Source organism: Schistocerca piceifrons, chromosome X (assembly GCF_021461385.2).
Source record: "Schistocerca piceifrons isolate TAMUIC-IGC-003096 chromosome X, iqSchPice1.1, whole genome shotgun sequence".
Taxonomy (NCBI): Eukaryota; Metazoa; Arthropoda; class Insecta; order Orthoptera; family Acrididae; genus Schistocerca; species Schistocerca piceifrons.
The window spans coordinates 783,933,208-785,018,734 of record NC_060149.1 but is presented as its reverse complement, the minus strand read 5'-3'; the positions used below and the strand labels follow the sequence as shown (position 1 = coordinate 785,018,734).

General features: G+C 43.2%; 1 protein-coding gene, 1 non-coding gene and 2 pseudogenes across 3 annotated transcripts; 2 read left to right on the top strand and 2 right to left on the bottom strand.

Moving 5' to 3' along the window:
• Positions 1-195,632: 195,632 nt before the first annotated feature.
• On the top strand, positions 195,633-195,750 carry LOC124723461 (annotated as a pseudogene).
• Positions 195,751-395,686: 199,936 nt separating this feature from the next.
• Positions 395,687-879,593, bottom strand: LOC124721887 (organic cation transporter protein-like). Of its 2 annotated transcripts, none has more exons than XM_047247039.1 (12): positions 879,524-879,593; positions 537,225-537,469; positions 474,092-474,244; positions 453,012-453,115; positions 446,413-446,567; positions 445,677-445,845; positions 435,785-435,914; positions 428,127-428,316; positions 427,875-428,003; positions 419,827-420,014; positions 412,619-412,755; positions 395,687-396,717 (listed from the first exon to the last, which is right to left on the bottom strand). In XM_047247039.1, the coding sequence occupies exons 2-12, from the start codon at positions 537,462-537,464 to the stop codon at positions 396,654-396,656; spliced, it is 1,659 nt and encodes a 552-aa protein (XP_047102995.1). In that variant the 5' UTR covers positions 537,465-537,469; positions 879,524-879,593; the 3' UTR covers positions 395,687-396,653. The 2 variants fall into 2 exon arrangements, with proteins under 2 accessions (XP_047102995.1, XP_047102996.1); XM_047247040.1 differs by lacking the exon at positions 879,524-879,593 and adding an exon at positions 616,974-617,017.
• On the bottom strand, positions 724,963-725,080 carry LOC124724002 (annotated as a pseudogene).
• Positions 879,594-994,896: 115,303 nt separating the features above from the next.
• LOC124723940 lies at positions 994,897-995,000 on the top strand. The gene has a single exon (XR_007006588.1). It is a non-coding gene; the product is annotated as a U6 spliceosomal RNA (small nuclear RNA).
• Positions 995,001-1,085,527: the final 90,527 nt, after the last annotated feature.

Sequence of the window (1,085,527 nt, the reverse complement as noted above, 5' to 3'; positions counted from 1 at the left end):
GTGTCGTAGGACCGTTGCTATTCACAATATATATATATATATAAATAACCTTGTAGATAAGATCGGAAGTTCACTGAGGCTTTTTGTGGATGATGCTGCAGTATATCGAGAGGTTGTAACAGTGAAAAATTGTACTGAAATGCAGGAGGATCTACAACGAATTGACGCATGGTGCAGGGAATGGCAATTGAATCTCAATGTAGACAATTGTAATGTGCTGCGAATACATAGAACAATCCTTTATCATTTAGCTATAATATAGAAGATCAGCAACTGGATGCAGTTAATTCCATAAATTATCTGGGAGTAAGCATTAGGAGTGATTTAAAATGGACTGACCATATAAAATTAATCGTCTGTAAAGCAGATGCCAGACTGAGATTCATTGGAAGAATCCTAAGGAAATGCAGTCCGAAAACAAAGGAAGTAGGTTATAGTACACTTGTTCGCCCACTGCTTGAATACTGCTCACCGGTGTAGCATCCGTACCAGATAGGGTTGATAGAAGAGATAGAGAAAATCCAACGCAGAGCAGCGCGCTTCGTTACAGGATCATTTAGTAATCGCGAAAGCGTCATGGAGATGACAGCTAAACTCCAGTGGAAGACTCTGCAAGAGAGACGCTCAGTAGCTCGGTACGGGCTTTTGTTGAAGTTTCGAGAACATACCTTCACCGAGGAGTCAAGCAATATATTGCTCCCTCCTACGTATATCTCGCAAAGAGGTCACGAGGATAAAATCAGAGAGATTAGAGCCCACACAGAGGTATACCGACAATCTTTCTTTCCGCGAACAATACGAGACTGGAATAGAAGGGAGAAATGATAGAGGTACTCAAAGTACCCTCCGCCACACACCGCCATGTGGCATGCGGAGTATGGATGTAGATATAGACGGAGTGGCCGAGCGGTTCTAGGCGCTACAATCTGGAACCGCGTGGTCGCTACGGTCTCAGGTTCGAATCCTGTCTCGGGCATGGATGTTTGTGATGTCCTTAGGTTAGTTAGGTTTAAGTAGTTCTAAGTTCTAGGGGACTGATGTCCGCAGAAGTTAAGTCCCATAGTGCTCAGAGCCAATTGAACCATTTTTTGTAGATGCAGATGTAGACACCAAGTCTTGTCAACCCTTTTTTCTTCCAGAACAGAATTGTCCGCCTCTTTCGTTTCAGTCAAGTCGATGCTGACGTCCACGTGTCGTTGTTTCTGTTCTGGAGTCAAATGGTGCTTGACAAACTTTGCACACACTTCTCTGTTCTTCAGAACTCCTGAAGAATTGCTCAGATTGAGGCTCCTTTGCTATGTGTGAAACAACAGTGTTGACACACTACGGCCTCACGTCCACTACTCAACACCGACTGCTCACGACTGAATGGTCGAATGTACATCTGTTGTATACATTTGTTGGTTCACCCCAGTTGCCCTAGTTGCTGCACTGATGTCGCTTTTAAGCAAGAAATAAAATTAGTCTCGCAACTTTTTGGAAGGAGGGCGTATTTCGGCACCCCAAATAACGGTGTCTGTCCAGAACAAAATAAAAAAAACGACGGAGCAAATGTTGTTTAGCGACCAGGGGGACATTTTAAATTTGCTCGTTACGTAGATATGAACAGCTGTACGTCTTTCTAAATAGCACTTTTCCGTCTCAGGATCTGTTAAAAACTGTCTTACAGTGTACCGTTAGCGTAAAAATGACCTTCTTCTTACTCTTTTCGTTTTGCTTTCTAGAGACGACAATAATTCGAATTATCTTCGTTTCTTCTTTTTCCTTGTGTAGTATTCTGTCGTTGTTATACTTTGCAACCTTCTTCGCTCTTCTGTCTACGATATTTCCCTGGGTCTAAGTTCGTCCTGGAAACCTTTAACAGCCTGAATTGTTGATTTTAGAATCATACTGTCTCAAAAATCTGTTTACTGTTTTCCTATTCTTCCAGATCCCTGCCGGCCGTGGTGGCCGAGCGGTTCTAGGCGCTACAGTCTCGAACCGCTCGACCGCTACGGTCGCAGGTTCGAATCCTGCCTCGGGCGTGGATGTGTGTGATGTACTTAGGTTTTTTAGGTGTAAGTAGTTCTAAGTTCTAGGGGACTGATGACCTCAGAAGTTAAGTCCCATAGTGCTCAGAGCCATTTGAACCTTCCAGATCCCTTTGTACTTCTTGCATCCAGTGCATTTTGGTTGTCGTGTTTGCGAGAAGCTGTATTATCTGATGTGTCAACCTCGCCTGATCCAATCTAAGGATGCTCCTTCTTTTCCCCCGTGGTGTCCGTCATCACTCTATATGGGTATGCGCTTCTTGGTTGGCTAATCTTCCATATTCATCGTTGCTCGTTCTTTGAGGTCCCAATAGCCTTCTGAAAATCCTTCAACCCACAAGCTGTGGCCTCCCTCCGGAAGATACGGCACACAGCCATACGCAAAAGAGTGTCTAGCTGCCTAGTATACAGGTGAACCAGAGCCACCAAGAGAGCGTGCACAAATAACGTCTATTTTATACATCCGCCACACTACACTCTGACAGTTTCCAACTGGACAACCCTCCACCAAACGAGGATATAAGCTGATATACGGCTCCTCTCAATATCCGGAGAGTAGCAGCAACATCATCTGGAATGTGTCTGCAATCTCCTGCAAGAAGGGCAACTGGACATTCCAAAAGTGGTCGTAGTTGTATTACACTGGGTTCAGTACTAGACCAGAGTTAAAGACAGTTCAGTAAAAGTGAACTTTAAATTGCTGCCACTGACAAGAAAAAGATCATAAAAAATAATGCAGTAAGTAATTTATTCTAAAGATACATGATTGTTGCCTAGTGGAAGAAATTTCAATTGCGGATACAGTAACTGACAGTAATAGAGTAACAGTACAGTAATATAGTAATACAAGGTATACAGTAGTACAGTACAGTACAGACAGTACAGTACAATAAGCACAGTAACCGAAAATCAGTCGTTTTTTAACGAAATTCACTTGAAAAACCAAATTCTCAAATGTGGGGTAACTAACGTGAGGAATAAAATTGTTTGTGTTTCTCCATAGCTCAAATGAAATCTCGAATAAGTTTTGTCACTATCAGTCTTAGGCCAGATTTTGTGGTAAGTTCCTATGGGACCAAACTGCTGAGGTCATCGGTCCCTAGGCTTACACACTACTTAATCTAACTTAAACTAACTTACGCTAAGGACAACACACAAACCCATGCCCGTGGGACGACTCGAACCTCCGACTGGAGGAGCCGCACGAACCGTGGCAAAGCGGCCTAGACCTCGCAGCTATCCCGCGAGGCTAGGCCAGATTTCAGAAAAGACGGGTTCGCTTTGTTGTTGTTGTTGTGGTCTTCAGTCCTGAGGCTGGTTTGATGCAGCTCTCCATGCTACTCTATCCTGTGCATGCTTCTTCACCTCCCAGTACCTGCTGCAACCTACATCCTTCTGAATCTGCTTAGTGTATTCATCTCTTGGTCTCCCTCTATGATTTTTACCCTCCATGCTGTCTCCAATACTAAATTGGTGATCCCTTGATGCCTCAGAACATCTCCTACCAACCGATCCCTTCTTCTAGTCAAGTTGTGCTTCTCTTCTCCCCAATTCTATTCAATACCTCCTCGTTAGTTATGTGATCTACCCATCTCATTTTCAGTATTCTTCTGTAGCACCACATTTCGAAAGCTTCTGTTCTCTTCTTGTCGAAACTATTTATCGTACATGTTTCACTTCCATACATGGCTACACCCCATACAAATACTTTCAGAAACGACTTCCTGACACTTAAATCTATACTCGATGTTAACAAATTTCTCTTCTTCAGAAACGCTTTCCTTGCCATTGCCAGTCTACATATTATATATTCTCTGCTTCGACCATCATCAGTTATTTTGCTCCCCAAATAGCAAAACTCCTTTACTACTTTAAGTGTCATTTCCTAATCTAATTCTCTCAGCATCACTCGCCTTAATTCGACTACATCCCATCGCTTTAAGGTTTTAATAATGCAAACAGTGCACACATAAAAAAAAGTTTTGCATCACCCCAATTCCCAGAACTTCTGAAGTCAGACGTTGAATTTGGGTATTCTATCACAGACACAGTCCCTTTGACTGTCCAGATATGTCACTAAAGGTGCCCAAAGATGTAAACAACCATGCATGAGCAGCGCCTATTAGACAGAGGGGGTCCGACAGCCGATCTGTTCCAGTCATTCCACCAGAAAGGAGGTACATGGCTCGTGTCAATACCGTGATTCGATCGCGTACGCATTGTTACTTTGTGCCAGGAAGGGCTCTTAACATGGGAAGTATCCAGGTGTCTCGGAGTGAACCAAAGTGATGTTGTTCAGATATGGTTCCAATGGCTCTGAGCGCTATGGGACTTAACATCGATGGTCATCAGTCCCTTAGATCTTAGAACTTCTTAAAGCTAACTAACCTAAGGACATCACACAACACCCAGTCATCACGAGGTAGAGAAAAGTTCGGATATGGAAGCGATACAGAGAGACAGGAACTGTCGATGACATGCCTCGCTCAGGCCGCCCAAGGGCTACTACTGCAGTGGATGACAGCTACCTACGGATTATGGCTCGGAGGAACCCTGACAGCAACGCCACCATGTTGAATAACGCTTTTCGTGCAGGCACAGGACGTCGTGTTACGACTCAAACTGTGCGCAATAAGCTGCATGATGCGCAACTTCACTCCTGACATCCATGGCGAAGTCCATCTGCAACCACGACACCATGCAGCGCGGTACAGATGTGCCCAACAACATACCGAATAGACCGCTCAGGATTGGCATCACGTTCTCTTCACCGAGGAGTGTCGTATATGCCTTCAACCAGACAATCGTCGGAGACGTGTTTAGAGGCAACCCGGTCAGGCTGAACGCCTTAGACACACTGTCCACCGAGTGCAGCAAGGTGGAGGTTCCCTGTTACATCGGGATGGGTAAAGAAATATTGACCGGGGCGAGAGGGGAGGGCCGATTTGCACCGGGTCGCACAGTGAAACAGTGGTAGTATTAACAAGTTTATTTCCAAGAGCAACGTACAGTGCGACGGCGTGCTCGGGTCAGCCCAGGGCGCCACCGACTGTGGAATGTGCCGATGCCCTCAGCGGCGCACGTGACGTGCATTACTCAGGGTCGTAGACGGCTATCTCTGAGGCTCCGTGTGGCCTGGCAGCCGGTGAAGAAACGGGCGGAGCCCGCTTGCGGTCTCCGATGTTTGACTACTCGTGATATCACTGACATGTGCTCGGCTGCGATAGCCGCGGCCCTGCTCACTCACCAGGACGGCGGATGATCTCGTATAGGCGGATTTGTTCGACATTACTCATCTCGTTAGCTATTCCTGGGTCGCTGCACGGCTCCACACAGAGTTCAGGTTGCTAGGCTCGGTCATATTTGCAACATGTGAGTTTTCAGCAGCATGGAAGTGCTCTGAGTTACAAGACGTTACTTCTCCCTCGGTCACACTGCTTTGTATTATTAGTTGCTCTACTTGCATCACTTGTGCCTAGTGTCAGGAAGCCGTCTGGCTGGAGTGTTTGTCAACAGGACTACCAGATGGCCGCCGGCCGCGGTGGTCTCGCGGTTGTAGGCGCGCAGTCCGGAACCGCGCGACTGCTACGGTCGCAGGTTCGAATCCTGCCTCGGGCATGGGTGTGTGTGATGTCCTTAGGTTAGTTAGATTTAAGTAGTTCTAAGTTCTAGGGGACTTATGACCTAAGATGTTGAGTCCCATAGTGCTCAGAGCCATTTGAACCATTTGAACCAGATAGCCTATTTGTGCCTCGCCCGAGCTGGCATGTATTGCCTGGCATCGGTCGGAATAAAACTTTAGTAACATTTTACAATTTGTGGATCGATGTTTTTCGGAGCGCGGCATTAATTTTGTCAAGCTTGCCACTGTATATAAGTACCGGGTGATCAAAAAGTCAGTATAAATTTGAAAACTTAATAAACTACAGAATAATGTAGATAGAGAGGTAGAAATTGACACACATGCTTGGAATGACATGGGGTTTTATTAGAACCAAAAAAAAAAAAACCACCCCATATTGCTAGACGCGTGAAAGACCTCTTGCGCGCGTCGTTTGGTGATGATCGTGTGCTCAGCCGCCACTTCCGTCATGCTTGGCCTCCAAGGTCCCCAGACCTCAGTCCGTACGATTATTGGCTTTGGGGTTACCTGAAGCCGCAAGTGTATCGTGATCGACCGACATCTCTAGGGATGCTGAAAGACAACATCCGACGCCAGTGCCTCACCATAAATAAGGACATGCTTTATAGTGCTGTTCACAACATTATTCCTCGACTACAGCTATTGTTGAGGAATGATGGTGGACATATTGGGCATTTCCTGAAAAGAACGTCATCTTTGCTTTGTCTTACTTTGTTATGCTAATTATTGATATTCTGATCAGATAAAGCGCCAACAGTCGGACATTTTTTGAGCGTTTGTATTTTTTTGGTTCTAAGAAAACTCCATGTCATTCCAAGCATGTGTGTCAATTTGTACCTCTCTATCTATATTATTCCGTCATTTATTCAGTTTTCAAATTTATACTGACTTTTTGATCACCCGGTATATACAGGATGGTCAGAAACAGTCTGAAGAGGTTGCGCAGGATAGGTTGTGCTGAACCTACGACTTATCTTAGAAAACAGATTAAGGAAAGTCAAACCTACATTTCTAGCATTTGTAGACTTAGAGAAAGCTTTTGACAATGTTGACTGGAATACTCTCTCTCAAATTCTGAAGGTGGCAGGGGTAAAATACAGGGAGCGAAATGCAATTTACAATTTGTACAGAAGCCAGATGGCGGTTATAAGAGTCGAAGGGCACGAAAGGGAAGCAGTGGTTGGGGAGGGAGTGAGACAGGGTTGCAGGGTCTCCCCGAAGTTATTCAATCTGTATATTGAGCAAGCAGTAAAGGGAACAAAAGAAAAATTCGAAGTTGGAATTAAAATCCATGGAGAACAAATAAAAACTTTGAGGTTCGCCGATGACATTGTAATTCTATCAGAGACAGCAAAGGACCTGGAAGAGCAGCTGAACGGAATGGTCAGTGTCTTGACAGGAGGGTATAAGAAGAACATCAACAAAAGCAAAACGAGGATAATGGAATGTAGTCGAATTAAATCGGGTGATGCTGAGGGTATTAGATTAGGAAATGAGACACTTAAAGTAGTAAAGGAGTTTGCTATTTGGTGAGCAAAATAACTGATGATGGTCGAAGGAGAGAGGATATAAACTGTAGACTGGCAATGGCAAGGAAAGTGTTTCTGAAGAAGAGAAATTTGTTAACATCGAGTATAGTTTTAAGTGTCAGGAAGTCGTTTCTGAAAGTATTTGTGTGGCGTGTAGCCATGTATGGAAGTGAAACGTGGACGATAAATAGTTTAGACAAAAAGAGAATAGAAGCTTTCGACATGTGGTGCTACAGAAGAATGCTGGAGATTAGATGGGTAGATCACATAACTAATTAGGAGGTATTGAATAGAATTGGGGAGAAGAGAAATTTATGGCACAACTTGACTAGAAGAAGGGATCGGTTGGTAGGACCTATTCTGAGGCATCAAGGGATCACCAATTTGGTGTTGGAGGGCAGCGTGGAGGGTAAAAATCGTAGAGGGAGACCAAGAAATGAATACACTAAACAGATTCAGAAGGATGTAGGTTGCAGTAGGCACTGGGAGATGAAGAAGCTTGCACAGGATAGAGTAGCATGGAGAGCTGCATGAAACCAGTCTCTGGACTGAAGACCACAGCAACAACAACAGGTTGTGCTGAGAAATAACTCTTAAGAAAAAAAAAATTCGATACGTTGCACTGTTGCCGTATTAATTAGGATTGAACTTAGCTAATCAGGCCATTGCGTGAGCAAATTCGAGCACCCCGCCAGAGACAGTATCACCAAACCTGTTGTTTCCTAAAACCGAAAAAGACAATGACACAAAAATTGAAAATCGGACGATAGTAAAGATCGAAACCAAGCCAAAGGCTGAGCAGTCTCGTGCGCTATCATGTATCCTATGAGAACAACAGACGCTAATAGCATCCAACGGTCCACTCGAACTAGTGCATGCAATTGCTGATTGGCTAAGATCAATGTTAATTAGCTTGGAAACAACGCAACATATCGAATTGTTTCTTAACAATTATTTCTCAGCACAACCTATCCGTCATCACTCTTACAAGTTTTTCAGGCTTTTTCTGACCACCCTGTATATACTAAAATAATAGTTTCTACAAAACTGTTTTTATTTTTCCTTCAAAACATCCAGTCATTCAAATGCTTTAAAAAAATATGTAGCCACCTCACCATAGTTCGCTACACTTCAGAAACAAAGGCATTATGTGCAACCACCCTGCATTGCTATTTACAGTTTTGCTACATTTGTAACCAACATTCTCCCACTTTTCAAGAAGATGCATGTAACTACTAGACTGAACAATTAGCACACTACAACAAATCAACACTTGCTTCGTACAGAGTCTACGACAAAGAGGGGTTTGTACACTACTTGTCCCAATAGACGTCCCAACCAGAGGGAGAGATATAGCTGCTGCAATTTAGCCTATGTCTAAAGTTCACTCAGGGTCTTCCTCACGTATGTAGTACAACTCCCAGCCTGAGGTAGAGATATAACTGCTGCAATTTAACCTATGTCTGAAGCTCCAGTCTCCATAAGCCAGCAGGTGTCTTACGCCATCACCGCTCATATCTGTGATGCCAACAATAAGGAGCTTACCACACACCTGAGTGATGCAAACTACCTGCTCTGTATCATTCCTACTAAGGAATATCGGTCCTGGCTGCTCTGCATGCGAAAGACACACCTACTGTTGCAGCGTTCAGTCTGCCTCCACACACACATGATTCCTAGATAACTCTACTGGAGATGGCCTTGGCTGCTCTCTGTCACACATGATACGTAGCATCTGGTAGTGGCCACAGGCTTCAGACATTTCCCAGTGGCCACACGAACACGTACCTGACACGGATGCTAGATCCACAGCCTCATTTGATAGTGGCAGCAGTCAAGATTCAAATGAATTAAAAATTAATAAATATCCATGGTCGTCATTGCTCAAAGAAAGAGAATAGTATATCACACTTAAACACTTGAGGTAGCTTGGGAAATCTTTGTGAAATATCTCATAATAATGGTATAAGTTGTGTAGGAAACAAATACACACATCAACAAATGTGTTGGCCGGCCGAAGTGGCCGTGCGGTTAAAGGCGCTGCAGTCTGGAACCGCAAGACTGCTACGGTCGCAGGTTCGAATCCTGCCTCGGGCATGGATGTTTGTGAACTCCTTAGGTTAGTTAGGTTTAACTAGTTCTAAGTTCTAGGGGACTAATGACCTCAGAAGTTGAGTCCCATAGTGCTCAGAGCCATTTGAACCATTTTTGAACAAATGTGTTGCATCACCCTGTTTCCTAGAACTCCTTAAGGCAGACATTGACTGTAGGTATTGTATCGCAGACACAGTTCCTTTGGCTGTTCACTGATGTCACTTAACCCGCTCAAAGATGTAAACAACCATGCATGAGCAGCGCCTATTAGATAGAGGGGGTCCAACAGCCGATCAGTTCCAGTCATTCCACCAGGAGGGAGGTACACGGTTCGTGTCGTCTGTAGTTCAACCATCTCTAGACGGTCAATACCGCGGTTTGATCGCGTCCGCATTGTTACTTTCTGCCAGGGAGGGCTCTCAACAAGGGAAGTGTCCAGGCGTCTCAGAGTGAACCAAAGTGATGTTCGGACATGGAGGAGATACATACAGACAGGAACAGTCGATGACATGCCTCGCTTAGGTCACCCAAGGGCTACTAATGCAGTGGATGACCACTACCTACAGATTATGATTCGGAGGAACCCTGACAGCAACGCCACCACGTTGAATAATGATTTTCGTGCAGCCAGAGGACTTCGTGATATGACTCAAACTGTGCGCTATAGGCTGTATGGTGCGCAACTTCTCTCTCGACGTGCATGGCGAGTTCCATCTTTGCAACCACGACACCATGCAGTGCGGTACAGATGGGCCCAACAACATGCCGAATGGACCACTCAGGATTGGCGTCACGTTCTCTTCACTGATGAGTGTCGCATATGCCTTCAACCAGACAATCGTCGGAGACGTGTTTGGAGGCAATCTGGTCAGGCTGAACGCCTTAGATACACTGTCCAGCGAGTGCAGCAAGGTGGAGGTTCCCTGCTGTTTTGGGGTGGCCATATGTGGGGCCGACGTACACCGCTGGTGGTCATGGAAGGCGCCGTAACGGCTGTACGATACGTGAATGCCATCCTCCGACCGATAGTGCAACCATATCGGCAGCATAGTGGCGAGGCATTCGTCTTCATGGACGACAATTCGCACCCCCATCGTGCACATTGTGGTGTCACCGCCGGACACCACACTTGCTAGATGGTAGCCTTTAAATCGGCCGCGGTTCGTTAGTATACGTCGGACCCGCGTGTCGCCACTACCAGTGATTGCAGACCGAGCGCCGCCACACGGCAGGTCTAGTCTAGAGAGACTCCCTCCCTAGCACTCGCCCAGTTGTACAGCCGGCTTTGCTAGCGATGGTTCACTGTCTACATACGCTCTCATTTGCAGAGACGTCAGTTTTGCATAACCTTCAGCTACGTCATTTGCTACGACCTAGCAAGGCGCCATATTCAGTTACTATAATGACTTCAAGAATGTACTCTGAACAGATAATATTGTGAATCATGTACCGTCAAGAGCGACGTTCATCATTAATGGATTAAAGTTAAGTATCAAACTAATTACGTCCGCTTTCTGAATTCTCATTCCTTGTCATGTTCCAGACCTCACGTCAGTATAGTTCTTCCCTCCTCACGCTAGCCTGCTTGAGCTAAAAGGCGTGCATTTCGGCCTCCACTCGTAAGACGGTGTTGGCTCTTCTGCTAACACAAAACACATCTTGTGAATGAATTCCTTCAGGATAACGACATCGTTCGATCAGAGTGGCCAGAATGTTCTCCAGACATGAATCCTATTGAACATGCCTGGGATGGGTTGAAAAGCGCTGTTTATGGACGACGTGGCCCACCAACCACTCTGAGGGATCTACGCCGAATCGCCGTTGAGGAGTGGGACAATCTGGACCAACAGTGCCTTGATGAACTTGTGGACAGTATGCCACGACGAATATAGGCATATATCAATGCAAGAGGACGTGCTACTGTGTGTTAGTGGTACCGGTGTGTGCAGCTGGACCACCATCTCTGAAGGTCTCGCTGTATGGTGGCACAACATGCAATGTGTGGTTTTCTTGAGCGATAAAAAGGGGGAAAACGATCTTTATGTTGACCTCTATTCCAATTTTCTGTAGAGGTTCCAGAACTCTCGGAACCGAAGTAATGCAAAACTTTTTTGATGTGTGTAATAATCAACGGCATTTAAAATATGATGCCTTTGTCTAAGTTTCTTATAAATATCTAGAGGCAGTTTAGACACATTTTTAGATTGAAAGCACTCGAAAAGGTAATTAGCACTAACATATTGTTCTTCGTTCTTGTCAAATCCATAGTGCCCTAGCTGAAGTAGTGTGACATATTCAGTGATAATTATTTACAGAATACTGTAGGCGTCTGGTCTAAGCAGATTTGTTGAATACATTAATGTCGTACAGGCATCATTCTCCTTCAAGAGTGAAATCGTTGATGTATTCAATGTATGGGCAGATGCTTCAGTGTTTAGAAATAGCACTATGCATTCACTGAACTCGAATACTACACCCTGCATTTATCGTAAAATGAACCTTGATCATTTTGCATGAGGGACTGTGATGAACTGACTCTAGAGCGTAGCATATTTGTTCTTATATTATACCATCAACTGTACACAACCCATGTAACTTTGCATAGTTTCCACTAAGTTCTATTGAGCGACGCACGAGGCCAATTTTGAAAGTTCTTGCTAATGGCTGCTTTGGTAAGACAAGCGAACTTCACTGGCAGGAAAATCGTGATTGTGTTGTTCGTAAATAATCTTGCTGGATGATAAATACAGTTAACTGGACATGAGTATCTTTACACATTTTACATTACCTAGAAATTACTATGTCATAGTTATGTTCTGGTTGCTATTCTTGTTTGTATGAAATGTACTTCAATAAGGCCTCATGAGGTGGAAACTATAGACGAAAATCTTTTCTGGTTGAGGCATATTACCAGCAAGCAGAAAAACAACCGGAGTTGTACTACTAACGCTTGGGTGGTGTTAACTGTACACAGGCTGTTACATGCAAATAAAAGCAGAAAAGAAGGAAACCAACAACTATTTTGGACAAATAGAGAAAGTGATATCTTGTGATGAGAGACAGTTTAAGTTCGTGAAGATGACAGATGATTCAGCATACACATTTGTGTGGCCTTATGTTGAAGACACCTGTGAAATCAATTACTAGGACGTTGATTAACGTAGAGTATTACAAAGAGGGTTTATGAAGTTCAAAGAACACTTGCAATCACTTATGTAAATATTCAAACCTTATTAGTGTTAGTGGCAACTCACGCTGCTACAGTGGTCCGATAAATTTGAAGAATGAGAAAATCGTGCTCTGGACACAGCAGTTTCAGTTTACTTCAGAAAAACTTAAAACTAAAATGACTCGCCACATTCCATTTATTCTTGTAATGGTTCCAAGTGAATAAAGCTATAAAAGTGTCTAGTCACTTTAGATTTCTACTTTCTTTCCATTTAAAATTTCCATACGTGTTTAAAGTTACAAGGCAATAGGATCAAGTATATAACTAATCACACTTCATAAAATCAAGAAATCACAAAAAATGTGCGTAAAGTAACCCCGGTTAACGATACCTGAAAAAAGCAAAGATTATACAAAACATTTTTCTTATGTTGCATACACTACTGTTAGTGGAGAAGACTTTGCATTCAGGGCAACCACAGACTGGATATATCTTTTCGACGATATGACCCCTTCAGCTCTCCGTACTTTATTTATAAGTACAACAGGTTTCACAGCATTTTAGCTGCATCATTAGGTGCAATCTGTACAAAGTAATAGAAAAAAATTCATTTCTGACAAGCAAGCGTAACTAAAACGAAAAGATATACAATACAATAATATACTGACGGAAAAAAAACCACACAAAGAAGCAGTTGTGTGACATAAAAGAAATTTTGTAGGCGTGTTTCCACATCTGAAAGATGATGTGTATTAACGTTTTCAGCCAATCGCACAAGGGTGGCGTCACTTTGAGGATGCAAATCAGGTTTGCTTTAAAGACACTCTGTAACAGTCGTGAGTGTTAGTTACCGTTCAGATTGTACGTGGTGAGTTGATGTTAGTCAAGAATGCCTTTAAGGCGACAAAGACGCCAATATCTACGCCTCACTGAGTTTGAACAAGGTCGTGTAATAGGGCTACGAGAAGCTAGATGTTCCTTCTGCGATATTGCAGAAAGATTTAGCAGCCACTGTACATGGTTGTTGGCAGCGGTGGTCACGAGAATGTACGGCCGCAAGTACACCAGGTTCCGAACGGCCACGTGGCACTACTGAGAGGGAAGACCATTGTGTTCGCCGTGTGGCTCTGGCGCATCGTACTGCAACTGCAGCGGCAATTTGAGCAGCACTTGGCACCAAAGTGACACAACGAACTGTTACAAGTCCGTTACTTCAAGGACAGCTCCGAGCCAACATGTGTAACACTGACCCAAAACCACCACCATTTGAGACTTCAGTGGTGTTAAGCGAGAGCTCATTGAGGTGCGGAGTGGAGACTTGTAGTGTTTTCTGGTGAAAGCTGGTTCTGCCTCAGTGCCAGTGAAGGTCATGTGATGGTTAAAAAGCTTGCACCCAGCCTGTCTGCAGGCTAGACACACCAGACCTACACCTGAGTTATCGTCCGGGGTGCGATTTCGTGTGTCAGCTGGAGCACTCTCGTGGTTATCCCACATCCAATCCAGTGATCCGAACTACTGTGCTACCATTCATGAGCAGCATTGCAAGGAGTGTTTCCCAACAGGATAGCCGCCCGGAGTGGCCGTGCGGTTATAGGCGCTACAGTCTGGAACCGCGTGACCGCTACGGCCGCAGGTTCGAATCCTGCCTCGGGCATGGATGTGTGTGATGTCCTTAGGTTAGTTAGGTTTAAGTAGTTCTAAGTTCTAGGGGACTGATGACCACAGTAGTTAAGTCCCATAGTGCTCAGAGCCATTTTTTTCCAACAGGATAACGCTCGCCCACATTCTTCTGTTGTAACCTAACGTGGTCTACAGAGTGTCGACATGTTTCCTTGGCCTGCTCAATCGTCAGATATGTCTCCAATTGAGCACATACGGGACATCACCGGACGACAAGTCCAGTGTCATCCAAATGGTTCAAATGCTCTGAGCACTATGGGACTTAACATCTGAGGTCATCAGTGCCCTAGAACTTAGAACTACCTAAACCTAACTAACCTAAGGACATCACACACATCCATGCCCGAGGCAGGATTCAAACCTGCGACCGTAGCGGTCGCGCGGTTCCAGACTGAAGCGCCTAGAACCGCTCGACCACACCGGCCGGCACTGTCATCCGCTACCAACATTAACTGTCCCTGTATTGACTGACGAAGTGCAACAGGCATGGAACTCCATTCCACGTCCAGCACCTGTACAACACAATACATGCACGTTTGCATGCTTGCATTCACCATTCTGGCGGTTACACCTGACATTAATGTACCAGCATTTCACGTTCGCAATGGCTTAGCTCGCACTTACATTAACCTGTGATCTCGCCATGTTAATCACCCAAGAATGTTACCTTGAAAAACCTGTTCTCGTAACATCATTATTCTACATTAATTATTTTTTGGTGATGTGATTTTTTCCGTTGGTATATGCAGCTGATAAATCGATAAATCGTTCACCTATCCGAGTAAGAACTCTTAAAGGGCAAACATGTCTAGATTCATAGCAACACTTCCTACAAGGCAGCCAAAATGTAAAATTGATGATGATGAATAAGAATGTAGTTGCAAAAACATTAAAATATAACTCATAATGTTTTTCATTTTCAGTGGAGGTGAAGCAAAGTCATCACACCACCTACCTGATGGAAAAATAATCCTGCATAATGTGACTTATACGTGAGGCATTTATAATACAAGTGGCGAACGTCCAGAGAAAGTGTTTCTGAGATATAGGAGGTTAAATGTGCAAGGGAATAAAAAAATCAGCATAAATTTAACAAACTAAACTTACTTTATTTTAAAACAGACAATTCTATTTGACTTGTTCTAGACAAAATGGAGTGAATACACACATCAAAAAAAGTTTTGCAACACCCCAGTTCCAGGAACTCCTGAAGATTGACGTTGGCTGTAGATATTTATCACACACACAGCACCTGTGACTCTTCAGAGATTTCACTAAACCAGGTCAAAGATGTAAACAACCATGAATGAGCAGCGCCTATTAGACAGAAGGGGGTCCGACTGCCTATCATTTCCAGGCATTCCACCTGGAAGGCGGTACACGGCTCGTGTTGTCTGTAGTTCAACTATGCCTAGACGGTCAATACTGCGGTTACAGAGAGACAGGAACAGTCGATGACATGCCTCGCTCAGGCCGCCCAAGGACTACTACTGCAGTAGATGACCACTACCTACAGATTATGGCTCGGAGGATCCCTGACAGCAACACTACCATGTTGAATAATACTTTTCGTGCAGCCACAGGACGTCGTGTTACGACTCAAACTGTGCGCAGTAGGCTGCATGATGCGCAACGTCACTCCCAACGTCCGTGGCGAAGTCCATCTTTGCAACCACGACACCATGCAGTGCCGTACAGATGGGCCCAACAACATGCCGAATGGACCGCTCAGAAATGGCATCACGTTCTCTTCACTGACGAGTGTCGCATATGCTTTCAACCAGACAATCGTCGGAGACGTGTTTGGAGGCAACCCGGTCAGACTGAACGCCTTAGACACACAGTCCAGCGAGTGCAACAAGGTGGAGGTTCCCTGCTGTTTTGGGGTGGCCATATGTGGGGCCGACGTACACCGCTGGTGGTCATGGAAGGCGCCGTAACGGCTGTACGATACGTGAATGCCATCCTCCGACCGGTAGTGCAACCATATCGGCAGCATATTGGCAAGGCATTCGTCTTCATGGACGACAATTCGCGTCCCCATTGTGCACATCGTGTGAATGACTTCCTTCAGAATAACGACATCGCTCGACTAGAGTGGCCAGCACGACAGCCGATCAGTTCCAGTCATTCCACAAGGAAGGAGGTACACGGCTCGTGTTGTCTGTAGTTCAACCGTGCCTAGACGGTCAATACCACGGTTCGATCGCGTCCGCATTGTTACTCTGTGCCAGGAAGGGTTCTCAACGAGGGAAGTGTCCAGGCGTCTCGGAGTGAACCAAAGTGATGTTGTTCGGACATAGAGAAGACAAGGAGACAGGAACTGTCGATTACATGCCTCGCTCAGGTCGCCCAAGAGCTACTACTGCAGTGGATGACCACTACCTACAGATTATGGTTCGGACAGCAACACCACCATGTTGAATAATGCTTTCCGTGCAATCACAGGACGTCGTGTTGCGACTCAAATTGTGCGCAATAGGCTGCATGATGCACAACGTCACTCCCAACGTCCATGGCGAGGCCTATCTTTGCAACCACGACACCATGCAGTGCGGTACAGATGGGCCCAACAACATGCCGAATGGACCACTCAGGATTGGCATCACGTTCTTTTCACCGCTGAGTGTCGCATATGCCTTCAACCAGACAATCGTTGGAGACGTGTTTGGAGGCAATCTGGTCAGGCTGAACGCCTTAGACACACAGTCCAGCGATTGCAACAAGGTGGAGGTTCCCTGCTGTTATAGGGTGGCATTATGTGGGGCCGACGTACGCCGTTGGTGGTCATGGAAGGCGCCGTAATGGCTGTACGATACGGGAATGCTATCCTCTAATCGATAGTGCAACCATATCGGCAGCATACAGGCAAGGCATTCGTCTTCATGGACGACAATTCGCGTCCCCATTGTGGACATCGTGTGAATGACTTCCTTCAGAATAACGACATCGCTCGACTAGAGTGGCCAGCACGTTCTCCAGACATACCCGGGATAGATTAAAAAGTGCTGTTTATGGACTCACTCTGAGGGATTTACTCTGAATCGCCGTCAAGGAATGGGACAATCTGGACCAACAGTGGCTTGATGAACTTGCGGATAGTGTGCCACGACGAATACAGGCGTGCATCAATGCAAGAAGACCTGCTACTGGTTATTTGAGGTACCGGTGTGTACAGAAATCTGGACCACCACCTCTGAAGATCTCGCTGTATGGTGGTACAACACACAGTGTGTGGTTTTCATGAGCAATAAAAAGGCCGGAAATGATGTTTATGTTGATCTCTATTCCAATTTTCTATACAGATGCTATAAGAACTATTCGGAAGCTATACAGAAATATCGAAATAGTGTAAAAAGCTGCTAACAGATGGCGCAGTAATCGCAATACGTACTGCCTATAAATATTGTGCCGCAGAGCAGTGTGATCAGTTCCACAGTTGAAACTTAAGAGGAGGTAAGCGTATCGACGGAAGAGAATTAAGTCACGATTACCACTGATCAACCTGTTTTTATGGTACTGGAATATCTGACCAAAGGACATCAGAAGGGACTTAAATTAGTAAAGGCGTTCGTCAAGGCTGTGTACTATCACCTCACTTGGTTAATATTTAATTCGAAGTAATTTTCAGGGGAGCGATGGCGGAAGAAACCAACAGGATCATTATAAACTGAAAGATAACTAACAATATTAGTACACGAATCACAGTGTCGTCGTAACGAATGATCTACCTGCTCCTCAGCACACGATAGACAGTTCAGTCCAACACAGTGAACAGTTTGGCTGGTTTGTCAACACTTCCAAGGCCGAAGTGGTAGTCTTCGCTAAGAGAAGTATCCAACAAACCTTGTCATTGAAAGGAAATAAGATTGAACAGATATCCTCCTTGTAGTACTTGGGCAGTGTGACTGCAAGAAAGAGATCAGCTCTTGAACAGCACAAGCCTGGAGACTATTTATTAGCATAAAAGAACTTTTTATGAGATCGGATTGTAGTCTGCAGCTGAGAATGCGAATGACTAGTTGATACTTGTTCCTCGTTTTTCTCGATGGATGCGAAAGCTGGACCCTTGACCAATACCTAAGGAAAACAATAGATGCTTTTGAAATCTATAAGTATCGCCATCTCTTATGCATGCCCTGGGTGCTGAAAAAAATAAAGAAATCCTTCATGGGATGGAGAAAAAAAGAAAGGAAAAAAGTTTTGATCACTATAAAACAAAGGAAAACTCAGTTTCTAGGACACATCAAAGAAGGCGAAGGATGCCAGTTATTACAACTCATCACTGATGGGAAAATACAAGCGCTGCAACGCCAAGTTCGGACGCCAACCTCCGTTATCATAAAGTGCCTTAGGAAGAGGACAGCACCACAAGTTACAACACAGCCCTATGGCAACAAAGCGTAGTTTTCAAGCACGATTTAGTGTTCCAAAAACAACAGATGCGAAAAAAATTCGCAAACTGTTCGCCAAATTCCAAAGGCCCCCAGGCAGCGTGGCTGACGATCTAGCGAGGAATTTTTGTTCCAGGCAAACTGTAATTGCCCCTGAAAACGCCATGTTTTGTGGAATTATTCAGCAAAATCATGGAAATTCGTCCAGAGAATTGAAGCGTTCCAGCACACTGAAAATACTGAGACAGAGCCTACACGTGCTTCCATTCAAAATCCAAAGCCACCAGGCCGTACGTTTACGAGTTGTAAGACAGAGAACTGACTTTTTGAAAGAGATTCTCACAACGATTGGTAAATGAAAGATTTGAAGTTGTCTGCATTCGGCACACAGATGAAGCACACTTCTAACTGAATGGAGTCGTGAATAAATAATGCTGGCGATTTTGGGGCTCCGAAGAATGCCCATTTGTGTGAAGCGAAACCGCTGTTTTCTCCAAAAGTTACTATTTGGGCTTTGGTATGCAGCAGAGGCATTATTGGCCCTTTTTTCATGAGAGAAACGGTAACTAGTGAACGTTACGCTGCAATTTTGGAAGAATTTGTCGCCACACATATGGCGTAGGAGGACAGACCAGCCAACGAGTGGTTCATTGAAGATGGGGTCAGATCACATCTTACCGAACCGATGCTTCGCTTTCTTGACGAAAACTTCAGGAATAGAGTCATGGTGTTGGATTATTGCAAATTTGCTGGTGCCGGTATGGACTGACCTCCATATTCGCCTGATCTGATTCCTAATGAGTACTTTTCGTGGGGTATATTGATAGACGCTGTCTACCAGAAACATCCAGCGCCACTGGACAAGCTTGAATCTGCGATCTGCGTGACATCTTAATTCATTTCCGTTGAGGCACTGCAGGATGTGATGGCAAATTTCATTTTTCATGTTCGCGATCTCCGTACTACGAGTGGTGGATATTTCGAAAAAAGATTGATTGTAACTGCAAAGACTGCTTGCAGAGGACGAGTTTAATGATGCGCGCTGATACAGTACGAGCAACAAGCGTACATCGCAATCTGTCAGCAGCTTTTCGAACTATTTCGAAACTTCTGCATAACTTACGTATACAATTCTTAGAGCTTTCAACATTTTTTCTTCTCGTTTGTCGATCTCAGTTTTCGAGATATTTAATTTTGAAATCACTGAAACAGAAGAGGCAGTAAACGTGTCAGTGTGGGAATGGTCCCAGATCGTGATTTACACCCGGCGTTGGCTTTCGAAAATCCTCGATGTAGTCGTCACAAGCTTAAAGTCATAAGATCACAGGACAAAAAATTACCCAGTTGCGCACGCACAGATGAATCGTTAAGCACTTACAGATGGCCCAGCGATCTAGTCACGTGCTCAACAGCGCGCGCTGTCTCTGCATGAGCATAAGGAAGTAGCAATCAGCGAGACACTTATATTTCAAGCCTAAATTGCGCATTATCATGGGTAAGTGTAAGGACGTGACAGAGTGGCAAAAACTGGCAGCCATGTTAGGCCTTGCCCATGGCCATATGGTGTGTGAAGTTGTTCGATTTGTTGGTCTTTCACAGTGGACTGTCCCACGTGTCTACAAGCGGTGGTGTAACACACGTGGTCACGAAACAAGTCAGAATTGTGGTCAGAAAAAGATCATGGCTGAGAGGGATCAGAGACGTGAACCAAAATACCGTCGAAACACGACAAAAATTGCTATAGGCAGCGAATGAATGTCCACCCCAGCTGTCCGCGAGAAAACATTGCAACGGGAACTGCATGCAATGAACATTTGAAGTCGGTCACCGTGCCAAAGGCCGTTGCTCGAAATGGGCTAGAAATCATGAAACGTGAACCGTAGCTGACTGTGGAACGTATTATTGTCTGAAGAATAGAGTTTTTGCCCATATTCAAATGAAACACATCCTCAGGCGCACCGAAGGCCAAATAAAGCATTTCATCTGGAGTGAGTGCAAGGCCAAAGGTGGGTCTGTGATGCCTCAGATGTGTTTTTCTTATCATAAGAGTGGGCCCACTCACTGAGGTGACTAGTAGCATGAACCAGCATGTTTATTTAAACGTTCTGAATGATCAAGTGTTGCCTTTTGCATGATAGGTATGCTATTGACACCACTGTTACTCAAGACAACAACAGAGTTCATCAGACAGGAAGGACATGTGACTCGTTTTATAAACACTACCCCACCCTGCTTCATCTCGATTGCCCTGCAAATTCACATGACTTGAACCCTATAGAAAATCCGTATGACATGTTTGAACAGTGTGTAAAACGCCGACATCAGCACTCTCACAATTTGGTGGGACAGCCGGCAGCTGTGGCCGAACAGTTCTAGGCGCTTCAGTCCAGAACCGTCCTGCTGCTACGGTCGCAGGTTCGAATCCTGCCTCAGCCATAAATGTGTGTGATGTCCTTAGGTTAAGTTACGTTTAACTAGTTCTAAGTCTAGGGGGACTGATGACCTCAGATGTTAAGTCCCATAGTGCTTAGAGCCATTTGAACATTTTTTTGGTGGGATAGAGCTATCATATCCACAGAGAGAAGCTATACCTGGATGCAACGTACTTGCACAACCTTGTGGACTTACTTCCTAACCGAATCCTGGTGGTAATCAAGTCCTGGAGGGGAACTGCATGAGTTCTCTAGAGGAGACTTATTTTTTGTGCAGTGAGCTCTCTTTCACCTAACTGATCAGTTATCATTCGTACACAGATTAGGGCACTTGTGTCAGGTTAAGAAGACACAGTGACCAATGCAACAAGCAGTATGGCGGATTGACAGTGATTAGGCTCGAAGTTGGTTGTAATGTAATTTTGCATGCTGTATTTCGAAGTGAAGTAATTGCGCTCATGTAGGAAACGAATTTTAATCCTGGCCAGCTGACGCTGCTGTTGGTGGTGGCGGGCACCATCGGTGTAGATGGCAGAACAGTGACCTCATGGGAGGCAATTTAGAAAATGTGGGGCCCTGTGCTCAGGTATGGTGAGTGATAGACGAGGAGTCTCGGTCATCGTTTCTCCCTGCACGTGGAACAGTGCAAACGGGCCCTAGCAGCGGGGGTTAGACCGGGGACATGCACTTAGTGGGACACAAGCCAGTTTGATGCAGACCCCCTTGTCAGACATTACAGCACCTTCACAGTATCACGATGGCACAGGGCGCTAGTAATGGTTCCTTGCAGGGGAGTGAGTGCGCCTCAGCTTTCACAGATAGGGCCTGACAATGCTTTTATTCATGAGCCCTTTGGAGAACTCTGTTTCGGGCACTGAAAGAAAACCTGTCACTTCAGTCTCTATATCCTGTAGACGGGGCTTGATGTTCCAAAAAAATCCTGCACTTTTTTAGGGCTGCCCTGGCTCCCACGCTGGTGTTACCATGGGAACTGTGAAGCGATGTATTGATTAGCGAGCTAACTGCGACATCGTGGTGTGTACCGGAGGGCGCTTGTTCGAAGGCGCGATGGAGATAGGATTGGTCGAAAAGACTCTGTGCGTCTATTGAAGGGAGCCAGTACCGGGTATTAAAAAATACGCTGTTGCTAAAAAAGACCGTTCACAGCCTGCCACTGGTGGACTGTGCTTTTAGAAGCAGCTCCAGGTGGAGCATATGGTTCTGAAAAGGACTTAGAAGTGCAGTGAGAGGGAATTCACGGTCTGAATGTTGTGTCAACAGAACGAGATTTGTTTTCTGAATGTCGTGAGGAGAAGACGAGGGTTAGGATTAGACTACTTGGACGGAGAGGCAGAAGTTTTGAAATTAGATGCAAAGAACATATTGATGCGCTCAGACTTGGTAACTTGAACAAATCAGCATTTGCAGCCCATATTGCTGACGAAAACCTTTCAGTGGGAAACATTGAGGACAACTTAAAAATTTTGCATCTAGCAGAAAAAGGTGCCACTATGAATATATTAGAAGACTTAGAAATACACACACACAAAAACAGCACCCCAGACCATATCTTTAACGAACAAACAGAGTTAGCTAACACCCCTTTCCTGAAAAATTTCCAAAAATTACTTTACAGCCTCCAAAGCAAATAATATTAGTACACCTATCTGCAGATCAAGTAGCAAATTTATATGTTACTATAATTCTCATGATGCTAAATGTAATTAAATAATATACTATTTTACCTATATATAAACTTTCTAATTAATTTAGCAATATCAACTCAAAAATTCAATGTCTCTGTACTAGTGTAAAAGGCATTACATTTGTGTAAACGAATATATGATCCTTTCAAAACATAAGACATCATCGTCAAATGTTACGATATATCATAGCATCTGTGATACACATATGTTTGTAAGCTCTTTATATGTATCAAAACATGTGGTGCGTGGTAGAAGTCGGCTAAGTGACAACTCTTAAGTGTTCAGTGAGCACAATTTACGTGCGCAACAATGATAATACAGTGGGAATGCATTTACATCTGTTGAACGAATTTTAGGAAAACAAACACTCGAAACCAACATTTCGCGTAAGTCACATGCAACGAAATTCTGTAACGCAACCATCTGTGTGTGGCGTGTTTATAATTATGTATTATTTATATTTTAGGACAATTAATCTGTAAAAGACACACCACATGTCATAAAGAAAGCATGTAAACCGTCTGAGGATGAATCACAACGATTCGAAACCGGTAACGGTACCCTTTGAATAAAGGAACTGAAAGTAAATTTGTGGCTGGTTGCTGTCCTAACACCAGCAGCATTTGTCTTCAAACAACAGCCACGGTCTCCATCATGTCATCATATGACAAAATTGCATTTCCTCCATGTTCCACAGAAATGCTCACTCTCACTCAGCAATACTGGCTGATCATACGATCTCCACAGGGGACAACTCATGAATAGCTGAACTGTTTAATTTGGGAGAAAGTAGACATATCTACAAGAGAATACATTTAAAAGTCTAATGTATGTCATTTACACGATCCAGCATGCACCAAACTGTCCGTTAAGCCTGCAACCGCAAGTGTAGAAGTTCTACAAAATAATATGGAGCAGTCAGTTGGAGTTAATGTGTCAAACTCTTTACTCATTGGAAGAAACCATCACTCGACTTTAGGATTCATGTTATGCATTAATACACGTAAATATGTATGAACCAAGTGGGCCAGATTTAGGCACAGAACTACATTCTTATTTAAGCATGTTGATAAATCCTACTATACTAAGAGTTTATAAATAAACACAAGTGGAAGAGATACATATGTGTGCTTTTATTTCTCCATAAAAGCTCTCGGTGCTAATATATATATACAATCATCACCTAGCTCAGACACCATCTATTAAAGAAGATTTTGCATGACATAAATTGTGTAAACTATCAGACTTACTGTGAAAACACTGATATCCCACCACAAAACAAAGTAAAACCTAACAGTATATTCATATTTCACGATGTTGCAATGGAAAGCCAGAATCAAGTACGGAAAAACTTTTTTTCGGCTGCCATATGGGGGTTGACATCATTCATTTGAACCAAACATATTCCAGGATTCTGAAGCAGTTGATAAAGAATAATGTAAACCTTATTGTCGCTCTCAAACTATGCAAAATGAATTTAAAACACATGTATGAAGCACATATAGGCACAGACATGACATTAAATTAAATTAAATAAACAGATATGCCAGGATTCCTGGAATCACACACGGCACGGGATTCACTTTATTGATTAAAGGAGTAAATTGGATGAATGGCAACTTCAGGAGTTTCTGTTTAAAACATAGTGTACCAACATGTAACTGCGTCAGTATATTGTAGACAATGGACAAATCTGCATGCATGTCATGCACTCATTCTGAGGAGTGATGCACAGACTAAATATCTGTTTATACATTGACAGAAAATTGAGGCAATAAACTTAAGTCTTAAAAGTCGTGAGATGGGAACTGAAAAATAAGATCGAAACTCTTAAATCGCATACTACAGAAATGCAGATGTTGGGAGATGGTAAAAAAACGGTAACTGTAAAGTTCTATAAGACTGAAAAGAAAAGAAAAGATAAGAAAATATAAAAACTCCTTCTGTAGATGTTGAGGAAAGAAATCCTCAAGAAGAAAGCACTAAAACCCTTCAGAGGTTAATCAGTTTAGTAAATGCAAAGGCTGATGTGACTGTGAAAACTTCAGAGATCTTAAGAGAAAACCCTATATAAAATTTACATGAGACTATGTAAGATGTATGCTACCTCTATGTCAGTTTAGTTAGAAATAGACACTCTGAGTTTGTGTTTGCTTTTCTATATTTATCTGAGATCCAAACTTCGTCTTAAAAGCAGACGAAAAGCATAAAATCTGGCTTCACAAATGTGGGATGTTGGAAATGGTAATAGTGTACGAAATGCTCTTTTTTTCAGTGCAGAAAACTCTTCATCCACCTCTATCCAAAATTAAAAGAGCGATTTATTGCTAAATTGTCTTTTGATTTCGCCACAGGCTGTGACATCTACGAAGAATTCTTCTTTTCCAGTTGAGAGATCTTCTGGAGAATTTGTATATGCTACCTGTAATACAGAACAATAGAGGACCATCGATTCTGGTTTTGTCAATGTACCAGATGATGTCCCGAAGTAGTACCAAAGTTACTTATTCATGGTAATTTTTAAGGTCTGTGAGCTTGTAGCTTTTGCGTCAAAATACTAAAAACACATTATTATATATAAATTGTTATTTTCTGAGGAAAACAGGGGGCGGGTATGATGAAAATTCTAATTAAGAATTAGGTCTTGAATACTGAAAGATGAAGGTACTGCTGGCAGTTTTTAAACAGAATAATTATAGAAAAGCCCTTAACTTCACGCGTTTTTCATAGAGGTTGATATAAGATGTCGATGGAGCAAGGCTTTAATTAAACAGCTTGCTTTTCCATCATCGTACAACAGTTGGGAGAATGCTAGTAATTTGGTATGTAAAAGGGTGACCAGGCCACAACAGTGTAATACCATAAAATGAGTGCGAGGAAGCACATCAGAGGTGGTGGCGGTATTCTTGATAAGTTACGAGTTGAATTGTACATCTCTGGATATAACTAGTGCAGACCTGGAACGAAGCTGAAAAAGCATCTAGCGTGTGGTAATGAGGGGATAAACCTACTGGATGAGGACTACAAGGAACATAATTTACTGTATGCTAAGGACTTGCAGAATGTCACGCTGCAAATCGAATTTTAGCTGACGAAGCCAGTCAGGTATGTAGAAGTAGGGACATTGCCGGAAGACAACATATTGCAGCGCCCACAGTTTATAAAGCAATGCGTGCCGAACTAAATTCGGTGCTGGGTTACATTTCCGGCTACTTAACAATGCGGTTCGTCATACACTAAAGAAGAGGTAGCAAAAACCAGTGGAATGTTTAAAAAGTTGCATCCAGTCATCAGTGTCAGCAACTAAAAGTGCCTTGAAGCAAAAAGAGAGTAACATGAACACAAATAAAAACGCCAAGGGTTTATCAGTACCCAAGATATCTGTTGGAATTACCCCATTCTTAATGAGGATCCGTAAACCAATGGGTTGTTTATTTTAAAAACTGGAATAGCGTATACTATACATCGACTCATACTGTGATTTACAGCAACCTAAAGAATTCCCCCCCCCCCCCTCCTACTTCAACAACCACTACGTGTTCTATAATTTTCGATGCTATCAAAACTTTAATTCAGATCTTTCTGAACATTCCTTTCTAATGTTCCTCCTCAAGAACTCGTAAAACCAAAAAGCATGGACATCACTGCTTCAGTTGATGTTTAAATGTAATGTCATTCGCTCAGGTTTACTTTCTGCCAATAGATCTGCGCAAGGAGAATGGGCTGTCGCATTGATCAGTCTGGAAAGATACAAGAACATACCTTATATTCTCAAGGCGAACAATAAACTACATCTAAGCAGAGCTAAAGCTGTGGAAATACCCCTGGCTCAAATGATAATGACGATTTAAGAGCATCCATAAAACCAACTTTCAGTATCTGCACAGGTGTCACAACGCCACTAAACAATGCATTTGGTACAGAGTAACGCACGTGCTCACAGTGGATTAAGAGCAAGCAGAGGAGCAAAACCACACAGGAGGAAATGACAACTCACCATGCGAGTCAGTCTACTGAAAAGCAGAAAGTCCGACATTGCGTAGTGATGTGCATGGGAATAAAAACAACACATGGCAGACAGAGGTGGCTGACAAGTGAGCACACAGAAGTGGCAGATGGCATGAGACGCAGGAGAGGTCTACAGATGCTGCACTCAGCGCTGTAACTGTCCGCCTGCCTATCTCTCTTTCCCAGGTAAACATTTCCATCAGCGGGTCTACCCCTACAATGCTTCACATGCGCCCTGACCGCAGTTGCCTGCACTATCATTTGCGTCCATTGAGATGTCCGCCCCTGAAAAGGCCACATAGAGGCGAAAATGGCAAGGCTTGCGTCTCGATCTCCAGTACAGAAGCAGAGAGAGCACCAAAGACCTGGGCAGTGGATCAACCTCCGAAGGAGGCAGTGCTGAAGTCACTGTCTCAGTCAGAAGGGTGGAAAGGCTCAGGGGATTAGATAGTATTTTGTCGATCCGTAACGGTGGTGGTGAGGTCATATCCACCATCCACCAGCAATGCGGGAGAGGATGCGGAGTAGGAGGGGTGGGTCAGAATCCGTGGGCTGCACATCAGTAGGCACAGGAGCAAGCCTCACTAGGGCCCAAGGCTGAGCGGGGGGGGGGGGGGGGCAGGGGGGATGGCATGAGAGGTATTGCAACTGGGAAGCTGCAAGCTCGAGCCCACTCTTGGAATGATGTCGTGACCAGCCCTGCCACCTTGGTAACTGGAAGGCTGTGGCAGTAATGAAATGATACGATATGGGTGGAACTGATTTGCATAATGTGTTAGCTGCTCCCAGCCGACATCCACTGCAAACAACTGTCGACCTTTCTTGCCCCCAGACCACTGTCGTCCAGGGCCTATGACGTGAGATACAACAAATCAGTGCTGGTAGATGGAGGACAGTTTGGCTAGTTACAAGAAATATGACGTGGCATCTACCCCCAACAACCACATAGTGTCAAAAACCATAAACGCGATACTGGCGTACACCTTGTCCCAATGGTGTGGTAGGACCTGTCAAGGGGAGAAATGGAGCTGTGGTGCATCCTGGTTATGCACAAGGGTCCCCCAAGCCCACATCATACATTTGATGTCGCGGTCAGTCGCTGGTCAGTGGATGTGATACAGTGCCAACACCAATGCGATGTGTGCAGCAGCTGGAGTATACAAGGACGCATGCCTGGGGGAATTACCACCCAACAGCTTTTCTCCTCTGTAGCAAGCATCAGGACGCCTTGGCGAGAATGAGTCGATCACAGTCGAGAAAAAACCTATGCCATGCTGGATCCACACTCAGAGAGACACCTTCTGACCAACCCACTTGGACAGATGAAAACGCTTATCAGGAAAAGGAGATCGCTGGCAGTTACAATTGTGACCACTCACGCTGTCCGTGGTAAACCCAAAAATCTGCGGCTGCAAAAAGGTATAATCGAATGTGAACACAAAAATCTCCTGCCGATACAACTCTGGACCAGGTACCACCAGCAGCTGTGATGACGTACCAACATTTGCATGCTGGATGGTGGAGCTTTTCCAAATAGCATAGCAAGAATTACTGAGAAATAGGTCCCATCACTGCAAAAGGTTGGCACCTCTAAATGGTAGCCTGAACAAGAGCCGAACAAGGAATCACATGGTGTATAATCAGTGATGAGAAGGAAACTTTCCCCTACAGGAAAACGTGAAACTGTTTATCCCAAAAATAATAGCCAGACCTGTGAATAATTACGCTGCGCCATGGAAAGTGTCGTTGGTGCATAAACGATGGGCTGTTTGGTGCCACTCATGTTCTAATGGGATATGATTGCACCAGTACTTTACCAGATGCACCGCAGTACAGAGTTAACAGTGTATCCAGTGTAAAAGAAGCTAAACAGGGAGCACAGCACCAACACTGCTTTAGGGACTGTAAAGACTGTTGATAATCCGCAGAGCAAACAGATGGTTAAGAGGATGGCAGATATGTGCGACCTAGAAAATGAACTTACCATAGTTCGAAATCTTGCCCAAAAAAGAGAAGAGTTCCCTTGGTTTCTTGGCCGCCAGCAGGTTTACAATGGCTTTGTCATGGTCGTCTGTAGGGACGACGCCATCTTTGCTAAGCACACGTTCCAAAACATGCACCTATGGGGCGAAAAAATTATTCTTTTCCAACTTGCAGCGAAAGCCATTCTTCAGAAGGCATTTTAAAATGGTCATTAGGTTTCGTAAATGCTTCTCCAGTGTAGAGTCTGTAGCCTAGATGTCAGCATCTAACCCAAAAATATTTTGCACCAGTATTTTATAATGTGTAGAGGTGGAAAACTGTCCCTTCAAAGGAACACAGTTTTTACTATAAGATACATCTATGCAAAGGGCCTGTTAGCCCAAGAGCCTAAATTAATGACGCTGTCATCGCTTCTGCACCCACTTGAAATTCAACAGGTCGCCCAACCACTAGCAACATCAGCAAACGACACTGGGCCGACATGTGCAGTGTGTTAGAGACAGCCCCGGAACTCAGTGAAATCACATGAGATTCCGACAACCAACCAATCTGGGCAACACTGGTTAAAGAAGGGGCGGGTAAGGTCAACATCATACTATGGACCTCAGGATAACGTCCTAACTGGACAACAGTGTCTCGAATTAGTGTCTGCCTATAAGTTAGCACATTTGGCCACTCAGAACGACGTTTGTGTGAGACACTATACAAATTTATGGTCCTTGCCACATACTACTGCCCAGGGCACTTGTGGTGCTGGTTAAACAGCAACCATGCTGCCACCACATTGATTTGATGTCCGAATACGGAATAAGCAACCGACAAAATTCCTCAAAAGAGTCTGTCATTGGAGGTATTCAAATTTTGTTCGCCATATAACCCCGCACTGCTGGACAACAAAAAGCCAGCTTTATCAACTGGATTGACGATATACCTTACCTAACAGCGCAGCAAGAACTGGGACAGGTCATTTTCCCACAGTCCCATACTCATCAAAACTAGTAAATGGAGTTGCGGACGACAGGGTTGAGGAAGGAAACTGGACTGCAGTCGCCTGACCTGCCACCTGATGGAATGGGCCCAAAGCAGTTCCAAATTCTGATCTAGCAGTGCCTGGATCTGATCATGCTGCTACTGCTGCCAGTATTGCTGATCGATCTGCAGCATGACAACGCCTCTAAATAACACTGTTGGCACGTGGTACTGTCTGGGTCGATGGTGGCCTGAAAACAAGCAAGGAAACAGAAACTCACAGGACCAAATGAAAACAGAATCTCGCAGGACCAAATGTGCCAGAATACGGGGAAGCACAAAGTCTCAAACAGGGACAGAGATGTGCAATGCATGGAAGATGGTGTCAGCTGATGACTAAGTACACCGAAATGGCAAATGGCATGAGGTGCACTGGGGTCTGTGCTGATTGTACTCGGCATTATAACTGTCTGACCCACTATTACAACAGGTCAACACTTCAGTCAGTGGGTCTGCCCATATGTGGTCGCTTGTGCCTCCTATGAGATTTTTCTGCACTTGTCTGCTGTGCTACCCAATTCAGTTCATCTGCCTCACCATGTCTGCTGGCAGGGATACTGAAGATCTGTAAAGGTGTTGCAATTATGTGCAAATGTTAATACATTTATAACAGAAATAAAAACGACTATACTGACAACTGCCTTTAGCGAGGAAGGTTTCATAGAATCTTTACTGGGTTTTTCAAGGAGTGAAGTTTTGGGGCAGAATCCTGATTAAAAACAACCAGTGGATAAGTTAATATCATTCATGACAAATGTAATATTGCTACAAATCTGAATCTCGAAAGTAGATTAATTCATGCAATCTCTGTATTTTTCCCAATAGTGCGACCAGGTCATGAACTCATTGAAGTGAAAATAAACCTTATATACCTTCCAGTGGTTTTTCAGACATTAGAAAATCTTGAGTTGAATATTGTTGTCCAGCAGGAGAATCTAGCCGATATTCGAGAAGGGGAAATCCTAATATGTCTACATGTGAAGCAGCAGCGTGTGTATATGATTTAAAACTGATGCAAACAGTTGTCAGTACACCACATCACAGTGGAAGCAGAAACGTGATAAAATGGGAGCCTTAGAAGTTCCTTAAATCGATAGAATTGAAACCATGCAATGACGTAATAAGATGAGTGAATCATTCATCAAGAATACTTCTCTCACAAGCCTTTTGCTTTGGTGATGTTTAATAATAATGGTGAGATATAGATTCTCATTCAACACCAAGATGAGTTAACAATCCTGAGCAACAATTTCCTGTACCTGGAAGGAAAATTTATGAAGAAAGATAGAAACCCTACATGACATCACAGCTTATATGTAATGCTTTAATGTATGTATTCCATTCAAAATGTTCATCAGGTACTTTGATGGTACGAAACATGTCATCACAAATGCTAAACAAGGATTAATTATGATAATAAGTGCAATGGATAATAACCCATATGTTCAGGGAGATCCCAATCCTAAAGAGAATAAAACTGGGTGGAGAACCTGGTTTGGAAAGTGCTTCATATTACTGTAATAGACGAGAAATGTCTGAAATTTTTATGTGCACTGAATTCAGGGATTCAGTTGCCATTAAATTTTTGTTCATAGGAACTGTTTGAATATCCAACTCTTCTGACAACGTCCTGATAGACGTGAGCCATTAACGCAGCAGTTAAAGTATAACAGCCTTATTGCATTGTTCTGGAACTGTAAACTGACAGGAAGGGGAACCTGAGAAAGGATTCCACTGTATTCAGCACTTGTAAACTAACCAATGCCGGAGTTACCTTGAAATCTGAATTTTATCCATACGATAATTTTCAGTTTGACTTGGATAATAACATCATCCTACTGTATGACATGTACACGAGGTTTCGCTCTTCTTACTATGAACGTGATGAATTTGGGTGGGTGCTCAGCCCACAGTAATTTAAGGAGTTAGTTCAAATTTTTATGATAGATTGTTCATAGCTAGATGACTCTGTGAATTAGGAGCCAATAGATATCTGTATTGAAGTTGAGTCATCAGACAATTTCCCTCCAAGCACCACAGAGTACGAATTACTGCTGCATGACCATGGCATCAATTGTTCCCCATTATGTGAAATCGTGCAGCAAGTTGTATCAATTAACAAGTGTTATGTCACATCCGAGGCATCTCATGATGACATCTCAGAGTGCAAACATCAACAGCACATAGGATTTCTCACGATGAATGTGAACAATTTGCGTTTAAGAATATTGCATTCTTCACATTCTCTAACACTGAAATGCAATAACGACATTCTCCACAGTCGTTGCTTATCCCAAACAATGTAAATGGTAAAGTGGTAAAGTGTGCCAAGACTTCAAAAACTGCAGCACTGTTCTTGCCTTTCGATCACAATAAATGCTGGGTCAAGGTTGGAATGACTTATGTACATATGACGACATTCCTCAGATTCTTCGATCATGCAGACGGTATTGATTACAAAAATGGCTGTGAGAATGTGTTGTGAATGTACATATAGTCATAACCTCGAATCATTCAACTGTCCATCTATTCGATAACAAAGGCAGATATATTGTGAAGATAATGGTTTTATACGCACTTCAGATAATGCATACTTACTTTTAAGTTGAGTTACTGGTAAATGAAGTTTTATTTTAAAATTTTATTGTCTATTCAGGTCGTCCTCCTGCTCTACCACTGACAGGTTTCAAGATGTGTGCAGGTAGTATTTTTTTCCTCCACATATGTAACCCTGTGGACTTAATCGACAACAGTAGATGTTTAAGGAACAGACAAATGGAAAAGAGAAAGGTAGGAAAAAGTAAATAAACTGTTTATTATTTCGAAATAATTCGCCATAACTGTCAATACATAGGTCTTACAGTGAGACAAGATGGTTAATGCTGTCACGGAAAAATGTTTATGTTTGTGTACAGAACCATTTTAATAGCCAGATGTGCACCTGTTCGTCCAAAGCAAATCAGTGGCCACAAATGTCTTTCTTCAAGGCTCCAAAAAAATGTAAATGACATCGAAAGAGATCTTACGTATAGTCTAGCACAGGCGTAGGCAAACAGTGGCCCAGGGGCAATATGCAGTCCGCTGAAGTTTTTAATGTGGTCCACTAGGTCAGACAAAAAATCCGCATAGAAGCGAGATTTTCGTCCTGTGCGCCACTGAAGATTTCCACTAGACGACCAAGTCGTTATGCATGCGCGGTGTACACACTATGCACACAAACCAAGCTGAGATTTGGCACAATGGCTGAAGGGAGCGACCGGAAAGGCATTTACCGTTTACGGTCACCCCCGATCTGCCACTGCGCAGAATGTCAACTTGGTTTACGAGTATAATACAAAGCGCAATATTTGATCTGGTTTATTTCCATTTTGTCTGCGCAGCAGTAAATATATAGCAGTCCAACTTAATTGAAACCATGACCTCCGAAAAAACGTAACTCAGTGATAAATGTGTGCTTCTTAAGTATGGACAAAGACGTATTTCTTTGTTAATACAGGGAATAAAGCAGCATGATTATTACTTCATGAAACGATAACTGTATTTTAGGATTGTAATGTGAAACGACATTAAGGAACAAAACATGGCGAATTTGACTGCAAACTTGCCAGAGAAGGATGCAAAATCGAAACTGCGGATCATGTGAAAAGCAACAGTCGTTAATTCCGAAGCAAGCAACACATAAAATAGTGCCACCGAGGCAAGTTTCATGGTAACATGTAACCTAGGTAAATGCAAAAAGCCTCTTTCGGATGGCGAGTTTATTAAGCAGTGTATTGTAAAGCGTGCAAGCATATTGCGTCCTGATCTTAGAAGCAAAATTGAAAATATATCTGAAATGATCTGTTCTTACAGGACAACGATCCAAGGAGTTCCACCCAATAATATCCAAACAGCAGACTCTGTACACAATTTATTAAATTGCCAATACTAAACTCTTTTAAATAACAACAAATTCACATAACTTACAGAACATAACAAATGGTTAAAGGAGTGAGCTTTAGAAACAATAACAGCAGCTTGCCGCCATAAAATCAAAGAACCTTTTACAATAGTGCTTTTAGAGTTTGCCAAAAAGACATAATCCAATAATAAGTTAACTTGGCATTACAATTTAAAATGATTTATATAAAAAAAACTTTGAGAAAGATAATGGCTCTTGGCACCATAAAATGAAAGAAGCGCAACACAAAACCAATAAATATAATAACAAAATAATAATTTGATACAACCAAAGGGCAAGGGCAACTCCCAACGCAATCACGGACGAGCGAGCTCTCAACACTTCGGAACCTTCCCACTAGAAAAGGTCCCCGAAATAAACCGCTGAGAGCTCCCCGACATGCCTCCCACAACTGCCCATCACTTACGCACCTTGGATATGTCCTGTAACACACGACAGATAATATCAACACAAGATAAAATTCGAAAATACAGTATAACATCCCGACAGCACATGATAACCACGGCGCCGTTAACTCCGGCGCTCTTAACAAGTGCCGGAAGCCAACACACACAAATCTCAATAACCAATTCTCGCTTCTTAAAACGAAACAATAAAAGCCAAGCGCACATTAATAGTCAAACCACAGTCTTAGAAGTACCTTAACGACACCAAACGCTACTATTCCACCAAGTTAATAATAACACAGTGAGAAAAATACAGAACATACCACTAAATGCTGTTACGCAACCAAATTGACGAGATCGTGTTGTTCAGGTCCCAGAAGACCACATATACCAAGCAGCAGTAATTCACTGTGCATATACTGTACAAAACCGCCCTTCTTAGGCAGACTTTACCTAACACATCGGATGCCAAAAATACCATACACGAACGCAACTCAGGGCAGGACTCCAGATGAGCAAATAAATTAGTACCAACAAATGTCGTAACGAGCCACACACACACAGCAAAAAGTTCCAACAACGCCGTCCCACATCAGAATGAAGTTCAGAAATCGCTACTGGAGCTTCCAGGGGACAATCTGACGAGCCAACCGAGCCCACACCCTAACCTGGCCGACGACTCCAAAATTCAGCAACTAGTTGTCTCCGGGCCAGAGCATCACAGGACCCCACCGGACCTCCACATCAGACAGGTAGGAAGAACAAGCACGCCGACTCCAATTAATCACCACCGCATGGCCAGCACAGCGGCGAGTCGCCTCCGCCCCAGACCACTCTGCTCATATTGCGAGGCACAACAACCTTAGCGCTAGTCACCAGCAGGTCAGCCAGAGCGAACTTCACGTTCCGTGCAATACCCGGAAACCCACTACCCTCTCGCTTTCCGCCGGCCACCGCAAACACACGCCAGCGACGTCATAGCAAATCGCCACCGGAGCGCCACCCGCACCAGGACAGCGAAATGTAATCAATTACAGTGCGCGCTCTGAAGAAGATCACTGGATAGTGGCGCGCGCGCCATGTCAGTATCATTTTCAAGAAGTGCGACTCATTGTCTCAGTTCGGTTACACAGCTTGAAGCTGCAGTCGATGGGCATCTCTGTTGTGGGCTGGTCGTGGGGATCCAACAGACGTCCATAACTTCTGAGCCGACCGATTGGTCTGCACCAGTGGCAAGCCCAATTGCTGCTCACACTGAGAATGACTCCTCATCCGTGGCCGTGTAGGAGGTCGCCTCATGGCGTTGCAGTTGCCGGAAGACTTCCCTGAGGCCGAACGTAGGCTTCCCCAGTTAGTCTGACAAACAGATTCCAGGCGCTGTCACTGGCTGACTCTGTCTCTCAGCCATACGCAGTCGCTTGCCCTGTTTCAGAGGAAACCTCTCAGCCTGCAAGATCCAGGCAATCACAGAGGGTGGGATTATTGGTAGTTGGGAGCTCCAATATCAGGCGCGTTATGGGGCCTCTTAGGGACGTGGCTACTAAGAAGGGGAAGAATGCCAATGTGCACATTGTGAGCATACCGGGTGGAGTCATTCCAGATGTGGAAAGAGTCCTTCTGTATGCCATGAATAGAACAGTGTGCAGCAGACTGCACTGGCCCACGTCAGTACCATTGATGTGTGTCACTTTGGATTGGAAGAGATTCTCTCTGGTTTCGAACGGGTATCAGATGTGGTAAAGGCTGCCAGTCTTGCTTGCGAGTTGAAAGCAGAGCTCACCATTTGTAGTTGCCGACCTCTGGTACAGAGCTGAATGGAGGGTCTGAATCAGAGGCTCACAAGTTTCTGAAACCGTGTAGGCCGCAGATTCGTCGACTTGTACCATAGGGTGGTTGGTTTTCGGGTTCCGCTAAATATTTCAGGAGTCCACTACACGCAGGAGGCTTCTACACGGGTAGCAGGGGCTGTGTGGCGTGGACTGGGAGCTTTTTTTAGGTTAGAGTGTCTCGGGGAAACACAAAAAGGTCTCCAGTCTCAAGGGGTGCAGGCCGAACGCAGGAATAACGTAAATCCAAGAACCATCGCTATATTGGTTTTAAATTTTTCTAACTGCGTTGGGAAAGTACCAGGGCTTCTAGCGCTAATAGAAAGCACTGATGCTCAAATCGTTATAGGCACTGAAAGCTGGCTAAAGCCTAAATTCTTGCAAAGGACCTAATGGCGTTCAGCAATACAGTTGGCTGTGGCGTGTTTGTTGCTGTTAGTAGTAATTTATTTTAAAGTGAAATTGAATTAGATAGTTTCCGTGAGTTAGTATGGGTAGAGGGTCAATCTTGGAAACCTGAATAGAATAATAATTGGGTCCTTTTACCAACCTCCCAACTAAGATGATACAATGGCTAAAAGGTTCAAAGAACACTTGAGTCTAATTTCAAACACGTACCCGACTCATAATTTATAGTTGGTGGTGACTTAAATTTGCCCTCGATATGTTGGCGAAAGTACACGTTTAAATGCGGAGGTACGCATAAAACGTCGTCCGAGATTGTGCTAAACGCATTCTCTGAAAATTATTTCGAGCAGTTACACTACTGACATTAAAATTGCTACACCACGAAGATGACGTGCTACAGACGCGAAATTTAACCGACAGGAAGAAGATGCTGTGATATGCGAATGATAAGCTTTTCAGAGCATACGCACAAGGTTGGCGCCGGTGGTGACACCAACAACGTGCTGACATGAGGAAAGTTTCCAACCGATTTGTCATACACAAACAGCAGTTGACCGGCGTTGCTTGGTGAAACGTTGTTGTGATGCCTCGTGTAAGGAGGAGAAATGCGTACCATCACGTTTCCGACTTTGATAGAGGTCGGATTGTAGCCTATCGCGATTGCGGTTTATCGTATCGCGACATTGCTACTCGCGTTGGTCGAGATCCACAGACTGTTAGCAGAATATGGAATCGGTGGGTTCAGGAGAGTAATACGGAACGCCGTGCTGGATCCCAACGGTCTCGTATCAATAGCAATCGAGATGACAGGCATCTTATCCGCATGGCTGTAACGGATCGTGCAGCCACGTCTCGATCCGTGAATCAACAGATGGGGACGTTTGCAAGACAACAACCATCTGCACGAACAGTTCGACGACGTTTGCAGCAACATGGACTATCAGCTCGGAGACCATGGCTGCGGTTAGCCTTGACACTGCATCACAGACAGGAGCGCCTGCGATGGTGTACACAACGACGAACCTGGGTGCACGAATGGCAAAACGTCATTTTTTCGAATGAATCCAGATTCTGTTTACAGCATCATGATGGTCGCATCCGTGGTTGGCGACATCGCGGTGAACGCACATTGGAAGCGTGTATGCGTCGTCGCCATACTGGCGTATCACCCGGCGTGATGGTATGGGGTGCCATTGGTTACACGTCTCGGTCACCTCTTGTTCGCACTGACGGCACTTTGAACAGTGGACGTTACATTTCAGATGTGTTACGACCCGTGGCTCTACCCTTCATTCGATCCCTGCGAAACCCCCCGCAATTTGGGGGCATAGATCCTGAGAAATAAGGACCCAGAACAACCACCTCAGGCCGTAATAACGGCCTTGATAAACCTGGGCTTGAGTCAAACAGAGCTTGGATGGCGTGTACAGGTACAGCTGCCCATGCAGCTTCAACATGATACCACAGTTCAAGAGTAGTGACTGGCGTATTGTGACGACCCAGCTGCTCGGCCACCATTGACCAGACGTTTTCAATTGGTGAGAGATCTGGAGAATGCGCTGGCCAGGGCAGCAGTCGAACATTTTCTGTATCCAGAAAGGCCCGTACAGGACCAGCGACATGCGGTTGTGCATTATCCTGCCGAAATGTAGGGTTTCGCAGGGATCGAATGAAGGGTAGAGGCACGGGTCGTAACACATCTGAAACGTAACGTCCACTGTTCAAAGTGCCGCCAATGCGAACAAGAGGTGACCGAGACGTGTAGCCAATGGCACCCCATACCATCACGCCGGGTGATACGCCAGTAGGGCGATAACGAATACACGCTTCCAATGTGCGTTCACCGCGATGTCGCCAAACACGGATGCGACCATCATGCTGCTGTAAACAGAACCTGGATTCATCCGAATAAATGACGCTTTGTCATTCGTGGACTCAGGTTCGTCGTTGAGTATGTGGTGTCACCGCCAGACACCACACTTGCTAGGTGGTAGCCTTTAAATCGGCCGCGGTCCGTTAGTATACGTCGGACCCGCGTGTCGCCACTATCAGTGATTGCAGACCGAGCGCCGCCACACGGCAGGTCTAGAGAGACTTCCTAGCACTCGCCCCAGTTGTACAACCGACTTTGCTAGCGATGGTTCACTGACAAAATACGCTGTCATTTGCCGAGACGATAGTTAGCATAGCCTTCAGCTACGTCATTTGCTACGACCTAGCAAGGCGCCAGTACCAGCTACTATTGATACTGTAAAATATGTACCGTCAAGAGCGACGCTCATCATTAATGGATTAAAGTTAAGTATTCCACCAGCTACGTCCGTTTTTCTAAAGTCTAATTTCCTTGTCCTGTTCCAGACCTCACGCCTGCCTGCGTGAGCTAAAACGCATGCCTTTCGGCTTCCTCTAGTATACCGGTGTTAGCTCTCCTGCCAACCCACAACAGAGTACACCATCGTAGGCACTCCTGCCTGTAATGCAGCGTCAAGGGTAACCGCAGCCATGGTCTCCCAGCTGATAGTCCATGCTGCTGCAAACGTCGTCGAACTGTTCGTGCAGATGGTTGTTGTCTTTCAGACATCCCCATCTGTGGACTCAGGGATCACGACGTGGCAGCATGATCCGTTAGAGCCATGCCGATAAGATGCCTGTCATCTCGACTGCTAGTGATACGAGGCCGTTGGGATCCTGCACGGCGTTTCGTATTACTCTCCTGAATCCACCGATTCCATATTGAGCTAACAGTCTGTGGATCTCGACCAACGCGAGCAGCAATGTCGCGATACGATAAACCGCAATCGCCATAGGCTACAATCCGGCTTTTATCAAAGTCGGAAACGTGATGGTACGCATTTCTCCTCCTTACACGAGGCATCACAACGTTTCACAAGGCAACGCCGGTCAACTGCTGTTTGTGGATGAGAAATCGGTTGGAAACTTTCCTCATGTCAGCACGTTGTATGTATCGCCACCGGCGCCAACCTTGTGCGTATGATCTGAACAGCTAATAATTTGCATATCACAGCATCTTCTTCCTGTCGCCAAAATTTCGCGTCAGTAGTACGTCATCTTCGTGGTGTAGCAATTTTAATGGCCAGTAGTGTAGTTTCATCGTGATTATTATGTGGATGGCCTTATTCTTCATCCGAGCTTCATTTATGACCCCCGTAATTCCCAACACATTTTTTTCCGCATTCATGTTTTGAATAGTTCTGAGATGGGGTGTTCCAAGTTGCTGATCTCGTCTGAATTTCGCAGATAAAAGATTCGAAGTCAGAACGATCCGTAGCAAGCACGTGGGGAGTAAAACTAGGTGTTGGTGATCGGCAGGTAGCGCTCGGCAGTTCTGCTGGTGTCCTGGCGCGGGAGCGGCCGTAGGCCGCTGTGTGTTTCACTGGCAGCGCCGCCAGCTGGCAGGCCAGCCAGCCGAACCTCGCGGCGGCCGCTTCGAATGAATTCGAATTCGAATGAAGAACAGCTGCCAACATGAGTAACTTGGAAGCAGGTATCCTCGGAGTAATGAAGCAACTTAAATCACTTGATAAATGCAAGTCTTCCGGTCAGACTGTATACTAGCCATGTTCCTTTCAGAGTATGCTGATGCAATAGGTCCGTACTTAACATTCATACACAACCGCTCGCTCGATGAAAGGTCCGTATCCAAAGACTGGAAAGTTGCAGAGGTCACACCACTATTCAAGAAAGGTAATAGGAGTAATGCACTGAATTACAGACCCATAACATTAACGTCGATATGCAGCAGCATTTTCGAACATATTGAGAGGGAACAGTTTGTTCCATCTCATTACAATTAGTTTTTTGTTGCATTATATTGAATATACTTTCAACATTTTTCAGTTTAAATAATGTGATATCTCGAGTGAAGGGGTGGACTACCTGTTTATTTAATTCAATTCATAATTATATAAATGTACTTCCTTTCCATAATCCCATTACGTTGCCTTGGGTTGATTAAGTTTGGGGTTTGTATTAAGAGTTCGTCTGCTGGTAGTGCCAAGGCAGAAATGTGGTCACCCTGTAGGTCGGTTAGTGACAACCTAAGCCTGGAGTGAAGACAGAGATGATGCACCTGTTTGCCAGGGGGTAGTCCGGGGTTGGTAACAGGTCTCTCTCCCCTCCATGTAAGTAAGGGAACGGCCGTTGAGGGCCGCCATGACAGTCACTCTTGGGGTAGCGGCTGAACTGAGTGGACAGAATCGAGGGCAATCTCTGTCTTTGCCGCCAATTTCATCGTGGGATGAGGTATTATGTTTTACACTGTTACTAATCCGCTCTTTTTCAGGATTGAAATAGTTAGCGTGTCGTTACGGCTATTCATTCAATTTTTTTTAGAAAGTTAACATGTGGTCGTAACGGTTATGAGTAATTTGGATGACGATTCCGTGTGATACCTGGTAGGAGATGCGTGTGTGACATACTTAAGGTTCTAAGTGTGTGATGTAAAATTTTTCTAGGCCATCTCATAAATTTTGTGCACGGTTCCTTTTTAAGCCCCATTTGCAAGCAGCACGTCCTAATTACTTTGATAAAGAATAGGTTGAGCGTGTGAATGATTGTATAGTATGGAAAGCAAGAACGAACAGAGGGGTGAGTACAAAGAAATTAGCTGTTGGTATCGGTCACCCACGTGGTGCCGAATTGCACTACCAGCGAGCTACCAGTTAGTTCTTGAAAATTAGTTAAGGTGAGGATGCTTACGTGTGCTATTAATTGATTATTTGCGTGCGCCGTATTCCACTGAATGTTTTATTTTTAAGAATTTGCTTCCTTTTGTGAATATGGGACATGTTTGTGTCTGCTTTGTTCCCCCGTTTTTCCGCCAAAGATAATTTTTGTTATTCAGTCCTAGTAGTAATCTTGGGTGCGAATTTCGATCACTGTCCCAGCAGACGGACCAAAAGGGCAGCAACGTAGTCCCATCCTCTTTCCCAGTGCTTAAGTAGAAACGAGATGCCTGTTAGTTTAAGCACCTTCAGTGCGAGACAAAACTAGAAGATATTTGACTTGACTTTGTTTGGTGCAATTATTAAATTTGTAAGGTTTTGGGGAATATAGATAATAAATGTCATATTAAGTTTGTAAAGTTTCTGGGATCTCTGCTACGGTCGCAGGTTCGAATCCTGCCTCGGGCATGGATGTGTGTGATGTCCTTACGTTAGTTAGGTTTAAGTAGTTCTAAGTTCTACGGGACTGATGACCTCAGACGTTAAGTCCTATAGTGCTCAGGGCCATTTGAACCATTTTTCTGGGATCTAGACAATAAAAATGGTTCAAATGGCTCTGAGCACTATGGGACTCAACCTCTGAGGTCATTAGTCCCCTAGAACTTAGTACTACTTAAACCTAGCTAACCTAAGGACATCACACACATCCATGCCCGAGGCAGGATTCGAACCTGCGACCGTAGCGGTCCCGCGGTTCCAGACTGCAGCGCCTAGAACCACACGGCCACTTCGGCCGGCTCTAGACAATAAATGACCTATAAACTGGACGTCGTAGATTTAGTGGTCATTACAAACCCCTGTCCTGTGTCGAGAGCAATGTCATGAATTTAATTGGTCATTACAAACCCCAGTCCTGTGTAGAGAGCAATGTTACCAACAAAGTGGTGTCCTTATAGATCGTGATAGAGCGTGGCCTTTACTGACTTGCCCACTTGGTTGTTTGAGCCCTCCCCAGCGTTATCCGTTGCGCAATATTAACATAATAATCATCAGATCATTTAACTAAACGTCGGGCCGGCCCCTTAAATTCAATCCTTCCGAGCAATGTATCAAGCGGGCAAGCACGTGTCTATGAGGCGACTTGGCCACGCACACGTCTGGCACCCTCTAGCATAGACAGAAGGATACAGAGGAAGAGAGATACAAAAAGGTAACGATGCATAACTAAAAAGAGAGGAACGTTTCAATATATTGTGCTCGAACATTATGAATTGCCTCGAAGAATCCGGTCTATCGAAACGCAGCCAACATGGATTTAGAAGCCATCTTGTGAAACATAACTTGTGAAACATAACTAGCTCTTTACTCGCACGAAGTGCTGGGTGCTACTGACGAGGCATTTCAAATTGATTCCACATGCCTAGATTTCCAAAAGGCTTTTGACACTGTACCTCACAAGCTGCTTGTAGTCAAATTGCTTGCTTATGGAATATCGTCTTAGTTATGTGACTGGATTCGCGATTTCCTGTCAGAGAGGTCACAGTTAGTAGTAACTGACGGAAAGTCATCGAGTAAAGCAGAGGTGATTTCTGGCGTTCTACAAGGTAGAGTTATACGCTCTCTGATGTTTCTTATCTATGTAAACGATTTAGGAGACAATCGGAGCAGCCGTCTTAGGTTGTTTGCAGATGATACTGTAGCTTATCGTCTAGTAAAGCCATCAGAAGATCAAAACAAATTTCAAAACGATTTAGAAAAGATACCGGTATGGTGCAAATACTGGCAATTGACCCTAAGTAATGAAAAGGGCGGGATCATCCACATGAGTGCTAAAGGGTAACCGCTAAACTTCGGTTACACGTTAAATGAGTCAAATACAAAGGCCGTAAATTCAGCTAAATTCCAAGGAATTACGACTACGAACTACTTAAATCAGAAAGAACACATTGAAAATATTGTGGAGAAGGCGAACCAAATTGTGCGTTTTATTGGCAGAACACTTAGAAAATGCAACAGGTCTACTACAGAGGCTGATTACACTACATTTTCCCGTTGTCTTTTGGAGTACTGCTGCGCGATGTGAGATCCTTACCAGACAGGATTAAGGGAATACATCGAGAAAGTTCAAAGAAGAGCAGCATGTTTTGTATTATCGTGAAATAGGGGAGAGAGCGTCACTGAAATGATACCGGATTTGGCGTGGACATAATAAAAACAGAGGCGTTTATCGTTGCAGCGGAAGCTTCTTACAAAATTTCAATCACCATCTTTTTCCTTATTTTGTTGACGCCGACCTAGATAGTGAGAAACGATCATCATAATAAAACAAGGGATTTCAGAGTTCGATCGATGAACCCTCCGCCCGACACTTATGTGTGATATGCAGAGTATCCATGTAGATTTAGATGCAGTTACATTAGCGACGAACTCGCAAAACAGTTGAAGACTACGAGCAGAGATCCTGTTTGGCTTTTTGGCAATGGGTGAGAGCGATTAGCCACCTTTTTCCATGGACTTAATGATAAGTCCGTCATCACAGACGAATTACTTGGCCGAGAAACAATGAACGAAACCGAGGTTGGACAACAACATGTAAACACCCTGAGAAATGCGTGTTTCAACAAAAGTGCACATGAGAGAGTGAGTTTACATTCTAGTGTAGTTTTTCGCAGCAGAAGTGGTTAGTGTCGGTGTATTTATTTAATTCCACGGCCTTAGGAAGCGGTAAATATTCAGTAGACCTCCAGCCTCAGATTCTCAGATTGTAATCTCGCTGTTTTTAAGTGTATATTTAATTTGTTAGTGGAGCAGTAATTACTCAACTGTTTGTTTTGAGACTAGTAACCGTTCTAATCAGCGTTGTTAGCCGCTCAGTTCGGTGCCAGCTATTGCCTGTGACACAGCTCCATGGCAAGTTACTTATTTAGCTTCTTCTGTGTTTTCTTAATAGTATATATTTGTTTAATTGTTTCCGTGTCTTGGTATTTAAGAAGTTTAGTCTCGCGGTTCTTTTCTTTTTCAGGCAGTCTATAGCTCAGTTGTCATTTCTTCATTTCTTCTGAACAGCCAGCTACATAGTTCATTACCGAGCGAGGTGGCGAAGTGGTTAGCACACTGGACTCGCACTTGGGAGGACGACAGTTCAAACTCGTCTCCAGCCATCCTGATTTAGGTTTTCGGTGATTTCCCTAAATCGCTTCAGGCAAATGCCGGGATGGTTGCTCTGAAAAGGCACAGACGACTTGCTTCCCCAGCCGCCTCTAATCCGACGGCGCCGATGACCTCGCTGCTTGGTCCCCTCCCTCAAATCAACCATCCAACAAACCAACGTAGTTCATTGATGCATCAGCGTTCCTTGGTTACACGTCAGGAGGACATGTTTCTTATCCAGGTTTCTGCATTACAACTTTGTCCTAAAAATAATAGATAAAGAAAATAGAAAGCATTACTTATACTTAATGAATCCCGGTGTATTTAAAATATATTTTTCAGATTTCTTACTTTCTGATCCTTATTTTGATATCTTTTGTGATTCTCAATATTATGAATTAAAAAGAAAAATAGAGATCGAAGTAGATTTAAAAAATAGAGAACACAATAAAAACAATTATTGACTTTATGTAATTGTTATAAAGAAATCCTTGATACAAATTTATCCTTTACATTAGAAGTTATAGAAAACTCATTTTAATTTTAATACACATATAGCATAGTATCATAATTTTCTAGAACTGCTATTTTGTCATTCTGAAATGAAAATTCCATCTTAACTTCCTTCATGATCAAATTTTTTGTGTAAACATACCTGGTTACCTAGTTGCACTATAATTGTATCTTTTTTCACTTAATTCTCAGTTAATTTAATCATAGGTTCGCCATTTGAATTCTGAATATTCTTATAGTTTAAAGTAAACCCCTTTATCTCCATCACGATATTTTTATCAATAGTAACTTTTAGGTCCAGTCGTTGCCCAGTTTTCAATCCAATTGTTTGCTAACTCATCAGTCCATTCACCCAGCATACAACCCGCTTACACAGTATTTTTACCATCATCAGTATGTTCTATACTGTCTGTATCAAAATATGTAACTGATTCTCCTAGCTTATCTAACATATCATACAACCTAAGCCTTGCATTTGATGTAGTGAATGCTGCTATCAGAAGGTTTGTAGATATGTCATTTTCTACAGAATGACATTTGAAATTGTACTTCATCCGAACTGTATTCTCATTAATACATTTGATATCTATATTATCTCATTGATTACCCAACAGTACCTCATAAGACTGTTGTAAATCTGTAACACGCTCTGTTGCACTCATATTTTGTCGTTGTCCAAATTTCCCCGAAGTTTTCTTTTAATTAATAATATTTTCATTAGTAGTAAAAGAGTTGCCTATTTCAATTTTGTCGTAAGTCATTTGGTCTCAAAAAAATATTGACTGTGCCTATACGAGATAGCTATAGTAATCTTGCACTAGTTGGTCTTTATACAACATTTTTAACGCCATATATTACATTGAAAAATAATAAACTGTATTTTGATGGAGAGACGATAGGAATTCCTGTTGATCAATACCCTTTAAAAAGCTTAGAAAAAGTTATTCATATATATTCACATTAAGGCAGATGAGAAATTAAATAGTGTTATTATTGAAAGTGATGTTAAATTGGTTATGGATGTAAATTATAGTACTGGAAGACTGCTTGGATTTACTGACCAAACTGTTCTTGCTAATTGAAAGACTGCTGTTAATGATGTTCCTAAAGTTATTCAATTTGAATTAATCAATATGTGTTTTAATTTGACTGATGGATTGTTTGTGAAGCATACTGATCACTTTCATCGAGAAACTGATATTATTGCTTCTTCCAAGCCTGATGCACTGTTTGGTGGACCATTAATTCATTAGCCACAGTATCCTGTATTTATTACAGTACATGATAAAACACAGGACCTGGAAATAACGGTAACTGATGAAAATGATAATTTGGTTGATTTCAATGGTGCTAGTGTAACAAATGGTTCAAATGGTTCAAATGGCTCTGAGCACTATGGGACTTAACATCTGTGGTCATCAGCCCCCTAGAACTTAGAACTACTTAAACCTAACTAACCTAAGAACATCACACACATCCATGCCCGGGGCAGGATTCGAACCTGTGACCGTAGCAGTCGCGCGGTTCCGGACTGAGCGCCTAGAACCGCTAGACTACCGCGGCCGGCGCTAATGTAACACTTATTTTAGAAATTAATCAATAAATTGTTATCCTTTATAAATGAATAAGATTGTGAGCTATTAGTTTTACTCATTTCCTATGAGTGAGAAGACGAAAAACAACATAAATCTTTCCGACAAGGGCACAGAGATTAATATAAATGTTGCAGATGGTTGCGTTCATCCTAATCATGCTCAGCTGTATATGAGCTTCAGTATTATTGGAGCTGATGGTATAGGTTATCCAACATATGATGGAAAATCCAATAAAAGATTCGCTGATAACTACGTGGCAAAGCCATTCAAGGTTATCGCCATAAAGAAAGGTAACAATTTTGTCTAGAGTAGAACATCTGTTCATTTCTTCATCTGTCCTTATGTGACTGACTTCGTCTCTAGCCAGTTAGTTAACCATGGAAGGTTATATCCACAATAAAACGAAGATAAAAAGGAAGAAAATGAAGTACTTTTTGCAGTGGATGTGTTTGGTGGATTTTTTCAGAGCTATAAAGAAGTGATTTGGGAATGGGAATTACCGTAATTTTTTCTTGGAGTTTCTAGTGCAAACCGTGATATTCTCGATGGGCTGATCACATTAAGCTGGTCTTGAAGATGTGAACGCCCTTCCTAGGGAAGGCAAAATTGTTGTGGAATCAATGGAAATCCATGTACTGTGATTAGATACGAACCAGCTTCAAAGCTTGAGCCAGAGCAAGAAAAGGTTTCCCCTATCCTTCTTAGAACCACAAACCATAGAGATTGCTGGATGGAACTGAAAGAGAAATTTTGAGCTAGATATCAGAGAGTACTATAATTCTTCAGAAATTGATAAATCTTATTTTATTTTTATTGTATTTCAGTCTAACCGAAAAAATAATCAGGTGATTGACTCTTCACTGTTCGATCACATCGAACTGCAGAATATTAGATAAAAATGGAAGAAATGACGTTTTCCCTCAAGAAATGTGGAATCTAAATCCATCAAATAGTTCTCTGAAGGCATATGGTGCTTTCCGAGATTCTAAGAGAGTTACACAACTGAACAATGATGTTAATATAAACCCATACCATTACATAACTAACTAAATAACCATTACACAACTAACTAACTATCCCTTCTAGGTCATAAATATGTGAAGATGAATGAATGTATTGACCATACAGAAAACGACAATGAAGCTGTATGCCACATCCATTGGCAAAATTCTGAATCAAACTATTGCTTACATTACTGTGTATGGCAAATTTCACATATGATGCTCATCATAGAATTTTGAGTGAAAATTTTTAAGCGTATACATGAGTAAACAATCAGAAACATGAAGGAATTGTTAACTTCATGTTAATATTTCCTTTGCAAGCATTTTAAAAGAAAAATTTAAATTATCAATTAGAAGAAGATATCTGATTTTATTTGTTATTCTTTCTCTTGATAGTCCTTTTTATTTAGATTATATTAGTTTTTTAAACTTTTAGGATCGGTTAATACTTGAATGAGAAATAAACAAAAATCGATCTATTCAGCTGTCACTGGATGATAGCAGGCAGTAGTTGTTGCATAACTCCTGTCTCTAGCAGGCCTCATGGCTGTCTGAGATTGCTGGCTGCACTATCCAGTAGTTATCTGCTCCGCATCTCACCAATGACAGCGCTATGTCCATTTCATGGATCAATGACGGTGCCCACTGCAGCACATTGCAGGCAGGGACATGCGAGTACATGCAGAAATGACAAGGGGGTGGGTTGGTGCCCTGCCCCCCACTCATGAGGGGAGGACTGCAATGGCGCCTCCATAGCGACGCCTGTATCGAGCTCTGCAGTCACTGCCGGAGGCGTCAGTGGGGGCATCAGAGATGACGAAGCAGTGGAGGTGGCGTCAGCTGCAGCATCAGGCACAATGAGAGCTACACCGGCCACAGCAGTCGAGGGATGAGGGCAGAGGCAGGAACCCCAGAAAATGGTCTGTAAGGCAGTGACCCTCGCTGCGGCGCAAACTGGACCGTCTATGACACTGGAACAGGCAGTGGAGGTGGTGGGGGTGGAGGAAGTGGTGGGTCCTCTGGAACAGGCCCTGCTGTGTGTGGCCACAGCTGGTCAAAGCTTGTGGGTGACGCACAAGGGCCAGCGCTGGTGATGTTCAATGAGGGCAGGAACCCAGTTTTTCCAGCAACCAAAATCGTGAGCCCAGAGAGGCACACCCGGCCAGAACCGTCACGGAGTTGGCAACATCGGCTCACGTGTCGTCAGATGTAGCAGGTGAAGGAGTGTCCACAGTTGGCGTCCACGGAGCAGCTCTGCCGGGCTCTTGTCTCCCACCAGAGCCCAGATAGGCACACCTGGCCAGAACCGTCATGGAGCTGGCAACGTCAGCTGACGTGGCGTCAGATATAGCAGCTGAAGGAGTGTCCATGGGTGGTGTCCACGTAGCAGCTATGCCAGGCTCTTGTCTCCCACCGGAGTGAAAAAGTAGGAACTCAAAAACACAGGCTAACGTAGCTTCAGGGGACCTGCCAGATACATACTTCCGCATCTGAGTTTTAAACATTTGAATCATGTACTTGCCCTTACCATTAGATTGAGGATAACAGGGGACCTGTGAGGTGACACCACTAGCCTAACAAGAAGATGCAAATTATCAAGACACAAACTGTGGTACATTATCGATAACGACAGTATTTGGAAGTTTTCCAATTGAAAAAATCTTAAACAAGGCCAAAATAGTGGCCACCGTGGTCATGGACGGACAATGCGCCAATGAGGGAAACTTGGAATACTGCAGACAACCTTGTAGGTGGCGCAACCAGAGCTATGAGTATTTATCTTGGGTATTAATAACCGCTTCAGCTGTATATTGGTCCTTGATTACTGTACCACTACCGGTTTCGTGGCGTTAAAGCCACGTCTTCAGGTGAGATATGATTAAAACGTTACAGCGGAAAAGCTCGGAATCTTTTTTCCCAACATTCGTTGTGTGGACCAGGCCAATACAAATGCGGTGGGCCAAAGCTTTGGTGCGAAAAGTCCCCCAATGACTGACATGCAGAAGTAGTAGTGCATGATGGTGTCAGGAAGTGGAAATCACAACCCTGGAAGCAGTGTCACTCGTAGCTAACAAAGGAACCCCATCGAACACAGAAAGGAGGTGCTTGTGGTAGAAGTAATTACGCAAGGGATCTGAGGCATTGCCCAGGCGTTCTTACAGCCAACCGTGCTGTACATAAGAGAGGTCCTGCCTAAGTACAGGTTTTGTGGCGACGGCAGATTCTATTGCGGCAATAGTGACGGAAAAACCATCGACCGTGTTCTAGTTCTCAGTATCTAAATAGAAACAAAGCAACTCGTCGTGATTGAACGCCGGATCTGGCCCAATTGGAAGGCGAGGTAAGGCATCGGCTTTGGAGTGTTGTGCTGTCTGCCTGTATCGGATTTGATAATGATAACAGGAAAGGAAGAGAGCTCGCCGCTGCAAACGATGTGCTGGCTTGTCTGGCAAGGAAGCCCTAGGGTTAAAAAGAGCAACCAACGTCCCATGATTAAATGGAACTTAGAACCACGCAAGAAGACGTGAAATTTCTTGAGGTCAAATGCAATCGCTTAAGTGTTCTTTTCAATCACAGAATAGCAATGCTGAGCAGGAGTTAATGTTCAAATGTTCAAATGTTCAAATGTGTGTGAATTCCTAAGGGACCAAACTGCTGAGGTCGTGGATCCATAGACTTACACACTACTTAAACTAACTTATGCCAAAAACAACACATACACCCATTCCCGAAGGAGGACTCGAAACTCCGGTGGTAGGGGCCGCGCAGTCCGTGACATGGCGTCCTAAACCGCGCGGCCACCCTGCGTGGCGAGGAGTTAATGTCTTAGAAGGATAGCAGTGGTTCGTTTACACCCGTCTGCAAAATTATTTGTGCGTCAACACCGGACAAGTGCATGCCCAGGGGCATGTGTAACCAACACGAGATGCTGACCCAGCTGAAAAGTGGCCAGATATGTGGGAGATTGAAGTTTATATCTAAGCAAAGTGAATGCTCAGTCCCGAGTTGGGGACCAGAGAAAAGGCACACATTTAAGAAAAAGTATGTGCAGGGGATGAGCAACAGTGGATGCGTCCGGTAAAAATTTATAATAGTATACCACTTTACCTGGAAACGCCTGCAGTTCCTTAACAGAGGTCGGCGACGACATGGTGACGCAACGGCTTGACCTCTGTCCGAGAAACCTAAAACCTACGTACGCAACTCATGACTGACAAAATTGAGATTTGGCAAGATTACACTTGAGACCCGCAGACTGCAAAACAGAAAACAACGATCGTAGATTGATAAGGTGGTCTTCGGTGGAAGAACCCAAAACAGCGATATCGTTGAGGTAATGTAGACTGGCAATGGCAAGGAAACCGTTTCTGGAGAAGAAAAATTTGTTAAAATCGAGTATAGATTTAAATGTCAGGAAGTCGTTTCTGAAAGTATTTGTATGGAGTGTAGCCATGTATGGAAGTGAAACATGGACGATAAATAGTTTGCCCAAGAAGAGAATAGAAGCTTTCGAATTGCGGTGCTACAGAAGAATGATGAAGATTAGATGCGTAGATCACATAACTAATGAGGAGAAGAGGAGCTTGTGGCACAACTTGACTAGAAGAAGGGATCGGTTGGTAGGACATGTTCTGAGACATCAAGGGATCACCAATTTAGTATTGGAGGGCAGCGTGGAGGGTAAAAATCGTAGAGGGAGACCAAGAGATGAATACACTAAGCAGATTCAGAAGGATGTAGGCTGCAGTAGGCACTGGGAGATGAAAAAGCTTGCACAGGATAGAGTAGCATGGAGAGCTGCATCAAACCAGTCTCAGGACTGAAGACCACAACAACAACAATTGATGCAGAGAGGCACAGATGCTGTCAGCTGTTCTAAGAAACGCTGAAAAATTGCGGGCGCGCTACCGACGTCTTGATATTGGTACAGGCTGAAAGATATATTGATAAAGAGTGGTCTCATCCATGGGGAGCTGGAGGGACACTTCCGAAAAACAAATCTTGGAAAACTAGTGGCCGCCTGTTGCGAGCAACTCATCATGGTAGGGCAAAGGGTAAGTACGAGGCTCACTCCAAAAGAAATGCACACTATTTTTGTAAAAATACAATTTTCATTCTGCATGTGTGAAAGTTTTACAGTGTGTAGATACATCCTTCCCACTTGTTTTCAAAATTAGTTCAACCTGTTCCCGTGAGTGGCGCCGTCACAGCATGTCTTCAAGTTGGCTGCTACACTTGACGTTCGTCAGAAGCAACGTGCTGTCATAGAATTCCTGTGCTGTGAAAACGAGAAAATGGGAAACATCCACAAGAGGTTGAAAAAGGTGCATGGAGATGCTGCTGTCGATCGCAGTACAGTTAGTCGGTGGGCAAGCAGGTTACGTGATGAAAGCGGGCATGGCAATATTGAGGATTGTCCTCGCAGCGGCAGGCCTCGTACTGCACACTCCACACAATGTGCAGAGATTTAACAAACTGGTGACTGCTGACAGATGCATCGAGTTGTCACGGTACGTTGGGATAGGGGAAGGAAGTGTTTGCTGAATACTGAAAGTATTGGCGTTAAAAAACGTTTGTGCCAGGTGGGCTCCCAGGATGTTGACAGTGGCTCGCAAAGAAACAAGAAAAACGGTATGCAGCGAACGTTTGGAACAGTACGGGAATGTTGGAGATGAATTTCTTGGAAGAATTGTGACAGGTGATGAAACATGGCTCCATGATTTTTCACCAGAGACGAAGAGGCAATCGGTGGAGTGGCATCATGAAATTCACTCAAGAAAAAAAAATTCAAAACCACATCTTCTGCTGGAAAAGTTATGGCTACGGTGTTTTTCGATTCCGAAGGACTCTCGCTTGTGGACATCATGCCAAGAGGAACCACCATAAATTCTGATGCATATGTGATGACACTGAAGAAACTTCAAGCTCGACTGAGTCGTGTTCGACCACAGCGGCAAAAGCAGGATGTTTTGATGTTGCACGACAACGCACGGCAACATGTCAGTCAAAAAACCATGGAAGCGATCACAAAACTCAGATGGACGACACTGAAACACCCGCCTTATATTCCTGACCTGGCTACTTACGACTGTCATCTCTTTGGGAAACTGAAAGACTCTCTTGGTGGAACAAGGTTTGAAGATGATGACACCCTTGTGCACACTGCCAAACAGTGGCTCCAACAGGTTGGTCCAGAATTTTACCGTGCGGGTATACAGGCAGTGCTTCCAAGATGATGTAAGGCAGTTGAGAGGGATGGAAATTATGTGCAGAAATGAAAATATTGTTCCTAAAGGATGTATCTATACACTGCAAAACTTTCAAACATGCACAATAAAAGATGGATTAAAAAAATAGTGTGCATTCTTTTGGAGTGACCCTCGTACGTATCAAGGACTGTGCGTAATTGTGACACCGAAGTCGCCGCAGAGACGAAGCTTACCCATCGGCTTTTTAACGACCAGCGATATAGCCCATTGACTGAAAAAGAATTGAAAAGTATATTATGTTAATGAAAGAAGGTCGAATATGGCGAGAAATGAAACAGTACTCAGTGACAATAAAATTACTATACAGTAAGGCTTCTTAACGACGACACTCTACTCCTTTTCACATTTGTCAGACATGAGCAAAAACACCGTGTGAGTGCATTAGCGTCACTAGAATAAATGGGGTTAGTAGTGGACCCTTATTCTATGACAGAGCATACCGGTGTTTGGCTGTACACAATTTGATTAATTTTAGAATTACTGTCAAAGAAGTACACGAATTTACGTGGATTCTGACATGACAATGTCAGGACAGTTGACAAGATAACGCATTACGTCCTGTTTAACAGAAATAACATTGAACACAACAATATCAAATTTAAGCAGAAGGTTCTCTACAAGATTTTTCTTACTTATACACCGAGAAGTTGGCCAATATTAAGACAAATTATCCGATTCCGGTTCTATGTTCAGTACTATTTAGGGTGACAATCAAGTCTAGGGAGGACGGTTAGTTTTTGTGACAAGATGAGCAAGAGATTACTCAAGGTTGCTCCAGTTCACAGTGGACGCAAGTTTACGCCTCTGCTAGCGGCATTTACCTTTAGCTGCGATGTGCTGTCAGCTGCATGGCGGCTCCCGCTCTCTGAAAGTGCTATAAAAAGCTAATCAAAATCTTCACTGATTTTGTCAGTTGAAACTGCCCTATGTTTCTTGTTCGGCCAGAAAACATGCACTTATCCCTAGTGTGGAAATATGGCTATATACACGTGCATATACAGGGTGTTTCAAAAATGACCGGTATATTTGAAACGGCAATAAAAACTAAACGAGCAGCGATAGAAATACACCGATTGTTGCAATATGCTTGGGACAACAGTACATTTTCAGGCGGACAAACTTTCGAAATTACAGTAGTTACAATTTTCAACAACAGATGGCGCTGCGGTCTGGGAAACTCTATAGTACGATATTTTCCACATATCCACCATGCGTAGCATTAATATGGCGTAGTCTCTGAATGAAATTACCCGAAACCTTTGACAACGTGTCTGGCGGAATGGCTTCAGATGCAGATGAGATGTACTGCTTCAGCTGTTCAATTGTTTCTGGATTCTGGCGGTACACCTGGTCTTTCAAGTGTCCCCACAGAAAGAAGTCACAGGGGTTCATGTCTGGCGAATAGGGAGGCCAATCTACGCCGCCCCCTGTATGTTTCGGATAGCCCAAAGCAATCACACGATCATCGAAATATTCATTCAGGAAATTAAAGACGTCGGCCGTGCGATGTGGCCGGGCACCATCTTGCATAAACCACGAGGTGTTCGCAGTGTCGTCTAAGGCAGTTTGTACCGCCACAAATTCACGAAGAATGTCCAGATAGCTTGATGCAGTAATCGTTTCGGATCTGAAAAATGGGCCAATGATTCCTTTGGAAGAAATGGCGGCCCAGACCAGTACTTTTTGAGGATGCTGGGACGATGGGACTGCAACATGGGGCTTTTCGGTTCCCCATATGCGCCAGTTCTGTTTATTGACGAAGCCGTCCAGGTAAAAATAAGCTTCGTCAGTAAACCAAATGCTGCCCACATGCATATCGCCATCATCAATCCTGTGCACTATATCGTTAGCGAATGTCTCTCGTGCAGCAATTGTAGCGGCTCTGAGGGGTTGCCGCGTTTGAATTTTGTATGGATAGAGGTGTAAACTCTGGCGCATGAGACGATACGTGGACGTTGGCGTCATTTGGATCGCAGCTGCAACACGGCGAACGGAAACCCGAGGCCGCTGTTGGATCACCTGCTGCACTAGCTGCGCATTGCCCTCTGTGGTTGCCGTACGCGGTCGCCTCCCTTTCCAGCACGTTCATCCGTCACGTTCCCAGTCCCTTGAAATTTTTCAAACAGATCCTTTATTGTATCGCTTTTCGGTCCTTTGGTTACATTAAACCTCCGTTGAAAACTTCGTCTTGTTGCAACAACACTGTGTTCTAGGCGGTGGAATTCCAACACCAGAAAAATCCTCTGTTCTAAGGAATAAACCATGTTGTCTACAGCACACTTGCACGTTGTGAACAGCACACGCTTACAGCAGAAAGACGACGTACAGAATGGCGCACCCACAGACTGCGTTGTCTTCTATATCCTTCACATCACTTGCAGCGCCATCTGTTGTTGAAAATTGTAACTACTGTAATTTCGAAAGTTTGTCCGCTGAAAATGTACTGTTGTTCCAAGCATATTGCAACAAACGGTGTATTTCTATCGCTGCTCGTTTAGTTTTTATTGCCGTTTCAAATATACCGGTCATTTTTGAAACACCCTGTATGAAGCAGCGTGTATGCTTCAACACCCTCATACTTCTCGCAAGAACAATTAACTACGTGGCTGTTTCGTTTCTCCGTTATCGGAGCTTATCGACTCTTCAGCTAGTTTGTAGCTGAATGTCAGCCAAAGTGAAGGCAGTGTTCACACAAAACTCCTCTTTTGACGTCGTACAGATCGTGATGCGCCCTGTTCTACACTTAATACTGGTTCAGAGGAGAGTCCTCGAAGTTTTCAGTCTTGTGTCTTTCGTAACAAACTGTCCCCCACCTGTGCCCTTTCGTGCTTCAGGTCACGGCTGTTTCAAACCAATGGGAGGGTTCCTTTCAGCTTGTAGAAACTACCTCTACCAATCGCAAAGGGCCTCCTACCTTTAAACGGCGTCGAAACATCGCCCCTTTCTACTCCTTCTGAGTTTATTTCAGCCAATCGGACATTTTGTGCCCGCTCCTGACGCCTAAAAGTTACACGCGTACATCACGAGCGTGTCACGTGATCTACTGCGTTGCTGGTATGTTCGTATCCATCTGGAAATTCCCCAACACGCTTTTCTAAAGAATTTCTCCGTAGCAAGCAGTGCTGCGTCGCTAACTGTTCCCCTCGATGTATCGCCCGGCGCGTCCATTTCCCCTCTCGCTGCGGGTCACCTATCCGTTTTAGAAGCGTTCTGTTGTACTCAGGCCGTGACGGTGCAACTTGCGTCTGCCCCCAAACTAAAACGTTTCTTCCAGTAGCTTTTTTCACCTTTTGCTCATTGACATGCAGCATTTGGGTTCGGTGTGTTAATACCGTCGAATCGAGTGTCATTCCTTTGCATTACGTACTGTACATTTTGATAGGCAAATCTGCTCATTATCGCCGAAGTATGTCATGTGACATATTCATCTACTTGTTACGACATATAAAATCTCATGTAAGGTGCGAAATTGATATTCATTCAAGCTGCCACCTTACAAGTGATGGAGCCCATTCACTGAAAAAACTGGAAAGTATAGTGTGTTACTGAAAAAAGGTCAAATGTGGCGAAAAACGAAACAGGCCGAATGCCATCGAGCTCCGTCAAATGGTCTAATTCGGCCACGCCCGAGAAAACGAGGACGGGCAAACTCTTTCACGCTTACGTAGGCCTAAAAAACGCTAGTACAACCAAGCCCAGGGGAAAACAAAGACGAAAACCCGGAACAGAAGGACTCCAGTTTGCTGATATGGAACTTGATCTGACACTATATTTACGTCATCAGTAATGGAGAAAGCGAAAGCGTTAAACACTAGGCGCAAATGAGACGCGTATAGCGCGTGTGGCGCGATGCAGCACCGCGCGCGTTTTTGTAACTTAAATACACTACTGGCCATTAATATTGCTACACCAAGAAGAAATGCAGATGATAAACAGGTATTCATTGAACAAATTTATTATACTAGAACTGACATGTGATTACATTTTAAAGCGATTTGGGTGCATAGATCCTGAGAAATCAGTACCTAGAACAACCACCTCTGGCCGTAATAATGGCCTGGACACGCCTGGCAATTGAGTCAAACAGAGCTTGGATGCCGTGTACAAGTACAGCTGCCCATACAGCTTCAACGCGATACCACACTTCATCAAGAGTAGCGACTGGCGTACTGTGATGAGCCAGTTGCTCGGCCACCATTAACCAGACGTTTTCAACTGGTGAGAGATCTGGAGAATTTGCTGGCCAGGGCAGCAGTCGAACATTTTCTGTATCCAGAAAGGCCCGTACAGGACCTGCAACATGCGGTCGTGCGTTATCCTGCTGAAATGTAGGGTTTCGCAGGGATCGAATGAAGGATAGACCCACTGGTCGTAACACATCTAAAATTTAACGTCCACTGTTCAAAGTGCCGTCAATGCGAACAAGAGGTGACCGAGACGTGTAACCAATGGCACCCCCTACCATCACGTCGGGTGATACGCCAGTATGGCGATGACGAATACACGCTTCCAATGTGCATTCACCGCGATATCGCCAAACACGGGTGCCACCATCATGACACTGTAAAGCTAACCTCAATTCATCCGAAAAATTGACGTTTTGCCATTCGTGCATCCAGGTTCGTCGTTGAGTACACCATTGTAGACGCTCCTGTCTGTGATGCAGCGTCAAGGGTAACCGCAGCATGCTCTCCGAGCTGATAGTCGATGCTGCTGCAAACGTCGTCGAACTGTTCGTGCAGACGGTTGTTGTCTTGAAAACGTCCCCATCTGTTGACTCAGGGATCGAGACGTGGCTGCACGATCCGTTACAACCGTGCGGATAAGATGCCTGTCATCTCGACTGCTAGTGATACGAGAGCGTCGGGATCCAGCACGGCGTTCCGTATTACCCTCCTGAACCGACCGATTCCATATTCTGCTAACAGTCATTGGATCTCGACCAACGCGAGCAGCAAATCCGTGATATGACAAACCGCAATCGCGATAGGCCACAATCCGACCTTTATCAAAGTCGGAAACGTGATGGTACGCATTTCTCCCCCTTACACGAGGCATCACAACAACGTTTTACCAGGCAACGCCGGTCAACTGCTGTTTGTGTATGAGAAATCTGTTTTAAGCTTTCCTCATGTCAGCACGTTGTAGGTGTCGCCAACCTTGTGTGAATGCTCTGAAAAGCTAATCATTTGCATATCACAGCATCTTCTGCCTGTAAGTTAAATTTCGCGTCTGTAGCACGTCATTTTCGTGGTGTAGCAATTGAAAGACAACAACCATCTGCACGAACAGTTCGACGACGTTTGCAGCAGCATGGACTATCAGCTCGGAGACCATGGCTGCGGTTACCCTTGACGGGAGCGCCTGCGATGGTGTACTCAACAACGAACCTGGGTGCACGAATGGCAAAACGTCATTTTTTCGGATGAATCCAGGTTCTGTTTACAGCATCTGATGGTCGCATCCGTGGTTCGCGATATCGCGGTGAACGCACACTGGAAGCGTGCATTCGTCATCGCCATACTGGCGTACCACCCGGCGTAATGGTATGGGGTGCCATTGGTTACAAGTCTCGGTCACCTCTTGTTCGCATTGACGGCACTTTCAACAGTGGACGTTACATTTGAGATGTGTTACGACCCGTGGCTCTACCCTTCATTCGATCCTTGCGGAACCCTACATCTCAGCACGATAATGCACGACCGCATGTTGCAGGTCCTGTAGAGGCCTTTCTAGATACAGAAAATGTTCGACTGCTGCCCTGGCCAGCACATTCTGCAGATCTCTCAGCAATTGAAAACGTCTGGTCAATGGTGGCCGAGCAACTGTCTCGTCGCAATACGCCAGTCACTACTCTTGATGAACTGTGGTATCGTGTTGAAGCTTCATGGGCAGCTGTACCTGTACACTCCATCCAAGCTCTGTTTGCCTCAATGCCGAGGCGTATCAAGGCCGTTATTACGGCCAGAAGTGGTTGATCTGGGTCGGATTTTCAGTTACCTATGCACCCAAAGTGCGTGAAAATGTAATCACATGTAAGTTCTAGGATAATATATTAGTCCAATGAATACCTGTTTGTCATCTGGATTTCTTCTTGGTGTAGCAATTTTAATGGCCAGTAGTGTAGGAATTTCCGTAGACATTGTACAACACGCACTATTCAGTGCAAGCTAGAAATAGTCAAGAAACCCTACGAATGAAAGTGCTTTAATTGGCGCGCAGTGACGAGAAAAACTGACAACACAACTGGCTACACGAATAAAGAATTTGTCCTATATTATTCCGAAAGTACGCCCGTGTTGAGTTGATAGTCTCTCATCGGGCGCCTCCCCAGGTGGCGGATAGGGGAATGCTCTCCAAATATGGAGGGTACCGGGGAAATAAAATACCCGGGGTGGACCAAAGCTATCAACCGAAATCCACTAACGTCTGCCTGGTATCCAGCGGTTAGGGGTCAGCGACTGTTCGCCTAGATGGTGTGGCTGCAGCAACCCTCTTGATCTCAACAATCAAGTCGTATTCCTCGTGATCTTTCCTCGGAAGGACCACCACCAAGTTAGTTTTCAACTTGAAAACCAAACATGATGATAACACAAGGAATGAATCCACTACCCCGGGCACCAGTCGCAAGGCTGGCTTTACCTGGTCATCGGATTCCGGGGCACCAGGAGCATCATGTTACGCCTAAGGTTGAGAACCAGACGACGTCCAAATTATTACACACAAAACTAAGACACTTCATCGGTACACTTAATACTAATAATCTTTGCAAACTGGGCAAGATCAAACGACTTACAGACGTGCTGCAAAAATTCCAGAGCAAAATCCTTGCAATCCAGGAAACACGATTTATGGACGAAAACCATTTTGATACAGACAACTACAGGATCTACAAAGGAAAACCAGCAGTTAAAACTAATGAGAAAGGACTCAAGCAGTTTGGCACAGCATTTGCAGTCCACAAATCTATCAGCGACTCTGTCATTGACTTCCAGTCTGCCTCAGAACGTATATCAACGCTCTCCGTCAAATCGGCCAACAAACCATATACCTTGATCAACGCACACGCACCTACAAATAACCATAACAAGAAGAACCGCCAGAAAGTGGGTGACTTCTGGAATGGCCTTGAAGAGACGGCAAACAAAATTGCCAAACACCATGTAATAATCTTGTTAGGCGACTTTAACGCACAATTAGGTAAAGAGAAAAAATTCAGAAAAATCACCGGAATCCATACAGCTCACAAGAGAACTAACAAGAATGGGGAAAGATTGATAAGCTTTTGCGAAAATTTCGGCCTCGTAATTATGTCAACACAATTCAAAAAACCCAACAAGAAACTGTATACTTGGAAGTCGCCCAACACAATGTTGGGTGATTTGCACATAGACCATGTGGCCATCTCCAAGAGTAAGACAGCAGAAATTCTGAATGTGAAAACGAGAAGAGGATTTTTTGACTCAGACCGCCATCTTCTACAGATAAAGACCAGATTACAACCCAATAGGAAAAAGCCAAAACTAAACAAATTGCTGAGACCAGAACCCGAATACATAAAACTCAACAAGGAAGACATCGTACAGGAAATTAGGCAGACAAACACCACAAACTGGACAGAACTTGTGGACGTCCTCAAATCCACGATGAAATTGGGTCACCCCCCGAGAAGGAGAAAACACAGGTGGTGGAATATAATATGTGTCCAAGCAATAGAAGAAAGGACCAATGCCTGGAAGAACTTCAATAGTCTCAAAACATCAGAAAAATGGCAACAATTTCTAGTAATCCGAAAACAAACATCGAAAACTATTCGGAGGGAAAAAAGAAATTATGACAAACGGTGACTAGATGAGACAGAACAAGATTTTAAGAAGAAAAACACCAGGAATTTTTATAAGACGTTTAAAGAACATATTGCAGGATACCAGCCACCCAATCTTTGTTTCAAGAAACCGGATGGTTCACTAGAAACTAACACGAAGAATAACTGCCAAATCCTCGCAGACTATTTCAACAAACTTCTCAACTGCGAAAGACCTACAGAGGATATTCACTACGAGACGTCTACACCAAATCCTGACGCTAAACCGCCAACCGTCAACGAAATAGTAGAAATTATCAAGACACTGAAAAACAATAGAGCCCCAGGAGAAGATGGAATTATTGCAGAACTATGGAAACTAAATGATGAAAGATTAAAAGGAAAAATTCACAAAATCATATTAAACATTTGGGAAACAGAACAGATCCCTTCTGAATGGAAATGCGCACTCATCCATCCACTCCACAAAAAAGAGGACAAAACTGAACCAAATAATTACAGGGGTATCTCACTCGTACCGGTCACATATAAAATCCTATCAAAAGTTCTCATGAATAGATTAGAAGAACAAGCTGACCCACAAATAGGAGAATACCAGGCTGGTTTTCGCAAGGGACGATCATGCATAGAGCAGATCTGGAATCTGAAAATGATTCTCCAGATGAGAAACACCCGAAACACAGTGGTTACTTTTGTAGATTTTGAAAAGGCGTACGACTCAATAGACAGAGTAGCGCTCTGCAAGACGCTGGAAGAATTCAGCATTGACAGAAAGACAAGAGCAATCATTCGGGAAACATTAACTGACTCAGTCTCCAAGGTTAAATTTATGGCGGATATCTCGGAACCATTTGAAATCCAAACTGGAGTGCGACAGGGTGACGGACTTTCACCATTACTCTTTAATATCATTCTTGAAAAAATTATCAGGACATGGGAAAAAGAAGTCAAAGGAATCCAAATTGGCATTAGAAAAGATAATAGATTCAATGTGAAGTGTTTAGCTTTTGCGGATGACCTTATCCTCACAAATAATAGAAAAGAAGCCACTAACGCCATAGAGAAGTTACACGAAATTGCACAAAGAACTGGCCTGCAAATCTCATATGAGAAAACCCAGTACATAGAAAGAGTGCCACAAGACAAATTGCCTATTGTGACAACCCATGGGAAAATCGTACAAGTACCACATTTTAAGTACCTGGGAGAAATCATCCAGCCATCAGGGATCAACATAAAGGCCAATGAGGAAAGAATAAAAAAACTACAGAAATCATATAAACTCACGTGGAACTATTATAACAAAAAGTCCATATCCATTAACGCAAAATTGAGGCACTACAACACTGTCGCACTTCCAGAGGCACTGTATGCATCTGAAACAACACAAATAGGTGGGCAAACTAAAATCAAAGAAATAGAGAAACAAGAAAGGATAATTCTCAGGAAACTTTTGGCCCGATACAAGAGCAAGGAATCTGGAAGAAGAGACCAACATCAGAATTATATAAATACACAGACAAGATTACGGATACAATAAGGAAAAGAAGAATGCAGTTCTACAGACATAACCACAGGATGAATGAAAACAGAATTTCAAAGCGAATTCTTAAAGTCATCAACTCAGGCAGGGGTAAAACAAAATGGATAAAAGAAGTTGAAGAGGACCTCAGACAAGCACACATAACAGTAAACGATGCAGAAAATAGAACTGAATTCAGGAACATCATCAAAAAACATAAATTTGACACCACAACACAGAAGAGACCAGGATGCAAATGGACAGCGGAGCGAAAGAAACAACACGGTGAACACATGATGAAAATTTGGGCTCAGAAAAAATTTTAACAATCATCATAAAGGAATTCAAGTTCAAACGCTCTCTTAAATGGGAATAATCGAAAATAATAATAATTCCTAAAGTATGAGTACGCTGAAAGAGTCTGGTAATATGACATTTAATTAGCTGAAATGCATTGTTGACAAAGGCAGGTCTTCATTCATGACAATGCTTTTTCCAACGATGTGAACTCATCCCATCACGAGGTACACCTGGATAGCTTCCGCATCCCTGTCCCACGCATTGTTCCTAACTGGTGACATTACACTAACGATTGTGTTGTGCGCTAGATCAATTGTTTACTTTTCTCAGTACATTCGTGAATGACACATTGTCAGTGTAGCAAGACGTAGGTAAGTAACCAGGGTCTGGCATGTGCGCGAGACTTGCCTAAAGGGCACACTAGTCACCATTTTCATTTGCTCAGATGAAGAACAGGAAGGAAATCCTTTGGTATCTTTCCATCCCAGTCGTTCAGTATTAAAAATACGATGGGTCACAGGGATTCAGCGAAAATTGCAATAGAACTGGCGATTTGTTTTGTGTGACTTGTCAAGCATCATCATTTGTGAGTAACTGTTACATTTTTCTTATGACGCGTTTAATTGCGCTTCCTTTGCCAAAACACAGTATAATTTGCGCAAACTCGCCTTGCAGCAGCTGTTGCGACAGAGTTATAAAACAGAGCCTCTCATTTAAACAAGCAATTGGCGGCCAGAGAGGCCAATAGTCTGTGGAAAAATACCATTGTGTCAGTCTGCAGTGACATAAAAAATTTCATGTTTATTTTCATAGTGGGAAATTCTCTTGTCACTAGGCGATTCATCGTATGCCGGAAAGGGTGACGATTGCACTGACGGGAAAGTAACCGGCTGCGAACACGCATTTCGCACAATTTCTTCAGTCGAGACGTGCGTCGGGTGACTTAGCGTTGACACTGAAACGTGGAGAAAACATAACCCTCACTCGTTGCCAAGTTTGCTGTAGCAAGAGCAAATACGATTGATGGAACATACTACTGCTAGCAGATGTCTCATTTTTTATTCTTGAATCAACTGTGTCACTCGAAATACCAACTATATACTCGATTTCTAAACAGTTCTTGCTAGTCCGCACGGGCAAAGCCGGTGCTTTAGCTAATGGTTTGGCCGGCCATTAAATCACTTGCTGCCCTGAATTCTTTAAAAACATGAGAACTCTGGCATCTAATATGGCAGCTCATCAGTCTACAAGCAGGAGAAAATGGGGTAGCAGCAGTGTCATAGAAAAAAGTGGCATATCAGCAGCACCAGAAAAACTAGGAGGGTGAAAATAAGAATCAAGAGAGAAGAATGAAAAAAAAAAAAAAACGCTCCGGGTTTCTCCGATATGGCCTAGAGTTTTCTATTTTAAACTACATTTAAATAACTATAAAACTTACAATATAAAAGGAGGCTCTATTGAAGCAACTCAAAAATTATAGAAGCTCTAATTTGATTAAAAAAATTAGAGAGCTACAAGCAAATGATTTGTGTAACATTACTGGAAGTGAGTATTTAATACTAGATAATGGGAGTAAATTTGTATGGAGCTCGGTAATAGTTTTAAAATTATTTTGCCAAACAGATATTATGCACTAATTATACTACTGGCTATTACAATTGGTACACCAGGAAGATGACGTGCTACAAACGCGAAATTTAACCGACAGGAAGAAGATGCTGTGATACGTAAATGATTGGCTTTTGAGAGCATTCACACAAGGTTGGCACTGGTGGCGACACCTACAACGTGCTGACATGAGGAAAGTTTCCAACCAATTTCTCGTACATAAAAAGCAGTTGACCGGCGTTGCCTGGTGAAACGTTGTTGTGATGCCTCGTGTAAGGAGGAGAAATGCGTACCATCACGTTTCCGACTTTGATAAACGTCGGATTGTAGCCTATCGCGATTGCGGTTTATCGTATCGCGACATGGCTGCTCGCGTTGGTCGAGATCCAATGACTGTTAGCAGAATATGGAATCGGTCGGTTCAGGAGGGTAATACGGAACGCCGTGCTGGATCCCAACGGCCTCGTATCACTAGCAGTCGAGATGACAGGCATCTTATCCGCATGACTGTAACGCATCGTACAGCCACGTCTCCATCCCTGAGTCAACAGATGGGGACGTTTGCAAGACATCAACCATCTGCACGAACAGTTCGACGACGTTTGCACAGAAGCATGGACTATCAGCTCGGAGACCATGGCTGCGGTTACACTTGACGCTGCATCACAGACAGGAGCACCTTCGATGGTGTGCTCAACGACGAACCTGGGTGCACGAATGGCAAAACATCATTTCTTCAGATGAATCCAGGTTCTGTTTACAGCATCATGATGGTCGCATCCGTGTTTGGCTACATCGCGGTGAACGCGCATTGGAAGCGTGTATTCGTCATCGCCGTACTGGCGTATCACCCGGCGTGATGGTATGGGGTGCCATTGGTTACACGTCTCGGTCACCTCTTGCCCGCACTGACGGCACTATGAACAGTGGACGTTACATTTCAGATGTGTTACGACCCGTGACTCTACCCTTCATTCGGTCGCTGCGAAACCCTACATTTCAGCAGGATAATGCACGACCGCATGTTGCAGGTCCTGTACGGGCCTTTCTGGGTACAGAAAATGTTCGACTGCTACCCTGGTCAGCACATTCTCCAGATCTCTCACCAATTGAAAACGTCTGGTCAATGGTGGCCTAGCAACTGGCTCGTCATAATACGCCAGTCACTACTCTTGATGAACTGTGGTATTGTGTTGAAGCTGCATGGGTAGCTGGACCTGTACACGCCATCCAAGCTCTGTTTGACTCAATTCCCAGGCGTATCAAGGCCGTTATTACGACCAGAGGTGGTTGTTCTGGGTACTGATTTCTCAGGATCTATGCACCCAAATTACGTGAAAATGTAATCACATGTCAGTTCTAGTATAATATATTTGTCCAATGAATACCCGCTTATCATCTGCATTTCTTCTTGGTGTAGCAATTTTAATGGGCAGTAGAGTAATAGTTGGGGTTTTTAATTTTTTGTAAATGGAAATATTAAGGAGAGATACAAGAAATGAGGAAACTTATAAATAACAATAATAAATTTCACGGCCTAGCATTTTTAGTGTAAATGCAGCTAGTGTTAATTCTGTTAAAATTTTCACCTTCGTTTACTTGAAGGGAAAAAATATTGATTGCTAATGATAGCTTTTTTATGTGGACATCTACTGGGAGAATATCGTCTCACTGGAGTTACTTAAAATATAAAAAATTAATACAATAAATAATAAATATGTAATGCAATAAAAATGAAATATGTACAACACCTAAAATTAGTCATTTCTCTGCTCACTAAAAGCAGTTTCACGAGAAAGCCCCTGGGTGCACTCAATGTGCCCTCTTACTACTGATGGAAATTGTATTTCATATGTTCAAGAGCTATTATATGGCTATAATACATTATATGTTTATTTCGATGTAAATAGACTGGTTCAGGTAGTGATCTTAATACAGAAAGAGTTGTCCCATATACAGTTTCTATTCATGGAGTGCATGCCGGGTATTAAAATTAACAAACACCTTATTACATGGATGCAGTTACCTCTCAACATGCACATTCCTACTGTTTTGTTGCCATTTAACTGATATTGTCAGAATGTGTCCGTTCGAATTGTGGCACTTGGAGTATTGACTACCGTGCCCCATTCAACGACGCCGGTGTGCAGGCACAGGTGTACGGGCATGCACCGTAAGAGCTGTGCCGCCTGCTAGTAGGTCTTCTCGAGATCCCTGAAACACCATGTTCTCATTGCTACAGTAGTCTCAAGCTAAAAGTATTTACAGTGAAATGTTTGAGGTGTTTGCAAGCAGGGAACCGTGAAGTAGTGAATTATATAGTGCATAATCGTAGTACACTGATGTAAAAAAGTGATTTACCATTGTTGAAGGTATGTTTGAACCATATTCGAACCTTAATGTAAACTTAATGACATCAATATCCATGTTTTTGATTTGCAGCTCCTTGTATTGGCCGTGTTTGCAGTTAAAAATTTTTGGATGTGAGGTCCGCCAGTTATGCAAAACACCGTTTTTCCCAGTACCCAAACATGTTTCGGCACCACTGCGCTATCATCAGTGGGTTTTCGTTTTTATTTATTCTGCAATGTGAACATTTTTGTTATATGATTCCAAAATTATGTACATTTTAGTTCAAACAACAAATCATTTCTTTTTGTAAATATCTTTACATTTGGTGTGCATGAATTTTCTGGGTCACTTTTGTGTTAATTACTACAGGTAGCTTGTCATCTGCAACCAAACGATGTTCATGAGAAAGTCTTTCGCTAAGAGTTGTCCTATCTTCTAGAATGTAATTTAGTTTCTCGCGATGTTTTCGCGCCTGTTTTCGTATTTACTTACATTTTCATCTCAGAGCTTTAAAAATCAACAGCTCCCATAGCACATTTGCTGACCACCTTACAGCCAACAATCACCACCCAACCACAATAGAAACTGAATTAAGAATACTAAAACCCAGCCACAGCATGTACAGCAAACTGACAACTGAGGAAAACTTCCATATACAGAAGGCAAAAAGCAGAAGGAAAACAGGTCTTTAACGAATACACTACATTCTGCAAGGGCAAACTATTTAACACATTAAAGGAACTTTAGAAATAAAAAGAGCACAAACAGATAAAGTCTACACACGCACGCGCACACACACACACACACACACACACACACACACACACACAAACACGCGCACGCACGCACAATGATAAAATGCAAGCAAAATTCAAATTTGGCGCCGAACTCTGTGGTGAACAAATCAACATTGACTGGGCTGGGACACACAACAAACCACAATCACACTGTGTTCTGGTGTAGTGAAAAAGTGTTTTACTACGTTATTTGTGAAAATACTTGTTATAGTTACGCACGCATCACAACATCTCAGCATGATGTGGAGAATGGGAGTGCTTGCCACATGAAAACGTAAGTAAATACGAAAATAGGCGCGAAAACATCGCGAAAAACTAAATTACATTCTAGAAGATAGGTTAACTCCCAGCAATGAACTTTCTCATCAACATCGTTTGGTTACAGTTGACAAGGTACCTGTAGTAATTAACCCAGAAGTGATCCAGAAAATTCATGCACACCAAATGTAAAGATATTTACAAAAAGAAATGATCTGTTGTTTGAACTAAAAATGCACATAATTTTGTAATCATTTAACAAAAATGTTCATATTGCAGAATAAATAAAAACGAAGACCCACTGATGATGGCACAGTGATGCCGAAACATGTTTGTGTGTACTGAGAAAAACGGTGTTTTGCATAACTGGCGGACCTCACATCCAAAAATTTTTAATGACATCAATTTTAGTGTTTTTATCTGATGAGTGTATTTTATCTAAATACTGTACAATGTAAAGATTTAATAATATAGTTCTATAGTTCCCTTGCTTCTCCATTTATCTTGTTCCACTATGATTTGTTTATTACTGCATGGTACATTCCATGTCTTTCTGTCTATCTATTCCACATAATTAATTTTTATGAGAGAACATTTATCTTTGCAAATATTTGTAACTCAAGTGTTATGATAAACGACTGCACCGACTGGAAAGATTCATAAGCCTGTCACCCTAATAGAATAATAGAAGTATAAAAGTCTTCAGAGATCCGACATTGCTTTCACCCTACTTAATTGCTTACATTCAAGTTATTGAGAGTGTCTACATGAAAGAGACCTTTGTTTACTAATTACTATCTATACTCATGTTATTGAGTATTTATTTGTGGTCACAGCTTCAAAGCTGGATTTGATTCCTTCTTTTTTTCCTCTTTGTCTGTGTTCCACTGACAAGATCTCTATGCATATGTGTGTTATCTGCTTAGATGTTGCCCTGTAATTCTATGTTGTTATTGACGTTATATGTTCAAATGTGTGTGAAATCTTATGGGACTTAACTGCTAAGGTCGTCAGTCACTAAGATTACACACTACTTAACCTAAATTATCCTAAAGACAAACACACACACCCATGCGCGAGGAGGACTCGAACCTCCGCCGGGACCAGCCGCACAGTCCATGACTGCAGCACCCAAGACCGCTCGGCTAATCCCGCGCGGCTGATGTTATATGTCTTTCATTGGTTAAAGTTTTGATATGTACACAATATATACACTGAAGGGCCAACGAAACTGGTACACCTGCCTAATATCGTGTAGGGCCCCCGCGAGCACGCCGAAATGCCGCAACACGACGTGGCTTGGACTCGACTAATGTCTGAAGTAGTGCTGAAGGAAACTGACACCATGAATCCCGCAGGGCTGTCCATAAATCCGTAAGAGTACGAGCGGGTTGAGATCTCTTCTGAACACCACGTTGCTAGGCATCCCAGATATGTTCAATAATGTTCATGTCTGGGGAGTTTGGTGCCCAGTGCAAGTGTTTTAACTCAGAACAGTGTTCCTGAAGCCACTATGTATCAACAAAAACATGCAACGTGTGATTTTCATGGGCAATAAAATGGGCGGAAATAATTTTTATGTTGATCTCTATTCCAGTTTTCTGTAGAGGTTCCGGAACTCTCGGAACCGAGGTGATGCAAAACTTCTTTTGATGTGTGTATATTTCCTGCATTGGAGTATTAATGGTGTTATACTCCAAGTGACAAATATATCGGAAATCACACTGCTTTAACATTATAACATGCTTAAGTGCGGAACTGTGTAGCCTTAGGAATATGTATTTATATTCCAAGATCATTTCTCTCTTCCCAGTACCTTGTTTGTAGGCAATCCAAATAATACAACAATACTACAGAAATGATAGCACAAGTGATTTACATAAAATGTTTCAAAGTCCTCCCGTCTTTAGCTCCATCATGCATAAATCATATGTTCTTTTTCTTCTTCTTCTTCTTAACTGTTATATCACCACAGCACTCTCAAATGTATCAGGATCATATCTACTATACACCAATAGGGAGTGCTAACCTCTTCATCATGCATGCATCCAGAGAGTTCGTGTATGATGTAGCACTAAGGGTAAAATTTGGAGACGGAAGGGGCAGCTCGTTTCGAAATAGAGAACGGAGTGCTGCTATGGATATGTTTCGTTTGTTGGGGTGGTAATCTCCGACTTTATGAAATGGTTCAAATGGCTCTAAGCACTATGGGACTTAACATCTGAGGTCATTAATCCCCTAGACATAGAACGATTTTAGCCTAACCAACCTAAGGACATCACACACATCAATGCCCGAGTAAGGATTCGAACCTGCGACCGTAGCAGCAGCGTGGTTCCGGAATGAAGCGTCTAGAACCGCTCGGCCACAGCGGCCGGCCCGACTTTATCCCATGAATGCGGGAATACCCTGTGGCACCCATTAACATGGGAGGAAATACCAAATCGTAACAAAATCTTGCCGAATTCATGAAGCATTTCTGCCAAAGAATGTAGTGTTTGCAACTCCTCTCTGCTTTTGGCTGTTTCCTACACGAAGAAACAATATTTCTGTCATGTGATGTATGCAGTGTAACAAGTTTCGCGATGTGTCCACGTGTATATTCTGGCATCGGGCTGCGCGGGAGTTAAATGCCCACCAGAGCTAGTGGACTTCGATGGACGATAGAAGACAGTGTCGCCGCAGCGATGCACTCGCCTACTGACAAGGGAACCTCCCCATCGCACCCCCCTCAGATTTAGTTATAAGTTGGTATAGCAAGTACAGCAACGTATAACAAATGCTAATCGCATGTTCTTTAGCCTGAACAATCTTTTCAGATCTCGGCTGATATCGCAGAAGAACAAGATCCACCTATACACGACACTGGTGAGACCAGTACTTTTATACGGCTGTGAAACTTGGGCAACATCAGCAACAGCAGAAGAAGCAATATGTGCATTTGAAAGGAAGGTACTTCGGAAGATATATGGACCCATCTACAATGCCATGGAAGGTAAATGGGAACGAAGAAAAAAAGAAGATTTATACCAGCGGTATGGAAAGCCACACATTGGACGAATATTGGCGCAGAAGAGACTCCAATGGTTTGGCCACATCCTACGGGCAGACGGATCCCTTCCAAACAGAGTCCTCCACTCTCAACCCACAGGAAAACGCCCTAGAGGACGCCCAAGAACTCGATGGAAGGATAGGATAACAACGATCCTGAAAGAAGTGGAACCAGCAGCCGTGGAGGAGGACGCCAACGACCGGATGAGATGGACTGCCATCTGCAACAGCTCCCTCCTCTCGTGTAATTGACAGACACTGCGTGTGTGTTTTTTTTTGTTTTTTTTTTGTTTCTGTAATGTATCCCTCTTGCCTTTTAAACCTTTGATTGAATGCCCTGTTTATTTTTTCGTTTTTCTTTAAGCTGTAATGTACATATGTAACTTTTACTACTGTATAGAGTACTTTTGTAAGTCTTTTTGTCTTTACTTTTCCTTTTGTTCTTCTTGCTGTAGGCCTTAAAGGCCCGATAAGGCAATAAATGATGATGATGATGATGATGATGATGTTGGTATAGTGGATAGGCCTTGAAAAACTGAACACAGGTCAATGGAGAAAACAGGAAGAAGTTGCGTGGAACTAGGAAAAAAATAAGCATAATATACAAATTAAGTAGTCCATGCGCAAGATAGGCAGCATAGAGGAGAGTATGAGCTTAGGGGCGCCTTGGTCCCGTGGATAGCGTGAGCAGCTGCGGAAGGAGAAGTCCTTGGTTCAAGTCTTCCCTAGATTGAAAATTTTAATTTTTCATTTTCAGACAATTATCAAAGTGCAGGCACTCACACATAATCAACTTCACTCTCCAAAATTCCAGGACATGTTCAGATTTGCTTGGACATACGCAGGATTTGACGGTCTACACACGGAAAAATTTGAAAACGTTAAAAACGTATGTTTTGACAGAGCACAGGGAAAACTGAGCGACTGTGAAACTGTTGCATTCATTTGTTGCAGTTTATGTGACAAACTCTTATGTTTTCATCACTTTTTTGGGAGTGATTATCACATCCACAAGAAAACCTAAATCGGGCAAGGTAGAAGAATCTTTTTACCCATTCGCCAAGTGTACAAGTTAGGTGGGTCGACAACATATTCCTGTCATATTACGTACATGCCGTCACCAGTGTCGTATAGAATATATCAGACGTGTTTTCCTGTGGAGGAATCGGTTGACCTATGACCCTGCGATCAAATGTTTTCGGTTCCCATTGGAGGGGCACGTCCTTTCGTCTACCAATCGCACGGTTTTGCGGTGCGGTCGCAAAACACAGACACTAAACTTATTATAGTGAACAGAGACGTCAATGAACGAACGGACAGATCATAACTTTGCGAAAATAAGTAAAATTTTCCCTCGAGGGAAGACTTGAACCAAGAACATTTTGTTCTGCAGCTGCTCACACTAACCACGGGACCACGGCGATCCTGAGCTCACCTATCCTTGATGTTGCCTATGTTGCGGATGGACTAGTCAGTTTGTATATTTTGCTTATTTTTTTCACAGTTCCATACAACTTCTTCCTGTTTTATCGAGTGATCTGTGTTCAGTGTTTCAAGGACTATCCACTGTGCTAACATATAACTAAATCTGAGTGGGGTGCGATGGGGAGGTTCCCTCGTGATTGGGCCACCATCTCGCCACCTGAATACACTGGCCGATAGAGTCCCGCGCTCCCGGCATAAATACCGCCGCATCTCAACCGCCCAGTCGGACGTGTACTTCGTCTTATAGCATTGGTTACTACCTCCACCGTACTACTGACTGCTCTCCAACGACTTTGCTTTGGTATTGAGTTTCATCTTTGATCTCGATATTGGTTACTACCTCCACCGTACTACTGACTGCTCTCCAACGACTTTGCTTTGGTATTGAGTTTCATCTTTGATCTCGATTCGGATTGTGGCTTGTACTTGCTCTGTTGAGTGTTGTGTTGAAAGTTCGTTGCAATTCGTTGTAGCCTAGATTACTATTTCGTTGCTTTTTTAGTGTTGGGTCCGTCGTCTTGTCTGCCCTGTTGCTCGACTCTGGCGTGGGTTTGACTGCCATTCACAAGCAGTCTTCCCGCCCTACGTCATGTTTCTGACGTGTGCACCAGTATCCGGAGACTCTAGGATACAGCATATATGACCCTCATGAAGTAATGGAGGACGTGGTTTCGCAGTGATACAGAAACTAAAACCATACTGCAATGTCACTTCCTGATAACATCACAAGATTGACACGATGAGACGTTTTATTGATGTGAGTCGAGACTGGTGATTTGGACCTTGAGTAAGCTGGTAAATGCATTGAACTGCGGAAATCGTGGTAAAATTGCGAAATTGATCGTGAATAAGTAAAAGTGATGAAAATACGACCAAAATGTGGAGAGATGAGGGTACTTACATGTTCGCCTGTGTGCATGAAAAGCATGCCATTCCTACAGAGGTGAGATTGATAACTGATGGTGCATATTATCTGTGCTCTATGGGTTTAAGTCCTGCAGAATACCCTCATGTTCCAAATGTGGTTACGCATTGTAAATCATAAAAAATGAAAGACGCAGTGTCCAAAGGTTTGGGAATCAGGATGACTACCACCGAGGACACTGAAACAGCGATCGTATAACAGGGTGCAATATACACCACAAATATGAGTCAATGCTCTGGGTCTCTTCGGAAATGGAACACTGAGACATCTGCTACCCTGTCACTATGGAAGATGATATTAAATTTAGAAGTCATTCATTACCTTTGGAGAGCTGTTTGGAAAAGCTCAACAATACCACAAGCTCATATGGTTTCCATACGCCGTGATGTCTTCCACATTTTTGTCAATAAAAAGCTCCTTTCTTTTACTTCAACCATCCTGTGTGTTGTGGGAGTTTGCCGGCCGCAGTGGCCGTGCGGTTCTAGGCGCTACAGTCTGGAGCCGAGAGACCGCTACGGTCGCAGGTTCGAATCCTGCCTCGGCCATGGATGTGTGTGATGTCCTTAGGTTAGTTAGGTTTAAGTAGTTCTAAGTTCTAGACGACTGATGACCTCAGAAGTTAAGTCGCATAGTGCTCAGAGCCATTTGAACCATTTGTTGTGGGAGTTTGCAACGTATAATGTCCAGCTTTCAGTGAGAGCCAATGGATCCAAACGCGTCACTGTCGGTTTAGCACCTAACAAACATCTCAAAGTCATGGTAGAAAAAAAGTATGGCTGTGTACACAGCTGCAATCATACACTGCTTATACGTGTTACAGCCAAAGAACAGTGTATCAAACTTCTTCTGAAAAAACAATAACAGGACACACTCCTTGTGATTGATAGCCTGTGGGAAATGATCTTCCTTCAGTACAGGCGACAAAACCTTAACACATGTCCGTGGAAGCGACTTAAATTGCTGGCCATCTACTCCAGTGCACCAATACATGTATATTTAATGGGATCGCCACATATTGTCGATGTCAACACAGAGACATATTCTGATACATCGGAAGAGCAAGAAGAAGTAGAATTTTATTGAGTTTTCTGTCAGGTGCTATTAGTGAAGTTTTTATAGTCAGTAGTTTTACTTTGTTGGATGTTACAAAATTAACGAGAGTCAGTATTTTTACTTTGTTGGATGTTACAAAATTAACAAGGGGAGATGGACACTATGCTGTCAACGACGCCTGTGACACCATTGCACTGACGTATTTCTAGTGTCGTAATCATAGAAAGAGGATAAATGAGACTGGGATAGGTAAAGGGGGATATTTGTAGACTGTCATTCGATATCGATGAACGGTAGGTGTTATGCTTCTGAGTTTCATTGTGCAGTCCACGCATACTCTGCATGGTTGTGAATTTCCTCCTGTAATTTAGTGAGCTCTTTTTCTCGTTGTGATAACTCTCTACCTAGGCAGTGATGGACAGAGTACTAGACTGCCTTCTAAGTAATGGAACAGTGCTGTTGGAACGTGACGGGATTCCGAGAGAATTAGCAGCGGTCGGTGACTTGATTGGTGGCATCAGTTCTTCCTGCCTCTGGCAAACGCCTACTATCATGCAAGAAAATACGTAACGTAAATAAAAGACTCGAAGGACTTTTAATTGTAATTATGCCCTTTATTCCTCGACGAATACGTAATACCGACGATGTGGCAGGAGGGTTTTGCTAGGTAGCTGTGGTAGGCTGTAAAAAACGACACCCAGCTCTTTTGAGTGTGGAAATACCATAGTTCTTCATTCGCTATACACATATAATCCTACTTGTTTGGAATGCTACGCTGTTGGAATGTAACGTTACTGTGGTTTGTGTTCAGACGTTTGTGCAGTGTGATCAGACTACTGTACCTGTAACAAAATTACGAATGTCTAGCCATAAAACCACGATAGATTTCATCTGGGGAATTAAGATTTCAGCGTCCTAGGTGGTAGTCATTCTGATCTCCAAATCTTTGAACACTGCGTCTTTCATTTTTATGATTTACAATGCACAGCCAGATGTTGAACAAGAGGATATTCTGCAGGATTAAATGCAAAGGCCCAGATAATATGCACCATCAGTTGTCAGTCTCACCTTTGGAGGAGTGGAATGCTTTTCAGACACCCAGGCAAGCATTAAGTACCCTCAACCCACAACATGTTTGTCGTATTTTTAGCAGTTTTACGTATTCACCATCAATTTCGCAATTTTACCAGGTTTCCTGCTCTGGCAAACGCTGACTGTCGTGCAAGAACGTACGTAATATGAATAAAAGACGCGACGGATGTTTAATTGTTATAACTCCATTTAGTCCTCGACGAATATGTTCTATTGAGGATGTGGTGGGAGAGTTTTGTTGCTGGGTAGCTATGGTAAGCTGTAAAAATGACACCCAGCTCGTACGAGTGTGGAAAAACCATAATTTTTCATGCGGTATATACCTATTACCCATCTTGTTTGGAATGTTATGCTGTTGGAACGTAATGTTTCTTTGGTTCGTGTTGAAGCATGTCATCAGACATGTGTGGGGATTGATCAGACTACTAGCCTCGTATAAAATTACGAATGTCTAGCAATAAGGCGAGGATAAATTTGATGTGGGAATTGTGATTTCAACGCGTTGACAAGTATATCCGACCGTAAGGAGTAATAGATTCATTTTTAAACACCTGCACAGTATACCAATACAAGGATTCAACTGGATCTGCTATAGTGAACAATCAGGGCAGGCAATTTGGCTGTAACATCATAGATACACATAACGTCTTCTCATCGGCTCCTCTATGCAGATCCTCACATTTTCTTCGTCGCACTATCGACTGTAGTGTCTAATACAGTACGCCAGCCCATATCAGTGACGTCTTACCAACCCTTTCGTCCGAGGGGAGCTGTTGATTACCGCATAGTGCCGAACGCCTGTGCTTTACTGCACTGGTTTGAGAGACTCTTGGCTGGATGCAGCACTTTCCAGAAGCGCTGACTGAAAATACCTGCAGATCGGTCACGAATCTTATTGGCTCCAAGACCTAAATGTTAAATAATTTCCTAGAACTAAGGAGAATCGAGACACCTAGATGGTGTGTGCGAGTGTGGGCATACCACTCTTTTTTGGACTCTACGCAGAAATATAAACGATAATCGGAAATGAGTATGTGTTGGAGTGTAAAATTACCTTGAGCAGTGTTCCGACATGTACAAAGAAAAACACTAGGTTCAATTGTAAGGAAAGCATAGATTCGATATGTACAAGTGCAATTTCAGCGCATCGATGCCTATAAGGCGAATGAAAGATTTTAGGTGGAAAATTATGTCCAGTCATAAGAAAGATATACACACATCAAAAAAGGTTTTGCATCACCTCGGTTCCGAGAGTTCCGGAATCAGTACAGAAAACTGGAATAGAGACCAACATAAACATAATTTCCGCCTTTTTTATTGCTCATGAAAACCACACATTGCATGTTGTACCACTATACAGCGAGTCCTTCAGAGGTGGTGGTCCAGACTGCTGTACGCACTGGTACCTGTAATACCTAGTAGCACGTTATCTTGCATTGATCCATACCTGTATTCGTCGTGGCATAGTATCCACAAGTTCATCAAGGCACTGTTGGTCCAGATTGTCCCACTCCTCATCGACGATTCGGCGTAGATCCCTCAAGTGGTTGGTGGGTCACGTCGTCCATAAATAGCTCTTTTCAATCAATCCCAGGCATGTTCGATAGGGTTCGTGTCTGTAGAACATGTTGGTCACTCTAGTCGATCGATATAGTTATCTTGAAGGAAGTAATTCACAAGATGTGCACGATGGGGGCGCGAACTGTCGTCCATGAAGACGAATGCCTCGCCAATATGCTCCCGATATGGTTGCACAATCGGTCGGAGGATGGCATTCACGTATCATACAGCCTTCCATGACCACCAGCGGCGAACGTCGGCCCCACATAATGCCACCCAAAAACAGCAGGGAACTTCAACCCTGATGTTGAGAGGTCCATTCGACATGTTGTTGGGCCCATCTGTACCGCGCTGCTGGGTGTCGTGGTTGCAAAGACGGACCTCGTCATGGACGTCGGGAGTAAAGTTGTGCATCATGCAGCCTATTGCACACAGTTTGAGTCGTAACACGACGTCCAGTGGCTGCATGAAAGTATTATTCAACATGGTGGCATTGCTGTCAGGGATCCTCCGAGCCATAATCTGTAGGTAGTGGTCATCTATTGCAGTAGTAGCCCTTGGGTGGCCTGAGCGAGGCATGTCATCAACAGTTCCCGACTCTATGTATCTCCTCCATGTCCGAACAACATCGCTTTGGTTCACTGCGAGACGCCTGGACACTTCCGTTGTTGTGAGCCCTTCCTGGCACAAAGTAACAATGCGGACGCAATCGAACCGTGGTACTGACCGTCTAGCATGGTTGAACTTCAGAGAACACGAACCGTGTACCTCCTCCTTGGTGGAATGACTGGAACTGATCGGCCGCCGACCCCCTCCGGCTAATAGGCGCTGCTCATGCATGGTTGTTTACATCTTTGGTTGGGTTTAGTTCTCACATTCTGCGTGGTGTCTGTTTGTTCTAAGTCGTGTCACCCTACCACTTTCGCGCAACGACGCTCTGAGCCTGTTTTTTTTAGGGAATTGACTAGTTTGAACCTGGGACCTGTTGCTGGTAAGGAGACGCCAGACCACACATGACATGTAGAGTTCAGAAGAGTTCAGTGAGACTAGCGATGATATAACCAAATACTTAATAATTTCAGCGTCAGCTCCACTGCACTCCCTTTAAAAGAATCTTAATACTAACTAAATTTAGTGGAAGGGGTTTAAGGCTTTCCTATTTTTAGTTAGCTGGTAAAATAACGTCGAAAAAGCAGTTAAGTTTACCATTGGAAATTTTATTCTACTCACAAAACATTGTTTATAAATTGCACTATTGATAAAAGGAAATGTTTTAATACAGGATGATAAAAACCAACTGCGTTCAACAAAAATGTGAACGAATATTCCCTGAATGGGTTTCCAAGTTCTACAATGGATCGAAGGATGACCTATGCCATATCACATCTATAATCTAGGTTTAAATTAAGTTTCACAAAAGAGAAAACTATCAAAATGGTCTACAGTGACCCTGAATTATCTTTAATTACTTATCTATGTTGTTGTATATTACAGTGGCTGATGTGGCTTCTTAATAATTATATAACACAAAAATCATCGCGTTTCAGATTTTTACTTCAAGTGGCAAATGTGAACACCATGAGATTTAATTGACGATCGACACTAGTATTACGTAAAAAGGGGATGTAACAGATGAGACTTCTGCAGTTCTGAGTGAAGCCTTATGAGCTCAAAAATGCGGCATCGCGTGCTTTCATTACTTTGTCGGTGTTCGTCAGGGGGCGGCAGCCGGCGCAGCTCCATCCAGCGCGTCGTTTCCGAAGCAACACTTTCCTAACTTCTCCTTACTACAATTTACCGAAGTTGGTTTAAAGAAAAAAACTGTCTGGCTGTGTTTTCATCTGACCAATCAGGGTCTCAATGTTAATCTTAAGCTCCGCCTACAAAAATTCTCTCTATCCAATGAGAAACGTTATACTTTTCGTGGTGGGGCAATGTTTTTAACGTTTGCAACGTAACAGAGACGCGAAAAAGTCTCACGCTAAAACTTGCGGCTGGTGTGGCCCTTTTAGTGTTATCGTAAGATCTATACTGTTCTTCTGGAGGGCTCTATCTTTTAACATGGGCTGGGGGGTGGTCCTGTCGGTTAGCTGGCGACGTGGGTGTCCGTCCCTTATCGTAGGGCCTTCTAGCTTAACACGGTTCTGCTCTCGGCTTCTGTTCTCGTTTCTCCCCTCGGAACTGCGTCTGTCTCATGGTGGGAAGGTATGACATGCATTTAGGCATTCTTGTGTTAGTCTGTGGTATTCCATTTGCTCACTCGTTACTCGTATTACTTTGCTTAATTTAATGTCACGATTTATTCGGAGCTATGTGACATACTACTGGATTTGCTTATCATGTCAGGGTTTTCATGGAAGGCGTTGGATTTGCCTGACACCTTACATAGTAACATCTCTGAACAGTCAAAGGAACTGTGCCTGTAATACAACATCCACAGTCAACGTCTATCTTCAGGAGTTCTGGGAGCTGAGGTGATGCAAAACTTTTTTGATGTGTGTGGATTTATGTGGGAAACTGATGTTTCCAGAGCCACAGTCGTCAGGAGGAGGTATTTCCGATACTTCGATAATTGACAAATGTCACCAGATTGGTGCTACGATCGCAATGATTAATTTTAATTACAGTGATAAATATATGACTGGTTTCATAGGACGAATTTGCCTTTGGGACAGGGCACATGGCAGAGGTAGCCGGTGGCCAGAACGAACGGATATTTCTGGCTTAAGGCGCGAGCCACCACTGAGCCCCCTGAACCGGTCAGGTGGGAGTACCAAGGGCAGTTGACCTCACTGTGTCGCCCTTTCGGCAAGTGAATAACATACTAATACTCAGCATGTGTTGGGCAGCGTTTGTGTTGGTATGCGTTGCGAGTGATCTCCAACTTTTACATGAATGTCTGAGAACACTCGGCATCGATGATCGTCAAGCCAAGTTGATAACCTCCGATTTCCTACCGCTCCAGTCATCCTGGACACCATGCATGGTCAAGCAGTCGTATCCGGCGGGCCAAGTCGGGCTGTAGACCTGGTGTGCTCTCTCAGACCCACGTCCACACCGACAACTATTGCTGCGTGACCTCTGACCTGGGGAGCGGGACATGAGCATGCAGCTACTGGAGCCTGCAGAAGTTTCCTCAATCTCTGATGTCTAACCGTGACAATTACTACTATGGAGTGGAACGTGGTTTACGTGTATGGCGTTTACTGCTTCTCGATGCAGCCCAGTGGACTTTGTCTTGCAGCAGAATGGTGGGTGTGGTATTCGTTGTTGTTATTCTCCTATCATGTCGTAGACCTTCCTCCTCCTCGTCTTCCTCCTCTTTCTTCGTCCTGTTGTATGGGAGAACCAGCTTAGGGATTACATAGTGCTTAACAAACCAATAGCAACGTGAAATTTCTGACTGAACAATTTATTGTGTCCTAAAGTGGTATTGTGAGAACACACACCTGACCAGTCACATGCCCTGTCGCCTGCATCTGTTTAAGGATATTGCATGCAACTGAGCTAAAAATTGTAATTCTCAGCTGCCTCCATCGTAATGGACTTCTTGCCAAACGACCTATCTGTGCTGGTATCTGCCAACATGACGCAAGGAAAATGTCCTGAAGGGGAAAAGAATTTGGAAACTGGGCAGTTGCAGGATCGAATCGTACAATTTCCCACAAAATACAAAATATTCCAATGCTAGTATTCACCAATAGGAAACAAGAGAACACTATCAAACAAAAAAGGTATCCATTTAATTAATTGGTCAGTCGATCTGATTGAGTGGGTAGTGCAAACGGACTATTTCCAAGACATCCGCAACCTAGTATTTTGTGGAGGACTGGGGATTTATGAGGTATCTACTACTTTGTTCAGGACAAAAGAGGGGTTAGTGTGGTTTCCGGTGCCACACGATGGGTACTCGCTGGGCAGGAAGAAGCCACTTGAGAGAGTGAGAGGGAGATAGAGAGAGAGAGAGAGAGAGAGAGAGAGAGAGGGGGGGGGAGAGAGAGAGACAGGGGTAGAGACAGAGGCAGAGACTGAACATGTGTTTCGACAGGGCTTTCCCAGGTGTCAGTATCCAAGAGTTGCTACCACCTGATGCTTTACCCAACAGGAAGAAACTGGAGAGGTGAGAGGGAGGGGAGAACGGGAATGGAGGGAGGAGAGTTGTGGAGGTTGCTTCTCCCAGCGTCCTCTGCCAGTGTTGTTGTGAACTAACTCAATCAAAATCTGCACAGCAGGGCGAGCATATAGAGCAGCTGCTTTCTTTGACCTGGTATGGAAAATTTGTGTTTAGGAGAAAGACAGGCTGTGAGTCTGGTATCAAAGTGTTGCCTTACCTGATGCTTTATTCAGGGATTTAGTAGTAGGCAACTGGGAGCTGCTACTGACAGCAGACTGGCACTCCCGCAGCTGCTGTGCAGTGTTCAGCATGCGTCTGTCAACTACCCCGTCATCACCGGCAGTCAGCAGGTGGCGAGTGTGGAGGAGTAAGTGTGAACAATCAGATACATATTTTGCCGCCAGATATGTTTAGCACGATCTGTAACTGTGTAATTACGTGCGGACAGTGTTTTTTGCCATATTCATAACGGTATTCCTTCCACAATCTGAAAAAACGATATATTTGCGTATTTGTTTATCTTTTTCTATGTATTTTAGAAGACCTACATCTTCCAAAATTAAATAAATAGCACAGAATCATGAGCTTTCCCCACGAGATAAAAGAGAGATCCAACTCCTGCAAATTAGTATGCCAACTGAATTTCATAAATAAACAATATACGAGGTGCATTCAAGTTCTAAGGCCTCCGATTTTTTTTCTCTGGACTGGAAAGAGATAGAAACATGCGCATTGTTTTAAAATGAGGCCGCGTTCATTGTCAATACGTCCCAGAGATGGCAGCACCGTACAGCAGATGGAATTTTACCGCCAGCGGCGAGAATGAGAACTGTTTTAAATACTTAAAATGGCGACGTTTTCCTTACTTGAACAGCGTGCAAGCATTCGTTTTCTGAATTTGCGTGGTGTGAAACCAATTGAAGTTCATCGACAGTTGAAGGAGACATGTGGTGATGGAGTTATGGATGGGTCGAAAGTGCGTTCGTGGGTGCGACAGTTTGATGAAGGCAGAACATCATGTGACAACAAACCGAAACAACCTCGGGCTCGCACAAGCCGGTCTGACGATATGATCGAGAAAGTGGAGAGAATTGTTTTGGGGGATCGCTGAATGACTGTTGAACAGATCGCCTCCAGAGTTGGTATTTCTGTGGGTTCTGTGCACACAATCCTGCATGACGACCTGAAAATGCGAAAAGTGTCATCCAGGTGGGTGCCATGAATGCTGACGGATGACCACATGGCTGCCCGTGTGGCATGTTGCCAAGCAATGTTGACGCGCAACGACAGCATGAATGGGACTTTCTTTTCGTCGGTTGTGACAATGGATGAGACGTGGATGCCATTTTTCAATCCAGAAACAAAGCGCCAGTCAGCTCAATGGAAGCACACAGATTCACCGCCACCAAAAAAATTTCGGGTAACCGCCAGTGGTGAAAAAATGATGGTGTCCATGTTCTGGGACAGCGAGGGCGTAATCCTTACCCATTGCGTTCCAAAGGGCACTACGGTAACAGGTGCATCCTACGAAAATGTTTTGAGGAACAAATTCCTTCCTGCACTGCAACAAAAACGTCCAGGAAGGGCTGCGTGTGTGCTGTTTCACCAAGACAACGTTACGCAACTGTTTCTTCGTGATAACAACTTTGAAGTGATTCCTCATGCTCCCTACTCACCTGACCTGGCTCCTAGTGTCTTTTGACTTTTTCCAACAATGGAAGACATCTCCGTGGCCGCACATTCACCAGCCGTGCTGCTATTGCCTCAGCGATTTTCCAGTGGTCAAAACAGACTCCTAAAGAAGCCTTCGCCGCTGCCATGGAATCATGGCGTCAGCGTTGTGAAAAATGTATACGTCTGCAGGGCGATTACGTCGAGAAGTAACGCCAGTTTCATCGATTTTGGGTGAGTAGTTATTTAGAAAAAAAATCAGAGGCCTTAGAACTTGAATGCACCTCGTATTATTATTATTAGCATGTCCTCTTAGATGTAATTATATTTCCTGTTGTGGGATCTTTTCACTCCAGCAGCTCTGAGACTTTTCCCGCTATTTTTTCCTGGGGGGAGTGAGGAGGGAGAGGATGACAGTTGGGAGTGAGTTGGCCTCCTCTGGTGGTGGCATTGTGCACTAGTTCAGTCAGTCCTTGCACGTCGAGAAAAGCACACACAGAACTTTTTCCCAATTTCGCGAAAGTTTTCCAACACACATAATTTACAAAAAAAAAATAAATAAATAAATATTACCAACCTATTCGAATAACTCAGGTCTGACTATAAAAAGCTCATGTTGAATGACAGACTACCAAGAGGGGAAGGGAGGTAGGGTGTGTAATTCTCTGAGGGGAGCAGTAGGATAATAGTATATAGTGTGCCAGAACTCAACAGTAGGTTAATGGGAACAACAGTTTAAGAGGAGGTGGGGGCGGTAACATGGAACTGAGCAATACATCAAGCTTGATTATCCCCCATTAGCATAACAATATGTTTACCACAGAATGTATTCAACCCACATTATCAAAATGCCTCAGAATTTTGCCCATATATGTATGCAACCTGCGCGAGCAAAACGTCCCAGAATTTTGTCCCAGAATGTATGCAACCCGCACTAACGAAACGCTCCAAATTATGGTGAATATGTGTGTGTATGCAACTTACACTAATGAAATGCCCCAGAACACACATTACTCTACTACTGTCGTCTACTCCAAATGTCTTGTTTCGACTTATGTGATTCAGTGATCCTTCAGTTCAACTCTGTATCTCATCTGTTATCCAAAGACCTTCTTTATCTGTCACTAAAGCTGCTGTCAGTAAGAAGCCTTGCACAACAGTTCTTAACCAAGCGATTTAGTTCCAACAGCAATTTACATTCAGATAAACAAATAATAGACAGTGTAAATAATTTATAAACAATGTAAAATAATAGTGTAAGTAGTGAAAATAATTTATTTATTGTCTGTGTAGTGTGGACGGTCATGGGGTATCGACGGAGTTTAGCAGGTTTTACCATGTCAAGGAGTAATTATGAGATATAATGACTCGCAAACAGCTGCTGTGTCCAGCAAACGAGCATTTCTGTTTGTAGTACACGTAAGACAATAAAAAAATGCAACAGATACTGAAGAATTAGGCCACCCTAATAATTCTCCTAAATTTTAATTAATGATGTGTCAGCATCTGTCGGTGAATCTGAAAACTATTCATAATAACGATTTAGCTTCAATCCCTAGTTCCAGAAATAATAATAACATTCCTAGGCTTATCCATCTGGTTAACTATACCGCTGAATGTTTACTGCCTTTCAAAATCAAGTAGGAGACGCACAGGATACAGTTTAGCTGCCACTAGCTAGAGACATGGCATTCCAGAATATATTTGGCAACACTGTGACCTTCGAATTACTTCCTGAGGGGAAGAGAATTATCCTTTCACATTTACTTCATATTTTCTTGTCAGTCTGATTAAATATTCTGCGTGGTTCACTTAAGGGATAACATAAAATTAGAAAATTGCATGTTTTTGGTTCCAGGAAGGTCGTTTCATCTTGAAACTACAACAATTCTCGTCTTTTACGTTGCAAACTATCCGCCTTGTCCGTAACTAGGGCAAAGAACTCTTTGTGATAGTTGTCGGCTAAGTGTTAACCATTCAAAGGGATGCCTGTGGTAGCTGTCGGCAGCAATTTCGCGGGAGACAAGATTTTTACTTCTTCTGTCACGAAGTTACTCATGCAGATCGACAATCAGTAAAGAAATCTTCAGAAAACTTGTCCCCAATGCTTTTTTTTGCTATCTGATTCGGTACCCAGTAGATCTAAAAATTAGAAACTTTCAGATTTACACTTTTGTTGTTGCTGCTTTTTCTACGTCTGCTGAACTATTTTTCTAGTTTCTTATGAAGAAACAACTGTAATTATTTAATTGGGGCACTGAATAGTTTATTAACTGGATTTTGTTATGTGTCTGCGTGCACTGCTACATTTCCGCACTTCCATACTTCCTGTAATGGTACTTCGGTATGATCATGGACTACACATAGTCACAGACGCTTTTTATGCCAAAAGTGCGTAATATCTTGATAATTCGTGTCGATTTGGGGACGACTGTGTCATGGGTACTTTGTTTTATTATAGAAGTCTTCTGTTGTATGGTTGGTAAGTTGCAATTCATTAGTATTAGTACAGTGTAGACTTCATAGCGCTTTTGCGTTAGTTTATTGAACACAGCGGATAAACATATAGCGTAAGTTAATGATCCGCAAAGTAATCTCCCACATTATCTGACATTATCAAACTTACACTGTACTCATTCACGTATTTCATTGTCTTCATTGATTTTTGAGTACTATTTTTAGGTCATTAAGAAAGATTTCCTTGCACTGTTTGCTTTACCGATTTGAAACTGCGTGTTATTTTCAGCTTATTAAATACTTTGCGAATATTAGTGTTTTGTAATCAGTGTTACGTCGTATTTTCATTTGTGTTACTGTAGATTAGAGGTAAATGAGCTTCAAGTTTGCCGTTCACAAAAGACATAAAAAAACAACGACAGCTACTGAGGCGTAGGGCCTTCCAAATAATTTCCGCTGCTCTTTATTTATGATGTTTGAGTTACAGTCGGTGAGTCTGGACATTATTTGTAACTATGCTTTAGACCGAAATCATAATTACAGAAATGAAAATAAAACTCATTGTGCTATGCTTCAGATATTTCGGCTGCCAGTCAATACAGTATCGGCAGGCTTCGCAGCATCTACGAAAGGAGATAGCTGTTGGTAAACCTTTCGGGATGTGAGCTCGTGGTCCAAGAAACTCTTCTGTTCCTGACGTTTCGTCCAGCACTGCGCTGGACATCTTCAGAGGCGCTCCTCCGCTGAGTCTTGCCGACTGACCGGTCGGACGTCCGAGAACGACATAAATACTGTACGAAAGGGCACGTAGTCAAAGTAACACGTGATGAGCAGAGATAATCCTTGTCAGAGATAAAACTTAACTATCAATTGTCGTCTTGTCAAAGATAAAACTGTTAATAACTGGCAACCAATGTTGTACAGTCGCAATAAAGTGATGAGATGTTTAATTGACTCTTTTATTAGAACATGTTACGCGTTTCGGGATTACACCCATCTTCAGACATCACAAACTTCAACTCCTTCCTAACCAACCAGGCGTACAGCCTTGAAAACTCAAAGAAAGTGTCGAATAACATATGACTATAACTGCGACAAGCAGTCTTGAAGCAGAGCGTATACTGACTTCAAGACTGCTTGTCGCAGTTATAGCCATATGTTATTCGACACTTCCTTTGAGTTGTCAAGGCTGTACGCCTAGTTGGTTAGGAAGGAGTTGAAGTTTGTGATGTCTGAAGATGGGTGTAATCCCGAAACGCGTAACATGTTCTAATAAAAGAGTCAATTGAACATCTCATGACTTTATTGCAATTGTACAGCATTGGTTGCCAATTATTAACATAAAAATGATCACGGACTTCAGAGGGGATTTTATGTCCTGTATATCAAAGACAAAACTGTCTAACGAGTCTGCAAAACTACTGTCCATATGTCGCTAAGTTTCATTGCTTCCTCACATTCCGAAAGGTTTACCAGCAGGTATGTCATCCGGTGTTGAAAGCCTTCAGTCTATGTTCTAAAGGAGAGCTCAGCACATTGACTTCCGCTAGTGTAATGGAGAATTGGCAACATTGTAGGATACGTTTATCAATTACCTGACCATCGATTTACTTCCTCGTGTGGCTCAGAACTGCCCTACTAAGTTCAATTGATATTTCCTTTTCATTTTCGATAAGTGTTATCAGTTAAGGTGTAATTTTCAGGTGTTATTTATTATTTACTTCCAGGAAGGGAATTCCACGCAGAAACTGTAACTAATCCCATCTTTAACGTTACCAATTATCTCTTTCAATCAACAATACCACAATGAGAGCGGTGTCTTCGTAGCAATGGCTGGCTAGCTCAATGGTAACGTGGCCACTTTGTGAAGAGTATCGCTGTATTAGTCCTATTTCGTCTGTGTTTGATGTCTTCTTTTACCGAGCTGTTAGCTGCAGACCGAAAACCATTAATACAATCTTGATTTCACAATCTTAAGCCTTTATCATAATTTCGATTTAGTACCTCTTAGATATAAAAGAGAAGAATTACAGAAATTGTGACCTCCATCCTTGTTAAAACTTATGTTTCTTTGCTTACACCGACACACGTCTTAGTTTTTTTGTGAATTCTGTAGATTATGTGTGGCATTGAGTAATTTGTTAACTGTGTTTTTTTTTTTTGGGTCTACTCTCACTGCAAGGTTTATACATTTTCGTGGTAATCCCGAATTGTTTTTTTGGGTAAGACACAGGACTTCACTAGACACAAACTGCATCAGGCTTAAAAGTGCGTAATATCTTGATAATGCATGATGGTTAGAACTGTCTCGTGTTACAGTTTTGTTTTATTAAATTAGACTTTTGTCACACTGGTGTTCTGGTAAATTGTAATTCATTTGTATTGTAACAGAGCATGTTTCATAGCGTTTATAGGTGATTTACTGAATATAGCAGAAAAGCATAACAGAGAAAGTAATCATCAATAACAGAGGGTGTACCAAAAATATACGGCGCAAATTGCAGGAGACATCCCTCACACGTAGACGATGTCGTGTCCCGAGAAGGAGTGAGACCGACACGTTGCTACAACACAGGGGGCTTGCCTCAGTCGATCTTCTTGATGAGTGAAAGTAGGCATGGGCCGCTTGCAGACTCCAACAGCTGCAGGAGACAAGCTACAAAGGTGGTGCAGGGCACGGAATTCGGTGAGGACATCTCAAGGAAGCGGGGTAATAATTCTAAGTCTCTTGACTAGCGAACTTGAAGGTTCCTGTGGCACTGCTACTGAACCCAACTCCCCATCAGTTGCCCATCTATTGTTCTGGCTGTATCTCAGTAGCGACGGCGGCACCAAGGCCACCGTATCGGCTTAAGTCCGACGTCTGGTGACAAGCGCCACAGAGGCGGTGTCAGCTGTACACTGCCGGGTCCCTCACTCACTTGCATGCTGATGGACGTTTATTTATATTGTCGCAGAAGAATCTGAGTAGCACCGCCACTGTGGTGTCGCGATTATGATACTAGACTGTTGCAGGGAGGGTCGTGAATGCAAAACACACCTGAACCGTAGAATTTAATTTCTATATTCGGTTCGAGGACGTTCTAGAAGTATCCACAAATATCAAGAATCATTGTACTGAAATGTTCTGTAACTGTATATATACCGTATGTGTTCTGGCCGGAGGCAGTTTGCTCCGCGCTCTTGTGTGTGTAAATGATGAATAAACCTTCGTTAGGTGAAGTTAGTGTTCGTCATGCATCTAATTACACCTTCTTCTACGTGCCATTATTCTGGTGGAGACGCCGGGTATTGGAACTTGTGATAGCGCACATTATCGACGTCACAGTGGCTTCCATCAGGCCACGAGAGAGCCGCCGTTTACGTGGCGAGAAACCCGAGTTGGAGCCATATTCAACAGATCGCAATCTGTTGGTGACAGAAGAAGAAGAGAACGTTACGATGCAGCAACTGTGTGCCACCACATGGGACATCCTTCCGGGCTCTCTGGTGACGATGGCCGAGATCCAAACAAGTGGCTGAAGGTATATGAGCGCATAGCCAAATTTAATAAATGGGATGACACTGTGTGTTTGGCTAACGTATTTTTCTACTTGGAGGGCACTGCTAAGCAATGGTATGAGAACAACGAGGAGAAGTTCACAAGCTGGGAAGTATTCCAGGCAGTATTTCGGCGACACACAACGACAGAAGTGCAAGGCTGAAGTTAAATTAAAGTACAGGACAGAGCGTCCAGGAGAAACTACAGCATCCTACATTCTAGACGTCTTGGAGCTGTATAAAATAGTGGATCCTAGAATTAAGGAGGACGATAAGGTTGCACATCTCATGAAGGGTGTTGCTGAGGACATGTATCAACCCCTACTCCTGACAGCAGACGACTTCATAAAATTGTGCCAGTATATCGAGACAATGCATCGGAAAGGAATTACACCCAAGAAGTTTGAACGGCTTCCAAACGTCGTATCGATGTCTATGATGGAGGAAGAAACTGATTTCACAAGTGTTCTTCATCAGATAGTGAGAGAGGAAGTTCAGAGGCCACTTGGATTGCACGGCGAGCAAAAAAACCGAGACGCTTCAAGAGTTCATAAGGGTGGAAGTGGAACAGACATTGAACCCAATCTCTCGTCCTTCATTTCCCTTTAAAACGGTGAGAAAGTCAAGACCCAGGCGAAGTTACGTTCCTACAATGCCACATGGGGAACCTGTCTTGGCACCAAGGAAGACTGGCGTCTGGAGGACCCAGGATAACCTACCAGTATGTTTCCACTGCGGACGACCGGGACATATGATGCGCTATTGTCGAGAAAGGCGACGGATATTTGATGGTCCCCGCGCCAGAAGACAGCAGACCGATCTTAGCCGAAGGCAACTCCGGGACGACGAAGATCAACAAGAAGATGTGGGTGCAGGACGACGTAGATCACCATCGCCGCAAGCTAGCCGCTGGAGAGGACGCTCCCCAACACGTCGATCAAGGCCTCCATCGCCGTTTAGAAGCTCCAGCCGATCACCTAGCCGCCGCAACCTGGAAAACTAAAGGGTGCGACCTTCCTTGGAGGTGAGGCCGCGGAAGAGAAAAATCCTCCGTCGTCGAACACTACAAAAATGATAGAAAACTACGTCGATATGCTCAAGGATGGCCGACCAGCCCAAGCTCTTGTGGACTCTGGAGCATCATATTCATTCATTTCGGAGAAGTACCGTCGCCAGTTGTAGAAAACCGTATTTGTCGACAGCAAAACATCTCTGCTGAAGGTGGCTAATGGGAAATATGTCAAATTGACATGAAGATGTGTCATTCGTATAAGTGGCCATACACAGCCCTTAGAATTCATCATCTTACAAGAGTGTAGTCATGACGTCATTCTCGGATGGGACTTTTTGAAAGCTTCTCAGGCAATTATAGATTGTGGTCGCTCGAAGATTATGCTAGGCGAGATGAGATACTGTGGACAGGAAGATGCGCATCCGAGTGGTTGGAGACTATGTGTGCTGGATGAAGCGACTATTCCTGCAGTCAGCGCTAGAAAGGTAACTGTCATGTGTTATGCCATACATAAACCCATGGATCTTGTAGTGGAATGTAAGAGAAGCATACCACTGAAGAATAACTTGTTCATCCCAGCCTCTGTCGTCTCGTTTAAGAGCGGATTCGGTGCATTATGGATAGCTAACTGCCGCTGTGAACCGCAGATCCTTCCAAGACGCATGTGCGTAGCAAATACTGAGCCGTTAATTACAGAACAGCTGAGCGTCATAGAAACCTGCCATACCGTGTCTGTGGGCGAAATTAGCGCTACCACTACGAGACAAGATCTTTTAGCTCGACTGTCACCAGATCTCAAATGGTTCAAATGGCTCTGAGCGCTATGGGACTCAACATCTTAGGTCATAAGTCCCCTAGAACTTAGAACTACTTAAACCTAACTAACCTAAGGACATCACACACACTCATGCCCGAGGCAGGATTCGAACCTGCAACCGTAGCAGTCCCGCGGTTCCAGACTGCAGCGCCAGAACCGCACGGCCACCGCGGCCGGCTCACCAGATCTCACTAAGGAACAACCGATGAAGCTACTTGCCATTCTTCAAGAGTTCTATGAATGCTTCAATCCACAGGTGAAGGGCAAATTAGACAAATCGACGGTGAAGCACCGGATTAGCACTGGAGACCATCAACCAATAGGCCAGAGAGCATTCGGTGTGTTAGCAACGGAACGTCGAATAATTTGCGACGAGGTAGAGAAAATGATGAAGAATGACAACATTCAGCCTTCGCAGAGCCCATGGTCGTCGCCAGTGGCTCTCGTCAGGAAGAAAGATGGTTGTTGGCGCTTTTGTGTTGATTACAGGAAGCTTAATAAGATAACTAAAAACCAACTCTTCCACGAATTGACGATACGCTAGGTTGTCTGAAGGGGGCTAAGATTTTCTCAACCATGGACATGTATTCGGGATACTGGCAAATCGAAGTAGAGGAGGCTGATGGTGAGAAAACTGCATTCATCACCCCTGAGGGCCTGTATGAGTTTAAGGTAATGCAGTTTGGTTTATGTAATGCACCAGCAACTTTTGAACGAATGGTGGATAGTCTTCTAAGTCACCTGAAGTGGACGATGTGTCTTTGTTATTTAGATGACATTACAGTGTTCTCAGAGACATGTGATGAACACATAAAAAGACTGAGGGTCGTTTTTAAGTGTCTCCAACAAGGCGGACTGAAACTTAATCTAAGAAGGTGTCTCTTTGGAGCAAAAGAAATCAAAATACTTGGACACCTAGTGTCAAAGGAAGGTGTGCGGCCAGACCCAGAAAAGGTGACAGCTATAACGGAATTTCCTATTCCTAAAAGTATTAAAGATGTCAGAAGCTTCCTCGGATTATATTTTTATTACTGTCGTTTTATCAAAGACTTTTGTATCGAAGCCAGGCCACTCCAAGAATTGTTAAAAGCCGATGCTAAATTTATCTGCGGTGGTGCTCAATAAGAGTCTTTCGATGTGCTGCGAAAATCTCTGACGACTTACCCTGTACCTGGTCTATATGATGAGAGAGCACCTACAGAACTACACACAGATGTCAGTGGGTGTGGGATCGTTGCTGTTCTGGTGCAGATTTCGGATGGAAAAGAGAATGATATAGCCTTTGCTTCTAGTACACTTAGAAAAGCCGAGAGAAACTACTCAACTACAGAAATACACTCCTGGAAATTGAAATAAGAACACCGTGAATTCATTGTCCCAGGAAGGGGAAACTTTATTGACACATTCCTGGGGTCAGATGCATCACATGATCACACTGACAGAACCACAGGCACATAGACACAGGCAACAGAGCATGCACAATGTCGGCACTAGTACAGTGTATATCCACCTTTCGCAGCAATGCAGGCTGCTATTCTCCCATGGAGACGATCGTAGAGATGCTGGATGTAGTCCTGTGGAACGGCTTGCCATGCCATTTCCACCTGGCGCCTCAGTTGGACCAGCGTTCGTGCTGGACGTGCAGACCGCGTGAGACGACGCTTCATCCAGTCCCAAACATGCTCAATGGGGGACAGATCCGGAGATCTTGCTGGCCAGGGTAGTTGACTTACACCTTCTAGAGCACGTTGGGTGGCACGGGATACATGCGGACGTGCATTGTCCTGTTGGAACAGCAAGTTCCCTTGCCGGTCTAGGAATGGTAGAACGATGGGTTCGATGACGGTTTGGATGTACCGTGCACTATTCAGTGTCCCCTCGACGATCACCAGTGGTGTACGGCCAGTGTAGGAGATCGCTCCCCACACCATGATGCCGGGTGTTGGCCCTGTGTGCCTCGGTCGTATGCAGTCCTGATTGTGACGCTCACCTTCACGGCGCCAAACACACATACGACCATCATTGGCACCAAGGCAGAAGCGACTCTCATCACTGAAGACGACACGTCTCCATTCGTCCCTCCATTCACGCCTGTCGCGACACCACTGGAGGCGGGCTGCACGATGTTGGGGCGTGAGCGGAAGACGGCCTAACGGTGTGCGGGACCGTAGCCCAGCTTCATGGAAACGGTTGCGAATGGTCCTCGCCGATACCCCAGGAGCAACAGTGTCCCTAATTTGCTGGGAAGTGGCGGTGCGGTCCCCTATGGCACTGCGTAGGATCCTACGGTCTTGGCGTGCATCCGTGCGTTGCTGCGGTCCGGTCCCAGGTCGACGGGCACGTGCACCTTCCGCCGACCACTGGCGACAACATCGATGTACTGTGGAGACCTCACGCCCCACGTGTTGAGCAATTCGGCGGTACGTCCACCCGGCCTCCCACATGCCCACTATACGCCCTCGCTCAAAGTCCGTCAACTGCACATACGGTTCACGTCCACGCTGTCACGGCATGCTACCAGTGTTAAAGACTGCGATGGAGCTCCGTATGCCACGGCAAACTGGCTGACACTGACGGCGGCGGTGCACAAATGCTGCGCGGCTAGCGCCATTCGACGGCCAACACCGCAGTTCCTAGTGTGTCCGCTCTGCCGTGCGTGTGATCATTGCTTGTACAGCCCTCTCGCAGTGTCCGGAGCAAGTATGGTGGGTCTGACACACCGGTGTCAATGTGTTCTTTTTTCCATTTCCAGGAGTGTATAATGTCTTGCTGTGATTTGGGCCATGTGCAAATTTCGACAGTATCTCTATGGAAGGTCATTCACAGTTGTTACAGACCATCATTCACTTTGTTGGTTGACATGTCTTAAGGATCCAACAGGACGACTCGCCAGGTGGGCACTACGTCTTCAAGAGTATGACATTACCACAGTGTACAAAAGTGGAAGAAAAACACCGAGATGCCTACTGTCTCTCAAGAAACCCTGTGCAAGACCATCAAGACTTTGATGACGATAATGACTGTCTCGCTACACTCCAGGATCTCTCTGCTGAGTGGAAGAAGGACGCCAAGATATCCTAAATTATGCTTGCCTTAAATCGGTCAGAGGATGTGAAAGGACAATTTAAGGTAGTTAATGGATTACTTTGCAAGAAAAACTTTGATCCGTTCGGAAAGAGGTGGCTACCAGTGACTCCTAAACGCATGCGCTTAGATGTTCTACAGAAATTCCATGACACTCCTGAGGCCGGACATTTAGGATTTATTAAGACATACGATAGAATCCGCAAGAGAGTTTTCTGGCCAGGTTTATTTAGGGGTGTCCGTCACTATGTGTCGCACTGTCGAGAGAGCCAGAGGAGAAAGCAGTTCCTGAGAAACCACCTGGCCGATTCATAACAATTCCACCAGCCGAAACGCCTTTCCAGCGTGCTGGGATTGACCTCCTCGGACGATTTCCAATGTCTGCTAGTGGCAATAGATGGATTATTGTTTGCAATTATCTGACACGCTAAGCCATTACAAAAGTCGTGAAGACAGCTGAAACATTCGACGTGGCCAAATTCGTCGTGGAAGACATTGTATTAAAACGCGGTGTCACAGGGTCGTTAATTACGGATCGAGGGAAAGTTTTTCAATCGAATCTTGTGACAGAGATAAACCGTCGGTGCAACATTACTCATCACATGACGACTGCCCACCATCCGAAAACTAACGTGCTTACTGAATACCTTAATAAGACCTTGGCCGACGTGCTATCAATATTCGCCAATGCTGAGCAGAGCAACTGGGATGAGGTGCTACCTTTCGTGACGTTTGCCTACAACACCTCTAACATTCTGCGTGGTGTCTGTTTGTTCTATGTCGTGTCTCCCTACCACTTTCGCGCAACGACGCCCTGAGCATGTTTTTAGGGAATTGACCAGTTTGAACCTGGGACCTGTTGCTGGTAAGGAGACGCCAGACCACACGTGACATGTAGAGTTCAGAAGAGTTCAGTGAGACTAGCGATGATATAACCAAATACTTAATGATTTCAGCGTCAGCTCCACTGCACTCCCTGTAAAAGAATCTTAATACTAACTAAATTTAGTGGAAGGGGTTCAAGGCTTTCCTATTTTTAGTTAGCTGGTAAAATAACGTCGAAAAAGCAGTTAAGTTTACCATTGGAAATTTTATTCTACTCACAAAACATCGTTTATAAATTGCACTATTGATGAAAGGAAATGTTTTAATACAGGATGGTAAAAACCAACTGCGTTCAACAAAAATGTGAACGAATATTCCCTGAGTGGGTTTCCAAGTTCTACAATGGATCGAAGGATGACCTATGCCATATCACATCTATAATCTAGGTTTAAATTAAGTTTCAAAAGAGAGAAAACTATCAAAATGGTCTACAGTGACCCTCAATTATCTTTAATTACTTATCTAACTTGTCGTAAATTACAGTGGCTGATGTGGCTTCTCAATAACTATATAACAGAAAAATCATCGCGTTTCAGATTTTTACTTCAAGTGGCAAATGTGAACACCATGAGCTTTAATTGACGATCGACACTAGTATTACGCAAAAAGGGGGTGTAACAGATGAGACTTCTGCAGTTCTGAGTGAAGCTTTATGCGCTGTTATGCGGCATCGCGTGTGTTCATTACCTTGTCGGTGTTCGTCAGGGGGCGGCGGACAGCGCAGCTCCGCTCACTTCGCCGTCTCGGAAGCAACTCTCTCCTAACTTCTCTTTACTACAATTTACCGAAGTTGGTTAAAAAAAAACTATCTGGCTGTGTTTTCATCTGACCAATCAGGGTCTCAATGTTAACTTTAAGCTCCGCCTACAAAAATTCTGTCTATGCAATGAGAAACGTTATACTTTTCGTGGTGGGGAAATGTTTTTAAAGTTTGCAACGTAACAAAGACGCGAAAAAGTCTCACGCTAAAACTTGCAGCCGATGTGGTCCTTTTTGTGTTATCGTAAGATCTATACTGTTCTTCTGGAGGGTTCTATCTTTTAACATGGGCTGGGGGGTGGTCCTGACGTAACAGAGACGCGAAAAAGTCTCACGCTAAAATATGTGGCTGGGGTGGCCCTTTTTGTGTTATCGTAGGTTCTATACTGTTCTTCTGGAGGGCTCTAGCTTTTAACATGGGCTGGGGGGTTGTCCTAACGGTTAGCTGGCTACGTGGGTGTCCGTCCCTTATCGTAGGGCCTTCTAACTTAACACGGTTCTGCTCTCGGCTTCTGTTCTCGTTTCTCCCCTCGGAACTGCGTCTGTCTCACGGTGGGAAGGTATGACATGCACTTAGGCATTCTTGTGTTAGTCTGTGGTATTCCATTTGCTCACTCGTTACTCGTATTACTTTGGTTAATTTAATGTCACGATTTATTCGGAGCTATGTCCATACTACTGGATTAGCTTATCATGTCAGGGTTTTCATGGAAGGTGTTGGATTTGCCTGACACCTTACACACCGCCAAACAAGACAACACAGGATTTATGCCATTTTTCCTGGTGCATGGGCGTAAGGCGACGACGACGATGGACACTGTGTTTCTGTTACATCCTGATGACGTGGACGACGACTGCATAGGCCAGGTGTTAACCAGAACTGAGGTAGCTCGGCAGTTAGCTGGCCTCCGCACGCTGCAGGCTGAAGAAAACGATCGCCGAAGGTAAGACGCGAGCCACCGCCCTGTTGTCTACCAGCCTGGTGACCTCGTATGGATCTTCACTCCTGTTCGGAAGGTTGGTCTCTCTGAGAAGCTCCTCAGGCGCTACTTTGGACCTTATGAGGTTGTAAGACAGTTATCTGATGTTACTTATGAAGTTGAAGATTTCGACCCCGACACAAGACGACGAAAGATCAGAGATACGATCCACGTCCTTCGAATGAAGCCCAATAAGGATCCTGCAACCCAGCGTAAATTCGAAGCTCCAGCAACAGGCAACAAGCGAGAAGGTGACGAAGAGCGTAGCGGCAAAGGAAGTTCTAAGAAGATTACCGCCAGGGCGAACATCCGTCATCGGGAGTCGGAGTATGCAGGAGTGATGACTCGTCCCCGGACTAGGAGGACGTAACACCGAGACACTGTTCTCTTAAGGAGGGAGCAATGTCGCAGAAGAAGCTGAGTAGCATAGTCACTGTGATGTAGTGGCTATGCTACTAGATTGTTGCATGGAGGGTAGTGAATGTAACACTCACCTGAAATGTAAAATTTTAATTTCTGTATTCGGTTCGAGGACATTCTAGAAGTATCCTCAAATATCAAGAATCATTGTATTGGAATGTTCTGTAACTGTATATGTACCGTTTGTGTTCTGGTCGGAGGTAGTTCGCTCCGCGCTCTTGTATGTGAAAATGCTGAATAAACCTTCGTTAAGTGAAGTTAGAGTTCGTCATTCATCTAATTACACCTTCTTCTACGTGACAATATTGTTCATAGCTCATCACAAGGATGTTTCAAGGACATTCTGTGGCGCGCGAGGCGGACCAGACACATACCCAGTATACTTTCCATTTCCATACAAGGTCCTGTCTGTGAGCTTCCTCCGGCTCTGGCTACATAATTGCTTATTGCCTGTTATGTAGGCCGTCCCTGAAACTGTTTGTCTTCCCGGCGCCGTAAGTTCGGCGGCGGCTGTAATCGCTTCCCACATACATCCTGCCCAGTGGCCGGCCCCTGCTCGGCTACAGAAAAATAATTCTCAAAAGCTCTCATTAAAGTATCTGGCGGGATGTAGATTTGCGACGACGAAGAAGTTATGTTATATGAACATTGATCTGGAAACGCTTTTCTCCCTGTTACAACTCATTTTCTCCAACGATATCAGATTGTAAATTTTCACAATCGACATGTGTGGGCAGACGTCAGTCCTCATGCAACTGTCGAATCAAGTCATCAACAAAGATATTCTGTCAGTTTTTGGACCGGCATTGTTGGCGACTGTTTAGCAGGGTCTCACTTTCTTCCATCCAGTCTCAGCGGACAGAGTTGTAGCAATTCCGTATGAAATGTTCCACCTGATGTGTTAGCAGATGTGCCTTTAGAAGTGCGACAAAACATGTACTTGATGCACAATAAAACACCGCCTCATGTCCGTCGGCTCCTAGCTAACAGATTCGCTGACAGATGGATAGATAGAGACGGTCGAGTTACCTGGTCTCCACGCTCTCCCGACCTCACTGGACTTTTATTTGTGGGGGCATTTGAAAGCTCTTGTGAGTGGAAACCCAGTACAAGATGTTCAGAGTCTCTGTCCCCTTATTATGGAAGGCTGCTAAACCATACGCAGTACTCCAGGGATATATCAGTGCATGCGAGATTTACTACGACAGCAGGTTGATGCATATGAAGGGCTAATTGAACATCTCCTGTGAGAAAGAGTTTCACGTGGTACGGTGGTGCGTTCTGTTCGTGTGTGTTTCGAATTTTTAATGGATTGGAGAAAATGAGTTGTAACATGGAAGGAAAGTGTTTCCAGATACATGTTCATCTAACATAGTTTCTTTGTCTACGTTTGAGGAATGAGTCTACATCTACATCCATACTCCGCAGGCCACCTGACGGTGTGTGGCGGAGGGTACCTTAAGTACCTCTATCGGTTCTCCCTTCTATTCCAGTCTCGTATTGTTCGTGGAAAGAAGGACTGTCGGTATGCCTCTGTGTGGGCTCTATTATCTCTGATTTTATCCTCATGGTCTCTTCGCGAGATATACGTACGAGGGAGCAATATACTGCTTGACTCTTCGGTGAAGGTATGTTCTCGAAACTTCAACAAAAGCCCGTACCGAGCTACTGAGCGTCTCTCCTGCAGAGTCTTCCACTGGAGTTTATCTATCAACTCCGTAACGCTTTCGCGATTACTAAATGATCCTGTAACGAAGCGCGCTGCTCTCCGTTGGATCTTCTCTATCTCTTCTATGAACCCTATCTGGTACGGATCCCACACTGCTGAGCAGTATTCAAGCAGCGGGCGAACAAGCGTACTGTAACCTACTTCCTTTGTTTTCGGATTGCATTTCCTTAGGACTCTTCCAATGAATCTCAGTCTGGCATCTGCTTTACCGACGATTAACTTTATATGATCATTCCATTTTAAATCACTCCTGATGCGTACTCCCAGATAATTTATGGCATTAACTGCTTCCAGTTGCTGACCTGCTATATTGTAGCTAAATGATAAAGGATCTTTCTTTCTATATATTCGCAGCACATTACACTTGTCTACATTGGGATTCAATTGCCATACCCTGCACCATGCGTCAATTCGCTGCAGATCCTCCTGCATTTCAGTACAATTTTCCATTGTTACAACCTCTCGATATACCACAGCATCATCCGCAAAAGCCTCAGTGAACTTCCGATGTCATCCACAAGGTCAGTTATGTATATTGTGAATAGCAACGGTCCTACGACACTCCCCTGCAGCACACCTGAAATCACTCTTACTTCGGAAGACTTCTCTCCATTAAGAATGACATGCTCTTACTTTGTTCATTAAACGAGTGTGGGGAACTGTATCGAACGCCTTGCGAAAGTCAAGAAACACGGCATCTACCTGTGAACCCGTGTCTATGGCCCTCTGAGTCTCGTGGACGAATAGCGCGAGATGGGTTTCACACGATCGTCTTTTTCGAAACCCATGCTGATTCCTACAGATTAGATTTCTAGTCTCCATAAAAGTCATTACACTCGAACATAATACGTGTTCCAAAATTCTACAATTGATCGACGTTACAGATATAGGTCTATAGATTTGCACATCTGTTCGACGTCCCTTCTTGAAAACGGGGATGACCTGTGCCCTTTTCCAATCCTTTGGAACGCTTCGCTCTTCTAGAGACCTACGGTACACCGCTGCAAGAAGGGGGGCAAGTTCCTTCGCGTACTCTGTGTAAAATCGAACTGGTATCCCATCAGGTCCAGCGGCCTTTCCTCTTTTGAGCGATTTTAATTGTTTCTCTATCCCTCTGTCGTCTATTTCGATATCTACCATTTTGTCATCTGTGCTACAGTCTAGAGAAGGAACTACAGTGCAGTCTTCCTCTGTGAAACAGCTTTGGAAAAAGACATTTAGTATTTCGGCCTTTAGTCTGTCATCCTCTGTTTCAGTACCATTTTGTTCACAGAGTGTCTGGACTTTTTTTTTTTTTGATCCACCAACCGCTTTGACATAAGACCAAAATTTCTTAGGATTTTCTGCCAAGTCAGTACATAGAACTTTTCTTTCGAGTCCTGCAATTTGTACCGTACATTTTTGTTACAGTCTGTGTACCTCCATGCCTCTATTAACCAAAACAGTCTGACGATTATCAGGCAGTTTTTGGATTGCACACATGTTGAAAGCTACTGATATGGAGATAAAGATGTCATTAATCCAAGTTTAAAGTGTATTTTCGTCCACAAAGATGTTTTCTTGATACTTATTCGTTAAGGAGCGAAAAGGATAAACGTCTCAGAGCTCTAGATCAGAAGTAGAAGTGCAATACGGATTGCTTTCTAGCTAAGTTCCTGGATGGGTTCTTTTGTGAAATCAGCAGAGTGTAGACGGGCATTCTTGTACAGTAGCAACACTACTTGCAGTTTCCTATGTAGCTTTCAGTGTGTTGTTACTCCAAGGCTCCTCGGTTGAAACAGATGCCAGCTGCAGTGTAAACTCCTCTGGAGTGCAGTTAATTAACACAACACAACTTGTTTGCGCCACTAGATGGATAGAGTTATGTTGTGAGGACTCACACTGGCATATGTTTCCGTTCCCATATGTATAACGGTTTTAATTTATTGCATTCAAACGATTCGGCTGTCTGCAAATAACCCTTTTTCTAAAGAGCGGGTGAATGTTTAAAGCAGAAATTTACGTCAAATACTAAGGTCTACGGTCCCTTTGGTCTGTACATAATTTAAGCTTCTAAGTCAATGCAATCAAAAGATTGACCAAATACGTCACATATTTCGAAATTCCAAAACCCAAGCATCAAATACTATAGATGGAAATGTACGCCCATGTAGTTCCTGATAGTCTAGAGTTTTCGATCAGAGGGGTGGCTGCCTATTGTAATAAAAAAAAACTGAGCGAAATATTCAACGATGAACTTTGACAGGTGTGATGCGACATCTGTCCAGTTTAAATACCGAGGACAATAACGATGCCGGCCATGGTGGCCGAGCGGTTCTAGGGGACTGATGACCACAGATGTTAAGTCCCATAGTGCTCAGAGCCGTTTGAACCATTTTTGGAGTCATAGCCCCACTACCGTACTACTTATCCGACCGTATTTTTTCGCAAATGAACAGGGAAACACAGTAACTGTCAATGTCGATCGTTACCTGGAGATGTTACGAACTTTCGTTACACCTGCTTTCAACAACTTTCCAAACGTTCAAAAAGTCTCGTTTCAACAGGTTGGAGCTACATGACACACTGCACGGCAATCAATGGCATATGTGAGAGAATTGTTTGACAACCGTGTGATCTCAAGATCTGGTAACATTCCCTGACCCCCTAGATCGCCACATTTATCCGCTTGTGATTTTCTCTTGTCGATCTACCGACTCGATCAAGAACCCTTGATGAGTTAAAACGGAGAATTTGGGATGCAGTTCACAATATCCCAGCTGAAAAGTTGCAGCGCTCAATGAGGAGTCTGAACAGCAGATTTGAGGAATGTATTCCTACAGGAGGACGCCATCTAAAGGACGTAATTTTTAAGAATGATAAAAGCCATCAATCTTTCGTAAATGGTAAAGTTGTAAGGTTTCAATTAGTATGAATGCAATTTCTTTCCTTCGTCACTTCTAGTTTTATTGCATTGTGGAAATGTTCCCGTTTTCCTGTGTCAGCGTGTAAAATGACCAGAGAACCAGGCCAGTGGGCGTGGTCCGCCCGCAGGGCTGAAGCGGCGGTAGCAGCGCTCGCATATTATAGGAGCGCTGCCTAATGGCTGTCATCTACGTCCATGGCTTCTGGCGAGCCGTCGAAACTGTCCGACTGGGATACCAGATAACCCAATACCATATCCTGCCGTAAGTTTGCAATATCACCTGTATTTCCTGATACTGCTGCTACTGCTGCTTGAGTGAGTTCCATATTAAGAATACCAGTCCCAGGATACTGGGTGCACTAAGGACAGGGGTGGTGGTGGTGGTGTGGGAACTACCAATAGCAGCACAGTGGGGGTGGAGGAGACGGAGACGGGTCATCAGTTACCATAATTAAAATAACAGTTATCACTTTACATTAAAAGAATTCGAACACATGAGTAAACAAGAACTTAAGACCACCACTCAGCCCACAACTTGCTCATAAATCATGACAATTATTTTCACCGTTATTGATCATTAGCCAGCCATGGTGACCGAGCGGCTCTAGGCGCTGCAGTCTGGAACCGCGCGACTGCTACTGTCGCAGGTTCGAAACCTGCCTCGGGCACCGATGTGTGTGATGTCGTTAGGTTAGTTAGGTTTAAGTAGTTCTAAGTTCTAGGGGACTGATGACCTCAGAAGTTAAGTCCCATAGTGCTCAGAGCCATTTGAACCATTGATCATTAACTGGACAATTACTGCGCATTAAATATGTCCTGGGTAAACAAGACATGCACCTAAGTGAGCAGTTTTTCCACGTGAGGAGAGCTAGCGCAGACGGGCAGTTTGCACAATGGTGTCTTTGTCACAGAACTCGCCCTCACCCACAATCGAAGAACATGGGAAGTTGCACAAAATCAGTACGAGATCTTATCATACTTAAAACAGAGATAAATTCTGCCGAAATTTTTACAGACGCGCGAACTGTGTTCAGAAAGGATAGATTAAATAAAGTACGTGGTGGTGTGTTTGTGTCTGTTGGTTGTAGTTTATCTTGTAGTGAAGTTGAAATAGATAGTTCCTACGAATTACTATGCTTAGAGGTTATACTCAACAGCCGCACCAAAATAATAATTGCCTCCTTCTACCGACCTCCCCCCCCCCCTCACCCCCCACCCCCATCCCGACTCAGATGATATAATAGCTGAATGGTTCAAAGAAAACTTGAATCTCATCACAAATCAGTACCCCATTCATACAGTTATCATTGGTGGAGACTTCAATCTACCCTCGATTTGTTGGCGAAAATACATGTTCAAAGCCAGTGGACAGAAAACATCTTCCGAAATTGAACTAAATGCTTTCTCTGAGAATTACTTTGAACAATTAGTTCATGAGCCCACACGAATTGTAAATGGTTGCGAGAACACACTTGACCTCTTAGCCACAAACAATCCTGATCTAATTGAGAGCGTCATGACGGATACGGAGATTAGTGAACACAAGGTCATTGTAGCGAGGCCAGACCTGGTAGCCGACCAGTTCTAGGCGCTTCATGTCTGGAACCGCGCGTCTGCTACGGTCGCAGGTTCGAATCCTGCCTCGGGCATGGATGTGTATGATGTCCATAGGTTAGTTAGGTTTAAGTAGTTCTAAGTTCTAGGGGACTGATGACCTCAGAAGTTAAGTCCCATAGTGCTCAGAACCATTTGAACCATTGTAGCGAGTCTTGAAACCATATCAGCCAAAACAACTAAAAATAAACGCAAAATATATCTATTTAAAATACCAGATAACAATTCGCTGATGCCTTCCTGAGAGAGAGTCTCCATTCCCTCCAAGCTAATTATGTAAGTGTAGACCAGATAAGGCTCAAATTCAAAGATACAGTATCGACAGCAAGAGATAGATTCATACTGCATAAGTTAATAAGGGATGGGACTGATCCACCGTGGTACGCAAAACACGCCAGAACACTGTTGCAGAAGCAACGACAAAACCATGCTAAATTCAGAAAAACGCAAAATCCCCAAGACTGGCTAAGTTTCATGGATGCTCGAAATTTAGAGCGGACGTCAATGCGAGATGCTTTTAATAGTTTCCAGAATGATACATTGTTCAAAATATGGTAGAAAACCCAAATGGATTCTGGTCGTATGTAAAGTAAACCAGTGGCAAAAAACAGTCAATACTGTCACTGCGCGACAGCGATGGAAATGTTACCGATGATGGTGTCACTAAAGCGGCGTTATTAAATACAGATTTTCGTTATTCCCTCACACAAGAAGACGAAGTAAATATTCCAGAATTCGAAACCAGAACAACTGTTAGCATGAGTGACATAAAAGTAGATACCTTAGGTGTTGCGAAACAACTCAAACCACTTAAGAAAGGGAGGTCTTCCGGTCCAGATGGTATACCAATCAAGTTTCTTTCAGAGTATGCAGACACAATAGTGCCTTTCTTAGCAATCATATACAACCGCTCACTTGACGAAGGTCTGTTCCTAAAGACTGGAAAGTAGCACAGGTCACACCAATATTCAAGAAAGGAAATAGGAGTAACCCATTGAACTACAAATTCATATCACTGACCTCAATTTGCAGTAGGATTTTGGAACATATACTCTACTCGAATATTATGAATCACATTGAAGAAATGACTTGAAACTTCCTGGCAGATTAAAACTGTGTGCCGGACCGAGACTCGAACTCGGGACCTTCGCCCGCGAAAGGCAAAGATCCCGAATTCGAGTCTCGGTCCGGCACACAGTTTTAATCTGCCAGGAAGTTTCATATCAGCGCTCACTCCGCTGCAGAGTGAAAATCTCATTCTGCAAACATCCCCCAGGCTGTGGCTGAGCCATGTCTCTGCAGTATCCTTTCTTTCAGGAGTGCTAGTTCTGCAAGGTTCGCAGAAGAGCTTCTGTAAAGTTTGGAAGGTAGGAGACGAGATACTGGCAGAAGTACAGCTGTGAGCCCGGGCCTGAGTCGTGCTTCGGTAGCTCGGTTGGTAGAGCACTTGCTCTCGAAAAGCAAAGGTCCCGAGTTCGAGTCTCGGTCCGGCACACAGTTTTAATCTGCCAGGAAGTTTCATATCAGCGCTCACTCCGCTGCAGAGTGAAAATCTCATTCTGCAAACATCCCCCAGGCTGTGGCTGAGCCATGTCTCTGCAGTATCCTTTCTTTCAGGAGTGCTAGTTCTGCAAGGTTCGCAGGAGAGCTTCTGTAAAGTTTGGAAAGTAGGAGACGAGATACTGGCAGAAGTACAGCTGTGAGCCCGGGCCTGAGTCGTGCTTCGGTAGCTCGGTTGGTAGAGCACTTGCTCTCGAAAAGCAAAGGTCCCGAGTTCGAGTCTCGGTCCGGCACCCAGTTTTAATCTGCCAGGAAGTTTCATATCAGCGCACACTCCACTGCAGAGTGAAAATCTCATTCAAGAAATGATTTATTGACGCATTACCAACACGGCTTCATAAAATATCTTTCTTGTGCAACACAGCTAGCTCTTTATTCCCATGAAGTAATGAGTGCTGTCGACAAGGAATCTCAGTTCGATTCCATATTCCTAGATTTCCAGAAGGCTTTTCATACCGTTCCTCACAAGCGGCTATTAATCAAATTCCGTGCATATGGAGTATCGTCTCAGTTGTGTGACTGGATTCCTGATTTCCTCTCAGAGAGGTCACAGTTCGTAGTGACAGACGGTAAATCATCGAGTAGAACAGAAGCGATATCTGGCGTTCCGCAAGGTAGTGTCATAGGTTCTCTGCTGTTCCTGATTTACATAAATGATCTAGGTGATAATCTGAGCAGCCCCCTTAGATTGTTTGCAGATGACGCTGTAATTTACCGTCTAGTAAATCATCACACGATGAATTCCAATTACAAAATGATCTAGAGAGAATTTCTGTATGGTAAGATAAGTGGCAATTGGCACCAAACAAAGAAAAGTGCGAGGTCATCCACATGGGTACTAAAAGAAATCCGATAAATTTTGAGTATACGATAAATCGCACAAATCTAAGGGCTGTCAATTCGACTAAATACCTAGGAACTACAATTACGAACAACTTAAATTGGAATAACCACATAGATAATATTGTGGGCAGAACACTTAGAAGATGCGACAAACCCACTAAAGAGACAGCCTACATTACACTTGTCCGTCCTCTGCTGGAATATTGCTGCGCTGTATGGGATCCTTACCAGGTAGAATTGACAGAGGATATCGAAAAAGTGCAAAGAAGCGTAGCTCGTTTCGTGTTATCGCATAATAGGGGTGAGTGTGTCACTGATATGATACGCGAGTATGGGTGGCAGTCACTGAAACAAAGGCGGTTTTCATTGCGGCGAGATCTCTATACGAAATTTCAATCACCAACTTTCTATTCGGAATGCAAAATGATTTAAACGGCTCTAACCACTATGGGATTTAACATCTGAGGTCATCAGTCTCCTACACTTAGAACTACTTAAACCTAACTGACCTAAGGACATCACACACATCCACGCCCGAGGCAGCTGCGACCGCAGCAGCAGCGCGGTTCCGGACTGAGGCGCCTAGAAGCGCTCGTCCACAGCGGCCGGCCTTCCGAATGTGAAAATATTTCTTTGACACCCACCTACGTAGGGAGAAATGATCATCATAATAAAATAAGAGAAATCAGAGCTCTAACGAATGATTTAGGTGTTCCTTTTTCCCACGCGCCATTCGAGAATGGAATGGTAGAGCAGTAGTATGAAAATGGTTCGATGAACCCTCTGCCAGGAACTTAAGTGTGAATTGCAGAGTAACCATGTAGATGTAGACAAAATGCATTGATGATAAGCTTCGAAAAGTCAGTTGAAGGCGTGAAAGACACTTAGCGACACCCTCCTGCTAAAAGTCGTTCGTGGATGATCTGCAAACTGAAACTTTCTGCCAGATTAAAACTGTGTGCGCCGACCGAGACTCGAACTCGGGACCTTTGCCTTTCGCGGGCAAGTGCTCTACCATCTGAGCTACCGAAGCACGACTCACGCCCGGCCCTCACAGCCTTACTTCTGCCAGTATCTCGTCTCCTACCTTCGCAGGAGAGCTTCAGTAAAGTTTGGAAGGTAGGAGACGAGATACTGGCAGAAGTAAGGCTGTGAGTGCCGGGCGTGAGTCGTGCTTCGGTAGCTCAGATGGTAGAGCACTTGCACGCGAAAGGCAAAGGTCCCGAGTTCGAGCCTCGGTCGGGGCACACAGTTTTAATCTGCCAGGAAGTTTCATATCAGCGCACACTCCGCTGCAGAGTGAAAATCTCATTCTGGATCTGAAAACTGTTATCCCCGACCGTACAGTTGTCGCACGTTTGTATAGCTCCCTGGCAATCTCTTGAGCATCTGCCGCAATATTTCTCAGCCCGTGGTGGGAGGGTGGGAGACCATGACCTGTCCTACACGACAACCGTCATCCTGTACTGAGCAGATTACACAGTGGGCCATCTACAAGAGTACTGAGGTGTAGAGCCACGCTGTGCTGTCAAAATATCCAATTACGGGCAACGCCTACTCATCTTCCTTGCTGCACCTCACAGACCTTCACGTCCGCCGCTTTCACTGACCTTCGGCACCTGCATCACGACTTTCTGACGGTGTGTGTCGGCGGTTCTCCCGCCGCGCGCTGAGACCCAAATGTTGCTCGATGTTAGGGGGCTGTTCCATTAATTCATAGTTCCACCCTGATAATAAAATGTTATTCCAGGTATTACCGTGTTACATGTTGTTGCTGTTGTGGTCTTCAGTCCAAAGACTGGTTTGATACAACTCCCCGCGGGACTGCTACGGCCGCAGGTTCGAATCCTGCCTCGGGCATGGATGTGTGTGATGTCCTTAGGTTAGTTAGGTTTAAGTAGTTCTAAGTTCTAGGGGACTGATGGCCACAGATGTTAAGTCCCATAGTACTCAGAGCCATTTGAACCATTTTTTTGATACAACTCCCCATGCTTCTCTACCCTGTTCAAGCTTCTAGATCTCCGAGTAACTACCGCAACCTACATCCTTCTGAGTCTGCTGTCTGTATTCATCTCTTTGTCACCCTCTACGATTTTTATACCCCAAGCTTCCCTCCAGTACTAATTTGGTGATACCTTGATGCATCAGTATGTTTTCCATCGACCGATCCCGTCTTCTAGTCATGTTGAGCCATAACTTTCTCTTCTCTCGAACTCTCTTCAGTACCTTCTCATTAGTTATGTGATCACCCATCTAACCTTCAGCATTCTTCTGTAGAGCCACATTTCAAAAGCTTCTTACTTTACTTTTTCGTGTCCAGAGATTTGTTTCAAAGCCTTTCAGCCCAATGTCGGGCCGAGTCCAATGTTTCTCTCTTCTCAAGCCATAGTTCGTCAAGGATACACCTTGTGGGGCAGATGGAACACTGTAGGAGGTGTTCCACATCCTGAACTTCACCACAGTCGTATTTGTTGTCTCCTTCGTCCTTGAAGCCCCATTTGACTAGGTTTGCTTTAACTGGTGCTACGCCTGTTCAAAAGCTTCTATTTTCTCCTTGTCTAAACTGTTTATCGTCCATGTTTCACTTCCACATATGGTTACACTCCGTACAAATACTTTCTGAAACGACTTCCTGACACTTAAATCTATACTCTATGAAAACAAATTTCTCTTCTTCAGAAAAGCCTATCTTGCCACTGCTAGTCTACATTTTATATCCTCCCTACTTTGACAATCATCAGTTATTTTGCTTCCCAAATAGCAAAACTCATCTACTATTTTAAGTATCTCATTTCCTAATCAAATGCCCTCAGCATCATCTGATTTAATTCGACTACATTCCATTATCCTCGTTTTGCTTTTGTTGACGTTCACCTTATATCCTCCTTTCAATACACTGTCCATTCCGTTCAGCTGCTCCTGTAGGTCCTTTGCTGTCCCTGACAGATTTACAATGTCATCGACAAACCTCAAAACTTTTATTTCTTCTCCATGGATTTTAATTCCTACTTCAAATTTTTCTTTTGTTTCCTTTACTGTCTGCTCAATATACAGATTGAATAACATCTCACTCCCTTCTCAACCACTGTTTCCCTTTCGTGCCTCTCGACTCTATTACTGCCATCTGATTTCTGTAGAAATTGTAAATAGCATTCCGCTCTCTGTATTTTACCCCTGCCACCTTTAGAATTTGAAAGAGATCATTCCAGTCAGCATTGTCAAAAGCTTTCTCTAAGTCTACAAATACTATAATCCTAGGTTTGCCTTTACTTAACCTATGGGGGACTATTTTACCTCTAGAACATTTTACCCAAGAGGATGCCATCATCATTTAACCATACACTAGAGCTGCTTGCCCTCGGGAAAAATTACAGCTGTACTTTCTCTTTCCTTTCAGAAGTTCGCAATACCAGCACAGAAAGGCCGTTTTGGTTGATGTTACAAGGCCAGATCAATCATCCAGACTGTCGCCCCTGTAACTACTGAAAAGGCTGCTGCCCTTCTTCAGGAACCGCACGTTCGTCCGGCCTCTCAACAGATACCCCTCCGCTCTAGTTGCACCTACGGTATGGCTATCTGTATCGCTGAGACACGCCAGCCTCCCCACCAACGGCAAGGTTACATAGCACCCAGTAACTCCCACACCACTGTCCAGCTTCTTTGCCTGCAGCAGACCTGGACAACCTGGGTCAATACAGCTCTGCCCCATCTGACAAAAGATGTGCCGCATCGTACAACACATAGGCTGAAACGTTGGTCACTACTTCTTTTAGACTGCCAGTACGAAATTCGCTTTGGCCCTGCGATACATCATTCAAATGCAGGCACGTGCCTCACTTACCTGTTGCAAATGATCCAGAATTTGATGCGTCAGAAGCTTCTTATCTTCAAACTGATCAATCTGGTCCCACTGATCATCAATTGATCGCACAAAGTACAGCACATGGTCAATCACTACGATGTCTAAAGTAGTACATTCAGATAGGATAGCCTCATAATCCAAAATCAATTCTATATGCTATAACATGAAAGTACTACGTCCAACGCAACAGCCTTTCTCTTCAGAATGGTGTAATTTTATTGCATCCTCCCAACGAATAAACGTTGATTCATGATCCCCACATCGTTGCTGTAACATATTTTGAAACTATCACACATAGGACGCTGGGAAATCGTTACAACTCACCAGCCAGCCCTCTATTATCGCACGTGGCTTGGGACTGACGAGGAGACAAAATAGATGAATGCCCACTGTCACATGTGCGCAGAGAACAAGGCAAGGCCGCGCCAGGAATTTTTCAGTTGGCCTAGACCTGATGATCCTTGGCAACGCACAAACATTGATTTTGCTGGTCCTTTCTGGAACTCACGGTGGCTAATTACTCCCGATGCATACAGAAATATCATTTGTTATTCCAATGAAATACACAATTGGTCGTAGTACTATAAGATCACTCGCTTCTGTGTTTCGTTTAGATAGTTTGCCACGAAGAATTGTTTTGGACAACGGTCGGCAATTTTCTTCATTGAGTAAGGTGTCAGGAAATCCAACACCTTCCATGAAAACCCTGACATGATAAGCAAATCCAGTAGTATGTCACATAGCTCCGAATAAATCGTGACATTAAATTAACCAAAGTAATACGAGTAACGAGTGAGCAAATGGAATACCACAGACTAACACAAGAATGCCTAAATACATGTCATACCTTCCCACCGTGAGACAGACGCAGTTCCGAGGGGAGAAACGAGAACAGAAGCCGAGAGCAGAACCGTGTTAAGCTGGAAGGCCCTACGATAAGGGACAGACGGACACCCACGTCGCCAGCTAACCGACAGGACCACCCCCCAGCCCATGTTAAAAGCTATAGACCTCCAGAAGAACAGTATAGATCTTACGATAACACTAAAAGGGCCACACCAGCCGCAAGTTTTAGCGTGAGACTTTTTCACGTCTCTGTTACGTTGCAAACGTTAAAAACATTGCCCCACCACGAAAAGTAACCGACAGGACCACCCCCCAGCCCATGTTAAAAGATAGAGCCCTTCAGAAGAACAGTATAGATCTTACGATAACACTAAAAGGGCCACACCAGCTGCAAGTTTTAGCGTGAGACTTTTTTGCGTCTCTGTTACGTTGCAAACGTTAAAAACATTGCCCCACCACGAAAAGTATAACGTTTCTCATTGGATAGACAGAATTTTTGTAGGCGGAGCTTAAGGTTAACATTGAGACCCTGATTGGTCAGATGAAAATACAGCCAGATAGTTTTTTTAAAACCAACTTCGGTAAATTGTAGTAAGGAGAAGTTAGAAAAGAGTTGCTTCCGAGACGGCGGGCTGGATGGAGCTGCGTTGCCCGACGCCCTCTGACACTGCCTAACCAACTACAAGGTAATGAACACACGCGAAGCCGCATAACAGCGCATAAAGCTTCACTCAGAACTGCAAAAATCTCATCTGTTGCACCCCCGTTTTGCGTAATACTAGTGTCGATCGTCAATTAAAGCTCATGGTATTCACATGTGCTACGTAAGTTAAAATCTGAAACGCGATGATTTTTCTGTTATATAATTCTTGAGAAGCCACATCAGCCACTGTAAATTACGACAAGTTAGGTAAGTAATTAAAGATAATTGAGGGTCACTGTAGACCATTTTGATAGTTTTCTCTATTGTGAAACTTAATTTAAACCTAGATTATAGATGTGCTATGGCATAGGTCATCCTTCGATCCATTGTAGAACTTGGAAACCCATTCAGGGAATATTCGTTCACATTTTTGTTGAACACAGTTGGTTTTTACTATCCTGTATTAAAACATTTCCTTTTATCAATAGTGCAATTTATAAACGATGTTTTGTGAGTAGAATAAAATTTCCAATGGTAAACTTAACTGCTTTTTCGACGTTATTTTAGCAGCTAACTAAAAATAGGAAAGCCTTGAACCCCTTCCACTAAATTTAGTTAGTATTAAGATTCTTTTACAGGGAGTGCAGTGGAGCTGACGCTGAAATCATTAAGTATTTGGTTATATCATCGCTAGTCTCACTGAACTCTGCTGAACTCTACATGTCACGTGTGGTCTGGCGTCTCCTTACCAGCAACAGGTCCCAGGTTCAAACTAGTTAGTTCCCTAAAAAACAGTTCCCTAGTCAGTACCCTAGTCAGTTCCCTAGAACAACAGACACCACGCAGAATGTTAGAATTGGAATTTCAACAATTCTGCCAAAAAATGTGATTCGTCGCACCAAAACGTGAATCAAACGGTGAAGCTGAACATTTTGTCACACTTTCAAAGCTCACATATCCAGACCTCATGCTTCCCATTAGAGGAAACGTGCTGTGTTGTTTTTCTCAGCACCTACTGCACTGCGTTTTCGCGATGCTTCACCAAAGCTATGTTGTTTTTCTCAGCACCTACTGCACTGCGTTTTCGCGATGCTTCACCAACAGACTGCGCTCTGCTGCAGCGGGTTCACACTCGACAGCCTGCTTCAAACTCAAAATTCGCAACGAAATTCCGCACAAAGGACAAAGTTTTCTATCGAGTCCTTAACAAGCCTTACAGCTGGGAATCTCGCGTCATCAGACTTCAGATTATTCTCATATCAAGTTGACCTAATGGAAGAGTTGCAGTGAGATATTACGAAACTAGAGAGACGCAATCGCTAACCCGGCGACTGGTGAATATTGGAATCCATTACTTGTGGAACAGAGAGAATGACTGCAAAGAGATTCAGTGTATGCTTCATACTGAATATATTGTAAATAAATACATTTATGTTTTAATCATTTTCAAAATGGTTCAAATGGCTCTGAGTACTATGGGACTTAACATCTGAGGTCATCAGTCCCCTAGAACTTAGAACTACTTAAACCTAACTAAACTAGGGACTTCACACACATCCATGCCCCAAACAGGATTCGAACCTGAGACCGTAGCGGTCGCGCGGTTCTGGACTGTAGCGCCTAGAACCGCTCGGCCACACCGGCCGGTTTTTAATCATTTTATAGTGCTTCATTTACAGTATTCATACAACTCGTTAGACCGACAGACTCAACAATATGAAGTTCAGAGCCTAATATTTCCTTTCCTTGAGTTGTTATAAACGTTTGTAAGGATTATAGAAATTTAAGGAAAATTTTCTTTTGCTTTAAGGGGGAGAGCATGAACGATGATCCTATTCTCAGAGACCTCAGATGTTACCTCACTTATTTATTAATGCAGAGATGATTAAAATTATTAATATATAAACGAATATCTAAATTCGCCCCTAAACTCATAGGTCTTTAGATGTAAACGTTTGATTATAAACGTACTGTAAAGAATAGAAATTGTGAAGAAGGGTATTACTGCGGTCTGACGATCATATGGAACGTGCCCCCTTTGTTGCTGTCAACCTCTGCCTGCCGTTCACGCGATCGCAGCGTACGGTGCAAGTAAACAAAGCCGGCGGGAGGGACGCTGAAGTCGGTATGAGTCGAACGATAGCAGTGAAGGGAGCAACAATGGGTATTGTGAGAATGCGAGCAATATACTGCGAAAATTAACACTTGGGGTAGAATGTCGCTGGTGCATAAAGACGTGAGTATTTCAAGTGATGTATTGAAACAATTACGGCAGTGATGTCAATGTTCAGCTAAAGACGGACGTGATTAATCAAGGTTGGTGCAATCAGTGCTAGTTTTGAATATTAACAGTTTGTGCCGATAAGGCAAAGTCAACAATCGTAATTTACAACTCAAAACGATGAACTATGGGTTTCTGCATTTAATATTTTTTTTTGTGGGATCTAAAATTTAAAAAACCTCTCTCACACCGGCCTGATTTAGCTTCACTGATCAGGATAGTAAAAACATGCGTATGTTAAGGGAATTTTCATTCACAAAGCAGGCTTATCACATTCACACAGTTCAGTACTGTTCTATCCTGATGAAATTGAGCTTAATTTAAATTCCATAAGGCAGTGAAGCAATTTCGAAGTCTCGGTGCGACGAAAATTGTCAGTCGATCTCCTGAAAACATTTGTAATAATTATTAACTTTCGGTGATCACATGGTGAAGACCGGAGATCTGCTGGTAAGACCGTGTTAGCCTATTTATTTGAAGTAACTGGATATCTTGAGCATACAAAACGGCAGGTTCGTCCAGTGTAAATCAGACGTTCCCCACTGATCCCGTGCAACACAGCGTAGTAAGCAGACACTGTCAATAATAATTAGTTAAATAATACGCGAACACACTTTAGTTTAGTTCATGTATTAAATTCCTTCTCATACAGAATCTCATCAAGATGGCGACTAGCTCAACAATACATATATATACATCCTCCTTCTTTCACGACTAATCGGCAAGAATTCCTTCATTCATTTCATAAGAGAAAACATAGATAGCAGAGAAGCTATTCCATGGAGTAAATGGATGCTCCTGGGAATAATTGGGCTTGAAATTACTTTGCATTGATAATCGGTAAGATAAGAAGAGATATTTCGAGATATGTACTGAGTTATATAATTTATAAAATTTCTGAAAATATCGCGGAGAGACCGCTGCAAGAGACATTACATCGCCCCTCGCAGCGAGCAAAGTTGATATGTATCCACTTTGCGAGCTAACTATTGGCTTAGCTAACTCGTTAGAATTTGTGGGACATATGTTCCTATAAATTTTAAGAAGTTAGTAAGATTTTTTTGATTACAAGAATTGAAAGAGATTTGGTATCTTCGTTACCTAGATACTTAGCTGTTGCTTTCACGTGTACTGGGGCATACCCGCATCCCACGTACACAACCAGGGAAGATGGACTTATGTAGTTGTTAATCAGGTCTACCTATTCAGGAACTGGCCTTCACAGGGAAACCCCCGAAAACCTAGAGGCTTAGACCCCAACTAGGTATCACAGATGATAGGAAAGACAGAATAATTTAGAAATTTGAGAGATATTCTAGAATTCATAGGAAAGATAAAATCTGCCTCATAGCCAAAAAAAAATCTTTACACATGAAAATTTTTTTACAATCTTCTGAAAAATTTTCTTCATCGATGTCTTGCTGAACTGCGGTGAAACTGATCGAACAGGAACATGGGACACGGCACGGAGGACAGGCGTCACATTGGCGTACCGGATAGGAGACGTAACGGATTTGAGAGACCAGAAGGAACCTCAGGAACAAGTACTCAGGATTGTGGCATGAAACAATCGAAATTCGTCTAAGGAATGGTCAACTATTAAAGATTCCTGGAAGAGAAGGGTTAGTCGAATTTCTCCTGATTCATTTTGAACTCAAATAGGGACCTGATCCATCCAATCTTCCATCTGAGGAATGGGAAAATCCATTTGTCTTATACTTTCCACATCTAGGTGTCTTAATCGATACTGTAGTTGCACAATATCACAACTCCAGATAGGAAAACAATTTTGAAAACATGGATAATTTCATCGATCTTCTTGAGTAAGCCGAAAGGTTCTAATCCTGGTTTTAATTATTTTTTTTTTTTTTCGTTGGCTTTTCCAGGTGGAAGTAGATCTGAATCTTTCCTAATTTGGTTTCAAGTACGAATGTGGATAGCATGTCAGAATGTTAAAAACTTTATAATTTGAGACAATTTCCAAAAAAAATTATATCTTACTCATACATGATTAAAATGAAATTTTGCTGAAAGAGAACGTTTAATTAAGTCTTGCTGCATGACCTCTCCAGCTGAAATTAATCTCTGTTAGTACTGATTGACGATCAAATTTTTCCCTTTTATAATCCGATTGCCGCATTTTCTCATGAACATATATGAATGCAATATAACAATAAACAAATCCAACTGGAAAATGACACATTATTATAAATTCAATGAAGAACTTTCTTATTAACTCTAATTTTATAAACACACACTAAGCTAGTTAATTAAATTCTCTTGAATAGAATTTAGCTCGCGCCAAAAAAAAAGAAAAAAAAAAGCACTTATTCTCACTGGAGATTAACACTCCCTGAATTTATATTATTTCACACGCACAAGCTTGTTTTGGTGATCATCGTGTAGACAGATAGTCCGTAAGTCTTCACAGCAGCAATAGCTACAGTTCCACTTACTTTTCTAAATATTCCTATACTATCACAGAAGCAATCGCTTACTGTTCATTAAACTATCACAGATGCTTGGCATGCTGTCATTTAACCTATCACAGTTGCTGAGGCATACTGTCCTTCGCACTTCAATTTTTTTTTCAACACCCAAATACTTAATACAGACTTTTCATTTAATTTGAAACACTTTCCTTAAAAGTACCTCTTTAGGTCTACATGGGGAAATAATCCTTTTATTCTTCCAGAATCCGGATATGCTAATAAATACGCACCAGGATATATATGGACCTGTATAAATTAGATTCCATTTTCTGATCGTCTTCTTCAACCTTGATGACTTGATGTGTCTTCTTAAACGAATTTTCTGTCCGATATTGAAAGTCTGAATTCGTTTGATGTTTTTGTCATGGATTTCCTTTCGCTGTCTTGCTTTCTCCGTGATATTAACGAGAGCATTGCGAATTTTTTCTTCCCATGACATTTTGTCCTCGAGTTTAGGCAAGTTATCTACCCAAAAGTTTCTTTCGTTATCTCTGAACATCAGTTCATTCGGGGTAAAGTTTGTAGAACTATCAGGTAAATTATTATAAATCTGCTCAAACTCGGTCAAATAGTTTATCCAGGTAGTTTCTTTATCATGACAGTACGTTCTCATGAATCTGTTTAGTTCTCGAAAAACCCGTTCAATTAAATTCCCTTGTGGATGATGGCAAGATGTAAATATCTGTTTTATTCCTAGTTGTGATACTAATTTTCTCCATAAATATCCAGTAAATATCTTCTCATTGTCAGAGATTATAGATTTTGGAATCCCTGCATGAGGAATGTAGTCATTTACAAACTTTACTGCGGCAGCTCTTGCAGTTGCTGATTTTATAGGATATACTTTAACATATTTTGTAAACACATCACAGAATCCAATAATGTACTTAACACCACCTCTGGCTCTAGGAAGTGGTCCACAAATATCACATGATATAAGTGATCTTGGTGCTTCAGGTATTATTGAGTGAAGCGTAATTTTATTTCCCTTGTTGTCCGGCTTAGCCTTCTGACAGAGAACACATTTCTGTATGACTTTGTGCACTTTTCGCCTTATATTTGGGAAGTAACAATAATATCTAATCTTATTAGCACACTTTACAACACCAACATGACCCCAGGTCAAATGTGTAAACCAAATTAATCGTTCTTCATGTTCTTCGGGTATGCAGACACACCACTTTGGGTTGTACGCCTTCCCAGATTTAAAAAATAAAATATTATTCACAAGCCGGTAGTATTCCAAATTGACCATAGGATTTTGTTGATTGAATTGTCGTATTATAGCATTCCATCGTCGATCCTTCTTCTGAAGCTGAGCCATTGCCTTAAATGAATATAATATAACTTGTAATTATTTTCTTGAAGAAGAAGCACTGGAAATTCTGCCTTATTATTTACATCCAGTTTAGGTGGTATTCCTTCTGGAGATCTTGACAACGCGTCAGCTATAATATTTTCTTTTCCGGCTACATGAATAATTTGAAACTGATATTCTTGCAGCGCCAGCGTCCACCTTGACAAGCGAGGATGCAGCAACTTACAAGTTTGTAAAAAGGCTAGTGATTGGTGGTCACAATAAACGGCTATCCTTGAGCCATATACAAAATAATTAAACCTTTTCAAAGACCAAATAACTGCTGAAGCTTCCAATTCCGTAGTGGTATATGCTCTTTCACAGGTGGATAAAACTCTGCTAGCAAATGCAATTGGACAAAAGGTTTTTACACCATCGATGTACCTAATTTGAAATAAACAAGATCCTAATCCCACATCTGATGAATCAGTGGCTAAACAGAATCCGACATTCATATCAGGGTGGTATAATAACGGAGCATTTATCAGTTGATCCTTAATTTCACAAAAAGCCTTTTCACAATCATTAGACCATTGCCATGGTACATCTTTCCTCAGGAGCCGGTTTAGTGCTTCAGAGTTCATTGCTTGAGTTTTAATAAATCGACGAAAAAATGAAGCCAAGCCTATAAAGCCTTTCAGTTGTCTTCTGTTTCTTGGAGTTGGAAAATTTTTTATCGCACTAATCTTCACTTCTGTTGGAAGAATGCCTTTTGCATTAATCATATGTCCTAAGAATTTAATTCTCTGTAGAGAAAATTGGGATTTTTTTAGATTTGCAGTTATACCAGTTTGTTTGAACACAGCAAAAATCGTCATAAGAAGTTGTACATGTTCCCCCCAAGTTTTAGAGGCAATTAATAGATCGTCCACAAAAATTGTAATTCGACTACGTAGTTCTGGTCCTATGGCATAGTCCAACGCAGAAATAAAAACTCCAGAGCTGATATTGAGACCAAACGGAACGATCTTGAACTGATAGCTTCTCCCTCCATATATAAAAGCAGTATATTTTCTTGACTCCTTGTCTAACTGGACCTGCCAGAACGAACTTCTCAAATCAATACTGGTTAAATAGGATACATCTTGAAATTTCTGTATTAACTCATCGATGTTCTCCAGATGTGTGCGCACAGATACTACAATTTTGTTAATTTCCCTTGCATCTAATACCAATCGAACTTTTCCTCCTGGCTTTGGTACAACAAGCAATGGAGAACAATATGGGCTGTTCGACGGTTCAATAAGATTCCAGTTTAACATTTTTTGTATCTCTTCCTGAACTGGTTGTTTTAATCGCCAGGGAATGGGATAGCGAGTGCGGCAAAATGTCTTATGGGGCTTAATCTGTAATGTACAAATATATCCTCTAATAATTCCGGGCTTTTCATCGAAAACTGACTCATATTCTGTTAATATATTGAATAATTGTTCCCTCTGACTATCCGTTAGGCAATCTGACTCAGCAATCTTCTGTTCGACTGTTTGTCTGAAATCCTCTACTTGAATTGACTTGATCGGTAGTCGGTACATATTGTTATTTTCAGCACAAATCAACTGCACAGCAGCACCACGGAAATATCGCTCATACACTGCCTCCTTTCTCAGTAAGATCAGTGTAACAAATTGATCTTCGATTTTAAAATGCACCTTTCCTTCTACCACAGGGCTTAACAATTGGCCGGTTTTGAGCGCGAGTACTCGCGTCTGCTCAGGCCCGTGCTCGCGAGCAGGTGCAAGGTCGTGGAGTAGGGAGGGAGGGGAGGGAGGGGAAATGCGCGCGCACGTTTGAATAGGGCCGCAGAGTGCCTATTGAATTCGCGCCGACTGTGTAACGTTTAAAGTACTGCGATCAGCTCTAACAATCACTTCGCTGGTTAAGAATCATATCAAGTCGCCGTTGTGTAACCCCAATCATGCTTTCGCAGTTGAATCCCCACTGGGAGGAATTGTATCTGTTTACAGAAAAAGATGGTGTTGCAAAATGTTTACTATGTCACAAAACGCTGAATTCTTTTAGGAAATTTAATTTGCAGCGACATTATATATCGTACCACGCGAAAGACTACGGAAGTGGAAAATGTGATGGACCAGATCGTGCACAGGAAGTTATTAAACTTAGAAGGAAGCTATCCGAAGAAGATCCGGACGACGAAGAAAAATCAACTGAGGCAGCTCTCAGAGTGAGCTACAAAATTGCTTTGCTTTTAGCAAAATCCCTGCGCCCCTTCACTGATGGCGATTTAATAAAAGAATGTTTGGTAGTTGCAGCGGAACATTTGTGTCCATCTCAAGTTGAACACTTTCGGATTGTGCCATTATCTAACATGACCATTATGCGTCGCATACAGGACATGGCAGACAACGTCCAGACCCAGCTTGCAAATACCTGTAAAGATTTTATGGCGTATTCTCTAGCTCTGGACGAAAGTGTTGATATCACTGGAACAGCGCAGCTTGCCATATTTATTAGAGGTGTTAATAGAGATCTTCAGGTGAGGGAGGAGCTCCTTGATGTAGTAGCCATGAAGAACACTACAACCGGAGGTGATATTTTAAGTAGTGTTGAAGAAAGTGTTGAAAATATGGGATTGTCGTGAAATTCTTTAGTTTCAGTGTCTGCAGACGGTGCACCAGCGATGACAGGGAACGAATCAGGTTTCGTTGCGCTGTTGAAGGAGAAAATGTAAAAACTGACCGTGCCGAATGAAATAAGGGGCGTTCAGTGTGTGATCCACCAGGAAAACTTATGTACAAAGAGTATCACTCTAAACAATGTGATTAGTGTTGTTGTTCGTGCAACCAATTATATAAGGAATTATGGGCTACAAGACAGGCAATTTAAAAGCTTTCTTGAGGATGTAGAAAGCCAGTATTGTAGCCTGCCTTATTACAGCGAGGTCCGCTGACTTAGTTGTGGCGAATTATTAAATCGATTTTTTTCCCTAATAGATGAGATAAATGTGTTCATGGAAATAAATAACATGTGTGTTCCTGAATTGAAAGAGCCTTCATGGAACTGTGATCTCGCGTCCTTAGCAGATTTAACTAGCCATCTGAATGCTTTGAACATTTCACTACAAGGTAAAGATCTGCTAATTACTCATTTCATAGCTCGAATACGAGCTTTTAAAATGAAATTGACACTTTGGGTGAGTCAGCTGGAAACAGGAAATCTAGCTCATTTTCCTAAATTATCATCCATGCAAGACGTTCACAAAGACTGTGAACGTTATTCACATAGTTTAGTTGCCTATAAGGAAGAATTTGATCAACGCTTTCAAGATCTGACACCACTAGACAGTGATTTTGATCTGTTCTCCTCTCCATGTTCAGCGAATATTGAAGAGATTCGTCCTGAGCTGCAACTAGAAATTATTGACCTGCAGTGTGACAGAGAATACAGAGACAAATTTCAGAACAAGAAAAACATTTTGGAATTCTACAGACACTTCCCTCAGGATAGATTTCCTCGTTTGCACAAACTGGCGGCTACAATAATATCAATGTTCGGTTCCACGTATGTTTGTGAACAACTCTTCTCTGCAACGAAATGTAACAAGACGCGCCTGAGAAACGCATTGTCTGATCGAAATTTAAACTGCACGCTGCGCCTATTATGCACAAGAACAATTACTCCGAACATAGACGCAATTGTAAAGGGCAAAAAGTACAAGATAACCGAGAATCCCACACTTCAGTGACACCTTTTATTGTGTAACAGTTCACAAATTAATGCGAATGTAGAGGCATACACTAAGCTAATAAAATTATGTCGCACGTGTACATTCTCCTTTATTTGTTTCATTTGTCGCAGTAATAATTCGTGAGTGATATCCCTACAGCTGGGCGCGGATTTACATTGACTGGCGGCAGCTGTTGTGTGCCCCACGTGACTTTCCCCACTCTCCACTCTGGTCCGGTAGTGGGGGTAGCGTGCTCGCGCTGCTCCGTGCTCGCGCCTTCCTGCTCACAGCTTGCTCCGCGAGCACTATGTTGTGAAGCCCTGTTCTACCAAGTCCAACTTGCAATTGCAGGCTTGCAAAGTTCCAATGCCAAGAATACAATCTACTAACAACTTTCCCACTACAAGGAATGTGCATTGTTTAGCTACATTTCCCAATTTTATCGCTATAAGCGTTTGTATCTTGACGTTCCGGGATTTTGCTCCCACTGCACCTATAACTCGGCAATTTTGTACTGGTAGGACAGGGATTTTGTTAATTTTACTAATTCTGTGAAACAAAGTTCCGGATACTACGTCTGTAGATGAAGCTGTGTCCAATACAACATTGGTTAAAATTCCTCCCACTTCTGTGATGATCTCAGACACAGGAACCCTTTTATCTTCGACTACACAGGCCTCTAAGTCTCTCGTCAATTCATCTGTCATTATATCGCAACATTGCCACGGAATTAATTTCGTTTAAAACAGGTTTGCCCCTTTTGTATTCCCAGGCCGACTTTACGGAGCATAAAGCGGCCCTCTTCAGTTTAAATGTCGATTATTATTTCCTCTTGAATCATCTACTACTTCTGTTATGACTGGTTGTTGTTGATGACTGGTTGTGTTATTTGCTTCAAATCGAGGGTCAGTATTTCTGTACGCATTATTATTATTATTTGAAAACTGCTGGTTCTGATAATCTCTTGCATTTCCAAACATTGGGTTGTATCTGCGACCTGTTCGATTGTCTCTGAATCTGCCCCTCGCAGCACTGTTATTGAAATTTCCATTTCCGTTGCAATTGCTTCCGCTGAATCTCTGACTATTCCTAGTATAATAATTATTAAATCCGTTTCCGTTCCGGTTTGCGTTTGGCGCCTCAATCGCTCTCATCTGCATAACCGGTTGTCTTGGCCGATGTTCATCTTCCTCGATCATATCTATAGTGTCAAGCGTAGTCATGAAAGAGTCAAGGTCATGCTCATTAATATACAGCATTCTATTTCTGACGCTGGCCGGAAGTCGAGATTTTAATATGCCAATCACGTCTTGTAGAGGCATAGGCTTATCCCAATACCGCGATTTGTTTATATATTTCTCAAAGTATTTCTTTAAAGACCCACGTGAAAAGGAAAAAGGTTCCGGGTATAATACCTCCTGCCTTAAACGTTCTTGTACTCCTTCGGACCAGTATTTGGATAAAAATGCTCGTTCAAAATCTTCATATGTGTCCCAAGTTGATATCGTATCAGATGCCCATATACACTCCTGGAAATTGAAATAAGAACACCGTGAATTCATTGTCCCGGGAAGGGGAAACTTTATTGACACATTCCTGGGGTCAGATACATCACATGATCACACTGACAGAACCACAGGCACATAGACACAGGCAACAGAGCATGCACAATGTCGGCACTAGTACAGTGTATATCCACCTTTCGCAGCAATGCAGGCTGCTATTCTCCCATGGAGACGATCGTAGAGATGCTGGATGTAGTCCTGTGGAATGGCTTGCCATGCCATTTCCACCTGGCGCCTCAGTTGGACCAGCGTTCGTGCTGGACGTGCAGACCGCGTGAGACGACGCTTCATCCAGTCCCAAACATGCTCAATGGGGGACAGATCCGGAGATCTTGCTGGCCAGGGTAGTTGACTTACACCTTCTAGAGCACGTTGGGTGGCACGGGATACATGCGGACGTGCATTGTCCTGTTGGAACAGCAAGTTCCCTTGCCGGTCTAGGAATGGTAGAACGATGGGTTCGATGATGGTTTGGATGTACCATGCACTATTCAGTGTCCCCTCGACGATCACCAGTGGTGTACGGCCAGTGTAGGAGATCGCTCCCCACACCATGATGCCGGGTGTTGGCCCTGTGTGCCCCGGTCGTATGCAGTCCTGATTGTGGCGCTCACCTGCACGGCGCCAAACACGCATACGACCATCATTGGCACCAAGGCAGAAGCGACTCTCATCGCTGAAGACGACACGTCTCCATTCGTCCCTCCATTCACGCCTGTCGCGACACCACTGGAGGCGGGCTGCACGATGTTGGGGCGTGAGCGGAAGACGGCCTAACGGTGTGCGGGACCGTAGCCCAGCTTCATGGAGACGGTTGCGAATGGTCCTCGCCGATACCCCAGGAGCAACAGTGTCCCTAATTTGCTGGGAAGTGGCGGTGCGGTCCCCTACGGCACTGCGTAGGATCCTACGGTCTTGGCGTGCATCCGTGCGTCGCTGCGGTCCGGTCTCAGGTCGACGGGCACGTGCACCTTCCGCCGACCACTGGCGACAACATCGATGTACTGTGGAGACCTCACGCCCCACGTGTTGAGCAATTCGGCGGTACGTCCACCCGGCCTCCCGCATGCCCACTATACGCCCTCGCTCAAAGTCCGTCAACTGCACATACGGTTCACGTCCACGCTGTCGCGGCATGCTACCAGTGTTAAAGACTGCGATGGAGCTCCGTATGCCACGGCAAACTGGCTGACGCTGACGGTGGCGGTGCACAAATGCTGTGCAGCTAGCACCATTCGACGGCCAACACCGCGGTTCCTGGTGTGTCCGCTGTGCCGTGCGTGTGATCATTGCTTGTACAGCCCTCTCGCAGTGTCCGGAGCATGTATGGTGGGTCTGACACACCGGTGTCAATGTGTTCTTTTTTCCATTTCCAGGAGTGTAGCTCCTGACCCCTGAATATAACCGGTCACGAAAGTAACCTTTTGCCACTCACTCCAATTTTTTTGGCAATACTCCCTTAAAACTTCTTATAAACACTACGGGATGAACATTTTTCTTGTCTGGGTTGTAGATCTGGAATTGACGTTGTTTCAGCATTTTCGCCTCAGTATTACTTTTACAATTACAGTCATTATGACTACCCTCATAGTGTTGTGATTGATGTTGATTGCAAAAACGAACGTGTGCATTAATGTCCCTGTCTGTACTTGATCGGTTAAATAATGTAGCTTCATTGATAGATCCTGTTATGGGTTCATTTCCTTGCGTGGAACATAAATCTTCTCGAGATAGATTTAAAGATCTCTCAATGTTTTCTTTCCATTGTTTAAGTTCTTCGCCTAGCCGTTCTCTGGCTTCTCGAAAACCTTTATTAAATAAATTTTCTTCAGAACTCTCGGTCATAGATTGTATAGCTGCTCTGAACGTATGTTCAATATTGTCTGAAGAAATGCTTTGCCTTTCCAAACTTATCTGCGAGAATTTTCCCGCGAGAATGTTTACCTTATGATCAACCTCGTCTTGTCTCTCCTTTATGTTATTTATGGATTTATCCAAATTTTGGATGTCCTTCGGTATCTTGTCTTGTGGTTGTCTCAAATCCTGCATATCTGCTGACATCTCATTTACTTGTTGCTTTAATTCATCTTGAACTTCAGCTAATACCGGAATTACCGCCATAGAACATTGCATCTGTTCTTGTGCTTGAACTATCTGTGGGATTGACTCGACCTGCTCTTTAATAGTATCAAGCTTAGTAGCAACATACTCGGTTAGCTCTAGGCGTAACTTCTTCGCATTTTCATTACACTGCTGAGTGACTTGCTCAATTTGAGCAGCTAATTTTAATTCTGTCTTTTCATTCTGAATTTTCAATTCTTCCGCAATTTTATTTATCATCAAGTTTCTGGAAACTCTCTACTAATTTATTATTTAATTCCGCTTGATTAGCTTCTAATTGCTCCTGGACTTTCACTTGATTGGCTGCTAATTGTTCAGTCATTTCCCTTTTAGTTAATTTCCTTTTAGTCTCTACTTGCACTTTAGTTAAGTCTGTTACATTTTTGGCTGACAGTATTAACTGCTGCATGATTACAGTCAGTGGGTTCATTTTGTCCTGCTCAGATGACATCGAAACACTTAAGCTTTGTTGTGGGGCCTGACTAATGCTGCCGCTAGGCACTACTTCAGTTAAGCTAGCGTCTAATGTTTCACTAACCTCAGAAACAGCTGAGGGCTGTTGTGATTCGCTCTGCTGTTTCATTGCCATTTTATAAGCCGCCCTAGTAAGAACCATTAACACACAGAACAACAAATATATAAAGTCACTCGCATCTGAGTTAAAAATGTCACTGATCTAAACTTTGCATAATACTCACTTATAATAAACACTTCCTATCTAAAGTTCAACCCAACAGTCACTCAATCAATCTGATTCAAACCGATAGACATTTAAATAGTTATTCTAAATTTGTATCTACAAAGTTTAATTGTATATTGTCTGGCCTGAACGCCGTTCTCGTAGGTTGTGGCGAAATTGTGACTTCTGGAACAGGCCTCGTCTTCTTTTCTCTCGTGCACATGCAACATAAAATTCACACAATGTTTAAGTAACGCTCAAAAATGTGTCCTGTCACAGTGAAGCCAAATTTAATATTTTTTTTTTGTGGGATCTAAAATTTAAAAAACCTCTCTCACACCGGCCTGATTTAGCTCCACTGATCAGGATAGTAAAAACATGCGTATGTTAAGGGAATTTTCATTCACAAAGCAGGCTTATCACATTCACACAGTTCAATACTGTTCTATCCTGATGAAATTGAGCTTAATTTAAATTCCATAAGGCAGTGAAGCAATTTCGAAGTCTCGGTGCGACGAAAATTGTCAGTCGATCTCCTGAAAACATTTGTAATAATTATTAACTTTCGGTGATCACATGGTGAAGACCGGAGATCTGCTGATAAGACCGTGTTAGCCCATTTATTTGAAGTAACTGGATAACTTGAGCATACAAAACGGCAGGTTCGTCCAGTGTAAATCAGACGTTCCCCACTGATCCCGTGCAACACAGCGCAGTAAGCAGACACTGTCAATAATAATTAGTTAAATAATACGCGAACACACTTTAGTTTAGTTCATGTATTAAATTCCTTCTCATACAGAATCTCATCAAGATGGCGACTAGCTCAACAATACATACATATACATCCTCCTTCTTTTACGACTAATCGGCAAGAATTCCTTTATTCTTTTCATAAGAGAAAACATAGATAGCAGAGAGGCTATTCCATGGAGTAAATGGACGCTCCTGGGAATAATTGGGCTTGAAATTACTTTGCATTGATAATCGGTAAGATAAGAAGAGATATTTCGAGATATGTACTGAGTTATATAATTTATAAAATTTCTGATAATATCGCGGAGAGACCGCTGCAAGAGACATTACATGTAGTAGTTTAACAGTCTTCCCACACAATGATGCACTCAATCACGGCTCGCCACTATGCTGCGGATGAAACAGAGCACATCATTGGCATGCTCTAGAAACCCTTTGCTCCAGTGTAGAAGACGGATCACGACACCATTTTTTAACTCTCAACAATAAATATTGCATTCCGCAGATTCTCTCAGTAACATTTCCTTTTGCAGTGAGAATAGATTGTACTAAAATAAAAGCTTTGTGCAAATTAAAAGTAAATCTAACTGAAATTCATTGGGCATAAACACTAACAGACAGTTCTTACAAGGGAACCTTCCCATCGCACCCCCCTCAGATTTAGTTATAAGTTGGCACAGTGGATAGGCCTTGAAATACTGAACACAGATCAATCGAGAAAACAGGAAGAAGTTGTGTGGAACTATGAAAAAAATTAGTAAAATATTCAAACTGAGTAGTCCATGCGAACATAGGCAACTTCAAGGACAGTGGGAGTCAAGCAGCGCTGTGGTCCCGTGGTTAGAGACCGCAGTTTAAAGACTTCCCTCGAGCGAAAACTTTAATTTTTTATTTTCAGTCTATGTGACAAACTCTTATGTTTTCATCACTTTTTTGGGAGTGATTATCACATCCACAAGAAAACCTAAATCGGGCAAGGTAGAAGAATCTTTTTACCCATTCCCCAAGTGTACAAGTTAGGTGAGTCGACAACATATTCCTGTCATGTGACGCACATGCCGTCACCAGTGTTGTATAGAATATATCAGACGTGTTATCCTGTGGAGGAATCGGTTGACCTATGACCTTGCGATCAAATGTTCCTATTGGAGAGGCACGTCCTTTCGTCTACTAATCGCACGGTTTTGCGGTGCGGTCGCAAAACACAGACACTAAACTTATTACAGTGAACAGAGACGTCAATGAACGAACGGACAGATCATAACTTTGCGAAAATAAAGAAAGTACAATTTTCAGCCGAGGGAAGACTTGAACCTAGGACCTCTCGTTCCGCAGCTGCTCACGCTAAGCACGGGACCACGGCGCTGCTGGGCTCACATTGTCCTTGATGTTAGAATACAGAATGAACATTCAGTAGTGATGCTGGAAGTAACTCTGGTGGGACTATTTAATGACTGAGAATGTTGCCAAAATTTAGTGCACTAACAACATTTATTTTTCTTAAACAAGACGTAAATGATACTAAACAAGTTATAGATTGAATACCCTAAACCACTAACAGGTTGTTTACTACTCCACTGGGTGGATCCTGGTTGGCAAAGACATTTTAGGTAAGTGATCAGTAGGTCAAGTACTCTGGCCTTAAAAACGTGGATAACGCAAGCTGAATTGCTCTGACACTCAACAGACTTTGATTGATGAAATCTACTGAAGTTACGTGACGCTGAGAGCAAGTGGCGATTGAGATCTGTACGCCCTGACAATGCCGGTGCGCAGTTCGTTACCCTGTTTGCTTCGTGCGGCGACGTGACTTGCAGCTGACGAGATGCGTGCGGCGGAGGAGGTGAGACGTGGAGGCGGCACCTGTGAATCGATTGCGGCCACCAAAGAAATGCAAAAATCTCACGGTCTAGCGATCAGGCAGACGGATCGCAATTTACTCTCTACCAGAGCCCTGAATCACTGTAGATTTCAGTGTGAGACACACCCTTTCGTTGGTCGTTCCAAGGACCAATTTGGTTCACTTATACGACAGAGCGCACAAGGATACCAAACGTCGAGACTGGTAAACCAAAAACGAATAAGTGTGCCCTCAGCAAAGGAGTAGTCCGAGACGTTTGAGGTGACACTGTCGGTACAGTAAGAACTTCACCACTGGCTCCCCAATCTAAACTACTCAGAAGTGAAGTCAGTCTCAGGACAGTACCAACCACACATGCCAGAGCTTAGACCACAAGTGCTTACCAGACCAAAGTCCCGCACCTGAGTGCTTTGCACCTTTCCAGAACAAAAAAAAAAAAAAAATTGCCGTTCTTCCGCAAAGTGCACGAACGACACCGCCTTCACACAGTCTTGAGCCAATCATCGGGCTCTAGAGACGCTAAATCTCTACTCCAACACGACAGCACAAACTCATGTCGAACCAGGCCAAGAGTTAAGAAACCTGCGACTCTGAAAAAAAAAAGAGACCGCCAATTACTGGCTTTTTTAAGTTTTCGCAGAGGATAAAGAGATGATTCTCTCCAAAGTCGTGTCTCTTCTCATGGCAACATGCCAACAGATGCAATTTCAAAGATCTTTATCTAAATCTCCTGTGCCTTGGAGCTTGTTAGTATCAGGTGTAATAAAGATTCTATCTTTAAATGTTTCTGAGACGCCGGAGTTTTCTTATACAACCGAGGAGGCCAAGGGAAGTGGTTCACTGGCCTATTTGCACTATCGGTGAACACGAAAAGAAGTGAATTTTGGTTACGCGTGGCTCTGCACACAACGCCCAGTTTACGACTCCACTGTGTAGACGCGTTCCTTTAGGCCGTCGCCTCAGCCCAGATTTCTGCTGGCGCCACGGCAGGTATCGAGGCATTGTTCTGCTGGTGTCCTGTCTCAACGAGGGGCTATACTATCTGCCCTGTATGGCTGTGGGCTCACCGCCAGTTGATTTCAACTCCCAACAAGCCGTTTCTACTAGCTAAGAATGAGAAAAATACCTCATGCTTTTAGCACCCTACCAGGCTCAATCAACGTCTGCTCAGGTGCGTCAGGTTGTAATGAAATTTTTAATAAGTTTCCATATGCGAAAAACAGGTGAGAGAGTAGCTTGTCCTCTCTCAATGTAATTAAATAACTAGAGACAAACTTGAGTAACAGTTCCACATCGCAGAAATACAGTAGTAACACAATTTTGCCAGCCGGTGTGGCCGAACTGTTCTAGGCGCTTCAGTCTGGAACCGCGCGACCGCTACGGTCACAGTTTCGAATCCTGCCTCGGGCATGGATGTGTGTGATGTTCTTAGGTTAGTTAGGTTTAAGTAGTTCTAACAAGGGAACCTCCCCATCGCACCCCCCTCAGATTTAGTTATAAGTTGGCACAGTGGATAGGCCTTGAAAAACTGAACACAGATCAATTGAGAAAACAGGAAGAAGTTGTGTGGAACTATGAAAAAATAAGCAAAATATACAAGCTGAGTAGTTCATGGGAAGATAGGCAACATCTAGGACACTGGGGACGCAGGAGCGCCGTGGTCAGGTTGTTAAGTGAGGAGCTGCGGAACGAAAGGTCCTTGGTTCAAATCTTCCATCCAGTGAAAAGTTTAATTTTTTATTTTCAGTTTATGTGACAAACTCTTATGTTTTCATCACTTTTTTGGGAGTGATTATCACATCTACAAGAAAACCTAAATCGGGCAAGGTAGAAGAATCTTTTTACCCATTCGCCAAGTGTACAAGTTAGGTGGGTCGACAACATATTCCTGTCATGTGACGCACAGGCCGTCACCAGTGTCGTATAGAATATATCAGATGTGTTTTCCTGTGGAGGAATCGGTTGATCTATGACCTTGCGATCAAATGTTCTCGGTTCCCATTGGAGAGGCACGTCCTTTCGTCTACTAATCGCACGGTTTTGCGATGCGGTCGCAAAACACAGACACTAAACTTATTACAGTGAACAGAGACGTCAATGAACGAACGGACAGATAATAACTATGTAAAAATAAAGAAAGTAAGATTTTCACCCGGGGAAAGACTTGAACCAAGGACCTCTACTTCTGTAGCTGCTCACGCTACCACGGGACCACAGCACTCCGGAGCTCAGGTTCTCCTTGATGTTGCCTATGTCGCCCATGGACTACTCAGTTTGTATATTTTGCTTATTTTTTCGCAGTTCCACACAACTTTTTCCTGTTTTCTCAATTGATCTGTGTTCAGTTTATCAAGGCCTATCCACTGTGGCAAGTTATAACTAAATCTGAGGGGGGTGCGATGGGGAGGTTCCCTTGTAAGTTCTAGTGGACTGATGACCTCAGATGTTAAGTCCCATAGTGCTCACAACCATTTGAACCATTTGCACACAATTTTAGTACACTGCTGGTCATTGAAATTGCAGCACTATTAAAAATGATATGCAACGAATGTCAAATTGGCACCAAGTGTACTACATGTTATTCGTACCTTGACAGGGACCCACTTAACCGGACTATCACGAATATTAACTTTTATGTCTATTTCATCACTCCCGGTGACTGTGCTTTGTCTTTTCTTCATCTTCGTGATGAGTATGCCGTGGGTATTCTCCTCCTCCGAGGTGACAACAGCCATTACTGGTTCAACGAACCCTCAGGAATCCTATCGCACTTCATCTGACCCTCAAAATCACACTATACCAGTCCCATAAAAAATTTCGGAGAGTAGCAATCAACATCTCCACAATTTGCTAACTTTTGTATCCCCTTCTGCATTACCCAGACTGGAGGTGGTGTGAGCCTCTTTTAGTGTCATATATCGCGCTGCAGAGCGGCAGCAGTGGGGCACCTACATCCGTGCCATCTCAGGCCGAGACCGGCGTTTTGGTCTCGCTGGCATGCCATCGCCACTGCCTGCCCTAGAGCCTCCATCTTCGACGACACCACCTACTTTTCATTTGGACTGCAGTTTGGACCCTTTTTTCTGCTAGTCCTTGGCAACATAACCTTTTCCCCTGTGTTTGCACAGACGTTAACTCGTCAAGCGGGTCTTGCCAAGACGTTTGTCTGTAGCTCAGTAACTTTGACCGGTGCTGATACAAGACTGTACATCGGTTATTTTACCTCTTTTGTACACAAGAATGACGTGCAGTGTGTTTAAAGACCCCCTACAACTGCTATGTCCGCGGACCTAACGGAATCACGCTCGCCTTGCCGTCACCCAGCCCGGCCGCAGACGCGCGGTGGTCGGTCTTAGCTTCACGTCGCGGCCGCCGGAGGTTCATGGCGTTATCTCCGGCTGAGGACGTCGCGCCGTTCAATAGTTGTTGCCTGCAGCCCCCTCTGTGGCCACAAGATATAACGGGAGCACAGGCCTGACGCCATGGAGGTAAGAATAAGGGGAGATGGCGCTACGTATCCCAGCCGTACTACGGTTTGAAGCCATGGGGGCGTGGCTCGCTGCCATGACACTCTGACTAAAACATTGCCAGTGTGCTATAGCGCTGCGTGTATTACAGTCGCTAATTGCACCATACACGCATGTAACGTCATCAGATTGGTTGTTTCAAAGTTTTTGTTTAAAATAAAATCCCGTAAAGGCGAAATTCCGCGTTTCTTCTGATTAAAAATAGTTTTTAATGTAATATTACGAATAGCTAGCCTTCAATGTAAACGATACAGTTTTGTTAATTCAGTAATAAACGTGTATCACAAACTAAATAATAGAAACTGAAAACTAAGTTAGCTATACCCTCCCTCCAAAGCCCCATAAATACATCTTGTTTGTAATACGTACTGGGACATTTCAGTTACGTTACACTACTGGGAAACACTGTTCATTACCACCAATATTTACTGAAATACGGTACATAGAATGGCAAATCTACACAGTGTCCTGTTTAGGCCTATACTTTACGCCAGTTAATGTAGTGTTAGCTTTTAATTTGGTACATGATGAAGACAAAGTGAGTTACTCAACACTTCGATTATCAACGATACGTACGTATTATACTGAAACGTGAACTTGAAAACTAAGAATTTAATTCTTTGAATTAACATACCTTTTGCAAATGTTTTGGGTGTGTAGGGAAAACTGAAGGTACAGCATTTTCTCGGAGCCTTACTGTTGAAAGGGAAGTTCGGTCTATGTCCTCTTCTCGGAAATGCTGAGAACATATAGTGCTCCATTTAGACGCACGCCAATTCTTCCTCCTCACGGCATTCTCCCACAGAGCTTTCCGACTTTCATTTTTAGGAAATCTAAAATCATACAGGAGAAAAACACGCTATAGTACAAGTACCGATGTAGCACACGTTCATTCACAATGAAGTTGTAAAATCACACCTAACGAGACAACTTACACATGAAATGTTATTCCCTTCGATTTCGCATCACAATCAGAACGATTCGTACATCCGAACACCACACAAGTCACCATAATAGCGCAAAATCCTTCCAAAAGCGAGCGACAAGCCTATGCACACAAGCTTACAGCAGCAATGTTTTGGTCGGACTGAGATGGCTACCCTCGGCTTCACATAGCTTCACAGCTGTGACGTCACGGCGTCTCCCTCTATTCTTACCTCCATGCCTGACGCCACGGCCACTCGCTCTTGCTCGCTAGCTGTGTTAATATCGAAGTGTTATTGTATCGATCTTATATGACAACCTTGGGCTTAGAACTTAGTTACGATTTGGATTGCACTGTGGATTTGTGAATTGTATTGTGAACTTAATTACGTAGCTACTTGCTATGAGAGCAGTAGACGGTGCCTTCTTCAGCGTGGAGAATACAGATAACTAATCTTCCTGATCGCTGGTGCCTTTCTTTGAGACTAATCTTTTCTCGGCCATCACATCTTGCGTCACATCCCGGTCACGTCCTGCTACCAGTTCCAACTTATGTTTGCCACTCCAGGCAGACATAAAAATAACTATCAAACTTCTGTGTCAAATTCGCTGTTTCCTATTAACTGTTTTGACAAACAAGCGCATGGACGTACCAACGGAGTCTGCCAAATGTAACCTCACTTTTGAAGCAGCTACCAGGGTGTGTTGTAAGGTGTCAGGCAAATCCAACACCTTCCATGAAAACCCTGACATGATAAGCAAATCCAGTAGTATGTCACATAGTTCCGAATAAATCGTGACATTAAATTAAGCAAAGTAATACGAGTAACGAGTGAGCAAATGGAATACCACAGACTAACACAAGAATGCCTAAATGCATGTCATACCTTCCCACCGTGAGACAGACGCAGTTCCGAGGGGAGAAACGAGAATAGAAGCCGAGAGCAGAACCGTGTTAAGCTGGAAGGCCCTACGATAAGGGACGGACGGACACCCACGTCGCCAGCTAACCGCTAGGACCGCACCACCCGCAAGTTTTAGCGTGAGACTTTTTCGCGTCTCTGTTACGTTAGGACCACCTGGGGGGTTAAAAGCTAGAGCCCTCCAGAAGAACAGTATAGATCTTACGATAACACAAAAAGGGCTACACCACCCGCAAGTTTTAGTGTGAGACCTTTTTCGCGTCTCTGTTACGTTAGCACCACCCCCAGCCCATGTTAAAAGATAGAGCCCTCCAGAAGAACAGTATAGATCTTACGATAACGCTAAAAGGACCACACCAGCTGCAAGTTTTAGCGTGAGACTTTTTCGCTTCTCTGTTACGTTGCAAACTTTAAAAACATTGCCCCACCACGAAAAGTATAACGTTTCTGATTGGATAGAGAGAATTTTTGTAGGCGGAGCTTAAGGTTAACATTGAGACCCTGATTGGTCAGATGAAAACACAGCCAGATAGTTTTTTTTTTAAACCAACTTCGGTAAATTATAGTAAGGAGAAGTTAGGAGAGAGTTCCTAGGGAGTTGCTTCCGAGAGGACGAGCTGGACGGAGCTGCGCCGGCCGCCGCCCCCTGACGAACTCCGACAAGGTAATGAACGCACGCGATGCTGCATTTTTGAGCGCTTAAGGCTTCACTCAGAACTGCAGAAGTCTCATCTGTTACATCCCCTTTACGTAATACTAGTGTCAATCGTCAATTAAGGCTCATGGTGTTCACATTTGTCTCTTGAAGTAAAAATCTGAAACGCGATGATTTTTCTGTTATATAGTTATTGAGAAACCACATCAGCCACTATAATTTACGACAAGTTAGATAAGTAATTAAAGATAATTGAGGGTCACTGTAGACCATTTTGATAGTTTTCTCTTTTGTGAAACTTAATTTAAACCTAGATTATAGATGTAAAATGGCATAGGTCATCCTTCGATCCATTGTAGAACTTGGAAACCCATTCAGGGAATATTCGCTCACATTTTTGTTGAATGCAGTTGCTTTTTACCATCCTGTATTAAAACATTTCCTTTCATCAATAGTGCAATTTATAAACGATGTTTTGTGTGTAGAATAAAATTTCCAATGGTAAACTTAACTGCTTTTTCGACGTTATTTTACCAGCTAACTAAAAATGAGAAAGCCTTGAACCCCTTCCACTAAATTTAGTTAGTGTTAAGATTCTTTTACAGGGAGTGCAGTGGAGCTGACGCTGAAATCATTAAGTATTTGGTTATATCATCGCTAGTCTCACTGAACTCTTCTGAATTCTACATGTCATGTGTGGTCTGACGTCTCCTTACCAGCAACAGGTCCCAGGTTCAAACTAGTCAATTCCCTAAAAAACACGCTCAGAGCGTCGTTGCGCGAAAGTGGTAGGGAGACACGATATAGAACAAACAGACACCACGCAGAATGTTTAGAGTGTGTAGCATGTTGCTAAATGTTATAGCGCTAGTGGAAATGGCTAACAATGCAGGGAAAAGCAATTCTTACATTGACTTTAGCACTGTGTATAAGACGAAAAAGAAAACAGGATATTGGTCCAGGCACTGGTTGAGACTGAGTAATAAATGTGCCCACAAAGATATGCTAAGCGAAGTATTACACACAGTACCTGATGATAACATCACATTACTTCAAATAGACTGTCAAACCTTTAATAATCTTCAAATGGTTCAAATGGCTCTGAGCACTATGGGACTTAACTTCTATGGTCATCAGTCCCCTAGAACTTAGAACTACTTAAACCTAACTAACCTAAGGACATCACACACATCCATGCCCGAGGCAGGATTCGAACCTGCGACCTTAGCGGTCACGCGGTTCCAAACTGAAGCGCTTAGAACCGCAAGGCCACACCGACCGGCCTTTAATAATCTGTTAGAATTACTTTGCACTCACATTCAAGAAGAAGACATAAATAGGCGAAAATTTATTCTCTTCCATCTGGTCTAATGATTGTTCGCTGAAATACCACATAGTGAGAACGTTTACATCTCCCATGGAAGAACAGGAGAGCTTCGATTTTTCTTAGTTTATTGCACTCTAGTTTGTGTGCTGTGCGTACCAGCAGGCAAGAATATTATTGGACCTGAGAGTGGGGGCGCTTACCGTAAGTCTGCGTGTAATCAGAGCTGGTGGTATACCCTCAACTGACCTGAAAGCATTGACACTGCGATGAGCCTTCCTTAGTCACCATTGCACATATTTACTGTAACGCCACTGCGTCTCTCCCATAACTGCATGTCAACAGGAGACTGTTTAAGCTGCTGGAGGCTCTGTAATGGTGTGCGGCGTGTGCAGTTGGAGTGATATGGGATCCCTAATACGTCTAGATACGACTCTGACAGGTGGCACGTACATAAGTATCCTGCCTGATCACCTGCATCCATTCATGTCCATTGTGTATTTCGACAGTCTTGGGCAGTTCCAGCAGGACGATGGGACACCCCACAAGTCCAGAATTGATACAAGTGGCTCCAGGAACGCTCTTCTGAGTTCAAACACTTCCGCTGGCCACCAAACTCCCCAGACATGAACATTATTGAACAAACCTGAGATGTCTTGCAACGTGCTGTTCAGAAGAGATCTCCATCCCCTCGTACTCTTACGGCTTTATGGACAGCCGTGCAGAATCCATGGAATCAGTTCCTTCCAGCACTACTTCAGACATTAGTCGAGTGCGTGCCACGTCGTGTTGCGGCAATTCTGCCTGCTCGCTGGAGTACTACACGATTTGAGGCAGGTGTACAAGTCTTTTTGTCTCTTCAGTGTGTGACTGAGGAAGACGCAATACCTCCACTATTTTGGTATTTGTCAGTGTTTTTTAGTTGTCATGTTTGATCTCACGATACAGTGAGTTAAATTGTAATAACACTGTTTTTTGCTAAGCGTGCGCGGCGAAACATCAACACAAAGAACACCTGCTGTGGTATTGATAGCTACGGTCAGTGTTTGACCGTTCACGGCTCGCCTGTTGACGGGGGGACCGAGCAGCTCGTGTCCGGTCCCATACGACTCGGCTCGGTCACGTACTCGCCCCATGTCTGTTGTCCGGATTCCGGACACGCGGATAACCGAGCATGACCGGTCACCGCTGACGTCTCACCTCGCTTCGCCCCGGCTCGCTGCACTGTACTTTACTGTACAAATCCAACGCCTCTCTTTCTCTCTCTCTCTCTCTCTCTCTTTTAATACAAAAGTAACATTTCCAAGAACGGGTACGTGACACAGCTAAATTCATAAAGCACCTGGAAAGTAAAATGATATTTCGATACAATCGCGGATAGAAGACGAGTCTCATTTCCAAACAAAAAAGATATTTTTCCTTTCATTTATAGGAAACATTAAATAAGTGCTTTCCCTGTAATCTAGAAGACAACCATCTTCATAAAGAAAGCATACAAAGAACATTAAACATTTACAGACGTAACTTGTCATACGTTCAATTGTTTGCAACATAAACAAAATCATAGTTATTGTTGATCAGCAGGAAATCACTAACGCGTTCCGGATTTAATTGGCTGCGGCAATTTGTTAGTAACATGCCGGCTTTACTAAAGCACCTTTCACTAGGTGCGCTTGTTGCTGGGATACGTAAAATACGTCTTGCAACTGCAGCCAAACCTGACAGATCTGTTTCATGTCTGCTCCACCACTTTAAGATGTCATCATCATCTCCGGGGCGCATTAAAATGTACAGATCTACTTCATCTGCTGCGGATGATCTGTTGTTCCTCCATTCCTTGAAACGAGCTCTCTTTCTGGGTGGTGATGACACAGTACTTGAAGGATCTATGATAATAAACAAAAGAGACAAGTAATACAGAACTGATATGGAAATCATCGAAACATTCCCGTAAGAGACCGATGACCTCGCTGTTTGGTCTCTCCCCCCAAACAACCCGACCCCCGTTCCCATAAAAACGAGATGTTTTACGTTAATTAAATATTATACGAGTCACAATATTCCCGTTTCTCTATAATACACATTCCACTAACTATGGAAAAATAATTATGTTAATGATTGAATGTTGTACCTGCGTACGTAGCACACATTTGTCGCACATTGTTAAGAATTTCCTGCTTTTCCCTTATTTCAAGCATATTAAGATAACTGAAGGACGGCCAAAGAAACGATCTTTGTGAGGTTTCTTGCAACTGTGTTTCTTTAAATAAGTGGTTCCCGACTGGAAAAACAATAAAGTGGAGCAGTTTATGCACGATACGTACCCAGCAGACGCAATGTTTTCATCTACAACAAACAGAAACGTACTCCATACTTGGCTTCTTAGACCTTCCCGTTTCTTTAATGTGTAAACATTGGTTTCAATCTTACGACTTCGCACCTCATTGCAAAGCTATGTATTCTTCTTCCTAGAATAAAGGTGATTTATATTTATACTGCAGTACCGACGTGTACTACCGTTTCCTACTCCTATTCACTTGCTTCATTCGGCCAACCTTTCAGTTTTCAGGAGCAGACCCACGCGCCGCCTTCCAGGCGGGATACAAAACTTACCACCTTGTCAGATCTTCCTTCAGTCAAAATTTGTCTCCAACACGACAGACACAGTATATGTTTGACAAACACGCAAAACGAAGTCGCATACTGCGAAATATTTGACAGAACTGGTGAAACTTTACAAATTGTTTGTTCGTTTACAGAGGGGTTTTGTGTTGTAAACTGTAAGAGGCTGTAAATACTGATTCACACAGTGACAGTTTCAGTAAATTTAATACAGGATACTTAACTTTCTAAGAAATCCACGTCCATATGAAGGATGATACACATTTGATACAATCGCAGAACACATTGACAACAGTTTAGCTCTTGCACTGAATGACAGTCAAATATGGCTTTACATTTAGCTATGAACTTTAGTACACAGCCCTGACTTACAACCGTAGCTCGCTGTTGGATGTGAACTAGGATGAGGCTGCTATCATAGTGGGGTGAGTAGTGCTGCACACTGAGTTTCAGCAGCGCGTCGTACACATTATCTTGAGGGTATTTCGTCGTCGACGTCTCTCATTTGCGTCTGCGTCTGGAAGCGACAGTTTTTAGCTTCTGATTCCTTCGTGAGGTGCCAACTATGTCTTGGGGTCTTCACTCTTCAGACGACATCACTTTCCTCCCCCTCCCCCCCCCCCCCCAGACCGCCACATCATCGTCGTATAATGTTGGGTCACGTGACGATCTACATCAACATCCATACTCCGCAAGCCACCTGACGGTGTGTGGAGGAAGGTACTTTGAGTACCTTTATCGGTCCTCCCTTCTATTCCAGTCTCGTATTGTTCGTGGAAAGAAAGATTTTCGCGCCGGCCGGAGTGGCCGAGCGGTTCTAGGCGCTACAGTGTAGAACCGAGCGACCACTGCGGTCGCAGGTTCGGATCCTGCCTCGGGCATGGATGTGTGTGATGTCCTTAGGTTAGTTAGGTTTAATTGGTTCTAAGTTATAGGCGATTGATGACCTTAGAAGTTAAGTCGCATAGTGCTCAGAGCCATTTGAGCCAGCCAAAGATTTTCGGTACGCCTCTGTGTGGGCTCTAATCTCTCTGATTTTATCAAAAATGGTTCAAATTGCTCTGAGCACTATGCGACTTAACTTCTGAAGTCATCAGTCGCCTAGAACTTAGAACTAATTAAGCCTAACTAACCTAAGGACATCACACACATCCATGCCCGAGGCAGGATTCGAACCTGCGACCGTAGCGATCGCTCGGTTCCAGACTGTAGCGCCTAGAACCGCACGGCCACTCTGGCCGGCTCTGATTTTATTCTCATGGTCTCTTCGCGAGATATACGTAGGAGGGAGCAATATACTCCCCAGTGAAAGTATATTCTCGGAACTTCAACAAAAGCTCGTACCGAGCTACTGAGCGTCTCTCTTGCAGAGTCTTCCACTGGAGTTTATCTGTCATCTCCGTAATGGTTTCGCAATTACTAAATGATCCTGTAACGAAGTGCGCTGCTGTCTGTTGGATCTTCTCTATCTCTTCTATCAACCCTATCTGGTACAGATCCCACACCGGTGAGCAGTATTCAAGCAGTGGGCGAACAAGTGTACTGTAACCTGCTTCCTTTGTTTTCGGATTGCATTTCCTTAGGATTCTTCCAATGAATCTTATTCTGGCATCTGCTTTACCGACAATTTATTTTATACGGTCATTCCGTTTTAAATCACTTCTAATGCGTACTTCCAGATAATTTATGGATTTAACTGCTTCCAGTTGCTGACCTGCTATATTGTAGTTAATTGATAAAGGATCTTTCTTTCTGTGTATTCGCAGCACATTACACTTTTCTGTATTGAGATTCAATTGGTATCCCCTGCACCATGCGTCAATTCGTTGCAGATGCTCCTGCATTTCAGTACAATTTTCCATTGTTACAACCTCTCGATATACTACAGCATCATACGCAAAAAGCCTCATTGAACTTCCGATGTTATCCACAAGGTCAGTTACGTATATTGTGAATAGCAACGGTCCCACGATATTCTCCTGCGACACACCTGAAATCACTCTTACTTCGGAAGACTTCTCTCCATTGAGAATGACATGCTGCGTTCTGTTATCTAAGAACTCTTCAATCCAATCACACAATTGGTCTGATAGTCCATATGCTCTTACTTTGTTCATTACGTTATGTGATCTACCCATCTAATCTTCAGCATTCTTCTGTAGCACCACATTTCGCAAGCTTCTATTCTCTTCTTTTCCAAACTGTTTATCGTCCATGTTTCACTTCCATACATGGCTACACTCCATACAAACACTTTCAGAAATGACGTCCTGACACTTAAAGCTATACTCGATGTTAACAAATTTCTCTTCTTCAGGAACGCTTTCCTTGTCATTGCCAGTCTACATTTTATATCCTCTCTACTTCGACCATCATTAGTTATTTTGGTCCCCAAATATCAAAACTCCTTTACTACTTTAAGTGTCCCATTTCCTAATCCAATTCCCTCAGCATCATCCAAGTTAACTCGACTACACTCCATTATCCTCGTTTTGCTTTTTTGATGTTCAGCTTATATCCTCCTTTCAAGACACTGTCCATTCCATTCCACTGCTCTTCCAGGTCCTTTGCTATCACTAACAGAATTACAATGTCATCGGCGAACCTCAAAGTTTTTATTTCTTCTCCATGGAGTTTAATTCCTACTCCAAATTTGGGACTACAAATTGAAATTTACTGCGTGCGTCTACCGCCAACAGCTGTCCCTTGTTCCAGAATGGACCCGCGAAATCAGTGTGCAAGCGTTGATTTTTCCCGGCTGGACGTTGCTACCAGAAAAAGTGGACTGATGCAGTGCAACGAGAGGTCATTTGCTGGATTTGGGCAACCGTGCCCTGCCGAGTATAATGATGCTCGGCGAGTTGCTTTGTGTGAACTGCGCTCCAGAGACATCGACGTAAGAAAGAGAAGACTTTCCCCTAGAGGGAGTCAGAAATTACGATTCGTGCATCGTCATTCTTTGTATGTAGCAGCACAACACCAATCAACATGGATAACGTGTACAGATTTGAAAAGCAGTGACATGTAAGTGGATGGTGAACTTCTTTCAAACTATGTGGACACTCATGGTGCACATATTGCAAAACTACGCAAAGATCTGGGTCAGAAGTAGTTGCTCCAGCAATGCGCCAGAGTCAAGAGAAAAATTTTGAAGATTTCAAAGTCTTTAGTGTCAACTTGGTAACATGATTCCCCAGACCATTATGACGCTGTGACAGTACTGCCTGGTAACAAAGCCAAGAAGTCAGCGTTAGAATGGTTATGTACATCAACTTTTATTGATAATTAAACTATAATAGAGCCCAATGTTGCGACTTTTGCGCTGTAAATGGTGGGACAGGCTTGTAAGGATTGTACAAAGCCACTGAAGGCCAATGATTCTTAAGAAAATCGAATATTCGACAATACAAGTATGGGCGGAACTTGGTGAAACCGTAGAAAGCGGCCAGCGCCTCTTTTTCAGGTTGACTATAACCGCACTGCCCTCTGCTGAGAGCTTCTGAGGCAAAAGGAGTGGGCCTTTCGTATGAAAAAAGTCTATAGGAGGACACTACTGAAATCCCAAAAGAAGGTGCATCCACAGCTAACACCACAGTGTTAGTGGATCAAAATGAACCAGACAACGGCGACTTCACGAAGCGTCCTGAAACTGTTGAAATGCGACCAGACATTCTTGGGATTCCAAAAAGGGAAAATCTTTCTGGCGCCCCGGTTTAGCGGGCCAGCAGTCTGTGCAACGCTAGTAGTAAATTTAATGTAAGATGTTAATTTTCTCGTGATGTTCCGTAAGCCTTTGATGACACGTGGCGCTAGCCATTCTTTAATCGCAGACAAGTGCGAAAAAGCAGGATGAATACGCTGTGCGTTTATGACATGTCCTAAATATACAAGTTCGTAGTTGAAGCATTTTTCCTTGTTATACTTTATGCAAGACATAATAAACACTCTAAACTTGCTAAATATTCAGCAGGTACATGATCTACAACAATGATATCATGCAGGTAGGCTATACATGTAGTGACTTTGGTTGTTAATTGTTCCAGGAAACACTGAACGATAGCTGAACCTGAGACACTGTTGAATGGTACTCTTAGAAACTGGAACAATCGAAGGTCAACATTGATCACAAAATAATGCTGGAGCTGTTCGACAAATGGCAATTGTAAATATGCCTCAGATAAATCAGTCTTTGGACAGACTATGCCTTCTACGAACCTGTCTTTTAATTCTTCCAGTCATGTGACAGGAAATGAATCCACAGCAGAACACTTTGTGCGTTTATTGTTGCTTTGAAATCAGTACCCAAACGAAAACCTCCTGATGGGTTTTTGAGAATGACGAAGGGGAATGCACACTGACTTGCAGAAATGGCTTGTATCACTGCATTGTTTTTCCACAATTCCAGTTCCTCTGCAACCCGCTCACATATTGCACTGGGGGACAGACCTTGCTCAATAATACCATGATTGCGCATTATGTTAAATAGTAATGTGCACCTCAAATTCTTTTGCCCTTCCTAATCCTGATTCAAAAAGTTCACTGTACGTATTGCACAAGTCAGTATCATGAGCATGAGTCACTGAAACACTAATTTGTAACACATTGTCTTGTATGCAAAGGATGAACGAGCCAAAGAATACTGAAGCAAAAACGTTCACACTGTTTCTAGAACTTGGTACATAGAATGAAACACACTTCATAGCATACCAAAACGTTGTTGCGAAACTGCACACGCAGAGTACCGGTATTTCACGTCCATCATATGCGGGCAAAATGGAAGCAGGTCTTGTAGCTGTAGGCTACCGATTTCGTCATGGTCGTATTTATCGACTAGGGAAACAGGTACACCTGCGTCTAATTGAAATTTGAGCCACTCTTAATGGGACAAAAAGTTTGTTCTTCTGTCTATGGACTATAGCAGAAGGTTCCCACGAAATGGAAAAGTCAGACTTTATTTGTGCTTGCTGCACTGTCCGGGCTGTGACATCATTCACTTGCTGATAGCTGCTCTGTGGCTTCACGATAGACTGGTACCGTGCCTGGAGGCATTCTAAACAGATGGTCTGGATACGAACTTGCTTACCGCACTTGAAACAGTGTGCTTCACTACAAGGACAGGCTTTCCTATTACGATTAGAAAAAACACTGTGAAAAGGACTTGCTCATCTACACCTCCTGTATAACGTCATTTTTACCTTTCATCTGAAGCCATTTTAACAGTGACATTAGACTGAGTGCAAACAAGAGAAACAACCGGAGCCTTGATCTTCTGGTGTGTCCACAATACTTTGAGACACTATAATCGACAGAACAGTTTTCGGATCCGAGTCTGGCAATTTTAGGACAGCAACACATATGTGTGCATGTATCACGTTCTTCGTGATTGCATCACGTAACATAACATCGCTATATTTTGTTCGCTAAAAAACTTGAACTTGTAATGCCTTGATAGCCCCTCAGTTTCAGCAATACACTGTTTCAACGATTGTTCAGTGTGTTTCTTAGGACGAAAAAATTTAAGTCTAACGAGTTCTTCATAATTAACATCTTCCAGACGATAGTTGGGAAACAATTTCAGACACAGACGATAGACGTTCGCTCCAACAGTGGACAGAAAGCATGGAATGTGCAACGTAACTTTAATGCTGTATGAGGAGAAATGGGCTTCCAGTTGAGGCCGATATTCCGAGTAATCTTCTTCCTTGCAGACAAACGGGCAAAACTTGTGTTCAGTACCGGCTGTGGGGCTCCTTGTTGCGACAGCAAGTTCGTCAACTGTTGAGCAGTCATCCACTCTGCTGCGCCTGAAACTGAACAACTTCGTTTAAGGATAGTTGATGTGGGATTTCAGACATGGTTAAATACTTTCAACTAGGTACAAGAACACAAAAATATTGCCACTGTCACTAGCCGTACTCCTAGCGCGTCCACTCATGCAGGCAATGGCGGAAGTCCAATGAAAAGTATCCGTCGCCTTTGTTGTATATAACTGACGAAAAAAACACTCTTCAACTCAGGAGAAAACATAATTGACTACGTTTTTATTTGTCGTACCAAGCCTGGACGACGGTTATGAAGTTTTTTATTTCTGGAAGATATAGAGCAATTGCTACAACATATAAGGAACATTATATCAGTTCCTGTAAAACACTTAAATACAGGATACCTAACATTGGGATAAGGCCATGTCAATATGAGGTTACCTGTCCACTTGATACAACTGCAGAACACATTGATAACAGTTTATTTCTTGCACTGAGTGCTAGTCAAATATCACTTTACAATTAACTATGAACTTCAGTACACAGCTGTGACTAAAGACACATGCTCGCTCCTGGATCTGAACTAGGTGCGTGGGTTGAGCGGCCCTGCGATCTGACGCAAGGAACACCGGACCTCTCCAGGGTGTGTCTTCGTCGACGTGCGTCATTTGTGGCAACGCCTGGTGGTGACTATTTGTGGTTCCATCGTGAGGCACAAACTTTAACATGGGTCGTCACTCTTTGGACGACACCACAAATTTTAAAACGTATACGAGGGTCACTCCAAAAGAAATGCACACTATATTTGTAAAAATACAGTTTTCATTACGCATGTGTGAAAGTCTTACAGTGTGTAGATACATCCTGATTGTTTTCAAACTTAATTCAACCTGTTCCCGTGAGTGGCGCCATCACAGCATGTCTTCAAGATGGCTGCTACTTGACGTTCGTCAGAAGCTACGTGCTGTCATAAAATTCCTGTGCTGTGAAAACGAGACAATGGGAAACATCCACAAGAGGTTGAAAAAGGTGTATGGAGACGCTGCTGTCGATTGCAGTACAGTTAGTCGGTGGAAAGCAGGTTACGTGATGAAAGCGGGCACGGCAATATAAAGGATTGTCCTCGCCGCGGCAGGCCTCGTACTGCACACACTCCAGACCATTTGCTGAGAGTTCACGAATTGGTGACTGTTGACAGACGCATCACAGTGAACTAATTGTCACACTCCGTTGGGAGAGGATGTTTTGCTGTTGCACGATAATGCACAGCCACATGTCAGTCAAAAACCATGGAAGCGATAACAAAACTCGGATGGACAACACGGAAACACCCGTCTTACAGTCCTGACCTGGCTCCATGTGACTATCATCTCTTTGGGAAACTGAAAGACTCTCTTCGTGGAACAAGGTTTGAAGATGATGACTGCACACTGCCAAACAATGGCCCCAACAGGTTGGTCCAGAATTTTACCGCGCCGGTATACAGGCGCTGGTTCCAAGATGGCGTAAGGCAGTTGAGAGGGATGGAAATTATGTGGAGAAATGAAAATATTGTTCCTAAAGGATGTATCTACACACAGTAAAACTTTCAAACATGTGGAATAAAAGATGGATTTAAAAAAAAATAGTGTGCATTTCTTTTGGAGTGACCCTCGTATGTTTAGTAGCTGTAAAATAATACTGAGATAATATAATTGCTTTGAAAGTGCCTGAGTCGCAATATTGTTAATCTCATCCTGAGTGCCGTGTTGCATCACAAATTCCCACGTTTGCTCAATAAAAGTTAGAGAGACATGTTTTAGGTAAATTCGTAGCATTGAAAGTGCTCATTGTTATTCATATAAGCTTTTGTGTGAATATTCAAGTTGCTACACTTTATATTGCTGTCTTCTACGTACATAATGACATCAAACACGATACTGGAATGGCTGTTACAAGACCTGTTTAACAGAAATCTGTAATAAAGCATTCATGTAAGTGAATGTAAGTCTTTACCCAAGAGAAACAAATAATACAGTCTAATCAAGATATGGCAAAATAAAAGTAACTGGTTCTGCTAATGATATTGTGACGCAATAATCTCAGTCACGTAAAAATCCGAAAGGAAGATCATCAATGAAGTATAACTATTAGCACTGAAAATTATTATGGGCACCAACGTGCAGGAAAAACAAAACTGGGCCCTGGATGATGGTACTACTATTTATATAAACTTAAGAGTATTTCGGAATATGCAAATATTACAAGCATAAGTAATTTCCAGAACTCTGTAGAAATGGTAAAGAAAACGTAATCTACACTACTGGCCATTAAAATTGCTACACCACGAAGATGACGTGCTACAGACGCGAAATTTAACCGACAGGAAGAAGATGCTGTGATATGCAAATGATTAGCTTTTCAGAGCATTCCCACAAGGTTGGCACCGGTGGCTACACCTACAACTTGGTGACATGAAGAAAGTTTCCAACCGATTTCTCATACACAAACAGCAGTTGACCGGCGTTGCCTGGTGAAACGTTCTTGTGATGCCTCGTGTAAGGAGGACAAATGCGTACCATCACGTTTCGGACTTTGATAAAGGTCGGATTGCAGCCTATCGCGATTGCGATTTATCGTATCGCGACATTGCTGCTCGCGTTGGTCGAGATCCAGTGACTGTTAGCTGAATATGGAATCGGTCGGTAATACGGAACGCCGTGCTGGATCCCAGCGGCCTCGTATCACTAGCAGTCGAGATGACACGCATCTTATCCGCATGGCTGTAACGGATCGTGCAGTCACGTCTCCATCCCTGAGTCAACAGATGGGGACGTTTGCAAGACAACAACCATCTGCACGAACAGTTCGACGACGTTTGCAGCAGCATGGACTATCAGCTCGGAGACCACGGCTGTGGTTACCCTTGACGCTGCATCACAGACAGAAGCGCTTGCGATGGTGTGCTCAACGACGAACCTGGGTGCACGAATGGCAAAACGTCGTTTTTTCGGATGAATCCAGATTCTGTTTACAGCATCATGATGGTCGCATCCGTGTTTGGCGATATCGCGGTGAACGCACATTGGAAGCGTGTATTCGTCATCGACATACTGGCGTACCACCCGGCGTAATGGTATGGTGTGCCATTGGTTACACGTCTCGGTCACCTCTTGTTCGCATTGACAGCACTTTGAACAGTGGACGTTACATTTCAGATGTGTTACGACCCGTGGCTCTACCCTTCATTCGATCCCTGCGAAACCCTACATCTCAGCAGGATAATGCACGACCGCATGTTGCACGTCCTGTACGGGCCTTTTTGGATACAGAAAATGTTCGACTGCTGCCCTGACCAGCACATTCTCCAGATCTGTCACCAACTGTAAACGTTTGGTCAATGGTGGCCGAGCAACTAGCTCGTCACAATACGCCAGTCACTACTCTTGATGAACTGTGGTATTGTGTTGAAGCTGCATGGGCAGCTGTACCTGTACACGCCATCCAAGCTCTGTTTGACTCAATTCCCAGGCGTATCAAGGCCGTTACTACGACCAGAGGTGGTTGTTCTAGGTACTGATTTATCAGGATCTATGCACCCAAATTGCGTGAAAATGTAATCACAAGTCAGTTCTAGTATAATATGTTTGTCCAATGAATACCCGTTTATCATCTGCATTTCTTCTTGGTGTAACAATTTTAATGACCAGTAGTGTATATTCGGTGGTAATTCGACTTTATCTGTCCCCCCAAGGTGAGCCAAACTGCAATGCCAAGCGTTACATCACACTGCATGCACAACTCTCGGCATTGCTTCCTCTCTTGGAGCAACAGCTACTCCCATGGCGTCGACTATAGGCTTCCACATACAGATCTCCTCACTGGTCATCTGTATAGCTGCGTTGGAGGATCGCGTCGTCACTGACATGACACGACACAAAGTAACAATTTAAGATGTTTTCCGATAGTCTCGCTTTTATCACAGGCATAAGAATCCATATCAAGCCTCCCAGACTGTATCTCACTGCTCGATGCATAAAGTTAATGCGCCCTCCGCTTCCCCAGGGCGTCCAAAACCGAATGTGAACCATCTCTCTTGCTTCTTAGGTCCTGGCGATGAGGTACTCACATAGTCGTCCTGAGGATCGTCCTTTTGAAACCCGTACAGTGTATCCATTGTTTGTCGTTCAGGATTCGTGGCTGTGAAGCTGATAGAACGGTGTGAAGTCCGTAGTGTCTTGCTTCGCTCTGCTATAAGCGAATGTCACTATGGGCAGTATCGCATCTCAGTTTCTCTGTTCGACATTGTTGTGTACGTAGTTCCGCGTAGTCAGCGCGTACACAACTTTCCCACTAGAGCGCAGACGCAGCGCTCGTCCGTCTCTGCACTACGAGATGGGGCTGTCTTAGAGACGGACAAAATTCTGCTTCCGCCGATCCGCGTATTAATATGTAATGGAGCCGATGAGATTGTTACTAACGTAGAACCTCTTCTCCTCGTGGATCACACTCGCGCAGTGATACCTGAACGCTCGAGGTATTATAACGAGTGTACAGACCTCCGATTAGTCAGTCAGCATCAGTCTGCATTAGTCTGCATTTGTCTGTACCAGTCTATAGTCAAGTTTCAGTCTGCGCCTAATAAGATTATCATATTCCTGTACATAGCCATGAAGAGAAATGTATAGACACTTTGTCAAGTATCAGAGATATGTGAGAATAATATTAACGTACCAAGACCAATGGAACTTCAGATTGTGAATTGTAAACAGCATCCAGAATCAAGTTAAGTAAGATTTATGATTTTTATTATTTTAATAAATGTGTGTGAAAATTAATCAAGTTCTGTTTAAAGTTGGTCACCGTCAACCTGCTACTCTAAGCGTGCAAGTGGCATTTCTATCGTCTCACCTAACGGCAGAAGATAAACACGCCACGATAAGACCACGAGACATATTGCTGACACTCGCCTACTTCGTTAGAGCGACAAGTCAAATAATCTGATGGTGTGTGTTCCGAAGGTCTTACAGTACGCACACCACAGACATCAACACATGTTGAGAGGATATCTGCTGACACTTTATTAACGTTTTCTGTGAGGCCAATCGTCTGTGATGTCTTCCTTTAGATGATGCCGAAACGAGAAATTACCTCTGATACTTGTGTCGACTGGGAAACTTTTCCTCTATCAGAGATCAGAAGACAGTTTCAAAGCGATGTCTTCTACAAGGAACCTTGCCATTTCTGGAGCTTCAGCACTGGGATAGTCTTCGTGTGAACAGTGTGGGTGCAGTTGTCAGTGCAGACTATCTGAATCATCCGTTCTCGCTTGTTGACTTCGAGAGCCTTCACAAGAGGTCCAGTTCAGTGGAATCGCGCTGCTGCAGGCGAAATTGGAATCAGCAGGTAATGCGGCACTTGCTTACATCACTGTCGTTCCTTAAAGTGGTTCACACACTGTCTAACGGCTCGGTAGAGACCTGACCAACGAAATCAGTGTCTAATTCTGTCTAGAGTCTTCATCAATCCCGACTGATCAGACGTTTCAGTATCGTGCAAATACTTCAGGATAGCCAGCCATAGATGAACTGCGAAGATGAACAACAATTTCCACCCCAGTGGATCACAGTGTTCGTTTTATACTCTTCTGTTTATTAAGTGGAGCTCAACAGTTTTCAGCAGTGCTCGATCTTCCCTCTATTCAGCAGCAATGTCATTTAATGCAACGATAACTGAGATTTCATTGACGTTGCTGTGTTCAACCCAAAGGATTTCTCGAAAGGTAGTTTGTGTCCTAGTGTTTGTTTCTGCTTTCCTATACCACCGTGAAGTTCTACTCCTGCAGCTTCAGTACCAATCCCACCAGTCAACACCTCGAATACTTCAGGCACGTAAGTAAATAAATGACGTGTCACACCACGGCCTGGTGCAAACTTTTCAGTTTCACGCCACTTCGGCGACTTACGTGTCCGAAATACCAGCAGCACCCGGTTTTCCCCGGACGGTCACCTATCCAAGTACTAGCTGGGACCAACGTTGCTTAACTTCAGTGATCGGGCGGGAACCGATGTTACCAACGTGGCAAGGCCGTTACCCTTCATGCAAGTCACGCAGCACTGAAAATGGTGATCCATCACTACAATGTACAATTTCTCAAATAAAAACGGCTGAAAGTGTTTGTGAAACCCCATCGTTCATTGTCTAACTTAATTGAGAATAACACCTCTCTTTTTTAACGTTGGTTTGTTGGCTAATTAATAACATTTAATTACTAGTGGATAAAGTTGAGGAAGTACAGTAGACTAAAATGAAGCTATTGATTTATTAATGCCTTTGTAGACGCTATTAGGAAATCAGAATGTCGGAATCATGCAACGAAATTCTATAGCCACTTTGCGTTCTTCAGTGATTGATTCTGGAACACCATTCACTAACGTCGTGCTAACGTAAAACATTATTTACGCACATGGCCGAACACATATTACGGTGCCCTTTTCTCAACTAACGGCCGACGCTGAATGACAACCACAACTGCCGCCGGGTGTGCGCCCGAAACTAGCAACATGTGATTGTTTAACCAGTGAGATTTAGGAAAACGTTGTCGCAGCACATTTGTTCTGACGAAAGAGGCAAAGCAGGTAACTTCGCATTCCCAGAACTGTTGAATTTTCTACCCTGGATTCCTTAAGCTAATGCGAAATTCGAGGGAAGAAACACAAAACAAACTGCTAACGAGACATTCAAGTCGTCCAAGAAATATTACAAATATCAAACGAGAACAATCAGACATAAACATGGTGGAATACTTGCCATTAATACGCACGCTGAAGCGCCAAAAAACTGGTATAGACGTGCATATTCAAATACAGAGATATTTAAACACGTAGAATTCGGCGCTGCGGTCGGCAGCGCCTATACGGGGAGTTACAAAAAGGTACGGCCAAACTTTCAGGAAACATTCCTCACACACAAATAAAGAAAAGATGTTATGTGAACATGTGTCCGGAAACGCTTAATTTCCATGTTAGAGCTCATTTTAGTTTCGTCAGTATGTAATGTACTTCCTCGATTCACCGCCAATTGGCCCAATTGAAGGAAAGTAATGTTGACTTCGGTGCTTGTGTTGACATGCGACTCATTGCTCTATAGTACTAGCATCAAGCACATCAGTACGTAGCATCAACAAGTTAGTGTTCATCACGAACGTGGTTTTGCAGTCAGTGCAATGTTTACAAATGCGGGGTTGGCAGATGCCCATTTGATGTATGGATTAGCACGGGGCAATAGCCGTGGCGGGGTACGTTTGTATCGAGACAGATTTCCAGAACGAAGGTGTCCCGACAGGAAGACGTTCGAAGCAATTGATCGGCGTCTTAGGGAGCACGGAACATTCCAGCCTATGACTCACGACTGGGTTAGACCTAGAACGACGAGGACACCTGCAATGGACGAGGCAATTCTTCGTGCAGTTGACGATAACCCTAATGTCAGCGTCAGAGAAGTTGCTGCTGTACAAGGTAACGCTGAGCACGTCACTGTATGGAGAGTGCTACGGGAGAACCAGTTGTTTCCGTAGCATGTACAGCGTGTGCAGGCACTATCAGCAGCTGATTGGCCTCCACGGGTACATTTCTGCGAATGGTTCATCCAACTATGTGTCAATCCTCATTTCACTTCAAATGTTCTCTTTACGGATGAGGCTCCATTCCAACGTGATCAAATTGTAAATTTTCACAATCAACATGTGTGGGCTGACGAGAATCCGCACGCAATTGTGCAATCACGTCATCAACACAGATTTTCTGTGAACGTTTGGGCAGGCATTGTTGGTGATGTCTTGATTGGGCCCATGTTCTTCCATCTACGCTCAACGGATCACGTTATCATGATTTCATACGGGATACTCTACCTGTGCTGCTAGAACATGTGCCTTTACAAGTACGACACAACATGTGGTTCATGCACGATGGAGCTCCTGCACATTTCAGTCGAAGTGTTCGTACGCTTCTCAACAACAGATTCGGTGACCGATGGATTGGTAGAGGCGGACCAATTCCATGGCCTCCACGCTCTCCTGACCTCAACCCTCTTGACTTTCATTTATGGGAGCATTTGAAAGCTCTTGTCTACGCAAACCCGGTACCAAATGTAGAGACTCTTTGTGCTCGTATTGTGGACGGCTGTGATACAATACGCCATTCTCCAGGGCTGCATCAGCGCATCAGGGATTCCATGCGACGGAGGGTGCATGCATGTATCCTCGCTAACGGAGGACATTTTGAACATTTCCTGTAACAAAGTGTTTGAAGTCACGCTGGTACGTTCTGTTGCTGTGTGTTTCCATTCCATGATTAATGTGATTTGAAGAGAAGTAATAAAATGAGCTCTAACATGGAAAGTAAGCGTTTCCGGACACATGTCCACATAACATATTTTCTTTCTTTGTGTGTGAGGAATGTTTCCTGAAAGTTTGGCCGTACCTTTTTGTAACACCCTGTATAATACAAGTGTCTGGTGCAGTTGTTAGATCGGTTACTGCTGCTACAGTGGCAGGTTATCAAGATTTAAGTGAGTTTGAACGTGGTGTTACAGTCGGCGCACGAGCGATAGCACACAGCATCTCCGAGGTAGCGATGAAGTGGGGAATTTGCCGTAAGACCATTTCACGAGTGTACCGTGAATATCAGGAACCCCGTAAAACATCAAATCTCCGACATCGCTGCGGCCGGGAAAAGATCCTACAAGAACGGGACCAACGACGACTGAAGATAATTGTTGAATGTAACAGAAGTGCAACTCTTCGGCAAATTGCCGCAGATTTCAATGCTGGGCCATCAACAAGTGTCAACGTGCGAACCATTCAGCGATACATCATCGTTATGGGCGTTCGGAGCCGAAGGCCCACTCGTGTACCCTCGATGACTGCACGACACAAAGCTTTACGTCTCGTCTGGGCCCGTCAACACCGACGTTGGCCTGTTGATGACTGGAAACATGTTTCCTGGTCGAACGAATCTCCTTTCAAATTGCATCGAGCGGATGGACGTGTACGGGTACGGAGACAACCTCATGAATCCATGGACCATGGATGTCAGCAGGGGACTCTTAAAGCTGGTGGAGGCTCTGTAATAGTGCGGGGGGTGTGCTGTTTGAGTGATAAGGGACCCCTGATACGTCTAGACACGACTCTGGAATGTGACACGCAAGTAAGCATCCTGCTCGATCACCTGCATCCATTCATGCCCTTTGTACATTCCGCAGGACAATGTGACACTCCACCACCATACAGCGAGAAGTTCAGAGGTGGTGGTCCAGATTGTTTTACACACCGGTACCTATAACACTCAGCAACACGTCCTCTTGCATTGATGCATGCCTGTATTCGTCGTGGCATACTATCCACAAGTTCATCAAGGCACTATTGGTCCAGATTGCCCCACTCCTCAACGGCATTTCGTCGTAGAGACAGAGTGGTTGGTGGCTCACGTCGTCCATAGACAGCCCTTTTCATTCTATCCCAGGCATGTTAGATAGGGTTCATGTCTGTAGAACATGCTGGTCACTCTAGTCGAGCGATATCGTTATCCTGAAGGAAGTCATTCACAAGATGTGCACAATGGCCGCGCGAATTGTCCTCCATGAAGAGGAATGCCTCGCCAATATGCTGCCGATATGGTTGCACTATCGGTCGGAGGATGGCATTCACGTATCGTACAGCCATTACGATGCCTTCCATGACCACCAGCGGCTTACGTCGGTCCCACACAGTGCCACCCCAAAACAGCAGAGAACCTCCACCTTGCTGCATTCGCTGGACAGTGTGTCTAATGCGTTTAGCCTGACCGGGTTGCCTCCAAACACGTCTCCGACGATTGTCTGGTTGAAGGCATATGCGACACTCATCGGTAAAGAGAATGTGATGCCAGTCCTGAACGGTCCATTCAATATGTTGTTGGGTCCATCTGTACCGCGCTGCATGGTGTCGTGTTTGCAAAGACGGACCTCGCCATGGACGACGGAGGTGAAGTTGTGCATCATGGAGCCTACTGTGCATAGTTTGAGTCGTAACACGACGTCCTGTGGTTGCACGAAAAGCATTATTCAACATGGTGTCGTTGTTATGGGGGTTCCTCCAAGCCGTAATCCGTAGGTAGCGGTCATCCACTGCAGTAGTAGCCCTTGGGCGGCATGAGCGAGGCACGTCATCGACAGTTCCTGTCTCTATGTATGTCCCCCATGTCCGAACAACGTCGCTTTGATTCAGTCCGAGACTCCTGGACACTTCCCTTGATGACGGCCCTTCCTGGCACAAAGTGACAATGCGCTCGCGATTGAACTGCGATATTGACCGTCTGGGCATGGTTGAACTACAGTCAACACGAGCTGTGTACCTCCTTCCTGGTGGAATGACTGGAACTGATCGGCTGTCGGACCTCCTCCATCTAATAGGCGCTGCTAGTGCATGTTTGTTTACATCTTTGCGTGGGTTTAGTGACATATCTGAACAATCAAAGGGACTGTGTGTCTGTGATTCAATATCCACAGTAAATGTCTATTTTCAGGAGTTCTGGGAACCGGCGTGATAAAAAAATTTTGTTGTTGTGTGTATTTCCAACACCTAACATACATTCAGCCTGCAAGTTTTCTATCCCTCTGTCGCTCTAAGTCACACATAGAACACGCAGTTGTATACGAGTCGAATGCAGGTTAAATCACACAACTAATACACTCCCAAGAGAACCAAGGAAAAAATGGTTAAAAGTGTGATAAAAGACCTGCCGCAACATCCATAAGTGATGTTATGATCACATGAGCAGAAGTGACAAAAGTCGGTAAAATTATGAAAAGTTACCAAAAATTGGCATAAAGTGAGGGAAAATACGCCAAATCAGGGAGAATGACGAAATGCTTACACGTCTGCTTGGTGCAGAGAAGTTCTTGTGCATGGGAACGAGTATCTGATAGCAGAGGAATACAAGAGAAAGTTGACATGGCAGTACTGGGAAACAGGGAAACAGCGATTTTTCGTTGGCAGCGATAGGACGGCTGGAGTAGATTGTTTAACGTGGATGACCAACAAATGTAGGGTAAGAAATTTATAGGTGTCGGATCTCAAGCCCAAGAGGACCCAACAGTTTCGGCAATCACCTTATAGATTTTTATACAGTGTCCTTGGCTAAAGAGCCTTGTATTACCAGTTTGGGGACTGCAATAAACAACCACTGGATGAATCGCATGTTTGATCCTGTGCAAAACTGTTTACGTCTTTTAAGCGCTAACAAATAGTATTTACAATGTGCTTCTCTGTACTCTCTATCACTCACAACCATGCAGTATCAGCTAACAAATATCTCGCAGAACAGTTGCTGCATCGTTTTTAACATTATTCTGCTGTATGTCTATGGAGGTAATAGGGATGCATAGAAGTTGCCGGCTGTCCTTGATGCTTTCCTTGGAAAGAGAATGATCTGCCGCTAAACTGACGTGGATATGTGTTAAAGAATGATAAAAAGTAGATGGAGTAATTGGTTGAGAAGGGTTTAACGAGGTATGATTTAATGGTAGACTGATGACGATGCATTCTAGGGAGAGGGAGATATTGCGGCAGGTCTTTTATCGCACATTTAAACATTTTCTTCCGTTGTTCTTTCGGGGCTGTAACAGTTGTATAACATAACCTCCATTCGACTCGTATCACATTGCTTCAACATTATAACATGGTTAAGTGCGGAAATGTGTAGCCTTAGGAATATGTGCTTATATTCTACGATCATTTCTATCTTCCCAGTACCTTGTTTCTATGGAATCTAAATACTACAACAATACTCAGAATTGATAGCACAAGTGATTTGCATAAAATGTTTCAAACTCTTCCCGTATTTCGCTCCATCATACATAAACCATACGTTTCTTCTTCTTAATCGTATGTTATATCACCACAACCTTCTCAAATGTATAAGGCTCATATTCACTATACACAAATAAGGAGTGCTAACCTCAGCATGCTTGCATATAGAGAGATCGAGTTTGACGCAGGACTAAGGGTGAAATTTGGAGACGGAATATGCACTTCGTTTCGAAATATGGAACGGAGTGCTGCTGTGGATATGATTCGTTTGTTGGCGTGGTAATCATCAGAGGTGGAGGTGAGAACTTTCAACCTCTGACTTTATCCTACGAATGCGAGAATAGTTTATGGCCCCCATTAACATAGGGAGAAATATCAAATCGTAATAAAATCTTACCAAAGTTATAAAGTATTTTCGCTAAGGAACTTAGTTTTTGCACCTTTTCTCTGCTGATGGCTATTTTCTACACTAAGAATCTATATTTGTGTTATGTGATGTAGGCTGTGTAAAAAGGTTCGAGATACACTCCTGGAAACGGAAAAAAGAACACATTGACACCGGTGTGTCAGACCCACCATACTTGCTCCGGACACTGCGAGAGGGCTGTACAAGCAATGATCACACGCACGGCACAGCGGACACACCAGGAACCGCGGTGTTGGCCGTCGAATGGCGCTAGCTGCGCAGCATTTGTGCACCGCCGCCGTCAGTGTCAGCCAGTTTGCCGTGGCATACGGAGCTCCATCGCAGTCTTTAACACTGGTAGCATGCCGCGACAGCGTGGACGTGAACCGTATGTGCAGTTGACGGACTTTGAGCGAGGGCGTATAGTGGGCATGCGGGAGGCCGGGTGGACGTACCGCCGAATTGCTCAACACGTGGGGCGTGAGGTCTCCACAGTACATCGATGTTTTCGCCAGTGGTCGGCGGAAGGTGCACGTGCCCGTCGACCTGGGACCGGACCGCAGCGACGCACGGATGCACACCAAGACCGTAGGATCCTACGCAGTGCCGTAGGGGACCGCACCGCCACTTCCCAGCAAATTAGGGACACTGTTGCTCCTGGGGTATCGGCGAGGACCATTCGCAACCGTCTCCATGAAGCTGGGCTACGGTCCCGCACACCGTTAGGCCGTCTTCCGCTCACGCCCCAACATCGTGCAGCCCACCTCCGGTGGTGTCGCGACAGGCGTGAATGGAGGGACGAATGGAGACGTGTCGTCTTCAGCGATGAGAGTCGCTTCTGCCTTGGTGCCAATGATGGTCGTATGCGTGTTTGGCGCCGTGCAGGTGAGCGCCACAATCAGGACTGCATACGACCGAGGCACACAGGGCCAACACCCGGCATCATGGTGTGGGGAGCGATCTCCTACACTGGCCGTACACCACTGGTGATCGTCGAGGGGACACTGAATAGTGCACGGTACATCCAAACCGTCATCGAACCCATCGTTCTACCATTCCTAGACCGGCAAGGGAACTTGCTGTTCCAACAGGACAATGCACGTCCGCATGTATCCCGTGCCACCCAACGTGCTCTAGAAGGTGTAAGTCAACTACCCTGGCCAGCAAGATCTCCGGATCTGTCCCCCATTGAGCATGTTTGGGACTGGATGAAGCGTCGTCTCACGCGGTCTGCACGTCCAGCACGAACGCTGGTCCAACTGAGGCGCCAGGTGGAAATGGCATGGCAAGCCGTTCCACAGGACTACATCCAGCATCTCTACGATCGTCTCCATGGGAGAATAGCAGCCTGCATTGCTGCGAAAGGTGGATATACACTGTACTAGTGCCGACATTGTGCATGATCTGTTGCCTGTGTCTATGTGCCTGTGGTTCTGTCACTGTGATCATGTGATGTATCTGACCCCAGGAATGTGTCAATAAAGTTTCCCCTTCCTGGGACAATGAATTCACGGTGTTCTTATTTCAATTTCCAGGAGTGTATATCCATATATATATGACGCTCTCAAAGTAATGGATGGGGTGGTCCGGCAATAGAAATTGTGAATCATGCTGCAGTGTCATAGGCTGAGAGTATCACAAGAATGACTTGATGAGAGGTTTTGTTAATGTGGCAACTTCTTTAGAGTGGCGGTTTGGACATTGAGTAATTGGGTGAATGCGTTGAAATTACGAGAAACCTGGTATAATTGCGAAATCGATGGAGAATACGTAAAATTTATGAAATTACGATAAAAATGTGGAGGGATGAGGGTATTTAGATGCTCACCTGGGTACCCACAAACATTCCATTCCCCGAAAGGTTGGATTGACTGATTGTGCTATCCATGCTGTACCATCCATGCTGTATTCGTTTAGGTCCTGCAGAGTACCCCTTGTTCCACTTATGGTTATGCATTGTAAAACATAAAAATGAAAGACCCAATTTCCAAAGATTTGGAGATTTGGATGACAACCCCCTAAGAGACTGATCATATACATGGGTGCAATATGCACCACGAATATGAGTACTCAGTGCTCTGGGTCTTCGAAAATGGAACACTGAGTTATCTGCTACACCATTACCGTGGAAGTTGAGATTAAATTCGCCGGCCAGGGTGGCCAAGCGGTTCTAGGCGCTACAGTCTGGAACCGCGCGGCCGCTACGCTCGCAGATTCGAATTCTGCCTCGGGCATGGATGTGTGTGATGTCCTTAGGTTTAAGTAGTTCTAATTTCTAGGGGACTGATGACCTCAGAATTTAAGTCCCATAGCGCTCAGAGCCATTTGTTTGAGATTAAATTTAGATGTCATCACTTTTGGACAGCTGTTTGAAAACGCTCCACAATGCTGCAAACTCAAATGCTTTCCATATCTTGCGATGTCTTCCACATTTTTGTCAATAATAAATACCGTCTCTGTCTTATGTCGACCATCCTGTGTGTTGTGGGAGTTTACAACATATTATGTCCAGCTTTCATTGAGAGCCAATGGATCGAAATGTGTTAAAGTCAGTTTAAGCACCTAACACAGAACTCGAAGTCATGGTAGAAAAAAAAAGTATGGCTGTGCACGCAGTTGAAGTCCTACACTGCTGCGATGTGCTACAGCAAAAACAGTGTACACGCTCCTTGTGACTGTGGGAAATGGTCTTCCTTCAGTACAGGAGACAAAATGTAAGTAGGCTGTTTGGGTTTTTATATTGGTAACGGCACCTAGCGCTCTGTATGAAAATCACTGGCTGTGCTGTGTGCAGTCTGTGGCTGGGTGGCATTGTTGGAATAGTCGCTATTGTAGTGTTGGGCAGTTGGATGTTAACAACGCGTAGCGTTGCGCAGTTGGAGGTGAGCCGCCAGCAGTGGTGGATGTGGGGAGAGAATGGCAGAATTTTAAGAGCGGACGATTTGGACGTGTGTCCGCCAGAAAGAGTAAACTTGTAATACTGGATATCTTGAACTTATATATATATATATATATATATATATATATATATATATATATATATATATATATATATATATAATGACTTTTGAACGCTATTAAGGTAAATACATTGTTTTTTCTCTATCAAAATCTTTCATTTGTTAACTATTCCTATCAGTAGTTAGTGCCTTCAGTAGTTAGAATCTTTTATTTAGCTGGCAGTAGTGGCGCTCGCTGTATTGCGGTAGTTCGAGTAACGAAGATTTTTGTGAGGTAAGTGATTCGTGAAAGGTATAGGTTAATGTTAGTCAGGGTCATTCTTTTGTAGGGATTATTGAAAGTCAGATTGCGTTGCGCTAAAATTATTGTATGTCAGTTTAGTGTTGATCAGAATAAGTAAAGGGAGAAATGCGTGAGTACGTTCAGTTCTGCTCAGCTATTTGAAAATCAAATAATGTAAGAGGTTTATCAGCACAGTAATTCATAAACTTTTCTAAGGCGACGTTTCAAAAACGTTAACACACGTCCGTGGAAGCGACTTCGATCGGTGGCCGCCTGCTCCAGTAAAGCAATGCATGTATATTTTATGGGATTGCCGCATATGGTCGATTTCAACACGCATACGGTATTTGTATCAATATGTCGGAAGACATAGAAGCGGTATAATTTTATTCAGTTCTCTAGCAGTTGCCTTCAGCGAAGTTTTCATAGTTTTCAGTTTTACTCCGTTGGATGTTACAAAACTGACAAGCAGAGAGAGAAACTGTAGAGCCAACAAGGGCTGTCACACTATTACACTGTCGTATTTTTAGTGTAGTTGTCATAGGAATATGATAAATGAGATTAGGACATGTACAGGAAGATATTTATAGACTGTCATTCGGTATCGATGAACTGTAAATGTTACGCTTCTGAATTTCGTTGTGCAATCCATGTATACTCAGCATGGTTTTGAATTTCCTCCTGTAAGTTAGTGTGCTATTTTTGTCTTTGTTACAGATCTCTACCTAGTCAGTGACAGATAGAGGACTAGACAGCCTGGCTGATGACCTCAGAAGTTAAGTCCCATAGTGCTCAGAGCCATTTGAACTAGACAGCCTACCAAGTAAGGGAACAGTGCTGTCGGAACGTGACGGGGTTCCAAGAGAATTTGCAGCAACCTGTGACTTGCCTGAAGTTTCAGGCAAACGCCGACTATCGTGCAAGAACATACGTAACATAAATAAAAGACGCGAGGAATATTTAATTGCAATTACGACCTTTATTCCTCGACGAATATGTGATAACGACGATGTGGCGTCTTACTTTTGCTATGGTAGGATGTAAAACAATCCAGCTCGTACAGGTGTGGAAATACCATAATTTCTTGGAGTCTGTACACCAATAAATGATAATCAAGATACTTGTTGGCTATGTTATGAAGTTGGAACGTAGCTTTACTAAGGTTAGTGTTCCTACATATCACCAGACGTGTGTGGGAAATGATCAAACTACACTACTGGCCATTAAAATTGCTACACCAAGAAGAAATGCAGATGATAAACTGCTATTCATTGGACACATATATATTATACTAGAACTGACATGTGATTACATTTTCACGCAATTTGGATGCATAAAATGGTTCAAATTTTTCTGAGCACTATGGGACTCAGCTTCTGAGGTCATTAGTCCCATAGAACTTAGAACTAGTTAAACCTAACTAACCTAAGGACATCACACACATCCATGCCCGTGGCAGGATTCGAGCCTGCGACCGTAGCGGTCGCGCGGTTCCAGACTGCAGCGCCTAGAACCGCACGGCCACTTCGGCCGGCTTGGATGCATAGATTCTGAGAAATCAGTACCCAGAACAACCACCTCTGGCCGTAATATGGCCGGCCGGTGTGGATGTGCGGTTCTAGGCGCTTCAGTCTGGAACCGCGTGACCGCTACGGTCGCAGGTTCGAATCCTGCATCGGGCATGGATGTGTGTGATGTCCTTAGGTTAGTTAGGTTTAAGTAGTTCTAAGTTCTAGGGGACTGATGACCTCAGAAGTTAAGTTCCATAGTGCTCAGAGCCATTTGAACCATTTGAAGCGTATAGCCACGGGTTGTGACATATCTGAAATGTAACGTCCACTGTTCAAAGTGCCGTCAATGTGAACAAGAGGTGACCGAGACGTGTAACCATGGCACTCCATACCATCACGCCGGGTGATACGTCGGTATGGCGATGACGAATTGTCGCTTCCAATGTGCGTTCATCGCGATGTCGCCAAACACGGATGCAACCATCATGATGCTGCAAACAGAACCTGGATTCATCCGAAGAAATGACGTTTTGTCATTCGTGCACCCAGGTTCGTCGCTGAGTACACCATCGCAGGCGCTCCTATCTGTGATGCAGCGTCAAGGGTAACCGCAGCCATGGTCTCCTAGTTGATACTCCATGCTGCTGCAAACGTCGTCGAACTGTTCGTGCAAATGGTTGTTGTCTTGCAAACGTCCCCATCTGTTGACTCAGGGATCGAGACGTGGCTGCTCGATCCGTTACAGCCATGCGGATAAGATGCCTGTCATCTCGACTGCTACTGATACGAGGCCGTTGGGATCCAGCTCGGTGTTCCGTAGTACCCTCCTGAACCCACCGATTCTATATTCTGCTAACAGTCATTGGATCTCGACCAACGCGAGCAGCAATGTCGCGATACGATAAACCGCAATCGCGGTAGGCTACAATCCGACCTTTATCAAAGCCGGAAACGTGATGGTACGCATTTCTCCTCCTTACACAGGGCATCACAACAACCTTTCGCCAGGCAACGCTGGTCAACTGCTGTTTGTGTATGAGCAATCTGTTGGAAACCTTCCTCATGAAGCACGTTGTAGTAGGTATCACTACCGGCGCCAACCTTGTGTGAATGCTCTGAAAAGGAAATCATTTGCGTGTCACAGCATCTTCTTCCCCTCGGTTAAATTTCGCGTCTGTAGCACGTCATCTTCGTGGTCTAGCAATTTTAATTGCCAGTAGTGTAGTTCAAACGTGGAATTGTTATAGTGAGGAAACTCAGCTATTTTGTCTGTAATACTCAAAGTTAAGTACTGTCGTTTACGTTTCGTAATGAAACTCATTAATACGATTTGTTTGCCGGCCAGTGTGGTCGAGCGGTTCTAGGCGCGTCAGTCTGGAACAGCGCGACCGCTACGGTCGCAGGTTCGAATCCTGCCTCGGGCATGGATGTGTATGATGTCCTTAGGTTAGTTAGGTTTAAGTAGTTCTAAGTTCTAGGGGACTGATGACCTCAGATGTTAAGTCCCATAGTGCTCAGAGCCATTTGAACCAATACGATTTGTTTCAATTGTTTGTGTAGCGATCCGAGAAAGCGGGTCTCCTAGAGACCCCACATTCTATGACTAGGTGGGACTCAACAGCTTACACACACCAGACCGCAGGTGACAAATGGTTATGATTTTTAACACTTTTCCCCGCGTTTTCAACAATAAGGGTTGCTTCCAATTTCGACTCCTAGTCAGACACAGAACTTTTCGTCGTATCATTTCAGGTTCAAGCATGTCACTGTTAGTTATTGGTTGAAAGGAATTCGATAGTCAATGCCTCTTCGTGTGTCGTCAACGACGATGGTAAGTCCAGGTTTCGACTGCCAGTTAGCAGAGAACTTTAAGCCAGGTTATTCCCCGTTCAGACATGTGCACGTTTCGCTACTGGTGAAATAACCCGATTTTTAACGTAGAACCATGATCAGAAGTCAACAGCGATAGGTGCCGGGTTAAAATCCAGGTAGATGAAAACTTTTTCATCTCGTCATTTCAGTTTCAATCAGTTCGCTATTGGTAGAAAATTACGCTTTCTCACATTTGGTTATGCTTAGTTAACGGTCAGATTAGGTGCTGAGTTCGAATCCCCATCCAACACAAAATTTTATATCTTATCATTTCAAATTTAAACCTGCAACTACCAGACACAGTCCCATTTCCTATACTTAGCAAACAGAGGTCATAAACTTAATCTGTTGGAAGCCCTGGAATCAATAAACATCTGGTCAAAAATACTTTTCAATATTCAATGGTCAAACACAGCTCAGTATTTCCTCTCTTCTAAACTTTAGTTAATCCTCACAGTTTTCCAATGCTTCTAACACTGTCTGTTTCTTTCAATTCCTCCAAGTTTTTCTGTATTCATTCATTTTATTGTGACTATCTACGTAGTCAATGTATTTCGTTGTTGCAATTGTCAATTCTGTCTTTTATCTTTCCATATGTAATATCTCTTCAATCTATTCTTCAGTATGCTTGCACTGACTTTATTCAGAAGGTTAATTTACTTTAAAGTGCTATATAGGCACCGTTATTTCGAATTTAGTGTTAAAGTTCTTCTGGTTTTTTCCTTTACGTTTATTTATCGTTCAACCTTGTCATTTTTAACTGCATTACAATTGCACAGTCAAAGATGACATTTACTTTGTGTTCGTACCTCAATCTCGATGTGTAACATCACTTTCAATGTTGTTTGCGAATATTGTACCTTCTTTGACATTGATAGTCAGTTAAAGTCAGATGATGTCCATGTAAGCTGGAAAGTGGTTCACAGAAGTAAGGTAGTACTGTAGAATATACGTAATAATGTGCTTTTCATTTATAATTATGGTCCTTTTCTACCAAGAAGCGACGTCAGAACCAATTAATTTCGACTTTCTTGGTGGCGAAGTGCTGCTCTTTCTTGTACGATGACTTGGTTACTATGCTGTGACATTCCTATCGCCCAAAATGACAACAGTCGTTTCAGAGGACAACATGCAAACGTTCCTGGTTTGGCAAACACTCAGGGAACATGTCGCGCTTAGACTGTCCGACTAAATCACTCGATCTTAATACAACAGAAAATATTTGAAACTAGTGGGAAACAGAAGGTGAAAACTTAGCAGTCAGTAGCAGCGCGTGGTAGCCGCGCTGTCTAAGGGCGCCTTGTCATGGTTCGCGGGCATGGGTGTGCGCATTGACCTCAGCGTAAGTTATTTTAAGTTAGATTATGTAGTGTGTAAGCTTAGGGAACGATGACCTCAGCAGTTTGGTCCCATTCGAACTTACCACGAATTTCCTAGCAGTCAATATCTCGGCAGTTTGGTATTTTTGAGGGATCTGATTAACAGTCAGCTGATTCACCTGGATATGGCGTACCTGAAGGGAAGTATTTTTCTCTCTTTCTATCCGAATGGAGATCACTCTAAACAGCAGAGACGACATTAGTGTGTTGTATCCTCAAAGTGACTAATTCTTTGTCTGGTTTTAAATACAACAATTAAAATCGATTTCTTAACAGGGCTCATATATAGTTCCGCGCTAGCCCCAAGTGAACAGAATAGAACTTTTAGAATACTGGATCAACTTTATGATGAACTGAAGACATCCTAGCTTCAGGGGCTCTAAACGTCGTTCTCAATGGCGAGAAACCAAAGAAAGAAGGACAATCAGGTTTTAATGTCCATACCACGACTATTTATCATTTTTTAACTAAATTTTTATTTAACTAACCCACAAAAATTACAAGGTTTTTGCAGATGTTGACGTATATCTTACCACTGATTCGTATCCTTCAAATGTATCCGAAGGACCTGAACTACTGATCGCCCGATTTCTGTGCAACTGATACACTACTGGCCATTAAAATTGCTACACCGCGAAGATGACGTGCTACAGACTCGAAATTTAACAGAGAGGAAGAAGATGCTGTGATACGCAAATGATTAGCTTTTCAGAGCATTCACACAAGGTTGGCGCCGGTGGCGATACCTACAACGTGCTTCATGAGGAAGGTTCCCAACAGATTTCTCATACACAAACAGCAGTTGACCGGCGTTGCCTGGCGAAACGTTGTTGTGATGCCCCGTGTAAGGAGGAGAAATGCGTACCATCACGTTTCCGACTTTGATAAAGGTCGAATTGTAGCCTATCGCGATTGTGGTTTATCGTATCGCGACATTGCTGCTCGCGTTGGTCGAGATCCAATGACTGTTAGCAGAATATGGAATCGGTGGGTTCAGGAGGTTACTACGGAACGCCGTGCTGGATCCCAACGGCCTCGTATCAGTAGCAGTCGAGATGACAGGCATCTTATCCGCATGGCTGTAACGGATCGTGCAGCCACGTCTCGATCCCTGAGTCAACAGATGGGGACGTTTGCAAGACAACAACCGTCTGCACGAACAGTTCGACGACATTTGCAGCAGCATGGACTATCAGCATCACAGACAGGAGCGCCTGCGATGGTGTACTCAACAACGAACGTGGGTGCACGAATGGCAAAACGTCATCTTTTCGGATCAATCCAGGTGCTGTTCACAGCATCATGATGGTCGCATCCGTGTTTGGCGACATCGCGGTGAATGCACATTGGAAGTGTGTGTTCGTCATCGCCATACTGGCTTATAACCTGGGGTGATGGTATGGGGTGCCATTGGTTACACGTCTCGGTCACCTCTTGTTCACACTGACGACACTTTGAACAGTGGACGTTTCAGATATGTTAATACCCATGGCTCTACCCTTCATTCGATCCCTGCGATACCCTACATTTCAGCAGGATAATGCACGGCAGCATGCTGCAGGTCCTGTACGGGCCTTTCTGGATACAGAAAATGTTCGACTGCTGCCCTGTCCAGCACATTCTCTAGATCTCTCACCAATTGAAAATGTCTAGTCAATGGTGGCCGAGCAACCAGCTCGTCACAATACGCCATTCACTACTCTTGATGAACTGTGGTATCGTGTTGAAGCTGCATGGGCAGCTGTACGTGTACACGCCATCCAAGTGGTGTTTGACTCAATGCCCAGGTGTATCAAGGCCATTATTACGGCCAGAGGTGGTTGTCCTGGGTACTGATTTCTCAGGATTTATGCACCCAAATTGCGTGTAAACGCTATCACATGTCAGTTCTAGTATAATATATTTGTCCAATGAATACCAGTTTTAATGGCCAGTAGTGTAAAACGTATCTGTCTTGCAGGTCCTCTCTTTGCCGTACAGTCGTTTGAGTATACAAAATGGTTACTTCAAGAAGCCACGAGATATAACTGCTCTCTATGTCTATAGATCCACGTGCAAATTATGAGGATAATGGAATGTAGTCGAATTAAATCGGATGTTGCTGAGGGAATTATATTAGGAAATGAGACACGTAAAGTAGTAGAAGAGTGTTGCTATTTGGGGAGCAAAATAACTGATGATGGTCGAAGTAGATAGGATATAAAATGTAGACTGGCAATGGCAAGTAAAGTGTTTCTGAAGAAGAGATATTTATTAACATCGAGTGTAGATCTATGTATTAGGAACTCATTTCTGAAAGTATTTCTGTCGAGTGTACCGATCTATGGAAGTGAAACACGGTCGATAAATAGTTTAGACGAAAAGAGAATAGAAGCTTTCGAAATGTGGTGCTACAGAAGAATGCTGAAGATAGATGGGTAGATCACGTAACTAAGAGGAGGTACTGAATAGAATAGGGGAGAAGAGCAATTTGTGGCACAACTTGACTAGAAGAAGCGTGGAGGGTAAAAATGGTAGAGGGAGACCAAGAAATGAACACACTAAGCAAATTCAGACGGATGTATTTTGCAGTAGGTGCTTGCAGATGAAGAAGCTTGCACAGAATGAAGTAGCGTGGAGAACTGCATCAAACCAGTCTCTAGGCTGAAGATCACAACAACAACACCATCACTACACTGCCAAAAATGACATTTACTCTGCTTTCGTACCTCACTATTGATGTGTAACATCATTTGCAGAGCTCTTTACGAATATTGCACCATCTTTGACGACGCTGGTCTATTAAAGCCAGATGATGGCCTTGTAATTTTGAAAACTGGTTGACAAAACTGAATTTGTACTGTAGAAGGTACACAATATTGTGTTTTTCATTTCTAATCCGGTTCATGTTCACGGTAAACTGTGCGAGTGGACTGAAGTCATGGTAAGTAAAACACACCCAAAATATCACAGAGCCACCAGAGGCCTCAACTAAACCCTCCATACACCGCGGTTTCAGCGCCTCAATGAGCGTCAGTGTAGTGTATAATCTGATGATAGGTGAAATCGCTGCTTGTGGAACTACACTACACACCTCCAGTGAGGTGCTGTCAACTTCCTGTGTTTGTTTGGCGCATGGAAAAAGTACAGACTTAAGGTGCCACTGTGATTAACGGTTGTTTGCACAGTACACAACTCCCAACTTCCATTGCATGCAGTTCTCTTTACAATATTCGCTCGGAAACTGGTTGAGATAAACATACATTCACTGACAGCGATAATTACTCTCGGGTTTGAAACCGATTGTCACCGCCATGACGTGACGCTGGTCTCTAGTTACAGTCGGTTATTATCTTCTTACGACAACAGCTCTGACGCTGTCACATGGCTGCGAGAGGTACACCACACCAGACACGATAATACAACACGCGGAGCAACTTCATTTGCGATGTGATCATGGGAAATGTCCAATCACGCTATCTCCAACACGTCTGTATGTCCACCCATGTTACTGCGCTGATTGCGTGCAACCGACTGGCATGTAGGTACCACCACAAAGAATGGCTTATGTTAGGTAAATTTTGGAAATTTGTGGTAAGATCTTATGGGACCAAACTGCTGAGGTCATTGGTCCCTAGGCTTACACACTACTTAATTTAACTTAAAGTAACTTACGCTAAGGACAACACACACACCCAAGCCCGAGGTAGGACTCGAACCTCCGACAGAAGGAGGGGGGGGGGGGAGGGGGGAGGAGCAGCGCAAACCGTGACAGGCCGCCTTGGACCACGCGGCTACCCCGCGTGGCTTACATTAGGTCACATGGCCGCCTGGTAGTAGCTCGAAATCATCTACAGAGCTTCAAAGCATCCACTGTCCTCCTTAAAGAGGATGACTAATATTTTCTCCGGTGAACGTATTTCAACACTGTTGCCTGCATGGAAACTAAGTTTGTTTTAGCGTTTCGCTCCCTGTGATTCTAGTAAAAGGAGGAGGAGGAAATTAGTGTTTAACGACCCGTCGACAACGAGGTCATTAGAGACGGAGCACAAACTCGGATTATGGAAGGATGGTGTAGGAAATCGGCCGTGCCCTTGCAAAGGAACCATCCTGGCATTTGCCTGAAGTGATTTAGGGAAATCACGGAAAACCTAAATCAGGAAGGCCGGACGCGGGATTGAACCGTCGTCCTCCCGAATGCGAGTACAGTGTGCTAACAACTGCGCCACCTCGCTCGATTCTAGTAAAACCTAACAGTACCCTTAAGAAGTAATAAGGAAACCCATTACTGGTTCCTTATAACACATGATTTCTTCAGGCTCTATCAACCCGAATATTCAGTCTTTTTCCCTCCAGAGTTTTGCATTAGAAGATTAGACCACATAATTTACACTTATGGGCTTCTTCTTCGATATCCATCGTGTGTAGGTGGCCTTTCTTGAGTTTAATCTGTTTCTTGCTGAAGTTCACGACTACGAAACTTCTCTTGAATCATGCATTGGGCACCATTAGCTTGCCATGTTTTTGTTTTTGGATTCTAGTCCAATATTCTATGTGCTGCATCCTAATCCAGCTTCGTTGTTTTGATTTTAACATGGCCTTTGTGATGGTTATGACAGGTTTCGGTCTAATAAATGAAATCGTCTCCCCTGCCCTGTTCAGTCTATCAGCTCGTTTATTGCCACAAATTCGTGAGCGACCAGGGATCGGCAGCAGGTTTACCCTGTTCCTTTTCCCTAGTCTCCCAAGGGTTTCATGGCATTCTACAACGATCGTTGAACGCGTTGCAGGTGCTAATAGAGGCTTCAGAGCTACTTGGCTGTCTGAATAAATGTAGATGGTATGATCCTTGCAGGAGCTGCGCAAATTCTTCTCTGTTCACACTCTAATAGCAGATATTTCTGCTTGGAATATTGTGGCCATCTTCCCAAGAGAGACTGCTCGCTCTAGTCTAAGCTGTACCCCGTATATACTCCTGACCCAGCACCGTCACTTGTTTTCAACTCATCAGTTAATCAGACTATTTCTCATGAGCAGTGTCGTGGTTCATTCTTCCACTGCTCCCTTCTTCCAGTTGTACCACTGAAAGGTTTATTGAAGCTGATCAAAGTTATATGACCAGCCGACATTTCCCCGACCATTCCTATATTTATCACACTCATCAGATTGGTATCCAGTTATTTCCAGTTTTTAACCTGTATGCCGCTGCTGCTGCCTCCATTGTATCGTAAAGGTGTAATCGGGTCACGCCCAGTATGGTCTCCAGCCTAGCAATGGGTGTCCTGCTAATACCGCCTGTAACAGCTAAGCAGACAAGTCTCTGCACCTTACTAAGCTCCTTAGCAGCCAATTTCTATTCTACTTTACTCCAACACACTGTAGCGCAATAAATTACCATAGGTCTTACTGCAGTGGTGTATATCCAGGAAATACTCCTGTGATTTAAACACCAGTTTTTATCAAAGGCCGTTCTAGTGCTCATAAGTGTACTTTTTGCCTCGGAACATACGTTATTGATATGAGGGTTCCATGATAGTTTCGTATCCATGGTTATTCCTAGATAGTTCACTACCCCTGTACCGGTAGAATTTCAGTGAGGAGCTTAAGATTTCAACATTTACATTAGATTTGCTTGTTCGTAAATTGTATTGCAACAGTTTTCTTGGAATTAACCCCTAGGTCCTCTTTTCTGCAACAGTTTTCGACAATGTCTAGTGCACATTGTGCCATTTTTCTAACAATACTAGTTCATTCACCAGCAAGTACCACAGTAATGGGAATGAGATCCCTCCTTGTTGATACCAACTGGTGCTGTTGATCGTCATTTTCTGATACATTTTGGTGGCATCTACTTTTCTTCTAATTATCATGAGTAGGATGATTTTGCATGTTCTGGCTCACTAGCTCAATTTTATAAAAAATAAAAAATTCTTGTTAACACTCGCATTTTTTATTTTTTATAAAATCGATCTAATTATCCAGAACATACAAAATCATCCCACTATCCCTTTTACCTAACAATAATATAATATAATAATAGCCATAATTCAAAATTTATTTTATATACTTTTCCTGTCGGTGAATGTAATAAAATAAATAAAATGAATTAGTTAACAAACTACATCATTTTAAAAATTGCATAGTGAATGTAAGTAGATAATTAAAATGTATTAGTTAACAAAAGTAAGTTATTAAAATAAATTAGTTAACAAAAGTAAGTTATTTTTAAAAATCACTTTTTATTTGTTATCTTTCTTAAAATGTTTCAGAAATGTATATAAGCATGAACTTAACACTTTTATAATTTTTGAAGTGTTTCATTGATTTATATAGAAGCAAATATTAATAATCAAAAATTTTCAGCCAGTAAACTATGTTGTACATCATATGTAAGATTCTTTTTTCCATACATAATTACAAAAGCAAGTGTATCATTTGGAATTTTATCATGAAAAGTTGAGCAAAGTCTCATATTTGTTTTCTGTGTCGTTACAACATTCTTTTTACATGTCATATTAATTGTATAAATTGGATAATTATTTATAAAACTAAATGGACTAATATCAACATCTGATTTTAGTAAAGTAATTCGTTTAAAATCTAAAACTGCATCATATGCATTTAGAAAATTATTTGGCGGATTAATATTCCACATTGCTTGGGGATAAACTTCATTTCTACCACTTTTTAAATAAATATTCTGTAATTTAACATGATCAAATAATGATGAATCAACAAATTGATTATTTTTACGATTTGTCTGAATTACAATAAATACAAAATAGGGCATATCAAATTGTGTTGAGTTATAGTAATTTGCAATAGCTATTTCGAAACTGTTTTTATTAGATAAACTAGCAACTTCTTCTGTTTGAAGTTCATAAAAAGAAATTGGTATTTTCGGAGTTTTAAGAATATTTTCACGTAGTACAAGTTCGTAATTTGGTTCATATTTAACAACAGGTACGAGAATTTCCATAGATTCTATAACAATTTTACCTTCTTTAAGAAGAGTATTTTTATTTCAATTCCAGCGTCATTTTTATCAGCCCAATGAAGATTTACATCTCCAGAAGATGAACTACTTGTAAAAACTACCGTTAAGTCTCTTTCAAACATATTTTCTTAATAATTTTCAAAAAATCCACCAAGTAATGATAATGGATAAAGTATTTCATTTCCTTTATTATTTATTTTTCCTGTATTAATTATATGTCCGTCTACACTTATTTTGTTAGTAACAGATGAAGTTAGATGTAATAAAACTGATGAAGAAATAAAAGGATGTTCAAGTCTAGATAAAATATTATTTCATTTTCTTATTGTTACAAAGTCAAACAATTTAGCTATATAATTATAAATTAATTTTTTATTTGATTTTCCATCATAAATTGGATAATCTGTTCCATCATTTCCAATAATACTAAAATTCATGTACAATTGTGCATGACTTGGATGAAGTCAACCATCACCTATATTTATTTCAATTTCTGTATCTTTGTCAGGAACATTTAAATTATTTTTTGTTTCCTCATTCACTGGGAATGAGTAAAACTGAAACTTTCAATTTTATTCATGATTGTCTTAGCAATTAGATAATTTTTAAGGAAAATTTTTTTTCATATATTTCTAAAACAACTGTTACAGTAACACCATTAAAGTCTATTAAATTATTATTTTCAACGGTTATAGTAACTTTTAAATCTTGAATTGTATCAAAAATAGGAACATTTACAGGATATTTTGGTTCATAAATTGTTGGTCCACCAAACTCTGCATTATGTTTGAATGAAGCAATAATATTAGTTTCTTTATGAAAATGATCATAATGTTTTACATACATTCCAACAGCGAGATTAAAAATAATATTTATTTATTCAAAAGGAATTATTTTAGGAATATCTTTAGCTACAGCTTTTTCATTAGTTTCAACAACTTGATTACTAAAACCAAGTAAATTTCCAATACTATCTTTTGTATCCATATATAATATTACATCACTTTCAATAACAATTCTGTTTAAGATTTCATCTACTTTAATATGTATATTAGGCTTTTTCGAATGAACAATTTCTTGTAAATTTTTAAAACTGTATTGACCTACAGGAATTTCTACTGTTTCTCCGTCATAATAAAGTTTATTATTTTTTGTTTTAATATTTGGAGTTAAAAACGTTAACTAGTGAAACATAAAGAATAACTAGCTCATATTGGAACAGCTAATCTTTTTCTAAGTATTGAAGATTTATCACAAAGTCGAAATAATCTACTCATTTACTACTGAAAAAAATTATTAAATAAATAACCAAAACAGTTTGAGAACCAAAAGTAAGAATTCCAGAAAATAAGTTATAAAACAAACATGGTTAATTTTTACGAAATTCTATTAGATGTGCAATAATTGGACCAAGTGGTAGTGGTAAGACAACATTGATATATTTTAGCTCCAGCATGGTTGAATTGGAATGAAATTAAACATTTGTATATTTATTCAAAAAGTTTAGATCAAACAAGTGTCAAGAATTTATAAATCAATGTAAACCATTGAAGATAAAATTAATAAACAAGTTGTTAGGTTTACTGAAAATTAATTTGAAATTATTCCTTTAGATGAATGTAAAGAAGAAAATCAAGAAATTGTAAGAGAATATTTTACTAGAGGTGGGCACAAAGGTATAGATTGTCTTTACTTATCTCAAACTTATTCAAAAATACCAAAACAGTTACTTAGAGATAATTTAAATTTTCTAAATGTTTTTAGACAAGATGATGCAAATTTACATATGTTTATCATTAATTATTTGGTGGAGATTTAAAGTTTGATAATTTTAAAGAAATATGTAGCAAATGTGGGAATGATAAGTTTTGATTTTTAACAATAGATGTGTCTAGAGAACCAAATGAACATAAGTTTAGAAATAGAATATAATATTTTTTAACAAAATATACATTAAACAATAAAACATTAACTTTAACATTAAACATAAACATGAACATAAATGTAAATGTAAATGTAAACATAAATGTAGACAAAAAACAAACACATAAACACAATAGTAATCTAAACATTCAACATAAACATAAACATAACTAATGTTTTTCTTCCTTAGTAAATATATACAAAGTATGACGAAGAAGTTGTTAAAAAGCTAAACAAAATAGAAAAAAGCTGAAGATTTTAAAGAAGAATTTAAGCTATGGAAAATGCAATCAAGAACAGAATATGAAAAATATAAAAAAGAAGATCAACCTGTTATTGATGCTATTGAAAATGTGAAACACGGTATTGAAGGTTTAGGTGATAATGTCTTAAAAGCAATTGAAGAGAATAGAGAAATTGAAAAACTACTGATTCCATATCGTCATATAGAAAATTTTGTAGATTTATCATCAGTTAAAAAATTAGCAAATTGGTGTGATGATATTACTGGAAAATATGATTATACATTAAGTGAATGAAAAATTAAAGGTTCATTTAATAATAATCAAGAGGAAAATGAAAGTAAAAAGATAAATGAAACTATAAAAACAAATGTTAGTGAAAAAATGTTAAAATATATTTATCATAGTGAAGATAAAGTGCTCGCTTTAAAACCTGTTGGTATATTTAAATATGTTGGTAATTTACCTGTAGAATTTAATGGTGATAAATTAAAAATTGATGAAGAAACATAAGAAGGTACACATGGATTAATGAGATTTTTAAGCAAAAAACAAATTACTATAGATGATTTAAACGAAAAGTTTAATGGTGAAGATTTATCAAATTATGCAGATATATTATGAAATTCAGGAGCATTATATTCTGAAAATAATCCAAAAAAAAATAAGATCAAGTAAAGGTGACAAATATTTATATTTAATAAAACCAGTTGTTGAAGATTATTTTCCAAACTTAAGAAGAAATTCAACTATTGACTCTTCAGATTTTAGTTCTCCTGAGAAGCAAAAAAAATAGGTGAAAGATTAGTAAAAAAATATATAGAAAATCCATTCAATATGTTTGGATGAATGATGTTAGACAATTAATTGATAGATGGGTTGTATTTCGTGGTGAAGAATTAGCTGGAAATAAAAATTATCAATGTTAAAAAGGTAGTATTGCACAAATGTTAACAAATAAATTTTGTGTGTTTGTAATTCATAATACAACAGGAATACCATATTTAATTAGATTTTTAAATAATTTAGATATACATTTTGGAAAAGTGATGAATATGGAAAACGATTAGTAAATTGGGTTTTAAATAATGTTTTAATGCCTGAGATGCATCTACCAGGATTTAATTACTGTGGAACTTTCACTTAACTTGAAGAAAGACTAATAAATGGGGATCCAGCAATTAATCCATTAGATGAAGCTTGCAAACAACATGACATTGCATACAGAGATCATATAGATTTCCAATCTAGAAATGAAGCAGATATACAATTTCAGTTAGCCACAAAAGAAAGAATGCAAGTGACTCCAATTTGAAAGAGAAAATTGCAGCAACAGCAATTAGATGTATTATGTATGGTAATAGGAAACTAGGTATCGGAATTGATGTCGGGGATTACAAAAATCTGTAAACTACATAAAAATTCTTTATTAAATTTACTAGACAAATGAATAACTTTACAATTGATTATACTTTGCTATCTAGTGGCAAAACAAAAGCAAAATCAATTAAATTAAATTTTAATTATGAATAATAAAATGCAATTGAACCATTTTTAACACATGTTCAAAAAAGGAAAAAAGAAAACAAAGTTGGTGGAAATTTACTTATTATATAAGCTATTCCTGTCGTTGAAAAATTATTGAATATTCAACAAAAAAGAAAGATGGTAGAGGACAAACACAATATGAAAGCGGATTTTTACCATTATTTTTAGTTGGATTGCCTTATTTAGCATCAATTGGTTCTTTAGCTGGTGGGTCTGCAGCAACTGCAAATGCAGTTGTAAATAAGAAGAGAGGTGATAAAGAATTAGAAGAACAAAAAAGACATAACTTAGAAATGGAAAAGAATGTAGGTAATGGAATAAAGAAACAAAAATAATTTCAAAAAGTAATTGATAAATAACGTAATGCATTAACTGATTTATATATACAAGAATTTACTAAACAATTAAAAATTAAACACATTCATGGTGTATACATGATTAGTGAATTGCCAAATAAACCAATAGAACTGAATGTGGTGTATTAAATTTAGATACATCTAATAATCCTGGTACACATTGGATTTTTTATTATAGAATGAAATTAAAAAAAAAAGTTGTTTTTGATTCATTTGGTGGTAATATACCAAATCAGTTAGTTAATTACTTAGGAAAAGATGAATTATATTACAATACAGAAAAATAACAAATTTTTGATGAGCTAATATGTGGCCATTTATGTCTATTTGTTTTAAAATTCCTTTGTAAGAGTTATAATATTAATGATATTTTATATTTAATAGATGGATATTTTTGGAACTAAGATACATCTAATTAAACAAAGTGAACAAGTAGTTAATACATCTACATTCAATTTAGAACATATTGAAAATAGTATTTAACAACTTCAATCATTAATAGATCCAAAGATAACTAATGCAATTAAACAGTTGCAAAAGAATTTAATGTTGAAAAATTACTAAAGGTAATATTGGTTTTAAAATTAGAAGACTTGCAAACGTAAATGACCAAATGATGCAAAATATGTAGTTAACAAACAATACTTAGAAAAAGAATATGTTACAAAACCAGAATACACAAGCATTCAAACACATATTAATAACTATGTCAACAATACACAAAATAAAGAAAAAATTAATCACATTCATCAAGATACCTACAAAATTTTCAAGACCATCTTTACAAAAATGGAAATAGAAAAAGCCTTTTCAGATTATTTCACAAAAACAAAGTTAACTCCATACTTAAATGAGTTAAGTAATCTTAAAAATAAAGTGTATGATAAAAAAATTATTGAATTTTCCGTTATAACAGTTAGTGAACAAAAAATGTGCAATTTTGAGTATGGTTTCATACTTAAAAGGATTATTGTTGTTGCTAAAAATATAAATTGAAATTTAAACTTTGATATTTTAATGTAACAGTTAGTGTGGCTGTTAAGCGATATCAAATAAATAGTAATAATCAATCAATCGTGGTAAATAATTCAAATTTTATTACTGTAAAATTGAAAGATTCTGTTACAACTGTTCCTGTAGATGTAAATATAATTGTATTTGGTAATATAATTTAAATTTTAAACTTTTATGAATTTTTTATCTATAAAAATGGAAAATCATACTTTATGTGACTTCCATTGTTTGAAGTGTAAAAAGTTTACTGATACACATAATCCGCATAGAGTAAGAACTAAAACTGGAAGACAAAGTATTGATGGTCTTTTTAGAATATGTAAATCTAAAAAGACCAAGTTCATTAAAAAAATTGTAAGTGCTGGTGAACGTCTAAATAATATTCATTTAAATAATGTTCATGAAAATATAATTAATGAACTATATAAACCAATTAATAAGAATTTTAAAAGAAGATGTTGTTTCTTTTAATAAAGATGATTTATGACAAGCTGATTTATTTGAAATGGATTCTGGTAATTTAAAAGGTAATTCCAAAATAAACAAAGGTTATAATATGTATTAACTGTTATTGATGTTTTCTCAAAATTTGCTTGGGCTGTTCCTATTAAAGATAAAACAAGTAAGAATATAGTTGACGCTTTTCAAAAAAAAATTATTGATAGAATCCAAATAATTTACAAACAGATAATGGTAAAGAATTTTATAGCATAGAATTTAAAGAATTAATTAAGAAATATAACATTAATCATTATTCAACTTTTTTAGAATTTAAACCATCTGTTGTAGAACAAAGTAACAGAACAGTTATAGAAAAGATGTGGAAGAAATTTGCTTTAGAAAGAAATTGTAAATGGTTAAATTTAGTTAAATATCTGGTCAATGAATACAATAACACAAAACATTCTACATTAAAAATGAAGCCAACAGAAGTTAGTGAGAAAAATCTAAAAACAAGTAACATTATATCTCATGAAAAAGCTGAATTTAAAAAAGGTGATAGCGTTAGAATTAGTCAATTTAGAGGTCTATTTGAAAAAGGTTATACAGCTAATTGGTCAACAGAAATATTTGAAATTGAAGATGTTGTTTATTCTAATCCAATTTTTATGAACAAGAACTGCAAAAGACATTATATCCACAGGTATAGTTAGTTGAAAAAGGTTTAAAAAAGAATGATAATAAAGCTTATGTTAAATGGTTATGTTTTGATAATTGACATAATACTTGGCTAAATAAAGATTAAGTACCTTTTTAGTATTTTATTTCGATGAATACAAATAATATCATTAATCAATTGTTCTTGTGTATAGTTATTCAAGAAATTGAAATAGTTCTGATGAGAGACAATCGTTAAATTTTCTTTTATTCATCAATAGAGTTTTATTGAGTTACGATTATAATTCGATCTTAACATTTCTTCACAATTTGGATGTCTATCTTCGATTGTATATTGTTGCACCTATAAATTTTTTCAGTGTGTTCTAATGACATAATATTTAAATTCACATTCATCATCAAATAATTTTAAAAGAATGAATGTTGGTCTTAATTTTTCATTAATTGTTTGAGGAACTACATGTGGTAATAAATTATTTAGTTCTTCATTTCTATTACCTAGTATTTCTGAAGCAGTAATAACTGCTTCTCTCAAATTTTGAATATGTTATATTTCATTTTAATTCTATCATTTTTAATTGAATTATTTCTGTTTTTGATTGGTTCAATTCTTGTAGTTGTTGTATACAATAATCTTTGTGTTTGTCTTCTAATTCATGAATAACCCATCTTTTAAATTGTTTAGCTTCTTCTTTTATTAATTTTAAAATTCTAGAACATAATCCAGATCCATTGTTGAAAATAGTTCATTTATCAATTCTTGATGTGGGCTCGCAAAATGCGATGCTCAAAATATTAGAAAAATTTGCTTCATCTTCTGAATCAACATGTTTAATATTGCATCATTTGTGTTTTTTTATTCTAAAATCTCAGCAACGTCTTCAGCTTTAAACCATGGATTATTTTCTTCATCAATAATGATTAAAACTTGTTTATTGTTGTAAGCTTATTATCTTTTATTAGTTCTGCATAAAAACAATAGCTGAAAGTTCTTGATGATAATGATTAAATTATATTGTAAATGAAAATAACTTTATGGATTATATTATATTATTTTAATTCTATTTAAATGAAGATACTTTTTTATTACAGTTTGTGAAAATAATTGTAGCCACACCAAGCTCAGAACTGCAAAATAACAAGGTAGTTAAATATGTATTTGAGTTTGGTTACTTAGATATTTCACCAAAAACTGAAATAATCCTAGTTATTGATTAATTACTAAGAGAATCATTAATGGTATTTCAAGTAGCAGACAAACTGGTGAATTAAATGAAGAAAGTTTGATATATGAACAAAACCAGATGCAGTGTATGAGAATCATTTGATAGTTATAGAACTAGTATGTACAAACGGAATAAAAAGAATATAAAATGGGATACTAAAAGAAGCAAATACAAGAGTATTGGAATTAACAAATGCGGGTTTCATTTTATATCAGAAATATAGTGGTATTCAATTTTTTTTATAATATTAATGATCCTGATATTTTAATTACAGGTTAAAGATGAAAACATTTATGAATTTAATCATCAATATTGTCCAAAGGAATTAGATGGAAAAAGAAATATGTTAGGTCATACCTTTTCCAAATAGGAATAATGATCCATTAGAAATACTCATGGCTAATGATGAAAACTGGTGCTTGGAAATTGATAAAAATACACCAAAAATCTAACAAATTTATTTGAAGTTTTAGTACATGAAATGGGTCATTCTTTAGGTCTAGAACATTCAGATGATTTTGAATCAATAATATATTCTTATTATAATGGTGCACATTTAGAATTATCTCAAGATGATATTGTGCTATTCAACCCTTCTTTGGAACACAAACAAATAAACCAACAACAACAACAACTAATACTACTTCTACTACTACACTATCACCAAAACCAATTCAACCAATTGAATCATTATATGAACTTAAGAAATTTGATTACCTACTATTTGCAAATGAAATTTTGTATATTATTCATAATAAGTGAATTTCGATAAATGAAAATAAACCTAAATTAATAAGTAATTGGTTAACATTTTTACCACAAGATATACAAAAAATAGATGGAATATATCTCAGACAATGTGGTGAAAATGTAATATTTCTTGACAATATATGTTAGATTGACACACATAACAATTAATTTCTGGATTTCCAAAGACAATAACTTCTATAGGATTACATAATATTTTTTTTATTTAGTAGTGTAGTAAACACATAATCAAGTAGAACATTTTTATTCTTCACGAATATGCCTAAGTAGAATTAGATGAATGTACTTTTACATATAAAACACGGGGAGATAAAACTAAAGAATTTCCAGCATTACAACCAAAAATGAATTCAGCATTTAGATACACAAATTGTTTGTTGTATTTTTTCAAAGATGATACATTCTACAAATACAGTGAATTTACAAAGAAAGTTGTTAGAGCTGGTACAACTGATTCATCTTTATTTGGTATTGATTGTCATAAAACTTCTCATTTAGTTGCTCAAGTAATACATATTTTGAAAGGTACAGTACAAAAATTAGAGACTTCAACTTTTTTATAAATCTCATAAAATTTATTTTCTTATAAATGGCTAACCAAAACGAAATGCTAACTAAACTAAACGGAACTTATGTACCACTTGAGGTATGTGAAAAAGGTATTGTTTGTCCTATTTGTTTAAGTAATGGAAATAATAATCAATTCGTTGGAACAAGATGCAATCATATTTTTCATAAAGAAAGTATTGATATATAGTTAAAGGAAAAAGAAAATTGTCTACTTTGTAGAACTATTATAAAAATAAAGTACCAGAAAAATTTGAAATAATTGATATTAATGCTATGTTCGATGCTTTAGTTGAAGCAGAATATTATAGTGATTATGTAGATTATTAACTTACTTTTTTAGAATTCTAACAATTCTTTTCTATATAAATGGACCACATTCAACAAGATTGTCCTGTGAAAACTAAATTTAGTAAATATTGTAATTCAAAGAAATCAATTGATAATTTCACTTTATAAAAGTAAACAAAAGATGGGTATAGAATTATATGTAGACCATGTTTAAATAAATATCATGTAGAAAATTACAATAAAAATTAAATACCTTGTGTATGTGGATAAAATATTATTTAAAGGAACATGTATGACGAAATACAAGTGAAGAACATACGAAAATGAAAAATGAATCTATGATGAATAATGAAGAACTAATAACTGAAGAAAAACAAGTTAAATTTGTCAAGAAATTAAACGTTTAAGTTGTTTTTATATAAATCCACCACATAAAGATAATATACTAATAAATGTAAGAAATGTACTTTAGAATACATTAAGAATAAGAAAGCTTTAACTTTAAATAATAAACTTTTATGATTAATTATCTATCCATTTATCAAATAATTATCCTTTTATTAATAAAAACATCTTTACCTATGTAATGAATTTCTTTGTAATAACTAGTAGAGCAAACTAATGGATTGTTAAACAAAATAGTAAACAAAATAGTAAACTTACTCATTTGAAAACTGATTGTTTAAAAACTAATTGGTGAAAACTAAAAAATAAAATAATTTATTGTTTAACTAAATAGTAAATTATTTGATTATTAAACTACATTATACACTATTTCTCTTTTTGATTATTTACTTATTAAATAATAACCCTTATCCATGTATTAAGTAATTATCATTTTATTCAAATTTTTTTTTTGCAACTGTACTAAATTTGTTTTGTAATAAATAGAAGAGCAAAAAGGAAAGTAACGTTCCTGCTCAACTACAATAATTAGCTATTGCTAGACTTCGTGAATTTTGTTGAATAAATATTTTATGAGGAATTCAGATTAATGTAAAGCTGATTTAATTAAATTTATTATTAGTATTCATTCAATTATTATTAGTAATCATCTAAATAATGTTAGAAATAATACACCTGTCTTAAGTGAAAATAATACATCTGAATATAATAAAAATATTTTTAAAAATAAGTGAAAATCATAAAAATTATATAACTGCAGTAAAAACTATAAAATGATTGTTAATGTTCATATACTTGACCATGATAATACAAATATTGTGAAAAATTATGAACCTGATCGTAGTGAAAATCTTTGGAAATATTTACCATTTTATGATATGAATGATGTTTTTTCTAACTAAATGAGATACACCATTAAAAAGAATATTTCCATTTTCTACAAATATATTTGTAAAACTAAAAGATAGAAAAACCAATTAAGGATTAATTAGTTGAAAAAGCATTTGAAAACAGATTACAAACTGTAAATTTAGAAGATAGTATAGATATACTTGATCCTAAACATTTCTTAAATGCAGTAAATACAATAATTTTTAAAGTTTTTCAAGACTATTTGGAAGTACATCATGGTGTAAATATAAATTTTAATTTATATTGTGAATATATACTAAAAAAGGTGAAATAGATGTAAAAGTTCAAGAATTTGGACAGCAAACACCAAACTATACTTTTTTTAACAGAAGAAGATTTTCATAAAAAATTCAAATATGGTAAAAGACATATTTTATAAAAAGTATCTAATTTTCAAGTACAATGATCAGGATGGTGATTAAATAGAATTATTGGTTTACAACTAGCAATTAACAAATATGTTCCACTAAGAGGATCATCCTACATTGTTTTGCCAGATAACATTAAAAATAAAAAACCATGTGTTAATGTCAAAAATGAAGTTAAAAAATGTTTTTGTGGGCTCTAAAATCAGCTTATTTTCCTGTAGATAAAAATGCGGAAATTATAACAAAATATAAAATTATTGGTCTTGTTGTTGACAAAAAAGTTGAAAATTTTAATTTCCTGTACTAGTTGATCATATTCCAAAAATAGAAAATATAACTACTATATCTATTACTGTTTATTCATTTGATGACGAAGATGAAAATTATCAAGTGAATCCATTAAAAATTACAAAATTTAAAAAAGAAAAACATGTAAATCTACTTTATTTTAAGAAAGATGGTATTTAACATTATTGTTATATAAAAAACTTATCTATACTTGTATCAACTTTGTTATCATATTTCATTTTAATAGCAAAGAAAAAGTACATAATTATAGTAGAAACTGTTTAACTAATAAACCATTAAAAGTTGAAATGCCAGGTGAAGGATCAAGTGTATATTTTAAAAATTGTCAATTTACACAAAAGGTTGCATTTGTAATTTAGGCAGATTTTGAAAGCATGGACCTTGCCATTGGTGGGGAGGCTTGCGTGCCTCAGTGATACGGATGGTCATACTGTAGGTGCAACCACAACCGAGGTGTATCTGTTAAGAGGCCAGACAAACGTGTGGTTCCTGAAGAGGGGCAGCAGCCTTTTCAGTAGTTGTAGGGGCAACAGTCTGGATGATCGACTGATTCGGCCTTGTAACACTAACCAAAACGGCCTTGCTGTGCTGGTACTGTAAATGGCTGAAAGCAGCTTTAATTTTTCCCGAGGGCATGAAGCTTTACTGTATGGTTAAATGAAGATGGCGTCCTCTTGGGTAAAATATTCCAGGGGTAAAATACTCCCCCATTCAGATCTCCGGGTGGGGACTACTTAAGAGGACGTCGTTGTCACGAGAAAGAGAACTGGCGTTCTACAGAGCTTGGAATGTCAGATCCCTTAATCTGGCAGATAGGATAGAAAATTGAAAAAGGGAAATGGATAGGTTAAACTTAGATATAGTTGGAATTAGTGATGTTCGGTGGCAGGAGGAACAAGACTTTTGGTCAGGTGAATACAGGTTTATAAATACAAAATCAAATAGGGGTAATGCAGGGGTAGGTTTAATAATGAGTAAAAAAGATAGGAATGTGGGTAAGCTACCACAAACAGCATAGTGAACGCATTATTATGGCCAAGATAGACATGAAGCCCATGTCAGCTACAGTAGTACAAGTTTATATGCCAACAAGTTCTCCAGATGATGATGAAATTAATGAAATGAATGCTGAGACAAAAGAAATTATTCAGGTAGTGAAGGGAGACGAAAATTTAATAGTCATGGGTGACTGGAATTCAAGAGAAGGAAAAGGGAGAGAAGGAAACATAGTAGGTGAATATGGGGGTAAGAAATGAAAGAGGAAGCCGTCTGGTAGAATTTTGCACAGAACATATCTTAATCATAACTAACACTTGGTTCAAGAATCGTAAAAGAGGGTTGTATACATGGAAGAATCCTGGAGATACTAGAAGGCATCAGATAGATTATATAATGGTAAGACAGAGATTTAGGAACCAGGTTTTAAATTGTAAGACATTTCCAGGGGCAGATGTGCACTCTGGCCACAATAAATTGGTTATGAGCTGTAGATTAAAACTGAAGAAACTGCAAAAAGGTGGGAATTTAAGGAGATGGGACCTAAATAAACTGACTAAACCAGAGGTTGTACAGAGTTTCAGGGAGAGCATAAGGGAACAGTTGACAGGGATGGGGGAACGAAATACAGTAGAAGAAGAATGGGTAACTCTAAGGGATGAAGTAGTGAAGGCCACAGAGGATAAAATAGGTAAAAAGTAGAGGGCTAGCAGAAATCCTTGGGCAACACAAGAAATATTGAATTTAACTGACGAACGGAGAAAATATAAAAATGCAGTAAATGAAGCAGGCAAAAAGGAATACAAACTTCTCAAATATGAGATCGACAGGAAGTGCAAAATGGCTAAGTAGGCATGACTAGAGGACAAATGTAAGGATGTGGAGGCTTATCTCACTCAGGGTAAGATAGATACTGCCTACAGGAAAATTAAAGAGACCTTTGGAGAAAAGAGAGCCACCTCTATTAATATCAAGAGCTCAGATGGAAACCCAGTTCTAAGCAAAGAAGGGAAAGCAGAAAGGTGGAAGGAGTATATAGAGGGTTTATACAAGGGTGATGTACTTGAGGACAATATTATGCAAATGGAAGAGGATGTAGATAAAGATGAAATGGGAGATATGATACTGCATGAAGAGTTTGACAGAGCACTGAAAGACCTGAGTTTAAACAAGGACCTGGGAGTAGACAACATTCCATTAGAACTACTGATGGCCTTGGGAGTGCCAGTCCTGACAAAGCTCTACCATCTGGTGAGCAAGATGTATGAGAGAGGCGAAATACCCTCAGACTTCAAGAAAAATAGAATAATTCCAATCCCAAAGAAAGCAGGTGTTGACAGCTGTGAATCTTACCGAACCATTAGTTTAATAAGTCACGGCTGCAAAATACTAACACGAATTCTTTACAGACCAATGGAAAAAACTGGTAGAAGCCAACCTCGGGGAAGATCAGTTTGGATTCCATAGAAATATTGGAATACGTGAGGCAATACTGACCCTACGACATATCTTAGAAGATAGATCAAGGAAAGGCAAACCTACGTTTACAGCACTTGTAGACTTAGAGAAAGCTTTTGACAATGTTGACTGGAATACTCTCTTTCAAATTCTAAAGGTGGCAGGGGTAAAATACATGGAGCGAAACGCTATTTACAATTTGTACAGAAACCACATGGTAGTTATAGGATTAGAGGGGCATGAAAGGGAAGCAGTGGTTGAGAAGGGAGTGATACAGGGTTGTAGCCTCTCCCTGATGTTATTCAGTCTGTATACTGAGCAAACAGTAAAGAAAACGAAAGAAAAATTCGGGGTAGGTATTACAATCCCTGGAGAAGAAATAAAAACTTTGAGGTTCGCCGATGACACTGTAATTCTGTCAGAGACAGCTTTGACTTGGAAGAGCAGTTGAACGGAATGGACAGTGTCTTCAAAGGAGGATATAAGATGAACATCAACAAAAGCAAAATGAGAATAATGGACTGCAGTCGAATTAAATCAGGTGATGTTGCGGAATTAGATTAGGAAATGAGACACTTAAAGTACTAAATGACTTTTGCTATTTGGGGAGCAAAATAACTGATGATGGTCGAAGTAGAGAGTATATAAAATGCAGACAGGCAATGGCAAGGAAAGCGTTTCTGAAGAAGAGAATTTTGTTAAAATCGAGTATGGATTTAAGTGTGAGGAAGTCGTTTCTGAAAGTATTTGTATGGAGTGTAGCCATGTATGTCAGTGAAACATGGATGATAAATAGTTTGGAAAAGAAGAGAATAGAAGCTTTCAAAATGTGGTGCTACAAGAGAATGCTGAAGATTAGATGGGTAGATCACGTAACTAATGAGGAGATACTGAACAGAATTGGGGAGAAGAGGAGTTTGTGGCACAACGTGACAAGAAGAAGGGATCAGTTGGTAGGACATGTTCTGAGGCATCAAGCGATCACAAATTTAGCAATGAAGGGCAGTGTGGAGGGTAAAAAATGTAGACGGAGGCCAGGAGACAAATACACTAAGCAGATTCAGAAAGATGTAGGTTGCAGTAAGTACAGGGAGATGAATAAGCTTGCACAGGGTAGAGTGGAGTGGAGAGCTGCATCAAACCAGTCTCAGGACTGAAGACCACAAGAACAACAACTTTTAAAGGTGGAAAGATATATGGAAATTATATAGATCCTGTTTTCATAGAGGACCAAATTGTCATAAAAATTTATAGAATGTATAAAACAAGAAGTTGAAAAAACTGGAAGAATGTATTCTGAAATTGAAGAAATGAATTCACTTACACTTGATAAATATAAAATGTATCGTAAATCTACAGTTTACACGTTATGTAAATGCTATATTACAAAAAATAATAAAAAAGTTCGTCATCATGATCATTTATGTGGAAAACATATTGCTCCATTACGCAATACTTGTAATTTGAAGCAACAACAACCTGATTTTGTACCTTTTTATTTACATAATTTATCTGGTTATGATTCACATCTTTTTGTAAAAGAACTTGGATATGATAATAAAGAAATAGAATTAAAATCAAATAATGAAAATTAATACCTTAGTTTTAGTAAATGTACAAAGAAATTAAAAAGGAGATTTGTTGATACATTTAGATTTATGATTTCTTCACTTGATAAACTTTCATCAAATTTAAAGAAAAATCAATTTAAAAAATTAAAAAGTATTTTGCTCCAGCATTATTTAATCTAGTAATTAGAAAAGGTGTTTATCCATATGATTACATTGATTCTTGGAAAAAATTTGAAGAAACACCATTACCAACATAAGATAAATTTTTTAGTGAATTAAATGAATGTGACATAAGTGATGACGTTTATGATCATGCAAAATTAGTTTGGGAAAAATTCAATATTAAAAATCATGGTGAATATCATGAAACTGATGTATTAATATTTAGTGATGTTTTTGAAAATTTAGAAAAACATGTATACAAACATATAATCTAGATCCTTCTTGGTATTCTACAGCATCTCGTTTATCTTGAGATGCAATGTTAAAAATTACTGATCAAGAACTTGAATTATTATATGATTATGATATGCTTCTAATGGTTGAAAAAGAAATAAGGGGTGGAATTTCACAATGTTGTAAAATATCCGTAAAAGCAAATAATAAATATTTAAAAGATTTTAATAATCAAGAAATTTCAAATTATATGATGTACCTAAATGGAAATAATTTGTATGGTTATGCTAAGATCCAATATTTAGCATATGGTGGATTTAAATTGGAAGAAGCAAATAACTTTAAATGTACAAAAATAAGAGAAATGTCAAATAATAGTCAATATGAATATATATTTGAAGTAGATCTAGAATATCCAAAAGAATTACATGATTTACATAAAGATTTACCACTAGATCCTGAATCAAAACTTGTTCCAGGTACAAATGGAAGTAAATTAATGACTACTTTAGATAAAAAGTGTAATTATGTAGTACATTATAGAAATCTTAAACAATATCTATCTCTAGAAATGCAACTTACAAAAACACATAAAGTTTTAAAATTTAAAGAATCTGATTAAGGAAGTATATAGATTTAAGAACGCAACTAAGAAGTAAAGCTACAAATGATTTTGAAATGCTTTCTGTAAATTAATGAATAATTCAGTATTTGGTAAAATAATGGAGAATATAAGAAATAGACAAGATATAAAATTAGTTTCAAATGGTAAAATTTGTGATAAACTTGTAGCTAAACCAAACTTTAAACATAGAACTATATTTAGTGAAAATCTTGGTGCTATTCGTATGAATAAAACTAAAATAATATTTAATAAACCTCTTTATGTTGGATTAAGTATACTTGAGTTATCTAAAGAATTTAATGTATGATTTTCATTATAGAGTTATGAAACCTAAATATGGAGAAAATATTGAACTACATTATCAAGATACAGATATTTATATTTACAATATTAAAACTGAAGATTTCTATGAAGATATGAAATCAATGTTTGAGCACTTTGATATAAGTGATTATCCAATAGGTAATATATATGGTATTCCACAAGTAAACAAGTTGTTGTTGTTTAAAGGAAAGATGAATGTAATGGAAAAATAATGGAAGAATTTTGTGGTTTAAGAGAGAAGGTGTATGCTTATAAGGTTGGTGAAAAAATGGAAAAGAAATCTAAAGGAATTAAAAAATGTGTTGTTAAAAAGAATAAGATTAGAAGATTATGAAGATTGTTTGTTTAACTATATAGAACAATATAGAAAATACATATATAGAACACTATAGAAAATTTAATGTAATTAAACATGAAATATATACAATTCAAGTAAACAAAAAAGCACTAAGTGCTCATGGTAATAAAAGTTATGTATTGGAAAATAAAATAGATACATTACTATGTGGTCATTACTCATTATTGAAACACTAATAAAAATTATTACATATATGAAACTAAAAAAAATTTTTCTGTATAAATGGAGACTCTAATCAAAAAGCTCAATGATGTTAGGGCTCGAAAGAGATTAAATAAATAACTGAACTAGAGAGATATATTTTATATAATTGTTACTGTCTGTGAATATTTAAATACTAGATATGAAGAACAAAATTGTATGGACCTTAATAATGATTTTAAAGCTATTTTACCAAATAGATATTACAAATTAATTGATCCTTGGGAACTTGAAATAATAAGAAAAGGGCAAATGAAACTGAAATATAAAGGAATGAAGAAACTTAAATATAGAAATTATTAATTTCATGATATAGAGTTCACAATGTAAAAAATTTACTTCTGTTAACTAATACATTTTGATTATTTACTTATGTTCACAATATGATTTCTTAAAATAATGTACTTTGTTAAATAATTCATTTTAATTATTTTATTACTTTCACCTATGGGAAATGTGTATAAAATAAATGATTTTTTATTATACCTATTATTATATTATATTATTATTGGGTAATAGGGGAAGTAGGATGATTTTGTATGTTCTGGGTAATTACATCTATTTTGTGAAAAAAATGCGAGTGTTAATGAGCGATTTTTTATTTTTTATAAAATTGAGCTAGTGAGCCAGAACATACAAGATCATCCTACTATCATGGTCGTAATCCACCAGCATATAGTAGTCGCAATATCATGCTCTTCTGCAGCTCTAACCATGGATTCAAAGGACATATTGCTAAAAGGACCCTCGGTTTGGCTGCTGAGAAAGGGCATCACTGTTTGTGGCCCAATGTGGAGATCTGAGGACGTTCAGCACATCCCATGTGTTCCCCAATCAGTCCACTACTGTCGCTGTCCCAGGTAATTCATGCACTGAGACTGACTCCTCACCCACACTCGAATGGGAGTTCGTTTCAAGTCGTGGCAAGCAGCGAAAGACTTTCTGGCAGTCTGATTGTAAAGCCTCCCTGGTTAGTCTGACAAACAGGTTTCGGGCGCTGTTTTTGGTGGACAAAGTCTTAAACCAGATGCGGTCCCTCGCCTTGTTCCAGAGAAAGCCTCTCGGCCTGCAAGGTCTGGGCATTCACAGATGGTGGGATTACTGGTAGTTCGGAGCTCCAACATTAGGTGCATAATGGAACCCCTTAGGGGTATGGTTGCCAAGCAGGGAAAGAAATCCAGTTCGTTCTCTGTGTGGCTACGGGAAGAGTCATTGCAGATGTGGAAAGAGTGGTTCCAGATGCTATAAAGAGCACAGGGTGCAGCCATCTGCGTGTGGCGGTTCATGTCGGTACCAATGATGTGTGTCGTTTTGGATTGGAAGAGGTTCTCTCTATTCTCTCTAGTTTCGGGCGCCTAGGTGAAGTGGTAAAGACTGCCAGTCTTTCTCCCGAGATGAAGGCAGAGTTCACCATCTGGAACACCATCGAGAGAACCGTCTGTGGTCCTTTGGTACAGCGCCGACTGAAGGGTCTGAATTAGAGGCTAGACGGTTCTACCACAGCTAGCCTGCAGATTCCTCGTCCTCCGCCCTCTGGTGCTCAGGGATCCACTACATACAGAAGATGGCTACACGGTGGTTGTGTGGAGTAGTCTATGCGGGTTTTTAGGTTAGAAGGTCTGGTGAAACTGCAGAAAGGGCGTTAGTCTAAAAGCGCGCAAGTCAAAAAGGGCAAGTTAGACCTAGCAGCAATTGGTATTGCAGTTGCAAATTGCTGTATCTGTCTTTTGAAAGAACCAGAGCTGCAATCACTTATAGAAAGCACTGCAGCTCAAATCGTCATGAGTACTGGAATATCACTCATACACTTATAGACTGTGCTGACTAAATTTACTCTCGAAATGTTGGCGAAAATACATGTCTAAAGCCGGCAGTATGCATAAAACGTCGTCCAAATCGTACTGAATGCTTTCTCCGAAAATTATTTTGAGTAATTAGTTCAGAAGCCCACTCGAAGTGTAAACGGTTGATCTCTTAGCAACAAATAATCCTGAGCAAATTGTGGGCATCATGACTACAAGGATTAGGGAACGCAAGGTTGTTATGGCGATACTGAATACCGGAAAATCCAAAACGACAAAAATAAACGCAAAGTACCTATATTTAAAAAAGCGAATGAAAACTCTCTTGACACCTTTCTAAGAGACTGTCTTCTCTCCTTCCGTTCTAATTAGGTAGAGTAGGCCTGTGTCCTTTGAATTCAGAGAAATAATATTGACGGCAGTTGAGAGATGTATGCCAAATACATTAATAAGTGATAGTACTGATCCTATGGCACACAAAACAGATCAGAACACTGTTGCAAAGGCAACGAAAAAGGCATGCCAAATTTAAAAGAAAGCAAAGTCTTCAAGGTTGATGATGTCTTAAAGAAGCTCGAAATTTAGCACGAACTTCAATGCGAGATGCTTTTAATGGTTTGCACAACGAAACCCTGTCTCGAAATCTGGCAAAATACCTAAAGAGATTCTGGTCATACGTAAAGTACACTAGCGGAAAAGCGCTATCAATACCTTCACTGTGCGATGACAATGATGATCTTATTGATGACAGAACCACTAAAGCAGTGCACCAAAACACGGTTTTCTGAAATTTCTTCATCAAAGAAGAGGAAGTAAATATTCCAGAATACCAATCAACTTTGAAGTAGAAATCCTCACTGTGGCGAAGTAGCTTAAATCACTTAGTAAAGGCAAGCCTCTGGTCCAGACTATACATCAGTCAGGTTCCTTTCAAGGCATGCTGACACAATAGCTCAATACTTAGCAATCATACATAATCGCTCTCTCGTCGAGAGATCTAAAAACTGGGAAGTTGTACAAGTCACACGAATACCCAACAAAGGAAACATGAGTAATCCGCTGAATTAAAGACCCATATAGCTAATGTTGGTTTGCTACAGGATTTTGGAACGTATACCGTGTTCGAACATTATGAATCACCTCGGAGAGAACGATCAATTGACAAGTTGTCAGCACGTATTAAGAAATAGCAATCACGAATTAATGAGTGCTACCGACAGGGAATGTCAAATTGATTTGATATTGTTAGGTTTTCAGAAGGCTTTGAGAAATTTCCTCACAAGCGACTTCAAATCATATTCCGTGCCTATAGAATATCATCTTAACTGTGCGACTGGTGTCGTCAGTTACTGCCAGAAAGTTCACAGTTCATAGTAATTGACAGAAAGTCATCGAGTAAAACAGAATTAATACCTGGTGTTCCCCAAGGAAGTGTTATAGGCGGTCTGCTGTTACTGACCTACATAAACGACATAGGAGACAATCTGAGTAGCCCTCTCGAATTATTTGCAGACGATCCTGTCAACTACGGTTTTGTAAAGTCACGAAATGATGGCTCTGAGCACTATGGGACTTAACATCTGAGGCCATCAGTCCCCTAGAACTTAGAACTAGTTAAACCTAACTAACCTAAGGACATCACACACATCCATGCCCAAGGCAGGATTCGAACCTGGGACCGCAGCGGTCGCGCGATCCCAGACTGAAACGCCTAGAACCGCTCGGCCACAGCGGCCGGCCACGAAATGATGAAAACCTGTTGTAACGTGAATTTAGACACGATATCTTTTGCAGTCGGCTCTAAATAATGAAAAGTGCAAAGTCGTCCAGATGAGTAGTAAAAGAAATCCGCTAAGTTTTGGTTACACTACATATCACACAAATCTAAACGCTATAAATTCGACTAAATACTTAGGAAATACAATTAGGAATAATTTAAATTGAAACGATCGCATAGATAATGCTAAGACTGCGATTTATTGGCAGTCTTCAGCAGAGACTGCTCACACCGCGCAAGTCTGCCTTCTGCTGGACGACTGCTGTGCGGTGTGGGATCTGCATCAGATGGGGCTAACAGAAGACATCAAAAATGTTCAAAGAAGGGTTGCTACTTTTGTATTATTGTGGAATAGGAGAGAGAGTGCCACGTACATGATACGTAAATTGGAGCGCCAAGCATAAATACAGAGGCGTTATTCGTTGCGGCAGGACCTTCTCCTGAAATTTCAATCACCCACTTTCTCCTCCAATTGCGAAAATAATTTGCTGGCGCTGGCCTACATAGGGAGAAATGATAATTGGGATGAAATAAGAGAAACCAGAGCTACCACGGAGAGATTTAAGTGCTCCTTTTTATGGCGCGTCGTTCGAGAGTGGAACGGTAGAGAAACAGCTTGAAGATGGTTCGAGGAACGCTATGCCAGGCACTTAATTGTGAATTTTAGAGTAATCATGTAGATGCAAATGAAATGCCATATACGTTCTGAAATCGAGAGACAATTGTGACGAATTGACTCGGAAAGTCCCGGTTTGCAGGCTCACCCCAGCTGCAACCAGCCCTTGCGGGCGGGGGGATTCCGCGAACGCCGCAAATAGCCGCTAGCATCCCCGGGCAGCGTATTGCCCCGGCCGCTGGAAGGTGAAGCGCGTGTCGCTTGCACATCCGTACTCTGAAAATCAATACGACCTCAGTGTGCCTCATCTACCTTCGCACAGAAATTATAGGCAGCCCAAACTACGCCAATATTATAATACCAGGAAGAACGTTATTTATTTATTTATTTGCTGCCATTTACAAAGGACCTGCAGCCTTGTTACTAAGACAGGTCGTACATTCGCAATACCAAATTGTACATGTACAGAACGTGATACTTATTTGTTATTTCTTATTTCAAGTAAGAATTAATAATATTGCAGCTTCAAATACACTACTGGCCATTAAAATTGTTACCCCACGAAGATGACGTGCCACAGACGCGAAAATTAACCGACAGGAAGAAGATGGTGTGATACGAAAATGATTAGCTTTTCAGAGCATTCACACAAGGTTGGCTCCGGTGACGACACCTACAACTTGCTGACAGGAGGAAACTTTCCAACCGATTTCTCATACACAAACAGCAGTTGACCGGCATTGCCTGGTGAAACGTTGTTGTGATGCGTCGTGTAAGGAGGAGAAATGCGTACCATCACGTTTCCGACTTTGATAAAGGTCGGATTGAAGCCTACCGCGATTGCGGTTTATCGTATCGCGACACTGCTGCTCGCGTTGGTCGAGATCCAATGACTGTTAGCAGAATATGGAATCGGTGGGTTCAGGAGGGTAATACGGAACGCCGTGCTGGATCCCAACGGCCTCGTATCACTAGCAGTCGAGATGACAGGCACCTTATCCGCATGGCTGTAACGGATCGTGCAGCCACGTCTCGATCCCTGAGTCAACAGATGGGGACGTTTGCAAGACAACAACCAGCTGCACGAACAGTTCGACCACATTTGCAGCAGCATGGACTATCAGCTCGGAGATCATGGCTGCGGTTACCCTTGACGCTGCATCACAGACAGGAGTGCCTGCCATGGTGTACTCAACGACGAACCTGGGTGCACGAATGGCAAAACGTCATTTTTTCGGATGAATCCAGGTTCTGTTTACAGCATCATGATGGTCGCATCCGTGTTTGGCGACATCGCGGTGAACGCACATTGGAAGCGTGATGGTATGGGGTGCCATTGGTTGCACGTCTCGGTCACCTCTTGTTCGCATTGACGGCTCTTTGAACAGTGGACGTTACATTTCAGATGTGTTACGACCCGTGGCTCTACCCTTCATTCGATCCCTGCGAAAACCTACATTTCAGTAGGATTGTTGCAGATTCTGTACGGGCCCTTCTGGATACAGAAAATGTTCGACTGCTGCCCTGGCCAGCGCATTCTCCAGATCTCTCACCAACTGAAAACTTCTGGTCAATGGTGGCCGACCAACTGGCTCGCCACAATAAAAGAAATGTTCAAATGTGTGTGAAATCTTATGGAACTTAAGGTCGTCAGTCCCTAAGCCTACACACTACTTAACCTAAATTATCCTAAGGACAAGCACACACACCCATGCCCGAGGGAGGTCTCGAACCTCCGCTGGGACCAGCTGCACAGTCCATGACTGCAGCGCCCGAGACCGCTCGGCTAATACCGCGTGGCTCGTCACAATACGCCAGTCACTACTCTTGATGAACTGTGGTATCGTGTTGAAGCTGCATGGGCAGCTGTACCTGTACACGCCATCCAAGCTCTGTTTGACTCAATGCCCAGGCGTATCAAGGCCGTTATTACGGCCAAAGGTGGTTGTTCTGGGTACTAATTTCTCAGGATCTATGCACTCAAATTGCGTGAAAATGTAATCGCATGTCAGTTCTAGTATAATATATTTGTCCAATGAATACCCGTTTATCATCTGCATTTCTTCTTGGTGTAGCAATTTTAATGGCCAGTAGTGTACTTGTAAACTTAAAAGTAATTAAGAAATGAAAATGTTAAAATTAGCGATTTCTGAACTGAAGATAGTAGTTTATGAAGACTTAGAAGAGGTTATGATATATTATAACTTTAAGACATATTAAAATTCGGAAACATTTTTCTAAAATAGACAAGATTCTTGCATGTAAGATGGACAGATAAAACATAATAAATATTTATGAAATTAACAAAAGTTTGGTAAATCGAATTACAAACCATAACCATACTTTAGGAGGAATAACAACAGGAATGATGATAATGGAAGAATGTCCCTTCACCAAGTGTGTATGACGGTGAGCATCTTGGAATTGTCCATCGAGCCACCAACCGCCAACTACAGCTTTTCATCTACATCTAACATTAACTCTAGATTTCCGAATAACTAAACCTTAACCCCAAATTTTTAGGCTTTTGTCTCGCTTGTTTAGGCTATTTCTTCATTTTCATTTACAGTCGTGTTGGGAGGAATCAGTGCTGTTTTCCACCCTGTGGATTCATTCCTGTCTTTGCATATAGGATCGTTGTCTGGCTCGGACATACCCTCTATAGATCGCTTTGGATATATCGTCAGGGAGTGTGTTTAACATGGTACATTGGTCTTCCTCTCCGAGCATTTCGTGTATGGCGTCTTGAATACTGTTGAGGTTTAAGTGTACTGTGTGTCTGATGTTGGTACATCGTCCGTAGAGAAATACGACTTGTCCTGGAGAGCCTTCTTCCCCACATATGCATGCTGGTGTCTGCTTCAGACTCAAGCGGCTTAAGTGCATGGGATAAGGGTTGTGTCCTGATGTCCTGTTAAGAAGTGGACCATACAGCTGTTCGGATCGATATCTTTAAGTTTTATTCCCTCCCTTACTTCGGGAAAGAACTGGCGTAGGCTGCGGTCCTTATCACTTGTTTCCCACTCACCTTGTCAGGTATCCATCCTCTAAGTGTTTAATTGGCGTTTAGTGTCAATTGGTACTCTAGTGACCTTTGGAACCTGGTCTTGCCTTCCCACCTTAAGCTAGTACATAGCCGTTCTGTATCTTACCGTATTTGTGAATTGGGTAGATTCAGATTGATTTCACTCAGCACTGAGATGGTGCCGAAAGCTCCCGGTAGTCTAAGTAAGCCTCTCCTTTGTCCTTGTCTAACGAGGGTCCCGTTTATTGATAGGCTCAGCCTGCGAGCCCATGTGCTGGCGGCGAAGCAAGTAGCATTTCGAAGAGAGCCCAATTTGTGTAGTATGATTTGTTTATGACAATGCGCATGTGTTCATGGAAATTTTGCCTTTCATCTGTGTGTACCCCCAAGATAGCGTGTGGTGACTGCTCGTTTAATGTTTGTGTCCCCTATTTTAACACTAGGGTTTCTCTGGAGACACCCTGTCAGTTGTTGTGCTATCGGCTATCTTGAGTTTGTTGTTGTGACACCATTGTGTTATCGATTCGAGAGTTCCATTTGCTCTTTCTTCTAGATGGGACCTATTGTTAGCAGACGCTACGACCAATGTCCACCACCGGTAGCTGGGTGGTCAGCACGACTGAATCGCAATCCTAAAGGTCCGAGTTCGATTCCTGGCTGGGTCGCAGATTTTCTCCTCTCAGGGACTGGGTATTGTGTTGTCCTAATCATCATAATATTATCCCTATCGACGCCCGAGCCTCCGACGTGGCGTAAAATCGAACGACTTACACCCGGCGAACGGTCTACCCGACGGAAGGCCCAGTCACACGACATTATTATTTACGAGCGTGGTGTCTATATTACTTTTCGATCCGTCTTGTCCACTGTGTGTCGGTATGCTCCCTTCTACGTTACCTACGTGTAGTCGCGTTTCCTGTGTGACGTCGCTTATTATGCGTCCTCTGTCGTCTGTTGTGCTGGAATTCCGTAGGGTGGGAGCGAGGTGACGCAGTGGTTAGAACCCTGGTCTCCCATTCGGGAGGACGACCGTTCAAACCCGCGTCCAGCCATCCTGATTTAGGTTTTCGTGATTTTCCTAAATCGTTTCAGGCAAATGCCGGGATGATTTCTTTGAAAGGGCACGGCCGATTTCCTTCCCCATCCTCCCCTCATCCGATGGGACCAACGACCTCGCTGTTTCGTCCCCTCGCCCAAATAAACCAACCAACCAACCATATGGTGAACCTGGCGTTTATGTCCGAGCATATGAGAACCTTCTTACCTTGTGCGTATTCGGCTATTTGTTTTATATAATTTGCATAGGGCGCTATGGTTCAGAATGGTTCAAATGGCTCTGAGCACTATAGGACTTATCATCTGAGGTCATCAGTCCACCAGAACGTAGAACTACTTAAACCTAACTAACCTAAGGACATCACACACATCCATGCCCGAGGCAGGATTCGAAGGCGCGGTTCCAGACTGAAGCGCCTAGAACCGCTCGGCCATACCGGCCGGCGGGGCGGTATGGAATGACTGTATTGGGCATACAGTGAAGCCATTATTCATATATCTCCTTGTTATAAAAGTTCAATTGTTACTAAGTGTTCATTACATTATTCGGTTATTTTGACAATATTTGGCAACGGCCCTGCCGCAGTGGATACACCGGTTCCCGTGAGATCACCGAAGTTAAGCGCTGTCGGGCGTGGTCGGGACTTGGATGGGTGACCATCCAGGCAGCCATGCGCTGTTGCCATTTTTCGTGGTGCACTCAGCCTCGTGATGCCAATTGAGGAGCTATTCGACCGAATGGTAGCGGCTCCGGTCAAAGAAACCCATCATAACGACCGGGAGAGAGGTGTGATGACCACACTCCCCTCCTATCCGCATCCTCCTCTGAGGATGACACGGCGGTCTGATGGTCCCGATGGGCCACTTGTGGCCTGAAGACGGAGAGCTTGACAATATTTATATGTTTATTTAATATGGAAACTGCTGCTTTGCCGTCGTGGCTACCGGTTATGGTTACCATACTTGTCGGAAAGCATGTCAGTTTGCTTTAGTTGTTGTATGGCTCTGGTATACACAGTATGTCTATGTTTAGGTCTTTAACTGTTTTGAGGAGTTCAGCACTAACTTGCTTGCTCCTCATGGCATTCAGCTGAAAAATGTTCATTAGTGATGCTGTGGGCGTTTAACATATGCTTTGCATTTGCTACCAGTTTAAGCATAGTCGAAGTACACCCATGCGTGTGCCCTGACATGGTCGGCATAAATTTTATCCATGTCAAATGTTTCTTCTCTTCGTATACATACTTGCTTCATTAAGTCTAACAACTGATAAGGGCCAGTTGGTATGCTTTCCGGCTTAAGCGTGATTCTGTCTGCTCCGTATTTGGGGAACAGACAGAGTCACCCTTTCACCTTTTGGATTCAGCTGCCTAAGCGGCATTCTTTGAGCTGTCTGTAAAATTTCCTTTCTTTCTAATCTACGTAGCTCAATGTTAAGTTCTAAGTCACCATGATTAAAGATAATGTTGGCTGCGGTGGGCGCTGCTTTTTTGGTACTAGATGCCATCGGGCTGGTGCTGGGTGAGGGCATGTCTGGGACAGAAGTGGTTGTTTTTGCAATGGCGCCGTTGGTGGTGGGTGCACTGGGCCTCGAGTCGACACTATGGGACGTGGGTGTGGCGTCGAATGGTGGGCTGAGGTCGACGTCTTGTAGCAAATTCTGTGTATCTTGGTGCTGCACTACCTTTACTACGTCACAAGCATTAATCACCTCTTTTGTCACATCCAAAGATCGTAAAATACTTTGTGCCGTCTGTAGAAGAAGCTTTTTGTGTAGTTTTGCTAGTGTTACGATACCAGCTGCTACACTAGGAGTTGGTTTCCTGTGATTCGGTTTGTTGTTGTAACATTGGGAATTGAATGTTGTTGGTGGTTTGGTGGTTTATTGCTTTGCTCTTTGGCGGCATTGTTGGATTGTGCAGTTGTAGGCTGTCCTACCGGGGGAGTACCGGTTGCTGTTGTGGTGGTTCCATCTGTTGGTGTGTTTTGATGATGTATGTTACAGGTATCAATTGGACACTTGTATTCATCATCATTTCTGCTTTCATCATCAGTACCTTCGTTTTCATAACGTATTGTCTTTTGTGTATTCGCAGTCTCCGGTTTTGATTTTGGGCTCAGTAGGGTTTCATGCGTGGATGTTTTTATGCCTAGCCGGCCGAAGTGGCCGTGCGGTTAAAGGCGCTGCAGTCTGGAACCGCAAGACCGCTACGGTCGCAGGTTCGAATCCTGCCTCGGGCATGGATGTTTGTGATGTCCTTATGTTAGTTAGGTTTAACTAGTTCTAAGTTCTAGGGGACTAATGACCTCAGCAGTTGAGTCCCATAGTGCTCAGAGCCATTTGAACCATTTTTTTATGTCTATGTCTACTTTTCCTACCGTCTCTTTCTGGCCAGTCTTGTTGTTATTGCAGCCTATAACATGTGGTTTGCTCACAATGCTTGGTGGAATTGTACCCGGGTTCAGTAGTCCGTCTGATACAAAAGCCACAGGCTTTATGTAGCGCTCACACTTGGCTATATCGTATTTACTTCCCTTCTTACTTGATGTTTCTGGTTGTGTGTGGCTTTCAATACTTGCGTGTTTTATACGCAGTCTTGCGTTGGGTCTAGTGTTTGGATTGTCTATTCTCAAGGCTGTTGTTGATACGGTGGTGTGGTTTTCTCCTTATCTGAGTGTTTTGGATTATTTATTAACTCGTCCCCTAATTCATCTATTCTTTGGATTAACGATGTTTGAAAGTTGATCCAGTAGAACATCTGTTTCTTTATTACTTTTGCTACCTCGTTATGTATCGATCCATTTGTCATTTCGTCGGCCGCGGTGGTCGAGCGGTTCTAGGCGCTTCAGTCCGGAACCGCGCGATTGCTACGGTTGCAGGTTTGAATCCTGCATCGGGCATTGATGTGTGTGATGTCCTTAGGTTAGTTGGGTTTAAGTAGTTCTAAGTTCTAGGGGACTGATGACCTCAGATGTTAAGTCCCATAGTGCTCAGAGCCATTTGAACCATTTTATTTGTCATTTCGTCAATATACTACATTGTATTTCTGTAACTCTCTGCTAGTGTTTTTGTATGTAATAGTGCTAGTATGTGATGTACCGTGGCAAGTCCAGCTGTCGACGCCATGAGGTGGCAGGCCGGACGTTTCTGCTTCTAATGGAGGGAGATTTGTGCTTTCTTGTAGTAGTGTCGTGTATGTTAGCATTCTCAGTGTTGTTCACTGTGTATTGATTAATTGCCATAATCAGTACTGTCTATGAGCCTGTCTAGTAACTGTCTGTATGTCTGACACTCTCCTCCTTTTGACGTATTACGTTGTCTTCACCTGTTTCTACATGGAATACGTGCTATGTACTCCCTGGCCCTGCGTTTGGACTTTTGGGGCCGGCTTGGCGACACTTGGTGCATAGTGCCTCATATTTTCTACATGTTTTGGTGGAGTAACCATAGTCGAAGCACTTATGACACTGAATCACAACAGCGAAGTCTTAGACCCCTTACGGGGTAGGTCCGACCGCCTTCGTGCAGCTCTTATTACATTCGACGCCACATTGGGCGACCGGATGAGGATGAAATGATGATGAAGAAAACACAGCACCCAGTCCCTGAGCGGAGAAAATCCCCGACCCAGCCGGGAATCGAACCCGGGCCCATTAGGACGGCAGTCCGTCACGCTGACCATTTTTTTTTTTTTTTATAAATTGAAAAGGAAACCGCAAAAAGGTGGGAATTTAAAGAGATGGGACCTGGATAAACTGAAAGAGCCAGAGGTTGTACAGAGTTTCAGGGAGAGCATAAGGGAACAATTGACAGGAATGGGGGAAAGAAATACAGTAGAAGAAGAATGGGTAGCTCTGAGGGATGAAGTAGTGAAGGCAGCAGAGGATCAAGTAGGTAAAAAGACGAGGACTAGTGGAAATCCTTGGGTAACAGAAGAAATATTGAATTTAATTGATGAAAGGAGAAAATATAAAAATGCAGTAAATGAAGCAGTCAAAAAGGAATACAAACGTCTCAAAAATGATATCGACAGGAAGTGCAAAATGGCTAAGCAGGGATGGCTAGCGGACAAATGTAAGGATGTAGAGACTTATCTCACTAGGGGTAAGATAGATACTGCCTACAGGAAAATTAAAGAGACCTTTGGAGATAAGAGAACGACTTGTATGAATATCAAGAGCTCAGATGGAAACCCAGTTCTAAGCAAAGAAGGGAAAGCAGAAAGGTGGAAGGTGTATATGGAGGGTCTATACAAGGGCGATGTACTTGAGGACAATATTATGGAAATGGAAGAGGATGTAGATGAAGATGAAATGGGAGATACGATACTGCGTGAAGAGTTTGACAGAGCTCTGAAAGACATGAGTCGAAACAAGGCTCCGGGAGTAGACAACATTCCATTGGAACTACTGACGGCCGTGGGAGAGCCAGTCCTGACAAAACTCTACCATCTGGTGAGCAAGATGGATGAAACAGGCGAAATACCCTCAGACTTCAAGAAGAATATAATAATTCCAATCCCAAAGAAAGCAGGTGTTGACAGATGTGAAAATTACCGAACAATCAGTTTAATAAGCCACAGCTGCAAAATACTAACACGAATTCTTTACAGGCGAATGGAAAAACTAGTAGAAGCCGACGTCGGGGAAGATCAGTTTGGATCCCGTAGAAACACTGGAACACGTGAGGCAATACTGACCTTACGACTTATCTTAGAAGAAAAAATTAAGGAAAGGCAAACCTACGTTTATAGCATTTGTAGACTTAGAGAAAGCTTTTGACAATGTTGACTGGAATACTCTCTTTCAAACTCTAAAGGTGGCAGGGGTAAAATACAGGGAGCAGTAGGCTATTTACAATTTGTACAGAAACCAGATGGCAGTTATAAGAGTCGAGGGACATGAAAGGGAAGCTGTGGTTGGGAAGGGAGTAAGACAGGGTTGTAGTCTCTCTCCGATGTTATTCAATCTGTATATTGAGCAAGCAGTAAAGGAAACAAAAGAAAAATTCGGAGTAAGTATTAAAATCCATGGAGAAGAAATAAAAACTTTGAGGTTCGCCGATGACATTGTGATTCTGTCAGAGACAGCAAAGGACTTGGAAGAGCAGTTGAATGGAATGGACAGTGTCTTGAAAGGAGGATATAAGATGAACATCAACAAAAGCAAAACGAGGATAATGGAATGTAGTCGAATTAAGTCGGGTGATGCTGAGGGAATTAGATTAGGAAATGAGACACTTAAAGTAGTAAAGGAGTTTTGCTATTTGGGGAGCAAAATAACTGATGATGGTCGAAGTAGAGAGGATATAAAATGTAGACTGGCAATGGCAAGGAAAGCGTTTCTGAAGAAGAGAAATTTGTTAACATCGGGTATAGATTTAAGTGTCAGGAAGACATTTCTGAAAGTATTTGTATGGAGTGTAGCCATGTATGGAAGTGAAACATGGACGATAAATAGTTTGGACAAGAAGAGAATAGAAGCTTTCGAAATGTGGTGCTACAGAAGAATGCTGAAGATTAGATGGGTAGACCACATAACTAATGAGGAAATATTGAATAGGATTGGGGAGAAGAGAAGTTTGTGGCACAACTTGACCAGAAGAAGGGATCGGTTGGTAGGACATGTTCTGAGGCATCAAGGGATCACCAATTTACTATTGGAGGGCAGCGTGGAGGGTAAAAATCGTAGTGGGAGACCAAGAGATGAATACACTAAGCAGATTCAGAAGGATGTAGGTTGCAGTAGGTACTGGGAGATGAAGAGGCTTGCTCAGGATAGAGTAGCATGGAGAGCTGCATCAAACCAGTCTCAGGACTGAAGACCACAACAACAGCAACAAATTGAAAAGAATAAATTCCGACAGGAAGATGCATTTACAAATATTTCCAAGTACACAAATGTTGTTAATCATTGTTTACTCTCGTTACTAAGATAATAATAATAAGATCAGAGATAATGTCTAAGCTCTGGCTGATTGGTAGTGTAAGCAGCGTCATAGTCGAACATATACAGTCGCGACACTGCACCTCTTTTCTGTTGCCCACCGCGCTTGCAGCGCGCCAAGCGGCCAGGAGGTTATACTGTAGAGTTCACCGAGATTTTGTAAAAGCGAAAGTTTATCTTAACTGTTTACATTGGTCTGGAGAATGGTTTTTACAAACAGAAGCGACAAGAAGAAGAAAGCAGTATATTTGCCATTTTTTAGGTTTCTTATCAACCCTAGTAAGTGTGAATCTTTATGTCACAGAACTGTTTATTTACGACTTTCTTCTAACCTAAAGATATTTACTCGAGAATGTGGTGTTCCTTAAGAACCGAAAAAGTGCTAGCAAACAGAAGCAGACCTGACCTTTTGCAGAAAAGCGTCGTATATTTGCTCAAAAACATAAGTTTTCTTCGCTACACTTCCAGTCAAGTCAGTGAATATGGAACGAAGGAAACCAGTATGGAATGCAATACCTACATTATTTTATGTAGCGGATAAGCTAAAACAACTGTAGCTGGAGAAAAAACCCACACGGATGTGATAATAAAAGAAAAATTAGCAATAAAACTATTTCACAATACGGAAGAAACCAATTCCACAATTGTTGCTGCATCTGAGCCACAAATGGCAAGAAACATCAACAGATCCGCTTGTGTAACTAAAGTAATTGCATTTACAAAAAGTCGATGAAGTGTAAGACTGTGCAAAACTTTAGGTGCCATAAAAAGTTGTTACGTGTCAAGGAAAGTGTCTGGCATATTACGAACAGACAAAAAAAATATTATTCTCATCCATGAAATTTGTGTTCGTATGCTCTTGTTTTCAGTGGAGTAAGCTACAATTATAGATATATTCGAAAGTATTTCTTTATAATTGTGTTCTAGCTTATGTCACTGAATCAAGGAGATTCGGTCGTTTTTACATGTATCTCATGACCATAATAATTTAATAATTATTTAGCTAATTAACTAGAAAATGATTACAAACGAACTATAATTTTACCGCTCCTTTTTTTTCTCGTGGGGCACTAGAGTTGCACAAAATTTTAGATGGTAACAATTTCCTCAGCAGTGAGTGTCGTGACTGTCCATTTAGCTATCGGGGCGGACTTTGACATAAAATGATTCGAAGTCAATGTAGAGTTCTTGTTTTCTGGTGAGGTGTCACCTCAAGAACCTGGTGGTTGTAGCCAGGTCCTTTGGGACCTGTTTTGAAGCGAATTTTTACGTCTTGCTCGAACTCTACTCTAGACGTTTCGTTAATTGGGTTCTGCTCGAAGAAACTCTCGAGAACTTCGTTTTCAGTGATTGTGTCAGGGACTCTCTGGGGATTATAATTAAAGACTTTCGCTTTATGTAACCTTCACTTACGATGGTGCCCGGTTCCTTCGTTTTTACCATAATTTTTCTGCAGTCATCTTGAGTAGCAGTCTCTACGACAATTGCAGTTTTTGTTATTCGAATTGATTTGATATGCAGGCTCTCTTTTCTGGGGTTTATCTTTGGCGTCAGTGTTTGCTTGACTGATTTTGCATCTTGATTGGCTGTTGATTTGACGAACAATGTTGCTTCTTGTTTAGATTTAGCCACTTCGTTACGCTTTGGCTCATTTGTTTTGAGCAAAGGTGTCAGGGCTAGTGCATGTGCAAGTGTCTGGGCTTGATTTTGTGCTTGCTCTGTCACCTTTGTGGTCACTTCCCTAACTTGTTCTTGCTGCTTCCTACTGTTAATGCTCAATTCATCTCTAATTTCCCTAATACTTCTTTCAGGTGTTCTATTTGCACCTCTTTGGCAGGGTCTGATGCTCTTTGGAGGTCAGACAAAAGTCGCCTTTTCTTTCTTTTGCTTTTGCGTGTTTTTCCGCGTAGACGCAAGGTCGGCAGGGTTAATCGGATGTGGCAATGTTAATTGAAGGGGCGGCAGGATGCCCTTCCTGCCGCCGCCCCGTACCCCTCGGGAAGGAATTAGTGTACCCCAACTCTCTCTGACTAGTGTAATCCATGGAATAGTGCGAAAGTGTTCAGATGTCAGCGAGCCGTGTAACTGAGGCGGAATGTGGGGACCAGCTCGGTATTCACATAGGGGGATGTGGAAAACCGCCTAAAAACCACACCCTCGTCGTTAATCCGCCGGGCGGATTCGATCCGGGGCCAGCGCGCCTACCCGACTCCAGGAACCAGCGCGTTAATGTGCTCGGCTAACCTGGCGGGTCAAAAGTCGCCTTTTCTCCTCCTGTAATAATTCAACCTTTGCTTCAGCTGCTGTCAGCTGGAAGGCAAGGGGGAAACGTTTATGTCTTAAAGTCATGAGTAGACTCGTCGACAAATGCTTGGCCTTGAGTTCTGCTCATAATTCAGAGATTATATTTTCTATGGCAGCCAGTTTTTGACTGGGAGACATCGGGATGTAATCTTGAGTTGTGGACGCAATTTCCGCTGAGTTGCGCAGAGCAGCTATTTGGAAGCTCACCCTTACCGTCGGCCGGCCGTTGTGGCCGAGAGGTTCTAGACGCTTTAGTCTGGAATCGCGCGACCGCTACGGCCGCAGGCTCGAATCCTGCCTCGGGCATGGATGTGTGTGATGTCCTTAGGCTAGTTAGTTTTAAGTACACTACTGGCCATTAAAATTGCTACACCAAGAAGAAATGCAGATAATAAAGATGATAAACGGGTATTCATTGGACAAATATATTATACTAGAACTCACATGCGTTTACATTTTCACGCAATTTGAGTGCATAGATCCTAAGAAATTAGTACCCAGAACAACCACCTCTGGCCGTAATAACGGCCTTCATACGCCTGGGCATTGAGTCAAACAGAGCTTGGATGGCGTGTACAGGTACAGCTGCCCATGCAGCTTCAACACGATACCACAGTTCATCAAGAGTAGTGACTAGCGTATTGTGACGAGCCAGTTGCTCGGTCACCATCGACCAGACGTTTTCAGTTGGTGAGAGATCTGGAAAATGTGCTGGCCAGGGCAGCAGTCGAACATACAGGACTTGCAACATGTGGTCGTGCATTATCCTGCTGAAATGTAGGGTTTCAAAGGGATCGAATGAAGGGTAGAGCCATGGGTCGCAACACATCTGAAATGTAACGTCCACTGTTCAAAGTTCCGTCAAAGCGAAGAAGAGGTGACCGAGATGTGTAACCAATGGCACCCCATACCATCACGTCGAGTGATACGCCAGTATGGCGATGACGAATAGACGCTTCAAATGTGCGTTCACCGCGATGTCGCCAAACACGGAAGCGACCATCATGATGCTGTAAACAGAACCTGTATTCATCCGAAAAAATGACGTTTTGCCATTCTTGCACACAGGTTCGTCGTTAAGTTTACCATGGCAGGCGCTCCTGTCTGTGATGCAGCGTCAAGGGTAGCCGCAGCCATGGCCTCCGAGCTGACAGTCGATGTTGCTGCAAACGTCGTGGAACTGTTCGTGCAGGTGGTTGTAGTCTTGCAAACGTCCCCATCTGTTGACTCACGGATCGAGACGTGGCTGCACGATCCATTACAGCCATGCGGATAAGATGCGTGTCATCTCGGCTGCTAGTGGTACGAGGCCGTTGGCATCCAGCACGGCGTTCCGTATTACCCTCCTGAACCGACCGATTCCATATCCTGCTAACAGTCATTGGATCTCGACCAACGCGAGCAGCAATGTCGCGATACGTTAAACCGCAATCGGCATCCGACCTTTATCAAAGTCGGAAACGTGATGGTACGCATTTTTCCTCCTTCCACGAGGCATCACAACAACGTTTCACCAGGCAACGCCGGTCAACTGTTGTTTGTGTATGAGAAATCGGTTGGAAAGTTTCCTCATGTCAGCAAGTTGTAGGTGTCGCCACCGGCGCCAACCTTGTGTGAATGCTCTGAAAAGTTAATCATTTGCATATCTCAGCATCTTCTTCCTGTCGGTTATGTTTCGTGTCTGTAGCACGCCATCTTCGTGGTGTAGCAATTTTAATGGCCAGTAGTGTAGTTATAAGTACTAGGGGACTGATGAGCTCAGATGTTAAGCCCCATAGTGCTGAGTGCCATATGAACCTTACCATCAGACCTCACCTATTGCCTGCCACCGGAGTTTTGTTTTCTGCACTTACATTCTATACCCGATCCAAGCTTACTTGGCTGCTCGCTACATTGTCTCTGTGTCACTACTTCAAGCGACAAGGGACAGCAATCGCAAAACTATTCGGCACATATTGTCCGTAACCAAACAGCTACGCCGCGCTGCAAGGCTGGGCGGGCTGCATACCTCTCGGGCGCGCGAGTCAGCTACTGCACGGTAACTGCTGGAGGCAGCTGAGCTGGGCAGCAGCGGGAACCTTACGTCACACTGTCCCGCGAGAGGCCTACGACAAAGACTCTCGTGGGTCTCGGTCCCGCGCGACTCGGGCTTGTCGTCAACGGCCCGCCACTGAACGAACCTAGAGATAGTGTCGGAAGTTCCATGCGGCTTTTCGCAGGTGATGCTGTAGAATACAGAGGAGTTGCAGCATTTGAAAATTGCAGCGAAATGCAGGAAGATCTGCAGCGCATACGCACTTGGTGCAGCAACTGGCAACTGACCCTTAACATAGATAAATGTAATGTATTGCGAATACATAGAAAGAAGGATCCTTTATTGTATGATTATATGATAGCGGAACAAACGCTGGTAACAGTTACTTCTGTATAATATCTGGGAGTATGCGTACGGAACGATTTGAAGTGGAATGATCATATAAAATTAATTGTTGGTAAGGCGGGTGCCAGGTTGACATTCATTGGGAGAGTCCTTAGAAAATGTAGTGCATCAACAAAGGAGGTGGCTTACAAAACACTCGTTCGACCTATACTCGAGTATTGCTCATCAGTGTGGGATCCGTACCTGGTCGGGTTGACAGAGGAGATAGAGAAGATCCAAAGAAGAGCGGCGCGTTTTGTCACAGGGTTATTTGGTAAGCGTGATAGCGTTACGGAGATGTTTAGCAAACTCAAGTGGCAGACTCTGCAAGCGAGGCGCTCTGCATCGCAGTGGAGCTTGCTGTCCAGGTATCGAGAGGGTGCGTTTCTGATGAGGTATCGAGTATATTGCTTCCACTACTTATACCTCCCGAGGAGATCACGAATGTAAAATTAGAGAGATTCGAGCGCGCACGGAGGCTTTCCGGCAGTCGTTCCTCCCGCGGACCATACGCGACTGGAACAGGAAAGGGGGGTAATGACAGTGGCACGTAAAGTGCCCTCCGCTACACGCCGTTGGGTGGCTTGCGGAGTATAAATGTAGAAAAAAAACTGCACCCCCCCCCCCCTCTTAGCAACTGCGCGCTCGCACGCGGTGCAACCCACTTTCGGCACTTTGTCTGTGACCAGGAAGAATGGTAAATAACGAAATGCGCGAGGTGTTGCAATAACTTAGTGCACTGTACTCACATTCGGAAGGACGACGCCTCAAATCCCCCTCTGGCCATACAGATTTAGGTTTTCTGTGATTTCCCTAAATCGTTGAAAGCAAATGCCGGGATGGTTACTTCAAAGTGCATGGCCGATATCCTTCCCCATCATTCCCTAAGCCGAGTTGTGCTTCGTCTCTAATGACCTCAAAGTCGGTGGGACGTTAAACACCAATCTTCCTTGCTTCGAAACTTTAGTTTCTGTGGATATTCAGTGTAGTAGATGGAAACATATGATAAACTTCGCCCGAGCAACAAACACATTCAGTATCTTGATTGCTAATGACTGTAAGGGCGCCATGCAGTTTTAAGTTATCTCATGAAATCGTTGAATCAGTACCTGGCACTGCCCAAATATGTATTTACGAGGGTCACTCCAAAAGAAATGCACACTATTTTTGTAAAAATACATTTTTCATTCTGCATGTGTGAAAGTTTTACAGTGTATAGATACATCCTACCCGCTTGTTTTCAAACTTAGTTCAACCTGTTCCTGTGAGTGGCGCCGTCATAGCATGTCTTCAAGATGGCTGCTATACTTGATGTTCGTCAGAAGCAACGTGGTGTCATAGAATTCCTGTGCTGTGAAAACGAGACAGTGGGAAACATCCACAATAGGTTGAAAAAGGTGTATGGAGATGCTGCTGTCGATCGCAGTACAGTTAGACTGTGGGCAAGCAGGTTACGTGATGAATGCGGGAATGGCAATATTGAGGATTGTCCTCGCAGCGGCAGGCCTCGTACTGCACACACTCCAGACAATGTGCAGAGAGTTAACGAAATGGTGACTGCTGACAGACGCATCACAGCGAACGAATTGTCACGCTACGTTGGGATAGGGGAAGTAAGAGTTTGCAGAATACTAAAAGTGTTACCGTTAAAAAAGGTTTGTGCCAGGTAGGTTCCCAGGATGTTGACAGTGTCTCACAAAGAAACAAGATAAACGGTATGCAGCGAACTTTTGGAACAGTACGAGAATGGTGGAGATGAACTTCTTGGAAGAATTGTGACAGGTGATGAAACATGGCTCCATCATTTTTCACCAGAGACGAAAAGGCAATCAATGGATGGGCATCATGCAAATTCACCCAAGAAAAAAAAAATTCAAAACCGCGCCTTCTGCTTGAAAAGTTATGGCTACGGTGTTTTCCGATTCCAAAGGACTCTTGTTGGTGAACATCATGCCAAGTGGAACCACCATAAATTCTGATGTATATGTGACGACACTGAAGAAACTTCAAGCTCGACTGTTCGACCACATCGGCAATAGCAGGATATTTTGCTGTTGCATGACAATGCAATGCCACATGTCAGTCAAAAAACCATGGAAGCGATCACAGAGCTCGGATGGAGAACACTGAAACACCCGCCTTACAGGCCTGACCTGGCTCCATGTGACTATCATCTCTTTGGGAAACTGAAAGACTCCCTTCGTGGAACAAGGTTTGAAGATGATGACTCCCTTGTGCACGCTACCAAACAATGGCTCCAACAGGTTGGTCCAGAATTTTACCGTGCGGGTATACAGGCGCTGGTTCCAAGATGGCGTAAGGCAGTTGAGAGGGATGGAAATTATGTGGAGAAATGAAAATATTGTTCCTAAAGGATGTATCTAAACACTGTAAAACTTTAAAACATGTAGAATAATAGATGGATTTAAAAAAAAATTGTGTGCATTCTTTTGGAGTGACCCTCGTATTCTAAATCATTTAGTCCACATCCTCCTCATGTCTCTCTGATTGCCTGCTCTACCCACTTCTTTGTCCATCTCCTTTTCCCTCCTTTCTGCCTGTCTCCTCCCTCCTCTCTCTATCCATCTCTGCCTCCACTCTCGCTCAGTTGATCCCCTAGTCACCCCTCTCTCAGTCCTTCCCCTCCTTCTTCCTTTTTTCTGCCCATCTTCCTCTCCCCCTCTCCCTGTCCTCTCCACTTCATCTGCTAATACCCTCCGCCCTATCTCTCTGTCCATATCCTCCTCTTTCGTCTCTCTGCCCCTTTTTTTCTGGCCATTTTTCTATTTTCTCCTCTCCACATTCCCTGCCCTTTTCATCCTCCTCATCTCTCTGTCCATCACCTCCTCCCCTCTCGCTCAGTCGATCTCCTACTCTCCCTTCTCTCTGTGCAACTCCTCCTCTTTACTTTCTATGCCCAATTCTTGCTCCCCCTCTCTTCTTCCTCTCCTGTCCACTTTCTCTGCCCATTCCTTCCTCCCCATCTCTCTGTCCATCTCCTCCTCCCCTTTTGTTCAGTACATCTTCTACTTACTCTTCTTTCTGCCCTACTCCTCCTCTTCCCTTTCTCTGTCCACTTTCCCCTTCCCCTCTCTATGTCCATCTCCTCCTGCCCTTTATGTGTCTCTCCATCTCCTTCTGCCCCCCATCTCTCACTATGTCATCACCTACACCCCAATAGTCGGCTGCTTCTTACCACCATAGTATTTTTTTCCAGATGGTAATATGGTAATATGTGCACGAGATTTGGATGAAGTTTATTCCAGAGGTTTACGAGGAGCTTTTTACCCACCTCTTTGCTCGCATACGCACATCACATGTTACATATATTTCGCATATATATATATATATATATATATATATATATATATATATATCACACATACCTGCACACATATTCCACGTGTATCTCTAGCGAATTTCGCACTAAAGTTTCGTTTTCGTGCAGTGCACCCGCGTCCGGCCATCCTGATTTAGGTTCTCCGTGATTTCCCTAAATCGCTCCGGGCAAATGCCGGGATGGTTCCTTTGAAAGGGCACGGCCGACTTCCTTCCCCATCCTTCCCTAATCCGATGAGACCGATGACCTCGCTGTCTGGTGTCCTCCCTCAAAAACCAACCCAACCATGCAGTGCAATTGCAATGTTTATGTCGTCACATCTCCTCTACTATATGTCGTACAGTGGTATATATTTGCAGGTACATTCAAGATATATGTGAATAGCGTCTGAAAAATGTGCTGAGAATAGAGTTAGTGGTAAACAAGCAATAAATTAAAATGCCATGCCTGCTGCGGCAGTTTTACTCACTGAACTGCGAAAATGTGGTAAGCGATGTACTCTTTTTCCCCTGTCGTCATTTTGTGAAGGGTGTCAGTGAGAGAATGCCTCTAAAGGTTTGAAATTATGTGAAAAGTTTGTAGCAAGTCACTGAGTACTTTGTTTCTCAAATACTGGATGAATAAATTCTGGCTCTGTGCTTGTCATGAGCTACACTTATTTTTCACCCCCATGCCTACCCCTTTGGAAAATTGGTGGCTCTTACCCCCACAGTCGTATGTGTGCCAAATTTGGTTGAAATCGATGCAATGGTTTAGGAGAAAATGGAGTACCCTGTTTTGAAAGAAGACAGACCTACGTAAGGGCCCCACAAAATTCTTAATAGTACACAGAATTAGGGGACTGAGTAATAAGGCAGAAGAGCTTCTTGTCTATCTGGAAAATATACATATATCTGATCACTCATGCGGACCTAATATGAGTAAAGGAGGATTTGTTACACTACTGGCCATTAAAATTGCTACACCAAGAAGAAATGGATATGATAAACGGGTATTCATTGGACAAATATATTATGCTAGAACTGACATATGATTACATTTTCACGAAATTTTGGTGCATAGATCCTGAGAAATCAGTAACCAGAACAACCACCTCTGGCCGTAATAACGGCCTTAATACGCCTGGGTATTGAGTCAAACAGAGCTTGCATGGCGTGTACAGGTACAGCTGCCCATGCAGCTTCAAGACGATACCACAGTTCATCAAGGGTAGTGACTAGCGTATTGTGACAAGTCAGTTGCTCGGCCACCATTGACCAGACGTTTACAATTGGTGAGAGATCTGGAGAATGTTCTGGCCAGGGCAGCAGTCGAACATTTTCTGTATCCAAAAAGGGCCGTACAGGACCTGCAACATGCGGTCGTGCATTATCCTGCTGAAATGTAGGGTTTCGCTGGGATCGAATGAAGAGTAGGGCCACGGGTCGTAGCACATCTGAAATGTAACGTCCACTGTTCAAAGCGAACAAAAGTGACCGACACGTGTTACCAATTGCACCTCATAACATCACGTTGGGTGATACTCCAGTATGGCGATGACGAATACACACTTCCAATGTGCGTTCACCGCGATGTCGCCAAACACGGATGCGACCATCATGATGCTGTAAACAGAACCTGGATTCATCTGAAAAAATGACGTTTTGCCATTCGTACACCCAGGTTCGTCGTTGAGTAAACCATGGCAGGCACTCCTGTCTGTGATGCAGCGTCAACGGTAACCGCAGCCACGGTCTCCGAGCTGATAGTCCATGTTGCTGCAAACGTCGTCGAACTATTCGTGCAGATGGTTGTTGTCTTGCAAACGTTCCCATCTGTTGACTCAGGGATCGAGACGTGGCTGCACGATCCGATACAGCCATGTGGATAAGGTGCCTGTCATCTCGATTGCTAGTGATACGAGGCCGTTGGGATCCAGCACGGCGTTCCGTATTACCCTCCTGAACCCACCGATTCCATATTCTGCTAACAGTAATTGGAACTCGACCAACTTGAGCAGCAATGTCGCGATACGATAAACCGCAACGCCGGTCAACTGCTGTTTGTGTATGAGAAATCGGTTGGAAACTTTCCTCATGTCAGCACGTTGTAGGTGTCGCCACCGGCGCCAACCTTGTGTGAATGCTCTGAAAAGCTAATCATTTGCATATCACAGCATCGTCTTCCTGTCGGTAAAATTTCGCATCTGTAGTACGTCATCTCCATGATGTAGCAATTTTAATGGCCAGTAGTGAACATATATTAAGACAGAGCACGAGTTCAGAAACAGTGACACAACTTTGTAATCACCAGCACATATATGCTTGTGAATTAATAGCTCATTTGCCATTACGACTGTATACAGATCCCCATGGGAAAAATTCGAACTGTTTTTGAGTAATCTGGATTCCTTACTAAGCTGTCTGTGAGACAGCAGCAATCTCTTAATAATATCGGGTAACTTCAATGTAGATTGTGTAAAGGATTCTAACTCGGAAAAATTATCTAGAAACTTTACTTTGATCCTGCAGTTTTATTTCAGTAACTGACTCTCCGCTATGGATGGAAAAAGACAGTAGGACCCTAGTTGACAATGGTTTTTTTGGTGAAGCTCAAAGCAAGAAAATAACTGTTTACCCAGGAACAAAGGCTCTCTCTCTCATGATGCACAGTTAGTTCGAGTAAATAAAATAGTGCTTTGTAGTATGGATACTCCTCAGTGGAAATCATTTAGAATAATTATTTACTCCAGGACAAAAATTTATAAGAATAGTTTACAGGAGCTGACTTGGCATGAAATGTTTAATGAACGAAATGCTAACATGAAACTGAATCTATTCCATGATAAATTTTATCGTTATTTGAAAATAGCTTTCTGCATAAGCTAATCAGAAAGGACATTAAATAACCATTTAAAAAACCATAGATCACTACAGCGATTAAGGTATCATGTGATAGGAACTGTTCGTGCAGATGGTTGTTGTCTTGCAAACGTCCCCATCTGTTGACTCCGGGATCGAGACGCGGCTGCACGATCCGTTACAGCCATGCGGATAAGATGCCTGTCATCTCGACTGCTAGTGATACGAGGCCGTTGGGATCCAGCACAGCGTTCCGTATTACCCTCCTGAACCCACCGATTCCATATTCTGTTAACAGTCATTGAATCTCGACCAACGCGAGCAGCAATGTCGCGATACGATAAACTGCAATCGCGTTAGGCTACAATAAGACCCTTATCAAAGTCGGAAACGTGATGGTACGCATTTCTTCCCCTTACACGAGGCATCACAACAACGTTTCACCAGGCAACGCCGGTCAACTGCTGTTTGTGTATGAGAAATCGGTTGGAAGCTTTCCTCATGTCAGCACGTTGTAGGTGTCGCTACCGGCGCCAACCTTGTGTGAATGCTCTGAAAAGCTAATCATATGCATATCACAGCATCTTCTTCCTGCCGGTTAAATTTCGCGTCTGTAGCACGTCATCTTCGTGGTGTAGCAGTTTTAATGGCCAGTAGTGTAACAATTTACACAGTCCCTGGCCGTGTCCGCGAATTATTAACTTAACTGTATTTCATGGTCCGCACCCACCTGTGCCATGGTTATCGCTTTAGAGATATAATCCCTCGTTCATTTGTCAATGGTTCTTTATAAATATCAGTGAGTAATTTTCGTGTCTAAAGACAATAACGAATTTGGTAGTGATCATTTGTTTCCATTCACCGCTAGAAGGTCCCTCTCCCCATTAATATATCTATGTGAGTGGTTTGGTACCCATCTGTTTCATACCCAGTTGGGCCACCCCTATTAATATTCATTTAAATAAGCCGTTTCCATTTTGCGACAGTATCGTTGTTTTAAAATGCACGATGATAATTGATTTGCATGATCGTCGGCGTTGGCTGATCACTGTGTTGTTCACCAGAATTTGGTATTATGCATCCTACGATTATGCTCCAACCGGAACTGACACCACACAGTGGGTAGTAATTACTAACTCACATCTGTATGTTTAATTTAAAAAAACTTTTAAATGTTCAGAATGTAGCCAACTTTACAATTTAATTTGCAATGTTGAAGAAAACTGACTCGTTCCATAATATTACAATTTAGCTTAGCTGTGTGGTAACGTGCTTGTCTTCCGTTCAGCGGGCCCGGCTTCGATTCCCGGCCGGATTGGAAATTTTGTCCGCTCGTGGAGTGGGTGTTGTGTTGTCCTCGTCATCATTTCATCCTCATCACCAGCTCGCAAGTCGTCCAGTGTGGCGTCGACTGCATTAAGATTTGCTCACGGCGGCCGAACTTCCCCAGATGGGGCATCCCGGCGAACAATGCTATACGATCATTTCTTTTCATTACAATTTATTGTGCAAGTGATCCACGAAACGTAAAGTAACTAACAAACCTATATGTACATATATACTTTTACTATATCTATGGATTATGTCAGAGACACCTCGAAGATCGGACACGGTCATCAGCCATAGCACGTAAAGCTACTGTTGAAATTACCAGATAAGCGAACGAGAGGTGATTGTGTTGGGTGGGAATACTGAACCCATAGAACGTTGGTGAATGTGACATTGTAATATTGGTTCTGGTCAGAGCCTCCACTCATTGATACATCCAGTTGCCTTAAAAGTCGACATGATGTCACTCGTGTGTCCAGTGGTGCCGTCCAATGATGTCGCGGCAAGGGAAGCATCAGCAGTTGTTGCCCGAACATAGTCTGTACTGCTTATACCGGCTGGCTGGATACTCGCGCATTTGCTGACGTGCCGCACGCTCCTGCACGGTGGACCTTGCAATATGCCTGTTCTCTCGTGAGCTTGTCTTGATCCCATCGATACCATATTTGGATGACAGTCGTGTAATCCACATCAACACTGTCTTTAATGTCGTGCAACGACAAAAAGATCTCCAAAGGCCCCGATCCTGTCACTGCTGAATTCCGGTACTTATTGGTGGACATTTCTTCTTTCACGAAGCAGAAAAAGATTTACTCATAAACAACCAAGATTAAAAAAATCGATGTCTGAATTAGAAATGTGGTACCTAATTTTTATTTATTTATGGAATGTAAAAGACGTTATTGCTAGCTGCTTTGTGCGGAGCCATGTCCTAACCTGTAGAGCACCTTCTACAAGCCGTCTTCTTTGTGTTGTCATTTTAATGGCCTGCAGTGCAGTTGTGAATGAAGAAATGAAGTATGGAACCGAAAACAGAGCTTAACATCATCACTGACATATCCACTAAACCATCTGTGGTAATTTTGTGTATATTTCGGTCATTTAATTTACAAATGTAAGTTATCTCTTAGTCGAATTAAGTCGGGTGATGCTGAGGGAATTAGATAAGGAAATGAGACACTTAAAGTAGTGACGGAGTTTTGCTGTTTGGGGAGCAAAATAACTGATGATGGTCGAAGAAGAGAGGATATAAAATGTAGAATGGCAATGGCAAGGAAAGCGTTTTTGAAGAGGACAAATTTGTTAACGTCGAGTGTAGATTTAAGTATGAGGAAGTCGTTTTGAACAAGAAGAGAACAGAAGCTTTCTAAATGTGGTGCTACAGAAGAATGCTGAAGATTAGATGGGTAGATCACATAACTAATGAGGAGGTATTGAATAGAATTGGGGAGAAGAGGAGTTTGCGGTACAGCTTGACTAGAAGAAGGGATCGGTTGGTAGGATATGTTCTGAGGCATCAAAGGATCACCAATTTAGTATTGGAGTGCAGCGTGCAGGGTAAAAATCGTAGAGGGAGACCAAGAGATGAATACACAAAGCAGATTCAGAAGGATGTAGGTTGCAGTAGGTACTGGGAAATGAAGAAGCTTGCACAGGATAGAGTAGCATGGAGAGCTGCATCAAACCAGTCTCTGGACTGACGACCACAACAACAACAAGTTATCTCTGAAGCTTTCGCTGAAAGATATTTTTACATTCCTATGTTAAGGCATTAGCTTCGGCCAACAGTATTAAATAAGGACCCTTTTAGAAAAGCGTAAGTTTCACTGAAAACTTATTAGGAAAAGATCTTTCGTATTCAACTTTCAGGTATAAGGTATATAAAATCAGTTTCAGAAGCATCGTTAAGAAAACCATGAGCTGTACAAACACACGTACGACTATACCAATCGGGAAAAGAATTTGGTTATGAACTGATATTCGTAAATTCAGAATTGAAATACAGCACAGATTGGTCTCGAATTTACGATTTTGTTCGAGATGTTTGGAGAGAACAGCAACCTAGCGCAGAAGCTGTTCACTTTGAAGTTTATTTTTAACTACGATCTCTCTTGTCGAAGCAGCATCTCATTCAGTACCTTTTTATGTTAAAATATTATGCGTTGTATTCACCTACTGTGCCATGTCGGCACGTATCGATAGTCGCATCAAGGGGCAATGACCTCTCTTCGGTCTGCAAAGCACCGGAGATTCTCTGACAAGGTGGTCGGCCGGGGGGGGGGGGGGGGGGGGTGTGAACGTTGCCGATTGGCAAGCGTGGCGGGTGAAGCGTGGCTTGTCGGCCGACAGAACTGGCCGGGGACATGTAGTGTGTTCGGTGTCCTCCACAAGCAGTCTTCTTGGTTCAAATGGCTCTGAGCACTATGGGACTTAACATCTGAGGTCATCAGTCCCCTAGAACTTACAAGGGAACCTCCCTGTCGCACCCCCCTCAGATTTAGTTATAAGTTGGCACAGTGGATAGGCCTTGAAAAACTGAACACAGATCAATCGAGGAAACAGAAAGAAGTTGTGTGGAACTATGAAAAAAAAAAAAATAAGAAAAATACAAACTGAGTAGTCCATGTGAAAGATAGGCAACATCAATGATAATGTGAGCTCAGGAGCGCCGTGGTCTCGTGGTTTGCGTGAGCAAGTGTGGAACTGGAGGTCCTTGGTTCAAGTCTTCCCTCGAGCGCAAATTCAAATTTTTATTTTCAGACGATTATTATCTGACAAACTCTTATGTTTTCATCGCTTTTTGGGAGTGATTATCACATCCACAAGAAAACCTAAATCGGGCAAGGTAGAAGAATCTTTTTACCCATTCGCCAAGTGTACAAGTTAGGTGGGTCGACAACATATTCCTGTCATGTGACGCACATGCCGTCACCAGTGTTGTATAGAATATATCAGACGCGTTTTCCTGTGGAGGAATCAGTTGACCTATGACCTTGCGATGAAATGTTTTCGGTTCCCATTGGAAAGGCACGTCCTTTCGTCTACTAATCGCACGGTTTTGCGGTGCGGTCGCAAAACAGACACACTAAACTTATTACAGTCAACAGAGACGTCAATGAACGAACGGACAGGTCATAACTTCGCGAAAATAAAAAAAGTAAACTTATCACACGAGGGAAGACTTGAACCAAGGACCTCTCATTCCGCAGCTACTCACGCTGACCACGGGACCACGGCGCTCCTGAGCCCAGGCTTTCCTTGATGTTGGCTATCTTGCGCATGGACTACTCAGTTTGTATATTTTGCTTATTTTTTTCATAGTTCCACACAACTGCTTCCTGTTTTCTCGATTGATCTGTGTTCAGTTTTTCAAGGCCTATCCACTGCGCCAACTTACAACTAAATCTGAGGGGGGTGCGATGGGGAGGTTCCCTTGTTAGAACTACTTAAACCTAACTAACCTAAGGACATCACACACATCCATGCCCGAGACAGGATTCGAACCTGCGACCGTAGCGGTAGAGCGGTTCCAGACTGAAGCGCTTAGAACCGCTCGGCCACCGAGTCTTAATGCACAAGTATTAAGGCTTGACCGGAAAACATGGTAACTGCGTTTTGTGGCGATGTAAGCGCGTACGAAGCCGACGTTTGTATAAAGGTATGATTGTACCATGCCTCTGCTGAGAGCTCACTGAAGAAGACTCTTCGAACTGCATACTGACATTTGTCACGGTCTGTCTCTTTTGAAATGCCGAGTACTATCTGTGTTTCGGAGACAAGGCGCTGAATTTAATAGCGGTCAGTTGCTTTGCAATGATTCAAGACATTTTAAAACGAACAATAAACGCATTCTTACAAGGCGCCAGAGTAATGGACTAGCGTTTCTCTAATAGTTTTTCTCGCAGTCTGACGCTCGTAACCGCGTTAGGGGTGCTTGCATATTATTTGGCAAGCTGATGATGTGGTGTCACCGCCAGACACCACACTTGCTAGGTGGTAGCCTTTAAATCGGCCGCGGTCCGGTAGTATACGTCGGACCCGCGTGTCGCCACTATCAGTGATTGCAGACCGGGCGCCGCCACACGGCAGGTCTAGAGAGACGTCCTAGCACTCGCCCCAGTTGTACAGCCGACTTTGCTAGCGATGGTTCACTGACAAATTACGCTCTCATTTGCCGAGACGATAGTTGGCATAGCCTTCAGCTACGTCATTTGCTACGACCTAGCAAAGCGCCATTATCATTTGCTATTTATCTTGTGATGCATGTACCGTCAGACCGATGTTTACCAATTATGGATTAAAGTTAAGTATTCCAGAAGCTACGTACTTTTTTTACTAGACTCAACTCCTTTAACTGTTCCAGACCTCACGCCAGCCTGCGTGAGCTTAAACGCGTGCCTTTCGGCTATCTCATAGTGGCTTGGCTGTCTTGCCAAGTCACGACAGATGAAACGTTATTTCCAGCGTTTAACATACACTGAGGTGACCAAAGTTAAAGGATAGCGATATGCTCATACACAAATGGCTGTAGTAACGCCTACACGAGGTATAAAAGGGCAGTGGATTGCCGGAGCTGGTATTCGTACAAAGGGTGGGGTTGTTTTGGGGGAAGAGACCAAACAGCGAGGTCATCGGTCGCATTCGTACTAAGGTGATACACGTGAAAAGGTGTCCGACGCTATTATGGCAGCACCACTGGAACTGACAGACTTTGAACGCCGAACAGTAGTGTTGGACCTAGGCACAAGGGACATTCCATTTCGGAAAATAGCTAGTGATTTAAATAATCCGAGATCCACAGTGTGGTGTCACCGCCAGACACCACACTTGCTAGGTGGTAGCTTTAAATCGGCCGCGGTCCATTAGTACATGTCGGACCCGCGTGTCGCCACTGTCAGTGATCGCAGACCGAGCGCCACCACACGGCAGGTCTAGAGAGACTGACTAGCACTCGCCCCAGTTGTACGGACGACTTCGCTAGCGATGCACACTGACGAAGCCTCGCTCATTTGCAGAGCAGATAGTTAGAATAGCCTTCAGCTAAGTCAATGGCTACGACCTAGCAAGGCGCCATTAGTAACATTGCATGTATCTACAGAGTCTCACTTGTATCGTCAAGAGCGATGTACAACAATGATGGATTAAAGTTAAGTATTCCAGGAGCCACGTACTTTTCTTTATAGCATTCATTACGTATCCTGTTTCAGACCTATCTCTAGCCTGCGTGGGTTAACGCGTGCATATCGGCTTCCTCACTCAGGTAGTGTTCGTAGTGTTGGCCAACTGCTAACACTACACACAGTGTCAAGTGTGTGCCGAAAATATTAAATTTCAGCCGTTATCTCTCAGAACGGACAACTCACAAGGGGACCCTCCATACTGTGAAACACGGATTTTGATGCGCTTCAAATGATGTTGTAGACTCGCTTACCCTGAGTACCTGGCTATCCGGTTTTTTAGCGACGGGCCTTGATTTTCGAGAAAATCTATTTTGAAGTTCATTGCGCGCTTTGTATACCCGTAACATTACATATATATTAGCGCAGCGTAGCGGTAAAGGTTCTCAACTACCGCACTGGAGGTACCGTGTTCAAATCCTGCTCCCATATGTATTTTTTTTCATGTATGCAAGAACCGACCTGAAAATTTGGTCCTAGCGTTCAAAAACGAATAGACAAATTAACTGGGAAATACAGAAATGTAGTCGTGTCCTGCAAGAAAACCGGGAAGTCCACGAAACTGGTGTACGAAGAATTTTTACGTTCTGTAATTCTTCCAAACGTGGGACAGAATTTTTTTTTTGTACATTATCGATTCGTAGGGAGGACAAACCGATTAAACTTTGCCGGCCGCGGTGGTCTAGCGGTTCTAGGCGCTCAGTCCGGAACCGCGCGACTGCTACGGTCGCAGGTTCGAATCCTGCCTCGGGCATGGATGTGTGTGATGTCCTTAGGTTAGTTAGGTTTAAGTAGTTCTAAGTTCTAGGGGACTGATGACCACAGATGTTAAGTCCCATAGTGCTCAGAGCCATTTTTGATTAAACTTTATACGATCATCTATTCGCTGATGAAAGGAAAGCGAGCACCTGCACCCTGAAAGCGGTCCCACCAAAGTGCACTCCTTATTGCCAGCCCTGCGATGTTTGTTTTTACCGACAGGTGAAAATCTTCACGAAAAGCATTCAGAGTGCTCCCGACTTGATTAAAGACAAGAGAGAGATCGCTTCTGGGGAAGATTCGATAAAATTACATTCCCTAATCCTACATCAATTCGGCGCACCTAATTTTGAAAGCATGATTATATACGCATGGTTCGCAACGAAATTAGCGGATGAAAGAGAAATGGTTCAAATGGCTCTGAGCACTATGGGACTTAACATCTGAGGTCATCAGTCCCCTAGAACTTAGAACTACTTAAACCTAACTAACCTAAGGACATCACACACATCCATGCCCGAGGCAGGATTTGAACCGGCGAACGTAGCGGTCGCACGGTTCCAGACTGTAGCGCCTAGAACCGCTCGGCCACTCTGTCCGGCGAAAGAGAAATATTTTTGAATGCAAAAGAATTGTGTTTCCCGTTTTTTCTCATGAAGAAACAGTGAGCCTGCAAGACGGTTGCTTTCATGAAATGCGCGTGATGCTGCGAATATTTATGCTTCTGTTGTTCGTATGATAAGTATCACCCACAATATTGTTCTGGCACAGCTAGCAATGTGGACGATGAAAAATAAGGTTTTGTAATATTGTATGACATAAAAAATTAATAACTGAGTATATCTTTATAATTTCGCACACCTTACACTGTTTGTTAATGTTCTTTGAAATAAAATTGTAAAATTCGGTCGATTTTGAAAAAAAAAAACATAAGTACACGAGCAGGAATTGAACACGGTACTTCCAGCGCGGTAGCCGTGATGCTTCACCGCTGCGCTACCCTGACTTGCTCGGATTATACGTAGTGTTACTAGTATACAAAGTACGCAATGAACTTCAAAATTGATTTTCTCAAAAACCAAGGACCACAAAGTCGGCTGTACAACTGGGGCTAGTGCTAGGGAGTCTTTCTAGACTAGACCTGCCGTGTGGCGGCGCTCGGTCTGCAATCACTGATAGTGGCGACACGTGAGTCCGACGTATACTAACGGACTGCGGTCGATTTAAAGGCTACCACCTAGCAAGTGTGATGTCTGGCGGTGACATCACAGAGGGTCCCCCTTGTCAGTTGCCGACGGCCTTCACGAGAGGAGAAAGCGTAGAGTTGTCGGTACTAACAGACATGCAACACTGCGTGAACTAACCGCAGACATCAATGTGGGACGTACGACGAACGCATCCGTTAATAATGTGCGGCGAAATTTCGGGTTAATGGACTGTGGCAGCAGACGACCGACGCGAATGCCTTTTCTAACAGCGCGACTTCGCCTGCCGCCCCTGTCCTGGGCTCGTCACCAAATGTACGAGGTGCATTCAAGTTCTAAGGCGTCCGATTTTTTTTCTAATTAACTACTCACCCGAAATCGATGAAACTGGCGTTACTTCTCGACGTAATCGCCCTGCAGACGTACACATTTTTCACAACGCTGACGCCTTAGGAGTCTGTTTTGACCACTGGAAAATCGCTGAGGCAATAGCAGCACGGCTGATGAATGTGCGGCCACGGAGAGTGTCTTTCATTGTTGGAAAAAGCCAAAAGTCACTAGGAGCCAGGTCAGGTGAGTAGGGAGCATGAGGAATCACTTCAAAGTTGTTATCACGAAGAAACTGTTGCGTAACGTTAGCTCGATGTGCGGGTGCGTTGTCTTGGTGAAACAGCACACGCGCAGCCCTTCCCGGACGTTTTTGTTGCAGTGCAGGAAGGAATTTGTTCTTCAAAACATTTTCGTAGGATGCACCTGTTACCGTAGTGCCCTTTGGAACGCAATGGGTAAGGATTACGCCCTCGCTGTCCCAGAACATGGACACCATCATTTTTTCAGCACTGGCGGTTACCCGAAATTTTTTTGGTGGCGGTGGATCTGTGTGCTTCCATTGAGTTGACTGGCGCTTTGTTTCTGGATTGAAAAATGACATCCACATCTCATCCATTGTCACAACCGACGAAAAGAAAGTCCCATTCGTGCTGTCATTGCGTGTCAACATTGCTCGGCAACGTGCCACACGGGCAGCCGTGTGGTCGTCCGTCAGCATTTGTGGCACCCACCTGGATGACACTTTTCGCATTTTGAGGTCGTCATGCAGGATGGTGTGCACAGAACCCACAGAAATGCCAACTCTGGAGGCGATCTGTTCAACAGTCATTCGGCGATCCCCCCAAAACAATTCTCACCACTTTCTCGATCGTGTCGTCAGACCGGCTTGTGCGAGCCCGCGGTTGTTTCGGTTTGTTGCCACACGATGTTCTGCCTTCATTAAAGTGTCGCACCCACGAACACACTTTCGACACATCCATAACTCTGTCACCACATGTCTCATTCAACTGTTGATGAATTTCAATCGGTTTCACACCACGCAAATTCAGAAAACGAATGATTGCACGCTGTTCAAGTAAGGAAAACGTCACCATTTTAAGTATTTAAATCAGTTCTCATTCTCGCTGCTGGCGGTAAAATTCCATCTGCCATACGGTGCTGCCATCTCTGGGACTTATTGACAATGAACGGGGCCTCATTTTAAAACAATGAGCATGTTTCTATTTCTTTCCAGTCCGAAGAAAAAAATCGGAGGCCTTAGAACTTGAATGCACCTCATATTGTACCCTAGACGACTGGAAAGCAGTGGCCTGATCAGATGACTCCCGATATCGGTCGGTAAGAGCTGATGGTAGGATTCGAATGTGGCACAGATCCAACGAAGCCGTGGACTCAAGCTGACAAGCTACTGTCCAAGCTGGTGGTGGCTCCGTAATGGTGTGGACTGTGTTTACAGGGAATGGACTTGGTCCTCTGGTCCAGTTGAATTGATCATTGACTGGGAATGGTTATGTGCGGCTACTTGGAAACCATTTTCATTCATGAACATCGTGTTCCCAAAGAATGATGGAATTTTTATGGATGACATTGCGGCATGTCACTGGGCCACAATTGTTCGCGATTGATTTGAAAAAAAAAAATTTCTGGACAATTCGAGCGAAGGGTTTTGCCACCAAGATCACCCGATATGAACCCCATCGAACATTTATGAGACATAATCTAGTGGTCATTTCTTGCATAAAATTTTGCATGGCAACGCTTTCGCAGTTGTGAACGGCTGTAGAGGCAGTATGGTTCAATTTTCTGTTGGAAATTACCAACGGCTCGTTGAGTCCACGCCACGTCGAGTTGCTGCACTACACCGGGAAAAGGGGGGTCCGACACGAAATTCGAAGATATCCCATGACTTTTCTCATCTTAATGTATGCCTAGCTGCACGTTAATGAGACCAGTGTAAAGCGATATGTATATGAGGGCAGGGTCTGTGCCTACGAACTCCACGAAATGTTGCTTCTGTAAAAGGAAAACAGCCCATAGAACAAGCTGGATTCCGCAGTGGTTTCAGTACAATTGAACATATAAATACACTGCGTGAGGTAATCAGTCGAGCCAATGAGTATGAAATGCCACTATGCATAGCCTTCATTGACTTCGAAAAAGCCTTTGATTCTGTCAGTCACATTGCAGTCATATAAGCACTGGCCGAGCAAGGAGTGGAAACAAAATATATAAACATATTGTGCAACATTTATGACACGTCTGAAGCATCTATCAACATAGGAAAAAAAACAAGTGCGAGTTTCCCATTGGAAAAGGAGTAAATCAGGGCGATCCTATATCCCCGAAGTTATTTATAGCAGTTCTCGAGATGGCTATGTCCAAAATTATTTGGAATAACAGAGGAATAATGATAAATGGTAAAAGGCTCACTAACCTGACATTTTCTGACGATATAGTGCTCCTAGCTAACAGTAAGATGGAAATGTAGTCCTGTATAAAATACTTAACAGATCGTTGCCAGGAAGTTGGACTTAAAATAAATTACTCTAAAACTAAGGTTACGCATAATAAGTGGGTAGCTGCAAGACAAGTAACACTGAATGGCAACATCCTAAACAATGCTACAGAATACGTTTATCTGGGGCAATTAATTGACACAAAAGGGGATTTGAAACCTGAAATTCTTCTTCGAATTAAACTGGGTTGGAGGGCTTACGGAAAGAATGCAAAAGTTTTCAAATCTAATATGCCAGTCTACTTAAAGAAGACAGTGTGTCCTACCGGTTTTAACGTACGAGTGTAAAACTTGGACTTAAATGAATTTTTCAAAAGGAAACTTAGAACTGCTCAGAGAGATATGGAAAAGTCAATGTCAGGTCTCACTAACAAATATCGACAGAAAATAGAAGACATTAGAGCAATAACAGGAGTAATAGATGTTACAGAACCAGTTAAGACTCTAAAATGGCAGTGGGCAGGACATATTGCACGAACGAAGGATGGAAAATGGACAAAATCAGTTTTAGAGTAGATTCCCAGAGAAAAACGAAGACCACGAGGGAGACCACCTGATCGCTGGGATAAGGAACTCAGGAAAGTTGCGGGCTTGAACTGGCAGAAGACAGCAGCGGACAGAGATGCATGGAAAAACCTTTTAAAAATGTATTTAATAGCTTAAAGAGGCTATATCTTGTATATATTGAATTAGCTGAGCAATAAATAAATAAATAAATAAACATTGCTAAATATATTTCTATTGCTTAGAGGAAAGAAGTTGAAAAAAAGATTTTGTCGCTCATAACTGAGTTAAGATGCAAATATATTTTGTAATTTACATTTTTTCTTAAATGGCCCATAATACATGCCGTTCCCCAAATGACTAGGAATTAAATAACAGGGTGAACCAAATATTGTGTTCAGCACAATAATAATTATTAAAAAAAGTTAATTTTCATTTAATGATTCACGCTTCTGCAGTTATAATTATACAGTTCGCAACCTATTGTCTGCAGTCATTGGGTGTGGCGGAGAGTAATGGTGGCTACACTACTCATGGTATGGCGTATAAATTTCTTGAACTGTGGACTAATCAGTTCTTCTTGCTGCCGTTTTAACATCCATAACATAGCCCAACATCTTGTACCAAAGCCGTAATAATTCAGCAGTCTCGTCGTCGAAGCTACTGTTCAACAATTCCCGACAAGGCATCACCTGCTGCGTTCGAGTGTTGCATATTTCATTGCTGGCTACAAACCGTGTGCTCTCATTGCTGCTCACTCTAAAGGTAGCGCTCAAAAACCCAAGCCATCTTTTATGCTTCCCGCAGTAACTTCCATACAGTAGAAAAGCACTCTATCTTTTACACAACACATAGGCTATACATTGTCCGTAAGGGAGTACCATTTTATATAAATGACAACCTGCACAAATACATGAAATTGCTTACACAAATATTTTCATTTCATTAATCCATGACAAAATGTTATTTAGTAAATTATACATTTACATATTCCTTTACATAATTTACAAACATATTAGCAAAGCACATATTCCATATGTCTTTATAGATCACAGTTATATTATGACAATAATTAAAGCAAAAAATTTTTATTAATTAGATAACTGATTGAATAATAGTATTACATATGCCGCTGTTTCAGTTACGTGTCCTAACAGGTAAGCATAATTAAAATATACAAGAAAAGCTGTGTTCATTATTTCATCAAATGTCAAACATTTTCTTAATGAAAGCGTTGTGTAAACCTTATACACTTTATGCAGAGATTGTATACTGAAATGACATTATAAAATTTATCATAAAATCGTACTTTATTTAGAAAACACTTTCACATAAATTATACAAAATATTACGTACCACTGGAAAAGCTTACTACTTGCCGTCTAGGTACTACGGCAGTCCTTTTGGTTCCTCTGAACCATATTGCACAAACTTCACTTTTTGGTTGTCTCTTAATAAGATTATAAGCAGTCTATTTTCCACTTTATGTAATTACACTCTATGTAAGTTTGTTTGTTGGCTGCCTCTTTGCATTGACATTGGGCAGTCTTTTGGTATCAAAATTATATGTTTGCTATGCCCCTCAGGCTGCATTATTTTAGTTAATAGTGCTCTAATTGACACATTTGCTTTATTCATTCCATCGTTAATATATACAGCAACAAGTACTTCACAACCTGAAACTTGAGATGGCTTACTATAGGTACATCACTATTAGAAACAACATACAGATTTGCCACCATTAATAACTGTTGGAATCTTACTCTTTTCTGACTACATATTTCTTTCGGTAACTATTTTTATGACTCCTACTAGTTTTCTGGATTTCGGATATTCCAGGAAATATGCATTTGGGTGTGGTATTCCTTGAATTTCAAAAGTGCCCTAATAAACTGTTTAAATTTGGATATCTCATGATTTACCTCACTGGATTTTTCGCTAGCTTTCACAATAACTAGTTCACCAATATTAAAACTTGTGAATTTTAATTTTTCACTCTGCGTTTTGGCTCTTACTTCTGCTTTTCTTCTACTTAACTGCCTTACCAATTCCTTTTATTCTGAACAAATCTACCTCTTTGCTGAGAGGATATTCTAATATTTCCTCCATTAAACTCTTACTTTTGTAGTCTAATTTAATTTATACAAGAGTGAAGCCAGTGGATTCGTGTTGTAATGAATTGATGATTACTTTTAATTTTGGAATAAATATGCTCCAAGTTCTATGATTTCGGTGACAATAAGTTCCACATCTACATCTACATCTACATCCATACTCCGCAAGCCACCTGACGGTGTGTGGCGGAGGATAGTTTTCCTAACTCTCGCATGTAGTGTTCTTCAGGATACTGGATGGGTGGAAAGCTGAAATGTGTGTTACTTGTCCTCCCCTTTGTTCTATACCTTCTAACCATGATTTAGCAATAAACTATGAACCATTGCAGCCAGTATACTCTTTGGTGCTCCTATTGCATTTAAGTAATCTAGTATTTTATTGAATATTGCTTTGGCTGTAGCTTTTCTGAGGGGATAAAGGTTAATAAATTTCGAAAAAGCGTCTAAAATTACTAGTATGTATGTGAAATTTCCAATAGTTATTGGAGGGGCCCATACAGGTCTACAGACAGTAATTCTAAGTTATATTCGATTTTGAGGTTCTGCATAGCTCCTCTGTTAATACTGTTTGTCACCTTAGCCCTTTGATAAACATCACAAGATTTTAAACGTTCTGTAACCTTCTTCAATGCATTGCTTACAATTTTGACTACACTTACGATTTTCTTATAGCGCTTTTTCAGTGTACAATGGCCATACGAAAAAGTATAAGTAATCAATTAGTTCCACTTCAAATTGTGATGACCAACAAACTTGCCATTCTCCACTGCTATTTCCTTTTCTAATATTAGTACACCTTGAAAGATTTTGTAAAATTTTGGTATCTGTGGATAATCATCTCTGTCAAATTTGACCTACACTGATTTCTACACTTCGTCGTCGTTCTGAAACCTTCTTTTACATCCAGTTATTTCTTGCAAATATAACAATTTCAATGTTCTTTCGTCATTGTTTTCCAGATTAGTTTTCCCTTTGCTTTCAGATAGCATTGGAAGTGCATCTGCAACCTGATTTTCGGATCCTTTTACATAAGGTATCTCATAGTCGTATTGCTGTAGGTATAATGCCCAACGAGATAACATCTGGTTCAGTAGTTTACAATGCTTAAAAAATGTAAGGGCTTTATGGTTTTTATGTATTTCAATTTTGTGTCCCCACAAATAATAACGAAAGTTTTTCAGTCCCTAAATTATTGCTAATGCCTCCTTTTTCAAAATAGTGTAGTTTCATTCATATTTTATTAATGTTCTGCTTGCGAAAGCAATGGCTTCGTGAACAATTTCCCCTTGATATTCTATTTCCTAAAAGATTTTTACTCCTGTCTCATAGTTACTACCATCCATAATGGTAATTATAAACCAGGGTGGTGTAAAACGGTGTTTGTACGCAATTCCCTTCTCATTTCTTCAAAATCTCTTCGGTATTCAGAGGTCCAAACGAATGCACTGTTCTGTTGCTTAAAGCTTGACTATTAAGAGGTTGCCCCTTTACGAATTTTCTATAGAATCTGCATAAACCTAAAAAGTTTTTAACTGTTTCCTAGTCTTTGGAGGAAAACACCTTTTAATAGCTTTTAGTTTCTCAGGGTCCTGCTCTGTTTCCCCTGTTGTAATAATATGGCCTAAAAATTTAATTTCTTTTCTCTCCAGTTCATATTTCTTAAATCACAGAGTCATTCTTCCTTTCTGCTATGCAATGAATACCAGTTGCAGTAGTTAACGATGTTCTTTCCGTTGTTGTGTGGCTGCTACTAATCGTCTACAAAAATTGTGAGCCTACTGCTTAATTTTCTTCCTAACACCCAATACAAAGCACGTACGAACACAGAAACTGAAATATTTAAGCCATCCATAATGGATGTAGTGATAACATTTTCTAGTGAAAAGGAAAGCTGTATACTTTCTCGATTCAACATCCAAACCGATTTGTCAGCAACTGGCCGTCATGTCCAGGCTCGATAAATATTTAATATCGTAAAATCTTTGCAACATTTCGTGTAATGGTTCAGGACGATCTCTTTCTTTCTTAAGCACATTATTTAAAGTTCTGGCACTAACTGTCGCTGTTACTCCATCTTCGTCTTACCTACAATAATCAATGGATCATTACTTGCACTGTTGCTACGCTCTATGACCCGCCACTCAAGCATCTTGTCAATTTCGGCTTGAACAGCCTGTTTTTCGCTGCCGGTATCGGATATGGGTAAACGAAAAACTGTTTATGTGACATATTTCCAAATAATATTCGAAACTTTTCGCTCTGCCAGGAGTATCTGAGAAAACGCTATAATTTTGTTATAGAATTTGTAGCAACTCATTTTTCTGTGTTGGATCTAAATATGGTATGTCAATGACAATTTTCCGAAATTATTATAACATTTGATCTAAAATTTTGATGCTTAGTACGTGATAACTTTCAAATAGTTCTGATAATCCTTTATTATCTGTATCAATATCCATCATCATAGACTCAAATTTCGATTCCATGTTTTCGTGTGTTTCTTCAAGTCTATGTTTACGATTCTTTCTTCATTCGTAATGCTAACTATTTCATCTGCACAGTTAATTACTACTTGTTACTTCTGTAACCAATCTATGCCCATTATTACTTCGGTCTATGTTCAGAGATCACCAGGATATCGCGTGTAAAAACACAACCTTGTATTAAAAATTATATTAAAACTTGCGGTTTACTTTTTCTTCAAGTCGCGGCTACAATTTGGATTCCTTGGACAGACATTACGACTATTCCTTATTTGTCTTCTATGTATTCGTAAATAGATTGAGATAAAGCACTAATTATAGAGTCAGTGTTCATAAAGATCTAATTTCGTAGCCAGAAACGTCTATCTAAATTATAGTTTGTTTAGTTACTTTCACCTCCGTATTCTCATGTTCTTTTCAGAGTAAGTATTGATCTAGCATTGCATCTTCCCATGAAACGGCGTTCATTTCTTTAAATTCCGAGTCAGGGTGCTCTTTCTTCTTTCTGATTGCAAATTCTTTCACGCTCTTGAGTCTTCAGTTCTTGTTTGTTACTAATCATTTCGTCCGGTGGTTTCTTTTTCTTTGACTCCGTAATGTCTTCTGGATCCTGTATTGAAATTATTCCTTCTTCACGTGGCTCGTCTTCTAGCGTTTTTCTTTCTTCTTGGACAAGTTCTTCTTCATATTTGATATCTCGTTTCGGCAACTTTTCGCACGGAATTTTCTCATTTTCTGGCATTATTGTTTCTATAAGACAGAGGTTTTCAGTAAGCTTCTTTTCTTCTGATTCTGAATCACTTGATCGAACTATATATTCGTTTTCACTTAATTCGACATCTTCAGTATTACCTTGGGTTTCCAAGATAAAAGCCCTTCTTAAATTATTCTAGGTCACTGCTGGTCTCATAGTTCTGAATTCGTTCGGTAGTAACGAGTTTCTCTTGCTGATCTTCATTACCAGTTAGATTATTTTTAGTAAGTTTTAGTTCATCTTCATCCGAACTGTCTTCCTCATCTTCCCTGACGTCATCAGTTTGCACTTCATATACGTTGTAATGCTTGTGGATTTCTATCGATCGCACAGATTCATTTTCTTTTAGGCCAGGCTTTTGGATCACTGTGTGCCTCCAACATAGAAGCTCTTCTTAAATTCCTTGAGAATTCTAGATCACTGCTAGTCTCATAGTTCATGCACTTCTGAATTCGTTCGATAGTAATGAGTTCCTGTTTCTTATCTTCATTACCAGTTAGATTATTTTTCGTAAGTTTTAGTTCATCTTCGTCCGAACTGTTTTCCTCATCTTCCCTGACGTCATCAGCTTGCAATTCATATACACTCCTGGAAATGGAAAAAAGAACACATTGACACCGGTGTGTCAGACCCACCATACTTGCTCCGGACACTGCGAGAGGGCTGTACAAGCAATGATCACACGCACGGCACAGCGGACACACCAGGAACCGCGGTGTTGGCCGTCGAATGGCGCTAGCTGCGCAGCATTTGTGCACCGCCGCCGTCAGTGTCAGCCAGTTTGCCGTGGCATACGGAGCTCCATCGCAGTCTTTAACACTGGTAGCATGCCGCGACAGCGTGGACGTGAACCGTATGTGCAGTTGACGGACTTTGAGCGAGGGCGTATAGTGGGCATGTGGGAGGCCGGGTGGACGTACCGCCGAATTGCTCAACACGTGGGGCGTGAGGTCTCCACAGTACATCGATGTTGTCGCCAGTGGTCGGCGGAAGGTGCACGTGCCCGTCGACCTGGGACCGGACCGCAGCGACGCACGGATGCACGCCAAGACCGTAGCATCCTACGCAGTGCCGTAGGGGACCGCACCGCCACTTCCCAGCAAATTAGGGACACTGTTGCTCCTGGGGTATCGGCGAGGACCATTCGCAACCGTCTCCATGAAGCTGGGCTACGGTCCCGCACACCGTTAGGCCGTCTTCCGCTCACGCCCCAACATCGTGCAGCCCGCCTCCAGTGGTGTCGCGACAGGCGTGAATGGAGGGACGAATGGAGACGTGTCGTCTTCAGCGATGAGAGTCGCTTCTGCCTTGGTGCCAATGATGGTCGTATGCGTGTTTGGCGCCGTGCAGGTGAGCGCCACAATCAGGACTGCATACGACCGAGGCACACAGGGCCAACACCCGGCATCATGGTGTGGGGAGCGATCTCCTACACTGGCCGTACACCACTGGTGATCGTCGAGGGGACACTGAATAGTGCACGGTACATCCAAACCGTCATCGAACCCATCGTTCTACCATTCCTAGACCGGCAAGGGAACTTGCTGTTCCAACAGGACAATGCACGTCCACATGTATCCCGTGCCACCCAACGTGCTCTAGAAGGTGTAAGTCAACTACCCTGGCCAGCAAGATCTCCGGATCTGTCCCCCATTGAGCATGTTTGGGACTGGATGAAGCGTCGTCTCACACGGTCTGCACGTCCAGCACGAACGCTGGTCCAACTGAGGCGACAGGTGGAAATGGCATGGCAAGCCGTTCCACAGGACTACATCCAGCTTCTCTACGATCGTCTCCATGGGAGAATAGCAGCCTGCATTGCTGCGAAAGGTGGATATACACTGTACTAGTGCCGACATTGTGCATGCTCTGTTGCCTGTGTCTATGTGCCTGTGGTTCTGTCAGTGTGATCATGTGATGTATCTGACCCCAGGAATGTGTCAATAAAGTTTCCCCTTCCTGGGACAATGAATTCACGGTGTTCTTATTTCAATTTCCAGGAGTGTACTTTGTAATCCTTGTGGATTTCTATCAGTCGCACCAATTCGTTTTCCTTTAAGTCGGGCTTTTGAATGACAGAAACATTTTTCGCAAATTCGTTGTCATGCAGTGACTCTTTAGCAACTTGTAAATTTTTATTTTCCATTGCGTGTCCACTTACGACCTCTTCATTTACCGTAACGTTAGCTACACGCATGCTCTGTGCGGTGCTTTTGGATTCATTCGCATTTTCCGCTCGCGAACTCTGCGCTGCTACGTTAAATAGATCTTTATCCAACCATATTTTCGGGCGTAGTAACGGTATCTTCATATTCTGTCCATTGACGGAACTTGTTAAAGCGAGCGAATCACCGTCTACTCGCTTACTTGCTGCATCGGAATTTGATTCTTTTGATTCTTACAGCCTGATATCTTCGCTCGATAAAGGACCGAATTTATTTTCGTTATTATCGTGGTTACTTGCACCATTTTTAAGTAAACCACTACACGGAATTTTATTGAGTGTGCAGAGGTAAAGACGCATTGCGTAGACTTTGCGTATACTTCATTTTTGGTAATACACTACTAAGTATGAAATTTAACCAACATGTCGAAATTGTTTTTAAAATTGTGAGCAGAACGATAGCTATGACCGTTATCGAGATATTGGATGACATCTCGGCGGACAGGCGCCGCGGTGGCCGCGTGCAGGTCGCTCGCGATGCGACCTATACAGGGTTATTACAAATGATTGAAGCGATTTCACAGCTCTACAATAACTTTATTATTTGAGACATTTTCACAATGCTTTGCACACACATACAAAAACTCAAAAAGTTTTTTTAGGCATTCACAAATGTTCGATATGTGCCCCTTTAGTGATTCAGCAGACATCAAGCCGATAATCAAGTTCCTCCCACACTCGGCGCAGCATGTCCCCATCAATGAGTTCGAAAGCATCGTTGATGCGAGCTCGCAGTTCTGGCACGTTTCTTGGTAGAGGAGGTTTAAACACTGAATCTTTCACATAACCCCACAGAACGATATCGCATGGGGTTAAGTCGGGAGAGTGTGGAGGCCATGACATGAATTGCTGATCATGATCTCCACCACGACCGATCCATCGGTTTTCCAATCTCCTGTTTAAGAAATGCCGAACATCATGATGGAAGTGCGGTGGAGCGCCATCCTGTTGAAAGATGAAGTCGGCGCTGTCGGTCTCCTGTTTTGGCATGAGCCAATTTCTCAGCATGTCCAGATACACGTGTCCTGTAACGTTTTTTTCGCAGAAGAAAAAGGGGTCGTAAACTTTAAACCGTGAGTTTGCACAAAACACGTTAACTTTTCGTGTATTGCGAATTTGCTGTACGAATGCGTGAGGATTCTCTACCGCCCAGATTCGTACATTGTGTCTGTTCACTTCACCATTAAGAAAAAATGTTGCTTCATCACTGAAATCAAGTTTCGCACTGAACGCATCCTCTTCCATGGGCTGTTGCAACCGCGCCGAAAATTCAAAGCGTTTGACTTTGTCATCGGGTTTCAGGGCTTGTAGCAATTGTAAACGGTAAGGCTTCTGCTTTAGCCTTTTCCGTAAGATTTTCCAAACAGTCGGCTGTGGTACGTTTAGCTCCCTGCTTGCTTTATTCGTCGACTTCCGCGGGCTACGCGTGAAACTTGCCCGCACGCGTTCAACCGTTTCTTCGCTCACTGCGGGCCGACCCGTTGATTTCCCCTTACAGAGGCATCCAGAAGCTTTAAACTGCGCATACCATCGCCGAATGGAGATAGCAGTTGGTGGATCTTTGTTGAACTTCGTCCTGAAGTGTCGTTGCACTGTTATGACTGACTGATGTGAGTGCATTTCATGCACGACATACGCTTTCTCGGCTCCTGTCGCCATTTTGTCTCACTGCGCTCTCGAGCGCTCTGGCGGCAGAAACCTGAAGTGCAGCTTCAGCCGAACAAAACTTTATGAGTTTTTCTACGTATCTGTAGTGTGTCGTGACCATATGTCAATGAATGGGGCTACAGTGAATTTATGAAATCGCTTCAATCATTTGTAATAGCCCTGTACTTCGTCACGCTCGTCGTAAATCATGTAGTAATATCAGCCCCAAATTTAGTAAACGGTTCAAGAAATCGGAACATGATAGCTCGTAAAGACTCACTTATTTTGTCGAATGATAAGTGTGCAAAATCTATTTATTTATCGACATGTGAAAGTAACTATAGTTTGCCCGCCCGTTTGGCCGTGCGGTCTAACGCACGTCTTTCCGGCCGGGAAGGAGCGCCTGGTCCCTGGCACGAATCCGTCCGGCGGATTTGTGTCGAGGTCCGGTGAACCGGCCAGTCTGTGGATGGTTTTTACGCGGTTTTCCATCTGCCTCGGCAAATGCGGGCTGGATCCCCTTATTCCGCCTCAGCTACACTATGTCGGCGATTGCTGAGCAAACAAGTTCTCCACGTACGCGTACACCACCATCACTCTTACCACGCAAACATAGGGATTACAGTCGTCTGGTGTGAGACGTTCCCTGGGGGGTCCACCGGGGGACGAACCGCACAATTACCCTGGGTTCGGTGTGGGGCGGCGGAGGGGTGAAGTGGACTGCGGTAGTCATCGTGGGGTTGCGGACCACTGCGGCTGCGGCGGGGACGGAGTCTCTCCGCCGTTTCTGGGTCCCCAGTTAACATAACATAACAAAACATGGTTCAAATGGCTCTGAGCACTATGGGACTTAAATTCTGAGGTCATCAGTCCCCTAGAACTTAGAACTACTTAAATCTAACTAACCTAACGACATCACACACATCCATGCCCGAGGCAGGATTCGAACCTGCCACCGTAGCGGTCGCGCGGTATAACATAACATAACTATAGTTTTGCACAATTGATCGATGAACTTTTTTAAACGACGTTTAATAGCATGTGAAATGAGAATTACAGTGACATGAAACACATTAATATTTACAATATTCTATAGAGACCTACAGAAGCTAAACCGAAACTAATTTGCTGGTATGCCATAAGATGTAAGTTGCTAAGTATCTTCAACTATTGATTATATCGTTATGAGAGTAACAAACGCCTTTCTCTTGCTGCGATGTAAGTTACTTGTTTCGCCAGTTGCTGTACGGAATCTTCAGTGGAGTCTAGTATATTTCAATTTTGTTTTGATATGCGATATTTGTAGTTTATAAAACAGTTCAAGTCTTATTTTTTACGTACATAAGTGATTACTTACAGTTAATCGAGTTTTTAGCTGACATCTGCGTTTCCTCTCATCTGGTCACATGCTGGAGGCCACACTAATACTTACGGAACATAAGCACATTTTCACGTTCGCACATTTTTTCTTCACAATTTTCATGCTCTTTGCGCTGATTGGTGTGGAGCCCTATTATTCCTCTGTTCCTATCTGTAGTCATTTTGCCGGATACTATGATTTAACGTAATAACTACAGTGCGTTCACTTTTGGCTCTTACTGTTTGAATTGTTTATGTACATGTTGCCAACGTAACGAATTATATGCTGAAAATTCACGTCTGTTCATTTCTGTTCTCCTTATATGTGTGTGTGGCTAGTCGAAAAGAGTTATAAAAAGTTGAATGTGAACGCAATAGCTTTAAAAGAGTAGTTGAAGGTTTTGGTGTTCAGCTGATTTGAGGTCTGGTTTAAATGTTTTGTGGAGGGGTTCATATAAGAGTAAACTCACTGCTTACATTAATAAATGAAATAGTAGAATAACAGTTCAGCACATGATTATTATCAGAGTATTATCGTCAAACCCATTTGTCCTCACCTTTAAATGAACCACTCCACTAAACATTTAATTTAAAAGTGGAATTAGCTGAACACGAAAACTTTCAACCACTCTCTGACAGCTGTTACATTCACACTGAACTTTCTACAGCTCACCCTGACTAACTGCACACACACACACACACACACACACACACACACACACACACACACAGAGAGAGAGAGAGAGAGGGAGAGAGAGAGAGAGATAAAAGAGAACAGGAATGAACAGACTTTAGCTTTCAGCATCTGCTTCGTTAGGTTGGCAACAAACCAAGTAAGAAGAGATATAAATTGAACATACGGTTCTTAAAATCAGTTTTTGGTAAAATATCCGCAGCTAGTGACGGAAGACTAATAGTGCTCCATACCAATTAGCCGAAAGAGCATGAAAACTGTGAAGAAAAAAGTATGTAACGTGAAACTGTGCTTCTGTATCGGTAAATGAAGTTGTAAGTGTGACGTACAGCCTGCGATCAGATGAAAGGAAACGCAGATTCCAGGTAAAAGCTCTGTTAACTGTAAGTAACCACTGATTTACGTAAGAAATAAGGCTTGAGCTATTTTATAGTCTACAAACATCGCAAAGATTCCATTGGAAATGCCTTACAGCAGAAGATGAAACGCGTCTGGGACAAATAAAATACATCTCAGGAAGAAAAAGGTGTTTGTTATTTACAATACGAATATTTCATATTCTGTGCTTGCTGCTGGCCATGGCCACTTAAAAGCACTTGTTATTAATTATTTATTTTTATCTTTAGACATTTCGTTTATTTGCAACGTTTAGAATAGTTTAAAATTACACGTAATAATACCAGATTGCCAATTACTCTTTCCAGCATCGCTAAAATAGTCTTTACTGGCAGGATATATAGCCTCTGATAAGTCAATTTCTTTTACCGAAAGATTTTAATCTCTCACTGATCCCTGTCTTGCAAGTAGCTGCGAAGGCCTAGTCATTATAATTGGTTTCACAGTTACCACTTTAGGTGATACGATCCAGTTGACGATACGATATTTAGTTGCCAAAATGATCTATTTATTCTTTGATTAACCTGTTTTCCCAACACAAACGGTAATTGAAAATAGTTTCATGCTATGTTAATGCCTCCTTTAATAGTCTGAGAATGGTCACGTGATATTTTAAGTCAGCGGAAAAGCCTCAACTGCACAAGAAACATGTGACAGCATATGAAGAACTGCATTACGATACATTTGCCACCGATGACTTCTACACAGTCTGCGAACTGCCAGTGCATTCGAAAGTAACTAGTCACTGGTTGTTGGTTCATGAAGGAATACATGTCTACGAAAAATGCCACATATGGCAGAATGGCCAAAACAGTAATTCAGCTTTATCATTTGCTGACAGTCACCATAAGAAAACTGCATTCAACATGTAACTGTTTGCAGTCAGTAATAGGGATGCATACACAAATACATTACAAGTTATATGCACTACAGGCTATATTAAGTAAATATTATTGCTATAAATACGCAACTGACGTTCCTTGCTGGGGTCTTCAGACTGCAGACTGTGTTGATACAGTGCTCCACAGTAGTCTATTCTGTGTAGGCCTCTTCATCTCTACGTACCGAGCGAGGTGGCGCAGTGGTTAGCACACTGGACTCGCATTCGGGAGGACGAAGGTTCAGTCCCGTCTCCGGCCATCCTGATTTAGGTTTTTCGTGATTTCCCTAAATCGCTTCAGGCAAATGCCGGGTTGGTTCCTTTGAAAGGGCACGGCCGATTTCCTTCCCCATCCTTCCCTAACCCGAGCTTGCGCTCCGTCTCTAATGACCTCGTTGTCGGCGGGACGTTAAACACTAATCTCCTCCTTCTCCATCTCTACGCAACTATTGTATCCTACATCCATTCGAATCTGGTTATCGTTGGCAAGCCTTGGTGTCTTTCTCCCTCTCTTTCTCTTTCTACAGTTTAGCGGTGGTTGTGGTGGTGGTGGTTAGTGTTTAACGTCCCATCGACAACGAGGTCATTAGAGATGGAGCGCAAGCTCGGGTTAGGGAAGGATTGGGAAGGAAATCAGCCGTGCCCTTTCAAAGGAACCATCCCGGCATTTGCCTGAAACGATTTAGGGAAATCACGAAAAACCTAAATCAGGATGGCCGGAGACGGGATTGAACCGTCGTCCTCCCGAATGCGAGTCCAGTGTGCTAACCACTGCGCCACCTCGCTCGGTACAGTTTAGCCTCCATTACCAAACTGACGATTTCTTGATGCCCCAGAATGTGTCCAGCCAATTAATCCCCTCTTTTAGATAAGTTGAGCCATAATTTCCTTTTCCTCCTCAGTTTAATTCAGTACATTCGGGAGGACGACGGTACAATCCCGCGTCCGGCCATCCTGATTTAGGTTTTCCGTGATTTCCCTAAATCTCTCCAGGCAAATGCGGGGATGGTTCCTCTGAAAGGGCACGGCCGACTTCCTTCCCCGTCCTTCCCTAATCCGATGAGACCGATGACCTCGCTGTTTGGTCTCTTCCCCCAAACAACCCAATCCCACTCTATATATCTAACCTTCAGCATCCTTCTTTAGCACCACATTTTGAAAGCGTCCATTGTCTTCTTGACAGAACTGTTCATCGTCCACGTTTCACTTACATACAAGGCTACACCCCACACAAATACCTTTATAAAATGCTACCCAACCATTTAAATTTACATTCGATATCAATAATTTTCCCTTTCCAGAAACGGTTTTCTTGTTGTTGGCAGTCTGCATTTTATATCCTCTCTACTTCTGCCTTCTCAGTTGCTGCTTCCCTTTCACTGAAGTCGTATAACTGCAGTTTGGATTCTGTACAAATGGTAGATCAAACGGTGTCCCTGTGTTTTTTCTCTGATAACTACAGAGGTTCGAAGATTGTCTTTCAGTTAAGATGGTCAAAACTTTTCTGTAAATATACAAATGATAAAAAGACAGGTTTGTCTTTCTTCAGTTTGTCTACTAAGTTAAATGGTAGGATCAGTATTGCCTTCCATGTTCAGACACTTCACAGGAGTCTAACATTGTCCTCATGTTACTTTGTATAGCCTCTCCCCCTCTCCATTTTACATATTCCTTCCGCCATCTGGAGTTCTTTTCTTTACTTAGTTTTAGCTTTCCAAATGAGCTCTTGACAGTTGCTTCTCTTCTGAGCCAAGTTTTCTTTCCTATTTTTCTTATTTGGTTTCGACGTCTATGTTTTCCAAGTGCAAAGCCGCAGTTGCTGTTTTGGACTCCGTCAATGTCGTTTTTTAAACATCTCTTTTCCCTATGCCCTACTTTATTTGCTGCTTTTTTATATTTTCCCTGTCGACAATTAATTCAATATATCGTGTTTTATCCAAGGATTTCTACTGTATCTTTTTCCCTCTTACGTCCTTTGCTGCCTTCAACACTTCTTCTCTCAAAGAGAGTGGATTCCTTTCTCTGTTTCAGTCAGTCGTTGCCTGATGGTTCCTTTAAAGTTATCGAAAAACTCTGAATGTTTTCTTGTTCAAGTTCTATCTTCTTAATTTGCTACCGTTTAGTATCTCTTTAGTTGTAAGCTGCAGTTCATAACCAATAAATTATCGTCTGTCTACGTCTGCACCAGGAAGTGTCTTACAATTTAAAATCTGTTTCGAAAACTCTGTACCAAATATGCATCCTTCTTCCATGATTCTTAAACAAAGTGTTGGCGATGATTAAATTACGCTCTGTGCGACAGTTCTTTCAGCTGGCTTCCCATTTCATCCCTTGCCCCGACGCTATGTTTTCCTCCTGTTTTCGTTTCCTATACCTGTCCTCGAATTCCGGTCTCTCATCACATTTTACATTTTTTTCTCTTAACTTTCCGAATAATCTCTTTCCTCGTACATTGTTTCAGTCTATTAATCATCTGTGGTGTAGGCAGGAATGTAAACTTGAATCACTGTGGTGTGGGTGTTAGCTTTATGTCTATGTTGGTAATGATAATGTTAATGGAAGTTTAGAGAGGGAGCTGAGTTTGGTGATACTACTTCATTGGTAGTTTCAGTAACCAACATTTTATCTTAACACAGCAAATACTGAGGATAATTGTCAGACATTTCCAATTACAAATAAATGACTACCACATAACAGGTAATGTACACTACTGGCCATTAAAACTGCTACACCAAGACGAAATGCAGATGATGAACGGGTATTCATTGGACAAATATATTATTCTAGAACTGACATGTGATTACAATTTCACGCAATTTGGGTGCATAGATCCTGAGAAATCAGTACCCAGAACAACCACCTCTGGCCGTAATAACGGCCTTCATACGCCTGGGCATTGAGTCAAACAGAGTTTGGATGGCGTGTACAGGTACAGCTGCCCATGTACCTTCAACACGATACCACAATTCATCAAGAGTAGTGACTGGCGTATTGTGACGAGCCAGTTGCTCGGCCACCATTGACCAGACGTTTTCAATTGGTGAGAGATCTGGAGAATGTGCTGGCCAGAGCAGCAGTCGAACATTTTCTGTATACAAAAAGGCCCGTACAGGACCTGCAACATGCGGTCGGGCATTATCCTCCTGAAACGTAGGGTTTCGCAGGGATCGAATGATGGGTAGAGCCACGGGTCGTAACACATCTGAAATGTAACGTCCACTGTTCAAAGCGCCGTCAATGCGAACGAGAGGTGACCGAGACGTGTAACCAATGGCACCCCATACCATCACGCCGGGTGATACGCCAGTATGACGATGACGAATACACGCTTCCAATGTGCGTTCACCGCGATGTCTCCAAACACGGATGCGACCATCATGATGCTGTAAACAGAACCTGGATTCATCCGAAAAACTGACGTTTTGCCATTCGTGCACCCAGGTTCGTCGTTGAGTACACCATCGTAGGCGCTCCTGTCTGTGATGCAGCGTCAAGGTCTCCGAGCTGACAGTCCATGCTGCTGCAAACGTCGTCGAATTGTTCGTGCAGATGGTTGTTGTCATGCAAACGTCCCCATCTGTTGACTCAGGGATCGAGACGTGGCTGCACCATCCGTTACAGCCATGCGGATAAAATACCTGTCATCTCGACTACTAGTGATACGAGGCCGTTGGGATCCAGCACGGCGTTCCGTAGTACCCTCCTGAACCCACCGATTCCATATTCTGCTAACAGTCATTGGAACTCGACCAACGCGAGCAGCAAGTCGCGATACGATAAACCGCAATCGCGGTAGGCTACAATCCGAAATTTATCAAAGTCAGAAACGTGATGGTACGCATTTCTCCTCCTTACACGAGGCATCACAACAACGTTTCACCAGGCAACGCCGGTCAACTGATGTTTGTGTACGAGAAATCGGTTGGAAACTTTCCTCATGTCAGCACGTTGTAGGTGTCGCCACCGGCTCCAACCTTGTGTGAATGCTCTGAAAAGCTAATCACTTGCATGTCACAGCATCTTCTTCCTGTCGGTTAAATTTCGCGTCTGTAGCACGTCAACTTCGTGGTGTAGCAATTTTAATGGCCAGTAGTGTTGTGTCATTACGGTAAACTGTATTTAGGTACTTCATTTTGCAATACAGTGCTGTTATGAAAGTAACAATAAGTTTCTGTTCCAGGGCGATCGGTTTCCTAAGTGAGATAGTAAACAGTCATCATCAAATCTATTCATAGTGAAATGATAAAACATGAATAATGAAATATGTGAAAGAGTATATCATGAAGCAAATAATAAACTGGTATGTCTCCACCCAACCTCGTCTTTCTTTCATGTAGGTTCATGGTATAGTTAATGAAAAGGACCGGGCATTTCAGTGGGTCTCACCCCTAACCGCAGTGACGATCCGTCATTGGCTACTGCTAGCATCTGTCGCTTCCAAATGGGAACGTTAATTATTGCGCGGCCAATTATATCATCCGCGATCGTTACAGGAAAATCTTCCTCTACCTCTTCCTCTCTGGACAGTATTAACTGATAGTGGTTATCATTCTACTTGCCGTTGTTATTTCGACTGTTCCTACTGTTGTCATTTTGACGGAAATCGTGATTTTCTTGCCAGTGGTCTTCGTAAATTACTTTTTTCCTAAAAATGAAGAAAAAGTTTTGTTTTTACTACCCACATACGGCTTAGAATCTTCTGGTAATGCCTTCAGAGGCCGGCCGGAGTGGCCGAGCGGTTCTAGGCGCTACAGTCTGGAACCGCGCGACCGCTACGGTCGCAGGTTCGAATCTTGCCGCGGACATGGATGTGTGTGATGTCCTTAGGTTAGTTAGGTTTAAGTAGTTCTAAGTTCTCAGTTCACCAGTTAAGTCCCATAGTGCTCAGAGCCATTTGAACCATTTTTTTGTCTTCAGAGTTCCCATATAATTTGGGAATCACTCCTACAGTTCCTTAAGTGAGCCAGCTTCCTATACCATGATTCGCAAAATTCTTTCATAATCAGTCGGCCTTTGCCTTCGAACATTCTAACCATTATAAATTCACGCCAAAGACTGTTTTGTACTTGCTCGGACCTATATTCGTTCATGAACTTTTGTCTAAATTCACCGACGGTCATTGCTTCAGTGCTTAGGTTAATTCCCCATCGTTTAGCATCGCCTGATAAACCACTAACCATGATGTTTACTTTTTCCTGATCTGTAAGGTTTTCAGGAAATAATATTTCACAGTTCTTTAGAGAGTCCACAGGGGATAATCCACTGTGTTTTTAATATGATGACGACGAATGAATAGTCGCCAATATGAATGACTGCTGGCCAATGCTAAATAGAAACCTACAGTTCTCTTCTTTGCAAAATAATTAGAAGTCGTTAGTAAAAAATAATGTATTGTACTTAACGGATGGTACCTGAGTCTCCATAGTCAAGAGGAATATAATTACAAACAGAGAGCTATAGAGGCATCACATAGGCCATACTTTAACTAAGCGCCTTGTTAGAGATTGCTTGTTATCAGCTGGAGGCTATACTAATTTCCTAGTTGAGGTCCCGAGCAAGAGTGGCCGAGCGCACGCTAGAGACTTGTTGCAAGCGGCGCTAGTCTCCACGCGGGGATCCAGCGATACTAGTACGGACCGCGGTCGATAACTGCAACCCCTAACAAGTGTGGTATCGAACGTTGATACCACAGTTTTCGATAAGAGTAGAATTTCGCTTCCCCTTCAAGTGCCTTGTTATATGCTGTTCTGTCTACAACACAAGTATTATTACACTTGATCTTTCTTTCTATTTCACTAACTTTCTCCTTTATACTGGAATTATTACTACAACACTTATCTCTACAATGTTCTTCTTCCTTCCCTAGAATTTTCTCAGCCACTTGAACAGTTGTCCTGATCTGAGACATCTGTTCTTCGTTTACTTTAAACATTACTTTCTGTACCTGGGAAACATTTTTAGCAACCTTTGATTCCACCATAGGCTTGGACTATTCTTGTATTTTCTCTATTTCAGTTTCAAACCTATCATTAATGTCAACAACTTCTGCCTGAATTGTACTAACATTCCGATTTAAATTAGTTACAGCATTCTGTATATTAATGAGTTCCTCAGATAGAAAACATACTCAATTGTTAACTTTTTCTGATTTGTGGTTATTATTTTCCAATTCTTCACTCAGTTTTTTAGTTACTTTGCTTTTTTCCTGACTAATTTTAGTTTGCTTTTCGAGATTTTCGTTTATACTTTCAGAGATTCTAGACTATATTTGCATTTGTTTACTCAGAATTTTAGTATTTTCATTTTGTGCTTGCATTTGTTCACTCAAAAATGTAGCGTTTTATTTTGTGCTGTTAGCTGTGTATTGAAACTGTGTACCTATGTATACAAATAAAAATTTTTCTACACCTTTGATTCCTCCTATGAATCTACTTCCTCCTTTTCAATTTGAGATGGGCTTAACAGCATAAAAGTTACATCCCCAAGATCCACATTCTCTAAGTGTTTTTCCAGTAGCAAAACTGGTTCATTTGTGTCCTGCTCCTTATCATTGTTTACAGGAGTATCGTCACGTTTATCCTCCTGTATTATTTCCCTATACCGCTTACACTTTTCTTTGTCAATTTTCAGTAATTGTTTAAACCACTTACACTACTGGCCATTAAAATTGCTGCACCACGATGATGGCGTGCTACAGACGCGAAATTTAACCGACAGGAAGAAGATGCTGTGACATGCAAATGATTAGCTTTTCAGAGCATTCACACAATGTTGGCGCTGTTGGCGGCACCTACAACATGCTGATATGGGGAAAGTTTCCAACCGATTTCTCGTACACAAACAGCAGTTGACCGGCGTTGCCTGGTGAAACGTTGTTGTGATGCCTCGTGTAAGGAGGAGAAATGCGTACCATCACGTTTCCGACTTTGATAAAGGTCGGATTGTAGCCTATCGCGATTGCGGTTTATCGTATCGCGACATTGCTGCTCGCGTTGGTCGAGATCCAATGACTGTTAGCAGAATATGGAATCGCTGGGTTCAGGAGGGTACTACGGAACGCCGTGCTGGATCTCAACGGCCTCCTATCACTGGCAGTCGAGATGACAGGTATCTTATCCGCATGGCTGTAACGGATCGTGCAGCCACGTCTCGATCCCTGAGTCAACAGATGGGGACGTTTGCAAGACAACAACCATCTGCACGAACAGTTCGACAACGTTTGCAGCAGCATGGACTATCAGCTCGGAGACCATGGCTGCGGTTCCCCGTGACGCTGCATCACAGACAGGAGCGGCTGCGATGGTGAACTCAACGACAAACCTGGGTGCACGAATGGCAAAACTTCAGTTTTTCGGATGAATCCAGGCTCTGTTTACAGCATCATGACGGTCGCATCCGTGTTTGGCGACATCGCGGTGAACGCACATTGGAAGCGTGTATTCGTCATCGCCATACTGGCGTATCACCCGGCGTGATGGTATGGGGTGCCATTGGATACACGTCTCGGTCACGTCTTGTTCGCATTGACGGAACTTTGAACAGTGGACGTTACATTTCAGATGTGTTACGACCCGTGGCTCTACCCTTCATTCGATCCCTGCGAAACCCTACATTTCAGCAGGATAATGCACGACTGCATTTTGCAGGTCCTGTACGGGCCTTTTTGTATACAGAAAATGTTCGACTGCTGCCCTGGTCAGCACATTCTCCAGATCTGTCACCAATTGGAAACGTCTGGTCAATGGTGGCCGCGCAACTGGCTCGTCACAATACGCCAGTCACTACTCTTGATGAACTGTGGTATCGTGTTGAAGCTGCATGGGGCAGCTGTACCTGTACACGCCATCCAAGCTCTGTTTGACTCAATACCCAGGCGTATCAAGGCCGTTATTACGGCTAGAGGTGGTTGTTCTGGGTACTGATTTCTCAGGATCTATGCACCCAAACTGCGTGCAAATGTAATCACATGTCATTTCTAGTATAATATATTTGTCCAATGGATACCCGTTTAGCATCTGCATTTCTTCTTGATGTAGCAATTTTAATGGCCAGTAGTGTATTTGTGTTATCTCTGTTGGAGTGAGACCGATAGTTAGGACTGTATGTAGACGGAATACGACTTATAAGTTTTCTCTGTCTTGATGTCAGGAAGGGTTATTTGTGCACCAGTCAGTTTCCGTGTTTTCTTATTACCCCAGCAGACAAACTGCAGAAAGCTATTAAACACCACACAGCAGCTGTTCTGTAAGTTAGACGCTAATTGAATCTACGTGGACGTGATTGGCACAGAGTGCAGTGGATCACTTGGTAAATACTGTTTGTTAGAGATGAAAACGCGTAAACACATGACCAATTCTGTAGCTGTATATTGTATTCTCCAGCCTCGTAATGGCACATTAATGACCAAAGCTGGAAGTAGTCGCTAACCTGAACACCTCATAAAATCCGTAAGGTGATCACCAATAATTTACTTCCTGCTAAAAAGTGTGCCCCTTTGGTGTAATTTAGGCTGTGGATATCCGTAACAACATTGTCCAGATCTTCCATTATTAAACACAAAACAAAACATTCATCATTTGGTCTGGTCTTCCTCCCTGATATTTGAGGGATGCTTAGCGCATTGGAGGAAGACATGTTGATACTTTCCACCAACGCAGAAGATTGCTCAGTTGCGACTATCAAGCCTCTTTTTGCACTATAAAACCAAAGATGGCGATACGGCTGATCACGTTCGAGATGTTTTAAGTTAAAACGTACTCGAAGCTTCTCCGGAACCATCAGAATGTTTCTGCTGAATCCCACGTCAAGTGCAGGGTTGTGAGGGCCTTTTAAGAAGCGCACCTCACCAACACGGCCCGTAGCGGCGCCAGACTCATCTTTTGAGTTAATATGGTTCCTTGGCCGCAAAGAACTGTCCCATATAAAGCCAGCCGTTCGCCGGGTCGGCGTGTCCGCTGGATTTTTCTCGGCCCATCGTGGAGACAGCTATAAACCGCTGCCTTGTAGATCGCTCAAAGATACCAAAAGTAACTGAATTATTTCCATCTGCTACGCTATTTGCTTGAAGTGCGAGAGTTAATCACTACTTTCCCAGCTTGTTTGGCCGCCCGCGGTGGCCGTGCGGTTCTAGAAGCTTCAGTCCGGAACCACGCGGCTAATACGGTTGCAGGTTCGAGTCCTGCCTCGGGCATGGATGTGTGTGATGTCTTTAGGTTAGTTAGGTTTAAGTAGTTCTAAGTCTAGGGGACTGATGACCTCAGATGTGAAGTCCCATAGTGCTTAGAGCCATTTGAACCATTTGATCCAGTTCGTGTACTCTTGGGTGAAGATGAATAGAAACGTTCAGAATGATTCCACAAAACCATATGCAAATTGCATAATTGTGTATTAAAAATGTAAGGTGGGAGGGTGAGGTGGGCCTTCCATCCATTGTGGACTGGTCGCATCAGTAGCCACCTTGCATTACACCCAACCTTACGCCAGATTTTTGTACAGTGTGTGACACAGTGAAAATTATGTAAGTGCTATGTTACTAAACAAATAAAAATCTAAACTATGACTAGATGTAACCACTGATAAACATACCGAAATTATGTAAAACATCCATGCAAATCTACAACCATCATGAAATTGAAATGAGACCTAATAAACAGACTGGTGTGTCTCTGAACGTTGGACAGTCGGCCAAGTGTGTCACGCACAACTGAACCTAAGTCCTGACAAATATTCTGGACAAGAAAATAATAGTTACAATAAATACAAGAGATGACAAATGCCAGCAGACAAAAATTTCCCTAACCTTACGTTAAGGAAGACGTAGATCTTCCTTGTTGTTCTCAGTGTACATCCAAGTGCAGACTAGTATGATATGTAAGTGAAGTAAGAACCAATAATGTCAATTAGGTAATTGATGTTTCGTGTATCAAAGTGATTCTAATAACTAGCTGAACTTCGGTGTATAGTGAAAACAACAAATTCGTAAATGAGCGTAACAAATGTTCACAGATATAATGCCAGCCGGTGTGGCCGTGCGGTTCTAGGCGCTTCAGTCTGGAACTGAGTGACCGCTACGGTTGCAGGTTCGAATCCTGCCTCGGGCATGGATGTGTGTGATGTCCTTAGGTTAGTTAGGTTTAAGTAGTTCTAAGTCTAGGGGACTGATGACCACAAATGTTAAGTCCCATAGTGCTCAGAGCCATTTGAACCATTTGAACAGATATAATTTTAGACTGATCAAATATAAGTCAATGAAGTACTATATGTAGTGCCCCATACACGAAAGAAACAAGAATGTATTATAATGTAAATGCAGTGTGGATATTTAAATAAATTCGTAACATAAAGATCATAAAAACATTCAGGAAAGTTTGAGATTGTTTAAATAAACTTGTAAAATTAAATTCATAAAACTTTCCTATTAGTGTGGAATTATTAATGTAGTTATTCAAAGTATTGTAGAAAGTATGAAATTACATAACCACTAATAATGAAGGAAAAGATGTGAAATGTGTGACACAGAACATTGTCAAATATTAATACTGAGCAAAAACATATATGTTCACACACAGAACAGAACCTGCTCATTATGCAAAAATAAAGGAAAAATGAAAGAGAACATAGACAGCAATGTACAAATGTAAATATTGAAAAACTTGACACAGATGTGTTGTATTCAGGTTGTGGCGAACAATGAAGTATTTTCCCTAACGTTGGTGTCACTCACACATGGCCACACGCAAGCCTCAACACGAACGTGGTTGGTCACACGAACAGAACGTTTCGATGTGTAACATGTCCACACATGGGGCGGGTTCAGGGTATGGTGAGAGAGAGAGGATGGCGAGGAGATGTGGTTGGATGATCTCCTTGATCGAACTCGTTAAGGGAGCACGAGAAGTCAGTTGGACAACAAAAAAATGGCTCCGAGCACTATGGGACTCAACATCTTAGGTCATAAGTCCCCTAGAACTTAGATCTACTTAAACCTAACTAACCTAAGGACATCACACACACCCATGCCCGAGGCAGGATTCGAACCTGCGACCGTAGCAGTCCCGCGGTTCCGGACTGCAGCGCCAGAACCGCTAGACCACCGCGGCCGGCAGTTGGACAACACATTGAAGATTATCTCTCCAGGGACGTCCGACGGTGTGACGCTGCTTATTCCGCACATTGATGCGGATGCCGCAGCTGGACTGGCGGCGGTTTGGTGTTACAGGTGGCAAGACATCTGGCGTGGCGTGCGCACGGTTTAAAGGGCAAGGTCTCCCCCCATGTTGTGCGTCCGCCTTTCATGGTCAAATCGGACGCCCGAGGTTCTAGAGCAGCAACCGCGACCGGGTTGTGCGCCCTGTTGCGTGAGATGTGCCAGGCTCTCTTTAGAGGGCTGCGACAGCGAGAAGTGGTCAGTTATGCAACGCGGCCGGCTCCCCAGGGCGAAGCCAGGAGCTGGGTCAGTATGTCAGTATGGCTCGTGCCGTCCTTACTGAGGGAATCCCGACGCCGGTGAGTCTGATCGGCATCAAGTGGGCCACGGGGTGAGCCTCAGTTATATCGCTCGCCCCCTTCCATTGAAAAGGAAAGTAGCCACTGGCGTCAGCTGGACATGGCCACTATCGGCCTCCCCTCCAAGGTGGCAGCAGTCAGCTGCTGGCCACTCCCCCCCCCCTCCCTCCCCCCACCATGTCTGCTCTCTGTCGGCCGCAACAGAAACTGGTCTTTTTGCCCCTCTGCGTGGCCTGGGCGTGGACCGCTGTCAGCGCTAGCGGCCTTTGATAGTAAATGAAGCATGACACCCTTTACAGTTCAAAGTAAACGATGAAATATATGAAATGTAATTCCCTTCTACAGACTTAATTAATCGGAATTTGACAGCACGAGTTCATTTACTGGGAAAAAAGTAGTATATTCGAAGTGCATATACAAATAAAATTGAGGTATTAACATTGTTTACGGGGTACAGTTTTCGCCATGATAAAGAAACTGATGATTCCACCATAGAATATACCAGATATTACTTAAGTCTCTAAAATGGTGTACATCTTGATTTAAAAATAAATAGATAAGTTCTTGCCACTGAGCTCTCAGGTGGATAGACGTCATGTTCTAGAAAATGATAGTAACGGTACAGATAAAGAACATGCGAAAAAAACATCTTAAACTGTACTTACGTAGCGCTACTAATACTAGGACATATTTTACAATAATATGTTGTGGATTGCTGTAATTTAGAGTACCCTTTAATAATAAGAAGCGTACTGTAAATACTAATTACTGTATATGGAAACTATGTCAACCCTCTATCAAATGGTGTACAATGGAATGTTGTAGCATCTTGCCTTAATGTAAACATGCACTTAACCTAAAATGCTGCTAATTACTGTAGGCTACTGAAATTAATAATACGCCTCCTTAAGTCTAATGCTATGCTAAGAGTATGGTCAACAGAGCAACTGAATACTAATTTTAGTATTCAGTTGTTCTATTATTCATACTCTTTGATTTCACTATCGTTGCGACTGAAGGACATGTGTTCATCTTTTATGTACCAAAGAAAACCTGTTTTAATTAAATATGACTTGCTCCCACTATTATTTACTGATCTTCTTACAAGATGATGATTTTACACCTGGCATTTCCTGGGGAGCGAATATTTTTCTTAATTTATGGCCAATTTTGAGCTTGATGTCCTGCAATATTTGTTAATAACATAAACTCAGCCACTTGAAAATGGCATAAAAGTCGTAGATTTGTGTATCTGGAAAAACTGTAAACATTCTTAGCCTGTGCTGCTGGGAACAAAATAGTAAAAAATCTCAGCCAGTGTTACTGTTGTAGTGTGTAATTTAAAAGCATCTCTCTATTGAAACATCAAAGTCAAATTGCATCTCAAGAACTTAACTGTACCTCAAGAACTGAATTGTATCTCAAGAACTGAACGGTATCTCAAAAATCAAATTCTATCTATGTGAATAAATGAAAAAATTCGTTACTATACGTCTTTATTGTTGTCATTTACAAACATAACCTATTAGCTATTATATTGTGTATATATAAAGGATCTGCATGACACAAGTTATTAAGGAGCTGAAGTTTAAGATGATGATAACAAAATAAATAGTGTGATTGCATGGAATCATACCTATCGTGTGACAATCGTGTGGCACAAACTGCTTATGGGAGCAGCAGGCAAGTGACTGCATCCGCTTCCAAAGATATACAGCAAACATGACTGAAATTATTTCTCCTGTGCTTGAAGTAAACCATTGACATAGTACCTGGGCAACACTGTATATTATCAAAGTGGGAACAGAGTGAAGAGAAATCATGCACACATTATGAGGTAAAAAATCTTTTATTTCTCATTCAACTTAAAAGTAATTTTACATTTACATAAGCAGACCCAGCAACACTATTTTCTCACATCTTCTGCTTGAGTCGATGGAGAGCAGGCCACCCATAGAATAAGAGGTCTTAAATAGCAGCAAACATGAAGATTCGGCACAACCATGAGATCTTCTCCTTCCCATTCACGTAGATGATGGTATCAGTGTGGTCGAATAATGGAAGCGACATCGCCATATCTTTATAGAGCGTACCGGGATTATCCCAGTGAATTCCACTGTAGAAATATGTTAACCCCTTTGCACTCTTCCGTTTTTTAGCACACTTCACATACTGGAAAGACATCAGTGATCCACTGTTTGCTGAGAATGTGTCTATTATTCTGGCATCTGCTGTGTACACTACAAATGCAACATCTTTAAATGTGAACTGTCTACGCTCATCATCATTCAAACCCTGAGCATCTGCAACGATGTTCACAACTTGAGATACCACTGCGGAATGTACTGGTTATAGCGCAGCATCTGTTCATTTATACAGCCCTTTGCACAACACCACTGAGCGGGCAGTAGTTAATCACACGGTCATGTAGAACTAGAGCATACGCTTCAGCGTGTTCCAGAAAAATTTGCCGAAGATTCAGATTCAGTTCGTTCATCTATAGGCCAATATTTAATTCTTTCATTCCGTTTGGCGTAGTCTATTACGATGATCGGTGATAACTCCTTGAATTTCTGAGGACTAAGTAGACACCCTTCTCCTTCTTCTTGAGCACTTTCTTAGTAAGAAGCATGAAACCTCGCATACATGTCATATGGTAGACTGCAAACATTTTCATCCCACTGCAGGTGTAAATTGTCATATGGGTAGAATTCAGGTAAACTCTGGCGTTAGTTGCAATTGTCAAATATAGTGGAATCATTTACTATATTCCCTCTTCTTTAGTCTGAAACGTAAGTATGATGAATCTCAGCGTCTCTAGTTGAGAAGAGGTTTTAACAGCTCATGTTTGTCCGCTTGCAGTCGATGGCACTGGACACTCGAAAACCTCCCAAGAGCCAAATGTTAGTCATAGATATGTACCGGAATTCAGAACTTATAAAAGCTTCAAACGCTCCTCGTCTTATACACTGATGTGGGGCATTTTTCATATTATCTTGCTGATTGTGATCCTATTCTCCTCTTTAACTCCTTGAATGTATGAGTTATTATCCGACCCACTCCGTATCAGAATGTTTTCGTGTTTAGCATTCATAATAATCTGCTTTATGTCCTCAAGGTAGCCCATAAGTATTTTTACAGATGTGCATGCAATAAATCGTTTGTACTCTGCAACTGTTCTGTTCACCGGATCGCCTATGAACCATCCCGCATTTTCTAAACCACTCATATCTGTGGGTGATGCAGAGACGTATGTTTAATGGTTGATGTTATGCCGTACGTGTGTACGATCAGTCTCAGAGCCATTCAGTTCATAGCGTATCTCTTGAAACAGGAATGCTAAAACGTTAGGTGTAAGCTTGGACCCCACTGTAGCGTTGCCATCAGTTTTCTTGAATGATCCCTCTAAATATAAGAAACTCTTGCATGGAGGCGTCAGCGAGTTTTGATGCTGGATGACAATCCTTCTTTTTAAGTGTGGCAGAAGCGTAAGGTTTATGCGAGAAGTATTCCTGATGTATAATTCGCTCATCATACTCTACTGCGCTGGTTATATTGAATGAGAACGTCATTGCGAGACTTCAAGCCAACTGATTTAAGAAACTCGTAGTGCGCACGTGTTATCAATTCTCGGTTCGGCAGCGAAGTGGCGTGCTGTGAATTGCGAACCCATCCTGCCTTAGATGTAATCCTACAATGATTTCCTCAACGCGAAAGTCAACAAGTTCATTATTCTGGTCCACAATACGCAACTCCAAACAGTCCAATGTCTGAACAGTCACTGGAAATTATATTGCATCGGTGGGAGTCCCAACAATCTTATATCCTGTTGCAATTGAGAGGAAGAATCCGTAAATAGTATGAATCAGACTGTCCTTGGGATAGGAGTTCCTTACAATGTTACACTCGACTCGGACTATGCTGACAGGCCGTACGTCCGCAATCTGATCTGACTTGTGAAATTTGCTAGGATCCTTCTTCAGAATTTGTCCTTTTGTGAAACCTAGTACGTGCCCCATTGAACCTTTCTGGTTAAAGTCAATCGTTTATTCATAGTCCTTATTTCATATTTAAGAGTACTGATGTTTGCACGTAGCTCAATACCTCCTTCAGACTGTTTTGAGAATTCGTTTAAATGGTTCAAATGGCTCTGAGCACTATGGGACTTAACATCTGTGGTCATCAGTCCCCTAGAACTTAGAACTACTTAAACCTAACTAACCTAAGGACATCACACACATCCATGCCTGAGGCAGGATTCGAACCTGCGACCGCAGCAGTCGCGCGGTTCCGGACTGAGCGCCTAGAACCGCTAGACCACAGCGGCCGGCTTCGTTTAAATCATTGATATCGTATGCACCAGGCTCTGTATGCACAATGTCTTTTTCAACTTTAATACTCGGACGCAGTTTTTGTTACACTCGGTGATTTTTGTGGTGCTGTTGTACGTCTCCAGTCCATTCCAATCAATTGGCGGGTAGTAATTTGCACGTAATACAGATGATCGTCCTTTTAAAGTCAAAGTGTACAACATCGCACCTGAACCTTAACTGATAAAGGAATGTTAAAAGTTCCCCCTTATATATTCTTCTTCTTCTTTGCAAACGCGTAAATGTCCGCAGAGGTGTGTATTAAAGTCCTGACAGCGCAGGAAACTTTAGAGCACACGTTTTCTGCGAATGAAGAATCATTGTAATTCTTCTGGCGCGATTGCAAGTCACCAAATGAGTCGAAATAGTAGACGGTATTTGCATTTTTCACATGACACCCAATGGTTGCCGGGACCTCCAGCCAACGTCTAAATTCACAGTACCACATTCACCAGTTTTCCAGATATTGTTTGGTAATGTATCCCGTATAAATACACCACGGAATCTTGGAACGACGAATTTTTTTCTGACAAACTTAAGTAGATCAGTATTTGTGAGTGCCCGATCTTGTAGACTGCTAATGGTTTTTTTTTATTTATGAATAGACCAAGCCCTTTCCTATACGGTTTCAAGCAGAGACCTTTCCCGATGGCTGTAGCTTCCATCATGAGACTACACTATGTGATCAGAAGTATCCGGACACCGCCAGAAACATACGTTTTTCATATTAGGTGCATTGCTCTACCATCTACTGCCAAGTACTCCAGATCAACGACCTCATTAGTAATTAGACATTGTGAGAGAGCAGAATGGGCGAGTGGTTCTAGGCGCTATAGTCTGGAACCGCGCGACCGCTACGGTCGCAGGTTCGAATCCTGCCTTGGGCATGGATGTGTGTGATGTCCTTCAGTTAGTTAGGTTTAAGTAGTTCTAAGTTCTAGGGGACTGATGACCTCAGACGTTACGTCCCACAGTGCTCAGGGCCATTTGATTTAGAGCAGAATGGGACGCTCCGCGGAACTCACGGACTTCGAACGTCGTCAGGTGATTGGGTGTCACTTGTGTTATACGTCTGTACGCGAGATTTCCACACTCCTAAACATCCCTAGGTCAACTGCTTCCGATGTGATAGTGAAGTGGAAACGTGAACACACATACAGCACAAAAGCGTAAGGGCGACCTCGTCTGTTAATTGACAGAGACCGCCGACGGTTGAAGAGGGTCGTAATGTGTAACAGGCAGACATCTATCCAGAACATCACACAGGAATTCCAGACTGCACCAGGATCCACTGCAAGTACTATGGCAGTTAAGCGAGAGGTGAGAAAACTTGGATTTCATGGTCGAGCGGCTGCTCATAAGCCACACATCACGCTGGTAAATGCCAAAGGACACCTGGCTTGGTGTAAGGAGGGTAAACATTGGACAATTGAACAGTGGGAAAACGTTGTGTGGAGTGACGAATCACGGTACACAATGTGGCTACCCGATGGCAGGGTGTGGGCATGGCGAATGCCCGGTGAACGATATCTGCCAGCGTGTGTAGTGCCAAAAGTAAAATTCGTAGGCGGTGGTTTTATGGTATGGTCGTGTTTTTCATGGACGTGGCTTGCACCCCTCGTTGATTTGCGTGGCACTGTCATAGCACAGGCCTACATTGATGTTTTAAGCACCTTCGTGCTTCCCACTGTTGAAGAGCAATTCGGGGACGGCGATTGCATCTTTCAACATGATAAAGCACCTGTTCATAATGCACGGCCTGTGGCGGAGTGGCTACATGACAATAAAGTCCCCGTAGTGAACTAGCCTGCACAGAGTCCTGACCTGAATCCTATAGAACACCTCTGGGATGTTTTGGAACGCCGACTTCGTGCCAGGCCTCGCCGACCGTCATCGATTCCTGTCCTGAGTGCAGCACTCGATGAATAATGGGCTGCCATTCCCCAAGAAACCTTCCAGCACCTCACCTGAGAGAGTGGAAGCTGTCATCAAGGCTAAGGGGCGGCCAACACCATAATGAATTCCAGCATTGTAAGTCGTTTTCAGCCAGGTGTCTGGATACTTTTCATTACATAGTGGATGTCTTCTTTCTTCTCTAACTGCGCTTGGGAGTTTTGCGCTTTCTTGACTGTTCGAGCAATAGTTGCAACACCACCAGCGAGCCCGCTCCCTTCTGCTTCAGAATTTTTTTAGCTGCATATGTCGCTGTCAGGATACAGGCTTCAAATACCTTTTCCGACTCTTGTTCTTGTTCTTCTTCCGCACAACACGGAGCATTCATAACTCGCTTGAAATTCATCACTCCTAAACCAAACTAAATTTTTCCACTCATGGTCTTATCAACTGTAAATGCTGTACTGTGTTGACCTATACCAATATCCTTTCTTCTGAGTATCACCTTACCCTTGTCAGCTAAAATCCTGTCTGCAACGTGACAATTTGGGTGATCTTTATTTGCAACTATGTAATGTTGTGTTCCATATGCGCTTCGTCGAGCAGATTAATCCCCAAGTGTTTTTGAAGCTTTGTTCCAGGTCCAAAGTAGTTATATATCCGGGAGTGAGTAATTCCACAGGCAGTTTGTTTAGAATACCACCACCTCCACTAATCCGTCTCCTAGCATGCATGTTGTGCTACTGCGGTGACTGTAGACTGTGCATCCCATTATGTAGCAAATAGTTAGCATCACTCCAGCTGTTTTGTGCTGCAGGAAAACCAAGCCATTTGACCAGCGCTCTATTTCCTCGGCGTCTTATGACTCTCTCCACGAGAAACACATACGGTTCTGAGATTTTCTGCAATTCTTCGGTGTAGAAGCAAACTGCAATTTCTTCGCCTCTGCTGTACTTCAAGATCTAAGTTCTAGGATTCCTTCCTTGCACCTTTGAAACTGTAAATATCTATGTGAACCAATTTCTCAAATGCTGCCTTGTGTTTTGAGGTACACACCGAATCACCTATATTAAATTTCTGTTTATGTGAATCCAGAATTTTAATGCGATAATACACCGCACCCATGGGTCCATTATCACGAATATCGATTGGTCTCATTTTTATTGTGCTGTGTTTGGTTCAATTATAGTGAGAAATTATTTCTGGGAGGATATGTGCCGAATTGAACGACCTGCAAAGATTAAAACGTATCACCATTTGACGATTTATTGTTCTGTTCAGACGTACCACGATACTCGCCTTCAGGTGGATGAATGTTGGGTAGTGATGTATTGCATACCGTTGAATCACGGTCTTTTAATACCTATTGTACAACTTTCGACCCTGATCGGTTTGGAGGTTGCCCGCTCATCGATTCGTCCTTGTGTGCAACAAACGCTCAAACACATCCGCGACATTCTCCACGTTTTTGTTTTAACAGGTAATGCCAAGGCAAATTTGGAGTATGTATCAATAGCCATTAAAATATATTTGAATCCATTATTTTCATGTGAATATACTCTCATATCTACAAGATCAGCCTGCCATAAGTCATCTAAACATTTAATGATAAAATGCCTACGAGGTTACGTTTTGCGTGCTGGCCTGTGTAGTTCTCAAACTACTGTCTCCATACATATTCAATGATACCTCTCTCTCTAAGTTCGGAGATTACTGAAACAACCTCATTCGAATGAACTATATTACCTGCAGCACCTGATTCCATGAGCAAATGTAGTTGATCTATTAGAACTATGGGGTCGTCATAATGTATATACTGCGAAATTCGACTGTTCATTGCTTTATGCTGAATGTCAGTACCACCAACACTGCTGCTGTTGTTGCTTTCACTATCGAATATTGGTTTTATAGTGGTTTGATGTTTCTTTTTGCTCTGGTTTTTTGCGATCTTATGTTCATGTTTCAAATGTAGTGTTTCACTGTATATTTCCCTATCATTAACTGAATAATTAATGGGTTTTTTCGTGGGGTGTAGGAAAATAAGATTCATTAAGCTAGTTGTCCTTTCAAACTGCCTCTCACCAATCTACGAGGTGCTACAATAAAGCAATGAGACTGATTTTCTTTGCAAGATTTGGCAACCCTGTAGGCTTCTGTAGGCACAATATCTTTGACCTTTGTCTACGAGCTGCTTCTAGTCCAAGTGGCACGTCGATGCAACTGCTCAGTCGTGCGTTATGCTGTAGTAAGTTAACACGTGTTTGTGTCTCTCGTCAAGGAAGTGGAACCGCATAATATTGCGCAATATTGCGCCATTTATTTTTGCGTTAAATTGGGTGAAAACGCGACGACAACTTACGGTAAGCTTCAGAAGGCTTTTGGAGGAGGAGGAGGAGGATATTAGTGTTTAACGTCCCGTCGACAACGAGGTCATTAGAGACGGAGCGCAAGCTCGGGTGAGGAAAGGATGAGGAAGGAAATCGGCCGTGCCCTTTCAAAGGAACCATCCCAGCATTTGCCTGAAGCGATTTAGGGAAATCACGGAAAACCTAAATCAGGATGGCCGGAGACGGGATTGAACCGTCGTCCTCCCGAATGCGAGTCCAGTGTGCTAACCACTGCGCCACCTCGCTCGGTAAGGCTTTTGGAGAGGAGGTCATGTCAAGAGCTAAAGTTTTTCGTTGGCATAAAATGTTTAGAGAAGGCAGAACGAATGTTGAAGATGAAGACCGCAGTGGACGACCATCAATCTCACAGATGGATATCAACTTGGCCAGGGTGTGTGAATTCGTACGATCTGATCGAAGATAATCCGTGAAAATGATTGCAGAAGAACTGAACATCAATCGTGAAACGGTTTGTCTGATAATAACTGACGATCTTGGTATGAGAAAGATTTGTGCAAAAATTGTCCTCAAAAACCTCACGCCACAACAGCGAGAAACACGGAAAAATGTGGCAGCCGATTTGTTAGAGCAAACGGAAATCAGTCCAGAATTGTTGAGCCATGTTATCACTGGTGATGAAAGTTGGTTTTTCAGTACGATCCAGAAAGAAAACGCCAAAGTTCGCAGTGGTGCTCAAAGGGATCACCCAGACCAATAAAAGCTCGCATGTCAACGTGAAAAGTGAAATGCATACTTGTGTGCTTCTTTGATTCCAAGGGAATTGTTCATAAAGAGTGGGTGCCTCCTGGACAAACAGTTAACCAGTATTACTACAAAGACATTTTAGAAAGACTTCGTAAAAGTGTTCTTCATGTCTGTGCTAACATTGTTGATAATTGGATTCTGCATCAGGATAATGCGCCATCCCATACTGCTCTGTCAGTACAGCAATTTTTAACCTCTAAACAAATTTCAGTACTACCACAGCCACCTTATTCACCAGATATCGCTCCGTGTGACTTTTTTCTGTTTCCAAGAGTCAAAACGGCGGTCAAGGGACACCATTTTCTAACAACACAAGATGTCCAAAAAGCTGTGACAAGGGTCTTGGAGGAAGATGAGTTCCGGAAATGTTACCATCAATGGCAGAAGCGCTGGAAAAAGTGTGTGCTATCAGAAGGGAACTACTTTGAAGGAGACGGCACTAAACTTGACTAAAACGGTAAGCAACCTTTTTTTTCACATCAGTCTCATTACTTTATTGTCGCACGTCGTATGTTTTGTCATCAGCTACATTTGCAGGCTGCGTTCGTAGCATGTACGGTCATTTCCTACTGACGCTGAATTCTCTATCTAGCTGGTCAGGGGCGTGACGCATAATGAATCCATGAATGGTCACACCATCGTTATCGCGCGTTTTTTTTTTTTTCTGAGAGCTGCCTGAGAGATTCTGTAACCTGCTTAAAGGTCTCGCTTAGTACTTGCTGTCGATCCATATGTCCTAACGTTAGTCACCGCAATTTCTCTCGTAGGGCTTTCCGCGCCTGAAGACTTCCTGCTTCCTTGAAATCTCGATGTATACTAATCAGACTTCTCTGCAACGTGGTGTTTAATATATCCACTCTTCTTCCTCTTATAATGTGGCTGCTCCCCCTTCTCAATAACAAGGGCCTCTGCATCTATTTTCCCCTCAATATCCTCAACTTTTTCAGTTCAGTCGGTTACTTTATAACCGATTTCATTAACTAACTCATTCCATGCATTGATCATTCTCAGACGAGTCCGCTAAGACGTGCTCGCTGCACATACCTTCAACTTTATGCATGATAGTCTGAACTTTCGCATCCATGTACAAGCGAATGTTCTGTCTATGTACACCCATTCTCTCGGGTTAAGAGCCAGATATGCGCGCGAATTTATCCATGATGCAGCGTATACTGGTGTACTCGCTACTTTTACCAGGCAGTATATACAGAAACTCTTGGAAGTCTCGTCTATTAGTTCTATCATTCAGTTTTCTCGTTATATCAATAACGAAAAACCTATACTCTGAATGATTCCAGCAATCAGCAGATATCTTTACGAAATCATTGAAAGACATGCCAGATCCTACAAGTGCTTGGTAAATGTGTTTTAAATTCAGATTTTCTTGTTTGGAGGCTACAGTGAGGTTTGCATTATCCCTAATCAACTGTTTTGGCATTCTGGAATATATTTGGCTTAGATAAACTACATCAGCACCCATATGACGACCGAAACAGAGATATTTTCGAATTTGGTCTTGGTTTCCCACAGAAAAGTGGTCAAATATGAACACAGTGCTTGGCTTTCCTTTTTTCAGGTGTAGGGATATCACTGCTTTCACTGACCGTCGTTTATGTAACGCCTTTTACGCCGTGCAATATCTCCTGTAATAGCTGATATTTGGGCTGAAACAGTGTTTCTGAAAATACACAAACATGCCCAAATTTGAGTGCACCTGCGTGTGTAACAGCGTCGTGAGAACATTCGTCTTGCCACAGTTGGATGGTCCTACAATAATTCCTCGTATATTATCAGGAAGGAGTATTACAAGGAAGAGGGCCAACAGTGGCCGCTGGTGGTGGTGTTGTGAACTAGGTCAGTTGGTCTCCGGACCTCAAGGTGAACACACTGGATGGAGCTTCTGTCTAGTGCTTGACCAGTGGCAACTCAAATTCTTTAAATAAACGATATGGCACACTGCTTACAAAATAAATACTTACGTCTGTCCTGTCTGGCAGCTCAGCACAGATGGAGTCCTTTTCGCTCCAGTTTCCAAATGGGGGAGGGGAGAGGAGCGTGAGGGTGGAAGTGTGAGTGGAATTAGGTTAGTGGAGGTAGCCCATTTTACCTATTTTTTTGAATATCCCACCATGGCGTGAGTGCGACATTGCCACATCTATAGCAACCATCTTGGATCCGCCATCTTCAACACATTTTGGAAAAAATCAGAGTGGGGTGATGCCTTGTTGCTCTAATGCTACTATATTAATGTAGGTGTCCAGATTCTTTTTATTATAGTGTGTATTCACAGTGTAGTTCCCACAATGCACTAGGGGCAGCTAAAACCAGAGCAACTTCCTCACTGCAGGAGTACTGGATACTCTAGGTATTGGAGGATTCTACTCTCTGAAGCAAAATATAAATCTACATCTACATCTACATACATACTCCGCAATCCACCATACGGTGCGTGGCGGAGGGTACCTCGTACCACAACTAGCATCTTCTCTCCCTGTTCCACTCCCAAACAGAACGAGGGAAAAATGACTGCCTATATGCCTCTGTACGAACCCTAATCTCTCTTATCTTACCTTTGTGGTCTTTTCGCGAAATGTAAGTTGGCGGCAGTAAAATTGAACTGCAGTCAGCCTCAAATGCTGGTTCTCTAAATTTCCTCAGTAGCGATTCACGAAAAGAACGCCTCCTTTCCTCTAGAGACTCCCACCCGAGTTCCTGAAGCATTTCCGTAACTCTCGCGTGATGATCAAACCTACCAGTAACAAATCTAGCAGCCCGCCTCTGAATTGCTTCTATGTCCTCCCTCAATCCGACCTGATAGGGATCCCAAACGCTCGAGCAGTACTCAAGAATAGGTTGTATTAATGTTTTATAAGCGGTCTCCTTTACAGATGAACCAAATTTTCCCAAAATTCTACCAATGAACAGAAGACGACTATCCGCCTTCCCCACAACTGCCATTACATGCTTGCCCCACTTCACACCGCTCTGCAATGTTACGCCCAAATATTTAATCGACGTGACTGTGTCAAGCGCTACACTATTAATGGAGTATTCAAACATTACGGGATTCCTTTTCCTATTCATCTACATTAATTTACATTTATCTATATTTAGAGTTAGCTGCCATTCTTTACACCAATCACAAATCCTGTCCAAATCATCTTGTACCCTCCTACAGTCACTCAACGACGACACCTTCCCGTACACCACAGCATCATCAGCAAACAGCCACCCATTGCTATCCACTCTATCCAAAAGATCATTTATGTAGATAGAAAACAACAGCGGACCTACCACACTTCCCTGGGGCACTCCAGATAATACCCTCACCTCCGATGAACACTCACCATCGAGGACAACGTACTGGGTTCTAATACTTAAGAAGTCTTCGAGCCACTCACATATTTGGGAACCAATCCCATATGCTCATACCTTAGTTAGGAGTTTTCAGTGGGGCACCGCGTCAAACGCTTTCCGGAAGTCAAGGAATATGGCATCTGTTGTGACTTGGCAAGACAGCCAAGCCACTACGAGGTGAAGCCGAAAGGCACGCGTTTAAGCTCACGCAGGCTGGCGTGAGGTCTGGAACAGGACACGGAAATGAACTAGCAAAAACAGAACGTAGCTGTGGAATACTTAACTTTAATCCATAATTGGTGAACATCGGTCTGACGGTACATGCATCACAAGATAAATAGCAAATGATAATGGCGCCTTGCTAGGTCGTAGCAAATGACGTAGCTGAAGGCTATGCTAACTACCGTCTCGGCAAATGAGAGCGTAATTTGTCAGTGAACCATCGCTAGCAAAGTCGGCTGTACAACTGGAGCAAGTGCTAGGAAGTCTCTCTAGACCTGCCGTGTGGCGGCGTTCGGTCTGCAATCACTGACAGTGGCGACACGCGGGTCCGACGTATACTACCGGACCGCGGCCGATTTAAAGGCTGCCACCTAGCAAGTGTGGTGTCTGGCGGTGACACCACATTCCTCCACCGCAAATCGGCGTACGGTTGTGGTATAAGGCTTCCGCCCGCCGTGGGGAGGACCCCATGTTGACGTATGCGACGAGGTGGGGAGCCTAACAACCGGCGAGGCTGTGCCACCCGCACCCTGCCATTCGGTCCGAGGGGAGCTAGGAAACGCCTGAAAACCTAGTCCAGGGTGCACGCCAACATGCGGTGTATGCGCCCGTAGAGAGACAGGAGGGGCCGAAGGGTCGACCTCCATCGGGTCGGAGCACCCGACGGGCGAAGACGCCATGTGGTCCGGAGCGGGCAAGAGTTCCATGTCGGAGGACAGCTGGTCACGGGAAGCGATCGGCGGCGCGTGACCCAGGGAGGCTCACGGCGGTTGCAGCGAAGCGTCCGCTGCGGGCGTCGCCGGCGGGAGAACAGGCGGCGGCGCGTCGCCATGGGGCAAAGTGGAAGGCAGCGTCGGTAACACCTGGGGATGAGGCGAGCCAGTAGATGGGTCCCCAGGGCGCTGACCGGACGGCACCGTCGCTGAAAGCAGACGGGGAGCGGCAGAACCCGTGCGACGACAGAGGCGCAGCTGATTGACATGCCGACGCACCTCACCAGAGGCCCCCAAAACCAGATACATAGCGCGGCCGAGGCAGCGAAGAATGCGCCCTGCGAGCCAACGCCGTGAACCTCGATAGTTGCGATAGTATACAACGTCGCCTAGGGCAAAAGCAGGTGTCTGCCGCTGCACAGGAACCTGATGCGGCGGATGTAGCAAAGACATCAAGGTGCGATGAGGGCGACCGTGAAGCAACTCAGCCGGCGAGCGACCATCTCGGGGCTGAGAGCGATACGAGGACAAAAAGAGCAATAACGCGTCCTCCCGAGAATGCGACTCTTTTAACTTCAACATCTGTGACTTGAAAGTCCGGACCAATCGTTCAGCGGCATCGTTTGATGGAGGCGAAAACGGCGCGGATGTCAGATGTTGAATACCATTGGCCTTGCAGAATGACTGAAATTCTGAGGACATGAATTGTGGGCCATTGTCGGAAACAATAGTCTGTGGAAGACCTTCAATGCAAAAGATAGCGGATAACGCTTGGATGGTAGCAGATGACGTCGTGGAAGACATCCGGACAACAAAAGGGAAGTTACTGAATGAATCGACAACAACTAACTATCGAGCATTCCAAAATGGACCAGCAAAATCGATGTGTAAGCGTTGCCAAGGGGTAGTGGCTTTCGGCCATGCAAAGAATTTCCGCGGTGTGCTGCTAGACATTCGCGTGAGAATTGCCCGTCACGCCAGGCTATTTTCTTTTTCTGTAATAAAAAAGGACATGTTCAAAGTGTTTGCCAGAAAAAGCTCAGATCGGACACTCACGACCATTCCAGGCCCTTTGCTTCGCGCCGGAATCGGAATCGAACCAAGGATACTCAGGCTCGTGAACCTTTGCCCATGGACATTCATGTCGTTCATTCCACTCCGCCCAGTGCCACTCTCTCTAACAGTGACTGTGTTCGTCCCACAAACAGTGTGCGTCGACATCGCCGGAAATCCAAACCTCGTCGCCAGCATCCGTCTGCTACCCTTCATCCACGGTTCGCAAGATATCATGTGAAAAAAGGGCGAGTTGCGTTTCGCAGGAGCGATGCTTCCTAAAGCGATCTGATGCATGGACAGCAACTTCTCTGTCTCAAGGAAATTCATTATATTCGGACTGAGAACATGTTCGAGAATCCTGCAACAAACCGATGTTAAGGATATTGGTCTGTAATTTTGAGGATCCGTCCTTCTACCCTTCTTACATACAGGCGTCACCTGCGCTTTCTTCCAGTCGCTCGGGACTTTACGTTGGGCAAGAGATTCGTGATAAATGCAAGCTAAGTAAGGAGCCAATGCAGTAGAGTACTCTCTGTAAAACCGAATTGGAATCCCATCAGGACCTGGTGATTTATTTATTTTCAAACCATTCAGCTGCTTCACAACCCCTGAGATGTCTATCACTATGTCCTCCATACGGGAATCTGTACGAGACTCAAACGGCGGTGTGTTTGTACGAACCTCCTGTGTGAAAGATTTCTCAAATGCTAAATTTAAAATTTCAGCTTTTGTTTTGCTGTCTTCCGTTACCAGGCCAGACTGATCAGTGAGTGACTGGATGGAAGCCTTCGACCCGCTTACCGATTTTACGTAAGACCAGAATTTCCTTGGGTTTTCAGCAGGATCTTTTGCTAAGGTATGACGGTGGTAGTGGTTGAATGCTTCGCGCATCGTTCTTTTCACAGCAGCACGAATCTCTACTAACTTTTGCCTGTCCTCATTCTTCCGGTCTTTGTTGTACCGCGAGTGCAACTGCCTTTGCTTCCTGAGCATTCTCCGAATTGCGCTGTTAAATCACGGTGGGTCTTTTCCGTCCGTAACCCACTTTTTCGGCACATACTTGTCCAATACCTGATTTACAATGTGTTTAAAATTTGCCCATAGTTCTTCCACGTCCATCGAACCGGAAGTAAATGAAGTCGATTCATTTACTAAGTGGGATGCTAACAACTGCTTATCTGCTCTTTTTAGTAAGAATACTCTCCTAGCCTTCTTGACCGACTTTTTACCTTTCGTAACCATAGTCGTAATGGCAACATTATGATCACTAATCCCTGTCTCAACACTGACACCGTCGATGAGGTCTGGTCTGTTCGTGGCTACCAGATCTAAAATATTTCCATTACGCGTTGGCTTCTATTTAGCTGCTCAAGATAGTTTTCGGATAATGTGTTCAAAAGTAATTCACACGACGGCTTGTCTGTACCACCTGTAATGAATCCATAGACATCCCAGTCTATACTAGGTGGGTTGAAGTCGGCTCCGACTAATATAGTATGATCCGGGTACTTCTGCGATACAGAATGTAGACTCCCTTTGAATGATTCTAGAACTGTCACGGTGGAACCTGGTGGCCGGTAATAACACCCAACAATTAACTTTATTTCTCCTAGCCCTGTTAAACGTGTCCAGATAACTTCACAATCACACTCTACTTCAACCTCAGTAGACACAATATTCTTGTCAACTGCAATGAAGACACCGCCTCCTACGGTATCTAATCTGTCTTTCCGATACACATTCCAACCCTCACTAAAAATTTCAGAACTTCCTAGCTCAGGGTTCAGCCAGGTCTCAGTCCCAAGAATAATTTGCGCGCCGCACGCTTCCTGGAGGGCAGTAAATTCAGGAACTTTATTCCGAACACTCTGAAAATTTACTGCTAATATCTTGATAGCTGAAGTGTCTTTATACTGAGCGCGTCCTGATTTCCCTGCCTGCACGTCGACTGGTGAGTGTTCATCAGGACACCTAGTACTACTGCCTAGCCTAAAAAAAACCCATGAGCACGCCACAAGTACTCTGCTACCCGAGTAGCCGCTTCCTTTTTGTAGTGCACCCCTGACCTATCTAGGGGCGTCCTATAATTCCCCACCCAATAGCGCAAGTCTAGAAATCTGCAGCCAAGACCGTCACAGAGTCGACGAAGCCTCTGGTTGAGACCCTCCACTCGGCTCCAAACCAAAGGACCCCGATCCACTCTGGGAACGATGCTGCAAATAGAGAGCTCTACTTGCACCCTGCGTGCCAGGCCAGCGGTCTTCACCAAATCCGCGAGCCGCCTGTACGAACTGAGGATCGCCTCAGAACCCAAGCGACAGGCATCATTGGTGCCGACGTGAGCAACTACTTGCAGACGACTGCACCCCGTACGCTCGATAGCCGCAGGCAAGGCCGCCTCCACATCTTGGATCAGGCCCCCCGACAGACAAACCGAGTGCACGTTGGATTTCTTTCCAGCCCTGTACGCTATTTCCCTAAGGGGTTCCATCACTCGCATAGCGTTGGAGCTCCCAATAACCAGCAAGCCTTTGCCGCCGTGTGCCTGCTCGGGCCCTGCAGAAGGAGCGGCCACTGACAGGATGAACGGGCGAGGCCAGCCGGCCAGCCTCCACATTGACCCTCCGCCTCGAGCGACGCGAACGCGTTGCAGTCCGCCACTCACCCTGAGGTGAGGGCGGCCCCAACGCGCCGGGTACACTAGAAGGTGCCTCGGCGGCTGAGTCAGCAGGCGCAGCAAGCAACACCTGGGGTGTCTCAAGCGACACGCCAGATCCTCCGCCGTCGCTGCACCTCGAGGCAGCAGCCTGAAGGCAGCTGACCGTGGCCAACAGCACGCTCAGCTGCTCGCCAACCGCGGCCAGTTCCTCCTGCGCCCGCACGTAGCACGCACGCACCCTATCCATCCTACTGCTAATATCTAACGACTCCGCGAATTTATACTCTACGGCTATCAATAAGCAATACTACTCCTCTCAAATACGAGAATACGCAAGGATTTTATATAATTAAATATGCAAGCGCAGAAACACTCGGAAAGAAATTAAGAATCAAACTACAAACAAATATGGAAGCTAAATATGCGACTCGCTACTGCACTGCTGCTGCACTGATACGTCAGCAGCGGCTGCTCAAGGCTCACTGCGATGTCCTCTTTTTGACATTACATTTGTGCACTGGTAAAAGATTACACTGTGCTCACAAAGAAAGTGTCTCCAAAACGAAATTTAAGTAATCGGATTGTTTATAAAACACCTTTTATATTACTTTCTTCCACGAACGTCTCGCAAAATGACCATAACGGGAAAATTGAGTTAATGTAAGGGTTCACATATTGTCATTCTCCCCAATCTCTCTGCTAGAGGCACGTGTGTTAAACTTAGTAAGTTTGAATGGTCCAGTGGATAGTGTTGGAAACTGCAGCTTCCACCATACTTATCTGCTATTGCGATCATAAGAATAAGATAAAAGGGATTGCGGCATGTACAGAGGCATATAGATGAAAATTAGGTGTGTATTATAATTCTAGAAAATACCTGCTTTGTGTTTCTCGAATTATTGTTTGCAGAAGTAGATATTCGACTGTAGGTTTACATTAAAAGCTAAAATTTCGGCTTGATATTATTAAAACAACACCAAGCACTGGTCTCCTCCCTCACACAACCCAACCCAACAACACCAAGCAAACATAATACACGAGTTCTATCCATGTATAAATGTACATTCAGTTTTTGTACCCAGATATTTGTTTTGTTAGAATAATTTGGAACCACTCTATCGAATGACAACGTAGGGTCCCACTCTAAAAACATTTGGCTCATAACTATAAGGAAACCGAGGATTCTAATATGACGACATCACAATCTGCATGGCAAGCGACTGCTGTCCATCTGTCTGCCACATTCTTTGTACATAGCTCGGCTGATGCGACAATGGTTACTGTGCAGTTCTAGTTGTGGACAATATACAGGGTGATTCAAAAAGAATACCACAACTTTAAAAATGTGTATTTAATGAAAGAAACATAATATAACCTTCTGTTATACATCATTACAAAGAGTATTTAAAAAGGTTTTTTTTTCACTCAAAAACAAGTTCAGAGATGTTCAATATGGCCCCCTTCAGACACACGAGCAATATCAACCCGATACTCCAACTCGTTCCACACTCTCTGTAACATATCAGGCGTAACAGTTTGGATAGCTGCTGTTATTTCTCGTTTCAAATCATCAATGGTGGCTGGGAGAGGTGGCCGAAACACCATATCCTTAACATACCCCCATAAGAAAAAATCGCAGGGGGTAAGATCAGGGCTTCTTGGAGGCCAGTGATGAAGTGCTCTGTCACGGGCTGCCTGGTGGCCGATCCATCGCCTCGGGTAGTTGACGTTCAGGTAGTTACGGACAGATAAGTGCCAATGTGGTGGCGCTCCAGCCTGCTGAAATATGAATTGTTGTGCTTCTTGTTCGAGCTGAGGGAACAGCCAATTCTCTAACATCTCCAGATACTGTAGTCCAGTTACAGTAGCACCTTCGAAGAAAAAGGGACCAAAAACTTTATTGGCTGAAATGACACAGAAAACGTTCACCTTAGGCGGGTCACGTTCATATTGAGTTGTTTCCCGCGGATTCTCGGTGCCCCATATACAGACATTGTGACGGTTGACTTTCCCGTTAGTGTGGAAAATTGCTTCATCACTAAACACAATCTTTGAAACGAAAGATTCATCTGTTTCCATTTGAGCAAGGATAAAATCACAGAAATCGATTCTTTTAATCTTATCAGCTGCAGACAGTGCTTGAACCAATTTCAGACGATAAGGTTTCATAACTAACCTTTTTCGTAGGACTCTCCATACAGTTGATTGTGGAATTTGCAGCTCTCTGCTAGCTCTGCGAGTCGATTTTCCTGGGCTGCGAACAAATGCTTGCTGGATGCGTGCTACATTTTCATCACTCGTTCTCGGCCGTCCAGAACTTTTCCCTTTGCACAAACACCCATTCTCTGTAAACTGTTTATACCAACGTTTAATACACCACCTATCAGGAGGTTTAACACCATACTTCGTTCTAAATGCACGCTGAACAACTGTCGTCGATTCACCTCTGCCGTACTCAATAACACAAAAAGCTTTCTGTTGAGCGGTCGCCATCTTAGCATCAACTGACGCTGACGCCTAGTCAACAGCGCCTCAAGCGAACAAATGTACAACTAAATGAAACTTTATAGCTCCCTTAATTCGCCGACAGATAGTGCTTAGCTCTGCCTTTTGTCGTTGCAGAGTTTTAAATTCCTAAAGTCGTGGTATTCTTTTTGAATCACCCTGTACTTCAGGGTACAACAACGTTTATAACGCCTCATTTCTGGAAATACCTGTATACCCAACCATTTAAAAATGAGTCACATGAAAGTGTCTTAGAGTTTCAGTCCACCTACATTCATAAATACGATGTCCGTTGCAGTCGTCTTCATCTGGTGGTGGTTGCTGGATTATAGAGAACTACCAACAGATCATACAATGGATCTTCCGTCTGTATTCCCACTACCACCATTGTTACGTCAAGGTGCATATGCACAGCGGCACTGATAATGTTAGAACTAATTCATTACATTTGTAAAAGCTGTAACTACACATTATCGCTGTGCTGGGGCGTTTTCTGGTTGATGCATATTATGTTACAAAACCACTGTAAAGGCAAAGTGTCAGACGTCAATTTTTGTTTCATAAATCATAATCATTCTGCAAGCCATGCCATTTATACATGGCCCAGTTGGCCTAGAGGTGTCGGGCAAAGGGGGAGGAAGGGGGAGGTAGGAGGGCTAACTGGAAAGATATCAGTTTGTTTACATAAGCGTCAAAAATTACCCTTGCATAAACGTAACAATATTGTCACCTTTTACGTTAGGAAGAGTAGATTTGCATGATTTTGGGCCAAGTTCTAGTGACACCATTGTTTACACCGAGAGAACAGTGGACGCTTTGTCACATTAGCCCAACATTTCCCCTACTCGTGTACTCACGTCATTCTACATCTGTAGGAATGTTTCTTTTTCTTTACTGGAAATGGGTTGGCATAAGGATGATACTTCAATCAACACATGCCACAGGCATGGAAATACTGGAGTACAAGTTTGGTGGCGTCTGGGAAATGTGCTAGTGCTGCTCATGGTATTTTCTATGATCTGAGCTAATTGCTATGTAGAGTTGATATCAGTAACGGGCTAGGCGCCAAAAGATTGATTCCGAATTATTCAGTTTTTTGTTTTGACAAAAATATTTTAATGAAAAAAACCTTAACAATGTTTTTTATGTATTGTATAGAGTAAGAATCACACAACTACTGCATTTTTTTAAAGAACCAAAGTAAATATTTTATTGTGAAAAACGCAGAACGTGCTAAATGCCATGTAGGTATTGGCAAAACGAAGTAAGTGCCAATGAAAGAAATCTCATGCATTTATCAGTTTTGTTAATAATAAATATTTTAGAGATAAATTTGAGAGATACACTATTCTGTGATTAAATTATTTTTAATCCTTCTTTCAATTTCATAGAGCACAAGGTAATTTTAATTGCTTAACTGATCAAAAAAATGTTCTATTAGATACTTTAAAATACAGCGGGATCTGTTGCAGATCCTTTTTCCTTTTCAGCCGAAAAGTTGTTTTTACATTGTTGTGATAGTAAAACAAAGTTCTTTATTACGTCAGTGGTAATCCCTTTCTTGAAAATCTTGTAGGTGCTCCAGTTTTCAAGTTCGTTAAACATTGTTCTCATTTTGACGACAGCAGTTGCAAGTTTTTTCACTTGAATCCAGCTACATTTGGAAATATTTATTTTCGTTGTGTAATATTTATTTTCGTTGTGTTAATGCGTATTGGCTGCCTTTTTTTCTTAAATTAAAAATCCCTCTGACTGGGGCAATCCATTGTTAGTTGTTGCATTGTTCGTAAGTTTTACAGGTTCCTTAGGTACTTGTCATTCTTCCAGCCCCTTACGTTTTTCAATCTAGGCAAAATATCTGTCATACGCTGCAAACAATTATGAAGTTTTGTAGCACTTAGCTCACTTTAGCCTCACCAATGGGCCGGCAGATGCCGTTCGTTCTGTCTTTTGGGCCTTATATGCACTACTATAAATGATAATAGCGCTTTGTCCGCTTTTCAGGTTGTTGGCAGCGGGACTTCGCTTGCTTTTCCAGGTCTAACCCAAACAAATTAAATAAATTTTGGCACTTAGCCCGTTATTTATTTCTACTCTACATATGTATATGAACCAGGTCACATCAAACACAGGGTTATATATGATGTCAGCTTGTCAACTGCTGTGGGTCATTGTAAATATGAAGACAGGGAACGTTCCATTACTATGTATGAGAGGGTGTCATAGATTTGACGTTACTATTACCATAGAATGGTAGTGTAAATTAATATCTGTATTGATCAGCTGTTTTGTTATAACTTAATTAAGCGATTTGTTAACATTTAGACTGAGTCGATAACCACACTAACGTACTATAATAATTCAGATATATGTTTTATATTTCTTAATTATTATATTTTGACACATTGCATTCGCATTTTAACGTTTGTAATAAATGTACCAGGAGCACAAAAGCCACATCGACACGGAAATGATTTGGCGTGACCATTCTACAGTAATATTAACGTCAAGTCTGCAACAAACTGGCATACATAATCACGAAACTGGTCCCTTCCCAGTTATGGCACACTTCAGCTGGCGCCCATGGTGGCAACTATGCTGTATTTTATGTAACCTTGTACATGAGCATATTTATCTCTGTTATACTCAGATGAGCCAAAACGTTATGACTACCGCCCACCGAGAGATTGAATGCTGCACGGTGACGTTGCGGGGACATAATACGGTCACCAAACTATCATTTTGAGGTAAAGTTACTTAGCAAAATTTCGGGTCAATAAAACTGGACATTTACACCATTATTAATTTTGAAATGTTACTGGCACATTTGTCATTGATATATCTTAAAGGATATCATTCCATTAGAACTACTGACAGCCTTGGGAGAGCCAGGCCTAAAAAAACTCTACAATCTGGTGAGCAAGATGTATGAGACATGCGAAATTCCCTCAGACTTCAAGAAGAATATAGTAATTCCAATACCAAAGAAAGCAGGTGTTGACAGATGTGAAAATTCCCGAACTATCAGTTTAATAAGTCACAGCTGCAAAATACTAACGCTAATTATTTACAGACGAATGGAAAAACTGGTAGAAGCAGACCTCGGGGAAGATCAGTTTGGAGTCGGTAGAAATGTTGGAACACGTGAGGCAATACTGACCCTACGACTTATCTTAGAAGAAAGATTAAGGAAAGGCAAACCTACGTTTCTAACATTTGTAGACTTAGAGAAAGCTTTTGACAATGTTGACTGGAATACTCTCTTTCAAGTTCTGAAGGTGGCAGGGGTAAAATACAGGGAGCGAAAGGCTATTTACAATTTGCCTCTGCAAGAGAGGCGCTCTGCATCGCGGTGTAGCTTGCTGTCCAGGTTTCGAGAGGGTGCGTTTCTGGATGAGGTATCGAATATATTGCTCCCCCCTAATTATACCTCCCGAGGAGATCACGAATGTAAAATTAGAGAGATTCGAGCGCGCACGGAGGCTTTCCGGCAGTCGTTCCTCCCGCGAACCATACGCGACTGGAAAGGGGGGTAATGACAGTGGCACGAAAAGTGCCCTCCGCCACACACCGTTGGGTGGCTTGCGGAGTGTAAATGTAGATGTAGAAACACCAAATATATTCTGTCTTGTTACTCATAAAGATGCAGAAGTAACCACGCCTGCTTTAGCAACAGTCTTGTATTTTAGATAACCTAGAAAATTAAGAAATCTATTCCTTTCATAGAGTATTGTAAATAGCTTAGATGATGGGGAAAGACTAATATTTTTATTGCACTTTATTCTAGTGCTAAATCTGAAGACGGACTAATTCGAACGAAACCGTTTATAACAGTTACTAAAACGTTAATAGACTTTTGTTCTTCAAATTAGGGCTGTGGTCTGTAATTGAAGCAATTTGTTGTACCCACCATTCTACGAATGCAGCGAGACTAAATTGGGTCACAATGTGGGTGGATGAAGACGCAACACATTAGCGAGGCGGTCGGCGGTCGGCTGGCGTCCGGCGGTTGTGGGTTGTGCTCAATTTCCGCACACGGCGCAGCCAGAAATTGCTTCCGGAGCGCTCGCCGGCCACGTAAGTGGAAACCTGTGCAGACGCGACCAATATTCGACTTGGAAGATGGCAATATGCAGCTCGGTAACCTACTCTATAAACGGAACAACAGCCTGTCGCTGTTTTTAAATTCCTGCACCGTCTGCGTTACTAACACAGGACTCACCAACCATAAAACTACTGGATTTCACAAATCGAGAAAAATTTTTCAAGATAAAGCCAGTTGAAAGCTATTTGTACGAGGGTCACTCTTAAAGAAAAAAGCACACTATTTTTTTAATCCATCTTTTATTCTAAATGTTTGACAGTTTTACAGTGTGTAGATACATCCTTTAGGAACAATATTTTCATTTCTCCACATATTTTCCGTCCCTCTCAACTGCCTTACGCCATCTTGGAACCAGCTGCTATATACCCCTACGGTAAAATTCTGGACCCACCTGTTGGAGCCACTATTTGCCAGCGTGCAGAAGGGAATCGTCATCTTCAAACCTTGTTCCACGAAGAGAGTGTTTCAGTTTCCCAAAGAGATGATAGTCACATGGAGCCAGGTCAGGACTGTAAGGCGGGTGTTTCAGTGTTGTCCATCTGAGTTTTGTGATCGCTTCCATGGTTTTTTGACTGACATGTGGCCGTGCATTGTAGTGCAACATCAAAACGTCCCGCTTTTGCCGATGTAGTCGAACACGACGCAGTCGAGCTTGAAGTTTCTTCAGTGTCGTCACATATGCATCAGAATTTATGGTGGTTCCACTTGGCATGGTGGCAACAAGCAAGAGTCCTTGGGAATCGAAAAACACTGTAGCCATAACTTTTCCAGCAGAAGGTGTGGTTTTGAATTTTTTTTTCTTGGGTGAATTTGCATGATGCCACTCCATGATTGCCTCTTTGTCTCTGGTGAAAAATGATGGAGCCATGTTTCATCACCTGACACAGTTCTTCCAAGAAATTCATCTCCACCATTCTCGTACTGTTCCAAAAGTTCGCTGCATATCGTTTTTCTTGTTTCTTTGTGAGCCACTGTCAACATTATGGGAACCCACCTGGCACAAACCTTTTTTAACGCCAAAACTTTCAATATTCTGCAAACACATCCTTTCCCTATCCCAACATTGCGTGACAATTCGTTCACTGTGATGCGTCTGTCAGCAGTCACCAATTCGTTAACTCTCTGAACATTGTCTGGAGTGTGTGCAGTACGAGACCTGCCGCTGCGAGGACAATCCTCAATACTGCCGTGCCCGCTTTCATCTCGTAACCTGCTTAGCCACCGACTAACTGTACTGCGATCGACAGCAGCATCTCCACACACCTTTTTCAACCTCTTGTGGATGTTTCCCACTGTCTCATTTTTCACAGCACAGGAATTCTATGACAGCACGTTGCTTCTAACGAACGTCAAGTGTAGCAGCCAACTTGAAGACATGCTGTGACGGCGCCACTCACGGGAACAGGTTGGACTAAGTTTGAAAACAGGCAGAAAGGGTGTATCTACAAACTGTAAAACTTTCACACATGCAGAATGAAAACAGTGTTTTTACAAATATAGTATTCATTTCTCTTGGAGTGGCACTCGTACAATATATATTCATAAAAAAGTTCGAGGAGCATTCGATAAGTAATGCAATGCATTTTTTTCTGAAAGCAGGTTGATTTTTTTTCAGGCTTTTATTGTAGTGCTAAATTCCCCACTCTTTTGGCCACACAACCATATTTTTCAGGACCGAGCGAGGTGGCGCAGTGGTTAGACACTGGACTCGCATTCGGGAGGACGACGGTTCAATCCCGCGTCCGGCCATCCTGATTTAGGTTTTCCGTGATTTCCCTAAATCACTCCAGGAAAATGCCGGGATGGTTCCTCTGAAAGGGCACGGCCGACATCCTTCCCCATCCTTCCCTAATCCGATGAGACCGATGACCACGCTGTCTGATCTCCTTCCCCAAACCAACCAACCAACCATATTTTTCAACAGAATCTCCGTTCATTGTGAGAGCATGACGCCACCTTACTGGGAGGCCCTGTTTGTACACCTGGTACCACTCAACGTATCGACATCGGAGCCAACGTCATGCTGCTGCAATAATTCTCCCATCGTCCGCGTACTGGTTCCAACGAAACGCATCCTTCACTGTGTCACAAAGATGGATGTTGTTGAAAGCTGTGAGACACAGGCTGTAGGGTTTATGAGTAAGAACAGTCCAATGAAGGCTTGTGATCTCCTCTCGTGTTTTCAGAATTTTATGAGGCCTTGCCGTTGCCATGGAGAAGGAGAAGTTCGTTTGCATCTCTGTGGCGAGAAGCAGACTGAAGCCATTTCTCAGTTTTCCTGGGGGTAGCACAATACATTTCCCAGTTGATCATTGGAGCATGAAGCAGGCAAAAAGGAATACAAACGTCTCAGAAATGAGGTCGATAGGAAGTGCAAAATGGCTAAGCAGGGATGGCTAGAGGATAAAAAATTGTTCAAATGGCTCTGAGCTCTATAGGACTTGACATCTTAGGTCATCAGTCCTCTAGAATTTAGAACTACTTAAACCTATCTAACCTAGGGACATCACACACATCCATGCCCGAGGCAGGATTCGAACCTGCGACCCCAGCGGTCGCGCGGTTCCAGACTGAAGCACCTAGAACCTCTCGGCCACAACAGCCGGCCGCTAGAGGACAAATGTAAGGATGTAGAGGCGCATATCAGTAGGGGTAAGATAGACACTGCCTACAGGAAAATTAAAGAGACATTTGGAGAAAAGAGAACCACTTGTATGAATATCAAGAGCTCAGATGGAAACCCAGTTCTAAGCAAAGAAGGGAAAGCAGAAAGGTGGAAGGAGTATATACAGGGTCTATACAAGGGCGATGTACTTGAGGACATTATTATGGAAATGGAGGAGGATGTAGATGAAGATGAAATGGGAGATATGATACAGCGTGAAGAGTTTAACAGAGCACTGAAAGACCTAAGCCGAAACAAGGCCCCGGAGTAGACAACATTCCATTAGAACTACTGACAGCCTTGGGAGAGCCAGTTCTGACAAAACTCTACCATCTGGTGAGCAAGATGTATGAGACAGGCGAAATACCCTCAGACTTCTAGAAGAATATAATAATTCCAATCCCAAAGAAAGCAGGTGCTGACAGATGTGAAAATTACCGAATTATCAGTTAAATAAGTCACAGCTGCAAAATACTAACGCGAATTCTTTCCAGACGAATGGAAAACTGGTAGAAGCCGACCTCGGGGAAGATCAGTTTGGGTTCCGTAGCAATAATGGAACACGTGAGGCAATAATGACCCTACGACTTATCTTAGAAGATAGATTAAGAAAAGGCAAACCTACGTTTCTAGCATTTGTAGACTTAGAACAAGCTTTTGACAATGTTGACTGGAATACTCTATTTCAAATTCTGAAGGTGACAGGGGTAAAATACAGGGAGCGAAAGGCTATTTACAACTTGTACAGAAACCAGATGGCAGTTATAAGAGTCGAAGGGCACGAAAGGGAAGCAGTGGTTGGGGAGGGAGTGAGACAGGGTTGCAGGGTCTCCCCGAAGTTATTCAATCTGTATATTGAGCAAGCAGTAAAGGAAACAAAAGAAAAATTCGGAGTAGGTATTAAAATCCATGGAGAGGAAATAAAAACTTTAAGGTTCGCCGATGACATTGTCATTCTGTCAGAGACAGCAAAGGACTTGGAAGAGCAGCTGAACGGAATGGACAGTGTCTTGAAATAAGGATATAAGATGAACTTCAACAAAAGCAAAACGAGGATAATGGAATGTAGTCGAATTAAGTCGGGCGATGCTGAGGGAATTAGATTAGGAAATAAGACACTTAAAGTAGTAAAGGAGTTTTGCTATTTGGGGAGCAAAATAACTGATGATGGTCGAAGTAGAGAGGATATAAAATGTAGACTGGCAATGGCAAGGATAACGTTTCTGAAAAAGAGAAATTTGTTAACATCGAGTATAGATTTAAGTGTCAGGAAGTCGTTTCTGGAAGTATTTGTATGGAGTGTAGGCATGTATGGAAGTGAAACATGGACGATAAATAGTTTGGACAAGAAGAGAATAGAATCTTTCGAAATGTGATGCTACAGAAGAATGCTGAAGACTAGATGGATAGATCACATAACTAATGAGGAGGTATTGAATAGGATTGGGGAGAAGAGGAGTTTGTGGCACAACTTGACTAGACGAAGGGATCGGTTGGTAGGACATGTTTTGAGGCATCAAGGGATCACCAATTTAGTACTGGAGGGCAGCGTGGAGGGTAAAAATCGTAGAGGGAGACCAAGAGATGAATACACTAAGCAGATTCAGCAGGATGTAGGTTGCAGTAAGTACTGGGATATGAAGAAGCTTGCGCAGGATAAAGTAGCATGGAGAGCTGCATCAAACCAGTCTCAGGACTGAGGACCACAACAACAACATTGGACCATGGGAGAGGATGTCAAACAGAACAACCACTTCAGAGTCTCAGAGTACCGTCGTTATGACATTACTGGCTAATGTGTGACTTTGAATTTCTTCTTCGGAAGAGAGGTGGTGTGGCGCTATTCCATGCCGCTTTGTTTTCGATTTGAAGTGATGAACCCATGTTTCATTACCTGTGACGATGTTCGACAAAAAGGTGTCACTATGAGCCTCATAACGCGCAAGAATACCCCACAGATGATCCTTCGTTGTTCTTTATGGTCTACTGTTAGATGGTGATGAATCCAGCAGGTACACGTCTTTGAACACCCAAATGGTGGCCTTGTGTGTCAGCATTACCATTAGAGACGTCCAGCTGTGCAGCGAGGTGTTTGCTTGTGATCCATCATCACGAGTGAGAGTGTCCACACATCCCAACATTGCAGGAGTCACAGCTACACTGTATTATCAAAAGTATGCGAACACCTGGCTGAAAATGACTTACAAGTTCGTGGCGCCCTCCATCGGTAATGCTGAAAATCAGCATTGTGTTGGCTCACTCTTAGCCTTGATGACAGCTTCCACTCTCGCACGCATACGTTCAATCAGGTGCTGGAAGGTTTCTTGGAGAATGGCAGCCCATTCTTCACGGAGTGCTGCACTTAGGAGAGGTATCGATGCCGGTCGGTGAGGCCTGGCACGAAGTCGGCGTTCCAAAACATCTCAAAGGTGTTATATAGGAGTCAGGTCAGGACTCTGTGCAGGCCAGTCCATTACAGGAATGTTATTGTCGTGTAACCACTCCGCCACAGGCCGTGCATTATGAACAGGTGCTCGATGGTGTTGAAAGATGTTATCGCCATTCCCGAATTGTTCTTCAACTGTGGGAAGCAAGAAGGTGCTTAAAACATCAATGTAGGCCTGTGCTGTGATAGTGCCACGCAAAACTACAAGGAGTGGAAGCCCCCTCCATGATAAACACAACCGCACCATAACACCACCGCCTCCGAATTTAACTGTTGGCACTAAGCACGCTGGCAGATGACGTTCACCGGGAATTTGCCATACCCACACCCTGCCATCGGATCACCATATTGTGTACCGTGATTCGTCACTCTACACAAGTTTTTCCACTGTTCAGTCGTCCAATGTTTACGCTCCTTACACCATGAGAGGCGTCGTTTGGCATTTACCGGCGAGATGTGTGGCTTATGAGCAGCCGCTCGACCATGAAATCCAAATTTTCTCACCTTCCGTCTAACTGTCATAGTACTTTCAGTGAATCATGACGCAGTTTGGAATTCCTGTGTGATGATCTGGATCGACGTCTGTCTATTACACATTACGACCCTCTTCAACTGTCGGCGATCTCTGTGAGTCAACAGACGAGGTCGGTCTGTACGCTTTTCTGCTGTACGTGTACCTTTACGTTATTCACTTCACTATCATATCGTAAACACTGGACCTAGAGATGTTTAGGGGTGTGGAAGTCTCACGTACAGACATATGACACTAGCGACACCCATTAACCTGACCATATTCGAAGTCCGTGAGTACCACGGAGTGCCGTACTCTGCTGTCTCATGATGTCTAATGACTACTGAGTTCACTGATATGGAGTACATGGCAGTAGGTGACAGCACAATACACCTAATATGAAAAACATCGGTTTCTGTGGGTGTCCGGATACTTTTGATCACATCTAGTTTATGCAAGCCGGACTTGTTTGCACGGTCTTGTTGCGATGATGACAGACGCGTCGCCCTCTGCGATGCTCTGGTTTTCCGTCAAAATAAACTCAATGACAGCTCTACTTGGAACGAACATCCGTAATAGACGCTATTTTGAAGGCTACACATAGCTCCGCCACTTATCGGAACTTACGAAACTGTAGGGGCTGCAGTGGTAATAAAAAAATGATTCAAATGGCTCTGAGCACTATGTGACTTAACTGCTGGGGTCATCAGTCCCCTAGAACTTAGAACTACTTAAACCTAACTAACCTACTAAACTAAGGACATCACACACTTCCATGCCCGAGGCAGGATGCGAACCTGCGACCGGAGCGGTCACGCGGCTCCAGATTGTAGCGCCTAGAACCGCGCGGCCACTACGGCCGGCTGTAGTGGTAATACTCCACGATGTCCCCTAACAAATTCCGCATTTTTTATTTTGAAACTGACTGAGAAAAAATATGTTTCATTACTTATTGAACAAGATGTTGAGCATGTTATATCGTGTTGTTGCTGATGTGACTTTCAGTCCGGGAACTGGTGTGTCGCAGCTCTCCATGCTTCTCTATCTTGTGCAAGCCGCATCATCTCCGGATAACTTCTGCAGCATACATCAAAATGGCTCTGAGCACTATGGCACTTAGAACTACTTAAAACTAACTAACCTAAGGACATCACACACATCCATGCCCGAGGCAGGATTCGAACCTGCGACCGTAGCTGAAGCGCCTAGAACCGCTCGGCCACTCCGGCCGACCAGCATACATCAGTTTGAACCTGCATACTATAGTCATCTCCTGGTCCCCTCTGCAGTTTTTACCGCCCTTGCCTCCCTCCAGTGATAAACTAGTGATCCGTTGACGTATCAGTATGTCTCCTACCAACCAGTCCCTTCTTTTCATCATGTTCTGCGACAAATTTTGCTCCTCCTCATTTCTATTCAGTATCTCCTAATTAGCCGTGCGGGGTAGCCGCGTGATCTGAGACGCCTTGTCACGGTCCACGCGGCTCCCCCTCCAGAGGTCGAAAAAATGGTTCAAATGGCTCTGAGCACTATGGGACTTAACTTCTAAGGTCATCCGTCCCCTAGAACTTAGAACTACTTAAACTTAACTAACCTAAGGACATCACACACATCCAAGCCCGAGGCAGGATTCGAACCTGCGACCGTAGTGGTCGCGCGGTTCCAGACTGTAGCGCCTAGAACCGTTCGAGCACCCCGGCCGGCGTCGGAGGTCGAGTCCTCCCTCGGTCATGGGTGTGAGTGCTGTACTTTGCGTAAGTTAGATTAGATAGAATCGATGACCTCAGTAGTTTGGTCCCATAGGGTCTTACCAAAAATTTCCAAATTTTCTCCTCATTAGTTACATGATACATGCACATAATCTGCAGCATTCTTATTTGTTACCACATTTCAAAAGCTTCAATCTTCCTCTTGGCTGGCCTGTATATGATCACTTCCATACAAAGCGACACTCCTCACTCACAAATACTAAAAATTTTCTTGCCATTGCTTGTCTGCATTCTACATCTTGTCTACGTCAGATATCATCAGCTATTTTATTGGCCCAATAACAAAACTCATCTACGAAATTTAGTGTCTTGTTCCCTAATCTAATTCCCGTAGCACTGCGTTATTTAATTTGACTACTTTCCGTTACCTTCTTTCGCTTTTGTTGGTGTTCAGCTTATATCCTGCTTCCAAGACACTGTCAATTCCATTCAACTGCTCTTCCAAGTTCCTTGTTGTCTCTGACAGAACTACAGTGTCAAAGGCAAACTTCAAAATTTTTGTCTCTTCTCGATGAGTTTTAATTCCTTCTCCAAAATTTATTTTCGGATTTCTTTACTGCTTGCTTAATATACACACTGAATAACATCAGGGGCATGGGCAACAAGCTATGAAGAAAATGAATAATTGGTGACATGAAATGTAGCCGTAACGGGCATAAAACCTGCGATGTTACTCTGTCCTGTCACGAACTGAACCATCGTCAAGGAAACAATGCTCAGAGATGTAATCTGCGTAATTCTGACAGTGAATTTTGATTATTTAATTTTTCAACAATCCGTTTCACTTTCAAAATTAAGCAAAATAACCAAATCAGAGCTTGGTAATGAACTCCAAACGAACAAAAAATCACTAAAAATCCCGCAAATACGCTACTGGCCATTAAAATTGCTACACCAAGAAGAAATGCAGATGACAAACGAGTATTCATTGGATAAATATATTATACTAGAACTGATATGTGATTACATTTTCACGCAATTTGGGTGCATAGATCCTGAGAAATCAGTACCTCTGACCGTAATAACAGCCTTGATACGCCTGGGCAGTGAGTCAAACAGAGCTTGGATGGCGTGTACAGGTACAGCTGCCCATGCAGCTTCAACACGGTACCACAGTTCATCAAGAGTAGTGACTGGCGTATTGTGACGAGCCAGTTGCTCGGCCACCATTGACCAGACGTTTTCAGTTGGTGAGAAATCTGGAGAATGTGCTGACCAGGGCAGCAGTCGAACATTTTCTGTATCCAGAAAGACCCGTACAGGACCTACAATATGCGGTCGTGCATTATCCTGCTGAAATGAAGGGTTTCGCAGGGATCGAATGAACGGTAGAGCCACGGATCGTAATACATCTGAAATGTAACGTCCACAGTTCAAAGTGCCGTCAATGCGAGCAAGAGTTGACCGAGACGTGTAACCAATGGCACCCCATACCATCACGCCGGGTGATACGCCAGTATGGCGATGACGAATACACGCTTCCAATGTGCATTCACCGCCATGTCGCCAAACACGGATGCGACTGTTGTGGTAGGCAGGAGAGCCAGCACCGTGTTACTAGAGGAAGCCGAAAGGCACGTGTTTTAGCTCACGCAGGCTGGCGTGAAGTCTGGAACAGGACAAGGAAATTAGAATTTAGAAAAAACGGACGTAGCTGGTGGAATACTTAACTTTAATCCATTAATGGTGAACGTCGCTCTTGACGGTACATGATTCAGTATCAATAGCAACTGGTAATGGCGCCTTGCTAGGTCGTAGCAAATGACGTAGCTGAAGGCTATGCTAACTATCGTCTCGGCAAATGAGAGCGTATTTTGTCAGTGAACCATCGCTAGCAAAGTCGGTTGTACAACTGGGGCGAGTGCTAGGAAGTCTCTCTAGACCTGCCGTGTGGCGGCGCTCGGTCTGCAATCACTGATAGTGGCGACACGCGGATCCGACGTATACTAACGGACCGCGGCCGATTTAAAGGCTACCACCTAGCAAGTGTGGTGTCTGGCGGTGACACCACAGCGACCATCATGATGCTGTAAACAGAACCTGAATTCATCCGAAAATATGACGTTTTGCCATTCGTGCACCCGGGTTCGTCGTTTAGTACACCATCGCAGGCGCTCCTGTCTGTGATGCAGCGTCAAGGGTAACCGCAGCCATTGTCTCCGAGCCGACAGTCCATGCTGCTGCAAACGTCGTCGAACTGTTCGTACAGATGGTTGTTGTCTTGCAAACGTCCCCATCTGTTGACTCAGGGATCGAGACGTGGCTGCACGATCCGTTACAGCCATGCGGATAAGATACCTGTCATCTCGACTGCTAGTAATAGGAAGCCGTTGAGATCCAGCACGGCGTTCCGTATTACCCTCCTGAACCCAGCGATTCCATATTCTGCTGACAGTCATTGGATCTCGACCAACGCGAGCAGCAATGTCGCGATACGATAAACCGCAATCGCGATAGGCTACAATCCGACCTTTATCAAAGTCGGAAACGTGATGGTACGCATTTCTCCTCCTTACACGAGGCATCACAACAACGTTTCACCAGGCAACGCCGGTCAACTGATGTTTGTGTTTGAGAAATCGGTTGGAAACTTTCCTCATGTTAGCACGTTGTAGGTGTCGCCACCGGCGCCAACCTTGTGTGAATCCTCTGAAAAGCTGATCAGTTGCATATCAGAGCATCTTCTTCCTGTCGGTTAAATTTCGCGTCTGTAGTACGTCATCTTCGTGGTGTAGCAATTTTAATGGCCAGTATTGTACCTCCGTAAACGGTGATGAAACAGGGTGCAGTTTTGTTCAGCTATAAATGAACAGCGACACATGAGTCATGAGTATGCCATAATATGACGTTCTATTGAATGTGAACACAGTTTACTTAGCTGACAACTGTCAATACCGAAGTTCCCCGCGGTAGCGTGTCTTGCACCAACGGGGAGCGAGGAGCTTTGCTATCATTCCTAGGCCTTCGTAATCGAATGGTGGACGCTACAACTTACGCGGAACATCACCTGCCACAACCAAATACGTAAATTCCTCTGAAAAAAACACTGCCCGCTTAAGCAGAACGGAATCCTCCAAGAAATACGCTAAACGCATGTGCAGGGTGACAAGTGTTGAACTATATGAAAAAAACGTAAATTAGTTACAAACTACGGCGTGTACACACTCTACTCAACATGTAAACGTCACTAGAGATGTTCAGATTTAGGTTATAACATCACTGACGATGATGTACGCCCCCGGTAGCTGAGTGGTCAGCGTGCCAGGGAATGTCAATCCTAAGGGCCCGGGTTCGATTCCCGGTTGGGTCGGAGATTTTCTGCGCTCAGGGACCGGGTGTTGTGTTGTCCTAATCATCATCATTTCATCCCTATCGACACGCAAGTTGCCGAAGTGACCTCAAATCGAGAGACTTGCACCTGGCGATAGGTCTACCCGACAGGAGGCCCTAGTCACACGACATTCACATTTACTGACGATGATGTGGCACAGACGAATAGACAAATTCTGCATGACCCGCTGACGTGTCGGAATATCGATGCTGTTGATGACGTACTGAATGGCTGTTTTCAACCCAGCAATGCTTTCGGGGATATTTCTGTACATCTTGTCTCTAATATAGCCCCACAGAAAAGAGTCGCATGTGTTCAGATCCGGAGAATATGGCGGACAATCGAGGCCCATTCCAGAGGCCTCTGGGTACCCTAGAGCCAGAATGCTGTCCCCAAATTGCTCCTCCAGGACATCAAACACTCTCTTGCTTTGATAGGATCGAGCTCCGCCTTGCATGAACCACATTTTGTGGAAACCTGTGTCACTTTGGATAATGGGGATGAAATCACCTTCTAAAACCTTCGGTAGTCACCGTGTCATCAAGGAATATTGCACCGATTGTTCCGTGACTGGACATTGCACACCACACGGTCACCCGTTGAGGGTGAAGAGACTTCTCGCTCGCGAAACGCGCATTCTCAGTCCCCTAAATGCGCCAATTTCGCTTATTGACGAAACCATCCAAAACCAAGCCACGCAGGCGCATACTAATTCAGATCGTGTCCCGCAGCCAACCGTGAGGTTTGAACGTCCTAACGCTAACCGTTCAGAAGTTATGACGATTTTATTTCATATAGTTCAATAATTGTCACAATGTAATAACAGCTTAAATAAAACAAAAGAGAAAAGATGGAAGGAGCAAATAATTTTGACTCGTGTTAATGGTGGACTCAATAAAATAGTTCAAGTGGCTCTGAGCACTATGGGACTAAACTTCTGAGGTCATCAGTCACCTAGAACTTAGAACTACTTAAACCTTACTAACCTATGGACATCACACACATCCATGCCCGAGGCAGGATTCGAACCTGCGACCGCAGCAGCCGCGTGGTTCCGGACTGAAGCGCCTAGAACCGCTCGGCCACCGCTGCCGGCTTGCGATTGAAGAGACATACAGTGTGTGAAAAAAGATACTCCATGTTTTGAGAGTTGGTAGTATGGGCCAAAACAAGAAAAAAGGTGCAGTATTAATCATCATTAATACGCTCGTAACGCGAGCAGGAAAGTGGTCTGAGGAGCAATGGGTACTCCATAAATTATATTAGAAGTGTAACAGAGCCAAACACTCGGCGAAGTAAGAAATTAGAAAAAGAAATGTCGGGTACGGCCTTTCTGCCATACATTCCCAGAGTGACGGACAGAATCGGCCGTATATTGCGCAAACATGGGGTAAAGACGATTTTCAAACCGACAAGGAAGATCAAAGAGTGTCCTAGATCGGCAAAGGAGAAAAGGGACCCACTTGCAATGTCGAGAATATACCGTATACCATGCACATGCGAAAAAGTTTGAATCGGAATGACTGGACGATCAATTAACACCAGGATCAAAGAACATAAGCGACATCGCAGGTTGGGGCAGGTGGAGAAATCGGCCGTGGCAGAGCACGCACTAAGTGAGACCAACCACGTAATAAAATTCGCCGACACGGAAGTTCTGGCTGTAGGGAAGCACTATCACACGCGCTTATTCAGAGAAGCTGTAGAAATACAAAAACACGCGAACAGCCTCAACGTGAAAGAGGAAAGCCTTAAGGTAAACGGATCCTGGCTTCCCATACTGCAGCGAACGACCGTCGCAGGTAGCAAGAGGAGAACCGCACCGGACATGACCGCGGAGAAGCCCTCGGACGTTGGCGCGCCAGGGACATATAGTCTGCGCCCGCGAGCTCGGCTTCAGTTCACCACCGGCAATGGAGGATGAAGCTTTGACAATGCCAGCCACTTGTGTTGGCGAAACGTCAGTAAAATCATTAGACGAACGTCCGCCGAAGAACCTGAAACAGAAGCCAATAGGCATTTTGTCAATAATATTAACCTTCGTCGCATTCCTCCTGTCACAGATTGTAATGACGTAATCGTTACTGTATAAACCCGATTTCGTATGTGCACGACAATAACGTCTCTTACACACGCGATTCCTTTATCAACGTCCCGTACACAGTTTTAAAACAGTACACTGAGGTGCCAAAAGTCATGGGACGCTTCCTAATGTCGTATCAGACCTCATTCTGCCCGGCATAGTGTAGCAACTCGACGTGACATGGACTCGACAAATCGTTGCAAGTCCCCTGCAAAATTGTAACATCCCCTTCGAAAAATTTATAAATGACAGTGCTGGAAAATCTCTACGTTATTTGATTTTCAAACAGCTGAGTAAACCTGAACGTACTCAGACATTTCTCTCTTTACTTATTCTGATCAACACTAAACTGACACACAATATTTTTTTTTAGCGCAACACAATCTGACTTTCAATAATCCCTACAAAAGAATGGCCCTGACTAACAATAACCTATACCTTTCATGAATCACTTACCTCACAAAAATCTTCGTTACTCAAACTACTGCAATACAGCGAGCGCCAATACTGCCAGCTAAATAAAAGATTCTAACTACTGAAGGCACTAACTACTGATGGACATAGTTAGCAAATGAAAGATTTTGATGGAGAACAAGCAATGTATTTACCTTAATAGTGTTCAAAAGTCGTTATATATATATATATATATATATATATATATATATATATATATATATATATATATATATACTCCTGGAAATGGAAAAAAGAACACATTGACACCGGTGTGTCAGACCCACTATACTTGCTCCGGACACTGCGAGAGGACTGTACAAGCAATGATCACACGCACGGCACAGCGGACACACCAGGAACCGCGGTGTTGGCCGTCGAATGGCGCTAGCTGCGCAGCATTTGTGCACCGCCGCCGTCAGTGTCAGCCAGTTTGCCGTGGCATACGGAGCTCCATCGCAGTCTTTAACACTGGTAGCATGCCGCGACAGCGTGGACGTGAACCGTATGTGCAGTTGACGGACTTTGGGCGAGGGCGTATAGTGGGCATGCGGGAGGCCGGGTGGACGTACCGCCGAATTGCTCAACACGTGGGGCGTGAGGTCTCCACAGTACATCGATGTTGTCGCCAGTGGTCGGCGGAAGGTGCACGTGCCCGTCGACCTGGGACCGGACCGCAGCGACGCACGGATGCACGCCAAGACCGTAGGATCCTACGCAGTGCCATAGGGGACCGCACCGCCACTCCCCAGCAAATTAGGGACACTGTTGCTCCTGGGGTATCGGCGAGGACCATTCGCAACCGTCTCCATGAAGCTGGGCTACGGTCCCGCACACCGTTAGGCCGTCTTCCGCTCACGCCCCAACATCGTGCAGCCCGCCTCCAGTGGTGTCGCGACAGGCGTGAATGGAGGGACGAATGGAGACGTGTCGTCTTCAGCGATGAGAGTCGCTTCTGCCTTGGTGCCAATGATGGTCGTATGCGTGTTTGGCGCCGTGCAGGTGAGCGCCACAATCAGGACTGCATACGACCGAGGCACACAGGGCCAACACCCGGCATCATGGTGTGGGGAGCGATCTCCTACACTGGCCGTACACCACTGGTGATCGTCGAGGGGACACTGAATAGTGCACGGTACATCCAAACCGTCATCGAACCCATCGTTCTACCATTCCTAGACCGGCAAGGGAACTTGCTGTTCCAACAGGACAATGCACGTCCGCATGTATCCCGTGCCACCCAACGTGCTCTAGAAGGTGTAAGTCAACTACCCTGGCCAGCAAGATCTCCGGATCTGTCCCCCATTGAGCATGTTTGGGACTGGATGAAGCGTCGTCTCACGCGGTCTGCACGTCCAGCACGAACGCTGGTCCAACTGAGGCGCCAGGTGGAAATGGCATGGCAAGCCGTTCCACAGGACTACATCCAGCATCTCTACGATCGTCTCCATGGGAGAATAGCAGCCTGCATTGCTGCGAAAGGTGGATATACACTGTACTAGTGCCGACATTGTGCATGCTCTGTTGCCTGTGTCTATGTGCCTGTGGTTCTGTCAGTGTGACCACGTGATGTATCTGACCCCAGGAATGTGTCAATAAAGTTTCCCCTTCCTGGGACAATGAATTCACGGTGTTCTTATTTCAATTTCCAGGAGTATATATATATATATATATATATATATATATATATATATATATATATATATATATATATATATATATATATATATATATCAGTTCATGACATCCAGTCTTACAAATTTCCTTCCTCTTTTTGACGGAAGCACGTCCAGATCATCCACTCTCAAAACTCTGGCATCTCTCTCCCCACATCCACCACTGCTGGCGGCTCACCTCCAACTACACAAATGGATCAAATGGCTCTGAGCACTTTGGGACTCAACTTCTTAGGTCATCAGTCCCGTAGAACTTAGAACTACTTAAACCTAACTAACCTAAGGACATCACACACATCCATGACCGAGACAGGATTCGAACCTGCGACCGTAGCGGTCTCGCGGTTCCAGACTGTAGCGCCTAGAACTGCACGGCCACTCCGGCCGGCCCAACTGCACAGCGCTACGCACTGTTCACATCCAACTGCCCAACACTACACAAGCGAATATTCCAACGATGAGTCCAACCAGCCACAGACTGCACACAGTACAGTCAGTGATTTTTATACAGAGCGCAACGTGGCGTTACCAACATAAAAACCTAAACAGCCTACTTACAAAATATTGAGCCATGTCGCCTCTATAGCCGTTCATAATAGCGAAGGTCTTACCAGTGCGGGATTGTGAGCACGATCTGACCTCCAGATTATGTCCTAAACATGTTCATTGGTATTGGTGTCGGGTTTTCTGGGTGGCCGAAACATTCCAGAATTTTCTTCAAATTAGTCACGAAAAACTGTGATCACATGGTGCATTGTCATCCACAAAAATTGCATCGTTCTTTGGGGACATGAAGTCTATGAATGGTGGAAAATTGTCTCCAAACAGCCGAACACAACCATTTGCAGTCAATGATCGGTTCAGTTGGACCAGAGGACCCAATCCATTCCATGTAAACACATCCTACACTATTGTTGAGCCACCAGCAGCTTGCACAGTGCCTCGTTGACAACTTGGGTCCATGGCTTCCTAAGATCTGCGCCACATTCGAACTCTATCATCAGCTCTTACCAACTGAAATAGGGACTCTTTGACCAGGCCACGATTTTTCAGTCGTCTAAGGTCTAACGCAGGGGCGGACAAACGTTGCACGCGGCTCATGAGCACACAGCGCCGCACGTATGCTGCTCGCGTGCAATCGTCGAACGGGGCAGTGGCGACAGCCGGCAGGTTTCGGCAGTGTAGTACCAGGCTAAGCTGCGGACGTTGAAGCGAAGCGACCACTACGTAGTGAACGTTGTATTTCAATAACCGGAAAATGCAGAGTGAATCAAGGAAACGGAGAATTGGGGGAATCATTTGTTCTCTGTGGAAAAACGTGAAAATTGGAAATGTACAGGGTGATTCAAAAAGAATACCACAACTTTATAAATGTGTATTTAATGAAAGAAACATAATATAACCTTCTGTTATACATCATTACAAAGAGGATTTAAAAAGGTTTTTTTTCACTCAAAAACAAGTTCAGAGATGTTCAATATGGCCCCCTCCAGACACTCGAGCAATATCAACCCGATACTCCAACTCGTTCCACACTCTCTGTAACATATCAGGCGTAACATTTTGGATAGCTGCTGTTATTTCTCGTTTCAAATCATCAATGGTGGCTGGGAGGGGTGGCCGAAACACCATATCCTTAACATACCCCCATAAGAAAAAATCGCAGGGGGTAAGATCAGGGTTTCTTGGAGGCCAGTGATGAAGTGCTCTGTCACGGGCTACCTGGCGGCCGATTCATCGCCTCGGGTAGTTGACGTTCAGGTAGTTACGGACAGATAAGTGCCAATGTGGTGGCGCTCCATCCTGCTGAAATATGAATTGTTGTGCTTCTTGTTCGAGCTGAGGGAACAGCCAATTCTCTAACATCTCCAGATACTGTAGTCCAGTTACAGTAGCACCTTCGAAGAAAAAGGGACCAAAAACTTTATTGGCTGAAATGGCACAGAAAACGTTCACCTTAAGCGGGTCACGTTCATACTGAGTTGTTTCCCGCGGATTCTCAGTGCCCCATATACAGACATTGTGACGGTTGACTTTCCCGTTAGTGTGGAAAGTTGCTTCATCACTAAACACAATCTTTGAAACGAAAGATTCATCTGTTTCGCCTAGTCAACAGCGCCTCAAGCGAACAAATGTACAACTAAATGAAACTTTATAGCTCCCTTAATTCGCCGACAGATAGTGCTTAGCTCTGCCTTTTGTCGTTGCAGAGTTTTAAATTCCTAAAGTTGTGGTATTCTTTTTGAATCACCCTGTATAATACGTGACAGTATTCTCGCTGGTGAGCGGAAGTTTATTATTGAACGCCATTATAATAAATTTCAGTATGTTGCCGTTCTTAGTGCAATAAAAGAGGAATTTCTCAAGCGATTTGGGGATATATCTTGCTTATCCCAAGGTTTTGAATAGTTCTCGAGAGAATCTGGTTTCTGTAGAAGATATTCATCTCAGTTTGCAAATGGAATTAATAGATCTACAGTGTAATCCTCGTCTGAGAGAGAAGTTCCTTTTGACAAGACGTGTAATAGATTTTTATCACGACTTTCCACAGCAAGAGTTTCCTCGTCTCCATCGTGAAGCCATGAAGATAGTCAATGTTGGGCTCGACATACTTTTGTGAGAGATTTTTTTCTGTTATGAAAATTAATAAGTCTCGGTTAAGAGCAAACATCAGTAATGAAAATTTATGTAACTGTTTGCGTTTGTCTGTATGTAGAAATTTTGTTCCAGACATTAAACGTATTTTAAACTCCACCTGTGATAATTAAATAAAACGTATCGTAGCTAATAGGTACTCTTTCAAACCATGATTACTTTCAAGCACTCTTACTAACCTTATTCCTTCATTTAATAAAGCAGGCCAGGAAACAAAACGCATTACAGGGGAAGAAGCGGAGAGACGGTATGATGGGGAGGGGAGAGAAGCGGGTGGCCGGCTTGCCCCTGTGTGCACGCAGAACACCTGTTAACTGCACACCTGCATATGCACCGCACACGTGCAGAATTCCTGCCCGCCCCTGGTCTAACGCATGCGGTCACTAGAGATGGGCAAAACTGTTCTTTTCAGAGATCGGATCAGAACTGTTCACTCCCTGAAATGAACTAGATCTTTTTCATGACTCACCACTCATTCACAATAGAAAATAAATGGAAGGCACATTGCCCTTTAAACTTGGTTTATTTCAGTACTATACCTGTATTTTGATCTTATTTGATCCTATTTTGAAGTAACACAGATAATGAGTAAGAATTTTGTATTGTTTATTGAAATTTCCACGATAAGACAAAGTTTCTGATTATTGATTTATTTTGCACTATCGTGGTGTTTTGGGTGATCGGAAAATGTAACTTCAGATTTACGTTAACAATATATTTGGCTATAATGTATTAAAATTTCATTAACCTCGTAAAAATACATCGCAAGCCGTATATTTTTAAAGTGAACATTTCCTTCCGAAGACGCCTAAAATCCGTACCAGAATAAGAAAAAAATATATATGAATTTTACTGTAAGACTAAAGTGCTGCACATAGCCTTATGCAGAATAAAACAAGGAAAATATTGGTGTATCACATTTTGCGATACGTTTATCGGTTCACTCGTAATTAAAGTGTAAATTCGAGTGTCCATAATAAAAATCCTGTAGTAAGAGGAGTCGTCAGGAACCTAATCTGATCAGTTTAAACAAATAAAAATAAAATAAAAACAAATGATGTATACATAACATAATAATGTAGTATACATAGCGGTATTACTACGAAGAACAATATCCAGTAGAGACGAACTCCGATGCAGAGGCGCTGAGTCAAGCAGGTCGAGCCGCAAGCTGTATTACTGCGTGAGCTAAGACCGCAGAGACCAGAGTGACACCTGAGTTGCTTTGCTCAACACTCTGGCTAGAGTCGAGAACGGTGGGGTGAGCGTTGAGCGGGCGAGTTCCGAGGGTGGGGGGAGCGGTGAGCGGCCACCAGTCACCCGCTCCGAGACAAATCGTCCATTCTCTTGTGAGCAGGTTGTTGCAAGTAGTTCTTATGTTCTCCGCTAGGAGGCTCTCGGTCCTGTTGCTCGCATCAACTGCCCAGAGGGCAGGACTTGCTACTGAAACGATCGCCGGCGGAGTGCGATGCTAAGTTAAGCTGCACCAGACACTGCACGCGGCAGAGGAAGCACAGAGACGGCACCGCATATGTGAAACACAAAATCCAATGGGGCACTGCACAATGCAGGCAGCCCAGGTAGAAGCAGGGCAGAGGCCGGCGCTGGCTGTGTTGTGTGGCGTGTAGTGTGCTCTGACCAGCAGAGGCCCCGCTGAGGTGCTCCGACTCTCTCTCTTTCTCTCTCTCTCTCTCTCTCTCTGCTGTGAGAAACGTTTGGAGCTACCGTTCTTTTTTTCTGAATCACTGATTGTTCACTCCTTTGAAAGATTCAACTCTATGAATCAGTTCAGGAGCGGATCCCCCATCTCTAGTGGTCACGAGCCCAGATGAGGCGTTGCAGGTGATGTCGTGCTGTTAATAATGACACTCGCGTCGCTCGACTGCTGTTGTAGTCTGTTAACGTCGAATTTCGAAACACTGTCCTAACAGATACGTTCGGCGGACGCGCCGCAGTGATTTCAAAAAATGGTTCAAATGGCTCTGAGCACTACGGGACTTAACATCTGAGGTCATCAGTCCTCTAGACTTAGAACTACTTAAATCTAAGGACATCACACACATCCATCTACATCTACGTGATTACTCTGCTGTTCACAATAAAGTACCTGGCAGAGGGTTCAATGAACCACCTTTATGCTGTCTCTCTACCGTTCCACTCTCGAACGGCATGCGGGAGAAAGAGCACTTAAATTTTTCCGTGCGAGCCCTGATTTCTCTTATTTTATCGTGATGATCATTTCTCCCTATGTAGCTGGGTGCCAACAGAATGTTTTTGCAATCGAAGGAGAAAACTGGTGATTGAAATTTCATGAGAAGATCCCGTCACAACGAAAAACACCTTTGTTTTAATTATTGCCACTCCAATTCACATATCATGTCTGTGACACTATCTCCCCTATTTCGCGATAATACAATACGAGCTGCCCTTCTTTGTACTTTTTCGATGTCATCCGTCAGTCCCACCTGATGCGGATCCCACTTGTACAGGAGTACTCCAGAATAGGGCGGACAGGCGAAGTGTAAGCAGTCTCTTTGGTAGACCTGTTGCACCTTCTAAGTGTTCTGCCAATGAATCGCAGTCTTTTGTTTGCTCTACCCACAATATTATCTATGTGATCGTTCCAATTTTGGTTATTTGTAATTGTAATCCCTAAGTATTTAGTTGAATTTACAGTCCTCAGATTTGTGTGACTTACCGCGTAATCGAAATTTAGCTGATTTCTTTTAGTACTCATGTGAATAACTTCGCACTTTTCCTTATTCAGGATCAATTGCCACTTTTCACACCATTCAGATATCTTATCTAAATCATTTTGCAAGTCGTTTTGACCATCTGATGACTTTACAAGACGGTAAATAACAGCATCATCTGCAAACAATCTAAAACGGCTACTCAGATTGTCTCCTATGTCGTTAATATAGATCAGCAACAACAGAGGGACTATAACACTTCCTTGGGGAACGCCGGATATTACTTCTGTTTTAGTCGATGACTTTCCGTCTATTACTACGAACTGTGACCTTCCTGACAGGAAATCACGAATCCAGTCGCACAACTGAGGCGATACTCCGTAGGCACGCAGTTCGGTTAGAAGACGCTTGTGAGGAACGGTGTCGAAAGCCTTCTGGAAATCTAAAAATATGGAATCAATTTGACATCCCCAGTCGATAGCACTTATTACTTCATGAGTATAAGGAGCTAGTTGTGTTTCACAAGAACGATATTTTTTGAATCCGTGCTGACTATATATCAAAAAATCGTTTTCTTCGAGGTACTTCATAATGTTCGAATACAGTATATGTTCTAAAACCCTACTGAAAATCAACGTTAGTGATATAGGCCTGTAATTCAGCGGATTACTACTACTTCCCTTTTTGGGTATTGGTTTGAAAAAATGGCTCTGTGCACTATGGGAGTTAACTGCTGTGGTCATCAGTCCCCTAGAACTTAGAACTACTGAAACCTAACTAACCTAAGGAAATCACACACATCCATGTCCGAGGCAGGATTCGAACCTGCGACCGTAGCAGTCGTGCAGTTCCGGACTGAGCGCCTAAACCGCTAGACCACCGCGGCCGGCTATTGGTTTGACTTGAGCAATTTTCCAGTCTTTAGGTACGTATCTTTCTGTGAGCGAGTGGTTGTATATAATTGCTAAATATGGAGCTATTTTATCAGCATACTCTGAGAGGAACCTCACTGGTATACAATCTGGACCCGAGGCCTTGCTTTTATTAAGTGATTTAAGCTGCTTTGTTACACCGAAGATATCTACTTCTATGGCGGATGTAAAGCTGTGAGGACGGGGCGTGAGTCGTGCTTCGGTAGCTCAGTTGGTAGAGCACTTGCCCGCGAAAGGCAAAGGTTCCGAGTTCGAGTCTCGGTCCGGCACACAGTTTTAATGTGCCAGAAAGTTTCATATCAGCGCACACTCCGCTGCAGAGTGAAAATCTCATTCTACTTCTACGTTTCTCATCTTGGCAGTTGTTCTTGATTGGAATTCAGGAATATTTACTTCGTCTTCTTTGGTGAAGGAATTTCGGAAAACCGTGTTTAATAACTCTGATTTAGTGACACTGTCATCAGTGACTTCACCGTTGTCATCGCGCAGTGAAGGTATTGCTTGCGTCTTGCCACTGGTGTGCTTTATGTATGACCAGAATCCATGTCCGAGGCAGGATTCGAACCTGTGACCGTAGCAGCAGCGCGGTTCCGGACTGGAGCGCCTAGAACCGCTCGGCCACCGCTGCCGGCCACAGTGATTTCTGCGGTTATTTCACGCAATGGCGCTTGTCAGTTACAACTGACAACTCTATGCAAACTCTGCTGCTGTCGATCGTTAAATGAAGTCCATCGGCCACTACGTTGCCCGTAGTGAGAAGTAGTGCCTGAAATTTGGTATTCTCGGCGCACTGTTAACAAAGGAGATCTCGGAATATTGAATTCTCAAACTATTTCCGAAATGGAACGTCCCATGCATGTAGCTCCAACTACCATTCCGCATTCAAAGTCTGTTAATTCTCGTTGTGCGACCATAATCACGCTATAAACAGTTTCACACGAATCATCTGAGTACGAGTGACAGCTCCACCAATGCCCTGCTCGATTTTTGTCACCTCAGTGTATAATAGTTACTTTGACTCGCCGATCGTGAAATAACAGTCCATATGTTTTAGCAATGACGGTCGTCAATTCACAGTTCTGGAGAAAACAGTAGGCCTACCACATGTAACGAACGGTTTGAAACTTTCCACGGCCACAGTTAATGCTTTAACGCACGCTGGAGCTCATTAAGTTGCACACAAAAAATAAATTCATAGTACATTAGTTCGTGCAACTCTTTATGTGCAAAAGATCGGTTCTAACGACGACGGTCACTATGTGTACGTAGTCACTGCTCTTTATGGTACTCAACGAAGCTCACAATATTCACAGTTTAACAGTCTGTTTAATAACGTCTACGTCGAAATTTAATGTAAACAGTCACCGAAAAATAAAAATTTTCATGTGTTTCTGTCTAGCACGGTTAGACAACGCATACGTGTCCATGCCAGGACACTGCGCAGCCACTAACTGACACAGTTCAACTGCAGCTATCGATATAGCTTTTCCATCACAGTTCACACAACACCTGCTGACTTACAGGTTCCGTGGATTCATGAGGGTGTCTACATACCCGTACACCCGTACACGTCCATCCGTTCGATAAAATTTGAAACGAGACTCGTCCGACCAGGTAACATATTTCCAGTCATCAACAGTCCAATGTCGGTGTTGACGAGCCCAGGCGAGGCGTAAAGCTTTGCGTCGTGCAGTCATCAAGGATACACGAGTGACTTCAACAGAAACAGGCGTAACTTCTGGAGTGCCCCAGGGCAGCGTAATGGGCCCTCTGCTTTTTACGATTTACATAAACGATCTGGTTGATGGTATTGACAGCAGCCTTAGACTGTTTGCCGATGATGCTGTAGCCTGCAGGAAAGTAGTATCACACGAAAGTTGTGAATAAATCAAAGAGGATTTGGCGAAAATAAATGGGTATTGTAATGACTGGCAGTTAACTCTCAATATTTGCAAGTGTAACCTACTGCGTATAACAAGACGAAAATCCCCATTAATGTACGAGTACAAAATAAATGCCCAGTCTTTGGAAGCGGTAGCGTCCGTCAAGTACTTGGGTGTGACTATTCGAAATGATCTCAAATGGAATGATCAGATTACACAAATAACGGTTAAGGCGAACTCTAGATTACGGTTTATTGGTAGGATCCTGAAGCGATGCAGTCCTTCAACAAAGGAAATAGCTTACAATACGTTAGTTCGTCCAGTATTGTTCGTCTGTGTGGGACCCTTACCAGTTGGGTCTGATTCAAGAGATTGAGAAGGTCCAAAGAAGAGCGATAAGATTCGTGACTGGTACATTTAGCCATCGCGAGAGCGTTTCAAATCTTTTAGAAAGTTTGTAGTGGGACACTCTTGCAGATAGACGGCGCGCTAAACAGAAGGGGCTGCTTACTAAATTCCGACATCCGATCTTCACCGAAGATGTAGAGCATATATTATTACCACCAACTTTCAAATCGCGCGATGATCACCATTCAAAGATACGGGAAATAAGAGCTAGTACTGAGGCGTTCAGACAGTCGTTTTTCCCTCGCGCGATCCGAGAGTGGATCGGAGGGGGGGAAATATGACTTTGACGCGAATTGTGCCCTCAGCCACCCACCGCTTGGTGGCTAGCGGAGTATATATGTAGATGTAGATGTAGAGTGAACCTTCGGCTCCGAAAGCTCATATCGATGATGTCTCGTTGAATGGTTCGCACGCTGACATTTGTTGGTGGTCCAGCACTGAAATCTGCAGCAATTTGCGGTCAGCTTGAACGACTCTTCTCAGTCGTCGTTGGTCCCATTATTGCAGGATCTTTTTCCAGCCGCAGCGATGTCGGACATTTGATGTTTTACCGGATTCCTGATATTCACGATACACTCGTGAAATGGGCGTACGGCAAATTCCCCACTTCATCGCTACCTCGGAGATGCTGTGTTCTATCGCTCGTGCGCCGACTATAACACAACATTCAAACTCACTTAAATCTTGATAACCCGCCATTGTAGCAGCAGTAACCGATCTAACGACTGCGACAGACATTTATTGTTTTATATAGGCGTTGCCGACCGCCGCGCCGCATTCTGTTGGTTTATACAGGGCTATTACAAATGATTGAAGCGATTTCATAAATTCACTGTAGCTCCATTCATTGACATATGGTCACGACACACTACAGATACGTAGAAAAACTCAAGATTTGCTCGGCTGAAGCCGCACTTCAGGTTTCAGCCGCCAGAGCGCTCGAGAGCGCAGTGAGACAAAATGGCGACAGGAGCCGAGAAAGCGTATGTCGTGCTTGAAATGCACTCACATCAGTCAGTGATAACAGTGGAACGACACTTCAGGACGAAGTTCAACAAAGATCCACCAACTGCTAACTCCATTCGGCGATGGTATGCGCAGTTTAAACCTTCTGGATGCCTCTGTAAGGGGAAATCAACGGGTCGGCCTGCAGTGAGCGAAGAAACGGTTGAACGCGTGCGGGCAAGTTTCACGCGTAGCCCGCGGAAATTGGCTCATGGCACAACTGGAGACAGACAGCGCCGACTTCATCTTTCAACAGGATGGTGCTCCACCGCACTTCCATCATGATGTTCGGCATTTCTTAAACAGGAGATTGGAAAACCGATGGATCGGTCGTGGTGGAGATCATGATCAGCAATTCATGTCATGGCCTCCACGCTCTCCCGACTTAACCCCATGCGATTTCTTTCTGTGGGGTTATGTGAAAGATTCAGTGTTTAAACCTCCTCTACCAAGAAACGTGCCAGAACTGCGAGCTCGCATCAACGATGCTTTCGAACTCATTGATGGGGACATGCTACGCCGAGTGTGGGAGGAACTTGATTATCAGCTTGATGTCTGCCGAATCACTAAAGGGGCACATATCGAACATTTGTGAATGCCTAAAAAAACTTTTTGAGGTTTTGTATGTGTGTGCAAAGCATTGTGAAAATATCTCAAATAATAAAGTTATTGTAGAGCTGTGAAATCGCTTCAATCATTTGTAATAACCCTGTATATCTCCGTATTTGAATACGTGTGTCTACACCAGTTTCTTTGGCGCTTCGGTGTATGTATATTCAGGCAATTTTTAATGCGTGGTACATAATCATGCCCGTCTTCTAAAATACTCTTACATCTTAAGACTGTACGAACCAACCACTGTCATTTAGACTGACTGCAGCAATATCTCAAAACAATGGTATAAAACTTACAGTACAAACACTTTCGTAACATATTTCTCCCTGGTGTGCCCAGTATGGACCGCAAGTTGAGGTGATACGATAGGTTCGTAGGATTGTATGCAGTGACCGAAAAATAAAAATTTTCGTGTGTTTCTGTCTAGCACAATTAGACAACACATACGTGTACATGCCAGGACACTGCGCAGCCACTAACTGACAGTTCAGCTGCAGCTATCGATACCGCTTTTCCATCACAGTTCAAACAACACCTGCTGACATGCAGTCTCCATGGATTCATGAGGGTGTCTACATACCCGTACACGTCCTACCGTTCGATAAAATTTGAAAAGAGACTCGTCCGACCAGGTAACATATTTCCAGTCATCAACAGTCCATATCGGTGTTATCGCGCAGTGAAGGTATTGATTGCGTCTTGACACTGGTGTGCTTTATGTATGACCCAGAATCCATGCCCGAGGCAGGATTCGAACCTGCGACCGTAGCAGCAGCGCGGTTCCGGACTGGAGCGCCTAGAACCGCTCGGCCACTCGGCCGGCCACAGTGATATATGGAAAGACCGACAAACTGCTTCTCTATGACGTATTCCGTTTACTCCCCATCTACCCCGAGGTGACGAAAGTCATAGGATAACGATAAGCGCAAATACAGATTGCAGTAGTATCGTGCATACTCATACCAATAGTATGGTGTAATGGGGTATATTGTTATGTGTATCACACTAGTATTTTGTAACGATATATATGCAACCACGTTGCTCTTCACGTTCCTGGTGTTTTCCCTCTAACACTACAATAGAATGATCTTTCAGCTTAATGGGGTAGGAAGCAACCAATCATTCCCTTTTGGAAAGGGTGTACTTATTACTGCAGAAACCTGTGCAAGTCCAATAGTGTTATGTAATTGATGAATAATTATTTGGGGGGTAAACATGAGGCAACACTTCACTTACAGTATGAACTGCGCCAGTTTTTGTGAATAAGACAGGTAATTTTTAAAGCCACGTACTTAACCTTGTTCGTCTTCATCTTCTTCACATTCCTCATGCTTTACTGCTACGATAATAAAATAATTTTACATCTTAAGACTGGAAGAGATGTTATTATACAGGGTGATTCAAAAAGAATACCACAACTTTAGGAATTTAAAACTCTGCAACGACAAAAGGCAGAGCTAAGCACTATCTGTCGGCGAATTAAGGGAGCTATAAAGTTTCATTTAGTTGTACATTTGTTCGCTTGAGGCGTTGTTGACTAGGCGTCAGCGTCAGTTGATGCTAAGATGGCGACCGCTCAACAGAAAGCTTTTTATGTTATTGAGTACGGCAGAAGTGAATCGACGACAGTTGTTCAGCGTGCATTTCGAACGAAGTATGGTGTTAAACCTCCTGATAGGTGGTGTATTAAACGTTGGTATAAACAGCTTACAGAGAATGGGTGTTTGTGCAAAGGGAAAAGTTCTGGACGGCCGAGAACGAGTGATGAAAATGTAGCACGCATCCAGCAAGCATTTGTTTGCAGCCCAGGAAAATCGACTCGCAGAGCTAGCAGAGAGCTGCAAATTCCACAACCAACTATATGGAGAGCCCTACGAAAAAGGTTAGTTATGAAACCTGAACGTCAACTACCCGAGGCGATGGATCGGCCGCCAGGCAGCCCGTGACAGAGCACTTCATCACTGGCCTCCAAGAAGCCCTGATCTTACCCCCTGCGATTTTTTCTTATGGGGGTATGTTAAGGATATGGTATTTCGGCCACCTCTCCCAGCCACCATTGATGATTTGAAACGAGAAATAACAGCAGCTATCCAAACTGTTACGCCTGATATGCTACAGAGAGTGTGGAACGAGTTGGAGTATCGGGTTGATATTGCTCGTGTGTCTGGAGGGCGCCATATTGAACATCTCTGAATTTGTTTTTGAGTGAAAAAAAACCTTTTTAAATACTCTTTGTAATGATGTATAACAGAAGGTTATATTATGTTTCTTTCATTAAACACACATTTTTAAAGTTGTGGTATTCTTTTTGAATCACCCTGTATTACTGTAGAACATATCAACAAGTTTGTAAAAGGTACAATGCAAACAATTCCGTTACAAATATTTCCCGCTATGCTCAGTGTGACCCATGTGTCGGGTCAATATAACAGTTCCGCCACAGTGTACCATTTTGCCCATGTTTAAAGGAAAATACTGTCAATAAATTCATCTTTCATTTTAAGGAGGCTCGAATCAGCCATTCTCATTTGGAAGGTGTGCTTGTATTGCCTTTCGCATGCCAATAAGATCAGGGAGCCCACCAACACTATCATACGACACCTTCACATGACTTGCAAGGATATGTGCTACAACTAGCACATTGTCATATTGGTGGAAATACTGTAACTTAATGATAAGTAAAGGTCGAACGAGTGTTTTGTAAGCCTCCTCCTTTGTTGATGGACTACATTTTCTAAGGACTCTCCCAATGAATCTTAACCTGGCACCCGCCTTACCAACAATTAGTTTTATATCATCATTCCATTTCAAATCGTTCCGTACGCATACTCCCAGATATTGTACAGAAGTAACTGCTACCAGTCTTTGTTCCGCTATCATATAATCACACAATAAAGAATCCTTCTTTCCATGTATTCGCAATACATTACATTTGTCTATGTTAAGGGTCAGTTGCCACTCCCTGCACCAAGGGCCTATCCGCTGCAGATCTTCCTGCATTTCGCTACAATTTTCTAATGCTGCAACTTCTCTGTATACTACAGCATCATCCGCCAAAAGCCGCATGGAACGTCCAACACTTATCTACTAGGTCATTTATATATATTGTGAAAAGCAATGGTCCCATAACACTCCCCTGTGGCACGCCAGAGGTTACTTTAACGTCTGTAGACGTCTCTCCATTGAGAACAACTGTTGTGTTCTGTTTGCTAAAAACTCTTCAATCCAGCCACACAGCTGGTCTGATATTCCGTAGGCTTGTAACACTACCACCCTAATCGGACGTAGGTTAGCTATATAAAGCCTGTACTGTAATAAGTTCACGGGCTTCACCTTATAAACAAGGATTTTTAGTACATTAGTTGACCGCGTGTACCTAATAGAAGCAAGATCGGACTTATTCTCAGTCAATAACTACAGAGATGCATCAGGCAAATGTAAAGTATAATAGCTCTTTCGCATGGACAAGAAGTACACACAGTAGGTGCTATCTATAATTAACAATTCGGTCGCCAGCCTACTTAGGCAATTAGTGAGTTTTTCCTAGTACAAGTGGGTGCATGTACTAGCATAGTAACACGTAGTAATGATGCGTTATATGACAAAGTTTGGAACCCGAAAAATCCACTGAACTAAAGTTTTCTCTTTTTGTACTAATTTGGACAAACTAAATTTACACAACACCCCACAGCAATGATTACTACGAACTACATTTTGTATATTGATCAGACTGAAATCGGGCATAGATTACCCTATAATTAGCAGTTTTGAAAGCACATATACAATGTCACTATTAAAGATGGAAAAACACTAATACACTTAGGTATAATATAGAATTTAGCTTTACTGGTCAAATCTGATCAGTACACATTAAGGTTTGAACGAATGGATAAGAGAAAAAGGGGGGGGGGGGGGGCTGAAACTGTTATAGTGGTTATACTGAAACTGTTAAGTACTGGAGGCAAATTAACACACAAAATTATCAATCTATGGATAACTACTCTTTTGTCTTACTTCTGAATAATTAAACTGTCATTATTTCTGTCTCAAATTAATTAAATAATATCGCTAACTCAATTAAAAAAAAACTCTTTTGTTCTTTACCAACATTTGCAACAACACACAGAACTTTAGGTCCCTTTATGGCATAGATTAATCTGCTGATAATTTTCATTAACACAAACATTAAACTTTCAGTTTAGGATACTCGGATTGCACAATACGAGGTAAGGATCCTGTCTAGGTCAGTGATCAGGATAAGTCATGGCTAAAGCAATTCTGGTAAAAGTCACGTTATTATTGAACCATTAGAAACAGTTTCGACACTGGTCCACACAGATACACTTCTAAAGATGAAATAAATGTTTGACCTGTGCAAGTCGGTGCGGCGGATGGCGGGCAGCGAGATAGCGGGCAGCACGGCACACATACAAGCACGGCTAAGGCTCACACAACATCGGCACTTTCCATCTTCGTAGCGTCGTAATCTTTCCAATGTTGTGCCTCAGAATATAGCCATGCCAAGTAGTTGTCGGAATCGGTTCATCCGAGGCTCAATGGAATCCACTTTTCCTGGGTAGCCTCCTCGGTACAGTACGTGTACTTCCGACTGTTGCTCGCCTCCGACTGTGTTACTGAGCCCGTTGTGCCGAATCGCGCCAGTGTGCGTTTTCCCGCCTCGCCTGCCTCCACCTTTTCCCGCTCCCCTACAGGTAGGGTATTCACCACAGGTTTTCTACTACACATATCCTAATGCATTACCTACGTATGGACCAAGTGTATAAATTACAATTTTCACATCTTACAATAGTTTTAACATTAAATACACTTTCCTTTGATTACCACATTATTTGAAATCTAACAGAAATAATAATATTCGTTTCAAAAGTTGCTCACAGTTTCTTTAACATGACACGAAAAGAATCGAAAAAGAAATTCAACACATTGCTATTATTAATTTATCTAAATTCATAAAGAAAAAAAAATTTTTATACGTATAATTCTCGTTACAGGCTCTTACTTTGTTTATCAGGCGACAGTGCGGAACTGTATCGAACGCCTTCCGGAAGTCAAGGAACATGGCGTCTACCTGGGAGCCTGTATCTAATATTTTCTGGGTCTCACGAACAAATAAAACGAGTAGGGTCTCATACGATCGCTGTTTCCGGAATCCATGTTGATTCCTACACAGTAGATTCTGGGTTTCCAGAAATGACATGATACGCGAGCAAAAAACATGTTCTAAAATTCTACAACAGATCGATGTCAGAGATATAAGCCTATAGTTTTGCGCATCTGCTCGACGACCCTTCTTGAAAACTGGAACTACCTGTGCTCATTTTCAATCATTTGGAACCTTCTGTTCCTCTAGAGACTTGCGGTACACGGCTGTTAGAAGTGGGGCAAGCATTACCAGTTTAGCGATTTACAATATATGTACAATTGCAAATTGAGTCAAGATGAGCGAATGACTCCAGTTTGGTTATTAGAGAGGCGGTGGCGAACAGCAAGTGCCATTGTTGCAGTGTGGTGGGCGTCGCTGTAAGCGTGCTATCCGCATTACCGCATTACCATAGAGAGAGTCGCCGCTTTCACTGTCCACATTCCTACCGCTCTTATCATCGCCTTTTAACGACCAGGAAATGGCGCTATTCAGATGTGACGCTCTTGTTCTCATAAAAGTTGTCATTTCTTCTTCTTGCAAGAAATGACGGCTCAGTAACCACTCGGATTGTTTGCGTTTGGTTTCTCAGAAGTTCGTAGTGCATCCATCAGCGGCGAACTTCGTGAAGCGAGACCAGAATCGTTCGTTGCTGCGCTCAACATGATTGAAGACGAGATAGACGCATCCTCAGGCGTATCGAAGACCACACGGAATCGATTTACCTGCGGGAAAGACTTGTTCCCTAAGTCCAAAGGCAGGCGCGTATCAGTTAGTGGAAGGGAACGCTCAAAACATGCAAAATCCATTAAAGTCGTTACAGGAGACGAGACTGCGGCGATACATCCTTAGGAGCTGAGAATCAAACTGCAGTCAAGAGTGGGAGTGTTCCAAAGTGAAGCGAAACCAACATAAGGACATTTAAAAGAAAATTATCGCTTGTTTCTTGAGTTGCATTGGACTTTTAGTGACCATTGCTTCAGATGACAGTGGAATAGTTAATAATGGACGCTGTACAACAATTAGCTTTGCACAAGCCATCGATGAAATCGGGAAAAACAACGAACATTATCATATTATTCTTCATTACGAAACTTTCACCTGACGCACGGCTTGCGAACAGACGGAGTTTGTCGTTGTTGTGGTCTTCAGTCCTGAGACTGGTTTGATGCAGCTCTCCATGCTACTCTATCCTGTGCAAGCTTTTTCATCTCCCAGTACCTACTGCAACCTACATCCTTCTGAATCTGCTTAGTGTATTCATCTCTTGGTCTCCCTCTACGATTTTTACCCTCCACGCTGCCCTCCAATACTAAATTGGTGATCCCTTGATGCCTCAGAACATGTCCTACCAACCGATCCCTTCTTCTGGTCAAGTTGTGCCACAAACTTCTCTTCTCCCCAATCCTATTCAATACTTCCTCATTAGTTATGTGATCTACCCATCTGATCTTCAGCATTCTTCTGTAGCACCACATTTCGAAAGCTTCTATTCTCTTCTTGTCCAAACTATTTATCGTCCATGTTTCACTTCCATACATGGCTACACTCCATACGAATACTTTCAGAAATGACTTCCTGACACTTAAATCAATACTCGATGTTAACAAATTTCTCTTCTTCAGAAACGCTTTCCTTGCCATTGCCAGTCTACATTTTATATCCTCTCTACTTCGACCATCATCAGTTATTTTGCTCCCCAAATAGCAAAACTCCTTTACTACTTTAAGTGCCTCATTTCCTAATCTAATTCCCTCAGCATCACCCGACTTAATTAGACTACATTCCATTATCCTTGTTTTGCTTTTGTTGATGTTCATCTTATATCCTCCTTTCAAGACACTGTCCATTCCATTCAACTGCTCTTCCAAGTCCTTTGCTGTCACTGACAGAATTACAATGTCATCGGCGAACCTCAAAGTTTTTATTTCTTCTCCATGAATTTTAATATCTACTCCGAATTTTTCTTTTGTTTCCTTTACTGCTTGCTCAATATACAGATTGAATAACATCGGGGAGAGGCTACAACCCTGTCTTACTCCCTTCCCAACCACTGCTTCCCTTTCATGTCCCTCGACTCTTATAACTGCCATCTGGTTTCTGTACAAATTGTAAATAGCCTTTCGCTCCCTGTATTTTACCCCTGCCACCTTTAGAATTTGAAAGAGAGTATTCCAGTCAACATTATCAAAATCTTTCTCTAAGAACAGACGGAGAGAAATATCGAATTAACAGACGGAGAGAAATATCGAATTAATGTTTCAATTCCCATAGTCAGCTCTTGTATCGTCTAAACATTTCGTTTTGTTTCCTTATGTCTAAAAAATAAAAAGTGATTGAGCAGCGACTTTCATCCCCTCACGTGTGTGGGGTGCCACCACTGGTGAGCCAAAACGTCATGACCAGTGCCCACAGCGAGACTGAATTTGACTGGCAGCGTTACGAGCGCGTGACGCGGTAAGGAAAATAAACAGGCTGCAACATCATCATCATCATCAGCCAATTCAATCATTAAATGATGTGGCCTCTTCGAGTCGTGGATTCAGGTAGGCTTTCAGCAGTTTTCTCCAAGTGGGATGGTCTTGGGCAGTTCTCTGCCAGGTGTTACCAGCGATCTTCTTGATGTCTTTGTCCCATCTGTCTGGTAGTCTTCCTCTAGGCCTCCGGTAATGTCCAACAAATGGGTCCCAGCTGGAGATGTGAAAGTCAAGGACAGTCTACTAGAAGAGATCAGTAAATATGTCTACCTTGGCCAGATTATAAATATGAAGGGAGACATAAGGCCAGAAATCTATCGACGCATCAAGCTTGGCTGGCAAGCATTTGGGAAGAATTCAGAAGTATTCAGATCAAAAATGCCAGTAAATTTGAAGAAAGCAGTATTTGATCAATGCATTCTTTCTGTGATGAGGTATGGCTGCAAGACATGGACACTGAACTCATTTACAAAAGAGAAACTTAGGACAGCACAGAGAGCCATGGAGAGATCAATGCTGGGCTATACAAGAAAGGACAGGAAAAGGGCAGATGACATCCGGTCTGTGACGAAGGTTAATGACATCTTACAGACAGTAGGTTCCTTGAAATGGCAGTGTGCTGGCCACGTCACAAGAAGAAAAGACAACAGATATAGAGGAATAAAATGTGTTAAATGGACATGGGTTCGGAAACTCTTTACTTCCGTGTTACAGCTCCTTTTTTACTTCTCTTTATGGTCACATTAATCGTGGAAACATGCAGAACCAGAACGTACCAGCATTACGTGAAACGTTTTCTTACGTGAAATGTTCCCCAGTCAGCGATCAATGTCCAGAGAAATGAAGGAAAGAAGAAAGGAAGATAAGAGTTTAATGTTCCATCAAAAACGAGTACATCAGAAGTGGAGGGCAAGCACGGATTACGAAAGGATGTGGAAGAAATCGGACGCGCCCATTTCAAAAGAATCATCCAGGCATTTGCCTGGATCGATTTAGGGAAATCGCAGAAAACCTGGATGACCAGATGGGGATTTGAACGGTTGTCCTCCTGATTCCTTGGTCTACAGGCTGTGCGGCTCAAATACAAAAAACTCAAATGGCTCTGAGCACTATGGGACTTAACACCGGAGGTCATCAGTCCCCTAGAACTTAGTACTACTTAAACTTAACTAACCTAAGGACATCACACACATCCATGCCCGAGGCAGGCTTCAAACCTGCGACCGTAGCGATCGCGTGGTTCCAGACTGAAGCGCCTTGAACCGCTCGGCCAGCATGTCCGGCGGCCCAAATATACTAGAATTTTGTTTCTCGGGGCATTTGAAAGCTCTCGTGTATGGATCCCCGATACAGGGTGGACAGAGTCTTCATGCAGTATTGTGGGTGGCTGTGAAAAGGTATGTATTTCTCTACAGATAGATCAGCTCATCAAGGATCCAATGCGAAGGCGAGTTGATTCACGTGTCCTTGACAAGGGAGGCATTCTGAACAGTTCATTTAGGGAAGTGTTTCATGCTGTGCTGATACGTTCTTTACCTGTGTGTTACCTGTGATTAATGCGTTGAAGAGTTGCAGAAACTGAGTTCTAACATGGAAAAATAACCGTTTCTTGACCCATATCTACGTACTATATTTTCTTCCTCTACGTGTGAGGAATGTTACCTGAATGTTTGGCGATATACATTTGTTACACCTTGTATAAACGGAGCATTGAGGAATGGGGCACACCATCCTTCCACTGTCCTCTCTAGTTCTTCCTCCCTCTCAATGGCATTTTGTCTTCACCTGCAACTTCAGAAAGCCCCAGAGTCATACTCATCATTTCATCTCCAACATGATCATTTTTATGCACTGCAATAGCGGCATTATTATCATCAGTGACTTTATTTTAACTGTAATACAAAACCATCTCATAAGTTTTAAAAATCGAATAAAATAATCACCATAATATATTTTAAGAGACATTATTCATTTTCTTCTACTTTTTACGTATTTTAAATAATTTATATGTAAAAGCTTTTGCTTAAACTGGCTTACATACGTTGCCAGGCACCCTCTTCGTGGGGAACTGAAACAGCAATATACACACATCAAAAATAGTTTTGCATCACCGCGGTTCACAGAACTGCTGAAGATAGGTGTTGACTGTGGGTATTGTATCACAGACACAATCCATCAGACTGCTCAGAGATGTCACTAAACCCACCCAAAGATGTAACCAACCATACATGAGCAGCGCCTACTAGACGGAAGGTGTCCGACAGCCGATTAGCTCCAGTCATTCCACCAGGAAGGAGGTACTTGGCTCGTGCTGTCTGTAGTTCAGCCACGCCTAGACGGTCAATACCACAGTTCGATCACATCTGCATTGTTACTTTGTGCCAGGAAGGGCTCTCAACAAGGAAAGTGTCCAGGCGTCTCGGAGTGAACCAAAGCGATATTGTTCGGACATGGGGGACGTACATAGAGACATGAACTGTCGATGACATCCCTCACTCAGGCCGCCCAAGGGCTACTACTGCAGTGGATGACCGCTACCTACGAATGATGCTTTTCGTGCAGCCACAGGACGTTATGTTATGAGTAAAACTGTGCGCAATAGGCTGCATGATGTGCAACTTCACTCCTGATGTCCATGGCGAGGTCCACCTTTGCAACCACGACACCATGCAGCGTGGTACAACCGACGAGTGTCGCATATGCCTCCAACCAGACAATCGTCGGAGACGTGTTTGGAGGCAACCCGGGCAGGCTGAACGCCTTACACACAGTATCCAGCGAGTGTAGCAAGATGGAGGTTCCCTTATGTTTTGGGGTGACATTATGTGGGGCCGACGTACGCCGCTGGTGGTCATGGAAGGCGCCGTAATGGCTGTACGATGCGTGAATGCAATCCTCCGACCGATAGTGCAACCATATCGGCAGCATATTGGCGAGGCATCCGTCTTCATGGGCGACAACTCGCGCGCCCCCATCGTGCACATCTTGTGAATGACTTCCTTCAGGATAACGACATCGCTCGACTAGAGTGGCCAGCATGTTCTCCCGACATGAACCCTATCGCACATGCCTGGGATAGATTGAAAAGGGCTGTTTGTGGATGACGTGACCCATCAACTTCTCTGAGGGATCTAAGCCGAATCGCCATTAAGGAGTAGGACAATCAGGACCAACAAGGCCTTGAAGAACTTGTGGATAGTATGCCACGAGGAATACAGGCATGCATCAATGCAAGAGGACGTGCTACTGGGTATTAGAGGTACCGGTGTGTATAGCAGTCTGGACCACTACCTCCGAAGGTCTCGCTGTATAGTGGTACAACATGCACTGTATGGTTTTCATGAGCAATAAAAAGGGCGAAAATGATGTTTATGTTGATCTCTATTCCAATTTTCTGTACAGGTTCCAGAACTCTCTGAACCTAGGTGATGCAAAACTTTTTGATGTGTGTAGAAGAAAGTCAACGAAGGAAAGAAGAAAGGTTGTGATTTAATGTCCAGTCGACATCGAGGTCAATAGAGATGAAGCACAAGCTCAGATTGTAGCAATAATGGGGAAGGAAATCAGCCGTGTCCTTTCAAGGGAACCATACGGGCATTTTCCAGGAGTGATTTAGGGAGTCACAAAAACCCCTATCTGGATGGCCAGAGGCGAATTTGAACGGTCGTTCTCCCGAATTTGAGTCCAGTGTTCTGACCAATACGCCACCTCACTCGGTAAAAAGTCAATGGGGAACCTATGCAGCAACAATACGGAATCTCTCTGACATAAAATAGCATGAAAAAGAGTAGAGTGTTACTGTCCGCCTCCATAACTCAGTGGTCGACGCTGTCTGACTGCTACACAGGGGACCTGGCTTCGTGTACCGGTACTGGCGAGGAATTTTTCCTCTGTGAGAGGACTAGAGCGGTGTGCACGTAGCTTCTTGTTACCAATTGAGGAACTACTCAAGTGAGAAGTAGCAGCCTCAAGGTCTAGGAAGTTGAGAACAGCCATTAAAATGGGATACTGACCCCATCCCTTAGCTCATCGCATCCGAACGACTCCATTGGCAGAGGACGACACGGCCTTCCGCCATGCACCGTGTAGTGGCTTGCGAAGTATGTAGGTACGTGGCCGATCAGTAGCGTATGGCGTTACGGGGCAAGCAGACGGAGCTTTAGGTTGTTATGACTTCTCTCCAGGGAACCAGATATTCGGAAATGGCGAAGCTGGTCAGCTGTCCACTTGATATTGTAGCGAACGTCTACGTAAAGAGGTTGCAGGACAATGACCCCACGAATTGGCGCCAAGTTGTTGGACGTCCACGCCTCATCACGAAATGTGTATGTTCGAGACTTGCTTGTTCTGTAATACAGGATAAGCGACGATCAGTGACAGATATGAGGACAAGATGCAATGCCAGTGCTGGTACACCGATCAGTGCAAATTGTCGAATATGGGCTCCCAGGTTTATCCAACGACGTCGTCAATTCGTTTGCAGAAGGCAAAGGATTATAGATATTGCAAACGTATCGCCTAGCCGGATAAATCACGTATTTGGCTGCACCAGCTCGATAATCGTGTCCAATCCTGCCTCGGGCATGGATGTGTGTGATGTCATTAGGTTAGTTAGGTTTAAGTAGTTCTAAGTTCTAGGGGACTGATGACCTCAGATGTTAAGTCCCATAGTGCTCAGAGTCATTTGAGCCGTTTGATAATCGTGTCCAGACACTGCGTCAAAACAGCTTCTCGAAACGAACATCATGTCAGGGACACGGACAGGTGGGGGCAGTTTTATCATACAGACAACTTTCATCTGGACTTCCAAGAGCCCTGTAGTAGTAATTCGAGGCACCCTGACAGCTCTGGACTACGTCAACACTATTGTGGAACTCGTGCATCACTTCACACTCGATGTCTTCCCCGATGGCGACGGCATCATCCCACAGGATAACTGTAAGCAACACCAGACTGTAATCGTTTTGCAGTGATTTGAGGAGCGTGATAGTGAACTCCACCAGATTCGCCTAACCCGAACGCGGTGGAACGCTTCTGGGACGACAACGGAGCTGACCGTGGTGCCGAGCGGTTCTAGGCGCTTCAGTCTGGAACCGCGTGACCGCTAAGGTCGCAGGTTCGAATCCTGCCTAGGGCATAGATGTGTGTGATGTCCTTAGGTTAGTTAGGTTTAAGTAGTTCTTAGTTCTATGGGACTGATGACCTCAGATGTTGAGTCCCATAGTGCTCAGAGCCATTTGAACCATTTTGACGATAACGAGCGCCAACTCCTTTCCCACAAAGCACCGCCCTGTAGTTTTCAGGAACTGCGTGAACAATGTGTAACTAGTGGGACAATCTTCGTATGGCCCCACTCTTCATTGTTACCAAATTTATTCAAGATGGCAGATCCAAGATGGCGGCGATAGATCTGGCAACATCGCAATGATGTCATGGCGGGAAGTTCAAATTTTGGCTGGAAAATAGGTCAATTGGACTACCTCCACTAACCTAACCCCCTGCTATACCCCCTCCACTTCACTACACCTTCCCCAAGAAAGTGGCAGGAAGTTCAGATTTTGGCAGGGAAAAAAGGGCACTTGGGCTATCTCCACTAACCTAAGAAAATTGCGGGAAGAAAGATCGCTTGGACTACTTCCATTAACCTAAGTAATCCTACCGCCAACTCTTCCTTGGAATTGGCTGGAAAAGGACTCAGCCTGTGTCCAGCTTTTGGGGAGAGGACAGAGTGTACTTTATCTTGCTTGCAGTGTTTATTTAAACAATTTGAGTTTTCATATGCAGTAGCTCCATCCAATGTGTTCACCATGAGGTCTGGAACCCAACTGAACTAGTACACACCACCGCCACCAGAGGGCACTGTCATCCCTTCCGTGAAGTAATCCAGTGTGTTTATCTATGGCACGCCTCAGTTATGAACTTATGCGATCTGTATATTGAACTACATCTTGCATTTGAGATATTGTATCATTAGCTGCTGAGCATAGACTCTGCATACAATGATGTTCTAAACTTCCTACTTGTGCATGTGTACATGTTGATGATTTGGAGCAATACCTTTGTTTGCACATGATCGCTGAATCAAAAGAGAAACAGATTAAATTTGCGTGTGAAAAACCCGAGTGCTGTGAGGTATCCATTGCCTTGAGGGAGATACAAGCAGAATTTATTGCATATGAAAAAGCTTTGTTTGGGAAGCACTACAAAGGTGCAAAGGAGAAGATAAAGAAAGAATCTGATGACTTTTTTGAAATATTGCATCCTATGTATGATATTTAAATAAATAACGTATGTATATATAATCTAAAACTGTGTTTGTGTTTTATTTCATACCTCTGTCATTATAGTCCAAGTAGTGTGCTTATTAATATCATTATTTTTCAGTGCTACACCTATAATGATGCAGCAGCAGCAGCAGACAGTTACCCCAAACATCGCCTCACGAGCTATTGACAAAATGAATGATCAAGTTACTCTTCATGGGTAAAATACAGGGTGATTCAAAAAGAATACCACAACTTTAAAAATGTGTATTTAATGAAAGAAACATAATATAACCTTCTGTTATACATCATTACAAAGAGTATTTAAAAAGGTTTTTTTCACTCAAAAACAAGTTCAGAGATGTTCAATATGGCCCCCTCCAGACACCCGATACTCCAACTCGTTCCACACTCTCTGTAGCATATCAGGCGTAACAGTTTGGATAGCTGCTGTTATTTCTCGTTTCAAATCATCAATGGTGGCTGGGAGAGGTGGCCGAAACACCATATCCTTAACATACCCCCATAAGAAAAAATCGCAGGGGGTAAGATCAGGGCTTCTTGGAGGTCAGTGATGAAGTGCTCTGTCACGGGCTGCCTGGCGGCCGATCCATCGCCTCGGGTAGTTGACGTTCAGGTTTCATAACTAACCTTTTCCGTATGACTCTCCATACAGTTGATTGTGGAATTTGCAGCTCTCTGCTAGCTCTGCGAGTCGATTTTCCTGGGCTGCGAACAAATGCTTGCTGAATGCGTGCTACATTTTCATCACTCGTTCTCGGCCGTCCAGAACTTTTCCCTTTGCACAAACACCCATTCTCTGTAAACTGTTTATACCAATGTTTAATACACCACCTATCAGGAGGTTTAACACCATACTTCGTTCTAAATGCACGCTGAACAACTGTCGTCGATTCACTTCTGCCGTACTCAATAACACAAAAAGCTTTCTGTTGAGCGGTCGCCATCTTAGCATCAACTGACGCTGACGCCTAGTCAACAGCGCCTCAAGCGAACAAATGTACAATTAAATGAAACTTTATAGCTCCCTTAATTCGCCGACAGATAGTGCGTAGCTCTGCCTTTTGTCGTTGCAGAGTTTTAAATTCCTAAAGTTGTGGTATTCTTTTTGAATCACCCTGTATATATAGCTGATTTCTCTGTGTAGCCAGTATAACTCAGTTGGTTAAGTGATGGAGCTATAGTGGCCACACATACTATTACTGTCCCTTCAAGTGTATCTTTCTATACGTGCCAACTACTTGTCAGTATCTGGCGTACCTAGTATCATGGCAGGGTGGGTGAAAGATCCTCGTCACAAGGACCTTGTTGTCGCTGGCTAATCCGGTAAAGATGCAAAAGAAGACCTGAAGGAGAACAAGAAGAACGGCATTCTCCTTCCTGCTAATACACAAGCAATTATTATTGGTCCATCCAATTGTGGCAAGACTAATGTGCTCATGACGCTGCTAACACATGTAGATGGAGTCCGATTTGAACATGGTTGTGTATTCTCAAAAACACTATTTCACCCCAAGTATCAGCTATTACAGGAGAGTGCGCCGTGTAAAGGGTGTTACATACACAACATTCAGTGAAAGCAGCACCAGAAAATGCAAAGCAAAACCACCGTCTTCATATTTGATGGTGTTGCTGTGAAAACCAAGACTAAATTCTAAAATATTTCTGTTTCGGTCGTCATATGCATGCTGATGTATTTTATCTAAGCCAAACATATTCAAGAATCCCGAAACAGTTGATCACGGATAATGCAAACCTCATTATAGTCTTCAAACAAGATAATCTGAAACTTCCTGGCAGATTAAAACTGTGTGCCGGACCGAGTCTCGAACTCGGGACCTTTGCCTTTCGCGGGCAAGTTCTCTACCAACTGAGCTACCCAAGTGCTTGGGTAGCTCAGTTGGTAGAGCACTTGCCCGCGAAAGGCAAAGGTCTCGAGTTCGAGTCTCGGTCCGGCATACAGTTTTAATCTGCCAGGAAGTTTCATATCAGCGCACACTCCGCTGCAGAGTGAAAATCTCATTCTGGAAGATAATCTGAATTTAAAACACATTTACCATGCACGTGTAGGAATTGACATGTCGTTCAGTGATTATGTAAAGACATGTGCCGATTGCTTGGATCATTTACAGTATACATTTCTCGTTATTGATAAAACAAGAAAACTGAATGATGGTAGGTACAGGCGAAACTTTCAGGAGTTTCTGCATATACAGCCTGGTAAGAGAGGTTAGTACGTCAGTACACGCTGCACTATGGACAAATTCGAGAGCGTGTCTAGCTCTCAACCTGAGAGAATGGGTATACACAGACAGAACATTCGCCTGTATATGGATGCGAAAATTCAGGCTATTGTGCATAAAGCTGGAAGTATGCTCAGGGAACTAGAGACGTATTACCAGACTCTTCTGAGAACGGTCAGTGCGTTAAATGAGTTAGTTAATGAGATCTGTAAGAAAGTAACAGATTTAACTAAAAAGGTCGAGGCTATTGAGGGGAAAATACGTATAGATGTAGAGTGCCTTGTTGTTGAGAAGGGGGAGGAGATACATAGTAAGGAGAAGAAGAAGAGTGGATATATAAAGCCTCCCACTGCGAAGACATCTGATTATTCCACACCGAGTTGTCAACGAAGTAGAAAGTCATTCAAGCGAGGAAAGCGGTTAGAGAGAAATTATGGTTACTAAGGTTAGGGCATACGGATCGACAGCAAACACTAAGAGAGACCTTTAAGCCGGTTACTGACTCTCTCAGGCAACTCTCAGCAAAAACAAAACCACACGATAACGATGGTGTTGCCATTGACGAATTCATTATCCGTCACGCCCCTGAGATAGATAGAACATTCGACGTTAGCGGGGGAGATCGTACATGTTAGGCATGCATCGTATAAATGTAACTGATGACACAATACAGATTGGAGATAGGCAGTTTTAAAGAACACCTGGCTTAATGAATCTTATTTTCCTAAGATCTACCAAAAAAACTATAAATTATTCAGTTAATGATAGGTAAATGAACCGCGAAGTACTGCATTTAACTGATGTACATAAGATTACAAAAAGCCTGAGCAACAAGAAAAATAAAACCAATACTTGATGGCGAAAAGAACGACAACAACAGTAGCAGCATTGGCGATGGTATTGACATTGAGCATAAAGCAGTGAACAATAGAATTGTGCAGTATGTACATTATGATGAGCCCAACGAGCTAATAGATCGACTACGACTACTCATGGCAACACCTGCTGCAGGTAATACAGCTCATTCGAGTGAGGCTGTTACAATAATCTCTGAGTTAAGAGACAGATGATGATGATGATGTTTGGTTTGTGGGGCGCTCAACTGCGCGGTTATCATCGCCCGTACAAATTCCCAACCCTTGCTCAGTACAAACTCGCGACTTCCATGAGTGATGATGAAATGATGAGGACAACACAAACACGGTATCATCAAGTAACTATGGATACAGTAGTTCGAAAACTACACAGCCGGCCGTTGTGGACGAGCGGTTCTAGGCGCTTCAGTCCGGAACACTGCTGCTGCTACAGTCGCAGGTTCGAATCCTGCATCGGGCATGGATGTGTGTGGTGTCCTTAGGTTAGTTAGTTTTAAGTAGTTCTAACTCTAGGGGACTCTGAAGGCCTCAGATGTTAAGTCCCATAGTGCTTAGCGCCATCGGAACCATTTGAGAACTACACAAACCAGCATGTAAAACAGACCCTCGTAGGCATGTTATGATTAAAGCTTTGGATAACTTATAGCAGGCTGATCTTGTAGATATGAGGGAATATTCACATGAATAATGGGTTCAGATATATTTTAATGTTTATTGATATATACTCCAAATTTGCCTGGGCATTACCTGTTAAAACAAAAACGGATAGAAATGTCGCGGATGTTTTTGAGCGTTTGCTATAGACAGAGCCGAATCGATGCCCAGACAAGCTTCAAACCGATCACAGTGGAGATTTTGACAATATGTATTTCAAGACCGTGATGTAGCGGTATGGACTACATCACTACTCAACATTCACTCACCTCATGGCAAGTGTCGTGGAGCGTCTGAACAGAACAATGAAAGCTCGAATGTGGATGCGTTTTAACATCGGCGGCTCGTACAAATGGACATGTATCCTCCCATAAATAATTTCTCAGTATAATCGAACAAAACATAGCATAATATAAATGAGACTAATAAAAGTTCGTGATAATGGACTCATGGATACGGTGTACTATCGCATTAAAATGCTTGATCCACACAACCAGAAATTTAATGTGATCTGATATGTATCTTAAAAAACAAGACAGCATTTGAGAAATCATACCCACTGAACTGGTCAACAGAGATATTTACAGTTTCAAAGGTGCGAAGAACGAATTCTAATACTTATGTGTTGAAGGATAGTAAAGGCAAAGAAATTGCAGGCTGACTCTACACCGAGGAATTGCAGAAAAACTCAGAACCGGATGTGTTTCTCGTTGAGAGAGTCATAAGACGTCGAGGAAATAGAGCACTAATGAAATGGCTTGGTTTTCCTGCAGCACAAAACAGCTGGATTGATGCTAACGATTTGCTGTCTAATGGTGTCGCACAGTCCACAACCACCGCAGTCGCATACCATGCATGCTGGGAGACGCATTAGGGGGTTGTTGGTATTCTAGACAAACTGCCAGTGGAATTACCCGTCCCGGGGTATAACTACTGTGGACCTGGAATAAAGCTTCAGAAACGCTTGGCACAAGGTGATAAGGGGGTTAGTCTGCTCGACGAAGCGTGTATGGAACATGACATTGCGAACACAGCAAATAAAGATCGTCACATTGCAGATAGGATTTTAGCTGATAAGGCTAAGGCGATATCGAGAAGAAAGGATATTCATATAGGTTAACGCATCGCAGAATATGCAGTTGATAACACCATGTGTGGAAAAATTAAGTTAGCTTTAGAAGTGATGAATTTCAAGCGAGTTATGAATGCTGCACGTTGTACACTAAACAAGAAGAAAAGCGCCGGAAGCATAGTTGTCTGAAGAACTGTGTCCTGACAGCGATGTATGCAGCTAAAAACGCACTGAAGCAGAAAGGTGCGGGAAGAAGAAGAAAAGGATAGGTTAAAGCACCCCAAGTTCTACCAATACCCAAGACACACGCTGGTTTTCTTCCATTTCTCATCCCAGCCCTCTCCGCTGTCTCGGCGGTAGAGTCCCTCGCTCGTGGTGCTGCAGCTATTGCTCGAACGGTCAAGAACGCAGAAAACTCCGAAGCACAGTTAAAGGAGGCAAGAAGACATAACCGCATGATGGAAGCCGCAGCCATCGGAAAAGGATTATACTTGAAACAGTACAGGAAAAGATTTGGTCTATTCATAAATAAAAAAAAAAGAAAAACGTTAGCCGTCCTACCAGACCGATCACTCACAGTTACTGATCTCAAATTTGTTAGAAACAAATTCAACATTCCAAGATTCCGTGGTGTGTTTATGCGGGATACATTATCGAAAAGTTTGTGGAAAATTGGTGAATGTGGTATTGCGAATTTAGATGTTGCTGGAGGCCCCGGCACCCATTAGGTGTCATATGTAATGAAAAATGCGGATACCGTCTACTATTTCGACTCATTTGGTGACCTGCAACCGCCAGAAGAATTACAACGATACTTCATTCACAGCAGACGTGTGTTCTACAATTTTCGGCGCTATCAGAATTTCAATACACACCTCTGCGGACATCCATGCATCATGTTTCTCTTGACATTTACAAAGAGGAACAGGAGCTTTAAACATTCCTTCATCACTTGAGCTTCAGATGCTATGTTGTACACTTTGACGTTAAAAGAACGATCATCTGTATTGCGTGCGAATTACTTCCCGCCAATTGATTTGAATATTGATGAATGGAGTAATGCATTGATTGGACTGGAGACATACAACAGCATCCCAAATACGAGGGTGAGTCAAATGAAAACCTTAAATATTTTTAAGTATTATTTATTGTGCAGAAGTGGTACATAGTTGTACCACTTTTCAACATAATCTCCCCCACGCTCAATGGAAGTCCACCAGCGCTTACAAAGTGCATAAATTTCTTTTGAAAAAAATTCTTTTAGTAGTCCGCGCAACCTCTCATGCATCACGTGGCGTACCTCTTCATCAGAACGGAACTTCTTTCCTCCCATTGCGTCTTTGATTGGTCCAAACATATGGAAATCACTTGGGGCAAGGTCTGGTGAGTATGGTGGATGAGGAAGACACTCAAAATGCTAGGTTGGCCCGCTAGATGGCGCTGCCATAGGTCAAACGGATATCAACTGCGTTTTTTTAAAATAGAAACTCCCATTTTTCATTACAACGTGCTGACATGAGGAAAGTTTCCAACCGATCATGAAGCAAATACCGTCGGCACTGGCGGAATGTTACGTGACGTATAAGTACGTGGTGTCACGTAACATTCCGCCAATGCCGACGGTATTTGCTTCATGATCGGTTGGAAACTTTCCTCATGTCAGCACGTTGTAGGTTGTAGTTCTTGAGGTACAACATAATTCTTGGGGTTCAATGTAGTTTTTGAGGTGCAATACAGTTTTCTTAACTTATAAACTGACTCAGCTATTCCAATGCAGGAATACTTTTAACTTACTCGCTACAACAGTAAAACTGGTCGGAAATTCTTATATAAATATATGCTAAAAACTAATGCAGAGATACTTTCTTTACTACAACTAAATTCCACAGCCCCAGTAGTGTAGCTCTTACAACAATTCTAATGGACTGTGCACGCTTAGAATCTAATTTCAATAGTCCGAATAGCAAAGATTATTACAATAACAATTCTGATGGAGTATGAGCTATATGCAAGGTGGTCCATTGATAGTGACCGTGCCAAATACCTCACGAAATAAGCATCAAACGAAAAAACTACAAAGAACGAAACTCGTGTACCTTGAAGGGGGAAACCAGATGGCGCTAGGTTGGCCCGCTAGATGGCGCTGCCATAGGTCAAACTGATATCAACTGCGTTTTTTTAAAATAGAAACTCCCATTTTTCATTACATATTCGTGTAGTACGTAAAGAAATATGAATGTTTTAGTTGGACCACTCTTTCGCTTTGTGATAGATGGCGCTGTAATAGTCAAAAACGTATAAGTACGTGGTGTCACGTAACATTCCGCCAGTGCCGACGGTATTTGCTTCATGATCGGTTGGAAACTTTCCTCATGTCAGCACGTTGTAGGTGTCGCCACCGGCACCAACCTTGTGTGAATTCTCTGAAAAGCTAATCATTTGCATATCACAGCATCTTCTTCCTGTCGGCTAAATTTGGCGTCTGTAGCACGTCATCTTCTTACCCGTGTTAAAATGGACCATTTACCAATTGCGGAAAAGGTCGATATCGCGTTGTGTGTGGCTACTGTGATCAAAATGCCCAACGGGGGTCTGCTATGTATGCTCCTCGGTACCCTGGATGACATCATCCAAATATCCTGACCGTTCGCCGGATAGTTAACTTATGTAAAGAAACAGGAAGTGTTTAGCCACATGTGAAACGTCAACCACGACCTGCAACAAATGATGATGCCCAAGTTGGTGTTTTAGTTGCTGTCGCGGCTAATCCGCACATCAGAAGCAGACAAACTGCGCGAGAAACGGGAATCTCAAAAATGTCAGTGTTGAAAATGCTACATCAACATCAATTGCACCCGTAACACATTTCTATGCACCAGGAATTGCATGGCGACGACTCTGAACGTCGTGTACAGTTCTGCCACTGGGAACAAGAGAAATTACGGGACGATGACAGATTTTTTGCACGTTTTCTATTTAGCGACGAAGCGTCATTCTTAATCAGTGGTAACGTAAACCAGCATAATTTGCACTATTCGGCAACGGAAAGTCCACGATGGCTGCGACAAGTGGAACATCAGCGACCTTGGCGGGTTAATGTATGGTGCGGCATTATGGGAGGAAGGATAATTGGCCACCATTTTATCAATGGCAATCTAAATGGTGCAATGTATGCTGATTTCTTACGTAATGTTCTACCGTTGCTACTACAAGATGTTTCACTGCTTGACAGAATGGCGATGTACTTCCAACATGATGGATGACTGGCACATAGCTCGCGTGCGGTTGAAACGGTATTGAATAGAATATTTCATGACAGGTGGATTGGTCGTCAAAGCACCATATCATGGCCCGCACGTTCACCGGATCAGACGTCCCCGGATTTATTTCTGTGGAGGAAGTTGAAGGATATTTGCTATCGTGATCCACCGACAACGCCTGACAACATGTGTTAGCGCATTGTCAATGCATGTGCGAACATTACGGAAGGCGAACTACTCGCTGTTGAGAGGAATGTCGTTACACGTATTGCCAAATGCATTGAGGTTGACGGACATCAATTCGAGCATTTATTGCATTAATGTGATATTTACAGGTAATCACGCTGTAACAGCATGCGTTCTCAGAAATGATAAGTTCACAAAGGTACATGTATGACGTTGGAACAAACGAAATAAAATGTTCAAACGTACCTCAGTTCTGTATTTTAATTTAAAAAATCTACCTGTTACCAACTGTTCGTCTAAAATTGTGAGCCATATGTTTGTGACTATTACAGCGCCATCTATGACAACGCGAAGAAAGTGGTCCAACTAAAACATTCATATTTCTTTACGTACTACACGAATATGTAATGAAAAATGGGGGTTCCTATTTAAAAAAGCGCTGTTGAGATCCGTTTGACCTATGGCAGCGCCATCTAGCGGCCCAACCATAGCGCCATCTGGTTTCCCCCTTCAAGCTAGACAAGTTTCGTTCTTTGTAGTTTTTTCGTTTGACGCTTATTTCGTGAGTTATTTGGCTTGGTTACGGTCAATGGACCACCCTGTATACACTTAAACACAATTCTGACTTGGATGGCAAGCGGCAGGTAAAAAACCAAAAAGCTATTCTATTTACAAGGCGCACATGGAGCATAGATATACACATATTTACAGGCTACACATGCATTCCGTAAGAACAAATAAATAACTATTCAAATTTTTTCCTGTTTAAGTTTATTAATACTTTTTTATGCTTATTCTTTCTTTCTCACACATCATGTGCATATATATACATCTTCTTTCTTTTTCCTTTTTTTATCCTTTTTTTCCACACATGCTCTCTATGTTTGTATATACATGTGTACATAGTACACATAAATATTTACACAACACACACACACACACACACACACACACACACACACACACACACACGAACTACTTACACTATAATAAAATGGTCATACTACTACTCTGCAGACACTCTCTCTATCGCTCCCTCTCCCCCTCCCCCCCTCCTCTCTCTCTCTCTCTCTCTCTCTATCTCTCTCTCTCATTTTCTCCGCCACTCCTCCTCTCACTACAAGCGAGTAGTGTGAGGTCGGGAGAGTTTAGATCCCGTCTTCACAAATAACCCTTTTATTGCGATGAGGCGACAGGCCGATTTTAGACTGCAGCACAGTATACACCTCATGTCCCTTCCATCAAATACTGGTCTGCCTTACCAATTGCAGTGGCTGCAGTGCAGCACCGCCAACACCATAGCACAGGCACCGCAAATACACTTCGATAGAGAGGGCTCTCGATACCATAGGGTGAACACCCTTAGCCCGCTCTGGGTGGTACCTTTCCAATGTGCGATACGCAAACATTTTTGAGTGTATACCCACAACTCCACAATCGGCAATCCATTCGCCTCGTGCTTCATAAGACCGATAACTTTCTTGTTCTGTGGAATAATACCATAAGGATTATTGGCCGTGTATGAGGATGTGTCAAATTCATTACCGTGGCACTTCATTACTTCACATGGACCGCAGTTCTTCACCAAATAGATGAATCTATCTATATCCAGTAATTTAGGATCTGCGAAGTGAGTTTTCGCAAAATTCATAATGAAAGCGGTACATTTGGACTTTAGATAGGTCTAGTATGCACATCCCCACATAAATGGGTTTAGAAAACTCTACTGCAGTCTTCGCCATCTCCACAGCAAATCAAATGGTTCTGAGCACTATGGTAATCAACATCTGAGGTCATCAGTCCCCACGAACTTACAACTACTTAAACCTAACTGCCGGCCGGTGTGGCCGTGCGGTTCTAGGCGCTTCAGTCTGGAACCGCGCGACCGCTACGGTCGCAGGTTCGAATCCTGCCTCGGGCATGTATGTGTGTGATGTCCTTAGGTTAGTTAGGTTTAAGTAGTTCTAAGTTCTAGGGGACTGATGACCTCCAGTGTTAAGTCCTATAGTGCTGAGAGCCATTTGAACCATTTTTGAACTTAAACCTAACTAACCTAAGGACATCGCACACATCAATGCCCGAGGCATGATTCGAACCTGTGACTGTAGCGGTCACACAGTTCCAGACTGATGCGCATAGAATCGCTCGGTCACTCCGGCCGGCTTCTCCACAGCAACAAAGTTCTTATTGAATATGGTGACCCGCTTAAAAGTTGGTCTGGCAATGCATTTTCTTACGCCATAACGCCCATCCCATTCGGTTCTAATTAAAATTTAACGTCGCTCCCTCCAATTGTTTTACCGAAAACTGAGTTATTCATTAATTTGTAAAATTTTTTCCCTCAGTCAGATGTCATGGAAGCTCTCTGTCTCATATTCAAAACAATACTCCTTCAACCAGTTGGACTGCTTGACGGAGATAGCCCAGGTGATTCTAACCAGCTCCATATCCAAGCAGAGACGCTGCTGGAGGTTACGATAATGAATAATGTATATCCTCTTATCCCCCAGCGTTGTCATCAGTTTTGGCGTGAAGCCACCTCACAGAACTATTTGCTCTGGCACAGCGGCAAATCGGCGTGCGCATCATGCAAACTAATAGGGTATGTGAGTTATGCCTCCACCACATACGCTACATCAGAATCATATGCTATAACCCCCATGACTTTTCCACTTAATCCCTTGCATTCATCTTCGGACACTCATCGAAACTCACCAGTCGGCAGTGATTGCTGCATGACATGCCCGTATAAGTTATTTATGTCCAGATACATTATGTAACCTGTCACCCATCCACGTGTTATTTGCCTACACGTGCCTACGGACACAGGCGAAGTCCCCCACGGATCCCTCGCTCAAAAAAAAAAAAAGCATGTCAGCATCAATAAATAATTCAATGGTGCACCTCCTTTTCTTGAGCATTGCGTCACAAGGCAAGCCAGGTGCCTCGTAATAAAAGGCAGGATCCTGAGAATATGTGACCATGCATAGATTCCGGAATTTCTCGAAAACGTTCGCAACTAAGCTCACATCTGTGTCCATGTAAAGACGTGCATACTCTCCGAAAGTGGAGATATTGAATTCCTGCCAGACATTCATGGCATGAACATACTCTGCATCCATTATGGCATCGCCAGTAAGGTTGCTGGCGAATGCAACTATGTCAAGTAGCCTGGTTTCGTTGAGTTTCACCATATTATCCACATACTCGAATTGGAAAACTACCTTCCTAGTCACTAGCTGAAACTTTTCCTCGAATGATATGCATATCCTCCCGAGGTAGAGTTTCAACGAATTCCTGGAGTGGCGCCTGCATAAAACGTAGTGTATCAAGGAAGTGGAGCGTAATTCTCGGCGTCATTCGTTTGGAGAATGAAATGTATTTCTCGACGCTCTCAGGTACGACACTCACCTGTGCTTTCTCCAAGCCAAATTCAGCCAAGTGCTCAACTAGAAAGTAAGCGTCATACCCACTTAAATTATGAAAGAAAACGGATATGTGCCTTGGTAGCTGGTACTTCAAATTGCATACCTTGTCCCCCACAGAATTTCCCCATAAGATGACAGTGGTCCCTACGAGGAATTTCCGCTTTTCTGTCTAACGGCAGCCCACAAACATGACAATCAACCGCTTTATTATACACTCCTGGAAATGGAAAAAAGAACACATTGACACCGGTGTGTCAGACCCACCATACCTGCTCCGGACACTGCGAGAGGGCTGTACAAGCAATGATCACACGCACGGCACAGCGGACACACCAGGAACCGCGGTGTTGGCCGTCGAATGGCGCTAGCTGCGCAGCATTTATGCACCGCTGCCGTCAGTGTCAGCCAGTTTGCCGTGGCATACGGAGCTCCATCGCAGTCTTTAACACTGGTAGCATGCCGCGACAGCGTGGACGTGAACCGTATGTGCAGTTGACGGACTTTGAGCGAGGGCGTATAGTGGGCATGCGGGAGGCCGGGTGGACGTACCGCCGAACTGCTCAACACGTGGGGCGTGAGGTCTCCACAGTACATCGATGTTGTCGCCAGTGGTCGGCGGAAGGTGCACGTGCCCGTCGACCTGGGACCGGACCGCAGCGACGCACGGATGCACGCCAAGACCGTAGGATCCTACGCAGTGCCGTAGGGGACCGCACCGCCACTTCCCAGCAAATTAGGGACACTGTTGCTCCTGGGGTATCGGCGAGGACCATTCGCAACCGTCTCCATGAAGCTGGGCAACGGTCCCGCACGCCGTTAGGCCGTCTTCCGCTCACGCCCCAACATCGTGCAGCCCGCCTCCAGTGGTGTCGCGACAGGCGTGAATGGAGGGACGAATGGAGACGTGTCGTCTTCAGCGATGAGAGTCGCTTCTGCCTTGGTGCCAATGATGGTCGTATGCGTGTTTGGCGCCGTGCAGGTGAGCGCCACAATCAGGACTGCATACGACCGAGGCACACAGGGCCAACACCCGGCATCATGGTGTGGGGAGCGATCTCCTACACTGGCCGTACACCACTGGTGATCGTCGAGGGGACACTGAATAGTGCACGGTACATCCAAACCGTCATCGAACCCATCGTTCTACCATTCCTAGACCGGCAAGGGAACTTGCTGTTCCAACAGGACAATGCACGTCCGCATGTATCCCGTGCCACCCAACGTGCTCTAGAAGGTGTAAGTCAACTACCCTGGCCAGCAAGATCTCCGGATCTGTCCCCCATTGAGCATGTTTGGGACTGGATGAAGCGTCGTCTCACGCGGTCTGCTCGTCCAGCACGAACGCTGGTCCAACTGAGGCGCCAGGTGGAAATGGCATGGCAAGCCGTTCCACAGAACTACATCCAGCATCTCTACGATCGTCTCCATCGGAGAATAGCAGCCTGCATTGCTGCGAAAGGTGGATATACACTGTACTAGTGCCGACATTGTGCATGCTCTGTTGCCTGTGTCTATGTGCCTGTGGTTCTGTCAGTGTGATCATGTGATGTATCTGACCCCAGGAATGTGTCAATAAAGTTTCCCCTTCCTGGGACAATGAATTCACGGTGTTCTTATTTCAATTTCCAGGAGTGTACAAATCTACATTCTCCTTCGATCTGGTCATGGAAACGTTGTCGCTGTAAAGCTTATCAACCTCCCATGAAAGTTTTTCGAGCTCAGTTAGCAGCCAAACCGCAGGATTATCCCCGACATCGGATTTGTAGCGGTTAAGACTGGAATCATAGGATGATACACGTTAATACACTGCCACATATGGTATATGTTTTTGTGTAAAGGTGGCGTGTGAGGCTGTAGGGTCACCTTCACAGTAGGTCATGGGAGCGAGAAGGCATTCACAGTTGGCGTACTCTGCAAACGGGCATCACTCCTGGTCGTGAGTATTCTTAAACTTTATGAATTCGTTTTCCTCAGTAGGCATAATAACACATACTGGGGTTTTGGAAGCACAGTCTACTACATGCGCCGCTAATAATTTGTCTGAGGCGAAATAATTCAGGTACCTTATGCAAATATGCCTTACACAACAATGTGTTGATAGTTGGAGGAAAGGAGTCAGGACATGTCTTTCATCCAAACATAGTGATAATTATCGTCTTCAGAGAAGAGCACCATGTTTACATGCAACTCCTGCTCACCGGTAAATCTTGAAAAATGGAGGGGGCTGAAGACAATGCGCTTGTCTTGCATGTCTGACTTGCTTTTCTTCTCCTGTTCATAAACATGAACCTATATTCCAGTATTCTGCACCCAAATTTATAAGGTCTGTCCTGGATCTTTATGGGGAATTCGATACTATGAAAGTTATAACACTCACGAATATTATCACCTACATGGTATGTGGTTCATGGTGTGGGTTCCTGTTGTCATGTCCTAGTTCAAGAACCACGGGCAACATATGAGTGGCCAAGTAAGTGGTCCCGACAGTCGGAATACCAGTTACTTTGGAATAAGGCTGGGCATCTCGAACATATTCTGAGTCGTGGTCACCTTTGTGCTCAGACGGCAAAGACTACCAAATCCACCGGTTAGTCCCTCAACCGTTAGGGGAAAAACTCAATGGGACCCGGGGCAAGTAAGGCTAGCAACCTGCTTCCCTCGTACTTTAAATATGTAGCTGGCAACAATCAGAGCAAAATGCCTCGGACCTTTGGAGGTGACGGAGCCCCACCTCTAATTGACAAACCAGGGACTCCTAAGATACGACTCGGCAAACGAATGGTAATGAGATGGGGAGTTATTAATATCAATGGGCGCTACTCTGGAAAGAAGGTAGAGCTGGTTGGACGTTTTAGCTGTTAGTGACATTCGGGTAAGGGTTGAGAAAGAATAGGAAGTGGGAGAATACAAGGTCTACCTGTCAGGAGTCAAAGCAGGAATAGCACAATTGGGTGTAGGGCTTTACATCTGGAAAGAAATGGAACCCAGCGTAGTTGCAATAAGGTATGTAAACGAACGACTGATGTGGATAGATTTGACAGTGTCTAGTAAGAAAATTAGGATTGTGTCAGTATATTCGCATTGTGAAGGGACAGATGAACATAAGATGGATGGTTTTTATGACGTACTCAGTGATGTAGTTGTTAGAGTAAAGGACAAGGACAGTGTTCTGCTCATGGGTGATTTTAATGCCAGGATTGGAAATCGAACAGAAGGATATGAAAAGATTATGGATAAATTTGGAGAGGATATGGAGGCCAACAGGTACGGGAAACAACTCTTGGATTTCTGTGCCAGTATGAGCTTAGTAATCACAAACTCCTTTTTTAAACATAAGAACATTCACCGATTTGCTGGGAAGGCAGGGGAACCAGATCTGTCATTGACTATATAATAACAGATCAGGAATTCAGGAAGGCTGTGAGGGACACGCGTGTCTTCAGGGGATTCTTTGATGACAGTGATCACTATTTAATCTGCAGCGAAATCGGTATTGTGAGGCCGAAAGTGCAGGAGGTCAGGTCCATATGTAGGAGGATAAGAGTGGAGAAACTTCAGGATAAGGAAATCAGGCACAAGTACATAACAGTGATCTCAGAAAGGTGCCATTTAGTTGAATGTGGTCAATTACAGTCATTGGAAAAGGAATGGACAAGGTACAGGGACACAGTACTAGAAGTGGCTAAAGAATGTCTTGGAACAGTAGTGTGTAAAGGTAGGATGAAGCAAACAGCTTGGTGGAATGACACAGGCAAGGCAGCCTGTAAAAGGAAAAAGAAGGCGTATCAAAAATGGCTACATACTAGAACTCAGGTAGACAGAGAAAGTTATGTTGAAGAAAGAAACAAAGCCAAACAGATAACGGCAGCATCCAAGAAGAAATCTTGGGAAGACTTTGGAAACAGGTTGGAGACTTTGGGTCAAGCTGCTGGAAAACCATTCTAGAGTGTAATTAGCAGTCTTCGAAAGGGAGGTAAGAAGGAAATGACAAGTATTTTGGACAGGTCAGGAAAACTGCTGGTGAGTCCCTTTGATGCCTTGGGCAGATGGAGGGAATATTTTGAAGAGTTGCTCAATGTAGGTGAAAATACGATCAGTAATGTTTCATATGTCGATGTACAATGGGATAGGAATGATGATGGAAATAGCATCACATTTGAGGAAGTGGAGAAAATGGTCAATAGATCGCAGTGCAATAAAGCGGCTGGGGTGGATGAAATTAAGTCGGAACTCATCAAATACAGTGGAATGTCAGGTCTTAAATGGCTACACAGGATAATTGAAATGGCGTGGGAATCGGGACAGGTTCCATCAGACTGGACGAAAGCAGTATTCACACCAATCTTTAAACATGAAAACAGAAAAGATTGTAACAACTACAGAGGTATCTCTTTAAACAGCGTTGTGGGTAAAATCTCAGATATTGTAGAAAGGAAAGTGCAAGTATTAGTTGAGGACAAACTGGATGAAAATCAGTGTGGGTTTAGGCCTCTTAGGGGGTTGTCAGGACCAGATCTTTAGCTTATGGCAAATAATGGAGAAATGTTACGAGTGGAACAGGGTATTGTATCTATGCTTTATAGATCTAGAAAAGGCATATGACCAGGTTCCTAGGAGGAAGTTATTGTCTGTTCTACGAGATTATGGAACAGGAGGCAAACATTTGCAAGCAATTAAATGCCTTTACATAGATAGTCAGGCAGCAATTAGAGTTGACGGTAAATTGAGTTCATGGTTCAGAGTAGTTTCAAGGGTAAGACAAGGCTGCAACCTGTCTCCACTGTTGTTTATATTATTTATGGATCATATGTTGAAAGCAATAGACTGATTGGGTGAGATTAAGATATGTGAACACAAAATAAGCAGTCTCGCATATGCGGATGACTTAGTTGTGATGGCAGATTCGATTGAAAGTTTGCAAAGTAATATTTCAGAGCTAGATCAGAAATGGAAGGACTATGGTATGAAGATCAGCATCTCCAAAACGAAAGTAATGTCAGTGGGAAAGAGATATAAACGGATTGAGTGCCAAATAGGAGGAACAAAGTTAGAACAGGTGGACGGTTTCAAGTGCTTACGACGTATATTCTCACAGGATGGCAACATAGTGAAAGAACTGGAAGCGAGGTGTAGCAAAGTTAATGCAGTGAGTGCTCAGCTACGATCTACTCTCTTCTGCAAGAAGGAAGTCAGTACCAAGCCTAAGTTATCTGTGCACCGTTGAATCTTTCGACCAACTTTGTTGTATGGGAGCGAAAGCTGGGTGGATTCAGGTTACCTTATCAATAAGGTTGAGATTACGGATATGAAAGTAGCTAGGATGATTGCAGGTACTAGTAGATGGGAACAATGGCAGGAGGGTGTCCATAATGAGGAAATCAAAGAAAAACTGGGAATGAACTCTATAGATGTAGCAGTCAGGGCGAACAGGCTTAGATGGTGGCGTCATGTTACACGCAAGGGAGAAGCAAGGTTACTCAAGAGACTCATGGGTTCAGCAATAGAGGGTAGGAGGAGTCGGGGTATACCAAGGAGAAGGTACCTGGATTCGGTTAAGAATGATTTGGAAGTAATAGACTTAACATCATAAGAGGCACCAATGTTAGCACTGAATAGGGGACCATGGAGGAATTTTATAAGGGGGACTATGCTCCAGACTGAACGATAAAAGGCATAATCAGTCTTAAATGATGGTGATGATGATGATGACATGGTATGTACTGGGACGTTCAGGATGATCCATACGATCGTAATTTCTCGTAATTTCTTTCACATGGCAAGACCGACCATGCGAAACAAACCTGATCAATTTTATTTTCGACATTAATGCATGCCCTGTTGTTAGCTATATATTTATGGAGCTTGATATAGCTTGACCCTCCTTTTACCGGATCGTAGACATGTGTGTGTATGTCCTGGTGTAATATTCGGCTGAGTGCTTTAGCTGACCCTCTGACTTCCATCTCGGAAAGCAGGGCTGGAATAGCACTCAATGTGGAGTTACGAAACCACTCGGTGATTGATGTTCTCCGTGTTATTACGCCATTTTCCCCCGAAAGATAATAGTTCTCTTCAACGCCAGAATCAACTTTGTGAGGGTGCGATAATTCGATGCAGAGCTTTGCACTGCATTTAATGTTGGAATACCGCGGATCACTGACTACTTTGAGAAGCTCCGTTTCCATAACAGGAAGGCATGCCCTTAGAAAACCAACAGGGTCACGGTACCCTCCTGCCGGGTTCTCGATTCTCGTGAACGAGATTCTCTCCTCAAAGGCGTCTGCAATCACCGAGTATTCTAACTGCGATATGGTATCACTGACCTGATGTCCTTCACTAAAAGGACGTTAGAGAGAACTGCCACTAGCCACATGATCTTCTCAATTACTATTAATGCTATTCTGCATCCACCACATTGATAATGGGGCTGGGGAGGGGCAAGACGGTATGCGCCGAGGCCCACATACCTCGCGTTAATGCCGATTCTGACGAGGCTGATATTATAATGATGATGATGATGATGATGACTGAGGAGGATACTGTGGTGCTACCTGGTCAGACAGATGGGAACATCCAGGCTGTGGTGATGGTTTCGATGTTGTTGTTGCTGCTGTTGCAGACCCGACCTGGTACCTTGAGGGGTGGTGGTTCGTTGCTTGGCCCACGGACACCAGAGCGTCGGTGCCGGGGTGGCGGCGGTGGTGGGGGTGGCGGAGGATTCCCTCGTGGCGACTAGCGGCGTCCTTATAGCCGATGCATGCTTTACCGGGAACCACTTTTGGGAGGAAGAAGGTTTAGCCACCACCAGTATGCGCGCCACACTGTAATGTGGCTGCAGAGACACGACTGCTGTAGAAAAACTGATAAAAAAATAATAGTTAAGTACATTGCATAGCGCTGTAGGCGCAGTGCAAGAAAGAATTCTGGCGATCACAAGATTATAAGCAGAGTGAGTAATTACCTTTTTCACTCTGGCTCCAAGGCATTAACACTTCTTCGAGCGACTCCACCACACGCTCAAAGAAGTCATCATCATCTAATAGGGCCAGATCACAGCACCTTCCCTCCTCCTCTAGTTCAGTGACCCTTTGTTTGACCCATTCAGGCATGTCATCGTCCCCATCAGAATCAGCATTTGGTAATTGGTCTGTCTCACCTACAACAGCAACAACAACAGACAAGATGTATAAACCAAAAAAACAAGTATGAAACAAGAAAATTTTGAATCACTAATATACAAGAACGAATTACAATGACAATTATACTCACATGCCAATTGTGGCTATGAATCCAACACAGGAGGCTGGACGAGAGTCTGCCACGGCCCAGCCCCCTCCCATCTCTCCTCACACTCCAAGATAAAATCCTGGAGTTGTACTATAACAAGGAGACAGAATTAATAAGGTGAATTTAACATACTCAAGAAAATTTACGCTCAAAATACAAATTATTCACTCAATTGGTAATCCTGTCTCCAGAACTCTACGCCTCCTGCTGCTACACTCTGAATCGTTGCTGCTGCTACCTCTCTTCATCTTGGGGAGAAAAAAAGACATACACACAGAGATGATGGTACACACAACAAGGTGGACTGCGGAAAACTGAGGACAATAGAGGTTGGTTGTGCATTTGTGTATGTTGAACGAGGCGACCAGTGAGAGAGCTTCATTTGAATGTACAGCCAATGAGAAACTTTTATGGAATATCACTATTTCTGGGAGGGTTAGATGCGACCATTGTCTCTCTTTCCAAATAAAAAGTATGCTTTTATGATTAACGGTGTTTCTGCAAGCATGCACATACATGATGATGGCTTTTAGCAGTGAGAAGTTTACCATTTCTGAGACATGTGTTGAAAGCAGGACATTACGATTTCCAGGAATGATAAGACGTGATGCCCCATTATGACCGTCATGGAGAATGCATTCGGTGTTATTCTGGGCTATATTCTTGAACAGGTCCTGTTAGGACATGAATTTCGATGCAGACAAGCTGAGCTCCTACAACAGCAACAAAAGCGACCATTAACTATATTTGCGACACTTTACGAATTCCGAGAAGGGACTGGCAAGTAATGGACGGGCTGTCCCATTAGGATCGCTAGGACGAATGCATCTTGTGTTATTCTGGGAGGCATTGCAAAAGATTTCTGTAGTGCATCCAGAGGGAGACTTGGCTGTTATTTAAATAGACATGAGATGTCAGTATACCACTGACAACCTTTTAGCTTTGCCTGCGCAGGTGAGTCACTATGCAAACACCCCATGGCAATGTGTCAACCATGCTGGGCAGGTAAACACATACGTGTGGTCCGATGGGTCTCGCATGTGTGACGGCATGTCACATTAGGATCACTAGGAAGAACGCATCCTGTGTTATTCTGGGAATCATTGCAAAAGATTTCTACAGCGCATCTAGAGGGAGACTTGGCTGTTATTTACATAGACCTGAGACATCAGTATACCACTGACAACCTTTTAGCTGCACCTGTGCGGGTGAGTCGCTATGCAAAAATCTCTTGCTGAGCACAGGACTGCAGGTACAAAGCCTAGGTGTCAGCAACGTAAACATGTGTTTTGACAGGAATTTCTCAGGTATCAAGTATGAAAGGGATGCCGGCACCTCATGCTTGCATAACCGTGAATGGACACCTGTGCATGGTCCAACAGCTGATGGCCATCTAGTCGCTTTGCACGGTAGGCTGCACCGGTGTGTGAGTGTGTTGGACCTCTGTACAGAACATTTCGCTGATACACTGTGGTTGAATTTCTTAACGATAGTTCAAAAGCGTTTTTAGTCCAGTGAGTGTTTGTGCAGTGCATTATTTTTGGCTGTTTAAGCATTGTGAGCGTGTTTGCAGAGCGTTATATATGCATTATTTTTCCAATTTTATGTGTAGTGATTGTATCTGTTACATTATTTTCTGAACAGGTCTGTAGGCTGTCCAATGCATTATTTCAACAGTTTAAAATTAGTGTGCGTGCTTGCAGAGCCTTTTATATGCATTATTTTGACAATTTACGAGTTGTTTGCGCCTCTGTACATCAGTTTACTGTATTATTTTGGTACTTCACGAGTATTTTGCAGGTCTGCAGGGGCTGCAGTGGGTTATTTCAACAGCTTACAATTAGCAAGCGTGTTTGTAGAGCATTATACATGCCTTATTTTGACAATTTACGAGTTGTTTGCGTATCTGTACATCAGTGTACTGCATTATTTCGATAATTTACGAGTAGTTCGCAGGTCTGTAGGCAGTGTGTTGTGACCCCAAGCATGTCAGAGTGAGTGTTTTGTATAAGTGTAATAAATAAACTACGTGAAATCCATCCCTAAATAAATTGTTCCAAAATAAATAAAGTACACTCCTTCCTCTCCAGCAGTCCAGCACAGGCTGAGTCCTTTTCCCACCATTTTTCCCCAGACCACCATGGAATGATAGCACCGTCTGGGGACGGTGCTGTGTACTAGGTCAGTTGGACTCTGGACCTCATGGTGAACACACTGGATGGAGCTACTGTCTATGACAACTCAAATTGTTTAAATAAACATTGCATGCAAAATAAAGACCTATGTCAACATCGCCCTCTAGCGGCAGTACAGTACTGTGCACTAGGTCAGAGTCCAGACCTCACGGTGAACACACTGCATGGTGCTACTGCCTGTGACAACTCAAACTGCCTAAATAAACAGTGCATGCAAAATAAAGACTTACGCCCATCGTATCCAACAGCTCAACACAGGCTGAGCCCTTTTCCCACCAATTCCAAGGAAGGGATGGTGGTCGGATGACTTAGGTTAGTGGAGGTAGCCCAAGTGACCTATTTTCCAACCACTTTCTTAGGTTCGTGGAGGTGGCGCAAGTGCCTTTTTTTCCCACCAAAACTTGAACTTCCTGCCATTTTCTGAGGGAGGGGCGGAGGGGAGGGTGTTAGGTTAGTGAAGGTAGCCCAATTGACCTATTTTCCCGCCAAAATTTGAACTTCCCACCATGACTTCATTGCAATGTTGCCACTTCTATCGTCGCCATTTTGGATCCGCCATCTTGAAAAATTTGGCAACGATGTAAAGTGGGTCCAGATATAGGTTGCCCTAGTACCTGTGACACGACATTAGGCCATAAGATTCCACAGTAAACATAGTTGTCAGCACTTCCGCAGTGTATAGGGTCTGTTACAATACTTTCTATGCATGTGATCATTATTTTGAATTCTTTTAACACTGTGTATATGTAAGAACTAGTTTCATGATATTCAAGCGGTATTTAGTATTGTGATCTATAATTAGGATATTGGACGGTTTTTGACCTCCACGGCATGCAGATGCGTGCACTCAGACCTCTGCAACCCAACTGACAGACACGGACGATGAACACACATGTGGGGGACCGGAGATGGCAGCTAATATGTTGCACTTCATTTCATTCCTAGGTGCTGACCGTTATTATGTCATGGAAAGTGGGGGCCAGGGGTGCATACGTGAGCTGTATCCAACCAGGGGAGTGATGGGGATTAGCCCTGTCTCCCGCAAACTGATTAAATAACGATTGTGTAAACTGAATTGTACAATATATTATTATGTCAACCGACATTTATTAGTATTTCATGTTCAAAGATCATTCGTCTCCAGCAGCTCAGCGCAGAGTGAGCCTTTTTCCTACCAATTACCAGATGGGTGGAGGATAGAGGGAAGTGGAGGAGGGAAGGAGAGGGCTGGCAGATTTCTCAGGCAGGTGAGACGTTGCTCAGAAATGAACTCAGGAGGGTGTGACAGAAGAAAATGGGGCAGATTCTCAGAAGGACGGATTATCCCCGGGACCTCATAAGTCAACCCCCATGGGGTCATAAATCAATTAGTGTAAGAATAGGTTAAGGGGGAGGGGTGAAGGGAAACCACTTAGCAGAACAGTGGGTTAAGAGGTGGGGGAGGGGTGGTTTAATGGGTCAGTTTAATTAATTAGCATATTAGTTTGATCCAATAATGAGGAGCTGTTATCTGCATTTGGTTTCTGAGACTCTGGAGTCAGTTGATCACGAAATTTGAAGTAATCGAGAAGGGAAGCGAGACTACCTGCGGTCCTGCTCCACACTATCTTTCGACTACGTTGCCCCAAAATAGTTACCCAGTAGGACCAAATGGCAGCACGGAAGCAGGAATTGAGTATGAGAGGTAACCAGTGACTGATCACTAAAAAATACAAAGTGGATTGTAAACAGAACTGAGGTAGAAACCACAGAAGTAAGAGTACAATTAAAAAAATGAAAAAAGTGTAAATAAATAAATAAAATTGAGTGCACAGGGTGCTCACATTCTTTAAAGTGGTGTTTCAGTATGAGAGAAAAACTGTATTCGTCTATTCATTCACCTCAAGTTCATTATGCTAATTAAAGAGATCTTTTACTGAGTATTAGATTAAGCAGAGTACTTTAAGTGAATATACGAGGGTCACTCCAAAAGAAATGTACACTATTTTTCTTAAATCCATCTCTTATTCTACACGTTTGAAAGTTTTACAGTGTGTAGATACATCCTTTAGGAACAATATTTTCATTGCTCCACATAATCTCTATCCCTCTCAACTGCCTTACGCCATCTTGGAACCAGCGCCTGTATACCCGCATGGTAAAATTCTGGACCAACCTGTTGGAGCCACTGTTTGGCAGCGTGCACAAGGGAGTCATCATCTTCAAACCTTGTTCCACGAAGAGAGTCTTTCAGTTTCCCAAAGAGATTATAGTCACCTGGACATTGTCGTGCAACAACAAAACATCCTGGTTTTGCCGATGTGGTCGAACGCAACTCAGTCGAGCTTGACGTTTCTTCAGTGTTGTCACATATGCATTAGAATTTATGGCGGTTCCACTTGGCATGATGTCCACAAGCAAGAGTCCTTTGGAATCGAAAAACACCATAGCCATAACTTTTCCAGCAGAAGGCGTGGTTTTGAATTTTTTTCTTGGGTGAATTTGCATGATACCACTCCATCGATTGCCTCTTCGTCTCTGGTGAAAAATGATGGCGCCATGTTTCATCACCTGTCACAATTCTTCCAAGAAATTCATCTCCACCATTCTCATACTGTTCCAAAAGTTCACTGCATACCGTTTTTCTTGTTTCTTTGTGAGCCACTGTCAACATCCTGGGAACCCACCTGGCACAAACCTCTTTTAACGCCAACACTTTCAGTATTTTGCAACTACTTCCTTCCCCTATCCCAACGTAGCGTGACAATTCATTCACTGTGATGCGTCTGTCAGCAGTCACCAATTCGTTAACTCTCTGCACACTGTCTGGAGTGTGTGCAGTACGAGGCCTGCCGCTGCGAGGACAATCCACAATATTGCTGTGCCTGCTTCCATCACTAACCTGCTTGTCCACCGACTAACTGTACTGCGATCGGCAGCAGCATCTCCATATACCTTTTTCAACCTGTTGTGGATGTTTTCCACTGTCTCGTTTTCATAGCACAGGAATTCCATGACAGCACGTGGCTTCTGACCAACGTCAAGTGTAGCAGCCATCTTGAAGACATGCTGTGACGGCGCCACTCACGGGAACAGGTTGAACTAAGTTTGAAATCAAGTGGGAAGGATGTATCTACACACTGTAAAACTTTCTCACATGCAGAATGAAAACTGTATTTTTACAAAAATAGTGTGCATTTCTTTTGGAATGACCCTCGTAAATTGTTTGTTTGTCCCTATGTACAAAATATGTCAACCAAACCAAGGGGCCCGAAAGATACTCGCTTGCAGTATCGCTACGACGAAATGTCGTTAATTAGTACCGTCAAGAGGCGGACGAGTATAAACAATTACTTGCACAATACAGACGGCCGAAACTCTGTCGACCTAAGTAGCGCGAAACAACAGTTGGCTGCACTGCGGTGATCACGGCGGAAGCCAGCCCTTCCCCGAAAGGTAGTGTGAGGCGCCTGGAAACTTGTTTCAGCAGACTCTGCAGCGAACGCAGTTCCCGGGGCCGGCGAGAACAGCTGTCCGTTCGTCCTCCAGAAAACACCCCCCTTCCCCCTCTCTCAAATCTTCTGATCAACCACGGCGTAGCGCCACTCGTCGACGTGGCCGCCGCTACTGCAGGTGAACCTGTTTGGGTATGTGGTCTGTGTTAAGGAAAACAGCCAAGCAGAACCACTGCCTAAGTTGACAAAAGCCCTAATACCATTAATATAAAGTGAAATAGCGTGTGTCGTAGGGACTGCGCGACGAACGAAAAGTCTCCTCTCCAACTGCCAAAGAGAGCTGCTTTCACCTGGGACGTCTCCTATGGCGACCTACTGTCACTTCCACGACGAGCGAAAGTGTAATGTCTGCCCAGCCAGTATTTGCCACATCGTCGAGATACGTGAAAGCAAGGCGACGCAACACTATCTCTTATTGCAGTCGGTATTTGTTGATTATTTCCACTGTTTGCACCAATTTGAGTCAGACTCTTTCGTTAATAAGTTTAGATTCAAATTATTACTATCGGCTAGCTTCGTTGTTTAGCGGTTGCCGCCAAAGATGCTCATTAAAAGTTACTAGGTGGTCGATTCACGTTTCAAAATGAATTGATATCTTTGATTTGCGCAGAACATGTACATCGAATTAATTTCTTTAAAACTCACAGGGTTCATTTAACACAGCACGATGTTTTGTCAGTTGAAAATTATTCCCTTTAATATTAATATGGAATAAACTATTATTATTATTATTATTATTATTATTATTATTATTATTGTCCACAGTCCAGTGGTTCCCAACAGGTGGTCCACAGACCCCCAGGTGTCCGCGAGCTATGCCAGTCGGGTCCGCAAGATGGACTCAAAGACCAGATTGAACTCATCGCATTAAGAACTGAAAATTAAAATTAACTATATACTGATGGAGTACTCTGTTGTAACTGTATTTTTTCAAATAAATAATACCTTGTATGAAATTAGTGTTTTCTTATTTTTCAAACATGTCTACTCAATGCAATCCCAAGTGTAGTCCACTTGACAGACCAGTACACTCAGTTTTAATTTTTTCCTGTCATTTTCAGTTCATACTCAATTTTTATTTTTTTAGGAGTTTGTTATACTAAACACCCAGATTTGAAGACAAAGATTTTCAGCAATAATCAAAAAATTAACAATAACAATGATGGCTAAATTGAAAAAGTTTTAAGCTCAATTTTTTTTCCAATAATGAATGTGTCAATGTTTTTCTAAGTACCAAAAATAGAAAACGTATAAAAAGCCTCTTAATTTGGCTTTGTTACGTACTTGATACTGTGATATGACAAGGTACCAATCATGCTCGATGAGCGAATCCTCGAGAAAATTTTGTTGGGAACCCCTGGTCTAGATATAATCAAATACACGGTTCACGTCTCGTGATACTTTGTTCGAAATCGTAGGATACCACAGTTCTTCCTTAACACGATCTTTATTAACACAGTTCCCTTGAGATGATTCACTATGAATAGTCAAGCCTTAGCCCGATAATAAATGTCCAAACAGGGTCTATAATCGAAAGTCAAGTTCCGATGTGATGTTTGAGTAGTAGATTCGCAACAGCTGAAGTTCTTAAATTCTGTCATTTTTCGTACTTTTCACAATAAATTAAACGAACAGAAATTTACTTTAATGTCGCCCGGCTTCCAATGAAATTAACTATGATATCTTTCTAGCAGTGGTGCATGAAGCTGAGGCGCACATACTCAGGGCTCAAACGCTAAAAGCTCGCACACTAAAATCTCGAACACAAAGACTCTCAGACTCTAAAGACTCAAAAATGGTTCAAATTGCTCTGAGCACTATGGGACTTAACATCTGAGGTCATCAGTCCCCTAGAACTTAGAACTACTTAAACCTAACTAACCTAAGGACATCACACACATCCATGCCCGAGGCAGGATTCGAACCTGCGACCGTAGTGGTCGCGCGGTTCCAGACTGAAACGCCTAGAACCGCTCGGCCACCTCGGCCGGCCCGCTAAAGACTCCCAGACGCTAAAGACGTTAACAATACGTGGGTTGGGCTTATATAGTTGTTGTGAAGCAAAAGGGACGTTCGTTAGAAACTCTTTGAATAAAGCCCTTTGCTACTTTGCATTTAATACTCTATTCCATTCTCTCTTATTCTTCTGTTATTTACTTTTCTATACTTCATACGGGAATTTGTGATTTAATATGAAATATTGGAATTGTTCATGGACAGTTTGAATACATTTTTAGTTTCAAAAAAGACCAGACATGTAACGAGGGGTTACATACCAAACAGTTTGCTGTCAGTTTGTTATCTCAAGTGTCCGTCGGGATAAGATTGACTTCTTTAGAAGCACAGATTTAATAAAAATATAGAACACACAATGTGGTCAAAAGTGTCTGAACACGTGGCTGAAAATTACTTACGATTTCGTGGCGGCCTCCATCGGTAATGCTGGAATTCAGTATGGTATTGGCCCACCCTTAGCCTTGGTGACAATTTCCACTCTTGCCGGCATACATTCAATCAGGTGCTGGTAGGTTTCTTGGGGAATGGCAGCCCATTCTTCACAGACTGCTGTACTGAGGAGAGGCATCGGTGACGGTCGGTGAGGCCTGGCACGAAGTCGGCGTTCCAAAACATCCCAAAGGTGTTCTATAGGATTCAGGTCAGGACTCTGTGCAGGCCAGTCTATTACAGGGATGTTGCTGTCGTGTAACGACTCCGCCATAGGCCGTGCATTATGAAAAGTTGCTCGATCTTGTTGAAAGATGCAATCGCCATCCTCGAATTGCTCTTCAATAGTGGGAAGCAAGAAGGAACTTAAAACATCAATGTAAGCCTGTGCTGTGATAGTGCCACGTGAAACAACAAGGAGTGGAAGCCCCCTCCATGATAAACACGACCGCACCACAACACCACCACCTCCGAATTTTAATGTTGGCACTAAACACGCTGGCAGATTACGTACACCGGACATGCGCCTTACCCACACCCTGTCATCGGATCCTCACATTTTGTGCCGTGATTCGTCACTCAATACAATGTTTTTCCACTGTTCAATCGTCCAATGTTTACGCTCCTTACACAGAGCGAGGCGTCGTTTGGCATTTACCGGCGAGATGTCTGGCTTATGAGCAGCCGCTCGACCATGAAATCAAAGTTTTCTCACCTACCGCCTAACTGTCGTAGTACTTGCAGTAGATCCTGATGCAGTTTGGAATTCCTGTGTGATGATCTGGATAGATGTCTGCCTATTGCACATTACGACCCTCTTCAACTGTCGGCAGTCTCTGTCAGTCAACAGACGAGGTCGGCCTGTACGCTTTTGTGCTGTACGTGTCCCTTCACGTTTCCACTTCACTATCACATCGGGAACAGTGGACCTAGGGATGTTTAGAAGTGCGGAAATCTCGCATGCAGACGTATGACAAAGTGACACCCAATCACCTGACCACGTTCGGAGTCCGTGAGTTCCGTGGAGCACTCCATTCTGCTCTCTCCCGATGTCTAATGACAATCGAGGTCGGTGGTATGGTGTACCTGGCATAAGGTGACAGCACAATGCGCCTAATACGAAAAACGTATGTTCTTGGGGTGTCCGGATACTTTGGTCACATGGTGTATGTAAGGAGCCTGTACGAAATTCATTCAGTCCATTTACACGGAGCTTCGTTCCGAAAGTTGCACTGTAGGTTAAGGATATTAATGATTTATAAAAGAGGTAGTCCTGAAGGGATTTATCTATTTGTATAATTGTATATCTGTCATCAGCATATACTGCCGCATGGTGCAGCTCATTGACAAAGGGAGATTGCACAGATTAAATTAAATTAATAATTTTGATTTCAGATTCGGGTTTCTCGTTAAATTACCTTTCATTTGATATGCCGCTCGAGCAGACAAAAAAATTTATCTCAAAAATCGTTATAATTAATCTTTAATTATACTACCTGAAATCAATTTCCCCTGAGAATTTGAGACCACCATCAGCTTGCCTAACCAGCGGACTAGGGACTCGTGGGGGAGTGGGGGGGTCGAATTTTCAGGGTCCAAATTAAATTAATTCTACAATACCGCAATACGGCGAATATCGGCAGAGGCTAGCTGGTCGTTAGCTTCAAATTCAGACCACGGCTACTCGCTTCACAAGGATACACGAGGGCCGGTGACACGGAATTCCCGCCACAGTAAGAGCACCAACCTCTTAGAAGCGGGCTCTGACCAACATACAGGGGTGCTAACGGTAACAGCCGCGGTGGTTAGGTTGGCTATACGCCCCTCTTCTCGTCGGCGGAAGCACATTGAACTGAGAGCTCCGTTGTCAATAAAAGTGACGAGAGGTGGCAAGTAAAAGCAGTTTTTACTAGTGGACTGAGTGTAACGGACATATGGAGCTACGAAAGTCATCAATTCGGAGCCAAGTGTCACGTGGGATCAGTGATCAAATTTGGTACACCTTTTTCTGCACTAGTCGTTCCACTCGCGAGATAGTAGTAAGCCCAATCAGTACCTACCTTCAGCGGCGTTCGCGGTTATACTGATTATCAATGCGAGATGCTTATTATACTTTCCAGAACTAAACTTTGTCTCGAAACCTGGCAGAAAATCCAGAGAGATTCTGGCCATATGTAAAGTATGCTACCGGCAAGACACAATCACTGCCTTCTCTGTGCGATAACAATGGAAATACACTCCTGGAAATTGAAATAAGAACACCGTGAATTCATTGTCCCAGGAAGGGGAAACTTTATTGACACATTCCTGGGGTCAGATACATCACATGATCACACTGACAGAACCACAGGCACATAGACACAGGCAACAGAGCATGCACAATGTCGGCACTAGTACAGTGTATATCCACCTTTCGCAGCAATGCAGGCTGCTATTCTCCCATGGAGACGATCGTAGAGATGCTGGATGTAGTCCTGTGGAACGGCTTGCCATGCCATTTCCACCTGGCGCCTCAGTTGGACCAGCGTTCGTGCTGGACGTGCAGACCGCGTGAGACGACGCTTCATCCAGTCCCAAACATGCTCAATGGGGGACAGATCCGGAGATCTTGCTGGCCAGGGTAGTTGACTTACACCTTCTAGAGCACGTTGGGTGGCACGGGATACATGCGGACGTGCATTGTCCTGTTGGAACAGCAAGTTCCCTTGCCGGTCTAGGAATGGTAGAACGATGGGTTCGATGACGGTTTGGATGTACCGTGCACTATTCAGTGTCCCCTCGACGATCACCAGTGGTGTACGGCCAGTGTAGGAGATCGCTCCCCACACCATGATGCCGGGTGTTGGCCCTGTGTGCCTCGGTCGTATGCAGTCCTGATTGTGGCGCTCACCTGCACGGCGCCAAACACGCATACGACCATCATTGGCACCAAGGCAGAAGCGACTCTCATCGCTGAAGACGACACGTCTCCATTCGTCCCTCCATTCACGCCTGTCGCGACACCACTGGAGGCGGGCTGCACGATGTTGGGGCGTGAGCGGAAGACGGCCTAACGGTGTGCGGGACCGTAGCCCAGCTTCATGGAGACGGTTGCGAATGGTCCTCGCCGATACCCCAGGAGCAACAGTGTCCCTAATTTGCTGGGAAGTGGCGGTGCGGTCCCCTACGGCACTGCGTAGGATCCTACGGTCTTGGCGTGCATCCGTGCGTCGCTGCGGTCCGGTCCCAGGTCGACGGGCACGTGCACCTTCCGCCGACCACTGGCGACAACATCGATGTACTGTGGAGACCTCACGCCCCACGTGTTGAGCAATTCGGCGGTACGTCCACCCGGCCTCCCGCATGCCCACTATACGCCCTCGCTCAAAGTCCGTCAACTGCACATACGGTTCACGTCCACGCTGTCGCGGCATGCTACCAGTGTTAAAGACTGCGATGGAGCTCCGTATGCCACGGCAAACTGGCTGACACTGACGGCGGCGGTGCACAAATGCTGCGCAGCTAGCGCCATTCGACGGCCAACACAGCGGTTCCTGGTGTGTCCGCTGTGCCGTGCGTGTGATCATTGCTTGTACAGCCCTCTCGCAGTGTCCGGAGCAAGTATGGTGGGTCTGACACACAGGTGTCAATGTGTTCTTTTTTCCATTTCCAGGAGTGTAGTATCGATGAAAGTGTTGCCAAAGTAGAGTTACTAAACACAGCCCTCTGAAATTCCTTCACCAAAGAACACAAAGTTAATATTCCAGAATTTGAATCAAATACAGCTGCCAACATGAGTAACATACGAATAGTTATTCTTGGAGTAGTGAAGCAACTTAAATCACTAAACAACACCACGAAGATGACGTGCTACAGACGCGAAATTTAACCGACAGGAACAAGATGCTGTAATATGCAAATTGTTAGTTTTTGAGAGCATTCACACAATGTTGGCGCCGGTGGCGGCACCTACAACGTGCTGACATGAGGAAAGTTTCCAACCGATTTCTCATACACAAACAGCAGTTGACCGGCGTTGCCTAGTGAAACGTTCTTGTGATGCCTCGTGTAAGGAGGAGAAATGCGTACCATCACGTTTCCGACTTTGTTAAAGGTCGGATTGTAGCCTATCGCGACTGCGGTTTATCGTATCGCGGCATTGCTGCTCGCGTTGGTCGAGATCCAATGACGGTTAGCATAATATGAAATCGGTGGGTTCAGGAGGGTAATACGGAACGCTGTGCTGGATCCCAAAGGCCTCGTAATACTAGCAGTCGAGATGACAGGCATCTTATCCGCATGGCTGTAACGGGTCGTGCAGCCACGTCTCGATCCCTGAGTCAACAGATGGGGACGTTTGCAAGACAACAACCATCTGCACGAACAGTTCGACGACGTTTGCAGCAGCATGGACTATCAGCTCGGAGACCATGGCTGCTGTTACCCTTGACGCTGCATCACAGACAGGAACGCCTGCGATGGTGTACTCAACGACGAACCTGGGTGCACGAATGGCAAAACGTCATTTTTACGGATGACTCCAGGTTCTGTTTACAGCATCATAATGGTCGCATCCGTGTTTGGCGACATCGTCTTGAACGCACATTGGAGGCGAGTATTCGTTATCGCCATACTGGCGTATCAGCCGGCGTGATGGTATGGGGTGCCATTGATTACACGTCTCGGTCACCTCTTGTTCCCATTGACGGCACTTTGAACAGTGCGCGTTACCTTTCAAATGTTTTACGACCCGTGGCTCTACCCTTCATTCGATGCCTGCGAAACCCTACGTTTCAGCGGGATAATGCACGACCGCATCTTCCAGGTTCTGTACGGACCTTTCTGGATACACAAAATGTTCTACAGCTGCCTTCGTCAGCACATTCCCCAGATCTGTCACCAATTGAAAACATGTGGCCAATGGTCGCCGAGCAACTGGCTCGTCACAATACGCCAGTCACTACTCTTGATGAACTGTGGTATCCTGTTGAAGCTGCATGGGCAGCTGTACGTGTACACGCTATCCAAACTCTGTTTGACTGAATGCCCAGGCGTATCAAGGCCGTTATGACGCCCAGAGGTGGTTGTTCTGAATACCGATCAGGATATATGCACCCAAATTGCCTAAAATGTAATCACATGTCAGTTCCAGTATAATATATTTGTCCAATTAACACCTGTTTATCATCTGCATTTCTTCTCGGTGTAGTAGTTTTAATGGCCAGTAGTGTAGATACAGATGAATCGTTCGGCACGCCGTAGATTGGCTGGTATTTAAGATGATTACTGAACAACTGTATGAAGTGCCCTACCCGGGTGTCTGCGGATAATGAGCGTTCTCTGTGGTTTCTCTCCTCGCACTCTCGCATGGTTCAGGTGCTGGGCCAAGCTAATTCAAGGCTTTACTATCCACTGACTGTTTCTGTGTAAGATTCTTCATCTGCAGCAAGAAAATGCAGGAACTGCTTTTTATAAATGTACCATAATACTTGGAACTTAGGCTACCTCACCTACACTTTGTGTGCTACTGGAAGCACAATATAGTATGATTTTACCAGAACAGACGAATATGCTCTGGTCTGTAGCTTCCCATCTCGTCCCTTTTATTATTTCAATTAATCATAAATGAAACCCTGCTAGAAGAAAAGGAGTTCTGTGCTAGCTACAGTCGGGACTGCAGATGAGTAGTAAAAACAAACCTGTAATATTCGAATACATTATTAACAGTGTGTCACGTCGATTAAACATATAGGCGAAACGCTGCATAGCAGTATGATATGGAATGAACTTCAGTTTGTTGGGAGAACTTTTAGGAAATGCTGTCCATCTGAAAAGGAGACCGCATGTAGGACGCTAGTGCGACCTATTCTTGTGTACTGCTCGTGTGTAGGGTTCTGTACCAGGTCAGATTATACACTACTAGCCATTAAAATTGCTACACCAACAAGAAATGCAGATGATAAACGGGTATTCATTGGACAAATATATTATACTAGAACTGACATGTGATTACATTTTCACGCAATTTCGGTGCATAGATCCTGAGAAGTCAGTACCCATAACAACCACCTCTGGCCGTCATAACGGCCTTGATACGCATGGGCATTCAGTCAAACAGAGCTTGGATGGCGTGTACAGGTACAGCTGCCCATGCAGCTTCAACACGATACCACAATTCATCAAGAGTAGTGACTAGCGTATTGTGACGAGCCAGTTGCTCGGTCACCATTGACCAGACGTTTTCAATTGGTGAGAGATCTGGAGAATGTGCTGGCCAGGGCAGCTGACGAACATTTTGTGTATTCAGAAAGGCCCGTACAGGACCTGCAACATGCGGTCGTGCATTGTCCTGCTGAAATGTAGGGTTTCGCAGGGATCGAATGATGGGTAGAGCCACGGGTCGTAACACATATGAAATGTAACGTCTACTGTTCAATGTGCTGTCAATGCGAACAAAAGGTGACCGAGACGTGTAACCAATGGGACCCCATACCATCACGCCGGGTGATACGCCAGTATGGCGATGACTAATATACGCTTCCAATGTGCGTTCACCGCGATGTCGCCAAACACGGATGCGATCATCATGATGCTGTATACAGAACCTGGATTCATCCGTAAAAATGACGTTTTGCCATTCGTGCAACCAGGTTCGTCGTCGAGTACACCATCGCAGGCGCTCCTGTCTGTGATGCAGCGTCAAGGGTAACCGTAGCCATGGTCTCCGAGCCGATAGTCCATGCTGCTGCAAACGTCGTCGAACTGTTCGTGCATATGGATGTTGTCTTGTAAATGTCCCCACTTGTTGACTCAGGGATCGAGACGTGGCTGCAGGATCCGTTACAGCCATGCGGATAAGATGCCTGTCATCTCGACTGCTAGTGATACGAGGCCATTGGGATCCAGCACGGCGTTCCGTATTACCCTCCTGAACCCATCGATTCCATATTCTGCTAACAGTCATCGGATCTAGACCAACGCGAGCAGCGATGTCGCGTTACGATGAACCGCAGTCGCGATAGGCTACAATCCGACCTTTAACAAAGTCGGAAACGTGATGGTACGCATTTCTCCTCCTTACACGAGGCATCACAAGAACGTTTCACTAGGCAACGCCGGTCAACTGCTGTTTGTGTATGAGAAATCGGTTGGAAACTTTCCTCATGTCAGCACGTTGTATGTGTCGCCACCGGCGCCAACCTTGTGTGAATGCTCTGAAAAGCTAATCATTTGGATATCACAGCATCTTCTTCCTGTCGGTTAAATTTCGCGTCTGTAGCACGCCATCTTCGTGGTGTAGCAATTTTAATGGCCAGTAGTGTAGGAAGAGTTCGAAGCAAACCCGAGGCGGGCTGCTTGATTTATTATCGGTAGGTTCGAACAACACGCATATATTATGGAGATGCTCTGGGAATTCAAAAGGTAATCATTGAGGAAATTTAGAGGACTGGCATTTCAGGATGAATGCAGAACTATTCTACTGCCTTTTTCGCGTAAGGACCAAGAAGATAAGATTGGAGGGATTAGAGCTCATGCAGAGACATATGGACAATCGCTTTTCTTACGTTCTATTTGCGAGTGGAATAGATAATAAAATGACAAGTAGTCACTGGTAAGTCATCAAGTGGAACTGCAGCCGGACACCTAGTACTTGAACAATGATAACAAAACCAGTGATTGTATTTGAATGTATACTCGGCGCGAGAACGTAATGGACATTCTCAAGAAACTCTAGTGATAAAAAGAATAAACGACGTCACATTCAAATACAGATGACTAGTAGTAGTACAGGGTATCCTCCACCAAGCACCATACTGTTGATTGCGGAGTATGTATGTAGACGTAGTATGCTTCGGGAGTTGTGCTGTCCCATTCTGCCTGCAGCGTGCGCTCTCGGTGATGGACACCTCTCTTGCAGCGTTCGCCACTGGAATTTGTTTAGAATGTCCGTAACGTTCTCGCGCCAACTAAGCGATCCCCTTCGTTGGATTTTCTCTCTCTGACATGAGCAGTGTGCACTCAAGAATCGGTCGCTACTGAGTCTTTTAATCAGCTTGGTGGATGAATTACATTTCCTTCAGGTTCTCCCAATTAATCCCAGACTGCCATTTGCTTTGCCTAGTTTGGGTTGCTCCACGTGTAACAGAAACCTTGATTCTGAAATTGAAAAATAGGTAACTTCACTGCCAAAAACTGTCATCACAGCCGACATGACTTCCATGAAAGAGTTACTGACAAAGCTAACATCAGTTTCACAAACAATGAATGTTCTCTTACTGACCAAGCCTGAAGTGCAACATAGACCCAAAGCTTAATGGCAATAACTTAATGAGCCCAATTTCACCCACTAAAGATGAAGGTGACAGGGATAAAATACAGGGAGTGAAAGGCTATTTACAATTTGTACAGAAACTAGATGGCAGTTATAAGAGTCGAGGGGCATGAAAGGGAAGCAGTGGTTAGGAAGAGAGTGAAACAGAGTTATAGCCTTTCCCCAATGCTATTCAATCTGTATATTGAGCAAGCAGTAAAGGAAACAAAAGAAAAATCCGGAGTAGGTATTAAAATCCATGGACAAGAAATAATAACTTTGAGGTTCGCCGATGACATTGTAATTCTGTCAGAGACTGCAAAGGACTTGGAAGAGCAGTTGAACGGAATGGACAGTGTCTTGAAAGGAGGATATAAGATGAACATCGACAAAAGCAAGACGAGGATAATGGAATGTAGTCGAATTAAGTCGGGAGATGCTGAGGGAATTTGACTAGAAAATGAGACACTTAAAGTAGTAAATGAGTTTTACTATTTGGGGAGCTAAGTAACTGATGATGGTCGAAGTAGGGAGGATATAAAATGTAGACTGGGAATGGCAAGGAAAGCATTTCTGAAGAAGAGAAATTTGTTAACGTCGAGTATAGATTTAAGTGTTAGGAAGTCGTTTCTGAAAGTATTTGTGTGGAGTGTAGCCATGTATGGAAGTGAAACATGGAAGATAAATAGTTTGGACAAGAAGAGAATAGAAGCTTTCGAAATGTGGTGCTACAGAAGAATGCAGAAGTTTAGATGGGAGACCACATAACTAATGAGGAGGTATTGAATAGAATTGGGGAGAAGAGAAATTTGTGGCACAACTTGACTATAAGAAAGGATCGGTTGGTAGGACATGTTCTGAGGCATCAAGGGATCACCAATTTAGTATTGGAGGGCAGCGTAAAGGGTAAAAATCGTAGAGGGAGACCAAAAGATGGATACACTAAGCAGATTCAGAAGGATGTGGGTTGCGGTAGGTACTGGTAGATGAAGAAGCTTGCAAAAGATAGAGTAGCATGAAGAGCTACATCAAACCAGTCTCCAGACTGAACACCACAACAGCAACAAAGCTGTATATGATGCTGCAAAATTAAATTCCAGGGTGAGCATGCATTAGCATTCAAAGTCAATAAAATAATCACAAGACACCTAAAAAAAACAAGACACTTATTGGTATGTTAGGAGATATTTACGTAAGTCCCCTAGAGCAATCATTCTACAGCTAACAGACACACAAACAGAAAACTCATCTACTGTAAAACTTATGTGGATTATACAATTATTCTTTTTGATGTCACCTATCGGGAAGTTAACACATTAGTGACAAAGCCGAACAGCATAGATAAAAACATTAAATTCATTGTTGAACAAGAGACCAATAACAGCGACAACTTTTTAGATTTGCAATTATCGCCGGCCGGGGTGGCCGAGCGGTTCTAGGCGGTACAGTCTGGAACCACGTGACCGCTACGGTCGCAGGTTCGAATCCTGCCTCGGGCATGGATGTGTGTGATGTCCTTAGGTCAGTTAGGTTTAAGTAGTTCTAAGTTCTAGGGGGCTGATGACCTCGGAAGTTAAGTCCTATAGTGCTCAGAGACGTTTGAACTATTTGAACAATTATCCACCAAAAACCATAAACATCATTTTGAAATTTACAGAAACGAAAGATCCACTGATGCGTGCATCAAAAGCTTATCTTCCTCTACTAACCAGCATAAGAGGCCATATTTTAGATCCACGTTGAATTGCCTACATAAAATTCCACTTGAACATGTTGAACAACATAAAGAATTTATATAATCAAAACCATAGCTTCAACCAGAAGATATAACACTCACATGACTGACAAATTATCCCAAAAATTAAAAAAACATCAAACAACAAAGCCTCACACTTGACGCCTATGCAGTTAACACAAAATGCAGTAAAAAGCAGCAGAAAATATTTCTCACTTCCTTACATAGGGAGCAGATCCTACAAAATTAGTAATCTGTTTTAAAAGTACAAACATAAATAAAAGCTTCCACACAGATTCAGATTCCAGCAGCTATCCATTCATAACTTAAGAAATAACAACAATCTATGCATAAGCTATGGTAAATACATGCTTAGTTGTCAATGTTGCCTCTCCTACTGTATAGGACAAACTGGGAGGAGCTTCGAAATTTGGTCAAACAACATTAAATGTCATACCTTTACACAACCCATCATAATCTACATTTATAGTCCACACAACCCTTAACAGACATGGAGTGGAAAGCACTGAAGACCACATCCAGATATTGCATCAGGCAAGTAAAAGTAGCCTCATGGATCTACTTGAGGAGATAGAAATATATGTACGTTAAACAAAATCACCATATCATCTCCTCAGTGCACAGACTTAGCCAGTGAAGCCTTCCTACGAAATTTTACATAGGTACTTTCCATTTTAAAACATAAATGAACACTACTCCCCTCGAGAACAACACGCAGAAAGTAACCGAACATGAAACACTACACTAAAATGAAACAGTCTACTCACAAGCAATCCAATGAATGGCAGACCGCAAAAGACCAATAATGTTTACGGCATTCGACGCCCCACACATTGTGTACCATGCAACAACACTATTGGCTGCTAATGGCAACCGAGGAGGGACTGGAGGTATCCAATGGTGAGCCTAACATGAAGCTACGGAGCGTAGTTGAACTGCTTAATCGACGAGTAACTCGCAACAGTGCCACAGTACTAGTGCTGTTGATAGAAATCAGAGCAATGGCAATGATAAACAAAGCGGGCACTGCATTGTATCTACAACTACAGTTGCCGACGTTGAAATTTCGTCAGAAAAGACCCCAAGAAACTTCGCAGAGTGAGAAAAAAGAAGCAGATGAAATATTAGCGTTTCTGTAAGATGAGTCAGTGGAAGGTCTGGTGTCGTATACACTCGACTGGGCGGACAATGCATATGAGGCGTAAAATGATGACGGCACCTGCTTAACAAGTGAAAGTCATATTGAAAGAGGTGTCGAGCCTTGTATTTCATCAGCCTTATCGGACAGGGAGCCACAAATCCTATCTATAGTGAAATGTACTAACCAACAGTCGTTGGCCAAGGAGCAGGTGCTAAACATGATTTGAAGAGGTTGAAAAAATCGCCAACCAGTTGCACACTGGCTGGCTGATTTTTTCAACCTCTTCAAATTCATATATCTGCTGAGTCGCAGCCATGTTTAAGATATTGGAATATGTGCCCGTCCAGATATGAAAGGTAGTTACCAAGTATATGGGCATTAGTATTTAAATTCTAAAACATGTATGGCAATTGACTTTAACAAATAATGTAAAAAGTTTAACCTGATGCCAGACTATGTGAAAGCTTTGATTAATGTTAAGCAGCGTGAGGAAACGCCTTCAGTTAAGAAGAAATTAGTGCAACAAGTTTTAGCTGACGGAACATTACAGATGTATAAGAAGAAAGATAGGGTGAATGTAGAAGCTTACGATTTATATCATGTTTTAACTACAGCTTTTAAAGAAGATTTTAATTTTCAAATTGATTTTGTCTGGAACGGTATCAACGATTGGTTATATAATCGTAAATGTGAAATTAGAATCAGGCACGAAAAGAAATTGTCGAAACTTAAGAACAGGATAACGGTAAATAATGATAAAGTTACAGCAAACAACAGAACACAGCATCAATTTTTTGAAAGAGTATTAAATAAAACTCAAATTAACTTTTAGGGAGAAAAAGGCCTAATTTTACAAAAACGGTTAAAGTGCTATGTAGCCCCTAGGCTTAGTGACTCTACAGTAATAGACGATTTTGTGGTTGACTTTAAATTTGGTCTAGACAATGCTAAAATAGAGAAGGTCCAACAAGTTAGGATAGCTCACAAATGTAACAACATCATAGAACGAGAAATGACAGCTCCGGGTAGTATTTGCACTGAAGAAAAGAAGTGATTAATAATATTGCTCGTAAACTGGAAAAAATGAAGCTTTAATAACTAAAGCCTATAAAGCAGTGCAGTTGTTGTTGCCTATAAAAATCAGTATGTAGATAAAACGTTACAATTTTTTGAGGAAAATGCCATCATCGAAATTAGTACAGACCCCAACATTAGTCTGCAAAAAGAAATTCGGAACTGTTTAAATAATACTGAAAACCTTTTCGGGAGATTTCAGAAAAAATGGTTAGTGAACATGAGTTCAAATCTTCCGGCTTAAAGTGCTTAAGCCTCACAGCACCTGATCCGCCTGATGGTAAATAGTATGGGAAGTGCTCACCAGAAGTTGGCTAGGCACCTACAAGGTAAACCCAAGGATCCTTTCACTCTTGACAGCACTTTTCCCTTAAAAACCGGCCAGATCTGATTAGCAAAATGAAAACGCCCAAATGCACTCCTCATACTATATATCATTTAACTACAAAGCGATCGGCATTTTCAACTATGTCTTACTGGATTAATTCTCAAAACAGATCACTGATTAGGTTTTTGTTCACGTGTAGATATCTGCCACTATATTACGATTTTTGAGATCATGTACACAATTTCCCTGTTTCGGATTTACTTTTACTACCGGTCATTGTTAACCTAGGATTACAGATTCACAATTTATTAGACAGTGTTAACCTCAGTGCAGTATGGGACTAAGCAGTACATATATTATCCATCGGTATACAGACGTTCGCTCATTTATAATTGTTATCGTGCCTACAACTAAGAAACATTGTAAGCTGTTGTGGATCAGGCAGTGATTCAGGTACAATATGTAATGTAAAATATCCACGGAAACAAGGAATGAAGTTTGTTTGGGCACAAGTGCCAGATATTGACTCGCTAAATGAAGAACAGTAACCTCAATCTTAACCGCAATGGATGTTTTGAAATGAGGATTTAAATCTAAAGGAGGAACCAGTACAGCACAGGATAGAAAAATCAAGACTGCAGTGGTATGGACACATGAAGAGAATGGATGAGGGAAGAATTCCAAAGAGGATGTTTGATCTGCAACTGGAGGGGAAGAGGCCCAGAGGAAGACCAAGAGATAGATGGATGAAGGGAGTGAAGGAATGTGTGACGAGAAGAGGAGAGAACTGGACGAAGGTGGAAGAGGGGGAATGGTGGAAAGACAGAACACGATGGAGAGGCTTGTGTTCCCGACAGACCCAGCCAGTGGCTGGAAACTGTCCAAGATGATGATGATGATGATGATTTAAATCTAACGAGGATGAAATCGAAGATATTATGCGCAGATAAATGTGGAACTATGTGTGTGGTTATCCCATCTTAGTACGATGATGGATCACACTGATTGGTTTATGTACCGTACAAGGACTTTTTTCTTTTACGAAGCTTAACGAACCACTTAAGGAATCAGTGCATTTATTTCGGGATGGTCGAAATTTGATTGCGTTGTTGAAATATTGGCGACAAATGGAACGGTACTAACAGTTGTGGTGGAAACACAGGCCGGTCAATGTATCCCCAAATTCATGCAAACTTTGCCCACCTACATTTCTTCCACAAGTTTCTTTGCACTTTAGAAAATGTATCGTACTAATTAGTATGCAACCCTTTCATACTAATCCCTAAGCTCTCTGACATATATATCACAAACGTTAAAAAAACAGGCATGATAATCACATTTGAATCTGAAAATCCGTCAAAGTATACATGGGTTACGGTACCGAACAGGTGAGGTTCGTGACAGTGCATTATAGAGACGTTCATGCTCAAATGTGGTGCTTATTTGCAGTAGCGATGATGAAATTAAGTGAAGGCAGTTTCACTAGAATTACTCAGTTACTGTAGCCTTATTATTGGTGACAGTATTTCCAATGACACCGACTTCCTTCTTCTACTGGCAAGTACCGTGCAGTGGCCTCACCGTACAAGAGAACACATCTTCAGCAAATGAAAAGAAATATATCATAAATGCTGCTTTAAATGAGCGCCTAATAGATGTTACCCAAAACTTGAATTTTGAAGGACTACGTTTTTGTAAAGAGTGTTTTGTAGTGCAGCTGTCTTGTTGCACTATTTGCTATTTCGGGTTTGTTACACTACTGGCCATTACAATTGCTACATCAAGAAGAAATGCAGATGGTAACTAGAACTGACATGTATTACATTTTCACGCAATTTGGGTGCATAGATCCTGAGAAATCAGTACCCAGAACAACCACCTCTGGCCGTAATAACGGCCTTGATACGCCTGGGCATTGATCAAACAGAGCTTGGATGGCGTGTACAGGTACAGCTGCTCATGCAGCTTCAACACGATACCACAGTTCATCAGGAGTAGTGACTGGCGTATTGTGATGAGCCAGTTGCTCGGTCAACATTGACCAGGCGTTTTCAATTGGTGAGAGATCTGGAGAATGTGCTGGCCAGGACAGCAGTCGAAGATTTTCTGTATCCAGAAAGGCCCGTACAGGACCTGCTACATGCGGTCGTGCATTATCCTGCTGAAATGTAGGGTTTCGCAGGGATCGAATGAAGGGTAGAGCCACGGGTCGTAATACATCTGAAATGTAACGTCAGCTTTTCAAAGTGCCGTCAATGCGAACAAGAGGTGACCGAGACGTGTAACCAAAGGCATCCCATACCATCACGCCGGGTGATACGCCAGTATGGCGATGACGAATACACGCTTCCAATGTGCGTCCACCGTGATGTCGCCAAACACGGGTGCGACCATCATGATGCTGTAAACAGAAACTGGATTCATCCGAAAAAATGACGTTTTGCCATTCGTGCACCCAGGTTCGTCGTTGATCACACCATTGCAGGCGCTATTGTCTGTGATGCAGCGTCAAGGGTAACCGCAGCCATGGTCTCCAAGCTGATAGTCCATGCTGCTGCAAACGTCGTCGAACTGTTCGTGCATATGGTTGTTGTCTTGCAACGTCCCCATCTGTTGACTCAGGGATCGAGACGTGGCTGCACGATCCGTTACAGCCATGCAGGTAAGATACCTATCATCTCGACTGCTAGAGATACGAGGCCGTCGGGATCCAGCACGGCGTTCCGTATTACCCTCCTGAACCGACCTATTCCATATTCTGCTAACAGTCACTGGATCTCGACCAACGCGAGGAGAAATGTCGCGATACGATAAACCACAATAGCGATAAGCTGCAATCCGACCTTTATCAAAGTCGGAAACGTGATGGTACGCATTTCTCCTCCTCACACGAGGCATCACAACAACGTTTCACCAGGCAACGCAGGTCAACTGCCGTTTGTGTATAAGAAATCGGTTGGAAACTTTCTTCATGTCAGCACGTTGTAGGTGTCGCCACCGGCGCCAACCTTGTGTGAATGTTCTGAAAAGCTAATCATTTGCATATCACAGCATCTTCTTCCCGTCGATTAAATTTCACGTCTGTAGCACGTCATTTTCGTTGTGTAGCAATTTTAATGACCAATAGTGTAAGATGTGCGCATCTAATGAAGTGGGATCTGGGAAGGTGACTTTTTCGTTCCCCGGGAAGGCAACATTTCCGACACGTAACTCTCACAATAGATATCCTTAATGGTGGAAATATGTGCCAGCTAAGTGGATTAATTAAAAAAAATGGCTCTAAGCACTATGGGACTTAACTGCTGTGGTCATCAGTCGCTTAGAACTTAGAACTACTTAAACCTAACTAACCTAAGGACTACACACACATTCACGTCCGAGGCAGGATTCGAACCTGCGACCGTAGCAGTCGCGTGGTTCCAGACTGTTGGGCCTGGAACCGCTCGGCCACTCCGGCCGGCGTGGATTAATAAATATCCCCTGTAATACATTACCTAATTTCGGAAAATGTTGAGGGAATAGAGACTGTTGTATTCTTGGTTCAAAATATGGACGTGGAAATGTCGATGGGCAAAAGTTAGTAGAAATTCGTGCGTCTATAAAGATCTATACGCGAAGCATACACCTGCTTCCACCGTCATTCGTACAAGGGTTGGAACTTTGATAGTGGCCACTATTTATTTACAGATCGTACAAAATAGATACGTGTTTCAAAGTTTTACTCACCTTCAAAACAGTCACCGGCATTGTGTATAACCGGTTGCCAGCGATGTGGAAGTCGTAGGATACTTTTAGCAGTGCCAGTTGCGTTGACAGTTCGAACGGCGCGGTCTATTGCCCAACGAATTTGTAGCAGTTCTGAAGCGAATGCCGTGAAGTGTTTTCTTCAGTTTGAAAATCGATTTGAACTCACGAGGGCTTAAGTGAGGAGAGTGCAGTATGTGGTACTGCGCTTAGTAGCCCCATCAGTCAAACAAATCAGTAACGAGTTCCACTGTACGTACTTGACTATTGTCCTGCAAAATGATGGTCAGGTCCTGCAGAAAGTGTCATCACTTCTTTCTCTATGCTGTTCATTTCTGGAACACAACCTACGACCAGCTTACAGACAGAAGTGATGACACTTTCTGCAGGACCTGACCATCATTTTGCAGGACAGTGCTCAAGCAAAGAAGAAACCAAAAGAAAAGCCATCGTTTGACCGTCGCACATAGCCCGGATTGTGAACATAGCAGTATGCATCCCTGGCGTTGAGAAGCGACTGAAAGGGTTTATGTTAATTACGCTGCCTTGGCCGATTGGAATCCTAATTCGGTTTTGCGGAGAGTAACCCTACTTTTCGGCATTGATCCCTTACTTAGCTGGTGTTTATCGTGAATCTCTCGCCCAGTGCGAAGATCCAAGCAACTGGATGAAAGTTCAGGTGATTCCTGTAGATACGAAGGATAAAAGAACACACCTGCAAAATTACAAATTAATATCATTAACATCGGTTTACTGCAAAATTGTTAAGCATATTCTAATTTCAAATAATAAATTTCCTTGAGACAGAAACAGTTATGTGAACAAATGAGCATGCATTTAGAAATCATGGTTCGTGCGGAATTCCGCTTGCCATCTTCTCACACAATATCCATCGATCCATGGATGAATGGCAACAGGCTGATTTCATATTCCTAGATTATCGGAAAGCGTTTGACACAGTGCCCCATTATAGAATGTTAAGGAAGACCCGAACATATGTAATAGGTTCTCAGGTATGTGAGTGGCTCGAAGACCTCGTAATTAATAGAAACCAGTAAGTTATCCTGGATGGTGAGTGTCCATTACAGAGAAGGGTATCGTCAGGAGTGCACCAGGATAGTGTGATAGGACCAATCCTGTTCTCAACATAAATAAATAATCTGACGGATAGGGTGGGCAGCAATTTGCGACTGTTTACTGATGACACTGTGCTGTACGGGTAAGTGCCATCGTTAAGTCATGACTTATACAGAACTTCTATTTCGTATGATGAATGGCTGCTTACTCTGACCATAGAAAATGTAAGTCAATGCGTATGAGTAGGAACAACAATCCAGTAATATTCAAATATAGCGTTAGTAGTGTGCTGCCTGACACAATCACGTCGATTCAATTCAGGCATAACGTGCCGAAATAATATGAAATGGAACGAGCGCTTAAGTACGGTTGAAGGGAAGGCGGATGATCAACTTCGTTTTATTGGGAAAATTTTAGGAAAGGAGACTGCCTATAGGACAATACCTAGACCCATTCTTGAGTATTACTAGACTGTCTGGGATCCACAACAAGTCGCATTAAAGAAAGACATCCAAGTCTTCCACGCCACGATATTAGCATCAGAGAAAGCTTCAATGTCACCATAGTCTGCATGGTTTCCCCAAACAACAGCCAAGACAACAGTCAAGGCTACGTGTTGCAGCTCAAAAGCTACTAAATCCCAAATATTTGGATTTCTGCTAAAATCCAAAATATTTGGATTTCAGAAATGTAAACGTAATATCGAATTTTTCGTCATATAAGTAAAGTCCTTTATCAGTTTTTACATTTTTTTTGTTTAACGTTCATTTATGACACAACAATTTGTGCTTTTAATGTTGGCAAGAACGAACAATGCATGTACATACAGGTAAAACACAATGTTGTTCAAGAAAGTATTCGTACAAATGGAAAATAAATTGACGGTTCAACTGCCCTTACTGTCACTGTGGAGGCACTTCCTGTTGTAAACTTTTACCAGATATGGTCATTGAAACAAAAATATCGATGTTTTGTATCGATATTGTACAAATCATAATGGCCACTTGTGGAATGCCGATATCTGCATGTTGACTTTTTAATTCATTTTTAGAACTAAAGGAAAGTACCAAAGCACACGCTTCAGTTATTTCAGCAAATAATGGAAGTTTTTCCAACTACAAGCACGTGTTGTCCGCCAGCAGATTTTACCTCACTTTCGGAAACCTCTCCATGCTGACAGTCGCACACTACAATAGCTTTACTATAGCTTCAGTTCTAACCTCCTACAAGTTTTTCGTTACACTAGTTCATTTCATAACTCACTTTACATGTATTTCATATCTTTTTTCCGTCATTTTATCGGTATTTTCAGGCTACTTTAGTGATAATTTCGAGGTAACTAAGGTCACAGAGAAGCTTATGTCCACGAATTAGTATGGTTTTAGAGAGCTTTTCTAGATTTCAGGAAAGCGTTTGACTCGGTGCCCCATTGTAGCCTACTAAAGACGGCACGATAATACGGAATAGGTTCACATATATGTATGTGGCTCGAAGACTTCTTAACTTATAGAACCCAGCATGTTGTCCTCGACGGCGGGTGTTTTTTTTTCTTTTTTAGTAGAAATTTGTGGTAACCAAACTGCTAAGGTCATCGGTCCCTAGGCTTACACGCTGCTTAATCTAACTTAAACTAACTTACGCTAACGACACCACACACCCATGCCAGAGGGACGACTCGAACCTCCGACGGGGGCAGCCGCGCGAGCCGTGTCAAGGCGCCCTAGACCGCACGGCTACCCGGCGCGGCACGGCGAGTGTTCATGTTCATCAGAGACAACGGTATCGTCGTCAGTGCCCCAGGCAAGTGTGATAGGGCCGCTATTATTCTCTGTATACATAAATGGTTTGGGGGACAGGGTGGGCAGCAATCTGTGGTTGTTTGTTGATGATGTTGTGGTGTACGGTAAGGTGTCAAAGTTGAATGACTGTAGGAGGGTACAAGACGACTTATACAAAATTCCTAGTTGGTATGTTGAATGGCAGCTAGCTCTAAATGTAGAAAAATTTAAGTTAATGCAGATGAGTAGGAAAAGCAAACACGTAATATTCGGATACAGCATTAGTAGTGTCCAAGGGTTGAAATAGTCACGTCGTTTAAATATCTGGGCGTAACGACGCAAAGCTATATTTAATGGAACGAGCATGTGGGGGTTGTGGTAGGAAAGGGGAATGGTCGATTTTGGTTTTGAAAGAATTCTAGGAGAGTGTGGTTCATCTGTAAAGGAGACCGCACGTAGGACGATCGTGCGACCTATTCTTGAGTACTGCTGAAGTATTTGGCATCCGTAGCAGGTCGGAATAAAGGGAGACATCGAAGCAATTCGGAGGGAGGCTGCTAGATTTGTTACAGGTAGATTCGAACAACACAGAAGTGTTACGGAAATTCTTCGGGACGTAAAATAGGATTCCCTGGAGGGAAGGTGACGTTCTTTTCGAGGAACACTATTGAGAAAATTTAGAGAACCGGCATTTGAAGCTGACTGCAGAACGATTCTGTTGCTTCCAACATACATTGTGCTTGAGGATCACGAAGATACGAAATGAGAAATTAGGGCTCATACCGGGGCATATAGCCAGTCGTTTTTCCCTCGTTCTACACTACTGGCCATTAAAATTGCTACACCACGAAGATGACGTGCTACAGACGTGAAATTTAACCGACAGGAAGAAGATGCTGTGATATGCAAATGGTTAGCTTTTCAGAGCATTTACACAAGGCTGGCGCCAGTGGCGAGAACTACAACGTGCTGACATGAGGAAAGTTTCCAAGCGATTTCTCATACACAGACAGCAGTTGACCGGCGTTGCCTAGTGAAACGTTGTTGTGATGCCTCGTGTAAGGAGGAGAAATGCGTGCCATCACGTTTCCGACTTTGAGAAAGGTCGAATTGTAGCCTATAACGATTGCGGTTTATCGTATCACGACATTGCTGCTCGCGTCGGTCGAGATCTTATAACTGTTAGCAGAATATGGAATCCGTGGGTTCAGGAGGGTAATACGGAACGCCGTGCTGGATCCAAACGGCCTCGTATCACTAGCAGTCGAGATGACAGGCATCTTATCCGCATGGCTGTAACGGATCGTGCAGCCACGTCTCGATCCCTGAGTCAACAGATGGGGACGTTTGCAAGATAACATCCATCTGCACGAACAGTTCGACGACGTTTGCAGCAGCATGGACTATCAGCTCGGAGTCCATGGCTGCGGTTACTCTTGACGCTGCATCACAGACAGGAGCGCCTGCGATGGTGTACTCAACGACGAACCCGGGTGCACGAATGGCAAAACGTCATTTTTTCGGATGAATCCAGGTTCTGTTGACAGCATCATGATGGTCGCATCCGTGTTTTGCGACATCGCGGTGAACGCACATTGGAAGCGTGTATTCGTCATCGCCATACTGGCGTATCACCCGGTGTGATGGTATGGGGTGCCATGGGTTACACGTCTCGGTCACCTCTTGTTCGCATTGACGGCACTTTGAACAGTGGACGTTACATTTCAGATGTGTTACGACCCGTGGCTCTACCCTTCATTCGATCCCTGCGAAACCCTAAATTTCAGCAGGATAATGCACGACCACATGTTGCAGGTCCTGTACGGGCGTTTCTGGATACAGAAAACGTGCGACAGCTGCCCTGGCCAGCACATTCTCCAGATCTCTCACCAATTGAAAACGTCTGGTCAATGATGGCCGAGCAACTGGCTCGTCACAATACGCCAGTCACTACTCTTGAGCCGGCCGGAGTGGCCGTGCGGTTCTGGGCGCTACAGTCTGGAGCCGAGCGACCGCAACGGTCGCAGGTTCGAATCCTGCCTCGGGCATGGATGTGTGTGATGTCCTTAGGTTAGTTAGGTTTAATTAGTTCTAAGTTCTAGGCGACTGATGACCTTAGAAGTTAAGTCGCATAGTGCTCAGAGCCATTTGAACCATTTGAACTACTCTTGATGAACTGTGGTATCGTGTTGAAGCTGCACGGGCAGCTGTACCTGTACACGTCATCCAATGCCAAGGCGTATCAAGGCCGTTATTACGGCCACAGGTGGTTGTTCTGGGTACTGATTTCTCTGGATTTATGCACCCAAATTGCGTGAAAATGTAATCACATGTCAGTTTTAGTATAATATATTTGTCCAATGGATACCCGTTTATCATCTGCATTTCTTCTTGGTGTAGCAATTTTAATAGCCAGTAGTGTATTTGCAAGTTGTAATAGTACCAGGTTTCCTCTGCCGCCCGCCTTAAGGTGTATTGCGAAGTATTGATGTAGGTGTAGATGAAAAGTTTACTAATATCAAACATAGGCCTTAGTTCGAAGAAGAAATTTCTGAGAAAGTACGTTGGGAGCCCAGCTTTGTATGGTAGGCAAACATGGAGCGTGGGAAGACCGTAACAGAATATAACCGAAGCATTTGAGAAGTGGTGCTGCAAAATAATGTTGAAAATTAGGTGGACTGATAAGGTAAAGAGGAGGTTCTCCGGGGAATCGGAGAGGAAAGGAATATATGGAAAAAAAAACACTGACAGGAAGAAGAGACAGGATGGTAGGACATCTTTTTGAGACATCATGGAATAACTTCCATAGTACTATAGGGTGCTGTAGAAGGTAAAGACTGTAGAGGAAAACAGAGATTGGAGTACATCCAGCAAATAATTGAAGACGTAGGTTGCAAGTTCGATGAAGTGGTTCGCACAGGAGAGGAATTCGTGGCGGGGTGCATCAAACCAGCCAAAAGATTGATGACTCAAAAAAAAAAAAGTACCAAAGTGTGTACTAGATAACATTGATTCTTTTAGTGTTGGACGACTGAGAGAAATGTCAAGTAATTGTCGTAATTGAAGTGTTGTTAATAAAATTTGCCATGAGATAGAAGTGGAAGCACAGGTTCTTGATGGAATGTGATTATCACATGTTTTGACATAACCATTTGAGGGGCTGTTGGATAAAGATGGAAAAAGCAGAACGGATTGAAATGCAGGTCTGTATGTGTAGCTGTGATTATTTTGAGGGCTTGTTAACGTCGCTGTATATTTAAGCATGCAGTTGTATTAGGCTCAATAAATTTCATTGTGTATTATCGAACTGAGTGAACCTGTTGCGTAATGAATTTGTGCAGACTGTATGCAAACTATGTGAAACGTAGTGGATGTAGCTGAGTGTCCCTGTTATGTGCTATATTTGTGCAGCTGGTGTAGTTATTTCAAAAACCTTGTTGAAAAATAGAAAGTGGGTAGAATTAACTACTGTGCAAAAGGATATATGAATATTGCGCATATTTGAAAAAGTTAAGGAACTGACTTGTTTCTGTGTACAAATATCGAGGCGTACTGGAAAGATTATTTAACTGGTTAAAGTAACATTTATGGATAGTTGGATGCATGTAAAAGTTCAGCGGTCTTAGTATGTTTAATTGTCATTTATAATTGAAAAGTTATCACCAGAAATGGCAGAAAAGAATAGAATTCTGCAGAAAATCAAGTGATAAGAAGATATTGAAGACAAGGCCTGATATTATACACTGAAGAGCCAAAGAAACTGGTACACCTGCCTAACATCGCGTAGGGCCCCGCTAGCACGCAAAAGTGCCGCAACACGAAGTGGCATGGACTCGACTAATGTCTGAAGTACTGCTGGACAGAACTGTTTTGTGTAATTAGTGAGCCGGCCGGAGTGGCCGATCAGTTCTAGGCGCTACAGTGTGGAACCGCGCGACCGCTACGGTCGCAGGTTCGAATCCTGCCTCGGGCATGGATGTGTGTGATGTCCTTAGGTTAGTTAGGTTTAAGTAGTTCTAAGTTCTAGGGGACTGATGACCACAGCGGCTAAGTCCCATAGTGCTCAGAGCCATTTGAACCATTTGAATTTGTGCGCTCTGTGCTCTATCTATGAAAAACCGGCCTATGAGCTGAGGGTTCACTGCACCCACCACACGTGTATACTCCATGGGCGCTGACGTTCCACCTGACGAAGCCAACGGTGTTGTCAACAAACCAATAGTTCATGTTTCGGCGGTTTACCTGGCCGTGATTGGTAAATGTGGCTTTATCACTGAACAAGATACATGACACATCTGGAGTATCCTGCCTTAATGCCCATGTACAGATGTTAACACAATTCTTATAATCGTTTCCATGCAGCTTCTGATACAGAGAGATGTTATAGTGATGGAACCAATGTAGACGGAGAATGCGTAGGACACTTGCCTGACTCATTCCACTTCCTCGTGCGATTGAGCTGGAGTTAACATGCGGATCAAATGCAACAGCAACAAGAACATTAATTCCCCTCTCTTCTGTCGTCACTTGTTTCCTTCTGTTACGTTGTCTAGGTGTTACACTACCACTTTCACGTAACTGGTGCCGTCCGGTATGGTCGAGCGGCTCTAGGCCTTCAGTCTAGAACCGCGCGACCGCTACGGCCGCAGGTTCGAATCCTGCCTCGGGCATGGATGTGTGTGATGTCCTTAGGTTAGTTAAGTTTAAGTAGTTCTAAGTTCTAGGGGACATGACCTCAGATATTAAGTCCCATAGTGCTTACAAGGGGAAGGCCTCAGACACGGCCAACCGATTCAGCTCAAATTTGGCAGGTCGCTTGTGTACAACCTAAAACGTAGGAATCTAAGATATTTTGGGTCAACACCCCCAAAATTTTGAGAAAATCGCCCCTAAAGGTTATGACGAGAAATCGACTCAAAATTGGCGGGATCGATATATAATTGTAAATAGAGCATTTTTGATCATCAGGTATTGGGTCCGAAAATGCATACTTTTCCAGAAATCGAGGAAAGAAACTTTTACAACTGCCGCTTCTGTACCCACATGGTAAACGCTTTTCGCTGACAGCACCGGCCACGGTAACTGGCTGGTAGTTGGAGAGCCCGGGTTCGAATCTCGAAGAAACCAAGCGGATGTTGTTCTTTTCGTTTGTACTTTTCCATATCTCAATTAATGGGGATAGGAGGGTTAAAAAGGTAAGTATTTTTATCATACCTTATTGATTTACTTACCTTATTAACCCTCCTATCCTTATTAATTGACATATGGAAAAATACAAACGAAAAGAACAACATCCGCTAGGTTTCTTCGAGATTCGATCCCGGGTTTTCCGATTCCCAGCCAATTACCTTGGCTATTGCGCTATCGGCATTGTCGGTGAAAGGCGTTTACCGTGTGGGTACATAAGCGGCAGTTGTAAAAGTTTCTTTCTCGATTTCTGGAAAATTTTGCGTTTGCGGACCCCATACCTGTTGATGAAAAATGCTCTATTTACAATTATATATCGATCCCGCCAATTTTGAGTCGATTGCTCGTCATATCCTTTAGGGGTGATTTTCTCAAAATTGCGGGGGTGTTGACACAAAATAACTTAGAGTCCTTCGTTTTAGGTTGTACACAAGCGACCCGCCAAACTTGAGCCGAATCGGTTGGCCGTGTCTGAGGCCTTCCCCTTGTCAGAGCCATTTGAACCATTTGAACGTAACTGGTTGAGGAAATTGATAAACAATTGCTGAGACGGTTGACGTCTATTGGGATATCTTGCCTTATACACCGTACATGAATGAACTGCATTCTTCCTACACCCTCCATCCATCATCAGTATGTCGGTTTTTTCTGCACTGGTAAATACCATCAAACTACTGCTTTTTGTGCCACGCACTAACTGACTAGCAGGTCGCAGTGCACTCGAGGAACTCAAGCACACTGCAAGCAAACATAACAACATCGTACTTAGCAACTACGCAGGTTGAAGGGCACAAAGAGGTGTCGATATATCGTAAAAGACTCGCACTAGAATCCTGCAACTAACACCACTGACATTTTAATTTACCCCAGTTTTAGTTCGTTAAAGTCAACAGCCATTGTTCCATTTAAAACAGTGTGTGTTTAAACAGAATTCCAAGTATTATTACGATCTGTTTATTGGCTAACAATACGGACCCTTGACTACCACTCCATTCTGTGAAAACTGCACATCAACAGCACTTTCCATTTCCAAAATATCTGCGACGCAAGTTTTAGGGCATTCACCCTGGTTATACAGGGTGAGCCACAAGTTACACAACCATAAATTCATATACACTGAAGCGTCATAGAGACTGGTATAAGTATTCGTAATCAAATACAGAGATATGTAAACAGCCAGAATACGGCGCTGCGGTCGGCAACGCCTATATAAGACAACAACTGTCTGGCGCAGTTGTTAGATCGGTTACTGCTGCTACAATGTCAGGTTATCAAGATTCAAGTGAGTTTGTACGTGGCGTTATAGTCGGCGCACGAGCGATGGGACACAGCATCTTCGAGGTAGCGACTATTTCACGAGTTTACAGTGAATATCAGGAATACGGTAAAACATCAAATCTCCAACATCGCTGCGGCCGGAAAAAGATCCTGCAAGAACTGGACCAACGACGACTGAAGAGAATCGTTCAACGTGACAGTTGGCCAACCCTTCTGCAAATTGCTGCAGATTTCAGTGCTGGGCCATCAACAAGTGTCAGCGTGCGAACCATTCAACGAAACATCATCGATATGGGCTTTCGGAGCTTTACGCCTCGCCTAGGACCGTCAACACCGACATTGGACTGTTGATGGGCCGTGGTCGTGGCCGTGTACGGGTGTGGAGACAACCTCATGATCCATGGGCTCTCCATGTCAGCAGGGGACTTTTCAAGCTGGTCGAGGCTCTGTAATGCTGTGGGGCATATGCAATTGGAGTGCTATAGAATCCCTGATATGACTACCTACGACTCTGACAGGTGTCACGTACGAAAGCATCCTGTCTGATCACCTGCATCCAATCATGTCCATTGTGCATTCCGACTGACTTAGACAATTCCAGCAGGACAATGCGACACACCACATGCCCCGAATTGCTACAGAGCGGCTCCAGGAACACTCTTCTGAGTTTAAACACTTCCGCTGGCCACCAAACCCCCCAGACATGAACATTATTGAGCATATCTAGGATGCCTCGCAACGTGCTGTTTAGAAGCGATATCCACCCCCTCGTACTCTTACGGATTTATGGACAGCCCTGCCGGATTCATGGTGTTAATTTCCTCCAGCATTACTTCAGACATTAGTGGAGTCCATGCCACGTCGTGCTGCGGCACATCTGCGTGCTTTCCGGGGCCCTACACGATATTAGGCAGGTGTTCAAAATGGCTCGGAGCACTATGGGACTTAACTTCTGAGGTCATCAGTCCCCTGGAACTTAGAACTACGTAAACCTAACTAACCTAAGGACATCACACACACCCATGCCCGAGGCAGGATTCGAACCTGCGACCGTAGCGGTCGCGCGGTTCCAGACTGTAGCGCCTAGAACCGCTCGGTCACCCCGGCCGGCTTAGGCTGGTGTACCAGTTTCTACGGCTCTTCAGTGTGTATACAGGAAATGTGGGTTTGGCTTTTTTATTTATTTGTGTAAGTGTATACAGTATTTACAACCACATACAGGAATCTGCATCTGGTAATTTATTTCCTGGTTCGTGGAAGGGGGCGGGGGAGGGAGGGAGTGAAAATGTATTGATACATGCATAGTTATCAGCCACAATATGTAGTAGATAGTACATGAGTTATTCATTTGGGAAAAATCTAATGAGGGTTTGACGAGCTGACGCCATATACATCTGATTATGCCATGTTTGTGTTTCATGTATGTGCATTCGTTTTGCCTGTATAAGTGTAATTTAAGAGGTAATCACAGTGGACACACGTTGTTCCAATGAGGTTTTGGGTAGGGACTGCTGAGAGTTGTGGTACTGCATTAATTTTATGGGAATTTGTTTGTGTTTCAATAGATGGTTTCGATGGCGGTAGTTACACGTGACTGCTGGTGTGCTAATGGACTTTTTGGCAGTCGTATGTCTCTTGATCACTCAAGATACTGAGGACTGCAACCAACTGATATCAGCGAGCGGGGTGCAATGTCAACAAAAGTCAGTTTCCTCCTATGTGATTTAAGTGTCATGTGAAAAATTCAGCATCCTGGTAGCCAGTCATGGGCAGTATATACAAGACATAGTATGACTGTAGATTTAAAAATAAGTGTAAATAAGTTTACTGGCTGAATTAGATGTAAGGATACGCAATAGGCCTGCTGCCTAGTACACCTCAACAAAATCAGTACACATGTTTTGGGCCGATTAATGAGTAGTCATTTGTAATATTAAGTAACGACAGAATGTGTTTTTGGTGCGATATTGTATCCAAATGAGATAGGTAAAATGGGCACAACGTGAGGGTATGTGACGTTTTTAGCAGTTTGGCTGTATTATTGTATACGATGTCGTCGCGGGCTTCAAGAGCCGGAGGAATACTATGTACGGTTGAGCCAGGGAGTTGGTGTGTTGCAACTAAGGTGTGGGTGACACAAAACAGCGAGTGACCAGCCGCTAAGCAACTGTGGGATTCTCCAGGTACTGACTTGGCGGAAAGGGCTCGTGTCAGCGAGAAATGGAAGCCATCAGCAACTAAAGACAGCAGCATTAGAGTGAAAATACTATATATTTACATAAACTGTCAAAATTACTTGAAAGTATGCTACAGGATATCGAAAGACATTTTTAAAATCGGCAGAAGATGAAGACTCCAACAAAATAATCGTCAAAGTTGTACAACTCATGATTTAAGAACTGTTACACATTTTTATTTATATTTATATTACAACTTTGTATAGACAGGTTAAGGACTCATATGTCACAACAATGAAAAGGTATTGACGTCAGGTTGGTAAGACCCGGCCACGAAAGCTGACAATGGTCAGAAGAGCAATTTGCTCACCATGTGTCCCTCCTTGTCCACATCCAGGGACGCCTATCGCCTGAGGATGACAAGGCGGCAGTTGGTACCGTTGGGCCATCCGAGACCTTTTCGAGCGAAGAGAGTTACATGATGAGACAGCGAGGTGATCCAAAAATTATTTAAAAAATTATTATATATTGTTATTGAGACATTGCCCGAAACCGAGTCCTTCACATGTTTCACAAATTATCAGTAGCAGTATGTTCCATTTACAGTAAGTAACCTGTAGTAATTATTACTTCAAACAGATTTTGCTATAATTATTAATGATAAAATTTCTTGTATACAGCACTAAGTCACGTGATCAAGTCTAGAAGTAAGCAGGCAGAGCAAGTCTCGGGGTTTTGAAACTGATTCTGTCTCCTCGTGATTTGTGGTAAGACTGCTGAGATAATGGGTGTTACAGTGCAGTTAGTGTTTAATGTGCTTGGTATAAGCACATTCCGAACTTCGATTACTTTACTTGTAATGAAGATTGCAAGTCAGTATTTAATTCAGTGCATTGGCCAACATTACTTATCCCTTAGGATAATATTATATTTTACCATTATTTGCTAAATCTTCAATTGTGTAATTTGTGTAACTGATTAGTTATCAGGTTCTATTACTTGACTATGTATTTTACATGCCATGTGAGATTCGTGTTGTTTCTGGCAAAAGGCGACAGTGTGCAACTGCACCCCTCCTGATTAACGGGTCACATAGATATTTACATTGCACGCATGCCCAGCTGGAAGCTGACTTTTGGGTATGCACACCACACAAACATAAAATTAGTCTCGCAGACGCCCTCCACATCTTGTCATAAACGAACTCCTGGACTCCAGGGGTTCGTTACAGAGCAACTGCATTTTTTCCGATTTCTTACCCTCATTCACGTCGTATCTGAATTGCACTCAGAATAACCGCGCACTGGTATAAATAAGACAGCGGCCTTGCCGCGGTGGTAACACCAGGTCCTGTGCATCACCGAAGTCAAGTGGTTAGTACTCGCACGGGTGACTGTCCCGGTCTGCCGAGTGTTGTTGGCACATAGGCCCTGTAAGGCCAATTGAGGAGATACTTGGCTGAAAAGTAGCGCCTCCGATCACGAAAGCTGAAAAAAGCCAAGAGAGCTGTGTTCTGACCACATGGCCCTCCATATCCGCATACAGTGGCGTCTATCGACTGAGGATGACACGGTGGTCGGTCGGTACCATTGGTCCTTCTGAGGCCTGTTCAGATGGAGTTAAGTGCGAATATCGACAGTATGTGCTGTGTGTCTGTTGACAATAGTAGTGTCTACTTTACTGTTCATCATGAAGCTTGCTTTCAGTATTGCTCGCTTATGTCTCGGGTCTGTTTTTCCAGTAGGCTTGTTCAAATGGCTCTGAGCACTATGGGACTTAACATCTATGGTCATCAGTCCCCTAGAACTTAGAACTACTTAAACCTAACTAACCTAAGGACATCACACAACACCCAGTCATCACGAGGCAGAGAAAATCCCTGACCCCGCCGGGAATCGAACCCGGGAACCCGGGCGCGGGAAGCGATAACGCTACCGCACGACCACGAGCTGCGGACTTTTCCAGTAGTATGGATAGGTTCACTGATGAAGAGGAGGCCGATATGCACCTCCTGTACAGGTTCACTGTATGCAATGGAAGAATGGTACAATAACGACAGCTACATGACAGCGCTTACGCATTTGCAAGCTTTGCAACAATGCTGCGTAACAATGTCACATGCACGACCAAGACAGAACCGAGCAGCTCTAAGAGCCAGCATTCTTGTCAAGATTAAAGTGGGGAATTACTGTTGTCAACAGCATGCACCGCGAATTTATGGCCTAATTACCTTTCCAAAGAAGACCTGCAGTGCATACCGTCGAAATCTGCACTATTGTACATACACTACTGGCCATTAAAATTGCTACACCACGAAGATGACGTGCTACAGACGCGAAATTTAACAGACAGGAAGAAGATGCTGCGATATGCAAATGATTAGGTTTTCAGAGCACTCACACAAGGTTGGCGCCGGTGGCGACACCTGCAACGTGCAGACATAAGGAAAGTTTCCAACGGATTTCTCATACACAAACAGCAGTTGACCGGCGTTGCCTGGTGAAACGTTGTTGTGATGCCTCGTGTAAGGAGGAGAAATGCGTACAACCGCGTTTCCGACTTTGATAAAGGTCGGATTGTAGCCTATCGCGATTGCGGTTTATCGTATCGCGACATTGCTGCTCGCGTTGGTCGAGATCCAATGACTGTTAGCACAATATGGAATCGGTGGGTTCAGGAGGGTAATACGGAACGCCGTGCTGGATCCCAACGGCCTCGTATCACTAGCAGTCGAGATGACACGCATCTTATCCGCGTGGCTGTAACGGATCGTGCAACCATGTCTCGATCCCTGAGTCACCATATGGGGACGTTTGCAAGACAACAACCATCTGTACGAACAGTTCGACGACGTTTGCAGCAGCATGGACTATCTGCTCATAGACCATGGCTGCGGTTACCCTTGACGCTGCATCACAGACAGGAGCGCCTGCGATAGCGTACTCAACGACGAACCTGGGTGCACGAACGGCAAAACGTCATTTTTTCGGATGAATCCAGGTTCTGTTTACAGCATCATGATGGTCGCATCCGTGTTTGGCGACATCGCTGTGAACGCACATTGGAAGCGGAGTGGCCTAGCGGTTTTAGGCGCTACAGTCTGGAACCACGTGACCGCTACGGTCGCAGGTTCGAATCCTACCTCGGACATGGATATGTGTGATGTCCTTAGGTTAGTTAGGTTTAAGTAGTTCTAAGTTCTAGGGGACTGATGACCTCCGAAGTTAAGTCCCATTGTGCTCAGAGCCATTGGAAGCGTGTATTCGTCATCGCCATACTGACGTATCACCCGGTGTGATGGTATGGAGTGCCATTGGTTACACGTCTCGGTCACCTCTTGTTCACATTGACGGCACTTTGAACAGTGGACGTTACATTTCAAATGTGGTACGATCCGTGGCTCTACCCTTCATTCGATACCTGCGAAACCGTACATTTCAGCAGGATAATGCACGACCGCATGTTGCAGGTCCTACACGGGCCTTTCTGGATACAGAAAATGTTCGACTGCTGCCCTGGCCACCACATTCTCCAGATCTCTCACCAACTGAAAACGTCTGGTCGATGGTGGTCGAGCAACTGGTTCGTCACAATACGCCAGTCACTACTGTTTATGAACTGTGGTCGTGTGGAAGCCGCATGGGCAGCTGTACCTGTACACGCCATCCAAGCACTGTTTGACTCAATTCCCAGGCGTATCAAGGCCGTTATTACGGCCAGAGGTGGTTGATCAAAAGGCTCTGACCACTATGGGACTTAACTTCTGAGGTCATCAGTCACCTAGAACTTAGAACTACTTAAACCCAACAACCTAAGGACACCAGACACATCCATGCCAGAGGCAGGATTCGAACCTGCGATTGTAGCGGTCACGCGGTTCCAAACTGTAGCGCCTAGAACCGCTCGGCCACCCCGGCCGGCTGAGGTGGTTGTTCTGGGTACTGATTTCTCAAGATCTATGCACCCAAATTGCGTGAAAATGTAATCGCATGTCAGTTTTAGTATAATATATTTGTCCAATGAATACCCGTTTATCATCTGCATTTCTTCTTGGTGTAGCAATTGTAATGGCCAGTAGTGTATATTTCGAATGCATCCCATATACCATTAATGGGGGTTACAAATTAAACGTACTGCGATTACTCTGTAATAAGCGACGGGAGATTATGGGCCCTTCACATCAAAACAAGTTCCGAAATCTTGTCGGTTGAGAGTACATTCACAGTGTATAGGTTTTTTAAGAATAAGTAACCGGGAAAGTGGGTGATCAGCTGATGTGCCGTAGGCTTGAGCGAAACATGCTCTTATTTGTGAAGGGACAGCCGCACAGCCGATGCAGCCCAGTGCTTACTTATGCCGCCTAATTGATGCTAGCGGGCGTCCGGAAGACGTCTGTGTCGCGGCTCTAAATTCGTATTTAAGGCCACTCGTTCCCGTGAGCAACGGCCCGACCCCAAAGCGTCACTTCCCGTACAGTCAGGAACGAGCTGAATTATTTAGTGACATCGTTCCACTTGCGGGTAAATTGTTTGGAGAAAGTAACAAGAACAGGCTACTACAAATACAGTGGAACCTCGTTTACCCGACCCCCATTAATCTGGACTCCGGTTCATCCGGACCTGTTCTTTTAAGTACGAGGTGCGTTAAAAATGAAATGAGAATTAAAGAATTTAGTATGTTTTATGTGTCTGCCTCTGGCGATTTTTTCGTTGTTGTGTTGATAAACATGTCTGAAAAGTATATATACAGCGTTAACAATCTGTCGAAAAGGTTACCTGTCAAAAAGGTTACATATCATTTGGCAGTATCGGCGGTTATTTATTTTGTATGAAAATGGATAAGAGAATCTGTATTAAACTTTGTTATAAGAACGGAATAAAAGGTGGTAAATTTTTAGAAATGTTAAATATTGCTTTTAGTGAGTCGACGATGAGTACACCAAAGTTTAAAGAGTGATATAAGAGTTTCGAAGGAGGTTGTGAAGACGTTGAAGGTGATTAGCGGCCTAGGCGCCCCACACATCCTTATCATATGAAATCATGGAAAAGTGAAAGAAATCATTCCGAACTGGCAGCGAAGCCGTTGATAATGATGTCATATAAACGCGCGAATACGAAATTGGCCTCAAAACGGTTGAATATTTAAGGGGGAACAAAGCGGCACTTTGACGTTGCCCAGCAGTCGCTATACGACGTTGACAAAGATACAAAACTACTGAAACGTTTTGTAACAGGTGATGACACATTTTTTTTACTTACAAGAAACTGCTTGAGTGCGAGGTCACAAGTTCAGTCTTTAGGAAGGCTTATTTTAAAGTGTTATGTGACCAGTTATGACAGTAAAAATATTAGCTGCTAATGGATCACCATGTGCATCAATAGGGCGGCAGAAAATGACTGTCCGGGAGATGCAGAAATCAACCTTCTATGGGATATATGAATTACAATTTACAAAATGGACATCGTCGTCATTCAAAAAATGTTCAAAACAAACCATTGTCTTGCATCGTGAACACCGAATGAGAAATGGCGCTCTACAGTTATCACGAACTCCTTGGGAGCTACAGTACAAACCACGCAGCACGTTCAGGCAGGTATCCATTCTTAAAGAATGCATGTAGAATCACATTGGTGTAACGTGATGAGAACTGATGGAATTAGATGGTATGCAACCAAACACGAAACAGACTGTCGAGGAGCTTATCATGAAACTGGCTATTCTTCGAGGCGTAGCTAAAGATACAGTGATAATGTTTCATAGGCATGGGAAAAAAAAAACATCCAGAGGCTGAACTTGTCCAATGTTCTAGGTGGTATAAACCGCAATGTCACACACTTTCCAGGAGGGATAGTTTCCTCTAAAGGAGTATGGTTTTTATACGCAGACTGGGAATCAAGCAAAAGCAAGTTATTTTGACCAGCTATTGGCCAAAAGCAGTGCTTATACCATAGTCGTATCTCTTACGCCCATTTTCCCACTGTTGCTTGCTGTGACGTAAATATTCCCTGCCGCACTTGCAAGATCACGCACACGAGAAAGAATCGACAGCAGCTGGTGATCATCAAAGACACGTAAATGATAATACTATCTCTACATTTTGGAAACACAATTCTAACGATTTTCCATTAAAAGTTTATAAAACTACACTTCAAGGGATTCGTGGTTAACAGCAGCAGCTACCTATGTTTTGAGCAACTCAGCAAACTGCACCAGTTCGTCGCCTAGGCATTCTTTCAAATCGTCTGCGTAAGCATTGACGTTAACTGTAGCTCTTTTTAAGTACGCTTCTGCTGTTGAAGGCTTAAATTGCCTATGTGTTCCAAACACGCTAGTAACATGTTGGTACCCTTATATGTGCACAGGGTGGTCAATTGATCGTAACCGGGCCAAATATCTCACGAAACAAGCGTCAAACGAAAAAACTACAAAGAACGAAACTTGTCTAGCTTGAAGGGGGAAACCCGATGGGGCTATGGTTGGCCTCCTAGATGGCGATCCATGGGTCAAACGGATATCAACTGCTTCTTTTTAAAATAGGAACCCCCATCTTTTATTACATATTCGTGTAGTACGTAAAGAAATATAAATGTTTTAGTTGAACCACTTTTTTCGGTTTGTGATAGATGGCGCTGTTTTATTCACAAATGTAGGGGTCACAATTTTAGACGAATAGTTGGTAACAGGTACGTTTTTTAAATTAAAATACAGAACGTAGGTACGTTTGAACATTTTATTTCGGTTGTTCCAATGTGATACATGTACCTTTGTGAACTTATCATTTCTGAGAACGCATGCTGTTACAGCGTGATTACCTGTAAATACAATATTAATGCAATAAATGCTCAAAATGATGTCCGTCAACCTCAATGCATTTGGCAATATGTGAAACGACATTCCTCTCGACAGCGAGTAGTTCGCCTTCCGTAATGTTCGCACATGCATTAACAATGCGATGACGCATGTTGTCAGGTGTTGTCGGTGGACCACGATAGCAAATATCCTTCAACTTTCCCCACAGAAAGAAATCTGGGGACGTCAGATCCGGTGAACGTGCGGGCCATAGTATGGTGATTCGACGACCAATCCACCAGTCACGAAATATGTTATTCAGTACCGCTTCAACCGCACGCGAGCTATGTGCCGGACATCCATCATGTTGGAAGTACATCGCCATTCTGTCATGCCGTGAAACATCTTGTAATAACACCGGTAGAACATTACGTAGGAAATCAGCATACATTGCACCATTTAGATTGCCATCGATAAAAATGGGGCCAATTATCCTTCCTCCCATAATGCCGCACCATACATTAACCCGCCAAAGTCGCTGATGTTCCACTTGTCGCAGCCATCGTGGATTTTCCGTTGCCCAATAGTGCATATTATGCCGATTTACGTTACCGCTGTTGGTGAATGACGCTTCGTCGCTAAATAGAACGCGTGCAAAAAATCTGTCATCGTCCCGTAATTTCTCATGTGCCCAGTGGCAGAACTGTACACGACGTTCAAAGTCATCGCCATGCAATTCCAGGTGCATAGAAATATGGCACGGGTGCAATCGATGTTGTAGCATTCTTAGCACCGACGTTTTTGAGATTCCCGATTCACGCGCCATTTGTCTGCTACTGATGTGCGGATTAGCCGCGACAACAGCTAAAACACCTTCTTGGGCATCATCATTTGTTGCTGGTCGTGGTTGACGTTTCACATGTTGCTGAACACTTCCTGTTTCCTTAAATAACGTAACTATCCGGCGAACGGTCGAGACACTTGGATGATGTCGTCCAGGATATCCAGAAGCAAACATAGCACAGGCCTGTTGGGCATTTTTATCACAATAGCCATACATCAACACGATATCGGCCTTTGCCGCAATTGGTAAACGGTCCATTTTGACACGGGTAATGTATCACGAAACAAATACCGTCCGCACTGGCGGAATGTTACGTGATACCACGCACTTATACGTTTGTGACTATTACAGTGCCATCTATCAAAAAGCGGAAAAAGTGGTCCAACTAAAACATTGATGAAACTTCCTGGCAGATTAAAACTGTGTGCCCGACCGAGACTCGAACTCGGGACCTTTGCCTTTCGCGGGCAAGTGCTCTACCAACCGAGCTACCGAAGCACGACTGACGGCTGGTACTCACAGCTTTACTTCTGCCAGTATCTCGTCTCCTACCTTCCAAACTTTACAGAAGCTCTCCTGCGAACCAGCAGAATTAGCACTCCTGAAAGAAAGGATATTGCGGAGATATGGCATAGCCACAGCCTGGGGGATGTTTCCAGAATGAGATTTTCACTCTCCAGCGAAGTGTGCGCTGATATGAAACTTCCTGGCAGATTAAAACTGTGTGCCCGACTGAGACTCGAACTCGGGCGTGAGTCGTGCTTCGGTAGCTCAGTTGGTAGAGCACTTGTACGCGAAAAGCAATGGTCCCGAGTTCGAGTCTCGGTCGGGCATACAGTTTTAATCTGCCAGGAAGTTTCATATCAGCGCACACTCCGCTGGAGAGTGAAAATCTCATTCCGGAAACATCCCCCAGGCTGTGGCTAAGCCATGTCTCCGCATAATCCTTTCTTTCAGGAGTGCTAGTTCTGCTGGTTCGCAGGAGAGCTTATGTAAAGTTTGGAAGGTAGGAGACGAGGTACTGGCAGAAGTAAAGCTGTGAGTACCGGTCGTGAGTCGTGCTATGGTAGCTCAGTTGGTAGAGCACTTGCCCGCGAAAGGCAAAGGTCCCGAGTTCGAGTCTCGGTCGGGCACACAGTTCTAATCTGCCAGGAAGTTTCATATCACCGCACACTCCGCTGCAGAGTGAAAATCTCATTCTGGAAACATCCCCCAGGCTGTGGCTAAACCATGTCTCCGCAATATCCTTTCTTTCAGGAGTGCTAGTTCTGCTGGTTCGCAGGAGAGCTTCTGTAAAGTTTGGAAGGTAGGAGACGGGGTACTGGCAGAAGTAAAGCTGTGAGTACCAGCCGTGAGTCGTGCTTCGGTTGCTCAGTTGGTAGAGCACTTGCCTGCGAAAGGCAAAGGTCCCGAGTTCGAGTCTCGGTCGGGCACACAGTTTTAATCTGCCAGGAAGTTTCATATCAGCGCACACTCCGCTGCAGAGTGATAATCTCATTCTAAAACATTCACATTTCCTTACGTACTACAGGAATATGTAATAAAAATGGGGCTTCCTATTTAAAAAAACGCAGTTGATATTCGTTTGACCTATGGCAGCGCCATCTAGCGGGCCAACCATAGCGCCATCTGGTTTCCCCCTTCCAGTTAGACGAGTTTCGTTCTTTGTAGTTTTTTCGTTTGATGCTTATTTCGTGAGATATTTGGCCCGATGACTATCAATGGACCACCCTGTATAGTTAATGCAAACAGCACATTATCATCTATGACTATAAACACCTGAATTTCAAAATATTGTCCAAGTGTTTGATTTTCTCCAACTACATCCAACGTAGCAGAGCTGCTGAAACGGGTAGCCGGTCAGCACTTTGGCTTTTGGAGATTTATCTGGATGTAAATTTGCGACCAGTCGCCTTTTTGAATTTTTGATGCGATTTATTGTACCACTTACTGGTTTTTTGATTTTGTGATTTGCTTCAACATCCGAAAATGTGGGATACAGGTAATAATTTACACATTGCAGTCACACTAATGTGAGCACCGCCCATGTTCGACGTCAACGTGCAATAACCACTCACATACGGCAGGTGGCAGCACCAGAAATGGACAATGTATAAAGTGTGTCGGGGAAAAGTGAGGGGGGGGGGGGGCGATAACAGTGCAGTCATTGTCGTAAAGATGACAGGGATGAACGACGGCTGCGGAAATGTGTACGGCCGAATAGATGTTCAACTGTGGGGCAACTAAAGCCCAGATGAACCAAGAGCCTACCAACTGTGTCTCCTCAAAGGCTGTTCAGCGAACGTTACTGTTTATGGCCCTCCGCAGTAGGAGCACCCATGCTGGCGACGGAGGCTGCAATTCGCACGCCAATGCCACAACTGGACGTCCACTAAGTGGTGAAGATGAACTTTTCAGATAAATCACGTTTTATAGTATCGACAGAAATTGAGAGGTTTAGTCCGCAGCTCATGGTCGTGCGGTAGCGTTCTCGCTTCTCGCGCCCGGGTTCCCGGGTTCGATTCCCGGCGGGGTCAGGGATTTTCTCTGCCTCGTGATGACTGGGTGTTGTGTGATGTCCTTAGGTTTGTAACGTTTACTTAGGTTTACGTAGTTCTAAGTTCTAGGGGACTGATGACCATAGCTGTTAAGTCCCATAGTGCTCAGAATCATTTGAGAGATTTATACCAAATGAACTATAAAACGACAGGGCTGATCCCCCATGGCACACAAAACACTGTTGCAGAAACAACGAAAAAAACTTGCCAAATCTAAACGAACGGAATCCCCCCCCCCCCCCTCAAGGTTGGCAATCTTTGACAGAATTTACGGCGGACTTCAATGCGATATGCTTATATTAAAATTGCTACACCAAGAAGAAATGCAGATGATAAACGGGTATTCATTGGACAAATATAGTATACTAGAACAGACATGTGATTACATTTTCACGCAATGTGGGTGGTTAGATCCTGAGAAATCAGTACCCAAAACAACCACCTCTGGCCGTAATAACGGCCTTGATACGCCAGGGCATTGAGTCAAACAGAGCTTGGATGGCGTGTACAGGTACAGCTGCCCATGCAGCTTCAACACGATACCACAGTTCATCAAGAGTATTGCTCGGCCACCATTGACCAGACGTTTTCAGTTGGTGAGCGATCTGGCCAGGGCAGCAGTCGAACATTTCTGTATCCAGAAAGGGCCGTACAGGACCTGCAACATGCGGTCGTGCATTATCCTGCTGAAATGTAGGGTTTCACAGGGATCGAATGAAGGGTAGAGCCACGGGTCGTAACACAACTGAAATGTAACGTCCACTGTTCAAAGTGCCGTCAATGCGAACAAGAGGTGACCGAGACGTGTAACCAGTAGCATCCCATACCATCACGCCGGGTGTATGGCGATGACGAATACACGCTTCCAATGTGTGTTCACCGCGATGTCGCCAAACACGGATGCGACCATCATGATGCTGTAAACAGAACCTGGATTCATCCGAAAAAATGACGTTTTGCCATTCGTGTACCCAGGTTCGTCGTTGAGTACACCATCGCGGGCGCTCCTGTCTGCGGTTTAGCGTCAAGTGCAACCGCAACCATGGTCTCCGAGCTGATAGTCCATGCTGCTGCAAACATCGTCGAACTGTTCGTGCATATGGTTGTTGTCTTGCTAACGTCCCCAACTGTTCACTCAGGGATCGAGACGTGGCTGCACGATCCATTACAGCCATGAGGGTAAGATGCCTGTCATCTCGACTGCTAGTGATATGAGGCCGTTGGGATCCAGCACGGCGTTCCGCATTACCCTCCTGAACCTACCGATTCCATATTCTGCTAACAGTCATTGAATCTCGACCAACGCGAGTAGCAATGTCGCGATACGATAAACCGCAATCGCGATAGGCTACAATCCGACCGTTACCAAACTCGGAAATGTGATGGTACGCATTTCTCCTCCTTACACGAGGCATCGCAACAGCGTTTCATCAGGCAACGCCGGTCAAATGCTGTTTGTGTATGAGAAAGCCGTTGAAAACTTTCATCATGTTAGCACGTTGTAGGTGTCGCCACCGGCGCCAACCTTGTGCGAATGCTCTGAAAAGCTAATCATTTGCATATCACAGCATCTTCTTCCTGTCAGTTAAATTTCGCGTCTGTAGCGCGTCATCTTCATGGTGTAGCAAATTTTAATGGCCAGTAGTGTAGTTACGACAACGAGACAGTCCCGAAACTGGGCAGAAAACTCAAAGAGATTCTGATCGTATGTAAAGTATGCTAACGGCAAGACACAATCAATGCCTTCTCTGCGCAATAGAAATAGAAATACTATCGATGACAGTGCAGCTATATCAGAGTTAGTAAACACAGCCCCTCGAAATCCCTTTACCAAAGAGGTCGAAGTAAATTATTCTAGAGTTCAAATCAAGAACAGCTGCCAACACGAGTAACTCGGGTGTAGATATCTTTGAAGTAGTGAAGCAACTTAAAACACTTAATAAAAGCAAAAGCAAGACTTTCCGTCGATATTGAATACCAATCAGGTTCCTTTCTGAGTATGCTGATACAATAAATAGCTCCACACTTAACAATGTATACAAAAGCTCGCTCGACGAAAGATCCGTACTCAAGTCGTACAGGTCGCACAAGTATTCAAGAACGGCAATACGAGTATTCCACTAAACTACAGGCCCAAATCAACTTCGATATGCAGCAAGATTTTGGAACACATATTCTGTGCAAATATTACGAATTACCTCGAAGAGATCGGTCTATTGACACACAGTCAACACGGATTAAGAAAACATTGTTCTTGTGAAACACAACTAGATCTTTACTCACAAGAAGTGTTGAATGCTATCGACAAAGAATTTCAGTTGATTCCATATTTCTAGATTTCCTGAAGGCTTTTGACACCGTAACTCACAAGCGATTTGTAATCAAATTGTTTGCTTATAGACTGTCGTCTCAGTTATGCGACTGGATTCGTGATTTCCTTTCGGAGAGATCACAGTTCGTAGTAACTGACGGAAAGTCATCGAGTAAAACAGAAGTGATTTCCGGCTTTCCTCAAGATATTGTTATACGCCTTCTTGCGCTTCCTTATCTACTTAAGCGATTTAGAAGACAATCTGAGCACCTGTCTGCGGTTATTTGCAGATGATGCTGTCGTTTATCGTCTAGTAAAGTAATCAGGAAATCAAAACGAATTGTAAAACAATTTAGGTAAGATGTCCACATGGTGTGAAAGTTGGCAATTAACCCTAAAAATGAAAAGTGTGAGGTCATCCACATAAGTGGTGAAAGGAATCCGTTAAACTTCGGTTACACGAAATATCAGTCAAATCTAAACGCCCTAAATTCAACTGAGTACTTAGGATTTACAATTACAAACAACTTAAATTGGAAAGAACACATAGAAAATATTGTGGGGAAGGAGAACCAAAGACTGCTTTTTATTGGCACAACACTTAGAAGATGCAACAGAATTACTAAAGAGCCTGCCTACACTACACTTGTCCGTCCACTTTTTGGAGTAGTGCTGCTCGGTGTGGGGTCCTTATTAGACAGGATTAACGGAATTCATCGAGAAAGTTCAAAGAAGGGCAGCATGTTTTGTATTATCGAGAAATAGGGAAGAGAGTGTCACGTATATGATTTGTATTTGGAGTGGACATCATTAAAATAAAGGCTTTTCTCGTTGCGGCGGGATCTTCTCACAAAATTTCTGTCACCAACTTTCTCCTCCGAATACGAAAATATTTTGCTGACGCCAACCAACATAGGGGAAAACTACCATCATAACAAAATAAGGGAAAATAGAGCTCTCACTGAAAGATAGAGGTTTTCCTTTTTTCCGGAGCTATTCGAGATTGGAATAACAAAGAATGATTGTGAAGGTGGGTCGATGAACCCTCTGCTAGACACTATTTTTGTAAATCTACAGTTTTCAATCTGCATGTGTGAAAGTTTTACAGTGTGTAGACACATCCTTCCCACTTGTTTTCAAACTTACTTCAACCTGTCCCCGTGAGTGGCACCGTCACAGCATGTCTTCGAGATGGCTGCTACACTTGACGTTCGACAGAAGCAACGTTCTGTCAGAATTCCTCTGCTGTGAAAACGAGACTGTGGGAAACATCCACAAGAGGTTGAAAAAGGTGTATGGAGGTGCTGCTGTCGATCGCAGTACAGTTAGTCGGTGGGCAAGCAGGTTACGTGATGAAAGCGGGCACGGCAATATTGAGGATTGTCCTCGCAGCGGCAGTCCTCGAACTTCACACACTCCAGACAATGTACAGAGAGTTAACAAACTGGTGACTGCTGACAGACGCATCACAGTGAACGAATGGTCACGCTACGTTGGGATAGGGGAAGGAAGTGTTTGCAGAATACTGAAAGCGTTGGCGTTAAAAAAAGGCTTGTGCCAGGTGGGTTCCCAGGACGTTGACAGTGGCTAACAAAGAAACAAGAAAAACCGTGTGCAGTGAACTTTTGGATCAGTACGAGAATGGTGGAGATGAATTTCTTGGAAGAATTGTGATAGGTGATGAAACATGGCTCCATCATTTTTCACCAAAAAAATTCAAAACCACGCCTTCTGCTGGAAAAGTTATGGCTACGGTGTTTTTCGATTCAGAAGGAGTCTTGCTTGTGGACATCATGCCAAGTTCAAAATGGTTCAAATGGCTCTGAGCACTATGGGACTTAACATCTGTGGCCATCAGTCCCCTAGAGCTTAGAACTACGTAAACCTAACTAACCTAAGGACATAACACACATCCATGCCCGAGGCGGGATTCGAACCTGCGACCGTAGCGGTCACGCGGTTCCAAACTGAAGCGCTTAGAACCGCACGGCCACCAGCGGCCGGCATGCCAAGTGGAACCACCATAAATTCTGATGCAAATGTGACGTCACTGAAGAAACTTCAAGCTCGACTGAGTCGTGTTCGACCACATCGGCAAAAGCAGGATGCTTTGCTGTTGCACGACAATGCACGGCCACATGACAGTCAAAAAACCATGGAAGCGATCACAAAACTCGGATGGACAACACTAAAATACCCGCCGTACAGTCCTGACCTGGCTCCATGTGACTATCATCTCTTTGGGAAACTGAAAGACTCTCTTCGTGGAACAAGGTTTGAAGATGATGACTCCCTTGTGCACGCTGCCAAACAGTGGCTCCAACAGGCTGGTCCAGAGTTTTACCGTGAGGGTATACTGGCGCTGGTTCCAAGATGGCATAAGGCAGTTGATAGTGATTGAAATTATGTGGAGAAATTAAAAAAAAGTTCCTATAGGATGTATCTACACACTGTAAAGCTTTCAAACATGTAGAATAAAAGATGGAGTTTAAAAAAAATAGTGTGCATTTCTTTTGCTCGTAGATGTGCTTCATCAGACAGTTAGTCATTGGTGTGTACGGCGTGTAACATCTGAAAGGTAACAACCTGCATGCATTATTAGCTAGGGAGTGTTTTCGTCGCATTCGTTGGGTGATCTCCTCATTAAGGAAGTGCAATGGATCAGGCCAAGTATACACGTTCCTTAGGGACCATGTCCATCCCTAATGTAGTTTGTTGTTCCTCTGGATGATGGCATCTATGAGCAGGACAGTTCCAAGTGCCACACAGCTCGCAGGCACGTGAGTGGTTCAAAGAGCGAAGGATGGGTTTACCGCGCACTTCTGGCCATCAAAGTCCCCGAATTTAAACCCCACCGAGAATCTGTGGGACCACCTCGGTCGAGCTGTTCGCGCCATAGATCCTCAACCGAGAAGTCTAGCTCAGTTGAGGGTGCCTATTCTGTATCTTTCCGCTATTCTGCCGAACGTTTCCGTACTCCAGAGCACTGCATTATTGAGTATGCTTTACGGAAGCGATACTGTTCGGGTCTAGAGAACCGAAGCGCTGTTGTCGGTTCACGTCGTGCAAGCCAATCAAAAGCAAGCGGCCGCAGATCCGCGCATGCGCAATGCAGCGCGCACAACGCCACGAACACAAAGTGGCTAGCAAATGACACAGGCGCGCTATTCTTCGAAGCACCGAAAATTGCGTTTCCGTTGCCATAACGCATGACGCCGCATTCCATCGAGCTGACGTGCCCGCCTTCGTCGCTCTTGCCTCCTCCTTAACAGTATCAGGTGCAGTATATCCATTTCCATGATTCTCAGCTAAAATGCATAGAAATTTTTACAGTTTCCCTGACCATTCCATGTAGGCTTTCACGGCCGGCGTCTTTATCAGTAAACTCTTCCGGGCTAAGTTACAGTGGTCGATCTGTGGAACTTCTTCTCCCTGACGTTTCGTTCTCAACTACGGAGAACATCTTTCCCTGACTGCATGTTTCCATGAATGCATAATAACGATAGCGTATTTGACTGTATTCTGCAGATTGTCGTAAATGCCGCATTATGTCATCTTATTCTCATTCACACTGACATCGTGTTTTGGATTTTACGTTTCGAAAAATGAGTTAGGAACAGTGTTTAGTACCACATTGTACAAATACATCTATAAAAACACCCGAAAAATTGATTCTGAGAGTTTCAAAGAATAAGGAGATAAACAGAATGTGGTTATAACTCGCTCCTAGAGATCCAAATGATTAAGCAGCCCACTTCCCTGTATGATACGTTAACGATTTCGGTCTTGAAAACAAAATTGAAAAAACGCATTTTCGAGAGCTCCTGCAGTTCGTCGAAGTTTATAACATGCATCTCATGAATGAAAATGTTTCGTATATGGTGCTACAGTTTAAAAATATTACGGCAGAGATCTTTCATGTCTGTCTGCTGTTGTTGAGGATTCGATCGCAGATAAATACTTGTGACAAGCAAGATTATGAAGATGACTGCTGCTAGTTACATTCCCAGTAATTTAAGTTGTGCGTTTAGATTCCTGTCTAACCGCATACTCGGAAATCGCTACATATTCGGAAAAAATGGTGAATTACTTCTGACAAGAAAAATTATAAAGATCACTGTCGGTTGTTTCACTCACAGCAATTTCATCTGCATCAATTTCATATTTCGTATTTTAAACACACAGAAATCACGAAATCATTACTGCGGATGTGCGCTCTTACATGTAAGTAATAACGAATATTGCAGAAAAATCTTAACTTCCACGAATAACAATGTCTCAGAACGTGTTGCTTATATGAAGAGGAAAAAAATTTTTGCTCCCATCCATGCGCTAACCCGCCTCATTTCGTATCTCATGCTTGGCCACGCCAAACGATAGGAACACGGGCCTCAGTTCTTGTACTATTGCGTAGAGGAATGTAGGCTGACTTTGATGCCAAACGGTTCTGCGTAGTCATAAATGCGTGATAGTTTGGAAGGTTTCCAATATCAGGCTTCACATAATTGCTTTCCATTGTTACTTGAAAGCTGTAAACACGTTTCCATAATTACTAACTAAACCATTTGTGCGAAAAAGTACACAAAGTCACTAGTAACGTCAGTTCACACTCATGTAATATACGTAAGCAGAGCCGATGTCTTGATATTTAATGATCTTTAAACTCTTATTTGCATAAAAGTAACACGTATTTTGAGAGAATATTGACCGAAAACGTTCTTTTTTTTGGATATAATCATTCACAGTAACAACCTAACCTAACCATATTTCTCACAAAGGAAAATAGTCTATTATGAACTCACTTTCCGGCCGTATGCGTCCTCTGATGATTCTTTAGTAACACGACCACTACATCGAAAGTTAAAACCGCTAAATATGCTTAAAATAACAAATTATAGGTGTACGTAAACCACAGCTCACCGATCGACAGGGCTACACCGATATACAAAACCTCTCGGCAGAATTGTCGTAAAATCCTTGGGAGGACCGTTCGGCAACGGGTCTCAGAAGCTTACTGAATAGGATATTTCGATAAAGAACCGAAAATGACGTCACTACCGAGACTAACCTACTACACCGATCGGTATGAACGATACAGAAGAGGGCCCCTGTCCACGGCACTGGACTCGGTATCGCTCCACATCCCTGTCAGTACGTTCCAGGACATCACAGACTCTCATCCGGCACGCCTCATAGCGGTTCGTGCTGCAAAAGGTGATTATTCAACCTTTTTACACGTGATCAGCTTAACGTGTTAAGGCTCTGACCAGACGACTTCAATGAAGAACTGGTCGTTTGTAAGCTTTCTACGGTTTAGTTCTAAGCGATAGTAATTATTCGCATTTACAAGTTATCCACCTTCGAAATTAGTACGTAAGCCTGATAACGATACTCTTACCTTTTGATTCATCTTGTTAGATAGGCATACAAAACTTGTTTGATGTGGGTAAAACCCCACACAAGTGCCATCGCAGCATCTGTTCGTGCCGACCACCTAGCGTCCGACAACCTTTTCAAAATCTGAATTTTTGTTCTTGTTACTTTCAGTACTTTCGAAAGAAAACCCCATAGATAGGTAGAGGCGGAAAAAATGCGTGGAGGGTTTCAACGAGATCGAAGAAAATAAATGTTTCTGTACAGCACTTTGCAACGCACTTGGCAACAAAATTTAATGAATATGCAAAGCAGGGACTGGTATTGCCATACCTTTACCCACGACAGTCTTTGATATCTACGTTTTTGGGTGTACACATAGATGAGAATCTTAATTGAAAAATTCATATTTTGGATCTTCTAAAGTGACTAGGTTCAGCAACTTTTGCAATCAGAATAATTGCCAATTTTAAGGATATAGAAATTAATAAGCTAACATACTTTCCATACTTTCACTCTCTGATGTCATACGGAATAATATTTTGGGGTAACTCGACATTTAGACAAAAAGTATTCACTGCTCAAAAGAAAGTGGTTAGAATAATGGGTGGGGTTCATACTCGCACATCTTGTAGGCATCTTTTTAAAAGATTGGGAATTCTTACAACAGCCTCACAGTACATTTACTCACTAATGCAATTTGTTCTCAATAACATGGACCAGTTTAAAAACAACAGTGACATTCATGATTATAATACCACAAAAAGGAAAGACTTACACTATCCTTTATTCAGCCTATCTTTGGCGCAGAAAGGGGTAAAATATGCTGCTACAAAAATTTTCGACAAATTACCGGATGAAATAAAATGTCTGACAGACAGAAGTAGTAGCTTCAAAAATAAATTGAAATCATATCTCCTTGACAACTCCTTCCATACCATAGATGAATTCTTGACTAGGAATAACTAAATGTATAAATATAGTATATGCAATTTGTGCCATTTAAGGTAATGGGGTAAATAATATAAATATTAATCCTTAACTTTGTAACGTAATATACAGGGTGATTCAAAAAGAATACCACAACTTTAGGAATTTAAAACTCTGCAACGACAAAAGGCAGGGCTAAGCACTATCTGTCGGCGAATTAAGGGAGCTATAAAGTTTCATTTAGTTGTACATTTGTTCGCTTGAGGCGCTGTTGACTAGGCGTCAGCGTCAGTTGATGCTAAGATGGCGACCGCTCAACAGAAAGCTTTTTGTGTTATTGAGTACGGCAGAAGTGAATCGACGACAGTTGTTCAGCGTGCATTTCGACCGAAGTATGGTGTTAAACCTCCTGATAGGTGGTGTGTTAAACGTTGGTATAAACAGTTTACAGAGAATGGGTGGATGGCCGAGAACGAGTGATGAAAATGTAGCATGCATCCAGCAAGCATTTGTTCGCAGCCCAGGAAAATCGACTCGCAGAGCTAGCAGAGAGCTGCAAATTCCACAATCAACTGTATGGAGAGTCCTACGAAAAAGGTTACTTATGAAACCTTATCGTCTGAAATTGGTTCAAGCACTGTCTGCAGCTGAACGTCAACTACCCGAGGCGATGGATCGGCAGCCAGGCAGCCCGTGACAGAGCACTTCATCACTGGCCTCCAAGAAGCCCTGATCTTACCCCCTGCGATTTTTTCTTATGGGGGTATGTTAAGGATATGGTGTTTCGGCCACCTCTCCCAGCCACCATTGATGATTTGAAACGAGAAATAACAGCAGCTATCCAAACTGTTACGCCTGATATGCTACAGAGAGTGTGGAATGAGTTGGAGTATCGGGTTGATATTGCTCGTGTGTCTGGAGGGGGCCATATTGAACATCTCTGAACTTGTTTTTGAGTGAAAAAAAAACTTTTTAAATACTCTTTGTAATGATGTATAACAGAAGGTTATATTATGTTTCTTTCATTAAATACACATTTTTAAAGTTGTGGTATTCTTTTTGAATCACCCTGTATATATATATATATATATATATATATATATATATATATATATATATATATATATATAAAATCTTGTTTCATATGTGCATTTCTTGTGCACTTGGCACGTTCCACATCATAACGGCTACCGCACCGTGCGATTGATCAATGGAACACGCAACCAACTAACTAACTAGCTCAATGTCATTCCCATTCAAAATTTGTCCACGACGATCTTTGATATCAATGTCACTCATTTAAAAAATGTAGTAAACTTTGGGCTAGTTGCTCAGCAGTGCAGTCATCTATGAGGGTTGCCCAGAAAGTAATGCATCGCATTTTTTTTCTTCAACAATTCTTTATTGAACATAATGAGAACTACACACGCGAAAGAATGGTGTTTTATGTACACACCCTATTTTTCCACGTAATCTCCATCCCATTCTGTGGTTTTCCTCCAGCGCGGAACAAGGACGTGTATGACCTGTCGGTAGCAATCCTTTTCCTGGTGGCGGAATCTGTGTGAATCACCTCCTCATCGTCCTCAAAATGTCTTCTCGAGCCGTATTGCACCTGTCCTCGCGAATGACAACATCAGCTCGCTGCAGCATGTCAGGTGTGACAGCCGTTGATGGTCTCCCTGACCGCTGCAAATCTTGGAGCTCCGCCGAACCGCCTTCTGATGACCTCACCCTCTGTGCCCAGATACTAACTGTACTTCTGTTGACAACAGATGCTCCACAGACTTTGCACAATGGTTTGCGAATATTTTCACAGTTTCTCTCTCTGTAGTGAGAAATTCTACAACGACACGTTGCTTGTTACGTACATCACCTACAGACGCCATTTTGAAACTGTCCTGCAGCTATGCTATTTGTCGGAAGTGACGGAAACTTGGCGCGCTCACTCAAGAGACTACAAATAACACATACGTAACGTTTCGCATTCGTAGCATTCTTTTCGACTGAGGAAAAAAATGCGATGCATTACTTTCTGGGCAACCCTCGTATGTCCCAGAACCCTGCAAATCTTTCCACTGGTACAGATGGTGGGACACAGTGCAATATCAGAGTCATTTGGTCTAGATGCACGATATCTAGAGTAGGATCCAATGAAACAGAATAATATTTGTATTTCTTAATTTCGCAAATGACTTGGCGCCGTATGCTTGATCCCGTTACATGGATAAATTCCTCCCGTTTGGTTCCTGACAAATATGATGCATGTTCCTTTCCTTTATATGCATGAATATGAGAAAGCCGTGCAAGAAAAATGTAGATTTTGGCTATTACTTCTAAAACCTAAATAATTTCCATTGTGATGTGATCCAGAATTTCATCACTGTCCCTAGAAGCAAGACCTCGCTCTGCTAAAAACATTATAACTGTAGTAATTTCTTGTAGTAGTGTCCACCACCACCAATACTTTTGTTCGGACTCATTTTGACTCACAAGTTGAGAATCGACACCAGCATCCTTGTTGTTGCGAACTGTTGTTGTTCCGGTCTTCAGTCCAGAGACTGGTCTGATGCAGCTCTCCATGCTACTCTATAATGTGCAAGCTTCTTCATCTCCCGGTATCTACTGCAACCTACATCCTTCTGAATCTACTTGGTGTATTCATCTTTCGGTCTCCCTCTACGATTTTCACCCTCCACGCTGCCCTCCTATACTAAATTGGTGATCCCTTGATGCGTCAGAACATGTCCTACCAACCGATCCCTTCTTCTAGTCAAGTTGTGCCACAAATTTCTTTCTCCCCAATTCTATTCAATACCTCCTCATTAGTTATGTGATCTACCCACCTAATCTTCAACATTCTTCTGTAGCACCACGTTTCGAAAGCTTCTATTCTCTTCTTGTCAAAACTATTCATCGCCCATGTTTCACTTCGATACATGGCTACACTCCATACAAATACTTTCAGAAACAACTTCCTGACACTTAAATCTATACTCGACGTTAACAAATTTCTCGTCTTCAGAAACGCTTTCCTTGCCATTGCCAGTCTACATTTTATATCCTCTCTACTTCGACCGTCATCAGTTATTTTGCTCCCCAAATAGCAAAACTCATTTACTACTTTAAGTGTCTCATTTCCTAATCTAATATCCTCAGCATCACCCAACTTAATTCTTATCTTGGTTTTGCTTTTGTTGATTTTCATCTTATATGCTCCTTTCAAGACACTGTCCATTTCGTTGAACTGCTCTTCCAAGTCCTTTGCTGTCTCTGACAGAATTACAATGTCATCGGCGAACCTCAAAGTTTTTATTTCTTCTCCATGGATTTTAATACCTACTCCGAATTTTTCTTTTGTTTCCTTTTCTGCTTGCTCAATATACAGATTGAATAACATCGGGGATAGGCTACAACCCTGTCTCACTCCCTTCCCAAGCACTGCTTCCTTGTCATGTCCCTCGACATGACAAGGGTCGTAGGGTCAGTATTGCCTCACGTGTTCCAATATTTCTACGGAATCCAAACTGATCTTCCCCGAGGTCAGCTTTACCAGTTTTTCCATTCGTCTCTAAAGAATTCGCTTTAGTATTTTGCAGCTGTGACTTATTAAACTGATAGTTCGGTAATTTTCACATCTGTCAACACTTGCTTTCTTTGGTTTTCGAATTATTAAATTCTTCTTGAAGTCTGAGGGTATTTCGCCTGTCTCACACATCTTGCTCACCAGATGGTGGAGTTTTGTCAGGACTGGCTCGCCCAAGACTGTCAGTAGTTCTAATGCAATGTTGTCTACAACTGGGGCCTTGCTTCGACTTCGGTCTTTCAGTGCTCTGTCAAACTCTTCACGCAGTATCATATCTCCCATTTCATCTTCATATACATCCTCTTCCATTTCCATAATATTGTCCTCAAGTACAACGCCTTTGTATAGACCCTCTATATACTCCTTCCACCTTTCTGCTTAACTAACAACGAAATTATAGCTTGCCTATGTGGAGCATTTTTTTCGTGCCTTTTCAACACGATTTTCGCGTCTTCCAGTCATCTAATCCGTCCTTCGTAAACCGTGAAGAACCGGCCGAATCCTTAACTTTGCAAAAACAGAGAATTTTCCCTTTAGATTCTGAATAACATAACCACTCTCTCACGTTTATTCTTTAGTTTATGTCCTCTATGAGGAAAATGACTTGACATAATCGTGGTTTGTTTTCTTTCTCGTATATTTTCTTTGATGACAAAAATTACTGTTCAGATGTGGTACTTCGCTATTTTCATTCGCAATAAAATAATCTCGATCAAAGTTGCTCAGCCATTCACCAGTTTCATTCGAATACAGTTTACATTCTTTTTGTTTATGGCTTCTACAATATGCAGTAACATCATAAGCATACTACATATTTTCCTCCTCTCTGTAGGTTGAAGAAAGCGTCTCAGGCAGGACAGGGCTTACTGTGCTTTTAACTTCTCTTTGATTGAAAGACAGTGTGGCTGAAATTGGAGGACTTGCTGTCCGTCCGATTACAGTATCAGTTGCAGAACGGTGCGGTGCAACTTCTATATTTTTTACTTCAGATGTCTTTAGATTCAGCAACATCATTCTAAACACTAGAAAAATTCAGCATACGTACGATGGGGGGCCCTAAAATAACCGGAATTCCTTTCTAGGAAGCATGTTCTTTATTGTTTTCAAATACAACCTTAATATCCTTCGAAGTACTCTCCATTAGCATTAATACACTTGTCCAAACGTTCATTCCAGTGTTCGAAGCACCTTTTAAATTCATCGTCTTTGATACCTACTAGCACTTTCACGACATTGCATTTTACGTCTTCCACATCCGCAAAACGCATTCCTCTCAAGTCTCTTTTCATCCTCGGGAATAGGAAGAAGTCCAAGGGTGCTAAATCCGGCGAATAGGACTCGTGGGTCTAGGTAGTCGTCTTCGTTGAGGCCAAAAACTGTCGAACGATGAGAGCCGTGTACGCGGGAGCGTTGTCGTGTTGCAGGAACCACACGCCAGAATCCCACAAAGGCAGACGTTTTCACGACAAACTTCTGCGAAGCCGTTTCATAACCTCCAAATAGAATTGTTAGTTTACTGTCTGGTTTTCAGGGACAAATTCAGAGTGTACGATCCCTTTGATGTCAAAAATACAGATCAACATCGTTTTCACATTCGATTTCAATTGTCGAGCTTTTTCTGGTCGAGGTGAGCCAGGTGACTGTTGTTTACTTTCTGGATCGTACCCATAGCACCATGACTCATCACCTGTAATGATTTTGTTGAAAAAATGTGGATCATCTTTGAACACGTCCTCCATTTCGAGACAGGCTTGAAAGCGACGATCCCTTTGATCTCCAGTAAGAAGCTTCGGCACGAATTTTGTTGCCACTCTTTGCATCCCCAAATCGATGGTCAAGATGCGCAGAATTGAGCTCCAGGACAACCCGGACAAGTTCTCGAGTTAGTCGATTGTCCTGTGTCGATCTTCACTGATGAGATCACGGATTTTGTTGATGTTGTCTTCGCTTCGAGCAGTTGAAGGTCGACCGGAACGGGGCTGATCTTCAACCACCATCTCTCCATTTTTAAACCGAGAAAACCATTCGTACACTTGCGTTTTACTAAGAGCATGGTCTTTGTAGGCTGTCTGAATCATCGCAACAGCTTCTCCTGCGTTCTTGCCGAGCAAGAAACAAACTTTTACTGCCGCACGTTGTTCGTAAGAACCAGCCATTTCCTCGTGTAACGTCTGTACTGTACACACACTCAAAATGTGGTGTCACCTCCAGACACCACACTTGCTAGGTGGTAGCTTAAATCGGCCGCGGTCCATTTAGTACATGTCGGACCCGCGTGTCGCCACTATGTGATCGCAGACCGAGCGCCACCACAAGGCAGGTCTCGAGATACGGACTAGCACTCGCCCCAGTTGTACGACGACTTTGCTAGCGACTACACTGCCGAAGCCTTTCTCTCAGTTGCCGAGAGACAGTTAGAATAGCCTTCAGCTAAGTCCATGGCTACGACATAGCAAGGCGCCATTAGCCTTACATAGTTTGATAGTTATCGTATGAAATGTCTCATCAAGAATGCTGTATTCACATGAACTATATAAAAGTTAAGTATTCGAGGAGCTGCATACTTTTCTTATTAGCATTCAATACTTATCCTGTTCCAGACTTCACGCCAGTCGGCGTGTGTGTACGCGTGCCTTTCTTTCGGCTACCCGTCACTGTGGACTGGCTGCCGTGTCAGTCCACTACACAAACTACTGCAAAAGAAACCACACTTCTCACTGTTACGTGACGCCGCATGGCAGAATGACTCAGCAGAGCTCCTACTACAACCCTCTGGCGGCGCAACCTGCTATTACAAGTACACGATGTGCAGCATTACGATTCCGGTTACTTTTGGGTCCCCCATCGTATTTTTGACGTAACAGTTTTTCACTTTGTTTTTTTCCCCCTTCTTATCTGTTGCTTTCCAGATACGTAGTGTTCAGTCGTATCTATAGGCCTGCAGCTAATGATTGCTATTGCGATCTGCATAGATGAGAAATACAAAATAAAATTGAATTCTGCTATTTAATCTGACGGCGTCACACATCAGTATTATAATTTACATCAGTTTTGTACTGAAGCCAGTCCTAGTTAGCTGTGTTAGGTGTAAGAGCGAATAAGTTCTCACTGGGGAGAACTGACATGGTGAAACAGAGTTTCCGAAACCACCTATAGTCCTATACAGTGGTGTAAGGTTGGGTTCCAGGTTTCACAGTCTTCAGTCGTTCATCGTGGTGGCTCTCGTTTGCGAAAAATTTAAGCAGATTAATTACTTGTGGTACGGTATACCTAATGCGACCATCTTTTTTTGTCAGACAGGGACGCTTGCAGAATTTAAGAAAAAACTTATTTTACTATTTATAATTTATTCAAAAGCAAAGACATATAAGAATATATTAATTATTAATAATTCGAATTAATCAATATCAGATTGCAGTTGCAGCCGCATTTTTTTCTATTTGTCGATGGAGGTAATCAGTTTCAAAATGTCGGGTCTAATTTTCAAGTGCCGGTCAATGTGGCCGAGCGGTTCTAGGCGCTTCAGTCTGGAACCGCGCAACTGCTATGGTCGCAGGTTCGAATCCTGCCTCGGACATGGATGTGTGTGTGATGTCCTTAGGTTAGTTAGGTTTAAGTAGTTCTAAGTTCTAGGGGACTTATGACCTCAGATGTTGAGTCCCATAGTGCTCAGAGCCATTTGAACCATTTTAATTTTCAAGTAGGAGTGGAGCTTATCACATGATTTGCTGATGTTAGTCTTCGTAAACAAAATGGCTTTCAAAACTGCGACACTTAACTGTGTTTTGTCGCTTGTCCATGTCTTATTCATTAAAGAAAAAACTGTTTCGAGAGGTGCGTTACTTCCAGGCACACATAAAACGTATTCAATAATAATAAGAAATTTCGTACAGTTCAGATTGTTATCGCGGAAATGTGTGGACAACTCCACCCAACTGTCTCCAGTAGGAACATTTTTAGCGTTCCAGCTTGATATTTTTTCAGCTCTGACGTAGTTGGAAATAAGAGAAAACTCATCGAATACGTCCGTATCTTGGTCTCTGCTGAGAAACCCTTGTGCAATCAGCAAATCCGTCACATTTTGTATTTCTTCCCACGTAGATACTTTAGTCAGAGTTGTCCATCCAAACACTTCTAAGTCTGCATTGAACTGACACCACTGATCCAAGTATTCTTTGCTAGTCTTATAAAATTCAGCCGCCGCAGTTTCTACACCCGGAATGACAGCGTCAGCTTCTTGTAATTTCGTTATTAGATTACGGACGGTGTGAGGAAGAAAAAGCGAACTTTCTTTACGTGCCAAGTTATCCCGGATATGCCCTATTTTCTTTGTAGATTCTATAGCAGATACGCATTGTGCTTCAATTTTTAACACCGTTTGATTGAAAGTCGCTGCCTGTGAATGCAAAAAGTATAACCATAATTAAGAAGTGGTATTTTCGAAAAACGTTTTTAAGATATTTGGGCATTTTCCGATGTTCAGAAAACAGCTTTTTAAGGGCTGTTATATTTATAAAATTCTTTCAAGAGCTAGCATTAACGCGAGACACCTGGTTTTGCTGTAACCCAGCAGTTTCTGATACAGTGTCGTTGGAGTCACAGAACTCTTTAAGAGCTTCTGTACGAAAACTGTAGATGTATAAAACAGTAAATTTTCACAGTGAACATTAGCAGCCCACATGGAGACAACCTGTAGCTGTTTCGATTGCGGCGTGAACTATAAGGGCTCCACATCCAGTCCCAACGAGTTGCCCTCTGATCGATAAGTTCAATTTTGCAAAAACATTATTACTTCCTTCTCTATTCTTTCCTCCAAAACTGCAGTTGGTCTCCACAAAATGCCACAATTTTCTTATTTAAATCATTGCACGACAATACCTCCTTCAAATAATCGACAACAATATCCTATGTTTCACCAGGCTGCTCTCTAAACTCTAAAATCTTGACTGTCACACCTTCATATGGTAAAAAAATATCGAATCAAAATAGGGAATTATTTTATTGAGCCATGATTAGAAGCATCCGTTAGTAAAGATGTGCAGTGGGCTCTTTCAATTCACCCATCAGCATAGGTGCCAGCACATTTATAACAATAGCGTTGGATTCTGGACGAGTATATCTAAATTTTTTTCACAAGACATGTTTGAATTGAAGTAGAGAGACAGTCATTTGAGCGAAAGCTCTGTTTACTTGAACCATGTGATAGGCCCATGCACCTTCCACCGCAGCTACATCCAAATCCTTCGCAACCGACAAATCAATTCTTTCGAAAAAAGCAAGCATTGACAAGCTGGAAGCAGCAACGCGATCGGAAAACATGTTTTTTTCCGATTTTAACTGTTTCTCAGTACCGCTGGCACCACCATGACCAACACTAAAATCGGTACGACACTTTTCACACGTAACATCTGATGCACCACGCCTTTGTTTTGTAAATGGAAACTTATTTTACAGAGTAATATTGAAAATACACGTACGTTCAGGCATGTTTCTAATGTTACAAACACACAAACATCAAAACGTTGAATGGGTTGTTTGATTGTGCACTTAACCCCCAACATTCCAATACGGACTAAAACTAAACAGTGTTGCCGCAAGTGAAGTTGGCACCCGTGTGATGCGATTGTTTGCTGAGTTGAGCGGCAGCATCTGTCTCCCTCTCTCTTCTCCACGCTGCCCGTGCTGCCACCGTCATGCGAGCGTTTCGAATGTACTGAATATAGGCAGGTAGTGGGTACGTCTAATCAATTTATCGTTTACTCTGTTTGCAAAAGTAAGACATTTTTGCACTGGCTGCGGACAATGGGACAGGCAGCCTGAAAGCGGGACTATCACGCCCAAGGCGGGGTCACGTTAAGTATACCCACGAAAATAGCAACTGCATGGGTACTGTCGTAGTCTCGCTGTACGCAGTTACGTTATGCATCATCCACTTCTTTTCTGTAAATTATCTTGAGTCTTAAGTGGTTACAAAGGAACTTTTTATTTATCTGAAAGGTCTTAACTGTCTTCATACATTCTTTGAACATTATAACAACATATTTTAATTTATCTACCTCAGGTTTATGCAGCATCTTTCCTTTAGGAGTTTCTTCCCTGCCTTGTGATCTGCCTACATAATTCTTCTTTGGGATTATTGGGGATGTGTCTTCAAATCCCAATCTCAAGTTCTGGAATGGACATTCAAATGAGCACTGGCCCCAAATTTATGCAGTTTTCTGCTGCGAGTTTACCTCTGACAGTGCTGCTCTATATATTTAGTCTCTCATACTTGTATTGTATTGTATGTTAACTGGGGACCTAGAAACGAGGGAGAGGCTCTGTGCCCGCCGCAGCCACACTGGTCCACAACTCCATGACGACTACCACAGTCCACTTCACCCCTCCGCCATCCCACACCGAACCCAGGGTTATTGTGGGGTTCGGCCCCCGGTGGACCCCCCAGGGAATGTCTCACACCAGATGAGTGTAACCCCTATGTTTGCATGGTAGAGTAATAGTGGTGTACGTGTACATGGAGAACTTGTTCGCGCAGCAATCGCCAACACAGTGTAACTCAGGCAGAATAAGGGGAACCAGCCTGCATTCGCCGAGGCAGATGGAAAACCGCCTAAAAACCATCCACACACTGGCCAGTTCACTGGACCTTGACACAAATCTGCCGGGCGGATTCGTGCCGGGGACCAGGTGAACCTTCCCATTTGAAAGCCATGCGTTAGACCGCGCAGCCAACTGGGCGGGCCTCTCTCTTACTTAATAAACATTCTACTGAATAAGTAACTCGAATGCCAAGAGTTTGGTTTCAGTTACTCATTTAATCTTGCTCTACATACTTTGGGATGAACTAGAGCATCACCTTTTCTGTATTATTGTCCTTGGAGATTGCTATGTAGACATTTTTTCTTCCTTTATGTGACTGTAAACTCCTTTTGGTGATCTTTTTCTTATCAGTAATTTTTTGTGGTAGCTTAAATGCATCTTTTTACAGGAATCTGTAAAAACTGCCATAGCCTCAAAAGAGAGAGAAGATTTGAGACACATGCTGTGATACTTCTTAAAGTATGGGATGGAGAGAAATATAAACATTTTTATCATATGAGAGCAGACAGACATGAAACCAACAGACCATACACAATGAAAAAGAAATTGATGTCAAATGAAAACCGCTCCACCTGAATTACAGATTTTAAAATTATTAAACTGGCAATGGAAGCATCCACAAGTTTAGGCAACAACTGTAAACCACATGATACTCAGTAATTAACTTTTAGCAATAACATTCAATTCTTTGTGTAAATACAGTAAGTACTTGATTAATAACTCATTGGCTCCAGTATAAATGAATAATTTTCTGGAAGTTGCAGAATTTTCCCATTGGAAGCCTATAGTAAGCAACATTTATTTATTAGTGGTTTGTTTCATTACAGGTCAGGTTTTTCAGCTTGCTATACCACACATATAGTATCATTCATTACGGTCTTTCATTCTTTTTCTTCTCCAATCTTCTTGATGTTTACAGAGTACAAAAATAAAAAAAGACAAAATATCAATTCAATGAGTAACATATTAGTACTGATTAAGTATTATTGTATTAGGAACACAGAAAATAAAGTAATGTTCTCAAATTAGTATAAGAACAATACTTTTACAAGATAAGGGGCTGTATAGTCATCATTCAGAACTGCTTCCAGCTTTTCATTACATTTATTTTGAGTGTACGATTATCCATCTTATTCTTCCTTCTTGCCAACAGATATGAGTCACAACATTGATTAAAATGAAACATGAAATTTATTATTCAAATGAGCATGACAAAAATGTACATAGCACAGGATAAAATGTTTTGTACTCTTAACAATGCATGGAAGTCTTCACATAACACTTTTACATCTGATGTTCAAATAAAAACACATTCACAGAGCACATTAATCAATAACACACATGTGCAGTCTATCTTGCATAATGTCAAAAATACATGGTTACGTAGCACCTGTAGTTTCCAGTTTTGTATTCAGCAAACAACATATGGGACACTAATTATTCATCATCGGTATTTACATTGTGTCTCAATCGTATTAAAGTCTCTCTTTTATGTAATATTTACAGTATTCTATTTCAACATAGACTTCAGTGCAAGTAAATGAACACTTAGAAAGAAAAATGTCTGATCATGTTCTACAGACACATATCTGATACCTCTACATCCAATCCCACGAACATTGACAACGGGCTAATGAAATGCCATCAAGGTTGAACCAGAATCTGCTGCTTGTGTAACAGCTCAGTAATAATTTTCTGTTGTGACTGTTATGGTACACATCATACCTCGTCAGAATCCTACTTTATTCTTGTGAGTATTAGGTGCAAAAATGCCTCACAGCATGTTTTTTGGCCATAAATAATTACAGCCATTTCACTTCATGTATTAGCTGTTGCAGCTGCCTGTTGAAGAATTATTTGTCCTCTGTTTTTCAACTGTGCTCATCCTTCTGAAGAGAAAAATTAAACAAATACAATTAAATAGTTCAGCATGATCTAACTAAAGTATACATCATTATAATTAAATCATTCTGTTATGATTTTCAGTAGTATATTAGACTTATTAAAAAGAAAATATATCTGCTTCAACTAATAGTTACTCTATTACAGCTTATATTTGATGTTATGTTTTACTTGTGATAGTGCTTATTTTATTTCAGTCTGTTAATACTAACTGATTGTTCAGTGTTTACTTATATTCATTCCTGTATTCCTGAAAAACTTTCTGCTCTGTAGAATTGTGATAAATGCTTATGGAAGCATGAATGTATAATGCAAGACATACATTGAAAACTGTAGCAAAAGGAGAAAGATCCTGACATGATGTTCTTCAAATCTGGAGCTATAAAATTTTGATACAAACTAAATTACTCCTTCCACTGACCACTTTCATTTAATTTGGTCTGACACTCCCCTCAGGTCACTAATATATCTGTGTCAGACATCTGTTACATGCTCTAACATGTTTAGAGGCCTGATGGATAAATTATCACTTACTGTTCACTGTCACAATCATGTAATATCACACACAACTCCCTTACAGTTTCATGGTGGTTAGGAATAACATTGACTATACTTGCTGGATATCCACATGTGGTACAGATGCAAATCAGTGTCAAATTACTATAATCACATTGCACATTAGCTTTTTGGTGCATCTTGTAAAACATCATGGAAGAAAAATGAGTGAAAAATGAGGGGTATCTGCACAGTGTTCATAAACAGTCACTTTGCATTTCTTGCAATTTCAGAATTAATGATGATACCATGGTAACTGAAACTAAAACAGCATCAGCTATGTGGTGAAAAAGGGTATTCCATTTATGTGCATTAAGGGAGTTCATCTGAAGATAATGTAATAAACTCACTTCACCTGAAGGTAATGTAATAAACTCACAAGAAGACATGAGATCTAAGGAATAAGAGAAATACTGTCTAGTCAGAGCTGGCAAAACCTCACAAGAAGAGAAAATCATTTTTCCAATGCGCAAGCAGGAGTTAAGAATTATTTTATGGGAGGCAACCCAATTCTAACATATTTTTTACTTTTTTTGAAGAGACTTCCATAAGGGAAATCTGCATTTGACTGGCCAGTGAGAGGATGAATTTAGAGAATATTTTTCTAGACAAAGTAGTCCAGAAGGAAGAAGGTAGAATAAAGCTAGAAGTCTTCAAGAACTACATACTTTGATGTGAAAATGTACACCTCATGCCAGAATGCCGTAAGAAGTACTTGGGTTTGATTTATCACAATAGTGGGAATTTTTAATTAGTGAAAGGACTGGTAAAGGCTGCACTCAGCCTTATAAAGACAACTGCAGAGATATTCAGAGAAGATGTAGTGGCTTTAGTTTTCAAAAACTGGCATCACTTGTCTAGAGACCAATGTGGTAACCACTCACTCCACAAGTACAAAATAGGGGAGAGTGCATCATGAACATGATACACAAGTTGGGGTGGCAATTACTAAAACAAAGGTGCTTTTTGCTGTGACAGAATCTTTTCATGAAATTTCAGTCACCAACTCTCTACAGTCTACATATACATCCATACACTGAAAACAACTACAAAGTGCATGGGAGAGGGTACATCCCATTGTACGAGTTCTAGAGTTTCTTCCCATTACATTCATGTATGGAGCACAGAAAGAATTATTGTTTGAATGGCTCTGTGTGTGCTGTAATTATTCTAATCCCAAGTGAGCATTACATACAGAGTTGTAGTATATTCCTAGAGTCATCAATCAAAGCCAGTTCTTGAAACTTTGTTAATAGGATTTCTTGGGATATTTTACATCTGTCTTCAGGAGTCTGCCAATCCAGTGTCTACAGCATCAGTGGAACATTCTCCCACAGGTTAAACAAACCTGTGATCATTTGTGTTGCCCCTCTCTGTATACGTTTAATGTCCCCATCTGATCCTATTTGGTACGTATTCCACACACTTGAGAAGGGTTCTAGAATGGGTCACACAAGTGATTTTTAAGCAATTTCCTTTATCGACTGACTGCGCTTCCCCAGTATTCTACCAATAAAATGAAGTCTACCACCAGCTTTACTCACAACTGAGCCTATTTGATCATTCCATTTCATATCCCAACAAAGTGTTACACCGACTGATATTATAATCATAGAATACAATGTCTTTTTGTTTTGTTTTGTGAGGTCCACAGTTTTACATTTCTGAACATTTAAAGCAAGTTGCAAATCTTTCCACCACTTTGAAATCAAACCAAGATCTGACTGAATATTTATGCAGCTTCTTTTGGGCAATACTTCATTACAGATAACTGCATCATCGGCAAAAAGTCTGAGATTACTGTTGGTATTGTCCACAAGGTTGTTAATATACAACATGAACAGCAAGGGTCCCAGTACACTTCCCTGGGACACACCCGAAGCTACTTCCACATCTGATAATGACTCTCCAACCAGATAACATGGTGTGTCTTCCCTACCAAAAGGTCTTCAATCCAGTCACAAATTACAGTTGATACCCCATATGTTCAAACTTTTAACAACAAGCATGTGTGTGTTACTGAATGAAATGCTTTTTGGAAATCAAGAAATACTGCATCTACCTGACTGCCTTTATCCAGAATTTTTATTATGTTATGTGATAAAACTGCGAGTTGAGTTTCACATGATTGATGTTTTTGGAAGCCATGCTGGTTGGGATGGAGGTCATTCTGTTCAAGATATCTCATTGTGTATCAGCTCAGAATAAGTTCTAAGATTCTACAACAAATCAATGTCAAGGATATTGGAAGGTAGTTTTGTGGATCACTTCTACTACCCTTGTAGAAGGGCGTTACCTGTGCTTTCTTCCAACTACTGGGCATGGTTTTTTGTTTGAGGGATTTATAATAGATTATAGTTAGAAAAGGGACTAACTCACCTGCAAATTCAATATAGAATTTGATAGGCATTCCAATGGGCCCTGGAGCTTGTTTCAATTTTAATGATTCCAGCTGTTTGTCAACACTACTGACACTAATACTGATTTCACTCATGTTTTTGGTGGTACAAGGATTAAATTGGGGCAGCTCTCTTGGACTTTCCTTTGTAAAGGAACATTTGAAAACATAGCTAAGCATTTCAACTTTTCCTTTGATACTTCCAGTTTCAGTTCCTGTCTCATTTGCTAGGGACTGGAAAGACCAGAACTGTTTTCAGTTTTGTGAAAGGTAATTTGACAGTCTTCTGCTACAGAGGTCACTAAAGGCTTAACACACTGCCCTCTTGACAGCCAAATGCATTTCATTCAGTATCTCTCTATCTACAGCTCTATGTTTTGTTTCACACCTGTTATGTCATAGTCTCTGTTTCTTTAGACATTTCTTTATGGTAACTGTATACCCATGGGAGGTTCCTCCCATTACGAACTGTTCTACTGACTAAATATATATCCATTGCATGGTCAATTATTCTTTTAAACTTGAGCCATAGTTCTTCTACATGCTCCTGCCCTGTGCTGAAAGTTTCAAGATCTGTTTTGAGATATGACACTACTGATTTTTTATCTAGTTTACTGAATGTGCAGGAAAATACAGATTGCTACTAACCATAAAGAAGACACATCAAGTTGCAGACAGGTATGATTAAAAGACACTCACCTATAGCTATCGGCCACAGCCTTCATCAGTAAACGACTGCCAACTCCAGCATCTCTATATGTGAGTGTCTTTTTAATTATGCCTGTCTGCAACTTGACATGTCTTCTTTATAGTAAGTAGCAATCTGTCTTTTCCTACATTGTTGATAGTTCTGCCTTGAGTTTCCATTGTTTGATTTGTGAAAACGTATATCTTTCTGCTTGTTTTAGTTGGGCTTTGTACTTTGGTAATCATTGTTGCCACAACTGTGTCATGATCACTGATAGCAGTTTCAGTATGGATGTCCTCAAAGAGGTCAAGTGTGTTTGTTGCCATTAGATCCAATATATTTCCATCATGAGTGTAGTTCTGAATTATCTGTTCTAGGTAGTTTTCAGAGAAGACATTTAGTAATATTTCAAAGGAGGGCTTATCACACCCACCGCTAACAATTCTATTATTTTTCCACTTCATTGTTGGATGATTAAAGTCTCCACCGAGGATTACAGTGTGATTGGGGAACTTAGGTGCAAGTGAATTGAAGGTTTTTCTAAAGTTTTTGGTTACTTCAGAATATGACTAATGAGCAATAGAAGGACCCAGTTACAATTTTATGCCCACCCCTGATACTGAGTCTTGCCCAAACAATCTCACATGCAGCTTCAATTTCTATCTCGGCAGATTTGAGTTTCTCGTGTAATGCGAAAAAAAGTTTTTGTTGTAAATTCTTCAGCAGTTGACCCTAGGCTTTTGATACTTTCACCTGTGAAAAGCATTTCTTTAGAGCTGACACTGATACTTCTGAGTTTCCTACAGCTATCATTACCTGGATTGGATGGAGAGTCACCTAATCAAAAAAAAACCTTGTGTGCACACCACACACAGTTAGCTACTTGGATAGCAGCCTCTGATGTGAAGTGCACACCTGACCCATTTAGGGGCACCCTACAGTTCTCAGCTCTATGATGCAAGTCCAGGAAGTCACAGCCTAGCTTGTCACAGAACCTTCGAAGTCTTTGGTACAGTCCTTCCACTCGACTCGGAATGAAAGGGCCATGATTAGTTCTGAGTCAATGCTGGTGAGCTCTGTTGAAACACCATTCGCAAGTCTGGTCTTCTCAACCTTCTCTGCCAGTCACTGGAATGATCAAAATATGACCTCAGAGCCCAGACAACAGGCATCATTTGCTCCAATGTGCACCACACTCTGCAGTTGCTTGCGCCCTGTTCCATCAGTGGCTGCCGAAGCAGCCTCTTCAACACACTGAATGAGGCCACCAGGCATACATACTGAGTGCACCTGGTGTCTTTTCCTGTCCATTGCTGACATTTGCCTAAGGGGTGCCATCATTTTCCATAGTTTGAACTTCTGACAAATAATAGACCCCTACCCTTTTGCATTTGCCTCCTCTTGAAACTAGACAAAACAGGTTTCCCAAAAACAGGTGAAGTGAGTCCCACTGGCTGAGGTTCAGTTTCACTGAAAGACAGCACCCTGAACTTGGTTAGTGGGATTTGATATAACACACAGGGTCTGCCCTGGTCCCAGTCCACATTGTACAGAATGCCTGGATCTGCCATTGAAATGCCATTCAGAGTCAATTGAATGAATGATGACCAATCATGTATATCCTGTAGAGGAGATGGGATACACAAGAGGGGATAGTAGTTGAGGTAACTTTGGCACCTGTATCACAGGTGTATGACCCTCAGGAGCTCTTCCAACAAACTGATTTGCAGCAGATTCCAATTATTTGACAGTAGTCAGGGCTATTCCCACCTACCTACAAATGCCAACCAACTCATCTTGTGTTTGAGACCAGCATTCACAGTGGGGCTGCATTGTGGCTGGTGCAATGTATTACATGACAGTGAACAAATAACTTCAAACTAAGCCTGCTGATTACCTTTTGTATCTGTTCAGCTAAAAAAAAAAAAAAAAAAAAAAAAAAAAAAAATTGAAGAAAATGAGATTTCTGTTAAGGCAACAGAAAAATTTGTAGTATAAATAACTAATTTCTTAAAACTTTTTTGGTTGGTTATACACTCCTGGAAATTGAAATAAGAACACCGTGAATTCATTGTCCCAGGAAGGGGAAACTTTATTGACACATTCCTGGGGTCAGATACATCACATGATCACACTGACAGAACCACAGGCACATAGACACAGGCAACAGAGCATGCACAATGTCGGCACTAGTACAGTGTATATCCACCTTTCGCAGCAATGCAGGCTGCTATTCTCCCATGGAGACGATTGGAGAGATGCTGGATGTAGTCCTGTGGAACGGCTTGCCATGCCATTTCCACCCGGCGCCTCAGTTGGACCAGCGTTCGTGCTGGACGTGCAGACCGCGTGAGACGATGCTTCATCCAGTCCCAAACATGCTCAATGGGGGACAGATCCGGAGATCTTGCTGGCCAGGGTAGTTGACGTACACCTTCTAGAGCACGTTGGGTGGCACGGGATACATGCGGACGTGCATTGTCCTGTTGGAACAGCAAGTTCCCTTGCCGGTCTAGGAATGGTAGAACGATGGGTTCGATGACGGTTTGGATGTACCGTGCACTATTCAGTGTCCCCTCGACGATCACCAGTGGTGTACGGCCAGTGTAGGAGATCGCTCCCCACACCATGATGCCGGGTGTTGGCCCTGTGTGCCTCGGTCGAATGCAGTCCTGATTGTGGCGCTCACCTGCACGGCGCCAAACACGCATATGGTGGGTCTGACACACCGGTGTCAATGTGTTCTTTTTTCCATTTCCAGGAGTGTAGTTATTAGCAAACTTGAAAACAGAGTTAATTTATGATAAATCCAAATAAAATGCACTCCTCCTTATGGGAAAACTTTGTTATAAAATCTGATACAGCTACTAAATCACAATCACCAATTTACTACAAATTTGATTATGCACAGGATAATGGTAAATTCTGAAAATTCTCCTCTGGATACAAAAATATTTTGTTGCTGCACACCTATATAGGGAGGAACTACCATTGTCATAAAATAAGAGAAATCAGAGCACACACAGAAAGGTTTAATTGCTTGTTTTTCCCGTGCACTGTTCAAGACTGGAATAGTAGAGAAATAGCTTGAAGGTGATCCAATGAACCCTCTGCCAGGCATTTAATTGTGAATTGCAGAGTAGTCATTTAGATGTAGACAAACTAACAGTCAGTGAAACCCTTCTCAGAAGATGATGCCACCGTTGGTCAGCAGCCTATAGTTCACGAATCCGAATGAAGTTAATATTACATTACAATCAAGGCAACAGAAATTAGTAAACTCTGTACAGAAGGGTAGTGATTTCAGCATGTGATGCAGGTTAATGACATTCATAGTAAATGATTTTCAGAAGAGACAACAACGTACCACACAAGCAAAAGTTTAATCATTTGAAAAAAATCGTATCTATGTTGGTGCACTACATTTTGTTGTTCTTGTCCATTCTGATACGTAAATACACCCAACTACAAAAATAAACTTACAATTGAGGATTGGTTATATAAGGGTATCTGGTAGTCTTTCACAACTATTCAGCTGAAATCAGTTTGGATTCTTCATTATCATTATGAAAGCATGCAGCATTGGACTTGTATTCTGCAAGATTTGATTTCCTGTTTTATCATTGTGATTTAGGTTTTCATTACTTCCCCTCATTTGGTTTAGACAAAGTGCTGTAATGGTTCACTCAAAAAGGTCTCAACAAATTTCCTGCCCATCTGTGTCCAGCTTGTCTAGTGCTGTGTCTTTAATAACCCCTGTTTCAACAGGTCATTAAAGGGCAAACTTCACCTCCTTTCTCCAAACATCTGATATAATATAATGCATGTAATTTACCAATCACAGGCACAACCTGCCACCAAATGGTACACAAAAGAAGGAGAAGACGTTATCAAATGTGCTGAAATTAAAAATGAACAGTGAAATACCAGTAATGGAAGTCTGATAATTATAATAATATTCATATTTGTTTACATCTACATTTTGTAACATATCACTGAGAGGAATATCTATGCACTACAGTGAAAAGACACATAATTCCAAACTGTGCTAGTTGATGCATCATGGAACACTTAAAAGCTTATGAAAAGATGGAAGTTTATCTTTAATAAACTACTGCAGGCAATGACTTCTCTATTTTAATCAAGATGATTAACTGATTTGAGTCCCAATGGGACAGGCAAATTGTCTCATTCTTGCCAGTGAGACAGCCTTCCTTAAGTAAGCACATTGTCCTCTGGAGGATTCTCCCTGGGTATCAGTTTGTAAAATGAATGAGAAAAATGAAGGTCAGGGTTTAACTTCCATTGGCAGTGACATTGTTAGAGATGAGGCACAAACTTGGACAGAGTAAGGATGGCAAAGGGAACTGATTGTCACCTTTTTCAAAGAAGTTAGCTTTGCATTTAATTTGATCCATTTAGGGAAATCATGGTGGGTTTGTTGATTTCGGGGAGGAAACCAAACAGTAAGGACATCAGTCCCATCTGATTAGGGAAGTAAGCTGTGCCCTTTAAAAAGAACTATCCCGGCATTTGCCTGAAGAAATTTAGGGAAATCACGGAAAACCTAAACCTGGATGGTTGGATGTGGGTTTGAACCATCATCCTCCTAAATGCAAGTCCAGTGTGCTAACCACTGTGCCACCTCTCTTGGTAGTAGAAAACCTACATCTGGGTGGTTAGACAGGAATTTAAACCACACTTCTCAGTAATATGAGTCCAGTGCCCTAACCGCTGTGCCATCTCATGCAGTGGAGTGAGAAGCATCTACTTATTCAACAGTGTAAATGCATAGAATGCTTAATAGTCAGAATTAAGTCTTTAAATGCATTGTACTTAATGCAAATAAAGCAACTTGCACTGGAATTCTCCCTTTCCCCAGTACCCACTATACTTGCTATTGGGTCTAGCTATACCTGCCCAAGAATAGTACAGGGTGATTCAAAAAGAATACCACAGCTTTAGGAATTTAAAACTCTGCAACGACAAAAGGCAGAGCTAAGCACTATCTGTCGGCGAATTAAGGGAGCTATAAAGTTTCATTTAGTTGTACATTTGTTCGCTTGAGGCGCTGTTGACTAGGCGTCAGCGTCAGTTGATGCTAAGATGGCGACCGCTCAACAGAAAGCTTTTTGTGTTATTGAGTACGGCAGAAGTGAATCGACGACAGTTGTTCAGCGTGCATTTCGAACGAAGTATGGTGTTAAACCTGCTGACAGGTGGTGTATTAAACGTTGGTATAAACAGTTTACAGAGAATGGGTGTTTGTGCAAAGGGAAAAGTTCTGGATGGCCAAGAACGAGTGATGAAAATGTAGCACGCATCCAGCAAGCATTTGTTCGCAGCCCAGGAAAATCAACTCGCAGAGCTAGCAGAGAGCTGCAAATTCCACAATCAACTGTATGGAGAGTCCTACGAAAAAGGTTAGTTATGAAACCTGAATGTCAACTACCCGAGGCGATGGATCGGCCGCCAGGCAGCCCATGACAGAGCACTTCATCACTGGCCTCCAAGAAGCCCTGATCTTACCCCCTGCGATTTTTTCTTATGGGGGTATGTTAAGGATATGGTGTTTCGGCCACCTCTCCCAGCCACCATTGATGATTTGAAACGAGAAATAACAGCAGCTATCCAAACTGTTATGCCTGATATGCTACAGAGAGTGTGGAATGGGTTGGAGTATCGGGTTGATATTGCTCGAGTGTCTGGAGGGGGCCATATTGAACATCTCTGAACTTGTTTTTGAGTGAAAAAAAAAAACCTTTTTAAATACTCTTTGTAATGATGTATAACAGAAGGTTATATTATGTTTCTTTCATTAAATACACATTTTTAAAGTTGTGGTATTCTTTTTGAATCACCCTGTATAATGATCCCTTGGGGCTATTTTATCCTTATAGGATAATTTGCTTTGACTTGCATTAAGGGCCTTCTATTACTAAATTTGACAGCATCTAAAACATGTCTTCCTATGATAACTTTTTAAATTTCGATTCAGTTTTTTATACAAGGTATTTCAGAAATACTTTTGCTTTTACAAACTTTTCGTGCAGCTTTCTCACACTAAAACAATAAGTCTCTGTACCTATGAGCAAAAGTCCTATTTTTAGCGTTATAAATGAAAGTTTATGTTTAAATACATGTTGAGGTCAGATCTGCAAATGATGACTGTAAGTAATGATGAAAATTAATTTTGTCATATAATTGGCTGATATTATCTACAAAACTGAATCCACTGTTGCAGGCAGTGTATTCTGGATGGCTTGGTAGCAATGGCAGTTTTAAGTTAACATATGAGATGGAAGCATATGAGTCTGTCCACTGGGTCCACATCTTCACTCAGCAAGTCTAAAACAATGGAGGCAATGCTCATTTGGTAAAGCCCATAAGCACCATTGCATGATTAGACAGGCCAGATTGGTACCAAGTACATGCTTTCACTTGCAGGGAGATATATAATAAAATATAGCCTGAGATAATATAGGAATGCTTTTAGAGGAGACCTTCATTGTCAAGAGGGTGTTATGGAGCTGTAACGAAATAGGCTACCAAATAATATGATTGGTAAGATAAAGATTCTGAGCTGGCCAATCAGTTGGATGGACACACCCAAACCAGTTTGGTAGAACGTGTGGAAGACATAGATGCTATGCCCTGTGTGAATCATTTTAATGACTGCTGAGAGGTTGCACACAACATTGCTAGTGCATTTAAGCTCCACCAACAGTCACAAGGGCTTCTCCTTCTGGGGCACAGCATGGACATCATACAATGGCTGATCTTCACCTCGTATAAACAAGCACTAAAATATTCCTGTAAAAGTCCACCTGCTTTGATCCATTTGTCTTTGAGTAGCAACAAAAATATATGAAAATCAAACAAGTGAGACTTATTAATACAGTTGGCATGTCATTGTATTCTTTTTTATGAAAATGTATGAGGGAAGGTTAATTATTGTTTCATAATGGTGTTTTATAAAGGGAAAGAGAAATCAAAAGACATGGCTCCAGAACAGAATATTTTGTGAAAATGAAAGCAAATGTGTTGACTGATCATTCAGTCAGTTCTCGGTACAATATATTATAGACTGGTATATTATGAATGAAACATACATGATGGGTGTAATGTTCACAAACTGGTTTTCAACTGTTATTCCATCATCAGGAACAAACATAAATATGTGGTGCAGTGAAATTTTTGTAGGATCAAAGATTTTAAACTAGTGCATCTACAGGGTATCTCTATTACCAAAGACCAAACTTATTAATATCATATTTAGGAATCAAATGAAAGGAATCATTTCAGTGAAAATGCTATGTAAGATTATTTAGCTCAGATAAAATATGTGACACATTAGCTAATGAACTATATAACAAATTACAACAAAAATCATTCTTAGAAGAAAATAAACTGAACAACAATCTTGGGTGACATGTTACAAGGGAGAAGGTGAACAAAATAATCTTGCCTTTAACAGTTCCTTAAATACAAACATACAAGATATGCTAGTGAGATTAAGCAGGTAAGTGGAGTACCTGTTGATTATACAAAGTATATTTTTTAACAGGACAGGAGAAATTATAGTGTCTGAAATAAAGGAAAAAGTGGGACATGTGAGTAAGATGGGTGATTTAAAAAATGGCCTAGATGGGATTGTGAGTGGCATCTGCGGTCAGAAGTGATGAGTAAGGGAACTGTGTCTGGTCATTCAGTACTAAGCTTGGAGAGATGGACATACATTTATCAATTTCCACTATTTCAAGGTAGTTCATCCTCCATCTTGTACTGATGTGATGGAATACTTCATGTTACACCTTGTAACAATGTTACCAGGTGTCCTGCAAAAGTAGAGTCTCCTTTTCTAAGTTTCCAACTTCTATGGTGTTCCTTCAAGTGGGTGCATATTGCCCTGCCAGACTGACCTATATAGAATTTACCACAATTACAAGTGATTTTGATATTCCACTATTTTGAAAACCTGAAGTTCTGTCCTTACCTTTGGGTGAAAAGTGTCCAACAGTGCCATGCTCATAACATGATGAGAGACTCTTCCTCAATATGGAACTGTATATGATTTATTGTGTTCTTGAGCTGGTGGGTCAAGAACAGGGTAAAGCAGAAAGTACAGCTGTTTTTGTGCATTATGGAGTCTACCATGATAGGAGGGTAGCCATTGGTTGATGCTATTTGACTGACTGCATGTAATTCAATTTTGGAAGTTGTCTCTAATCATGGTGATGGATATTATGTGATGTATCATTGAATTGTGTTTATGGGTCACTGGGTGTCGAGAATTGGTAGGTAATACACCACAGATATTTCACCCCTTCTACCATGGTGGAGTCCATAATGCACAAAAAGCAGGAGAGAACCCTGTTCTCAATCCACCAGTCCAAGAACACAATAAATGGTGCACAATTCCATATTGAGGAAAAGTCTCACTGAATGTAGCCACAGCATTTTTGGACACTTTTTGCCCATGGAAGATACAAAATCACTTGTAATTGTGACAAATTCTATATAGGTCATTCGGTGAGGCAGTATGCACCATTACTTGAAGGAACACCATAGAAGTTGGAAACTTAGAAAAGGAGACTCTACTTTTGCAGATCACCTGCTTGAAGAAGGCCATAGTTACAAGGTGCAACATGAAATATTACATGACAACCATCAAGGAAGAAAGATGAAATAATGAGAATTAATAAATTTGGCCATCTGCCCAAGCTTAGAAATGAATGACCAGACACATTTTCCTTACTCATCACTTCTAACTGCAGATACTAATGATAATCCCATCCAGGCCATGTTGTAAATCATCCCTCCTACTCATATGCCTCATTTTGTTCCTTTATTCCAGTTACCATAACTTCTCTTTTTCCATAATAAAAAAATCACTTTTTGTAATCACAGCTGCTTCACTTACCTGCTTAATCTCAACAGTATATCTCATGTCTTTGTAACTTAGGACCTGTTAAAGAACGTTTATTTTGTTCAGCCACTCCATTGGAACATGACACAAAAGTTTATTGTTCAATTTATTTTCTTCTAAGAACAATTATTGTAATTTGTTATATTGTTCATTAGTTATGTTGCCACATATTTAACTTAGTTGAATAATCTAGGTCTGACGGCTCACTGGGTTACAGTGCATACAGCAAGCCTACACACACTGACGTGTACCTACATGCCTCCAGCTGTCACCATCCAGTGCAGCTTAATGGAATGCTCAACACCTTAGTACATAGAGCACACTCAATCTCTAATGAACTGAACTTGCCAACGGAACTCAAACACTTGGAGATCATGTTCCGCAAGAATGGGTATGGCAACCGCCAAATCCAAAGGGCCTTCCGACAACAGAAGTGCCCCAAGAACCGAGATGAAGAACAACCCAAAGAAGAGAAGCAAGCTCAGGCCTTTCTGCTGTTTGCTGGCAACGTGTCATCAAAAATAGGGAGACTGTTAAGGCGACACAAGATTGACACAGTCTTCTGACCACCAGCAAAGATTCGTGACCTACTAGGAACCGCAAAAGATGACGTAGGCCTTAAGAAAGCGGGCGTATACAAAATCCCGTGCAGCTGTGGCAAATCCTACATCGACCAAACAGTTCACACGGTCGAGGACAGATGCAAGGAACACGAACATCACACCCACTTACAACAACCCAGCCATTCGGCCCTAGCAGAACACTGCATTTAAACCGCACACAGCGAAATTCGAAGAGACAAAAATCCTGATGGCCACAAGTGCCTACTGGGACAGTATCTACAAGGAGGCCATAGAAATTCACGTAACAAATAACCTCATCAACAGGGACACCGGGTTTCATCTTAGCAAGGCCTGGAAACCATTATTAAACACCATCAAAGAGCAACGATGTGAGCGGACGCGAGATCCTTCTGCTACGGCGCACGGAGGTGAACTGCACCTACCACTGGACGTGGCTGCAGAGCTACCTCCCCCCCCCCCCCCCCCCCCCCCAACAACTACCACTATGTGTCACTCCGCCGGCCGTCTGCACCGGGGTACGACTTGGGACCCCGCGGATATAAATACCATGGACACAGTGCAGACAGATCATTCCATCAGCACCACCAGATGATGGCGGAACAGTTATTCGCTGAAATATCATGGAACTTCAGTGATCGGATCCGGCTGGACACCCGAGAACCTTGGATACAGCACATTTGCCGGGAAAGCCTCAGATCACATAAGTATCAATTTCGTTTGAGTCTTATTCCAATTCCTCTACCATATCACCAGCAAAACAAAATATGCTCATACTGGAAGATAATGCCTCTAGATTCAACTGCATTGGCTTCCCCAGCATGCAAACTTATTTGTCTCTGTTCTGGTTTGTTTATGGCCACTATCCAGCCAAATATGTGCAATATCTTGGTTGCAGTGTCACCCACAGTGACCTGGTAAGTAGGTGCACCACTTCACGCCATCCTTTCCGCAAAGCAGTCGCAGCATGGAGTTGCCTCGACCAGCAGGCTGATATCTTTGTGAGCAGCGAGAGGTGGCATGACTGTGACTCTGCCAATGGTAAACACCTTGAAGGTCATGTCCTGTCCAGTTTTGTCAAAAAGCACAATCACTAGTAGCTTCCATTAGTCCACACTAAGTTAGTGGAAGCATTCTTTTCAACAACTCTGCATGTAGTATACTGTAAGAGGCAATGATGAACATCAACACTGTTTACATCAGCTTTTCACTCACTGTGTTCTTACGACAAGCAGAATACAGATCTTTCACTGCACATTTATTACTTCATTTTATATAAGAAAAACTTTACCACTGAGAAAGATGTGTGGAAAATAATGCTTGATGTATTTTGGTACATGTCATTCTGAAAGTATTCCTTCTAAGAAAGAATTGTAGGTGTCAGAAATTCTGTGCTGTTGGCTGAAAAGGCTCATCCTGTAGCTCATTTTAAGTCTTGTATAGGTATACATGATGTACTGCCAGAAAAACAAATGACCGCATGACAAAACCTTGATTCATCAATGCAAAATGTCTTGTCTGGAACATAATTAATGCTCGTGATAATAGTGAAACATCCAAACCTGTTCTAATTTTGTAGAGTCAGTCATTGGACTGCAGTGAGGTGTCTGAAAGTGTAGGTATCTCAATAACAGGAGAACAGTTTTCTACTCATAACAAACCTCCAGAATGTGACATTGTAAAAAGCTCTTGTACTCAAGTAATGTTCTATCAGTGGAAAACAACAAGATCCCATGTGCAGCAACAGCTCCAGAAATACTTTTATTTTCAGAACATCCATATCCCTCCATCTCAAGAGTATGGTTGATCTTATCCCACCATGTTTTTCTGCTCCCTGGCTCTCATATAGACTTGTTTGTTCACATAATGACATTAGGAACACTTTGGAAAAAAAAAAAAAAAAAACAGATCAATAAGTGTATTGATGCCTAAATTTCATATACTTTCAGTTCCACATCCTTGATGCTCACGAACACTGGTGGATCTTCAAGAATGTCACCTCACTCATCGCTGGTATTTGTCATGCCTGTTACTGGACCAAACTACTCATCATCTTAATTTCATTTGCTGTTGTCTGCAACTGAATCCTCACTTGAATACTCACATGAAGATGGTTTGTAGAGATTTCCAGCATCTGACAGTTCGTTCATAAGCTCATCTCATTCTGATTCATTCATGTTAACTAGCTGCTCAAGTTCTACATTCTACATCAACTGTTCAAGTTCTACATCATTCAGTTTCCTCTTATTCTAGCCATTTTATGAGGAAAATTGAACACAGATAATGATAAATATCAGTGAACCATCTACAGAACAGCTACTGATGCTCTTACAACAAAGACACGGATTGTATTGATGAACATGCTTCAAAATACACAAGCTGTTGAGTGATTATTGACAACAATTTATCTTGTAGTTGGCATCTGAGCTGTACTTTCAACTCTGTACACCAACTATGAGATAACTAGCACCAATAAAAATGATGAAACAGATGGACTACAGATGAGATGACAAATCAAATGGTATGAACTGATTAACATGGCTTCTGGGTGTAGTTTACTCATTTTAGCCATAGGAAACGTGTTAATAGTGTCATAAACAGTTGTGACTCAGTAGTTGTATAATCATGGATATTTAAGTCTGTCTTTTGGACCATTAACTAGCAGCAAATTTCAGTGAATGTAAGTTGTGGAAGAAATATACGTACAGAAATAAAAGATACATAGGTGTATACATACCTTGAATTATCTTCACCCTCTGCAAGAGTTCCTGGCAAGGGTCGATCAGCAGTTTCTGGCAGCAGCAAGACACAGAGACCCCCAACTACAGCACACACACCCAATAATCCCATTGGGACACGATCATCCATCTCAGACTGGAAGATGATTTAAAGCTTTTTTTATTAATGAATCCCATAATCAGGACAGCTTCCATTAATCATTGTAAGCATTTAATATAAACACTGCAGTCACTTCAAAAGAAATTGTAAATTAGCTCTACTTAAAACTGACAAGCAAAACACAAAACAGATTTCACCTTTCTTCATGGGATGGGTATGTATCAGAACTATTATGAGGTATTTTCTTGTTTTGATTTCTGCAGCTGGTCATCAAATGCAGTATAACAACAAAGTGACAGAAGTGGCGAAGCAGACACATTGAATGTGTTGAACAAATGAAAAATACTGAATGGTATTCAAACAAGGGAAGGAGTTAAAGTAGCCACTCACAGTGTAATGGATGTGATAGAAAGAAATCATTGGACATTGAACTTCAACCTATGCTGGGATGCAGCACTGTGACAAAGTAACTGTGCACTCATTTTCTCAGAAGTGGAATGAAAGTCTGTAAGATAAGATGGATGTTCCAAATCTCTCTCTCTCTCTCTCTCTCTCTCTCTCTCTCTCTCTCTCTCTCTCTCTTTCTTCTTTCTCCCCCCCCCCCCCCCCCCTAAACCCTTCCATTTGTAATGGGCACTGTTTAGATTTATTTTGACTTGCAAGATACACCCCAAGAAGGATATAACAACAGCTCATTTGTGCTACAGTAGTGTATTTGAGTATTGTAACATGTTTTTTTGTGTTATTACTCACTCAAAATAACCTAGTTATAGCTTCATTTGCAATGCACAAACAATATATTTCTCTCCATTTTTTCATATGTACGTGATTGAAAACCTAACATTTGCAGTAAAATTAGATAAGACTTGTACCCTGTAAACTAATTATTATCATTTTTCATGACCTGATTTGTTCAACATCTTTAAAGTTTTATATCATTAAAAAATTGGCTCTCTGTGGAAACAAAAAAGTAATTTCAAGAGAAAAGCTGATTCATTTTTGATGAGAAGTGATTACATAAGAAATCCAATGAACCTCTCGCAGCAATAAATTATTCCCTAGACAACAGATGACAAGAACAATTGAAGAATGATGGAGCAACATTTTTAGATAAGTAGAAAGATTTTATACTTATCTTTATACAAAGATCGGCTAAGTGTTCAGATTGGCCCTCATACTCTGGGCACATTTCATTAGCACACACACAGTATAGTTATATAAAAATGCAAATTGATTTATCAGTCAGCAACAAACAAATAGGGTGAGGCAAGCTAGACACTTTACAGTGAGTAGCTATCTTTACTCTTGCCTTTGTTAAAGAACTGTATTATGCAGCACACAAAATGTCAGCACCTCAGAATGTAGCTTTCAGTGATTTGCATCTTTCCTTGCTAATATGAGACAATTTTCTCCTCTTTTTTCAATAATAAAAAAATCATCAATAAGTGGTGGGAGGTACAGTATCAATATAGTCACCAACTTTTTATGTATCCAGGATGCCTTTCCATAGTACAGTAACCTAATGATGAAAACACATATTCAGAAACTGTTATAATTTTCATGCACAATGCCTCATACTCAAGTTATATTCAACTTTCATTTGTATACGGACTTTGAGTCTCTTCTATGCCTGATGGTTAGTGCAATATACAGTTCTTACAATGTGATTGGATATAATAAACGTTATGTTGCTAAGATATTGACACATTTCTGCTGCAAATGGCATACACTGACAACAAAAAAAAGTGGAAGGTACTACATACTGGGTGTAAAGTATCACAGTGTGTCTAAGGTTGTGATGGTGGAGATGAAACATGGTTTTCCTAAATGTGACTAATAATTATATGAGAATACAGGAAAAATGTAGCTGATGAAAATTTTCATGGATTATCAGCCAAGTGACAGCATCATCTTGAAGAGGCATTTCAACAACTTTCCTATGACACTGCCACTCAAACCCTTATCTGAGAAAATTCTAAATGAAGTAATTGTCACAAGTGCATTGAAGAAATATGCTGCAGTTATTGTGTTTAGAAAAAATAACCTTTCACATATGGTACAGAAATTATTATTTTCAACAATACTACAGGAATTATGAAAAAGTATACTTCCATTGTTAACTATTTCATTATATACACACCTCAACAGAAGTTTGAAATATAGAGTTTACTACGATGACTTCTTGTAGTACACCCATTGAGGCTTGTACAATACCTTATTAACAAAATAAACATAATTCTTCCTGAAATCATGAGCAATTTTGGTTGCTTACAAAAAAAAAAATCACAAAACAAAGCAGGCTCATGCCTAAGTGTACATCTTGAAAACAAAAACAGTCAAAATCTTTATCTCATGATGATTATTATCAGTCTTTTGTAGTGAGTATGTCCACCCTACACATGGATGAGTTCTTCAACTCTGCAAGGCATGCTGTGGATGAGACCATCCAATTAATCTTGGCGTATGAGGCCCCACCCCACAATGGCCGCTCCAGTGAGGTCCTGAAGATTGTCACATGGATTCACATGTTGTGCAATGGCCACCTTCAACAGGTCCCATGAATGCTTAATTGCATACGTGTCTGGAGACTGTGCTGGCCAAGGCACCTGGGTGATGTTGCATCTTTGAAGATACCGAGACACTGCTAGATAGAGTACAGTGTGGTCTTGCATTGTCATCAACTAGGATGAAGCTGTCACCGGCTTCACATCTGTCGGGCCTTACAATCATTTGTAGCACTTCTTGGAGGTGTCAGGGAGCAGTCTGTAAGGGCCTTACAATTGTTTGTAGGACTTCTTGGAGGTGTTGGGGACCAATCTGCCAGAGGATCAAAATGCTCATGACAAGTGTTTTTTGTAGAAGTGATAAATATGACACCATTGCATTTCCAACAGAAAAAGAGATCTGCAAAGTATCTTGCACAAGCAAGCCTGTAAATGACATGGAAAGCCCTGCCTGCCTACTGAATCCAGCTGTAGCAGTGCTAGAACATAGAGAAGGAACAGATATAGTAGTAAGTGGCAACAGGCAAGCATTTGTAACAATACCAGCAACAGCAGCAACAAAAGACCTAGAACCAATGTCTGCAGAGACAAAGGGAATGGTCACAACATGTACATCTACACAACCAACATGAAAAACGGCAATAGATGAGTCAGGAGCAACTCCACCAGAAGAAAAGGAAACAACAGCTAGTAAAATGCACAGTGTAGCAAGTAGGTGGGACACAGTGGCTCCACACCAGCTGAAAAATATTTTAACATGAAGATGAGGAAGCCACCACAGTATGTACAACTAAGTGTTTAACAGTACTTCAACAGAATATACAATTGATAAAAAACAAACTTCAGCAAATAGAAGTAAATTTACAAACATTAGACAGTTCAGTTGTGTATCTTATGGAACACTGGTGCAAAGGGAATGAAATCTCATATTTAGCCTTAGCCTCGTATAAACGTGTTTGTTTCTACAGTAGACCCTCTATGAAAAGTGGGGGTTCATTTATGTGAAGAGAGGTATTTCATTTAAAGACAGAAATGACCTTACTGCATTAAGTGCTGATAAACATTTTGAATTCTCAGCTATTGAAGTAACAGAACACAACATGTCAAAAAATTAATGGTAATTTGTGTGTACTGATCACTGAGTGCTGATGTGGATATTTTTTTCTCAAAACTAAATTAGAAACTAGCTAAGGTATTTTGCTCAAAAACAGGCATAATCATCTGTGGGGATCTCAGTATCAATACAGTGAAGTCAGATGATGTCAGCCATGCCTATTTAAATGTTTTTTACAGTTATGGCATGACTTCACTTGTAAGCTGTCCCACTAGAGTAACCAAACAATCTTCAACATTGACAGACCATGTAGCAACAGATATAGACAGGATAAAAATAATATATACATGTTCAAGATCTAGCCTTATCAGATCATTTGTGTCAGATATTAAAAGTAAATTTTTGTGTAGAAAAGCCCCCCACATTAAAAGTATGCAAAAGGCTCTTCTCAAAGTCAAACCTGCATGAATTTTCAACCCAGGTACAATATGAAGGGTGGGAGGAAGTCTATGTGGAAACGAATGTGAACAAAACATATAATAATTTAATGTCCATTTTTAGACTAAAATTTGAGGAAGCATTCCCCAAAACTTTTCATACCATTGCAATTTCAGAAAAAAATATATGGATAATCAGAGGGATTAAAAATCGTCTGAAACTCCTAGGTATCTTGCTTCAATTAAAAATAGACAGACTGAGCCAGCCTTTTTGCAGTTTTATAAAAACTACAAGAAAATCTACAGAAAAGTACTACTAGCTGCTAAAAAACCCACAAACCATAAAATACTACTGCAGGCAGAAAACAAAAGCAAAGCTACCTGGAATATTATCAAACCAGAAATAGCAAACACAGGGCAAAAGCTTTTGAATTCACAAATTAAAAACAAAAATAGACAAATGAACCACCCAAAGGAAATAGCTAACTTTGTAAATGTGTACTTCAACAGCATTGTTAAGAAATTACAACAGAACTTTCCAGACATGTATGTCTTAACCACCCAGAACCATCCACCAAATTGAATGGCACTCTATGTGGCAACTGAGAAACAGGTCACACAACTTATACAGCAGTTAAAAAATAAAAAAATCAACTGGCAAGATGAAATCCCAGCTTTTGTCCTTAAAGAATGTGAAATTCCATGAAAGCTCCATTAACAAAAATAATCAATGAATCATTCGAATCTGGCTGTTTTCCCGAGAACCTAAAACAAGCGAAAGTAATGCCCATACTTAAAAATGCTGATGTGGAAAATGTAGAAAACTGCAGATCAATATCCCTACTGTCCACCATTTCCAAAATTATTGAATAAGTAATGATAAATTAGAGTTACTAGGAAAAAGAGACGTGGTTATGAAGTGGTTTAAGTCCTACCTAGAAAACCGGATGTGGCATGTTGAGATTTAATGTGCTTCAGAAGGATTTCAAGTATAACACTTATCAGATCCAAAAAACATTAATATAGGCATCCCACAAGATAGTATATTAGGTCAAATCCTTTTTCTTATTTACAATAATGATTTTCCACAGAGTATCAGATGCAGGGAAATATACTATTTGCTGATGACAGCAACATAGTGATCACAGTCAAACTCAAATACAACTGACAGAAAAGGATAATGCAGCCCTCAAAAATGTTCACAAGTGGTCATTGAAAAATAAAGTAACTTTAAAATTATGGAAAACTAATTGTATGTACTTCCAGTTACAATGATGATAAATTATCAATTAATGACGATGTAATACAATGTGTAATGGATACCAAATTTTTGGGGTTGAAGGTAGATTGTCAGTTAAAATGGAGAGAAAATGTAAAAGTTGTATCAAGGAGACTAACTACAGCATGTTATGCTCTATGAATACTTGCACCTGTGTGCAATTTTCATGCCTGAAAATGACATATTTTGGATACATATACTCAGTCCTCAATTATGGAATCATGTTTTTGGGAACAAGTGATGGGAATATTAAGTCTGTCTTCAAGGTACAGAAAAGAGCTGTACTCATAATAAGGAATAGCAAAAATAGGGACCACTGTACTGATTTATGCAAAAAAAACTAGAAATTCTGACTGTCCCATGTGAATACATTTTCCAGACTGTTATGTATGTAAGGAAAAATATTCATCTGTATGCTACAAACAGCTCAATACATGACCATGAAACTAGATCCAGCCACTACTTATACCTAAACAGGAGAAACAAATCCAGAACACAGAACAGTATGCTATATAACGACCTAAAACTGTACAACAGACTGCCACAAGAAATAAGAGGTGTAGATGAACTTCATATCTTTAGCCAAAAGCTAAAAATGTATTTATTAAGCAAAATTTGTTACAAGGTAAATGAATATTTAGAATAATTATAGATAGCTATTTAGTAGACACAAATACCACATAAGCCTATATAAAGCAACAGCATTTGTTATAATTATAAATATTGTAAGAATTGACCTGTAAAAATTATAAGAATTGAATTGTAAACATTGTAAGAACTCATGTATTTTATTTCATAAGACACAATTGACAACATCCATACAATTTGTATTGTTATACAGATGAATAAACGTATTAAATCAAATCATGTAGATGAGAATCAGAGGGGCCTGCCATCCCATCATTATTGCTGCCCTGAATATTACACTTACACCTGCAAACACATGGAACTACTGAATATATCAACATTCCTAGTGTCATCTAGCACTTTACCAGATCCTAACATGTCTAGTGTCTGGTTGCAAAACTATCCTGGTCTTGTCAGCAAACATGACATTATTCCATTCTGCAATGATCCAACGTTGATATGCAAGAGCCCAGGTCCTTCAATTTCGTTGGTTCCATTGGTTCAGTGTAAAATTCCCACTGGTCTTCTGGAATAAAGACCACCCTAATGAAATCTTCTATGCTCTTTTTATTCTGTGATATGAATCCCTGATGCCCAGAAGAAGTCATTTTCAACATTTCTGGCAGTTGATGTTTGGTGCCTGTGAGCTGACAGTTGGATGAAGCAATCCAGCACTGGTGTTATCATACAAGGATGACCACTGCGAGGCCTGTCATTTACATTTACCATCTCTCTGTACTTTCTCCACACCTTAGACACACCACTTTAAGTGGTTTGAACTGCTGAAAGTAAAGTCACTATCCTGGTTCTATCAAAGTATTGTATGACTGTACATGGCATGCTACTCTAGAGCTGAACACAAACTGAATGAAGCTCTTGTTGATATGAAGCTGTTGTGTGCCGCTGCAGCAGTGGTATGTTTACATGACTAGGAAATGACCATAAAGTATGCCAGTATAAACATCATCCAGTATATAGGATCTAATTGGGTAATGCATGAAGTGCCTAGGTCATTAAGATCTGTAGTATTCTAGACTACATTTTACAATAATATTCCACACTTCTGTTGAGCAGTGTACTATATAATAGCTTTCAAACCTTAAGTGCTTCAAATGACACCTAAAATAGACTAGTCACTTGAGAATAGTAGCCTAAAAGCTAAATAATAAGTGTACTTCTGAAAGTAATTCATTACAAGATACATACCAGATTCCATAGATAGGGTACAAGCATGAGTGCTATTCCTGCAGATACATTTGATGCACCTACTCCCAGGTTTCTTATCACTGTAGGAAACAGTTCTGCAGTGAAAACAGGCATTATCACATTTGATGAAGATATAGCAAATTTTCCTGCCATTGCTAAGGCAATTGTTACCCATTGCAGATCTTTATCTGAAACAAGAAATAGTTCAATGTGTGAAATCTTTTTAACCAGTAATAAATATATGCAGTTAACTTCAAAAATGGGTGCTGACAGAACAATTGAGGTGTTGACATGGAAAAGCCTGAAACAAAAATAAATAAATAAATTGAAAATAAGTTTTTTTGGTGGAAAATGTAGTAAGAACTCATGCCAGTGACATGGTAAAGTCAGTAAACTGGAGTGTTAATATATTGTTTTTGTAATACATATATATACAAATTGTAATTGTAATGTAAATATAATGTTGATGAGTCCCCAGTACATTAGATTGTGATTTGACTTTGTATGTTATGGGATAATAAAAATTCTGATTCTGATTCTGAGTAAGTCACTGTACAGTGTAGTTTAGTTTGTCCAGCAAGTTTGAAGATCTATACATGGAGAAGGAACTAACTCCATGTTAAAGGACAATAGTATGATCAAGAGTAACCTTTTAAGCAGAGTATCATATAATTTTGTTGTATGTTTAATTCAATGAACTCATGTAACAACCAAGATACTGAAGCAAGTAAGTTTGTTTTTGAATGAAATGAACGAAATGGTGTACATTTTAATGACATTCAGAAACTTTCAAAATGAGGAGTACAGTGATATAATGCTTTTTAATGAATTAAAACTTAAAGGAAAAATGGCCAAAGTGAGCTATTTGGTTGTAAACACCACAAATTGTTGCGCTCATGGCACACACTGTCATCATATGCAGCAAAAATCACTTGTGAGTGTGGCTACAAGTGTCAAGATATCAAAGAACTCAGATGTAGACACTATAGCAAGTTTTAGAAAAAAGTCACCTAAAGTAAAAGACATTTTCTTTTTATGCTCATACATTTTGTGATAGTAAAATAGGATGTCATTTAATCAAAATGCATGTCATCTTTCCTGACATAAGGTAAGCCATTATTCATGAGAAAAGTTAACTAAATTATTCTGAAATCTAGAATTAAACATCTACAGAATGTAGATGTCAGATCACTCATAACACAATAAACATTAATAAGAGGTTCTGTTGTTGTGTGTTTAGTAAACATTTCAAGAAGCATTTTTTCCATCAGCCTATTCAGATACTTATGCAACGTTGGACCTAAAGATGACCAAAGAGAAAATAAATATGTACCAGATAAGCTAAGATGTACAGGTAGCAAAAGAATATATGTACATAAAGCAGAAAAGCCACAAAAATCTTTAAATATGAGAACAGTAAATCCTGAATGCCATCAAGTGCAATCTTCACACATTTTTGGATATGCAACAAGTGATATTCATACCAATGTTGACCCATTGTAATACGTTTTATGATAAACAGCTGTGCAGCTACAATCTGTGCCAGTATATTCATAATACTGGGGAAAGTTTCATGTGTTTGTGACACAAGAGTTTGTTTTACATGAGTTTTTTTTATGTTTTACAGCCAGTTTATATAATTGAAACTTCTTTTTTACAAACCAACAAACATTTTTAACTTCTCCTGTAAAATCTAGTTCTTTTATGTTACATGCTTCCCCTTGTCAACACTTCAGTTTCTGTATTTCCTCAGTAGTAAACCAATCCATATTGAATATGATGTGTTTGTCCCAAAGTTATATTATGTCTATATCCATGCATGTCAATTTTAACACCTATATATGAAATTTGAACGTGACGTGCAGCAACTAGAATAACTTGTTAAGCAGAAGAACACTTCTATCAAGTTAAATAATGAGGAGGAGAAGGGGAGAATGAAAGGAAAAGGGAAATGAGTAAAAAAGCAGCTCCCACCTTTCCTCGGTCTTTTCTCTTGGGGCACAGTTCTAAGCACAGCCTTTTTTCTGCTACTCTAGTAACTACCTGAAGTGACTGTTTTAGTTCCTGCCAATGATCTCTACAGTTTGAAGAACTCCAGTTTTGCCATTCTTCAATAGTGGGTTTTCATGTTTGTGGCAGTTACATTAAGTAGTAAATAAGTTCTCTCTTAGTTCAGTGTAAAAATTATGAAAAAGTTAAATATTTCACTGTGATAAGAAGGGCATAACATATCAGTTTTACAATGCTGTGTTACAGTGGCAGTAACTTATGTAACCAGCAAAATGAAGTGACAAGTTTTCAGAAATTTTACTGAATTTTATCATCTTAAAATAATGTACATACAATAAGTCGTGTGAACTCTTCCTCCCTGATGGGCTTTACCTATGACACAAATAAATTTTTTCATAAGCATTTAAAAATCATAAAACTGGATAGTGCACATCTTTGAGTTATCGGTGAGCAATAACGAAAAAATTTGTTTCCACTGCGTCACATTAATTTAAGACATGCACAAACAGAACATTCATAGAAATTTGTGCATTTACGTATGTTTTTCACTAAGGATAGAAATGTCATTTTAAATTATCTTTCATACATGAAATGAAATACGACAAATACAAAATATGAAATGTTCCTACTTCCTATACCCTGTGTAGACAATCATCCAACAGGAATCTTCCCCAGTCCATATAGTTATTAACCTGGAACCCTCAAGTCCAAATGTTTTGCAGAAAGAGCTCTGAGAACTTAGCATATACTTAGGACATTAGAGACAGTTTTAAAAATAATTAGCAGTTTTGTACAATAATGTGGAAAGGATAGATTGCTATTCATTATTTTGAGGAGGCATTAAGTCACAGACAGGCACAGTGACATGGGTGTGTAAGTTTTGTACTTCTGAAAAAGGACTATGTCCAAAAGTTGAAATATTTCTAGCATTTTTTATTACTGCACCTATCTGTCTTGCAACTCAATTTCTCCTCTATGTGGTGACTAGTGTTGTTATTTCATCGTGGACTTTCCATTGTTTAACATTTTTGTACAGTGTTTGATGTAACAGCCTGTTGAATCAGCCACTATGATTTGTGTGGTGGCTACAGAAGTAAATAGATGTGTCTATTTTCCTAGATTAAGCAACTGTGATTTTCTTTTTGTACCTTGTTTGTTCATTTACTGCAATTGCATTTCAACTTGTGTGTTGTTGGTGTATGCATAAAAGTGTTTATGTAGTTGATCATGATATTTCTATTAAGAAATTATTTTGAAATGAAAGGAACCAACAAGATTATTAGCCAGCCAAAGCTAGTTCTGTGACCAGTTATGTGGTGGCACTTCATTCACTGACCAACAATAAGATCAAAGCACTGATGGAGCATGCACGTAATACCTCTGTGGGTGTGTAGTCACTGCTGACATTGGAGCAACATGTCGCCACTCATACATCATCCTTTACAACACTATCCCACCAGAAACAGCATCATGAATGAATGCTTAAGGTAAAACATCTGGTTCAAATATTGTACACTGTTCTTGAATTGTATGTGCCAACATCTGTATTTTTCTTAAACATATTGCTAACTTACTGCAAGAAGGCTGCATAACAATTAATAGGACCTTCATGCCACTCAGGTATCTCCAAAACTCAAGCACATGAAATGTCTTTCTGAATGTGCTTCCTTTCACACCTAGTATCTCAGTTATTAACCAAATGCCTAAACATGGTCATGTCCTTGAACACATGTGCAAAATACTATCAGGATCTAAGATACATGACCATACTTGCTTAAAATCTTTTTTACATACTACACAACTTTGAAGATTTTAATAAAGTGCCATTTAAGGGAAATATTTTCACTGTGCATGTAGCTATTGTTGAAGCAATTTGTCGTAGCTGTGAACTACAGGGCACATTAAGAAAAACTGTCTAAAGTGTATCCATTGATATAACTATCATCATTGACTTCCCTGCACTTTAAGCAAAAACATCTATAAGACAAACTGCAAGAGAAGTTGTTGCTGGAATGCAGCTATTACACAGGACAGAAGAAGGCATCAACGTTTCTCCTGTTCCCTGAGCACACACAATGGCATTGTTCTTTTTATACAGAACCACCAAGACAAAAATTCAGAAGCTATCAATATTTCTCAGTCTGGCCACTGTTGATCACCCTCGTTGACATCATCAGTAGAAGAAGATGAAATGATGCTGGATCAGGCAGGCAATGGTGACTCCATTTGAACTGTTCCTATGAGCTTGGTGGGCAGTTTTCAGCTTCATTCAATAGTTTTTGTTTTTTTAGGTTTTTTACTGCTATAACTAATTGTTTTATCCATTGTACATGATAAACAAAAAAATTATGCAGTTTGGTTTTAGAATGTTACTCAAGATAACTGAGCAAGCACAACAGAACAGAGACAGGTAGAGCAGGTACTTGGCACACCAAACCAAGTTGAATCGAATAAAGTGACTGAAGTGACATATGGCAATATAGTGGTGCTTGTGCACTGTGATGGACTAGGCAGGGAAGGGTAAGAAGAGTCAGCTGGCCACAGCCCTCACTCACTGTTCACCACTGTGTATGTCTAGATGTAGTAGAGTCTAGTCTCACAACCAGTAGGCATAGTTTTATTTCAGTTCAACCACAGAAAAAGTTCTGTCATACACCCATCTCAAAATCTGTGGTTCTGATTTTTTTCGTCAGAGGTACTGGTATGGCATACCAGTGCATACCATAAAAAATCGAGCACTGTATGAGGTCTGTTAAAAAGATTCCAGAAGTTTCAAAATTCCACACCAATGGTGGGGTGGGGTGGAGCAATTGGCATCCCTGCACACACCTGTGTTTAATGTGTAACTGCCAGAAGTCTCATTGTTGCAGGTCACTTAGTTATTGTTCAGTGCAGTATTGAGTAGAACATTGTGTCACACAGTTTGCGGATTTTGAGATGGTACAGTTAGAGGAGCAACACACCTGCATCATATTTTGGATGAAACTCAAGAAAACCTTTACAGAGACTCACCAAATGATGCAGGAGATGATGAGTGCTTCAGTTCACACAGTTTAAAAATGGCTGTACAGTGGTTGTTCGGGATGCCCTTTGACATCTACTGAATACTCATGTCAGGTACATCAACAAAATTGTGCTTGCAAATCAAAGACTGACTGTCTTAGAGGTTGCAGAAGAATTTAACATTTCAGTTGGATCATGTCATGAAATCCTGACACAGCGTCTTGGAATGCATCATGTTGCCACTGAGTTCATCCCATGGCTCATGAGTCAAGACCATAAAAATCTTCACCTCACAATGCGTGAAGAGCTTTTGGATTGCGCAAATGAGAATGAGATGTTCCTTAAGAGAATCGTAACTGGTGATAAGATGTGGGTCTAGGGTTATAATGTTGAGACCAAGTTTCAATCTTCACAATTGGTTATGGAAAGCTCTCCAAGACCGACAAAAGCTCATCAGGTCAGATCAAATGTCAAAGCCATGCTGATAGTTTTCTTCTACTTTGAAAGTTTAGTTCATCAAGAATTCGTTCCACAGAAACAAACTGTTAATGGTACTATCAGGATGTGTTGTGATGCATGCAAGAAAATTTGAGAAGGAAATTGAAATGTGGCAACACAATTCATGGCTCTTGCATCACAATAATGCACCCACACATTCATCAATATTGGTCCATGACTATTGCACAAAAAACGAAATCACTGTGGTGCCTCATCCTCCATACTATCCAAACCTGGCCTCTGTGGACATTTTTTTTTTTATTTTTGAAGTTGCAAACCCCATTGAAAGGATGAAGATTTGCAATGATAGGTGAGATAAAAGAAAATTCACAGGTGGCACTTCATATGATTCAGCAGAGGTGTACCAAGACTACTTCTGGAAGTGGAAATGGTGTTGAGAGCATTGTATCAATTGTGGAGGAGAGTATTTTGAAGGAGACCATGCACAACAAGTAAAAGGTAAGTGGAGAAAACTTTTGTACACAAAGTTCTGGAATTTTTTAAACAGACCCCATATACATAAAAAAGACTATCCAGATGAAATACTAAGTGAACAAATAGGCTTTAGACATAAATATCATCTGGAAAGCTTTATTGTCATACTGGAACATGAAAAGGAATAGTACATATCAACAACAAAATATACTCAGACCAAAGGTGTAATTCACAGCAAAAATCAATCAGTGAAATATAACATAATTGTTCTGTAGCTAACTATACTTTGTAAACATATAGCCTCACAGTAAAGAAACTGTCAAATAAATGTCAAATCATTCTATATAATAAATGAACTTTCAAATCAGTGACAAAACTTGTTCCATACATTTATAATTATTACATATCATGTAATATCTATGAATTAGACACTGAAGGTTTACTAGAGATGTGGTATGGGCATCAAATCAAAATGGACATAAGTACGAATGTACTATTTCAATGTATAATTATTCACTTGGACAGCCTCTATATGTGCAGATAATTTCATCAATGTTCTATTCACAGGTTTATTGAGAATGGCAGTGAAGCTGAAACAGCTATTGTGGTAAAGAATACTGAACTTCTAGAATGAAATTTTCACTCTGCAGAAGAGTGTGTGGGGATATGAAACTTCCTGGCAAACTTCCTGCCAGATTAAAACTGTGTGCCAGATCATGACTCAAACTCGGGACCTTTGCCTTTCGCATGCAAAGCTCTACCATCTGAGCTACTCAAGCACGACTCACACCCCATCCTCACAGCTTTACTTCTGCCACTACCTTGTCTCCTACCTTCCAAACTTCACAGAAGCTCTCCTGAGAAACTGGCAAAACTGGCACACCTGGAAGAAAGGATAATCTGGACACATGGCAATCCCACAGCCTGGAGGATATTTCCAGAATGAAATTTTCACTCTGCAGTGGAGTGTGCACAGATATGAAACTTCCTGGCAGATTAAAACTGTGTGCCAGACCGTGACTCAAACTTGGGACCTTTTCCTTTAGCGGGCAAGTGCTCTACCATCTGAGCTACCCAAGCATGACTCACACCCCATCCCCATAGCTTCACTTCTGCCAGTACCTTGTCTCCTACCTTCCAAACTTCACAGAAGCTCTCCTGCAAAACTTGCAGAACTAGCACTCCTTTCTTCCAGGAGTGCTAGTTTTGCTTGTTTCGCAAGAGAGCTTCTGTGAAGTTTGGAAGATAGGAGACGAGGTACAGGCAGAAGTAAAGCTGTCAGGATGGGTGTGAGCTCAGATGGTAGAGCACTTGCCAATGAAAGGCACAGGTCCCGAGTTCATGTCACGGTCTGGCACATGGTTTTAATCTGCAAGGAAGTTTAATATTGAACTTATTGCAGCTGTTCTGCATGTTTCCTTTTCAAAATATGTTTTTCTGCTTTGTTTCCAAGGAGCATCCTGTGTCTGTCTCTTGGTATAAATGAACTGGGGCAAGTCCTAACTAGCTCCTGTGTAAGTCACCTTTACAGAAGTCATTATCATCTCCCCTGTAAAGATTCATAATTTCAAAGATCCATTTCTACTGTGTGCAATATCAGAGCCTTTATTCCCACAAGAGACATATTTTTGTGTAACAGATAATAGTCTGTTGAGTCAACGAGACCTCATTGTCACTGTCTCTTCTTAGGAAAATTTTTAACCACTCCAAGTTTGTTAATAACCTTTATTTATGCTGTATGATATGACCAAATGCATATATTAAGCTTTCTTTGTAAATTTCCGACTTCCTGGTCTTGATATTTAGTCCCTCTGTGTCCAAACCATTCATTCAGACAGCTGTTTAAACAATGTCAAGCATTCTTCACTAGCATCAAATTTTAAATTCACTGTTCTTCAGTTCTACACTTTGTGCAGTCAGCATCTCGGGACCATATGGAAAGATGGAAATTTGATGTCAGACGATCACATTATGCAGTGTTAAATTCTGAATGTACTTCCATAACTCAAATATTAAAAGCTATTGTGCAGTAACAACAAGAAAACTTCAAAATCAAATTGTGAATAAATATGAACAGGTATTTGCAGATGTTACACACTTACCAAGTGGTACTGGAATTGTAAGTAGACAGGCAATGCCTGACAGTAGCAATGTCAAGCAAAATGGCCATCGGCGTCCCATTTTCAGTAGGAACAAAATACTTATAGCAATGGAAGGCAACTCAACTACACCTATATATAAGAAATATAAATGAGTCAGTTTGTGAAACATACATTCTTGAATAAAAATCACTATAAAGCAGTTGTTATTTCCATATCTAACATATTATAAATGAGTAGGGGTCCCTTACGTACCTGAAAGCACAGTATTTATATACACATTTCCACCAATGTTTCCCAAGTTCAGCACCAGACCATAATAGACTATGTACACACTAAACCATATAACATACAGCACAAGGGAATTCTTTCTTAGATTAGGGGTGCGAAACAAATCAAGACAGCCAGCACTTGCATCCTCAGAACCCTCCTTTTGTGGTATCCCCTGAAAACATATTCAGAAATTATTACTATGAAATGTAGAAATCTCGTGCACACAAGAAATTATTTTCAATTATCATTATCTGTCTACTACAAGTGTACATTTTGCTTTCCACTCAGAATTATCTGATACATATCCCTTTTTACATTATATCCTAGAAAGTGAATTGTAACATTTGTGGACAATATTTGTTGATCACACCTGAGAAAGCAACAAAATTCAAATGCCAAAGCAGATAAAAATATTATTGACTACTTATAACCCGTTTCTTGCAGGATTAAAATCACGGGATTAAAATTAAGGTTACCCTAAACTTACAATTACATTTTCTCTTTGTATTAATAAACAGTACATACCCTAGTTAACAAACTAACTACTTATACCGATACTCGACAGAAATAAATGTGTGTGTTTGGGAGTGATTATTTCCATAAAATTTATCTCCCTCTTCTTCCATAAATCATACAGGCAAAATGTACAATACTGATTGCAACACAGTGATGCATTTATCAGATCTGAATAATCTTGTACATGCTGTCAGATTAGTGAATCAAGAAACACCATATATTGTAATGGAATAGCTGTATGCTAAAGAAGACAATAATTTCCAAGAAGACTGACTTAGTAATTGTTCCATGTCATCTTCAAAAACAAGCTTATCACTATTTCAGTGAGACTGCAGAAACCTTTTTCAGGAGTAATCTTTTCTTCACAATTATTTTTAGACTTATGAATAGAAAAAAACTCCTTTAGAAGCATCCTACAATGGCACTGAAACTTTGGCAGGACTATTGTTAAGTTGTTGTTCTACATTTACCTAAAATACTTCAACTGGCGTAACTGTAATGGCAACAGCAAAGCAGTGGTCTGTGATCACAGGTGGAAAGGGAGGCCAGGCCTCCTCACTTTTCTGTAGTAGAAGTAGTAGTAGTTGCAGCAATAATTATTTTTAGAATAAACATTTATGCACCTTTGCCAAACTTGAGAGACATTAACTTATGTTATTTCTTCTAAATTGCCAGCACTAGAGAGCAAGTCAAAATGTGAAAGCTTAAGGCTAATCTAAAGCATACGGAGTCACAAAGCATATGGCAAACCCCAAGGAGGCCAGACACATGCCAGGCCACCTGTAAATGCTCAGTTACCATGGTAACCATTATGTCACTGCTAGAAACAGGAGAAGAAGTACAGGCTGCCTTGGCCATGCTGCTGTGTGCCTCTGTGCCATGGGAGACCACTTGTGGAACCACCTCTCTAGGTTTCCCTTATGTTAGTTGTCCTGTGTGTAGTGAATCCTATACAAGTACTGATGTAACACTTTTGAGTGAGGACATCATTACTTCCTTGCAAGAGCTTTCATTTTCAAGGAGAGGTGAAACTGAACGACATGAAACAGTGAATGTCCAACACCAGCTTTCTTCAGAAATGTAAATTTAAAACATGGGCACTACAAACTTCATGGTATGAGCAGCACAAGTGGTTATGTGCTAGCACTACAAAAGGAAAATTCTTCTGCTGGCCATGTTTGCTCCTAAGCACTAGAAAATCTGTATGGTCTATGGAGGCATTTGACGATATGAAGAACCTGTCTTAACGGTTTAGCATGGCATGTTTCTTCTAAAAATCACCTAAGTAGTTTTATTTCATTTCAAGAATCATCCAAACAAGTGTTTAGCTTTTCAGAGCTTAATGATCATCCCCAACCATGAAGTGAAAGCGAACAGAGATCATAAAAATTCTAGTTGATATCACTAGTCTTTTGTGTAAGAGGGAGGTAGCATTCAGAGGTCATGATGAGACAAAAGATTTATTGAATCCCAGAAATTTTAGAGCCATTTTTAAATTTGTGCTAAACAGAAACAAAGATTTGAACACACATTGGAAGAAAATGGGTTATTTCCAGGGATTCTCAAAAACTATACAGAATACGTTGACTGAATTGTAAATGATTTGATTTTTGAATAATACACATTCAACCTCATTTTATGCCTGCAGTGTGGATGAAGCAGCAGACATTTCTGACAAGTCACAATGCTTCATTGTTGTTAGGCTGGTGGACTGCTGAGGTGAGATTTAAGAACATTTTCTTGCTTTTCATTATGTTAGCCACACTACTGTGTTCACTTTGCAAAGCGGTGCATTTCAGAATTATGATACGAAGAACAAAATAATGGCCTGAACCTATGATGGTGCTTGCATTTTGGCAGGAGAATTAAATGGCCTGGAAGCTAAGGTTCTTTGTATTGTCCCCCAAGCTCTTTTTACCTGCTGTTTTGCTCATCATTTAAATTTAGTTTTGCAGCAGAGCTGCTCTTGTATAAAATGAATAAGGACCTTTTTCTTCATGTTTCAGAGTATTTCTGCTTTCTTCCACCAGACTTCCAGATGCACAACAATTCTTGACAGTATTGTTGGTAAATGTATTCCTTTGAAAAGTGAAGCAAGATGGAACTGTAATACCAGAATAATATCTTCAATTTACAAAAAAACCTTCTGGTGCCAATTGAGGTCTTAAATAATTGATGGTTTACACTCTAGTGCAATGACTACAAGAGAAGCCTTTGATTTCAAAAATAGCTTCCTAGACTTTGACTTTTTTCTTCTCCTGCCTGTTTTTCAAAACAAATTTTTGAAGGATGAATTGCTTTTCAACATTACTGATATATAAAAAAAATGATTATGCATAGTTTTGTAACAATTCTGTCTCAGAATGCATAGATTATAAGAAAAACTTAATAAATGGAGTTAAATTGTCGGTTTTTTTTAATGCCACAAAATGCTTGACCAATTCACAAACTGAAGCTTCAATGAATAGAGTTGGATTGATGGATAAATACATTATCAACCCACTGGTGTCAAAATAAGAACAGGTGTACTTTGAGATATTGGATGATATTGAAACACAACTGGAAACAAGATTTTCACATTGTGATAAACTGCTCTTGCTTGCTTGCTTGCACATAGACACAATGCTACCCAGTTTGCCACCTATACTCAGCATTTCCCTGTACACGGTGGGGATTCATTATTACAAACATTGGTCACAGTTGTGTGTAGAACTGTAGACTGCAATTTCTTCACAAAATAAAAACACTTCACTCTGTCAGTTTGGAAGACAAACAAAAAAAATTACTGACAATGAAATGTAAAAAATTCTCCCAGAAGCTTTGAACTACTTTCTCTAATTGTAACCATTCCTGCAAGAAGTGCTTCATTTGAAAGGAGTTTGTCTTGTCTTAAATCTGTAAAAATGTGTTTGAGGAATAGTATGGCCCAGGATTGATTATCCGTTGTTGCTTGTATCTTAGTAAAAAAAAAAAAAACAATACTGCGAATACTTGAAAGTTAAGACACATAGTATGATGACATCATCAAAAAGATTTGGGAAGAAGTACGATCACTGAGTTAAATTGTTTAACAAGTAAAAATGCTCAGACACCCAATCTACCAGTTCATTTGTTGGTGTTGTCATCATCATTATTGTTGTCTTGGTGGTGGTGGTGGTATTGGTGGTGGTGGTGGTGGTGGTGGTGGTGGTGGTAGTAGTAGTAGTAGTAGTAGTGGTGGTGGTCATTAGGAATGTTAGGTATGCATACATTAAAAGGGAAAGAAAGAAGATTTTCTGATATGTTTCCTGGCTTTTCCGTTGCATCCACGCGATGCCTTTTTGGATGCAACTTTGCACATAGACATAAATTTCAAACAGTGCAACAACACATGAGCATTTGTCCATGTGTAATTTCCTAGAAGTGGAGACCATGTGTAAAGTGCATTACTCGCCATCTTTGGTGGGAATCTTTGCACTTTTTTGCAGATTATAGGCAGATGGTGCCCATGTATGTTTGATTGTGTAGTATGTTGAGATTATCCTGTGAAGCGGTTTATGTGCATTAACGTCTGTTGACTACAAAGGAAGAATGCTTAAATTTATGGATGATTACAAATAAAGAAAAGTCATATGGAATGCCACTTCTAAAGATTATTTGCATACAAATTTGAGATGAAATGCCCTGAGTGTAAAGAATTAGACGAAAAGCCTCTGATCATATTACTGCAAAGAATAAGATGCCATTAAGTTTCAAGGTAGGAAAACAGAGAAGAATAAGCTAGAAATTTCTGAAAAGCGTATATGAAAACTGTGGACAACTATTTGAGCTATGGTGACTTAATAGCATAACTGGCCTGATATCTGAACAAAAGAAATGTTGTGATATTTGTAGTTCCTCAAGAAACTACTGTTAATAGAAATGAAGGACAATGATGACGAAAAAAATGCAAAATTAGAAAATGCAACCTCTGGCAACTGTGAACTTCCCAAATTTGTTGAGTCTGAGAATGTTAATCTACATATAATCTACTATTTCATGATTAAAGTACTGTAAACAAATTTTTTATTAAACAAAATACAAATGATGCATTGAAATTTAATTAACATGCACATAATGACAAAGAACCTCCCTTAAGTATGTCTCAGTTTTGGGAATAATTACAGAAATGCTTTGTTTTGAAATTTGAAATAAATAGCTCCAACTAGTTATAAACTTCCAGCTGCTAGCTAACAAACTGTTATTGTGTGCCTTATTGCTGGAGTTTCCCAAGCAAAAAAATCCTAAATCTCGGTGTGACCTCTTCCTGAAGTTTGCAAACAAAATGTTGTTGTCACTTTGAATTTCTCACACCTCTGTTTATTTAGATACTTCACTGCCTACAATTGCTTTTGTGTTTTCTTTTTATGTCACCTTTTCATTACAGTTAACACATCATAAGCTTCCAGGCAAAGGAGGGGATACATAGCAGACTGCTTGCGCAATGGGGCAATGTGTGGACATGAGAATGCCCATGCATACATGCATTCTTTTCACAAATTTTTGTGGATGTCCTTTTATTCCCATGCATCTGCAACTGCACGCAAGGAAAGAGGCATTGCGCAGACATACCTTTAATACATCATTTCATACCTTTATCATCTTACCAGATACACCATAATTAAAAATGAAGGCACCATTTTTACTGGAAGCATTTATAAATTATCATATGCACAATACTGAAAATACTGTTCTTTCATTGACAGTGTTATTATGTGCAGAAAGGCATAACTACACAGTTATTTTTAAGTTCCTGAAAGCACTACAGAAAACACCAAGTGGAGTAGTAACTGATACATAGTGCACTACTGTTTAGTTCCATAGCCATAGTGTGTCACTACAGCATCTTTATAATCCCTGCCTCAGAGTAGTATAAACTAGAATGATAATCAGAAGCAAACAGAATTGAAAACAAGGTTCCACACAAAGTGAAGTTTGATTAGTTTATATTTTCTGTGGAGGAGACTTATTTTTACATTAGTCTACCATACACACCATTCTCAGAAATCATTCAAGTGTGTGGGCCTATAAGGAAAGACTAATTGAAAAGACAACACCTTGATCTATATGGTACCAGGCTTTCTTAATTGTCAGAAAGCTTCACTGCAAAAAGTAACTAAATTTTAATTAAGAAAAATTGCAAGTTGAATACTGTTCTTCATAAAAAAAAAACTGATTTTGATTTCTGAAAGGTTGTCTTCAGTAAAGACTATGGAAAGCTTCTGCTTTTGCATCATCACCATCATGTGAAGACAATATCAATACAAATTGGAATAATTAGTGTTACCAACAAGTAATGTGTCCAGTCACTCTGCACAAATATAAGGGAAGGAAATTCAGGTGACACAGGACATTTTTGGTGGAGTAACAAAGTTGAAAACTGATGAAAGTGCAGTAAATATGCACTTAAAGTAATGCTGTACAGACTACCAACACAAATAATATATGGCATTTGAATACCATGGTGTCACTGGCAGTACTGCAAAATGGTTCAAATCGTATCTTGCAAACAGGAAACAAAGAGTGTCAGTACAGGATACCAGTGAATTAAGCCATAAGTCATCATCAGATTAGGAATATCTTAGGAGTGGTGTTCCACAAGAGTTCATCCCTGGCCATTGCTTTTTCTTTGTGTATGTTTATGACTTTCCATCAGTTACATCGTCAGATGTAGAGTGTGTGTATCTCCAGATGATACAAGTACTGCAATAAATAGCAAGTCAAGCACCATTTTAGTAAGTTTTGTGGACATTGCCATAGAAACTGATGGTGTTAAATTCCTGGGTTTACAACTTGACAATAAATTTAGTTGGGAGATGTGGCAGTGTGCCCACATACTCTGACACCATGATGTCAACATTTGTATTCTGCACCCTCCATGAGAAAGCAATGCAGAGACACCTGTTTCACTTGATGTCAACACCACTGCTGGGTGAGTGTTCCCAGCAGCATGCTGCCAATGCAGCCTCACTCTTTTGTGCTTCAGCTGTGCTAGGTGAAATTCTACCCTCAGACTTGGACAGTTAAGTGTTGCTCTAAGATGAACATTGAATGTGTTTGGATTCAACCTGGACTTCTGTTCAACTAATGTTGGTTCATGCTTGTATAATTCTGGTGCTTGACTCACCGCCATTGTAAATAAATGTGTGTTGTTGTTATTGTTTTCAATAAAAGACAGTAGATATTAGAGGAAAAAAGCATACCACAGAACTGTGAAATGCTTAAACAAATTCTTATTGAAATGGGGGGGGGCAGGGGGGAGGGGAGGGGGAGGGGGAGGGGGAGGGAGAGGGGGAGGGAGGGAGGGAGGGGGGGGGGAGAGAGAGAGAGAGAGAGAGAGAGAGAGAGAGAGAGAGAGAGAGAGAGAGAGAGAGAGAGAACCTCTGACATTTATTTTCATTTCATGTTATGTAGGGTAACTTTTCAAGTAAAACAAAAGTTTTCAGAGTCCAAAAGCATTTGCGGTGTGAATTCACCAAGATCCTACAGAAGCCTGTTCTGGGAACTGGATTATACTAACTAAGGCTTATAAGTATATGTATTCATAATAAACTTTGTTGTAAATAATATGTCCACTTTTCTAATAAACAGCTGAGTTTACAAAATCAGTTCTATGAACAATAACAGTATCCAAACAGACTTGAAGGCATTTACTTTAGTCCAAAAATGGGACCACTGTTCAGGAGAACACATTTCTGAAAAGTTTTTGGTAAATATAGAAAATTTAGTTACAAATAAAGTTCAGTTTAAGAGGAACCTGAAAGACATGGTTGTTGCCAGCTCCTACTTCATTGATAAATTTATAAACACAAATAGCTGATGTACAGCGTGTACAATGGCTCCATGAAACAAAGAGTTTACCTAATCTAATTTTTTTTTAAAAAGCATGGAGGACATAACAGGAAGCCAGAAATAAAGTTCTGCCTCTTTGAATGCTCTACCACCTTATCTCTCAATAGGTATTTATCATGTGGGCCACACAACTGCATGAAGTTTCAGACACATTGCAGAATTACATTAAATGTAATATTCTGAAATGTTTCTGTTGTTAAATTAATTTATTGTGAAATACTAATACACACACTCCAAAAATAAATATTACTCACTTGTTGTAAAATTTTATCTGCACGTGGTGGTAATTCCATTTTGTTAAATCTAGCTGCTTCCTCCAAAATAACAAGAACTTCATCTTTGCGGCCAAGAGCAAGAAGCCACAATGGAGATTCTGGCAAAACCCTGGTGAACAGAGCAAACACATTTTCATTTATTGAAATGATACACACATAGATACACTGTTCTGTACAAGGATATGGTTAAAATATGTGACTTATATTAAAATTAAAGCTACATGTGTAACACTAAGTAAACATAAATGGCACAGATTTCTTTCAGATTGTTCACTTGGTATTCAGACTCACTCTCACTGTTATTGGTGTTTGTTTTCATGTGAACAGTCAGCTGTAGAACTCATTGGTTGGGTAGCAGCTCCCATATTTGCAACAGCATTTCAGAGCACAGTGATTTCCTTGTGAGTTGTAAAAAGCTTCTAATAACTAGAAAGAACTTATTTTGACTTACTGTTTGCTTTTCAGTTTAAATTCTTAAATTTCTTGCATGTTTGTGTATCTAGTAGCCATAGTTTCATGTTTTAATAACTATGTACAGTATATTTCTTGTGTTTGTATTGAAAGAGGTGCTTGTTTTCATGCGAACAGCCAGTTACTGTTGTAGAACTCATTAGCTAGGTGGAAACTCCCATCTCTGCAGCAACAGCGTGTTTGTACCCACAGATCCATGCTTCAATAACTGTCTAATGTGTAGTTCCATTGTCTATAGTATGGAGAGGGACTGTGATTGCTGTGTTCAGAGGCAAGTTAAGCTGGTGACACTTTTCCCACAGCTCCAGGTGGTGCTGGCTTCAGTTACACAGCTTGAGACTGTTGCCAAAGGGCACCACTGTGGGTGTTTGAGATGGCAATCCAAGGTGCATCTAGCATGTCCCTCATGTCCCCCAATAAATCCACTAATGTGACTACTCTTGTTACTGCCCACATTGAGGATGACCACTGACCTGTAGTTGAGTGACAGGTCAAATGAATTAATGGGACTGCACCTCTTCCAGCATGTGGAGGTGTGCTGACCCTGAATCAAATCTGCCTAGTGGATTAAAAATGATGGATCGGTGTGCTGACCAGCCTGAGTGTGGTTTATAGGCAGGTCCCCACATCCCACTATATGAATATCGGGTTCCCATGTTCCACCTCAGAAACATGCTACATCCTCATTTAGAACACTTTATCATACTTGCATACAGAATTTATGCTATTCAGACAAAGATCCTGAGCAAGATGCAGTTGCTTGCCCTGTTCCATAGAAAGCCTTCTGGCTTGCACAATTAGGAAATTTACAGAGGGTGGGTGGGAGCTCTGGTGTTAGGTGTGCAATGGGACCCTTATGGATATGGCTGCCAAAGAGGGGAATAAATCCAGTGAGCACTCAATGAGCTTACCAGGAGGAATCATTCAAGATGTGGAACAGGCACCTCTGGATGCCATGAAGAGCACAGGGTGCAGCCAGCTGCCAGTAGTGGCTCATGTCAGTACCAACAATGTGGGCCCCTTTGGATCAGAAGAGATACTCTGTGGTTTCAGGTTATTAGCTGAAGTGGTAAAGACTGCCAATCATGCTTGTGAGACAAAGGCAGAGTTCACTATCTCTAGCATCGTTGACTGATCTGACTGTGGACCTTTCGTACAAAGCCAAGTGAAGGATCTGAGTACGACGGTCAGATGGTTCTGTGACCATGTAGGTTGCAGATTTCTCAACTTGCACCATAGGGTGGTGGGGCTTTGGTTTTCTTTTCTTAGGCAAGGGGTCGACTACACACAGGAGGTGGCTTGGCTACAATGGTAGTGGAGGCTATATGGAATGGACTGGATGGTTTTTTAGGTTACAAGGTCTTGGATAAGTACAGTAAGGCTTTCAGTCTCAAATGGTGCAGGACAAATACAGGAATAGGGAAGTCTTAAAAACAACCCGTATTATTGTTGTAAATTGTCATAGCCATGTTGGGAAAGAACCAGAACTGCAGACGCTAAAAGAAAGCACTGAAGTTCAAATCATTGTAGGTACCAAAATCTGGCTAAAGCCAGAGGTAAGTTCAGCCAAAATTTTTTGCAAAGAACCTAGCCATGTTCAGAAAGGACAGATTAAATACAATTGGTGGTGGCATGTTTGTTGCTGTTATAAGTAGTTTATCTTGTAGTAAAACTGAGGCAGATAGTTCCTGTTGTGAGTTAGTATTGGTAGTGATTATACTTGACAACCAGAATAAGTTAATAGTTGGTTCCTTTTACCAACTCCCATCCACCTCCCCCCACCCCCCTGTTGCCCCCCCCCCCGCCCCCCCCGCCCCCCCACCACCACCACCGCTGACCCTGACTCAGATGATTGTTACTGAACAATTCAAAGGAAACTTGAGTATAATATCAAATAAGTGTGCAGCTCATATAGTTATAGTTGGGTGATGACTTCAATCTACCCTTGATACAAATACGTGTCCAAAGCCAGTGGTAGGTTAAACTATTGTCAGAAATTGTACTCAATGTTTGCTTTGAAAATTATTTTGAACAGTTAGTTCAGGAGCCCATTGGAGAGGTGGTTGTAAAAACACACTTGACCTCTTAGCAATAAATAATCATGATCAAATAGGGAGCATCATGAGGGATACAGCGATTAGTAATCACAAGGTCATTGTAATGTGACTGACCAACGCAATATCCAAATCCATCAAAACAAACCCAAAATGTATTACCTAAAAAAGTAGATAAAAATTCCCATACGCCATCATCAGACACAGTCTCATTTCCTTCCCAACTAACTATGTAAATGTAGACCAGATGTATCAGAAGGAATCGAGAGATTTATGCTAAATTAATGCATAAAAGATGATATTGATCCCCCATGGTAGACGAAAAAGGTCAGAACACTGTTGCAGAATAAATGAGAAAAGCATGGAAAATTTAAAATGATACACAATCACCAAGATTGACAACATTTTACTGAAGCTTGAAGCAGATTAAATTACTTAATAATGCCAAATCTTCCAGCCCAGATAGTACACCACTTAGGTTCCTTTCACAGTATGCTAATACAATAGCCCCTTAGCATAGCAATCATACACAACAGCTCACTCAATTAAAGATCTATACCAAAAGACTGGAAGGTTGTACTGGTGACAGCAATAGTCAAGAAAGGAAATAGAAGTAATCTCATGAATTACACAGCCATACCACTGAAGTCAATTTGCAGTAGGAGTTTGCATATTTACTGTGTTTGAACATTACGAATTACCTCAAAGAAAATGTTCAATTGACAAGTAGTCAGCACGGATTCAGAAAATAATGTTCTTGTGAAACACAACTAGCTCTTTACTCGCATGAAGTAATGAGTGCTACCAAAAGGGGATATCAAATTAATTCCATATTTTTAGATTTCCAGAAGGCTTTTGACACTGTACTTCACAAGCAACTTCTGATCAAATTGTGTGCCTATGGAGTATCACTTCAGTTGTGTGATTTGATTCTTGATTTCATGTCAGAAAGGTCACGGTAAATGATAATCAATGGAAAGTCTCTAAGTAAAACAGAAGTGATATATGGAGCTCCGCAAGAAAGTGTTGTATGACCCCTGCTGTTCCTAGTCTATATAAACAAATTAGGAAGAAATCTGAGCAGCCCTCTTGGATTGTTTGCAGACAATGCTGGCGTTTATCAGCTAGTAATGTCATCCGAAGATTAAAACCAACTGCAAAATAATGTAAACACAATATCTGTATGGTGCAAAAAGTGGCATTTGGTTCTGAGTAAGTTGTCATCCACATGAGTACTAAACGAAATCCATTATATTTCAGTTACAAGATAAATAACACAAATCTAAAGGCTATCAATTTGAAGACTTGAAATAAGAAAATGCTCTAAGTGCCCTAATAAGCAATTTTGAAGTTTTGTGTGAAATGGTATCTACACACCAAGTCCAGCACTGTATAAAAAGCTGTAACTCCTATGAATGAAAATGTAGTGACAAATGCAATCAACAGATAGCATGCAGTTTGACAGCTACTGCTGTTAACATACAAAAGGCTCTGTGTTCTGCACACTTCATCCTCAGTGTTGGATAAAATGGTGGAGGAAGAGATGTTTGTAACAGTTAGAGTGGAAAGAAATGTAGAATGAAATTAGAAGTTACTGTGGCAGCAATGAGGGCAAAACTTCACGTAATAAATGTAGTTCTGCAAAAGCAAGAAAAACACGTGATACATGAAATAAAACATTCTATCTTCAGTACCATGAATGCATCTGACTTCTTAGATTTCAAGAAGGCAGCAGATTGTAATATAAATGCAGCAAACCTAAACATGTCCAAAGTACAGTGGCTACTATTAGCCAAACATAAGCCTCATGAAATTATGACCAGGAGAAGCTTAAATGAAATTGAGGCCTGGGAAGGAATTTCTATTTTGAGAAAAGGTGTATGAGCACAGGACATCAAGAAAATGCAACTACGTGTTCTGGACGTTATAAAGCACATCTGTGAAAAAAGAAGAAACATTGATTGAAATAATGCAATAAATGACAAATAATGACCACATAAAATTTTGCAAAAGTAGAATGAACTTTTACTATCTTTTTCCTGCATACTGAACTGTGGCACTTTTTCATTGCATTTCCACTCTCAGTAAGTTTTTGATGCTATTACAATACAAAGTTTGTAATTTCCTTTGGAAACTAGGTCCATACTACGAATAGGTTTCAAACAAAACACATTAATAGTGCAAATATGACCATTAATCATCTAGCATACTTAAAACTCATTTTCCTCCGATTCATGATTTTGGCACTTAGAGCTTTTTTTTAATTTCAAGTCATCTTATTCAACTAAATACCTAGGAATTACAATTACTAACAAACTGAATTTGGAATTATCACATAGATAATGTTGTGGGGAAGGCAAACCAAAGACTGTTTTATTTGCAGAACCCTCAGAAGATGCAAGAGGTCTATTAAAGAGACTACATACACTGTGCTTGCCTATCCTCTGCTTGAGTAGGCCTACTGCCGTGCAGTGTGGGATCCTTAGCAGATAGGATTGATAGAGGACACTGAAAAAACCTAAAAAAAGGGCAGCTCATTTTGTATTATCACAAAATAGGGGAAAGAGTGTCACAGATATGATAAGCAAATTGGGGTGGCAGCCATTAAAACAATGGCATTTTCTCATTGTGATGAGATATTTTCATGACATTTCAGTTACCTACATTCTCCTCTGAATGCAAAAATATTTTACTGTCGCTACCTAGGCAGGGATAAATGATCATTGTAATAAAATAAGAAATATCAGAGCCTGTACAGAAAGAGCTTTCCCACACACTGTTAAAGAATGGAATGATAGAGAAATAGTTTGAAGGTGGTTCGAAGAACCCTCTGCTGGGCACTTATGTGTGAGTTGCAGAGTATTCATGTAGAAGTAGATACAGGACACATAACCATCTTTCTTATTATGCCAATGAAACATAGCTAGTATTATTTCTGAAATAATGTGTGGCATTGTAGCCAGTTGATACCACACAAGGGGCAATCGTTCTGTGTACAGAGGTTGGCACTAAAGGTTTGGCTGTTGTCTGACAGAAACTGGTGTTGCACAAATGCTGGCAGCATGAGTGCCACACCACCTGAAAGGTATATGGTATACCTAAGATCCTGATCTTGAACAACCTTGAAAATCTTCTTAATATCTTTTCCATTTCCGAGGTACAGAGATTGAAAGTTACCCTAATTTTTCGCATAAAATACACATGTAAAATCCAATGTGAAGCAAAAACATAGTTTATAAAGTGATGTAGCATGGATAAATGCGCTGTAAAGCCTCTCTGATATCATCAGAATGCTTCTGGGAAGCCTATGTTGTAGTATTGAAGCACATACAAAATTTTTGTGCACATAAAATCTGGTCTGAGGTGTAAAATAATACAGTTCTGCATCATTTCAGTTTCATATATTTGTAAGTAAACTGTCAAAATTTTACTGGCCCATAAAGTTCTTCTCATACAGGTGACATTCTGCGTGCAATCACCATACGTAAGATGCTACCACCACCTTCTCAAGCACCGTGTGTCAATGTTCCAGTGGCAGCAGCATGGCATACTTCAAAGTGTTCACAGTGGGGGCGCCACAAGAGATGCAGCAGTCATACCACTGGAGTCGATGGCTACAATCTGAATGCAGCCACACATGATTAAGTCACATCGTGTGGCCTGGAAGGGGAGTCATCTGGTGGGCCTGCTGGAGTACGGAGCAGGTCACCTCTCATTCACGATGCTTACTGTGACAGTGTTGGGAAATGAACTTTGGCTACAGACCTGGACACAAATGATTACGCTGAGTTATGTTTCACCTTGTTTTCAGAATAAATCTTCTTAGTTTTAATTAATTCCGACTTTCCATTTGGTAGCCTGTGTCTGAGACACAACACATTCCCTGCTGCAGCAAGGAAAAGAAGGTAACCAATGGAAAAATGCTGCTATCAGAGAACAAAGAAGGAGAATATGTCCTTGTTTATTAAAAAACTCTGACTGAAAAGTGGGGTACCAGTTGCCTCATTCTACCTACCTCAGCATCTTTAAAAATGTTCACAAAAATTTTGGTATGAGAACATTTTTTTATGCTCAGAAAGAAGAATATAGTGGAACTGGTAGTGGGCAACAGATGGAAAAGTAATAAATGCTGGAGATAGTTTACTAGACAGTGGCTGTGATACAGAAAGAGCAAAGGATACAATGGCAGTGCGAGAGAAAGAGAAGGACACTGGCAGCAGAACACAGTTGACAGTGACATAACAGTGACAGGAAAAAGAGTGAAGGAGACAGTGCCAGTGAGAGAGGAATAAAAAGAAGGAGAAAGTGGAAGTGAGTGAGAGCCAGTGATAATGAGAGACACATTCTATGACAATGACAACGAGGGAGAGAGAAATAGTGACAGTGAGAAGAAACGACAGCAGTGGGAAGGAATGAATGAGATAGTAGTACTAAGAGGGGGCAAGAGGGAGAGTTGTAGTAGGAGGGAGAGGAGGACAGAAAAAGGAGACTGTGTATGTGAGACAACAGACAGTGACAGGTAGAGAGACACAAAGAGATAATGACAATGAGATGAGCTGAATGAGTGAGTGAGAATGGGCAAGTGGGAACAGATGGGTATGAGTGACTTAAACCAATGGACTAATGGGCGTGAGCAAGTTACAGTTAGGGGATCTTGAGGGACTGAGATGTGAGTTGTGTGCTAAAAAGGACGCAAATAGGAAACTTACTGGCAGATTATAACTGTGTGCCGGACCAAGACTCGAACTCGGGACCTTTCATATCAGCACACACTCCGCTGCAGAGTGAAAATCTCATTCTGGAAACATCCCCCAAGGCTGTGGCTAAGCCATGTCTCCACAACATTCTTTCTTCCAGGAGCGCTAGTTCTGCAAGATTTGCAGAAGAGCTTCTGTGAAGTCTGGAAGGTAGGAGATGAGGTTCTGGCAGAATTGAAGCTGTGAGGACAGGGCGTGAGTCATTCTTGGGTAGCTCAGATGGTAGAGCGCCTCCAGCAGATGTTTATCAGCCAGGCTGGGGATGATGCGATTCTGTAACGTATCGGCGTGCCTCCCACCCATCACGGTAGCAGTTACAAAACCAGAATCATGTATTTCCTCGAACAAAAAATGCCTGATAATGGTAGATGTGGTAAATCCAACCAATACCGTGACTTTCTCGTCATGCAATGGAGTTTCCACGACAGTTCTAGGATTTTTGGTAGCCCAAATTCTGCTGTTGAGGGCGTTGACAGCCCCTCGGAGCATGAAATGAGCTTCGTCGGTCCACAACACGTTACTCAACCAATTGTCATCTTCTGCCATCTTTCAAAATGCCCACACCGCAAATGCCCTCCGTTTCACTAAATCGCCAGGTAACAGTTCACGATGCCGATGGATTTTGTACGGATAGCACCAGAGGGTACGCCTCAGTGCCAACCAAACAGCAGTGTATGGAATGCCGGTGAGACGTGCGACTGCACGAGTGCTGACTTCCCTGTGCATAGATGAACCCGCTACAGTCTCCATTTCTTCCTGAACTGTCTCAGCAGCATTACGCCTTGTGCTCGGTCAGCTACTACAGGGTCTATCGTCTAAACAACCCGTGGCTTGGAACTTCGAAATCATTCTCGCCACAGCTGTGGACCTTTACCCATTCGAATCCCCTTCCTATGGCGATAAGATCATAACGCTGAACTAGCACATTCCCCATTCTGATAATACAGCTTCAGTAAAAGCGCCTTTTCAGGTAACGTCAACATGCTGCGACTGCTGGCGCATCTGATTCTCTCTCTTATTACAGCTCCTTTTATACATGATTGTCATGCGCAGTCACTGACATTTTGCTGTCCAGCGCCATCTGTCTGCCATTTTGTGAAGTTTTTCTTTGTTCTAATAAAACCCCATGTCATTCCAAGCATGTGTGTCAATTTTTACCTCTCTATTTACATTATTCCGTTGTTTATTAAGTTTTCAAATTTATACTGACTTTTTGATCACCCAGTATGTTTGCATGTTATGTCTCGTTGCAGACTGAAATGATGAATGGGGGGCACTGGCAAAGCCACATTGTCCCTCAGCTTCACAGCACCTCCACATTGAGACACCGATATACAGCAAACCAGAGAAATGCTGTTTGTGATCAACAGTAGGATGACAGAATTGTCTTAGATAGGGCACCAGTGTATTTCATGTCTTATGCTGAACTTTAACTATGAACATTATGGCTATTTACTTCAAGTGAATTGTCTCATAAAATTGTCTGTATCCAGTGATACTTCAACATACTCAGAACATTCCTGTGGAAATGGATCATACAAAGGTAAGTAATTCTTCATATCTATCTTGTAGCAACGTGAACTAATATTTTACATGCTCTAGATTGCACTGAATTTCTTTTTTGAGCAAGTAGAGAACCCACCATTGAATTTAGGATTGTATTTTCATCAGGTAGAACAAACATGCAACAAGAATTGATGGCTTGTTCACCTGACACATGGTTTCTGTGTACACAGTGTGGACATACTTCAAGGGCTGCCTGGTGTTGCCAGGTATCTGATTTTGAGTTTTGTGTATCTGAGCTACCATAGGAAATGTGTCCAACTCATACTGTACAGTTTCAGGTGCAGCAGACTGAATGTCTGCAGCTCATTGTATGGCTACTGACATTACTAATGTCACCAAGCAATGCTAAATTTCTCCCATACCATAGTCAGGAAGCAGAATGTTCAGAATACTGGGCACAATTGGATGCCCATTTTTCTGCTTATAATAAGATGTTTGTTGTCTGTATGTGAGGCTCTGTTCAGACATTAGCTTCGAATCAGTCAAGTATGACGATCTTGTTAAACTGCTCAACAAGCTTTTCGATGGTGAGGTCCGTGTCACAGCAGCAAGGTTTAAATGTATAAGGTCTCCTCACTGAGTTGTTGCCTTTGCTCCTAAATTATTTACATTCAGCCAGAATTTTCTGTACCCTATTTAAGTTCAAATGAAAATTCACACAAATGCCTATTTCATTAAGATACTGCCAATACAGATTGCTGACTCAGCATTCTCTCTACTACAGTGAGAGAAAAATTAATTTTTATCCATATTAAAAGTTGCACTTATGATACAACATGGAAACTTTGTGAAAGAAAGGTGCCAATGTACTTGAAGAAATCAGACAGCATGTGTGTTAGTGCAATCCACTGTAAATTAAAACAGAAGTGATAAATAATCTCTTTTTTTCACAAGTGAATCATTTTTTTAAGCAAACTGTACCTTATTAAATTTTTATAGCTGCACTAAGATACATTAGCTACAATTTATATGTATTACTGAGTATATATTTTAGTTTTAGATACTGCACAATACACTACTTACCACCACAGACCAAGCAGAATAACAGAAGGCAATGTAATCGCTAACTGGAGATTGCTCCAACCTCGAACCAGATACGCAATACCTGCTATTATTATGTAGGCCACAGGCACTGGAAATAAGTAAGACACTCCAGAAATGGTACGCCATTTGCCCCCGACGAGTTCCATGCCTATGGGAAAATAATTCATTTCATTCAAAGTTTTGTTTTTCGCTGTTACTGCTTATGTATCTATAATTGTAATGTTTTCAGTTCATTAAATCTTATTGAAAACTTTGGAGTTATTGTGTGGAATGGTTTCCTTATATTGTTAAAGCTTAGTGTTGCTTCACGTGCTACATATTTCATATTTCCCGTATTCCATCTATTTTCCTAAAACATAAAATATGTATTTCAGTATCTTTCACTAACTTTTTTTTGCATTACATATGTCCTTCTTGAACATCATAGTTTGGTTGCACTTACATAATTATTACTATTTTGGTCTTGAAATCTGAGTTTGTAGCTACAGATAAAAATTATTTATTATAATTTTAAATAACACAAACAAAACATCTTAAGGGAGTGGTCATTCCTCCTTTGCTTTCCTCTCTTTCCCAACAACAATATAATTTAGAATTTGTGCTATATTAAATTTATAAGTCATAGTGTTTCAAAAATTTTGAGGATGTGTAAGTCACTAAGTTGTCATTGGTTTTTATGGTTGTAAAATACCTAATTAATTTTTATTATACTCACATAGTACAAATCCACTGAAGACAATTCCCACAGAAATGAAACCCAGTATTAGACGTAGAACCACATAGAGTTCAAACCAAGGAGAGAATGCCATCACTGTTGCCACACTTATCTGTAGTGCAAGTGAGACCATCAGTGTTCGTTTTCGACCAAATCTGGATAGAAAGAATTAAAATGTTGTATATCTTGTTGAAAAACAACTCTTAAAATAGATAATATGAAAGGTAACGTTTGATCAGCTCTTAAAGTACCTCACTTGCTTTTAATATAAAAATACCAGAAAAAATGAAATTCAATGTTTGTTTGACACCAAATAAATTAAGTTGGACAGCTCCAGTAAACACTGCAAAGAAAATTTTTCATTTCAGATTAAATCCATTAGTATATCTTTTCAGATTTCAGAAAGTCTCTGTTAAATTCTGAGTGAGGATACTTCATCCTGCTTTGAACTTTCTTAACAAACAGCACAGCAGAGTCAAAATGACATGAGAATATAGTTACTAAATGGAGAATAAATCAGTTTTAAAAATGGACACTAAACCAGTTGCAGAATGTTTATTTCATGAAAAGCAAAGTCATTACAATCAGGAAATGCATTTCACATTTAGAAAGATATCCAGAAATAATTTGTAATTGCTAGATGAGAAAATCTGCATACCATGATGAAATGCAAAGGATAAACCTCAGACTTTTTTCACCCCTGTAATATATTTATGAAAATACAGAGTAAATAAAATTTATTTACTCTGTATTTCATCATTTAGAGGTCAGTTATGTTCACATAGGCCCCTTCTAAAACTGTTTTCTACCATAGGGCACCAACACACCAAGAATATTTCGCCACAGTGGAAGAATAAGAATTGAAAACTGATGATTATGTATAATGTATCTTGCAAATCATGTGAACAGCCACCTGATGATGAACTTGTCAGTTTGAAACCAGTTATGGCACTATTTACTTAAATAAATAGCAGTATTAATAGTGGCTGGTTGCTGTTTTCTTCTTTGTAAGAATCAGCCTACATTACCTTTAAGCTACTTCTGTACTGTTCCACTCTCAAACAGTGCGCAGGAGGAACAAATGCTTAAATTTTTTCGTGTGAGCTTTGATTTTTCTTATTTTATTACAATGATCATTCCTCTCTAAGTAGGTGTGCAACAACAAAATATTTTTGCTTTTGGAGGAGAAACCTGGTGATTGAAATTTCAGGAGAAGATCCTGCTGCAGCAAAAAATGCCTTTGTTTTAATGACTGCCACCCCAATTTGAGCATCATATCCATTACCCTCTCCCCCCTATTTCATGATAATCCAAAACAAGCTGTCCTTCTGTGAACATTTTTGATGTCTTCCATCAATCCTATCTGATGTGGATCCCATGTCGTACAGCAGTACTCCAGAAGAGGGCAGACAAGCATAGTGTAGGCAGTCTTTTTCGTAAAGTTGTTACATTTTCTAAGTGTTCTGCCAATAAATCAAAGTCTTTGGTTTGGTTAGCCCCCAACATTATCTGTGTGATCATTCCAGTTTAAATGATTCATAGTTGTAATCCCTACGTATTTAGTTGAGCTTACATCCTTTAGATTTGTGTGATTTATCATGTAGTGGAAACTTAGTGGATTTTTTTTAGTCATCATGTGGACAACTTCACACTTTCATGATTTAGAGTCAATTGACACTTTTTGCACTACACAGATATTTTGTCTAAATCAATTTACAATTCATTTTGATCATCAGATGACATTACATGATGGTAAATGATAGCATCATCTTCAGACAATCTAAGAGGACTTCTCAGATTCTCTCCTAAATCATTTATGTAAATAAGGAACAACAGAGGGCCTATAACAATTCCTTGGGCAAAGCCTGATGTTATTCTGTTTTACTTCATGACTTTCCATCAATTATTGTGAACTGTGATCTTTCCTATATCACTGGTGAAGAATTGTTTCAAAAGCCTTCTGAAAATCTAGAAATATGGCATCAAATTGACATACCCTGTTGATGGCGCTCATTACTTTGGTAGAATAAAGGGCTACTAGTGTTCCACAAGAAAAATATTTTCTGAATCCATGTTGGCTATTTGTCAATAAATCATTTTCTTCTAGATGATTCATAATGTTCGAGCACAGTATATGTTCCAAAATCCTACTGCAAATTGACGTTAGTGATGTGGATCTGTAATTTAGATGATTGATTATCCCTATTTGCTTTCTTGGGTATTGGTGTGACTTGTACAGCTTCCCAGTCTTTGGGTACAGATATTTCTATGAGTGAGTGGTTGTATATGGTTGTTAAGTATGGAGCTATTGTATCAGCATACTCTGAAAGGAACCTAACTGCTATACAATCTGGACCATAAGCCTTGTCTTTCTTGAAGTGTTTTAAGTTGTTTCACTGCACCAAGGATATCTGCTACTCAGTTACTCATGTTGGCAGTTGTTTTTGATTCAAATTTTGGAATTTTTAGTTCATCTTCTTTTGTAAAGAAATTTCAGAAAATTGTGTTTAATAACTCTGCTATAGTGGCACCATCAATAACATCATTACTGTTGCCTCTGAATGCAGGTATTGATTGCGTCTTCCCACTGAAGTACTTCACATATGACCAGAATCTCTTTGGGTTTTCTGCCATATTTTGAGACAGTATTTCATTGTGGAAACTATTAAAAGCATCTCACATTGAAGTTCACACTATATTTTGAGATTCTGTAAAACTTCGTCAATCTTCGGGATTTTGTGTTCCTTTAAATTTGGCGTGCTTTTTTGTTGCTTTTGCTTTTGTGTGCCAAGGGGAAGAGTACCATCTGTAACTAATATATTTGGTCTATATCTCTCAACTGCCATCGATACTATTTCTTTGAATTTTAACCACATCCAGTTTACGCTTACATAGTCAGAGTAGAAGGTACAGAGACTGTGTCTTAGGAAGGTGTCATTCTCAGTATACTTCTGTCTTCTGTCCCTGCAATGCTTCATCTGAATTTTCCATTGATTCAAACAGTGCCGGAAGTCTTCCTCTGTGAGCTACTTCATGACGCATGTTGCTTTCTCTTTCACTGCTTCAACAGGCTGAAATCTTGTTCCTTTTAATACAGATTTGACCTTGGGGAATAAATAAATTTCACATGGTGCTAGGTCAGGTGAATAACTTGGATGGTGTAACACTGTTATGCCATAGTTCACTAGAAACCTCTTAACAGACAAAACAAATGGGCAAGTGTGTTGCCTTGATGCAGAACCCATGACTTGTTCTTCCACAATTTGGGTCATTTTTCTCTTATTTTCTCTAAGAGTTGAGCTAGATTCTCAAAGTAGCAATGCTGGTTAATAACTTGAGTTTCAGGAACCCTGTGAAGATATACAATCCCATGAATGTTAGAAAAATCATCATCACTTTGAATCTTGATTTGCTTTTTCCAGCTTTTTTTGCTCTCAGTGAATTTCAGCCCTTCCAGTGAATGGACTGGAGCTTAGTCTCTGGATCAGAAGTGAAAAACCAAGATTCATCACATGTTACTCTTTCCAAGAAATTTGGATCAATTTCAGTGGTATTCAAAGTGCAGTACACACATTTTCATGAGCTTTTTGTTCAATCATGAGAATTTTCAGCATCAGTTTCTCAGGAACTTTTCCCGTGTTAAATTGGTTTCAGAAATTGATCAAATAATCAACTGATGGTCAGATTGAATCAGTTTATCTAGTTTTTCAGTATTTTTGTTTGTTTTTTACGTTGAATGGCATCCTGGGCATGAGTCATCTTCAGCATCTTCTCAGCCACTTTGGAAATGCTTGAACCACTCAAAAACTAACATACATAGTAAACAGTCTGCATCATACACTTCTTTTAGTGAAAGATAGATTTTAGTAGCAGTTTTTCCAAGTTTCATATCAAACTTTACAACAATTCATTGCTATATTATTACACTTCTCATTTTTCCCACAAATGAATATAACTCTTACACAAATGGAGGCCATGGGCCCACTGACTTGTCTACAGACACCAGAGATGCCGCATTCAACTGAGAAGGCTTCATGGTTCACAGCTGTCAGTCATTTATATATGGCACAAGCATACTGACTCTTTGACAGCATCAGTTCCAGTATTTTATAGCCAGATTAGTTGCAAGATTATACAACTAGCTATATCCAAACTACATAATTGACACATTGAAGATATCTCTGGCTTCTCAAATTACATCCTAAAATAAATCATTTACATTATAGTGCCTCCTCTGACTTATGTTATAAACTGCATGTTTGAAGCCAAAAAATTCCTTGATGTTTTGAAAACCAAAATTATTTTCCCAATTTATAAGAAGGGAGATAAAAACTGTCCCAACAGTTCCAGGTCAATAGCCCTTATTCCCATAATATATCGGGTCAGAGAACACTTCATGAAAGAGCACTTTTCAGAACAAGAAGCTAATCTCTTCTTCACTAAATGGCTGTAGATCTGGTCTATCTGCTATTGAAGCTGTAAAATCTATGGCTGCAGATATTCTGGAAAACTCTGAATGCCATTCTTTTGCTTGTGTTATGCTCCTTGATTCAAGCAAAGCATTTCATACTGTATCACATGATATGTAAATTTTAAAAATACGGAATCAAGGATAATGAACTATCATTAATCAAATCATATATCATAGATAGGAAACAAGTTGTCAGTGCAAATAATTGTAGGTCAACTGCCATCTTTGTTACTACAGGAAAACCATAAGGTTCTGTCCTGGGCCATTTTGTCTTTCTTATATATATGAATAAACTACCTAGTTCTTTACCATATCAGACAGCAATATATGCTGATGATACAACTCTCATACTGACTGATCCTAATTAAGATGAAGTGAAATGGAGAACACTGACAGTGGTGGATATGTCTACACAGTGGCTAATATATAAGTAAACTAACACTATATAAAAACAAAACTGAAACAATATACTTCTGTCTCCACAAACTAAGTGAGCAGATAAATAAGTCTGAATCTTTTAGACTACTAGGAATTTATTTGGACCCACAACAGAAAAGGGATGCACACAGATATCAATTTAACATTAAACTACCACATGTGACTTACAGGGTGGTTATAATTAAACTTCTGCTACTTGAACCATTGCATATGCAAAACTATTTACTGTATAGGTACCCAAACTGCATAGGAATGATTTTCAGACAGTGTGCTGCAGGATTTGCATTGTTAGTGGTGTTAGTGCCATGACTTGCCATTAAACACTTATACTGGAACCAGTACAGTGACATAGGGTTGAAACACGAGTATTCATGTACACTAAAGTTGGTGACAGTCAGAATTGTTCTGGACAGTATCAGCAGGGCTTTACTCTTAAAACTGTTTTATCAAAACAACAGCAAGAGTGCTGCTATTCTTCATGAGTATCACTGCATTAAAGGAATATGGAGAGGTCTTACTTCCACAATGGGGTTGAGGAACATGATTCGGTAGTTCAAATTAATTGACGATTTGGGAATTGCCAAATTGGCTTACAGCCAATTGCACCACAAATTGTTGAAGAAGTTACTGTTGCCAGGGCTGAGAATGCTGGACACAAAGTGTGATCTTCAAGTAATGCACAAGCTGCATCATGACAACAGAACATTCCATGTTTCTCTGTTCAGAAAATGCTGTGAACAATTGGAAATGGTTTCTCTAATGCAGTTCCAGGCTGTCATGGTTGCAGATGAACATCACTGAGTAACGTTTGTAACCTGGAATGTAAAGATCGTCTGCAATTAACAAATGTTACCCTCTCATATGGAAATTAAAATGTGTTTCCTTCAATGGTTTATTCTTTATTTCTCTTCTTCATATCCATGCAAATGTTTCCTTAAAATCTCATTGTCTCATTTTTAACGGGACTCACTCAAGTAACAAAAGTTTAATTTTAACCACTCTGTAATTAATATCGAACTAAAACGCTGTGTCAGTACAGAACAACTTCAGGCTTTGTATTATGCTTTCTTCCACTCTCACTTAAATTATGGAAATATTCTGTGGGGCAACTCTTTTACTACAAAGACTGTGGTCATGTGGCAAAAAAGGCAACTTGCAGCCTCCATGGTATTGTGATTAAATGTTACATGTATCTTATGGTCATAGAAGAGATCAGATAGCTTTTACTTTCATTGTACTACACTGGGTACTTTTGTGAACTGTCTTCACAACTTTTTTGAGTATCAGTTCAATCTTCTCCTTTATATAGCGGCACAAAGTTTAGATGAGAAATTTACCTACATCCAAACACTTGCCATACTCCACTCCACACTTACAGGCTGCTGAGAAGTAACTTTCCGAGTAAGAAAGTCACTACTGCTATTTTTCTCATAATGCTATCTGGTTGTTGTTTGTCTGTTACTATATAATTAATAATCATGTGAATACAATGATTAATACTGAGGAATAACTTTAAGGTCCAGAATTTTCTGTACTATATTTATACATCTAATAGCTCTTATTTAAAACTCAGTAACTTGAGCTTTCAGAGGCTAAGCCATTCGTTACTGGATAGGTATAGTTGTAATGGTATATTAAACAGGGAAACATTTACTATTTAAAGCACTAAATTACAGAAAATAGAACTTACTTGTCTGATACCAGTCCAGAGACCAGACCACCAACAGCAACACCTGTTAGGAAAGTCATCTCCGCCACATTCGTCAATTGAGCACGGTCACACACCAGCGACCACTGCCAACATAACATAAAAATTTACATAGTAAAATTAAATTTTATGTATTGGAAGAGTGAAGGATGACATAGACAAAAATACATTACCATCTGAAAGATGGAGATGCAAAATGAAGTGGAATTTTATCATGAGAAATAAAAGCTACACAAAAAATTATTAACCTAAAATTTTATTAACAGTATCTAGAACTGAAGGGATTGACCATGATACTCCTAAATGTTATATCCAATAACATAAAAGTTGTAGTGAATGTTTCATTCATGTTGAGTTCTGCAGCTACCATATGTTGTGCAAATGCAAAAAACATAGTTCTTTGTTGTTTGCACAATATTATAATTTGTTATTCTTTTACTACACACTTGGCTCCAACTGTTTTGCTGTTTTCGTGTGGAACCTATCTACAACCCAAAAATTGTGTACTGTGCAAGAAATATATGCACATAGCAAACACCTGTCAGGAAATCACTTTATTTCAAAAACTATATAGCAGTAATGAAAATTCCTGGATGGAAAAATGCATGAAATGAGAGAATGTGAACCACTTGCCTATAACAGACAGATCTGAGGATCATAGAAATATGTAACAGAAAACAGTATTCACACTAGTTTTCAAGCTCTACAGGCATTCACAAACACAACTGTATAAGCCCCTAAACACACACTCCCATGGCAACGGTGAGACTGATTATCGATAATTGAAAGCTGTTGCCTGGATTGATCCAGGTGGGGAGGGGGATAGTGGAATAAAGTGGGTCAGATCTTTTGACAGACGACTCAGCAGCTGCACAGTAAGAAGAAAGGAGTTCAGAGGGTCGAGAATGCAAGAGACATAGAATGTTAGAAGGGGGGAGGACAGCAGAGGAAGGTGGAGACGAAGAGGAGAGAGAGACAGGGAAAGCAGTGGAAAACAGGGACAGGGAGATAGGGAGAGCTAGAGCCAAAGAGAGAGACAGAGAGAGAGAGAGATACGTAAGTGGGGTGGAGGGGGGGCAGAGGGAGTGGTGGGGGAAGGTAAGATTAGACTGTGGGAAACAGGTTAGCAGAGGTTTAGGTAAGGGGATTGTGGGATTATGGGATATGCTGGAGACACAGTTCCCACATGTGTAGTTCAGAGAAATTTGTGTTGGAAGGGAGCATCCAAATTGCCCACATAGTGATGCAACAGTTGAAGTCACTTGTGTTGTGGTGTGCAGCCTGTCTTGCAACTGAATAGTGAAGTGTGTGGTTTGCCGTAGTTTGACAGTGACTATTCAAGTGAGCAGACAGTTGGTATCTTGTCATCTTCACATAGTATGCTGTACAGGAATTGGCACATACCTGGTATATTACATGGGTGATTTCACAGGTGGCCCTGTCATTTATTGGGTAGGAAATGCCTGTGACTGGACTGCAGTAGTATGCGATGGGTGGGTTTATTGAGCAGGTGTTACATTTGTGACTACCAGAAGGGAATGATGACACATTGGGTGCAGGACTGGGAGCAGGACTGGAATAGAGGTGGCCAAGGACAAACTGTAAGTTGGGTGTGTGGCAGAACACTACATGGGTTTTGGTCATGATATCCCATATCCTGGGGAATGACGAGAGATGGTTGAAGCCCTAGAGAAGAATGTGGTTGATAGTTTCCAGTCCAGAGTAATACTGGGGGATCAGAGGAATGCTGCTCTGTGGATGGTTAAGAGGTCCACTAGAGTCACAGCAGGAGATGGCATAGGAGACCTGTTTCTGGAATAGCTTCATGGGATATTGTCTTCCAGTAGGGGCTCTGACAAGGTCATCACTACATTTCAACAACTCTTGCATTTTATTGCAGGTGCAGCATCGATGGGTAGTGATACTGCAAGGAAGAAACTTTTTGATATGGAACAGGTTGTCACCTGTTCCATGTCATGCTGAAAGTACTCTTGGTGGTTGGTGCACTTGATATGAACAGGCATCTTATGGAGTCATCTGAGAGATGGTGATCAACATTTAGAAAGATGACTCACTGAGTTGATAAGGACCATGTGAAGTGGATTTGGAACTAAGTGTTCAAGCTATAGAGAAGAGAGTAAAGGTTGTCCTTGCCAGGAGTACAGACTATATTACTAAAAGTTCTTGGTAAAATGCAGGATACTGCATTTGGGGTTTTGAGAGCATTTTGGAGAAAAACCAGAGTGGTTGCACTTGCTTATCAATGATCATTGGAGTACTGCCCCCATTGTTACCTTACTGGCATCGGTAGTCACTGTAAGAGGTGTGCCCACACCAGATGGGCTAAAGCCACTGCTGAAACCAAACTGTCGACTATATGAGTGAAAGCCATGTGCACGTCTCTGATCTATGTGAGCTGACAACAACTGTGGGTGTTTGGTCCTCTTAATTCATCAGTGAGTGGAGCCTGGATATCCACTGCATGTGAGATGTTTTGCCAGTAAAAATTTAAGATGCTGAGATGCCGCCTGAGGCCGTGGAATGTTTGTGGTCATGGAAGACTTCTTACCAGTGCCAACTGGCTGTCCATCTGACATTTTCCTGAAGTGGAGTCATTGCATCCAAGAAACGTGACTTGTTTCTGGCGAAGCTGTAACTTGTCCTTTATGGTGTCGACCCCTGCTTCATCTAAGGCACTGACAACTTGTTTGAAGTGTCTGTCATGCACTTATTGTCTTTGGAGAACACTAATACATCGTCTATGTAGGAATAGTAATTGGGGATGTTAAAAAGAACACGGTCGATGCAACGCTACCATGTTTGTGCAGCATTTTTTAGTCTGTATGGCAGTACCAAGAACTTGAACAAACCAAAAGGCATGATGATGACAGTTTTTTGAATATCATCCAGGTGCATGGGAATTTGGTAGTATGCTTTCTTGCAATCAGTGACAGAAACACAGTAGCCTCTGCTTGTTTGTGGGTAAAGTCTTGGATGTTTGTTACAGGGCAGGAATCACGCACAGTTCAAGCATTCAGTGTATGATAATTACTGCACATGTGGACTGATCCGTCTTTCTTTGGAACCACTTTTATTTGTGAGGCCCATGGGCTGTCAGATTATCGAAGCACACCACATAACACCATTTGATCGACTGTTCTTTCCCTACATTGAGTTTTTGAGGATCTAATGTATGTCCCTTGTGTTGTGCCATGGGTCACAGTGTAGTAATAATCCTGTGGATCGTTCCATATGGCACACGATTACACCATTGAAGGGACACTGGCATGGGCCAGAGAGGCAAGTAAAACAGAGCGCAAAGTATGTACCTGCGTTGACTTGTCTGTCAAGGTTGGCTCTGGGTGTAGTTCTGGTGTAGCTGACGAGAAGGCTGTGGGTCCCATAGGTCAGAGGGTGCATTGCCGTTTTAATACAGCGATTGTAGCGCGGGTGGTTTTGAGCTCCTGTTTAAAGCCTGGGCCACACGTGCGGATTGTTTCCGCAACGGTCGACGGCCTGCGGCTAGACGCAGAGTCCTGTAGCCATGCGGCTAGCTGCGGAATGTTCGTGCCGAGAGTCAAATACCTAGTCATCTATTTTGTCTCGAAAAAAATTGTTTCATGTAAACGAAGGAAAGCTACATCCGTCCATGTAGTTAGTTTCTCATAACAACTTATACTTTTCGTGTAAAAAATTAAAAACCACTGTTTTGGAATTCGTCTGTGTTCTGCGCTACGCAATCTCTCTCATTCGATTGTGAGGAAACTATTCGACGAAAAAAAATTATTTTTACGCATGTTATAGCCTGATATCACAGCTTGATAATGAACTGATTTTATTTTCGCTGCTGCCCATGGTTATCGTGATACTTCATAATTAAGTAAAATACAGCGCATATTTCGAAAAGTTTGCAGTAAAACTGTCGTCGCTGGCTACTTTGCGTTTGGTGCATTTGAGGTCGTATAATGCTGCGTACGAATTGTAGCTAAGATATCGAAGTTGTTTTTAACACTGGAAGGAGAGACATATCTCTTTCCAGTCTCGAGTAATCGAGTGATATATATTGGCGCTTGGCCGCAGCTGCCTACGGCGCGCCACGCTCGAGGCTATTCTCGCTCATAATGCAGAGTTGTGCCGTGTTTATTTTCCGCATGTCGTCTATGAAGGCATTTACAGTCACACTTTATGTTAACGTTGCATCTTTAAGAGGTTCATCATTTTAAAAAGAGGAAAAGACACTTTCAAATTCAGGTGCAGAGTTAGCTATTTGCTGTATGTGTCATTTTTTTCTTGTCTACACTGTTTCATTCACGAAACATTAAATAACTATTATCAATACAATTTTTAAGAAAGTAAGTAAAGTCGACCTGGTAACTGTTTACCTTGAGATTAAATGACAATAGAGACGAGAAAAAAAAAATACACTTTTCATTCTAGTACAGCGCCAAATGTTCTTAGAATGAAGATAGTTTGCTTCGTAGCCGCGAGGAGGCCAAGCAAATAGACTGAATTGTTCTCTCCTTTTTTTTTAAGCTGGTTTTCGCGATGGATGCTCGACACTGTGCAGTAGTGACATACGTAGGGTTAAAAATACTGAAAAAGAGAAAAATACACCGAAAGTACTGGGTGCATCCAGTAGTGAGTAGTCGGTTGTTGCAAGGAGCGTTTTACGTTATATTTAACGTGCTACGAGAGGATGAAATGAAAATTTTCAACTATTTCCGAATGTCTTTTTCAAACTTCGATGAATTACATTACACGCTTAGAAACGCTTTACAGAAGCAAGACACGAACATGAGACTCGCTATACCTTCAGTGGAAATGCTGGGACTTTAAGGTAAGTGAATACTAATGTGTAAGTATCCTGTCTCAGTCAAAAATTATCTCAGCTAAAATTAAAGAAACCCAGTAATGTCTATCACTAGTTTTAACAACACTTTCATTTCAATTTTTGAAAAAAAAGATAATGATTAGGTCAATAAACGAACAAGTTTAATTCTCTTTTCTTTATTGATATTGAATGAAATGTTACATGTAAATCTGTCTTTTGAGGATAAAAAACATCAATTAACTGTAAATGAAATTAACAGAATGGACATGCAAAAAGGGAAAGTAACTCCTTTTAATTCACTTTTCTGCAAAAACCTTCTACTCAAGAGTCAGAATCAATAAACACTGGTGAAATAGAAAGCGATTGTTCTGTAGACGTCAGAATTCTTTCAGCTCGATACTGTTGAGACTGCATCTGCAATAATTGAGGAGCTGCACGCTGGTTGTACATATTTCCTTGTGTATGTAATGTTTGGAAATGTCCTGGGTTTACTGCATGCGTTGGTGCATGTTGCATAGGTTGCTGACACGCTGCATAACAGCCATGAAATGGTTGCGATTTTGCGCTTCGGATGCGCTGAAGTAGGCGTAAAACTTCCATACGGAATTCTAGTTTTTTATCTAAATCAAACTTACGCAGCGTGGGCAACAAGGAATCAAAGAACGATTTGTCTTCGTCCTCAGCGGACGGAGAACGAATTGGAGGACTATCCAGAAATTTGCATAATTTAGCTTCAAGATCTGTTTTCACGCTTCTCACTTTCGTTTTATTTTGTGGAACTGATGAGCTCACTGAAATCTGCTCAGGTGTTGAGGCGTCAGTTGATGTTACTGGATTGCCAGTGTCGTCTTCTGCCGGGGAAAATTCCAAAGTATGTTCCAAGTGCTGAATTTCGTCTTCTTGTAGACTTGAAACTGAATCTCTTGTTTCTAAAACAGGTGCCAAGAACCTCAGCTGGTCAGGGTACACATATTTTAATATTCTTACTGCTTCTGAACCAGATTTCTTCACGTTCCTTACATATTTCCGATAATAGTCCCTAATGTTACGCCACTTTTGTTGTGCCTTCTAGCCTACAAAGGAGAAAAGAAGTGGAAATTTAACGTAACTTTAAAATTTTTAACATAATTAAATAATGACTAAATATTGAACGTAATTTTTATATATTTATATCTTTTGTTTTAGGTATTTGGCTACTGGTTGTCACTTAGTTGATCTGCACTATACATACAGAATAGGCAAGTCAACAGCCAGTGACATAGTGAGTAAAATGTGCTGTGCGATTTGGGGATGCCTGCGTGACAAGTGTCTGCCTCAGCCGACAGAGGAGGAGTGGAAGAATATTGCCAATGGATTCCAAATCCGCGCAAATTTCCCAAATTGCATAGGGACAACCGATGGTAAACACATTCGGTTGGTCAAACCTAAGACGAGTGGTTCACTGTTTAATAATTATAAGGACTTCTTTTCCATTGTTCTTTTAGCAGTGGCAGACTCAGATTATAGATTCGTTTTTGTTGACATTGGCTCGTTTGGAAAATATTCAGACAGCACAATTTTTAAAAAAATCTACCCTGTGGAAACGTCTGAACGAAAATACATTGTGTATACCAGAGCCCTCTGGCTTACCAAATGCCACTGGGACATGGGCGCACCCAGCGAGGGGCAGGGGGGGGGGGGGCAGCTGCCCCCCCCCCCCCCCCCCCCCCCAGAAGATATTCGAACTTGTTCGCCCAGATCAGGACGTAATTTTTTCTTTTTCGGCACGTTACTGTCGGCAGGGAAGTTTATAGAAATAATAAATTTAGCGATAAGCAATCCGCTCTGCTATTCGCAGGCATGTTACGTCGCCAAGGAACAGCGTATTCACTTGTAGGCAGTAAGTACAAGAAGATGTGACTATGCGAAGTTTCTAACGAACATCATTTCTCCTACCATATTTAAATGTAAAATGCTTTTCTGCTCCTAAACTATTAATTTTTTAGCTACAGCTGACGCTAACTGTAGATTTATAGCAGTTGACGTGCAGGTTATGACAAGCAGTAGATGGGGAGACATTTAGTGCAAGTGATTTGTAAAATAATTTTTAGAACGTTCTACAAAACTGGCCACCACCGAAAAATCTACCGGGCACTCCAGTAAAAGCCCCATTAGGGCTGACTGAAGCCCTTGCTCACTTGCATAATTTAATGAGTCCATTTTCTGGATTCTTACTAAGTGACGAAGAAGATTATTTCCCAAGAAATTATCGGCGACTAGAGTGCTAGTGGAACGCACGTTCGGATTTTTGACGAGCAAGTTGCATATTCTCCCAAAAAAAAAAAAAAAAAAAACTCCTTTAGAACACGAAGACATTGTTATTCAGTGGATCTCCTACTTTCACAACATATTAATCGATAAAGGTAGATCCAAAATCTCCCTTCAGTTGAGTTTTTACCAGGACATAATCGAAAACAGCGCTTTGAAGCATGCTTTCAGAAGCAAACAGTGGAGCTTCAAGAAGGATGAGGAGCGGAGGAGAGGTGTTTAAAACCTGTCAACTGTCATTACTGCAAATTTACCTCATGAATCGTTTATTGAATATTTTACCTACTGGGGCTATCATTTCTTTATAAAAATGATAAAATTTGTACGTAACTCAAATATGATAATATACCAAAGTTAATGCGTTTCTTGTCTGTAGTATTTTTGGTAGTTGTTTATTTTAATTTTTTGTACTTATACAGTTCATTCCAAGCTTGGCATGCCAGACCTCTGTCGTGGCAGTATTTGTTTTTCTGATCCCACAACACGGGATGTTGACGTACGTATGGGACTTTCGATGTCCATCGCAAGAAATCGCATCCAACGATCGCACGAAACAAAACTCGGAGCTACCGTGCAGCACTGTTCTGCATCGCTCTGCTCAGCCCGCAGTGTAAACGGGCACCTCGCTATGCTACTGTTGAAACCAAGCTGCCCCCCTCCCCCCCCCCCCCGCCCCCCGTCGCTCATTACACGATTTCAGCCTCCAGTCCATTGTCATCGCTTGGTTCGGCTCGACATCTCATTGCATTTCATCGGGGGTGCAGTGTAAATTTAAACTATGCTACCAGTTTTTTTTATAGTTCCATGGAGTTATTTAACCATCAAATGTACATTAGGAAATTTTTTAAAAAAGGTGAGTTTAGTTATATTACCTACTTCTTTGCTCGCGTTTTTTATGAGGCAGGATGTTTAACTAAATTTAATTTTTTGTGTGGATGTTATTTTATTATACTGTAATCTGTGAAGCAATAATAGTGGTTATTAGTATTCGATGTTCTCTATACAAACTGCGATATGGTGCATAAACAAATTAATGCTATTTATGCTGGAACAGCTCTACTGACATGTTCAACGAATAATGTATAATGAAATGTGACTCGAAATATCTTGAGAGTGTTACAACAGCAAATTACTTTCGTTCCAGACATAAATTGATTATTGGTTGAACTACAATTCTGTCTGCTTCGTGTTGCATTTACTAAAAATCATAGGAGTGTAAATGATGTGAATATATTAACAAGTTCACAAATAACAATAATATCTCATGGCTCACGGCCAGGTGGAAGTAATAACTTGGCAATTGAAACTTATTATAGGGTAGAGTTGCCTTAGTTGGACCACATTCGTATTTCGCTATGTGTCGATAACTTAAAACCTTCAAGTTGGTTATACTGGTGAGAAATGCTGTCAAAGTCGTGTGGCCCAGTGGTCAATTGACCCTACCAAGTGAAGCAAGAATATCTGCCATTGTTGTATTCTCTTCGTCTTTGTTGTGTTACAAATCAAACTTCTGTATAGGCAGTATAGTTCGTAAGTGCTTTTCATTGGTCAATAACTAGATATCACAAATTAGAATTTAATTTTGTATGTTCCCGTAGCATTATCATGTTCGTTCTAGCGGCTGCCAAAGAGCTACTTTCGAGCGCTAGAAAACGCGTTTCTGCTCATGCGCAGCTACGATGACGTAAAAACCCGTTGCCGGAGAACTAGAACTATGGTACAATTTGTGGAGGAAAAAGAATATAACTGATGCTAACTTAAAGGATATGGAAGTCGTTGACCTGTTTAACGAGACCAACATTTTTTCCCTAGCATGAAAAAAGCACTAAAAATTTTCAGCACTATTGCACGCACAACAGCGACTGTGGAACGATCCTTCAGCACACTTCGAAGAGTGAAGATGTCGCTCAGAAGCACTATGGGAGAAGAAAGGCTCACAGGATTGTGTGCCTGATGACCGTACACCGCAATTATGTAAAAGAAAACTGCGAGATGTTAGAGAAGAAAGTAATTGAGAAATTTGCGGCAAATCCTAGAAGATTATTACTGAATTAAAAAGTTGTATTTTTAAACAAGTGCATTCTTATATTTAAAATGTTTATTGAAAGCAGTTTTTCACTAGTTTACTGTTTTATTTAATAAGAAGTGCTGCATGTTTTCTCGGATTGTACAAGTACATTCTTGTATTTAAAATGTTTATTAAAAGCAGTTTTTCACTGGTTTACTGTTTTATTTAATAAGAAGTGCTGTCTGTTGTCTCGAGTCCTTGTTTCCTGAGCCTAGTATGACCTGCCCCCCCTAGTTCAGATCCTGGGTACGCCCTTGCACTGGGATAGTTACACCGTATGTGTTTGTTGGTGACGAAGCATTTGGACTCTCAGAACACGTACTACGACCATATGGTGGTGAAATGTTGACACGCGAGAAGAGAATTTTTAACTACCGTTTGTCACGGGCTCATAGGTACGTTGAATGTTCCTTCGGCATATTGTCGAAGAAATGGCGCATGTTCCAGCGAACCATGAATGTGAAATTGGATTTTGCTGTTGACATAACAAAAGCATGTTGTGTTGTGCATAATTACGTGTGCGAGAGAGATGGGCACCAAATTGAAGAAATAGTTATTGTGAATGGATTTGAGACTGCAACAAACTTGGATGAAAGAAGAAGAAGTGTATCAGCAATAAGAAACAGAGATGTAATGGCAAATTATTTTGTATGTGAGGCTGGTAAAGTGCCTTGGCAGGACAGCAAAATCTGAGGTGTTACATAGAGCAAAAAATGAACTTTTTTATGCATTTTCCTTAATATTTACAGTTTTATTAATTTTATTGTTCTAGCTTGTTATTAACGGTAATAACATCTGTAAATTCACCTGAGACTTAATAAAACTAACTAATACGCTATTGTTGACTCTTTCATACACTATCCAGAAACTCGTTTGAGAGCAGTGCTTACTGAACCTGGTTTGCTTAATATTCTATTTTTAGTGATTTATCACTCTATCCAATATTGTAATTGTCCAAGGCGATCATGTGGCTTAATTCATGCAATGCAAAAGAATCGATCCATTACTGCCAATTCTTACATATTATTGTCCAAATATGCTGTTCTTTTCTATTGTTATATTTGTGCATTGTTGTTACATTATCAATGTGTAACATGTCAACAATAATAGAAATGCAGGATTTTCTCAACACTTATCATTGTTCAGCAATCTCTAAACAAAAATACTTAACGAGTTCCAGAAAACTAATTCGCTAACTATGTGGCAATTCAGAGTGATCTTTTAACCAATTGTATTATTCTAATAGTGTACGAAAAACTTACCAACGGATTTTTTCTCTGTGCTTGAATGATCTGCGAAATCATCGAGTAATGCACAGCAGATTTCATGCCAAGCTGCATCCTTCTTATTTCTGTCCTTGTATTCCTCGGTCCTTACACTCCAAATACGAGGCCTTTTTTCCACTTCCATTATCAGAATCTCCATATCTATTTTCTCAATGTCTAGTGGGCACATCATGGAAGTCACTTTGAAGTCACACGGAACGGAGCACGGAACTGCCTGCTGCAAATGGGCACTCTACTCCGCTCCCAGCACTGACTGCTGTCAGCTGGCCCTTCTCCGCACACCCGTGTGAAATGCCCAATTGATTCTCATGACCCATAGCGCTGCTTGTGCCGCAGCGGGTTTTCCGCCTCGCTTAATGGGCGATGCGGCTGGCAAGCGGCAAAATTCCGCAGCCGCAGACGTTTCGCCCCGTGTGGACTGCTGCATCTACCCCATGCGCCATAGCGGTGCGGTCATTTACCGTGCGTCTGGCGTGCCGCAGCTATTTTGCTCGTGAGGCCCCGACCTAAGTGACTAAAGTCATAGGCACAATGAGTGGTTTTCTTCACATGCATCCAGGAGCTGTAATTGGTTTGTAGTCAGCTTGTCCAGTGCAGTGAAGGCTTGTCGCATTATATGGCACTGATGTGGGGGATGAACTGGTGGACTGCTGCTGGTACGTCCCCATGTTGTAGGTGCGGCCCCGATTCCAGTGTGTGTGTTGTGGTGGTACAACGCAGACTGATGCTAGTCAGGGGAACGTAAGTGTCACAAGAAGTCCACACCGAGAACTGTTTGCGTGACATTGGCTATGTACAAATTCCATTTGCGTTGTACTCTGTTGGTGAAAGTCACTGTTCTGGTCACGATGTCGCATACTCATATAGGAACGTTGTTGGTGGCTAGGAGGTGCAGAGGTGCAGAGGTGGATTGTGCCAAGGCGAGGTGCCACAGGAATATACTGACGTCAGACCCTGTGTCAATCAGAAAGTGGGTGCTGTCTAAGACGTCTGTGACGAAAATACACTCCTGGAAATGGAAAAAAGAACACATTGACACCGGTGTGTCAGACCCACCATACTTGCTCCGGACACTGCGAGAGGGCTGTACAAGCAATGATCACACGCACGGCACAGCGGACACACCAGGAACCGCGGTGTTGGCCGTCGAATGGCGCTAGCTGCGCAGCATTTGTGCACCGCCGCCGTCAGTGTCAGCCAGTTTGCCGTGGCATATGGAGCTCCATCGCAGTCTTTAACACTGGTAGCATGCCGCGACAGCGTGGACGTGAACCGTATGTGCAGTTGACGGACTTTGAGCGAGGGCGTATAGTGGGCATGCGGGAGGCCGGGTGGACGTACCGCCGAATTGCTCAACACGTGGGGCGTGAGGTCTCCACAGTACATCGATGTTGTCGCCAGTGGTCGGCGGAAGGTGCACGTGCCCGTCGACCTGGGACCGGACCGCAGCGACGCACGGATGCACGCCAAGACCGTAGGATCCTACGCAGTGCCGTAGAGGACCGCACCGCCACTTCCCAGCAGATTAGGGACACTGTTGCTCCTGGGGTATCGGCGAGGACCATTCGCAACAGTCTCCATGAAGCTGGGCTACGGTCCCGCACACCGTTAGGCCGTCTTCCGCTCACGCCCCAACATCGTGCAGCCCGCCTCCAGTGGTGTCGCGACAGGCGTGAATGGAGGGACGAATGGAGACGTGTCGTCTTCAGCGATGAGAGTCGCTTCTGCCTTGGTGCCAATGATGGTCGTATGCGTGTTTGGCGCCGTGCAGGTGAGCGCCACAATCAGGACTGCATACGACCGAGGCACACAGGGCCAACACCCGGCATCATGGTGTGGGGAGCGATCTCCTACACTGGCCGTACACCACTGGTGATCGTCGAGGGGACACTGAATAGTGCACGGTACGTCCAAACCGTCATCGAACCCATCGTTCTACCATTCCTAGACCGGCAAGGGAGCTTGCTGTTCCAACAGGACAATGCATGCCTGCATGTATCCCGTGCCACCCAACGTGCTCTAGAAGGTGTAAGTCAACTAACCTGGCCAGCAAGATCTCCGGATCTGTCCCCCATTGAGCATGTTTGGGACTGGATGAAGCGTCGTCTCACGCGGTCTGCACGTCCAGCACGAACGCTGGTCCAACTGAGGCGCCAGGTGGAAATGGCACGGCAAGCCGTTCCACAGGACTACATCCAGCATCTCTACGATCGTCTCCATGGGAGAATAGCAGCCTGCATTGCTGCGAAAGGTGGATATACACTGTACTAGTGCCGACATTGTGCATGCTCTGTTGCCTGTGTCTATGTGCCTGTGGTTCTGTCAGTGTGATCATGTGATGTATCTGACCCCAGGAATGTGTCAATAAAGTTTCCCCTTCCTGGGACAATGAATTCACGGTGTTCTTATATCAATTTCCAGGAGTGTATATCCACCTCTTGTTGGGGTGATCATGACCAGAAGGCAACTTGTTGTAGCACGGATGGCGAGTGCACCTATTCCTGCCCACTGGCGACGTTTGGGTGCTGGCAGAGATTGGCATTTTTGTGCCTTATCACCTAATGTTTGGTGGTACCAGCTTGCAGCATCAGCACTGTCCGATCCGGACACGGTTGTTCATCGTGACAGCTGAACATCGATAGTGCTGGGGTGGTTCAGACATTGTGTTGTAGTGGGTTGTGGTGAACTGATGTTGTAGCGTGGCGTGTTGCCGTGGGGTGGTCCGTATGGATGATGGTTGTCCAAACATGCGAGGGCATATATTCTGTTGGCCAGTGTAAGTCTATATTCTGCTGGTTACTGCATGTGGGCTATCAGTCCTTTCTGGACCACAGTCGGCAACTTTACAAGCCAGATAGTCCACAACATGCGATCATTGATGACTTCTGGATCAGTCAAGTACCACTGAGATAGGTGGTGTACTGCTTAGCACGCTGGACTCACGTTTGAGAGGATGGTGGTTCAAACCAGTCCAGCCATCCTGATGTAGGTTTTCTGTGATTTCCCTAAATCATTTCAGGCAAATGCCAGGATGGTTCCTTTGAAAGGGCATGGCTGACTTCCTTCCCCATCCTTTCCTGATCCAATGGGATGAATAACATTGCTGTTTGGCCCCCTCCCACCAATCAATCAACCAACTAACCAACCAGTCAAGTGCCATAGGTGGCGCCACAGCTATGACAGAGTGCCTTTGTCAAAGCGTGCTCTGTACAGCACTTAATGTCATTGTTGTTCCAGTGGGTGTGTGAGTTTTCTCAGAATCGCTCATGTCACTGTCTCATCTTTATTGGAGTGCAGCAGTGAGAGGATGATGTCACTTGCTGGTTCAGTGTGCTCACCTAAGTGATGCAGTAGAGTGACGGATTGTTCTGAATTGGCACTCAGCTGTAGCAAACCATAACATCGCATCACTCATTTGATAGTTGGGGGAGATTAATGGTCAACCCGGTAAGGGGGCATGGCATGCTGACAGCTGATGTGCACAGTGCATGTTGTAGTATGTAGTTGCTGTGCTGTCTGCTGAACGACAACTGTGGTGACGAGGCCAACATGGCACAGTGATTTTTGCCAGTTGCTATTCATCTGTCTTGATATGGAATGCTGCCGAGGCGAGTCCATAGATGCTCAAAATGTGAGATAATCACCACAATTAACAGGTGAAATTATTCCGCTGAGGTCGGCACTAGTGGTAGTGACTGTCAGAAGGAGGCCAGTTGACAACGTGGGGGCAGAAGTCCATTGTTGTTGTGTGGCCTGCACTGGTGACGTGGTGGGTGGTCAAGGCACAGTTTGTCGCATGAAATTTTCTATACAGGAAGGGCACTGCATTGATGGATGTGTGGAGCACTGATGTAGTGTTCCTGTTGTTGGACCGGTAGAGTAACTATTGTTGCAAGTTGTCATTGTCAACACACTAGATACGCTAGTAATTTAAAGTTGATCAAAAGTTTTCACTCTGTTCACTATGCTAGTAGACACTTCACACATCCACAGCACTCACACTAGTTACGTCAAATATTTGGAGAGATGATGATGTAGTAAGCACGGAGCGGACGTGGGTGATCATGATCACGAATGCAAATCATGTATTCACGACTTGGTGTCACCAATGTGGTGAGTTTCCACAGTCTAGGTGATACAACAGTGCATTATTACCAACAGTACTGCGTTCTGTATACACCGTTTTATTTCCACTTAGTATTATACATAGTGTCTGTTCAATACGAAAGCAAAGAGCATACTAACTATGGCTCAGAAGAGAGTGTATACATTGTCAATCAACGGTATTATTGTTCAGACTCCCTACAAGGAGTTTTTTAGCTGTTGATTGGATTTGTGGTATCATCCAGATGGTCTATATCCAATTAGTGTAGGACGGTGCCATGCAAGTACCTATGGCAGTGCCACAGATTTATTTTTAACAGTTGGCCTTTAAACTTAAAATAATAGTGGGTCAGGATGTCGATGGGTTGGAGGTTTAGGAAAGAAGTGGTGGGTTTGATACCAGGAGGACACTGGGTAAGGTAGTGTTCCATGGCTCCATGGCCATGGGCATGCAAGATGTTGCGGAGCACAAGGTGTTGTATCAACAGTGACCAAAATTAAGTCTGGTAGTAGTGTAAAAGGAACAATGGAGAGATGGTGAAGAAAGTGAACAGGTCTTCAATGTAGAATGAGAGGTTACAGGTAATAGTTTGGAGGTGTTGGTCATCAAATGCTGAGGTTCATTCTGCAGGAGCATTTTACTTAGTCACAGTGGGACAACCGATATGGAGACCTGTGGGATTCAAATTGTTGAGACTGGGAATTAGGTAAAAGAGAGGAGTTCTGGGGGCTGATAGGGTGAAGAGAAAGATGGACTCAAACATCAGATTTTTGGATGGACCTAAGGTCTTGAGAAGCTGTTGGAAAACATGCTGGTCTTCTGGCATAGGATAATGATTGTCAAGTTTGTATCCAGAGATAGTGTGAAACTGGCAGAGACCCTCAGCCCCACAGTCACTATGATTCATGACCACTGTGGCAGAGCCTCTGTTTGTGTAAAGGATGATGAGGTCTGGATTGATTCTCAGGTTGAAGATAGCTGCGTCTTACATGGGAGTGATGTTGGACTCACTGGGAAGGGATTGAGGAAAGGAAGGTGACGCCAGGTTATAAGTGAGGAATTCATGAAAGATTACTGGGAGAAGGGGAGGAGGATCACACATTGAGGAAGATTGGAATTGTTTTCAACATGGTACTATGTGGTGTTTTTAATGACTGTAGACAGTGGTGTACCCGGCAAAGAAACATTTCCACTGCAGAGAATAATTAAAGGAAAGAAGGTTTACACATTACTTTATGATGTGAATGTAAAATGATTCAGTCCACATCATTACAATTTATCACACAACATGATCCATGGAACAGGAAACTAACAAACTAACTAACTGACCAACTAAATATACAAGTGCAGCATTTTGAACTCGTGTTTTGGGCTAAAAGTGAGGCCTCTAGAGAGTAATGAGATGTCTGCTGGTGTCAGAGTTTTGGCAGAAAGGATAACAACAGTACTACTGGGTATTCAGGAGCAGTGGGTTACACCTTGACTGGAGGACTGCTTGGGGATGTGGAAGGCAGAGTAAGTTAGCACAGCATGGTGCAGTAGCTATGAAAGATTTCTAGGCAATTGGATCAGAGTGGTAGGCTCTTTCTTGGCTATAGGTAATCCCAAGTGGGCATATGACAGAAATGGCTGAGACAGTTTCCTGAGATAGTGCTGTGACTGATGTTCAAACTGTTGGAGAGGAATACTTTCAGTTGCAGTGATTGCATTCAAGAAGTTGTGGTCGCAATGTAAAAGGATTTTGCAAATGAGGTAGAGAATGTCAACTATTTTTTGAGCTTGATTGTATGATTATGAAAGACCAGACTGGTGAGGCTAGGGACTGATGGAAACGGAAAACATGAAGATTATTGCACTAGGTTTGGCATGCCAATTTTTATAGCAAGCCCCATAGGTGGGATACCATACTCCTCACAAGATTTCAGTAATAGGATGCATGACTGAAATTTTTATAGGAGAAAGGAGAGTTTTTGGATTTCCTGAATGCAGAACAAGCAGGGATTCAGGGTTGGCTGAAATTACTGTACAGTATTCTATGTGGGCATCACAAGTAACAAACAGTCTACTCATAGTAATGGCCACCACAAAAACTGTGGAAAACCAAAAACTTGACCGTCAAGTTGCTAAACATGCTGCACACCACAACACAAACGACTTCAATAGCTGCTTCAATACACAGGCCATTTTGATACTCCCTTCCAGCACAAGTTTTTCTGAAATAAAAAGGTTGCAATTGTCTCTCAACATATCCTGCACTCTCTTAATCCCCCTAAACTATGAAAACTAACAGAAAAAGCTAAATAAGTGACTCGGTAGCCTCCGGGTGCCTCATCAATAGAAGCTGGCAGCTGAGTGAGCCGTGGTCAACAGTTACTGGCAGTCCAAAAACAATCAAACAAATGACAACTGCATGAGTCTACGTGTTACTGTTATTAAAATGCTTTATTGTGCCTCTCAGATACAAAAATATGCAGTAAATTTAAGAGTAAAACTTCACTAGGTCTTATGAAGCATGATGGCATCCTTTTATATGACTGAAGAGATTAGACTTATATCTAGCACCAATGAAAATTCTTACAATGCCACTTCAAAATGAGCTATCATATTAATTAATCATATCAATCAGTAGAGTCGTATATGAATGTATTTGCTTTGTTTGGTATGGGACTGATACATTTACCACTTAAGCAATTAAAACAAATATAGTAGACATACAGGGTGTTTCAAAAATGACCGGTATATTTGAAACGGCAATAAAAACTAAACGAGGAGCGATAGAAATACACCGTTTGTTGCAATATGCTTGGGACAACAGTACATTTTCAGGCGGACAAACTATCGAAATTACAGTAGTTACAATTTTCAACAACAGATGGCGCTGCAAGTGATGTGAAAGATATAGAAGACAACGCAGTCTGTGAGTGCGCCATTCTGTACGTCGTCTTTCTGCTGTAAGCGTGTGCTGTTCACAACGTGGAAGTGTGCTGTAGACAACATGGTTTATTCCTTAGAACAGAGGATTTTTCTGGTGTTGGAATTCCACCGCCTAGAACACAGTGTTGTTGCAACAAGACGAAGTTTTCAACGGAGGTTTAATGTAACCAAAGGACCGAAAAGCGATACAATAAAGGATCTGTTTGAAAAATTTCAACGGACTGGGAACGTGACGGATGAACGTGCTGGAAAGGTAGGGCGACCGCGTACGGCAACCACAGAGGGCAACGCGCAGCTAGTGCAGCAGGTGATCCAACAGCGGCCTCGGGTTTCCGTTCGCCGTGTTGCAGTTGCGGTCCAAATGACGCCAACGTCCACGTATCGTCTCATGCGCCAGAGTTTACACCTCTATCCATACAAAATTCAAACGCGGCAACCCCTCAGCGCCGCTACCATTGCTGCACGAGAGACATTCGCTAACGATATAGTGCACAGGATTGATGACGGCGATATGCATGTGGGCAGCATTTGGTTTACTGACGAAGCTTATTTTTACCTGGACGGCTTCGTCAATAAACAGAACTGGCGCATATGGGGAACTGAAAAGCCCCATGTTGCAGTCCCATCGTCCCTGCATCCTCAAAAAGTACTGGTCTGGGCCGCCATTTCTTCCAAAGGAATCATTGGCCCATTTTTCAGATCCGAAACGATTACTGCATCACGCTATCTGGACATTCTTCGTGAATTTGTGGCGGTACAAACTGCCTTAGATGACACTGCGAACACCTCGTGGTTTATGCAAGATGGTGCCCGGCCACATCGCACGGCCGACGTCTTTAATTTCCTGAATGAATATTTCGATGATCGTGTGATTGCTTTGGGCTATCCGAAACATACAGGAGGCGGCATGGATTGGCCTCCCTATGCGCCAGACATGAACCCCTGTGACTTCTTTCTGTGGGGACACTTGAAAGACCAGGTGTACCGCCAGAATCCAGAAACAATTGAACAGCTGAAGCAGTACATCTCATCTGCATGTGAAGCCATTCCACCAGACACGTTGTCAAAGGTTTCGGGTAATTTCATTTAGAGACTACGCCATATTATTGCTACGCATGGTGGATATGTGGAAAATATCGTACTATAGAGTTTCCCAGACCGCAGCGCCACCTGTTGTTGAAAATTGTAACTACTGTAATTTCGAAAGTTTGTCTGCCTGAAAATGTACTGTTGTCCCAAGCATATTGCAACAAACGGTGTATTTCTATCGCTGCTCGTTTAGTTTTTATTGCCGTTTCAAATATACCGGTCATTTTTGAAACACCCTGTAGAAACAATGGAGGTCTCAAAATGACTGACATAGAAAAATGATAAAATTTTTGTAGAAGGCTTACTGTATTGCTTATCTAAATTAAAGCAAACAACCTGTTTCTAAATTTGACACCATTTGGTTGGAGCAAATCAGTAGTAAAGAGGAAGCAAGCATATTTAAAGTGGTGAGGTGTAACCCATTTTTGTAGTATATTATACCATGTGACAGGCAACAGAATTTATTTTCACAAAGACAGCAGTCTAGTTGAATTTAGACATTTTTCAATGTGTTGCAGTTCAACTTGGACTTGAGTATCACATATGGACTATCATTCATACAAGGCAATCTGAACAGTAACTCCTACACCAGGAAAATTTTAGAGCCACAGGTACAGCTCATTCATTAGTCAACCTCACATGTCAAACTTGAAAACAACAGTGCCTGCCCAAGGTTCAACGATTTTGAGAAAGCTTTCTACTTAGTTTCAACAAAATCTGTATCAACAGCCCTTGGAAAACAAGTAATTTCACATTTATAAACTAGGAAAAACAAGAATGAATTTATATTAATGGTGCATATCTAACCCATCTTCATTTTGAAACTTCCTGGCAGATTAAAACTGTGTATGAAACTGGGACGTGAACCTGGACCCTTTCCCTTGCAGGGGCAAGTGCTCTACTGACTGAGCTATCCAGGCATAGCTCATGACCTCTCACACAGTTTTACTTCTGCCATACATCTCTCCTACTTTCCAAATTCCACAAAGGTTCTCATGTATTGTTATGAGACTAACACTTCTGGAAGAAAGGATGTTGGAAACAAATTGCTTAGCCACAGTCAAAAGGATAGTTTCTAGATTGAATTTTCTCACTGCAGTGGAGTTCACAATTACTCGAAATGTCACAGCAAATTAAGGCTGCGTGCCTCTTGTGCAGATAAACTTAAGCAATTAATGGAAAAAGTCAATACATCAAGTTTAGAAGTACACCTGAAAATCAATTACAATAAGCTAAGACTAAAACAAGAATATGTAAACAACACAGAGCAACAGGAATTGGTATAAATTAACAACAAAAACATAAAACCAGTTGCTGAGATTTCATATTTAGTGCAATGGAAAACAGAAACTAGTTGGATAGTAGAAAAAATAAGTATAAGGATCTTGTGCTGCACTTCTAGTATATCTACTAAATAGTGTTTTCAAAATGAAGATGCCAATGTGTCTGAAACAGAAAGTTAACTACTGTTATTGCCAGTTTTCAGTTATGGCAGTGAGACATTGACATTAGGTATGAAATACATTGAAAAACTGGGGGCTGCTCAGCAAACAGTGTAGATACATACGTTCAAAATTACTGATAAAGGGAGGAGAGCATACAAATGTAGCAGGAAACAAACTGGAGCGCAAGATTAAATTATGGCTGTAATAAACATTAAATAATTTTTTATTCTTCCGATTAGAATATGCAACTATAATGTCTCAAAAGATTATTTCAATTTTATTTATAAACATCTAAACATGTATTGTTAATATACAAAAAATTTAAATTGTATTTTTTTATTTAAAAAGACTTCCTGTCACTTGATGTTAACATTTGAATAATTGTAGTATCACTGATTAGGATGACATCTTTGATGAAGAGATGTAGTGTAAGGTAGTCAGAGGGATAAAGAGCCCTGTACATGCCCAGATTGGCTATAGACATATAACTCAAAAGAATCAAATCTAGACCTGTGTAAAAGCCTTGGGACAAGATTTGTCTGAGTCAGTTGTGGAATTTATTTCTGAGGCCAAAATTAACATTCTGTAACCAACAGCGAATATATCAATGCAAATATATCACTGTACAAGACAAAAATTGAAGTAATTAATTTAAAATAAATCCAAAAGTCATCAGTTTCCCTTAGAGGATGCAGAAATTATGAGCAACTTGGGATCAGAATGGAAACTACAATCAACCTTCAAGGAATTGAGCAAAAATATAACTAAAGTAAAACATTGTACTTCTCTTTAGCTTAATAACCTTCATATTACATGCTGCACATCCATTGAACATTGCATACAGCACAAAATCAGATTTACTGAACCAGTAGTATGCAACAAGAGAAAAGTTCAATACGCACACAAGAGACAGCAAATGACAAGAACAGTACATTTTGTATTTGTTGGGGTCAGAACTACCTACTTCTGCCATATAAGTGCTGGTATACAAACTTACCTGGCTAATAACAGTCTCTCCAAATTCTGATGTATCAAAATTCCATTCTGTGCATGGCCTCGTTGTGAGACCTGGTCGCCTTAGCTCATCAAGGATCTCCTGTGCTGAAAGATTGTAGTTCACATCCCATATGTGGCATGAGTCAAATGTTCCCTGAAACACAAGTGCAAAGACATTGTGTAAAGTCTTAATAATTAAGGTTACAGTACTTGCAACTAACAGTTCATGAGAGCCCTGTACATGCCCAGATTGGCTATAGACATATAACTCAAAAGTATCAAATCTAGATCTATGTAAAAGCCTCGGGGCAAAATTTTCATTTTGTCAAATAGTATTTTATGTTTGTTTGTGAGGCTGTGCTCAGCAACTGTCTTCTGTTTCAGACTGCTCGGAGCCACACCAATCTATCAGCAGTCGCCATTTTTCTTCTATTCATGGCGATGTATTCCAACAGACTTAATTATTTTCACAGCATTTGCTACAAATCAGCACCGTGTTTGAAACTGGCCATCTCAGTAATGAGCAGAGCCCGAATTTCCATACAAATTCGTGTATTAACCATTTTAGGGAATAAATGCATATGTCGAAGGATTTTTTATTTGATAATCTTGTATTTAGAAATTTATATGGGGTACAGATAATTTTCCTGGCTTCGCTGGAGATGTTGCAATTACTTGCATAGCCATAACAGGTACTATCTCGCCTCATATGAATTGTGACCAAATTGATGATGATGTAAAATTTTTGCTAATTTCGTTGAACTAATTATTATTCTAGATCTGTAAAATCTTGGGAATTTTTGGAGTGCTTTGTTTCATAGAATCGTGTGTAAAATACAACACAATACGTCTAAACCAATTTCTTCCCATGTCTGTGTTAAGATGTTAGTCGACAAAGCAAAAGTGTTTCCTAGTCACCCACAAAGTAAAGTGACCGAGGGAAGTACAATACGCACATTTTTAGTTAGTCTTCCAGTGACATGTCAGACCTTTTTGTATCGATAAGCCTCTTTTTCCCATTGGCGCCATCGTCAAAATCTTTCTGTTGTGGCACTAAAAGACTCGACGAAAGTGGAGCTGTCTCATAGTGTCATAGTGTATTGTCTGACGTTGACAATTAAAACAATAAAGCAATCAGCGATTAATTACTAGTGGTAATAATTGATGTTATATAAAATTCTCAGACACGATCTGAAATGCTCAATAGGTTTTTGAAATATTGTTTTTCTGTATTAATTGATTAGTGCTACGACACCTTTAAAACAGTTTCATTTTCCTTGATTTATGTGAGCAACGCATTTGAAGATGAACGTCTATCTGTATAATGCGAAATCTCGAATCTATGTTTCTTCCGTATCAAATTTGTAACATTGTAGCTTTTTAGTACGCCGTGCGTTAACTCGTCAGTTGCCAACCCCGAACCCGAGACAGATAAACATTCCCCCCCCCCCCCCCCCCCCCCCTCACACGTCATCCCCCAGCCCAGCGACACTGGTACTCTCTCGCTCTCGACCACATGCACGTCCTTGAGATAAAACACTAACTTCAGATGAAACTTCCTGGCAGATTAAAACTGTGTGCCGGACCGAGACCCGAACTCGGGACCTTTGCCTTTCGCGGGCAAGTACTCTATCATCTTTTTTTTATTTTATTAAATCTCATTTTGTACGTTTTCGTTCGTTGTATCTGCTCGGGATGGACGTCGCAAGACACCCGTTCCAGTTCGTCGTTGATCCGTTAACTGAGTTCTTTTATTACAGAGGGCAGCGAACCCCCTGATCTAACACGCTGAGTTACCATCTGAGCTATCCAAGCACGACTCACGACCTGTCCTCACAGCTTCACCGAGCGAGGTAGCGCAGTGGTTAGCACACTAGACTCGCATTCGGGAGGACGACGGTTCAATCCCGTCTCCAGCCATCCTGATTTAGGTTTTCCGTGACTTCCCTAAATCGTTTCAGGCAAACGCCGGGATGGTTCCTTTGAAAGGGCACGGCCGATTTCCTTCCCAATCCTTCCCTAACCCGAGCTTGCGCTCCGTCTCTAATGACCTCGTTGTCGACGGGACGTTAAACGCTAACCACCACCAACCACCACCTCACAGCTTCCGTTCTACCAGTACCTCGTCTCCTACCTTCCAAACTTCACAGAAGCTCTTCTGTGAACCTTGCAGAACTAGCACTCCTGGAAGAAAGGATATTGCGGAGACATGGCTTAGCCACAGCCTGGGGGATGTTTCCAGAATGAGATTTTCACTCTGCAGTGGAGTGTGCGCTGATATCAAACTTCCTGGCAGATTAAAACTGTGTGCCGGACCGCTGCAGAGCGAAAATCTCATTCTGGAAACATCCCCCAGGCTGTAGCTAAGTCATGTCTCCGCAATATTCTTTCTTCCAGGAGTGCTAGTTCTGCAAGGTTCGCAGAAGAGCTTCTGTGAATTTTGGAACGTAGGAGAAGAGGTACTGGCAGAACTGAAGCTGTGAGGATGGGTTGTGTGGTGTGCATACTGTAAGACCTTCGGTATACACACCATCAGATTATTTGACTTGTCGCCCTAACGAAGTAGGCGAGTGTCAGCAATATGTCTCGTGGTCTTACCGTGACGTGTTTATCTTCTGCCGTTAGGTCAGACGATAGAAATGCCACTTGCACACTTAAAGTGGCAGACTGACGGTGACCAACTTTAAACAGAACTTGATTAATTTTCACACACATTTATTAAAATAATAACAAGCCTAAAAATAACTTGGTTCTGGATGCTATTTACAATTGACAATCTGAAGTTCCTTTGGTCTTGGTACGTTAATCTTATTCTCACATATCTCTGATACTTGACATAGTGTGTATACATTTCTCTTCATGGCTATGTACAGGAATATGATAATCTTATTAGGCGCAGACTGAAACTTGACTACAGCTAATGCAGACTGACTCATCATAGTTTTTTTTTTTTTTACTTTATTGTTATTTTAAAGCCTGTACAACAGGTAGGCTGTCAGCGGCACACTACGCTGCTCTTCAGCCATTGAAGACATAAGCAGCAAAAACAGTGAGAAGACACAAGTTACAGAACGGTGGGCAATAAAACAGGAGACACATAGAGACAAACATGGAGCCGTTCACACTCGTCGATAATCCACACTGCTAACTGATGAGACGACGCACGAACACTGAAGATGATGAGGGCACTGGTGAACGAGGGAGTGTGACGGGAACACTGAACACTAAACACGACGGCACACACGAAACACTCATGGCGGTGATCTCCGGCGTGCGAATGTCCACGTAGCGTGTGCGAGTCCGGGGACCTGCCAAGAGGGGAACAGGGGTGAGGTGAGGGAGAGGGGAGAAAAAGGATGCCAATGGCTGAGGAGACAGGGGCAGGAGGAGAGGGACAGGGGAGGGGAGGCCCAGGGGAGGAGGAGGGAGAAAAGGAGGAGGGAGGGAAAAGGGAGAGAAGGGTGGGAGGGTGCCCAGAGGAGCAAGCACAGGAGGAGGGCGGGAGGATCAAAGTTGGTAGGAGGGGTAGATGGAGGGGAGGAGGGCATCATCAGGGAGGGGGAGCTGGCGGAAGCCACCTTGGGAGAGGGTAAGGAGGGTGGAGAGATGGAGATCGGGTGGGACGTGGGAATACAGGCGCGGCAGTGGGCGGGGGTGGGAGAGGATCGGGGAGACGAGCGGGTGAGGAGGATCGAATTTGCGGGAGGTGTACAGGATCCATATCCTTTCAAGGAAAAGGAGGAGATGGGGGAAGGGGATGAGATTGTACAGGATCCGTGTGGGGGAGGGGAGACGGATGCGATAGGCGAGGCGGAGAGCATGACGTTCAAGGATTTGGAGGGATTTATAAAAGGTAGGGGGGGGGGGCGGAGATCCAAGCCGGATGGGCATAACAAAGGATATGGCGGATGAGGGACTTATAGGTGTGGAGGATGGTGGAGTGGTCCAGACCCCAGGTACGGCCGGAGAGGAGCTTGAGGAGACTGAGTCGGGAGCGTGCCTCGGCTTGGATTGTCCGGAGGTGGGGAGTCCAGGTGAGGCGACGGTCGAGGGTGACGCCAAGGTACTTAAGGGTGAGAGTGAGGGTGATAGGACGGCCATAGATGGTGAGAGAGAAATCAAGGAGGCGAAAGGAAGGGGTGGTTTTGCCTACAATGATCGCCTGGGTTTTGGAGGGATACTCATCGGAGGTCTGTACACTCGTTATATTACCTCGAGCGTTCAGGTATCACTGCGCGAGTGTGATCCGCGAGGAGAAAAGGTTCTACGTTAGCAGCAATCTCATTGGCTGCGTTACATATTAATATGCGGATCGGCGGAAGCAGAATTTGGTCCGTCTTTATGGCAGCGCCATCTCAAAGAGCGGAGACGGACGAGCGCTGCGCCTGCGCTGTTGTGCTTAGCGGGGCGCGCTCTATTGGGAAAGTTGTGTACGCGCTGACTACGCGGAACTATGTACACAACAGGTTGTGAGTCGTGCTTGGATAGCTCAGATGGTAGAGCACTTGCCCGCGACAGGCAAAGGTCCAGAGTTCGAGTCTCGGCCTGGCACACAGTTTTAATGTGCCAGGAAGTTTCATATCAGCGCACACTCCGCTCCAGAGTGAAAATCTCATTCTACTAACTTCAGATGTTCATACTGTAACAAATACTCTACCGCTCATAATCCAATGAACGCATGAACATCAGTACAAATTTCTGTAGAAGTGTGAAGTATACTCATCACACTTACCAGTATTACAAGATGAGACCTTGTCACTAAAAGAAGTGAGGAAACAATTTTTATGAGCAGACATTGTTGTTGTGGTTGTTAAAATGTCGTGTGACTAGGGCCTACCGTCAGGTAGACAGTTCGCCGTGTGCAAGTCTTTCGATTTGACGCCACTTCGGCGACTTGCACATCGATGGGGATAAAATGAATGGGGGCGATATTGGACGACAGAATTATGTCCAGTCGCTACTGTTCGCACGGCTACGGATAATGAGAGCAAAAAAAGAAAAAAGTTCATAAAATTTATAATATAAATGTTTTGTTGTAGACATATATGATCTGCAGACACATTTGGTTATAAAAGCAAATAAGTCAATACGATAGCATATTTTTGCAAAGATTTTCAGTTCTTGGCTGAATGGAAGAAACTGCACGGCGTAAATCACTAGCAATACTCAGTTTGCTTCTGGATTTCGTTTTCATTGCTACAGTTGCTGAAAACGCCCTTTCGCACAAATAAGTACTTGAAAATTGTAAGTACAGTTGCAGCGCTTGCTGTGCTATGCTGGATAAACTTTCAGATATTTTACCCAAGTAATGACTTATCCATCTTCTCAAAGTCATATTTGGCTGCGGAATCGTTTTTAATTTCCAAAGCTTGTTCTTGCAGTGTTCCCGACAGCACATCTATGTCAAGATGAAAAGGATCTGTGGCCAATCTGTAAATATTATTCTCACACGAGCTAGCGAAGTAGCGTTTGAATTCGTCGGGTAGACGCTCCAATATTTTATTCGTCGTACGAGTTTGCTTAAAGATTTCCATAAAGAGTGTTTCTTGCAGAATTCCAAATAATTTTTGGGAAACAGACATAATTCCAGGCTACGATTTTATGTCTCCAAAGTTGCAACTTAGCAATATACGCTGTAATGGCATCCGGATGATAAATTATGTTCGAATCTCCACCTTGCGATTTTAGATTCAGTGAGTTCAATTAATCGAAAATATCTCACAGATAAACCAACAAAGTTTGAATACTTGGCTTTTGGAGTTCCCATATTCAATTCAGTTTTGTTTTGAATTTCCAAAAACCGGATCACTTCATCGCTAAGTTCCAATAATCTAGCTAACGTGTTTCCTTTTGAGAGCCAGCGTACTTCCACATGAAATAACAGTTTTTTAATGTTCTGTTCCCAAATGTTCACAAATGGCCGTGAAAAGACGGGTGTTTGACGCACTCTTTTTAACGTGATTCATAATTTGGTACATAGTTTTTAGACATTGTTGAGTTCGTTTGGAAGTGTCTTAGGTGCCAAGACTTGACGGCGTATAACACAGTGAATTGAAATAACATTGGGATTCTCTTCTCTGACCATCTACACGAATCCTGAGCGAGATCCAAGCATTGACAGAGCGCCGTCTGTGCATTCGCCGATCAGCTTTTGTCACGACAGTTCGTATTTGCAAAAGAATTCATATATCGCTGTCATAATATGGGTCGCTTTTGAAGTAGTCTTTAGGTCTGTAGAAAACAGCATCTCGTTTTTAGTTGTTTCGTTTTGCATGTATCGAACTAAAACTAATAGTTGGCAACAATTTGCAACATCTGTACTCTCGTCTAACAGTATTGCGAAAAATTCCGATTCTTTCGTGATCTGCACTACCTGATTTGTTATTTCTTCGGCCATATTATCGGTCCGACGTTTCACAGTCAGAAAGCGGTATTTGTCATAGATTTTATTTGCTTTCTGTTGCAAGGACAGTATTAGCTGCTTTCAACAAACAGGGTCTGACAAGTGTTTCTCCGACACTATGACTTTTATTAGCCTTTGCGATGAGTAGCGATAACTGATAGGAAACTAGGATCGATTTTTCAGAAGACTGAGCAGGACCCAGTACTGTTAAACGACATAGTTTCAAACTCGCACATTTTGCAGCAAAAAGCTCCATCGGCTTACCTCTTAAAGCGCTATTTTTAGTCCACCAATGCTGTTCGAGACAACAAGGTCATTGGTCAGTACTCCATGACAAAAAAACGCATTGTGGCTAGTCTACACCATTGTTTTGTACAGCAACAAAACCGTATCACTGTATTTGCGTTTCGTGTACAAACTCTTGACAAAGTAAAAAAAAAAAAATGCTTTACAAGTCGACAGTTCAGTTTTATATCAGAAGAACACACGACTAAACTACTTGTTTGATCGATACTAACTGAGCAGTCCAACTAAGACTCGAGCGCTAACGCTGCTTAGAAACAAAGCCACTACTGGCGACAATTATTATATCGATGAAGCTGTGAGAAATCCTATACACAGAACAGTTGGCACGGAGTATTCCGCATCGGGCCGACGTGCGACGATCAGCCAAGTTTTCGCACGTCTGTTGTACGCTACGAATTCCAGCAGTTGGACTGGCTACGGTCAGTTACTGCGATTACATTCAGGCTGATGATCTACGACGAAAATGAATCTCAGAGAACACAGGAGGTAGTGTGTTCGCAGAAGACAGTTCGTCGCAGGTACTAACACCTTTGAGTTGATTAAATAGCTACTTTTTTGATGAAAAATGAAATGATCGTGTGGCATTGTTGGCGTGGACTCCCCAAACGGGAAAGTTCGGCCGCCAGGTGCAAATCTTACTACAGTCGACGCCACATTGGGCGACTTTGCGCTTCAGTGTTGACGTGAAAGGATGATGAGGACAACACAACAACCAGCCCACGAGCGAACAAAACCCCATGCCGGCCGGGAATCGAACCCAGGCCCCCTGCATGGCACGCAAACACATTGCCGCTCAGCTAAACAGGCGGATAACTTTTTTAAGTTTTGAAAACCAATGGTCTAGGCCATTCCTATGAAACATCGAGAACCATGTCTTTAAGCCGTTAGAAAAGCAGATGAGGTATGTAAAATATTGATGCTCTGGTAGGTGAAAATACAGATCATGGGAAATTTATGGTCCGAGCTACCAACTGCGTGTACTTTGGAATGTTCCCAAGTAACACTACATCTAATGTACAGTTCAACACATATAAGAGAGTTTATGACTACAAAGATATTTTAACAGTGATTCAGTTTTCAAGTACCGGTAGCATCTAACAGTGAATGACGTAGTATAGTTAGGTGATACATCAATAGAATACCCTAAAACCTCAATTCAGTATAGTATAATGTTGATAAGTCTCCTTTACAGTAAATCACTCATGTAACTTGTATGTTGCAAGACAATAAACTTCAGATTGTGATTCAAATGTGTTCCATATGTGTGATACTAAGCCGGCCGGGGTGGCCGAGCGGTTCTAGGCGCTACAGTTTGGAACCGCGCGACCGCTTCGGTCGCAGGTTCGAATCCTGCCTCGGGCATGGATGTGTGTGATGTCCTTAGGTTAGTTAGGTTTAAGTAGTTCTAAGTTCTAGGGGACTGATGATCTCAGAAGTTAAGTCCTATAGTGCTCAGAACCATTTGAACCATTTTTGTGATACTAAGTCATTGTGTACATCTATCTCGTTTCTGTTAAACGCATTTATTCCCTTTTGGAAAGATTGCCATGACAGTCTGAATACGCAAAATGCATTGTTGCAACATTTGCCTAACTAGAGTGATGTGCCAGTGAAAGGTAGTTCTGCACACACAGGGAGATTACTTTGCTCTCTGTCTCTATCCTGCTATTGTCTACCATGTTATACCCGACATCAAAGCACCATAAATAATAACAATAATAATAAACATCTATTTCGTTTCAAATAACACCTCCACTTTATCATGTTTTCTTTTTTTTCTTTTCAGGAAAACCTTACCCAACAGCTCTTCGACATGTAATACTAACACATTATCCTCTTTCTGAACGCAACAATTCACTCATTATACAGGGCTGCTGATTCAATTATTCCATTAACAAATGGAAAGTTCCTGCACACGAAATGGATTCCAAGCACAGCAGTCATGGTCCTGATGTCAGCCGATAGTGGGTGTAGTGAGTCATTACGAAATACTCTGTGCATAGGGTGTGCAGTGATTGGAAGTAAGAAGTGAATGAAAAGTCTAGCGCTATCCTTTTATGTTATTAAATACAATGTGTACTGTACATAAAGTGTGGGAAAACTTTCAATTATGTATTGCACAAGAACTAAACATTGTATAGCTGTCATACATATTGCATTTCGAAGAGAAAATCTGAAAGCTTTTTTACAAACACTCGATATGTGAACCATGTGTGACCCGGCAGACGTCAATACGGTAATCGAATTCTTGCCATACCCGTCGTCGACTGTGGCAGCCGGTTCCCGAATTCTCTCCCGGAGCTCTGCTACTCGTACATCACGTGGTAGAAACGGTACATACACCAGATCTGTAATGTTTTCCGACAGAAAAAAATCACACGGAATGAGATTTAGTGTTTTTGTTGAACTGCAATACACAGAAAGCTCGCTCCGCACCTGAACTCGCCATGTTTGCGACTAGCGCTGACTATCGGCAAATTACCAAACTACGCTGTGGCGTTATACATGAAAAAAGACTTTCAGGGTTTTATCTTAAAAATGACATATGTATGATATCTGTACAATGTTTGGTTCTTGGGCAATAAATAACTGAATGTGTTCCCAGAGTTTATGTACACCCTGTATATTATTTGAAAAACGGTACTGAACACCAGGGATAAACTGAACGAGGCTGCGTTCTTTCAAACAGGTTAGCTCTCCACTTGTAAGTATGAGGGCTCCAATCTCCATTCAGCCATTTCATATAGGTTTCTCTGCTTTCTCTAAATTTCTTCAAGCAAATGATGGAATAGTTCTTGTTTGAAGGCCATGGCTGACTACCTGTTCCATCATTGTCAAACTAGACCTGTAGGTATGTAAAGGCCTGTGTACATGAATTATGTTTTTCTTTTGTTCTTAAATTGCAATACCATGAAATGTTCTATACCCTTGTAAGATTGATCCATGTTTCAATAAAACTGCTACTACTCTTTCTCTTTCTCGAAAAACTGACACACGGTAACCAGAAAACCATCACTGTTGGTTGTTACTAGAATAGACTATGTATCTGGTTTCTGTCACCAGTGTGGAACACTGCATAGTGCAAATAGCCTGATTGTAGGTGCACTAGCACCATACTCGGTGCTATACTTTCTGTGCATATCCCAAGACGGATGCTACGGGCAATTTTTATTGGATTACGCCTCACTTTTGTTTCGTTGCATGTCTAAGTTAGCTGAGTGAAATTTGGACTCAGTAGGATAAGGGGCTACCTGCCTCCATAACTGAGATCAGTACTGCACGCTTGTCTGGTGGTACTCAACTTAGAGGTAAGCCAGTTCCAATCCTGGTGGTGGACGAAATTTTCACTGCCAGTATCTGGCCGGCAATGGAAGGAAAGGTGGTGGCGTAAAGTTCAAGATCACCAGTCTTCGTGCCAATATCCTGGATTAAACTCCAAACCTCTCCGCAGGGTCTCATGAAGTGAGGGAATGTGACACTACACTACTGGCCATTAAAAATGCTACACCAAGAAGAAATGCAGATGATAAACGGATATTAACTGGACAAAGATATTATACTAGAACTGACATATGATTACATTTTCACGCTATTTGGGTGCATAGATCCTGAGAAATCAGAACCCAGAACAATCAAGTCTGGCCGTAATAAAGGCCTTGATACGCCTGGGCATTGAGTCAAACAGAGCTTGGATGGCGTGTACAGGTACAGCTGCCCATGCACCTTCAACACGATACCACAGTTCATCAAGAGTAGTGACTGGCGTATTGTGACGAGACAGTTGCTCGGCTACCATTGACCAGACATTTTCAATTGTGAGAGATCTGGAGAATGTGCTGGCCAGGGCAGCATTCGAACATTTTCTGTATCTAGAAAGGCCTCTACAGGACCTGCAACATGCGGTCGTGCATTATCGTGCTGAGATGTAGGGTTCCGCAAGGATCGAATGAAGGGTAGAGCCACGGGTCGTAACACATCTGAAATGTAACGTCCACTGTTCAAAGTGCCGTCAATGTAACCGATGGCACCCAATACCATCACGCCGGGTGATACGCCAGTATGACGATGACGAATACACGCTTCCAATGTGCGTTCACCGCGATGTCGCCAAACACGGATGCGACCATCATGATGCTGTAAACAGAACCTGGATTCATCCGAAAAAATGACGTTTTGCCATTCGTGCACCCAGTTTCGTCGTTGAGTACAGCATCGCAAGTGCTCCTGTCTCTGATGCAGCGTCAAGGGTAACCGCAGCCACGGTCTCCGAGCTGATAGTCCATGCTGCTGGAAACGTCGTCGAACTGTTGGTGCAGATGGTTGTTGTCCTGCAACCGTCCCCATCTGTTGACTCAGGGATCGAGACGTGTCTGTACGATCCGTTACAGCCATGCGGATAAGATGCCTATAATCTCGACTGCTAGTGATACGATGCCGTTGGGATCTAGCACGGTGTTCCGTATTACCCTCCTGAACCCACCGATTCCATATTCCGCTAACAGTCATTGGATCTCGACCAACGCGAGCAGCAATGTCGCGATACGATAAACCGCAATCGCGATAGGCTACAATCCGACCTTTATCAGAGTCGGAAACGTGATGGTATGCATTTCTCCTCCTTACACGAGGCATCACAACAACGTTTCACCAGGAAACGCCATTCAACTGCTGTTTGTGTATGAGAAATCAGTTGGAAACTTTCCTCATGTCAGCACGTTGTAGGGGTCGCCACCCGCGCCAACATTGTGTGAATCCACTAAAAAGCTAATCATTTGCATATCACAGCATCTTCTTCCTGTCGGTTAAATTTCGCGTCTGTAGCACGTCATCTTCGTGGTGTAGCAAATTTAATGGCCAGTGGTGTATTTACGGTGGTCCATCCCTCAGTTGGGGCCGTTACGCTCGGTGGATCCTTCGGTGCTATTCGTGACGCGTAGGCTATGTACCGCCTCCATGTGTCACCCACCCTTTAATCCATAACATCAAAATCCAATACTACACTGTACAAACAGTGATCAGAGTCATCCACGCGACACAGATCCACACTTAACACTTCATAACACGTCGGGAGAAGGCAATGTTAAACCACCTATACTGTGACTTACCCATGAGTGTCAGTGCAGGATTCCTGAATCTGCTCCCCTACACTCATATCCTGAGTATGGGACTATTTATTATTAGGATAAGAGGAAAGGCTGCTACTGGGCAATCAAAGTTACAAAACGTAGAAAAAAAGCCATTAACTTCGCAATATATAACTTCTGCACAGCAACTTTGTCTATTTCCTAAGGTAACCAGGAACTGACTTAAATTTTCTTAACTGAATACATTTTCATTGCAGGGATGGGTCAATGACCCCAAGACAGGTGGACAGAGGACAAGATCTAGCCAAGATATTGCTTGTTGCCACGCACTCTGGGTCACTCCTTTAGGCTTTCACTTTCAGGGAAGAGTAGATGATGTACCAAGATTAGATTAGATTGGATTAGACAAGATGTTATTTTCGTTCCAATAGATCCACAGTAAGGATACCCTCCAGGTCATAGAATATGACGGAAAACAAGAATACAAAATAATTATTTACGAAGAAAAACACATATGATATCCTGATGTACCTTCCACAGACCCCAAGTGAAATGATCCTCATGGGAGCACAATAAGTAAAACATTCTTAAAATATTTTAATTTGAAAGGTAATGACAAACTTGACACTAAACATGTAAATGTTCAGTATGCTGAGGTGCATACGATAATTCTTAGGCTGTGGTAGCCATGCATCATAAATAGGAAAATTATTTCACAACACTTCTACATCTACATCTACATTTACATCGACATCTACCTACATACTCCGATAGCCACCAAGCGGTGTGTGGCGGAGGGCACGATTCGCCTCAGTACGAGCTCTCATTTCTCTTATCTTTGAATGATGATCATTACATTTGAAAGTTGGTGGTAATAATATATGCTCTACATCCTCGGTGAAGATTGGATTTCGGAATTTAGAGAGCAGCTCCTTCTGTTTAGCGCGTCGTCTGTCTGCAAGTGTGGTTGGTTGGTTGGGGGAAGAGACCAAACAGCGAGGTTATCGGTCTCATAGTATTAGGTAAGGATGGGGAAGGAAGTCGGCCGTGCCCTTTCAAAGGAACCATCCCGGCATTTGCCTGGAGCGATTTAGGGAAATCACGGAAAACCTACATCAGGATGGCCGGACGCGGGATTGAACCGTCGTCCTTTCGAATGCGAGTCCAGTGTGCTCTGCAAGTGTGGCCCACTTCAAACTGTCTATGAGATTTGTAACGCTCTCGCGATGGCTAAATGTACCAGTAACGAATCTTGCCGCTCTTCTTTGGACCTTCTCAATCTCTTGAATCAGATCCAATTGGTAAGGGTCCCATACTGACGAACAGTACTCTAAGACTGGACGAACTAACGTATTGTAAGCTATTTCCTTTGTTGAAGGACTGCATCGGCAACGGCCTTGCCGCAGTGGATACACCGCTTCCCGTGAGGTCACCGAAGTTAAGCGCTGTCGGGCGTGGTCGGCATTTGGATGGGTGACCATCCAGGCCGCCATGCGCTGTTGCCATTTTCGGGGTGCACTCAGCCTCGCGATGCCAATTGGGGAGCTACTCGACCGAATAGTTGCGGCTTTGGTAAAGAATACCATCCTACGACCGGGAGAGTGGTGTGTTGATCCCACGCCCCTCCTATCCGCATCCTCCACCGAGGATGTCACGGCTGTCGGATGGTCCCGGTAGGCCACTCGTGGCCTGAAGACGGAGTGAAGGACTGCATCGCTTCAGGATTCTACCAATAAACCGCAATCTAGAGTTCGCCTTACCCGTTACTTGTCTAATCTGTTCATTCCATTTGAGATCATTTCGAATAGTCACACCCAGATACTTGACTGATGTTACCGCTTCCAAAGACTGATCATTTATTTTGTACTCATACATTAATGGGGATTTTCGCCTTGTTATACGCAGTAGATTACACTTACTAATATTGAGAGGTAACTGCCAGTCATTATACCACGCATTTATTTTCTGCAAATCCTGATTGATTTGTTCACAATTTTCGTGTGATACTACTTTCCTGTAGACTACAGTATCATCGGCAAACAGTCTAAGGCCGCTATCAATACCATCAACTAGATCGTTTATGTAAATCGTAAAAAGCATTGGACCTATTACGCTGCCCTGGGGCACACCTGAAGTTGCTCTTGTTTCTGTTGAAATTACCCCGTTCAGGACGACATACTGCTCCCTGTCCGTTAGAAAACTTTCTATCCAACCGCATATGTCACTGGATAGACCGTAAGCGCGTACTTTTTCTAGCAAGCGACAGTGCAGAACTTATTTACAATGATGTCATTACTGCATTAAATTTGTACAAATGTCAGATGGTACATTATCAGTCAGATATACACATCAGTCATTTCTGCTAAGAAATTCATTAGTGGAGTAGAAAGAGTTAAACATCAATAAATCGTTTAGTCTTCTTTTAAAATGAACTTTATTAGTAGAGTAGGATTTTTTTTTTTTTTTGCCTCATGGAAAGTTACTGAAAATGTTCAACAACTACCGACATTTCAACAGTTGGAAACCCTGTCATTTTCATTAGTGACTTGGGGCAGTAAAGTGAGGAGAAGCTCCCTCAGGTTCTCTCGAGAGTGCTCGGCTAAGTGGCAGTTAGTAGCAACTGCAAGTACCAGGCCGGCACGTACTGCGGGCCCTAACGTTACAACGCTGCACACCTGCACAGGTCGTACGTTTTCGAGGTCTGCTCAGTCTGCAATGAGTGCCGTGGGCAACCCTGGGACCAAAGTGAATCACTGACAGCGTGTCCGCCCACACAAAGGCCTCTGTGACAGGCCCCATCCGGCCGCGGTGGCCGAACGGTTCTAGGCGCTTCAGTCCGGAACCGCGCTGTTGCTACGGTCGCAGGTTAGAGTCCTGCCTCGGGCATGGATGTCGTTAGGTGTAAGTAGTTCTAAGTTTAGGGGACTGATGACCTCAGCTATTAAGTCCTAGGCCGCGCGGAATTAGCCGAGCGGTCTCAGGCGCTGCAGTCATGGACTGTGCGGCTGGTCCCGGCGGAGGTTCGAGTCCTCCCTCGGGCATGGGTGTGTGTGTTTGTGCTTGGGATAATTTAGGTTAAGTAGTGTGTAAGCTTAGGGACTGATGACCTTAGCAGTTAAGTCCCATAAGATTTCACACACTATTTTTTTTTTTTTTTTGTTAAGTCCCTTAGAGCCATTTGAACCATTTGAATCTGACAGGCCCCAGCCCGCAAAGGTTGTTGCGCTAGTGGGTTTGAATTATAAGGATAAGTTACTGTAACGAATATTCTTAAAATATGTAATCGTAACACTAATCGAGTCTTTCTGCATTAAATTATTTGACTTTTCTTTCAACTTTTAATTCACTAACAAAATGCCAGTTCGCTCTGTATCAGGTATAGTATACTTTAAACAACTCACATGCACAGTGATTGAAAGAGGCAACGATGTTATCAACACGTTACTAAAAGAAAATAACACATTCATTCAAATTAAAACGAGAAAAAGCTTCATAAATCAGTTTTAATTTATTGGAGAAAAAACTATGCAAAGATTTATTTGTGAACAGAACTACAAAATACCTAACTTTACATATCAAATAATTATCATGACATATTAACTTTGAGTATAACACACTTTCCTTCTAAGGTCATTTTCGCTTATGAATTTGTTTGCAATTTTGGTAATATCAATAGTCATTTCTTTATGAGCATTAAAAATTGCCAAATCATTCAGTCTTTTGTGTGTCATTGTTGACTGCAAACACGTTTTCAACCGTCTAAGTGCTGAAAATGACCGCTGAGACGTACAAGAAGTAACAGGTATCGTTAAAATAATCCGAACAAACTTCACAAACCTTGTGAGAATTTCACGCTTGGTATCACTGTTTCCGCTACTTAAAATACCGCATTTGCAATGTTTGACAAGCTGGCCACTTCCTCTTTCTTCGTTCTGCACACATCTTGAAACATTTCCCTATGCAATGTTAGCTTGTCTGTATCAAAGACTACCCAAGAGAACTGCAGCATTCGATCAGCACCAGTCCGACCGATTTTATTTTATTTATTTATTGTTCCGTGGGACCAAATTAAGGAGAAGTCTCCATGGTCATGGAACGAGTCAATACATGAAATTATAACACGATAGTAGAAACAGATAAAATGAAATATAAAAAACATATTCAGGCGACAAGTCGTAAGTTTAAATAAAGAAAATCAACAATGTAACACTGTAATTTGCTTAATTTTTCAGCTCTTCCAGGAGCTCCTCGACAGAATAGAAGGAGTGAGCCATGAGGAAACTCTTCAGTTTTGACTTAAAAGAGTTTGGGCTACTGCTAAGATTTTTGAGTTCTTGTGGTAGCTTATTGAAAATGGATGCGGCAGAATACCGCACTCCTTTCTGCACAAGAGTGAAGGAAGTGCATTCCACATGCAGATTTGATTTCTGCCTAGTATTAACTGAGTGAAAGCCGCTAACTCTTGGGAATAGGCTAATACTGCTAACAACAAACGACATTAAAGAAAATATATACTGTGAGGGCAATGTCAGAATTCCCAGACTATTGAATAGGGGTCGACAAGAGGTTCTCGAACTTACACCACATATAGGTCGAACAGCCCGTTTTTGAGCCAAAAATACCCTTTTCGAATCAGAAGAATTACCCCAAAAAATAATACCATACGATATAAGCGTATGAAAATATGCGAAGTAGACTACTTTTCGTGTTGAACTGTCACTTATTTCAGATACTGTTCTAATGGTAAATAAAGCAGCATTTAGTTTCTGAACAAGATCCTGGACATGGGCTTTTCACAACAGCTTACTATCTATCCGAAAGCCGAGGAACTTGAACTGTTCCGTCTCGCTTATAATATGCCCATTCTGTCTGATCAAAATATCGGTTCTTGTTAAATTGTGAGTTAGAAACTGTAAAAACTGAGTCTTACTGTGATTTAGCAAGCCACGAACTTATTTCATGAACTACATTATTTGATACTGTTTCAATATTACACCCATTCGCTTCGAGTTGTGAAATAATTCCAGAACCTTTGAGTCAGATCCATGAGTTAACGAATCCACAACCACATCAAAAGTTTCAAAAAATATTTGTCTGTACATTTCCTCCGGCGTTTGATACATATGATGAACACTACCTTCGTGGTAGGGTTTTAGCATCTTCCTTTTCTAGACAAAACTGGTTTATCAGTGATAGGTTGCTCCGCTTTCCTAATGGTTTCATTTCAAATCTCAAAAAATGTATCCCTTTGTGAAGCTAAACTTGTAGACAAAGTTTCCATCACTGTTTTGATTTCTTGGCATAACAATGATTTCTTCTTAAAAGAAAAATGGAGTTTCTCAATCCTGCCGAAAACTGAAATTAACATTTTCAGGGAAATAAGATCTGAATTGACACAGGTTTGAAAAATATCCACTAGCCTTCCTGCTGACTTCACTTCTTTCTTCGGACAGGTCTTCCAATAATTTCAAGAGCACGTCATAATTACTTTCCAACGATTTTAGTGATTGTACCCTGACACACCAACTCGTAGGACAGAAAGGTCACAAAGTCAGTCTGTGAACTTTTCTTACAACACCGTCTTCGTTGTCTTCTTGTAGCAATTAAAACACCGCTAGCCTCTTTGGCGAATGTCTTACGAATGATTTTAATTCACGAAGGATCACCGGAAAGTCTCGCACATAACAGATACCTTGCATTGCATCTTGTACTAGCAAATTCAAATTATGTGCCGATCAATGTACAAATATAGCTCTCGGCTCCAACTGAGTAATCCTATTTTGTGCGAGGGTGAGTCAATGAAAACCTTAAATATTTTTAAAATATTATTTATTGTGCAGAAGTGGTACAAAGCCGTATCACTTTTCAACGTAATCTCCCCCACGTTCAATGCAAGTCCTCCAGCGCTTACAAAGTGCATAAATTCCTTTAGAAAAAAATTCTTTTGGTAATCTGCGCAACTACTCATGCAACGCGTGGCGTACCTCTTCATCAGAACGGAATTTCTTTCCTCCCATTGCGTCTTTGAGCGGTCCAAACATATGGAAATCACTTGGGGCGAGGTCTGGGTTGCTCGCTCTCTTCGTTTCCGCTTGGTGGAAGTGAACCCAGGTTTTGTCCCCAGTAAAGATTCTTGTAAGGAAGCCATCACCTTCTCGTTCAAAGCGCCGAAGAAGTTCTTCACAAGCATCAACACGTCGTTCTCTCATTTCAGGAGTCAGCTGCCGTGGACTCCATCTTGCAGACACTTTGTGATACTGGAGCACATCATGCACAATGTGGTGCGCTGACCCATGACTAATCTGTAAACACGCTGCAATGTCATTCAGTGTCACTCGGCGGTTATCCTTCACTATGGCTTCAACTGCTGCAATGTTCTGTGGAATCACAACTCGTTGTGCCTGACCTGGGCGAGGAGCATCTTCCACTGAAGTCACACCATTTGCGAACTCCCTACTCCATTCGTAGACTTGCTGCTGGGACAAACATGCATCACCGTACTGAACCTTCATTCGTCGACGAATTTCAATAGGTTTCACACCTTCACTACGCAAAAACCGAATAACAGAACGCTGTTCTTCCCCGGTGCAAGTCGCAAGTGGGGCGGCCATCTTTATACTGATACTGCGACGGTATGTGTGTATCTGCAATATGCTGCCACCTACACGCTGCTTCTAGCACGCTTACCAACTTACAGGATAACGGCGCGAAATTTCGATTTGTTATTACAAATTTAAGGTTTTCGTTTGACTCACCCTCGTAATATTGTTAAATGTCCACTGACATTGCTTGCGCAATCATAACATTGAGCATGAGAGTATTTTATGTCGAGGGATAAACGTCTTATGACATCCTGGAGGATTTAAAACAATGTCCTAGAACTTGTTGAAGCTACTTCATAGAAGCCCATAAAAACTTCTTCAACTTGAAGATTTTTATCGATATATCTGGAACATAGGGATAGTTGTTCCTTCAGTCATGTGTCGGAAGTCTCGTTTAGAATAAGAGAAAAAATAGTGCCTCCATAATAGATTTCACAATGTTTTGTTGTACATCGCTGGTCGGTAACGAGACAATTTCATTCAATATATCATGAGAAATCCACTTATATGAAGTTCGCTGCAACCAAGATTTGAAGTCAGGAGCATTTTCTGCTCTAAGCAGCAGCAACTGATGAATGTTGGGTGGTTCATCGGTGTGACCACAAATTGTTATTCCTTGCCGACTTAAAAACTGGAGGGACGTTATTATCTTTAAAATCGCCTTGCGTGCGTTTTTCATGTCTTCGATTTATGTGTTGAGATAAGGGATGACACATTGTTACTTTGTTGCGTAGTTGTCAAAGCAGTCACGGACGAACGGTGAAGTGTACCTTTTTCATGAACTCTAAAATGTTCAGTTGCCTTTTGCCACTGGGAAAATCCATTTCGAACAAATGTATTACACGAATCCCTGTCTGCAGAAGCAGCCCTTGCCGAAGGGAACACTATACTGGAATCAAAAGTGTTTTTACACTCACTACAGAACACTTTGTCCAATTCTTCGTTGCAGTAAGTTCAAGGAAATGTGTTCCCTATTTTTTGTCCTGAACATGCTTTTCACTATTGTCGGTTTTCATAAGAGCCACCTGTGATGATGACGACAAATGTACAATGAATTCATCCATAGCGACTAGGAAACTGTTCGAATTCGAAAATTTGTATAGAAGCAATACTCGATATCTTGTTACAGCTTTCCACATGCGTAAAGTAATCGCGCAACGTTTGAAAACTGCAAAAATGTTTGCCCGCCGAAGAGCTTTTGCTCCACGCATCCCGTCAGTAATCCGTCTTCTTTGTACTAGCTATTAATGCGGTAACAGCCCTTCAACCTACAATATAAGCTCCCGCGTCCTCCAAAGTCGATGTCTTAAAAAAAAAAGAGATTTCAGTCCAAATTACGTGAAAACAATTTCACTGGAAACAGCCGCACTATACACAGTATAGTGCGGCTGTTATTCTGGGGAGTGCCTTTGACTTGGCCAGAGAAAGGCAAGGAACGGGGCAGTGTGTTGCGTGGTTGGCTTTCCACAAAGACATCTGACACAAACATATATATTTTAAAGGTCAGAAATTATAACTTCCATCTCAGTGTTTTAATAGTTCATTACTTTTTGGAAAAGGAAAGTGATTACTGTATATTTTATTTAGTTTTTATCAATCGCCGGCCGAAGTGGCCGTGCGGTTAAAGGCGCTGCAGTCTGGAACCGCAAGACCGCTACGGTCGCAGGTTCGAATCCTGCCTCGGGCATGGATGTTTGTGATGTCCTTAGGTTAGTTAGGTTTAACTAGTTCTAAGTTCTAGGGGACTAATGACCTCAGCAGTTGAGTCCCATAGTGCTCAGAGCCATTTGAACCATTTTTTTTATCAATCTAAACACGGACGCACCCACGAGGACCGTGCACATGAAACGAAGCAGATTTACAAATTATTTGCAATGTTATTTATTTATATGTTGCATAACCAATCTTGAAGACGTATATTACACTACTGGCCATTACAATTGCTACACCAAGAAGAAAAGCAGATGATAAACGAGTATTCACTGGACAAATATAGTATACTAGAACTGACATGTGATTACATTTTCTCGCAATTGAGGTGCATAGATCCTGAGAAATCAGTACCCAGAACAACCACCTCTGACCGTAATAACGGCCTTGATGCGCAGGGGAATTGAGTCAAAAAGAGCTTGAATGGCGTGTACAGGTACAGCTGACCATGCAGCTTCAACACCATACCACAGTTCATCAAGAGTAATGACTGGCGTATTGTGACGAGCCATTTGCTCGGCCACCATAGACCAGACGTTTTCAATTGGTGAGAGATCTGGAGAATGTGCTGGCCAGAGCAGCAGTCGAACATTTTCTGTATCCAGAAAGGCCCGTACAGGACCTGCAACATGCGGTCGTGCATTATCCTGCTGAAATGTAGGGTTTCGCAGGGATCGAATGAAGGAAAGAGCCACGGGTCGTAACACATCTGAAATGTAACGTCCACTATTCAAAGTGCCGTCACTGCGAACAAGAGGTGACCGAGACGTGTAACCAGTGGCACCCCATACCATCACGCCGGGTGATACGCCAGTATGGCGATGATGAATACACGCTTCCAATGTGCGTTTACCGCGATGTCGCCAAACACGGATGCGACCATCATGATGCTGTAAACAGAACCTGAATTGATCCGAAAAAAATGACGTTTTGCCATTCGTGCATCGAGGTTCGTCGCTGAGTACACCATCGCAGGCGCTCCTGTCTGTGATGCAGCGTCAAGGGTAACTGCTGCAAACGTCTTCGAACTGTTCGTTCAGATGGTTGTTGTCTTGCAAACTTTCCCATCTGTTGACTCAGGGATCGAGACGTGACTGCACGATCCGTTACAGCCATGCGTATAAGATGCCTGTCATCTCGCCTGCTAGTGATACGAGGCCGTTGGGATCCAGCACGGCGTTTCGTATTACCCTCCTGAACCCACCGATTCCATATTCTGCTAACAGTCATTGGATCTCGACCAACGCGAGCAGCAATGTCGCGATACGATAAACCGCAATCGCGATAGGTTACAATCCGACCTTTATCAAAGTCGGAAATGTGATGGTACGCATTTCGCCTCCTTCCACGAGGCATCACAACAACGTTTGACCAGGCAACGTTGGTCAACTGCTGTTTGTGTATGAGAAATCGGTTGCAAATTTTCCTCATGTCAGCACGTTGTAGGTGTCGCCACCGGCGCCAACCTAGTGTGAATGCTCTGGAAAGCTAATCATTTGCATATCACAGCACCTGCTGCCTGTCGGTTAAATTTGGCGTCTGTGGCACGTCATCTTCGTGGTGTAGCAATTTTAATGGCAAGTAGTGTAAATTTCCGCCACCTCGAAATAAGTAGAGGATTACCCAGTTCGTCGGAATGGTGAATATTTTTAATAGGTTTGTGCAGAATTTTGTCCAACTAGACACTCCCTTGAACCGACAGCGTCGTAAAAGAGAACCACTCAGGTGATCCAATAGCCATCAGTCTGCCTTTGACATTATGAAGCAAGCGCCCGGTAGTTTCCTGTGTTAGCCGTTCTCGATTATCAGCGTCAGTTTATTCTCCAGATGGACGCTTCCAATTCCGGAGTGGTTGCTGTTTTGTTACAGGATTTTGACGGGGACCGTAGGCCAGTCGCCTATACTTTGAGGGTTCTGTCAGGGACAGTGGTCAGATACTCCGTGTATGGTTGGGAGCTTTGGTGGTGGTATTTGGACTGGAAAAACTTAAGGTGTATTTGGAACACCGTCAATTCTTATTGGAAACAGACAATCCGAGGCCCTGGAAAACCGATAGGATTGCCTAATGGGCAGCCCAGAAATCAGCTTTCCGGTTTGTGGTGAAGCATATAAGGGGTCCTGACAATCGATTGGCAAACGCATCGAGCTGAAGATTCGCCGAGCCTCCTGAGATAGCGCATTCTGATGAGGGTTACCATGTTTGTGTTGTAATACTCACAGATTCCCACAATGTTCGGAAACTTGGAGGAGCAGATGGAATGGGATCTGATGCTCAGGGATGTTAAACAAGAGCTCCTTAGTGGAAAGGATGTAGCAGGGTACCAAATAACAAGGGAATTCTATGTTGTAGTAGCTGTTATGATGAAAGGTTAAAAGATAAGCCTTCCTAAGAAACTGGTCCCAGCGGTGTTTAGGTATCTTCACAATTCTGTATGTGGTGGTCGCTTGGGAACCTTTAAGGCCATCATGAAAATTAAGGGACACCTGAATCCTGATGTTAGAAAATTTGTCCCACATTACCATAAATGTTGTTCAGCGAAGCCTAATTGCAATGCCCATCACGGTTTACTACACTCTAGTCGGGAAGAGTGGCCTATGGGCAAATTGTTCGAAGACTATTTAGGGTCGCTTCCGCCTTCGAAGAGTGGCCATACATAAATATTGGTTGTGATGGAGGTATTCTCTCGTTTCGTCTGGTTGGTTCGGACATGTCTGAAAGAACAGACAACATATCCATGTAATTATACAGGGTGATTCAAAAAGAATACCACAACTTTAGGAATTTAAAACTCTGCAACGACAAAAGGCAGAGCTAAGCACTATCTGTCGGCGAATTAAGGGAGCTATAAAGTTTCATTTAGTTGTACATTTGTTCGCTTGAGGCGCTGTTGACTAGGCGTCAGCGTAAGTTGATGCTAAGATGGCGACCGCTCAACAGAAACCTTTTTGTGTTATTGAGTACGGCAGAAGTGAATCGACGACACTTGTTCAGCGTGCATTTCGAACGAAGTATGGTGTTAAACCTCCTGATAGGTGGTGTATTAAACGTTGGTATAAACAGTTTACAGAGAATGGGTGTTTGTGCAAAGGGAAAAGTTTTGGACGGCCGAGAACGAGTGATGAAAATGTAGCATGCATCCAGCAAGCATGTTCGCAGCCCAGGAAAATCGACTCACAGAGCTAGCAGAGAGCTGCAAATTCCACAATCAACTGTATGGAGAGTCCTACGAGAAAGGTTAGTTATGAAACCTTATCGTCTGAAATTGGTTCAAGCACTGTCTGCAGCTGATAAGATTAAAAGAATCGATTTCTGTGATTTTATCCTTGCTCAAATGGAAACAGATGAATCTTTCGTTTCAAAGATTGTGTTTAGTGATGAAGCAACTTTCCACACTAACGGGAAAGTCAACCGTCACAATGTCTGTATATGGGGCACTGAGAATCCGCGGGAAACAACTCAGTATGAACGTGACTCGCCTAAGGTGAACGTTTTCTGTGCCATTTCAGCCAATAAAATTTTTGGTCCCTTTTTCTTCGAAGGTGCTACTGTAACTGGACTACAGTATCTGGAGATGTTAGAGAATTGGCTGTTCCCTCAGCTCGAACAAGAAGCACAACAATTCATATTTCAGCAGGATGGAGCGCCACCACATTGGCACTTATCTGTCTGTAACTACCTGAACGTCAACTACCCGAGGCGATGGATCGGCCGCCAGGCAGCCCGTGACAGAGCACGTCATCACTGGCCTCCAAGAAGCCCTGATCTTACCCCCTGCGATTTTTTTCTTATGGGGGTATGTTAAGGATATGGTGTTTGGGCCACCTCTCCCAGCCACCGTTGATGATTTGAAACGAGAAATAACAGCAGCTATCCAAACTGTTACGCCTGATATGCTACAGAGAGTGTGGAACGAGTTGGAGTATCGGGTTGATATTGCTCGAGTGTCTGGAGGGGCCATATTGAACATCTCTGAACTTGTTTTTGAGTGAAAAAAAACCTTTTTAAATACTCTTTGTAATGATGTATAACAGAAGGTTATATTATGTTTCTTTCATTAAACACACATTTTTAAAGTTGTGGTATTCTTTTTGAATCACCCTGTATAGTTTTGGCAATACCGGACATGACCTTCCTCTTATGTGTGGATGCACATATATTACCCGAACTCTTACGAGCCTTGGTAAGAATGCCTTCCACGAGTAATGTGTGTGTTGGGGGGTAGAGACACTACGAACGTAGTGTGTGGACTTATAAGGTGAGAATGTGGGTCTCGCGGGAGGCGTGCGCGAGATAGTCCCTGCAGTCGCCCTGTACTCTGTGCCCTCGGTGGCTCAGATGGACAGAGCATCTGCCATGTATGCAGGATACCTCGAGTTCGAGTCCCGGGTGGGGCACACATTTTCACCTGTCCCTCTTGATATATATCAATACCCGTCAGCAGTTGAAGGTATTAATATATAATTATAATTTCGTTCTATACGGCTGCAGGTCATCAATGGTGTCTGTTCTTTCGGACATGTCTGAAAGAACAGACACCATATCCATATAAGTATACAAAGTTCCATATGTCGTCAACCATGCGTCCTGTACTCGAACATCCATTATGTACCGTCCTACACAGACTCGCTTGCCCGGTGTAGGCGGATAAATATGAGATTGCAGTGCCTGTGTTATTCCCAACTACGATGTAATACTCCTTTTTTTGTTATCAGTCTTCTGACTGGTTTGATGCGGCCCGCCACGAATTCCTCTCCTGTGCTAATCTATTCATCTCAGAGTAGCACTTGCAACCTACGTCCTCAATTATTTGCTGGATGTATTCCAATCTCTGTCTTCCTCTTTTTGCTTTCTACAGCTCCGTCTAGTACCGTGAAAGTCGTTCCCTCATGTCGTAACGGATGTCCTATCAACCTGTCCCTTCTCCTTATCAGTGTTTTCCACATGTTCCTTCCCTCTCCGATTCTGCACAGAACCTCCTCATTGCTTACCTTATCAGTCAACCTAATTTTCAACATTCGTCTATAGCCGTCACAAAACAGATAAAATGTTTTGCAACGGCGAATATGACCAAGGACTCGAACCAGAATTTTCCGCTTATCGCGCTGTAGTAGCCGCAGCGCCTGTTCCTTTAGACATGTATGCATGTCCAAATGGCCGGCCGTTGTGGCCGTGCGGTTCTAGGCGCTTCAGTCCGGAACCGCGCTGCTCCTACGATCACAGGTTCGAATCCTGACTCGGGCATGGGTGTGTGTGATGTCCTTAGGTTAGTTAGGTTTAAGTAATTCTAAGTCTAGGTAGGGGACTGATGAAATCAGATGTTAAGTCCCATAGTACTCAGAGCCATTTCATTTCATGTACAAATGAATATTGCATCCTGTATGGGAATATACATAATGGATGTACGAGTACAGATTGTAGACACATGGATGACGACATACCGAAGTTTGGGTCTGCCCGTGACTCGAGCTCGGATAGCCTAAATGCAAGATAAGCGGGAAACCCTGGTCTGGCACAAATTTTCACTGTCGTCATTACATTGTACAGCTGATATTTGTTCATATTCGCAACTGGGAATACTGGATGATCAAAAAGTCAGTATAAATTAGAAAACTGAATAAATCACGGAATAATGTAGATAGAGAGGTACAAATTGACACACATGCTTGGAATGACATGGGGTTTTATTAGAAGCAAAAAACTACAAAAGTTCCAAAAATGTCTGACAGATGGCGCTTTATCTGATCAGAATAGCAATAATTAGCATAACAAAGACAAATCAAAGATGATGTTCTTTACAGGAAATGCTCAATATGTCCACCATCATTCCTCAACAATAGCTGTAGTCGAGGAATAATGTTGTGAACAGCACTGTAAAGCATGTCCGGAGTTACGGTGAGGCATTGGCGTCGGGTGTTGTCTTTCAGCATCCCTAGAGATGTCTGTCGATCACGATACACTTGCGACTTCAAGTAACCCCAAAGCCAATAATCGCACGGACAGAGGACTGGGGACCTGGGAGGCCAAGCATGACGAAAGTGGCGGCTGAGCACACGATCATCACCAAACGACGCGCGCAAGAGATCTGTCGGACATTTTGTGAACTTTGTTTTTTTTTTTTTGTTCTAATAAAACCCCATGTCATTCCAAGCATGTGCGTCAATTTTTACCTCTCTATCTGCATTATTCCGTGGTTTATTAAGTTTTCAAATTTATACTGACTTTTTGATCACCCGGTATATTTCATGTACAAAAATGAACGATGTCAGAAGTTACTGATGTTGAGTATTAATAATCAACGTGTGAGGTAGCAATAACTCTGCCCCCTAGTTTTTTTTTTTTTTGAAAAGGAATAGAGCAGGAGTTCATTAGCATTTAAACAAATTTCTCCATCTGTATTAACAAGATCATTCGATAATTTAATTTCAACTGCTTCCTTGGTAACGCTAACCCAGTAAGTAGCAGCGCATGCCAGAATCTCCGTGGTGTCCTATCCCAAAGAATGACCGGTGCCAAGGCAATTTTCTGCAATAGCAGATTGTTGTAAACGTGTGTGGTGCTTGTGCTCAGTACACCGGTCCTCCTGCAGTCTTTGTGGTCTGACCAATATACAACATGCAACAACTGCAAGCAATATTCGTGGCGCCTCGTAGTTCCGCTTCGAGCGCCGGGCGGGAAGGTTCTTGTTTATTTCACTTGCCGCAGAGTCGCTTGTGTGGAGTTTTGCTCGTTAGTGTTGTGCTGTCTGCCGAGTGAGTTGCAGCGCGTCCGCTCCGGCTTCACTGTCTGTTTGTGTTCGTCTACTTGCAGCGGCGTCGGCCGCTCCGCTATGGCTACCGTGGTTCCCACGTGTGTTCCACGAAAAGCTACTGTGAGCTTTACTTTTAATAAACTAACGCGAAAAGTGTAGCCCGGGTCTCTAGAAAGCCGCGATTGGCTTGTCGGTACAATTCATGTGAACTCTGATCAGGTCCACACCGCTTATTTTGATGCAGACGAGTACGTGTTTTACGTGAAATTTATGGATCCCCTTCACGTGGAAAGATTACTGTCGCGACATGGTTCTCATGCCCCTTCGAGCATCGCGATAATTCCGTTAGTATGGTGTCCTTCGCAGATGCTGAAATCGAATACACTAATGTTCGAGTGTTCAACCTCCCGCCGGAAGTTGATGACAATTTTCTGAGGGACATATTGACTCCAATGGTAACGTGAAGAAATGTTCGCCGTGAACGCTGGTCTACTCAACACAGGTTACAGTGTTATGGTGGAATTCGTTCCGTGTAAATGCATGTCAAACGCAATATTCCATCACATTTACAAGTGTGTAGTTACCGCGCCCGTGTCATGTATACTGGTCAAGAGGGAACCTGCTTCCTATGTAATGAAAGTGGACACGTTCGCTGATCTTGTTCCATCCACTCACTCAGTCGGCCTACTTCTGCTTCGGATTATAATGAACAAACAGTCAGTTCTGATAATCAAGTCAATGTACACTACTGGCCATTAAAATTGCTACACCAAGAGGATGACGTGCTACAGACACGAAATTTAACCGACAGGAAGAAGATGCTGTGGTATGCAAATGATTAGCTTTTCAGAGCATTCACACAAGGTTGGCGCCGGTGGCGACACCTACAACGTGCTAACACGAGGAAAGTTTCCAACCGATTTCTCATACACAAACAGCAGTTGACCGGCGTTGCCTGGTCAAACGTTGTAGTGATGCCTCGTGTAAGGAGGAGAAATGCGTACAACCACGTTTCCGACTTTGATAAAGGTCGAATTATAGCCAATCGCGATTGCGGTTTATCGTATCGCGACATTGCTGCTCGCGTTGGTCGAGATTCAATGACTGTTAGCAGAATATGGAATCGGTGGGTTCAGGAGGGTAATGCTGAACGCCGTGCTGTATCCCAACGGCCTCGTATCACTAGCAGTCGAGATGACAGGCATCTTATCCGAGTGGCTGTAACGGATCGTGCAACCATGTCTCGATCCCTGAGTCACCATATGGGGACGTTTGCAAGACAACAACCATCGGCACGAACAGTTTGACGACGTTTGCAGCTGTATGGTCTATCTGCTCGGAGACCATGGCTGCGGTTACCCTTGACACTGCATCACAGACAGGAGCGCCTGCGATAGCGTACTCAACGACGAACCTGGGTGCACGAACGGCAAAACGTCATTTTTTTCGGATGAATCCGGGTTCTGTTTACAGCATCATGATGGTCGCACCCGTGTTTGGCGACATCGCGGTAAACGCACATTGGAAGCGTGTATTCGTCATCGCCATACTGGCGTATCACCCGGGGTGATGGTATGGGGTGCCATGGGTTATACGTCTCGGTCACCTATTGTTCACATTGACGGCACTTTGAACAGTGGGCGTTACATTTCAGATGTGTTACGACCCGTGTCTCTATCCTTCATTCGATCCCTGTGAAACCCTACATTTGAGCAGGATAATGCACGACCCCACGTTGCAGGTCGTGTACGGACCTTTCTGGATACAGAAAATGTTCAACTGCTGCCCTGGCCAGCACGTTCTCCAGATCTCTCACCAATTGAAAACGTCTGGTCAATGGTGGGCGAGCAACTGGCTCGTCGCAATATGCCAGTCACTACTCTTGATGAACTGTGGTATCGTGTGAAGCTGCATGAGCAGCTGTACCTGTACACGCCATCCGAGCTCTGTTCGACTAAATGGCCCGTCGTATCAAGGCCGTTATTACGGCCAGAGGTGGTTGTTCTGGGTACTGATTTCTCAGGATCTATGCACCCAAATTGCGTGAAAATGTAATCTCATGTCAGTTCTAGTATAATATATTTGTCCAATGAATACCCGTTTATCATCTGCATTTCTTCTTTTTGTAGCAATTTTAATGGCCAGTAGTGCATTTCCGCCTTTACCTTCGCGATAGGTTCAGAATCCTATTGGCCCCAGGATAGAACCCATAACGGCGATCAACAAGTGACGTCGCACACAGGATGGTGATGGTGAGGATTTCGCTGTGCCTTTTGCGCCAACCTCCTCCGCATCTATTGTGTCCCCTGCTCCTCTCTATCTTACAGTACCTCACGTCCGTGGTACGGTGAGTTTCGAAGCAGTTATCTCCAGCATCCCTCCTGCTCGCGGAGTGGCTCCTTCTGAGCTGCCTGTGTATCAAGAGGGAGCTGAGTCCCCCCCCCCCCCCCCCGCCCCCCTTTCATCTTTGTGTCCTCTGTTACAGTCTGAAACGATGCAATGTCCTCTTGCTCCTTCGTCTTCAGCCGCCGACGGTTTCCTGCATTTTCTGCCTACAGTAACTCCCAAGGAGAATAAAATTAGCGACCAAGTACCACCTGTTGCATTGGCAGTTTCACAGAACGCCTCCGCCTTAGTGACTGGAACTGCATTAGATGATCCTGGTTCTGATTGGCACAAAGCTGTGCCTATGACCCCTCCCACACCTCTGTCTGCAGAGGCCGCAATCCCACGCAGCCGACAGAAACAGCGTATACAACCTGACCGTGCAGTGGCACTTACGAAATCTAAGAAGAAAGGTTGCGATGACGGGGGTTCTGGTCCTCCGATGTCTGATTCCTCTGTGGATTCCGCAGTGGACCTTGACTCTCGGCTGTCTACCTAATTCTACTCGGAGATTCCATACATACTTGTCCAGCTGTGATCAATGACCCAAGCCTACACTTCCTTTCCTTAAATGTTAATCGTGTGGAATCAAAATTGCGATTGGCTTCACTGCATCAGTTCATTTATGATTCATGTGTCGACATAGTCTTCTTACAGGAGGTGTAATTTTGTAATTTCTCCTTACCTGGTTTTCGTGTGATCTTTAATGTAGCACCTGAATATTCTACGGGGAATGCCTTATTCTTTCATGAAGGCATTCCTACTGCTGAGGTGGAAACGTTGGATTCTGGCAGGGGCGTAGGTTGTCAACTTTTTAATCTTACCATGGTTCTTTTATATGCCCCTTCTGGCACTTCTGGATCGTTCGCGTTTTTATAAAGAGGATATTGTTTATCTGTTGCCTAAGAGCCCTCCGTGTAGTCTGTTGGGTGGTGATTTTAACTGTGTATTGCGTCCTGCAGATCGATCTCCTAATTTTAATCTCTCTCGTGAATTACATGATATGGTCTGCTCCCTACGCCTAAAAGACATGTGGATATGTAAATACCTGTTGTGTACATAGTTCCGAGTAGTCAGCGCATACACAACTTTCCCACTAGAGCGCGCCCCGCTAAGCACAACAGCGAAGGCGCAGTGCTCGTCCGTCTCCGCACTACGAGATGGCGCTGCCATAGAGACGGACCAAATTCTGCTTCCGCCGATCCACGTAGTAATATGTAATGCAGCCAATGAGATTTGCTGCTAACATAGAACGTTTTCTCCTCGCGGATCACACTTGCACAGTGATATACGAACGCGCGAGGTATTATAACGAGTGTACAGACCTCTGATTAGTCAGTCTGCATTTGTCTGCAACAGTCAGTATGAGTTCTACATTTGTCTGCACCAGTCTATAGTCAAGTTTCAGTCTGCACCTAATAGGATTACCATATTCCTGTACATAGCATGAAGATAAATGTATAGACACTTTTGTCAAGTATCAGAGATATACGTGAGAATAAGATTAACGTACCAATACCAAAGGAACTACAGATTGTCAATTGTAAATAGCATCCAGAACCAAGTTAAGTAATCTTTATGCTCGTTATTATTTTAATAAATGTGTGTGACAATTAATCAAGTTCTGTTTAAAGTTGGTCACCGTCAATCTGCTACTCTAAGCGTGCAAGTGGCATTTCTATCGTCTGACCTAACGGCAGAAGATAAACACGCCACGATAAGACCACGAGACATATTACGGACACTCCCTACTTCGTTAGAGCGACAAGTCAAATAATCTGATGGTGTGTGTACTGAAGGTCTTACAGTACGCACACCACAATACCCGACGTTAGCTAAATATACTCACTTTACAGCGACTTCTAGTAGCGGGTTGGATAGGTTTTACTTATCAGACTGCCTGAGCGATAGTATTCTTAATGTTGAAGTCATCCCAACTTCCTTCACGGATCACTGTGCTGTGGTCACAACTCTCGATCTTGAACGGCAACCAGTCAAATTGTTTCGCCCTCCCTGTATGTTAAACGTCGCTCGCCTTGCTGACCCCTCTCTCGATGACGTGATGCGAGTCGTGTGGGAGCTTACTCTACGGTCCACTGGAAAATACTCTTCCATCCTTGACTGGTGGACACAGCTAGCAAAACAGAGGCTCAGGCACACTTTGATACTCTTCTGTGCTGCCAGAGCGCGAGACTTTTGGAGAACTTATGAATATTACTGTTCCATCCTGAATGAACTTTATGCTGCTTCGGTTCATGCTCCTCTGCGAATTGCAGATTTTAGGCGAGTAAAAGCAAAAATTTTTACCTAGAGGAGAATAAAAATGGAAGGTTTGAAAATACGACAGAGGCCGCGTTCATTGGTGACGGAAGAACTGACTTCTTTATATCTACATCTACATTTATACTCCAAAAGCCACCCAACGGTGTGTGGCGGAGGGTACTTTAAGTGCCACTGTCATTTCCTCCCTTTTCTGTACCAGTCGCGTGTGGTTCGCGGGAAGAACGACTGTCGGAAAGCCTCCGTGCGCGCTCGAATCTATCTAATTTGACATTCGTGATCTCCTCGGGAGGTATAAGTAGGGGGAAGCAATTTATTCGATACCTCATCCAGAAACGCACGCTCTCGAAACCTGGCGAGCAAGCTACACCGCGATGCAGAGCGCCTCTCTTGCAGAGTCTGCCACTTGAGTTTGCTAAACATCTCCGTAACGCTATCACGCTCACCAAATAACCCTGTGACGAAACGCGTCGCTCTTCTTTGGATCTTCTCTATCTCCTCCGTCAACCCTATCTGGTACGGATCCCACACTGATGAGCAATACTCAAGTACAGGTCGAACGAGTGTTTTGTAAGCCACCTCCTTTGTTGATGGACTACATTTTCTAAGGACTCTCCCAATGAATCTCAACCTGGTACCCGCCTTACCAACAATTAATTTTATATGATCATTCCACTTCAAATCGTTCCGTGCGCATACTCCCAGAAATTTTACAGAAGTAACTGCTACCAGTGTTTGTTCCGCTATCATATAATCATACAATAAAGGATCCTTCTTTCTATGTATTCGCAATACATTACATTTGTCTATGTTAAGGGTCAGTTGCCACTCCCTGCAACAAGTGCCTATCCGCTGCAGATCTTCCTGCATTTCGCTACAATTTTCTAATGCTGCAACTTCTCTGTATACTACAGCATCATCCGCGAAAAGCAGCATGGAACTTCCGACACTATCTACTAGGTCATTTATATATATTGTGAAAAGCAATGGTCCCATAACACTCCCCTGTGGCAAGCCAGAGGTTACTTTAACGTCTGTAGACGTCTCTCCATTGAGAACAACATGCTGTGTTCTGTTTGCTAAAAACTCTTCAATCCAGCCACACAGCTGGTCTGATATTCCGTAGGCTCTTACTTTGTTTATCAGGCGACAGTGCGGAACTGTATCGAACGCCTTCCGGAAGTCAAGGAAAATAGCATCTACCTGGGAGCCTGTATCTAATATTTTCTGGGTCTCATGAACAAATAAAGCGAGTTGGGTCTCACACGATCGCTGTTTCCGGAATCCATGTTGAGTCCTACAGAGTAGATTCTGGGTTTTCAGAAACGACATGATACGTGAGCAAAAAAACATGTTCAAAAATTCTACAACAGATCGACGTCAGTGATATAGGTCTATAGTTTGGCGCATCTGCTCGACGACCCTTCTTGAAGACTGGGACTACCTGTGCTCTCTTCCAATCATTTGGAACATTCCGTTCCTCTAGAGACTTGCGGTACACGGCTGTTAGAAGGGGGGGGGGGGGCAAGTTCTTTCGCGTACTCTGTGTAGAAACGAATTGGTATCCCGTCAGGTCCAGTGGACTTTCCTCTGTTGAGTGATTCCAGTTGTTTTTCTATTCCTTGGACACTTATTTCGATGTCAGCCATTTTTTCGTTTGTGCGAGGATTTAGAGAAGGAGCTGCAGTGCGGTCTTCCTCTGTGAAACAGCTTTGGAAAAAGGTGTTTAGTATTTCAGCTTTATGCGTGTCATCCTCTGTTTCAACGCCATCATCATCCCGGAGTGTCTGTATATGCTGTTTCGAGCCACTTACTGATTTAACGTAAGACCAGAACTTCCTAGGATTTTCTGTCAAGTCGGTAAATAGAATTTTACTTTCGAATTCACTGAACGCTTCACGCATAGCCCTTCTTACGCTAAGTTTGACATCGTTTAGCTTTTGTTTGTCGGAGAGATTTTTTCTGCGTTTAAACTTGCAGTGAAGCTCCCTTGCTTTCGCAGTAGTTTCCTAACTTTGTTGTTGAACCACGGTGGGTTTTTCCCGTCCCTCACAGTTTTACTCGGCACGTACCTGTCTAAAACGCATTTTACAATTGCCTTAAACTTTTTCCATAAACACTCAACATTGTCAATGTCGGAACAGAAATTTTCGTTTTGACCTGTTAGGTAGTCTGAAATCTGCCTTCTATTACTCTTGCTAAACAGATAAACCTTCCTCCCTTTTTTTATATTCCTATTAACTTCCATATTCAGGGATGCTGCAACGGCCTTATGATCACTGATTCCCTGTTCTGCACTCACAGAGTCGAAAAGTTCGGGTCTGTTTGTTATCAGTAGGTCCAAGATGTTATCTCCAAGAGTCGGTTCTCTGTTTAATTGCTCGAGGTAATTTTCGGATAGTGCACTCAGTATAATGTCACTCGATGCTCTGTTCCTACCACCCGTCCTAAACATCTGAGTGTCCCACTCTATATCTGGTAAATTGAAATCTCGATCTAAGACTATAATATGCAGAGAAAATTTATGTGCTATGTATTCCAAATTTTCTCTCAGTTGTTCTGCCACTAATGCTGCTGAGTCGGGAGGTCGGTAAAAGCAGCCAATTATTAACCTAGCTCGGTTGTTGAGTGTAACCTCCACCCATAATATTTCACAGGAACTATCCACTTCTACTTCGCTACAGGATAAACTACTACTAACAGCGACAAACACGCCACCACCGGTTGCATGCAATCTATCCTTTCTAAACACCGTCTGTGCCTTTGTAAAAATTTCGGCTGAATTTATCTCTGGCTTCAGTCAGCTTTCTGTTCCTATAACGATTTCAGCTTCGGTGCTTTCTATCAGCGCTTGAAGTTCCGCTACTTTACCAGTGCAGCTTCGACAGTTTACAATTACAATACCGATTGCTGCTTTCTCCCCACATGTCCTGACTTTGCCCCGCACCCTTTGTGGCTGTTGCCCTTTCTGTACTTGCCCGAGGCCATCTAGCCGAAAAAAACGCCCAGTCCACGCCACACAACCCCTGCTACCCTTGTAGCCGCTTGCTGCCTGTAGTGGACTCCTGACCTATCCAGCGGAACCCGAAACCCCACCACCCTATGGCACAAGTCGAGGAATCTGCAGCCCACACGGTCGCAGATAATATCATTTGCTTCGGTATCAGACTAGTCGCCGCCTCGCTTGTATTCATTCTCTCACTACAAAATGGTTCAAATGGCTCTGAGCACTATGGGACTTAACTTCTGAGGTCATCAGTCCCCTAGAACTTAGAACTACTTAAACCTAACTAACCTAAGGACATCACACACATCCATGCCCGATGCAGGATTCGAACCTGCGACCGTAGCGGTCGCGCGGTTCGAGACTGTAGCGCCTAGAACCGCTCGGCCACATCGGCCGGCTTCTCTCACTACAAATGATGGACGTACCGTAATGGCTCAAGCTGATGTAGTGCGTATCTTACACCAATACTATGTAGAAATCTATGACGTCGATGAGTCCAATGATACCTTTTACGACCCACTTGTCAGCATCTTGGATACGACAATTACACCTGGCCATAATGCAACGCTCTTAGCTGCCTTTCAGCCTGAGGAAGTGTACGAACTTATTGTGGGATCGCCTTCTCAAAAGTTCCCGGGTCTAGATGGTCTTCCCAGGGAATTTTACGTACGCTTTTGGCCGTTGTTGGGTGCTACCTTTACCTCCCTTTTGAATGAAGTTTTACAGGGTAGAGTAGTGCCGACCTCGCTCAAAGTGGGAAAAACTGTTTTAATCTCGGAACGCACTGGACTGGCTGCCCTTTATAGCTTTCGCCCACTTACTTTGTTAAACTTTGATTATAAGACTGTGGCGAGCGCAGTTAAGAGTAGGACGTCGGCTCTGGTGGAGACGATTGTTGCAGAACATCAAAGCTGCGTACCTGGTCGTACCATTCTTAACTCAATAGTCGAGTGTCGTGACGTGGCTTCCGTTGCTGCTGTAGACTTCGATAAGGCAGCTGATCGTGTTAATCACGACTTTCTGCTTCGGATTCTGGAGGCAGTTGGTTTCACTGTTGACACACGGCGAGTGCTCTCAAATCTGTTTACGGGTATTTCGGCTTCGGTGGTTGTTAACGGCCAACTGACGCCTCCAGTAAATATCCGTAGGGGAGTGCCGCTGTCCATGTTAGTGTTGTCTCTGGAGCCCCTGCTTCGGATGCTAGAATCTCAGCTGACAGGTTGGACGCTTTCCGGCGGAACTATAGCTGTTCGTGGATACGCGGATAACGTGATGGTTCTACATCACGATCCTGCTCAAATATCTCCACTGAAGGCTGTAATCGATGATTTTTGTCAGAGTTCAGGTGCAAAACTTAATGAAGGTAAATGCAAGCTTCTTCCCTTGCGAGGTTTTGATGACTCGGTTGTTCCATGGGTTACTGCGGTGCATCGGCATACATCTCTCGGTATCATCATTGATCGTTGTCCACTCAAAATGGTGGCCGGCCGAAGTGCCCGAGCGGTTCTAGGCGCTGCAGTCTGGCGCAGGTTCGAATCCTGCCTCGGGCATGGATGTGTGTGATGTCCTTAGGTTAGTTAGGTTTAAGTAGTTCGAAGTTCTAGGGGACTGATGACCACAGCAGTTAAGTCCCATAGTGCTCAAAGTCATTTTCAAAATGGCGACGCTCAACTGGAAGTCCGTTACGGACAAAATTCAGGGAGCGATACTAGAGCATGAAAGGCGTTCTCTTACTATGCTCCAGAAAGTCCGAATACTGCTTTCACATGACTTATGCAAAGTTTATTTCGTGGCCCAAGTGTATCCGCTTCCCTCGTTGATGGCGAAGAAACTACAATTATTCTCCGGTCGTTTCTTATGGAAGAGACATATATTTCGCTTACGGTATGAGGTGATAACGAACCCTCGTTCCTTTGGGGGTTGGGCCTGACAGATATACGGAGGAAGACGCAGATGCTATATGTGCGGCGTACTATTTTGACGATGACTCAAGAAACTCACACGTTCAAGTCTCATTTATTTCTCTGTATCCGTCCTGCTAGTCTTGAACCCCCTATTGATGTCGGTCGCATAAATTTTAAGTTAAAATACATTCATGACTTCTATCTTGCGGTTAGCTATTTAGGGACTGACATTTTATCGAGACCTGTCCTCACCATGAAATTCCTAAAGACTCGATGGGAAGCAGTCTCTTGCCCGTACCAGTCTTCGGATTTTGCCGATGCGCGTAGCGTCCTCGTAATATAACTTGATTCCAACGAACGAGCGACGTTTCCGTACTGGGCTTAGTGACACGGATTTATGTAGTCGTTGTAGGTCTCCAGATACGATACGACATCGCTTTACTTGTGGGGGTAATATGGCAAACTGGCCTTGGATCAGGACACAACTGGCCTTCCTTACGCGATCTTCTGAGACTGCATACACTGCGGATATCATATTGCGTCCAGATTCTTCTTTCTTTCCACGGTCGAAAACCCATACCGGTATGTCGTTGCTGGGACACTTCGTTCATTATGTTGTAGAAGGCGAGAGGAAAGATGACATGAACTTCACGCAGTACATCATCACTGCCTATTAGACATGCTTGCGAATGCCTCCATATCGAGACCTCTTCACCAACATGTTGAATCTTGTTTTCCGTCGGCAAGGTGTTGATTAATTTAATTTTTCTGATAAGTGTTTTTCTTTGTTATGTATGTTCTCATCAGATTTGCTTCGGCTTGTCCTCTCCTGGTTCTCCTGTTCCTTTTGTGTTATCTATTGACTCAGCATCGCTCCAGTTCTACTGGAAAATGTGTATAGATGAAGTATACATACTCATCAGCGTCGACAATTCTTGAAACCAAATTGGTTTTCTTAGTTTACTATTTCGAGGTTTCGTTTTCCTTCTACTTGAAGATCTTTTTACAAAATATAAAAATAAATAAAAAGCACAAAATAACCAAAAATAAAAAATTACAAAACCCATATAAAAATAATTGTTGATACATATCGTGAGCTTGGCGGTGGTTTGTCGGCTATGTTCTGTTTTTTTTCTTTTTTATCATAATTAATTTTTTCTCCCAGTTGAAAAAGAAGTGGTAAGATGACCGCTCGCGATAAGCGGGAAACCCTGGTTCGAGGCCTGGTCCGGTACAAATTTTCAGTGTCGTCATTCCATTGTACAGCTGATGGTTGTTCATATTCGCAACTGGGAATACATTTCAGGCACAAAAATGACCTATGTCAGCAGTTATTGGTGTTGAGTATTAATAATCAACGTGTGAGGTAGCAATAACTCTGTCCCCTTGTTTTTTGAAAAGGAATAGAGCAGGAGTTCATGTAGCATTTAAGCAAAAATCTCCATCTGTATTAACAAGGTCACTCGATAACTTAATTTCAACTGCTTCCTTGGTAACGCTAACCCAGTAACTAGAAGTGCATGCCAGAATCTCCGTGGTGTCCTATTCCAAAGAACGACTGGTGCCAAGGCAATTTTCTGCAATAGCAGATTGTTGTAAATGTGTGTGGTGCTTGTGATCAGTACAAGGGTCCTCCCGCAGTTTTTATGGTCTGACCATCATACGACATGCAACAACGGCAAGAAATATGACAGGCACCTGCCTTATGCAAACCGAGATCGTCGTGTACGGATCCTGGAAGGGCCCTTATCTTAGGTGTTGGAAAAAACTTCACATAATATTTAAGTCGTGTATTGGAAATGTTTTCTGTATAAGACACAAAGCCACAGACTTTGGTGCCACCTCAGTTTTATCACTCATTCGGTGCACGTTTGCTCGATAGCTCAACGCACGTCTGGTGTCTTTCACTACAACTATTGCGATGAAAGGTGACTTGGAGATGAGCTAACTCAGCTGACAAACTTTTAGAGTGTGAGATCACGTGGGCCCTGTGATCCGAGGAAAAAAGTACCCCTTCCAGAGACAACGACCAGCCTGTCGATACAAGTCGGTATCATTTGCCTTCCTAAATTGCATGTTCTAACGGTACTATCAACGTTCCTCCTTGACATTAAGTCTAGGAGTGGAACAGAACCATCCTTTTCCAGAAGTTCTAAAACACCGTTTAAATTCTCACTACCATGATGCCACACAACAAATGTATCGTCCACATATTTGGAAAAAAAAAATGTAGGTTCCAATGCTGCTGACTGCAAGGCACATTTTTCGAAGTCTTGCAAAACAAATTGGCAACTTTTCTTCGTGAGACTGTTAGCACATTTAATACAATGAGACCATTTTACTGTATTTCTGTCTTTATACTTGTACTATATACAAGGTGTTACAAAAAGGTACGGCCAAACTTTCAGGAAACATTCCTTACACACAAAGAAAGAAAACATGTTATGTGGACATGTGTCCGGAAACGCTTACTTTCCATGTTAGAGCTCATTTTATTACTTCTCTTCAAATCACATTAATCATGGAATGGAAACACTCATCAACAGAACTTACCAGCGTGACTTCAAACACTTTGTTACAGGAAATATTCGAAATGTCCTCCGTTAGCGAGGATACATGCATCCACCCTCCGTCGCATGGAATCCCTGATGCGCTGATGCAGCCCTGGAGAATGGCGTACTGTATCACAGCCGTCCACAATACGAGCACGAAGAGTCTCTACATTTGGCACCGGGGTTGCGTAGACAAGAGCTTTCAAATGCCCCCATAAATGAAAGTCAAGAGGGTTGAGGTCAGGAGAGCGTGGAGGCCATGGAATTGGTCCGCCTCTACTAATCCATAGGTCACCGAATCTGTTGTTGAGAAGCGTACGAACACTTCGACTGACATGTGGCAGGAGCTCCACTGTGCATGAACCACATGTTGTGTCGTACTTGTTAAGGCACATGTTCTAGCAGCGCAGGTAGAGTATCCCGTATGAAATCATGATAACGTGCTCCATTGAGCGTAGGTGGAAGAACATGGAGCCCAATCAAGACATCACCAACAATGCATGCCCAAACGTTCACAGAAAATCTGTGTTGATGACGTGATTGCACAATTGCGTGCGGATTCTCGTCAGCCCACAAATGTTGAGTGTGAAAATTTACAATTTGATCACGTTGGAATGAAGCCTCAACCGTAAAGAGAACATTTGCACTGAAATGAGGATTGACACATTGTTGGATGAACCATTCGCAGAAGTGTAACCGTGGATGCCAATCAGCTGCTGATAGTGCCTACACACGCTGCACATGGTACGGAAACAACTGGTTCTCCCGTAGCACTCCCCATGCAGTGACGTGGTCAACGTTACCTTGTACAGCAGCAACTTCTCTGACGCTGACATTAGGGTTATCGTCAACTGCACGAAGAATTGCCTCGTCCATTGCAGGTGTCTTCGTCGTTCTAGGTCTTCCCCAGTCGCGAGTCATAGGCTGGAAAGTTCCGTGCTCCCTAAGACGCCGATCAATTGCTTCGAACGTCTTCCTGTCGGGACACCTTCGTCCCGGAAATCCGTCTGGATACAAACGTACCGCGCCACGGCTATTGCCCCGTACTAATCCATACATCAAATGGGCATCTGCCAACTCCGCATTTGTAAACATTGCACTGACTGCAAAACCACGTTCGTGATGAACACTAACCTGTTGATGCTACGTACTGATGTGCTTGATGCTAGTACTGTAGAGCAATGAGTCGCATGTCAACACAAGAACCGAAGTCAACATTACCTTCCTTAAAATTGGGCCAACTGGCGGTGAATCGAGGAAGTACAGTACATACTGACGAAACTAAAATGAGCTCTAACATGGAAATTAAGCGTTTCCGGACACATGTCCACATAACATCTTTTCTTTATTTGTGTGTGAGGAATGTTTCCTGAAAGTTTGGCCGTACCTTTTTGTAACACCTTGTATAATCCTAAAGTTTCATATCATTAGCCATCCCCCAGTTTATGAAAGAATACAAACATCTTTGTTTGCAACTGTGTGCTTACAGGTCCAGTAGCGTGGGATTTAGCTGTTGTGCCCATGCACACATAGGAAGCTGCACGTGAGGTTGCAACGGAAAGGGAGCGCTGCTACTTCTACGGTGCCGACCATGGCGTGCTGGTGGAAGGTAGTTTTTCTTTTCCCTTACTCCGCGTGTGTTGTGCTTAACCGTGTACCATTTCCTCGAATGATATGAAGTGTGGAATTAGATTATTACACTGCTTCCAGATATTCTATTTGATTCATAGTTTCGGTTCTTTTATTTTACAGCGAACTTAACTATAACCTGGCATCCCCAAAAAATATGTTCTGCGACTATAAGTGAACCTCAGCAGCATAAGTTTTTACTGCTGTCTCTGCATGAGGAAGTTACAGTTAAGAAAAGAAGTCGTTCAACACCTGATATTCTAATACCTCAGCCAAACATAGCCAACAACAAGGAATGTATTCATAGCTATAATTCTAAGTGGTTAAAACAGAATAGTAGGTTTTGCGGCTGTGAGGTAAAAAATGAATTGTTTCATTCCCCGTCTTGGCTGTTCGGAGGTGATTTAACGTGGAAAAGAGATGGTTTTAGAAGTATGAATAAAATGAAAGGAAAACAGTGGAAAGCATGGAAAGTCAAAGAAGCGCGTTTACAATATAACTTAGTGAGGCACACAGACTTCCAGTCAATGAGCATAAGAGGAAGGTTAAAAAGAACCGCGAAATTTTGTCCAAAATAATAGATTGCATTTTCTTTTGTGGAAACTTTGAAACCACCTTCTGCGGCCATGATCAAGCAGACGATTCAGTAAATCCAGTAGTATTCAGATGATTAGTAATCTTTGCATCAAAACAAGATTCAGGAGAATCACTTACAAACCAGTGCAGTCTTCAAAGGTGTTTGTAAGACCTTACTTGACTGCCTGCTTCTAGTATACCATAAAGAGATAAGGACGAATGATAGAAAAGCTTCCTTTGTAAATCTCCTGGGTGATGACACCACAGATGTTTCGGAACACACTCCAATGGTTCTTGTTCTTCCTTACGTATCGAATGAAGAAATGTTTGAGAGTTTTTGGAAATTTTTTATTCCAGGAACTCAAACTCGAGACGGCGTATCAAATGTATTTAATTGAATTAATCTGCAAAAACAAATGCTCCAGATGGACATCTCATGTAGGTTTCATTCCAACACAGATATGTATCACACCCATTTGGTTACACGTTTATAATTGTGAATTAGTGTTTATCCTAGGGCAACTCACAGGAAATCAATGTACAATTTGTGAATCTTCAGGTTTTGGTGGCGCAAAGATTGTTCCATTAAGTTTCGGGTGTGCAGCCGCAAGAATTCTCCTTCTTCTTCTAATATTTCAGCTGTATAACGTTCAGCCATCTTCAGAGTGAGCCGAAAGACTGCCGCTCCAGTGCTCCCTTCGTCCCTTTTCCTGAAAGTTTGGCCGTACCTTTTTGTAACACCCTATATATATATATATATATATATATATATATATATATATATATATATATATATATATATGTGTGTGTGTGTGTGTGTGTTTGACAGAGAGAGAGAGAGAGAGAGAGAGAGAGAGAGAGAGAGAGAGAGCGAGGGCAGGACTTCCATTAGTATGTACCTTGTATAATAAATTGTTTTCGAACTTCGAGCATTAAAGCCTCGCTGAATAGAGACATCAAAATTTTTAAAAGTGTGAAAGATTTATGATGTAATGTGACACGTGGTTCCAGGAATATGCAACAGACTTAATAAAAATCATTAATATGAGTTGATAATCACAGTTAAGGCATTTAAAGATAAAATCTTATTGAAAGATTTTCTTTTAATTTGATGTTTAACGCTCTATCGAACGCGCCAAGAATGCCTGATGTAATGCATGGTGCACCCCAGGTGTTACATGCTTCACCCACTGTCCCTGCTGTCGAGACATCTTCGCGGGTACCGGGCGCTGTTGGGCCACCCTCTCCCCAAGGGGAGTGGCGGGTTCAGTGGCGTTCGCGGCGCACGAGGCGGAGGGTAAATGTGGAGGCTGGCCGTGTGGCATCGCCCGCTCCGCCTGTGAGTGGACATGTGGCCGCTCCTTCAGCAAAGTCCGAGCAGGCACACGGGGGGAGAGGTTTATTAGATATAGGGAGCTCCAACGTTAGGCGGGTGATAGAGCCCCTTAGGGAAATAGCGGAAAGGTCGGGGAAGAAGGCCCGTGTTCACTCTGTCTGCTTGCCGGGAGGTCCCATCCGAGATGTGGAGGAGGCCCTGCCGGCGGCGATAGAGAGCACTGGGTGCACCCGAATGCAAATTGTTGCTCATGTCGGCACCAATGACTCCTGCCGTCTGGGTTCAGAGCTCATTCTCAGTTCGTACAGGCGGTTGGCGGAATTGGTGAAGGCGGAAAGCCTCGCTCGCGGGGTGGAATCAGAGATAACTATTTGTAGTATCGTTCCCAGAACCGATCGCGGTCCTCTGGTTTGGGGCCGAGTGGAAGGCTTAAACCAGAGGCTCAGACGATTCTGCGGAGATCTGGGGTGTAAATATCTCGACCTCCGCTATCGGGTGGAGAAATGTAGGGTCCCCCTGAATAGGTCAGGCGTGCACTACACGCGGGAAGCGGCTACAAGGGTAGCGGAGTACGTGTGGAGTGCACATGGGGGTCTTTTAGAGAATTCCCTCCCTAGGCCCGACAAGACGCCTCCTGAGACGCGGCAAGGTAGGAGTAGGCAAAATGCAACAGGGAATAACAATATTAATGTGCTAATCGCAAACTGCAGGAGCGTCTATAGAAAGGTCCCAGAACTGCTCTCATTAATAAACGGTCACAACGCCCTAGGGACAGAAAGTTGGCTGAAACCAGACGTAAACAGTAATGAAATCCTAAACTCAGATTGAAATGTATACCGCAGAGACAGACTGGACAGTGAAGGGGGAGGCGTGTTTATAGCGATAAGAAGTGCAATAGTATCGAAGGAAATTGACGGAGATTCGAAATGTGAAATAATTTGGGTGAAGGTCACTGTTAAAGCAGGCTCAGACATGGTAATTGGATGTCTCTATAGGCCCCCTGGCTCAGCAGCTGTTGTGGCTGAACACCTGAAGGATAATTTGGAAAATATTTCGTGTAGATTTCCCCACCATGTTATAGTTTTGGGCGGAGATTTTAATTTGTCGGATATAGACTGAAAGACTCAAACGTTCATAACGGGTGGCAGGGACAAAGAATCCAGTGAAATTTTTTAAAGTGCTTTATCTGAAAACTACCTTGAGCAGTTAAACAGACACCCGACTCGTGGCGATAACATATTAGACCTTCAGGTGACAAACAGACCCGAACTATTTGAAACAGTTGACGCAGAACAAGGAATCAGCGATCATAAAGCGGTTACTGCATCAATGATTTCAGCCGTAAATAGAAATATTAAAAAAGATAGGAAGATTTTTCTGTTTAGAAAAAGTGACAAAAAGCAGATTACAGAGTACCTGACGGCTCAACACAAAAGTTTTGTCTCAAGTACAGATAGTGTTGAGGATCAGTGGACAAAGTTCAAAACGATCGTACAATATGCGTTAGATGAGTATGTGCCAAGCAAGATCGTAAGAGATGGCAAAGAGCCAACGTGGTACAACAACCGAGTTACAAAACTGCTGCGGAAGCAAAGGGAACTTCACAGCAAACATAAACATAGCCAAAGCCTTGCAGACAAACAAAAATTACGCGAAGCGAAATGTAGTGTGTGAAGGGCTATGCGAGAGGCATTCAATGAATTCAAAAGTAAAGTTCTGTGTACTGACTTGGCAGAAAATCCTAAGAAATTTTGGTCTTATGTCAAAGCGGTAGGTGGATCAAAACAAAATGTCCAGACACTCTGTGACCAAAATGGTACTGAAACAGAGGATGACAGATTAAAGGCCGAAATACTAAATGTCTTTTTCCAAAGCTGTTTCACAGAGGAAGACTGCACTGTAGTTCCTTCTCTATATTGTCGCACAGATGACAAAATGGTAGATATCGAAATAGACGACAGAGGGATAGAGAAACAATTAAAATCGCTCAAAAGAGGAAAGGCCGCTGGACCTGATGGGATACCAGTTCGATTTTACACAGAGTACGCGAAGGAACTTGCCCCCCTTCTTGCAGCGATGTACCGTAGGTCTCTAGAAGAGCGTAGCGTTCCAAAGGATTGGAAAAGGGCACAGGTCATCCCCGTTTTCAAGAAGGGACGTCAAACAGATGTGCAGAACTATAGACCTATATCTCTAACGTCGATCAGTTGTAGAATTTTGGAACACTTATTATGTTCGAGTATAATGACTTTTCTGGAGACTAGAAATCTACTCTGTAGGAATCAGCATGGGTTTCGAAAAAGGCGATCGTGTGAAACCCAGCTCGCGCTATTCGTCCACGAGACTCAGAGGGCCATAGACACGGGTTCACAAGTAGATGCCGTGTTTCTTGACTTCCGCAAGGCGTTCGATACAGTTCCCCACAGTCGTTTAACGAACAAAGTAAGAGCATATGGACTATCAGACCAATTGTGTGATTGGATTGAAGAGTTCCTAGATAACAGAACACAGCATGTCATTCTCAATGGAGAGAAGTCTTCCGAAGTAGGAGTGATTCCAGGTGTCCCGCAGGGGAGTGTCATAGGACCGTTGCTATTCACAATATACATAAATGACCTTGTGGATGACATCGGAAGTTCACTGAGGATTTTTGCAGATGATGCTGTGGTGTATCGAGAGGTTGTAACAATGGAAAATTGGACTGAAATTCAGGAGGATCTGCAGCGAACTGACGCATGGTGCAGCGAATGGCAATTCAATCTCAATGTAGACAAGTGTAATGTGCTGCGAATACATAGAAAGCTACAAAATAGCAGGTCAGCAACTGGAAGCAGTTAATTCCATAAATTATCTGGGAGTATGCATTAGGAGTGATTTAAAATGGAATGATCATATAAAGTTGATCGTCGGTAAAGCAGATGCCATACTGAGATTCATTGGAAGAATCCTAAGGAAATGCAATCCGAAAACAAAGGAAGTAGGTTACAGTACGCTTGTTCGCCCACTGCTTGAATACTGCTCAGCAGTGTGGGATCCGTACCAGATAGGTTTGATAGAAGAGATAGAGAAGATCCAACGGAGAGCAGCACACTTCGTTACAGGATCATTTAGTAATCGCGAAAGCGTTACGGAAATGATACATAAACTCCATTGGAAGACTCTGCAGGAGAGACGCTCAGTAGCTCGGTATGGGCTTTTGTTAAAGTTTCGAGAACATACCTTCACCGAAGAGTCAAGCAGTATATTGCTCTCTCCAACGTATATCTCGCGAAGAGGCCATGAGAATAAAATCAGATATATTAGAGCCCACGCAGAAGCATACCGACAATCCTTCTTTCCACGAACAATACGAGACTGGAATAGAAGGGAGAACCGATAGAGGTACTCAGGGTACCCTCCGCCACACACCGTCAGGTGGCTTGCGGAGTATGGATGTAGATGTAGAATAGGAGTATAGAAGCGACATATGCATTGGCATATTCCGCCCCCCCCCCCCCCCCCGACCATACATACCAAGGCGGTGAGAAAATTGTAGCAAAATTACCGAGATTCTTATTCCATTGGCGAGGACAAACAATTGTCTATATGGATCTAATCTCGTTACCCTTACGCGAGGTATACGTTGATGGCACAGTCTTCTTCGAATAGAAGTTCTCTACATTTACACAACAGGGTTCCACTAACTTGCCTTTCTTCTACCGTTTTCTATATATTTTATTTTAGTATTTCTGTTACACTTTCGTATTGGCTATACGAAACCGTCAGGATTGTAGAAGAGCGCCTTAAAATTTCTTAGAGGTGTTGCCGTGTGTACATGACTCCAAGCGCTGGAGCAATTCTGTAGAACTAGGCGCACTAGTGTTATATATGCCATTTGGTTCACATACGCGTCACATTTACCTACAACTCTTCCAGCAAATCTGACTTCACATTGGCGTTACCAAAAGACGACTTGATAGCCTCCCTTGACATCGCTCGTTAGTAATACCGCTAGGTTGTCGCGTGCTGGAGGCGTTCACCACTAAACTTGTAATCAGATGGTAAACGGTTCTTTCTCTCAGATGTCGGCATTGTCTTCGGAGGAATGCAGATCAGTATTCCTAAAGCTGGCTGATAAGCAGAAGCTAATGTATGTTACACCAGAGTGAACAAACAGGTATTTAATTACAGTCAAGGTATCTTCGCTCTGAAACAAAACCTAATAATTTGACTGCCTTGAGAGCTGTGCTCTAAACAGGTGTTACAGTCTCAAGAAGCGAGTAGACTACTGGACCACTTGAAAAATCACAGCAGTCTTCCTCTGAGTACAGTCCTATCTGCCTACACTACAACTACCCAGGCCAACGATGTAAAAACTTCTTTGCTGAAAATACCTTATTCTTATGTTTTTTAGGGTGGGAAATCCAAATATGACACTTAAAAACCTGTATCACTCACCACTTCTTCAATTTTACAGTTAAATTTATTGAATTAAGCGATTTTTAAAAAAATTAACAGCTTTTATATAGTTAAAATAATTTAACAGGGTGTAATGAACGTATATGACGTTGGTAGCACTGCTGAAAAACATTTGATGGCAAAAAAAGGTCGATTCTATTTTTGTGTTAACGGATGGTGTTTTGTTTACTGCCAACCTGGTTGTGGTTGTAAAAACTCTGCTGACACTTTTTGTTGTATTTGTGATTAAAAACCACGGAAACATTACAGACTTTGTGAAAAAGGTTTATCTATCATACTTTGAACCTAAACTTGGTGATAAAGATAAATCTTGGGCGCCACATAAGGTATGTTATGTGTGTGTTGAAAATATGAGAAAATGCTCCAAAAAGGAGAAAAATCCTTTAGATCTGCTGTTCCTGTGATATTGAGGGAGCCAAGAAATCATTCTGGTGATTGTTACTGTTTCAGTGTTGATATTACTGGTCATAATTCGAAAAACGAGAAGGTAATAAGCTACCCTAACCTTCTGTCCGCCATCCGACCAGTAGAGCATGGTGTAAATTTGCCGGTTCCTGAACCACAAGATGATTTAAATTCTTTTACAACAGAAGTATTTTCTGATGTACAATCTGATTTAGATGAACCAGATGATGATGAATTCCATTGTAACACAGAAAGTCTAGAGTCCAATTTTTTTTTTCCCTCAGACCGAGTTTAACGATTTGATTAGGGATCTGGGCTTAACGAAAGAAAAAGCTGAATTGCTTGGATCTAGATTAAAAAAGGAACTTATTGGCAGTTGTAACCATCATATACAGGGTTATTACAAATGACTGAAGCGATTTCACAGCTCTACAATAACTTTATTATTTGAGATATTTTCACAATGCTTTGCACACACATACAAAAACTCAAAAAGTTTTTTTAGGCATTCACAAATGTTCGATATGTGCCCCTTTAGTGATTCGGCAGACATCAAGCCGATAATCAAGTTCCTCCCACACTCGGCGCAGCATGTCCCCATCAATGAGTTCGAAAGCATCGTTGATGCGAGCTCGCAGTTCTGGCACGTTTCTTGGTAGAGGAGGTTTAAACATTGAATCTTTCACATAACCCCACAGAAAGAAATCGCATGAGGTTAAGTCGGGAGAGCGTGGAGGCCATGACATGAATTGCTGATCATGATCTCCACCACGACCGATCCATCGGTTTTCCAATCTCCTGTTTAAGAAATGCCGAACATCATGATGGAAGTGCGGTGGAGCACCATCCTGTTGAAAGATGAAGTTGGCGCGGTCGGTCTCCAGTTGTGGCATGAGCCAATTTTCCAGCATGTCCAGATACACGTGTCCTGTAACGTTTTTTTCGCAGAAGAAAAAGGGGCCGTAAACTTTAAACCGTGAGATTGCACAAAACACATTAACTTTTGGTGAATTACGAATTTGCTGTACGAATGCGTGAGGATTCTCTACCGCCCAGATTCGCCCATTGTGTCTGTTCACTTCACCATTAAGAAAAAAATGTTGCTTCATCACTGAAAACAAGTTTCGCACTGAACGCATCCTCTTCCATGAGCTGTTGCAACCGCGCCGAAAATTCAAATCGTTTGACTTTGTCATCGGATGTCAGGGCTTGTAGCAATTGTAAACGGTAAGGATTCTCCTTTAGCCTTTTCCGTAAGATTTTCCAAACCGTCGGCTGTGGTACGTTTAGCTCCCTGCTTGCTTTATTCGTCGATTTCCGCGGGCTACGCGTGAAACTTGCCCGCACGCGTTCAACCGTTTCTTCGCTCACTGCACGCCCCTTACAGAGGCATCCAGAAGCTTTAAACTGCGCATACCATCGCCGAATGGAGTTAGCAGTTGGTGGATCTTTGTTGAACTTCGTCCTGAAGTGTCGTTGCACTGTTATGACTGACTGATGTGAGTGCATTTCAAGCACGACGTACACTTTCTCGGCTCCTGTCGCCATTTTGTCTCACTGCGCTCTCGAGCGCTCTGGCGGCAGAAACCTGAAGTGCTGCCTCAGCCGAACAAAACTTTATGAGTTTTTCTACGTATCTGTAGTGTGTCGTGACCATATGTCAATGAATGGAGCTACAGTGAATTTATGAAATCGCTTCAGTCATTTGTAATAGCCCTGTACATGTATAAAAAAAGAGAGAGCAGCAATTTTCCAACTTTTTTCAACAAGGTGATTTAGTGTACTACTCAGACATTCCCAGTCTGATGAATGAGTTCGGTATTGAATACAAAAAGGAAGACTGGAGGCTGTTTATTGATTCATCCAAAACTAGTTTAAATGCCGTTTTATTACACAATGGTAACATGTATGCATTATACTTGTTGGACATTCTGTACATATGAAAGGAATCTATGAAAACCTAGAAATAGCGCTAACTAAAACAGGTTATTCTGCTCATGGTTGCATGATATGTAGCGATCTAAAAGTAACATGCATGCTCCTTGGTCAGCACGGTGGCTTTACCAAATTTACGTGTTTCTTGTGTGAATGCGACAGTACGGCTATGGATCAACACTGGCGCAGAAAGAACTGGCCTGTGAGGGAGTCTTTAAAACCTGGTGAGAATAACATTCTACGCAAAAACCTTGTAGTTCCAAAAACGTATCCTACCACCTCTACATATAAATTTAGGCCTAATGAAACAGTTTGCAAAGGCTTTGCCTAAAGGTGGACCATGTTTTAAGTATCTCTGCCAAAAGTTTCCACACATTTCAGAAGCTACACTAAAAGGCGTCATTGTCGGACCTGACATTAGAAAATTGATGTTTGGTGTTAACTTTAAATCCACAATTACCTTAAATGAGAAAGCATGGGTGTCATTCAAGCAAGTCGTTACAAAGTTCTTAGGACATGAAAAAAGACCCAGAATATGTTTTTATTATAGCTACAATGTTAAAGAAGTTTAATACTTTAGGATGTTCAATGAGCCTGAAAGTTTACTTTTTGAACAGTCACCTTGATTACTTCCCGGACAATATGGGAGATGTTAGAGAGGAGCAAGGAGAGCTTTTCCACCAGGATATTAAAGTGATAGAAAAATGCTACCAAGGCTGCTGGAACACCAACATGATGGGGAACTGCTGTTGGTCACTTCACCGAGAAGTTCAGCAAGCGACTCGTCGTAGAAAAAGCTAGTCAAGAAGCTTTAATGAAAAAATCGAAAGAAAAAACAAACCAATTCCATCTGACAAGTGAAACCTCTATTAACACACATCATTGCTTTAAGTAGCTTAATGTAAATACAAACCTTGCTTATGTTGTAGCAAAGCGTTTCATTAATTTCCTTGTTTACCGTATAACATAGGATTTTTATACCGTATAATAAAAAGCATAATGCTCGAAAACTATGGGTGATACAAAAGAAACTAAAACTAGAACTGGATTCAGCTCATAAAAATCTATCAAGTTCAGCTACCAAAGTAAAAAACAATTACAAAAAAATTTTCGTTGGCATGTGTTATCGTCAGACACATTCAAATTATATTTAATGACTTTTAACTGATTTGATAACTGCTGAAAGCAGTTCGGTGAAAGTTTCACTACCACGTATAATCTCGGAAGGCCGATATAAACAGAGAGATAAACACGTTAAACGTTAAAAAAAGGACCGAATGGATATTGCTAGGGCTTTCCCTTAGCGAGCAGCTGTGGAATTACTTCTGCTGCAACAAATACTGCTTGTAACTGATACTTTCACTAGAGCATGCAGCAGTGCGCGATCGACAACACTCAGTAATCACTTTCAGCCTGGGAGCCGAATCATAACTAAGATGAGCTTATTTATCCAAATACGCTGACGGAAAAAAACCGCAACACCAACAAAGAGTTGCACGACGTGAAACTTGGTAGTCGTGTTCCTCCATCTGAAAGATAATGTCTGTCCAAATTTCGCTCCAGTCGCATAAAAACGTCGCTAGCAGCGCCACTATGAGGATACAAATCAGGTTTGCTTTAAATACACGCTGTAACGGTCGTAGACTTAGAGAAAGATTTTGACAATGTTGACTGGAATACTCTCTTTCAAATTCTGAAGGTGGTAGGGGTAAATTACAGGGAGCGAAAAGCTATTTACAATTTGTACAGCAACCAGGTGGCGGTTATGAGTTGAGGGGTATGAAAGGGAAGCAGTGATCGGGAAGGGAGTGAGACAGGGTTGTAGCCTATCCCCGATGTTATTTAATCTGTATATTGAGCAAGTAGTATACGAAACAAAAGAAAAATTCGGAGTAGGTATTAAAATCCATGGAGAAGAAATAAAAACTTTGAGGTTCGCCGATGACATTGTAATTCTGTCAGACAGAAAAGGGCTTGGAAGAGCAGCTGAATGGACTGGACAGTGTCTTGGAAGATATAAGATGAACATCAACAAAAGCAAAACTAGGATAATGGAATGTAGTCGAATTAAGTCGGGTGATGCTGAAGGAATTATATTAGGGAACGAGACACTTAAAGTAGTGGATGAGTTTTGCTATTTGGGGAGCAAAATAACTGATGGCCAAAGTAGAGAGGATATAAAATCTAGACTGGCAATAGCAAGGAGTGCGTTTCTGAAGAAGAAAAATTTGTTAACATCGAGTATAGATTTAAGTGTCAGGAAGTCGTTTCTGAAAGTATTTCTATGGAGTGTAGCCTTGTATGGAAGTGAAACATGGACGATAAATAGTTTGGACAAGAAGAGAATAGAAGCTTTCGAAGAATGCTGAAGATTACATGGGTAGATCACATAACTAATGAGGCGGTATTGAACAGAATTGGGGAGAAATTTGTGGCACAACTTGACTAGAAGGAGGGATCGGTTGGTAGGACATGTTCTGAGGAATCAAGGGATGACCAATTTAGTACTGGAGGGCAGCGTGGAGGGTAAAAATCGTAGAGGGAGACCAAGAGATGAATACACCAAGCAGATTGAGAAGGATGTAGGTTGCAGTAGGTACTGGGAGATGAAGAAGCTTGCACAGCATAGAGTAGCATGGAGAGCTGCATCAAACCAGTCTCTGGACTAAAGACTAAAACAACAACAACACCACCAACAACGTTCGTGACCGTTAGATACATTTAAGATTGGACGTGGTGAGTAGATGTCAGTCAAGAATGGCTTTAAGGCGACAAGGACGCCATTACCAACACCTCAATGAGTTTACGAGGTGCGGCTAGAAAAAAACCGGACTGATGCTGGAAAAAAACATTTATTTACAATTATTTACAATTTCATGTTATCTCCTTCAATGTACTCTCCTCCTCGGTCTCTACACGGCTCCATACGAATTTTCCACTGTTCATAGCGATGCTGCAGATCATTTTCGGTAAGTCCATACATTACTTCCGTCGCTTTTTCTTTTACTGCTTCAACAGTCTCAAATCTAGTTCCTTTCAAAGCTGACTTGACTTTAGGGAAAAGAAAAAAGTCACAGGGGGCCAAATCAGGTGAGTAGGGTGGATGATCTAAGATGGGAATGTTGTGTTTTGCCAAAAACGTCTTCACTGGCAACGCACTGTGAGCTGGGGCATTGTCTTGGTGAAGGATCCATGACTTTTTTCTCCACAAATCGTTCCGTTTTCTCCATACTCGCTCACGTAGGGTAGCCAGGACGCTAATGTAGTAATGCTGATTCACTGTTTGTCCCTCTGGTACCCAATCAATGTGCACAATCCCTTTGATGTAAAAAAAACAATCATCATTGCCTTGAATTTCGATTTTGACATTCGTGCTTTTTTTTGTCGTGGAGAACCAGGAGTTTTCCAATGCATCGATTGGCGTTTAGTTTCGGGATCGTAAGTAAAAAACCACGATTCATCGCAAGTAATAACATTTTGTAAGAAGGTGGGATCACTTTCAATGTTTTCCAGGATGTCAGAACAAATCACTCTTCGGCGATCCTTCTGTTCAATTGTGAGACACTTTGGAACCATTTTTGAACACACTTTGTTCATGTTGAAACTTTCATGAAGAATCTGCCAAACACTTTCCTTGTCAACTCCTGTTAACTCAGACACTGCTCTGATTGTTAAACGGCGATCTTGTCGAACAAGTTTACCGATTTTTTTCAATGTTTGCATCAGTTTTTGCTGACAATGGTCTGCCAGTGCGAGTGTCATCACTGGTGTCTTCCCGGCCATCTTTAAATCGTTTAAACCACTCAAACACTAGTGTTCGCGATAAACAATCATCGCTGTACACTTGTTGTAACATTACAAACGTTTCACTTGCAGATTTTCCTAGTTTGAAACAAAATTTGATGTTAACACGCTGTTCTTTCTGTACACTCAACATTTTCCGACGCACAGACAAAACGTCAACTACTTAAAACAGACGCCACGGGCAGACTGAGTGCAGGAGGCAGATGAAACTCGAGCAGTAGGCGGAGCGAGAGTCACGTGACAGGCCACGCGACCTTCAGCCTTATTGCATTCGTTTTATTGTTTCACCAGTAATAGTCCGGTTTTTTTCTAGCCACACCTCGTATATGAGATCGTTTAATAGGGCTACGATAATCTGGATGATGCTTCTACGATATTGCAGAAAGACGTAGAAGAATGTAGCCGTTGTACATGATTGCTGGCAGCGATGGTCACGAGAATGTACAGTTCCAAGAATACCGGGCTCTGGACGGCCACATGACACTACCGGGAGGGAAAACCATCGTGTTCGGCGTGTGGCTCTGGCGCATAGTACTGCAACTGCAGCAGCAATCTGAGCAGCAGTTGCCATCATAGTGGCATAACACTGTTACAAATCCGTTACAGCTCCACAGCTCTGAGCCAGACTCCCTGTAGCATACATTCCACTGACCCCAAACTACCGCCATTTGCGACTTCAGTGGTGTCAATAGAAAGCTTCTTGGAGTTCAGGGTGGAGGGTGTGACCGCTCAAATTCATTCAATACGATCACGACGACACCCCTCGATCGACGTTAGCACTCGTGGTGTCACTCGCCTTCATACATGGCAGTGAACGTTTGAAAATTCGTGACCCTAGCTCAGTTGTCGTGAATTGATTTAAATGTTATTCCTGGCTGACTCTTAATTCAATTACTGTCACGGGGGTGAGGAGAAAGAACACATCCTGGTGATACCAGCATTATGCGTATTTAGATGTTCGATTAATCTGAATGGTTTGCAATGTTCCAGCGATTCTATTCGAACTCTATGCTGATGTACCGACAAGGACCATTTTCGCAGATAAACATGCAAGTACGTAATGGATGTTCAGTTTCTCAATATAGTTCGTCGCACTCACACATTATACATCCGCTGTAAGAACAATTTCATGCATTTACATTTTTGGTATCCCTCAATATTGGTTGACTAAATATTAAGACAATACGTTGTATACAACTTCCACAGATATTGTTTATCATGTAGTCAGGACTACGTAATGAAGCCAAAATGGTGGATAAAATTGAAATGTAGTTTGTTTATTAACACATTTCTTTTAACTAAATATGAAATATGAATCGGGATTGGGCGTGATGATCCTATCCTTCTTTTCAGTATTAAAATGGTCGATATAGTGTTCTGAATAGCGCGTGTCATATAAAGTCCAAATATCGACACGACCCAGGCTATCAATTCGGCAATTAAATGTCTATTCTTCGCTCTCGAAATGTTCGATGTGATTGTCTTTCACACGCAGGGTTCAATTTAACGGTGTATGCACTGTTCTTAGTATTTTAGGTCCCAGTTAATTAATATCTGGTAGTTAATAAGCGAACTACTTTTATGCTGGCGCCTTGTTTGTATCAGTTACCCCCCGCAACCGTCCAAGGATAAGATTCTCTTTACGTTCCGCGCACACGCGTTTCACAATTTCATAAAATGCAGAATTACGTAAACTATAGCTTTCCGTTGCGTACAATTTTCGTGGGTTCCACAACCACAATAGTTTCCCCAAGAGTATTTTTCACAGATAACACAAAGTTCGAATTATGTTGTCGGAATCATTTTCACTTCACCCGACAATAAACGTCTCTGATCACTTCGTCACACGTAATGTATTTTAAACGTCCTTGAAGAGTCTTTAAATAATCTCCTTAACGAATTTCGCAGTCGCATACCACTTCTTCATCGACTAGCCCGATCGCGATAACTGAAGGTAGAGCGCTCAATAACGTGTTAAATGTTCTTGTATATGTATTAAAAAACAAACGCGCCCCTATATCTTTTTGTCCCGCTTGGTCTTTGCTACTTTGCTTTTTATTACTTTTCATTATATTGCTTCTTAGTAATACTGTGCAGTTATTAAAGTTTCGTATTACTTTCCCCTTCTTAATTCTTCCAAAATGAAGTCTATTTATCCCCGATTTTAATTAATATGTTGCTAATTGACACGCCTGCCCTCAAAGTACCGTTATAAGGGCTGTTGTGTTTTGTGATGAAAGCTGGTCCTGCCCTGATGCCTGTGTAGGGTTGGTTAGGAGGAGGCCAGGTGAGGGCCTGCAAAAGACCTCTGCCAGGCACTTAAATGTGATTTTCAGAGTGTCCATGTAGATGTAGATGCATGCTAGACAAACTGGACCTACACCTGGAATTATGGCCTGGGATGCGATTTCGTATGACAGCAGGAGCACTCTTATGGTTATCACACACACCGTGACTGCAAATCTGTAGGCGCTTCAGTCTGGAACCGCGCGACAGCTACGATCGCACGTTCGAATACTGCCTCGGGCATGGGTGTGTGTAATGTCCTTGTGTTAGTTAGGTTTAAGTAGTTCTGGGGGACTGATGACCTCAGAAGTGAAGTCCCACAGCGCTTAGAGCCATTTTTTGCATATCTGTACGTCAGTCTCGTGATTTTATATGTTGTGCTGTCATTCATCAACAGCATACCATGAGGTGTTTCCAACAGGATAACGCTCTCCCAGATACTTCTGCTGTAACCAACTCAACAGAGTTGCCTTGGCCCGCTTGATCACCAGATCTATGTCCAAACAAGTATATATGGGCTATCATCGGACGACAACTCCAGCGTCATCCACAAACAATATTAACCATCCCTGTGTTGACCGACCAAATACAATAGCCATTGAACTCCATACACATGGCACGTGTGCAACAAAATGCATGCACGTTTGCATGTTCAATTCAACATTCTGGCGGCTACACCGGTTATTAATTTACCAGCATTTCGTATTTGCAATAGCCTATCTCTAGCTTAAATTAACCTGTGACCTTGCAATGCCGGCCAGGGTGGCCGAGCGGTTCTAGGCGCTACAGTCTGGAACCGCGCGACCGCTACGGTCGCAGGTTCGAATCCTGCCTCGGGCATGGATGTGTGTGATGTCCTTAGGTTAGTTAGGTTCAAGTAGTTCTAAGTTATAGGGGACTGATGACCTCAGAAGTTAAGTTCCATAGTGCTCAGAGCCATTTGAACCCACCTTGCAAATGTTAATCACTTGAATATGTTACCTATAAAAATACACTCCTGGAAATTGAAATAAGAACACCGTGAATTCATTGTCCCAGGAAGGGGAAACTTTATTGACACATTCCTGGGGTCTGATACATCACATGATCACACTGACAGAACCACAGGCACATAGACACAGGCAACAGAGCATGCACAATGTCGGCACTAGTATAGTGTATATCCACCTTTCGCAGCAATGCAGGCTGCTATTCTCCCATGGAGACGATCGTAGAGATGCTGGGTGTAGTCCTGTGGAACGGCTTGCCATGCCATTTCCACCTGGCGCCTAAGTTGGACCAGCGTTCGTGCTGGACGTGCAGACCGCGTGAGACGACGCTTCATCCAGTCCCAAACATGCTCAATGGGGGACAGATCCGGAGATCTTGCTGGCCAGGGTAGTTGACTTACACCTTCTAGAGCACGTTGGGTGGCACGGGATACATGCGGACGTGCATTGTCCTGTTGGAACAGCAAGTTCCCTTGCCGGTCTAGGAATGGTAGAACGATGGGTTCGATGACGGTTTGGATGTACCGTGCACTATTCAGTGTCCCCTCGACGATCACCAGTGGTGTACGGCCAGTGTAGGAGATCGCTCCCCACACCATGATGCCGGGTGTTGGCCCTGTGTGCCTCGGTCGTATGCAGTCCTGATTGTGGCGCTCACCTGCACGGCGCCAAACACGCATACGACCATCATTGGCACCAAGGCAGAAGCGACTCTCATCGCTGAAGACGACACGTCTCCATTCGTCCCTCCATTCACGCCTGTCGCGACACCACTGGAGGTGGGCTGCACGATGTTGGGGCGTGAGCGGAAGACGGCCTAACGGTGTGCGGGACCGTAGCCCAGCTGCATGGAGACGGTTGCGAATGGTCCTCGCCGATACCCCAGGAGCAACAGTGTCCCTAATTTGCTGGGAAGTGGCGGTGCGGTCCCCTACGGCACTGCGTAGGATCCTACGGTCTTGGCGTGCATCCGTGCGTCGCTGCAGTCCGGTCCCAGGTCGACGAGCACGTGCACCTTCCGCCGACCACTGGCGACAACATCGATGTACTGTGGAGACCTCACGCCCCACGTGTTGAGCAATTCGGCGGTACGTCCACCCGGCCTCCCGCATGCCCAATATACGCCCTCGCTCAAAGTCCGTCAACTGCACATACGGTTCACGTCCACGCTGTCGCGGCATGCTACCAGTGTTAAAGAGTGCGATGGAGCTCCGTATGCCACGGCAAACTGGCTGACACTGACGACGGCGGTGCACAAATGCTGCGCAGCTAGCGCCATTCGACGGCCAACACCGCGGTTCCTGGTGTGTCCGCTGTGCCGTGCGTGTGATCATTGCTTGTACAGCCCTCTCGCAGTGTCCGGAGCAAGTATGGTGGGTCTGACACACCGGTGTCAATGTGTTCTTTTTTCAATTTCCAGGAGTGTATATTCCCGAAAGTTCACTACTCTACATCGCTTACTTCTTGGCGTTGCGGTTTTTTTTCGTCAGTGTAGCATGTAGAACGTGATACGTAAGCTTACGGTTCCACCACCGTAGTTAGTATTTACACACATCAAAAAAAGATTTGCATCACCCTGGTTCCCAGAACTCCTGAAGATAGACGTTGACTCCGGATATTGTATCACAGACACAGTCACTTTGACTGTTCAGAAATGTCACTAAAGAAGAATGAAGTCATACATGTATCTCTCACTCGATTTCTCTTTTTGTGCAGATTAGGTGAAGCCATCACAGCTACTTGACGTGAAAATAATGCTATAGTTTAAAAATCAGTTACAGCAAGCACATCAGGATGGGAATGATGTCAGATCGTGAATGCAACCCAGTGGTGGCTTTGAAAAATTCTCAACACAGTGATATTATCCTTGGATGAGTGGATTTGTCTGTGTGGTACTTAGATGCAAACTGCGGCCATGTTCAATGGAATTGCATAAACTCCTTCAGTGATACCAGGTGATCATACGATCTCCGTGAGCAGTCTCCCACAGATGGTTAAACTCTATAACTAGGGGCAGCTTAAGAACGCCACCATCAGGATCGTAGCCCTTTGTAGTATATGCTTAGTTAAAGAGCCTCCTAACTCCTGTGACACACTATGACGATGATCCCACAGCCTTCCATACAAGTTTCATAGAGGGTACGTACCGTACACAGTGGTGTTCTAGATTGTATTAACATTTGACTCAAATCTTAATCATTTTGAATCAGATGTAAGGGATAATTTTGTGAGATAGTATCTCTCTGAGCTCTCTCAGCTTGTAAGGAATGTTGAGATTAACCACACCAACATTCCAATGACCAAATTCCAGGAGAACGATATATTATACAAGAATGCAGTTGGCTGTCATATCTGTGGATTCCCATTAGACAGAGAACCAGCAACTCTATGTATGGAGCACAGTCAACTAACGGAGAAGTTCCAATGGAGCACAAAAAGCATGCAACTTGAGACACCAACTGCCATGACACACGTTTTCTTCCACAGTATGAGGGGGTATGATGCTTCTGATAAGTTTAGTGTCCCACCAGAGAACATTGAAAAATTCATTTCATCGTACAGTTGAATGACCAAGAACGTTACACTCAGGTTCCTAGCCTCGCTTCGATTTGTGCACGCACTACTTCAGAAACTTGCTGAGACACTGTGTCAGCAGAACGTGGTCCTCACTAGAGCTGCACATCCTTATCATGCGAAGCTTCCGCTCATGACGAATAAAGGGCCCTTCCCAATCAAATATCTGGATCTGATAGAGATGCAACAAAATCATCCTGCCTGACATTTCATTCACCAGTAATCTTAAGGGCAGTGCTATAGCGGATGCAGAGTGTAGCCATGTGGTGAATCTTTGGCAAGAATTTAACATTTCTTATTTTGGGAAGTGTGAAAAGATTTATACTGAGACATAAATACACTTGCTTGCGGATTTTTTAGAGAAATTCTGGAGTGTATACATGACCACATACATGACAGATCCTGATTTCTATTACACTGTGCTAAGGCTTTTGTGGGAACAATGTCGAAAAAGGAACATGTCAACATCAACATACTGGTTGATTTGGACAAGCTGCTCTTCTTTGAACGTGGAATTTTTGGGGGCTTTGTCAGTGTACCTACGGGCATGCCAAGGAAAATAACTCACAAATGGGTGGAGAGTTCAATGCATCTGATGATTTCAGTTACAGCCTATACCTGGATGTTAACAACTTACAGGGGCACGCTATGCAACATTGTCTCGAAATTGGAGGGTTTCAATTGCTGGGCGGTAGGGAACTGGTCAGATTAGGTAAAGTCTTGACTCTGGCAATGGATTCTGGTGTAGGTTATATAGTGGAGGCAGATCTGGCAAATTCTAATAATGTGAATGATGTACACAGCAGTTTGCTGCTATTCCAGAGTGACTAGTTACAAGGAAAATGTCCATCCCCAAGGAGATGAGAACACTGGGGAGTGAACAGAGATGCATTATGCACTATAGAAACCTTCAACTATGTGTCTGTAAGGGAATGAAACTGATTAGCTACCCACGCTGCCATCTTCAAGCAATCATGCTGATTGAAAGAGGCTATTGATTTAAATACCGAACAGAGGGTTCTCCTGATGTATGACTTTGAAAAAGATGTTTTTAAACTAATGAATAATGCAATATTTAGAAAAATAATGTAGAATTTAAGCAACCATCACAGAATTCACGTTTACCGGTGGGAGGGGCATTATGACGCTAAGAATTATGCTGCCAGGCTAAATTTTAAATACCCAACAATCTTCAATCAAGAATTAGAAAGTCTGGAGATGGATGATTATGTCAGTATGTGTATGTTGGACACTTCAAACTACACATGCGCCAAATTCAGTATGGGTTCACGAAAACTCATTTTGCAGGTATAAAGGTATTTTATATAGATGTTGACAACTTCTTTTATTTGGTGAATGGTTGCAATCCATATGAAATAACAAGGAGCCCCTCGACACATGCAACATGTTTGCATACGTGGCTGATAATCCTTGTGGTGTAACATCAGCAAGCGAAGAGGTTGTCAGCCTTATGAAAGACAAGGTGAATGAGTTGCACATAATGGAGTTTGTGGGCCTTAGATGAAAAATGTATGTATACTGTAAGAAGACATGCGACACCCATACGTGGGTAATGGGTGTACATCATGTGGCTTCAATGTCTCTCATGATCGATAATTACAAGGAGTGCCTGTGCGGTTGTGTTGGTGGTACTCTACCTTCTCCGCCACATACAGTGCACCAAGTAAGTGCTTACAGGATCATGAGACAATATGGTACACACTGTATCGCAAATGAAAATTGGTCTGTCATGCCATGATGACAAACAATTCATCTGTGAGAATGGAATCAAAGCCTTGCACACTCACAGTTCACCTGGGTGATGGAGAGAAAGTGTGGGTATATTTATTTGATGTCTATGTAGTGAACATTGTGTGTGTGTGTGTGTGTGTGTGTGTGTGAGAGAGAGAGAGAGAGAGAGAGAGAGAGAGAGAGAGAGAACATGTGTGCACATATAATGCGTAGCTTTTCTTCACCTGCTGCTAGTCGTCCCAGTCCGTATCGTAAATAGTTTAAATTATAAAATGAAAGGCACTTTAGAGAGACAGTCAACCATTTCTTTCTGTTTTCAATTTCAGCTAACAATTCTGGATATATGAACATGTACAGGTACAGTTGATGCTCTTGCTTACTGTGTGCAGAAGCACGACACATATCAAAACTGGTAGCGAAAGCATCCTCTGAAGTGTTCTTATGAGTGAGTTACGTGGGTGTGATAAAAGCACTCACATATATCCACTACCTGACATGATCATTCACAATATACTAAATGGCAGAGGTAGCATACTACAGGTTTCTGAACATTAATTCCTGAAAGTGAGTGCACTGTGTAGTATACTCCTTGTATAGTTTAATTTTCCGTCGGTAGTCCCCGACACATATTGTATGACAGGCCAGACATAAAGGAGCCATTTGATTGAACAGGGAAGTTATCTTTCCGAAATTTTGACATTATTTGTATCTTTAAGGTGAAAGCACTGCCTTCATTACACTAAATTGGGGATTTCCAAACACTGCCACTGTGTTTATCAATAGAGGACGTGCCCACACCTACACGTTTGCTTCCACTTATACACTACTGGCCATTAAAATTGCTACACCAAGAAGAAATGCAGATGATAAACGGGTATTCATTGGACAAATATATTATACTAGAACTGACATGTGATTACATTTTCACGCAATTTGGGTGCATAGATCCTGAGAAATCAGTACCCAGAACAACCACCTCTGGCCATAATAACGGCCTGGATACGCCTGGGCATTGAGTCAAACAGAGCCCGGAAGGCGTGAACAGGTAGAGCTGCCCATGCAGCTTCAACACGATACCACAGTTCATCAACAGTAGTGACTGGCGTATTGTGACGAGCCAGTTACTCGGCCACCATTGACCAGACGTTTTCAATTGGTGAGGGATCTGGAGAATGTGCTGGCCAGGGCAGCAGTCGAACATTTTCTGTATCCAGAAAGGCCCGTACAGGACCTGCAACATGCGGTCGGGCATTATCCTGCTGAAATGTAGGGTTTCGCAGGGATCGAATGAAGGTTAGAGCCACGGGTCGTAACACATCTGAAATGTAACGTCCACTGTTCAAAGTGCCGTCAATGCGAACAAGAGGTGACCGAGGCGTGTAACCAATGGCACCACATACCATCACGCCGGGTGATTCGCCAGTATGGCGATGACGAATACACGCTTCCAATGTGCGTTCACCGCGATGTCACCAGACACGGATGCGACCATCATGATGCTGTAAACAGAACCTGGATTGATACGAAAAAAATGACGTTTTGCCATTCGTGCACCCAGGTTCGTCGTTGAGTACACCATCGCAGGCGCTCCGGTCTGTGATGCAGCGTCGAGGGGAACCACAGCCGTGTTCTCCGAGCTGATAGTCCATGCTGCTGCAAACGTCGTCGAACCGTTCGTGCAGATGGTTATTGTCTTGCAAACGTCCCCATTTGTTGACTCAAGGATCGAGACGTGGCTGCACGATCCGTTACAGCCATGCGGATAAGAGCCTGTCATCTCGACTGCTAGTGATACGAGGCCGTTGGGATCCAGCAAGGCGATCCGTATTACCCTCCTGAACCCACCGATTCCATATTCTGCTAACAGTCTTTGGATCTCGACCAACGCGAGCAACAATGTCGCGATCCGATAAACCGCAATCGCGATAGGCTACAATCCGACCTTTATCAATGTCGGAAACGTGATGGTACGCGTTTCTCTTCCTTACACGAGGCATCACAACAACGTTTCACCGGGCAACGCCGGTCAACTGCTGTTTGTGTATGAGGAATCGGTTGGAAACTTTCCTCATGTCAGCACGTTGTAGGTATCGCCACCGGCGCCAACCTTGTCTGAATGCTCTGAAATGCTAATCATTTGCATATCACAGCATCTTCTTCCTGTCGGTTACGTTTCGCGTCTGTAGCACGTCATCTTCGTGGTGTAGCAATTTTAATGGCCAGTAGTGTAATTGAGACGGAGCACGGTGTAGGTTGGCATGTGGAGACACGCGATGGCACGAGTCGTTCGTCGAAATCATCGTTCCCTGCATTTTCTTCGATCGGCAGTTCTCTTGTTCATTAACAAGGGTCGATTCCCCGTCAGTTTTATTCGTATTTTTCGAACTATTTTTTTCTGAGATGCTGACCTTTTCCGGGATGGGCAGGTGCGAGATGTTACGCCACTGCTCGACGGGCAGGTCGGCGAGCTGCGGCGGCGGCGCGCACCAGAAGTCCTCGTGCGCCGACTGGAAGGTGGGCACGAAGATGTGCCACGTGCACGGTACGTTGAACAGCGCCAGCGCCAGCGTCATGAGCAGCTGCCAGCGGCCGAAGTCGCCGATCAGCTGCGACACCGGCTCGCCGTCAGCCTCTCTCTCCGGCGTCATCGGGGCTACAACGACAAACAAAGCGCGTCACGTCTCGTGTGACGTAGGCAGCACAGCGCAGTAAAGATGGGCATTGGAGGATGGTTTCTTAAACGTATTGAATTTTCACTCTGCAGCGAAATCTGGGCTGGTTTGGTAACGTCCTGGCAGATGAAAAATGTGTGCCGAAATTACTGTATTGGTTGAACTATCCAGAGCCGATTCGCGACCCCATCGAAACTTCACTTACCAGAACCCCTCTGCTACATTCTAAATTTCAGAGAAGCTCTGTTGCATAGTTTGTGAGACTAGCTCTTCTAGAAGAAAATATACTGCCGGGAAATGGCTTACCATAGCCTAGGGCAGGGCTTTCCAACGTGTGGTCCGCGGACCCCTTAGGGGTTCGCCGGCTCTTTCTAGGGGGTCCGTGGCCACCTTTCACCTAATCGTGTAGAATAATGAGTAAAATTATTAAATGAAAATGTGAATATCAAATTCATCACTATTTTCTGTGTGTGAAAAACATGTGTACTTTTACTTCAGGTCGTATTCCCAAGCAGCCTTTGCGGTTCCTAAGTGAGGACGCATACACAGTTTAGTGCCGGAGAAGGCGGCTTCTCTGATCGACTGGTTGACAACAATACAGGGGTCGTTTATGCGCCTGCTCTCGGCGCTACATGCGCTGAAACCTTTTACGCATGCGCGGAGCGAGCTTTGTCGACCAATCACAGCGCTCGCTGGCACGTATGCGGCCCCAGGCATAATTAAATGTTAAACTTGCTTTGTCAGTGCACTACCTATTTCATAAGTCGATTTTTGACCTTGAAGTTGTTTTCATTCATATCTAAACCAAACACTATTGATATTTCCGGGGGGGGGGGGGGGGGGGGTTGGGACATTGGGAACATAGCACTTGCATTAAGAAGCTTTCAGTTCCCATGGGTTTCGCTCTGAAATTTAAAGTTACTGTGCTCTTGACTGACTAGGGGTCCGCCGTGGATTTCCGACTGAAGAAGGGGTCCACCAGCTGAAAAGGTTGGGAAGCCCTGGCCTAGGGGATTGTTTCGAGAACTAATCTTTCGCTCTGCATGAGAATCTGTGATTTATGCACCAGAGCTTCTTGAGATTTGGAAGGCTGAAGAGCGAAATCGCCGGGGTAAAGTGTGAGATTGACTGGTGAGTCTACGTCAGTCGACAGAGTAACTCCTAGCGAAAGGCAAAGGTTCCGGTTTCGAATCCCGGTACAGCACTCAGTTTTAATTTGCCAGGGACATTTAATTTTTTGACCAGTATCTCGCAGTATTTCCTTCCGAAGTACCTGTTACACTCGTGCATCTTATTTCAGTCAGATTCTGATAAGAAAATGGATATGCTGATATTGTATAATGTTCCAAAACGAAAAAAAAGAAAATGGAAACAAGACACATAAGCAAGAGGAATAACTAGCGCTAATTGCGCGTACGTCTGCGTCTTGTGATAAACAATTTACCAATTACGCTGCTGGCCATTAAAATTGCTACACCACGAAGATGACGTGCTACAGACGCGAAATTTAACAGGCAGGAAGATGATGCTGTGATATGCAAATGATTAGCTTTTCAGAGCATTCACACAAGGTTGGCGCCGGTGGCGACACCTACAACGTGCCAACACGAGGAAAGTTTCCAACCGATTCCTCATACACAAACAGCAGTTGACCGGCGTTGCCTGGTGAAACGTTGTTGTGATGCCTCGTGTAAGGAGGAGGAATGCGTACCATCACGTTTCCGACTTTGATAAAGGTCGGATTGTAGCCTATCGCGATTGCGGTTTATCGTATCGCGACACTGCTGCTGGCGTTGGTCGAGATCCAATGACTGTTAGCAGAATATGGAATCGGTGGGTTCAGGAGGGTAATACGGATCGCCTTGCTGGATCCCAACGGCCTCGTATCACTAGCAGTCGAGATGACAGGATCTTATCCGCATGGCTGTAACGGATCGTGCAGCCACGTCTCGATCCTTGAGTCAATAAATGGGGACGTTTGCAAGACAATAACTATCTGCACGAACGGTTCGACGACGTTTGCAGCAGCATGGACTATCAGCTCGGAGAACACGGCTGTGGTTCCCCTCGACGCTGCATCACAGACAGGAGCGCCTGCGATGGTGTACTCAACGACGAACCTGGGTGCACGAATGGCAAAACGTCATTTTTTTCGGATGAATCCAGGTTCTGTTTACAGCATCATGATGGTCGCATCCGTGTTTGGCGTCATCGCGGTGAATGCACATTGGAAGCGTGTATTCGTCATCTCCATAGTGGCGTATCACCCGGCGTGATGGTATGGGGTGTCATTGGTTACACGCCTCTGTCACCTCTTGTTCGCATTGACGGCACTTTGAACAGTGGACGTTACATTTCAGATGTGTTACGACCCGTGGCTCTACCCTTCATTCGATCCCCGCGAAACCCTACATTTCAGCAGAATAATGCAGGAACGCATGTTGCAGGTCCTGTACGGGCCTTTCTCGATACAGAAAATGTTCGACTGCTGCCCTGGCCAGCACATTCTCCAGATCTCTCACCAATTGGAAACGTCTGGTCAAGGGTGGTCGAGCAACTGGCACGTCACAATACGCCAGTCACTTATTTCCATGAACTGTAGTATCGTGTTGAAGCTGCATGGGCAGCTGTACCTGTACACGCCATCCAAGCTCTGTTTGACTCAATGCCCAGGCGTATCTAGGCCGTGGTTGTTTTGGGTACTGATTTCTCAGGATCTATGCACCCAAATTGCGTGAAAATGTAATCACATGCCAGTTCTAGTATAATATATTTGTCCAATGAATACCCGTTTATCATCTGCATTTCTTCTTGGTGTAGCAATTTTAATGACCTGTGGTGTAGTTCCGTTTTTATCGGAGCCAGTTCCACGAGTTTCTCGAGCATGTGCGAAAATCCATCTTTTATGAAATTTGTAATGTCCAATTACCAAATGGAAGAAGGACGACATCGTGATCGTTAAACATGAAGTACAAGCTCGGATTATGAAATGATTGTGGAAACCAACTTGCAGTGCTCTTTTTCAAGCGACTATCTCGGAATTTGCCTAGGGCGATTTATGGAAACTGCGGAAAACCTAATTCTGCGTGGCCGAATGGTGATTTGAATCGTTCTCTCACCGAAAGCGATAGCAGTTGGAAGTTACAAAACTCTGACTGTGTTCATGACATAAGTTCTATTTACAGTTTTTTTTTTAAAAAAAGTAGCCTAAATATAAATTCCGCAATTCTGATAGCTCGACAGGTGAAACAAAAACAAGACGTGCATACACTAATGAGCCGAAACATCATGACCACCTGCCTAATAGCGTGTCGGCCCACCTTTGCAACACATTTTAGCAGCGATTCTAAGGGCATGATACATTTCCGGAGATACATGGGTATGTGGCACCAGATGTCTAAGCAGATGCCATGCAATACCCGCAAATTACGAGACTGTGGTCTGTTGGGACGGAGCTGGCTCAAAATAACATCACAGGCGTGTTTCATCGGATTCAGATCACGCGACTTTCGTAGCCCAGACATCAATGTGAGTCCAGTATCCTGCTAATCAAGCCACTGTAACACCACTGCGGCTTTACAGCGTGGACAGTTATCCTGCTGAATATCATAGGAGTTGTAAACTTAGAAAATGAGACTCTACTTTTGCTGATCACCTGTTTTAAAAAAGGAGCTAATCATAGGTGCTACGTGATTTGTTACGTAACCTCCATGAAGAAGGAAGATGAACTAATCTTGAAATAATGAAAATTAATAAACATACGTCCATCAGCCCAAGATTTGTACTGTTACAGCACTGGGTAGTGAAGGGGGGGAAATTAGAAACCTTTATTATAACTCGTTAACATTGCCATAGACAGAGGGACGGAAGCAGGAAGCTAGCTGGTATGTCACAAGTGGGCCAGGCCCCTGACCCATTATGACACTGCCTACTGAGTGAGAATACGCATCCGGCAGAAAGAAGACTGGCAGAAAACCAAGTGAAGTCAGACAATCATATCTGTTGGCTCATGAGACCTGCTGCAAGAAACACTCTTACACAACAGCAGATAGCAAGGAACTTGACACAGCAGTTAACAGACTGTTGAATGAATATAGCAGAATAAGGAATGCACATGTGGTCATTACGAACTGAGCCTCGCATCAGAGCCACATGCTAGCTCCCTTTTAAACACTCCAGTGTTCAAACTCTCATCATGAGCTGATCATCTGGATCGATGGATTAACAGCAGTAGTACTCAATTCCATGATTACGAAACTTTAGTGAGTTTGTCCTAGATGTTCCAGACAGTTTAAGAGCTAGGAGACGATATATTCGAGATGATGGTCTTCACTTGGTGAATTTCATGCTTCTCGCCACCAACCATCTGCTGATGGAGAAACTGACTGTCTTTTCACAACGTCACGTGATAAGGTGCTGCCACCACTGAACTTCAAGGCAAGAACCAGCAACAGGGCCTCTTGGGGCCTACATTCCTTCTCAACGCTCAGGCACCTCCGAGAGCTGAAACCCACCGAGCAGTAGGTTGCACATCAACCAGCCACACAACTACTGACACACGTACAATACGGACTGGTAATCAAAGATCTTCATAGAATTCGGAGTGGGACCGAGGAGACCCCAGCAGCCAGTGGGAGACAACTCTGTGTTGGGCGACGGCCACCCTTGCTCGCCAGCAACTCGCCGTAGCTAAAATATTTCCGTGGGAGTGCAACCGTTTATCTGACTAAACAGATGTCAGCTAGCATCCAACATGCAGCTGAATGATGAGGTTCATCCGGAAGAACGACGACTTGTAAACATTATGGGCAAATGATTGAACTCCGATAACGTTTTATTAGCGGCGAAGGCGCTTCCTGAATGCAGCTTGTATGAGGGGCTATAAATAATGCAACACATTTTTCTCGACCAATTTCGGTTGGAATAATGCAAAATTTGTTGTGGAACATCGTGAAATACCAGGTGATCAAAACGTCAGTATAAATTTGAAAACTTAATAAACCACGGAATAATGTAGATCGAGAGGTAAAAATTGACACACACGCTTAGAATGACACGGGGTTGTATTAGAACAAAAAGAATTACAAAGTTCACAAAATGTCCGGCAGATGGCGCTGGACAGCAAAACATCAGTGACTGCGCATGACAATCGTGCATAAAAGGAGCTGTTATGAGACATAGAATCAGATGCACCAGCAGTCGCAGCATATTGACGTTACCTGAAAAGGCTCTTTTACTGAAGCTGTATAATCAGAATGGGGAATGTGCTAGTTCAGCGTTAGGATACTATCGCCATAGGAAGGGGATTCGAACGGGTAAAGGTCCGTTGACAAATGCAGCTGTGGCGAGAATGATTTCGAAGTTCCAAGCCAGGGGTTGTTTAGACGATAGACCCCGTAGTGGCCGACCGAGCACAAGGCGTAATGCTGCTGAGACAGTTCAGGAAGAAAAGGAAACCGTAGCGGGTTCGTCTATGCGCGAGGAAGTCAGTGCTCGTGCAGTCGCACGTCGCACCGGCATTCCTTACACTACTGTTTGGTTGGCACTGAGGCGTACCCTCCGATGCTATCCGTACAAAATCCATCGGCATCATGAACTGTTACCTGGCTATTTAGTGAAGCGGAGGGCATTTGCGGTGCGGGCGTTTCAAAAGATGGCGGAAGATGACTATTGGTTGAATAACGTGTTGTGGACTGACGAAGCTCATTTCACGCTCCGAGGGCCTGTCAACGCCCACAGCTGCAGAATTTGGGCTACCGAAAATCCTAGAACTGTCGTGGAAACTCCATTGCACGACGAGGAAGGCACGGTATGGGTTGGATTTGCCGCATCTGCCGTTATCGGGCGTTTTTTCTTCGAGGAAATGCGTGATTCTGTAACTGCTACCGTGACGGGTGAGGGGTACGCCGATATGTTACAGAATCGCATCATCCCCAGCCTGGCTGATAAACACCTGCTGGAACGTACGGTGTTTATGCAGGATGGCGCTCCACCCCATATTGCTAGACGCGTGAAAGATCTCTTGCGCTCGTCGTTTGGTGATGATCGTGTGCTCAGCCGCCACTTTCATCATGCTTGGCCTCCCAGGACCCCAGACCTCAGTCCGTGCGATTATTGGCTTTGGGGTTACCTGAAGTCGCAAGTGTATCGTGATCGACCGACATCTCTAGGGATGCTGAAAGCCAACATCCGACGCCAATGCCTCACCGTAACTCCGGGCATGCTTTACAGTGCTGTTCACAACATTATTCCTCGACTACAGCTATTGTTGAGGAATGATGGTAGACATATTGAGCATTTCCTGTAAAGAACATCATCTTTGCTTTGTCTTACTTTGTCTTGCTAATTATTACTATTCTGATCAGATGAAGCGCCATCTGTGGGACATTTTTTGAACTTTTGTATATTTTTGGCTCTAATAAAACCCCATGTCACTCCAAGCGTGTGTGTCAATTTGTACCTCTCTATCTGCTTTATTCCGTGATTTATTCAGTTTTGCCCGCATCTCGTGGTCGTGCGGTAGCGTTCTCGCTTCCCACGCCCGGGTTCCTGGGTTCGATTCCCGGCGGGATCAGGGATTTTCTATGTCTCGTGATGGCTGGGTGTTGTGTGATGTCCTTAGGTTAGTTAGGTTTAAGTAGTTCTAAGTTCTAGGGGACTGATGACCTAAGATGTTAAGTCCCATAGTGCTCAGAGCCATTTGAACCATTTTATTCAGTTTTCATATTTATACTGACTTATTCATCACCCGGTATTTCCGCTTCGGCCCCTAATAGATCTATGAAGTTCCGATAGGTGGCGACTCTATAAGGCGCCTTCAGAATAGCGTCTGTAATGGAGATGTGTTCCCCACAAAGAGTTGTCACTGAGTTACTTTTGGTGGAAAACAAGAGCTTCGCATATGTTCATAGGAGCTTGCAGAATGTTGACGGAGACCTGATAGTGAACGAAAGCACCGTGAATTGTTGGCTGAGGCGCTTGTCGTCATCGCAGAAAGTTTGCGCAAATCTGTCCAGTTTCCCGTGTGCCGGCCGCCAGCAGACAGCTGTACTACCCTCAGGAAACTAAAGAAACAATTTCAACGTGTTCGATGCCACAAAAATGCAAACGAACTTCTTCTCCACGACAAACCGAGGCCTCACACAAGTTTCTGGTACCTGAGAACAGCTCACAAAACTTCATTCGACTGTTCTTCCTTATCCACTCTGCAGCTCGGATCTTCCATCTTCCGACTTCCATCTGTCTGGCCCAACGAAGGATGGACACGGCAGGAAACAGTACTTGGATGATGGAATGCTTATTGATTCAACAAAACGTTGCTCCGACGTCGTCCAGTTGAGTGGTACCATGCGGGCATAGAGGACCTCTCTGGGAGGTGGCATTAAGGCCGTCGCTTTGAACGGAGATTATGTTGAAAAATAGTGCTTTTTAGACGAAAGAGTGGGGAATAAGACCAACCTGCTCTGAGAAAAAAAAGTGTTGTATTACTTACTGAACGCCCCTCGTATTTTGAATCACTAGTCAGATAACGATTTAGGTTTGAAATCATGTTATTCAACTTTTTGGTCTCCGTTCTAGGTAATTGAAAGTTCGCACGACTACGCTTAAGATCCCGGTAGCATGCGATCTGATCGTACGTATAGGCGCAGAGTCGTCCGACAGATATTTACGCAGTAATAGAGCGTCTGTTGCTACGTTCGTGGAAGGAAGGAAGGAAGGAAGATTAGAATTTAACGTCCTGTCGACATCGAGGTCATTAGAGACGGAGCACAACCTCTGATAGTTTCAAGGACGGGGAAGGAAATAGGCCGTACCCTTCCAAATGAACCATCCCAGCATTTGCCTAGAGCGCTTTAGGGAAAACATGAAAAACCTAAAGCTGGATAGTCGGACGCGGATGTGAACTGTCGTCCTCTCGGGTACGAATCCAGTGCGCTAATTACAGCGCTACCTCGATCGGTGCTACAAGAGTGTTGGGATCCATGACTCGATGTCGTGAGACTTCGGATGACTGAAAATTGTACGACCGTGCATACAGTGCGCGCGCGCCCTGATGTAAGTCGTGTGCCAAATTTTATGTGCGTGTCTTACTATGGTTAGCATAATACACTCGAAGCTCTGTGGTACCAACCTAGGTATGGTGGTTCTCTGTCACTTCCATTTCACAGTAACGACGCGAACAGTGGACTGGGCCCAGCACAACACCTGTGGAATACAGTGATATGACCTGGTGGCGTTGTGGGAACGTGACGTGACAAGGAAGGTGTTTAAGCTGAGCAGAGACGAATAGAGGATCTAGAAAAGATACCTGCAAAACACAGTTCGGACCACTTTGGTGGTAGAATCAGCTGAAACAGTCCAATCAGCCGTTATGAACATCACGAATCATCTTAAAGAGAACCCGTGATAATAACAGTAGAAAGAAATAATAGAAACAGAGAGCACCCTCCACTACTCATGGAACTTATGCTGCAAAAAAATCGATTCAGAAAATAATGGCAAACGCACGACGCCCACGAGACAGAAGACATATGCACCAACTACAAAGTTAATTAAGGTCGAGACTGGCTGAACTGAGAAGAGAAACGCAGTAATACAAGATCGGCTGCTCCCTTCTGTAGAGTTGCATTTGCTTAGAGTGCTCTACGCCGCGAAACCACCATGTCCTGTTAGGGTAACAGCAACTAGCCTCACATACGACCATCTGATGATTGCCGAAACATTCGTCTACAGGAACGAAGAGCAGAATACTCTACCGCAGAACCAGCTTACCCCTCAATAAGCCCTGGGAGAGAGAAACGTCGAGCAAATAATTCAAAATTTTCGCGCAAGACAGACAAACCGCGCACAATTAGCGACACCTAGGGAAGTCAAGAGTATAATGAAAATCAGAAATGGCACATCAGTTCGTAAACACGATACCGATACTAGGTGAAATATATCAGGCCCACTCGAGACAACAGAGTAGATACAAAGTGCCAGTGGAACGCAGATTTACTGCAAACTTCGTACACTCATAGTACTCCACTATGATAACAAAATATGTAAGCAGTAGCGCGTACTTTTCAAGCGTTATTGAGAAAATCGCAAGATAATTTCGGTCGTCAAATATACACTCCTGGAAATGGAAAAAAGAACACATTGACACCGGTGTGTCAGACCCACCATACTTGCTCCGGACACTGCGAGAGGGCTGTACAAGCAATGATCACACGCACGGCACAGCGGACACACCAGGAACCGCGGTGTTGGCCGTCAAATGGCGCTAGCTGCGCAGCATTTGTGCACCGCCGCCGTCAGTGTCAGCCAGTTTGCCGTGGCATACGGAGCTCCATCGCACTCTTTAACACTGGTAGCATGCCGCGACAGCGTGGACGTGAACCGTATGTGCAGTTGACGGACTTTGAGCGAGGGCGTATAGTGGGCATGTGGGAGGCCGGGTGGACGTACCGCCGAATTGTTCAACACGTGGGGCGTGAGGTCTCCACAGTACATCGATGTTGTCGCCAGTGGTCGGCGGAAGGTGCACGTGCCCGTCGACCTGGGACCGGACCGCAGCGACGCACGGATGCACGCCAAGACCGTAGGATCCTACGCAGTGCCGTAGGGGACCGCACCGCCACTTCCCAGCAAATTAGGGACACTGTTGCTCCTGGGGTATCGGCGAGGACCATTCGCAACCGTCTCCATGAAGCTGGGCTATGGTCCCGCACACCGTTAGGCCGTCTTCTGCTCACGCCCCAACATCGTGCAGCCCGCCACCAGTGGTGTCGCGACAGGCGTGAATGGAGGGACGAATGGAGACGTGTCGTCTTCAGCGATGAGAGTCGCTTCTGCCTTGGTGCCAATGATGGTCGTATGCGTGTTTGGCGCCGTGCAGGTGAGCGCCACAATCAGGACTGCATACGACCGAGGCACACAGGGCCAACACCCGGCATCATGGTGTGGGGAGCGATCTCGTACACTGGCCGTACACCACTGGTGATCGTCGAGGGGACACTGAATAGTGCACGGTACATCCAAACCGTCATCGAACCCATCGTTCTACCATTCCTAGACCGGCAAGGGAACTTTCTGTTCCAACAGGACAATGCACGTCCGCATGTATCCCGTGCCACCCAACGTGCTCTAGAAGTTGTAAGTCAACTACCCTGGCCAGCAAGATCTCCGGATCTGTCCCCCATTGAGCATGTTTGGGACTGGATGAAGCGTCGTCTCACGCGGTCTGCACGTCCAGCACGAACGCTGGTCCAACTGAGGCGCCAGGTGGAAATTGCATGGCAAGCCGTTCCACAGGACTACATCCAGCATCTCTACGATCGTCTCCATGGGAGAATAGCAGCCTGCATTGCTGCAAAAGGTGGATATACACTGTACTAGTGCCGACATTGTGCATGCTCTGTTGCCTGTGTCTATGTGCCTGTGGTTCTGTCAGTGTGATCATGTGATGTATCTGACCCCAGGAATGTATCAATAAAGTTTCCCCTTCCTGGGACAATGAATTCACGGTGTTCTTATTTCAATTTCCAGGAGTGTATATCTGTGCGTGACGATGTTTACAATGAAGCGTCGGCAGCCGAGTGGTTAGCGTTCAAGCCCCAAAATCACTGGGTCGCTGGATCGAGTCCCGCTCATCAGTTTTTTATAACTAACACAGTCATTTTCTTTACTATTTATATTACAATTAATGTAATGGGAAAATACGTGTAATCGCATGAACTTTTATCAAATTTACAATGTTATTTGGCAGTCTACTAATTTTTATTATCACAAATAATATAATATTCATAACTATCGACTAATAAACGACCAAACGCATAAAGTGATACCGAAAATGTAAGCTTGTCCGTGTCTTCAAAATTGTTCGTATTTAAGTGAAAGAGAACGATAAATTGCTTCTCTTGAAGACGCTATTAAAATACACTCGATACTGCATGACCAATGGTCAGCGCCGATATTTAAGGAAATGCTGCGTTATGCATGGTTTGCATCCAAATTATCGGCTGAATGAGTGGTTTTTCAAAATGTTTTTCCGCGGAAAACCACAAACGATCTTGCGTCTGCGGAAACATAGCTTTTATTCAATGCAGCTGGTGCCGTTTAACTTTGCTTTTCATGTTTTTACGAAAAATACTATCCCGCAACGTGTAATGTCGAAAGCGACGATTAATTGTACATTTTTCGAAAGCCGTCTGTGCCGCTCAAAACTTGGAGGTAACAAGTCGTTTCGGGCTCCTTACAGGTATAAGGGATTTCTCAAATCACGGACAAGCATACATTTTCAGTATCACTTTATGCGTTTTGCCGTTTAATAGTTGGTAGTTATGAATATTATATTATTTGTGATAATTAAGATTTGTAGACTGCCAAATAACATTGTAAATTTAATATAAGTTCATCCGATTACGCGTATTTTTCCCATTATATCAATTGTAATATAAATAGTAAAGAAAATGACTGTTAGAAATAAAAAAATCGTCATAAGCGGAACTCATACAGCGACCCAGCGAATACTGGGCTGGAACGCTAACCATTTTTTTTTTTTTTTTTTTTTCATTTTCTTCGGTATTGTTCGTTGCGTTTGGTCTGGGCGGACATCGCAAGACATCCGTTCAAGTGGATCGTTGATTCCTTTACTCAGATTTATTATTACAGAGGGCGAGCAGCCCTCTGACCGAACACGCTGAGTTACCGTGCCGGCACTACTGGGCTGCCGTGGCTTCACGGTAGAAATGGCAACGCACAGATATATATTTGAGGACCGAAATTATCTTCCGATTTTCTCAATAACGCTTGAGAAGTACGCGCCACTGCTTACACATTTTGTTGTCCTCGTGAGTACTATGAGTGTACGAAGTATGCAGTAAATCCGCGTTCCAAACGCCGTGGCCTCCCCTTGTTAGTATTGCATAGCTCAGCAGAATCATCACGCTCTGAAGCATTGGGGACATCCAGTGATCCACACCTTCCCTGAAACAGACATGAAATGTGACCTTAAACCTCACCATCCAGACATAAAATGGGAAACTTTAACAAACGGTAGAGTTTTGTGATTCGGTGCCTCAGAACGACTATCTCGGATACGACGAACTTAGTCGACTATTCGCTTGCTAATGTTGTGAGAATCCATGAGAACTGGTTAAGGAACTATGAAACCACAGGTAGGCGGCAAAATGTTGGACGACCACGCCTCATCACAGAACGTGGAGGTTGGGCGCTTGCCCAGTCTGTAACGCAGGATAGGCGTTGATCTGTGGGAGCCCTGACGACGAAGTAGGCGCAAGTTTCTCGCAGCGCACCGGTCAGCGAAAATTGTTGAACATGGTGCTCTACAGCAGACAACCCCTACAGCTTTCCGTGTTGACAAAACGCAGTGGCCCATGACAGCTGTGGACAACGCAACCATAATGGCAGACCAACTGCACCCGTTCAGTTTGATGTCTCCTGCGACGGCGACGGAATATCTCAGCAAAATAATTGACCGTGTCACAACTCCAGAATAGTGCTGCTGTGGTTTGAGAAGTATGGTAGTTAACTCACGTTGATGTCGTGGTCACCAAATTCACGTGATATGAACCCGATGGAACACGTCTGGGAAGCTATCAGGCTCAAGCTCCATGCCCACAAACCATTGGCAAAAAAAAAAAAAAAAAAAATTGCGTGAAATCTTATGGGACTTAACTGCCAAGGTCATCAGTCCCTAAGCTTACACACTACTTAACCTAAATTATCCTAAGGACAAACACACATACACCCATTCTCGAGGGAGGACTCGAACCTCCACCGGGATCAGCCGCACAGTCCATGACTGCAGCGCGTAAGATCGCTCGGCTAATCCCGCGCGGCAAACCATTGGCCCGTAATTTACGGAAAATGGGCGACCACTGCCTACGCAATTACCTCTTCCGGAAAGGAGTTGCCGAATCTATGCCACACAGAACCGCAGATGTACTGCGTTTCAAATGTTGACCAGCACTCCATTAACCAGGTGATGAAATTGTTTGGATACAATAGCGTAAAAGTGGTGTCACTTCGACCTTGACAGGAACCGAAATCTTCCGACCCAATTTCGTGCAGTTCCTTCTCAGACAAGTACGTCTTTCGAACTTCCTGGCAGATTAAAACTGTGTGCCGAACCGAGACTCTAACTCTGGACCTTTGTTTCGCAGGCAAGTGCTCTACCAACTGAGCTACCCAAGCACGACTCACGACCCGTCGTCACAGCCTTACTTCTGCCAGTACCTCGTCTCCTACCTTCCAAACCTCACAGAAGCTCTCCTGGAAGAGAGGATATTGCGGAGACATGGCTTAGCCACAGCCTGGGGGATGTTTCCAGAATGAGATATTCACTCTGCAGCGGAGTGAGGGCAACACCGACTCAAAGAAAGGCCTCGGCGCTTGTTCGTGACGTCACGTCAGCTAGGCACGGCCAACGCCAGGTCTGTTGCAGGTATACTCATAATGGTGGTGTCCCCCTCTCTGACACAGGAAAATGTGAAACTATTGGCAGTAGTTGACCAACACACATTGTTCTGAGAGATTTCTGCAATCAGTTAATTGTGCAATTCATTACACTTCTAAACAAATAGTGTACTCCTGAACTTAAATTTCCACCTGTTTTAAGGATTGACATACAAAAACAACTTCAGGGTCCAGCAGCAACAGAATTCGTGCTTCTTTACCTTATTTGTAAATCTGAGGAAGTTACGTTTGTACACGGTTGCTTTTACAAGAAACTGTTAACATATTGGTGCTCTTCTTTAGGTATCTTGGTTGACTATGGGGTGAGGAACTCTGAATGTTAATGAAATATCTTGCGATTCTACACGTTGGGGGAGGGGGTTGGGGGACAGAAGAAGAGGCAAAAGAGAGTTACTTGTTTTATCAAATAAAATTTTTTTCTCTTATAAAGTTTCTCCTTTCAGTTGCAAGAGGGGAATATTTATCTTTTCTAATGTGCATGTTTAAAAAAGTTTAAGCTCAGCAGTATTTTCGATGTATGAAGCTATTTTGTTTCCTGTTTAGAATTCCTTTCGTTGAAAACGACTGTAATCTAATGACTGGCGACAGTTGGACATTTACACGTGTAAATTAGTTCACATTTCCAGTGACGTCAAACGAAAATAAATAAACAAATAAAAGAAACGAGTTCATTGTAAGGGGGTCAGGGTAAGTTTCGATAACAAAATGGATAAAGTAAATATAGTTACTTGAATGTAAAATTTCCGAAGCTTGCAATGGGGCAAAGTATCTTCTCATATTGACCTACGTTTGTTTCGACAGGATTCAGTAATACAGAACTATGATCTTAATTTGTAGCTTTACGATAGTAAGAAAATCTTTCATCTAAATAAAACTGCAGAATCCAAAACAATACCAAACATTTTGTCCAAAAATAAGAGATTTATAGTGATAAGCACGCCTAGGCGTTTCTGCCTGCAACAGACCTGGCTTTCGCCGTGCCTAGCTGACGTGACGTCACCAACAAGCGCCGAGGCCTTCCTTTGAGTCGGTGTTGGTGAGGGACGGGACGTGAGTCGTGCTTGGGTAGCTCAGTTGGTAGAGTACTTGCCCACGCAAGGCAAAGGTCCCGAGTTCGAGTTTCGGTCCGGCACACAGTTTTAATCTGCCGGGAAGTTTCATATCAGCGCACACTCCGCTGCAGAGTGAAAATATCATTCAAGTACGTCTTTGACTGTAGCTCATATGTGCATATTATGAACGGACATATTTTGTGAAGCATTCACAATCATTTCCTGAGTGCGAATAAACAAAGACCTGCACAATTAGAGCAGTGCTGGGTAAGCATGAAAGATGTACTGGAAATGTTACACTGTGAGCAATAATAAGAAAGAATAAGAATCACGCTCAATTAAGGAATATTCTCTCAACATCCTTGCGTCGTCTATATTATTACTGGAATTTATGATATTAACAGAATCTTCCGTCGGTTCTTGGTAGAACAACATTATAATAATAAATGAAAAGCACCAGTTTGCTTTTGTTCTACAATATTACTTTTATTGCTATCCGGTTTTCGGCTTACGAGGCCATCTTCAGACATGGCCATCTTCAGACATGGCCTCGTAAGCCGAAAACCGATTAGCAATAAAAGTAATATTGTAGAACAAAAGCAAACTGGTGCTTTTCATGTATTACTGAAATTTATTTTACTTATTAAAGTATTTTGCTGAAAATATGGAACGTAATGTTACGTTCATTTTCCTAATGGTCAAAGTAAAATTATTTCTGTGTTGCCGAAGTATTAGCTGCTAGCAAAGTTGCAGTCTTTTATAGAATCTCCACAAGTGTGGGCACTCCGTTTTGTTCAGATCGAACTCAGTTCTCGCTGGCGAATCCTTCTTGTGCATCGGGCCTGCTATCAGTCCCTAATGAGCATACCCAGACGTCACATTACGGTGTCCGGATACCTCATTCTGTTTTGTTTTTATAACATTTGCTATTCAAGCAGAAGTATAGTTTATCGAGACTATATATTAGTAAATCCTTCGATGACTGAACTTTGACAGTGATGAAGCGGTGCAAGAAGTGAAGTAATGGCTCCGTCAACGAAGTCAAACGTCCCACACATAAGGTATCAACAGACTGGTCTATCGTTGGGTGACATTTGTACGTCGCCAGGGTGAATACGTTGAGAAATAAATATGTAGACACGAAGAATAAAGTTGTAAAATGTTAATAACGTTTGTGTTATTTAAAAAGCTTTAAGAGTTGAAACATAAAATTCGGAGGCATTACTTTTCAGCACGTCCTCGTATATGGAAACAACGTGTCAGCGAGCGGACGCAGTACACGACACTAGATGCCACGAAATAAACAATGTATTTCCAATACTTCTGGTTTTAACTTTGGATCGGCAGTGGCTGTACATTTTCATGCGTATTTATTGCATGTTGTTACACTGTTCATGACACACAGATTTAATTTTACGTAACAAAGACGAATACATGTTATTAAATCTTCGTTTAGAAAAGAAACATCCAGCTACGCTCAACAATAAAAATGCTTTTCCATACTACGTGACCGGTGAGTGAGTCAATGTTTTCTCAGCGCTATTACTGCTGTTCAGTTTTAAATTAAGCATTAGTTATCACGCTGTTGCACTATGTACTGTAGATGTAATTTTATTATTTTATTTCACTATCAACCGACAGACTATGGACAGAAGAAAAATTAACAGAAATGTAAACGGAATGGCTAATTTTATTAAAGGTGACTTTATATACTACTGTCTGATGCAGCTTTCGACGCTAAACTACCCTGTGCAAGTCTCTTCATCTCCTCATAGCTATATCCATCTGAAACTGAAAACTGTGTTCGACAGTTTGCCGCTGTGTTCGACAGTTTGCCTCCCTATACTATTTTGACCCTCCACACTTCCCTCCACTGCTAAATTGATAATTCCCTCTTGCCTCACAGTGTCTCCTACCGACATGTCCCTTCTTTTAGCCAAGTTGTGCTATAAATTTTGTTTCCTTCCCAGTTGTATTCAGTAGCTCCCCATTAGTTACTCTATGTACCCATCCAGTCTTCAGGATTCTTCTATTGCACTACGTATCAAACGTTCCTGGCATCTTCTTGTCTGAATGTCTATTAGCCACGTTTTACTGTCATACACAGCTACACCCCAGACACCATAAGAAAGGACTTCTGACATTTACGTTTACACTACTGGCCATTAAAATTGCTACACCAAGAAGATGACGTGCTACAGCCGCGAAATTTAACTGACAGGAAGAAGATGCAGTGATATGCAAATGATCAGCTTTTCAGAACATTCACACAAGGTCGGCTCCGGTGGCGACACCTACAACGTGCTGACATGAGGAAAGTTTCCAACCGATTTCTCATACACAAACAGCAGTAGACCGTCGTTGCCTGATGAAACGTTGTTGTGATGCCTCGTGTAAGGAGGAGAAATGCGTACCAATACGTTTCCGACTTTGATAAATGTCGGATTGTAGGCTATCGCGATTGCGGTTTATCGTATCGCGACATTGCTGTTCGTGTTCGTCGAGATCCAATGACTATTAGCAGAATATGGAATCGGTGGGTTCAGGAGGGTAATATGGAACGCCGTGCTGGATCCCAATGGCCTCGTACCTCTAGCAGTCGAGATGACAGGCATCTTATCCGCATGGCTGTAACGGATCGTGCAGCAACGTCTCGATACCTGAGTCAACAGATGGGGACGTTTGCAAGACAAAATCCATCTACACGAACAGTTCGACGACGTTTGCAGCAGCATGGACTATTAGCTCGGAGACCGTGGCTGCGGTTACCCTTGACGCTGCATCACAGGCAGGAGCGCCTGCGATGGTGTACTCAACGACGAACCTGCGCGCCCGAATGGCAAAATGTCATTTTTTCGGATGAATCCAGGTTCTGTTTATAGCATCATGATGGTCGCATCCGTTTTTGGCGACATCGCGTGGAACGCAAATTAGAAGCGTGTATTCGTCATCGCCATACTGGCGTATCACCCGGCGTGATGGTGTGGGGTGCCATTGGTTACACGCCTCGGTCACCTCTTGTTCGCATTGACGCCACTTTGAACAGTGGACGTTACATTTGAGATGTGTTACGACCCGTGGCTCTACCCTTCATTCGATCCCTGCGAAACCCTACATTTCAGCAGGATAATGCACGACCGCATGTTGCAGGTCCTGTACGGGCCTTTCTGGATACAGACAATGTTCGACTGCTGCCCTGGCCAGCACATTCTCCTGATCTCTCACCAACTGAAAACATCTGGTCACTGGTGGCCGAGCAACTGGCACGTCAAAATACGCGTCACTACTCTTGATGAACTGTGGTATCGTGTTAAAGCTGCATGGGCACCTGTACCTGTACGCGCCATCCAGGCTCTGTTTGACTCAATGCCCAGTCGTATCAAGGCCATTATTACGGCAAGAAGTGGTTGTTGTGGGTACTGATTTCTCAGGATCTATGTACCCAAATTGCGTGAAAATGTAATCACATGTGAGTTGTAGTATAATATGTTTGTCCAATGAATACCCGTTTATCATCTGCATTTCTTCTTGGTGTAGCAATGTTAATGGCCAGTATCGCAGTTCTAAGTCTAAGGGACTGATGACCACAGATGTTAAGTCCCATAGTGTTCAGAGCCATTTGAACCAAAACACATCGTGGAAAAATGATGAAATAAAAGCAGAAAAGAACTGAAACTCTGACTGGCTGTGTTATATTTTATAACTCTACGTTCTTGATAACGAATAGCTTAAAAAATTCTGTTTTGCCTGGCAGTTAGGGCAAGCTCTCGTTCGTCCGTCAAGTGACGGGTGACGTGCGTATAGGGCATTTGAACCCTGCTCCTCCTGAGTGTGACTGACTGCGTCACCTGCTACATCCATCCATCTATCCATCCATCCATCCTCCTCCTCCTCCTCCTCCTCCTCCTCCTGTTCCTCGTCACTGTGACCTGTCTATAGTACTAGTAATGTGCGGACACGTCATGCGGTACGGGAACTACGAGGTTTGCCCAGAAAGTATTGCACAGAATTTGTTTCTCAACCGAAAACAATGCTACAATTGCGATACGTTACGTCTGTGTTATTTGATGTCTCTTGAGTGAGCTTGCCAAGTTTCCGCCACTTCCGACAGATAGCGTAGCTGCGGGACAGTTTAAAAATGGCGTCTATATATGATGCGGGACAGTTTAAAAATGGCGTCTATATATGATGCCGTCATTGAATTTCTCTTTGCAGAGAAAGAAACTGAGGGGAATATTCACAAACGCTTGTGCAAAGGTTATGGATCATCTGCTGTAGTCGCTGGGCACGGAGGGTGAGGTCATCAGAAGACAGTTCGGCGGAGTTCTCCACGATTTGCAGCGGTCGGACAGACCATCCACGGTTGTCACACCTGACATGTTGCAGCGAGCTGCTGATGTCATTCGCGAGGACGACTCGGCAGTTGGCACTGCATCTGTCAATCAGCAAAGGAAGTTCACACAGTGAAACACTGGCCCCGCCACCAGAACGAGAATTGGTACCGACAGGACATACACGCTCTTGTTTCGCGCTGGAGGAAGGCCATAGAACAGGATGGAGATAACGTGAAAAAATATACATACAGATTAAACACCATTCTTTCGTGTGTGTAATTCTCATTATGTCCAAAAAGAACTGTTCAAGAAAAAAATGTGGTGCATTACTTTCTGGGCAACCCACGTACATATAAAGTCACTGTGATAAGCGACTAACGCAAAGGGAGGGTTATTATGGCCCAGCGTCTGTTTGTATTTACATCTACATATATAGTCCGCAAGCCACCCAACGGTGTGTGGCGGAGGGCACTTTACGTGTCACTGTCATTACCTCCCTTTCCTGTCCAGTCGCGTATGGTTCGCGGGAAGAACGACTGCCGGAAAGCCTCCGTGCGCGCTCGAATCTTTCTAATTTTACATTCGTGATCTCCTCGGGAGGTATAAGTAGGGGGAAGCAATATATTCGATACCTCATCCACAAACGCACCTTCTCGAAACCTGAACAGCAAGCTACACTGAGATGCAGAACGCCTTTTTTGCAGAGTCTGCCACTTGAGTTCGCTAAACATCTCCGTAACGCTATCACGCTTATCAAATAACCCTGTGACGAAACGCGCCGCTCTTCTTTGGATCTTCTCTATGTCCTCCGTCAACCCGACCTGGTGCGGATCCCACACTGATGAGCAGTACTCAAGTATAGGTCGGATGAGTGTTTTGTAAGCCGCCACCTTTGTTGATGGAGTACATTTTCTAAGGACTCTCCCAATGAATCTCAACATGGTACCCGCCTTACCAACAATTAATTTTATATGATCATTCCACTTCAAATCGTTCGTACGCATACTCCCAGATATTTTACAGAAGTAACTGCTACCAGTGTTTGTTCCGCTATCATATAATCATATAATAAAGCATCCTTATTTCTATGTATTCGCAATACATTACATTTGCCTATGTTAAGGGTCAGTTGCCACTCCCTGCACCAAGTGCCTATCCGCTGCAGATCTTCCTGCATTTCGCTGCAATTTTCTAATGCTGCAACTTCTCTGTATACTACAGCATCATTCGCGAAAAGCCGCATGGAACTTCCGACACTATCTACTAGGTCATTTATATATATTGTGAAAAGCAATGGTCCCATAACACTCCCCTGTGGCACGCCAGAGGTTACTTTAACGTCTGTAGACGTCTCTCCATTGAGAACAACATGCTGTGTTCTGTTTGCTAAAAACTCTTCAATCCAGCCACACAGCTGGTCTGATATTCCGTAGGCTCTTACTTTGTTTATCAGGCGACAGTGCGGAAGTGTATCGAACGCCTTCTGGAAGTCAAGGAAAATAGCATCTACCTGGGAGCCTGTATCTAATATTTTCTGGGTCTCATGAACAAATAAAGCAAGCTGGGTCTCACACGATCGCAGTTTCCGGAATCCACATTGATTCCTACAGAGTACATTCTGAGTTTCCAGAAACGACATGATACTCGAGCAAAAAACATGTTCTAAAATTCTACAACAGATCGACGCCAGAGATATAGGTCTATAATTTTGCGGATCTGCTCGACGACCCTTCTTGAAAACTGGGACTACCTGTGCTCTTTCCCAATCATTTGGAACCTTCCGTTCCTCTACAGACTTGCGGTACACTGCAAATGTCGCCAGGATGTGTGGAAAACGGTTGCAGGGCTGGGAAACGGCGTTTACGGGACAACGTGTTCGACCTCTTTATCTTACTTAACATTACAAACTTTCGCGCGCTTCAAGAATTTATATCCAAAGAGCAGGTCTATTGTACAATTCACCCGAATCTCCGAGATGAAATCCTCAAAGGCGTCTTCCGTAGCAGGCTAGATACTTAGTGCCCCCCCCCCCCCCCTCTCGCCGACCTCCCCACCTCTTGAATTTTTCATACTTTAAGCACGACGTACGCACATAATTTGCACCAAAATACGGATCGGAAATTTGTCTTTTGATTAATACAGCTTTCCTGAATCAAGTTTTAGTTAACGAAAACTGCCTTGTAGAGACGACGCAAACGCCGTGTTATACTGCACTACTTTTTATTATTTGAAGAAATAATCAAGCAGCCACTTTTGTACAGCTTTATTCATACAAAGGTGTGTTTAGCGTCCGAATCCACCTTCAACTGGCGTAATACATTTACATCTTCATCAGGGCAACGTTTTCGTCGACTGCGTTTTAATGCTGCAGCTTCCGTTTTTCTGTAATTTGTGGCTCTTTTTTCCGCCTTTGTGTATAGCACAGTCACTTCCCCGGTGTAGCGTAGCACTCACAATGTGGCGACAAACGCATCGGTGAACCTAAAAGTATTTATGCTACGCATATAAAGGCGGAAAAATGAGCCACAACTACAGAACAAAAAAAAAAAAAAATTCAAATGGCTCAGAGCTCTATGGGACTTAACTTCTGAAGTAATCATCCCCTAGAACTTAGAACTACTTAAACTTAACTAACCTAAGAACATCACACATATCCATGTCCGAGGGAGGATTCGAACCTGGGACCGTAGCGGTCGCGCGGTTCCAGACTGAAGCCCCTAGAACCGCTCGGCCACACCGGCCCGCTACAGAAGAAAAGTAAGTTGCAGCGTATACAGCGCAGTCGAGGAAAACTTTATGCTGACGAAGATGTAAACGTATTACGCCATTTGATGGTGAATAAAAACGCGAAACATGTTATGGCATAAATCAAGCTACACAAACATTGGATGCTTTGTGTATTTATTAGAGTAAATCAGCGCGAAGACAAGAAGCTCAACCAGGATTAGTAATCAAAAAACTATTGTCACATAACGTTAGCAGGCTACTTTAACTGTCAATGAAACTGCCACCTTTCAGATTAACCTAGACATCCACCTACAGTAAAATTCAGTCTTTCACCGCGATCTTTGTAAAGGAAAAAGTGCCGGTCATTTGTGAAAGCAGAATAGCAGTATACCGAACTTGAATACACTAACCATCTGTCCCGCACTCATGTACGTTTAGTATATAACAAAGCAAACCGTGGGCTTACTCAATGGACCGCCGTATCCGACAGACCCGCTCAACCACAATTAACATGTAGGCGCTCTGTAAGTTAATAACTTCTATTTCGTATTTACATTTGGTGGCTTCGTGAACTCACTATCACACCTAAACTCTGGCTACGCCAGACATGAAACTGTCATCACAGCCGAGATTCCGATAGGTGATACTATCGCACTCTACCACTCTGACGCAGAAAAAATGTTTGTTACCACTGTTCTGCCGCGAGACGATCGGAGACGGTGGCGGAAAATTGCGAAGTGACGACGAGGGCACGTGGCATTGTTGTTGATGGGCTGGAGTGACAGGAAGAGCGACTCACCTCTGGCGGCGGCAGGCGACTGAGTGCGCACCCAGCCGCGGCACGCCCTTTTAATACGCCTTCCTGCCGGGCCGGCCGCGGCAGCGCCGCCACGCGCCAAGTGGCGCAAACAAGTTCGCACATGATAGTGGCCAGGGCACCGTATCTCCCTTCAATAAAACTTGCCGTCATCCCCACCGATGCGTACGTTGTAAAGAATATAATAGACGAAATAATTACATACAAATAAGATTCGTTAAAGAAGGCGGTTGATGAATAACATATTATTATTAAAGTCGCCGCTACTCAATATTTTGCCCGGCCGGTGTGGCCGTGCGGTTCTAGGCGCTTCAGTCTGGAACCGCGAGACCGCTACGGTCGCAGGTTCGAATCCTGCCTCGTCCATGGATGTGTGTGATGTTCTTAGGTTAGTTGGGTTTAAGTAGTTCTAAGTTCTAGGGGACTGATGACATCAGATGCCAAGTCCCATAGTGCTCAGAGCCATTTGACCCATTTTTTTATTCAATATTTTTAACAATATTAATTGTGATAGCTGTAAAGTGCCACAAACAATAACTACACTACTGGCCATTAAAATGGCTACAACACGAAGATGCTACAGACGCGAAATTTAACCGACAGGAAGAAGATGCTGTGATATGCAAATGATCAGCTTTTCACAGCATTCAGACAAGGTTGGCGCCGGTGGCGACACCTACAACGTGCTGACATGAGGAAAGTTTCCAACCGATTTCTCATACACAAACAGTAGTTGATCGGCTTTGCCTGGTGAAACGTTGTTGTGATGCCTCGTGTAAGGAGGAGAAATGCGTACCATCACGTTTCCGACTTTGATAAAGGTCGGATTGTAGCCTATCGCTATTGCGGTTCATCGTATCCCGACATTGCTGCTCGCATTGGTCGAGATCCAATGGCTGTTAGCAGAATATAGAATCGGTGGGTTCAGGAGGATAATACGCAACGCCGTGCTGGATCCCAACGGCCTCGTATCACTAGCAGTCGAGATGACAGGCATCTTATCCGCATGGCTGCAACGGATCGTGCAGCCACGTCTCGATCCCTGAGTCAAAAGATGGGGACATGGTGTACTCAACGACGAAACTGGGTGCACGAATGGCAAAACGTCATTTTTTCGGATGAATCCACGTTGTGTTTACAGCATCATGATGGTTGCATCCGTGTTTGGCGACATCGCGGTGAACGCACATTGGAAGTGTGTATTCGTCATCGCCAAACTGGCGTATCACCCGGCGCAATGGTATGGGGTGCCATTGGTTACACGTCTCGGACACCTCATGTTGGCACTGACGGCACTTTGAACAGTGGTCGTTTCATTTCAGATGTGTTACGACCCGTAGCTCTACCCTTCACTCGATCCCTGCGAAACCCTACATTTCAGCAGGATAATGCACGACAGCATAATGCAGGTCCTGTACGGAAAATGTTCGACTGCTGCCCTGGCTATCACATTCTCCAGATGTCTCACCGATTGAACACGTCTGGTCAATGGTGGCCGAGCAACTGGCTCGTCACAATATTCCAGTCACTACTGTTGATGAACTGTGGTATCGTGTTGAAGCTGCATGGGCAGCTGTACCTGTACACGCCATCCAAGTTCTGTTTGACTCAATGCCCAGGCGTATGAAGGCCGTTATTACGGCCAGAGGTTGGTTGTTCTGGCTACTGATTTCTCAAGATCTATGCACCCAAACTGCGTGAAAATGTAATCACATGTCAGTTCTAGTATAATATATTTGTCCAATGAATACCCGTTTATCATCTGCATATCTTCTGGGTGTAGCAATTTTAATGGCTAGTTGTGTATGTATGGCGCTCTAGATACGTCTTTTTTGATTTTTAAAATGAGAATCAACGGTGTCGAAACTAACGCGTTCAAATTCACATTTGTTACATGTCGTTCTCGCCATACAGATGAAAAAAGGCAATTTAATGTATTACGAATACTACGTCTCTGAACAAAATACACTAAGCCTGATCTTTATAAACATTGCAACCGTTTATACACAGGGTGGGCATTAATAAAACCAACAAACTGCAGGGACAGTTTCCTTACTGGAAATTGAGGAAGAATGGTCCTACGAACATCTGTGCGGAAATGCAGCGATAACAAATCGTCCCGTAACACGATATAGCGAAGCATCGCATCCACGTCATAACACATGTTCAAAGTGGCCTCAGTGACAATGCAGGTGATGGAGATAGTAGCGGTTGTTATGCTGGATACACATAACCGTACTTTCGGTTATAACCATGTTGGCGGATCACTTGCCTGGAGCTTGTACTGGGGTTCGTCTCAATATCCTGTAGCACTCGGTGCTCCAAATCTGATGTATGCAACAGTCCGCCTCCTTTCTGCACGTTCGTCTATTTGAAAGGGCCTACGGTCACACAAACGTCCAAAAAGGGTTTAAATGTTGTGTGATGTGGTTGATGCCTGTGAGGGTACTTGTTTTGGTACATCCGTGCTACCTCTCGACCGTTTCCATGTGATCGGCCGTAGACAAACACCATCTCGGCTTATTCCCGACATGAATTCCGGAATATTCTGCTGGTTACAGTATGCTGTGTCAGTCACACAGCCTGCAACACACAAGGAACAGACGACACGCGATCAGAGGAATTGTCATTCCTAAGCAACCTCTACCGTGGCAACGATGCATTCCCAGACACAAGTTCATACCACTTGTTCTCCTCCATTTACAGTCAGGAGTCCGTCACTACAGTTTGTAGGTTTTATTAATGTTCACCCAGCGTAATTCTGTGTATGACATTATTTTGGTAAACACCACAATATACAATTTTGCTCCGAAGTGTTTTCATTAAGCTCATGGAAACGTTTGCCGTGATAAATAACGAATAGTCGTCGCCACATGTTGCGATAAAGTGACCCGATACGTTCCGACATAGGTTCCCAACACTACAATTATTCTTTCGCATATGGATTTTGTTGTGTTGGCAGAAGAGCCAACACCGTGTTATTAGAGGAGGCCGAAATGCACGCCTTTTAGCTCACGCAGGCTAGCGTGAGGAGGGAAGAACTATACTGACGTGAGATCTGGAACATGACAAGGAATTAGAATTCAGAAAGCGGACGTAATTAGTTTGATACTTAACTTTAATTGATTGATGATGAACGTCGCTCTTGACGGTACATGATTCACAATATTATCTGTTCAGAATACATTCGTAGTAACTGAATGTGGCGCCTTGCTAGGTCGTAGCAAATGACGTAGCTGAAGGCTATGCTAAACTGTCATCTCTGCAAATGAGAACGTATGTAGACAGTGAACCATCGCTAGCAAAATCGCTTGTACAACTGGGGCGAGTGCTAGGGAGTCTCTCTAGACTAGACCTGCCGTGTGGCGGCGCTCGGTTTGCACTCACTGATTGTGGCGACACGCGGGTCCGACGTATACTAACGGACCGCGGCCGATTTAAAGGATACCACCTAGCAAGTGTGGTCTCTGGCGGTGACACCACATTTTTAAAGCGAGGTACAAAATAGGCGGAATTTCGTTCCTTCTTCGTCAAATTGACGCTTCTACGAAGATATCCCAGATACTAGGTGGTACTGTCCTACTGCGGCAGGCGATATGTATTGTATACCCGAGTGCTCTTACCAGCACATCGCATTCGTCGGAAAACATAACGTGAATTCGACGATGCTGTGTTCATTTGTGACTATCCAGTGAGTAAGGAGAGACATGTATTGCACGTGTATGTACGTCGCAGGAATAGAACCTTGAGTTGCGTAACAGAGAAAAAATTAGACGAAAAATATAGTTCGAAAGATGGATTCCTCATACTATTCGGTAAAGCAGTAGTCTTCTTATAGCAACAAAGATTTACGGAATTCTTGAGAAGACCAGTACTGAGTGAAACTATGCAGGACACAATGATACATACCCCGCCTTGAAAGTGGAAAACAGGAATCCCGCGACATCTAGCTACATCTACTTGAAATGATACTTATAAGTCCCCCACTAATAATGTAGACTGCCAAATTCCGTGGATAAACTTGTCTTGGCCGGTTGTATTTTCCTCCAGGGCTGCAATTCCACGGCATCATTTTCGTTTGAAATGGTAGTTGACGTTGGATGTGATAAAGAAAAACTTTGTGGAATGGTGATTTATCTGGCTTCCATGTGTAAACAACGATACAAGTGAGACGAACTAAACTCTTTCGCTGCATCACTGTAGCCAACTTCACACTAGGCAAAAGCAATACGGCGCCACTCGTCCCAGGGGAAGTATGCCGGCTCCGGGTCAAATTTGCCCGGCTCATTAATAATGCCGTGTGACGAGGGCCTCCCGTCGGGTAGACCGCTCGCCTGGTACAATTCTTTTAATTTGACGCCACTTCGGCGACTTGCGCGTCGATGGGGATGAAATGATGATAATTAGGACAACACAACACCCAGTCCCTGAGCGGAGAAAATCTCCGATCCAGCCGGGAATCGAACCTGGGCCCTTAGGATTGACAGTCTGTCGCGCTGACCACTCAGCTACCGGGGGCGGACGGCCGGCTCATTAATGACGAGGTATCGACGTACCGGCTAGCCTGGCTGTGCTTTCTAGGTGCTTTCCAACGTACCACTAGGTGAATAACGGGCTGGTACCCGCCTTACATACACGCTACGCAAGCAGTTTGAACACTTTGTCATACTTGCCGCGGAATTTATTCTGTATGCAGACAGATTGGTTACAATGTTTCTGTCCTTGGGCTATGAATAGAAGACTGATCAGCTTCGGTGTATGGTCTCAAACACTAACTCAGAATCGGCAATACAGCGTAATCTCGAAAATATGTATGTAGAGCAGCAACTGTCAGATCGTGCCAAGACCGTCACCCCCAGCTGAGGGGTCTGCTTGTTAAGTCATTTTTATGGCGTCGAGTGAGTTATATTACAGAATTATTGTGTGTATTCTGATGCAAATTAATTTTCTTGCAATCTTAAATTACGGTGATGATAATTTATATGGATAATTCTATTCATACAAATGGCATTCTGGGTTCCTCAGAAGATGCCGGTTCAGTTCACAAGCAAATATATTTTTTTGTAATAGACTGATTGAACCGGTCTGAAAGGTTGTAGGGACTAAAAATATACCACAGTGACAATCAACAGAAAAAAATACCAAGTAAAGGTCAAACAATGTTCTTGTGATGTATATCAAACGATACTGTCTTATTAGAGGATTACGAAACTGAATTGGGATTTTGTCTTTGCAAAGAAGTACGAGAGTTATCAATGTTTTACTTCATTAATAGTACTAAAACACTGCCTTTGACGTTCAATAAGTTTCCAGAATCGAAATGCTTTCACTGAAATACTTCAATTGTCTCAAAAGGATTTTCTAAAAAATGGCTTTGCAGAATTAGTGTACGAAGCTATTGAATAACAAAACCCCTAACACCTGGTTCTGGCTACATGTACTGACTATGTGTTAACACAGCTCGGGATAGTTACTAAAAAAGAAACAAATACGAAAACTTCAATCACACGAAGAAAACTTATAAAGGAAATGCAAGTGAAAAGATCGATATGAAAAGGGACGGAGAATTTCGAGCCATTTCATTTACTGATCGACAGTGGCCGTTACGCTATATCAGAACCAACTTTTATTGCAAAAAAAATTAGACTGTACTTTAGAAAAGAGTTTTATCTCAAGCAATCTATAAGATGAAGCTCGGATCGATGAAAAGAGCGGCAAGTTCCGCGCAAATATATCGCATCCTCTACTACGGAGCATCTCGTAAAGCTTAGAACACTAGTCAGTATCGACCTTCGTCGCTCCCGTTCGGCTTGATACGAGCAGGCAGGCCGCTTATGGCCCTAACGCTGTTCTGGACCGTTGCGGAAGAAGGAAGGGGAGTTTCAAGGCTACACAACTCGCAGAGGTCACTAGGGGACGAAGGCGCGGCCGATAATCGGCTGCAGCATTTCATAGCAACCGTCCCGGTGTATCTGCGGAAACGGGGATGTAAACATTGCTATTACCGAACACGACAGCACTGTCGTAATAAATGGGAAACTACACTACTGGCCACTAAAATTGCTACACCACGAAGATGACGTGCTACAGACGCGAAATTTAACCGACAGGAAGAAGATGCTGTGATATGCAAATGATTAGCTTTTCAGAGCATTCACACAAGGTTGGCGTCGAAGGCGACACCAACGTGCTTACAAGAGGACAGTTCCCAGAATGAGATTTTCACTCTGCAGCGGAGTGTGCGCTGATATGAAACTTCCTGGCAGATTAAAACTGTGTGCCCGACCGAGACTCGAACTCGGGACCTTTGGCTTTCGCGGGCAAGTGCTCTACCATCTGAGCTACCGAAGCACGACTCACGCCCGGTCCTCACGGCTTCACTTCTGCCAGTATTTCGTCTCCTACCTTCCAAACTTTACAGAAGCTCTCCTGCGAACCTTGCAGTACTAGCACTCCTGAAAGAAAGGATACTGCGGAGACAGAGGAAAGTTTCCAACCGAGTTCTCATACACAAACAGCAGTTCACCGGCGTTGCCTGGTGAAACGTTGTTGTGAAGCCCCGTGTAAGGAGGAGAAATGCGTACCATCACGTTTCCGACTTTGATAAAGGTCGGATTGTAGCCTATCGCGATTGCGGTTTATCGTATCACGACATAGCTGCTCGCGTTGGTCGAGACCCAATGACTGTTAGCAGAATATGGAATCGGTGGGTTCAGGAGGGTAATACGAAACGCTGTGCTGGATCCCAACGGCCTCATGTCACTAGCAGTCGAGATGACAGGCATCTTATCCGCATGGCTGTCCCTCGCGTCCATCTAGAAATGTTTTTAGTGAGTTTAACGAAGGCGATGTTGGCCTGATGTATTGACGATGCCCTTTGGCTACACTGTCTAAAGGATCGTTCTAAGAAATACGAAATTAAGATCAACCTGAAGATGCCTAAATAAGGCGAAACGCGTAGTTGAAAAATAAAAAACTAAAATTGCAACCAGGACAGTTTTTAACCAATACGGAAACGACGTAATCCAATATGACGTCACTTATGTTCTGCCTTTGCCGTAGCAATCGATCTTACATCTCATTGACCACTTTCCTCTCCACGAAACAAAAATCTGATGAGCCTTATTCCGATTTTCACGCTTGGAAATGCTCCGCAACGTGAGAATTGGCGTTTTCACGTCACAAAAATCGACCAACTGCTCGTCCACGTTGGTTTTTATGTCCCATCTGAGGGAGATCTCAGCCAGCTTTCACATTTTTCCCCTTACTTACGGACACAATGCAGTAATATTCAGTGTCGGGATTCTGCGACGTTTTAAATAGTAGCCCCCCGTTTGATTTACAAGTGTGACGTGCATGCGGCGGACAAGGAAAAGATATACGTGAACGGAAGGCCCCACGTCTCTTCCACATGAAAGCTCGCTTGGTACATGGCCCACAATTCTCTCTGCGAGTGTAGATGCTGGCAGCAAGAAAAACTTTCGCCGCGTGGAGTGGGTGCGCGGTTTGAGGCGCCATGTCACGAACTGTGCGGCTCCTCTCGCCGGAGGTTCGAGTCCTCCCTCGGGCATGGATGGGTGTGTTGTCCTTAGCGTAAGTTAGATTAAGTAGTGTGTAAGTCTAGGGACCGGTGACCTCAGCAGTTTGGTCCGTTAGGAACATTTGAATATTTTGAAACCTATCGCCCTTTTGCATTAGACGACAGCCATTTCTTGCTAGCTGCTCCATTCAGCTGGACTGCTCAGAAGCTGCAGCTTGCGTAAGGCTTGACCGCACGCTTTCGCAGCGGATGTGGGCCGCAGAGAGGATTTGCGACACGCAGTTGGACAGCGTTGCTTCCTGTGGTGGGAAGGAAGAGCTTACGTATACCAGCCAAGCGACGAAATATTAAGTGTTCTCATAGGACAGACAGATAACGCACGTAACAATGTGCGTCAAGATGACTTGTATGACACAGGAACTACTTGTTCCGTAAATGGAGTTACATGTCACGTTCGATTGATTCCGCATATTTCTCGTTGTATAATCACATTATTTAAACGTTAGTACTTAAAGCATTCTTAACGCCTTTTTCATCCCCACTGGTACAACGGAATTTACTGTAATAGTCTGTGTAGGATGTAGACTTAGAGAACGCTTCTGACAATGTTGGCTGGAATACTCTCAAATTCTAAAGGTGGCAGGGGTAAAATACAGGGAGCGAAAGGCTATTTAAAATTTGTACAGAAACCAGATGGCAGTTATAAGAGTCGATGGACATGAAAGGGAAGCAGTAGTTGGGAAGGGAGTGAGACAGGGCTGTAGCGTCTCCCCGATGTTATTCAATCTGTATATTGAGCAAGCAGTAAAGGCAACAAAAGGAAAATTCGGAGTAGGTATTAAAATCCATGGAGAAGAAATAAAAACTTTGAGGTTCGCCGATGACATTGTCATTCCGTCAGACACAGCAAAGGACTTGGAAGAGCAGCTGAACGGAATGGACAGTGTCTTGAAAGGTGGATATAACATGAACATCAACAAAAGCAAAACGAGGATAATGGAATGTAGTAGAATTAAATCGGGTGATGCTGAGGGAATTAGTTTAGGAAATGAGACACTTAAAGTAGTAAATCAATTCTGCTATTTGGGGATGGTCGAAGTAGAGAAGATATAAAATGTAGAGGCAAGGAATGCGTTTCTGAAGAAAAGAAATTTGTTAACATCGAGTATCGATTTAAGTGTCAGGAAGCCTTTTCTGAAAGTATTTGTATGGAGTGTAGCCACATATGGAAGTGAAACATGGACGATAATTAGTTTCGACAAGAAGAGAATAGAAGCTTTCGAAATGTGGTGCTACAGAAGAATGCTGAAGATCAGATGGGTAGATCACATAACTAATAATGAGGTATTGAATAGAATTTGGGAGAAGAGGAGTTTGTGGCACAACTTGACAAGAATAAGGGACCGGTTGGAAAGGCCAATTTCTGAGGCATCAAGGGATCACAAATTTAGCATTGGAGGGCAGCGTGGAGGGTAAAAATCGTAGAGGGAGACCAAGAGATGAATACACTAAGCAGATTCAGAAGGATGTAGGTTGTAGGAAGTACTGGGAGATGAAGAAGCTTGCACAGGATAGAGAAGCATGGAGAGCTGCATCAAACCAGTCTCTGGACTGAAGACAACGACAACAACAACAACAACAGGGTATCATTGTACGTTCACACGCAGTACTTTCTCTTCATTAAACAATCAATGCCGGTCAGAGGAGGACATTTTTCAGATTATTCAGTAAATAAATTTACTGTATTTTCTTGGCACATTTTGATTCATTTTTCTTTTGTATTGAATCAAAGAACACACAAAAAATGCCCGTAGATGCGGAGTGTAATTACTTTGTTTCTTAGAAAGTCAACTTGCCTTGGATATCAATATTACAGATCGCAACATTTTATCTTCTACTTTTCTTATTATTGATGTTCTTCTTCATTATTTCTTTCCATCTGAATACCGTGGCCGGCCGCGGTGGCCGAGCGGTTCTATGCGCTTCAGTCCGGATCCGCGCGACTGCTACGGCCATGGATGTGTGTGATGTCCATAAGTTAGTTAGGTTTAAGTAGTTCTAAGTTCTAGGGGACTGATGACCTGAGATGTTAAGTCCCATAGTGCTCAGAGCCATTTGAACTTTTTTTTTTTTTTAGAACCGCGCTATGCTGACATTCGTTGCTCGTTTCTTCGTTACTCTCCTTTTTCTTTAATCCTGCCATTCCTGGTGAATTTCCCTGCACCGAACTTGTCCTTCGATCTCACGATAACTGACCGTCATCTCTTGCTGGTCCGTTTCCACTTGATAGAATCTAGCAGTCGTTGTTGCCTGCTCCAGAAAATAAATACAAAACCGGCGATATGGCTAGCTAATTCTCATTTCTATAAAAGCAACTCATCGTCCACACATCACATCAGTGAGCTGGATTTGTGGCTCACGATCATGCCGACATCTCTATTCACCATTTCCTTTGAACAAGATAAAGGACGTTCTCAAAATCTTCTCTTGCCTCCAATTTCTCGTTCAGTCCTTTTTAGTTTGTTTAGTGGTACTCAGACACACAAGTGTGCAATAGTGCACTGCTAGCCATTGAAATTGCAACACCACGAAGGTGGCATGCAGCCACTCACATGGCATGGATTGTAGTCATTACCTGGATGTGCAAATGACGAGCATTTGAAAACAATCACAGAAAGAAGGAACGCATAACGCCGTCTAGATTCTACGCATAAGGACAAAAAAAATGGCTCTGAGCACTATGGGACTTAACTTCTGAGGTCATCAGTCCCCTAGAACTTAGAACTACTTAAACCTAACTAACCTAAGGACATCACACACATCCATGCCCGAGGCAGGATTCGAACCTGCGACCGTAGCAGTCGCGCGGTTCCGGACTGCGCGCCTAGAACCGCTAGACCACCGCGGCCGGCGATTGCCTCTTCGTCTCTGGTCAAAAATGATGGAGCCATGTTTCATCACGCGGTCACGCGGTTCCAGACTGTAGCGCCTAGAACCGCTCGGCCACCCCGGCCGGCGCATAAGGACAGGTCAAGCAGAGGGTTCCATATTAAAAATTCGCATTTGGGTGTCTGCTGATGGTGAGAAGATGTCATGCACTGTGTGACAGACCAGTCTAACAGCGATTGTGGGAATTGCTCAGTGATTGGTTCGCGGCCTGTCGAAGCCGTGGTCTATCGTTCGGCAATACTGCGTTGGTGATTGTCATGCGAATATGGATCTCAGCAGCACCACGCGATTTGTGGATCAAGGTGCAGACATAGCGTTCCTTAGCCTTACAGAATCGCGCAGCATCGTCATGGAGGAAATGGGCCCGTTTCCAGCGAGACGCGTATCCACACGGTGACCAACTGCGACGGCTTCCCTGAAGACGGCAGCTGGAGAAGGCTCACTGGAGTCGCCACACGTCACAAGAATCACGAACACGATGGACGTATATGTTCGTCGAGGCTTTGAGAAGAAACAATGAGACCAGATTTCATTCGTCAGTCATACGGATCCAGGGCCAGACCTCACGGTAAGGGTTATCATGAGTCCATAACATAATCACCAGTAGGTAATTTAGTCAGGAGGCGTTACATTATGTTGTGACGTGGCAAGATAGCCAAGCCACTAGGAGGTAGCCGAAAGGCACGCGTTTAGCTCACGCAGGCTGGCGTGAGGTCTGGAACAGGTCAAGTAATTATACTAGCAAAAAAAGTACGTAGCTGATGGAATACTTAACTTTAATCCATAATTGGTGAACATCGGTCTGACGGTACATGCATCACAAGATAAATAGCAAATGATAATGGCACCTTGCTAGGTCGTTGCAAATGACGTAGCTGAATGCTATGCTAACTATCGTCTCGGCAAATGAGAGCGTAATTTGTCAGTGAACCATCGCTAGCAAAGTCGGCTGTACAACTGGGGCGAGTCCTAGGAAGTCTCTCTAGACCTGCCGTGTGGCGGCGCCCAGTCTGCAATCACTGATAGTGGCGACACGCGGGTCCGACGTATACTAGCGGACCGCGGTCGATTTAAAGGCTACCACCTAGCAAGTGTGGTGTCTGGCGGTGACACCACACATTACTACCGTGATGAGGCCGGAAGTTGTGTCCTATCTTCGAAGTCTTTTGGCGTTAGTAGTATACGGGCACTCTGAGCGCAATCGCAGTCTATTTTTGATATTCCACACCATCGGTTCGCTAGCTTCAACGAGACAGTGTATATAATCAGTTGGAATATAAAAAAACTGTGACTGCGCTGAGGGTGTCCATATACTATTTTTCCAGGTGTTAAAGCTGAATATAAATATATGGAGTTCTGCATGCTCGTTAACCGAATATCTATAATAGGTTGGGACATCAGAAAAACAACTACGCATCTACACTGAAGCGACAAAGAAACTGGTGTAGGCATGAGTATTAAACTTCAGAGATATGTAAACAGGCAGAATAGGGCGCTGTGGTCGGCAACGGCTGGCAGTATTTGCGCACGCTGTATTGCAGTAGTTTGAGTAACGAAGATTTTTGTGAGGTAAGTGATTTATGAAAGGTATAGGTTATTGTTAGTCAGGGCCATTCTTTTGTAGGAATTATTGAAAGTCAGATTGCGTTGCGCTGAAAAAAATATTGTGTGTCAGGTTAGTGATGATCAGAATAAGTAAAGAGAGAAATGTCTGGGTACGTTCAGTTCTGCTCAGCTGTTTGAAAATCAAATAACGTAGAGGTTTTCCAGCACTGTCATTTATAAAAAAAATTTCTAAAGGGATGTTTCAACTTCTCAAAACATGCATTTTAGATTACATGTTGATGGAACTTTTTTTCTTGTTTTAGTCCATACTGCCTCCTCCCTAGATTTGGAAAACGAAGGATTTGCAGCGGAAGAGGTGTCTTTCACAGTATCGAAGATGAACAAGTGCTCATCGCCATTAGGTTATGCATTTTAGAGTCCATGTTTGCTACACAGTATTTTCTTGTTTTGGTGTAAGAAACCTGTCCTCACAGGTCCTAAAGTCTGTACAGGGTACTTAGTTACACCCTCTATGCGCAAAGCTTTTTACTGACGTTAAATTCCTCCCGTTACGATTTTAACGACTATTTATGGGTTTCCGTAATTTGGCATTTTATGGTTTCTTTTTTCAAAGTTTTCCACGCATCTTTATTTATGTAGGTATGTCTACTTGTTTAGCAAGTTGACTGTTTATTCAGTTTGTCTATGCTGTCGCTCCTAAAATATTCACACAAGGAAGTGTACGCCGTTATCTGTATGAAATAAAAGACACTATTATAAATATATGTTTACATGAAAATTCATGTTATTACTAATTGTACAATTACCTAATAGTTAATCCAGTCGCCGCCATTAACGATTATAGCTTGGAACCTCAGCTCTCTCTCCGGTAAAGCGTCAGCGATTCCAACCTTACATATTGTTTGACCCACTTTACAACCAATGTATTTGCCTTTCTAAGAATTTTAACAGCAACCTAATATGAAAGCTTTGGTCCCTTTGGATGATTTTCAAGGAACACTGCCTCGTGACGCTTCATATATTTTGCACTCATTTCTAACTACAAGCGACAAAAAGCAAAATATTCAGCTTTCATACTGTTTGGCTCTGAGCACTATGGGACTTAACATCTACGGTCATCAGTCCCCTAGAACTTAGAACTCCTTAAACCTAACTAACCTAGGGACAGCGCCGGCCGGAGTGGCCGAGCGGTTAAAGGCGCTACAGTCTGGAACCGCACGACCGCTATGGTCGCAGGTTCGAATCCTGCCTCGGGCATGGATGTGTGCGATGTCCTTAGGTTAGTTAGGTTTAAGGAGTTCTAAGTTCTAGGGGACTTATGACCACAGCAGTTGAGTCCCATAGTGCTCAGAGCCATTTGAACCTAAGGACAGCACACAACACGCAGTCATCACGAGGCAGAGAAAATCCCTGTCCCCGCCGGGAATCTATTTCATACTGTTTGTTTATACACTGTGCAAAGGCGCATTGATTACAGATTCGAGACCACTACCACAGATGTCGCTGCGGACGTTACATTTAAATTTATGGCGTACACTTTCTTGTGGAACTGAATGTATCTTCGTTTCAAAAAATCCCAGACATAATACGTAAGCACAAATGTCATACAAAGAAAAGAAAAGAAAAGAAATACAACCATTATCTGCGCAAGCTGAACAGATCGATCCTTAACGGAAGTGGCATCGACAAAATTACTGACAACGATAGCGATCACATCACTGGCGAATAGACTTAACAACAAGGAAACGTTCTGTACTCAATCGCCGATGTAAGGAAGCTGTTCCAACAAGTCAAACAATGTAATTTTAGAGTGAGATTGTCACTCTGCAGCGGAGTCTGCGCTGATATGAAACTTCCTGGCAGATTAAAACTGTGTGCCGGATCGAGATTCGAATTTGGGACCTTTCCCTTTCATGGGCAAGTGCTCCACCGACTTTTTTTGTTGCTCTCATTTTGTGCGTGATGGTTCGTTCTATTCGTTCAGGGCGGACTTCCCATGACGCTTGTTCAAGTTCATCGTTCTATTAAGTCAGTTTTCTATTACAGAGAGCGGCTAACTCTCTGACCGAATATGCCGAGCTACAATGCCGGCATCCGTCTGGGCTACCCACGCACGACTCAGGTTCTCACAGCTTTACTTCCTGCAGTATCTCGTCTCCTACCTTCCACGCCTCACAGGAGCCCTCCTGCGGACCTTGTAGAGCAAGCACTCCTGACAGAAAGGATATTACGGAGACATGGCATAGCCACAGCCTACGGGATATTTCCAGAATGAGATGATTTTCACTCCTCAGCGGAGTGTGCGCTGATATGAAACTTCCTGGCAGATTAAAACTGTGTGCCGGGCCGAGACTCGAACTCGGGACCTTTGCCTTGCGCGGGCAAGTGCTCTACCGTCTGAGCTACCCAAGCACGACTCACGCCACGTCCTCACAGCTGTACTTCTTCCAGTACCTCGTCTCCTACCTTCCGAACTTCACCGAAACTCTCCTGCTTGTCGACGAAAGGCAAAGCTCCCGAGTTTGAGTGTCGGTCCGGCGCACAGTTCTAATCTGCCAGGAAGTTTCAACGTAATTTTAGTCTCACCTATATATTCCTATCAGCTTGATTTTATACAGTCGTCGCCTAACAAGGAGCACAGCTCAAAACTAGCAGTGAAATAAAAATAGAAATAATAGGACCTCTCGTGGAGTCCTTATGTATTTCACACAAAGTATATAAATTGCTGATCGGCGTAATACACAACAAATCAACGAACGATGACTATCTATCACAGTATATAGTCTGACCCTACATTAAAACGACAGGTTACGGTAAGAAAACATTTCGGTTTGATGGTGACAGGTACGTCCACCGTCTTTCTCCAACTTTCTTTCCTGGTATGATTGTTCCCTCAATTTTATAGGTTTTGCTTCTGTTCTTCGACGGAAGTTTTCTCTTGATAGTTCTAATTTATTATCAATCAAATCCAAGTACGTCTTTGTCTTTTTTTTCTCTTCTACTAAAATTTTCTAATGTTTATCTATAGTTCATTCATTTTCCGCAAGCCACCATACGGTTAATGGCGGAAGGTAGCTTGTACCAATGTTAGTCATTCCCTTTCCTGTTCCATTCGCAAAAGGAGTGAATCTTCGCGGTCCTTGCGCGAGATGCACTTTACTGACAGTAAAATCATTCTGCAGCCTGTCGCAAACGTCGGTTCTTTAAACTTTCTCAGTAGTATTCCACGAAAAGAAAATATATTCCAGAAACTCCATTTGGGATCACAGGGCATTTCCGGACTACTTGTGTGCTGATCGAACCTACTGGTGACAAATCTACATCCACGTGATTACTCTGCTATTCACAACAAAGTGCCTGGCAGAGGGTTCAATGAATCACCTTCATGCTGTCTCTCTACCGTTCCACTCTCGAACGGCACGGGGAAAAACGAGCGCTTAAATTTTTCTGTGCGAGCCCTGATTTCTCTTATTTTATAGTGATGATCATTTCTCCCTACGTAGGTGGGTGCCAACAGAATGTTTTCGCAATCAGAGGAGAAAACTGGTGATTGAAATTTCATGAGAAGATCCCGTCGCAACGAAAAACGCCTTTGTTTTAATTATTACCACTAAAATTCACGTATCATGTCTGTGACACTATCTCCCCTATTTCGCGATAATACAAAACGAGCTGCCCATCTTTGTACTTTTTCGATGTCATCCGTCAGTCCCACCTGATGCGGATCCCACACCGCATAGCAATACTCCAGAATAGGGCGGACAAGCGTAGTGTAAGCAGTCTCTTTGGTAGACCTGTTGTACCTTCTACATGATCTGCCAATGAATCGCAGTCTTAGGTTTGCTCTACCCACAATATTATCTATGTGATCGTTCCAATTTAGGTTATTTGTAACTGTAATACCTAAGTATTTAGTTGAATTTGCAGCCCTCGGATTTGTGTGACTTATCGCGTAATCGAAATTTAGCTGCATTCCTTTAGCACTCATGTGAATAACTTCGCACTTTTCTCTATTCAGGGTCAATTGCCACTTTTCGCACGATACAGATATCTTGTCAAAATCATTTTGCAAGTCGTTTTGATCATCTGATGACTTTACAAGACGCTAAATGACAGCATCATCTGCAAACAATCTAAGACGGCTATTCAGATTGTCTCCTATGTCGTTAATATAGATCAGGAACAATAGACGGCCTGTAACAATTCCTTGGGGAACGCCGGATATTACTTCTCTTTTACTCGACGACTTTCCGTCTATTACTACGAACTGTGACCTTTCTGACAGGAAATCACGAATCCAGTCGCACAACTGAGGCGATACTCCGTAGGCACACAGTTCGGTTAGAAGACGCTTGTGAGGAAAGGTGTCGAAAACCTTCTGGAAGTCTGAAAATAAGGAATCAATTTGATATCCCCTGTCGACAGCACTTATTACTTCATGAGTATAAAGATGTAGTTGTGTTTCACAAGAACGATATTTTCTGAATCCGTGCTGACTATATTTCAATAAATCGTTTTCTTCGAGGTAATTCATAATGTTCGAATACAGTATATGTTCTAAAACCCTACTGCAAATCGACGTTAGTGATACAGGACTTTCCTTTTTGGGTATAGGTGTGACTAGAGCAATTTTCCAGTCTTTAGGTACGGATCTAGCAGTAGAACTCTGAATTGCTTCGATGTCTTCCCGGAATCAGATATGGTGGCGATGCCAAACACCCGAGTAGTGTAAGTGTTCTGTACGCGGTCTCCTTTATAGATGAGCTAAACTAGGATTCTCCCAATAAACCGAAGTGGGCTGTTCGCCTTCCCTACCACAGACCTCACGTACCTATTCAATTTTATGTCCTTCTGTAACATTACACCTATATATTTAATCGATGTTACTGTGACAATTAGTATGCCATTAATGCTGTATTCGAACATCACATGATTATTTTTCCTACTCATCAACATTAACTTACAGTTTTCTACATTAAGAGCAAGCTGCCATTCATCACACCAACTACAAATTCTGTCTAAGTTAGCCTGTATTCTCCTACAGTCACTGAACGAAGGCAGTTTCCCCTCACACTTCAGCGTCATCTCCATCTACATCCATACTCCACTAGCCACCTGACGGTGTGTGGCGGAGGGTACCTTGAGTACCTCTATCGGTTCTCCCTTCTGTTCCAGTCTCGTATTGTTCGTGGAAAGAAAGAATATCGGTATGCCTCTGTGTGGGCTCTAATCTCTCTGATTTTATCCTCATCGTCTCTTCGCGAGATATACGTAGGAGGGAGCAATATACTGCTTGACTCCTTGGTGAAGGTATGTTCTCGAAATTTCAACAAAAGCCCGTACCGAGCTACTGAGCGTCTCTCCTGCAGATGCTTCCACTGGAGATTATCTATCATCTCCGTAGCGGTTTCGCGATTACTAAATGATCCTGTAACGAAGCGCGCTGCTCTCCGTTGGATCTTCTCTATCTCTTCTATCAACCCTATCTGGTACGGATCGTACACCGGTGAGCAGTATTCAAGCAGTGGGCGAATAAGTATACTGTAACCTACTTCCTTTGTTTTCGGACTGCATTTCTTTACGATTATTCCAATGAATCTCAGGTTGTCATCTGCTTTACCGACGATTAATTTTATATGGTCATTCCATTTTAAATCACTCCTAATGCCTACTCCCAGATAATTTATGGAATTAACTGCTTCCAGTTGCTGACCTGCTATATTGTAGCTAAATAATAAAGGATCTTTCTCTCTGTGTATTCGCAGCACGTTACACTTGTCTACACTGACATTCAATTGCCATTCCCCGCACTATGCGTCAATTTGTTGCAGATCCTCCTGCATTTCAGTACAATTTTGCATTGTTACAACCTCTCGATATACTACAGCATCATCCGCAAAAAGGCTCAGTGAACTTCCGATGTTATCCACAAGGTCATTTATATATATTGTGAATAGCAACGGTCCTACGACACCCCCTGCGGCACACCTGAAATCACTCTTACTTCGGAAGACATCTCTCCATTGAGAATGACATGCTGCGTTCGGCGTTTTGTGCCATCAGCAGTCACATACTGCTATTCACGTTATCCGTCAGATCGTTTATTTACACAGAGAACAAGAGTGTTCCTATTACATTTCTCTCGGGCAGTGCCGATGATACGTTTGTGTCTGATGAACCCTTGCCATTCTACATCTACATCTACATTTATACTCTGCAACCCACCCAACGGTGTGTGGCGGAGGACACTTTACGTGCCACTGTCATTACCTCCCTTTTCTGTTCCAGTCGCGTATGGTTCGCGGGAAGAACGACTGTCGGAAAGCCTCCGTGCGCGCTCGAATCTCTCTAATTTTACATTCGTGATCTCCTCGGGAGGTATAAGTAGGGGGAAGCAATATATTCGATACCTCATCCACAAACGCACCCTCTCGAAACCTGGCGAGCAAGCTACACCGCGATGCAGAGCGCCTCTCTTGCAGAGTCTGCCACTTGAGTTTGCTAAACATCTCCGTAACGCTATCACGCTTACCAAATAACCCTGTGACGAAACGCGCCGCTCTTCTTTGAATCTTCTCTATCTCCTCTGTCAACCCGATCTGGTACGGATCCCACACTGATGAGCAATACTCAAGTATAGGTCAAACAAGTGTTTTGTAAGCCACCTTTGTTGATGGACTACATTTTCTAAGGACTCTCCCAATGAATCTCAACCTGGTACCCGCCTTACCAACAATTAATTTTATATGATCATTCCACTTCAGATCGTTCCGTACGCATACTCCCAGATATTTTACAGAAGTAACTGCTACCAGTGTTTGTTCCGCTGTCATATAATCATACAATAAAAGATCCTTCTTTCTATGTATTCGCAATACATTACATTTGTCTATGCTAATGGTCAGTTGCCACTCCCTGCACCAAGTGCCTATCCGCTGCAGATCTTCCTGCATTTCGCTGCAATTTTCTAATGCTGCAACTTCTCTGTATACTACAGCATCATCCGCGAAAACCGCATGGAACTTTCGACGCTATCTACTAGGTCAGTTATAAATATTGTGAAAAGCAATGGTCCCATAACACTCCCCTGTGGCACGCCAGAGGTTACTTTAACGTCTGTAGACGTCTCTCCATTGAGAACAACATGCTGTGTTCTGTTTGCTAAAAACTCTTCAATCCAGCCACACAGCTGGTCTGACATTCCGTAGGCTCTTAGTTTGTTTATCAGGCGAGAGTGCGGAACTGTATCGAACGCCTTCCGGAAATCAAGGAAAATAGCATCTACCTGAGAGCCTGTATCTAATATTTTCTAGGTCTCATGAACAAATAAAGCGAGTTGGGTCTCACACGATCGTTGTTTCCGGAATCCTTGTTGATTCCTACAGAGTAGATTCTTGGTTTCCAGAAACGAGATGATACGCGAGCAAAAAACATGTTCTAAAATTCTGCAACAGATCGACGTCAGAGATATAGGTCTATAGTTTTGCGTTCAGGACAATGTACTGAGTTTTGTTATCTAAAAAGTCTTAGAACCACTTACATACCTGAGAGCCTATACTGCTGAATCGAACTTCGTCAATAGCCAGCACTGTAGCAGTGTGTCAAACGATTCACAGAAATTTGGGAATATAAAATTTGCCTATTGTCGTTCACCCATTGTTCGCAGAATATCGTGGGATAAAAGTGCAAGCTGAGTTTTGCACAAGCGATGCTTTCTAAATCAGTATTGAGTTGTGGACAGAAACTTTTCTCCCACAAGAAAGTTTACTATATTTTGACAGAGAATATGCCCAGGACGATGCTTCTTCGGATTTAGTGCGAATTACTACGGCCATATATTACCCGACAATTCCATGCCAAGAAGGACGGAAGCCTTTTTTGACGATCAGGATGGACACACTATAAAGTGGACAATGAACAGAATACATTAAGATGCTCCGGGTCCCGAATGTCTTTCTGGAAAGCTGATTGTCAAAAGGTTTCGAATGAAAATTTCACTGCTATGATCAAGCATCGATGCGCAGTTTGAACGCTAGGAAGTAACACACGTGACGCTGCAAGGAATTTGTGCAGGCGACAATTAAATTCTGTGACGGCACTGGCGGCGGGGTGACGTCAGCGTGACTCTAGACTTTAATCGGTCCAACCGAGGGCCCTAAATTGAAGTGTGAGTTGCTCTTCTCGCGTTAAGACGTCGCTGACTTCACACTATTTAAGCCCAAATCCCGCTTACAAGTTTTCACGCCCGTCGAGAGCGTTAAGTCTTTACTTTGTTGCTGAACAAGTGTATCCGGCGTAGAACATTTTCTGGTTACCTTGGTATTGTTGTGTCCGTGTCTCCCTCGTGAAGGTATATCGAAGGTTAGATTGCGATTTTTTCAACTTTTGTTGTTTCCCGCTATCCTACCAAGTATTTTATCATCAGTGTGCAACAACCAGCGGCTATTATTCACATACTACTCGTACGTACACTCAATTCTTAGGTATGGAATATTTTTTCGGGGGAACAAATGCACAAGATATGAACACAGTTATCAAACTATAGAAAATGACCATAACCATAACAACCAAGCATAGCAATCGGTCTTACTGTAAAGATGTGTTAAAAACGTTGTGGGTTCTTTCACTACACAATGTAACTACATTTACCAATTAGTTATGCCGATTTAATTCGATTACTTTCCCGTCACTAGTTTTGTTAATGTCTTGAAAATATATTAGATTAGCATCAGCGTAAGTAAAACAAGGGTAACGCAGTGCAGTCTAATTAAACCAGGGGATACTGAGGGAATAAGTTCAGGAAATGGGGCGTTAAAATTAGTGGAGTATTCCCATTAAGCAAAATAAGTGACATTGGCTGGAGTAAAGGAGATATAAAACGCCGAATGGCAATAAAAAAAATTTCGCATATAAATGTACGTATTCGGAAGTCACTTCTCAAAGTAGATGTCTGGAGCGTAGCCTTGTACGGAAGTAAGAACGGGGCACTGAATCTAATTGAGAAGAAAAGGAATGTTTGTCACAACTTGACTCAGAGAAGGGATTGGTTGATAGAATACAGACTGCGACATCAGGGAATGTTGTGTGTAATGGAAAGGAGTGTGCATGTAAAAGTTGTAACAAGAGACCAAGGATTGACCATAGAAAGCAGGTTCCAGTGAATGTAAGTTGCCGTAGTAATGCCGAAACAAAAAGGACTTTACACAGGATAGACTAGTGGGGAGATAAGCGTCAAACCAATATTTGACCCGAAGACCACAACGACGACATTGTTTCTGGCTAGATTATGACTATGAAGCGCCACCGTACTTGTTAATAGACAAGGCTAGCTGTATACGGGGCTAGAGTGTAGCACAGTCGTATTAACGACCAGAAAGCAACGAGGACAGGCAGCAACAGTCAATGTAGTTGAGGAATGCCAGTTCTGACTCAGGTAACGAATTAAGTCAACGTCACTGCCCACGCCTCCAGGGCAATTGCGTGTGATAAATTCAGGGTCACTATGTAACCTGATACCTATTCTGTGTCAATATAACACCCCCTCCTGCTGCCTACACCTAAGCACAACTTGCATGATATAAAAATGGGAGGGAAATGGTCACCCATCCACTCTGGGCTTACGACTCACTCTCAAGGTCATCATCTCCTACTGATCAAGACCAACAGCATGACTTAAAATGGCGAGAAGATCAAGACCCCCTTCTCCTTCTCTCTCTAGGCTAATTGCATGAATTTCCTCATTCAAGGTATCTGAACCATAGTGAAAGGATCATCATGAAGAGTCATCACATGTCATTGCTTCCAGATAGAATAAACCGTTAGAAGACTGACACATTCGGATGTAACTATTCATCCATCCACCTCATTATCACATTATCATTAATTCATTAATATTTTACGTGTTTTTCCTTGCAAATACTTAACTATTTTTCCTTTTTTCCAACTCTGCAATGCCCCCTGATACTATGGAGCGGGAATCACCAGCAGCTGATATGCTGGACCAGATCACACAGCTATTTGAATTTCTATTGTCTGCACCACAGCAGCAGCACATACATGTATGCACTCAGAGACAGCATCCGCAGTATACACCACCAGCAGCACAGCAATGGCCTATCAGCGCAGTTGTTAGGGTTACCTCAATTCGGTATTGTTATAAGTGGAATGTTATGACCCACTGCAAGCTTGTATATCAACGCCCTGTACAACGCAGTAAGTAATCATCGACTGGAGCATATGTTCAAGAATTTTCTTCACTCATTATCACTGTGACAAAGCTTACCTACACTACGAAGCGTTTGAATTCACATTTCTTCTGAATAGGTCACTGCCTGCTTCTGATGCTTCCTATTTCGTAACAGTGTCTTTTTTTCAAACTATGCCGTCTCGTTTACATACGATATCTTGTTTGTTCTGGCACCCTTTAAACCCAAATCTCATCGACAAAGAAATTTTCTCTGAGTTTCATTGCTAAAGCTGATGTCCAGATCTGTGAGATAATAGCTGCAAAGTTTTTCTTTCCCATGTTCATATCACCGAAGCTACTGCCAAAACACATTTCTCATCAATGAGATATTTATTGTTCACATTTTGCTTCTTTTTCTGTGGGATAACGTAAAGAGCAAGCCACGCTCATGGCCGCGCGGGGTAGCCGGGCAGTCTCAGGCGTCTTGTCACGGTCCGTGCGGCTCCCCCCGTCGGAGGTTCGAGACGTCCCTCGGGTATGGGTGTGTGTTGTCCATAGCGTAAGTTAGTTTAAGTTAGATTCAGTAGTGTGTAGGCTTAGGGACCAATGACCTCAGCAGTTTGGTCCCATAAGACCTTACACCAATTTTTTTTTCCGTCGTGCATGTCCGCGAAGTAATTTTTGAGATCGCTTCCCCTGCTAGGACTGCGAGGAGATAACGCACACTACGTACGGTTGGAACGCGGCGTCGCTAGTCACCTGACCAAGTAAATTCTGCTACGACCATACCTGTCGATTAATACTTTCCGTGCTGACACAAAGACAACAAGTAACTTTTAAGGATTTAAAAAATTTGATTCGCAAATTGCGAATCTATATTTACTTCAGCTGTGCCATTTATCGGTAACGTGTGAAAATTTGTATCGGACCGGGACTCGATCCCGGAATTCCCAAATGGTTCAAATGGCTCGAAGCACTATGCGACGTAACTTCTGAGGTCATCAGTCCCCTAGAACTTAGAACTATTTAAACCTAACTAACCTGAGGACATCACACACATCCATGCCCGAGGCAACCTGCGAGCGTAGCGGTCACTCGGCTCCAGACTGAAGCGCCTAGAACCGCACGGCCACTACGGCCAGCGGAGCGCCTGGTCCCCGGCACGAATCCGCCAGGCGGATTTGTGTCAAGGTCCGGTGAACCGGCCAGTCTGTGGATCGTTTTTAAGCGGTTTTCTATCTGCCTCGGTGAATGTGGGCTGGTTCCCCTTCTTTCGCCTCAGTTACACAATGTCGGCGATTGCTGCGCAAACAAGTTCTCCACGCACGCGTACATCACCATTACTCCACCACGCAAACATAGGGGTTACACTCGTTTGGTGCGAGACGTTCCCTGGGGGGTCCACCGGGGGCTGAACCGCACAGTAACCCTGGGTTCGGTGTGGGGCGGCGGAGGGGTGAAGTGGACTGCGGTAGTCGCCGTGGGGTTGTGGACCACTGTGGCTGCGGCGGGGACGGATCCTCTCCGTCGTTTCTAGGTCCCCGGTTAACATACAATGCAATACAAATACTAATTGCATGTAATCTACTTGTACATCTGAAGACGAGCGGGTAAACCATCGAAACGCGTCTCCGAGGAGAAAAAGAATTTCTAACATAAATAATTCTTTTAATTTTCATGTCATAAACAGTCGCTCTTTCCAAAATACGGTCCGACAAGGACGGTATAAGTTTGAAATACAACGCAGCCAAAATGAAACTGTGTTTTCGGCATTTAGTGACAAAATTAGTCTGAAATGAGGCATGAAAGCGTGTTGGCAAAAGCTCCGGGAAAACCTCAGAGGCAAACTTTAATGAAAGCGATAACTCTTCGAAACGAGTCCGAACACCTCAAGCAAAAGATAAGTCAGAAAAGTTTTTACTTGTAATTTTTTACGTGTCGGGCATGCTGAAGGGTCACATTTAATCAAGCAATGCCAGCGCAGTGGAAAAATTACTTGTGCCGCCCTCAGGTATATCCGTGCCTAAGAATTTGATAACCGCTAACGGTGTTGTATTGACGTCAATGGCGGACATTTACTGCATCTTCTGTTAGGATCACTTCCCCTTTTCGGTAACGTACTTCGTGTCAGTTTCGGTCCGGCCGCCCTGTTCGTTCCGGATTGCGTGTAAATGCACGAAACGTGCCTACTTCCTATATCAGTCCCGTTCTGTAAGGGTCTCACACTGACGACCAACACTGAAGTCACCGTCAAAGTAGGTTTCTGCGAGCCACCTTCTTCGTGGGCAGACTACACATCCATCTAATCTTAATCAGTCATCTGCCTTTCCTACCATTAGTTCTATGTGGTGGTTCCGCTTTATATCACTTTGAAATCATACTCGCATATATATTTAAGTTTGTGACTGATTCCAATGATTTTTTGGCAATCACATAACAGCGCAATAATTGAAATTTCCGTATATTTATGCTAAATACGTGATTTATTTATAATAATAAATGAAAAGCACCAGTTGGCTTTTGTTCTACAATATTATTTTTATTGCTAACCGGTTTTCGGCTTACAAGGCCATCTTCAGGCATTTACTGAGTATTATCACCAAAGAAGTTAAATGTTAGCAGACAACACTGGAAGAGAAGTAACACATCTAGAGTGAAGTAGAAACATACAGTGAGTAACATCTTTGCAATGAAATAGTAAAAACTGAACAGTACATAAATAACAATGGAGTTGACAGGAAAACATTTAGCACAATATAAGAATAACATGCCTACATAACGGTATCTATTGATAAACAAAACTATTGAAATAAGATAAACTTAGTACTAGGCAAGGCTGCATCAAGAGGTATGAAACATGGAGAGTGATACACAACCAATTAAAAAAGAAGAGACAGTTGTCAATGTAAATACAGAATACACGATGAACTTAAGCTATATCAATACGATAAACAGAAATTAATAAATGCAGGAAAATTGAGGTGTGTGAGGGAACCTACAGTTTGAGAGTGTGGTGATACTGCATTTTAACATTAACTTTATAATCAAAGCAGTGGCTGTATACCAGTTTACATTAATTTATTTAATGTAAACTGGTATACAGCCACTGCTTTGATTATAAAGTTAATGTTAAAATGCAGTATCACCACACTCTCAAACTGTAGGTTCCCTCACACACCTCAATTTTCCTGCATTTATTAATTTCTGTTTATCGTATTGATATAGCTTAAGTTCATCGTGTATTCTGTATTTACATTAATTTATTTAATGTAAACTGGTATACAGCCACTGCTTTGATTATAAAGTTAATGTTAAAATGCAGTATCACCACACTCTCAAACTGTAGGTTCCCTCACACACCTCAATTTTCCTGAATTTATTAATTTTTGATTATCGTATTGATATAGCTTAAGTTCATCGTGTATTCTGTATTTACATTAATTTATTTAATGTAAACTGGTATACAGCCACTGCTTTGATTATAAAGTTAATGTTAAAATGCAGTATCACCACACTCTCAAACTGTAGGTTCCCTCACACACCTCAATTTTCCTGAATTTATTAATTTCTGTTTATCGTATTGATATAGCTTAAGTTCATCGTGTATTCTGTATTTACATTAATTTATTTAATGTAAACTGGTATACAGCCACTGCTTTGATTATAAAGTTAATGTTAAAATGCAGTATCACCACACTCTCAAACTGTAGGTTCCCTCACACACCTCAATTTTCCTGAATTTATTAATTTCTGTTTATCGTATTGATATAGCTTAAGTTCATCGTGTATTCTGTATTTACATTAATTTATTTAATGTAAACTGGTATACAGCCACTGCTTTGATTATAAAGTTAATGTTAAAATGCAGTATCACCACACTCTCAAACTGTAGGTTCCCTCACACACCTCAATTTTCCTGAATTTATTAATTTCTGTTTATCGTATTGATATAGCTTAAGTTCATCGTGTATTCTGTATTTACATTGACAACTGTCTCTTCTTTTTTAATTGGTTGTGTATCACTCTCCATGTTTCATACCTCTTGATGCAGCCTTGCCTAGTACTAAGTTTATCTTATTTCAATAGTTTTGTTTATCAATAGATACCGTTATGTAGGCATGTTATTCTTATATTGTGCTAAATGTTTTCCTGTCAACTCCATTGTTATTTATGTACTGTTCAGTTTTTACTATTTCATTGCAAAGATGTTACTCACTGTATGTTTCTACTTCACTCTAGATGTGTTACTTCTCTTCCAGTGTTGTCTGCTAACATTTAACTTCTTTGGTGATAATACTCAGTAAATGCCTGAAGATGGCCTTGTAAGCCGAAAACCGGTTAGCAATTAAAATAATATTGTAGAACAAAAGCCAACTGGTGCTTTTCATTTATTATTATAATGTTGTTCTACCAAGAACCGACGGAAGATTCTGTTAATATAATTTATTTATATTGAGGGTCAACTGCCAACCCTGGTACCAAGTGTCGATGCTGCACCACGTGCAGCTCTTCTGAGGTCCTCTCGTTGATCTTTTATGATGGCAGCGCTATTCGTAGCACTAACGATCAATACGTTTGTTGTGCTGTCTGGAGACATAGGCAGCCAAGAAACGTGCCCATTTCTGCAGATCCATCCTCCGGGAATGTCAGGTTTAGATGATGTGTCACCTGACGAAAGAAGGGATGAAAAATTAAGGTTAACGTCCTGCTGACATCATGGTCAATAGAGACAGAGCACCCTCTAGAAGCAGGCCGGTGTGGGCGAGCGGTTCTAGGCGCTACAGTCTGGAACCGGGCGTCCTCTACGGTCGCAGGTTCGAATCCTGTCTCTGGCATGGATGTGTGTGATGTCCTTAGGTTAGTTGGGTTTAGGTAGTTCTAAGTTCTGGGGAACTGATGACCTCAGAAGTTAAGTCCCATAGTGCTCAGAGCCATTTGAACCAACACTCTAGGAAGGAAGGAAGATAAGGCTTTAATATTCCATCGACATCGAGAAGGAGCAGAAGCTCGGATTGTTTCAACGATGGGGAATGAAATCGGCCGTGCCCATGCAAAGGAACCATCCCGGCATTTGCCTGGAGCGATTCAGGGAAATCACCGGAAACCTGACTTTGGATAGCCGGACCAGATTTTGAAACCTCGTCCTCCAGCCTGCTGTGCAAATCACTGCTCGGATAGAATGAGCAGGAGCTCCGTCATGTTGTAAGAACAAAAAAATGGTTCAAATGGCTCTGAGCACTATGGGACTTAACTTCTGAGGTCATCAGTCCCCTAGAACGTAGAACTACTTAAACCTAACTAACCTAAGGACATCACACACACCCATGCCCGAGGCAGGATTCGAACCTGCGAACGTAGCGGTCGCGCGGTTCCAGACTGTAGCGCCTAGAACCGCTCGGCCACCTCGGCCGGATTCTAAGAACACATCCATCTTTGTAGTGAAGGCAACCTTTTCCAATAATGATGGAAGCTAATTTTCAAGAAGACCTAAATAACGGGGTCTTGTAAGCTGACGCGGAAACACAACAGACCCGAGAAACTGGTTGCCTATTTTCTATCATACTACAGCGGGCATTTACAGAGAAACGTTCTTGAGAATGTCTCTCCTCAGAGACATGTGGGATAAACAATCTCCTAGCAACTAGAGTAATAACACGCGAAATGGAAACCTATCTCTGTAACCAGTCAAAATAGGACACATTATATGGAATGTTAGCCTATAGTAATATGTTTATTTCCTCCTGAGACAGCCTGTATATATTCTAGGCTCTACAGTCTGGAACCGCGCGATCGCTACGTCGCAGGTTTGACTCCTGCCTCGGGTATGGATGTGTGTGATGTCCTTCGGTTAGTTAGGTTTAATTAGTTCTAAGTTCTAGGGGACTGATGACCTTAGAAGTTAAGTCCCATAGTGCTCAGAGCCATGTGAACCAGCCTGTATAGAACAGAATAATCCGCAAACAGCGTCGTTCTCATTCTTTCTTTGCTAGTCTTCAAATACAAATAGGCAGCAGTGTAATCGTAGCCGGTCAACGACTCTGAGAAAGAGGATATGACACAGGCTGATTTAGCCACAGCCTGAAGTCGTCATTTCCTGTCAAAACGCGTTTAGTTCCTCATGTTTATCGTTACTGCTTCCGAGGCATATGGAACGTGGGAAAGGATACGAGAGGAAGGAGGGGGGGGGGGGGGTGGCAAGGAGAGTGAAAGGCAAACCCTGCGTCTTGACAAGGTATGCTCCGATAGTTGGGGATCCTTGTTCGAATCCGGTTTGCGGGTACTAAACAACAGTTTAGTAATGCTGAATGTGTAGCTGTGCTAACAGCGAATTGTTCGTAGAAGCATGTGAAGCATCGTCCCTCAATGTTTCTTACTGAGACAGATCCTTGCGAGTACAGTAACCTACTTTCAGCAGTCCTCAGCTCGCGTTCTCGCTTCCCGAGCACGGGGTCCCGGGTTCGATTCCCGGCGGGGTCAGGGATTTTCACCTGCTTCGAGATGACTGGGTGTTTGTGGTGTCATCATCATTAATCATGCAAGTGGAAGATTTGACTGAGAAAAGTTTGGGAATTTGTACGGGCGCTGATAACCGCGCACTTGATCGCCCCACAATCCAATTTATCGGGGATCTCTTGCCCAACGTAAAGTCCCGAGCGACTGGAAAAAAGCGCAGGTGACGCCTGTATATAAGAAGGGTAGAAGGACGGATCCTCAAAATTACGGACCAATATCCTTAACATCGGTTTGTTGCAGGATTCTCGAACATGTTCTCAGTTCGAATATAATGAATTTCCTTGAGACAGAGAAGTTGCTGTCCATGCAGTAGCACGGCTATAGAAAGCATCGCTCCTGCGAAACGCAACTCGCCCTTTTTTCACATGATATCTTGCGAATCATGGATGAAGGGTATCAGACGGATGCCATATTCATTGACTTCCGGAAAGCATTTGACTCGGTGCCCCACTGCAGACTCCTAACTAAGGTACGAGCATATGAGATTGGTTCCCAAATATGTGAGTGGCTCGAAGACTTCTTAAGTAATAGAACCCAGTACGTTATCCTCGATGGTGAGTGTTCATCGGAGGTGAGGGTATCAACTGGAGTGCCTCAGGGAAGTGTGATAGATCCGCTGTTGTTTTCTATCTACATAAATGATCTTTTGGATAGGGTGGATAGCAATGTGCGGCTGTTTGGTGATGATACTGTGGTGTACGGGAAGGTTCAAAATGGTTCAAATGGCTCTGAGCACTATGGGACTCAACTGCTGAGGTCATTAGCCCCCTAGAACTTAGAACTAGTTAAACCTAACTAACCTAAGGACATCACAAACATCCATGCCCGAGGCAGGATTCGAACCTGCGGCCGTAGCGGTCTGGCGGTTCCAGACTGCAGCGCCTTTAACCGCAGGGCCACTTCGGCCGGCCTGTACGGGAAGGTGTCGTCGTCGAGTGACTGTAGGAGGATATAAGATGACTTGGACAGGATGTGTTATTGGTGTAAAGAATGGCAGCTAACTCTGTTGTGTTGGCAGAAGAGCCAACACCGTGTTACTAGAGAAGGCCGAAATGCACGCGTTTTAGCTCACGCAGGCTGGCGTGAGGAGGGAAGAACTATACTGACGTGAGGTCTGGAACATGACAAGGAATTAGAATTCAGAAAGCGGACGTAATTAGTTTGATACTTAACTTTAATCCATTAATGATGAACGTCGCTCTTGACGGTACATGATTCACAATATTACCTGTTCAGAATAGTAACTGAATATGGCGCCTTGCTAGGTCGTAGCAAATTACGTAGCTGAAGGCTATGCTAAACTGTCGTCTCTGCAAATGAGAGCGTATGTAGTCAGTGAACCATCGCTAGCAAAGTCGGCTGTACAACTGGGGCGAGTGCTAGGGAGTCTCTCTAGACTAGACCTGCCGTGTGGCGGCGCTCGGTCTGCAATCGCTGATAGTGGCGACACGCGGATCCGACGTATACTAACGGACCGCGGCCGATTTAAAGGCTACCACCTAGCAAGTGTGGTGTCTGGCGGTGACACCACAAACTCTAAATATAGATAAATGTAAATTAATGAAGATGAATAGGAAAAAGAATCCCGTAATGTTTGAATACTCCATTAGTAGTGTAGCGCTTGACACAGTCACGTCGATTAAATATTTGGGCGTAACATTGCAGAGCGATATGAGATGGGACAAGCATGTAATGGCAGTTCTCGGGAAGGCGGATAGTCGTCTTCGGTTCATTGGTAGAATTTTGGGAAGATGTGGTTCATTTGTAAAGGAGACCGCTTATAAAACACTAATACGACCTATTCTTGAGTACTGGTCGAGCTTTTGGGATTCCTATCAGGTAGGATTGAGGGAGGACATAGAAGCAATTCAGAGGCGGGCTGCTAGATTTGTTACTGGTAGGTTTGATCATCACGCGAGTGTTACGGAAATGCTTCAGGAACTCGGGTGGGAGTCTCTAGAGGAAAGGAGGCGTTGTTTTCGTGAATCGCTACTGAGGAAATTCAGAGAACCAGCGTTTGAGGCTGACTGCAGTACAATTTTACTGCCGCCAACTTACATTTCGCGGAAAGACCACAAAGATAAGATAAGAGAGATTAGGGCTCGTACAGAGGCATATAGGCAGTCATTTTTTCCTCGTTCTGTTTGGGAGTGGAACAGGGAGAGAAGATGCTAGTTGTGGTACGAGGTACCCTCCGCCACGCTCCGTATGGTGGATTGCAGAGTATGTATGTAGATGTAGATCATCGTCATCTAATTTCAGCAGTGACCAAAAGGGAAACGAAAAACTAATCGACAACCCTGCTACGTTAGTGAGTGGTCGCACTCGCTGCCTGTCCATAGGGGGCGGTGGCGTAGACATTTTACCACGTTTACAGCGGAAGAGGCTGAAGTGTTGGCGAAGAAGGCGCCGATCGGATATTTCGGGCAGCGTCCGGCGGGCCATGAACTTGGCGGGGGGCCAGCACGCGGCCGTGTTCACAGGTCCCCAGCGCATTTTCGCTTCCAGCTCTACGCCGACTTACACATTGTCCACACGGTTAAGAAGAGTCCGCGGCGTGGCTACACCCCACAGATATCAGCTGTTTTCTGTCCTGTTACATTGGCATACAAGGATCGTTCAGTAAGTAACGCCCCACATTAAAAAAAAAACAGTTAATATAGATGGAAACCCACTTCTAAGCAAAGAAGGGAAAGCAGAAAGGTGGAAGGAGTATATAGAGGGCCTACACAAGGGCGATGTTCTTGAGGACAGTATTATAGAAATGGAAGAGAATGTAGATGAAGATGAAATAGGAGATATGATGCTGCGTGAAGAGTTGACAGAGCACTGAAAGACCTAAGTCGAAACAAGGCCACGGGAGTAGACAACATTCCATTAGAACTACTGACAGCCTTGGGAGAGCCAGGAATAACAAAACTCTACCATCTAGTGAGCAACATGTATGAGACAGGCGAAATGCCCTCAGACTTCAAGAACAATATAATAATTCCAATCCCAAATAAAGCAGGTGTTGACAGATGTGAACATTACCGAACTACCAGTTTAATAAGCCACGGCTGCAAAATACTAACACGAATTCTTTACAGACGAATGGAAAAACTGGTAGAAGCTGACCTCGGGGAAGATCAGTTTGGATTCCGTAGAAATGTTGGAACACGTGAGGCAATACTGACCCTACGACTTAGCTCAGAAAATAGATTAAGGAAAGGCAAACCCAGGTTTCTAGCATTTGTAGGCTTAGAGAAAGCTTTTGAAAATGTTGACTGGAATATTCTCTTTCAAATTCTGAAGGTGACAGGGGTAAAATACAGGGAGCGAAAGACTATTTACAATTTGTACAGAAACCAGAAGGCACTCATAAGAGTCGAGGGGCATGGAAGGGAAGCAGTGGTTGCGAAGAGAGTGAGACAGGGTTGTAGCCTATCCCCGATGATATTCAATCTGTATATTGAGCAACCATTAAAGGAAACAAAAGAAAAATTCGGAGTAGGAATTAAAATCAATGGAGAAGAAATAAAAACTTTGAGGTTCGCCAATGACATTGTAATTCTGTCAGAGACCGCAAAGGACCTGGAAGAGCAGCTGAACGGAATAAACAGTGTCTTGAAAGGAGGATATAGGATGAACATCAACAAAAGCAAAACGAGGATAATGGATTGTAGTCGAATTAAATCGAGTGATGCTGCTAGAATTAGATTAGGAAATGAGACACTTAAAGTAGTAAAGGAGTTTCGCTATTTGGGGAGCAAAATAACTGATGATGGTCGAAGTAGGGAGGATATAAAATGTAGACTTGCAATGGCAAGGAAAGCGTTTCTGAAGAAGAGAAATTTGTTAACATCGAGTATCGATTTAAGTGTCAGGAAGTCGTTTCTGAAAGTATTTGTATGGAGATATTGAATAGAATTGAAGAGAAAAGAAATTTGTGGCACAACTTGGGTAGAAGAAGGGATCGGTTGGTAGGGCATATACTGAGGCATCAAGGGATCACCAATTTAGTATTGGTGGGCAGCGTGAAGGGTAAAAATCGTAAATGGAGACGAAGTGATGAATACACTAAACAGATACAAAAGGATGTAGGTTGCAGTAGGTACTGGAAGATGAAGAAGCTTGCACAGGATAGAGTAGCATGGAGAGCTGCAGCAAACCAGTCTCTGGGCTGAAGACCACAACAACAACAACACCAACAACAACAACAACAGCATATGTAGACAGACGTCCTTGTTGGTGCTTCACATTTGAAGTTTGTTCTGTGCGCCGGTGGAGTTTCGAACAGTTCTGGCAGATGTCAGAGCCGTAGTACAGCGTCAAAATGGCGTCTACGTACGACTCACATTACAAGCAGCGTGCTCCAATTGAATTCTTGTGCGCAGAAAAAGAAAGAGTGGTGAACATCCATAAACGTTTTTGTGCGGTGTATGGCGATGCTGAAGGTGATAGGAGTACAGTTGGGCGATGGGTAAAGATACAGCTTCACGAAATGCAGAAAAAGAGCTCCATGATCAGCCACGCTCGGGACGTCCTGTCACCGCCACTCCTCCAGACAGCGAAGACTGAGAGTTTTAGGTCGGAGAACACTTGCTACTGGGAGATCGATGAGTAAAGACACACATCAAAAAAGTTTCGGATCACCTCGGTTCCGAGAGTTCCGAAATCTGTACAGAAAATTGGAATAGAGATCAACACAAACATCATTCCCGCCCTTTTTATTGCTCATGAAAACTACACATTGCATGCTGTACCACCATATAGCGAAACCTTCAGAGACGTTGGTTCACATTGCTGTACACACCGGTACCTCTACCCAGTAGCACGTCCTCTTGCATTGATGCATGCCTGTATGGTAAAATTATTCTGTGTGTGGCAAAATGGCGCTATCCAAAACTGGCACTGAAGCAACTTAGATGCACCATGGACCATAGATGACAGGGGTGAACAATGGATGTGGAGACGTGTACAGATGAATAGACGGGCAACTGTTGAGCAAGCGACAACCCAGGTGAACTAAGGGGGCACCAATAATGTTTCCTCAATGACCGTTCAGCGAATGTTGCTGCTTATGGGCCTCTGCAGCAGGCGCCTGGTTCTTGCACTCATGATGACTGCTGTTCATCGGCAACAAATGCTGGAATTTGCACGCCTATACTGCAACTGGACGTCCCCTGAGCGGCTACAGCTAGCCTCCTCAGATGACAAATGGGCTTTTGCATGTTCAGCTTAAAGTCTGAAAGCAAACATCCTGCAGCAATCGTTTGGAAGATTCCAGGACTGAAGAGGGAGTATTATGTCTGAGGAATGTTTTCTTGGAATTCGCTAGGTGATCTCGTCGTTCTAGAAGACACTGTCGGCACTTTCCAGAAATTCATTGACTTTCTTCCTGCACATCACAGAGCGGTTAGCGCTGCAGGTGGTGGTTATTCAGTTTTCTAACGGGTGGTCACATTAGTGCGACTGGACAGTCGATAGACGGTATATGTACACACAGTGTGCAGTGAGACATTCATACTCACACACACCTATGACAAGCGGTTCGTCCAACTATTCTGCACATACATCAACTATTTAAGAATAAATAAATACACAATCACATAGCCAATCATGCAATGAATATTGTGAGTACGGGAGCTTGCCGATCCCGTCCCCACAGACGAACCGACACCACGAACTGACAGCCCAGTTTCCAGCAGCAGTGCAGCACGGATCTCACGGTCTTACGATCTGAATACTACTTGGCACACCAAGCGGGAAGCAGTGCCAACGCCCTCCGGCAGGCAACTCTTGTAATCCTCGATCAAGAGAGCCTTCGAGTCCACTTAATACACGCCTGTAGCTCATCTTTGGGTGGCACTGTACCTTTTCGGTATACACTATGTGATCAAAAGTATCCGGACACCTGGCGGAAAATGACTTACCCTCCATCGGTAATGCTGAAATTCAGTATTGTGTCGGCTCAACCTTAGCCTTGATGACAGCTTCCACTCTCGCACGCATACTTTCAATCAGGTGCTGGAAGTTTTCTTCGGGAATGGCAGCCCATTCTTCACGGAGGGCTGCACTGAGGAGAGGTATTGACGTCGGTCGGTGAGGCCTGGCACGAAGGTGTTCTGTAGGATTCAGGTCAGGACTCTGTTCAGGCCAGTCCATTGCAGGGATGTTACTGGCCACAGGAAAGATGCAATCGCCATCCCCGAATTGCTCTTCAACAGTGGAAAGCAAGAAGATGCTTAAAACATCATTGTAGGCCTGTGCTCTGATAGTGCCGCGCAAAACAACAACGGATACAAGCCTCCTCCATGAAAAACACCACCATGCCTCCGAATTTTATTGTTGGCGCTACACACGCTGGCAGATGAAGTTCACCGGACATTCGCCATACCCACACCCTGCCATCGGATCGCCAAATTGTGTACCGTGATTTGTCACTCCACACAACGTTTTTCCACTGTTCAGTCGTCCAATGTTTACGCTTCCTACACCGAGAAAGGCGTCATTTGGCATTTACCGGCGTGATGTGTGGCTTATGGGCAGCTGCTCGACCATGAAATCCAAGTTTTCTCACCTCCAGCCTAACTGTCACGGTATTTGCAGTGGATCCTGATGCAGTTTGGAATTCCTGTGTGATGGTCTGGATAGATGTCTGCCTATTACACATTACGACCATCCTCAACTGTCGGCGGTACCTGTCAGTCAAGAGACGAGGTTAGCCTGTACGTTTTAGTGCTGTACGTGTCCCTTCACGTTTCCACTTCGCTATCACATCGGAAATAGTGGACCTAGGGATATTTATGAGTGTGGAAATCTTGCGTACAGGGAGGACACAAGTGACGCCAAATCACCCGACCAAGTTCGAGGTCCGTGAGTTCTGCGAAGCGCCCCATTCTGCTCTCTCACGATGTCTAATGACTATTGAGTACCTGGCAGTAGGTGGCAGCACAGTGCACCTAATATGAAAAACGTATGTTCACTCCCGACGTCAATAACGAGGTCCATCTTTGGAACCACGACACCATGCAGCACGGTACAGATGGGCCCAAAAACATGCTGAATGGCCCGCTCAGGATTGGCATCACGCTCTCCTCGCCGATGAGTGTCGCATATGCCTTCAACCAGACAATCGTCGGAGACGTGTTTGGAGGCAACCTGGTCAGGCTGAACGCCTTAGACCCACTGTCCAGCGAGTGCAGCAAGGTGGAGGTTCCTTGCTGTTTTGGGTTGGCATTATCTGGGGCCGACGTACGCCGCTGGTGGTAATGGAAGGCGCCGTAACGGCTGTACGAGACGTGAATGCCATCCTCCGACCGATAGTGCAACCATATCGGCAGCATATTGGCGAGGCATTCGCTTTCATGGACGACAATTCGCGCCCCCATCGTGCACATCTTGTGAATTCAGGATAACGACATCGCTCGAATAGAGTGGTCAGCATGTTCTCCCGACATGAACCCTATCAAACATACCTGTGATAGATTGAAAAGGGCAGTTTATGGACGACGTGACCCACCAACCACTCCGAGGTATGTACGCCGAATTGCCGTTGAGGAGTGGGACAATCTGGACTAATAGTGCCTTGGTGAACTTGTAGATAGTAAGCCAAATAAGGCTCCTAAATAATGCCAAAGTCTGGGGAGCATCTGATATCGACAGAAGTACAGTTAGTCGCTGGGTACGGAGGGTGACGTCATCAGAAGGCGGTTCGGCGGAGCTCCACGATTTGCAGAGACCACGGCTGTCACATCTGACACAGCTGATCTAGAGTCCCCTCGGACTTCCACTTGTTTGGGCCGTTAAAGGATGCCATTCGTGGAAGACATTTTGAGGACGATGGGGAGGTGATTCACACAGTGAAGCACTGGCTTCGCCACCAGAACAAGAATTGGTACCGACAGGGCATACACGGCGTTGTTTTGCGCTGACGCAAGGCCATAGAATGGGATGGAGATTACGTGGAAAAATAGGGTGTGTAGATAAAATACCATTCTTTCGCGTGTGTAAGTCTCATTATGTTTAATAAAGAATTGTCGAAGAAAAAAATGCGGTGCATTACTTTCTGGGTAACCCTCGAATATATTAGTGTTTTTGTGGTTCTTCTTCACATGCTGCCAGTCGTAACAGTCTCGCTTTATTCCACATATTGAACATATTATATATATTGTATAAAGGTACATAAATAACCAGTAAAGAATGTAATATACAGGGTGTTACAAAAAGGTACGGCCAAACTTTCAGGAAACATTCCTCACACACAAATAAAGATAAGATGTTATGTGGACACGTGTCCGGAAACGCTTAATTTCCATGTTAGAGCTCATTTGAGTTTCTTCCACCTACGCTCAATGGAGCACGTTATCATGATTTCATACGGGATACTCTACCTGTGCTGTTAGAACATGTGCCCTTACAAGTACGACACAACATGTGGTTCATGTACGATGGAGCTCCTGCACATTTCAGTCGAAGTGTTCGCACGCTTCTCAACAGCAGATTCGGTGGCCGATGGATTGGTAGAGGCGGACCAATTCCATGGCCTCCACGCTCTCCTGATCTCAACCCTCTTGACTTTCATTTATGGGGGCATTTGAAAGCTCGTGTCTACGCAACCCCGGTACCAAATGTAGAGACTCTTCGTGCTCGTATTGTGGACGGCTGTGATACAATACGCCATTCTCCAGGGCTGCATCAGCGCATCAGAGACTCCATGCGACGGAGGGTGGATGCATGTATCCTCGCTAACGGAGGACATTTTGAACATTTCCTGTAACAAAGTGTTTGAAGTCACGCTGGTAGGTTCTGTTGCTGTGTGTTTCCATTCCATGATTAATGTGATTTGAAGAGAAGTAATAAAATGAGCTCTAACATGGAAAGTAAGCGTTTCCGGACACATGTCCACACAACATATTTTCTTTCTTTGTGTGTGAGGAATGTTTCCTGAAAGTTTGGCCGTACCTTTTTGTAACACCCTGTATATCTGATAAATCTCTAATGAATCTCTATTTGTATACAGAGTGTTAGGAAAGTTCCGTTACAAGCTTCTAGGACTTGTAAAAGGGAGTGAGTAGACAATATTTTGAATTGGAACCTGTGTCCAGAAACGTGCAGTTTCCGTCCGACAGCCGTTTGAAAACATGTTTGCTAGGTAGGTATGCAACAGGGTAGTCATAGTGGGGGTTGCTTACGTCGCATCGGCTAACGTCATTTGGCGTCTGTCTTACCTTTCTGACATGGTTCGAAACTGATTCACATGTCTGTGAGTGTTACAGCAACGTGACTGACTACATGTTTGCAGAATACACCAGCATGATTATTCTGCATGACGAAGCACACGGTAATAGAAGAACTGATTGTCGCCTTTACGAAGATCATTATCCACAAGGTCCGACTTCATCGCATAACTTTTTCGCCACAAGTACGCAACGGCTTCGAGAAAGGGTACCTTCACCGTTAGCGGGCGTGGCTGTGGTGCTCCATGGAGACGCCGCACACCATAATTGTAAGAGTGTTTGTGATGACTGATTGAGTTTTCTTTTCGCTTCTTTGGTTATTAATGAGCAGAACTGTAAAACAAGTGACATACTAGGTCACGCCTATTAAATTACGTGGGGAACGTGGGGACCAGCCCGGTATTCACCTAGTGGGATGTGGGAAACCGCCTGAAAACCACATCCAGGCTGGCCGACACACCGGCCCTCCTCGTTAATCCGCCGGGCGGATTCGATCCGGGGCCGGCGCGCCTATCCGAGTCCAGTAAGCAGCGCGTTAGCGCCCTAGGCTAACCTGGCGAATACACACTGAAATTTCCAATGATTACTGGCGAAATCAAATAATATTGCTACTAAATTATAGCGTGCACTAGTCAACGACAGCTGCTCAACTTGGGAAAGGCAACTTCGCCGCTGAGGTTAATACGGTGCAGAAATGAAGTATATATTTCATGCTCAGGCATTATGATGTACTGGAGAAGGAAAAATCTGCACCCTGCGAAACCTAGCTGGCTCAGTTCGTCCACGAAATCGACAGCGCCGGAAACAAAGGCTGTCGTGTTCCTTGACATCTGGAAGGCATACGCTGCAGTTTCGCACTATCGTTTAGTAAACAAAATACGAGCTTACGAAGTATCGGACAATCTTTGTGTTTGGATTCATCACTTCCTTGCTGGTAGAAAACAATATTGTCGGTTTTAACTGAGCAAAATCGACAGATGTAATTTCGTAAGGTCCCCAAGACAGCGTTGCAGCGCAGTTACTGTTTGCAGTTTATATTAATGTAATGGATAAAGATGGAGGCTCCGTGAGGATATTTTTGGACGATGCGGTTGTCTGTACGAAGGCTGCAAAGCCAGAAAACTTTACGGAAATGGATGAAGTCCTACACATAATCGACGATCAATACGAATACCGCCGACTCAACTCGAGTCTGACACGAACGGCATGCGGGGAGAGAAAACGTGGAGACTGACAAAATGTATTCGGTACTCCTGTCACTGCTGACTTGGTTAGCTGAGAACAAAAGACTGGAGACATATGAAAACCAGCGAGCCAGCACCAAGCGAGCGGCAAAGACGACGTGCGAGTAAATAAACGTTCTAGTCCGGGTAGGAAACGAATTGGAGGAATGTAGAAACCTCCGACTCGGACCGAGGCGGACTCGAAATGGGTGTGAGGAAGGAAACACGCCAGAAACGGTGCGTGGAGCCTCGTAGCGTATTCGTTACTCAGTAACAAATATGTACCATCTCCAATAGCTCTGACCACAAGGAATGGAGGGGAGAGTGTTGCAACAGAAACCAAAACATTGCATTAAAACAAGCATTCAGTACATAGTGCTGTGGAATGCGGAAAAAACAGCAAATTGGCGCTCATAGGAAGAAGAACAACACCAAAAATGCAACAGGAGCGTAATATGTAAGAAACTGTCTACGCAACCTGCCACTGATGATGCCTTGCAGAAAATAAAGGCGAAACGCGTATGGCACTAAAATTGTGATTTATTCAGTTGCTGTCAGACGGTCCATAAGTGAAAATTACCAATATACAGTTGTATTTCATTTAGAGCATTTTTCCAACTGTCAACACAGTGGTCCACAACCCCACGTCGACTACCGCAGTCCACTTTACCCCTCCGCCGCCCCGCACCGAACCCAGGGTTACTGTGCGGTTCGGCCCCCGGTGGGCCCCCCAGGGTACGTCTCACACCAGAATAGTGTAGCCGCTGTTTGCGTGGTAGAGTAATGGTGGTGTACGCGTACGTGGAGAACTTGTTTGCGCAGCAATCGCCGACATAGTGTAACTGAGGCGGAATTAGGGGAACCAGCCTGCATTCTCCGAGGCAGATGGAAAACCGCCTAAAAACCATCCACAGACTGGCCAGTTCACGGGACCTCGACACAGATCCGCCGGACGGATTCGTGCCGGGGACCAGGCGCTCCTTCCCAGACGCCACCTTACTGGGAGAGCCAATGAGACAGCATAATAGCAATCTGCTGGTCGACGTTGGAGCCAACATCTTGGTGCATCAGCAACCTGTCCGTCGTCCATGTACTGCTTCGCACAGAATGCATCCTTCATTGAGCCAAACAGATGTAGGTCGGAAGATGCGAAATCTAGGCTGTAGGGTGGATTATGAAGAACAGTCCTATGAAAGTTTGTGAGCTCCTCTCGGGTGCACAGACTTGGGTGAGGGGCCGCGCTGCTGCTACGGTCGCAGGTTCGAATCCTGCCTCGGGCATGGGTGTGTGTGATGTCCTTAGGTTAGTTAGGTTTAAGTAGTTCTAAGTTCTAGGGGACTGATGACCACAGCAGTTGAGTCCCATAGTGCTCAGAGCCATTTGAACCATTTTTTTGTGTGAGGGATGGCACAGTCATGGAGAAGGAAAAGTTCGTCTGCATTTCTGTGGCGACCGCAAATGAGTGTGTACGCACGTTCCAGCATTCAAGGAGTCACAACTATGCGCGGCTAGCTGGCCGGCACGTTGGAGATCGGACAGGTTTGCGCGATCTTGTACCGATGATAACAGACGCCTCACCCAACGACGCACTGTGCTTTTGTTCACTGTCGCATCTCCGAGCTCATGCTGCAAGCGCATATGAATATCTGCAATGCTCTGGATTCCCGCCAAAGGAAACTCAATGACAGTTCTCTGCTTTAAACTCATCTACGTTGTAGACGCCATTTTGAAGGCTACGTGTAGATGCGCTAACTATCGTGACTTGGGAAACTATAGGGTCTGAAGTCGTAATATTCCACGATGTACCACAACAAATTCCGCATTTTTTCCAATTTTTTCAGCCGAAATTGGCGGAGGAAAAATTTTGTTGCAATACTTATTGAACGCCCTACATTTATAAAAATATTGTCTTCTTCCAGCTGTTGGGTTGCCTACTTTATTTGTCGAAACTGGTTTGAATCACATGACAATATTCGGTCGACGAATACATGCACTGAATATATACATGATACTTATGAGTCAGCATAACCAGACGGATTTACCAAGGTTTACTTCAGCAACAAAGTTTACATAGTGAAATCATTGGAGTCTAAAAACAATACATTTTTTATATTTTTGAACACGGAGTATTTCGCTTTAAAACATTTGCTGCTTAAGTATAACTTCGTGACTATATGTGATAATGACAAATGGTTTGGCAAACCTTCTGGTCATCCTGTATGGATTCACACAAATTATAAAAAAATATGTATGCATCTACACTACTGGCCATTAAAATTGCTACACCAAGAAAAAATGCAGATGATAAACGGGTATTCAGTGGACAAATATATTATACTAGAGCTGACCTGTGATTACATTTTCACGCAATTTGGATGCATAGATCCTGAGAAATCAATACCCAGAACAACCATCTCTGGCCGTAATAACGGTCTTGATACGCCTGGGAATCGAGTCAAACAGAGCTTGGATGGGGTGTACAGGTACAGCTGCCCATGCAGCTTCAACACGATACCACAGTTCATCAAGAGGATGAGAGATCTGAAAAACGTGCTGGCCAGGGCAGCAGTCGAACATTTTCTGTATCCAGAAAGACCTGTACAGGACTTGCAACATGCGGTCGTGCATTATCCTACTGAAATGTACGGTTTCGCAGGGATCGAATGAAGGGTAGAGCCACGGGTCGTAACACATCTGAAATGTAACGTCCACTGTTCAAAGTGCCGTCAATGCGAACAAGAGGTGACCGAGACGTGTAACCAATGGCACCCCATACCATCACGTCGGTGATACGCCAGTATGGCGATGACGAATACACGCTTCCAATGTGCGTTCACCGCGATGTCGCCAAACACCGATGCGTCTATCATGATGTTGTAAACAGAACCTGGCTTCATCCGAAAAAATGACGTTTTGCTATTCGTGCACCCAGGTTCGTCGTTGAGTACACCATCGCAGGCACTCCTGTCTGTGATGCAGCGTCAAGGGTAACCGCAGCCATGGTCTCCGAGCTGATAGTCCATGCTGCTGCAATCGTCGTCGAACTGTTCGTGCAGATGGTTGTTGTCTTGCAAACGTCCCCATCTGTTGACTCAGGGATCGAGATGTGGCTGCACGATCCGTTACAGCCACGCGGATAAGATGCCTGTCATATCGACTGCTAGTGATACGAGGCCGTTGGGATCCAGCACGGCGTTCCGTATTACCCTCCTGAACCCACCGATTCGATATTCTGCTAACAGTCATTGGATCTCGACCAACGCGAGCAGCAATGTCGCGATACGATAAACCGCAATCGCGATAGGTTACAATCCGACCTTTATCAAAGTCGGAAGCGTGATGGTACGCATATCTCCTCCTTACACGAGGCATCACAGCAACGTTTCACCAGGCAACGCCGGTCAACTGCTGTTTGTGTATGAGAAATCGGTTGGAAACTTTCCTCATGTCAGCACGTTGTAGGTGTCGCCACCGAGCGAACCTTGTGTGAATGCTCTGAGAAGCTAATCATTTGCACATCACAGCATCTTCTACCTGTCGGTTAAATTTTGCGTCTGTAGCACGTCATCTTCGTGGTGTAGCAATTTTGATGTCCAGTAGTGTATGTATTATGTATGTACATAGATATGTACATGCAACGGGGTGACAGAAGTTAAGCGATAGTGATATGCACATACACAGATGGCGGTAGTATCGCGTACACAAGGTACAAAAAGATAATGCATTGGCGCAGATGTCATTTGTAGTTACGTGATTCACGTGAGATGGTTCCGGACGTGATTATGGCAGCACGACGGGAATTTACAGATTTTGAACGCGAAACGGTACTTGGGCCTAGACGCATAGGACATTCCATTTCGGAAATCGTTAGGGAATTCAATGTTCCGAGATCCACATTGTGAAGAGCGTGCTGAGAGTGCTAAGTTTCTGGCATTACCTCTCACCACGGACAACGCAGGGGCCGTTGTCCTACACTTAACGACCGAGAGTAGTGGAATTTGCGTACTCTTGTCAGTGCTAACAGACAAGGAGCACTGAGTAAAATAACCGCAGAAATCAATGTGGGAGGAACGACGAACCTATCCGTTAGGATAATACGACGAAATTTGGTGTTACGCGCTATGGCAGCAGATGACCGATGCGAGTGCCTTTGTTAACGGTCTCTCCTGGGCTCATGACCACATCGGTTGGACCCTACACGACTGGAAAACGGTGGCCTGTTCACATGAGCCCCCATATCAGCTGGTAAGAGCTGATGGTAGGGTTCGAGCGTGTTGCATATCCCGCATACTCATCGACTCAAGTTGTCAAGAAGGCACTGTGCAAGGTGATGGTGGCTCCATAATGGGGTGGACTGTGTTTACATGGAATGGACTGGGTCCTCTGGACCAACTGATCAGATCATTGAATGTAAATGGTTATGTTCGGTTACATGGAGACTTCATGTTGCCAAACAACGATGGAATTTTCATGGATGTCAATGCGCCATTTCAACGGGCCACAGTTGTTTGCGATTGGTTTGAAGAACGCTCTGGAGAGTTCAAGCAAATGATTTGGCCACCCAGGTCGTCCGACCTGAACCCCATTGAACATTTATGGAACATAATCGAGAGGTCATTTCGCGCACAACATCCTGCACCGGCAACACCTTCGCAATTATGGACAGCAACGTGGCTCAGTATTTCTGCAAGGGATTTCCAACAACTTCTTGAGTCCATGCCACGTCGAGCTGCTGCACTACACCGGGCAAATGGAGGTCCTACACGATATTAGAAAGTATACCATGACTATTGTCACCTCGTGGTAAGCATGTATGCATGTTCGACATCTCTTCCTGAACCATTGGACCGATTTCTATAAAACTTGTTTCACGTGTCATCTACTGACCGAAAGAATCACTGTGCGTGTAACCCACGACTCGAGAATACCAGTACTTTAGTCGTCTCGTGTTTGAGAATGAGAGCACTTAGAGAGTTGCAACAAACTGTACACATCATTTCAAAACCTTACAAACATTTTCTTGCTGACGAACGAAGTTTGACGCTTACTTCATTTTCGCTGTTCACACACAATAACTCCCACAAGAAGCATGCCGTTTTATTTGATTACTTCTTTACTACCAAATGTATTCGTGACACAGTTTTTAGACAGTATTCATACATATCACTGAACGTACCAGAAAAATTAAAGCATTGTACGACACTTATTTCAGGAAATACTACGTCATAAACACTGGATACTGACCCTACGACTTATCTTAGAAGCTAGATTAAGGAAAGGCAAATCTAAATTTCTAGCATTTGTACACTTAGAGAAAGCTTTTGACAATGTTGACTAGAATACTCTCTTTCAAATTCTGAAGGTGGCAGGGGTAAACTACAGGGAGCGAAAGGCTGTTTACAATTTGTATAAAAACCAGATGGCAGTCATTAGAGTTGAGGGTCATGAAAGGGAAGCAGTGGTTGGGAAGGGAGTGAGACAGGGTTGTCGCCTATCCTCGATGTTACTCAATCTGTTCAAAATGGTTCAAATGGCTCTGAGCACTATGGGACTCAACTGCTGAGGTCATTAGTCCCCTAGAACTTAGAACTAGTTAAACCTAACTAACCTAAGGACATCATAAACATCCATGCCCGAGGCAGGATTCGAACCTGCGACCGTAGTGGTCTTGCGGTTCCAGACTGCAGCTCCTTTAACCGCACGGCCACTTCGGCCGGCTACTCAATCTGTACATTGAGCAAGCAGTAAAGGAAACAAAAGAAAAATTCGAAGTAGGAATTAAAATCCATGGAGAAGAAGTGAAAACTTTGAGGTTCGCCGATGACATTGTAATTCTGTCAGAGACAGCAAAGGACCTGGAAGATCAGTTGAACGGAATGGACAGTATCTTGAAAGATAAACATCATAAAAAGTAAAACGAGGATAATGGGATGTAGTCGAATTAAATCGGGTGATGCTGAGGGAATTAGATTAGGAAATGACACTTAAAATAGTAAATGAGTTTTTCTATGGTTCAAATGACTCTGAGCACTATGGGACTTACCATCTGAGGTCATCAGTCCCCTAGAACTTAGAACTACTTAAACATAACCAACCTAAGGACATCACACACATCCATGCCCGAGGCAGGATTCGAACCTGCGACCGTAGCGGTCGCGCGGTTCCAGACTGAACCGCCTACAACCGCTCGGTCACACCGGTCGGCTAAGTATTTCTATTTGGGGACAAAATAACTGATGATGGTTGAAGTAGAGAGGATATAAAATGTAGAGTGGCAATGGCAAAAAAAGCGTTCTGAAGAAGAGAAATTAGTTAACATCGAGTATAGATTTAAATGTCATGAAGTCGTTTCTGAAAGTATTTGTGTGGAGTATAGCCATGTATGGAAGTGAAAGACAGACGATAAATAGTTTGGACAAGAAGAGAAGAGAAGCTTTCGAAATGTGGTGCTACAGAATAATGCTGAAGATTAGATGAGTAGACCACATAACTAATGAGGTACTGAATAAAATTGGGGAGAAGAGAAATTTGTGGCACAACTTGACTAGATGAAGGGATGGGTTGGTAGGGCATATTCTGAGGCATCAAGGGATTACCAGTTTAGTACTGGAGGGCAGAGTGGAGGGTAAAAATCGTAAAGGGAGACCAAGAGATGAATACACTAAGCAGTTTCAGAAGGATCTAGGTTGCAATGGGTACTGGGAGATGAAGAAGCTTGCTCAGGATAGAGTAGCATGGAGAGCTACATCAAACCAGTCTCTGGACTGAAGACCACAACAACAACGAACACTGGATGCGTCAAAAAGTACTGCAACAGGCAAAACTTTTAAATTTATTGCTTTGTTGCAACAAACTTTATTCGCGCACTTTTCGCAGACCATATCCACATTTGGCCATGAACGTACCTACAAAAATTTATCATTTTACGACAAATAGTTACAGGAGTTATGACATCAAATTCCGAGAGGCGAGAAAAAACTGACGAATCATGCATGACGTTTTAATTTATTACTTCTTTGCTAACTAACTCCATTCGCAACACCTTTCACAGACCGTATCCAGATATGCCACTGAATGTATCTACAAAAATATGTACGGCACATAGTTCAGGAGATATGACGCCAAATACTGAGATGCGTGAAAACTGCCACATTTCGCAGACCGTTGGCACATATACCACTTGGTGTACCTGAAAAATTATATCACTGTACAGGATATAGATCAGGAAATACGACGTCATAAACATTAGGCTGTGAGAAAATGAAACTGCAGGGCGAAATTCGCTAGAAATACAGGTGAAATACACTGAAGCGCCAAAGAACCTGGTATAGGCATGCGTATTCAAATACACACATGTAAACAGGCAGAATACGGCGCTGCGGTCGGCAACGCCTATTTAAGATAACTGTCTGGCGCAGTTGTTCCATCGGTTACTGCTGCTACATTGGCAGGTTGTCAATATTTAGGAGAGTGTGAACGTTGTGTGGCAGTTGGCGCACGAACGATGGGACACGATATCTTTGAGGCAACGATGAAGTGAGGGTTTTCCGTTCGACCATTTCACGAGTGTACCGTGAATATCACGAATCCGGTAAAGTATCAAGTCACCGACATCGCTGCGGCCGAAAAAAAAATCCTGCAAGAACGGGACCAACGACGGCTGTAGAGAATCGTTCAACGTGGCAGAAGTGTACCCTTCCGCCAATTGCTGCAGATTTCAATGCTGGGCCATCCACACGTGTCAACGTGAGAACCATTCAACAAAACATCATCGATATGGGCTTTCGGAGCCGAAGGCCCACTCGTGTACCCTTGATGACTGCACGACACAAAGCTTTATGCCCCGTCTGGGCCCGTGATCACCGACATTGGACTGTTGATGTCTGGAAACATGTTGCCTGGTCGGATGAGACTCCTTTCAAATAGTGTCGAACGGATGGAGACAACCTCATGAATCCATGGACCCTGCATGTTAGCGGGGGACTGTTCAAGCTGGTGGAGACTGTTTAATGGTGTGAGGGGTGTGCAGCTGGTGTGAAGCTGGTGTGATATGGATCCTCTGATACGTCTAGATACGATTCTGACAGGTGAAACGTACGTAAGCATCCTGTCTTATCACCTGCATCCATTCACGTCCATTGCGCACTCCGACGGACTTGGGAAATTCCAGCAGGACAATGCGACACCCAACACGTCCAGAATTACTACAGAATGGTTCCAGGAACACTCTTCTGAGTTTAAACACTTCCGTTGTCCACCAAACGTCCCCGATATGAACATCATTGAGCGTATCTGGGATGCCCTGCAACATGCTTTTCAGAAGAGATATCCACCCCGTTGTACTCTTACGGATTTATGGAGAGCCCCGCAGGATTCATGGTGTCAGTTCCCTCCAGAACTACCTCAGACATTAGTAGAGTACATGCTACGTCGTGCTCCGGCACTTCTGCGTGCTCAGGTGCACAATATTAGGTAGGTCTTCCAGTTTCTTTGATTCTTCAGTGTATATGTACATACACGCGTGAAATACGTTAAACGCGTGTGAAATATATCTGAGAAAGAGAGAGGAAAAGTGATGGTAGGAGAGAGAAAGTATCATTGAAAGAGAAAGAGAGATAGATGAAAACACTAGCTGTGGGCGCCAAAGAGAGAGGAGATATTGCCTTTCCTTTACGGGAGACCGCAGTCATGTAGCATTTTTTGAAACACATTCCCGTCACAGGACTGTTAATTTTTAATTTAGTTTACATAGTAATGACTTCGGCTTTATAGCCATTCTCGAGTGCATGCTGAAGTGTTATAATACGTCAGATCTGCATGTGACACGTCATCCATCGATATGTACTTATGTACTGCAACACGACAACTCGTCTTATAAGAGCAGAAATATGGTTTTGCGACGACGGCAAGTCACAGAAAGATCAGTTATATTTTAATATTTGAACATGAGCTTGAGAATGGCTACAAAACCGAAATCATGAGTGTATAAAACAAATGAACAATTAACAGTCAAATGGCAGAACTTTCTTTCTAAGAAAGAGGCGATACTGATGGTCAGTGAGAGCCAGTGGCAGCAAAAGACAAAGAGAGATGCATGCAGATAGAAACAGTGGGAGGAAAAGAGAGAGGAGACAGTGCAGACGAAAACGAGAGACCCTCCCAGAATGGCGAACTTTTAACACGTAGGTATGGGAGAGGGCGCATTTTGGATGAATTGCACGAAATATTGCTGGGGAAATGCGAGCGAAATAAAAGTTGTTCGTGGTGGAACATGTTGAATCAGAGAGCGCGGTAGTATACGCATGTATTGCAGCGGTGTGCCATAGGTCCCTAGAAGAGCGTAGCGTTCCAAAAGATTGGAAACGGGCACAGATCATCCCCGTTTTCAAGAATGGACGTCGAACAGATGTGCAGAACTATAGACCTATATCTCCGACGTCTATCAGTTGTAGAATTTTGGAACACGTATTATGTTCGAATATAATGACTTTTCTGGAGACTAGAAATCTACTCTGTAGGAATCAGCATGGGTTTCGAAAAAGATGATCGTGTGAAACCCAGCTCGCGCTGTTCGTCCACGAGACTCAGAGGGCCGCAGACACGGGTTCCCAGGTAGATGCCGTGTTTCTTGACTTCCGCAAGGCGTTCGATACAGTTCCCCACAATCGTTTAATGAACAAAGTAAGTGCATATGGACTATCAGACCAATTGTGTGATTGGATTGAAGAGTTCCTAGATAACAGAACACATGTTATTCTCAATGGAGACAAGTCTTCCGAAGTAAGAATGATTTCAGGTGTGCCGCAAGGGGGTGTCGTAGGACCGTTCCTATTCACAATATATATAAATGAACTTGTGGATAACATCGGAAGTTCACTGAGGCTTTTTGCGGATGATGCTGTAGTATATCGAGAGGTTGTAACAATGCAAAATTGTGCTGAAATGCAGGAGGATCTGCAACGAATTGACGCATGCTGCAGGGAATGGCAATTGAATCTCAATGTAGACAAGTGTAATGTGCTGCGAATACATAGAAAGAAAGATCCTTTATCATTTACTACAATATAGTAGGTCAGCAACTGGAAGCAGTTAATTCCATCAATTGTCTGAGAGTAGGCATTAGGAGTGATCTGAAATGGAATGACCATATAAAATTAATCGTCGGTAAAGCAGATGCCAAACAGATTCATTGGAAGAATCCTAAGGAAATGCAGTCCGAAAACAAAGAAAGTAGGGTACAGTACACTTGTTCGCCCACTGCTTGAATACTGCTCACCGGTGTGGGATCCGTACCAGTTAGGGTTGATAGAAGAGATAGAAAAGATCCAACGGAGAGCAGCCCGCTTCGTTACAGTATCATTTGGTAATCGCGAAAACGTTACGTTCATAATAGACAAACTGCAGTGGAAGACTCTGCAAGAGAGACTCTCAGTAGCTCGGTATGGCCTTTTGTTGAAGTTTCGAGAACATAGCTTCACTGAGGAGTCAAGCAGCATATTGCTCCTTCCTACGTATATCTCGCGAAGAGACCATGAGGGTAAAATCAGACAGATTAGAACCCACACAGAGGCATACCGACAATCTTTCTTTCCACGAACAATACGAGACTGGAATAGAAGGGAGAACCGATAGAGGTACTCAAGGTACCCTCCGCCACACACTGTCAAGTGGCTTGCGGAGTATAGATGTAGATGTGTATCATCGAGCCACTATTAACAGTGCTAACTTCAGTTGCATGTTGGATGCAATATTATCCTGTATTGCAGTACATGAGAAAATTCGAGTTCCTAATTTTCTGTTTTGGTTGAGGACAAGAATCTTAACATTACCTGTCAGTAATACAGTGTCTGCTAATAATTCGTTTTCCTGTCCAAAAGCTAGTGCTCATCACTCCGATTTTAGAAGTTTTTGTTTCAGCTGTTTCTCTTGCCACCCAAACGAGGAACTACTGAAGTTAATTTCAAAAAATGGTTCAAATGGCTCTGAGCACTATGGGACTCAACATCTTAGGTTATAAGTCCCCTAGAACTTAGAACTACTTAAACCTAACTAACCTAAGGGCATCACACACACCCATGCCCGAGGCAGGATTCGAACCTGCGACCTTAGCAGTCCCGCGGCTCCGGACTGCAGCGCCAGAACCGCTAGACCACCGCGGCCGGCGAAGTTAATTTCATTTGTTACTATTGGTCACAGAACATCTTCTGTGAAATTTTACTTAGTTGAGGACATTAAAAGACTTGACATCATTTTTCTATGCAAGTGGGGAACGACAGGTTTCCCAATTACAGAACTGACACTGAAAGTTAAATTTGCTACCTCCAGTACGTAATTTATTTCCAAGCACATTTTCTGCGTTCACATTTCTGGGTTCCTGATACATTTTCAGTTAGAATTAGAGGAAACTGCGTTGTCTATATCTTTAAATACTATTTATAAATGTATTTACAATTTTCATTATATTTAATTTATCAATTTCATAGAAAGAAAACCGTAACATATCTGCATGATACCTTGGTAAGACCATGCTCTATACTTCACACTCGTTTTTCTGTGAAGTAGTTCCAGAACCTTTATTCTGTCCTCGTGCAAGATCAAAACGACGCATTACTGGACACTGCTTTATAAAGAAAAATGTTTAATTTCATGCCCTCTATTAGTTCAGAAAACCAGTAACAGCTATTATGATACATCTTGTATAATGTTATAATCAAAATTATTTGAAATGTAATAAAATAAAAAATTTCACAAACGGTATCTTCTGTTTCCCACTGCGGCTTTGAAAGAACAAACACACCGGATAAAGCGTGATGGAGGGAGCAAAAGTTAAAGATATCGAGAAAGAATACTAGCGCCATGATGTTTTTATGGAACAAGAGACTGAAAGAACAGTAATGAATTGATCTGAAAGTTAGTGACGAAGGCAGTTATTAAAACCGTAGGACCACAACAGATAGGGAACTGGATGACAGCTTAACCATGACCTACATGGCAAGGGAGGAAGCAGATACAACTGACACAGAACCTCAGCTTCAGATGCTACTCAATAATGAATTACTGTGAAATGCATGTATACTCAGTTCAATTTTATTTTTAAATTAGTTTAATTTACTTTCATTCCACTTCAAAACAAAGGACTAAATATTACACCGATTTGTAAAATGACGACATGCGCGGTGCCAGTAATGCTCCGATATGGAGTGTCCTGTCACCATTCGTTCCCTGGCGCGCCCACACATTTCAGTAAACAGACATCAGTGCAGTCTCATGTAAACCGCCAATCGTACAACGGGTAGCATATTATAATGTACTTGCCTATAACAACGTCAGGAAATGTTTCATCTAAAATATTCACTGTTTTATATCACTTTTACAAGCTAGGCACTAGATTGAAAAATATTCACATAAACTATATTTATCCCGAATAAATCTGTTCTTATTTTCATCATGAAATAATTTCCTCCTCTTAGTACGCACCTCCCTAAATTCAGGATCGATATTACTTGCACTGGCAACAACTTTAGATCGGTGGAATGGTGCCACAATCTTTGCGAAGGTATTTTAAGTCACTTAATAAGCTCTCAGTGTCTTACCTCAGTATCAATGATAGTATTTCGACCTTGTAGTAATTTGTTTCTATAATCAACTGGTACCAAGAACTATAGCTAACCAGATGCCAAGATTAAAAACCTTAATGATCTCAAGTAATCGAAAACACCTCGTACAAAATAAATGGTTCAAATGGCTCTGAGCACTAGGGGACTTAACATCTAAGGTCATCAGTCCCCTAGAACTTAGAACTACTTAAACCTAACTAACCTAAGGACATCACACACATCCATGCCCGAGGCAGGATTCGAACCTGCGACCGTAGCGGTCGCGCGGTTCCAGACTGATGCGCCTAGAACCGCTCGGACACACTGGGTGGCGACACCTCGTACAACAGAACGTGTATAAGCTGATCAATTTAACTTACTAAGAGCTTCAAGAGCCATGACAAGCTTTCCAAGTGATCTACATTTGGTATTGCAGCGTCAATCCGAACATTCCAAATGTCTCAGACATCGATTATAAAGATCTTCCAACACACTGTTTCAGAATTTTCTAGCTTTGTGGACTGTTACTAAACAAGCTGTAAAAAGTCGAATCTCTCCGAATAAAGCATGTGCATCATGGCAACACTCAGCTGCTTGTACTCCACGTAAGGCTATGACGAGCACATGGAACACATTTTACTAGAGGATTTCTCTGAAGAAAGTGCATCCGAGCTCCTTTATATGAAACTATAATATTACTTCCGCTATCATTACCCTGTCCCCGGCATTCAATAATAGGAGCTGAGTATTTCACAAGTGTTGATAAAAGTAAATGTACAATATCAATTCTCGTCTTCTGATTACAATCTAACTCCAAAAACCGTTCATTTACTTCACATTTATCAGTTTCCTTACTGAAGTAAATATAACGCAGGATGAATGTTGTTTGTTCAACATGATTTGAATCGGGAGTTGCAGCAACAATACTTGAATAATACTTCACATTTTCTCTCTCTTCAAAGATGGCACCACTGAAATGAAGGGCACAACAAGAGATAAATTCATTATGAGTATCACGTGACATAATGCACATGTAAACGCTTTCCAGATTCTTGTTGGTCTCTGACCTTGCTAATGTGTTGGATCATATAAGACTCAAGAGTTCTAATATTCAAAGGGCATTTCCATTATTTGGATCTGCAATTTTCTGAGCCGAATCTCTTGACGCCATGCCTCTTTGATCAAGAAATAATATCACATCAAGTAACGTGAGAGCTCCAATGCAAGTCGGTTATTCTACGGACGAACAAAAGAACATCACCTTGTTTTAGCGAATCAAAATTTACGAAGTAAATAACTATTTTTTATTTATCCGTAACCATTTTCCACGCAAAAATGAGAACATGGATTTTCTTGAATTACAGCGCCAACTACCAAGAATCAAAACAAATGTTTACGACAAAATGTACGTAATTTTTTTATGTAGAATCTGATTCTGCAAAGCAAAGGGGGTTCCCATTTGAAATTTTAAAGTTGACTCCCGCCCCACCCCCAGGGGGTTGGGGTGGCGGGCTAATTTTAGCACCAGCAGATGTCCGCCTCCAAAATAATCAATTTTGGATTCTACACCTTTTTGGTGTGAAGCTTATTCTTCGAGTTATTCTGGTTTGTCAACTTAAAACTTACACCCTGCATTTTCGCTTCGGTATTTTTGTTTGCTTTGCTATTTACCTATTTTTTTGCAGCTTATTACATTAATTTTGCATTAACTGTGCACATATTCCTGTTTTATAAAGAACATGTATTGCACAATGAGTACCATGCATGTTGTGCCAAAAAATCTTCAGAATAAAGCATAATAACGAAAATGTTTTTGCGCTTGTATCTGTTTCTCTCTAAAAAATTTTAAGATGCAAGGTGTGTACGTACTTTTAATATATTATAAAGAAATGTAGAAACATTATAATTTCAGACCATACCTACAGCTATACGTGGAGTAACTGAACATTAGAAAATATATCTCGCATAATTTATAATCATTTAACTTCGGCAGTCATTTACTCAGTCTGGTTCAGCAAGCACTTGTACCACTTGTACTCTCACCCACTCAATTTATACTATCACAACTGTCACATCACACACGTGGGCGACATACGAACCGCAATTTCCGCAGTACTTGGTCTCTCATATCACAATCTTTATACTACACGCTTTTTCCATTTATTTTTCGTATTTACTTTTCCAGATTTTGGAATGTATCATTCATTTATAAATATTGTACTCACGCACCCCCTACAGAAAGTTAAAACATAATAGCTGGTCGCTCTTCGGGTAGTTGCAGAAACTGTTATATTGTACCTGATGACCAGTTTTTTGACCTTTGTATTCGGTGAGAAAATGAAAGAAATACTGAAATCGAACCGAATACAGCAGCAGTTATTCCACAAAGGTGGGACAGAAATACAACAAGCAGCGAGCACTCGAATGGTGGGGGAAGGTTAGTGCCTTTACCAAGTACAACCGATTTTAACTTTTAGTAGCATAGTGACACTGCATTGACGTCACAGAAGACTGTATTGTGTTCATCATAAGAATAAACCTGATGTAAACATTACACCATGTATTCTTCCGTCTTTGCTGGAATCTCATTGGATTTCGTTTCACGTGGAGCGGTAACCAAACTATCTCGAGTACAGTCAAGTACGACAATAAAGATACGTTTTATGCTGTGCGTTAAAGTGCACGTCGATTGAGCGCGGAACAACAGCTTTACCGCCGCATTTAACTTGGATTGCACTCGCTAGCCAGCTGGTCAACTCACATGCATTGATGTGAGCAGTTGCAGTTAGACGTAAAAAGAGACGAACAGAGAAACAATATAGCTTAGAATGTCATTTAATTTTTAAAGGCAGTGAAATAATATTCGGCAAAACTACAGCAATACCGCACGCTCCTTAGATCACATGGAAAACATAACATGCTCTCGTTTTTAGCTAAAGTGGTATTGTAATTAAAAGCTAGAGTGACGAAAATTCTTAGCTTAAATACACGGTAATTTCTTTGCGCGAGATACTTGCGACGCAAGCGTATTGCACACGCCGATGGCTGTTAATACATTAGAATATCATAGTTTTATTTACAGTAACATAGTAATAAGATATCTAGTACATAAATAGGACCTACTTCCAAGAGCGCAAAAACGCCACTGCACGTTTGGTACGGCTGCTGACCAATCATAGCGTTTGTGTTTGTCTACATCAGGTTTATTCTTAAGGCCCGTTTACACTGAGTTCGCAACATTATTCACAACATTGTTCGTGGCTAGTAATGGACTACCAATGCTCGTAACATGTTGGCAACACAAAATCAGTGTTCCACAGCTGTGTCGGTAGAGATCAATAAAACATTGTTCGTGGCCTGCTACCACTAAATTCCGCTACGCAGCGCAAGTGTTCGTTTGCTCTGGGTGAGTGTTCTGGTGTTCGTTTTGCTGGAGTGTAGTGGTGCGTTTATTTTATGTCCCTTCATTTTTATTTGAAACGGAGTGGTCACGAGACAAAGTTTTCCAGCTGATGTCGCTCTATGAGGCAGAGGAGTGCCTGAGGAATGTACGTTGCGCAGGTTACAAAAGTACTAAAATTAAACATGATTTAAAAAAATGGTTCAAATGGCTCTGAGCACTATGGGACTTAACATCTGAGGTCATCAGTCCCCTAGAACGTAGAACTACTTAAACCTAACTAACCTAAGGACATCACACACATCCATGCCCGAGGCAGGATTCGAACCTGCGACCGTAGCGGTCGCTCGGTTCCAGACTGTAGCGCCTAGAACAGCACGGCCACTCCGGCAGCCAAACATGATTTATTACAAAAAGTTGCTGCGGCGCTTGGCACCAGCAGCAGTGACGTGGACAAAATAATTAAATCTCTCTTGTCTCTGTACCGACGAGAGAAAATAAAAATTGAGGAAAGTAAAAAATCTGGATGTGGTACTGACACACTTTACGGAACGAAGTGATTTGGATTTGGAACTATTTGAGATATGGGTGGCTTTGATAGGAGTCTTCTCATGCCAGAAAGCGAAGAGTAACAGCAAGTCTTTGGTTCACAAGGATTGCTTTTCTGAAATTTGTGACTTTCTTTGGAACAACTGGTCCTATAATATTAAACAACATTTCAAAATCTGACCGCGACATCCTACCGAAGTTGCCGCGTGGGATTAGCAGAGCGGTCTGAGGCGCTGCAGTCATGGACTGTGCGGCTGGTCCCGGCGGAGGTTCTATTCCTCCTTCGGGCATGGGTGTGTGTGTTTGTCCTTAGGATAATTTAGGTTAAGTAGTGTGTAAGCTTAGGGACTGATGACCTTAGCAGTTAAGTCCCATAAGACTTCACTAACATTTGAACATTCCTACCGAAGTTGGGAAAGCCAGAACCGTCTTCCAAATTCAGCTAACAAAGCGTGTCATTCCCGCCACGTCTTCTATAGTATGTTTTGGTCCACCGACGACGACTACATCGTTTTCTTTGTCTTTATTTCGTTGAGTATTATTAATGTAGCACCAAATGATGGCTCAAATGGTTCAAATGGCTCTGAGCACTATGTGACTTAACTTCTGAGGTCATTAGTCGCCTAGATCTTAGAACTAATTAAACCTAACTAACCTAAGGACATCACACACATCCATGCCCGAGGCAGGATTCGAACCTGCTACCGTAGCGGTCGCTCGGTTACAGACTGTAGCGCCTAGAACCGCACGGCCACTCCGGTCGGCAGCACCAAATGACATTAATTTTTTCTCTTCACTTGACATAGCGTATCTCTTGATGTGAATACACGAAGTAACCTATCAGTTCGCAGCAGGAGACTATGCGAATACGTAGAAATGTTGGTCGCTACTGTAAACGGGAATGCGAACAACGAACAATGCTGCGAACATGTTGTGGGAACAAGTCGCACACAATGTTCCGAACAAAAACATGTTCTGAGCTCAATGTAAACGCGCCTTTATGAGAAACAAAATACAGGTATTTACACTTGCAACTGCGATGTCATTGCAGTGTCCACGAGCAACGGCCTGTATGAACTCGGCTTTACATTGTACGGTTTGCGAGAAGATGCTACAGTCTCACGTGCTAAGTGGCACTACGATTTTCTCCTGGAGCACTCCTAAATGGAATCGCAAGTCCGAGGCTTGAGATGGAAGCCTGCAGACAAAGCGCTTGCATCGCCAATGAAACACCAAATGGCGGCGCACACTCCTGCACAGATATAGCGGAAGGCGTACACAAGAGACGGCAGACTAATAAGTAACAGTCGGGGAGTTTCACCGTGCGTACCTGCTGCGTCTACTGCGAATCCGTGCGAACGACTCGGAGCTCGGGCGCCGACTACTGACAGTTGCGAGTCGCGGCCCATCCCGTCCTTATCGCGCATATATAGACCACGGCCAGCGCGGCGGCCGCAACAATAACCAGCAAAAATCGCCGCTCGCTGACCTACTTCCCGCCTCCCGCCTCACAGCCGTACATGTGGCAAATCGTGCCTTTTTACTGCGACGCTTAGTTTCCGATCGGAAACAAATTGTTTTTCCGGCATGCACGGACGCAGTCCTCCGCGCACGACTGCTAGAATCGAATGCTGCAACTCCACACCGGCATTGCACCAGACAGCACACTGCACCGGTACTTGGGCCTTTAATTCGAATCCCATTCAGAACCTCAGCGAGCAAGGTCTTTTACAACTAATTTTACGCTCTTGATTCCTCAACTAGTGATAAAGCACCGTATTACTGACTACACATACATACCTGACGTTCCTACTCATTTACAAGAAGCAGAAATAAATCTCTTCCTTGGAGATGCATTATAATCGAGCCTAACGGAAGTTGTTGTTGTTATGGTCCTCAGCCCAGAGACTAGTTTGATGCAGCTCTCCATTCTACTCTATCATGTGCAAGCTTCTTCATCTCCCAGTAACTACTGCAACCTACATCCTTCTGAATCTGTTTAGTGTATTCATCTCTTGGTCTCCCTCTACGATTTTTACCGTCTACGCTGCCCTCCAGTACTAAATTGGTGATCCCTTGATGCCTCAGAATATGCTCTACCAACTGATCCCTTCTTCTAGTCAAGTTGTGCCACAAATTTCTCTTGTCTCCAATTCTATTCAATACCTCCTCATTAGTTATCTGATTTACCCATTTAATCTTCAGCATTGTTCTGTAGCACCACATTTCGAAAGCGTCTATTCTCTTCTTGTCTAAACTATTTATCGTCCATGTTTCACTTCCATATATGGCTACACTCCATACAAATACTTTCAGAACCGACTTTCTGACATTTAAATCTATACTCGATGTTAACAAATTTCTCTTCGTCAGAAACGCTTTTCTTCCCATAGCTAGTCTACATTTTATATCCTATCTACTTCGACCATCATCAGTTATTTTGCTCCCTAAATAGAAAAACTCATTTACTACTTTAAGTGTCTCATGTCTTTATCTAATTCCCTCAGCATCACCCAACGTAATTCGACTACATTCCATTATCCTCGTTTCGCTTTTGTTGATGTTCATCTTATATCCTCCTTTCAAGACACTGTCCATTCCATTCAACTGCTCTTCCAAGTCCTTTGCTGTCTCTGACAGAATTACAATGTCATCGGCGAACCTCAAAGTATTTATTTCTTCTCCATGAATTTTAATACCTACTCCTAATTTTTCTTTTGTTTCCTTTACTGCTTGCTCAATATACAGATTGAACAACATCGGGGAGAGGCTACAACCCTGTCTTACTCCCTTCCCAACCACTGCTTCCCTTTCATGTCCCTCGACTCTTATAACTGCCATCTGGTTTCTGTACAAATTGTAAATAGCCTTTCGCTCCCTGTGCTTTACCCCTGCCACCTTCAGAATTTGAAAGAGAGTACTCCAGGCAACATTGTCGAAAGCTTTCTCCAAGTCTACAAATGCTAGAAACGTAGTTTTGTCTTTTCTTAATCTATCTTCTAAGATAAGTCGTAGGATCAGTATTGCCTCACGTGTTCCAATATTTCTACGGAATCCACACTGATCTTCCCCGAGGTCGGCTTCTACCAGTTTTTCCATTCGTATGTAAAGAATTCGCGTTAGTATTTTGCAGCCGTGAAGTGAAGTGGCTCAAAATGTTCTCCAAGTAACCGAAACATAACAATTTACAATCGTTGCACCAGACGACCCAGTCCATTCCATGTAAACAAAGCCCACACCATTATGGAGCCACCGCAAGCTAGCACGGTGCATTGTTGACAACATGAGTTGATGACTTCGTGGAGTCTGCGCCACACAGGAGCCTTACCATCAGCTCTGACGAACTGAAATAGGAGCTCTCAGCCGCGCGGAATTAGCCGAGCGGTCTAGGGCGCTGCAGTCATGGACTGTGCGGCTGGTCCCGGCGGAGGTTCGAGTCATCCCTCGGGCACGGGTGTGTGTGTTTGTCCTTAGGATAATTTAGGTCAAGTACTGTGTAAGCTTAGGGACTGATGACCTTAGCAGTTAAGTCCCATAAGATTTCACACACATTTGAACATTTGGAACTCTAAGAACAGGGCACGGTTTTCCAGTCGTCTAGGGCCCAAGGGACACGGGCTCAGGAGAGAAGTTGCAAGAGACGTCGTACGGTTAATAGACACATTCGGGTCGGTCATCTGCTGCCATAGCTCCTTAACGCCAAATTTAGCATCCTAACGGTTGCGTTCGTCGCACGTCCCATCATTGATTTCTACGGTTACCTCACGCAGGGTTGCTTGTCTGTTAGAAATGACAACTCTACGAACACTCCGGGTTCCCGGGTTCGATTCCCGGCGGGGTCAGGGATTTTCTCTGCCTCGTGATGACTGGGTGTTGTGTGATGTCCTTAGGTTAGTTAGGTTTAAGTAGTTCTAAGTTCTAGGGGACTGATGACCATAGATGTTAAGTCCCATAGTGCTCAGAGCCATTTGAACCAATCAACGCACACTTCGCCACTCTCGCTCGTTAAGTGCAGGCCGTCAGCCACTGCCCAGTTCATGATGAGAGTTAATACCTGGAACTTGATATTCTCGGCACACTCTCGACACTGTGGATCTAGAAATACTGAATCATCTAACGATTTTCAAAATGGAACGTCCCATGCGTCTAGCTCCAACTACACTACTGGCCATTAAAATTGCTACACCACGAAGATGACGTGCTACAGACGCGAAATTTAACTGACAGGAAGAAATTGCTGGGATACGCAAATGATTAGCTTTTCAGAGCATTCACACAAGGCGGTTTCGACTCCTAGAACGAGCTGACATGAGGAAAGTTTCCAACCGATTTCTCATACACAAACAGCAGTTGACCGGCGTTGCGTGGTGAAACGTTGTTGTGATGCCGCGTGTAAGGAGGAGAAATGGGTACCATCACGTTTCCGACTTTGATAAAGGTCGGATTGCAGCCGATCGCGATTGCAGTTTATCGTATCGCGACATTGCTGCTCGCATTGGTCGAGATCCAATGACTGTTGGCAGAATATGGAATGGGTGGGTTCAGGAGGGTAATACGGAACGCCGTGCTCGATCCCAATGGCCTCGTATCACTAGCATTCGAGATAACAGGCATCTTATCCGCATGGCTGTAACGGATCGTGCAGCCACGTCTCGATCCCTGAGTCAACAGATGGGGACGTTTGCAAGACAACAACCATCTGCACAAACAGTTTTACGACGTTTGCAGCAGCACGGACTATCAGCTCGGAGACCGTGGCTGCGGTTACCCTTGACGCTGCATCACAGACAGGAGAGCCTGCGATGGTGTACTCGACGACGAACCTGGGTGCACGAATGGCAAAACGTCATTTTTTCGGATGAATCCAGGTTCTGTTTACAGCATCATGATGGTCGCATCCGTGTTTGGCGACATCGTGGTCACGCACATTGGAAGCGTGTATTCGTCATCGCCATACTGGCGTATCACCCGGCGTGATGGTATGGGGTGCCATTGGTTACACGTCTCGGTCACCTCTTGTTCGCATTGACGGCACTTAGAACAGTGGACGTTACATTTCAGGTGTGTTACGAGTCGTGACTCTACCCTTCATTGGATCCCTGCGAAACCGTACATTTCAGTAGGATAATGCACGACCGCGTGTTGCAGGTCCTGTACGGGCCTTTCTGGATACGGAAAATGTCCGACTGCTGCCCTGGCCAGCACATTCTCCAGATCTCTCACCAATTGAAAACGTCTGGTCAATGGTGGCCGAGCAACTGGCTCGTCACAATACGCCAGTCACTACTCTTGATGAGCTGTGGTATCATGTTGAAGCTGCATGGGCGGCTGTACCTGTAGACGCCATCCAAGCTCTGTTTGACTCAATGGCCAGGCGTATCAAGGCCGTTATTACGGCCAGAGGTGGCTGTTGTAGGTACTGATTTCTCAGGATCTGTGCACGCAAACTGCGTGAAAATGTAATCACATATCATTTCTAGTATAATATATTTGTCGAATGAATAGCCGTTTATCATCTGCATATCTTTTCGGTATAGCAATTTTAATGGCCAGTAGTGTGCAACTCCGCCTTCATAGCCTACTAACTCCCGTCGTGCGGCCATAATGATGTAGGAAACCTTTTCACATGTATCAGCTGAGTAGAAGTGATAACGCCACTAATGCACTGCCCTTTTATACGTCGTGTACGCGTTACTGCCACTATCGTTATATGTGCATCTCGCTATCCCATGACTTTTAGCACCGCAGTATATGGTCTTCTGAACCTGAGGTCACCCCTTCCCTAGAGTATCAGCGATCTCGTTCCCCAGGACGTCGTTGTGTACTTAAATCTAATGCACGGAGATCCTGCCACCATTCCCTTTCAGTTGATTTGCGTATGGTATTATCTCATAGGCTATCGGGTGGGTTGTACACCCTCGATGAAAATGTTTAAAGAGTCTGAGCGTAGACGGACAAGGGGAGGCCACTACGTTTGGAACGTAGATTTACTGCAGACTTCGTACACTCGTAGTACTCTATGAGGACAACAAAGTGTGTAAGCAGTAGCACGTACTTCTCAAGCGTTACTGAGAAAATCGCTAGATAATTTCGGTCGTCAAATATATACCTGCGCGTGGCCATTTTTACCACTAAGCGGTGGCAGCCGAGTGGTTAGCGTTCAAGCACGCCGGCACGGTAACTCAGCGTGTTTGGTCAGAGGGCTAGCTGCCCTCTGTAATAAAAAAAATTGAGTTAATGGATCAACACAGAACTGAAATGGGTGTCTTTCGACGTCCGCCCCGAGCAGATACAACGAACAAGAACGAAGAAAATGAGATTTAAAAAAAAGGCCTCGTAATCGCTGCATCGATGGATGGAGTCCAGTTCGTCAGTTTCTTTTCTTATTTACAACACAGTCATTTTCTTTACTATTTATATTACAATTGATATAATGGGAAAAATACGTGTAATCGGATGAACTTTTATTAAATTTACAATGTTATTTGGCTGTCTACAAATTTTTACTATCACAAATAATATAATATTCATAACTATCGACTAGTAAACGACCAAACGCATAAATTGATACTAAAAGTGTATGCCTGTACGTGGTTTGAGAAATCCCTTATACCTGGAAGGAGCCCGAAACTGACTGTTACCTGCAAGTTTTGACCGGCTTTCGAAAGATGTATATTTAATCGTAGCTTTCGACATTACAAGTTGCAGGATGGTATTTTTCGTCAAAACATGGAAAACAAAGTTATGAATATTATGACAAGATTCTGCGCGAGTAAGCTCTCTATTTATAATTTTTGTATGGGATCCCATGGTTTACTAAAAGCGCTGTTACGCCATACCTATCACCTATACCACCGCGCATAATGTTAAAACCGGATATGGAGATGTCGGACAGTGAATCTCACCACGTCTCCCTTGCCTCGCAAATTGCTATACGCTGCTCCTTTATAAATGAGTGTATTTTTATTACTCCTTACAGAACGTCCACTCCATGGAATTACGCTGTAACGTAAAAGAGCCATTTACTAATTATTTGCCAGTAACCGTTAAGACTGCAGCGAACGTGTTGTACACAATAACTTTCAAGTTAGTGCTCTGCATCGAATCGTTGATTTGTACTCTGTTTGACATGCTCCACAAAATAGTCATGATAATGTGCAGCTACTATTCACCAAATCCTCATTGGTGTTAATCGATCGTGGTGTGTGATGGTACTGAGGGGGGTATGGATTGCGAACTGCAGGTGAATTTGCTGTCGTCTTCGGGAAGCACTCTGCCATGTAGTCTTGTCACTCGTGGTTTACCGCCTGCTCAGCACAACCTGCGCGTCACGCACTGGCGGCAGGGTTGCTGGCTACTCAGCACACACAGCAATGTTGCTTGCGCTGCCAACACATTATGAACTGTGCGGGAGAGCAGCTCACGTACAAGATGAATATTTCCCTGTAGCTACAATAGCATAGCTGCGCTTACCCTCCAACGTCACAATTTCTTGGTGACATCCAACTCTGAAGCTTTTCTGTTCATTTCCCATTGTCTTGTGAATTCTGGGCATATTTTTTTCTGTAGGCTTGTGATGAGCACCACAGTAGCTACATGCAGGAGGAGTGTGATTATCACGGTCACTTTTAGTATCCTCTGAGCACTATGGGACTTAACATCTGAGATCATCAGTCCCCTAGAACTTAGAACTACTTAAACCTAACTAACCTAAGGACATCACTCACATCCATGCCCGAGGCAGGATTCGAACCTGCGACCGTAGCGGTGGCGCGTTTCCAGACTGAAGCGCCTTATGAGAGCCTACACGGTGAAATACCTAGGCTTGCTATGACACTGACTGCTTCCACGTGTAAATCTCTAGCAGTTCGATCACTGAAAGACAGATGGTACGAAGCGCTTCACATGGCATCTTATTTCATGAATAGAAACGTAGTCTGGTCGTTGTGGGACTTTAGTGATATCAAACATACTGGAATAGGTCTTCTTGAAATATTCCTCCTGCTTTAATAGGTTTGATGTATCTTTTCACTGTCATTACAGGCACGCTGCACTAAATTACTTCCAAAATTTCTGCTTCGGTCACAGTAACGTCGACATCTTTGATGATACCTTGTCTCTTCGTCATGGCCAGCCGGAGTGGCCCAGCGGTTCTAGGCGCTATAGTCTGGAACCGCGCGACCGCTACGGTCGAAGGTTCGGATCCTGCCTCGGGCATGGATGTGTGTGATGTCCTTAGGTTAGTTAGGTTTAAGTAGTTCCAAGTTCTAGGGGACTGATGACCATAGCTGTTAAGTCCCATAGTGCTCAGAGCCATAAACCTTCTCGTTATTATTCTGAAATACTGCGCTCTAAACTAAATCGTTTACAGCTCCACCAGAACAAGTAACCTCTTTTACACGGTTGCGGGGTGACGAAATTATTTTTATCATATACAGGATGGTCAGAAACAGACTGGAAAGCTTATAAATGTGTTGCAGGGCAGGTTGTGCTGAGAAACAATCTTTATGAAAAAATCACACCGAGCGAGCTGGCGCAGTGGTTAGACACTGGACTCGCATTCGGGAGGACGACGGTTCAATCCCGCGTCCGGCCATCCTCATTTAGGTTTTCCGTGATTTCCCTAAATCACTCCAGGTGAATGCCGGGATGGTTCCTCTGAAGGGGCACGGCCGACTTCCTTCCCTAATCCGATGAGATAGATGACCACGCTGTCTGGTCTCCTTCCCCAAAACAACCAACCAACCAACCAAAAAATCACATACATTGTGCCGTTTCCGAGTTAGCTAGCATTGAAGTTAACCTGTTAGGTGGTGGCGTACGCAAATTCGAGCACTTGCACGCCCTAAAATGCGGTCATGCAGAGACATCTGGGGGTCCGTGAGCTAACACTTGTTCAGATGCTCATCACCAGTAAAATCGGCCTTTTTTGGAAGTGATAAATTGAAGAAGGAGTAATCCGCTGAATTACAGGCCTACATCACTAATGTCGATTTGCAGTAGGGTTTTAGAACATACATATATTGTATTTGAACATTATGAAGTACCTCGAAGAAAACGATTTATTGACATATAGTTAGCACGGATTCAGAAAATATCGTTCTTCTGAAACACAACTACATCTTTATACTCATGAAGTAATAAGTGCTATCGACAGGGGATGTCAATTTGATTCCATATTTTTAGATTTCCAGAAGGCTTTCGACACCTTTCCTCACAAGCGTCTTCTAACCGAACTGCGTGCCTACGGAGTATCGCCTCAGTTGTGCGACTGGATTCGTGATTTCCTGTCAGAAAGGTCACAGTTCGTAGTAATAGACGGAAAGTCATCGAGTAAAACAGAAGTAATATCCGGCGTTCCCCAAGGAATTGTTACAGGCCCTCTATTGTTCCTGATCTATATTAACGACATAGGAGACAATCTGAATAGGCGTCTAAGATTGTTTGCAGATGATGCTCTCATTTAGCGTCTTGTAAAGTCATCAGATGATCAAAACGACTTGCAAAATGATTTAGATATCTGTATGGTGCGAAAAGTAGCAATTGACCCTGAATAAAGAAAAGTGTGAAGTTATTCACATGAGTATTAAAAGAAATCAGCTAAATTTCGATTACGCGATAAGTCACACAAATCTGAGGGCTGTAAATTCAACTAAATACTTAGGGATTACAATTACAAATAACCTAAATTAGAACGATCACATAGATATAATATTGTGGGTAGAGCAAATCAAAGACTGCGATTCATTGGCAGAACACTTAGAAGGTGCAACAGGTCTACCAAAGAGACTGCTTACACTACGCTTGTCCGCCCTATTCTGGAGTATTGCTATGCGGTGTGGGATCCGCATCAGGTGGGACTGACGGATGACATCGAAAAAGTACAAAGAAGGGCAGCTCGTTTCGTATTATCGTGAAATAGGGGAGATAGTGTCACAGACATGATAGGTGAATTGGAGTGGCAATCATTAAAACAAAGGCGTTTTTCGTTGCGACGCGATCTTCTCGTGAAATTTCAATCACTAGTTTTCTCCTCCGATTGCGAAAACATTCTGTTGGCACCCACCTACATAGGGAGAAATGATCATCACGATAAAATAAGAGAAATCAGGGCTCGCACAGAAAAATTTAAGTGCTCGTTTTTCCCCGTGCCGTTCGAGAGTGGAACGGTAGAGAGACAGCATGAAGGTGGTTCGTTGAACCCTCTGCCAGGCAATTTATTGTGAATAGCAGAGTAATCACGTAGATGTAGATGTAAGTTAGGAAACAAAACGAGAACAGGTTTGACGACACTATCTGTGGCAGTCGGTTTGAATTTACGCGCGCAGTGATCTCATTGGCTAACCTAAATGGTAATTAAATCTGAAACGTGCGCAGTGTATCGAATTTCTTTCTTAACAGTTATTTCTCAGCACTATCTAACCTGAAATAACCCCACAAGCTTTACAGATTGTTGCTGATCATCCTGTATTTATTTATGCCTTTGTACTCGCGATGCTGTAGTATGCTCAAGGACATTGGATGTAAACGATCCACATTCTTATCTCTGCTTTAAAAGAGCCAACATCAGATTCTGTGTACACATTAATTTGCTATACAGTTTGAGCTCTTCCACTTACCATTTCCACATGTGCTTCCGCAGCTTGCACGTGAGGATTGGCAATATCATTAGTACGGCAAACGCTCTGCTTTTCTGCATCTACGCGCTGCATTTTATTGGATCAGCTCATTTGCTCCTGGCTGTCACTGTCGTTCATAGATCGCTTCTATGAGTTCATCTCGATGTCTCCATCTGGTACTGGAACATCGTCATTTAAAATGCCCACTGTCATAGCACTTAATTCTGTCGCAGCCAATTGACTACCATTGATATTGTTACCATCCACGGTGGCGACTGGTCCTAATTTGCCAGAGAGGAACTTAGGTTTTACGTATTTACCACCTAAATCGCTTCAGGCAAATGCCAGGATGGTTCCTTTGAAAGGGCATGGCCGATGTCTTCCCCATCTATCCCTAATCCAAGCTCGTACCCCGTCTCTAATGACCTCGTTGTAGACCGGACGTTAAACACTGATCTCCTCCTCCCCCGTCTTGACCACACACAAAGTAAACAGGAAGACTAGACTGTTGAGACGAGTGGAGCACTGCTCTACCACGTCCGTACTCTCGGAAGGCACACAGGGAACTGCCTTCTCACGTTTTACCTCTCACGCGACAGTATCGTGGAGCCACATGTCAAAAGGATAATACTCGTCAATACGTGAAATGTCTCTATGAACTGTCTTGGTGTTGTTAAGGTGCTCCCGTGGCCAGCAAGATACTCAGAAATGTTCCTGATGAACATGTATGTGACCATTCTTTCTCTTTCTTTCTTTCCCAGAGCCTTTGTTATTACGGATTTGGCAGTGTTAATTGCAGAGGGTGGCCACATGCCCTTCCTGACACCACCCCGAACCCCCCGGGACGGAAGTAGTGTACCCCAGCTGTCTGCGTCGAGTGTAAGTCATGAAATAGTGCGAACGTTTTCAAATGTCTGTGAGTCGCGTAACTGAGGCGGAACGTGGGGACCAGCCCGGTATTCACATAGCGGGATGTGGAAAACCGCCTAAAAACCACATCCAGGCTGGTCGGCATACCGGCCCTCCTCGTTAATCTGCCGGGCGGATTCGATCCGGGGCCAGCACGCCTACCCGAGTCCAGGAAGCAGCGCATTAGCGTTCTCGGCTACCCTGGCGGGTGAACATGTATGTGACCATATCGGATGAGAACTCCGTCCCAAGGCCAGTATTTGGATATCAGTGACAAGTTATAACAGAAGCAGAGTTCGTTTTGCTTGCAGATGACACAAGTATTGCAATAAATAGTATGTCGCGTGTAGTTCTAGAGAGATCTGCTAATGATATTTTCATGGATATTAATAAATGGTTTAAAGCCAACTCACTGACATTAAACTTCGAAAAGACTGACTATATGCATTTCAGAACCTGTAAGAGGTTTCCACCCAACATATTCATAAAGTATGAAGAAGAGCAGATACAAGAGGTTGACAGTCTTAAATTCGTGGGATTACAACTTGATAATAAATTCAGTTGGGAGGAGAACACCACAGAACTGCAGAAACGCCTGAACAAATCTGTATTTGCAATTCGAGTGTTAGCAGCCGTAGGCGACATAAAAATGAAAAAGCTTGCATACTTTGCCTACTTTCATTCCATAATGTCATATGGTCTAATATTTTGGGGTAACTCTTCAAGTCAAACAAAAGTTTTCAGAGTCCAAAAGCGTGTAATACGTATTGTTTGTGGAGTAAATTCACGGACGCCCTGTAGAAACCTCTTCAAAGAACTGGTTATACTAACTACTGCCTCTCAGTATATTTACTCCTTAATGAAATTTGTCCTAAATAATATATCTCTTTTTCCAAAAAACAGCTCAGTTCATACATACAATACCAGGAACAAAAATGATCTGCACGAGGACTTGAAAGCACTTACTTTAGTTCAAAAAATGGTGAAACTACTCAGGAACACTCATCTTCAATAATTTGCCAGCAAACATAAAAAAATCAGTTATAATTAAAGATCAGTTTGAAAGGAGCCTGAAAGACTTATTAGTGGCCAACTCCTTCTACTCCATTGACGAATTTTTTAATAGAAACAAATGATGTATTGTATATATTCATACTATTAGTACTGTTATTTCAGCTTAAAAAAATAAAAAAAATGACATGTTCCACATCCACGAGGATCTCCTCAGCACGGATCTATGGAACGAAAAACTAATCTAATCTAACTAAATTGTCTCAAGGGTGCATACAACGGCTTTGTGACAGATAGCCTTACCAACCGAATCAGTCTATATCTCCAGGCCAGAGAAGGTCCAACGTCAGACTCGTAAGTGGCCTCATACTGCCAAGTTCTTTACAAATTTAACTCGAGATTGTAATCATTGAAATAGGATCACAAGCATCTCGCACTCTCTCAACCCGTGAAGTTCCATTTTATTTTCTCCTCCTCTTCCTGATGCTCCCCCCCCCCCCTTTTTTTTTTCAGGCAGTGTATTTGCGAATGTTTGATGACGATCCGCCACTGACGTCAGTACGAAATTCGGTCCCAATGGGTACAAATATATTTCAACTGTATACTTCTAAATGGGCTCAATTGTGCTTCAAATTACCCTTAAAATCATTACTCACAAACACTGATATTTATCTTACACCAAATAAATGCCAACAAGGAGATGAATGCCGAAACTCGTGTATTTTGGCCCAGGTCTAGAAAAGTGAATTATCAGATACGAATTTTGATTCGAAGCAGAAATATCTCCAAGACAGTGGTGATCAGGAGTTTTGCGGGCATTTCTTGTCGCTTTTTGCAAACGTATGATGTTTTACATTGCCATCTGCGCCAACGGTAGGTTCCGTCGCTGCGAACACAACTGAAATTACAGACAACAGCCCGAGGACAACGATATAATCTACTATACGTCATAAAGCTGATACGCCAGTTTTAAGCAAATAAAATGACCACATGGCAGAGCGCGGTCACGGCTAACAGTGAACTGCGCAGAAACGCTTGCTGGATTAGGCAGTGTATGGATTGCCAGTTTGAAATATGGCATACAGTATCTAACAACGCAGCGCAAAATACGAATAGTCAACGCAGGGCAAGAATATACACACACAGACGAAAATGAAACACTCAACGTGCAACTGTCCCCAAGCGCTCAATACTCTCATAAATAGGATTGAATGTGGTTAGCTCTTAGATGAGTAGCGAGACAGTTGTATTACAACAACATATTTGCTTCCTAGAGACCATAAACACAGGAGTGTTCCACTTCTGTGTGGTGCTGCTGTATGTTGTTGGGTTTACGCAGTATTTGAAGCAAGCAGACCGCTGCGTGGAACCTGAAATTCGGATTTTCACTCTTTCGTGCGGCGTTCCGGACGATGTGGTGCTGCACAAGCAATATGAAAGGTTTCTCTAACAAAAATCACAAGGCGATGATGCAGATGAAAGCTAATTTCACATTTAACCATTCCAGAATGACATTATTTACCCATCCTTGCTCTGACAAATATCATACACCTTATCTTTTAACCCTAGATTACTAAACCCTCGTAAAATTTACGATTACAGCAACGTATAAAACAGGACATTTTGTAAATAATTTGGTATGTAACATAACACTGAAGATTTAATAATTGTAATTAACTGTCCGCAGCTCGTGGCCGTGCGGTAGCGTTCTCGCTTCCCACGCCCGGGTTCCCGGGTTCGATTCCCGGCGGGGTCAGGGATTTTCCCTGCCTCGTGATGACTGGGTGTTGCGTGATGTCCTTAGGTTAGTTAGGTTTAAGTGTTCTAAGTTCTAGGGGACTGATGACCATAGATTTTAAGTCCCATAGTGCTCAGAGCCATTTTTGTAATTAACTAATGCATAAGCTATAAATTATGACATTCTTTGAATAAAATGTGGAGTGTACACTTTAAGATGGTTTAGTATCAGTGTAAGTAACATCTTCCTCCCCCCCCCCCCCTTTAGTTTCCTAGGGTTACGTAATGAAAACTTTGTAACTCAATATTACTGCTTATTTCTTCTGTTTACGAATCTCACTTCCTTTCCTCATAAGTTGGCACCCCAAAGTAATTCCGTCTGCCGCTCAGTGCGGTATACATTGTTGTCCAAAATTAAAGTAACGAACTGCTATTTCCCTGTCCTTTGTATAATGCACGATATAATCATACAAACTCTCAACAGATGTCGTTACGATCGTGTTTTGCACGGAAGATGGGATTTCGATCATTGGACAACCACTCCAGCAATGACGTGAGGGCAGCTATCAAGCGGAGTAGTGTTTGCAGGGTAGTCCCACATCCACAACCGCTGTGTACACAGTCACATGACAAGATGTAGAACACAAGAGAAATAATTATAACTATTCCAGTTCCTAGAAACAGTATTGAAGCAGTAAATAAGAGATGAATCCACAGGATCCGAACCAGAAACGAAGGTAACGAGCCGTAAGTCGACAAGTGTTACTAGCACGCGGACGAAGATTATCGCTCTAGCACTGTCGATACCTTGAAGTTAATTCCTGATCTAGTATCCGCAGCTTGTTCACGGATGGATGTGCTACGAGCATTCTATTGCGTACGTCTTGGCTATAGCTAAATTTAACCGTGCATGGCTGCTTCCACCGTGGTGGAAACAAAATTATGTCTCACGAATAGGACGGCATCGCATTACTGCTGGTAACGAAGTAAAGCCTACCAAGAATTGCAAGGAACTGAGGCTGAGAGGCAGTTTTGTCACCTCTGTCCTCACGAACTGTGTGCTTCATCTCAGAGCAACAGGTACCTGCGACGAAGTTAACTAGGGCGGAGCCCGCCCGTTTGGCCGTGCGGTCTAAAGCACGGCTTTCCGGGCGGGAAGGAACGCCAGTCCCCGGCACGAATCTGCCCGGCGGATTTGTATCGAGGTCCGGTGAGCCCGCCAATTTGTGGATGATTTTTAGGCGGTTTTCCATCTGCCTCGGCGAATGCAGGCTGGTTCCCCTTATTCCGCCTCAGCTCCACTATGTCGGCGATTGCTGCGCAAATAAGTTCTCCACGTACGCGTACACCATCATTACTCTACCACGCAAACATAGGGTTTACACTCGTCTGGTGTGAGACGTTTCCTGGGAGGTCCACCGGGGGCCGAACCGCACAATAACCCTGGGTTCGGTGAGGGGCGGCGGGGGGTGAAGTGGACTGCGGTAGTCGTCGTGGGGTTGCGGACCACTGCGGCTGCGGCGGGGACGAAGCCTCTTCATCGTTTCTAGATCCCCGGTTCACATAACATAACACAACTGGAGCGGACATGCCAACAGTCACTTACTCTTTTTGCAGGTGGTCAGTTCAGCGTGGCCACCCACGTGTTGGTGGTACTAGGTGTGACGTCAACTCTCTCACCATGGGAAGGGGTGTTGTCGCTCCGCACAACCACTGCCTCGGCTTGAATTTGAAATAACGTCTACAGGAACTTTTATAGATTTACAACATATTTTGTATTTTATGAATTGAATTAGTGATGATCACGAGAAATGCTCTGCCCCTGCCATTTGATAGTCCTCTACCTAGGCAAGCTATCAGTGGCTTCAGTTGCCTTGGGAAAATTACTTTTCGTGTATAAACATGTAGATTCATTTCGTCGACTTTTTAATTAAAGGATGTGCCTCCAACCAATGAACTCGTAATTGCATGAGCAGTACATATGTATGGTTGGAAACGCGGTTTTGTTTTATTTTACTCTGTCTCCTTGTAATGGGACTAGGCTGGACAGTTAGACTTCACTACGTGCTCTAGACGCCTCTAAAATGTCTCTCTCCTACACAGAAAAATGGTTCAAATGGCTCTGAGCACTATGGGACTCAACATCTGAGGTCATCAGTCCCCTAGAACTTAGAACTACTTAAACCCAACTAATCTAAGGACATCACACACATCCATGCCCGAGGCAGGATTCGAACCTGCGGCCGTAGCGGTCGCGCGGTTCCAGACTGAAGCGCCCAGAACCGCTCGGCCACACCGGTCGGCTCTTACACAGAGTCCAGTGCTACGTCTCTCTGCACCACTTCAAGGACCGTTTACCATTGACTACGGAAATGTTTGGCTTGTGAGGAGCCGTTCGACCATTGTACCCCATTGTTTTTAGCTCACTAAGCTTAATCGTTGTGCTAGATGGACTGTTGGTAGCGCTCTGGATCTCAAGACTGATTCGCTTCGCTGATTTCGTGTGATTTTTTTACAACCATCCTCCGCAATGCTCGATGCTCCTTGTTCGTCAGTATATGAGGTATACCTCGTCTTGGTTTAGATGCGGTTTGTCCTTCGCGTTTCCACTTCAGTCACATCACCAACAGTCAACCGGGGTAGCTTTAATACGGTTGAAATGTCACAAGTGGATTTATTACTCACAAGGGAATCTCCCCATCGCACCCCCCTCAGATTTAGTTATAAGTTGGCACAGTGGATAGGCCCTGAAAAACTGAAGACAGATCAATCGAGAAAACAGGAAGAAGTTGTGTGGAACTATGAAAAAAGTAAGCAAAATATACAAACTGAGTAGCCCATGCGCAAGACAGGCGACGTCAAGGATAGTCTGAGCTCAGGAGCGCCGTGGTCCCGTGGTTAGCGTGAGCAGCTGCGGAACGAGAGGTCCTTGGTTCAAGTCTTCCCTCGAGTGAAATGTTTATTTTCGCAAAGTTATGATCTGTCCATTCGTTCATTGACGTCTCTGTTCACTGCAACAAGTTTAGCGTCTGTGTTTTGCGACCGCACCGCAAAACCGTGCGATTAGTAGACGAAAGGGCGTGCCTCTGCAATGGGAACTGAAAACATTTGATCGCAAGGTCATTGGTCAACCGATTCCTCAACAGGAAAACACGTCTGATATATTCTATACGACACTGGTGACGGCATGTGCGTCACATGACAGGAATATGTTGTCGACCCACCTAACTTGTACACTTGGCGAATGGGTAAAAAGATTCTTCAACCTTGCCCGATTTAGGTTTTCTTGTGGATGTGATAATCACTCCCAAAAAAGTGATGAAAACATGAGTTTGTCAAACTGCAACAAATGAATGCAACAGTTTCACAGTCGCACAGTTTTCTCTGTGCTCTGTCAAAACATATGTTTTTAACGTTTTCAAATTTTTCCGTGTGTAGACCGTCAAATCCATCGGACGGGCGGACGGACAGATAATAATTGTCTGAAAATAAAAAAGTAAACATTTCACTGGAGGGAAGACTTGAACCAAGGACCTCTCGTTCCGCAGCTGCTCACGCTAACCACAGGACCACGGCGCTCCTGAGCTCAAACTGTCCTTGATGTTGTCTATCTTGCGCATGGACTACTCAGTTTGTATATTTTGCTTATTTTTTCATAGTTCCACACAACTTCTTCCTGTTTTCTCGATTAATCTGTGTTCAGTTTTCAAGGCCTATCCACTGTGCCAACTTATAACTAAATCTGAGGGGGGTGCGATGGGGGGTTCCCTTGTCAGGTGACATCAAATGACTAGTTCACGTTCGAGCCCTCCTGAACACACAGTATCCTCTTACTCTTCTCTTCTGACAAAACAGTACTCCCTGGCTCCTTTTATAATGGTGGATCCGTCTTTCGTAACACTATCCAATTCCGCATTTCATAGGCCTGTGCGGATACTTTTGATGAGATAGTATGTCTTCGTGATACTTTCGCGCTTGATTAATGGATCTCTCACGATTGTCGCTTGTCCTCTTTGATTCTTGTCTATGTCATCTATCAATCCTAGTTGGTAACTGCCAAAAAGTGACGAGTAATAGAGCAGTATCGCTCGAACTAGAGTTTTATAAGCTACCACCACTGTGAGTGCACTACGCTTCTTGAGTAGTCTGTCAATGGATCTGTCGGGCATTTGCATTTACTGCCATTACATTTAAGGATCGTTCCGTTTTAAATTGTTCCTTACGTGTATGTGACTCTTCAGCAATGTTGTAAGCATATAATGAGGATACTTTCTGCCTATTCACGCGCAATACCGTAAATATGTTTTGCTGAGGGTCAACTGTGATGTCACCGCCAGACACCACACTTGCTAGGTGGTAGCCTTTAAATCGGCCGCGGTCCGCTAGTATACGTCGGACCCGCGTGTCGCCACTGTCAGTGATAGCAGACCGAGCGCCACCACACGGCAGGTCTAGACAGACGTACTAGCACTCGCCCCAGTTGTACAGCCGACGTTCCTAGCCATGGTTCACTGACAATCACGCTCTCATTTGCCGAGACGATAGTTAGCATAGCCTTCAGCTAAGTCATTTGCTACGACCTAGCAAGGCGCCATCACCAAGTATATTGAAATGGAGATTATATCTGTACAAGAGCGATGTTATACACTCCTGGAAATTGAAATAAGAACACCGTGAATTCATTGTCCCAGGAAGGGGAAACTTTATTGACACATTCCTGGAGTCAGATACATCACATGATCACACTGACAGAACCACAGGCACATAGACACAGGCAACAGAGCATGCACAACGTCGGCACTAGTACAGTGTATATCCACCTTTCGCAGCAATGCAGTCTGCTATTCTCCCATGGAGACGATCGTAGAGATGCTGGATGTAGTCCTGTGGAACGGCTTGCCATGCCATTTCCACCTGGCGCCTCAGTTGGACCAGCGTTCGTGCTGGACGTGCAGACCGCGTGAGACGACGCTTCATCCAGTCCCAAACATGCTCAATGGGGGACAGATCCGGAGATCTTGCTGGCCAGGGTAGTTGACTTACACCTTCTAGAGCACGTTGGGTGGCACGGCATACATTCGGACGTGCATTGTCCTGTTGGAACAGCAAGTTCCCTTGCCCGTCTAGGAATGGTAGAACGATGGGTTCGATGACGGTTTGGATGTACCGTGCACTATTCAGTGTCCCCTCGACGATCACCTGTGGTGTACGGCCAGTGTAGGAGATCGCTCACCACACCATGATGCCGGGTGTTGGCCCTGTGTGCCTCGGTCGTATGCAGTCCTGATTGTGGCGCTCACCTGCACGGCGCCAAACACGCATACGACCATCATTGGCACCAAGGCAGAAGCGACTCTCATCGCTGAAGACGACACGTCTCCATTCGTCCCTCCATTCACGCCTGTCGCGACACCACTGGAGGCGGGCTGCACGATGTTGGGGCGTGAGCGGAAGACGGCCTAACGGTGTGCGGGACCGTAGCCCAGCTTCATGGAGACGGTTGCGAATGGTCCTCGCCGATACCCCAGGAGCAACAGTGTCCCTAATTTGCTGGGAAGTGGCGGTGCGGTCCCCTATGGCACTGCGTAGGATCCTACGGTCTTGGCGTGCATCCGTGCGTCGCTGCGGTCCGGTCCCAGGTCGACGGGCACGTGCACCTTCCGCCGACCACTGGCGACAACATCGATGTACTGTGGAGACCTCACGCCCCACGTGTTGAGCAATTCGGCGGTACGTCCACCCGGCCTCCCGCATGCCCACTATACGCCCTCGCTCAAAGTCCCTCAACTGCACATACGGTGCACGTCCACGCTGTCGCGGCATGCTACCAGTGTTAAAGACTGCGATGGAGCTCCGTATGCCACGGCAAACTGGCTGACACTGACGGCGGCGGTACACAAATGCTGCGCAGCTAGCGCCATTCGACGGCCAACACCGCGGTTCCTGGTGTGTCCGCTGTGCCGTGCGTGTGATCATTGCTTGTGCAGCCCTCTCGCAGTGTCCGGAGCAAGTATGGTGGGTCTGACACACCGGTGTCAATGTGTTCTTTTTTCCATTTCCAGGAGTGTACAATTATGGATTAAAGTTAAGTATTCCAGCAGCTACGTACTTTTCTTTATAGCATTCATTACGTATCCTGTTTCAGACCTCACGCCAGCCTGCGTGAGTTTAAGCGCGTGCCTTTCGGCTTCCTCTCCTTGTATCTAGGCTGTCTTGTCTAGACACAACATAAAACTGTCAATCTCTGCTCCAAGGGTCGATCTTCCGCAGGTCTTTCAAAATGGGTCGGATGGCTCTGAACACTATGGGACTTAACATCTGTTGTCATCGGTCCAGAACTACACTATTGGCCATTAAAATTGCTTTACCAAGAAGAAATGCAGATGATAAACGGGTATTCATTGGACAAATATATTATACTAGAACTGACATGTGATTACATTTTCACGCAATATGGGTGCATAGATCCTGAGAAATCAGTACACAGAACAACCACCTCTGGCCGTAACAACGGCCTTGTTATGCCTGGGCATTGAGTCAAACAGAGCTTGGATGGCGTGTACGCGTACAGCTGTTCATGCAGCTTCAACACGATACCACAGATCATCAAGAGTAGTGACTGGCGTATTCTGTATCCAGAAAGGCCCATACAGGACTTGCAACATGCGGTCGTGCATTATCTTGCTGAAATGTAGGATTTCTCAGGGATCGAAAGAAGGGTAGAGCCACGGGTCGTGACACATCTGAAATGTAACGTCCACTGTTCAAAGTGCCGTCAATGCGAAGAGAGGTGACCAAGACGTGTAACCAATGGCACCCCATACCATCACGCCGGGTGATACGCCAGTATAGCGATGACGAATACACGCTTCCAGTGTGCGTTCACCGCGATTTCGCCAAACACGGATGTGACCATCATGACGCTGCAAACAGAACCTGGATTCATCCAAAAATATGACGTTTTGCCATTCGTGCACCCAGGTTCGTCGTTGAGTACACCATCGCAGGCGCTCCTGTCTGTGATGCAGCGTCAAGGGTAACCGCAGCCATCGTCTCCGAGCTGATAGTCCATGCTGATGCAAACGTCGTCGAACTGTTCGTGCAGATGGTTGTCGTCTTGCAAACGTCCCCATCTGTTGACTCAGGGATCGAGATGTGTCTGTACGATCCGTTACAGCCATGTGGGTAAGATGCCTGTCATCTCGGCTGCTAGTGATACGAGGCCGTTGGGATCCAGCACGGCGTTCCGTATTACCCTCCTGAACCCACCGTTTCCATATTCCACTAACAGTCATTGGATCTCGACCAACGCGAGCAGCATTGTCGAGATGCGATAAACCGCAATCGCGACAAGCTACAGTCCGACCTTTATCAAAGTCGGAACCGTAATGGTACGCATTTCTCCTCCTTACACGAGGCATCACAACAACGTTTCACCAGGCAACGCCGGTCAACTGCTGTTTGTGCATGAGAAATCGGTTGGAAACTCTCCTCGTGTCATCACGTTGTAGGTGTCTCCACCGGCTCCAACCCCGTGTGAATGCTCTGAAAAGCTAATCATTTGCATATCACAGCATCTTCTTCCTGTCGGTTAAATTTCGCGTCTGTAGCACGTCATCTTCGTGGTGTAGCAATTTTAATGGTCAGTAGTGTACTTAAACGTAACTAACCTAAAGACATCACACACAGCCATGCCCGAGGCAGGATTCGAACATGCGACCGTAGCGGTCGCGCGGTTACAAACTGAAGCGCCTAGAACCGCTCGGCCACCACGGCCGGCCTCCTCAGGTCTTTCTGCATTTAGTTTCAATTTCCTAGCGTTTCAGACCTTCATATACAATAACATCGTCCGCGTACAGCCTCATGAAACTGCTGCGACGTAAAGAAATACAAGGCTTTAAAACTACCCAAGGTGGTCACTCTGATGATTTATTGAATCAGAACTTGAGTAATGGCTGAAGAAGAAATTTGTGCTGCTTATTGGTGACGAACAGCCTTGTGTAATAAGTCACCTTTTCTGCTTCATAAGACGGACGTTTTCTGCATCGTAGGACGCAGGGTGCCGTCTTCGCCTCCAGCGAGAAACGTCGAAGGCCAAGCACTTAGACGGCGGGAGGAGGTCTTACTGGTTGATAAACATTCACAGACATAATATTCACCTCGATCACTGCTCTCAAGTATTGAGCTTACCTCGTAAAGGGAAGAGCATAGTTTCGAGTAAGGGTATCAGCTCTAATTGTTCATTTAGTAAGTGCCTGAGCGTGTCCATACTAAGGTTCAAATGGCCCTGAGCACTATGGGACTCAACATCTTAGGTCATAAGTCCCCTAGAACTTAGAACTACTTAAACCTAACTAACCTAAGGACATCACACACACCCATGCCCGAGGCAGGATTCGAACCTGCGACCGTAGCAGCCTCACGGTTCCGGACTGCAGCGCCAGAACCGCACGGCCACCGCGGCCGGCCCATACTAAGGTACGAGAGGCGGTCTTTCATGTAGCACGAGCTATGGGCTCCCGATTTCAGGGGCTCCACACAGCACTGCCTATTCTTGTTTGTTAGAGTAAAATGAGTAATTAGCAGTTTTTAAGTGAAAGTTAAACCGCAGATCATTATTATGTACGAGGCGTGTTTTTTAAGTAAGTACCGTTTTGAAATAAAAAAAAGACGTAATGCGATATCTCAATAATTTTATTTTTACGTGAAAGCCTATACCTTAATCTACTTTTCTACATAATTTCCGTCAATATTGAGGCACTTGTCATAACGTTGTACCAGTTTTTGAATACCCTCCTCACAGAAGTCTGCCGCCTGACTTGTTAACCACTGCATCACCACTGTTTTGACTTTGTCATCGTCTTGAAGACGCTGACCGCCCAGGTGTTTCTTCAAGTGCAAGAACAGATGGTAGTCACTGGGTGCAAGATCGGGGCTGTATAGAGGATGATCTAGAGTTTCCCATTGAAAAGATGTGATGAGATCTTTGGTCTGATTCGCCACATGCGGACGGGCATTGTCTTGCAGTACATCGATGCCCTTGCTCAACTTCCATGGACTGTTGCTTTGATTCTGGTGTGCCGTAGCCCACCCATGTGTCATCGCCCGTAACAATTGGTCTTAAGAAATCATCACCGACGTTGTGATACCGCTCAAGGAAAGTCAATGCACTGTCTAAACGTTTGGTTTTATGCACATCCGTCAACATTTTGGGTACCCAATTGCGAACAATTTTCGGTAATTCAAGTGCTCGGTCACAATGCCATACAAAACACTACGAGAAACACTAGGATCCCGCAAGGAGGAAATCGTCAAGTGTCTATTTTCTCTCACCTTATTGTCCACTTCCTGCACCAAACTTTCATTAACGACCGAAGGACGCCCACTCCGTTGTTCATCATACACATTTGTGCGGCCATCTTCAAATGCTCTCACCCACTTCCTTACCATTCCATCACCCACAATGTTTTCTCCGTAAACTGCACAGATCTCACAATGTATATCGATCGCTTTCAGGCCTTTAGCACTAAGAAATCTTACATCAGCCCATACTTCACAGTCGGCGGGACTCACGATTATCGGAGGCATCTTAAACACTCAGTACACAACGTAAACAAGGAACAATCAGACTGGTGTCAGTGCGTAGATTAAGGTACAGGATTTCATGTAAAAATAAAATTATTGAGATATCTTAGCACGTCTTTTCTTAATTTCAAAACGGTACTTACTTAAAAAATACGCCTCGTACGTAGGAATGTACAATTTTTGAAGCACTGCAAATAATAACCACTGGCATAATTCTGTGCGCCATTTTTTTGAAATTTATTACCTTCCGGAACGTGCCCATATAGCAATCTCAACACAGCAATTATTACATTAGAATTTGTTTTCACAATTCATGGTAGACTGTTACATAGGCTTAGCCGCACGGAGTGGCCTTATGATCAGAGGCGCCATGTCACTGATTGCGCGGCCCCTCCCTCGGGCATGGTTGTATGTGTTGTCCTTAGCACAACTTAGTTTAAGTAGTGTGTAAGTCTAGAGACCGATGACTTCAGCAGTTTGGTCGTTTAGGAATTCACACATAGGCCTAAGAAAGCGCTGATTCGACATAAAACAAGTTTTACAATGCGAGTGAACTATAACGAATAAACAACAGGAAAATGTAACACAGGGTACATAGCGGTAGCTTACTGTAAAATCGTACTGGTAACACATTAGGAAATGTGAAATCACCGTTGGTGCATCTAAGGGATTTCCCATTCATTTTAATGACTTTATATCTAAATTACCAATAAAATCTTCATTGTTCGTCCTGAATGAATTTTTTCAAAAGCTGTGCAGGTTGCGTTTCGATATCTGTGCTCGTCTACAAGGACCATTTGGACAATACACAAGAACAGTTTACAAAAACCAGATTTTCGTATTACAGCCACATGTATAGACACATCAATATTCATACACACCCTTGTAGGAGGTGCTTAGTGACATACATTTAGAGGCGGAGTGTTCCATATTCTGCTGAGTAGCACGTGGGAATATGGTCAGTTAATTGTGCTTTGGTCTTCCTCTGGCATGCCAATTACCAAGAGCATTAGATTAGAAGCTCAGGGAGATATATCGGAATGCTGACGCTGTTGACGAACTCGTACGGTGTTTTATACGTTGCTATATCGCTGGATGCTAACAAGGTTTGGAGGCTGCTTGGGATCTGATGACCAAGAACCCGAACATTACTTGCAAGAACGTTTATGTGATACGTGTTCCGAGGGCATTGTACGAACACATGGTTTGGATCGTCTTCCTCTCCGCAAACACACTGAGGGGTAGCGCTTAACTTGAGCCAACAGAAATGTTTGTTGAACTTTCAATGGTCAAATTTCAGCCGCGATGTAACTACCATGAAGTTCCTCGATATTTGTGCCTTATTATACCACGGCATTCTTGGACTCGTGGAATGAATTACTGCGTAGTGACTGCCTTTGATTTTAGATGACCCCGACCATTCCTCTTGCCAGTCCGAGGACAACGGCTTTCTGAGCGTTGGTATCATATCTGTGAGAAGGAGTTTGGCATATTTAACAGCTCCAGGCACAGATGCCGTTTTGCTAGGACGTGAGCTTGTTCATTTCCCGATATCCCAGAGTGGCCTTTCATTCATACCATCACGACGCTGCGACAGTTCCTCTGCGCCCGAAATACAATGTCGACAACTGCTGCGAATACATAGAAAGAAAGATCCTTTATCATCTAGCGACAATATAGCAGGTCAGCAACTGGAAGCAGTTGATTCGATAATTTATCTGGGAGTAGGCATTAGTAGTGATTTAAAATGGAATGGCCATATAAAATTAATCGTCAGTAAAGCAGATGCCAGACTGACATTCATTGGAAGAATCCTAAGGAAATGCAATCCGAAAACAAAGGAAGTAGGTTACAGTACACTTGTTCATCCACTGCTTGAATACTGCTCAGCAGTGTGGGATCCGTACCAGATAGGGTTGATAGAAGAGATAGAGAAGATCCACCGGAGAGCAGCGCGCTTCGTTACAGGATCATTTAGTAATCGCGAAAGCGTTACGGAGATGATAGATAAACTCCAGTGGAAGACTCTGCAGGAGAGACGCTCAGTAGCTCGGTACGGGCTTTTGTTGAAGTTTCGAGAACATAACTTCACCAAGGAGTCAAACAGTATATTGCTCCCTCCTACGTATATCTCGCGAAGATACCATGAGGATAAAATCAGAGAGATTAGAGCACACACAGAGGCATACCGACAATCTTTCTTTCCACGAACATTACGAGACTGGAATAGAAGGGAGAACCGATAGAGGTACTCAAGGTACCCTGCGTCACACACCGTCAGGTGGCTTGTGGAGTATGGACGTAGATGTAGAACGACGGGGTTGGTACAACTATACTCCTGGAAATTCAAATAAGAACACCGTGAATTCATTGTCCCAGGAAGGGGAAACTTTATTGACACATTCCTGGGGTCAGATACATCACATGATCACACTGACAGAACCACAGGCACATAGACACAGGCAACAGAGCATGCACAATGTCGGCACTAGTACAGTGTATATCCACCTTTCGCAGCAATGCAGGCTGCTATTCTCCCATGGAGACGATCGTAGAGATGCTGGATGTAGTCCTGTGGAACGGCTTGCCATGCCATTTCCACCTGGCGCCTCAGTTGGACCAGCGTTCGTGCTGGACGTGCAGACCGCGTGAGACGACGCTTCATCCAGTCCCAAACATGCTCAATGGGGGACAGATCCGGAGATCTTGCTGGCCAGGGTAGTTGACTTACACCTTCTAGAGCACGTTGGGTGGCACGGGATACATGCGGACGTGCATTGTCCTGTTGGAACAGCAAGTTCCCTTGCCGGTCTAGGAATGGTAGAACGATGGGTTCGATGACGGTTTGGATGTACCGTGCACTATTCAGTGTCCCCTCGACGATCACCAGTGGCGTACGGCCAGTGTAGGAGATCGCTCCCCACACCATGATGCCGGGTGTTGGCCCTGTGTGCCTCGGTCGTATGCAGTCCTGATTGTGGCGCTCACCTGCACGGCGCCAAACACGCATACGACCATCATTGGCACCAAGGCAGAAGCGACTCTCATCGCTGAAGACGACACGTCTCCATTCGTCCCTCTATTCACGCCTGTCGCGACACCACTGGAGGCGGGCTGCACGATGTTGGGGCGTGAGCGGAAGACGGCCTAACGGTGTGCGGGACCGTAGCCCAGCTTCATGGAGACGGTTGCGAATGGTCCTCGCCGATACCCCAGGGGCAACAGTGTCCCTAATTTGCTGGGTAGTGGCGGTGCGGTCCCCTACGGCACTGCGTAGGATCCTACGGTCTTGGCGTGCATCCGTGCGTCGCTGCGGTCCGGTCCCAGGTCGACGGGCACGTGCACCTTCCGCCGACCACTGGCGACAACATCGATGTACTGTGGAGACCTCACGCCCCACGTGTTGAGCAATTCGGCGGTACGTCCACCCGGCCTCCCGCATGCCAACTATACGCCCTCGCTCAAAGTCCGTCAACTGCACATACGGTTCACGTCCACGCCGTCGCGGCATGCTACCAGTGTTAAAGACTGCGATGGAGCTCCGTATGCCACGGAAAACTGGCTGACACTGACGGCGGCGGTGCACAAATGCTGCGCAGCTAGCGCCATTCGACGGCCAACACCGCGGTTCCTGGTGTGTCCGCTGTGCCGTGCGTGTGATCATTGCTTGTACAGCCCTCTCGCAGTGTCCGGAGCAAGTATGGTGGGTCTGACACACCGGTGTCAATGTGTTCTTTTTTCCATTTCCAGGAGTGTATTATGATGCTTTCTAGTTATAGAGCTGATATGCTGTAAGATTGGATTGGATTGGTTGGGGGAAGAGACCAAATAGCGAGGTCATCCGTCTCATCGAATTAGGGAAGGAAGTCGGCCGTGCCCTTTGAAAGGAACCATCCCGGCATTTGCCTGTAGCGATTTAGGGAAATCACGGAAAACCTAAATCGGGATGGCCGGACGCGGGATTGAACCGTCGTCCTCTCGAATGCGAGTCCAGTGTGCTGCTGTAAGAGATTACGACTGCTGTGTCTGCTGTGGTCTTGTGTGCAAACACCACAGCATCTAAAATGACAATCAGCTCGGCTGTCATAATAGTGGAGTGTGGATCCAGCTTGTATAGGACTTATCGTTTGCTTTGGGGTACCCCAATAAGCACTACCAGGACCTTCACTAGACTTGGAAACATCTGTGTACACCACGTACGGATCGTGACAGTGAGACACCAATGCCATGGCTGTTGCGTTATTTGGTTTCTGGTTTTGATACGTAAAACTGGTCCTAGCACCAATCTGCAGTGTCGACATTTCATATGGCCTATTTCAATGGGATAGGAAAGGACTTGTCCACACCTTGGCCCTTAATGCCAGTATTTCCATGCATTCAGCCACGATGGGTGGAAATTGCTTATTTATCCAGTATCTTGGGCACAAACAGAAGGATATTAATTCACAGAACTATTCGTCAAAAGGCCCATATTCGTCGAAATATGCCGCAAGAGAAATTTCTTGCAGAGAAATATTCGGTGCAGCTTTAACAGTGGTTCATTCGCTTCGACAAGTAATGAGTTGGTTCGGTTCGACATGAACGCCCCAGGTTTTGTACTGCATAAGATCACGTTTTCGGCGAGGCTGCGAACTTTTTCACATCTACACTACTAACCATTACAATTGCTACACCACGAAGATGATGTGCTACAGACGCGAAATTTAACCGACCCGAAGAAGATACTGTGATATGCAAATGATTAGCTTTTCAGAGCATTCACACAAGGTTGGCGCTGGTGGCGACACCTACAACGTGCTGACATGAGGAAAGTTTCCAACCGATTTCTCATACCCAGACAGCAGTTCACCGGGGTTGCCTGTTGAAACGTTGTTGTGATGCCTCGTGTAAGGAGGAGAAACACCTACCATCACGTTTCCGACTTTGATAAAGGTCGCATTGTAGCCTATCGCGATTGCGGTTTATCGTATCGCGACATTGCTGCTCGCGTTGTTCGAGATCCAATGACTGTTAGCGGAATATGGAAACGGTGGGTTCAGGAGGGTAATACGGAACGCCGTGCTGGATCTCAACGGCCTCGTATCACTAGCAGTCGAGATGACAGGCATCTTATCCGCATGGCTGAAACGGATCGTGCAGCCTCGTCTCGAACCCTGAGTCAACAGATGAGGACGTTTGCAAGACAACAACCATCTGCACGAACAGTTCGACGACATTTGCAGCAGTATGGACTATCAGCTCGGAGACCGTGGCTGCGGTTACCCTTGACGCTGCATCAGAGACAGGAGCACCAGCGATGATGTACTCAACGACGAAACTGGGTGCACGAATGGCAAAACGTCATTTTTTCGGATGAATCCAGGTTCTGTTTACAGCATCATAATGGTCGCATCCGTGTTTGGCAACATCGCGGTGAACGCACATTAGAAATGTGTATTCGTCATCGCCATACTGGCGTATCATCCGGTGTGATGGTATGGGGTGCCATTGGTTACACATCTCGGTCACCTCTTGTTCGCATTGACGGCACTTTGAACAGTGGACGTTACATTTCAGATGTATTACGATCCGTGGCTCTACCCTTCATTCGATCCCTGCGAAACCCTACACTTCAGCAGGATAATGCAGGACCGCATGTTGCAGATCCTGTGCGGGCCTTTCTGGATACAGAAGATGTTCGACTGCTGCCCTGGCCAGCACATTCTCCAGATCTCTCACCAACTGAAAAAGTCTGGTCAATGGTGGCCGAGCAACTGGCTTGTCACAATGCGCCAGTCACTACTCTTGATGAAGTGTGGTATAGTGTTGAAGATGCATGGACAGCTGTACCTGTACACGCCATCCAAGCTCTGTTTGACCCAATGCCCAGGCTTATCAAGGCTGTTATTACGGCGAGATGTGGTTGTCCTGGGTACTGATTTCTCAGGATCTATGCACCCAAATTGCGTGAAAATGTAATCACATGTCAGTTCAAGTATAATATATTTGCCCAATGAATACCCGTTTATAATCTGCATTTCTTCTTGGTGTTGCAATTTCAGTGGCCAGTAGTGTAGAAACCATGTGTCGGATATGATGAGACTCTCTAAGTTTAATTACAGTACACTTGCAATAAGAGATTTCGCCGTCACCTTTTGTACATATGCTGACATATGAGAACAGTGTGCATATTCAGACGACAGAAATGAAGAGCACTGTCTCCGGAATATATACATACGTGATCTATCTGGATGGCACTGCAAAGAGGTCGTGAAAGTCTGTAGAATAGAGTTTGAATAATAAGGGAACCAAGGCTGATACCTGAGGTAGTTCTCTGCTAGTTTTACGTATCCCAGTGTAGTTCCAAATTGCAAAATGATAGTCTTACTGTTGGCCAGAAGGTTGACAATGTTACACGCGAGTCGTTTTGGAATCTGAAGTTTCTCTAACGTTCGTAAGACGGCGGCAAGTCGATGAACGCGACTATGATATAACTATTCCGAGAGAAATTTAGTTGTATGTCATTAACAAATCATAGAAGGATTTCAGCTCTCCCTCTTCCATTTCGAAACGCAATTTGTTTGTCCGGTAATATTTTCTTGTTTTCATATCACCATTCCAGGCGTCGCTTAAAAAGTCTTTCCATTACCTTCACCGAACACAGTAATAAGGTGACAGGCACATACGAGTTGGATTTATCACAACTTTTTCTCGATTTGTGGGTAGGGACAACACGACGTATTTTCAGCGAGTTTATTTTGATCATTTGTGTCCATACACTGTTGAAACCCTCCGCTGGGCACGTTGGAAAAGCTACGTAACGTGGCACTTGGGGTCTTTCAAGACTCCAGTTCATGTTACTGGGGCACTTTATTTATCGTTGGGTTTTGTCGTCATTTATTTGTTGTAACATCAAATGGTTACACTCTAGACTGATTTTATTATTATTAGATCGTACACATCAAATGAAAATTGGTCTTTTATGTTTTTTGGAAAAATATCAACATTATACATTTTGCAACATTTTGTTTTACAAAAATCTACATCTACATGGCTACTCTGTACATCACACTTAAGTGCCTGACAGAGGGTTCGTCGAACAACCTTCACAAGAATTCTCTATTACTCCAGTCTCGAACAGCGCGGGAGAAAACGAACACCTATATCTTTCAGTGCGAGCTCTGATCTACCTTATTGTATTATGATAATAGTTTCTCCCTGGTAGGTTGGCGTCAGCAAACTATTTTCGCATTCGGAGGAGAAAGTTGGTGATTTAAATTTAGTGAGAAGATTCTGTCACAGCGAAAAACGTTTCTCTTCCAATGATGTCCACCCCAGATCCTGTATCATGTCAGTGACACTCTCTACCCTATTTCGCGATAATACAAAACGTGCTGCTCTTCTTTGAACTTTCTCGATTTACTCCGTTCGTCCTATCTAGTAAGGATCCCACACCACCTACCAGTATGGGAAAAATTTTCAAATGTTTGTGAATTCCTAATGGACCAAACTGCTGAGGTCATCGGTCCCTAGACTTACACACTACTTAAACTAACTTATGCTAAGAAGAGGCCCTACACGACATTGGAAAAGTGTACCTGTTTGCTTGGCTCTTCAGTGTAGAGACAGTGACATACACAATAAGAAAGAGGAGACTTAAGTATTACGGTCATATTTTCAGAATGAATGACAATTGGCCAACGAAGAAAATTATTAATTTCATTTCCAAATTAAAAAAAAACACCACGGGAAACCAGGAAGAGACAAAAAAGGACTTGAGAAAACTTAGCGTCGCAGAAGACACCATACAGAATAGGTAAAGTTACAAGCTTTTGATCGATACTGCAAAATTTCTTGGCCAACAGCGGAATTCACAACTTACGAGAGTGATGTCAAATGAGCAGAGGCAGGCTATCAGCCAACGCATGAAGTTCTGTAAAGATAAAAAGAAGAAGATTGCACCTCTGTGTTAGGTTCTAAGCGGTCTATAACTGTCAAAATTTTGTGATTAAAAAGAAAATGAGTACCAGGTAAATGTAAGGACTGTTGATTAAGTCGGTTATTCTTAACAACATTCATTAAACCGAATTTTAGAGAAAAACTTAATCGACCCGAGAGTGCCCAACTAAAAAAAAAAAAAAAAAAAAAAAAAAAACCACCTGAATGGCTAGGCGCAGCGGCCACTTTACCAAAAACAGAATTTTAAAACTGAATTTCATAGAAAGAATCTTGATTCGATAGTTGGGGCAAGCAGCCACCTTACCAAAAGTCTAAACAAAGGAATTTAGTGGTTAGGTGCAGTGGCCATTTTACTACATATTTTAAGATCTGAATTTCATGAAGATATCAGAGGCACTATAACAAGAACAGCAATTTGAATTCACTGATTAGGCGTCACGGCCACTTAAAAAAAAAACCTGGTTTTAATTTATACAATTAAAAACACGGAGGCTTGTTTCAACATCTGTTTCGAAGGAAAAAATCTAGGGATACACTGTGTTTTGCTGCGACTTTCTGCGCGCCGTTTATTGTGTGTTTCACTTGATCTGAATTTATCATATTCTCCTACAATGATGATGTACCTGTCACGTGTTTAGTCGATAAAATGAAGTTGTCCTTTATGGTGTTGCACTTTTAATTTCTGGTATAGCATTTTAAAAGCTTTTGACGTACTCATTATTACTGCGCAACCCCTCAATCGCAACCCCTAAACGTTCAACATTATTGCGTACCCGGAAATATCGCGCAATAATATTGACCTTCTAGGGCCGTTCAGTGTTGGGGACTCTTTCTGAGACAGAAACTATACAGGGTGGTCCACTGATAGTGGCCGGGCCAAATATCGCACGAAATAAGCATCAAACGAAAAAACTACAAACAACGAAACTCGGCTAACTTGATGGGGGAAACCAGACGGCGCTATCGTTGGCCCGCTAAATGGCGCACCCGTACCACATTTCTATGCACCAGGAATTGCATGGCGACGACTTTGAACGTCGCGTACAGTTCTGCCACTGGGCACAAGAGAAATTACTGGACGATGAGAGATTTTTTGCACGCGTTCTATTTAGCGACGAAGCGTCATTCATCAACAGAGGTAACGTAAACAGGCATAATACTCACTATTGGGCAACGGAAAATCCACGATGGCTACGACAAGTGGGACATCAGCGACTTTCGTGGGTTAATGCATGGTGCGGCATTATGGGAGGAAGGATAATTGGCCCTCATTTTATCGATGGCAATCTAAATGGCGCAATGTATGCTGATTTCCTACGTAATGTTCTACCGATGTTGCTACAAGATGATTCACTGCATGCCAGAATGGTGATGTACTTCCAACATGATGGATGTCCGGCACATGACTGGCATACGGTTGAACCGGTATTGAATAGCATATTTCATGACAGGTGGGTTGGTCGTCGAAGCACCATACCACGGCCCGCACGTTTACCGGATCTGACGTCTCCGCATTTCTTTCTGTGGGGAAAGTTGAAGGATATTTGCTATCGTGATCCACCGACAACGCCTGACAACATGCGTCAGTGCATTGTCAATGCATGTGCGAACATTACGGAAGGCGGACTACTCGCAGTTGAGAGGAATGTCGTTACACGTATTGCCAAATGCATTGAGATTGACGGACATAATTTTGAGCATTTATTGCATTAATGCGGTATTTACAGGTAATGACGCTGTAACAGTGCGCTCTCAGAAGTGATAAATTCACAAAGGTACATGTATCACATTGGAACAACCGAAATAAAATGTTCAAACGTACCTACGTTCCATATTTTAATTTAGAAAACCTACCTGTTACCAACTGTTCGCCTAAAATTGTGAGCCATATGTTTGTGAGTATTACAGCGCCATCTATCACAAAGCGAAAAAAGTGGTACAACTAAAACATTCATATTTCTTTACGTACTACACGAATATGTAATAAAAATGGGTGTTCCTATTTTAAAAAAACGCAGTTGATATCCGTTTGACCTGTGGCAGGGCCATCTAGCGGGCTAACCATAGCGCCATCTGGTTTCCCCCTTCAAGCCAGACAAGTTTCGTTCTTTGTAGTTTTATCGTTTGACGTTTATTTCGTGAGATATTTGGCCCGGTCACGATCAATGGACCACCCTGTACATGAAAGCTTATACCTTACGGGAAAAGTAAACACAGATAAAAAGATCTATGTGTGAAAGGATGTATAATATGAAGCAGTTTATTTTTCAGTCAAAACCAACGCCAAAGTTTGCATTATGGTTGAAAAAGTAGTTTCCTTACGAAACATGTGAGAAGCAACAGGTTGCGTGCTCGTAGTCGGTCTTTGGTTTATGAAAAGAGTACATACTCTAGTTAAAAACAGCCTGCCTCCGTAGCTGAGTGGTCGCCATAGACAGCTGCTATACGGAGGACTCGAGTTCAATTCCCGGTACTGCCAAGGATTTTTCCTTGGTGGGAGGACTGGTATGTGGTGCACTGAGCCCTGTGATGCCAATTGAGCAGATACTTGACCGAGCATTAGCGACTCCACTGTCTGGGAAGTCTGCGGTGTGCTGACAACATGGCAGACCATACCGCGTCCTCACCATGCCGCAAGGCGGAGGAAGACATGGTGGCCGGTGGACAGCCCTTCGGCCTTCACAGACTGTCGAGGAGTTCCTTATCTCAAAATACGCTATACTGTTGTTTGCGCCCCCAAGAACACAGTCTGACGGCCCTCGGTTAAAAAGTCTCGGCCAGCACAGAACGACCTTAAGGCTGAGTGACTACCACGAAAAAGAGCAGCTGTAGTGTTTTACGGCTTATACGAATTGCTGTGTAATGTTAGCGTAGACCCTCAGCTCTCGCTGAAGAGATAAAAGTTACTTGCCGCAACACGCGCCTGAAAATTATCGCTTCTGGGCTCGCTAGTTTCATAACAAAGTAGTCACTGATTAATTGGTTGGCTATTATCGCGGTCCGTTACGATGTTGCTGCGATGTAGAAACAGCAGTTTCCACATGAACGGCGGCTTCGTGTTTTATGTCGATCTTATTTGTTCGCGGCAGTAAAGACTACTCAGATAGTGGGGAAATTTCGTTTCGCTTATATCGAATCATAAAGTTCGGAATGCAGTTTTTCCGCAGTAGAGTCTGCTTTATCACCGCGAATGGCGTAGAGTTCTTCGCCCTTTTTTTCTGGACGTTTAACCGCTGTACGCGCCTGTCCGTGAGAGCGCATTTGTGTTTTCAGGTATACGAATACTGACACAGATGTATTCTGCACACACAGTATCTATACCGTGATGGATACGGCGCCATTCCGCGGTTACCAGCTACGCAAACGCTAGAGGGCGTATGGCGACCCCGCATGTGGAGCAGCGAGGCATACGGAGACAATACGTTTCTCGACGTCGAATAAAATGGTCAACATTGCATAGGCGACCCGTCGTAACCGCGGATGGCAGAGAGCAAAGGCTTCACCTCTGCTTAACACTTGGAAGTCTTGCCGGGTGTGTCAGGGTCCTACTGCGTGGCACATCGACAGGGCTGCTGAGGCACTGTCAGCAACCTGGGACGAAGCTGAAGGAGTATATGACAACAAATTCAGACCGAATGAAACACACAATAAACGGCACCCAAACAGTCGCAGCAAAACACAGTGTATCCCCTTCAGAAGCCAGCGCAAGCGTGTATTTTCGCATGCAAACGTCATAAAGGTGCCGAAAGGGATCTTGCGACAAAGTCCCAAGCACCTTCCACCTTTCGTTGAATTTTAACAATGGTTGTCGCACGGTCTGGAGAACGAGTAACTTCGCGCTTGACCTGGTCCCATACGAGTTCTGTTGGCGAGAAATACGGTGATCTTTATGACCAGGACAGTTGTTGTACACTCTGGAGAGCACATTACGTTGCAGCAGCCGTATGTGGTAGTGCACTATCGTGCTGAAAAATCGCATCACCTTGCTGTCGAACAAACGGTAATAGCAACAGCCCGTACAGTATAGCGGGCACTGTTTACGTAACCCTGCAGAAACACGAAACGTGACCGCGAGTTGTAACTGATGGCTTCACACACCATGAAGCTTTCGCTGGGATCTGTGTGTTGTGGGGACGGCCGCTGTGGCCGAGCGGTTCTGAGCGCTTCAGTCTGGAACCGCGCGACCGCTACGGTCGCAGGTTCGAATCCTGCCTGGCGCATGGATGTGTGTGATGTCCTTAGGTTAGTTAGGTTTAAGTAGTTCTAAGTTCTAGCGGACTGATGACCTCAGGTGTTAAGTCCTATAGTGCTCAGAGCCATTTGAACCATTTTTTGTGTAATGGGCGAATGCACTCTGGAATACGCCAGAATAGGTCGCACAGCAGGTCTAGGCCGTACATGTGTACGTCCACCACTCGCATACCGACAAAACCTACTCTCATCGCTGAAGGCATCAGAGAGCCGTTTCACTCTCCACTCGACACTTTGCTCCGTGGTGTCGTGTTGTCAGTGGCAGCCTGGCCATAGGTATACGTGTCTTTAGTCCTCGCTAAATCGCCCATTCGACATCTACGCAGTTTGGTAGCTGTACGTGGTACAATCGTCAAACAGTGATTCATTTGGACACAGCATACCTAAAGAAACTTGCGCCCTCTCATCCTCGTCGTACTGAGGAGTTGCCACGGGTAGAAACGATGTTACGCCGTATTAATGTGATGTCTCCCGGTGGTGAATAATTTTTTGTCCGCTATGTTCGTAAGGCCCTATATAAATAAAACTATTCCGACACGTTGCTGAGATGTGGAACTGGTTTATGAGTCAATGCTATTTCGCATCGCTCTTATTTTCTTCGCATTGCAAATACATTACTGGCCATTACAATTGCTACACCACGAAGATGACGTGCTACAGACGCGAAATTTAACCGACACGAAGATGATACTGTGATACGCAAACGATTAGCTTTTCAGAGCATTCACACAAGGTTGGCGCCGGTGGCGACACCTAAAACGTGCTGACATGAGGAAAGTTTCCAACCGATTTCTCATACACAAACAGCAGTTGACCGGCGTTGCCTGGTCAAACGTTGTTGTGATGCCTCGTAAAAGGAGCAGAAATGCGTACCATCACGTTTCCGACTTCGATAAAGGTCGGATTGTAGCCTATCGCGATTGCGGTTTATCGTGTCGCGACATTGCTGCTCGCATTGGTCGAGATCCAATGACTGTTAGCAAAATACGAAATCGGTGGGTTCAGGAGGGTAATACGGAACGCTGTACTGGATCCCAACGGCCTCGTATCACTAGCAGCCGAGATGACAGGCGTCTTATCCCCATGGTTGTAACGGATTGTGCAGCCACGTCTCGATTCCTGAGTCATCAGATGGGGAAGTTTGCAAGACAACAACCATCTGCACGAACAGTTCGACGACGTTTGCAGCCGAATGGACTACCAGCTCGGAGAACATGGCTGCCGTTACCCTTGACGCTGCATCACGGACAGGAGCGCCTGCGATGGTGTACTCAACGACGAACCTGGGTGCAAGAACGGCAAATCGACGTTTTTTTTTTTTCGGATGAATCCAGGTTCTGTTTACAGCATCATGATCGTCGCATCCGTATTTGGCGACATCGTGGTGAACGCACATTGGAAGCGTGTATTCGTCATCGCCATACTGGCGTATCACCTGGCGTGACGGTATGGGGTTCCATTGGTTACACGTCTCGGTCACCTCTTGTTCGCATTGACGGCACTTTGAACAGTGGACGTTACATTTCAGATGTGTTACGACCCGTGGCTCTACCCTTCGTTCCATCTCTGCGAAACCCTACATCTCAGCAGGATAATGCACGTCCGCATGTTGCAGGTCCTGTACGGGCCTTTCTGGATACAGAAAATATTCGACTGCTGCCCTGACCAGCACAGTCTCCAGATCTCTCACCAATTGAAAACGCCTGGCCAATGCTGGTCGAGCAACTGGCTCGTCACAATACGGCAGTCACTACTCTTGATGAACTGTGGTATCCTGTTGAAGCTGTCTAGATAGCTGTATCTGTACACGCCATCCAAGCTCTGTTTGACTCAGTGCCGACGCATATCATGGCCGTTATTACGGCTAGAGGTGGTTGTTGTGGGTACTGATTTCTCAGGATCTATGCAGCCAAATTGAGTGAAAATGTAATCACATGTCAGTTCTAGTATAATATATTTGTCCAATAAATACCCGTTTATCATTTGCGTTTCTTCTTGGTGTAGCAATTTTAATGGCCAGTAGTGTAAAATCTGCGATATTCTGGAAGGCAATTCGAGAGCCAGTTGAATGTGGGAAGACTGCAATGAAAGACCGTGGCTCAGTAAGTGTAAGAAGCTGGTATATCATAGTTAGCCAAGGAGCAGGGCTGGAGTCGGCTTCCCCTAACGACAGCTAGACGCCCCTCGCGCCAGTTAAATGTGGTAAAGGCACCGCAGCACTAGTGCCGACGCCGCCTGCTCGAGGGGGCCAACTGAGGATGCGGAGCTCTCAGAAACAACACATCGCCCTCCTGTTGCCTGCACAACTGCACGACTCTCTTCTTGCAGAACCGCTCTCCAGCGTTGGAACTGGCTTACCGGCGAGTGGTCGCAGTTTCCGCCCAGTACTCTGCCGCCGGCGCTGCCTTAACGGGGGACGTAATGGATTTTGGTCCAAAAATCGATTTTTCAAAAATATTTTCTTGATCTACACGGTTCAATCTATGTTTTGTGTGAATTTTATCGTGATAGCAGCTTTAGAAATGCCTTTAAATTGTTAAACTGATTAACTCTGCACTGGCGGCTACTCCCACCTTTTCCGGCATTTGAGAAACTGCTTGCTTAAGCGGAATTTTTGTCAGTGAGAAGGCTATTTTCTTTCGCTACCTTTGACTGACATCTATATCGTTGCCAGAAAACTTTCTTGCATGTGGTTTATTTACGTTTTGACAATACTGACACATATTAGTAGGTGGAAGGTTGAATGCGTATTCAAATGGCCGAGTGGTTCTAGGCGCTTCAGTCCGGAACCGCGCTGCTGCTACGGTCGCAGGTTCGAATTCTGCCTCGAGCATGAATGTGTGTGATATTCTTAAGGTAGTTAGGTTTAAGAAGTTCTAAGTCTAGGAGACTGATGACCTCAGATGTTAAGTCCCATAGTGCTCAGAGCCATTTTTTTTTCCTTTGAAAGAAACTCTCCATGACCGACGTCTCATGATACTGAAGCATAAAAGATTATTTAAATATATCTGAAGATGTAGTGGGAATTGTTATGACCATTACGTGAAGTATTGTCTATGTTAAAGTGAAGAACACAGAACTCTGCGACAGAGTGGTCTAATGCAGTGGCGAAACTGTTAAATTTAAACATAGTGATGGTAACATTAGTGAAGTAACTGTTGCACAAGCTGGCCTCGGCCCCCGAACAGTTAGAATATTTGAGCTACAGTTCGAAATATCGGCAGAAGATATCAGTGCAGCTGCGTCTCTTTATGTAGCTGTAATTGCTAATATTTCTAAAAAATGTTCTCATGGCTAGTTTTCCGTATAAAATGAGTGCGAAAACTGAAGACCTTCAAAACAACATTCCCTCTTATATATATGTACACTTAAGTGACGAAAGTCATGAGATACCTCCTATTATCATGTCAGATCTTGTTTTACCTGGCATAGTGTGGCAACACAAACTGGAATGGACTCGACAAGTCATTGGAAGCCCTCTGGAGAAATATCGAGCCATGCTGCCTCTATAGCCGTCCATAATTGTGAAAGAGTTGCCGGTGCAGGATGTTATGCACGAACTGACCTCTCAGTTATGTCCCATAAATCCTCGATAGGATTCATGTCGGCTAATCTGGGTAGCCAAAACATTCGCTCGAATTGTCCAGAATGTTCTTCAAATCAATCGGGAACAATCGTGCCCCGGTAACATGGCGCATTGTCATCCACGACAATTCCATCGTTGTTTGTTGCAAATGGTCTCCAAGTAGCCGAACGTGGTAATTTCCAGAAGACCCAGCCCACACCATTATGGAGCCACCAACAGTTTGCACTATGCTTTGTTATGACTTAGGTCCAAGGCTTTGTGTGATCTGCATCACATTCAGACCCTACCACCAGCTCTCACCAGCTGAAATCGGGACTCATCTAATCAGGCCACGGTTTTCCAGTCGTCTAGGGCGCAACCGATACGGTCACGGGCCCAGTAGAGGCGCTGCAGGCGATGTTGCGCTGTTAGCAAAGGCATTCGCATTGGTCATCTGCTGCCGTAGCCCATTTACGCCAAATTTCGCCGCAGTGTCCCTACGGATACGTTTATCGTATGTCTCACATTGCTTTCTGCGGTCATTTCAAGCAGTGGTGCTTGTCTGTTAGCGCTGACAACTCTACACAAACGCCGCTGCTCTCGGTCGTTATGTGAAGGCTGTTGGTCACTGGGTTGTCCATGGTGAGAGGTAACGCCTCAAAATTGGTATTCTCGACACATTCTTGACACTGTGGATCTCTGAATATTGGATTCCCTGACGATTTCCGAAATGAGATGTCCCATGCGTCTAGCTCTGCCGACCATCCCGCGATGAGAGTCTGTTGATCCCCATTGGAGTGGCTGTAATCACAAACATTTTACATGGACCTCGACACAAGTTCGCCGGGCGGATTCGTGCCGGGGACAAGGCGCTCCTTCCCAATCCGGAAAGCCGTGCGTTAGACTGCACGGCTAACCGGGCGGGCAACTGTCATAGTACTTGCAGTGGATTCTGATGCAGTTCGGAATTCCCGTGTAATGCTCTGGACAGATGTCTGCCTATTACACATTACTATCCTCTTCGACTGTCGCCGGTCTCCGTCAGTCAACAGACAGTATCGTCAGGCGTATTTTCATCTGCCTCGGCGAATGCGGGCTGATTCCCCTTATTCCGCCTCAGCTACACTGTGTCGGCGATTGCTGCGCAAACAAGTTCTCCACGTACGTGTACACCACAATTACTCTACCACGCAAACATATGGGTTACACTCGTCTGGTGTGAGACGTTCCCTGAGGGAAAAAGTGGGGGGGGGGGGGGGGGGGTTCACCATGGGTCGAACCGCACAATAACTCTGAAAAGGTTCGGTGTGGGGCGGCGGTAGTTGTCGTGGGGTTGTGGACCACTACGGCTGCGGCGGGGACGGAGCCTCTCCGTCGTTTCTAGGCCCCTCGGTTAACATACAATACTATGACAGTTAAGCGGGAGGTGAGAAAACTTGGATTTCATGGTCGAGTGGCTGCTCATAAGCTACACATCACGCCGGTAAATGCCAAACGATGCCTCGTTTGGTGTAAGGAGCGTAAACATTGGACGATTGAACAATGGAAAAACGTTGTGTGAAGTGACGAATCACGGTACACAATTTGGCGATCCGATGGCAGATTTTGGGTATGGCGAATGCCCGGTGAACGTCAACTGTCAGCGTGTGTAATGCGAAAAGTAAAATTCGGAGGCGGTGGTGTTACGGTGTGGTTGTGTTTTTCATGGAGGGGTCTTGCACCTCTCGTTGTTTTGCGTGACCCTAGCACAGCACAGGCTTACATTGATATTTTAAGCACCTTGTTGCTTCCCACTGTTGAAAAGCAATTCAGGGATGGCGATTGCAAATTTCAACACGATCGAGCACCTGTTCATAATGCACGGTCTGTGACGGAGTGGTTACACGAAAATAACATCTCTGTTATGGACGTGGCTCCACAGAGACGTGACCTTAATCCTATAGAACACATTTGGGATGTTTTGGAGCTCCGACTTCGTTCCAGGCCTCACCTATCGACATCGATACCTCTCCTCAGTTCAGCACTCCATGAAGAATGGGCTGCCGTTCCCCAAGAAACCTTCAGCGCCTGATTGAACATATGCTTGCGAGAGTGGAAGCTGTCATCAAGGCTAAGGGTGGGTCAACACCATATTGAATTCCAGCATTACCGATGGAGGGCGCCACGAACTTTTAAGTTATTTTCAGCCAGGTGTCCGGATACTTTTGATCACATAGTGTAGGTTGACTCTTACATAGAAGATTACAGCAACCAGCCACTTTTGTAATTTTATTTATTTATTTATTTAAACAGCCCCATTACCTTTTTCGAACCGATAGGTTGATCTTCAAACAGCTAGTTCACGTTCTACATTGGATTTCGCCTTTTGTTTCCCCGAATGACGAAATTTCCTTTGGGTAGTGGTGCCTATGAAGATTTCGCGCCATTATGTTCCAATGCAGATCATAAGCAGTCTGCACTAGAACATAACGGCGCGAATTCTTCACCAGCAACACCACCCAAGAATATTTCGTCAGTTCGGGAAACAAAAAGCGAAATCTAATGTATAACGTGAATTAGTCTTCTGAAGATAAACCTATCGGTTCGAAACCGGTAACGGCACTGTTTAAATAAATAAATAAATAGCACTGCAAAAAGTGTCTGGTTGCTGTACTATGTAAGAGTCAATCTGTATTTTGTCAGAGCCACGGGCTCAAAATGTTAGTTTTTGACAAAATAGCAAAAATATAAAATAAAGTTACGTTTACAACTGAATTATATCAGCAATATTATGGGCGAAACTATGTTGAATACAATATTTGTCTCTCACAACCTGTCGGAAAACTGACACCGCAGGAAATTTCGTAGATTTTCGTCACTCAGGTGACTTATTTAGTTTCATTATTGAAAAAAAACCTTTCACACGCATACGTTGATCTATTCATTGATATCTCTGTTTCCACCCTCATTGTGGAAACGTGGAAACTCTTCCCGAGAAATCCCTTCGTATAAATTCTGGACATTTTTAACACAAAAGGACTTGTCATTTAATCGGGAATTACACTGCAGATCGATCAGTTCTATCTGAAAAACGTACAGGATCGCATTTAACTGAAACGGCAAACGGTGTCGAAAACATGTGAAAGCAGATGCGAAGTTGGCAGTGTTCTGAAAATGTTTTGAGAACTGTTCCTTTATTTCTTCCAGCATCGAAATGAGTTCTTGAAAATTCGCCTTTTCTGTAACACCAGAGAGCTTAGGGAAATGGGCGATGTTTTTCGTCGGGAACTGTTCCGTCCACAATGTGACTTTGTTTTTAAGTGCATCCACTTTTCCCATCAAATCAGATGTAAGTTGCCACACCTTGCTGAGGACGTTTAAGTGTGTAGTCAAATCAACTAAAAATACCAAGTCAGCAATCCATTCCAGATCTTCTAAATTTGGTCTTGCTTTCTTTCTTCCTTCAGCAATTGAACAATAGCAGATTTTATATGGAAAAATCGTTCCAGGCATGTCTCACGACTTAATCAACGTGCTTCGCAGCAGTAAATAACGTCTCCATACTCTTCTAGCAGTTCCATAAAAAAGTACTGTAACCGATGTTGTAACAGCCCTTGCGACATTAGAAAATTCGGACCACCAATCTCATGATCTGCTCTGTGCCTGCAAGTTTAGCACAAAGTGCTTCCTGATGTTCAAAACAACGAGTCCCGTACAAAACGTCTATTGATCGCTGCAGTTCCTTGCACAACAGTGCTACAAGTCCATTTTGTGTCCCTCGCATCACAGGCGCTCCATCGGTGGTAAAGTGAGACCGACACCCAATTCATTCCAACGGCTTCAAATGTCTCTGCAAAAGTTTACAGGAAGTCAAGCCCTCTCGTTGAGTTTTTCGTTGGCAACGAAACTCACAGTTCTCCTGTCACATATAAATTGGTTCCGACTCCACGAACATAAATTGCAATATGTAACGTGTCCGAAAGGTTGGTCGACTCGTCCAAGGAAATCGAGAATGCAGTGACCTTTATGGAATTTCCAGTACACTTCCGAGGTAGTGACAGCTATGACGCGATTTATTGTTCGTCACGAAAGACTAATTTCCCAAAACTTCTTTACCTCCAACGGCATCACGATTTCCGCCCTCTCAGTAAAGCAATTCTGGCGAACTTGCCGTCTCTCAGAGGTTTATTTGACCCGGTAATTCTGAGCGCTGTTTTGTGGCTCTTTTTAAATGACGTTATAGTTGATTTCTGGCCAAAAATAAGAAACAACTCGACCGTAAAGACGTTACACTTCTACAATACTTAAAAATACAAACAGCGCTAAAACAGAGATTTTTATGGGCTACTCACTTTGGGATCGGCTAGCCGCCCAGTACTGCCACTTTTTAGACCTGCTAACTTGTTCGCTCCTTTATTGCCAGCTAAAGAGCTCCCATAGACAATGAGATCAGCATTGTACTTCGCAGTCAACAGAAAAATATGTACAAATTCTAAACTTCAGAAGGTAAAATTCACAGCTTCAGCAAAATGTTCCACTTGCGACTCAACTGACAATGAGAACCATAGACTGGTGTGTAAAAAAAATTAGGAGACATTTGGAACTGCTAGATAGATACTTAACACCACAACAGTACTTCTCTAAATGCAATAAAACCGTCGGATTTCCTAAACGCAGACGAACTACCGTACCATAATACCTAGAAAAATGCATTGTACTTTATAAAAGAACAGACAATGTTATATTTTAAAAGAAAAAGACAAAAATTAGGAAGTTTATTGAAGAGATCTTACAACGGAACATCATAAACTAGCGAATAAGCAAAAGTATAAGGCAAATTACACAAACATTTTGAACAATACCATGAAGTAACATATTCTTCAATGACATACAAAGAAAAAAAGAGTAATGAAAATAAGGTAAGGTAAGGTAAGGGAAGGAAATAGAAAAAATTTTGTCATCCTTTATACCTATGAACTGCTATTCACTTTTTATATATTTATCTTAATCCTAGAAATAACAGAAAACGGAACGTGATTTTATGTTATTCGTAGAAACAGAATTTAACTTTTGAAGGAAACTTTATTAATTTCATAAAATGTGTAACGAATTATGTTACGGAGAGAGAAGATATTAATTTAGGACAGATTATAAATTTATTTTATAGAGGAAGTTGTTGAATCCATTTCAGAAAGTAAGAAGATTTAATTTTCCTTTTGTAGAAAAATGATAGCAAAAGGTTATAAAGCTCCAAAAAAACCAAGGAATGTGGTAAAGTGTTAGAGTACGATTCCAAAGGTCCCGAGTTCGTTTGCTGTCCGGTCGCACCATTTTTGTGTGCCACTTTTTACTGCTTTCACCTCTGGCAGTCTTTGTTACAGTTAACACAAAACGGTCGAGTTTCACCGTACTTCAGAATCCTAGTTAAACTGTAGGTCCCCTTATAACTGGCTAGGTAAGTCAAGAGGAAGGCAATAGGATAGCAGATCCAGTAGTACTGTGCCTTATGGAGGGCTGTGAGGGACAGCTTTACCTATTATCAGGTCTGACGATTTGGGGAAAAAATCAGGTATATCGTTGTTGCGATAGTCCTGCTTGGAATACAGGAAAAGCATAGAAAGTATGAATGAGAAAGGCGGGACCAGTATCCCAAGACAACTTCTGATAAATGAGGGTCGAGTTGTCTGTCGCTGTAATGTGTAGCTATACGCAGTGGTTTGCAGAGAGGGTGTTGCGTGAATACAGCGCTACTACACACACACACACACACACACACACACACGACTATTTCGCAAAAGCTCAATATGTTGTACGAATGCATCCATTCTCAGACCATATGGATATGTCAATGGCTTAAAGAAATAGTTACACAGCAGATTACCAGTGGCCAACAGAAATCGTTAACATTCATTTGCGCTTATGTGGAAAGGGAACAGCAATAAGATCCTCTGCCTTGCTACCACGTAGCCGAGAAAGTACTGACCTACTTCCTCTAGTGACGGCCTATCCTTTTACCGCCAGTACATCTGTACTTAGGAGGACAACGCGCCTGGGATCAGTACGCTCTGCAGAGCATATAGACTTTAAACGCACGCGAAGAAAAAAACTCAGGCTTTTCACCTCTAAGGGTGATCAGCCCAACTCATTTTGAATGCTTACAGCAGATACGATGGAGGAGGAAGGGAACTGAAAACAGTACTCTTCACTATACAAACCACATACAGCAACTGGAAAAAAGTTGTGTGAATTGTCAACGAGCCAAGTTTGTGGTATGGAAACCAACCTGATAACTGCAACACCATGAAGACACTGTACTATGTGCTCGGATATGCAAGTGATTAGCACCTTACCGCTGTTGCACCAAGTAGGCACAGAAGTAAAACAGAAGTGATTTCAGGCGTTCCTCAAAGTAGTGTTATAGGCCCTTTGCTGTTTCTTATCTATATAAACAGATTTCGGAGACAATCTGAGCAGCCGTCTTCGGTTGTTTGCAGATGACGCTGTCGTTTATCGTCTAATAAAGTCATCAGAAGATCAAAACAAACTGCAAAAAGATTTAGAAAAAATATCTGAATGGTGCGAAACGTGGCAGTTGACCCTAAATAACGAAAAGTGTGAGGTCATCCATATGAGTTCTAAAAGGAACTCGTTAAACTTCGGTTACACGATAAGTCAGTCTAATCTAAAAGCCGTAAATTCAACTAAATACATAGGTATTACAATTACGAACAACTTAAATTGGAAAGAACACAGAAAATGTTGTGGGGAAGGCTAACGCGTTTTATTGGCAGGACACTTAGAAAATGTAACAGACCTACTAACAAGGGAACATCCCCATCGCAGCCCCCTCTGATTTGGTTATAAGTTGGCACAGTGGATAGGCCTTGAAAAACTGAACACAGATCGATCGAGAAAACAGGAAGAAGTTGTGTGGAACTATGAAAAAAATAAGCAAAATATACAAACTGAGTAGTCCACGTGCGAGATATGCAACATCAAGGATATTATAGGCACGAAGTCGCCGTGGTCCTGTGGTTACCGTGAGCAGCTGCGAAACGAGGGGTCCTTGGTTCAAATCTTCCCTCGAGCGAAAATTTTAACTTTTTGTTTTCAGTTTATGTGAAAAACTCTTTTATTTTCATCACTTTTTTTGGAGTGATTATTACATCCACAAGAAAACCTAAATCGGGCAAGGTAGAAGAATCTTTTCACCCATTCGCCAAGTGTACTAGTTGGGTGGGTCGACAACATATTCCTGTCATGTGACGCACATGCCGTCACCAGTGTCATATAGAATATATCAGACGTGTTTTCCTGTGGAGGAATCGGTTGACCTATGACCTTGCGATCAAATGTTTTCGGTTCCAATTGGAGAGGCACGTCCTTTCGTCAACTAATCACACGGTTTTGCGGTGCGGTCGCAAAACACAGACACTAAACTTATTACAGTGAACAGAGACGTCAGTGAACGAACGGACAGATCATAACTTTGCGAAAATAAAGAAAGCAAAATTTTCAGGGGAGTGCAGATTTGAACAAAGGACCTTTCGTTCCGCAGCTGTTCACGCTAACCACGGGACCACGGCGCTCCTCGCCTCACATAGTCCTTAATATTGCCTATCTTACGCATGGACGACCCAGTTTGTATATTTTGCTTATTTTTTTCATAGTTCCACACAACTTCTTCCTGTTTTCTCGATTGATCTGTGTTCAGTTTCTCAAGGCCTATCCACTGTGCCAACTTATAACTAAAGCTGAGGGGGGGGGGGGGGGTGCAATGGGGATGTTCCCTTGTAAGGAGACTGCCTACACTACGCTTGTCCGTCCTCTTTTAGAATACTGCTGCGCGGTGAGGGATTCTTACAGATAAGATTGACGGAGTACATCGAAAAAGTTCAAAGAAAGGCAGCAAGTTTTGTATTATCGCGAAATATGGGAGAGAGTGTCACAGAAATGATACAGGATTTGGGCTGGAAATCATTAAAAGAAAGTTGTTTTTCGTTGCGACGGAATCTTCTCACGAAATTCCAATCAGCAACTTTCTCCTCCGAATGCGAAAATATTTTGTTGACACCGACCTACATAGGGAGGAACGATAAAATAAGGGAACTCAGAGCTCGGACGGCAAGATATAGGTGTTTATTCCTTCCGCGCGCTATACGAGATTGGAATAAGAGAGAATTGTGAAGTTGGTTCGATGAACCCTCTGTCGGGCACTTAAATGTGATTTGCGGAGTAACCATGTAGATGTAGAATAATGTCATGGGCGTTCTGTAAGCCGCACGTGGTAGCCGCGCGGTCTTGGGCACCTTGCCACGGTTCGCGCGGATCGCCCCGTCTGAGGTTCGAGTCGTCCTTGGGGCATGGGTGCTTGTGTTGTCCTTAGCGTAAGTTAGTTTAAATTAGATTAAGTAGTGTGTAAGCCTAGGGACTGATGACTCAGAAGTTTGTTCCCATAGGAACTTACCACAAATTTCCAATTTTTTAAATTTTTTTTTTGCATCCCGTAAATAAATAAAGACTATGGAGCCACTTCTCGTTCAAGGATCACATTTGAATTTAATTATTTTTTAATGAGAAGATCGCGTTATATCTTGTGTAAGGACTGACTTGTATCAACAGCTGTCAACGTTTGACAGCGACAGTTTTGCGGCCTATCGAGACTGCATTTTATGTTTACGCCATATCGCTGCTCGCGTTGGTCGGGGATCCCGCGACTGACATGCGAACGTGGAACAGATAAGTTCAGGAGGCCCACGCCACGATCTGAGTGGCCCCGGAGGACTAGTACGATAGGGCACACAGATTGTTCGCATGGCCGTGCAAAATCGTACAGTGACTTCACGTAGCTTCAGTTACGTGGCTTGTTTGCAGCAAGAGGGCGCCTGGAAAAGCACGGCGACTTCCCTTCACGCGGCAGCAGAGACCCACAGACAACCGTGCACCTAACGACAGCGGACCAGTGACCTACCAATAAGCTGGGCAGGAGTTCAGGCAACGCATAAAACCTTAAAATCTTCACCGCGCTACTCATATGTTATTTAAAAGGTGAACAAATCATTATCAAAAAATTGTTGCCTTCTTGTTAGAGTATAAAACGAAATCAAATACCGATACTGGTACGCCGCAAACACCTAGTGCCAATGGATGATCAAAAAGTCAGTATAAATTTGAAAACTGAATAAATCACGGGATAATGTAGATAGAGAGGTACAAATTGACACACATGCTTGGAATGACATGGGGTTTTACTAGAACAAAAAAAAAAAAAAAACAAAAAAACAAAAGTTCAAAAAATGTCCGGCAGATGGCGCTTCATCTGATCAGAATAGCAATAATTAGCATAACAAAGTAAGACAAAACAAAGATGATGATCTTTACAGGAAATGCTCAATATGTCCACCATCATTCCTCAACAATAGCTGTAGTCGAGGAATAATGTTGTGAACAGCACTGTAAAACATGTCCGGAGTTATGGTGAGGCATTGGCGTCGGATGTTGTCTTTCAGCATCCCTAGAGATATGCGATTCTGTAACATATCGGCTAATCTCTCATCCGTCACGGTAGCAGTTACAAAACCAGAGTCACGCATTTCCTCGAAGAAAAAAGGCCCGATAACGGTAGATGTGGTAAATCCAACCCATACCGTGACTTTCTCGTCGTGGAATGGAGTTTTCACGACAGTTCTACGATTTTCGGTAGCCCAAATTCTGTAGTTGTGGGCGTTGACAGACCCTCGGAGCGTGAAATGAGCTTCGTCGGTCCTCAACACGTTACTCAACCAATCGTCATCTTCCGCCATCCTTTGAAGAGCCCACATCGCAAATACCTTCCGCTTCACTAAATCGCCAGGTAACACTTCATGATGCCGATGGATTTTGTACGGACAGCATCGGAGGGTACGCCTCAGTGCCAACCAAACAGTAGTGTATGGAATGCCTGTGCGACGTGCGACTGCACGAGCGCTGACTTCCCCGTGCATAGACGAACCCGCTACAGTCTCCATTTCTTCCTGAACTGTCGCAGCATCATTACGCCCTGTGCTCGGTCGGCCACTACGGGGTCTATCGTCTGAACAACCCGTGGCTTCGAACTTCGAAATCATTCTCGCCACAGCTGCATTTGTCAACGGACCTTTACCCGTTCGAATCCCCTTCCTATGGCGATAGTATCCTAACGCTGAACTAGCACATTCCCCATTCTGATAATACAGCTGCACTAAAAGCGCCTTTTCAGGTAACGTCAACATGTTGCGACTGCTCGCGCATCTGATTCTCTCTCTCATTACAGCTCCTTTTGTACACGATTTTCATGCGCAGTCACTGACGTTTTGCTGTCCAGTGCCATCTGTCGGACATTTTGTGAACTTTTTTTTTTGTTCTAATAAAATCCCATATCATTCCAAGCATGTGTGTCAATTTTTAGCTCTCCCTCTACATTATTCCGTGGTTTATTAAGTTTTCAAATTTATACTGACTTTTTGATCACCCGGTATGTGCCACAAAAGTGGCCTATTTTCACTCGTGTTAAATCCACCTGTGACTGGAACAATGTTCGTCATTTTGTTCCTCCAGCCAAACATCCTCCCACTGACACAACACTCTCCTGCGCAACAACGAGGTAACAGCACCCAATGAGCCAGCACGGGTAGCACATTGTTTCCGTTGCACGCGTTCCTTGCTGCCTTGCCAGCCTGCTCATTTACCAGTATTCACACATGTCCCGGCACCCAGTAGGATAGTACATCGCTCCCTTGACGCTGTTGTACGTGAAGTGTGTGTTGTACATTGGTTTCGTTCACTGCTGGGTACCGGCAAGAGGCCCGCAGACCGGTGACGTACGTGTCATCGATACAGCGGCAGGCGCGCTCGGTAACCCGTGCCTAGTGAATGCCAGCAGTGACAAATTTAAAGGCACGCGTAATGATCTAGGACGTATCCCACTAGTCTCCAGGCAAAAGTAAATACCGGTAGTAGCTGTGTGCTTGTATTATTTCGTCTACATTGATACGCGGCAAGTCATCTTGGACTGCGCGGTCGAGGGCACACTATCCCGGACTGTGCGTGGGAAGAAGCCTCCGTATGATATCTGATTTCTCTGATATTTAACGTCACGGGAATTTGGCGAAATATACCGTAAGAAAGACAAGCAGGCTCCCATCTGAAAACTGATTTGACCACATTGCTTTACTAGGCACGGTGCTGGTCGAGTATGCCATTTTCCGACGTTTGCATGACTTAACCATCCAGTTATAGGCGGACGTACAATTTCACAACATTTCAGAAGCACAGTGCAACTCGGCATTTTTCACATCAGAAAACATTGTCAAAAGTGAAACAAGTGAAAAGCAACAGATAAAAATCTTACAAAATATCACTACGGTCACGATAAACTGGCAGCTAGCATTGCGTAATCTGGCTGTGAGAGAGATTCTAATGTGTACATTAGTACGTGTACTGTGTAACGAAGTGACGGAACATACCAGAACAGATATCGAGTTCTATGAGAACTGTGTTACAGCACTTTAGGCCCGCCTGGTTGGCCGTGCGGTCTAAAGCACGACTTTCCGGGCGGGAAGGAGCGCCTGGTTCCCGGCACGAATCCTCCCGGTGGAATTGTGTAGAGGTCCGGTGAGCCGGCCAGTCTGTGGATGGTTTTTAGGCGGTTTTCCATCTGCCTCGGCGAATGCAGACTGGTTCCCCTAATTCCGCCTCAGTTACACTATGTCGGCGATTGCTGCGCAAACAAGTTCTCCACGTACGCGTACACCACCATTACTCTACCACGCAAACATAATGGTTACACTCGTTTGGTGTGAGACGTTCCCTGGGGGGTCCACCGGGGGCCGAACAGCACAATAACTCTGGGTTCGGTGTGGGGCGGCGGAGGGGTGAAGTGGACTGCGGTAGTCGTCTTGGAGTTGTGGACGACGGCGGCGCCGGCGGGGGTGGCCGAGCGGTTCTAGGCGCTTCAGTCTGAAGCCGCGCGACCGCCACGGTCGCAGGTTCGAATCCTGCCTCGGGCATGGATGTGTGTGATGTCCTTAGGTTAGTTAGGTTTAAGTAGTTCTAAGTTCTAGAGGACTGATGATCTCAGATGTTAAGTCCCATAGTGCTCAGAGCCATTTGAACCATTGAACCACTGCGGCTGTGGCGGGGACTGAGCCTCTCCGTCGTTTCTAGGTCCCCGGTTAACATACAATACAATACAGCACTTTAAATTTTAGAGCAGCAGCCAATACCTCCTGTCGAACTGTCTTACGCTTCATTACAGCATTTCTAGCATCGGTAGTGCATTGGAGGAGGAAGCAAACCGCTGTAAAGTTACTGGTAGGTGACGTAGCTCACGGTCGATGTGCATTCCCGTTTACTACCAGTGTTGTATGGAGCGACAACATTATTAACCTTGCACATATAAGGCAGCTTATCTTGGCGCCGACCGCTAGTTAGATCATTTTTACACTCATGTTTAGAAAAAAAAAGTATATGTACACTGGTATTTGCTGCATAAATGGTTAGCACATCAATCACCTCTGTTCAACTGTTGCGAAGTAGGCACAGGGTCCGCCATGGGCCCGGATGATGATGATGATGATGATGATGATGATGACGTTTGGTTTGCGGGGCGCTCAACTGCACTGTTATCAGCGCCCGTGCAAATTCCCAACCTTTGCTCAGTCCAATCTCGCCACTTTCAGGAATGATGATGAAATGATGAGGACAACACAAGCACCCAGTCATCTCGAGGCAGGGGAAAGTCCCTGACCCCGCCGGGAATCGAACCCGGGACCCCGTGCTCGGGAAGTGAGAACGCGACCGCAAGACCACCAGTTGCGGATATGGGCCCTGATAACTTGCTCCATGCGTTATGGCATCGACGCGTACAAGGCGCTAAGGGCGTCCTGTTGTATAGCCATCCACCTGGTTCCGAAGTTCATTCGTGGTGGGCATTGGTTCACAGCGCTGCACCCGTCGTTTCACCATATCCCACACATTTTCGACTGGCGACAAGTCTGGTGATTTGGCGGGGCAGGGCAAAAGGCTGACATTCTGTGACACCGAGAAGGCACGTGTTCGCGCAGCAACGTCGTGCATTGTGTTGCTGAAAAATGGCGTCTGGGGTATTGCAGAAAGAGTACAGCTACGGGACGCAGGATGTCATTCACTTAAGTCACACTGGTCACAGTGCACTCAAAACGCACCAACTAAAATTTGTGGTTGTACCCAATAGCATCCCACACCATAAGGTATTGAGTTGGCGCTGTATGTCTTGTGCGAATGCAGCCACCGTGATGCCGCTCCTCCTGTCTGCAGCGAACCGCAATGCGGCCATTATTTTCAAACAAACAGAACCTGGATTCGTCCTAAAATACTACACTACTGGCCATTAAGATTGCTACACCACGAAGATGACGTGCTACAGACGCGAAATTTAACCGACAGGAAGCAGATGCTGTGATATGCAAATGATTAGCTTTTCAGAGCATTCACACGAGGCTGGTGCCGGTGGCGACACCTACAACATGCTGATATGAGGAAAGTTTCCAACCGATTTCTCATACACAAACAGCAGTTGACCGGCGTTGCCTGGTGAAAAGTTGTTGTGATGCCTCGTGTGACGAGGGGAAATGCCCACAATCACGTTTCCGACTTCGATAAAGGTCGGATTGTAGCCTATCGCGATTGCGGTTTATCGTATCGCGACATTGCTGCTCGCCTTGGTCGAGATCCATTGACTGTTAGCAGAATATGGAATCGGTGGGTTCAGGAGGGTAATACGGAACGCCGTGCTGGATCCCAACGGCCTCGTATCACTAGCAGCCGAGATGACAGGCATCTTATACGCATGGCTGTAACGGATCGTGCAGCCACGTCTCGATCCATGAGTCAACAGAGGGGGACGTTTGCAAGACAACAACCATCTGCACGAACAGTTCGACGACGTTTGCAGCAGCGTGGACTATCAGCTCGGAGACCGTGGCTGCGGTTACCCTTGACGCTGCATCACAAACAGGAGCGCCTGCGATAGTGTACTCGACGACGAACCTGGGTGCACGACTGGCAAAACGTCATTTTTTCCGATGAATCCAGGTTCTATTTACAGCATCATGATGGTCGCATCCGTGTTTGGCGACATCGCGGTGAACGCACATTGGAAGCGTGTATTTGTCATCGCCATACTGGCGTATCACCCGGCGTGATGGAATGGGGTGCCATTGGTTACACGTCTCGGTCGCCTCTTGTTCGCACTGACGGCACTTTGAACAGTGGACGTTACATTTCAGATGTGTTACGACCCGTGGCTCTACCCTTCATTCGATCTCTGCGAAACCCTACATCTCAGCAGGACAATGCACGAACGCATGTTACAGGTCATGTACGGGCCTTTCTGGATACAGAAAATGTTCGACTGCTGTCCTGGCCAGCACATTCTCCAGATCTCTCACCAATTGAAAACGTCTAGTCAATAGTGGCCGAGCAACTGGCTCGTGACAATACGTCAGTCACTACTCTTGATGAACTGTGGTATCGTGTTGAAGCTGAATGGGCAGCTGTACCTGTACACGCGATCCAAGCTCTGTTTGACTCAATGCCGAGGCGTATCAAGGCCGTTATTACGGCTATTTGACTCAATGCCGAGGCGTATCAAGGCCGTTATTACGGCCAGAGGTGGTTGTTCTGGGTACTGGTTCCTCAGGATCTGTGCACCCAAATTGCGTGAAAAAGTAATCTCATGACAGTTGTAGTATAATGTATTTGTCCAATGAATACTCGTTTATCATCTGCATTTCTTCTTTGTGTAAGATTTTAATGGCCAGTAGTGTACTATTAGATGCCATCGCCGTCCACATTGATTTCATCCCATACGCATTGCCGTATAACATGTTTCTGCACTTTCGTCAAAGGCAGGCAGAGAAGTGCACGATGCGCACACAACCCGTCCCGTAAAAACGGAGACGGACTGTTACCCATGATAGTGTACGATGTGTTGCACTATTCCAGTGTTGCTCCAGACCAGAGGAGGACGCAGATTTGTCCTGCAATGCCATTCGGATGAGGTGTGGACCTTCTAGATGGTTTGTCTGTTTCCTGACCCATCTCGTCGTGTTCTACGGTCTTTGGTGAACCATTCTGCACACACCCGTTGTACTGGAGAAACACTTAGTGCCACACGAGCAGCAGTTTCCCAGATGGATGCACCACATTCTCTCATGCCAATAATACGCCCTCTTTCAAACCCACTGATGTGACGGTCGGACTTGCGCATACGTCTCCGAGGCATCCTGCACGTCTGATCAAGTCACACTGACGCATCACCTTCGGTTTATTGCGACATCGAGAGCCGCAGGCACATTTTACTGGTAGGAGGTGTTGCACCGCGATATGGATGTTGACCTTGAACCCGGGGGGCGACATGTTTCAAACGCTAATCATCTCTGCAGATCGTACATATCCTGTATATATGAACGTTCTTCTTCTATGAAACTTCCTGGCAGATTAAAACTGTGTGCCCGGCCGAGACTCGAACTCAGGACCTTTGCCTTTCGCGGGCAAGTGCTCTACCAGCTGAGCTACCGAAGCACGACTCACGCCCGGTCCTCACAGTTTTACTTCTGCCAGTATCTCGTCTCCTACCTTCCTTCTTCTAGTCGTTCAAGGTGTTCTGTTTTTTTTTTCTTTTCTGAACATGACAGCATGTATTGTAAGCACCCGTCCCGCCAGGGCAGCCGAGAGCGCTAACGTGCTGCTTCCTGGACCCGGGTAAGCGCGCCGGCCCTGGATCTAATCTACCCAGCAGATTAACGACCTAGGGCCGGTGTGCCGGCCAGCCTGGATGTGGTTTTTAGGCGGTTTTCCACATCCCTCTAGGTGAATACTGGGCTGGTCCCCACGTTCCGCCTCAGGCCTCAGTTACACGCCTCGCAGACATTTGCAACACATTCACACTATTCCATGGCTTACATTAGACACAGACAGCTGGGGTACACTAATTCCTTCCCGGGGTGGTGGGGGGTGGTATGGGGTGGCGGCAGGAAGGGCATCCGGACACCATGTATTGTATGTATTGTAAGTAGTGATTGCTACTTCACTGAAGAGACAAAGAGAACTGGTACACCTGGTTAACATGGTGTAGGGTCCCAGCGAACACGCAGAATTGCTGCAACACGACGTGGCATGGACTCGACTAATGTCTGACGTAGTGCTAGAGGGAACTGACACCATGAATCCTGCGGGGCTGTCCATGAATCCTTAAAAGGGGTGGAGACCTCTTCAGAACAGTGCGTTGCAAGACATCACAGATATGTTCAATAATTTTCATGTCTGGGGAGTTTGGTGGCCAACGGAGGTGTTTAAACTAAGAAGAGTGTTCCTGGAGCCACTCTGTAGCAATTCTGGACGTGTGGAGTATCGCATTGCCCTGCTGGAATTGCCGAAGTCCGTCGGAATGCACAATGGACATGAATGGATGCAGGTGATCAGGCAGGAAGCTCATGTACTTGTCACCTTTCAAAGTCGTATCTAGCCATATCAGTGGTCGCATATCACTCCAACTGCACTCGCCTCAGACCATTACAGAGCCTTCAAAAGATTAAACAGTTCCCTGCTGACATGCAGGGTCCATGGATTCATGAGGTTGTCTCCATCCGCTCGATACAATTTGAAACGAGACGGGCTCAGGCGAAGCGTAAAGCTTTGTGTCGTGCAGTCATTAAGGGTACACGAGTAGGCCTTCCGTTCCGAAAGCCTATTTTTCGTTGAATGGTGCCCATGTTGAGACTTGTTGATGGCCCAGCACTGAAATCTGCACAATTTGCGGAAGGGTTGCACTTCTGTCACGCTGAACGATTCTCTCCAGTCGTCGTTGGTCCCGTTCTTGCAGAATCTTTTATCGTCTGCCGCGACGTCGGAGACTTGATGTTTTACCGGATTCCTGATATTCGCTGTGCACTCGTGATATGGTCGTACGGGAAAATTCCCACTTCATCGCTACCTCGAAAATGCTTTGTTGCATCGCTCACGCGCCTACTATAACACCACGTTCAAACTCACTTAAATCTTGATAACCTGCCATTTTAGCAGCAGTAACCGATCTAACAACTGCACCAGACACTTGTTGTCTTACATAGGCCTAGCGCATCGCCGTATTTTCCCTGTTTACGTATCTCTGTATTTCGATACGCATGCTTATACCAGTTTCTTAAGCGCTTCGGTGTATAATCGCTTGGAGTAATTCCAAAGCTACTTTTTCATGTGGTGATCTTCTCCTGATAAGAACGGTGTGTTGATTTTTATCTTTTAGGGCGTTATGAATTGAGCCACAAAGTTCGTAAGATGCTGGGCAAGCTCATATTATGTTCAATAAGTGAGCCAGCACAACTACGTAGAATGCCACCCGGAAGTCAAGAAAGACAGTGTCAGCTACTGAGCAAAAAGACTCGGTTCTTTCCTAGGGGCTTCTTTTCGATTTCATTTTCAGGTAAGTGTGGAGACTCTACCTCCGTGACGAGGATGCTGCCCTGTCCATACGCTTGCCTAGTCTTTTCCCTAGGAGAAAACGCTGAGTCACTCCCAGTTCATTTAAGGGGCTCCGGAAAGGCTCAAAATCATGAAAAGTTCAATTTTTACTTTTTTGCGTTTTCTGAATCTGTAGATTATTACCTTTTAATAGATATATAATTTATTCAATTCCGAAGACAACTACACTCCTGGAAATGGAAAAAAGAACACATTGACACCGGTGTGTCAGACCCACCATACTTGCTCCGGACACTGCGAGAGGGCTGTACAAGCAGTGATCAAATGCACGGCACAGCGGACACACCAGGAACCGCGGTGTTGGCCGTCGAATGGCGCTAGCTGCGCAGCATTTGTGCACCGCCCCCGTCAGTGTCAGCCAGTTTGCCGTGGCATACGGAGCTCCATCGCAGTCTTTAACACTGGTAGCATGCCGCGACAGCGTGGACGTGAACCGTATGTGCAGTTGACGGACTTTGAGCGAGGGCGTATAGTGGGCATGCAGGAGGCCGGGTGGACGTACCGCCGAATTGCTCAACACGTGGGGCGTGAGGTCCCCACAGTACATCGATGTTGTCGCCAGTGGTCGGCGCAAGGTGCACGTGCCCGTCGACCTGGGACCGGACCGCAGCGACGCACGGATGCACGCCAAGACCGTAGGATCCTACGCAGTGCCGTAGGGGACCGCACCGCCACTTCCCAGCAAATTAGGGACACTGTTGCTCCTGGGGTATCGGCGAGGACCATTCGCAACCGTCTCCATGAAGCTGGGCTACGGTCCCGCACACCGTTAGGCCGTCTTCCGCTCACGCCCCAACATCGTGCAGCCCGCCTCCAGTGGTGTCGCGACAGGCGTGAATGGAGGGACGAATGGAGACGTGTCGTCTTCAGCGATGAGAGTCGCTTCTGCCTTGGTGCCAATGATGGTCGTATGCGTGTTTGGCGCCGTGCAGGTGAGCGCCACAATCAGGACTACATACGACCGAGGCACACAGGGCCAACACCCGGCATCATGGTGTGGGGAGCGATCTCCTACACTGGCCGTACACCACTGGTGATCGTCGAGGGGACACTGAATAGTGCACGGTACATCCAAACCGTCATCGAACCCATCGTTCTACCATTCCTAGACCGGCAAGGGAACTTGCTGTTCCAACAGGACAATGCACGTCCGCATGTATCCCGTGCCACCCAACGTGCTCTAGAAGGTGTAAGTCAACTACCCTGGCCAGCAAGATCTCCGGATCTGTCCCCCATTGAGCATGTTTGGGACTGGATGAAGCGTCGTCTCACGCGGTCTGCACGTCCAGCACGAACGCTGGTCCAACTGAGGCGCCAGGTGGAAATGGCATGGCAAGCCGTTCCACAGGACTACATCCAGCATCTCTACGATCGTCTCCATGGGAGAATAGCAGCCTGCATTGCTGCGAAAGGTGGATATACACTGTACTAGTGCCGACATTGTGCATGCTCTGTTGCCTGTGTCTATGTGCCTGTGGTTCTGTCAGTGTGATCATGTGATGTATCTGACCCCAGGAATGTGTCAATAAAGTTTCCCCTTCCTGGGACAATGAATTCACGGTGTTCTTATTTCAATTTCCAGGAGTGTATTTTTAAACTTTTTTTTGAAATGTGTTCTACATGAGCGTGACCCACTGTGGCGCTGTTAAACTGCTGTCAAATGGTGTTATTATTAACGTCCGTGTTCATCAGGTACATTTTAGTGATGTGAGATGAAGTATGTGTTGTGGCTAACCTGTGATGGTTCAATATATATCGCTGGTGTGATTGTCGATTTTTTCATGTTTATTTACTCTGTCGTTATCTCGAAAATATTCGTAATTAATTCTGTTTCTTGAGTCTGTGTTTTGTTGAAGTATAATAATGAGTAAAAGTAAAGTTATTAGAAATCCTCTGAAGGCTTTTAAGAAAAGGAGAAATGTTGGAAATCCAAAGGTATGTGTTATTACTGTAAACAATAAAGACGATAACCAAGTGAGTGAACCTAACCTCTCAGGTACACCTGCCCATAGCAGTCAAAGTGGGAAAGAAAATACTTCACAGAAGAAGCTTGGTTCAATGAGTGAAAACTATGAATGTTTTATGGGCGAATCGGATGTGAATGAAATATTTGATATGTCGGTTCTCAAAGGAATTTTTTCAAACTGTGTAAGATGTATTCATTGTAGTGAAGTTGGTCTGGAACTCTCCATAATAAAGCACGTAGGACTTGCTAGTGAAATACAACTGAAATGTGATAAGTGTTCATACATGACCACCTTTTGGAACAGTGTTGCAGTAACTGCAACTGAAGAAAATGGTAGCAAAATCTACGAACACAACAACGAGCGATGCTTGCTTTAGACAAGGAACGCCTTGGGGCTGCAGACAGGGCTGTAAAGAGTCTAGAAATACAAGCAAGAGTAAACAGGAGGAGGAACAAGAGGAAGCTGGAGGAGGAGTTTGCAGAGGATGAAAATAATCCATCCTATGGACCTGGAATGCACTAAAAAGTTAATCCAATCTTTGTCGCTCGATTCCCAAAACTTTTATTTTCTCATACTAATTGCATGTTTTCTAAGGATCTTCCAAACATATTTGTTTCAAACTTTCACTAAATGTTACACAGTACCTTCTGCATAATTTAACACAGCCTTTTTCCAAAAAACTGTATATTTTTGAATATATAAATAAAAAATTGCAAAAAAATGTTGTGAATTTTCATTACAATTAAAAAAAATCATCTTTAATAACTGAACTAAAATTTTGTAAAATCCCTGTGTTAAGTTGTAGCCCATATTCCAATAAATAATCTGTAAAAAGTTCAACTTCCTACCTCAAATACTTTGTGAGGAAAGATGTAATTTATAAGCGTTATTTTAACATTGCAAGTATAGGGCGTTCCGGAGCCCCTTAAAGCCGATGGTAAATGAAAACGACTACATTTTTTTCTGGGACAGTTCGCTCAAGAATTGCTGATCTGAGCTGTCAAACATCGCTAGAAGGAATACAGTGCTAATTGCACTCTCGTAGTCACCGGCAGATCTCGATAATTCTGTAGCTTCTAAGCAGGATCATCACCAATGAGTGTTAAACTATATCATAGTTCTTATTATTGAAGAAATTATGGACGATTTCAATGTGATAAGAAGATGACACAAACACAAACGTGCTGTTTTAACTGTCGAAAGGAAATTAGAAGTTATAGACACGTTATAAAAGGGTGAAACTGCAGTAAAACGTTTTCGGGACAGAAACAGTGAGAGGCTTATAGAAAAAAAAAAAAGTTATTAAATTTAGAGACCAATGTTGACAGCCAAATCGGCCCTTTATGGACAAGTGCCTGGAAACTTCAACCTACGTGAACCTGTATGAAGCAATGCACTTGTTGTTCCAACAGAACGGAGCACAATTTCAAATATCAAAATGGTTCAAATGGTTCTGAGCACTATGCGACTTAACTTCTGAGGTCATCAGTCGCCTAGAACTTAGAACTAATTAAACCTAACTAACCTAAGGACATCATACACATCCATGCCCGAGGCAGGATTCGAACCTGCGACCGTAGCGGTCACGCGGTTCCAGACTGAAGCGTCTAAACCGCACGGCCACACGGCCGGCTTCAAATATCAGGTCAGATGCTAATAGAGAAATATTTTCAACGCTAATGAAACTATACTGTATTTGAAGGCTACTCCTACACGAATTTGAGCCCCTCAGACCAGATGGATTATCCTTGTTTTTCGTTTATCTGTGCACTTCTAAAGCTTGTTGTATATTCTTTAATTTATCGTGGAGTCGTATGTTGTGCTTGTAGTTCACTGTTATTTCGTTTCCTGTTACATTGTTGGTGCAAAGAGACCTTCAAAGCGTTACGTCACAATTGTGGAATTCGTGGTAGCGTTATAAACACACAGACATCTCGAACGATAACGTCAGATTTGGAAATGTTGCAACGAAATGGAATATTTGATGGTAACATACTAAATGCTGATCCTACCAGTTTTCATCTCCTTGATAGTTTGATGCTGAATATTTTTCACTCGTGTCTCCACACATTCTGTGAGAATGGTTTTATTACGTTTGTCCGCCACAAAACTGAGAGAAACCATATACACTTGACCTGATAATTGAACTGCATGAACTGGTATGCGCTGTTGACTTGCACACGTTCTGCCTATGTGTCGGATCCGGTAGCCGGATATTCGCTTGTCGCATTTCATCACTATAAATTTCCTAAGATTATATGGGAGTGTGTCAAATCCGTTTCTGGAATTCGTTTTTTTTTTAAAGTTTCATTGCATTTCATATGAAAAACAAAAAACTTCTCTTTAGCATTTCGCGCGATATTGCACGTCACAACATTTCTCACTCCATTTTGAAAGAAATATTCACAAAGAAACTTTTTACGCACGGTAGGATAGCTTCGTAAGGAATACCTTACCTTATCGTTGTTTATCACGAGCGATTTGATAACTCAAACAGCAGTCAATCACACACACATCATTTAAGTGTAATTGATTGCTTGTCGTTCGCTATGTTTTAAACTGTACATTACAGCGTACGAAATGTACCTGAAGAGTCGAAAAAGTTTTTAATCTTACAAGAGCACTGATATCTGTGTCCATTCATGGGAAAGTGGTTGTGCTGTGAAAGCGTTGGGACCAAATGCTGTTGCAGATCGATGGCAGAAAGCGTAGCTGCTGGTTTATGGTCTCCGTAGATATTTGGTTGTAGCGACAGTCGTAGCTGAGAAAGCTTTTACTTCTTTATCGTGGACAACAGCGTTAGAGAATCCATCAGGTTCATCCGATTAAACATAAAACAGAATTGTACGATGTTTTTCAACACTTGTTCGAAGAACCACGGAGCAATAGGGACAAGCTATTTTTTCCAAATTTCTGTTGTGCGTCTGTTACAAGTTTTGACGATACTCATTGTCGGTTCAAGAAATATCTACAAACTTTATGATCGAAAGCAATATTTACCGTAGTTTGACGAAAAGAGAAGAGTTTTGTCTTTCAGGAGACATTTGTTGAAGGTGAATGAAGAAAATAGAACAGAGCTTTATGTGGTACACTATGTTTAGGGTGTCAGGTTATTCGTTAAGGCATTCTTTGGGGCAAGTGCTATGTATCTGTAGTCTGCTCCATAGCAAAGGCCTTTCCTTTACCGAAGTATTGTGGTGTTCCGTGTCGATTGTAACATCCATTTTCTCTCGCAAATACCGAATACATAAAAAGTGCGCAAGAAGTAGCGCAGTTTGTTGCTTGGTCACTGCTCGTCGTCCAGCTTTTGCCGCATTGTTGGAACATCACTGCTTAAACATGCATCCCCACGACTCCTTTTTGCTGTTCATCTTCGTGCTTGTGTTTGCATTTCCAACGGCGCAAGCACGCATGCGTGTTTATGCGAGCATAATTTGATCGAGTTGGTGGACGTGCGTCATAGAACATTGCCCTGGTAACTAAACTGAAAGCACACTGAAATTTATAGACAGATGATTACAGCCAGAGGTCATGTGATACGCCACTAATAAAGATAATTAAAATAAAAATTGAGATATGAAGCGCTTAGCTTGACTTGGCGGGAAACAAAAATAATAATGTGTGTGTGTGTGAAATCTTATGGGACTTAACTGCTAAGGTCATCAGTCCCTAAGCTTACACACTACTTAACTTAAATTGTCCTAAGGACAAACACACACCCATGACCGAGGGAGGACTCGGACCTCCGCCGGGACCAGCCGCACAGTCCATGACTGCAGCGCCTTAGAGCAAAAATAATACAAAAAGTCTCCGATCATATTACTATAACGAATAAGATATGTATCGAAGTAGGAAAAAAGAGAAGAAGCATCATACTGATCTATGAAAAATGCATGCAAAAACTGTGGACGAATATTCATGTCTGACATCTGTGCAAAAGAAAAAGATGGGGCAGATGAAATACCCGAACGAACTACTGGAAATGGAAATGAAGGGCATCGGCGGTTCAAAAACTACTAGTTTGGAAAACATGACCTCCGTTATAGTGGAATCAGGGGTACAAGACAGTCCCAATTTTTTCGGGTCTGAAGATTTTAATATAGAACCATTATTGTCTAAGGTTTTGTAAACACCATTTTATAAAATAAAACACAAAGCATGTACTGAAACTCAACTAATCTATACATAACGGCTAAGAACCTTCCTGAAGTATTTTTCAGTCTTAGGATTTATCACTGAAGTGTTTTTTTTACATGAAAGAACAAATAACTCAAACTGGTATATGGGGCGCAGGCTGCCAGCTGACAAAGTGTGATTGTCAGCCTTATTTTTGCACAGAAACATACGTTTTCAATTTCCCAATTAAAAAGCACTCTATCTTCAGGCCACGAGTGGCGTACCGGGACCATCCGACCGCCGTGTCATCCTCAGATGAGGATGTGGATAGGAGGGGATGGGGTCAGCACACCGCTCTCCCGGCCGTTATGATGGTATTCTTGACCGAAGCCGGTACTATTCGGTCGAGTAGCTCCTCAGTTGGCATCACGCGGCTGAGTGTACCCCGAAAAATGGTAGCAGCGCATGGCGGCTGGATAGTCGCCCATCCAAGTGCCGACCACGCCCGACAGCGCTTACCTTCGGTGATCTCACGGGAACCGGTGTATCCTCTGCGGCAAGGCAGTTTCCCAAGTAGAAAATCAAAATCTTACTGTGACCTTCTACAGTTTGAAATTTGCAAATATTAAACGTTGCTTTATCCGTAGCCGCTTTCGTGTTTTTTCTTCTGTCGCCTTTCATCATAATAAACTCAGAACAAATTGCCGAAAAAATAAATAGCTGGTTAGCAGACTTCTCGAATAGTAAGGCAACATGTGTACAAAAGAGCAGGCATGCGTTCCTACCTTCTTTCGACTAATTTTTGTGGAACAGGAAAGAGACACTGTGTGGACATACACTACTGGCCATTAAAATTGCTACACCACGAAGATGACGTGCTACAGACGCGAAATTTAACTTACAGGAATAAGATGCTGTGATATGCATATGATTAGCTTTTCAGAGCATTCACACAAGGTTGGCGCCGGTGGCGACACCTACAACGTGCTGACATGAGGATAGTTTCCAATCGATTTCTCATACACAAACAGCGTTGCCTGGTGAAACGTTGTTGTGATGCCTCGTGTAAGGAGGAGAAATGCGTACCACCACGTTTCCGACTTTGATAAAGGTCGGATTGTAGCCTATCGCGATTGCGGTTTATCGTATCGTGACATTGCTGCTCGCGTTGGATGAGGTCCAATGACTGTTAGCAGAATATGGAATCGGTGGGTTCAGGAGGGTAATACGGAACGCCGTGCTGGATCCCAACGGCCTCGTATCTCTAGCAGTCGAGATGACAGGTATCTTATCCCCATGGCTGTAACGGATCGTCCAGCCACGTCTCGATCCCTGAGTCAACAGATAGGGACGTTTGCAAGACAACAACCATCTGCACGAACAGTTCGACGACGTTTGCAGCAGCATGAACTATCAGCTCGGAGACCGTGGCTTCGGTTACCTTTGACGTTGCATCACAGACAGGAGGGCCTGCGATGGTGTACTCGACGACGAACCTGGGTGCACGAATGGCAAAACGTCGTTTTTTCGGATGAATCCAAGTTCTGTTTACAGCATCGTGATGGTGGCATCGGTGTTTGGCGACATCGTGGTGAACGCACATTGGATGCGTGTATTCGTCATCGCCTTACTGGCATATCACCCGGCGTGATGGTATGGGGTGCCATTGGTTACACGTCTCGTTCACCTCTTGTTCGCATTGACGACGCTTTGAACAGTGGACGTTACATTTCAGATGTGTTACGACCTGTGCCTCTACCCTTCATTCGATCCCTGCGAAACCCTTCATTTCAGCAGGAGAACGCACGACCGCATGTTGGAGGTTCTGTACGGGGCTTTCTGGACACAGAAAATGTTCGATTGCTGCCCTGGCCAGTACATTCTCCAGATCTCTCACCAACTGAAAACGTCTGTTCAATGGTGGCCGAGCAACTGGCTCGTCACAATACGCCAGTCACTACTCGTGATGAACTGTGGTATCGTGTTAAAGCTGCATGGGTAGCTTTACCTGTACACGCCATCCAAGCTCTGTTTGACTCAATGGCCAGGGGTATGAAGGCCGTTATTACGGCCAGAGGTGGTTGTTCTGGGTACTGATTTCTCAGAATCTATGCACCCAAATTGCGTGAAAATGTAATCACATGTAATTTCTAGTATAATATATTTGTCCAATGAATACCCGTTTATTATCTGCATTTCCTCTTGGTGTAGCAATTTCAATGGCCAGTAGTGCATTCGCCTTCAGCCCGACCAGGCAGACGAAGCAGTAGGGCGGCGGATCTGACACAGTGCGGTCGCCACTGTCTCTCGTAGTGTGTCAGACCCTTACGGTAACTGGCTGTCGTGGCGTCAGAATGAAAGTAACGATGAAATTGCGGATAGGCTACTCCCCGACATTTGCGGACACTGCCACTCAGGTCAGATTTCGAGGAAAAGAAGAAGAAGAAAATAAATAACGCCGACAATGCAAGATGATCTTGTCTGGATCAAAGCGCGCGCTGTTACATAACGCTACCAACACGCCTTCTCCCGGTCGTAAACAACGCGTATCTCCGCCATACACGAGGTCTGCTGGGCGCTCGTTCACTGAATGGTTCAAAACGTGAAAGAGCCTGATGATTTGCCTGATTTATTCAACTTTAACCTTCCGTGGCTGCTGGTTTTGGTGGTCGATGTGCCACTCGCAGCCGTACATCACGCTTTAGGAGCAGCGGTCGTGAAAAGACAGCAACAAAGACGAGTACCACTCCTTTGCACATAATTAGAACCACAAATCATTCCGTGTTAGACCACTGTGTGTTTTTATATCCTTACAGAATATAAATCGCATTTTATAAGCAATAAAACTTGGTTGATCGCGTACGTTCTGCGCTTGTACGTAATCAAAGCACTTACTTTTGATGCGAGCACAGTCTAGATGCACTAGCATAAAAATATTTATAATCACTGTTGTTATTTTGTGCTCGCAGAACGTTCTTCGTCATCATCAACTGCTAGAGTTACCTGTTATTATTGATGAATTCGAAAGTTGTTTATGAACAAAAGAAACATGCTTTATGTAAGTTCGACGAAGTATTAAGCCGATGTTTTATATACTTTTGTTTTGCGGCTTTTTTGTTTTCACTTTTTGTTGACGAATTTGCGTTTTCTAGCGCTCTACAATAAACCTGTATTATATGACCTCAGCAGTTGAGTCCCATAGTGCTCAGAGCCATTTGAACCATTTTGAAAGCGTGGTTTAAAACTGACAGTTTGTTTTGCTGTAAATGCTGATTATTCATGAGTATCAGACGGGGGGATAGCTACGTGGAACAAAAATGTTCCGCAGGTTACCCAGTCTTTTATATGTTGTCACTCAGCTTCTGGACAGCTCACCGCCTCCGGTTTATAGGGGAATATAGTAATACACTGTTCGCATACGCAAAGAAAGCAATCGTTATGAGATAGCAACCCGGTGGGTATGCAACACACAAAATGTACTCGTTACGTGGGTACGAAATTAACTAGTCAAAGTTGCCAGGAAAACTACCGTAGTCTACGCATACTGAGATGTCGAAATAGATGACAGAGGGATAGAAAAACAATTAAAATCAATCAAAAGAGGAAAGGCCGCTGGACCTGATCGGATACCAGGTCGATTTTACACAGAGTACGTGAAGCAACTTGCCCCCCCCCCCCCCCTTCTTGCAGCGGTGTATCGTAGGTCTCTAGAAGAACGTATCGGAAAAGCGATTGGAAAAGGGCACAAGTCATCCCCGTTTTCAAGAAGGGACGTCGATCAGATGTGCAGAACTATATACGTAGATCTCTAACGTCAATCAGTTGTAGAATTTTGGAACACGTATTATGTTCGAGTATAATGACTTTTCTGGAGACTAGAAATCTGCTCTGTAGGAATCAGGATGGGTTTCGGAAAAGACGATCGTGTGAAGCCCAGCTCGCGCTATTCGTCCACGAGACTCAGACGGCCATAGACACGGGTTCCCAGGTAGATGCCGTGTTTCTTGACTTCCGCAAGGCGTTCGATACAGTTCCCCACAGTCGTTTAATGAACAAAGTAAGAGCATATGGACTATCAGACCAATTGTGTGATTAGATTGAAGAGTTCCTAAACAACAGAACGCAGCATGTCATTCTCAATGGAGAGAAGTCTTCCGCAGTTAGAGTGATTTCAGGTGTGCCGCAGGGGAGTGTCGTAGGACCGTTGCTGTTCACAATATACATAAATGACCTTGTGGATGACATCGGAAGTTCACTGAGGCTTTTTGCGGATGATGCTGTGGTATATCGAGAGGTTATAACAATGGAAAATTGTACTGAAATGCAGGAGGATCTGCAGCGAATTGACGCATCGTGCAGGGAATGGCAATTGAATCTCAATGTAGACAAGTGTAACGTACTGCGAATACATAGAAAGAAAGATCCCATATCATTTAGCTACAATATAGCAGGTCAGCAACTGGAAGCAGTTAATTCCATAAATTATCTGGGAGTAGGCATTAGGAGTGATTTAAAATGGAATGATCATATAAAGTTGATCGTCGGTAAAGCAGATGCCAGACTGAGATTCATTGGAAGAATCCTAAGGAAATGCAATCCAAAAACAAGGGAAGTAGGTTACAGTACACTTTTTCGCCCACTGCTTGAATACTGTTGAGCAGTGTGGGATCCGTACCAGATAGGGTTGATAGAAGAGATAGAGAAGATCCAACGGAGAGCAGCGCGCTTCGTTACAGGATCATTTTGTAATCGCGAAACCGTTACGGAGATGATAGATAAACTCCAGTGGAAGAATCTGCAGGAGAGACGCTCAGTAGCTCGGTACGGGCTTTTGTTGAAGTTTCGAGAACATACCTTCTCCGAGGAGTCAAGCAGTATATTGCTCCCTCGTACGTATATCTCGCGAAGAGACCATGAGGATAAAATCAGAGATTAGAGCCCACACAGAGGCATACCGATAATCTTTCTTCCCACGAACAATACGAGACTGGAATAGAAGGGAAAACCGATAGAGGTACTCAAGGTACCCTCCGCCACACACCGTCAGGTGGCTTGCGGAGTATGGATGCAGATGTAGATGTAGATGGTAGTCGACGGTAGCCTACTGTACTTTTACAACTCTCCTTGTGAATGACAATCGCTATCAAACTCGAGAGAAATTTCCGCTGTCAATAAATGCAGATTCATCTCAGGCAGTTTCGGAATGATCACTGCAATGGACGTTCAGAGTCGGGTACCTGGCAAAAGACCATTGCCGACAGCAAAATAGAAGAGGATCAAACAAAACAGAAAGTGGACAGCAGGTGACTGGAGATGAGCTATGATACTGTCCCTCTTCAAATAATACGGGGGTTCGTATAGGGAGTTGGGTCCACCCTTGTAGTTTACCGTTATGTTGATGGCGACTTAAACATTATCGGTGACCAAATGCTGCACTTTCTTCTACATCGTCATGATGGGTATTCTGTGGCCACTCCTGTCTTCCAAAATGACGCAGCACTGTTCACAGGATTGACACAAACGTTTGTGGTCTGACGAACATCCAAGCACACTATCGCACCGCGAATGGAATATGTATGGGACTCTTTGGAAGTGTAGCACTCAACATCCGTTGAGTGCTACACAGTTGTGTGAGATACAATCATCAGTGACTTTGTTCACCTGGATGCGGCGTACTTGAGGAAACTTGTGGATTCTGTCAGTTGCCGAACAGAGGTCATTATCAAGGCTATCTGCGCCATACTAATTGTCATTCCAGTGTGCTTATCTCTCCATTCGAATCGATTTGCACTGGTAGCGCTCGTGGTCGTGCGGTAGCGTTATCGCTTCCCACGCCCGGGTTTACGGGTTCGATTCCCGGCGGGGTCAGGGATTTTCTCTGACTCGTGATGACTGGGTGTTGTGTGATGTCCTTAGGTTAATTAGGTTTGAGTAGTTCTAAGTTTTAGGGGACTGATGACCATAGATGTTAAGTCCCATAGTGCTCAGAGCCATTTGAACCATTTTTTTGCACTGGTAGCCGTCGTATTGAAACTGCCGTGAACAGACGTGTTCAAATGGTTCAAATGGCTCTGAGCACTATGCGACTTAACTTCTGAGGTCATCAGTCGCCTAGAACTTAGAACTAATTAAACCTAACTAACCCAAGGACATTACACACATCCATGCCCGAGGCAGGATTCGAACCTGCGACCGTAGCGGTCACGCGGTTCCAGACTGAAGCGCCTTTAACCGCACGGCCACACCGGCCGGCTAACAGACGTGTTGATAAGGTGTACACGGATAGGCACAATAACCAGTTAGCCACGTTGCCTGAGGTAGGTTGCTAATCATTACATAATGTAACATCTAGTAACTGTTTTGACCACTATATTAGCACCATACACACGGCAGAGACAAGACCAATATGGATGAAGAGAAGAGCAAGGCAAGCGGCGTCCTTGTGGAGCCGGAAGGCGAGCGAGGTTAGCCAGTGTGAATGCCCACAGCAGGCACGCCCACCAATGTCCTGCACCCGCTTCCGCCACACAGCCGCACTATACACAGGTTGTTAATGTTGTATAGCTAGAGAAGGCCGAAATGCACGCGTTAAACTCAAGCAGGCTGACGTGAGGTCTGAAACAGGATACGGAATGAATGCTATAAAGAAAAGTACGTAGCTGCTGGAATACTTAACTTTAATCCATCATTTGTATACATCGTTCTTGATGAGACATGCTTCATACGATAACTATCAATTGCTATGGCGCCTTGCTAGGTCGTAGCAATTGACTAAGCTGAAGGCTATGCTAACTATCGTCTCGGCTAATGAGAGCGTAATTCTCAGTGAACCTTTCCTAGCAACGTCGGCTGTACAACTGGGCGAGTGCTAGTAAGTCTCTCTAGACCTGCCGTGTGGTGGCGCTCGGTCTGCAATCACTGATAGTGGCGACACGCAGGTCCGTCGTATACTAATGGACCGCGGCCGATTTAAAGGCTACCACCTAGCAAGTGTGGTGTCTGGCGATGACACCACAGTTAACACGTCGTACCATTCACTCAACATGTATCCAATCTGTACTCGTTACAGATGCACAGCTGTTAGAATGTAAACCAAACAAATACTGCCGGCCGGAGTGGCTGAGCGGTTCTAGGCGCTACAATCTGGAACCGCGCGACCGCTACGGCCGCAGGTTCGAATCCAGCCTCGTGCATGGATGTGTGTGACGTCCTTGGGTTAGTTAAGTTTAAGTAGTTCTAAGTTCTAGGGGACTCATGACCTCAGAAGTTAAGTCCCATAGTGCTCAGAGCCATTTGAACCATTTTTGAACTTTGAACACGAAAGTTACCCACTAACATCTTAATAAAAACCATTAATAATTGGACAAGGGAATACAACTCGAAGTATTCAAGAGCGTCACAAATTTGTTTTTAATTCTCAAAAATGGTTCAAATGGCTCTGAGCACTATGGGACTCAACTGCTGAGGTCATTAGTCCCCTAGAACTTAGAACTAGTTAAACCTAACTAACCTAAGGACATCACAAACATCCATGCCCGAGGCAGGATTCGAACCTGCGACCATAGCGGTCTTGTGGTTCCAGACTGCAGCGCCTTTAACCGCACGGCCACTTCGGCCGGCTTTTAATTCTCGTTTGGGTTGGAGCTATAATGATTATTTCGAAACGGGAGAATTTCTACGTCCCAGGAAACACCAACAAATTTTATCATGTCATATTTCAAAGACTATGGAAGTCACTGAAATATTTTTTTTCTGGTTAACTGCCAAAAAACCTCGCTCGCAAAGAATATCTCCGACGTTTTGTGTTGTGTTTGCTATGTATAAGTTTCAGGAAACGGAGTGCTTTTTCCGCCTTGTCAATATATGACTCTACGATGCTTAACTTCTATATCTTCTGCAAAAATAACGTAACAATTCTGAAATTCACATATTGTATAGACCGCTACAGTATCGCTAAATTTGTCTAATGTAGGTTCTTTAATTTTCATTAGGGCCACAACCATGATTTTTCTTGAAACAGGTGAAATTTTCGCGTTCGGAAGGGTTTCCTACTTGGAAACTGGAAGTGACAATTGTTTTGGCAACAATGCTGGCTGGGACAGTCCAGCCCACTTGTCGATAACTGAAATAGCCTCCGCAAAGAAAAAACAGTGTCAGAGGTCACAACGTATCATCTGTTTCGGACTAGATGGAATCGCGAGAACACAGGGAGATAAGGTAATATTAGTCACACATATCAAGCCTGTAAGCTAGTAGTTTCCAACAAATGTACGACCTAGTTATTGGGACACTTCACATATATACACTGCCTGACAGAAAGAGTTAAGCATCGAGAAGGCATGATCAGAAATCAGTGTGCCTTCGTACACGTACACACCAACTGCGGACTGCGTTTGTGTTATGGTATTTAGTGCTGATACTTCGTCTGGTAGCGTATATAAGAGGCGTCAACAGCGTCACAAGTTGAGTCACCGATGTGAAGGACCTGATGCCGCGTACACGTGTGAGATAGCGTTATCAGCGCAATATAAAGTTTGAAAGCTGCCTTACTGTGCATCTCCATTTGGCCGGCTGATTGAATAGTACATTACTCAGATTCTTATGGCTATCGGATGCGACAGTGTCCCGATGTTGGAATGGATGAGAACGAGAGAGCAGACATACTCCTCCTCAAGGTTCAAATCGACCACGTCTGATCATTGTAAGGGAGGATCGCCGTTCTGTGTACCAAGATTATCGCAGTCCCACCACATTTGAACCTGCCAGCCGAACACAAGTACTGGACTCAGTCCAACATTTTCTGTCATACAGCACCACTGGTCGGAAATCAGCAGCTGCCGGACTACCGAAACCATTTCCATTACGCGTAGGCTGCCGTTGACACCACAACACAAACGGCATCGTTTAGAGTGACCGGAAAGCATGGACTGCTCATGAATGGAGTGTCGTTGTGTGCAGTTATGAACTGCGGTTCTGCAGTACGCCATATGACCAACGTCGGCTAATATGGAGGCGACCCGGGTAGAAATCTCATTCTTCCAATTTTTTTGGATAGCCGTCAGGTATGACTTAAAGTAACAGTTGATAGTGATTGAGGGAACACTTACTGCACAACGGTATCTCAAGGACATCCTGTGTCCTCATTCGTTATCTCTCATGCGACAGTATCGTGGTGCTATATTTCAACAGGACAACGCTTGTCCACATATGACAAGTGTCTCTTTGAACTCTTTGCAGAACGTTGGGTAACTCCGTGGCTAGCAGGATGCAGAATGTCTTGAACATTTGCTTTAGAGATGTTGTTCCACTGCAATTTTTGACAGAACAACGTTGACACACTACGGTCATACATCCACTTTTTAACACTACCTGCTGACAACTGACTGGTGACTGTCTGTTGGGTTGCACATATGTTGTTTACAGTTGTTAGTTCAAGCTCCCACAGTAATAATCGCCCTGACTTCAATTGTACGCCAGCAATAAAATCAGTCTCGAATCTTTCTGGGCAGACGATGTGTACAGGTTAGGGCCGCTCTTGCTCTCCATATACATAAACGATCTGTGGAATAAGTTGTCCAGCAGTTCGTGACTGTTAGCTGGTTACGCTTGTGAGCGCGGGATCCCCATCAAGTCGGATAAAATGAAAACACTGAAGCGATTGCTAGATTTGTTACCAGGAAGTTCGATAAACACGCGAGTAGTACGTAAATGCTCCTTGAACTCAAATGGGAATCCCTGCAGGGAACGAGACGTTCCTTTCGCAAAAAGCTAATGGGAACGAACCGGTATTTGTGACAGACTGCAGAATGATTCTACTGCCACCAATTAAATAGTTCAAATGGCTTTAGGTTTAAGTAGTAGTAAGTTCTAGGGGACTGATGACCTCAGATGTTAAGTCCCATAGTGCTCAGAGCCATTTGAACCAATCTAGAACTACCTAAACCTAACTAACCTAAGGGCATCACACACATCCATGCCCGGAGAAGGATTCGAACCTGTGACCGTAACAGCAGCGCGGTTCCAGACTGAAGCGCCTAGAGCCGCTCGGCCACAGCGGCGGTACCAATTATATGCCGTATAAGGACCTCAAATGGAAGATAAGAGAAATCCAGGCTCGTACAGACACTCGTGCAGACACTTGTTTTTTCCTCACTCCAGTTTCGAGTGGAGTGACAAGCTGTTGTATAAGGTACCCTTCGACGCTGTGGTGGTTTTTGCAGTATGTGTATATATGTATGGCTGAAGACGTATGATAACCAAGCAAATAAAGTTTGCATTTGTAGACTTCGATAAGAGCCGGCCGAAGTGGCCGTGCGGTTAAAGGCGCTGCAGTCTGGAACCGCAAGACCGCTACGGTCGCAGGTTCGAATCCTGCCTCGGGCATGGATGTTTGTGATGTCCTTAGGTTAGTTAGGTTTAACTAGTTCTAAGTTCTAGGGGACTAATGACCTCAGCAGTTGAGTCCCATAGTGCTCAGAGCCATTTGAGCCACTTCGATAAGAGTCTTGTTGAAGGAATGCAATGACATTCCTTTAAAATATGCTACCAACTACAGGAATAGAAACGTAATCCACTCTGTTTACGGAACGCAGACTGGAGCCTTCAACAGTGACAGAATGATGCAAAAGGCCAAAAATCAGGAAAGATGCAAGGCAGGGACTCCCATCGTCACCCCTAATAGTTAATTTGCGTGTTGTGACGGAAGTATAGGACTGTTTGTAAGTTGCAGTTGTTACACACAGACTGAAAATCAGTGCGATACTGTTCGCTGGTGCAACAACAGTGGTCTCCCAAAGCGAACAGCACCCGAGTAAGGTTCTTTATCGAACGGAACATTATTATTAACAGGCATATGGTCAGGGGAACACTGTGACTGTAGCTTTCAGATTAGGAGTATTTTTGTTAAAAATACACTCCTGGAAATGGAAAAAAGAACACATTGACACCGGTGTGTCAGACCCACCATACTTGCTCCGGACACTGCGAGAGGGCTGTACAAGCAATGATCACACGCACGGCACAGCGGACACACCAGGAACCGCGGTGTTGGCCGTCGAATGGCGCTAGCTGCGCAGCATTTGTGCACCGCCGCCGTCAGTGTCAGCCAGTTTGCCGTGGCATACGGAGCTCCATCGCAGTCTTTAACACTGGTAGCATGCCGCGACAGCGTGGACGTGAACCGTATGTGCAGTTGACGGACTTTGAGCGAGGGCGTATAGTGGGCATGCAGGAGGCCGGGTGGACGTACCGCCGAATTGCTCAACACGTGGGGCGTGAGGTCTCCACAGTACATCGATGTTGTCGCCAGTGGTCGGCGGAAGGTGCACGTGCCCGTCGACCTGGGACCGGACCGCAACGACGCACAGATGCACGCCAAGACCGTAGGATCCTACGCAGTGCCGTAGGGGACCGCACCGCCACTTCCCAGCAAATTAGGGACACTGTTGCTCCTGGGGTATCGGCGAGGACCATTCGCAACCGTCTCCATGACGCTGGGCTACTGTCCCGCACACCGTTAGGCCGTCTTCCGCTCACGCCCCAACATCGTGCAGCCCGCCTCCAGTGGTGTCGCGACAGGCGTGAATGGAGGGACGAATGGAGACGTGTCGTCTTCAGCGATGAGAGTCGCTTCTGCCTTGGTGCCAATGATGGTCGTATGCGTGTTTGGCGCCGTGCAGGTGAGCGCCACAATCAGGACTGCATACGACCGAGGCACACAGGGCCAACACCCGGCATCATGGTGTGGGGAGCGATCTCCTACACTGGCCGTACACCACTGGTGATCGTCGAGGGGACACTGAATAGTGCACGGTACATCCAAACCATCATCGAACCCATCGTTCCACCATTCCTAGACCGGCAAGGGAACTTGCTGTTCCAACAGGACAATGCACGTCCGCATGTATCCCGTGCCACCCAACGTGCTCTAGAAGGTGTAAGTCAACTACCCTGGCTAGCAAGATCTCCGGATCTGTCCCCCATTGAGCATGTTTGGGACTGGATGAAGCGTCGTCTCACGCGGTCTGCACGTCCAGCACGAACGCTGGTCCAACTGAGGCGCCAGGTGGAAATGGCATGGCAAGCCGTTCCACAGGACTACATCCAGCATCTCTACGATCGTCTCCATGGGAGAATAGCAGCCTGCATTGCTGCGATAGGTGGATATACACTGTACTAGTGCCGACATTGTGCATGCTCTGTTGCCTGTGTCTATGTGCCTGTGGTTCTGTCAGTGTGATCATGTGATGTATCTGACCCCAGGAATGTGTCAATAAAGTTTCCCCTTCCTGGGACAATGAATTCACGGTGTTCTTATTTCAGTTTCCAGGAGTGTATAACATCGCTCTTGTACAGATATAATCTCCATTTCAATATACTTGGTGATGGCGCCTTGCTAGGTCGTAGGAAATGACTTAGCTGAAGGCCAAGTTGCTTCCATACACCGGGCACGTGTACGAAAATGGAGTAACCTTCTGCTCTTCCATTACATAAGAGGCCACATGGCTGCAAGCCACCCATTTCCAGTTGTGGAGCCAGCGGAATAGTGACTCCAGTCAAGTGTAGCGGGCAGCAGTTATTTCCGAGCTCTTCAAGTGGTTATCCACAAGTTGCCTTGCAGTGGTCATAGAGTAACCTTTAAGCAACAATCCACATTTCTGTTCTGGTCTATAAATATTTACAGATTGGACTACGCACAGCCAGCCTACTAGCTTGTGTTGGACGTTTGATAAGGAAAATATAATTTATCCAGTTAGGGCTTTTCCTCTACGCGATATTTTGTGAACACGTATATTTTATATAAAGTATCCCTATACGTCTCTAACTATGTATTGAGCTTTGACTAAATAAGGTGACTTTTATTAATATTTTAATTTGTAGTTACTTGACCACCTTGGAGAAACAGACAATTATTTGTCATGCATCTCAGCACTCTGTGCCTGCCGTCACAACTGTCTGTCAAAAAATGGTACAAATGGCTCTAAGCACTATGAGACTTAACATCTGAGGTCATCAGTCCCCTAGACTTAGAACTGCTTGAACGTAACTAACCTAAGGACAACACACACATCCATGCCCGAGGCAGGATTCGAACCTGCGACCGTAGCAGGCGCGCGGTTCCGGAATGAAGCGCCTAGAACCGCTCGACCACATCGTCCGGCTAACAGTCTGTCACTCTAGGCCAATATACTCGTATTTTGGAACTACAGCTCCAGAGTCAAGGACTATATTGACGTTTTTTGGCCATTAAATCTTCCATCTATTTCCGTAGCCTGATGATGGCTGCTGTATTTTAATTAGTTATATATGTAGAGTGGCAAGAGGCTCTCAAAGACATCGACAAATTTTGCTTTCTCTGAAGTGCAGTAGATAAAAAAGTAAAATGTGAGGTATATATAAAATGTGATTATACACGAAGCAGACTGTCTTTCTATTAAAAGAAACAGCTGTTAATATAAAAAAATATGAATCTAGTAGAGATGCTTTCCTCCCTCGACTCCTATTGGTGTACCCATTGTCCTCCATGAAGCAGTTAAGTTTATGAAGGAGAGGATGAACTGTAAGTGCTGCTCCACTAAGAATGAATTTCTGAGCCAAGAAATTTTTCCTCATTTGTAGTGGCTCTCTCTTGCCTCCACCAAAAGCACGTTCGTAGATGTAGAATTCATTGCTTCAAAACATGTTAGTATAGCACAGTACTGCGGAGTATCGACATCGTTTAGTACGGATGTCGAGGCACTGCCATATAAGGAAAACCCGTTCTCGAATATAGAACGAATGATGCCACGCTAAAGAGTGAGCAGGAATATAACATCGGCTCCGCACCATATACAGGACGCCGCTCGTGTGATGCCAAAAAATATTCCACTTGGCGTGTCCATATCAGTCTGCTGTCACCATGTGTCTGAGGTCCGGACTAGAATGGTGAAAGGTCCTAACCGTATCTCAGACGTTACTGTCCGTCTATGCTGTGCAAAGACAACCGCCAAAGGTTTGACATCTGCCAGACTGAGTCTAGTGATGCACGTTGTAACACCCCAAGAAACCCGAAAACCCAAATAAGAATGCCATGATAATTTAGAGTCGGGAACAGTGTTACCCTGACACGTACGACAACTCTGACAGTAATATAACACCTTAAAGTTTTGATGAACACCAATTTCAATAATTATTGAGTATGTCAAGATATAAAGGAAGAAAGAAAGAAAAAAAAGCACTCCGTCTTCAGGCCACAATTGGCCCAGCGGGACAATTCGACCGCCGTGTCATCCTCAATGAGGATGCGGATAGGAGGGGCGTGTGGTCAGCACACCGCACTCCCGGTGGTTATGAGGGTTTTCTTGACCGGAGCCGCTACTATTCGGTCGAGTAGCTCCTCAGTTGGCACCACGAGGCTGAGTGCACCCCGAAAAATGGTAACAGCTCGTGGCGGGCCGGATGGTCACCCATCCAAGTGCCGGCCACGCCCGACAGCGCTTAAATTCGGTGATCTGACGGGAACCGGTGTATCCACTGTGGCAAGGCCGTTGCCAAGAAAGAAAGAAAGGTTATTTTTAATTAGCTATCAGACATCTCACAAGGGAACTCTCCATCGCACCCACCTCAGATTTAGTTATAAGTTGGCACAGGGATAGGCCTTGAAAAACTGAACATAGATCAATCGAGAAAACAGGAAGAAGTTGTGTGGAACTATGAAAAAAATAAGCAAAATATACAAACTGAGTAGTCCAAGCGCATGGTATGCAACATCAAGGAACGTGTGAGCTTACGAGCGCCGTGGTCCCGTGGTTAGCGTGAGCAGCTGCGGAACGAGAGGTCCTTGGTTCAAATCTTCTCTCGAGTGTAAAGTTTAATTTTTTATTTTCAGACAATGTTTTGACGGAGCACAGGGAAAATTGTCCGACTGTGAAACTGTTGCATTCATTTGTTGCAGTTTATGTGACAAACTCTTATGTTTTCATCACTTTTTTGGGAGTGATTATCATATCCACAAGAAAACCTAAATCGGGCAAGGTAGAAGAATCTTTTTACCCATTCGCCAAGTGTGCAAGTTAGATGGGTCGACAACATATTCCTGTCATGTGACGCACATGCCGTCACCAGTGTCGTATAGAATATATCAGACGTGTTTTCCTGTGGAGGAATTGGTTGACCTATGACCTTGCGATCAAATGTTTTCGGTTCCTATTGTAGAGGCACGTCCTTTCGTCTACTGATCGCACGGTTTTGCGGTGCGGTCGCAAAACACAGACACTAAACTTATTATAGTGAACAGAGACGTCAATGAATGAACGGACAGATCGTAACGTTGCGAAAATAAAGAAAGTAAAATTTTCACTCGAGGGAAGACTCGAACCAAGGACCTCACGTTCCACAGCTCTTCCCTCTAACCACGGGACCACGGCGCTCCCTAGCTTACAGTGTCCTTGATGTTGCCTATGTTGCACATTGACTACTCAGTTTGTATATTTTGCTTATTTTTTCATAGTTCCACACAACTTCTTCCTGTTTTCTCGATTGATCTGTGTTCAGTTTTTCAAGGCCTATCCCTGTGCCAACTTATAACTAAATGTGAGGGGGGTGCGATGGGGAGGTTCCCTTGTCAGTAATAACTGCAAATCAGTAGACGAAAGTTAAGTACAAAGTAATATATCGGTCAGAGAGAACATTTATTGTGAAAGAGAGTTGTTAACGCGGCGAAAAGGAAATACAATGTGTCTACAATGCTCTATCATGGAAATGTTAGTCGCTTGCTAGCTTGCTTGCTATCAAGTCGTGAGAGAGCACCGTTTGTTATAGTACTACAAACGGAACGCTACGAGATTGTTTCTATTCAAAAAAAGTACTATTGCGTGATAGAGATGCGCGGACTTCGTTCTGTTATTCTGACTTAAGAACTTGAACTAAAATGATATTCTGATGGTGTACGACGAGTTAATGAACTCTAATTATTGGAGATGTTATTGTTGGACTCAACCTTCATCAAAGTGAACAGTTACAACGAAGAATGGACATAGTATCGAAGTCTGCAATACCTGATTAGCCTTGAGTAGGAAACATTAATACGACCACACGAAGATAATACAAATACGCCGATTGTAAAAGTTGTCGTAATTGTCACGATCACCGAACTGAAAAGAATCGTGATTGATCTGATCCATCAGTGTGCGTGTGGTTTGATGATTATAAACTAACTGCTAAGAAGGAACAATAAAAATTGTTCCTCAGTAATGGAAATCTCACGTGTTGGCTCCATCATTAATTGAACTGTGTGATAGTTGATGATCAAAATTAACTAACTGTGAACATTTTAATTGAAAGAGTGACTTGATGAACATTGAGCATTGAAAGGAGTGTTTTGCCGAAACAATATTAAGACGCACGAAAGCAAGATAGCATTATAGATTATCTCTGGATTTGCGTCGTGGTGTAGTGAACAATTCTGCCTAGCAACGTAGCAACAACTACTGATACTGAACCGCAAATAAATGTGAAACGACGCCGGTGATGAATGTTTAGCCGGACGGGGTGGCCGAGCGGTTCTAGGTGCTACAGTCTGGAACCGCGCGGCCGCTACGGTCGCAGGTTCGAATCCTGCCTCGGGCATGGATGTGTGTGCTGTCCTTAGGTTAGTTAGGTTTAAGTAGTTCTAAGTTCTAGGGGACTGATGACGTCAGAAGTCAAGTCCCATAGTGCTCAGAGCCATTTGAACCATTTTAATGAACGATTCACTCACTACTGCAATAACTAACTAACCGGGCATAGCAAATCATCATAAAACCATAACAGACAATTAAAATCAGCAGTTCGCATCGCTGAGAAGATTGTGCAGACTCGCAAATGGACTTTCATACATTACCCGAGGAACAATTTTCTTTAGAGATTTTCAGGTGCTGTTCCACGTTATCCGACGGGGACAACCATCACTGCGCGTCGCGCCTCCATTCCACCGACTGAGTTGTAGCAGTAGCGGCTCAACATCAACAGCGACAACAAAAGGGGAGAGGGGACGTCTCAATATCCACGAGAAGGGTATGGCTGCCTCACTAGCTTTATCAAGTTGAGACAAACGGTTGCTTATGTTTCCGCACAGTCCTGCATTCGTGACGCCACAATCCAGCCTCGAAGCAGACCATCAACTCTGCAGAGGCGAAGTAAGCTTCGTTCCTCAAACACTTCTGTAGCGGCTTATACTTGTGTAAACACTGTCTCCGCGATACTGAAAATACGCCCTAGACATTACCGACCTCGGGAACCGGTATTGTTTTATCACCGATATGCTACGGCACATGTGTTTGGCACCTACTATCGGACTCACGAAGTGTTGCCATGTTCAGTAGACAGCTATCTCTACACCCACACCATACGCCGAAGCGCTTGGTCGTCATACGTGGCACGTCTGCTTTAAATGGAAAAACTCTTCCCACAATTTTTGGTCACTTAGTATGTATATATCATACAAGAATGTTAAGTAACAACCATACAGTTATATTTCGTAACATTATAAGCTCAACTAGTTTTTTGAGTTTCTTTTTCTCTCGTACTCTGTCTTTCTCTCATAATTAGCGTGCGGGACAACGAGAGTGTTCAGTAAGACTGCCCAGAGAAATCGTCTTGTGAATGCGGTATGTCATTGCGTTCATCCGCTCTGTTAGGAAATGTCAAATCTTTATATATATTGCCGGTTGGATTGGCCGTGCGGTTCTAGGCGCTATAGTTTGGAACCGCGCGATTGCTACGGTCGCAGGTTCGAATCCTGCCTCGGGCATGGATGTGTGTGATGTCCTTAGGTTAGTTAGGTTTAAGTAGTTCTAGGGGACTGATGGCCTCAGAAGTTAAGTCCCATAGTGCTCAGAGCCATTTGAACCATTTTATACGTATTATGGAGATGAACAGAAGTCTCTATTTTATTAATGTTAATGATAACCCTGTAGTTCAGTGTCCAGATCGTAAATAATAATAATAATAATGATAATAATAATAATAATGATGATAATGATGATAATAATAATAATACTGTCACAATAGATTTTAAAACGATTGGAATGAGTCAAGAGCAGACTGGAAATGTGTCGAGGAGGATTACAGAATAGTCAATCGACAACAGAACAAGCGCTGATTCTGAAAATGTTAACAAGTCGTTATATGATAAGAAGAGGACAAAACGTATATACTTTTTTAGATTTTAAAAAAGGACTATGATTGGCCGCGATGTGCTACCTAACATACTGGTACAATGAAAAACTACTAGAGATTTTAACACAACCTGGACTAACACTAAGACGTCCCGGCGGAGGTTCGAGTCCTCCCTCGGGCATGGGTGTGTCTGTTTGTCCTTAGGATAATGTAGGTTAATTAGTGTGTTAGCTTAGGGACTAATGACCTTAGCAGTTAAGTCCCATCAGATTTCACACACATTTGATCATTTGAACACTAAGACGAAAATAAAATTACGTTATTTCTCTAAAGTAAACACAAAGTTCGACAGGGAAAAGGACTTTCATCACACTTGCTCAACTGCGTAAAAAAAAAAAAAACCACAAGAACGGCGCTAGAAATTAAAACTTCGAAATCTGTTTACGCTTTTAAGAAGTGGAACTAAGAAGAGTAGTGCTATATAGGCTATTTAGCATTTGGAGATGGTATAGCAATATGATATAAGAATTGGAAGCAGAAACATAACAAATGAATACAATAAAAGAAGGATAAGGACAAATTGGTTCTAAATACTTTTCGATGAGTATGTCTCGTCCCACAATCCAATAGACGGGGATGTGACTCGCTGTAGACAGTCGATAGGTCCGCATAGCTGTGAGAAGGCGTCGTCCATCACTTGTGGTCGTCCTGTGCGCCAGTTTAGATTCTCTCTGCGATATCGAACATCCACCATAGACAATGTCGCCCTCAGGAAGCCGAATAATTCTGTAATCTGCGATATCCTGTGATTCATGCGTGTGGCAGCGATTGTCAAACTAGATTCAAGGTCCGTTAGCTTGCGACGTGCTGCCATCTTGTGTCTGTGACAGACTGCCCCGCGGGTGTTATAACACAGCACACCTTTCCCGTGACAGTTTACATCTTGCTGCAATCGAGCAGCTAGCCATGTGATAAAGAAACAACGCAAAGGGGACGTCGGATGTCCCCCGTGAAATAACTTCCTTCAGCCGAAAACTGTTGACGAGGGAGAAAGAATTTCAAATAACCAAGCAACTCCTCTACTTTAAAAAAAATCGAAAAATGTCATATTTCAACCGCCGAGAGTTAGTGATAAATAATTCTTCAGAATGAGGTTTTCACTCTGCAGCTGAGTGTGCGCTGAAATGAAACTTCCTGGCTGATTAAAACTGTGTGCCGGACCGAGACTCGAACTCGGGACCTTTGCCTTTCGCGGGCAAGTGCTCTACAGTCTGAGCTACCCAAGCACGACTCACGCCCCGTCCTCACAGTTTTACTTCTGCCAGTACCTCGTCTCCTACCTTCCAAACTTGACAGAAGCTCTCCTTAGGTTCGCAGGACAGCTTCTGTAAAGTTTGGAAGGCAGGAGACGAGGTACTGGCAGAAGTAAAACTGTGAGGACGGGGCGTGAGTTGTGCTTGGGTAGCTCAGTTGGTAGAGCATTTGACCGCGAAAGGCAAAGATCCCGATGTCGAGTCTCGGTCCGGCACACAGTTTTAATCTGCCAGGAAGTTTCAATAATTCTTCAGTCAAAATTGAGTCCGATTTTTAGATATCTTATAGTGATTTACAACATGGCAATATTAGAACTGCGCCGTCAGGAGGAGAACCCTATTGTATTATGTAACGACGGTAACAGTTGACGCAGCAGGACTTTAATGTCACTTAACGCCACAGTTTTAGTAATGCATAATTAAATTCTGTCTTTGATTATCATCTTCACTGTCTGTGTACAAACGCGTGCCTGCCATATCCAACCAACATAGGTAAGTATGATACAGTCAGAAAAAGGTTAGACAGAAAAGCGTCACGTCAAGCGACGAATTTTTTCTGCCTTATTACTTTTTGACTGTAAAACACTTACGTATATTGGCTGGATGTGATATAAAAGCGTTTGTACTCAGCTCTTGAGGATATTCATCATAATTAATTACTTGGTGTAAAATATAGTGCTCGAAATCTACTCTGACAGTCCTCAAACGGAAATTTTTTGAACGCTCCTTATATAATAAGCTACTGGGCGTCGTGGATCGATCACGAAAAGAGAAAACAATACCAAAAGAGAAATAAACACCAGTTACAGGGTACTGCAGTTATTAATTTTATGAACAACGTGTCTTATGTGCACACTTAATAGAGGAGCGAATTATATAATTTTTCGAATAGCAAGACAAACTTAAGCCCATTTCTTGTTTAATACCTAAAACTGAAAATTTTGGCAATCGATTGCGACCCTTTACAGCTGCAGCTAATTGATCCAAAGTCGGTACCTTATTAAAGTAATTAATGATAAATACAAGATAACTTATTTGTGCCTAATGTTAACACATACGATTATTTGAAAAGAAAACTCGGAGAACCGAGCTTTAGTAAAATATAAACTTATTTACTAAATCTGACTAGCTGACAAATCACTGGTCAGCAAATGACGGCTCGAGTATTCCCTGTTTCATATTGGTTTTGCATCTCTACATACCTCTCAGTATATTTTCCTCGTTACAAAAACAAACGCAAATAAAATTTTAATAAGAGTGAGTGTCGTAAACGGTAAAGGATTATTTACCTGCCTCTTTTGGCGACTGAACTGTGACGTCTTTTTCTGATACAAGAGCTGTAGGGCAGCAAGTGCACAAAATATATTGTGATTGCCGGCCGCTGTGGTCGAGCGGTTCTAGGCGCTTCAGTCCGGAACCACGTGGCTGCTATGGACGCAGGTTCGAATCCTTCCTCGGGGAAGGATGTGTGTGATGTTCAAAAATGGTTCAAATGGCTCTGAGCACTATGGGACTTAACATCTATGGTCATCAGTCCCCTAGAACTTAGAACTACTTAAACCTAACTAACCTAAGGACATCACACAACACCCGTGTGTGATGTCCTTAGGTTAGTAAGGTTTAAGTAGTTCTAAGTCTAGGGGACTGATGACCTCATATGTTAAGTCCCATAATGCTTAGAGTGCTTAGAGTGCTTAGAGCCTTTCTCCTCCCCACCCAAACTGGCTAGCGCTCCGGACAATGACAATGTCATCACACACAAAAGGCAAGAAACTCAACAGTTCAAGAACGATGATCGTATTCAGTGACTGAAAAGATTAGTAAGGGGCAACACGTACCGAAGTAAAATTATGCCCCGATTCACCCTCGAAGATAATATTTCACTGTAAGATTCCGCACCATTCTTAGCTTACGCACTACACTGCAGTGTTGGTGGTTGTAGGTGAAGTTCTGTGTCCCGTATACCGAGTGTTAGTGTGACATCCCTGCGCAGGAATTCGCGGACTCAGCATAGGAGTCGTCCCACAGGGAAACGCAGCTCCACATCCAGATGCTACAGCTCGTATCATATGACGACGCAGTGGCAGGCTGTCAGCGGGCGCGACTAGCGATTACTTACCACTCGCGTTGTGCGCCGCCAACGACTAGGAGCGTTTCGGTACGTTTACGTCGCCGATGTGTGCTTTGCGAGATAGCTTATCAGCGCCCGTCTCCACATCGCGTCCACCTGTAGTAAATTCGCCCTTGCCAGTTGTCACTTCAGTTTACTTGAATTCGGCGTATGCTTCACTCCCGCTTTAATGTTTGGTGACGTCTCAGTGCCGATCATAAAACGCGACCGAGCGAGGTGGCGCAGTGGTTAGCACACTGGACTCGCATTCGGGAGGACGACGGTTCAATCCCGACTCCGGCCATCCCGATTTAGGTTTTCCGTGATTTCCCTAAATTGTTTCAGGCAAATGCCGGGATGGTTCCTTTGAAAGGGCACGGCTGATTTCCTTCCCAATCCTTCCCTAACCCGAGCTTGCGCTCCGTCTCTAATGACCTCGTTGTCGACGGGACGTTAAACACTAATCACCACCACCGCCACCACCATAAAACGCGACCATCAAGCATGTGTAGTTCTGTCTGGCGAGTTTAAATTTCCATAGATATCGATGTGGCGCTGCCGTTAAGACAATGAGCACGTGTTCGGAAGTAGCAGACTCAAATATGGGTTTTGCACGATCTTTTTAGAAAAATATCGAGACGTCTCTTTTTTCTTTTTTCTTTTTAAAAAAGATCTATTTCCTGCTTCATCCTTCTCAAACCCCACCTCGTTGTATACTGCGCGTTTAACCCTGACATTTCTGCTCTTTCTTTCAGCAACAGACAAATTTGCAGTAATTTTTATCATCGAAAAGGTAAAGCCACGTAGAGTGTGTTGGCTTCCCTTCGGCTGACGTTTGTTTTACTATTTTTCTAACGTTTCGCGAGCAGGACTGGTTGCCTTGTCAAAGATCCACCTTCATTTGCTGCTGTCGGACTGGCGGTGGCTGGTGAATATTTCTTAATGTTAGCCACTCGTCCTGGTGAAACGTCAGAAAAATCGTTTAACAAATGTCGAAGATTTCGAGACGAAAGCCAAGAGGCAATACGTTGGCAGATGGCCACTAAAGGCAAAACAATTTTGTGGAACAAAAGCACCAAACAAACGAATCGGGGAATACACAAAGGGCTTCAGTTCAGTTCAGTTCAGTTCAAAGACTTTCGGGCAAAACGAAGAAAAAAAATTAATTATCGTGGAATGTCTCTTAAGTTTTAAAACCTATTCCATATTACACCAACCAGCACGTTTTATATTGTTTTGTAACATGACTTGATATACAAACGTTAGTTAGAGAGGGCGGTGAAATGAAAACGATGGACTGAAACTCTTTCTTTGTTACGTATTTTGATTGAATTAATTAATTTTTTTCCTATAGTTCTCTATGAATACACAGAAGAACAATCGAAATGTAGAAATGGTGAATCACACACATTGGCACAGTTTTTTAAGCTATTCACGACTGACACATTACTTTCTCTATACCTTTTATCATAGTTTGAATGAACGAAGATAGCAATAAGAATGTAAATTGCATTTCTGATACATTGGAATGGAAAAGGTGCTTTCATAACATGGAGTTCCGTGCATTAGATGAAGCGAAATAAATTATCGGCAGTAGCTAGTACTTAAAGTAACCTTAATCATACCAGATCGAGTCGACTTGATTTTGCTGGATACAACACCGGCACAAATGCTGGACCCACGCAACAACATTTATTCGTTGACAGGAAAGACAAAAGGGATCGCTTCTATATCCTTTGTTATGAATCGTCAGGAGCCATAGTGCACCGCGATGTTCGGACCGGATTTGTGACGGTTTCTGCCAAGCAGATCTGTCAGGCGTTAGAATGGCGACAACTGTCTGGCATGTCTGGTCGTTGGTGGATTTCTGGAGGGTGAAGGTTTCATTCCAAATGTTATCTCCATAGCATTTTAACACTTTCGACTGACGTTGCAACTAAAATTTTAATGTAAATTTAACAAATATAAACTGTGTTCCCACTAGTGACGGTTCCCTCTATAGATACTTTATTAATATAAGGGGCGAACAAAAAGTTTCCGTTCAGGAGACAGCCTACATGTCGGTGCTTATATACCCCCACTGGAGTCGCATTGGGTTCTATATATGCTGTAATAACGCCATCAAACGGAAACTTTTGATCACTCCTTATACAATAAGCTACTCGGCGTCGTGGGTCGATCTCGAAGCAAGAGCTCTAATGGTACCAAAAGAAAAATAAACTAACAACTTGCAGGGTGCAGCAGTTATTAATTTTATTACTAGCGAGTCTGAAGTGCACACTTAATAGAGGAACGAACAATGTAATTTCACGAATAAGAATGGCGAACTTAAGCCCATTTTTTGTTTCGTACCCAAAACTAAAAAATTTTGATAATGTATTATGAACCCTCACAGCTGTAGCTAATTGATCGAAGATCGGTATCTTACTAAAATAATTAATGAAAAGCATACGATAACTTTTTGGGGCTACTGTTAAGACATACGATTATTTGAAATGAAAACTCAGAGAACCGAGCTTTGCTAAAACATGAGCTTATGTACTAAGTCTCCCTAGCTGACGCGTCCGGCCATCCTGATTTGGGTTTTCCGTGATTTCCCTAAATCGCTCCAGGCAAATGCCGGGATGGTTCCTCTGAAAGGGCACGGCCGACTTCCTTCCCCATCCTTCCCTAATCCGATGAGACCGATGACCTCGCTGTTTGGTCTCTTCCCCCAAAACAACCCAACCCAATCCCTAGCTGACATACCACTGGTCAGCAAACAACGGCTCGAGTATTGCCTCTATCACATTGTCCTTGTATTTACAAATACTTCTCCTTTTATCTTCTCGTCACAAGAACAAACGCATATAAAACATACAAAATTTTAGTAAGACGAGTATCAGAAACCCTAGACGAATTTATTGTGCTCATCCACAGAAGTGTTCCTTTACCTGGAAACAATCTGGATAGTAAGAAAAGAAACGTGAGCAGAAAACTGTGTTGCACCAATCGAATTCCTCGAATCCATTGTATGCAAACACGTAATGAAGTTTTTAATTCCTATTTCTGGCGGGGACGGTCGCCTCTGTCATGTCTAATATAATTCAATTTCAGTCCAGTCTGTAGAGATAGGACACAATGCTTGACGAGAATTCCAAATAACGGCGGTCTTGACGTTCTTCTCTTGGTATTGCCAGAGGAGAAGGACGTCTTTTGGTGTGAGTGAAAATTTTTGTAGCGGGAGAGGTCGAACACGAGACCTTTCGCATACTAAGCAAAAACCAACTCGCCAGAGCATTGGCACTCCCTTGTACAACCTCCGGGAGTGACACTTCTTGACTATCGTCGTATATTAAACTCGCACAGCTTTTACAAGAAGCAGGCATTAGTTAGATATTGTGAACAGGGAACCAAAGATGTTGAGTAACTTGTGAAAAGTGAAATATCACACCTAAGATTGGAATTTTTTACTTTCTTACGGCAGTCGTACTGTGTGAAATTAGGGGGAAAAAAACGAAAAAAATTATATCGTTAAATGCATCGCACGCTGATCTCTTCGATTTAGAAGTCGACACTTATTCCTCTACTAACGCTAATGTAGTACAGGTGGCTGCCAATTAGCACACGCAACCCACAGCCTAGATTCCCTGTGAGCAATCAGAGGGTGAGTGCTTTCTGTCACTTCTGCATGAACAGTATGTTCTTGCAGAAGTTCGAAGATCTGTAATGCTAAGTTATACGCTTTTCATCTTACAGGAGATCCATGTAAGTTTTTCAAACGTTCGATCAATCATGACCTACACTTAAAATAGGCAGAAGCGTAAAATACCACTTTGGGCCATTCTCGAGAAAATCGCATTAAAAATTATCGATGCTGTTCGTAATACATAATATGTTCAGATTATATTTGGTGGCGCAAGCATAAACGCAGTGATGCGTCAAATGAGGTCAGAAACGAGTCCATCTCCCAGCAATTTTATCTTTTAATGTGCCCTCATTTGCGCGAGTAAAATATTTGCTATCCGTATACTTGACATTCAGAAATACGTATGTTCTGTGTCCAATATAGTAATGTGACTATATACTAACTCGTTAACGCCACTTTTTAAGGAAATATTACATGTAAACATTTGAGTTGTACACTCAACATCATCACTGAAGAACTGTTGGACGATCAGCTAAAATATACTTTATATTCGCTATATGAAGTTGTATTCTTACTTCAGTCTCCACTACCAATGGAAAATCTGTTGCATACAGTTGTTCTGAGCAGATCATCATTGCCAGGGAGGAAATGGAACAGAGGTGCTATGAGGCGTAGTACGAACGTGTTACACAGACTCATCCTATTTCTACATAAAGGAGTTCCTTAAACAAAGGTTTCAGGACATACAAGGTATGCATTTATAAATGCCAAATATAATAGCACGCTTAATTTACCAACGCAAATGACTGCATAATGAAAAAGGCTGCCTCTATGTGAACTCAGAACTTGGACTTCTCTTGTACGAGCAGAGCGCTTCCCCCTGAGCTTCTAGTGCCTTGAGTGACAACCACACAGCGAGTGTTTATGGGCTATACCGTCTCCTTTCGAATGTGATTTTCCCAACAGGGACTGAGAATTGCGTCTCATGCTTTTGCCTTAGTCATGTTACTTTCCGTTCATTGGAATTCCTAGCTTTTCCCTTCCCCGAGTATTGCACGTATCTGTCTGCTGTTGCCTTGTATAGTCAGTGATAAACTATCTGTTGAACTGAAAACATCACACAGGAGGCATTCCATACCTCGCGCGGTCAGTCATTTGCGTACGTACACTATTGGCCATTAAAATTGCTACACCAAGAAGAAATGCAGATGATAAACGGGTATTCATTGGACAAATACACTCCTGGAAATGGAAAAAAGAACACATTGACACCGGTGTGTCAGACCCACCATACTTGCTCCGGACACTGCGAGAGGGCTGTACAAGCAATGATCACACGCACGGCACAGCGGACACACCAGGAACCGCGGTGTTGGCCGTCGAATGGCGCCAGCTGCGCAGCATTTGTGCACCGCCGCCGTCAGTGTCAGCCAGTTTGCCGTGGCATACGGAGCTCCATCGCAGTCTTTAACACTGGTAGCATGCCGCGACAGCGTGGACGTGAACCGTATGTGCAGTTGACGGACTTTGAGCGAGGGCGTATAGTGGGCATGCGGGAGGCCGGGTGGACGTACCGCCGAATTGCTCAACATGTGGGGCGTGAGGTCTCCACAGTACATCGATGTTGTCGCCAGTGGTCGGCGGAAGGTGCACGTGCCCGTCGACATGGGACCGGACCGCAGCGACGCACGGATGCACGCCAAGACCGTAGGATCCTACGCAGTGCCGTAGGGGACTGCACCGCCACTTCCCAGCAAATTAGGGACACTGTTGCTCCTGGGGTATCGGCGAGGACCATTCGAAACCGTCTCCATCAAGCTGGGCTACGGTCCCGCACACCGTTAGGCCGTCTTCCGCTCACGCCCCAACATCGTACAGCCCGCCTCCAGTGGTGTCGCGACAGGCGTGAATGGAGGGACGAATGGAGACGTGTCGTCTTCTGCGATGAGAGTCGCTTCTGCCTTGGTGCCAATGATGGTCGTATGCGTGTTTGGCGCCGTGCAGGTGAGCGCCACAATCAGGACTGCATACGACCGAGGCACACAGGGCCAACACCCGGCATCATGGTGTGGGGAGCGATCTCCTACACTGGCCGTACACCACTGGTGATCGTCGAGGGGACACTGAATAGTGCACGGTACATCCAAACCGTCATTGAACCCATCGTTCTACCATTCCTAGACCGGTAAGGGAACTTGCTGTTCCAACAGGACAATGCACGTCCGCTTGTATCCCGTGCCACCCAACGTGCTCTAGAAGGTGTAAGTCAACTACCCTGGCCAGCAAGATCTCTGGATCTGTCCCCCATTGAGCATGTTTGGGACTGGATGAAGCGTCGTCTCACGCGGTCTGCACGTCCAGCACGGACGCTGGTCCAACTGAGGCGCCAGGTGGAAATGGCATGGCAAGCCGTTCCACAGGACTACATCCAGCATCTCTACGATCGTCTCCATGGGAGAATAGCAGCCTGCATTGCTGCGAAAGGTGGATGTACACTGTACTAGTGCCGACATTGTGCATGCTCTGTTGCCTGTGTCTATGTGCCTGTGGTTCTGTCAGTGTGATCATGTGATGTATCTGACCCCAGGAATGTGCCAATAAAGTTTCCCCTTCCTGGGACAATGAATTCACGGTGTTCTTATTTCAATTTCCAGGAGTGTATATTATACTAGAACTGACATGTGATTACATTTTCACGCAATTTGGGTGCATAGATCCTGAGAAATCAGTACCCAGAACAACCACCTCTGGCAGTAATAACGGCCTTGATACGCCTGGGCATTGAGTCAAACAGAGCTTGGATGGCGTGTACAGGTACAGCTGCCCATGCAGCTTCAACACGATATCACAGTTCATCAAGAGTAGTGACTGGCGTATTGTGACGAGCCACCATTCACCAGACGTTTTCAGTTGGTGAGATATCCGGAGAATGTGCTGGCCAGGGCAGCAGTCGAACATTTTCTGTATCCAGAAAGGCCCGTACAGGACCTACAACATGCGGTCGTGCATTATCCTCCAGAAATGTAGGGTTTCGCAGGGATCGAATGAAGGGTAAAGCCACGGGTCGTAACACATCTGAAATGTAACGTCCACTGTTCAAAGTGCCGTCAGTGCGAACAAGAGGTGACCGAGACGTGTAACCAATGGCACCCCATATCATCACGCCGGGTGATACGCCTGTATGGCTATGACAAATACACGCTTCCAATGTGCGTTCACCGCGATCTCGCCTAACACGGACGCGACCATCGTGATGCTGTAAACAGAACCTGGATTCATCCGAAAAAATGACGTTTTGCCATTCGTGCATCCAGGTCCGTCGTTGAGTACAACATCGCAGGCTTTCCTGTCTGTGATGCAGCGTCAAGGGTAACCGCAGCCATGGTCTCCGAGCTGATAGTCCATGCTGCTGAAAACGTCGTCGAACTGTTCGTGCAGAAGGCTGTTGTCTTGAAAACATCGCCATCTGTTCACTCAGGGATCGAGACGTGGCTGCACGATCCGTTACAGCCATGCAGATAAGATGCTTGTCATATCGAGTGCTAGTGATACGAGGCCGTTGGGATCCGGCACGGCGTTCAGTAATACCCTCCTAAACCCACCGATTCCATATTCTGTTAACAGTCATTGGATCTCGACCAACGCGAGCAGCAATGTCGCGATACGAGAAACCGCAATCGCGATAGGCTACAATCCGACGTTTCTCAAAGTCGGAAACGTGATGGTACGCATTTCTCCTCTTTACACGAGGCATCGCAACAACGTTTCACCAGGCAACGCCGGTCAACTGTTGTTTGTGTATGAGAAATCGGTTGGAAAATTTTCTCATGTCAGCACGTTGTAGATGTCGCCACCGGCGCCAACCTTGTGTGAATGCTCTGAAAAGTTAATCATTTGCATATCACCGCATCTTCTTCCTGTAGGTTAAATTTTGCGTCTGTGGCACGTCATCTTCGTGGTGTAGCAATTTTAATGGCCAGTACTGTACATTGTAGTATCTCCCCTTGCTTTTACCATTATTTGTGCTAACCGTCGCTGCATATTGCGATAAGTGCGGTGCATATAATTACATCTTTGCTCCCTTTCACTTTTCTAGGTTCAAAATGGTTCAAATGGCTCTGAGCGCTATGGGACTTAACATCCATGGTCATCAGTCCCCTAGAACTTAGAACTACTTAAACCTAACTAACCTATGAACATCACACAACATCCAGTCATCACGAGGCAGAGAAAATCCCTGACCCCGCCGGGAATCGATCCCGGGAACCCGGGCGCGGGAAGCGAGAACGCTACCGCACGACCACGAACTGCGGACCTCACTTTTCTAGGGAATGGGACAATATACACGATGAAGTTATACCTCAGATATTTCGTGGGCTGCCTGAGGATCGATCAAAGGGAAGCAGATGAAGGTAGTGTGAATGTGCATAGCCACAGTAGCGACCAAGAACAGTCCGGGGACGAACATTGCAATCCATTAGATGATATTCAAGGCAATGATTACCGTTTTGATGTGGAAAAGATGGGAAAACATTTTGGATTTCTGTCGAATAAAACCGAAAGAAACATTATGAAAGTATTGCTAGGCCCGACCCTGGCGGGCAGAAATTTTTCCTGGGAATGGACGCGTTTATGAGATTCATTTCTACAAACATGACTGATAGTTGTTGATTACACAAACCTATATATTACAGAACGAAGACGTGCAATTCAGTAAACGTGGGAAAGGAATTCTAGGTTTACTTCTTCTTCGGAAATGAAAGCTCTTTGTGGAGTTCTATTCTTGATCGGTCTCAACGAAAGTACCCGCGCCAATGCCTGAAGAGTTTGTAAACGTAATGGTACAGGGATGATTGCTTGCCGGCCTCGGTGGTCGAGCGGTTGTAGGCACTCAGTACGGAACCGCGCGACTGCTACGGTCGCAGGTTCGAATCCTGCCTCGGGCATGGATGTGTGTGATGTCCTTAGGTTAGTTAGGTTTAAGTAGTTCTAAGTCTAGGGGACTGATGACCTCAGATGTTAAGTCCCATAATGCTCAGAGCCATTTGAACCATTTGATGATGGCTTGCCGATCTGCGTTTTCCTATAACAGATTTATGTTACTACTGACAAGCATCAGGTCTGATGAGAGGGTGTCCAGGGGAATACAAGAAATGTACGATAAATTGTCAGCCATTAGTGGCGGACACAGGGACTTCTCAAGTAACTGTGAGAACAATTACTCCCTATTAGAATTTGTGACCATTGATGAAACGCTGCTTCCCTTTCGAGGTCGGTGTAGTTCCATCCAATACATGTCAGCCAAGCCGGCAAAGTAGGGCCTGAAATTTTATGACTTATTCGACGGTAGAACATTTTATGTGAACAGCTTTGAAATGTACTGTGGCAAGCAGAGGCCAGGTCCTTACTTCACATCGAACAAACCGCTCGACATAGTCAAGCGACTTGGTCAGTGCATTTTAGGTTCTCACTGAAAAGTGACAACCCACACATTGGCGCAGTTTCTTGGTACAATGAAAAAGAATAAAAGAGAAATCCCCTCAGACTCCCTGGATCTGAAATCACGAGAAAGGGGCCATCGCTATTTGGATTCCAGGACGATTGCAGCTTGGTATCCTCAATGCCAAAGAAGGAAAAATGTGTCTTCCTGTTATCTACAATGATTGCGAGGAAATAGGCACGGAAATGCAATAACCTACCACAATAATGGACTGTAACCATACCAGGAGGGGGGGGGGGGGGGGGCGTGGACACATAGGTTTGTTGGGCATTATATCTGAGACATGTTTGTAAACCTCGTCTTTAATTTCACTCTCTTTTATGAGGCTGCTTCGATTAGTTCACTTCTGTCAATATTTTTCTGTTTTCTCTCTTATCCCGTCCGCAGTTCGTGGTCTTGCGGTAGCGTTCTCGCTTCCCGCGCACGGGGTCCCGGGTTTGATTGCCGGCGGGGTCACGGATTTTCCCCGCCTCGAGATGAATGGGTTGTGTTATATCGTCATCATCATCATCATCATCATCATCATTCATTCCCATTACGGTCGGAGGAAGGCAATGGCAAACCACCTCCGCTAGGCTGGCTCTGAGCACTATGGGACTTAACATCTATGGTCATCAGTCCCCTAGAACTTAGAACTACTTAAACCTAACTAATCTAAGGACAGCACACAACACCCAGCCATCACGAGGCAGAGAAAATCCCTGACCCCGCCGGGAATCGAACCCGGGAACCCGGGCGTGGGAAGCGAGAACGCTACCGCACGACCAGGAGATGCGGGCCTCCGCTAGGACCTTGCGTTATACGGCGGTGCGGGTGTCTCGCATTGTCCCTTACGCTCCTTGGAGTATGGGACATCATCATCATCATCATCATCATCATCTCCTATGCTCATTCATCAAATGGTACATTGCTTTTATTTATTTATTTATTGTTCCGTGGGACCACATTAAGGAGAAGTCTCCATGGTCATGGAACGAGTCAATACATGAAATTATAACACGATAGTGGAAACAGATAAAATGAAATATAAGAAACATATTCAGGTGACAATTCGTAAGTTTAAATAAAGAAAATCAACAATGTAACACTGTAATTTGCTTAATTTTTCAGCTCTTTCAGGAGCTCCTCGACAGAATAGAAGGAGTGAACCATGAGGAAACGCTTCAGTTTGGACTTAAAAGTGTTTGGGCTACTGCTAAGATTTTTGAGTTCTTGTGGTAGCTTATTGAAAATGGATGCAGCAAAATACTGCACTCCTTCCTGCGCAAGAGTCAAGGAAGTGCATTCCACATGCAGATTTGATTTCTGTCTAGTATTAACTGAGTGAAAACTGCTAACTCTTGGGAATAAGCTAATATTGCTAACAACAAACGACATTCTTCTACGAAGTTTTGTATCATCTTTCTGATTTAAATACCCTCTGACTGTCGCCGCTTGAGTACTGGCCATTGTTTTGATTTTCTGAATCCGTGTGTAGTTCTCCATTACTAGTATGTCCAGCGTGTACGGGTCTCTACGGCAGAAGCTCTTCTGTCGTGAGTAGTCGATTAGCATTCTTCTTATTTTAGGCTTCGTACAGTGCAGCCACCAAACTATGGCAGAATTATACAGCAGAAATCTCTTTCGCATTCTTCCCATATATTAGTAAATGTCACGTGACATTCCTCATCTTGTAGATGTGTGATGCTGAGTTTTGTATATGCCCCTCGCTAGGTAAGTCTCTTGTTTTTCTGAATTTATTGTGATGATGAATGCTGAAAAGTTAGTGGCCAGGCCTCAGACTGAAGTAGACGGTTCTTTAAGTTGGACTATACGTAGATACAGTCCAGTCTGCTTACTAACAGGCTGGTAAAATATGTAAAACCTGGTTCCGTGCCGTGGTTATGTTCCCACGTGTCAGTTAACTGCAATTGGTGGAATAATCGTTCCTGTTCCATAGACATGTTGAAATTCGGTGTCTGGTCTTTTGGGCTGAGTACAGAATTAAAGTCGCCGGTTAGGATTATGTAACCTTGATGGTTACCGAATAGAGGAAAAATTTCATTTTTAAAAAATTCGCCCCTGTTATTGTTTCCAGGCACTTCGTAAACGTTTATGACGCGGGAACTATTAACAGTCGCAGTAGTGTCTCTAATATTTGTAAATTTTTGTATTTTTTGTGACATGGATGCCGTCTTTCGTCAGAATTGCGATTCCCAGACCTGTGACGTTAACAGGGATGGTTATAGCGTTGTCCCCAGGCATCTTCTCCAATATAATATCTGTTACTTTCTGTAACAGTAGTATGTCAACGCCAGCTGCATATAAGAAGTCTTGCAGATGTTGTAAATCCAAAGAGGCTATTTGGTAGGCCTGTGCTGCGTTAATATTATCTTATTCATTATCGATGTCAATATTCATCATAAGAAGTACTGTCGGAAACACATCCATTTTCACACGTCTGTTCCAGTGAAGTCGTATCGATATTGTTCGATTGGTCTTCTTGTTGGGCAGGGATCTACCGCGTTCCTGCAATATCAGTCATTTCTTCATCTTGGTTCATTTCGCCCAACTCGCTAGCCCTATTTTTGTATTGGCCAACTTTCGATCTATCGTTTTCTGTATGTCTAGTCTCAGGCAGTACCTTCTACATGTCGCAATTGACTCTCAGCTGCAGTCTTTCGTGTGACAAGTGGTGGGATGATATGGGATACGGAGTACTTGACTTGGCTTGCATTGAGTCAGAAGCATGTTTACTCAATACCGGATTTCTAAGAGGTTCCTTATGTAGTTTGTTGCTGATCTGCTTTCCTTTTCTCGCAAAGGCTGTGCCAGTTGTTCAGCGCCCTTGCGAGCCAGTGTCCTCCATTTATGCTTGCTCGAAAGACAGCCTCTTGGGGAGGTTTCAGCATTTTCCTTTGCCACATTTGTTTCTTGCGCACAGTCCTCTTCGCTGGCAAGTAGAGACTCGATTTCCTTGTTATTTTCTGGAGTCAGCTCCGTCTGCAGAAATATAATTGGTGCTAGGGTTTGTTCCATCTGGTTGGGTTCTTGTTCTTGGCGCTTCGGTTGTGCTGTCACGGTCGAGTCGCTATCGTCCATTATCAATTCACTGTCGCGAGAAGTGTCGCGCTGGGTGACTTCAGGAGCGTCAGGCGTATGATTGTCCGATGGCTGCCGCTGCATCAGTTAAAGCTAGCGTGACGTGGTAGGGGATCTCTCAGCTTCGCCAGTCGGTAGCTGACCCTGTCGGCGTTGGATACATCACGAGCGGATGTGGCCCGTACCGCTTCACGACGCACGGGTTCTTGCCTGCTCATCAAATATTACACTACTGGCCATTAAAATTGCTACACCACGAAGATGACGTGCTACAGACGCGAAATTTAACCGACAGGTAGAAGATGCTGTGATATGCAAATGATTAGCTTTTCAGAGAATTCACACAAGGTTGGCCCCAATGGCGACACCTACAACGTGCTGACATGAGGAAAGTTTCCAACCGATTTCTCATACACAAACAGCAATTCACCGGCGTTGCCTGGTGAAACGTTGTTTTGACGCCTCGTGTAAGGAGGAAAATGCGTACCATCATGTTTCCGACCTTGATAAAGGTCGGATTGTAGCCTATCGCGATTGCCGTTTATCGTATCGCGACATTGCTGCTCGCGTTGGTCGAGATCCAATGACTGTTAACAGAATATGGAATCGGTGGGTTCTGGAGGGTAATACGGAACGCCGTGCTGGATCCCAACGGCCTCGTATCACTACCAGTCGAGATGACAAGCATCTTATCCGTATGGCTGTAACGGATCGTGCAGCGACGTCTCGATCCCTGATTCAACAGATGGGGACGTTTGCAAGACAACAACCGTCTGCACGAACAGTTCGACGACGTTTGCAGCAGCATGGACTATCAGCTCGGAGACCGTGGCTGCGGTTACCCTTGACGCTGGATCACAGACAGGAGCGCCTGCGATGGTGTACTCAACGACGAACCTGGGTGCACGAATGGCAAAACGTCACTCTTTCGGATGAATCCAGGTTCTGTTTACAGCATAATGACGGTCGTATCCGTGGCGACATCGCGGTGAACGCACATTGGAAGCGTGTATTCGTCATCGCCATACTGGCGTATCACCCGGCGTGATGATATGGGGTGCCATTGGTTACACGTCTCGGTCAACTCTTGTTTGCATTGACGACACTTTGAACAGTGGACGTCACATTTCAGATGTGTTACGAACCGTGGCTCTACCCTTCATTCGATCCCTGCGAAACCCTACATTTCAGCAGGATAATGCACGACCGCATGTTGCAGGTCCCGTACGAGCCTTTCTGGATACAGAAAATGTTCGACTGCTGTCCTAGCCATCACATCTTCCAGATCTCTCACCAACTGAAAACGTCTGGTCAATGGTGGCCGAGCAACTGGCTCATCGCAATATGCCAGTCACTACTCTTGATGAACTGTGGTATCATTTTGAAGCTGCATGGGCAGTTGTACCTGTACATGCCATCCAAGCTCTGTTTGACGGAATGCCCAGGCGTATCAAGGCCGTTATTACGGCCAGTGGTGGTTGTTCTGGGTACTGATTTCTCGGGATCGATGCACCCAAATTGCGTGAAAATGTGATCACATGTCAGTTCTAGTATAATATATTTGTCCAATGAATACCCCTTTATCATCTTCATTTCTTCTTGGTGTAGCAATTTTAATGGCCCGTAGTGTACAATAGCATGATAACCGCAGACATCCACGTATGAGGATATGTGCTTGCGCAAAATTACTCGCAAGTGCCTAGTTCCATTCAAGACGGGGAACTTGTGAGTGGGAGTCTACTTTGCAGCAAAATTACTTATTATTTTTCCATAAGGAGCTATCACTGAATTTATCTGCTGTGACTTCAAAAGGTAGCTCAAAGATACAGTCCTCATTCCAAATCCTGCATGCGTAACACGAACTTCACTAATATTGCCACCATGATGTTTGCATTTAAATTTTCCGAACCTAAATTCTACAATTTGCCAGCCTAGCAGAATGCCGGACGGGCATTATCGTGGGGTAGCATCACTGTACTCAATCTTCCTGGTCGTTGTCCTTTGAGTGTGCCTGCATCATGTCTCAGTTGTTGACATTAAATGTCAGCGGTGATGGTTATAACTTGCGCAAGTAATTCATAATACACCACACTGTCGTTGTTCCACCAGATACATAACATTACCTGTTGTGAATGCACGTAGGTCTTTGTATGGAAAATTGCTGCATTGTTTGTGTTCAGCCATTGCTTTCTTTTCCTTAGTTTAGCATAAAGACACCATTTCTCCTCCCCAGTAACGATGCAAGATAGGAACGATCGGTGTTCACGAGCCAAATGATGGCGAGCAAAGCAGAAATGCTCATATCGACAGTCGCTGCATTTTGCGATTTTGCCTTAGGCACGCGGTACCAATACACCCGATTTTTGAACCTTCCCCATTGCAAGCAAATTCATACGCTGGTGAAATGATCTCAGTTCATCACATTTGCCAGATCTCGAGTACATTGATGTGGATCATTAGGGACTGATGCGTATAAACGAAGGTCTTCCTGAACGTGGAGAGTCACTGATGTTAAAACAATCCTTTATTTAGTATCAAAAACAGTCTTGATCACAATTTATTTATTACGGTGACTGGTTTCGACCACTACTGTGGTCATTTTCAGACCTACAAGTCGTATACAAAACTTTAATTAGAGGGCTACATACATTAAAGAAAATACATAAAGTTATAAAGCTACACTCCTGGAAATTGAAATAAGAACACCGTGAAGTCATTGTCCCAGGAAGGGGAAATTTTATTGACACATTCCTGGGGTCAGATGCATCACATGATCACACTGACAGAACCACAGGCACATAGACACAGGCAACAGAGCATGCACAATGTCGGCACTAGTACAGTGTATATCCACCTTTCGCAGCAATGCAGGCTGCTATCCTCCCATGGAGACGATCGTAGAGATGCTGGATGTAGTCCTGTGGAACGGCTTGCCATGCCATTTCCACCTGGCGCCTCAGTTGGACCAGCTTTCGTGCTGGACGTGCAGACCGCGTGAGACGACGCTTCATCCAGTCCCAAACATGCTCAATGGGGGACTGATCCGGAGATCTTGCTGGCCAGGGTAGTTGACTTACACCTTCTAGAGCACGTTGGGTGGCACGGGATACATGCGGACGTGCATTGTCCTGTTGGAACAGCAAGTTCCCTTGCCGGTCTAGGAATGGTAGAACGATGGGTTCGATGACGGTTTGGATGTACCGTGCACTATTCAGTGTCCCCTCGACGATCACCAGTGGTGTACGGCCAGTGTAGGAGATCGCTCCCCACACCATGATGCCGGGTGTTGGCCCTGTGTGCCTCGGTCGTATGCAGTCCTGATTGTGGCGCTCACCTGCACGGCGCCAAACACGCATACGACCATCATTGGCACCAAGGCAGAAGCGACTCTCATCGCTGAAGACGACACGTCTCCATTCGTCCCTCCATTCACGCCTGTCACGACACCACTGGAGGCGGGCTGCACGATGTTGGGGTGTGAGCGGAAGACGGCCTAACGGTGTGCGGGACCGTAGCCCAGCCTCATGGAGACGGTTGCGAATGGTCCTCGCAAATACCCCAGGAGCAACAGTGTCCCTAATTTGCTGGGAAGGGGCGGTGCGGTCCCCTACGGCACTGCGTAGGATCCTACGGTCTTGGCGTGCATCCGTGCGTCGCTGCGGTTCGGTCCCAGGTCGACAGGCACGTGCACCTTCCGCCGACCACTGGCGACAACATCGATGTACTGTGGAGACCTCACGCCCCACGTGTTGAGCAATTCGGCGGTACGTCCACCCGGCCTCCCGCATGCCCACTATACGCCCTCGCTCAAAGTCCGTCAACTGCACATACGGTTCACGTCCACGCTGTCGCGGCATGCTAACAGTGTTAAAGACTGCGATGGAGCTCCGTATGCCACGGCAAACTGGCTGACACTGACGGCGGCGGCGCAAAAATGCTGCGCAGCTAGCGCCATTCGACGGCCAACACCGCGGTTCCTGGTGTGTCCGCTGTGCCGTGCGTGTGATCATTGCTTGTACAGCCCTCTCGCAATGTCCGGAGCAAGTATGGTGGGTCTGACACACCGGTGTCAATGTGTTCTTTTTTCCATTTCCAGGAGTGTATAAAACGATGAGTTACCAGAAAGAACCTCCTTCTGCTGGAGAATCACTACTGGAAAAACCGGTGCACGTCTTACTATATATAATGGAGGCTCCGCCCACTTCTGACGGAATGATGTCATTACTAACCAATGGGTTATAGGTCGAATAACAACGTAAAATTTCGTAGTTAAAAGAACATTCTCAAGAAATAAAAATAAACACGCACTAAACTTAGCTTATTTAACAGCTATTGTCAATTAAGCAGCGTTAAAAATATTTAAACATGTAGGATAAACGAACTTCGTTTTGACAGTACATGCGTTGCCCTCTCAAGGGCTGTTAGTGAACCATTTGGCACCACTGGTTCCCATGGTGAAGTTGGACGCCGTTCCAAAGATGAGGTAGCAGGCTTCTTTCCACTGAAGTTGTTGTAAAGTCGATAGGCAAACTAGTGGTTTCCATGATGAGGATAAACGCCTGTGCAAAGATGTGGCAGCAGGCTTCTTTGTAACGAAGTTGTGGCGAAAGTGGAATGGCAAAGACTGTCACGTCAGACGATGTACTATTGAGCAGCATCATATCTTTATTGAAACGATTTTCAATGAGTAGGCTACAATAATCTTTAGCTGACATGTATGGAACATGCTGCACAGATACGATTTACTGTTGTAATAAGAGACTTTCACTTACATAGATTACATAATAATTCTTCCAGATCAATACTAAGAGAAGGAAAAAGAAATACGAGAGGGCACAGTAATTGTGCATATTTATGAAATATTGTCTATGAAGTTCGAACTTTTTTTTCTTAATTGACAATAGCTGTTAAATAAGCTAAGTTTAGTGTGTGTTTATTTTTATTTCTTGACAATGTTCTTTTGACTAAGAAAGTTCACATTGTTATTCGACCTATAACCCATTGATTAGTAATGACATCATTCCATCAGAAGTGGGCGGAGCCTCCATTATATATAGTAAGACGTGCACTGGTTTCTCCAGTAGTGATTCTCCAGCAGAACGAGGTTCTTACTCGTTGGTAATTCATCGTTTTATAGCTGTATAACTTTATGTATTTTCTTTAATGTATTAAGCCTTCTAATTAAAGCTTTGTATACGACTGGTAGGTCTGAAGATGACCACAGTAGTGGTCGAAACTGGTCACCGTAATAAATGAATTGTGATGAAGACTGTTTTTGATAGTAAATATTTGTAACCCATTGATCACTGTCACTGCCATAATGTATTCAAAAGTAACGAGAAATCATTTTCTTGCGTGCTCTGTCTAGTGGCATTGTCACCATATATGGCGCATATGTTTCTGGCTGCCTCCACTACTGTCATCGTTCTATTAAATCTAATATTAGATCAGAGCCGGCCGGAGTGGCCGAGCGGTTAAAGGCGCTACAGTCTGGAACCGCACGACCGCTACGGTCGCAGGTTCGAATCCTGCCTCGGGCATGGATGTGTGTGATGTCCTTAGGTTAGTTAGGTTTAAGTAGTTCTAAGTTCTAGGGGACTTATGACCACAGCAGTTGAGTCCCATGGTGCTCAGAGCCATTTGAACCATTAGATCAGAGGCGAGCAATTTGTTTACATGAAGGTCATAAATTACGCTGCTTTATTTACATAAGGACGCTCAGTCAAGTGGCCAGTTTGTTTACATACAGAGACCAGAAGACCCTGTTCCACAAATATTTGAATTTTCTGCTATTGTGCACTTGGTGATAGCCCCTACGTTACAGTTGCTCCTTGTCCTATACTGCAGGTTGCCTACCCACCTTACTCACAAGGGAAACTCCCCTGTCAGACTTAGTGGTAAAATGGCCCATTGGGTAGTCTGTCAGAAACAGAATGCAGATCAAGCATGAAAACAAGAAGAAGATGTGTTGAACCTGGAAAAAAGAAGCAAAATAGAAACACTCGATGGTCCAAGAGCAAGAATCATGGCGTCGCGGTTGTGTAGTCGCGATGTTGGACTGTCCAAGTCCGATATGAGTCTTCAGACATTTCTCCTTCTGACATACGTCACAACACGATCTTCTCACAAACAGCAGCTGCTATATCTGAATGAGAACTCCGCTGCATAACCATTTCTTATACACAGATCATAAATGGCATTACTCCTACGTATTTTGTGTGGGTGCACTAAAATATGATTACACTTTCGTTGTGTTACACTTATAATGGCCAGCAGTATACATGTAGCTTACCTGATACATTAATCACTTCACCTTCTTATGCACACCCCACCACAAAAAAAGCACCACGACAGAATTATCCGAATGGGACGCAAATCAGTAGATGGCATGTGTAAGGTGACAGAATAAATGGTCAGATTCGCATCTCACATGAGACCTTTACAAATCGCAATGAGAAGGTGAAGATGACACCTAACGTAAATCGACAATTATGAGAACATTTGCCTATCAATATGTAATGCAAAAAGGGATGACAGTCAATCGACAGCAATTAACACACTATTCCTATACAATCCATGTCTTTGAGCAGAATTAGAACAGGGAACGCGAGTCGAGTCGCTTTTAGTTTTGAAAAGCCAGCTCCACAATGGCGTAGCGAAACTGTGTTGCGGGAGTTACGCCGGCAACCACTTAAAGGGGTGGCAGGAAAGAGGACAGCGACCCCGAGCCAGGTGATTCAAGCTGGAGGGCCACCTGTGGCGAGGGCATCGGTACAACGGCAGAGAAGAAGCTTTAGAAAATTGAGTTTCAAAAGTCCAATGGGATATGAACAAAAGCAAGTGACTCATTTTCGTCCAGCGAGTGCGACACACAGAAAAGTCAATGTACTTTAGGCATCTAGAACGGGCACAATACGTCCGACTGGCGGAAACTCACTAGGAAGGAGAAAACTACTGAATTTTCGACGCAGTTTGATAGAAGGGACATTGCGATTGGTAGAGGATGTTTCTACAAAATAAGAGGAATGCTCCTATTGGTCGAAAAAAGCCGTGACGTGAAAAAGGAACCAAAGCTTAGGGAGGCAGTTCTGCCACGAGTAGGACAAGAGAGAAAATTTGTGGAGAGGACTCTTCTCTGAATTGGCATCAAGTGCAGAACGGAGCGGGCGCTTAACGCTCCGTACAATGTAGAGAAAAAATTGGAGTGGACTCTGCGTTCACAGCTGCTGCACTCCAGCTAAAATTAGCTGTAGCAACGTTTAGCTCCAACTGTGGAGAAACGAACCAGCAAAATTAGTTACTTGTTCTTGTGAGAAATGAGAGGGCACTACAATATGCGCGCTGCTCCAACCATGCGCGTGTATATCGCCACATAATAAGACTAGGGCTGAGTAGATGTTTTCTCGCATAACGAGAAACATAAGGAAAGTTTCTGCTGGAAAGTTCAGCAGAGGCCAGATTAAAAATGGTTCAAATGGCTCTGAGCACTATGGGACTTAACTACTGAGGTCATCAGTCCCCTAGAACTTACAACTACTTAAATCTAACTAACCTAAGGACATCACACAAATCCATGCCCGAGGCAGGATTCGAACCTGCAACCGTATCGGTCACGCGGTTCCAAACTGACGCGCTTTTTTTTTAAATTTTAATTTTTTTCGCTTTAGTTCGTTGCATCTGCTCGGGGCGGACGTCGTAAGACATCCATTGAAGTTCGTTGTTGATCTGATAACTCAGATTTTTTATTACAGAGGGCACGTTACCCTCTGACCGAACACGCTGAGCTACCGTGCCGGCCTCTTAGAACCGCACGGCCACACCGGCCGGCAGGCCAGATTAGTTTTGTAGGAATTTCAGTGGGAGAGAGCGGCCTTGCAGACAGCAGCACGTCGCAGCTTAAGGTAAATACCGCGTGCAGAGGCGTAAACTTTGTTGGTTCACCAGCTTGCATCCACTGTAAACTCGAGCGGCCTTGGGTAATCTTGTGCTCAACTTTGTCACTTGACTAACCCTCCACCTTAGACTTGATCGTCATCCTAAATAGTACCGAACTTTGAACCGGAATCGGACTATTTTCGTAGTACTGACCAACATCATAACGTATGTGTAGGAGCAATTTTGTAAAGAAACTTCCAATTAAACCTTCATATTATTGTGCTTAGGATTAATGTAAAGAATGTTCCAATTAAACTTTCATAATATTGTGGTTAAGATTAATGTTCTTTCAGAGAGTTAATATTTAACATTGGTGTGTATGCACTTATTTTACTTTTTGATGTTGGCAAGATGCGTTATCCATTGCGCTGTTTTTATGTTGGCGAGTTGAAAACTGTGTTGAAAGCTGTAATGTGGTGAGAAATATTGCGACATTAAACTTGTAATTTCACCTCACACGATTGTTCTCAATTCAAGAATAAGCAGAAACGAACCCCCACCCTTACAAATGTACAGAAAAATGATACAATTTCAGAAAAAATTGGAAGATTAAATCGAGAGAAAAAGAGTCACTAATTTAGCAAGTGAATAATGCATTTGTCCGCCTCTGGCCATGATGCAAACAGTTGTTTGGCTTGACATTGACTGATAGAGTTGTTAGATGTCCTGAGGGATATCATGCAAAATTATGTCCAATTGGTGCGTTAGATCGTCAAAATCCCCAACTGGTCGGAGGGTCCTGCCCATAATGTTCCAAACGTTCTACGTTCCGGAGAGATCAGGCGACCTTGCTGGCCAAGGTAGGGTTTGGCAAGCACGAAGACGAGCAGTTGAAATTCTCGCCGTGTGCGGGCTGGCATTATCTTGCACATATGTAAGCATGGGATGGTTTGCCATGAAGGGCAACAAAACGGGACGTAGAGTATCGTCGACGTACCCCTGTGTTGTAAGAGTGCCTCGCATGACAACCAATGGAGTACCGCTATGAAATACAACGGCACCCCAGACCATGACTCCTGGGTGTTGGGTCACACGACAGTCACGTTGGTACCCCACCACCATCCGGGGCGTCTCCGGACTCGTCTTCACTGTTCATCGGGGCTCAGTTCGAAGTGGGATTCATCATTTTTTTCCACATCCACATCCACACTCCGCAAGCCACCAGACGGTGCGTGGCGGAGGGTACTTTGAGTACCTCTATCGGTTCTCCTTTCAATTCCAGTCTCGTATTGTTCATGAAAAGAAAGATTGCCGGTATGCCTCTGTGTGGGCTCTAATCCCTCTGATTTTATCCTCATGGTCTCTTCGCGACATATACGTAGGAGGGAGCAATATACTACTTCACTCCTCGGTGAAGGTATGTTCTCGAAACTTCAACAAAAGCCCGTACCGAGATACTGAGCGTCTCTCTTGCAGACTCTTCCACTGGAGTTTATCTATCATCTCCGTAACTCTTTTGCGATTACTAAATGATCCTGTAATGAAGCGCGCCGCTCTCCTTTGGATCTTCTCTATCTCTTCTGTTAACTCTATCTGGTACAGATCCCACACTGGTGAGCAGTATTCAAGCAGTGGGCGAACAAGTGTACTGTAACCTACTTGCTTTGTTTACGGACTGCATTTCCTTAGGATTCTTCCAATGAATCTCAGTGTGGCATCTGCTTTACTGACGATTAGTTTTATATGGTCATTCAAATGGTTCAAATGGCTCTGAGCACTATGGGACTTAACATCTGTGGTCATCAGTCCCCTAGAACTTAGAACTACTTAAACCTAACTAACCTAAGGACATCACACACATCCATGCCCGAGGCAGGATTCGAACCTGCGACCGTAGCGGTCTCGCGGTTCCAGACTGTAGCGCCTAGAACCGCACGGCCACTCCGACTGGCTATGGTCATTCCATTTTAAATCACTCCTAATGCCTACTCCCAGATAATTTATGAGTTAACTGCTTCCAGTTGCCGACCTGCTGTATTGTAGGTAAATGATAAAGGCTCTTTCTTTCTATGTATTCGCAGCACATTACACTTGTCTACATTGAGATTCAATTGCCATTCCCTGCACCATGCGTCAATTCGTTGCAGATGCTCCTGCATTTCAGTACAATTTTCCATTGTTACAACCTCTCCATATCCTACAGCAGCATCTGCAAAAAGCCTCAGTGAACTTCCGATGTTATCCACAAGGTCATTTATATATATTGTGAGTAGCCACGGTCCTACGACACTCTCCTGCGGCACACCTTAAATCACTCTTACTTCGGAAGACTTCTCTCCATTGAGAATGACATGCTGCGATCTGCTTTCTAGGAATTCTGTAATCCAATCACACAAATGGTCTGATAGTCCATATGCTCTTACTTTGTTCATTAAACGACTGTGGGGAACTGTATCAAACGCCTTGCGGGAGTCAAGAAACACGACATCTACCTGGGAACCCGTGTCTATGGCCCTCTGAGTTTCGTGGACTAATAGCGCGAGCTGGGTTTCAGACGATCGTCTTTTTCAAAATCTATGCTGATTTCTACAGAGTAGATTTCTAGTCTACAGAAAAGTCATTATACTCGAACATAATACGTGTTCCAAAATTGAACAACTGATCGACGTTAGAGATATAGGTCTATAGTTCAGCACATCTGTTCGACGTCCCTTCTTGAAAACGGGGATGACCTGTGCCCTTTGCCAATCTTTTGGAATGCTACGCTCTTCTAGAGACCTACGGTACACCGCTGCAAGAAGGGGGGCAAGTTCCTTCGCGTACTCTGTGTAAAATCGAACCGGTATCCTATCAGGACCAGCGGCCTTTCCTTTTTTGAGCTATTTTAATTGTTTTCCTATCCCTCTGTCATCTATTTCGATATCTACAATTTTGTCATCTGTGCGACAATCTGGAGAAGGAACTATAGTGCAGTCTTCTTCTCTGAAACAGCTTTGGAAAAAGACATTTAGTATTTCGGCCTTTAGTCTGCCATCCTCTGTTTCAGTACCATTTTGGTCACAGAGTGCCTGGACATTTTGTTTTGATCCACCTACCGCTTTGACGTAAGACCAAAATTTCTTAGGATTTTCTGCCAAGTCAGTACATAGAGCTTTACTTTCGAATTCATTGAACGCCTCTCGCATAGCCCTCCCCACACTACATTTCACTTCGTGTAATTTTTGTTTGTCTACAAGGCTTTTTTTGTTTGTTGTGAAGTTCCCTTTGCTTCCGTAGCAGTTTTCTAACTAAAGAATAAATCATCCAGTTTTTGTGAAATTGTAATCGTTTGTTTGCCTGTACACGTACAACACATCTACTGATTTCCGTCTCATTTGGTTATTCCTTCGTGGTGCAAGTTACTTTTGTGTTAGTGTATATGCTAATGTAGATACTTCACAATATAATCCATGACCTCCATCAAGTCCCACACGATCTTACTGCGGTGTCGTCCGGAGAGCGAGGTACCAAGGCAAGGTTAATACCTTGCAACTCAACCACGAGAAAAGATTCCTTCTGTCAAAAGGATGAACATACAAAAAACAAGAAAAGATAGTTGCTTCTAGCCGCATCGACCAATGAGCGACAAAGGCGTAGCCACGCCCACAAAAGTTTCGCTACGCGGCTACAACGCATCTTCTACTAATGGCTGAGCACACTCAGCCTAATCCGCGATCATCGAGTCAGGTGATATCGTTTTCTAGTAGGCCAGCTGTGTGATCAATGTATTAGACAGAACACTACGTGAAAGTTATTGTCCAATGTTCTCTCAGTGAGAGACTTGTGTTTTGTTGTATCATGTACTAGGTTAATGTTGAGAGACAGTTGTAAAACGTCATGAAATTACTGTAGAAATGTGCTGTACAAAATTGAGTAATTCTTCTTATCTGTTTTGTAACAAAGTGAACTAATTTTTTTGTGTGTTACAGTGTGTACTCGGTCCCTTCCTGGCGCTTACCAAAGAACCCACCATTGTACCGACGAGTGTGTTTTCGTCTGGTCCCACACTTACATATTACGTGCACAAACTACTTACAAGGGAAACTCCCTATCGCACCTCCATCAGATTGAGTGGTAAGATGGCCCAGTGGATAGACTGCCAGGAACTGAACACAGATCAAGCATGGAAACAGGAAGAATGTTTACTGATATGTGAAATAAAAAGCAAAATAGAAACAGTGAACCATCCAATAAAAAGAAGTACAATACAGAACAAAAAAAAGCACTCCACCTTTTGGCCAGAAGTGGCCGATTGGGACCATCCGACCGCCGTGTCATCCTCAGCTTAGGATGCGGATAGGAGGGGCGTGTGGTCAGCACACCGCTCTTCCAGTGGTTAGATGGTATTCTTTGACCGGATCCGCTAGTATACTGTCGACTAGCTCCTCAATGTGCATCACGAGGCTGAGTGCACCCCGAAAAATGGCAACAGCGCATGGCGGCCCGGATGGTCACCCATCCAAGTGCCGGCCACACCCGACAGCGCTTAACTTCGGTGATCTAACGGGAACCGGTGTATCCACTGCGGCAAGGCCATTACAGTAAAGAACAGCCTGATAATAATTTATTCATCCCACCACTATCTGGAGTGTCTCCAGAAATATCTTCGTTGGTCATCAGGGCCTGGATTCTCGTTGAATGAAGTAGAATTATCTTCAGTTATGAGTCCCACTTCCAAGTAAGCTCCGATGACCAGGAAGGCATCTCTGAAGACGCCCTGGACAGCTTTGGGAGACCATCCCAACTGTCGCCCGCCATATGGCCCAGCAACAAGGAGTTTCATTTCACAGCAGGACCCCATTATTATAATTTTCGGCACTATTACAGTACAGCAGGACGTATACAATATTCTACGATCCGTCTTGTTGCCCTTCAGGGCAAGTCACCCTGGGCTTACATTTGAGCAAGATAAAGCAAGAAAGAGCGGAGCATTCCAAAGGATTGGAAAAGGGCACAGGTCATCCCCGTTTTTAAGAAAGGACGTCGAATAGACGTACAGAACTATAGACCTATATCTCTAACGTCGATCAGTGGTAGAATTTTGGAACACGTATTATGTTCGATTACAATGACTTTTCTGGAGACTAGAAATCTACTCTGTAGGAATCAGCATGGGTTTCGAAAGAGTGGATCGTGTGAAACCCAGCTCGCGCTATTCGTCCACGAGACTCAGAGGGCCATAGACACAGGTTCCCAGGTAGATGCCGTGTTTCTTGACTCCCGCAAGGCGTTCGATACAGTTCCTCACAGTCATTTAATGAACAAAGTAAGAGCATATAGACTATCAGACCAATTGCGTGATTGGATTAAAGAGTTCCTAGATAACAGAACGCAGCATGTCATTCTCAACGAAGAGAAGTCTTCCGAAGTAAGAGTGATTTCAGGTGTGCCGCAGGGGAGTGTCGTAGGACCTTTGCTATTCGTATTATGTATAAATGATCTTGTGGATAACATCTGAAGTTCACTGAGGCTTTTTGCGGATGATGCTGCGGTATATCGAGAGGTTGTAACAATGGAAAATTTTACTGAAATGCAGGAGGATCTGCAGCGAATTGACGCATGGAGCAGGGAATGGCAATTGAATCTCAATATAGACAAGTGTAATGTGCTGCGAATACATAGAAAGAAAGATCCTTTATCACTTAGCTACAAAATAGCAGGTCAGCAACTGGTTGCAGTTAATTCCATAAATTATCTGGGAGTAGGCATTAGGAGTGATTTAAAATGGAATGATCATATTAAGTTGATCGTCGGTAAAGCAGATGCCAGACTGAGATTCATTGGAAGAGCCCTAAGGAAATGCAATCCGAAAACAAGGGAAGTAGGTTACAGTACACTTGTTCGCCCACTGCTTGAATACTGCTCAACAGTTTGGGATGCGTACCAGATAGGGTTGATAGAGGAGGTAGAGAAGATCCAACGGAGAGCGGCGCGCTTCGTTACAGGATCATTTGGTAATCGCGAAAGCGTTACGGGGATGATAGATAAAACTCCAGTGGAAGACTTCGCAGGAGAGACGCTCAGTAGCTCGGTACGGGCTTTTGTTGAAGTTTGGAGAACATACCATCACCGAGGAGTCAAGCAGTGTATTCCTCCCTCCTACGTATATCTCACGAAGAGATCATGATGTTAAATCAGAGAGATTAGAGCCCACACAGAGGCATACCGACAATCTTTCTTTCCACGAACAGTACGAGACTGGAATAGAAGGGAGAACCGATAGAGGTACTCAAGGTACCCTCCGCCACACCGCCAGGTGGCTTGCGGAGTATGGATGTAGATGTAGATGTACACAGGGCGAAAGTTTCTAACACTTGTCTTCGTGCTTGCCAAACCTTACCTTGGCCAACACTGTCACCTGATCTCTTCCCAACTCAGAACGTTTGGAGCATTATGGACAGGGCCTTCCAACCAGTTCATGATTTTGACGATCTAACTGGCCCGTTGTACAGAATTTGACAAGGTATCACTCAGGAGGATATCCAGCAACCCCGTCAGTCAATGCCAAGCTGACAAACTGCTTGCATAATGGCCAAAGATGGTCCAACGCGTTGCTGACTTGCTCAGTTTGTGGCGCTCTTTCTTTTGAATAAATCATCCATTTTTTTGTGAAATTGTAATCATTTGTTTGTTCATATACATCACGTCTTTCGATTTCGGTCTCATTTGGATAAAGCATGGGTGGTGTGTTGGGTTTATTTGTCTTAGAGTCTATTACAGGAAAAGCAGATGGGAGACTGAGATTCTCATGGAAGAATCTTTGGGAAATGCTACGCATTCACGAAAAAGCTGACTTATAAAACAATTTATCGGCCGATTATTTAGTACTGTTCATCAGTCGGTGACGCTTCTCAAGTACGATTACCGTAAGAGTAAAGAGAATGTCCAACGAAGAGCGACACGTTTCGATGCGGGATCACTTAGCGTTACGGAGATGATCAATATGCCTCTAAAGGCAGAGGTTACAGGAGAGGCGTCGTGTATCGCGGAGAGTGTTACTATTGAAATTACGCGAGCTTACGTACGAAGAAGAGTCGAATAACATATTATTTACTTCTGCGTATGTCTCGCAAAGTGAGCACGACTGTAAAAATCTGAGAAACTAGAGTTCATACCGAAGGTTATAGACAGTCGTTCTTCCCATGCACCATTCGTTTTAGGAGGAGGGAAGGGGAAAACCATGCAGTATCAGAGGCATGTTACGCTTCCTGCTTGCAGATGTAGAACAAATAACTTTACGTCCTTTCGTTAGCTGGCAATTATCTGAGTAAGGTTGCACACACCTATGACAAGTTATGATGGTTGCTTCGTAGGGAATTAAGCGCACCATGCACGATGCAGAGGCTCTTGCTGAAACTACTGATATTTTCCAGAACTGTAACGTCGATTGTTAAAGGAGTTCTTGTATCCCGATTATTGAAATGCTTCATCAGGAGAAAAGAGTACTTTTAGCATCAATATACCCAGTATCTCAGTAGGCGAGTCATTACTTTGTACGGTTCGCTCTGTGAGAAGATGCTAGCGACACAGCAGTCTGGAAAGCGAAGTGGTGCAACGACTGGTTCACGGTCTTTTCCGAACTGGCCACGGGTCCCCGGCCGGAGTGACCGAGCGGTTCTAGGCGCTACAGTCTGGAATGGCGCGACCGCTACTGTCGCAGGTTTGAATCCTGCCTCGAGCATGGATGTGTGTGATGTCCTTGGGTTAGTTAGGTTTAAGTAGTTCTAAGTTCTAGGGGACTGATGACCGCAGAAGTTAAGTCCAGTAGTGCTCAGAGCCATTTGTAGCATCTGAGCCGCGGGTTGCGGCAACCTGCCCACGTCCACTCGACGGCAAGCAGGCTTGTGTTCTACGTCAAACATTGTCTCATTAACAAGTCGAGAAATCGACACACGCTACTCCACAGGTCTATAGAACACAAAGAAATGGTTTCTGTTTGAAATTATTTTGTCTGTCGAAATACTGAAACAAAAATGGCATGTTGTTTTAAAGGGATTACCTGTTTTTAACGGTGCTCAAAATCTTTTCTCGGTTTTCTTGGTTCGTTCTGTGGATGTGTGTGTTAATACAATTTTTTTTACAAAATATTAGGGGGACTGCTTTGTCGGATAATGTTTTCTAATGGCTCCAGCTTTGTATGAAAAGTCGAGCTTACGAAGATTTTTTAAGTCCTCATCGTTAGGATCCATCTGTCGATCACGTGAGCGCCCCCCCCCCCCCCCAGTATGTTTGCCGACTATTAGATTATACGAGGCGTGTTTTTTAAGTAAGTACCGTTTTGAAATTAAAAAGACATGCTAAGATGTCTCAATAATTTCGTTTTTACATGAAATCCTGTACCTTAACCTACGCACTAACATCATTACAGTCTGATGCTTCCTTGTTTACGTTGTGTACTGAGTGTTTAAGATGCCTCCGATAATCGTGAGTCCCGCCGATTGTGAAGTACGGGCTAAGATTCCTTAGTGCTAAAGGCCTAAAAGCGACCGATATTCATCGTGAGATCTGTGCAGTTTACGGAAAAAACATTATGAGTGATGGAATGGTTTGAAAGTGGATGAGAGCGTTTAAAGATGGCCGTACAAATGTGCATGATGAACAACGGAGAGGGCGTCTTCGGTCGTTAATGAAAGTTTGATGAAGGAAATGGACAATAAGGTGAGAGAAAACAGACAATTTACGATTTCCTCCTTGCGGGATGACTTTCCTAATGTTTCTCGTAGTGTTTTGTATTGCATTGTGCGCACGTTGGGTGCCGAAAATGTTGACGGATGTGCACAAAACCAAACGTTTAGACAGTGCATTGACTTTCCTTGAGCGAAACCACAACGACGTTGATGATTTCTTAAGCCAAATTGTTAGGGGCGATGAAACATATGTGGCCTACGTCACACCAGAATCAAAGCAACAGTCCATGGAAGTTGTGCAAGGGCATCGTTTTGCTGCAAGGCAATACCCGTCCGTATGTGGCGAATCAGACCAAAGATCTCATCACATCTTTTGGATGGGAAACTCTAGATCATCCTCCGTACAGCCCCGATCTTGTGTCCAGTGACTACCATCTGTTCCTGCACTTGAAGCCGGCCAGAGTGGCCGAGCGATTATATGCGCTACAGTCTGGAACCGTGCGACCGCTACGGTCGCAGGTTCGAATCCTTCCTCGGGGCCGGCCGCGGTGGTCTAGCGGTTCTGGCGCTGCAGTCCGGAACCGCGGGACTGCTACGGTCGCAGGTTCGAATCCTGCCTCGGGCATGGGTGTGTGTGATGTCCTTAGGTTAGTTAGGTTTAAGTAGTTCTAAGTTCTAGGGGACTGATGACCTCAGAAGTTAAGTCCCATAGTGCTCAGAGCCATTTTGCACTTGAAGAAACACCTGGGCTGTCAGCGTCTCCAAGACGATGACGAAGTCAAAATAGTGGTGATGCAGTGGTTAACTAGTTAGGTGGCAGACTTTTATGAGGCGGGTATTCAAAAACTGGTACAAAGTTATGACAAGTGCCTCAATATTGACGGAAATTATGTAGAAAAATAGATTATGGTACAGGCTTTCATGTAAAAATAAAATTATTGAGATATGTTTGCACGTCTTTTTTTTGAATTTCAATTACTTAAAAAATGCACCCCTCGTAACATACCACCTACGATTTACTTATGACATTCAGCTCCTGAAAATGATGACGAAATTAGTTGGTGGAATCTTCGAGTTTACATTCAAACCTGCCGTGGTAAGAGAAATGGAGAAAGTTTCTCCTAGAATCTCGCTACGAGAAAGTACGTTCCCTTACAACTGTATGAGTTTGCATTGACTGTCTTCTTTCGGAGCGGCTAAGATGTGCTAAACGAGTAGACCAACAAGCGCTCTCAAGTCATATGGGTGTTAAACGGCGCTGGAACTTCCTGTTAACTACTTCTGGAGCTACACTGCACAAACAAATTAAATTGCCAGTTTTTTGAAAGGCTGTCATTTTCCCCTAGATTAATGGCACCAAATTTCACCACAATTCTGCCTAACACCACATTGTACGTGTCAGACAATAAAAGATCAACTTCCCGGCCCCCTCCCGCACTGCTCACATCACACCCGTTGTCTTGACACCCTTCGATGGAGGGCAGAACCACAACCACGCGTTTTTGTTATGGGTGGCTGAGGAAAACGTTTCCGATTGTAACGTAGCTGTTTTTCTCTGAAAATGTCCACTAACATGTCGCAGAGGTTGATATGTAAAATCGGTTGATTAAGCAGTCGTTTGCACACTGCTCTGTAACTGCTGATCTCGATTAGCATTGCCAGTGACTGTTTTCGCTTCATTGTTTGTTTTCTGCTTTTCTTATGTGGCTGGCGTAAGTTTCGTAGACCTGAAAGCTCATAAGTTGTATGTGCGAGATAGGTCTTCTTAAAAGGACTTTGCCACTATAAAAGCGTTGTACTCTTGGCAATAATTAACAACTTACGTAGTGACTGGCTGTTCCACGAATTATTAACGTAATTGCGTTTTACCTCCGTACCCATTTGTACGAAGGTTATACTTCGAGTTGTATTCCCTTGTCCAATTATTAATGGTTTTTATTAAGATGTTAGTGGGTAACTTTCGTGTTCAAAGTTCAAAAATGGTTCAAATGGCTCTGAGCACTATGGGACTTAACATCTGTGGCCATCAGTCCCCTAGAACTTAGAACTACTTAAACCTAACTAACCTAAGGACATCACACACATCCATGCCCGACGCAGGATTCGAACCTGCGATCGTAGCAGTCGCGCTGTTCCGGACTGCGCGCCTAGACGGGTTCAAAGTCAATAACTTCATTTGTCATAGTGTACATTATTTTCCATTCATAACTAGAAGGTCCCTGCACTCATTAATATACCGGGTGATCAAAAAGTCAGTATAAATTTGAAAACTTAATAAACCACTGAATAATGTAGATATAGAGGTAAAAATTGACACACATGCTTGGAATGACATGGGGTTTTATTAGAACAAAAAAAAACAAAGTTCACAAAATGTCCAACAGATGGCGCTGGACAGCAAAACGTCAGTGACTGCGCATGACAATCGTGTATAAAAGGAGCTGTAATAGAGAGAATCAGATGCGCCAGCAGTCTCAGCATGTTGACGTTACCTGAAAAGGAGCTTTTAGTGAACCTGTATTATCAGAATGGAGAATGTGCTAGTTCAGCGTTACGATCCTATCGCCATAGGAAGGGGTTCGAACGGGTAAAGGTCCGTTGACAAATGCAGCTGCGGCGAGAATGATTTCGAAGTTCGAAGCCACGGGTTGTTTAGACGATAGACCCCGTAGTGGCCGACCGAGAACAAGGCGTAATGCTGCTGCAACAGTTCAGGAAGAAATGGAGATTGTAGCGGGTTCGTCTATGCACGGGGAAGTCAGCGCTCGTGCAGTCGTACGTCGCACCGGCATTCCATACACTACTGTTTGGTTGGCACTTCGGCGTACCCTCCGATGCTATCCGTACAAAATCCATCGGCATCATGAACTGTTACCTGGCGATTTAGTGAAGCGGAGGGCATTTGCGGTGTGGGCGTTTCAAAAGATGGCGGAAGATGACGATTGGCTGAGTAACGTGTTGTGGACCGACGAAGCTCATTTCACGCTCCGAGGGTCTGTCAACGCCCACAACTACAGAATTTGGGCTACCGAAAATCCTAGAACTGTCGTGGAAACTCCATTGCACGACGAGAAAGTCACGGTATGGGTTGGATTTACCACATGTACCGTTATCGGGCCTTTATTCTTCGAGGAAATGCGTGATTCTGGTCTTTTAACTGCTACCGTGAAGGGTGAGAAGTACGCCGATATGTTACAGAATCGCATCATCCCCAGCCTGGCTGATAAACACCTGTTGGAACGTACGATGTTTACGCAGGATGGCGCTCCACCTCATATTGCTAGACGCGTGAAAGATCTCTTGCGCTCTTCGTTTGGTGATGATCGTGTGCTCAGCCGCCACTTTCGTCATTCTTGGCCCCTCGATTTTTGGCGATTATTGGCTTTGGGGTTACCTGAAGTCGCAAGTGTATCGTGATCGACCGACATGTCTAGGGATGCTGAAAGACAACATCCGACGCCAATGCCTCACCATAACTCCGGACATGCTTTACAGTGCTGTTCACAACATTATTCCTCGACTACAGTTATTGTTGATGAATGATGGGGGACATATTGAACATTTCCTATAAAGAACATCATCTTTGCTTTGTCTTACGTTGTTATGCTAATTATTGCTATCCTGATCAGATGAAGCGCCATCTGTCGTACATTTTTTGAACTGTTGTATTTTTTCGGTTCTAATAAAACCCCATGTTATTCCAAGCATGTGTGTCAATTTGTACCTCTGTATCTACATTATTCCGTGATTTATTCAGTTTTCAAATTTATACTGACTTTTTGATCACCCGGTGTTTGAGTGAGATGTGTGGTACCCATTTCTTTCATTCTTAGTTGGATCACCCCTGTTAATATTAATTTAAATAAAATGTTTTCCGCTATGCGATGAGTTCCTTGTTTTCAATTAATGTGCATGATCGTTTCGGGTGGTTTCTCATTCTATTGGGCACCAGACTGTGGCTTAGTGCACCCTAGGGGTATGCTCCTACCATAACCGACATTCCACATAAGATTTTGTCGACTCTTGGTCAGGATTAATTACCAAAATCCTGCGATCCTCTGATTCTCGTAATCAAATTTTCTTTTAATTAATTTCAACCGGACTAGCAGGACGAACACCCAATAACAAGAGAATATCATCAAATCTAAACTAATGTTAAACGAATGAACTTTTACTGATTTGTGCTATTTCCTTGCAGACAACTAAAAATTGGTGAATAAAAGTCCATCGTTGTCCATAGTTCTCGTTGTTGGAATTTTGGGGAAATATTTTTATTTGTTTATGCATCTGGTTAGGATTTAATTGTGTATCATGAAACGTAGGAAAAGATCTTGGTTATCAAGAGGAAATACTCAAATGTGCTTGTATTTCTGAGTGTTTTTTGTAGGTATTTTTTCGTGTGAAGATTCAGAGATTAAATCTCCGACCCCGTTAGCTGAGTGATCAGCGCGGCGGAAGGCCACGCCAAGGGGCCTGGTTCGATTCCCGGCTGGGGCAGGAGATTTTCTCCGCTCAGGGACTGGGTGTTGTGTTGCTCTTATCATCATTTCATCCCCATCTCCGACGCGCAAGTCGCCCAATGTGGCGTCGAATGCAATAAGTACTTGCCCTCAGCGGCCGAACTTCCCCGAATGGGGAAATCCCGGCCCACAATGCCGTACGTTCATTTCCATTTACAGGTTAAATGTCGAGTAGTGGTTAGTGTACATTGAGCAGTAGCATGACGCGATATCCGCAAGTTCAAATGAGGCCCGCGCAGGGAACTTCACTGCCTAATCTGCTTACTTCGAAACAGGTGTACTCAGTGCAGTCTTACTGGTCAAGCACACTTTGTAACCAGTCTGCACACAAATACTGCGAAACTTGCGAACGTTATGGACAGTCCACACGTGGTTTTCAAGAATGTGCTTGGCTATGTATGAGGAGGAGGAAGTAGAGACGAACTTGTTGTTTATTTTCGGAGATCCATAAGCTATGAATTAGGTTAAACGTCTAGTAGTGTGAGAACTGTTTGTTGGTAACGTGAACAACTTGTACCTTGGATACATAAAAGTGAGGCCTGCATTAGAATCTGAATTTCTCGAGAAATATTTTTCGCTTAATACATTTTTGGTTCGTAGTAGGTTACAGAAACTAGGAAGCAAATGCACCGTACTGCGGGAGGCGAATTATGAGAGATATGGTTACCACCGGACAGTGACACCTTTGCGAGAAATACGTCAATGTGTCATTATCGTACGGGGTTACTAAGTAAGATCAGCAAAGAGAGAATCTATGTCAAAGTGAGATGGGACGACGAAGACAAGCCTGTGAAAGTACAGGTGATCAGGGAAGAAACCGTTAATCAAAGAGAAATAGTTCAAACTACGACTGCAGTAACCACCAGCGGAAAGTCAGAATCGTGAGTTGTCCAGTGAATCAGTATCGGGAGAATCTGAGCCGGTCATATTAATGGGAACCATCCTAAATAATAAAGAATATATGGCGGAGATACAGCGGAAGAGTGAAGAGTTACAGGAAAATACCGCGAAGCGTCAAGAGGCGCGAAGTATCAGGACAAGCAAAATGTTTCGAGCAATGGAAGAACGGAGGATCACTTTAGAGAGGCAAGGTGCCGCGTTAGAATATTTTCTTCCAGAACTAGGAATACAAACAACAGAACGATTCTCGCAAATTCAAGATACTTTGGGGGCCCTGAGAAACACAATGTGAAACGACTTAAGAGATTTGGTAGAGAAGAGTATGGAACGATGCCGCCAGGCCGAAGAGAGAATTTTCGGGAAACTAGACGAAAAGCAAGTAGATTCAGAATTAGCAACAGTAACGGAAGAGCAACGAAGCGCTGTCTCGGATTTGCAATTGGAAGTGAACGACGCAAAGAGTGAGGTTAAAGCGTTGATGGGGTTATTAAATAAAATCAAGCAAGATCTGAGGCTATTAGCAAGCAGCAAGCCGAATGAAGCAGTAGCTTGTCTGAATATGAAACTCAGTTTGAGAGAGGAAAATACGATCGTGACGGAGTTTGCATGTGAAAGGTGCAAGGAAAATGGTAGTAGTGGTTCCACCACAGATGCGCGCGAATCAGTTGAATACAGTCGAACAGTTATAGAAGAGGACGTGATGCGTAGACGGTATATTGGAATCCAGAATATGTCACTTTCCGAATAAAAATGGTTCAAATGGCTCTGAGCACTACGGGACTTAACATCTGAGGTCATCAGTCCCCTAGAATTTAGAACTACTTAAACCTAACTAACCTAAGAACATCACACACATCCATGCCCGAGGCAGGATTCGAACCTGCGACCGTAGCGGTCGCGCGGTTCCAGACTGAAGCGCCTAGAACCACTCGGCCACACAGGCCGGCACTTTTCGAATATGCCAGACGAACTTCATCCAAGGATTTGGATCAGTAATTTCGACATTTTGCCACTGTCATGGTCACACCACCAAAAAATGAACTTGTGTACAAATACACGTGGTCATCCTGCAGCAGCGATGAGAGTCATAACACTTGTGTTAAAATTACGATGAATTTCGACGAGCTTTCATGGTGGAATATTGCTCCGATGTACGTCAGGAACGCGAAAAGAGATAGATGTTCACATTGCCGAAGTATTTGAGATCGTAATGGGACAGTCCAAGAGAATACATCAAGGCTATGGTCAAGAGAAACAACGAAGGAGGTGGCTACACGGGTAGCAGGAGCTGTGTGGCGTGGAATGGGAGGTTTTTTTTAGGTTAGAGGGTAGTGAGGAAACACAAAAATGGCTTCAGTCTCAAAGGGCTCAGGTCGAACACAGAAAGGACGTAGATCCAGGAACCATCGTTGTAACAATTGTAAATTGTCGTAGCTGTGTTGGGAAGGTACCACTGGGATCGAGGCGCTAATAGAAAGCCCTGATGCTTATATCGTTATAGGCACTGAAAGGTGGCTAAACCCGGAGATAAGTTTATCCGAAATTTTTGAGAAGAATCTAACGATGTTCAGAAAGGATAGGCTATAAACCGTTGACGGTGATTTGTTTGTTGCTGTTAGAAGTGGTTTATCTTGTGAAGACATTGAAGTGATTAGTTCCTGTGCGTTAGTAGGTGTAGAGGTCATTCTTGGCAATCGGAATAAAATAATAATTGGATACTTTTACCGACCTCCCAACTCAGATGATACAATTTCTGAAAAGTTCAAAGAAAACATGAGTTTAATTTTAAACACGTACCCGACCCATGCAGTTATAGCTGGTCGTGGTGAGTTTAATTTACCCTCGATACCCAGTGAAAATATATGTTTAAATTCGGAGGTACACATAAAACATCATCCAAAATAATGCCAAACGCATTCTCTGAAAATTATTTCGAGCAGTTAGTTCATGAAACCACAAGACTAGTAAACAGTTGTGAAAAAAATGGTTCAAATGGCTCTGAGCACTATGGGACTTAAAATCTGTGGTCATCAGTCAGAACTACTTAAACCTAACTAACCTAAGGACATCACACACATCCGTGCCCGAGGCAGGATTCGAACCTGCGACCGTAGCAGTCGCGCGCTTCCGGACTGAGCGCCTAGAACCGCTGGACCACCGCGGCCGGCAACAGTTGTGAAAACACACTTTACCTCTTAGCAACAAATAATCCTGAGAAAATAACGAGCAGCAAAGCGGATACAGGGATTAGTGAAAACAGGTTGTTGTAATGAGACTGAATATTGTAACCGCCAGAAATAAACGAAAAACATACCTATTCAGAAAAGCAGACGCCTTCCTGAGAGATAATCTCCACACCTTCCAAATTAATAATGTAAGTGTAGACCAGATGTGGCTTGCATTCAAAGAAATAGTATCGGCAGAAACTGAGAGACTTCTACTAAATAAATTAGCAAACGATGGAGCTGATCCCCCTTGGTACACAAACAGGTCAGAACACTGTTGCAGAAACAACGAGAAAAGCATGCCAAATTTAAACGAATGCAAAATCTTCAAGATCTTTTACACAAACTCGAAATTTAGCGTATACTTCAATGGGAGATACTTTCGACAACGAAACTTTGTCTCGAAACCTGGCAGAAAATCTAAAGAGATTCTGGTCACATGTGAAGTATGCTAGCGGCAAGACACAATAAATGCGTTCTCTGTGCGATATCGACGACAATGCTGCCACAGCAGAGTTACTAAACACAGCCTTCCGAAAGTCCTTCGTCAAAGAAGACGAAGTAAATATTCCAGAATTCGAATCAAGAGCAGCTGCCAACATTAGTAACTTAGAAGTAGATATACTCGGAGTAGTGAATCACTTAATAAAAGCAAGTCTTTAGGTTTCTTTCAGAGTGTGCTGATGCAATAGCTCCATATTTAATAATCGTACAACCGCTCGCGCGGCGGAAGATACGCACCCAAAGACTGGAGAGCTGCACAGGTCACACCGACAAGAAAGGTACTAGGAGTAATCCACTAAATTACAGGCCCATATCATTAACGTCGATATGCAGCAAGATTTTGGAACATATCTTGTGTTCGAACATTATGAATTTCCTCTAAGAGAATGGTCTATTGACACACAGTGAACAACTATTTAGAAAACATTGTTCTTGTGGAAGACAACTAGCTCTTTACTCACACGAAGTGTTGAGTGCTGTTGACAAGAAATTTCAAATTGATTTCGTGGTCTCGATTTCCAGAAGGTTTTCGACACTGTACCAAACAAGTAGCTTGTAGAGAAATTGCGTACTTGTGGAATGTCGTCTCAGTTATGTGATTGGATTCTGATTTCCTATTAGAGAGGTCACAGTTCAAAATAATTGACAGAAAGTCATCAAGTTAAACATAAGTGATTTCTTGCGTTCCCCAGCCTAGTGTTATAGGCCCTCTGCTGGTCCACATCTACATAAATGATTTAGGAAACAATGTGAGCAGCCGTCTTAGGTTGTTTGCAGATGATGCTGTTGTTCATCGACTAATAAAGTCATCAGAAGATCAAAACAAATTGCAAAACGATTCAGAAATGATATCTGTGTGATGTTAAAATTAGCAATTGATCCTAATTAATGAAAAGTGTGAGGTCATCCACATGAGTGCGAAAAATAATCCGTTAAGTTTCAGTTACACGATAAATCAATCTAATCTTTAGCCCGTAAATTCAAATAAATACCTAGGAATTACAATTACGAACAACTTAAATTGGAAAACATGGAAAATGTGGGAAAGGCAAAGAAATACTTCGTTTTATTGGCAGAACACTTAGAAAATATAACAGATCTACTAAAGAGGCTGCCTACACCACGCTTGTCCGTCCTCTTTTGGAGTTCTGCTGTGCGGTCTGGGATCCTTACCAGGTAGGATTAACGGAGTACATCAAGAAAGTTCAAAGAAGAGCAGCACGGTTTGTATTATCGCGAAATAGGGGAGAGAGTGTGACTGACATGATACAGAGTTTGGGTTGGACATAATTAAAACAAAGGCGTTTTTCGTTGCGGCAGAATCTTCTCAGGAAATTTAAACCACCAATTTTCTCCTCCGAAAATATTTTGTTGACGCTGATCTACATAGGGAGAAACGATTATCATCATAAAATAAGAGAAATCAGAGCTCGCATGGAAAGATATAGGGGTGAAAGGTCTCTGTTGGATTCCTTTCATGTTAATTTTTTAAAACTGTTGTCATTTACGGCATACATTCCACTTCTAAATTTACTATGGTGTTTCTGACTATCTGGGAGGAGACTGAGCAGTGGAACGTGTTACTTTTACACATAATCAAGAACGATCTGTCACACTACTACACTTTAAAACACAGTTTATATGTAATTCATGTCACACAGTCTCATACGGAACCTACATCCGCTTTCTTTTATATACTGTATATGGTAAGATACTGTCATCCCCCTTCCCTTCTGTGTGAGAGGATGAATGAGCAAATGTATTTCTAGTTGCATGCTTGATGGTAGCAGACAAGCCTGTCTGCTAGAGAACAGTAGGACCAACATCAGAACAGGTAGCTACGCTTTCTAAAAGCAGAGAGGTTTCTATTCTTAGTATGATCCTGTCCGTTCCTTGTCATGTTGGTATAGGAAGCTGCCTCTCTGGTCACTTCCATTTGTATCTGTTAAGCACCCTCGGTAGGGGCCCAGGTCAGTTGGTCCGTGGCGAGCGTCTGAAGTGGAAAGATTTCTGGCTAAGCGCGTCTCTGTGAAGTCCGTAGAACAATGGATTTCTTAACTTCAGCTTAACTGAAAATTTAATCACCTTTATTTCAGGTTTAGATCTAAAATATCTAATGTTATCTTAAATTGCAACGCAGTGTAATTCGAGTGTGAAGTTCAGAATATCTTCCAGAAGTTGCTTTGTCACCGCTTTGTGAGTAAAGTATAACCATGTGTGGATGATCTGTAACTCTAAGATCCTCAATCTTAAATGCGAATGGGCGTGAGATTATAACGTCTCGTCTTGACAATATTTTTCAATATATCAACTTTTCTTTATGTTCAACCCACGTGGGGTGTACTTTGTGAAACCAGTACCACGTGCTTATACAATTGTTTGACCCGTCAGGTTGATAGTAAGACGATAGTAACCAGTTTGAGGTTTTTCTTTTGTAATTTGTGTTTCGATGTAATTTATCTTAACTATCAAAATTTTTGTAGAGTTACACTCTTTGTGTAAACCAAGTTGACCACGTGAAGCATGTAGTGTAATCATCAAAGTACTCCTCAGCTATTCTTTTTGGGAAGATTTCACAGAGAGTTAGTATGAATTTAGTATACCAGTGTGTGGTAATATCATGACGGACAGGATTGCGCTATGAACGTAACTTCTTTGGGTGAAAATTGAATCGGTTGGTTGTGATTAATTTCCTCTTGCATATGTTTCAACATTCTTCGTGTGTTATTTTATGAATGCAGTGTTGCATGCAGTCTCCCAATCTTGGGTCCATATGTGATGTGTTCCATAAGATTACAAACTCACATTTTCACAATCCTAAATAAGGATAAATATATATATAATCACAGGTTATCGTAAGATGACTACTGAAAGATTATAATTAATGTTAGTCTGGTTGGGAATTTGGTAAGCTAGACTGGATACCTGGTGAAATAGTTGCTCCGTAATGCAAGGTTAACTTCCCCAGATAGCTCACAGCTTTTAAAACGCTTTTATTGTCTTGAATATCAGCACCGCTTTCAGAACAACTTAATGCATCAACATTACAGGGATTCGTTTTTTCCGCGCGCTATTCGAGATTGGAGTAGTAGAGAATTATTATGAAGGTGGTTCGATGAACTCTCTGCCAAGCTCTTAAGTGTGATTTGTAGAGTATCCATGTAGATGTACATGTTAGATGATCCGTTTATGTCAAAGGACATTATAAAGCTTTTTTCGTGATATTACAATATAAGGCGAGAAGATAGATTGTGTTGTCTGATAGATGCGTGTGAGTAAAGGACGAATTTCAGGATTTGTTCGGAGATTTAGGATTTGAGAGCGGAATGGCAGAATGGGAGCCGTCACACAGAGGTACGACAAAAACAGTTCAGGGTATGAGATTTGTGTACATATAGATTTACTCTGTAAGATTTGTATATTGTAAGTATGGTCATCGTGTGTGTGTTGATAAACTGTGAAAATTGAGTACAAGTTTCGTGTGTTATATATCTGTTGCCATATCACGATGTTTGTGGGTTTTACAGTGTGAATTAGATACAATTTTGGGCACTGTGATTTGTGACGATTACTACAAGTAGGAACATCAGACGTCGTGCTACCGAAAGTTTCCACCCATCCGTCAATAATTAAGTAAGCCAGTTGCGAAGTCGCAGTGTGACAAGAGAAAGTGATGATAACGATTTTTCGGACACAAGGCTGTGCCGCTGAGATGTGTTAATTGAAGTAGACAGATGCGGGGTCGCTCTGTACTACGATTAAAGATTAAACTGGAGTGCGGGTCGTAAGGTCACACTGTTTCATTTTGCAGCTGGGAGAAGCAGGAACGCTAGTATACGTAATTGATAATCTAGAAGTTTGTTTAGACTGGGGTCGCGTTAAGATTAATAGTTACATGTTTTTTTGTCGAAATGGTAGATAACAAAATTCACAAGGAAGTACGTACAACTGAAATCAGAAGGTCTATAATTGGTCTACGAATTGTTTGTTTATGCTTCTATCGTCCGATGGAAATTATTGCTACAGTGATTAAAATATTTTTAGAGCAATAATACCGCCCACGTGCGAAAAGAATAACAAAGGAACAAATTGAGGTAATTTGGGGCCCAATACAGATATGGCATGTAGGTATTTATTTCACTTCCAATTTTAAAGAGCGCAAATACAATAACTTATGCTCTCTCAAGTAATTAAACGTATATCACACTCGTGATCGTCGTTCGTTTCAGAACTATCTTATGAAAACAATTTTTTTATTAAAAAAGCGAGAATTCTAGACTGGTTGGGGTTGGGTTGTTTAGGGGGAAGAGACCAAACTGCGAGGTCATCGGTCTCATCGGATTAGGAAAGGACTGGGAAGGAAGTCGGCCGTGCGCTTTCAAAGGAACCATCCCGGAATTTGCCTGGAGCGATTTAGGGAAATCACGGAAAACCTAAATCGAGATTGAACCATCGTCCTCCCGAGTCTAGAGTGCTAACCGCTGCGCTACCTCGCTCGGTTTCTAGACTGGAAAAGAAGAGAAGAGCAAATGCGAGATGAATAACCAATATGTAAATCAGCGAGTATAATCGCTTACGTTACTCTAACCGTAGTTGGTCGTAGGGCGCGCCAATAACAGTAGAAGTATTTTAATAATCAAACTGCATGCTGTTCACCACTATTTGCATGCCAACTAATGGTGACCATTCTTGTAATGAGTTTCTCTCTAGCTAAACTTAATCGTAAATATTACCGGTACTGAATCTTGCCTGTTTGTAATAAAATTTTCTGGGCATCGATCCCAAGTCATATCTGCACATAATGAAAATAAGGTCAAATATAATGGCCTAAGAGCCTTAGTACTTAATAAATTTGAAGCCACAGAGCCATAAATTGAAATTCATTTCCGAGTTTGTTTAGGATTAGAAGCTTTTGCAAGGTCATAGTGCCCAGAAGCATGGTGTATATACAGGGTGTTACAAAAGGGTACGGCCAAACTTTCAGGAAACATTCCTCACACACAAAGAAAGAAAATATGTTATGTGGACATTTGTCCGGAAACGCTTACTTTCTATGTTAGAGCTCATTTTATTACTTCTCTTCAAAACACATTAATCATGGAATGGAAACACACAGCAACAGAACGTACCACCGTGACTTCAAACACTTTGTTACAGGAAATGTTCAAAATGTCTTCCGTTAGCGAGGATACATGCATCCACCCTCCGTCGCATGGAATCCCTGATGCGCTGATGCAGCCCTGGAGAATGGCGCACTGTATCACAGCCGTCCACAATACGAGCACGAAGAGTCTCTACATTTGGTACCGGGGTTGCGTAGACAAGAGCTTTCAAATGCCCCCGTAAATGAAAGTCAAGGTGGTTGGGGTCAGCAGGGCGTGGAAGCCATGGAATTGGTCTGCCTCTACCAATCCATCGGTCACCGAGTCTGTTGTTGAGAAGCGTACGAACACTTCGACTGAAATGTGCAGGAGCTCCATCGTGTTGTGTCGTACTTGTAAAGGCACATGTTCTAGCGGCACAGGTAGAGTATCCCATATGAAGTCATGATAACGTGCTCCTTTGAGCGTAGGTGGAAGAACATGGGGCCCAATCAAGACATCATCAACAATGCCTGCCCAAACGTTCACAGAAAATCTGTGTTGATGACGTGATTGCACAACTGCGTGCGGATTCTCGTCAGCCCACACATGTTGATTGTGAAAATTTACAATTTGATCACGTTGGAATGAAGCCTCATCCGTAAAGAGAACATTTGCACTGAAATGAGGATTGACATATTGTTGGATGAACCATTCGCAAAAGTGTACCCGTGGAGGCCAATCAGCTGCTGATAGTGCCTGCACACGCTGTACATGGTACGGAAACAGCTGGTTCTCCCGTATCACTCTCCATACAGTGACGTGGTCAGCGTTACCTTGTACAGCAGCAACTTCTCTGACGCTGACATTAGGGTTATCGTCAACTGCACGAAGAATTGCCTCGTCCATTGCAGGTGTCCTCGTCGTTCTAGGTCTTCCCCAGTCGCGAGTCATAGGCTGGAATGTTCCGTGCTCCTTAAGACGCCGATCAATTGCTTCGCACGTCTTCCTGTCGGGACACCTTTGTTCTGGAAATCTGTCTCGATACAAAAGTACCGCGCCACGGCTATTGCCCCGTGCTAATCCATACATCAAATGGGCATCGGCCAACTCCGCATTTGTAAACATTTCACTGACTGCAAAACCACGTTCGTGATGAACACTAACCTGTTGATGCTACGTACTGATGTGCTTGATGCTAGTACTGTAGGGCAATGAGTCTCATGTCAACACAAGCACCGAAGTCAACGTTACCTTCCTTCAATTGGTCCAACTGGCGGTGACGCCCGGGTTCCCGGTTTCGATTCCCGGCGCGGTCAGGGATTTTCTCTGCCTCGTGATGACTGGGTGTTGTGTGATGTCCTTAGGTTAGTTAGGTTTAAGTAGTTCTTAAGGGACTGATGACCGCAGATGTTAAGTCCCATAGTGCTCAGAGCCATTTGAACCATTTTTGAACAGTACAGTACATACTGACGAAACTAAAATGAGCTCTAACATGGAAATTAAGCATTTCCGGACACATGTCCACATAACATCTTTTCTTTATTTGTGTGTGAGGAATGTTTCCTGAAAGTTTGGCCGTACCTTTTTGTAACACCCTCTATACCACTGGATCGCTTTCAACCAAATACTTCGTGTCACAGGTGCAACAAATCTGGTAAAGTGACAGTCCACGCTACGCCTCTCCGTCCTCTTACGAAGTATTACAGAGTACTATGGGATCCTTACCAGATAGGATTAGCGGAGGAGATCGATAAAGTTTAAAAAAGGATGTCTCGTTTTTATAGGCATAAAACAGGGGGAAGAGTGCCACGGATATGACAAGCGGGTCGAGTGGTACCATTGAAACGCATGAACTTTTCGTTGCGGCGAAACGTTTTTATGATATTTCAATATCTATCGTTCTCCTTCGAAAGAAAAAAAATCTTACCCGACTACATAAGGAGAAATAGCTGTTGTTGTAGTGGTCTTCAGGCCAGAGACTCGTTTGATGCGGCTCTCCATGCTACTCTATCCTGTGCAAGCTTCATCATCTCCCAGTACCTACAGCATCCTACATTCTTCTGAATCTGCTTAGTGTATTCATCGCTTGGTCTCCCTCTACGATTTTTACCCTTCACGCTGCCCTCCAGAACTAAATTGGTGATCCCTTGATGCCTCAGAACATGTCCAACCAACCGATCCCTTTTTTTAGTCAAGTTGTGCCAAAAATTTCTCTTCTCCTCACTTCTATTTAATACCTCCTCATTAGTTATGTGATCTACTCATCTAATCTTCAGCATTATTCTGTAGCACCACGTTTCGAAAGCTTCTATTCTCTTCTTGTCTAAACTATTTATCATCCACGTTTCACTTCCATACATGGCTACACTCCATACAAATACTTTCAGAAACGATTTCCTGACACTTAAATCTATACCCGTTGTTAACAAATTTCTCTTCTTCAGAAACGCTTTCCTTGCCATTGCCAGTCTACATTTTATATCCTCTCTACTTCGACCATCATTAGTTATTTTGCTCCCCAAATAGCAAAACTCCTTTACTACTTTAAGCGTCTCATTTCCTAATCTAATTCCCTCAGCCTCACCCGATTTAATTCGACTACATTCCACTATTCTGATTTTGTTTTTGTCGATGTTCATCTTATATCCTTCTTTCAAGACACGAGAAATAGCTACAGTAATAAAATAAAAGAAATCAAGCTCTTACGGAAAGATGTAGGTGCTAATTTCTCCCACGTCTTAATGGAGAGTGGAACGGTAGAGAAATTGTTAGAACATTGTGCCAAACACTTACGTGTGAATTGCAGAGCAATCGTGTGGATGTAGAAATATTACCTGCATGAAATTACTGGAAGCATAACGCCTTCTGCATTAATTATTTTCTTTTCCAATTTGAAGGTGTGTTAATTAATTGCACGCTGAAGTACCAAACTAATTCGTGGATTATCTTTCCACGCTCTGGTGCGCTATAAATCATGCAAATCGGATGGCAAAGTTATTTATTGCTTGAACATGAATTTAAAATATCACCACAGTTAGAAACTACAAATTTGTAGCATTCACGTTTTCCTTGTCTGTGTGTTTGTCGATGACGGGTGCTTCTGTCCTTCCTCTGCGACTAAAGCACAAAAAAATTCAAACTCGGAAAGTAAGAGCCACCCTCCTGCTACACTTACATTATTTACAGTAACCAGAGAGTGCATATCTCCATGTAAGCGGTGAGTCATCTGGTTAAAAATTTTTTTTTTTTTTTTTTACCGAAATCGCTATTATATCGGTTACAAGGTCAACATTTTATTTCAGACAACGTACAGTTCGCGTACTTGTGTGAGTAGAAGCTGCTGTTCACACAGAGGTTCAGCGCCCTAAAATAGTAATGTTAGCCATCACATCAGCCTCATAATGAGTGAGGAGTAGGAGGGGGGGCTGCTTGCTATATTCTTAAATACTAAAAAGAATTGCAAGATAATGTAATGGTACTTGAATTACGCAACCATTACGGCACCTCACCTGATCCTCGCGATACCAGCAATATTCTACTGTATGTAGAGGTACTTTGATACATCAATATGTTTGTATTGCAATGATATTATTCTTATGTATATTCTTTCGTTTGTCACTATGATCTTTGACATACTTGTAACTCTTGATTTTTGGGCGCGTAAGTGGTTTGTTAGAGAGTCGGACCTTGAAAAAGTCAAGTCTTGGACGTTATGTTGGAAAGACGCATATTGTCGTCAGCTTATAAAATGTGAACTTTAACAGTGAGGAAGATGTTTTCAAGTATGTTTTGTATTGTGAAGTGATGTTTTGTGTGTTACGTGATATTGCAATAAAAGCAATGAAAAGGAAGTGTAACTTAAATTCGGAGTGCTGATTACTTTTTTTACATCATCATTGTCCTGCAAAAGCGTAATCTTCAAGAATGGTTTGTGAGACACTTCTATAAAACTTTTGAATATAGCAGAATAAAACCTAGGCCTCTTTGCATCCGAGCGTGGAATCATCACCACTTAGATTTTCGACGATTGAGCCATGATTTTACAACGAGACCAGCGTGGGAAACACGAAAAGATGAGTGCCTAGTTTATTCATTATTACATGAAATGACTTTATTAACTGTGCTCTAATGACACCTGCCACATAATAACTTTGTTGTTGCCCGAAAATGCAGTATTTAGCAGCGTGAGCAACACCACAATCATTATTAAATTTTGACCTTTGTTGTCTTGGGTTGTTAGAATAGGAAACGGCAGTAATTTGTAGCGGTTTCAGATAGCTAATAATATGTGGCATCTTTGTTACTCATGGACATAGGAGTTATTGACCCTGAAGGCTGATCTATGGGCACATAGTTGGTGGCGGCGGGAGATAGCCGTCGCTGGCTTTTTATGGTATTTTGACGTCATGTGCCGTCTTATCGGCAGCTCGCGTTACTCGGGTCCGGATTTGGGAGCCTTTAAAAGAGGCGATGTTTTGCCTGCGTCTTGGCCTTTTGACACAATGGGAGCGGGGCTCCTTCGAGGTCTTTCCTATCGGCCTTACAACTTACGCGTCTTCCACGTCTGTTTCATGTTTCTAGGCTGCCGCTCCACGGCTTTAAATGTACAACTTGAACATCAGCTCTACGTCGAGACCTTTGCGGTAATAGTACACAAAGTCCGCAGCTCGTGGTCGTGCGGTAGCGTTCTCGCTTCCCACGCCCGGGTTCCCGGGTTCGATTCCCGGCGGGGTCAGGGATTTTCTCTGCCTCGTGATGACCGGGTGTTGTGTGATGTCCTTAGGTTAGTTAGGTTTAAGTAGTTCTAAGTTCTAGGGGACTGATGACCATAGATGTTAAGTCCCATAGCGCTCAGAGCCATTTGAACCAATAGTACACAAAATAGTACATTCTTGTCGAATGATATCTTAAGACAAATGCACCTCAATAATGGCACATAACAAAGCTTTGAAATAGTTGGAATTGCAAATTGCCATTTTTAGCAGCTCTAAAGAAAGCTATTGTATCGTTAAAGAAAGAAAACAGAGCATGTTTAACTTCAAAACTGATGGATCGGTGGAAAGTAGAATTTTATGTACCGACTTGACAGAAGATCCTAGGAAGTTCTGGTCTTAAGTTTAATCAGTAAGTGGCTCGAAACAGCATATCCAGACACTCCGGGATGATGATGGCATTGAAACAGAGGATGACACGCGTAAAGCTGAAATACTAAACACCTTTTTCCAAAGCTGTTTCACATAGAAAGACCGCACTGCAGTTCCTTCTCTAAATCCTCGCACAAACGAAAAAATGGCTGACATCGAAAAAGTGTCCAAGGAATAGAAAAGCAACTGGAATCACTCAACAAAGTCCACTGGACCTGACGGGATACCAATTCGAATCTACACAGAGTACGCGAAAGAACTTGCCCCACTTCTAACAGCCGTGTACCGCAAGTCTCTAGAGGAACGGAAGGTTTCAAATGATTGGAAAAGAGCACAGGTAGTCCCAGTCTTCAAGAAGGGTCGTCGAGCAGATGCGCAAAAATATAGACCTATATCTCTGACGTCGATCTGTTGCAGAATTTTAGAACATGTTTTTTTCTCGCGGATCGTGTCGTTTCTGGAAACCCAGAATCTACTCTGTAGGAATCAACATGGATTCCGGAAACAGCGATCGTGTGAGACCCAACTCGCTTTATTTGTTCATGAGACCCAGAAAATATTGGATACAGGCTCCCAGGTAGATGCTATTTTCCTTGACTTCGGGAAGGTGTTCGATACAGTTCCGCCGAACACCTGATAAACAAAGTAAGAGCCTACGGAATATCAGACCAACCGTGTGGCTAGATTGAAGAGTTTTTAGCAAACAGAACACAGCATGTTGTTATCAATGGAGAGACGTCTACAGACGTTAAAGTAACCTCTGACGTGCCAGAGGGGAGTGTTATGGGACCATTGCTTTTCACAATATTTATAAATGACCTAGTAGATAGTGTCGGAAGTTCCATGTGGCTTTTCGCGGATGATGCTGTAGTATACAGAGAAGATGCAGCAGTAGAAAATTGTAGCGAAATGCAGGAAGGTCTGCAGCGGATAGGCACTTGGTGCAGGGAGTGGCAACTGACCCTTAACATAGACAAATGTAATGTATTGCGAATACATAGAAAGAAGGATCCTTTGTTGTATGATTATATGATAGCGGAACAAACACTGGTAGCAGTTACTTCTGTAAAATATCTGGGAGTACGCGTGCGGAACGATTTGAAGTGGAATGATGATATAAAATTAATTGTTGGTAAGGCGGGTGCCAGGTTGAGATTCATTGGGAGAGTCCTTAGGAAATGTAGTCCATCAAAAAATGAGGTGGCTTACAAAACACTCGTTCGACATATACTTGAGTATTGCTCTTCAGTGCGGGATCCGTACCAGGTCGGGTTGACGGAGGAGATAGAGAAGATCCACAGAAGAGCGGCGCGTTTCGTCACAGGGTCATTTGGTAAGCTTGATAGCGTTACGGAGATGTTTAGCAAACTCAAGTAGCAGACTCTGCAAGAGAGGCGCTCTGCATCGCGGTGTAGCTTGTTGTCCACATTTCGAGAGGGTGCGTTTCTGGATGAGGTATCGAATATATTGCTTCCCCCTACTTATACATCCCGAGGAGATCACGAATGTAAAATCAGAGAGATTCGAGCGCGCACGGAGGCTTTCCGGCAGTCGTTCTTCCCGTGAACCATACGAGACTCGAACAGGAAAGGAAGGTGATGACAGTGGCACGTAAAGTGCCCTCCGCCACACACCGTTGGGTGGCTTGCGGAGTATAAATGTAGATGTAGATGAAGAACGAACTAACTCACAAGAGACTATTTTGAGTTGCTGCAATGTACATTTACCGTTAAATTTAAAGACAAGAACATAAATGCAGTCGGACAAAACTGTATACACAGAATACAACGCCTTCTAGCGGTACTTATGTAAATAGACCTACTTGTTGTGGTACCAGCATATGATGTACTCAGATAAATGTTTAGACTGTTTCTATACTGTGACGGCGATTCCTTCAATTAATAGAAAAAGTCTTCATTTTTGTGGCATTAGTTGCTTTGCAAGTATTAAAAGTATTAAAATCTGACTTTGCAATTACTAAGAAGTGTCTGCTTTCGGGTTTGATTTTAAGTAGAGGATGAAGGTTACAATCTGGCTCAGACAGCGATCTTCTCGTAAGGTCATCTGCCACTCCTCTCGGGCAATTGCGTGTGGTATATTCAAGATCACTATGTAACCTGATACGCATCACTTGTCAAGAGATGTGACTAAAAAAAGTCACAAAAACGGTCTCCCTACTCCTCCCTCCACCCATCCCCCTTCTCTCTCTAGTCCAACAGGATGACTTAAAATGGTGGTAAAATCAAGTTCTCTCTCTCTCTCCCACTTCTCTCTCTAGTTCAGTTGTATGAGTTTTGTCATTAGAGATCTGTACACCGTAGTGGAAAGATCATCACCATAATATGTCATCTGAGATCAGCCAACACCTTCAGGCAGAATAAGATTCAAGGTAAGTATAATCCCATCCGTCTCTTTCGATATTGTTCATTTATTAATATATAATCCTGAGTTAATAACGAGCCTCAAAACTGATAGAGGGATTAGTGAGCACAGGGTTATCGTAGCGAGATTCAATACTCTAATCCCCAAATCCACGAAAAATATACCTATTCAAAAGAGCAGATAAAAATCACTTGACGTCTTCCTGAAAGACAATCTCCACTCATTCCAAATTAATAATATAAGTGTAGACCAGATGTGGCTTCAATTCAAAGAAATAGTATCGACAGCAATTGAGAGATTTATACCAAATGAATTAACAAACGACGGAGCTGATCCTCCTTGGTATACAAAACGAGTTAGAACACTGCTCCAGAAACAACGAAACAAACATGCCAAATAGAAACAGACGCAAAATCCCCAAGATTGGCGATCTTTTACAGGAGATCGAAATTTAGCGCGGTCTTCAATCTTCTCACGAAATTCCAATCACCAAATATCTCCTCCGAATGCGAAAATATTTTGTTGACACCGACCTACATAGGGAGAAACGATCACCACGATGAAATACGGGAATTCAGAGCTCGTGCGGAAAGATATAGGTGTTCGTTCTTTCCGCGCGCTATACGAGATTGGAATAATAAATAATAGTGAATGTGGTTCGATGAACCCTCTGCCAGGCACTTAAATGTGATTTGCAGAGTATCCAAGTAGATGTAGATGTATTTTGCGTGTTTTTACTTAGGAATTTTCCCAACAGTGATGCAGTGGAACGGGAATGAGCACCAGCAGGTGTTCAAGTTTCTATTGTCTGCAACACGGCAGCAGTAGCCCAGAGTCGGAGTACCTGATATATAGGATTAGCTGTTAGGGTATCCTGCGCCATATCACCGAACTTTGTGACCACGAAATTCAGCCAGCGTATACACTCCAGCAGTAGCACAGCGACTTGCAATCGGTTAAGTCCTCAATCCGCCAAGCCGCAGTTACTGGTTCCAGAACACTGCTCTTCACTAATACTTACCACATAACTGCCAACGGATCGAAATGGGTGAAGATAAACTTAACGCCTCACAAAGACGTCGAAGTTACAGTGGATGTAGAGAATGTTCAAAGTATTAGCACTAGGGTGTGTTTTGACTAGGACGATCTATGCAGCATGGTGGAGTACATTGAGAGGAAAATGACGACGAAGTATGACCCGTCTCACACTCCCATCTACGTCCAAATATTTGGCAGGAGGGTGTCTGTCATCGATATGTATCGAGAAGCAATGCTGGAATTGACTTTTGGTGACTCGTTCATTTAACATAAAATATTCGAGTGTTGTGAATTCGCATGACCTACACAGTGCGTTAGCGATTGCTACAGACAGGTTGATGAGGTGGCGGCCGAATCTGAGAGCCGTATTCTAAGACCTTGTCCGCCCCGATAGCTGCGTGGCGCCGGCACGGTGGCACAGAGCTGCCCTCTGTAATTAAAAAAAAAAAAAAAGACTGAACGGATTAACGACAAACCTTAACGGGTGTCATGAGACGTCCGCCATGAACAATTACAACATGAAATTAAAAAAAAAAAAAAGGTCAGCGCGACGAAATGTCATGCAAAGGGTCTCGGGTTCGTTTCCCGGCAGGGTCAGTAAATTTCTCCACTCAGGAACTGGGTGTTGTGTTGTCCTCATCATCATCATCTCATCCCCATCGACACGCAAGTCGTCGAAGTGGCGTCAACGGCAAAGACTTGCACCAGGCGACCGATCTTCCGCTGGGAGGCCCTAACCACACGACATTTCATTTTTTTTCTGAGACTTTGGTAGTTAACTGCATGAGCGTAGTGTACATATGAATGAGTTTGGATATTGTATAAATTCTTGTGATCGCGGAGTTCAAAATGTGAAACTATTGCACCATAAATATATAAACAGCCGGCCGATGTGCCCGAGCGGTTCTAGGCGCTACAGTCTCGAACTGCGTGACCGCAACGGTCACAGGTTCGAATCCTGCCTCGACATGGATGTGTGTGATGTCCTTAGGTTAGTTAGGTTTAAGTAGTTCTAAGAATAGGGGACTGATGACCTCAGACCTTAAGTCCCATAGTGCGCAGAGCCATTTTAACCAATATAAAATCCATACAGGCAGAGTTTACAACAGGAATATCTATGAATTCTTTTGCTACCATAGGCTTGAATGTGATACAGGCTGAATTTAAGGCATAGAGGAAACAATTATTTGCAAAATACACTACTGCCCATTAAAATTGCTACACCAAGAATAAATGCACATGATAAACGGGCATTCATTGGACAAATATATTATACTAGAACTGACATGTGATTACATTTTCACGCAATTTGGGTGCATAGATCCTGAGAAAACAGTACCCACAACAACCACCTCTTGCCGTAATAATGGCCTTGATACGCCTAGGCATTGAGTCAAACAGAGCTTGGATGGCGTGTACAGGTACAGCTGCCCATGCAGCTTCAACACGATACCACAGTTCATCAAGAGTAGTGACTGGCGTATTGTGATGAGCTAGTTGCTCGGCCACCATTAAACAGACGTTTTGAATTGGTGAGTGATCTGGAGAATGTGCTGGCCAGGGCAGCAGTCCAACATTTTCTGTATCCAGAAAGGCCCGTACAGGACCTGCAACATGCGGTCGTGCATTATCCTGCTGAAATGAGGGGTTTCTCAGGGATCGAATGAAGGGTAGAGCCACGGGTCGTAACACATCTGAAATGTAACGTCCACTGTTCAAAGTGCCGTCAATGCGAACAAGAGGTGACCCAGAAATGTAACCAATGGCACCCCATACCATCACGCCGGGTGATACGCCAGTATGGCGATGACGAATACATGCTTCCAATGTGCGTTCACCGCGATGTCGCCAAACACGGATGCAACATCATGATGCTGTAAACAGAACCTGGATTCATCCGAAAAAATGACGTGTTGCCATTCGTGCACCCAGGTTCGTCGTCGAGTACACCATCACAGGCGGTCCTGTCTTTGATGCAGCGTCAAGGGTAACCGCAGGCATGGTCTCCGAACTGATAGTCCATTCTGCTGCAAACGTCGTCCAACTGTTCGTGCAGATGGTTGTTGTCTTGCAAACGTCCCCATCTGTTGACTCAGGGATCGAGACGTGGCTGCACGATCCGTTACAGCCATGCGGATAAGATGCCTGTCATCTCGACTGCTAGTGATACGAGGCCGTTGGGATCCAATACGGCGTTCCGTATTACCCTCCTGAACCCACCGATTCCATATTCTGCTAACAGTCATTGGATCTCGACCAAAACGAGCAGCAATGTCGCAATACGATAAACCGCAATCGCGGTAGGCTACAATCCGACCTTGATCAAAGTCGGAAACGTGATGGTACGCATTTCTCCTCCTTACACGAGGCATCACAACAACGTTTCACCAGGCAACGCCGGTCAACTGCTGTTTGTGTATGAGATATCTGTTGGAAACTTTCCTCATGTCAGCACGTTGTAGGTGTCGCCACTGGCGCCAACCTTGTGTGAATGGCCTGAAAAGCTAATCATTTGCATATCACAGCATCTTATTCATGTCGCTTAAATTTCACGTCTGTAGCACGTCATCTTCGTGATGTAGCAACTTTAATGGCCAGTAGTGTATTTCAAATCAGAATGATTGCAAAATTGCAGCAGCTCCGTTCAAACACTTGTTTTATGTGTTAGTGAATTGATTTACAACCTGCACGGAGTCCCAGTACGCATAATTTTGTTTTGCCGGCCGCGGTGGTCTAGCGGTTCTAGGCGCTCAGTCCGGAACCGCGCGGCTGCTACGGTCGCAGGCTCGAATCCTGCCTCGGGCATGGATGTGTGTGATGTCCTTAGGTTAGTTAGGTTTAAGTAGTTCTAAGTTCTAGGGGACTGAAGACCACAGATGTTAAGTTCCATAGTGCTCAGAGCCATAATTTTGTTTTGTAAAATCGTTTCCTTGAAACGTGGCAACAGACTGTTACGAGGCTCTCGACATTACTCATTTCAGAAACAGAAATTCTCTGCTCTCATGAAATGCTGAACAAGAGTAGTTCTGTTGGAAAGGTTTTGAAATACAGTATCTGTGACGTGGAGTACAGCTATAATCCACCACGCAACTTATCCTGAAGTATAATTTACCTCTTCGTAGGGCACAGTCATATTTAAAAAGCAACAGTTATTATCAAACAGAAATACTATGGACAGCATTCTATCAAGCAATATAAATTGAAGACAATAGTGGTGAGAATTCTTTCCTTTCTCCTTCAACGTAACAGTCTAAATATCAACAGCAGTAGATAAAAACTGCATTTTCTGCAGTCATTTTGGTCATAACTTCAGTCCCGGGAGCCGGCGGCAAGTACCGGAACTGTTGTGCGGTGACGCGACGGCGGAAGGGATGTGGCAACACCCATCGTTTCACTCCCATTTGTGCTAGACGTCTTCAACATAGGTCGGGGTTTAAATGTAGTCCGATTCACACCATAGATTGCTACCTGACTAAAGTTAATATCTGACGTTGCCCACCACGATGGAGAGACGTGTGCAATTTGGCCGATATCGTCCAACGTAGGGAGACAGACCACTGGTGCACTTCCTCGTCGCAATCGTGAACTAGGTATCACTAAGCTTCACACCTTCAGCTTTCCGCTTAAAACTGTTGGCGGTTGCAGTAATCTCTCCCTCTCCACTATACAACCTATATGCGTATCTACATCATTATTCTCCAATTCAACTTAAGTGTCTGACACAGGGATCAAAGGGCCACTTTCAATTTATCCGCCGAGCGGTCTAAGGCGCTGCAGTCATGGACTGTGCGGCTGATCACGGCGGAGGTTCGAGTCCTCCCTCGGGTATGGGTGTGTGTGTTTGTCCTTAGGATAATTTAGGTTAAGTGGTGTGTAAGCTTAGGGACTGATGACCTTAGTAGTTAAGTCCTATAAGATTTCACACACACTTGAACACACACTCAATTTATTCCTCGATCGTTCCACTTTCGAATAGCACGTGGAAAAACTGAACTCGTAAATCTTTCCGTGCGAGCTCTCAGTTCTCTTATTTTATCATGACGGAAATTTCTCTCAATGTAGTCAATTACATATTTTGACTTTCCGAGGTGAATGCTGATCGAGGAATTTCGTAGAAAGACGGCGTCAAAACGAAAATGCTTTGATTTTAATGATTGTTACCACAAATCGATTATCATATCCGTGACACCTGTTTCGCGATAATACAAAACGAGCTCCCCTCCTTTGAAGTTCTTCGATGTCGTCAGTTAATCATTTCTGGTAAGGATACCACAATGCGCAGCAGTACTCCAGAAAAAGACGGACAAGCAATGTTGAGGTAGACTGTATAGTAACGTGAACTCTGTGCGTGGGCCCCCGAAGAGCCCATCAGTATCGACCGACCGCCAGATCATCCTCTGCCAACGGCGTCATTGTAGAGGCGTGAGGTCAGCACACTGCTCAACCGCCCGTTTTCTGTTCTTGTAGCCTAGAGCCGCTATTACTCGGTCAAGTAGCTCCTAAGTTGGCATCACGAGGCTGAGTGCACCACATTTAAAGTCCTCCACCAAGTAAAATTGCCTAGCAGCACCCTCGTCATGGCAGTCAGCCAGGTTGGCCACTCAGCTACAGAGGTTGACGAACTGTTCCGTAAATATGTCGAATTAAGCAGGGATGGCTAGAGGACAAATGTAAGGCTGTACAGGCATATATCACTAGCGGTAAGATAGAAACTGCCTACAGGAAAATTTTAGATACCTTTGGAGAAAAGAGAACAACTTGTATGAATATCAAGAGCTCAGATGGAAACCCAGTTCTAAGCAAAGAAGGGAAAGCAGAAAGGTGGAAGGAGTATATAGAGTGTCTATACAAGGGTGATATACTTGAGGACAATATTATGTAAATGGCCACTGCTGTTTCTTTTTTATATAAATGATATGCCTTCTAGTATTACAGGTGATTCAAAAATATTTCTGTTTGCTGATGACACCAGCTTGATAGTGAAGGATCTTGTGTGTAATATTGAAACAGCAACAAATAATGTAGTTCATGAAATAAGTTCGTGGCTTGTGGAAAATAATTTGATGCTAAATCACGGTAAGACTCAGTTTATACAGTTTCTAACTCACAATTCAACAAGAACCGATATTTTGATCAGACAGAATAGGCATATTATAAGCGAGACGGAACAGTTCAAGTTCCTAGGCGTTCGGATAGATAGTAAGCTGTTGTGGAAAGCCCATGTCCAGGATCTTGTTCAGAAGCTAAATGCTGCTTTATTTACCATTAGAACAGTATCTGAAATAAGTGACACTTCAATACGAAAAGTAGTCTACTTCGCATATTTTCATACGCTTATGTCGTATGGTATTATTTTTTGGGGTAATTCTTCTGATTCAAAAAGGGTATTTTTGGCTCAAAAACGGGCTGTTCGAGCTATATGTGGTGTAAGTTCGAGAACCTCTTGTCGACCCCTATTCAATTTTCTGGGAATTCTGACATTGCCCTCACAGTATATATTTTCTTTAATGTCGTTTGTTGTTAGCAATATTAGCTTATTCCCAAGAGTTAGCAGCTTTCACTCAGTTAATACTAGGCAGAAATCAAATCTACATGTAGAATGCACTTCCTTGACTCTTGTGCAGAAAGGAGTGCAGTATTCTGCTGCATCCATTTTCAATAAGCTACCACAAGAACTCAAAAATCTTAGCAGTAGCCCAAACTCTTTTAAGTCAAAACTGAAGAGTTTCCTCATGGCTCACTCCTTCTATTCTGTCGAGGAGCTCCTGGAAGAGCTAAAAAATTAAGCAAATTTCAGTGTTACATTGTTGATTTTCGTCATTTAAACTTGCGACTTGTCACCTGAATATGTTTTTTTTATATTTCATTTTATCTGTTTCTAATATCGTGTTATAATTTCATGTATTGACTCGTTCCATGACCATGGAGACTTCTCCTTAATTTGGTCCCACGGAACAATAAATAAATAAATAAATGGAAGAGGACGTAGATGAAGATGAAATGGGAGATGCGATACTGCATGAAGAGTTTGACAGAGCAATAAAAGACCTAAGTCGAAACAAAGCCCCGGCAGTAGACAACATTCCATTAGAACTATTGATAGCGTTGGGAGAGCCAGCCCTGAAAAAACTCTACCATCTGTTGAGCAAGATGTATCAGACAGGCGAAATACACTCAGACTTCAAGAAGACTATAAAAATTCCAATCCCAACGAAGGTAGGTGTTGACAGATGTGAAAATTACCGAACGATCAGTTTACTAAGTCACGGCTGCAAAATACTAATACAAATTCTTCACAGACAAATGGAAAAACTGTTAGAAGCCGACCTCGGGGAAGATCAGTCTGGATTCCGTAGAAATTTTGGAACACGTGAGGCAATACTGACCCTACGACTTATCTTAGAAGACAGATTAAGGGAAGTCCATAGACTGGTTTGATGCAGCTCTCCTAGTACCTACTGCAACCTACATCCTTCTGAATCTGTTTAGTGTATTCATATCTTGGTCTCTCTCTACGATGTTTACCCTCCACTCTGCCCTCCAATACTAAATTGGTGCTCCCTAGATGCCTCAGAATATGCCCTACCAACCGATCCCTTCTTCTAGTCAAATGTGCAACGATTTTCTCTTCTCTCCAATTCTGTTCAATACCTCCTCATTAGTTATGTGATCTACCCATCTAATCTACAGCATTCTTCTGTAGCACCACATTTCGAAAGCTTCTATGCTCTTCTTGTCTAAACTATTTATCGTCCACGTTTCACTTCCACACATTTCTACACTCCACACAAATACTTTCAGAAACGACTTCCTGACACTTAAATCTATACTCGATGTTAACAAATTTCTCTTCTTCAGAAACGCTTCCCTTGCCATTGCCAGTCTACATTGTACATACTCTCCACTTCAACCATCATCAGTTACTTTGCTCCCCAAATAGCAAAACTCATTTACTACTTTAAGCGTCTCATTTCCTAATCTATTTCTCGCAGCCTCACCCCATATAATTCGACTACATTCCATTATCACCGGCCGGTGTGGCCGAGCAGGCGTGCAGTCTGGAACCGCGCGACCGCTACGCTCGCAGATTCGAATCCTGCCTCGGGCATGGATATGTGTGATGTCCTTAGGTTAGTTAGGTTTAAGTAGTTCTAAGTTCTAGGAGACTGATGACCTCAGATGTTAAGTCCCATAGTGCTCAGAGCCATTTGAACCAACATTCCATTATCCTCGTTCAGCTTTTGTTGATGTTCATCTTATATCCTCCTTTCAAGACACTTTCCATTCCGTTCAACTGCTCTTGCAGGTCCTTTGCTGTCTCTGACAGGCTTACAATGTCATCGGCAAACCTCAAAGTTTTTATTTCCTCTCCATGCATTTTAATTTCTACTCCGAATTTTTCTTTTGTTTCCTTTACTGCCTGCTCAATATACAGATTGAATAACATCGGGGATAGGCTACAACCCTGTCTCACTCCCTTCCCAACCACTGCTTCCCTTTCATGCCTTGACTCTTGCAACTGCCATCTGGTTTCTGTACAAATTGTAAATAAGCTTTCCTTTTTGTTCGTTATACCTACCAAATACAACACAAGATCGATATTTTCGCTTTCTGTATGCGTTGCCAAATCACATGGAGACACACTGTGAATATTTTTAGCTCGTTCTCTAATTTCGCCGGCCGGAGCGGCCGATCGGTTCTATGCGCCACAGTCTGGTACTGCGCGACCGCCACGTCGCAGCTTCGAATCCTGCCTCGGGCATGGATGTGTGTGATGTCCTTAAGTTAGTTAGGTTTAAGTAGTTCTAAGTTCTTGGGGACTGATGACCACAGCAGTTAAGTCCCATAGTGCTCAGAGCTATTTGAACCATTTGTCTAATTTCACCTACATGGAACGTTTGGCGCTCAGGCGGGAAACCGTGTTTTTTTTGTCAACTTTTAGGGTACCATTCCATCATTTTCTCAATTTTTGTGTGACCACGTCTACCGGAAGTACAAGTGCTTATCGAGGTTCCTCGCGCCCACCTTACATTTGCACACATGCGGCTCACGTGCACGGCGGCAACGAACGACCTTCGGAAACGCGTTAGGAACACTGCGGATTGCGGTAGATCGTTGAGACTGGCGCGCATGCCGCGGAGAAATGCAACTGCGGACAGGTAGTGGTGGTGGGGGCCAGCGAGCAGTGGTAGACGTCGTGACCTTGACTGGCGCCAACTGGGCAGCCGGCCTTGACCCAGTTCACAGTGCGTGTGTGTCCCGCCCTGCACAACCAGCGCCCCCTTAGTCCGTTTTAAATTAGTTGCTATCTGACGTTTAAGGTCACTACTGACCGCGCGAACCGCACAGCGCTGCGCTTTTCGCGTTTTAACGTCTCTATCTCCTGCAAACATTATTTATTTATTTATTTACACGTCAAGTTCCGTAGGACCAAATCGAGGAGCAAATCTCCAAGGTCATGGAACGTGTAAGTACATGAACTTACAACATAAAAGTAATAACAGATAAAAATAAATGTTCATGAACCTGCAAGAAAATCAGTCCATAAGTTTAAGCAAACGCTATCAGCTATTCAATGAGAAACAGCTTAATTTTTCAAGGAACTCCTCGACGGAATAGAAGGAGTGACCCATGAGGAAACTCTTCAGTTTAAATTTGAAAGCGCGTGGATTACTGCTAAGATTTTTGAATTCGAGTGGCAGGTTATTGAAAATGGGTGCAGCAGTATACTGCACACCTTTTTGCACAAGAGTTAAGGAAGTCCGATCCAAATGGAGGTTTGATTTCTGCCGAGTATTAACCGAGTGAAAGCTGCTTATTGTTGGAAATAAACTAATATTGGTAACAAGAAACGACAATAAGGAATTTACATATTGAGAGGCCAATGTCAAAATACCCAGACTCGTGAACAGAGGTCGACAAGAGGTTCGTGAACTCACACCACTTATTGCGCGAACCGCCCGTTTCTGAGCCAAAAATATCCTTCTAGAATGGGAAGAGTTACCCCAAAACATAATGCCATAGGACATAAGTGAATGAAAATAAGCAAAGTAGACTAAGTTACGTGTCGAAGTATCACTCACTTTCGATACCGTTCGAATAGTGAAAATGGCAGTTTTAAGTCTTTGAACAAGATCCTGAACGTGGGCTTTCCACGACAGCTTACTACAGGGTGTTTCAAAAATGACCGGTATATTTGAAACGGCAATAAAAACTAAACGAGCAGCGATAGAAATACACCGTTTGTTGCAATATGCTTGGGACAACAGTACATTTTCAGGCAGACAAACTTTCGAAATTACAGTAGTTACAATTTTCAACAACAGATGGCGCTGCGGTCTGGGAAACTCTATAGTACGATATTTTCCACATATCCACCATGCGTAGCAATAATATGGCGTAGTCTCTGAATGAAATTACCCGAAACCTTTGACAACGTGTCTGGCGGAATGGCTTCACATGCGGGTGAGATGTACTGCTTCAGCTGTTCAATTGTTTCTGGATTCTGGCGGTACACCTGGTCTTTCAAGTGTCCCCACAGAAAGAAGTCACAGGGGTTCATGTCTGTCGAATAGGGAGACCAATCCACGTCGCCTCCTGTATGTTTCGGATAGCCCAAAGCAATCACACGATCATCGAAATATTCATTCAGGAAATTAAAGAAGTCGGCCGTGCAATGTGGCCGGGCACCATCTTGCATAAACTACGAGGTGTTCGCAGTGTCGTCCAAGGCAGTTTGTACCGCCACAAATTCACGAAGAATGTCCAGATAGCGTGATGCAGTAATCGTTTCGGATCTGAAAAATGGGCCAATGATTCCTTTGGAAGAAATGGCGGCCCAGACCAGTACTTTTTGAGGATGCAGGGACGATGGGACTGCAACATGGGCTTTTCGGTTCCCCATATGCGCCAGTTCTGTTTATTGATGAAGCCGTCCAGGTAAAAATAAGCTTCGTCAGTAAACCAAATGCTGCCCACATGCATATCGCCGTCATCAATCCTGTGCACTATATCGTTAGCGAATGTCTCTCGTGCAGCAATGGTAGCGGCGCTGAGGGGTTGCCGCGTTTGAATTTTGTATGGATAGAGGTGTAAACTCTGGCGCATGAGACGATACGTGGACGTTGGCGTCATTTGGACCGCAGCTGCAACACGGCGAACGGAAACCCGAGGCCGCTGTTGGATCACCTGCTGCACTAACTGCGCGTTGCGGTACGTGGTCGCCCTACCTTTCCAGCACGTTCATCCGTCACGTTCCCAGTCCGTTGAAATTTTTCAAACAGATCCTTTATTGTATCGCTTTTCGGTCCTTTGGTTACATTAAACCTCCGTTGAAAACTTCGTCTTGTTGCAACAACACTGTGTTCTAGGCGGTGGAATTCCAACACCAGAAAAATCCTCTGTTCTAAGGAATAAACCATGTTGTCTACAGCACACTTGCACGTTGTGAACAGCACACGCGTACAGCAAAAAGACGACGTACAGAATGGCGCACCCACAGACTGCGTTGTCTTCTATATCTTTCACATCACTTGCAGCGCCATCTGTTGTTGAAAATTGTAACTACTGTAATTTCGAAAGTTTGTCCGTCTGAAAATGTACTGTTGTCCCAAGCATATTGCAACAAACGGTGTATTTCTATCGCTGCTCGTTTAGTTTTTATTGCCGTTTCAAATATACCGGTCATTTTTGAAACACCCTGTATCTATCTGGACACCTAGGAATTTGAACTGTTCAGTTTCACTAATCATATGCCCGTTCTGTGAGACTAAAACGTCAGGGTTTGTTGAATTTTGTGTTAGAAACTATAAAAACTGAGTCTTACTGTGATTTAACGTTAGTTTATTTTCTACAAGCCATGAACTGAGGTCATGTACTGCACTACTTGAAACCGAGTCGATGTTGCACACAACATCCTTCACTACCAAGCTAGTGTCATCAGCAAACAGAAATATTTTAGAGTTCCCCATAATACTAGAGGGCATATCAGTTATACAAATAAGGAAACATACTTGTATGCTCTCACCCACTTTCTTACCATTCCATCACTCATAATGTTTTCTCCGTAAACTGCACAGATCTCACGATAAATATCGATCGCTTTTAGCCGGCCGTGATGGCCGAGCGGTTCTAGGCGCTACAGACTGGAACCGCGCGATCGCTACGGTCGCAGGTTCGAATCCTGCCACGGCCATGGATGTGAGCGATGTCCTTAGGTTAGTTAGGTTTAAGTAGTTCTAAGTTCTAGGGGACTGATGACCTCAGAAGTTAAGTCCCATAGTGCTAAGAGCCATTTTTTTGATCGCTTTTACGCCTTTAGCACTAAGAAATCTTATAACAACCTGTACTTCATAGTTGGCGGGACTCTCAATTATCGGAGGCATTTTAAGCACTCAGTACACAAGGTAAACAAGGAAGAATCAGACTGTAATGGGGTCAGTGCGTAGATTAAGGTACAGGTTTTCATGTAAAAATAAAATTATTGAGCTATCTTAGCACGTTTCTTTTTAATTTCAAAACGGTACTTACTTAAAAAACACGCATCGTACATAACTAACGCAGTGCGATACCCAAGTTTGGAAAGCTCTGTTGTCCGGTGATGTATTTTGGTAATCAACAGAAAATAAGTTTCTGCGAGTTCCTTGGCGTTTGATATGAGACGGTACGCATAAAGCTGTTTTGTGGAAGGCAAAATACGACCAGTTTGAAAAACAAGTAACACAGCTATGGTCCTGATTAAGATTTCTGACACGTGTAGACGCACTATGGAGAAGTTCAAATGGTTCAAATGGCTCTGAGCACTATGGGACTCAACATCTGAGGTCATCAGTCCCCTAGAACTTAGAACTAGTTAAACCTAACTAACCTAAGGACATCACAAACATCCATGCCCGAGGCAGGATTCGAACCTGCGACCGTAGCGGTCAAGCGGTTCCAGACTGTAGCGCCTAGAATCGCTCGGCACCCTGGCCGGCATAACTAATACCTTGCATCGCATATTGTACTACCAAATTCAAATTATGCGCCGAACAACGAACAAATATAGCTCTCGGCTCCACCTGAGTACTCCTACTTTGTAATACTGTTACATGTCCACTGACATGCCCGAGACAGGATTCGAAATTGCGACCGTAGCAGCAGCGCGGTTCCAGACTGAAGCGCCTAGAACCGCTCGGCCACAACGGCCGGCATTGCAAGTCAGGGGCATCTTCTGCTCTACGCAGCAGCAACTAATTGGTAACTTGTTGCGTAGTTGCCAGAACAGTCTCGGACGAACGGTGAAGTGAACATTTTTCAGGAACTCTGGAACGTTCAGTTGCCTTTTGCCACTGGAAAACTTAATTTCGGACAAATGCATTACACGAATCCCTTCTGCAGAAGTAGCAGTTGCCGACGGGAGCACTATACTGGAATCAAAAGCGTCTTCACACACACTATAGGGGACTTTGTCCAATTCTTTGTCGTAATATATTCAAGGAAATGTGTTTTTCCATCCTTTATAGTATGACCTGCCTGATAGTTGGGCTCCTTATTTTTTGGCTGAACATGCTGTCCACTATTGTCGGTATTAATAATAGCCACCTGTGATGACAACGGCAAATATATGCCGAATTTATCCATAGCGACTAGGAAACTGTTCGAATTCGAAAGTTTGTGTAGAAGCAATACTCAATATTGTGTTTCAGCTTACGACACGCGCCCAGAAATCGCGCAACGTTTGAAAACTGCGACAATTTTTGCTCGCCGAAGATCTTTTGCTCCACGCATTGCGTCAGTAGATCCTTTTCTTTGCACTAACTGCGGTAACACGCTTCAGTGTACAATACCAGCTGTCGCGTCCTTCAAAGCCGTTGTCTCAACAAACAAAACGAAATCATTCCAGATTATGTGAAAACAATTTCACTGAAATCTTTAACCACATCGCTGTCTTGTTTTTTAAAAAAATAACTGTTGATGTAGTCTGTAACAATCAGCCTCCTTGTATCTCGGATTATTTTTTAATATTGCCCAATACGGGTAGGTAGATATTTAAAAACAATTGTTGACGAATGGAGTGAGCGAATTGTATCGTGTCACTTGTAAGGAAACACAAAATCAAGCCGAAAAGACGAGATTTTATTCAAAGTATAGTGCAACTGTTATTCTGGGGAGTGCCTTTGACTTGGCCAGAGAAAGGCATCTAAAACAAACAGATATGTTTTAGAGGTCAGAAATTTTAACTTCCATTTCAGTGTTTTAATAGTTCATTACTTTTTGATAAAGCAAGTGTGAAATGTTTATTTTAGTTTGTTTTTATGAAACTCAAAATTTTGTGGGTGCAGGACACCCACAAGAGTATGTATGTGTGCGCTCGAATTCAGCGCACCCACTAGGTCGGCAGCCATGCACACACTAGCCCCACCACCACGCCGCGCTGCCTGAGCGCTAGGAGGGGGAAGAGGGGAGAACTCCGAACACACTGCATTAAGCGGCAGCGCAGTCGCACCGCGTACGACTTGATTTTATATTTCACATTTCTCTACCACATACAAAACAAACAAAACTAATTTTTAGTATTATTTATTTTTATCGCGCTGAAGACATAGTATACATTTTGTCAACATACAGAGATGCCGCCAATTTCACAGATTTTCGCACTCAGGTTGCCACGTAATCGTGATTTATTTAGTTTCATAGTCGAAAAAAAGATGTTTCACATAATTATGCCTGTCGAAATATTCTAACATCTTTGCAACCTTATTATAGAGACGTGGAAACTATTTGAAAAATGCAATGTAGACGTCACGGAAAGTTATCTTACAGGTCATTCAGTTATATCTGCATATGCACGGAAGAGCTTGCAACTTAAATGGCAAACGGTCTCGGAAACAGCTTCCAAAAAGATATTAGATTGGCAGTAACCTGAAAAGTTTAGCAAACTATCTGTGTATTTCTTTCAAGGCTACAATGAATTCTTCAAACCTCGCGTTTTCTTTAATGGCAGTGAGCTTAGGGGACTAAAAATGTGTCCCTTCAGTGACGCGATTTTATTTTTAAACCCATCCCCCATCAAATCAGAAAGAAATAGCAATGTCTTGTTGTGGGCAGTGTGCAATAAAGTCCACTTAAAATGCAAGGTCTGCAATCTATTCCGGATGTTCTAATTTTCGTTCCTGTATTCATTTTTGCTTAATAAATTCAACAATAGAGACATGTATATCGAAAAATCGTTCCAAGCATGACCCTTGACTTAACTAAAGCACTTTGTAGTAATACAGAGAGTCTCCATACAGCCGGCCGCGGTGGTCTCGCGGTTCTAGGCGCGCAGTCCGGAATCGCGCGACTGCTACGGTCGCAGGTTCGAATCCTGCCTCGCGCATGGATGTGTGTGATGTCCTTAGGTTAGTTAGGTTTAAGTAGTTCTAAGTTCTAGGGGACTGATGACCACAGCTGTTAAGTCCCATAGTGCTCAGAGCCATTTGAACCATTTAGTCTCCATACTCGTCGTCCAGTTCCACTGAAAACTGTTGCAACTGACAGTGGAACAATGCGTGCGGCTTCAGAAATTTTACTATTTGTACCACCAATTCCTTTACATGTTGCATGCCTGCAGCTTTAGCGCAAAGTACTTCATGATGTACAGAACAAGGGATCTCGTCTGTCAATCGTTGTAATTATTTGCATTTTCTTTGTCAACTAAATCGTTAACTTGTTTCTGCATGGTATTTTAATATCGTGTCGTAGCAAATTTGCCATACCGTCACTTATGCGACTGCATAATACACTGAAGAGCCAAAGAAACTGGTATAGGCATGCGTATTCAAATACAGAGATATGTAAACAAGCAGACTACGGCGCTGCGGTCGGCAACGCCTATAAAGACGACAAGAGTCTGGCGCAGTTGTTAGACCGTTACTGCTCCTACAATGGCACGTTATCACGATTTTAGTGAGTTTGAACGTGGTGTTATAGTCGGCTCCCGAGTGGTGGGACACTGCATCTCTGCTAAAGAGATGATGTGGGGATTTTCCCGTACGACCATTTCACGAGTGTACTGTGAATATCGGGAATCCGATAAAACATCAAATCACCGACATCGCTGTGGCCGCAAAAAAAATACTCCAAGAACTGGACCAACGATGACTGAAGAGAATTGCTGAACGTGACAGAAGTGCAACCTTTCCGCAAATTGCTGCAGATTTAAATGCTGGGCCATCAACACGTGTCAGCGTGCGAACCATTCAACGAAACGTTATCGATATGGGCTCTTGGACCTGAAGCACTACTCGTGTACCCTTGATGACTGCGCGACACAAACCTTTACGCCTATTTTGGGCCCTTCATCATCGGCATTGGACTGTTGATGACTGGAAACATGTTGCCTGGTGGGATGAGTATCGTTTCTAACTGTATCGAGCGGATGGACGGGCATGGAGACAACCTCATGAATCTATGGACTCTGCATGTCATCAGGGGACTGTTCAAGCTGGTGGAGGCTCTGTAATGGTGCGGGGCGCGTGTAGTTGGAGTGATATGGGACCCCTGGTAAGTACAGATATGACTCTGACAGGTGACACGTACGTAAGCATCCTGTCAGATCACCTGCATGCATTCATGCCCATTGAACATTCCGACGTAGTTGAGCAGTTCCAGAAGGACAATGCGACACCCCACACGTCCAGAATTGCTGGAGAGTGGCTCCAGGAACGCTCTTCTGAGTTTAAACACTTGAGCTGGCCACCAAATTCCCCAAATGTGAACATTATTGAGCATATCTGGGATGCCTTGCAACGTGCTGTTCAGAAGAGATCTCCATCCCCTGTATCCTTACGCATTTATGGACAGCCCCGCAGGATTCATTGTGTCCATTCCATCCAGCACTACTTCAGACATTAGTCGAGTCCATGCCAAATCGTGTTGCGGCACTTCTGCGTGCTCGCGGTGGCCCTACACGATATTAGGCTGGTATACCATTTTATTTGGCCTTTCAGTGTATATACTGACAATTCTTGTGCCTCCCTTCCGTCATTTCCATTCATTTTTAAAGCCTTGTGACGATAGATCGCTACACCGTCTCTTTTTGTGAAACATCCACTGGATCTGTGGACGTCATTCATACCACGAACAAATAGCGAAGTGTAAACTGCGTTGACACGACGGCACTGCTGAAGTGAAGAGAGTTGTACCGCTTGAAAAATGCCATACTGCAATGCTAAGCTAAATGTCGCACTGTACTGAGTATTTCCAGAAGGGAATCAGCGAAGCCGAGACTGGCTTGCGCTCCCAGCCTATGTCAAATCTGGCATATTGTGGTCTGCCCTGAAGTAAAGGATGTAACTCAAATCGACAGATGGTTTGTACTCCTCCTCGCTCATTCGCGAATTTTTAGCCTTGGCATACCTGCGCACATACTGGCAAAGACCCCCACGAATCCTGCATTCGAAGAAGAGCAATGTGTCAATATCGGTCATCAGTCTGATGCATGCCGACATGTGTTTTTCTTATCGTTGTGTCCCATGAAATCCCTGGTGTGGTGTGTTAGAAGGGAGGATCCAGAGAATATGTGCCAAGGCATACACTCTCCTAAACTAGAGGTGTTCAACTCCTGCCAAACGTTCGCCGCATGCCCATACTCTGCATCCATTATGTTGGTGCCTGTGAGTTCATTGGAGAATGCGGTTATGTCAGACAATGTGGTTTCGTGGGTTCTCTCCTTTGAATCCAAATATTCCCTCTTCTTCATCACAAGCTGAACCTTTACATCATCAGGATATGGAGTTTTGGTGATATGCAACGCTGCTGATAAGCACATCCCCTTGATACACTGATCCAGCAAGTTTCTGGAAACGTTCGTGCGTGGAACGTAGTCAATCCAAGAAGCAGACCGTTATTATCGACGTGATTTGCTTTGAAAATGGATTCTATTTTTTAACGTTTACAGGTATGACACTAACATTATCATCTTTCAAGCTGATATCACCCTAGGACTGCACGCGAAAGTGAGCACCTTATCACGCTCAAATTATGGAAGAAGATGGGTGTGTGTCGTGGAACGTCCCTGATAGATTACGCTGATACAATAGCTCCCTACTTACAAGGGAACCTCCCCATCACAACCCCCTCAGAATTAGTTATAAGTTGGCACAGTGGATAGGCCTTGAAAAACTGAACACAGATAAATCGAGAAAACAGGAAGAAGTTGTGTGGAACTATGAAAAAAATAAGCAAAATATACAAACTGAGTAGTCCATGCGCAAGATAAGCAACATCAAGGATACTGTGAGCTCACGAGCGCCGTGGTCCCGTGGTTAGCGTGAGCATCTGGTGACGGCATGTGCGTCACATGACAGAAATATGTTGTCGACCTACCTAACTTGTACACTTGGCGAATGGGTAAAAAGATTCTTCTACCTTGCCCTATTTAGGTTTTCTTGTGGATGTGATAATCACTCCCAAAAAAGTGATGAAAACATAAGAGTTTGTCACATAAACTGCAACAAATGAATGCAACAGTTTCACAGTCGCACAGTTTTCCCTGTGCTCTGTGAAAACATATGTTTTTAACGTTTTCAAATTTTTCATTTTAGGTGTAGCGTCCCCATATTACGCTGCAGTTACCTCGCATCGGGCGGACGGACGGACAGATAATAATTGTCTGAAAATAAAAAATTAAACTTTTCGCTCGAGGGAGGACTTGAACCAAGAACCTCTAGTTCCGCAGATACTCACGCTAATCATTTTTTTTTTTCTTAAATCTCATTTTGTTCGCTTTTGTTCGTTGCATCTGCTAGGGGCGGACGTCGTAAGACATCCGTTTAAGTTCGTTATTGATCGATTAACCCAGTTTTATTTATTTATTTATTTATTTTTATTACAGAGGGCAGCTAACCCTCTGACCGATCACGCTGAGCTACTGTGCCGGCACCATTGGACCACATCGCTCCTGATCTCTGACTGTCCTTGATGTTGCCTATCCTGCGCATGGACTACTCAGTTTGTATATTTTGATTATTTTTTTCATAGTTCCACACAACTTCTTCCTGTTTTCTCGATTGATCTGCGTTCGGTTTTCAAGGCCTATCCACTGTGCCAACTTATAACTAAATCTGAGGGGTGTGCGATGGGGAGTTTCCCTTCTTAGCAATCATATACAACCGCTCGCTCACCGATAGATCTGTACCTACAGATTGGAAAATTGCGCAGGTCGCACCAGTGTTTAAGAAGGGTAGTAGGAGTAATCCATCGAACTACAGACCTATATCATTGACGTCGGTTTGCAGTAGGGTTTTGGAGCATATACAGTATTCAAACATTATGAATCACCTCGAAGGGAACGATCTATTGATACGTAATCAGCATGGTTTCAGAAAACATCGTTCTTGTGCAACGCAGCTAGCTCTTTATTCGCACGAAGTAATGGCCGCTATCGACAGGGGATCTCAAGTTGATTCCGTATTTCTAGATTTCCGGAAAGCTTTTGACACCGTTCCTCACAAGCGACTTCTAATGAAGCTGCGGGCCTATGGGGTATCGTCTCAGTTGTGCGACTGGATTCGTGATTTCCTGTCAGGAAGGTCGCAGTTCGTAGTAATAGACGGCAAATCATCGAGTAAAACTGAAGTGATATCAGGTGTTCCCCAGGGAAGCGTCCTGGGACCTCTGCTGTTCCTGATCTATATAAATGACCTAGGTGACAATCTGAGCAGTTCTCTTAGGTTGTTCGCAGATGATGCTGTAATTTACCGTCTAGTAAGGTCATCCGAAGACCACTATCAGTTGCAAAGCGATTTAGAAAAGATTGCTGTATGGTGTGGCAGGTGGCAGTTGACGCTAAATAACGAAAAGTGTGAGGTGATCCACATGAGTTCCAAAAGAAATCCGTTGGAATTCGATTACTCGGTAAATAGTACAATTCTCAAGGCTGTCAATTCAACTAAGTACCTGGGTGTAAAAATTACGAAGAACTTCAGTTGGAAAGACCACATATATAATATTGTGGGGAAGGTGAGCCAAAGGTTGCGTTTCATTGGCAGGACACTTAGAAGATGCAGCAAGTCCACTAAAGAGACAGCTTACACTACACTCGTTCGTCCTCTGTTAGAATATTGCTGCGCGGTGTGGGATTCTTACCAGGTGGGATTGACGGAGGACATTGAAAGGGTGCAAAAAAGGGCAGCTCGTTTTGTATTGTCACGTAGTAGGGGAGAGAGTGTGGCAGATATGATACTCGAATTGGGATGGAAGTCACTAAAGCAAAGACGTTTTTCGTCGCGGCGAGATCTGTTTACGAAATTTCAGTCACCAACTTTCTCTTCCGAATGCGAAAATATTTTGTTGAGCCCAACCTACATAGGTAGGAATGATCATCAAAATAAAATAAGAGAAATCAGAGCTCGAACAGAAAGGTTTAGGTGTTCGTTTTTCCCGCGCGCTGTTCGGGAGTGGCAGGGTAGAGAGATTGTATGATTGTGGTTCGATGAACCCTCTGCCAAGCACTTAAATGTGAATTGCAGAGTAGTCATGTAGATGTAGATGACAGTGGTCTCCTCTATCCAACGGCAGCGCAGTCATATGACAGTCAACTGCCTACTCGAATGAGGGATCGCCCTCTGGCGAGTTGTTGCAATAAATCTAATCAATGCACCACGCAAGCTTTTCGACCTCAGAGAGCAACCATCTCACATGATAATCACCGACCACCCAATAGAAGACAGTGATTCTGGTGAAGAAAAGAGCTTTGTCTGCATTTAGGAGGACAATAGTGTGGTATCACAAGGCGCCACTTTTGCAGAGTCGTTCAAAGCATTTTTCCAAAAGAGTCATACTGGGTCATTTTTCAGAAATTCTGGAAAGAGGATCTGGTAACACACTTAGCCACGCACTCTCCCTCGATATATACTCGCATAATTTTCATTTACTTAATGGGGGTCTAGTTTTATACCTCTTTCAAAAGATACTGCCGCTAAACAGGCATGGATAAATGTCCAGAATTCTGTTGAGGGGGATGAATTTTGCTTTGTACGGTCGCTTCTAGATTACGATAGGAATTATAGTGTTCCTCCTGAGCGTACAACTAAATACCAAACATCAAATGTCTTGAGCATTTCAGCTTTAATGCATTCCCTGTAAAATTCGGAAGCTATGGAAATATCAGAAGCAGTATCTGTGGTGGTGGTGGTTAGTGTTTAACGTCCCGTCGACAACGAGGTCGTTAGAGACGGAGCGCAAGCTCGGGTTAGGGAAGGATTGGGAAGGAAATCGGCCGTGCCCTTTCAAAGGAACCATCCCGGCATTTGCCTGAAACGATATAGGGAAATCACGGAAAACCCAAATCAGGATGGCCGGAGACGGGATTGAACCGTCGTCCTCCCGAATGCGAGTCCAGTGTGCTAACCACTGCGCCACCTCGCTCGGTCCGCAGTATCTGTATTATTCAGTTCATGTTTACAGCCTTGCAGGACATGATAAGCCAGAAGATGTCAAGGAGAACACTCTGCAGAAAGAAGTAAAGCATAAAGTAGTCAGACTCTTCTACGTATCCAAAGTAGTCGGTCAGTGCCCCATACATGTAGACTTGTTGATATTCTCCAACAATACATCTGGATCAAAAATATGTCCCTTCTACCTCCTTCGCACGTGAGTAAAAATGAATATAAACGACATTTTTCTCGTAGATGTATCAATTCTTTTACAAACAGGAAGTATTTCGAAAAGCGATTGATTGACTGATTGATTGATTGATTGATTGATTGCTCTACTCAGGAAACGGTACGTGCGGAACTGCCTTTCGAGGATAACAGATTCTTATAGACGAAATAGGCATTCTCACATTAGCTTCAATCGGACGTCGAAATAAATTCAATGGCGAAAAGTCAAAATTTGTGGTGGACCTTGACTCAGACCCGTATTTTCCACTTTAGGTGAGTGGTCACCTTAACAGCTTCAGCAATCCGAGCACGCTTGATGTCCATCCCAAATTCCCAACTTGTCGCACACTACTTGTGTAGCATTCCGTCTAGTGGGAAGTCTCATGGCACATATAACGTACCCTGGAAAAATTTAGCGCAAAATATAAGTGTCCGCAGCTCGTGGTCGTGCGGTAGCGTTCTCGCTTCCCACGCCCGGGTTCCCGGGTTCGATTCCCGGCGGGGTCAGGGATTTTCTCTGCCTCGTGATGACTGGGTGCTATGTGATGTCCTTGGGTTAGTTAGATTTAAGTGGTTCTAAGTTCTAGGGGACTGATGACCATAACTGTTGAGTCCCATAGCGCTCAGAGCCAAAATATATGTGCATTCTGTCAAAATGACTTAAAAAAAAAACCAGAGACACGGGACGTAACTATTTTACCGGAGTTTGCAAATGAATATACAAGTCGCATCTATGATGCAACCGTACCAGAGAATACGTAAGACAATTGTTTCTTTCGTAATTTAGAGACGATGGTCTTCCTTGTGGTCATGTTGTTTTGTGTATTATCGCAGCGTGGTTTGTAATACCTGAATGCTCTTACTTTGCTTGGCTGAGAAAAGGTCTGTGCGGCTCGAAATTATGTATTTGTTATCTTTAGAATATAACTTATTTTTTTAAAGTGATATGTGATCTTATTTGTGTAAAAATTAATATCCTCTCTCTCTGAGGCGTTTGCAGAATTAATTTGAGACGGACGGTTTCATTGTAGCAGCCATTACTGCCAGGATTACTAATTTGTTCAAGAACGGTCAGAGTGGCCAGCTTGTTCAGAGGAAAACTACGTCGCTGCTCACGACGAGTTATTACGCAAGTACAACAACTAAGATTTTCCAGAATTTCAGAAAATTTTAGGTGTACCAGACTGAAGAGTGCCAAGTATGTTCAAGCATTGACGCAGCTAACACTTTTATCTACTAAATTACATCAAATGGCTCTGAGCACTATGGGACATAACATCTGTGGTCATCAGTCCCCTAGAACTTAGAACTACTTAAACCTAACTAACCTAAGGACATCACACACATCCATGCCCGAGGCAGGATTCGAACCTGCGACCGTAGTGGTCGCGCGGTTCCAGACTGTAGCGCCTAGAACCGCTCGGCCACTGCGGCCGGCTAAATTACATCGGTAACACGTATAAAGGACCAAATTTTCCCTGTAAATAATACAATGGTGTGCTCTTGACTGAAAAATTGCTCCTATGTGAAGACGGTAACGTCCCACTTAGATCACTTCTAGTGATTTTTTAAGGAAATTCTTCTTACTGTCACACGAACAATATTACATTAGGAATTCAGATAACAGTGTCGTAATTCCTTCTCTCTTATAACTACCCGTTGATAAACTGTTGGCACTTCGTGTATAAAAGCGCGCAACTGCAAATAACGTTGAACTATACGATGAATATCATTTCATATTATTAAACTAGTGTCCGCCCCCGGTAGCTGAGTGCGCCAGCACGGTAGCTCAGCGTGTTCGATCAGAGAGCTGCTTAGCCTCTGTAATAAAAAAACTGAGTCCAAGGATCAACAAACGAACTTGACCGGATGTCATCTGACGTCCGCAACGACCAAACACAGCGATAAAAAAAAAAGTGCTCAGCGCGACAGAATGTCAATCCTAAGGGCCCAGGTTCGATTCCCGGTTGGGTAGGAGATTTTCTCCGCTCAGGGACTGGGTGTTGTGTTGTCCTAATCATCATCATTTCATCCCCATCGACGCACAAGTGACCGAAGTGGCGTCAAATCGAAAGACTTGCACCAGGCGAACGGTCGACCCGACGGGAGGCCCTAGTCACACGACATTTTATTATTTATTAAATTAGTAAAACCATACGAAAAGTCAGAAAAACGTATGAGGGAAGTGAGAGTTGTGCGAAAGTAGGGAGGGAACGTACTGCATGGTTCAAGCTGGAAAATGGGCTGCGACAGGGAAGTGCACTTTCGTCTTTATTGTTTATTATTGTTATGGATGAAATCCTACAGCAAGTATCAGATGCAATTGGAGATCATAAAATGAAAGCAGTGCTTTTTGCCGATGACCTGATGTTATGGGGAAATTGCGAGAAGGAGGTGCAAGAGCAGTTAGATGTATGGGAGGCAACGGCAGCACAATATGGAATGCATTTCTCTGCAAAGAAAAGTGAAATAATTGTCACAACAAGGAAGAAGAATAGACCAAATGTGGATATAACTTGTGGAGGGGAAAAACTACAAGTGGTAGAGAACTTCAAGTACCTGGGAAGCATGATTGAAAGTAACGGGGGAAACGCAATGGAAATAAATGAAAGGTGCAGAAAAGCAGGGCAATTCTACAAATGCATTAGGGGGCTTATTTGGAGCAAGGAGGTGCCACAGAAATCCAAGGGAATTATATACCGAACCTACTTTGTCCCCATATTGGCATACGGAAGTGAGACATGGGTAATGCACAAAAGCCACAAAAGTAGAATACAGGCTAGCGAAATGAAGTTCCAGAGGAGCAGGTTGAGTGTAACAAGACAAGACAGATTGCGAAATGTGTATGTGAGGGAAAGACTAAAGGAGGAACCAGTACAGGACAGGATAAAAAAATCAAGACTGCAGTGGTATGGACACATGAAGAGAATGGATGAGGGAAGAATTCCAAAGAGGATGTTTGATCTGCAACTGGAGGGGAAGAGGCCCAGAGGAAGACCAAGAGATAGATGGGCGAAGGGAATGAAGGAATGTGTGACGAGAAGAGGAGAGAACTGGACGAAGGTGGAAGAGGGGGAATGGTGGAAAGACAGAACACGATGGAGAGGCTTGTGTTCCCGACAGACCCAGCCAGTGGCTCGAAACTGTCCAAGATGATGATGATGATGATTAAATTAGTAAAACCCTTTTTAGAATTGCACACAACGCCCACTGCATGCAACTTAACATACCTAATGACATGGCCCGTACCTTCTTCTTCCATAATTAAAGGGAGGTATGATGTTCATTTTCTTGTTCAGCACTTACCTGATTTTGGCTTGAAAGATGAAAACGTTAGTATCCTACCTGAAACCACTGAAAAAAATATTTCATTTTCAAAGCGAGTGATGTCAAGAATTACGCTGTGCTTGCTGCTTCACCACATTTCATATACACACCTATTCAGAAACTTTGTGAGACATTGTGGTTCAAAAATGGTTCAAATGGCTCTGAGCACTATGGGACTTCATCAGTCCCCTAGAACTTAGAACTACTTAAACCTAACTAACCTAAGGACATCACACACATCCATGCCCGAGGCAGGATTCGAACCTGCGACCGCAGTGGTCACGCATGGGCCTAGAACCGCACGGCCACACCGGCCGGCCGAGACATTGTGTCACGAGGATATGCGTACCTCCGAAGCTGCATATCATACTGATGCAAATTTTCAGCTTGTGTTGAAGAAGGAGACTACAAAACTTGCCTGCTTAATGGCATTGGCAGGGCTCTATGTGTGGTGTACCGGCACTCTACTTATGGACCGCCAAGTAGCCTTCGTTCGTCAGGCCATGAGCTACATACTGCAGCGCAGCTGAAAGTTAGGATCTCGTGTCACGACTAGAGAAAGTTGTTCTGTGAGAATGACATAGAGGCCCTCCCATACTCACACTATTCACTTGAGTGATTGAGTATATGGGTGTGTATATACACTCCTGGAAATGGAAAAAAGAACACATTGACACCGGTGTGTCAGACCCACCATACTTGCTCCGGACACTGCGAGAGGGCTGTACAAGCAATGATCACACGCACGGCACAGCGGACACACCAGGAACCGCGGTGTTGGCCGTCGAATGGCGCTAGCTGCGCAGCATTTGTGCACCGCCGCCGTCAGTGTCAGCCAGTTTGCCGTGGCATACGGAGCTCCGTCGCAGTCTTTAACACTGGTAGCATGCCGCGACAGCGTGGACGTGAACCGTATGTGCAGTTGACGGACTTTGAGCGAGGGCGTATAGTGGGCATGCGGGGGCCGGGTGGACGTACCGCCGAATTGCTCAACACGTGGGGCGTGAGGTCTCCACAGTACATCGATGTTGTCGCCAGTGGTCGGCGGAAGGTGCACGTGCCCGTCGACCTGGGACCGGACCGCAGCGACGCACGGATGCACACCAAGACCGTAGGATCCTACGCAGTGCCGTAGGGGACCGCACCGCCACTTCCCAGCAAATTAGGGACACTGTTGCTCCTGGGGTATCGGCGAGGATCATTCGCAACCGTCTCCATGAAGCTGGGCTACGGTCCCGCACACCGTTAGGCCGTCTTCCGCTCACGCCCCAACATCGTGCAGCCCGCCTCCAGTGGTGTCGCGACAGGCGTGAATGGAGGGACGAATGGAGACGTGTCGTCTTCAGCGATGAGAGTCGCTTCTGCCTTGGTGCCAATGATGGTCGTATGCGTGTTTGGCGCCGTGCAGGTGAGCGCCACAATCAGGACTGCATACGACCGAGGCACACAGGGCCAACACCCGGCATCATGGTGTGGGGAGCGATCTCCTACACTGGCCGTACACCACTGGTGATCGTCGAGGGGACACTGAATAGTGCACGGTACATCCAAACCGTCATCGAACCCATCGTTCTACCATTCCTAGACCGGCAAGGGAACTTGCTGTTCCAACAGGACAATGCACGTCCGCATGTATCCCGTGCCACCCAACGTGCTCTAGAAGGTGTAAGTCAACTACCCTGGCCAGCAAGATCTCCGGATCTGTCCCCCATTGAGCATGTTTGGGACTGGATGAAGCGTCGTCTCACGCGGTCTGCACGTCCAGCACGAACGCTGGTCCAACTGAGGCGCCAGGTGGAAATGGCATGGCAAGCCGTTCCACAGGACTACATCCAGCATCTCTACGATCGTCTCCATGGGAGAATAGCAGCCTGCATTGCTGCGAAAGGTGGATATACACTGTACTAGTGCCGACATTGTGCATGCTCTGTTGCCTGTGTCTATGTGCCTGTGGTTCTGTCAGTGTGATCATGTGATGTATCTGACCCCAGGAATGTGTCAATAAAGTTTCCCCTTCCTGGGACAATGAATTCACGGTGTTCTTATTTCAATTTCCAGGAGTGTATTTGTAAATAGTGGATTTGTGTGCATGTGTGTGTGGAATAGTTGGATGAACATTTGTCATAGTTGTGTGTATGAGTATTCATGATTGATTGCACACTGTACGTGTGTGCAAGTTGTACATATTGTGTGTACTAAGTAAATGGTTCAAATGGCTCTGAGCACTATGGGACTTAACATCTGTGGTAATCAGTCCCCTAGAACTTAGAACTACTTAAACCTAACTAACCTAAGGACATCACACACATCCATGCCCGAGGCAGGATTCGAACCTGCAACCGTAGCAGTCGCGCGGTTCCGGACTGAGTGCCTAAAACCGCGAGACCACCGCGGCCGGCACTAAGTAAATGTTCAAGTTGACTGCACACTATGTGTGTGTGTGTGTGTGTGTGTGTGTGTGTGTGTGTGTGTGTGTGTGTGTGTGTGTGTGTGTGTGTTTATATTGTATATATATTTGTGTGTGTTCACCTGATGCTATCGGTCCCTGTTTCCCACATATTTTATAGAAAATCTATATAAAAAAATGATCACACAAAAAATATAAAAATGTAAATATTATTTTAAAAAAGAGTGACGTCTGTAGATAGCAACAGAAGTGTCCTAGGTTAGCAACGTCCGTGCCGCTGCTTGTCGACTGCAACAACTGGCGACGTTTGAATTCGAACGAATTTGAATCTTGTCGCGGCAACATGCGTAATACTGACAGCAACAGCTATGAGTCTTCTTGGCAAAGTGATGGACCGGACGTGCCGGCTGCTATGAAATACTTATCAACCGATTTCAAAAAAATATTTTTGTGAAGAAATTTGATTCTTATGCATCTTACAGCTTGATATCTTTGCTGGATAAAGCACCGAATTTATTTTCATTATTCATCACAGTTAATGTGCTGCATGAAACTAACAAGGGAACCTCCCCATCGCACCCCCCTCAGATTTAGTTATAATTTGGCACGGTGGATAGGCCTTGATAAACCGAACACAGATCAATTGAGAAAACAGGAAGAAGTTGCGTGGAACTGTGAAAAAATAAGCAAAATATACAAACTGAGTAGTCCATGGGTCATATATGCAACATCAAGGAGTACGTAAGTTTAGGAGCGCCGTGGTCTCGTGGTAGCGTGGGCAGCTGCAGATGAAGAGGTCAAAGTCCTTGGTTCAAGTCTTCCCCAAGTGAAAATTTCACTTTCTTTATTTTTGCATAGTTATTATCTGTCCGCTCGTTCATTGACGTCTTTGTTCACTGTAATAAGTTTAGTGTCTGTGTTTTGCGACCGCATCGCAAAACCGTGCGATTAGTAGACGAAAGGACGTGTCTCTCCAATGGGAACGGAAAACATTTGATCGCAAGGTCATAGGTCAACCGATTCCTCCACAGGAAAACACATCTGATATATTCTATACGACACTGGTGACGGCATGTGCGTCACATGACAGGAATATGTTGTCGACCGACCTAACTTGTACACTTGGCGAATGGGTAAAAAGACTCTTCTACCTTGCCCGATTTAGGTTTTCTTGCGGATGTGATAATTACTCCCAAAAAAGTGATGAAAACATAAGAGTTTGTCACATAAACTGAAAATAAAAAATAAAAATGTTCACTCGATTGAAGATTTGAACGAAGGACCTTTCGTTCCACCGCTGCTCACGTTACCACGAGACCACAGAGCTCCTGCGGTCTCAGCGTCCTTGATATCACCTATCTTGGCATGAACTACTCAGTTTTTATATTTTGCTTATTTTTTCTCAGTTCCACACAACTTCTTCCTGTTTTCTCAATTGATCTGTGTTCAGTTTTTCAAGGCCTATCCACTGTGCCAACTTATAACTAAATCTGAGGGGGGTGCGATGGGGAGGTTCCCTTGTAAGTAGAAGACTGCACGAAATGTTTAAGATTTTGCAAAGGTAAACATGAATTGCACAGAGTTTACATATAGTTCACTTTAGGTCACACATTATAGCATCTGAAATGTAGCCAACATACGGAAATTGTATATGAAGTTGACATCATAACGATATCTCCCTTATTTCTCGAGATTTTGGATTTTATATCTGGCGGACAGGTCACGCACTGCATGTCTGTCAGTGTGCATTGCGAATCGTGTGGCTGTAAAAGTCTTTATATTTCATAAACGGTTCGAGATATCGAAACTAGATTTTTTGAAAATGTCAGCACACAATCATTTTTTCGTATGATTAGCACTCGAAACGTTTTGGTCAAATGTCTGAGCGGTACAAAAACAGGACAAACTATAAATTAAACAGTGGGTTTTCGTCCGAATTTTCATAGACGAACTAGGAATAGGAAATGGACAAATAGGGTCTAGTTTTGCAAAAAAAAAAAAAAAAAAAAAAAATTATCTGAGAGTTATCAGTGTTATTAAGAAAAACTTAGTGAGTTGAGGGGAAATTGAAATATTTCACAAATAACTGCTGCTTGCAATGTAAACGAAGTGTATAAAAGTTCATCTCTTAAAGACCTAGCTGTTCTGCGCATAGAAGGATACAATGGTGTGATATTTAACTGACAAAAAGGCTTCCTTCCAATTAATTACTAATTTTACTGTATTTTAAGAACATAAGACGCTAGAAAGGCAAATGAGGTGTCAATAATATCATGCTTTCTGAATAAAATTTGAAAATAAAATACAAAATGGAAAATAAATCTGACAGATGTTTTGTGAAATGATTTGCCTATAAGATATGAAGTAGATTAGAGAAACATAGGAGTGATTTAAAATAGAATGACCATACAAAACTAATAGTCGGTAAAGCAGATGCCAGACTGAGAATCATTGGAAGAATCCTAAGGAAATGCAGTCCGAAAACAAAAGAAGTAGGTTACAGTACACTTGTTCGCCCACTGCTTGAATACTGCTCACCGGTGTGTGATCCGTGCAAGATAGGGTTGATAGAAGAGATAGAGGAGATCCAACGGAGAGCAGCGCCCTTCGTTACAGGATCATTTAGTAATCGCGAAAGCGTTGCGGAGATGGTAGATAAACTCCAGTGGAAGACTCTGCAAGAGAGACGCTCAGTAGCTCGGTACGGGCTTTTGTTGAAGTTTCGAGAACATACCTTCACCGAGGAGTCAAACAGTATATTGCTCCCTCTTACGTATATCTCGCGAAGAGACCATGAGGATAAAATCAGAGAGCCGGCCGAAGTGGCTGGGCGGTTCTAGGCGCTACAGTCTGGAACCGCGCGACCGCTACGGTCGCAGGTTCGAATCCTGCCTCGGGCATGGATGTGTGTGATGTCCTTAGGTTGGTTCGGTTTAAGTAGTTCTAAGTTCTAGGGGACTGATGACCTCAGAAGTTAAGTCCCATAGTGCTCAGAGCCATTTGAACCATTTGATAAAATCAGAGAGATTAGAGCCCACACAGAGGTATACCGACAATCGTTCTTTCCACGAACTATACGAGACTGGAATAGAAGAGAGAACCGATAGAGGTACTCAAGGTACCCTCCGCCACACACCGTCAGGTGTCTTGAGGAGTATGGATGTAGATGTAGATGTAGAGTTGTGTGCCTTTGAATGATCTTCAGAATAATGTACAGCAAATGAGGTTCAGTAGATTAAAGAAACGTATGACACATCTTGGAATGATGCCCAAAATCATGTGCAACAAATGAGTTGCATAAAATGTGTCTCTAATCTGTTTTATTTCTTACTTTTAAACAAGCTCTGTGCAAGGTGAATAGCGCGGCAATTGATCTTTGGCGTGGAGGGTGGAATTAAAATCTCCACCCAGCACTAGTGTATCATGCTGCCCCAGGAAAAGAGGTAAGACCACCTCCACAGAGAAGGCAGAGCGTTCCCTTCTCCTCCCCAATCTTAAAGCAACATACACGTTAATAATTCGGACGCGGAAGAGTGTGACAGCCATGCCCCTCGCATCTAGAAGGTATTGGACGTCGTCGACATGTAACACTTTACGGATTGGGATCGCCACGCGCCGGTCGGAGTGGCCGTGCGGTTCTAGGCGCTACAGTCTGGAGCCGAGCGACCGCTACGGTCGCAGGTTCGAATCCTGCCTCGGGCATGGATGTGTGTGATGTCCTTAGGTTAGTTAGATTTAATTAGTTCTAAGTTCTAGGCGACTGATGACCTCAGAAGTTAAGTCGCATAGTGCTCAGAGCCATTTGATCGCCACGCCGGTATCGGAATGCGACGCGTGGGAGACGTAAGGGGTATATCCAGATGGGTTAAGAAAACCATCACCGTGCACTTCTTGTAAGAGTGTCACGTCAATGTTGGCCGCGCCTTGTGTATTGTGCAGCTTCGCCAGTTTATACGGCTCACGGATAGTGTTGACATTAATCGTAGCTAGGCGATACGACTGTTCCGTCACTCCTGCTATCGAGATGTGAGTCCACCTGTTGCATCCGGCCGTGGCAAACCGCACAAGACGGTCGATGCCGAGGCGTTTGTCGTGATGAGGATGCAGGGAGCGCAACCGGTGGAACACGCCCACCCACGGTACTCAAGAGACCTTTCCGATTCCTCCTCTACGTCGTCCGCCCGAGAAACAGAAGCAGCACAAGTGTAGAAACATCGGTTCGCTGGGTCGGCGTTTCCCAGAAGCGGCTCGTTAACGGTGGGCGCACGCAGCGGAGGGGAAGGCGTCACAGGCTGCGGTGAACACAACGCAGAGTTAGGAGGGGAAGGAGGCATGCGCAACAGCAGATCGATGTGTGTTCCGACGTCGGTTCGTCATCCCGTGGGGCTATCTTCAGGAGACGTTTCTTGCTCTTACTCGGTGACTTCTGTCTACGGAGGTGTTCTTCCGTATCCGAGTGGGAATGGCCGCGTATGTGGCCGCTCCAACCGGGAGAAAAGCAGAGCTTGGTACGAGTTCCAGGTCGATGTTCATTGCTAATGTAAGGCTAGGCGCAAATTGAGACTCGTATAATTCCAATCCCAAAGAAAGCAGGTGTTGACAGATGTGAAAATTACCGAACTATCAGTTTAATAAGTCACAGCTGCAAAATACTAACGCGAATTCTTTACAGACGAATGGAAAAACTGGTAGCAGCCGACCTCGGGGAAGATTAGTTTGTATTTCGTAGAAATATTGGAACACGTGAGGCAGTACTGACCCTACAACTTATCTTAGAAGAAAGATTAAGGAAAGGCAAACCTACGTTTCTACCATTTGTAGACTTAGAGAAAGCTTTTGACAATTTTTATTTTTTTATTTTTATTTATTTATTTATTTATTGTTCCGTGGGACCACATTTAGGAGAAGTCTCCATGGTCATGGAACGAGTCAATACATGAAATTATAACACGATTGTAGAAACAGATAAAATGAAATATAAGAAACATATTCAGGCGACAAGTCGTTAGTTTAAATAAAGAAAATCAAGAATGTAACACTGGAATTTGCTTAATTTTTTAGCTCTTCCAGGAGCTCCTCGACAGAATAGAAGGAGTGAGCCATGAGGAAACTCTTCAGTTTAGACTTAAAAGTGTTTGGGCTACTGCTAAGATTTTTGAGTTCTTGTGGTAGCTTATTGAAAATGGATGCAGCAGAATACTGCACTCCTTTCTGCACAAGAGTCAAGGAAGTGCATTCCACATGCAGATTTGATTTCTGCCTAGTATTAACTGAGTGAAAGCTGCTAACTCTTGGGAATAAGCTAATATTGCTAACAACAAGCGACATTAAAGAAAATACATACTGTGAGGGCAATGTCAAAATTCCCAGATTTTTGAATAGGGGTCGACAAGAGGTTTTCGAACTTACACCATACATAGCTCGAACAGCCCGTTTTTGAGCCAAAAATACTCTTTTTGAATCAGAAGAATTGCACTAAAAAATAATACCATGTGATATAAGCGTATGAAAATATGCTAAGTATACTACTTTTCGTGTTGATATGTCACTTATTTCAGATACAGTTCTAATGGTAAATAAAGCGGAATTTAGTTTCTGAACAAGATCCTGAACATGGGCTTTCCACAACAGCTTACTATCTATCCGTACGCCTAGGAACTTGAACTGTTCCGTCTCGCTTATAACATGCCCATTCTGTCTGATTAAAATGTCAGTTCTTGTTGAATTGTGGGTTAGTAACTGTAAAAACTGAGTCTTACTGTGATTTAGCATCAAATTATTTTCCACAAGCCACGAACTTATATCATGAACTACATTATTTGATAATGTTTCAATATTACACACAAGATCCTTCAATACCAAGGTGGTGTCATCAGCAAACAGAAATATTCTTGAATCACCTGTAATACTAGAAGGCATATCATTTACATAAATAAGAAACAGCAGTCGCCCCAGCACCGACCCTTGGGGAACGCCCCATTTAACAGTGCCCCATTGGGACTGAACATCATTACCACTCTCAATATTGCGGAGGATTACCTTCTGCTTTCTGTTCTTAAAGTAGGAGGCGAACCAATTCTAAGCTACTCCCCTTGACTGGAATACTCTCTTTCTAATTCTGAAGGTGGCAGGGGTAAAATACAGGGAGCGAAAGGCTATTTACAATTTGTACAGAAAGCAGATGCTAGTTATAAGAGTCCAGGGACAGGAAAGGGAAGGAGTGGTTGGGAAGGGAGTGAGACAGGGATGTAGCCTCTCCCCGACGCTGTTCAATCTTTATATTGAACAAGCAGTAGAGGAAACAAAAGAAAAGTTCGGAGTAGGTATTAAAATCCATGTAGAAGAAATAAAAACTTTGAGGTTCGCCGATGACATTGTAATTCTGTCAGAGACAGCAAAGGACTTGGAAGAGCAGTTGAATGGAATAAACAGTGTCTTGAAAGTAGGGTATAAGATGAACATCAACAAAAGCAAAACGAGGATAATGGAATGTAGTCGAAGTAAGTCGGGTGATGCTGAGGGAATTAGATTAGGAAATGAGACACTTAAAGTAGTAAAGGAGTTTTGCTATTTGGGGAGCAAAATAACTAATGATGGTCGAAGTAGAGAGGACATAAAATGTAGACTGGCAGTGGCAAGGAAAGCGTTTCTGAAGAAGAGAAATTTGTTAACATCGGGTATAAATTTAAGTGTCAGCAAGTCGTTTCTGAAAGTATTTGTATGGAGTGTAGCCATGTATGGAAGTGAAACATGGACAATAAATAGTTTAGACAAGAAGAGAATAGAAGCTTTCGAAATGTGAGATGGGTAGATCATATAACTAATGAGGAGGTATTGGATAGGATTGGGGAGAAGAGAAGTTTGTGGCACAACTTGACCAGAAGAAGGGATCGGTTGGTAGGACATGTTCTGAGGCATCAAGGGATCACCAATGTAGTACTGGAGGGCAACGTGGAGGGTAAAAATCGTAGAGGGAGACCAAGAGATGAATACACTAAGCAGATTCAGAAGGCTGCAGTAGGTACTGGGAGATGAAGAAGCTTGCACAGGATAGAGTAGCATGGATAGCTGCGTCAAACCAGTCTCAGGACTGAAGACCACAACAACAACAACAACAACAACATAGCACGTGTGACGTGTCACGACACTACAGCGCGACACGCACGTGCCGCACGAGTCGCGCGGGTCCAGCGCGTTACCTTCCTCAAACGATTTTACAGAAACTATTCACTGAAAATTTATGATTTTTGTCTTACTTGTAGCGTTATATGTCATCTTCGTAGCGAAGTGCCCATCACTTCGCTAATGACATTTATTATTATGATGTACACATTTTAGTAAGACACTACGCAACACTCAAAAAGTTTGCAACGAAAATTAGGGGTCGCTATGATTTTGCGTTTGGTGCGTATTACACCATATGTTTCTGCGTATGAAATTTAGCTAACATGCTGAATTTTTGTTTAGACTTGGTAGGAGGTCTCTATCTGCCTCCGATCTCGAGAAAATGGATCCCATGTAGCGCGCTAACTTCCGATCTCACGCCCGCGAGAGTGAAATACTCGCAACATCTCTCATATCTCCTCAACCGCTCGAGACATCGAAACGAAAGTTTCGCAAATGATAGCACACAAGGAGGAGAGTGTTTTGCCAATTCTTCAACACACGGAACTTTCTTATCTATGGCGAGATATCAGTACTTGTACTTTTTATTTATTGCCGGCCGGAGTGGCCGAGCGGTTCTAGGCGCTACAGTCGGGAGCCGCGCCATCGCTACGGTCGCAGGTTCGAATCCTGCCTCGGGCATGGGTGTGTGTGGTGTCCTTAGGTTAGTTAGGTTTAAGTAGTTCTAAGTTCTAGGCGACTGATGACCTCAGAAGTTAAGTCCCATAGTGCTCAGAGCCATTTGAACCATTTTTTTTATTTATTTCACTGCAGTGACTAATTTTTTTAGAATTATCGACAGCTAGCGAAACAAGAGCTTCCTAGTATGAAAATAAACATGAAATTTCTTCTTTTATGTTACTGCAAACCGACACTATGAGGTTTTCCGTAATCTATTGAGCTCTATGATTGCCAATTACTTGTTCGATGAGGCACTCCGTTTCGGAATTCTGTCTCAATAGCTGCTGTGAGATGAGTTTGGCAAATTACACTGTGACAAAGGAAGTACAATGAAACCAGTCACCAAGATAAATGTGGCCGTTGCTCACAAACAGTGATGCTTCTTGAAATGAGAAAAGGTAACAACTCACACAAAAATAATTGCGAGTTCTGTTGTAATTTTTGTGGAATCCCCGTAACCCATCGTATTTTTAACACTGAGCGACTGGGATGGAAACTTTCCAAAGGATTTTATTCCTTCTCTTGATCTGAGCAGTATTAAAATAATGACGAGCGTTCCTTCAGTTGGAATGATATGCACATGCCAGATACTGGTTACTCACCTACGGCTTGCCAAACTGACAATGTGTGATCGCGAATAAAATAGTTGTTATTGAGAAAAATAAACAATTGATCTGTCGCACAACGCAATGGTCAGTGTACTGTCAGCAGCGGAGGAAAATGCGCGCGACAGGAATGCACAGGATAGGCATGTGTGCCTTGTGAGTTGCAGTTTGAAAAACATTGTCATGAAAGTAGATCTGCCTTTGTCAGCAGTACATTTCAACAAATTAAATGTATCTAATCATAACACTCTTTTAGGATATTCCTACTTTCGTAATAATACCGACCGTTTTCCTAATTTGTGTAGCCTGTTGTATAATTAGTTTATTAATGCTGATAATGTGCATGCATCAATTGAAATGCTTTTTCTCATCACGGCGAACCAATTAAAACATCGTTATTTGTGACTGCTTTTCAACTGTTTCCAGCTTGTAGTGGAAATGTGATATTCACATGCTTGTAGTACAGTGTGTCGCATTACATTATTAATTCCATATCCAAGTAATCACAGTGAGACTTCAATACTTCAGATCTTCCACGCTTTTTACCATGAGCACAAAGAGGTCACACCTGTGGAGATTATCCCTTTCAAAATTTTTGTAACAGATCGTACAGATACGCCAGCATACTAGGCAGCGAGAAGATAACCTTGTTTTACCTTCCTGCATTGCTTCTTAATCACACGATTTTATAATATTCCTGTCTTCCTTATTCTCTACCCTCTGTCCATTCTTGCGATCTGAAAACATCGCGGAGGCATATGATACAATTCCAGCGGCCAATAGCTCACCAGTTACTGAAGTACGCATTTTTTCTTGACAGAAGGAAAACAAAACAGAACTATAGAGATACAAATAACAGAAAAGTATAATTTACTAACGGAAAGAGCTGGAGCGTTAAAATGGCGAAAAACGAAACACTGCACAAAGGCAATAAAATTTAGTTTACAGTAAGGCAATATTTATCATATGGGCAATACTACCACTGCTCATAAGCGCCATGCCAATGTGAGCATATGGCCGGGCTACTTTTCCGCTCCCCGCCTCAAATTTCCCACGGTGCTAGCGAGGCACGCGTGACGAGCGGCGCGAGAAACTGTGCCGCAACAACAACGCCGCGCGACCTGGCGCAGGCGCGTTTTGCGTCCCAGTCACGTGACGTCACAATTTGCGCGGTCCCATTTGAACCTGTGAGGTTACAAAAACGCGCGCTGCGCTGCATCACGCCAAACGCGCTATACGCGTCTCAATTTGCGCCAAGCCCTTCATCGTTTCTCGGGTGCCGACAGACGTCTGAGGGCGTCATTTCCGCCAGAGGGGATGGAAAGAGAATCTGATGATTCACCGCCCCCTCAGTGTCAGGGTATGACGGCAAATCGGAAGGAATCCGGCCCGGTCCATCCGACACCTTGGCAACAGCGGCGTAAGTGACAGAGAACACTGTACGTGTCACGTCAGGGGTATTGTGTTTTATTGTGTTGTATTGTAAACGGTGACCTAGAAACGACGGAGAGGCTCCGTCCCCGCCGCAGCCGCAGTGGTCCACAACCCCACGACGACTACCGCAGTCCACTTCACCCCTCCGCCGCTCCACACCGAACGCAGGGTTATTGTACGGTTCGGCCGCCGGTGGACCCCCCCCCCACAGAGAAAGTCTCACACCAGACGAGTGTAACCACTATGTTTGCATAGTAGAGTAATGGTGGTGTACGCGTACGTGGAGAATTTCTTTGCGCAGCAATCGCCGACATAGTGTAACTGAGGAGGAATAAGGGGAACCAGCCAGCATTCGCCGAGGCAGATGGAAAACCGCCTAAAAACCATCCACAGACTGGCCGGTTCACCGGACCTCGACACAAATCTGCCGGGCTGATTCGTGCCGGGGACCAGGCGCTCCTTCCCGCCCGGAAAACCGTGCGTTAGACCGCACGGCAAACCGGGCGGGCACGTCAGGGGTGGTGCGATATTTTCCACCGTCGTCTGAATCAGGCGTCTGCGGAGGCAATCCGACCACCAGACGTGTCCCTTCTCGCCACAGCCCGTACAAGATCGCGCCTGACCGTCCTACATGATGATTGCCCTCACTCCGCCAATCATGAAACAGGATGGCACATGATTTGTAGTTCAAGTTTCATCTGATGCACGTCATTTAAGATGTGGTGGCTTTCGAAGGTCTGTGACTGACGACATTTCCGTAAGGTCGAAAGACAGATACGATCACGTCTTACGGTATTTTAAAAGGAAGTTCAGAGGTCGAATCCTGCGTCATCGATCGAAACAGCTCCGACGTGGCCATCAGGGTGTTTAAATTTCAGTCCCTAGGTTAAACGTCACACAACATCAGCGCAAATTTCTTCAGTCCGCAGTTTGACGTACACGACACTGCTAGTAATGGAGAAGTGTATTCCTATAACACCGTGAGGTGTGATCACAGATGAACTGCTCTACTTCGTGTGCTCTAGGTCATGCGTGCTCCGCATGAATGGTGATCTTTATTGTCGCACGGCGGTAAGATAACGCCGTTGCATATTGGGACGTGAATGAATATAGAGACGTAGCACTGCTCGCTAACGTGTAAACAACAGTACCCCTGAGGAGCGCAGAGGACCTCCGCCTCGTGTCTCGGTTATATGCCGACTCCCCCTTGGCACAGCGGTACAGACAACTGCGCGGATTACCTTGGACCCCTCCTTGGATCAAATGGCTCTGAGCACTATGGAACTTAACTTCTGAGGTCATCAGTCCCCTATAACTTAGAACTACTTAAACCTAACTAACCTAAGGACATCACACACATCCATGCCCGAAGCAGGATTCGAGCCTGCGACCGTAGCGGTCGCGCGGTTCCAGACTGTAGCGCCTAGAACCGCTCGGCCACGCCGGCCGGCGACCCCTCCTTCCTCGATCTAAATACCAAGATTTTCACTGCCGGCCCACCCTGCTTTAAATTCCCCCTTACACACGATCAGAAAGTTACAATGGAATGGAGAAGCTCACAGTTTGAACTTTCCGAAAGTTGATGCTTTTACGGCCTCTTCATTTTTCAAAAATAACCCAGTCTTTGAGGAATTTTGTCATATGATGACATGGTTGGAGACCGTGGCTGTTATTTGAAGACAAATGTTGATGACGTTGGGATAGCAGCCAGCCACAAATTTACTTTCAGTTCCTTTATTCAAAGGGTACCGTTACCGGTTCAGAATCGTTGTGATCCATCTTCAGACGGTTTACACGCTTTCCTTATAACATGTGGTGTGTCTTTTACAGATTAATTGTCCTAAAATATAAATAATACATAATTATAAGCACGCCACACACAGATGGTTGCGTTACAGATTTTCGTTGCATGCGATTTACGTGAGATGTCGGTTTGGAGTGTTTGTTTTCATAACATTCGTCCAACAGATGTGAACACTGTGAACATTTTCGTGAATGGAACAGGTAAGGAAATGAGTACGGTACTAGAGGTGCAAGGTACCCTCCGCTATGCACCATACGGTGGCTTGCGGTGTATGAATGTAGATGGAGATGTAAGGAACTCAGCGGACAAAATGCTAGCAACCCCTTTTAAAAGAGTACACTGGTCACTTCAGAGCGCTGTAGATGTTGTAGAACTGATAACAGGCGGTAATGTAGTTGTCCACCACCGACTTAAGTCACGGCAATAGGATTCTTGCAGTCGCTTGTACGGGATGAACTCAGTAACATGGGTTGACTGGGGGAATGACGGAATGGTAGAACCTAGCTATCGTGTTGCAACTTGCTATTACCAAACCGTGAAAGAAGTTGCCAATTTTGTCGTTGTATCAAAGTGGCATGCCCAAAGTGACTACAAGAAATAGCGGAGTAATACTTGTAGCTCTGTAGCTAAGCGCAAGTACGTGGTCGTAAAAAGCTTCTAATGGTCAGGATTGGAAGCTAGTGTCACGATTTGTCGATGACACTCGGTTTCAAAAACGACAGGAATTGCTGTTCTCCATGAACGTCCATCTCAGACAACTTCCAAGCGGAAATTACAAAGGGCATTTGGGGTCGTGTACCACACAAAACGCCATTGTTCACATAAAACCCAAGGTCTGCAGTGGACCATACAACAAAGGCACTGGAGTGGAGGCACTTATTGTGGTTGGACGATTCGTGGCTCTATCTCATTCTCAAATGAGTTAAGATTGACAGAGGATATCGAAAAAGACAGCTTGCTCTGTAGTTTCGTGAAAAAAGGGGGGGGGGGGGAAGAGAGTGCGTCACTGATATGATAAGTGGGTTAGATGAATTCTCTGCCAGGCACTTTAGCGCAAATTGCAGCGTAGATGCAGACTTGACATTGTGCACCTAGCAAAAGAACAGCCGGTTGCGGAGTTTCAGCCTGAGGGTATAACTACACTCCTGGAAATGGAAAAAAGAACACATTGACACCGGTGTGTCAGACCCACCATACTTGCTCTGGACACTGCGAGAGGGCTGTACAAGCAATGATCACACGCACGGCACAGCGGACACACCAGGAACCGCGGTGTTGGCCGTCGAATGGCGCTAGCTGCGCAGCATTTGTGCACCGCCGCCGTCAGTGTCAGCCAGTTTGCCGTGGCATACGGAGCTCCATCGCAGTCTTTAACACTGGTAGCATGCCGCGACAGCGTGGACGTGAACCGTATGTGCAGTTGACGGACTTTGAGCGAGGGCGTATAGTGGGCATGCGGGAGGCCGGGTGGACGTACCGCCGAATTGCTCAACACGTGGGGCGTGAGGTCTCCACAGTACATCGATGTTGTCGCCAGTGGTCGGCGGAAGGTGCACGTGCCCGTCGACCTGGGACCGGACCGCAGCGACGCACGGATGCACGCCAAGACCGTAGGATCCTACGCAGTGCCGTAGGGGACCGCACCGCCACTTCCCAGCAAATTAGGGACACTGTTGCTCCTGGGGTATCGGCGAGGACCATTCGCAACCGTCTCCATGAAGCTGGGCTACGGTCCCGCACACCGTTAGGCCGTCTTCCGCTCACGCCCCAGCATCGTGCAGCCCGCCTCCAGTGGTGTCGCGACAGGCGTGAATGGAGGGACGAATGGAGACGTGTCGTCTTCAGCGATGAGAGTCGCTTCTGCCTTGGTGCCAATGATGGTCGTATGCGTGTTTGGCGCCGTGCAGGTGAGCGCCACAATCAGGACTGCATACGACGGAGGCACACAGGGCCAACACCCGGCATCGTGGTGTGGGGAGCGATCTCCTACACTGGCCGTACACCACTGGTGATCGTCGAGGGGACACTGAAGAGTGCACGGTACATCCAAACCGTCATCGAACCCATCGTTCTACCATTCCTAGACCGGCAAGGGAACTTGCTGTTCCAACAGGACAATGCACGTCCTCATGTATCCCGTGCCACCCAACGTGCTCTAGAAGGTGTAAGTCAACTACCCTGGTCAGCAAGATCTCCGGATCTGTCCGCCATTGAGCATGTTTGGGACTGGATGAAGCGTCGTCTCACGCGGTCTGCACGTCCAGCACGAACGCTGGTCCAACTGAGGCGCCAGGTGGAAATGGCATGGCAAGCCGTTCCACAGGATTACATCCAGCATCTCTACGATCGTCTCCATGGGAGAATAGCAGCCTGCATTGCTGCGAAAGGTGGATATACACTGTACTAGTGCCAACATTGTGCATGCTCTGTTGCCTGTGTCTATGTGCCTGTGGTTCTGTTAGTGTGATCATGTGATGTATCTGACCCCAGGAATGTGTCAATAAAGTTTCTCCTTCCTGGGACAATGAATTCACGGTGTTCTTATTTCAATTTCCAGGAGTGTATATTTAATGGCACACGTTTGCGAAAGTCGTAAACCTTAAGTTCCGTACGGACATTCCACAAGAACTTTGAGTAGAAGAGTTGCCATCATACACCCAGGAGGGTGTGGAATGTTTTGACAATAGTGTTATGCAAGAACTAAGAAGAAAAATTAAAATTCCCAAATGCTCTCGGCAAGAAGAATTGGAGGAAGGAACAGACTTAATAGTTAAAGCTATAAAAGTGATAATTTAAAGTAGAAAATTAGATATTTACTAATTTCAAAAAGAGCTAGACGATTTGGATGTAGATTTAAACCATAATTTTAAAAATCATAGCTGGATGTTATTAAAACTACACCAAACAAAAATAAAGGGAAACTTGTTATCTGTCTGTAAATGAATACGCAAAACAGTAAATGTTTTCATACGAGAATATTTGTTTGTTTTTCCGCTGCCCTGCCTTAAAAGTCTCCTATTTATGATGATCTATGTGTGTGTCTTTCGGCGAGCGGAAGTGGGTAGGTAGGTGACTTGGAAAATGCTTGAAAGCATAGCTACCCCCGTTTCTTAACTATATGTATTATGATACTCGCGCAATTTGATTTCTTTTAAGAAGAAAGCCGAGAGAGCCTGTTGCTTAATGGCTCAGTGGGGCGTGCCCCACAAAGTGACGTCACCTTGAGCCAGGGCGACTGGCGTTCCAGAAAATCTTCCTGATAAGATCGGTATCTCAGCTTTTACTCACCCGGCATATCTCTGACCTCCAATCTTGGCTCGTAACTGCCCTGCATACCAATGGCCTTGGAGGTGGGCCTCTCGTTCTCTCACTTATGCTCCACTGTTATACCATTATATGACTGAGTGTAAAATAAAAGGAAGTTAAAACAAAATTTCACTCCAATTCAAGAGTAGCATCAACCCTATGCAAATTCAAAATAATACAACCCAATTAAAGACATGTCGTTATTTACAATAGCTTCGAAATGAATGAAAATAATGTGGATTTAAAATTACGGATGTAAAATAAGCAACAAAGTTGATGAACAGGAGAAGCTGCAAAATTTGTTCTTGGAGAAGTCTTCACAATCACGATTACTTGTTGTTTTATGGTAAGCTTAAATATTCGCACTTATCGAAATACACCAATAGAATGAATTTCTTAGTGGAATCCAACATTTTGTCACCGCCTACAGAAGTTTGACGTCAAAAATCGTGGGGGTGGTCTTGGGGGGAAGGGGAGTGGGGCATTTAGCGAGAGGACGGATCGTTCCTTCATAGAAGTTGCACAGCCACGCTTGGAAAAGTTCTCTGTAAATAACAATTTATCCTCAAGTTTCTCATTGATATATCTTTGATCATGGCATAAAAGCCCAGAATATTTTGCTAAGTTTCACATTTCTGAGCATGAGAAATTACAATTTACATGTTTTAATATCGACGCATATTATATCAGATCAAAAATGCCAGTAAATTTGAAGAAAGCAGTATTTGATCAATGCATTCTTCCTGTGATGACGTATGGCTGCGAGACATGGACACTGAACTCATTTACAAAAGGGAAACTTAGGACAGCACAGAGAGCCATGGAGAGATCAATGCTGGGCTATACAAGAAAGGACATGAAAAGGGCAGATGACATCCGGTCTGTGAAGAAGGTTAATGACATCTTAGAGACAGTAGGTTCCTTGAAATGGCAGTGGGCTGGCCACGTCGCAAGAAGAAAAGACAACAGATGGACGAAGCTAGTACTGGAGAGGAATCCGAGAGAGCACCGGAGGCCTAGGGGAAGACCTAGAGGAAGACCACCAGACAGATGGGACAAAGACATCAAGAAGATCGCTGGTAACACCTGGCAGAGAACTGCCCAAGACCGTCCCACTTGGAGAAGACTGCTGAAAGCCTACCTGAATCCACGACTCGAAGAGGCCACATCATTTAATGATTGAATTGGCTGATTTTATATATATATATATATATATATATATATATATATATATATATATATATATATATATAATAGGGTGTCCCAGCTCTCTTGTCCACCCAATATATCTCTGGAACAATAACAGCTATTGGAAAACGACTTTCACCGGTATCAATGTAGGGCTGGGGCCCATGAATGTACATATTTGGAAACATTCTAAAACGAAAGCATATGTGTTTTTTAACACAAACTTATGTTTTTTTAAATGGACCTCCTATATTTTTTCTTCAGCAATCCATAGCATGATAAAGCACATACACAATGGCGTTGATTGCATCGCAATATTCCCATTACATCCCGAGATATTGAGACGCGAAGTTGACGCTTGAAACACCCGACATGCGCTGCTAGCGCACGTCCTGAGGCTCAGGCGTGAACCCCTTGCTGCAGGATGGCAGCAGACCGTATTATTCGTTTCGGACCTCTTGATAAGTATGGAAGTGTGATTACACATGTCAGTCACATCGCGATTACGGGCAGCATGGGGTTCACGTCTGAGCCTCAGGACGTGCGCTAGCAGCGCATGTCGGGTGTTTCAAGCGTCAACTTCGCGTCTTAATATCTCGGGATGTAATGAGAATATTGCGATGCAGTCAACGCCATTGTGTATGTGCTTTGTCATGCTATGGACTGCTGAAGAAAAAATATAGGAGGTCCATTTAAAAAAAAACATAAGTTTGTGTAAAAAAAATATATATGCTTTCGTTTTAGAATGTTCATGGGCCCCAGCCATACATTGATACCGGTGAACGTCGTTTTCCAATAGCTGTTATTGTTTCAGAGATATTTTAGGTGGACAAGATTGTTGGGACGCCATATATATCCACCCCCATGAACCATGGACATGGACCTTGCCGTTGGTGGGGAGGCTTGCGTGCCTCAGCGATACAGATAGCCGTACCGTAGGTGCAACCACAACGGAGGGGTATCTGTTGAGAGGCCAGACAAACGTGTGGTTCCTGAAGAGGGGCAGCAGCCTTTTCAGTAGTTGCAAGGGCAACAGTCTGGATGATTGATTGATCTGGCCTTGTAACAATAACCAAAACGGCCTTGCTGTGCTGGTACTGCGAACGGCTGAAAGCAAGGGGAAACTACAGCCGTAATTTTTCCCGAGGCAGCAGCTTTACTGTATGATTACATGATGATGGCGGCCTCTTGGGTAAAATATTCCGGAGGTAAAATAGTCCCCCATTCGGATCTCCGGGCGGGGACTACTCAAGAGGATGTCGTTATCAGGAGAAAGAAAACTGGCGTTCTACGGATCGGAGTGTGGAATGTCAGATCCCTTAATCGGGCAGGTAGGTTAGAAAATTTAAAAAGGGAAATGGATAGGTTGAAGTTAGATATAGTGGGAATTAGTGAAGTTCGGTGGCAGGAGGAACAAGACTTCTGGTCAGGTGACTACAGGGTTATAAACACAAAATCAAATAGGGGTAATGCAGGAGTAGGTTTAATAATGAATAGGAAAATAGGAATGTGGGTAAGCTACTACAAACAGCATAGTGAACGCATTATTGTGGCCAAGATAGATACGAAGCCCGCACCTACTACAGTAGTACAAGTTTATATGCCAACTAGCTCTGCAGATGACGAAGAAATTGAAGAAATGTATGATGAAATAAAAGAAATTATTCAGATTGTGAAGGGAGACGAAAATTTAATAGTCATGGGTGACTGGAATTCGAGTGTAGGAAAAGTAGAGAAGGAAACATAGTAGGTGAATATGGATTGGGGCTAAGAAATGAAAGAGGAAGCCGCCTGGTAGAATTTTGCACAGAGCACAACATAATCATAACTAACACTTGGTTTAAGAATCATGAAAGAAGGTTGTATACATGGAAGAACCCTGGAGATACTAAAAGGTATCAGATAGACTATATAATGGTAAGACAGAGATTTAGGAACCAGGTTTTAAATTGTAAGACATTTCAAGGGGCAGATGTGGACTCTGACCACAATCTATTGGTTATGACCTGTAGATTAAAACTGAAGAAACTGCAAAAAGGTGGGAATTTAAGGAGATGGGACCTGGATAAACTAAAAGAACCAGAGGTTGTACAGAGATTCAGGGAGAGCATAAGGGAGCAATTGACAGGAATGGGGGAAATAAATACAGTAGAAGAAGAATGGGTAGCTTTGAGGGATGAAGTAGTGAAGGCAGCAGAGGATCAAGTAGGTAAAAAGACGAGGGCTAGTAGAAATCCTTGGGTAACAGAAGAAATATTGAATTTAATTGATGAAAGGAGAAAATATAAAAAAGCAGTAAATGAAGCAGGCAAAAAGGAATAGAAACGTCTCAAGAATGAGATCGACAGGAAGTGCAAAATGGCTAAGCAGGGATGGCTAGAGGACAAATGTAAGGATGTAGAGGCCTATCTCACTAGGGGTAAGATAGATACTGCCTACAGGAAAATTAAAGAGACCTTTGGAGATAAGAGAACGACTTGTATGAATATCAAGAGCCCAAATGGAAACCCAGTTCTAAGCAAAGAAGGGAAAGCAGAAAGGTGGAAGGAGTATATAGAGGGTCTATACAAGGGCGATGCACTTGAGGACAATATTATGGAAATGGAAGAGGATGTAGATGAAGATGAAATGGGAGATATGATACAGCGTGAAGAGTTTAACAGAGCACTGAAAGACCTGAGTCGAAACAAGGCACCAGAGTAGACAATATTCCATTGGAACTACTGACGGCCTTGGGAGAGCCAGTCCTGACAAAACTCTACCATCTGGTGAGCAAGATGTATGAAACAGGCGAAATACCCTCAGACTTCAAGAAGAATATAATAATTTCAATCCCAAAGAAAGCAGGTGTTGACAGATGTGAAAATTACCGAACTATCAGTTTAATAAGTCACAGCTGCAAAATACTAACACGAATTCTTTACAGACGAATGGAAAAACTAGTAGAAGCCAACCTCGGGGAAGATCAGTTTGGATTCCGTAGAAACACTGGAACACGTGAGGCAATACTGACCTTACGACTCATCTTAGAACAAAGATTAAGGAAAGGCAAACCAACGTTTCTACCATTTGTAGACTTAGAGAAAGCTTTTGACAATGTTGACTGGAATACTCTCTTTCAAATTCTAAAGGTGTCAGGGGTAAAATACAGGGAGTGAAAGGCTATTTACAATTTGTACAGAAACCAGATGGCAGTTATAAGAGTCGAGGGACATGAAAGGGAAGCAGTGGTTGGGAAGGGAGTAAGACAAGGTTGTAGCCTCTCCCCGATGTTGTTCAATCTGTATATTGAGCAAGCAGTAAAGGAAACAAAACAAAAATTCGGAGTAGGTATTAAAATTCATGGAGAAGAAATCAAAACTTTGAGGTTCGCCGATGATATTGTAATTCTGTCAGAGACAGCAAAGGACTTGGAAGAGCAGTTGAATGGAATGGACAGTGTCTTGAAAGGGGGATATAAGATGAACATCAACAAAAGCAAAACAAGGATAATGGAATGTAGTCTAATTACGTCGGGTGATGTTGAGGGAATTAGATTAGGAAATGAGGCACTTAAGGTAGTAAAGGAGTTTTGCTATTTGGGGAGCAAAATAACTGATGATGGTCGAAGTAGAGAGGATATAAAATGTAGGCTGTCAATGGCAAGGAAAGCGTTTCTGGAGAAGAGAAATTTGTTAACATCCAGTATTGATTTAAGTGTCAGGAAGTCATTTCTGAAAGTATTCGTATGGAGTGTAGCCATGTATGGAAGTGAAACATGGACGATAAATAGTTTGGACAAGAAGAGAATAGAAGCTTTCGAAATATGGTGCTACAGAAGAATGCTGAAGATTAGATGGGTAGATCACATAACTAATGAGGAAGTATTGAATAGAATTGGGGAGAAGAGAAGTTTGTGGCACAACTTGACTAGAAGAAGGGATCGGTTGGTAGGACATGTTCTGAGGCATCAAAGGATCACCAATTTAGTATTGGAGGGCAGCGTGGAGGGTAAAAATCGTAGAGGGAGACCAAGAGATGAATACACTAAGCAGATTCAGAAGGATGTAGGTTGCAGTAGGTACTGGGAGATGAAAAAGCTTGCACAGGATAGAGTAGCATGGAGAGCTGCATCAAACCAGTCTCAGGACTGAAGACCACAACAACAACAAATATATATATATATACTCCAGAAAGTTTGCACCAAACATTTAACTTCTCATTTGCATTAATCCTCCTGCGATTCCTCGTATATAGTGAAAATGGCTTGTCTGTTGTTACCACACCTGTTCCATAATTCCTGTTGGGTATAACTCCATTGGGTATAACTCATTCGACTCGAGGCAGCCGCACGATACACACAGCCATGCCGTACAGGAGGAGAATGTATAGAAGAAGGAGTAGAATTCCAGTATACAAGAGTGTTGATACGTTTTCAATTACTCCAAATGAAACTGGACAGCAAGAATGACTAGAAGGACCTATCACTTTTGTTGGTTGCAAGATTCAATTTTCTTGTACTACTACAGAAGTAGTTAGTGGTAATTCATGGTTAACAATTGCTATAGTCAGAGGTACTGATAAATCTCTTGAAGTATTGGAGGCCTACAATGAAAGGGACATTATTAGTTATTGCACGTTTGCAGTTGGAGTTATACCCAACAGGAATTATGGAACATGTGTGGTAACAACAGACAAGCCATTTTCACTATATACGAGGAATCGCATTAGGATTAATGCAAATGAGAAGTTAAATGTTTGGTGCAAACTTTCTGGAGTAATATATATATATATATATATATATATGTCTCGGAGAGTGGTGAGGGTGGTGGTCATGCAGTATTTGAGAATGATAGCACTTGCGACAAACTTTACTCGCAATTGCGAACCTTTTTCTTGCTGACAACACTCACAAAAGAATGAAAGGAAAAGAGTGTAACATTTACTACATTTCTCTGTTCGTGCAGTAAAACTGCCTCATGGAGCATGACGTTTTAATGTATTACTTTTACACTACTAACTGTATTTCTGATACTCATAGCAGACGGTACGCACATATGTCGCCGAATGTACCTAGCAAAATATATCATTGTACAACACGTAGTTCAGCAGATATGACATCAATTACTGAGGTGCGTGAAAAACTGTGGCATCATGTATGACGCAGACAAGCAATGGCAAAAAGGGAATTCCTGGCCAAGAGAAGTCTACAGGTGTCAAACATAAGCCTTAATTTGAGAAAGAAATTTCTGAGAATGTACGTTTGGAATACAGCGTTGTATGGTAGTGCAACATAGACTGTGGGAAAACCGGAACAGAAGAGAATCGAAGTGTTTGAGATATGGTGCTGCAGACGAATGATCAAAATCAGGTGGACTGATTAGGTAAGGAATGAGGAAGTTCTGCGCAGAATCGGAGAGGAAAGGAATATGTGGAAAACACTGATAAGGAGGAGGGACAGGATGGTAGGACATCTGTTACGACATGGGGGAATGACTTCCATGGTACTAGAGGGAGCTGTAGAAGGCAAAAACTGTAGAGGAAGACAGAGATTGGAATACATCCAGCAAATAATTGAGGACGTAGGTTGCAAGTGCTACTCTGAGATGAAGAGGTTAGCACAGGAGACGAATTCGTGGCGAGCCCCATCAAACCAGTCACAAGACTGATGACCTCCCCCCCCCCCCCCAAAATAAAAAAAACCATGTAGCTCGAATTTAAATCATCGTTTCTCGACAATGGATAAAGTTTATGAAATAACAAAATTTCATTTTTACTTTATCGATTTATCTACCGCCGTGCAAAGTTTGAACCGCTTCGTACACATTTGAAGTATAGAAGTGACGTGCTTCAATATCTCCCAGAAAAATGTTAAACCATAGTATCACGACAACGGATAAAGATTACTGGACAACAAAATTTCGTTTGACTTTATTCGGCCGGCCGTTGTGGCTGAGCGGTTCTAGGCGCTTCAGTTTGGAACCGCGCGACCGCTACGGTCGCAGGTTCGAATCCTGCCTCGGGCATGGATGTGTGTGATGTCCTTAGGTTAGTTAGGTTTAAGTAGTTCTCAGTTCTAGGGGACTGATGACCTAAGATGTTAAGTCCCATAGTGCTCAGAGCCATTTTTTTTTTTTTGACTTTATTCAGTTATCTACCTTCGTGCAGAGTTTGAACCAAATTGTACAAGTTTAAGGTGTAGGTGTGCTGCGATTCAAAAACCTCCGAGAAAAACGTGTTTTTTTAAATGTAAAATCCAAACAAAGGAAAATTTTTTCAAACAATTAAAACTTATCTTAGACCAAGGTCCAATAGCCCAGTGGACCAAATTAATCATCATTCTCGCTCCAGTGGCGTTATTTAGGTGTGACTCTTTTTGCATGTAAAATCCGAACGAGGACGAATGTTTTTGCACGTAAAATCGGAACGGTGCACATACTACTGGTGCCATTGGCTGAGCATTAATTTAAAACCAATTAAAACATCTTGCAAAAGGAATTAATCGATTCGGACAATGCGCTTCGGCGCCAGTTCCGGTTTGTCGTTCAAACCTTACCTAATATTCCGTAACGTAGTTGCAATAAGAAAGATGTTCGAATATCCAAAGACGTTTTACCCCATGTTTCTAGCTCGAACGGGGACCGAGCAACCAGGACTGCCTCTCCGCCCCCGTCCCCCCCCCCCATCCCCCCCCTCCCCCCCCCCCCCCCCCAGCGGCCCATCGTACCATGACTCTGCACATGGGTTATCCAGATACATTTTTTGTTACAGCGCTACCATGCTGTAACGATTACACGCTTTTGTGCAATGAATATTTATTTTCTTAATGATGAATTTCCCCGAAATATGAGTATAATGACAAACAAAAGCAGTGAACGGGAATAAAACCAGTGAAACTTAAATTTTTGACTTACGTGGCGCAAAAACCGACAGCTATGTGCTTTTGGCAGCGACTGGACAGTGTACGGAAGATGGTGGAGGTGGTGAGTTGGGTTGGGTTGTTTTGGGGAAGGAGACCAGACAGCGAGGTCATCGGTCTCATCGGATTAGGAAAGGACGGGGAAAGAAGTCGGCCGTGCCCTTTGAAAGGAACCATCCCGGCATTTGCCTGGAGCGATTTAGGGAAATCACGGAAAACCTAAATCAGGATGGCCGGACGCGGGATTGAACCGTCGTCCTTCCGAATGCGAGTCCAGTGTTTAACCACTGCGCCACCTCGCTCGGTGTGTACGGAAGAGTTACGAGTATTGCCTGTAGGTTGCCAAATTTGTATCTTGACCAGCAGTTGAAAAATAAGTCACTGAATAAATCCATAAGTCACCAAATGCCCGCTTGCATGTCCACTGACGCCAAAAAACTGTAAACATCGCAAGGGACAGAGACACACACTAGCTACAAAATAACCGTGCGACGAAACGTTGACGGAAGCGTGGAAATGGTATTGGGTGCACGTTCTCCAGTTGAGAAAATCGCCGTCATTAAGCCTGAACGCGACACTTACTCAGGACATAAATCAGCTTCAAATAGCCTAACCTCTGGGCTAAGTTCAGAGCGAGCACCGTTACTCAGTCTGTGCGCGTCGCAGACACATACGAGATGTCGCCGAGGACGTCTTTCTGTCTCGAGAGAGAAATGTCCTATGGCTGATATTGCTTGTTCTCTTAAGGTTACGCATCATTTCAGTTTCGGCAAGAATTATTTGTGATACTTGACTGCTTACAAAAATAGTGCTTCCATCTTCGGCGAACTCCCCCGTAAGTCCAAAAAGTTGAGAGATTGATTTAATAATAATAGAAAAAGAACGCTCGAGGTGTTCTACATACTCCCGCCTCTCTTCAGTACAACGCACAGAACTTTCATATAACCATGTCAGCCTGTCAGAAAAATTCTCATTCAAAACAATCAGGAGAGACACAAAGGAAATGGAGACATTAGCTACCAGTGGGCACTGATTTATATCAATGGAGCAAGTTGAAAATTTGTGCCAGATCGGAATTCGAACCGGCATCTCCTGTTTACTAGGCAGATGCGGCGACCACAACGCCATCCGGACACAGTGGCCACCACAACTGTACGGACTGCTTAGCACGCCTCCCGTCAGACCCAAATTCTCAACTTACGTCACACACTACTGATGTAGTGTCCCTGTTCATTAGCCTCATTACTCGCGGCATCTCGCCGATTCCCGTAGGAATTTGAGCTTGGGGTACATCTGCACTGAAGGGATCATTGGCCGTCTTCGCCTTAATTATACAGGGTGGCCCACTGATCGTGACCGGGCCAAATATCTCACGAAATAAGCGTCAAACGAAAAAACTACAAAGAACGAAACTTGTCTACCTTGAAGGGGAAAACCAGATGGCGCTATGGTTGGCCAGCTAGATGGCGCTGCCATAGGTCAAACGGATATCAACTGCGTTTTTTAAAAAATAGGCACCCCCATTTTTATTACATATTCGTATAGTGCGTAAAGAAATATGAATGTTTTAGTTGGACCACTTTTTTCGCTTTGTGATCGATGGCGCTGTAATAGTCACAAACATATGGCTCACAATTTTAGACGAACAGTTGGTAACAAGTAGGTTTTTTAAATTAAAATACAGAACGCAGGTATGTTTGAACATTTTATTTCGGTTGTTCCAATGTGATACCTGTACCTTTGTGAACTTATCATTTCTGAGAACGTATGCTGTTACAGCGTGATTACCTGTCAATACCACATTAATGCAATAAATGCTAAAAATGATGTCCGTCAACCTCAATGCATTTGGCAATACGTGTAACGACATTCCTCTCAACAGCGAGTAGTTCGCCTTCCGTAATGTTCGCACATGCACTGACAATGCGCTGACGCATGTTGTCAGGCGTTGTCGGTGGGTCACGATAACAAATTCCTTCAACTTTCCCCACAGAAAGAAATCCGGGGACGTCAGATTCGGTGAACGTGCGGGCCATGGTATGGTGCTTCGACGACCAATCCACCTGCCATGAAATGTGCTATTCAATACCGCTTCAACGGCACGCGAGCTATGTGCCGGACATCCATCATGTTGGAAGCACATCGCCATTCTTTCATGCAGTGAAACGTCTTGTAGTAACATCGGTAGAACATTATGTAGGAAATCAGCATACATTGCATCATTTAGATTGCCATCGATAAAATGGGGGCCAATTATCCTTCCTCCCATAATGCCGCACCATACATTAACCCGCCAAGGTCGCTGATGTTTCACTTGTCGCAGACATCGTGGATTTTCCGTTGCATATTATGCCGGTTTACGTTACCGCTGTCGGTGAATGACGCTTCGTCGCTAAATAGAACGCGTGCAAAAAATCTGTCGTCGTCCCATAATTTATCTTGTGCCCAGTGACAGAACTGTACACGACGTTCAAAGTCGTCGCCATGCAATTCCTGGTACATACAAATATGGTACGGGTGCAGTTGATGTTGATATAGCATTCTTAACACCGACGTTATTGAGATTCCCGATTCTCGCGCTGCTGCTGATGTGTGGACTAGCCGTAACAGCAACTAAAACACCTACCTGGGCATCATCATTTGTTGCAGGTCGTGGATGACGTTTCACATGTGGATGAACACTTCCTGTTTCCTTAAATAACGTAACTATCCGGTGAACGGTCTGGACACTTGGATAATGTCGTCCAGGATACTGAACAGCATACATAGCACACGCCCGTTGCGCATTTTGATCACAATAGCCATACATCAACACGATATCGACCTTTTCCGCAATTGGTAAACGGTCCATTTTAACACGGGTAATGTATCACGAAGCAAATACCGTCCGCACTGACGGAATGTTACGTGATACCACGTACTTACACGTTTGTCACTATTACAGCGCCATCTATCACAAAGCGAAAAAAGTGGTCCAACTAAAACTTTAATATTTCTTTACGTACTACACGAATATGTAATTAAAAAAATGGGGGTTCCTATTTAAAAAATGCAGTTGACATATGTTTGAACTATGACAGCGCCATCTAGTGGGCCAACCATAGCGCCATCTGGATTCGCCCTTCAAGCTAGACAAGTTTCGATCTTTATAGTTTTTTCGTTTGACGCTTATTTCGTGAAATGATTGGCCCGGTCACTATCAATGGACCACCCTGTGTACATTCTTCTTTACTAATAGTACGTCTTGGTATATAAGAAGTATCTCTATTTATTTTCCATTAAAGTGCAAAAAAACATTGTAAACTAGCTTTGGAAAGTGTATTGTAAAAATTATTGTTTGTAAACCAGTTACTTTTTATACACTTGATATTGTTTACAGAGAAACACCCAGATCCTTTTACTATGGAGTAGAGAGCATGATTTTCCCTAGAGACACAGGAAAGTAGTAGAGGGCTTTCACTACACTGAACAGGGTGTGAAAGACAATGCTCATGCAACTGGATTTATATTAAGAAGGCGGTAGGAATGGGTAGTCTGTTTCTCATTGGCCCAGGGGTGCACGACCTCACAGTAGTGTGGTGATTTTTACACGCGCCAAGGGGAAGGACATACCTGGAAGTTCTTGAGACAAGATCGTTGTCTTAGGTCGTACCCGCCTGCATATCTGTGACCTTGAATCTTAACTCGTACCTGCCCCTGCAATACTACTGATAATAGTGGTATCAGTTTCGGTGTCGTCTTCAAGTTTTATACATAATAAACGGCATTTGATAAATCATTTGCGACAGGCATCGTATACAGCAGAAAACATTTTGTGTGTGTGTGTGTGTGTGTGTGTGTGTGTGTGTGTGTGTGTGCGTGTGCGTGTGTGCGCCTGCCCGTTCGCGCGTTTTGTTTCGTCTCTGCCTTCGAGCCGAAGGAAAGGTACAGCCGCAACTCCACGAAATCGTAGCTGCCGTTTGCTGGCATACAGACGCAAGAATTAAAGTTTACGTTGGGGTAAAAATATTCATCCATTAAACAGTGGCGCCGGCGCAGAGGCCACGCCCATCGCAGTTCGCTTGCTGGCGCTAGCGCTGCCAAAATTTCATTCTGCACTTGTCTTCCTGTGCATGCCAGCAACACAACAAGAGTTTCAATCATACAATGAAGCCTTTCACGACTGGATGGTACTGTTGTTGATAATTCTTCCGGGTTATATGGCCGTGGTCCATGGAATTCTTGCTATTTTATGAGCAAGTGGATGGTGTTGCCATGGGTAACCGCTTGAGCCCTGCGATTGCCAATTTTTACATGGAGAAATTTGAAGAATTAGCGTTGAATAAAGCAAATAAAAAACCATGTTGTTGGTATCGTTATGTAGACGACACATTCGTGGTTTGGACACACGGTAAAAAACCTTAGACGAATTTTTTGATTATGTTAATAGCATAAACCCTAAAATTCAGTTTACAATTGAAGTGGAAAAAGACCAGGCTATTTCGTTTCTCGATGTGTTAGTCATGAGACTGACCGATGGCAGTCTAAAACATAAAGTGTTTCGGAAGAGCACACATACTGTTAGAAACTTACATAATAACTCCAATCATCACCCACAACAAAAAAGAGGTGTAATCAAGAGTTTAGTGGACAGGGCAAAACGGATTTGTACGGCGGAACACCTGGATACGAAACTGAATCATCTGAAACAGGCCTTCGAAAAGAATGGGTACTCAAACAAAGAAATTAATAGAGTTTTAAGACCTAATTACAGCAGGCCGAAGGACAAGGATAGTACACAGCAATGGAAGAACACGGTGTCTTTACCTTTCATTAGTAAGGTTACAGATAATCGAATCGGCAAAATTTTGTTGAAACATCAAGTGAAACCGGTATTCAAACGTACCAGAAAAAGCGGACAAGTACTTCGTTCTGTTAAAGATAGAAGGCCACCATTATCATCTAGCGGTGTGTATAAAATTACGTGTACTTGTGGCAAGGTCTATATTGGTATTACGAAAAGAAGTGTGAATACGAGGGTAAAGGAGCATTAAAGTCTTTGCCGACTGGGAAAAATAGATAAATCAGCCACTGCAGAACATGCACTTCAGTCAGGTGACCAAGTAGTTAAGTTTCCTGACACTACAGTTTTAAGTGCTACCACGAACTATTATCCACGACTGTATAGGGAGGCTATTGAAATTTATAAACATGAAGATAATTTTAATAGAAAAGAAGAGGCCTTGAAATTAAGCGAGATATGGACAGTGGCGTTACAGAATCGATAAGTGGTTTTTACCTATCACGGACTATTATCGATAGTTACATTTTATCTTTGACTAGTTTTCTCTCTGCTACTATGTGCAAGCTAGACAACGTCCACTTTCCTCGGTATTTAGGCCGCTCTCCGACGCCCGACTCGTCAGTCGGCAGGACTCAGCAGGACCAGCCATACCTCTGAGGATGTCCAACGTAGTATTGGACGAAACGCTAGGAATAGAAGAATTCCATGGACCACGGCCATATAATCCAGAAGAATTATCAACGACAACACAGTTTTACACACACGAAAATTTACCAAATGTACCACAGGACATTTATAGTCTTCTGTTTACTTCTTTTTCGGTACACTCAAACTTTGTCTTCAACTATTTAAAAATTGCGTCAACTGTTCCTACAAGTTCATTTGTACGAGAGCGAGTCAAATGAAAACCTTAAATTTGTAATAACAAAACGAAATTTCGCGCCGTTATCCTGTAAGTTGGTAAGCGTGCTACAAACAGCGCGCAGAATGTCCTGTGGGTGGCAGAACAGTGCAGATGCACATATACCGTCGCAGTATCAGTATAAAGATGGCCGCCCCACTTGCGACTTGCAACAGGGAAGAACAGCGTTCCGTTTTTCGGTTTTTGCGTAGTGAAGGTGTGAAACCTACTGAAATTCATGGACGAATGAAGGTTCAGTACGTTGATGCATGTTAGTCACAGCAGCAAGTCTACGAATGGAGTAGGAAGTTCGCAAATGGTGATACTTCAGTGGAAGATGCTCCTCGTCCAGGTCAGGCACAACGAGTTGTGACTCCACAGAACATTGGAGCAGTTGAAGCCATAGTGAAGGAAAATCGCCGAGTGGCACTGAATGACATTGCAGCATGTTTACAGATTAGTCATGGGTCAGCACACCACATTGTGCATGATGTGCTCCAGTTTCACAAAGTGTGTGCAAGATGGGTGCCGCGGCAGCTGACTCCTGAAATGAGAGAACGACGTGTTGATGCTTGTGAAGAACTTCTTCGGCGCTTTGAACGAGTTGGTGATGGCTTCCTTGCAAGAATCGTTTCTGGGGACGAAACCTCGGTTCCCTTCCACCAACCAGAAACGAAGAGAGCGAGCAAGGAATGGCGCCATTCCTCATCACCTAAACCAAAGGAGTTTCGAACAGAACCGTCAGCAGGGAAGGTTGTGCTGACTCTCTTTAGGGACGAAAAAGGCGTTATTTTGGAGCATTACATGCCTAGAGGGACCACTGTCACCAGTGCATCATACACAGATCTCCTAAAAAATCATTTGCGGCCTGCAAACAAATCAAAGCGACGTGGATTGCTGTCAGCAGGTGTCCTTTTGCAACATGACAATGCAAGGCCACGCACTGCCTGTACAACAGTTGCAACAATCACAGACCTGCATTTTGAGTGTCTACCTCATCCACCATACTCACCAGACCTTGCCCCAAGTGATTTCCATATGTTTGGACCACTCAAAGACGCAGTGGGAGGAAAGAAGTTCCGTTCTGATGAAGAGGTACGCCACGCGGTGCATGAGTGGTTTCGCGGACTACCAAAAGAATCTTTTTCTATAAGAATTTATGCACTTTGTAAGCGCTGGAGGACTTGCATTGAGCGTGGGAGAGATTAAGTGAAAAATGATACAGCTTTGTACCTCTGTCTGCACAATAAATAATATTTTAAAAAATATTTAAAGTTTTCATTTGACTCACCCTCTTAATTTATATAATTTTCTATTCTTTGCTGGTTATACATTATTGTAACGTGCTAACTTGGTTAAGTTTCCGATTCACTGTTCAAGTTTATCCATACTAGACGCCAACAGCACATCTTTTCAAAAAAATTGTTCAAATGGCTCTGAGCACTATGGGACTCAACTGCTGAGGTCATTAGTCCCCTAGAACTTAGAACTAGTTAAACCTAACTAACCTAAGGACATCGCAAACATCCATGCCCGAGGCAGGATTCGAACCTGCGACCGTAGCGGTCTTGCGGTTCCAGACTGCAGCGCCTTTAACCGCACGGCCAATTCGGCCGGCCACATCTTTTCAGAACGAATTTTCACTCTATAGCGGAGTGTGCGCTGATGAGAAACTACCTGCGAGATTTTAACTGTGTATCAGTAGGACTCGAACCTGGAACTTCTACCTTTTGCAGGCAATTGGTCTACTCACTGAGCTATCCAGGCACGAGTGGTCAGCACGTTCTTCTTATCTTTCACTCATTAAAAGAGAGACTGTCAGATCACTTACACATATAACAGTGTGGTCTAGGTAAAGTCTTATATACGCCCGACAAGTAAAATTTCGTTATTTGGTTTCCTTCCTGATGCTACAATAAACTAACTGAATAGGCTTTGTGGACACGTTGTTGTAGTTCATGGAATTGGTTGAGGCTTGGGGTGCCCAATTACATGAAATAAACTGAAGCGTTAAAATTGCTTGTCAAGCTACCTCGGAATGAGGACCGTTACATTTTACGGGAAATGCCCATTGTGCTATCCACCTAAGAGGGAACGTTTTCTTCCACGATTATACTTCTCTCTACTTTTCAGACTACAGAGGCTCTCTCGAACACGTCTGGAAGGAAGGCTCTCGGGTCAAAAAATTCTTGTTAAGCTGCATTCGTCGACAGAAAAGGGAAGAGATACGACGAGCACTCAGGAAATATTTATGGGAAAATTTTTGAGCTACACACTATAGCGTTGCCATTTTTCGCTGACACTGTCGACTAACATACACTCCTGGAAATGGAAAAAAGAACACATTGACACCGGTGTGTCAGACCCACCGTACTTGCTCCGGACACTGCGAGAGGGCTGTACAAGCAATGATCACACGCACGGCACAGCGGACACACCAGGAACCGCGGTGTTGGCCGTCGCATGGCGCTAGCTGCGCAGCATTTGTGCACCACCGCCGTCAGTGTCAGCCAGTTTGCCGTGGCATACGGAGCTCCATCGCAGTCTTTAACACTGGTAGCATGCCGCGACAGCGTGGACGTGAACCGTATGTGCAGTTGACGGACTTTGAGCGAGGGCGTATAGTGGGCATGCGGGAGGCCGGGTGGACGTACCGCCGAATTGCTCAACACGTGGGGCGTGAGGTCTCCACAGTACATCGATGTTGTCGCCAGTGGTCGGCGGAAGGTGCACGTGCCCGTCGACCTGGGACTGGACCGCAGCGACGCACGGATGCACGCCAAGACCGTAGGATCCTACGCAGTGCCGTAGGGGACCGCACCGCCACTTCCCAGAAAATTAGGGACACTGTTGCTCCTGGGGTATCGGCGAGGACCATTCGCAACCGTCTCCATGAAGCTGGGCTACGGTCCCGCACACCGTTAGGCCGTCTTCCGCTCACGCCCCAACATCGTGCAGCCCGCCTCCAGTGGTGTCGCGACAGGCGTGAATGGAGGGACGAATGGAGACGTGTCGTCTTCAGCGATGAGAGTCGCTTCTGCCTTGGTGCCAATGATGGTCGTATGCGTGTTTGGCGCCGTGCAGGTGAGCACCACAATCAGGACTGCATACGACCGAGGCACACAGGGCCAACACCCGGCATCATGGTGTGAGGAGCGATCTCCTACACTGGCCGTACACCACTGGTGATCGTCGAGGGGACACTGAATAGTGCACGGTACATCCAAACCGTCATCGAACCCATCGTTCTACAATTCCTAGACCGGCAAGGGAACGTGCTGTTCCAACAGGACAATGCACGTCCGCATGTATCCCGTGCCACCCAACGTGCTCTAGAAGGTGTAAGTCAACTACCCTGGCCAGCAAGATCTCCGGATCTGTCCCCCATTGAGCATGTTTGGGACTGGATGAAGCGTCGTCTCACGCGGTCTGCACGTCCAGCACGAACGCTGGTCCAACTGAGGCGCCAGGTGGAAATGGCATGGCAAGCCGTTCCACAGGACTACATCCAGCATCTCTACGATCGTCTCCATGGGAGAATAGCAGCCTGCATTGCTGCGAAAGGTGGATATACACTGTACTATTGCCGACATTGTGCATGCTCTGTTGCCTGTTTCTATGTGCCTGTGGTTCTGTCAGTGTGATCATGTGATGTATCTGACCCCAGGAATGTGTCAATAAAGTTTCCCCTTCCTGGGACAATGAATTCACGGTGTTCTTATTTCAATTTCCAGGAGTGTGTTTCAGAGGTTGATATGCAAATTCCCTTGATCGAGTAGACGTTCAGTAGGCTGCAGTTTAATTTCAGACCGGCATTGTCAGTGGCTGTTTTTCGCTTCACTTATACCTTTCTTATGTAGTTGATGGTGATTCTGAAGACTGGAAAGCTCATAAGATGCGTAAGCGGGATTAGAGTCTCTGTTAAGTGGAAGATATAGCTCTTTGGGTAGTATGCCGTCGGGAGATAGCCAGGCGTTCTTATCTACCAACACACTCTGCAGAAGGGTTGGGGAGCACACATTCCTCTATCGAAGGAAACATCGAATTCCTCGCATAAGCCCTGTTAACCAAATAAGAGATCTCTGGGCAGGTGTAGCTTTCCTCAAGGCGTGTGAATTTTCGTTACAATGCCTCGGAGTTACGTCCAGTTTAAACTTTCATACTAAAATCTTATAATTGACTTACACTGGCGCTTTTTCGCTGGCCTACGTGCAGAGCTTTTCATTTTTTTCATTTCATATAAATCTCCTGGTTCCAGCTGCCCGTCTCTGAGTCATTGGCTGAGGTATAAAGTGACAGGAAAGAGTAGGAGCGAAAAGCCTTATTGAAACTGTAATTTTAACCACTAGCTCATAACACTCCATTAGATTATCCCCTAAGTTACTTTTGCGCCTGAAGATTTCTCTTCGCTAAGAATGATATGCAGTGTTCTGTTAGCAAGAAACTCTTCAATTCAATCACGCAACTGGTCTGATAATTAGTACGTTCGTATTTTGTACATTAGTCGGAAATGCGGAACCGCATCCTTAACATTCCGCCTGAAGACTTTAATGTCAGGATAGTGATACGTACGAATAATCCCAACACTTAGTCCGTCAAACACTGGGGGGTCGGTATGTAACATCTCCGCCGCCACTGGTCTCCGCAGCCGCACAACGAAATCTCCCCAAAAATGTGTCTGCTCGTTAAGTCTACTGCATACTGACAGACCACTAACGGGTACCTTGCGTAGGGAAATATTATCGATGGTACTTGTTTTCCTCCTCACGTTTTGAACTGCGCGCTCTTACTAACGACAAAGAATAATATTCAGGCAATTTGTGCTTGCTATTGTCTTAAATCCGAGTAATCCTCGTTTTTGCGACATAGATTGCGTGCAGTTTCCAAGTGGTGGTAACGCAGATGAAAATACGGGTCACAGGCTAGTGGCAGAACCTTTCCGCTGACAATGCCACTATGCAGCGGCTGATAACACAGAAATAGATATTACTCCAGTATCGGCGGCAGCCACTAGCGGAACGATGCAGCGTTCCCTGACGTAGCAGCTTCATCATCACGAGAAACAGGCTCTCCCTCTACTCACGCATGTACGCTACGTATCGTCAACGACACGTATGTTGAGTTTCACTCGGTTATCTATTATTTTGTATACAGTGCAGCCAGCAAAACTGCAATATCACGAAGAAGGCGTGCAATACTCTCGGATACACAAATGCAAATGCAAACCTACGTTTCTAACATTTGCAGACTTACACAAAGCATTTGTTGACTGGAATACTCTCTTTCAAATTCTGAAGGTGGCAGGGGTAAAATACAGGGAGCGAAAGGCTATTTACAATTTGTACAAAAACCAGATGGCAGTTATAAGGGACTAATGACCTCAGCAGTTGAGTCCCATAGTGCTCAGAGCCATTTGAGCAGTTATAAGAGTCGAGGGGGATGAAAGGGAAGCAGTGGTTGGGAAGGGAGTGAGACAGGGTTGTAGCCTATCCCCGATGTCATTCAATCTCTATATTGAGCAAGCAGTAAAGAAACAAAAGAAAAATTCGGAATAGGAATTAAAATCCATGGAGAAGAAATAAAAATTTGGTTCGCCGATTACATTGTAATTCTGTCAGAGACAGCAAAGGACCTGGAAGAGCAGCTGAACGGAATGGGCAGTGTCTTGAAAGGAGGATATAAGATGAACATCAACAAAAACAAAACGAGGATAATGGAATGTAGTCGAATTAAATCGGGTGATGCTGCGGGAATGAGATTTGGAAATGAGACACTTAAAGTAGTAAATGAGTTTTCCTGTTTGGGGAGCAAAATAACTGATGATGGTCGAAGTAGAGAGGATATAAAATGCAGACTGGCAGTGGCAAGGAAAGTGTTTCTGAGGAAGAGAAATTTGTTAACATCGAGTATAGATTTAAGTGTCAGGAAGTCATTTCTGAAAGTATTTGTATGGAGTGTAGCCATGGAAGTGAAACATGGACGATGAACAGTTTAGGCAAGAAGAGAATAGAAGCTTTCGAAATGTGGTGCTACACAAGAATGTTGAAGATTAGATGGGTAGATCACATAACTAATGAGGAGGTATCGAATAGAATTGGAGAGAAGAGAAATTTGTGGCACCACGTGACTAGAAGAAGGGATCGGTTGGTAGGACATATTCTGAGGCATCAAGGAATTATCAATTTAGTATTGGAGGTCAGCGTGGAGGGTAAAAGTCGTATAGGGAGACCAAGAGATGAGTACACTAAACAGATTCAGAAGGATGTAGGTTGCAGTAGGTACTGGGAGATGATGAAGCTTGCAACGGATAGAGTAGCATGGAGAGCTGCATCAAACCTGTCTCTGGACTGAAGACCACAACAACAACAACAACAACAACAACAACACAAATGATTAGCATTTCCGCACAGCCGCACATCATCTACACTCTTAACGTAAGCAACAATTACGCAGGGGGCTACTCATTCAGAAGTCGCATTTGAATGTTGTTTGTTTATGAAGAGCTCGTGTTATTCGTGGAGCAAAAGTCTACAAACACGATCGGATTTCGACAGCGGCAGAATCGTGGCTGCGGATTAGTATTTACCGGAATTGTCGGTCGCTGTCTTTAGGATTTGAATCTGCACGTAACATCTCCCAAAACGCCACGTATAAAACCGAGATTTTTCCGATGTTCATACCTCTGGTTCTATTGGTGATAGAAAGGTAGTGTCAAGTACTTTGAACAGCCCTTGGGTTAGGGAACATTTGTATACCAACAGAAGGATCGACTTACAGTAAGTATCTCACAGTTCAGAGTCAAAAATTGAATGTTACTCTCTTACTCCAGTTTAGGCAAATGGAGCAAATCGGTTAATCCTTTTTGCATTGTATTTAGCCTGTGGGGTGCGGTAAGGGTCTTATGGAGATACCATTTAGTTCAAGGGCGTTTACTGAGAAAACCCGAAAAACATGGTTTATAAGTACCAAAACTGAGTCGCTAATACCAAGACGGTTATGCACGGCAAACGGTCGTAATTTTTTCGATATATTCCTGATTTCCAGATTACGAACAGCACTGAAACTGTTTTCGATATCTTTATCCGTTTCCGAGATACAGACGTTCAAAATTACCCTGCTTGTACGCGTAAAATACCCAATATCCAGTCTGAGGCGAAGACGTAGTTTATGAAGTGACGTAGCACGGAGAAATGACTGTAAAATACCTCTGTTATCATTAGAAGGGTTCTGGTAACGCGATGTTGTAGTAGTGAAAACCATGTAAAATTTTTGTGCACGTAAAATCCGGTCTGAGGTGTAAAATTAGTTTTGCGTTTTTCAATCTCACGTAAGTAAATTAGCAATATTTCACTGACACATGACACTTATGAGTTACATGCCTTTCTATAGCAGGGGAAAGAAAGAAACCACGGGAAAAAACACTCCCTTTGGGGCACATAAAAGGAGAATATGCTCCTGTTTTAAAAGACTCTGACTGAAAAGTGGGGTATCAGCTGCCTCATTCTATCTTCCTCAACTCTTTTAAAACTTCTCCCAAAAATTTTGGCAAGCGAATTTATTTGCGCTTTTTTATGCAGATAATGGAGACAGTGTCACTGAGATAGAGGTGGAAAAGTAATAAATACTGGAAGATAGTAGACAGCGGTTGTGATATACACTACTGACCATTAAAATTGATACACCACGGAGATGACGTGCTACACACGCGAAATGTAACCGACAGGAAGAAGATGCTGTGATATGCAAATGATTAGCTTTTCAGAGCATTCACACAAGGTTGGCGCCAGTGGTGACACCTACAACATGCTTACAACATGCTTCATACACAACCAGCAGTTGACAGGCGTTGCCTGGTGAAACGTTGTTGTGGTGCCTCGTGTAAGGAGGAGAAATGCGTACCATCACGTTTCCGACTTTGATCAAGGTCGGATTGTAGCCTATCTTGAGGTTTATCGTATCGCGACATTACTGCTCGCGTTGGTCGAGATCCAATGACTGTTAGCAGAATATGGAATCGGTGGGTTCAGGAGGGTAATACGGAACGCCGTGCTGGATCCCAACGGCCTCGTATCACTAGCAGTCGAGCTGATAGGCATCTTATCCGCATGGCTGTAACGGATGGTGCAGCTACGTCTCGATCCCTGAGTCAACAGATGGGGACGTTTGCAAGACAACAACCATCCGAACGAACAGTTCGACGACGTTTGCAGCAGCATGGACTATCAGCTCGGAGACCATGGCTGCGGTTACCCTTGACGCTGCATCACAGACAGGAGCGCCTGCGATGGTGTACTCAACGACGAACCAGGGTGCACGAATTGCAAAACGTAACTTTTTCGGCTGAATCCAGGTTCTGTTTACAGCATCATGATGGTCGCATCCTTGTTTGGCGACATCGCGGTGAACGCACATTGGAAGCGTGTATTCGTCATCGCCATTCTTGCGTATCACCCTGCGTGAGGGTATGGGGTGCCATTGGTTACACGTCTGTCACCTCTTGTTCGCACTGACGGCACATTGAACAGTGGACGTTACATTTCAGATGAGTTACGACCCGTGTCTCTACCCTTCATTCGATCCCTGCGAAACCCTACATTTCAGCAGGATAATGCACGACCGCATGTTGCAGGTCCTGTACGGGCCTTTCTGGATACAGAAAATGTTCGACTGCTGCCCTGGCCAGCACATTCTCCACCATTCTCTCACCAATTGAAAACGTCTGGTCAATGGTGGCCGAGCAACTGCCTCGTCACAATACGCCAGTCACTCCTCTTGATGAGCTGTGGTATCGTGTTGAAGCTGCATGGACAGCTGTACATGTACACGCCATCCAAGCTCTGTTTGACTCAAAGCCCAGGCGTATCAAGGCCGTTATTACGGCCAGAGGTGGTTGTTCTGGGTACTGATTTCTCAGGACCTATGCACCCAAATTCCGTGGAAACGTAATCACATATCAGTTCTAATATAATATATTTGTCCAATGAATACCTGTTTATCATCTGCATTTCTTCTTGGTGTAGGAATTTTGATGGTCAGTAGTGTAGATTACCCCCAGGAAACTTAAAAACCAAAAAGTCAACGTTTCTGAATTCTTTTTATACGGGACGCAATTATTATTATACAGTCTAAATAAACGATGATGTGTAACTTTTGTTTAAGAGCTCGATAAGAAAAGACTATAGTTTTAACACTACCTAATTAAACGTCACCTTTAATCCCTAATGACCTATTGTACCACAGAAACGGGTGAGTGTGTGCAATCGACAATCGTCTAATGAAGTTAACTCTCATTTTATATATACATTGATACGTAATATCTATATACATAAAAATTAACTACTATGCATTGGTCTCACTAAAAGTCGAAAAATACCTCAACCGATGTGGCTGATTCTTTCTTTGTTGTGTTTGTAATTGTTAAGACAAGGTTTGTATGAAAGGGAAGTTTGGAAAAGTTGCCTAGAAAATTGGAAAATTCTGGAAATACTGAATGAGCTTTTTTCTATAGGATTTCTACGATATTCGTTATTCACGATTGAAACGATCGATATGAATAATTATTGCTTTGTTTCGTTCATTACTGTCTTGGAATTGAAGCATCCAGTCTGTGTTTGTCAGTACACTGCGCCTACACTTGCATTGTGCTGGACGACACATTGTGGCTTCATTACTTTCTCGCCAGTCTTCCTGTTTGTTTTTCACATGTCACGGATTTCTGTAGTGCTACAGGTAGTCAGTATCAACAGTTCTCCCTTGTTGCACCACTTGCTTAGCAAACATTGTGTCAGTTGACATAAACTCACCGTTTCCTCGTTTTAATTTGTTGTGGACCTTCGGCAAATTGCGCCTGTTGCTGCGTACAATACCGCATGCTGCGGTTCTATGGTTGTGAAGCCAGAGGAACAAGTCTGGTCTTTTATACCAATTGTCGACATAAAGGATATGGCTTCATTAGTGTTGCCATTATACCGCCGAATCTCTCCAAATTATGGATTTCAATTTCTGTTGTTGTGCTTCTGTATACAATGAAATCCAAGTCGTATCCAGTTTTATAGTCGCTCAACACGAATGACTTGATTCCAAATCTACTTCGTCTCGAAGGAATGATTTGTTTAAACAAGTGACCTTCGAACAATAATACGCTTTCATCGACACAGTGATTTTTGTATGCATTAAACACGCTGCGGAACGCCATACGAACTGTATCAATTATTGCCGGCCGGTGCGGCCGAGCGGTTCTAGGCGCTACAGTCTGGAGCCGCGCGACCTCTACGGTCGCAGGTTCGAATCCTGCCTCGGGCATGGATGTGTGTGATGTCCTTAGGTTAGTTAGGTGTAAGTAGTTCTAAGTTCTAGGGGACTGATGACCTCAGGTGTTAAGTCCCATAGTGCTCAGAGTCATTTGAACCATTTTTTGAGAATGAACTGATTCGGCCGTACTTGCCATGGTGAAAGTGTGAAATTGGTTCGTTTCAATTGCTATAAATTTCATTAGATTTTCTGATTTAAATAACTTGAGAAAGGATAGAATGGTTGAATCAGGCGTTAGTTGACAATTACGTCCTGAAGATGAGTTCTCAAATGCATGCAATGATAGACTGAAACCACGCTTTTGCCAATCAGATTTGTCACTAAGGCGTGGCATTTTACTGATCGATTCGTCTTCACTTTCAGGATCTGAAGAAGAACTATCCTGGTGAGCTCTACTTGGTGAAGTACATAGACGCGTATTACTATGAGATTCTCCTAAAGAATCATCATCGTCGCTACAGTCATTGAAGATGGCACACTCACTGTCACTGTGATTCCTTGTGAGTATCTTCAGTATATCTTCGTCAATGCAACCACACTGACGTACCTTTTTTTGCGAAACTCAAAAGTGACAGCACTCTAAAAATCCTGCTAAGTAGGCAGAAAGCTAAAGGACACCACAGAATCAGAACGCAGATGATCACATGAAACAACTAGCATGAATGTCGAACATCAACTGTGAAATCAGGCGGAAATACCGCTGAGCGGCTATACAGGGTGGTCCATCGATCGTGACCGGGCCAAATATCTCACGAAATAAGCGTCAAACGAAAAAACTACAAAGACGAAACTTGTCTAGCTTGAAAGGGGAAACCAGATGGCGCTATGGTTGGCCCGCTAGCTGGCGTTGCCATAGGTCAAACGGATATCAACTGTGTTTTTTTTTATAGGACCCCATTTTTTATTACATATTCGTGTAGTACGCAAAGAAATATGAATGTTTTAGTTGGACCACTATTTTCGCTTTGTGATAGATGCCGCTGTAATAGTCACAAACATATGGCTCGCAATTTTAGACGAACAGCTGGTACATGTAGGTTTCTTAAATTAAAATACAGAACGTAGGTACGTTTGAACATTTTATTCGGGTTGTTCCAATGTCATACATATACTTTTGTGAACTTACCATTTCTGAGAATGCATGCTGTTACAGCGTGATTACCTGTAAATACCACATTAATGCAATAAATGCTAAAAATGATGTCCGTCAACCTCAATGCATTTGGCAATACGTGTAACGACATCCTTCTCAACAGCGAGTAGTTCGCCTTCCGTAATGTTCGCACAAGCGTTGACAATGCGCTGACACATGTTGTCAGGCGTTGCCGGTGGATCACGATAACAAATATCCTTCAACTTTTCCCACAGAAAGAAATCCGGGGACGTCAGATCCGGTGAACGTGCGGGCCATGGTATGGTGCTTCGACGACCAACCCATCTGTCATGAAATATGCTATTCAATACCGCTTCAACCGCACGCGAGATATGTGCTGGACATCCATCATGTTGGAAGTACATCGCCATTCTGTCATGCAGTGAACATCTTGTAGTAACATCGGTAGAACATTACGTAGGAAATCAGCATACATTGCACCATTTAGACTACCATCGATAAAATGGGGACCAATTATCCTTCGTCCCATAATGCAGCACCATACATTAACCCGCCAAGTTCTCTGATGTTTCACTTGTCGCAGCCATCGTGGATTTTCCGTTGCCCAATAGTGCATATTATGCCGGTTTACGTTAGCGCTGTTGGTGAATGACGCTTCGTCGCTAAATAGAACGCGTGCAAAAAATCTGTCATCGTCCCATAATTTATCTTGTGCCCAGTGGCAGAACTGTATACGACGTTCTAAGTCGTCGCCATGCAATTCATGGTGCACAGGAATATGGTACGGGTGCAATCGATGTTGATGTAGCATTCTCAACACCTACGTTTTTGAGATTCCCGATTCTCGCCCACTTTGTCTGTTACTGATGTGCGGATTAGCCGCGACAGCAGCTAAAACACCTACTTGGGCATTATCATTTGTTGCAGGTCGTGGTTGACATTTCACATGTGGCTGAAGACTTCCTTAAATAACGTAACTATCCGGCGAACCGTTCAGACATTTGGATGATGTCGTCCAGGATACCGAGCAGCATACACTGCACACTCCCGTTGGGCATTTAGATCACAATAGCCATACATCAACACGATATCGACTTTTTCCGCAATTGGTAAACGGTCCATTTTAACACGCGTACTGTATCACAAAGCAAATACCGTCCGCACTGGCGGAATGTTAAGTGATACCACGTACTTCTACGTTTGTGAGTATTACAGCGCCATCTATCAGAAAGCGAAAAAAGTGGTCCAACTAAAACATTCATATTTCTTTATGTACTACACGAATATGTAATAAAAAATAGGGGTTCCTATTTAAAAAAAACCGCTGTTGATATCCGTTTGACCTATGGCAGTCCCATCTAGCGGGCCAACCATAGCGCCATCTGGTTTTCCCCTTCAAGCTAGACGAGTTTCGTTCTTTGTAGTTTTTTCGTTTGACGCTTAGTTCGTGAGATATTTGGCCCTTTGGCTATCAATGGACCACCCACTAGACGTCCACAGGACCACAGCTAACGGAACCGGGTGACGTTAAATGCCGTCAGTAGGACTCAGGTACTGGCCATGCCGCGACTGTGAATGCCGTCTGCAGCGCTCATGGGAAATACCACTGCAGCGGCTAACGACGTCCGCAGCCCCTCGGAAAAGTGGAGCGCGGTGGAATTTTACGTCTGCAGCTCTCAGATGGTTAGGGATGTTTTGGGGAGTAGGTACACTGTTACTCAAAAGACACACGTGCACACCGCTGGAACAAACGGAACATCTGCTGACGTGAAACACTCTGTTGGCAGACACCAGCCAGTAACGTCACGGAAACATGTTTGGGCTCACAGCCAACACCTGCGAGCTATCAGGATGTCGTGACGTATATCCGTAAAATCACAGCTGTCGGTAGTGAGTGTTCTTAGTGTTATCCAGATGTTTCTCCGCAACTGACGCTCACGACGCCTTGAGGCTGGGTTACGAACCTCCTATGAACTGAAAGTTATATCTGTGGTGTAGATTTAACACGACTCCAGTTTTACGTGAACAGATCAATAATGTCACCTGGAAAAATAGCGGGTTGCTCACTTGTATTGTGTGAGGCTGCAACGATTCGGTCACGTGACCCTCCACCACTGAGGTTAAGTCACGACAATGAAATAGTGTCGACGTTTCAGTCGGTTAGCATGCTAAAAGCGGTCAACGTAGAGACGTGGTAGAATGGTAGAAAGCAGCTACTGTTTTCGGACGTGCCCGTGACCACTCCGCGAAAGTAATCGCCCGATTTGTTGGCGGGGCAGTGCCCAGTGTATCTACAAGCAACGGTTAAACACTCACATTCACGTAACACGGTGTAGGAACAGTGGTCGTAAAAGGATCATAACAAGTGCCACACCTTACTGTCAGTTTCTAAGCGAACAAAGAGAAAGGATCAGCACGCAATGGACATTTGAAGTCGGGTACATAGCAAAATGCCATTGCTCACAACAACACATAAACGTCACGTCTTATGATTATAAAAACTTTGCAGTCCTATGCCTTCGTTAAAATTCACCCCTGGTTTATAACTTCGTTAATATAGAAGATATGCACCACTGGCCATTAAAATTGCTACACCACGAAGATGACGTGCTACAGACGTGAAATTTAACCGACAGGAAGAAGATGCTGTGATATGCAAATAATTAGCTTTTTAGAGCATCCACATAAGGTTGGCGCCGGTGGCGACACCTACAACGTGCTGACATGAGGAAAATTTCCAACCGATTTCTCATACACAAACAGCAGTTTACCGGCGTTGGCTGGTGAAACGTTGTTGTGATGCCTCGTGTAAGGAGGAGAAATGCGTACCATCACGTTTCCGACATTGATAAAGGTCGGATTGTAGCCTATCTTGAGGTTTATCGTATCGAGACATTACTGCTCGCGTTGGTCGAGATCCAATGACTGTTAGCAGAATATGGAATCGGTGGCTTCAGGAGGGTAATACGGAACGCCGTTGCCGGCCGCGTTGGTCTAGCGGTTCTAGGCGCTCTGTCCGGCACCGCGTGACCTCTACGGTCGCAGGTTCGAATCCTGCCTCGGGCATGGATGTGTGTGATGTCCTTAGGTTAGTTAGGTTTCAGTAGTTCTAAGTTCTAGGGGACTGATGACGTAAGATATTAAGTCCCATAGTGCTCAGAGCCATTTGAACCATTTTTGAACGGAACACAGTGCTGGATCCCAAAGGCCTCGTATCACTAGCAGTCGAGCTGATAGGCATCTTATCCGCATGGCTGTAACGGATCGTGCAGCTACGTCTCGATCCCTGAGTCAACAGAGGGGGAAATTTACAAGACAACAACCATCTGCATGAACACTTCGACGACGTTTGCAGCATCAGGGACGATCAGCTCGGAGACCATGGCTGAGGTTACCCTTGACGCTGCATCAGAGACAGGAGCACCTGCGATGGTGTACTCAACGACGAACCTGGGTGCACGAATGGCAATACGTCATTTTTTCGGATGAATCCAGGTTCTGTTTACAGCATCATGATGGTCGCATCCTTGTTTGGCGACATCGCGGTGAACGTACATTGGAAGCGCGTATTCGTCATCGCCATACTGACGTATAATCCGGCGTGATGGTATGGGGTGCCATCGGTTACGCGTCTCGGTCACCTCTTGTTCGCATTGACGGCACTTTGAACAGTGGACGTTACAATTCAGATGTGTTACGACCCGTGACTCCACCTTTCATTCGAACCCTGTGAAACCCTACATTTCAGCAGCATACAGAAAGTGTTCGTCTGCTGCCCTGGCCAGCACATTCTCCAGATCTCTCACCAACTGAAAACGTCTGGTCGAGGGTGGCCGAGCAACTGGCTCGTCACAATACGCCAGTCACTACTCTTGATAAACTGTGGTATCGTGTTGAAGCTGCATGGGCAGCTGTACCTGTACACGCCATCCAAGCTCTGTTTGACTCAATGCCTAGGTGTATCAAGGCCGTTATTACGGTTAGAGGTGGTTGTTCTGGGTACTGATTTCTCAGGATCTATGCATCCAAATTGCGTGAAAGTGTAATCACATGTCAGTTCTAGTATAATATATTTGTCCAATGAATACCCGTTTATCATCTGCATTTCTTCTTGGTGTAGCAATTTTAATTGCCAGTAGTGTAATATTGTGAAATTGGATTAATCTCTTCGAACCCCACTGTATTACCATCTTGTAACAAATTTATTCAAATAAGAGACATGTATTGGGAAAGGACATTTATTCAAAATTAAATTTCGATTGTAAATGTGAACCTCCTATAAATAATCTCACTCTGTTACGAACACGTGTTTCGCTGTTCCACATCTGACACCTCAGTCACACCACATCGGTAAGTTGGAAATTGGAACACTCGGTACGGGCTACTCTGCTCCGTGGTCACGAGCGGCCGCCACAAGTGTAAATCTTGGACCCGACCGCATTACATCAAAAGCTGACAGCTCAGCATTGCCCTTAGAAGGGACAGTCATGAAGTTTTAGTTATCATCTCTCAGAAATAAAGTTACGAAATTAATTTCGTTTTTGTTTGTAGATACATGTCTGCGGTTTCAGTATACATTGTAATTTCCGAGCCAAAGTACCGTAGCACATCACAGTCCTTTGATAAAGTGGAGTCACTGGGACACAGGTGCTACATTTTCACTTTATCAAAGAGCTTCGGTGTGCTACGGTACTCTGGCGCGGAGATTACACTGCGCATGGGAACTGCAGAAGTTTACCTAAAAAAAAAAACTAGAAATTACTTACGTAACTTTATTTTTTCGAGGTGACAAGAAAGCTTGACGAGCACACTTCGTAAATCTGAATGGGAGGACGGGTTTGAACCTCAGTGCTGCCGAACGCCAGTCTCGTGACCTAATGTCTGCACCTGCTCTCTTGCTTACTGGATGTCAGCGCACAATGTAGCTGAGGCGATAAAGGGAAGTTTGCTTTCGTAACGATGGCCCGAGTACAGTAGCACGGGTAAAAGCTACTAGCTGCTGACCCCAATACCGAAGGACTAGGGCTTTCCGGCACTTTCGTTTCCTTTGCATCACTTGCCACAGGATGAAAAAGCGGCCGGAAAAACTTTCACGACTGAGATCCATTACCTAACCTCTTTAACTCCGCAGATGCGCGTCATTAGCGACCGACCAGCACCGTGATCTCAGGCTTAGGCTTAAGGTAGATGTGAGGGGCTAGGTCGTTCGTTTACTGTAATTCGCACCTTATATAGCGAGGATCCGTGATTCATAATCCACAGTATTTCTGCATTACCTCTACATGTACATGCATTTTCTGCAAAAGACCGAGAAGTATATGGCACGTTATAGTTTCTACCCTTTCCAGTCGCTTATTGAGAGTGTGATGAATAACTACTTAAATGCCTGTGAACTTGCTGCAACGCGTCAATCCTCGTCTTCACGTAGGAAATTGAAGCCATTCTACACTTGATCCTCGTTCGCGAACTTTATCGTGGTAATAGGCGTCTATGTTGAAGCGTGTAGGTTTTGAGTATTTCTGCGTTCTGTGACGCTCAAACTTGTGGCCATTCGTGTCGACCTTCTTTCTTATTCCCTGTCAGTCCTGTTCGGTATGGGACTCTCACGTGAGCAATAATTTAACATGGGACGCAGTTTCTGTTGCAGATAGACTGCATTTTCCCAGCACCTTGCCAATGGATACGCGATCATTCCATACAAAATGTGCAAAGACGTATTTTAGTGAGGTAATTGATACCATTTGTGACTATGTATTTTTTGCTCGTAGGTTAATACTCTTCTGCGTTTTTGAAATGCACACTCTTACATGTCTCTACTTCTCAAACAATCTGCCAATGTTTGCACTAGCTTCAAGTCTTATCTTCAGCTTACTGGATATTTGTGCAGTTTCTTTTTCCAAGACTATATTTCATTATAGACATCTGAAAAAGTGTGAGGTTACAGTTAACTAATAGTTGTCTAAGCCAAAAACTAAATTGTAAACACACACGTCTTAAGAGAGAGAGAGAGACGGAGAGAGAGTGTCGGAAAGGGGGGAACAGGGAGAGAGCGAAACAGAGAGAAACTGGAAACGGAGACAGAGAGAAAAATGAAGATTCTCCTCGAACATGAGTTCGATGGTTTTAAACGAGGCATTACTTTATATGTGCCCTACTTAGACATAGTAGATGAGAGAGACATGCAAATATAGAAATTTCTCTTATTACGTAAAAAACTGCATTTCACAGGGTACAACACGTGGAGGCCGGAAAAAGCTCTGCGCTGTACCTCGAACTACTACGTATTATATTACTTTCACCCCTACTGTTCGAGTTAGGTGCGGCATTTCAAGGAAGTCCAACAAAATCCATCCACCATTTAACAATTCACACTAGATTGTCAATAGCATCTCCTTTGTAAACGACTTTTTTCTTTTTTCTTTAGAAAGGGTACAAGCATTTACAAAGGCAATTTAACATTCACAATGTAACGTTACATGGTATTCATACTTTGAACTCAAAACATTTGACCTATTTTAATCTCATACATTTTTTGAATCAAAACATTTTAATGGAAGATGAGACACTGCATAGAGATAGAGGCGACAAATCGTTAAAATATAGGTCGTTGTGATGTTCACACAAGTTTAATATTATAGAAAGGCCATCCATGATTATGAACAGTAGTTTACGACGGTGGTTAAAACACTAAGATCCAAAATGTACAGTTATTTTATACATGTATATATTTACAAATTTCAGCATTTGATGAGTCTGAGATTTACACTGATTTCTTGGTAAGGCATTGTTAATTTCAATATTGTTCTTTCCCAAAGTTTCTATGAAAATTGACAGGGGAATCACTCGGTTTTCGCACTGTTTATTTTGGTGTGGAGCATATTTATTGCACCCATTACAACGTGGTTTTAGGTCCTTGTCATCTTCTGTTGGTTCAGTTTACGTGGGAGAGTCCTTCTCTCTCTGATCATACACATGCATCACGTTAGATGCGTGCCTAACCTTATTTCTGTATTTGAATGAATGGAAACAATTATGGTAGCTGAAATGTCTTCCACAAACACTATAATGTGGTTTATGGAGTGTACATGCAGACAATACTACACAATGTAGTAGGATAAAACTGTCAGTTCTGGGTCACCTACTCAGAATTATACATAAAAATTGCTAAATTCTCCATGTCTTAATTTTATTTTGTACTACAGTCTCATTTCCCAAAAAATCAGTTTCAAAAAATAAGTTAAACTAAGTCTTTTATTATAATTTTCATGTATAAATTTTTAATATTTTATTAAAAAAATAATTTGGGCACAAATTAAGATTTTTCAAGGAACTACTGAGATATGATTTATTTGAGGAAAAAATATCAGTATGGAGTAAAAAGTGGGTACATTGAGCACACTTGGGTGTCAGTGCAATGGTCAATGAGAGCAATAACATTAAAAAATTTTAATTTAACTGAAAATTCCAAATCATTTAATTCACTATTATATTTTTCACTTTCTTTAAGCCATTGTTTCTCAATTTAATTTGTAATTCTTCAAAAAATTGAAAATCATAATTAGTTATTAATTTCAAATATCTCTCCAGGAAAAGAATCTTAAACTTGTTATTAAGGTCTATACAATTTTTCTCCATATCCAGTATTAAAATATTTGCATCCAGTGATGTTGTACAGAACATTTACTTGTAGCTCTGTACTTCATTCAAAAAAATTAGGATTACTTCCATATTGAGTTTTGAGTAGGGGCTCCATTGATATAGAACAAATTTTTATTAGGTTTTATTCCCAATTTTTGCTATAAAAATTTATATGTTATATACTCTTGAATAGACAGCAGAAATTATATATAATACACCCGAATTAAAGTCTTTACATGATGATGACTATGAATATAATAATAATAAATCATGTCCATGAGACAGTGTATCTATTTATTTTCCAAAACATATTTTTTAATCTTCATGAACACTTAATGCCTTTTTATTTACCTCAGTTGAATAAATCTCGTGTTTAACGTTTTGTATGAAGTTCATAGTTCTGTATTCTCCTCAAACACAATTTTCATGATCTGCATTTACTTTTTAAGACATCATTTCTTAACACCTTTCGATTTTTTCTCTATCTTGTCATCAACTTCATAAGCATGCATTTTTCCTCTCAAACCACAAAATCCTCATCATATTTCCATGACATTCATCTTTAATTTTTTCTAAAAGCTTCTTGTTTACTTGTGGAAAACTGTATATATTATTTTTTTGGATAATTACTTGTATCAAAGGGATCAATCATGTCTTTACAGAAATCTTCAGTTTTTACATTTTATATGTATATGTCGATACCATCATAGCAAACCTCAATATATGCAGTAAATTTTGGTTTTGAACAGTGTACATCAGTTCTTTAGATAAATAAAGTTGACTCCTCCCATTGTAGACTGCGTTGTTGAATGTGATTTTCGTCTTATTCGTATGGAAGGCAACAAGATTTTCATTAAATATTATTCTTCCCTTGTAGTTTGGCTTCACCACAAGTCTATCACATTTATATGCACCTGAAACTAATTTTATATCTACCATGTTTCTTATCTTCTCAATTGGCTTCCCAAGCACTGAATTATTCATCACTCTGTAGAAGTCTTTTTTAAACTAATTCTTCTGTTTCATTCTCGTTTGTGTGTTCAGGTCTCTATATTTCTGTAACTAATCACATCGTTTAAATTTTAAGACACTTTGTATTTTTGTTATCTTCATTCCCAGAGATAGATTCTTTTTAAGATTTCTGTAGTGAACTACATAATTATACTTGTTATCTGGAGTACTCAACAATTTACTGTCTTTAGTTCCAGTTACAATTTTATTTTCAGGAGCTAACAGTATATATCTTTATGTAAATCATCTTGTTCCCTAGGCTGCTCTATATCTACATCAAATATGTATCCAACTTGAGAAGTGTCCTCATGTATTTTTTTTAGAAACAAAATAATTTGGTTCATCCCATTCAAACCCTCCATAGGGAAGTTAGTGACTCATTGCATAACCATATAGTTTGCATTTAAATATGCCAAATAATTGGATATGTTATTAATGTCATAATCACTCATATATTTATTATTTGCTTTCACATATATTTTACAACATTGAGATATACTACCACTTACTGCTTTTCCTACCATTAGAATCACATCATAATCTTGTAATAATTGTATTGCTTGCCCAGTCATTTTTAGCACTGCATCCCAAGGTAAACCAGTTGCAATAAAATATTAAGTTGGATCCAAATCGTAGCTTTTTATACAAATTTTGTAAAATTTTGAAAGACATTAGCAAATAACAAAACATCCGTTTAAGATACAGTCATGATATTCACCAGTATTTTTGATATTAGACTTTTCTGAACCTAGTTTTGCGTGTTTATATTCTCCATCACTTATTTCAGTCATTCAGTTTACAATAAAATTCTTCTTTTGCTGAAAGCTGTGTCTCTTCAAATTTCTTCCTAGAACCCTTGTAATCATATGGACAGACACCTTCTCTAATCACCAAATTGACTAAATCTTCTGGGGAACAATTCCTAACATTTATCATCTGATTTTTCCTCAGATCTGATGAAAGTTTGTCAAGCCTTGAAGTCATAAGGCTAAATGTCTCAGTAAATCTTATCTTCAAATTTTCTGTCATCTTGCCAGAACTAATACCGCTGTCTTCATCGTTGGGTATCAAATCTTTTGATTTTTGTTGCAACTGGGTTCTTTTATGAACAAATGAGAATCATATCCTCAGAGATTATGTAAATAAACTAATACAAAATTAGGATTCTTCAGTTGTAAAATACATCTATTAATATAATCCATTATGGAGTCGAGGTAGCAGTTGTCCTTATACTGGTTATCACTGTTAGCATTCAACCGTGATTCTTATACATATATTTTAACAACGCGTTTCAAGAGACAATGCTCCCATCATCTATTATGTAATGGATTTATATATTTTCCGGTTAACTGATCATGATAACGAACATTTTTATTATTTTTTGTACAATGTCCACATAATGAGTATATTTTACATCTTGCATGTCTTGATTGTTCTTTAGGTGTCAATGGCCTCATTACTTCAGTTTCAGAATAAATTCATTCAATTTTTTATGCTAATTTTTCATACATTCACTAACTTTTTATGACAGTTTGGTCATTTATATATTAATAGATTCATGTAGTATCTATTGATGTATTTGATATGGTGATGAACATCACTTTGTTCATGTTTTTGATATTTCACAGTCGATGATTCATCATTTAATGTTAATTCAATTCGATTTATCTTTTGTTACTCTGTTTATATCTATTTTTTAATATTTCCTTGGGCAAAACACTATGAAAATCATTCTCTGTTAATACAGTTTTCTTAGTATTAATGTAAATATTTTTCACATTTTTGGATTTGGCTAACAATTACGCATTTTTAATATCGAACTCTCAAAATCTTGTAAAAATAACGAATCAAACTTTCTGTGTATGTCGATAACTTCTAAAACTTATATATGAGTCTTTCTCTGGTATTTCTGCTTTTAATGGTTTGTTAACTAAGCAATTTGTTGCGCAAATATCTTTTTTTTTTCGTTACTGTTGAAGTGGAGGAAATGCATATTACAAATAAATTTAACTTCTTCATGTTTTGTAGTTTGACTCGAAACTAACCCACATAAATTTTTTACACATCAGTAGTGTGAATAACTCCAAACTTTGAAATAAAGGCGATTTACATGTTTTTCTCTTTTAAATTTTGTTATTTTTAGTGGATATACATGATGTTTTACATCAAATGAATAAAAATTAATATATACATTAATTTTAGTCTCAATTTTTGGAATATTATCAACCACTATAGGAAATACAAAATTTTCCAGTTTCCAGATTTTATAGTCCACAGAAAACATTTCTGCCCATTACTTTTTACATTAATCATCCTTTTGTATTTTTTTGTCACTTCAGTGTAAGATGTTCCACTTAGTGGAATGTATCTATTAAGTCCTAGTTGTATGTCACCAATTCTATTTAATTTCCAACCAGATTTGTGTTAAAATATTTTGTGTCCCTTTCTCAAATTTTTTAAATGTTCTTTTTCTGATTTAAACCTATAATTTGGTCCTGATGCCCAACTATATTAAGTGTCTGCATTCTGTACCTGCAAGAATTTTAGAACTTCCTTTCAGTCCACAACTTATATTGAGATTATCTTTCACGATTTTCATAATTTTTGGCTTCGATGCATTCAAGACGTAGTCTGGTTCAAGCAAGTTTAGATTGTTTTTTAAATTTATAATTTGTATCCTGTGTACAAATGCTTTATTGACTAGATATTGGTTAACAGTTCTTTTTTTGTTTTCCAGACATATTGGTAGAAAACAAAAATAGTTTTTTCAGTGGTTTACCTTCATTAATTTTGAAAGTTTCGACATCATTTTTAATTTCAGAATAAGGTAATTGTTTCCAAAGGTTTCCACCAGGATGTTCCTGATGTCTATTAATAAATGTAATTAGATCAGATTTATTTACTTTACTATATCCAGTCAAATTATTTCTTCTAAAATAATCACAAAGTTGAACAATAATGAATTACCCTATTTTAGCACATTATTTTACAGAAATAAACATTTAATAGGCTAAAATAAAACATGATCATCAGCCTTTAGGCTGTGTACAGATATCGTATTTTTGATATTTTCCAGACTACATTTGTTATTTGTTTTTCAATGTTTGTCTTTAAATGATGGATTTTAATTAAAAAATCTAAATCGTAAATTTCTTGACAACTGATGCTTTTTACCCTGATGTTATCACATTCAATTTATTATTCATGGTTTTTCATTGACAACAGTATTTTCATATTTTCATCACATAGAATTCGTTTCAAATAGTAAACATAATAATACACTGAAATGTTTTTTATACTCACACAAGACATTCATTTACTGTTGTATATTCTTGAATGACATTCATTTACAGATTGGCTACACATTGCCTTGTAACCATATTTTGCATATTTCTGTGACGCAAAACTATCAAAAGACCTCTTAGTTTTGCAACATTTACACATTTTGGATTTTATACAGCTTGACATGTTCATTTAATAAGAAACAAAATAATTTGATTAGATCATTTAAAATTTATATACTCTATTTAAATTTACCTTTTCACTTATTAAATAGCTGAGGAACTAATGCTGATTATTTATCACAGTGAACACAATATAAAGATAAATGAGCAACACTAGCTTTAACTACTTTTTTGTGAATTCATTATATTATTAGAATCTACTATACTTGAAAACGTACAACACGCCATTAACATACCTAAACACAGAATTTACTGCAGCAGGTTATCCTGAAAATACTCTGTTTATAATTCCTCATACTTTATCTTTAAAATTACACTCATTCGGGTCTGTATAGAAATATCATCAAAGAATAAAGTCGTTCCACCTGAGTATGTGTTGTCTACACCCTTGCTTATGTAATTAGGTATGGTAAAAAGAATTTCAAATATGGTACATAGCACAGCATTTTAACTGAAAATTTTTAATTACATTCCCCTTCGAAAGCAAGATAGAGGAAAATATTTTTGTCAATTAGAGGAAGATTTCTCTGGATAGCCCTTTTCATATATGTTACGCTATCTTTTTGAATTTTTAAAATCGGTTAATATAAAAATCGATCTATTCAACCGCACTGGCGACAGCTGTTGCGTAGCTGCTGCCTCTGGTACCTTTCACAGCTGACTGAACTCGGCAGGAAGAGCACGCGATTCATAATGAATCCTCTCTAGGTATCAGACCATGTCGTCTGCTTCACTGCACCAACTTATCTCCATGTCGCTTGCTCAGTATGTCTGTCCATTCACACTCAAGGAGGAAGCAGTTGATAGCTTCATTCATAGATGACACTGAGACAGTTTCCGTTCAAAACAGTACGTGAATATACTTCCTTTCCTACATAAAATATATTTTTTAAAATCTTAATTGGAGTGTCCACATTCACTTTTACATGCTGTTTACATTTTGTCTCTTCTAAAAAACGCAATAATATAAGTAAAATATTGTATTTGCATAGAAAATAAATCTATGAAAACGTCACAGTCTGAATGAAGATCACCACTCAGATGCCAATCATATAGTAAAAGCTTGGAGACGTTTCATTCTGTCAAACTCTACAGGAGTACGTTGAGTGAAGGATTTTGGCCATTAGCTCATCGATCCTTAAGAGTGTCATATGTGGAGAGAGCTAGCCATTTCTAAAAACTTTTTCTATCCACACTCCCACATAACACATTGTCATCCCTGGGCAAGTTTGACACCTCTCCTAAGGAGGGGGTCGCTTGTTGCAGCCCAAATAAATGGAGCACTTCTATTAATTCAGAAGTTAGACTCCATGATGCATTTACGTAGTCAGAAGCTCGGTCTATAGGAATCACTGAGAACAAGGTGTTCAATAGGGAATGTTTTGCACTTTGCTAGTGTGTGGTATGCCGCTCTCGGATAACATTTTTTCTACAGAAATGGAGTCCCTACTCAAATAGCGCAATAATGCAAATAATCCTAATTTGTTTTAAAATATTAGTGACCTAAAGGTAAATGCTTTGTACAACATCACTGCTGTGAATACTTTAATATTAGATATGGAGAGAAAATTTCTATGGAGCTTACTAACAGGTTTAAGACTCTTTTACTGGACAGATATTTGAAATAATGACTAATAAGAAAATGGGAAACAACAGTAATGATTTGGAATTTTAGTTTAATTAAAACTTTTTTAATATTATTGCTCTTACTCACTGCTGTGCGGGGCCCAGTTACGATCAATGTTCCCACATATTACTCGAGACAGGTATTTCCTCTCAAAAGAGTAAGACCTCAGTAATTTCTTACAAAATCATGATATATACGCAAATTATTTTTTAAATAACAATATTAAAAATTTATACATAAAACTGGTTTTGTTATACACTAATTCATTTCTCTTAGCCACACAGGGTAGCCGTGTAGTCTAAGGTGCCTTGCCGCAGTTCGCGCGGCACCCCAGTCAGAGGTTCGAGTCCTCCTTTCGGCATGGGTGTGTGTGTGTGTGTGTGTGTGTGTGTGTGTGTGTGTGTGTGTTGTCCTTAGCATATGTTAGTTTAAGTTAGATTAAGTAGTGTATCTCAGCAGTTTGGTCCTATAGAACTTACCACAAATTTCGAAATTTCCATTTCCCTTATTTTCTTCTACTGATTTTTGAGGAAAGAGGAATGTATGAAAAACAAAACAAAATGAAAAATGGAAAATTTAGCTACTTTTGTATATAATTTTGATTAGGTGAGGCAGAAACAAAAGTTGGATTAGTAGAATAAAAATATTGGTTCTGGATCACCCACTCAAAATTATCTACAGAACAGCTAAATTTTCAATCTTTTCAAGAGTAAAACTCATATGTAAATCAGAATCGACATTTGTATGCCACTCAAGTTAACGAGCTTGACAAGAATACATGATCGACCACTTCATGCCAGCATGGTTGAATGCATGTAAGATAATTTTTCGCAACTATTTGGACTGTTCAGACTGTTCAAAGCTCAGTCTATTTTCAATCAAACAATCTTGTGCAAGTATACTAAGCGTCAGCTGCGAGGCAATTTTTATAGGAGTATGTCGAGCGACATAAATGAAATCGCTAACTACGGGAAAAGTTAGTTTGACTATATAAAAGCAACTCGTATAATGAGCATTAAACTGAATGTCTATCATGGTAAGGCAAAAGCGGATGCTGCATATGTTGTTGTATTTATTTATTATTTTATTGTTACCTGAAATGATCATTCAGTGCAGGAGGCGATGTGTAATTTTGTACTTCAGTCTTCTCCTGAAAACCAACTTATTTGCCAAGATCGCTATGTTAACAAAATTACTCGGTTACTTGTTTTGGCAATATATATTGCCATCCTCAGATCTATAAAAAGAAAATATGTCGTGCTTACTGGCTTAAATTACATAAAAATGTAGCAGGGCATACGCAACAGTGCATTGACAAAAATTAGATACCCATAAAACCGGCCAATGATAGTTACATCATACCATTCTTATACAGTATGCTGTAAAATAATAACTCCGATAAAATTCTGCTCATGTGGTCGGATACAGTCCAAAGTCAACATATAATAATGAATACCTCCAATAAGTACCATTTTTAATATGTATCAATAAAAGACTCTTACAATGACTATGTCGTATATTGCTATCCTACATTTTAGAGGGAATTGTTTTCCAACTTTCTATTACATAATTGTTGACTGTCATTCTTCGCATGCAGCGACGCCGACCTACTAGGTCACATGACATTTCATCATTCTGTAAATGGCTACTGTGTAGCTTTCCTCTAAAACTAAGTCTATTAAATATATTAGAGGGCATGAACTTGTTAATGTGTGTAATATATTATGTCATTTTTAAGTCACAGTTATCCGAGTTTCATCTAATTGTGTGGGAAGCCATCCATGACAATGTATAGTACACTGTTTCTTTTATATACGGTTTGTGTAAAGTTGTCATTATGATTGTTTGGTATGTACTTCTTTGATGTTACATTCCTTCCGTTAATTCCAATGTTAAACAAAAGTGTGACGCCATGCAGTGCAGACCGTCATCTCGTGGTACCTCTCAGCACTAGCTTCCGTTATACTCGAGATACTGTCTTCAGTTACTCATCGCAAACGAAATGGCTTCATATCACGAAATGGCTAGATGTGGCATGTATCTATCTTTTCTATGCCATGAGTACTGAAACCAGGCGTGTCACTGTAATGCCTCGACATTTTTATGGTACACTTTTATTTTAAAAAAATGATACTTGTTAGAGGTATTCATTATTATATGTGGACTTTGACTGTATCCGACCACATGAGCGGAATTTTATGAGATTTATTATTTTACAGCATACTGAATAAGCATTGTATGTTGTACAGGGTGACAATTACTGAACTATATGAAAAAAAACGTAAATTAGTTACAAACTACGGCTTTTACACACTTTATTCAACATGTAAACGTCATTACAGATACGCGGATTAGGATTATGACATGTTCGATACGCCCGCCATCACAGACGATTATGTGGCGCACACGGATAGCGAATTCTGCAGAACCCGCTGAAGTATCGTAACATCCATGCTGTCGATGACCTCCTGAATGGCTGTTTCCAGTCAGCAATGGTTTTGGGGTTATTGCTGTACGCCTTGTCTTTAATTAACCCCACAAAAAGGAGTCGCATGTGTTCAGATCACGAGAATATGGCGGCCAATCGAGGCCCATACTTGTGTCCTCTGACTACTCCAGAGCTAGAATGCGGTTCCCAAAGTGCTCCTCCAGGACATCAAGCAATCTCCTGCTTCGATGGGGTCAAGCTCCATCGTGCATGAACCATATCTTGTCGAGTTCAGGAGCACTCTGGATAACGGGGATGAAATAATCTTCCACAACCTTCACGTACCGTTCGGTAAGTCACCGTGCTATCAAGGAATATCGCACCGATTATTCCGTGATTGGACACTGAACACAACACAGTCACCTGCTGAGAGGAGAGACATCTCGATCGCGAAATGCAGATTCTCAGTCCCCCAAATGCGTTAATTTTGTTTATTGACGAACCCTTCCAAATGAAAGTGAGCTTCACCGCTAACTCAAACTATGACCAGACACAACTCAACACTTCCCCTCTCCTAAACTTCATATAATCATCTTTGTTGTTCATTACTTCCCACACTCTCTCTTCCTACATATTCCCATTTTCCTGTAGCCATTAAGTTGTTTTATTTGTTGCAGTTGTCTTTGTATTCCACATATGCTATAGTTTCAATAGTTAAGGGTTTGCTTTTAACTTGTACTTGTGTTACTGTCCATGTTTAACTCCCCTTGTAGTTCTCTCATCAAATACTGTTCATATTTTACTTTGCTCATTTATTTAATGTAAACTGGTATATAGCCACTGCTTTGATTATAATGTTAATGTTAAAATGCAGTACCATCACACTCTCAAACTGTAGGTTCCCTCAAACACCTCAATTTTCCTGCATTTACTAATTTCTGTTTATCTTATTGATATTTCTCGTGTATTCTGTATTTACATTGACAACTGTCTCTTCTTTTTTAATTGGTTGTGTATTACTCTCCATATTTCATACTCTTGATGCAGCCTTTTATCTTATTTTATTAGTTTTGTTTATTAATAGAAACTGTTATTTAGGCATGCTATTCCTATTTTGTGCTAAAGGTTTTCCTGTCAACTCCATTGTTATTTATGTACTGTTCAGTTTTTACTATTTCATTGCAAAGACGTTACTCACTGTATGTTTCTACTTCACTCTAGATGTGTTACTTCTCTTCCAATGTTGTCTGCTAACATTTAACTTCTTTGATGATAATACTCAGTAAATGTCTGAAGATGGCCTTGTAAGCCGAAAACCGGTTAGCAATAAAAATAATATTGTAGAACAAAAGCAAACTGGTGCTTTTCATTTATTATTCAAACTATACTAATTCCCATCATGCCCCGCAACCAACCGTGCAGTTTGAACGTTCTAACGCAAATCGTTCAGAAGCTATGGCGATTTAATTTCATATAGTGCAATAATTGGCACCCTCTGAGTACCTGTGCCCGGTTTTATGGGTACGTAATTTTTGCCACTGTACTGATATGTACGCCCTGCTACATTTTTATGTGGTTGTAAGTAAGCCTGTAATCTCGACATATTTTCTTTTTATAGATCTCAGGATGGCAATACATATTGGCGAAACTAGTAATCCTGTAAGTATGTTAACATAGCGATCTTGACAAATAAACTGGCTTTGAAAAGAGAACTGCAGTACATACTATTTATTTATTTATTTATCCATCATAGACCACATTTCAACAATGGACCGTCATACGAGGGTCGTCCACAAAGTAAGTTCCGTTTCTATTCCTATCCGCGGCAGCGCTACGATCGCAGTTCCGAGCATGCGCGGCAGTTTCTCTGACTCAAGGAGAAGACATGTACGCCATTTTCAGATCGCTGCTGCCAACGTGTGCTTTGTAGTGCTTCTTTATAATTTTAGCCGTAATTGAAAATGCCGCCGCGTGTGAAATCATATATGTGATTCGTTTTCTAAATGCAAAGAAAGTTAAACCAAAGGTAATTCATCTGCAAATCTGCGAGGTTTACGGACAAATTGCTATGAGTGATTCAGTGGTTAGAAGATGGGTCAGACTGTTCAATGAAGGACGTGATCAAGTGCACGATGAAGAACGAAGTGGACGCCCGTCTGTGGTTACTGATGAACTGGTTCACACAATTGAAGAAAAGATTAAGCACAATCGTACGTTTACACTTAGTGTCCTTGCTATGGAAGTTCCGCATATCTCACGATCACTAATTCATGAAATTGTTACTGAAAAACTGAAATTTCGAAAACTTTGCTCACGTTGGGTACCCAAAATTCTTACTGAACAACACAAAAAACAACGGATGGGCAGTGCACTTCAGTTTTTGACACGCTACAATGAAGAAAGCGATGGTTTTCTTTCTTGGATAGCCACAGGGGATGGAACTTGGGTATTAGACGACACCCCTGAAACAAAACGGCAATCAATGGAATAGAGCCACACTTCATACCCTACTAAGGTTAAGCCTAATCAAATCTTCACACCTCGGAAAGTCATGTGCAACGTTTTTTGGGACAGAAAAGGCATTTTGCTGATTGATTTCTTACCACGAGGCCAAACAATCAATGCATATGGTTACTGCGAGACCATTAAGAAATTGCGCTGCGCTATACAGAACAAGCGCTGAGGATTACTGTCAAAAGGTGTCGCTTTTTTCCACGATAATGTCCTACCTCACACGGTGAATGTGACCAAACAACTCTTATGGGAATTTCACTGGGACGCGTTTGATCATCCTCCGTACAGCCCGGACTTTGCTCCTAGCGACTTTCATCCCTTCTTACACCTAAAACCTGCCCTTGGAGGTCAACACTTCGACGATGATGACGAGCTGAAAGAACATGTTACCACATGGTTGAATACACAGGCGGAAACCTTCTATGAAGAAGGCATACAAAAACTTGTGCCACGCTATGACAAGAGCCTGCAAAATTTCGGAAGCTATGTGGAATAGTAGTTTAACAGTTGTAGATTTTTGTACAATTTTCTGTATCTGTACACGTTTGTTTTATATAACCAAACTGAACTTACTTTGTGGATGACCTTCGTCTGCAAGAGAGACGCTCAGTAGCTCGGTACGCGCTTTTGTTGAATTTTCGAGAACTTACCTTAACCGAGGAGTCAAGCAGTATATCGCTCCCTCCTACGTATATCTCGCGAAGAGACCATGAGGATAAAATCAGAGAGATTAGAGCCTACACAGAGGCATACCGACAATCTATCTTTCCACGAACAATACGAGACGTGAATAGAAGGGAGAACCGATAGGGGCACACAAGGTACTCTCCGCCACACACCGTCAGGTGGCTTGCGGAGTATGGATGTAGATGTAGATATAGATATGGAATTATACGTGCATGATTTTCACGATTATCTACAATAATTTTCTTATACTTGATGCATACTTTAAAAATACAAAACAGTTGACTTCAAAAAAATGGTTCAAATGTCTCTGAGCACTATGGGACTTAACTTCTGAGGTCATGAGTCCCCTAGAACTTAGAACTACTTAAACCTAACTAACCTAAGGACATCACACACACCCATGCCCGAGGCAGGATTCGAACCTGCTACCGTAGCGGTGGCGCGGCTCCAGACTGTAGCGCCTAGAACCGATCGGCCACTTCGGCCGGCAACAGTTGACTCTTTGACAAACATGTCGTTATTATTCGATGCTGCTTCAACTCTACGCCAGAACTGATGAATCGTAACGGCTGCCCAGAGGTGACAATTCAGTCTCTCTGGCTGTTTTCAGAAGGTGGGAGGTACAGTCAGGCTAACAGAACAGGAAAAGAAACGTGTCACTTGCGATATCTTGTTGAAATATAACTTGACGGAGACGTCTAAGATAGGGCTCAGCTACCGCCCTTAATACATCAGAAATGTAACAGAGACGGTCAAAATTGCCAGCTACGCTAACCAGCGACATGTGTATGCACTGGCACCACAAGTGATGGGCCCATTTGCGATGACAAACGCGTTCTGGCAATGTCGGTAAGATACTCCACACTCTGATGCTGCTGTACTTGTCTACGATGCGCCACTCCTATGTCCAGTGGTGCACAATTCCTGTCCTTGTGGCTACTTGCCTTGTTGCGGACAAATCCATTTCCTGACTCGAGGTACGTAGGATCCTGAACGGTAGACAGAACAATATGTCTGTCCTTACGAGCGCTAGTCGTATATGCCCGTTGAGATCTTCCTGTGTATGGCATTTCACGCAGCCTTTCTGAATCCATCGACCCCGTATTCGCACGACAGTCGGATGATCCCGACCGACGCGAGCAGCGATATGGCGTAAAAATAAACTGCAGTCTCCATAGGTCTTCGTTGCTGCCGCTGACGAAGTCAGAAATATGCTGGTGCAAAGGGAATAACACAATGCTCTGACAAGCGACCAACATTCAAATGTGGTTTCTGAATGGCAAACGACTTGTGTAATCTTTTAATATATACAGAATTTATATGGCGTTACAATGGCTACTTTCCGTCGTTTTGCATATCAGTTTCAAACAGTACTGCCCATTAAAATTGCTACACCAAGAAGAAATGCAGATGATAAACGCGTATTCATTGGACAAATATATTAGATTAGAACTGACATGTCATTACATTTTCACGCAATTTGGGTGCATAGATCCTGAGAAATCAGTACATAGAACAACCACCTCTGGCCGTAATAACGGCCTTGATGCGCCTGGGCATTGAGTCAAACAGAGCTTGGATGACGTGTACAGGTACAGCTGCCCGTGCAGCATCAACACGATACCACAGTTCATCAAGACTAGTGACTGGCGTATTGTGACGAGCCAGTTGCTCGGCCATCATTGACCAGACGTTTTCAATTGGTGAGAGATCTGGAGAATGATCTGGCCGGGGCAGTAGTCGAACATTTTCTGTATCCAGAAAGGCCCGTACAGGACCTGCAACATGCGGTGATGCATTATCTTGCTGAAATGTAGGGTTTCGCAGGAATCGAATGAAGGCTATAGCCACGGTTCGCAACACATCTGAAATGTAACGTCCACTGTTGAAAGTGCCGTCAATGCGAACAAGAGGTGACCGAGACGTGTAATCAATGGCACCCCATACCATCACGCAGGGTGATACGCCAGTATGGCGATGACGAATACACGCTTCCAATGTGCGTTCAATGCGATGTCGCCAAACGCAGATGGGACCATCATGATGCTCTAAAAAGAACTTGGATTCATCCCAAAAAATGACGTTTTGTCATTCGTGCACCCAGGTTCGTCGTTGAGTACACCATTATTGTCGCTCCTGTCTGTGATGCAGCGTCAAGGGTAACCGCAGCCACAGTCTCCGAGCTGATCGTCCATGCTGCTGCAAACTTCGTCGGCCTGTTCGTGCAGATGGTGGTTGTCTTGCAAACGTCCCCATATGTTGACTCAGGGATCGAGACGTGGCTGCACGATCCGTTACAGCCATGCGGATAAGATGCCTGTCATCTCAACTGCTAGTGATACGAGGCCGTTGGGATCCGGCACGGCGTTCTGTATTACCCTCCTGAACCCACCGATTCCATATTCTGCTAACAGTCATTGGATCTCGACCTACACGTGCAGCAGTGTCGCGATACGATAAACTGCAATCGCGGTAGGCTACAATCCGACCTTTATCAAAGTCGGAAACGTCATGGTACGCGTTTCTCCTCCTTACACGAGACATCACAACAACGTTTCACCAGGCAACGCCGGTCAACTGCTGTTTGTGTGTGAGAGATCGGTTGGAAACGTTCCTCATGTCAGCACGTTGTAGGTGTCGCAGTTGGCGCCAACCTTGTGTGCATGCTCTGAAAAGCTAATCATTTGCATATCACAGCATCTTCTTCCTGTCGGTTAAATTTCGCGTCTGTAGCACGTCGTCTTAGTGGTGCAGCATTTTTAATGGCCAGTAGTATGCTAGTCGTGGAGCCGCATTTTGAACCTGATGTGAGAATACTTTTTTTGCTTCAACACCCAGTATTTACATGACGTAACATAACGTTTCCTCTTTCGTTTACACCCAAAGATAGAAGAAAGGGGCTTGCCGTCGTTTCAGTTCCACATATTCGAAGCACAAAGTGATGCTTGTAGAAAAATGCTCGGACTGTATAGACGCGGGGGGGGGGGGGGGGGGGGGTTTGTGCGTGCTTACACAAAATGATTGATCTAGTGCGACTGCGGCTAGGTGTTTGACTGTCTTAATATGTGGATTGTTAGTTTGTGGCATACATTTTCCTTCGTTATCAGTTCATTTGTCTGGACTACGTGGAGACGGTCGCATGAGGCGACAGCGCTGCAACAGGCGGAACAGAACCGCGACTGCCTCCGGCCGCCCACGCAGCCTCTTACTTCAAACAAAAGTCATGGGATACCTCCTAATACCATGTCGGAATCCCTTTTTCCCGGCCTTGTGCAGCAGCTCGACGTGGCATGGACTCAACAAGTCGTTGGAAGTCCCCTGCAGAGATACTGAGGCATGCTGCCTCTATAACTCTAACTTTGTGTTCTGCCTTACGGCAGGTCTTGTCATGGGAGAGCCTCTTCAGAGGCTGTAGAGGGATACAAGATGACTTGGACAGGATTTGTGGTTGGTATAAAGAGTGGCAGCTAAGTCTAATTATAGATAAACGTAAATTAATGCAGATGAATAGGAAAAAGAATCCCGTAATGCTTGAATACTCCATTAGTAGTTTAGCGCTTGACACAGTCACGTCGATTAAATATTTGAGGGTAACATTGCAGAGCGATATGAAGTGGGACAAGCATGTAATGGCAGTTGTGGGGAAGGCGGGTAGTCGTCTTCGGTTCATTGGTAGAATTTTGGGAAGATGTGGTTCATCTGTAAAGGAAACCGCTTACAAAACACTAATACGATCTATTCTTGAGTACTGCTCGAGCGTTTGGGATCCCTATCAGGTCGGATTGAGGGAGGACATAGAAGCAATTCAGAGGCGGGCTGCTAGATTTGTTACTGGTAGGTTTGATCATCACGCGAGTGCTACGGAAATGCTTCAGCAACTCCGGTGGGAGTCTCTGGAGGAAAGGGGGCGTTCTTTTCGTGAATCGCTACTGAGGAAATTTAGAGAACCAGCATTTGAGGCTGACTGCAGTACAATTTTACTGCTGCCAACTTATATTTCGCGGAAAGACCATAAAGATAAGAGAGATTAGGGCTAGTACAGAGGCATATATGCAGTAATTTTTCCCTCGTTCTATTTGGAAGTGGAACAGGGAGAGAAGATGCTAGTTGTGGTACGAGGTACCCTCTGCCACGCACCGTATGGTGGATTGCGGAGTATGTATGTAGATTCAGATGTAGGTCCACCGCATGAGCGTCTTGGGATGTGATCCCGGTGGTGATTTGCCGTTGCCTTCCACTGATGATAATGAGGACAACGCAACACCCAGTCCCTGAACGGAGAAAATCTCCGACCCAGCCGGGAATCGAACCCGGGCCCCTTGGCATGACAAGCCGCAGCGTTGACCACTCTGCTGTAGGGACTGCCTCTATGGCCGCCCATAATTGCGAAAGTGTTGCCGGTGCTGGATTTTGTGCACGAACTGACTTCTCGATTATGTTCCATAAATGTTCAGTGAGGAAATAGGAAGGGTAGTGAGACAAGGATATTGTCTGTCGGCAAGTCTCTTCAACCTGTATGGAGAAATGCTGGCGAGAGAGGCGCTGAGAGGATGCGGAAACTTCAAAGTAGGAGGACGTCTCATCAACACCATCAAGTATGCAGACGACCTGGTAGTGCTCGCCAAAAATCAGAGAGAGCTGCAACACATGATGAAGAATTTAGTGGAAACGGGAAGAAAATACGGCATGGAAATTAACATCGAAAAATCAAAAGTGATGCGCATATCAAAACGTGAGAGGCACTTGGAGATAACTGTTGACAATCGGGAACTGGAAAATGTGAATCAGTTCAAGTACCTGGGAAGTTTTATCACAAAGGATGCCAACTGCACCAACGAAATCCGAGCAAGAATCGCCATGGCCAAAGCTGCTTTCAATAAGAAGAGGTCTCTGCTGACCAGCAAGTTGAGTTTGGCGTTGAGGAAAAAACTGATGAAGTGCTACATTTGGAGCATTGTACTGTATGGAGCAGAGACATGCACGATGAGAAAGAAGGAGAAAAAATACTTAGAGAGCTTTGAAATGTGGTGCTGGAGGAGAATGGAAAAGATCAAGTGGACAGATCGCATAAAAAATGACGATGTACTGCGAAGAGTAGGAGAGAAGAGAAGTAGCCGCGCGGGATTAGCCGAATGGTCTAAGGCGCTGCAGTCGTGGACTGTGCGGCTGGTCCCGGCGGAGGTTCGAGTCCTCCCTCGGGCATGGGTATGTGTGTGTGTGTGTGTGTTTGTCCTTAGGATAATTTAAGTTAAGTAGTGTGTAAGCTTAGGGACTGATGACATTAGCAGTTAAGTCCCATAAGATTTCACACACATTTGAACATTTTTTTGAAGAGAAGTATTCTGCGTACAGTTCTTCAGAGAAAGGCCAACTAGATTGGGCATTTACTTAGACACGAGGGACTCATACATGATGTCATCGAAGGGAAACTCAGAGGAAACGCAGGACGAGGAAGAAGAACAACTCAACATCTGGACGACATGAAAGATAGAAGGAGATACAACAGACTGAAGGAAGAAGCTGAAGACAGGGAACAGTGTAATCAGAAATTCTCCGTACGAAGACATGGACCTGCCACTAGACCGATGAATGTTGCATATGCCTTCAACCAGACAATCGTCAGAGACATGTTTGGAGGCAACCCGGTCAGGCTGAACGCCTTACACACACTGTCCAGCGAGTGCAGCAAGGTGGAGGTTCCCTGCTGTTTTGGGATGGTATCATGTGGGTCTCACGTACACCGCTGGTGGTCGTGGAAGGCACCGTAACGGCTGTGCGATACGTGAATGCCATCCTCCCACCGATAGTGCAGCCATATCGGCAGCATACTGGCGAGGCATTCGTCTTCATGGACGACAATTCGCGACAGCATCGTGCACAACTTTTGAATGTCTTCCTTCAGGATAACGACTTCGCTCGACTAGAGTGGCCAGCATGTTCTCCAGACATGAACCCTACTGAACATTCCTGGGGCCGGCCGCTGTGACCGAGCGGTTCTAGGCCCTTCAGTCCGGAACCTTGCTGCTGCTACGGTCGCAGGTTCGAATCCTGCCTCGGGCATGGATGTGTGTGATGTCCTTGGGTTAGTTAGGTTCACGTAGTTCTAAGTCTAGGGGACTGATGACCTCAGATGTTAAGTCTCATAGTGCTTAAAGACATTTGAACCATTTTTGAACATGCCTAGGATAGATTGAAAAGTGCTGTTTATGGACGACGTGACCCGCCAACCACTCTGCGGTATCTATGCTGAATCGCCGTTGATGAGTGGAACAATCTGGACCAACAGTGCCTTGATGAACTTGTGGATAGTGTGCCACGACGAATACAGGCACGCATCAATGCAAGAAGACGTGCTACTGGGTATCAGAGGTAGCAGTGTGTACCGCAATCTGGACCACCACCTCTGAAGGTCTCGCTGTATGGTGGGACAACCTGCAATGTTTGGTTTTCACGAGCAAAGAAGGGCGGAAATGATGTTTATGTTGATCTCTATTTCAATTCTCTGTACCGGTTCTGGAACTCTTGGAATCGAGGTGATTCAAAACTTTTTTTTGAACTGTGTATATGGTGCTAATTACTTGAGATCGTTCAGATTATGCGTGGCATCGAGAATGGCCTTCCTAAAGCCATTGATTCCATATTCGCACGACAGTAGTGGGATCCAGACCACTGCACGCTATGCACGCTACACTGTCGCGGAACTGAAACTGTAGTTTCGATATGCAACTATCCTTCCGTTGCAGAAATTCCGACACGTGCTTGTAGACGTCTCTCCTTGTTACACGAGGAATAACACCATCATCTTACAAGCAACCAACATTGAAATAAAGGTAGGGAACGAGAAACCCGCCGCTGCGAATCTGACCTTATATACAGAATGTACGTGACGTTACTTCTACCTAAGGTTAAATGCTCATTGAAACTTCCTGGCAGATTAAAACTGTGCGCCGGACCGAGACTCGAACTCGGGACCTTTGCTTTTCGCGGTCAAGTGCTCCACCAACTGAGCTACCCAAGCACGACTCACGCCCCGTCCTCACAGCTTTACTTCCGCCAGTACCTCGTCTCCTACCTTCCAAACTTTGCAGCAGCTCTCCTGCGAACCTTGCAGGACTAGCACACCTGAAAGAAAGGATATTGCGGAGACATGGCTTAGCCACAGCCTGGGGGATGTTTCCAGACTGAGATTTTCACTCTGCAGCGGAGTGTGCGCTGATATGAAACTTCTTGGCAGATTAAAACTATGTGCCGGACCGAGACTCGAACTCGGGACCTTTGCCTTTCGCGGGCAAGTGCTCTACCAACTGAGCTGGCGGAAGTAAAGCTGTGAGGAGGGGGTGTGAGTCGTGCTTGGGTAGCTCAGTTGGTAGAGCACTTGCCCGCGAAAGGCAAAGGTCCCGAGTTCGAGTCTCGATCCGGCACACAGTTTTAATCTTCCAGGAAGTTTGATATCAGCGCACACTCCGCTGCAGAGTGAAAAGCTCATTCTTAAATGCTCATTATTTACACGCAGCACTCTTCGTGCGAATTTGACGTTTGTTGCATATTGTCCTTACGGTGTTGTACTCTAAATGCAAAACTGTAATGTAGATTGCTACTCCTAGACCACGTAGAAGTGTTAACGCCATCAAGAGTTTGTTGCGCAACAGACATCACCGAAGAGAAAGCAGAACGAGTGCGAGGACTGCGTGTTGGTCGCGGTGATTGATAACGCGGCGTCTGGTGCGCGATCTGGTTTCGTGGCGTTGTTCGCTGATGACTCAGGGTGTTTGTCGGGGGCCTCGCGTTTCTTCATAGGACAGCTGCTCCTGACAGCTGGGAGATCATGACTGGCGTCTACGGCTGTACGTAACAAGTTCCGTGTACACACAGCAATTCCCTGTGGCCCTGGGGCTTATTAACGAGAAACAACGTGCCACCATCAAAAGAGAATTCGCACCGTGGCAAATGGCTCTAGAACGATACATATTTCTTACACTGCATCCCAGCTAGTTTCGCGATAAAAATATTAAGCGTAATTCTTCTTCAAAATATACCTCAGACTCCTCAAGACTATATCTTCTACATGAATGAAGTTAGGAACTTGGGGTGAATTTTAACTAAATGACTAAACGGTTTTTGTCTGCAAAATAACCATTCGATTGTAGAAGGGTGTATTTTTCACACGCATGTACTGGGTGAACAAAAAGTCAGTATAAATTTGAAAACTTAATAAACCACGGAATAATGTAGATAGAGAGGTAAAAATTGACACACATACTTGGAATGACATGGGGTTTTATTAGAACCAAAAAGAAAAACAAAGGTCACAAAATGTCCGACGGACGCGTGAAAGATCTCTTGCGCGCGTCGTTTGGTGGTGATCGTGTGCTCAGCCGCCACTTCCGTCATACTTGGCCTCCCAGGTCCCAAGACCTCAGTCCGTGCGATTATTGGCTTTTGGGTTACCTGAAGTCTCAAGTGTATCGTGATCGACCGACATCTCTAGGGATGCTGAAAGACAATATCCGACGCCAATGCCTCACCATAACTCCGGACATACTTTACAGTGCTGTTCACAACATTATTCCTCAACTACAGCTATTGTTCAGGAATGATGGTGGACATATTGAGCATTTCCTGTAAAGAACATCATCTTTGCTTTGTCTTACTTTGTTATGCTAATTATTGCTATTCTGATCAGATGAAGCGCCGTCTGTAGGACATTTTTTGAACGTTTGTATTTTTTTGGTTCTAATAAAACCCCATGTCATTCCAAGCATGTGTGTCAATTTGTACCTCTCTATCTACATTATTCCGTGATTTACTCAGTTTTCAAATTTATACTGCCTTTTTGATCACCCGGTACATAAATCGTGTGGGCATCTCCATTCTCAATGGAGAGAAGTCTTCCGAAGTAAGAGTGATTTCAGGTGTGCCACAGGGGAGTGTCGTAGGACCGTTGCTATTCACAATATATATAAATGACCTTGTGGATAACATCGGAAGTTCACTGAGGCTTTTTGCGGATGATGCTATAGTATATAGAGAGGTTGTAACAATGCAAAATTGTACTGAAATGCAGGAGGATCTGCAACGAATTGACACATGGTGCAGGGACTGGCAATTGAATCTCAATGTAGACAAGTGTAACGTGCTGCGAATACATAGAAAGAAAGATCCTTTATCATTTAGCTACAATATAGCAGGTCAGCAACTGGAAGCAGTTAATTCCATAAATTGTCAGGGAGTAGGCATTAGGAGTGTTTTAAAATGGAATGATCATATAAAGTTAATCGTCGGTAAAGCAGATGCCAGACTGAGATTCATTGGAAGAATCCTAAGGAAATGCAATCCGAAAACAAAGGAAGTAGGTTACAGTACGCTTGTTCGCCCGCTGCTTGAATACTGCTCAGCAGTGTGGGATCCGTACCAGATAGGGTTGATAGAAGAGATAGAGAAGATCCAACGGACAGCAGCGCGCTTCGTTACAGGATCATTTAGTAATCGCGAAAGCGTTACGGAGATCATAGATAAACTCCAGTGGAAGACTCTGCAGGAGAGACGCTCAGTAGCTCGGTACGGGCTTTTGTTGAAGTTTCGAGAACATACCATCACCGAAGAGTCAAGCAGTATATTGCTCTTTCCTACGTATATCTCGCGAAGCGACCTTGAGGATAAAATCAGAGAGATTAGAGCCCACACAGAGGCATGCCCACAATCTTTCTTTCCACGAACAATACGAGACTGGAATAGAAGGGAGAACCGATAGAGGTACTCAAAGTACTCTCCGCCTCACACCGGCAGGTGGCTTGCGGAGTATGAATGTAGATGTACTTTTTACAATTTCAGTCAGGAGAAAAGTTTCCGCTTACCATTCAAAATGTTCATTGTGCTTCCACGGTATGCTCGACAAACATCCTGACGACAGAGAAACCCGTTTCATTCTTGTGAACATGTTTGGAGTCACTGCAATAACTGGTGTTGCTATGCGGTGACACTGTTCACCCATGGCTTTTTTTTATGTGGTTACCTTACCTCTAGCTGCTCAGCTATTTAGCTAGTTAGGTGATGCATATAGACGGAGTCGTCCACAATACCCGACATCTCTCTTGGAGGCGAATGGAGCAGAGTGAGATCCGAACCCCGATCCATCACTGAGGCAGCTCATATACAGGTTCCATTCCTGTGATGCTAAGTTCTGTTGAAAAATGAAATTTTCGGCAGTTTCTCGTTACTGTGCAGTGAAAGTGCGAGCAAGCTAGCTGCACTCAACTTACATCTGACGCCAAGCTGAACCCTTAGTATCGATGCGTGGGTTAAACTATAAGCCAAGTTTCATCTTCATTCATACACAAGATTACTTTAGTGCCCATTGCTTCTCTCACAATGACCGTGTGGTCTATACATATGTTTTCCTTTAATCGAATTTTTATGTTGTTCACAAACTGTAGCATCTTCTAAACTAATTAAGGGCCGAATTTCTGATCAGAAAGCTACTTTGGTAGCTGAAGCCCAAGTTCTTTGTCAGTCCTGTCTTTTCAGTTCTTGTGATGACATTTTCATAGAAACTTCCATCCCATAACACATATTTCTTTATAAGTCTAATACCAGTTTTCACAGATTCAGATTTAAAAATGTATTAGTATCACGAAATATTTTAATAAAAATTTTCATCCCCTGTTTCACCCCCTTAGTGGTTGAATTTATCAAAACACTGAAACACATTTTTTTTAATTTGTGACTGGGACGTCAAATGGCAGCTCAGAAATGCCGGTGGTAGTAGGGAGGATTCAAATGGTATGGATTGTGTAGCAGCCATTGAAATCTCCCATGTCGTGCTCTGCTGCATGTTGTGCACTGGGTGGTCCATCTTGTTTTTGGTAACAGTTTAGCGGTGATCATTCACCCTAGTTGACAGTTGGTTGGTTGTCATACCAATGCAAAACGCTGTGCAGTGGTTGCAGCATAGCTGGTATATAACATGGCTGCTTTCACAGGTGGCCCAACCACTGATGGGGTAGGATAAGCCTGAAACGTGACTGGAGTAGGTGGTGCTGAGTGTGTGGGTTGGACAGGGCTTGCATCTTGGTCTTCCACAGGGGTAGGATTAGATTAGATTAGAGAGATTAGATTAGTTTTTCGTTCCATAGATCCGTGCTGATGAGATCCTCGTGGATGTGGAACATGTCTATATATATATATATATATATATATATATATATATATATATATATATATATATAATTAAGCTGAAATAGCAATACTAATAGTATGAATTTAATGAATATATACAATACATCATTTGTTTCTATTAAAAAATTCGTCAATGGGGTAGAAGGAGTTGGCCACTAGTATGTCTTTCAGGCTCCTTTTAAACTGATATTTATTTGTAACTAAATTTTTTATGTTTGCTGGCAAATTATTGAAGATGAGTGTTCCTGAGTAGTGGACCCCTTTTTCAACTAAAGTAAGTGCTTTCAAGTCCTTGTGCAGATCATTTTTGTTCCTGGTTTTGTATGTATGAACTGAGCTGTTTGTTGGAAAAGAGATATATTATTTAGGACAAATTTCATTAAGGAGTAAATATACTGAGAGGCAGTAGTTAGTATAACCAGTTCTTTGAAGAGGTCTCTACAGGACGTCCGTGAATTTACTCCACAAATAATACGTATTACACGCTTTTGGACTCTGAAAACTTTTGTTTGACTTGAAGAGTTACCCCAAAACATTATACCATATGACATTATGGAATGAAAGTAGGCAAAGTATGCAAGCATTTTCATTTTTATGTCGCCTACGTCAGCTAACACTCGAATAGCAAATACAGATTTGTTAAGGCGTTTCTGCAGTTCTGTGGTGTGCAAGTTGTAATCCCAGGATTTAACACTGTCAACCTCTTCTATCTGCTCTTCTTCATACTTCATGTGTATGCCTGGGTGGAAACTCTTACAGGTTCTGAATAGCATATAGTGAGTCTTTTCGAAGTTTAATGTTAGTGAGTTGGCCTTAACCATTTATCAATATCTATGAAAATATCATTAGCAGATCTTTCTAGAAGCCCTGTGGCAGAGGATTTGAACTGCTAGTAGCATAGAGATTGACTAAGATGTTGTGGATGTTCGATGGGTTGCAGTACATCACTTGGGAGCAGATGGAAGTATATTGGGCAGGATGTTCCTCATTTCAGAGCACGGTAATAGATAATCAAAGCCCTGACAAGGGTGTGGTAAAGTCATTCCAGTCCAGATGGTATTGGGTGATGAGGGGCGTTTCTTGTGGCTGGTTCTTGGGACAGATTTTAGGATAAACTGTGTGTGGGGATAAGGCATCGTCTGTGAAATCGCATGCCCAGCTGTCTGCCACCTGTCCTCTCTACCTCCACCCCTAGCTAGCCCACAGACGGCTCCCCACTGTCCCACGAGCCGCCTAGAAACTTCCTCCCTGCCTCCCCCCTCTCTCCATCCCTCACCCCACTCCACCCTGCACCACCACCTCACTGCAGTGCACTAACTGTGGACTGGGAAAGAGCTGACAGTCGACTGAGCGGTGTGCGGACGTTTGTCACGCCGGACATTTGCCACGACCTTACCTGCTCCGAAGGGTTGGGCCCTTCTCTCTCTCCCCCCCCCCCCCCCCTACATCCTCCTCACCCGCATTTAGTAACTCCACTGTAGTGGCACTGTCATCAGTAACATTACCACCGCTGTCGCGCAATAAAGGTACTTACTGAGCCTTTCCGCTGGTTTACTTAACATAGGACCAGAATCTCTTTGGATTTTGCGTCACGCGTCTAGAGAGAGTTTCATTGTGGAAACTATTAAATGCACCTAAATTATACGTGCCTTTTTCGGTGGTCCTGCAGCAGCTTTCTGTCATGTTTTGTGTACGACGGGGGATCAGTTCCGTCTCATTAATTTATTTGGTATGAATCTCTCAAGTGCTGTTGATACTATTTCTTTGAACGTAAGACACACATGGTATTCCTTACATAGTTTTGAAGGGTTGGAGACTGTGGCTTAGAAAGACGTCAACCGAAATTTTAGCTGCTTTTATAAATAAATATATTTTGCGTTTAGTTTTGGTGAATTTCTTTGTTACGGAATTGAGCCTCACTACGACAATGATCCCTGTATCCGTCGTGATGCTCAAGATTATTTGTGGCTAAGAGATCAAGTGTGTTTTCGTAACCATTTACAATTTGAATGGCCTCGTGAACTGATTGTTCAAAATTTTTTTAAAAAAGCATTTAGAACAATTACGGAAGTTGTTTTCTATCTACAATAGGGTCTGAAAATGTATTTTTGTCAACATACGGAAGGTAGATTGAAGTCAGTGCCAACTATAATTGTATGGGTAGGGTACTTATTTGTGATGAGACTCAAATTTTCTTTGTACTGTTCAGCAACTGTTTCATCTGAGACTGGGGGTCGGTAAAAGGAGCCAGTTATTAATTTATTCCGATTGTCGAATATAACCTCTGCCCATACTAAGTCACAGAAACTATCTGTTTCAATGTCGCTTGTGAGCTGGAACACACGTTACATTATTTTTCCTTAAGTTGTGCTTCTTGTTTCTGTTGTGGTGCAGACCATTACAATTACGGCTTTTCCCTCCAAAATCTAGGATGCTTTCTCTGTGACCCTGTAAATACCAGAGCTAAACAATGTAGAACAACAACGTACGTTACAAGCATATCATTCTGTATTACTTCATTTCCTTATTTCTAACATTTTAAAATTGTTTGTCGATTTAGATGACATGTCAGTCATAGATGTTCTTAACTCTATTTAGTGAACGTATTTTCATTCTTGTTTTGAGCATTGTCGCCACAAGGGATATCGGATTTTAGAGAGCAAATTAATATGGAATATGTCGTTCTTATTTTCAAACATTCACATACCTATTTCTTCTTTCCTTGTTGTCTTTTGGGTATGCAGTTGTAGTAATTAAGATAGGCATAAATGCAGTAATCAAAAAGAAATGATTAGCGTACATTCGCATTCTCTTTACATCGTTCCTTTCTTGTTGCTCCCATGGCGATGGACTGTTTCTATCGCAATCAGTAAGCGTGAAAGGAAGCTACCCTACAGACAGAAGGATCTATATTTATACCTGGCAGGACTAATTACATACTGACATAATCGTCGGTATTGCTTTCGTTTTCCAGAAGTTGTAAATATTTCGATTTCGGAAAAGAAGCTCTGTATTTCGCCAAGATGTCGAAGAAGAAGGTCCCTTACGTACTAGTTGTATCGAGTAAGATGCGGAGACGGCGGTTTGAAAGCAGACAGAAGTAGCATGAGGAAGGGCGTCCCTTACCTGAGGGATCGCTACCTGGCGAAGGGGCAAGTATGGCAAATGTCCAGTGTGGCAAATGCCTGGCGTGGCAAATGTCCGGCATTCGACGGAGCACAATGTACATGCTTGAAAAAGGAAGTTCTTTCCGAAAGCTAGCAAAGTTCTTGTACCTTTTGTTTGTGTACCTATCGACGACACAGCTCTTCTGCCTTTTGGTGAATCATATCCTTAATTCCTAAATAATTCGTAATTCTCAACCAGACCTTTCTGTAGATTATTATAAAGCAAAAATATAGAAGGTAAACACATTACCACTTGATAATCTCAAAAAAACTTGTAAAAGATTCCACTTCAAGCACTATATTTTCGTCTCACTGTCATCTCGCATAAGACATTGTTCATGAACCAATTGGACCTCCTTGTAACTAGAGACGCTTTTGAATATGGTTAGGGACATGCCTCACCAAATTGTCCAGGTACGAATGTGGAATATTGCCTCATTCCTTCACAGCGGCCTCTATGTTGCCCTGTAAGGTCTCTGGTGGATTGCAAACAACTCATTTTAGCATGGCCATGCATTCTCAATGAAGTTGAGATCTGGAGAATATGAAGGTCATTCCATCTGACTGGCTCTACACTCCACTAGGAAGGTGTTCACAAGATTGTGACGACGGGATCATGGAGAATCCTATCCCAGTATATTCCCCAAATGGAGACCCAACGTTTGCAAGGATGGTGTCCTGCGACCATATATGATTCCACCCCAAAACATGACTGAATGGCCTCGATGAGGGTGGCGGTCTACGATACAGTTAGCGTGTTAATGGTACCCTTGTTGTTTCCAAGCGCGAATATCAGTATTGTCAGGGAAGAGACTGCTACGGGTCCCATCAGAAGAGAGGACTGTGTTCCACTGCTGCGTAGTCCACAAAGAGTGATTCTGTGCCGATGTAACACGATCTTCTCTCCGAACCCGATTTAGAGGGGGAGCGTTGAGAGGTCTTCTGGTATGTGATCTCTGCTGATGGAACCTATTTTGTATCGTTTGCATTGACACCTGTGTTCTTGCAGCTATTTGAATCCGCCGCCGTAGACGTGTAGTATAAGAAGATATTGGTCATGCACTCGTGTTGTTTTTCTCCTGCGGACACCTCTGCGAAGATAGTCAACTGATCCTGTCGCTAGAAACTTGTTCCAGATTTTACAGACATAACTTTACTCACAATGACAATCGTTGCGACGTTCACCTGTCTCCTTCCCTGTTCCATTAGAGTGAGCATACGGAGTCTCTGGTCGTACGTTATTGTTGACTGAAACATCTTGAAGCACCGACATTCTCGTAATAACAGACAGCACAAGTGCTTCAATGTCTACAGGTGACACAGTTGCTGCAGACTAATCATACTGCCCACTCACGGTAGAAACCTAGAGTGTTTCCGCTAACATTACATTACAAAGAAGCGAGTGTACACTACTGGCCATTAAAATTGCTACACCAAGAAGAAATGCAGATGATAAACGGGTATACATTGGACAAATATATTATACTAGACCAGACATGTGATTACTTTTCACGCAATTTCGCTGCATAGATCCTGAGAAATCAGTACCCAGAACAACCACCTCTGGCCGTAATAACGGCCTTGATACGCCTGAGCATTGAATCAAACAGAGCATGGATGGCGTGTACAGGTACAGCTGCCCATGCAGCTTCAACACGATACCACAGTTCATCAAGAGTAGTGACTGGCGTATTGTGACGAGCCAGTTGCTCGGCCACCATTGACCAGACGTTTTCAGTTGGTGAGAGATCTGGAGAATGTGCTGGCCAGGGCAGCAGTCGAACATTTTCTGTATCCAGAAAGGCCAGTACAGGACCTGCAACATGCGGACGCGCATTATCCTGCTAAAATGTAGGGTTTCGCAGGGATCGAATGAAGGGTAGAGCCAAGGGTCGTAACACATCTGAAATGTAACGTCCACTGTTCAAAGTGCCGTCAATGCGAACAAGAGGTGACCGAAACGTGTAACCAACGGCACCCGTTACCATCCCGAATGACGAATACACGCTTCCAATGTGCGTTCACCACGATGTCGCCAAACACGGATGCGACCATCACGATGCTGTAAACAGAACCCGAATTCATCCGAAAAAATGACGTTTTGCCATTCGTGCACCCAGGTTCGTCGTTGAGTACGCCATCGCAGGTGCTCCTGTCTCTGATGCAGCGTCAAGGGTAACCGCAGCCATGGTCTCCGAGCTGATCGTCCCTGATGCTGCAAACGTCGTCGAAGTGTTCATGCAGATGGTTGTTGTCTTGTAAATTTCCCCCTCTGTTGACTCAGGGATCGAGACGTGGCTGCACGATCCATTACAGCCATGCGTATAAGATGCCTGTCATCTCGACCGCTAGTGATACGAGGCCGTTGGGATCCAGCACGGCGTTCCGTATTACCCTCCTGAACCCACCGATTCCATATTCTGCTAACAGTCATTGGATCTCGGCCAACGCGAGCAGCAATGTCGCGATACGATAAACCGCAATCGCGATAGGCTACAATCCGACCTTTATCAAAGTCGGAAACGTGATGGTACGCATTTCTCCTGCTTACACGAAGCATTACAACAACGTTTCACCAGGCAACGCCGGTCAACTGCTGTTTGTGTATGAGAAATCGATTGGAAACTTTCCTCATGTCAGCACGTTGTAGGTGTCGCCACCGGCGCCAATCTTGTGTGAATGCTCTGAAAAGCTAATCATTCGCATATCACAGCATCTTCTTCATGTCGGTTAAATTTCGCGTCTGTAGCACGTCATCTTCGTGGTGTAGCAATTTTAATGGCGAGTAGTGTATTAATACCATAATGCGTTGCTGGAGTGCAGAGTTCAATATTAAAGTGTCGGCATTATGCAACATTTATTTAGACTAATGCAATAGTTGGCATTCTGCAAGGAGAAAGACGCACGATATCGGACCATATTATAGTTCTTTTCTGCGCATCTCTCGCCACGGACCGAATACTTCCGCTGCCTCGAATTTTGACTAACTAAATTTTTCTCCTCGGAGTGAATAACAAGGCGCCAGCAGCGGTTGCACGGTATTACTAACTTCGTTTGCCGCGGAAGTAAGTAGACACGCAACTGACAAACTGCGTGAAAATTTCCTACAGGGGGAAACAGCACTAAGTCAAGTGTGGCAGTGAAAGCAAAGGCGCGTTTACACGGGTCGCGTTTTATTAATGTGTGGTCGCAGTAGTGCTGCCGTCAACGTTGCAAGACACACTGCCATTTCTTTATGTTTCTGCTAGTTGCCGAGGCAGTCTAATGGGGAAAACATTATGAGCCCTGCTCTCCGCGAGACTGTCAAGGGGAGGCGACAACGTTTGGAACGCCGATTTACTGTAAACTTCGTACACTCGTAGTACCCCATGAGGACAACAAAATGTGTAAGCAGTAGCGCGTACTTCTCAAGCGTTATTGAGAAAATAGCAAGATAATTTTGGTCGTCAAATATATACCTGTGTGTGGCCATTTTTACCACGAAGCGGCAGCAGCCGAATATGCCGGCACGGTCGCTCAGCGTGTTCGGTCAGAGAGCTCTGTAATAAAAAAAAACTGAGCGGAAGGATCAACAAACGAACTTTAACGGATGTCATGTGACGTCCGCAACGACCAAACCTAAGTGCGGGCACGGTAACTCAGCGTGTTCGGTCAGAGGGTTAGCTGCCCTCTGTAATAAAAAAAACTGAGTTCATGGAACAACGACTAACTGAAATGGGTGTCTTGCGACGTCCGCCCCGAGCAGATACAACGAACGAAAACGAACAAAATGAGATTAAAAAAAAGAGAGAACCTGATGATCAACGAGGAGAGAGAGAGAGAGAGAGAGAGAGAGAGAGAGAGAGAGAAAGTGGTTAGCGTTCGAGCCCCGTAATCGCTGGATCGTGTCCCGTTCGTCAGTTTTTTTTTATTTTCAACACAGTCATTTTCTTTATTATTTATATTACAATTGATATAATGGGAAAAATACGTGTAATCGGATGAACTTTTATTAAATTTACAATGTTATTTGGCAGTCTACAAATTTTTATTATCACAAATAATATAATATTCATAACAATCGGCTAGTAAACGAGCAAACACATAAAGTGATACTGAAAATGTGTGCTTGTCCGTGTCTTCAAAATTGTTCGTATTTAATCGAAAGAGAACGAGAAATTTCTTGTCGTGAAGACGCTATTAAAATACACTCGATACTGCATGACCAATTATCAGCGCCGATATTTAAGGAAATACTTCGTTATGAATGGTTTGCTTCCAAATTATCAGCTTGAAGGGAGGTTTTTGAAAATGTTAACGATGTTTGTTTTTCCACGGAAAAACTCAAAAAACCTTGCTTATGCGGAAACATAGTATTTATTCAATGCAGCTGGTGCCGTTTAACTTTATGTTTTCCATGTTTTTACGAAAAATACTATCCTGCAACTTGTAATGTCAAAGCGACGATTAATTGTACATCTTTCGAAAACCGCCTGTGCCTGTCAAAACTTGGAGGTAACAAGTAGTTTCGGGCTCCATCCAGGTATAAGGGACTTCTCAAATCACGGACAAGCATACATTTTAGTATCACTTTAGGCGTTTGGTCGTTTACTAGTGGATAGTTACGAATATTATATTATTTGTGATAATAAAAATTAGCAGATTGCCAAACAACATCGTAAATTTAATAAAAGTTCATCCGATTACACGTATTTTTCTCATTATATCAATTGTAATATAAATAGTAAGGAAAATGACTGTTGAAAATAAAAAAAACCGACAAACGGGACTCGATCAAGCGATTACGGGGCTTGAACGCTAACCACTCGGCTGCCACCGCTTCGTGGTAAAAATGGCCACGTACAGGTGTAAACCGGGTGATCAAAAAGTCAGTATCAATTTTAAATCTTAATAAACCACGGAATAATGTAGATAGAGAGGTAAAAATTGACACACATGCTTGGAATGACATTGGGTTTTATTAGGAGAAAAAAACCCATATTGCTAGACGCGTGGAAGATCTCTTGCGCGCGTCGTTTGGTGATGATCGTGTGCTCAGCCGCCACTTTCGTCATGCTTGGCCTCCCAGGTCCCCAGACCTCAGTCCGTGCGATTATTGGCTTTGGGGTTACCTGAAGTCGCAAGTGTATCGTGATCGACCGACATTTCTATGGATGCTGAAAGACAACATCCGACGCCAATGCCTCACCATAACTCCGGACATGCTTTACAGTGCTGTTCACAACATTATTCCTCGACTACAGCTATTGTTCAGGAATGATGGTGGACATATTGAGCATTTCTTGTAAAGAACACCATCTGTGCTTTGTCTTACTTTGTTTTGCTAATTATTGCTATTTTGATCAGATGAAGCGCCATCTGTCGGACATTTTTTGAACGTTTGTATTTTTTTGGTTCTAATAAAACCCCATGTCATTCCAAGCATGTGTGTCAATTTGTACCTCTCTATCTGTATTATTCCGGTTTCAAATTTATACTGACTTTTTGATCACCCGGTATTTGACGACCGAAGTTATCTAGCGATTTTCTCAGTGACGCTTGAGAAATACGCGCTACTGCTTACACATTTTGTTGTCCTCATGGGGTACTACGAGTGTACGAAGTTTGCAGTAAATCCGCGTTCCAAACGTCGTGGCCTCCCCTTGTTAGTGGCGCCTTGCAGCGGCCAGGAAAGTGTGCAAGCGGAGGAGAAACGAATGGGGAATCGTAAGAGCTGCAAATGAGGAAATCCACTGACGTACGCGATTCCTACAAAGAGCAAATTGTTACGGCGCGCAACCTGAGAACAGGCAATTCTGAAACTGGGAATCTAGTCCGCTGGTCACATGCATCTATCGAAAGCTGCTGAAGTACAGTGAAAGCACGACTCGGCGACATGGTGTTGCATGTCCACGCCGCATCACAGAATGAGGAGGGCTGAGGCATTGCCGCTCTGCAAAGCAGGGTAGACGGCGATCTGTAGCAGGTATGGCGTCATAGGTCAGTGCTGGTGCAGGCAGAACAGTTTTGGAGTGCAGCGTTGAGAGCACGTCGTTGAACGTGCAGCTCTGGGACAGACGAGCGCTAGAATTTCCACGATGATCCGACATCGTCAGTTATGATTGTACTTCTTTGTAACGCTATTTCACGGGCGATGAGGATGATTACAAACTACTCATTTTAGCATGGCCATGCGTTCTCAATGAAGTTGGGATCTGGAGAATATGAAGGCCATTCTATCTGACTGACTCTACACTCCACTAGGAAGGTGTTCACAAGATTGTGACGACCGGGGCGTGTATTTTCGTTCATCATGGCGAATACTGTCCCAGTATATTCCCCAAATGGAGACCGAACGTTTGCAAGGCTGCTGGCTACCAGCGCTTTCAAACATCTGTCCATCAGACCTCCGTCGAAAGGCTGCTCTTTACAACCTCTGTCAGCACGTTTCTGAAAACAACTCGATCCCTCTTCATGACGATTTGCTATCACTGCCCAGGAAACGCCTCAGATCTAGAAGACCATCATATGAAATGGGAGTCCAAATGCTATCCACAGGATTCCACCAGGACGCAGAGTGGAAACGTGAGTGGCAAGCTACAAGAACCCGAAACCACGAAGTTGTAGACAATCCAACAGTTTCAGTTCCAGGCTTCCTCCAACCAAGAGAGGTGTGGGTGCAGTTAAACAGATATCGGACTGAAGAGGCTAGGTGCAAATACAACATGCACAAGTGGGGCTTTTCAAGTGACAGTGTGTGTGACTGTGCTGACACCCAAACAATGAGCCACATTGTGAATGACTGTCCAATCAGACGCTTCCCTGGTGGCATTGAGAAGCTCCATCAACCATCCCACGAGGCACTCCGCTCGATCGAGTCCATCAACATCCGAGTGTAGTCTGAGCCGTTTTCAAACTTGTGTACTGTATATAATTTCACATGTTCATTTTTATATATGTTTCTTTGTTTTGATTATTGTGTATTACTGTAATTGATGCATACGATAATAATAACAATACAGGCGACGGACAGACAGAAAGAACTGGGTGTTTTCTAGACTGGGACGGGCTGAGAAGGGGGGGTTGGCAATTGATGATGATGATGATGATGATGATGATGGGATGATGATGATGATGATGATGATTGGTTTGTGGGGCGCTCAACTGCGCAGTTACCAGCGCCCGTACAAATTCCCAACCGTTGCTCAGTCCAATCTCGCCACTTTCATGAATGATGATGAAATGATGAGGACAACACAAACACCCAGTCATCTCGAGACAGATGAAAATACCTGACCCGCCGGGAATCGAACCCGGGGGCCCGTGCTCGGGAAGCGAGAGACTACGAGCTGCGGACACTCGCAATTGAAGTGGTGGGGAGGGGGAGAGGGAGAGTTATGGATATCTTTCCATTGATAGTGTACCGCAGAATGTCTAATTCAACGCAGTATTAAGCTCGTATTTTGTATTTGCGCCACCTATCGCGATCTCTTCAGATGTGTTGGTGTTACAGGAATGTGTGATGTCTCTTTTTTCGGACGTGTCCGAAAGAACAGATACCACACATTCATATAATTTGATACGCCTAGCTGGGCAATGAATTCACCTTCTTCAGGGCGGATGCAAAAATACGTACGACCTCCTGTGGGACTCTCGGAAGAGCGAATATGGGGGAAATGGACAAGGGGTGCGGATAGGTGGCGTTCGATGGGGGTGTGGATCGGCCGCGAGCGAGCCGAGATAGGCCGAGCAGGTGCAATAACAATCTGTCCCGGATGGCGCAGTGGTTACTATACCTGCCTAGTAAGCCAGAGATCCGATGTTCGAATCCCAGTCCGGTACACATTTTCACTCGCCGCCGCTGATTCCGTGTAACGTCCCAACGCAGGTGACAACAGTGCTCCCTTCCCTTTTCTTTCTTCCCCTCTCCACCTTCAATGAAGTTAGAGATACAGCACACACTTCGCGCCTGGACGATGTGGAGTCAATAAGAATGTTTTAACATTTTTTCAATGAATTGCAATAGAGGCATCGTTATGGTTTACGATGTTGGAGCAGATAAATTAGACAGCAGAGACGCTAGTAATGCACGTTGAGAGAAATAGGATGTTTGATCCGTGTAGAATATGAGGGTCACTGCAAAAGAAATGCACACTATTTTTGTGAAAATACAGTTTTCATTCTGCATGTGTGAAACTTTTACAGTGTGTAGGTCCATCCTTCCCGCTTGTTTTCAAACTTAGTTCAACCTCTTCCCGTGAGTGGCGCCGTCGCAGCATGTCTTCAAGATGGCTGCTACACTTGACGTTCGTCAGAAGCAACGTGTTGTCATAGAATTCCTGTGCTGTGAAAACGAGACAGTGGGAGACATTCACAAGAGGTTGAAAAAGGTGTATGGAGATGCTGCTGTCGATAGCAGTACAGTTACTCAGTGGGCAAGCAGGTTCTGTGATGACAATGTGCAGACAGTAAACGAATTGGTGACTGCTGACAGACGCATCACAGTGAACTAATTGTCACGCTACGTTGTGATAGGGGAAAGAAGTGTTTGCAGGATACTGAAGGTGTTGGCGTTAAGAAAGGTTTGTGCCAGGTGGGTTCCCAGGGTGCTGACAGTGGCTCACAAAGAATCAAGAAAAACAGTATGCAGCGAACTTTTGGAGCCATACGAGAATGGTGGAGATGAATTTCTTGGAAGAATTGTGACAGGTGATGAAACATGGCTCCATCATTTTTCACCAGAGACGAAGAGGCAATCAATGGAGTAGCATCATGCAAATTCACCCAAGGAAAAAAATTCAAAACAACACGTTTTGCTGGAAAAGTTATGGCTACAGTGTTTTTCGATTCCAAAGGACTCTTGCTTGTGGACATTGTGCCAAGTGGAACCACCATAAATTCTGATGCATATGTGATGACACTGAAGAAACTTCAAGCTTGACTGAGATGTGTTCAACCACATCGGCAAAAGCAGGATTTTTTGCTGTTGCACGACAATGCGCGGTCACGTGTCAGTCAAAAACCATGAAAGCGATCATAAAACTCGGATGGACAACACTGAAACACCTGCCTTATAGTCCTGACCTGACTCCATGTGACTATCATCTCTTTGGGAAACTGAAAGACTCGCTTCGTGGAACAAGGTTTGAAGATGATGACTCCCTTGTCAAACAGTGGCTCCAACAGGTTGGTCCAGAATTTTACCGTGCGGGTATACAGGCGCTGGTTCCAAGATGGCGTAAGGCAGTTGAGAGGGATGTAAATTATGCAGAGAAATGAAAATATTCTTCCTAAAGGATGTATCTACACACTGTAAAACTTTCAAACATGTAGAATAAAAGATGGATTTAAAAAAAATAGTGTGCATTTCTTTTGGAGTGACCCTCGTAGATGTGCGAGTTCATTATCACCCAAGTTAATGTCAGTACGGAGTCCGATTACCGCGGGCAATAACAAAGCTGATACGCATTGTGCGACGGTTTCAAAGCTGTGTATCAGCTCTGCAGGACGTGAAAATGATTCAAATCGCTCTAAGCACTATGGGACTTAACATCTGAGGTCATCAATCCCATAGACTTAGAACTACTTAAACCTAACTAACCTAAAGACATCACACACGTCCATGCCCGAGGCAGGATTCGAACCTGCGACCGTAGCAGCAGCGGGGTTCCGAACTGAAGCGCCTAGAACCGCTCGGCCACAGCGGCCGGCCAGGACGTGAATGCCACACTTCTTCTAAAGCAGAAAGTGTCTGAAAACATGCACCGAAAGTCATGGTTGACGTCCCTTCAGTGGCGTGGTCATTGTGGAAGGAGCTGAAACTGGGTCAGAGAATTAATGTTGAAGGAAATCGGCCGCGGCCTCTTCACAGGAAGCGTACCGGTGTTTGCTGTTGCCTGCGAAATATCGGTTAGTGCAAATAAGTAAATAAGGAAAACATATTTCTGTAAATCTGAGCATCAGAATTAATGAGAACGACGTATCATCGTATGTTTGATGAATAGTACACATTTTATTGCAATAATTTAAATATTTTCAACAATTCACGGCCCTGTCAGCAACTGTATAAATATTAATTTTAATTTTAATAATTAGCAGTCTCAGTTGCACCATTTACCACGAATTTACCTAGGTTTCAGTTGGGATAACCCAACCTTCTTCGGAATAACAGTAACTACCGTTTGTCCATAGTGGACATCGTCAAGCTAAAACTACAAATCCATAAATTATCGTCAGACCGTTAACTTATCTGAAACTGCCTCGGCCCCTCTTCGCGACCGCGATGCGGCAGCAACGAGTGCTGTACTGTACTGTACTGTACTGTACTGTACTGTGTCCCAGAGGCAGCTTCAGATAAGTTAACAGTCTGACGATAATTTATGGATTTGTAGTTTTAGCTTGACGATGTCCACTATGGACAAACGGTAGTTACTGTTATTTTGGAGAAGGTTGGGTTATCCCGACTGAAACCTAGGTAAATTCTAGATAAACGGTGCAACTGAGGCTGTTGATTATTAAAATTAATATTACAGTAATGACAGTGAGAACATTCCCGGTAAATTATAGCTGTATGTCGGACGGGACTTTTAACTGGAGCAGTTTTAATCTGCTAGAAACTACGCCGACGAGTAAAAGTTCATTCTGGAAACAATGCTCTAAGATGTGGTTAAGCCAGTGCTCCGCAGTATCCTTTTTTCCTTGAGTGCTAGTCGCACAAGGCATGCAGGTGAACTTCTCAGAAGTTTGGAAGTTAGGAGAAGAAGCACTCGCGGAAGTAAAACTGTGTAGGCGGGTCGTGTGTCGTGACTCAGTGGCAAGTCCGTGTCTGGACGAGTATACTGCGGCTGTGTGCAGCGGAGCGCTTGTTTATTGAGGAGAGTAGTTTATTCTCTAGGAAAGTGTCAACTGAATTCTAACATTAGTAGGGAAACCTTGAACTTTAGTTCTGAAATGGACACCGAAAAGCCTACATCCTCCGTATTCAGAAATGGCTGATTAATGTAAAGTCGCTTTATGAGGGCGTGATAGGTATTCAGATTAACAACACTGTAAAATGTGTACATGCAAAACCCATAAAAAACGGCTTTTGTGAACAAATAGTCAAGGACACTAACGGTAACGTAAAATTTAAGCATAAATAATGGTTCTGTTAGTACACTGTTATCAACAGACGCAGGTATTGCTTTGCAGTCTGTGAGAGTCTGTAATTTGCTGTTTGATGTGCCACTCGGAAAGATCAGAAGTGCTTAGTTATTGAAGACGGAATCGGAGAAGAAGTGTGGTGTGAAAACTTCTGGCGTTGTAAGTACAATGGCAATAAAAAAGCCAAAGCTTAATAACAAAAGCACATAACCTCTTATATGAACGTATATGGATATATGGGCGGGGTTATATTGTGTATGAAAACCAACTCGGCTAAACAGGCGAGGGAAAATTGTGACCGTAGACGCACTGCTCAGTTGCATACTGGAAACATTCAGTCAGGAGTAACAAGACGTGCAACTGTTCTGTTAGGACAGATTGGTCCCTCTGCGGGTGCATCGGAGAATGGAAGTCGGAGAAATGTGACTGAACGTTACGGAAAATGTCGACGTGCAAGGCAACTGTCGACGAAGATGGTATCGACGTCAGTGATAAGACCTATAATGAGGAACAACGCGTCGAGACGGCAGCAACTGTTAGTGAAAGCAATGAACAGCTAAAAAAAAAGTGAAAATAACTATTCTGAATACATAGAAACCAAGTGGGACCACAAATAAATGCCCAATTAATCCTTTGATTCAAAATAATACTAAAAATTTTAATTTTAATTTTTTTTTTTTACAAGACTGACCTTTGTCATCATAGTAAGCAACGAATACAAGTATATACTGGCAAAAGGTAAACAATCAATTGTGTTAAGGAGGTAGTTTCACAATGGAACATTTAACGTTATGTTTTCACAAAATTAACCTTTATTATAATAGTAAGCAACGAATCAAGAACAGATCTGAAGATGGTCATTACTGACTGAAACCGGTCACCGTCGAAGGACTTTGTATTGTGATCAAAGATTGGAACAAAAAACATTTTAATCACGAAGAAGCTGCAAAAAAAGTAAACAATCAACTGTTTTAGAGAGGTAGTCTCACTTTGGAAGTAATGGGACTTATGGTTTTCACTCCCAGTAATTTCATGACATATATTTCAAAGAAATTTCGCATTTATCCTAGGCAGAATCGCACATCTCGAAACCTCCAGGAACTCATAACGCCTAAAACAAATTAAAGTTATAATTAACAACCAAAAACTGCCTAAAATTTCATTTCGAAACAACTAAAAAAAGCAGTATTACAAACTCTGATTTACGTAACATTATTTTAAAATATACATACTTTCATTGTTAATGATCTTATCAACACTGTAAAAACACCACATGACATAATCTTCTACAATTACGAAGCATGATCTGTGCACACATTGTTGCTTTTAACGCTGTAAGTGACTGATACAGCCGGCCGGGGTGACCGAGCGGCTCTAGGCGCTACAGTCTGGAACCGCGCAACCGCTGCGGTCGCAGGTTCGAATGCTGCCTCGGGCATGGATGTGTGTGATGTCCTTATGTTAGTTAGGTTGAACTAGTTCTAAGTTCTAGGGGACTGATGACCTCAGAAGTTAAGTCCCATAGTGCTCAGAGCCATTTGGACATTATTTTTGACTGCTACAAAGCACAACATTCGTAGTAGTATCTCAGTGTACCACTAGATGCCTGTGTCTTGCAATAGCGTCGGTGATTTCATGAGAAAGGCCCTGGTGCTTTCAAAAAGAATTAATAAAATTGTGGTTACAGGCAGAAACCACTGGTACTCAAGCAGTTGAGGTGTCATGCTGGAAAAATCCGTGGAAAATGGAGGCAGTATCGAAACCTCTTCTACACTAAAACAATCTTCAAAGTTTTCATTGCGAAAGAACAAACCAACGGCAGTATCTTGTTAAAAACAGACAAGGAAAGCAGCGATGGAACTAAGAAGAGAGCTCTCAACTCCTCCCTCAAAAAATCTTAACCGGGGAAATGACAATGAAATCGTGCCAATCTCTGTGTTGCATATTAAGGAATTTCGTGAGCTACAAAAAATGGTGGGAAGTTAACCATTGTAACCTTGGTGATGACCCTCTGAACCCACCGAATGAAGCCTAACTTCGACTGTGAAGTAGGAACTGATTCTTGACTCGCCGCTGAATAATACAAACGATGTAACCAACGTAACAGAAAGAAGCGGTAAACATCATGAAGCCACCCCCAAAGGTTTCCAGGATCACTTAAAGAAAGAAAGATGAAAAATACTAATAATCAGAAACTGAAAACAAAATATAAACAATACATATACACAGCCACATAGAACTAAGAACAAAGAGAAATATCAATAGCAGTCCTAAAACTCTAAAGAAACCTTATTCCACTAATTTCTAAAATGTGAGAGTTCACTTTTAGTACATACATCGAGCTCACATCACCGCAAAAGGCAATTTGGGTTAAAAAAATGGTTCAAATGACTCTGAGCACTATGGGACTTAACATCTGAGGTCATCAGTCCCCTAGAACGTAGAACTAGTTCAACATAACTGACCTACGGACATCACACAACCATGCCCGTGGTAGGATTCGAACCTGCGACCGTATCGGTCGCGCGGCTCCAGACTGAAGCGCCTAGAACCGCTCGGCCACTCCGGCCGGCTTGGGTTAACAATCTAACGACCAAAAAAGTGGTAATTGAGATTTATACTTACGCTGGGAGCTTTAGTTACCATTTACAGTTTCCACTTTTCATGAGTTTCAAATGGTTCAAATGGCTCTGAGCACTATGGGACTCAACTGCTGTGGTCATCAGTCCCCTAGAACTTAGAACTACTTAAACCTACCTAACCTAAGGACATCACACACATCCATGCCCGAGGCAGGATTCGAACCTGCGACCGTGGCAGCAGCGCGGCTCCGGACTGGAGCGCTTAGAACCGCACGGCCACCGCGGCCAGCTCATGAGTTTCAGGCAACTGCGTTTCGTTTCCAAAAAAAAGTTGTGATATAAAACTAAGCTTCTCATTGTTAGGAAAATGTGGCAGAGAAGTAACTCAATGATGCCAGAACGGAAAAGAGGTATTACAGTCGGTAAAGCGCTTGCCCACGAGCGGTTAAGGTTCCGCGTTCCGAGTTCCGGTTCGTTAAAAAGGTCTGACCTCCCAGGAAGTTTCATATTAGCGCACACTCCGCTGGAGAGCGAAAATCAATTCTGGGAACGGTATTATGGTTTCCTTTTGTTGCTGAGTATCTGAAATACGTTGCTAGAGTGACGTGTTTCGGAGAATTGATTTCACGTGTGATGTACTTGATATATACAGCATTTGTTTCATCGGGAGAGAGTTCTCGCTTAACTCCCGTGCTTTTCTGTACCGTTGCACTCGCCGGTCAAATTAGTCCCGTGTACTGCCTCCGAAGTCAACAAAGCAGGTTATATGACTGCCTTTGGAAAATCTATCCAGGCGTCATGGGTCTACACCAATCAAATTTGAGTATGTGGAAACAGGACCATCTGTAATTTCTTGCGTTACTACATTATAGTGACCCACTGCAACACCTAATGAATGACTGTGTATGACAACCTAATGTACCGACAAGCTTTGTTGTTATTAATTCGATATGACATGTAGATGTGGCTCTCAAAGATTTTATGTAGTGAGCTGTAGAAAAAAAAAACATACAAAAAACGAAATCCTTAAATTAAGAAACCACTTACGTGATTCTTGCGTTCTATGTGCTTGAAAGTTTCGGTAAACATTGTCTGTGCTCAAATGAAAAAACTGAAGCAAGAAATCAAATTCGGATCTTGTTCGACGTATTCAAGAGCTCCGCACGATTTAGTGAAAAAATGAATTTCTATCAAAATAACTGTTTTCTTTATTTTTTAGGTTTCTTCTAAAACAAAATGAGTTGCACACTTTTCTTGGGTACTTTCTGTTACCACAAAGCGTTCACCATCAACTACAGCGTTCCACAGGACGGCCGTGGCTTAAGACAAAGATCTGAACAAAAAAAGAAAGAGGTAAGGTAATACCTGTAATCAATTATTTCACCATTTTTTTCGTTGTGTATGTGCTGTCTTATAAATCTCTTCACTTCATGGCTCAAACTGTCACTTCTGCGATAAGTGAATCTGAAATATTACTAGTGCTTCGCAATTGCAATATAGGTATGGGAATTGGATATACGTCCTAATCTTATTCTTCCCCTCTCTCTATCTATCGCCTTCTTGTCCTTCTCCGAGTCCATCTTTTCTTCCGCCTTTCATTGCCCATCTCCTCCCCCTCCCCCTCTCTGTCCATCACGTCGTACCCTTCTCTCAGTCCATCGAGAGAAAAAACAAAACCTCACATTTTCACAACTGGTTCCAGCACTGAATTTTATTGCTCATATTCGGTTTTAGTAGAATCACTGTACATATTTGTTCCAAAAACTATGTAGCCTATAAATGTCTGAATGAACAGGGTGATTATAATTAAACTTTCAAAACGCTGTAGAAATAACACCACTGGTCAGAATGTCATCAAACTGCAACGAAATATTATCAAAATGGTTCAAATGGCTCTGAGCGCTATGCGACTTAACTTCTGAGGTCATCAGTCGCCTAGAACTTAGATCTAATTAAACCTAACTAACCTAAGGACATCACACACACCCATGCTTGAGGCAGGACTCGAACCTGCGACCGTAGCAGTCGCTCGGTTCCAGACTGTAGCACCTAGAACCGCACGGCCACTCCAGCCGGCGAAATATTGTCGGAGAAGGGGGAAAACTTATGGCAGAAGAAAAAAATAGTGTGAAAATTGATCAATAGATGAATATGTAAATAGAAACACCTGTCATGCGCACGACCCATTGAAGTTGGTATAAACACGCTTAGTACACGGTTTTACTGGTTGCTCCTCTCCTCTCCCATCCCCGCCCCCTGCCACGTCTTCACCGTTGTGTCCCCCCTACCCTCCATCTTTACACATTACATCTCCTTTCCCAAGGTGGCTTCCATCAACTCTCCCTCCCGGATGATGCCCTCTCTCCCTCCATTTATCCCTCCTATCAACCCTGATCCTCACTCCCCCTCCTTTCCTCTGTCCTTTCCCTGGGCTCCCTCTTCCCCCTTCCATCCTGTTTTCTCCCCACTAAACCTCTCCCTACGTCCCTTCTCCCCCCCCCCCGAGTCCTTTTGTATTCCCCTCCTCTGCCTACCCCACTCCCTGTCGCGTCTGCCCAGCTCCCCCCACCCCTATTATGGGTCCTCATCCTCAATCAGCTCCTTTCCCGGCTCCCCCCCTTTTTACTTTTCCCATCATCTGTCCAGTTCCCCCCCCCCCCCCCCCCCCCCAACTGCTCTCGGCTGTGGTATGTCACATTTGCCACCTTTTTAGTGCAGTGTTCCAGTGACTGTTCAGTGTTGTTCGTGTTTCTCGTGTTGCGAACAGAAACCATGCTCTCGCTGGGTGTGAATTTTATGTCTTTTGCGAACAGAAACCAGAATGTCGCCGTGTTTTTTTAATTGTCTGTCTCTTGTTTTACCTGTCTGCTTTGTATGTATTTTCTTAGCGTCGTCATCCCTCTGTTCTTTGTTTTAAGTTACACGATTTCTTTTCGCCATGTTACTCTTTAAGTCTCCGATTTTATCGCCTGTTTTTCTTATTTATTCTCTTCATCTTTCTAACAAAGTCTGTAGGCTGAAGAGCGGCATACTAAGCTGCTGCCAGCCCGCCCCCTTCGGGGGGAATTGAAATTCAATAAAGGAAAAAAAAAGACGGCTTTACCTCATTTCACGTCTGCGACGTTCACCATGACTGGCTCAATGTAGGATCGCGCACTACTTGTAAAGCTGTATTACAAGAATGATAACTGTGCACACGTCGCTCTGCAGAAGTTCCGGACACTGCAGGATTTGAAAACAGCCGTTGGTCCGATGACTGCCGTGGGTCTCGAGAAAATGATTCGGAAATTCGAAAAGACGAGTTCTTTTGGTGTGCATCCTAGTAGAGGAGGAAACGACGTCAGTGGAAGCAGTGGCCACAGCAATGCAGGAGGAGACGGGTGGTGGTGTGCAAACGTGTAGTGAACGGAGAATTGCTCGAACATTCGACATATCCGTGAGTACGGTGCGTAAAATCCTACGAAACATCCTTCTTTGCTATCCATTCAAAATTACCCATGTGCACTAGTTGCTTCCTGTTGACCTGCCAACAAGAGAGACCTTTGCTTTAGAGTTTCTTGCTCGCATGGAAGTGGACAATGATTGGCCATGGAAGATTTTGTGGTCAGACGAAGCCCACTTCAATCTGACAGGATATGCCAATACACAGAATTGTCAAATATGGGCAACGGAAAATCCACACGCAAATCAACCAGTACCACTTCATCCTAAAAAGGTTACTGTGTGGTGCGGGTTTACGGCATCATTTATCATAGGGCCATATTTTTTTTCCGAAGAGACAGGTGCTTCCGGTCCTGTTACCTGTACCGTCACTGGTAAACGCTATGAGTGTCTTTTGCGCAACCACGTCATTCCAGCTCTCCAACAGCGTGGTTGTGTGGATGAGATCATTTTAACGCAAGATGGCGCACCTCCGCACACTGAAAATGCAGTTAAGCAGCTGCTGAAGCGCCATTTCGGAAATGCTAGAATTATCAGCCGCCATTTCCCTACAGGCTGGCCGTCCCGATCACCTGATATCAATCCGCGTGCCTTCTGGATGTGTGGGTATCTGAAAGATGCTGTGTCCAGTGCTTAATGCTCTCAAAAAGTTTCGGAACATATTTCCACAGGACTTGAAACGCCAGCTCGTGCAAGCACTCGTTCTACCGAACCTCCACTATTGTGATGTGATTCAACAAGGCACGAGTAGTGAAAACAAAAGACGGCTAGAGCTAACCATGAATGCCTGTGTGCGTTACACCTGCAACATTCACCGATATGATCATGTTAGTGCTTCATACTCCGAGCTAAAGTGGCTGCGGCCGGACAAATTGCGTGACTACCACACTCTATGTCTACTTCACAGACTCCTCGTCGCGCAAGCACCCCAGTACCTTGCTTCAGAGATTAAAAACCTGTCATGCCATCATAATCGAAACACGAGGTCACTCTTATTTGGTATCCTAACTGTGCCCACTCACAAAACAAAAAACTTTTGCAAACTCCTTCTCAGTTGCCGCTGTCCGCCTTTGGAACAAACTGCCCCTTACCTTGCGCAAAATTCAATCTCCTGCTGCTTTTAAGAAGAAGTTGAAGCGTTCCCTACTATCATCCTCATAAAGTTCTCCACAAAATTAATGTACCAGGCCAATCCTCTCATCTGTCAAATAGCAAAGCTAGCGTCTCCTATCTTGCTCCTGAGATGCCTTCCCCTTCATCTATCTCTATTAGCCAGGCAATCTTCTTTTCCTTTATATTTCCTTAATTATGTTTCATCATGTCTATTCTTCTCCTCCCTTCACCATGAGTCTCCCTCATAACCCCTGCTGCCAGCACTCCTATCTAAAATTTGTCTCTTCAATAATGTCTAATTATAACAGTACTTATGATCTACGAATATAAACTCTATATGTATGTATTTTTCCAGGTGTGCCTTTCTAATTGTTTATTTCACTTTTTGTACTAGATGTAGTTTAACATGCCTACTAAAACGTATGAATGTAAAATAAGAAGAATGCCTGGTTAGATGTAAGAGAGGGCCTGATGGCCCTAATCTTGCCAGGTTAAATAAATAAATAAATAAATAATCGATTTGATTTTGGTTGATGCTTTTATGCGGTTTTTGGCCTCAGAACAATTAAAAACCGATGTGAGTGATGCTTTTTATGCGGTTTTTGGCTTCAGGACAGTTAAAAACCGGTGTTTCCCATCTGATGTGATATGGCCTAGGTGTGGTGGATAGGCTTACGTAACTAACAGTATCACAACTGTAAATCCATACACATTAAGTAGTGCAGTTTGTTTAACGTCAAATATACACCTTAGGCGTTGTTGTATGATTCATTTGTAATTTGTAGTCGACTACTATTAAATTATGATGCTTACAGCGCCATCTATTGCTATATTTTGTAACTATTTATTTTTCTTTTGTCGTGCGTTTTCCCCCTTCTCCGATAAGATTCCGTTGCAATTTGACGTCATTCTGACCAGTGGTGTTATTTCTACAGCGGTTTGAAAGTTTAATTATAATCACCTAGAGCATTAGCTAAAGAACTGAAGTAAACAGGTCAAGAATGTTTCGAGATTTTTGCTCACAACGTCCATCCAAACATTTATTAGAGTGACCTGTAAGAGTCTGTAGCAAATTTGTCAAGCACTTTTGTCGAAATTTGTGGCAACAATGTTCCCACTTGATATATTACGTTTAGATTTTTGTATCATAGTGAGTCTTACAAGACGAACATCCCTTTTATTTCGTGAACTGTTACACATATCGAAACGCGGTTTTCGACAGACGTTAGAGCGTCGAGGGGTACGTATGTTTTTGTTTGGTTAATGTTTTTAGCGCTGATATCAACGGAGATATTGAAGCAAGTACGTTTTTTTAAAATGAAAACGTATACTTTTAATAACTGCATTCGAATGCTCTTGAGAAAACAGTTACAATGATATAGCGTTTGTTAATGTTGACGTTGAAACCAGTCGTAAAAAAAAATTCGAGAAATGTCCTACAATATGAGAGCACGGTGGCCGGAAACGGCATTTGCGATGCAAACAATGCCGAGCAGGCGTCTCGGAACCAGGCTGTGTAGTCGTGTACCGTTACGTATGTCTGCGCTACGACAATAAAGCTGGACTTCCCCTCGAACCAACTTACACTATGGATGCAGGTTTACCTACGAATGTTGTATATGAAAATATGACATAAGCTAGAATCTAGAGTATCAAAAAAGGCTTAGGAAAACTATTTCACATTTGTGTATCCTCCCAGATTTAAGTGAGCTGGAACAGAGAAATCAACTGTTCAGTCTTCAAAAATAAAGAAGTCTCATGCCCCACAGAAAGCAACTACTGTATTAAATATCTTACTTCGTGGTTCTTAGAGGTAAGATATATGCTGCCGGACGCAAGTCTGTGCCTACACTGCTCTAAATTGTATCATATGGGACCATTCGTTGAACTAAACATTTTATTAAAAATACTTTGGTTATGACCTGTACACCGCAAAATAAATATTCTTCTTAACGGAATGTTGTTTCATGCTGACCGTAAGCGCGTAATAATAGTGTTACCAGCTACGTGCAATACACGCTGTCGACTTATTTGACAGCGCAGTGCAGTTTCGTACATACGTAAATACACAGGTTACTAACAATGATGTGGTAATCACCCGAATCACATGACATAAAATTTGTCTTCAATAAAATAGCTTTATTCTTTATTTAAGCATGCGTTCGAACTGTTGACCATGGACTGAGAGGCACATTTGCAGTCGCCGTTCGAAAGAACAATGAACAAATGTAATTACAGTGGATGATATGGTAGAGCATGCACTGGAGATTCGACGACACATATCGTCTGACGTAGTTGGGGCTTCGCCGTAGATTGCGGGTTTGAGGCTCCCCAAAGAAAGAAATCGTCAAATCGGGGGACCTTGCCGGCCATTTGGAAGCAGAATTTCAATCTGTCCAACGTCCAGGAAAGTTACCATGCAGTATTTGCCTTGCAACACAGGACGAGTGCGCTGCAAAACCGTCGCGTTGCAGCCACATGCATTTGCGAATATCTAATAGTACTTCTTCTAGAGGAACCGGCAGCAATTCGTCAGAAAGTCCATTTAGAACGCCTGAGATGAAGTAAGGTTCCACAAAGTAATTTTCTATCATGCCATACAATACGGTTACGCTCCACGGTCGTTGATGTTGCACCTGAAGAAGCCAGTGTGGATTTTCCGCTCTCCAGCAGTGCATATGATGCGAATTCAATTAGCATGTTTAGTTAACGTTGCTTCAACGTTATAGAGCACACGCTGGAAAAACCTAGAGTCGTCTCTCAGTTGCTGATGGGTAAACCGACAAAATTCTGTAAGATGTTCGAAATCATGGTCGTCAAGTGCCTGATGCAGTAACAGATGATAGGGACAAAATTCTGTCGCTGACACTTGTCTGCCTGATCCCACATTCCTTGGCAGTATGTCTCGCATCACTGCGGATTCATTAGCACCGTAGCCAGAACAGCTTCTTCGATTTCTTTATCAGTTGTAGTCTTCTTTCTTCTTCTGTCTGCACTAGCGTCTTAATAATTTGTGCAACTGCCTGTACTGTCAGACATTGGCAATCCGGACAGATAGCCCCATTCCGCTGCACTGTTTTTAAGGTATTTCTTTCACATTCGCTACATAAAAGTTGTATGTCCAAATTATCCTCATTGGTGTAGATGTCTGCACGCAAAGAATGTTCGAGCAGAAATGAGCGGGTTGCAGTGCAGACAATTAACTAGGCAAATGTTTTAACGTTCTGACACAGCGTAGTACGAGAGCTCTGGTTAGCGGTGTTTGCACCACTATTGCCAATTCCGCCCGCCTAGCTCTCAAATTCTAGGACATTACTCGAATCTTTCTACGGCAGGTTACAACGGCAATATTAACAATCACTATATCACTTTAATTGTCTTCTCAAGAGCTTTCGAATGCAGTTAAAAAGTACACGGTTTCATTTTAAAAAAGTACTTTCTTCAATATTTCCTTTGATACCAGCGCTAGAAACATTAACCATATATACATACGCGTCCCTCGACGTTCTAACATTTTCCGAAAATTGCGTTTCGATATATGTAACAGTTTACGAAATAACAGAGGTGATACGTCTTGTGTGACAACCTGTATATGTTAAAATATTTAGCCTGTGTCAGTCTCGATGTTTATTAGAGTATCGTGTAAATATCTGAAGTAAATTGGTCAAGAACTTTTCGAGATTTTTAGTAACAACGTTGCCACTTTATCACTTTATACATCTACGTCTACATTTATACTCCGCAAGCCACCCAACGGTGTGTGGCGGAGGACACTTTACGTTCCACTGTCATTACCTCCCTTTCCTGTTCCAGTCGCGTATGGTTCGCGGGAAGAACGACTGCCGGAAAGCCTCCGTGCGCGCTCTAATCTCTCTAATTTTACATTCGTGATCTCCTCAGGAGGTATAAGTAGGGGGAAGCAATATATTCGATAACTCATCCAAAAACACACCCTCTCGAAACCTGGACAGCAAGCTACACCGCGATGCAGAGCGCCTCTCTTGCAGAGACTGCCACTTGAGTTTGTTAAACATCTCCGTAAAGCTATCACGTTTACCAAATAACCCTGTGACGAAACACGTCGCTCTTCTTTGGATCTTCTCTATCTCCTCTGTCAACCCGACCTGGTACGGATCCCACACTGATGAGTAATACTCAAGCATAGGTCGAACGAGTGTTCCGTAAGCCACCTCATTTGTTGATGGACTACATTTTCTAAGGACTCTCCCAATGAATCTCAACCTGGCACCCGCCTTACCAACAATTACTTTTATATGATCATTCCACTTCAAATCGTTCCGCACGTGTAATCCCAGATATTTTACAGAAGTAACTGTTACCAGTGTTTGTTCCGCTATCATATAATCATACAATAAAGGATCCTTCTTTCTATGTATTCGCAACACATTACATTTGTCTATGTTAAGGGTCAGTTGCCACTCCCTGCACCAAGTGCCTATCCGCTGCAGACCTTCCTGCATTTCGCTACAATTTTCTAATGCTGCAACTTCTCTGTATACTACAGCATCATCCGCGAAAAGCCGCATGGAACTTCCGACACTATCTACTATGTCATTTATATACATTGTGAAAAGCAATGGTCCCATAAAAAAAATTAAAAAAAGACGCACCGCGAAAGTGTTGTTCTTATAAAACAGAAATCGGTAAATGTGATGTACATGTACAAACCATGTCGCCAGCCCGGTGGATGAGATGATGAGGAAGACAACACAACATGATGACGAGGATGAGGATAACACAACACCCAGTACTTGCGCGGAGAAAAATCCCCGACCCAGTGGGGAATCGAACCCGGGCCCCTTTGCGCGGCATTCCAACGCGCTGAGCACTTTTTGCATTTGTTCGAAGCGGACGTCCCGTGACACCCGTTCAAGTTCACTGTTGATCCTTTTACTCCGTTTTTTTTTTTTTTTTTTATTACAGAGGGCAGCTAACCCTCTGACCGAACACGCTGAGCTACCGTGCCGGCAGCACTTAGCTATTGGGGCGGACGCCATCTATGCCTCCCATGCAAGCATTTATTCGGTTTGATACTGACTGATAGAGATGTTGGATGACCTTCTGTGGGCTATATTGTCAAATTCTGTCCAATTGGCTCGTAAAATCGCCAAAATCCTGGACTTGGTTGGAGGGCCCTGCCCATAATGCTCCAAACTTTCTCAACTGGGGAGTAATCCAGCGTCCCTGCCGGCCAAGATACTGTTTGGCAATCATGAAGACGAGAAGTAGGAAGTCTCACCTTGTGCGGGAGGGCATTATGTTACTGAAATGTAAGCCCAGGATGTCTTACCAGTAATGGCAACGAAACAGGGTGCAGAATATGGTTCAGGCACCACTGCGATATAATGGTGCCGCGGGTAACAGCCAAAGAGAGCCTGCTATGAAATGAAATGGAACGCACACCGTCACTCCTGGTTCTCGAGCTGTATGACAGGCGACATTTAGGCTGGTATCCCACCCTGTCCGATATGTCTCTATACACGCCTTCGCTGGTCATCGGGACTCAGCTCGAAGCGGGACTCACCACTGAAGACGATTCTTTTCCATTCAATGAGATTCCAGGCCGAAGCCGTGTCTGAAAACGCCCCAGACAATGGTAGGATACCAGTGTCATACGGCCCGGCAACTAGGAGTGAGACACTGGGGTGCGGTTTCATTTCATAGAACGACCTCTTTGCTTGTCATCGGCGTCACCCTTACAGTATAGCGGTACGTCGATGATATACTACGCACCGTTTTGTTGCTCTTCGCGGCAAGCCATCTTTGGCTTGCATTTTCGAAAGATAATGCCCGCCCGCACACAGCAAGGTTTTCTGCTGCTTGTCTTCACGATTGCCAAATCATACCTTGGCCAATAAGTTTTATTTTATCCATACTGGATGACAGGTCGTGGTTGTGAATGTCAATGTTAAAAAAATATATCGGCTCAACCAGTGTAAAACACTAAGATTGACGCGTTTCGGAAGTCAAGCTTCCATCATCAGAATAATAAAAAGTAAAAGAACCTGTTACAACTCGCTAAAATGGAACATGCACAAGGCGCGATGAAATTGATGATAAAATTAAAACATCGTGGCTACTTCCCTTGTTGCAGCCGTGTCTTCCAAGGTGCAATTTTGACGACTACGTGGAGATGCACCTTGGAAGGCAGGCAGCAACAAGGGAAGTAGCCACGATGTTTTAATTTTATTATCAATTTTATCGTGCCTTGTGCATGTTCCATTTTAGCGAGTTTTAACAGGTTCTTTTACTTTTTATTATTCTGATGATGGAAGCTTGACTTCTGAAACGCGTCAATCTTAGTGTTTTACACTATAAACAAGTGGTTGAGCCGCTATATTTTTTAACATTGGCCGATAAGGTCGCCCAATCTCTCCCCAGTTAAGAATGTGTGGAGCATTATGGGCAGGGCCCCGCAACCAGCTTGTGATTTTGGCGAATTTTTGAGTCAATTGGACGGAATTTGGCATTATAGTCCTCAGGAGAATATACAACAACTCTAACAAACAATGCCAAGCCGAATAACTGCTTACATAGGGGCAGAGATGTACCATCGCATTATTGACTTGCTCAGTTTGCGAAGCTCTTTCTCTTCAATAAATTTCATCCAATTTTCCTGAAAGTATAATCATTTGTTTGTCTGTACATGTACATCACATCTACAAATTTCCGTTCCATTCGAATAATTTCCTCGTGGTGCGTCGTTATATTTTTCTTAGAGTGTATGTTACATATGTTATAAGATGAACATCAACAAAAGCAAAACAAGGATAATGGAATGTAGTCTAATTAAGTCGGGTGATGCTGAGGGAATTAGATTAGGAAATGAGGCACTTAAAGTAGTAAAGGAGTTTTGCTATTTGGGGAGCAAAATAACTGATGATGGTCGAAGTAGAGAGGATATAAAATGTAGGCTGGCAATGGCAAGGAAAGCGTTTCTGAAGAAGAGAAATTTGTTAACATCCAGTATTGATTTAAGTGTCAGGAAGTCATTTCTGAAAGTATTCGTATGGAGTGTAGCCATGTATGGAAGTGAAACATGGACGATAAATAGTTTGGACAAGAAGAGAATAGAAGCTTTCGAAATGTGGTGCTACAGAAGAATGCTGAAGATTAGATGGGTAGATCACATAACTAATGAGGAAGTATTGAATAGGATTGGGGAGAAAAGAAGTTTGTGGCACAACTTGACCAGAAGAAGGGATCGGTTGGTAGGACATGTTCTGAGGCATCAAGGGATCACCAATTTAGTATTGGAGGGCAGCGTGGAGGGTAAAAATCGTAGAGGGAGACCAAGAGATGAATACACTAAGTAGATTCAGAAGGATGTAGGTTGCAGTAGGTACTGGGAGATGAAAAAGCTTGCACAGGATAGAGTAGCATGGAGAGCTGCATCAAACCAGTCTCAGGACTGAAGACCACAACAACAACAACATGTTACATATATTGCCTATTTTTATATGACACATATTAAAAGTATGCGTAGCCTTGGTCCGTCGTTATGTTCATTAGCACTCCGTCAACAGGCCACAAGTGGCCCATCGAGACCATCCGACCGCCGTGTCATCCTTAGCTGACAATGCGGATAGGAGGGGCGTGTGATCAGCACACCGCTCTCCCGGTCGTTATGATGGTTTTCTGCGACCGGAGTCGCTACTATTCGGTCGATTATCTCCTCAATAGGCATCACGAGGCTGAGTGCACCCCGAAAAATGGCAACAGCGCATGGCGGCCCGGATGGTCACCCATCCAAGAGCCTGCCACACGCGACAGCTCTTAATTTCGGTGATCTCACGGGAAGCGGTGTATCCACTGCGGCAAGGCCGTTGCCTACGTTCATTACAGTATCGTGTAAAAGTTTGAAGTAACTCGGTCAAGTACTTTTCGAGATTCTAGGTAACAGCTTTAAACAACGACTTGTCTTTACATTGTAGTATAGATTAGAATGACGAAAAAAAAAAAAATAGAACACGAAAATTTAGTCGAACGATTAATTTAAACACACACACACACACACACACACACACACACACACACACACACACACACACACACACACAATATGAACATTTTCATCTTTCTTTCTGGCACTTTTGTGGTTGCATCTATTACGGTGCTATTCAAACTAATAGCCACTCAGGAAGATGGATTGGAGCCTGTGACTTAACGCTATTCTTTACGAGGTAGCGTAACTGACTCCACATCAAGGAAATCGACATTTAACGAATGTCTTTGCCTGTACTATATTTGTTTATTAATAACAGAGGAGAAATCATTTGTAAATTGTGAAACTTATATTGGTCCCAGCATATCGCATGTTAAATTCAGTTACGGAAAGGTAGCGAGGTAACGTTTTCGATAACAGCCGGTATTTTGAAAGAAGACCCCGTCATTTTCAAAGCACAAATGAGACGAGAGACCGATGTGCACGGGTAGCCGAGGCTGCGCTAACCAGAAAGCCAAAACACGACGCAAGTAGAAACACAACACAAGTTGTAAACCACCAACGCCCCCACACTAACGACGTCAGACGTTATCGATAGTGCAAAATTAGTCGATAACAGATGCATAAGTAGAATCAACTCCGACCCTCTCTTGGTTGAAGCGGATTTTAAGCAACAATTTCCACCTCCACTTAGAAGGTCACTTGCTAATTTAATCTCAGCAGCTTCCTCTATCACGCTACCCCAGTAGCTGGAAGTGCGTGCACGAATTTCTGTGTCATTATGTTCCATCGAATGACTGATGCCGAGGCAAAGCTGTGCAGTCTTAAATTTACCTGGCTTTTGTTGCGTTTATGCCGCTTATAAATTCCACGAGAAATGTATGCTGTCCGATGTTAAGATAAAAGACCAGGAACGGTTAAATAAACTTGTCGTTTTAACGAAGTTTTCACTAGTCGTAGTACTTTAAGGGGGGTAGGACGTCAAACGGGCTGACTTGGAGCAGGAGATGCATCACAGGACATTTTAATTTCCAGTGTCTATACTTTTGCAAATAAATTCATAAAACTTTGTCAGCATCACCAGGAAGGATTCAGGATTCACACTCATTGCAGTGGAAGTTCGAAAACATAACAAAATAAAAAATTTTACGCGTGAAATTTCACGATTTTTTTCACTTACTAATGGCTGCATTTGTTGGTATAGGTACACTTTCCTTCATAAGTTAGAGAGATTCTTCGATGAATTTTGCGCATCATATATACCATACTCACAGGTCTATGAAACTCTAGAATTTATTTAATTTGTGAAAAAACGAATGAACTGATATATGTTTAGGAAAAACACAAATTTTATAGTTAATTACCTCAATTTTTACCACAGTTTTTAATAGATTTCGAAAATTCTAGAATTTCATACACCTTTAAGTATGGCCTGTATGCTGTGCACAATTCATCGAAGAATCTGTCTTACTCATGTAGAAAAGTGTACCTATAGCAACAAATACTGCACTAGTAAGTGAAAAAAATGATGAAATTTCACATGTAAAAAAATTATTTCGTTATTTTTTCGAACTTCCACTGCTATGAGTGTGAATTCTGAATCCTTCCTGGTCATGCTGACAAAGTTTTATGAGTTTTTTTTGTAAAAGTATAGACAGTGGAAATTAAAATGTCCTGTGGTGCCTCTCCTGCTCCAAGTCGGTCCGTTAGACGACCTACCCCCCTTAATGAAGCTCCTCGCGTATATTTGTGGGATTTCTGTCTTCACATGTCTAAGATGCAAAGTTTCGATGACCAACATTATACGATACTTATCACTTGTATTTTCAGGAGTACTTCCACACACATATAAAAAACTAAAAGAATTATTATCTCGTTTTTCCAAACCTAGATACAAATGGGTTACAACTAATAAACAATTGCAATAAATAAGACAAAAAAAAATATAAGCGACACAGCCATGCCGTTTTGTGAGATATTAATGGACAGGGTTAAGGGGAATATTAATATGGAAACGGTTAGAAACGCAGCGGCATAACACTGATTGCAAAAGAAAATATTTTTTAAGAAGCTCACATGGAGGGAGTAGATAGGCGGCCTTCCGATGGATTCGCGGTAGTACTGCTGTGTGCGGCTTGTGCGACGCGTAGCCAGCGACTGAGCGCGGAGCGCGGCGACGCCAGCTTTTGTAGCCAGCCGCTCTCTCCGCGCCGCGCCACTTGCAGCTCGCAGTTTGTAATCTTCTGCTGTCGAGTCCAGTGCTCCACATTTAGGTCTTCCGTACTACCCTAAGTGGCTTAGGGCGAATGCCAGGATGGTTCGTTAGAAAGAGCACGGCCAATTTTCTTCCCTAATTCCTCCCTGCGCACGGTCTATAAAGGGAGCAGAAATCCGGCGCCAATCATCAATCGCTGATCGGTGCAGTACAGCGTGCGATGATTCACGTAGGTTTTGTTTGTGTGTGTCCGTCGGTTACCTATACACTGGTGTGCAATAATTAAGGATGAAACGCAATTTGGAAATTTGTGGTAAGTTTTTATGGGATCAAACTGCTGATGTCATTGACTGTGCGGCTGGTCCCGGCGGAGGTTCGAGTCCTCCCTCGGGCTCGGGTGTTTGTGTTTGTCCTTAGGATAATTTAGGTTAAGTAGTGTGTAAGCTTAGGGACTGATGACCTAAGCAGTTAAGTCCCATAAGATTTCACACCCATTTTTTTTTTTTTGCTGATGTCATTGGTCCCTAGGCTCACACACTACTTAATCTAACTTAAACTAACTTACGCTAGGGACAACACACACACCCATGCCCGAGAGAGGACTCGAACCTATGACACGAGGAGCCACGCGAACCGTGGCAAGGCGCCCAGACCGAGCGGCAAGACGAAAGTAACTTTGTCATCACGTGTCACTGCAAAATAACATTGCTCATCGAAACTTCGACCATACAAAGAACTGATAGAGTATACTACAGGAGGTAACTGATAGAAATATGCGAAGAGACAAACAGGAATGACATCTTCATTAAGAGGCAATAATTGTACTGAAGTCACGACTCATGTCCTGGACTTTACAAAACGCGGTTCAAGGTTCTTAATAAGTATTTACACTACTGGCCATTAAAATTGCTACACCAACAAGAAATGCAGATGATAAACGGGTATTCATTGGACAAATGTACTATACAAAAACTGACATGTCATTACATTTTCACGCAGTTTGGATGCATAGATCCTGAGAAATCAGTACCCAGAACAACCACCTCTGGCCGTAATGACTGCCTTGATACGCCTGGGCATTGCGTCAAACAGAGCTTGGCTGGTGTGTACAGCTACAGATGCCCATGCAGCTTCAACACGATATCACAGTTCATCAAGAGTAGTGACTGGCGTATTGTGACGAGCCAGTTGCTCGGCCGCCATTGACCAGACGTTTTCAATTGGTGAGACATCTGGAGAATGTGCTGGCCAGGGCAGCAGTCGAAAATTTTCTGTGCCCAGAAAGGTTCGTACAGGACCTGCAAAATGCGGTCGTGCATTATCCTGCTGAAATGTAGGGTTTCGCGGGGATCGAACGAAGGGTAGAGCCATGGGTCGTAACATATCTGGAATGTAACGTCCACTGTTCAATGTGCCGTCAATGCGAACAAGAGGTGACCGAGACGTGCAACCAATGGCAGTATGGCATGACGAATACATGCTTGCAATGTGCGTTCACCGCGATGTCGTCAGACACGAATGCGACCATGATGATGCAGTAAACAAAACTTGGATTCATCCGAAAAACTGACGTTTTGTGATTCGTGCTCCCAGGTTTGTCGTTGAGTGTACCATCGCAGGCGCTCCTGTCTGTGATGCAGCGTCAAGGGTAACCGCAGCCATGGTCTCCGAGCTGATAGTCCATGCTGCTGCAAACGTCGTCCAACTGTTCGTGCAGATGGTTGTTGTCTTGCAAACGTCCCCATCTGATGACTCAGGGATCGAGACGTGTCTGCACGATCCTTTACAGCCATGCGAATAAGATGCCTGTCATCTCGACTGCTAGTGATACGAGGCCGTTGGGATCCAGCACGGCCTTCCTTATTACCCTCCTGAACCCACCGATTCCATATTCTGCTAACAGTCATTGGATCTCGAACAACGCCAGCAGCAATGTCGTGATACGATAAACCGCTATCGCGATAGGCTACAACCGACCTTTATCATAGTCGGAAATGTGATGGTACGCATTTCTCCTCCTTACAGGAGGCATCACAATAACGTTTCACCAGGGAGCGCCAGTCAGCTGCTGTTTGTGTATGAGAAATCGGATGGAAACTTTCCTCATGTCAGCAAGTTGTAGGTGTCGCCACCGAAGCCAACCTTGTGTGAATGCTCTGAAAAGATAATCGTTTGCATATCACAGCTTCGTCTTCGTGTCGGTTAAATTTCGCGTCTGTAGCACGTCATATTCGTGGTGTAGCAATTTTAATGGCCAGTAGTGTAGTTACCACGGATGGCAATGCATGAACTGTAACGTACTCTCATTTTGGCCACTAGGTTGGTAAGGCATTCTTGTGGTAGAACGTTCCATTCCTCCGTAGCGCGGTGGACTGTTGCTGTGTGGCCCTTGGTGCATAATGGCTTACTGCAGTACATCTCCCCAACGCATTCTACAAGGTCGTCCATTGATAGTGACCGGACAAAATATCTCACGAAATAAGCATAAAAAAACAAAATTACAAAGAACGAAACTCGTCTAGCGTGAAAGGGAAACCAGATGGCGCTATATCAAAAGGATATCAACTGCTTTTTTTAAGATAGGAACCCCCATTTTTAATACATAATCGCCTAATACGTAAAGAAATATGTATGTTTTAGTCGGACCACTTTTTTCGCTTTGTGATAGATAACGCTGTAATACTCACAAACGTATAAGTACGTGCTATCACGTAACATTCCGCCAGTGCGGACGGTATTTGCTTCGTGATAAAATGGACCGTTTACCAATTGCGGAAAGGGTCGATATCGTGTTGATGTATGGCTATTGTGATCAAAATGCCCAACGGGCGTGTGCAATGTATGCTGCTCGGTATCCTGGACGACATCATCCAAGTGTCCGGACCGTTCGCCGGATAGTTACGTTATTTAAGGAAACAGGAAGTATTCAGCCGCATGTGAAACGTCAATCACGACCTGCAACAAATGATGATGCCCAAGTAGGTGTTTTAGCTGCTGTCGCGGCTAATCCGCACATCAGTAGCAGACAAATTGCGCGAGAATCGGGAATCTCAAAAACGTCGGTGTTGAGAATGCTACATCAACATCGATTGCCCCCGTACCATATTTCTATGCACCAGGAATTGCATGGCGACGGCTTTGAACGTCGTGTACAGTTCTGCCACTGGACGGGACGATGACAGATGTTTTGCACGCGTTCTATTTAGCGACGAAGCGTCATTCACCAACAGCGGTAACGTAAACCGGCATAATATGCACTATTGGGCAACGGAATAATCACGGTGGCTGCGACAAGTGGAACATCAGCGACCTTGGTGGGTTAATGCATTGTGCGGCATTATGGGAGGAAGGATAATTGGCCACCATTTTATCGATGGCAATCTAAATGGCGGGTCGTCGAAGCACCATACCATGGCCCACACGTTCACCGGATCTGACGTCCCAGGATTTCTTTCTGTGGGGAAAGTTGAAGGTTACTTGCTATCGTGATCCACCGATAACGCGCTGTAAGGTGTCAGGCAAATCCAACACCTTCCATGAAAACCCTGACATGATCAGCAAATCCAGTAGTATGTCAGATAGCTCCGAATAAATCGTGACATTAAATTAACCAAAGTAATACGAGTAACGAGTGAGAGACTAAAACAAGAATGCCTAAATGCATGTCATACCTTCCCACCGCGAGACAGACGCAGTTCCGAGGGGAGAAACGAGAACAGAAGCCGAGAGCAGAACCGTGTTAAGCTGGAAGGCCCTACGATAAGGGACGGACACCCACGTCGCCAGCTAACCGCTAGGACCACCCCAGTCGCAAGTTTTAGCGTGAGACTTTTTCGCGTCTCTGTTACGTCAGGACCACCCCCCAGCCCATTTTAAAAGATAGAGCCCTCCAGAAGAACAGTATAGATCTTACGATAACACTAAAAGGACCATACCAGCTGCAAGTTTTAGCGTGAGACTTTTTCGCGTCTCTGTTACGTTGCAAACTTTAAAAACATTGCCCCACCACGAAAAGTATAACGTTTCTCATTGGATAGACAGAATTTTTGTAGGCGGAGCTTAAGGTTAACATTGAGACCCAGATTGGTCAGATGAAAACACAGCCAGATAGTTTTTTTTAAACCAACTTCGGTAAATTGTAGTAAGGAAAAGTTAGGAGACGGCGAGGTGAGCGGAGCTGTGCTGCCCGCCGACCCCTGACGAACACCGACAAGGTAATGAACGCACGCGATGCTGCATAACAGCGCATAAATCTTCACTCAGAACTGCAGAAGTCTCATCTGTTACACCCCCTTTTTGCGTAATACTAGTGTCGATCGTCAATTAAAGCTCATGGTGTTCACATTTGCCACTTGAAGTAAAAATCTGAAACGCGATGATTTTTCTGTTATATAGTTATTGAGAAGCCACATCAGCCACTGTAATTTACGACAAGTTAGATAAGTAATTAAAGATAATTGAGGGTCACTGTAGACCATTTTGATAGTTTTATCTTTTGTGAAACTTAATTTAAACCTAGATTATAGATGTGATATGGCATAGGTCATCCTTCGATCCATTGTAGAACTTGGAAACCCATTCAGGGAATATTCGTTCACATTTTTGTTGAACGCAGTTGGTTTTTATCATCCTGTATTAAAAAATTTCCTTTTATCAGTAGTGCAATTTATAAACAATGTTTTGTGAGTAGAATAAAATTTCCAATGGTAAACTTAACTGCTTTTTCGACGTTATTTTACCAGCTAACTAAAAACAGGAAAGCCTTGAACCCCTTCCACTAAATTTAGTTAGTATTAAGATTCTTTTACAGGGAGTGCAGTGGAGCTGACGCTGAGATCATTAAGTATTTGGTTATATCATCGCTAGTCTCACTGAACTCTTCTGAACTCTACATGTCATGTGTGGTCTGACGTCTCCTTACCAGCAACAGGTCCCAGGTTCAAACTAGTCAATTCCCTAAAAACCACGCTCAGAGCGTCGTTGCGCGAAAGTGTTATGGAGACACGATATAGAACAACAGACACCACGCAGAATGTTAGAGAATGGCAACCCTGCCAGGATGGTAAAATACCGTGATTGAAGGTCGACCACATGCCTAACTAGGTCAGAAAAATATCCTGTTGAAAAATTTTCGTAATAAAAAAAATTTTTTTGAACATTATAAATAGTCGAAAACAGTAGCTGCAGCGATAGATAGTAAGAAAGTATTCAATAAAAGTGAGACATTCTGGCAGAGACAATAGCATAATTAAGTTATGAATTTTAATATTGTTAGAATTAAGTTTTCTCTCCAATGCAAGCGCACAGGTGGCTGATACATCGTTGACAAGTTGGTTCTGACCCAACAAGTAAGTGAATTGATTGTCAAGTCGTGTATGCAAAAAGTTTATGAAACGCGTGAGATCGTATGAGCGCATGTTGACTCGAAGTAGAGCGGTGAATTGCTTTTAAAACAGAAAATAAGAGACTCGGAAAGATTAGCAATGGCAGATTGAGACCTTGACCGAATTGAGGTAGAGACCCAACATGAAGATGGACAGAGAATAGAGGACAGTACAACAGACGATGCAGTATCGCGAGAAATAGGACATATAACGCACCATAACGAGGATAATGTACGTCAAGGCATAGGAAACGTAAGTCAACATCCGACAGAGGAGCAGGAAAGTAGAGAGACAGTCGATGAGGATTCTAACTTGCGTCTTGAATACGTAGAACCCATAGTACAAGTAATCAGAGCTCCCTCACCACAGAGTACAAGGAATGCGAGCAGAAACGTGTCACAGCACAGTTCAATGCAATCGGTTGCGAACCAACACTTGGGCGAAAACACAGAGCGTAGGACGTCGGAAGAAAACGCAATAGGACCCACCAATCTGGCAGAATTATTACAACAAATTACGGAAACCATGACAAGACAAAATAAAGACATTGCGAAAAAAATTCAGTTACACCTAAGTCATATTGAAGACGAGGCAAAAGAATCTCGAGAAGTAATAGGAAACTTAATAACATGTCACAGTCAATTGAGAACAGACATTGACAAGGTACAAGCGGAGACAAATGCGTGAGATTAAAGAACAAAGCAAAAAAATTCAGTTACACCTAAGTCACACTGAAGACGAGGCAAAAGAATCTCGAGAAGTAATAGGAAACTTAATAGCAGGTCACAATCAATTGAGAACAGACATTGACAAGGTACAAGCGGACGTACAAACATTGCGTAATGACATTCAGGACGAGATCAAAACATTACGTAACAACACCCAGGGAGAAATCAAGAAACTAAAGAAACAGATAAACGAAATTACTAGACACGCAGCAGGTACAGCGTGCGAAGTTGTTGAAAACTGTGTTACACAAACGTATCACAAAAGCAGCGCTGAAAAGATATGATAACCGCATAGTCAAAATAGAAGCGCAAATGAAGCGACAATTTCAGAAATTGCGAACAGAGTTGTTGCAAACCATTGAAGAGCGTAGTGAACAGGATCGAACAAGCACAGAGTCTGCAACCACATCCGTATCTGTAACAGCACCGGATAAACAAGTAATTAACGAAGATATTACGCATTTGCGATTACAGTCACAGGCGGGAAGTAACATACGTGAAATCAGACAGCCTGCACAGCAACAAACACGTTTCGAAATTCTTGATGAACAAACGGCACCACAAACACATGCGGAACCACAAATGTACGTCTCAAGACAGTTTGGATCGTGCAATGAAGCAGCAAGGTTAGCCAGACAAGATACCGAACCAATACCTGACAATGGAAAGCCAGGTCGCGAAGAGTACAGTGCAATGCATTCAGCTACACGTTCACAACCGATGGAAGAAAATTATTGCGTACCACTCCAACGATACTACGCAAGGGTAGGCGAAATTTACAGTGGACAATATCCAATGAATCTACCACAACCGGAAGGAACGACGGGAGAAATGATCAGAAACAAAAGTGGCGAAGAATCGCGAATTTCATATGGAACTATGACGAAGTACGACAACGATCATTTCCTCACAGTCAGAAAATTTCAACACTTTCGAGAAGGAAACTCATTACATTCACGAACTTTTGTCGACCAATTCCGATTAGGATTACCAGAACACTGGACGCTAGCACACAAATTAGACTTTATATATGCACACATGTCAGGAACAGTCGCAGAAACCATGCAGAATGTTGCAGCGACATGCTGATCGTACGAAGATTTCAGAGAGAAGTTTCTCTCACGATATTGGTCCAGCGAAGCATAGAACAGGGTGACGTACGAATTATTACAGAACCCATATTTTGAAAATTCAGGAGAGAAGAGTCCCGTGAAATTTTTCGAATTAATGGCAAAGAAAAATCAATGCTTAGATGTACCATACAGTGACGGAGAGTTGATTAAATTATGCGCGATGAAGCTACCATTGAAATACAAGCAATCATTAGTAGGTCGCGGAGGCAATGACGTCGAAGCATTTAAAGGTGTTCTAAGGAAACTGGAGTTCATATTTTCGGAAGATGACACAAGAAAAAGACGAAGCGCACGTGAAAACGAAAGCAAAAAGCAGTGGAATCCACAAGACACAGTACGAAGAAACAATAATTACGAACCACGTGATAACTTCGCACCAAGAAACGACAATAGATTTCAACAAAGAACCGGTTATGGATTTAGAAGAGAATGTGGCAATAACTATAATTCACCCAGGAACGGCAACAACTATTACAGAGGGAATAACGACAACCGGAACGGGTACTGGAGAACCAGTAGACCGACAATTATCAACAAAGAAACCACTATCAACAAGCTGAACGAGAAAAGAGAATACAGATAGAAGCGTCGTTGCGCGAAAGTGGTAGGGAGACACGATATAGAACAACAGACACCACGCAGAATGTTAGAGCCTGACAACATGCGTCAGTGCATTGTCAATGCATGTGCGAACATTACGGAAGGCGAACTACTCGCTGTTGAGAGGAATGTCGTTACACGTATTGCCAAATGCATTGAGGTTGACGGACAACATTTTGAGCATTTATTGCATTAATGTGGTATTTACAGGTAATCACGCTGTAACAGCATGCGTTCTCAGAAATGATAAGTTCACAAAGGTACATGTATCACATTGGAACAACCGAAATAACATGTTCAAACGTACCTACGTTCCGTATTTTAATTTTAAAAACCTACCTGTTACCAACTTTTCGTCTAAAATTGTGAGCCATATGTTTGTGACTATTACAGCGCCATCTATCACAAAGCGAAAAAATTGGTCCAAGGAAAACGTTCATATTTCTTTACGTACTACACGAATATGTAATAAAAATGGGGGTTCCTATTTTAGAAAACGCAGTTGATATCCGTTTGACCTATGGCAATGCCATCTAGCGGGCCAACCATAGCGGCATCTGGTTTCCCCCTTCAAGGTAGACAAGTTTCGTTCTTTGTAGTTTGTTCGCTTGACGCTTATTTCGTGAGATATTTGGCCCGGTCACGATCAATGGACCAACCTGTATACGTGCTCGATGGGCTAATTTAAGTCCAGGGAATGGCTGTACAGTCCACTAGCCCAATATTCTCTCGTTCCAGAAGCTCCTCCAACAGTGCTCATTCTCACGCATAAAAATTAAGTCAGGGCCGTATTCATCCATGGAAAGGAGCACGCAGAGAAGTACAGTGTAACAATAACGTTGACCGGATGTTACCCTGTTCGGAGATTTGTAGATCAGTACGCCTATGCAACATTATGCCTTACCACACGGTGACACCAGGACCACCAACACGATCATACTCGACAATGTTAGTGAGTGCAATATGTGTTCCCACCTCTTTTCATATGAGGATACGGCCAGAATCACTATCAAGACTGAGTCTGCTCTCAACCGCTAAGAACACGCGACCTCACTTCTCATCGGTCCAGTCCCTGTGCTCTTAGGACCGTTGCAAACGGCGCCCCGACATGGGTGTATCAACGCAACACAACATTGTGGCTGTTGGACAAAGAGACCACCCCCAAGCAGTCGCCGAGCCACTGTGGAGCGTGAGACTGAGTGACTTGTAGTCTTGTCAAGGGTAGTTGCAATTGCGCCCTCTGTGTGACGTAGGTGTCTTCTTGCCTATTGCAGCGGTCATTTCCTGCTGTAATTGCCCATTATCGACCATCTCCTCTCCTTTAGACAGCAGGGCCCGTGGTTCAGAACACTTCCCATGCACCTGAAACAATGCTGTGAGCAATACCAGACCCATGGCCTACACTCGTCATACGTCGTCCTCGTTCCAGTTTCCCGGTGATTCTTTGACGTTTTATCGGGACATCTTCCTCTAGCATTACTTTTCCTCAACAGTAATTGTCGATACCAATATTAGTTTTTGAATTTGGGACAGGTCAATATTATCTCACTTGCTTTTCTGAAAACTTTCATATAATTTTATACTCAGTATGTTATATTTCCAGCTAAAATGTATGAAAACTTGCTATAGTTAAAATTATTTTCTTAAAACATTTCAAGTTACGAACTGTTGGTACACTTAAAATTTCTGTTATGAACTACGCAATACTGTACTGGTTACTATGTTTATTTCTGGATTCATTTATGAGGTAATAGTCGAAAGAAATAATGTGAAAGAAACTACAGGGTGATTCAAAAAGAATACCACAACTTTAAAAATGTGTATATAATGAAAGAAACATAATATAACCTTCTGTTATACATCATTACAAAGAGTATTTAAAAAGGTTTTTTTTCACTCAAAAACAAGTTCAGAGATGTTCAATATGGCCCCCTCCAGACACACTAGCAACATCAACCCGATACTCCAACTCGTTCCACACTCTCTGTAGCATATCAGGCGTAACAGTTTGGATAGCTGCTGTTATTTCTCGTTTCAAATCATCAATGGTGGCTGGGAGAGGTGGCCGAAACACCATATCCTTAACATACCCCCATAAGAAAAAATCGCAGGGGGTAAGATCAGGGCTTCTTGGAAGCCAGTGATGAAGTGCTCTGTCACGGGCTGCCTGGCGGCCGATCCATCGCCTCGGGTAGTTGACGTTCAGGTAGTTACGGACAGATAAGTGCCAATGTGGTGGCGCTCCATCCTGCTGAAATATGAATTGTTGTGCTTCTTGTTCGAGCTGAGGGAACAGCCAAATCTCTAACATCTCCAGAGAGTGTGGAACGAGTTGGAGTATCGGTTTGATATTGCTCGAGTGTCTGGAGGGGGCCATATTGAACATCTCTGAACTTGTTTTTGAGTGAAAAAAAAACCTTTTTAAATACTCTTTGTAATGATGTATAACAGAAGGTTATATTATGTTTCTTTCATTAAGTACACATTTTTAAAGTTGTGGTATTCTTTTTGAATCACCCTGTAATAGAAATCATTTGTTAAGAAAAATTATAAGCCCTTTGGTACATGGTTTTTCCCGCAGAGTTTGAGAGTCGTCAGCATGCCTCTGATGTGATCGGACGTATTTTTGTATTTTGTGGGAACAATGTAATTTCGGCTTAGTTAATGTGAAAAAGCAAAAGACTGTATGATATACTAGATTGTGAGAAAATAGATTTACGTAAAAACAAAAATTCTGCAACAACAATCTTCAAATTTATTTAGATCAATCCAACCGTGAGGACCTAAAATGTGACATTTTCAGCTTCATGGATCAGACCCCTAGATAAGAAGAACTGGAGCCAACTCTACATTGTTTAATGTGAACAATACTTGGAAATAGGAAGGAGGGGTAGATTAAAACGTGTGAAGAAGTCATCCAGATGTGGTCTCTGAGCCATATTGTAAAGAAGAACACGGCCGCAGTGCGCCGTAACTGCTCTTTAATTTTCACACACACACACACACACACACACACACACACAACACACACAGTATTTTCCTTCAACTGCCTCGTGTAACGGGCAAAGTCTGCTTGGCTCTATAGTTACGGTACGATCCAGCGCTGTATCTGCTCGTGGTCTAGCAGTCAATATCGCCGTGTGCGCCGAACGAGCACGTAATTGATTACTCATCCGCTCTTTCGCAATGTCCCAAGTGTTTGGGAGTTTATGACTTCAGTGATGTATGTGGCTTTGCGTGTGTTACATCGTCGTTGTCTAGTCCCGTCCCCCGTTGGTGTATCTGACAGCGGCCTAGTTCGCTCCTACTGTTTCGCATTGTGTTCAAGAGCGTCCCACGGAAAGGTACAGTGAGTTTTTAATTTGTGAAATCTACGAGTAACGGGCAGCCCCAACTACTGAAAATCCACCGAGCGAGGTGGCGCAGTGGTTAGACACTGGACTCGCATTCGGGAGGACGACGGTTCAATCCCGCGTCCGGCCATCCTGATTTAGGTTTTCCGTGATTTCCCTAAATCACTCCAGGCAAATGCCGGGATGGTTCCTCTGAAAGGGCACGGCCGACTTCCTTCCCTAATCCGATGAGACCAATGACCACGCTGTCTGGTCTCCTTCGCCAAAACAACCAACCTACTGAAAATCCAAGACTAGCTAGTTGATAGTTTTCATGTTGCCTCGGATGAAGTACATACCGACCTATTTTGGCAATGAGGTTTATGTGTTCTTTGTGAATTTAATGGATCCCCTTCAGGCAGGCAAGTCCCTATTAAAGCGTCGTTATCAGGTTCCCGCCAGCATACAGACTGTTCGGTCAAGTATAGTTCTCTTTGCGAATGTGAGCGTTAAATACACTAACGTTGGAGAGGTAGAAGATAATTTATCTTATGGAAGTTTTGGTCCAACATGGTGACGTGAGAAGCATTTGCCGTGAGCGCTTGTCAAATCAACACAGACTCCAGTGTTACAGCGGCATACGTTCGGTGGAAACGCAAATCAAAAAGAAAATTCCGTCGCATTTGCAGGTTCGTCGATGTCGCATTCATATTACATACAGTGAACAGATGGGGACGTGTTTTCTGTGCAATGAAAGTGTCCATCTTCGAACCAACTGACCGCAGAGAGGTTTTGTTTTACGGTCTTCCTTGGAACAGCGTAGTAAGATAATGGTTACTGACATTGCTCCTCTGGAAATGAACATGGGTCCACATCTTCCCTTGTTTCTGGTGATCATCCGACAGTTTCCACTATCAGTGTGGGTGATTTTCCGCCGTTGCAAGCAAATCCTACTCCATTCCTGCTACTGCTTGGACGGTAGAGCACGCGATTCGTCATAAGTGGTGTGGCACTCAGGATGTTTATGATTTAGTTGTGCCTTCCCCTGTCCCATCTTGCCCTGACCGTGTTTGTCTGTTACTCTTACAAGTAGTGTGGTACCACATAACCTTGGAAAGCTGGATATAAGGTAGGCAGACTAGCAGTTCTGCTGCTGCGTGGGTGGCTTCTATGGTGGGCTCATACTTCTAAGTTTGGTAACTTGTAAATGTTTTTTGATAAAAATACAATGGATTGTTTATTCAGTTCATCATCATCTCCCTGGCTTTTGAGCAGGCATTGACGTTAACAAACTGTGCAAGTAAGGATATATGATGAGAAATTACATCCACGGTGAGTATAAAACTTCATTCAGATATGACATCGATGAGATTCTTCATGTACAGACGGCAGAATTTGGAATCGGCGGCGATCATGTGCCGTCTGTTCCCAAAGACCAATACACGCCACTTGATACCCGGAATCTCATGCAATTATCGTGTAAACTGAGTTTCATCTTAAACTGCAGTCCCTTCTTCTCTGCACTCATGTTCGATAAACTACCTGACAAGACTCTCTCAGGCTTTTACAAATTCCAAAAAAAAAAAAAAAACATGGTTCAAAAAGCTCTGAGCACTATGGGACTTAACATCTATGGTCATCAGTCCCCTAGAACTTAGAACTACTTAAACCTAACTAACCTAAGGACAGCACACAACACCCAGCCATCACGAGGCAGAGAAAATCCCTGACCCCGCCGCGAATCGAACCCGGGAACCCGGGCGTGGGAAGCGAGAACGCTACCGCACGACCACGAGATGCGGGCTTTACAAATTCGAGCTGCAACTTTTTTTAAACTGTGCTTCTATCATAGAAACTGTTTTTTTTTTCTAAATTACATTGCATACGAGCCAGCTGGCACAGGCAGTGGTAGGCGACGATATGGGCAACCAGGCGACCTTATTACAGAGTATGACAACGATTGCCTTGGGTGCAGGCAGTGGCCAGTTACCACCTTTCGACAGGGGCAGACAGCCGCGTCCTTCAGTTATAATGCTAGCATCTGCAGGGCCCAAAACTTGTGGGTGTTCCATGCTGTCGTGTACAACACACAGCTCAAGTACTTGTCAGATATCATAGTGGGCAGTCTTTACCTCCTTACCACACAGAGACTTGAGATGACTGTACATATTCTGCACAACCGGATGCCACAGTACAATGGTATGTGCATCAAATAGCAGCTGCAAAACGTACATAACAGAGCGAAGTTTCTCGCATTCTCGTCAGTATAAATTTACCATCATATTATCAATAGCCAACAGTCCTGTTAGACTCCACACATTCCATGCAATTGGACTATTGTAGCGTTATGAGACTCTTATCACGTCAAATTCATCAAACAGCAGCCGCAAGGCAAATGTAAATGACAGAAGCTTTTCATGTTGTCAAGACCATGCCGCTATAAGATTTATTATCCACCTATCACTACTGAGAGATCCTCTTTCCTCACAACCTTCTTATAATATTTTACTGGCAGTAATTCATTTTGATATATTCCAAGAATTGTTCCCGTGACAGTATTCAGTCTGAAACGGAGAAAGTAGGAAGTAGATTCCAGCCGAGCCAGCCACAGATGTTATGCCTCACAAAACACGACATAGGCGTCGCGCATTGCGAAGCGACCTCGCCAGTCGACCTGTGGAAATAGCTGACACAGCAGCACCTAAGCGGAAGAAGGCGGAACCATTTCCGCACAAGCAGCCGTGGAAGTGTTTGGTATACATGCCACAAGGCGTAGCAAAGCCCAAACAAGCACATCCCATGAGCGTATACAGCGAGTATTGTACTGAACTATTTTTGTGCTAGCATTGCAGCAGTACCATCACAGGGCTGTAATACACTCCTGGAAATGGAAAAAAGAACACATTGACACCGGTGTGTCAGACCCACCATACTTGCTCCGGACACTGCGAGAGGGCTGTACAAGCAATGATCACACGCACGGCACAGCGGACACACCAGGAACCGCGGTGTTGGCCGTCGAATGGCGCTAGCTGCGCAGCATTTGTGCACCGCCGCCGTCAGTGTCAGCCAGTTTGCCGTGGCATACGGAGTAGAGATGGGTCGAACTCGTTCATTCCCGTGAAGTACTTCATTCATTTCACTCTTTGCCGTGAAGCGTTCAAATGAAGTAGTTCATTCATGAAGTACGGAAGCCTGGCGAAGTTGTCCAGTTCGCCGCTCAGCCGCGGCTACGCTCGCTTCGCCTCGCTCGTACAATAAAGCTTCGTAATACTCCATAATTTTACCAACAGATGGCCGAACTATGAAGTAACGTCCACGTAACGTTTTACGTCTTACAGCGTCTGAGTTAACTTAAATACAGCATAGTCGAAGGGGACAAAGGAAAGATAAATGGAGAAGCCTGCACATATGAAGAAGGTATTACGTTTAACCTTGCTCGACTTTTCTCATGAAGCGCCAAAAAGAGTCTTCATCTGCCAAGTGAAACCTTATTTGTTGTATTTATGGACTGAAAACTAGGGCTACTAACGAAATTAAGTCCAATTTTATGTTCCTTTTAAAATTTAATCCAAAATAGAATGAGTATGTTTACCACTGTCACAAAGTCTATATACCTACGTTAAGTAATTATTCAGAAGTTTTCCTGTAGATTTTATTTTTGTTGAGAATAATAACCCTCTAAATTCAAAACGTAAACTGTCACCTGTAGTCATTGGTACGATTTCAGGTAAAATCCCTCTTTATTTTATTCGGAAAGCAATTTTTGTGTCTGTTCACGCTTATACAATGGCTAGCAACTCGCGATCGCGTAGAAGTAGTGAAATTTGGGGTTTCTTCGCCGATTTAGGTGATGGGAAAGCAAAGTGCAACTGTTGTTGTAAGTGTATTTCACTGCGCGATTCGTCGACAGGCAGTAGAGGGAGGACTGAGTGAAGGGAGAATGAGTGACGTAGCGCCAATGTAGTGGGAGAGGGAGAGTGAGTGAACGAACTAGAAAAAAAGTGTGGAGTGTGCTATCTGTGGAGAGTTTGAAGTACCAGTTCATTGAAATTGAGTGGTTAGTTCACACTTCACTGGAGTGAAGCGTTCATTTGAACGACTCATTCACGAGCTCCCCATCACTAATACGGAGCTCCATCGCAGTCTTTAACACTGGTAGCATGCCGCGACAGCGTGGACGTGAACCGTATGTGCAGTTGACGGACTTTGAGCGAGGGCGTATAGTGGGCATGCGGGAGGCCGGGTGGACGTACCGCCGAATTGCTCAACACGTGGGGCGTGAGGTCTCCACAGTCCATCGATGTTGTTGCCAGTGGTCGGCGGAAGGTGCACGTGCCCGTCGACCTGGGACCGGACCGAAGCGACGCACGGATGCACGCCAAGACCGTAGGATCCTACGCAGTGCCGTAGGGGACCGCACCGCCACTTCCCAGCAAATTAGGGACACTGTTGCTCCTGGGGTATCGGCGAGGACCATTCGCAACCGTCTCCATGAAGCTGGGCTACGGTCCCGCACACCGTTAGGCCGTCTTCCGCTCACGCCTCAACATCGTGCAGCCCGCCTCCAGTGGTGTCGCGACAGGCGTGAATGGAGGGACGAATGGAGACGTGTCGTCTTCAGCGATGAGAGTCGCTTCTGCCTTGGTGCCAATGATGGTCGTATGCGTGTTTGGCGCCGTGCAGGTGAGCGCCACAATCAGGACTGCATACGACCGAGGCACACAGGGCCAACACCCGGCATCATGGTGTGGGGAGCGATCTCCTACACTGGCCGTACACCACTGGTGATCGTCGAGGGGACACTGAATAGTGCACGGTACATCCAAACCGTCATCGAACCCATCGTTCTACCATTCCTAGACCGGCAAGGGAACTTGCTGTTCCAACAGGACAATGCACGTCCGCATGTATCCCGTGCCACCCAACGTGCTCTAGAAGGTGTAAGTCAACTACCCTGGCCAGCAAGATCTCCGGATCTGTCCCCCATTGAGCATGTTTGGGACTGGATGAAGCGTCGTCTCACGCGGTCTGCACGTCCAGCACGAACGCTGGTCCAACTGAGGCGCCAGGTGGAAATGGCATGGCAAGCCGTTCCACAGGACTACATCCAGCATCTCTACGATCGTCTCCATGGGAGAATAGCAGCTTGCATTGCTGCGAAAGGTGGATATACACTGTACTAGTGCCGACATTGTGCATGCTCTGTTGCCTGTGTCTATGTGCCTGTGGTTCTGTCAGTGTGATCATGTGATGTATCTGACCCCAGGAATGTGTCAATAAAGTTTCCCCTTCCTGGGACAATGAATTCACGGTGTTCTTATTTCAATTTCCAGGAGTGTATTTCGGGTGACATCTGGAATGCTGTACCGGGTCTGCAGCTCGACCTCACGTCACGGCAGCCTGCCTGCTAAATGAGACCCAGATGCGCCACCACAGCCATGGGGCCTACCGAGCCCTGGTACATGGTACACTGGCTACAGTGCTCCGACAGTGGGTCACGGCCACTGCAGACCTGGAGACATCCACCGTGCCTCAGGCACTGCTGCCTTAGCCGCCAAGCCTGGAGGATGTCACTGACAGAAGCAGTGGTGTTATGCCAACACTCAGTCAAGCCGTGCTCTGTCAGCATTGTGGGACGTCACCCACACACACGAGGGAGGTGAGTAGATGACTCAGCGTCACTGACACAGTTTGAAATGCATCCCAGCAGAGAGCCAAAATAAAGCAATTTGAAAGTACGAAACAAATCTGCTGACCACAGCCCTATTTCAGTTTTCAGTCTGATATGTTTTCCCATTAAGACTAAAACAAACTATAAATATTGCTCTCTAATAATCCACAAATGTGTTTCCAGGAAAATTGTTATTATTTTATACGCTGAGTTACTGAGAATCATTCTAATTTTGGCAGCCTTTCAGTGGATTGGCCTGGAAAAATGGTGGAAATTATTCTATTATTCAGGATTTGTCACTGCGAACACTATGTAGATGCAGGTATGATCCTGCCTTCCTCCACCATCAGGCTCCCGGGCGAGAGTATATAAGACAACTGTATTGGCTGAACTCAAATCAGATTTTGTCTGGCTACTAGGATAGTTATTTAAGAAGCACTCCTTTGATAGGTGTTGTGAGAGTGGTGGTGGTGGTGGTGGTGGAAGAAAATATCATCTGGATGTTGGCACTGGAGGTATGCATCTAAAACACTATGTATTTGTGTGTGTGTGTGTGTGTGTGTGTGTGTATTGTATGTATGTTATCTAAGTGTTCATCCAATACATCACAGCATATGTTCTGGGCAGCAGCACAATTACAATGTGGAAGGGTATGAGGATGGACTTCGTATTCCTTCTAAGTACTGATTGTTGTTTGATTCATGTGCTTATTACTCACATATTTATACATTATCTAAGTGTCAATTATATATTTTGCAGATTATCTTGTTCAGGTGGAAGAAATTCTGCAAGAACTGCATTGAGAGAGACGGTTTGCCTCAAGTGAAGCATACATGAGTCGAATATTGGATGAAGAGGAACCCGAAGACACAACTCCTGAGAATGCAGATGAAGGACTCACCAAGATAATGTTGATGAGACCGAAGCAGAGGCAGATTACAGTCTAAACAGGACCCCAGACCTGCAGCTGTCTTCGTAATATATATGACACCTTGTTTTTTATAACTCTAAAAGCTTATTCGGTGCAGCCACCTCATCCACCAACCACAGTCTGATTATATGTGTAAATGTATAGGACACTAATATAAATTTTTCTGTTCCATGATGAAAAGTTGCCTGACCTCCATGCGGATGACGATGTAGATTTGCCAAAACATGACATGACGCAATTTTTCAACCAAAGGTAATGGAAGATGACTCGAATTGTTGACAAACAAATGTGTAAGTGTTAATTCACATTACAAGTGACTCTACAATAATAATCTATGTTTGATGCTTATCAAATTTCTTGTTTCTAGTGAGTTTGGATGAGAATATTGCGAGGTATTAATGAATCGATGCCACAGGCATGATGAGATGACTAGCATAGTGCTGACTGCATTCTCGACACAAAGTTCACAGGAGGTGACTCAGCTGTCAATGAATGAATACATAAGAGCATAAGAGATAATTCACATGAAAAGTGTTTCTAAAATAATGCACACTTTCATATAATACTTACCAGATGTTTTTGTTTCTAGGAAGCTTAGCTGACCATCATAACTTTGAGATGGATATTGACGTGGAGATGAAGGATGTGGTTAGTGAAATACGAAACTGCCGAAGGATTCGTACATAACAAGAAATTATTATTTATGCTTGCGTATATGAGTCATATTTATGGCATTGTTACACACCTGATATTTTACAGGATGATCCATTGATAGTGGCCGGGCCAAATATCTCACGAAATAAGCATCAAACGAAAACACTACAAAGAACGAAATTCGTCTAGCTTGAAGGGAGAAACCAGATGGCGCTATGGTTGGCCCGCTAGATGGCGCTGCCATACGTCAAACGCATATCAACAGCGGTTTTTTTAAAATAGGAACCCACATTTTTATTACATATTCGTGTAGTACGTAAAGAAATATGAATGTTTTACTTGGACCACTTTTTTCGCTTTGTGATGGCGCTGTAATAGTCACAAACGTATAAGTACTTGGTATCACGTAACATTCCGCCAGTGCGGACGGTATTTGCTTCGTGATACATTACCCGTCTTAAAACGGACCGTTTACTAATTGCGGGAAAGGTCGATATCGTGTTGATGTATGGCTATTGTGATGAAAATGCCCTTCATCTGTCCCCGTTGACGTATGTCAACGCCTGTAGGCAGCTAAGAGTGTTCATTTCGTTGTAGAAACAGGAAGCGTTCAGCCAGATGTGAAACGTCAACCACGACCTGCAACAAATGAGGATGCCCAAGTACGTGTTTTAGCTGCTGTCGCGGCTAATCCGCACATCAGTAGCAGACAAATAGTGATCTCAAAAACGTCGGTGTTGAGAATGCTACATCAACATCGACTGCACCCGTACCATATTTCTATGCACCAGGAATTGCATGGCGACAACATTGAACGTCGTGTACAGTTCTGCCACTGGGCACAAGAGAAATTACGGGACGATGACACATTTTTTGCACTCGTTCCATTTAGCGACGAAGCATCATGCACCAACAGCGGTAACGTAAACCGATATAATATGCACTAATGGGCAACGGAAATTCCACGATGGCTGCGACAAGTGGAACATCAGCGACCTTGGCGGGTTAATGTATGGTGCGGCATTATGGGAGGAAGGATAATTGGCCCCCATTTTATGGATGGCAGTCTAAATGGTGCAATGTATGCTAATTTCCTTCGTAATGTTCTACCGATGTTACTACAAGATGTTTCACTGCATCGCAGAATGGCGATGTACTTCCAACATGATGGATGTCCGGCACATAGCTCGCGTGCGGCTGAATCGGTATTGAAAAGCATACTTAATGACAGGTGGATTGGTCGTCGAAGCACCGTACCACGGCCCGCACGTTCACCGGAACTGACGTTCCCGCTGCAGCCATGGACTGTGCGGCTGGTACCGGCGGAGGTTCGAGTCCTTCCTCGGGCATGGATGTGTGCGTTTGTCCTTAGGATAATTTAGGTTAAGTAGTGTGTAAACTTAGGGACTGCTGACCTTAGCAGTTAAGTCCCATAAGATTTCACACACATTTGAACATTTTTTTTTTTTTTTTGACATTCCCGGATTTCTTTCTGTGGGGAAAGTTGAAGGATATTTGCTATCGTGATCCACCGAACATTACGGAAGCCGAACTACTCGCTGTTGAGAGGAATGTCGTTACACGTATTGCCAAATGCATTGAGGCTGACGGACATCATTTTGAGCATTTATTGCATTAATGTGGTATTTACAGGTAATCACGCTGTAACAGCATGCGCTCTCAGAAATGATAATATCACAAAGGTACATGTGTCACGTTGGAACAGCCGAAATAAAATGTTTAAACGCACCTACGTTCTGTATTTTAATTTAAAAAGCCTACCTGTTACCAACTGTTCGTCTAAAATTGTGAGCCATATGTTTGTGAGTATTACAGCGCTATCTATCACAAAGCGAAAAAAGTGGTCCAACTAAAACATTCATATTTCTTTACGTACTACACGAATTTGTAACAAAAAATGGAGGTTCCTATTTTAAAAAACGCACTTGATATCCGTTTGACCTATGGCAGCGCCATCTAGCGGGGCAACCACAGCGCCATCTGTTTTCCCTCTTCAATCTAGACAAGTTTCGTTCTTTGTAGTTTTGTCGTTTGACGCTTATTTCGTGAGGTATTTGGCCTGATCACGATCACTGGACCACGCTGTGTACACTCTAATACAAAAATGGAACAAAAGACCACGAAGAAATTATCTGAATAGGACAGAAATAGGTACATACGATGTACATGTACAGACAAACAAATGATTACAGTGTCAGAAAAATTGAATGATTTATTTAAGATAAAAAACTCCACAAACTAAGTAAGTCAGTAACGCATTGGTCAATTACTGGCCCACATGAAATTAGTTATTCGGCTCGGGATTGATTGACAGAGTTAGTGGATGTCATTTTCAAGGATTTAAGCCAAAGTCTGTCCAACTGGACCGTTAGATCGTCAAAATCCAGGACTCCTTTGGTTGTCATTTGCGTCACCTTTACAGCACAGCGATATGTCGATGATATTCTATGCCATGATTTGTTCATTCATGGCAAACCCTGCTGGGCTTACGTTTCAGAAAGATAATGCCCACCAGCACCCTTCTACTGCCTATCTTCGTGCTTGCCAAACCCTGCCTTTATCATCAAGATCGTGGGATCTCTCTCCAAGTGAGAACGTGTGGATCCTTATGGGCAGGGTTCTCCAACCAGCTCGGGATGTTGAAGATCTACCACACCATTTTTATAGGTTTGGTCACAATATCCCTCAGGAGGATATGCAACAACTCTATCAATCACTGCTCGGATAAGGGCCGGCGGTGGACCAACATGTTACTGATTTGCTCAATTTTTGAAACACTATATCGTTAATAAACCCTCCAATTTCTCTGAAACTGAATTACTTGTTTGTCTGCACATGTACATCACCTCTACCGATTTCCATCCTGTTCAGATAATTCTTTCATAAACTGTCACGATCGCCCTGGCATCGGTCGTCGCCTCATCCCACACCATCTCATTCTACTCATCCCAGGTCATATCACTCATCTCGTCCTGGACCTAGTTATAGTAATCATACGACTATCAGCAGTCTCCTTGCCTGTACTGTTAACGTATTCGAGCATCAGGTTAGTCACACCCCAGATTTAGGTAACTGTGATTGCAGTAGCATTGGAGAACAGGAACTCATACACTCTCATAGATGACTCTACCAGAGGTTATCAGTGTACAGTTTGTTTCGTAAATGAGTGTCTACCCATTTTGGACGAAAAGCTCCTCACAAGGGAACCTCCCCATCGCACCCCCCTCAGATTTAGTTATAAGCTGGCACAGTGGATAGGCCTTGAGAAACTGAACACAGATCAATCGAGAAAACAGGAAGAAGTTGTGTGGAACTAAGAAAAAAATTAGTAAAATATACAAACTGAGCAAGATAAGCAACATCAAGGAGAATACGAGATCAGGAGCCGCGTGGTCCCGTGGTTAGCGTGAGTAGCTGCGGAACGAGAGGTCGGTGGTTCAAGACTTCCCTCGACTGAAAATTTTACTTTCTTTATTTTCGCAAAGTTATGATCTGTCCGTTCGTTCATTGACGTCTCTGTTCACTGTAATAAGTTTAGTGTCTGTGTTTTGCGGCCGCATTGCAAAACCGTGCGATTAGTAGACGAAAGGACGTGCCTCTCCAATGGGAACCGAAAACATTTGATCGCAAGGTCATAGGTCAACCGATTCCTCCACAGGAAAACACGTCTGATATATTCTATACGACACTGGTGACGGCATGTGAGTCACATGACAGGAATATGTTGTCGACCCACCTAACTTGTACACTTAGCGAATGGGTAAAAAGATTCTTCTACCTTGCCCGATTTAGGTTTTCTTGTGGATGTGATAATCACTCCCAAAAAAGTGATGAAAACATGAGAGTTTGTCACATAAACTGAAAATAAAAAATTAAACTTTTCACTCGAGGGAAGAGTTGAACCTAGGACTTCTCATTCTGTAGCTGCTCTCACTAACCACGTGACCACGGCGCTCCTTGACTCCCAGCGTCCTTGATGTTGCCTATCTTCGCATGGACTACTTAGTTTGTATATTTTACTTATTTTTTTCATAGTTCCACAAAACTTTTTCCTGTTTTCTCGATTGATCTGTGTTCAGTTTTTCAAGGCCTATCCACTGTGCCAACTTATAACTAAATCTGAAGGGGGTGCGATGGGGAGGTTCCCTTGTCAGTATCGTTAATGACCTACGGTATCCCATCATTGAATATAGTGCAGTGCTGTGCTGTGAGATCACTTACCCCACGAAAGAAGATGGTAATAGTGATGTATTGTTCAAATGTGTGTGAAAACTTATGGGACTTAACTGCTACGGTCATCAGTCCCTAAGCTTACACACTACTTAACCTAAATTATCCTAAGAACAAACGCACACACCCATGCCCGAGGGAGGACTCGAACCTCCGCCGGGATCAGCCGCACAGTCAATGACTGCAGCGCCTTAGACCGCTAACAGTGATGAAGACAAAAGTATCATTATGTCTGGGGGAAAATGTCGAGGTATCGTGGGACTGCTGAATTGTAGAATGGTTCAAAACTTTTACCTTGAGTGCCATCTGGACCAGTTTTCAGAAGTGCAGGAAAGAAGGTCCAGTAATGCACTCGGCCGCATATTCCAGCTCAATGTCCACTCACATGTGTAATGTCTTTGATCCATTGCATATAGAGCGGCGGGGTACAGTTATACCCCACTCCCAGAGGATACAGCAAAAACATGTGGCGGCATTAATGTCCGAAGGAAAGATGACGACTTCTGCTTTACTTTGTCACTTCTAGACTGCAGACTAAACTACACAAAAAGTCTAAGTAACCAGGTCCATAACATGTAGGTAATAATATTTATAGGTACTACAACTTCAGTGGTATTGATTTCCTCATTAAACTTCAGGATGTACCTAAATTTGAGAGGTAGAGTGTTGATATATTAGTTCATGTTTAGAGCCTGAAGGACGATGAAAGCAAGCCAGAAGAGAAGTTGTGCTCTTCTTCTGGCTTGCTTTCATCGTCCTCAAGGCTATAAACGTGAATATATCAGTATTCTGCTTCTCAAATGTAGGTACATCCTGAAGTTTAATGACGAAATCAGTACCTTTGAAGTTATAATACCTATAAATATTATCACCTACATGTTACGTACCGCCGGCCGGTGTGGCCGTGCGGGGCCGTGCGGTTAAAGGCGCTTCGGTCTGGAACCGCGTGACCGCTACGGCCGCAGGTTCGAATCCTGCCTCGGGCATGGATGTGTGTGATGTCCTTAGGTTAGTTAGGTTTAAGTAGTTCTAAGTTCTAGGGGACTGATGACCACAGATGTTAAGTCCCATAGTGCTCAGAGCCATTTGAACCATTTGTTACGTACCTGGATGCACAGTGTTTTGTTGTAATTTAGTCAGCAGCTCGTAAGTGACCAAGTTAACCACAATGTCGTCAGAACCCTCTACTTTCTCTAAGTAGCTGCTCAGCGCCCCAGACATGTAGATTTTTGGCTTTTCTCACAGAACGAGAGACAACACTACGTATGGATCAAGAACATGTCCCGTCTATTTTCCTTCGGAAAGAGTAAAAAATTCCATATACTACATTTTTGTCCTAGATGCCTCAACTGGTTTACATTGAGCAAGAGCTTAGCAAAGCATCTGGTAGATTGCTCTACACAGGAAACAGTATGTGTGGAAAAGCTTACCATTGGCCTTTGTAGCATATGGTGATTTTGAGTGTCTCCCAGCTCCTGTGGGGCACTGTGAGGGTAATTCCATTGTGTTCCATACTGCCTACACAGAACGACCATATGTGGCAGTGGATCAAGTTTTATGCAGATGCTGTATGACTCTACCGTTAACCATTTTGATTCGTAAGACATGGCTACTCCTGCGAGATCATTGCTCGCTGAGCTCGAATGACTTGTAAGGGGTGTTCATGAGATTTATCGCTACAAAATTCCCGTGATCAAACTTCAGGAAAATGGTTTGTACAAGAAAGCAGTTCACTGTCATATTTGTGGGCTGCTGTTGGATAGAAACGCGGAAATTCCGTGTAGAGACCGCTGTTATCAAACAGCCAAGTTCCGCGCTGCAACACGCAACACACACGATTTGAAATACCAACTACCATGACGCATACCCGTTTTGTTCCACAATTCGAGCTGGTATGATGCTATTTCATCGTTGAACACTTAGCTAGTGTCGGCTTGAGAAATGATAAGGTTTGTGCTTGAGAACGTTAAAAAGTACGTCTTATTCTCCAAGTGAATCACTAAGATCATTATTGTTCACTTCGTAGCCTCGCTATGTTTCATGCACACACTGTTTGAGAAACATGCTGAAACAATATGTTAGGAGTCCCTGCACATCACTGGTGGTGCATTTAGAAGTGATGCAAAGTTTCAGCTTATGAAAAAGGATGGGGTCTTCCCATACAAATACCTGGTTTCGCTGGAGTTACTCAACGAAACCAGACTGCGTGAAACAACTCTATTCACCAGTAATCTTACGGGCAGTGCCATAACGCATGTAGAGTCTGAGATTTTGTGGTGAATGTTTTTAGGGTCTTATGCAAGACTTCACATGTACATTGACATACACTTGCCTGCAGACATTTTCGAGCAATTCCGGAATATGTGCATGTCCATATACATGCGGGACACTATACAGCAGAAAATTATTTAAACTGACGAACTCTGGAAGGCTGCACAGGATACCAAAACAAACATTTCCTCTAGTGGTGTAATCCGGTGGAGCGCATTACCGCTCTCAGCTTTCGCACAATTGCGCATAACATGGAGAAGCATTAGACGAATGTAAGAAACGTCCTTAATAAGCAGTTGTTAATCCATTCCACTCACAGCGCAGCAACCTGGAACCTGACGACTATCCACTCAGAGCACAATTTTCGCAGTCGTACCTGGAACAGTGTCAACCGCATCCTATATTTCCGTCTTCTGTGATGTTTACGTGTGGAGTAACGTTTGGGCGTGATGAGGTCTTTAACATTCACTGTTTGTTTTGATTGAGGTTAGCCGACATGCCCCATCTACTCGCGCTCATCAGTTGCAGTTCTAAAATTAGACAATACAAGCATACAGAGGAAGCAAGCCACGCATTATCTCGGACTGCATCTAGACGAAAAACAGACTTTCAACCACCATATAAAACTGACAATTGACAAAGCCTTCAAAGTTATGCACAAACTAGCAAGACTAAACACAACTCAAATTACCTATTAAGACGATAAGGACCTACCACATTGCGATATTTGAATCCATCGTATGCTTCGCCGCAAGTGCTTGGCACACAGACTGAACATACAGACTAACAAGACAATTGCAAGACGAGGTCAACGTAGTGTACTCCTGAGCATGAGCTGAGCCGTCAACACCACGTCACTAGAGGCACTTTGCGTTGTGATGGGGACCTGCCATATAGACATGACTATACGTTACAGAGCTGCACTTTACTGTCTTAAGAGGGACAGGCTCGATAAAGTCACCGACATTACGGGAACCAACATTATGAACAAAACACAAATGAAACAATGGCGGATTCAAACATGGCAGAGAGAGAGGGATGCATCTGATAAGGGTCGCCGAGTAGCCTACGTTCTTTCTTTCCTGATGTACACGAAAGACTACAACTGAAACGCGTCGACCCAAGCCGGGGGATGGTCCATTTCCTGACAGGCCACGGGCCGTATCCGGAACATTTAAACTGTATGGGATTAACTAGCGATGAAGTTTGCGTATGCGGAGAAACTGGGACGCCAGAACATGTCACACTGTTGTGCAACACGCTAGCACAAGTGGAACCTAAACAGAATGACAATGACATCGCCAGAATAATACGTAATCCCGATAAATGGAACACAATAAATAACGTAGCTTATATTGCATCGAACACTCTGCACGAAGAATACAAGCGCCAAAACCCATATAGAAGGAGGCGTAGGCAAGCACAAACAACACAACAAACCACATGGGAGGACACAAATACGACCGCAGATTCCGAAACCGAGGAAGGAACACTAAGTGAACATGACTCAGAAGGGATCAACATGTAAGGGACCAAAATCGAGCTCAGTGGTTAGACACTGGACTCGCATTCGGGAGGACGACGGTTCAATCCCGCGTCCGGCCATCCTGATTTATGTTTTCCGTGATTTCCCTAAATCGCTCCAGGCAAATGCCGGGATGGTTCCTTTCAAAGGGCACGGCCGACTTCCTTCCCCGTCCTTCCCTAATCCGATGAGACCGATGACCTCGCTGTCTGGTCTCCTTCCCCAAACAACCCAACCCAACCAAAACCGACACTCTATGACACTGCATGCCACAGCACAGTCACAAACAACACAACAGTCATAAAACAAATAAACACCAGCACCACATACTAAGACTGTGGTAATAAGGTAATGTCGCTTGGGAGGAGAAGGCTCGAAGAACTTTTATTCCGAGGCTCCTCCTCCCCAATGGCATCCTGCATAGTGTTTGAAGTATACTGCACACAAGCAGTAATCTATTGCTCGTCTTATTGTGTAAAGACAGAAGTATATTCTCTTCTCTACTCAAAGCTATAATCAATGAATTTCATATATCAGAAATGTATTAAGTTATTTAAGGAATAATGCAGTCAAGAAGCAATGAACTATATTCTATTTCATCTAACAAGTTACAAACATAAGTGTATTTCTCATGTGAAGTTACAATTCATGTATTGAATGTATGAAGTGATCAGTCAGCATTTAGTCTGTGTAATCTGTGTAAACATACATTAGCGCAAACCATCTAAGATGAGAATAGCTCGAGGTTGTACTGAGACCTTCTCATCTGAAATAGATAGAAATAGGCCATTACTAACGAACATGCTACTTAGACTGTATTACTCATCCAAATACAGCATATCACTTCCCTCTATATATTACAAATTATTCTTAACCACGCTCATTGTGTTAGATTTTATTTTTTTATATTTTCCTTTGACATATGCATTGTATAAATTATATTCTCATCAACTAGGTAGTAGCAAATTATATGGAACCATTTTAACAATTGTTAAGCATTCAATTCGCTGTAACCTCAGAGAAATCTTTATATATTATGTTCTTTACATTATTTAAAAAAACATTAACAACTGTATACCAATAAGACTGTGACAATGAGAAGGCTTCGCTATTAGATTCAGAAGCATCCGACCCACCTTACATTTCAAGGCGGTGGGTTACTCTGTACTGTTAATGAAATAAATAAATAAATAAATAAAGTTCTACCTGAATGTGCGGGCAGATGTTGTTGCAGTTCTACACGAATGTGGGGGCAGATGTTGTCGGTGCCCGTTTAATCAGATCATATCTCCTGCACAGGCCATTAAACGACAGCCATTACTACAATTTGCTTGCCAGAATATTGCCAGAGTTCCTGGATAATTTGCCACTCACTAGAAGGCAGCACACGTGGTTTCTGCATGATGAAGAGCCGGCACATTTCAGTTATCCTGTGAGTCGATTCTTGAACTGATAGTTTCCAGAAAAGTGGATTGGATGCGGTGGTATGTGTCTCTCTTTCCAACACAACGTTTTCACCATCTTCTCACAGGCAACAATCAAATACGATTTCTGAATGGGAAATGTGCTGCGTAATTCTTCCTTATACTTACAGTGCGTATGACGTTGATTCCACCTACTTCTTTCGGCTCTGCTAAAATGCATCTCCAAGTATACAGTACACGTAATGCCAATTTTACGTTTGTTGCCTGTCCCCTTCACGGTGCTGCAGTTTTAATGGCCAGCTCTATAACTACTCCTCTGCCTGGAGACAACCCTTTCTCGAAAAGGCCGTGCATGTAGAGGATGGGTACATAAAGATAATGAAATTCGGCCAAGTTGGACGCCGAAGCCTACACAACAGCGTAGTCTTGCAAGAGATTGATTCGAGGCATCCAGTAATTCTGGGAAATGTCTGTCGCAGTTGCCAGATGCTGTGTCTGGTATATATCTGCCGCATTCACAAGCTTCGCAGAGTCGAACCACTAATTCTTCCCCACCCCACTCAACAGACCAAACTGGTCTCATAAAATAATTTGAATCATACTACGTTTACATAGGCTTCCAAACATGGATTTTCGTAAACCGTCTATCCAATACAGCTCTGATCTTTCTGATTCTGTTCAGTGTCGATATGGCTATCATCAATGAAAGTGTGGAAAAAATCCTGAATCTATCGAAAGGAATGAGCAGTCTAATGAACACGTCCAATGGACTGAAAGTAAACTAAAGTGCATGTACTTTTTCTTACTAAAATGCTGATACATGACATCACCGCTCCATCCAATATATGGTGCATACATTAAGAAACAAAGCACTTTCAACTATCAATTCCGATTACATATGCTGTGTAGTGCTTTATACTAAATTAATATATTGCATTACTGTAGACAGCACTCCCTTCCCTTTTTCTCCCTGCAGTACACCCCAATACAGAATCTAGTCGTCACTACCTTATGTACATGTCACAAAGCAGTTGTTACCGGATCACTTGGAAATCTATCGCACAGATCTTGACAAGGCCGGCCGCTGTGGCCGAGCGGTTCTAGGCGCTTCAGTCCGAAACCGCGCTGATGCTACGATCGCAGGTTCGAATCCTGCTTCGGGCATGGATTTTTGTGGTTCCTTAGGTTAGTTAGGTTTAAGTAGTTCTAACTCTAGGGGACTGATGACCTACGATGTTAAGTCCCATTTGAACTATTTTTTGACTGATGACCTCAGATGTTAAGTCTCATAGTGCTTAGAGCCATTTGAACCATATTGACAACAGCACTCAGCTAGGGGACGAAATGATATTTTTTAACCTCATGGAAGGTTGCATAAACGGAGAATCCGGTGGTATTGTATGTCACTTCCTTGCTTCGACACCAAGAAATGACCACTCTTCAACGCAGATCAGGATGTGTTAAGATCACAGGATAACCATAGTTGTCATCTTAAGGGCGGATCTAAGCGTGATTTATGCAGGGAAAAAATTAGAAAAGTACGGATTTTAACGATAATTCTTTATTCTTCACAATGTGTATAACAAAGTATAAAAAGTAAATCATAAAATAATAGTATCTCTTACAATATAGCTGCCTTCGTTAAAAATGCTCTTACTGTGGCTGAAACAGGTCTCTGACACACATCACGCGTAGAAATGATAGAGCCACATTTAACACAGGCAGCAATATGTCTGCAGGGAAAGAGTAGTACTCAAACTTCTTTCTGGAAGCAGATTTTAGAAATGTGAGCATTGTCAGAAGCTCTCACAATCACATGGTATTCGGATGCTGCTTTCAGAAGATTTGATGGAGGTTTAATATTAGCTACAACTTTTGCAGTAATTTTTACATCTTTCTTCTGACATATATTATCCACAAAATCCATACGCCTCGCAACAAGCACAAACAAACATTGAAAAACCACACAGCATGTTCAATCAATGTGTTATTCGTTTCATTCCAATATTTCAGCCCTCCACCATAATGGAAGCACATGGTTCTACAACCGTCACTGGTATAAAAGAGTCTTTGGTTAGTAGCTGAAGATCCACCTTGGAAAGATGCCATCCTCACAACCTATGTTCTATATTTAAGGTGATCTAATCTAATCTCCCGCACATAGCACGTTGAACTGCGTAACGATGCTGATTCTGAAGATGAATGTGGGAGTATCTCCATTCTGCACATGTTACAAGTGTCATACTAAACAAACAGTTCGACCCACCGATACAACCCCCCATCACACTCAGGCATCCAATATCTTACAGAACGAGCTGCTTTCAAAGCCCACTTTATATATAGCTTACTCTAAAGCTCCAAGACGCCGACATTTCTGCTCACGTGATCACGACATCACTTCTGGCCACGTATTCTAAATTTGCTTGTAACTGTAGTACAATGTAGATACATATCGCAGTTGCATTATTTTTCTGTAGGGACTATATTCTGTGTTGGGGTGCATTGCAGAGAGGAAAAGAAAATCTGAGTGCTGCCTATAACCGTGCGACATATTACTTTAGCATCACACAGTAGATGTAATCGGAATTGGTGGTTGAAGGTGCTTGATTCATTAATCCATGCACTGTATATTGGATGGAGGGATGATGTCATATATCAGTACTTTAATAGGAAAAATTCTATGCACTTTAGAGACATTGTAGCACATACTATAGCCAGAAGCATGGTGTATCTTAGGAGAAACTGGTGTGGATGCAGCGGGAATATGAAGAAATCCATCTAAAGTGGAACTGGTTGACGCTGAAATGGGCCATCAGCCTGCACTATTGCAGTGGCGTTCTATAGATGACTACTAGCTTATGAATTAGGATAAAACGCAAGACTTTTATCAGAAGGGATATGAGCGAGGACCTAACGTTTGGGAGAAACCTTTAGATCTATCGCTATCCATCTATCGCTTGCGCCTTTGTCCCGCATGTTGCGCGGGGTTGGCGTGGTTAAATCGGATTTGGCATGTTAATGTGAAGGGGTGGCCGGATGCCCTCCCTGCCTCCACCCCGTACCCCCGGGACGGACTCGGTGTACCCCGTATGTCTGCGTCTAGTGTAAATCATGGAAAAGTGCGGCTGTGTTTCAAATGGCTGTGAGTCGTGTAACTGAGGCGGTACGTGGGGACCAGCTCGGTATTCACCTAGAGGGATGTGGAAAACCGCCTAAAAACCACATCCAGACTGGCCAGCACACCGGCCCTCGTCGGTAATCCGGCGGGCGGATTCGATCCGGGGCCGTCGCGCCTACCCGAGTCCAGGAAGCAGCGCATTAGCGCTCTCGGCTAACCTGGCGGGTGGGAGAAATCTTTAGATCATCCTCCACTAATAAGAACCTTCTTTTAAGCTCTAATTTATAATCATGGAAATGGACTGTTCGAGTTTGATCCTCTCTAAATGCTAGCGATACAGAAGTGCATTTCAGTATGGGATGTATATTGTGAGGAAGACTGTAATTTTAATTGCACATTTGTTAGTGATAGAAGAGAGTACCCTACACAGTACCACTGTACTTAAACAGCCCTGACAGACGTTTGGGGATTAAGTTACACGCATCTCACTCCATTCCGGTGCCGGATTACTGTCTCTTTTTTTCCATAAGAAAATTACAATTTCAAATCAGAAGGCAATCTGTATGCATGTATATGACATAGTATTACCAGTAAGGTATGTAATTCATTTAGAGACGTACAGTGGTAGTCGATTTCGTCAATCCATTAAGAGAATACTCGCACTGGGAAAACGCAGAATTCACGCTCACTGATTGCAAATTGGAAGTAAAAAGCGACGCAGCCACGTACCATCTGTAAGCAAACAGCCCCAAATTCCGTATACAGGGGCGCTCAAATGTCAACCAAGGCAGAGTTCCTTCGAGCAGAAGAGTTCCAGACAGAGAATAGTTCCAGTCAGCGTCGGATAAACGTAGAGCTCTAACTGGTGGTTGTATATATGTCTAGAGATTGTTGTGTGTCTAGGAGGCGTATATTAGGCAGTTTGAAAGGGTAGTGACCCTATATGACCGAAAATGCTTCTGTATTGACCTAGATGTTGTTTTCTGTCGTCTGTACGAATAGTATTAATACTGTGTTTACCATATGCCGCAGTGATAACAACGGTTCCCGTGAGATCACCGAAGTTAACCGCTGTTGGGCTTGGCTAGCAGGTGGATGGGTCACCGTCCACGTCTGCTGAGTGGTGTTGGCAAGCGAGGTGCACTCAGCCCTTTCGAGGCCAATTGAGGAGCTACTTGATAGAAAAGTAGCGGCACCATTCTCGAAAACTGACAATGGCCGTGAGAGCGGTGTGCTCACCACATGCCCTTCTGTATCCCCATCCAGTGACGCCTAAGGGCTGAGGATGACATGGCGGCCGGTCAGTACCGTTAAGCCATCAAGGCCTGTTCGGACGGTGATTTTTTTATGTTTACCATATGCATACAGAAGATGATAGATGTGACTGAGAAGTGGTAAATACTAAGAGAGGTCGATGTGAGATCTAAACCACAACATTCTGGAGATTAAGGTAGATATGGGTGACGTATGGAGTGTAGCCATGTATGGAAGTGAAACATGGACGATAAATAGTTTGGACAAGAAGAGAATAGAAGCTTTCGAAATGTGGTGCTACAGAAGAATGCTGAAGATTAGATGGGTAGATCACATAACTAATGAGGAAGTATTGAATAGGATTGGGGAGAAGAGAAGTTTGTGGCACAACTTGACCAGAAGAAGGGATCGGTTGGTAGGACATGTTCTGAGGCATCAAGGGATCACCAATTTAGTATTGGAGGGCAGCGTGGAGGGTAAAAATCGTAGAGGGAGACCAAGAGATGAATACACTAAGCAGATTCAGAAGGATGTAGGTTGCAGTAGGTACTGGGAGATGAAAAAGCTTGCACAGGATAGAGTAGCATGGAGAGCTGCATCAAACCAGTCTCAGGACTGAAGACCACAACAACAACAACATGGGTGACGTGTAAGGAGTCACACGTATTCCTGACGATCAGGACGGATTATCTGTTATAGAACTGTATCCCTACAGTTTATCATTATTCGTCGAGTAGATCTAGACCTATTAAAGTTTTTCTTATATGTACCCCTAAAATCGTTCTGGAACTTGTAGTAGTAGTAGCTTTATTCATCTGTAGATCTCTTTTTACAAGCATATAGGACATGTCAAAGTATTTACAAATTTAAATCAATTTAAAATAAGGTAATTCGTATACACATGTATTTACAGACTTCTGATTAGAGACAATCATTAGATTTACTCCTGATATACAATACTTTTTTTACAAATAACTTATTAAATAATGTAATGCTACATTGTTCACTCATATCTCACTATCAGTCACTGCACACACTATACACACATTGTTTCATAACACTTTACTCACTACACACACGCACGCACACACACACACACACACACACACACACACACACACACACACACACACACTGGTGATCTCTGGCCATTTTCTGTGCCACAACTTCCCATTTGCTATCCTGAAAAACTGAGTCAGCATCCCTCCATAATGAGTGAGATGTTGAGCTCAGAAAGAGGAAGAGGTGTTAGTATTGTGCTATGTATAGCTTGGGGGTAAGTATTTCTAGAAAGGAAAAAAAAGAAGGAAAAAACATAAAGTAAAGGTGTTATGTGGAATGCTGGAGATTTTATAATCGTTATTATTGCTATTTATTTGCGTAACATTTTTTATCAAACCCTTACTCTGTTTTAGCTGATTAATCCTTCAATGTATAAAATATATTGGATAACAGCTACTTTTTAACTGCCTTTTTAAATACGTGAATTTCTGGCAATTTATTTAATCTCTTTTGGTGATTTATTGTACAGCTTTATTCCTTGGTAGAAAATGCTGTTTTGAGTTTTATGTTTATTTTTTCTTGGCAAATGTAAGTTGAGTCTATCTCTTGTTGCATGGTCATGGACAGAGCTGTTTGTGCAATAATTACCAATGTTATTTTTGATGTGTAAAACTGACTGGTAAATGTATTCACATGGAGCAGTTAAAATCCCCAGTGTTTTGAACAGATCTTTGCAATGAGCTCGACTAGTATTTTTGGTTATTATTCTTATGGCTCTTTTCTAGAGTTTGAAAATTGTGTTCATATTTTGTGCATTTGTTCCCCAAAAAAGAATTCCACAGCTAAGAACTGAGTGTACATATGAATAATATGTAACTATAAGACACTGCATGTTACACTCTGATGATAGGATTCTAAGGACATAACATGCTGATGACATTTTGTTTGCAACTACCTTTGTGTGTTCACACCACTTCAACTGAGAATCAATATTCATTCCTAGAAATTTTGCATTTGTTACACAGTCTATAGAGGTGCCATCTATATTTAATTTAACATTGTCATTATTCTTCTTCAAACTGAAATTCATGGCATTAGTTTTCTTTATGTTCAATGTCACTTTATTACTTATTGACCAATCATAAACTTCCTTGAGAGTTTCATTTGCTTTCTCGGCAAGGAGTTCTCTTGTTTTCTCAGTGACTATAATATTGCTGTCATCAGCGAAGAGGATTTTTTCACCATGAGTAACACTACTGGGAAATTTATTGATGTGTATCAGGAACAGCATTGGTCCTAATATGCTACCTTGCGGAACCCCTATATTAATGTATTTTGGTTCTGATAAGTGTTTTACTAAATGTTTGGATCTATTTGAAGAATGTGTTGTCTCTACTCTTTGTACCCTATCTGTTAGGTATGAACGAAACCAGTCGTTGGCTACCTCTTCTATTCCTAATGCTTCTAATTTATTTAATAGAATCTTGTGGTCGACTGTATCAAACGTCTTAGAAAGATCTACTGCGGGGTGGGTAATGCTAGATCGTATGGTAATGATCATGACGTCTTTTCTGGTTATGACTCTTAGAATTATAATACAGAAGTGTTACATTTTTAGCTGGATGTGTACGTTGGTGGAAGACTGCAGTTTTAATGAAATATTTGGTAATGGTAGGATGTAATATCTCGATACTCTACTCAAAAAAGACAATCAGGAACTATCATGGTTTGTAAAACAATGTGCTGTAAATGTGGTATTTCATGTTGCACATCCAGGTGACTGTTCGTTGTAAGCAAATGAGTATGTAAAATTCTAGTGTGAGTAAATCTGAGAATGCAAAGAACATCTACATATCTGCCCTGGAGTGTTGGGTTGGTTGCGATATAGAACACGTTAAGCCTTTCTGATACGTTTGTCGAGCAGACCTTTTAAAATTACGGAATATGTATACCTAAGATCATTCCGCAGTTTGTCTACTGGAAGTGAGTAATATTAGCTCCGAAGGATCGGTGCTTGACGCCTTTACTGATTATGACTCCTAAAATTCGAATACATCTTATATTTTTAGTTCGATGTGTATATGTTATAAGAGACAGCAGTTTTAATGGAGTATTCGGTAATGGTAGGCGGTATTACCTTGATACTCTACTCAAGGAAATACATCCAGGGCCTATAATGGTTTATAAAAAAAAAAAAAAAACACTGTATGCCTACAGTTTTAACGAGGAAATCGATTACACAAAACATCTGTACTGGTAGCAAAACTGATGATAAAACTCGGAGTTACTCAGCCGTATGACTGAAATAATCTCATCTGCCCATGTTACTTCCTATAGAATTAAGGCTGGGAGACAAGCTTTCTTATGCTCTCGCAGCTAGTGTCATCAGAAACATAGTCATTCCAGATGTGTCACGGTTCCACTACACTGTGCTGATGTCAGTATGGTGGTAGGGTAGCTATGATTGGTCTTCGAATCAATAATTTTTTAGCATATGTATAGCATGTTTAGGATTACTGTGATGTGTTACGACAAAATATGAAATTTCATCAACAGTCTTAGATCCTTAGCAGGATGCTTTAACGGCTGTGGGCTACGGTTACCGCAAGAACTACTTACATGGAAGTCTATTATTTACTGACAAGTCAGTGCTTACATATGTGTAATTTCGAAAAATACTAGACATAGAAGTCATCCGCTTAGCAAGGAGTATGTTACAGCGACGAACGAGTCACTGCTACGAAGTTGGTCAGCAGCCTTCTAAAACGATTTGGGTGGTCATGGCTCTCTTTTTCTTCTTTGCTGGAAACTGTGTATGAGTCTGTCTTGTGATACATTAATCTTAATAAAGCGCTACGTATGTTGTGGTGGTGGTGGTGGTTAGTGTTTAACGTCCCGTCGACAACGAGGTCATTAGAGACGGAGCGCAAGCTCGGGTTAGGGAAGAATTGGGAAGGAAATCGGCCGTGCCCTTTCAAAGGAACCATCTCGGCATTCGCCTGAAACGATTTAGGGAAATCACGGAAAACCTAAATCAGGATGGCCGGAGACGGGATTGAACCGTCGTCCTCCCGAATGCGAGTCCAGTGTGCTAACCACTGCGCCACCTCGCTCGGTGCTAAGTATGTTGTCAGAGCGTTCCTTAATGACTTCCGTCATGGTGGCAAACATGACCCAAGGTACCGCATGTTTGTCTCAGAACGTTTTTCTCCGATTGCAATAAATTTTATAAAATATCACTGTGCACATAAAATCTGCAACCTATTCCTCTCGGAAGTTTTAGGTTTCGATATTACCTGATTTGTCATCGACAATATTGTGTTGTCTGAGCTCTAACGATATGTCAGAGGCGGTTCAAATGGCTCTGAGCACTATGGGACTTAACTGCTGAGGTCATCGGTCCCCTAGAACTTAGAACTACTTAAACCTAACTAACCTAAGGACATCACACACATCCATGCCCGAGGCAGGATTCGAACCTGCGACCGTAGCGGTCGCGCGGGTCCAGACTGAAGCGCCTAGAACCGCTCGGCCACACTGGCCGGTTCAGAGGCGGTTGTGTGGTACAGTCTTAACGTCCAACTTCTGCTGACGTTACTGTAATGAGTACAAGTGTAGAGTGTTTTTGATATTAAATAATCCTTTTTTCGTTAATAAGACTCTATGTAGCAGCTCACATGTGAGTAATGAAATGCTCCAGGCACGTTTGGTTCGCCAGCTGGAGAGAGGTCTCCAGCAACCGATCAAGATCGACCAGTATATTTGCTGTAACATCACGAAAACGAATTGTTGCATACTACGAACACTTCTCAACGCATTCAATACTACGAAATTTGTTCAAGAAATTATTTTCTTTTTAACGAGAATATGTAGTTACATGCCTGCTGCGTCGATCTAATTGCCGCTGGAGGCTACTCCATTACCTCTGACTCGATGGCCGCCACCTTTCGGCATCCAGCTGTCGATCGAGATCATCGAGCATTTTGGGAATAAATGCTGCAACAACAAGGACAAATTATAACACACGAAATTTTTCTAACGAAAATACGAGGGTCACTCCAAAAGAAATGCACACTATTTTTTTTTAAATTCATCTTTTATTCTACAGGGTGATTCAAAAAGAATACCATAACTTTAAAAATGTGTATTTAATGAAAGAAACATAATATAACCTTCTGTTATACATCATTACAAAGAGTATCTAAAAAGGTTTTTTTTTCACTCAAAAACAAGTTCAGAGATGTTCAATATGGCCCCCTCCAGAGACATGAGCAATATCAACCCGATACTCCAACTCGTTCCACACTCTCTGTAGCATATCAGGCGTAACAGTTTGGATAGCTGCTGTTATTTCTCGTTTCAAATCATCAATGGTGGCTGGGAGAGGTTGCCGAAACACCATATCCCTAACATACCCCCATAAGAAAAAATCGCAGGGGGTAAGATCAGGGCTTCTTGTAAGCCAGTGATGAAGTGCTCTAACACGGGCTGCCTGGCGGCCGATCCATCGCCTCGGGTAGTTGACGTTCAGGTTTCATAACTAACCTTTTTCGTAGGACTCTCCATACAGTTGATTGTGGAATTTGCAGCTCTCTGCCAGCTCTGCGAGTCGATTTTCCTGGGCTGCGAACAAATGCTTGCTGGATGCGTGCTACATTTTCATCACTCGTTCTCGGCCGTCCAGAACTTTTCCCTTTGCACAAACACCCATTCTCTGTAAACTGTTTATACCAACGTTTAACACACCACCTATCAGGAGGATTAACACCCTACTTCTGCCGAAATGCACGCTGAACAACTGTCGTCGATTCACTTCTGCCGTACTCAATAACACAAAAAGCTTTCTGTTGAGCGGTCGCCATCTTAGCATCAACTGACGCTGACGCCTAGTCAACAGCGCCTCAAGCGAACAAATGTACAACTAAATGAAACTTTATCGCTCCCTTAATTCGCCGAAAGATAGTGCTTAGCTCTGCCTTTTGTCGTTGCAGAGTTTTAAATTCCTAAAGTTGTGGTATTCTTTTTGAATCACCCTGTACATGTTTGAAAGTTTTACAGTTTGTAGATACATCCTTTAGGAACAATATTTTCATTTCTCCACATAATTTCCATCCCTCTCAACTGCCTTACGCCATCTTTGAACCAGCGCCAGTATACCCGCACGGTAAAATTCTGGACCAACCTGTTGGAGCCATGTTTGGCAGCGTCCACAAGGCAGTCATCATCATCTTCTAACCTTGTTCCACAACGAGAGTCTTTCAGCTTCCCAAGGAGATGATAGTCACATGGAGCCAGGTCAGGACTGTAAAGTGGGTGTTTCAGTGTTGTCCATCCGAGTTTTGTGATCGCTTCCATGGTTTTTTGACTGACATGTGGCCGTGCATTGTCATGCAACAGCAAAACATCCTGCTTTTGCCGATGTGGTCGAACACGACTCAGTCGAGCTTGAAGTTTCTTCAGTGTAGTCACATATGCATCAAAATTTATGGTGGTTCCACTTGGCATGATGTCCACAAGTAAGAGTCCTTCGGAATCGAAAAACACCGTAGCGTGACAATTCGTTCACTGTGATGCGTCTGTCAGCAGTCACCAATTCGTTAACTCTCTGCACATTGTCTGGAGTGTGTGCAGTACGAGGCCTGCCGCTGCGAGGACAATCCTCAATATTGCCGTGCCCGCTTTCATCACGTAACCTGCTTCCTCACCGACTAACTGTACAGCAGCATCTCCATACACCTTTTTCAACCTCTTGTGGATGTTTCCCACTGTCTCGTTTCCACGGCACAGGAATTCTATGACAGCACGTTGCTTCTGACGAACGTCAAGTGTAGCAGCCATCTTGAAGATATGCTGTGACGGCGCCACTTACGGGAACAGGTTGAACTCAGTTTGAAGGCAAGCGGGAAGGATGTATCTACATACTGTAAAACTTTCACACATGCAGAATGAAAACTGTATTTTTACAAAAATAGTGTGCATTTCTTTTGGAGTGATCCTCGTACACTATTAACACACTGATTTGGAAAACACATGCTATGAAGTGCGTTTTAATAAAAATATATTACTAACACACTGATTTGATAAACACATGCTATGAAATTAGTTTTTAACTACGAAATTCGAACACATACTACTAAATAAAATATATACTTGCATTACAATTCCCCAGGGGTGAATGTGTCACGGGGACGGAGAAGAGAGTGAAACATCCTACTGCGCCCAGTTCTCAGTAGGATTAGTTCGTTAGCAGTATACCAGAATTCCAAGTAAGTTGCTTCCACCAGCATGCCAATACAACCGACACACCGAATGTAGTTAGTGTTGGGTGTCTTCAGGCATCTGACGACGGTTGACATCCATTATCGTATCGGAGGAAGTGACTACCTCACCTGTGGGAATCTCCCATAGCCGGCCAGAAGCGTCTGAAACGATTACCTGGCGAGTGTACTCCGACTGCAGGGAAAAATTACTCCTCGTGCAAAGAGGGTCTCGTGATCAATTTAATTAATTATTCAATAAATTTGATATTAATGACGTGCCACTGGGCCGGTGGAGAGTACCTCAGTTATGATTCGCGAGGTGGAGAGGTAATCAGGCGTTTTGTTGTTGCGACTAGATGTTTTAACGAAATTTCAACCTCCCACCTACGCAGGGGGAAATGGCCGTCGTAATAAAATCACTTATATTACTGAATTTATAAGGTGATACGTTATCTTAGAAGCTAGATCAAGGAAAGTCAAACCTACGTTTCTAGCATTTGTAGACTCAGAGAAAGCTTTTGACAATGTTGACTGGAATACTCTCTTTCAAATTCTGAAGGTGGCAGGGGTGAAATACAGGGAGCGAAAGGCTATTTACAATTTGTACAGAAACCAGATGGCAGTTATAAGAGTTGAGGGACATGAAAGGGAAGCAGTGGTTGGGAAGGGAATGAGACACGGTTGTAGCCTCTCCCCAGTGTTATTCAATCTGTATATTGAGCAAGCAGTAAAGGAAACAAAAGAAAAAATTGGAGTAGGTATTAAAATACATGGAGAAGAAATAAAAACTTTGAGGTTCGCCGATGACATTGTAATTCTGTCAGAGACAGCAGAGGACTTGGAAGAGCAGTTGAACGGAATGGATAACATCTTGAAAGGAGGACATAAGATGAACATCAACAAAAGCAAAACGAGGATAATGGAATGTAGTCGAATTAAGTCGGGTGATGCTGAGGGTATTAGATTAGGGAATGAGACACTTAAAGTAGTAAAGGTGTTTTGCTATTTGGGGAGCAAAATAACTGATGATGGTCAAAGTAGAGAGGATATAAAACGTGGACTGGCAATGGCAAGGAAAGCGTTTCTGAAGAACAGAAATTTGTTAACATCGAGTATAGATTTAAGTGTCAGGAAGTCGTTTCTGAAAGTATTTGTATGGAGTGTAGCCATGTATGGAAGTGAAACGTGGACGATGAATAGTTTAGACAAGAAGAGAATAGAAGCTTTCGAAATGTGGTGCCACAGAAGAATACTGAAGATTAGATGGGTAGACCACATAACTAATGAGGAAATATTGAATAGGATTGGGGAGAAGAGAACTTTGTGGCACAATTTTACTAGAAGAAGGGATCAGTTGGTAGGACATGTTCTGAGGCATCAAGGGATCACCAATTTAGTATTGGAGGGCAGCGTGGAGGGTAAAAATCGTAGAGGGAGACCAAGAGATGAATACACTAAGCAGATTCAGAAGGATGTAGGTTGCGGTAGGTACTGGGAGATGAAGAAGCTTGCACAGGATAGAGTAGCATGGAGAGCTGCATCAAACCAGTCTCAGGACTGAAGACCACAACAACAACAACAAGGTGATACGTAGTATTAACCTGATATTCACAACTCCTACACTATTGATGAGCAGCTGGAGACAGCGTCTGTCTTAAAATATCCAGGCGTAACCATCCAGAGCGACCTTAACTGGAAAAACCATATAAAAAAGATAGTGGGAAAAGCAGACAAAAGACTCAGATTCATTGGAAGAATCTTAACGAAATGTAATTCATCCACGAAAGAAGTGGCTTATAAGGCGATTGTTCGCCCGGTTCTTGAGTATTGTTCATCTATCTGGGATCCCTATCAGGTAGGACTGATAGAGGAGATAGAGAAGATCCAACGAAGAGCGGCGCGTTTCTCCACGGGATCGATTAGCTGGCGAGAGAGCGTTACGGAGATGCTAATTAAACTCTACTGGCAGACGTTACAAGAGAGACGTTGTGCATCACGGAGAGATTTACTATTGAAATTTCGGGACAGCCCTTTTCAGGAGGAGTCAGACAACATATTACTTCCCCCACATACATCTCGCGTATTGACCACGAGTAGAAAATTAGAAAAATTAGGGCCGATAAAGAGGCTTACCGACAATCATTCTTTCCACGCACCATTCGCGAGTGGAACAGGGTTGGAGGGATCAGATAGTGGTACCGAAAGTACCCTCCACCACACACCATTAGGTGGCTTGCGGAATATGATGTAGATGTAGATGAATTACTCTGTGCTGCTATTTGGCTTCTTTAATAAGCTTCATAGCCGGCGAGGCATTATACAACCTTAAGAGAATTCGAAGTGAGGCGGCGTCCTGTGACAGAGCGAAAGCTTGCCTTTTGCACTCCATCATGAGCCAATAATGACTTTAACATTCCGGTACTGTGATGTAGGACCTTACCGACCTTAAACTGATTTTTTACCGTATGAGAAGATACTTCAAGAACATATAGCCTATGCCATCCTTCTACAGGATTTTGACACTAACAGGGGAACCTCCCCATCGCACCCACCTCAGATTTAGTTATAAGTTGGCACAGTGGATAGGCCTTGAAAAACTGAAAACAGATCAGTCGAGAAAACAGGAAGAAGTTGTGTGGAACTATGAAAAAAATAAGCAAAATATACAAACTGAGTAGTCTATGCGCAAGATAGGCAACATCAAGGATAGTTTGAGCTCGGGAGCGCCGCGGTCACATGGTTTGCGTGAGCAGCTGCGGAATGAGAGGTGCTTGCTTCAAGTCTTCCCTCGAGTGACAAATTTTCTTTCTTTATTTTCGCAAAGTTATGATCTGTCCGTTCGTTCATTGACGTCTCTGTTCACTGTAATAAGTTTAGTGTCTGTGTTTTGCGACCGTACCGCAAAACCGTGCGATTAGTAGACGAAAGAACGTGCCTCTCCAATGGGAACCGAAAACATTTGATCGCAAGGTCATAGGTCAACCGATTCCTCCACAGCAAAACACGTCTGATATATTCTATACGACACTGGTGACGGCATGTGCGTCACATGACAGGAATATGTTGTCGACCCACCTAACTTGTACACTTGGCCGGTTCTAGGCGCTTCAGTCTGGAACCGCGTGACCGCTACGGTCGCAGGTTCGAATCCTGCCTCGGGCATGGATGTGTGTGATGTCCTTAGGTTAGTTAGGTTTAAGTAGTTCTAAGTTCTAGGGGACTGACGACCACAGATGTTAAGTCCCATAGTGCTCAGAGCCATTTGAACCATTTTGTACACTTGGCGAATTGGTAAAAAGATTCTTCTAGCTTGCCCGATTTAGGTTTTCTTGTGGATGTGATAATTACTCCCAAAAAAGTGATGAAAACATAAGAGTTTGTCACATAAACTGCAACAAATGAATGCAATAGTTTCACAGTCGCACAGTTTTCCCTGTGCTCTGTCAAAACATATGTTTTTAACGTTTTCAAATTTTGAAGTCGCGAGCTATATTTGCTGGATTCATATTGCCCACGGAATTCATCTCACGTATTTAATGTACTCTCGTCCAAAGTAGCGAACAGTCAACTGCCAGCCAGGGAGCCTCGTTAGCAGGAATACTCTCTCTTCCGTGCGCTGTAGTCGACTGACGTCGTGTGTTTCGATGTTTGTTTAGGTGTAGCGTCCCCATACTACGGCGCAGTTACCTCGCATCGAATGGACGGACGGACAGATAATAATTGTCTGGAAATAAAAAATTAAACTTTTCACTCGAGGGAAGACTTGAACCACGGACCTCTCGTTCCGCAGCTGCTCACGCTAACCACATTTTTTTTTCACTTTGTTCGCTTTAGTTCGTTGTATCTGCTCGGGGCGGACGCCGTAAGACATCCATTTGAGTTCGCTGTTGATCGATTAACTCAGTTTTTTTATTACAGAGGGCAGCTCACCCTCTGACCGAACACGCGGAGCTACCGCGCCGGCTGCCACAGGACCACGGCGCTCCTGAGCTCACATTCTGCTTGATGTTGTTTATCTTGCGCATGGACTACTCAGTTTGTATATTTTGCTTATTTTCTTTCATAGTTCCACACAACTTCTTCCTGTTTTCTCGATTGATCTGTGTCCAGTTTTTCAAGGCCCATCCACTGTGCCAACTTATAACTAAATCTGAGGGGAGTGCGATGGGGAGGTTCCCTTGTAAGAATCAACAAGTAACGATACTTTAGCGATGTGAAAACGCTAGTATGCTCCCATTTCTTCTATCTTCGAAACTAATGCTCAATAAAGGAAGGAATCAACATTTTGTGTGGGAAATTCTAGGTGTATGGACAGCGATATCCCCGCCTCGGATTGCGTAAAGTGGATTTCTTTCAACTAGGGAGTGTATGTTAGGAATGGAATTGGAATTAGAGCTCTACATCCAGGCAGCGCCTGCTTTCCTCACAGTGTCCTCGGAGATAGCGGCCAGCGGCAGGCGTGATCAGGAGGGTTTGGCCGACTTGATGCCGCGGCTTAGACGGATGCGTCCGGCAGGTACAAGGAAAAGATTATAGACCGTCGGCTCTTCAGGTACACAATACACTCGGTAGATGGCACTTGATTTACTGGAGGTGACTGGCCAGTTTTGTCGTTTTGAGATGTCGTGCTCAAGTAAGATGGTGAGTACTAAAATTGTAGGAAACATCGCGTGATGTACACTGATCGGCCATAACATTATGACTACCGACCTAATATCGATATAAACCCGTCAAGCTGATAGCAGAGTCACCTTGCGTTGAATGGCTGCTAGTCAGACATATGCGTGGTTTATGTAGTATCGGTTAACGTGCTGTCCGTGTGTGGACTGGGGAAGTCGCACAATACATCTGAGTTTGTACAAGTTCAGTTTGTGATGCCCTGTGGGCTCGGAAGGAGCATTTCGGAAACTGCACGACTTTTTCGGTGTTAGAGTAGTGCTGTGGTGAATGTCTGCAACACGTGGTAAAACCAAGGTGAAACATCTACATCCACACCTACATTTATACTCCGCAAGCCACCCAACGGTGTGTGGCGGAGGGCACTTTACGTACCACTGTCATTACCTCCCTTTCCTGTTCCAGTCGCGTATGGTTCGCGGGAAGAACGACTGCCGGAAAGCCTCCGTGGGCACTCGAATCTCTCTAGTTTTACATTCGTGATTTCCTCGGGAGGTATAAGTAGGGGGAAGCAATATATTCGATACCTCAACCAGAAACGCACCCTCTCGAAACCTGGACAGCAAGCTACACCGCGATGCAAAGCGCCTCTCTTACAGAGTCTGCCACTTGACTTTGCTAAACATCTCCGTAACGCTTACCAAATAACCCTGTGACGAAACGCGCCGCTCTTCTGTGGATCTTCTCTATCTCCTCCGTTGACCCGATCTGGTACGGATCCCACACTGATGAGAAATACTCAAGTATAGCTCGAACGAGTGTTTTGTAAGCCACCTCCTTTGTTGATGGACTACATTTCCTAAGGACTCTCCCAATGAATCTCAACCTGGCACCCGCCTTACCAACAATTAATTTTATATGATCATTCCACTTCAAATCGTTCCGTACGCTTACCCCCAGATATTTTACAGAAGTAACTCTACCAGTGTTTATTCCGCTATCATATAATCATACAATAAAGGATCCTTCTTTCTAAGTATTCGCAATACATTATATTTGTCTATGTTAAGGATCAGTCGCCACTCCCTGCACCAAGTGCCTATCCGCTGCAGATCTTCCTGCATTTCGCTGCAATTTGCTAATGCTGCAACTTCTCTGTATACTACATCATCATCCGCGAAAAGCCGCATGGAACATCGGATACTATCTACTAGGTCATTTATATATATTGTGAAAAGCAATGGTCCCATAACACTCCCCTGTGGCACGCCAGAGGTTACTTTAACGTCTGTAGACGTCTCTCCATTGAGAACAACTGCTGTGTTCTGTTTGCTAAAAACTCTTCAATCCAGCCACACAGCTGGTCTGATATTCCGTAGGCTCTTACTTTGTTTATCAGGCGACAGTGCGGAACTGTATCGAACGCCTTCCGAAAGTCAAGGAAAATGGCATCTACCTGGGAGCCTGTATCTAATATTTTCTGGGTCTCATGAACAAATAAAGCGAGTTGGGTCTCACACGATCGCTGATTCCGGAATCCGTGTTGATTCCTCCAGAGTAGATTCTGGGTTTCCAGAAATGATATGATACGCGAGCTAAAAACATGTTCTAAAGTTCTACAACAGGTCGATGTCAGGGATATAGGTCTCTGCTCGACGACTCTTCTTGAAGACTGGGACTACCTGTGCTCTTTTACAATCATTTGGTACCTTCCGTTCCTCTAGAGACTTGCGGTACACGGCTGTTAGAAGGGACGTTCTTTCGCGTACTCTGTGTAGAATCGAATTGGTATCCCGTCAGGTCCAGTGGACTTTCCTCTGTTGAGTGATTCCAGTTGCTTTTCTATTCCTTGGACACGTATTTCGATGTCAGCCATTTTTTCGTTCGTGCGAGGGTTTAGAGAAGGAGCTCCAGTGGGGTCTTCCTCTGTGAAACAGCTTGGGAAAAAGGTGTTTAGTATTTCAGCTTTACGCGTGTCATCCTCTATTTCAATGCCATTATCATCCTAGAGTGTCTGGATATTTCCGATGTTGTGGGATTGGGCGGCGACCCTTCATTACAGACGTCGGGCATCATAGTCTGGGCAGACTGGTAAAACAGCACAGGCGGCGAACTGTGGCAGAACCAACATCAGACTTTAGTGGTGGGCAAAGTACAAGTGTGCCTGAATACTCAGTGCACTGAACACTTATAACGATAACTCCCTGCAACTGACGACCTGTGCATGCGCCAATGATAACGCCAAGTCAATCGTTGCCAATGAAGAGGGACTGTACGAGAGGGAGGCCACCGGGTCACCACTCGAAGGGACCCTTTCGACGTCCTCCAAAGACGCGTGTTCCATGTCAGATGTCTCTTTGGCTCCAATATCTTCCGTGTCCTCTAGGCATGTGGAGAACGTATCACCCAAACTATGGCGCCGCTTCTCGTGACACTTCGGCGAACGTTGTTTTCTAGCACTGCCCTCTGCCGCTGTAGGAGACGCCTCACGTTTTTCATCATGCTCTCGTTATTCATTGCTGCCGGCACCCTCTCGAACTCCACTTCCGTGCAGCGTGCTGCTTCTGAGGCAGCGTGAGGTTCCTCCCTCATCTGCTGTGAAGGGGATGAAGGGCGTCCTCCCCGTCACATCCCTGCTCCCATAATTAGCTCCACTCTTACATCAACACGTCCGTGTGGTCGTGCGGTAGCGTTCTCGCTTCCTACGCCCGGGTTGCCGGGTTCGATTCCCGGCTGGGTCAGGAATTTTCTCTGCCTCGTGATGGCTGGGTGTTGTGTGATGTCCTTAGGTTAGTTAGGTTTAAGTAGTTCTAAGTTCTAGGGGACTGATGAACATAGATGTTAAGTCCCATAGTGCTCAGAGCCATTTGAACCATTTTTGAACACGTCCGTCTCACGCTCCGAACTCAGCAACACCTTCCGAAGATCCACCAACACGTATGTAATCGGCAGTTTCGTGGGAACTTCTCGCTGTAATGCTTCTCCACGAGGCAGTTGCTGATGCGGCGTTGTATGCGCTCTGAGCGGTTCTGTCCTTATCCACCATAGTCAGAACATGTCCGCGGCTGCCCGTCATAATTCACAGTAGCTCGACGTCCTCCAATACATAAGTACACTACTGGCCATTAAAATTGCTACACCACGAAGATGACGTGCTACAGACGCGAAATTTAACCGAAAGGAAGAAGATGTTGTGATATGCAAATGATTAGCTTTTCACAGCATTCACACAAGGTTGGCGCCGGTGGCGACACCTACAACGTGCTGTCATAAGGAAAGTTTCCAACCGATTTGTGATACACAAATAGCAGTTGACCGGCGTTGCCTGGTGAAACGTTGTTGTGATACCTCGTGTAAGGAGGAGAAATGCGTACCATCACTTTGATAAAGGTCGGATTGTAGCCTATCGCGATTGCGGTTTATCGTATTGCGACATTACTGCTGGCGTTGGACGAGATCAAATGACTGTTAGCAAAATATGGAATCGGTGGGTTCAGGAGGGTAATACGGAACGCCGTGCTGGATCCCAGCGGCCTCGTTTCACTAGCAGTCGAGATGACAGGCATCTTATCCGCATGGCTGTACCGGATCGTGCAGCCACGTCTCGATCCCTGAGTCAACAGATGGGGACGTTTGCAAGACAACAACCATCTGCACGAACAGTTCGACGACGTTTGCAGCAGCATGGACTATCAGCTCGGAGACCGTGGCTGCGGGTACCCTTGACGCTGCATCACAGACAGGAGCTCCTGCGATGGTGTACTCAGCGACGAACCTGGGTGCACGAATGGCAAAACGTCAATTTTTTCGGATGAATCCAGGTTCTGTGTACAGCAACATGATGGTCGCATCCGTGGTTGGCGACATCGCGGTGAACGCACATTGGAAGCGTATATTCGTCATCGCCATACTGGCGTATCAGCCGGCGTGATGGTATGGGGTGCCATTGGTTACACGTCTCGGTCACCTCTTGTTCGCATTGACGGCACTTTGAACAGTGGACATTACATTTCAGATGTGTTACGACCCGTGGCTCTGCCCTTCATTCGATTCCTGCGAAACCCTACATTTCAGCAGGATAATGCACGACCGCATGTTGCAGGTCCTGTACGGGACTTTCTGGAAACAGAAAATGTTCGACAGCTGCCCTGGCCTGCACATGCTCCAGATCTCTCACCAACTGAAAAATGGTGGGCGAGCAACTGGCTCGTCACAATACGCCAGTCACTACTCTTGATGAACTGTGGTATCGTGTTGAAGCGGCATGGGCAGCTGTACCTGTACACGCCATCCAAGCTCTATTTGACTCAATGCCCAGGCGTATCAAGGCCGTTATTACGGCCATAGGTGGTTGTTCTGGGTACTGATTTCTCAGGATCTATGCACTCAAATTGCGCGAAAATGTGATCACATGTCAGTTCTAGCATAATATATTTCTCCAATGAATACCGTTTATCATCTGCATTTCTTCTTGGTGCAGCAATTTCAAGGGCCAGTAGTGTATGAAGGGATACGTTTGTTAAGGACGATCGTCACCTGTCGGACGCCGTGTAGCACGGGCTACGTCCTCAAACTCGCGCAGCGTTCAGGTGTATGACTGACTATCGTCCCATATGGTCGCAGCGAATCAATTACCATCGATTCTGGAATCTCAATCGGCAGTTCAAAGATACAAATGTACCTGATGATCTAAATGACACTCGTTCCCAAGCCTGAAGGAGCCAGTTTTACATCGTTGATATGGTCATCAGAATATTGAATTTTAAAGGCCCTTTGAGCAGCGGAGATAGTTCTTTCTCATGCAGTTTCATTGGTCATCTTGACGTACATTATGCTGCTTACTATAGATAGGCCTGTCCCAATGTGGTCTGTAACACGTAATAGAACTTAATTCCTCAGAAAACGCTCTATTTCAAAGGCCGTGGGTAAATTGGATCACAGTCTTCCTGAAATACCGATCTCTTCAGGCAACAACAACACGCATCAGAGGCGTAAACACTTCCTCTTCCATGTGCTCTCGCGGCCGGAACAACAGGTCTCAACTACTCCAGTGCCTAAGGTAGGCTGTTTGCTGCTTTTTTTGCTAACTCGGGTATAATTTTTATTTTTTTTTATGAAGATAAAATTGTAGTGTCGTAAGTGAGGCACTGAATAATTTGTTAACTGAATTTCGTTATGTGTCTGCTCTCGCTGCTACATTTACATACTTTCCATGTAGTGCTGTAACGCTACTTCGACAAGACCATGGACTACACATATCACAACTATTTTTTATGGCAAAATTGCGTAATATTTTGCTATTTCGGGGCTATATGGGAACATTTGTATTATGGTTACTTTGTTTAATTATGAAGACATTTGTAGGAAGGTTACCATGGTGTCGGCTGCGGGTGGCCGAGCGTTTCTGGGCGCTTCAGTCTGGAACCGCGCGACCGCTACGGTCGCAGGTTCGAATCCTGCCTCGGGCATGGATGTGTGTGATGTCCCTTGGTTAGTTAGGTTTAAGTAGTTCTAAGTTCTAGGGGACTGATGACCTCAGATGTTAAGTCCCATAGTGCTCAGAGCCATTTGAACCATTTTGTTACCATGGTAAGTTGCAATTAATTTGTATTAATCAGTATATATTTTATAGTGTTTTCCTTGTTAGTTTGTTGAACACAGAAGATAAATATATGAAATTAGTTAATCATCAGCAATATAGTCTCATGCATTATATAACATTATTGAACTAGCACTGTACTCATTTACTTATTTCGTTTTCTACACTGCTTTTTGAGCCCTGTTTTTTGGTCTCTGCGAAAGATTTCCTTGCACTGTTTGCTTTTCTGATTTGAAACTGCGAGTTATTCGCAGTTTATCACGTACCATTGTGGTTTTCGTATTTTGTAATTGGTGTTACGTTGCACTTTCATTTGCGTCAGTATATGTCAGAGGTGGTACCAATGAAAGTGTTCTTAAGGAAAACTCCTGTAGGTAATAATGTTAAAAGGAATGCTTTTTTCTCGTGGTTTTAACGGTGTCAGGTGATGCTAAAAGAGCCACTCACTTCCGGAGAATGAGCTTCATGTTTACAGAATAAATAAGATATAAAAAACAAAAGTAGTTACTCCCGCTACTGAAGAGTAAGTCGTCCCCATAATTCCTCCTGCTCTTTATATATGATGTTTGAGTTCCAATTAGTGAGAATGGATGTTATTTATGTTTTGGATGAAATCATAGTTACAGAAATGCGAATAAAACTCACTGGACTATGCTTCAGATATTTCGACTGACATTTAATGCGGTAGCAGCAGGCTTTGCCACGTCTTTGCAAGGCGAACTTCCCAAATGCTCGCCAGCTCAGAAGATCGGCCCACTAAATGTATTCTTCCTGTCGCTAAACTAATAGGGAATTTGCAACATTGATGAATACACAAAGAAATTAGAGAGACTGCCTGCGAGCGGGCATTGAATAAATCGATGGGGAAAGTTGGATATTTGTGCCGAAACGGGATTTGAACCCAGGTCTTCTACTTACAAGGCAGATGTGCTGACCACTGGGCCGTCCGGACACAATGGTCGTCCCTCCTGCACGGACTATCCTAGCACACTTCCCGTCAGATACAAATCCTCAACTTGACCACACACTGCGAATGTAGTTCTCCTTGCCCATTATCTCCATTATTCGCAGCATTTCGCCGAATCCCGTAAGAATTCGATCCTATGTGCGTCTCTACTGAAGAGATCATTGGCCGTCCTCGGCTTAGTTATATATTTGTGGTGTCTGTTTTTTTCTGAAATGTCCAAATGAACAGACACCACATATATGGGGTAGTTGTTGTTGTGGTCTTCGGTCCAGAGACTGGTTTGATGCAGCTCTCCATGCTACTCTATCCTGTGTAAGCTTCTTCATCTCCCAGTACCTACTGCAACCTACATCCTTCAGAATCTGTTTAGTGTATTCATCTCTTGATCTCCCTCTACTATTTTTACCCTCCGCGCTGCCCTCCAATACTAAATTGGTGATCCCTTGATGCCTCAGAATATGTCCTACCAATCGATCCCTTCTTCTAGTCAAGTTGTGCCACAAATTTCTCTTCTCCCCAATTCTATTCAGTACCTCCTCATTAGTTATGTGATCTACCCATCTAATCTTCAGCATCCTTCTGTAGTACCACATTTCGAAAGCTTCTATTCTCTTTTTGTCTAAACAATCTACCGTCAACGTTTCACTTCCATACATGGCTACACTCCATACAAATACTTTCAGTAAAGACTTCCTGACACTTAAATCTATACTCGATGTTAACAAATTTCTCTTCGTCAGAAACGCTTTCCTTGCCATTGCCAGTCTACATTTTATATCCTCTCTACTTCGACCATCATTAGTTATTTTGCTCCCCAAATAGCAAAACTCATTTACTACTTTAAGCGTCTCATTTCATAATCTAATACCCTCAGCATCACCCGATTTAATTCGACTACATTCCATATGGGGTAAATCACCTAAAACTTGCAACGCAAATATTGCGGAAATGCAAAGTACTATTGATGTACGATTGTTACAGAATGGATTGGCAGTCAGGGGCTTGTATTGTTCGCCAATCAACGGATTGTAGTAATACTTAGAAAGTATATTTTTTTGTTCAATCACGCAGTTTTTGAAATGGAATAATGCCTGTTGACATCGACAGACTAAAAGAAGTGCACAGCATTGGAATGTCAGGGATGTTCGTTGCAGGTTTCTAGTACGAGTCGTTTACGAGGTATCGTATTTTGAAAAGTTCCCGCGCTGATACTTGTTCAGTACCTGACATAGCACACACTAAAGAACAACCCAAGTGCATATATTAGTTATGTGAATGCCGACCAGTAACGAGACAATTCACCATCACAGCTTGTGTTCAAAATAACCACTAGCAGTGGCAATAAGGCTTCCAGTTTGGTATGGATCGACGTACTAGCATTACAGCGGAGATGTCCGATTACGATGCAGAAATAAGTCGTTGCATATCATCAGGTTTGACTGGTATGTCCTTGTAGACAGGGTCTTTCAGGATTCTCTCTAAAAAAAAAAAAAATTCAGGCGTCAAATTCGGGGAACAGGCCAGCTAAGTCACAAGTTGTCTGCCTCCAGTCCAGAGATTTGGGAACAGTTCGTGAAGACATACTGTAATACTTCGCGCACTATGGACTGGATAGTCATCATGTTGGTACCAGAGATTCCTCCTAGTCTGCAGAGAAACATCTAGCATCCGTGGAAGATGATCTGTTAGGAGGCTATGAAACTTGCTCGCGTTCGGTGTTCCGTCTATGAAAGACAGGCCTATGAACAGATGGTTAATTATCCCACACCACACGTTTAACTCTGTAGACGCTGACATTCCACCTGACGAAGCCAACGGGGACTGTCAACGAACCAACAGCGCATGTTTCGGCGGTTTACCTGAAGATGATTAGTAAATGTGGCTTCATCACTAAACAATGTACATGATACGTCTGGAGTATCCTGTCTTAATGCCCAATTTCAGAAGTTAACACGATTCTCATAATCTTTTCCATGCAGCTCTTGATGGAGAGAGATGTATAGGTGTGGTACCTGTGTCGATGTAGAATGTATGGGATACTTCCCTGATTCGTGCCACTTCCCCGTGCGATTTCCCGAAAACTAGCGTGCGGATCAAGTATAACAGCAGCAAAAACGCTAATTCCCTCCTATTCTGTCGGTAATTGTTTCCTTCTGGTACGTTGTCTAAGTGTTACACTACCACTTTCACGTAACTGGTTGAAGAGGTTGATAAATAACTGCCGAGATGGTTGACGTCTATTGGGATATCTTTCCTCGTACACCCTACAAGAACGAACTTCGTTCTTCCTAAACTGTCCACACACCTTCTGCTTGGACTATCATACACTGGCTAACACTTCGAAGTGCACTCAAGGAACACACAAGCACACTGTAAACTAGCATAACAACATCGTACCTGGCAACTATGCCGATTGAATGGCACACACAAATGTTGGCATGGAAACTTTTCAAACTACGATATCTCATAAATGAGATGCACTAGAATCCAGCAACAAACACCACTGACTTTCTACATTACCCTACTTTTGGTCAGTTAATGTCAATAAGCATTGTTTCATTTCAAAAGTGTACTTTGCACAAAAATACACGTTCTACGTATTTTTGCACGACCACATTTATTCAGTTTATTCGCTAACTATACGAGCTACTGACTACCAATCCATTTTGTGAAAACCACCCACCAATAACATTTTCCACTTTCGCAATATTTCTGGTAAAAGTTTCAGGTACTTCAGCCTATATACACTACTGGCCATTAAAATTTCTACACCAAGAAGAAATGCAGATGATAAACGGATATTCATTGGACAAATATATTATACTAGAACTGGCATGTGACAACATTTTCACGCAATTTGGGTGCTTAAATCCAGAGAAATCAGTACCCAGAAAACCACCTCTGGCCTTAGTAACGGCCTTGATAAGCCTGGGCATTGAGTCAAACAGAGCTTGGATGGCGCGTACAGGTACAGCTGCCCATGCAGCTTCAACACGATACCACAGTTCATCAAGAGTAGTGACTGACGTATTGTGACGAGCCAGTTGCTCGGCCACCATTGACCAGACATTTTCAGTTGGTGAAAGATCTGGAGAATGTGCTGGCCAGGGCAGCAGTCGAACATTTTCTGTATCCAGAAAGGCCCGTACAGGACCTGCAACATGCGGTCGTGTATTATCCTGCTAAAATGTAGGGTTTCGCAGGGATCGAATGAAGGGTAGAGCCAAGGGTCGTAACACATCTGAAATGTAACGTCCACTGTTCAAAGTGCCGTCATTGCGAACAAGAGGTGACCGAGACGTGTAACCAACGGCACCCCATACCATCACGCCGGTTGATACGCCAGTATGGCGATGACGAATACACGCTTCCAACGTGCGTTCACCGCGATGTCGCCAACCACGGTTGCGACCATCACCATGCTGTAAACAGAACCTGGATTCATCCGAAAAAGTGACGTTTTGTCATTTGTGCACCCAGGTTCGTTGTTGAGTACACCATCGCAGGCGCTCCTGTCTGTGATGCAGCGTCAAGGGTAACCGCAGACATGGTCTCCGAGCTGATAGTCCATGCTGCTGCAAACGTCGTCGAAATGTTCGTTCTGATGGTTGTTGTCTTGCAAACGTCCCCATCTGTTGACTCAGGGATCGAGACTTGGCTCCACGATCCGTTACAGCCATGTGTATAAGATCCCTGTCATCTCGACTGCTAGTGATACGAGGCCGTTGGGATCCAGCACGGCGTTCCGTATTACCCTCCTGAACCCACCGAGTCCATATTCTGCTAACCTGTCACTGGATCTCGACCAACGCGAGCAGCAATGTCGCGATACGATAAACCGCAATCGCGATAGGCTACAATCCGACCTTTATCAAAGTCGGAAACGTGATGGTACGCGTTTCTCCTCCTTACACGATGCATCACAACAACGTTTCACCAAGCAACGCCAGTCAGCTGCTGTTTGTGTATGAGAAATCGGTTGGAAACTTTCCTCATGTCAGCACATTGTAGGTGTCGACACTGGGGCCAACCTTGAGTGAGTGCTCTGAAAAACCAATCATTTGCATATCACAGCAACTTTTTCATGTCGGTTAAATTTCGCGTCTGTAGCACATCTTCGTGGTGTAGCAATTGTAATGGCCAGTAGTGTACGTTACCCTACTTTTTGTTTGTTAATGTCAATACGAATTGTTTCATTTCCAAAGTGTACTTTGCACAAAAGTCCACTTTCTATGTATTTGTACAACCTGTTTATCCGCTAACTATACAAGCTCCCGACTGGCAGTCCATTTTGTGAAAACCACCCATCAATAACACTTTCCACTTCCGCAATATTTCTGGTATAAGTTTGAGGTGCTTCGCCCTATATATTGTCGAATACGATTGGCAAGTACGTGACAGTTGATTTACTTCCTGATGTGGTTCAGAATTTTCCTGTTAAGTTCGCTTGATATTTCGTTGTCGTTTCGAGTAAATAATCGGAATGATTGTCACTGTGGCATTGGGGTTTTAAATATATTTTTTTGAATCCAAGAGGATCATTCCTTACAAAAATGGTTCAAATCGCTCTGAGCACTATGGGACTTAACATCTGAGGTTATTAGTCCCCTAGGACTTAGAACTACTTAAACCTAACTAACCTAAAGACATCACACACATCCATGCCCGAGGCAGGATTCGAACCTGCGACCGTAGCAGTCGCGCTGTTCCAGACTGAAGCGCCTAGATCCGCTCGGCCACCGCGTCCTGCCCGTTCCTTACAGAATATGTAACTAATCTCATATTTAACATTACTAATTATCTCTGTTAATCAACAACACTACAATAAGATGGTACTTGTAGCAGTACTGGTTCACTAGTTAAGTTGTAATGTGGCCACTTCCTGCGGGAAATAGTTCTTTAGTCGCAGACTCTAATGTCCCTGGAGACTTCAACATTTTATCGCTACAAACTTACCGTGCTATGAACTTCAGTACCTAAAGTCTCATCGAAATTTTGGTGTAGTATCCCCTAGATATAAAGCTGAAAAATTTAAGAAATTGTGACCTCGCATTCTTGTTAAAACTTCTGACACTCCACTCCTTTTCACGTTCGTCAGACATCAGCAGAAACACCCTGCGAGTGCGTTAGCGTCACTAGAATAAAATTTTGAGGTTCGGAGTGGACCCTTTTTCTATGACAGAACACATCGGTGTTTAGCTGTAAAATTGGTTTAATTTCTCTGTTATTGTCAAAGAAGCACACGAGTTTACATAGATTGTGACATGGCAATTTAAAGACAGTTGTCGATATAATGCATTACATCCTGTTTAGCAGAAATAACATTGAACACCACTACATCAAATTTAAATAGAAGGTGTAAGTAGGCTGTTTATGTTTTCTTGTTGGCAACGTTACGTAGCGCTCTGCATGAAAATCACTGGCTGTGCTGTGTGCACTCTGTGGCTAGTTTGCATTGTTGTCTGCCATTGTAGTATTGGGCAGCTGGGCTGTTAACAGCGCGTAGCGTTGCGCAGTTGGAGGTGAGCCGCCAGCAGTGGTGGATGTGGAGAGAGAAATGGCGGAGTTTTGATATTTGTAAGAATGGATGTTATGAACTCCTATATATATTATGACTTTTGATGATATTAAGGTAAATACATTGTTTGTTCTCTATTAAAGTCTTTCATTTGCTAACTATGCCTATCAGTAGTTAGTGCCTTCCGTAGTTTGGATCTTTTATTTAGCTGGCAGTAGTGGCGCTCGCTGTATTGCAGTAGTTCCAGTAACGAAGATTTTTGTGAGGTAAGTGATTTGTGAAAGGTATAGGTTAATGTTAGTCAGGGCCATTCTTTTGTAGGGATTTTTGAAAGTCAGATTGCGTTGCGCTAAAAAAAATATTGTGTGTCAGTTTAAGCACAGTCCTTTGTAATTTTTCTAAGGGGACGTTTCAAAGGTTCTCTACAAGATTTTTCTTATTTCTAGACAGTGAAGTTGGCCAATATTACGACAAATCATCCGATTCCGGTTCTAAGTTCGGTACTACATAGGATGACAATAAAGTCTACAGAGGATGGTTAATTTTTGTGACAAGATGAGCAAAAGATTACTCAAGGTTGCTCGAGTTCACAGTGGATACAAGCTGGTGATCCAACAATTTTAAGCCTCTACCAGTGGCATTTACCTTTAGCTGTGACGTGCTGTCAGCTGCATGGCTCCTCTCACCCTCTGAAAATACCATCAAAAAGCTAATCAAAATCTTTACTGATTTTGTCTGCTGAAACTGCCCTATGTTTCTTGTTCGGCCAGAAAACATGCACTTATCCCCAGTGTGGAAAATATGGCTATATACACGTGCATATATGAAGCAGCGTGTATGCTTCAACACCCTCACACTTCTCGCAAGAACAATTAACTACGTGGCTGTTTCGTTTCTCCGTTATCGGAGCTCAATGACTCTTCAGCTAATTTCTAGCTGAATGTCAGCCAAAGTGAAGGCAGTGTTCACACAAAACTCCTCTTTTGACTTCGTACAGAGCGTGATGCGCCCTGTTCTACATTTGACGCTGGATCAGAGGAGAGTCCCCGAAGTTTTCGGTATTGTGTCTTTCGTAGCAAACTGTCCTCCAACGGTGTCCTTTTGTGCTTCACGTCACGGCTTTTCAGACCAATAGGAGCATTCCTTTCATCTTCTAGAAACTACCCCTGCCAGTCGCAAAGGGCCTGTCTTTAAACTGCATCGCAACATCGCCCCTCTATACCTTCCGAGTTTATTTCAGCCAATTGGACATTTTTTGCCTGCTCCTGGCTCCTAAAAGTTAAACGTGTACATCACTAGCGTACCACGGGCATTTCGCGTGAGCCACTGCGTCGCTGGTCTGTCTGTATCCATCTGGAAATTCCACAATGCAGTTTTCTAAAGAATTTCTCTGTCGCCAGCAACGCCAGTCCGCTACCTGCTCCCCTCGTTGTATTGCCCAGCGCGCTCGTTGTCTCTCTTGCTGTGGGTCACCAACCCCTCTTAGTATCCTTCTGTTGTATGCGCGCCGCGACGGCGCAACTCGCGTCTGCCCCCAAACTAAAACGTTTCTTCCAGCAGCTTTTTTCATTTTTTGCTCATTGACATCCAGGATTTGGATTTGGTAAGTTAATACCATCGAATCGAGTGTCATCCCTTTGCTTTACATACTGTACATTTTGATTGGCAAATCTGCTCACAATCGCCAAAGTATGCCAGGTAACATATCCTCCTACTTGTTACTCTATATAAAATCTCATGTAAGGTGCGGAATTACCATTCATTCAAGCTGCCACGTTACAAACTTTAATTTTTTTACTTATACCTATACATATCTTAGTATTTTGTGAGTACAAATTTGAGTTGATTATATGTCAACTTGAATAATTTGGTAACTTGGTTTATGTTTGGGTCCACCTTCATAGCCAGGTTAATATACTTTCCCGGTAATCCCAAATTGCTTCTTGAGTAGGACACAGGAATTCTCTAGACACTGACAACATTGAGCTGAAAAATGCCTTATATCTTGTTAGTGGGTGATTTTTCAGTAGGTCTGTGTTGCAGATAGTATTTTATTAGATTAGACTTTTGTCATAAGGTTATCCTGGTAAATTGCAAGTAATTTGTATTAGAACTGATATAACAGAAAAACGGAAGAGAGTGTTTGATCATCAACAACACATCCCCCACCCCCATTAGCTGAAATAGCTTATGATGGTCAAGCCATTTTTGCATTTCACGCCTGGAGAAAGCTAGTGGTTTGGTGAAAAAGATGTCGTCAATCCAAGTTTAAAATTCATTTTCGTTCACAAAGACATTTCATTGATGGTTACTCGATAAGCAGAGAAAAAAGAAAAAAAATAAACGTTTGAGGGTGCTAGTTCAGGAGAAGAAGTGTGACAGGTATTGTTTTCCAGTCAAGCGTTTTGATTCGTTCTTTTGTGAAATCAGCAAAGTGTAGCCAAGCATACTCATACAGTAGCAATACTAGTTGCAGTTTCCTTGGTCCTTTTCGTACGTTGGACCGCAAGGCGCCTCTGTTGTTGAAACAGATGCCAAATGCGATGGACATACTTCTCGGCTGCAGTTCCTAACACAAAATAGCTTCTCTGTGCCATTAGATGCATAATGTGGTTATTTGGAGCACACACACTGGCCTATAATTTTGCCTTTCATTGTTACTGTTAGGGCCAACCATTATCTTCTGTTTTTTTGGATTTTATACACAGTGGTTCTAATGTTCTGACCGTGCTGATTTAGGTTTTCAGCCGGCCGCGGTGGTCTAGCGGTTCTAGGCGCGCAGTCCGGAACCGCGCGACTGCTACGGTCGCAGGTTCGAATCCTGCCTCGGGCATGGATGTGTGTGATGTCCTTAGATTAGTTAGGTTTAAGTAGTTCTGGGTTCTAGGGGACTGATGACCACAGTAGTTAAGTCCCACAGTGCTCAGAGCCATTTAGGTTTTCAGTTATTTCCATAAATCAGACTTTTTGCCGTTTGTTGCTTGTCTGTCTGTCTATCCGTCTGTTAAGACTTCTTTTTCTCAGGTGGGGATAGAGGTATCGAGTTTAAATTTACGTCAAATACTAATGTCTACAGTTCATATGCGATGCAAAAAATTTAAGCTTCTAAGTCAATGCAGTCAAAAGATACGGCCATACACTACTGGCCATTAAAATTGCTACACCAAGAAGAAATGCAGATGATAAACGGGTATTCATTGGACAAATATATTATACTAGAACTGACATGTGATTACATTTTCACACAATTTGGGTGCATAGATCCAGAGAAATCAGTACCCAGAACAACCGCCTCTGGCCGTAATAACGGCCTTGATACGCCTGTGGCCGGCCAGAGTAGCCTAGCGGTTCTAGGCGCTTCAGTCTGGAACCGCGCGACCGCTAATGTCGCAGGTTCGAATCCTGGCTTGGGCATGGATGTGTGTGATGTCCTTAGGTTAGTTAGGTTTAAGTAGTTCTAAGTTCTAGGGGACTGATGACCTCAGATGTTAAGACCCATAGTGCTCAGAGCAATTTGAACCATTTTTTGATATGCCTGGGCATTGAGTCAAACAGAGTTTGGATGGCATGTGCAGGTACAGCTGCCCATGCAGGTTCAACACGATACCACAGTTCATCAAGAGTAGTGACTGGCGTATTGTGACGAGCCAGTTGCTCGGCCACCATTCACCAGACGTTTTCAATTGGTGAGAGATCTGGAGAATGTGCTGGCCAGGGCAGCAATCGAACATTTTTTGTATCCAGAAAGGCCTGTACAGGACCTGCAACATGCGGTCGTGCATTATCCTGCTGAAATGTAGGGTTTCGAAGGGATGTGCTGTCTGTGTATGAGAAATCGGTTGGAAATTTTACTCATGTCAGCACGTTGTAGGTGTCGCCACCGGCGCCAACCTTGTGTGAATGCTCTGAAAAGCTAAACATTTGCATATCACAGCATCTTCTTCCGGTCGGTTAAATTTCTTGTCTGTAGCACGTCATCTTCGTGGTGTAGCAATTTTAATGGCCAGTAGTGTATTCCCCGAGTTAAGTTATAATAAATTCCGCAATGTTTTATTTATTTAGCAGCTTGTAAGTATGTGATTTTACTTTGACGATTTTACCTCTATAAGGTGAAAAGTAGTAGGCAAACTATAGGCACTTACCATTAATCGCTGTTCAGGTGCTGTCACCCATTCGTCGCTTCCACCAGCCCGATTCAAGGAATAATGAAGATAGACGTAGCGGGTTTGAGAACCGTAGCTGCAGGTGACTCGTCGGCCGTTCATGGTGCTCCTGCACCTTTCAACGCCAGACGGTGTGTGTGTGTTAAGCTACTACCGAGCGGGTCTCCAGGCAGCCTCTGGACGCTGGCAGCTTCACGACTCTAAAGTCGTCTGCCATTACTGTCATTTTGTGTAAGTTTTTTGTTTATTCTCGCAAGATAATCATTTTCTCATGTTTTATTTCACTTTTTCAATCTTCCTGTACCACTACTGTTCCCATCTGAATAAAACATCTAGAAGTTTCCTCGATCATTTTTCTATAAGATATAACGTCAAATCGTAAATTTGGCTACATGATGCATTGTCATAATGACTTCACCGTAAATTACAGGCAGCATATCTGTTCCCTGCCACATTTGTCTTAAATAGAAGGAGCTGTCGTGACTTCGGAGAGTCGATGTTTTGGTATGAAGACAACCTATTACCCAGTCTCATTTGGGTGGTTGTGATCATGTTCATATTTATTTATTTATTGCTTAATGAGCCTTACCAGATTAGGGCCATAAGACCATCTCATGGATCTGATCAGGAACAACACATACAAAATATATTACATTAACAATCACAATAATAATTATTTACATCATTAACAAAATAATAATTCGCAATAATAATAGTAACACTAATAATGATGATAAAATAATGAAACAACTGGGAATGGTATTGATTAGTTATTATACAATAATCTCAGTAATAATAATCCCAAATCCCATATATATTATAAACGTGAGAGTTTGTGTGTATGTTTCTTACTGGATCATGCTGAAACGGATTTGGATGAAATTTGACATGGAGATAGCTTATATCCCGAATTAGCACATAGGCTGCTTTTGAAAATGTGTAGTACAAGATATTTTTTGTCTGAAGGATATAACGTCAAATATGGAATAATAATTGAGCTGTAAGCAACGACCAATGAAAAGTCACAACAGGAAGGCCAACCAAAAAGCACACCATGTAAATGCTAATTTCCAGATTGGAAACTGTGATATGATAATACTACATTTCAAGACAACAGGGCATAGAAGATTTATCACAAACCCAAAATTCTTGTTACAATTTGCTCTAACTAAACGTCAGTTAAAGACATATTGCAATTAACAGCCTTAACGGGCTATTAATAAAGCAGATTTATTAGCAGCAATCGAATGTTCTGCATTGCTGCTCAGTAAGAAACTTTGTAAAAGATTCTGGGAGTTTCTTGTTGGAAATTATTATAATTCAACATTGTTACCCACTAACATTTTTTTTTTTTATATTACGATTGTGTTCTTTTACGAGGTCGCTCACCCACGGTATTACAAACATCACAAAGCTGACGAGGTCCTAAACTCCTTGTCATCTATGGAATCAACTTGAAGACTCACAACGAAGGTCTTATTTAAATGCTGTATGACAGAGAGACCCCCTTTACATGTAGAAAGTCGTAAGAGTTGAGTGAGGCCGGCTTGTGATATGTGAGCTTATCTGCTGGTAACAGGCACACACGTGAGGGCAGATGATGTTGTTTCACACGCAAATGTTATTAAATTTGTGACGCACCGAACCAGAAATTGCTTGTTTTCCTTGACTGTCGAGTTAATATGTTAATTACCTATCCACGCTGAAGCAGCTAGACGGATTTAGGTGAATTTTCGTTAGATATACTGGTTATATATGAATGATTCATAATTTCCATGGTGATTTCGTTGATTTGTGGGATCTGGATGGTTTTGTTGCATGTAGGTGAATTTTGGTTAGATATGCTGGTTACATTTGAATGATTCATAATTTCCATGGTGATTTCGTTGATTTGTGGGATCTGGATGGTTTTGTTTTCCCTGAATGAACACAAAGGCTGCCTTTTATTCCGAGAGAAATAACTGTTCCTGTGAGTTCTTCACTGTGACTACTGTTCCTATGGGATTGCTTCAAAAATGGTTCAAATGGCTCTGAGCACTATGGGACTTAACTTCTGAGGTCATCAGTCCCCTAGAACTTAGAACTACTTTAACCTAACTAACCTAAGGACATCACACATATCCATGCCCGAGGCAGGATTCGAACCTGCGACCGTAGCGGTCGCGCGTTTCCAGACTGTAACGCCTACAACCGCTCGGCCTCTACGGCTGGCATGGGATAGAAATTTAATACATGAATACATTAAGTTTAACTACAGATTAATTTTTAACCGTTTCAACAAATGAAGGAACTTCATACATAAATCTATGAAAACCGAAAAATTACTGTAGGACACAATCTGGGAAGTGAACACACACGTAGTTTAAAAAACGAAATATTTGTGAGATGCAATGCTGTAAACAATTAAATTGCAGCAAAAAAATGGTTCAAATGGCTCTGAGCACTATGGGACTTAACATCTGTGGTCACCAGTCCCCTAGAACTTAGAACTACTTAAACGTAACTAACCTAAGGACATAAAGACATCACACACATCCATGCCCGAGGCAGGATTCGAACCTGCGACCGTAGCGGTCACGCGGTTCCAGACTGAAGCAAACTGCAGCAGTTTAAACAATATTACTCTTACGTTCCTGCCTAACCACAACCTCGGAAATCAATGGACTCGCAATCAAAAACTAATTATTTGCTAGAAGCAGTATAGTAACTATTTCAGTTTTAAGAAAGAAATTCTCAAAATTTTTTACAAACCTGAAGGAAAAAAATATCTGCATTAGCACGCGAACTATCTGCATACGCAATTCACCTTCACAAATGTGACGTTTCTAACCACATGGCTACGTGAAACACATGATAAAAAATATTTCAGAGATTGCATTAGTAGCTCGTGATGGCTGTTACTGCCGATATGGCTTAAACTGACATTTATTTACAACAAATGGTACCAAGGATGTTGAGTTTGTGATGAATCTTCAATTAGCTATTGCCTTGAAACGGAGTAATGTCATAACACGGTTTCAGATCTGGAAATTAGCGTTTACACAGCGCCCATTTGATTTATTTTAACAAATGATGGTAGTACATACATAAATTTACGAAAACATAAATATTACTTTAGGATAAAATCGTCACTAATCTCCATAACAATCTAACATATGCTCATGAAAATTCTTCGCAGAATGTAGAATGTGTATTCTCTTGTGATATTATTAGGATTCTTAAATATCGTTTTCCCTTTGGACTTCAATGAAGTGTACTGGACTGTAATCTTCGACCGTAGATGGTCGAAGATTGTGATATTATCAAGGTTCTTAAAAGTTGTATTCTCTTTGGATTTCAATTAATCGTAGCTTCTTTGTTGATTTCGATTGACTGTAGCATTCGAAAGTTTGCCTTTAGGACTTTGACGTAGTTTTGCTGGTTAGATTTGTGTGATTCAAAGTTTCGTCGACGTTTGCACTGATTTGTGGGATCTGGACGGTTTGTTTTCCTGTTAGGTTTGTTATTTCTTTCGTTCGTTTACTTGGTATTTGTAGGACCACGGTAGTTTCTTTATCGGTTAGGCTTGCTGGATCTTTCGTTTATTTGCTTGGCATTAGTATGATTAGACAGTTTTTTTGTCCGTTATGTTCTTTGTTTATTTCGTTCGTTTGCTTACATTTGTTATGAATTACTGTACTGTTGTTATTCTTGTTACTTATTAGGTCAGGTTGTTTAGGTCTGTTATCTTGCGACATCAGTTCCTTAGTTTAGGGACTGCTGTTTAAATGTCTAGTGCCTAGGAAACGCACGTCGAATCTGGCATAGAGCTCAAAAAGAGCTCGCGGTACACTGAAGCGCCAAAGAAACGAGTATAGGCATGCGTATTCAAATACAGAGTACGTAAGCAGGCAGAATATGGCACAGCGGTCGGAAACGCCTGTACAAGAAAACAAGCGTCTGGCGCAGCTATTATATCGGTTACAATGGCAGGTTATCAATATTTAAGTGAATTTGAACGTGGTGTTATAGTCGGTACACGAGTGATGAGACGCAGCATCGCCGAGGTAGCGATGACGTTGGGGTTTTCCCATACGACCATTTCACGAATGTACCGTATATATCAGGAACCAGGTAAAACATCAAATCTCCCTCATCACTGCGGCCGGAAAAACATCCTGCAAGGACGGGGCCAACGACGACTGAAGAGAATCTTTCAATGTGACAGAAATGCAACCCTTTCGCAAACTGCAGCAGATTTCACTGCTGGGCCATCAACAAGTATCAGCGTGCTAACCATTCGAGGAAACATCATCGATATGGGCTTTCGTAGCCGAAGTCCTACTCGTTTACCATTGATGACGGCACGACACAGAGCTCTACGCCTCGCCTGGGTCCGTCAACACCGACATTTGACTGTTAATGACTGGAAACATGTTGCTTGGTCGGACGAGTCTCGTTTCAAGTTGTATTGAGCGGATGGACGCGTAGGGCTATGGAGACAACCTCACGAGCCCATGGACCCTCCATGTCAGCAGGTGACTGTTCAAGCTGGTGGAGGCCCTGTAATGGTGTGGGGGTGTGTGCAGCTGGAGTGATATGGGACTCTTTATACGTCTAGAAATGTTTCTGACAGGTGACAGTACGTAAGCATGCTATCTAATCACCAGCATCCATTCATGTCTATTGTGCATTCCGACGGACTTGGGCAATTCCAGCAGGAAAATGCGACATCCCACACGTCCAGGATTGCTACATAGTGGCCCCAGGAACAGTCTTCAGAGTTTAAACACTTCCGCTGTCCACCGAACTTCCCAGACATGAACATTATTGAGCATGTCTGGGATAGCTTGCAACGTGCTGTTCAGAAGAGATCTCCACCCCTCGTAACAGCTCGAAACAGCATATCCAGACACTCCGGGATGATGATGGCATTGAAACAGAGGATGACATGCGTAAAGCTGAAATACTAAACACCTTTTTCCAAAGCTGTTTCACAGAGGAAGACCGCACTGCAGTTCCTTCTCTAAATCCTCGCACAAACAAAAAATGGCTGACATCGAAATACGTGTCCAATGAATAGAAAAGCAACTGGAATCACTCAACAGAGGAAAGTCCACTGGACCTGACGGGATACCAATTCGATTCTACACAGAGTACGCGAAAGAACTTGCCCCCCTTCTAACAGCCGTGTACCGCAAGTCTCTAGAGGAACGGAAGGTTCCAAATGATTGGAAAAGAGCACAGGTAGTCCCAGTCTTCAAGAAGGGTCGTCGAGCAGATGCGCAAAACTATAGACCTGTATCTCTGACGTCGATCTGTTGTAGAATTTTAGAACATGTTTTTTGCTCGAGTATCATGTCGTTTCTGGAAACCCAGAATCTACTCTGTAGGAATCAACATGGATTCCGGAATCAGCGATCGTGTGAGTCCCAACTCGCTTTATTTGTTCATGAGACCCAGAAAATATTAGATACAGGCTCCCAGGTAGATGCTATTTTTCTTGACTTCCAGAAGGCGTTCGATACAGTTCCGCACTGTCGCCTGATAAAGTAAGAGCCTACGGAATATCAGACCAGCTGTGTGGCTGGATTGAAGAGTTTTTAGCAAACAGAACACAGCACGTTGTTGTCAATGGAGAGACGTCTACAGACGTTAAAGTAACCTCTGGCGTGCCACAGGGGAGTGTTATGGGACCATTGCTTTTCACAATATATATAAATGACCTAGTAGATAGTGTCGGAAGTTCCATGCGGCTTTTCGCGGATGATGCTGTAGTATACAGAGAAGTTGCAGCATTAGAAAATTGTAGCGAAATGCAGGAAGATCTGCAGCGGATAGGCACTTGGTGCAGGGAGTGGCAACTGACCCTTAACATAGACAAATGTAATGTATTGCGAATACATAGAAAGAAGGATCCTTTATTGTATGATTACATGATAGCGGAACAAACACTGGTAGCAGTTACTTCTGTAAAATATCTGGGAGTATGCGTGCGGAAAGATTTGAAGTGGAATGATCATATAAAATTAATTGTTGCTAAGGCGGGTACCAGGTTGAGATTCATTGGGAGAGTCCTTAGAAAATGTAGTCCATCAACAAAGGAGGTGGCTTATAAAACACTCGTTCGACCTATACTTGAGTATTGCTCATCAGTGTGGGATCCGTACCAGATCGAGTTGACGGAGGAGATAGAGAAGATCCAAAGAAGAGCGGCGCGTTTCGTCACAGGGTTATTTGGTAACCGTGATAGCGTTACGGAGATGTTTAGCGAACTCAAGTGGCAGACTCTGCAAGAAAGGCGTTCTGCATCTCAGTGTAGCTTGCTGTCCAGGTTTCGAGAGGCTGCGTTTCTGGATGAGGTATGGAATATATTGCTTCCCCCTACTTATACCTCCCGAGGAGATCACGAATGTAAAATTAGAGAGATTCGAGCGTGCCCGGAGGCTTTCCGGCAGTCGTTCTTCCCGCGAACCATACGCGACTGGAACAGGAAAGGGAGGTAATGACAGTGGAACGTAAAGTGCCCTCCGCCACACACCGTTGGGTGGCTTGCGGAGTATAAATGTAGATGTAGATGTACTCTTACAGATTTGTGGACAGCGCTGCAGGATTCATGGAGTCAATTCCCTCCAGCACTACTTCGGACATTAGTCTAGACCATGCCACGTTGTGTTGCAGCACTTCTGCGTGCTTGTGGGGCCCTAAACGATATTAGGCAGTTGTACCAGTTTCTTTGGGTATCCAGTGTGGCAGTTTTGGAAAAAAATGTGCTTTGGACTACGATCCAACTCTGAATTACAGTAACTACAGGTTCACCATAATTGACTTTTTGCCCAAGGCATGCAGATTATGTGGGCTACTGAAATGGAAGGAGGAAACGGCGGGAATGTGTTGCTCTGCGGGCAAGGTATCCGCTGCTGCATTAGAAGAGCCGGTGGTTCCTTTAAAGGATTTATTTCCTGGAGAGACTGACGAATCATAGCAGTTTCTAAACTGTATAAAAATATATTATTCATGTTTTTGCATGATCTGCTTTGGGGCGCACAAAATTTGTCTGGATTTTCACCGGCCTTTACGGTGCAGGAGCAAGTGCACCATAAAATCGGCTCCCATTCACCTCCGTCGAGTGGTGGAGCACAGTTTTTGCAGGTTTACTTTACGGGAGACGACGAGGGGGAGACTGATAGAGGGCGTATAATTATTCGAATGGACGACTGTACTGAAAATTCAGAAAGTTCTGCAGGATCAAACCGTATTGATGCACAAGTCAAAATCCAGAAAGTTCTGCAGGATCAAACCGTATAGATGCACAAGTTTAAACAGCTCTGGAGAACATGCGCGACGACAGCTGCAAGGTAGTGATCCACGCAGATCAAGCGCCCAGTGGGGAGTACGTATGGCGCTCGAACGCACCGGCCGTGGCCGGGGTCGACGCTGTTGTGACGGGCGCTGACCCCACCGTTCCGACGTACATTGTCCTGCGCAAGCACGACGAATGTGTCACCAGGATCGGACAGGCAACACTACCATGATGCTTTACAGTATACCATTACGTTTTCGAAAGGGCAAGAAGAACATCATTTCAGTATTCCTCAAACGAATTCGGCGACTGGGCGACCGAATTCAAAGAAAAAAGGTGTTGTGCATGGGCTTTCATGCATTTCACCTGACGGTACACGTACACGACTTGAACTTGCGGCCGGCCTTGGTGGCAGAGCGGTTCTAGGAGCTTCTATCCGGAATTGCGCGACTGTCGCGGGTTCGAATCCTGCCTCGGGCACGGATGCGCGTGACGTCCTTCGGTTAGTTAGGTTTAAGTAGTTCTAAGTCCTAGGGGACTGATGACCTCAGATGTTAAGTCCCATAGTGCTCAGAGCCATTTGAACCATTTTCAACTTGCGGTGCGGTGTAGCATACTTCTGTCGCAGGTTTTGGTAAACACGTAAGTGAGAACCGAGAATGAGCATCTAAGGTTCGTAGCGCTAAATCGACGAAGCTGCGTGCGGAGAATTATGCCCACCTGCAAGATACAATTGCGAGCGATGGGAATGTAAATCCGAACGACTTATGTCAGATGGTCATCCTCCAGTAGTCATTCGTGAACAGTCCGAGGTACCTCTGCGAATACACCCGGGACGCCCTCTCTCATGTCCGGAAATGTGGTCGGCCGGAGTTATTTATCACCTTCAGGTGCAACCCAGTATGGACTGAGATAAGGGAAGAACTTTTGGCCGGGCAGAAACCGACAGACCACCACGCCATTGTAGTGCGACTTTTTTAGATTCAAGTGCAAAAGCTGATGGCCGTCCTTAAGAAAGGGCAAGTTTTTGGTGAAGCATAGTGCTTCATGTACCGGGTGATCAAAAAGTCAGTATAAATTTGAAAACTGAATAAATCACGGAATAATGTAGATAGAGAGGTACAAATTGACACACATGCTTTGAATGACATGGGTTTTTATTAGAACCAAAAAAATACAAAAGTTCAAAAATGTCCGACAGATGGCGCTTCATCTGATCAGAATAGCAATAATTAGCATAACAAAGTAAGACAAAGCAAAGATGATGTTCTTTACAGGAAATGCTCAATATGTACAACATCATTCCTCAACAGTAGCTGTAGTCGAGGAATAATGTTGTGAACAGCACTGTAAAGCATGTCCGGAGTTATGATGAGGCATTGGCGTCGGATGTTGTCTTTCAGCATCCCTAGAGATGTCGGTCGATCAAGATACACTTGCAACTTCAGGTAACCCCAAAGCCAATAATCGCACAGACTGAGGTCTGGGGACCTGGGAGGCCAAGCATGACGAAAGTGGCGGCTGAGCACACGATCATCACCAAACGACGCGCGCAAGAGATCTTTCACGCATCTAGCAATATGAGGTGGAGCGCCATCCTGCGTAAACATCGTACGTTCCAGCAGGTGTTTATCAGCCAGGCTGGGGATGATGCGATTCTGTAACATATCGGCGTACTTCTCACCCGTCACGGTAGCAGTCACAAGACCAGAATCACGCATTTCCTCGAAGAATAAAGGCCCAATAACGGTAGATGTGGTAAATCCAACCCATACCGTGACTTTCTCGTCGTGCAATGGAGTTTCCACGACAGCTCTAGGATTTTCGGTAGCCCAAATTCTGCAGTTGTGGGCGTTGACAGACCCTCGGAGCGTGAAATGAGCTTCGTCGGTCCACAACATGTTACTCAACCAATCGTCATCTTCCGCCATCTTTTGAAACGCCCACACCGCAAATGCCCTCCGCTTCACTAAATCGCCAGGTAACAGTTCATGATGCCGATGGATACTGTACGGATAGCATCGGAGGGTACAGCTAAGTGCCAACCAAACAGTAGTGTATGGAATGCCGGTGCGACGTGCGACTGCATGAGCGCTGACTTCCCCGTGCATAGACGAACCTGCTACAGTCTTCATTTCTTCCTGAACTGTCTCAGCAGCATTACGCCTTGTGCTCGGTCGGTCACTACGGGGTCTATCGTCTAAACAACCCGTGGCTTCGAACTTCGAAATCATTCTCGCCACAGCTGCATTTGTCAACGGACCTTTACACGTTCGAATCCCCTTCCTATGGCGATAGGATCGTAACGCTGAACTAGCACATTCCCCATTCCGATAATACAGCTTCACTAAAAGCGCCTTTTCAGGTAACGTCAACATGCTGCGACTGCTGGCGCATCTGATTCTCTCTCTCATTACAGCTCCTTTTATACGCGATTGTCATGCGCAGTCACTGATGTTTTGCTGTCCAGCGCCATCTGTCGGGCATTTTGTGAACTTTGTTTTTTTTTGGTTCTAATAAAACCCCATGTCATTCCAAGCATGTGTGTCAATTTTTACCTCTCTATCTATATTATTCCGTGGTTTATTAAGTTTTCAAATTTATACTGACTTTTTGATCACCCGGTATTTCATTGAGTAGCAAAAGCACGCCTTGTCCGACATGCACTTGCTGCTGTGGTTAAACCAGAAATTGCGCCCGAACCAAATCGATGAAGTGATATAAGAAGAGCTGCCAGACCCCAATGAGGACAAACAGGAATATGAGACGGTCACTACGAGCCTACTCCACGGTTTTTGCAGAGCACTGAACCCTATGTCCCCATGCAAGAAGGACAGGAAATAAACCAAAAAGTATCCCCGTCCACTGTCAAAAGAGACCCAAACGAACGAGAATGGATATCCATTGCACAGACGTAGTGCACCAGAGGACGCGGGACGTACGGTTGCAATGAAGGTGAGAGGTATGGCGCACGAAGTCGTACTGGACAACAGCTGTGTCGCTCCATACTCACCATTCCTTTCCAAAATATTTAATGGCCATATTAACTCAGTTAAGGGAATTAAATGCATTTGCAAATACATAAATAAAAGCGGTGACCAGCCGATATTTATTGTGGGCCAACAGGGCTATGCTAATATCGATCCAAGAGACGAAGTGCAGCGATTCGGGCAATAAGTGGTGTTAGTCCACGAACCTCTTGTCGACCCTTGTTCACTAGTCTGGGTATTTTGACATTGGCTTCTCAATATGTATATTCTTTACTGTCATTTCTTGTTAGCAACATCTGCTTATTCCCAAGAATAAGCAGCTTCCACACAGTTAATACTCGGCAGAAATGAAACCTGCATTTGGATCGGACTTCCTTAACTCTTGAGCAGAAAGGTGTGCAGTATACTGATGCATCCATTTTCAAAAAGCTACCATAATAATTCAAAAATATTAACAGTAATCCACGCTCTTTCAAATCGAAACTGAAGAGTATCCTCATGGGTCACTCCTTCTATGCTGTTGAAGAGTTCCTTGAACAATTAAGCTGATTCTTATTTTGTATTGTTGATGGCGTTTACTTAAACTTATGCCTTGACTTTTTTTGGGTTCACAAACGCTTTATTTTTATCTGTTATTACTTTTCCGTTGTAATTACCGGTACTGACACCTTCCATGACCTTGGAGATTTGCTCCTCAATTTGGTCCTACGGAACTTGACATGTAAATAAATATTTAAAGCGGGTCGATATGTGAGCAGCGCCGCTTCAGGAGAGGCACCCAACAGTCACTCATATAGCGGTGCACCTTACTGAAGGCGAGCGCGTGTACACTACTGGCCATTAAAATTGCTACACCAAGAAGAAATGCAGATGATAAACGGGTATTCATTGGACAAATATATTATACTAGAACTGACATGTGATTACATTTTCACGCAATTTGGGTGCATAGATCCTGAGAAATCAGTACCCAGAACAATCACCTGTGGCCGTAATAACGGCCTTGATACGCCTGAGCATTGGATGACGTGTACAGGTACAGCTGCCCGTGCAGCTTCAGCACGATACCACAGTTCATCAAGAGTAGTGACTGGCGTATTGTGACGAGCCAGTTGCTCGGCCATCATTGACCAGACGTTTTCAATTGGTGAGAGATCTGGAGAATGTGCTGGCCAGGGCAGCTGTCGCACATTTTCTGTATCCAGAAACGCCCGTACAGGACCTGCAACATGTGGTCGTGCATTATCCTGCTGAAATGTAGGGTTTCGCAGGGATCGAATGAAGGGTGGAGCCACGGGTCGTAACACATCTGAAATGTAACGTCCACTGTTCAAAGTGCCGTCAATGCGAACAAGAGGTGACCGAGACGTGTAACCAATGGCACCCCATACCATCACAATGGGTGATACGCCACTGTGGCGATGACGAATACACGCTTACAATGTGCGTTCACCGCGATGTCGCCAAACACGGATGCGACCATCATGATGCAGTAACCTGGGTTCATCCAAAAAAATGACGTTTCACCATTCGTGCACCCAGGTTCGTCGTTGGGTACACCATCGCAGGCGCTCCTGTCTGTGATGCAGCGTCAAGGGTAACCGAAGCAATGGTCTTCGAGTTGATAGTCCATGCTGCTGCAAACGTCGTCGAGCTGTTGGTGCAGATGGTTGTTGTCTTGCAAACGTCCCCATATGTTGGCTCAGGTATCGAGATGTGGCTGCACGATGCGCTACAGCCATGCTGATAAGATGGCTGTCATCTCGACTGCTAGTGATACGAGGCCGGTTGGATCCAGCACGGCGTTCCGTATTACCGTCCTGAACCCACCGGTTCCATATTCTGCTAACGGTCATTGGATCTCGACCATCGCGGACAGCAATGTCACAATGCGATAAACCGCAATCGCGATAGGCTACAATCCGACCTTTATCAAAGACGGAAACGTGATGGTACGCATTTCTCCTCCTTACACGAGGCAGCACACCAACGTTTCACCAGACAACGCCGGTCAACTGCTGGTTGTGTATGAGAAATCGGTTGGAAATTTTCCTCATGTCAGCACGTTGTAGGTGTCGCCACCGGCGCCAACATTGTGCGAATGCTCTGAAAAGCTAATAATTTGGATATCAGAGCATCTTCTTCCTGTCGGTTAAATTTCATGTCTGTAGCACGTCATCCTAGTGGTGTAGCAATTTTAGTGGCCAGTAGTGTAATTTACGGACGCCAATTTTCGCGATCGTATATCGACACCGTCCACTACCACCTTCACCGGGTTTTTCTGTCTTTGCCAGGTGGACGACGTTGCCATAACTTTGCTGTACGCCGATGTGCCAAAATATTTCACATGGAGCGTGTCACGGAAACAATGGAAACGTTGTGAGCAGGGCAACTCGGTCGACGGCTGGCGAAGTGTGAAAGCATCAGATGCTCTGGGCAGAATTTATACCGTGCATGTAACACACTTTGAGTTTATTGTGTACAGTTGCTTCCGACCCGCTTCCAGGGCCATGAAAACAGTCGACAAAAAAGAAAAACCTACGCTCCAGGACGCGTGTGTGGGAATGGCACTTTTGGAAGGTTAGGGCCACTGGGACGCTACAGTGTAGGACCGCGTATTTTGCGGGTCATCAGACAAGTTGAGTGAGCTCTTTGCTTTCATGTTGAGCATCTGCGGACCCTCGAACCTTGTGACACTTCGGAATAAATATTCGAAGAAATCGCGTATCAGTACCAAGGGAGAGCCCAGATCATCGATGACATACATGTTAACGAAGCGCTGAAGCTTATTGAGGACGAAGTTTTCTCTATGGTGGGAGAACGACAGTCTGATTTCGACATGCCCACCCCACAATGAGCAGGAGATGTGTGCACTGATTTACTCAGGGAACTCAGTTACGACACGGCAGCCCTGGAGCTCCTACTATTACCAGATTAAATGCACATTTTCAATAAAGTTTGAGTCACGTGGAGAACGGAGAAAGGGATCTTCATTTCTTGGACGTACCTGAGAGCACTGGCATGAGGTTCCTGTTGAATTTGCTCTCGGGCTTGTTGCCCACGGACAGGAATATTGCTCGAGTTGCTGCGTCCTCTGGAACAGCCGCGTTCTTGTGCAGCGGAGGAAAAATTGCGTACTCGGTGTTCAAGCTTCCTTTGAACCTTGCGGATGACGAAACACCCATTTTAAATGTAAGCAAGAGCTGTGGTCGCTCCGCTCTCTTGCAGCAGTGCAAATTAATCGTCTTGGGCGAATGCTTGATGTCACACGAGTGTGCGATTGAGGCACACTATCGAAACTTGCGGTAACCGAATGTTGATGGTTGGAATAGTTGTCTTGCTGACAGGCGACTTCCGACAGAGGCTGCCGGTCATCGAGCGAGGCACTGCAGCAGACGAGATCAACGCTTGCCTCAAATCATCGCCATTGTGGGCACACGTAGAAGGTTTACAGCTGACACTAATACGAGAGTACAACTCTACAACGACCAAGAGTCTAGGCTCTTTGCTGGATACCACCTCGGGATCAGCGAGGGCCACATGGCAATGGGTGCGGAAGGCCTAAAAAAATATGGAAGTCGTTTCTCAATGTACGAGGCGTGTTTTTTTTTAAAGTAAGTACCGTTTTGAAATTAAAAAAAGATGTGCTAAGGTATCTCAATAATTTTATTTTTACATGAAAGCCTGTACCTTAATCTACGCACTGTCGCCATTACAGTCTGATTCTTCCTTGTTTACGTTGTGCACTGAGTGTTTAAATTCAAATGGCTCTGAGCACTATGGGACTTAACATCTGAGGTCATCAGTCCCCTAGAACTTAGAACTACTTAAACCTAACTAAGGACATCACTAAGGACATCACACACATCCATGCCCGAGGCAGGATTCGAACCTGCGACCGTAGCGGTCACGCGGTTCCAGACTGAAGCGCCTAGAGCCGCTCGGCCACACCGGCCGGCGAGTGTTTATGTGCCTCCGGGCTGTCATAAGATTTCTTAGTGCTAACGGCCTAAAAGCGATCGATATTCATCGTGAGATCTGCGAAGTTTACGGAGAAAACATTATGAGTGATGGAATGGTAAGAAAGTTGGTGAGAGCATTTAAAGGTAGCCGCACAAATGTACACGATGAACGACGGATTGGGCGTCCTTCGGTCGTTAATGAAAGTTTGGTGCAGGAAGTGGACAATAAGGCGAGAGAAAACAGTAGCTTTACGATTTCCTCCATGCGGGATGACTTTCCTAATGTTTCTCGTAATGTTTTGTATGGCATTGTGTCCGAGCATTTGAATTACCGAAAATTGTGCGCACGTTGGGTACCGAAAATGTTGACGGATGTGGACAAAAGCAAACGTTTAGACAGTGCATTGTCTTTCCTTGAGTGGTACCAAGCCAAATTGTTACGGGCGATGAAACATGGGTGGCCTACGTCACACCAGAATCAAAGCAACAGTCCATGGAAGTTGAGCAAGGGCATCGTTTTGCTGCAAGACAATGCCCGTCCGCATATGGTGAATCAGACCAAAGATGTCATCACATCTTTTCGATGGGAAACTCTAGATCATCCTCCGTACAGCCCCGATCTTGCGCCCAGTGACTACCATCTGTTCCTGCACTTGAAGAAACACATGGGCAGTCAGCGTCTTCAAGACGATGACGAGGTCAAAACAGTAGTGATGCAGTGGTTAACAAGTCAGGCGGCAGACTTCTATGAGGAGCGTATTCAAAAACTGGTACAATGTTATGACAAGTGCCTCAGTATTGACGGAAATTATTTGGGAAAGTAGATTAAGGTACAGGTTTTCATGTAAAAATAAAATTATTGAGATATCTTAGCACGTCTTTTTTTAATTTCAAAACGGTACTTACTTAAAAAAACACGCCTCGTATTAAGCTCGGATGATAACCTAATTAATGAGATTTTTACCGAGCTTACATGAAAACTTAAGCAACAAGGAGCGGTTATGTGATAGAGTTATCTTGGCGCCAAAGAATGAATTAGTGGGAAACATCAGTAAAGAATTATCGCTCTTGTGTCTGGTAGGCTGACCACCTGCGCGTCAATCGCGCAGTGATGACAAGAGTTGACGCAGCTTCATCCCCTGTAGAGTTTGTAAACTCATTAGAGCTGTCGGGGTTGTCGCCACACAAGCTGGCGCTCAAGGTAGGCGTGCCTGTCTTATTGATGCGTAACCTAGGTCCTCCACGATTGTGCAATGGCAACAGGTGAACTCCTCATGGACCTGTGAAGGCATATCGTGCAGGACCCCATCACCTGCGGAGACCCGGGCTCGATTCCCGGCTGGGTCAGGGATTTTCACCTGCCTCGAGATGACTGGGTGTTTGTGTTGTCCTCATCATTTCATCATCACCATGAAAGTGGCGAGATTGGGCTGAGTAAAGGTTCGGAATTTGTACTGACGCTGATAACCGAGCAGTTGAGCGCCCCACAAACCAAACATCATCATCACCACCACCTGCGGAGACGAGGGAGAGACAGAATTAATAAAGCGAATTCTAATCATCCCAACACACTTGCCATTCCCGTTTAAGAGCTTGTAATTACCATTGAAAGTCGCCTTCCCAATCACTATAAATAAGAGTCAAAGGCAAACGTTAAAAGTGGCAGGCGTTCATCTGGGCACCCCATGTTTCTCTCATCGACGGTTCTACGTTAGCTGCTCGAGTACATCGAGAGCCAGAGATCTGTACATAAACACGGAAAACAAGAATGATCGGAACGTTGTTTACGGAGATGTATTGCAGTAAATATCGGGCCACACATACATACCGGTATAATTACGATATTTTCCGTACTTACCATGTCGCAAACAGTAATGTAATTATTTACTTCACTTCCTGGAACATTTCGTACTTTGCTACACAACTGCGTACAAATTTTTTCCTTACGAGAACGAGTGACTTTTCAGGGCTCGGTGTTCTGCAACAGTTTTGCTAGGACGGAAACAGCTAGTGCCGCAGTACCTCCAAGAGTACTTTCATGAAGGAGCATACGCGCGAGTAGTATGTTTTGGCATTAACGTTTTCTTACAACTAACTATTTAATCGTGGGTAATACCGCTGGGCGCAGTTAATATTAATAATAATGGTAATAATAATACTAATAACACAGATAGTAGTAATAATAGTAATATAATACAGGCATTAAGAATTATATTGATAAGTTTAGCACTTTTGAAGCCTAGTTGGTAGTGGAAGATTTGAAGACTGAAATGAAAATGACAATGGCTGTTAGGAAAGAAGAGAATTCAGTAAAGAACTCTTTAAACAAGGGGAGAAAAAGGGACGTGGCAGGGGGAGGGGGGGGGAGGTGAAGGGTGGACGAGAGTCACCTGCAGAAGAGAAAGCTCTTGTGATAGAAAGTGGACCATTAGCTGTGTTTTGAACTTTGAAAGACTTTAATTTCACTAACATTTTGAGGAAGGTTATTCCAAAGTCAGGCCCCTGACAGAAAAAATGAATTATACACTGACGAGCCAACGAAACTGGTACACCTGGCTGACACTGTATAACGCCCCCGCGAGCACGCAGGAGTGCCCTAACACGACGTGACATGGACTCGTCTAATGTCTGAAGTAGTGCTGGAGGGAACTGACACCATGAATCCTGCAGGGCTGTCCATAAATCCGTAAGAGTACGAGGGGTGGAGATCTCTTCTGAACTGCACGTTGCAAGGCATCCCAGATATGCTCTTATAATTTTAATGTCAGTGGTGTCAGGGGTATCAGCAGAAGTGCTTAAACTCAGAAGAGTGTTCCTGGAGCCACTCGGTACCAATTCTGAACATGTGGGGTGTCGCATTGTCCTGCTGGAATTGCCCAAGTCCGTCGGAATGTACAATGGACATGAATGGATGCAGGTGACCAGACAGCACGCTTACGTACGTGTCACTTTTCAGAAACGTATCTAGATGTATCAGGGGTCCCATATCACTCCAACTGCACACGCCTCACACCATTACACAGCCTCCACCAGCTTGAATAGTAGCCTGCTGACATGTAGGGTCCGTGGATTCATGAGGTTGTCTCCATACCCCTACACGTCCACCCGCTCGATACAACGAGAATCGTCCGACCAGGCAACATGTTTCCAGTCATCAACAGTGCAGTGTCGGTGTTGACGAACACAGGCGAGGCGTAAAGCTTTCTGTCGTGCAGTCATCAAGAGTACACGAGTGGGCCTTCGGCTCCGAAAGCCCATATCGATGATGTTTCGTTGAATGCTTTACACGCTGACACTTGTTGATGGCCCAGCAGTGAAATCTGCAGCAATCTGTGGAAGGGCTGTACTTCTGTCACGTTGAAAGGTTCTCTTCAGTCGTCGTTGTTCCCGTTCTTGCAGGACATTTTTCAGACCGCAGCAATGTCAGAGATTTGATGCTTTACCGGATTGCTGATATTTACGGTATACCCGTGAAATGGTCGTACAGGAAAATCCTCACTTCAGCGCTACGTCGGAGATGCTGTGTTCTATCGCTCGTGCGCCGATTATAACACCATGTTCAGCTCACTTAAATCTTGATAACCTGCCATTGTAGCAACAGTAACCGAACTAAAAGCTGCGCCAGACACTTGTTGTCTTATACAGGCGTTGGCGACCGCTGCGCCGTATTCTTCCTGTTTACATATCGCTGTATTTGAATACGCATACCTATACCAGTTTCTTTGGCGCTTCAGTGTAGAACATGGCAGTGTTTTGTCGCACGAAGTGGATTTTATTTTGTCCAGGCAATTATTTCTGCTTTGTTGCTCAGGTAGGAGTGTAAGGGTTAAAGATAAATAGGAAAGGGTGGAATGATTGAGAAGCCAGTACGGAAAATACAGGTTATGATAATTTCTACGCTTATCGTTCTACGCTATTGGTTCAAATGGCTCAGAGCACTATGGGACTTAACTGCTGTGGTCAATCATGGATGAGGAGTATCAGTGACTCTACAGGTTTCGTTTTGAACTTGAGAGGAAAAACTTTTCTGTATTTTTGTACTGGATAAAGTGACGCCGACGCCTTCTTACAGTTGTGTGTTCAGTCCAGTCTAAGAAATGGTCCGGAATTATTCCCTAATTGTTAACAAGTCACCGGTGGAGGGCACCTTTCACCACTCACATACAGAGCGATGGAGGAAGGAGAAGAAAAAACGACTGCTCATTTGTCTCCGTATGGTTCCTAATTTCCCTTACCTTATGCGAAATGCACGTACTAAGTTCTCAGTAGACTTTTCGCGAAAATAGCGTTCTACGGTTAGTTCAAATGGCTGACAATTTATCGTACTTTTCTTGTATTCCCCTGGTCGCCCTCTCATCCGACCTGATGCTTGTCAGTAGTAACATAAATCTGTTATAGGAAAACGCAGCTCGGCAAGCCATCATCAAATGGTTCAAATGGCTCTGAGCACTATGGGACTTAATATCTGAGGTCATCAGCCCCCTAGAACTTAAAACTACTTAAACCCAACTAACCTAAGGACATCACACACATCCATGCCCGAGGTAGGATTCGAACCTGCGATCGTAGCGGCGGACTGAAGCGCCTAGAACCGCTCGGCCACTGCGGCCGGCTCTACGGTTAGGATTTATGTAGAACTAGCGTGTTTATCAACCCTACTGGTACCAAGTCCAGCATTACGTTACTGACTTTGGGAAAAGCGTTTTACAGCGTCCGTCAGAAACAACTCCCTTGATTTGAGGGGCAGTGTGCAGCGGGCAGCGACAGAGTAGAGTGCTGTGAAGCGTGTCCTCGAATACCTGCATACGTGCCGTCTTCAGTATAGGCCATGGCATGGTCAGATGAACATCGTGCTTTTGTCGTTGAGTAGTTTATTCAAAATGGAGGATCGCCAATAACTATTCAACGTGTCTTCTGCATTCATTTCGTGCTTGGTCAGCGGGACCTTGTTCCCGATAAGAAAACCATTTATTTGAGGGTTTCGAATATTCTAGAAACAGATTCTGCGTTCAAACGTAATCCCCAAGGTCGAAGACGGACTGCTACTGGCCCAGAAAATGTCGTTGCATTGAGAGATTCAATTCAACAATCTCCTTGACGTTCCGCAAAAAATCATGCGTTAGCCTTACGATTATCGGATCGAAGTGTGAGACGGATCTTGCATCGAGGATTAAAAATACATCCCTGCAAGATTGTGATGGTTCAGGAACTGAGATTACGAAGTCCGTACAGCATTGTGTCAAAATATGCTGCGGAATGTTGACCAACAAGATGTAGGGATTTTTCAGACGAGGCACATTTTCATCTGACATGTGCAGTAAACAAACAAAATTGCAGATACTGGTCTGAAAACAACCCCAAGAAACTCCATCAACGACATCTCCGCAGTCCCAAAGTAACACTGTCGCACCCTTAACGTGACCATACGTCCCACTTTGGGCGGGACAGTCGCGCTTTCAGGCTGTCTGTCCCGTTGTCCCCAGCTAAAGCATTCCAGCTTTTGCAGAAAGACCGAACGAAAGCTGATTAGACGTACCCTCCCTGCCTGCCTATACCCATTACATTGGAAACGCCCGGGTGAACCGGTTGCGCGGCTGGCGTGGAGAAGCGAGAGCGACTAACATGCGAGAGCGAGACAGATGCTGCCGTTCAACTCAGCCAGCAATCACATCGCGCGAGTGCCAACTTCACGTGCGGCAACACTGTTTAGTTTTAGTTTTTATTACAATGTTCAGGCGCACGGGCTCAATCAAACAACTCATTCAACATTTTCGAGTTTGTGTACGTTTAATATTACTTTGCAAAATAACTTTCCATTTATAAAGCAAAGGAGTGTTGCATCAGATGTTACGTGTGAAAAGTGTCGTACTGGTTTTAGTATACACTACTGGCCATTAAAATTGCTACACCAAGAAAAAATACAGATGTTAAACGGGTATTCATTGAACAAATCTATTATACTAGATCTAACAAGTGATTACATTTTCACGCAGTTTGGATGCGTAGATCCTGATAAATCAGTACCCAGAACAACCACCTCTGCCCGTAATAACGGCCTTGATACGCCTGGGCATTGAGTCAGACAGAGCTTGAATGGCGTGTACAGGTACAGCTGCCCATGCTGCTTCAACACGATACCACAGTTCATCAAGGGTAGTGACTGGCGTATTGTGACGAGCCTGTTGCTCAGCCACCATTGACCAGACATTTTCAATTGGAGAGACATCTGGAGAATGTGCTGGCCAGGGCAGCAGTCGAACATTTTCTGTATCCAGAAAGGCCCGTACAGAACCGGCAACATGCGGTCGTGCATCATCCCGCTAAAAATGTAGGGTTTCGCAGGGATCGATTGAAGGGTAGAACCACGGGTCGTAACACATCTGAAATGTAGCGTCCATTGTTCAAAGTGCCGTTAATGCGAACAACAGGTGACCGAGACGTGTAACCAACGGCACCCCATACCATCACGCCGGGTGATACGCTAGTATGGCAATGACGAATACACGCTTACAATGTGCGTTCACCGCGATGTCACCAGACACGGATGCGACCATCATGATGCTGTAAACAGAACCTGGATTGATACGAAAAAAATGACGTTTTGCCATTCGTGCACCCAGGTTCGTCGTTGAGTACACCATCGCAGGCGCTCCTGTCTGTGATGCAGCGTCGAGGGGAACCACAGCCGTGTTCTCCGAGCTGATAGTCCATGCTGCTGCAAACGTCGTCGAACCGTTCGTGCAGATGGTTATTGTCTTGCAAACGTCCCCATCTGTTGACTCAGGGATCGAGACGTGGCTGCACGATCCGTTACAGCCATGCGGATAAGGTGCCTGTCATCTCGACTGCTAGTGATACGAGGCCGTTGGGATCCAGCACGGCGTTCCGTATTACCCTCCTGAACCCACCGATTGCATATTCTGCTACCAGTCATTGGATCTCGACCAACGGGAGCAGCAATGTCGCGATACGATAAACCGCAATCGCGATAGGCTACAATCCGACCTTTATCAAAGTCGGAAACGTGATGGTAAGCATTTCTCCTCCTTACACGAGGCATCACAACAACGTTTCACCAGGCAACGCCGGTCAACTGCTGTTTGTGTATGAGAAATCGGTTGGAAACTTTCCTCATGTCAGCACGTTGTGGGTGTCACCACCGGCGCCAGCCTTGTATGAATACTGTGAAAAGCTAATCATTTGCATATCACAGCATGTTCTTCCTGTCGGTTAAATTTCGTAGCTGTAGCACGTCATCTTCGTGGTGTAGCAATTTTAATGGCCAGTAGTGTATCTAAAATTGGTAAAACACAGGCGCCGACTTGGAAGGATTTGGTTCCAGATGCAGCGGAAGGTGCATGGGCATATCATATAGTTCTAGATATCCATAGCTTTACTCAAATGATTGTGCCTCTAATTTAATTCAAACATATTTTGAGAAAAACTTTAGGTGTGCTTGTACAAAATGCCAAGCTATTGTTGCAAATGTGCTGGCGCCTATGGTGGTGATGATTGAAAGAGCATCTTTGTGAAGTCCACTGCATATCTCAATTAAAAGATGCTTCAAATCATGGCTCAGTAAAATTATCCCCTTGCTTGGTTCGATATTTTTTACCTTATGAAGGTGTGAATGTCAAGATTTTAGAGTTTCGAGAGCAGCCTGGTGAAACATCGGATACTTTGTCGATTCTTTAAGGGAGGTAATATCGTACAATGATTTAATAACAAAATTGTGGAATTTTGTGGAGATAATACCATCTGCAGTTATGGAGGAGAGAACAGAAAACAGAGTAATAATGTTTACGCAAAATTGAACCTATCGGGAGGCAACTCATTGGGACTGGATGTGGAGCCTCTACAGGGTGGTCCGTTGAGACTGAGCCAAATATCTCACGAATAAGCATCAAACGAAAAAAAAACTACAAAGAACGAAACTCGTCTAGCTTGAAGGGGGAAACCAGATGGCCCTATGATTGGCCTGCTAGATGGCGCTGCCATAGGTCAGTCGGATATCAACTACGTTTTTTTTAAAATAGGAACCCCCATTTTTTATTACATGTTCGTGTAGTACGTAAAAAAATATGAATGTTTTAGTGGGACTACTTTTTTCCCTTTTTGATAGATGGCGCTGTAATAGTCAAAAACGTATAAGTACGTGGTATCACGTAACATTCCGCCAGTGCGGACGGTATTTGCTTCGTGATACATTACCCGTGTTAAAATGGACCTTTTACCAATAGCGGAAAAGGTGGATATCGTGTTGATGTATGGCTATTGTGATCAAAATGCCCAACGGGCGTGTGCTATGTATGCTGCTTGGTATCCTGGACGACATCATCCATGTGTCCGCACCGTTCGCCGGATAGTTACGTTATTTAAGGAAACAGGAAGTGTTCAGCCACATGTGAAACGTCAACCAGGAACTGCAACAAATGATAATGCCCAAGTAGGTGTTTTAGCTGCTGTCGCGGCTAATCCGCACATCAGTAGCAGACAAATTGCGCGAAAATCGGGATTCTCAATAACGTCGGTGTTGAGAATGCTAGATCAACATCAGTTGCACCCGTAACATATTTCTATGCACCAGGAAGAAGAGAAATTACGGGACGATGACAGATTTTTTGCACGTGTTCTATTTAGCGACGAAGCGTTATTCACCAACAGCGGTAACGTAAACCGGCATAGTATGCACTATTGGGCAACGGAAAATCCACTATGGCTGCGACAAGTGGAACATCAGCGACCTTACCGGCCGCGGTGGCCGTGCGGGTCTAGGCGCTGCAGTCCGGAACCGCGGGACTGCTACGGTCGCAGGTTCGAATCCTGCCTCGGGCATGGATGTGTGTGATGTCATTAGGTTAGTTAGGTTTAAGTAGTTCTAAGTTCTAGGGGACTGATGACCGAAGATGTTAAGTCCCACAGTGCTCAGAGTCATTTGAACCAATAGCGACCTTGGCGTTATGGGAGGAAGGATAATTGGCCTCTATTTTATCGATGGCAATCTAAATGGCGATGTTCTTCAAACATGATGGATGTCCGGCACATAGCTCGCGTGCGGTTGAAGCGGTATTGAATAGCATATTTCATGGCAGGTGGATTGGTCTTCGAAGCACCATACCATGGCCCGCACGTTCACCGGATCTGACGTCCCCGATTTCTTTCTGTGGTGAAAGTTGAAGGATATTTGCCATCGTAATCCACCGACAACGCCTGACAACATGCGTCAGCGCATTGTTAGTGCATCTGCGAACATTACGGAAGGCGAACTACTCGCAGTGAATGGAATGTCGTTACACGTATTGCCAAATGCATTGAGATTGACGGACATCATTTTGAGCATTTATTGCATTAATGTGGTATTTACAGGTAATCACGCTGTAACATCATGCGTTCTCAGAAATGATAAGTTCACAGAGGTACATGTACCACATTGGAACAACCGAAATAAAATGTTCAGACATACCTGCGTTCTGTATTTTAATTTAAAAAACCTACCTTATACCAACTGTTCGTCTAAAATTGTGTGCCATATGTTTGTGACTATTACAGCGCCATCTATCACAAAGGGAAAAAAGTGGTCCAAGGAAAACGTTCATATTTCTTTACGTACTACACGAATATGTAATAAAAATGGGGGTTCCTATTTTAGAAAACGCAGTTGATATCCGTTTGACCCATGGCAATGCCATCTAGCGGGCCAACCATAGCGGCATCTGGTTTCCCCCTTCATGGTAGACAAGTTTCGTTCTTTGTAGTTTGTTCGCTTGACGCTTATTTCGTGAGATATTTGGCCCGGTCACGATCAATGGACCACCCTGTATAGCTCACAACGCGATGAAAACAGCTTCAGATTGTCTCCCTATGGATTTCGAATGTATCATTGTGAAAATGTAATAATTTTTCTTACGTCTACAGCGTTCCAGTGGAAGCTCTGAAAGTTCTCTTATTCTAATTGCACATGGTATCAGGAACAGCCGGGCTATACCAAAACCAGGTGGCTCGAGCTAATGCCGACGCTTGAAAGAGTTTTAAAAATATTTCAGCTGTTAAAAAGCTATCTTCTGAGCATCAATAAATGCCTAAATATTTTAAAAACCTTTTTTTCGAAAATCGCTCCTCTGAATTCTGGGTATACTTTTTGCACGCACGGGCAGCGAGTTTCCACCAAACGCCGTTAAAAATTGAAGCACAGTGCGTGTCTAATGTAGAATCTGCAAAGGAAATAAGGCGTCTCCGAGATAACTTGGCACGTAAAGAGCGTTCGCTTTATCTTCCTCACACCGCCAGTAATCTAATAACAAACTTACAAGAAACTGACGCTGGCGTTCCGAGTTGTAGAAAGTGCGGCTGCTGAATTGTATAAGACTAGCAAAGAATACTTGGATCAGTGGTGTCAGTTCAATGCAGACAGTACCTACGTGGGAAGACATGCAGAATGTGACGGATTTGCTGATTACACGAGGATTCCTTAGCAGCCACCAAGATATATACGTATTCCATGAGTTTGCTCTTGTTTCCGCTCGCCTGCTTAGCTGAGCGGTAACGTGTCTGCCTACCATGCACCGGGCCCGGATTCGATTCCCGGCTAGGTTAGATAATTTCTCCCCTCGGGGACTGGGTGTTGTGGTATCATCATCATCACCGACACGCAAGACGCCCTATGTGGCGTCACCTGAAATAAGACTTGCAACTCGGCAGCTGCATGGTGCCTCCCGGCCATCAATGCCCAACGATCATTTCATTTCATTTTCTCTTATTTCAAAATATGTCGCAGATAAAAGAATATCAAGCTGGAACGCTAAAAAAGTTGCTACTGAAGACCGTTGGGTGGAGTTGCTCACGCATTTCCGTGACAACAATCTGAACTGTACGAAGTTTCTAATAATTATTGAATACGTTTTACGTTTGCCAGGAAGTAACGGTACCTGTCGAAACAGTTTTTTTCTCTAATGAATGACAAAACACATTTAAGTGTCTCAGTTTTGAAAGGCCTACTAATTATCAAGATTAACATCAACAAATCATGTGATAAGCTCCATTCCTACTTGAAAACTAGGCCCGACTTGTGAAACTGATTTCCCGCCACCGACAAATATAAAACGAATGCGTCTGCAATTACAATATAATGTTGATTAGTTCAAATTGTGTATAGTTAATACCTTATTACCATGTGCTTGTTTTTGAATAAATTATAAATAGTAAAATAAGTTCTTTTCCTAAAATCTACAAGCTTCCCACTCTGACAAAATGCTCAGGTTAGGTATGCTGTTTTTAATTTTGGTCTGATTGGTCCGTATTTTTTGTAGAAAATGTTGAGAGTGTTACTATAGAAAGCAGTCAATACTGTGCCATGCTTTAATGACATTGAGAATGTATGGTCCAACAAGATGGTGCTACAGCCCATACAGCACGTCAGCCACTGGCACAGGGAGGGAAATGTTTCCTGGACATATCATTTCTTTGCGTGGTGGTATTAGGTGGCCACCAATTGTCAGACTTGACACCCTATGAGTTTCTTATTCGGGGCTATCTGAAGTCAAAGGTGTACCAATGTTGTTGTTGTTGTGGTCTTCAGTCCTGAGACTGGTTTGATGCAGCTCTCCGTGCTACTCTATCCTGTGCAAGCTTCTTCATCTCCCAGTAACTACTGCAATCTATACCCTTGTGAATCTGGTTAGTGTATTCATCTCATGGTCTCCCTCTACGATTTTTACCTTCCACACTGCCCTCCAATACTAAACTGGTGATCCCTTGATGCCTCAGAACATGTCCAACCAACCGATTATTTCTTCTAGTCAAGTTGTGCCACAAAATCCTCTTCTCCCCAAATCTATTCAACGCCTCCTCATTAGTTACGTGATCTACCCATCTAATCTCCAGCATTCTTCTGTAGCACCACATTGCGGAAGCTTCTATTCTCTTCTTGTCCAAACTATTTATCGTCCATGTTTCACTTCCATACATGGCTCACTCCATATAAATACTTTCAGAAACGACTTCCTGATACTTAAATCTATAGTCGATGTTAACAAATTTCTCTTCTTCAGAAACGCTTTCCTTGCCATTGCCAGTCTACATTTTATAATCTCTCTACTTCGACCATCATCAGATATTTTAATTCCCAAATAGCAAAACTCCTTTACTACTTTAAGTGTCTCATTCGCATTCGCCGAGGCAGATGGAAAACCATTGACAGGCTGGCCGGCACACCGGACCTCGACATTAATGCGCCAGGCGCATTCGTGACGGGGACCGGCACGCCGAAAAGCGATGCGTTAGACCGCACGAGACAGAGCGAGGTGGCCCAGTGGTTAGCACACTGGACTCGCATTCGGGAGGACGACGTTTCAATCCCGCCTCCGGCCATCCTGATGTAGGTTTCCCATGATTTCCCTAAATCGTTCCAGGCAAATGCCGGGATGGTTCCTGTGAAAGGGCACGGCCGACTTCCCTAATCAGATGAGACCGATGACCTCGCTGTTTGTTCTCCTCCCTCAAAACAACCCCCACAAGTAACAAAAGCTACGAAGTTCAGCCAGCGACCTTACAAAATAAGAAGGTTGCTTATGACTGTTATTTCTTTATTTAAATGTTCGTAGGAGGGAGTATATGGCCCTGCCTTGTGAATGCTAGATTGCTGTTCACTACTGCCTACATAATCAAAAAACGAATTATATTATCCCATGATGATGGCCACCATGACGCAGATACTGCGTATTTCTCTCAGACCGTTTTTTCTCAGTAGAGTGGATTTCAAATGTACCTGCTGCACAGGGAAACTTTGCTACCATTAGTAGTATGTCATTACTGATATTATTCTCACTATTTACACTACTGGCCATTAAAATTGCTACACCAAGAAGAAATGCAGATCATAAACGGGTATTCATTGGACAAATATATTATACTAGAACTAACATGTGATTACATTTTCACGCAGTTTGGGTGCATAGATCCTGAGAAATCAGTACCCAGAACAACTACCTCTGGCCGTAATAACGGCCTTGATACGCCTGAGTATGGAGTCAAACAGAGCTTGGATGGTGTGTACAGGTACAGCTGCCCATGCAGCTTCAACACGATACCACATTTCATCAAGAGTAGTGACTGGCGTATTGTGACGAGCCAGTTGCTCGGCCACCATTGACCAGACGTCTTCAATTGGTGAGAGATCTGGACAATGTGCTGGCCCGGGCAGCTGTCGAACATTTTCTGTATTCAGACAGTCCCGTACAGGACCTACAAAATGCGGTCGTGCATTATCCTGCTGAAATGTAGGGTTTAGCAGGGATCGAATGAAGGGTAGAGCCACGGGTCGTAACACATCTGAAATGTAACGTCCACTGTTCAAAGTGCCGTCAATGCGAACACCCCATACCATCACGCCGGGTGATACGCCAGTATGGCAATGACTAATACACGTTTCCAATGTGCGTCCACCGCGATGTCGCCAAACACGGATGCGACCGTCATGACGCTTTAAACAGAACCTGGATTCATCCGAAAAAATAACGTTTTGCCATTCTTGCCCCCAGGTTCGTCGTTGAGTACACCATCGCAGGCGTTCCTGTCTGTGATGCAGCGTCAAGGGTAACCGCAGCCATGGTCTCCGAGCTGATACTCCATGCTGCTGCAAAAGTCGTCGAACTGTTCGTGCAGATGGTCGTTGTCTTACAAACGTCCCCATTTGTTGACTCAGGGATCAAGACGTGGCTGCACGATCCGTTATAGCCATGCGGATAAGATGCCTGTCATCTCAACTGTTAGCGATACGAGGCCGTTGGGATCCAGTACGGCGTTCCGTATTACTTTCCTGAAACCACCGATTCCATATTCTGCTAACAGTCATTGGATATCGACCAACGCGAGCAGCAATGTCGCGATACGATAAACCGCAATCGCGATAAGCTACAAACGGACCTTTATCAAAGTCGGAAACGTGATGGTACACATTTCTCCTCCTTACACGAGGCATCACAACAACGTTTCACCAGGCATCGCCGGCCAACTGCTGTTTGTATATGAGAAATCGGTTGGAAACTTTCCTCATGTCAGCACGTTGTAGGTGTCGCCACCGGCGCCAACCTTGTGTGAATGTTCTGAAAAGCATATCATTTGCATATCACAGCATCCTCCTCCTGTCGGTTAAATTTCGCGTCTGTAGCACGTCATCTTCATGGTGAAGCAATTTTAATGGCCAGTAGTGTAAAATGGTGCATATTAAAGGAAAATCTTGCATAATATATTGCAGGTGGCTGCGTTCAGTGTCCACTTGCTACGGCGTGCTTTCGGCAAGTGATGCTCTGGTAATGTTATCAAGCACCGGATTCCTGTGATACCATCAATATATGTATCTGTAATGCCAAAGTATGTTTCTGTACTAGTCACTGAGCATCCCTCTGTGTTGTGGAGGTTTGCAAATGGCAACTCGTTCACAGGGGTATGATGTAGAAACGAGTTCGGTCATTAATTCTTGTGACACAAGCACAGGCTGGGGATTTTCAGACGCATAGGAAGATTTCCCGTGGTGTTCATCAACCAAAGCCTGCAGTATGAGTCTATGGTGGTCTTTCTCTGGGACTGGGAGTATCGTTCACATGATGATCGTCATTGCTATGACACCTCTGAACTATCTGGAACCTTTTGGTGGAGAAGTATCTATTGTTCAATCTAGGTGATTGCAGGAATCGAGAAGAAATTTCGTTGATTCTGCTGTTTTCGAATATGTGTACGCTGCTTTCTCTCCAGTATTCATCGTGCGTGTGTTGTTTAACAGTTAATTCCTATTTGTAGCATGCCTTTTGAGAATTAGCATATTGACTGATGGTGCCGAAATCTGCAGCTCACTAAAATAGCATTTTATTGTATAGGGAGGAAGTGCCCTGACATCTGTCATTCGTTGACTTTGTATGTAGGAATTTGCTTAGTTTTTTGCTTCACTGCAGCCATTGCACTATCTCATTTGTGTGGTGGGGCGTGCATATACCCCATACCTATTTATGAGCCAACCACCAGACCAGGGATGATTGCCGGCCGGAGTGGCCGAGCGATTCTAGGCGCTACAGTCGGGAACCGCGCAACCACTACGGTCGCAGGTTCGAATCCTGCTTCGGGCATGGTTGTGTGTGATGTCCTCAGGTTAGTTAGGTTTAAGTAGTTCTAAGGTCTAAGGGACTGATGACCTCATAAGTTAAGTCCCATAGTGCTCATAGCCATTTGAACCAGGGTTGATTACGCATTCATTGTACAAATTTCTCAGCCATTGCTACCTTAGCGTTCACGACTATACTCCACACGTCGGACTTCGATGGGTGAGCTACCATCCAGCAGCATACTTTTCCCTGGAGAGCTCTCTAGGTGCGTACTTTTTGTAGTGCTGTCCTATACACGCAATTATGCTATGATGTCACAGAATGTAGTAATATAGTATTCTCTTAGCAGGATCCTGATGTGGCATTTCCAATAAATACTGTACATCTGGTTGGAAATTTGCACTGTATATAGAATTTGCTACTACATCATTCATATGACCTGACGTCATTATTTCTACTAACGAGTTCATTTCTAACACATACACTATGACATCATACACATTTCTAATGAAGTGGTGGCACAGCAGTGATAAATTGATTGTATAAAATGCATGTTTAACGGTCAGCTGCTTTTCTATTTAAAACCCAAATATCGACCGGATTCAGTCACAGACTGTCTTCACAGATTATATCCAAAGATACAAAAAATACATGTAGTAGACAGGAAATGTTACAAAATATTTTCCAAGGAAGTGCAAAATATACATGAATACTTATAGGATTAAAACAGCATAGGACACAACATCACATCTGTCATTACTTAAATAATGACCACATCTCATATGTAGAGCGTGTCATGTATTCCAGTATAACATAGATAACTTTTAAAAGCGAACAAATAATAACATACATAAACAGAGCAGTAGTGAAGAGCAGATCAGAGGTACAAGTACTACAATTATACACAATATTGAGGAAAGGATTAAAGTTCTTTAGAAAGTATTTTCGTCATATGGTTCAAAAAAATCTCGATGACAAATTTCTTGCTGAATGCAGGGGACTGGACCATCTCTGGCGAACATCTTTGGTATAGTTTCACATGTAACTAGAAAAAAATTGCTATGACCAAATAAATAATAACATCGATCGTACAATATAAGGTGTAAATCATTATAGAACCCTAATGTTACACAGGAGCATAATCATTGCATAAACTCCATGAAGTGTGTATTAATAAACGTCAGTTATGCATACACATAATGAAAATAGTATCCATAACACAAAAACTAGTTAAAATATAGTGTTCAGAAATAGGTTGAACTGTCATCCAACATTCATATGCACCTAAGTTACAGTAATTAACCATTACTCTGAAATATCGGCTACATTTTAGAGGAAAACCTCATATGTAAGTAAGTTTAGATAAACTGCATAATTAGAAGTCTAGTATACCAGTAATACTAATACCATAAAGAATGAGGGGGTAAATAGCCACAGAATAATTAACCATGTGCACAGATTTGGCTTTAAGGAATGGTGGTGACATATTTAAATAATAGTAGTAACGATGAATAACTTCCTTTATCGAAGCCAAGTTTTACCTGAAAGATATTAGAGCCTCAGCCACTAAGGATATATTTGAGAGGAAAATAGAACAAAAAATTATCTAATCCAGGAAAGTATTTGCTAAACAAAATATGTACTTGGTTATATAAAGACTTAAAAACATTAAACAGACGTGGACCTTGGACTACAGGGACTTATCTAACACATCACACAAAATGCAGACCTCAGCTTAACAGATAACATATCTTACATAATGTACATATTAAGGATTTGTTATAAAATGACAAGGATGTAATGAAAAATATGTAAATACCAAATTTCCATATTGTCTACAATGAACACAAAAATGATGTCATGTGTATATGCACGTGGAGTCAATACATGAAGGTTTTGTGCATAACAGCACTTGACAGTTTTAATTAAAAAGGAAACATATGACTCAATGCTCACTGACATGAGAACTACATCATGAGAATAAGAACGTACTCGAAACAAAAGGTCACTAATTGACCAGTACTTCACATCAGACATAATAAAAATAGAAATCCTGAGTGTTTAATGCACCACATGTAAAATAACAGGAAAGAGGTTACTTACACTTTATAAAACATGGTCTAATCAAATGGAAGCTACTTTAGATTTGAACCTTTAATGAAACATTGTCTCACAGGAACATGAGTTACAACACCAAAGCTCTTGGAGTTTCTGTACGCTATACAACAGATTCACAGTGAAACCTAACTTCTTCTGAATATATTGCAGTGAAAGCAAGAAATTAATAATATACTACTGTTTAACACAAGAGACATATAATAGTACTAATAGGGTACACACACACACACACATATATATATATATATATATATATATATATATATATATATATATATATATATATATATATATATATATAATAAACTAAAATGGGGAAGATAAGCCAGGTATTTATGCCACTAAAAGGAACAATGAAGAAGTAGACAGGGTACATAGTTCGTCTGGCAGCAAAAAATGAATGTGATGTAATATCGTATTATAAATTATGTATTATTAGCATATGTGACAAGCCTCCTGGCCTAGGATGTACATACTTATCCACGACAAATAAATCATTGCATATTAAGCAACATTTTATGATGAAGAATATTAATTACTTAGGATGTGAATAACAAACCATAATACAATCTATATGTAGTGCAGTTGCATATTGAAGAAACAGAATAGCAGGTATAGGATAATTATGTGTAATAAAAGTCACATTAACATCAGGTGTTGACACTAAAATATTAGATAAAACTTGTCATCTGTATGTCAGTCAATCACTTCGTATTATAAAACTAAGCCATAAGTTTTATCATGAAGACACGACTGAGGGAATGGGGGAATGGGGGGAGGGGAGGAGGGGAAGGAGTTGTGATAGAATTCGTGGAGACAGGTAAGTAAAAGACATAAAAGAGTCTCTAGAAAAGTCTTACTTTCCAAATCTTTTGTTCATTGAGATTACCATTTGACTGCTTTTTAAAGTTACAAAAGATTTCAATTTCCTCTAGAAGGCTCATACTTAACCCTTATTTTGGTTAATGCAGTATTTTCACATTCCCATCAAAGGTACTTGTTGTGTGGCTACAAACTTCAAGATGGAGGCCTAAGCCGAAGTGTTTGATTGTTGTGTGCGTTCAAGAAACGTTGTCTTTAGTTTCCTCCCAGTTGGTTTTATTTAAAAGTTTTCACATTGTTGACAGTTAATTTAGTAGACACCTGGTCATTCATATACTTACTTTTCCACACTTCAGTCCTTTTGCACTATTGTTGCCATAGTATTATTAGTTTGGAAAGCTAACATCACAGTACTTTTCTTAAATAAATTGCTTATTTTGTCTGAGATACTACCTACGTATGGAAAACTTATGTATCTCTTTATTTAATAATTTTGTCTTTAGTTAGGGTAATTTTCTGATTCGCCCTATAGACTTTAACTTTTTTCTTTTTCTGTAAGATACTGGAAACTACTTTCTCTTGTATCCATTACTTACAGCTACCGATTTCAGTGTATTTACTTCATTGTTAAAGTTAACAGCAGACGTAGGAGTTCATAGCAACGTGACAATTATACTATAGAACTATGCATGCTTATATATTATGGGATGACAGGATGTTTCATGAATGATAATAGATGTGACAGTTTGCTTTCTGAATATGTTAAAGAATAGTTTGTTTTTTGCTTTAGAATGTTCTTCGTCCAGAAAGTTAATTTTGTATCTCTTTCTCTCTCTATGGAGCTTTTTTAAATTTGGATGGTCATTATTAATCAAACTTCAGATGTCAGTGACTACTTCGTCATTACCACTATCTAGTATAACGGTGTCATCCACGTATATTTTATAGATAACAAGCTTGCCTGTGACCTCTGTTCGTTGTTTAGGATCTTGCTGGCTAACGTTCCAGCTAAGCAACACCCCCTTAAGAAACCCTTGGGGCTGTTTATAGAAACTTCCATTAAAAGTGAAGTAGTTGTGTGGAAGTTTTAACCCATCTGTTACCTCTACAGTTACAGGTATAGGTAGACTTGTGTGTGTAATTAAATTCTTTCTGAACAGTTCAATGGTTTCTTCAACTAGCCTGTTGGTGTATAAGTTTGTGACATCGTTAACTGACCCTAGGAGATTATTATTTAATATATATATATTTGGAGAGGAAATATTTATCCATTTGAATGGGATTTAATTTTTGACTAAAGAGGTATAAAACACGTGTTTAATACGTTACTTGAGAACTGTTAGTACTCACTTTCCAAAAATTATTCTATAAATTGATTGTACTCATACTGCATTGTTATTGACCAAGAGCGTCATGATGTTGACTTGACATTAGGAGCAGTGGCATGGAACACACGTAATTGGATAATACGCGAAAAATTTGGAATATATGTAAAATGTGGAAAATATTGAAAAATACAAAATTGGGTGAAAAACTTGGGAAACAGAAGAAATATGGAAAATGTAGATAAATACGTAAAATTTTGGCAGAATGAGAGTACTTAGATATCTGCAAGTGTGTGGTCTCTGCTAGTGCCTTGAATGATGTAATATGAAATTGTGATTAACAGATGGACCTCGAGTGACTTGATTTAACGCAGTTTGCTATTAACAGGCAGACACATCCTGATCCCCTACTTATTACGCTGCGATCTCGAGTGAAAGACCTTTCACAGAGTTGAGCTACTTAAAATGATAAGAGGGAGGAGGGGGAGCACGAAATTTATTGATCCATTAGGTTTCCTGCGGTTTAGTTGTGCTCCCATTGGCTGAGAGACCTACGGAGGGATATCCCGCCAATTTTGTGTCACATGATCACTATCGATTACCTGTACAGTTGCGTAATGCTTGGGATGGTTCTCCTGGGTGGCGTCGGTTAATTTCTGGTGGTTCCCTGGGGTAGGGGGGTGGGGGTCACCAAGGAGCCAAAGTGTGTAACCCGACATCGGATGTGTGAAGATCCTTGCCTGTGCCCGAAATCACAGTCGTCAACCACAAATGCGGACTGTTAAAACTGCCTAAGAGAAAAGTGTATCTCTCAGAGCCATATAACATGGTATAAGAACAGTGATCGTATTAATGGACAGGAAACGGAGAAGAAAGTCACGACTTGGTAAAGACATTCACATTCAGAATCGACAGGAATTGCTACTGTTTCTGAGTGCAGATCTCTCTGAAACAGTATCCGAGCTATTGTAGCGAATGAAACTGCATCCTTTGGGTATTTGGAGTCTGGCACCTCGCAAAGAGTCATTGGTCATAGCGGTGCGAAAGCTTCGCGTTTTCCATGTGTAACACTTCATGCCGATGTGCTGTTTGACCATTTATTATTGTATATATACTTGCTTTTATCTTTATGTAAATTTATATGTACATGATGTATGAATTAATTTGTTTATTTTGCTGTATAATCAATTATGTATATTATGTAAATATCGCTGAGTAATAGCTGAGGGAATGTTAGGGAAACGTTAGGTTTTTGTCAACGAATAAGTATCATTGGAGTGGCGGCATCCTGGACGCGGGAGGATGTTACGTCAGGGCGCGCCCTACACAGAGAGAAGACTCTGGTGTGAGACTTGGTGAAGTTCGGACGCATGGATGGCGTGCACTGTACTGGAGGAGTGAGTGTTTAGCGGCACGTGGCAAGTGATGGGCGTGGGCGGCGGAAATATTGGCTGCAGCAACATCAAGAATCCGCCACGCCAATATCATTGCCAATAACTCCCATGCTCGCTAATTATCATGGAAAGAAGCCAGCAGCAGTATCGTTGTCAGTAACTTCGTCACAGCGAGAATGGACTGAAGTAAGATTGCTGCATCATAGCTTATTGCCAACTAGTTTTGTAACGGCGTTACTCAGCGTTGTGGTGTTTTGCGAGTGAATAATTACCTTAGTTTGATTAAAACTGTTTACCCGTGATTCTCCTAAAATCATTCACCAAGTAGGTTCCTGTCCTGTCCTATTGTTACAATAATCCGAGTACCGTTTATGAAAATGAAAATTGCAGTGCCAGTTAATTTTGCTTTGAACTAAATGATTCAGTTAGATTAAAGATTTGAAATTAAAGCATTCAGTAATTTCAGTCTCACTAACTTTAAATTTGAACTTTAATCTGAGGCGATCTAATTGTTGCAAATAGTAAATCAACTAATCAAATTAAAACGATTCCTGGCACTATGAACAAAAGCACTAACTAGAATTAATGAGTGAGTGCAAATATCAGTGATTATTGTAATTTGTTTTTAATAAAGTTCTGGTTCACATATTGAATTGCAGTCGTGTTAAAGTATAATAATTACCTTTTGATACAGTAATTATCAATTTCTACTTCCCTATTCAGAAGTCAATAGAATTTCTTTTAATTATTTTTTTGCCATTTTCCAAAATTCATACAAAAATAGTAGACGTTATTGTGAAGTAGCGCCATTGTCACTTACAACAGCAAGTAACCATTAATCTAAGTGTTATCTTGTATGTTTTCAAAATTTCAGCTCTATTAGTTAATGATATTTCTAGTGCAAACTATTTTCTTTCTCGCTTTATTACGTAAATGTTTCAGTTGTTTTTGCTAACGTGCGTGAATCCCTCTGTTGCCGCGCGTGTTCGAGTAATTCTTGACACTGACTGTTCGGCTCATTAATTCACCTACCGAACAGAAATTTTGTCCAATTGGGCTGGCGATCGTGTTTCTTTTAGCTATAATTATTTCAGTAACTCTTATTATTCTGTTCCGATCCACGTGGTACCCCTTCTCGTTGGCACAGTACGTGAATGATAGCACAAACCTTTCGAACAACCATACTAAATTTTACAGTAATTAAATAGGCGGAATAAGTTGTCCTAGAAGGCATCTTGTTGTTAACCTCCCCCTCATTTATCGACTTTATATTGAATCTTCGGAACGATAGCCTTTTCAAAATTTTATTCCAATTGTTTAGGCACGTGCTTACACGATCATATATTTCTAACATTGTCGATGGAAGGGAAGGGGGACATTACAGATGAACCAGACAACACAGAAACTTGCGAGTGGCTGACTGGGATTAGTCGCTGATTCGCCTCTTTTCAGTTGGTGCACAGTGTCGAGTGCACCGATGGCCCAGTGAGATGTTTAACCCGGAGTGTGTGCAAATCGTAGTTCAGGTTGCAGGTAGTTCCCTGATGTTTCGAGAGTGTTTGTCGTGCCATAACTTCAGCACAGTCGTTCACATGACCTTGAATACGAACCAGGAAATTTATTCAGTACGCTCGGTGAGCAGGTGTTGCATTATCTCCAACTTCTTCATGTTGAGTATACTGTGGACACCTTTGTCTTACAATAGCCGTGTTTATAGGGCCACACACAATACGCTTCTAGCTTAATGATCACTCATATGTCCTGACGCCCATACACTGGCTCGATGTATTACCTAATCTCACAGAAAATGACGGTACAGTTTTGAACAACGGGTGAAATGTAGCAACAAATATCCTCGAAATTTGCTGGTTCATCGGGATGTAATCATCAGTGAATTGCTTTGTATTTGGTACGGTAAGACTGTGAGACGAAGAATTCCGCATTGCGGGACATACTTGTACTCGAGGAATTGAATCACATTACAACTGAGCAGTATATCTTAGATATCTACATCCACATGTCTACTCTGTAATTGATACTCAAGTGCCTGGCAGAGGGTTCATAGAATCACTTTCAGACTACTTCTCTACCGTTCCATTCTCGAATAGCGCAATGTTGGAGATTGAAATGTCTTGAAAAGTCTCGCTTCGAAAGTTCACCTTTTGAAGTGATAAGGGATCGAAAATATAGACTCGCTCTTTGCGTTTATTCTTATGTCAAAGGCTGCTTCTTGTGCAGTTGCTGCTTCCTTGAATCACTAGCGTGGACTACCGAACCGATACGATTTAGTTTGAAAGCGGAAATCGAACACGCAGCAGCTGTCGGTTGAGTTTCCTGGCGCGGGAAAGTCGGCCATAGAACTGTGAAACCTGTGCAGGCCGAGCAAGGAAATCAGTAAGGCGCCGAAGTGGTGTTCCTTGCTTCTGTCACCAAGTAAACTGCTAACTGGCAGAGGAAATAATAAAAGTATTAATGTCTTTAGGCTCCGGAAATGAAAATCAGGAGCGTATAATCACATCTGCGTTGGCACAACAGAGGATAGTACAGCGAATTTTCTATTGCTGGAGCGATAGCGTACTGGGCATGTCCATCTTTGTTGTTGCCTTCCTCTGGAAGTGCACGTCAATAATGCTCCATTGTATGATACAACGATTAGGTGGTGCACGCGCTTCCAGTGTATTCACAGAAATATAAATAACGAAGAACCAAGTTGCTACCATCTCTCTGTGAAGAACTGGCTATTGCAAGAGAAGTGGAGGTGCTGATGTTCCAAGACCGGCGTTTCACAAACAAGGCTCTAGCCACGGATAAGGCTTAAACATCTTTTAACACATTTTGATTACGACAGAGGTCGTCGTCCTCTGCGTTCGGTGACTACTAATTTAAATTCAAAAAGCCCGACTAAACGAGGCAACATTGTAAATGTTGAAGCTGTGTTAGACCACTCCAGCTAACTTCTTTAGTTGTACAATCACCGTGAACGAGTTCTATTTGCAATGGCTTCCAGAGGAAGGGGTACAGCAAGGAAAAACGTGTTTTCACCACCGCTGGAAGGGCAAAGACCCAATCATCATCTGGCAAGGCGTTGCACCGGCCTGAGTGGCCGAGCGGTTCTAGGCGCTACAGTCTGGAACCACGCGACCACTACGGCCGTAGGTTCGAATCCTGCCTCGGGTATGGATGTGTGTGATGTTCTTAGGTTAGTTAGTTTAAGCAGTTCTAAGTTCTAGGGGACTGATGACCTCAGTCCCATAGTGCTCAGAGCCATTTCAACCATTTTTTGAACCAAGGCGTTGCTGAGTAATCAAACTGCACAGGGCACATTCAAAAAAGCTGCCTCTTTGGGGTATCAAATTCTGCCTCATCCAACGTATTCACAAATTGTTGCATCTCTAGATGAAGAAAAAATTGCTTTTCAGGTGTACTGTATGGTGGACAGCCAAAATACAAACTTTGCCAAGTGAAGAATGTGTCGCACTCATTTGTGAACATGTAGAGAAGGACGAGTATAGTCACCAAGGTTCATCGTCGCACCTAGATTTCTTCAGTGATCACAATTAAAACTACTCCTGGCATCATTTTGTACCGTAAGTATTGGGACATACTGCATTCACATTATAAAGGTCGATGGTGTCTTTATTTTGTAGCTTTGATTGTTTGGTTCAAATGGCTCTAAGCACTAGGGGACTTAACATCTGACGTCATCAGTCCCCTTTGATTGTAGGCCTGACTCTCAATGATCCTTTGTTTTTATTTATTCCAATCATACCTTAAATGTAAATGATAGGACATTTCAAGGTGAACACTGTCTTCACTTTGACATGTGACCAAGCAGGTCGCTACCGTTATCAGGCTGCTCCTTGCGAACTTACTTATGCCCATGTCGTATACTCTACGGTACTCAATTCAGTGCACCAAGTGCTCAGCGTTCTCTTAGTATATGAGTTCCTTAAGCTTTTTAAGAACGGCATTACCTTCTATGACGAATATTGCTTCTCTGGATAACCACTTTGCGCGTCTACATATACACAATTACATCGATACTCTACAAATCCCTTTGAAGTGGACCGGAGAGGGTCCGTACTATTGTACTGTATGTTAAATTTTATTTCCGTTGAACAGACGTATGGAGCGCGGGAAGAATAACTAATTAAATATCTATGTGCACGCTGTTATTATTCTAATCTTATCTTCGTGGTTCCTACGCAGGGGTCTGTAGTATATTTCTATATTTATTCATTATTACAGATTGTTGAAACTTTCTGAGGGTAGTGACTCTGCTATTTCCGGCTTTGCGCCACCATTCGCGACACCTTTTTTTTCTATACGTTCACTATTTTCTGCTGGTTCTATTTGGTACTGATCCCCGAATGGGCCGCTGAAGTGTTGTGTAAGCCATCTTCTTTGCAGAATGACTGTATCTTCCCAGCACGCTTCCAATGAACCGTAATCCATCATTTGATTCCCCAACGATGCCGTCTATGTGACCGTTCTATTTCTTTTCCTTCAAAGTGTTACACACCGGTTTTTGTACGAGTTGACTCATTCCATTATAACAAATCGATATTGTAGTCATAGGATGTATGGATTGCGCAGTTTCACATTCCTGAGCATTTCAATCAGGTTTCCAATATTTGCATCATTTCGTAATTTTATAAAAATCTAACGGGATATTTCTATATAGTATTTCATTACAGATTATAGACAGTAAATCGTTGTAGATAACTGTATTATCTGCAAAAAGTGTGAGGTTATTTGAGTTGCACCAGACAGACACGTCCGTTTTGTGAGAATACAAAATCCTCTAAGTTCGAGTACAAATTTCGAATCTTTAACTGTGTTTTTATGTGTGTACGACGGGTCATGTTTGTACACCCTGGTTAAGTTTCGTAAAGTGTGACAGATAACGCCAAGGGTTATGTCAATTTTTGCGATTTTTTTTTCTTGACTGAAGAAACAAGTGAATGGAAAAGCACTCCCCAGAGAGTTATCCTGATAGTTATCGAAAATTGAATCCATTAACACACAAATGAGTAAGCGAAATAAAGTGTCATTACACAACCGCAGCCCACGTCTCTACCGTGTTAATCTAGCTACCCGCTTTGTCAGCAACCGGTACACTGAAATGTCTGAAGAGGTTACCCATACATGTGAAATACATCCATCAATAACGATTGTTTACGCGCAAAATAATAAACAGTCGTACTGCAATACATTAATTGATTATACAGGGTGGTCCATAGATAGTGACCGGGCCAAATATCTCACGAAATAAGCGTCAAACGAAAAAAACTACAAAGAACGAACCTCGTCTAGCTTGAAGGGGGAAACCAGATGGCGCTATGGGTGGCCAGCTAGATGGCGCTGCCATAGGTCAAACGGTTATCAACTGCGTTTTTTTAAATGGGAACCCACATGTTTATTACATATTCGTGCAGTACATAAAGAAATATTAATATTTTAGTTGGACCACTTTTTTTGCTTTGTGATAGATGGCGCTGTAATAGTCAAAAACGTATAAGTACGTGGTATCACGTAACATTCCGTCAGTGCGAACAGTATTTGCTTCGTGATACATTACCCGTGTTAAAATGGACCGTTTACCAAGTGCGGAAAAGGTCGATGTCGTGTCGATGTATGGCTGTTGTGATCAAAATGTCCAACGCGCGTGTGCCATGTATGCTGCTCGGTATCCTGGACGACATCATCCAAGTGTCCGGAACGTTCGCCGGATAGTTACGTTATTTAAGGAAACAGGAAGTGTTCAGCCACATGTGAAACGTCAACCAGGAACTGCAACAAATGATAATGCCCAAGTAGGTGTTTTAGCTGCTGTCGCGGCTAATCCGCACATCAGTAGCAGACAAATTGCGCGAAAATCGAGATTCTCAAAAACGTCGGTGTTGTGAATGCTACATCAACATCGATTGCACCCATACCATATTTCTATGCACCAGGAATTGCATGGCGACGACTTTGAGCATCGTGTACAGTTCTGCCACTGGGTACAAGAGAAATTACGGGACGATCACAGATTTTTTAGCACGCGTTCTATATAGCGACGAAGCGTCATTCACCAACAGCGGTAGCGTAGACCGGCATAATATGCACTATTGGGCAACGGAAAATTCTCGATGGCTGCAACAAATGGAACATCAGTGACCTTGGCGGGTTAATGTATGGTGCAGCAATATGGGAGGAAGAATAATTGGCCCCAATTTTATCGATGGCAATGTAAATGGTGCAATGTATGCTGATTTCCTACGTAATGTTCTACCGATGTTACTACAAGATGTTTCACTGGATGACAGAATGGTGATGTACTTCCAACATGATGGATGTCCGGCACATAGCTCGCGTGCAGTTGAAGCGGTATTGAGTAGCATATTTCATGACAGGTGGATTGGTCGTCGAAGCTCCATACCATGGCCCGCACGTTCACCGGATCTGACGTCCACGGATTTCTTTCTGTGGGGAAAGTTGAAGGATATTTGCTATTGTGATCCACCGACAACGCCTGACAACATGCGTCATCGCATTGTCAATGCATGTGCGAAATATTACGGAAGGGGAACTACTCGCTGTTGAGAGGAATGTCGTTACACAAATTGCCAAATGCACTGAGGTTGACGGACATCACTTTGAGCATTTATTGCATTAGTGTGGTATTTACAGGTAATCACGCTGTAACAGCATGCGTTTTCAGAAATGAAAAGTTCACAAAGGTATAAGTGTCACATTGGAACAACCGAAATAAAATGTTCAAACGTACCTACGTTCTGTATTTTAATTTAAAAAACCTACCTGTTACCAACTGTTCGTCTAAAACTGTGAGCCATATGTTTGTGACTATTACAGCGTCATCTATCACAATGCGAAAAAAGTGATCCAACTAAAATATTCATATTTCTTTACGTACTACACGAATATGTAATAAAAAATAGGGGTTCCTATTTTTAAAAAACGCAGATGATATCCGTTTGACCTATGGCAGCGCCATCTAGCGGGCCAACCATAGCGCCATCTGGTTTCCCCCTTCAAGGTAGACAAGTTTCGTTCTTTGTAGTTTTTTCGTTTGACGCTTATTTCGTGAGATATTTGGCTCGATGACGATCAATATATGAGTGTTAGGGAGCAATCTAACTACAATTATTTGGCTATAACTAATAACAGGTTCCTTTAACGCAGCCTGAAGACTAATAGCCTGTAGCAGAATCTATTTTTCATAAAAACATATTTTTATTGTGATTTTTTCGTGGGTACGATTACCATTTGTTAATCAAGTTATCGGTTAAAAGAAAAAAAAATATTGGACGGAGCGTTGTATTTGTAATCCAAAGGTCGTGGATTACAACCCCGCCAAGAATGATCAAAAATTTTAAAATAGCTTGATAGTATTACCTTTACAGTCGAAGTTCCAAAACGAATTAAAAACTGGGTATTTACCATCGTATCATGCAATAAAGCTAAAATGCATGCTGCCAAGCTTAGAAAAGAGCGGAAATAATTCCAAATACAAACAAAAAAAACACAGAGTTTTGCAACTCTGCATATAAGTTAGGTGTAAGAGTGAAAAATGTGAGGTTTAAAATAATTCCAGAAACTGATTAATGATTAAGAACGTTAATGAACAGATGAACAAATTTTGCCCAACTACCAGAATTCGTCTTCCCCCAGCCGCCAAAATTAGGGAAACGAGACAAGGGGATCATCTATGGTGGTGATAATGAAAATGGACGACAGCTGACGAGATGTAGGTAAATCCAACCAACATCATCATCGAAGACCAACTTATCTAGGCACTTGTCGGTTGAAGAGTTTCATTTTCTTTGAAGAACTCTTTTCTGAAGAAAATTACGTTGAGAGGTTGTAAGTCCATTGTGCTGAAGGTTGGAAATGAAAAATAGAACCAGAATGCAGCCATAGTTTAACCTTATATGGGACTTCTTCCAGGTATCACAAATACAGGAGATGTTTGTAGCTGTATATTGTGTAAGTTACTCTTAAGGGTTCATCAGCATGTATACTTTCATTTATCCTTAATAAATGAGTTAATTCTTGTTAACGACCCTTCTCTCGTAACCGCTACTCGGTTACGGATTCCTTGTGACAGGGTTCGTAAACGCATTTCGTAAAAAATATTGTCAGAAATTAACTCTGTCAGTTATGGAAGAACAAAATGGTTCAAATGGTTCTGAGCACTATGGCACTTAACAGCTGATGTCATCAGTCCCCTAGAACTTAGAACTAGTTAAACCTAACTAACCTAAGGACATCACACACATCCATGCCCGAGGCAGGATTCGAACCTGCGACCGAAGCGGTCGCGTGGTTCCGGACTGAAGCGCCTAGAACCGATCGGCCACACCGGCCGACGTTATGGAAGAAATGAAGATTCCAGATAGTTAACAAAAGCGTATACAATAAGTCTTAAATCCACAGCAAAGAGAGCTAACACAATGCCGCAAACATCTGGGTCGGAAGTTTGACGCTCGCATGTGGACGTAAGTAACAGTGAGCGGCGACTCTCGATCAGACTGACGAGATAGCAACGCCAACGGCAACGGGAAAACGCAAGGCAGAACATCCACTGATAGATTTAGATTCTCGTGCAGTCAAGACCGCCCGCATCTCGTGGTCGTGCGGTAGCGTTCTCGCTTCCCACGCCCGGGTTCCCGGGTTCGATTCCCGGCGGGGTCAGGGATTTTCTCTGCCTCGTGATGGCTGGGTGTTGCGTGCTGTCCTTAGGTTAGTTAGGTTTAAGTAGTTCTAAGTTCTAGGGGACTGATGACCATAGATGTTAAGTCCCATAGTGCTCAGAGCCATTGAGCAGTCAAGACCATCCCCAAATCACTATCGTCGACAGCTGTTCTGTCGAAAATATCGTTTATTCTGAACAAGATACGTGCAGTTTATAAAACGACTTTCATTCCAGCGCTCCGATAACTGAATGGTCAGCGTGACAGACTGCCGTCGTAAGGGGCCCGGGTTCGATTCCCGACTGGTTGGTTGGTTGGTTTGGGGAAGACCAGACAGCGTGGTCATCGGTCTCATCGGATTAGGGAAGGATGGGGAAGGAAGTCGGCCGTGCCCTTTCAGAGGAACCATCCCGGCATTTGCCTGGAGTGATTTAGGGAAATCACGGAAAACCTAAATGAGGATGGCCGGACGCGGGATTGAACCGACGTCCTTCCGAATGCGAGTCCATTGTCTAACCATTGCGCCACCTCGCTCGATTCCCGGCTGGGTTGGGGATTTTCTCCGCTCAGGGACTGGGTGTTGTGTTGTATTCATCGTCATTTCATCCCCATCCGGCTCGCAGTTCGCCCAATGCGGCGTCGAATGTAATAAGACCTACACCAAGGCGGCCGGACCTGCCCCGCAAGGGGCCTCCCGGCCAATGACGCTAAACGCTCATTTCCATTTCATACCAACGCAGTTTACATGAACTTAATTAATGATGGTATATGTGCCAGAATGGTCACATTCGGTGGCACCACACAGGAAATTATCATTGTCTCAAACTACTGTGCCAAAATACCAACAACGATGGTCGTCGAGAAAGAAGGTAGGTTAAAATCATTATAATCACTTCTGTAACTACGCCGGCCGTGCGGTTCTGGGCGCTTCAGTCTGGAACCGCGTGACCGCTACGGTCGCAGGTTCGAATCCTGCTTCGGGCATGGATGTGTGTGATGTCCTTAGGTTAGTTAGGTTTAATTAGTTCTAAGTTCTAGGCGACTGATGACCTCAGAAGTTAAGTCGCATAGTGCTCAGAGCCATTTGAACCATTTTGAACTTCTGTAACTGCAAACAATGCAGTACCAACTTTCTCCCATATTCAGAGTAATTAAACGTGAAACTAATGAATTCAAACGTAACCCCGTGCACGCGAGTTTCAGTAAATAATTTTGTTGTTTTGAAGGATGTTTAACAGTTGAGAGTGGGTGGAATTAGAAGGTAGCTGTAATGGCTTCGCCTCACCTACGCGAGAATAGAAAATAAGTTACACATCTGTTTCATCACATTCTGCTACCACAATCATCACCGTTTATACTTACTTGCGGGCTGCATTGAGGTCGAGAAGATCTGCCGCGCTTCACGTTTTGGCATGTACACCGTTTGAGAGGTCTTACGTGACTGGGAGAATGCTTTTTCCACTGCAAATGGTTCAAAGGGCTCTGAGCACTGTGGGACTTAACTTCTGAGGTCATCAGTCCGCTAGGACTTAGAACTACTTAAACCTAACTAACCTAAGGACATCACACACATCCATTCCCGAGGCAGGATTCGAACCTGCGACTGTAGCGGTCGCGCTGTTCCAGACTGTAGCGCCTAGAAACGCGCGGCCACTCCAGCCGGCTTTCCACTGCAATTAACATACACTGCTGGCCACCGTAAATGCAACACCAAGAAAGACAAGAGGTAGCACAACAAGATTTATTTTGTGGATAACATGTTGACCAAGTATCAAATGATTACGTTTACAGACGTCTGTGACATGTGGTTCCTGCCAGAATCAGTAGCCAGAGTAGCCGCCGTTGTTGGAGATCACCGCTGCCACGCGTCTCGGAATTGAGTCAAAGAGACGTTGGATGTGTTCCTGGGGTACAGCAGCCCAAGCAGCTTCCACACGTTGCCAAAGATCATCTGGTGTGGCAGCTGGGGATGTAATCTGGGTCACTCGTTGAGCAACCATGGACCACATGTTTTCTATCGGCGAAAGATCCGGAGAGCGAGCCGGCCAGGGAAGCAAGTCAATCTGGTTATTGACGAAGAACCTTTGGACAATCCGTGCCACGTGTGGTCGGGCATTATCCTGTTGAAATATGGCTGTGGCCGAGCCCTGAAGGTAAGGAAGGACAACTGGCTCCAGCACCTCGGATATGTAGCGCCGGCTATTTAAAGTACCGGCAATGCGTACTAGAGGCGTGCGAGAGTAATATCCAATACCGCCCCATACCATAATACCCGGTGCAAGACCAGTGTGGCGGTGCATAATGCAGCTGTCCAGCATCCTCTCTCCACGGTGTCTCCACACTCGAATCCGACCATCGTGGTGCTGCAGACAGAAGCGTGCCTCGTCAGTAAAGACAACGTCATTCCATTCTGCCGTCCACATCCGTCTGTCATCACACCATTGGCGACGGAGACGTCTGTGGTTCTGCATCAATGGTAGACGAAGCAATGGACGTCTTGCGGACAGACCACTCTGCTGTAAACGGCGTCGAATGGTACGCGCAGACACTGGATGATGCGTTACAGACGCAATGTGCTGTGCTATGGTTCGGGATGTCACTGAACGATCCGTCACTGCCATGCGCACAATTTGCCTATCAGCACGTGCAGTGGTGCACCGAGGTGAATGCGATCGACCACGTCGGTCCGTCGTACCCTCCTGCATCCAACGGTCACATATCCGCATTACAGTTGTTTGGTTTCGTCCAACACGACTAGCGATTTCTCTGTATGATAATCCACAATCTCGGTAAGCCACTATCCTTCCTCTGTCGAACTCGGATACTTGATCAAAAGATGTTCGCTGTTGTCTACGAGGCATAACTGATCGTCTTGTGAAACAACCACAAGGTAAACACACGTGCCGAACGTACACTCGTCGAAATCGCCAAGCCTTAAATGGCGCTATGAGGTGGCGCCACAGGCGCGCGTGATGTGCGTCTGCGCTGAAATTCTAATCAGTTGCATATCTCATCGCTGCAAATCCATGGTGTAAATTTCACTTGATTCGGATGCTTCCTTCAGGGTGTTGCATTTACGGTGGCCAACAGCGTATATTTGCAGCAGTGTATGAACTTTATGACGTGAAAAAAATAAGTGTATATAGGCTTTACTCTCAGTTACAAAACAAACACGCACTGAGCTATTACAGTCATAAAACCACTATTGCTCACATCGACACTGTTTAAAAAGAAATGAATAAGGTAATGATATTCGAAGATAAATGTGATGAATGCAGATGGTGATGATAAGGAGTATGTATTGCAAGTTCTGAAACACTATTCAGTACTATGAACTCATCCATTAAGTCGCTGCTAGGAGAAAATGCTAATTTCACAATAATGGTGTTTTAAAAAAATCTACCAAGCCCAGACGTCCTAAATATTCTGGAACAAATTTTTCCAGAATACGTAAAGATGCTGCAACTAGAAGGCTATAGTTTCGATGAAACGGGGACTGTTAATGCTTATTACATATTCGTTTCACTAAATTTAAAGTATATCTGTAGGCTGCCTTTTGAAATACTTACGGAAGAGTGCCACAATTTGAAAGCAATTGACCATTATTTGCTACCTAAGCAATTAATGTCCTTTTTGTGTAATATTACACACACATTTCACAAGTTACTTCTAGTGTTTCAGAATGGCGCATTTATGTCAATGACCATTGTGATAAGCATTTTCAATTGAATGGAGAATGTCGACTTGATGGACCTCAAAAAAATGTTCAAATGTGTGTGAAATCTTATGGGACAAGTGCTAAGGTCATCAGTGCCTAAGCTTACACACTACTTAACCTAAATTACCCTAACACACACACCCATGCCCAAAGGAGGACTCGAACCTCCGCCGGGACCAGCCGCACAGTCCATGACTTCAGCGCCTTAGACCGCTCGGCTAATCCCGGGCGGCTGATGGACCTCCTCCTATTACACTGCACTGTGTGGGTTGTAAAGGCAAACAATAATACAAATTTTCTAAATGAATTATATCTGTTTTGTACGTCATATGGAAATGCCAGTTGGGGGTATGATGGTAATAAGACTACCCCCCCCCCTCCCCTCCCCCCCTCGTTTATGAATCAGCTACCTTACTGACTGAGCTGGAATAAATGCACATTTTTACCTATTATGGAGTGATCGGAGAAATTATTTTCTTTTTTTAAATTTCGTCTAACGTATGGGGTATACGTACAAGTACAAATTGGACACATTTGTTTACCAACGTCAGGTAGTGCTGATGTTGATGCATCATAAAAAATGGTTCAAATGGCTCTGAGCACTATGGGACTTAACATCTGTGGTCATCAGTCCCCTAGAACTTAGAACTAGTTAAACCTAACTAACCTAAGGACATCACACACATCCATGCCCGAGGCAGGATTCGAACCTGCGACCGTAGCAGTCGCGTGGTTCCGGACTGAGCGCCTAGAACCGCTAGACCACCGCGGCCGGCGATGCATCATACATACTGCCTACATCCGGACAACTTGCATCAAAATTAGTAGCGAAAATGTCATCTGAAGTGTTTTTATCGGTGAGTTTCGTAAACGCAAACCATACATTTTCAAAAATCCGTACACATATTCCCACCACTCAACACGCTCGTTGACAGCATGTTCGATGCCAGAAATAACACACACCAAGTTCCTGAAAGTGAGCGCGCAGCGCGGTACTCTCGTATTCTAGTTGTTGAATATTTTTATTGTTCTTGGCTAGTCCGTCACACATATTCTATGATAGTCCAGTTACACTGGAACTGTTTGAGCGTTGGTTGAACAGCGCAGTTTCCATTGCAGAATTTTAACGTAATTCGTACTATTCATAGTATGAAAGCACTACTTTCATGCCACTAAACTGGGAATTTTCAAACACTACCACTATGTTGAAATCACCTTTAGAACACATGCTTATGACCACAAGCTTAATCTCACGTACAGCTTGTGTGCTGCAGAGAATAATATCACTGCCCAACAAGCAGTGTCAACGGTAGTGTTTGGGGGAAATAAAGTCCTGGAAGAAGAGTCCTTGCATGCCTTGCCCCTGCATATCACTAGTATGTCCCTGCTGCTGCTACTGTGGTGCAGACTCGAAGTCAAGCAATGCATCAGGCGGGCCGATGGGGTGTGCTGCTGCTGCTCCTACTGCTGTTGTGCTGGTGCAGACAGCTGAAATTCAAACAGTTTATGTATGCCCTGACCCCATAAATCTGATAGGCAGACTGCACACTGCTGCAAGGGTATAAACAGTTACTGCTTCACTGTATCACCAAGGGTCCGTTGCACTATGGGAGAAGTAACAATAAATGAAAATTCAGCTGATCTACATCTACATCCATACTCCGCAAGCCACCTGACGGTGTGTGGCGGAGGATACCTTGAGTACTTCTATCGGTTCTTGTCTGCAGCTCGTAGTCGTGCGGTAGCGTTCTCGTTTCCCGCGCCCGGGTTCGATTCCCGGCGGGGTCAGGGATTTTCTCTGCCTGGTGATGACTGGGTGTTGTGTGATGTCTTTAGGTCAGTTAGACTTAAGTAGTTCTAAGTTCTAGGGGACTGATGACCATAAATGTTAAGTCCCATAGTGCTCGGAGCCATTTGAACCATTTTTTTATCGGTTCTCCCTTCTATCTCAATCTTGTATTGTTCGTGGAAAGAAAGATTAACGGTATGCCTCTGTGTGGGCTCTAATCTCTCTGATTTTATCCTCATGGTCTCTTCGCGAGATATACGTAGGAGGGAGCAATATACGGCTTGACTCCTCGGTGAAGGTATGTTCTCGAAACTTCAACAAAAGACCGTACCGAGCTACTGAGCGTCTCTCCTGCAGAGTCTTCCACTGGATTTTATATATCATCTCCGTTTCGCTATCGCGATTACTAAATGATGCTGTAACGAATCGCGCTGCTCTCCATTGGACCTTCTCTATCTCTTCTATCAACCCTATCTGGTACGGACCCTACACCGGTAAGCAGTATTCAAGCAGTGAGCGAACAAGTGTACAGTAACCTACTTCCTTTGTTTTCGGACTGCATTTCCTTAGGATTCTTCCAAAGAATCTCAGTGTGGCATCTGCTTTACCGACGATAATTTTTATATTGTCATTCCATTTTAAACCACTCCTAATGCCTACTCCCTGATAATTTATGGAATTAACTGCTTCCAATTGCTGACCTGCTGTATTGTAGCTAAATGATAAAGGATCTTTCCTTCTATGTATTCGCAGCACATTACACTTGTCTACATTGAGATTCAATTGCCATTCCCCGCACCATGCGTCAATTTGTTGCAGATACTCCTGCATTTAAGTACAATTTTCCATTGTTACAACCTCTCGATATACTACAGCATCATCCGCAAAACGCCTCAGTGAACTTCCGATGTTATCCACAAGGTCATTTACGTATATTGTGAATAGCAACGGTCTTACGACACTCCCCTGCGGCACACCTGAAATCACTCTTACTTCGGAAGACTTCTCTCCATTGAGAATGACATGCTGCGTTCTGTTATCTAGGAACTCTTCAATCCAATCACACAATTGATCTGATAGTCCATATGCTCTTACTTTGTTCATTAAACGACTGCGGGGAACTGTATCAAACGCTCTGCGGAAGTCAAGAAACACGGCATCTACCTGGGAACCCGTGTCTATGGCCCTCTGTCTCGTGGACGAATAGCGCGAACTGGGTTTCACACGATCGTCTGTTTCGAAACCCATGCTGATTCCTACAGAGTAGATTTCTAGTCTCCAGAAAAGTCATTATACTCTAACATAATACGTGTTCCAAAATTCAACAAAATTCTGCAGAGATGTAAGGGGATAATGACACTTGTATTCGAATGCTACAGTCTTCTTTTCATTTTGCTGGGAGCAGTGACTGATCTCTGCTGCTGCTGACAATTCATAGCGATCAGTTGATATACAGGGCATGAATGACGAGTCCATCTCTTAATGGTGGCTATTATATCCCGATGAGTGGTGGCAGGAACTGGTCTGGGTAAAAGCCCACCAGTAGGGTAAAGCCCCCATCACCCAATTGGACTAGAGAAGTGGGGCAGTGGGGTAGGTGGTCATTTTTAACCATAAATTATGGTGATTTAGATTAGGCTAAAAGCATTTGGTCCTAAATTTGACATGCATAATCGTAACAACTGAGCAGTTTGCTTAGATGAGAAAGCTAGGCCAAGTGGCCATTAGGCTTACATTAGGAGAACAATGTACACATTTTTCCAGGGAGAGGCGATGGTGACCTTGAAAGTGAAAAGTGGTGTTTGTTTACCTAAGGGTCATAAACCAGGATGGTTGAACCCACACAGTCCCACTACTGTTGAGAAGGTTGTGAGACAAAGCTATTGTCTCTCCCCAGTGTTATTCAATTGTACACTGAACAAGCAATAAAGAACCCTAAGGATAATATCTGGAAAGGAATTAAAGTACAGGCAGAATAAAAAACTTCCCGTTTTATCAATTACATGGTAATTCTTTAACAAACAGCAAAGGACTCTGAAGATGACTTGAGTGAAATAGATACTGTCATGAAAAGCAGTTAGAAGATGATCGTCAACGAAATTAAAAGACTGTTAGTGGAATGTAGTCGAATTAAATGAGGAGATAATGATAGAGTTAGATTAGAATATGACAGACTGAACGCATTCGACGAGTGTTACTGTATGAGCAATAAAATGTATGACGATGGTCCAAGCAGAGAGAATATAAAATGCACATTGGCAATAGCAGGAACATAATTTCTGAAAAGAAAAAAATCTGTGACTTTTCTGCAGATTTTGGATGAAGTATCGACTTGTACTGAAGTAAACCTGGACGGACAAGAAGAGAATAAAACCCTTCGAAATGTGGTGCTACAGAAGAATGTTATAAAGCGCAAGGGAAGACCGAATAACTGATGAGGACGAACTGAATCGAACTGGGAAGAAACATAATTCGTGCCACAGACTGACTAAAATCGGACGCATCCTGAGGTCTCAAGGATTCGTCAGTTTGGTAATGAAAGGAAACATGGTGGGCGAGGATGGCGTAGGGCGGCGCAAAAATTGTAAAGGAAGAGCAGAGATGGACTACAGAAAGCAGCTTCAGACGAAATAGTTATACAGAGACTTACACATAAGGCAGCTGCATCAAATCAGTCTTTGGACTGAGGACTACAACAATAGGAACAACAGCAACAACAGAGATTTTCTATTCGATCAGACAGACATGGCAATCACTCTTGTAGTAGAAGGAGAGCAATGTATTCGGATTTTTAAATTGTCCAAATGTTATTTTGTTTCAGTTTAAATGGAAGAGTCCTTCCGTTTCACATCTCAAACCAGTTCTACAAGAGCTCTCCATGCTGCTGACATATTTTTGTTTTATAGGCTTCAGAAGGGCAAATTCCGTGAGGTAAAACATTATTTCGAGTTGAAAATTTTAGCAGTAAAAGATGTTTATGAAGACAAAGATATAGCAGTTGTAAGACATTAGAGTTGCGTTACGGAGCACGGCAGGATTCGCCTTAATCGCTTTAGGTGAACGCCGGGGTGGCTCGTTCCAAAGGACGCGATCGATTTCTTCCCGCCTCCGAGCTTTCCTCCGTCTCTGTTGACTTCGTTGGCGACAGCATGTTTAATATTTTCCAGCCGGTTGCATACCCGTTTTCTTTTATGTTATGGCCGCTTACCGGTTTCTTCCCCAGATTACTGTAACCTGGTAGTGACTGAAACGGCAGACTGTAAAGCGATTCTCATACGGAAGGTGGAAGAGAACATTTACGTGACTTTGGACGAGATTTGTGACGTAACAATGTGGAATTTCATATTGCGAAGCATTCTCGAAGGTGAAAGGCAAATTCAGACGCTCCAGGTTTCTGCTGCGTTGAGAGGAACGTGGCCAGTGAGACGCAACATCGCTTGCTACGCCATAAGTAGAACTTAGGAGACGATATTGGCTTCAATTGATGCCCATGTACCCAAAAACAAAAGGTAATGGATTGTAGCAGATGTTAGTCAGTGCAGAAGCTAAGAAAGTAATTGTAAAATTTTCTTTATGAAACGTACAGTGAAATGGAAGAAAAAAGGCGAGCTGGAAGAACTAGTATAGCCCACAAAACAGCAGACAAATATTTTAACACACGCAAAACAGCGTCGGGCACTGTAGAAGACAAAGACGGAAAAATGCTCTTTGGTGAAAATGCGGTGGCAAGAAGAAATTATATGAAGGAACATCTTTATCGGAGGATATACCAGGAAAAGAAGACGAAGCAGAAAAAGATGAAAAAGGAAACGTCTTTCTGCAAGAAGAATTTGAGAAAGATCTTAAAGAGGTACGGGAGAGCAAAGAAAATGGGATTGACGACAATCCTGCAGAATTAATTAAGAATGCTGGCAACAGCACGAAAATGATGCTGCTGAGACTTATTAGGTCCATCTATAGCACAGGAGATATTCCAACCATTTTCTACAAATGCATTGTGGTTGTCATACAGGGGAAGACGAAAGTTACAAAATGTGAGCAGTACCGAATCTTAAGCATAATATCACATGCATCAAAAACTCTCATTAAGATAATTCTGAAGAGAATTCAAAAGAAGGTGGAGTGCATGCTGAGTGAAGACCAATTTGGTTTCAAAAGGGGGTTAGGAACAAAAGAGGCTGTTTTGGCACTGAAGCTTCTTACCAAAATCCAACACAGAAAGATAAACCATCTTATATTGGCTGTGTAGACCTGGGAAATACATTTGATATTGTAAGATTAGATTCGATTAGATTAGCACTTGTTCCATAGATCATGAATACGACACTTCGTAATGATGTGGAACGTGTCAGGTTAATAAAAGGTGTCTATATAAGATATTACATCACACAAAATATTAGATGACAATATTTTTTTTTGGGGGGGGGGGGTTGAGGAAATTACCCACTTACTATATCCAAAAATTCATCTAATGAGTAGAAGGAGTTGCCATTAGGAAATTCTTTTAATTTCCTTTTAAATGCTATATGGCTATCTGTCAGACGTTTGATACTATTAGGTAAGTGACCAAAGACTTCTGTGACAGCATAATTTACCCCCTTCTGAGCCAAAGTTAGATTTAACCTTGAGTAGTGAAGATAATCCTTTCTCCTCCTAGTGTTGTAGCCATGTACACTGCTGTTACTTTTGAATTCGTTCGGATTGTTAATAACAAATTTCATAAGTGAATATATATATTGTGAGGCTACAGTGAAGACCTCTAGCTCTTTAAATAAGTGTCTACAGGATGATCTTGGATGAGCTCCAGCAATTATCCTGATTACACGCTTTTGTGCAATGAACACTCTTTTACTCAGTGATGAGTTACCCCAGAATATGATGCCATACGAAAGCAGAGAATGAAAATAGGCGTGGTAAGCTAATTTACTGAGATGTATATCGCCAAAATTTGCAGTGACCCTAATAGCATAAGTAGCTGAACTCAAACGTTTCAGCAGATCCTCAGTGTGTTTTTGCAGTTCAACCCCTCATCAATTCATACACCTAGAAATTTTGAATATTCTGCCTTAGCTATCGATTTATGATCCAAGTCTATATTTATTAATGGTGTCATTCCATTTACTGTGTGGAATATCTAGTAAGAGATTCTCAGAATACTGAAGATAGCAGGTCTAAAGTAAAAAGCAACGTGTAGCAGATACTCAGCTTCTATAAGAACAAAGTTACTGTGAAAAGGAATTTTCTTCAGGAACAAGAAACGAAAATAAGAGAAGGCGTTTACATGCTGGCAGTGGGCCATAAGTGCTGCCTCACGCAACGGAAGTCCAGCCGGTACCAACGGTGAGCCGTGCTCTGCTAGGGCCAAGCTTACGAAAGTCCATTTCGCCGCTACGCTCCCGGACTAAACCGAGAGTCAGCTAGACTTTTACACTCAGATTCTTTTTGTGTTATAGCGTGCGTGATAGGAAAGCGTGCTGTTTCAGTAAAATAACACACTGAAGATTTGTCAAAAACGCATCTATTTTTGATACGATTTGTTTTGAGTAAATGTCAGAAAATTACACACCGGCGGTTAAAAGCTTTAGAACATCGTAAGTCTAAAGACATAGGCTCGTATAAAATCTGTCAACTGTTGGGCGTACTCGCTCCGGGGGTACATGTACCAAAATTGGTAAAGAGAGGATTAGCGTGGCCCCTGTGCAAAGATCACAAGTAAAATAGTGAAAAAAGAACAAAAAAGTAAAAAAAAGAAAAAAAACACACACACACACGCAAAGGTAGTGAACTGTAAGGTTGCCAGCTGACATCCAGCTTTCTGTAAATATCTGTAATGATCCACTTTCATGTTCTCTTAAGGGTTCTGCGTCTTTCTTCTAATTTGATAGAATTACGTTAAAGTCGTGCCTTATTTCGTTCATACTTTGATAATATTTAATCCTAAATGGTATCTTTCATTTTAACAAAACGTCAATTTGGTTTCCAGAAAGGTTTTTCAATGGAAAATACTATATATACTTTCACTAATGAAATATTAAATGCTCTGAGTAACCGGAAGTCACCTGTTGGGATTTTTTGTGATCTCTCAAAGGCTTTTGTTTGTGTAAATCATGGAATACTTCTAGATAAGCTCAAGTACTGTGGTATGAATGGGGCAGCGCTCAAATGGTTTAAATCATACCAGAAGGGAAGAGTGCAGAAAGTTGAAATAAACAGTTCACATAATATGCAAAAAACTGCTGATTTCTCAAACTGAGGAACAATCAAGAATAGGGTGCCGCAAGGTTCCGTCTTGGGTCTTCTGCTGTACTTAATATATATTAATTACGTGCCATTCTATATTCACGAAGATGCAAAGCTGGTACTTTTTGCCGATGATACAAGTATAGCTATCACACCCAACAGACAACAATTAACTGGTGAAATTGTAAACGATGTTTTTCAGAAAATCATTAAGTGGTTCTCTGCAAATGGGCTCTCATTAAACTTTGACAAAACACAGTACATACAGTTCCACACAGTAAATGGAATGACACCATTAATAAATATAGACTTCGATCAGAAATCGGTTGCTAAGGTAGAATATTCAAAATTTGCAGGTGTATGCATTGATGAGCGGTTGAACTGAAAAAAAAAAAAAAAAAGAACACACACCGAAGATCTGCGGAAACGTTTGAGTTCAGCTACTTATGCTATTAGGGTCATTGCAAATTTTGGCGATAAACATCTCAGTAAATTAGCTTACCACGCCTATTTTCATTCTCTGCTTTCGTATGGCATCATATTCTGGGGTAGCTCATCATTGAGTAAAAGAGTGTTCATTGCACAAAAGCGTGTAATCAGAATAATTACTGGAGCTCATCGAAGATCATCCTGCAGACACTTATTTAAAAAGCTAGAGATCTTCACTGTAGCCTCACAATATATATATTCACTTATGAAATTTGTTATTAACAATCCGAACGAATTCAAAAGTAATAGCAGTGTACATGGCTACAACACTAGGAGAAGGGATGATCTTCACTACTCAAGGTTAAATCTAACTTTGGCTCAGAAGGGGGTAAATTATGCTGTCACAGAAGTCTTTGGTCACTTACCTAATAGCATCAAAAGTCTGATAAATAGCCATATAGCATTTAAAAGGAAATTAAAAGAATTTCGTCATGGCAACTAATTCTACTCATTAGATGAATTTTTGGATATAGTAAGTGGGTAATTTCCCTAACCCCCACTAAAAGAAAATTAAAATATTAAGTGTCATGTAATATTTTGTTTAATGTAATATCTTGTATAGACACCTTTTATTAATCTGACACGTTCCACATCATTGCGAAGTGTCGTATTCATGATCTACGGAACAAGTACTAATCTAATCTAATCTGATCTGGCAATGTTATGCCCTATTGCTCATTAATATTTTACACCTTAAAGCACATTGATACTTGAAAGGGGACATGAGCAAGATATTTCTGTCTTACTTTCTTAAAAGCGGCAGTTTTCTCAAGTAGGCATAATGGAGGCCTTTTCGCGCCTAGACCGTTTAGCTTGAAAGCATGGCTCGTTCGTCTGGATGTCTTGCAGGGGCCAAATAAACCCCTTTACTGACTCTCCGAAATAGCAGTAACAACCTTTGAAAACTTGCCCCTGGCCACATTTTGGCGAACCACGAGCCGTCCTGCTGCATTCGGGCTACTTGCCAGAGCAGCAAGTAGTTCACGCGGCAATTTTGCGCGGCCTCATTGGCCAGAATGCCGAGCACCGCGTTCCGTTACCACAACGTCGCGTCTCCACTTTGAACAAGGGAAGAGCCTGACTTCGACAGAGGAGCTCTGTTCCTGCCGTCGATGGGTAAGCATGCTAATAGACACAGATTTAGACTAGCTCGCGAAACGTTTAGTTAGCCAGAAATTCAATAAACTTGAAAGCATCTGCGCTTTCTTGTTCTCCTAACTGCTCTAAAACACAATTGTTTTTCGTCTTTTTGCGTGTGAAAGTCATTGGATGTTGAGCTATGTTGGACTCAGCGCCTGAAATTTTTCCCGTTAGTTAGAGACACTTGATAATATCCGCTTTTCATTCATTTTCATTCATTTCTCCTTCAGCGAGTCTTACATTCGAGTCAGTATTTCGCGAGTGGAGTGAATATCTTTAGAACCGTTAGTTTTCGCGAGACATGGTCTTGTGGCCCTTGCCTAGGATCATGTGGCGCCTAGTAGCTTTAGTATTGCTTGACGCCGGCCAGTGTAGCCACGCGGTTAAAGGCGCTTCAGTCTGTAACCGCGCGACCGCTACGGTCGCAGGTTCGAATCCTGCCTCGGGCATGGATGTGTGTGATGTCCCTAGGTTAGTTAGGTTTAAGTAGTTCTAAGTTCTAGGGGACTGATGACCTCAGATGTTAAGTCCCATAGTGCTCAGAGCCATTTGAACCATTTTGTTAAGTCCCATAGTGCTCAGAGCCATTTGCACCATTTTTTTTGCTTGACAGAACAGTGATTATTCGTGGCTGAGGAACCGATCATTGGCGCTCTAGTAAGCTAACGATCGTATGATCAATGTTCTAGTGATTTATCTGACACGCTGAAGGGATGCCTGTTTGCAGTTTTTCCTTCCCTGTAGTGAATTACTTTTGGTTTATCCATTCCCATTATCGGCTGTGTGTTAACCCTCGCCCATTGTTTTTGTAACCAATAACGTAATTTTCTCGTAGTAACGATAAAGCTTCGTCATTCTCTCTCGTTTCCCACTCGATTCCATATTGAGAGATCTGACTGCTGAAATAAGTGTTCATACAAACTTAATGTTACACTGAGGAAGGCTAATCATGTCCCGTTTGTAATCAATAATGAGATTTACTGCATGATACTAATGTTGTAAATGCCTTCATTTAATGGCATACAACCGCAACAAATCCGTGCATGAAATGCACGAAATAGCAAAGAATGTGTCATGAACTCCGTAAGGAGAACAAATAAACACATTAAAAAACATTATTTACTTTTCGTACGGTCGTCACAGATCTCGCATTGTTGTTGTGCTGCTGTCTTTAGAAGTCAGGGATTTATATTTCAACATCCGTTGCGACCAGTGCACGTACGAAAGACCACCTGAATGTTGTTTCCCCTAGTAAAGGAAGCACCGTGTCTTTAATACTATACACGAAACAAAATAGCACTTGATGTGGTGAAAGAGGATGCTTGCTTTTGGATGGTTATAGTTGTGCATTTATTAATTGAGATCATTGAAGGCAGTCTTCCTTACGCCCCCCCCCCCCCGCCACCGAATATCAATGTTTATGACGAAAAGTTATTCTCAAGGACCCAAAAACTTTCCCACTTGCTTTGCTAAATTGCGAATCCTAACAAAATCCAGCTTCACACACCCAGAAATTTCTTTTATATATTCTGGAACGCTTTAGCGTAATTTCCAAGAAATTACACTTCAGAGAAATACAGCATTGGAACGCCATTCGTGCGAATACTTGAGAAGCAACTTATACAATACTGGCCATTAAAATTGCTACACCAAGAAGAAATGCAGATGATAAACGGGTATTCATTGCACAAATATATTATACTAGAATTGACATGTGATTACATTTTCACGCATTTTGGGTGCATAAATCCTGAGAAATCACTACCCAGAACAACCACCTCTGGCCGTAATAACGGCCTTGATATACCTGTGCATTGAGTCAAACAGAGCTTGGATGGCGTGTACAGGTACAGCTGCCCATGCAGCTTCAACACGATACCACAGTTCATCAAGAGTAGTGATTCGCGTATTGTGACGAGCCAGTTGCTCGGCCACCATTGACCAGACGTTTTTAGTTGGTGAGAGATCTGGAGAATGTACTGGTCAGGGCAGCTGTCGAACATTTTCTGTATCCAGAAACGCCCCTACAGGACCTGCAACATGCGGTTGTGCACTATCCTGCTGAAATGTAGGGTTTCGCAGGGATCGAATGAAGGGTAGAGCCAGGGGTCGTAACACATCTGAAATGTAACGTCCACTGTTCAAAGTGCCGTCAATGGGAACAAGAGGTGACCGAGACGTGAACCAACGCCACGTCGGGTGACACGCCAGTATGGCGATGACGAATACACGATTCCAATGTGCGTTCACCGCGATGTCGCCAAACGCGGATGCGACCATCATAATGCTCTAAACAGAACCTGGATTCATCCGAAAAAATGACGTTTTGTCATTCGTGCACCCTGGTTCATCGTTGAGTACACCATCGCAGGCGCTCCTGTCTGATGCAGCGTCAAGGGTAGCCGCAGCCATGGTCTCCGAGCTGATAGTCCATGCTGCTGCAAACGTCATCGAACTGTTCGTGCAGATGGTTTCTGTATTGCAAACGTCCCCATCTGTTGACTCAGGGATCGAGACGTGGCTGCACGATCCGTTACAGCCATGTGGATAGGATGCCTGTCATCTCGACTGCTAGTGATACGAGGCCGTTGGGATCCAGCACGGCGTTCCGTATTACCCTCCTGAACCCACCGATTCCATATTCTGCTAACAGTCATTGGATCTCGACCAACGCGAGCAGCAATGTCGCGATACGATAAACCGCAATCGCGATAGGCTACAATCCGACCATTATCAAAGTCGGAAACGTGATGGTACGCAGTTCTCCTCCTTACACGAGGCATCGCAACAACGTTTCACCAGGCAACGCCGGTCAAGTGCTGTTTATGTATGAGAAATCGGTTGGAAACTTTCCTCATGTCAGCACGTTGTAGGTGTCGCCACCGGCGCGAACCTTGTGTGAATGCTCTAAAAAGCTAATCATTTGCATATCACAGCATATTCTTCCTGTCGGTTAAATTTCGCGTCTGTAGCACGTCATCTTCGTGGTGTAGCAAATTTAATGGCCAGTATTGTATGTGTAGTGCAACTGATGTAAGAACTGTAATACCAACAAACTCTCACAACACTTGACACCATCAAAATTTACACGACACAAAACGGAACTGTGCATCCACCATCTGCATTCGACTGTCTACGCAGGTCTGTGGACTACGACTGTGTGTTAGTGTTTACATGGCTGGCATTCTTCACAGGAAGGCACAATTCATGTGGGAGAAAACACTATGAAATACCGTGTTGAACATAGCTTCTAATATTCTAGAGTCCCTTTCAACTTCTGACACTCCTTTTTTTTTGGGGCGGAGGGGGGGGGGGGAGCAGAGGCTTATAACCCCATGACCATCTCCCCCCCCCCTCCCCCCCCCCCCGCCCTCTTGGCTTCGCGCGTGATATGGAAAAGGGAGCAAATGTGAGACTCAGTAAACACACTGCATGGCTTCCATGCCAAATATACCCAACTTTCCATGTGTTGTACCAGCTCGTTAAAGACAGGGAAGATTCTGACATGTGGCTAAGCCGTTCTGATTAAGTTTTGCAAGGACACTCTTCATTAAAAATAAAGAGGCACGTATTTTGGCGTTTTGCTAGACACTGCCTAGTTTTTGAAAAGCGAAGGTCAAAGTTGACTTACAATCTTATTTTCAGTGATATACATCGAAATATCGTCTAAAAACGAACATTTTTTGTGTCTTGTCACCTGTCATGCAATTTCTCCAGCAGAGCAATGTCAGCAGTCGAGTGGCAGTCTGGCTTTAGCAGCCGAGTGGAGTGGACGTGCTGTGTGATTCTGCCTGCAGAGCCGGCTTGTGTGGCAGAGCGGTTCTAGGCACTTCAGTCCAAAACCGCGCGACTGCTACGGTCGCAGGTTCTAATCCTGCCTCAGGCGTGGATTAGTGTGATGTCCTTAGGTTAGTTAGGTTTAAGTAGTTCTACGTTATAGTGGACTGATGACTTCGGATGTTAAGTCCGACAGTGCTCAGTGCCATTTGAGCCATTTTGAACCGCCTGTAGAGCGAGCGTGATTGCCCTGTTTCCATTACTAACGTGACGCCGTAGCGCGTCGAGATAACGGTGAATCGATACGGGAAATCAACATTGAAATTGCGTTTCGAAACGACTTTGTTAGACCAAAAGCAAACGAAGTCGAGCGCTTTTTAAAGAGGGAGGCAAAGTTCCTGGCTGCCGACACCGTCGGCATGTACTTGTCAATTATAAGTAGTGCGGTCTGTGTAAAATTGATTGTTGTTGTTGTGGTCTTCAGTCCTGAGACTGGTTTGATGCAGCTCTCCATGCTACTCTATCCTGTGCAAGCTTTTTCATCTCCCAGTACCTACTGCAACCTACATCCTTCTGAATCTGCTTAGTGTATTCATCTCTTGGTCTCCCTCTACGATTTTTACCCTCCACGCTGCCCTCCAATACTAAATTGGTGATCCCTTGATGCCTCAGAACATGTCCTACCAACCGATCCCTTCTTCTGGTCAAGTTGTGCCACAAACTTCTCTTCTCCCCAATCCTATTCAATACTTCCTCATTAGTTATGTGATCTACCCATCTAATCTTCAGCATTCTTCTGTAGCACCACATTTCGAAAGCTTCTATTCTCTTCTTGTCCAAACTATTTATCGTCCATGTTTCACTTCCATACATGGCTACACTCCATACGAATACTTTCAGAAATGACTTCCTGACACTTAAATCTATACTGGATGTTAACAAATTTCTCTTCTTCAGAAACGCTTTCCTTGCCATTGCCAGCCTACATTTTATATCCTCTCTACTTCGACCATCATCAGTTATTTTGCTCCCCAAATAGCAAAACTCCTTTACTACTTTAAGTGCCTCATTTCCTAATCTAATTCCCTCAGCATCACCCGAATTAATTAGACTACATTCCATTATCCTTGTTTTGCTTTTGTTGATGTTCATCTTATATCCTCCTTTCAAGACACTGTCCATTCCATTCAACTGCTCTTCCAAGTCCTTTGCTGTCTCTGACAGAATTACAATGTCATCGGCGAACCTCAAAGTTTTTATTTCTTCTCCATGAATTTTAATACCTACTCCGAATGTTTCTTTTGTTTCCTTTACTGCTTGCTCAATATACAGATTGAACAACATCGGGGAGAGGCTACAACCCTGTCTTACTCCCTTCCCAACCACTGCTTCCCTTTCATGTCCCTCGAGTCTTATAACTGCCATCTGGTTTCTGTACAAATTGTAAATAGCCTTTCGCTCCCTGTATTTTACCCCTGCCACCTTTAGAATTTGAAAGAGAGTATTCCAGTCAACATTGTCAAAAGCTTTCTCTAAGTCTACAAATGCTAGAAACGTAGGTTTGCCTTTCCTTAATCTTTCTTCTAAGATAAGTCGTAAGGTCAGTATTGCCTCACGTGTTCCAGTGTTTCTACGGAATCCAAACTGATCTTCCCCGAGGTTGGCTTCTACTAGTTTTTCCATTCGTCTGTAAAGAATTCGTGTTAGTATTTTGCAGCTGTGACTTATTAAGCTGATAGTTCGGTAATTTTCACATCTGTCAACACCTGCTTTCTTTGGGATTGGAATTATTATATTCTTCTTGAAGTCTGAGGGTATTTCGCCTGTTTCATACATCTTGCTCACCAGATGGTAGAGTTTTGTCAGGACTGGCTCTCCCACGGCCGTCAGTAGTTCCAATGGAATATTGTCTACTCCGGGAGCCTTGTTTCGACTCAGATCTTTCAGTGCTCTGTCAAACTCTTCACGCAGTATCATATCTCCCATTTCATCTTCATCTACATCCTCTTCCATTTCCATAATATTGTCCTCAAGTACATCGCCCTTGTATAGACCCTCTATCTACTCCTTCCACCTTTCTGCTTTCCCTTCTTTGCTTAGAACTGGGTTTCCATCTGAGCTCTTGATATTCATACAAGTCGTTCTCTTATCTCCAAAGGTCTCTTTAATTTTCCTGTAGGCGGTATCTATCTTACCCCTAGTGAGATAGGCCTCTACATCCTTACATTTGTCCTCTAGCCATCCCCGCTTAGCCATTTTGCACTTCCTGTCGATCTCATTTTTGAGACGTTTGTATTCCTTTTTGCCTGTTTCACTTACTGCATTTTTATATTTTCTTCTTTCATCAATTAAATTCAATATTTCTTCTGTTACCCAAGGATTTCTACTAGCCCTCGTCTTTTTACCTACTTGATCCTCTGCTGCCTTCACTACTTCATCCCTCAAAGCTACCCATTCTTCTTCTACTGTATTTATTTCCCCCATTCCTGTCAATTGCTCCCTTATGCTCTCCCTGAATCTCTGTACAACCTCTGGTTCTTTTAGTTTATCCAGGTCCCATCTCCTTAAATTCCCACCTTTTTGCAGTTTCTTCAGTTTTAATCTACAGGTCATAACCAATAGATTGTGGTCAGAGTCCACATCTGCCCCTGGAAATGTCTTACAATTTAAAACCTGGTTCCTAAATCTCTGTCTTACCATTATATAATCTATCTGATATCTTTTAGTATCTCCAGGGTTCTTCCATGTATACAACCTTCTTTCATGATTCTTAAACCAAGTGTTAGTTATGATTATGTTGTGCTCTGTGCAAAATTCTACCAGGCGGCTTCCTCTTTCATTTCTGTCCCCCAATCCATATTCACCTACTATGTTTCCTTCTCTCCCTTTTCCTACACTCGAATTCCAGTCACCCATGACTATTAAATTTTCGTCTCCCTTCACAATCTGAATAATTTCTTTTATTTCATCATACATTTCTTCAATTTCTTCGTCATCTGCAGAGCTAGTTGGCATATAAACTTGTACTACTGTAGTAGGCGTGGGCTTCGTATCTATCTTGGCCACAATAATGCGTTCACTATGCTGTTTGTAGTAGCTTACCCGCATTCCTATTTTCCTATTCATTATTAAACCTACTCCTGCATTACCCCTATTTGATTTTGTGTTTATAACCCTGTAGTCACCTGATCAGAAGTCTTGTTCCTTCTGCCACCGAACTTCACTAATTCCCACTATATCTAACTTCAACCTATCCATTTCCCTTTTTAAATTTTCTAACCTACCTGCCCGATTAAGGGATCTGACATTCCACGCTCCGATCCGTAGAACGCCAGTTTTCTTTCTCCTGATAACGACATCCTCTTGAGTAGTCCCCGCCCGGAGATCCGAATGGGGGACTATTTTACCTCCGGAATATTTTACCCAAGAGGACGCCATCATCATGTAATCATACAGTAAAGCTGCATGCCCTCGGGAAAAATTACGGCTGTAGTTTCCCCTTGCTTTCAGCCGTTCGCAGTACCAGCACAGCAAGGCCGTTTTGGTTATTGTTACAAGGCCAGATCAGTCAATCATCCAGACTGTTGCCCTTGCAGCTACTGAAAAGGCTGCTGCCCCTCTTCAGGAACCACACGTTTGTCTGGCCTCTCAACAGATACCCCTCCGTTGTGGTTGCACCTACGGTACGGCTATCTGTATCGCTGAGGCACGCAAGCCTCCCCACCAACGGCAAGGTCCATGGTTCATGGGGGGGAGGGTAAAATTGATTAACGACACTATATGTGATAAGGTTCTTTAAGAGAAGAAGCAAGGACTCCGCTTTTACCATGCAGACGGGAATGTTGGCAATGTCGAGATTGACCATGCTGGACTGGGACGGCTGATTATACGCATATTCGAACTATCCTACGAACTCCTGGCAGTAGATCTCATGGCGGCGCTCCGCCCGTACGGCACAATACAAGAACATATGGCGGAAAAGTGGACCCATTAACGCGTATTGAGTCATCAACGGAGTATGCTGACTGTGCATTGAATTCCGACGACATGAACCATCGTACTCCAGATTGGAGGCTGCCAGGTCATAATTATTTATGAAGGCCAGCCTGAAAGTTGTCCAGGATGCAGCGAGGAAGGTCACCTACGATGCGAATGCCTCCAGCGTTGGATCACACAACTTCGAGTACAGGACACAGTACCTCCACCGATGTCGACAATCCTCTCAATGAGTTACGCAGTGGCGCTCACGATGTCTCCGCTTGTCCAGACATAACAAACTGATGTCACTGTACCAGAGCAACCCGCACAGAGAGACGCCTAGCCGATCAGTCAACCTGGCCAGTGGCAGAACTCCGTAGTATTCCATGGATACCACCGAACTGCAGGCACCACATACAGCAGCATCGTAATCGATTCATTTATCATACGAGCTGAAGTATTTGTGCTTGCGAGGCGTGAGTCAATGCACTCATCCAATATGGAAGGCCACGCTCCAAAGCAAAGTTCACCACAGAGCCGAAAGCGACCCAGCAGTATTGTGCCGGAGAACGACATCTCCCATTCGCCAAAGGCAGAAGAACTGATCCTGCAGGTTGCCAACCTCGAGGTTGTCAACATTGATACACCAATTCCACTCCTGCAGAATAGACAGCAGGAGGGCCGGCATCCATCTGCAACCCCTCTGCAGTAAATAGTGATTAGCGGGAAGGTTCCAGTGCAGCTTGGTGCCTTTCTGTCAACGACTACATGGAACGTGAACAGACTTCCAAGCGCACGTTGCGGGCCGAGGACGCCGAAACTGGGCAGAACACCAATCTAGGGCTCACTGAGGCAACGCTAGACCATCCAGCCTGAACGAGACCAGGAGGCTGACAGACGATGGGGTGTGACATCACTCAGATGTCTGCTCCTCTCCACCATCACTATGGATAACTCTGCCCATCTCCCATACTACAAGGCTTACTACTTGGCCACGATGATTAACAGCAAGGGTTGATCTACTGAAAAAGATCCAGCTCCTGAGAGAAACAATTCGCCCCACTGGAGTCGACTTCCAGTTCCTTCAAATGCTGCAAACGAGAACACTCCCAGACTTTTATGGTTACACAATGTATGCGATCGCTGGTGGCCCCGCAGACATGGGCGGCGTGACTGGAGGGCACGACGCCATCAAAGCCACTGACATCACGTATCTCCCCTCTGCTCTAGGAGTAGCAGTCACTGCATTTGACACCTGATTCGTTAGTATTTATGCACCATCAGGCGCTACCAAACGCCTTGACTGGGCAAGGTTCTACTCTGCAGACGTTCCCTATGATGGTGTGAACACAGCTTCTTCGCTGGCGATTTTAATTATGTCCTTCGTCCCAAGGATCAAATCGCACACAACACGCCTTGTCCGGAACTGCGTATGGTGATTTTTGCCCATAACTTGCGTGATATAAGGGAAGACATACATGGTGACAGCTCTGGACCCATGTTTCTTACCAGCCATTCAGCGAGCCGAGTGGATCACATATACACGACTGGGCATTAAAATTGCTACACCAAGAAGAAATGCAGATGATAAACGGGTATTCATTGCACAAATATATTATACTAGAACTGACATGTGATTACATTTTCACGCAATTTGGGTGCATAGATCCTGAGAAATCAGTGCCCAGAACAACCATCTCTGGCCGTGATAACGGCCTTGATAAGCCTGAGCATGGACTCAAACTGAGCTTGGATGGCGTTTCAGGTACAGCTGCCCATGAAGCTTTAACACGATACCACAGTTCATCAAGAGTAGTGACCGGCGTATTGTGACGAGCCAGTTGCTGGCCACCATTGACCAGACGTTTTCAATTGGTGAGAAATCTGGGGCATATGCTGGTCAGGGCAGCAGCTGAACATTGTCTGTATCCTTAAAGGCCCATACAGAACCCGCAACATGCGGTCGTGCAGTACTCTCCTGAAATGTAGGGTTTCGCAGGGATCGGATGAAGGGTAGAGCCACGGGTCGTAACACATCTGAAATGTAACTTCCACTGTTCAAAGTGCCGTCAATGCGAACAAGAGGTGACCGACACGTATAACCAATGACACCCCATACCATCACGCCGGGTGATACGCCAGTACGATGCAGCGTCAAGGGTAATCGCAACCATGGTCTCCGAGCTGATAGTTCATGATGCTGCAAACGTCGTCGAACTGTTTGTGCAGATGGTTATTGTCCCATCTGTTGACTCAGGGACCGAGAAGTGGCTGCACGATCCGTTACAGCCATACGGATAAGATGCCTGTCATCTCGACTGCTAGTGACACGAGGCCGTTGGGATCCAGCACGGCGTTCCACAATACGTCCCTAAACCCAATGAATCCCTATTCTGCTAACAGTCATTGGATCTCGACCAATGCGAGCAGCAATGTAGCGATACGATAAACCGCAATCGGGATAGGCTACAATCCGACCTGTATCAAAGTTGGAAATGTGATGGTGCGCATTTCTGCTCCTTACACGAGGCATCACAACAATGTTTCACCAGGCAACGCCGGTCAACTGCTGTTCGTGTGAGAAATCGGTTGGAAACTTTCCTCATGTCAGCACGTTGTAGGTGTCGCCACCGGCGCCAACCTTGTGTGAATACCGTGAAAAAGCTAATCATTTGCATATCACAGCATCTTCTTCCTGTCGGTTAAATTTTGCGTCTGTAGCTTCGTGGTGTAGAAATTTTAATGACCAGTAATGTATGTGTCGCAAGGTCTTAATAGGGGGTTGTGGCCTCCGAATGGGCCGGAAGGGGTGACCGAGCTGTTCTAGGCGCTACAGTCTGGAACCACGCGACCGCTACGGTCGCAGGTTCCAATCCTGCCTCTGGCATGGATGTGTGTGATGTCCTTAGGTTAGTTAGGTTTAAGTAGTTCTAGGGGACTGATGACCTCAGATGTTAAGTCCCATAGTGCTCACAGTCTTTTGAACCATTTGAGCCTCCCAATGGTGGCCTAAGGCTTTTTCGATTACGGCGCGTATATCTGCACGATGCATCTGTACCCCCAACAAGTCTCGTATAGCAATGGCTTTTGGAAGATGAACGTAACTCACCTCCAGGACCCGCACCGTCGCCGGCAAGTAGCTGCAATATGGGCCAACTGTGAAAAACGTCACTCCCGATACCCCTGGACGTAGACTCTGGACTTCTACAATGTGGTAGTCAGGGACCTCGACACTCTACACCCATTGCTAAACAGACAACGAGATCGACCGCGAATCAAGGCTCACATACTATCGTTGACGAAGCGCCGAGCAGAAGACGCCATAATCCGCTTGCGACGACACGACCGACCGGCCACACAGGTACCCGCCATGCACCACATTGTGGCGGACACGCGCCGACATCGCCGACGGTAAAAAAAAAAGAATAAATAAATAAATAAATCAAATGGCTCTGAGCAAAATGGTTCAAATGGCTCTGAGCACTACGGGACTTAACATCTTAGGTCATCAGTCCCTTAGAACTTAGAACTAGAACTAACCTAAGGACATCACACACATCCATGCCCGAGGCAGGATTCGAACCTGCGACCGTAGCGGTCGCGCGGTTCCAGACTGCAGCGCCTAGAACCGCTCGGCCACTCCGGCCGGCAGCAAAAATGGCTCTAAGCACTATGGGACTTAACATCTGAGGTCATCAGTCCCCTAGAACTTAGAACTACTTAAACCTAACTAACCTAAGGACATCACACACATCCATGCCCGAGACAGGATTCGGACCTGCGACCGTAGTAGTCGCGCGGTTCCGGACTGAAGCGCCTAGAACCGCTAGGCTATCGCGGCCGGTGACGGTTAATCACACGCTTTACGATGCAAGACGGTCGCTCCTATACGACCCAAGCAACCATAGTGAAAGCCACGGAGAATCATTTTCATTTCTGCCACGAAAGAACCGTAGACACAGAAACCACTGCAGAAGTGTTTCAGCAGGTGACGCACTTTATCGGCACAGCAACATGACGCTATTAACGGAGGAAGTTGTGCCTGAGGAGGTGGAGGACGCCTTGGACAGGAGTGCGGTCAATAAGCGTCCATAGCCTGGTGGATAAAGTTTTACTGGGGATTATGTGATTGCATGATACCCTGCTGGGTTACAATGTTCAGCGATCTCATGTCCTCGGACTGCACTGTACCACCTACTTTTGTTGAAAGACTTTTCATACTGGTACATAAGCCAGCGTAAGGACAATCGGTCAACCACTATCACCCGATTACAATGTTGAACATCGACTTCATCGTCTTTGTCAGGCTTTCAAGACTACATACCCAAAGATCCTCACCCTGGAACGGATGTTGCATCAGGGAGATACCGACGTACAAATGGCCATCGGCGACTGCAGTGAGTCAGAACTGATCGTCTTGGCGTGCCCCCTGAGAGCGGCGATCGTCTCCATCGATTTCGACCAGGCCTTCGATACAGTGCTCCATAACTTCCTCCTACGGGTAACTGATCATACTGGATTTTTTCAAGCCTCATCAACACCCTGTGGCACCTTTTGGCAGCAACCAGCTCTTAGGTCCTGATCAACAGATGGACATTCGGCCCAACACCCGTTAAGGGGTCGCTGCGAAAAGATTGGACTGTTTCTATTCTAGCTACCTTTTGCAGTAGCGCTTGAGCCACTCCTGAGGGGTCTCAATTGCAGGCCGTCTGGCATGAAACTGTGCAACATCACCTTCCGCTATAGGGCGTATGATGAAGCCCTGCTAGTGCTGGTTCGTTCCACAAATGAAGTCCGCAGCGTACTAAACTGGATTGAGAGATAGGGACAGGTTGCGGGCAATCTTCAGAACATCAGCAAGTTGACAGCGTTGGATATCAGGTCGAGCACGGTCTCTGGAGGGGTGCTGCAGCCCCCCCGCCCCCTTCGCCAGTTACTGAACTAGATATTGGTGTGTCACTTTTATGAAGGATGTACAGCTGCAGTCTGTGGAATACATGTACTTCTATGTGGCGTCGAAACTCCATCACGTGGCACAGGTCCTACCCCTACTGTCAGTGATAGGCCTTCGGTGATTACCCATCCACAGGACACTTATCCTCCCGCTGCCTACTGGGGGGCCGGGACTGGTTAATGTTCGGGCACGAGTGACTGCCTTCTACATATATGAACAGCATGTGGAAACGATGGACCAGTCAACACGCCTGCCTCAGAAGTCTCTTATTGAAGGTTCTGATGAAAGTTTCTGACGGCCCTCCGGTATCGGCATTAATTCTTGAATACAGCTATGTGGTCTCGGATCTCCCCGAAACACGTCTGCGGAAAGCGAAAGAGTTTTATACCACTTTTCTCTGGGTGGTTCTGCGTAACGTGGTAAATTAGATTAGAATAGATTAGTACTTGTTCCACAGATCATGAATACGACACTTCGTAATGATGTGGAACGTGTCAGGTTAATAAAAGGTGTCTATACAAGATATTACATTACACAAAATATTACATGACACTCAGTAATTATTTTTTTTTGTGGAAGTTGGGAAATTACCCACTTACTAATCCAAAAATTCATCTAATGAGTAGAAGGAGTTGCCATTAAGAAAGTCTTTTAATTTCCTTTTAAATGCTATATGGCTATCTGTCAGACTTTTGATGCTATTAGGTAAGTGACCAAAGACTTCTGTGACAGAATTTACCCCCTCCTGAGTCAAAGTTAGATTTAACCTTGAGTAGTGAAGATCATCCTTTCTCCTAGTGTTGTAGCCATGTACACTGCTAATACTTTTGAATTCGTTCGGATTGTTAATAACAAATTTCATAAGTGAATATATATATTGTGAGGCTACAGTGAAGATTTCTAGCTCTTTATATAAGTGTCTGCAGGATGATCTTGGATGATCTCCAGCAATTATTCTGATTATACGCTTTTGTGCAATGAACACTCTTTTACTCAATGATGAGTTACCCCAGAATATGATGCCATACGAAAGCAGAGAATGAAAATAGACGTGGTAAGCTAATTTACTCAGATGTATATCGCCAAAATTTGCAATGTCGTGTGGCTAGGCTCTCCCGTTGGGCAGACCAGTCGCTTGGTGCAAGTCTTTCGAGTTGACGCAACGTCGGCGACTTGCGCATCGTTGGGGATTTGATGATGATAATGAGGACAACACAACACCCAGTCGCTGAGCAGAGAAAATCTCTAACCCAGCTGGGAATCGAACCCAAACCTCTTTGCACGGCATGCCGTCACGCTGATGACTCTGCTATCGGGGCGGACTGCATAACGTGGTAGAAACCGAGTACCCAACTGTCTATTGGCTACGACTGTGGAAAACGATACTCCACCACTTTCTGTCTATCACCATGCCCACGTCCGCCCCGGTAGCTGAGTGGTCAACGTGACGGAATGTCAATCCAAAGGGCCCGGGTTCGATTCCCGGCTGGGTCGGAGATTTTCTCCGCTCAGGGACTGGGTGTTGTGTTGTCCCAATCATCATCATTTCATCCCCATCGACGCGCAAGTCGCCGAAGTGGCGTCAAATTGAAAGACTTGCACCAGGCGAGCGGTCTACCCGACGGGAGGCCCTCGTCACACGACATTTCACCATGGCCACGACGTGGTATCAAGTTGCTAACAAAAACTATGCAACCGGCCCCATGCTATCAGATTGACGGACTCCTCCCTTTGTCCTGACTGCCGCCTCCTAGATACCAATGAACATCACTTCACGTGCATGTCGTCGTCCCCCACTGGCAGATGATCTTAGCTTGTTTACATCAGTGTCCGGATGATTCTTACTTTCCTCCTGTAAAACACCATGCGATTACATAGTTAAACGGCCATCGACTATGTTTTCGGCGAAGGGGAGGAAGTACAGCCTGATTGCTGGTGGTACTTGCCAAACGCTCACAGCGCGGTCTAACGCACACCTGGCTACGATATTCTTCATATATTACTTACGCATCATTTTCGTTAACCCCTCCTAGTTCGGGAGAACGGGGCTCAGTGTGACGCTCTGCACAGCATCATATTGAAGACAAAAAGTCCTGAACTGTGAGTAGCAAGACATAAAGGAAAGTGGGTTAGCTAACGACAAATGCATTCATTGAGGCACTACCAAAGAAGAATGATTCTGTTGTAGGTATTTTGACACGGGATTGTTGGAGACAGAAAACGCCGATGGCAGTGGAGAATAAATATCTAGGTGCAGCATTTCATGAAGAGGGATTCTTTTCGCTGAAGTTTGCACAAGAAGTCTACAGATGTTCTTTTGTTTTCTTTTGAATAACGTTTTTGGTGTAACGAAAGGTTGTTTAGGGTATTCGTCTATACGTATTTACTAATTACAGTCAAGTAAAGAATTATAAAGCAATGGATGCCATTGTCTTGGGAGAATTTTTGGGAATAATTGGAGGTAATGCCTGCAGGCGGTAGTTCACTTCCTTATGGTATGGTAAAAGTGGCTGTGCCAAGGGGTAGCTTTAATTTTTGTTTCAATTTTTTTAAGATTAAACTTTGTGCATAGCCGAAAGAGAAAGGCGGTTAGCGACCAAGGCATTAGAGTACCAAATTACTGGTCCATGTTCGGTTCTTGCTTGTGACTTTCTTGTCATTCGATTTTTTTTTCGGTGTATCTCATAAAGGTCGGATTGTAGCCTATCGCCATTGCGGTTTATCGTATCGCGACATTGCTGCTCGCGTTGGTCGAGATCCAATGACTGTTAGCAGAATGTGGAGTCGGTGGGTTCAGGAGGGTAATACGGAACGCTTGGAAGTAGAACGTCGAGAGGAATGATTAATAATGAAATATGTATGTGTAATACACTGAAGCATTTTCGTTAACCCCTCCTAGTTCGGGAGTAAGGGGCTCAGTCTGACATTTCTGAGGACGCATGCTGTTACAGCGTGGTTACCTGTAAATACCACATTAATGCAATAAATTCTCAAAATGATGTCCGTCAACCTCAATGCATTTGACAATACGTGTAACGACATTTCTCTCAACGGCGAGTAGTTCGCCTTCCGTAATGTTCGCACATGCATTGACAATGCACTGACACTTGTTGTCAGGCGTTGTGGGTGGATCACGATGGCAAATATTCTTCGACTTTCCCACAGAAAGAAATCCGGGGACGTCAGATCCGGTGAACGTGCGGGCCATGGTATGGTGCTTCGACGACCAATCCACCTGTCATGAAACACGCTATTCAATACCGCTTCAACCGTACGCGAGCTATGTGCCGGACACCCATCATGTTGGAAGTACATCGCCATTCTGTCATGCAGTGAAACATCTTGTAGTAACATCGGTAGAACATTACGTAGGAAATCAGCATACATTGCACCATTTAGATTGCCATCGATAAAATGGGGATCAATTATCCTTCCTCCCATAATGCCGCACCATACATTAACATTCCAAGGTCGCTGATGTTCCACTTGTCGCTGCCATCGTGGATTTTCCGTTGCCCAATAGTGCATATTATGCCGTCTTACGTTACCGCTGTTTGTGAATGACGCTTCGTCGCTAAATAGAACGCGTGCCAAAAATCTGTCATCGTCCCGTAATTTCTCTTGTGCCCAGTGGCAGAACTGTACAAGACGTTCAAAGTCGTCGCCATGCAATTCCTGGTGCATAGAAATATGGTACAGGTGCAATCGATGTTGATGTAGCATTCTCAACACCGACGTTTTTGAGATTCCCGATTCTCGCGCAATTTGTCTGCTACCGATGTGCGGATTAGCCGCGACAGCAGCTAAAACACGTACTTGGGCATCATCAATTGTTGTAGGTCGTGGTTGACGTTTTACATGTAGCTGAACACTTCCTGTTTCCTTAAATAACGTAACTGTCCGGCGAACGGTCCGGACACTTGGATGATGTCGTCCAGGATACCGAGCAGCATACATAGCACACGCCCGTTGGGCATTTTGATCACAATAACGATACATCAACACGATGTCTACCTTTTCCGCAATTGGTAAACGGTCCATTTTAACACGGGTAATGTATCACGAAGTAAATACCGTCCTCACTTGCGGAATGTTACGTGATACCACGCACTTATACGTTTGTGACTATTACAGCGCCATCTATCACAAAGCGGAAAAAGTGGTCCAACTAAAACATTCATATTTCTTTACGTACTACACGATTATGTAATAAAAAATGGGGTTTCATATTTAAAAAAAAACAGTTGATATCAGTTTGACCTATGGCAGCGCCATCTAGCGTGCCAACCAAAGCGCCATCTGGTTTCCACCTTCAAGCTAGACAAGTTTCGTTCTTTGTAGTTTTTTCGTTTGATGCTTATTTCGTGAGATATTTGGCCCGGTCACTATCAATGGACCACCCTGTATGTTGAATGAGATTAACGTTGGGCGATGGGTTGACCAAATCATTCAATCCAACCGTCCAGAACGTTCGTCAAACCAATCGCGAAGACCTGTGGCCCGATGAGATGGCACATTGTCATCCATAAGTCCATGAATGTGTGCAAATCGTCCCCAAGCAGCCGAACATAACCATTTCCAGAGGGGCTGCAGGCGATGACTCGTGCTGTTGGCATAGGCACCTGCGTCGGTCGTCTGCTGGCATAGCCGATTAACGCCAGATTTCGCCGCAATGTTGTAACGGATACATGCGTCGTACGTCCCAGACTGACTTTTGCGGTTATTTCATGCAGTGTTTCTGGTTTGTTAGCACTGAAAACTCTAAGCAAACGCCGCTGCCCACTGTCGTCAAGTGAAGGCCGCCGGCCACTGCGTTGTCCGTGATGAGAGGTAATGCCTTAAATTTGATATTCTCGGAACACTCTTGACATTGTGGATCGTGGACTATTGAATTCCCTAACGATTTTCTATATCTACTGTCCCACGCGTCTAGCTCCAACTACCATTCCTCGTTCAAAGTCAGTTAATTCGCGTCGAGCGACCATCATCATGTAGGAAACTTTCTCACATGAATCACCTGAGTACAAATGGCAGCTCCGCCAGTTCGCTGGCCATTTTTCTACACTACCGGCCATTAAAATTGCTACACCAAGAAGAAATGCAGATGATAAACCGGTATTCATTGGACAAATATATTATACTAGAACTGACATGTGATTACATTTTCACGCAATTTGGGTGCATAGATCCTGAGAAATCAGTACCCAGAACAACCACCTCAGGCCGTAATAACGGCCTTGATACGCCTGGGCATTGAGTCAAACAGAGCTTGGATGGCGTGTACAGGTACAGCTGCCCATGCAGATTCAACACGATACCACAGTTCATCAAGAGAAGTGACTAGCGTATTGTTACGAGCCAGTTGCTCTGCCACCATTGACCACACGTTTTCAGTTGGTTAGAGATCTGGAGAATGAGCTGGCCAGGGCTGCAGTCGAACATTTTCTGTATCCAGAAAGGCCCGTACAGGACCTGCAACATGCGGTCGTACATTATCCTCCTGAAATGTAGGATTTCGCAGGGATCGAATGAAGGGTAGAGCCACGGGTCGTAACACATCTGAAATGTAACGTCCAATGTTCAAAGTGCCGTCAATGCGAACGAGGGGTGACCGAGACGTGTAACCAATGGCACCCCATACCATCACGCCGGGTGATACGCCAGTATGGCGATGACGAATATACGTTTCCAATGTGCGTCCACCGCGAAGTCGCCAAACACGGATGCGACGATCATGATGCTGTAAACAGAACCTGGATTCATCCGAAAAAATGTCGTTTTGCCATTCGTGCTCCCAGTTTCGTCGTTCAGCACACCATCGCAGGCGCTCCTGTCTGTGATGCAGCGTCAAGGGTGACCGTAGCAACGGTCTCCGAGCTGATGGTCCATGCTGCTGCAAACGTCGTCGAACTGTTGGTGCAGATGGTGTTTTTTTTACAAACTTCCCCATCTGTTGACTCAGGGATCGAGACATGGCTGCACGATGCGTTACAGCCATACGGATAAGATGCCTGTCATCTCGACTGCTAGTGATACGAGGCCGATGGGATCCAGCACGGCGTTCCGTATTACCCTCCTGAACCCACCGACTCCATATTCTGCTAATAGTCATTGGATCTCGACCAACGCGAGCAGCAATGTCGCGATACGATAAACCGCAATGGCGATAGGCTACAATCCGACCTTTATCAAAGTCGGAAACATAATGGTACGCATTTCTCCTCCTTACACGAGGCATCACAACAACGTTTCAGCAGGTAACGCCGGTCAACTGCTGTTTGTGTATGAAAAATCGGTTGGAAACTTTCCTCATGTCAGCACGTTGTAGGTGTCGCCACCGGCGCCAACCTTGTGTGAATGCTCTGAAAATCATTTGCATATCACAGCATCTTCTTCCTGTTGGTTAAATTTCGCGTCTGTAACACGTTAGCCGGTCGAGGTGGTCGAGCGGTTCTAGGCGCTACAGTCTGGAACCGCGCGACCGCTACGGTCGCAGGTTCGAATCCTGCCTCTGGCATGGATGTGGGTGATGTCAAAAAAAATGGATCAAATGGCTCTGAGCACTATGGAACTTAACATCTATGGTCATCAGTCCGCTAGAATTTAGAGCTACTTAAACCTAACTAACCTAAGGACATCACACAACACCCAGTCATCACGAGGCAGAGAAAATCCCTGACCCCGCCGGGAATCGAACCCGTGAACCCGGGCGTGTGAAGCGAGAACCCTACCGCACGACCACGAGCAGCGGACGGGTGATGTTCTTAGGATAGTTAGGTTTAAGTAGTTCTAAGTTCTAGGCGACTGATGACCACAGAAGTTAAGTCCCATAGTGCCCAGAGCCATTTTTTGTAGCACGTCATCTTCGTGGTGTAGAAATTTTAATGGCCAGTAGTGTACTTATCTGATTATTAATCACACCTCCCGTTGTTTTAATTCAAAAAAGGCAAAGAAAAGTATTCCAGTTATCAGTGTGTTATCACATACACCGAAAAAAATATTGAATGAAAATTCCTTGAGGGCTCGACCGCCGACCTCGCTTTGCTAGACATTTTGAATAACGGCAATCCATGCTACAGCAACAAAACACAGAAACGTTAATTACTCGAACATTATTAACTTTAGGTCCATTATTATAGTACCAAAATGATTATTTTTAGACGATCTTTCGATGTATAGCATTAACAATACAGTTTTCGGGCATCAAATTTGACCTCGATTTTTTGAAGAAGTAGGAAATGTCCAGCATAAAACCGTACACGCGTCTTTCTTTTCAGTATAGAACTGCTCGCAAAATTTGATCAAAATCGGTGACTCACATGTCAGATGCTCCCTTGCGAGTGTCGCGGCGTGCTTGAAACGCGTCCCGTGTGTGTGGGAATGTTGGCGCAGACGGTTCCCTGCCACAGCAGGCGGCCACCTAAGTACTTAACCCATTGCGAGACCCCCGCCGCTGTGCCAGTAAGCGGCAAACCTTTCGCTAGTCGCCGCTCTAGCACTGTCCATAACTGCTACATATCACTCAGCACCTTCTTTATTATGGTTCGCTGCGTTCGCTACAAACAGATGTCACGTGGCGAGCGGGACAGCTTCTTTTTTGTCATCAGTCTTCGGACGGGTTTGGTGCGACTCATAGGAATTCCTCTCCTATGCCAACCTCTTCATCTCAGAGTAGCCCTTGTAACCTGCGTCCTTAATTATTTCCTGGATGTATTCCAATCTCTGTCTTCCTCTACCGTTTTTACCCTCTATAGCTCCCTTTAGTATCATGGAAGTTATTCCACGATTTCTAAACAGATGTCCCATGATCCTGTCCCTTCTTGTCATTGTTTTCCATATTTATTCCTCTCCTGGACGTTTCTCTGCAGAACCTCCTCTTTCTTTAACTTATCTTATCAAATAAAGGTTGACTCTTAGAGAGAAAACAACAGCAACCAGCCACTTTTCAAAATGCTATTTATTTATTTAAATTGCGCCGTTACCGGTTTTGAAACGAAAGGTTCATCTTCAGACGGCTAGTTCACATTGTAATGGTTCTTTATTTGCGAAACCATTACCACTCACCAACTCAATTTTTCCATACCGTAGATTAATGAATATTTTCCTATGCAATGTGTCATATTTTTCACTCTATTCTAATTTGGTTTCATTTTTATACGTAGGTACGTCGATATTTTGAGATGTTGAAATCGATATAATATCTAGTGTGAATATCTTTGTACTTATTGTTATCTTTGATGCTGTTTTGTGACTTTTGGCGCGGAAGCGTACAGAGTAGTCAAGTTTTTGTGTTGAATATGAACGGTCTTGACTTTGTGTTGGAAATGAAAAGATGAGTCTGAGTTGCGGACAATGAAAAATATTGTGAGTTTTCTTAAGTGCAGTAACGGCTGCGAAATCATATGATGAAGTAATGTTTTGAACATGCGAAAGTATAAGAAGTTTAATAAATGTGAATTTCTGTGAAAAGTGAGTGTGAAGAATTATTTTCAAGTGACCATTGTTTAAAAAAGTATGAAGCACATTGCAATGAAAAACATAAATCATCAAATTAATCCTGAAAGATTGTCTTCGGAAGTTCTTCAAGTCGGCGTAATTAACATACGAGTGCCTTTCGCACCAACGGCGATTGTCATGCTACCTAGACAACATTTTTAATTACGAGCCAAAGCCAGAGCGAGATCTTCGTTGGACTGCAGATACAAGATAAGTGATATTACTGTTAATTAAAGACCATTTAGTTGCGCAATAAAAAGATCATACTTTGAGTGCCCGACGTGATAATTTTTGAACTAATTAACTATTAGTGGAGGTATAGTTATAACTAGACCACCGATTTTTAGGTCGTGAAAAGTGTGTTTTAGGCACCTAAAATAGGCTCCTTCAGTAGTTCACTTCGGCTATATAAAACCTAAAATAGGCTCTAAGAAAAATGATGCAGAGAAAATAAAAAATAAATTAAAATACACAGTGTTGACAGTATGAACATCTTCTTAGTCATTAAAACAAGGACAATGAATATTTACACAGTTACAGAGCACAGCAATCTACAACATTAATGTTGAACCTAACTCCAAATATTTTTGAGTTCCTGCAAGATAAAGATCTCCGTAAAAAAGATGTGGCAATGGTTTAATTAATACATGCGTAGTTTCACACATTATGACCATAGTTGGCTTCACAATAAATAACCAAACTCTTTTCTAGGTTTTCTAGTGAAAAACTGTGGCGCTTGTCAGTCAGAATCAATTTATACGCTGAAAAAGAACGTTCTACATCAACAGATGCGACAGGGGCGTACTTCATTTTCGGCACATGTTGGACAGGAATGCTGCAGTCAGGAGTGCTGGATTTTCCACTAAGTATGTCGGCAGCTGCACACAACTCCTACAGGCCAGTGTTCTTCTGCAAAACCGTTCGCATTTTTGCCCGTACTTTTTCCCCTACTTCACCTGGCGCTTCATTAATTTTCATTTTGACTTCTTCAAGCAAAGAATTATTGTCGTAGATAGGTCTCCCTGAGCATTCTAATTGTGAAATTATTCTTGCCATAAATGTGTAGTGGGCCCTAATGTAAGATAAGTCCCGGTTTAAAGAAGAATCTTTGAGTAACTCCATTGCTGCAGTTACGGATGCAGCATCCTCCGGTATATTTTCAACCACCTTCTGGACAGCTGAGAGATGCGTACTATAGTATTCTGCTGCTATCAGCCACGTGCCCCAGCGGGTGATAATAGGCTCTGGCGGCAATGGGACATCTGGAAGCTGTTCTTTGAATGCCTGTATTCTTGATGGTCCCTTAACAAAAATTTTCTTCACCAGAGATATTACTTTATTTACTTTAGGAAATTGTAGCCTTACTTGCTCTGCTATGCGGTTGGTCCCATGCACTACACAAGTTACGTGCAGCATCAATGGGTAGAATACTTTTAATAGTTGAAACGCTGCTATCGTATATGCAGCAGCATCAGTGACGGCCAGAAGCACCTTATTCTCATCCACTCCGTTTGGGTATAGCACCTTAAGCCCATTGTTCACAAACTGTGCTATTGTTTGTTGGTTAGTTTTTGCAAGCTCTTTTGAGTAAATCAAATGAGCCCTGGATGGAGCATCTGGATCTAGCTTGCCAATAATCTGGTTTGCAATGTACCGGCAAGAGTGTCAGTAGTTTCTTCCACAGAAATCCATATACAAGATTCTACAACATCTTCTCGGATTCTGTGCAATGCAGCATTGTAAGCTGAATCCACATAATTCTTACGTAAAGTTGACTCTGCAGGAATAGACTGATGGCAGTACTTCTCAAGAAAACCTCTGAAAATAGGGTTTTCTAGTTTCTGAAAGGGGATGTTTGCTGCATGACACAAATCAGTGTAGACACAAATCAGTGCAGAACTTATTTTTTTTCGGAGGATTCACCAGATTTTTTGGTTAAAAGAGTTTGCTTCAATTCTGACTTTCGTTCAACATTAACTTTATGTGCGATTCCATCTGCATGCTGAGTTAAGTGAGATTTCTGAACACTCGAAACCTAATACGAGAGAAGAGGGAAATGCAGTTAAGAATCGCATATAAAGAGTATTTCGTATTACTAAAGAATAGCAATAAAAAAGAATCCTAAGTTACAGGAAAATAAGAAGTCTAAGAAAAACATCAACTAACCTCCTTGTTGCATGGTTGGCAGAAAATAATTTTCCCATCTGTTGTATAATGCGGAAAATCTTGCAGCCACTGCCTTATTTGAGTAGACTTTGAACTAGCAGTTTTCGGCATGGCGTAGTATTCTCACACAGAAACTAGAATTTATTTTTCACTCAGAACGTCGGTAACACTTAACACGTCGGTCGCTACACAATATACTGATTTGTTTTCGCTGGGAAAAGTGAACGGTGACCTGTTTTTTTACTGCGGTGCATGCCGGCCGAAGTGGCCGTGCGGTTGGTTCTAGGCGCTACAGTCTGGAGCCGAGCGACCGCTACGGTCGTAGGTTCGAATCCTGCCTCGGGCATGGATGTGTGTGATGTCCTTAGGTTAGCTGGGTTTAACTAGTTCTAAGTTCTAGGGGACTAATGACTTCAGAAGTTGAGTCCCATAGTGCTCAGAGCCATTTTGAACTGCGGTGCATGGGAGCTCCCACAGATGGCCGCTCCTTCTGAACAAGCGAATGGAATCAACCGGTGCTTCAGATGGAAACATCTCACTACTGGCAAATTTTCTTCGAACCGGAAAATTCACGTATAATACCTTTCACGAAACAGAGTAGTTTGATAGGATTGCCTGTAGACAGCAGCGAGAAAATGCGCGAAGGGCAGTAATTCAGCTATAGAGGGCGTCTACGATTAACATAGTGATTTTTTAATCCATGCTCAGCTTAAGGCCTATGAAACCGTTTCTTTGCGAAAATACACAGCTGGTCAGAATGCTACGAACGAAATATTTTCAAATATAACATTTAGTACTCCCACGTTCGATTCTAATGTGTAACTCAAATCTTTGACCAGTTCCCATTCGCTCACTGAAGTTAAGTCCTGTCGTGCTCGGCGCGTACTTGGATGGATGACCATTCAACCGTGCCGAGTGCTGTTGGTAGTAAGGCAAGCAAAGGAAATGTAAAGTCTCTAACGACCTTCGCCTTCGACAAGACGTAAAGCCTTAAGTTTACTTCCTTTTTCTAATCTTTGAAAACACAAGAACTCTATGTCAGATTAACGAAATAGGTACTTTTAGGATTCTGATGCCGAAATAGGAAAAATTAGGCGTCAACGTCGAAATACGCAATTTTAGGTCCTATAGAACTAACTGTATTCAGTTTAGTTAGTCATGAAACGCGTAAGTACCAACTTATATGGAAATTGGAGCTTAGGAAAAAAAATAGGTTTCAACCTAAAGATCCGTTATCTATTTTTTACCTATGAATAATAAAACACCTATAAAGAGTATTTGGTATTAACAGGGATAGCGATATAAAAAAATAAAAAAGACCGAAGTGTTAGGCAAATACGAAGCATGAGCGCATATCAACTAGCCACCTTGCTGCACGCTGGGCAGAAAATATTTTTTTCCATCTGTTGCATAGTGTGGAAAAATTTGGAGCCACTGTTTTATATGATGAAATAGGCTCTTTTTAGGATATTAAAGCCGAAATAGACAAAAATAGGCACTAATGTCGAAATAGGAATTTTAGGTCCTATAGAATTAACGCTATTAAGTGTAAATAGTCATGAAACGCATAAGTACAAATTTGTATGCAAATGCCGGCCGCGGTGGTCTAGCGGTTCTAGGCGCTCAGTCCGGAGCCGCGCGACTGCTACGGTCGCAGGTTCGAATCCTGCCTCGGGCATGGATGTGTGTGATGTCCTTAGGTTAGTTAGGTTTAAGTGGTTCTAAGTTCTAGGGGACTGATGACCGTAGATGTTAAGTCCCATAGTGCTCAGAGCCATTTGAACCATTTGTATGCAAATAAGAACTCTGGAACAAAATAGGTTTTTACCTAAAATCTGCGGTCTAGTTATAACATTAATATACATTTTACATTAGCTTTCACGTTTTGGTTTCCCAAATGATGAAATTTCCTTGGGGTGGTGATGTCGTTGAAAAAAACGCGCCATTACGTTCCAGTTCCGACTGCCTGTGATCATACAGCAGCCGAAGACTGTATGATGCACTTTTTAAATATATTTATACACCTAATCTGAAACACCACTCACACACCAAGAAATTTCACCACGTGGAAGTATGTACATGTGGTGAAATTTCTTGGTGTGTGAGCGGGCCGGCCGGAGTGGCCGTGCGGTTCTAGCCGCTACAGTCTCGAACCGCGAGACCGCTACGGTCGCAGGTTCGAATCCTGGCTCGGGCATGGATGTGTGTGATGTCCTTAGGTTAGTTAGGTTTAAGTAGTTCTAAGTTCTAGGGGACTGATGACCTCAGAAGTTGAGTCCCATAGTGCTCAGAGCCATTTGAACCATTTGTGTGAGCTGTGCTTCAGATTATGTGTGTAAATACATAGAAAAACAGTGCATCATACAGTCTTCGCTGCTGCATTATCACAGGCAGTCAGCACTGGAACGTAATGGCGCGGTTTTGTCAACGACACCATCACGCCAAGGAAATTTCATCATTTGGAAAAACAAAAGTGAAAGCTAATGTAAAATGTATCTTAATGTGAACCAGCCTTCTGAAGATGAACCTTGTAAAAAGTGGCTGGTTGCTGTTGTCTTCTCTGTAAGAGTCAACCGACATTTTGTACTCACCCAGGGGCTCAGAATGTCAACCGAACCATCTACAAGGCAAATCACCTCGAACATGCAAACCTTGTATTTCGTGAACTATTAGTGATGTCCAAAAGGGATTTACGGTAAATTATACTAGTCAGTGAGGGTTGCGGTTGTGTTGGGGGAGGAGACCAAACTGCGAGGTCATCGGTCTCATCAGATTAGGAAAGGAAGTCGGCCGTGCCCTTTTCAAAGAAACCATTCTGGCACTTGCCTGAAGAGATTTAGGGAAATCACGGAAAACCTAAATCAGGATGGCCGGGCGTGGGATTGAACCGTCGTCCTTCCGAATGCGAGTCCAATGTGCTAACCACTACGCCACCTCACTCGGTAGTATGTGAGGCACATGATTTGGTTGCATATTCTTGATGTTCTTGTACCAACCGAGATATTCAACCCACATGTTTCTTTAACGGTACAACAACCGTGGGACAACAACCGACTTAGAAAACTGCTACCGAAGCAAAGGGAAATTCACAGCAAACATAAACATAGCAAAAGCCATGCAGACAAACAAAAATTACATGAAGTGAAATGTAGTGTGAGGAGGACTATGCGAGGGGCGTTCAATGAATTCGAAAGTAAAGTTCTATATAATGACTTGACAGAAAATCCTAATAAATTTTGGTCTTATGTCAAAGCGGTAGGTGGATCAAAACAAAATGTCCAGACACTCTGTGACCAAAATGGTACTGAAATAGAGGATGACAGACTAAAGGCCGAATTACTAAATGTCTTTTTCCATAGCTGTTTCACAGAGGGAGACTGCACTCTAGTTCGTTCTCTAGATTGTCGCACAGATGAAAAAATGGTAGAAATCGAAATAGATGACAGAGGGATAGAAAAACAATGAAAATCGCTCAAGAGAGGAAAGGCCGCTGGTCCTGATGGGATACCAGTTCGATTTTACACAGAGTACGAGAAGGAACTTGCCCCCCCTTCTTGCAGCGGTGTACCGCAGGTCTCTAGAAGAGCGTAGCGTTCCAAAAAATTGGAAAAGGGCACAGGTCATCCCCGTTTTCAAGAAGGGACGTCGAACAGATGTGCAGAACTATAGACTTAACCTCGTGATAACTGGGTGTTGTGTGCTGTCCTTAGGTTAGTAAGGTTTAAGTAGTTCTAAGTTCTAGGGGACTGATGACCATAGATGTTAAGTCCCATAGTGCTCAGAGCCATTTGAACCAACTATAGACTTATATCTCTAACGTCGATCAGTTGTAGAATTTTGGAACACGTATTATGTTCGAGTATAATGACTTTTCTGGAGACTAGTAATCTACTCTGTAGGAATCAGCATGGGTTTCGAAAAAGACGATCGTGTGAAACCCAGCTCGCGCTATTCGTTCACGAGACTCAGAGGGCCATAGACACGGATTCCCAGGTAGATGCCGTGTTTCTTGACTTCCGCAAGGCGTTTGATACAGTTCCCCACAGTCGTTTAATGAACAAAGTTAGAGCATATGGACTATGAGACCAATTTGTAATTGGATTGAAGAGTTGCTAGATAACAGAACGCAACATGTAATTCTCAATGGAGAGAAGTCTTCCGAAGTAAGAGTGATTTCAGGTGTGCCGCAGGGGAGTGACGTATTTATATGACCTTGTGGATAACATCGAGAGTTCACGGAGGCTTTTTGGGGATGATACTGTAGTATAGCGAGGGGTTGTAACAATGGAAAATTGTACTGAAATGTAGGAGGATTTGCAACGAATTGCATGGTGCAGGGAATGGCAATTGAATCTCAATGTAGACAATTGTAATGTGCTGCGAATACATAGAAAGAAAGATCCTTTATCATTTAGCTGCAATATAGCAGGTCAGCAGCTAGAAGCAGTTAATTCCATAATTTATCTGGGAGTAGGCCTTAGGAGTGATTTAAAATGGAATGACCATATAAAATTAACCGTCGGTAAATCAGACGCCAGACTGAAATTCATTGGAAGAATCCTAAGGAAGTGCAGTCCGAAAACAAAGGAAGTAGGTTACAGTAAACTTGTTCGCCCACTTCTTGAATACTTCCCATCGGTGTGGGATCCGTACCAGATAGGGTTCATAGAAGAGATAGAGAAGATCCAACGGACAGCAGCGCGCTTCGTTACAGAATCCTTACTAATTGCGAAAGCGTTACGGAGATGATAGATAAACTCCAGTGGAAGACTCTGCAGGAGAGACGCTCAGTAGCTCGGTACGGGCTTTTGTTGAAGTTGAGAGAACATACCTTCACCGAGGAGTCAAGCAGTATATTGCTCCCTCCTACGTATATCTCGTGAAGAGACCATGAGGATAAAATCAGAGAAATTAGAGCCCACACAGAGGCATACCGACAATCTTTCTTTCCGCGAACAATACGAGACTGGAATAGAAGGGAGAACCGATAGAGGTACTCAAGGTACCCTCCGCCACACACCGTCAGGTGGCTTGCAGAATATGGGTGTAAATGTAGATGTAGAACGGTACTTTACAGGTACATTTCCTACTACTGGCTTCTAGGGTTTTGTAGAGGAGACTTAATAGATAAATTTTTGATAAAGAACCCATGGCTGGAAATGAACTGTTTCGATATAAAACAAGTTTGAAGATAAAATGATTTCAAATCTGTCGAGAACGTATTCCGGGCAGCTTCAGTCCATGGCATATCATTATCGTTCGACAACAGCTGCAAGGAATTGGTACTTTAAATCTAGGGGAATTGACTGTGGTCTAAATCTACATCTACATGGACGCTCCGCAAGCTACCGAACGGTGTGTGGCCACTACTAGAAATTTCCTTTCCTGTTCCACTCGCAAAAAGAGCGAGGAAAAAACGACTGTCTATATGCCTCGTTATGAGCCCTAATTTCTCGAATCTTATCTTCGTGGTCCATTGCGGGCAATGTATGTTGGCGGCAGTAGAATCGTTCGCCAGTCAGCTTCAGATGCTGGTTACCTACATTTTCTCAGTGCGTAAAAGGTCGATATCGTGTTGATGTATCGTTATTGTGATCAAAATGCCCCACGGGCGTGTGCTACGTATGCTGCTCGGTATCCTGGACGACATCATCCAAGTGTCCGGACCGTTCGCCGGATAGTTACGTTATTAAAGGAAACAGGAAGTGTTCAGCTACATGTAAAAAACGTCAACCACAACTTGCAACAAATGATGATGCCCAAGTAGGTGTTTTAGCTGCTGTCGCGGCTAATTCGCACATCAGTAGCAGACAAATTGCGCGAGAATCGGGAATCTCAAAAACGTCGGTGTTGAGAATGCTACATCAACATCGATTGCACCCGTATCATATTTCTATGCACCAGGAATTGCATGGCGACGACTTTGAACGTCTTGTACAGTTCTGCCACTGGACGGGACGATGACAGATTTTTTGCACGCGTTCTATTTAGCGACGAAGCGTCATTCACCAACAGCGGTAACGTAAACCGGCATAATATGCACTATTGGGCAACGGAATAATCACGGTGGCTGCGACAAGTGGAACATCAGTGACCTTGGCGGGTTAATGTATGGTGCGGCATTATGTGAGGAAGGATAATTGGCCCTCATTTTATCGATGGCAATCTAAATGGTGCAATGCTGACTTCCTACGTAATGTTCTACCGATGTCACTACAAGATGTTTCACTGGATGACAGAATGGCAATGTATTTGCAACATGATGGATGTCCGGCAAATAGCTCGCGTGCGGCTGAGGCGGTATTGAATAGCGTGTTTCATGACAGGTGGATTGGTCGTCGAAACACCATACCATTGCCCGCACGTTCACCGGATCTGACGTCCCTGGATTTCTTTGTGTGGGGAAAGTTGAAGGATATTTGCTATCGTGATCTACCGACCGACGACGCCTGACAACACGCGTCAGCCCATTGTCAATGCATGTGCGAACATTACAGAAGGCGAACTACTCGCTGTTGAGAGGAATGTCGTTACACGTATTGCCAAATGCATTGAGATTGACGGACATCATTTTGAGCATTTATTGCATTAATGTGGTATTTGCAGGTAATCACGCTGTAACAGCATGCGTTCTCAGAAATGATAAGTTCATAAAGGTATATGCATCTCATTGGAACAACCGAAATAAAATGTTCAAACATACCTACGTTCTGTATTTTAATTTAAGAAACCTACGTGTTACCAACTGTTCGTCTAGAATTGTGAGCTATATGTTTGTGACTACTACAGCGCCATATATCACAAAGCGGAAAAAATGGTCCAACTAAAACATTCATATTTCTTTACGTACTACAAGAATATGTAATAAAAAATTTGGTTTCGTATTTAAAAAAACGCAGTTGATATCCGTTTGACCTATGGCAGCGCCATATTTTGTGGGATATTTGGCTCGGTCACAATCAGTGTAGTTTCATTAGCGTGTCACGGGCCAGCGGCGTATAATGTCGCGGTCGGCGTTATTAATAATGTTTTGCTAATGAATGCATTCCAGAGCTATGAACATACCTATGTTTAAGTGAACAGCTTTCGTAAACAGTTGACAGTCTTGTTACATCGACACAACCTGGCAGGAGAGCCTCAGCTGCAGCCGCCTTGTGCTGAAATTTTAACACATTATTCGGATATTTTTACGGAAAGTTTCAAAAATGGATCTGAGCACTATGGGACTCAACTGCTGTGGTCATCAGTCCCTTAGAACTTAGAACTACTTAAACCTAACTAACCTAAGGACATCACACACATACTTCTTCAGTATCTTGGTTGTATCATGTGTGAAATAGGTTATACCTTCAACGAAACTACGTGCCCTACCAGTTTACTATCATTTACCGGAAGCCTTGCTTCGATGTCTTGAAACGCTCACAAATAAAAGTGATGCAAGTTTCGGGTGCTTACTCTGTATATTCTTTACCATGCAGTGCAAGACGGAAGGTACTCTTTTTCGTTGCAATATTAGCAATTTCCTGTCCTCTACTGATCCATTGGACGCGTCCCTATCTTCCACACCTTATGCTCGTGGTCCCCATACAAGATATACGACGCTTAAAGTTGCTTGCGGAAAAAGATGGCTTGCGAGTAACGAAACGTCATGAAAGGGTATACGGGCTACAGCGCGGAACTGTATCCGACGCCTTCCGAATGTTGACGAACCCACCATCAACCTGATTATCTGTGGCGCTCTGTAGTACATCTCATGGACTAATAGAGCGGGCACAGTTTCATAAGATTTCCGTTAATGAAAAATTGTTGAATTCTTTTGAGGAGATTTTTGTTTACTAAAAGGTCATAACACTGGAGCATAATATTTTCTCCATAACTGTATGACAAATAGACGCTGACGACACGGACTTAACATTACGTGGATTTATCCGTCGACTCTGGATGGAAACGGCTCGTTGGAAGTCCGTAACTTTTACATGCTCAACACTCAGTCTCTGCAGTCTGCCCGAAATTGCCCTTACCACCAGAACCCAAACTCCACAACCAGCAGCAGTCCCAAGATTTTCTCTTGGACATTCCCGAAAAACGGTTCTAAACCATATTGTAGTAATGTAGCAAAGTTAAACAAAAGAATATTATTACAGTTTTATTACAAAAATAAAAATATATAAGTTATTATCTCTAATACCCTGACTTGCAATAGGATGGCGGAAAAATAATAAAAGAGGAGGAAGTATTTAATAACGAGCTTCAATTGCAAGCAGTTTTGAAAATGGTGCAAATGGCTCTGAGCACTATGGGACTTAACATCTGAGGTCATCAGTCCCCTAGACTTAGAACTACTTAAACCTATCTAACCTAAGGACATCACACACATCCATCCCCGAGGCAGGATTCGAACCTGGGACCGTAGCGGTCGCGCGGTTCCAGACTGAAGCGTCTAGAACCGCTCGGCCACTCCAGCCGGCTGCAAGCAGTTTTACTCGAAGATAATTTTTAAGGTGACGTTAACATTTAAGCTTTGCACGACACTTGTGCATTCTTCGCTTTTCACCATTTGGCCACTGAACAACTTTGTTCTGCATTTCTTTGTCTTTCGTAGGTTTCCTGTTGTCAGTTTTTGGGACAGAGCTAGAGCTGGTACCATTTAGCCGAATATGAGTTAATTTCTACTCTGTCAAGTTACTCACAAAAATGTAAATGTTAAGACGAGCCGACTCAAAGAATTCAATCCAAAATGAAAACTCTCTCACGTAATTGTCATTCTCCAGAGCTCAGAGGACTCGTCTGAACAAACATACAGGGTGAACAACAATTTCGCTTACCGAGGTGGTAGTGTGGACCGAAACAAGGAAAAATTTTCTCGCAAACATGGGTTCTATAATCCATACCTTAACAGCTACGAGCTCTTGTTCATGTTTCATAATGTGATATATATCTGTTCTACTGCAGGCTCTTTGCTTTCCATTTCTGGAAGAAGGTAGTATTGACCAAAACAAGAAAAAATGTTCAGTAAACATGGACTCTAAAATAAGTTACTTAAGAGATAGGAGCACTTTTTCAGTAGAAGTGATGTATTTCACAGTAACGAAGATTAATACGTGCTCATAGTTGTTAAGTTATGCATTTGAGAGTCCAAGTTTACCCTGTATATATGCGGCCTTCTACCTGAAGGGCAAGTGGCGGAATCCGGTTAGGGGGATTAGTGGATTTTTCCCCGAAATTTCCTCAATTGCGGGGTTCGTGGCTGTCCGATAAAACCATTATTACACTTCATTGCTACAGCGTCCTATGATTGAATACTTCTTGATGCGGAACAGGTTCTTTTGCACAACCCGTAAAAACTGGAGAGATATTTCAAAATATCGAACAGCCTTCCCTCTTAAATGATCTCTTATCTCAATAGTTTTCATTTCGCCATTTGCGAGTTTCCACAACGAAACGATTTCGGAAGACTGTCGGATGCTGAAGTGGAGACGGTTCTGTGTGAAGAGGATGTGACCCAATGGTTACCAGAGGAGGCAAAGCGTAATCAGACACCAGTTTAACCTTGTCTCGGGCCTTAATCCCCCTTCAACAAAGGCTTCTGTCGCTGACTGCATTTCTTAGATTGTCGACCTAGTATGCCAGGGTTGTAATAGAGGAATCATGACATTTCCTGGTAGATATAGACCTCTATAGGTCACTTCGAGAACTCGATTTATAATAAATACGACCCGTCATACATGGCAGCAGGTCGTGGGCTACGGTGTTCAAGTGGTTGAAATGGCTCTGAGCACTATGGGACTTTAACTTCTGAGGTCATCAGTCACCTATAACTTAGAACTACTTAGACCTAACTAACCTAAGGACATCACACACATCCATGCCCGAGGCAGGATTCGAACCTGCGACCGTAGCGGTCGCGCGGCTCCAGACTGTAGCGCCTAGAACCGCTCGGCCACACCAGCCGGCAGCTACAGCGTCTGTAGCTTGTTTCGTGTTTGTGGTAATATAGTTGGGAGAACTTCAATATTTGTTGATGGTAAGAACTACCGCACTAAACAAGATAATCATGTGTCGTCTCAGTCACGTAGCAAAGGAATCACGGAATCTGAGTGATGCTGACCTATCCAGTGACATACTACCCAAAGTCCGCCAGAAAAATGTGTACATACTTTAAGGAACGAAAAGTATCTCTTGTGATTTAATATAATCCATTATGGAGTCGAGGTAGCAGTTGTCGTTATACTAGTTATCACTGTTAGCATTCAACCGCGATTCTTATACATATATTTTAACAACGCGTTTCAAGAGACAATGCTCTCATCATCAGGTTGTAAAGTCTATGTCATGAAATTAAACGGACTAAAAAGACAAAACACCATCACAAATAGTTGGGAAGTCCATAGAGTAAAACAGAATTAAAAGTATATTGGACTGTGGGTCCTCGTCTTACATTGAAGTTGTTGACACAAGTCGATGGCCATCCCATAGCTACCAAGTATGCTGTCGCACTGTCGCACAGTACGACAGCATACTTGGTAGCTCTGGGACGGCCATCGACTTGTGTCAACAACTTCAATGTAAGACGAGGACCCACAGTCCAATATACTTTTAATTCTGTTCAAAAAAATGGTTCAAATGGCTCTGAGCACTATGGAACTTAACATCTATGGTCATCAGTCCCCTAGAACTTAGAACAACTTAAACCTAACTAACCTAAGGACATCACACAACACCCAGCCATCACGAGGCAGAGAAAATCCCTGACTCCGCCGGGAATCGAACCCGGGAACCCGGGCGTGGGAAGCGAGAACGCTACCGCACGACCACGAGATGCGGGCTTTAATTCTTTTTTACTCTATGGACTTCCCAACTATTTGTGATGGTGTTTTGTCTTTTTAGTCCGTTTAATTTCATGACATAGACTTTACAACCTGATGATGAGAGCATTGTCTCTTGAAACGCGTTGTTAAAATATATGTATAAGAATCGCGGTTGAATGTTAACAGTGATAACCAGTATCTCTTGTGAGTTTATTTTACATTTAATAATTGATCGCACATGTTGTACAACCTTCAGTTTAGCACATGGTTACTTTCAATGTTCAAAATGTTCACAGTTGGCGGCTATACACATAACAGAACGACGAGCGGTCGCCGCAACTACGTTAGTCAATGTTACAGTGTAGATCGCAGCATATGTCACTGTAATCTCCTGGCGAAGTTCCTACAGCGTGCGTGGCTTCCGGCGATTGACGTTATCTTTTACAGTTCCCCACAAGTTAAAGTCCATAGGTGTTAGATTTGGCGACCGTGGAGGGAACTCAACGGGCCCTCTTCATTCAATCCAATGCCCCGGAAAATTGTCATCCAGGAAAGCTCTTACGGCTAGGTGGTAGTGTCGTGGCGCCCCGTCCTGTTGGTAGAAAAATGGTTCAAATGGCTCTGAGCACTATGGGACTTAGCTACTGTGGTCATCAGTCCCCTAGAACTTAGAACTACTTAAACCTAACTAACCTAAGGACATCACACACATCCATGCCCGAGGCAGGATTCGAACCTGCGACCGTAGCAGTCGCGTGGTTTCGGACCTATTGGTAGAAGACCTCTTCATCAGCTCCATAAAGCACACTCATAACTGGCAAAATTGATGTACGTAGCATTTCCAGGTACACTACTCCAGTGACAGTAGCATCAAAGAAAAATGGTCCTACTAAGCCCCTGGATGATAGCCCACATCACACATGAACCCCTGGTAGATTGACCGCTTTATCCACATAATCATGTGCCCAGCATACACTCCTATGGCGATTCACGGTTCCATCAAGTTTAAATTGTAGCTCGTCACTCCAAACTACCTTCGTCACAAATTGTTCGTCATCAGTTACCGTTTGCTGATACCATTCCCAAAATTATATTCGGCGATCAGGACCGTCATCATTAACGGTGTACAGTAATCGTGAACTGTAAACTTTTCACTTTGCAGCTTTCACAATTCTTCGTACACTTGTACTGCTAACCCCTGCTTTATGTGCACATTGCGTAGCAGACTTCGGTGGGGAATTAACAAACTTGTCCAACACGAGAGGCGACGAAGCAGGACTTGTAGCGGTACGCTGTCTTCCTTTATGAATATCCCAAATCCTTCCATAAAATTTGTTGTGGACTGGCAAGACAGCCAATCGACAGTGACGGGTAGCCGAAAGGAACGCGTTTAGCTCACGCAGGCTGGCGTGAGGTCTGGAACAGGTCAAGGTCTTATAGTAGCAAAAATAGTGATTTCTGGAATACTTAACTTTAATCCATAATTGGTGAACATCGGTCTGACGGTACATGCATCACAAGATAAATAGCAAATGATAATGGCGCCTTGCTAGGTCGTAGCAAATGACGTAGCTGAAGGCTATGCTAACTATCGTCTCGGCAAATGAGAGCGTAATTTGTGAGTGAACCATCGCTAGCAAAGTCGGCTGTACAACTGGGGCGAGTGCTAGGAAGTCTCTCTACACCTGCCGTGTGGCGGCGCTCGGTCTGCAATCACTGATAGTGGCGACACGCGGGTCCGACGTATACTAACGGACCGCGGCCGATTTAAAGGCTACCACCTAGCAAGTGTGGTGTCTGGCGGTGACACCACACAATTCAAACTTGTCAATGATGCGTTTAATTTTTATGCAGGTTGGAAGTTCTGTTCGAGTCTCCCGCCTCCACTGATGTGCACTTCAACGGCACTATCAAACTTAAAAAACCACTTCACAATACATTTTCGTTGCTCGAATGTCAAGCGTGCTCCAGCCATCTTGTTTTCTCAGTACCGAGTAATAACATCTGTTGAGCCGAAGACCATACTACAACACACTTGTAACGCAAATCGAACGACAATATCGATATCTCGATAGAGCCTGACAAAGAGTGTATACATTTTTCTGTCGGACACTCTATATCAGCGTCTGGATGAATCACCAAGTTGAAAACCTGTCACTGACAATGGAAGAGAAATGGTGTATTCGCATAAAAAATGGTTCAAATGGCTCTGAGCACTATGGGACTTAACATCTGAGGTCATTAGTCCCCTAGAACGTGGAACTACTTAAACCTAACTAACCTAAGGCATCACACACATCCATGCCCGAGGCAGGATTCGAATCTGCGACCGTAGCAGAAGCGAATCTCCAGACTGGAGCGCCTAGAACCGCACGACCACCGCGGCCGGCTCATCGCATAAATGTTGCATTTTCTTCATGTGTGCTGTAAGTCATGACACCATAAGTTGTAGTGAAATTAATGCATAAGATAGAATAATTTTAAAGAAACTGAGAGTTGTATGGCTTGTGGAGGCAGTAACGTGTTCGCCATTACAAGTAAGTCAAGCAATACGCATCAGTCGTTTCATCCCACAAGTTCCACAGCTAACGGCTGTGCGGCTCTTCAAGAGTTAAAAAAAATCGAGAAGTATGGTAGCACAAAAGTAAAAGTAAATAATGTCTGTTTTCCTCGTGATTTCATTGTGAAACAACATACAGTAACAAATGGTTCAAATGGCTCTGAGCACTATAGGACTTAACATCTGAGGTCATTAGTCCCCTAGAACGTAGAACTACTTAAACCTAACTAACCTAAGGCATCACACACATCCATGCCCGAGGCAGGATTCGAATCTGCGACCGTAGCGGTCGCGCAGTTCCAGACTGAAGCGCCTAGAACCGCTCGGCCACACTGGCCGGCATACAGTAACACATTTTTCTGAGAATACATGGGCTTAGGTTAATGTGACGTGTAGTTGATAGTACAGGGCTATTACAAATTATTGAAGCGATTTCATAAATTCACTGTAGCTCCATTCATTGACATATGGTCACGACACACTACAGATACGTAGAAAAACTCATAAAGTTTTGTTCGGCTGAAGCCGCACTTCAGGTTTCTGCTCGAGAGCGCAGTGAGACAAAATGGCGACAGGAGCCGAGAAAGCGTATGTCGTGCTTGAAATGCACTCACATCAGTCAGTCATAACAGTGCAACGACACTTCACGACGAAGTTCAACAAAGATCCACCAACTGCTAACTCCATTCGGCGTTGGTATGCGCAGTTTAAAGCTTCTGGATGCCTCTGTAAGGGGAAATCAACGGGTCGGCCTGCAGTGAGCGAAGAAACGGTTGAACGCGTGCGGGCAAGTTTCACGCGTAGCCCGCGGATGTCGACGAATAAAGTAAGCAGGGAGCTAAACGTACCACAGCCGACGGTTTGGAAAATCTTACGGAAAAGGCTAAAGCAGAAGCCTTACCGTTTACAATTGCTACAAGCCCTGACACCCGGTGACAAAGTCAAACGCTTTGAATTTTCGGCACGGTTACAACAGCTCATGGAAGAGGATGCGTTCAGTGCAAAACTTGTTTTCAGTGATGAAGCAACATTTTTTTATTAATGGTGAAGGAAGTGAACAGACACAATGTGCGAATCTGGGCGGTAGAGAATCCTCACGAATTCGTGCAGCAAATTCGCAATTCACCAAAAGTTAACGTGTTTTGTGCAATCTCACGGTTTAAAGTTTACGGCCCCTTTTTCTTATGCGAAAAAAACGTTACAGGACACGTGTATCTGGACATGCTGGAAAATTGGCTCATGCCACAACTGGAGACCGACAGCGCCGACTTCATCTTTCAACAGGATGGTGCTCCACCGCACTTCCATCACGATGTTCGGCATTTCTTAAACAGGAGATTGGAAAACCGATGGATCGGTCGTGGTGGAGATCATGATCAGCAATTCATGTCATGGCCTCCACGCTCTCCCGACTTAACCCCATGCGATTTCTTTCTGTGGGGTTATGTGAAAGATTCAGTGTTTAAACCTCCTCTACCAAGAAACGTGCCAGAACTGCGAGCTCGCATCAACGATGCTTTCGAACTCATTGATGGAGACATGCTGCGCCGAGTGTGGGAGGAACTTGATTATCGGCTTGATGTCTGCCGAATCACTAAAGGGGCACATATCGAACATTTGTGAATGCCTAAAAAAACTTTTTGAGTTTTTGTATGTGTGTGCAAAGCATTGTGAAAACATCTCAAATAATAAAGTTATTGTAGAGCTGTGAAATCGCTTCAATCATTTGTAATAACCCTGTATTTATATTAAGAAAATAATAATTCTAATGAGTCTGTAACGGAGGGTTAGGCAGTCTTGCTGATCCTTATATAAACAATACTACAAGACTATAAGAGGTTGGTCGTGTGCTGGCAATGAAACGTTTCATTCAGTTGTGGTGACGTGATTATGTCGTGTCGTATAGGGTGGGCAAAATAATATTAGCTCATTAACTTCGCTCAAAACACCATTTTAACAGTATGCAACTCATTTTCAATGTACCGATGAAGGTTCGCTGATACAAAACGACACGTGTTGTTTCTGTCCACATACCTGAATATGTCGAACCAGGTTCCATGTGGGAAAAATGAAAACCGATCATTAAAATGCCGAGATTCCTTTCAATTCAGAAACCGCCATCAGAAATAACCTTATGAATGTTAATCTGTGAAATTTGAATCTTGCTCTAGAGAAAATGTGTAATCATAAACATAAAGGCCCCCTTTTGATAATCATGTGACACAACGATCTTTCGTTCTGATTCGACTTAAGTGCACCCTACCTATAACTGACTGACATTTCCAATTGTTCAGAACTATTTAGGATAGTTTTCTAGTGATATCCCGGCTGTTCACATTACATTGTTGTGGAATGACGAAGACATCTTTTGCGGAAGTTATATTTTTGACACCCTGCGCATCAAAAGTCTACGAGGATGGCGGCAGGATCCTTTCGCAGTTTCGTTTTGGAACTTCAGCCTAAATTCATTTCTGTTCATTGGAGCATTTTCAGTGTGCATCTACTTCTTTACAAGAGCCCTACACACAATGTTTAATATACCGTGCTATGAATTAGTATGATTTACACATAAATGAGGTTACGAGCCGGCCGCGGTGGTCTAGCGGTTCTAGGCGCTCAGTCCGGAACCGCGCGACTGCTACGGTCGCAGGTTCGAATCCTGCCTCGGGCATGGATGTTTGTGATGTCCTTAGGTTAGTTAGGTTTAAGTAGTTCTAAGTTCTAGGGGACTGATGACCACAGATGTTAAGTCCCGTAGTGCTCAGAGCCATTTGAACCATTTTTTTGAGGTTACGAATTTAATACACTACATTCTCAAAGGAGGCCAAAGCACAACCACACATCATAATTAGCACTAACAACGTGTGCTGTGATATGTCAGTTGACACGGCACGCAGTTTTATTCGGATAATACCTCCCTCCAGATGATGGGCTCTTAACGCCGGTGCATTATCTCTCGGGAAAGACGAATCTATCACTGAAATGTTGGCTGTAGGGCTGGGCAACTACACAACCCTCAAATTACCCCTTCTACTACTTCGTAATGGACTCCTACAGGTAGATTTGATCTTGTGGACACTGTTCCATACTGTCCGCGTTGACCCAACAATGCCCTCCCAGTTGCCTCCAAAAGAGCAGTACACAATTGTGCTGCATTTTGCTCTGGGTTCCTACGAGCCATGATTTGTACGTGGCCGCTATAGACGGCGTTGATTGCGGGCGACCACGCCGACGGATGTCTTCCTTATTTTGTTTCTCACAAAAGCAGCTCAGTGCTCGAATCAGGTGCGGAGCTGAGGGGAAAGGGGCATGGGAGTTTTAAGCCGCTCGTCCTCTAAATAATATTTTGTAAAATTTCATGATTTCTAGGTTAACTTTCTGGGAATGAAGTAGCACGAATAATCGGAGAGGCTAAATGGGCAAGGAATTCTAGAAAACATCGAGCTTTGTTTAACACAGTAAAATTTTCAGCTGGATGGGCTTGCGGCCTGGACGCCTTCAGAGAACATTCCAGCCAGGTACAGGCGGCCATTCACAGGCATACACTGTCCTCAAGTGGGCGCAAGTAGTACCAGCAAACCGCTCAAAGACAGAAAGGGAAAAGTAAGACTGACACTCAATTTCCTGAGGCGACTGGAAGAAACATCACTCCTCTGATTTGCACGTCCGCATACCCATAGTCTGCGCACCTACCTTCATAATCATAACTCTCAGTCAAATGTGGATTACTGTACGTGCATACTTTGCTTTTGTAGCGTGCAGTTTATTATTCTTGTAGATCATGCAAAAATGATGATCTAAGTATTAATGTATGCAGGTTTTTATTAGAATATTAAAAAATTGTTATACTCTACTGGCCATTAAAATTACTACACCAAGAAGAAACGCAGATTATAAACGGGTATTCATTAGACAAATATATTATAGTATAACTGACATGTGATTACGTTTTCACGCAGTTTGGGTGCATAGGTCTGGAAAAGTCAGTACTCAGAACGACCACCTCTGGCCGTAATAACGGCCTTGATACGCCTGGCTATTGAGTCAAACAGGGCTTGGATGGCGTGTACAAGTACAGCTGCCCATGCAGCTTCCACACGATACCACAGTTCATCAAGAGTATTGACTGGCGTATTGTGGCGAGCCAGTTGCTCGGTCACCATCGAGCAGACGTTTTCATTTGGTGGGAGATCTGGAGAATGTGCTGGCCAGGGCAGCAGTCGAACATTTTCTGTATACAGAAAGGCCCGTACAGGACCTGAAACATGCGGTCGTGCATTATCCTGCTGAAATGTAGGGTTTCGCAGGGATCGAATGAAGGGTAGAGCCACGGGTCGTAACACATCTGAAATGTAACGCCCACTGTTCAAAGTGCCGTCAATGCGAACAGGAGGTGACCGAGACGTGTAACCAATGGCACCCCATACCATCACGCCGGGTCATACGCCAGTATGGCGATGACGAATACACGCTTCCAATGTGCGTTCACTGCGATGTCGCCAAATACGGATGCGACCATCATGATGCTGTAAACAGAACCTGGACTCGTCCTAAAAAATGACTTTTACCATTCGTGCATCCAGGTTCGTCGTTGAGTACACCATCGCAGGCGCTCCTGTCTGTGACGCAGCGTCAAGAGTAACCGCAGCCATGGTCTCCGAGCTGATAGTCCATTCTGCTGCAAACGTCGTCGAACTGTTCGTGCAGATGGTTGTTGTCTTGCAAACGTCCCCATCTGTTGAGTCAGGGATCGAGACGTTGCTGCGCGATCCGTTACAGCCATGCAGATAAGATGCCTGTCATCTCGACTGCTAGTGATACTAGGCCGTTGGGATCCAACACGGCGTTCCGTATTACCCTCCTGAACCCACCGATTCCATATTCTGCTAACAGTCATTGGATCTGGACCAACTCGAGCAGCAATGTCGCGATGCGATAAACCGCAATCGCGATAGGCTACAATGCGACCTTTATCAAAGTCGGAAACGTGATGGAACGCATTTCTCCTCCTTACACGAGGCGTCAAAGAACGTTTCACCAGGCAACGCCGGTCAACTGTTGTTTGTGTATGAGAAATCGGTTGGAAACTTTCCTCATGTCAGCCCGTTGTAAGTGTCGCCACCGGCGCCAACCTTGTGTGAGTGCTCTAAAAAGCTAATTATTTGCATATCACAGCATCTTCTTCCTGTCGGTTAAATTTCGCACTGTAGCACGTCGTCTTCGTGGTGTAGCAATTTTAATGGCCAGTAGTGATATACACTACTGGTCATTAAAATTGCTACACTTCTCTGTTATTATTATTAAATCCTAGGCAACAGCTGTACGCTAAAAATGGGAGTGACAGCAAACTACATTTGAGAATGCTCGAGGAGAAAGTAAGAAACTCTAATCCTCCCCAGAACTCAGTTCTACATCCGTGCCTGGTTTGAATGACGTTGCTGTAATGCGAACTACTTCCCGCATTGATAACCCTTGGAGCCGTCCTGGCCACACTGGGACTGTAGGTTTGCTTTAGCCTCTATTACAGAGCTGACCTGTCGTAGAAATTTCCTGTTGTTAAAGGAATACACAAAAATGCAATTCCAGGTCAAAACACATACTACACAAGTTACGAACTTTTTTGAGCAGTTCACATACGCTGACACATTCACAGTAACCTGTAAGCTATTCCGCCACAGATGTTGACGTTGTTTCCATTTAATGTAAACGTCTGGCAGAAGAAAACTATAAATATGTGTTCTTGATACATACCGCTACGCCCGACGCCAGGAAACGAACAGATAAATGCATCTGTCACTAGCTTGCAGCCTCACTTACCTGAAAGAAACGAAAAGAAGAATATTAGAACAACTAGCACATCTACCATTTGTGACGTAACAAACGATCCGGCGCATAAACCGCTATAATGTGTCAGGCCACTACCGATCAATCGACCACACACACGTAACGCGTCTCACAGAACAATGGACCACTATCTAAAAAATATCGCCTACTTCCCACCAACGATTTCCGGAGCCTTGGTTATCGTGCTCTAGCCGGAATTGGAGATCCGCCCCTCCACAAATATTTGCGATTGGGGACCCGTAACCTATGACTTGCTGAAACTTAGGTTGAAAAGACCCAAGTTCTCCAGCAGCCCACATTGCTCTCTTGTCTAGGGAATGAAGATAAAAGTTCTTTGTATCGTAGCAAGCCTAGATTTACTTCAACAGAAAGTCGAGCAGTTACTACAACACATATAAAATATTCGTTCATTTTACAGTAACTCTTTAATGTAAAATACTTGACTTAGATGCTTTCCACGTCCATTTGAATGACTGTATATATTTGTTACTGTCGCAGAGCAGAAGAAACGACTTATACTTGTCTAGCACTGAAGAACAGTTAAATATCAATATATCTTTAAACTTTGGTACACATTTCTGGCTAATGATGATAGCACTGCAAGATCTGAACTATTGGTCTCTTTGTCACCGATGGCAGTGTGGGGCGAGTAGCACCGCAGTCTTCCAGCAGCGGCGGCATATGGAACCATTTGGGGGCATGTCTTCGCCGACATCTCTCACTCGTGGCTGCGTCTGGCAGCGACTGTCATTATCTCGTTGTGCCGTCGTGAGGTACCAACTGTGACCTGGGATCTCAATATTTGGACGACACCACAAAAAAGAAACAATACTGTCGCATTGCACCTTCAAAAAATGGCTCTGAGCACTATGCGACTTAACTTCTGAGGTCATCAGTCGCCTAGAACTTAGACCTAATTAAACATAACTAACCCAAGGACATCACACACATCCATGCCCGAGGCAGGATTCGAACCTGCGACCGTAGCGGCCGCTCGGCTCCAGACTGTAGCGCCAAGAACCGCACGGCCACTCCGGCCGGCATTTCGGCTTCCTTTTACGATTAAAACTGGTGTCAGCCATGAAGCTTCCTATGGAAGTAAATGAGAACAGTTTCAACGATAAACTGTGAGATCTAAAGTATCGATGCATCGACTTTTGGGTCACATAAGTGCTATCGACACTGACGACAACTTGACGCAATATATCGATATTTTCCATATGCTGATACTCAATAGAGTAAAAAGAGTGATTTTTATTTGATAAAAGTTATTCATTTCGAACTGTAAACCGTTATTCAGATTTGTTGGTCATTAAAGATTCACACAAGCCTTTCGAAGGAATTTTTTCACATTCTGTAAATACTGGGTGATCAAAAAGTCAGTATAAATTTGAAAACTGAATAAATCACCGAATAGTGTAGATAGAGAGGTACAAATTGACACATATGCTTGGAATGACATGGGGTTTTATGAGAACCAAAAAAATAAAAAAGTTCAAAAAATGACCGACAGATGGCGGTGCATCTGATCAGAATTGCAATAATTAGCATAACAAAGTAAGACAAAGCAAAGATGATGTTCTTTACAGGAAATGCTCAATATGTCCACCATCATTCCTCAACAATAGCTGTAGCCGAGGAATAATGTTGTGAACAGCACTGTAAAGCATGTCCGGAGTTACGGTGAGGCATTGGCGTCGGATGTTGTCTTTCAGCATCCCTAGAGATGTCGGTCGATCACGATACACTTGCGACTTCAGGTAACCCCAAAGACAATAATCGCACGGACTGAGGTCTGGGGATCTGGGAGGACAAGCATGACGAAAGTGGCGGCTGAGCACACGATCATCACCAAACGACGCGCGCAAGAGGTCTTTCACGCGTCTAGCAATATTTTTGTTTTTTTTTGTTATAATAAAACCCCATGTCATTCCAAGCATGTGTGTCAATTTTTACCACTCTATCTACATTATTCCGTGGTTTATTAAGTTTTCAAATTTATACTTACTTTTTGATCACCCGGTACTTATTGACTTCCTTATTTTTTCAACTATTTTGTCCAGAGCTTACTATGCTAAACCTCTGTTAATAATACAGATATATAATCTTTCTTCTACAGAATGACCACTTTTCTCTCTTTGAAACATAGTGACACCATATTTGTGTTTACATCTTGAAATACTGGTGAATGCAATATGCATACTTATACAATATCCATACTTATACGTTTTCAGTGACAAAATGAAGACATTAAACATTGATTCAGTTCTTATCAAATGGATGGAATGAGGTGTCATATGTCGAAAGTGAGAAAGAAAACTGGCGTTCTACGGATCGGAGCGTGGAATGTCAGATCCCTTAATCGGGCAGGTAGGTTAGAAAATTTAAAAAGGGAAATGGATAGGTTGAAGTTAGATATAGTGGGAATTAGTGAAGTTCGGTGGCAGGAGGAACAAGACTTCTGGTCAGGTGACTACAGGGTTATAAACACAAAATCAAATAGGGGTAATGCAGAAGTAGGTTTAATAATGAATAGGAAAATAGGAATGCGGGTAAGCTACTACAAACAGCATAGTGAACGCATTATTGTGGCCAAGATAGATACGAAGCCCACACCAACTACAGTAGTACAAGTTTATATGCCAACTAGCTCTGCAGATGACGAAGAAATTGAAGAAATGTATGATGAAATAAAAGAAATTATTCAGATTGTGAAGGGAGACGAAAATTTAATAGTCATGGGTGACTGGAATTCGAGTGTAGGAAAAGGGAGAGAAGGAAACATAGTAGGTGAATATGGATTGGGGGACAGAAATGAAAGAGGAAGCCGCCTGGTAGAATTTTGCACAGAGCACAACATAATCATAACTAACACTTGGTTTAAGAATCATGAAAGAAGGTTGTATACATGGAAGAACCCTGGAGATACTAAAAGATATCAGATAGATTATATAATGGTAAGACAGAGATTTAGGAACCAGGTTTTAAATTGTAAGACATTTCCAGGGGCAGATGTGGACTCTGACCATAATCTATTGGTTATGACCTGTAGATTAAAACTGAAGAAACTGCAAAAAGGTGGGAATTTAAGGAGATGGGACCTGGATAAACTAAAAGAACCAGAGGATGTACAGAGATTCAGGGAGAGCATAAGGGAGCAATTGACAGGAATGGGGGAAATAAATACAGTAGAAGGAGAATGGGTAGCTTTGAGGGATGAAGTAGTGAAGGCAGCAGAGGATCAAGTAGGTAAAAAGACGAGGGCTAGTAGAAATCCTTGGGTAACAGAAGAAATATTGAATTTAATTGATGAAAGGAGAAAATATAAAAATGCAGTAAGCGAAACAGGCAAAAAGGAATAGAAACGTCTCAAAAATGAGATCGACAGGAAGTGCAAAATGGCTAAGCAGGGATGGCTAGAGGACAAATGTAAGGATGTAGAGGCCTATCTCACTAGGGGTAAGATAGATACCGCCTACAGGAAAATTAAAGAGACCTTTGGAGATAAGAGAACGACTTGTATGAATATCAAGAGCTCAGATGGAAACCCAGTTCTAAGCAAAGAAGGGAAAGCAGAAAGGTGGAAGGAGTATATAGAGGGTCTATACAAGGGCAATGTACTTGAGGACAATATTATGGAAATGGAAGAGGATGTAGATGAAGGTGAAATGGGAGATATGATACTGCGTGAAGAGTTTGACAGAGCACTGAAAGACCTGAGTCGAAACAAGGCCCCCGGAGTAGACAATATTCCATTGGAACTACTGACGGCCGTGGGAGAGCCAGTCCTGACAAAACTCTACCATCTGGTGAGCAAAATGTATGAAACAGGCGAAATACCCTCAGACTTCAAGAAGAATATAATAATTCCAATCCCAAAGAAAGCAGGTGTTGACAGATGTGAAAATTACCGAACTGTCAGCTTAATAAGTCACAGCTGCAAAATACTAACACGAATTCTTTACAGACGAATGGAAAAACTAGTAGAAGCCAACCTCGGGGAAGATCAGTTTGGATTCCGTAGAAACACTGGAACACGTGAGGCAATACTGACCTTACGACTTATCTTAGAAGAAAGATTAAGGAAAGGCAAACCTACGTTTCTGGCATTTGTAGACTTAGAGAAAGCTTTTGACAATGTTGACTGGAATACTCTCTTTCAAATTCTAAAGGTGGCAGGGGTAAAATACAGGGAGCGAAAGGCTATTTACAATTTGTACAGAAACCAGATGGCAGTTATAAGAGTCGAGGGACATGAAAGGGAAGCAGTGGTTGGGAAAGGAGTAAGACAGGGTTGTAGCCTCTCCCCGATGTTGTTCAATCTGTATATTGAGCAAGCAGTAAAGGAAACAAAAGAAAAATTCGGAGTAGGTATTAAAATTCATGGAGAAGAAATAAAAACTTTGAGGTTCGCCGATGATATTGTAATTCTGTCAGAGACAGCAAAGGACTTGGAAGAGCAGTTGAATGGAATGGACAGTGTCTTGAAAGGAGGATATAAGATGAACATCAACAAAAGCAAAACAAGGATAATGGAATGTAGTCTAATTAAGTCGGGTGATGCTGAGGGAATTAGATTAGGAAATGAGGCACTTAAAGTAGTAAAGGAGTTTTGCTATTTGGGGAGCAAAATAACTGATGATGGTCGAAGTAGAGAGGATATAAAATGTAGGCTGGCAATGGCAAGGAAAGCGTTTCTGAAGAAGAGAAATTTGTTAACATCCAGTATTGATTTAAGTGTCAGGAAGTCATTTCTGAAAGTATTCGTATGGAGTGTAGCCATGTATGGAAGTGAAACATGGACGATAAATAGTTTGGACAAGAAGAGAATAGAAGCTTTCGAAATGTGGTGCTACAGAAGAATGCTGAAGATTAGATGGGTAGATCACATAACTAATGAGGAAGTATTGAATAGGATTGGGGAGAAGAGAAGTTTGTGGCACAACTTGACCAGAAGAAGGGATCGGTTGGTAGGACATGTTCTGAGGCATCAAGGGATCACCAATTTAGTATTGGAGGGCAGCGTGGAGGGTAAAAATCGTAGAGGGAGACCAAGAGATGAATACACTAAGCAGATTCAGAAAGATGTAGGTTGCAGTAGGTACTGGGAGATGAAAAAGCTTGCACAGGATAGAGTAGCATGGAGAGCTGCATCAAACCAGTCTCAAGACTGAAGACCACAACATCAACAACATGTCGAAAGTTTAGGCAGTTAGTCCTAGATCGGCGTTATGCTATAACATTGATGTAAAACGTTGCTGCCTATTATATCTAAATACAGTAAGGTCGTTAGGCAAATAGTCGTGAAACAACACAAAGCTAACTTATAATCCTAAGGGAAATCGACAGAGCTCTTCCTAGTCCATAAGCAGTTTTATAATTAGTCAGGTCAAGCGAGTGTGATGCTCGCTACCTTCGCGAAGCAATAAGAGAATGATCGTTGAGTTTGATCATTGTAAACAACGATAACACTGTCAAAGTGAGAACAACAAGTTTAGATGTGCAACAGGTTGTATTTGTTATTAGTGGACCGCCTAACCATAGGAAGGTTGTAAGACATTTTAAAAATCTTGTAATATAAACCATGCCTGAGTATAACAGATTTTTATTCGCTCAAGTTCTTAGCAGAAAGCTATGTTTTCTAAAAAATCTGGATTGAATTCACACAAAAATGACACTAACACTGTGGGGTTGTAACAAATTATGTGGAAGACAACCTGGAGAAGACGCAACAAGTTATCCTGATCTGGGAAGCTAGTAATTTCAAAGTTAATGATGCAAAGTCACGTATTATAATCAAGACAGATACTCAAGTTGCGTGGCAGAACACGTACCTAGCGAATTGTTCAGAGAATAGATCGCGGTATTACTTCATTTGCCCAAACTCAGGAAAGTGTGCACCCATTAACACTAGATGGAATCCTAGAGATCAACTGCGTGGCATCCAGAACAAGAATGCCACGAAATCTACATGGATGGAACAACTGAATGATCTTCCAGTGTGACGGACGAGAATATCTATTATGATGCACAATACGCAGAAATTGGTGCTGGCGTACAGCAGTGTCTGCTCAATTGGTCGGGCTCTTCGCACCAAGTAAAGTGACGAGGCGACTCAATTCCATTTTATGACCAAAAGTTTCGGAACGAAAGCAACAATCTTTCTCACAGCGGACGGATGGCGCCACGGCGTCTTGACGTTAAATGTTGGTACAGAAAAGGCAAAAATATCATACTCACCAATTCTCTGCGGATGGCAGTGGTGGCATAGTGTCCCCTATTTTCATTTAGGCCAGGCATTGGCTCTGCTCACAGAAGCATGAAGGAGGCCACAGCCTCAGTTCAGCGAAAACTGCTCGTCTCCCTTCTGCCAACACCAGAACCCTGAGACTGCACTATGAGTACATCCTCCCACTGCGAAAAATGCAAAGCCTTCCATCCGAGACCACATGCGCAGTATTCTTAACAAAATAACTACCAAATAATTACAAAAATCAAACAGCATCACTTAGCAATATGTGAAAGTGATGTGATACTAGAAATATGTGTTGAAGCTTTGCTTTTTTTAATTATATTTGTCAGGCTGTGCGTAAAAGAGTGATTATTTGGACCCAGTACCCAGGAGAAATGTATAGAATATATCATTTTGAAGTTCTGATATACCGAGGAAACGTAACAATATTGTTGGTGTACTGATAATATTAAATATCAATTTTCCCAATATCCTTGCATTGCTAATTACTGTACAGGTCAGTTCCACTTGGTGTGTGTACGTGTTTCAGTGCCACAGTTATGATTCTATATTTGGTCTGGCTGCAAGTCTTCATGTTGTAAACAAATAACGCTATTGAAACTAAGTGATTAATTAACTGAGATATTAAATAAGAGATGCCAGGTCCCTAAAATAACTCTACTCTAGGATGGACGTTGGAAACGAGATATGGGTATTTTGGCGTCTTGTATAATCATATGATCCTTACAGTCATGTCTTTATTTCTTCTATTGTTCGTGGCAACAGATTGTGCGATTGCACCTAAATCACTTTGATGAAATATCTTTTTCGCAGGTAGAAACGCAAGGGAGTGTTGGTATAATCCAAAAATGTTTAATCAGAAATGATCTTCAAGAGAGAATATTGTGAATATATAAATCTAGAATGAGAGACGAAAGCAGCTGACATGCGCTTGTTGCGGAATCATACAGCAATTTTAAGCTCACAAAAGCGGAAACAAGCTTCTCTAAGAGATTCAGTAAAAAATCGTTGTGTGAAACACTACTTGCTGATACTTAGAAATACTTGCGGTACACAGCCTCTCGTGTTGACAGTTGGAAGTTCATATCTTTTTTTGGAAAGTTGGCTACTGGTTCTGCTGCTGCGTGCATACACAAATTCTGAGTATGAAATATTATTATCGCGAGTGTTGGCTTGCGAACAGTTGTTGGTAGTAGTCGGACGCAGAGTGTTATGAAGAGAAGCTGCATCAGGAGAGGTCCTCGCCTGCCCTGGCCATGCTAGTAGCGCCATATCTTTGTTTTGACCAGATATGTGATAATTGATTATAGACATTCTGGAATAATTAAAGTTTTTGCTAATCAAACTGTCCAAGGAAAGGAAAGGTCTGAGTAAAGTTTGTCAATGTATGAATTTTCAGTTTTCAGAATACAGTAAATTAAAAGTTTTATAGTCAAATTAAAAGTTTTTATTGATTCCTTTCATCTTTCTACACTGCTTAAGGCTTGTTGACTAAACCACTCGTGATCATTTAATATCTATCAAAATAAAACTAAGGAACAGCTGCATCAGTAGTCGTGACCATGAATTGCACTCGGAAGTTTTTAAAATTATTTTAGCACGTTGCTGGATACAGTATCTTCATGCAGTTGCTGTGGCAGGACTAGGTAAGTTGTCTGTTGCGTGTAGAAGTATTGCAGTTTAATTGTTAAGAGATGTTAGACAATATTTTTAAAATCAGAGTCAGGTATTAGAGAATTTATTCTTTATGATTCTGTTTCTGTTCTCTATCATAATACTGATATGTCCGATAGCAGAAGAGTCCAGAAAAAGTTTGAATACTGACATGTCGGAATAAGAGTTTTCATAATGCAAGTTGTACGGCTACATACCAGATTTTATGATAAAAATAATAAAGTTTCACTAGATTGCCTGCAAGTTTTAGGAAAAAGCTTTAGTTAACGATAATATTGTCAGAGATAGAGCTTTACACATTTCCGTACTCTTTGAGCAAGCTAACGACTTCAATTTTTGAAAGTAAAATTTTCTCCTGGAGATCCTGCCAGGATTTCGTTTCTTTGGATGATTTTCCACTTAAAGATGCTATGTCTTGTTACCGTATTTGCAAAATTTTATGCACCACTAGTTTGTCAGTAGTTGTTGCTTAGCACTTTTGTTGTTTGCAGGCTGCTCTGCATTAACTAAAAATTTTTTACTTCAGCAATTTTCTGGTTCAGAAATAGTTTATGTGTTTTGTAACAGTGAGGTTAACAGTTTTGTGTTAGTGTATTTGTTTAGCATTGTTGTGTCATTTTCTTTATTGGTACAACGATAATAGACGAGATTCTAGAAGTAGCTCCAAACGAAGTTTCAGAAAATTTGAGACATAGTGTAGAAAAATGTTCTCAGGGTGATGAAGTGAGGGAACTTTCGAGCAGTACTGTGAATAATCAAAGTGTAGGCTATTATCCACCAATCATGCGTGATGAACTGCAGCGAACTACACGAATTTCAGAAGGGCAAAATACCGTTACACGTTATGGGGGATTCAGGTATTGCTTCTACTTCAACAGAGCAAAGTAATTTTGTTTTCCCCTCTTTCAGTGATAATGTTACACAATTAATACTAGCTCAACTTGCTGAGATAAAAAAATCCAACGACGAACTTCGTGTAGAGATAAAAGAATCTAAGGCTGAGATTAACGACAATTTAAATCGTAAATTCCAGGAAATGCCAGAACGGTTGAAAACTCTGGTATGCGAGAAACTTAAGTCTGATATTTATAATCTTTAATCCAGATTTTACGATGTACAGCCTGTTAACATTGTTGAGGTGAGACAACAAATGTCACAACACGAATTGCAAATTGCTGAACTAGCACAAAAGTTCGAGTCATTACAGTGACAGACTAACACTGAAGTTTCAAAGACGTAAAACCATATGATGATGGTTGAAAAACGAGGCGAAGAATTAACCAATAGAGTGACGCAAACGGATAATTATTCAGATAAATGTTCAGACGACACTCAGCCGGTTCCGTTCGCTGATACCGAAGAATTTCAGTCTCTGCAACGTTTTAAAGAAGGGCAGATGACGATTAATAAACAAAATAAACGTGGCGTGAGAAAAATACAGGAACAGCTTGCCAATACAAAAGAAAAGATCAGTGGCTATAACGATACCAGCAGGTTCAATAATCATTATCTTGGAAATCACAAGGAATGCACTAATTTTGAAAATGCTGATCAGTTACCTCGGGTACGTGATATGGTTGCAGGGCAAAATGACTAGAATGCGAGTTACAGTATGAGAGAAAACTCATCCGTTTAGAAGAACGATGGTTTAGATTACAAACATTCTCTCACAGTTAAGAAATTTAAAATTTCTCGCAATGCCAGCAATGAAATTCACCCAAGGGAGTGGTTACAACAATTTGACTATTCTTTGTCACCAACATGGTCAGTTGGCCACAAACTTGAATTCATTTTCAGTTATTTCGAAGGAGAACCTACGACAAGAGTGAGATCGATAGCACGTGAATGTCACACGTACGGTGATCTTTACCACGCATTCTTGTCCGCTTACTGGTCTGAAACAACTCAAGATCGCGTTAAACGTAACATTATTCTATCTATCGCTTGAGCCTTGTCCCGCAGTTACGCAGAGTCAGCCATCGTTAATCGGATTTGGTACGTTAATGTTTAAGGGGTGGCCGGATGCCCTTCCTGCCGCCACCCCGTACCCCCCCCCCTCTCCCCCCGGGAAGGAATTAGTGTACCCCAAATGTCTGCGTCGAGTGTAATCCATGAAACAGTGCGAATGTGTTCAGATGTCTGCGAGCCGTGTAACTGAGGCGGAACATGGAGACCCGCCCAGAATTCACCTAGCGAGATGTGGAAAACCGCCTAAAAACCACATCCAGGCTGGCTGGTAAATCGGCCCTCGTCGTTGATCCGCCGGGGCGGATTCGATCTGGGTGCGGCGAGCCATCCGAATCCAGGAAGCAGCGTGTTTGCGCTCTCGGCTACCCTGGCGGGCAGAATTAGGAAAATCGAATTTTTCAACTCCCGTGCAGAACTTTGAAAACATGGTGCGCATGAACAGATATTTAACTAATCCGTGCAGTCCGTCGAAATTAATTAGCATTTGTTTGACTAACTTGCCTATCAGATAACGCCACATAGTTTTGGCAGGACGTTGTAAGGATGACTTGGAAGCTTTCCAAGCTTTTTTTTATTTGACAATAATGATCACCTACCTAGGAACAATAATAATAAATATTGGGAAAATATTGGCGTAACCGAAAACGTAGATGGAATTCGCGTGAACGGTAAGATGAGAGACGTGACGAAGACAGGCATGATATGATACATCAGTCCTACAGTACAGATTACAGACGCTCGGGAATGATTCTCGTGGCGATCGGAATTTTCATTACAGGAACAAAGATCTTGGGTCATGTGAACATAGACGTTATAGAAATGAAGAAAATATCAGACGTAGTGTTAATGACAGAGTGAATCGAAATTTTCGTGACCGCACAAATTCTAATTCCGAACGTGGTGCTCAGGTAGTAGAAATCAGGTCATCGAGCCCACGTGAAGATAAAACACTACTAGCCATTAAAATTTCTACACCAAGAAGAAATGCTGATGATAAACGGGTATTCATTCGACAGATATATTATACTAGAACCGACATGTGATTACATTTTCACGTAATTTGGGTGCATAGATCCTGAGAAATCAGCACCCAGAACAACCACCTCTGGCCGTAATAACGGCCTTGATACGACTGGGCATTCAGTCAGAGCTTGGATGGCGTGTACAGGAACAGCTGCCCATGCAGCTTCAACACGATACCACTGTTCATCAAGAGCAGTGACTGGCGTATTGTGACGAGCCAGTTGCTTGGCCACCATTGACCACACGTTTTCAATTGGTGAGAGATCTGGAGAATGTGCTGGCGAGGTCAGCAGTCGAACATTTTCTGTATCCAGAAAGGCCCGTACAGGACCTGAAACATGCACTCGTGCATTATCCTGCTGAAATGTACGATTTCACAGGGATCGAATGAAGGGTAGAGCCATGTGTCGTAACACATCTGAAATGTAACGTTTACTGATCAAAGTGCGGTCAATGGAACAAGAGGTGACCGAGACATGTAACCAATGGCACCCCATACCATCACGCCGGTTCATACGCCACTATAGCGAATTCTCGCTTCCAATGTGCGTTCACCGCGATGTCGCCAAACACGGATGCGATCATCATGATGCTGTAAACAGAACTTTGATTCATCCGAAAAAATGACGTTTTGCCATTCGTGCACCCAGGTTCGTCACTGAGTACACCATTGCATTCGCTCCTGTCTGTGATGCAGCGTCAAGGGTAACCGCAGCCATGGTCTCCGAGCTGATAGTCCATGCTGCTGCGAACGTCGTCGAACTGTTCGTGCAGATCGTTGTTGTCTTGCAAACGTCCCCATCTGCCGATCAGGGTGGCCGAGAGGTTCTAGGCGCTACATTCTGGAACCGCGCGACCGCTACGATCGCAGGTTCGAATCCTGCCTCGGGCATGGATGTGTATGATGTCGTTAGGTTAGTTAGGTTTAAGTAGTTCTAAGTTCTAGTGGACTGATGACCTCAGAAGTTAAGTTCCATAGTGTCCAGGGATCGAGACGTGGCTGCACAATCCGTTACAGCCATGGGGATAAATGCTGTCATCTCGACTGCTAGTGATACGAGGCCGTTGGGATCCAGCACGGCGTTCCGTATTACCCTCCTGAACCCACCGACTCCATATTCTGCCAACAGTTATTGGATCTCGACCAACGCGAGCAGCAATGTCGCGATACGATACACCGCTATCGCGATAGGCCACAATTCGACCTTTATCAAAGTCGGAAACGTGATGGTACGCATTTCTCCTCCTTACACGAGGCATCACAACAACGTTTCACCAGGCAACGCCGGTCAACTACTATTGCTGTATGAGAAATCAGTTGGAAACTTTCCTCGTCTCAGCACGTTGCAGGTGTCGCCACCGGCGTCAACCTTGCGTGAATGCTCTGAAATGCTAATCATTTGCGTATCATAGCATCTTCTTCCTGTCAATTAAATTTCGCAATGTAGCACGTCATCTTCGTGGTGTAGCAATTTTAAAGTATTAATGTATTAATACCGGTTATGTAAAACAAAATAATTATGATGACCGATCAAATCAAAATTGACGTGATCGTAGAAATTCAAATTCTGAGCGTGTTGCAACTCTAGATATCAGACCGCCCAACCCACGCGATAGCTCCAGACAAAACGAACCAACACAACAATGACTAGCAGCCACGCCTGCAAACGACAATATTAGCTTTGTAGGTTTTGATGACATTACAGGCACATCGTTACAAGAAAATGACGATTCTGAAAATACTCTTCCACATGCAACTGAAAAAATTTCCATAGGAAACGCTTCAGTTTCTACTTTACTTGATTCTGGCAGCTACGTCATCTGTTTGTCTAACTTTACCACTATTAAGTACTAAACTGAAAGGGGTGTTTCAAGGAAAGAGAGTAGATGTATGTAATCAGACCTCGTTATTTTTCATGTGTCAGGGATAAGTTCATTTTCCGGTCGTCCCTCTTGTATCAACAGAAGCAATTTTGGGCGTAGAGTTTCTACGTGAATAATAAAGCGATGTTAAATTTTTGCTATGCTGAACTAATGTTGCAAGTAAATCATGTTCCAGTAACACTTAAATTTCAAGGATGGTTGACAAAGGAAGACGAAGATGTAAACTGTTTGCGTTTTCTCTTTCCGCTTGAGGCACAACACTCACTGAATTCGTCTGACGGTTGCATGAACGACATAACAACATTTCATTTTAAAACTGAAGAATCTGTTAGCACAGAACAGTTAATTAAAAAGAAAGTACGCAGAAATGAAGCGATTCTGATGCAGATGCACACAAATTATCCGAGGATTTTAAATCACATTCTGAATTTTTTTCTCACAAGGCCTGGAACTATACGAAATTTTCTTTAGAAATTCAGAGTTAAGTAAAACAGTAAATTTTTTGACGAAATAGTTGTTTGGCGCCTTAACAGCTTCCGACGTCGTGATTCGGACATCCTTGTGAGTTTCGATGTTGCCTCTCTCTTCACAGGGGTGCCTTTCCAGGAATCCCTAGAACTTATTAGTCAGTTATTTGACACAGAGACAACCAACCTTTTTAGGCACGTCCTGGCGTCGACATACTTTCTCTTCGACTGCGGAAACTATGTACTAGCAGACGGAAGGGGTAGCCATGTTGTTGTTGTGGTCTTCAGTCCTGAGACTGGTTTGTTGCAGCTCTCCATGCTACTCTATCCTGTGCAAGCTTCTTCATCTCCCAGTACCTACTGCAACCTACATCCTTCTGAATCTGCTTAGTGTATTCGTCTCTTGGTCTCCCTCTACGATTTTTACCCTCCACGCTGCCCTCCAATACTAAATTGGTGATCCCTTGATGCCTCAGAACATGTCCTACCAACCGATCCCTTCTTCTAGTCAAGTTGTGCCACAAACTTCTCTTCTCACCAGTCCTATTCAATACCTCCTCATTAGTTACGTGATCTACCCACCTTATCTTCAGCATTCTTCTGTAGCACCACATTTCGAAAGCTTCTATTCTCTTCTTGTCCAAACTAGTTATCGTCCACGTTTCACTTCCATACATGGCTACACTCCATACAAATACTTTCAGAAACGACTTCCTGACACTTAAATCTATACTCGATGCTAACAAATTTCTCTTCTTCAGAAACGATTTCCCTGCCATTGCCAGTCTACATTTTATATCCTCTCTACTTCGACCATCATCAGTTATTTTACTCCCTAAATAGCAAAACTCATTTACTACTTTAAGTGTCTCATTTCCTAATTTAATTCCCTCAGCATCACCCGATTTAATTTGACTACATTCCATTATCTTTGTTTTGCTTTTGTTGGTGTTCATCTTATATCCTCCTTTCAAGACACTGTTCATTCCGCTCAACTGCTCTTCCAAGTCCTTTGCTGTCTCTGACAGAATTACAATATCATCGGCGAACCTCAAAGTTTATACTTCTTCTCCATGAATTTTAATACCTACTCCGAATTTTTCTTTTGTTTCCTTTACTGCTTGCTCAATGTACAGATTGAATAACGTCGGGGAGAGGCTACAACCCTGTCTCACTCCTTTCCCAACCACTGCTTCCCTTTCATGCCCCTCGACTCTTATAACTGCCCTCTGGTTTCTGTACAAATTGTAAATAGCCTTTCGCTCCCTGTATTTTACCTCTGCCACCTTTAGAATTTGAAAGAGAGTATTCCAGTTAACATTGTCAAAAGCTTTCTCTAAGTCTACAAATGCCAGAAACGTAGGTTTGCCTTTTCTTAATCTTTCTTCTAAGATAAGTCGTAAGGTTAGTATTGCCTCACGTGTCCCAACATTTCTACGGAATCCAAACTGATCTTCCCCGAGGTCCGCTTCTACCAGTTTTTCCATTCGTCTGTAAAGAATTCTCGTTAGTATTTTGCAGCTGTGACTTATTAAACTGATAGTTCGGTAATTTTCACATCTGTCAACACCTGCTTTCTTTGGGATTGGAATTATTATATTCTTCTTGAAGTCTGAGGGTATTTCGCCTGTCTCACACATCTTGCTCAGCAGATGGTAGAGTTTTGTCATGACTGGCTCTCCCAAGGCCATCAGTAGTTCTAATGGAATGTTGTCTACTCCCGGGGCCTTGTTTCGACTCAGGTCTTTCAGTGCTCTGTCAAACTCTTCACGCAGTATCTTATCTCCCATTTCGTCTTCATCTACATCCTCTTCCATTTCCATAATATTGTCCTCAAGTACATCGCTCTTGTATAAACCCTCTATATACTCCTTCCACCTTTCTGCCTTCTCTTCTTTGCTTAGAACTGGGTTGCCATCTGAGCTCTTGATATTCGTACAAGTGGTTCTCTTCTCTCCAAAGGTCTCTTTAATTTTCCTGTAGGCAGTATCTATCTTATCCCTAGTGAGACAAGCCTCTAAATCCTTACATTTGTCCTCTAGCCAGCCCTGCTTAGCCATTTTGCACTTCCTGCCGATCTCATTTTTGAGACGTTTGTATTCCTTTTTGCCTGCTTCATTTACTGCATTTTTATATTTTCTCCTTTCATCAATTAAATTCAATATTTCTTCTGTTACCCAAGGATTTCTATTAGCCCTCGTCTTTTTACCTACTTGATCGTCTGCTGCCTTCACTACTTCATTCCTCAGAGCTACCCATTCTTCTTCTACTGTATTTCTTTCTCCCATTCCTGTCAATTGCTCCCTTATGCTCTCCCTCAAACTCTCTACAACCTCTGGTTCTTTCAGTTTATCCAGGTCCCATCTCCTTAAATTCCCACCTTTTTGCAGTTTCTTCAGTTTCAATCTGCAGGTCATAACCAATAGATTGTGGTCAGAATCCACATCTGCCCCTGGAAATGTCTTACAATTTAAAACCTGGTTCCTAAATCTCTGTCTTACCATCATATAATCTATCTGATATCTTTTAGTATCTCCAGGATTCTTCCAGGTATACAACCTTCTTTTATGATTCTTGAACCAAGTGTTAGCTATGATTAAGTTATGCTCTGTGCAAAATTCTACAAGGCGGCTTCCTCTTTCATTTCTGTCCCCCAATCCATATTCACCTACTATGTTTCCTTCTCTCCCTTTTCCTACTGACGAATTCCAGTCACCCATGGCTATTAAATTTTCGTCTCCCTTCACTACCTGAATAATTTCTTTTATCTCGTCATACATTTCATCAATCTCTTCATCATCTGCAGAGCTAGTTGGCATATAAACTTGTACTCCTGTAGTAGGCATGGGCTTTGTGTCTATCTTGGCCACAATAATGCGTTCACTATGCTGTTTGTAGTAGCTTACCCGCACTCCTATTGTTTTATTCATTATTAAACCTACTCCTGCATTACCCCTATTTCATTTTGTATTTATAACCCTGTAATCACCTGACCAAAAGTCTTGTTCCTCCTGCCACCGAACTTCACTAATTCCCGCTATATCTAACTTTTACCTATCCAATTCCCTTTTTATATTTTCTAAACTACCTGCCCGATTAAGGGATCTGACATTCCACGCTCCGATCCGTAGCCATGGGGAGCCCATATTCACCAGTGGTCGCCAACTTGTTCATCGAACATTTCGAGGAGGGAGCCCTGGATTCAGAGCAGTGGAAACCTACCTGTTTCTTCCGCTATTTGATGACACCTTTGTCATGTGGCCACATGGTAGAAACAAGCTGAATGTTTTCTTCATACACCAGAACATCAAGTTTACCACGGAGGTCGAAGTGGATGGAGTACTCCCTTTTCTGGATGTCCTGGTTAAAAGAACAGCAGACGGCACATGGGCGACAGCGTGTACCGCAAGAAGACGCACACCGATCTTTACTTACATGCAAACAGCTGCAACCATCCAGGGCAAAGGAACGTTGTCCACAAAGCATTGGCTCACAGGGCCCGTGCCCTGTCTGACAATGAGAGCCTTAACCAAGAAATGTTATCCCACGTTATTTTAAGAGGAGTAGACGTTCGTCTCTTACAGTTTTTAAAACAATAGACAACATTTCTATTACTACCAAAGATTTCGTAGGCGCCCAAGTCATCTTGCATGGTCCATCGGTGTTTTGCGGTGAAGTTTTGAACTTCACTCTCGCTAACAAGGATACGAATGAATACGGTAACAGCTGGGTCACGGTTGCTCTTGTACGTGGACCAAAAGTCGATAAAGCAAAATGGCTAGATAACTTCAATTCACGTGATGTCATCACTTGTCGGACATTTCAGATTTGTGAAGTTTACGACAGAGATAAGGGTTCATCGTATTACATATCGACTATGCCTTTGGTTCTCAGGACCAGGAATCGTCGTAAAATAAATGAATCGGAATCTGTCTCAGTGTGGGTGAAAGGTGTTGCCAACTGTAAAAAGATCGCACTCGTTGGTGATCTGACTCATTATTATAGAAATTAAATAAAGTACTCTTCCTTATCCTTAATCTTTATCTATTAAAAAAAAACTGCACATTGATCTTGCCAAAAGCCGAGAAGCGGTTTTTCTTGGTGTTGTAGCTCTCTGGGGCACCCTGGGATGCTGTCTGGGGCACCCTGTGATGCTAAATGCTCATTAATAATTGTTCATATGGGCGAAAATCTCGTCTCGAAAGTGTTGTACCTTGTTGCCTATCTGCCGCGCCAGGCTACACAGAAAAGGTCAAATGGCTCTGAGCACTATGGGACTCAACATCTGAGGTCATCAGTCCCCTAGAACTTAGAACTACTTAAACCTAACGAACCTAAGGACATCACACACATCCATGCCCGAGGCAGGATTCGAACCTGCGACCGTAGCGGTCGCGCGGTTCCAGACTGTAGCGCCTAGAACCGCTCGGCCACACAACCCGTCTAACAGAGAAGCAAATTCGGAGAGCTCTACGTCCCACACCGACTGTACGACCGGAGGAAACAGAAGAGGAATCTCAGCAGGATGGGGGAATAGCATTTATTCCGTACTGTGGCGCTTTATCGGGAAAGATCGGTCGAATTCTTCAAAAACAGCAAGTGAAGACTGTCTTCCGCCCACCAATTAAGACCCAGGCACTGCTTGGTAATATCAAGGACGATCTAGGACTACGAAAATCCGGAGTCTACCAGATACCCTGCGAATGTGGCATGACTTACATAGGTCAACCGATGCTTACTATCGAAAATCGTTGCCAAGAACATCAACGGCACACCACGCTGCAGTAACCTAACAAGTCGGCGGTTGCTGAACATTGCCTCTCGGAACCGCACAGAATGAATTACGACCAGACCAAGGTTGTGACACAGAGGTCCAAATACTGAGACTGTGTCATTAAAGAACCTACCGAGATTCGAGTACGGGAACCGCTGATCAATCGAGATAGCGGTTACATCCTTAGTAAGGCCGGTATTACACTATCAAATTTCTTGTCAAAGATTTGACCAAAGATGTGATCAAATATTCTGTCAAATATATTTGACAGAGCTCTTTGACGTAACGCTAGAAGGGGTATTACACTGTCATCATATTTTTCGTCAAAGTTCAAGATGGCTTACAACAACAACTTGTTATTCACCGCAGCAGTTGCATGTACCACAATTGCACTGTGTGCACATGCAGGAGAGAAGAGGGGGAAAGAAAGGTAACATACCTGGGTGAAGCCATGGGCTTTACGACCACACGATAAAAGCATTCAATAAAACTTGTTACGCGAGCTTATAGTGGAGGACGTCAAGTCGTACATCAATTACTTAAGAATGGATGAGCATACATTTCTCTATGTGCTCAGTGAAGTGTATCCTCATATCACAAAGCACAATATTTACTTAAGAACTGCTACATCTGCAGATCACAGGTTCACTGTAACACTCCGATTCCTTGCTACAGGAGAGAGTTAGGTTAGGTTAGGTCTCCAATCTTCTTAATCTACTTTTGTATTCAGGGTACCTCACTTCGTAAAGCGCCTCTTTAGCTTTATACATCTCTATTAATTTTGTAGTTGTCCGTACACACAAATTGTATTTACCGGCCATGTTTATAAAAACACTACAGATGACAGAACGCTGCAACGATGCTAGCGCTCCACGTGGTAACATGTCACATTTCAGTGAACAGAAGACAAGTGACTTCTTTGAACAAATCTACAGCGAGGTTGTAGATTTGATCAAATATTTGACGACGTTTGACAAAGTTCCCTATTACATCATCAAATTTCTCTGACAAATACATTTGACAAAGATATTGGACAAAGAAATTTGATAGTGTAATACCGGCCTAAGGCATGGGGCCCCGCTTTGAATCTGATTAAAAGTAGAAAGAAGACACTCCACCACGAACTGACTTCGAGAACAGGCAGAGATACTTAGAAGACTCCGCCACCACGCCCCCCTGGGCAGGGACCGCGAACGGGACGCATGCTGGAAGCTCCGCACCTGGGCACGAACCGCGTTCGTAACACCTGGGTGGGGGGGGGGGGGGGGGGTGGGGGGGGGGGGGTGGAGAGATAAAAGCCCGCGGCGTCGACGCCTCGGCGGTCAGTTCGTCAGCGCACCTCATTATGGCAACGTGGTCGCTTGCCGAAATGTTGTGCCCTTTGGATACTAACCCCCGGCTGTTCACCCGTGAACTCTTTCGTCATGAAGTACGCCGGCCGGGAGAAATTGAAGAACCACAATAAATTTTTTGTACCACCTTATGTTAGTCCGTTGACATATAGACAAAAGGTCAAACAGGAAATACAAGCGACGCTACATCAGGGAATAATCGAGCATGCTGTGAGTTCATACAACAGCCCATTACACGTTGTTAAAAAGAAGGATGATTCTATTAGACTTCTTCTCGACTCCATACAGATCAACATTATAATACAACCAGAAACAAAAATGGTTCAAATGGCTCTGAGAACTATGGGACTTAACATCTGAGGTTATCAGTCCCCTATAACTTAGAACTACTTAAAGCCGGCCAGTGTGGCCGAGCGGTTCTAGGCGCTTCAGTCTGGAACCGCGCGGCCGCTACGGTCGCAGGTTCGAATCCTGCCTCGGGCATGGATGTGTGTGATGTCCTTAGGTTAGTTAGGTTTAAGTACTTCTAATTTCTAGCGGACTGATGACCTCAGATGTTAAGTTCCATAGTGCTCAGAGCCATTTGAACCAGCCAACTACTTAAACCTCCAACCTAAGGACATCACACACATCCATGCCCGTGGCAGGATTCGAACCTGCGACCGTAGCAGTCGTGTGGTTCCAGACTGAAGCGCCTAGAACCGCTCGGCCACACCGGCAGGCCAAAATCAGAAACAGATCGACAGCAAACACTAGGCGAGATACTACAGAAATTTGATGGTGTAATGGTAAAGTGTTCTGTGGATTTACGATCTAGCTTTGGACAAATGGAATTATACCCTGAATGTAGGAAATATACAGCCTTTCTCAGTTTTGGAAACTGTTACCAATTTCGAAATTTACCATTTCGTCTCGATGTTTCATCAGCTGCATTTATCCGAGGTCTCAATACTATCTTATCGAAACATTTGAAAGACAGGATCACCACTTATGCTGACAACGTTTTCATCGCTGAAAATTCGTGGACAAAACACAATCAAGTACTGAGCGAACTATTATAGACATTCATTGAGCATGGCATTGCAGTCAGTTTAGAAAAATCAGAATTTGGTAAAACGCAAATTAAATTTCTTGCCCACATTGTCCATACGAAAGGTATCTTACCCGATCCAGAAAAGCTGAAAGCGATTGAAGAATTGCCTGTACCTACAAACAAACGACAACTTGAGCTGGGGTGGCCAACTGATTCAGCTATCGTTAGATATTCGTCTATATTCCTGTTTGAAAAAATCACTATGTTAGGTACACTTTGGAAAGCCCGCGTGCCATCTTGAAGAAAATATAGTTCGCCTTGGCGGTGTGCAACCAAAAATGGACATAACATGTACAGCGCAACCGGATACGTTTGTTGCTCTGCGCGAGTGAGACGAGCGCCAGGCATAGCCAACACATTCCATATTTAATTTTACTGCAAACTCACAACACTGTCGGCCGTAAAGTTACGGCCATTCACGCGTATACGTCGCGTACATTCGGTCGCAATAGACCTATTGTTCCTTCAGATAAGTAAAGCCAGCTTCTACCTTTTTACAATTAATCTGTGATGCTTGTCTTTAATTTTAGTAGACTTGAATTTATTTTATGTATTTTATTTGTTTATTTTATATGTTGTTGTTGTGTTGTTGTATTGACCACATTTTCATCGCTGAATATTCATGGACAAAACACATCCAAGTACTGAGCGAACAATTACAGACATTCATTGAGCATGGCATTACAGTCAGTTTAGAAAAAAATATGACACTCATATAGTCGGACTGCTTCAGATAATAGAGTAAGGGAATAGATTCAACGTACCATTTCAAGATGCTCTCACGAATTTCGTTGTAACAGGGCCTACAACACAACAGGATGCTGACACAATAGGACAAGTATTGGTACAGAGAATAATTTGCAGTTACGGATTACTAAAAGTATTATTGAGTGATGGAGGAACAAAATTCCTTAGTGACACCCTAAAGAGGATACGTCGTTTATTGAAGATGGAGAAGATTCAATCTTGTGCATACCATTCACAGAAGAACGGAGCACACGAAAGAGCACAACGAAGACTAACATAATATCTACACCATTATATGAGAATGAAGCAAGTAATCTGGGATGAATGGATGCATTCTCCTACTTTTCTACACCACACTGTAGTCATCAAATGGTTTCACTCCACTTGAGCTATTTTATGGGAGGACGTGTATCATTCCTGGGGTCCTACAGTACAATCCGACCAAAGTACAATACAGTTATGACGATTAAATAACGGATCCTATTGCGGTTTATCGTATCGCGACATTGCGTTGGTCGAGATCCAATGACTGTTAGCAAAATATGGAATCGGTGGGTTCAGGAGGGTAACACGGAACGCCGTGCTGGAACCCAACGGCCTCGTATCATTAGCAGTCGAGATGACAGACATCTTATCCACGTCTCGATCCCTGAGTCAACAGATGGGGACGTTTGCAAGACAACAACCATCTGCACGAACAGTTCGACGACGTTTGCAGCAGCATGGACTATCAGCTCGGAGACTATGGCTGCGGTTGCCCTTGACGCTGCATCACAGGCAGGAGCGCCTGCAATGGTGTACTCAACGACGAACCTGGGTGCACGAATGGCAGAACGTCATTTTTTCAGACGAATCCAGGTTCTGTTTACAGCATCATGATGGTCGCATCCGTGTTTGGCGACATCGCGGTGAACGCACATTGGAAGCGTGTATTCGTCTTTGTCATACTGGCGTATCACCCGGCGTGATGCTATGGGGTGCCATTGGTCACACGTCTCGGTCACCTCTTGTTCGCATTGACGGCACTGTGAACAGTGAACGTTACATTTCAGATGTGTTACGAGCCGTGGCTCTACCCTTCATTCGATCCCTGTGAAACCCTACATTTCAGCAGGATAATGCACGCCCGCATGTTGCAGGTCCTATACGGGCCTTTCTGGATACAGAAAATGTTCTACAGCTGCCCTGGGCAGCACATTCTCCAGATCCCTCACCAACTGAAAACGTCTGGTCAATGGTGGCCGAGCAACTGGCTCGTCACAATACGCCAGTCACTACTTTTGGTGAGCTGTGTTGAAGCTGCATGGGCAGCTGTATCTTTACACGCCATCCAAGCTCTGTTTGACTCAATACCGAGGCGTATCAAGACCGTTATTATGGCCAGAGGTGATTGTTCTGGGTACTGATTTCTCAGGATCTATGCATCCAAATTGCGTGAAAATGTAATCACATGTCATTTCTTGTATAATATATTTGTCCAATGAATACCCCTTTATCATCTGCATTTCTTCTTCGTGTAGCAATTTTAATGGCCAGTAGTGTATATTGTTTCCATTCGCTCACGGTAATGTTGATGACTTCAGTAATGTCTTCTTTATGTTGGTGACCTCAAGTTTGCATTTAGCACTGTTCGGTTCTGTCTATGGTTTTGCTTCATGGCAGAGTCAGATGTGTTTTAACTGCGATACGCAGCGGTACTATGGATAGGTTCACTGATGAAGAGTTGGCCGATATGTTTCTCTGTTTGGGTTCACTGAACGTAATGGAAGAACGGCTCAACGACGCTATGCTGATCTGTTTCCGTAGCGACGGCATCCAGTTCACAGCACTGTTGCATCAGAGGGTTTTTGTATTACTCTGTGTTGTGTGTTGCACGTTTGGTTATTGTATTTTACAAGATTATTCACCGTTTCGGAGCTATTTTCACAGAACAAGGTTCATTGCGGTAAGAAGCCGAAAATTCATAATTACGTTATTAGTCTGTAGACTGTGGATCCCTCAGAAGGTATCTCTGAACAACCTCTAAAAGTTTGTCGGTGAAATTCAGGTCCAGCCTGTGTAAGCGATTTGTTATATGGAGCCAGGACCATTATCAAATTGTGACCTGACGATGCTGTCTATTGGAATGTATCGACGTTGCGCTATCATACGAAAATGCCACTTAACTTCGGAAACATATAGCATACAGAGTTTCCCACGTCGGTAAGTAGGATACTAACCACAAGCGCTGTAAATTGAAGATTATATTTTACTCGTTATATTTTAGAAATAAATTTTTCATTACAGAAGTTTATCATAGATCACTAGAGCAACAACTGGAAAATATTCCAGGACATTCCTGTTTCCAAGAAGGCATACGCATAACTAAAGGCTAATATCGCTGACGTCAGTCTCTTGTACAACTATGGAATTTGTTTTAAATGCCTTATTATAACATCTTTCCACAGTGGAAATGAATACGACAATGAATATGGGTTTCTCAAGCAAAGGTCCTCTGAAAGTCTGCTCACTACGTTCGTCCATGAGATCTTCTAGAGCGCCGTAGACAACACCTTCCACGTCCACACTGTGTTCCTTGACTTCAGGAACGTACTTTACGCAGCTACCTAATGTCGGTTAGTGAACAAAATAAGAGTTTAGCAAGTGTTACACCAGATTTTTGACTGGACTCGAGGCTATTCGAGACATTGCTGATATCTACAAGAGGATTGCTACGCTGGAAGATTGGAGCGGAATGCAGGAAGAGCTACGGAAACAGTTGGATCTGAAAGTAAATAAATGTTAAGTATTGCGCAGAAATAGGCGAAGGTATTAATTATTTCTAGATTGCACCGTTGGGAACAAATCACTAGCATAAATACTTAAGAGTAACAGCTTGGAGCAACCTAAAGTGCAGTGACCACATACATCTACATCTACATGGATACTCTGCAAATCACATTTAAATGCCTGGCAGAGGGTTCATCGAACCACCTTCACAATTCTCTGTTATTCCAATCTCGTATAGCGCGCGTAAAGAATGAACGCCTATATCTTTCCGTACGAGCTCTGATTTCCCTTATTTTATCGTGGTTATCGTTCCTCCCTATGTAGGTCGGTGTCAACAAAATATTTTCGCATTCGGAGGAGAAAGTTGATGATTGGAATTTCGTTAGAAGATTCCGTCGCAACGAAAAACGCCTTTCTTTTAATGATGTCCGGCCCGAATCCTGTATCATTTTTGTGACACTCTCTCCCATATTTCGCGATAATGCAAAACGTGGTGCCTTTCTTTGCACTTTTTCGATGTACTCCTATCTGGTAAGGATCCCACACCGCGCAGCAGTATTCTAAAAGAGGACGGACAAACGTAGTGTAGCCAGTCTCCTTAGTAGATCTGTTACATTTTCTAAGTGTCCTGCCAATAAAACGCAGTCTTTGGTTAGCCTTCCCCACAACAATTTTTTTTTTTTGCTCCTTCCAATTTAAGTTGTTCGTAATTGTAACACCTAGGTATTTAGTTGAATTTACGGCTTTTAGGTTAGACTGATTTACCGTGTAACCGAAGTTTAACGAGTTCTTTTTAGCACTCATAAGGATGACCTCACACTTTTCGTTATTTAGGGTCAACTGCCACTTTTTGCACCATTCAGATATCTTTTCTAAATCGTTTTGCAGTTTTTTGATCTTCTGATGACTTTATTGGTCGATAAACGACAGCGTCATCTGCAAACAACCGAAGATGGCTCCTCAGATTGTCTCCAAAATCGTTAATATAGATAAGGAACAGCAAAGGGCCTGGGGAACGCTAGAAATCACTTCTGTTTTACTCGATGACTTTCCGTCGATTACTACGAACTGTAACCTCTCTGACAGGAAATCACAAATTCAGTCACATAACTTAGACGGTATTCCATAAGCACGCAATTTCACTACGAGCCGCTTGTGTGGCACAGTGTCAAAAGCCTTCCGGAAATCCAGAAATACGGAATCGATCTGAAATCCCTTGTCAATAGCACTCAACACTTCAATGACTAAAGAGCTAGTTGTGTTTCACAGGAACGATGTTTTGTAAACCCATGTTGACTGTTTGTCAATAGACCGTTTTCTTCGAGGTAATTCGTAGTGTTCGAACACAATATATGTTCTAAAACCCTGCTGCATATCGACGTTAACGATATGGGCCTGTAATATAGTGGAATATTCCTACTACCTATCTTGAATATTGGTGTGACCTGTGCAACTTTCCAGTCTTTGGGTACGGATCTTTCGTCGAGCGAACGGTTGTATATGATTGTTAAGTATGGAGCTCATGCATTAGCATACTCCAAAAGGAACCTAATTGGTATACAGTCTGGACCAGAAGACTTGTTTTTATTAAGTGATTTAAGTTGTTTCACTACTCCGGGGATATTTACTTCTACGTTACTCATGTTGACAGCTGTTCTCGATTCGAATTCTAGAATATTTACTTCGTCTTCTTTTGTGAAGGCATTTCGGAAGGCTGTGTTTAGTAACCCTGGTTTGGCAGCAGTGTCCTCGATAGTATCTCCATTGCTATCGTGCAGAGAAGGCATTGATTGTTTCTTGCCGCTAACATACTTCGCATACGACCAGAATCTCTTTGGATTTTCTGGCAGGTTTCGAGACAAACATTCTTTGTGGAAGCTGTTGTAGGCATCTCGCATTGAAGTCCGCGCTAAGTTTGCGACGGGGCGGCAAATAATACTACAGAAGAGGTGCGGTTGCAGAGAGTTCGCACGAATGTGCATTTATAAATGTTGGTTAAAAAATGTTATTGCAGATTTTGGCTCTCACGGAAGTCTCAGAAGGATGATTTCCACACTTGGTGCATTAGTACACTTCCATTCCCCCGCATTTGTTATAGTTTTTGAATTAATTATTCACTCAGACATAAGTACAGTTTATGCTAGGGAACGAGAATTAGGCGATTGTTATATTAAAATCAATTTTTCACGACGCAGCTCAATCACTATATATTGGCGTTGTCCTTTTCTTTCACACAATAAAATTATCCCTGGTGAGACGATTTACAGTTTTACTTTAATAATAATTTGACTCTGAGCCCCCAGTAGCAGTAAAGTAGGCTGCTATAATCGAAAGTTATTCAATCAATTCGAACAGAACCACAAGTCCCACTGTTTTGGCGCGAAATCACAGTTTGCCATATGTTCATTTACCATGACGTAGACCTCGTAAATCTCACTCACACAAATAATCGTAGCACTTCCAGTTCACCAAATATATGCTTGCACGCTTGCACTATTATACAATACCCTTTGTCGAAATAAAGCGGCGCGAAAAACAGTTCTCAAACGACCACATGGGTCACCGTCAAGTGGGGCTTGCTCGCCACCCACCCTCCAAAACGACTGACCGACGACTGACCTCTGGCCAAGATGGCCGCTCGCTTATATAGGCTCGGACATCAACCCCCTCGTTATGCAAGTACCAGTCTTTCCAGTTAAGGTCACAAATTTTGATACATACATCCCTCGACAGAAATAAGTACACCATCAGAACCGCGCTAAAGAGTACATCTCACCTACTACTTTACATTAAGTGCTAGGATTATTCTATCGCCCGTAAATCAGATTTTAGTTTTTGCAAAATTTCGCCACTTAGCGCAAATTTGTTTGTTGACATCTTTGCTGCGAAGTTTTAACACAGAATTGCGTATAGCACCGTTTTTAGACGTAATCTATACCGATCTACACATTGCGCTGCTCAAAATCTTCATATCTATAATAATTAATTAATTATGGGCGATAAATGTTAATAATAATTTGCAACCAATGAAAACTATTGCAAGTCAAGTGTATAGTATAACTTAACTTGTTTAAATTACGTGTGATGCCGCCCAAAATATAATATAGTGCCGTTCTTTACGTCACGAATTTTCTATTGTGTTTTATAAACAATTTTCCCTCAAACTTTGTTTATTGCTCTTTACGGGCTTAATTATTTATGAATCTTAACATATGACTACGGCAATCGATCCGCTATGACGAAACGTTTTAAATGAGTGCTCGCTCATCCCTGTGAGTTGTTATTTATTATTTTTATTAGTCTTTCAGTATTCGTGATATTAACCGATTTTGAGGTTACTATAACTTTTTGCGTCTCGTGACTTGAAATAAAAATCGATCCTTCAGAAGGTGCATATTGCTGACGACAATCCACTGCCACATCGCTCTTCACCATAAGTTACATAGTTTTCGCGTAATGGGCGAAAAACCAAACAATGCCCCAAGCTGCAGGCCACGTGGTCGCCCGGCCGCGGAGACCGACCGTTGCAAATCTCCCGCGGCCGCGGCACGCCCTTCCGCGAATCGCGCGCCGTGCAGCGCGCTCGCTCTGCACAAAGCAATCCTTGCATACTACAAACATCCATCTAGTAACGGGGGTTTGTACCGTCACAAGTTGTTGGGACAGCAGATGCCATGTTAGATTCTTTGGGAAAATTTAAAGGAAATCTCATTCATCCGCAAAAGCAACGGCTTACTAACGCTAGTTCGATCGATTGTTGAGTAATAGTCATCAGTTTGAGAGTTTCGGCACGCGCCCGTTTAGTCGATGCGAGGGCGTTGTGGACACGCTCGACAAACCGAGTGGCAGGCGTCATAAGAGCGGCGCTCTTCGTCAGGTTTACTGTTGAAAATCCGAAAGCTTATGTTCCGAGAAGAACCGGGAAACCTTTTACGTTCCCGCACGTATTTCTCGCGGAATGTGCGCGACAAGGAAATCAGAGAGGTTGGAGCTCATGCGAAAGTTACCCGGCGGCCTTTCTTCCCACGTGCTATTTGTGAAGGCGGACGGCGACTGTGGCACCACGTGTGCCGGCCTATACATGTACCTGCACAGTAGGGACACTTTAATGAAGTGTTCATTCATTTTAACATCGCGCAAGTAGTGCTATACCAAATAAATGAATTATGCTTCCATATTTTCGTTTACGATTTGGTTCAAATGGTTCAAATGGCTCTGAGCACTATGGGACTTAACATCTGTGGTCATCAGTCCCCTAGAACTTAGAACTAATTAAACCTAACTAACCTAAGGACATCACACACATCCATGCCCGAGGCAGGATTCGAACCTGCGACCGTAGCAGTCACGCGGGTTTACGATTTGTTGTTGTTGTTGTTGTGGTCTTCAGTCCAGAGACTGGTTTGATGCAGCTCTCCGTGCTACTCTATCCTGTGCAAGCTTCTTCATCTCCCAGCACCTACTGCAACCTACATCCTTTGGAATCTGTTTCGTGTATTCATCGCTTGGTCTCACTCTACGATTTTTACCCTCCACGCTGCCCTCCAATACTAAATAGGTGATCGCTTCATGCCTCAGAATATGCCCTACCCACCGGTCCCTTCTTCTAGTCAAGGTGTGCCACAAATTTCTCTTCTCATCAATTCTCTTCAATTCCTCCTCATTATTTATGCGATCTACCCATCTAATCTTCAGCATTCTTCTGTAGCACCACATTTCGAAAGCGTCTATTCTCTTCTCGTCCAAACAATTTATCGTCCATGTTTCACTTGCATACATGGCTACACTCCATACAAATACATTCAGAAACGACTTCCTGACACTTAAATCTATACTCGATGTTAACAAATTTCTCTTCTTCAGAAACGCTTTCCTTGCCATTGCCAGTCTACATTTTATATCCTCTCTATTTTGACTATCATCAGTTATTTTGCTCCCCAAATAGCAAAACTCATTTACTACCTTAAGCGTCTCATTTCCTAATCTAATTCCCGCAGCAGCACCCAATTTAATTCGACTACAGTCCATTATCCTCGTTTTGCTTCTGTTGATGTTCATCTTATATCCTCCTTTCAAGACACTGTCCATTCAGTTCAACTGCCCTTCCAGGTCCTTTGCTGTCTCTGACAGAATTACAATGTCATCGGCGAACCTCAAAGTTTTTATTTCTTCTCCATGGATTTTAATTCCTACTTCGAATTTTTCTTTTGTTTCCTTTATTGCTTGCTCAATGTACAGATTGAATAACATGGGGGATAGGCTACAAACCTGTCTCACTCCCTTCCCAACCACTGCATCCCTTTCATGCCCCTCGACTCTTATAAGTGCCATCTGGTTTCTGTACAAATTGTAAATAGACTTTCGCTCCGCGTATTTTACCCCTGCCACCTTTAGAATTTGAAAGAGAGTATTCCAGTCAACATTGTCAAAAGCTTTCTGTAAGTCTGCAAATGCTAGAAACGTAGGTTTGCCTTTCCTTAATCTATTTTCTAAGACAAACTAAATATCTTCTCATTTTTGGAAAATAAGATATGATGTATTTTTATTAAAAACACATAAATCGGCTTAACTGACAACGAGTAAAAGCTTCACTATTTTACATTTGCTCTGTTCCAAAATATCAAACAATCAATGCTTATTATTATTGCTTTATCCAGTAAGTAAAAGCGTTCTGAACATCGTTGTAACTGTACTAGTCAGCAGTACATTGTTGTTGCTGAAATGCAAGATTTTTGAAAGTGAGATGAGTTGAGACGGAAGATAGTGCTGAAATCAGTGTCTCCTATACCGAAACCTGCTGTCTGGTTAGCGAATGAAAGCAGTACAGGACAATCAGTGAAGAAAGTTAGACCTACCGACAAACTGTGTGATTGGATTGCCGGCCGGGGTGGCCATGCGGTTCTAGGCGCTCAGTCCGGAACCGCGCGACTGCTACGCTCCCAGGTTCGAATCCTGCCTCGGGCATGGATGTGTGTGATGTCCTTAGGTTAGTTAGGTTTCAGTAGTTCTAAGTTCTAGGGGACTGATGACCTCAGAAGTTAAGTCCCATAGTGCTCGGAGCCATTTGACCCATTTTCAATGTAGGCAAGTGTAATGTGCTGCGAATACGTAAAAAGAAAGATCATTTATCATTTAGCTACAATATAGCAGGTCAGCAACTGAATGCAGTTAATTCCATAAATTATCTGGGAGTAGGTATTAGGAGTGGTTTAAAATGGAATGACCATATAAAATTAATCGTCGGTAAAGCAGATGCCAGACTGAGATTCATTGGAAGGATCCTAAGGAAATGCAATCCGAAAACAAAGGAAGTAGGTTACAGTACACTTGCTCGCCCACTGCTTGAATACCGCTCACCGGTGTGGGATCCATACCAGATAGGGTTGATAGAAGAGATAGAGAGGATCCAACGGAGAGCAGCGCGCTTCGTTACAGGATCATTTAGTAATCGCGAAGGTGTTACGGAGATGATCGATAAACTGCAGTGGAAGACTCTCCAAGAGAGACACTCGGTAGCTCGGTATGGGCTTTAGTTGAAGTTTCGAGAACATACCTTCACCGAGGAGTCAAGCAGTAATTTGCTCCCTCCTACGTATATCTCGCGAACAGACTATGAGGATAAAATCAGAGAGATTAGAGCCTACACAGAGGCATACCAACGATCTTTCTTTCCACGAACAATACGAGACTGGAATAGAAGGGAGAACCGATAGAGGTACTCAAGGTACCCTCCGCCATACACCTTCAGGTGGCTTGCGGGGTATGGTTGTAGATCCAGAATAGCATGAAGGTTGGGTGGAAGTGCTACGGTTTGGGAGGGAGGAAAATCTGCTACCGGTATTATGAAACTGGATCAATCAAATTTCTCCAAGAACGGGCAGAAAACCACATTGATCAAGGAAGACTGTCAGAGAGTCTGCTGTCTTTTTCCTTCAAGGTCGTCGTCGTACTGCAAAAGATTCAAATGCTATCTTGAATACTTTACGACTTGAAGTTACTGATCGAACGGTTAGACAAGAACTTCGTGAAATCGTTTGCGAACGAAGACACCAACTACGAAGCCTTATCTAAACAAAATGCAAGAGGCAGGGTCGTATACAGTGGGCTGCAGCACACAGAGTGTGGATGTAAGAAGAGTGGGCTACAGTTCTTTGGTGTAACGACTAAGATCAGCATCTCTGGAAGTGAGGGAATTACATTTGTTGCAGGTCGCCCAGGTGGGGACTTGTTCCCTGAGTGCACCAGTGATACTAACGAGGCATCACATCAGTGTCACTGACAAGGGAACCTCCCCATCGCAACCCCCCCCCCCCCCAGATTTAGTTATAAGTTGGCACAGTGGATAGGCTTTGAAAAACTGAACACAGATCAATTGAGAAAACAGGAAGAAGTTGTGTGGAACTGTGAAAAAATAAGCAAAATATACAGACTAAGTAGTTCATGGTAAGATATGCAACATCAAGGACAATGTGAACGCAGGAGCGTCGTGGTCTCGTGGTAACATGAGCAGCTACGGAACGAAAGGTCCTTAGTTCAAATCTTCCATCGAGTGAAAAGTTTAATTTTTTATTTTCAGTTTATGTGACAAACTCTTATATTTTAATCACTTTTTTGGGAGTGATTATCACATCCACAAGAAAACCTAAATCGGGCAAGGTAGAAGAATCTTTTTACCCATTCGCCAAGTGTACAAGTTAGGTGGGTCGACAACATATTCCTGTCATGTGACGCACATGCCGTCACCAGTGTCGTATAGAATATATCAGACGTGTTTTCCTGTGGTGGAATCGGTTGACCTATGACCTTGCGATCAAATGTTTTCGGTTCCCATTGGAGAGGCACGTCCTTTCGTCTACTAATCGCACGGTTTTGCGATGCGGTCGCAAAACACAGACACTAAACTTAATACAGTGAACAGAGACGTCAATGAACGAACGGACAGATAATAACTATCCAAAAATAAAGAAAGTAAAATTTTCACTCGAGGGAAGACTTGAACGAAGGACCTCTCATTCAGCAGCTGCTTACGCTACCACGGAACCACGGCGCCCATGAGCCCACGTGGTCCATGATGTTGCCTATGTGTCCCATGGACTACTCAGTTTGTATATTTTGCTTATTTTTCACAGTTCCACACAACTTCTTCCTGTTTTCTCAATTGATCAGTGTTCGGTTTATCAAGGCCTATCCACTGTGCCAACTTATAACTAAATCTGAGGGGGGTGCGATGGGGAGGTTCCCTGGTAAGTGCGACTGCATGGCAAGACATAGAACAGGGTATCAGCAAGTGTTACAAGCCGACATTAACGCCAAAAAGTACAAAGAAAGAGTCTCAGTGCTGAAATTTCTATCTTCTACTCGTCATTTGTTTCAAGGTTACCAAGATCAGTGTATTTTTAAGGAAGACATTGTGCAATGTCACAAAGCTAGAATCAATAAGATATGGTTCACTGACCATCGAGTTAGTGTGCTGACACGGTCTGGCAACAGTCACGACCTCAGTCAGATTGAGAACTTGTGGCCAAGGCTGAACATTATGATCCGAATAATAAAGGTGGAGCTACTAGAGGTCGTCGTCAGCTCAGGGTTGAGAGTTATCAAACCGGATTTCTGACATTTGGTTGACTCGGTGCCTCGTAGAACTGAGGCAGTGATTAAATCAAAAACATATCCCATGAAATACCGACAAGCATTGCAATAACTTTCGTACCAAATTACATGTAACTTCCTAAAATTGTTTGGTTGTGTTTTGTTTGATTTTTAATTAAATTTTTGTGTTATGACTCAAATTTTCAAACAATGGACATTAGGGCATGTTTCCTGAAAATTTAAAGCAAATTATAATGTATATTTCAATTTTCAATGAACCTCTATAAAGTGTCCATAGTTACTGCCACTGGATCAAATGGTTCAAATGGCTCTGAGCACTATGGGACTTAACATCTGAGGTCATCAGTCCCCTAGGACTTAGAACTACTTAAACCTAACTAACCTAAGGACAGTACACACATCCATGCCCGAGGCAGGATTCGAACGCGATCGCGCGTGCGGTCGCGCGGTTCCAGACTGAAGCGCCTAGAACCGCTCGGCCACAGCGGTCGGCTTGCCACTGGTGTTTATATAAATTACACAAGCGAGTACCTCAAGAATAATAATGATTCTTGGCGCTCATATTGTAGACGCATTTTTAAAGAGTTAATTACGTTAACTACAGCTATTCCTATGAAATGTGATTATCTCTTTCCAGACGATCAAGTGATAGAAAGAAAAGTAAGTGGTTCAGCAAATACGGTGGTGGGTAATGTGTGCTTGTGCCTTAAACAAAAACAAAATAAAATAAAATCTTCCCTCAGCCCACATGTTGGAATGAACACTACAGTGTTTTGCTAGGCATGGTCCTATTGTAGGTGGTATTCCTTTCTCCGATCTTTGAACTGACTTACCTAGAGAGTTATAGGGGCACCTAAAACTTGGATTCCGAACCATGTTGCAGCTCGGCGTTTTCCACATCAACAAACAATGCCAGAGAGGGCTGGCTCTGAGCACTATGGGACTTAACATCTGACGTCATCAGTCCCCTAGAACTTAGAATTACTCAAACTTAACTAACCTAAGGACATCACACACATCCGTGCCCGAAGCAGGGTTCGAACCGGCAACCGTAGCGGCCGCGCGATTCCAGACTGACGCGCCTAGAACCGCTGGGCCACATCGGCCGGCTCGCCAGAGGGGGGAAGTATCGAAAAGTAACAGATTAAAATCCTAGGACTGACCAGAGATCGAACATGGGCCCAAGATCCTTTACTACTAAGACACCAGATCGCAAGCACTACAGCTAACTAATTCTCGCATTGATGACATCAAACACTGCGGATATAGCTTCCGGCACTGAACTTTGGAAAATGAAATTTTGATGTCATAGAAAGATCAAGTAATGGGTGGCAACGATTATTTTAGTTTCTATGGACGAGGAGATGAAAAGCCTTCTTGGAAGTATCACTCTCAGCATGCTGCACATAAGTTGTGTGCTGCTGTCTTCACTGTAAGAATAGTATAATTGTTATGAGAGACACAAGACACATAAACTTGAGACAGAGACCTTGAGGAGAGTTATTCACGAGAGGAGTATTCTATGTATGGATTCACTCTATTACACGGTAGGCAGCCAAACCTTTATAGATATGATAGTAACAAACAGGAGAGCTAAAGTAACTGGCACCAGTCAGAGTACAGTTCCATGACTTTCTGCTGAAGATCATATATTTTTAATGCAGACCACTGGAGAAAAATATCACCTAATAATCTAAAAACCTTAGATTAACCATGATGCTCCAGAAAAGGAATTTTCATATATTCCACTGCATCATTTAAGCAATGAGTCGACATTAGATGGTAAAGTCCCGGAGGCAAATCGCAGATTTATTGCATTTTACGACAAACATGCCCGTAAACTTTCAGTTTTGGTAAGAAGAGCCCTTGCTCCATGGTTGACTACAAAACTACATCAGACAATGAATAAACGCGATTCTGTATAGAGAAGATGCAAGCGAACTCTAACACCCGAACTAATAAAGTATGCAGGAAGCTGCAGAACAAAGCAAAGCAGAAAATGCGCAACACCAAAATCAGGGACGCCCGATCTTCTGTGTGCAGCGTGTCTAATCCTGCAGAACTGCTTAAAAAAAACCACGCAGCTTCGGTATAGGAAATACAAAATATGGTATTGATTTTCTAGTTTCTGTAGACGAATTAAACGATGTTTCCTCAGTGGCAGTCATTTCAAGAGTTGCATAATTTATCAGACAAAGACGCAGTTTCCTTAAAACATGTCTGTACACACACAATACGGAAAACAATTCTGATAATCTCTTCTGAGGCATTAGGTAACGGTGCAGTGAGCACAGGTAGGATTAAAAACGTTAGCTAAACTATTGCCCAAGTTCCCACAGACGTCTTCATTCTCCCTTTTGTTAATGTCACATATCCTAATGAGCGAAAACAAAACTTAATTCAGCCAATACCTAAGGCAGAAAACCCAAAATCACCAGGTGACCATAGGCCAGACAATATATTACCCGCGGTATCTAAAGCCTTGGCGTACATTGTTCTTGAATGCTTTGTGGATTACCACAAAATTTACAATATCCACTATAAATATCAATTGAGCTTCCGAAAACACCATAGAGCAGCAACTGCATTGTGACATCAAATGTGATATATACACACGTGAGCAACCAATTTAGCATTGCTTGATTTCGGAAAGTTTTTTGACACGGTTGATTACGATTTTTTTCCTTTATTATTATCATTTGTTCCCCCCCCCCCCCCTCCCCGCGCCCCATATGGGCGGAATAGGTGGACTGTCAGAGCAGTTCATTCAACCCGCTCTTCAGCTAACTGACAAAAAGAAACTAAGTGAAATGAAAGAATACTAACATAAATGCGAGATGTTTACATACGATTTTAAAAAATTGAAGGGTGAAAAATAAGTGAAGTGCGAGGCATGTCCGCAAAGTAAGTAACGTATTGGAAAAAAAGTCATAAAATATTTTTTCAAACCGAAATTTATTTTTACGAGAGAGAGCTTATCTAAAACTATTTTTCTACAGAGTTGTTTCCATTATTCAAACATTTGTCGTAGCGGGAAACCAACTTTTCCATGCCGTCACCATAGAAAGACGTCGTCAGTGGTGACAGGTGGCTTGGGCATTGAGATAGAAAACAGAGCAGGCATGGGGGGAAATTTGCGGTAGTGTATGAGGTCGTTGGAAGAGATGTGTATATTTTGGAGGATGATGGTGACGAATCTGATAATATCTTCGGTAGTGGAGGTGGGTGGAGAGAGCTATTGGGATGGATATGATGATCAAGAACAGTAAATTCTGGTTTGACTGGCGGAGGTTTGACTTTGTATTTGATGGAGTAGTTTGTGTGGTTCAAATGGCTCTGAGCACTATGGGACTTAACTGCTGAGGTCATCAGTCCCCTAGAACCTAGAACTACTTAAACCTAACTAACCTAAGGACATCACACACATCCATGCCTGAGGCAGGATTCGAACCTGCGACCGTAGCGGTCGCGCGGTTCCAGACTGTAGCGCCTAGGTTGTGTGGGTATAATTGCACCATACCATGAGGTATGGATATTGTTTCAGGAAGCGGCAGGCTTTTCAATGAGGGCAGGTAAGTGGATTTTTACAACCAGGAGTGTGATGGTCATTGCAAAGGAGGCATTTTTGGCAATAGTGGGACTAGTGGATGGATTTACAGGGTTCATCTATATGAAGGCAGTTGTGAATCAGAACTCCCTTCTCCATGAGGAGGTGGTCGATGGTGTGCAGTCTCTTTGACAACTAGCATAAGGAGGGTGTGAACCGAGTTACTGTAGATACGGTGGGCAGCGTGCATTTATTATCACAGAAGTGAGGCTGGGGTGATGGCGAGGTGACTGGGGTTGTTTGGATGGTGAGGCAGTGTTGAAAAGGGTGAGGGGAGCATGGTGACGAAAGATAATGCATGGAATTTTTGAGTTGGATGTCTGAGTGGAAGTTGGGATTTGTGGATTTGATAAGGACTAAATCTTTGCAGGGTATGATTTTGGTGATGGGAATGTGAGGGCATATTTCCCAATTTCGAAAGTGATGGGTTTGACATTTAGAAATTTGGGGTCAGGGTGACATATGATGAAAGTGTGAACAGCCAGGGAAGAAGGTGCAGGGAAGGAAGGAGTGTCCCTGTATTCAGTGGGTTCAGGATATGTTTGGGGTCTTTTGGATATAATTCTGGAAGAAGGGTCAGCATTAGGGCGCTTCTGTGGTTTGGAGGAGACAGTGGGTTGGAGCAAACATTGGGGATTTGGAGAAAGACGGATATGGTGAGGTGCAAGTTCTTTCATTTTCCCGGAGTTAGCTCAGCGGCTTGTTGCCTGTATCACGGTTTCTGGTGCTGCCATGGTAGCACATCGAGATATCATTTTAGTTGGTGTTACGTGGGAAGTGGTCGGTGTGGGATATGATGGCAGCTCAGGGATAGGCAAAGTAAGATGCTGAAGATATGGAACAGCTTGTGGAAAGGGTAGTGTAGGTGAAGGAAGCGCCTGTGGAAGGGGATGAGACTGTGGGAATGAGAGGGTAGCCATAGGGTGGTGGACCAGAGGAAATGCTCCATGTAGCTGGAGCAGGGGACAGAGTGGTGTAAGCGATGGGTTTGGAGGTAGTCGGAGTGTCCATTGTGAAACAATGAGGCAGGGAATAGATAGTTGTTGATGATTACCAGTCAAAGCGGATCATCAAGATGGTGGGGGATGTCAGGAATGACGTCAAGTGTAATGTGATGTCGGTGACGGCAGATGAAAGTGCGCCGCTGAAGACAAAGGCGGTGATTCGACTGCAGCGACAGCAGTGATGGCGGCGGCGACACAGCAGCGAGATGACAGCGACAGCAACAATGAAACGCAAAGTAAGTGTCGATGACCACACACGCGCACATACAGAAGTCTCCAAGACGTAAATGAACTACAGACTCAACCAGGTACTGATGCAAAGCATAGGGATGTGCTTCTTCAGTCTACGCAGAATAGATGAGTAGCGAAGATTGGTATAACCCTAAGGAATACCCTAGCCAGTATATTCCAATGGCTGCCGAAGGATGAGTTGATTTCGATATATCTTTACATATATAAATCCGTAGCCCCAGATCACTTCTTTCTGTATGTCTAAGCTAATCTCAGGGACAGGGATGTTGATAAGGTTTTTACTGGTAGATAGACTGGTTTATGAGGAAGTTTGTGTATGTAATTAATAAACATTTCGAAGAACTGGCTATCATGTGATGAATATCCAGAATGAAATTTCCAATCTGCCGCAGAGTGAGCGCTGATATGAAACTTCCTGGCAGATTAAAGCTGTGTGCCGAACCAAGACTCGAACGCAGGGCTTCTGCCTTTCATGGGCTAGTGCTCTTCCGACGGACTACCCAAGCCCGACTGAAGACCTCTCCTCACAACTTTACTTCCTCCCGTATCTCGTCTGCTACCTTCCAAGCTGCAGAATGAAAATTTCGTTCTGGAAACATCTCCCAGGTTGTGGCTAAGCCATGTCTCCGCACTATCCTGTATTCCAAGTGTGTTAGTTCTGCAAGGTTCGCATGAAGGCTTCTGTGAAGCGTGGAAGGTAGGAGACGAGATACTGCCGGTGGTAAGTCTGTGAGAACAGCTCCTGAGTCGTGCGTGGGTAGCCCAGTCGGGTGCCGGCATGGTAGCTCAGCGTGTTCAGTCAGAAAGTTAGCCGATCTCTGTAATAAGAAAACTGAGTTAATACACTACTGGCCATTAAAATTGCTACACCACGAAGATGACATGCTACAGACGCAAAATTTAACCGACAGGAAGAAGATGCTGCGATATGTAAATAATTAGCTTTTCAGAGCATTCACACAAGGTTGGCGCCGGTGGTTACACCTACAACGTGCTGACATGATGAAAGTTTCCAACCGATTTCTCATACACAAACACCAGTTGACCGGCGTTGCCTGGTGAAACGTTGTTGTGATGCCTCGTGTAAGGAGGAGAAATGCATACCATCACGTTTCCGACTTTGATAAAGTTCCGATTGTAGACTATCGCGATTGCGGTTTATCGTATCGCGACATTGCTGCTCGCGTTGGTCGAGATCCAATGACTGTTAGCAGAATATGGAATCGGTGGGTTCAGGAGGGTAATATGGATCGCCGTGCTGTATCCCAACGGCTTCGTTTCACTAGCAGTCGAGATGACAGACATTTTATCCGCATAGCTGTAACGGATCGTGCAGCCACGTGTCGATCCCTGAGTCAACAGATGGGGGCGTCTGCAAGACAATAACCATCTGCACGAACGTTTGCAGTAGCAGAGACTATCAGCTCGCAGACCGTGGCTGCGGTTACCCTTAACGCTACATCACAGACAGGAGCGCCTGCGATGGTGTACTAGACGACGAACCTGGGTGCACGAATGGCAAAACGTCATTTTTTCGGATGAATCCAGGTTCTGTTTACAGCATCATGATGGTCACATCCGTGTTTGGCGACATTGCGGTGAACGCACATTGGAAGCGTCTATTCGTCATCGCCACACTGGCGAATCACCCGGCGTGATGGTATGGGGTGCCATTGGTTACACGTCTCTATCAACTCTTGTTCGCATTGACGGCTCTTTGAACAGTGGACGTTACATTTCAGATGTGCTACGACCCGTGGCTCTACCCTTCATTCGATCCCTGCGAAACCGTACATTTCAGCAGGATCATGCACGACCGCATGTTGCAGGTCCTGTACAGGCCTTTCTGGATACAGAAAATGTTCGACTGCTACCCTGGCCAGCACATTCTCCAGATCTCTCACCAATTGAAAATGTCTGGTCAATGGTGGCCGAGCAACTGGCTCGTCACAATACGCCAGTCACTAATCTTTATGAACTGTGGTATCGTGTTGAAGCTGCATGGGCAGCTGTACCTGTACACGCCATCCAAGCTCTGTTTGACTCAATGCCCAGGTGTATCAAGGCCGTTATTACGGCCAGAGGTGGTTGTTCTGGGTACTGATTTCTCAGGATCTATGCACCCAAATTGCGTGAAAATGTAATCACATGTCAGTTCTAGTGTGATATATTTGTCCAATGAATACCCGTTTATCATCTGCATTTCTTCTTGGTGTAGCAATTTTAATGGCCAGTAGTGTATATGGTACCTGGCAGTCATGTGGCCCTCCACCGCTTCACATAATTTGTGTCGGTGAAATGGTGTGAATCATACAGTCGATTCTATTGATTCAGCACTTGAAGATAGGTCGCCGTGGAGTCGTGACAGAATGGTACATCACACCATTAGTGAAGCAACCTGATTTTTTGCTGTATCAACGAGAACTGTCCAACGAGTCTCCAATAAACGGTGTACTGTCGCAGCCATGTAACACAGCGTAGTAAAATGGTCGAAGACAAGATCCTAACCGACAGCGGCCGGAAGCGAACGTCATGTCGTGTCCATTATAGTCGGTTACAGACCAGACAGGAATTGTTGCTGTCAGTGAATGCAGTTCCATCTTAACCAGTTCCAGACCAAGTGTTGCGAAGGCAGCTGCGTGCTGTGGACATTTGGAGTAGGGTTCAAGCCAAAACGCCATTGCTCACAGCGGCAATTGTATCTCAATGTAGACAAGTGTAAAGTGCTGCGAATACGTAGAAAGAAAGATCCTTCATCATTTAGCTACAATATAGCAGTTCAACAGCTGGAAGCAGTTAATTCCATAAATTATCTGGGAGTAGGCATTAGGAGTGATTTAAAATGGAATGACCATATAAAGCTGATCGTCGGTAAAGCAGATGCCAGACTGAGATTCTTTGGAAGAATCCTATGGAAATGCAGTCCGAAAACAATGGAAGTAGGTTACAGCTCACTTGTTCGCCCACTGCTTGAATACTAACCACCAGTGTGGGATCCGTACCAGATAGGGTTGATAGGAGAGATAGAGAAGATCCAATGGAGAGCAGAGCGCTTCGTTACAGGATCATTTAGTAATCGCGAAAGCGTTACGGAGATGACAGATAAACTCCAGTGGAGGACTCTGCAAGAGAGACGCTCAGTAGCTCGGTACGGGCTTTTGTTGAAGTTTCGAGAACATACCGTCACCGAGGAGTCAAGCAGTATATTGCTCCCTCTTACGTATATCTCGCGAAGAGACCATGAGGATAAAATCACAGCCGGCCGGAGTGGCCGAGCGGTTCTAGGCGCTACAGTCTGGAACCGTGCGACCGCTATGGTCGCAGGTTCGAATCCTGCCTCGGGCATGGATGTTTGTGATGTCCTTGGGGTAGTTAGGTTTAAGTAGTTCAAAGTTCTAGGGGACTGATGACCTCAGCAGTTAAGTCCCATAATGCTCATAGCCATTTTTTTTTGTTGATAAAATCAGAGGCATACAGAGGCATACCGACAATCTTTCTTTCCACGAACAATACGAGACTGAAATAGAAGGGAGAACCGATAGCGGTACTCAAGGAACACTCCGCCACACAGGGTCAGGTGGCTTGCGGAGTATGGATGTAGATGTAGATGTAGATGTCACGTAAAGGTGCGCGTCTTCAGTGGACGAACAACCCTGAAATCGGACAGCAGCTGACTGGATTCGTGCGTCGTCGTCCGACGAATCCCTGTTTTGCCTCTTTTCATACGATGCGAGCCGTCGTGTGCGCCGACGGTCCAGGGAGGCGCGTAACTCACACTTCGTAATTCATGTGTTGTGCAGCCGATGTACAACTGATTTACGGTACAGCACGTGCGGATTGATGGCCGGTTTCTCGTGAAAAACAGTACTTACAAAACAGTGTAACAAATACTGAATGATGGTGAATTGCGCTTAGCTGTGCCGCTGAAAGACGACAATAAAATATGGCAGCTCGATATCAACATCAATAGTGCCCATATTCCTGCATGAAGCAAGTTCATCTGGACACGAGCCTGAATCGCCTCGAAAATCTGTTCACAGAAATAAAGAAATATTTGGTAGTGGTAAGTGGCAGCTAACTGGATTTATACACTCCTGGAAATTGAAATAAGAACACCGTGAATTCATTGTCCCAGGAAGGGGAAACTTTATTGACACATTCCTGGGGTCAGATACATCACATGATCACACTGACAGAACCACAGGCACATAGACACGGGCAACAGAGCATGCACAATTTCGGCACTAGTACAGTGTATATCCACCTTTCGCAGCAATGCAGGCTGCTATTCTCCCATGGAGACGATCGTAGAGGTGCTGGATGTAGTCCTGTGGAACGGCTTGCCATGCCATTTCCACCTGGCGCCTCAGTTGGACCAGCGTTCGTGCTGGACGTGCAGACCGCGTGAGACGACGCTTCATCCAGTCCCAAACATGCTCAATGGGGGACAGATCCGGAGATCTTGCTGGCCAGGGTAGTTGACTTACACCTTCTAGAGCACGTTGGGTGGCACGGGATACATGCGGACGTGCATTGTCCTTTTGGAACAGCAAGTTCCCTTGCCGGTCTAGGAATGGTAGAACGATGGGTTCGATGACGGTTTGGATGTACCGTGCGCTATTCAGTGTCCCCTCGACGATCACCAGTGGTGTACGGCCAGTGTAGGAGATCGCTCCCCACACCATGATGCCGGGTGTTGGCCCTGTGTGCCTCGGTCGTATGCAGTCCTGATTGTGGCGCTCACCTGCACGGCGCCAAACACGCATACGACCATCATTGGCACCAAGGCAGAAGCGACTCTCATCGCTGAAGACGACACGTCTCCATTCGTCCCTCCATTCACGCCTGTCGCGACACCACTGGAGTCGGGCTGCACGATGTTGGGGCATGAGCGGAAGACGGCCTAACGGTGTGCGGGACCGTAGCCCAGCTTCATGGAGACGGTTGCGAATGGTCCTCGCCGATACCCCAGGAGCAACAGTGTCCCTAATTTGCTGAGAAGTGGCGGTGCGGTCCCCTACGGCACTGCGTAGGATCCTACGGTCTTGGCGTGCATCCGTGCGTCGCTGCGGTCCGGTCCCAGGTCGACGGGCACGTGCACCTTCCGCCGACCACTGGCGACAACATCGATGTACTGTGGAGACCTCACGCCCCACGTGTTGAGCAATTCGGCGGTACGTCCACCCGGCCTCCCGCATGCCCACTATACGCCCTCGCTCAAAGTCCGTCAACTGCACATACGGTTCACGTCCACGCTGTCGCGGCATGCTACCAGTGTTAAAGACTGCGATGGAGCTCCGTATGCCACGGCAAACTGGCTGACACTGACGGCGGCGGTGCACAAATGCTGCGCAGCTAGCGCCATTCGACGGCCAACATCGCGGTTCCTGGTGTGTCCGCAGTGCCGTGCGTGTGATCATTGCTTGTACAGCCCTCTCGCAGTGTCCGGAGCAAGTATGGTAGGTCTGACACACCGGTGTCAATGTGTTCTTTTTTCCATTTCCAGGAGTGTATTTCATTTAATATATAGTCACGGGCTTCTGTAGCATTCACAATGGATAAGCCGAATTTTCCATGGAGTTACAAGAAGTCGTCGGGTTATATTAAAGCCCACTAGAAGATTAATAAGTACTGGCTGGCAAGATCCCTGCAGTCTGCTTCATTGTTCACCGGGCGATACTGTTACCTGGGAGAGCGCTTTGGTAAGTCATGGTTGCCAAATATAGACGCTAATGCTTTACAGAAGAATGAAGAAACTGTTAGAGGCCTCGGTGAAGATCACTTTCGATTCTGAAGAAAGAAGCGCGAAGCAACTCTGACCCTAGAACTTGCGTTACAAGATAGTTTGAAGAATGACAAACCTACATTTTCACCATTTGTAGGTTTAGAGAACTCGTTGGGCAGTACTGACTGGGCTACACTTATTGAAATCCTGGGGGTAGCAAGGATAAAATACACGGCGCGCAAGATTACCTACAACTTGTACGAAGGAAGTGAGACAGGCTTAGAGCCTATCGTCCACGCTATTCTACCTGTACACTGAACAAATTGATAAGGAAAATAACGAGTAATTTGGAAAGAGGATTAAAGTTGTGGGGGAAGAAATAAAAACTTTGAGGTTTGCCAACGGTATTGTAGTTCTGTCAGAAACAGCAAAGGACTTGAAAGATGACCTGAACGAAGCAGATAGTCTTGAAAGGAGCTTATAAGATGAATATCAACGAAGCAAAACGAGGTGTATTTGCTGTAGCCGAATTACATCAGGTGATGCTGTGATAATTAGTTTAGAAGACGAGATACTGAGTGCAGTGAACGACCTTTGCTGATTGGACTCCAAATTCACAAAAAGCGTTTCTGAAATAGAGAAATTTGTTTAAATCGAATATAAATTTATATGTTAGGAAAACTTTTCTGAATGTGGTGGTGGTGGTAAGTTCCTATGGGACCAACCTGCTGAGGTCATCGGTCCCTGGGCTTACACACTACTTAATCTAAATTAAACCAACTTACACACACACACACCCATGCCCGACAGAGGACTCGAACCTCCGGCGGGGGGAGCCGCGCGAACCGTAGCAAGACGCCTTAGACCGCATCGCTACCTTGCGCGGCTTTCTGAAGATAATTGTCTGGAATGTAGACTAGTAAGGAAATGAAAAATAGACGATAAACAGTTCGCGCAAGAAGAGAACAGAGTGTTTTGAAACGTAGTTCTACGAAGATTGCTGAAGATTGAATGGATAGATGGATAAAACAGAAGCACTGAATGGAGTAGGAGAGACGCGGAATTTATGGTACAACTTGACTAACAAGAGGAGGCCACGACGTTTGGAACGCGGATTTACTGCCGACTTTGTACACTCTTAGTACTCCATGAGGACAACAAAATGTGTAAGCAGTAGCGCGTACTTCCGAAGCGTTATTTAGAAAATCTCAAGATAATTTCGGTCGCCAAATATATACCTGTGCGAGGTCATTTTTACCATGAAGCGGCGGCAGCAGAGTGGATGCCGGCACGGTAGCTCAGCGTGTTCGGTCAGAGGGCTAGCTGCCCTCTGTAATAAAAAAAAAAAAAAAAAGAACTGAGTTAATCGATCAACAACGAACTGAAACGGGTGTCTTTCGACGTCCGCCCAGAGCAAATACAACGAACAAAAACGAACAAAATGAGATTATATAAAAAAAGCGTGTTCGGTCGTAGGGTTAGCAGCCCTCTCTAATAAAAAAGAATTAACGAATGGATCAAAACCGAACTTCAACGGGTGTCTTGGGACGTCCGCCCCGAACAAACGCACCGAACATTAACAAAACAATAAGTGGTTAGCGTTCAAGCCCCGTAATCGCTGGACTGATTCCCGTTCGTCAGTTTCTTTTCATTTTTAACACAGCTATTTTCTTTATTATTTATCTTACAATTGATATAATAGGAAAAATACGTGTAATTGGATGAGCTTTTATTAAATTTACAATATTATTTAGCAGTCTACAAATTTTTACTATCACAAATAAGTGATACTGAAAATGTATGCTTGGCTGTGTCTTCAAAATTGTTCGTATTTAATCGAAAGAGAACCAGAAATTGCTTCTCGCGAAGACGCTATTAAAATACAGTCGCTACTGCATGACCAATTATCAGCACCGATATTTAAGGAAATGCTGCGTTATGCATGGTTTGCTTCCAAACTATCGTCTGAAAGAGAGGTTTTTGAAAATGTTAACGAGGTTAGTTTTTCCACGGAAAACCTCAAAAGACCTTGCGTATGCGGAAACATAGCATTTATTAACTTTATGTTTTCCATGTTTTTACGAAAAATACCATCCTGCAACTGGTAACGTGGAAAGCGACCATTAATTGTACTTCTTTCGAAAGCTGTCTGTGCCAGTCAAAACTTGGAGGTAACAAGTAGTTTCGGGCTCCTACCAGGTATAAGGGATTTCTCAAATCACGGATCATACATTTTCAGTATCACTTTATGCGTTTGGTCGTTTACTAGTCGATAGTTATGAAAATTATATTACTTGTGATAATAAAAATTAATAGACTGCCAAATAACATTGTAAATTTAATAAAAGTTCATCCGATTACACGTATTTTTCCGATTATATTAGTTGTAATTTAAATATTGAAGAAAATGAGTGTGTTGAAAATAAAAAAAAAACACAGACGAACGGGACTCGATCCAGTGATTACGGGGCTTGAACGCTAACGACTCGGCTGCCGCCGCTTCATGGTAAAAGTGGCCACGCACAGGTATATATTTGGCGACCGAAATTATCTTGCGATCTTCTCATTAAGGCTTGAGAAATACGCGCTACTGCTTACACATTTTGTTGTCCTCA

Bases quoted from the DNA above. Each gene is read 5' to 3' on its own strand.
- LOC124721887 (XM_047247039.1), bottom strand. From the start codon at position 537,464: ATGACGCCGGAGAGAGAGGCTGACGGCGAGCCGGTGTCGCAGCTGATC. The intron at 445,846-446,412 runs GTGAGTATAATA...ATTTTCCCATAG, and splicing joins CTTCAGTGGATTTGTACTAT to GCATGGAACTCGTCGGGGGC. The intron at 420,015-427,874 runs GTAAGTGTGTAA...TTCTTGTTTCAG, and splicing joins TACAATTCCAGTACCACTTG to ATAAAGATCTGCAATGGGTA.